Source organism: Pelodiscus sinensis, chromosome 2, assembly GCF_052426305.1.
Source record: "Pelodiscus sinensis isolate ZL-2025 chromosome 2, ASM5242630v1, whole genome shotgun sequence".
In the NCBI taxonomy this organism is placed as follows: domain Eukaryota; kingdom Metazoa; phylum Chordata; order Testudines; family Trionychidae; genus Pelodiscus; species Pelodiscus sinensis.
The window spans coordinates 207,193,779-208,347,211 of record NC_143053.1 but is presented as its reverse complement, the minus strand read 5'-3'; the positions used below and the strand labels follow the sequence as shown (position 1 = coordinate 208,347,211).

At 41.4% G+C, this 1,153,433-nt stretch overlaps 2 protein-coding genes and 3 long non-coding RNA genes across 8 annotated transcripts; 2 read left to right on the top strand and 3 right to left on the bottom strand.

Annotated features, from left to right (window-relative positions):
- The first annotated feature begins 14,497 nt into the window (after positions 1-14,497).
- On the top strand, positions 14,498-61,310 carry LOC112543694 (uncharacterized). The gene is made up of 5 exons (XR_012902025.2): positions 14,498-14,600; positions 33,834-34,022; positions 40,710-40,747; positions 47,996-55,425; positions 55,714-61,310. It is a non-coding gene; the product is annotated as an uncharacterized LOC112543694 (long non-coding RNA).
- A 323,598-nt stretch (positions 61,311-384,908) lies between these two features.
- Positions 384,909-466,116, bottom strand: ETV1 (ETS variant transcription factor 1). 4 transcript variants are annotated; one of them, XM_075922294.2, is made up of 13 exons: positions 465,959-466,116; positions 465,385-465,519; positions 464,507-464,594; positions 462,697-462,744; positions 452,547-452,600; positions 423,400-423,529; positions 421,098-421,286; positions 415,348-415,595; positions 399,903-399,969; positions 397,945-398,015; positions 393,940-394,109; positions 390,820-390,921; positions 384,909-387,662 (listed from the first exon to the last, which is right to left on the bottom strand). In XM_075922294.2, the coding sequence occupies exons 2-13, from the start codon at positions 465,427-465,429 to the stop codon at positions 387,441-387,443; spliced, it is 1,434 nt and encodes a 477-aa protein (XP_075778409.1). In that variant the 5' UTR covers positions 465,430-465,519; positions 465,959-466,116; the 3' UTR covers positions 384,909-387,440. The 4 variants fall into 4 exon arrangements, with proteins under 4 accessions (XP_075778409.1, XP_089632807.1, XP_075778410.1 ...); XM_089776681.1 differs by lacking the exon at positions 465,959-466,116 and adding an exon at positions 465,740-465,869; XM_075922295.2 differs by lacking the exon at positions 452,547-452,600.
- A 29,663-nt stretch (positions 466,117-495,779) lies between these two features.
- Positions 495,780-538,270, bottom strand: LOC102463361 (uncharacterized). Its single transcript, XR_012901097.2, has 3 exons — positions 537,809-538,270; positions 497,159-497,240; positions 495,780-496,587 (listed from the first exon to the last, which is right to left on the bottom strand). It is a non-coding gene; the product is annotated as an uncharacterized LOC102463361 (long non-coding RNA).
- A 2,290-nt stretch (positions 538,271-540,560) lies between these two features.
- On the bottom strand, positions 540,561-1,032,701 carry DGKB (diacylglycerol kinase beta). Its single transcript, XM_075922292.2, has 25 exons — positions 1,031,717-1,032,701; positions 985,598-985,863; positions 949,448-949,524; positions 937,015-937,035; positions 927,468-927,621; positions 913,718-913,858; positions 908,233-908,282; positions 907,464-907,538; positions 900,325-900,444; positions 881,506-881,623; positions 875,513-875,601; positions 875,315-875,431; positions 861,159-861,257; positions 840,751-840,867; positions 833,709-833,782; positions 829,047-829,121; positions 820,088-820,173; positions 817,228-817,317; positions 812,338-812,498; positions 725,619-725,683; positions 645,905-645,995; positions 639,503-639,698; positions 558,383-558,503; positions 554,519-554,579; positions 540,561-543,056 (listed from the first exon to the last, which is right to left on the bottom strand). The coding sequence occupies exons 2-25, from the start codon at positions 985,665-985,667 to the stop codon at positions 542,949-542,951; spliced, it is 2,376 nt and encodes a 791-aa protein (XP_075778407.1). The 5' UTR covers positions 985,668-985,863; positions 1,031,717-1,032,701; the 3' UTR covers positions 540,561-542,948.
- LOC149525425 (uncharacterized) lies at positions 813,979-817,218 on the top strand. Its single transcript, XR_016348961.1, has 3 exons — positions 813,979-814,093; positions 814,980-815,061; positions 816,573-817,218. It is a non-coding gene; the product is annotated as an uncharacterized LOC149525425 (long non-coding RNA).
- Positions 1,032,702-1,153,433: the final 120,732 nt, after the last annotated feature.

Here is a 1,153,433-nt window from a genome sequence, read left to right as displayed (position 1 = left end):
GTTTTCATGATTAGCCTTACTGCTCATTGTGCCTTACAAAACCACACTTGTTTTTGGACAAGTTCAAGAGTATATTTGTTAAACATAATGAATCACATTTCTTCCCTCTGAAAGTAGGTACATTTCCACTGAAGTCAATTGAAGTGGCACTCAGTTGTGCCAGGGTTGAATTTCACCTCTAGTGTATGAAGCGAGTCAGCTTAGTGTTTCTGAAAGGGTCTTTGGTGACAGTCCTATGCACTGAAGCCACCACGCCAACAGGAATGGCATGATTCACAGCTGTTACATACTACCTCACATTTCCCAAATAATTGTGTCTGAACCCTGATCCGTAAGACTCACATCTAAGCTTATGTCTACACTGCACTGCACTACCAGGGGTGCATAGAATGTGTCAGTACACACCACAGCATCCATGCTGGAATATGAAGCTACCCACATCAATGAAAGGCTCTGGAAGGGCTCTGGCATCTGTGTGGCAGGGAAAATCTCCAGCAGCAAACAGTTTCCAGAGTCTTTTCCCACTGTCCTTCCTGCCAAACCTTTTCCTACTGCTGGAGCGTTTCCCCTGGGTGGAAAATGATTTTTGGCAGCAGAACACTACACTGCAAGAAATAGCAATGTAGACACGGGAGACCCTGCTTGATCATGAAGGCTATTTCTACACAACAGTGTTATTTCGGAATAAACATAGTCCACCTCTACACATGACATAATATTGAAATAGTGTTGAGCTGGTGGCAGAATCAGGACCTCAGATGTGGTTTTGTGAGGTGAACACCTATGTTCAGTGAACTAGTCTGAAATTGCCTAGTCATTATACATAGGCCATCAGACACACAATAGATGGAAAATCTTTCAGTCTATACCAGGCATGTCCAAAGTCCGGCCCGCGGGCCAATTGCGGCCCGTGTTCCAGTTTAATACGGCCCCCGCTTCCTCCCCCTCTCCTGGCTCCCCTGCGCTCTTTTGAACTGGCGCGCCCAACGCGCCGCTTCCGGCCGCGCCGCCGCCGCCCATGGCCTCCGCAGTCCTAGAGCCTGCCCTGTAGGGCACGTCCGCAGCCCCGCTCCCTCGCTCGGCTGCGGGTTCGCCCTGCCCCCAGGCCGCCGTGAGACCAGCGTGCCCTGCGCTCTCCGCCCGCCTCCGACCCCGCGGGCCCTCCGCCTTGGGGCTGAGAGTGCGGGGACGGCCCTCACGCATGTTCACTTCTTCAAATCTGGCCCTCTTTGAAAAAAGTTTGGACACCCCTGGTCTATACTGACCCTAGAGTGAATTTGAAGGAATGGTTTATAAGAATCCAGTATCTTGATCCATCTGATCTCTTCATTTCTCTTCAAATTTGGTCTGTCCTTCCACTTAAGCAGAAAATCATATTATGACCCTTGTAATATATTATACAAATGATTCTAAAACCTGTACTGTGACTAATCAAACTGATATATATGTGCCTATGCTATTTAATGACATGGAAGTCAATGAGGTTTCACATAGGTAGACCAATCTACTAAGTTGTCATTTGAGCTGGTTCCATCCATAGGACAGTTCAGGGCATCCTGGGGAGATAATCAGTGGGCCCACAGCCAGCAGCAGGATTTGGGCCCACTCCTGCACTCACCAGCGGTGGTAAGAGTTGCTCCATTTAATTATGGCAGCAGGAAGTGGAGCGACCTGGCCCCAGCCCACTTTGTTCCCCTGAGCAACACAGCTGGCTGTCGTGGGGAGTGAAACTGGGCCTGACCCCTGCTGCTGGCACCAGGTCCCCCCGGTAATCCCCTGGGTCGTATGTTCAGGGCAGGGGGCTTGGGTCTGGGGTGGATTGGGAGCAGCACAGGGATGAGAAGAAGTGAGCAGAGGCAGGATGTGGGAAGTTTCCTGCACCCCTCCTAGGTACAGTCCTGTCTGTTAGTATGCTACCCCACAGCCCATTATGCTGAACAAAATGGTCTTCTTGTTTTCTTTCAGTCTCCCATCAATCTGTCATGTTTCATATTTAGATTATAAGCCATTTGAGGCAAGGCCCATCTTTTTGGTTTGTGTCTGGACAGTGCCTGGCACAATGAGCTCCTGTTCCATGACAGAGGCTCCTAGATGCTATGTTCATACAAGTACATAATAAATGATTGGGTCTAAATGTTCCCATTTTGTTTATGTGGGAGACAAAAGTACTTTACAAACTGGGAAATGTCACGGAAAAAGAATTACAATTGCCAGGGGGGCCTTCAGGGCAGGTGTTGTACCTGAAATTACTTTTCAATTCGTTGTTTGAAAGGAACTATATTTCTAGCTGATGTGGCCCCTTTAAGTTATACATAAAGGTAACCTGCTGTTGACTAAATATGGACCTATTTAAAATATCTCACATCTTGCATTGTGTAGGGAACCTGCTGACAACATTATGCTGACTACCCCCGGCTCTCAAGATTTTCTTTGATTAATATCAGAAACCAAAATTCTTAACAACAAAAATCTTATACCGCAAAATATCCTAACTTTTAAAAATAATAACTTGAGACTGTTTTGGATATTTTTCGCAGCAACTGAACTATTTTTCAGAGAGAAGAATTACATGTACGATCCCCTGAAAAAAATTGTCCAGGCTCCCCTATCTCTCTTTCACTTGTCAGACATGTTACACTTGGTTAGCAGTGGAGAAGAAAAAAAATCAATCTTTCCTGTCTGATTTCTGATGAATAGTATTTACCAGGCCCCTCAGCCCTGAAATTGCTGCTAGTGTAGAAAACAATACACTCAGGTAATGCACAGAATCACTGCATTGTATTCATATTTTTAGTGCTACCCCTTCATTCATGATTTTATGAAAGCAACCAAAGATGGAGGGAACAGTGAAAGAATATACATTTGCTACTGGGACAAAATTAAACTATATTATAGGCTGTAGTCCTGCAATGAGCTACATGCAAGCAGACAAACTGCACAGGCCCTGTGTGATTTAGTTGAAGCTCCAGATGAAGGCATAGGGTGCCATCTGTGTGAAGTTCACAGCAGGATTGGGGCCATATGTTGCTATAAAACTGTTCATTGAACACCTGTTGTCCATGTCAGATCAAGGACAACATATCACATGGCCCTTAGGCATGTTACTTTGTCACTGAATCAAAGTGTTTTCAACCTTCATTTTGAGGATTTTGTTTGAGTTCTTCAGTAAATGAAAATTAGAGGGTTATTTTTTTGTTTTTATTTTGCCTTTAACATTTGTTCAGACACCATATAGAATGAGAAAGATGTTAGAGAATTTGCATAGTTGAAATGTACATCCATGTGGATATCCTGGCATCTTTGAAGTGAAGGGATGTTTTGTCATTGACTTGAATGGAGGGATGATTTCATCTCTAGGGAATTTTGCCTTTCAGAAAGCCTTTTATTTTGATTGCTGTTGCAATTTCTGTTTTCTTTTTTTAGAAGTATCATACAATACCAAGTCCTGATCTTGCAATGGCTTAACTTTAAGCCATTGAAAAACAACAAGTAGTCTTGTGGCACCTGAGGGCACATCTACACAACATCTACACTGCCGTTATTCTGAAATAACAAAAACCGTGTCTACGCTGCAAGTCATTATTTCAAAATAATGATGAGATTCAGGACTTCTTACTCTGACTGATGGTAACCCTCATTTTACAAGGAGTAAGGGAAGTCGAAGAAAGAGTGTTCTTCCTTTTACTTCCTGCTGTGTAGACAGCGCCAAAAGCTGAATTAAACTATTTCAACTTAAGTTATGCAATTGATGTAGCTGAAGTTGCATAGCTTAATTCGACTTTAGCCCTGTTGTGTAGATTTACCCATAGCGAATAACAAATATATAGTATCGTGAGCTTTCATGGGCAAAATTCGCTTTTTCAAATCCTAATCTGTAGCTGGAATAAAGGGCTGATTCTAAAAGGGTTTGATCCAAAGCTTGATGTAATCAGTAGGTTGCATTCCAATGACATTAATAAACTTTAAACCAAGGTCCAAATGTTCAGTGTAGTGCTAATGGGAAATTTTAAGGACAAAGACTAGCACAGAAAAGGTTTAAGAATATATCTATCTTGCAGATGAATAATTGTGATGATGCAGTGGCATGGTTGCCAGATGGTGCAGCAAACTTGTGCTGAAGTTCTTGCTTCTCTGTCTTCACTACTATTTTTCCTGTGCTGGTTAGATTAAAGCTAGAGCCAAGATGCATATGTACACCACTATCACACCTTCATTTGCACTTTAGATGTACCTTAAGTCAAGATGTTACCCTAGGCCAGTGGTCTCCAAACTTTTTATGCCCAAGATCACTTTTTAAATGTCAGAACAAGCCAAGATCTACTCCATCTGTCCTTCAAGACTCCACACCTTCCTTGAAGCCCCGCCTTCTCTGTTCTCCTCCTCTTCATCACTTGCTATCCCCAGCCCTTATATGCTCTCAGGGTATGTCTACACTACCCCGCTAGTTCGAACTAGCGGGGTAATGTATGCATACCGCACTTGCTAATGAAGCCCGGGATTTGAATTTCCCGGGCTTCATTAGCATAAGCGGGGAGCCGCCATTTTTAAATCCCCGCTGCTTCGAACCCCGTGTAGCGCGGCTACACGGGGCTCGAACTAGGTAGTTCGGACTAGGGTCCTATTCCGAACTACCGGTACTCCTCGTGAAACGAGGTGTACCGGTAGTTCGGAATAGGCACCCTAGTCCGAACTACCTAGTTCGAGCCCCGTGTAGCCGCGCTACACGGGGTTCGAAGCAGCGGGGATTTAAAATGGCGGCTCCCCGCTTAAGCTAATGAAGCCCGGGAAATTCAAATCCCGGGCTTCATTAGCAAGTGCGGTATGCATACATTACCCCGCTAGTTCGAACTAGCGGGGTAGTGTAGACATACCCCCAGAGTATAGCTACACTGCTGCTTTTTTTTGATTCCTCTGTAGAAAGAGGTTTTTCCAACAGTTGGCCTGTCTAGACTGGGCCAAATGTCAGAAAAACCCCTTCTTTCAGAAGCTCCTTTATTCCTCGTGAAATGAGGAATACAGGGTTGACAAAAGAGCATGTTTGCTCTTCTGCTAAAAAAAAGCGGAAGAAGAAATGCATCCCTGGACGCGGAAGAGTTTTTCTGGGATAACTCTTGTAGTCTAGCCTTACCCTCACTAGGCTGAGACAGGATGTGTGGGCTCTGGGGTGGGAAGGAGGGATTTGGGTATGGGAAGGGGTGAGAGGAGCAAGTTCTGGGAGGGAATTTGGATGCAGGAGAAGGTGAAGTGGATGCTGGCTCAGGGAGGGGGCTCCAGGCTGGGGAGTGTTGGGGTCAGGTGGAGGGTTGGGGTGCTGAGCAAGCCACAGGCTTGTGGATGTGAGGGTGCAGGAGTTTGGGTTGGGCTGTGTGAGGGGCGCAGGACAGGGAGGTTGCGAGTCTGATGGGCTCGGACACAGTTTTGTGGTGTGTGGATGGTGCAAAAATGTTGTGGCAAAAGACTGAGGGTGTGGGGGTGCAGGAGTTTGGGGATGTGAGAGGCTCAGGACAGGGGATTCCAGTGTATGATAGGCTCAGATTTGGGGCCAGGAAGTGATACAGGAGTGTTATGATGCTGTGGCCAGATAGGGGCTTGGCCCCAATTGGGGGTTTGCTTCATTTTTAAATAAAATATTATGTCAAACACAAAAAGTTTCACCATTGGCTTTATTTATGGGAAGAGCGAGGAACCTGTTTTGACTCAGGGGCCACTGACCCACAGAAAAGTCAGTTGAAGCCACATAAGTGAGATGCAAAAAAACCAACTGTCCTCCACCCCCACACCTCACTAATGTGGCCCCAACTGAGCTGGTGGGAGCAGGGGACATGGTACTAGGGAAGGATGCTAGTGGGGGCGGGGTCAGAGTGCCAGTGGGGACAGGGTGCCAGTTGGGGCAGGCGACAGGGTGCTGTTGCAGGAAGTCCCCAGTATGCCATAGACCTGGGTTGTGGCTCCGTGCTGGCTGTTTGGGGGAGGGAAGCAGCCACCACACTTCCTGAAACCCTGGAAGTGGCGTGCAGCTGCAAGACTTCCATCCACCCAGCAGGAAGCCAGCACTACCTCCATTGTCGCTGAAAGTAGGTAGTGGGGCTTCTTGGAGGTGGGAGGAAATGGGGGGGCGCTGAACACCTCGTGATCGACTGGTTGGGCCCTCCCAATTGACCAGTCAATCGTGACTGACTGGTTGGTGACCATGGCCCTAGGCCTATTCTCAAAACTTTTCCCAGTAGAGCGTATCAACTGGAGACTGTTATTTTCTTTATGAGACGGCCATTACTGGGTCCCAAGTAATTCACACAACCAGCACTGGCTTGGGTAAAGTAATTTAAGAGTTTTCTCCCTTTGTTAAACTTTCTGGAGACCAACAGATGTGTAAGTGGGTTTGTGGCAATTTTTTTATATAAAGAAAGAAGCTCAGTTGTTTCTTAATAATAGACATATCAAAACTTGGGCAATACTATTTGATCATTAAGATGATCAGAGATCTTGGGAGATTTTGGCTGATTTGCTCCTGTTTTGAGCATTAAAAAGCAGTGTGAGACAGTAGAACTTCATATTCATCAATATTTTTTAAACATTGATACTTGCAGCATCGCTCTGATGCAAACTGCTAGTCTAGTACATTTCCCAGCTGCATGTACCAACAATTATGGATTTTATTAGCACACTTTGAGAAAATCATTACAAGCATGATAGCAAGAGCATTTTCCCCTTTGCCAGATGCACTGAATGACATGCATCCCATTTCACAGTATTTCAACAATTTTTATTACTGACTTTATTTAGTGTCTTTCATTCACCAAACCCTTTGTGCAGAAAGCAGGAAGCACAGTGTTTAAAGAGTAGCTGATGGCTCATGGATCCTATACAAAAGCGAATTCTGCTGTCAGACAGCATATTTTCTGTGTGTCACCCTGATGATTTCAGGGGCAGTTGTGTGAAAGCATACTCTTCATTGCTACAGAATTCCACTCTTCTTGCTGCTTATTTAACCCCTCACGATAAACTTTCTGTTAATGGCAATTTAATAATCTCCATTTCGAACAACCGTGATGTCTCTAAAAGTGACTTATGGGGCTTCATTCTTCAAAATTTGCATTGATTTAATTGAAAATGGCATTGAGCAGGAATGTCTAATCAAGCAGGATCTGGTTTTTCTGATAAATGCGGTTGGGGCTGGCTTTGTGAATGCTTTCCTCCCACTGGTGATCAGTAAGGCCAAGATTTTGTCATAGATATTTTTAGGAAAAGTCACAGATCACGAGCAATGAAAAAAATTCACAGACGCCTATGACCTGTCCCTTGGTTTTTACTAAAAATATCCATGACAAGATAGGGAGCCCAGCTTCGAGGTCCCCACACTGCTCACAGGTGCTAGGCCGAGGGACCCCACCTTCTCTGAGGGCTCAAAACTCCAAGATCCCCACAGTGCTCATGTTGGCCATGAGCTTTGAGGGGTCCTTGCCACCTACAGTGGGTGGGAGCTGCAGGTGATGGGAGATCCTACAGCTCCTGGCCATCATGGACTAAAGTCACAGAGGCCACTGGAAGTCATGGATTCTCTAACTTCTGCAGCTGCTGTGAAAAAAACCCCACATCATGGTTTTAGTGATCATTTGCACAAAATACCCACTGAAATCAACAGGATTACTGGTGTATGTAACCAACCACCAATGGGAGTAAGGAGTTAACAATCTAGTCCTTTGAAATTGAAAATGAAGGAGCAGGTGGAATACAGAGAGCGGTGCTATTGTAAATAACTGGGCACCTGTAGCTTCAGGTTTCCTCTTGTGCTATGACTCAAAGTTGTTGGCAGAGTACACATAGAGACTATGTTTACACAGCAACATTATTTCGAAAAAATATAGTCCACATCTGCACAGCAGGCAGTTATTTCGACATAATGTTGAAATATTGTCAAGCTGGAGGAATTTTTACTCTGACTCCTGTAACCCTCATTTTAGGAGAAGTAAGGGAAGTTGAAGGAAGAGTGCTCTGTTTCGAAATAACTGCTGTTCTAACTGGTGTTAGAAAGCACCAAAGCTCAAAATAAGCTATTTTGAAATAAGCTACGCAATTGACGTAGCTCAATTTGCATAGCTTGTTTCGAGTTAAGCCCTGCTGTGTAGACACACCCTCTAGAGTTAAAGGGGATCTCCATTATCATCAGTAAGGAGTCTATGATTAATTCTGATTTCAATCAGGAAAAGCTGTGACATAAATACTGACTAGTTCATTATAATAGTGTATACAAACAAAATCAGATATGAGGAACTGAAGCTGTTTTCAGTCCAGCCAGCACCTTTGAATGTAAAATGGACACACCTTGAATTGCAACTATTCTGAGCAGCCCAACATAAAGATTGTAGGCTCTAGGATCCAACATTTGTGACATTAGACCCTCTTTCTACCTCTACTCCCAACTAATCTTGCTTTTTCCCTGGTTTTTAAGTTTGGGCAACAGATCAAACCAGAAAACATCTTGAGATAAATGATCATCTACTGATCAAATGTTTTCCATCGCAAAGAACTTTGCAGATACACAAATAATACACATATACACCATCCAAGAAGGAAATACAACCACTTCTTCACAGCAGTGTTGCAAACCTTTCCTTATAATGGTTCTGAATGTTCACTATGTCTGAGTGTAGGGATGGGTCGGAGCCAAGGGCTTCCTACAGCTTCTGACATTTTGCCAGTAGAGGATCAGGCAACCTCCCAAGTCCCTGGAACACACCTAACGTGTCCCTTCTCTCCCTGTAAAGGGCTGGGGGCTGGCAGGGGTGAGCAGCTGACACAGCAGGAGGTAAAGCTGCTTTATACTCTCCCTCCCCTACATTGTGTTTGAACAAGAAACAAAGGGGGGAAAAAAAGAGACAGGAAACTTATTGAAGCTGTATTGTCAGGCTCTGAAATAGCTCAGCTATTTTAACACTTTAGTTTGGGTGTGCTTTCAGAGAGCACAAGAGTAGCTGTCATCATCCTACTTTAAAAGAAACAGTGGCAAATATAGAGCGAGCAGGACTGTCCTTACCCATATGCAGAAGATGCAACTGCATAAGGCCCCCAAAAATTTGGGGCACCACTGGGTCCTAATGTCCACCTATCCTCCTCTTTCTATCCTGGGTCAATGCTTTGCTTCCTCCAGAGAGGATCTAGTTAATTTAAAAGTGAAAAATCCTGCCAGACCTATTAGCAGACATTGAGCCCGTGAAAGAGCCATTCAAGTGGTAGTGAAGCCATTTAACAGGCATTTGCCAACCCCAAGTATATGCTGTCAGTTTTTGAATTCTATAGGACTTCAGTTTAAAATTTACTTCAAAACTAATTTATTCATGTGTTGCTGAAGATTATAAAAACACATCTCTAAAAAATCATTATCTGCCATCTCCCCTTCCCTCGGCTGTTGTCAGGGAGAGGTGCACCAGTTTAATAGTACTGTATAGGGCCCATAAATCCTAGGGATGTCTCTGAGAACAAGGATGAAAGTGATGCCCACGCTCCTCCCTCCCCATGCTCAACGGTCAGGGTGGCTTGGGCCGCACGCCATCCCACCTCCCTATAATGGGGGCATGGCCTAGGCAGAAGGGGCGGGCCTTGGAGCAGGGGCAGGGGCTTGCCTACCTCAGCCCTACCTTCACCCACCGCCGAGGTCAGCTACATATGTATAAAAAGCATAGCATGTGCTCTCCCATTACTGCCCTTCTGTGGTGTGTTGGGTGTGTAGTTGAGGGTGAAGCCATTGTCACAGCCCTGTGTGCTTCAGGAGGTGCTGTGATGCAACCCTGCAACCTAAGAGCACAAGCAGCTGCATGATGAATGATGCTTCCACGTGTGGATGTTCTGAGGGAATCTCCCCTGCACACTCATACAGGAGTGGGGCTACTATATAGTCTTTTGAGATGCTTTTGGTCCATCCAGTGTGCTTCTACAGCAATGACTTATGTTCTGGCTGGCCCTCAGAGAACAAAGCTTTGTTTGAGTGTCTCCTTCCTTGAGCAAGGCAAGATCCTTCTAAGTGCACACCGAGGTCAAAGAAAACTGAAGCTGCTCAGTGCTTCTCACAGGATCAGGGCCCAGCCCATCTATAGAAAAAAAAAGGATATGACCTTAATTATTTCAAACAGCAATGCTCCACACAGCTGCTCACAAGATTGGACCCAGGAGCTTTGCCCTTGAGATCAATGGGAGCAGGAGCACGGTTGGCTGATAGCCTCAAGGTTGGTCTTAATGCCCCTCCTCCCCTTGCTGATTTTCTTGACCTCATTACTCTCTATTTTGTAGAAACAACAAATGTGCAAATTGGCTCATTCAGCTATACCACATAATGGGAACTAATGATAGGGCAGTCTTTCTCCGCCCTATCTCTTTAAAAGGCAGCTGGAAAGTAGGTGAATGTTCCTCAGGGTGTGTATAATTACACAGCTGAGAAGCACTGCTAGCCCTCATGTCACTCCAACTGTCACAGCTGCATGATCCACTAATGAAAAAAAAAACCCATGCTCTTTTCCACCATTCCCCTCTGGAACTGGGAAAGGATGTGAAAAATTACGATGGTGCCTTTAAAGCTTTCATTACCATGAAATGCTGATGAGCATTTGTGATCCCAAAATAGGTGTCGAAACAGAGATTTTTAATTCCGTGCTTAGAATGCAAGGCCCGCCCATGTAATTGAGTTCCTTTAACAGCATTCCTGAAATGGTTACAATCTGCATGGCAAGAGGGGGAAGGCAGTTGCAGAAACTGTTTTTTGGTTAGGGCTCAGCCTACTTGATAGTCTGTTTGAAGTGTTCTTTACCACAGACCGACAATGCTCTGGGAGGGTATGTCTACACTACCCCGCTAGTTCGAACTAGCGGGGTAATGTATGCATACCGCACTTGCTAATGAAGCCCGGGATTTGAATTTCCCGGGCTTCATTAGCATAAGCGGGGAGCCGCCATTTTTAAATCCCCGCTGCTTCGAACCCCGTGTAGCGCGGCTACACGGGGCTCGAACTAGGTAGTTCGGACTAGGGTCCTATTCCGAACTACCGGTACTCCTCGTGAAACGAGGTGTACCGGTAGTTCGGAATAGGCACCCTAGTCCGAACTACCTAGTTCGAGCCCCGTGTAGCCGCGCTACACGGGGTTCGAAGCAGCGGGGATTTAAAAATGGCGGCTCCCCGCTTATGCTAATGAAGCCCGGGAAATTCAAATCCCGGGCTTCATTAGCAAGTGCGGTATGCATACATTACCCCGCTAGTTCGAACTAGCGGGGTAGTGTAGACATACCCGGAGTTAATACCAGGAGATTAATTTTCAAGATATTTAATTCAGCAGCAGTCTATAAAATGTCTTTTGCATGGTGATATGTCATGCAGCCCTGCAAGGTGCTGAAGATCTCTGACTCCCGCAGAAAGCAATTGTAGTAGTGGTCACATCGGAGCACTTTGCAGGACTGGCCATGTGGATTAATAAATATCATGTAATAGTTGCAGGGAGCGGAGTTCTCTCTAGCTAATTATTTTCACAAAACATGAAGTGCTGGTAAAGCCATTGTGCAGATGCACTTAGGAATTTTATCTGCTATTTCTCTGCTTTGTTTTCATTAGATCATGAAAGGCCAAATCCTATGAAATACAGTGCATAGAAAATCCAAGGTTTGCAGCAGCAGCTAGCTATCCATATCCTGGCCTCCCTGAAGACCTGCAGAGAAGCTGTTCTTTGGGCTCTCCAAAGTGGCAGCTATGCTTGGACATTCTGAGTATGGTCTATGGATCAAGAGAAAGATTGTCAAGTTTGTATGTTTGGGTCACCAGACCCAGTATCATAGCACTTTGTGATGCAGCGGTAGCAAACTTTAAGCACAGAATGCAATGGAAATCAAACCATCATCTGTATTTTTATTATAAAATTATAATATCACAGGCAAACAAACAAACAATACTTCTCTCACACCAGCTATGAAAACCCAGTATATTTGCCACTCTGACTTCTAGTTCTTGAAAATATACACTTGTAGCTTAAGAACTATATACTCTGATTGCCTGATCCTCTCTGAATTTTCCACTTTAGCATCATCCATATATATATGTATAGATACCTTTCCCAGAATGCTTTTCTGATAGACACTTTAAATTAGGGAGAGGCAAGCACTTACAGTCCTAAGATAGCCATTTTATATCTGTTTGTTGTTGACTATACCATCCTTCCAGATAGTAGGATCTTTCATACTCTCTTCTTGTGGTTTCTATGTATTTTGTGTCTGACGACATATGGTTATTCTCAGCTTGATGAAATGTCTCTAGATATGTGCTGTAGATAGTTGGAGGCATTGAATGGAGGAAATCTTGCTAGTTAATTTTCTTTTCCTAATATTCATTTACCGGTGTGGGCTGAAGTTTGGGAGCTTTTGGTTGCTGGCAAAACAGGAAACAGTCTCTGGTATGGTTCTCTTTAGCACTGAAAACAAAGAAGTATTTCGGGATCTAAAGAGTCAGATCTGAAACCAAGGAATCTGAGAGGATTTGCATTAAAGGCTTCAGCATTGGCTTCTCTCTCTTCTTCATATAGAATGCTCTGCCACTTTCCTTGCTCTGATTTGATGGGTTCATTTTTTAATGATTTTTAATGCTGATGTGTGGTCTTTATTATGTCATTATATTATTCAGTATTTCCCAAATGTCTTCTGCTGACAATCTCTATAGATGCAGAGAGAGAAAGATAATGGAACTATATATTTTTATGAAAAGCAGAAGCTGAATAAAGATTTTAAGATTTTGACTATGACAACTGGGAGGATATTGGACAGAAAGCAGAATCACCTTTAAATACTTCAAATTGTGAGATACCCTCTCATCGGTCTCAATATTCATCCTGGAAAGTGAAGTCTCAACTTTCTGAAATGCACCTTCAATGTCACATGCCCTTAGCTGTTCTTTAAATAGGAAAAAGTGAGTCAGATTCAGACAATTGTGTTATTGAACAAAAGAAGATTTTAGCACCCAAGTAGGTTGCTGGCTTTCAGCTGTATACTATAATTTTGAATCTGGGTTTCAAACACTGACTATAAATATTGCTGCACATTGTATCCTACCTTGCAATCTTAGCAGAGAATAATTACACTGTATATGAAATTGGCCCTCTATAACTACTGATGAGTAAAATCACAGTATGGATGAATTTGGCCCAGCACTTTTTAGTATAGAGAGCTGAGATGCCAATAATCATATAATGAACTGAAGGAAAATATTCAGCCATTCTGCAACTATTTCTAAATATTCTAGGCAGGCTAATCAGTTAAAAACCATACAAATAAATCTGGGATGGTAGTCTATGGAGACAAGTTGTCCTTAGACCTTTTTGGACCCAAGCATGCTGCACTATCCCATGGTGATACAAAGTGGAGGATCACAAGGAACAATCAGTCATGAAGTATCCACAGGAGCCATGGTGAATTTGCTGTTCCTCTCATTCAATTCCATCTGTTATGATAGATCCCGGGTCTATTTTGCTTGAATCTCATTTGTCCATTATCTCTGCAAAAATCACTGAAAACCCCAAAACATTGTCTTTGCTCTTTACTGCTCCTAAGTATCCTTATAAAATACATGGTTTAAAATTTCTTTCTTGGGTTTGTTTTTTGATATTATTAAATCTCAGATACTTAATCCTCCCTTCCCCTTTCTCTTGGAGCATTTCAGCAATAATTGGAGCAATGGAAGCAGCAGCCTAGAACTTGAACTGCTTTTTTCCCTGGCTTTCATTTGAGGGAGCAAAAGGGAGTGTCACTTTCAGACTCTTTTTAACTGGCATCTTTCACAGCATAAATGATTTTCTAAAATAAATTAATTGGATCCTCCCTATAGCAATGCTAAGCCTGACAGAAGCTGGAAATGAAATAAGTGCTATGGTCAGCTGATTGCTAGTTAGAACATGCCACCCTTCCCTTCCTTGAACTATCTCATGCAATTGATGGTAGAGTCCTAGGTAAACTAGAATTTAGAGTACTGCTTCCCTTTAGATTAGTACAGTACTTCTTTAATGTAGGATTAATATCATTTTGCACGCCTAACTCATGCTATCTGGACAATCCAATTGCATCAGTGCTTGTAAGCTGAGGTTGTAGTGGGGGGAGTACAAAACCATCAGCAATCTGTTGACTCTGTTATAAAAATGTGACACTACTCTCAATGCTGTGATCAAAGGAAGTTGTTATCCTAAAACATTGTTTCTAACGGAGGCTTCTGAATTTCCCTAGAAATTCTATTAAAGTAGGAAACTTAAAGTGCAGAAGATGTTTGGCTTAGTGGCTAGGGCACTAACCTAGGGCTTGAGAGAAGTGGATTTAAGTCTCTCCTCTGCTTCAGGCTTCTTGTGCAGCTTTAGGTGAGTCCCTGCACCCAATTTTTGTGTTTGTAAAATGGGAATAATAGCACGTCCCAGCCTTACAGGGAAGTTGTGAGGATAAAAATAGCGCTGGGCTTGGCTATTTTGGGAGGAAGAGGAGGAGGAAGGGTAAATATAACTGCTAAGACTGATTTCCAGTGTCATGACAGTGCTCACCAAAAAAGAGCATTGCCACAGATTGAAACCAGAGGTATAGCAGTAGAAAAGTATGTAAGTAAAGATACTCCTTGCTTTCTTGAAATACTTGGTACCTGTTGCTTAAAATGAATGAGTTGATGGAAGCCATTTAAATCATACTGAAGTTGCTCTATCTTATTACAAAGGAGTGCGCATTTATAACTGGTTGAAACATTAACTTGGTCATCTGTTATGCCACCCTGTTTAGCTAAGTGTCATAAGCTTTTTGAATTCTAACTTGATGCTATTCCTTTTGATTGAAGAAGGTTTCACTAACTTTTACTAGCCAGGAATCTTATGGAAAGAATCAATATTTCAGTTTTTTTAAAAAACCCTAATTTTTTCAAGCATAGAAATGGACAGTAAGAAAAAGTAGATAATGTACATATGAGATTTTATTGCATAGTCCAAAAAAACCAAACTCTGCCCACTGACTTTCTCTTTCATTCAGCGTATAAGCTAGAAATCTTTCATTTCAACCACTCTATGTGATGTACATTTCGAATATGATTTACAAACTCTCAGACAGATGAGCCTCCAAGCATGAATATATTCCTATGTAAAATAGCTTGGAATATGGCTTGTATGACCAAAGGAAATGTTTCGTTTCATTTTGAGATTTATTTCTACTGATAATTCAAGTCTACTGTATCTGCTACATGATAGCAAACAAAATTCCAATTCATTTTAAAACTAATCATTTCATTCATGTATGAATATAAGAATAGCTGGCAAGGGGGGATCACAACCTTTTTGACATTTCCCTGTGAGGAAGAGATACAAGTTTAGCAAATACAATATGTCTAGAAGTACAGTATGCTCTCTAATTAGACTTTTAATAGGACTGTTCTGTCCAAGTAATTCTGAACAAACTACCTTCCCACGCTTTAATTGTTTACTACAAGTAAATCTATTATGTGCATAATCTTTAGTACCAGTTTAACATCTCTAGACATAATTGCACTACTACCAGAAAAGAGGAATTAGAGTTTCCAAATGAAAAACATGCAGAGAATGCAACTGTAAACCACATCAAGTGTTCTCCAGGAGCTGTGAAACTCAAAGGAGTCTAATAAAACTCACAACCTTCTTGCTCTTGGTCACTCCTGAATATTTCCTATATCTATTGAACCAGCTGATTCCCATTTATTAGTCAGCTTTCCATACGCTGTGTGTCTCATTTCACAAATGGTGACCTTTTCAGTTCATTACTGGCATGCGTATGTGATGGGATGTTCTCCCCATATTGGCCCCAAAAATGCTGAATTAAGCCAAATAGGCTCAATCAGCAAGCTAGGCTGCAAATGGGGGAAATAGAGGCAGTTAATTTTAGAGGCAAGCTCACCTGTGAGGGACAGACAGCGTTTCTACAAACCCAGGAGTCTGGCAACAGGGTAAGAGAAGAGGCAGCAGGGAACTAGGCCGCAGTTACTTCCTGGGAGAAAGGAAACGTGGTTGGGCCTGCAGAGCCAAAGTAGCCTATGGTTGCTCTTTGGAAGGCTGACGAAGCCGCAAAGGCAGCAGTGCCTAGGAAGGAACAGATGAGGGCTGCTCTTAAAGGGTCCTTGAGCTGGAACTTGGAATAGAGGGTAGGCCTAAATTCCTCTACCAGCCACTGAGGTAGGGACACCATAAGGAAGATTGCCTGAGACTGTGGTATGGAGGGTCTTGATACCCATGCTCCAAGGAGGGAGTATCTTGAGAACTGAATCATAAAGAGGAAGCTGTTGTTTCTGGAATAAGAGAGGTAGCTGTAGGGAAAGGAAGAGAGTGATACAATGTGCAGCCATATGAAGGGGTGTCCGCTGTGAAGTGCTAGTACCCAGAGTGGGCAGGAGGAGCTACCATCATTCAGTGAGGAGAGCACTCCATCACAGACTGCAGTAAGCCTACTGACAGCCCCACATTTGCAGCTATAGATGACTGGCTTGCAGGTGTAGGAAAGTACTTGCACCATAGCAACATTATTATAAGAGAGAAATAAATAAACTGGGTCAGTTGCTTAAGCAATTGTTTGGCAAACAAAACAATTTATTTCCCAGCAGGGGTTGCTAGCAGGCTGTTAGATTAGTGGATATAATTTTTAAGACCTTACAGTGTGGTTTAGAACAGCAATCCAAAAACAACCTGTCATAGGGCAGCCTTGCTTGGGGCCTTGGAACACCCTTTTGTGGCAGGCCTTGGCAAAACAAATGCACCTTCCTCAGTTTCCCATCTCAGGCAAACCAGTGAAAGTATGTGCAAGGTTTATCCTGTAGCTCATCAGTGTGATTTATCACCAGAACATAGTTGCATGGTTCAAAAAAATCCATAAGTCTCGTATCAGTTTCTCATCCCAGTGCAAGGAGTGAAAGGAATTAAGGCATCTTGTACCTGCTGCTGCACTTACCACACAATGGTGACTTCAGTCACATCCAGGCTCTTTGTCAGTCCTCTCCTGTCCTGGTGCCAGGACAGCAACTCCAGCCCTTTCATTATACTAGGGTGCCACTGTGCTCTTTCCAGCAGGAATCCACACTCTCTCTTTGCTGGGGAACATCCATAGCCTCCACCTCTCTCCTGGCCTCTTACAATTTCCTCTGGGTCTAGCTTAGTTTTGCCCTGGAAGGTCAGCAGGTGAGCCCCTCTGCTAGGCCCTTGCCTTTAACCCTCTTTGATCCTCCACTGCTTTTGGGTTTGGAGCTAGTAAGCAACTTCCTCTGCAGCTGCTGGTTCTCCTGCTGCTGCTGCTGCTGCTGCTGCTTCACTACTTTCTAACTTGTTTGGAGACATTGATCAGCATACCCTCTTGCTGCTCCCCAGCCTGCAGCCTTGTCCAGGAAGAAAAATATTGCTTCTAGGACATTCTCCAGTTCTCGTCTGACTCTGACTGAGCTAGACAGCTCTCATCTATCTCTTTCCTTGCTACTCCAGTCTGTTCTCTGACTCCCTGGAACTCCCTCTCACCAGTCTTTCCATGACCCTTTAGAGATACTTTTCTGGCCTCTTAACTAGCCAAATGGGAGCATTGCTGTTGGCAAAGGGGAACTGGGCTTACTCTATTTATAGGGAACAGTCACTTTTTGACATAGGTGCAGCACTATGGCGTTCTGTGCTTTAAATCCTCTTGTACCCTCAAGTGTTATGCTCCAAAACTAAATGAGAGACACTTCAGCAGAGGTTTGTTTCATGAGGCTGCATCGACAACCACATAATCATGGTGTTGAAAAGATTTATCCTCTGTATTTTCTGGCCTCTCCTCTCTCAAGATAGGTGAAGTAACAGGGTCCTGGTCTACACTAGGACTTTATTTAGAAATAATCCCCCCCCCCACAAGGTTGAATTTATAAGTAGTGCGTGCATGCTATCAAGCCCATTATTTTGAAACAACGGGTGGCAAAATTCGAAATACTCTTTTCAACAGGAGTAATGCTAATTCCAATATAGTTATTTTGAAAGAATGGTAGTGTGGATGCTCTGGTGCCGCTATTTTGAAATAACTACTCCCCAGAGTAATTCGAACTAATTACTCCGCAGTGCTTCTTGGGATTCTAAGTCCGAAGTAGCAAGTCCACATTAATGGAGACTGCTTTGGGTTAATTTTGAGGTTTTCCCGTAGTGTGGACACGCTAGTTTGAATTTGTTAAACTGGGAGTTATTAAATCAAATTTAGTAATTTTGAAATATTTTCCTAGTGTAGACATAGCCTGGGTGAAATTTCATCCATCAAAGTCTCATTTTCTTGTATTTGTGTCCTCAGCTGTTATGAAGTACAAACAAAAAGGCCTAAGGCTACGATGCTGTAAGGGCATCACGTAAGGGCATCGTGTATATACACACACACACTAACTCAATGAGAGATTGTTTGAATAAACATAGTGGCAGCATGATTTAGCATGAGAGCATGATTTAGTCACACTTCATACATACCCATAGGGTTCAGGTGGATTTGTACTTGGCACAGGGCCTCTGCTACAGCCCATACTACCATGGCTACACTAGTTCTTATATTTATGCTAGATTAATGAGAGCTGGTGTGACACTGTGTCCATGAGCCAGTAATCACACTTTATCTCATGTAGATGTAGCCTAAATGCCAATGGGAAAGCAGAGAACCAGAGCCAATGGGAGCCGCGAGGCTCCATGACTATGGGCCTGTTAGGACACAAAGCAGTGTAGGCATGTTAGCGGCTTTTCCAATGCAGGTTCATGGCCCACTTTGAGAATCACTGCTTTATAACATGGGGCTGAAGTCACTTGCAGGTTTAAACTAAAGTAATTGGTGCCTTCTCTGTAACATAAGGTCATTAAAACATCATTTGAGGATATCAATAACTCAGGTAGCGGTTATATTAGGGGTGGGCTATAATTTTTGGCAGGCGGCTACTCCAGGGTCAAGGGTTGCACTTTTCTATGGTGGAGGTGCGGGGTCTAGGATGGAGGCTGGGCACAGAAGGGTGCATGAGAAGGTACAGGGGTGCAGGAGACAGTATGAGGTCCAAGAGGGAGTTTGCGTAAAGGAGGGGGTTGTGACATGGGTCAGGGAATGGAGGAGTAGGGTTAGAGAGAGAGTATGGGTGCAGGAGAGGGTTTCTGGCCTGGGGGAGGGGCACTATAAGAGGGTGCAAAGTCTAGGAGAGAGCTGTGACCTGGGAGAAGAGGAAAAGGGGATACAGACTACAGAGGATGTGGGTGGTGACTTGGTGCAGGATCTGGGAGGGTATTTGGGTCTAGGAGAGGATTTTGGCTGTGGTGGAGGGGTGCAGGAGAGTGTATAGGGTCTGGAAGGGAGTTGTGACCTGGGGCAGGGAGGTGCAGAGGATTTGGATGGTTATTTGCGGGAGGGAGTTGGGATGTGGAAGGGTCTAGGGTTCCAGAGGCAGGCTCTGGCTGGTAGGAGCTTACCTAAGCCAGCAGCCCGGCAGCACCCCAAGGCAAGCTGGGCTCTCAGCTCTGGGAGGAGAAAGAGATTTGTGCTGCTCCCATCCCCCAAGTCAATCTCTTAGCTTCTATTGGCTGGTTGTTTCCAGCCAATAGGACCTGAAAGATTGGCTGGGGTCAGTTCCTATTGGCAGGTTGTTTCTTGCCAATAGGGGTACGTCTAAACTACATGCCTCCGTCGATGGAGGCATGTAGATTAGCCAGATCGGCAGAGGGAAATGAAGCCGTGATTAAAATAATCGCGGCTTCATTTAAATTTAAATGGCTGCCCCGCTCTGCCGATCAGCTGTTTGTCGGCAGATCGGGGCAGTCTGGACGCGACGCGCCGACAAAGAAGCCTTTCTTGATCGGCACAGGTAAACCTGGTTTCACGAGGCATACCTGTGCTGATCAAGAAAGGCTTCTTTGTCGGCGCGTCGCGTCCAGACTGCCCCGATCTGCCGACAAACAGCTGATCGGCAGAGCGGGGCAGCCATTTAAATTTAAATGAAGCCGCGATTATTTTAATCGCGGCTTCATTTCCCTCTGCCGATCTGGCTAATCTACATGCCTCCGTCGACGGAGGCATGTAGTTTAGACGTACCCTAGGAGTTGAGAATTGGGCTGGGTGTGGGGAGATTGCATGAAGCTTCCCCCACCCTTCAGAACAGAGAGTCGCATGGACTGCACTTTAAACTGTGCAGCTGCATGCCTGACAAGGTGGTCCATGGGCCAGATCTGGTGGCTTGGTGGGTTAGGTCCAGCCTCCAGGCTGTATTTTGCCCTGCCCTGGACTATATGGATATATCACAAGATAAGTGGTGAGGTTCTGTGGCCTACAATCGCCTGCAAAACTGGATTTCCATAGCTGGTTGGTTAAACTCCCCAGCGAAATAAACATGCTCACAGGAGACACGTCTACACAGCAGGACTAAAGCCGAAATAAGCTATGCAACTTGAGCTACATCAATTGCGTAGCTTATGTCAAAATAGCTTATTTCAGCTTTTCGTGCTGTCTTCACAGCAGGAAGTTGGAGAGAGCACTCTTCCTCCAATTTCCCTTAATCCTCATTAATGAGGGTTAAAGGAGTCAGAGTAATAAGACTTCCAACTTGATATTATTTTGACATTATGTCGAAATAACTGCTTGTAATGTAGATATGCACTGTGTTATTTCGAAACAATGTCAGTTGTTCTACAATAACACTGCTGTGTAGATGTCCCCAGAGTGAAGAGATAGTGAGTGACTGGGATAAGAGGAAGGAAAGCCACAAGCGGCTATCTTAATCTCATGATAGCTGAGAGGTCTGAAAAGGAAGCCTGGAGGGTGGAAGAGAGGGAAACAGTTAATGTGTGTGCAGTTTTACAGTTGGGAGCTTTACAGATTAAAAAATTGATTGCAAACCCTGTGGAAAAATGTAACGTCCTTTGTTTAGGTGGTTGATGCTTTTTATTGGTGCACAAAAGAAACTCCAACCTAGCTCATCAAAGTGACTATTTCCTTGGAATATTGATGAGTGTATGCAGGCTGAATATGTTGGGTTCTGGAAGAGGGATGAGAAGTAGTTTATCCTCCATGCTCCTTATCAGATCTCAATGGTAATCAATATGCTATTAAATTTTAAAATACTTGCTATTTTTATTACAGCACACTCAGTTTCGCTACATTATCTCTCAGACTAAAGTGTCAATAGCTCTGGATTTCTACTTCACTTGTTCCGTGGTCTTGTTTTGGGTATTTAAAAATAACATTTCAATCATTTTTAACTTTGTGAGTCATGTTTGCCACCAAGCACTTACTAAACTCAAGAAGGGCTTTTGGTTTGTTTTTTTTAACCTGGTTTAGAGCACATGTATCTGTAGCTGAAGTAGGCACAGCAGCTGATCATCATATATATAGTAGCCCAATGTCTGTGAGTCTGTAACACTGAAATGATGGCTGTTCCCCCCGGGGGGATGGAAGGGGGCTGTTGCCTGAAATGCTGGCTGTTCTCTCTGGGCGGCCCATGCTGCATGGGGAGTGCGGGGCCTAAATGGCTGCTTGAGCCGCTTGCTTCCCCGCGGCGGCCCAGCTGAGCGGTGCAGAAGTCAGCCGAGTGCCACGGCAGGAGAGGAAGAGGGGCGGGGCGGTGACCTACATGGCCAAGGGGCAGGGCCTGGCCATGTATGTCACCACCCTGCCCCTCCTTGCCTCCCGCCATGGCGCTTGGCTGATTTCTGCACCGCTCAGCCAGGCCACCATGGGGGAGCCTAAATGGATGCTTGCTCCCCTGTGGCGGCCCGGATGAGCAGCGCAGAAATCAGCCGAGCGCCATGGCAGGAGGCAAAGGGGGGGCGGAGCAGTGATGTGCGGTGTGACAGTGGCTCCAGGCCCTGCCCCCTGGCCGTGAACATCACCACCCCGCCCCCCCTTCGCCTCCCGCAGTGGAGCTCGGCAGACTTCTGTGCTGCTCAGCCAGGCCGCCGTGTGGGAGCAAGTGGTGCAAGCGACCGTTTGGGCTCTGTGGTCCCCCAAGTGAGAGGCAGGAGTGGGAGGAGAAGAGAAAGAGAGAGACAGAGAGAGAGGCAGGAAGTGGAGGAGAGCTGAGAGCGAGGGGGGAGGGAGGCAGTAGTAGGAGGAGGAGAGAGAGAGAAAGAGATGGAGCAAGAGACCAAAGGCTCAGGAGAGAAGACCGATGTGGAGGAGAGACCTGAAAATCCCATCTTATGACGGGCTAATTGGCTAGTTCATAAGAGTTATTATACAAATCTAAAAAATGCCAAAATCAGAATGAGTGATTATTTTTTGTGGAAGTCCAGAATTATAAATAGCTCCAGTACTAGGTACCTAAGTTTAAGGGAACCGTGTGACAATGCAATATTATTCTCTGGGTCAGACTTCGAGAGAGGCTTCCAAGACTATATTCTAAGGTTCTTATCCAGTTCTAAGTAAGGCAAAATGTTCAATGGCTTAGAGCTGCATTAGTCCCCATTCCAAGTAATGTTGCTGCAGGCTGACCTCACTAATCAGGAGGATGGCCATAACAGTGAAGAAGGAGAGGTATGAAATTGCTGCTCAACATATGCGCGATAGGATTTCAGAGGCCCTAAATCCTAGAATTACTTTGCAATGTAATTTTAATATCTATATTCAACCATTCACTCAACATGGAAATAGAAGACCAATATGGCTGAGACCCAATAATACAATTGAAGGACAGTGTGCTGCACAAAAATAGGATCATTTTGACAAAGAGTTTGCCCTAGTGTCCTTTCTCTTACAAACAGCTCCATGTATCACCACAGAGCAGAAGACCATTTTAGTAAGGTCCCATCCAATAGAGAAGCTGTTTTCAAGAGAAATGGGTAAGGATGAAGGTGTGGAACATCTTAAGGGATTTTAAGGAGGAAAAAGGAAAAATCTTAGGGCTAGAGCAACAAAGAGATTTAGGTGTCTAAATTAAATGTTTAGGAACCATTGAAATCTTCAGAACCCCATTCAGCTGCTGCCAACTGTGGAAACATCTGAAGTCCTTAGGCACCAAGTTTGTGTTGATAAAGTAATACAAATTCCTTGCAGTACACACATGCAAAGCTATTCCGGAAGGAATTCTTCAAAATAGATTATTTTGAAATAGCTCGTCTAAACTATAGGGAAGCCTCAAAATTAGTCTGAGGCAGGCTCTCTTAATGTGGATGTGCTACCTTGATTTAGAGCCCCATGAGGCAGTGGAGAGTAATTACTATGAATGGCCCTGGGGAGGAGCTATTTTGAAATAGCAGCAGTGGAGCGTCTACAGTACTGCTATTCTGAAACAGCTATTTCGGAATAGGAGTTATTCCTCGTGGAATGAGGTTTACAGAAGTCGGAATAAGCCATTTTCTATTTCAAATTAATTTCAAAGTAACAGAATGTGTAGACGCTAGCATCATTATTTCGGAATAATGGCTGTGATTCCAAAATAACGCTGCTGTGAAGACGCACCCTAAGCTCCTTGGTGTTTAAGTTCTGGAGGGATTCTCAAACTAGGCAGTCCGCTTCCAATCTTGCCTGCTGGTCTTAGTCAGGAAAGCATTCTCTGAGCACATCAAGCTCTCACAAAAAAGTGGTTGTGGTCTACAATAGTGCAGTGGAAAATCTGGGAGAGCCCCCAGAAATGTAGATTGACTGACTTCATCCCTCATGTAGATAGTGGTAGATCAAAAGAAGAATTTTTCTATTGACCTACCTATCACCTCTTTGGGAGCTGGATCACCTATTCTGATGGAAGAACCTCTCCCCTGTGTGTTGGGCATGTCTACACTAAAGAGGAGCTGCTGAAGCAGAGCAGCTGTGCAATGTAACATATGAAGCCTAAAAATCCTTAGATCATAGAATTACAGGTTTGGAAGAGACCTCAGAGATCACTGATTCCAACCCCTTGCTAAAAGCAAGACCAATCCCAACTAAATCATCCCAGCCAGGGCTTTGTCAAGCCTGGACTTAGAAACCTCTAGGGATGGAGATTCCATCACCTCCCTAGGTAACCTATTCCAGTGCTTCACCACCCTCCTACTGAAATAGATTTTCCCATTATCGAAACTAGACCTCCCACAATACAACTTGAGACCATTGCTCCTGGTTCTGCCACCTCTCACCACTGAGAACAGTCTCTCTCCAACCTCTTTGGAACCCCCTTTCAGGTAGCTGAAAGCTGCTATCAAATCCCTCCTCATTCATCTCTTCTGTAGACTAAATAAGTCTTTCCCCTCAGTCTTTTCCCATAAGTCATGTGCTCCAGTCCCCTAATCATTTACGTTGACCTCCACTGGACTTTCTCAAAGGGATGTGGACACATTACTGTAATAGGTGGGAGGGAGCCCAGAACTGGACACAGTACTTCAGATGTGACCCCACCAGTCCCAAATAAAGGGGAATAATCACTTACCTAGATCTGCTGGCAATGCTCCTTCTAATGCACCCTAATATGCCTTTAGCCTTCTTGGTTACGAGGGCACATGGTTAACTCATGACTAACTCTTCCTATGCACTGTATAGAGAGCCTGGACATCTACAAATTAAGTAATGCAATGCAATGCCAATGAGTATTGCAATGCCAAAGTCCATTTGTGGATCTAGTCCATAGTGAACAATAAATAATAAACTGTTCAAGTGCTGGGAAGAGCATGAAGGTATTTCTAAGTGAGTGAACTCTAGAGGTGTTCAGATCCAAGGTTCTAGTTCAGTCCCATGTCCATTCAGTACCAGCACTTGTAGTTAGGACACACACAAGACAATGCATTTAAACATTTATTAGATTTGTTTGAGGAAAACCCACCTCTGCAAGATCCCGCTCTCTCTCCAGGATTGAATCTTTCTCTATTCTGTTTACTTCTGCCTGAGTCCCAGAAGTCCTGGGAGCTGTAATGCTGCTCTAATACATGAGCTGCCATGATGACAGCAGGGAGAAGAGTGGGAGCTGGGGAGTCAGAATATGACTGCCTAAGGAATGTGAAGTTCATTTGCAGGACCAGCCTTGCATGTGGGTACACCAAAGCCAGGATTTGGACCCATAAGAGCTCAGTTAAGCTTTGAGTACCAGGGTACTCAGGAGACACCTAAGCAAGGGAGTCAACTGACTTGCCAGTCCCATAGGCAAGGGGTGCGTGTGTGTATGTAGCTGACTTTGCACTCCTGGAAGGCGCAGGGCTGGAGGTAGGCAGCCCTCAACACTGCCCAGATCATGATGTGTCAGCACACATACCCCCTCATGATCTGGAGCATGCTGTGTCAGCACCCGCCTTGCAGCCCTCAGTGCCGAGCAGCGCATGCCGTGTCAGGCTCCCTTCCCTGCCCCGCAGCCCTCAGCACCACCCAGAGCATGCCGTGCCAGCCCTCCCCAAGCCCTCGGTGCCGCAAGGAGAGTGCAGTGTCAGCACAACCCCCCAGCCCTCAGCTGTGTCTGGAGGGAACCACATGATGATTTCAATGGCCCAGGGCTCTGGACACCGCTGCTGCTGCAGTAGCAGCATCAGTGTCTGGGAGCCCCAGGCCCTTTTGGATTGCCAGGCCCTGGGGCAACTGCCCTTGGTGTCCTCCCCCATCCCCTCATCAACAGGCCTAATTCAGCAAAGCCATATAATCATGTGCTTAACTTCAGGCTCCCAAATAAGCCAATCTCTATTCAGCAAAGCACTTAAGCATGTGTTTATGTCTCATTGATGTTAGTGGGACGTAAGCACATAATTAAAGCTAAACATGTGCTTAAAGAGTTTTGCTGAATTGAGGTCTTAGGAAGTTTATTTTCTCCTGTAAGACATACAGATATCATTCCATTTCATTCCATTCACACATATTCTTATATTTTGTTGTCAGGAAACATGTAGGGGTAGCTCCTTAGCTGATAAGTTCATTCCCATAGCTCCATCTAGCCCCTAATCTTTCTAGGTTTAACAAAAAGCAGAGACATTTTAGTGATGCTCAGTTAATTTGGGGTTTATGGGAGAAGAAAAACAATTGAGGGAAAAATTATTACTGGTTCACTGCACATAGAGCAATCTTTGCATTTGTAATGACATCCTTAATAGTGCTGTACATGAAAAACTACTTAATGATTTGTGTAGTTCAGTTAACCTTTTAGCACTAAAGATTGCCCCTTTCCAGTTTTCATTTAAGAATAGGATCATTATTTCTCTGTTCTCTTGATTTTTCATCTGCACTTGATTTTTCTCCTCCACCCAGCCCCAACTCCCCACTCATCTAACAAACATTGCTCTTGTATCATGAAAACCCAAAGCACCTTAATGCCTCTATGACTCATGTAATATGATATCAGATACTAGGGGTAAGTCTAAACTACAGGCTTTTGTCAACAGAGGCTTTGTCGACAGATACTGTCGATAAAGCCTCTGTCGACAAAGAATGTCTAGACTGCATTATGTGGATCGAAAAATTGATCTGCTTTGTCGACAAAGAGCGTCCAGACTGGCAGACACTTTGTCGACAAAAGAAGGCACCTGGAAGAGTTTCTGGCAGGTCACAGGGGCAGCCTTAAAGTCCAGGCACTGCTGCATGCTCTTTGCAGAGACACATGCTTAAAGGGATCCTCCTGGACAGCCGTTGCTCTGCTCCTGATTCTGGCTTGCCTACCTCCTAGAGGGAAAGCAAAGCTGTTGCAATTTTTGCTCTGGTTGCCCTGCTTCCTCGGACACCACAGCAGTTTATTTTCAGGTTTGGTTTTTTGCTTTGCACTGTGTTTTTGTCCATGGAGCCTGAGCTGCCCCTGGGCAGGCGATGGCCCCATACTGTGATGGTAGAAGTTCTGCTGCATCTTCATGAGAGCATCCTGACGTTTGCGGCAGAGCTGGATTCAGAGCCCAGCTTTGAGCCTCTCACTCAGGCTGCAGCCCTACTCCCCTTGCCTCCAAACTTATTCCTGGAGAAGCGAATTTGGAGGCTGGACACCAATTCGGACTGGTGGGACCGGCTTGTTATGAAGCAGTGGGATGTTATGAACCAGTGGCTCCAAAACTTCCGGATGCAGAAATCCACCTTCCAGGAGCTCTGTGCCTGGCTTGCCCCTGCCCTGCAATGCCAGGACACCCGCTTGCGGGCCACCATCCCCCTGGAGAAGTGCGTCGCTATTGCTCTGTGGAAAATGGCCATTCCTGACAGCTACCGCTCCATGGGACATCAGTTCGGCATGAGGCAGTCTACTATTGGGGCCGTCTTGATGGAGGTAAGTCACTGTCAGGGGACAGTCCATGGGTGTGGAGGCAGGTGGACAAGGGGAATGGTGAGGGCTGGGCACAGGTAATAGGGGATGGGATGGGAGTGGTAGAAGCCTGCCTGGCCTCACCCTGAGGTAGTCAGGCCGGGCACACGATGCTCGCATATTCTGGAACTCATACCTGTACACCAGGCTGCAGGCTGATGCATTTTTCTTGGAGAGGAACTATGCGGTCGGGGATGTGTAGATGCCTACGTGCATCATGGCTGACGCAGAGTACCCCCTTATGCCCTGGCTCATGAAGCCCTATACTGACCACCTGGATGCAAGCAGGGAACTCTTTAACTTCCACCTGAATTGGGCTCGCTTCCAGGTGGAGTGCACCTCTGGCAGTCTGAAGGGCAGATTTAAATTCCTGTTCACTCGGCTGGACATGGGGGAACACAACATCCCTGATGTGGTTGCAGCATGCTGTGTGCTGCACAACCTAGTGGAGAGGAAAGGGGAGGCCTCCCTCCCTGCATGGGGGACACGGGCTGATGTGGACAGGAGGCACTTTGAGCAGCCCCGGACAGCTGCCATCCGGCAAACCCACCAGCTGGGCTTGCACATCTGAGATGCCCTGAGGGAGCAATTCTCCCAAGGAGGCCGATGATTTTCCCCAGGGCCTTCCAAATGTGGGATTGCCCCATGCACCCGGTGCCTTCCTCCCCAGAACCTCTCCTGGCCCCACATTCACACATTGTACTCATTCATTACACACTGAGAACAGAGACAGGTGTTGGTGAAAAAATGTTTACAGTTTATTTCACTGTTGGTTTTTTGAAAACTAAAATACTCTTTTGTTCAGAAAAATAAAGTGTTTCTAAATAAAGTAAAGTGCTTCCTTCAGTGACTCTCACAGGTGGGAAGGGGGAATGTCAACCTGGTAGGGGGGGAGGGAGGCTCAGGGCTGAGGGTGCTGCCTTGATGAGGAGCCCCTAGCACTTTGGCTGCAGAAGCCTTCTCGCACATGGCCGCGCAGGCGGGCTGGATCAGTAGGGGGCTGGGCAGGAAGTGGGGCAGTACCTGGGTCTGGGATGGCAGGGGTTGCGGGAGCAGGGACTGGAGGAGGAAAGGGGCTCGGGGTGCGGGAGGCTGGCTGAGCAGGAGGAGCAGAACCAGGCACAGGACTGGGGAAGGCCATGGCCTCCCGGATAGCAGCACAAAAATCAGTGCGTTGCTGGGAAAATTCCTCCAGCAAGCGCCTGCGCCACTCTGCCTTTGCCTCCATCCTCCTGTATCCTGTAAATGTGTCCTGTATCCCTTGCGGGACCGAGATGTGCTGGTGCACCAGGTCCAAGTACGTGCACCAGTGCTGATGGGTTCCCTGCAGCCATCTGGGTGGTGGGGCAGGTGTGGCGCCCCCGTCCTGGTCAGCTGGTCCAGCTGTGGCGGACAAGAGGGAAAAGTCGTCAGTCATGCATGCTCACACTTTCCCTGAGAAGGCATGCCCTCCTTCTTCTCAGCAGTCAGTGCCAGTCCTAGGATCAGAGGATGGTCATGTGCATCTCAGTAAGTCCCTGGAGCTCAGAAGGTGTGCAGGCCACCATGCTGCCCCTCCCTCCCCCAACACACACCCCATGGCCGAGCAGCACAGACAAGTGCCAGGCCACAGTTGGGCTTACCACAGATTGCTGAGAGGCCTGAAGCTTTCTGGCAATCCCAGCGTCCCCAACCCATGGCTGCACCTGGTATCACTGCCTGCAGGAGCAGGTGGTGCCTAATAGCCATGTGGGTGCAGGGGTAGGATGGCCCTCCCTGAGGGCGGCCAGGGGTGTGCCCTTCCCCTCAGGCTGTGATCAGCATGACATGTCACAGCATGGCACCATCCACTTTGCTCCTGCCTGCCCTGCCCTGTGTGTGTTGGATCCTCACAGCACTCACCTGACGTTCCCTACCTGGGGTCTGAAGTTGTCTGGGAGGCCTCCTGAGTGTGGGCGTCTGGCTCCTAGGTACTCCTGGTGCTGTCTTCCTCCTCCTCCTCCTCCTCCTGCTCTTGGAGCTCCTGGTCATCTGCCTGGAGTTGTGGCCACTGCTGCACAGGAGTCTCTAAGCCAGACTCCACAAGCCTCTCGGGAGGCAGGGGTTCCCCTGCCCCCAGGATCCGGTCCAGGTCCTTGCAGTAAGCACAGTAGTGTGCTGTTTCCCCAGAGCAGGAGCTGCGCTCACAGGCCCTGACGTATCCCTGCCACAGCTCCTTCACCTTGGCTCTGACCTGGGGTACGGTGCGGGGGCGGTGGCCCTGCCTTGCCAGGCCATCAGCCATTCTGCTGTAAATGACCGTGTTCCTGCGCCTGGTCTGTGGGAGCTGAGGAGCCTTCTCCTCAGACCACAGCTCCAAGAGGGCTTTGATCTCAGGCCCAGACCAGGAGGGTGCCTGGTGTTTGGTGCCCCTGGCTTCCTGGGGGGATGTGTCCCTGGAAGGCCCAGGGGTATTTGGAGGGGGGGGGCTTGTCCCTGGGACATGGCTCCGAGTTTCCTGACCTGACAGAGCTACGTGGTCTCAGGGTCCTGGCTGTAGCTGGCTTGCTACCAGAATGGTAATTCTGGGTGCCTGTGCCTTTTAAAGATGGCTGCAGGCAGGAACAATAGAGTTGAAAGCTGTGGCAGGAGTGTCCACCAAGGCTTCTTCCTGGAGGCCTTTATTGTCAACATAAATTCTCCCCTGCATCCACACTTACCGTTTGTCAACATAACTCTATCCACAAAGGTGTTATTCCTCATAGAATGAGGATTACCACCGTCGACAAAACTGCCGCGTTCTGTCGACTTACTGTCAACATATCGCGGCGGCAGTGTAGACACAGGTGTAGTTTTGTCGACAAAAGGCTACTTTTGTTGACAAAACCCTGTAGTCTAGACACACCCTAGGACATCACATTATCATGAGGAACTAGAAACTGTGAAAAGTACTTGTGATTAAATGGATTCCAAAAGTGATTGTTAAATCTGCTGGTGGTTGGCAGTTTGCTGCAGTAGCTTGAACTATATAGGTACACTTGCATGTCATGTTTACTATTATTTGTTCAGTGCTGAATTAATAAGATGTTCAGAACATTTGTGCAAATATGCTAGCATCTTTGATTTACTTATGTAGTTATATGTTTCCTTAATTGCATCTAATCACCTTGCTTAGAATAGCATTTAAATTTGTTAGATTGATGGTTTTCTAATTTTAATAGATAAAAGCAAATTATTTTAGGTGGATTTCTACAAACCATTTTCTCAGAGCTATTGAAAGAAATGCAACTACAGTTTACTGAAAAGTTATTTTATCATGTCATAGGTAGCAAAATAATAGGGTATATAATAAGCACAACTTTTATATATAAAAGTAAAGCCTTTTGAAGGTCCAATCCCCTTCTAGTCAAGTCAGTGGCAAAAATCCCATTGATTTCTGTGGAAATAGCATTACACCATAAGAGAACACATAGAGTACACTGGCAGCGTCTTGTGCAAGAACAGCTGTTCTTGCGCAAAAACTTGCCTGCTGTCTACACTGCACACGTGTTCTTGCACAAGTAAATTTACAGTACAGTGTCAGAAAACAGGGCTTCTTCCGGAAGAATTATTCCTCTCCCCATGAGGAATAAGCCTTCTTGTGCAAGAGCTCTTCCACAAGAGGGCAGTGTAGACAGGCAACATGAATTTCTTGCGCAAGAAGCCCCTATGGTTAAAATGGCCATCAGAGCTTTCTTGCGCAATAGCGCGTCCACACTGAAAAAGCACATGGCAGTGTAGACGCTCTCTTGTGGAAGATTTTTTGCACAAGAACTCTTCCGCAAAAGAGTTCTTGTGCAAGAAGCTGCCAGTGTAGACGTAGCCAGATTGTGTACGCCACGGGCACATCTACACTATACAATTTAGTGGATATAACATAGACCTGCTAGACTGAACTCAAAGTGCTCCCCTGTTGGCACTGGTACTCCTACTTCTCACAAGGAGTAAGGGAACCTGATGGAAGTGTTTGCTCCCTTTGTCCTCCCCCTGTGTGGATGGCATGGAAATGCGGTGTAAGATACGTTGACATTGATTTACATAACTGGAGTTGCGTATCTAGTGTAGACCAGGGCTACGGGTTCTATCCTGCAAAATGCTGACTATCTCATGTACAGCATTCAGTGCCTTCAACCTCCATTTAAGTTAATGGGCACAGGCATTATTATTTGCTTACATAGGATGAATTCAGTGAAGCAGGATCAGATTCTTGTATAGCATTCCCATAAATAAGATGCAACAGAATTGCTCCTTACAAAAGTAAAAGTGCCCAGTTTAACAGTGTATTCTTAGAAATAATCATTTCTATGGAGACTCCTCTTTGACTATTTAATACTGCACTTTTGAAATTTCTGACCATTGCTCCCATTGGTGTCTTTCTGGTACAATTAATTAAACATGGACTTGAGTCCAAAGCTGCTAGAGTAGCTTCAAAGTGGAGACAAGCTCTATAGACAGCAGCTAGAGTATTGGATTTGGCTTGGGGTTCACAAAGACAATTATTTTCTTTGAAGAGAGGGCGCTTTTCCATTTTCATACCAGGAATTAATGAACTACAGAGAAAACAACACTTTATTTACTGATTATTAGTGATGGGAAAACAAAGTCCAACTATTAAGCATCTGGTCAGATATAGTAAATGGTAGTAGCAAGAACAAATGATAATGCCATATATTAAGACTGCTAATATTAATTTCGATTGAGTAGCGTTGTGGTATTCTAATAAATATGCATATTAAAATATATGCATAGATCTTTGTGAGCTCAAGTTTCACCTACATGTGTGTATCCTCCACTAAATCACAGATCCAGATCAGAATAGTTGCATCTCTAAGGGTACGTCTACACTAGCCCCCTAGTTCGAACTAAGGAGGCTAATGAGGGCGACCGAAATTGCAAATTAAGTGCAGGATTTAAACATCCCGCGCTTCATTAGCATGTTCCCGGGCGGTCGCCATTTTGGAAACTGACTAGCCCAGAATAACTGCCTGTGTCTACACACGGCAGTGAAACGGGAGTTCAAAGTAAACCCTTAACTCGAATTAGCTGTTTCTCCTCGTGGAATGAGGTTGCTGCAACCCCAGGCCAAAGAGGCCCTACAAAAATATCCAGACTTTTGGCAGTCCAGAGATCTTTTTTGTGGGGTGCCCCTTTGCCAGGGACCCTGTCTCCAGCCTCTAAAGCCCCCTTCTTAACCTGGTCCTGTACACATCACAACATCACCATCACAAGTTGTGTTAATTGGTATCCTTGCTAGCTGTGTCAGCTGAAAAGAGAAGAACAACATGACATTAAAGGGCATGTCTACATTAGGAAATTATTTCAAAATAAATTATTTTGAAATAGTAACTCCTGAAATAACTATTTCAAAATAGCATGTCCACACTATAGGGAAGCCTTGAAATTAGTCTGAGGTAGGCTTCCCTATAATGTGGATGTGCTACCTTGACTTAGAGCACTGGGGAGTAATTACTTTGAATAACTCTGGGGAGTAGTTATTTCGAAATAGCAGCAGTGGCAAGTCCATACTACTGCTATTTAGAAATAACTATTTTGAAATAAGCATCATTCCTTGTGGAAAGCAGGAGTTATTATTTGGAAATAATCAGCCCCTTATTACAAAATATATAGTAGCCCAATGTCTGAGAGTCTATAACGCTGAAATGCTGACTGTTCCCTCTGGGCAACGCTGTTGCCTGAAATGCTGGCTGTTCCCTCTGGGTGGCGCTGTTGCTGAAATGCTGGCTGTCCCTCTGGGCGGCGCTGTTGCTGAAATGCTGGCTGTTCCCTCTGGGTGGCACTGTTGCCTTAGTCACGTCCTTTGCCTTCCTCTGTGGCACTCGACTGACTTCTGCACTGCTCAGCCGGGCCGCTGCGGGGGAGCAAGAGGCACAAGCGGCTGTTTGGGCCCCATGCTTCCCATGCAGCACACTCCCCCGCGGCGGCCTGGCCGAGTGATGCAGAAGTCAGCTAAGCGCCACGGCAGGAGGCGAAGGGGGCAGGGCGGTGTCGTGCGGCGTGACAGTGGCTCCAGGCCGTTTGGGCTCTGCAGTCCCCCAAGTGAGAGGCAGGAGGGGAGAAGAGAAAGAAAGAGACAGAGAGAGAGACAGGAGGCAGAGGAGAGCTGAAAGGGGTGGGGAGGCAGTAGAAGGAGGAGAGAGAGAGACAGAGAGAGAAAGAGAGACAGAGCGAGAGACCGGAGGCTCAGGAGAGAAGACCGACGTGGAGGAGAGACCTGAACATCCTGTCTTATGACGGGCTAATTGGCTAGTTACAAAATAATGGGCTTGGTAGTGTGGACATTCCATTTGTTGTTTTGAAATAAGGGAGGTTATTTCAAAATAACTTCCTAGTGTTGATCAGAGTAAAGTGAGCGACAGTATCTTCTGAGCCCTAGAAGGGTCCCTTAGATCAAGATTGAAGCATAGACTGGGGAAGCTTATCCTGAGCCATCCAAACTGCACACATTTTGTAGACTGAGCAAATGCCATTCTTCAAGATGTCAGTGGAACATTGCTCATGAGAACAACATTCCTCTTTTTTTTTTAAAAAAAAAAAAAAGGGAAAGCCTCCAATAACTAATAAGGGGTAATACAGTTTGGAATTCTAACCGCGCACTACTTTTGTTTGCATATTTCAGAGTTGTCAGTAATAGCAGCTATTCACAAACAGAACAAGAATCATGTGCATGGGTAAAACAAGGCCTGCATCATAGACTGCCAATGGAAATACACACCACTCAGGCAACTACAGAAAAAATGTACAGATTTCTTGCACTATGGAAATAAGAGAATTATCAGTTGGGAGATGGAAAAAGTCCCTGCCAAAAGTACTAGTTCTGAATAATTATGTGTTTAATATAATTAATCATGTTTATTAGTGTAGTGCCTAAGCCTGAGCCTAGAATGGATTAGGGACTGTAGACACACAGGGTAGAAGGCACTTCCTCCCTGGAATTGTTTACAAGCTACTCAGGGAGGAAAGAAAGACAGAACACATAAACCGAGTGCACAATGTGATGGTGTCAAATGGTATAATAATTCCCTGGTTTTTTAAATATATTTTATTGGTGGGTTTAGTTAGGCTGGATTGGCTAAATGGAAAGAAAAGGGCTGAGAGGATAGATGTAGACCTTGATGTGAGGAGCCCTTCTCTAGGGCTGAGGGGGATAGATGTAAAGCTGACCTGAAGAGACAGGGTTGGAGCAAACAGTCAATAGCCCAGGGCAACGAGATTCCAGTCAGAACTGTAGAAGACGCGCTATACGTCTGGAGGTTCCGGTTGCTTCTGCTCCTACTGGTTGGAGTATGTGACTTCTGGCCCTTAGCTGCACTTGTCCAACAGAGCCATATAGGGACAGGGTGTGGGGAGGTGTCTCCTACACAGTTCTGGGTGATGGGGCCACAACTGGGCCCCATTTTACCTGCCCCTCGCCCAGTGCAGTAGGATATGCTTTGACTATTTATAGTGTGGTAGGATTCAGGCCCCCACCTCAGCCCCATAGCACAAAGTCCTGTACTGAACACTACCGAAGAGAGAGTTTCTGCCCCAGAGGACTCTCAAGCTGTGTGTCTGACAGGATACAACAGATGGAAGAAACAAGCTGGGTGAGAAAGGGAATTCATAAAACAGTTAGCAAAAGTCCCAGTGCTGCCACTTGCATATTCCAATGCCAGATGGGAGTGAGGCATAGCTATTGCAACAGAAGATATTCATCTTGGGATTCATGTAAGTGCTGCAGCTGGGATTTGCTCCCTTCACTTCTCCCATCTGCCCACTCCCATAAAAAAACCCAATGCAGTATGCCAGGCCCCATGAGGGTTCATTGTCCTGCACTTCCATTGTTCAAGCAAACCTGTATCACATAGTTATGCATTTTATTTCAGCTCTTATGACTCTTAAATAAATATGATGGACGGAAAGTAGGACAAGCTTTTGTTATGCTGCATTAGTAAGTAATAATAATATCAAGCATTAAGGCAGGCAGCACTACTATTCAGTTCCCCAAGGGGATTTTTTTTCCTCTACTATAATTTGAAGAGGAGAAGACTGTGATTTCTCTCAAGTGCAGGTTGCAGAGCTGCAAATGTTTTAGCAAATGTTATTTTTGGAAGTTAGTATGAGGGTGATAATATAATTAGTAACGGTGGGAAATGCCATCATTGACAGACAAAAATGAGAAGCCCTCCCATCTGGCAGGGGAAGGAGTCTGCTGGGGAAAGCCTTGTGCTATGTGATCTTGTCAATCAAGTTGTGTCACCCAAGATCTCAAATACCTCATAAGATGAAAAATGATACACATGTGTGGCAGAGTGACTGCCCTTCTAATTGTGGTCGGGACATGTCCTCATGGGGACACCCAGGAAAGCTAAACCAGATTAACTAAAGGTTTGAATTTAAGGCAGATTAAACTGGGGGAGGGGGAAGAGCACTGTTGGGAATAATTCTTGGACACACTGGGTGCAGGTGAAAACAAGCAGAGGATTTATTGAACACACAGCGCTGGTGGAGTGTGGGGTTAGCCCGGAGAGCACTAACTTAACCAAAACATACATTAGATTATATAGGTAGCAGATGGACGGAGGAGAAGTGATTTGATAGGTCTAGCAGCGGAAGTGAGATATGCACATAAGCCAATGGTCTACGACAGTTGCACAGCATCTTCGCCCATTGCCAATTAAACATGTTATCACTAATACAGGTAGTTATTCCTAACAAGCTAAATGAGCCAACATAAACAAAGGCATGTGGGTGGTCATTTTGTCGGCCGAAAATATACTGCGTCTCCTGCGGGGGTGGTATTGCCTTGGCACGATCTTTGGGATCCAAGCTTATTTTCTAGGAACAAAGCAGACAATGAAAAACAATCCTGCGTGGTTGTTTGGTTGTTTGGTACTGGTCTTATCAAAGTGAGGCCCTTTTGGAATGTGGTTGCCAGAGGAACCAGGGTCACGGTAACTGTTGAACTGTAGGCTTCTCAGGCTTGGCCTGATACTTTCAGATTTGAGTTTGTCAGTTCTCAGCAAGATACCATGGGCTGCCTCAATTTACCCTACAAGCACTCTCTTTCAGAGGTAATGCTATATCTACACAACATCCTCTGTCAGTGAATTTATGATGCTCGGGGGTGTCAATGTTCCACCCACACAAGTGAGATAAAGTAACTTTTACAGGCATAGCACTGTGTCAGCAGGACAGCTTCTCCTGCTGATGTAGCTTATGCTAGTCCTGGAAGTGGTTATTTATGCTGATGGGCCAGCATAGGGTTGTCTTCACTGGGCATGATACAGTGGTACAGCTGTATCAGTACAACGGTGCTGCTGAACAGACATGGCCTAAAGTGGCTTCAGTTTGCTTTAGTGTAATCCCCTCTGAAGGTAGCTTGACTTCTGAATGAGACCGTCCTCATGGATTTAATGCCCTTTAACTAATGTACTTTAGAGAGTCACCTTTAATTTTCCTTTTAATTTTCCCGAGTGTTCCAATGTACATATGTCACCTCAGAGAGCAGAGGAAGAAATTGCATGTAAAGAAAATAATCTCATTCCAATAGGGAACCAAAATTTTCACTGAAGAAGCAAACTGTGCCAGCTATAGTCAAAAAAGAATACCTCCATTGTGAAACAATGCGTTGCCGGACATTTCTTCCCTCTATAACTCTGGAGACTTTTTTGCCCCTCTCAAAGAAGGGTCTCTTTCCCCTCACTCCCATATATACATTGTATGTCAACATGGGGACACGCATATATTCATGCATACGCAAACACAATTATCTCTATATAGTGTATGTATAGCTCATTTTCTCACTCGCTCTTGATAGATATGATATCCTAAAAATAAGTTTTTGTTTTCTTCATTTAAATCATTGCTCTGAGATAGAGCTGGAGATGAGGGGCTAAGGATGCAGACTGCTGTGGGGAGAAAGGACAACCACAACCCTCTCTCACCCCAGCAGCTTGGATGAAAAGCTCCAGTCCATTGCTGCTGTAGCTCCAGTGGTCATAACTGGGGAAGGAGTGCATGCCTCCCCCCTCCCCCAGCTGTGGGATGGACACACAGGCAAACAAACACACAAAAAGAGATACTCTCTGAAATATATAGTAGATAGCTGCCCCTTTCTTTACTCCTGCCCCCTGCTGATCCAATGGGGTTATAGCTGTCCTGGTCCCCATCTCTACCCCCTTGCTGCCCTCTGTGGTCCTTCTGCAGTATAAGTCCCTCCTACCACACCCCTCCCTTTCCATTTTATGAGAAACAATTGAATTCTGGGCACATCCCATTCTCCTGGTGCAACCAAACACTGATCTTGCTTTCAGTTATAGTAAGAGGAAGCTGCATACCAAAATTGGTAGTCTTAGCTCTTACCATTTAGGCGTTCTTGAATAAATGGATTCACAGACAGACAGATGCACAGTTCTAAAATATATAGTAAAATATAAAGTGGGGTGTCTGTCACACACATGTTTATTGCCCTTTCCAAAAAGCCCATCACAAACATTGTGTTATCAGATTTTGTTGGCTTTTTGAAGCCTCATACGAGTTGAAGAGTAAAGCCAATAAGAAAGAACCCTGTGGAACTCACAAGAGAACTCAGAATGAAATGCTGATCATTTTCACAACAAATATCACTGAAAAATATCCTTAATATTTGGGCAGCTCTGGTTCTAACACTCCTGCTCATCTTTCACAGCCAACTGCTGATAAGTTGTAATTTATGTCATAGAGTAATCTCAAAGCTTACCATTCAAAACTGCAGTTAAGACCTGCTGGTGTCATTTATCTCAAATATGTTCCTCAGGAGGCTGATAGAGGACACACTCTATCATGTAGTGTTCAAGTGTTTGTTAGATTCTCCACATTCACATGTGGGGCCATTCCTCAGCTTCCACTTGTTTATATTCTCACCAGTCTTTCCTATCATTTCTCTCACTCATTTTAGAGCACACCAGTGTCCCTCTTTGAGGTCAGTGTATGAAGGGTGTCGTTTTGAAGGAACTGGTTCTCCAAGATCACTGGCATTTCCTGCCATTTTGTGACCTCAAAATACTACAAAGTAAGGGATTTTCAGGGGGAAAAGCTTTTTTCTCATCTTCAGCAGTACAATGTGACCCTGAAGTGGATTCTTTAGTCATGCACCTGTTTTTGTATCTCCATTTTATTGAAGGCATCCTGTCTCAGTGATGGTACAACTGAAGATATGCTTATTTCATAGTGCTGGAAGAGACCTTGAAAGGTCATCCAATCTAATTCCCTGCCCTCACAACAGGACTCAGTACCATACCTGACAGATTTGCCCCAAATGGCCCCCTCAAGGATTGAGCTCACAACCCTTGGTTTAGCTCTTGGAACTAGCCTTCTCCCTCCCCCGTCCCATATAGCTACTGTGCAGGAGTGCATTTCAAAGTCCTAGGAGTAGTTTTACAGGATTGCGTTCCACATCAATTTTTTATGCATACCTTGAGCATGGCCATACTGAGGCACAATACTTTACAAATCAGTGACATAGAGTGACACTGTTGCTTGGAGTGTTTGGGAATCAGTTCCCCATTTTGTGTTAGTGAGTTACTGGAGCACACAATTCCTAGAGTTTGCTTTTTTCTAGCTCCATGATGTACTCTTTGAATATTAGCATTTAGTATAATGTGACACCAGCCATGCACAGTTCTCAAGGATTTATCTGATGTTTTTGCTTGGCTGACAATGTTTCTAGTGGAAGGAACACACTTGAATCTTCTACTCAAGGACTGAAGAACAATTACTATTTTCCAAACATGTTCAGCTTGAATGAGCTTAATGCCCTCAAAGCTTTCCAGCTGAATAGCAATGCAAAGATCATTTGCATAAATGAATCTCCACACATCAGGGAATTCTGGTTGGTCATTGGTATACTCATTAGGCAGCAAGGGTGACAGTTCTGAATCCTGGAGCAGTCCACTACACTGAACACACCATCAACTTTTCTGGCTATTATATCAACAAAGAAACTTTGATTGTCAAACAGAGATGATGAACTCAACCATCTTGCTATTTCTCAATTCTTTTGCCAGTTTCAGTAGAATTGTATGGTGGTTCAGTGACATAAGCAGCCAGCAAATCATCAAACACAGTCCCTGTAACTTTAAAGTTTTCAAAGCCATCTTTTACGTAGCGAGTTGTCCACAGCATGAATGTCCTGGGTGAAAATGACTTGATCATCAGTCAGGGTATGTCTACACTACCCCACTAGTTCGAACTAGCGGGGTAATGTAGGCATACCGCACTTGCAAATGAAGCCCGGGATTTGAATTTCCCGGGCTTCGTTTGCATAAGCGGAGCCGCCATTTTTAAATCCCCGCTTGTTCGAACCCCGTGTAGCGCGGCTACACGGGGCTCGAACTAGGTAGTTCGGACTAGGTTCCTATTCCGAACTACCGGTACACCTCATGGAGGAATCCTAGTCCGAACTACCTAGTTCGAGCCCCGTGTAGCCGCGCTACACGGGGTTCGAACAAGCGGGGATTAAAAATGGCGGCTCCCCGCTTATGCAAATGAAACCCGGGAAATTCAAATCCCGGGCTTCATTTGCAAGTGCGGTATGCCTACATTACCCTCCTAGTTCGAACTAGGAGGGTAGTGTAGACATACCCTCAAATGCTCTTCTGCAACTTGTGCTGTATCATGCACTTATATAGTTTTCAGGTTGAGCTGAGAAAGGCTATTGGGTGATAACACTTTGCAGAATTAGAGTTTTTATATGGGTTAAATAGTGCAATCCCTTTGGCTGTCTCCATAGCATGGGTACCTGCATTGTCTCTATGTGGGAATTAAGGAAGTTAAGCAACTATCATCCTAAAGTGTGGTAATAGTTCATTAGAAGTGCAGGTTAGACCTCCCTTAGATTAGACCTTCAGGACCTGACCTTGGCGATGGAGCTCCCCAGCCACCGCGGCCCCATTTCTCCTTCACCTGACCGGGGATCCCCACCTGGGACGGGGCTTGCCTTCTGCCCCACTTTTGCCGCTCACTGGTTCCGCTGCTGCCCCACCCGTCTGGGGCTCTCCAGGGATGGGGCTCCCTAACCGCATGGCCTCACTTCTCCCCCATACAACTAGGACTCCTCAGGAACAGGGTTCTCACTCCACAAGGTTCTGGGGCTCTCTGATCTGGCAACATTCTGAAAATCTCAGATTTCAGAGGTTCAACCTGTACTATTAAGTCCAGTTATCTTTCCACTTTCACAGTTTTCATGGCTTGACATGAAAACTGCTCATACTGCTGAGCTGCTCGCTGTAGAGTTAGGGTGTCTTAAAGTGAAAGAGTCCTCATACCCCATTAGTTAACTTCTTTTGGTTCTTATGCAAATCCAACCCTTACCTTATTTTTAATTGTCATGAGACTTTCTGTAGTCTGTGTGTGCTCCTTACTCTGTCACTGTATTAATTAAATGAAATTATTTTCAAACAATCTACCACCATCATATTTCCATTGTCATTTATCTCAAGTTTTAACATCTCTCTTTTCTTGTTTCCCTTTTTAGTGACCTTCCTTTAGCCCTGTGGAATTGGTTTAGAGCATGTAAGTAATCTCAATGACTTAGTAACAAATGGAATTTAAAAAGTTAATGATTACAACTATTATGGGACTTATTGGCTTATGCTAGTCTGTGCTGGCTCTGTACCGGCTCTGTACCATCAGTAGTAGTTAAATGATAAGAACATTAAATAACAGTTACACTCCACTGCTCTGACAACATTGAATGCCAATATGAATGTAAAACAAAGAAAAGTTTCTCAGTACAGCTTATCATTATAACAAGCCCCCTTCAATGTATTCTCAAAAATAAATACCTCATTTGAGGAGAAATGTATCACTTTAACAAGAATCCATGTATATATTTATCTTGCTGTTTATAGGGCCAACCCTCAGCTCCCTGGCATTTGCTAAACTGTTTTGCCTAAGGAATGAAGTTGATATTCTGAGGTACTTCTTTAAAAAATACATATTAAACCATGCCACAAACATTTATCTGAAAAAAATCTCTCTTGTAACAAGTTTTAGTTGCTTCTTTGGAACAGAGAAATACAATTATTAGGCACAATTATAAAAGAAATTTATTGACCTGATACCCAATGAAATCAGTGAAAACAGATGCATATTTCTGCAAATATACTAAAATGTTTTCTTAATTCAGAACAAAGCAAAAGCACTTATATGGATTATAAGAGCCCTTGCATGGTGCTATCTGTGGACCTCAAGCTAGATCCAGTGACTTGGAGTTAAGTTTACTCAACATTTCTGCAGAATTTTTGCAAGTTAGCTGCAAAATACAATACCAGCATGCGTTGTACATACTCTACTTTTTTTACCACTGTGTTGCTGTTGATCTATCACTAGCAGATGCTTTGTTCTAGTATGGTGGGAGAGTGGATGCTATTAAGGATAGAGGGCCGATTCTTATTTCACATACACTATTTGTATACTCCCATGATACCACAATTTTCAGTTGTAGTTGCTCTTAATTTATAGAAATGAAAGAAGAAAAAAAGAGAAGAAAATCAGGAAGTCCATAGCCCAGTTGGAATATGACTTTTTAAAAATTATTATGATGGCTTCTCTTTTATGAGTGCTGCTTTTCATACTGCACTTCATTTTCTCCCTGAACCATTGTGCCAAATTCTGATAGCAAAAGAATGTCTATTGTTAAGAATGTTAATCCCTGGCTGTACTATATGAATAACTAATTTGGGTTTTGACCCTCTCTTCTAAATTAAATCTGGTGAATAATTAATCAGTTTCAAAAGATTCTAAAAGTACCTGTGATTCATAATCTGTTGTTCCTAATGTTTTAATTGAAATCAAAATTCTCTTTTCCATTTCTAGTTTGTTTGCTGCCCATCCTTCTCCTTCTCCTTCTCCTTCTCCTTCTCCTTCTCCTTCTCCTTCTCCTTCTAAGACCTTCTTTTACTCATTTGCTATAATGAGTTTGTTTGCACTTTAAAAAATAAACTATTCTATTCTGTTTCCTTATTCCTTTTTTTTACTCACACTCACTTTAGTATGCTCCATCAAATGCATCCATTACTGATAGTGTTCATACAAAATAATAGTTAAAAATCATGTTGAGGTCCCAAATGCTTCTACCTACTTTCTGAGTTTACTGAATAGTTTCAGTGCCCTCCTAGCAAAATGGAGGTTACATTGGGATTGTACTGCTAAGATATATCCTCCAGAGACTTCTTACTACTGGGGCCTCAGTCTGACCCTAGAAATACTGCAGAAGTGGAAACTGAGGAAAGGGAATCTACAGGGTTTTTTTTTTTTTACAAGTTCTGAAACTTTTAAAAAAAATTATTTGTATACTGTCCTTTATATCTTTTTATGTGAGTTTGATTACTAAAGAGTGATGAATTTGAACACCTGTCAAGGAAATGCATAACCATCTCATATGGGAGTTCCATCAAATATTGTGTATATTATTTGTTTTTCTGTATGATAAATCAGCTTTATTTCATTAGTTATTTTTTAGAAAGTCATCACTGAGTGAGTCCTTTAACGCATGGAAATCATTTTGCTTTCTTACCTTATAGTTCTGCATCACATGGTTTGCCTGGATAAGTAACTTGTCCCAAAACCATGTCAGCCATCAAAGGATCAATCAATTGTTCAGCCATTTTTTCTGCACAGAGTTAATATTTCTAGAGATCCCAAGAGAATTGTGCTGGTCCTTTAAATTCTACAAAAGATTGAGGCAATATATGGCCACAGAATAAAATGCATTGTATACATGGGCTGTTTACAATGCACTATGCTAGGTACAGGGCTGTGGAGTATTTTTAACAGTTACTGCACCAAGTACAAATATGTTATTATGACCCAGTGGAATTTGTACAATGTCTGGGGAGAAAAGAGAAAGAAAGAGAAGAAGAACACAAAAATGACTGCATAATGCTGTTCTACTATACAATCAACTTTACTACTTTAACACACAAAATATGCTTGGCAAAACATGTGCTGAGTAAGTAAACCGTTAGTGATCCATTTGGGATTGTACATTACTTTGAAATTAATTGTTTGTGCAGAAAATTTTCATTTTTAAATGGCTTCTGAGAGACCTGCTGTGCTGTTTGACTGAGTAAATGATTTCTGCTTCTTTATCAAACAGTGCAATGACATTTAGAGGGAAAAAAGAAGAATGAACCAGTATTGCTCTCCCACTTCCTGTAGCCTCACAAAATGTCATTTGTATCATGCTGGGAGTTAGTCATACAGCAATATAAAACACTTAAAATGTTTTGACTTCTGAAGTGCTTAGATAACTTAGTTTTAAAAAAAACCCAAAACCATGCGGCCATCACCTCAGCTGAAAGTCAGTGGAGGATAAACAATATATCAGAGGATCTGGCCCATTGTTTTGTTTCTTTCAACTATAACAAGTTTTTCAGCAAACAGTAAAATGTGTTTCCAAACTTTATTCCACAAGGACATCCCCTGTCCTGTTCTTGTTGTCCCTGCATTTTTTAAATCTTTGTTTTTTTCCTGTCCAAATCCTTATATTGCAGTGTCCAACTCACTTCATAACGAAGGCTGTATAAAGCTTCCTTTGGAGCTCATCAGCTGGTGGGAAGGCTCACTACTGAGTAACATGAGATGATCTTTCCCCTGCAAGAATTTAGAGCTTTCTCTCCACAGGTCAAAGCTCATGCTACCCTAGGGAGAAGTACTGATTTTTTTTTTAAATGTCAGCTTCCTCGTATCCCCAGGTCCAAACAGAAAACTACGGAGGTAGCCTGAAAATGTGTTTTTATGTTCCTCAGGGGTCCTTTTTGTTCCCCCTCCTGTTTTTTATGAGGAGCCTTATCTTTGGGTAATCTCTTCTGCAAACATAATTCAACTACCATCTCTATGTGATTCATTCTCAGATCCACCTCCTTACTCCAGACCTGGAGCCTTCTATCCAAACTAAAATCTCGGCCTTTCTCTCTGACATCTCTGTATGGATATCTAGCCATAAACTCAAATTCAACATGGTTAAAACAGAGCTTCTAATCTCCCACTCTAACCACACACCATCCACCTTTTCCCATACTCTGCCCACTGTGGACAACACCACTATCCTGCCTGTCACTTAGCCTGTAACCTTTATGTAGCCTACAATCAGGACCTTTCACATTCTGACTATGTTTCAGTCTTGCAAACACTTTCTGCATATTTTCTGCAAAATACAGCCTTCACTGTCCATCCACACAGCTAACTCTCTCATCCAAGCACTCATCATCTCACATCTTGACTACTGTAACATCCTGGTCTCTGCCCTTGACAAATGCCATCTTGCACCACTCACATCTGTTCAGAGTTCTGCTGTAAAAATTGTTTTCCTAACCCATCACTTTGATCATACCATCCATCTCTTTTGCATCCCTCCATTGGTTCCCCACTTCCTTATTGTATCAAACATAACCTGCTTGTTTTTACTTTTAGGGACCTTCATATCCTATCCCTCCCCATTCAGCAGGTCAACTTACACCTCTGATCAAATCCAATGTTGCCAGCCTCAACCATCCACATTTAAATTTTCAAGCAAGCTAACACAATATTCTTCTTCAAAACCCTCCTTTCAAACTGTCCATGAAACCTATAAAAATGATCTTTTTTACAACTGTTAGGTTGCTGGTATGCTGAGAGCTAACCCAGTGTTTCTCAACCAGTGGTACGAATACCCTGCGGGGTACTCAAGAGAAGTCTGAGGGGTACGTCAACACAACTGAAAATTATAGAAAACTGAATTTTTGTTTTACAGTGCTTTATTGTTTTTGTTTCTTTTACACCCCAAAATTTCATCACCCGTCCGGCTACGATTAGGTTTTTTAAACAAATATGTTGCAATGGTAGAAAAAAAAGTGTGTGTCTGAAAACTGTAGTTACTGGGGGTACTTATAATTTTTTAAAGGGGTGCTTCATAAAAAAGGTTGAGAAACACTGTGCTAACCAGGGATGTCATATTTTGCTTCCCTCTCAGCAGGTTTGTGTCCATCTATTGCTTATACTTAGGTAGTATCTTTTGTGTGCATGTGCATGCATGTACGCAGTGCCTAGAGGGTTCCTAGACATGATAGTATACAAATAATAAAATGAGCTTATATTTTTGTACCTCAGTTTTACAACCCAATCCCTGAAGTCTTGTCATGGCCATCAACCTACTGATTATTGATGGCTAGCTGATATTCTGTTTGGAGCCATTTAGCACAACTGATTAGTTTTGCTCAAGGTACATAAGAAGCTTTGTGTTGAGATGTCTCCTCTCCTGTGAGGAGTCAAGCAGTCATGCTCAAATCCCCCTCAGCCTTTTTTTGGCTCAAAGAGAGGAGAGCAGAAAAGGAAATTTAACTTATGTCTTCCATATGGCAGCAAGCTACCACCCCTCTATCATTAAGTAGAGAAAATCAACCTTAGATCCACAGTCCTCACAGACATACTTCTGAGAACTGGTTCTCTAGCATGTTAAGTCAGGAAGGGTAGAAGTCCCAGTGGGACTTAGAAGACCAAGGCTCACTTCCTTATTCTTTCACAAGCTTCGTGTGGCCTTGCCCAAATCACCTGCTCTCTCTATACTTCAATTACCCATCTGTAAAATGCAGCTAATAGAACATTCCTAACTCATGCTATGGGAAGGGGGCATGTAAGCCCCTTAGGTATGTTTGTGAGTCTCATATTTCAGAGAAACTTTTGCTTTATGCTTCTAGTACCCCATATGTTTTCATCTCGCCTTTTGCCTTTGTTCCACTTCTTTATGGTGTAAGCAAAATGTATGAGCCCCATTTACATATTTCTCCTCATTTTTTTAATATCAGACTTAGATTATTTTTGTTAAATGAAAAGTTAAGTTTAAAAATAATAATCCCCTTACCCAAAAGGAAGAAATGGCAGCTTTACTGCAAAACAATGTTAATGTAGTGTTTTTGCAACTGCAAGGCTATCCAAAAGTATCCTGCAGTGAAAGACTGTGGTTTGCCAATGAACAGACATTAGCACAGTTGTCAGACAATAAAGTAATATTACAGCAGCTTTATTCCTAGAAAACAAATTTAAATACAGTGGGCCAGATTTACTCCTAAAACTGCAGTAATAATAATAATGACTATACTTAGCTCTTTATTCACTTTCCATTGGTAGAACTTAAAGTGCTTTACAAAGAAGGATTTCTTTATTCCTGTTTTACATACGAAAAAACTGAGCAACAGAGAGATGAGGTGATATCCCCAAAGTCACCCAGCAGGTCAGTGGTAGAGCTAGGAATAACTCAGATTTCCTGAGTGCTAGTTTAGAGCTCTATGTAATAGAATACAGCACATCTCTGTAAGAGGCACAAATTTGGTTCAGGCATACCACCTTAACAAGACACAGAACATGCCTCTAAGGTTAGCCCCAAATCATGGGACTCATTAGAGTAAGAAACAAAAGACAGAACTATGTAGCACTTTAAAGATATAGGCTGTGTCTAGACTGGCAAGTTTTTCCGCAAAAATCATCTGCTTTTGCGGAAAAACTTGCCAGCTGTCTACACTGGCTGCTTGAATTTCCGCAAGAACACTGACAATCTCATGTAAGATCATCAGTGTTCTTGCGGAAATACTGTGCTACTCCCGTTCTGGCAAAAGCCCTCTTGCGCAAATAATTTGCGCAAGAGGGCCAGTGTAGACAGCACAATACTGTTTTCCACAAAAAAGCCCTGATGGCTAAAATGGCGATCGGAGCTTTTTTGTGGAAAAGCGAGTCTATATTGGCCACGGACGCTTTTCCGCAAAAAGTGCTTTTGCGGAAAAGCATCCTGCCAATCTAGACGCGCTTTTCCGAAAATGCTTTTAATGCAAAACTTTTCCGTTAAAAGCATTTCCGGAAAATCATGCCAGTGCAGACATAGCCTAAGTGCTACATAATTCTGTCTTTTGTTTCAGCTACACCAGACTAACACAGCTGCATCTCTATCACTAGAGTAAGAAAGGTGATGTTTCACACACACACAAAACTGTCTATTTTCAGTTTGGGGCAAAATCTGAAATGTAAATGACAATTTTCATAAAAATTGTGAAAGCTAGAAAAAACTGATGTTTCCCCACCTTTTTCTGATTCCCATTGAGCAGATGTAACTGTTCACAGTGGAATAATAAGAAATCTGCTGAGTTACCAAAAGTGAAAACCAGATTGATGATATTCTGTTGGTAACTACACTAGTGCCATAATAATTACAGGATTTTCCTAATAGATCAATACAAATAGCTTTGGAAAAGAAAAGAGATGCAACTGAGGTTCACTACATAAGTAACGCCATTAGTCAAAATATGGTAATATTAATCCTATGCAATGCTGCAATAAGTTTATACCTTATAATGTCAATTTGTAGTTTATTTAAATCTATGTCTAAGTGACATAGAAAACTCAATTTTATTTCCAATAGTAGCTTAGCCACTTAGGCACCGATTTTTAAAGGCAGTTAGGATTGTGGCTCTTAGTATGCAAAGCTTAATGGATTTAGGGACCAAAATCTCATTTTCAGAAAAGATTTAGGCACATAGGTGCCAGAATCCTATTATGCTACGTGCTTATCAAATGTGGACTCTTTATTGAGAATTAATTAGTATTGTTTAGTATTACAGAGCCATAGCCCATCAGTAAAAAAAACTGGTAAACAAGTTTTAAGATTGACTTTTCAGCAAGAAGAAGGAAATATTATTCAGTCAAGATGATATGATTACTTCTTTCATTCACTTCATTGTTTATACTTCAAACATTGTTACATTGACTGGTACTATTTTCTCCATTTGATAGCTTACAAGAAATTGTCATCGGAGTCCACAGATCAAATGAAGCCTATGTAATTTGCAATATTAAAACAGGTATTTTGCTACTGACATGGGCATTGTCCTTAATCTGGTAGTTTACCATTAATTTAACATAGGTTGGGGATTTTTTTGATCTGTGAAAATGTGTGCCTTTTTTTATATCTATTCTTGGAAAACATAATCTTAACCAGACAAAGACATATATCCCTCTGTACATCCCAGCTGTGCCATTATTTTCCTGACTGTTTATGGAAAACAAGATAATGTGTTTGACAGCCTTATTTTTTTTCCACTGTATTGTTCTAACCTAAGGAATGTTTCTACCACAACCATGTGTTTCCACTTAATATTCACTGTTCTCTGACAATATTATTATTCTAAGCAATGCATGGGAGAGTGATGGAATCCATTCTCCAATTTACAAACATGAGTTGTACTAACTCCTCATCTCCATGGCACCTCTTAACTGCTGTACCTGGTGATTTACTCATGAAAAATTAAAATGCATAACAGTGTCATGTTGCAATTTTTACAGAGGCTGAAAATACCTCATTGTTGATTTCTTGCAGGAGGAATACTGACATTGTCAGAGTGAAGTCACAGCAGACTTTGAGTTCCATCCTATTTGCAAAATCTGTCATAGCTGTAGCTCTTGGGGAGGGGGTTTGATCCACCCTGATCTGCTATGCCCTCTCCCCTAAATAAGATGCAGGAGATTAAACATCTGTGAATGTAAAAGGTAGAAATTCATCTAACATGCATCCCATACATACACACTTAATTTATGAAAAACGAATTGTGACAATGCACGGTTTTATAAAGGATATAATACCATGTATTGCTAGCTCTGTGGTACACTGACATGCATTTTATGTAGGTCTATGCCCTAGAAATTGTCAGCTGTAAAACAAAGCCAATATGCCAAATGCTCAGACTCATCTACTACAAGTTCTTCCCTCTTGAAAGGGAACATAAATGGTACTTACCCATATCTCTGTATTTTCTAGGAATTTATGAGTAAATACACAGGATTTAAGCATTAGCTTTTTCTAAAAGGAAGAGACAAGAGACATTCTCTTGTGCATGTATAATTCTGGTAAATGCGCACATGGAGTAAGCAGTAATTTTCATATGCATTTTTGCAAATTCTAAAAATCCGCTTCAGAGCACACTGCTGTGTGGTATACAAATATGTTCTAGCATCTTCCACTTGCCAGTGAGAAACTATACCCCAGGGTGGATTAATGAATTAATGTATACTTGAAACTCTTCTTCCTCCACGTGCCTTGGAATATGCAGCCACCACTGAATACTGATGTGGTAGCAAAATCCTCATTCTGTTAAGTCAGTTGAAGTCTCTTTGTCTTCCATGGGCTCAGTATCTGACCCATGATTAAGGCTGAGATTTAGTTATGGGTATTTTTAATAAGTCTTGGACAGGTCATGGGCAATAAACAAAAAAATCATGCCCCCATTACCTGTCCATGATTTGTATTACAAATACCCCTGACTAAATCTTTGTTGAAGATCCCTTTGGTAGAGCTGATGGGGGTGGGGATGGAAATGGGGGATAGTGAGAAGTGAGGGACAGGGCCGGCAGTACCACCTGCCAGGGACTACAGAGCAGTGGCTACTTCAGCCCCCCCCCAAGACAATCCCCCCCATCCTATCACTGCTCCTGATGCCCCTGACTGCTGCTCTAATGAACCCCAGGACAAACTGCCTAGGGCCATGCAAACAGCAGCCAGTGCAGCTAATCCCAGGAACCACCTTAGCGACAGCTGGTGCGGTTGACTGTAGAGCCGCTCCAGCAGTAGTCATTGTGACTATCCCTGGAGTCAGCCACACTGGCCACTGCAGAAGTTACAGAAACGTCTGTGACAGAGATAGCCAGGATGCATGAAAAACAGAAATTCTAGAAGTTGGGATGCCAGAATTTCATGGTTCAGGGATTTCTCCCTCATCTGAGCTGGAGAAGGAAAAGAATTTCAGACTCAGGAGCCTCAAGCCATTATTGTAGAATCATAGTACTGGAAGGGATTTTGAGAGGTCATTTAATCCAGTCCACTGTATTCATGGCAGGGTTAAATTTATAGACCATGCCTGACAGGTGTTTCTCTAACCTGCTCTTAAAAATCTCCAGTGATGGAGATTCCACAACCTCTCTCGGCAATTTGTTCTGATGCTTCCTAACCGTTAGGAAGTTTTTCCAGGTGTCCACCCTAATAGACCCTTGCTGCAATTTAAGTCATTGCTTCTTTTCTGATCATTAGAGGTGAAGGAGAATATTTTTTCTCCCCTCTCCTTGTAACAGCACTCTAGGTACAGTTTTGTCTTCTGTTCTTCAGACTAAAAAAAACCTAGTTTTTTCAATCTTCCCTCATAGATCATGTTTTCGTGACCTTTAATCATTTTTGCTGCTCTCCTCTGGACCTACTTTAGTGTGTCCCTTTCTTTCCTGAAATGTGATGTCCAGAACTGGACACAATACTCCAGATGAGGTCTAATCAACACTGAGTACAGCAGAAGAATGACTTCTCAGCTCTTGTTTACAGCACTCCTGCTACTGCATCCCAGAATGTTGTTTGTTTTCTTTTTGTAATAGTGTTACACTGTTGACTTGTATGTAGCTTGTGATCCATTATAGCCCCAAATTTCCTTCCACAGTACTCTTTCCTAAGCAGTCATTTTCCATTCTGTACTTGTGCAGCTGATCGTTCCTTCCTAAGTGGAGTACTTTGCATTTGTTCCTATTGAATTTCATCCTGTTTACTTCAGACCATTTCTCCAGTTTGTCCAGATCTTTTTCAGTTTTAATCCTATCTTCCAAAGTGCTTATCTCCTCCTAGTTTGGTATTGCCCACAAACTTTATTAGTGTACTCTCTGTGCCATAATCTAAAGCATTCCTGAAGGGAACTGGACCCAGAACTACTCCCCGCAGGATCCCACTCATTATGCCCTTCCAGCTGGACTGTGAACTACTGATAATTACTCTCTGGAAACAGTCTCTCAACCACCCACCATACAGTAGCTCCAGCTAGGTTGTATTTTCCTACTTGTTTTATGAGGTCACGAGACACAGTATCAAAAGCCTTACTAAAATCAAGATACAGGTAGTCCTCACATTTCTGATGCTTGACTTACAGTGAACATCACTTACAACATTTCTGAATTTACCCCCAGATTTGACTTACGGACATTGGTTTAAACTTTATTATACTCCATCCTGCAAGGGACTGTATTGAAGTTCTGAATTGCAATGTTTTGGCTTATGACTCAGTGTTCAGGAACTAACTGTGTCATAAGTCCGAGGTCTGCCTGTATACATGTAGGGTGCGTCTAGACTGGCAAGATTTTGCGCAAAAGTGGCTGCTTTTGCGCAAAAACTTGCCAGCTGTCTACACTGGCCACTTGAATTTGCACTTTGTAATGTACAAAATCAGTGCTTCTTGCGCAAATACTTTCATGCTCCCGCTCAGGAAAAAGCCCTCTTGCGCAAGAGGGCCAGTGTAGACAGGGAAGAACTGTTTTGAGCAAAAAAGCCCCGATGGCTAAAATGGGGATCAGGGCTTTCTTGCACAAAATCGCATCTAGACTGGCCACAGATGCTTTTGTGCAAAAGCAGTTTTTGCACAAAAGCATCCGTGCCAATCTAGACACGCTTTTGCGGAAATGCTTTTAATGGAAAAACTTTTCCATTAAAAGTATTTCCACAAAATTATGCCAGTCTAGACGCAGCCATACTGTATACTACTGCTTCCTCCCTATTCCCAAGGCTAGTTACCCTGTTACAGAAAATAATTGGGTTGGTTTGACATCATCTGTGCTTGACAAATCTTGACTCTTATTTATCACAATTATCTTCTAGGAGTTTACAAATTGCTCAATTATTTGTTCCATTATTTTTCAGGATACTGAAGTTAAACTGACTGATCTGTAATTCCCCCCTCTGTAAATATCTAGAGCCTCCTGCACTCTTCATCTAGATTAATTTATTTTCCTACTTTGTATCTCCGCTGTCCTGAAGTTTCCTTCCACTTCCCAGTCTCCCTCATACACAATCTCTAATGTCATCTTCCTTGCTCAAGCCATCTTCAATTTAGTTCTGTGCCTAATCATGTTCTTGGCCTAGTTTGAAGACTGAAAACCCTCTCCACCCATCTCTTTGCTACAATAAACGAAACTAACAAAAACCTGGGATTTAATACTACTATTTGTATAATGACACCTTCCTAACCTTCTCGGAAGCAATCTCATTAAATAACTCACCCCAATCTATCCTCCTTTGCCTCTGAGGTCTCTATCGAAGTAACTGGCCTTCTTAGGTAGGTCTTTATTAATTTCAGCTCACTGAAGCTCCTTTCATTAGCAGCCACAGTTGCTTAAAGACAGCAGAAACTACTCAGTCCATTTCTGTGTTAGGGAAACACTAATTTAAAGACCTTTTATTAATCTAGTTAAGGCAATCAGTGGGTGCCTTTGTTTCCAAATAATCCTTAAAGTTTTACTTACACAAACCAGTGAAAAACTCAACCTCCATTCACAAAACTCTGAGTTTAAGTGGTCAGATTAGTTGCTTGCTAACTTTCAAGCATTCTTTTAGGGGTTTTCACTGCTGAGTTTTTTCATTGTCTCTCCGTCAAAAAAAGGAAACCCTACTCCCATCTTCATCATACTCATCTTCTCATCTAATAGCAATAATAATGTGTGTAAAATGGAGTTGGAGTGGCATTAAAAAACTCTGAGATTTTGCATTACTTGCCTTTTATTCTTTGAAATTCCTAAAATGTTGTCTTGTACAGCAGCTCTTTCCTTACATGCAACAACAATACCACAAATCACAATTCCAATGCAGCAGTTTGAAGGCCACCAAATAAACAGTCAACCATTTGATCAAGATTTTGCAGAGTCAAAATCTGGACTCTGCAATTTTTTCTCACACTGTTATTTTTGCTAAGGTTTGTGGATTACCTCTCTGTCAAAATGAGGAACAAAAACTCTAAAATGTTTATTTGCAAGCTGTCAGCTTCTGACTTAAGATTGTGTGAAGTCTTGATCTCTTTAAAAGCCTCAAAAGCATCCTCAAACTGATTTTTGTTGTGGATGGATGATCATTTAATCATACTTTGGCATTTTCATGTATTGCTGATATGCCTTTTTAAAACAGCTCAATGACTTGTAGAAGCAGAAAACAGAGTATATGATCTCTGAACATTCATTTTGACATACTTGGAGCTAAAATGGAAAAAGTTGGTGAACCCAGTTTTACAATTCAGAAAAGGAAGATGGGGAATATGACTGCAAGAGCAAGCAAGTGAAACAGAATGAAGAGGAAAGAGGTGAACTGTACATTAACCAATACTTCTGGCATAACTCTCTCCATTAGGAATTTTGATAAAGAGGTAGACTTGCCTTTCTATGCATTCTCTAGGCAAAAAAAACCCCCAAAAACTAAAGTTCTAAATTAACAAGGCAATTTTCTATCAAAAAACAGCAAAAAGAATTAATCACATATGGCCAGTAGCTGAGCATGTTCAAAGTCAAAATTCTGCCACATGCTTTCAATTATCAAACTGCTTTCAGCATAATAACATGAGAATCTAGCAGACCTTTCTGTCCTGCAATCAGAGTGTCCTGGATACAACAATTCACCACCCAGCTTCATGCAGCAATAGGCACTCCAATACCCAATAAGCTTGACAAACCCAAATCAACAACTTCACTTGCTAAGGGGAAGGCTCAGAAGAACAAGTAACAGAGTCCTCCATGGATTTTTCAACAGGAGCATGATCAAACTTCATTCATTGAAAGAAACTTTAAAGCTCAGTCACAGTTTTCTGATCTTTTTTTTCCGTGGCCTGCTGTGGCAATCCTTTCTGTGACAGGTTAGTGCCACAGATTTAAAATAATCAAATAAACATAGATTGTGATCAAAGCTATGAGGAAATTTCACTGTACCCCAAATCCAGCCCTCACTCTCACTACATCATGAAAGAGGAAATTCTTGGGCGGTGGGGAGTGGGATGCACAAAGGTGTGCTGGGAATTACACAACCCCTTTATGAAGGTCAGCTGTGGTAGACTCCAAACATAGCTGTGCTCAGGGGAGTTAGTGTGAGTTGGAAGCAAATATTTATTTCTGCATGGGGCTTTTTCCTTTTAATAATGAACTACACAGAACATGCAATGTGGTTCAGTTAATATGACTAGGCAAATTTTTAGCTTTGTCTTGATTGATAAGCATTTACATTGGTAACCTTAATGTTTCACTTGAGTGATTTTTTTTTTATCCATACTGTACTGAAAAGGTGGATTGATTTTACCTTCCTGATAATTTGTTATGTTATGAAATAACCATTCCAATACGTAAGTAAATTTTCCTCATTTTTTTTGTTTGAATAGATGATCAATGAATAAATGACATGATGTGAATACATGTGTATATACTACCTGTGTGTGATGTCACAGCATACATTTACTACTACTGCATACTGCTGATGCTTAATTAGTGTATCATATAAAGCAGAGCTATCCTCCTGGACTACATCTAGACTGGCATGATTTTCCGCAAATGCTTTTAACAGAAAAGTTTTTCCGTTAAAAGTATTTGCGGAAAAGAGCGTCTAGACTGGCACGGAGTTATTGTTATAATGATGCGCTTTTGCGCAAAAGCACGACTACATTGGTGGCGTGCTTTTGCACAAAAGCAGAAGCCCAGAGCCATTTGAAGAGGGCAAAAGGGCACCAGCCCTTTCTGGGAGTGGGGGCTGGAGCTCCTTTCAGACATGTGTTTAAAGGGATCTCACCGGACAGCCATTTGTCTCCTGCTCCGTGCTGTAGGACCTCTTGCAGGGACTGCCAGCCCTAGCAGTTTTGGTGGTTGCCCTCTGCCTTTTGGACACCACTGCCTTTTGCCACCTAGTGCTTTTGCCTGTTTTTTTTTCTTCTTTTGCCTTGTTTTGTCTGCCATGGAGCCAGGGGTGGCAATGTGCCTGCTCTGGCCACTACCAGCCATTTTGGAGTGCCTGCAGCTGCTGCTCCAGACTGGTGCCCTCCTGTTCCAGGACCAGGAGGTGCAGACCACTTTGGACTCCCTCACCACGGAGGCCATGTGGCATCCCCACCCCACTATGGAGACTGGACACCAGCACCGACTGGTGGGATCGGCTGATCCTGGGGCAATGGGGCGACCAGCAATGGCTCCGGAACTTCCAACTGTGAAAGTAGACGTTCCTAGAGCTGTGCGCCTGGCTCGCCCCCGCGCTCCAGAGTGCCACCACCTGGCTGCGGGCACCCATCCCCGTTGACAAGAGGGTCGCCATCGCACTTTAGAAACTGGCCACCTCGGACAGTTACCGATCGGTGGCACAGAAATTCGGGGTGGGAAGATCCACTGTCGGTGTCGTCATGATGGAGGTAAGTCCTGGGGGGAGTGGGGAGTGAGGTGGGGGAAGGGTGCTGCACTCCATGCCCAGGGGCAGCCAAGACTCCAGGCTGGATCACCCAGGGGTTTGGGCCATCCCTCCCTTGCACAGGCCTGCTGGGGGGGGGCCGTGGGGTGAGGAGGCCCTGGTGTGCGTGTGCGTGCGTGTGTGTGTGTGTGCGTGAGGACAGAGGGAATCCCGGGGGGGGAACCAAGGGAGTGCATACTCACCCCTGCCTTATGTGATGTGTTCCCCTGTGTTTCTCTGCACCCTTCTGCAGGTCAACCATGTCCTGCTCCCGAGAGTGATCCTCCTGCACGACGTGGATGCTACGTTGGCTGGCTTCGCTGCCCTCGAGTTCTCCAACTGTGGGGGAGCCCTGGATGCAATCCACATCCCCGTCCGGGCCCCAGAGCATCAAGCAGCCCATTTCACAAACAGGAAGGGGTACTGCTCGATTGTTCTCCAGGCCCTCGTGGACCACCAGAGCTGCTTCCTGGACATCTATGCAGGCTGGTCCGGCAGGGCACACGACGCCCGCATCCTCCGCAACTCCAGACTGTTTTGCAGGCTGGAGGTGAGCACCTACTTCCCCTGGCAGGAGTTGACTGTCGGGGATGTGCCTGTGCCCATCTGCGTCATTGGGGATGCGGCCTATCCCGTGCTGCCCTGGCTAATGCGGCCGTACACAGGGTGGCCGGACCAGAACCAGGCCCAGTTCAACGACCACCTCCACCAGGCCCAGAATCAAGTGGAGTGCACCTTCGGCCGCTTAAAAGCCCGCTTCCATTGTTTGCTCACCTGTCTCAAAATGTGTGAGCAGAATGCAACGGAGGTAGTGGCCGTGTGCTGCGTGCTCCTCAACGTTGTTGAGCGGAGTGGGGAGGCCTTCCTCCCTGCATGGATGGCAGCCGGGGCACAGACTTATGAACAGCCTCACACAGCTGCCATCCGCCAGGCGCACCAGGATGGGGTTCACATCCGAGAGGCCCTGATTGGCATGTCCGCACAGGCCCCATAGTAGGGTCGCCTCGGATTCCCCCTACAACTTCCTCCCATCCTTTACCCTTCCCCTACTCCTCCCCTTACCTCCCAATTGTAAATTTACTGCATTCAACAAACCAACCTTGGTTATACTTGTTTGGGTACGAAGACTCCTGGTAGTCTTGTCTGTCAGGTCAGGTCAAGCGGAAGACTTGCGCCTACCAATTTAAATTGGGTCCAGAGTTAGGTTTAGTTAAATTAGCTATCGTCGTCGTGACTGTTCATCAGGCAGTGTTGGTTTGAAGCATATCGGCCGTCATCGTGCATGTTTGTCGGGTGCGTCGGATGTAGCTAGGGTTTTTCTTTTAGTTTAGGCTAGGTTTTAAGCCACCATCACCTGTTCGAGCTGTCCCGAAGAACAGGAAGAGGGTTCGTGGTTCGTGCGGAAGGCTCGAGTCAGCATACCCGATTCCAGTCGTCTTCGAGGGATCTCCTGGCAGTTCCTCATCTGAGGCCCGGAAGGACCAAAGACTTGAGGTCGCCAGCTTTGGCGTCGTCTTCCATCGAGGGACTCCTGGCTGTTCCTCTCCCGAGGCCCGGAAGGACCAAAGGGTTGAGGTCACCAGCAACACTACAATCGTCCCTGTGTCTAGACTATGTACATGTTCTTTGTGTTCATGTTTTAACCTTTCTTGCTTGTTTGTTATCTATGTTAATATAGTCTTGTGGTTTAAATTTTACTTACAGTGTCAGTATTTATTTATGTGCCACAAACCAATGACCAATTAAAGGAACGACTGGTGATAGATATGGTATTTGGTGTCCGCATTTTGTAATCTTAAATTTAGTTGGCTAATTCGCATCTCAAATCAATTATTTAAGTTACCTCGAGTAACACAATAAACAACACAGTTTTGTTTTTAACAGAAAAAAACTTGTATGTTTTTATTTACAAGGGGGAAAGGGAGAGGAGATCTTGAACTGTGAGGGGGAGGAGACCTTCAACCGGAACAGGGAGGGGGAGGAGGAGGAGACCTTCAACTGGGAGCGGGAGGAGCTACTCCTCGGAGGGGTGGCCCCTGCGACCGCTCCTGCGGGGATGGACTTGGACATAGGGGGCAGGCCGCATCGGGACAGGCTGCATGGGGAGGAGGGCAGGAGGGGCAGAGGCAGGAGGGGCCATTGCAGGAGGGGGCAGGGGCAGTGCTAGGGGATGGATGGTGGGGGCGTGGGGTAAGGCCATGCCATAATGTATGGCATGGCCAATGTGGGCAGTGAGGGTGGCGATGGAGTCGGCCATGCTTGCGCACTGGGCCTGGAAGGCGCCCCAGGCCTCCTGTCCCCACTGCAGGTCCCCCTCGATGCGTTGTGTAATGGCAGCCTTGATGCACTCGACTGCCTGCAAATGGCGCCGAAGGAGCTGGACCCAGTGGCGGAGCCTCTGCCTCGATGGTTGGGCAGCTGGAGGTGCCGCTGCTGCTGCCAGACTGGAGGGTCTCCAGCTTGTGCTTGGTCCCGCTGCAGGGAAGAGAAGAAAGGATGGGTCAGTCAGGCAGCCCGGCCACTATCCCCACACCTCATGCCCTCCACCCCTGAGTCCAGGTGACATCACAGTAGTGTGGCTTGGGCCCACTCGGCTCCCCCTCTGCTCCCTGTGTTGTATGTTTGCAAAGAGGACCACCCCTGGAGTAGGGTCCTCCTCCATGTATTGTAACCACCGGTCTGTGTCCTGGCCCTGTGGAGGGTGGGAGGGCGCTTGTGTTGTGTTAACCTGTGGAAATCCCTACCAGTGGAGGCTGTGAGGCTTTGGGCTAATCAATGGTGTTTGAGAGGAAGCGAGATGAATCCCCGCACAGTGCCTGGGAGCACATCTAGCAGACGTGGTCTGGGCTCTCAGATCCCCATCGCGTGGGATGTCTCCTGGACGGAACCAGGAGAGTGACTGGGGAGTGTCCTATCCTTGCAGCAAAACTCAGGTGGCCATAGGGGCGGCCCGAGCACTTCTCCCCCTTCTCCCTCCCACTATCCCTCACACACATAACCCAGGGACTTGTGTGGTCGTAGTGGGGACTTCCCTCGGGGAGCCAGCCAAGGCACCGGGAGCAGGCAAGGGGCTCAGTGGGGGCCACATTCACAGGGCTGTGACGCTGCGGTTTTCCCAGGAGCAGCTGGCTGTGCCTCACAGCCAGGCATGGGACAGTGTGCCGTTCTGTGTGCTGCACCCCTGTGGAGGTGCGGGCTCTGGCCTGAGCCCCTGGGGCCCTGGCTGGTTCCAGCCGGCATCCACCCTTCCCCCTGGTCCCACTGCATGTGTGTGAGCAGCACGGTCCCAGGCGTGCCCTGCAGCTGCCTGCCGCGGCCACATGCCTCTTGGTCACCAGGCTGCATGTTGTTGCACGTGCTGCTCCCTGCCTAATGCTACACAGCGTGCAGCTCACGTGGCCTGAGTGACATGCTCTCCCCCTGCACGTAGCCCAGGCGCAGCTCCTTCACTTTATCCCGGACTTGCTCGAGGGTCCAGGCTGAATGGCCCTGCTGGGAGAGCACCTGAGCCATACGGGCGAAGATGTCGGTGTTCTGGCGCTGGGAGCGGGTCTCATGGAGGGCCTCCTCCTCCTGCCAGAGGTTGAGAAGGCTGTCCAGCTCCCCCAACGACCAGGATGGGGCCCTTCGTTTGCGGCCCCTGGGGGCCTCCTGTGCTGGGGCTGCGGGTGGCTAATCCTTCCCTGGAGCTGCCATCCTGCTGCAGGGTGGCTGCTGAGGACGGCAGGGGCCACGTGGCAGAGCTCTGGCCAGAGGGCTCCTGCCTGGTGACCTCAGCAGCCTGCGTCTGCTTTAAGGAGTCTCGAGTTACCAGGAAGTCCGAGAGCTGATCCTGGCTACGGAGCCTCAGAGCGCCCATAGGGCTTTTTTCCGTTTAGCCTGCTTTTGCGCAAAACGTCTTAGCTGCCTGTCTACACTGGCCCTTTTGCGCAAAAGCATTTCCGGAAAAGGGCTTTTGCCAGAACGGGAACGTCAAAGCATTTGCGCAAGAAGCACTGATTTCGGACAGTAGATCGTCAGTGCTTTTGCACAAAATCAAGCTGCCAGTCTAGACACAGCCCTGCAGATTACTGTACCTCTTGGGAACAGAGACAAGAACAGAGAGTAAGTAGATTAGCTCTGGCCTCAGCTTTTCCTCAGTTGAATGTGTCATAGATTGAACTCACTGCCACAAGACTTCACTTTTCTCCTGAGGACTGTATAGTAGAGGCAGCTGAGGCCACATTATTAATTGCTTGTGAACTTTTCTAAGGTCAGTGTTGGGGAGACTGCTGTAGCAAATCCCATTCATTATCTCTATTGACTGGACCAGACTATAGATCCAAATGAGTCTCTGGACTGGAAAGTGTTTAAATGTGTCACTGGCTGTATCTGAAGCTCTTACGTGAAGAGAGTAATACTGTGCATGACAAATGTAATGTGTTTTCAATGGTTAGCTGTTGCCTAAGAAGATGAACATTATTTCTGTGACAGTTCCTAAGCAAACTCATTTTAGATACAAGCTCTAACAGACTGGTATTGATTTCCCCTGCATTCAGATTCAAAATCCCAGAGCATGCGTTTGACAAACAGAAAGATAGACACATGCATTTTGCTGAAGTGCTCATAAGAATTCAACAGCAACAAGAAACTATCAAACTCACAGTGTGGGAGTCACCAGCTGCCTGTGTGTCAGTGTAATTTTGCACCTGCTGCAGGTTAGGTTCAAATAATAGATTGGTGGGGTTGCACAGGTGGGTAATGACTTCAGTGATGTTATATTGCTTAAACTGAGAGCAGAATTTAGGCCAAAAGGTTTGATGCATTTATTTAGTTGTAACTATCATATTTTTGAGCTGTAAATACAAAGGGTAAATGCAAGCAATGATCAAAATATAGCAATGCAGACGTAAGCAGGGTCTGAATCCAAAGCAGCTAGCTGGAATGGGAAAGGAATCCTGGGTGTGGTTATGCTCACTCAGTTGTTTAGCCCTGTAAGATATTCAACTGTTATTATGTAAATATACTTCAAGCTGGAATGAGAGAGAAATCCTGGGTGTGGTTATGTAAATACAGTTCAGTCAGTGCTATCAGCCTGCTAGATAGTCAATTGTTAGAATGGCATTTTGCCTATTGAAACTAATTTGGCTGTTGTGGGGTCACAAACCATGTTAACCGTAAATGTAGAAATTGTAAAATATGACCACAAATGCTTGCAGGAGAGATGCTGTCATTGTAAAGAATCTTGGATGAAAAGGGCTTTCTCTTCCAGACTCAGTGAAGTCAACTGGGGAGAGGGGGAGAGCAGACTGATGAACCTGCAGGCTACATGCTCTCCAGGCATGAGCTGTAAGACTGGTTCAACCTGTTTCTCTCCATTCTAATGATAGACCTAAAACAGACTCCATAAGGAGTCTATTTTCTGCTTGCCTGTGCTGTGGGCCAAGAGCTGGAATAACAAAGAGCTGAAATCACTAGTTCTGGCCCAGATCCAAATCCACCACAAGACCAGAGGGAGCAGTGGTGACTTTGGCACCTAAGCCACTTAAGTGTTTTTGAAAATGTTACTTCTAGTGCTTAAGCACTCATTGCTAGATTGGCGAATTTACTGTCTAAAAGACAAAAGTATACTTTGTATGTAATAGAGTTGTAACCAGAGATGCAGACATACTAGAAGAAATGTTGGCCCCATTGCAGGTAACAGCAGAACTCTGATTTCGGTGGGGATGAGATTTCATTTGCGTCCCCACCCAGAATGTTCTTCAATGAAGTGGAAGCACACATTTTTGCAAAGAGACTTTAAGAAGAATTTTTTTTACAAAAGTGCTCCGTGTTAAGCCAATACTTAGGCTATGTCTACATTGTGCTTTCTTGCGCACGAATATATGCAAATGAGGCATGGTGATGAATACTTGCATACTTAATGAGCTGCCATTTTTGCACAAGGGGCTTTTGCACAAGAGCCATTCTGCTGCTTATTTTCAGGCAGAAAGGCTCTTGTGTAAGAGGGAGATTCTCTGCAAGAAGGAGCAGTGTAGACTGTTCCTTCTTGCACAAAAACCCCTTTCGCAAAAATGGTAGCTCATTAAGTATGCAAACGAGGTGCAGCAATATTCATCACCATGCCTCATTTGCATACGTTCTTGCGCAAGAAAGTTCAATGTAGATGTAGCCCTGATGTTTTGGTAAGGCTGATGAAACTTTTTTTTAAATCTGCGAAATTTCACACACTCATTTCTGCAGTTCTATTTCTGATGTTTAAGCCCTCCATTTTATTTGTTTCTTTCTTTGAGCATCTGAAATTTCCAAGAGTGTTTCATAGATTAGTTAGCTCCTTTTACTCCTGGCTTAAAATGTCTTGATTTTACAATATAGTCATTTGAAATTTTTCATGAAAGTTTCCATGGCAACAATAGCTGTTCTCTAAGTAAAATGAGGAGGAGGAGAATAATTATCTACCTTTTTAAAGCACCCTGAGATCTGAAATATATTCTGTTAAGAGCAAAGTATTCTTTCACATTAACTCTAAATTAATTTATTTGGCTCTTCACACATGTGGGATAACAAGTTTTGTTTTTAAAACCATAGGCATTCCTCTTACTTCTTGTCAATGCTATTTTAGTTAAAAGCAGTAAGAAAGGTAAATTAATATAAATAAGATAATTTCCTATGACATTCTTAAACTAAAAATTCTTTTCTTTAAAAAAAAAATCGGGAGCTTTAGATCTGTTACTTCTGTTACTAGATCTGTGAAACGTATCAAAACGGCTTGTTGCTTTTTAATGTATTTCCAGAGTTTCTCCTGTCTAAACGTATGAAGAAGAATAGTTATTTGGGTTAGCAAAATTACTGCAAATGCTTTCAAAAAGACTTGTAAACTATTTGCACCATTCCCAGAGTGACAGTAAAATGTATCTTCAATGTTGTATGGATTATGCATTTTCCCACTTACATGATAAGATACAGTTAAAAATCTTAGTAGCTATTCTCTTGGGATATTCTTAAATATTCATGTCTATTCAGAATGCATGTCTGTCACTGATTTTACAATATAATTTTAGCCCTCTTCTTTCTTTTGAACCTCTCTCTCATGCTTCTTTCTACATGTTTACTGTATCAGAGGTGTGTCATTAACACTTTTGTTTCAGTTGTTTAGGCATTCATATTTCTCTGTATATTACTGAAACTCCATGGGCCACCTAAGGACCCATTATATCAGCACCCATAACTCCTACTATATTGAGGCGCTCAGTATTTTTTCAGGTTTGACTCCAAGTTCCTGGGCCACATTCTGTCCTGCAGTCAAGCTCCAGCTGATGCTGGGAAGAAAGATATATGACAGGCAGATGATTAAAGCCCTCTGTTCTTGAATGTTGGTCTTTGCTTGCTTTGGCCTTGGGAAATTTCTGCTCTAACATACACTTCTGGTATTGTAAATCCTACCCCAGTGAAGAAATATGCCTGGTCTAGGACTTCCCAGGAAGAGACACCCCAAAGGCATCTTAAATTCAAATGCCAAATCATGTGGAAGGGTGGATTGTCTGTTTTGGAGTGGAGCTGTCAAAGTGTCCTGGTTAGTCATCAGGTTTGCACAAAGTCTTTAAATGTATCAGATTTGCAAGAGACTGCAATTGTAGTTGTCCTTCTTATGAGTACGTCTAGACTGCAGGCTTCTTTTGGAAGAAGCTTTTCTGGAAGAGATCTTCTGAAAAAACTTTTTCCTAAAGAGAGCATCCACACTGCCAAAGTGCATTGAAAAAGTGATCTGCTTTTTTAAAAGATAGCGTCCACACTGACGTTATCACTGAATGGATGTTATCTCTCATTTAAAGCTGTGATTACTATGGAAGGAGTGACCACCAGAGCACCTGTGCTTTTTCCTCTTTCCTCTTCTTTCGAAAAAAACCCTCCCTCTTCCATGTCCGCACATGTATTTTTCCGAAAGAGCTCTTTTAGTAGAATGAGGTTTACCAAAGTCAGAAAAACCCCTGTGTTCTTTCAATTTTCTTTTGAAAAATGGCCTTTTTCTGAAATAACCATGCAGTCTAGACGCATGTATGTTACGTTCCTTCCTTCATTCCCCATGCTGTTTTGTCTTATATTGTTTGAAAATGTATTATCACTAAACACTCTTAAGACTTGGGGAAAACAAAAGTAAAACAATTTCAATCAGGATTAGTGAGATTATCTATGAAACTATATGTATGTATATGTGAGAAAACAGTCCCTATGAGTGTGGACATTTGTTCAAATGTCTGTGATAAAGACTTTAATGTAGGATTAATAAAGCATTTCATCAGCACTAATGTTAAATGGTGATTCAGAATTAATGCTTGTGAAAGGGTGATTTACATTGTAGCAAATAATTCTAATTGACACATTAATCAAAATTACTCAGTAAATACATAACTACATTTTTGCTAATGTATTGCATTTAAAATGGTTAGTTTGCTAACTTTGTGTAAATTAACTAGGCCAATATAATTAGATATCAAGAAATTATGATACAATGCCTGAGACTGTTCTGTCATCCAGATTTCTGGACTAACTGAGCACTCCAATAAATCTGTTATGCTTTAGTGAGTCGGGTGTGTTTCACGCCATAGAATTAATTAATGTCTCCTATGTCTATCTTTATTACAAAATATTTTTGAGTTCTACATTGTGTAAGTAATGAAAGACATGTTTCATTTGCAGAAAGGGACAAAGACGGAGACTGATTAACAGTGTATATAGTCGAGCCACAATTTCCATTGAACCAAGACCCTGCATTGCTCCATTTTAAAACTTCTATAAAGCTATGATGAGAAAAAGTGGCACTAGTAAAATAGGGCCTGATTTAATGACCATCAAAGTTAGTGGATGTTTTTGAGCATTGCATAAAGCCAATAGACCTTTCTTTATATCAGTGCAAACTGTTACATATATAATGCAATATATATGTATGTGTTGCTCTGTAGGTCTTTCTTCCTGTATTGTGGGTGTGCCAGTCACAATTTATTCCGTATCTTCCCCCTTTTATTCCTACCCAGAGTGTTTCACAGAGAGACAAATACAACTGACTTTAGGGTATGTCTAAATACGACAATGGTGAGGATAAAGAAGAAAACTGAGTGGGATTTAGTCTGTACAGGATAAACTTAAAAAACAATGAATAGTCTGTTAGAACTTTAAAGACTAACAAAACATGTACAGTAGACTTCCGATAATCCGGAACCTACGGGATTTAGGTGGTGCCGGATTATCAGATATGCCAGGCTATCAGGAGGTACTATAAGGTGGTTATATATACAGGCAGTCCCCGGGTTACATGGATCCAACTTATATCGGATCCCTATTTACAAACGGGGTGAGGCAACCCCGCACTAGCTGCTTCCCCCCAGCAGACAAGGGAGACGCGAAACTAGCACCCCCCCCCCTCCAGCAGACCAGGGAGACGCGGAGCGGCTTTTCTCAGCAGACACCTCAGCTTGAGAATAAAGGACTGAGGGAAGTGAGGTGTGGGAGAATAAAACTGAGCTCTGGAGAAATGTTTGGCTAGAGTTTCCCCTACAATATGTACCAGTTCCGACTTACATACAAATTCAACTTAAGATCAAACCTACAGTCCCTATCTTGTACGTAACCCGGGGACTACCTGTATACTGTATACATTATATACTGTATATAAAGTGTTCTTAACCCTTTTTATTGTACATACTGTATACAGTATACTGTAATGTTTTAGTTTTTTTAAGCCTTTTTGCTCAGTTCAGCTGCTGCCGCTGTTACCTTGTGACTCATTTTTTGCCGAAGCTCACTCACTAGGCTTTTGCCATTTTGATGCCGGACTATCAGGAGTGCCGGACTATTGGATGCCGGACTATTGGAGTTTTACTGTATATGGCACAGCCCATTTCTTCAGATGACCAGAGTGTTGGATGTCCAGAATCAAAACTGTGGGGATCATGATGTATTATACAGTGAGAACCAAGAACCTTGGTCCAAAACTTGAACCTAACTCCCTTTACTAGAGTTTAAAAGTTAGGGTCCCAAATACTACAATATTTATTTAGATAAAGTCCCCATTGAAATCAATGAGGTTTTACCTGAATGAAGATCTTTAGCATCAGGGTCCAAATAACTATTTTGCAAGAACAAACATTATAACTTGTACTATAATTGACTTTTCAAATGAAAGCTACAAGCACTTTGGAGTTCACATGGCACAGAGAACTTGTCCTCTGCACGCTTGTGCTAAAGATGGTGTTGCACCTTGACAATGCAATATCCACATAAGAGTTTGCCTAGCTGATGTGCCCAGTCTCAATTCCAAAGATATGCACTGAAAGTCATTGAATAGAGCAAATGGCTAATGAGTCTGGTCACGGTACTGAAATGAGACACTGCCTGATGTCCATACTTGTCTGGGAATGGGACAAAGCCTAAGTGAGATGAAACTAATAACAGTTAGTTTATATAAGCAGTTAATTATCTATTTGTGTAAAAGGAGAAAAGTATTTTGAGGAGTCTGGCTTGGCTTCTAGGTAGATATAGAGCTTAAAATGTCAGAGAGTATTTCACAAAGTCCCAGCCTTGGGGCTTCAGCTCCTTCTAGTAGGAAGTGAAAATATTTATCAGACCTCCACTCTGGACAGTTCCAGTTGAATTTAAGCTCTGGGCAGGGGGGCTGACAGACTTGCCGAGACCCTGGGCAAGGTAGGAGGGGAAGCTCCATGCCCCCAGAAGGGGTGGTGCCTTGGGCCACAGGAGCACACCTGGGGGCAGCTAGCCTTCATTGCTACCCGGAACATGCTGCAATGGCCCTCCTCCTCAGAGCCACACTCTGGTGGTGATTTAAAATGGCAGCAGGAGCCCCAGGCCCATTTGAATCATTGGGCCATAGGGAAACTGTCCCCTGTGCCCCCATTCTACCCTTTCTGTGGACCTGGCTCTTGGTAGACCAGTCTATGGCAAACAGGGAGGGAGAAGCTGGTCTACCAGGAAAGGTTTTCAGATATGCAGACTGTTCCGTGTCCCTTGCTCTTTGGATGTACCTCTCAAGCCTTTCCAAAGAGAAGGGTCTGAAAGCCACTCACTGATTTCAGGAAAAACAGAATCTGAAGTGTGTAATGACCAGAATACAAAATTGCAAATATGCTACAAAGTTGCAAGTCACAGCCCTCAGTGTGTGAGAGCTGAATGACTAAAGATGCTAAAATATGGCTCTGTAAAGAACTTTTGCTTTCATCCAGGCTACAAGATTGAACCATATTAGAGCTGTCATTTATGATACCCTCTTGGCTTAGAATTTGTCCACTGTGCATCATTTCCACAAAAAGTACTTTCATATTTTAATGCATGAAGATGCCTTCTTCAAGAGGGATGATTGTATAATTAAGCCACTAGAATGGGATTCAAAAGAGTTCTTTTCTATATCCTCACTCTTGTACCATCCTCTTCTGTGACCTAGGCAATTTAAATCTCTTCTTGCCTCCAGTAGAGATAATACTTCTCTATCATACTACTGTTGCAAAGGTAAATTTGTTGTTTGTGAATTGCTCAGACAGACAATTTTTTAAAAAGTAACTTTAAAATTGTGATGTGTGATGTATTACTTTGTTCCACTGTAATGAATCATTTTCTTTCATCTTAGTTTATTTTAGTTATTAATTACTCGAACTTGCTAAACAATAAGGAACATTTTCTCTATTTTTACTCTAGTTAGGGCAAGAGCCTTTAGTTAATTGCCCCTGCTGATAGCATCGACAGCCACAACTAGCTTAAGAAAACACGGGGGCAGTGGGTTGAGCTCATATAATTTATTGCAGCCAACTTGAAGATTGAATCTTCTCAGCTGGTACCTCTTGGAGGAGTCCATTACTAGAAGGACAACATGGCCTGAAGGATTAGAAGTGGAGCTTGGATCTCATCTCAGCATGTGGCCTAGGAGTGTAAAATACATATACAGCAGACATACGTGCACTGTCCACTGCATACCATCTACACAGCACCTTTTTGTGCAAAAACCTCCTCTTGTGCAAGAGCCATTCTTCCTGGAAAAAATGAGGAAGAGCGGCTCTTTTGCAAGAGAGGCTTTTTGCGCAAAAACCTATTGCACAAAACTGGCTCCTAATTAATTATGCAAATGAAGCGTGGCAATATGCTAATCCATGCTTCATTTGCATAGGCTTTTGAGGAAGAGGGAAGCTGTGTAGACATAGTCCCAGTGTGGTTCACTGTCCCATTTACTGGCACTTACATCATTTAAAGCGAGAGATAAGAACAAGGGAGCTCTACAACCTAAACTGCGAACCAGCTGCCTTTATAGCTCAAGCTGTAGGGCTCCTACACTAAGCTCCAGAGTTCCCAGATTCAAATCTGCTTGGTGGTGGTTACACTGTGCTCAGTAGGTTAGAGGGAGGATTTAATCAAGCCAATCAGGGCCAGTGTGGCCTTTCTGATATAACCAAGATGATCGGGCACTATTTGGTCTCCTGAGCCTAGGATCTCCTGCAGCCTCACAAAGGGCAATAGTGAATGTAGGATTCCTACTTTGAATGGCCCTAGGCTAGTGTATGCAGGCCTGGGCTTCATTTGATTGCACAGAAAGGAGGGTGCTTTGATGTCTATGACTCTGCCTGGTCTTAAGAGCCACACCTCAGATCCAGTTTCTGCACAAATCCAGGCAGGGGCAGATGACTGTTTTGCGGGGCTCCGGGCAGCATAACTCTGCAGGGCCCCCCCTTTGCCACAGCACATGCGCGAGGTTGTTTTAAGCGCGGGGCCCAGGGCAGCCGCTCCGTTCGCCCTGCCCTATATCCGCCCCTGAATCCAGGTACTCCACTTCCCAGGCCAATGGAAATGATAGTGTGGCATGAGGTCTCTCACCTGTTCCTTCATGAGACAAAAGTGTCTGCTATTACTATGAGGCCCTCACCAGTCCACTGGATACTTTAGGGTACAGAGGATTTTTACAGCATTACCTTGCTCAGAGAATATTTGGGGCAGCAGGGTGGGGAGGGAGATGCCAGAAAGTTTCCCATAGTCACATATGCTAAGCAGCTGTAAGCTGCAGGCTTTTGAAATAATGGTATCTTTACTTGCAAATATGCAGGGTTAAAATAAGGAGGAGACTGGGTGTGCTTGATACAATGTGATTAAAGCCTGGTGCTCATCATGCTAATGAGATACTTAAAAAGACCTAAAAGGAAACACATTGCTATTAACCTTACTAAATTGGCAGCCACACAATAGAGTGCTCATTAGTGAAATTAGGGTCTTCTTTCACTCCTAGTGCAGCCCATTGCTCTTTACTATGTGCACTCTATAGCTTCAAGCCCTTGGAAGGAGTCACACATTCTGCTTCCCTTGTTGGAGGGAAGGTTGTGAAGGAAATACCACACATGAACCATAAAGTGCAAATGATTTGCTACAACTCTAGTGTCGTGCATTTTCACTGCTGCAGGTGAGACTGTGTCTGCACTTCTATTGTAAACCTCATTTTTGAGCAACTCATCAATCTGTTAAAAAAACCTGCTTGTTGTGCAAAAGGGGGGGGGGACTGGCAAGGGAGTGCACACATATAAAACAGGGTTTCCTAGTCATGTATTATTGAAAGAGCCTTCACTGAATTATCTAATTAATTGGTGAAGCACAATGGTTATTTTAATTTCTGCAAAGGAATGAATGAGCTCTCCTTTTCACTCCAGAGATAGTTTTTCCAATTCAGGTTAGCAGCACACTGGCAGGATATTGTAAAGAACTTGGACAACTGCTAGCTGTGCTTTCTCTTCAGTGGGTATTTGTATTTCTTCCTTATTTATATCAAGGTTCTCAATCCAGCCCCAGAGCAGTTCTTCTATAGAAAGTGCCTTCCCCTTTTTGTACTCTTCTGCAGGAGCCTTAGTTGCATTCTCTTTCTCTCTCTTCATTCACATTCTCTCAGGTAGAATATTAGCCCCATGCCAAGGAGAAGAGGGAAGGTGAACAGTCAATGCCCTTTCCCAGAAGAGCTTGCTGGGTACAGAGAGGGAAATGCATTGCATCATCCTGTGGGGGACTCCCTGCACACTCCAGGGAGCTCTGAGACACACTTCACCTTCCAGACAGTGGGGCAGTGTGCTTTGGTGTCTACCCCACACAGGGCCTGATCAGATACAATAGGCAAATTGCAGGCTGCCCCTGAAGGACAGCCAGGGACTGATAAGGCCTAATTGATGAAGAAATTGAACTGGGCAGATGTAGGATATATTTGTGTAACACCAAAGTAATATGAAAACAGGATGTAGTTGTAGGGACTAGATCTGTAATCCTCCTCAAGAGATCATGGTAGCTGAACAGGTGTAAGGAGGAATTCTAGGGGCAAGAGTAGTTCCCTGGGATCCTGCTTTGGTCTACAGATTCTGGAAAGAAACTGAGAAGTACGAAGTAGCCAGGGGGAAACTCTAGGGATAATTCAGAGATGGACCAGAAGAGAGGTAGGAAGGAGACCAGAGAAGAGGGAACAAGGTTAGAGCTGGAGTAGACCATGGTTGCTGGAGATAGGGAACCTGGAGCAATGGGTGGGCCCAGGTTCCCCTACTAGTCACTGGGAAAGTAGCACAGACTTGAAAGCAAAGACGACTTTGCAGAAAGCAAAGATGAGATTGCGGATAGACAGTTTGTCCAGTGGGACTTTGATGCCTACCAAAGGAGAGGACTATAGTGAGCTGGCCAGAGGGTTGAGTCATGAAGAGGGAGCACCCCACAAATGCAGACAACAAAGAGAACAGAAGGAGGCACTACAGCGGTAAGTGTACCTCACTGCAGGCAGTGAAACTCTACACCACCTTCCACTGTGAGCCAATACATAAACTGGAGTCCCATCTTGTATGAGCAATGTGGTCTTGATCTAGCAAAGCACTAAAAGACGTGCTTAACTTCAAGCAGTTTACAAGTCCAATTGACACTAATGAGCCTTTAAGCACATGCTTGAATTCTTTGCTGAAGAAGGGCCAAATCTATCTTTAAAAGCAACATATGATGTCAAGCAGTAAGTATTGGGGGCTTAATAACGGTTCAAAAGTCTTTAACATGTCAATATATAAATCCAGTTAATGTCAAATTTAAAAATATTTATGCCCTATTATCATGATCTTGTTGCTCTAAAGCAGGGGTCTCCAAACTACGGCCCGCGGGCTGGATGCGGCCCGCGAGGCCCTCTCATCCGGCCCGTGGAGACCCTTTTGTCTGGCCCCGCCTTCCGCGTGCCGGTGTGACGAGGCGACCCCCGCCTGTCCCTGGGGCGCCGCCGAACGGGCCCCTCTTGCCGTGGGAGGGGCCCTGTCAGGGGTGTGCGGCGTGTACTCACGCCACACCGGGGCAGGAGAAGCGGGCCGTTCCGCTGACAAGCGGCCGCGCGGCGGCAAACGGCGCAAGGGGCGGGGGTTAACACGGGCGGCGTTCCCCCGCCCAGACTGACAGGGCAGCCGGCTAATCAGGGGGCAGGATGGGCGGTGGTGGTAACGCCCGCCCGGCGACGTGCGGGGGAACGTGAACCCCGGCGGGAACTTTAAAAAGGTGACCCCTTCCGCCCCGGGGGGGGGATGGAGTGAGCGGTGGCAAGCAGGAGGGGAGGACAGCGTGCAGAGGAAGGGGAGAGCAGGGGGAAAAGCCCCCCCCCCTTCTCAGGAGTCCAGACGGCCACCCAGACGGCAGGACCAGCTCCGGCGGGAGGGGTGGGCGTCTGGATATACGACCGTCAGCCTGACGGACGAATCAAAGGTGACCGCCCCACGGTGGGGGGAGGTAGAGGGTCACACGAGGAGGGAAAGGAAGCAGCCCAGGGCAGAACTCGTTAGAGTTGGCGGACTGACGAGTTACGGCAGGAGCCCCGTCAGCCGGACCGGAGCCAGCTGGTTCCATGTCCTTAGGGCCCTGGGCTGGGGCCCGTGAGTGAGGGTGGGCCCGGGCCCCCCTTTCCCTCCCCTTCAGCACTGGAGGGAGTGCATGGTCAGAGTACCGGCCGCGCTGCAACAGAGGGCGCAATAGGCAACTGAAATTCCCCGTCGTGAAAGCGGCCCCCGAACTGCTGTTTGATAGTTAATGCGGCCCTCGGGCTGAAAAGTTTGGAGACCCCTGCTCTAAAGGACTAAATAGAAATGGGAAGGGAATTTTGTCCCACAGTGTGGAATTTTAATTCAAAATGAGCAGAGAATGCAAAGTACAGGTATGTGTGCAAATGTGACTTCCTTTTCCTACTTCTGAGACAACATTGTGTGTCTAGACCAGTTGTTCTCAATGTGGGCCATATGGCACCCGAGGGGGCCACGCCTTACTTCTAGGAGGCCACATGGAAAAAAAGGAACATTACGGGGCCACAGTAAGTTTCTGAGGGGGCCACCCAAACTGCCAGGCGTATGATGAATGAGGCTCAGAAGGGGGCCATGAGCAAAAAAAAGGTTGAGAAACACTGGTCTAGACTATCAGTTTAATGTATACTATATGCAGATGAACTAAACATACATACTTTAAGATGAGCCAAACTTTAAAGTACTGAAAGTAGTGGCAAATCATTGAGGAGTAGTCAGGTATAAGACAGTTCCACAGCTCTCCGGTACCAATCTCCAAAGCATGGGATGAAGGCTGCACCATACATTTCATTACCTCTGTTATGACAAGTTTAAGAGAGTGTATAGAGTAGTTCGTAGCCAAGTTAGTCCCAGGATATTAGAAAGAAGGGCATGTGAGGTAATACCTTTTATTGGATCAATATTTGTAGGTCCTGAAGAAAAGCTCTGTGTGTCTTGAAAACTTGTCTCTCTCACCAGTGGAAGTTGACCAATAAAAATTTTTCTCTCATGCGCCTTGTCCTTGTAAGTGCATGGTAGGTCTCTCAGCAGAGCATGGCCCAACAGCAGACAGGAAAAGCACAGAGAACTCTACAATACAGCTGGTTTAAGAAACACTTGAATCAGACAACAGCTGTTTTCTTGTCTGTTGCCTCAGTATTAATTTGTATAACAGATTTGAATTTTTGATGGAGTCCATACATTTCTGGCTGAGAAAAGGGCAAGGGCCTCCATAGCCTTCTGTTGGCACTATTGGTTATCTCCTGACAACTCAATATTTTAAGGTTTTCTTTTAATCTGGAACAAATGTATATCAAAATAGGGCATTGTGTGGACTACAAGCATAGTCTTCAAGAACTGAACAAAAGGGAAGCCAATAGCTATCACTCACTTTAAGTATAATTAAATATCTAGAATAGAACGGTTACAGGTCAGATTAATTTTAACCACAGGTAGAAAAGCATGACTCAACAGTATTACTCTGTTTCAGTAAGGAACCCCCCCACTTACCCTATATTACTTTAATTTAGTTAAGCACTAGTCTGTGAAGGACAATAGGTATCCATAATATGACATTAATGTACAATAAGTAGAAGACTGATGCATGTTTTCCTTGGATCATGCCTCATTAGCAATAGTCAGAATAACAAAATTTGCCTTTGAACATGTTATGCTTATTGCTAGATCTGTGGAAAGTCCATATTTGACAGTCATAGTTCAGATCTCCGTTTGGTTCTTTGAGATAAAAGGCACACAGTTCCAAATATAGTACCTCCCTTGTGGATTAATTATCATGAAATTACTTGTATGAAATTCTGCACCAGAGGTTTGGTGACAGCGGCTGAGCAGAGATAAAGGTTTCTCAAGAGTTTTCTTTGCACTTTGAGAGAAATGCTGCAATGGCAAAGGATGTTTTATTTATAGCAACCCAGTGGAGAAAGGCGAGCCACTCTTAAGCCTTTGATGACTGATAATGTCTCCGTTTTCACAATTCCATTGTATTACAGTAACAGTACTTAAGATAAACACTTGAACTTGACAGAAGGGAAACTTCATTAAAACTTCATTCAGGTCCATAACATAGACCTATATTGAACAATAGTACTTTCTGAAGTCTGGCCCAAGTGAAAGGTAGGGGGATTCTGTTTTTAAAAGTGAAAGGAAATTAAACATTTGGAGAGGGTCCTGGTCCTAATCCAGTGCTCTTTCCACTAGCCCACCTTGGTTTATAAGATTAATTGCAATTTTAGAATCTTGCATTTATTGTTTCACTGAGTGAGCTGAAGGAGGCTGAATTCTGGAGGGAAGGGTTCAGTATAGACACTCAATTTTCTTATGTTATATATGACAAGAAGAAAAGAGGCATAATTTAAAATTACAGGAAAGGTTGGAGTTGCTAGCTGTAAGGTTGCCAGGGCATTTAGACAGGATGCTGGAAAAATCAATTTCACTTTGAGTCATGGAGATAGGTCCCTGTTTAGTCTAAAGAATTGTGATGTCAAGAATAATGGTGAATTTTAGGTGACATAAATAAGTAGCTACAGAAGTGTGGCCAAGCTGCTCAAACTACAAGCAACTCAACCTAGTTGGAGCTGAATAAAAAATACAGTTTGACAGCAAAATAACTTCAGAAGTGCTGAGTACCCAACTTACAAATCCTATTTAAGGCAGTGGAAGCTGTAAGTGTTTAGTGTCTTAAAAAATCAGGCCATTTTTAGTTGGGTTCCTAGTGTGGATTTAAAGGAAGTTTAGTTGCATATATATTGGAACAGGTTGGCTAAAGAGAATCAAGAGCACTCAGATTATTACACTCTTCCTCACAGCTGATTTGATTCCTAATTGTTTTCAGCTTTGTGAAACTGGCCCTATTAAATAACAAAATATACATGCTACTGTTCTGGGTTTCAGTCTTCTATTATGTTGATCTCAAGCATGATCATTTGTAAACTACCATTCTTTTTAGCTTGGTGATCAGTTCCTCTTATTTGTTAAGGCAAAGTCAAACAAAGAATTCCCCTGTGTTGGCTGAAATGCTCTCAGAGTTAGGAAAATGTCATCTGTAATATTGAGAAATTCCAAGGGTGTTTTATATCGCTCAAATTGAAGACCCCCTCAGGACTATGTAGCTTTCTCCTTTACATGTTATAGATTGGTGTATAAGAGGCAGTCATCCTGTTCCCTAGTGTGGTTGGTAGTATAGGAGACACCAACTATACTCCATATTGGGTTTTATCTGTTAGGACACTGACTTTGTTGATTTCTATGCAATTTGCAGTCCACTATAGTCCCCAGATTCTTTGTAGAGGTTGTATTCTCTAGTCAGTGATTCCCTACTTGTAATTGTGTATTTGGTTTTTTTTTTCTTCCTAAGTGAAGTGGTTTGCACTTTTCTTTCTTTAATTTCATTTTGTTGATGTCAGACCAATTCTCCATTTTGTCAAGGTCCTTTAGCATTTTAATCCTGTCCTTCAAAGTGTTTGCAACCTCTCCCACTTTGACCATCTGCAATTTTTATAAACCTAGTGTCCGTTCCATTATCCAATCCATTAATGGAAATATTGAACAGTTTCAAAGCTAGCAGAAATCCTGCAGAACTCCATTAGAAATATTCCCACAGCCTGACTGCAAATCATTGATAACTATTCTTTGAGCATGGTCTTACAATTAGTTTTGATTCCACCTTATTGTAATTTTGTCTGTCTCACTTTTTACAGTTTGCTTATGAAAACCTTAAATGGGTCTGTGTCAGAGACCATACTGAAACCAAGAGATGTTATGTCCTAATTCACTTCCAGTAGCCCAGTAACATTGTAAAAAAAATAACATCAGGTTGTTTTGACAGGATTTGTTTTTGACAAGTCCATGCCTGCTATTACTTATAACCCCATTATCCTCTGTGTGTCTCCCTCCAGGCGGACTATTTGAAAGTGTTCCAGTATTTTTCCAGGTACCAAAGTTAGCCTGACTGGTCTATAAATCCTTGGGTCCTTTTCCTTCACCTTTTAATTGCTAAGAATGATATTTGCCCTTCTCCAGTCATCTGGAACTTCATGTATCCTCCATGAGTTCTCAAAGATAATTGCTAACGGCTCTGAAGTTGTTTCAGCTAGTTCCTTAAGACTCTAGGGTGCAATTCATCAGGCCCTACCAATTTGAATACATCTCATTTGTTTAAGTATTCTTTATCCCCTTCTTTCCCTATTTTTGTTTGTATTCCACCCCCCTTGTTGTTGATATAATGTTGACTATCTGGTCACAATTTATCTTGATGAAATCTGAAGCAAAATAGGTTTTAAACACTTCAGCCTTCATTATGTTTTCTATGACTAGCTCTCTTTCTCTGCTAAACTACAGACCTACACTTTCTTTTTTGTCTTTCTCTTGAGCCTAAGGCATGTATGGAACCTATTCTTAATGCCTTCTATGTTTCTCAATAGGTGTAACTAATTTCATCATGCCTTTGTTTTTATGAGTTTGTTCTGTACATGCTTGTGCTATTCCCTTGTACTTTTCTTAGCAATGTATTCATATGTGTACCTTTGGTAGAATTCCTTTTTGATTAATTCATAAACATTGTATGCGGTAAAGTAGATTTAATTCCTGTGGCTTTAAAAGGAAGTCCTGTCCTATTTGAGGATAAGGTACCAGATCAATTAAATGGTCCTTTCCAGCCCAGTACAGTACTATGTGATTGATGCAATCTTTATAGCTAGACAAGCAAACTTACCGTGATTTGGCAATTTTGAAGTCTTATCCCCACTCGCTGAAAGTCATTTCCAAACTGGCATTTGCCAGCCTAATTCAGGAGACCGAGGCAAGGAAAGGATCACTGGGGCGGGGAACTCTGATATTACACTGATACCCACACTCATCAACACATAATGCAGTTGTCACATTGTGGGTAAAACAGGGAGCTCTTTGAAAGCTATCAAGTTTCCTTACTGATGCTGTAGCCACTATTGCAGATGACTTTTTTGGGGGTGGGGTTCACACGTACAGGTATACAGACTCAAGAAGTACGTGAGTTAACTTTTTTTTCCTGCTCCTGTGACTCTCAGCTCAGCTGCCTGTGGCAACATTTGACTTACGATGAATCGCTTCTCTATAGGAGCACTCTACCATGATTTTGTCTAGGAATTTAGAGAACTTTTTTCCAGGGAGTGCTTAATGACAGAGAACAGCCCATGTGGAGAAGGGAATAAAGCTTGAATGTTGCATTGTTTTGGGCCTTTTTTTGTTTCAAATGCTTGAGTGATGAACAGGACTCCTCCCATCCCTCATTTGCAAGTAATCTTCTGTGAAGCAAAAGAAATATGGAGGAGGATTGGAGTCACCACAGAGGAGGCGAGTTGGAAACAAATAATTAAAAAAGCAAAATAAGAGAGACGCATGGAAAAAAATTAAAAAGATATTGAAAAGACAATAGAGATGATGGTCAGGAAGGGGGGAGAGGGAGGAGTGAAACTACAGCAACCCTGTGAGGGCACATAAGAAGGGATATCATCTAACAATACCTTTTTAAGCAACATTGAGTTTTCTTTAAACCGCATTAGTATGCTGTAAATTAGCCACAGAGCAAGAATATTTTCTATGCAGTGTTTTTAAAGTTCATTCTTCAGTTCTTCAGCCGACTGAAATTCTAATGTCTTAGGTAGGTAGGAAGGCTGCATTGTTAGCTACAATCATCATCTCAAAGAGCTGTCTATAAAATAACTGCCATGCGAATGCATTCGTCTTAGATTGGAATGTACTCCATGCTATCTTTGTGTTTAACATCGCAGAAATACTTGCTTTAAACTGCAGCCGTATCCGAGAGTCTCATGTGGTTTCTGGAGGCAACGTTGTACTACACTGATGCATTTACAATTGCCTTACTTCACAGGAGCAAATGAAATCAGCGGAGCAATTCCAGACTCTGATAGGATTCTGTGATATCAAAGGGAACCCTTTGCTGAGCAAATATTGTATAGACCTATTATAATAATCTCTGTTAAATGAGTCTTTAGGAAATACTACCTTTTAATGGAAGTGCAGCTAAGCACATCACAAGCAACATGGCAGTCCATCAGAGGGCAACCAATGGGGTATTCCTTTCCCAAGTAATTTAACTTAGCAAAGCTAAACTTAACTACTCTGGACACCTGGTGCTATAGAGTTGCAGGCATGCTGATGAGTGAAATTCTCTATAACGGGTGTAGGAACCAAAATACAAATATAATGCAGCAAATGCAAGCTGGCTTGACAATATTAAGAGACAGAAGCCCCAGTCCTCTTGAGAACTAGTTTACTTGCATACTAGGTTTTGGGGAGAGAGCATGTTTTCTACTTTTATTTATTGAATGTGGTAGTTTTGAATTCAAAGATCAGTCCATTTTTCCACCACCTTAGGCTATGTTGTGGTAAGTCAAGAGTCCTTGGCTCTGTGCTTGGCCACTGACATTCTATGTGGCTTTAGGTAAGGCCAGGTTTACAGTGCAGATTGATATTCATATAACTGACTTAAGTTGTGCTGTAGACTATGCCATGTCAGCAGGAGAACTGTTGACATAGCTACTGCCTTTCACAGAGATGGGCTAATTGTTCAAATGGAGAAGCTCTCCCACCTGTATAGGGGTGTCTTCACTTAGTGCAGATGCGCTACTGTAGCACTTAATACAGTGTTTTAAGTGTATACCTGCTCTAAGTCACTCACCTCTGATTTGTCTTCTCAGCAAGGTTAGATAGATGGTCTTAAGAAGAAAATCAGAATACTTCATCATAATGTTCACTTCTGGCTTTAAAATCTGTTGACTCATCTTTGACATCCACCTTGACTATCTAATAACTTTTTACAGTCATTTATATCAGGACAAAATAAGGTCAATGTAAATGATTCAGTACCATTTATACCAACTTTACATAGTGTAAATGACCACACCTTGTGTGGCAGTCTGTTAGAAAATAAGATTCATATTTTTATCCTTAGGTCACTGCTCAGATTAATTGTATTATGGTAGTACATTTAAGGCATAATATTGATGACCCATAGTGCCAAGTGCTGTACAAAACAGAGGAATACCCGGTGTCTGCCCTCAAAATACATTGTCGAAAGAGGAAAAATACAGGTGAAGGGAGAACAATTCAGATATAACTAACATGTACTGTTACTTTGTATCCTTTATATTTTATTAATTAAAAAACATTTGCATTCATTTCTATAGCTCTTACTGACCTGCAGCTTCTTTCGCGTGAATTCTTAAAAAAGAAAAAGAATATTTTTCTCTCTTCACAGACTTGTGAATTTCTTCTGCTTTTAATTGAACCCTAGATTTTTTGTAGGCATTTGTAATTTTTTAAAGATTTCCAAGCCTTCGGTTTTACTTTATTGTACTTAGCATCATGCTTTTCAGCTTTAAAAAATGTATATTTAACTGTTGCCTCTGGGAGGACTTTGCCCCTGCCTTCTTGACATATAATAATGGATTTTCCCTCCTGCACTAACTGGAGTTTTAGCTGAGTGTGATTTGAGAAAGGTGCTCAGGGACTGGGAATTTCAACGGTGTTCTTTGGTTTATGTTACCCATTGCAAGCTGCAGTGGAAGTTTAGTACTGCTGAATAAGTTTATTGGAATTTCTATATCATTTCTGATAACCTTGATTTTTTTTTTTTTTTGTAAATGGTTACATGCAGGTGAATAAAATGTTGTGTGAATATTAACCATTTTAGTATACTGACGATACTTCCTCCAGATTCTTTAACAAGACTTTTATGCTTCCAAAAAAGACTGCTGCCAAAACTATCCTTTCCAAGTTTCATACTTGGCAAGATACTGTGAAAATCTATACAGCATTGTGCAACTAATCATGTAGCATGAGTAGGAGCAATAAACATCATAGTCCAGTATGCTTTGATTTTAGGACATTATTCTAAGCAGTGATAAGTGGCCCTCAGAAGGAATGAGGGCAAAAAGATACCATCTAGCCTTATAAGACATTCTGTTGCTTAGGACTTATCTAAATACAAGAGTTGAACTAATTAACTATACTGGTATTGTACCATTTTAATTATCATTCTCCTGTGGGTGCAATTATATTGATCTAAAGTGTTTTACACAGTAAATCCAGCATGAGGTGAAAAATAAAATATATCATAAAAAGCTTTTTTACACTAGTATAATTCCATCTGCACAAATGTAGTCTAAGGATGGACTGCAGGGGCTCTAGCCTCCTCCAATTTTTTTAAAAGATTGCATTAATTAAAGGAAACATTGAGGTTTTGGAGCAGACAACGATTCATCTCATTTTACTTGAAGAGGACATATTTAGTCGTGATACTAATTAAAAGGCATTCATAGTTATTTTTGTATTTCATTATTTAACTCAAAGCACTCGCAATCAAAATCAGATGTTTATATCCCTGCTAGAGGATGTAATGATATAACTATATTGATAAAATACCCTACTAATAACAAAAAATAATTATACTGGCACAAAAACTGGGTGTAGATCAGGACTACTTGTAAAGATGTTAGACTAGTTTATTACAGCTGACTTCCTGCTGGAGGCTATCATTAGCATTTGGATATAGTAGAATACCAAATATACTGATTAGCAGGTCAGTTTATGGTGAATTGGTATTTGTAACAAGAATAGAATTTCAGTAGAGCTGTACTGACACCTAAAGGGAGAAAACATTACTGAACTAGGAGTTAGAAAAATATATTCTGACTGTTTAAAGTGTGTGTGTGTGTGTGTGTGTGTGTTATAGTGGGAGGACTATAGAGGAGGAGAGACAGATAAGTACTAAAAGTACTCATGCAAGTTTACCAAGAACTACACTGCTTGGTATCCCCAGTATTGGGATGCTTAGCCTGAAATGACAACAAGGAGCAGTGGACTCTAATCTCTAGAAAGTAACTCCTCTTTTAATGGTTTTAACTGAGACACAACTGCAAAAATTAGAAGCAGAAAAGGCCTGTTGATTAAAGATTGTTGTGTATATCTTATTCTCTCTCAATTGCTTAGTCCAGCCCGAGTTAGAATGACTAATGTCACAGCTTGGCTAACCATTACCACTGAAAAGCATCTCTATAGAAATAGAGTTCTATATCTTCACTCAGAGATCATTGGAAGACTCATGAAAGATAGCTATGTAGGAAACATAATTAGTAAGTGATGACTTCAGAGAGTCAGGTCTCTATCCTGTGATGGTAATCAAAGTACGTATGGAGAAATGCATAAAAACATTTTTGCAATAAGGAAACCATAGCACAGCTTCATGGATTCTATTCCGAAAGATAAAAGGATGATTGAAAATATAGTTTCTGAATAAATAATGCTGGATGAAACTTTTCAGTTGAATATATTGATGATTTGGGTCAAACAAAATAGTTTGCAATGTTTGAATTCACTGAGCTGTTTTGGTTAAAATTCATAAAAATTTTAATTTTGACAATTTTGCAATGAATTTTTTTATTTAGACATTTTTGAATTTTACTTCTATGTTATTTAAAAAAACCACACCTCATGAATTATTCAGGGAATAAAAATTTCTGTTTTTTTTTCTTGGATCAAATGAAACTTTTTTTCTTTGTCAAGAGAACCAAAAAATCAGTTATTTAAACAACTCTGTTTAATAAAATGCTAAAAAGGATAGAATCAAACGGTCTCCTCCCTCCCTCTCCCCCCCCAAATCCCAGGGCACTAACGTATCTGGTGATTCATTCTCTCCATTGCTGTATTAATTGCTGGTACTTAACTTGACTGATGTGTGCATGTATCATAAAGATATAATGTGCCTGATTTTACATTACAGAATCTCCTTTATATTTAATCAAAAGAAGATGCAAATGAATTATTATTTTTTTAGATCTGATCTATCTTCACCTAGTAGTGTAAGTACTTTAAAGAAAGTTCTAATGTGGATTTTTTGTATTGGAAAATTAAAAAGTCTGTGTTTGGCAGCCAAATACGCAAAATCTAGTTTTTCTTTTTTTCCCAAATGTTCTAATTAGCTCTTTTTATTAATATAATTTCAAGAAGTAAAAAACCAAGGCAGTAACATGGTACCTTTGGATGCAAGAATAGCATTTGTCAGAGAAATTAAGATTCCTGTGACCCAACATTAACAGCATTTATGGCTTAAATGGTGGAAATTAAAGTAGCAGTACCAGAGTCATCTGCTCAAAGATGTTTCTAATATTCATTCTAAATAACAGAGTTGGGTGCTTATAAAGATAAATGAATACACATGTGAACCACTTGAAAAATAGGGTGGTAAAAGTCTTTGTGAATTCTACCATAAAGGCTTAAAATTTCCTGCAGCAGCAATTGTAAAACAGGAAACCACATTCTGAGGGATAACCCACAGGCCTGTGGTGTATCAAGACATTATATAGAGATGGACACAAAGCTAAACCTCCAACTTGAAACACTGAATTTTGCAGACATGCAGCAACCCCCAACCTTTTTATCCAAACTGAACCCCATTCTACTTACAACCTAAACTTTAAGGGATCTTGTGATAGACTGTGTACACTACAAAGGCCCTCTCAGGCCCATATTAACCTGGGAGGACAACTATGGTTCCTGGCCACACTTGGTGGGAGAAGCAGGCTTAACTGATGAAGAGAGGCCTGTGCGGATACAAAATTGTATCTTCATCTGTATCTGCAAAGGTAAGCCATGGATAGCTTCATTGACATCCATGGATGGGGATATCCATTGATATAAAGCGGATATCTGCTGATTTTCAGTGCCCCACTGACGAGCCCACTCCTGCCCAACTGGGCTTCATGGTTAGTATAAAGCCAGGAAGTTAAGCATAGAAAAAGGACTGTAGACAGTGACCCTGCAGTTTCTTTCTGGGAACAGAGAGATCTTGAAGAGAATGCTCAGCAGGAGAAGACACCCTGGCATCCTATCTCTAAAAGGAAGGTCAACCAAAGAGGTCATGGGGAAGAAAGCCTGAAAGAGACTGTGTAGGAATTAGCAGTAAGGCATCCTGGGCTGCTGGATATATGGTTCCTAGGCTGAAACCAGTGCTTATTGTGCCAGTACTTGGTAGGGGTTAGCCTCAACACCTCTAGGTGTGGCAGTTTGAAGCCCTGCTTGGAACCGCTGCATCAGTTATGAATGTAAAAGAGAAATGATTGGAGCCCTTGCAATTCTTTCATTGTAATTAAACAGTGTCTGAAACCCTGTGCAGAGGGAAGACCTGGTTTCCTGCCAGCCACTAGGAAAGTGGCACCAGACCTGATTGAGACAGCATATGGACAATTTGTCTGGTGCAGTGAGAGTCACCACACTCGTGCGGCCTAAGATGGTCTCCCAGTTTTGCTAACTGTAATTGTATACCTAGACTTTGCAGGATGCGCAGATTGAATAATCACAGTGTTTTGATTGAATGCAGAAGGAACATGTGGGTCTTACACCCAACGTTGTATGCAGTCAGCACACGCCTCACTTCACATGCGTGTCACTTTGGTAATGCTGATGGTTGTGGGGAAACTACACAGACATAACCCAGTGGTATCTGGTGACCCTGTGCATGACCAACAGTAAATTAAATGCCTTGTGGGCCACACACATAACCCTGATGGGCTGCAGGCTGCCCACTACTGGTCTGGTGGCATTGTGTTGTCTTGAAATTGGAGGACTATCATCACCTGGCTGGAGAATCGAATCCCAGAGAGAGGGAGAAAAAGAGAGTGCACAGAGCAAGTGCCAGAAAAAGGATACTAGACCAGATGAGTTTATTCCCAGACCCAGCCATAAGAAGGCACAACAGGGTAAATGAACCTCATTTCAGGTTTGTTTGTTTGTTTGTTTTGTTTGTTTAGAGCTGAGTGCAGCCAGTTTGAGCCCATAAGTGATTGGGCAGCAAATTAAATTTAGTGTTTAGAAATGTAAAGTAATGCATATTGAAGAAAAAAAAATCCCAACTATAAATAAATATGATGGGATGAATTTGGCTACATCTACTTGAGAGAGATCTTGGAGTCATTGTGGATAGTTCTCTGAAAACGTCCATTCAGTGTGCAGCGGCAGTCAAAAAAACAGATAGAATGTTAGGAATCATTAAAAAAGGGATAAAGAATAAGACGGAAAAAAATTGTATTACCTCTATATAAAACCACAGTACACCCACATTTTGAGTACTGCGTATAGATGTGGTCACCTCATCTCAAAAAGGGTATATTGGCATTGGAAAAGATTCAGAAAAGGGCAACAGAAATGATTAAGGGTTTGATCTATCCATATGAGGATAGATCAAAAAGACTTGGACTTTTCAACTTAGAAAAGAGGAGAATAAGGGGCGATATGATAGAGGTCTATAAAATCATGACTGGTGTGGAAAAAATGAATAAGGAAAAGTTATTTACTTATTCCCACAGTAGAAGAACTAGGGGTCACCAAATGAAATTAATGGGCAGCAGATTTAAAACAAACCAAAGGAAATTTTTCTTCACTCGGCGCACAGTCAACCTCTGGAACTTCTTGCCAGAGGATGCGGTGAAGGCTAGAGCTTAACAAGGTTCAAAAAAGAGCTAGATAGATTCACGGAGGTTAGGTCCATCAGTGGCTATTAGCCAGAGCAGGTAGGAATGGTGTCCCTAGACTCTGTTTCTCTACAGATGGGTGATAGGGGAGGGATCATGTGAGGATTACCTGTTGTGTTCCCTCCCTCAGGGGCATCTGGTATTGACCACTGTCAGCAGAGAGGATACTGGGGTAGCTGGACCATTGGCCTGATCCAGTACAGCCGTTTTTATGGTCTTATGTTCATCCAGCTTCCTCCCTCTCTGCGATTTGTCTCTCATTCTTTGCATAAATGCAGTCATCCTCCCCTGGTTGCCAAATACATATAAAGGTTGAAGAATGTACATCTAATAGGGCTCTATTATTACTGAAGTCAGTGGGAGTTGCTCAGGTCTCTCAGGAACATAACAGGGCTCTAGGAGCAGATCAGGTGAAGCAGGAAAAGGATCCAGAAGTGAAATATCATTGTTCCTCACTGCAAACCTCAACTACCAAAAGTTGTATAAAAGGAGTGGCTGTGATACACTGAAAATTACTATAACTTGGCAGAGGGGTATAGATTACCTGTTTAAGGGTGCAAGATCCTAAGTAACTGAATAGTTTAAGGCCAACACCATGTCAGTTCTTTAATGATTCACATTTTTAATAACAGTAACCAGAAAATAAATAGAATGAACAGTCCTGGTAACTTCTACTGTACAACCACTAGGTGGTAAAGTTGCTTAACAAACAGTTCATATCTTATATTTGAACACAATACGTGACAGCAGCAGAACCATTACAATATTCCTGTATGTTTGGTGGGTACAATATATTCCTGTGCAAACATTTTTGCACTGTTTAAATTCAGGGATTAAAGATATGTTAAAGGGTGCATAGGTTTTATTGTGGTTCTCTACAGTACAGGGAAAGTCTGCACTTACTGGACATCAACAGGATCCCTCTGAATTACTATGCATAACTTAAAGCATTTCAGTAAGGAGTTACTTCTATTTTTCTTGCCTTTTAGCTTCTTGATTATTTTAGAGGTCCGTTCTAAGCTGTGTAAAATGGATTACAGTTGAGTGTGATGGGAAAATGAAAGCAAAAACTGCTTCTAGCTTTTTCTGAAATTTCTAACAACTTAAATCTGATGTAATTCTTCATCCATTAAGAAAATAAAAAGACAGCCGTTAGAGGAAACTTTAAACGTGATTAACCATTTCCTAAGTTTATTGTGACAATATTGTATTTTTTTAAAAGGATACCCTGGCCAAAAATCCATACGACACCCGCCCCCCCCCCCCCCCACACACAATTTCAGGGTTGTAGTTAAGCCTAAAATATGTGCTGAAAATAGAAAACTGTGGAAAAAATATTTTGCTACTTGAAAAGTGAGGTAGGGTCAGAGAGGAAACACTAACGATATCATGGTGGGGGTTAGGGTTTTCTATTTTTTCATTTAAAGCTTTCAAAGTTTTGCTGGCAAATTTTCCTCATAAATTCTTGTATTAAAATTATATCTGAAAATGTTTTTGGCAGAACAAATAGCAGGAAAATATAATGTGGCTTGCTAGTGAGAATGATGATATGTGTGGGCCTGGGAGCATTCATACAGTAGATATGTTGGCAGAATGCAGAAGCAACTGCATCTTTGAAGGAGTAAAGTGAAATGGAAAAGAGAGGTTTTTTTTTTTTTTTTTTTTTTTTTTTAAATATCAATTTATTTACCACAGTAGAATTGCAAGGGCAGGGTTGGCTTAAAAATTCTTGGGGCTGTGGACATATGTTAAGGGGATCTTCACTCAGCTAAAAGAAACAAACAAGCAAGCAATTTTCTAATATGAATAAAAATGTCCATTTAAAGAATTAACAGAATAAAGGAACAACACATTAACAACAGTAAGACAAATTTTCAAGTTTCCAAAATTAATTATAAGATAAATTTTTGGTCTGGATGTAACAGTAAACAATTTCTCTTTTGTTAAGAGAAAGCAATGTATTTTAAACACAAAATACAGTAATAATCTAAACAACAGTTACCATAATTTAGTAAATGGTGTGTCTGACACTTTTTATCTATCTTTGCTATGGGCATTATTCTGAACTTCAAAGCAATACAAAACAAGTGCTACCCTTTTATGCTTCTGTTTTCTCCCTAAATTTAAGGGAACTAAAGTCAGCAATTAGATCATCAAAGTTGATTTCTTGGATTAACTCTGCTTCTACTGCCATGAGGGACAAGGAATTAAAGCTGCTTTGCAGTATTGTCGATTTCAGATTGTATTTTAATGTAGCCTTCTTTTTCGAGGATGATGCAACTCACACCAATAGTATTAAGAAGTAGCATTGAAAATTATCTTTATACTACTGTAATTTCAAAATCCTCAAATTGGTCATTCAATATTCCACAAATGTTTCCCAAGAAGGCAGTAAGTTAACATCCATACTTAAATCAATGTCCATGGAAGTTGCTCAGGTTGAACTGCCAAAGCAGTGTTTCAAACGTGTGCTATGAAAGCTGTCTCCATATTCCATTTTCTTCTAAAGAGAAATTGCATATAAACGAACGGCAGGAGCCTGACTTGTGTCTTTTGACACATCTGCCAAGGCTTGTCAAACATTGCCATCATTTTGACACAGCATGTCATTTTGACATAGAATCAGCATGTCTATACCATTGCATTTCTGACAGATTTTTTGAGTCAACAAGCTCTGGCTAGTGTTAATGTTTGTGGAAATATTTTCTCGTCAATATGTTGAGTGCAAAAAAAAAAAAAAAAAAGTATAGCGACCAAATCTAAACAATTGTTGATATTGTAGATTCCAACTAAATTTGAGAAATAGGTTCTAAATAACAGAGGGGCTGCAGACCATTGTAATGAACAGCTATATTGCTAGTATTACCATATAATTGTCAATGACAGTCAGATGTAGTCAAACCTACCTTTATGTATCATAGCCAGTTTCACTTCAGCCAGTTTTGCATGTGTGTGATTCTTAAGTGGATAAAACCCCATTGTCCCGCTGAAGTAAGGAATCAGAAGATGAATGTGAACTGGTCTACACATGCTACATCAAGCACTGAATTAACAAATTACAGAGAAATACTTGGGTTGCTGCAGTTGTCCTGCTGGAATATTTTTAATTTTCTTTCCTATCAGTTCAGTGAATTTATATGAGTGGAAAACAAGTCAGAAGGTTTACCTTTCCTCTTCTGCACAGATTTAGCTGGGTGCTTGGCCAAACATAGATCAGATTGTTTTGGGGGCTTTTTGGAGCAAATGTCATTTTCTGTTGCTTCCAGATTCTAAAATACTTCATCCTGAATATGGAAGTCAAACTTGCAGTCACTTACAAATACTGGAGAGTGTCTTTCCAGTAGTGATCTGAATTAAATTGGTGTGTCAGGTCAAAGACAGATCTGTCAGATGATTTTGTACTTGTTTATCTAAGAAAGCATGCAGTTTGTGTTCTGTATCCCTCTCATTCTCAGAGCCACTCAGAATATTTTCAATTGCTAAATTTTTCTGTAAAAGATTTAAAAGCGGCCGCTTTTGCGCAAAATCTTGCCAGTGTAGCTGTAGCCTGGAGAAACCACTTGTTCTGTGTGGCATAGTAATGGACAGAGGAGGGTCAGCTTGGGAGCTTTCTGACTGGCAAGGGCAGTGTTATTTTGCCATTGGCTATTGCCTTGCCAGCCAGAATTTCTGACTGGTGGGTGAGACATGTTCTAGGCAGAGTAGCTGGTCCTGTGACTTTGCAGCGCCAAGGGGCGAAGCAGATGTGGGCAGTTTAGTGATTTCATTGCTGGCATTAGTGATCTTTGGCTTTCTTAATGAGGAAATCCATGTCAAAGCAACCAGCGACAATCCTAGTGACTTCCACTACTGGTTACAGTGAAAGAAGCCACTAATTTGTGTAGTGTCAAAATCATTCACATGCAGCTTAGTAGTGTTCATACTATCCATGCCACGAGCTTCTTGCTGCACCATAAATCAATGTCATTGTATCTATGCAATCTTACACATGTTGTGACTGGTTAAGTGGTACAGGACACTTGTATTTGGAGAGGCTGTGCTGTAATGCCAGAAGCTCTCTCTGGCGCCCTCCCAGTCTGCCTGCTACTCATATCTCTCCGCCCACACCTCTAAGCCTCGCCACCTTCACTCACTCCTCCGCCCCCCCTTTCAAGGACTCCTGTCACTACTCACACTTCTCCTGCCCCAAATTCCCCCACCTGCCACTCGCCTCTCCACCTCATGGAAGGGGAAGAGACTGGACAAGATGGCACAAGGGTAGGGCAGGGACAGGAAGAGATGGAAAGAGGGCAGGGCCTTGGAGGAAGATGCAGGGTGTGGCCTCAAAGCGGTGGCAGAGCCAAGGAGGCCCAAGGTCCGGACTGCTCCTTGCTTCTTGGGAGCTTCTGGTAGAGGGGCTGCAAAGGTGATAGGCTGGCCTGTCTCCAAAGGGATTATGTCCTTTTGGATGCTTGTAGGCAGCAGTGGCAGTAATGGAATGCACCATGTAAAAACTGAAGGGTAGCCAAATGCCAGATTAACATGGAGGAACCCAACCCTGCCCCATGTCACTGTTATTACTAAACAGAAGGGATAGTTATCTCCTCCCCTCTTCCTTAGATGTGGTTTTTCACTCTTACCCTGCCACCAATGAATAGCAGCTGAACCCCAGTTACTTACCAAACACTTATTCTGCCACTACGAGCTCAAGTCAAACCCATCCTCTCATTCATCGCCTCTCTGCCCAAGCCCTGGAATGCTTTCCGTTCCAAGCACATGCACAAATATGCCCTTAAAAAAATCTGACAAACACCTTACTCTCTAAAACAGGGCTACACAACTTTGGAAGCCCTGGGGCCACAATGATATCACAGCACATGCCAAGGACTGCAACTTAAGTGCAGTTGCATAGACATGCAAATATATGCAAATAGCTTATTTCACACTGACAGGCATGAGTACAAAGATTAAGGCAAGACTACACAACGTACAGGCCCCATTTAAGTCAGTTCTGCTGATACTAATAAAATGCAATATTTACCTGATTCCCACCCATATGACAGCACTTTTAATGAGCAATAACAGTCCAAGAATTTAACTACTAAAATGCATATCAATGGAAGACCATTATATTGACTACTTTTGTTGTTTTGGCTCTGTACACATGCAGACCCCAGTTAGCCCACTCATGCCTTTGTTTACCTCCCACCCCCCACCCCTCAAGCGAGTACAAGAGTCTGACCCACGCCACGTCTCCTCGTATTAGTCCTCTCTATTGCATTCTGCTCCGTGGGCCAGCCTGACTCAAATGTGCCCAGGGTTTCTCGCACTGCCTCTGATAGCAGGGAGAGGGGGATCCGGGCCCACTCTCACTCAAGGACCCGGGCCCAGGGCCCTAAGGACGCGGACCTGTTTAGGTCACTTCTGGCTGGCGGGGCTTCCTGCCATAATGCGCTAGCCCGCGGGCTATAATGCTCTGCCCTGGGCTGCTTCCTTTCCCCTTACCTGGTCCATTGACCAGTCAGTGTTGGGACATCTGTCTCCCCCCGTCCCCTCTGGGTCTTGCCTGTGGTGCCTTGGGGCTCTCCTGGGAGGTACAACCCCTCGGTGCCTCTACCCCTTCGCTGATCTGGTTTCCCCCCTTGCCGCGAACGCTGGCTCTCTTTGAATCCTGGCACCCCGGTGTTGTCACCTCGCATGTTCTGTCCGCGTTCGGCGTCCCCCCCTCACTTGGCCCAGGGGGAGGGAGGTTTGAAATGTGGCGTGGCTGCGTTCCACCTGGTGCAGCACGCAGACTTATTGCGCCTACCCTCCCTGCATCCCACTGCACGTCGTACATGGCCAGCACTGGGGGACTTGAAGTGGGGCTGCAGTGCCCCATCAGAGGCTTCCCTCACACGGGCTGCATTTTGAGCCCCACATAACCCCAAACCCCACTGTGGGCCACAAACAGACGAGCTGCGGGCCGCATGTTGAGTAGCCCTGTTCTAAAACATTTTAATTGATTAATGTCAATAGTATTCTGTAATGCAGGGCTGCTCAACACACGGTCCGTGGCCCATTTGTTTGTGGCCCATGGGTAGAAGCCAAAACAAAAAAGTAGTCCATGTAATGGTCTTCTGTTGATATGCATTTTAGTAGTTAAATTCCTGGACTGTTATTGCTCATTGAAAGTGCAGTCATATGGGTGGAAATCGGGTAAATATTGCGTTTTATTAATATCAGCAGAACTAACTTAAATGGGGCCTGTGTGTTGTGTAGTCTTGCCTTACTCTTTATATTCATGCCCATCGGCATGAAAAGCTATTTGCATATATATTTGCATGTATATGCAACCACACTTAAGTTGCGGCCCTCAGCATGTACTGAGAGTATCATTGTGGCCCCTGGGGCTTCCAAAGTTGAATAGCTCTGCTATAAAGTATTTCAGGATTATGTTAATAATGAAAATGTATCATTGTGGGTACGTCTAGACTACATGTCTCTGTCGATGGAGCTATGTAAAATAGTTTACTCAGCATAGTCAAAGAAGCTGATCAGTTGATCTGGCACAGCGCAGCAGTCTAAACGTGGCACAGTCGACCAGGGAAGCCTTTGTCGACCGCTCTGGTATGCCTCGTGAAATGCTCCAGTATGCCTCCTGAAACGAGGTTTACCAGAGCGGTCGACAAAAGCTTCCCTTGTCGACCGCACCGCGTCTAGACTGCCACGCTGTGCCAGATCAGCTGATCGTCAGCACAGTGCGGCGGCCATTTTTATTTTAATAACGCGGGAATTATTTAAATCCCCACTTCTTTGACTACGCCGAATAAACTATTTTACATGGCTCCGTCGATGGAGCCATGTAGTCTAGATGTACCCTGAGTGTGAAAAATTCCACATTGACGATATAGTGTCACTAAACAACATTTCTGCAGAATTCAATCTATCCAACTACACACTCAGCCCCGCAGAAGAGTCTGTTCTGTCATGGGGACTCTCTTTTCACCCCAGCATTCCCACTAACATGATTCAGTTCTGCGGTGATCTGGCAGCCTACTTTTGCCATCTCCGTCTCAAGGAATACTTCCAACACAACACTGGACAGTGCACTGACACATAGATACCTTCCTACCAACAGCACAAGAAGAAGAACACCACGTGGACTCCTCTTGAGGGTCAAAATGACAGTCTGGACCTCTACATAGAATGCTTCCGCCGACGCGTACAGGCAGAAATTGTGGAAAAACAGCATCACTTGCCTTGTAACCTCAGTCGTGCAGAACGCAATGCCATCCACAGCCTCCAGAACAGTTCTGACATTATAATAAAAAAGGCTGATAAAGGAGGTGCTGTTGTCGTCATGAACAGGCCTGACTACCAAAAGGAGGCTGACAGACAACTCTCCAATACCAAATTCTACAGTCCACTTTCCTCAGATCCCTCTGAGGAATACACTAAGAAACTGCACCATCTGCTCAGGACACTCCCCACACAAGCACAGGAACAAATCAACAGACCCTTAGAGACCCGACCAGGGTTGTTCTATCTATTACTCAAGACCCACAAACCTGGAAATCCCGGATGCCCCATCATCTCGGGCATTGGCACTCTCACTGAAGGATTGTCTGGATATGTGGACTCTCTACTCAGACCCTAGTCCACCAGCACTCCCAGTTACTTCCGTGACACTACTGATTTCCTGAGAAAAGGAATGCATTGGTGATCTTCCAGAAAACACCATCCTAGCCATCATGGTTGTAGAGGCTCTCTCCACATATATCCCACATGTAGATGGAATACAAGCTGTCAGGAACAGTATCCCTGATGATGCCACAGCACAACTGGTGGCTGAGCTCTGCGACTTTATCCTCACACACAGCTATTTCAGATTTGGTGACAATATATACCTCCAGACCAGTAGCACTGCTATGGTCACCCGCATGCCCCACAATACGCCAACATTTTTAAGGCTGACCTGGAACAATGCTCAGTTCTTGTCCACTTATGCCTCTTCTCTCTACCTACGCTACATCGATGACATCTTCATCATCTGGCCCCATGGGAAGGAGACTCTGGGAGAATTTCACCATGATTTCAACAGCTTCCACTCCACCATCAACCTCAGCATGGACCAGTCTACACAGGAGGTCCATTTCCTGGACACCATGGTGCAAATAATTGACGGTCATATAAACACCACCCTATACCGAAAGCCTACCAACCGCTATGCTTACCTGCATGCCTCCAGCTTCCATCCCGGACACACCACACAATCCATTGTTTACAGCCAAGCACTGAGGTACAATCGCATATGCTCCAACCCCTGAGACAGAGACCTACACATACAAGATCTTCAACAAGCATTCTGTAAACTATGATACCCACACGAGGAAGTGAGGAGACAGATTGACAGAGCCAGATGGGTACCCAGAAGCCTCCTGCTACAGGACAAGCCCAAGAAAGAAACCAACAGAACACCATTGGCCATCACCTACAGTCCTCAGCTAAAACCTCTCCAACGCATCATCAGTGATCTACAACCCATCCTGGACAATGATCCCTCACTTTCACACGGAGGCAGGCCAGTCCTCACCCACAGACAACCTGCCAACCTGAAGCATATTCTCAACAGCAACTATACACCATACCATAATAACTGTAACTCAGAAACCAATCCATGCAACAAACCTCAGTGCCAACTCTGCCCTCATTTATACACCAGCAACACCATCACAGGACCTAACCAGATCAGCCATACCATCATTGGTTTATTCTCCTGCACATCTACTAATATATGCCATCATGTGCCAACAATGCCCCTCTGCTATATACATCGGTCAAACTGGACAGTCCCTACGTAAAATAATCAATGGACACAAATCAGATATTAGGAATGGTAATATACAAAAACCTGTAGGGGAACACTTCAGTCTCCCTGGACACACAATTGCAGATCTAAAGGTAGCCATCCTGCAGCAAAAAAACTTCAAGACCAGACTTCAAAGAGAAACTGCTGAGCTACAGTTCATTTTCAAGTTTGACACAATCAACTCAGGATTAAACAAAGACTGTGAATGGCTAGCTAACTACAAAAGCAGCTTCTCCTCTCTTGGTATTCACACCCCCAGATCAGCTACTAGAAGTGGGCCTCATTCTCCCTGATTGAATCCACCTTGTCATCTCTAGCCTGATTCTGGCCTGCATATTTATACCTGTCTCTGGAAATTTCCACTACATGCATCTGACGAAGTGGGTCTCTGCCCACGAAAGCTTATGCTCTAACACTTTGGTTAGTCAATAAGGTGCCACAGGACTCCTCACCACAGTGACACTTTTGACACATTTTGAATATCTGACCAGTGAGATCTAGTGACTTTTTTTGGGTGTTTCTCTGACAACTTCCTACTGTGGGGCAGCAACACTGCGCAGCGCTGCTGTCCCTCCTGGACAATGCAGAGTGCTTGGAAGGTAATGCTAATTGCAGGGGCTTAGAAGCCTCTAGTGTTCTGTGGACTCTGTGTGAAGGAAGCAAGGAATGTATCCTATATATACAGTATTGGATTATTTCCTACGGGATAATGGGGTGTTTTTATTTGATCATTTTCTGAAGTCACACAACAGTGCTAATTGCAAACTCTGCTCTCTCATGTGTCTTACAGTACCCAGTTTGCATTGCTGCATACAGTGCTTTCCAAGTGAAACTGATTTGAGTAAACTAACTGCACAGCCTCACCCCCAACCCCATCCTATCCAAAGATGTAAGCCACCGGCACGTGTGCAGAGCCAGTGGCTCTCTGCACTGCAATGTTTGCACTGCATTGTAAATGCAGGTGTTTCCAAGCTTGCACATCAGTGTCCATGCTGTGTTATAAATCTGGGCTTTCAGTTGTTGGTCCCAGGCCTGGTGGTCTTGCTAACACATTCATTCTACACACTGCAGACCTTCTGACTCATGGGTATGGCACGAGCTTTGTCCTCACTGCAAAATGACAGGGGCTGTAGCCAAATAGCCTTTTGCTCTTATCTCTCTCCCCCACTTCCCCACCGCTGGATCCTAGGACCCAGATCCTGAGTGCTTGCTGACCCAAATCAGATAGATTTGTGTGTGGATAGAAAGTGGAGTTGGTCTCAAACTTGAGTCCCAGCCTGTGCTTAGTGTGTAAATGAAGACACACTTTCTGTGGGCATGGGGTTAGAGGGAAGAGAATGTTGCTACTATTTTTGCAGGATCAGAGATCAGCTCCTACATTTGTTTATCTTCAGAATTGAAATAGTGCCCCCCATGGGGCAGATTACTTGTAAGTATGATTCAATCCACTTTGGCAGGCTATACCATATATATTAGTAGTAGTTTATATACTATTTGTATTGCAGTAGCACTAAGACAGTGGTCCCCAACATGGTGCCCGGCCCCGGGCATGCGGCGCTTGGAGGGGGGGAGCTCTGGCCCCGGGCATGCGGCGCTTGGAGAGGGGAGCTCCGGTCCCAGGTGCACGGCGCTTGGAGAGGGGTGACACGCTGGCCCTGGGCATGTGGCGCTGGGGGGTGACCGGCCCCGGGCTCGCAGCTCTTGGAGGTGGCCCCATCCCCGGGCGCGTGGCTATGGGGGCCCCGCCCCCTGGCGGGCGAACGGCCACACCCCCTGGCGCCCGGCAACCTCCAAAGGTTGGGGACCACTGCACTAAGAGATCTCAATAAATACCAGAGTCCCAATTGTGCTGGGTATTGTCCCACTCTGTTTGAAGACACAGTCCCTTACACAGAGCCCGGATTTGCAGTTTCATTGTGATCTCCAAGATAAATTAGAGGAAGATATTTAAAAAAGCATTTCCACAGAGAAGAGACAAATAAGACCTTAAAATCCCACAAAGGCAGCAAGTCAGCATAGGCAGACTTCTCTTGCTCTTTTGCCATGTTTCTTTTTTCAGTTTAGAGTTTTGCAATCCTAGCACTGAGGTATTCAGGATACCCCCTTTAAATTGACAATTCAATCTGGACATCAACTGCTTGGAACTCACAAACACCCCTTTATATTCCTGTCTGAATTTCAACCATAGACTATTTTAAACATGTGGGATCATTTGAACTATCGGCATGTATGCAGATTTTTTTTAAAGCACAACTCAGAGGTTTCACTTAACTCTAATGGATGGACAGTGTTTTAAGAAGTCTGAGGAGTTACATGTTAGTCTGTAACTTTAAAAACGAGTAGTCTTGTGGTGCCTTACGGTATGTCCACACTACAGAGAAGATTGAAGCTGCTGAGGTCAATCTTGCAGGGTTCAAATTAGAAGCTATAGTGAAGACCCACTAATTCAAACTGAGAGGGGCACTCCATTCAATACTGGTAGTCCTGCTTCCACAAGGAGTAAGGGAAGTCAAAGGGAGAGTGTTCTGCCTTTGACTTCCTGCAGTGTGGACAGCGCCAAAAGTCAAGTTAAGGTACTTGCACTTCAGCTACACAATGTAGCTGAGGTTGCATATCTTAATTCGACCTTATCCCGTATGGTAGACATACCCTTAGAGACTAACACAAATATATAGAATCATGAGCTTTTGTGGGTAAAACCCACTGGCATGGAAATAACAGAAGCCAAGAGATATCTGGTTAGTCTCTAACATGCCACAGGATGACTTCATGTTTTAAGAGTTATTACTTAGAGCCTCATACAAGTTTCTGCAAGAAAACTCCAAATCTCTAGAACTGTGGAATTCTCACTAGACTTTCCATGCTGAAACCAAAAAGTCTCACTTCCTAATTATACACTTTTATGAATTATTGTGAAGAGCAGGAATACAGAAATAACCCACAGAATGAATATCCAGGAAGTCCCCGGGTTACGTACAAGATAGGGACTGTAGGTTTGTTCTTAAGTTGAATCTGTATGTAAGTCGGAACTGGCGTCAGCCGCTGCTGAAACTGATCAGTTTCAACCACGGCTGAATCTGGATGCCAGTTCTGACTTACATACAGATTCAACTTAAGAAACCCAGGCGTCCCCAAGTCAGCTGCTGCTGAAACTGATCAGCGGCTGATTCCAGGAAGCCTGGGGCAGGGCAACTCTGCCTGGGGCTTCCTGTAGTCAGCCGCTGGTCAGTTTCAGCAGCGGCTGACTTGGGGACGCATGGGGCAGAGCAGCTGGGGTGCTGCTGGGTTGCTCCAGTAGCGCGGCTCCTCGGCTCTACTGGAGCACCCCAGCTGCTCTGCCCCAGGCGTCCTGATTCAGCCGCTGCTGAAACTGACCAGCAGAGGCTGAATCAGGACGCCTGGGGCAGAGCAACTGGGGTGCTGCCGGGTTGGTCCGGAGCGGCGCTGCGGGACCAACCCGGCAGTCCCCAGCTGCTCTACCCCAGGGGTAGGCAAGAAAAGCCTGGTCTGCTGGGGGGGGCACTAGCTGCACCCCCCCCAGCAGACCAGGGGGACAGGCGCAAAGCCGCGGAGCACGCCCGCAGCGGGACAGCCCAAGCACGCCTGGGCTGTCCCCCTGCGGACGTGCTCAGCGGCTTTGCTCGCCGTTTCCCTGGTCTGCAGGGAGACGGGGAGCAAAGCCTTGGAGCACGCCCGCAGCGGGACAGCCCGGGCGCGCCTGGGCTGTCCTGCTGCGGGCGTGCTCCGCGGCTTTGCTCCTGTCCCCCCCTGGTCTGCTGGGGGGGTCCAGCAAAGCCGCTGGACCCCCCCCCCCCCAGCAGACCAGGGACACCAGAGCAAAGCCGCCGCCGGGGGGGCTTTGCTCGTTTGCCCGGGAGCAAAGCCGCCCAGGCGGCGGCTTTTCTTGGGTGTCCCTGGTCTGCTGGGGGGGGTCCAGTGGCTTTGCTGGACCCCCCGAGCAGACCAGGGGGACAGGAGCAAAGCCGCCCAGGTGGGGGGAGTCCCGCTGCCTGGGCGGCTTTGCTCCGGGGCAAACGAGCAAAGCCGCCCAGGCAGCGGGACTCCCGCCACCTGGGCGGCTTTGCTCGGGTGTTCCTGGTCTGCTGGGGGGGTCCAGCGGCTTTGCTGGACCTCCCCTCCCCCCCAGTAGACCAGGGAGACCGGGAGAAGCTTTTCTTGTCCTGGAGGACACGGGTGGCGATCCGCCACCCGTGAGCTCCGGGGCGAGAAAAGCCCCGTTCGTAAGTGCGGAGCCGACATAAGTCGGATCCGCGTAAGTCGGGGACTGCCTGTGTATATATATATATTTTCATTTATGTGTTTTAATGCTATGAATTTAAATTGCTTACTATTGGACAGCAAACTTTAGTTTTATCTTCTCCCAAGTCCCATGACCCAAGTACCACAGGGTTTGTTTGTTCTTTTCTGTATAGAGAACATGCTTCGCTGTGTCTTCATTGCAGCACATTAATGTCTGCAGAGTTTGTCTCCAAAGCATCAATAATACTGTAATATATTTGGTCCTAGTTTTCAATGAATGCTGTAGCCACTGGGGGGAGAACTTGTCTAACAAACTATCAGATCAAGCCAGGATGAAAATCAATCCAACTTTGCTGGCGAGGCAAAATTTGTTAATACAGGTCATATATTAGACTTTTCTTTTTCAGTGGTCACCGTGGTTCAATTTCCAGCTAGGACATAATTTGCACAATAACCTGAAGTTGAAATTAATACTAAGAAACAAGCTGTCCTGTACTTAGGAAAAATCCATTAAGCAGTCTGCATTAGAGGAAGAAGTTGTCCAACGGGGTTGAAGTGCATTTGTTACCCTGTAAGAGCTGAACTGCTGAGAAAAGTTTCAGACAAATATCACAGGAACCAGGATGATACTCTAGGGACTGTAACATTTTAGGTTTCATCTTGATGGTAAATATGAGTATTATTATTTTATTATTAACACTACTGCATTGATTAATGGTTGCTATAGATTGGGGCCATAGCAGGTATAACTAGAAGGGAGGTAGTGAGTTCCAGAGCCCAGGTCTATAGATTTAGGCTTGTGCTATGGTGATAAAACTAGCTGGGTTATACAGTGGGGTACTGCTGTGAAGTGTACCTCCCATCCTATGCTCCAGGGCTGAGTTCCAGCCTGAGCCCCAAAATCTACACTGCTATTTTTAGTGTCACAGTGTGAGCTGCCTGAGTCTGTAGAGCTGGCCTCTGAGATGGTTTCTGCTAGCCCTGTATACCCACTGAGCTAAGCACTCCCAAACATACAGCAAGGGGTCATTCCTCAGGGAAGACATACATTCCAAATAGGTAAGATAAAGAATGGGAGGGAAAAACAGAGGCACAAAAAGGTGATGTGAGCAGCCTGAGTTTACAGTGGAGGTTTGACGAAGCCAGAGTTAAAACCCAAGTCTCTTGGCTCGTCTATCCATTAGACCATGCCATTTCTCAGTATAAGAGACTTCTGCATGCCACACTGCTAGTGAGCATATGAGGTTTGGGAGCATAAACAGGGATCTTGAATCCTGACACAGTAAATCAAATAACTCAACCTAAGGTTCTCCATTATTTGACTCTGGGGTAAGAGAAGCTGATTGCACCCCTTTAGTTAACAAATAATTGTAATCAACAACAGAAGTTAGAGAACTGTCTCTACCAACGCTTGGTAGAAAACGGGCAATGCATTATTTTGGGAGCACTTTTATAACTCTTCTTAAACTATAAACAAAAAGCAGCTTTGACCAGAGAAAAAGATGTGTTTTATACTTCAAGGAATTGTATTGTACTTTCTGTGTGTTTGTCAGAGTAGAAGTGAAGAAGAAAGTAAAGTTCAGCCAACACTTGTGGCATCAAAATACTGGGCTGAATGATGCTTTCAGACACAATGCAGAAACGTTAGCTATTAGTAGTAGTATTTTCGTAACTATAGCCAATATCTGTTCTCTGGACAGACCTTTATATATCATAATTGAAACCAAGTTATTTCGATAATAAGTCTTTGGTTTTCCAAAATTGTCCTTTCAGTGAACACACTAAATTATTATTATATGGCATTTTTTGTTTGTTTATAGCATTTAAAATGTAAAGACATAAAGCACTCTGGGCTAAATTCCACTACCTTTTCTAATATGAAATAATAAATATCTCTGCAAGAGAATATGTAAAAGGGTAGCTTGTCCCATAAGGGATGGAAACGTGGGGCCAGCCAACCATGATTACTGAAGGAGCCACCTGTGGTATATTAGGCTTAATGGGGTCTGATGAAGGACAACAGATTCCCCTATAAAGGGCAGCAGGGCACTGTAGAGGAGAGAAACTCAGGAAAAGGCTGTAGAGAATGAGTAACAGCTTGTACAGGAGAGAGCCTGTGATGGGGAATTTACACTACTAGGGTGACTGGGAGTAGCCTGCTAATGCAGGAGGAGCCTGGAGCCTGAAGGCTGAGTTCTAGCCAGGAAAAGCCTGGGAGTGGTAACTGAATTTGGACACAGCTCTGGGAAAGAGGATGGGAACTCCCTATTGGGTAGGTGGGAAATGTGGCAGGAAGAGAGACAGACAAATCTTTAACTGGGGGTGAGGCCTGGAGAGAGCACTACTAAATACATTCTAAGGGCTAAATAAGTTGGACTGCAAAAGGGGAATGTTTTAAGTTACCTTTAGACTGGTGACGTGGTATTCTTAAAGAGCCTTGAAAAGTGGGAAACAGAGGCAGGGTGATGCACTGCTGCATCTGACCACAAATCCAAAAGCTCTCAGCTTTAATTAAAGGACAATACAAATAAAAACTCTTGACTCAGCTATGAGATAAGAGTTGTAGTATTCCACCGCAAAGTACACACGTTTTATGGAACTTTCCCAGTCGAATAACAGTAGATCGATTCACATGTATTGTATTTTTGACCTGCAGGCATGTGTATCTGATATGGTTCCTTTCCTATCCTGCAGTGAACACACTGTACTAGCACACATGGCACATACAGGCAGTCCCCAGGTTACGTACAAGATAGGGACTGTAGGTTTGTTCTTAAGTTGAATTTGTATGCAAGTCGGAACTGGTACATATTGTAGGGGAAACTCTAGCCAAACATTTCTCCAGAGCTCAGTTTTATTCTCCCACACCTCACTTCCCTCAGTTCTTTATTCTCAAGCTGAGGTGTCTGCTGAGAAAAGCCGCTCCGCGTCTCCCTGGTCTGCTGGAGGAGGGGGGGGGGCGCTAGCTTCACATCTCCCTGGTCTGCTGGGGGGAAGCAGCTAGTGCAGGGTTGCCCCACCCTGTTTGTAAGTAGGGATCTGATGTAAGTCGGATCCATGTAACCCAGGGACTGCCTGTATATTAATTCCAAAGGGATAGACATTTTTGTGCCTTAATGGAGTTCATCAAGCTGTAACTTGTGCTTCCTAGAAATCTCCAGCCTTAAGATTTTGTAGCTAAAGAGGAGGCAAGATGTCTTCAGGGCTTCCTCACCATCATCTTAAGCAGGGGTGGGCAATACTTTTTAAAAGGGGGCCACTTCACAAATTTCTGAAGTGGCCCCAGGCTGCTGCGGAAGGGGTGGGACCTCAGGGAGACGGGGCAGGGCCAGGAGACTTCTCTGCTCTGCTCCCCCAGTCGCACACTATGATTGGCCTGCGGGTGGAGGAGCATGTGAAGTCTCTCCACCCAAGAGAATCACCGGTTCTTTTTAAACAGCTGGCAGTTCCCTCTAGGCGCCGCAGCGGGAGGAAACCTTGCATGCTTCCCCACCCTCAGGCCAGCCAGAGGCATGCGCTGTCTAGAGAGAACTGCCGGCTGTTTTAAAACAGCCTGTGATTCTCTCTAGCCAGTGAGCATCCTTGGCAGGGGGAGGACACTTCACGCGCTCCCCCATTCCCAGGTCTTGATTGGCCTGGGGACAGGGGATTGGAAGTGTGGCCGTGGGCTGGATTCATTGGCTTGGTGGGCTGGATCTGGTCCTCAAAGGCCCCTTTGCCCACCCCAATCTTAAATGTTTTCACCCAAAATGAAACCCAAGATTTCTAGATAGGTGTGCTTGATCCTGCAATTTGTTGGATGAGAACAGACTGCCGTGCTCATGTACAATAAATTGCAGCATCAGAGCCTGTATTATTAATAGATCACATGGCTAAAAGATAGGACCCCAATTGCTGAGAGCAAAAACCAAAACACTCCAGTATGTTCACTTCTTCCTTTTCTCAACCACAGACAAGTTATGTAAAAACTAGACCTCAGTGCATGAAAAATTAACTGAAAATCACTACAGTGGGCTGAATTTGAGATGTTGTTTTAATCAATTTTTATAAAATTCTACCTTCCTTGTGTAGCTCTGTTAACCTTTCTGCATTTCCAAGTATTTCCAAATTCTGCTAATTGAAAGCAGAACGAGTGTAAAGTCCAGAGTTTAAATGTAGCTATTTAAATGTGTTCTTAGGTAACTGCATACCCATTTTATGCGCCCAGGTATCTATTTCAACCTCCATATCTGGTATAGGGGCTGTGTTCTGCTCCCATTGAAGTTAATGCCAAACTCCAGTTGAATTCAATGTTCTCAGAGTGAAATCCTGGCCCTTGGAAGTCACTGGGGCCACTGGCTTCAGTGAGGCCAAGATTTCATCTTGTCTACCCATGTTTGAAAACTGGGTTCTTTATGAGAGAGAATGTTGTCTTTTTGTGCATAAAGATTCCCTATCTTTCCACTGCAGAGTTGTCATCGTAAACATTCTGCTAAATATTTCCTCTACCTGCTTCAAAGAATTAAAAAAAATAATTTCTTAAAAGGAAAAATAAATGTACTAAATGTTACTATGCTTCAGGGGATCAAGAATGATGAAGCAAATATTATACTGTTTTATTTCTCATCTCATAATAAACAAATAGACTTTGTGTTTGTTATATACATGTGCACGCGCACACACACACAAACTATCATCTAATCAATCATTGACGCTTCAGGGTGAAGGTGAGATTACAGTTCCATCACATTTTCCAAACACTCAGAACTTTTTCAATATTTTTTTTTTGGGGGGGGGGAGGAGACTTATTTCTTCTGCTTATTCTCCAGCCAGTGTTTGGAAAGGCATTTTCTTAGAAGGTTTAATAAATGTCCACTTAGTTTTTAAAAAATTATTCAAATATGAAAAGGAAAAAAAAATCACCAGCTGACATTTTCCAAGACTGTTTTGTGCATCAACAACACACAAATTGCACAGTCTTGGGATGTGGACTAGAATGATAACCTATAGCAGTAAAAATATTTTCTTAATGGGTATGATTTTATAAAGAAATTTAGACCATTTTATTTTAGAGGCATTCTGATGATATGATGCAAAAACCTGAATGCATTGGGCCAGGACCACACCTAGTATAGGGCAGCATAGTGCCATGGAAATCAATGGAGCCAGACTTCTTAAGCTAGGTTGGGGGTCTTTTTCAAGTGGAGGGCTAGGTTCTGTGAAATGTGAAGAACCTGTAATCCTCACTGAAGTTATGAGAAGTCTTGCATGAGCACAAGGTGAAGGCCAGATCTTGCACTTCCACAATGAACCCAGTGGCAAGTGATTCAAAGAGGGAATACAAAATTTCCATTTCCTCTGAAGTCTTCCTTTAGTTTGGGCATGGAGCAGAAGACTTGCTGCTCCGGAAGAAGGGAATACAGCCACCCGACACTATGGCTTTCTGAGATCACTTAGGTCTTCTGGGAATCTCTGTGGCCAAGACTATGCACACTGGGCCATGACACTGACTGCTAGACCTTGTATGGCTATCTCTTGCTCCTTGGCTCCACAGGAGGCCCAAAAGCTGGTCTATAAAGCCACATTTGCTGTCATATTGTTGTCTTCCCTCCCCTCGATTCTTTTCACTGGATTTTGTATACAGATTTTGCTGTTTCTTGTTGCAAATAATGATTAGTGGGGATTATTTTGGTCACAGTGTTTTTTACAGAACCTCCAATATTAGGAAATGATTCCTGCTTGGGATATCTGGTACTCCTGTGATAAAATAAATGACTTTTAGTAAAGACAAACTGTATTTAAACTCGTTAGCCAGAGCAGGTAGAGGCCAGTGTTCCCTGTAAACTGTGCACTTGTGTAACAGTTCAGGAGAGATTAGAATGCCACACAGGTTATTAGCATAACACCCACCGCTAGGTTTTGTTTTTGCTGGTGGTGCACATTCATGCATGCCTTGGTGCACATAAAAACTTATTCTGCAATTAGACAGAAAAAAATCCACTTGTGGATGGAAAAGATTAGAAGGAACATAGGTAGAGGCAGGATGGCATTGTGTTGAAGGCACAAGCCTGTGTCTCAGGAGATAATTTCAATTCTTGTTTCTGCTCTGAATGTCCAGTGTGATCTAGAACATGTTCCTCGGTCTCTTTGTGCCTCAGTTCCCCACCTGTAAAATGGATATCTCACAAGGTGCTCGTGAGGATAAATATATAAATGTTTGCAAGATTCTCCCATAGCATGTTAATGAGGCAATATGTGCACTAAGACACAAAGCAAAGGGAGATGCAGTCTTATATAATGGTAATGTGCAGCAATATTAATGCAGTGGGCTTTCATTTTTATCCCATTCCTAGTGTATCGCATGTACGCTGCTGGCATTTGAATCAATAACACATTATCATTTTTCAGAAGCGGGATCATTCACTAATGGAAAGCTGAAGTGGACTTAGCTTGCAAAACTAAAGCATTCCTGTCAGTGACATTAGGGGAGCTCTGAACAGAATCCTCTTCAACAGTCTCTTTTGAGGTCCTACGTATGTTCCCAGAAGACCTCAGGCCTCTGGCTTGCGTGAAGAATGTGAATAAATTAAAAGCTCTTAATATTTAGACTTTATTATCAGGCTACAACCTCCTGTTGCCCTGAAATATGTTGTGTGTCGGTGAAGAGTGAAAATGGGGATGTCTAGCACCTTTTGTCTGGATAGAGAATAACTGGTCTATAGTATAGAGCGATTGAAGGGCTATCAGACTCAGAGGATCTTCTAATATGGATACTCTTCAGACCTGATCCAGCTTTCGTAAAAATAAATAAGACTCCCACTGGTTTTAAGGGACCTGGCTATAGCACATACTCATTCCTGTACTCCATGGCTGCGTCTAGACTGGCAAGTTTTCCCACAAAAGCAGATGCTTTTGCGGAAAAACTTGCCAGCTGTCTACACTGGCCAGTTGAATTTCCGCAAGAACACTGACGATCTCATGTAAGAGTGTCAGTGTTCTTGCGGAAATGCTATGCTGCTCCTGTTCGGGCAAAAGCCCTCTTGCACAAATGCTTTTGCGCAAGAGAGCCAGTGTAGAAAATGAGGTATTGTTTTGCGCAAAAGAGCCCCGATGGCGAAAATGGCGATTGGGGCTTTCTTGCACAAAACTGTCTAGATTGGCACGGATGCTTTTCCGCAAAAAGTGCTTTTGCGGAAAAGCGTCCGTGCCACTCTAGACACTCTTTTCTGCAAATGCTTTTAATGGAAAAACTTTTCCATTAAAAGCATTAGTGGAAAATCATGCCAGTCTAGATGTAGCCCATATGTTTTCAGCCATGCAGCTGACAGAGTGGGTCTTCCCAAAACAGCAGAAGACAAAAATGCATTTTCTTTAACCTTTTTCTGGCCTTCTGATGTTGCTAGCAATTAAGATTACAAATATTTGTTCCAACTGAAGGGTGTGATGCAAAGCTTGTTTGAAGTCCATAAGAGTTTTACCATTGAATTCAGTGAACCTTGGATTAGATTCCAGGTAAAGTCACAAAGATACTTTTTCACTGGAAAAGGAGTAGAGACATTTAAAAGAATGGTAAAAATCTGCAGCATATGATGCTTTAGGATGCATTACTAAATTCACTCCCGCTTCACCCTCACAGTTTGGCTCCATTTTCTGAAGCTTTTAAATAACAAATGGCTTTCCTATGTTGCCTAGTTTTCTGTTCTATTCTTTCTGGCATGTATGATATAGTGGAATGACATCATGTCCATTAAATCCTTCTTTATTTTAGAAACTTCTTTAAGGTTAACTGAGGCACAAGGGTTTTGTTTCACATATCTGATATGATTCAGACTGCACAGCTCTAATTCTTAAAGCCTTTAAAACAATGAAAGAATACCCAGTAAATGGGTCACTCAGTTTGATACATTCAGCACTAACAATACCCTAATTTATATATTTAATACATATATAAAAGATTGAGGGCACTTTTCATTTCCTGAACCCTTCAGAGTTCCAAGGAATCCAATCCATGCTTTGCTCTCCACAACATAAGTTCAGGGTTTTAATGAAGGCTGCCAAGTTGGCAATATGTACGTAAATTAATGTTAACACATGTGTTCACTATCTGAATGATGACAACTGCAGGACTTCTCACCATTAATCTTTCATCTTAAAACAGACTATAAACTGGGTTGGAAATAATAATAAAAAATGCCAAGAAGTGTAACAATAGGAGAAAAATGTTCAAGTGCAACCCCACCATAAAACCCACGGAGTATAACTCATTATAATTCCCATATCTCCATTTATGCACTGTAAAGTAGACTAGCCAAAACCTGGAAAATTAATGGTGTCATCCATCTGAAACCCTCCATAAAGAACAGTCCAGTTCTTAAAATATACCTTTAAAAAGATCATTATGGATCTTAAAATTAATTAGAAAATGTCAATTATGGGTCATATCATTTATGCCTCTCTGACAGGGAATTATAATAAGTCACAAGACTGAAACATTCCTTTCACTGTTGTCTGTTGTGTTACATTGCCATAAAGTGTTAAATGGCTAAGATGTTCTTCCTTCCCAGAGATGGGCACATTTCAGAGGGAATGAAGTCTGTCCTGTTTCACTAAGGCAAGGTTATGTCCTTGGATACGAACAGCAACTCCAGTTGTAGATATTTGAGGGCAAAATTCAGCTAACAAGACCCAATCCTGAAAAAAGAAGCAAAGACTGAGGGCTTCTTTAATTTATAGCAGCTGCAAAGGGCCCTAGTTGGGTTCAGGGTAGCCTCATCCCTTTTCCTCCAGTTTGGTCTCTTTTCTCCTGTAACACAGGACTGAGGGAAAGACCTGGTTCTGTCACATCATGGTATCCCCCATGAGGGTGATCCTCCAGAGGCCTGTTAAACTAGGACAGTGGCTGGTTTCCAATAGGGGGTGTAGCACAAACCAGCTACATGGCACCTGACAATCTGTCCCTTTCACTCCAGATATGCGAGCTAAACCCCGTCAGAAAATGTCCATCAAAAAATGTTTTGAACAGAAAGTCTAAAAGGTACCTCAAATTACAAGTCATTCGATTTTTAATAAGTTTCACAGCCCAGTATCACCTTATTCTTGACAAGCTCCTCAGAATTTTTCATTTATAGCTTTTTTTAGCCCTCACTGATTAAAAACAAAAAAATCTTAATTTTTCAACAAAAATAATATTTTTCCTTTTGCTTTTCCAATTCCCCTCTTCCTCTCCCCATTGCAATGGAAAATGGAAACCAATCAAGAGGAAGGGGATAAAAGAAAGGGGAATTAAAAGGTGGAGTGAAGGGGAAGAAATAATCAAATAATTCTTTTGTTTTGAAAATCCAAAAATCATTTAAAATGAAAGTTTTAAAAATCTTTTTAATGAAAAACGTGCTTACTATTTTCCAGCTGGCTCTTTTCCTTAGCAATAGGCATGAATCATGGTGGGTTTTTTAATAGTAGTAATCAGACGGCTTTGCAACTGAAGCAAGTCAAATTATGGCTTCTAAATGTAGAACTTTTTTGTTATGTGGTTGATATAGTCATTCAAATGAAACATAATGTGATTCGATGGTAGCTAGTGTAGAATGAAGGTATTTTTCAATCCCCATGTTGAGTTGTTGTCTAAAACCCTTTGTTTATTCTATCCTATTTATACACACAAATTGAACTCAATATTAAACTTGTGCTATCTCTGAAATAAAGAGTAGAGAGAAATCCTGTTATAATTTGCACTGCATGGGTTCTGTATTCAATTTTGTTTTATGTATCAGTGAGATTTGCAACGGAAGTAAGTAGCAGTAATTTAACCATATTTATGTATCTTTAAGGCACACAGAGATTTTATACTGGTATATCTATGTAGTTTAGGGGTGCAACCTTTAACTGCAGTACAGGTTGAATTTCTCTGGTTCGGCACTAGTCAGGTCCCAAGGGTGTCAGACTAGAAAATTTGCTGGACTTCAGGAGGTCAATAGTGTTTAGCAGCATTACCAACACTTCCACTGCTTACTGGGCTCTTAGAAGACATTTAGGGGTAAATTAGAGCTAAATAACAGCACAGCAGACTGAGTGCAGGGATGGTGGCGGTAAACAACAATTATGGGACTACAGGAAACTTGGCCACACCCATGAGAAGTGGACATCTGGCTAACTAAAATCATGATGGACCACGGATGTTGCCAGACCAGAGAGTACTGCATTAGAGGGGGTCAACCTTCAGTAATCCTTAGTATCAATACTGTTATGCCTATATATGGTGTCTTATGATGGTATAATTTATTTTACTTCCTGTGTGGCAAAAACTATATCTGTATCACTGAATCCAGATGCTTGTTGGGGGGATTCTGCTCTATTTGGAGCAGTGCAATTTTCTGAATATAGACAAGGCCTTAGACCCTGTTATTTCCTCTAATCCAAATTAGGGATGTAATAGTGTAGTTGATTAACCAATAAGCAAAACCAAATCAGGGATGTAACAGTGTAGCTGATTAACCAATTAACCGATAAGCAAAAACTTATCGGTTAATGCTATAGACCAGGGGTCTCCAAACTACGGCCCGGGGGCCGGATGCGGCCCGCGAGGCCCTCTCATCCGGCCCGTGGAGACCTTTTTGGATTCAAAGGCAGAAGAAGTGAGATTGTTTCAAAACCCATTTGAAGCAGATGTGGCCAGTTGCCCAGATGAACTGCAGCTGGAAGTCATTGAGTTGCAAGCAAATGACCTCCTTAGGGACAAGTTCAAAATAGGACTGGTGGGTTTTTACCAGTTTTTGCCCAAGGAAGACTTTCCTAATGTCAAAACTTTTGCATCAAGGTACCTTTCAATCTTTGGAACAACATACCTGTGTGAACAAACATTTTCAAGAATGAAATACGTGAAGAACAATTTGAGAACAAACTTGTCCGATGATAATCTCAGGTCACTGTTGATGTTAGGGACAACAAATCTAAAGCCAGAAATGTCTGCTATTTTGGCATCCAGGAAACAATTTCACCATTCACACTAATACAGGTGTTCATGTGTAGTGTATGAATGTGTTATTAAATAATAACTGAATAAAATAATATTAAATACATAATTAAAAACAACATCCATGTTTTGATTGTTTTTTATTTGGACCTCAAGTGTGTAGTCGGCCCCCGAACTGCTGTTTGATAGTTAATGCGGCCCTCGGGCTGAAAAGTTTGGAGACCCCTGCTATAGACTATACACATTTCCATCTCCCCTTTTCCCCCCACCAACCAGTAAATTTTTTAGCAGCCCATCTCAGTTCTGGCTCACCCCTGCTATGGCTCTGCATTTAAAGTGCATTAGGAGCTGTGTGGGCAGGCAGGCCATATCAGTTCCAGTTTGCGCCTGGTCCAGGAGCTCAAACTCTCCCCCATCCCAGATAGGGGCTGCTGCCACCCTGCACTGCTGCCTCTTTATCAGAAGTGGCAGCACAGGGAGACAAGCAGCTGATCCACAAGAGGAGCTGGTTTTTAAACTGGCTCCCCTTGTGGACTAGTTCCCACCTGGTACCCCATGCTGCTGCTGGCCCTGCCCCCAGAGACCATAGAATAGTTGACTAACTGATAAGAATTCCTGAGGTTACTCGACTGTTCAGTTAACTGATATTTAACATCTCTAATCTGAATGTGGATATGAAAGTACAGGGTCCAAGACTTCAATAACTGTGCACATAAAGTCTGGCTCCTACATTAAGTGAGCTGATTTTCAGAAGTGCTGAACATCCACAGCTCTGACTGGAGTCAATGGGAAATGGTAGGTGCTCAGCACTGTTGCTAAAATTCAGGCTGTAAGTCTTGAATTTCAGAGCTTGACTTCAGACATCTGTTTAGGCAAACCTTCGTCAGGACCATCTCCAGAGAGAGGTCCTGAGCACATGCAGTAATTAGCAAATGGGAGCTGCTCAGCCTTTCTGTGAATTGGCCCATAGCCTGAACAGAAGTCAGAGGAGCTCATGAAAGGAGGGATTCAGCCTGAATGTATATCATGGTTCTCACATGAAATGATGAGAATGAATATTTAAGGCCAATGGTTGCCATTACTTGCCTATAGGAAAGCAGAGTACACAAGCATGAGAATGGCATGAACTGTGGACTAAAGGCCAGGTCCTGTGTGCAGGTGTGCTAATTGGCTGCAGTATGCCTGCACTACCAGAAACTGGTAGCAATGCAAGTGTCGAGTGCTTAGTGTCTTGAAGATATTCAGGACTCTGCAGAGTAGCATCTGAAATGAGAGACATTCAAATCTATCTGCTACTTCATACAAATATGAGCTTGTAATTATTTTTCATTTACAAAAAAACATTCAACACTTCCATCATTTATTGCACAGCCTTTCACTAGCATTGGCCAGGGACTCGGGGCTTACCCCAAAGTGATTAAACACTGCAATCCTTACATCTCTCCTGAAATCTCTGTCTACTTGGCCCATGCCCCCATAATATCCAACTACCTCACAATCTTTGATTTGTTTATCTTCCTGCAAAGCAAAGAAGTACTATTCTCTCCATATTTTGTTTCAGCTACACCAGACTAACACGGCTACATTTCTATCACTATTCTCTCCATTTGTATACATGGCATAAAAAGTTAAGGCTTGCATACCTTAGGGAATTAGGCCACTGTAACTATATTGCTCAAGAGTGTGAAAAATCCACACCCCTGAGGCAATGCAGCTAAACCAGTCTAATTACCAGTGTAGACAGTCCTGGGTTAATAGAATTCTCCCATTGACCTACCTACTGCCTCTTGAAGACATTGATTACCTACGCTGACAGGAGAACATCTTCCAACAGCAGAAGCAGCTTTTTCACTGAAGTGCTACATCAGTGCCAGTTTACTGGTTTAGATGTAAGTGAACCCCAAGTGATTTGTCCAAGGTTACTCAAGTAGCTTACATTGTAGTAAGGAATTGAACCCAGATACATCAAAATCCTAAGCTAGTGTCCTATCCCCGACCATCCTGATTTCTTCTGTGGTGGCAATGAGCTCACAGTGCAGTGTTAATAAAAATAAAAGGCAAACCCTCTCTCATTAAGTCTATTCTCAGTCTGTCAGTGCAGCCTGTCTCTTCTGTGGGCCTTTTCTGATCCAGTCCTGCAAACACCTACTTCTGAAACATAGTTCTTAATACCAGGAATAGGCCCATTGAAGTCAGTGCTCACACAACACTGCACTGCTTGACAATATTCACAGACTTGGATCTGTGGATTGTTGTAAACTCTTTTGAGGCATAGGGTTTCTTTTATTTCTATGACTTGTACAGGGATAAACACATTGTCAACACTTAATCTGTGTCTATGCTAGTGTGTTCTTGTGTGAAAATGGCCGCTTTTGTGCAAAAACATGCTTCCTGCCTACACTGGCTGCGCGTTCTTGCAAAGTAAACTGACGTTGTACTGTAGAAAATCAGGGCTGCTTGCACGAGAACTCTGATACTCCCTCTCAGGAAGAAGCCCTCTTGCACAAGAGCTCTTCCAGAAGAGGCCAGTGTAGACAGGCAACATGAATTTCTTGCACAAGAAGCCCCTATGGTTAAAATGACCATCAGAGCTTCCTTGCGAAAGAGAGCGTCCACACTGCCATGGATGTTCTTGCGAAAAAGCACATCTCTTTCAGAAAAGCACATGGCAGTGTAGATGCTTTCTTGTGGAAGAGTTTTTGCACAAGAACTCTTCCACAAAAGAGTTCTTGCACAAGAAATTGCCAGTGTAGGCGTAGCCTTAGTGCTTAATTACCCACTATTTCGGTTAATGTCCATGGGAGCTGTAGGTACTCCATAGCCCTGAAATCAGGCTCTTGATAAACAATGTTCAAAAATGGCATATATGACTCCTTTTTTCCCCTCCAGACATTGAGTTTACATTAATATGAGGCTGTTAGCAAAAGAGAACGTAATGTATTAGGAGTTATCATTGTGCTTGTTCTTAGGCCAAAAATATGCTATTCTTTTGTATTAATGGGTACATTTGAAATGCATAGGTTATATTACATACAAGCACTCACAGGCAAGGATTGGAATACAATATATCCATGCACTATTTATTTCCCTCTCCACTCCAATCTTGTTGTCAAGTTTATGAGTAGGATTATATGACAGATTTGCCCGGGATAGCAGGAGACTGGACTTAGTGGACCCTGGAAATCCCTTGAAGTTCTGTGTTATCAGATAGTGACTTGTCCATAATTCTCACTTGTTTCCATATTCCTAAATCAAAGTGGGTCCCTAATGGAAACACACCAAACCTTTTATTTTGAGAGACCAGACATCTTAACTTTTAAAAAGGCTCCTAGTCATTCACCTTTTCAGTGCCAATTTTGGAGCTGAATGAAAACCCAAAACAGTTGGTTTTAAATTATCCTGTGCTAACAGGAAGCCAACATAATTATATAAAACCACATTGTTTCGCAAGATTTAAAACATGATGGAACACATAAATATGCCACAATATGATTGAATTAAGAATATGATGAAGAGCTGTCCCTAGATCAAATGCTTGACCAACATGTCACCGATGCACAATAGGTTTGGTAATCATTTGCTAGTATAATACAGGGCACATTTTCAAAAATGCTGAAGAACTGCATCTGGGATCAGAGTTTTCAGACACGGTGAGTTTCTATTTAGGAACCTAAATGAAGTGGCTAGATTTGCAAAGGTGCTAAGAAGCTCCCACTATTTACAATGAGGGGGACAGGGTGCTGAATGCATTTAAAAATTTATTCCGCAGCATTTAGGAGCCTAAATGAACTATTCTGAATATTCAGCCCTATTTTATCAAGTATTCTGGATCTGTGTCTAGCCACATACCTGTATTGTACAGGTCCCTGTCATCCCTCTGCTAGAAAAAATTGGGCGTTCAGAGAAGATAAGGTATGACTTCTGAAATTAGAGGTGAAAAATAATGATTCTGTTAGTCATCAGTGGTGATCCCATTTGCCATCAATTACTGTTTAACTTCAGCTTCATAAATCTTAGGGGATTTTACAAGTGAAGCACATGCAGCTTTGAGACTAATTTTTTTTTATCTGATTATTCACAGCTTGCTAATTTGTAATTGGACTTTTACAACTTGAAAACCTCCAGATTTCAGAAAAACTAATTTATTTTTTTCTTGGGTTAATTGCAGCATTCACACTCAAAACAGTGGAGTGAGATTACTTCTGGTGGGTTGTGTGCAATGTTCTGGAACTAATAAAAGATATTATTGATTGCCTAATGAAAAGCACCACGTTCACACAAATTTACTGTTGCAAAGCATGGATACAACACCTACTTCTCATTCTGTTTTGAGGATCACCTGCCATTTTACTTGGGCATACTACTGCATATGAAGTATGCTTTTAAATTAAGCTAGGGGTTGCCTATGGGGCACGAGGTTGGGAAGCTCTATTAAGGTGCCCTTATACTTTTTCTTCCATGCAGTGCTACTCATTGCTTTTAATTTAGCTTAAGATCATCAGAATTAATTATGATGAAGTGTATTAAAAGTTGAAACAGCAAGTCAGAATTTTATTCAGATATGCCCTTTAATTTCCTTTTCATGAGACTCTAAACTATGCCATTCTGAAAAGTATTAGTAAAGTAGAACAGAACAGTTAAATAAGACCCTTGGGTACTCTCCTTTCTGATCTTAGTCATGTATTTTTAAGACTAGAAGGAATCATTATGAATGATCATCTATCTGATCACCTGCATAACACAGACTAAAGAACGTCACCCATTAATTTCTACAACAAGGCAATAGCTTCCAGCTGAACTGAGATACATCCAAAAACACTTGTCTTAAGGTGATGGAGAATCCACCATGCCCCTAGGTAAGTTGTTCTAATGGTTAATTATCTTTGTTAAAAAATGTGATTTCTTTCTAGTCTGAATTTGTCTAGTTTCTGCTTCTAACCAGTGGATTTTATTATGCCTTCTTCTGCTGGACTAAAGAGTCACTTACCATCAAAAAAAAATTTCATCCAGATAGATACATAGTCACCTCAAAACCTTCTCTTTTATAAACCAGATAGATTGAGCTTCTGTAATCTCTCACTGCAAGGCATGTTTGCCAGATGTCAGACCATTCCTGGATCTCTCTTCAGAACCTTTTCCCAATTTTTCAATGTGCTTTTTATAGTGTAGACACTAGAAGTGAACACAGTATTTCAGTAACAGTTTCACTAATGCTATATTTAGAAGTATCCTGATATTCTCCTGCTTATAAATGTCTTAGGGATCAAATTCACCCTCTTAGCTATAGCAGCACCCTGAGAATTCATGTTCAGCAGGTTTTATATCTTCATCCCTGAGGGGGGCTGTGTCTACACTGGCACAATCTTGCGCAAAAATGGCCGCTCTTGCGCAAAAATTTGCTGCCTGTCTTGCCCAAAATTGGCCGCGTGTTCTTGTGCCAGTAAACTGACGTTCTAATGTATGAAATCAGGGCTTCTTGCAGCAGAACTCTGATGTTCCCACTCAGGAATAAGCCCTTTTGCACAGCTGTTCTTGCGCAAGAGGCCAGTGTAGACAGGCAACATGAATTTCTTGCGCAAGAAAGCCCTATGGTTAAAATGGCCATCAGGGCTTTCTTGCGCAAGAGAGCATCTACACTGGCATGGATGCTCTTGCGCAAAAGCACATCTCTTGCGCAAAAGCACATGCCAGTGTAGACACACTCTTGCGCAACTACTTTAACTCAAGAACTCTTGCGCTAAAGAGTTTTTGCGTAAGATCACATCAGTGTAGACGTAGCCGGTAAGTATACATTGTAGTTGTGTGCATGCTTCCCACATCAAGTAGATGGATGCACTAACTTTGCTGGAACCAGTGCACTAATAGTAGCAGTGTAGATGTTGAGGATCACATGGGCAGCAACTCAGGCCAGCCATGTTGTGCATACCCAGTTTGTCGTCAAGCAGGTAGCCTACGATAGCCAGAGCTATAGTATGTCTATCTGAAAAGCACAATTCCAGCTACAATGTAGGCAGTGTGACCTATGTTCTTTGTTCCTGTATGTAAGACCTCACATTTGGCTGTGTTAAAATGCTTGTTCATTTGTGAACCCACTTTTCCAAGTGATCCTGGTCAGTCTCCATAACTGACTTTTCCCCCATCATTTTTTTTACCACTGACTTCACTAATAGGTCACACCCAGCTCTGTGATCTGCTGAAAGCGTGAAAGGTGATAGATTTTTTTTTATACATGAATGTTTGAGTGCCTCATCAGAAACATATTAGGCTCAATGGGAATCTTTCTGTTGACTTTTATAGGCTTTGGACAGATCTTGAGAAATTTGCAGCTTTAAAAGTATCATGATTTTTAAAACCGAGTAAAAAGTATTGTGGGGTTTCACAAGAACCTCAAAATCCTGTCCCTCATTTTGGATTTATTCCTGTAAAAAACACAATCTAACAACTGTTGGTGGCTTTGGATCAGTTTTTCCATATGTAAAGAGGAAATAAGACTTACCCATCTTTGTAAGGCATATTAAATTCTCAAGTGAAAGGTTCTTTGCAGAGTTTGTCAAAAAACTTTCAGTGGAACAGTTGTGTTGAAATGGGAATTTTGTGGAAACCTCCTGAGTTCAACAATTTTTTGATTGGTAGGGGGAAAAATCCAAATGTTCATTTTCAATATCAACATCAATGTCAATATGATATTAAAACATTCATGTTCATATATTATCTTTTTGTAGAATATTTCTGTTTGACATTTTTATATAATAAAAAGGTCAAAATGAAATGAATCAAAATAACACTTTCAAAATCAGGTATTTCAACAATATTGAAACATTACTTTCATTGGAAATTCCTGCAGTCTGACTCAGATGAAAAGCATCAGAATGTTGGAATTTCCTGTAGAATGAAATTCTGGTTCCTGAACAGCTCTTGTTCTGTGCACAGTGCATATTGTGGTTAATAGGATAGTCTTGTGGTTATGACACTTGTATAAGACATGTCAATGCAATTTTTCTCCTGTGCCTCAGTTACCAGTCTGTGAAGTAAAGCTATGACTCTTCCTTTCTCTTCTACACCTGTCATATCTATTTATGTTATAAATTAATCTATTGTATGGTAGCTAGCACCAGGGAACCTGGAAAGATCCTACTATTAAAAAAATAGAAAACAAAACACCTAATAACTTTTCAGTAGTGACCAAACTATTCCAAAAGTAAGTAGGAAGTGTTTTAAGATTCAAATCTGCAAAAGGTGGCTACAAGCTAGTGTGGAAGGACTTCATGGTATTCGCTACTTTTGTTTCATAAGTGAGTACAGTACTTAACATTCAATCCCAAAAGGATTTATTGGAATAACTTTCCAAATGATGCTTTAATATGTTGCGCACAAGAATAAGTGTTTTTGTTTTGTTTTTTTGTTTTTTTTTACATAATACGAAATAGCTAGTTTGTAGTTATATTTAGTCCTGTGCAGGGGACAGTCAGAAATCACAGCAACACAAGGGTTCTGAGAGAAATTGTGCCTTAGGACACAGAATGACTCCAAGATTTTCCCGGCACTGCAGTTATTTGGGGAGGGGAAGAAGGCTCCCAGGACCTTTTACGTCCATGTGTTCTGCTGTTAATATTAATGGTGGCTCCTCTGTTTGATTTTTCTCCCAGTGACTGGAGACTAAAATTGTTTGTTTTTGCTTTACCTATTCTGATATCTCCAAAGCTGTGACTTTCAATAGTTTACTTTCAGCAGTAAGCTATTTAAAATGATTGTAGAAGATGTAAAGCTTCTAGTCGCTGCTGCCTGAGAAGGGTACCTCTTCTCTTGCACCAGTACAATCCTGCCCATTAGGACACATAATTTTGTTGAGAATGTTTAAGCTCAAACATTGTATCACAAATTAATGTTGTCCTGTGAGATTAGTGCACAGTGTTTAAGTTCTAAAACACTCAGTCAAGATTCTAATGAGGGAGTTCAGGTGCCTGCCTTCCTGTAGGAGGGTGCCCAGTAAGAGACACCTTAAAAGGTGCTAATTTTTAGAAAACATTGAGCACCCACTTCTGTCAATTCAAAACATTGTGTTCTATTGCAGGTTGGACGTGTAAAGTCACTTCCCACTCTTAAAAATCATGTTTGTTTGTTTTTTAAACATTTGTATCTTGAAAAATATTGTGTCATGCCTTATTGGGTGAGTAATGGATTAAAAGTTCAGAGAGTGCAATTCATAGTGGCTTCAGCAGCAACTGAAAAAGTACTCATCGTCTGGAGCTCAATGCATCTAATCGTACAGTTGGTATTTTGTTAAAACAGCACATTTTACAGCAGACAAATGAACTCATATTCTTTCCCATCAATGTGTAATTATGTTGCTTTGTCTGTGCCCTTTAGGTACACTTGATTTTTGCCATTAGCTCCATGCAGTCTGTGAAGGCTGCTATATGGGTTCCTTTTTTCCATGTTGTCTTTTTTCTTTGTAATATACAGGCAGTCCCCGGGTTACGTACAAGATAGGGACTGTAGGTTTGTTCTTAAGTTGAATCTGTATGTAAGTCGGAACTGGCGTCCAGATTCAGCCACTGCTGAAACTGACCGCCAGTTCTGACTTACATACAGATTCAACTTAAGAACCCCAAGCGTCCCCAAGTCAGCTGCTGCTGAAACTGATCAGCGGCTGATTCCAGGAAGCCTGGGGCAGAGCAACTCTGCCTTGGGCTTCCTGTAGTCAGCGCTGGTCAGTTTCAGCAGAGGCTGACTTGGGGATGCCTGGGGCAGAGCAGCCGGGGTGCTGCTGGGTTGCTCCAGTAGCACCGCTCCTCGGCGCTACTGGACCAACCCAGCAGCACCCCAGCTACTCTGCCCCAGGCGTCCTGATTCAGCCGCTGCTGAAACTGACCAGCAGCGGCTGAATCAGGACGCCTGGGGCAGAGCAGCTGGGGTGCTGCCGGGTTGGTCCAGTAGTGCCCAGAGTGGCGCTGCAGGACCAACCGGCAGCGCCCCAGCTGCTCTGCCCCAGGGTCCACAACCAAAGGCTTGTTCTGCTGGGGGGGGCACCCTACCTGCGCCCCCCCCCCAGCAGACCAGGGACACGGGGAGCAAAGCCGCAGCAGCAGCGGGGTGCTCTGGCAAAGCCTCAGAGGCGCGGGACCCCGCCGCTGCTGCGGCTTCGCTCCCGGTGCCCCTGGTCTGCTGGAGACCGTCTCCAGCAGACCGGGACACCGGGAGTGAAGCCGCAGCCGGGTCCCGCGCCTCTGAGGCTTTGCTCTGGCAAAGCCTCAGAAGCGCGGGAACCCGCCGCTGCTGTGGTTTCGCTCCTGGTGCCCCCAGTCTGCTGGAGACGGTCTCCAGCAGACCAGGGGCACCGGGAGCAGCTTTTTTCGCCCCGGAGGTCGAGGTGGCGGATCGCTGCCTGCGAGCTCTGGGGCGAGAGAGCCCCGTTTGTAAGTGCCGATCCAACATAAGTCAGATCCGCATAAGTCGGGGACTGCCTGTATACATCATATGGCAAGGCTGCGTCTAGACTAGCAAGTTTTTTGCTTTTGCGGAAAAACTTGACAGCTGTCTACACTAGCCACTTGAATTTCCGCAAGAACACTGACAATCTCATGGAAGATTGTCAGTGTTCTTGTGGAACTGCTATGCTGCTCCCGTTCGGGCAAAAGCCCTCTTGCGCAAATACTTTTGCACAAGAGGGCCAGCACAAGAGGGCCAGTGTAGACAATGCGGTATTGTTTTGCGCAAAAAAGCCCCGATGGCAAAAATGGCGATCGGGGCTTTCTTGCGCAAAACCGCATTTTTGCGGAAAAGTGTCCGTGCCAATCTAGACTCTCTTTTCTGCAAATGCTTTTAATGGAAAAACTTTTCCATTAAAAGCATTTGCGGAAAATTATGCCAGTCTAGATGTAGCCCAAGTGTTTTTATGTTGGTTTTTCTTAAGTGTTACCAAAATGTATTATTTTCTGTAAAGCTTTGAGAAGTTGGAAAAGAGAAATAATGCCACAAACCTATATGGAAACAATTGCTGTTTGATGGCTGTTCAAAATCCCCATAGGGTATTTCAGCAGGTGAAACTTCATGGGAGTAAAGCAGTGAAATCAAGAAAGGAAAAACTTGGGCAGAATGCCAGGATCCTGACTGTGAGAAACATAAAGGTCCAGTTTAGCAAACACCTTAGCATATTATTTTGGGGAAGCTCTACAGCCTGTGTTATACAGAATGTCAAAGGAGATGATCATAATAGTCTCTTCAGTCCTTGAAATCTATGAATAAGTCTACTGGTGTGAGTAGTCCCCATTGAAATCAAGGGAACTGCATAGAAAAGGAAAGTAACTGCTCTGCTAAAGCATTTGCAAATTGGGTCCTCAAGTTTTAGAATGATTTCCCTTCTGCATTTGTTGCAGAATCCTCTTTAAAACTAGACTTCTCAAAATACTCCAAATTGTATCTCAGGACTGCGGTTTTCAATATGGGGGTCCTCTCTGGGACAGGCATAAGGATCTTGTGGAAAAAGGGGGGGTTGAACAAAACGGACAAGGCCACACTGCCAGTTTTTGTGAAAAAAACCCTCACACAAAAATGGAATGAAAAAATATGCAAATGAAGCACAAGAAAATGCTAATCCGCACTTCATTTGCATTGCCTCTTGCGGAAAGCTCATAGTATAGCCGTAACCTGGGAGTCCACAGATTATATCTAAAATTCCCAATGGGATCCCAACTACATCTGAAAAGATGTATGGAGGTCTTCAAATTTTTTAAAAAAATTGAAAGTCATGGTTATAGGGATCAATCCTGCAGGGCAAGGATATGGACTGAATGATCTAATTAGTCCCTCCCATCTGTCACGATTTTGATTCTAAGAGTATGTCTACACTAGAAATGTGATAGTTGTTCAGATGCAGTGTAGACACTTACTACAATAATGGAAAGGGGGTTTCTGCCACCCCTCTAGTGTGGGGACTTGGGGGGAGAAGTTAAAGGGGGGATGGAGCAGGGGCAGAGCAGAGGCAGGAAGATGGATGCTTGGGAGAAGGAATAGTGTGGGAGAAGAGCCTGCGGTAGATGTGGAGAGGAGAAACAAGTAAACTCTGGCTAGAGAGGAATTTGGCACCTATGTCCATCTCTGCAATAAATTCACTTCTCCAAGAGCTGGTAGCTAGGTAAACAGAAGAATTCTTCCATTGACCTCGTGGCATCTGCATTAGGGCTGAAACTAACTGCATTGCACAGGACATGCACTATTTCTTAGCCCTGAGCAATATAGTTAAGCTGACCTAACTTTGTAGTGTAGACAAGCCGTAAGACTCAATCAAATTTAAAAGAGTAACTCTAGGAACAGCTTAACTTGTTTCTCACCATGAACCCTGAATGAGCAGAGAGTTTTTTCCTTCCTTTCTTTTTGGCATATTTGAAAAAAGTTATTGATTCCCTTGCATTTATTACTAATCTTCATTTTACAACATGAGTAAAATATTGGAGCACTGTTTTGATGGCAGCCTGAAAGCAGCCACTAGGAGGAGCTGACTGCTTTATTGAGAGAATCTGGGATTGATTTGCTAACAGTTCTAATAAAAAGTGTTAATAAATTGCATCCAGTACTAAAAGTAGTGCTAAGCTAAGATAAAGCTGAAGGATTTATGTATTATTTACAACTGTTACATAATAAATTGTGGGATAAATGCTCTGTTTAAGACTAATGTACTTCCAGGCAGCAAAGAAAATCAAGGGCCCGACAGAAAAAAATGGGAATACATTCCTTTTTAAATGAAAATATCTGATTCATGTGTGCACTTTTTAAAAATCCAACCTATATTTTATGCACCCATGGGGATGCAGATGAAATAGAAGATATACAAAGGAAAATGAAAGGACACACTTCTGCAAGTGGTTGAATATCACTGTGCGCTACAAGTTTAGGTGAGGGCATAGATACTGCACAGGTGAAGAGATATGACACTTGTTCATAAACATGGATCTTGGAGAAATAATAAATCTGTAATAGCTTTTTTTTCTTTAATATAATAAATTTAGATGCATTTTATAATATAAATAAAATAATGGCCAAGAGGAGAACTATAAATAAAACAGTGGTAGAGAGGTAAATGCCAAAAGTGATTTTTCATACCAATTTTTTAATGAAAAGAGAAGGTCATTCCATGCCATAATGGCATAAAACGGGGGTACATTTTATATTCCTGCTCCCAAACAGATGTGCTTATGTCCAAAGAAAGCAGTTGCCAACTGCACCACTCTTAACTATTCCTGTCAGCTAGGATATCTTTTTCCTGTTCCTTCAAAGTGAATTCAGAGCTGGTGAAAGGTGCCAGATTGATGGCACTGAAACAGTGTTAATAGGAGTTTGGGAAAGGTTGCATATTTCAACCAGAGAGTAAGTGCCATGAATGAGGTATGAGGCATTGTAAATTAGAGAAGAAGGGCAAGGCTTGGAATAAAGAGGTGGGTTTGGCCCATGGTTACAATCAATGAGCCACTGTCTGGTAAAGTATAAATCAGGGTGTGCATGGAAAATGCAAAGCAGGGAGAGAAGACAGTTAGGAAGGTAAATCTGAAGTAGCAGCATGTTTTCTAACTCTTTTATGAAAAGAGGTGTCTTAAAGAAGTCTGAACAGTTTCTATATATTATAATCCACAAAGGAGCCAATAACACACAAGGATTCAATGAATGGAGATGCACCAGAGCAAGAATTATTGTAGGGACCGGAAGGAGAATTGAAGAAAGGTAATCTCAGATCCTTTAACGCCAAATACCAATGACAACAGAAGGAATGTTGATGTTAGAGAAGAGCCAGAGAACATCCTTTGGATTTCTTGTGTGATAAGGATAAAACAAGAGGGCATAGGGCTATCATCTATGCTGAACAAAAGGTGTATTTTCCTTGATCAAACATGACATTGCTGTGCAAGGGATGCTTTTTTTCAATGCTACAACTATAAAGTGGAATTAAGGAAATTTACCCTTCACATGTTTTATAAATATCCAAAACAATATGAAATCCAGTGTAAAAAAGTAACTTCATTTTTTTCCATACTCCCAGAAGAGGTGGGGCCACAGGCAGAGAGGGCAGGGCTAGAACACCTAACTCTCAGCTCCCTCCCCCGCCCCCAAACACTTCAGTCTCTGGTGGCAATTTAAAGGGTCTAGGGCTCCAGTCACTACCACTGTTGTGGTAGCGGCAGTAGTGAGAACCCTGGACTCTTTTGAATTGGTGGGCTTGGCCAAACTGCTGCTTCCCTTGCTGGTGCAAGTGAATATCATCACAAGATGGGAAAGTAAGCTGCACCTGAAAAGGGTTGTTACATGTTCCTTCACTGAAGTCAGATTTTATAAAATCCATCCTATGTCAATTCTGCCTTGTAAATTAACAGCTTCTCCCTGATGACAGAAAACTTCACTGACATTCTCAAAGGAGACTGCAGACAAAACCAAGTATTAATAGGAACAGAACTAAGAGAGACTATTTTCCACTCCTTTCCAAATGAGGTTGCTTGAGTGAGTGGATTTTGTGTGTGTGTTTTTTTTAAACTGTTTTCATTCAGTTGTTGATCCAGTCATATGGATTTTCATATTTTGTTAAATACAGTTTTATTACTCGTGACAGATTGTGAACTCACAGCAGTCTCCAAATTATTAGATTCCAATGAAGGCTAGATACATGAAAACTTCATCTTCAATGTGCCATAACCATGGTCTGGAAGAAGTACCTTTCATGGTAAACGAGTAACTAATTCTTTATGAAGACTGCCAATGAGTGTGATTTCTTTTTCAGTCGTGGCTGTGGGGAAACTACCAGCATAGTTTGCCTGAACCAAGACCTATCCTATTGAATCTGCCCTCTTTATGGCAAACACAGTGGTGATCATTTTGATAGCCTGTAACCAGTTCCTGGAGCTATCCACCTCTTTATGGCTGAAGCCGAATAACCTCATATTAAAAAGGAAACATCCTTTTTGGCTTAACTCTGCTCCCTATTTGAGTTGAACCTCAGACTGTCAGGAAATGACAGGTATCCACTTATTAAATCATCGTACTCCCAAAATAGTGTACTTTCGTTCCATAATAATTCACCCCCTGCCTCACTTGTCCAGTGTGGCTTTTTTCCTGCAAGAAGGGGTTTTTGTTTGTTTGTTTTTGTTCTACAGATAAATACCTCATGTTACAGAATATGCATCTTTCCCTCTCTTCCTCCATTTACATTTGGGGCTCAGCTGTGTAACTTGACAAGCTCTTTTGCCTGCCCCAAAAAAGAGAGTAACAAGGCTAAAATCACAAGTTAAATCTTATTGGACTTCATTGTCAACAATCTTTATGTGCTTTCAATGGAATGTAGGATTCCTCCTATTACTGTGTCCCATTTAATAGCTGTTCATTTTTTCATGGACAAAAACATAGTTATTTGTTGATGTCTAAGATTATAGTCCCCTCATCTTGTGAACATGTACTGATGTTCAAAGAAATAAAACTGAAAGCAAATTTAACCTTTCTATGTAAGGGCTACATATTCAGACGATTGATCCAAATCCTGACTTTCTTATTTGGGCAAAATACCCATTCATCTCAAGGAGGACTGAATCAATAACCCTAAAGCCTATTATAGGAGAACAACCCAGACTCCCTGATAAATCTATCTGTGTACCTATAGCTCATGTTCTCAGAAGTGCAAACCTCTCTCACTACAGGCAGTCCCCGGGTTACATGGATCCGACTTACATAGGATCCCTACTTCCAAACGGGGTGAGGCAACCCCGCACTAGCTGCTTCCCCCCAGCAGACCAGGGAGACGCGGAGCGGCTTTTCTCAGCAGACACCTCAGCTTGAGAATAAAGGACTGAGGGAAGTGAGGTGTGGGAGAATAAAACTGAGCTCTGGAGAAATGTTTGGCTAGAGTTTCCCCTACAATATGCACCAGTTCCGACTTACATACAAATTCAACTTAAGAACAAACCTACAGGCCCTATCTTGTACGTAACCCGGGGACTGCCTGTACTGATCCTGGACACCACAGTCAACCATGAACTGTCTCATTTAAGAAAGGGCCCTTTATAAGGCATGATAGACTGCATTCAAAATCATTTAAGTCGTTCTAACGGCACAATGTTTATTTGGTGCAGAACAGCAGATATATATATATATATATAATGGATATATATCCATTATACTCTATAGCTCATCACAGTAAATATACGCCTAATATGAGGGTCAGAGATTCTCAATCAATGAGCCAGTTATGATACTAATTATTAGGTTACGTGGAAACTGTCCAGTCTTTGTGGCTAAAATCAGAACGATGAATTGATTTTTAAAATGTTTATTAATTAGCAGGAGCTCAATCCTGAAGCTGTTACTGACATGAAATAAGTGTGACTATTTACATGAGTAAGGAGCTCAACTGCACCCATTTGGCTTCACTATATCTGTTTTGGCCCCTCACATGTTATGACTAAGGAGGATTAAATTCAGTCAGCTTGCTCCACTAGTATTTAACCTCTCCTTTGAGACTTAGAAGAAGATAACTATTTGGAGAATGATTCTTTATCTTCTGGATACGTATCTGATAGCGGAACAGGATGACTTATTTTGCACAAAATATAAGTGGGTTGGGGGGTGAGTGAGCCAAATATGATTTTTCTTTAAAAAATATCTTTTTGCAAAACTTACCAACACCAATCAATTTTCTGTTTTCGAAGAGCTGCCAAAATATATTTTAATCAGATTTTAAATAGAAATGTTCATTATAATTATCAACATTCTTATTAAAAAACAAGTTTTCAGTATCTTAAACATTAAAAGCAATTTTGATAAGATTATTAAAAATAGCTTGACACTAAAAGAAAATCGGTCCATTTCAAATCCTGTATCTTCCTAATTTCAAAATTTTAAATACAATTATTTCTCCATTTTAACCAGTTCAATGCAACTGGACTAGACTTAATTTACAAGGGTTTTTTTTACTGCATCAATTGGCATACACCCTGATGGTCTACAGTGAAAGGCTCTGTGGCAATAGAGTCAATAATGGGCAGTCTTGGAAGCTTTCACTATATGCAACTCCTTGTTCCTCCTTTATGTGCATAAAATACCTCAGTTGCAACAAAACTACTGCAGTTCCATTGCTCAGTGAAGAAAGCAGAATTTCGCTAGCCTGCCAGCTCCTGGGATTTAGCAGGAATGCTATATGAGGGTGGCCGATCCATGACCAGAAGAGATGGGTGCCTATGTGCCCCAGATAATCCTAGCCAAAAACATAATTGACAGTGTGGATTTTCTCCTAGCTCTGTGCATCTCAAATGCTCACGCTTTTCCCTGATGTTCTGTCTAAGGGTATGGTCATACTGCAGAGGTTTATTTCAGAAAAACAGCCATTTCTCTGAAAAACATTCACTTACATCCACACTGCAATTGCATTCTTTTGGGAAAAAATCGAAAGAACAGAAGGGTTTTTCAGACAGTGGTAAACCTCTTTCTGCAAGGAAGAAGCTTTTTTCTGAAAGAGCTCTTTTGAAAAAAGGCATGTGTGGACAGGGAAGAGGGAGTTCTTTTGAAGGAAGAGGGAGTTCTTTTTAAAGAAGAGGAAAGAGGAAATAGCACAGGTGCCCTGGTAGCCACTCCGTCCATAGTAATTACAGCTTAAATGCGAGATATTGTCCATTCAGCATAGAGGCTATGTAGCTGGAAGTTGCAGCTAACTCTCATTCTTTTTGGATAGGGAAAACAGAGGTATATGTAACTCAGATATGATAGTGTGTTATGAAGTCATTCTTTTTCACTTTTGAATGTTTGATAAATCTCCATTGATTGTATGATCACAATCTGCACTATATTAACGATAATAAGCAAATTATATTATTCCATTATAGTCAATAATTCAGACTCATGCAGCAGAGGACAAAATGATTATTTTAAAAGCTTTGCTATGTGAAGTAAAAATAGACGTTAGACTTGTGATTCTTGATTAAAATCACAGTGCTGTGACTTAGAACTATTTTAAAAGATGACAAAATCATGACACGTCCCAGTCTAGTACATATAGTTACAATAATATTTAATCAGGACTACCAGAAAATGCATGGGACCAAATTCTCCTCTTATTTATATTACTGTAAATCCAGTGCAATTCAGTTGACAAAGATTGTGTTACTCTGAATTTACACTGGCATAATGTATTTGTCCATACATGTGAATGTATCATCCTTTCTTCATCTGAGTACAAGATTGCAAGTGAGCTTCTAGACCATACTAAATCTCCTTTCAAAGCCTGCTGACTGTAAATGTAATGGTTTGTGTTTCTCTGACATCAACTGCAGCTGTGTTAAGGCAAAGTAAATATCATAAAATGTTTTTTTTTCTTTAGCAGCCATTGGCAAATAGGTGGCATGTGTTTTCTGTTGTCTAGCTGAAACATACATTTTCATTTCTCATCCAATTCCTTGTTGATTCAGGGCTCTTGAGGGATTGAGAAACTTTTTAAAAGAAAAATATTGAGAACATTTTCTCATTGGAAGACACATTTCCTTTCACATTTCCCTTAATAAAGAAATTCAAAGCTACTTCCATCCAACTATTATCTGAACTAGTTGGGGTCCCTGAAAACAATCCAAAACCACACCTGAGAAATCCTTTCTTTTATTTCAAGGTGGTTAACATTGTCTGTTACAAAGACAGGAATCAAACAAATTCACTTGATTGATTCTATTCAACTGCTAGGTGACCCCAGCAAAATACTTATCAGAATAAAACAATTTGTTTATGGAGTGGTGGTACTTTTCTGAGGGATGTAATTAAACATTAAATTAAAGTTCATTTAATTAAGATTTGTGTATTGTTTATGAATGAAAAAACCTCCTTGTTATTAATGTTTAAAAGCAGATAAAATGCCTCTCTGACTTCAGGAATTCTTTTGGCTGAGCATGAGGCCATTAATAGTCATTAGCACGCTTTCAAATGTATTGCCAAAGTGGTAATAAAATCAACACCTTCTAATTTTTATATTGAAACTGAGCCAAAGTGCATTTGGTCTTGTCACTACACAGCAATGTTTGTGATACTTAAGATATCAACAAAAACACTGAATAAAAACATAATTTCTTTATTAAGGGAAAACACATTGTATTTTCATCATAAACCAATAGTATTCCAGTGTATCAGCAAAGGACATGATAAGGAATATGAGATGGGCAACAGGTTGGCAAAAAAAGAGGCAATCAGCTTTTATTTCCATGGAACATTTTCATGGGATGGTTAAACATTAGCTGCAAAATAATACCCAGCAGGCTCATTCTGATGCTTGCATTTTCTACTTCCCATTTAGGACATTTGATTTAGCAGGTCTAGCTAAGACTCAAATCAAATGCTGAGGGCAGCTCCATCCAGTGCCTGTACTCTTTGCAGTCACGAGGAGTAAGGGAAGCCAATCGGAGCATTTGCTCCTGTCAGCCTCCCAACATTGGGATGCCACCAACCTCGGCTAAAGGTAAGCCGACTCCAGCTATGTAGAATACTAGTGTAGGCCGGGCCTTAGACGCAAGCCTCTATTAGTCACACACCTTTCTGGACACCACCTTGCAAAATCAACACAATATGCGATGCATTTTCACTATTTTATTTCAAAGTCAACTGACATTTATAGTGGAATCTTCTCTACAGCAAATTTGATTAGAGTAAAGCTCATATGAAGGGCTGTAGTTCCAAATTCCATCACTGACTTGAAATGTGAGAAAATCAATTCTAAATGCATCAAACCTCTCTGATGCTCCGTTAATTGGGCACTAAATGGAGAAAGGATTGAAATGGGATATCAAGACTTTTGCTACTGGGGCGTAGATATTCCAAACTGCTGTGTGTTTGCTGAAGGATCTGCTCATCTGGAGTTCATGACAAGATCAGGGACTTGCTGCTTGGTTTGGATTTGGCCGACAATATCAGTGTTTGGCTGTTTAGTGACCTGTATGAAATGTGAGTTATCTCAGTCCTGTTCTTAGTAGATAGGTGTCCCTGTCATTCCATCCACTACCCCGCTTGATTATATCATTGTTGGCAATCTTAATAACGGGGCCAAGAATTGATTTGGACAATGAATAGGGATGAACAGAAACTTTCCCCTCTGGATCAAAGTTCAGAGGAATTGACCTTAGCTGGAAAAGCCTTCACTGCTGTAGCCCATGGTTGTACCTATCCTGTGGATCAATGGAAATAGCTCCAGCTGCTGTACTGTAGATTAACATGGATATTATTAATATTATTCTGGTCCCCGTTGAAGGAATTCCTCCATCCTTCCAAGCTTCATATTTTACACCGATATTTAAGGGTCAAGGAGGGTAGATGGAACTTCATTACACCTTGAAGTTCAGTTTGTCCATGCATCCAAAATGCTGAGATTTATTTTCTCTCAGCACTTTTTTGCATTCCATCCTTCATCTGAACTACTCCCAGTTTTAGCAAATTCTACTCATTTCCTTCAGCCCTTTCTCTAATTCCTTCCTTTCAAGCAACCCACTGCCTCAAGAGGTCATTCAGTTTTCTCAGACTCACAGAAATCCCTTTTAGATATACTTATAAGTTGAAAACTCTAGTCTGACACCCTCAGGACATGACCAGAGAATTTTCCAAACTATGGGAGGTCAATACTGTCTAGCAGCATTATCAACACTTCCACTGCATAATGAGCTCTTAGAGGACATTTAGGGGTAAATTAGAGCTAAATAACACCAGAGAACAATGAGAGCCATCGTGCCTGGTGGCTCTAAACAAACTTTATGGGTGAGGCAGGAAACTTGGCCACTCCCATGATAAGTGGACATCCCGCTAACTAAAATCATGTTGGGCCACAGATGTTACTGGACCAGAGAGTGCCAGAATAAAGAGGTTCAACTTGTATAATGCATTTTGTTCCTCTAAGCCAGGAACTCCAGAGAATGCAACTCTGGAGTTTGATCTGGTTCCTTATGTTAATAAAGATATATTTCTATTTGCTATTTGCTTTCCTATTTTTCTTACTCTTCAAGAAAAAATAAAAAGTCTTATGGAGGGAGATCAGGAGCTACAAATGAGAACTAAGCATTATTATTACTACGTCCACTCTTTTGTGACTTTCTCAAATTATGTAGAAAAAATATTCAAATCTCTTGTGGCTGCATCTAGACTGGCAAGTTTTTCTACAAAAGCAGCTGATAGTCTCACTGAAGCCACTTGTAAAATATGGAAGTTAAGTCAGGAATTGTCGTCTGGGAAATTTTTGATATTTTTTGTCAATGTAATTTTTTGTCTGAGAAATCAAAATGAAATATTTTATATGTTGGCTTGATCCAAATTACATTATTTCATTTTTTAACTAGCCCACAATTGTTTTTGTTTTGAATCAGTCTAACAAACATTAAACTGCATTTACCTATTTTGGTGCATTGCCTTGTGGGACTTGTAGTTCCAGTCCCCATTTTCTCCTCTGAGACAGGCTTCCTAGAGAATTACGTCTCCCAAAAAATCAGGTGCTCATTTCCCTCCATAGGGTGTATCATCATAAAAATTACACAACTCTGTGTAGATTATGGGAGATGTAGACTGGTCAGGGACTCTGTCCCAAAGGAAAGAATGGGCTCATCAGGCTCCCCAATAACTCTGTTAAAGGAAAATGCAACAAAACATTTTGAAATTTCTGAATCAAAACTTTTGGAATTTCTGTTTTATGGAAAATGTTGAAATTTTAAACAAATTTTGCAATGTCAGAATTTCCCAAGGGATAGAAATTCCAAAGTTGTCTCAGCACTAATTCAAATTAGTGGGAGTGGAGCTGGTCAAATGTTTTCAAATCACATTTCAGTGGAGGTGTGCCACCCTCTTGATAGCACTTCTGACTCCCTGTTTTGGAATTAAAATAATTTTGGAGATTCAAAATTTCCTGTGGAACAGAAACTGTGCTTTCTGGATAGCTCTAAATGGGCCTATTCACATCCTTAAAGTTAAGCATGTGCTTAATTTGTGGCTCTAATGATATTTAATATTGAAAAGGAACCAAATGGAAAGCTGTTAGAGTTCAGTTTATGCCCCCAATTGAAAACAAATTCAAATTCTGAAGCTTTCTTTTTTCTATTTCATTGTAATTTCATTCAGTGCAATCATCATAGTTGGTCTAGTTTTAACTCTGCAAGTGGAAATTTTAGGGCCATGTCTGTTCCACAAAATGAATGGTGGTTGTTGTTTTTTTCTAAACCTCAATAAATGTATTTTCATGAACAGTGTAGAAGAGTGACAGTAGTTACCTAGTCTATCATTTCCACATATTACATTTGTGAAGTAATTTAAGATAAAATTTTACTTCTTGGCAAGAGACATGAAATTCTTGTCTATTATTGCTTAATAGAAATGCCAAAATGCTCTTTGTGTGGCTATTTGTGACCTGAGTTAAGCCTGACAGTCTGTGGGAAATCTTATGAGAGGTTTCTATCTCATTCTCAGACCACAGGCATTCAGATGAACTTGGGCATGCTTCAGACAATTGTTTTGATGTTCGTCAAAATTAAAATGAGCCTTCCCACATGTGGACATTTACTGATCTGGATCAGGGTTGCTTGGTATATGCAGGAAGCTTCTCTGCGATCATATGAAATGGATGAGTGAATGTGCATCTTTAAGGGAAGAAAACATTTGCTACGTGCAGAGCTGATGTCCTTTGCTTGCAGATCACAGAGCTCCAACATGGCCATGCTGTCCAGATGAGAGCACTAAATACACAGCTCATGTATCAAGCCTACTCGGTGTTTAACCCTGACCTGAACACTTGCTGCTGCTTGTTACTTTAATTGAAGCTACACAAACACAGTAAAAGGAAACTGACCCTTATTCTGTGATGTAGGTAGGTGTCTGATAATGATCTCACTTTCTCTTAACAAGTGTTTACCTTTTAACCAACTCTCTGATTATGCAATTGTTTCTCCGTCTTCCTTTGTCCCAATTCTCTTCCTTTATTATGTGATATAGCTTCTTAAGTCCCTGACATTTCAAGTGAGGGTCACTGTATTTATGCAGTGCCAATAACTTGAGAATGTAGACTTATGTGTTGAGTGTACTCTTCTCCATTGTTTTGCAAATTAGTCAACATGAAACCAAATAGTGATAATGTGTTGTTATGATTAAGGTTAATAAGCTACTGATTATCTCTATAGAATAAAACTGCAGACACATTATTTAAATGGATTCCTTTTGTGGAACTAACTGATAAAGGATCCAAACTCCTCTGTGTTGTTAAAGCCAATGGTGGATGTGAGGAAAAATATTAAAGAATGAAACCAGTATAGGTTGTATAGCTGTAGCAGCTACAAGTCATAGCCCACTACTGTGGGCAGGAAAAGCCCTAGGTGTTTTGTCCCCCAAGGCAGAAGAAGTTTATGCCCCGCTCAAGCCTCTGAAGGGCTGAGTTTAAAAATCCCCAAACATTTTGTGCCCTGAGAAGGTCACATCTTGGGCAACCATCCTGGCCACAACAATAACCAGCCATGGGTGTGGCCAGTGTGCCATGCCATCACTCCAGAGCATTCTGTCTAGCAGCATGGGGCAGTGAGGCCTCTAGGCTACCCTTGAGAATGAAAATGTTGACTCCTCTCTGCAGAATCCAGTCCTAGAGCAAGAGACACAACAGATCCCATATCCATGGGCACAGAGTGTAATAGGGTGGACTTAACATCCCCAGGCCTGGCGCAGCCACTGCCAAATGCCTGGGAATGTTGGCCCCACCTGCACTTTGCCTCTTTCCCTTCTTGCTCTGCCCCTTCCCTGAGGCCCCACCTGCAGAATCCCTCATCTCTTCCACCCTCTTCCCTCATGAGGCCCCCTCCACCTGTTCCTCTTTGCCACTTGCCACTTCCCCTCCATGGGGGAGGGGTGGAAGGTAAAGAAGGGTTGTAGTGAGCAAGAGGTGGGGGAGGAATCTTGTGAGGGAGGGGTTGAAGAAGAGGAGGGATGAAGTGGGCCGAGGAGTCTTGCAGGGGCAGGGGTGGAAAGGAGGGATGCAGCAAGAGGGGTGAAGACTTGCAGGAGATTGGATGGAGGACATGAGGCATGTGGTGAGCAGGTAGGTCTTACAGGGGAAGGAAGAGGAAGAGAAGAGGATGCAGGAGATTGGGGTGGGACCTGGTGCAGAGCAGGGGTTGAGTATGGGCAGGTTCTTAGGTAAGTACCCTTCTATACTAATATCATAACTCCAGTTCCACAAGAGGCACAAGGATTATGTTAGTGCAGTTAGGGCAACACAGTGTCCCTACAAATACTGCTCTACTTACATTGGTAGTTGGCAAAAATTCTTGTCAATGTCATGCCTACTGCTGGAGCTGTCAGATTGGCAAGAAAGGCTGGGACCCTTGCTGCGAACCCTGTGCCTGGTTCACAGCTCCAGGTGTCATGCTGGGGTGGGTGCAGGGTTCCAGCTAGATCCTGGCTACTCACTCCCAGCAGGCTGCTGCCCTCTCCCTTCTGGGAGCCCTGCTGCTCCCTGGCTCCCAGATCTCAGTCAGGCTGCTGCCCAGGCTCCCCACGCCAGGCCTGGCTGCCAGATTCCCAGTTTGCTAGGGAGCTCCCACAGCTGGCAGAGTGTGGCTGCTCTGACTGGAGACACCAGCAGCAGGAGATTCACAAGAATGTCAGTTTCACTGCTGGTAGGCTCTGTGCCAGAAGTGGGCCACCTGTGGTCAGTAGGCCATATGCAGCCTGCTAGGGCTCCACCTGCAGCCCGCAGACCACCTGTCTGACTCTTTCCCCCATTCACCTCTCACGCACTGGAACACTGGAGCCCCGCACTGCCTGCTTCTCCGCCTCCTTCTCAGCACTTTTGGAGCATCCCAAATCTGCTGATTCACACTCCATCCCTTTCCCTCCCCTGCCCTTCCAGGGCTGGAATGCTGCGAGTTGGCCATTTACAGCTGTTCAAGCTTTGGGTGTGAGGAGGAGGAAGTGTGGGGCTCCAGAGAGGTGCATGGGTGAGAGAGTCAAACATGGGATTTGTAGCCCGCTGGTGGAACCCCAGTGGGCTGTGAGCTGCTGCAGCCCAATGAGATGAAGGAAGGACACTCATGTGACCACCTCCCTATTTTTGGTTGCCCATCGCTGCGTTGTGTTGTGTGTGAAATGGAGCTGTGGTGGGGCTGTCACCCTGGGACATTCCAACTGTGAACCTCACGTGCTTCTCAATGCCTCACAGTGCTCCACATCAGTTAGTGCCCGAGCTCCTGGTGAGGATGAGCTCCACCAGCAGGCAGGGAGTGCAGACACCAACAGCTGATTAAAATACCATGGTGGCTGTAAGGTGACCTAAATGAAGTCCATCTACATTTGTAATGTAGACAAGTCCTAACTCTATGTATCACGAAAGAACTAACTTCATTTAGGCTTTGTCTTTTCTAGGAAAGAATGTTGTGTTCTATGCTGGAAAGAGCTACTGGTGTTAACTAATTAGTAAAATCCGAGTGAAAACAAGGAAGTTTGTCCCATTTATTTCAGTTAGGCCAATGCTGCGCACTTTTAAAAATCCAGTCTTATATGTATATTTCTGCTACATCTTTTCCACCCTCTATTTTCCCATAAAGGCCATGCCCTGTACAATTTTCCACCGTCTGGGAGATTGTTGTCATAGGCACAAAGGAAACATCAATATGATATTACACTTGAAAAAGTTTATGTCTTTGTGACTTTCTAGCCTGGAGAGGTGAATATGTCAACTGGGTCACTACTGACAGTTTTGTCTCTTTACGCTTCTATGGTCCCCAAAAGGCTGTCTGAACATTGAAATAAGGAAAGGCGCTTCTGCCAAAACAAAACAAAACAGTGCACATTGTGTAAAAGTGGCTTTGAAATCTATTACAAACACACAGATGACAACTTATACACATATCTAGAAATCTATAGCCTGTGGACGTTTTATCTGCATGAATCACTGCAGACAGTAGCAAAAGGGACCAACCTCTGTGATAATAAATTTAGGGTGATTCAGAATAAGTTGTGGCCTTACTCCAAGAAGTGAAAGATTTCAAGTAGAGCTGGATGGAAAAATTTTGTCTTTTTTTTTTTTTTTTTTTTTTTTGGGTGTGAAAAATGGAGTGTCAGCAACATCATTGCAAATTTTAAGTTGCTTTGGCTAATTGGCCCCTCCAGAAAAGGAAACGTGAAAAGGAAAGGTTAAATTTTTTCAACCTTTGAGTTCACTGAACACAGAACTATTTTTTGCAGCTTTTCAAAATTACGAATTAACTGAAAAATCTGCAGTTAACCCAGTTCTAAATGCAAGTACAGCAATTACTGTAGTACTTGGGTTCTCAACCTAGGTGGTTATGTGTAGATTTCATTGAGTCATGACCACTATCCCTTTCCTCATGGCTAGCTGGGAGTGGGGGTCTGAAATTTTTGTTGCCTTGTAATGTGAGTCATTGTCTAGAAGAGGTGAATTTCACATAGTTTCTTTGCTCTTATGTCTCTTACATGTGTATTAATTTTGGTAAGTCTTGTTTACCTCTAAGCTTTATATGTGAATAAAGCTTCATTTTTAATACAGAAGGGATGTCCAAAATACCTAAGTTCTTATTTGCAGCATTGTTATAGCCATGTTGATCCCAGGATATGAGAGAAACAAGATGAGTAAAGTAACATCTTTTATTGGACCAACTTCTGTTGTGAGACAAGCTTTGCAGCTTACACAGTGACCTGAAGAAGAGCAGTGTAAACTTGAAAACTTATCTCTCTTGCCAACAGAAGATTGTCCAATAAAAGATATTACCTCATCTGCCTTGTATCTTTAAGCTCTTACGTGCAGATGACCCTTTCTCAAAGTTTACTTGCTGTTATGGTCTTGGTTTCCAATTCCAAATTGAATGTGTATGAGGTTACTCAAACAACAGCAAAACGGAGTTTGATCCTTAGCACACAAGCTGTGAGAAATATTTTGAAAACAGCTCATGTGCCAATTTCAGAAGGGTGAGAAAAATATAAAGAAAATTGCTCCTCTTCTAGTGCTTTTTTTAAATAAACATTTGTGGAAAACTGGTTCTTGCCATGTGAAATTGGAATTTGAATATTTCACTGCTGGGGGTGGAAGGTGAAAGGCAAAATTCAGCATGTATCCTTTAGGCTCACATTTTCAAATTTAGCTTCCTAAAGTTAGACCTCTAACTTCATATTTAGGAAACTAAATAAAAGTGATTTTATTTTCTAAAATCAGCAGATGCTGGAGGGTACTCAGCATCTACTTACTTCCATTTTGGTGGCTAAATATGTAATTAGGTGTCTAAAACTAGGTACCTAAGTTTGAAAATGTTGGCCTTTGTCTTGGTCTAAAACTATAGGAATAACCACACCCATGATACGCACATTTGGGCTTAACATTTTTAAACCAAAATAGAAGACTAATTTTCTAACAGTATGCCCATAAATTCAGATGCCAGCATTAGTTGTTGAAATGATGTATAGATCACTTTCATGGAAATGCTCATTATTCCATTAACTACATTAGGAGAGCTGCAGATTCCAAAACCAGAAGGGACCATTGTGATAATCAAGTCTGTATAGCACAGGCTATAGAACTCCACTCAAAATAATAATAAATAAATAAATAAATAGAGCAGATCTTTTTGAAAAAAATCCAGTCTTGATTTAAAAATTGACAGTAATAGAAAATGCACCTTGGTAAATCGTTCCAGTGGTTGGTTACTTTCACTGTTAAACTGTGCTTTTATTTTCTGTCTGAACTGGTCCAGTTTCAACTTCCATCCATAAATTAATGCACAGCAGGAAGGGGGGGGGGGGAGGGAGAGAAGAGGGAGGAGAAAAAACAGGCATATTCAGGATCCCACAAATATTTGAACTAAGATCACTAGCTCATAGTGCTTACCGATATACCATAGAACCTGCTAAAAAATGTAGAGGGCTTCTGAAGTCCAGAGTTGACTTTTTACATCTTCACGCTAATGGATTCAGAACTGAGCTTTTTTTGGTAGCTAAACTGCATCAACCCCTAAAAATAGAGACACGTACAAGCAGATCTTATATCTTTTTTCTTTTTAAAATCTGCATCTGTCCTCTAAAAGAAGAAGAGTTGTGGATTTCACTGGGCAAATGTGAAAAGCAATTAAAAATCTCATATTAGGAAGGGAAAAAAACATAGGTACATTCATGGGTTGAGACAGCTACATGCTGCTTTTTGGGGAAAATTAATAGATTTTTAAGGCCAAAAAGAAACCATTATGATGATCTAGTCTGATCTCCCAGATAATGCTGGCCATATAATTTTATCCTGTAAAGTTACAGACTAGTCATTTATGGTTACATTTATGTATCACATCAATGATTTGTCTGTAATGATTCCTCAATATAACAACAACACTATAGTATTCTACTCTAATGATCATGAACACTGCAACTCACTAAAATGTATGTAAGAACCTATAAAAATGGCTATATTGGGTCAGACCAAAATTCCATTTAGCCGAGTATCTTGTCTTCCAACAGTGGCCAATACCAGGTGTCCCAGAGGGAGTGAACTGAACAGCTAATCATCAAATGACCCCCCCCCCGTCACCTATTCCAGCTTCCGCTATAGAGAAGTTGTTTGTTGCTGTTGTTTTGTTTTTAAATAAAGATGAAAGAATAAACTGGGTAATTGGGAAGAAAAGTAGAATCTAGCAGAGCTGCAAACTTATCATGTGTAACACAAATGAACAGGGGGCCAAACAACATTTGGTAGCGTTATCCTCTCCCTCTGCCTCCTTGTTTGGGGGAGAGCTATCTCCAATTTCCCGTGGGAGCTGACAGAACCCTTTTCTGAGTTAGTGCCACACATGTACACAAAGGGGCACAAAGAAAAAGCAGAAATGGTGCTATCATTGTGGAATTTGGATATAGTGGCACTTCTAATTTATTTTGTATTCAGGATTTTGACTTTAATTAGAATTCTTTTGGCACATCATTCATCAAATGCACTTGAAAGAAATGGAAATTAACGCTAAAGTTTTGGTTGCCTGCAGCACACTTTTAATACTTTCACTCATTTTAGTTTATTGTTGTTTAGTTCAGTGCAATAGTTTGCTGGCAATGATTCACTTAGCTGTGACTGCATTAAAAATGTTAGAATGAATATACACTCTTTTAAAGTGTTGTTTTGTCAGAGGCTCATAGCCCCCAACACCCTCTTAATCAACTACCGGTTCTTTTCTAGTTGTTGCATTTCGCATATAGAAAAATGGTACGTACCAAAGCTTTTTCCATAAAAATTAATTGGAATACTAGGAAGTCGTTAATGGGTGAAATTCAGTGAAAGTGTACAGAGTACAATATTGCCAGCTTGCTGTAATCACTCCTGGTTTTGAAATGAAGCAGAATCATTTTACAAAAATATTGTCTGTGTAGGGACAAAGTCCATAAAGCTCCTTAGAGTAGGTCTAGACTACAGAGTTTTTCTGGGATACCGAGGGTATCCCGGAAAAGCTGTGCCACGTCCAAGGAACATGTATGCTTTTCCAAAAAAAATGTCGGAAAAGTGGATGCATTTTGTTGGCATCCCTGTAAACCTCATTTCATGAGGAAGAAGAGATGTTCCAAAAGAGGGGTTTTTTTCTGACATTTGGCCCCATGTAGATTTTTCTTTGTAATGTAGACATTGCTTTAGATAATGTAAGTTCATGTTTGTTGTGAACTTATACTGCCACTACTGTATTAGAATTACAATACCTTCATCAAGTTTCTAGAGTGTGTAGTGTAGTTAGCTGAATTAGCAGACCATGAACTAGATATAATACTTTGGTTGATTATTATACACTGGAATGGCAGTATTGCCAACCTCAAGTGCTCAAAATTTATTAGTCAGGCCCCAGAAAATCATGCAACTGGTTTAAAAAGTTAAGGAATTTTTTATCAAAACCACCAATAATAAATTGGGAATTCTTTTCATTTGGTTTTCAAGCCTTTGGGATACACTCAGGGCTTGTTTTTCAGCTTTTTGCTGGGTTAGCGAGGGCTAGTTTTTTTGTCTTTTTTTTTTAATGAAATTCAAGATTCTCACACAAAATCATGATTCCTAGAGCAAGAGGTTTAAGAAAAACATGAAATATCTGAAGACTCGCTATGCAATCATGATAACTGGCAACAATGAGTTGCAACATCTACAATGAATAACAGTATCCTTTCTTGTCCCATCGCTTCCCTGCTATTTTTCATCCCCCATTCAATGTGTCACTTGGCATATGCATACTGTAGAGGTTTTAGAGCAAGGATGGAGGTTACTTTGTGAATAAAGACTTAATATAACTTTGATGGCTATAAAATATTTAGTAATAATACAAGATCACATTAATCAAAGTTTATGGCCTAATCCAACTCTCGTGAAAATCAATTAATCATTTTCTTATGGTGATGTCGGTGAGATCTGGATCAGACCCTTAATATCTGTTTGAATACTTATCAAGAATGCGGATACCTTTAATTTAGGACTGCATGCTTTCCTAATGCTTACTGAATTTTGAAGTGTATGTCTACTTTATATTTTAGTATAAATAAACATTGTAATAAAGGATATATTTAAGCATGCTGCAGTCATTATCAAAGCATTCACTAATGTTTGCATCCCTTTATTTTAATATAAGAATGGTTTCAGATAACGAACACATGTGAACAATAATAGGATACTCTGGTTTAATCATTACGGAAACACAGTAACATAATGAAATATCCCTGGTTAAAGGATTCCCATTACAGTGGTATACCTACTGCACAGATTTTGTGGGTGTCGAATGCCAGCTCTGAGTGTAAATAAATTGCAGCTCCAAGAATATTCTGTGTGCCTTGTACTTCAGAGCTGTCAGTCAGTATTTTTGATCATTAGCCATCTGTGATTATTTTAATTTTTGCCAGCAGGAGAAGGAACTCTTTTCCACCAGGGAGCTCTGTTATTACAATATAATTTGTATGTAGAGAGCTCATTTCATTAGTGCAAAAAACTTTTTACACAGTTTTGGGATTTTAGTTTCTTTTTAACTCCTGGGACTTGTTTAAACATTCACCACTGAAATATTTATTACCAGCAGATTTATCCAGCATTGCCCAGGTTCATAAAACTTAAAGGAATTCCATTAAGTGTATTTTGTTTCTTCAACCCTATAAATTCATCATTTGTGATGTTTTAACAAAAAAGGGACAGGATTGCTGTCAATTTGGTTTCCAATAACAGTTTTTTCTATTTTTCAAACCTTAAGTGGTTTAGCTGTGCCAAAAAAAAAGTACTGTTTCAAATTTATCCACTTTACCGCTCTGCTGTAAAGTTTATTGAGAAGCAATCCTGTTCCAGGTTCATCCTATTGTTCTGCTCATCTTGGTTCAGTCTCTTTCAACATTCGCTCAGATATATCAGTTTTGAGGACTGTACTTGCATTGGTGATTCTGTTTGGTTTTATGAGAAGCAATCCCATTCCAGACACATCCCATTTTTCTGGCACAACCAAACTGTTACATTGCTTTAAAGTTACAATAAGAGGGAACTGCATACCAAATTTGGTGGCTCTACCTCTTACGGTTTAGGAGGAGTTCTTGATCAATTAGACAGACATACTCTCTAAAATATATGGTAGATGTTGCTTATTCTCTTCTAATTGATATCTTTTGTACATTTTCACTACAGAAAAGATAATTAGCACCTTGCTGGATTGAGTGGCAGTAACCCTGCCAGTGTGGGCAAGCAATATAGTACATTTTGTTTCTTCAGTTCCACTTAAAGCTATCACACTTCCAGGCTCTGTCTTCACTCAAAACCAGGCATTAGCCAGTATGTGGTAACAGCTAATGAAGACCAGGTAGGTGGTGTTTTAACATGCCAGCAGATTTGCATAAAGACTTTACAATTGTCTTGTCTTTACTAGGATTTTGCTGTGTTAGTTAGCATATCACATTAGATACATTATGGTAAAATAAATCTACCTCCTTGCTAGTATAGATATACCCCCTGACCTGGGCGTACTTCACTAACCTGCCATTGTGGAAATATTTCCTTATGGGTAAAATAAAAGGATTCCAATCTGCTTGGTTTATAGAGCTAAAACTACACCCAATCATACAGTAAGAAACCTGGATTTTATGAACATTATAATCTGTTGACATTATAAAATGAGCTGGTGAAATTCAAATGCCTCATGCAAAAACTTAAAGTAAAAATAACTTGTATTTAAAAATCTTTTTGCTTATCCTTATATTTTGTGAAAAAGCACAAACACCTGATTTTCAAAGGTGCTGAGCAACTGTTGTTGTCATTATCCCTGCTGGGATTTAAGGCTCTTAGTGACTGTTAAAATCCAGGTCTTCTAATGGGAATCTTAAAGTCTTCATTGAACAACTTACATGGCTGAGGGATCTGTTGTTTTCTACATATCAGGGCTGGACTGAGCTATTCCAGTGCTCCGGGCAGACAGGTTAATTGCACCCCTGGTTGGGGGAGGGCACATGCATGGCCCCGCCCCTGCACCAGCGCATGGGAGAGGGCGCATGCACGGCCCCACCTAGCGCATGGGGGAGGGCGCGCAGAGCTGGCGGAAGCAGGATGCATGTGCCCGGCCCAACCCAGCCCGGCTACCGCTGCTGGCACGCAGCCCGGGGCCACCTGGGGCGGGCTGAGCCTGGTCGTGTAAGGCCCCGCGGCCGCGGAGGGAAGGGCACTGCTGGCTGGCTCTGCGGGGGTTAACACAGCCCCCGCCCCGGACGGCCGCTTCAGGGTGGCTGCTGGGAGCTGCTGCAGCCCGCGATCCATGATCTGGGAGCAGCTGCGTGCCCCTTACAGCTGCCATCAGATGCCCCCAATAGGTTGGCGCCCCAGGCAGCTGCCTGGCTAGTCCATGCCTTTATCCAGCCCTGCTACATATTACATGTGTGTTTAATGCCCTTACCATGATTTGGAATCATGTACATACAGACAAGAATGAAGACTAGAATAGATCTTATACTTCAACTTTGTGCATATTTTGTTACATGCGCTATAATTTTAGCATAGATAATGTTAACACGTTTTAAGGGTTTCTGTGAGGTTGTAAACAATGTGCAAGATGCAGCCCTACTCACTTTGCTCCTTTCACAACTCAGTATGGTTGCATTTCTTTCCATAATCCAGTTTTATGCCACCGTACCACGTAATTGACACTAATGCCCAGTTGTAGATGTGTAATTTATCTCATCATTTTTTCCTGATTTCTGAATTTGGCCCAATGAACCATAATTTCTATTGATGCTTACATTTCAGCAGAAGTAGAGCTGGTGTGAATTGCATAGACACTTTGAAGTTAATGGACATATGCTGATTCACTCGAGTTGAAAATCTGTTCCTCTATTCTACAAACACACACTGTACTGCACTTGGTGCAGTGGTAGTTCCAATTACACTAATCAGTATGATGTGGGATTATTGATAATCAGTGTAGTAACTAATCAGATATTTATGTGACCCTATTTTGGTGAATTTTCTCCAGTTCTGAACTCAACAAAAGTCTCAACTTCTAGTTCAAAACATGAGCTTACTCTGATTGTTGAAGAATCACTTTTGAAAATAAAAATTATGATAAAAAGGAATAATGATGATCACGAGACAGAAATTGCTCCACATTCATGATACATTTTGCAAAAAAAGACATTATGGCTGGTAGAAAATTGCTACAGGTGGTGAACAATGTAAACAGAAAAAGCTTATTGTATTTAGGTCTTTAGGTCTACCACCAAACTGAATTCATGAATGGCTGTTTCAATTTTTAAAATCCTTGGGCTTCACTAAGTGCAATTTAATTTTTACTTCTCTATTGCCAAACTTTGATTTGATTGAATCTATCTTTATCCTCATGTGGCTGTTGGAGCACTCACTTTACAGCACTCACTGCCTTTCATAATTCCAGACTATCAAGACAAATCTGCAAGTAAAACACCTCACTTTTATCAGCAGGCATTCAGAGAATGGCAGGTGGCAAATAAAGCACTTACTGGATTGTTCTAATTACATTTTTCTCATGCCTCCCAGAACTTGAGAGAAAGTTTCAGGAAAAAGGAGGAGGCAATATCACATAAAAAAAGAGGATATATTCGCTGCTTTCTTTGCCTCCCAACACCACCAGATTTTTGTCAGGATTGATAAACACAGTTTATGTTATACAGTCATAGGCCACCAGATCATTTCTAGACTGACCTCCTCTATATCACAGCCCACTAACACCACTCGGTAATTCATTGTCTTTCTCAGAGTTACTCAAAGAAGGAATCTGACTAAGAACAAAAGGAGAGATGTCCAAAAGAACTAGACTCATCAGAATGTACATAATTACAGAGAGAAAGTGAATTTAATCTCAGCTATCTAAAATGAGGTTCAAATAAACCCCTTTCACTTGAAAATTGAGAGGCCATGGAAAGTGGTGCTATCAGGTTTGCTTCTAGTTATGTATTCCACCCTTGGTTCACTTCACTGGAGTTATTATAGGTACATATAAGGTGAACTTTTTTACTCCAGCCCCGTCAGGACCAGTGCTGAACTGCCCAACCAAGTGAAATCAACCACAGACTAGGGGCTCCAAAGCCAGCCCTGGGGTCCTGGCCCCCATCCCCTTAGTCAGCATCCCAACCCTCAGCCCAGGGGCTTTGCAGTCACCCCCAGCCTCGGGCAATGAGCAGAAAGGACGGGAATAAGGGAAGGGGGCCAAGAAACCTGATCTCACCCACAATAAGCAGACACCCAGCTAACTGAAATCATGCTGGACCATGGACGTTGCCAGACTGGAGAGGTTCAACCTGAATCCAATGATGTGGTATTGGAAAAAGTCATCAGTTTGAGTGCTTATGTCAACTGACTCTTCTGTTCAGTTGAGAAGATGAACTCAGTGGATGCTCAATACCTTGGAGAAAAAAAGCTATTGAAAACTTGACCATGTGAGCTAAGCATTGAATGGCTTCTGTGGGTGGACATGGCTGCTGGTGGAGCACGTTGCACCCCACTTCTGCAGATTGTGCTGACTGTTTCTGCTCTCTGCTGTGCAACTCAGCTGAGGGAAGAACAGATACTCCAAAAAATAGAGGATCATGCAAGATTAGATTGAGACGATTTAGCAAACCTTTGTGAGCAAATCTTCTGATGTATTATCCCTATCCTCAGCCAGTACTAGTCATAGGATGGGCAACGGGGGGGTTGGCACAAAAAAAGCCAATCGACAAAATCACAGGTGCTCTGGTGGCTAGTCTGTGAATAGCAATCAGAGCTTTCTTTCGAGAGTGCGTCCATGCAGTGTGGACGTGCTCTTGTGCAAGATGTTTTTGCAGAAGTTCTCGTCCGCAAACAGTTTCTTGCATGAGAAGCCTTCAATGTAGATGTAGCCTGAGATGATAACCTAGAGCAGCTGTGGAAACTCCTTCACTGGAGGTTTTCAAAAGGTGGTAGGACAACCATCTGTCTTGGTGGTTTAGACCAGGGGTTCCCAAACTTTTTGACACGGTGACCAGTAAATCCATTCATGAACTTTTGGAGGACTGGTAACATTCATTTGCATATTTCCATATTCATTAATCAAATGATGAATATTCAAACAAGTTGTTTCTGGTCCTCCCAAAGCCCCCAGTGCCAGCTTTAGCAAAGCTTTTGATATGGTCACCCACAATATTCTTGCCAGCAAGGTAAGGAATATGGATTGGATAAATGGAGTGTAAGACAGACAAAAAGCTGGTTAGACCAGGGTTTCCCAAACATTTTACTTTAGTTGGAACCCTTTTTTTCAGTACTGTTTTTTGCAGCCCCAAAATATAAACACATAAAAAACAAACTGAGAAAATACCAGACATATAACATGTCTGGTATTTTCTCATTAGGTAAGTTGTATTATTACTAGATGTATCATTTTGTAGTTTCGAATTGCCTGGCTGGTAAATGTGCTCAGGCTGCATGAGTGTGTCTACCAGCCAGACAGTTCGCAATTACTCCAGGATGTGTGTGTGGGGGGGGGGGAGGCACAATAGAATCCCCGGGCCGGACTCACTCATGCTTTGCGGGGGCTAGAAGGGGGCAGCGCCCCAAGATCTGCATATGGACGCTCCCCCCCGCTGCACCTCTGGCCAGCCCCACTTCCCCCAACCCCCTCCCAAACAGCCAGTTCTCCCCTGCTTCTCTTCCCAATCTCCCTTGGCCAGCCCCGCTGCCTGCATCCAGCCCTGCTTCCGGAGGCCGCTTCTCCCCGCCCCCCATCTTCCCCGGCCAGCTCCCTGCCCCTGACCTCATGCCCCTGTGGCAACCCTGCTTCTGCTGGCACCCCAATCTCTCCTGGCCAGCCCTGAAGCCCCAGGGAAGCCCTGCTTCTGCCGGCCGCTTCTCCCCTCCTCCTCCTCCTCCCGATCTCCCCCGGCCAGCTCTGCTTCTGCTGGCTGCCCCCTCTCCCCCAATCTCCCTGGCCTGCCCCAATTCCCCCATCCAGTGCTGCTTCCAGTGGCCAGCTCTCCCCTCCTCCTCCTCCCCGACCCCCTTCCAACCTCCCTTAGCTACGCCTCTGTCGGGAGCCGGAACCTCTGGCTGCAGACTCTGCCCCGGCCGGCCGAGGGCTTGGGGGACCTGGCACCACAGGGGCACTCCGGGAGCCCGGGACACCCTGGCAACCATGCTGAGGCCTGGTATTTTTTCCCTGCGGCACAGTACTGGGCCACGGCCCATAGTTTGGGAAACACTGGTTTAGACACAACAAATCCCACATCTCAGCACAGGTTAGACGCAGTAATCCTCGCAGTCGCTTCTGATGCTAGGATTCTACAAAATCCTCACCCAATGAAGCTCATCCTCTGGCATTGCCTGTGCTAGAACATTCTGGAGGAGTAGCAGTGCCTCATACAAATTCAGTTAAAGAATCTAGCCCCTGGGCTGAGTCCAGAATGTGGCAGACCATAGCCTCTTGGGAGGGGGGGTGTCCAAAATTGAATTTCATTGTGAAGTTTGCAGTAATTCAGAAAGCAAAATAATATTTAATTCAAAAAGGGAGGGGCTGTGCATGGAGAGCTTTTGTGCTAGCATTTTTTCTTTTTACTTCCAGATGGCAATGTAATTAAAGATGGAGATGATCTAGGATTTGGGCGCACAGCCTGGCACTCAGGTGTTTGGCATTCAGTTCTTTGCTCTGCCAAAGACTTCTAGTGTGACCTTGGACATATCCCATCATCTCTCTTTGTGCTTCAGTGCCTCAGCTGTGAAATGGGGCGAAGGACTAATACCACTTATCTACTTACTGGGGTTAGGTGGGGAACCTTTTTTGGGTTGGGGGCCGCTGACCCACAGAAAAACCATTCGGGGCAGTGAAAAGCAAAAAAAAAAAAAAAAAAAAAAAAACAAACAAACAAAAAAAACCTCACTGATGTGGCCCCCATCTGAGGAAAAAGACACTCCTGACATTCCTCTTACCCACCAGAGCTTAGAGGGGCCCAGCCTACTAGATTTTGTATGCTCCGAGGGGGTTTTGGGGAGGAGATGGCCATCTGTATGACCTCAGGGGCTGGATCCAGGCTTCTGACCCCCCAGACCTGAGGCTCTCTACCCCTATATTAAAGCTTATAAGGTGCTCAGATGGGACTCTGTCATTTAGAAGTGTAGCATTTTAAAGTCTTCTATTGATCTTACTCCGTAGCCCAAAGTTAAACTCCTATAATAGGAGTTTTGCCTGACCTAAGAATGCAAGATTTGCACTTTTTGCTGATAATTTTGAAGATCGTTTGGTTCCAGCCTTCTGACAAGTGTAGACATTTGGCTATAAAGAAGATAGATAGCAGCCAAGCATACAAATCAGAAGGAAAAAATATTTGCTGTTGGAATTTTAGTTGCTTGAAAGGTGGTCTTTTTATTTTCAGCTACAGATGAATAAAACATCTTCTTCATAAATCACTTAGGTAAATACTTACAAGTGTGCAACATTCCCTATTCCCATTGCTCACAAGAAAACTGATATAACCTACTCCGTGTATGCGGTGTGATTGCTCATAAGAGAACTGATACAACCGACAGTAAATCTCAGTGTGTATGTGCCACTAGTTCTTGATGACTTGATCTAATTTGCAATAATTCTATTAATTGGTTTGCCCTGTAGCACCATCAAATCTTCACATTCTAGAAAAAATTCCCTCCCCCTGGCTTTTTTGCTAATGAATTCACCCCTTTAGGGCACTGTGCAATCCCATTTCTCATGGATAAAAATCCTGAAATGCTTTGTGAGTCTCTAGACAGAAGAACAAGAAGTTGTATGGCATAAGGTGTGAATATGAGGGGGAGTACATGGGGTGTTAAACTTTTCAGGTTGCTCCTTTTTTATCAGTATAAGCAACAACAAAGAAAATGCTTACTTCACAATCTACTATATATGCGTTTGTGCATTTCCTTTCTTCAGTGTTTCCTCAGCAAGATTACAATTCTCCAGAGTCAGCTTTCCTAATAGAGTCCTCCTTACTACATTGGACAAATGTCATGTCCCCTGGCTCTCTCCATCCTGTAATGAAAATAGACCTATTGCCAGCTACACCTTGCTGATTGCTTCCTACCTGCTGCTAAGGATAATTTGTGCAGTGTAAATGAAGACTTCAGCAGTTGCTGAAGGGGAAAAAAAGGTACAAAAAGGGACTGCTGTGCCACATCTACATAAAACAGCCCATACAGAACAGTTCTGATTAGTCAAAAATGTGTAAAGTGTATAAAAGATCTTTAAGTTTTCACAATACTAATTACACTAGACCACACAAACAAGCGTTTCACCCTGGAAAATGAATCACATCTCTCTTACTTTTATTTTGAATTTGCTCAGATGTGAGCCCAGTATGCATATGTAATTCCCCCCCCGGTATTTTCTTGCAGTCCTGATCCTGCATATACTTCGTGCTAGTTGTAGTGCTTACCACGCTATGTAAGTCTTGATTGTTACACTTAGTCTGCACTAAAACGAGAACCATGAACTTTGAAAATTTGTCAGGTACCACAATTTAATTTGTCAACATTTCATTCATTTTTAAAAAGGGTTCTGCAGATTCTAAATTGAACAGCATAACAAAATGGTTGGGCTACACGAGAACTTTGCAGATGCTTGCTATGCTGCACACTATGGACATTCAGCATGTCACAGTATCAGTAAATGTTGTTCTGAGTAGCATTAACCCTTCCTAAATACTATCTGACAAACCTCTTCCCCCTCAGAAAAAGAAAGAGCCAATGGTGGGATGGCAAAAGAACCAGCTGGGATCTCAGAGGTGCACACAGTTAGCTAATATGTGTGTGTGGCTTGAGATTCATGCAGGTTGCCTCACATATGTCATTAAGTGGATTACATTCCTTTTGGTTATAGGCTAACAGACTGGGTGGCACATATCCAAGGAATCAGAAATTGAAGTATTGATCTTGTATGTTTCTCTGCCCTTTCTGATCATTTTGATGCAGTAGAGGCCCATAAAGGCTTTGATTGTTACAATACTGATATTGTACTTTCTCTCATTTTCTCTGCACACCTTGGATTCAGCTGGGCAATACTGGGATCAGAGGAAATAAATACCACAAGAAAAATAATTCCCATTATAATGCCAGTCCAACTAATGAGTGATTTCTAGACCAAAACAATCTAGATATGTTTAGATAATTAAGCTTTTATCTGCATACTATCTGTCTAGTATGTCCTACTAACTTTCCCCCTTTTTCTCCTCTTTTGTAAATACATCAGAAAAAAAACCTGCTTAACAAATCAGCATAGTTGTATATATCATATCTCCAGTTCTTTTCATTGTTTGCTAGGGCATCAGGGTTCTCTTAGCCTCCTCACTTTGTCTATTCCGAATACTATTTGAAGAATCTGTTATCGCTAGTTTAAAATAATCTTTGCCAGTTTGACAGATAGTATCTCTTTTTGATCCTCTCCAATTATCCTTCTAAGCGTGCTTCTCTTTCTTTTCACAGCTCACGCAGGCCTTCTCAACGAATTGTAAATCCTGCTGCTTCTCACTAATACTGCGCTTTCCGTCTCTCTGCTCACTTTCTTTCTCCCACTACTTTAGCTCGTGTTGCTCTTTTCACCTGCAAAGATCTAATAATACTCAAAATGCTGCTGTCTGTCTATTTATGCCTTTTAAATTTAGATACACTGATGCTCAAAAAGGGTTCTCCAAACAATGAGGCTAGATTATGAACCCTTTACTCACCTGAATTTGTGGGTGAGGGGTTCATGTTACCACCTTATCTGACTAAGCCTTGTAACATTCCTCTGAAGCAGTTTACAGATGGAGGGCAATGAGACAGCAAGGGGCTCATTGAAGGGTCTGATCCTATAAGGTGCTGGTGGTGCTCTCATTAAGATCAAAGAGGGTTGTTATGTTTATCCTTTTTCAGGACTGGGGCGTAGGTGGGAATGGCACACATAGCCCCTGGCTCCCAGCCCTCTGTTTCACCCACATCGCCACCCCAGTTTAATTTCTGCAATTGTAATTTGTTCTTGGATCTTTGCAGGAAATTTTCATGTGTGTGAAATTTCTTGTAAAGATTACTGAAAGCCTTGTGAATTTTCAGATTAAGCAGATCATTACTCTGTGTTTGAATCACCCATTTGATTAATTTTTTTCAAGAGGAATTTGTGTTCTCATGCTCCAGTGAGCAAGCTCTGACTGAAAGGGAACTCAACCCCAACAGAGAGTCAATACCACTGCTATTGCCACTCTCTACCAATGGGCCAACTTAAAATTCCAGCTGAGGTGCCATAGGAAGCCCACAGGGAAAGGCTGCTCAAAAGATGTCCTGAATCAGCACTATTGCCATACCTACCATAACAGCACTACCTAACCTCCAGCTGCCACCAACCATGGTCTGTTCTGACTCTGGGACACCTGGCAAACTGGTATTTGCACCCCACTATGGAAATACCATCTGTCACCAGGGTCACAGTCAGGGTTCTGCAAATTACGTGAATTTAGACCAAACACACATTTTTATTTTCCTTCTTGCCTTAAAGAAGCTTCTCTAGTTTTTATTGTTATTCTTATTGTTGTTAGTTATTATTGTTAGTTATTATTAAGATGTTTTTGTGTACTGTTAAAAAACTAATGAAACTTTGAGTTGATGAGTTTGTACCTTGCTTGAGAGACAAGGGACAGCAGTTCTCAGTGCTGCTGAGAATAATTTATGCCTTATCTGATTTGCCCTTCATGGATTATAAATGCTAACATAGGGTAAAGGTAAGTCTCTTTGCTTTGCCATGATGTACTGCTCTAATTGAGTGACTGACTGATTTTGAAGAGTTCAGCTTTGTCACAGCAACACAGTCCTCAGTATGAATCAAAAGGATAAAACTGTTCCATAGTGCCCTTTTCAGGTAGACAGGATCTTTGTGCACCACTTTTTCTACCTTTATTTTTCTGGTAATTCTTCTCCTGAGCCATTCAAATGCGGAATAACACTCAATTTTGGTATATGTTCTTGTTGGAATCATTTACAGGCAGTCCCCGAGTTACGCGGATCCGACTTACGTCGGATCTGCACTTACGAACGGGGCTTTCTCGCCCCGGAGCTTGCAGGCAGTGGGACCACCCAGAGCACAGCGGTCCCGCCATCTCGACCTCCGGGGCAAGAAAAGCTGCTCTGGGTGCCCCTGGTCTGCTGGGGACCATCTTCAGCGGACCAGGAACACTTGGAGCAAAGCCAGGGAGGTGGAGGGGTCCCGCGCCTCTGAGGCTTTGCTCTGGCAAAGCCTCAGAGGCACGGGACTCTGCCGCCGCTGCGGCTTTGCTCCCGGTGTCCCTGGTCTGCTGGAGACGGTCCCCAGCAGACCAGAGGCACCGGGAGCAAAGCCGCAGCGGCGGTGGGGTCCCATGCCTCCCCGGCTTTGCCACAGCAAAGCCTCAGAGGCGCAGGACCCCTCCGCCTCCCCGGCTTTTCTCCGGGTGTCCCTGGTCTGCAGGAGATGGTCCCCAGCAGACCAGGGGCACCCGGAGCAGCTTTTCTCGCCCCGGAGTTCGAGGTGGCGGAGGTCGAGGTGGCGGGACCGCTGCACTGAATTAAAAGATATTCTGAGGAGATTTTGGCTCATCTATGTCTATACTGTAGGTTACGTCTATACCGTAGCCTTCATGAAGAAAAGCATATGCAACTGATGCGTGGCATGGAATATCACCACGCTTCATTTGCATAAGTAATGAGCAGCTGTTTTTGCGCAAGAGGCTTTTGCGCAAGAGGCTTTTGCGCAAAAACGAGCCGTGCAGACGGCCCCTTTTTGCGTAAAAACCCCCTCTTGCGCAATAGCCGTTCTTCCTAATTTTTTCAGGAAGAATGGCTCTTGCACAAAAGGGGGTTTTTGCACAAAAAGGAGCCATCGACAAGAGCCTCTTGCGTAAAAACAGGCTTGTTACTTATGCAAATGAAGCGCAGTGATATTCCATGCCACTGTTCATTTGTATATGCTTTTCTGCAAGAAGGCTACAGTATAGACGTAGGCTTAGAGAGATCTAAAACTGGGCTGATTAGAACTGGTTTTTCAGGGACCAAACTGATTGCTAGAGGCGCTCAAAAAATTCTATTGAAACATTTTCTGTGGATAATAGCTTTTGAACAAAACTGAAGTTTTGTTGTGAAAAAATTGTTTTTTGTCTGAAAGTTTTTGGTTTTACACTAAAAACCTGAAAATGGAACATTTTCATTTTTGCATTTGTTTTTGATGATATCCCCAAGAAGTTTAAGGAAAACTTTTGACAATCATTGAAAAAGAATTACAATAAAAATGTTCATGGAGGAGACATTTTTTTCCTGAGCAGCTTTACTGATTGCCTCTAGGAGTCTGGAAGGAGTTCTTATGTTGAGTTAAAGTAATGCAGAATTGGTATGGGACATGATCTATATCAGGTATTGGTCACTGATAGTTGTAAGATTCTGGACTGATGATCCGACTAGGAAAAGTTTTCCGTTAAAAGCATTTTTGGAAAAGAGCGTCTAGATTGGCAGGATGCTTTTCCACAAAAGCACTTTTTGTGGAAAAGCGTCCGTGGCCAATCTAGACACGGTTTTCCACAAAAAAGCCCCAATCGCCATTTTCACGATTGGGGATTTTTTGCGGAAAACAGTACTGTGCTGTCTACACTGGCCCCTTTTGCGCAAAAGTCTTTCGGAAAAAGACTTTTGCCCGAACGGGAGCAGCATAGTATTTCCGGAAAAGCACTGACAATCTTACATGAGATGGTCAGTGCTTTTCCGGAAATTCAAGCGGCCAGTGTAGACAGCTGGCAAGTTTTGCGGAAAAACTTGCCAGTCTAGACACAGCCGTATTGTTTTTCTAGTGGTGATATTCGTTTAGACCATTCTACCTCTTTTTATTATTATCTTTTAACTACTTGATTAATATTGCAAATGGCGTAATAAAATTTAGCTGTAATAGTTATCTAAAACATGAAATTGTAATAAGGTGATTTGTGAAAGTATAGTAGTATTAACTGTCTGATCTGTACTTTAGTCTGATAGTTACTCCTAGGTATTTAGAAGGATGGACCTATTAAAATACCTGCAGAGTTACAACAGAATAAAATGGGTAAAATATCAAGTTACACGCTAGAGAAGAATTATAATGTTTGTTTGTACCTGTATATCAAAAGAGTGAAGTAATATTTATGTTATGCACTCATAATTCCATAGTCTTGCCCAAATTAGTTATAATTAATGTTATCCTAAACTATTGTCAAAACACTGTTTAAATATTTTCCTTATCTAATGCTACATGGTTATCTTACATCAACATACAATTAAAAACAAAACTTTATTGACATCTGAATGTTTGCATTGGATTACAGTTTGAAAACAATGTGGAGAATTTTACAAAAAATTCAATGTCACTATCAATTTTTATCACTCCTGACTAAAAATAAATCACCCAGTGACATTGATAGTTTTAAATGAAACCATCGTAATTGCTTAAAGAACCAGACATGCATATTCCCTTTGTGTAGTTCTGTTTCTAAAAAAGGTAAAGGTCCTAAATTACTAATCAGCAGCAATTTTATTTCACTGGAGAATATCAATGAGCAGGGAGAATTCTGTAATAAAAATGTACCAGTTCTGAGTTGTGTCAAAATGTGTCCTGAGTATCAGTTTCCCAATAGAAAAAAAATCAAACTCTAAAATAATGAAGTCCTGTAAACATTAGTTCCCCATTTAATATATGGTCTGTTGCAAGTTTTTCAAGTGTAGAGCTGTTATACTCTGTAAAGCCTGAACCAGCAGATCCTCAATACTCATGTGAGTAAGGGGGTTTTCTGAATCAGGCCCATATTTTGTACAAAAACATGCATATGCAGTGTCTCTGGTTTGCATTGATTTGCATCATATTTACAATTTATAATTAAGTTTGCAATCTTCCCTCCCCCCCACATTACTACTTAGTTTATGATTATTATTTAATGTAGCCCATGGAACACTGAATATTGATTAAGTGTTGTATACTTTCTTTTATCTGAAGCATAAACTATCAAGTATTGTGAATTTGGCACTGTGTAATGTAACATTTTGCTTGCTGTGCAGCACTAACAAACAACACATCAGTAGTCATGCCTGTCTCTCATTTAAATGCAACCTCACAGTCACACTGCATGTTACAAATATCTGGGAGCTGTGTGATTAGTTAACATCTTGTGCATAACCCTTAAAATTATAGCAAGTTCTCAGGAGATAATTAGCTTACTGTGTACCTCTAGTGAAATGAACTATGGCTCGGCAACCGTGAGCATTGTATGTTCTGGGACTCCAAGGAGCAGTGGCAAGGAAGTGCCTTTAAAGCAGAGATCAAGCGACTCCTATGTTAAAAAAATCAAATTGGTATGCGTGCCTTATGCCCATTATTGTCTTTGCTTGGTACGATCTCGCAAGCCTGATGCTACTTACCAGGCTGTTCTAAATCAATAGCACATTTATCTATTGCCCGTTATCCAGTTCATTGTTGCCTCACAATTTTCTTTTGCTTTTCGTCTTCTGTTCTTGTCACTTTTAGCTGTTCTGCTGCTGTGTACAATAGGTGTCCATTAAACACTGGGCTTCCCTCACCAGAGTCAACTCTTGCAGTCTCTTTAGAGTTTATGTATCATATCAATGAGATGTAAATGGGCAGACGAGAAGCAGGATAATGGAATAATCAGTCTGTAGAAAGGATAGTCAGTGGCCAAAATGAGACAAGTTTTTAAAAAAGGAAAGAAATATCTCACTGCTTGAAATCCAGACATGTTCCCTGCACTTTATATTTCTGGTTAGATTGAAATTGTTGTAATTATTGTTACTATTTATTAAATTTATATAATACTAATATTTCTTCTATACCATTCAGAATATAACTCCTGTTATAGACAGATCCTGTGCACTCTGATCTGACATGAGATCTATGGAAAGTCCTCTCTGAAGCTTTTTGAAGGCCCTTCTCTGTGACTGTAGTTTAATCTGTGTTGCTGCCTACTCACTACCATATGACTATCAATGATATTGTAATATGTTGAGATAATGAGCTATGTAATGTTTTTTATCTACTTCATGCAGGTAGGTGCACTCTCCCCCTTCCCTCAAATTAAATAAATATGCTAGGTTTTAAATGCAAAAAAACCCCTAGGACTTCAAATGCCAGAAATCCACAAATAGCAGTGAGTCAAACTAAATACATTTTTAAAAGCTAAGTGCTAAAATGAGATCAAGAAATGGACAAGAAATAGGTTTACTTTTTGTGCCCTTGCCTAGGCTAGGACACCCTTGCATGCTATATTAATTGCAAATGTCATGTACCTTTGACAGCTTCCCCTTCACTCTATTAGCTATTCAAATATCTTTATTTACCAAAGATGGAATTTTTTTTCAAAAATTTCGTTTTGTGCAAATTTTCAAAATTTTCTGTTTTCATTCCAATCTAGACTGTTGGAATTTCCTACGGAATAGAAATGCCAACTTTTGATCAGCTCTGTAAACTTCCACTGTTACAAAACCTTGAACAGTTGGATGGATGGGAGCTGACCTAGCAAAGACTAAAGAACTCATATGCAGCTTGGGCAAAGCCTGTTAATGTCAATCGAAGAAGTCCCATTGATCAGGCTGTGGCTTTGGATCAGGCCCATGAATAGTCCCATTCTCTTTCATAGGATGGCCAGGTCAATAATACGCTCATGCATATCCAATGTAAGGCATGTGGTTCAGTTAAACTCTAGCTAATTACCTTTCATATTAATTGTTTCTTGTAAATAAGGTAGCAGAAAGTTTTTAGAAATAATTTCAGTGATGAAGGAATCACCTTTATGGACAGGTATGAGCAGAACGTTGAAAGCATGAAGGAGCTCTGGAAAAAGGCAGAGAAGCATCTGTGAGCAGTGAAGGAAGGACTAGTGAACCTAGTGACATGGAAAGAGGGAGACTCATGTAATAGATATAGATACAGAGATAGATGATATAGATATAGGTATAACCTCTCCAATACACACAAAGAGATAGATATATAAAAGTACAAATATCAATGCAACATTGATTAGTGCCTCATATGAATACTGCTGGTTTATTATATTCAGTTCTGGTGTTCACAGTTCAAAAAAGGTGTTGGTAAATTGGAGAGGCTCCAGAAAAGAGCCATTAGAATAACTAAAGGATTAGAAAACATCTTATAGGGATAGACTCAAAAGCGATTGATCTATTTAGTTTAACAAGGAGAAGGTTAAAGGGTGAGTTGCTCAGAATCTGTAAGTACCTATGCAGGGAACACATATTTGAAAATGGGCTCTTTGGTCTAGCAGATAACTGTATAACAAAATCCGTTGGTGGAACCCAACTGGAAATAAGACTTTTTTTTAACAATGAGAATAATCAGTAACAGGAACAAAGTAATATGGTGGATTCTCCATCACTGGTAATATTAAAGTCAAGACTGGATTCCCCCCCCCCCCCCCCAAAAAAAGATGTGCTCTAGGTCAGACAAATGCTTTTGGGGAAGTTATGGCCTGCTGGTTATAGAGGACATCAGGCTAGATGACCACAGTGTTCCCTTCTTGCCTTGGAATCTATGAATCTATAAATACTGTTTTTTCAAAAACAAACAGCCTCCTCTCCCCCCTACCCCCTTGCTTTGAACCATATTTTAGATTCAGATTTTAAGTAGCCCTCTGATTGAAATCAGTGGAGATTTCTGTTTAATTCTCAATGGCCTGACATGGCTTGCTATTTCCCCATGGGCAGTAGTTGGGTTACCCTTTGCTTAGATTTTCATTGTATGGAAATGCTGTTTTCCTCCATAATTGTAATACTGAGGTATTGAAGATGGACAGTTGTTTCAGTCTTCTCCTTTGTGTACAAGAAAAAAACCAATACAAGCATTTAAAAAAGAGAAAGGTAGTCCAACACATGTATCATGGTTTTACAGCAGCATCAATCTGATCTTGCATGTTGTTGGTTGCTCTAGAATTCAGTCTGAATACAGCAACAGTTAGAAAAGATAGGTATAGGAGAAGGGATAGGAGAGCAGGGAAATATTTTCAGTAATAACTTTGACCTAAAGCAAACTCACTCCTCGTTAAAGGTGCTGAATTGAGGCTCCAGAGCTAGAGGTATGGAGAAAATGAATATGGAAAAGTTATTTACTTGTTCCCATAACATAAGAACTAGGGGACACCAAATGAAACTAATAGGAAGCAGGTTTTAAACAAACAAAAGGAAGTACTTTTTCATGCACACACACAGTCAATCTGTGGAACTCCTTGCCAGAGGATGTTGTGAAAGCCAGAATTTTAACAGAGTTCAAAAAAGAGATAGATAAATTCATGGAGGATAGGTCAATCAATGGCTACTAAACACAATGGGCAGGGGTGGTGTCCCTAGTCTCTGTTTGTCAGAAGCTGGGAATGGGCGACAGGGGTGGGATCACTTGATGATTACCTGTTCTGTTCATTCCCTCTACGGGCATCTAAGAAGACAAAGGCTCAGCTGGCCTCTGGGAAGGGCCATCCCTAGAACTTTTATTGTCCTTATTCAGAGCTCTACTTGGGGGGAGGGGCACTATGCAGGAGTGGTGCACTCAGGATTGCACAGGCAGGAGCTGTGGGGGTCAGATCCAGAGCTAGGAAGGATCAGGAACACAGCAGGGAGGTAGCAGGGTTTTGGCGTGTCTCCCATACTCATCAGCAGAGGTGGGAAGCAGAGCAACTGGGCTACAGCCCACTCTGCTACTCCAACTTCCAGCCATGTTGCCGGGGGATGAGGCTTGGCAGAAGATGTGAAACCATCCCCTGCACTCACTGGAAGTGCGAGTGGAGTGGGAGTGTGTCGTGGGCCTAGCACCTACCTAGGGATGGCCCTGCTTGGGGCAGCCTGCAGGGAGGAGTGCGGCCAGGGGATAGAGTTGGCTGCCAGAGCTGGCACTGCCCCATATGCAGCACACAGCCGCCTAGGGCACTACAAAATTTGAGGGAAGGTAAGACCTTTCCTCTGGGAGAATTCCTGACCAAGGAAAGGATCAGTCACCATCTTGCTGGAAGATTGGGAGTGAGAAAGGGCATCTTAAAAAAGGCATTGAACCAAAGAATGCTAGATTAAATTTTAGATGTATGTTTCGACTTTTATTTGCTGATAACCATTTCTAACTTTATCTCACGCTTGAATTTACAGAAAATCCCATCTCTTTGGATATAAATCAGACCAGTGCTGTGTTTAAGCTGAACTAGTGGGTAACTCTGGTTCAAGTATCTCACTGTTGAATATTGACTCCTTATGGGGTTAACAGGTCTTAAACTGAACTACCCGGGAAAGGGTTGAACAGTGAAGAACACTTGTTTTTAGGAAAATTCTGGGCTAGGGGTACCCCAGAAATCTCTGTGGGACTCTTAGTGGGGCCATAGCCACCTGGTATGGTTTAGCTTAGCCCCAAGCCTGCTTTTACCAGAGTAGAGGAGCTGTGTTCAGGTACCTGGCAACCTCTGTCTTTGCTGGTCCTATTATAGGCTTTACATGGCAGAGAAACTTGCCCATAATAAATATTCCACACTTTCATTTACATGAAGGCCCCTTTACACTATGCTGGCAGTATAAATGTATTTTAATTTAGTTGGCCCTTTTACATCTAATATTCAGTAAGTTATAAGGTAGGCATTAGTAAGTACCGTTTTTGCATGAGCCAGAGCTTTCAGCCGCTTAAAGACATAATGTACGACATTATTAAACCCAAAGACTTGCAATTCAATACATTACATTCCAGCTTGAGTGGGCTTTGAGGATAGTTACGACTGCTACAGGGTGCCTTGTCTCACAGCAAAAAATAGTAATGAGTCACGTATTCCAAACTGGTCACCAGCTGCTGCTCCTGAGTAACACTTGTGCTGCTGGTGACCAATTTAGAATACCTGTTTGGAGATGATGTTCAGGCCAATTATGTAGGTGATGATTCACGGCAAAGTAGCATTTGTGGCTAATGATCACCTGCAATGTTAGTGTTAAAAATAAATAAATAAGGGAAGAGAAAAAGAAGCTGCAAGCTGGAATTAAAATCTTCAATTATTTCAAATCTAAATCTGTTTTGTTGTTTGGCTTTCAGCTAAGTGTGTGTGTGTGTGTGTGTGTATGTGTGCATGCGCGCATGTGCACGTGTACATGCACACACTTCTTTCTTGGCAATTCAGAAAAGTCATATGGCTGAACTGGGAACTATAATTGACATAGTTCAACCTGCTAGAGGAGTTTATTAAGATGTTGTTGACAATGTTGTTGCATATCTCAGCTGTTTGAGAATTGGGCCCTATAAGTCTTTTACTATGATTTTGTTTTTGTAAATTAATGATCTAAGCGACTTATTATTCAGTTCTTCCACTGCTGCTTTACTTCTGTTGATCTTTGTTTTTCTGCTTAATTTCTATAAATTACTGTACAGTTTCCCATAAGGTATAATTAAGCTGAATTGCTAAAGTTTTAATTATTGTGTATTATAGATCTTGAAAGCAACATTAGCACTTAGCTTTTTAAAATGTGATAGTATATTTATAAGAGAGCATTTATAAACACATTTACATATAGTTAAGATGAAAAAGGTATTTGAATTGTAGTCATTAGCATTTCTTCAAACATATGGCATACCAGCAGAGGCCATGGGCCATGCCTTCATTAACTGAATACTGTTTCATCAGTATCTCAGCTTCCTGCTGAGCTACCCTGTGGTGTACCCTTCTGTCCCTGAGGTTTCAGTGACAAGGGACAATATGTCCCCAAGGTGAAAATCTGGAAAATTACGCAGATTAGCCCTTAGAGGAGTTATTATGATTATTTAATCATACTTAGGAAAGAAACACACAGTGCCACTAAAGGATTTTTAACATTTTTTTTTCTCTCAGACTACTTCTTTCCCTATTGCTCTGCCTGACAGTGTCTTCAGGGCACCATGAATGTAGCTACTATAGAATGTGACAGCTTTATGCTACATGTTATAAGGCTGACCTGTTTCAAATTTGCTGGTGTAATGGGCGAAGCCTATGTTGGTACTAATAGGTATCAAGGGTCAATGATCATTCATTGGTTATAATATTTTTCAGCTGATGGATCAAGATAGAACTTTTCTTAATGATGGTACATGTAGTCATTTAATTTTATTCCCAAATAAAAAATGGAAAAGGAATAAAAACAGTATCTTATAAATGTCATGGTCATATTTTATTTGTGCATTTCTTGAGTATATAAAAAGAGCATAATGTGACAGGAAAAGACATTTGTCTTAAGGCTTTAGTCTCTCTTGTACTGTGCCTGCCACATTCATTGCTGTAATCCTTCTCTACAAAACATATTTTGAACCATTTTAAACGTCATAAGATATGGATTTTAAAAACAATTATAAACTGAATTTATCAAGATGATACTCTGAAAGGTTTTTATTTTTAGACACAATAAAATAATAAATAAATAACTCCTGAAATAACTATTTTGGAATAGCGTGTCCACGCTACAGGGAAACCGTCAAAATTAGTCTGAAGCAAGCTTTCTTCTTGTGGATACACTACCTCGACTTAGAGCCCCAGGAAGTACCAGGAAGTATTTACTTGGAATGACTCTGGGGAGTAAGTATTTTGAATTAGCAGCAGTGGAGTGTCCACGCTACCACTGTTTTGAAATAAGCGTTATTCCTTGTAGAAAGCAGGAGTTGTTACTTCAAAATAAGGGGAGTTATTTCAAAATTACTCCCTAGTGTAGACCAGGGCTAAGAGTGCTGATGACCTGGAACTTGTCTGGTGTATGTCAGAGTAGGCCTTTATTTTCCATCACTCCTTTGAAAACAGCCACATGAATTTATTCTCTGCCAAGAAGCACTGCATCTGATTCCGTACTTATACCAGTTTCACCCTCGTATAATTACACTGGCTTTAGTGAAGTTACTGCCAGTTTAAACCAATGTAAGTCAGATCAGTTCCAACGAATCCTTCTCTAACTTCTAGATTTCAGAATTTTATATTTGGCTCTGCCACTGACTTGCTATGTTACCTTAGGCCAGTTACTTAAACTTCTTGTGTTCCAACCCTGTCTTTACAATGGGTATCATAATACTTACTTGGAGTGAATCATTTAAAGAAGGTATTGTATTCTCAGTGGTGAGACTCCAGCTGTTGAACTCCCTTCTGGAAGAGATAAGACAGCCCATGCTTAAAATCTTGGCTCCATTAAAGTCAATGGGAGTTGTGAATTGGTTGAATGCGTTCAGGATTTCGCCTAAATATTTATAAACCATTTTGAGAGCACTGTTCCTGAATAATAATTACTGTAAAACACACATGGTGGCACTCCCAGGGTGTGTCCACACAGCACAGGTATTTTGAAATAGCTGATATTATTTCAAAATAACAATGTGAGAGTCTACATAACTATTTCATTCTTTCAAAATAAATTTGAATTAACAGATGGCTTATTCCGACTCCTGTAAACCTCATTCCATGAGAAATAATGCCTATTCCAAAATAGCTATTTCAAAATAGCTGTAGTGTGGACGCTCCACTGCTGCTATTTCGAAATAGCTGCTCCCCAGGGTCATTCAAACTAATTACTCCCCAGTGCCTCCTAGGGCTCTAAATAGAGGTAGCTCATCCACATTAGGGAAGCCTGTTTTGGACTAATTTTGAGGCTTCCCTGTAGTGTAGATGTGCTATGTCAAAATAAGCTATTTCAGAGTATTTATTTTGGAATAGCTTATTTCGAAATAAGTGTGCAGTGCAGACGTATCCTCAGAGAGAGGGGAAAAAAGAGAAAGTATAAATATCCATTTATTAAACACTTAATTTCACAAACCACTGTACATGAAGTAAGAGAAAGAAAGAACATATGTTCTGTATACTTTATCAAAATATTGAGCCACTTTTATTTAGAGTCTAAGCTTTAGACATCCCTCAGATTGATGGAATGGATTAACAGCCAAGGGGAGAGTATTACAAACTTAATCTATTAATTTTAATGTTTAATGTCTGTTTTCCCAAGTAAGGAATGAATCTAACCCTCCTGTAATAACTAATCAGTGGCAACATGGAATACCCTTCTTAACTATACCTATAAACCCTGCTATTATTCCAGTGTTTACTGTACTCAGGAGTAAAATCTAAAACCATTAACCATCAAGGAATCTTTTAATAGTGTTAATGCTTTTGCTCTATTATACACAAATGTTAAATATGATAAAAATCACTCATCTTCAGCTATATACATAAGAGATTTTGATTTAAGCAGTTTTGTAACTTTCACTTGACAGCAAAATTAAAGTACAGAGCCAAGCAGGCCCATACCATTTGCAATCCGTAGCATTGCAATGTATTTTCAATAATACTGTAAATATTTATGGAGTTTTATATAGACTCCATGCTTGCTTCTGTTTGTGATGCATTGATAAGATATAGTAGGCTATCATAGGCAGATATTTACTCTGGGGAATTCCCTTTTGTGAGGATTTTTTTTTTTTGGGTTGAAAACTGCTTCGTGACATATAGTAATGCAAATCCCCAGAAATGTACCATGCTATTATTGCCAGCTGAGTTCTTCCAAGCAAAGATGACATCAGCCATCTGTCATGTTGTACTAATCCTGGGAAGGAAAGCCAACTGTAGAGAAAATAAATACCTTTCATATCTATTAGCCAAATATTTGTGTTAGAAATGAAATGATTAAAATCTCACTACTCAAGCTAATTATTGTAAGAGAATAGTCCTTTCCAACTAACCTTCACACCAAAAATGCATTTATCTCTTTACTTAACCTAATAGCAAAATGTATCATGAACATATGTTTAAAATGATGGGCTCCTCCTGCTACATAGGTGATGAAATGTGCCACCTAATTGAAATTTTTTTGCCTGTGGATTCTTCCCTTCTGCCCTTTGCTGGACCTATTCACTAGGATATGTCAGTTTGTATATAATGGTTATGGTTTTCTTTTATCTCTGTGATGAAGTGAATGGGTCCCACATGAGATCGAGCAGAGAAGAAGCTACTTCCAACCCTCTTCACCCCACAGAAGCATCTCTAGAGTTCACAAAAGAGAAATGGCAGATAAACAGGAGCTTCATGAGGAAATCTTAAGAAGCCATTAAAGGGCAGCAGGGACCTGATTCCCTATAGGGAAGGAAAATAAACTGGGATCAGTAAGTAAGGTCCCATGGGTGCTCCACATCAGGTAGGTGTGCTGCTGCCACACAGAGGATTTGAGTTTCAAAGCAGTGTTCCTGGGACTGTGGTCTGCACTCCCCTCTAGCTGCGTCCTACTGTGCAGTCGTCACGTATGCGCGAGCCTCATCTTGTCCCCTCAGTTCCTACTCTACTGCCTCCAGCTATGGACAGAGCTTGGCAGTGTTCTTTACTTTGCTTTCTGTCCTGTTAGATAAGTAACCCCTTTCAATCCTGTTTGATATCTCTTACTTAGTTCATCATTAGTTTAGAGTTATTCCTCTTTCCCTCCAGTTTCTCTTGGCAATGGTATGGTATTAAGCCTGTTATGGTATTAACAGCCTATCAAGATTTAAGCATTGTTCCTCCTGAAACAACCCCATCCCGGTGTCGAATGGACATGCACAATGTGTCTGCTGCCTTCCCATTTCTGGGAAGCTCATGTGTCCCAGAAAAGCCTCCACTGTGCAAAACTAAAATCCAGAGCTTGTCGAGAGAGAGACTTGCAGCTTGGCTCTTTACTTTTAGAGAAATCTCTATGCCCTGCTTTAGACACAGGGCAAGATTCTGATCAACAAGGGTGAAAGGACAGAAAGCCCACTAAAAAGCAGGCTTCATCTTTGCCTCAAGACGCCACAGCACCCAAGAGGTGCTCACCAACTCTTGTGGTGCCAAAAAACAATGGTGCCCCATCATCTCAGCACATACGATCCTCCCAGGATATCAGGCACCACTGACACCACCATGAAAGCAGGCTCTTCAAAATCCTGTGTTGAGGCCACAGGCTTTAAGTTGCTTGCCTCTCATGCTGCAGCACTGTCCGGCACTGATGACACCATATCAGCACCTCATTTAGCCTCGGTACTGGTCACTACCTCTGTGCTGTCAGCCAGTACCATAACAGCACTGACCACATTGCCGGTGCGCTCAGCACTGAGAATTCACCTGGTACCACAAATTGCTTTCATGCAGCTAACCACAGCACCTTGGTGCGTCTACTCCAGCTCAACAGTGTACACAACACAGAGATCTCATGGTGGTATACACCTTCAATTTGTTTTTTCTCAGCACCCATTACTCCCCATGCACTGTGGCACCACAACCAACTTTCTTTTCAGAAAGATTCTCTACTGATTCTGAATAGGATATGGATGTAGTGTTTTCTCCACACAACTCCTCTGTGACATACCACTCTATTCTGCCAGAACTCATCCAGCATACCCTAAGCAAAGGGACATGCCACCATGGTATGGTACCCCTTGGATGCCACCTTTGATGCCGCTGGCAATATTAGAGTCCCTGGCAACCACATCATAGATCTGATCATTCAAAGAAGTGCTACATCGTACCCCAGTACTCTCCTCCACCACAATCACCTTCCCCACAACGTCAACAAGCTGTGGAAAGTAACCACAGTGATCTGTCCCCTGACACATCACTGAACACTAATGAATCTTCATTGCCAGATGAAGCTGTCATGCCTCCCTCTCCAACTACTGCTGATGACTTCTCCAATTTTCTAGACCTATTCAAGTGCGTTTCTGCAGAACTGAGCATCCCACTCCAGGAGGTTGCTGAGAACCAACACGAGCTGATAGACATTTTACAATGTCACGTCATCCAAAACAGAGTTATCCATTAATCGCACAATTAAGGAACACGCTAAGACAATTTGGCAAACACCAGTCACTAGCACCCCCACATGCAAAAGAGCAGTCAAAAAGTACTTCATCCCACCTAAGTGTGTACTTTTCACACATCCTACACCAAATTCACTTGTGGTGGAGGCTGCTCAGCAGAAAAATAAACAGCAGAACTTTAGGACCACACCTTCAGACTGAGGATGGATTTATTCAGCCATAAGTTTTATACGTCTTCCACACTTCAATTTCATGTGGCGAACTATGCAGCACTATTGAGCAAATATGATCACAGAAATTACTCTAGATTCAATTATTTTATTTTGGACATTCCAGGAGCTAAGAAACAACCATTTAAAGCAGTGATGATAGAGGGCATACAATTTCTAGGACAGCCCTCCAAGCAGCCTTAGATGTGGCAGATACTGCTGAACATTCGACAGCAACAGCAGTGGTCATGAGGAGAGCCATTTGGTTCAATACAGCCTCTTGTCCTAGGGAAATTCAGTCCACCGTGGAAGATCTCCTCTTTAATGGTGAGAAGCTCTTTGCTGCCAATACCAATGACATGCTGCACTCAGTGAAGGAGTCTAGGGCAACCCTCAGATCACTGGGCATCCACAATCCAGCACCTAGAAGGTGACAGTTCAGGTATCATCCTTATCCCAGGCCACAATATCCTCCGTATACCCATAATTACTCCAGATAGGAACAGCAGCAGCAGCATCATAATAGAAACAGGTCTCAGTGATGACACACATCTTCTGATAACACACAACAGCTGCAGCAGTCTAGCAAACAAATTTGAACAACATGTTGAGGGTTGTGAATGACTCTCACCTATTCCAGTGTCACTATCATCTCACAAGCTCTTCCAACATCATCGTTTTCCATTCTATAAAAATTGGCAAATAATAACATTGGATAGATGGGTACTCCAGACAATCTAACATGGATATGTTATTCCCCTTTGGCTGTGTCTACACTGGCACCCTTTTCCGTAAAAGGGATGCTAATGAGACACTTCGGAATTGCAAATTCCACGGGGGATTTAAATATCCCCTGCGGCATTTGCATGAGCATGGCTGCCGCTTTTTTCCGGCTCGGGGTTTTGCCGGAGAAAAGCGCCAGTCTAGATGGGATCTTGTGGAAAATAAGCCCTTTTACGGAAAAGGGTGCCAGTGTAGACACACGCCATCCCTCTTCAGGGACTACTCTCACAAGGCTCTTCTATAGTAGGAGGTCAAATGACTCCTGCTCCTAGGTGCAATAGAGGCAGTTCTTCAACACTTTAGAGAGAGAGAGACTTTTAGTCCCATTATTTTCTGACAGAGAAGAAGTCAAGAATATGGCATCCCATTCTAGATTTAAGAGAACTGAACAAATTTGTTAGAAAACAGAAGTTTAAGATGGTAATACTTGCCACCATAATCCCAGCATTGAAACATGGTGATTGGTTTTCATCCCTCGACTTGCAGGATCCTTATTTTCATGTTTTCATCCATCTGGCTCATAGAAATTTTCTCCGATTCTTTCTAGGGTCACTACACTACCAGTACAAGGTCCTATCATTTGGCTTTTTCACTGCCCCACAAGTGTTTTCAAAAGTGTTAGCCATAGTTACGGCATACCTCAGAAAACAAGATGTTTTTATATTCCTTTACCTGGATGACTGCCTCCTCAAAGCACGCTCCAAATCTGACTTGCACCACAGTACTTCCATCACCAGACAGACCTTCCAATACCTCGGTCTATAAATAAATGAAATGAAATCAACGTTGCTCCCCACACAGGAATATCCAGTTAATAGGCACTTACCTAGATTCCATATGAGCCACAGCCTCGCTCACAATGGAGCGTTTTCAAAAGATAGTGCAACTTGTACAAAACTTGTAGTCTACCCCCAAAGTAACCACTCATGACTGCCTGCAGCTCCTCAGACATATGTGTAATTTCACTGTGAACAATGCACACCTGTACCTGACATGTCTACAAGGTTGGCTCAGACGTATATACAAGCCCAGTGTCCATCCTCTATCAAAATCCCTGTCGCTCCTTCTGGCAGTGAAACAATTTCTCCACTGGTGGACAATTCCACGGAACATATATTCCAGAGTTCCATTTTTCACACCAAAAACCGTCTGTTTCCATGATAACAGATGCTTTCCTCACAAGATGGGGAGCACATTTCCAACATCACATAGCTCAGGGTTTATGGTCCAATGCAGAAAGAAATCTTCACATAAGCATTTTGGAACTCCGAGCAGTGAGATATGCATGTGACCAATTTCCTCCCTTTTATTGTCAACAATCATGTCAGGCTATATATCAGTAATGTTGCTGCCATGTTTTATATAAACCATTGTGGGGGCGGCAGGAAGAGGAGAATTGATGCCCTATGTACGGAAGCCATGATTCTTCGGAATTGATTCCTAAGGCACAATATAAAAATTACAGCTTTCTACTTTCCTGGCATGCTCAACACTATGGCCGATGCACTCAGCAGCTCTCTGCCCACCGATCATGAGTGGCAGATCAACCCATACACTCTATCATTGATTTTTCATCAGTGGAGACACCCCACCATAGACTCTTTTGCCTATTCAACTCAACAGAAAGTGTCATCTCTTTTGTTCCAGAGCAGGCATGGGAAAAGGCTCCATGGATGATGCCTTCCTAATCAGCTAATCTTCTCTACTCATTTCCTCCCAAACCTCTATTGAACAAGGTGATACACAGGATGAGTGGACAATACACAACTGATTCTCTTAGCCTCTTCATGGCCATGCCAGCCCTGGCTCCCATTCCTGACAAGGATGTCCTGCACAACTCCAATATCATTGCCTCACTCACCGGATCTTCTTTCCTTACTGGGAACTCAGACCAGTCACCCCAATCTTCACATGCTACACCTCAAAGTGTGGCTCCTAAATGGTTCTCTGAGCAAGAACTAGAATGCTCACAAGAAGTACAATGTGTTTTTACTACACAGCAGGGCCCAGAGTACCTATAAGACATACTCTCAAAAATGGAGGAGATTTATCAAGTGGTGCTTAGACCATCAAGTCACCCCATATAGCGCCCCTCTACTCATTATCCTTGACTACTTGCTGCACCTTAAACAATCAAGACCGGCTATTAGTCCTATCAAAGTCCATCTGGCTGTTATAACAACTTTCCATCTTAAGATAGATGATTCCTCGATTTTTGCACATCCTCTCACTAAGGCCTCAAGGGTTTATAAGCACTTTATCCTGAGCTGGTTTCACCTGTGGACCCCTGGGACCTGAACCTCAACCTAAATGCACTTACACAACCTCCATTTGAACCAGTGGCTACCAGTTCATTGCCACGCTAATCTATGAAAACAGCCTTTCTTGTAGCAATCCCTTCGGCCAGATTCATAGGGGAAATTGGAGTATTCATGGCAGACCCTCTATACGCTACCTTTTTTAAGGACAAAGTGACATTACCCACACATCCCAAATTCCTTCCAAAGAAACGATCACCCTTTCATCTCAATCAAATGATCCACCTACCCATGTTTTTCCCAAACCTCATGCTATCTTTTGAATAAAAAATGCATACTCTAGATCTTTGCAGTGCTTTCTTAATTTACCTACATTATACTAAGCACTTTAGGTCTTCTCCAAGACTATTTGTTTCCACAGCACACCATAACAAAAGGCAATCTGTTTCATCTAAAAGACTTTCTCACTGGAAAATCTGACTGTATCAGACTTTGTTATACTCTATCTGCTATTGGCCCTCAAGGGATCATATGGGCACACTTTACTGGGGCCATGTCTACCTCAATAGCATTTCTTCATAAAGTTTCCATAACAGACATTTGCAGGGCTGCTACATGGACATTGGACCAGATGTTCGCAAAGAACTACACACTTACTCAGGGACCCTTATCAGAACTAAAATTCCCTAAAGAAATCCTTTCCACAGCTTTTATGCCAGATCCAAAGTCCCTGTCTCCATAAATCCATACAGCTTTGTAGTCACCTGATATAGAGCACCCACAGAGACATCTCTCAAAGAAGAGGAGGTTACTCACCTGTGCAGTAACTGACATTCTTGAAGATGAGTGTCCTCGTGAGTGCTCTACTGCCCTCCCTTCTTTCCCTTTACTTTAGAGTTCTGGCCTCACAGTGGGGTCTTTCTCTGGGGTACAGAAGGAACTGGTGGAACAGGGGTGATGCCTGCACAGTAGGAGTGCACGGCTAGAGGTGTGTTCATGTGCGGCCCCAGGAACACTGCTCTAAACACTCCGATCCTCAGCTCAGTGTTTGTGCACCAGTCTGATGTGGAGCACCCATGGGGACACTCATCTCAAAGAATGCCAGTTACTGCACAGGTGAGTAACCTCCTCATATGGCTACACTTTAAATGCTACAGTGACATAGTTGCACCACTTTAGTACACTTACTAAATCTGTGGGAAACTTCTTTCATTGGCATAAGTAATCCACCTTTTCATCAGTGTAGCACTGTTTATGCTGGTGGTTTGGTTGGAATAGTTTGTGATTTATTTTTTTTTACACCTTTGAGAGATGTAGCTGTACTTCCATAAATCCCTGGTGTAGACGAGGCCTAAAACATACTTTCATGGTAAGACTCAGGATCCAGGATATCTTTAGATGCTATGGTGGCCAACTTTGGTTGCACTGTTCTTGTATTCCTTTTGCTACCATGCCCTATTGGAAATGCATATATAAAGATCTTTAAATTTAGTTCTGATAGCTTTCCAAGGAGAGTACTCTAAGAATGGTTCTAATAGGCATCAATTAAAATATTAAACTGTGTGAATCTATAACCATTTACACAGATTACAAACATGCAATAAAATCCACAGTCAAAGCATTAAAAGCCAGTCAAAAAGAGCCAACCAAACTACTCCATGACTGCCCAATAACCTCGCTTGTGAGAGAAAACTAATCATAGTGGCCAAAAATGTTTCATATAGTAAGCAAATACTGCAATAGAAAGTTGACAAATACACATTCATATTTTTGTCCGATACTGTCACCTCTGTGTTTTCTTTTTCTGTATTCTAACAAGTTTACTATTAGATAGAGCCGGTCGATATTTTTTTATGAAAAATGGCTTTTTACCAAAATGTACATTTTTACAATAATTTTGGTTTTGACAATTTTTTTGTTTAACCAGTTTTCAAAGTGGTTGGAAAAATCCTATTTCCTTTTACTTTTCTTGCATACTTTTTTTGGTGATTTTTTTTTCATTGTGGGGAAGAAAAGAACAGAGAGAAGTAACAAAGAAAAGATTTTCTCCAGCTAACAAATTTAGAAAGACATTTCTAAATTGTTTATCAAAAATGGAAAAAGTAATCACATTGAATTTTAAATTAATTATTTTTCTGTGAAATGTACTCATTTTTACAGGCTATACTGTAAAAATAATATGAACTATTTTCCAAAATAATTTGGTGAATAATTTTGAATAGTAGATAAAAACAGACAATCTGGACACATAATATACCCACAGAAAGAGGTGAAACTTAGCAAGTAAATGATTAGTTACAAATTATTCACCCAGAGCTGTTAAGCATGTCAGATCTTCCATTGATTTCAGTGTAACTACACTGATTTACAGCAGCTGAGGATCTGGTGAAACATGTTTATTTTCCTATTGTGTTGTACTGTTTCTTTGTTTTTCAGTTTGAATGGATGCTATGGAATATGTCTTTCAAGCACAAGCTTAAATTTATTATCCTTCTATCACATTTAAAATGTATATTGGACAGTCAAGGTTTATATTTTCACTGAGGGCACGTCTGCCATGCCCTCATATGCTAATTGGTGGTAACATCTTACTAAATCTTAATTCCAAATTTCGTAACAATTATTTAAATTATACTACCAGATTTGACATGCACACTTACAGATATGAATAGCAAAATATCTGCATAAACTACATTTATTTAAATAGTAAATTGGGTGAATCTCTAACCATTTACTCAGAATACGCTTGTACTGGGATTCAATGTTTACATCTAATTTTGCTTTCCATACAGTTGACTGCAGGCAGTCGAACAACAGGCATGAGTAAAACATTTGCAGATAGGACCTTATTTTAAGATGGTAAATCACCTATCAAATCTTAGTTTCCAAATTCTATTATTATCCTGTAAATCCCTAAAAATGCTAATATTTCTACTTTCCAGTAGATTTTTCACCAAAACCAAAGTGCTTTCCCAACCTGCACTAGGAAAAAATGTATTTTATCTCTGAAATGGCAATTGATAAATCACTGCTTAATGCAATAGAAACATTTTCTTATTTTAGCAGCACTTTATCTAATAATGCCCCAAGTGATGCTGAAATCACACAGCACATTTCTAAAGCCACTTCTGCCTATAGTTGACTTCACCTTCACCTGTGGAATGTGAGATGTATTCAACCTCATACCCAGATAAGTGTCTATAATGAAATTGTGTTAAGCACTCTTCTCTTTGGTTCTGGAAAGGGGACACTATAGCAAATAGTTGAAGCAACTAGAGAATCTTTACATGCTCTGTCTACAACTCATCTGTAACATCAATTGGTTGGACAGGATACCAAACAAGGAAGACCTGGACTGGTGTTGCAATGACTATCTGAGTCCCTTAAGATGCAGATACACCTTTAGTGGGCTTCTCACTTTGTGAATATGGTGGGCATACTCCCCAAAGATGACCCTCCAAAGCCATATATGTATGGACAGTTGAAGACAAGAGCATGTGTTCTGGGACACAAATGACAACAGCATAAGGAAACTCTGACAGCGCACCTAAAAGCTGGCAAAATTGATTGGATCATGTTGAAAGCTGCTGCTCCCGGTGGTGGTGAATCACAGTGGCATCAGGCATGTTGGTCTTCAATGAAAGGCATTGAGATTAGCTGAACAGAAAAAGCTGAAAGCGAATTGTGAGTGAAGAAAGCAGACAGTGGCAAAGCACATGGCCATGTCTGTCTGATATGAGAATGCACCAGCGGATAGTCTATTGACTTACATTCATAGAGAAAGATATATTAAAAAGAAACTGTCTTTCACACATCCCCCATAATGTGGAAACTCCAACAACAACAGATTTCTCACCATCTTTAAATTCTGGCTGTACATCTGCACTTTCTTCAAAAGGGAGAATAAGCACCACAAAATTTATATTGATCGATCGATATAGATAGATATGTTATGTATCCATAGCAAGAAGTCCCTCTTCCGTTTGTTCCAAATGTGTCTTTAAGGTAAAGTATTTATTCTCTCAGCATCTAACTTAAATATCAAATTTCTGCTTTATTCTCTTTATATAGTAAGTGAGATTCTATTTATAATTCTAAAGGCATCCTTTGCCCGTAAGGAGTCCCCAGGAAATATTGCAATGAAGGGCAAGGGACATTTTTGAGATCCTGTGAGTGATTTTCATGGGAGGTTTCCTCCCTTTATAAACAGAAGTTAAACCTAAAATTAAAAAAATCTAGTGGTTTCTGCTTCTACAAGCACCATCACAAGATCCCAGCTTTTTAGAGTAATGACAATATATGTTAGAAAACTTCCATTAGGAAGCATTTATGCGTTTCCTGTTAACATGCTTTACTTTACTCATGACGGGAGTAAGGCATAGAGTTGTGTCGAGGCCCCCTGTTTCTAGAGTCATCTGCTTGTATCAGAACCTCAGTTTTTTCTTATTTAAAGGGAAGTTTTCAACCATTAAATTGCAGAGGGAGCTTTCAAAATGTAGCTCAAATTTTTTTGAGTCAGTGGCATTTCCTGAGTGTGCAGGGGGTCCTGTAAGAGGTGTTACTTACCACATGGTCTCCACCACCAAAATTAAAAGGCTGACCGTTCTTTAGGCCAAGAATGCTAGACTAATAACTGGAAAAAGACTTTACAAAAGCAAAGCTTGAAATCCCCATCCTCTTTACCATTTACTATAGCTCCTGATGATCTGCACAAGCTAAGAAAGGAAAATCTGGTGGTACAGGGAGAAAGGATAATATGCAGACAAAATCCAACACAAGTCTTACTAAAATCTTGCATTATAGCCATAGTAGAGAATTAGGCGTTGTTGTTGTTGTTGTTGTGTATTTTTTATTTTTTGCTAAGTCTCAACTTAAGTGTATATTTCAGACCACGAATCACTTTGTCAACCCAAACTGCTCCCACAGCATCCTAGAAGCTAGCTCTGCATAAAGTGTTAGCATATTTCTTTGAGAAGATCACTTTCTTTCTTTCTTTCTTTCTTTCTTTCTTTCTTTCTTTCTTTCTTTCTTTCTATAGTAACATCCATAACCTGAGCCTGAGATACACAGACAGACATTTTTCCAGTTTTGCCAAAATTTGACTCCATCACAAAGCAAGATGTTACAGTTATTCTCCAAAATAATTCCTAGAACAGAGGCCACTGAGAAACCAACTAGAGCTGGGCATAGAATGATTTTCCCATACCATGGGAATTTATGAAATTTTGAATTTTTTCCTGCTCCAAAATGAAACCAAACTGTCAAAATCTGAAAATTTTCTGAACTAGATGCTTTTGTCCTAAAGTCATGGGGGACTAGGGAATTTGGGTCAATCACCAGGTTTTATTTCAGTCTATGGAAATCATGCAATTTACTCCCAAAAGAGGTAAAAATGATTGTGGGACAAATAATTTTCATGGGGACTTATGTGACATTCATACACAGGCACAAATATAAATCAGAGAACAAACAAAAAATACCCATATATACTATTTCTTCCACAGGCCGAGAAAGAAGAACATTTTTACATTATTAATATTTTGGTGTTCATGAAAGCATTGCAGTGACATGAACCTTACCAGTGCTTAATCGAGAACAAAAAAAACCTAATAATGAAATGTTTGTACACACCAGGACACCTGCATGTATAGTGCACATTAAGGATCACTGTGCTGCAGGTATACTTTTCACTTTGCTATGCAGTGAAAAGTGTATCGAAAGTGAACCTGAGCTGGAGCAAAGGATTCACAGGAGATGAAGCCCTTCAATCTAGGCTCTGAGGAGTTCCCAGTAATATTACCTCTCTTTGTGATGTGTGCCCTTCCATGTTCTTGCAACACGAGTTGTGGGTCAAGTGGAATGGACAGGTATCCAGAGAGATCCATCATTGCTGACATATTGTCAGAGAAGTTGCCTGAGACAGAGATTGAGTTGAATATGAATTGATCTGTGCTCGCAAATTCTTTGTACTTAAATTTGGTGAAGCAGGAGTTAGCTGGCAGGGAATACTGCATGAGGGGCTGTAAAGAGGCACATATACCTATCATATATTTAATGTTGTAGGAACTTGGTGGGGGAAAAAAGCAACTAATGAGAAGAGAGAATGCCTACATTTTGGCATGTGAATCAGAAGGAAGTGATTTGAAGCTATCTTCAAGGACAAGAGGAGTGTACAGGAACTTGGTAATATCCCTACAAATAGTTTCTAAGCTCTCTGGTGGCCCTCACTCTCTTTTTTGCTTCAGAAGCTAACCAGACCCCTGTCAGAGCAGCACTTATATGCCTTGCATTGTGCCAGTAAACCCAAGCAGTTGGGCCCCACTGTGCCCTGGTGGATCCTTTGTGGTGGAAAGAGCAAATAACCACAACTAAGTGGTAATAAAATGAAGAAAAATAACAGTGTTTTTATTCCCTGATGGATAAATAGTATAAACTATTGTTGAGACCTGCTGTGAGATCAGCATATTGCTGTAGCAGTAAAACATATTTGAAATATACCATGTGAAGAGAATTTAAACAGGCTGTCAAGAAAGGTATGTCAGTCCTGAGTGACTATATTCTTGATTATTTGTACATTAAAATGTAGCTTTTGTTTAATTTTAATCAATTAAATGTGGTTTTGTAAAGCATCCATATGCCTCGGTTGAAGTATGTTGCAACTTTAAGTATGGTAATAGAGGTCTCAGGAATGTTCTCTCTTGTTTCACTATTCATTTTCTATTGCACCTGACGAAGTGTTTCAGATAATTATGTGAAGCAAAATGCAGGACAATGTAGCACTTTAAAGACTAACAAGATGGTTTATTAGATGATGAGCTTTCGAAAGCTCATCATCTAATAAACCATCTTGTTAGTCTTTAAAGTGCTACATTGTCCTGCATTTTGCTTCAACTACCCCAGACTAACACGGCTACATTTCTATCACAGATAATTATGTGTCTAACTGAAAAAGTCTTTTGCACACCATCAAGTCACAGCCCTGGTCTACACTAGGACTTCCTTTCAAAATAACCCCACCCCCCCGGTCGAATTTATAAGTGGAGCATCCACACTACCAAGCCTGTTGTTTTGAAATAACAAGCCATAGAATTAGAAATCTGTACTCCTGTATTTCATCAGGAGTAACACTAATTCCAAAATAGTTATTTTGAAATAACAGTAGCATGGATGTTCTGGTGTCGCTATCTGAAAATAATTACTCCACAGAGTAATTAGAACTAATTACTCCCCAGTGTTTTGTGGGGCTCTAAGTGTGAGGTAGCACATCCACATTAACGGCGCATGCCTCAGACTAATTTCAAGGCTTCTCTGTAATGTGGACATGCTAGTTTGAATTTGTTAAATTGAGAGTTAAGTCAAATTTACTAATTTTGAAATGGTTTCCTAGTGAAAACATAGCTACACTGGATAAATGTGTGATCGTTTCTCCTCCTGGTCTTTAAACATTGTCAAGACAGGAGTTGATATATCTAAGATGAACAAAAAATCCTCTTTTGTAATTTATATACCAGGACATTTGGTATTAATCTGCCTTCTGCAAATGGAACCAATCCTATTTTTTGGGAAGACATCCACATTAAATATAGACCTTTTCTGTGTAAGCCACAATACATGGTTATAGCCAATTTAGGTTTAAATCCAAATGCTAAAATGCTCTTCATCCAGCTGAAAAGAGAACTTTTATTAATTCTGGAACATTTTCACTGTGTAATCTTCACATAAATGTAAACATCAGCTGTTACTATGCCCTGATTTTATTTTAACCTGAACTGTATTTACTATACCTCAGGATAATTCACATGGAGCAAAGAGCCCTAATATTTGTATTTTAGAATAAATATTAAGATTATCTCTCTCGGGGAAAGAAAATGTTTAGATAACCTGCCTTTCACACACAGAAAAGCTGGCTGCTCAACCTTCAAGCCAGCAGTTCTTTCCTGTCTTTCTAATAAAGAGACAGCACTACATATAAAAATTCAGTGCCTCCTGGCCATAGTTAAGATACTCCTGTTTCTTTGCAAAGGGGAGAACGTATGGAAGCTGTAAATAAATTATGATTGCCGAAGATCAGAAGAATTTTTACACAAGACCAAAGCAACTTAAGCTCATGCTTTGATACAGCCTGTTAATAATTCAACTCAATGGTAATCTTTACATCCCTAGAATTCCTAACAATTGAAATGTCCTTCAGGGTATTAGCAGATGATTAACAGTTGTTTTAAATAATTACTAGCTGACCTCTCTAGAGGTTGTATAAGGTACATTGTGTAATTTAAGTAGTAAATCTAACAACTGTTCCTCCTTAAAAAGGTTCTGTACGTCTCCTTTGAAAACAGAGCGCCTATTGGACTAACTACATATTAGAGAGGTCCTCACTTAACTACTTCTCTTTGCAGTTGTCCTAGTCTTATGAAACTGCCATGCTGCACTCTCCTTACGCATTTGTGAAATATGCATGTTTCACAGGGAATTTTGAACCATTATTTTAAAAACTGTCTTAATTTAATTTCCTTTGCAATTTCAAGCTTGATTTCAAAGGAAAGATTCTCAGAAAAATCATTGTGGTGCCCTGTCCTTCCTGAAGCAGCCAGCCAGCTCAAGCTTTGACACACTCAGGAAACTTGCATCATATTAGTACCCCCCAGGAAAATTTCAAGTACACACAAAAATAGTACTTAGCATCAACAAGAGATTATCAAATGTTAATATAGGTTATTATTTCCAGGAGGAATGTTTTTGCATCCTATTAGTATAATTGATCATTATAATTTAAAGTCAAACAATAGAACTTTCCCACAATAACATATTATAATATCCAATATTACCAGTGGGGTCACTGAAGTTATTGAAGCCATTCCAATATAAATGGATATGGCTGATTATCACTTTAGAAGTGAAGTAATTTCCTCTGATGGACAGTTACCAGGCCAGATCCTCAGCTCATGTAAATCATTATGGCTTCATCGAAACCAATGGAGTACCTCTGAGTAGCTGAGAATTAAATTTGGCCGATTAAATTTGCAACACTTTTGCAAACTTTCACTCTTCCCCCACAACATTATATTCTCCATCATTCTACTAATTTTCTTTTAATCTGGAGTGAGCAGAGGTTAAATGAAATCTCAGTTAAGTAAAAGTTTAAAAAAGTCCTATTGAAACTGCTTGCTTCAAAAAGAAAAAAGGGAAAGGGGGAAAAGTGCAGTTCACAAACAGAGAAAGTAAAAGTGCACTTCCAGATGTGCATTGATTGGTATTTTCCTGGGGCGGGAGATGAATTAACATTTCTATTGTAGCATGTACATATATATTCTGAACTACTATGGAAAGTCAGCATAACAAACACCTGATCATCCATTACTAATAAGCCAGTAGTAATGCCAATAAGACTCTTATTTCATTTTCTCTTTCATAACTTCATAGTTTATATTACATTTAACTCCAAACCAGTAAGTTCATACCCAGTGAAGAATGAAAACATCTTCATCCATTTCATAGGCTTCAAAAAAGGAACATAGTCTATAATTCAAGGATGGTTTCCAGGTTGGTTCACAATAGGTTAATGAAAGATATCTAATATAGACCAATCATATTAATAACAGAGAAGAGCACAAGAGGGTCATAATGCTAATTGCATAGGCGGTCCAGCCAGAAGGCATCTTTATCTTAGAATTCAAGACACACCAAGTTTGACTAATCACCCACAGTGTGTTTGCAATTAAAATAACACTGTATTAACCTTGCCAATGTGAGGTATCAATATTTTATGTGTGGCTTGACAGGTTTAAGCTGAACATTTGTGGTGCTTGACATCATGTTCACTTGTAAAAAGAGAATTTCTTACTCCAGTTTAGATGTGTAAACAAGAAAGCTTTAGAGGAGAAAATTCAAAGGAGATTTTTCTGAAAGAAATCCAAATTGTTTCTATTATTTTTACAGCGGTTCATTAACTATTTGAAGGGATTTTGCAAATAAACCCCATCTCTGCCTATAAAATCAACAACTGAGATGTTTGTGGAAGGTGCTGACCCTCCTACACTGGAAGAAAGGGCCTGATCCAAAGCCTATAGTAGTCAGTGGAAAAAAACTCATTGATTTCAACGATCTTTGGCTCAATCCCTAAACAAAGGGAATTATAAGAAATATTTGGATACTTTATATGTGACAGCTAAATTTGAGGCTTCTGCATTAATTAGGCTATTCTGAATAGAGGCCTATATAATTACTTTGTGAGATTTATATAAGAGGTAATCCTCATCTGCAGTAGATCAGTGCAGTTCCCTGCAAGGTAACAGAATTACGTTCATTACTCTAGCTGAGACTCCAGCTCTATGTGCTATATCGTGCTAATCACCCTAATCTCTGAGCCCCTGTTTTGTAGGTATATTGTATTTCACAGTAAAAGCAGCTAAGGCATCACTAACTTTTTGTGAAACATAGAGCACATGTTGCTTCATTCCTACCACTGCTCTCGACCCTATATAATATACAATGGTTCTGGTTATCTGAAAACAACAATTGTTGAGCTCTCCTCCCAGCCTCTTTCTCTCCCTCCCCTGATTTCCCCTGCCCCATAGATCTGATATTCATTTGCTCCAATATTCCTAAACTTGTTAGAGTCCATCTGTAAGGATCACAGCTGTTGTCTTCTCTTTCTCTCAAAGCCCATTCAACAAAGTCAAAAACTTTTGCTGAGTATTGGGACTACTCCTGGTGTACAGACCATGTAGCTCTGACAGCCAGTGCAGTCTTTGACGGTTACAGCCATTCCCTCCCACTCCTCTTTTTTCCCTTTGGATGGTGATCACCACTTATGGTGATAATACTGTGTAGTCCCTGTGATCAGTTGAACCCCAAGTTTATGAATGGGCACGGTCCTTGAATGGGCACATAATCAGCACAGAAATGATATCTTGTCTCTGAACCATGCACTCCTATGAGTACGGAACACAATCTGACTCATATAGTGTCAGATTATACACTATATACATGATCCCTCAAAAACGGTAGACATATTTGGACTACATAAACCTTGATGCTTATATAAATCATATTTATAGTACTGTTCATATTGTGAAACAGACGCTCTTTCTTTGTATTCACTACTATTTTTGTGTTTTTTAAAAAAATAATATGGAGCAGCTAATACAATTGTTATACACTTGGGGCCATAGTCTCTATTATACAACTCTGCCAGTATAAATGGGGCCTTACTGAACATGAGGACCAGGCCCTCAATAATGAGGCAAAATTTTCAAACTTTGCTGACTAGCGGGTAAGTATGTAAGTTGGAAAATAGTGACAATGCATCCACAACTTCAGTGAGAGTTATGGGTGCACATGGATTGGTACTAGAGCTGGTGGGAACAATTCTGACACAGCATGTCTTTGTTGGGAAATGCAGGTTTCTGGAACCAGAAACACTTTAGCCGTGTCTACACTACAGAAAAGAATGATGCAGCCACAGTTGATCTTCCGGGGTGGAAATTAGCAGGTCTAGTGAAGACACGCTAATGTGAATGGAGAAGGTGCTCCTGTCAATGCCGGTAGTCCTACTTCTACAAGGAGTAAGGGAAGTTGAAGATAGAGTGTTCTCCCTTCAACTTCCCGCAGTGTGGAGGCATCAAAATGCAGGTTAAGATACTTCGACTTACGCTACACAGTTAACATAGCTGAAGTTGTGTCTCTTTATTCGAACTTATCCCCTAGGGTAGGCCAGGGGATTGTGAAGACATACAGACTGAGATGATTTTGTCAATGGAAAGATTCTTGAGATCCATGATGGACTTTTTGGTCAGTTTCAGACAGAGTGCAAGGAAGAGCGATCCCAAAATGGACATTTCACTAAAATTCCATTTCCCAAAACTTTCAAAAGGGCTGGGTTTTGTGCCATTGTAGAAAATGTACAAATTTCAGGGCCTCAAAAGTATTTGCAAAATGGAATTGCCAGTCTCTGTCCAGTACCAGTTGAGACCTAAGTTGCATGATCAAACAACCGCTGATCCATCAGGCTTTTAAACTCCAGTATGCACAGTCTTGGAACTGATGTTTTAAAAGTTGAAATCCCACTTTAATTACATTATAAGTACAATAATTTTTACTAGACATTTACAGAAAGTGAAAAGGAAAACAAAAGGAAAGTCCCACATTTATCACTTATATTACCAGATATTTAGGGTTCACAAATAGCAACAGGTTGTTTCAGTAGTATAGAGATTTTCTGTAAGTTTGTCTGTAGCAGATAAAAAATCAACCAGTAACAGAACTCTTTGCAAAAGTTCAGGGAAATATATTTGAATCTATCTGGTAGCTTTTATATTGTACATAAAAGATCTATTTCATGAAAAATTTCAAGCAACAAAGAAATAAGCTATTGTGCCTACATCTAAAGGCCTGACCTAGAAATGAATTGTTCCTGGTTTTTATAGACAATCAATTGACTAACAGTTAGGAGAGTCAAGAATTCATACCACTCACTTTTACTAAAGCAACTGAGATTTAACAAAGCAGCTGTATAGAGGTGCTATTCCATCACAAACCAGACATTTTTTTTAAAGAGTCTGGCAGTTCATATTTTGATTTTGAGTATATTTAGTGGAATAGAGATGCTCTAAGATTTAATGCTTCTTTTAAGGGGACCTACGCAATGATTTTAGCACCACATAAATAGTACATGCTGCAGCCACTTAAGATGGTGGAAGACTTGCACTGCCAGGAGCTCTGAGAGCTGTTGAGGCCTCCCGAGGAATAATGCCTCCTGGAGTTCCTACTTGGATACTGGGGCTCTGCACTGCCTTCAGCATTGGCCTTCAGTGCTTAAAAGGCACAATACCAGCCAAATACAGATGGGTCTCTCAATGTGTATTGACACATTAAGGAAAAAATTTAAACTCAAAGACATAGTCAGTGCAATAAACACATGCAGCTTCCATTGTTGCCCTGCGAAGTAATGTATTTTCTAGTGCAGTGTTTTAAAAGATTCATTTGGGGCTCTGTTCATTTTTTGTTAAAAGGGATCTTCAAAAACCTTACAAGTTATTTAATCTCTCCAGTGGAGGATCCAGGACTAGTAGACAGTACTTACTCCTTCAGCCTATGTAGCAAACTATCAGGTACAATACCAAACAAATACAGAGCTTCTTACTGTATCCTTGGCATGAAAGTGTCAATGGAGGAACTAAAAGACCCATTACCAATATGGGTGCACCCATTGCACCAATTGGAAGCTCTATTTAAGTTCACACAGGCACATTTTGAATGCAGATCAAGTTAATTTCATGGTGGTTTTGAAGTTCCATCCATTAATATGTCCTATTCATTGGCTGATACTTATTGTCTGCTCATCAGGAATGCTAACCAGAATGAGGCTGGTCCACCATTTAAAATTATAAGGGCCTCCAAAAGGTTGTTCAGCATATCTCTGTGATAGTTGCTTCTGTCACATCTAAGCCCTACGATCAGCATAATCAAGGAGAACAAAGGGGAATTTCTTTTTTTTTTTTGCTTAATCGTAACTGTTTATTGCTGGAACATATCCTTCCCCAGGAGCTGCAAGTGGGTCCCAGTAATGACAACAGCCAGCCTGCAAGTGAACCTGGAAGCTAACAGCAAACAGATACTAGCTCAGAGAAAAGGGAGCAGTGATGGTGTCCTCATGTTCTCCCAAAGGACTTGTCTAAAAATAAACAGGATCAGACAAATCCTCTAATAAAAATATATGCCAAGACAGGCTATTTATTTGAAACCTGCTGTGTCAGAAAACTGAATTAAGACTATTTGAAAAAAAGAATTAACTTCACTATGTCCCTTTCAACTACCAAAGGCAGAGTCCTCCAAACCAATAGAGGAAGAAGTGTCTAGCAGGCAGAGCGCCAGGAGTTTGAGGTGGTTTTTTTACATTTCATTTATTAATATGTACTCAAGCTTCTTTAACCACAGCCATCCAGGGGGGAGAGCATATGCCAGCCTTGAGCTAAAAAATTCAGTGTGTGGCTGTTGATGAGCTGATCACACTTTAAAGTGCCTGATGAATTAGGCATAAAGATCCGCATGATGTGGAGAGTTCATTAGCATGAGTTCTCTCATCGCTGTAGATCAATACATCTACCATACACTCAAGAGGAAAAGAAAAGATTTCCATGCACCAGACAACATCTTGCCACATAGGCTGTGCTGCTGAAGACCTGAGGTCTGCTTTGTCTGTGGCCTTTCACAGTGTAGTAGGGTGTGGATCATCACAGATGAATTCAGCTCTCGGTATTTAACCCTAATGTGATAAATCAATTGTGAAGCTGGACAGAATTGTTTATAGTTAAAAGTTTGGCTGGTTTTGGTTCAGAAATATTTAATGAAAATTAACTTACACCTCTTTGGTCTGGAAACCTCACAAATCAGGATTTCATATGTGATTTGCTGTATTTCCTATTTCTCCTAGCCAGGAGTGCAAAGGACATTTCCTGCATCAGCCCCTAAGCCCTGGGGAAAATCAGTCCAGGAAACTCCACCAGCAAATGGCAGTTTTAAATGGCTGCCTTCCCTACTATAGGTTGAACCCCTCAATTCTGGCAACATCCCTGGTCCGTCATGATGTTAGTATGCTGGATGTCCGCTTGTCAAGGGTGTGGCCGCATTTCCTGTGGTCCCATAAGGTTTATTTACAGCCACCAGTCCTGGTACTCAGTGTTCTATGCTGTTGCTTAATGTACACTTAAGTGTCTTCTAAGAGCTCAGTAAGCAGTGGGAATGTTGGAAATGCTGCTAGCCAATATTTACCTCCCATGTTTGGCAAATTCTCTGGTATGGCACCGGTCAGGTTCTGAGAGTGCTGGACTAGAGAGGTGCAACCTATAGTGGAGGCAACTGAGGAGATGTTTGGACTCAGTGCATCCCTTACAAACCCTGATCACATTGATCTCTCCTCAGGAGCCTGGAAGAGTCACATGCCTCTTCCCAAACATCATCGGGGGGCAAGGGGTTAGCAGAACAGTGAAGCCAAAGCCTGAAGTGAAGAGGTGGAGCCAGAACCTCTCCTCTTCTGACCACATTGCTCAGCTACTGCTGCCTTGTGCACTGCTTGCTGCCCGGTGCGGTGCAGTGAGAGACACTCTGCACACTCCATTTAATGTGGGATGGAGAAGGGCTGGAATAGGGAGATCATGGGGGCCCCAGGCTAGTGGTCAGACAGGGAGGAGTCACTTGGGAGAGGAATGTCATGTGGGGAGGTCACGTGGCCCCGTTTGGCTGGAGCCCCCTTTTTGTTCCTCCTCACCGGTTGCATGTGCCTCTCCTCTCAGTAATACCCACTTTTAATCTGTGCTGACTGGCTTCAATTCCTCATCTGAGCAATAACTGTGAACACCTTTCACTGCTGCAATCCCACTCCAGGACCACAGAGACACAGTGTCCTAAGAGAACTAAAACTGAATTAAGTTCTTTCTCCTTTTTCTCCCATTTCCCCTTCAGTGCTTGTCTGAAAATATTAGTTGTACCTAAACAAATTCAAAGCAAAAAGTTAACCAAATGTTTTAAAACCTCTGTTTAGACTGAAGGGCTTTGCCAGACCTGATAGCTAAGTTGTTTTGCCAATCCCATGTTAAAACATCATCAAATGTTCACAGGGCATTTACATATATAGGGTCTGCAACTGATATTATGATGGTGTAAATCAGGACTGCCACCAATGAAATCAATGGAATCATGCTGGCAGAAATCAATGTGTGAGAGGAGGATCAGTCTCAGAGTGCATTAGCTTATATTTGGAAATAAGCAGTAAACACCTAATTTTTAGGAAACTGGACAGTAAAGGTAGGAAGATTCCATATTTCAAATACTCAAAAGGACATGTAAAATAATATGAACTATCAGAGCACATCAGCAACATATGAGATAATTCTCAAAACAGTGCCATGTGCCATATCCGTGCCAAAATGATATAGGACACAAAGACATCAAGGCTGTGTCTACACTGGCCCCTTCTTCAGAATAGCCATGCTAATTTAGAACTTTGGAATAGGGAAATCCACGGGGGATTTAAATATCCCCCGCGGAATTAAATAATCATGGCCGCCGCTTTTTTTCCGGCTTGGGGAAAAGCCGGAAAAAAGCGTCCAGACTGGCGCAATCCTCCGGAATAAAGCCCTTGCAAGTAGGAATAAGAGATCCTCCGGAATAAGGCTTTATTCCGGAGGATCGCGCCAGTCTGGATGCTTTTTTCCGGCTTTTCCCCAAGCCGGAAAAAAAGCGGCAGCCATGATTATTTAAATCCCGTGGGGGATATTTAAATCCCCCGCGGATTTCCCTATTCCAAAGTTCTAAATTAGCATGGCTATTCTGAAGAAGGGGCCAGTGTAGACACAGCCCAAGGGTCTTGTACATCCCTGAGATAACTTCAGTGGCGTTATGCTAGGTTAGGTCAATTTGGGCTCCAAGTCAAATCCTCCTTAAGATGATCAATTTGGCTCATTTGTACAATTTATATTTTTATGCTACACCCTTTCTCCCCATAATATTTGTTATGCATTGAGTTGTGTAAACCAGTTTTAATCTACTTTGATTTATGTTGTTTCTATCAGGAGAAGGAACTGTTATCTAGTAGGTAGGTAAAGAGACTAAGAATCAAGACTCCTAGATTCTGTTCTCAACCCGTCTGTAATTTAGGGTGCATCTACATTGCACCATTATTTTGAGATAACTAGTGTTATTTTGAAATAACAATGCGAGTGTCTACACAGCCATTCTATTATTCTGAAATAATTTCGAAATAACGGACGGCTTATTCTGAAATCTGTAAAACTCATTCTAGCTATTTTGAAATAAGGCATGTATGGATGCTCCACTTCTGCTATTTCAAAGTAGCCCCTCACCAGGACCATTCTAAGTTATTCCTTCCCATTACCTCTTGGGGCTCTAAATCGAGATAGCACATCCTATTTTGAAATAAGTTATTTTGGAATAACTATTCTGGAATAGCTTATTTTGAAATAAGCATGCAGTGTAGATGTACCCTTAGTGCACAAGCTATCAGCAGGTAGTGACTTTTGCAAATAATGTAGATTTTTCTCTGTTTATAGTAGTGTAACAAGAAGTATTTCCACTGAAATCAATGGAGTTACACTGATGTAAAAACAACATACTTGATATTAGTCATTAAACCTCTGCTCCTAAATTCACCCATCTGTAAAATGTTTATAATTATATGGAAGTGACTCCTATATTTAGCTTGCATAACATTTTCCATTATAGAGATTCTTGCAATCTTGTTTCAGAGCTTATGTATCCAACCCTTCAGTTCAGACTATGGGTAGTAAATTATACCATTCACTTGTGTGCTGCACTGTAACTCCCTCATGTGGATGCTGCAGACCCAAACTAAAAACTACATCATGTTAACACAGCCCTCTTTAAAAAGGACTATGTTAAAGAGTATGTACTTTTAGTTCACACCTAGAGCATCCACATGACAGAGTTATAGCACAGCACACCAATGCATACCCTCACAGACCAAACCTAGGGGTTGTCCAGACATAGCCTTAGTCTCCCAAGTCACTAAGTCACTTTTAAAAATGGGACTTAAGCTATTAAGTCACTTGAGTGGCTTTGAAAATGTTGCTGTATGTATCTAATTCCCATTTTCAAGGGAGTTGGGAACATAACTTTACCCTTTTCACCACTATAAATCTTCCCCTTTGGTTTCAGTGTAAACTTAAAACGCAGATGCAGTAGATAAACTCCCCACTCTGGGTGTTTTTTGTCACCGTGACAGAGTTTATATATACTGTATTAGATTCATGTTTCCAAGAACTAAGACCAGTCATAGAATCCCAGATTATTTCATGCTGTTTACATTTGTCTAGTTTTATTCTTAGATTTATTCTAATGCTGTTCTCTGGAGTGCAGAACATGGTTGGCTTCCCCCTCCCCCCCACACACATGTAAATTCATCGTGCAAGGCCCTGGAGACTAAACCATGAATCCTGACTTTTCTTTTTGTGCAGTAAGACATCCAGTTTCTATTCATTATTAATTGGCATCCAAATGGCGAAGAAACCTTTGAAAATCTCAATCAAAAAGTAAATTCCTCTGTTTATCTTCATAGCAGGAAGAGTGAGGGACCCATGCAAGCCTGTCTACATTGCCCTGTCAGTGCACCTCCTCTCTGATCTGGTAAGATCATGTCTACCAGGAAAGGATAGGAGATTTTTCTCTGTATCCAAAAAATCCTTTGCGTGTCTGCTAAAACCTCTAGGGATGGAGACTCCACTACTTCCCTAGGTAACCCATTCCAGTGCTTCACTACCCTCCTAGTGAAATAGTTTTTCCTAATATCCAACCTGGACCTCTCCCACCACAACTTGAGACCATTGCTCCTTGTTCTGCCATCTGTCACTACTGAGGACAGCTTCATCCTCTTTGGAACCTCCCTTCAGGAAATTGAAGGCTGCTATCAAATCCCCCCTCACTCTTTGCTTCTGCAGACTAAACAGACCCAACTCCCTCAGCCTCTCCTCAAAAGTCATATGCTCCAGCCTCCTAATCATTTTGGTTGCCCTCTGCTGGACCTTCTCCAATGCGTCCACATCCTTTTTGTAATGGGGGGCCCAGAACTGGACACAATACTCCAGATGTGGCCTCACCAAAGCCGAATAAAGGGGAATAATGATATCTCCGGATCTGCTGGCAATCCTCCTCTTAATGCAACCTAAGATGCCATTAGCCTTCTTGGCTGCAAGAGCACACTGTTAACTCATATCCAGCTTCTCATCCACTGTAACCCCCAGGTCCTTTTCTGCAGAACTACTACTTAACTGGTTGGTCCCCAGCTTGTAACTATGCTTGGGATTCTTCCGTCCCAAGTGCAGGATTCTGCACTTGTCCTTGTTGAACCTCATCAGATTTCTTGTGGCCCAATCCCCCAATTTGTCTAAGTCATTCTGGACCCTATCTCTGCCCTCAAGCATATCTACCTCTCCCCCTAACTTAGTGTCATCCGCAAACTTGCTGAGGGTGCAGTCCATCCCCTCATCCAGGTCATCAACTCTCTGAGCTGCTCTTACTGCATTTGGTAGCACCTTATTGCTGCACGAAGAAGAAAGTGGGAAGATTTAACAGCGTTTAAAATGCAAGTTAAGGGTAGATAGTTTCACAGGGGAGACCCAGTAAGCTAATAAAATCAGGATGGTGATTTCCATTGGGAAGGTTTCTAAGCTTCATGACGAGGGGTGGGAGGAAGTGGGGAAGAGCAGAGACAGATCCCCTCTCAAAATAGCCCACTGATTAAAGCATTCATCTGGCAAATTCAGTTTTGAGTTACTGCTCTACCTGATTTAGAACAGGGATTTGAAGCCAGGTCTCCCATATCCCAAGTCAATGCCCTGACCATAAAAATAGAACAGCTGCAAATCTGGTAGAGAAGAGGCTATAAACTGGATTTTCCCCTTTCCCAGTTTGTGCCCTAATAGCAGCCTCTTAGCTTATCTGCTGTGTTGGATGCGTCTGTGTGCTCACTCTCATGCTTGCTCTCTCATTGATTTTTTCCAAAAAAATTGAGAGGTCCCAGTTTTGTTTTATTCCTCATTGGAAGAAAACCAAAGTCCTATTGGTGAGACAGACAGGCTTCTGATGGAAAGGAAGCTCTCTCACCACTGTATGTGTGCCTCAGTCAGAATTGGTACAACATGGAATTCTCAATGGAGAGCAAATTGTTCACAGTTGCTCATATCAATTTTCAAAATGGCAGCTACCGGTCCTTTGCTATACGGCAAACCTGCCTTTGAAAAAAAAGAAATTTCTTTAAAAAAAATGTGAAAGTCTTAATGGAAGGAGTTGTTCTACTGCAGTCTTAAAATTGCACAAGTCTGTGCTCAGATGTGAATTAGTATAAGGAATGGAGCTTTAATTGCTTTGATGAGAGAGTCTCTAGCACTCTTCTAGGCCTAAGCGATTGCAAGGTGATAGTTATGAACTTGCGTGTCAAGGAAATACATGTCTGCAGCCACACTGTAAGCCCTGGTCTACACTAGGGAGTTATTTCAAAATAACTCCCCTTATTTTGAAATAACAAGCAGATGGTCCACACTACCAAGCCCGTTATTTTGAAATAACGGGCTGGTTATTTCAAGATAAATCCTGCTCTTCACAAGTAAAAAACACTATTTTCAAATTAGTTATTTCAGTAGTGTGGATGCTCTGCTGCTGCTATTTCGAAATAACTATTCCCCAGAGTAATTCAGAGTAATTATTCCTCAGTAATTCTTAGGGCTGTAAGTTGAGGTAGCGCATCACATTAAGGGAGCCTGCCTCCGACTAAATTTCAAGGACACGCTATTTTGTTTTTCTTATTTTGGCAGTTATTTCAAATTTAGTTATTTCAAAATAATTTCCTTGTGTAGACATGCCCTTAAGGTGACACTTTGTGATGGCATGAGAGGGATCCAACAAACAGTGACTATGTTCAACCAGCCCAGTTCATTCAGTGTCTTATAATACTAGATAATATACAGGATCCCTTCCACACTTGAGGAAACAAATAGTGGTACAATCATAAATGTGTTTGGTACCTTTTTCAGTATTCTGTGTTTGCAAAATCAGAAAAGGAATAAGGAACTATGTGATTATGGACTTGTGGAAGAGAAATAAACCTGCAAATTAAATCTTGGAGAGCATGTTTCTTTTTTTATTGTGGCTAATACTAGTGAGAGAAAGAGTGTGATATTTTTATTAAACTAAAGTAAAACAGCATTCATGTATAAGTCTCAGCTTAATGCACTGATTTCAAAGAGTCACGAAGAGTATCCAAGTATTAGTTTAGTTATCTCACAAAGCACATAAAGTTAGTAGGGAGGTTTCTGTTTGAAGCTGTGGTCTTAACAAGAGTAGCAGCTTGGTATGAAACCTGATAACTTTTTGATGCTGTCAAAATATACTCAACAGGCATGCCTCTCTAGCAAAATTCACAGCACAGTATTATTTGCTGCAATTTGTCCACTGGTTTGGTTTTTCACTTATTTAGGACTAAAGGAAGTATTCAGCTGTAACGGCCCACTAGGCTACCCCTTCCAGTAGTGATGCTGCAGTGTTGTGAGGGATTACTATATTGCTGCAGTATTGGTTTTTTATAAGGGTATTTCTTACTGTTCACCTCTGTTGCCCACAGCTCTTGAGTTATGGGCCTGGACCACACATAACTAGAAACAGCCTGGAATGACAAAACCACCATATTCTGATCTCAATGGCACTGGCAACTGTGGTCATTCTTTTCACTTCAGTAGTTTTACATCGGGATCAGAGTGCAGCCCTGTATTGCTGACAGAAGTCATTAAGTGGTTTGCTGCTCTAGAATTCCCAGATTCTACACCACCACCAAATGTGCACTGAGGTCTGGGAGCGAGGACACTACAGACACTACCTCTGCTGGGGATGATAGGAGCAGTATCACAAAAGAACAGGCCAACAAAACCAAAGGCACAACTAGAATTTTGCTAATTAGGGGCTAACCCACCTAGCTACCCCAAATTTGTTACTCAGTGCCAATCTGATTTGGCCTGGCCACAGCTCTGTGATGCCAGCAGCAAAGGTGCAGAGACCCGATGAAGGGTCAAGGAGCGCAAAACACAACTCCTAAAAAGTACACAGTGTCATTGCTCAAGCACAGCCTGAGGTAAAAAAGGTGTATAGAACAATGGCTGGTCCTCCCCAATGTCTGAACTAACTGCCAAGAACAAGAGCTGCCGTAAGAAACAAATAAAGTTTCATATGAAAGAAACCTGCTAATGTCAAAGTCAGATCTTACCACTCTCTCAAGGTTTCTTTCAGGACCATGACCTCTCTTCCCCTTCCATTCATGAGGCATCTACTGGGCTAACAGTGCTCTGAGCTGAGGGTCACCATTTGAGTTGGATGTCCATAGATGTCCCTGCATTAGCCCTGCTAGGACTACCACATTAAAAATAGCAGTGCGGCTGGGGTAGCACAAGGGTGGCTCCGGCTAGCTGCCTGAGTACAAACCTGCCTGGGCAGCCAAAGTACAAACTCAGGTGGCTGGCCTAAGCTGCCATCTGAGCCCTGGCCACAATGCTATCTTGAGTGTGCTAGCATGGGGTACAGCATGAGCTGAGAATTATACCTCCCAGCTCAAAGGTAGACATAGCTGTAGCCAAAGCCTGACTGTAATGGAGGGCATATGTGCAAGTTCCTTATATTTTTAAGGCATGTTTCACAAGAGGAAAAGGGCCATTTACAGAAACTGCTAGTGTGTCTTATGGAGAAATGAGGAACATGCCAGTTCTGGCTGGGATGACATCATTGGGATTGGTCCTGCTTAAATCAGGGGGTTGGACTCCTGAGGTCTCCTCCAACCCTAATTTTCTATGATGCTGTGTATTGATTGGCATGCCTTAGGTATTGAAGTAGTTCTTGTTTTAAGTAGTAATACTGTGGTTTCTAATATTTACAGATAAATAACCAGAGAGGGAGAGAGAGGTTAAGTGACATGGCCACTCTAGTAAAGTGACCTGGTCACACAATGTGCCAGTGGCAGAGTAGAAGATGGAGCTCAGCTCACCTAACTCCCTGTTTGAGAACTAACTATTAGACAGCTGCAGGCTGCTGGTTTCTTTTTTTACTCCTGCGGTGGCCCTTTGAAGGACCATGTGCCTGCTAACATTGTAAACAGACACCAGTTTAAGTGTTCTTGACTCTGGATGCCCATAAGAATCACTTTATATTTTTCAGTCTGCCACTATTGTGCATCTCACCAAGATTCTCATATCTAGCTTAAGCAGGATTTAAAGCCCGATGCTCAGTTAGCTGGATATTTTTCAAGTTCTCACACATCCCAGTAGCATGTTATTCCACCTGCAGTATTGTTCATTTTCAATTTAATGTTATGTCATTATTAAGGCTTGTCAACTTCACTGCATGTTTCTAAGGAGGCAAGTTCCAGGAACATTCTTGGCGATTGGTTGAATGATTCTCTGGAACTGTTCTGAGGTTTTGCAAAAGCTGGTCTCGTTGTGCCAGCAGTAAAACACTCTGGAAATGTGTCTGCTGTCACAGCTTTCAGTTCTTCCCCTCCTTCTCAAAAATAAGCTTTTCTGATTCTTTACCCATATCTGACAGAGACAAGTTCTTTGAAATGAAACTGAAGAGGAATGACTTGTTTTCTCTGCCTTTTGGCTGAGAGCTTACCCCTCGCTTTGTTGTCTTGCAATCTGATGCTTTGGCATGAAGCTAAGTGTGCATCCAAGAAGTATATTGTGGGACATTTTAGTGGTATATCAAAGAGAATATCTTTCTGGGCTGTCCATTAGCAAGCAGCCAAGTAATTAATAATACCACACATGGAAGCAAATGAATGTTTTGCTTGATGAAAGAGAATGAGAAAGTCAGACAAAGGCCTGGGATCCATGTCCTTGCCCTCAGCCGCAGCAGAAATAATGTTATGAATAGCATTTAACTTGAATTTGTAGCAAACTGCTGCTTTTATCATAAACAATTGCCAGATGGTATACATTATCTTTCTTTTTTCTCCTTTCACAAAAGCAGCATTAATTGCAGAGCAGCCCAGGGCTCCACTCAGCTCATCAGTGTGATAACACTTCATGACCCTGATTAGCCGTCAGTCTACTCAATTAAAAAGATCATTTAGACATTCACCCAATCATTTGCCTATCGAGCCACCTGGGCCTCAACCAGGAGCTCCATTTTTAACATTCTCCTGCCCTCTCTCATCTCGCCTAGCTTTTTTACATATCTCCAAAAGACGTAATTGAATTAAATAAAGCGTCTCAGGGGCAGCTGCAACATCTGCTGTTTGTGGTATGTCAAGCCTTCAGCATTAAAAACAGTTACATATGCTCCAAATTAGCAGGTCGCAGAGATGAAACAGTCGATGATAGTGTTTTTGTGCCAGCGTGTGAAGCAGCTCACAGCTGTGTGCAATTTACAATTAAAGGCTTTATCAGAGCTCAATTGTACTAGTGAATCAAGTGGAGAGAGGTCAGTTAGTGAATTAGACCAATTAGAGCTTGTACAGTTAAATTATCTGTCTTATTACCTACTGATAAACAGGCTTGTCATATCTTCACTCAGATGATGAAGCTGGAAGTGTTTTATAAGTAGTATAGTATTTTTGGTGCAAGGGAACTCATCAGCTCAGCAAAGTTAAGGTCTAAGGCAACAAGCAGATAATAGATTACTTTTCTCAAGAAAAACTTGCAGTTAGAACAGTTTAAGCAAAACTGGCTGTAAGATTGCAAATGTTGGCAGAATTTCAGGAGGCATTTTTCGGCTCAATAAAGTATAAAGTCATAAAGTTAACTGAGGGAAATGTTATGCTTCTAATTCCTAAGTCTTTTTTAATTACTGTGAATTGCCCAGTGCACATCTCTCTCTCCCTCTCTCTCTCAAGAGAGAGAAGCAGCAATGGGAATAGGAGAATGGGAAAAATGTGATAAAATGAGTTCCTGGTTTCAAGCTATAAAGTAATGCAGAAACCATGCACGAGGTTAGGTCAGTTAGCAAAGCCTTTTTCAAAAGAAAGATTTATGGTGTTATGGTGGTTGACTTTAATTTTAAGTATCTTATAGCTTCATACATTTGACTGAAGGAAGTTAAACTGAACTGAGGTGAGCCGAGAAACCAGTGTCTGTAGTTTAGTCTTATGGGGCAGGTCTACACTAGGAAATTATTTCAAAATAAATTATTTTGAAATAACTCCCAAATTAACTAATTTGAAATAGAATCTCCACACTACAGGGAAGCCTCAAAATTAGTCTGAGGCAGGTTCCATCAATTTGGATGCGTTACCTTGACTTACAGTCCCAAGAAGCATGGAGGAGTAATAACTTTGAATGACTCTAGGAAGTACTTATTTCAGAACAGCAGCAGTGGAGCATCCACACTACCACTCTTTTGAAATAACTTTCAAAATGAGCATTATTCCTTGTAGAAAGCAGGAGTTATTTTGAAATAACCAACCCCTTATTTCGAAATCACAGGCTTTGTACTGTGGATGCTCCACTTGTTATTTTGAAATAAGGAGAGTTATTTCAAAATAACTCCCTAGTGTAGACCAGGGCATGGTCTGCAGACTGCTTCTGTTTCCAGGTTAGGTAATGGTAAGGATAGTTAGTTATCAAAAGACATTGTCATGTAATCATTTATTACACTGCTTACATGGCAGATGTATCTGAAGTGTGGATTCTGCAACACAAGTAGTTCAGATCTTAAGCAGTTGTGCTGAGATCTGATTAAGCCTTGTGTCTGAAAAAATGAAATGAAGGCCATGAGTCTAGTTGAGTGACTTGCATTTTCCTTTTTAAGCAGCTCTAATCAGCATGGATATGACCATCTTTAAAGAGCAGCTTTAACATTCCAGTATTTACATTAAATGCTTTGAGCCCATTGGCAGCTTCCACAAAAATGTTTTTAAACTTCAGCAAGGTGGGGAAGGTGGAGGGAACAGGGAAGCAAGATAATGTTTGCCATGTGTGAATCAACGTATTTAGTCTGCATTCTTCGTCTTTCAATAGTTCTGAATAGGTAACAATATTTTGCTTCTCTCTTTCTCTCTTCTCCCAGATTTTGAGAAGTGCTGATTTATTTAATTGTATGTTTTGGCACTAATCAATAGGCTTGTTCTTTTTCAACTTCCAAATTCCCTGCAGACTTCATTATGTTTATAGAAATGTTTCTTTTGGTGTTACAGGTAGGATTATATATAAGAGAAGAAGAATAGTTCAGTAGATGGGGCACTATTCTTGACCGTGAGCAAGTCGAAGAGTGATTCAGAAAGATATTTAGGAACCAAACTTTTATTAAAATCACTGGGATCTGAGCATTTAAATACCGTTGTGAATTTTCTAAGAACTGGTATGGAATCCAAGTCCTTTGATTTCAATTTGACTTTTCCAAGTAGGAATTAGCCTACCAGGTCACCTGGGTACTTTTGTGAGTTTTACTTCAAATCTCTCTGAACATCTGTATCAAATGGGGAAAACACTGTTAATTGCTCAGATACTATGTGGGGCCATATAACCAGGGAGACATTTTTATGAAGGCAACAATAAAAATAAGTCAAACTTTCTATGTAGCATATAAGAAGAAGGAGCCCCAATCAAGGCACTGGTGCTGGTGTATGACCAGCACTGTTTACCATCTGATTGTTGAAAGAGGAGGAGAGGGTGAAGGTATCATATCACCCATAATGCTGCTTAACCTCCACTTGGCAAACCAAGCTTTTCACAGCATAACAATGATGAAGCCGACCATGCACTTGAAAATGCAATTAGAAAGGACACTGTCAGGCTAAGAATCTTTTAACATTTGGTCCTTCCTTGTGTTATTAATAGTATCCTCAATTATTAAAACTGAAAGAATTTTGAAACTATAATTTTTTCTCTCCGTTTACTTTTTGTACTTCACTCTGTTTGGGTAATGGAAATACACAGCTCTGTTTAGTTAGTTTCATTGAGGGTTCAAAGACAAATGAGAGCAGCAGCAACCACACATAATACCTCTGTATGTAAGAATATGTAACTATAATTGGTTATTTGTACTTAACTGTTAAAATTATAGCTACAGACCCAGTGATAAAAAATTTAAAATACTGACTGTAAAATATTTCCATTAACATTAGGTTTTGTACAACTCCCCTCCCTCCCATTCTAAATATCATTGTAGTTTAAATGGTTATTTATTTCTTGATATGAGATCCTGTAGAAAACAATTTCTGCCCCATCCTTGTACACCCATGCAGGCCAGACACAATATAGCTGAAAGTGTGTGTTATAGAGAAGAGGCTGTTTAATGCCCTGATCACACTGCAAAGTTTAACATTGTGCTTTAAAGTTAAGCATCAGAGTAAATCTTTGTGGGATTTGAGCCTAATGTGCCCCGTGACATTTGTCAGAGTTAAATGAACCATCCAGGAAGTGTTGCTCTTATGCTTACAATGATATTCTCTGGTTTTTCAGATGCTTTGCTCCCATCTTAAATCTCTGATCAGTCATTACTCAGGCATAACTCCTATTGAAGTCAGATGTGTGTTATTTAATAACAATCTGTAATAAAAACAGTAAGTGACTCAAGCAATTTGGTTCTCGTGTATTTTGGCACAGTAAAGTTTAAATTTCAAATCTATTTTCTTCCACCACACAATGCCAAAGCCATATCTTCATTAACCTGAGTTCAGAACAACTATTATCTCTTGTTCTGAACTCTATAGACATTTTCACTTTCCTTCCAGTATACACCCTTTACATTTAGGCAGCAATTCTGAGCTGTCTACGGTGCTGTAAATTAGAACAAATTCTCTATCTCCTATCTAGCTCCCTGCTGCTCCTTTACTTATCCAAGCAAGTGTCCATTTCCCTTCTTTGTTTCTAGCATAGTCCTGATTTTATTTAAGGTCAATGTAAATCCAGGGAATAATAAAAAATTATAGAATACTAAAAGGAACCAGCCCACTTTAATTCAGATATAGCCAGAATATCCCCATTGGGTCAAGAAAAGAATTATTGTATAAGAGGTGGAGGTAGAAAAGACAATTTGGCCCCAGGTTCTTTTAAAATGTTGTAGCAATATTGTTTCTTCATTGTAATGCATTTGCCTACTGATTGTTTTACATTAGTGATTTTTTTATTATTATTTCTTGGCTACTATATCACATGGAATACAGTTTACTTGGAAGTGTTTTTTGGGAAAATACCATCAGGAAATATTTTATAGCTCATAGGCCGACTTGATTCCTGGTATAACTCCAGTGACTTTGGTGGAGTTAATTGAGGGATTAAATGGACCCATATGATTACAACATTCTTTAAAAATGAAAAGCAATCTAACTATTCTAAAAAGAAGTGGTGGTATTACTCCTAGTCTTGAATTTGAGCTCCAGTTAAGGTTCTTTAAGAAGTGGTACCTCACTAGCCAGTTATTAAAACAAACAAACAAATAGAAAACCTAGTGTTATAAAGTGCAAATTGAATATAAAGTGGATCTTTTGACTCCCAGCACAATTTTGAGATCCACAGACTCCTGGATTATCAGTTACTTATACTTAGAAAAGTCTTATCTGTTTGATATCATTTGAAGCATTTAATCTAATGATTACATGGTTTGGAATTACACTGTACATTTTTTCTTGATTTCATTTGCTTTAGAAAGAAATCTCGTTTTCTCCCCCTCCCTCTTCTTTACTAATGTAGATAAATTCAGTTATTTCTTTTGTAGGCACAGGACCATAGCTTCATATTGCTCATGAAAGATTAATCCCTGATCCATTATTATTTTCACTCTGTTAATAATGCATTAGATGTACTTATTGCATAGCCGGGGATATATAGAGGGGCATGCTTTGGTTAGACCAGTCAGATGAGTTTCTGAGATCACCCTTACCCCAAACACGTTCTAATGCTTATTGGTTTAATGTTTTAAGAAAAATGACTCAGTGCCTGAAGGAGTTTTATTCAAGATGTACTTACCAAATGTGTTGCCTTAGTGGAGCTTATACTTTGGATATTGATTGACTCATTCTCCCCTGGTGTACAGATGATTAATTCACTATTAACTCCTGAGATATGACTAAATCAAAGAATACATTTTAACAAGAGGCATTACTTCCTCAAAAGTGCAGACAGAAGCTCCATACTTAAGTCAATCCTCTGAAAACCTGTATGACATTTTTCTTCCCTGTGCGTACTGCCAGGAAGTTTTTCCTGATGTTTACTTCTATGCATGGTTTCTATAGCCTGGTAATATTTGCAGATGGCTGTTGTGTTCTCCAAATACTCAGCACTTTACCAAACTATACTCAACTAGAGTAATTGGTAGTGCACAGCTGTGCTTGTTTAGTGGCCAGGGCAGACTCTGATTCTGAGTCAAAGTGTGATTCCCGGTGTCCCCTCCCCACTCTTTGGCAGGGGAAAAGACAGAGAAGTAAGCTGCTCTAACCTTATGGATGGCAAAGAGTGCTCTCCCTAGGCCTAGTGGTTCAGCCATCCTAACTGGTGTGTTTGGAAGAGGGGTACTAATGCCGTCACACCTGCAAAGGAGGCTACATCTAGACTACAGGCTTCTTGCACAAGAAGCTTTTTTCGGAAGAGATCTTCCAAAAAAACTTCTTGCACAGGAGAGCATCCACACTGCAAAAGTGCATCAAAAAAGCAATGCGCTTTTTTGAAAGATAGCGTCCAGACTGCCTGGATGCTATTTCACATGTAAGCAGTTATTGATATGGACAGAATGGCCACCAGGGCACCTGTGCTTTTTCCTCTTCCCTTTTTGTCCAAAAAAACCTCTCTCTTTCCTGTCCACACATGCCTTTTTGTGAAAGAGCTCTTTCGCAAAAAGCCTTCTTCCTCGTAGAATGAGGATTACCAATTGTGCAAAAAGCCCTCTGTTCTTTCAATTTACTGTCGAAAGAATGCATTTGCAGCGTGAACGTAACTCAAGTTTTGTCAGAAAAACAGCCGTTTTTCTGACAAAACTCTGTAATCTAGACATAGCCGGAGAATAAAGTAACAATCCTGTGGAGACATCTCTCCCTTCTTCCCTTACCTTAAGCTACTACATAGAAGATGGGTTGCCAGTGCAGGGAAATAGTTACTTATGCACTCTCATTCCCTTGTGTTAACATGGCCTGGGAGTTCTCACCTGTGAATTTGTTACTGTATTTTCCGGTGCATAAGACGACTTTTTATGGTAAAAAACATCCCCCAAAAATCGGGGGTCGTCTTATACGCCGGGTATACAGGCAGTCCCCGACTTGCAGGTACGAACGGGGCTTTTCTCGCCACGGAGGACACAGACTGCGGGACCTCGCGGTCCTGCCGCCTGTGTACTCCGGGGCGAGAAAAGCTGCTCCACGTCTCCCTGGTCTGCAGACCAGGAAAACGCGGAGCAAAGCCGCGGAGGGGCTCCGACAGCGGGGCAGCCCAGGCGCGCTGCGGCTGTCCCGCTGCCGGCGTACTCAGAGGCTTTGCTCCCATTGTCCCTGGTCTGCTGGAGACGGTCCCCAGCAGACCAGAGGCACCGGGAGCAAAGCCGTAGCGGCGGCGGGGTGCCACGCTTCTGAGGCTTTGCTCTGGCAAAGCCTCAGAGGCGCGGGAGCAAAGCCGGGGAGGCGGAGGGGCACTGGGGCGCTGCCGGTTGGCCTCTTAAGGGGGGGTAGTCTTATACGGCGAGTATAAGACAAAAACCTATGTTTTAACTAGAAAATTAGGGGGTCGTCTTATACGCCCAGTCGCCTTATATGCCGGAAAATACGGTAATTGTTTCTCCTAATTCCTTCAACTCCTAAATCATTTCAGTTTCTCTCCTCTAAACTCCCTTCAGTTTCTGTTAAGAGAAGTCTAGGTTTGCCACTCTCAATGCATGCTCTCATGCAGGTGAGGTTGCTCCTTCACTGCTTCTATGATCCCTATGTGCTTAGCTCCGAAAATGCACTGGCTTTTGTTTGTGCCTGGGGCTATTGAAAATGTGGATTAAATTTGCTTTCCATTATCACCTTAGAGTTCTTGTGACCTTACTGATTTCCAGATTTCTCCTTTGTACTTATAAACTGTTGGGTAGTTTTCCTCTAGATGTATTTGTGTGGATTTTCTAAGGTCATGTCTTCACTTCATGGAAGTTCGATGCTGCCGTTGTTAATCTACCAGGGTTTGATTTAGCAGGAAGACCCACTAAATCGAACTCAGAGGGGCATCCCCATCAGCACCAGCACTCCTGCTCCTCATGAGGAGTAAGGGGAGCTGATGGGATCATTTGCTTCCATTGACCTTCCATTGTGTGGAGGGCGTTGAAATGTAATTTAAGGCACCTCAACTCCAGCTACATAATTAACGTAGCGGTAGCTGTGTATCTTAATTTGACTTTCTGTTGTAATGTAGATCAGGCCTATGAGTCACATACAGTGAGTAACTTTGTTCACGCAATTATACCCAATGCCTCTAAAATGTTAACTCCAACTTTTAATTTCTAATCTCTCTCTAAGTCCCTTGATATTATTGCTCTACCATTACTGTTCTTTGAAACTATCTCCAATGCACTGTGATGATTGAGTTTAATACATTTGACTGAAGGAAGGTAAACTGAACTGAGGTGAGCTGAGCAACCAGGGTCTGTAGTTAAGTCTTCTGGGGCAGGTCTTCACTAGGAAATTAATCAGGTACAGAACAAATGTTGTAGTATTCATCCAACTTTACCCTGAGACTGGGCTGATATACAGTATAACTTGGATAGTATTTTGTTTGACCAGAACTGATTTGTAAGTTTGAAAGATCTTAGTAAAATAAACTATGCATTAAAGTGCCAGAACATGAACATCCATATTTATTTAAAAAAACACAGTTCCTTTAGCTGCAGAGTACTTGAAGGTTGATTTATCTTTCTTCACTATTGTTGACTTTAACTGAAGACACTAGGATGGTTGGGGTTTTTTTTTAAATAGGTTTACTACAAAAAAGACAACTATGTAGTTGGGTTTTTTTAAACTGTTGCTAATTTGAGTTGTATAGCAATAGTCTTCTGATATTTTATTTGACCACAGAATCAGGTTCTACACTGTATGTGACAGGGAAAGGAATAAGATTTCTTCCTTTGCTGATTGTCTAAACATTGAAGCTAATGCAAAGCATAATAGATAGAAGAAAAACAAAAATGAAGATTTAGTTGCGTGATTCTCTGCATCAGGAAAGCTGGAGCTATAACATTTTGAGCCTAGCAATCTCAGTCATTCCTCAGGTGGGAGTTCAGGCAGTGGAATCTATCTAATCCTTTTCACACTTTCAAGAGCAGGAGGGTCAGGCAGGGTGAATACTTTGATAGCATAGCAGAACACTAGGGCAAATCAAGGTCCAGCAGGCAATTTTGTTGGTGGTTCAGTGAGCTGGAGTCTCTTCTTTGAGTCAGTATTGAAATAATGCCCCCAGCATAGTGTTCGGAATTCTGATCACAGAATATCTTACTGCCCCTGTATAAAACTATGGTACTCCCACATCTTGAATACTGTGTACAGTATTTGAGGTCTCCTCACCTCAAAAAAGATATTTTGGCCTTGGAAAGGGTTAAGAAAAGGGCAACTAAAATGATTAGGGGTTTGGAATGGGTCCCATATGAGGAGAGGTTAAAGCGACTGGGACTTTTCAGTTTAGAAAAGAGGAGGCTGAGGAGGGATATGATAGAGGTATGTAAAATCATGAGTGGTGTGGAGAGGGCAGATAAAGAAAAGTTATTTATTAGTTCCCATAATAGAAGAACTAGAGGACACCAAATGAAATTAATGGGTAGCAGGGTTAAAACTAATAAAAGAAAGTTCTTCTTCACACAGTTTGTAGTCAACCTGTGGAACTCCTTGCCAGAGGAGGCTGTGAAGGCTAGGACTATAACAGAGTTTAAAGAGAAGCTAAATAATTTCCTGGAGGTTAGGTCCATAAAAGGCTATTAGCCAGGGGATAGAATTGGTGTCCCTGGCCTTTGTTTGTCAGAGGCTGGAGAGGGATGGCAGGAAACAAATCGCTTGATCATTGTCTTCGGTCCACCCTCTCTGGGGCACCTGGTGCTGGCCACTGTTGGCAGACAGGCTACTGGGCTAGATGGACCTTTGATCTGACCCAGTACGGCCGTTCTTATGCTCATTTTTGTCTTTGGCTACTCATTTCCTATGGCAATTTCTGACTTTCATTCCCCCTGTATTTCAATGATCAGTATGAATTGTTCAGAGGGAGAGAGAAAATGTACACATATACAATTTTGAGGCTGTAGTGGGCTTTCTTCCTGATTTTAAGCCTGAACTCTCTGCACGATGGGGTACCTTGCTCCTTTAATGATAGTGGTGCCTAGTGGTCAACTCATACCACGCCCCCTATCACACAGTATAGCCCTTTAATATTTTGGTAGGCCTGATATATTCAACGACCTAGGAGATACAGGTATGTATTGGAAGCAGTCCTGGGAATAAATAGTGTTTGACATGCGATGTTGTTGTTGTGCTTTTAAGAATCCAGAACTGAGAACTTTGCAGTGTAGGTTCTCCCAGAGAGTTGGGATGACTTTTAAGAAGGGGACCAGCATATCTGCTGCTATCTTCCTTATAGCAGGAGAGACACCAACGCAAGGCTGCCTGCTGAATCCTCTGAATCTGAGGACTGACTGGGTGGGAGGAAGCAGTTGAAAGAGAAGGCCCTACAGTTGGCCTATGTTATAGCTGAGCCCCAGAGAGAAAAGCTGGGGACTTCTATCTTCAGGAGATGGACTCCCTATATTACAAAGTAGCTCCAGGTAGGATTGGTGGGAACTCCTGTCTGGAGAGAGTGGGACTGTTTAAAATACAGCTCTAGCAAATGGGTGTGAGGAGCCTTCTGACTACAAAAAAGAAAAGCCTACTAGGAGCAGAGGGGACATGAATGAAATAAGTTAATTATATGCTAAAAAAAGAGTTCCTACACACAGATTCCTACATGCCACATACACATGTGAAAGCAGTGGGGGTGATGGGGGGGCAATGTGCTTTAAACTATTCTAGTTTGATGTACCTGACTGGAAACGTCACAGAGAATACTGTGAGCAGCATGCTCACAAAACCGCAAGGCATGCTCTGAGTGTTTGCCTCATAAAACACTGGTAAGCGAGAGAGACCCCCTGCCCCACAAGCAACCCAAGAGGCTCTGTGTCTCAGGTTCGGTAAGCAGCAGAGAGAAGGAGAGAACAAGTAAAAAACATGGCCTTTATTTTCACTGATTACCCCCAGTACACTTCTACCCTACAATTCCTACAATATTGTTGCATTGCAAAACATTTTGGGGTGGATGAGCCCTGAGGCAGCCATGAAGTCAAGGTAAAGTTCATCTTCTCTCCCCATCAAAAGACCAGAAAAAAGCTTGTGCGCCATTTATATTTTGAGTGACTGATTAGGATTTGTCTTAATTGGGACTAAATTGGCGCACGAGTCTTACGCTGGCTCTCTGCATGGGGTGAATGTCACCAACGATGACCATATTATAAGTAGTACAGCCTTTTGAACACTGAGCCAGCATTTGAAGCAGCAACATCAAAGGCCATACAGTTTCCTCACAATAACTACTTATCCTGTCTATCCCTGTGCAGAGCACCTCAGTGTTAAGTAGAAAATAAACCAACATTATGACTGCTGGCAAATTAATTAAACCAAAGGATTTGTAACCTAAGCCTTAATTAGCTTAACTAGAGCATGTATTTCTTTGGAACTAATGAATCAAAGTATTATTGGCTTTGTGTTTTTGAACGCTTCTGGATACATTAATAATAGAAGAGTAAATAGTATATTTGTTAACAGACTCACAAACTAGCCTTACTTTTCTGATCACATTTTACCCTTTGGTTGGATTACAACATTCTCATTATTGGGCAAGTGCCCCATCATTTCCCTGTCGCCAAAATAAATGTGTCTAGTCAACTAATCCTTTATTACATTTTTTGGTTGGGTTAATTTATCTCTGAGTATTGGGAATGTGTACTGTAGTGACAATCAAAGTCAGCATTTGCCAAGGTCAACATTTGCCAATCACACAGTTAGCACAGATCTCCTATGCTAATTATAGTGGGGACTATTGTAATCTCAGATACCACTTTGTGGAAACTTGGGAAATGTTGACTTTAAGCCTCTGTGGGCAGCTCAGTGCTCTGGATCCCACTTTAGGGTCTCACTGTAACAATAGATATAGCTACCACCCTAGGGAAAGCAGCATCCAACCCAAAGAAGAGAAATAATAGATGGAGAAGCAAGAGCCTATGTTTGCAAGGTCAGACTGGCTACTTTCTTGTCTTAATACCACAACTCCATTTATAGCTAGGCCCTGGAGAAGCAGGAAGCAATTACCCTCTAACAAGGGGAAAAGGGACTCTTTAGAAGGGAGATGATCTTGTGAATGATGGAAGTGAAGGGCATCTCCTCCTACACTGTGTTTTTTGTTTTTTTTTTCAATCCTAGCATGCTCCTGCTGTGTTGAATTCCTTGGTTCAGTTCAGCAAATCATTCAAGCGTATTGTTAACTTTCAGCAGGTTCTCAAGTCTTGTTGAATGGGACTTCTGTAGAGCTTTGGTATGTGCCTAAACTAAAAGGATATGCTTAAGTCAGGAGGGAATCAGAGCTGTTGTGTATAGTATGTCTTTAAGGCCTCTGGCCCTCTTTCCAAGCAAGCCCTTCTTTAATCTGTTCTAAATATGTTCAACCAAACTTGGCCCCCGAGGCTTTGATTTTGGAAAGCACTTGAGTTGGTGTTTAAATCCCCATGGTGTTTCATGGGTTAAAATCAGAGATTTAAAAATCATGCCATTGAGGCCCTTAGAGCCAATACAGTAGGCCACGCATGGAGGGAATGTGATCAGATGATTTAAGCAGCCAGTCCTAGGGATATGACTGATGCTGCTGAAGAGAATGCAGAGCATTTACAGGAAAGTTGGCATAAAGAACACTGCAATAATAAAGCCTGCTTGTGATGAATGCCTGGATGAAGGTCATAGCACTGTTCTGGGTAGCAGAACACCTCCTCCGGGCAATAATTCTAAGGTGGCTTTAAGAAAAAAGATGACCTAGTGGTTGTAGAGATGTGTTGAGTCAAAAGAAATCTTGTGCTTCTGGACACCACCAAGATGCTTTATAGATTTTCCTGGCATAACATTTACTCCTATCAAAATGCAAATATGGGAAGCTCTTCTTATTTATTCACTTAGCCTCCAAGCAGCCTTTACAGCAATTAGTCACAGCCAAGTTTTATTGATGTAAGACTTTTCAAATGTTTCCTGCATCGTTGGTATAATGCTCCTGTGTATGGAACTTTGAGTCTGCTAGAAATGTAGGTGATCCTGCCACCGTTGCTGATGTGAGTAGCATCATTTCCATCAGCAAGACTTCTCATGTAAGTAAGAACTCACAAAAGTAAAGAGTACAAAATCAGTCCCAAATTAAGTATGTGTGGAGAACAACTGAAGGCAAAAAAACCCACCAACCAAGCCTCCACATCAGTTAACAGGCCTCCTTAAGGGTTCTGTGAAGTAAAATAACACATAGAAATGTTATAACATCAACTCCAATATGGATAGCTGTGGATTTTACATTGCAGAATCAGGACCCCAACTGGTAAGTTTTGGAGGGCAAAACTCCACAACAGTAGAAATGCAATGAGATGCATACAGCATCACCTCTGTGCTCATGCACAAGTGATCATCTCTATGCATACCAAGGCCGATGCTGTAGTAAATAGCATGATCTAGCAATGACAAAACTATCCAATATTCCAAAAAGTTAATTATGAACCTAATTTAGCTGCCTTTGCATAGTGACAATCCAAAATCAGATGGGAATGTATCCAGAAGTGTTTCTTAAATTAAGTCCAGACTGGTTTCCCACCACTTACTGGAAAATCTTGTGAAGAACTAGGAGACTACCAACAAAGAGGTACTCAGGCAAATAGTCTGAAATGAAAAGAGTTTCTTTAAAGATATTGTCAAAACTGTTATTCCTAGAGGAGGAGAGACATAACCTCTTAATCACAGTTGACCATGAAGGTCCTGGCCAGCACACACACATGACAGAATGTAACTGAAGGACCACTTCAGTCAACTCAGCCTCAGGCACAGGAAAAAAATTGTCCTTAAGAGTACTGATATAATATTTCTGTGGGCAATAAAGAACCAGAAATGCCATCAGCTTTGGGATGACATTAGCAGAAACCTGTACTCTGAGACCATTGATCTTGTGTATAAAGGCAGCCAAAAAATGATTGAAGTTGACAGAAGCTGTGAATTTAAAATATAAATCCTAATCCTAACCCAGAAATAATGACACTCACAGTGTCTGAAGCCAATGCATTGTACAAATATACCACATCCTCTAATAGGTGTATGGCAGCAATACAACAGCTGCTGAGTTTAAACATAACAAGAATATAATTCCTGATCATGTGCCAGGAAGTTAGCTTGTAGCATGCTCTAAAGGAAATCCTTCCAAAAGGAAAAATACCCTATGCTGCTGAATAATATCCAGGTGGTTATACATCTCGAACCTCCATTATAAATTTCACTAAAACAAATAGACATAAACTCAACCTGCCATTTTTCAAATACACTCAGATTTGGGTACAATAATCTTATGGCTGCAAATGATCCAATTTAAATATCTAACTAGCTGGCTGAGGAGAACAAACAGAAAGTTAGCTATCTAGGGATTCTCTGCTTATGTAAAACAGCGTAACTTAATTCAAGCTAATAGTGTTACACCAATGTACACTAGCTAAGGATCAAGCTCCTAAAATGTTATCACTAATGTCCTCAGATGTTCACCCTCTGTTGCTTGCAGATGCAAATCTACAGAGGCAGTTTTGAAAAATTGTCCCTAATTGTTCGAATGAGAAAAGAGAGAGAATTTAGCATAGACATGCAAAAAAACATAGATATCAGACTGCTCAGGCACAGCCTATCAATGCAATCAATACAAATCCAGAAAATCACCTATTAATAACCATACCATTATGAATTTTCATGTCTTACTACCCAGAGATGATAAAACCAAAAGCATACTCAGCTTTCACAGTCTCAGAGCAAATTCCTTTCTATTTCCTACATTCAGAAATCAAAACACACACAGCCAGTTCCTCACACACATACTCAGAGGCATCAACAATATACGGATGGCAAGGGTTCTGCGCAAGAAACAGGAAGTAGACAAGGCAGGAAGACTATTGCAGGAGGCAGACAACACTGGAAAATGGCAGTAATTAGTGAACCTGTGATATTTTATTTGTGGAGCTTTTTAAGATATGATAAAAAAGGGGACTAGTGCCTAAAAATGTCATATTTGATAAGTAGATTGGGGTCCTCCTAATTCTGCTGCCAATTGCAGCAACTGTGGTTATTTTACTAAAGGAGCCAAAAATGCAAGCCTATATAGGGTGAGCAAAGTAAAAGGAGATAATTTATTTTCCATTTGTTCTTCTGTAAAACTAGTAAATATTTTACCAAGAGAATGCTGTGGCTAAATCCATTTGTTCCATAAAGAGGCATTGGGTTAAATTTGGAGTATAAAGTCAGTCATTAACATGTGAAAGAGGGATTTTAAAACTTTTTTATGAGTAATTTGCAATGTGACCTTAACTCTGGAGATGCTACTGATTAAAATTGGGTGTTTTTTTCCCCCTATACTGTACTATTTTTGGCCAAACATGAAAATTTGGCATCACTTAAGCTTTTTGTGAATGTGTCAGTTTTTCTGGATTGTTTTGAGGAAAAGAAACTTTAAAAATATATGAAAATAGGAAAACATTTTGTTTCAACATTTTCAAACTGTCTTTTTTAAATTGTGAGCAAATTGAAAAAATCTGTTATTCAACCAGCTGTAGAACCAATACCTTCGTAATCTGTTAACAATCTTTGTTAAAAGTCGGAGATGTTTATTAGATCGTAGAACTATCAAAGCTAGAGAAAGGACCAATGTGGATTAGTAAATTCATGTCACATCAATGCAGAATTGTTATCTTCAATATTGTAGATTTTCTAAGGACTTATTTTCATGGTGAGTTAGTGTGTAACAAGCCAGTATGTGAATCTACACTGCACTAGCTTGTTTTGTAGACTCTCCTATCACTGACTACAGGCAGTCCCGGGTTACGTACAAGATAGGGACTGTAGGTTTGTTCTTAAGTTGAATCTGTATGTAAGTCGGAACTGGCGTCAGCCGCTGCTGAAACTGATCAGTTTCAACCGTGGCTGAATCTGGATGCCAGTTTTGACTTACATACAGATTCAACTTAAGAAACCCAGGCGTCCCCAAGTCAGCTGGTGCTGAAACTGATCAGCGGCTGATTCCAGGAAGCCTGGGGTAGAGCAACTCTGCCTGGGGCTTCCTGTAGTCAGCTGCTGGTCAGTTTCAGCAGTGGCTGAATCAGGACGCCTGGGGTAGGGCAGCAGGGGTGCTGCTGGGTTGCTCCAGTAGCGCTGCTCCTTGGCTCTATTGGAGCAACCCAGCGGCACCCCAGCTGCTCTGCCCCAGGCGTCCTGATTCAGCCGCTGCGGAAACTGACCAGCAGCGGCTGAATCAGGACGCCTGGGGCAGAGCAGCTGGCGTGCTGCCAGGTTGGTCCGGAGCGGCACTGCGGGACCAACCCAGCAGCCCCCAGCTGCTCTACCCCAGGGGTAGGCAAGAAAAGCCTGGTCTGCTGGGGGGGGCACTAGCTGCACACCCCCCCTCCCCCCCAGCAGACCAGGGGGACAGGTGCAAAGCCGCAGAGCACGCCCGCAGCGGGACAGCCCAAGTGCGCCTGGGCTGTCCCCCTGCGGGCGTGCTCCGCGGCTTTGCTCCTGTCCCCCTAGTCTTCTGGGGGGGGGGGGGTGCAGCTAGTGCCCCCCCCCCCCAGCAGACCAGGCTTTTCTTGCCTACCCCTGGGGTAGAGCAGCTGGGGGCTGCCGGGCTGTCCCGCTGCGGGCGTGCTCCACGGCTTTGCTCCTGTCCCCCTGGTCTGCTGGGGGGGTCCAGCGGCTTTGCTGGACCCCCCACAGCAGATCAGGGGGACAGGAGCAAAGCCACTCAGGTGGGGGGAGTCTCGCTGCCTGGGCAGCTTTGCTCCGGAGCAAATGAGCAAAGCCGCCCAGGCAGCGGGACTCCCACCGCCTGGGCGGCTTTGCTCAGGTGTTCCTGGTCTGCTGGGGGGGTCCAGCAGCTTTGCTGGACCCCCCCCCCCCCAGCAGACCAGGGAGACCGGGAGAAGCTTTTCTCGCCCCGGAGGACACGGGTGGCGATCCGTCGCCCGTGAGCTCCGGGGCGAGAAAAGCCCCGTTCGTACGTGCGGATCTGACATAAGTCGGATCCGCGTAAGTCGGGGACTGCCTGTATATGGCTCAAAAGATTTAGTGGCCACACTTTGCCTTTTAGCACTAACTTGCCCACAGTGTCTGTTTCTTTTATATTTCTTGGAAAGAGGCTTATGCAAATTTGGGTTTACAAACAATTAAAGATAAAAAGATAAAATGAGCATTCAGGAAGATTTGAAAACCACTTTGCAAATCAGTAAAATTACATTATAATTTAAAAGCACCTGGTATTTTAACATTAATATTATGTACGTAATATAAAAGGACTTAAAGACAGTACTTTTCCTAAATGGGAACCAGTTGCATTATATTTGTGCTTGTTGTCCTTGTAACCACTTTGAAACATGTTTAATAAATCATCAGTTTTATATAAAAATGTCTGAGGCTCAATAAATGTGGAAGTAATTGCAATGTTCTAAGTGCTCCATGTTTTATTGGAGATGTATGTACTCAAGAACATGGTCATTGTTTCTGTAGTTTGCATGTATAACATCTTCACAACATTCAAAAATGTATCTCAGCATAACTAGGTGAATTTAAATTTCCTAGCTATTAATTCTTTATGCAAACACAGTAGCAAAAACAGTCAGACTTGAGCCTGCCGAATAAAGAGATATGTTAATGAAAAGTGTAACACCTACCAATTTATCACATGGGAGTTCAAAAGTGCAACATTTTTAAAACCAGAGTTATAATCAAGTAACTGGCATTGTTATCCGTTTTACTGTTACAATAAATAAGGATAAAAATGCAGCTAAATAATGGAAAGTTGAATGAAAAGTAGGTATGGAAGGTAAGACACAGAAGAATTACATTAAAATTGTGTGTCATGAAAAATGCTACATTTTACTAGACTAGCACAGAGGTTTTCAAACTTTTTTTCTCATGACCCAGTTGAAGAAAATTATTGATGCCTGCAACCCAACATAATATGAGTAGAGTGTGGGTTCCAGAGTGGGTCTGAGGATGAGACCTTTGGATGGTAAGAAGAGGCTCCGGCTTTGGAGAGGAGGGGTCAGGCCTGGTGCAGCAGGAGCTTACCTTGAGTAGCTCCCGGTTAATGGTGCAGTGGAGGTGCTATGGCAGGATTCCTGCCTCTCCTGTCACTGCAGACCATGCTGTGCCCCAGAAGGAGCCAGTAACAGGTTCTCAGTCAATAGGAGTGTGGGTTTAGTGCTTATTGCAGGGGTAGTGTACAGAGCCCTGTGTGCTTTTCTCCCCCAGCTCCCACACCTTGGGGCCTGTGGCTGGCTGCTTCTGGGGTGCTGTAAAATCTGCGGTGCCAGGACAGGCATTAAGGCTACTGTAGCACCCCCCAGTGGTCACCTGATCACCCTTCTGCAATGGAACCCAGTGCCTGACATTCCAAGGCCCAGTACTGGGTTACGATCCATAGTTTGAAAACCACTGGACAGAGGGTATGTCTACACTACAAAGTTAATTCGAACTAGCGGAGCGCTTAGTTCGAACTAGGTAAACCTCATTCCACGAGGACTAAGCCTAGTTCGAACTTACTAGTTCAAATTAAGGGGTGTGTAGCCCCTTAGTTCGAACTAGTGGGAGGCTAGCCCTCCCCAGGTTTCCCTGGTGGCCACTCTGGCCAACACCAGGGAAACTCTATTGCCCCCCCTCCCGGTCCCGGACCCCTTAAAGGGGCACGGGCTGGCTACGGTGCCTGTGCCAGGTGCAAGCCTGCCAGCACCCAGCCAGCAGCCCTGCACCTGGCACAGCTCGAGCCAGCCACCCGATGCCCCCCAGCCCTCCCCCTCTTCCCGGGACCAGGCTGGCGGCTCCCGGAAGCTTGCCCGGGACCGCAAGAGGCAGGCACCCGCCTGGTCTAGTACGGACATCGTGGACCTTGTCCACAACCTCCGCACTAGGCACAGTAAAGTGGCCTTCTAGGGCAGGAGAGCTGCCAGCCTGGCCACCCAGGAGCAGGTGTGCATGAAAATCAAGGTGGTCCACTAAGACCCCCGACCCTGAGCCCTGAGCTTACAAAGGCCATACTGGGACAGACCAAAGGTCCATCCAGCCCAGTAGCCTGTCTGCCGACAGTGGCCAACCATAGGGACCCTGGAGGGGATGGACCGAAGACAGTGACCAAGCCATTTGTCTCGTGCCATCCCTCTCCAGCCTTCCACAAACTTTGGGCAGGGACACCACTCCTACCCCCTGGCTAATACCACTCCATGGACCCAACCTCCATGACTTTATCTCACTTCTCTTTAAACTCTGTTCTCGTTCTAGCCTTCACAGCCTCCTGCAGCAAGGAGTTCCACAGGTTGACTCTTTGCTTTGTGAAGAACAACTTTCTGTTACTAGTTTGAAGCCTGCTACCCATTCCTTTCCTTTGGTGTCCTCTAGTCCTTCTGTTATGGGAACTAATGAAGAACTTTTCTTGATGCACCCTCTCCACCCCACTCATGCTTTTATAGACCTCTATCCTATCCCCCCTTAGTCTCCTCTTTTCTAAACTGAAAAGTCCCAGTCTCTTTAGCCTCTCTTCATTTGGGACCTCTTCCAAACCTCTGATCATTTTAGTTGCTCTCCCCTCTCCCACCCTCTCTCTTCCCCTCTCCCACCTCCTTTTCCCAGTCTCCCCGAGTTTTGTTCAATAAAGAGAGATTCTATTTTTGACCACATGTTTTTTTTATTTTGTACATCAGGAAGGGGGGCTAGGGAAGGGTAAGTGGAAGGAAGTGAGGGAGGAATGGGGTACGAGCCCCCGATGGGGAGGACTGGGCTGGCTCTGTGGGCTTCTGGGGGTGGAAGCTCTCCTGCAGCCCTCCAATTGCCCCCTCTCCAGATGGCAGCCTGCGGCAAGTGCAGCTGGTCTGATGGCCGAGTGCTGTGATGTTCCCAGTGTGGGCACTCAGGGCACTCCAAGCCAGGACTGCTTTGCAAGCGGGGCACCCCTGAGAACTGTCTTTCCGGGGTGGGGGTCGGGTCCCTTTAAGCACAGCCCTCGGCTAGCCTGAGCCAGCAGCTCCACCCTCTAAGTCCTCATCTGATGCCCTGCCGGCACTACTTCCGGCCATCCTTAATCCCGGTTCAGGGTCCACTTAATGTGGACATGGTAGTTCAAATTAGCAAAACGCTAATTCCAAACTAGTTTTTTAGTCTGGATCCGTTAGTTCGAATTAGCTTAGTTATTAGCGCTGTAGTGTAGACATACCCTAACAGATTAAAACTGCTACTCCAACTTTAAACTTCATCTGTTGTTTATCATACCAAAGAAACATACCTGGTTTTCTGCATACAGCTTAGTATGAGCTGTGGGAAATGATTGTAGAACCATTGTCAAACTCTGTGCTAAAAGCTAATCATGCCTATAACTGCAAAAAAAAGGGAGGGGGGACAAAAGACTCAACTTTGGAAATTGTATGGTTGTACTCCTCGTTAAAGTGCTGCCGTCCATTGAAATAGAAATCTGGCAATATATTTGTAAAAGCAGAAAGAAAATAGGTGTCTCTTAAAGAAAAATCTTGCCACATGGTACATGGATAAAGTTTAATTTTCCCTAATTTGGATAATGTACTGAGAGCAACTTGCCTTAGTGTACATGTGGATTAAAACAATCTGAAAATTTATGACATTGTTACTGAAGAAGTGGAAAAAAGGCAATTTGAGTGATACCATGAGAAACTAATGTTGTTAAATATGCAGTCATTCTTACCTAGAAAGCTTCCTTCTTGATTGTCTTAGCTGTCAACATGTTTAGAAAATTAATTCCAGGGTTTGTGTTAATGAGCAACATAAAGATCATTTTTCACCTTCAACTTCAAACCCTAACATCAATCTCAAAACTTTGCAATTTGAAACTCAATGATGGGTGTAATAACAGCCACCAGTGTAACTGAAAACGATACCGGTGTAAAGGCACTGGGTCTAAAGCCTGAGTTCTATTTAATTGCATGGTTTACAAAGAGTGTTTGTTGAAAGTCAGTAGAGAGTTAATAAGAGCCTGGTATCCTTGGGTTGCCCAACTGGCTGCAAAACCCAGAATATATTTCCAGCTGTCCTTGCCAAAATAAACATTTTGAAAACCTTGTAGTTCCTAGCCCTGGCTGAAAGTGATGGTATGAGGAGTGCTGTAGTGGTAAAGAGCTGAATCGCTGACTCAAGGGAGATCTTCCAGAAGCCGTAAGACTGCTAGTGGGATAGGTGTCTTTCAATCATAATTTGAGAACTTTAGTAACCCAACCAGAGGTTAGAAGTCTATCACAGGAATGGATGGGTGAGGCTCTGTGACTAGATGATCAAGATGGTCCCCTTGGATTTGTGTCTCTTTTCCCCCACTTTATAACTTGTATTAAACTTTGCAAAGCCCTAGAGAAACCCAGCTGTTTCCTCAGGTTCTCCATAATCCAAAATCCATTGAATGGAGTGGAAGATTTTCCACTGATTTAATTTGGCATTGGATCAGGCTCTTAATGCAGGACTTTTCCCTATAAACACCAAACCACATCTTAAATAGAAAAAAAAAGCTTGAATAAGTAAACAACTCCATTTGCCAATAGTCTAAAAACCTTCCCCAGCAAATCAGTTTAAATGAATCTCTTTTTCCAGCCAAAATATTTGAGGCCTGCTTCTGATCTCACTTGCTCTCTGTTGACCTGAATAGCATTAATCCTGATTTTCAGACTTAGACCCTGAACAGGGTCTTATTTATCAACAGGATTACAAAGTTTAGAAATTCTAGGCTACTTTAAAATCAAGTTGCCAGATTCTGCTCTGTTATATCTGTGTAAATCCAGAGCAACTGATATCAAACTTTGGCCTAGACTTTAGATATACTTTAGAGATACTAAAGAATCAATTGAAGGTAGTTGTAAGTGTATAACTAGAATAAGGTTAAATTGGAAAGGAGGAATCGCATAAATGAACTAGAGATAAGGAGGGGGTGTAATAAGATGAGGGTTGAAATATAAGCCCATGTATCACAGGCAGGGTATGAGGCCTAGACAGCAATGTTCAAGACTTTGCTACTATAAAGCAGAATTAAGCTGTAAGCAAGAGGCAGGCCATGCTCACAGAAGCTGGCAAGAACAGCACTGATATTACAGAAACACTCATACCTAAGAGGTACTAGGCACATTCCAGAGGGGTCGTAACAGAACACCTCGATAAGAAATGTCTTGGTACTAGCACACACTCCACAACAGTTTAGACCCAGGTTCAGGACAGGGTCTAAACTGACAGCATGACGGATAGTAATTGAACCCCCCTTGTGTGAGTTAAGGGATTGTAACTAGGTAACAGAGGGTAGCAACCTGATACATCAGAAGTGATGTTGAACTTCTTTGTATCTGTGTATAATAGTGCACTCCAAAGGGTGGCTGTCGGCTGACCACGGGGAGCAACGCTGAATCCACAGTATTGATAGGGTGTTAGTCCATTGTCACAGTGTACATGACGTATGTATAGTAGCGCAGTGACAAGTCTGTTAGCTGACAATTATTATTGTACTTTGCTTGGCAATAAACCTAGCTGGGTGCTTTCGATCCTCATCTGATTTGCAGTCTCTGGGGGCTTTCTCCGAGTTTGTCATGTTGACTGATTGTGTATGGTTAACGGGTTAGACAGGAGAGCATGCATATGCACGCACACAGCCAAAAGTTTATCATCGTTCACAGAGCAAAAGATCTGTCAGGAACCCATGGGGATACCTGACTAAAGACAAGGTGGAGGAGACTTTTTCATAAAGCAGAGTCCCACACCTATATTAAAAACTTTTAACCATCTGATTTTTAAAAATTAAAACAAACATGACTTTAAATATTTTTGAAACTTGACAATCATTCACTCCATTCCCATGACCAGGACTGAAATTAATTCTCCTTCGAAGGTTTTACCTTCCTACACATTTGCACTTGTCTTCTGGGCTTTGACAGCACTTCACTGTGCCAACAGAGGGCAATATCCAAGCTAGGATAGACTGCATCTATCATTTTTTGTGACTTCTAATGAGTTAGAAGGACACATCGAATCCTCATCTGCCTTTATGGATATTGCTGTGTAATTGCTGTGTAATTATGGTGCACAACAGCTTCAGAAAATTATCTTGGAAGAAAACAGCTGGTTCTCTTTAACAAACAGATGAAATCTTGTCAATTTAAAAAAAATTCCAAAGGAAAAAAAATACTAAAAATATATACTGATAATAAACTGGCAGCAAAAAAAAAGAAATAACGAAAAAATTAAAATGGATAAATCAGAGCAACTGCTATGAAAATTAAGACTAAAGTACGCCATGCTAGAAAATTACAATGATGTGGAGGTGCTTTTATTATACAGCTTTATATTGCAAGGCAAACAGACTGGCTTTTCCTTTCACTCATGTCACATGTAAAGCCCCAGTCCTGAGGATGCAGATGCATATTCTGAACTTTGAGAGGAAAAGAACTGCATTTGATTGCAATGGATTCATTCATGCAGTTAAGATCATATTTCCAGCTGCTATAAATTGGCATCATTTTGCTGAAGCTAGGGAACTACACTGGCCAAGAGGTTGTCTTTTCTGTATATAATGTCTTCAAAGTGCAGGTAACAGAAAAGTAAGTTACAATGCTACAGTAGTCTTGGGGTGCAATTCACAATAAAACGTAGGCATGGATGCACTGAGAATTGCCACACCAAACTGTTAGGTGCCTGGAAAAACACTGGGATTCACAAAGTCTGTTTTAGGTGCCTAGCTAAGCATGAATGAGGAAAGAGAGATACCCCAGAATTAGATTTAAGAAAGCTAGGGAAAGAAGAGATTTAGAGTGGTAGCTACCACTTCTCAGGTGAGTGCCCTGTCCCTGAACTATGGGATATTCTCAATTGGGATTCCCTCTGTTTCTCCCATTGAAGTTGTTTCACTGTGTGTAAACAATGAAAAAAGTCACTGGGCCAGAAAGAGAGAACATGAGAGTGACTCAAGTCTGGGGGCTGGATAACTCATGTGGGAGAACCTGGATCCAGTCCCTCTGCTCTGATGACTTTTAAAATGATTTATCCATAGTGAAACAGTTTCACCAGGAAAGATTGGGGAACTCCATGTTAGAATATCCCACACTCCAACAAATAGCATATTCTGTTATCAGGTGGCAGATCCCAGTTCAAATCCTTTCTTCCCCTCAGGTGTAAGGAGGCCTTGAATCAGAAATTTCCAACAACCTAGGTGAGTGCTCTAAAACACAGGGCTAAAAGACATGAGAGAGCACCTCCTCTGGCCATTTTGTGGCTCACCTTCAGGGGCCTGAACCAGTAGACAAGCTCTGAACAGACTGAAACTGAAACATTTCATTTTGAAAATATTTAAAAGCAACTCTTTCAGCATTTCTGAATTTTTTTCTTCTTTCCCTTTGATCAAAACAATTCACCAGAATTGATATAAATTTGCAAAAAAATGTTGGTCAACCCAAATCTGCATTTTTCTGCAAAAAAAAGTTTTGGCAAATAATTTGTCCAATTTTATTATGAGGCATTACTTTGTTATTACAGGTTGAACTTCTCTAGTCTGGTACTCTCTGATCTGGCAATATCCGTGCTCTGGCATTATTTTAGTTAGCCAGATGGCCACTTATCATGAATGTGGCCAAGCTTCCCATGGTCCCATAAAGTTTCTTTACAGCCACCATTCCTGGCTCTCAGTGTTCTGTGCTGTTGTTTAGCTCTAATCTACCCCTAAATGTCTTCTAAGAACCCAATAAGCAATAGAAGTGTTGGTAATACTGCTAGACTATATTGACTTCATGTGGTTTGGCAAATTCTCTGATTCAGCACCAGTCAGGTCCTGAGAGTGCCAGACTAAAGAGGTTCAACCTGTATTTACATAGGGAAGGAAGCAAATATTTTAAAAATACATGTTAGAGAAATATGTAGATTGTATCAGTTGTATGCATCCTTTCTGGTAATAGAAAGTAAGAGAAATATTCATTCATACAGATGCATATTTAATTTTTGCCACAAGGACAAGAAAAAAAATAACCAGACTGATGGCTCTGTAAAAATGCATTTGAAATGATACACAGCTGTTGTTAATGTTACTTGAGAGACTATAGGCAAATATCAGAGGGGTAGCCATGTTAGTCTGAATCTACATAAACAATGAGAAGTCCTGTGGCACCTTATAGACTAACAGATTTATTGGAGCATAAGCTTTCATGGGCAAAGTCCCACTTCATCAGATGCATGTAGTGGAAATACAGTGGAAAAACTACATGTAGTTTTCCACTACATGCATCTGACAAAGTGGATCTTTGCCCACAAAAGCTTATGCTCTAGTAAATCTGTTAGTCTGTAGGGGCAAATAGTTTAACTGAAAAAAATGAAACTTCATAAAATGACACAGTTCTAAAATGTTCAAGTCCAAGTCAAATTTTATTGATGATAAAATTAAGCACTTTTTATTGACACACATCACAGAATAGGTTACACTTGATATTTAAATAGTGTTGTTGACATGAAAACAATGAGAAATGTTGGCAAATATGTCTAAGAAATGATAATTCATTGTTGTGAATCTAGAAGAAGTTTCATTAATGGCAGTAGAATTAAAGCAACATTTTTCTTTAAAATATGGCATGCGAAAAGTTCCATCTTAATTATCATTATTTATTTTTAATTATTATTTGTTTTGTGGCAGAACTCATGTAGAGAGTCAAGAAAGGACACTTTTTGCTCAAAGGAGTTCACAAGTCAAGGATAGACAAAGTATACGTAGGTTAGATTCGGGGAATAAAGAAAACACTGTCGTCCAAATTTATAGAAAGGATTTATTTTAATGAGAAATTAATTGATCACCATAGAGCCTATAACACCCAATAAAATTAATAGGCAGCATGCTTAAACCAAACAATTGGAAGCACTTTTTTACGCAATGCAGAGTCATCCTGTTAATTAATAACTATGACTGGCTTTTAGTTGGGCCAAATTTTGTCCATTAGCAGAACCATAGGTGCAAAGGGACTTCAAAGAGTTTTTTTCCTACTGTTGTTTCTTGTTTGATCATGGCACATCCACTAGAGTGGAAAACAAAAGAGATTTGTTTGGTCATAAGTGATATATTAGCATTTCTGTTCTCTGACTGGATGAACTTAACTCTTATAAACAGGAAACTGCTTGAAGAAGTTGCTGGATCTCTGAATATGACACAGGATTTTTGAACAACTGAAGAAGAGATTAGCTCCAATTAATCCCAAATCTTATCTAAAACCCAGTACACAGTAAGACAGGAACTTTGTAGAATCAGTTAGTTTTGTGTCAATGCCCAGCCAAACCATGTTCAGCACACTTTATAGTTTTTTAAACAATGAGTCACTGAGGTTTAGTGTCAAATTCTTCTCTCAGAGCAGCCCCAACAACAAGTATCTTATGGGGCTTACACATATGTACACCGAAGGCAAAACTTGCATTGGCCAACATGTATTATTTCCTGCCTTTAATAATCTTGTGCTGCTACAAACTGAATGAAACTTAGTTTCTGGCTACATGGGAATTGTAAAATTCTGACTTCCTTAGCCAGACTACTTTCACATTTGGTGCCACCATTATAAAACTCCTGGAGCATAAAGAGAGCTCACCTCTGGAAGCACATAGCTCTCCTGGGAAGTGTACTTTGAATCTACTTTATCTAGTCTCTGAGGGCTTTTTCCATCCTTCAGGAAGAAGGAATTGTGTAGAAGCAATTTTGTCTCGTGATGACGGGAATGTCAAGATGCTGTGGTTCGTTGTTGGCAGCTCTACTAAAATAGCTCCCAGCAGCTCTCAAATTAGTTTGAACAGTGTACATAGCAAGTATAGAGTTTTAAAAGCCTCCTCTTTTATTTCTGCATAGTTGTAGTAAGATTGCAGTTGTGTAACTATTTCTTTCATGATTGTATATTTCAAGGTCAAATAGAAGCTGGGTTTTGTGTTAAGCAACTGAGATAAAAAGCAGCAAAGAGTGCCCTTCTTTGAAGTCCAGACTGATGTAAACATTTAACATAAACTGCACAAAGGTCAAACTAGTGAGTTTGTCATGCTCATACTTAATCCATAACTTCAAATAGGAATGACTCACATAAGCAAATTTGTAATCTCAATAATTTTGCATTTTAGTAACTTTGTTTGATGCAGGGTTATTCCTTGGATCAAAGTCTTTTCATTTTACCAGTCTTAGACAGGGCATAAGTTTAATTCTTCCTTTGTTATCAAATGTTGAAAAAGTATGCAATACTTCAATCTAAAGGATAATATTCTCCAAATTTACAATAAACTCCCAGACTTGTTTGATATGGATACTGGGCAGCCTATACTGCCTGTATAGAGATTAAAAAACCAAATTTTATTGAGTGTGGCACATTTTTTTATTATTTTTCAGACACAGTTTCTCTGAGCTGCCTGATTCAATGGTAGCAAAGTAGTTTACGTCCTCCCTTCATGCCAGTTCAGGTTTGCTGACCAGTGTTTTGGTGATGGAGACTGTAGTCAAAGCTTTGGCTACCTATGCCTGCCCAAATCCTGCCAACCTGCACAAGAGAGGATGTAATGGCTCTACAGAGCCAGTCCCTTGGTACTGTGACCCATGGTGTGGGTTGTCCATACAGGAGAAGCTACAATCTTGTCCAGTGTCTTTAAAACACTTCTTGCCATTGGATTCTGAAATTATAACAGAACGATAGCACCAAACAATGATGTTTCTTTGTTCCCAGGGAACTGTATCTAATGGTAAGGATTATACTGTAAACAGTCCTATTTGCGATACAAATGTATGTTCTAGAAATCACCAGTAAACATCAAAAACGTCACTGTTTCAAGTTATATATGTGCTTGAGCTAAGCAAATCAGTTAATTTTACAAACAGAGTTGTTGTTAAGCCTGCTTATTCAGGGCAACAAAATATGTATGCCAGCATTTTCACTGTATACCTGCCACCAACCATCTCCTTCTCCAATCCAGCTAATTAGAAGAGGAATCCACAGTTAGCTGTGAACCCTGTCTCTGAGGGATTTTCTTTACCAACATATGGCTGTGCTCAGAATGATTGCTCTGGCCTTCAGTCTGCTCATTTAAGTCTAATGAGGTCCACAGAGGTGATTGTATGACTCATACAATGAAGTCATTTTCCCAATTAGCATTCTGACAAATGCTTTAAAAGTAGAGTTGCTTCAATAGGTCTTCACAGCTGGGAAAGAGATCAGGTATCACAAGATTTTTCAGTAACTTTCTTCTGATCCAGCCAAAGAAATCCTATTGATTTGGAGTACAACTCTTTGTTTAGCTAATGGATATTACGTGTCCTATGAGTGTGACCATTTCTTCAAACAAGTGTTTTCTACAAATCTAGATGACATTATTTATATGAGGCACAGAAAATAACTCAGCCCTTCCTTAGATGTGAGTGATGTCCACTACAAAAAGTCTTCCCTTTAATCTTTCTTTTAGATTTTTAACAGCTGATTTAGAAACCATTTTGCTCTGTATGCATGCCTTTTTATTTTGCCATTCACAAACACTTGCATAAATGGGTTTATATTTGCATGAATGTTGGGGGGAGAAGGAATCAGAAATAAGTGTTGTTGTTTTTTTATATTCATTATTTATTATACAGTATTTGTTATTGGCCCATCACTTTTCATTACGCTCCCATTTTTTAAATCTGATCATCTGAGGAGAAAGCAGCATCAATAGTTGGTAAGAGAGGTGAACTATCATACACGTTTAATAGTGAAAAATCAAAGTGAAGAGTTGGCATAATAGCCCAGATACTGAACTTTGGCAGTAAAGCCAGTCCTGGAACAATTACAGACAGTGAATGCATTCACAAAAATGAAAACATTTAACAAATAATTTACAAACAACAACAAAAGGAATATGTCCTCTTAGATTATATAGTCACTCAGACAACTTTACCCTCCACATATTCAATGTACAAAAAAATCATACTTGACCTTGTTTGGTAAAAGACTCAAATTTCTGTGTACAGTTTATGTGCCAAATTTAAACTTTTGTTCAGAGATATAATCTACTACACTACCAGGCATAATCTATAAAATGTGCAGTTGCTTCTTCATACAGAAAAATGGTTTCATATTTTATTCCAAAAGAGAACAAACAAATTAACCTTATGCGTGCATACCTTGAAAAATTAAGTTGAGTTTTAGCAATAATATGTTAGCATTTCTGAATGCTAAAGCAAATGTATTCTCTTTTGTTTTGTTTTTAAACTATTACATTATTTTGCCACTTCTATTTCCATGGGGAAGCCAGGATATAAAAAAGATTTTCAAATAATGAAAAGAGAAAGATAATTGAAAAGAAAAATGTAACCAAATTTTTTCAAAACTTGAATAAAGTTTAGGACAAAGGTTCATGTGTCTTCTTATTTTGTTAAAACTTTTTACCATTCACAAAACCAATAATATAATTATGGGAGGTTATTGTTATTGCTAACATGAAATAGGTCATAGAATCATAGACGATTAGGGTTGAAAGAGAGGGCATCTCTCTAGGAGGGCATCTAGTTCAAACCTCTGCTCAATACAGGACCAACCACAACTAAATCATTCTAGTCAGAGATTTGTCAAGCCTGGCCTTAAAAACTATGTAACTAAAAATATTTTCAAAATCACCCAACTGATTTAGGAACCTAAGTCTCATTGAACAAAAATATCAATATGGGATGTATTGCACTCTCAGCAAGTTCATGGATAACACTAAGCGGGGGGAGAGATGGATAGGCTGGGGAGTATGTACTTCACCAGCCTACTAATGAAATCGTTTTTCCAGATGTGCAACCTAGATCTAATCCACTTCCACTTGAGACCATTGCTTCTTGTTTTGTCATGTGCCACCACTGAGAATAGTCTAGCTCCATCCTCTTTGGAATTTCCCACCACCACCACCACCACCACCCTTACAGGTAGCTGAAGGCTGCTATCAAATCCGACCCTCTCATTCTTCTCTTCTGCACACTAAGGAAGCCAAATTCTCTCAGTCTCTCCTCATAAGTCCATTGCCCCAAACACCTAATAATTTTCATTGCCTTCTATTGGACTCTCCAATTTGTCCACATCCTTTCTGTAATGGAGAGATCAAAACTGGACACAATACTCCAGATGTGGTCTCACCAGTGCTGAATAGAGGGAAATAATCACTTCCCTCTATTTGCTAAACTTAAAAAACAACAAACAGTCTGGTAGCACTTTAAAGACTAACAAAACATGTAAATGGTATCATGAGCTTTTGTGGGCACAGCCCACTTCTTCAGATGACCAAAGTGTTGGATGTCCAGAACTAAAATTAATAGGAGAGAAGAGGGGGGGAGGAAAAAAATGGGAGGGGATTTGCTGTCTGTGCTTCTACTAATACAGTCCAATATACTGTTTACCCCCTTGGCAACAAGGGCACACTGTTGACTCGTATCCAGCTTCTCAAGTACTATAATCCCCAGTAGGTCCCCAGCCTGTAGCAGTGCATGGGATTCTTCCATCCTAAGGGCAGGATTCTGCAATTCTCCTTGTTGAACCTCATTCACATTTCTTTTGACCCAATTCTTCAGTTTGTCTCGGTCACTCTGGACACTATCCTTATCCTCCAGTTTATCCATCTCTCCCCCCGCTTAGTGTTATCCATGAACTTGCTGAGGGTGCAATACATCCCATATTAATATTTTTGTTCAATGAGACAAAGGGTATGTCTACACTGCAGCACTAATTCGAACTAACTTAGTTCGAATTAGTTAATTCGAACTAAGCTAATTCGAACTAATGCATCCAGACTAAAAAACTAGTTAGAATTCGCATTTTGCTAATTCGAACTAGCATGTCCACATTAAGTGGACCCTGAACCGGGGTTAAGGATGGCCGGAAGCAGTGCCGGCAGGGCATCAGATGAGGACTTAGACCGTGGAGCTGCTGGCTCAGGCTAGCCGAGGGCTGTGCTTAAAGGGACCCGACCCCCACCCCAGACTGACAGTTCTCAGGGGTGCCCCGCTTGCAAAGCAGTCCTGGATTGGAGTGCCCTGAGTGCCCACATTGGGCACATCACAGCACTCGGCCATCAGACCGGCTGCACTTGCCGCAGGCTGCCATCTGGGGAGAGGGGGCAATTGGAGGGCTGCAGGAGAGCTTCCACCCCCAGAAGCCCACAGAGCCAGCCCAGTCCTCCCCATCGGGGGCTCGTACCCCATTCCTCCCTCACCTCCTTCCACTTACCCTTCCCTAGCCCCCCTTCCTGATGTACAAAATAAAGAAAACGTGTGGCCAAAAATAGAAACTCTCTTTATTGAACAAAACTGGGGGAGACTGCGAAAAGGAGGTGGGAGAGGGGAAGAGAGAGGGTCGGAGAGGGGAGAGCAACTAAAATGATCAGAGGTTTGGAAGAGGTCCCACATGAAGAGAGGCTAAAGAGACTGGGACTTTTCAGTTTAGAAAAGAGGAGACTGAGGGGGGATAGGATAGAGGTCTATAAAAGCATGAGTGGCATGGAGAGGGTGCATCAAGAAAAGTTCTTCATTAGTTCCCATAATAGAAGGACTAGAGGACATCAAAGGAAAGGAATGGGTAGCAGGCTTCAAACTAGTAACAGAAAGTTGTTCTTCACAAAGCAAAGAGTCAACCTGTGGAACTCCTTGCTGCAGGAGGCTGTGAAGGCTAGAACGAGAACAGAGTTTAAAGAGAAGTGAGATAAAGTCATGGAGGTTGGGTCTATGGAGTGCTATTAGCCAGGGGGTAGGAGTGGTGTCCCTGCCCAAAGTTTGTGGAAGGCTGGAGAGGGATGGCACGAGACAAATGGCTTGGTCACTGTCTTCGGTCCATCCCCTCCAGGGTCCCTAAGGTTGGCTTCTGTCGGCGGACAGGTTACTGGGCTAGATGGACCTTTGGTCTGACCCAGTACGGCCATTGTAAGCTCAGGGCTCAGGGTCGGGTGTCTTAGTGGACAACCTTGATTTTCATGCACACCTGCTCCTGGGTGGCCAGGCTGGCAGCTCTCCTGCCCTAGACAGCCACTTTCCTGTACCTAGTGCTGAGGTCGTGGACGAGGTCCACGATGTCCGCACTAGACCAGGCGGGTGCCCGCCTCTTGCAGTCCCAGGCAAGCTTCCGGGAGCCGCCAGCCTGGTCCCGGGAAGAGGGGGAGGGCTGGGGGGCATCGGGTGGCTGGCTCGAGCCGTGCCAGGTGCAGGGCTGCTGGCTGGGTGCTGGCAGGCTTACACCTGGCACGGGCACCGTAGCCAGCCCGTGCCCCTTTAAGGGGTCCGGGACCGGGAGGGAGGGCAATAGAGTTTCCCTGGTGTTGGCCAGAGTGGCCACCAGGGAAAGCTGGGGAGGGCTAGCCTCCCACTAGTTCGAACTAAGGGGCTACACACCCCTTAATTCGAACTAGTAATTTCGAACTAGGCTTAGTCCTCGTAGAATGAGGTTTACCTAGTTCGAACTAAGCGCTCCGCTAGTTCGAATTAAGTTCGAACTAGTGGAGCGCTAGTGTAGCGCCTATCAAAGTTAATTCGAACTAACGTCCATTAGTTACCCTTAGATTCCTAAATAAGTTGAGTAATTTTGAAAATATTTCCTCCAGGAAACACGTTTGCTAGAACATTTTAATGGAAGTGTAAGTATGAATCTTTACAATAATAATCCATTTTGACCAAACAGAACATTCATGGCTATTGTCTTGTAGTATCCACCTAGCAGTGCTGTTAACCATAAATGAAGGGCAGAGGCAAACAGAACAGAATTTATAGGGAAATGCTTTTTAGAAAGTAAGATTTTCTATATAGAAATGGTAGATTGAGAGTTGGACTAGGGTGTAAAAGAGAGTAGGAACTCTACTTTTTCCCCTGCGCAGGCTGTCACAACTTTGAGTCTGATTGCACCAGAGTAAGCAGAAATGGACTTCTGCTAGCTACTGTGGAACAGGTGAGATAGGACCAATGGGTAACAAGCACAGCCTTGGTTCTACTTCCCATCACGCCAGAACCAGCAGTATATTACTACTCCCTGAAACTGGATAGGACTCCTCAGAGTATTTCTGAGGCACGTTGCCTCCTGGGGTTACTTTTGAACTTCAGATATACAGTTTACATTCTTCCCTCTGCCCGGCTCCTGCAACGCTCAATGCTCAAGACTGTGCCCAAAGGAAAGGTCTAGGCCATAATGATCACTGCAAGTAGTGATTACAAAATCCCTTGGAGATCATTTCCACTGGTCTGAGGTCAAGAGCTAAAAGAAATGTGTTTGCATGTCTATATGATAGAATCCATTTTACTTCCGTATAAAATAATAAATGTTATCTTTTTACTGTGAATTAAATTTTGTTTTCTATCCCTGTGAGGTTTTTTATGTTTGTTTGTTTGCTTTGCTTTAGCAGATGTGCTGGGGAAATGTAACCTTTGTTTCTGTGACTCAATAATACTTTCAAATAAAAATTATTTCATATCATTCCCATTTGCAGTTATCGTAATTTGTTGTTATTTTTTATTCCTGACATGTTACTGTAATTCTTAACAAGTTGGCAATCATTGGCTTTGTAGTGATTTAAGATACACCTTCAATACCATTTGTTCATTGAACAGTATGTCCCATTTTACTTTTTCTCCTTGGCCCAGATAAATTGATATATTTGAAATATACTGGAGACTGACAGAAATGTCAGGCTGGAAAGAGTGGAGGAGAAAAACATTGTGATGTAGAAACATTATATGATTCCAGTAGAGACAGTACATTTGATGATCTCATTGTGAAGATTACTAAATAAATGAAAGAAAATGCCTAGTTTAATTCAATGTGTGGTGCAGACACTTCCTTTCCATTCCCCTCTACAGTACATCGGATAACATTAGGCCTGACAATATAGGTTGACTTAGTGGTTTTCAAATCTGTGTGGCAATTTTGATACTTTCTGTAAATGATTTCCTGATCATCATACTGTACTTTGTAATGCTAGTTATTGTTACATTTTCTGGAAATTATTTTACCATAGAACTTTGCTAAAACATACTGGCTGACTACTATATTTGAATTGCATCACTGACTTTTTCCCCTTCAGCTTTGCCATGCAAGAAAAGATTGTACCTGTCAAAGGAAGTAATGGGATACCAAAGTTGCTGTTGCATTAAGGTGGGTATGAATTTTAAATTGTGCTTGACTTAAAGCAGGAATGCAATACAGATGCAAATATTCCCTTGTGTAAAATAATGGCAAGTAAAAGGAAATGAACATAAAATACTGAGTCAACCGCTCACAATCAATGCTAGTAGGGATGTTGGGATAGATGGTTTAGCATTTCTGAAGATGGTTACACAATGTTAATCCACTATCTTGAGTTATTTAATACATCCTTGATAGATACTTAGACATTGGTGAGGCTTTGCATACATCCTGGAATTAGTGTCATTTAAAGAATTATCAGTTTTTATCGCCTCTCTTGCTAGTCAGTACAAGTTAACATATTAGACTATAAGAGACAGAGAAAAATGGAGATTACAAATTCTTTTGACAAATTTCTTATAATCATCTTTTCATTTGCCTTTCATCCTTATTGTTTTATGGATATGAGCCTTTCCCCATTTATTAATGATAGAACTTTCACTTCTAAAAATTGGTTGACCCAAGTAAGTCTTACAAATTTCTTTAAATTTATTTTTTCTGTATCCGATTTAATTAATAGGTCACGATAGACTTTTAAAAAAATCATTAGATCTGGGCTTTTTTACCATTACATATCTTAACAGCAAAATGAATCAATTTCTGGTTTATATTATTAATATTGATTTACCTTCAGTTTCCAAAAATACCCATCTCATAGCACAGTGTAATAGTGCTGGTATTTCATCAGATTTAAAGTCAGCTTTGCAAAAGGATTTTGATCTTAGTCAGGATTGTTTTGACTGAAGTGGATTGAGAATCAATAAAGAGAGAAAAATGTTTGCTGTGTTTTTGGAACATAAAATTGAAATTCAATCTATATTTTTAAGTAGCTATACCAAGTAACTTCTTCCCAATTTGTTTTTGCATGTGCTGTACAAGAGGAATGTACATCACATTCCATGGAATATTTAGTTTATCACAAGCATGCTATCATCTTTTTTTTAGCTAACTTGATTTCGGGAGCATCAATCACTTTTAAGCAGCATGGAAAGTAACTTAACATTTCTTACAGGTATGTCCTATTGCTACCCAGGTCCCTGCCAATTTTTAAATAGCTGTCTGCTAGCTTTAGCTTCAGCTTTGCCAGCTCTTGCTGGCGCTGTGCACCTGGACACATCTGTTTACTTTCACCTCTGTTTTTAAGCATCGTTCTGCCATCCTGGTATATGGTAATTATTAACTCATTCCACTGGTAATTTCTGAAGCCAATGGGACTATTTGTGGAATAAGGCATGCGTAAGGATATCAGAATTTGCCTCTGGTATCTAAGCACCAAACTGGAGTTTTGCAAGTCTTCCTTCCTTAGTTGTAGTCAGTAGCCCTTGACTGCATAAGCACTCCCATTGCTCTCATCTATTTGCAGAATGACAGCCTGAGCTGTGACAAATATCCACAATGAAACCTGAACCAACTCAAACTCATATGTTTTCATGTTCTTAAAATTCAAACACAGGTGAAGTCCTGGCTCCACTGAAGTCATTGGCAGTCTTGCCATTGACGTAGGATTGCTGACCTTCCAGGATTGCCATGGAGTCTCCAGGAATTAAAGATGACTCTTTAATTAAAGATTATGTCATGTGATGAAACCTCCTGAAATATAGCCAATGAAAATTTGGAACCCATGTTGACTTCATTTGAGCCAGGATTTCACTGTGGGTTTGTGGAAAGATTTGTAAACCAAATGAGTGAACTATGGACCTATTAATGGTTTTGCAAACCTGGGTGAAATCTTGGTGTTTTTGACAGAGAGGCATGACACTATGCTGATCAAAACCAAAGCCAGCATTAATGCAAGCTTCTGCAAGTCAAACATCGCCACGTTTCTCATAATAGCAAGTATCTATGATCATTGTTTAAGGCCACAAGAAAACTCTTTTTGTTTCCTGCATGCATTTTGGATGTAAGAATATTTAGGACTAAACTGTTAAAAGATAGAAAATGTCTCCAATATGATCAAGGCGATTTTATAGCTACATAGCTGTGAGTGCAAATAAGCCACAGCTTGCAGCCATTGAGCTGACTCTGCATACACAAAGCATGGAGTTAGGCATCTAAAAGAGTGAAACTCAGGGAGCATATTAACTGCAATTGACTCTCATATGTGACTTGGGAGACCAGAGGGAATAATGGCTTCACTTTGGAAACTGTGACTATACCTTTTTGCCCAGGGCTTCAATGCACACATTCAGGTAAGTGCTGAATGTGCGGGACTGGGAGATGGGTTGGAAATGGGGGGGACTACGGCCTATAATGGCAAGGAGAAAGGAGGGTCAGGGCACAACAGGGAGGCAAGATCAAATCAGTATCTTAGATGCCTATATACAAATGCGAGAAGTATGGGTAATAAGCAGGAAGAACTGGAATTGCTAACAAATAAATACAACTATGATATCATTGGTATTACAGAAACCTGGTGGGATGGAACGCATGATTGGAATGTTGGTATGGAAGGGTACGGTTTGCTCAGGAAGGACAGATAGGGAAAAAAGGGAGGAGGGGTTGCCTTGTATATTAAAAATGTTCACACTTGGACTGAAGTGGAGATGAACGTAGGAGATAGCTGTGTAGAGAGTCTCTGGGTTAAGCTAAAAGGGGTAAAAAATGAGGGTGATGTCATGCTAGGAGTCTACTACAGGCCACCTAGCCAGGTGGAAGAGGTGGATGAGGCCTTTTTTAAACAATTAACAAAACTATCCCAAGCCCAAGATTTGGTGGTGATGGGGGACTTCAACTATCCAGACATATGTTGGGAAACTAACACAGCGGGGCACAGGCTATCCAATAAGTTTCTGGACTGCATTGGAGACAACTTTCTGTTTCAGAAGGTTGAAAAAGCTACCACAGGAGAAGCTGTTCTGGATTTGATTTTAACAAATAGGGAGGAACTAGTTGAGAACTTGAAAGTGGAAGACAGTATGGGGGACAGTGATCATGAAATAATAGAGTTCAGGATCTTAAGGAAAGGTAGAAGGGAGACCAGCACAATTGAGGTAATGGATTTCAGGAAGGCAGATTTTGATAAGCTCAGAGAACTTGTAGGTAAGGTCCCATGGGAAGCAAGACTGAAGGGAAAAACAACTGAGGAGAGTTGAAAGTATTTCAAAGGGACGTTGTTAAGGGCCCAAAAGCAAACAATTCTGCTATGTAGGAAAGATAGAAAATATGGCAAAAAACCAGCTTGGCTTAACGAGGAGATCTTGCATGATCTCAAAATAAAAAAGGAGTCCTATAAAAAATGGAAACTAGGACAAATAACAAAGGATGAATATAGGCAAGCAACACGGGAATGCAGGGGCAAGATTAGAAAGGCAAAGGCACAACATGAGATCAAACTAGCTACAGGCATAAAGGGAAACAAGAAGACCTTTTATAAATACATTACAAGCAAGAGGAAGACCAAGGACAGGGTAGGCCCACTGCTCAGTGAGGAGGGAGAAGCAGTAACAGGAAACTTGGAAATGGCGGAGGTACTCAATGACTTCTTTGTTTCGGTCTTCACCGAGAAGTCTGGAGGTGTGCCTAATGTAGTGAATACAAGCAGAGAGAGGGTAAGTTTAGAAGATAGGATACACAAAGAACAAGTTAAAAATCACTTAGGAAAGTTAGATGTCAGCAAGTCACCAGGTCCTGATGAAATGCATCCCAGGATACTCAAGGAGCTGATAGAGGAGGTATCTGAGCCTTTAGCTATGATCTTTGAAAAATCATGGCAGACAGGGGAGATTCCAGAAGACTGGAAAAGGGCAAATATTGTGCCCATCTATAAAAAGGGGAATAAGAACAACCCAGGAAACTATAGACCGGTCAGTTTAACGTCTGTCCCAGGGAAGATAATGGAGCAGGTAATTAAGGAAATCCTATGCAAACACTTGGAAGGTAATAAAGTGATAGGGAATAGCCAGCATGTGTTTGTGAAGAACAAGTCATGCCAAACTAATCTGATAGCTTTCTTTGATAAGATAACGAGCCTCGTGGATAAGGGAGAAGCGGTGGATGTCATATACCTAGACTTTAGTAAGGTCTCGCATGATATTCTTATTGATAAACTAGGCAAATATAACTTAGATAGGGCTACGATAAGGTGGGTGCATAATTGGCTGGATAACCTTAGTCAGAGAGTTGTTGTTAACGGTGCTAAATCCTGCTGGAAAGTGATAACAAATGGAGTTCCGCAAGGGTCTGTTTTGGGACCCATACTGTTCAATATTTTTATCAATGATGTAGATATTGGGATAGAAAGTACGCTTATTACGTTTGCAGATGATACCAAACTGGGTGGGGTTGCAACTTCTTTGGAGGATAGGGACATAATTCAAAATGACCTTAGCAAGTTAGAGAAATGGTCAGAGGTAAACAGGATGAAGTTTAATAGAGAGAAATGCAAAGTGCTCCACTTAGGAAGGAACAATCAGTTCCATACATACAAGATGAGAAGCGACTCTCTAGGAAGGAGCATGGCGGAAAAGGATCTAGGGGTCATAGTGGACCACAAGTTGAATATGAGTCAACAGTGTGATGCTGTTGCAAAAAAAGCAAATATGATTCTAGGTTGTATCAACAGGTGTGTTGTAAGCAAAACTCGTGAAGTCATTCTGCCGCTCTACTCTGCACTAGTTAGGCCTCAGCTGGAGTACTGTGTCCAGGTCTGGGCGCCACATTTCAAGAAAGATGTGGAGAAATTGGAAAGGGTACAGAGAAGAGCGACAAGAATGATTAAAGGTCTAGAGAACATGACCTATGAAGCCAGGCTTCATGAACTGGGCTTGTTTAGTTTGGAAAAAAGAAGATTAAGGGGGGACATGATAGCGGTTTTCAAATATCTAAAAGGGCGTCACAAGGAGGAAGGAGAAAATTTGTTCCTCTTGGTTTCTGAGGACAGGACAAGGAGTAATGGGCTTAAAGTGCAGCAAGGGAGGTTTAGATTGGACATTAGGAAAAAATTCCTAACTGTCAGGGTGGTCAAATATTGGAATAAATTGCCAAGGGAGGTGGTGGAATCTCCCTCTCTGGAGATATTTAAGAACAGGTTAGATAGACATCTGTCAGGGATGGTGTAGACGGAGCTTGGTCCTGCCTTGAGGGCGGGGGGCTGGACTCGATGACCTCTCGAGGTCCCTTCCAGTCCTATGATTCTATGATTCTGTGATTTCATACCTGAGAAATGTAAACTCCAGACAGAGTGAAGATACCATAGAATGATGGGATCCGCTCATATGGTGAGCACACTCCATTCTGCAGACTGGTGGAAAGGAGAATGGCTGTAAAGTTGGATCATACCTGTGGGGAAAAATGACTGTGATGAAGAATGTAAGCTTTCTTTCTCTGGTGCTCCCCAGGCAGGGCCCAACAACAGCTTCTATTCTGACACTATTCTGATCTCAGGGATTTTGGAGTCCCCTGTGTGGAGACCAAAAGGGAAATATTCCTTGTACACTTCATTTCTGTCACCCCTCAAACATTCACATAAGGGCCAAGCACAGTCAGGTCTTATGTAGCAACAAATTGTACTCTGCAATTCACATGGGTGATTACCATTGATATCAATGGGATTGCAGAAGGAGTAACGATTAGCTGTATTTGGTCTTACAGATCTAAATATTTTCTAAAACTGATTTTAAAGAAGTAAATAGCATTCATAGTCCTAAATAAAACCTTTGTATCCACTCCAAAGATATTGGTGCACTCACATTTGAAGAATTATATGCAATTACTGCTTACATGAATTGGATTCATTTGCAAACGGTGAATTAACGCCCCCCTCTCTTTTCTCCATTTATTGATAATTCTGTCTCTATCTTTCAGCATATCAAGAACCTTGGAAATAGAAATGTTCATAAAAATTGTATTAGTAGAATTTTACTCTACATGCTGTAAAGATATTATTTCCACAAAGCAAAACTTATCATCCACTTGGATCTGAAAGCAGTGATTTCCAGGATATGAACTGAAAAGCCTGATGTAGAAAAGCCTATGACTCAGCTGTAAGACATTTCATTACAAGAGAGCTTCCATGTGCCATTTAAAATGTATAAGTGTCATCATAAACCTCCCACTCTCCTAAGAATAGAGCTATCACTGGACCCTGTTATCTCACGACCCCAAGGTACAATATGATAATGATACCGCTTAACATCAGTGCAGAGAGAGAGAAAACAGTGGAGGTGCCGCAAGCATCTCAACTATAAAGAAAATCAAATTTAAATATTAATTTACTGATTAATATAACATTAGGTGACCCATTTCTCCAGCTTGTTAAACAACAAAGACTTGTGAAACTAAATAACTGCCTCAGAGATAAGTGTTTTAAGAATTCCCATGGAGAAGTTTAGCTCCTTTTTAAACATCATTAAAGCTATGCTTTGCATATAAGAGACAGTTTTATTTTCTGCTGCACTGACAAGTCCTGTTTGTGTTTATTAATATACACTTTTTTTAAAAGATCACAAAGAGTTTTTAGTTACAGTGTTTGAGCAAGCCATGTGAGACTTAAAATGCTAAACAAGGTGGAGTGATGGGAAGATGATGGCGTTGTGCTGAAGGTTTATCTAGTGGGACAAGAGATGTGATGAAGACTCAGGAGAGATGGGTTTGATTCCTGAATCTGACACAGACTTCCTTTTGTGACATGAGCAAGTCACTTGTGCTCTCTGTGCCTAAGTTCCTTATCTGTAAAATGGGGATGATACTTCGTTCCCCATCTGGTTTATTTGTTAGCTGTTTGGCGTGAGAGGAAAACCTAGGCCATAGCTTACATTTTAAAGGTTGTCCTTTCAACCATTACCTCTAGGACCTTCTGAAAATATGGAAGGTGAGATTCTGTAGTGATTTCTATGCCCACAGAATTTTGAAAATCACAGGGTTCTAATTATACATGACACTATGATGTGCTCTAAATATGCTGTATTTTGCAGAGAAAAAGTATTAGGAATATTGTACAGAGATTTTTAAAAACAGCATTATTGTCAGTTTACTAGTGTTAGAAGCAAGTCCTTTCCCCTTTGGAAACCTGGGAATTTCCCTTTTCCAATTATATAGAACTACCATCTCTAACCCTGATGGGCAAGGAGATATCAGCCCTTAAACATGTTATTGGTGTCAATCCTGCATCTCCAACCCTACTGGTGTTTGAGTGTGTGTGGTTGTGCATTCCAGATCTGTGGGGGAAAAGACAAACATTCAGCAGTTTTTTTTCTCATTGATTTGTTCTTTTAACCTTGGCTTTTGGGAGCTACTCGGGCATCTGTAATGTTAACTCCAGAAAGAAGTGCATTGAACAGGCTCAGAGTGTGCAAAAGGTGTATGGAGGAGTGTGTGTCATGCATGTACACAACATTCCAAGCTTTGGGTTTTTTCCCCTTGTTTTTCCTTGCAAGGTCCCAACTGCTGGTTCCAGGGTACCATTATTGCTGTCATGTTAACAGTTGTCTTCTGTCTTAGAATCCTGCAGATGAGAGAGGATACAGTGGTGTAGATGCTGCCAGACACTCCTTCACTAGGCTCTCTTTTTTATTTACCAGATCATCTGGGTTAGTGCCAAGCCCTGGGCCCATATTTTGTCTCCAAATATAGAGGCACAACTCCTGTGTAGAAATAAACATAAAAATAAACATATAACTGAGGCTCTCTTTCATTCTCTTTCCAACATTCTCTCCTCCAATCACAATTTTGCTGTCCAGAAGAGGAAAGTAGCATTTTTCTTTTTTAAACATTGCCCTGCCCCATTTCTGTGTTTGGGACAGCAGGAGCTGAATTGGAACAATAAATATTGTTCTACAAAATTATATTATGAGAGGATAGTGTTATGTCTGTTTGAAAGCACCTCAAACTTATTCTGGACTCAGATTTTATATAGTTCACATGTAGATGAAGTAAGATGTGATTTTAAAAAATCTGCTGATATCCACAAATTGGGGAAAAGATCTCAAAATTACCATTTTATTTTATTGCTCTGTGACTCCTTAGTATTCTGGAATGCCTTCTGCTACACAAAATACTTACTTGTGACGAACATTCAATTGTGCCAAAAATCCAGGAACAGCTAACAGTTCAGAAGCAATATGCAGCCACTTAGTAATACCAAAAGTGCATGATCTCCAATGATAGAAAACACTGGATATCAATTAGGTGATGGCAGGGGAGTGAGGGGGAACCAATGGGGCTATAATGCAGAGTTTGAGTGGTAATGGAACCTGAATCATACGCAGCACTAGATGTTTTACTCTGAAGTTCACTTATTGGCTTGCAATCGTGATTGTCACTGTTAATCATCCTATGTTGTAGCTCATAGCCAGAGGTTCATTTTTCTATTTCTAAATGATACTTTTAAAGCTGCAGTAATCTTTCCCCAGCATTTCTTTTTAAGATCATGGTCCAAATGCTCAATGGTGCTAAGGACTTGCAATTCCCATAGATCCCAAATGGAGATGCAGGTGCAAAGCAGTTCTCACGATGTGGCCTTTTATACAGATGGCCCTTGTCAATCTCCCAACCACCCCCTGACCCTAGAAAGCCTAAGTGATGAATGCATGTAAATAGTGTTAATCAAATGCTTTTCTTGTTCAGAGTACCTAGGTAAAGCTTTAAACTGGGGAGCGTGGTAACTAATTTAAACTTTGAAAACAGTGTCAAAGGTGACCAAACCCTTTTTCTTATCAAATAGTGTAGAAAAAAGCATGGATATCTGGTCACTAGAAAGATGCATCCTAATGACTACAAATATACTAGATTGAGGCCACTGGATAAGTCACTTAGCAACATTATTTTGGAAAAACTTAGTCCGTGTCTACATAGTAGGCAGTTATTTCAAAATAGTATTGAAATACTGTCAAGCTGGAGGACTTCTAACTCCGATTCCTGTACCCCTCAATGTACAAGGACTAAAAGAAGTCAGAGGAAGGGTGCTCTGTTTCGAAATGTGTGGTGTAGATGCTCTCAATTTTGAAATAAGCTATTTTGAAATAAGCTAAGCAACTGACATAGGTCAATTTGTGTAGCTTATTTTGAGTTAAGCCCTGCTATGTAGGCACATATGTCTACACTGCATGACTATTTTGGGATACCTCCAATATCCCAAAATAACTATTATGTGTCTTAACAAGCTGCCTGTTATTCCAAAATATTTTTCGAAATAATGGGCGCACTATTTCGGCATCCCTGTAACCCTCATACCATGAAAGTTAAGAGATATCACTAAATAGTGAGTTATTTTAAAATTTGGCACTGTATAGATGCACCAAATTTCAAAATAAGCTATTTCAAAATAGAATTGAAATAAGATAAGCAATTTGCACACTGCAAATTGAGTATCTTATTTTGCATTTAGGGGGCTGCATAGACGCACCCGTAGAAATGTCACTCTGAACCTAGGTGCTTTAGTTCCCTACTTCGCATTTGTGTTGGGTGGACAAATTCATTAGATGTTTGAAGTGCTTGGGCACAAAACCAGATCTTCAGCTGGTTTCCAAAGAAGTTGTGTTGAAAGGAACCATCTGAGCATCAAGGTTGAATATTTCTGAAGAGACCTAATCATAGGGTGGCATACTTTTTGGTAAGGCATGGAGACCTCTCACTAGCTAGCTAGAGATAATTTGTTTGTGGTCCATAGAACTGGTTATTATTGTGCCTGACAAATGCCTGGAAAGGAGGTAGAAACATGTAAGTCGTGCGAGGTGGCAAGAAGTAAGGAATCCCATTTTTTTATCTGATGGTCCATGAACTGGGGCCTGATCTGCCTCTAAAAATCAATAAAATCAACCAAAATCTTTCCTCTGAACTCCTGTTTGTGTTCCAGGTAGTTAGAGCTACGCTGTGAGTATCAGACACTGTTGGTGGTAATTCAGTGTTGTGTACCTATTCTGTGGCGTGATTTCTGTTGAGAAGTTTAAATTGCCTGCCTGACAAAATGTACATGAACTCAAAGTTCCTGCTCCTGTGATAGATAGCATTATTACAATTCTTACAACTTATTTGAGTAGCTCCTTCATTGTAAATAATACACTATTTAAATGCCATAAAGAAATGCATGTATGCAGACACAGCAGGCAAGGCTGATTCATATTGCCAAACACATGCATGTGTGCGTCTGTACAAATACACTTGCACATATGCAAGATTTTTTTTAAATTCCATTTTTAGTTGAATTTTGGGCTCTGTGGCCTGATTTTTTAACTCTTGAGGACTCAGCCCAGAGCCCGAACTGAACATCGCAAAAATACTTAAGTATGCATGTGACCTCACTGAAAATGTTTTATTTTCTTCAAGAGAGATTATGGTATTTCTTATTTAAAACGTAGGGCCTTCAATCCAGTGGGATTGAATCCAGAGAAGTTACTTTTCAAGTATGTCCGCTGTGCATGTGAGGAGGTGTCTGTGGGAGAAGAGGAGGAGATAAAGATGTATGCAGATGTTTGTCTCTTTTTTCTTCCAGATTAAGGAATTTGCAATAATAAGGATTAAATGTCAGCTATAGTTAGACAGAACTGTTGTTTAAAATCCAAAAGAAAATAGCAGGTACTTGTGAGACAGCCTGTCAGAAACTAAAAAAGTAGTAGTGCATAATTTATCAATGTTAATAGCCCTAGATGCATTTGTGAGGGAATTAACCTAAACAGTCAAACTATCACATCACAATATATAAAATATACTTTTAATTAATAAATGGACATTCTATTGCCTCTGAGACTACAGCAAATCAATCCTTTTTTACATTTTGTCTACAGTTTGGGTTCCTTTAATGGGTTTTAATGGGTTTTGCTCAACACTCCGACAGCAAAGCTTATACACTTACTTCCTGGAAGACTTTCTGTACTTTGTGGCATAATCTCACAGCCTCTTTGGTATACTTCCACCAAGATATCACTACATATGTAAATAATAATTCTTTTTGCTACTTTAAAGTATCATTCATTACTCTTTTGTTGACCTCTCTAACCCAACTTTAGCTTGCAAGTAATAAAGTTACTGTAATGTAATGCAGTTCTCGTCAATAGATTAAGTCTGTGAGGTCTTTTTGGTTAAAACCATTATGTTCAGGAAAATAAAGTATATTCAGTTGCTCTCTACTGGTAATAAAATTTAGCTTTTATATAGTGTTTCATACCCATAAATCCTAAAGTATTTAATGAAGGAGATTTTTATGCCTATCACTTGGTATGTGATGTATCATCTGCTAGAGATTATCTTTCTACAAGTACTGAACGTGTGCATATATAGAGAGAAATCTATATACTGTCATATCTCCAATATCAATGGGGGGTGGAAGAGGTTTCTTGTGATTTTGTTTTAATTGATTTCCAGAGAACTTTTAAGATAACATCAGAGTATTGTGCAGCACTTGACATTCTTCCCAAAAATGCTGATCTGCCAAATGTCTCTGAAGTTAATAGGAATTCCTAAGTCACTAACAGAAATGTGAATGCATGTGTTTTGGAGACAGAGGGCGAACTCTTAGCCCTACTGAAGTAAATGGCAAAACTCACTTCAGTAGCAACAGAATTCAGTAGCTCAAAGGCTTGATTCACCTGGCATGGTCATTTAAATGTGCTCAAAGTGGGTGTGAAACGTACCCATTCTGATTTGTACGGACGTATATGGTATCATGAAGTATAAAGCAATAGAAAATTGGCACCAGAAGCTTCACCACTCCAATCAAAATAACACTTATTATCCATGTAGTTTCTACTTGTAGCTTTTTGACAATATAGTTGTATGAAGTACAATATAAGGTTATGTCTACACTAGAGCAGTGTTAAAGTATCTTATTTCAAAATATCTTATTTCAAAAGAATGCGTCTAGAACAAAATGCATTTAGAAATAGCATTTTGTTATTTTGAAATAGCACATCCACACTGATAGGACACTGAATCACATTTAAGGCTGGCTGGAACCAGTTCTGGCAGGGCATCAGGTGAGGAGTTAGCCTCAGGCAGCAGCCACACAAGGTATCTGAGACCTGTGCTTAAAGGGACCGCCCCCCTCTTCCCTGGACAGCCAGTTCTAAGGATTCCCTGCTTGTTTGCCTACCTCGCTGAGGGGACAGCAAAGCATTTTTTTTCTCTGTATGTTCTGGTTGCCCTCACTCAGGACACCGCAGCACTCTGCAGCATGGAGCTGAGGCCGCCCCTGGGCACTCTGGTGCTTCTCATGGATGTGTTTCTGTGAGCCTGGCAGTACATTCTGCAGGCAGTAACAGTCTCTCTGGTGTGCCCCACTGGGGGCTTGTGCCTCATTCCTCCCTCACATCCTTCCACTTACCCTTCCCTAATCCTCCTTCCTGCTGTACAATAAATGACACATGTTCATTACAACAAAGCCTCTGAAATGGGGAATGAAATTGAGGTAAGACTGGGGAAAGAAGGTAGGAGAGGGGAGGAAGGAGGGTGGGAGAGGGGACGGGTGAACCTAGGAAGAGGGAGCTGGCAGGGGGAGGCAAGGGAAGGAAGGGGGAGAAGAAGCTCATGGCTCAGATTTGGGAGTCTTGCAGGCTCAACTGTCCCCAAGCACCATCGGTGCAGGGGTCTTGGTGTCCCTGGGGGTGTGGGTAGGGTGGGGAGGAGGGAACGGGAGAAGGAGTGGGAGGAGGAGCAGTAGCTGGGGAGGCAACAGGGGCTGGAGCAGCAGGAGGCAGGAAGCTCTGCCCCAGGGTCAATGAATACCTGGGGGGCATGGACTGTCCTGCCCCACAGGATGCAGTCCACGGCATCAAAATAGAGGCAGGGGTCTGGTTCTGCCCCTGGTTGAGAGCTGCCCCGTTACCCTGGCATACGCCTGCCGCAGATCCTTTATTTTCATGCAAACCTGCTCCTGGGTTCACATGTGGCCTTTGGTGGCTAGGCTGGCAACCATCAGCCTGTAGACAGTTGCATTCCTCCATTTAGTGCGGAGATCATGGACATTGGAGGCATCCCCCAAAACCTGAATTAGGTCCCTGATCTCCGCACTAGAACAGGCAGGCGCCTGCCTTTTCTGGCCCCTGGCAGGCTCCTGGAATCATAGAATCATAGAATAATAGGACTGGAAGGGACCTCAAGAGGTCATCGAGTCCAGCTCCTCGCCCTCAAGGCAGGACCAAGCTCCATCTACACCATCCCTGACAGATGTCTATCTAACCTGTTCTTAAATATCTCCAGAGAGGGAGATTCCACCACCTCCCTTGGCAATTTATTCCAATATTTGACCACCCTCACAGTTAGGAATTTTTTCCTAATGTCCAATCTAAACCTCCCCTGCTGCACTTTAAGCCCATTACTCCTTGTCCTGTCCTCAGAAACCAAGAGGAACAAATTTTCTCCTTCCTCCTTGTGACACCCTTTTAGATATTTGAAAACCGCTATCATGTCCCCCCTTAATCTTCTTTTTTCCAAACTAAACAAGCCCAGTTCATGAAGCCTGGCTTCATAGGTCATGTTCTCTAGACCTTTAATCATTCTTGTCGCTCTTCTCTGTACCCTTTCCAATTTCTCCACATCTTTCTTGAAATGTGGCGCCCAGAACTGGACACAGTACTCCAGCTGAGGCCTAACTAGTGCAGAGTAGAGCGGCAGAATGACTTCACGAGTTTTGCTTACAACACACCTTTTGATACAACCTAGAATCATATTTGCTTTTTTTGCAACAGCGTCACACTGTTGACTCATATTCAACTTGTGGTCCACTATGACCCCTAGATCCCTTTCTGCCATGCTCCTTCCTAGACAGTCGCTTCCCATCTTGTATGTATGGAACTGATTGTTCCTTCCTAAGTGGAGCACTTTGCATTTCTCTTTATTAAACCTCATCCTGTTTACCTCTGACCATTTCTCTAACTTGCTAAGGTCATTTTGAATTATGTCCCTATCCTCCAAAGAAGTTGCAACCCCACCCAGTTTGGTATCATCTGCAAACTTAATAAGCGTACTCTCTATCCCAATATCTACATCATTGATGTAGATGGAAGCTGGCATACTGGTCCTGGGGAGCAGTGGAGAGCTGGCTGGCACTGGCTTCATGGCTCATGCTGGGGCCACTGGGTCAGGTGCAGCAACTGCTGGCTCTGGGCTGACAGGCCTGGAGCTGGCACAAGCATTGTGTCCAGAGTCTACCCCTTTAAGGGCTTTGGGGAGGGGGGAAAGGAGAGGAGTTTTCTTGGTTGTGCCCAGAGTGGCCACCAGGGCTGGAGGCCCCTGATTTTGAAATAAGTGTCTACACAGCACTTATTTCGAAATACAATTTTAAAATTGGTGCTATTCCTCATGGAATGAGGTTTACCAATTTCAAAATAAGCGCTCCGCTATTTTGATTTAATTTCGAAATAGCAATTTGGCTGTGTAGATGCTGGTAAAGATATTTCAAAATAACGGCTGCTGTGTAGACATACCCTAAGAGAAGACTTAAATCTAATGCTTGTTGTCATTGGAACAGTAATCTCGTGGCATAGTACTCTTCCCTCTGCTGATCCCTAGGTCCCTGAATGGCCTTTGAAGGTCATTGGCAGGTGTCATTGTTTAGAGAAATCTCAAGGAAATGAAACTGAACATGTCTGCTTTGCACTCTGCACACTTCTAATAGTTTTTCTCAGCACTTACTAGGTCTAGCTGAGAATTTGGCCTTTATACTTTCTCCTTCACATCGTGGGAATCAATCAGTTATTCTGTGGAAGTGAATGGGAGCTTTACTTGAGTAGGGAGTTCAGAATTGAAGCCCACTTTGAAAATAACTCAACTATTTTTCTGAGAAAACAATGAGTAGTCCTGTGGCACCTTAGAGACTAACAAAAATATATAGGATCATTTTCTTTTAAATTTTTAATTCTTTTTTAAATTGTGAGTGGGAAGAAATCACTTCAGAAAGAGGAATTTTGGAGAAATTTGTCATTATTGCCTGAAAATCAGAAGGTGTTACAATGGAAGTCTTTAAGGAACCTTAACATTGGTCTTTACTATTGCAAAAGCTACAATGCAGTGCTTCAACATTCTTTTTAATTTACAGGAATAGAATAGCCGCAACTTGTGTTCTTTTAAGAAGCTGAAAACTACCACACTCACTTTAAATCCATCTCCCAGAATGCTTTCCATCACTCTCTAGGAAACTGGGATTTCTAAAATCTCCACCTCTTCTGCCCCCATTTGTATCGGATCTAATTACCGTATTGCCCAAGGGTGACAAATGATTAATGTACACAGTAGTACTGCTATTGATGGAAGAGGAACAATATATACAGAAACATATTCAAGCTGTACCAGATAAAGCAAAAATTTCAGTCTTTACCTTATTACTACTAAATAACTAATGATATAAAAAAACCCACTCTCTGTCCAGTATTTCCAAACAGATGAACTTCATAGGTAATCAGGTCCTATCAGCTGTTTCTTGCCTTTCAATATATTTTAAAGTGACGTGGTTCTGGCTCTTTACTATTTATGGTAACTCAGATCTTCACTGCTACTTCTATAGCGATCACTGTTTGAACCAAAGGCCCAAATGAAACGGACAACAAATCATGATTCACCTGTAAACATTTTTCCAAGCATTTACAAATATTATCCTAAATTTTAACTTGAAAAATCCTGTGCAACATTCATGGCAAAACATTGGTGTTATCTTAAAAATACCCAGAGCTACAGATCACATGGGGATCCTGCTATGTCATAAGTAGGATACAGGAGTAAAGACTTATTCTGAAAGTGAATTCTTATACTCTGTTCTTCTTTGTTTATCTAGCTATTTCTCTTGATTATAAAATAGTATCTTAGTATAAAATAGTATTTTAAAACCTGAGAAATTTCCCCAAAATACAATTAAGTACACTACCAACACAGCATTGACAACCATGATAAAAGTGGGTAAAAGCGGGGTTTTACAGAATATATTCACCAAGCAATTAGCAAAGGAGAAACTTTTGTCCTTTTGGGCATGTCTACACTAGGAAATTATTTCAAAATACCTTATTTTGAAATTGTAACCCCCAAAATAACTATTTTGAAATAGCATGTCTACACTATAGAAACGCCTCAAAATTATTCCGAGGCAGGTTCCCTTAAATGTGGAATAGTGATAGAGATGCAGCCGTGTTAGTCTGGTCTAGCTGAAACAAAAGATAGGACTATGCAGCACTTTAAAGACTAACAAGATGGTCTATTAGGTGATGAGCTTTCGTGGGTCAGACCCACTTCCTCAGATAACTTTGTGGAAGAAAATTGGCACGACCATATATACCAAAGTGATATAATCAAAAAAAAGTGGACACACATAAAATTAACAAATCAGATTTTAGAATGGGGGTGGGAGGGTGGGGTAAGAGGGGAAGGTTAGTGTCTGTGAGATAATGACATTAGGGATGATAATTGGGGAAGCTATCTTTGTAATGGGTGAGATCATTAGCATCTTTGTTAAGACCCATACGTAAAGTGTCAAATTTAAGCATGAATGACAGTTCTGAGGCTTCTCTTTGAAGTCTGGAGTTAAAATCTCTTTGAAGCAATATGCATGTTTTAAGGTCATTGAAAGAACGGTCAATCTGGTTAAAATGGCAAGCAACAGTTTTCTCTCTGTGAAAGAGCCTGATGTCTGTTTTATGTGCATTGATTCTTTGGCAAAGTGTCTGAGAAGTTTGTCCAATATACACAGAAGGCACATGATGGCATAAATTATATTTCTGGATGAACAGGAACATGTGTTCTTGATCTTGTAACTGGCATGGTTAGGTCCAATAATGGTGTCAACAGGGTAAATATGTGGACAAAGTTGGCACCAGGGTTTGTTGCAAGGGAAAGTTCCAAGGTTGGTATTAGTGTGGTATGTCCTGTGGTTGTTGGACACATTACTTCAACTTAGAGCCCCAGGAAGTACTAGGGAGTCATTACTTGAAATACTCTGGGGAGTAGCTATTTTGAAATAGAATCAGTGGAGCATCTGCACTACCACTGTTTTGAAATGAAATAAGCATTATTCCTCACGGAAAGCTGGAGTAGTTGTTTCAAAATAACCAGCCTCTTATTTTGAAATAACAGGCCTGGCAGTGAGGATGCTCTGCTTGTTATTTCAAAATAAGGGCCATTATTTCAAAATAACTCCCTTAGTGTAGGCCAGGGCTAAAGGACCTCAAAGTGCTAATGAGTATTAGTGTGGAGTCGATTAGTGGATAGGGCAATTGCCTGGAGATGACAGGGTTTGGGGGTTCAAACCCAGCACACCCTGGGAGCAACAGGACTGCCAACAGAGATTGCCCACGGTATGGAGCTAGCTCCCACGTTAGGAAGGCATGATAAGGGATGCCTGGGAGGTGGGGTGGGTCCTGGAGTGGACTAGGGGATACTGATGAGGCCTGTAAACATTGAAAAAGTCATCATTTTTAAAAATGATTTATAGTTATTCCTACAAATCTGGAATAACTCACAGCAGACTCCAATAGAATTTAACTTCTGCTGCCTTATTTCAGAGAAGTATATTTATCTTCATTGCATTGCTTTTCCTTTAGCCTTTCACTATTTGAAATAAGTTACCACATCAATTTCAAAGGGAGATGATTTTTAGTAAACAAGAATCCAAACATTCTTTTCATGGGGATCATGTGAGTCAGCTTCCCCCAAAGCTATTTGGCTGATGAGTATTTCAGTTTCATCCCATGTGCAAACAATCTCTAAAGTTGAAGTGAGTTATAATAATATTGAACATATTTTAGCACAATGAAGTTTTAGCTGACTTCTTCCGTAGTAGCAATTGTAACTAAAAAATTACTTTTATCAGACAAAGGAATTAGCTCTTTTCTTTTTCATTTTCTTTTTCTTTTTCTTTTTTTTTTTTTTTGTAATTTGAAAAAGGGCTTACCCGCCCCCTCCCTCCCCAGAAATTGATTCATATAAATTCACCACCACCACCACCAGTGATCCCATTCGGGTGTTGATATGGACACTGTCAAGTATGTTCATGTATTCTTCGGATCACTCTATAGTTTTCTTACTGAGCCATGTACACTTCTATGAAAGAAATTAGATTATCACTGGGCCAAAAACAGCTACATAATACAGGAAAAGAATGTCTCCTATTTCAGGTTTTTCAAAATTAATAAAGAAATTACAAAAGCTCTTGATTGTTCTCTCTAACCCTAGATTAATGCCACTAGATGAATCCTCTCTTGTAAATCAATATTAATTAAAAAATATTATGATCAGACAACTAAACAAAGGGCCCATGCTACTAAAGAAAGGGTATGCCCCAGTGACAGATAACTATTACAATCTCTCATACCATTGGGTGATATTTACCATATGTCCTATGATTGATAGTAAGATTTAATGAGTTCTTACAAGCAATTAAATAATCAAGGGTTCCTGCTGTTACATGGCATAGCTTGATAGAACAGTGACAAATGAGAGAATATCTGCAACCTAATCAAAGGGACATATTTCCTTGGGAACAAAATAATAATATCCACCAGTGCAATCAAAGGACAAAAGAACACAGAAAGGATGCAACAGAATGAGATAATTTTGTCCTCTTTTCATTATTCTGGACACACAGTTTCCATTTATTGGATTCTATTAAATCAGAAAGAAAATTAGGCTTGTTAAATATATTTCATTTGTAGTACATTGTTGGCTGGTGTGTACATATCCCTGAGTTTTAGAATGTATATACCATTCATTATCCAGTCATTAACTTTTCTTTCCCCATAAAAATAAACCTTCCTATGTTTTTTGTTCCTGTTTGGTATTTATTTTTGTAGTGGTGACTGAGGTCTTATTATAATTATGTTCTAGTTTTCACTTTAAGTTAAGGGCAATACAATTACATTTACTGCTCAGTAGTAGATTTGTCAAATGTCTTTGATTTACTAACTAACCATCCAGCCCCTATCATTAGTAACAATGTATTAATGTTCCCATAACAATATTTTATTTGAAAACAATAACCAATCCTCATGGAAGGAGAGAGAGCTTCTTTCAGAATTGTTTAGATTCAAACAACATAAAACAGGCCTGTTGAAAAAGTTGTTACATACACTGGCCAGTTTTCTTTCCATTTCAAGTGTCCAATGTTACTGTAGGACAGGTACCAAAAATAGAATAAACTACTTTGATTTTGGTTTTTGACACCTTACCTTTTATGGAAAAAAATGTTTGATAAAGTGACCCTTTATGGCCCTGATTAATCAAGTTATTCTAACATCTGACTAACTTTCAGTATATTATGGTTTGTGATTAGCTCTATTGAACTTGAATGGGTGCAATCTTGGCCCATCGAAGACAATAGCAGGGGGCCAGGATTTTACCCAGTAAGGACTATTCACACCCTTTCAATTACCATGTAGTCAGGTAGCTTGCTGAATGAGACCTTCATTTCCAAATAATTTGCATAGTAAGAATGTCTCAATTTTTGGCTTTTTCTAGTCTCAAAGGGATAGTGCGTATTATAAGCAATTACGTGACAAAAAATAAAATGATTTAACACTCTTTGCAAACTGCAGCTGCATAAATATAGCTCTCCTTATCAGAAAATGTAACTATTCTTTGTGGTTCTGCTATAGCTACTACATGCAGCCTTGTGTTCAGTGGGGTGCAATTTAAAAAAGTTTATGGGAAGACTTCAGGAAGAATTAATTAATCAAGGAGCAACCATTGATCAACAGGTGTATTCAGATACTTATTGTAAATATATGTTGTCACAAAAAGATGTATGATGTGTTTGTGTCAAATCTTGATGGTGAGGTAGGATTTTTCGGTCTTATAGTCAAGAATGTGTGGGTAGGCAGCATATATATGCTCCTATGCCATAAATCCACCTATCCTACTGCCACATGGAATCAGAGAGTGAGTTTTCAAGGACAAACAATGAGAAGTCCTGTGGCACCTTATAGACTAACAGATTTATTGGAGCATAATCTTTCGTGGTCAACGACCCACTTCGTCAGATTCATGAAACAGGTTCAAGCACAGGAAAAACACCAGTTCCCCGGTGACTTTGAAGTTTCCTCATCTCTTCCATGAGGGGTGGTGCTGGTCAGGAATTTTTTGGCAATCTAACTTTTCACTGGAAAGGGTTGATTTATCAAAACCACAACTTTCCGTGGAAATGTACTAGTTTCAATTAAACTCTTCAGAAAGCTGTCATAGTTCTAAGTTAGGCTCGTGTAGGATTCTGAGCTGTGCTGTGGGAGAATGCAAATTCAAATCCCTCCTTTGCCTGAGAACAGGGACTTTAACCTGTTTCTCCCAAACTGGTGCCCTGACCACTGGATTATTGGCAAGGCTTGGATTGGTCTCTCTCTCTCTCTCTCTCTCTCTCTCTCAACCATTCTGACGGTGAGGAACACTTCTTAAATGCACTGCATCCTGTTGCCATTAATGTATTTGTTTTATTTCTCAAAAAACCAGAGCAAAAAACCCCAGTGTATATGACTCGTAGCTCAATGCACTAATGGAAGGCATTCAGATGCCACAGTGTTGAGACTGTAAATGAGCCTATATTGAATTGAATAAAATTGAGAGACACAGAGAGAGAGACAGACACAGCGAAATCTTACTAAGTAGCAGGTGAATTGGACTTTGTTTTAAGAGTCTGTTATTCTCAAAAGCTTACAATTCACTTAATGTGAATCTACACAGCACCCTAAACTTGAAATAAGATACACAATTTGCACAACACAAATTGCATATCTTATTTTGATTGAATTTTGAAATAGGCTATTTTGAAATTTGGCATGTCTACACAATGCCAAATTTCAAAATAACATGCTATTTCGAGACATCCCTTAGCCATCATGGAACAAGAGTTACTGGGATGCTGAAATACCACGCCCATTATTTCGAAAAATATTTTTTTTATATGGGCAGCTTGTGTAGATGCGGGGTAGCTATTTTGAAGTACCAGAGGTATCCCGAAATAGCCATGCAGCATAGATGTCCCCTTAGTGAATAGCAGGCATTATCAGCAGCAAGTCCTCCATCCAGGGAAGTGGTTAAGAATTTGAATATTATCCCATTGAAGCCAATGGTGGTAATCATAAAGGTGGAGTAATAAATGCTTAAATAAAGGCATATTTTTTGGATTAGGGAAGCCCTTGTGAATTTATGTGGGCCTTAGAGGTGAAGCACTTTATAATAAAGCTCAAGCAGGGGCTTTGAAGGGTAGTTAGCTGAGTTCCTGGGGCTTGCAAGACCTGTTTTGCCATTGGCCATACATCCAGAGCATTATTTAAATGAAAGCAGTTGTAGCAGCAGACATGGTTTTACATGAATGGAAGGCAATTCACTACTGGACTGGGTCACATCAGGTCTGTACTTAAAATGGCCTATTTGAGACCATGAAGTTCATGTGTATTGGAAAAAGTCAACAGCTCATACTAAAATAATAAGTTCTGCATTAAAAAAAACTGGGAGAGAAATGCTAAAAATTTGGCAGCATTTAATTCCTAAGTCTATTCACAATAAATTCACAAAAATTACACACCTCATTAGGTTCCACATGGATTGCAAAGCTAGCTATAATGTAAAAACAGGCAGACAGTCTGTCTCAATATTATTACAGGAAGGGTTGGTTAAATTAATAGCTTCTCATTGATTAAAAAATCTTGCATTTTACATGTTCTTAGGTTGGTTCCCACCATTACCTTTCAATAACAGAATATGAGTCTTTTGAGAAATGTGGTTATATTGAACTACTCTATTGAAACATAAAGGTAGGCAAAGTAAGTTGTTTATATTAGCCTGTCATTGTTTCCTGTCATAAAGTCCTGTCTACCTGAAAGGAAAAGACAATCCCTTCAGTGTGTCCTAAGGATTTCTTTTATGACCTGCCCTACCCAGTTGAAAATGTAATTAGCTTTGAATGGTTACTAAACATAAATCCTCTGAGTCAATTCAGTAATAATTATAGGCACAAAATCATTAGGGCCAAGTAGCATCTCCTATTGCATTTGATAACATTTCTCCTCTTTTTGTCCACTCTTAACTATTTTATATAATCCCATCATACTATATATGGACTGGATTTGATATTTGGGAGTAATAACATAGATCCTGATCCTGCAATGAGCTCTGCACAGATGGTTCCTGTACAGACTACTGTGCCTGGGGTCTGTGGGAGTCAGTCTGCATAGAGTTCATTATGAGACTAAAGTCTTGATAATAGTTATGCTCCCAATGCTTCATCAAATATTGTTCTAATAGAACTTCAGAGCATGACAGAGAAAAATGCTCAAATGGAGCTTGTTGCTCTATAAGGATAGTGGTGTAAGAATTAACTATCCAGACAACATTTTTTTTTAAATGTAAAATTACTTTTAGTTATAAGGTACCAGGCCTGATTTTGCCTACTCCTTTGCATTAAACAGTTTCCCTATCCTGTGAGAATTTTTTCCCTTTTTAAAATTTTTTTCCCAAATGGGAATAGTATGTCTCAAAAAATTTACAAACTCCACTCTATCTATCTATCTATCTATCTATCTATCTATCTATCTATCTATCTATCTATCTATCTATCTATCTATCTATCTATCTATCTATCAAAATTGAAATATTTGTTTCAATCATTTCAAAATGTTTCATTGTAATTTTAACTTTTTTTTTCTTTTTTGAACCTTGTTAGTCTAAATTTACTCTAATTTCAAAACAAATCATATTTCTGACAAAAAAAAGTTTAGGGTATTTTTCCCCCATTCAAAAATGTCATGAGGGGAGGATGTTTCAACAATTTGGAACATCTTGTGAAACAAATGATAAGTCAGGAGACTCATCAGAATTGATCCTGTTTCATGAAGTTGACAATTCAGTATTTTTCACTGAAAAGAGGTTGGTTAAACCTACGCAAACTCTAAGTAAAACAACCATTCTTATAAAAGGATTTTTAAATTCTGCTAGACAAAAAACAAACAAACATAATTTCCAAACATTTTATAAATATTTTGAGACCTTTTGCTCAGAAATAATGTTGCTTCCTGTTTGAATGTATAGGTTAAAGCAACCCACCCCTCTTTCTTCTCTCATTCAGAAGATTCTCTGAAGTATGCAGGACCATTCCGCATAGGGAATGCTTGTTATTTTGCTCAAGTCAGGGATCCTTACCTCCTGGGAAGTCTGGAGGTTTTCTGTTTTGTTTTGTTTTGTTTCAATATACTTATATAGCTGTTGTAGCTGGTTAACCAGGAGATCTAATTCTATTGCTATGGCTGTAACTGAGCTTGTAGTCTGACTTTGGGCAAACCACTTAGAGCAATATCTTCAAAGGCAGTCATTGATTTCAGGTGCCTCAATTTTTGAGGACACATTGGGATTTGCTTATTAGAATAGTTGAGCTTCCACCCATTGACTCCATCTGGCATTTTGGGTGCATACCATCTCTAAAATGAGACTTCAGTGAAGGCACTCCAAATCAGAGAACATTTTTTTAAAATTGGGCTGTTTAGTCTTTTGTACTTCATTTTCTCCATCTGCAAGATAGAGATTATTAACATTTGGAAGTGTAAACTTGTCATCACCAAGAGGCAGGGTGTTAATGATATACTTGCGGAGCCATTTCTATACAGTATTCAACTTGGATTTGCAGCGTAGTCGGGGCTTGTGGGAAGGGAGAGTCCATATACAGATCAAGTGAATTTTCATATCTTGTATCTCTAGCAGCAGCCATGTAGATCTATCATGTCATTTTGCCTGACATTTCACGGATACAATTGCTCAGCATACTGAGTCACTATCCACTTCTGTCAGCTATCCACAAACATGTAGAATTTTGCACTGAAAGAGTGAATTTTCCTTCCCCTGAGACTGAGAACTCCCAGGAGCAATGATGTGTCTCTTTCCCCAAATACTCCCCTTATTGGCTCAGTCTCAGTTGATGTCTCTTTTTCTTTTCCTCCCTTTTTGTGCGTCAGAGCCCCTGCTGTGCAGTGAATTCTGCTGAAGTACCAAAGGGCAAGACTAAGCATCTGTATTTGGAATAAATCTAATCTATTATTAGCAAGGGGTGTTTGGAAGTAGTTGTAATTTATCTGCACAGATCAGGAGCAATAGAAAACCATCTGGGTGATAAACAATATAACCATGGTGAGATCTTTCCATGTCTGTTGACAAGTAATCTGCACTGGGAGGGCAGTGACATATGTTTGCATGTATATTACCCTAGGAGGACAATGCCATATGTTCACATATATGTCACCTCTCTGGCCTGCTATCATAAGGCTGCTTCCCAAGGGACAGGCTTCCTTGAAAAAGGAGGAGGGGGAAGGATGAAAACCCACAAATACGAGTCTTTATATATTTTCCTTTCCTATTGACAGATCCTGTAAGATCAGCACCATATTGGTGAACTATCAGAACACCTGTCTCACCCCAGAGCAGAGGACTATATAGTCCTACAGCTATTTGTTGGAGAGAGTGGCCAAGAATGAAGACAGTCTGCCATACTGAGGTACCAAGAGTACCAAGTACCAAGTGCTACTGAAGTACCAAGAGTAGCACCTAGGAGCCTCAGCTAAGCCCGAGGTCCCATGGTTGTAGCTGCTGTTCAGAACACAGAGCAAGAGACAGTCTAAATCAACAAAGAATGGAGGAGAGGAAGAAGGTCGCAAAGAGGTAAGGATGCAACCCATGTCCCTTGAGTTCACCGGACTGCATTGCCTTGATAAGAAATAGCACAGCTTTTTCACAGTGAATAAGCTTTCCTTTCTAAAGAACTGTGTTCCTTTTCACATAAGGCAAATGGTGAAGTCAATGAGAATTTTTGCATTTGATTTAAATGGGGCCTGGATTGTATCCAAAATATTTAAGGCTGATCTTTTATTTTTGATTCCTGATCCTGCAATTGTAAAAGTCTGCTTGAGTGACTCACCAGGGTTATAGGTCTGAGTAGTGAATATTAAATACTTGCTCAGTTCCTTTCATAATCTGTCCATAAAGTTAAACATTAGGTGCCCAATACTGAATACTTTCAAATACTGAATTCTTTCAAATAACCAATACATTAGAGGGGAATGGACATTCTGCAACAGGGGGGGGAAAAGGCTGAACTTGGCTAAATTATTAATTGTGAGGCATTTGCTTGTGGAAATAGACCATGACTAGGGATCTGAAAGAGGAAAGAGTAGGTGCCTGAAACACCTGGCTAGGGAGAAGAACCCATTCAACAAAGAAGAATACTGGAAATGACCCTAGAAGAAAGTTGTAAAAAAGTGATCAGGCAGGAGGAGTTGGGAAAGCAAAGAGGATGGGTGTGCAGTAAGAGATGAGACCAGAGATATAGTTCAGAAAAGAGCTGAGAAGAGGCCAAGGATTTTAAATTTTATAGGAGCCATCTTGTGAAAGGATTCAAAAAGGTAAGTGACAGTCCTATCAACATGCACAGGAAAAAATTGTTACAAGGAGGCTATGTCTAGACTGCAGGCTTCTTTCGGAAGAAGCTTTTCCAGAAGAGAACTTTCGAAAAAAGTTCTTCCAAAAAAGAACATCCACACAGCAAAATCACATAGAAAAAGTGGTCTGCTTTTTCAAAAGATAGAGTCCACACTGAATGAACACTATCTCACATTTAAGCTGTGATTACTATGGATGGAGTGGCCACCAATGCACCTCTTCTTTTTCCCTTTTCCTCTTCCCCGTCCACACACACTTTTTTCTGAAAGAGCTCGTTCAGAAAAAGGCTTTTTCCTTGTAGAAAGAGGTTTATCAATATTGGGAAAAAAGAATATGATTGCAGTGTGGACATAAGTGAAGTTTTTTTGGAAAAACAGATGTTTTTCTGAAAAAACTCTGCAGTGTAGACATACCCAGAGAATGAAAATTATTCTTCTTAACCTCTGAGATTAGAATGAGAAGCAATGGGCTTAAATTGCAGATTTAGGTTGGGAAGTCTCTTAAGTCATGTCCATAGCACAAGCCCTACCGTGGCTAAACAGAGTTGGTGACCACGTATGCCAGAGAGAGAGAGGACTAAATCCTGCAACATTTCCAACATGCTGATTTCAAAAACAGTAACATTCCTGAGAAAGGCAAGCTGGATTTTGTGCACAGTGCCTACCTCCGTAAAAGGACCGCACGTCAAACTATTATGTTTATAACACTATCTCTGACTTTAATTTCAGTTGTATTCAGTAGATTTACCCAGAGCTTCTCAGGTCCTTAACTCAAGTAATTTTGGTTTTTTTGGAAAATAAAATGACAATGTACATGCTTCATTTGAATCATTGCTCTGGGGCTGGGAATGGGGGGGAGGGGTTCAGTAGGCAGGCTGGACCGGGGAGAGAGGACTACCTCAGTCTTCTTTCATTACTACAGCGAGGGTATGTCTAGACTACATGGCTCCGTCGATGGAGCTATGTAGGTGAGTTTACTAGACATAGAAAAATGAAGTGGCGATTTAAATAATAATGGCCACCACGCTATGCCGATCTGCTGTTTGGCAGCACAGTGGGGATGTCTGGATGCGCTGCTATCAACAAGGGAAGCCTTTGTCGACCGCTCCGATAAATCTCATTTCACGAGGCTTCCCTTGTCAACCGCGGCGCATCCAGACTGCCCCACTGTGCTGCCAAACAGCTGATCGGCACAGCGCGGCGGCCATTTTGATGTAAATGAAGCGGCAATTATTTAAATCGCTGCTTCATTTTCCTATGTCTAGTAAACTCATCCACATGGAGCCATGTAGTCTAGACATATCCCTAGTGGCCAATGGAAAGAACCTTTCCATGGCTGCTGCACCCTCAGCAGACACAGCTGAGAGAGGGGTGAAGGTCCTCTGCCTGGTGCAGGTGCCAGTTCATCTGCCCCCTGCACTCCCTAGCAAAAGTGAGGAATGCCACAAACTGCACTTTCCCCTCGCTCCCTGACAAAAGGGAATAGCCAGCATTGTTCCTGTATGAAATGGGGGGGAGGGGGCTTTAGCCTCTCCTCCTTCCCCCCATCCTCCCTAAAGGGCACCTAATGGGTGGGAGGCTCAGAGACGTGGCAATCCTGGAGGGGAGAGTGTCTTCTCTTTTCGGTATAGTTTTCTGATAAGCAATCCCATTCCAGGCACATCCCATTTTCCCGACACAACCAAACCCTTACCTTGCTTTTAAGCGATGGTAAGAGGAAGCTGCATACCAAATTTGGTGGTCCTAGTTCTTATCTTTTAGGAAATGTTCTTGGAATAAATAGACAAATGGACACATAGACAGACAAACAGACAAACTTTCTCAAATGTATAGTAGATGTCTATCTTCTTTCAAGATATTTGGCTTAGGGTCAGAATTACAGGGAGTTCAGATTTTTCAACTATATTCTGGCACTTCCAGTTCCAGACCCAGCCACAGGCTGGTCATGCAGAGGGGAGCTTAAAACTGAAAATAACACGAAGCTTGTAAAATTAATAAACTTTTCTGGAGATTCAGAACTGTTTGGTTCTGGTTGAAGAGATGAATGAATACAGGTTGAATTAGATGGCTGGGATTTCCTCCAAATAACACTCTCTGACACATTTTCTTCTCATGCCTGCAATGAGTCCAGCATAAGTGCTCCTGATTATGTGGGTAACTTGAGATCAAGAACAAGGGGTGCTGCAATTTAATGAAGAAATTCTGCCTAATCTTGCATCAATGTGACAGCAGGCCTTTCGAAAGTGAAAGTAGTCTGGACGCATTTTTTTCAGGAAAAAAAGCCTTTTTCAAAATCCGTGTAAACCCCTTTTTTAAGGAAGAGCGATTTTTCAAAAAAGTGGGTTTTTCCCTAAAAAAACGTGTCCAGATTACTTTCACTTTAGAAAGACCTGCTTTTGAAAAAGCAATCGGAAGAAGATATGCAAATTCCATATCCTCTTTTGAAACTAAAACGTAGTCTAGACGTACCCTAAGTCTCCAGTAGGCCTTAAGCCAAGGGCCTGTCTGATACCAAAAATAGCTCCTCCTTTCCAAAGATTGGTTGAGGTGACTTGGGGTTTGGTCAGATCACATCCAGCTTGCTGGAAGCAGGTGCTGGGGCTAATCCATTGTGTTCCATTTTGGACCAGCAATATTGAGCACTGCTTACCACAGCACCTCTAAAACCATTCAGTGATGAAGTTATACTGACCTAACCCCCAGTGTAGACAGTGCTAAGTCAAGGAGAGAATTCTCATCACTGTAGCATTCTAAGTGTAGACAAATCCTGAGTTTGCCCTAAAGAGCAATTGTTCTCCCCTCCCAGCACCATTATGACAATAAACTTGTATACACATCAGTTCTAACTTTGCCCGGTGTCCTGTTATTGTGATACAAGCATAATTCTGGGGTTTTGCCCAAGACAAAAAACGAGCTTTCACTTATTCTCACAATTAGAAGAAGGGAAACAAAATAACAAAAACAAATGAACAAAAACTCAAAACCCAACTTTATTTGGTGAGCTTGGCTCCATGCTTCTATCTACAATGAGCTCCTGTATCACTTCTCAATGCAATCTGTGGCTACATCTAGACTATGCCGCATCCAAGGAACGCATTTTCTCTTCCGCTTTTTTTCATGGAAGAGCAAACGTGCCCTTTCGGGGAGCCCTGTATACCTCATTTCACAAGGCACAAGGGTTCCCAAAAGAGGAGGTTTTTCCACCATTTGGCCCCGTCTAGACCGGGCCAAATGGGGGAAAAGCCTTCTCCACAAAAGCTCTCAGAAAAAGCTATGCAAATTGTGGAGCTCAATTTGCATAGCTTTTTCCAATAAAGCCCTGTAGTCTAGACCTTGCCTGTGTGTGTAACTCCCATCACTATTATAGTGATAACATAGGTGCTCCATATTTCTACGTGTATTATTAAGCTGTCCTCAGCATAGTGGTAAGCTGAAGTTGATGCAGTCCCCTAAATTCAAACCTCTTCAACATCCGCTATACCCCACCAGTTTTAATTATTTACTCCTTCCACGGCCCTCATGTACACTCCAAGTTTGGTCGCTATTCTTTGTTTGTTTGAGATGGGTTGGTAGAAGCAGTAGCCATGCTATTACATTTGTCTGAGTGTGAGGTTCCTTTGTCTGTCAGCCTTGTCATTTCTTTGGCTAGTTTGCAGAGAGAGAGCATGGATTGCTGTTTTCAGGATGCAAGTGGCAATTAGTGTTGCTGAGCTATAGTTTTGTTTTCTGACAGAGCTGCTGCGTTTAAAGACGAGGGGCACAGGAAAAGGGTGGGAGCCATTAGAATCTTTCTAAGTAGCACATGAGCTGCTGTTGCAATGTGGAGCATCTCCATTCAATAAATGTCCATTTTAGTCAGGTTTTTGCAGTCACTTGAGAAGAAGAATCATCTGTAATTAATAACGATGAAAAACATTCATAGGAATGCTGGTCAGTCCCAGAAGTGAAATGGGGAAGAGAAGAAAAGGCAGGGGGGGAAAAAGGAGAGCAATGCTTTTATATAAGATGAGTCCGGCCTTTACATCTAAACATACAGTTGTGATCAGATTGTGGGTTTACTCAGCCCCATCTGAGGACATATGTGGACCTACAATACATGAAAGGACAGATTCTTCCTTCTTATTGTAAGATGTAGGTGTGGGGAAGGATGCAAGGAATCTTAAACAAATTGTGAATTGCAATTTGCATATCTTTTTCTGCTTTTTTTTTTGGAAGAGGCTTTTCTGAAATTTGGCATGTCTACATGGGGTCAAATTTTGGAAAAACCTCTTTTGGACCATTCCTTATTCCTCTCACTGAGAAGAATACAGGGATGCCGAAAGAATGCACCCGCTTTTTTAGAAACTGTTCCAAAAAGTGGACGCATTCCCTGGACATGGCAGAGCTTTTCTGGGATACCTGTGGTATCTCGGAAAAACTCTACAGTCTAGACATAGTCAGAGTGCGAATTATTTACTTGTATTTCAATAGCTTCTACAATGTGCTAGACACGGTGCAGATATGTAGGTAAGATGGGTTTAGATGCACCAAACTTGAAATCTAAAAAAAAAAAAGAGGAAAGATGGGGGAGGGGCACAACAGGCAACTAAAATGACCAAGGTGGTGACTGAATTTTTGCATCGATAAGCTGGGTGAACTATCTGCAATTGATTCTCATGCTCACAATTACTAGCTGGTTAATTTCTCACAGGCATTGTACTGGAGGCGGCGGCCACAGTACTGCCTTGTGGACCAACTTACAGGAATAACATAAGCAACAAGGAGTCCTGTGGCACTTTATAGACTAACAGATGTATTGGAGCATAAGCTTTCGTGGGCAAAGACCCACTTCATCAGCTGCATCTCCTATGTTATTCCTGTATCAGAGGGGTAGCCGTGTTAGTCTGGATCTGCGAAAGCGACAAGATGTTCTGTGGCACCTTATAGACTAACAGATGTATTGGAGCATAAGCATACGCTCCAATACATGTTAGTCTATAAGGTGCCACAGGATTCCTTGTTGCTTTCGCAGATCCAGACTAACACAGCTACCCCTCTGATACAGGAATAACATAGGAGATGTAGGAAAAGCAGGCAAGACCTTGACTCCACCTGGCTTTGGTATTTATATGGCCTTCATTACTCCATAAGTCTGAACACCCTGTAGTCTTCAAGGTATGTATCTACAGAAAAGACCTGTGAGGTAGGGCAATGCTATTACCCCATTTACAGAGGTATTACCCCTTTTACAGAGAGCCTAGATGATTTGCCCAAGATCATCCAGGAATGCAGACTTGAGCCCAAATCTAAGTGAGTGCTGTACCCACTGGAGCATCCTTCTTCTTTCTGGAATACATAGTGGGATGAGTTCACCAGAGTGAAAAAGCTGCACTAACATTAAAGGTTGGCCCAACATTTGCACTTCCACTATGCAGCACCTGGGATAGTGTCTCCCAGGGAATATGAGACCACTCTGCAAGGCTGCGCAAAATGGCATGTTGATGATGGGCAAAACCAGGAGTGATCTGGGATTTGTAAAATCTTGGGGATTGTGCTTCTAACTTCATCAGACGTGATGAGTTAGGTCCCATTTTATCCAAACCCCAGTGCTCCAGGTGAGGAAAAGTACTCTGACAAATGCATTGTGTACATACAACAAGTGCTGCTACTAGTGTCTCTTTCATGAGCCCCTGGCTAAAATGCATCCAATCAAGTTTCACTCTTGTTGCTATAGTCCCTCATTTAATATTTTAAGGTACATACACAAAGGACTTTCGCAGTGTGTCATGAATATTGTTCTGTTCATGAGGCTTACATGATCTCAATGAATTGACTCTAGGGACTTCTTGCCTCATTTCCTTAGTAACACCTTCCTTTAGCTTACATTACAACAGCCAGCCAAACGAGGATGTTTTCACCTTGCATATCTAATAAGTGCCATGATTGTGTATCTGTGCATTCATAAATGTCGGGATTCCCTCTGACACCTTTAACCATGCAGCTTCCCAAGGCCCCAGTTTAGTACCAGACTTTGTCATTCAGGTGTTTTTATTTGGAATACAGCAAGCCTGAGTTGAATAGACTCAAATGCACAGGGTGGATTCAGAGTACATCCCAGATCCAGAGTTAAACAGAAACCCTCCTCCTTTATATGCATTGGCACATCTCAATTCATCACACCTGCCAGGAGTGGCTAGGCTACTTTGTAGGAATCACTCCTTGTACATCATGCTCTGTCTATACACTGTCCATGTTCAACCTACTCTTTACCTCATCCTTAACTTCCTGCCATAGCTTGTTCATTACCTTGTTCTTTATAAATAGTTCCCTGGGTCTTCCCCTTTATCTTAGCTTGTGCTGAAATTCTGTCTCTTAGTTCACTGACCCATTTGCCTTAGTTAGCAGAAATGTTCTGGTTTTTAGCCTGCTAATCTATTTACCTCACATATCCTGTTTTACAAGGAATGAGGCCTCCCCCTTGTTTAGTTACTCAAGTCAAACCTGGCCTACAATAAACACAGGGATTGTATGAGTCCTGTATTAAGAAAATATGACTCATAACAAAAATAGTGGAATTGTTCTGTGGGTAGCAACAATTGGAAATGTCTTATGTACCCAGACAGGACACTGATGATGTTGCGGTTTTATTGGCCAGTGAAGGCCTATAATTAAGGCCCTACCATATTCACAGCCATAAAAATGCAGCATGTACCATGCAATCTGGTCTCCCAACATAAAATCTGGTCTTTGGTATGATTTTATCACAGACTATACAGATTTCATAGGGGAGATCAGAATTTCTCAAAAGGATAGTACTAACCCAAAAGGGAGTTGCAAGGTTATTTATGGGGGCATTATTGCCATCCTTACTTCTGCACCGCTTTCAGAGTTGGGTAGCTGGAGAGGGGTGGCTGTCAGCCAGCACTCAGCTCTGAAGGCAGCTCCTGGCCTTCAGTAGCACAGAAGTCAGAGTAGCAGTACATCAACTCCCACTACAATAACCTTGCCACACCTCCCCTCCCCCCACACCTCACACACACAACTCCTCTTTGGGTCAGGACCCCTACAATTACAATACTATGAAATTTCAGATTTAAATAGCTAAAATCATGAAATTTATAGTTTTTAAAAACCTATGACTATGCAGCTAATGAAAATGGACTGTGAATTTGGTAGGGCCATACCTCTAATTGTTCTATACTGCCTTTGCATTTCGGAATCATACCAGGACCTTCCTCTGTACCTTATATCTAGTCCCTGATTCTCCTAACGTTTAGGACGTGTCTACACAGCAGCAGTATTTTTAAATAACAAAGTGAGCATCTACACAGCAAGTCTGCTATTTTGAAATTTGCAATATCAGGCTTCTTACTCCGAGTTCTGTAACCCTCATTTCACAAGGAATAATAGTTATTTTGAAATAGGGTGTGTGCAGCTAAGGTTATTTAGAAATAAGTGGCCTCCAGGGCTTCCCTGGTGACCACTCTGTCCACTCTCATCAGAACACTATAGTCCCCCTTCCCCTGCAGCCCTGAAAGGTGCAGCCACAGGGGAAAGGGCTTGTGGCACACAGCAGGCCCTGCTAGCACCATGCCGCACAGCAGCACTTTGCTCTTCTCTGCTCTACCATGGCAGACTCCAGTGCTCCATCTGAGGCCCCCACAGCTGCCAGCACAGCTGCAACCAGCTCCCAAGCCCCTTCCCGGGGGAAAAAGAGGAGGGCACCATCCTGATCTGGTGCACAGATCCTGGATCTCATTGAGGACTGGGGAGAGGAGGCAAACCTCCAGGATCTCTGCACCAGATGCAGGAATGCAGACATTTATGGCTGGATGGGACAGAAGGGACACAGCCGCACCCAGGAGCAGGTGTGGGCAAAGGAGCTCAGGCAGGCCCATACCAAGGCTATGGAGCACAACTCTCACTCTGGGGCTACGTCTAGACTGCAAGCCTCTTTCGAAAAAGTGAGACGCTTTTTCGAAAGAGAGCACCCAGGCAGTCTGGATGCTCTGTTTCGAAAAAGCCCTGTTTGCATTCAAGAACGCCTTTCTGCGAAAGAACGCTTTTGAAAAAAGGCGTTATTCCTCGTGAAATGAGGATTACCACCATCGAAAGAAAAGCCGTGTTCTTTCAATTTAATTTCAAAAGAACGTGGCTGTAGTCTAGACACTGGTGAAGTTTTTTCAAAAAAACCCTGCAGTCTAGACACAGCCTGGAGTGGCACCCCAGTCTGCCCCTATTTTGAGCACCTCTACTGCATCCTGTATGGGTGTTAGTCCCTTCCCCACCCCCCATTGTGGAAAAGAACCCCTTCTGCATGATGTCTAGTGGCCCAAATGGGGATGTGGGTGCCATCAATTCCCCCCCCCCATAGTTGGGGAAGCCCATGGATGCAAAACTTGTGATGATGAGGTCCACATCACCCAGGATGGTGACCCTGTGCAGCAAGATGGTGTTGATGGTCCTCACCACCTTTAGAAGGAGACAAACAGAGAATCACAGGGTTTCCAGGGCCCTCAGGAGTTCACCGAGACAAGCCTTCCTTCCCACACACCAGGACCAATCCCTGCTCACCCTATTCTGCAGCAGGGCTTTGTGAAGGTGAGACTGACAATCCTTCTAGGGAGGGAGCTTCTATGCCCCTCCCCCTTACCTAGGGAGCTCCATTTCAGTGGTTCACCACCCTCATGGGAAAATAGCACGAGAGCTCCATAACTGCATGAGCACAGCCCCAACATCAGTCTCCCCATGCTGAACTGGTTCCCAATGGAGCAGTAGCAGTCTGGTGTGGTGAGCTTCTACAGTGCAATGGTAACCCGCTTCTGGAGGGGGATGGCATGTTGCATGTGGGTGTCCCATCACCTGAGAGCATGGGCAAGCCACTCACCCAGCTCTAGGAAGGTGGCCTTCCGCATGTGGAAATTTTGAAGCTACTGCTGGTCATCCCATCGCTCCATGACAATGTGGTCCTACCAATTGGAACTGGTGTCCAGTCTCCAGAAGCAGCGGTGTAAGATGTGCAGGGAAAGATGGGGAGAGGCTGTGTTGCACAAACAGCATGTGGAGAAAGGAGAGGAGGTGCCCCTCTGGGAGCAGTGGGTCCTGTTCCTGCAGAGCCATGTGGGCAGCTTTCAGTAACTGCACCAGAAGGTGCAGTATGAGGTCTAAGAGCTGGCAACTGCATTCTAGCAGGTCCAGCTCCATGGCTGACATGCTATGGTGTCCACAAAGGTAACCAGATCACACAGTGGAAAGAGTTTGCTGTCCCTCAAGGAGGTAGGAAATGGAGAAAAGCCTGAGACATGACTGTACGGAGGGTCCCTTTAAGAACGAGCCTCAGCTAGCAGCTACAGGAAGCAACTGCTGTCCTGATGTCCTGCCTGAAGTGCTTCCAGGAGGCTTTAAATGCAACTGAGCTCCAATCGGTGTAGATGCTCTATTTCAAAATAGCTCAGTGCTATTTCAATGAGCATTTGTAATGTAGACTCACTATCTCAAAATAAGCTATTTCAGAATTTTTATTCTGAAATTGTTTATTTTGAAGTAAGTGTGTAGTGAAGACATGCCCATAGACACATAGTAATTTTATGCATGTGAATAGATGCATTGAATTAATAAAGTTATTCAAATGCGTAAGTGTTCATAGGATTTAATTCTCCTCCCTTTTAAACCAAAGAAAGCTCTGCTATTGACCTAACTGAATGGGACTGGTACCTATCTGTTACGTAATATTTTCAATAAGCCTTTCTTACTGATATTTTTGTTACTGCTTTCCAGCCTGATGTGAGACAATTTGTTCTATTTAAATTTAAATGTATTTTAATACTAATTTTTATTTACTAGGCATCCCTTCTATTTGTTTTATTAAAGAATTAAATATAATACTTTTTAAAAAATGTTAGACTAGTGCAATTAATGGAATATGCAAGGTCCTCATCCATAGAGATCTAAAGCATTTTGTAGACTCAAATGCTTCAAAGTCACCAAATGTAGGGTTCCAATTTCCCTCAGTCCCATTTGACTGCAAATTAGCAATTCTTAGCATGATCTGACGAAACTATTCAGTGCTTCCATAAAGAGTTTTTAAAATAAAAATGCTACGATTTTTTAATGTCTTCACCGTTATCATATGTTCTAAATTAGCACAGCCCTGATGCTCTGATCATTTACACCACAATATGCTATTTAAAACTGGAAGCCCAGCAGGAGACTTTATTTGTATTAATTTAGTATAATTTTAAACATTACAAAAATAGCTCTCTTACAGCTTCCCTGCTGAGTCCTAGATTGTTGCCACAGCCTTCCCTAATACTTTATCAGGAGAGTAACATCACTCTGTGAACATCATATACTTGATTGTGGTATCAACCCAGAATACAAAGAGGGAAGAAAAGAGAAACATGAGATTGTCACACACTCCCCAAAATATGTTATATCCCTTCTATAATTGGAGAGGTGGCTTAATGATATAAGCCTGGTGGTTAAGGTTGTGAGTCAGTGAAGCACTTAAACACATGTAAATCATGTATGCAGTCCAATTGCTTCCATATGAGTAAAGTTCACCATATGCTTAAGTGTTCTGATCAATTGTATCTTGAAAATCTAGAACCCCTAAAATGCATTAAGCCACTTATTGTGTGTGGGTCTGTCATATACACCTTATAATCACGGGGCTAATGGGGGCGGGGGGCAAACAATGTACTTTGGTTTATAAACCTCATGTAGTTTGCTAGTTTTTGCTTGAGCAACTACCTAGTTTGCACGTGCAATCATGGCATTATGCACTCAAATATGGGTCCATACAATTATGTTGACCACCTGGTGTCATTTATTTCTGCCCACAGAGCTCAGGTCTCCTTTAGAAAGTGGTGGCTTGAAATACACAGTCAGATTTTTCAAGAATAAAAGGTTTTCCACAATGTCCACAGCCAAATCTCTTGGAGCCCTCTTAAAATGAAGAGCCTGGCATTATCTCTAGTGTAGAACTTTAACAGCGTTCAAAAAAGAGCTAGATAGATTCATGGAGGTTAGATCCATCAATGGCTATTAGCCAGGATAGGTAGGAATGGTGTCCCTAGCCTCTGTTTCTCTGAAGGTGCGTGACAGGGGAGGGATCACGTGATGTTTACCTGTTGTGTTCCCTCCCTTTGGGGCATCTGGTATTGGCCACGGTTGGCAGACAGGATACTGGGCTGGATGGACCATTGGTCTGACCCAGTATGACTGTTCTTATGTTCTAAAATGCCCAATAAATTGAATAAATTGTAAATATAATTATCTATAGGGACACTATCAGAAAGTTAGGGTTCTCTACACTGCAATGAAAATCCTGTGGCTGGCTTGTGCCAACTGACTGGGACTCGGGTTAAGGGGTTGTTTACCTGTGGGATAGACATTTGGGCTCTGACTAGAGCCCTCTCTAGGATTCTATGAAATGAGAGAATCCCAGAGCTTGTGCTACAGTCCAAACCTGAACATCTACACCACAGTTAAATAGTCCTGCAGCCTAGGTCCCCTGAGCCTGAGTCAGCTGGCACAGACCAATTGCGGGTTTTTACCTGCAGGCATGCCCTTAGTGACCCATTTCCACAAATACTCTGTGCCTTAATAAGTACACCATCACATGCCTTCTGGTGTAATGTGTGCTGAGGAACACTTTCATGTTGATATTTATTGATATTATTATTTGAAGTACAGCTCATTTACACGGTCCATTTATATTTTTACTCAGATCATCCACACCATAGACAACTGAATGAAACTTAATTCAAAACTGGTAGAGCTTATCATAAATGTGTATTTAGGAGCATTTGGGCAATTGTCATCAAATCTCTTTGAGCTTTGTTTGAGAATTATTGATCAGCTAGATGTATTGTGATTGACACACATGCACACTTTAGGCCCTTCCATTCACAGTCTGATGACCCATATGGTTAAGTCTTATATAGACTAGCCAATTAGCCCATCATAAGACAGGATTTTCAGGTCTCTCCTCCACGTCAGTCTTCTCTCCTGAGCCTCCGGTCTCTCTCTCTCTCTCTCTCTCTCCTCCTTTTACTGCCCCCCCTCCTCCCCTCAGCTCTCCTCTGCCTCCTGTCTCTCTCTCTGTCTCTCTTTTTCTCTTCTCCTCCCTCCTGCCTCTCTCCCAGGGGACCACAGAGCCCAAATGGCCTGGAGCCACTATCACGCCACACATCACCACCCCACCCCCCTTCTTCTCCTGCCGTGGTGTGCGGCTGACTTCTACGCCACTCAGCCCAGCTGCCGCAGGCGATCAAACGGAGCAAGCAAAGGTTTGGGCTCTGCCACGGCAGCCCGGCTGAGCAGCGCAAAAGTCAGCCGAGCGCCACAGCAGGCGGTGAAGGGGGGGCACAAAGGTGACATACATGGCCGAGCCCCACCCCTGGCCATGTACGTCACCGCCCCGCCCCCCTTCGCCTCCCTCCGTGGTGCTTGGCTGACTTCTGCACTGCTCAGCTGGGCCGCTGCGGGGAAGCAAGTGGCGCAAGCGGCCGTTTGGGCCCCATGCTACCCATGCAGCACCCATGCTGAATGGGGACTGCAGGGCCCAAACGTCCGCTTGCGCCGCTTGCTTCCCCGCAGTGGCCCAGCTGAGCAGTGCAGAAGTCAGCCAAGCACCACGGAGGGAGGCGAAGGATGTGACTAAGGCAACAGTGCCACCCAGAGGGAACAGTCAGGGAGGCAACAGCGCTGCCTGGAGGGAACATCCAGCATTTCAGCATTACAGACTCACAGACATTGGGCTACTATATATATGATATTGATTAAGGGTCACATTGGCAACTCAACAATCTTCCAGACACGGGGTATATCTAGACTGCATCTCTCTGTCAGCAGAGAGATGCAGATTAGGCAGGTCGACATTGCAAATGAAGCAGGGATTTAAATATCCGGTGCCTAATTTGCAAAAAAATGGCCACCGCGTTTTGCCGACTTAGCACTTTGTTGGCAAAAAGTGGCAGTTTAGAGGGGGATCTGTCGAGAAAGAAAGTCTTTTTTTGACATATCCCTTATGACTCCTGCAAGGAGGTTTACAGGCGCGGGATATTTAAATCCCTGCCTCATTTGCAGTGTCGACCTGCCTAATCTGCATCCCTCTGCCAACAGAGGGATGCAGTCCAGACATACTCTGATTGTGTTTATAGGTCTGTTTGGGACTCTAGAAGCAGGGAATGTTCCTCTTTGATGACTCATTAATTACCCTTAATTAAATCACTAGTATTTCCCTGGAAGCACATCTATGTTGCCTTAAAACTCACCTCCCTCAGAATACACTCAAGTGAGCCAGCCAAGTCCTCATTAATGAGCTAAAACATTTGAGTATATCTCAGAAAGATGCACTGTATTGTGAAGGTTGATATATCACTAACATAGCGTTGTTTGCATTTGTAGGTTCACACAGTGAAAATATGAATTCATTCCATAAACCTCTTCTTTCTCCGTAATTGTGAAGGAAACATGCCTGGGGGAAGTTAGTCCAAGGATATTATGAGAAATGAGGCATGAAATAAAAGCTTTCTTGGACTCTCCGCAGAGCCTTAGGTATGCTTGGTAACTCAGTATTGCAGAGGAGCACTCAGGCATTAAGGCACTGGGACCGTGAGGACTGAGTTCTCTGTGTGACACATTCTTCTGAACAGATATCATCAGCATACTACTGATGAGTCATCATTCTGAGCTCATGCAGTCAAGGTCTATCAGAAGTCTTACCAGCTACTCTTTTCTTGGCATGGCCAGAGCAGATCAACTATATACCTGAGAGCTACAAAGACCGGGTAAGATGTGTATTTGTGCTGGCAGGATTATAGGTGCCTGGGCTTGGTCAACTCTTTGTTCCTGTTTTATTGTTCATTGTATTAATTAACTCAGCTAAGATATTATTCCAGCTAGTCTCATGTGCTCAGTCACTTAAAATCATAGAATCAAAGAACATTACAACTGGAAGGACCTCTAGAGATTGAGTCCAGTCCCCTGCCCTCATGACAGGACCAAGCACCATCTAGAATCATCCCTGTTAGATGTCTGTCTAACCTGCTCTTTGTGAACAAAATCTGAAGGCGGCTGAGACACTCCTAAACAGCTGCCAGTGTAAAGTGGGATTTTCCCTCTCACTGCTGGGGTGTATTTTCTCATCATCTGGAGTAATCTCTCCTGCATTTTGCTATTTTTAATTGTTGTTGTGCCATTTGCTAAGGCAGGGCCACATAACATTGAAACCTAAACAGAGAAGCTTCAATACATGCCTTCCTTGAAGTACTTTTAGAAGAAAAGATCCTTAGCCAAGTTATCGGACATGATGAGATCCACCCCTAAAAGCTAAATTATCCATCCATGGGATTGTTACTGCAGCATCATGGTGATCCACCATAGGGACAAATTATGCATCTGGGAGATCAGAGCACAATACTGATGCTTGTCTGCAGTTTTTACCCTTTGTGACTATCATTGCTCCTATTTATCTTCACCTTTTAATCCTTTCACTGGCCCCATCCAAACATCTTGTTCCAAACTTCAAAGCTCATGCTTGATCTAATAAGACTTCTACTACCATTGAGCACAAAACTTCTGTGAGTTAAATTGTTCTCATGAAGGATTTGCCATCTTAGGTTGAATGTTCATTACTGCTTTTGTGAGTTTCCCTCCATATCTACACTAGAATATATATGGAGCTGATATAAGGTGGGTGCATAACTGGCTGGATAACCATTCTCAGAGAGTAGATATTAACAGTTCACAATTGTGCTGGAAGGTCATAAAAAGTGGGGTTCTGCACGGTTCTATTTTGAGAATGGTTCTGTTCAATATCTTCATCAATAATTTAGATGACAGCATAAAGAGTACACTTATTAAGTTTGTAGATGATACCAAGCTGAGAGGGATTGCAACTGCTTTGGAAGATAGGGTCAAAATTCAAAATTAGATAAATGGTCTTCAGTACATAGGATGAAGTTTAATAAGGACAAATGCAAAGTGCTCCACTTAGGAAGGAACAATCGGTTTCACTCATACAGAATGGGAAGTGACTGTCTAGGAAGGAGTACTGCTGAAAAGGATTTAGGGATCATAGGGGACCACCAGTTAAACATGAGTCAACAATGTGACACTATTGCAAAAAAAGCAAATATGATTCAGAGATGCATTAATGGGAGTGTTGTGAGCAAGACACAAGAAGTCATTCTTCTGCTCTACTCTGAGCTAGGGAGGTTGTAGAATCTCCATCACTGGAGATATTTAAGAGCAGATTGTATAAACATTTATCAGGGATGATCTAGACAGTGCTTGGTTCTGCTGTGCGGGCAGGGGACTTGACTCAATGACCTCTTGAGGTTCCTTCCAGTTCTAAGAGTTTAGGATTCTATGACTCTAGAATGCGAAAATAGGCATTTTGCAATATTGACCTGACCTGAATGAGTTTATATTGAAGTTTCTGTTGTGGTTCATCTCCACCCCATACTAACTGTTTGTGGCTGTTTCCACTGAAACAAATGCCAAAATTCCTAGTATTTCAAGAAAAAAGCTTTTGAGTATGTCCCTACACCCAGGATATTTACAGGTGGTATCAGCTTTTTAAACTGCCATCCTCTCCCTGTCTTTTATCCAGTTTAAAATACAGCAAAAGGAGCAAAAGTAAAATGAGGGGTCTGGAGCCTGCTTTAAAACCAAATTCTCAAATGCTCATAAATTCACTTTGTTAATGCCGTATCCTAATTAGTCCAATATAAAATAGACATCTCTCAGATTTTGGCAAGTAACACTGTCAGCATTTTTCCTCTGCTAATTTCTTTAAATTTCTACCTAAGCACAAATCTGAACATTATTGTATGAGTTCCATTCCATTCACTATAAAATCCTGTATGGCTTGTTTTAGTTTCACCATTTTAAAAAAACTGATTCAATATATTGTCAGCTATAAATATTAGATTAAGGTTCCCAAGAAGTAGCTATAGAGAACTAGTTATATTGTCACTTCACATGAGGTATTGATAGAATTTTTTTTCATAAACCTTTTTATTTATTAACTCTGAATCAGTTTTGCAATAATCTATAAATAGATAATAGTATAGATATAGAAGATGGAGTGACTTAAATAGAAGTTGGAGTTAAATAAATACTGTAAGAGGTAAAAAAAATCCTGAATATATTAAAAACTGCTTCAAGCCTTTCCCATTGGTACTTAGTAAGGCACATGCAGCTTTCTATTAAATTATTTTCCAAATGTTATTAAATTTCTTTACCAAATAAAATTTACTACTCTGCTATCCATTGAGCACTTCCTAATTTAATTTTCATATTCTACATTTCCTGGGATTTACAATTAAAATTGTGACGAGCCAGACGTTCACATTCTTAAATGTGAGATTTTTTTTTAGCTAAACAATGTTGAAGGAATTTTGTTTTATATATATTAAAAATTAAAATAAAAACCACAAGCAAAAGAGACCTTTCATAAAATGACTGTAAAGTTTTTATTATGTTTGGCAAGCACTTTCCTTTCTTTTCCCACCTCCTTTCTCACTCTCGCTCTTGGCGACGTTGACTGTTTATGTCAATACCAGATACAGTTAATAGAAAATAATAGTTCTGACATTTTATACTCACCAACATTGATCAAATTAAAAAAAAAAACTATTCTCCAGAACAGACATTGTCATTAAAATTCTGCAGATTTTTGTTTGTAATAAGCAGCGGTGACCTATATCATTGAGATAATTACTGCGAAATTTAGAATAAATGCAACCAAATACACAATAATGAGCCGCTGTTTCCAAGGGAGGTAGCTTACATTATTAGTGCTTTATTATCCAATGGCTTCTGGGACCACTCTGAGTAAATTCCTGCTATTTTCTGGTAAGAATGCTTGAATCGAACTTTTGGAACTTTGTGATGGGCTCAAAGGTTTGTGCTGGTTATTTTCTTTGTATTTATAAAGGGCTAGATTGTTGTTTTATGGCTTCCCGGGGGAGGGAGGGGGACAGTGCGTGGTTGGTACTGCCCCAGGAGCAGTTGAAGGCTTTGTCTACACTGGGTTTAAGGTTTAAAGCATGGCTGCAGCAGGAACGCTGGGAGAGAGCTCTCTCAGGGTATGTCTACACTACCATCCTAGTTCGAACTAGGGTGGTAATGTAGGCAACCGGAGTTGCAAATGAAGCCCGGGATTTGAATTTCCCGGGCTTCATTTGCATCTTGCCGGGCGGCGCCATTTTTAAATGTCCGCTAGTGACTATGAGCCGCCATTGTGACATGGCCGTGAAAAAGGCTAATACGATCTTGGGATGGCGAGGTATTAGGCAAGGTATTTCCAGTAGGGATAAGGAGGTGTTAGTGCCATTATACAAGGCATTGGTGAGACCCCATTTGGAATACTGTGTGCAGTTCTGGTCTCCCATGTTTAAGGAGGATGAATTCAAACTGGAACAGGGACAAAGAAGGGCCACTAGGATGATCCGAGGAATGGAAAACCTGTCTTATGAAGGGAGACTCAAGGAGCTTGGCTTGTTTACCTTTACCAAAAGAAGGTTGAGGGGGGACATGATTGCACTTTTTAAATATATTAGGGTATGTCTACACTACCCCACTAGTTCGAACTAGCGGGGTAATGTATGCATACCGCACTTGCTAATGAAGCCCGGGATTTGAATCAAGCACTTATTTCTCTGTGTTGCAATTTCAACTGTGATTATCAGGTGTAAAGGTGGTCTTATTTTTGTGAACAAACTACCAGACAAGTTCAGCCCTTATCCCTCTTCATGAATTGCCTTTGAACTGATCGTAAATTTTCTCCACAGAGCTTTAACTTACAGACTGTTCCTATGGGAGGGCTACAAGCTATGTTACCCTTCCAATATGCTTCTCGTGGCCACTGTTAAGGAGCCATGAGATCCTCAGGCATGTCCGCTGGGTGTTCTGTATGTTGCATCTCTAAGAAATTGATATTATGTGGAGGCTGGAGGAAAAATCTAACCAATAAGCTCATCCACCCCTTTCTGAACCTGGAACCACTAAACTGTGTTTAAAATAGAAGTAACATTTGCTTAACCATATCTATGTAATAGCATAAGAGGAATAGTCTAGTACCAGATTCATGCAATTAAAATGAAATACTGATTGTTACAAGAAAAGACAGTGCTTGAAAAATATTACTCAATTCTAACATGTTCCATATGTCGTCCTTTATACTAAATGAAAGTATCACTTTAGTGAACCAAAGAAACTTTCTGATCTCCAAATGAACATTTTTTTCTTTTCTAGACTGATGATACTGCAGTGGCATTGTGAATTTCATAGAAACGTTATTAATCAGCAGAGTATTTCAGAAGAGAGCTATCTTGGCAAAAAGCAAAGTCATTTTTTTAAGCAATCTTGCTCTAAGAGTCTTTTGGCTCCAGGATGCCTATACTACCCTAATTCTCACCGCGTGGAAGGAACAAGAATAGTGGAAATTGGTCCAGAAAAAATAACAGTTAATCCAAGCCAGCACCAAAGCCTTAGACCATGCCAGAAATTTTACTAGAGTATAAAAAGAAGAGAGAAGTTCTGTTCTAAATGTTCATAGGGCTCTACTTTTCTTAGTTTTGCCTAGGAGTGCATGCAGCAATATTAAAATACTATGAGATGTTTACTGTAAATGTGTGCACAACCTTTTTAAGAGACAGTCTGTAAGGGTATGTCTACACTACAAAGTTAGTTCGAACTAACAGATGTTAGTTCGAATTAACTTTGATAGGCGCTGCACATGCAAACCGCTAGTTCGAACTTAATTCGAACTAGGTAAACCTCATTCCACGAGGACTAACGCCTAGTTCAAATTAACTAGTTCAAATTAAGAGCTGTGTAGCCACTTAATTCGAACTAGTGGGAGGCTAGCCCTCCCCAGCTTTCCCTGGTGGCTACTCTGGGCACCACCAGGGAAACTCTTCTACCCCCCTCCCGGCCCCGGAGCCCTTAAAGGGGCATGGGCTGGCTACAGTGCCCATGCCAGGTGCAAGCCTGCCAGTACCCAGCCAGCAGACCCTGTACCTGGCATGGCTCAAGCCAGCCACCCGCTGCCACCCAGCCCTCCGCCTCTTCCCGGGACCAGGCTGGCGGCTCCCGGGAGCCTGCCCAGGTCCGCAAGAGGTGGGCACCCACCTGGTCTAGTGCGGACATCGTGGACCTCATCCACGACCTCTGCACTAGGCACAGGAAAGTGGCCGTCTAGGGCAGGAGAGCTGCCATCCTGGCCACCCAGGAGCAGGTGTGCATGAAAATCAGGGTGCTCCAGTGAGACCCCCCAATCCTGAGCCCTGAGCTTAGAATGGCCGTACTGGGTCAGACCAAAGGTCCATCTATCCCAGTAGCCTGTCTGCTGACAGTGGCCAACATTAGGGACCCTGGAGGGGATGGACCGAAACAATGACCAAGCCATTTGTCTCGGGCCATCCATCTCCAGCCTTCCACAAACAGAGGCCAGGGACACCATTTCTACCCCCTGGCTAATACCACTCCATGGACCCAACCTCCATGACTTTATCTCACTTCTCTTTAAACTCTGTTCTAGTTCTAGCCTTCACAGCCTCCTGCAGCAAGGAGTTCCACAGATTGACTCTTTGCTATGTGAAGAACTTTCTCTTATTAGTTTGAAGCCTGCAACCCATTCATTTCATTTGGTGTCCTCTAGTCCTTCTATTATGGGAACTAATGAACAACTTTTCTTTATGCACCCTCTCCACACCAATTGTGCTTTTATAGACCTCTATCATATACCCCCTCAGTCTCCTCTTTTCTAAGCTGAGAAGTCCCAGTCTCTTTAGCCTCTCTTCATATGGGACCTGTTCCAAACCCCTGATCATTTTAGTTGCCCTCCCCTCTCCCACCCTCTCTCTTCTCTCCCACCTCCTTTTCCCAGTCTCCCCGAGTTTTGTTCAATAAAGAGAGTTTCTACTTTTGAACACACGTGTCCTTTATTTTGTACATCAGGAAGGGAGGCTAGGGAGGAGTAAGTGGAAGGGGGTGAGGGAGGAATGGGGTACGAGCCCCCGATGGGGAGGACTGGGGTGGCTCTGCGGGCTCCTCGGGGTGAAAGCTCTCCTGCAGCCCCCTGATTGACCTCCCCCGGATGGCAGCCTGCGGCAAGTGCAGCCGGGCTGATGGCCGAGTGCTGTGATGTGCTGAGTGTGGGCACTCAGGGAACTCCAAGCCAGGACTGCTTTGCAAGCGGGGAACCCCTGAGAACTGTCTTTCTGGGGTGGGAGTCGGGTCCCTTCAAGCACAGCCCTCGGCTAGCCTGAAACAGCAGCTCCATGCTCTAAGTCCTACTCTGATGCCATGCCGGCACTGCTTCCGGCCATCCTTTACCTTGGTTCAGGGTCCACTCAGTGTGGACATGCTAGTTCAAATTAGCAAAACGCTAATTAACTAATTCAAACTAAGTTAGTTCGAATTAGCGCTGTAGTGTAGACATACCCGCACTAGCCAATGTTGGAAGCTAGGATACTGGGCTAGATGGACTTGTGGTATGAAACAGTATAGCCAATCTTATGTTCTTACTCCAGGCAAAGTCAGGTGTTGAGGTCTGCCCAAACAGTATGGCTATGTTTACTTTGCGCTTTCTTGCGCAAGAACATATGTAAATGAGGTGTGGCAATATAATTTGCATACTTAACGACTCGCCATTTTTGCTCAAGTAGCTTTTGCGCAAGAAGGAGCAGTCTACATTGCTCCTTCTTGCGCAAAACCCCCCTCTTGCACAAGAGCCGTTCTGCCTGAAAATAAGCGTCAGACTGCTTCTTCTTGCGCAAAACCCCTCTCTTGTGCAAGAGCCATTCTGCCGCTATTTTCCGGCAGAATGGCTCTTGCTCATGAGGGGGATTTTGTGCAAGGAGCAGTGTAGACTGCTCCTTCTTGTGCAAAAACCCCTTGTGCAAAAATGGTGGCTTATTAAGTATGCAAATGAGGCACTGCAATATTCATCACCACACCTCATTTGCATATATTCTTGCACAATAAAACTCAATGTAGATATAGCCTATCAGTTACAGAAAGTGCGGGGGGGGGGGGGGGAGAGATCACATTATCCTCCCCTGTCAAAGCCAGTAAAACCTAAAGTTTATACTTTTTTATGGTAGTTATAGTCTTATGAAACATCAAGGAGCTGTGTCCATAGCTTTCACTGACATTAGTGATGTATTTTAATTTACTATATTTATTCATTCAATTGCAGATAAAGTGATGCCTTTTTTAAAAAAAGGAAAATGTGATACAATGGAACTGTAAGTACATATGCAACTGTTTCTGTTTCTTTTGCATGGAATTCTAAGGATATAAAGCTAGCATCAGAAATGTATTCTTCTGTGCTGTGAGGGAAAAGCTATCTATTTTGCTTTTAAGAGGGAGATTTTCATAAGCCCAACTTACTATTTGTCACCTGACTCCTATTGAAATCAATGGGAACTATGTGCCTATCATTTGTGCCTTTGGAAATCTCCCCCTGAAAAATATATCAGTGCTGTTTATCTTCAATCTTCTCTTTGCTATCTAAAAAAATTATATCATTTTATGTTTTACTGTATATGTAATACTGTTTTCTTAAAGAAACTCACACACAGTTTATGGGTGAGATCCTGGCTCCATTGAAATCAATGAGAAAGTTGCTATTGACCTCAGTGGAGCCAGGATTTCACTCTGAATATTTCAGTCCAGGATTCTTTGAATCAGTTTGTAGTGTAGTGATTTTGTAATTCCTTTGTAAAATATATTACGAGATGTATTTTTTCCTTTACTTTGTAACATTCTTTCCTTTGGGTGTAGTTCTACAGGGTTTGTTATCAAACAAATTCCTTTCAATAAAACACTTTGCTTGAAAATAATAGAACCTTTGGTATCTTGTGATAATTGATTTTCTGATAAGATCTTCAAAGATAGTTGTATTTTTTTTACCTGTCTTGCAACCTTTACATTAGAATAAGCCTTTCTTTGCCTGTTCTTTATAAACTGGTTTCACATTGCTATTGAGTTGATGGAATTATTAAATAAAGTAGATAGAATTAAAACAAGGTATTTTTGTTTTACGACTCCTTTGCATATCACTTCATTTTGTACACTCTCCTATAGAAGAAGATGGGCATAAATTACTCAGACATTTATTGGCATAGTGCTGATCTATTTAGGTCTAGGTAGAATTTGGTTTCTTGTTATCTGTTTGGTATGGTAGTCTATATGAGTTGACAAGAAATGTACTTCTGTGTTTCAAAAGCTGAATCTATCGTACTGATCCCCTAAATCTGAAGTTTTAAGAAAAAGCTTTGCACTTCCTATCTTGTCATATAAAGGGAATTAGGGGTCTGTTTAATTTATTAAAGAAGATAGAGTTATTAGAACACTCGTGTTTGTTATAGAAGACAAGGAAGGATGTTCGTTTTTTAAAAGCAACTTTTCCCATAATTTGAAGTGGTGGTAACAAATAATGAATATTTAAAATATGGTGTTGAAGATGAGTATCTGAGTGCATTGATAGGATTCCATGTGATCAGAGTGTTGAAAAAGAAAAAGCTAGTGAGATCACAGTCTACTTAAGTTAAAATAGAGCCAAACTTTGTTTCATTTAAACTAATAAACAATCCAGAAAGTGGATGATTAACAAACAGGCAGATTAAGGTTTCCTGGGGCCTGAGACAGAGAAAGTGTCCCCACTTCCCCACTTCAGCCTGCAGCCCCACGGCTGTTTCACCCCTCTGCTTGTGGTTCCATCCACAGCCCCACCCCTTTCTGCCCCTTCCCTGGTGGAACTAGCCCTTGTCCCACCCAGGTCCTCTCCTCTCCATTCCATCCTGCCACCAAAGCCCTGCAACCCTTTTTGCTCCATTCTGCCACTCCTTCTCCCCCTCCCCCCACACACACTGTGGCCTCAGCACTAGAGAGGTTCTGTCACTCTGCCAGCCCAAGGATGCAGAAGCTACAGCTTCCCCTGCCATCCCCCGTGCTTCTGCTGGGGACAGGCATCGAGTGTGGGACTTCTCCAACCCACCCACATAATGCCTCTGCCGAAGAGCAGGGTCATGCTTGGGAGCTTCCCTTGTCACCCTGCAGCTTCTGCCAGAAGCAGGGTGGTGGTCTGGGACTTCTCCACTTTGGTGTCTACTGTCAGGAATAGGGTCAGGGACTGCTGTTGGGGGGGGGGGGGACTTCCCTAAACCTGAGGCTTCTGATGGGGAGAGGAATGGGCTGGGGCCTATTAAGGGGGCTTCCCCTGCCCACCACTGCTGCTGTGGGTCAGGGCACAGGGTCTTTTCCTGTTCATCTGGTAGCCAGGTCTCTGTGTTTCCACTGCTGAGAGCAGATTTTTACCATTACTTCTGGGCACTGGCCCGGTTGGCCATGTGGCTAATCCACCACTGTTAACAAATGCTTTTATTTGATGTGAAGAAAAGAAAAATCTTTGGCATACCACCAGGAAATGGGAAGGATCTTCAAACTTCTCTCTGATCCCCACTGATTGCTCTAGTAAGGTTTGTTGACGACCTGTGCCACTGTCAGAACAGTTTCAAACTTTTTGCTTGGAAATAAGAACACTTCTACAGCTGTCCATGGATAATCTCCACTAGATAAGCCATGTTAATAATATGTACATTTACCAGCTTGTAATTAGAGATCACTGATTAAATTTTCTCCTCTAGAAATCTGAAAAGCAGACAGACACGGAACTATATCTGTCCCACCCACAAAATAGTCCAGGAAATGCTCACTAGAAAATATAGAATTTAACTATCTAAATAGTTTACTCAACAGTTCAGTGGAATTCTCTTCAAATGTGATTAAGTGTATCAAAAACACCATGATTAACTGGGTTTCTCCTTCCTCTTTAATTAACCAACTAGAATTAAGGGTGGAGAATGAGATGTTACAAAGCAGCATATCTTGCAGTTCATTACAACTATTATTGTCCATCAACAATTTGAAAGTAATTATGCTTTTGCAGTTTTGTTACTAGTATTTCCTGTCCAACTCACTGGCAAATTGAAGTCAAAGGGAAGAGGCCTGTAAGCCATCACTTCAAACCATCCAAGTTACTTCTGAGATCTAATAAAACCTCTGCTGTTTTGTGTAAGTCCTAATGAAACAATAGCTAAAACATGTCTGAGGTGGCTTTGCTATCTTCTGGAATGGGTTTTGTGTTTAAAAGTAAATGATACGGTCTGGGCCTTTCGATGTTTTAAAATTATATATATACATATATATTACTAAATACATTCTCTGATGAAACAGACAATCTAAATATTAGTATGTGCCTGAGTTAAATATAATAAACTTTATGCAAACTTTCTTGTACTTTCCCAACATATTGGGAAATTTTTTTAGTTGTATCCTAATGAAAAATCTCTGGCTAAGTTTTTAGGAGCCCGTGGGCTGCTTATTCACGGTGCTCATATTGAGACTAAAGAGTCTGATTTTCATGGAGAAGGGTACAACTTTTTTCTGAAAATCAGGGATTTTAAAGTGACCCAAGCTAGTCATCCACAGTCAATGGTCACTTCAGAAAATTCTGGCCTCAGTAAAGAGTTACATTAATAAGAATGGGGGATTTCAGGGGAGAAGAAAAGAAAAACAGACTTTTTTAATTTCAAAAATTAATTAGTATTTTGCCTAGGAGCACTAACCATGGATTAGGATCCCATTGAACAAAATCCCTTCCATATTCAGTTCTGTGTGTTCAGTTGAACATATTCTTGGATTCTTATATCAATATTACTCCTGAGTTCTCCTTACATGGCTCAACTTTTGCAAGGCCCAAGTCCTTCTGTAATTACTTTTTCAAGACCTTTTGCTCAATTAGTGTATAATAATTTGGTGAATCCAAAACCCCAAGAGAATCTTCTGTCTAAACAGCCTGCCACTTCTTGTGTCCTTCCTTCTTGTCCCCATTTTCCTGATGTGCTCACATACACACATCCCATCTCTCCTGAAACACCTAAATTTGCTAAGCACATTCAGGCTGACAATAAGTCTTCACTTTTTAAAAAGTGCTGCCTCTTTAAAAACAACAAACCTTACCTTTGTCAACAATACAGCTTACAAGCTGCTTCTATGTGCAAATAAACTGTATTAAATTACAAATCCCACTGTTAGCACTGCCCATAAAACCTCTGCTTGTAGGTACACAAAACGTACATGCTTAAATAACACTAGGAAAGAAGAGAGGCACTGTTCTGTCTGTCTACCTATAATATTTAATGTACCAATGGAGACAAACGCTCCTTTCAAACCTTTTCATGTAGGAGAGGAACATGTCCATGTGACACACGTTGAACAAGGAAGTTCTGTTAATACATTGTAGTCGAGTGTTAAATGAAAGCTCCTGTTGGAACCCAGAGGACAGAAAAATCACAAGGGAAGGCAAAAAATGGTTATACTACTTTTTACATGTATTTGAATCTGCAGTGGAAATGTGAATGTTTCTAAATGTTTGACTATTTATTTTGTTTGTTTCGTTTTTATCTCCAGTGATATTTCTCTTCCAAACACAGCCAAAGCCAGAAATAAAAGCAAATATCAGGAGAAAGGCTAGGCTTGAGGGCGTTCAAACGCCATTTCCACATGAGAAAGGTCAAATACACTTCAGAGAAATATCCTAACTTTAAGATCCTTATCCTAATGTTATCTCTGAGCAGCCTGACCAGCAGGGCTGTCCTTAGGATTTATGGAGCCCTACACAGAACTATTAAACTGGTGCCCTTATATCCAACAGCAGCCTGGGGTGGGAGGAATGATGATTTTTTCAGAGATGTGATTTTACAATCTTCACCAACACACTAATGAAATATTTTAAGCAAATGTTAAACTAAGGACCCATCAAGTAACACACAGCATATACCTGTGGGTTGAAAATGCCTGTTAAATGGCTTCATTTCCACTTGAAAGTCTCTTTCACAGATCTGATATTCTGCTAATAGGCCTGGCAGGCTTTTTCTCTTCTAATTTAACAAGAGGAGTAAGCAGAAGCACAGAATGGGGATAGGAAGAGGCAGGTGAGTGGACATTAAGACCCAGCGGTGCCCCTAAGTTGTGGGTGCTCTACACAGCTGCATATTTTGTGTATAGGTAAGAAGAGGCTCTGGTAACTAGAAATCAGAACCCTTTTTTTGAAAAGGAGGTCCAGGGATTGTGGCCTATAATTTTTTAAATTAAAAATAGAACGTGCACACAGGCCTATCTTGTACTGCAAATTACACAGCTCCCAGTTTTCAACATCAACAATCTCCAACTTCTTGGATGAGGCTGCAGCCCAGTGTGGCAGGACTCAGCCTGGAGCCTCTTCAGCCCCAAGCAACATGGCTTGGGCTTGACCTCCTTGAAAGAGCTTCAGCAGCTGTGTGTGGGGCTGAAAGAGACAAAACTCCATTGTAGGACTCGGGCTTCTTCAGCCTGGCATAGCAGGGCTCCAGCTCCTTCAGGCCTATGAAAAATTGGGATGAATAATATCCAACACTACTTTGATCAGGACATGATCAAATGTCCCAGAATATCAAGATGATTCCAATTTTATTAGAACAGCTGATCATTCTATTTCTGAGCCTTTTAAGGTTGCTAGCCCGTGGGCTAGCCTAAGGAAACCCAGACAGAGAAAGTCCAGGGGCAAAGAGCACTGTGAAGTTTATTTTTCATTTGTTGATATTTCTTATAGTCAGACCTAGTCCACATAGTGCAGCCCATACAGATATAGAGCTGGTTTTGGTTTTGGTTTGGATCATAGTCATTGGGTTTGATCATCCAATTGACATCAATCTCTTTACTTGAATCCAGTTTTAGTGGGCGTGTCATGCCACACACAATTCATTCCCAAGACCTCCATGTCCAATCCATTCCCAGGATATTTGTGGCTAGCTGAAAAGAAACACAATCAGTAACCTTAGAAGCTAGCTTATTTGTTTTTTAAGTGTTTCTTAGAAGTAATAGTTAGACTTGGACAGTAGAATTAAAAAGTTAGGGTCAAGGAACATCTACATTGGGGCCGTTGAGACCATTGAAGTGAAGACAAATTTATTTGGAAAGTGGACCAGTCTACTGGTATGATGAGGACAAGATGAAGAATATTCACTGAGAATTGACCAAAGAAGCTGTCTTTAGAAAGAAGCAAGAACAGCGCAGGGTGTATGTGTGTGGTAATATTGAGTTTGGATTCTTTTCTTGTAAACATTCTGTACTGTGCTACTGATCTGAAATGCTAACATGCTCCCAAACACAGCACACACATACTGAACACTATTCTTAGGAGGAGGGGGAAAACAAATCAGCAACCTGATAACTCCATTGAATAGCCTGATTTTCAGGGTGGTGGGTTGATATTTTATTCCCACACCTTTGGCATAAAATGTGTGCATGGGTGACCTGGATGGGTCCACTCCTCATAATCAAAATGGTTAGTTGTTGGTTTATGTTCTGTAGCCTAAAGCTCTTCTGAAAAGATTGTTTTTAATCCTGAGAACTGCATGTGTTCTCATTATCAATATAAATGTCTAATCCTATTTTAATCCTACTAGCCTCATGAACTCAGTGACATTTGATGGCAATGAATCTAGATTAATTATGCCCTACAAATAGAAAAAAAACACCTTGTTAGTCCATTTTAAATCTGTTGCTTTGCAACTTCATTGAATATCTGCTGGCTCTGGTTTTGTGAAGGAGAGAAAGTAGGAAGGCCTGGTTGACAATCTCAATACCATGCATTATTGTATATACCTTTCTCGTTTTCTTTCTTATTCATCTCGGCTACGTCTAGACTGGCATGATTTCCTGGAAATGCTTTTAACGGAAAACTTTTCCGTTAAAAGCATTTTTGGAACAGAGCGTCTAGATTGGCCACGGACGCTTTTCCGCAAAAAAGCCCCAATTGCCATTTTCGCGATCGGGGCTTTTTTGCGCAAAACAAATCTCAGCTGTCTGAGTTTTGCGCAAAAGGGACTTTTGCCCGAACGGGAGCAGCATAGTATTTCCGCAAAAAGCACTGATTTCTTACAGTAGGAAGTCAGTGCTTTTGCGGAAATTCAAGCAGCCAGTGTAGACAGCTGGCAAGTTTTTCCGGAAAAGCGGCTGATTTTCCGGAAAAACTGTCCAGTCTAAACACAGCCCTCCTGTTTTACCTAAGCTATTTGAAAGTTAAGTTACTGCATATGAAAATTGCCTAATTCTCTACAAATAGTACATTTTGATTGTAATTTGGATTACAACAGTGATTATCTGATGATTCCAGCAGAAAGTGATATGAAAACAACTGATATATGGGGACAATATCTAGAGCCTCCATTAACCTGTTCTTCAAAACCACCAATGATAGATATTCCACAGACTCCTTAGGTAACTTATTTTTGTGCTTAATTACCCTGACAGGAAGTTTTTCCAAATCTGTAATCTAAATTTCCCTGGCTGCAATTTAAGACCATTCCTTCTTGTTCTGCCCTCTGGGGTTAAGGAGAATGATTTATCACAATCCTCTCTGTAACAACCTTTTACATACTTGAAGACTGTTATCATGTCCTCCTCTATCCCTCCAAATCTTCTCTAAACAGACTAAATAAACACAATTTTTTAAAGTTTTCCCTGGCAGGTCATATCTTCTAAACTTTTAATCATTTTTGTTGCTCTCCTCTAGATTTTCTCCAAGTTGTCCATCTCTTTCTCTTTCTACGTCTAGACAGCGTCACTATTTTGGTATCCCAAAATAGCAATTCTATGTCTTTAAATGCACCCATTATTTAGAAATAGATTTTGAAGTAATGGGCACGATTTCAGCAGCATTGTAACCCTCATTCCACCAGGGTGAAGGGACTTGTCAGAATGGAGCTTTATTTTGAAATTTGGCGCTGTGTTGACAGTGCCAGATTTCAAAATAAGCTATTTCTAAATTACCTTGAAATAAGCTACTCAATTTACATAGCTTATTTTGAGGCAGGGGTGCAGTATAGACACATCCAAACCGTGTTATCCAGATCTGGATACAGTATTCTAGTTGAAGCCTTATCAGCGCTGAATAGAGTAGAAACATTATTTCTCATGTCTCACTTACAGTACTCCTGCTAATATATTATTGAATGCTGTTCATTTTTATTGTTTGTTTTCTTTTTTGCAACAGTGTTACTAATGCATTTCTTGGAAAAAATGTACCTTGTACAGCAGATGCATATGTACTGCCCTACCTTTCTCCAACTGGTTAAAAAGGCTGACTAGTGACATTTCATTTTTCAAAAAAACAAAAAAGTTTATCATGCATGGAATTACTGAAATGTTATAAGATGACCAGAATACCTGTGAGAGAGCATATCCACATTTTTCCATCAATGGCTCAGATATCTCAAACTATTGTCATCTTGACATTTTCCTCTGATAAACATGCTATACACAGTAATGGACAATCAGTATAAAAAATTTGCCATGTGACAGGACTGACCTGTAATGAAAAAGGCAATACTCTTTTCCTTAATTTTTTTAAACTGAAAAAATATAGTAGCAATAATATGAGTAAAAGGCTCAATAAAATCTGTCAGAACTGATTTCTTGTGACACATAATGTCTGGCAATTTAAAGCTTTATTTTGCCAACTGTTTAATCTGCACTACAAGTAAAAGTGTTCCATATGCATAATTTCCTCGTTTCAGTGATGATCCTGTTTAAAGATTTATTCCAGAAGTATTTATTTAATGACCTTTACAAAGAATTATCTCATTCTTCTACTGGTTATATTTAAACTTAGCTGTAATAAAATAAAGTGCACAATGGGGGAAAATATCTTCACTCTCCATTACTTACTTTTTTAAACTGTAATTATTTTTAAAATTAAGTTAATATTAATGACAAAAGCTGGGAATCCAGAAATGCTAGTAGTAGATTCCAGTGTAACCTAATGGTAGTGATTTGCACCCTAATTTTATTAAATTGTATTCTTTTAAAATGAAAATGGGGGGTGGGGAATCTCAAACTCACTGCTGTCTTTACGATCCTGGTTCTCTTATTCTATTGATTTAAATATTATTTTGCTTCTCTCCTTCTCAACAGGAAGTATGAGGTCATTACTATAGCTCAAACACATAAGTCTTGTTAGAGCACTATTCATCCCAGATACACTCTCCACTTTATTCCATATTTTGAATTATTTATATTTCATGGGAATTAACGTGAGGGGAAGGAGTTAGCTGGGTGATTGAAGTGAAGGTGGCAAATGCCTAGCATGCAGACCCAGCTGCACAAAATGAGATCAGAATGGATACTGGTATGAAGGTTCAGACTCAGCCGTGGCAATGGACTTCTGTAATGCAACAGTAAAGAAGAAGAAAGTATCCTCTTGTGAGCATAAATAAAGCAAATGGCTGGAGGTTTCAAATTCTATAAACCAGTTATAGGTGAAATCTAGTGTTCATTTTCTATTTCCTGGAGATGAAGGTTGTGTGAGACATGTTTAAATCTGACACATGCACACAACCCTGTCTTTCAAGGACAGCCATGCATATGTAGTATGGAGGAAAAGGTGAATCCAGAGAGCAGTATGACTTAAGGAAATGCATGGGATGGCTGACTGATTCAATTCATTTATACCAGTGACAAAATTCTTTCCTGAGATCCATAATAGCTGGATTCTTAATTATCTGGTCTTTTTTGTGTGTATTAAAAAATGGCCAATAAAATGTCAGCCAAGAAACACACTGTTCATTCCTTTCAGGTTTATTTTAAACCTATTGCACTTAGGCTACAGCTAAATCAATTTTTCATGAATATCTACCCTGGTAGATTGCACCTCAAGCCAGTTCAAGTCTCCAGAGAATTTTAAAAAAGAGATTTATCAAGTAACAAGTAACACCTCAGGAAAAAGAAACAGGGTTTTTAATTGCTTTGTGCGCTCCATAATTGAAGGCAGGCACCTTCTTGAGGCACTCACTGCCAGGAGGAGTGTGACTCCACTTGGCCCTGCCTAATTAATCCTGTGATACAAACCTTCTGGCTTCAATTTTCACATTTCTGTCTCTTTTTAGAGGTGATAATAAAACTAAAAATTTATGTTGGTTACTGTATGACTATAACTGAGCCAGTGGAACACAAATAGAACCATATGGACAAAGGAGACCTTGTCTTCCCATTTCTGGCTTCTCTGTTTTGTGAGGTGCTCAGGGGGGCACTTTGTGCAAACAAGAAAAGGTAGAGATTCAGTAGCAGGAAGGAAGTGCAGGTCAACTGATCCTTGTGATAGTTTGCTCTGCTGAGATGACTCACTGAAGCATGTGTCTTATTTGTTTATTGACAAAAATCTCAAAATAGAAGTATACACTCTGGAAGCTCCACTGAGTTGGCTACAAATCACAGAACTGCACAACAGCTCTTAATGAAAAACAAATCGTGCAGCTTAGCCTTTAAAACACAGTCAGAGCTGCTTGTGCAGATGACTTCAATCTTAACAGCTTACAACTGTGATCAGTGCATAATATCTTCCAGTCCCTGCCGAATGCAATGGAAGCATCCATATTTCAGCTAGAATGTAGCTGTCCTGCTTTCCTACTTTGAATCTTTTAGATGCTATGATTCTTTATCTTAGATACTGTATGGGGCAACTATAATGCAGTAGGCCAAATTCTGCTATCTGTTAAATTGATTTGAATGCTATGCATATTTATACCAGGGCAACTGAAAGCACAATTTTGCCCATAATGGTTTAATGAGATTTTTTTTTAATTGGGCAAATCTAGGCGAAGGAACAATTTTCCAGTTTCTTCTTTAAATATCTCCTCAAAACTCACTTCTTTCCACTACTGTTGTCCAGTCAAGTATTTCCCACTTCCACGACCAAGCATCACCTATCACTTCATTGAAACACTTGGCCACAACAGTATATACAGGAGACCCCTGACTTGTGACCGCCCAAGTTCCAACCCCCCACACAACCATTTTTGTAAGTGTGGAAAGGGCCAGAAACCCCCAACTTATGTCCTTGGCTCGCATTTATGATGGCACACGGCGCCTGTTATAAATGCAGGTTTGAGTTACAACACCCCTGACTTGCGACATTTCCCCTGGAACCAATTGCATTGCAAGTTGGAGGCCTCCTGTATAAAGAAAAATATTATCAGGGCAAAATAACACATTGATAGCAACTTAATGAAAATGGAGAATAGAGGAAAATGCTCTCCCAAATGCAATTCTAATCGTCACTCGTACACTGTACACATATAGAAAAAAGAAATGGGCCCAGGAGTGCTTTTACAGAGTCTAATATGTATAGTATTAACATAAGAAAAAAGCTACCTTAAATTAATATAGTTCTGAGTGGAAAGCCAACCACTTAAAAGATTAGGAAATACCAGAATTAAGGTGGCCTATGTAGCTTTGGTCCAGCCCTCTTGTGTCACATCACTTTGTATTTCATGTTTTTTCACTTTATATTTATGCATTTTACAACATTAAAAAAAATCCTGTTGCGAGCACCCTCATAGATCATCAAATGAATGGAAACCTTTAAGTCCACATCATAGACCTCCATCACTCGTGCTAGTGGTTGTGATAGTGGGTATTTTCCAACTTTTGAGTACTTGACTTTGTAAGTGGTTGCTCTTCTAATCTAATTTTCTAAGTTTTTTTAAAAATATAATGTGGAACCATACTGACCCACCCTTATCAGGTCATCAGCTGTGTTAGAACCTTCTGAGCCACAGCACAGACCAAATGGAGTAAATGATAGCAGTAGTAGATTACCATCTTCTGTGAGGACGAACACCAGATGGGAGTGAAACACACACTTTGCCAGTGGAAGCAATGATCAGTGCTGGGGCACATTAAAGATTATCAAATTCATTTGGGCATAACCTTTTGTGAACTGGCACCCACTTCATCAGATGCATGAAATGGAAACTTCAGTTTGGCAAATATAAATACACATGTAGAAATTGATGTGTTACGTTACTATGCGGAGAACCAGAGAATCATCAGACCAGCTCCTGTCATATATCTTGCAGGAGCCTAGTACAGGAATGACTCAGCAGTGTGTTTGGCTTAATCAAGCTCTAATTCAGCATCGTACACCCTCCTTCTCCAATCCTCCTTACCTATCCAGTTCCAGCTTCCAACTGCTCCAGGCTCAGCATTCCAGTTCTAGTCTCCTTAGACAGCCAATACTAGTCACCCACTCTACGCTTGTCATCTAAATGAAAGACTGTAGAAACTCCGGGATAATGGGGTCAATTCCAGGTTCTAGACGGAACTGACCTTTGGTGGATATAGACCCTTCTGCTCTTCTCTCCCTAGCCCCTTCCTGACCCCTTCTTCTCCTGTACTTCCTCCTTAGATCCTGACTTTGTTCCCATTCCTGTTAGCTCATGTCCATGCCATGTCCCCGTCCTCTGCTGTTATCATCTCCATCTGCTACCTCTCTTTCCCCTAACTCTTCCCTATCTTCTGTCCCTTCTGGTTCTTTTTAACCCCCACCCCCGCTTCCCCATTGCTCTCAGTTCATTTGGTGACCTGTTGCTACAGGAGTCAAGATAAAACAACTGAGAGAATAACCTACAAATCTAGTGGGTGTGGTTCACTGTCCCATGTAGTGGCACTTAGACCACTTAATATGAGGTGTAAGAACAAATGAGCTTTACAGCCTAAGCTGAGCTCTAGCTAGCTTTATAGAGCGCGCTGTGGAGGCTTCTATGCCAAGATCCCACGTTCAACTCTGCCTGCTGGAGGTTACAACAGGAAAGTCCATTTCAGCCTCCCTAACTCTAAGGGTGTATCTATACTGCAACATTAGTTTGAGATAACTAACGTTATTTCGAAATAACAATGCAAGCATCTACACAGCCATTTTGTTATTTCAAAATAATTTCGAAATAACGGATGGCTTATTCTGAAATCTGTAAACCTCATTCTACAAGGAATAATGCCTATTCTAAAATAGCTATTTCAAAAATAAGGCATGTGTAGATGCTCCATTACAGCTATTTCGAAATAGCCCCTCACTAGGGCCATTCTAAGTTATTCCTCCCCAGTGCCTCCTGGGGCTCTAAATCGAGATAGCACATCTACATTAGGGAAGCCTCTCTTGAACTAATTTTGAGGCTTCCCTGAAGTGTATATGTGCTATTTCAAAATATGCTATTTTGGAATAACTATTCTGGAATAGCTTATTTTCAAATAAGCGTGCAGTGTAGACGTAACCTAAGACAGTGCATGCTGGGTTATCCTCCGGTGTGTGTCCTGTTCAGTCAACCCATAGCAGCTTGAGGGGGTGAGTGATAGAATTTAGCTACCAAACTCTAATGTCTCTACTGAGAATGTACAATATGAGATTTTTCAGGGGCTTACAATTTCAAATGGACTTTCAATTTTTGCTGAGGTGGTAAAAGGCAGAAACATCTTTCAAGTCCTTGCTCCAAAACATGGAGATGTTAGATCTTCTCATCTAAATGGTTTTAAGAATGTTTTAATAGGTTCTAAACAACATATTTGTCCCTGAACTGGTTCCTAATATTGGCTTAAATATTTCATTTGAAACTTTTCCAAAACCTCAAGCCTGAGGTAGATACCTGTTGTGGAAAATCAACCTAGAGAGTTAGGCTATGTCTATACTGCGCCTGTTTGGTGCAAGAAATATGCAAATGAGGCAAAGCGTGGAAAATCCCCGTGCCTCATAGGCATAATTAACGAGGCTCCGTTTTTGCACAAGAGGCTTTTGCGCAAAAACGAGCCATCTACACGGCTCCTTTTTGCACAAAACTCCCCTCTTGCACAAGAGCCGATCTTCCTGAAATAATGCGGAAGAACGGCTCTTGTGTAAGAGGTAGGTTTTGCACAAAAAGGAGCCGTGTAGACGTCTCCTTTTTGCGCAAAAGCCTCTTGCACAAAAACGGAGCCTCATTAATTATGCCTATGAGGCACGGGGATATTCCATGCTTTGCCTCATTTGCATATTTCTTGCACCAAACAGGTGCAATATAGACATAGCCTTATAGTTTGGCAAAGATGTAACAACTATAAACAGGATGTTATAATGGAAAAGCGTAACCTTAATTTATAGGTGGTGCTAACCCTGCTTCCTGTACTCAAATCTGGTTCACCCAGAATATATTAATAATTATGTAACTGACACCAGGATTATTTTAAGCTGGGACCTCAGTATAGGATCCACTACAGGTGGCACTTTAAAACCAGTTGGCTCTCAGTTTAGGCTGTAAAGCTTCCTTGTTCTTATCTCTCACTGTAAATGTTATAAGTGCCACTACATGGGACAGTGAAGCACACACCATAAATCGGGGTCTAGGTTTTATTTTGGGGCCATGGTCAGAGACTTTATGGTGGCTGAGGAATCAGCAGAAGGAAGAGAAGTTGAGCCAAGAGAAGAACTTTGAGTAGTAACTGTCATACATTCAGCAGTACATTCCAGTGGCACATACAAATTAAAACATTTTCTATTTTGACTTTTCTCTGAAAAGTGACATTTTCCTTGAGAGTGAGGATAGGGGTAACTTACTTTCCAACCAGCTCTACTTCCAGGTTCTCCAGCTGCTCACACAAAAAGACTATGGGGCCTATCAGTCCCTAATAAGCAAAAATGATTGCTATTGTGAGGGGATGTGCCTGTTTTTAGGCTTCCAAAGGTGTGTAATACGGACAGGCTGTCTCCTAGCTGGCTTCCTATAAACCATCCTGTGATTTAGGGTAGATGATGGTCTACCATGGCAAACTCCTAAACAGCCTGCATCAGAGTAAGTAAAAAGCTGCCCGCTGAAAAATCCAGGGGTGAGAGAATTGAGCCACATAGCCTAAGGTACAGGAAAATCAGATTCTGTCTGGTTGAAGATGGTCATGTTTTGTGCTGTTGCCAACTGACTTCTCTTCCATTGACAGCAATGTATCTGTACCAATTAATACTAGTGTTTGTGACAGGGTGTTTCAACCCTGAACTGGGGCCGAAGGGATTAACCTGGCCCAGCTGGCTGAAAAAGCCCCAGCCCCACAGCCATACTGGGCTTGCTCCAACTGGAGGCTGGTTAAAAAAAGGCCTCTGGAACCACTCAGTCAGGGCTGACTGCTACGGAGAAGGAGGTGCTGCGGGAGCTCCATGGGAGGAAGCACAGCCAGACCACACCGAGGCAGTTAGACCGAGAGAGACTACAATAGAAGCCTCTAGACAAGTTTGGAGATGGAGAGGACTTCTTACAAGATCTGGGTAGGAAGTAGCCCAGGGCGAGAGCGTGGTGGGATTCCTTGCTGAGCTAACTGTGGACCACTCCACTTCTGAGACAGCGCCGGGCTGGGACTCAGTAAAGAGGGAGGGTATGGGTCTCCTTATTGCCCCTCCTCTGATACCTGTATGTGAGGGAGCTTTGTCTATTATATATTGGCTTAGGGTCACTGGGCATATTACTCTGATTTAGTGGATTACACTAGCAAACACAGAGTCCAAACATTTTCCCTTGCATTCAGAGTAACACAGCCTAGCAACCACAGAACTGATACACCATATGGCACAATGGACACTGTCAAAATGCAATCCCCCTGTATTCAGGGTAGTACAGCCCAAGGCATCCCTTGACAGGGCATAGGATCTATGAGGGAAAGATATAAGGGCCTGCTGTGATAATGTATGCCAAGTGTAAAATCTGCATACTCTCTTTAACCAAGGTCCACCCACTGGAATTTTCAATCCCAAATTGTGACTAGGCTGAGGATCTATGTAGCACTTTTTGCATTACCCTAATTTGAAATGGCCATGGCTGAGGAAAATTCTGTGAAGCCTAATGGATAAGATAATTGCATTATATTTCAGGTGCTAGAGCTCAAATTCTTTATACTTGTACTTGTTACTCATAGACTCATAGACTTTAAGGTCAGAAGGGACCATTATGATCATCTAGTCTGACCCCCTGCACAGTGCAGGCCACAGAATCTCACCCACCCCTCCTAGAATAATCCTCTCACCTATATCTCAGATATTGAAGCCTTCAAATACTTTGAAGACCCCAAGATGCAGAGAATCCTCCAGCTGTGATCTGTACCCCATGCTACAGAGGAAGGCGAAAAACCTCCAGGGCCTCTGCCAATCTACCCTGGAGGAAAATTCCTTCCCGACCCCAAATATGGCGATCAGCTAAACCCTGAGCATGTGGGCAAGACTCATCAGCCAGACACCCAGAAAGTTCTCTATAGTAACTCCTATCATCCCTCCATTGACCTATTTCCCACTGATAATGAATGGTCAATTAGTTACCAAGATCATGTTATCTCATCAAACCATCCCCTTCATAAACCCATCTAGTTTAATCTTGAAACCAGATAAATCTTTTGCCTCCACTACTTCCCTTGGAAGGCCATTCCAGAACCTCGCTCTTCTAATGGTTAGAAACCTTCGTCTAATCTCAAGTCTAAACTTCCTACTAGCCAGTTTATATCCATTTGTTCTTGTGTCCACATTGGTATTAAGCTTAAATAATTCCTCTCCCTCCCTGGTATTTATCCCTCTAATATATTTAAAGAGTGCAATCATGTCCCCCCTCAACCTTCTTTTGGTTAAGGTAAACAAGCCAAGCTCCTTGAGTTTCCTTTCATAAGACAGGTTTTCCATTCCTCGGATCATCCTAGTGGCCCTTCTTTGTACCTGTTCCAGTTTGAATTCATCCTTCTTAAACATGGGAGACCAGAACTGCACACAGTATTCCAAATGGGGTCTCACCAATGCCTTGTATAATGGCACTAACACCTCCTTATCCCTACTGGAAATATCTCGCCTAATACATCCCAAGACCATATTAGCCTTTTTTACGGCCATGTCACAATGGTGACTCATAGTCATTCTATAATCAACCAGGACTCCGAGGTCCTTCTCCTCCTCCGTTACTTCCAACTGATGTGTCCCCATCTTATAATTAAATTCTTGTTATTAATCCCTAAATGCATAACCTTACACTTCTCACTATTAAATTTCATCCTATTGCTGTCACTCCAATTTACAAGATAATCCAGATCTTCCTGTATGATATCCCAATCCTTTTCTGAATAGGCAATAGCTCCCAACTTGGTGTCATCTGCAAATTTTATCAGGACACTTCCACTTTTGGTGCCAAGGTCAGCAATAAAAAGATTAAATAAAATTGGCCCCAAAACTGATCCCTGAGGAACTCCGCTAGTAACCTTCCTCCAACCTGACAGTTCACCTTTCAATGTGACCCGCTGTAGTCTCCCCTTTAACCAGTTGCTTATCCACTTCTCAACTTTCATATTAATCCCTATCTTTTCCAATTTAACCAATAATTCCCCATGTGGTATTGTATCAAATGCCTTACTAAAGTCAAGGTAGATTAGATCCACTGCATATCCTTTATCTAAAAAATCTGTTACTTTCTCAAAAAAGGAGATCAGGTTGGTTTGGCATGATCTACCTTTTGTAAAACCATGTTGTAATTTGTCTCAATTGCCATTAGCCTCAATGTCTCTAACTACTTTCTCCTTCAAAATTTTTTCCAGGTTCTTACATATTACAGATGTCAAACTAAGAGGCCTATAGTTACCCGGATCGCTTTTTTTCCCCTTTCTTAAAAATAGGAACTATATTAGCAATTCTCCAGTCAAATGGTACAACCCCTGAGTTTAGAGATTTATTAAAAAAATTTGCTAATGGACTTGCAAGTTCATGTGCCAGTTCCTTTAATATTCGTGGATGAAGATTATCTGGACCCCCCGATTTACTCCCATTAAGCTATTCAAGTTTGGCTTTTACCTCGGTTATGGTAATATCTACCTCCATATTTTTAGTCCCATTTGTTAACTTACCATTATCCCTAAGCTCTTCATTAGCCTCATTAAAGACTGAAGCAAAGTATTTGTTTAAATATTGGGCCATTCCTAGATTATCCTTAACCTCCACTCCCTCCTTAGTAATTAGCGGTCCTACTTCTTCTTTTTTTGTTTTTTTTCCTATTCATATGGCTATAAAACCTTTTACTATTGGTTTTAATTCTCTTTGCCAGGTCCAACTCTACTTGACTTTTAGCCTTTCTCACTTTGTCCCTACATACTCTAACCTCAATAAGGTAGCTTTCTTTACTGATCCCTCCCATTTTCCACTCCTTATATGCTTTCTGCTTTTTTACTTGTTGTTTAATATTTCCACTAATGTTTTTCATCTATGCCACTACAGATTAATGCTCAACACCTTTCTAAACTATAAACAAAAAAGTGTTTCATGTGACCATTTAAACAATTAGCTTTTTCTCACATAGTTCTTTTGTTCTGTTAGTCACAACTTTTTATGACTATTCTTTCAACTTGTTTTTATATCCATGGAAATGTTTTGGTGCATATCATGTTGACAACATACTTCAGTGACAGAACTATAACTATCTTGGTGAACATTTCCTAGCATCTGTAATTGCTCATGTTAATCCAGTAACATTTAGCTATTATTCCCAGACACAAACTACATTACAATGAAAATAAACTTGAAAGAGAAGCCAGTCACGATTTATATATATGTATATAAAACTTCTTGTCAGAAAACACTGATTCATCAAAACCAAAGCATTTAGCAGAAACAGATCAGGAAGGTTTCTAATACAGGATGGAATTTCAATGGCAAGACACATGAAGCAGAGGCATATTACAGAATAGCTAAGTGGATAGGGCATTCATTTGGGATGGGAGAGATGGAGATTCAAGATCCTGCTCTGCCTGATTCAGGCTAGAGAATCCGTCTCTCTCTGGATTGATGAATTTTTCATTTATATGAAGTGGAACTCAAACAGGTAAGATTGAGAGACTGAATCACTCTATGGCCTGGTGAAGCAGGCATGCCTCCAATTCAGGGCAATGACATGAACCCCAAGGATTGCATGCCAACTGAAGGGGTGTTTTCTCTCACCCTATCCCTTTTTTCCCCACAACATTTTTTAAAAGCTCTTTCTGATGTGGAATGAAAAGAAATTTTGAAACCTCCAAGTTTTTCACTGACCAGCATTCTTGTTTTCTAATGAGCACTGAGTTACCGATAATACATTTGAGAGTAAAATACATTCTAGGGATGTTATAATTCTCCCCAAACTAAGCATTATAAACACAGGAAAAGCAGAGTTAATCTTAACCATAAAATAAATCTATAGACATTAAAATATGGAATCACACAGGTTATCTAAACAACTTAATTCTGTCCTAGAGTGACATGATACAATAAATACATAATTACAATAAAAACATTTTAGTGTTTGTGATTGAACTGTGTTTTAAAGTTATGACATCTTTTCTCCTCATGGTTAAAATCATTTTACAAGTATGTCATTTGCCGAGTGCCTTCAGAGAAGCATAGTTCTATTTAGTACAGTTTAGTTCACAATATTATGCCTTAACATGTGTGTGGGTTAGAAAATGCTGAAGGAGCCTAAAGGTATTTTATAAATTATGGGCCCAAATTGCAGCCCCATTTGTACAACAATGTGGGGGGAGTAGGAGAGTGTACAGGACCCTTTTATTACACATAACATGGATAGCTGAGAAACGGGGGAAGTGGAAAGAGTGGCTTCCATATATCCCATCTAAATACTCCCACCTCTCATGCATACAGATGGCAAATGTCTGGAGCCTTGCACTAGAAAACCTTGCCTACCTAAGCACATACAGTCTGACAATGTTTGAAACAAATTGTTAACCAGAAGGCAGACTCAGATTTTTTTTAAAGTGTCTGTTTTCTAATGAAAATGTGAATATTTTACCAAAATATCTTTGCCTCAAAACCAAAGTATTTTAATTTCAGAAAAGCAGAGCAGTGCTTTATAGAAGTTGTAACAGAGGTGTGTCTTATACTCCCATTTTCCTGGTTGGACTACAACTTCCATGATGCACTACTTTCACCTTTCTTGGGGAAGAGAGAAGGTGCTTCACAGGAGCCCAAGGTCATGGTGCATCATAGGAGATGTGGTTTAGCCTGAGAATCAGGCCCATAATAAGAAGCATAAGGCATATGAACTACTGATTTTTGTTTGGTTGTTTTGGGTTTTTTTTTTTTTTTTTTTTTTTTTTTTTTTTGCAGAACATTTTAATGAAAATGTATTTTAAGTTGGAATTTTTCATAGAGAAAAATATTTCCAAGTTGCCAGGTGTCTGGTATTTCTCAACAAGTCTGGTCCTCTTTTTTTTTCCCCACCATATTCGGTATTTTTTTAAAAGTATCTGGCAACCCTACCAGCAAGCCCTACTCATGATGATGATTTAGCCCTGTATCTACATCACTTTTTATGTCCCACTGAAATCCAGCCACTTCTGCTGTACTTGTATGCTAAAATGCAACTTTGATTTAAATCTCTAGTATTGTTGCCCTGAATTAGAGGGACATTTGAGCTATAGTATGTACATTCAGCCACCATGATTTAATGACATAACACCTCATAGTTAAGGTTTAAGTTGGAGACAGGTTTTTAGAAGCAAGGCCATAGCTAGCTGGCAGTTTTTGCTACTCAGAATGGAAGGAGGGTACATACACAAGACTGAAAACCCTGGTGGCTGGAAAACCTTGAGAATACATGCCTCTGATATTATAAAGTTTATTGAAAGCTAGGAAAAGTGGTGATACACTAAGCGTCATTATGACCTATTTGTTTTGTAGAAGTTAGTTATAAAAGATTAGCTAATAGACTGTACTTTCAAGCAGCAGTGCGCAACCCGTGGAATGCAACCCCCTTGGGGGTCACGGTTGTCTTCCTGGAGGGTCGCAGCACTGTGATCCAGACCAGATGATATTTTCTTTTCACAGCTCGGCACCCAACGTACACGCGGCGGGCGTGGAGGGAGTGGCAGGGGAGCAGACTTGTGCTTTAAATTAAAGGGGCTGCAACAGAATGTTCCCAGCATTTGGGGGTTTTTTCCTCAACAAAAATTTTCCCAGCTTTGGAAGTCACGAATGAAAAAAGGTTGAGCGTCACTGCTTAAAGCAGTCCTCTGAAGCCATCTTGAGAGACATTTTTCCTGACTCACTTTTTCCCCCATGAGTGAGCACCTGGCCACTATGAACCTGCTGCTAATTACTCACCCCCATTCCAGATGTTAGGTAAATATCTGAGATGTTATAAACCTGCTGTAGGTCTGGGTATGCTTAAATCTAATAAACTGCCCATAATTTCAGTTAAGAGTCATGCAAGCATGCATGCTCTATCAGACATAATTGCTGTGTCCATAGTCTTTAGTTCCTGACACTGCCTGGAGTGGAAAAGTTGGAGCTATTGAAAACCCCGAGTAACAATATAGCAGGTGATATATATAGCTCTTAATCAGGCAATTTAAAAAAAAGAATTTAGCCTAACTGATCACTCACCAATACTGATCGTTGATAAGAGCAACACAAAAGCCTAATAAGATTATTAATATATGTCCCCAGATCCTTTTTGAAGACTTAGTACAGGCTGAACCTCTTTAGTCCAGCACCATTGGGACCTGACTGGTTCCGAATGAGAGAATTTTCCAAACAACAGGAGGCCAATATTATCAAGCACCATTACTGACACTTCCACTGGTTACTGGGCTCTTAGAGGACATTTAGGGGTAAATTAGAGCTAAATAAAAGCACAGAACGCTGAGAGCCAGGACTGGACGCTGTAAACAAACTTTATGGGACTGCAGGTAACTTGGCCACACCCATGAAAAGTGGGCATCCAGCTAACTAAAATAATTCTGAACAACAGATGGTTCTAGACCAGAGTTCTTGGCTGGAGAGGTTAAACCTGTACTAGCAAATTCTGTTGATTGGCCATGTAAATGCATATATTTATTGATTCTTATTAATTCAATGAGTTCTCAGCCATTCACGAGTCTGCTACTGCAGAAATGTTTGTGAAATCAGGAACTTAAACTGTAAGCTCTTGAAGACAGGAACTCTCTCTGACTACTATGTTTGTATACCACTATTATGTTTGTATACCATAGAGTACAATAGGATACTAAGATGACTGGGATTCTAAAGTTAACAGTAATACAAATACTAAGTTATAGAACAGTTTGCCTTTGTATCCATCATAAACATTTGACATTCCTTCAAACAATGCACTGAGAATATCAAAGGCATAGAATAGTTGAACTACATCCAAACTTCAGCCGTGATTGCGAGTTTCTGGTTAGAAGACATAATATATTAATGCCCTGCAACTTGCATTGGGTTCACTTTAAAATTTATATTAAGTAGATTGTTACTTTATGGTAATGTACTAAATTACCTAAAGCAAAGTAATACAATGATTAACTGACCATAAACATTACTTTATGGTCAGTTTATAAAGTATTACAAATATTAACATTATGCATTTTAATAACATAGGAAAATTGCAGGATGAAGTATCTGTGGATTGACTCATGCTATTAAGAATAATAAAATAGTGGTGTAACTCACAGTCTCAGGTTACAGCTTGCAAGTAAATTTTGGCTTAAATCATCTTTGAAAACAGCAGCGATATTCATCGTTTACAAAATGGCCAAAGCTTTCCAAGCATAGAATAATGGTTTCCAGTACATGTTTTCTAATGTATAATAGATTACAATGGTTTTTCTCTTTATTAAACACCAGGGGCCAAATTCATACCTGGTGTAAGTGCACTTCAATCAGAAGAATTGCACTGACTACATCAGGGCAAATCTGGATCTGTTTATCAAATTGTGTTTCATCCTTTAAAAGCTAGTAGACATCAGAGCATAGTATGACACTTTGAGAGTCATTTTATGTAGCTATCATGCAAAAATGGCTTTGAGTCATTTATTCAGGTTCTTGGATTGTTAATTTAATTCTCTGTTTTGCTGTGGACATATATCCATCCTGTAAAGCATTCATTTGGTTGACATCCTGCAAAAATGAGACTATTGTAAGGGACTACAAATATTCAATATTGCCAACTCCAAATATTCAAATCCTTAATCTGGCTTCTTAAATCATAAGACTGTTATAAAAATCATGACTACATTTACAATGGGTTGTTCTCTGACTTCCGGTCTGGGGACTGTTAAAATACATTGTTTTATGTTTGCTCTGCAAACCATGAAGGCTAGAAACTCATTTTTGTTTATAAACAAAAGCTCAGCTTCTCACGTAATCACTTGCCTTAAGAAATAGTGAATTTAAGAAAAGCATCAGTCACCATGTTGTCTGTAATAAAATCACAAAAATTGGCAACACTAAATATTTGTTAGTTTTTATTTTCTCTCATTTTTAAAATTTACAAACTAATTTTTTTTTCTTTACCATTCTCCATCTGAGATGTACTGATTTTAGCTACTTATGCAATATTTTACTTGGACATAGTTTTATATTGAGGTTCCTTTTATTGGTTATAAATCATTAAGAAATAGTAAGGGTATATATGAAGTCGTTGTGTTGGTCCCAGGATATTATAGAAACAAGGTGGATTATGTGATAACTTTTATGGGACCATTGTCTGTTGGTGAAAGACACAAGCTTGTAGAACTTACACACAGCTCTTCTGTATGTCTCCAGCAGAGGTTGGTCCAATAAAAATATATCGATGTCACTGACTGTACTATTGTATATTGTATCTGATTATAAATACATCAGTAGACTGTATGCGCTCATTATGAGCCATGGCTATAAGCAAATTGTTGGACTCTGTAAAAATATATAACATTTGATTAACCATTTAGGAAAACAGCTAATAACCATTTACTAATTCCTTATATGTTGTAAGTGCAGATGTAATAAAAACCCTAGCCATTTATTTTTACTTAGTTCTCTGTTGGTCTGACATTAACCCAGATTACATTTGCTCCTCTGCATATGTGTACTTGATCTTGCTCACACTGAAATCAGTTGTAAACTTCCTGTTGAAACACAGCAGACATACATATTACTTATCCATCAGAGACTCATACCATATTATTGCAGCCAGGTTATCACTTGTCCATTTCTACTGAGATTCTCTCTCCTGCCAAACATGTGAATACCTACCTACCCCAGTAATAAGGGGTTTCCCTTCCCATGTGTAGATTTTTTTCCATTTGATAATATCACCCAGTCTTCTGACACTAGTGTCTCATTTCTGACTCCCTGTTCATCTTTCTGCTGAGCAGAAACAGATATTTGGGATCTAGTAGGATGGCTTTTTAGTGGAGGAGAAATCAATGACATGGAGTCAAGGTATAATTTTTTTTTTAAATGTATAGATATAAACCAGTCTGGAATGGAGGTGCTCAAAGAGAATGCAGGAAAGTCCCTCCTTTCAGAAATCTCAGCCTAAGATCAATGCCCAGTTCAGAGTACAAAAACAGCTTCAAGAGTGGAATCTAAACCGAGACCAAAGCAGAAACTATTCTCTCATAATTTACGTAGCTGAAGTTGTCTATCTTACTTCGACCTTCTCATGTAGTGTAGACCAGGTCCAAGAGAATTTGATTACATGTTATGAGAAGTCATGTGAGAGGCAACAGAAATAGTGGGAGTTTTTCTGAATGTGCTTTTTTGGCAATCTAGCAAACAACTGGTAAAAAAAAATACTCTATTTGAAGTCCAAATGTAAGTAACTTGATCCTTTGTAAAATGCACAAAAATGTCCATAGGTCTAACTTTCTGAGTGTATTATTTTGCCCCATCTAATTTTGACTGGCCCACAGAGGGGTTAATGAGCCTGTTACCATTTTGGCCGGTAGAACTTATTTTTTAGCTCAGTCCATAGAAATTCAGAATCAGAAGTCTCAGGGACAATCTCCACTGCTGACAATGGACCCAGCATTATGACATTACCTAGGTAAGATACAGAGATATTGTTGGCTTGCTGTTGCCTGAATGAACCAGGCAGGACAGAGAAAGCTGTCAACATTATTGGTGATTGCAAGCTGAAATAGCAATGACTGCCTATGCCAAAGTTACCTCTGGGAAGGAAAGAAGAGAAGCAATATCTCAAAGCTGGTGATGGTAGGGAGGTACAACTTTACATGCACCCACGACAATGGAGAATGAAAATCTCCAAGGAGACCACTCCACTGTAAGTCCTTTTCTCCGTAATGAGAGAGAATTGTCCCCACTGAGTGTTCCAGAGGGAAGCAATTTTTTTGTTAGTTTTATCAGATAAAAGATTTAAATCTTCACATCCCTGTTGGGCTTCTCCTAACCCCTGCAGACTACAGTTCTTTGTTCAGAAATGGGAATAATTTTTAAAGCAGGCTAACATTGAATTTCTACTTTTTCTAAAACCTACACAAAGATGCCTACATTCCAAAGCTTTTAGCAGAGGAGAGTAATAGTTTCTGATCTGTAGACTTCCCCACCTCCAAATGATAACACCGTAACTGTAGACTGACTAGTCAGCTATTCAGATCAGTGGGTGTAGCAATGGTTATTTACTTAAATTACACTTTGATTGCAGCAGAGTCCAAGGAATCCTTAAGACTTGCTTGACTCAGCCACATATCATGTTGTAAAGATCTTGGAGTTCTCAATTAACATGAAAAAATTGTTCTGATCCTTTCTTCCTGTTAATCTTTGCAGAGGCCACAGCATTGTTCTTAAACATTCTCTTGTCCAGGAGGGAATCCACAACAGACATACATCAGGTGGAGCTATTTCTTGCCTCCATGAATAGGAATTTAGCAAGGCTTATTGGTTTCTTAGTGTCAGAGGCTTGTACTGTGGGAGCAGAGAGATCTTACTTCTATTTGCACAGCTATATTGAGCTTCCAAATGGGCCTGGCAAGAAGCATAGTAACGACAATGATAACATTGTAAGTAGCCCCAAGTTAGTCACAATATGCCCAGCAATAATTTACAGACTTCAAACCTATCTGAAGCAAGCACATTATATTTTTAGGATTAGAAACTCCTGGTGGTCATGTCTAAAACAGCAAACTATTTTGGAATAACTAAAATCAATTAACTCCCAAAATAACAAAATTGAAATAGCATGTACCCGCTACAAGGAAACCTCAAAATTAGTCTGAAGCAGGCTCCATCAGTGTGGACACGCTACCTTGACTGAGAGCCTCAGGAAGCACTGGGGAGCAGTTATTTAGAAATAGCAGCAGTGAAGCATCCGCACTAACATGCTAATTTCAAAATAGTTGTTTCAAAATAATTATTCCCCGTAGAAAGCAGGAGTACAGACTTTAAGCAGCCCATTATTTTGAAATAATGGGCTTGGTAGTATGGATACTCCACTTATAAATTCAACCTAAAGGGGTTTATTTTGAAATAATGCTCTAGTATAGACCAGGGCCATGATGATATTCTCCAGGAGTTATTTTAAAATACATTTGCGAAGCTGAAGCTGAAATAGCTTAATTCGGCTTTTGGCTTTGTCTCTATATCAGGAAGTAGAAGAAAGAGCACTCTTCCTTCAACTTCCCTTACTCTTCGTGAAATGAGGGATACCATGAGTCAGAGTAAGAAGTCCTCCAGCTCAACATTATTTCAAAATAAAGCCTTGTAGTGTAGATGGGCACTATATTATTTCAGAATAACATCAGTTATTCCAAAATAATGCTGCTGTGTAGACATAGCCAAAGATGCCACACGACTACTCATTGTTTCTAAAAATGCAGTTATACTTATTATCTTTCTGCCATGCTAGTGGAATTCTCTCCCTCATTCTAAATATTGAATTTATCAGGTTTCACAGTACCTTTAGCCTGTTTCATGCATGCATCTGTTCAAAGCTGTCCATGAATAGACAGTGTTCGCCTTTCTAGGGGAGAGAAACTTGAACTTTGGTGTGTATATTCCTTTGGCCCTACCATATGTCATGTAAAGGGAGAGTGTGTAACCCAAATATAGGAAAAGAATAGAGGCTCAAACTAAAGGGACACTACAAGCAAAAAACAGCAAGATGACCAAAAAATGTACATTGGCTACACAGAGTAAAAGAGACGATTTAAAGATGAAAGGAGATTCTTTAAACATTAGAAGTCAAAGCCTACCGAGGAAAATAGAAAGGAGCATAAATTCTGGCAACTCAAGTATAAAAGCGTAATTGGGATCTCCAAAGGAGCTGTATAGGGAACAGTGCTGTTCATAATATTAATAAATTATCTGGAAAAGAGCTAAACAGAAAGGTGACAAAGTTTGAATACAATACAAAATTACTCAAGATACTTGCATCCAAAGCTAACTCTGAAAAGTCACATAGAGATCTCATAAAACTGGGTGACTGAGCAACAAAATGACAGATGAAATTCATGTAGATAAATGCAAAGTGATGCACATTGGAAAACATAATCCTAAGTATGCATAAAAAAGGTGCAGTACAATATGGCTGTTACCATTCAATGACTATAGTATAATGGCCCAGGGTCACTAAAATGTTCATTGTCTGCTTTGGAACTTGGACAATGCTTTAGAATTTATGGACCCAAACCACAGCTACTGTAAACCAGTGTAGCTTCACTGACTCCTATGGAGCTAAACCAGTTGAGGATCTGGCCAGTTGTTTAGATTTTTCCCCCTTTCCTTAGTTTTACTTGCCATTTTCACTACAACTTCCTTATCACTTTCTCTTGTACAGAGAAAAATCATAATGTCAAGAGTAAGCTTCTGCTTATGAACCACCAAGCAAAAGAGAATCATTTTGGTCTGGCACAACTGACAATGATCATATTTTGTTTTTAAGAGTAGATGGAAACTGATAAAATTAAGACAACAAAAACTAATAACTGCAGCAGACATGGTACATTTTTCCTTTGGTTGTGCTCCCTCTATTAGCCACCCATCACTCACAGCATAAGGAGAAAGAAAGTTGTGTTGGTGATGGGGCAGGTGCAGGAAAAGAACGGGAGGAGCCAGCACTGAGTTGTGCTCCACTAAGCATAATGTTTCATTGCAGTTTTCTCTCTAGTCTCTAGCTTGTGCTAGAAATGAGGCCCTGGATTAGAAAGCTGAAATTTGTTCCTTCCAACCGTCCTTACCACTCAGCTCAGATGTAGTGAGAATTGGAGCCACAGTTTTAGCTCTTACTGTAAGATGGGGATGGCCCCATTTGCAGCAAAATTATTCTTTATTTTGTACTTTATATATTACCCGTATAAGAAGCAGTTTCAACAATGGGATCCATCCCTTTACAGTAGGATTTGATCTAACATTTGATCTACATTACATGTAAAACCGCCTTTATGATGCAGTCTAGTACAAACAACAAATTATCACACTTCTCCCAAACAAAAGAGCTCTATGCCCAGAAAACATTATTTCATCCATTCTTTGGGGAGAGAGATGCTTAGATAATGGAACAGCCTGGTGTGCTCTTCAGTCCCTCAACACAGCAACTGGAATGTAACAGTCTTTGTAGATAAAGTTGATGTGATATATATTTTTTTTACCCTGGAGGACACTATACAATGTAACTTTTCTGTTTTCATTAACTGTGGCACAGGTTGCCATGGGCTATGCTCCTAGCGATGAGTAAAAGTAAAGCAATGAAATCCTACAGAGAAATGTTTTGGCTAAATGCTGTCTTTGTGACTGTGCTAAATTTGGATGGGACTGGAGTAATTATGGCTTTTCCCAGCTGTGCAAACATATTCAACAGGAAGATGTCCTCTTTCCTCTGTCCCTGCTCTACAAACCCCAGCCAGAATTCTATTATTTCTTAACTGAAAATGCTAAGGAACCAGATCTGTTACACCTTTGAGTATTGGGATGATATTAAGCAAAGGAAAGCTTTTGCTGTCTGTTGGGGAGGATCTTGCCTAACAGGGATTTCTGTTAGACTGTGGAATAGTTTCCAAAGGAACTATTACATGAGGGTATGTCTATACTATAGCATTAATTTAAGTTATCTTAATTCGAATTAGTTAATCCAAATTAAGTTAATCCAACACACAAAATGCAGTTCAAATTAGCATTTTGCTAATTCAAAATACCGCATCCACACTAAGTGGACACTGATTCGGATTTAAGGCTGGCCGGAACCTGGTCAGGGGTAGGGCATCAGGTCAGGAGTGTCTTTGTGTGGCTGTTGCCTGAGGCTAGCTGAGGCTTGTACTTAAAGGGACACACACACCCCCTCCCTGGCTAGATGGTTCTCAGGTGCCCCTGCTTGCTTGCCTGCCTTGCGGCAGGAGAGCAAAGCATTTGTGTCTCGGAGTGTTTTGGTTGCCCTCACTTGAGACACTATAGCACTCTGCAACATGGAGACAGAGCTGCCCCTGGGCACTCTGGTGCATCTCGAGGATGTGTTGCTATCAGCCTGGCTGCACCTGCTGCAGGCTGCCAACTGGGACGACCATTGGAGGGCTGTCAGTATCCAGGAGGCCCTCCGGGACAGTGTCCACCCTGAGGAGCACTAAGAGCCTCTCTGGTCTGCCCCACTGGAGGTTTGTGCCTCATTCCTCCCTCACATCCTTCCACTCTAACCCTCCCTAGCCTCCCTTCCTGATGTCAAATAAAATACATGTCTTTTCATAAACACAAACGCTGTTTATTTCACAAAACTGGAGGGAGGGGGGGGGATGAAACCCTGGTGAGACTTGGGAAAGGAGGCAGGAGAGGGAAGGAGAGTAGGTGGGAGAGGGGAAGGGGACACCTGGGAGGAGGGAGATGGAAGGGAGAGGCAAGGGGAGGAAGGGGGAGGAGAAGCTCAGGATTGGGGGTCTTCCCGCCTCTTGTCTTGCAGCACTGCTCAAGCGGAGGCGTCGGCATCCCCCGGTGGGAGCAGGTGGGGCAGCTGGGGAAGGGGGGTGGGAGGAGGAAGAAGCGAGAGGGGGAGCAGGAGTGGGAGGAGGAGCGATAGCTGGGGCAGCCACAGGAACTGGAGTGGCAGCAGGCACCAATCAGTGCACCTCTGAATGGCAAGGATGGCAGATCTTTGCACCATCATGTCCTGCTATCCCCGGGAGTGTGAGCTGGCCCGGGAGTGCACCCTATGCCCCTGTGCTGTATCTAATGTAGATGTGTGTGGGGGGGAGGGGAGATGTGCCCTGCCTCTGCATAGAGGAGGCTTCTGGAGGGAGTGCAGTGTCTCTCCCCGGAGTCAGGAGCATGTCATGTGCCTTCATACGTACATGCGTGTAGGTAACAGGCCAGAGACCCTGTGTGGCAGGCAGCCGGGGGGGGGGGGAGGGGCACATGCGCTAGCTGGCATGGCACATACACAGGTTCCTGCGTGATCCATGGTTAGCAAGGACCACTCACGCAGTACCTGGACTCCCTCTCCCCTCCCACCCCTCACCCCACATAAGGGGTCAGTGATGGCACTCACGTGTTGAGGCCTCCCCAGCATCGGACAACACAGGTGACAGACTTGCTGGCACAACTTTGGGTTCTGGGGTGTGTGGCACGCTTCCTCCAGGCTCCTGGGACTCCTGGACATTGTCCTCCTCCTCCGTGCCCGGGTAAGGGCCCTCTGCTCCAGGGTCCATGACCACCTGGGGGGCATGGACCGTCTGATCCCCCAGGATGCGGTCCAGGGCCCCAAAATACAGGAAGGGGTCTGGGTCTGCCCCTGTTTGGGAGCTGCCCACTGCAGCCCTGGCATAGGCCTGCTGCAGCTCTTTAATTTTAGTGCGCACCTGCTCCTGGTTGCGCACATGGCCTTTGGTGGCCAGGCTGTCGGCCATCCATCAGTAGACAGCCGCATTCTTGCATCTAGTGTGGAGATCATGGACTTTGGAGGCCTCCCCTCAAACCTCAATCAGGTCCATGATCTCTGCACTGGACCAGGAAGGCGCCCGCCTTTTCCATCCTCTTGTCCTGGGGAGTGGTGGAGAGCTGGCTGGCACTTGGTTGCTGGCTCATGCTGGCACCTGGGTCAGGGGCAGCACCTGCAGGCTCTGGGCTGGCAGGCCTGAAGCTAGCACAGGCCCTGTGGCCAAATGGACTCTGCCCCTTTGAGGGCTCCAGGGCTGGGGGTGGGGGAAGCAGAAGAGTTGTCCCAGAGTGGCCACCAGAGGCAACTGTGAAGGTCTGGAGGCCAGATAATTTGGAATAAGCATCTACACAGTGCTCAAGTTTGACGTTACTCCTCGTAGAATGAGGTTTACCAAACTCGAATTAAATGCCCCACTACTTCACATTTAATTCAAAATAGCAGTTTGCTTGTGTAGACGCTAAGGAAGTTAATTCGGAATAACAGCTGTTATTCTGAATTAACTTTGAAGTGTAGACATACCCTGAGGCTGTGTCTACATTGGCACCCTTTTCTGGAAAAGGGATGCTAATGAGACCAGTCGGAATTGCAAATGCCGCGGGGGATTTAAATATCCCCCGCGGCATTTGCATGAACATGGCTGCTGCTTTTTTCCGGCTCGGGGTTTTGCTGGAGAAAAGCGCCAGTCTAGACGGGATCTTGTGGAAAATAAACCCTTTTCCGGAAGATCCCTTATTCCTACTTTCAAGGAAATCAAAACCCCAAGCTGGAAAAAAGCGGCAGCCATGTTCATGCAAATGCAGCGGGGGATATTTAAATCCCCCGCGGCATTTGTAATTCTGACTGGTCTCATTAGCATCCCTTTTTCCAGAAAAGGGTGCCAATGTAGACACAGCCTGAGAGATTTAAATGTGGTCTCTACAAAGCTCTTGCCAATCTGGCCCTTTTAGCACGATAAAGGGGCTGGAGCTGGGTTGATTTCACTTTTGCCACCTGAGTTGTTACTAGCAGAATGGCATTGGCACCGGATTCAGCTATGACACAGTTACTGTGCATCATAGAGACAGGTGGCTTGTTAACAGATGTCATTTATCAACTGCTTTCCATATTTGCCCTTACTATAGTATAGCCTTTGGTCAAACTGGATAATACCAAATACAGTAGACCTGTTAAAAAAGGAATTTGTAGGAAATGTATCAAAAGATATTTAAAGTAGGTTAGTTCCATGTTGCCCCACTTAGGAAGGGAATCCAGTGTTTAAAACAAAATCAGAGGTTTTCCAGACAGTTACTAATCTTTCTGAGCATCTTTGGCCTTGCAGGCTTTTCCAGTAATTATTGGGTTTTGGCATACTATAATAAATGGCTCTCCATGAAGATGGTGTCATTCTTTATGGAACCACATTAGTGTTGGGTCAGATTTATTTTACCGTGCAACATGATTTTAATAGCATTCTGCCCTGGTTTAGGCCTAATCAAGTCTTCTGAGGCAGCTCGTGCAAGGAACAATTAAACATCACTTCTTTAGATTGTATCTTGGAAGCTGAGTATCTGGGAATCCTCTTAAATCTCACTTCAATGTTGCTATTGCATTTTGGAATTATACTGAGGTATTAAATGGTCTGGACCTTAATTTATTATTGATGGCTTGTAATCTCATTTTTATTAGGTATTCTGTATTCCAGTTAGTTAGTCTACTAATAGTCAGGTGATATTATTTGACTACAGCATCTGACTTTCAATGAGAAAAGCTGAAGATTCAGCAGGTAATTTTTCATATTTTCATTGAAACTGTTACAGCAAATTAAAAGGTTTATCACATGTGTATAGATCTGTCCAGCTATTGGCTTGGTCTTCTCATTCTTACACTAAACCCAGAAGAGCCAAGTAGCTCAGGACTGGGATAACACTTGAGTTGTGTGGCCCTGGGAACAGCCTAGGTACCTGAATATGACTGAGTGTAACAATGTGGTTCCCACTTGTGCGAAGAACTGCTCTAGAGCAGCTACTGCTCATTCTGTACATACACTAAGTTCATGCAAAGGAGCAAGTTCCCCCTTATTCTTTTGCATGGGTGCATAAGATGGATTGCAGCTCAGCCTTAAATTCCAAACCCTTGAGGCCAGACAGCGGCTCTACCCTGTGCAATAACAAGTAGGTGTGGCTGGTAAATGTGCTTCAGCATGAAACCAGGTCAGTTATTTATGTTTAATGTCCTGTGTGAAAGCAAATTTAAGTATTTATACTGATGCAATCTGGATCACTGATGGACTTGTTTTCTCATCAGTGCATGGGAGACTATGCTGCTCCCAGAGCATTTGATGGGTGCATTTAAAAAAAAATCCAAATAAATAAATTAAATTAATTAAACTAAATGTCAGTCCCACTCCCTCGTAACTTTTAGCCCAGTCATTACAACACTCATACAGAATGTGGGAGACTCCCAGTTCAAGGGAGAGGGACTTGACAAGGGATCTGCTACCTCTCAGGTGAGGGCTCTAACCTCTGTACTATTCAGATATGGCAGTCCCTCAGTCACCCTTGTTGAAACTATGCCTCACATGGCACAACATAAGGTCTTTAGACCAGATAGTAAAATCTAAATAGAAGTGCTAATTTCATTGGCAAAAGTACACCTTTTTTTAACTTCCTCCTTCCCTGTCAGATACTGCAGAGGTATAGTAAAATGAAATCACCCAGGTTTTATAGCGTATGTATCAGTAATTTAAGCCATAATGACTGGTTCTGGTATATGACATTTCCTGGGAATTAATTATCTATTAGGAAGAAATGATGGAAGTTCCTGCCACTCTGAGACTAGAGCTGGTCTAAACTCTGAATTTGTGTTTTGCAGCAAACAGCAACATTTCATCAGAACAAAAATGAATGGTTTGGTATTTCCTATGAAATGGAAATTCCAAAACAGATCTTTTTAAAAATTCTATTTAGGAAAAAAATCCAAATTTTGTTTCAGAATGCAATTATCTGGATTTAAGTGTATATTGCTTTATTTGTACAGTTCTTGACATGTCAGTAATATTAGTCCATAATATAACATGCCATATGGCAAGTCTTGTCAAAATATCTTATGTCATGACATCATATATATAGTAGTCCAATGTCTGTGACTCTGTAACACTGAAATGCTGGCTGTTCCCTCTGGGCAGTGCTGTTGCCTGAGTCACGTCCTTTGCCTCACGCCGTGGCTCTCGGCTGACTTCTGCGCTGCTCAGCCGGGCTGCCGCTGGGGAGCAAGTGGCACAAGTGGCTGTTTGGGTGCCACGGTCCCCATGCAGCACTCCTGGGGCCGCTTGCTCTGATTGCTCCCCCGCGGCGGCCTGGCTGAGCGGTACAGAAGTCAGCCGAGAGCCACGGCAGGAGGCGAAGGGGGCAGGTCCTGGATGAGCATGCATCCCCGATGGAGACAGAGAAGAATGGAGAGAGAGTGAGAGGCAGGACGGGGAGAAGAGAAAGAGAGAGATGGAGAGAGAGGCAGAAGGTGGAAGAGAGCTGAGAGAGAGAAGGGGAGGCAATAGGAGGAGGAGAGAGAGAGAAAGAGACACGGAGTGAGAGACCGGAGGCTCAGGAGAGAAGACCGACGTGGAGGAGAGACCTGAAAATCCCATCTTATGACAGGCTAATTGACTAGTATAACGTAATAGTCAATTTTTTTTTTAAAAAAAATCTGTTTTATTTTTTAAATCACTATGGGCAGCTACTACTTGGTAATGACTGAGGGTATGTCTACACTACCCTCCTATTTCAAAATAGGAGGGTAATGTAGGCATACCGCACTTGCAAATGAAGCCCGGGATTTGAATTTCCCGGGCTTCATTTGCATAAACCGGGCGCCACCATTTTTAAATCCCGGCTGGTTCGAACCCCGTGCCGCGCAGCTACACGTGGCACGAACTAGGTAGTTCGAACTAGGCTTCCTAGTTCGAACTACCGTTACTCCTCATTCCGCGCGGCCAGGGGTTCGAACCAGCTGGGATTTAAAAATGGCGGCACCCGGTTTATGCAAATGAAGCCTGGGAAATTCAAATCCCGGGCTTCATTTGCAAGTGCGGTATGCCTACATTACCCTCCTACTTCGAAATAGGAGGGTAGTGTAGACATACCCTGAGAGAGTATATTCTTTTGTCTAGATCAAAGTGTCTCTTGTTTGTGTTGTAATGAAACAGTTTTGATACTTTGAACAAGAAAAGAAGATAAGCACACAATGTACTAATTAGAAAAGCAGCCATTTTCATAAGAGCTGCATGGGTGCTACTATCCTATCCTCAAGGTGAAGGAGAGATTTTGGATCCACTGAACTTCCACAGGGTTCATCTCCTACAACTTGCATACTTGACCCCAGGATGAAGAGTGGAGGTTGGGTTTGGTTCTCTTTTCATGGGCCAACGATTATGAAAGAAATTCTCTTCACTAAAATATAGAGCTAAGGTAAAAGAGGGAAGTATGATTTGGGAGCTCATGAAGGGAAATTAAGCACAGTGATTACTGTAGAGAGAAAATACTGAAACAGTGTTTTTTTGGAAAAGGTTTGAATGAAACAATATTCTCTAAGCAAGTAAATTGCAATTTGCAGAGTAATAGTGAATCAGAAATAAAGCCATTAAAATCAGTGAACATGCACTAATGTAAGTAGGACCAGAATCGGATCCTGAGAGTTTATTTTTATTTATGGTAAACTGAGGGAAACTATTGACCAAGGAAGTTCAGTTTTTATAAATGCAATTTGGCCAAGAGTTTAGCTCTTTCCTTTTTGGACTGTTAGAGAACTATTTGTTTTCTTAGTTAAGTGTGTTGGGTTAAAATCTTGCTGCTGATTGTTTATTGTTTTATGGTAGATCTGAGTGAATTATTCACGGTGTATAATTTCTATTTGGCCTTTTTTCCCCCCTTCGTGGAATATCCATCAACAGATTATGATTTCCTAAAATGTATCCTCATTTAAATAGCTTTCAACTTTTAGCCTGTAAACTGATTGCAAATATTTGAAATTCAAACTCTGTTGCTTAATTGTGCTTCATCAAATAGGTCATGTGATATTATCTATGTTCCCTAACTGGTTGAGTGTGAAAGATTAAAATTAAGCTTCCACAAATACTCATGCATGAGACTTTGCTATTCACCTTCTATGAACATTTTAGCCAGTACAATTCAAGTGCATGTGAGTTCATATTAAGTAAATCCAAATGGGTGACTATGGGCAAAGAGAATTAATAACTTAATGAATATTTGTAGTATTCATTAATCATTATTTTATACAAGGTTAGGAAAGTAATTAAATAGAAAATACCAACCTACATGAACCAAGCCACACTAAAAGTTTACAAAAAACAAGGTCAGCAATAGGAATTCTTCAAAGAATCCAGAGTTCAAATAGGGAGCTTGAAAATCTACAACATAGCAAAACAGAAAGCTGATCAAATTAAATCACTATGTTGTGAATAATTCTTCCTATCTTTCAATTAATAAACCCAGATTAAGAATCATAAGCTTTGGACTAAGGGACATTAATGCAGGTTTATCCTCTCTAGTCTAGAACTCTCTGGTCCAGAAACATCCGTCATCCAGAACGATTTTAGTTAGCCAGATGTCCACTTTTCATGGGTGTGGATAAGTTTCCACAGTCCGATAAAGTATGTTTACAGCCACCAGTCCTAGCTCTGTGCTATTATTTAGCTCTAATTTAGCCCTAAATATCTTGTAAGAGTCCAGTAAGCTGTGGAAATGTTAGTAATGCAGCCAGACAATATTGAACTCCTGAGGTCTGGAAAATTCTCTCATTTGGAACCAGTCAGGCCCTAAGGGTGCTAGACTAGAGAGTTTCAACCTGTAAGTCAGCTAAAGTAGACCCCTGCTCTCAAAGTAGGACTAAGTAATAAGTGAACTAACACTGAGAGGTGTTTGCCTGCCCTGTTCTTCAAAACATTCAATAATTTTAGTCATTATTTAATTTTATTTTTATTGAATTTCATCTTATTTACTTCAGAACATTTCTCCAGATCATTCTGAATTTGCAACCACTCCTGCCTGCTATCACCTGCAAGTTTTATGAGTATTCTCTGTACCATTACTTAAAACTATTGATGAAGCAATTGAACAGAACTAGACCTATTACTGATCCCCATGGAATCCCTCTTGATTTGCCCTTCCAACTTAACTGTAAAATACTGATATACTTTCTGGGGACGGTTTTACACTAGTTACTCACACACCCTGTAGGAGCTCCATCTAGGCTATATTTCCCTAGTTTGTTCATGACAAGATCATACAAAACACTATCAAAAGGGTCCCTGTAGGGTGTGCACTAGCAGAGCACTGACAGCTAGGTTTTGCTTTTCTACTGGTGGTACACATTCTCACATGCCTCAGTACACATCAATTATTCTACGCATTGATTTTAAAAAATCCACACATTGACGGAAGAAATTAGAGAACATTGATCAAAATCCTTACTGAAGTCAAATACCACGCCACCTGCTTCTATCAATTCACAAGGCTTGTTACCCTGTCAAAGAAATCTATTTGTAGTTTTTTATATGATTTGTTCTTGATAAATTCATACTAGTACTTATCACCTTATCTTTTAGGTGTTTGCAAATTGATTGCTGCTTTGTTTTCTCCATTATATTTCCAGGTACTTAAATTTAAATTGACTGTTCTGTAATTCCACAGGTTGGCCTTATTTTCCTTTTTTATAGATTGGCAGTATGTTTGCCCCTTTCCTGTCTGCTGGAATCTCCCGTCTTCTATGTTTCTTTAAAGATAATTGTTGGTGGCTCAGAGTTCTCCACATTCAGATCCTTGAGTATTTTAGGGTATATTTCATCAGGCCTTCATGACTTGAAGACATGTAATTTATCTAAGTAATTTTTTAAAACTGGTTCTTTCCCTATTTTAGCCTTGTATTCTGCCTAATTTTCAAGGGCATACACTATGCTTTTAACCTTTTTTATTAAAACTGAAACAAATAAGACTTCCCACTTTTGCTTTTTCTACATTTTATTGTTTTTCCTCCCTCTTTGAGTAATGGGCCTACTTTTGTTATCAGTCTTTCCTCTTGCTTCTACTGTATACTTCTTACCCTTTATCTCTGTAGCTAGTTTAACCTAGTTTTGTGATTTGAGTTTTCTAATTTTGTCCCTACATGCTCTTATTGTGTGTGTGTGTATATATTTAATATATATGCCTCCTGGTAATTTCACATAGTGTCCATTCAGTGGTGGCCCGTCAATACAGGCGACCTACGCAGTTGCCTAGGGTGCCAAGATAAATGGCCATTGAAGGCTTTGGAGGCGGGGGCGCCAATCGCATGTCGATCTCGTGTTTTGCCTGGGGCGCCAGTTGTCCATTTCATAGAACTCTTAGTGTTAGATCATTGAAGATTTACAAGTTAAATCAGGGTGTCCTCTTGCCATATTTCATGTCTTTGTTATGCAGTGGTATAATCTGCTTTTGTGCCCTTAATAAAGTCTCATTGAAAAACTGCCAATTCTTTCAAATTGTTTTTTCCTCTTACCTACCAACTCTATTATTTTACAGATGTCTGAGTTCTTGAAATCCATTATCTTCATTCTTCTGGGTTTGCATCGACCATTCCTTAAAATAATGAACTCTATCATTTCATGATCACTTTCACCCAAGCTGCCTTCCACTTTCAAATTCTCAACCATTCCCCGCCCCATGTTTGCCAAAATTAAGCCAAGAAAAGCCCTCATTACTTTCTCCACCTTCTGAAATTAAAAAAAATAGTCTCCAATGCATTCCAAGAACTTCCTTGGTAGGGGGAACCCCATCTCTTCTCAGGAGTTCTTACCAGAACAGCATCCTGTGGTCAAGGTAGTGGAAGCCCGCCTAGAAACACCATCCTCACAGACATGCATCCAATCCCAAGATATATTCCTACCCATACTCAGAAAGATTGCAGAGAACACCCCTGCATCTCAGCTCCTTCACCCTTTCTCCAAGAATCCTGTAGTAGTCCCTTCTGATTGTGGTCATACCTCACAGTATCATTAGTGATACTGACAAGGATGACTATCAGGGCAGGATGATCCTTGAAAATCCTTCCACAATGTCCTGGTTACAGGTCCCCAGCATACCTTCTGGGATGCCATAGCAGGCCAATAGAAAAGTGCCTCCATCCTCCCTGAAAGGAGCACAATGAGCCACCACTATGCTGCATATTCTTTTTGGAGTAGTGACCATGATCCTCCCAGGCTTGGGGATAAAAAGCTTCACCTTCTCTACCTTGTGGAAGAGTCCTCATCTCTCATTGCCAAGATTACATAACACTCCTTCATCACTATGTAATGAATTGGCAGCAGGGGTGGAAAACTGCATGCTACCAGAAATAACTGGCGGCTAGTATCTGACAGCCATATCCTTATCCCCTAGTGATGTGACAGCAGCCATCTCTAGGTGAATAGCTTTCTCAGAAGGGAGGTCTCCATATGAATATTTTCAATGAATTTCTCATTGCTTGAGTGCTGCTCAGCTTAGCCATCTCCTTCTGTAGCTCTCCTACTTGCTTCCTACGTTATTCTGCCAATGGACACTTTTCGATCTGGACAGTCCCCCCAGCCTAGCTTTCAGTGATAGGGAAATGCAGGACAGTCTCTCCAAATCCACACCAGGTTCAGAGTAGAGGTATCCATGCTCAGGTTCTCTGTCTGGGTACAGGTGCAGGGGAAAGAGACAGAGGCATCGCTGACACTGGCAACCCAGCCTTTCTTAAACAGGCTGACTTATATTACATCTCCCTCCTGCAAACTCCCCTGTCTGCTGTTCCCTGTCTGCTAACTCTCCTTGGTCATTTGGCCTCTGGCTTCTAAGCCCTTCTTTCTTACATCAGACCCACCCCTCAATCACATGGGGAGGGTAAGCATAAGTCCAAGCTAGGTCGATCAAAGATGATCAAGGCTCAAACAGTCTCCAAACAATCCCAGGTGACACTAATTTTAACCTGCAAGAAAAAATCAGTCAAACAAATTCACTCACCTCAAGATTAGCACTTACTGTATGCAGCAGGTTGAATCTCCTGCTCTCCCGCTCAAGATCCCCTGTTTGCCATCCCTGGATTAAGACTATGTCTACATTAGGGATGTTAAATTGCATTTAATCAACTAGTTAATGGAATTTCCATCAAATAATCGATAAGCGAGGGAAACTGCAGAGCTGTAGAGGGCTTATGCTTATTGGATGTCGACTAGTCACTTACATCCCGAGTCTACATTGGAGACCTTTCAGCAGCACAACTGTAATCCTGCAGCAGTGTCATAATATCTTTCCTGTAGCCACTCTATGCTGACAGGAGAGAACTCTCCCATTAATGTATCTAAATCACCCTCATGAGTAGCACTAGCTATGTCAGTAGGGGACGCTTTTCCACCAACATAGCACTGTGCATACTATCACTTTTCCTGGCAAAACTTATATCACTAGAGAAGAGGGGTGTTTTTCATATCCCTGAGCAATAGTCATTTTGCTAACATAAGTGACAGTGTAGACATGGCCTAAGATGCCATCTGTAGTTTTGTTTACATAAAACAGCAGGATTCTGCTTACAGAGGTTCCTTGTAGACTCCAATTGCTAATCCATGTGTCAGTGTTTGTTGTAATTTTGAAGTGTCAATTGTTCTTATGAACCCATGTATTCAGCTTCTCCAGTGTTGAATTGATAGAATGCAAACGGGATGAAGGAATATTGTCACTTATTTTGAAGGAAAGGGATTTAATTACTGTAAATGTAAACTCATGTTTTCTCACTAAAAAGTGGGGAGCTTGGATAGTCCCCAACGAACTGACATGTCATGCAGGCAGTGAGGTAGGAAGGAGTTTATATGCAAATGCTATGGCAATCTTCATAATAGACATGCTTAGATAAACACAAAGACACACTATCCTAATTCATAGCTTCTTGGAGATTGCCAAAAGATTCTTTCTGTGTTCTTACTCTTTCTGTCCCAGGACAACTCCTTCCACTACCTGTAAGACAAAGTGCCAAAGCATCCAAACAGAGCAACATGACCAAGAGTGTAGTTAAACGTGGGCTCGACTGGACTTCGTAGTTTCATGCCATGTTGTGGGAAGGGTAGAATTGCATTGTACCAGCGGGAGCTCCCGGCGGCATTGTGCCTGCTTTAGCACATAAGCATTACCCCTCCGACAGTATCCTAATGCACAGGAGGAACACAGCCACTGCTATATCCCTGAAGAGGGTATGACATGCAGACCAGTTTTGAGGTGGGGCAAAGATCTGATCCCTCTTGGGACCAGATACCTGCACGATGGCTGTAATTTTGGTGAGCCATGGATACAAGCACAAGAGGGGAAGGATTTTTGCACCCTCTTTCTACTCTTGTGGCCCCCCACCAATGCTGGATCAGGCTTCTAAAGATGTATTTTAGTATAAGTATCACTTGTTTCCTGAAAACAGTGTTCAGTCCACTCTATAGAAGCAGTGGTCGCAATTATACACTAGGGCTGTGTCTACACTGGCCACCCATTACGGAATAGGGATGCTAATGCAGAACTTTGGAAGAGGCAAATGTGCGGGGGATTTAAATATCCCCCGCGGCATTTGCATTTTCATGGCCGCTGCTTTTTTCCGGCTTGGAGATAAGCCGGAGAAAAGCGTCCAGACTGGCGCGATCCTCCGGAATAAAGCCCTATTCCGGAGGATCTCTTATTCCTACTTGTAATAGGAATGCAAATGTAGAACTTTGAAAGAGGCAAATGCGTGGGGGATTTAAATATCCCCCGTGGCATTTGCATTTTCATGGCCGCCGCTTTTTTCTGGCTTGGAGATAAGCCGGAGAAAAGCGTCCAGACTAGCGCGATCCTCCGGAATAAAGCCCTATTCCGGAGGATCTCTTATTCCTACTTGCAATAGGGATGCAAATGTAGAACTTTGGAAGAGGCAAATGCGTGGGGGATTTAAATATCCCCCGCGGCATTTTCATTTTCATGGCCGCCGCTTTTTTCCGGCTTGGAGATAAACCGGAGAAAAGCGTCCAGACTGGCGCGATCCTCCGGAATAAAGCCCTATTCCGGAGGATCTCTTATTCCTACTTGTAATAGGAATGCAAATGTAGAACTTTGAAAGAGGCAAATGCGTGGGGTATTTAAATATCCCCCGTGGCATTTGCATTTTCATGGCCGCCGCTTTTTTCTGGCTTGGAGATAAGCCGGAGAAAAGCGTCCAGACTAGCGCGATCCTCCGGAATAAAGCCCTATTCCGGAGGATCTCTTATTCCTACTTGCAATAGGGATGCAAATGTAGAACTTTGGAAGAGGCAAATGCGTGGGGGATTTAAATATCCCCCGCGGCATTTTCATTTTCATGGCCGCCGCTTTTTTCCGGCTTGGAGATAAGCCGGAGAAAAGCGTCCAGACTAGCGCGATCCTCCGGAATAAAGCCCTATTCCGGAGGATCTCTTATTCCTACTTGCAATAGGGATGCAAATGTAGAACTTTGGAAGAGGCAAATGCGTGGGGGATTTAAATATCCCCCGCGGCATTTTCATTTTCATGGCCGCCGCTTTTTTCCGGCTTGGAGATAAACCGGAGAAAAGCGTCCAGACTAGCGCGATCCTCCGGAATAAAGCCCTATTCCGGAGGATCTCTTATTCCTACTTGCAAGAGCATTTGCCTCTTCCAAAATTCTACATTTGCATCCCTAATCCGTAATAGGGGCCAATGTAGACGTAGCCTAGGGGTACATCTAGACAGCGGTGCTATTTCGGGATATATCCAGTATCCCAAAATAGCATTTTCTGCTTTATTTCAAAATGTAATTGAAATCACAGCCTTGCTATTCTGACGTCCTGATAAACCTCGTTCTATGAGGATTAAGTGACCCCCTGCACTGAGGGATGGAACTGGTAGAACCAATTTTTGACTCAGTGAATTTAGTGGGGCTCCAATTCAGGTACAAAGCAGATTGATGTGCCTTAGTATTTGTCTCCCAGTAAACACATCGTGTGTCTTAGCAAACAAAGCCTACCACAGTTTTAAAACTATCCCCTTTGATCCTGATTCAGAAAAAGCATCTAAACATGTATGTAAGGCCATCCCTATTCAGGAAAGCCCTTAAGCATGTACTTAAGTTTAAGTCCCTGAATAGGAACCTTGGAGAGCATGTAACTTCTTTTGTACACTATTTCAATAGCACAGCTCTGCTCCTGAAAAAATGTCAAAACGAAGTGTTCAGTCTGTCTCTAATGCTAAGAACTTCTGATGTTGAAAGGGAAAAAAACAGCATCACAGAAATGCAAATACAAACACTTCACAGAAAGTCACAATAGAAACAAATTTTTTTATCAGCATCTCTGGCTTTCACATGTTTTTGCATAATGAAAGGGCTAATATAACATAACAAATCCTAAACTGTTTTCACAAGGAGTTGAAAAAAGATGTGTAAAAGTATGCTCTGTCTTGCTTCCTTCTGTTCACAATGTATCTAAACACAACAAATGGTGTTCTTGCTCTTTCTGTCTGTTTCTCAATCTGTTTGGATAGTTGCCATCACTCCGCAGCCAACCATAATATTTGACACTTCCTGACATCATGAAAGCCACCATCTGTCTATCATCGAAGCCCTGTACTTTTTAAAGACTGCTTGGCCTGATCTTTAATGAAGCTTCACTGTGAATGCAAAGATCAGTTTAGCTGGAATATTGAGAACATCTGACAAAAGGAATCTGTGTAAAATCACGTTTTACTTAGATTCAGTCTCAAAACAAAAGGATATATATGGACCTTCTTGCAGGCAGAGTTGAGAGAGCTTGGTTCACTTTCAATTAGACCAAGGTTGAAATTCACCTCAGAAGGTTTGGCGGATGAAGCTGAGCTGTAGAAACTAGCCAAAAACTCTTATGAAGATGTAAACCTTCTCCATTAGCCACCTAACTACAGCCTAGCAAAATCAATTACAAAAAGTCAGTGTTTTCAAGGATATAAAATCTAAACTGGATTATCAGTTAGAAATTGGTAACAATACTACCACTGATATTCCAATTTCATGTTTAAGGCTTATATAAAAAAACAATTTAATTTGTTGTTGTTGTTGTTGAATATTTTCCAGCAAGCTGAAAAATTCAGGGGGGAAGAAATCTGATTCTAAATTTCAAATACCTTGCAGGAGTGAGAAATAATTTCTTGACCAATACACATCTTAAACTGGGCAATGGAATGTGTCTCCTTTATAATCCAAGATGTGTGGGGCTACCATGTGCTATGTCTCCTACAGGTTCAGTCCAAGTCAATTCAAGCTGTAAGGGTTCAATAAATCTTAATTTCAGGCTTTTTTAAAAACTTGATTCACTAAGTATGGATTTAGAAAGGCCTATAGTCATCTGAGTTTGAAAATCTTGGCCTTTAATCACCCAATTCTCCAATGCTGTCTTTTGTAAAATGATAATTTGTTTTGCTTGCTTACTTGTTCAGCACTAGAGTGTTGCAGAATATTTCTCTGGCCTCCATGCACATCTCCAGCATGAAGGAGCGTCTGCTGTAAGTCCTTTATGGGGTCTATCTGTCCATCCATCGTGGACTGGTCCCACACATCAGGCTGAGGCTCGTAATAGAAGGAAGATCCCGAGTGGTATCTCAGCACCTCTTTTCTCTACTCTCTTCCCATGCCTTTCTCCTACCTGTTCATCCTCACATTCTTGCAGTGCATAGAGATAGAATAGATTCTGAATTCATCACATTCACTCCCATCATCAGCCGCTGGACCCTCCACTCATCACTGGTGGGTGAACAGCCGGCAAGCAGGGATTGGATCAGCAATAGGATCCACCAGTACTAATGAGAGGGGAGAGAGAATATAGGACAATTTGTCAATTTTTTTAAAAGAAGAGACACCTGCAGGAGGGTTTAAATGTGGGACTGTCCCTTCAAAACAGGACATTTGGGCACCCAATTATGGTTGATAGCCCTTTGCTGCTACCTTAGGCACTTATATGGCTACAGTACCTGAGCTCCTCACAGTCTTTGATGTAATTAGCCTCACATCACCAGATTAACTCTTCTGGGGGCCTAGAGATAGTAAATTTTGTGGGGGTTCCCTAGGCTTTGGGGTGAAGCCAAAATGAGAGTCTCAAAATGTGAGAAGGGGCTACTGGCGAGTGGGTTGAAGGTGCAGGGTCTGGGCAGGAGGTGGTGTGCAAGAGCAGGCTAGGTGTGAGGGTGTGGGGTCTGGGTAGGCGGTAGAGTGCAAGAGAGGACTAGAGGTGTAGTGTGGGCAGGAGATAGGGTTCATGAGTGGGCTCAGGGTATGGATATGGGAGGGGGCAGAGGATTGGGGTGCTTACCTGGCACAGTTCTTGGGGAGGGAACAGGTAGCCCTATGTTGCCCTGCACTTGTAGGGGCCTCCTCTCCCCAATGCCATTAGCCGTGATTTCCAGCCAATTGGAGCAGCAGAGGTGGAGCCTGCAGGTATGTGCAGCTCTAATGGGGGGAATGGCAGCATGCAGGGACTTGAGTAGCTACAGCCCAAGGCTCTTGGTTAAGGGGGCCCCTTCTTATCCCAGGGCCCTGGGCTACAGCCCCTAAAGGTACTTTCATAATCCAGCCCTGCACATAACCCCATGAGGTAGGAGAATTCTATTCTCATTTTACTGTTGGGGAAATGAGGCCACAGAGTACTTAAGTGACTTGCTGAAAGTCACACTGGAAATCTGTAACAGAACTGGGAAATGAAGGCAGATTTCTCAAGCCCTAGGCCATTGGACCATTTCCCTCCTCTCTCCTTTCTGTTGGCTTCCCAGTAATTTAACTGCTGACCCAGGGCACTAGGAGTTGTCGGGGCTAGGACTTTGAAGATCAGCTCTTTCCAATGGCAGTTTTACTCCTTCCTTATTTTTCTTTTTATTATATGTTTAAAACATGCAGAATTGTTCACTGCTAATGAGAGATCCCATTCTGCCAGCCCTGGGCAGAGACTGTTACCATCACTCAGTTATAAACAGTTGAACTGAATTATAACCAGTGCTAGAGGATTTTGAATGACCATAAGAAACAGGTATTTGGTTTTACATCTCATCCAAAAAAAAAAAAAAAAGATTCTAAACCCCAACTAGCACATGTGTTGGTCAAGACACAGTCTATTGAATCTCCAGCACCAGTTGCTCCAGCACATGTCTTTTTTTTGTATGTCTCTGATCCAAGGAAAGGAGGAGACAGAAAATATCAAAGGTAAATTGAACTCTGTAAGAAAGCAAATGAGTCATCCAACCACATACATAATAAGTACCCTCATCCTCTATAAATGCTTCATTTCCATCACTCAGTGGACTAACATACAGTTGCCTCTAGATTTTCATTTGCAAACCAAAAGTGAGATGTGATTTTATATAGCACTTCCATTTACTATGGAATTAAGACTAATGCATTTAAACATGGGCATTACGGATTTTAGATCAGTAAGCTGCATGGGAAAAAAAGAATGTAGATTGGTTAAATAAGAAATAAATTATTCAGAACAGCTGTTCTGTTTTGGAGATTTTTTCCAATATTGATTAAAACCTCTTATTTTGTTTTGTGTGCCCAAAACTGGGGCACAGTAATCAGTATGACTCAAAGACTGTTTCATGCCAAAAACTATGTGGGCTAACAAAGTTTGTCATGGTCATGAAGGGCTACCATATCTATATGCAACTTTTGGTTAGCCATTTGACCACCAAGCTATTGACAGATTTATAGGCTCCCATGTCTGAAAAAAAATAGTTTGTTGGTGATGAAGATAGACAAGATTTGCCTTTGAGTCTGGGGGAAATTAATCAATGGTAGGTGTCATTTTATTTTGTGTTATTGTTAAGGAGGAAATTTAGATAACTGCTGTATGCAATAGGACGGAAACCCATTTTATTTTCTTTGACTTGGCTAACGTTGTTTCTTGTTTTTGAAATAACAATGCCTCCATTTGGAACAAAAGCAATAAACCATGAGAAATTAAAAGAAGCCCTTAGAATTATTCTAAATCCGCACCAGCCAATCAATAGCCAGGTTTTCCCAGTAACCTAAAGCACTCTCATTTTAATATGTGTTACCTTCTTTGTTATATATTTACCTTTTCCATGGGAAGACTGTTTCTTATGGTAGTATAAGAGAGCCCTTAATCTTGACTGATTATTTTAAATACCTATTGTAGTACTACAGTTATGGTCAAACTCTAGCTTTGTTTCACATACCTATGCCTCTCATTGGACAATGTTTTCATACAATGAGACACTCTCGATGCCCTGAATTGATTCTTAATATTGCTGCTTGAAGAACACTCTTCCCGAATAAACTGTAAATCAGGGGAAAAAGGCTACTATTGAAAGAAAGCGGTAGAAATTTTCTCCAGGGTTTGTGTCATTTTGCCTCCATCCCCTTAGTGTGTTTTGCTTTGTTATAGAAGGGTAGTTTATACTTCACTGAGGTTACGCAGTGAATCGATTCCTGTGGTCTTTATGTTCTCTGTCTGCCTTTCTTCCTTTTCCTTTGTAACTGTTCAGCTTGGAGCCTTTGCTCCCATTAAGTCGGCTAGTCCTTGTCAGACTGTTAGCAAGTGATTGACTTGATCCACATATTCTGAAAAATTTAAAGAAATGCAATGGATAAAATGTCTTCACTGTATAATAGCCAAGTTATTTTGGGGCCCTGCCTTCATTTTACACGGAAGTTCAGTATTAGTTGAAGGTGCTGACATCAAAATACCTCATAGAATCAAGCTCATACAATGTGCAAAATTCTGTAATTACAGATACAGGTCCAGATCCCATGACCAGATGGGCTAATCTATTGTATTTCTCATGGTGTCGTCCCAGTAGATATGCCTTTGCTACCTCTTTTCCTGTTTAAGGTTGTCCGCATATATTCAAGTACCTGACAGCAACCCACTGGCTTAGCTCTACTGTAATAATTCATCTGGCAGGCATCACCAGTTGGGGCTGCAGGCTACTTGCTTTGAAGACAACCAAACAAAGGAAGGGGAGGAAAGTATAAATTACATATAAGCCAGACACAACAAAAAAAATCCTCAATGCTATCTGTCAAATTAGCTAAGCATAAGTGCATGACTACCATAACACAAGTTATGTGTTAACACAAGGACCAGGATGGTTAACTACAATGAAAATGGGTTTCAAGTAGTTTGTGTTCAGGATTTGTCTCTGATTCTGGTTAGTTTAAATAATTTATAAATGAAATTCTGATTATAGAAAAATCCTGGAGGGGAATACAATCTTATTAGAAATGCTAGCATTTAAGGTCACAAAGGACAATTAGATTGTCTAGTCTGACCTGCCGGTCATTACATTTTTACACAGTTATCTCTATATTGAGCCCAACAACTTGTGCTTGTGTTTAGCTGCAGCATGTCTTCCAGAACAAAGTTTCTCAAATGGTGGTACGAGTATCCTTAGGACTACTCGAGAGAAGTCTGGGGGGTACATCATCACAACTGACATTTGGAGAAAACTGAATTTTCATTTTGAGTTTTACAGCGCTTTATTATTTTTGTTCTTTTTACACCCAAAAATTTAATCGCCCACCCAGCTACAATTAAGTTGTTTAAACAAATGTTTTGCAATGGTAGAAGAAAAATTGTGTGTCTGAAAACTGTAGGTATTGGGGGTACTTATAAATTTTTAAAAGGGTACTTTATAAAAAAAAGGTTGAGACACTGTTCCAGAACATCATGCAGGCTTGATTTGAAGACATTAGAATAAGAGATGGGCAAAGTGGCTACCTGAGGAGTGGCACAAACTCTCAAAACTCAGACTGAAACAAAATCAAAATTTTTGTTTTGAGATTTTTAAAAGTTTGACATTTTTAAAGAAATGATTTCTCAGAATCACTCAACTCTACAGTTAGGCCCTTGTTAAACTGAATGGCTGCTGTATATATACTCTCCTTTAGTAAAGACCTCTTGTATATTTTCACAGTAAAGCAAAATCTGCCCTTCTTCATAAAGATGGACAACAATTCAGGACAGCCTAGCTTTCACTATAAATCAGGGGAGAAGACAGCCAAGCTGGGACAAGGTGGGGTGGGGCCCGGCTCCATGGTCCCAGAAGCAGCGGGTCTGAGGGCAGAAGGGTAGGGGTAGAGGGAAGTCATCCCTCAGTGCTGCATGGACTATGGTGCTCCCCGAGTGCTGTTCAAAGCATGCCCCATGATGTCCCCACCTTCCCATGGAGCCCTAAGAGTGGCCAGGAGCAGTCAGCACAGTGCTCCTGTGATAATTTAAAAGGCTCAGGGTTCCAAACACATTTCAATCACCAGGCCACACGGTGCTCCCTTTGCCCCTCCCTCGCACCCTGTCGGCCGGCCTGCTACAAACACAGTATTCTAATGCAGGAATGATTTACTAGTCACCATGAGTAAAGACAAAACATTCTAACTTTTTACAGTCTCAGAGGGGCAGCTGTGTTAGTCTGTGCTACAGGACCTTTTATTTTATTTATTTTTAGTTTTTAGTTTTTATGGGTAATTTCTGTGCAACCTCAATGACGTTTCACTGCATACCGCAAATCTGCTCATGTTACAAGAATGAAGAGATTATCCTTCGAAGTGTTAGCCCTGCAAACTCAAGCTGGGTTTTTTTCTGGCTCATGCATCTTCCCACATACCCAGTCCAGTTGATATGTACACATCATTACAGCCTCACAGTTATAATTTGGCTTTCCCTCTTGTGTTCTCTTGGCAGAAGACAAAATATTTAGTTTCCATTCTCTGTAGCATAATATTTCAATGTAATGTTGAGATGTTGATACAGGGCTTTCTAATTGTTTGGGCACAGGTGAATGAGCCAATTTGCATTGTCTATCACACATGAGACACTTGTAAAGTAATGTGTTGGCATGGGCATTCTGAAAACAAAATAAAAATAATCAGAAACATTAGATACCTTGAAACAAGATGTTTAATTTTTATACTGAGATTTGTAATGGTTTTATAAATAAAATTGAAGGACATTTGTAAATGAAATGTTCTATTTTGAAAAAGTTGAAATGAAATATTTTGATTTTTGAGAAATTTTGGCTTTTTTACTGAAACAATTGGGTGAATTCTACATGAATAGGCAACATATTTTGATTGATTTGAATATACATTTTTCACCCAATGATTTTTGGTAGAAAAATTTGCTCAGATATATTATAAATAGTCCTGACAAGTCACTCTAACTTGGCAATAGGGATTCTTATTTTGTTCTATTTTCTTTTCCATTGCTTTCCCCCCAAATACCCTTATAGACTTTGACCATTTTTGTTGTGCTTTTACTGTCTGACATGAACTTGTGCAAAATCAACTGTTACATTTTAAAACATTGGTATATGATATGTTTATTCTTTCAGTTGAAGTGCAAATCAAACTTTTCAACTTTAATTTTTAACAGTTTTACCATAGCAACAACCGAGTCTCCTTTTTCTTAATTAAATCAATGTGAGTATTTGTAGTTGCCTAAACCAAGACTTGTAGCCATGGCATTAAAGGTCCATGATTTCCCTTGCTGTCAAAATGAAATTTAAAATGGAGAACTTGTCTATTTGATAGTCTGTACTAATTTCCTTAACAAATCAAACTAAATGTTGTCAACAAGGTAGTGGGGAGAGACAGAGAAACAGATATCACTGAATGTGAATGTGACTTACAATTTGCAACATAGTATAGAAGCATAATATAGATTGGATCATTAGTGTTGACTGCCACGTAGTAGAAAGACCAACATTTTTTTCCTCCTGAAAAGGGTCTAGTTTTAATATTACTGATTTTAATAAGCCCGTTTATATTAAAAATGTCTTTATGCCCCCTCGGTCTAGATTAGAAAGAAGGGTTCCTGAGCAGCATCTTATTCCATGTGACCTCCCATTGAATTCAATGCGACAACTCACAAATTAAGGTGATACTGAGTGTAAGGAAGAGTATTCCATCTGGGTTCTAGGAAACCCTGGTTTTATTAAGGTTTTGAATGGCTGTCCCTAGGATTGTGTGAGCCCCAAGGCCCCACCCCTACCCTGCCTCTTTGTCTCTGTTCCAACTCCCACCCTCCTCCCCATTCCACCCCTTCCTTGAAGCCCCATCCCTCCTCCACATCCCACCTCTTCCTGCCCCTGCTCTGTCCCCTCCTGACCACATTGCACCCCCTTTCCTGAAATCCCCTCGCCAAAGAAACCCCACCCAGGGGATTACCGAGGGCTAGGAGGTGTGGCATGGGCAGTAGCAGGGTTCAGCTACCTGCACTCACCCCAATGACAGAAAGTGGAGCAACCCAGCTCCAGCCCACTCCTCATAGCTCACACCACTCCACTTCCTGCCACTGTGGTAAAGCAGAGAAACATGGCTGGGAGATGGCTGTGCAGCAGGCTGCTATGTGACTCCACTTCCCATGGCTCCCACTTCCTCAGTGAATGTGAAGAGGCCAAACCCTGCTGCCTTCCTGTGCCCCGCAGTCTAATATCAATATGATGGACTGTCCCATCCATAGAATAGTTGAGGTAGCTTCTGCGGGGCTGCCCAAAACTGACCTAAAGCTCTGCCCCGAATTGAGATTCCCTGTCCTGGAAAGCAGAAGTATATTAAAGGAATGTGTCACAAACAAGACAGAATTTCTTGTTCTCTTCCTACCTCGCTCTTTCTTTTCAGAGAGGACTTGGGGGATTTGTTTTGGTATATACAGTGTCTTTTTGCAAATCAGACTGATTGTGTGCTGAGCTTTGTGTACAATCACTCTGATTTCAAAGAAACTGCATTTTCCAAATTAAAACATGAGGCAAGCTGAGCAAGGAGACAAGCAGCTGTGTGGAGTTCTGTGGATTGGTAGTAGCTCTCCTCCTCCCCCTGATACTATCTGATATTACCTGGCTGTTGGCCTTTTTTCCCCACTTTTTTAGAGGAGGAGCAACTTTGGAGGGTTTCCACCCTGGGGTTTTGTCTTTGTCCAATAAACATTGTAAGATTCAGTTTTCCTATTTGATATCTTTTTCTTTTGTTCTGGAGATCAGATCTTAGGAACTGTTCTAAGAACATAAGAGTGGCCATACTGAATCCAGCATCCTGTCTGCCAACAGCAGCCAGTGCCAGGGGCTTGAGAGGAAAGGAACAGAATAGGGCAATCAATGAGTGATCCATCTGCTGTTGCCCACCTTCTGGCAGCCAGAGGCTTAGGGACATGCAAAGCATGAGGTTGCACCCTTGACCCTCTTGTCTAATAGTCACTGATGGAACTATCCTTCATGAATTTGTCTAGGTCTTCTTTCATCCAGTTATACTTCTCAATGTCCTTTGGTACTGAATTCCAGAAGTTGAGTGGAAGTTATGTGAAGTACTTTCTTTTGTTTATTTTAAACCTTCTGCCTATTAATTTCATTGGGCAATTCCTAGCACTTGTGTTATGGGAAGGGGAAAATAACACTTCCTTATTGACATCCTTAGCCACATCATTCATCATATTATAGACTTCTATCTCTTCTGCCCCACCCCCTTAATTTTCTCTTTTCTAAGTGGAACAGTCCTCGTCTCTTTTGTTTTTCTTCACATGGAAGCTATTCTATACCCTTCTTTATTTTGTTATCACAGTTTATAGTTCTGTAATTTCATATTTGAATTCCCTCAGGATTCTTGGGTTAATAATAGCATCTGGTTCTAGTGATTTATTACTATGTAGTTTAAATATTTGTTTGAAAAGTTCCTACTGACATCTTAATCTGGGACAGTTGCTCTGATTTGTCATCTAAAAAGAATGGACAAGGTGTGGAAATCTTCATTTCATCTTCTGCAATGAAGACTGACACAAAGAATTCATGTAACTTCTCCGCAATAGCGTTTTCTTCCTTGAGTGCTGTTTTAACACCTAGATTGTTCAGTGACACCTCTGATTGTTTGGCTTAAAACAGTTAAAACTTAAACAATTTTGTGGTTTGTATCTTTTGCTAGTTGCTGTTCAAACTCTTCTTTGGCCTGCCTAATTATACTTTTACACTTTACATGCTAGAATGTATGCTCTTTTCTATTTTCCTCAATAGGGGTTGACTTCCAGCCTCTAAAAGATCCTTAGTGCCTCTAACTACTGCTTTTAGTCTGTTTAACTCTGGTGGCATTTATTTGTCCTCTTGTGGGTTTTTTATTGGTGTATGCTTTTAATTTCATCCTCTATTACAGAGCTTTTAAAGAGTTTGCATGCATCTTTCAGTAGTTCACTCTTGTGACTGTTCCTTTATATTCCCATTTAACTAGCTTCCATTTTTTTGGTAGTTCTGCTTTTTGAAGTTCTCCCCCACTATGGTGGGCTTCTTCAGTGTTTTTTCCCATTACATGGATGTAAAATATAATTACATTATGGTCACTATTACTGAGGAGTTAAGTTATATTCACCTCTTGGACCAGATCCTGTGTTCAACTTTAGACTAATTCAAGAATTGCCTTCAACTTGTCAGTTCCAGAACTAGCTGCTTCAAAAACAATTATTAGTGGAGTCTAGAAAGTTTATCTCTACATCCCACCCTGGGAAGACATGTTATCAGTCAATATAGGAACAGTTGAAATCCTCCATTATTATTGAGTTTTCTATTTCTGTAATGTCTCCTGGTGCTTTTCACAGTCAGCATCCCCAGGTGGTTGGTAGTATATTCTTAATACTATACTCATTATTCAAGAGTGGAATTTCTATCCATGGAGGTTTTATAATAGTTTGATTCTTTAAGACTTTATTATATTTGACTGTTTTCTTTCATATATATAGTGCCACTCTCCCACCAATACAACCTATTCTGTCATTCCTATATATTTTTACCTTAGTATTACAGTTTCTGATTATCATTGATCCACCAAGTTTCTGTGTTAATTATGTCAACAATCTCAGTGTCAGGCACTCAGGTTCATCCATCTTGGTATTTAGATTTCTAGCATTTGTATACCAACACTTATAAAAACTGTTAGTATTTAGTTGTCTGCCTTGATGTTAGGTAATTAAATCCTTTTGATTGTCTCTCTTCAGCTCCTACCTATAGTTTATCAACTTCTATCCTATCCTATTTACAAGGATATTAAGAATTCCCATCAATAAATTCTCCCCTAAGAAATGTCCAAACTGCATGCTCCTCTGTACCTTTTCCCAGACCTTAGTTTAGAAACTCCTGTACAATATTTTACAGTTTTACTGGCCAGAAATCTGGTTCTGTTTTGGTTTAGTGGCAGCCCATTCTTCCTGTATAATGTTCTTCTTTCCCAAAAGGTTCCCCATTTCCTAATGAACCTAAAACTCCTCTTCCTTATCTGTACATTGAAGCCCTGTAGTTGTGCCAGTCTTACTGGCTCCACACATTGCACTGGAAGCATTTGACAAAATGCTATCATGGGAATCTTAGACTTCAATCCCTAACCTAGCAGCCTAAATTTGATCTCCAGGACTTCTCTTCTATACCTCCTTATGTCATTGGTACCTACATGTACCATGACCTCCAGTTCCTCCCAAGCACTGCACATAAGTCTATCTAGATGTCTTCAGAGATTTGCAACCTTCACATCCGGCAGGCAATTTGCCATGTAGTTCTCCCAATCATCACAAACGCTACTATCTAAATTTCTAATGATCAAACCCTCCTTTACCTGTCTCTCCCTAATAACTGGGATCCCCTTGCCTGTAAGGGTATCCTCATTCTGAGAAGATATTGTAGGGTTAGCAAAGTTTTGTCTGGTGCATAGAGGCAACATTAAAATAGTTTGTGGCTTCAGCAAAGACGTGTCACTTTTTGTATTCTGTAAACTATCCTTTTAGAGCCATGTGCAGTTGGCACCTATGCCTCTTGAGAATGGTGTACCACCTCTGTGGTAGGCAGAATGCCATCTGAACAGATGGGCATGAGTGCTGGCATGCTGAGAATCAGTATGTGCATCACGTTTGAGTACAATAGACCAGCCTCTCCTCCATGAATGTGGAAATGAGTGTCTGTGCAGCGCTGCTGTGCCAATGGTGAAAGGAATATACCATCATTAATCAAGCTCAAAGGCAGACTCACTTTTACAAATAAACTATGTTATCCAAAGCTATCTAGGGCCAACCTTTGCTCTTGAGAACTATAATTTGTGTTTTGCTGGGAGAAGGAGGAATGGAAGAATAAAATTTATAGCACAGTTTGGGACATACCCACATGTATCAGCAAAGATATATTTTGGGCCCTTCCAATTTCTCTGCTGAACGGCTCATCTAGGTACAAAAGCCAGCTCTATGGATGCCAGCATGTAATTTCTGCTGAATAGAGCCTTACAGTATTTGGCGTGGAATTTGCTATGGAGCCTTCTCACGGGCTTCCCTATCTTGGAACCAACAGAGGCTAATTTTAATTCAATAGCAAAAAAAATTTTCCACCTCACTGAGTCCACAGAACTGAATTTTTCAAGCCCTGAATTAAGCTTTTATTAGCAATTGTGTATGGAAGATGAACCATGCTAAAAGTCATTCTATGCATTTTGCGTGCTATCTTTTACAAATGATCACACAACCCTTCACCAACATTAAGGAGATCTGGTGCATTTAGGTATTGATATTGTCTCACTACTACCTTTTCTAAAATGTGAAGATTTGAAACTAGTTGACAGTGGGTTTGATTGTCAATGCCCTCCAGTGGTTTCCTGGGCAATATGATAGTTTCCCTCAAAGAAGACAACGTCCTGAAAGATGCTGAAATAATCTACAAATAAGAGGCCCCTTAGACCAGCTGCAAAGAGCATGGAATTAAACCACAGATGTAACCAAGGAGGCTATGGGCTTGTCCACATTACAGCATTAGATCAATGTAAGGCAGCTTCTGTGGATCTAATTATGCCAGTGTTGTACATACTATAGCCTTATTCCCGCCAATATAGTGCTCTACTTCACCATCATAGTAACTTCACTTCCATGAGAGGCATAGGGCATATATGTGTATAGTTAGGGTGAGGCAGTAACCCTATAGACTTTCATCCAGAGCTGTGAAATTAACAAGAAAGTCAAGTTTCTCAGCTCCGCACTCCCCACCAGGAATGAGGCAATCTCACCTAGCTTCAGGGTCCCCAATGGGAAGAGGGCATCAGGCCAGACACCAGGCACAGAGCTCCCTCCTGGGAGCCTGGCCACTACCCCTGGCTCTCAACTCTTCTCTCCAGGAACACGGAGCTGACTGGACTCTGAACACTGATCTCCCTGCCAGGAGCCTGGCTTCCCCTCCTTCAGCTCTTGGCTCCCCACTAGGACCACAGCTGCACAATACAGGAAGCTCTGCACCAAGAATCCAGTCAGCTGATGTGCTCCCAGTGGAGAGCATGGAGCCAAGAGCCTGGAGGCGGGGGGCAGCTGGTCTCCTGTCAAGGAGGGGAGAGCAGGCAACCTACCAGCAGGGAGCTACATGCAAAGCTGAGAGCCCAGGCTTTCTGCTTCCCCCCTCAGCCACTCCCCCTCTTAAGTATTTGGGTGGGGAGGCTCCTGGAGAAAACATGTACTACTGACAGAAGAAGGGAACAAAAACCACAGTAATTATTGTGGAACAGTAAGTTCATCTAACATAGGTGAACTTATGCTTAGGATGTAGACATGCCCTGTGTGTGAGACAGAAATAGGAATACAGCCCTGGTTGGTGGCTCAAACCGTCTTTTTAATTCTTTTAAAAAACACCTTTAGTGGCTTTCATTGCCTAGCAGCAGGGCTAGAGAAGAAAGGCCATTTTTTAAATGCAAAGTACTAATGCTGGGAGTCTTGCAAAAGGTTAACCCATCTTCTCTTTCTTTTCAATGGAAGAGCCTTGGTTGTTACTGTAAGTATTAACTTTGGCTGTAAAACATCTCACCCCTGCTTATTCAGCTTGCAGATAAATAAGGCCCTTCGTTATCAATATATGCCAACCTTTCCAGAAAAAAAGGTCCCAGGTTTTTGAAAAAGCCAAAACTCAAGTTTTACTTACTTTTCACCTGAATTTTGGCTTTTTTTGCAGAATAAGTTCAAAGGGGGGGTGGAGGGACGTTGCCCAGCAGAAGAGGTTCATGGGTTTCAGCTTTCATCATGTCCCCATTTGCTTTCTTCATTCTGTGGTGGAGCCAGACCAGCAGGAGGCTAGGTCCCAGAAACTGAGATCATCTAACCTCTGCAGGGAGCAGAAGACTTCATCAACTGCCACATGGTGACTACCACTTCCTCTCCCCCACCTCTCCTGTGAGTACCAGACACACACCTTCCCCACTGTTCCCCGGATCCCTTAAGCACCAAACACACGCCTCCCACAGCACTTCATTTTCAATTCTCCCCCGTTTTCTGCCATTTTTAAAATTTTTGAATAAAATTCAAGAAATTCCCAGAAAATGTTAAAATAACTGAAAATGAAGGTAAATAAGGTCACTATGTTAAGTAGCTACTTGACCACAGCAGCTCTATCAGAGGTCACCACATAATTCTTGTTATTCTTTAGTTACTCTATATTCCATTTTTCATCAGTACTGAACATTCCTTTCAGACCAGGCAATCTTCTAAAAGGTCTATTTTTTTTTACAGTTACCAAACCAGTTGAATACTTACATATGTGAAAAATATGATTTGCTTCATATGATTAGCATCAAGCTAAATTATCCATATGTTAATTAATAGATTTGTGTTAATTGCTAATTTTCATTTCTTACCATAAAGGTGTAAATTGTGGCATCTTTTGACCTTCAGTGTGCACGTGGGCCTGGCAATGCTTTATTTCCCCCCATACTAGACTGCACAACTGCTAAAATTAATTGCCCCCCAGGGCTATCTTATTATGCATGAATAATCACCCAAATGAATGGCAGTGTTTGTTAGCGAATGAAAGAATAGGGATTTAGATGTGTTCCCATGATTGCTACCAGTAACATGATAACAGACATGGTACCCAATTAAAGGATTTCTATTTAAGACTATCAAAGAGCATACATATTGTGCCTATCAGGCCTTTTACTTCTGCTTCTAAAAGTTCCCCAAGTGGTCAGGAGGCTGTACTCTCTCCGTGGATTTTTTCTGTATTGTTGAGTTGATGTCAGAAGATAATTCCTAGCAGGGTTCCAGAAACTGATCACCAATGATTGGCCCTTTTTTGGTTTTTAGAGATGAAATTTCAAGTCTCTAGTTGAATTGGCAAAGGAAATGGCTGAAACTGCAAAATAAAATGAAGTTCTAGGCCATGGAAATGGCCTTGTGGAGTTCCCTCTTCATTATGAGTTGATAGAATAGGGAAATTATGAGCCACTTTCAGAAGTAATTTTATTTTCTGACTCCTAGCCTTGCAGAATGTGACCTGATCTCAGAGGATGCATTCAAGGCTGCTGGGCCCTAAGTTGTCTCTAGCACAGGCCAGAACAGCTATGAAGGCTGCTGCCCTAACTTGTGCCCTTATCACTCCTCCTGTGCCTGTGGCCTTTAAATGGAAGGTATTTACATATATTGGAGTCATTTCACCAACTGCAGAAATGCAGCCGTTTCTTAAGTGGAATACAGCTGTGATGTCATAAAAACAGGACAGAATACCCAACACTTTCAGAAAGGTGGGGGAGAATACTGCCTTCCATTGAAATTTGCCTGAGCTGAAATTGGATCAGTGCACTGTGGTTAAGATCCCTACTGGTGAGAAAGGACTCCGAGGTCTTTAATTGCACAAACGATCAGATCTTCAATTATACATCAGTTCTAAAAGAAGAGATCTCCATTTCAGCAGCCCAGTGTTTTAAATGTATCCTAAACCATTCTAACTTACTAACACAAGTTTGTCATGCTAAATTTATTTAATTTAAAAGGTGATGCTAATAAACTCCACTAGCATTTCCAAAACTTGTATTTTAGGTGATCCACCAACTGCATTTTTTTACTTTTTAGCAACTCACTAAGGGTGTGTCTACAATGCATCGTAACTGGAAATAAGATACGCCATTTGAGCTATGCAAATTCCTTATCTTATTGTGATGCTATTTTGCAATAAAATGCTATTCCAAAATTTCTCTTACTCCTCATGGAATGAGGTTCACAGGGACGTTAGAATAGTGAGCCCAAAATAACAGGCTTACTGTGAAGATGTGGGATAGCTATTTCAGGATACTCCGGTATCTCAAAATAGTGTTGCAGTGTAGATGAACCCTAAGGGTCCAAATTCAGGAGGAGGGGAAATCATAAGCCAGTATAATTGTTGTTCTCCTCCTCCCCTCTCCCATGCCAAAGAGGGACTGGCCCTACCTCTGACCCAACACACAAGCTTAATACAAGTCTGGTGCAGAGGGGAGGCTCCAGGCAGTGTTCCCCATAAGCTGTGCACTTAAGCAGCCACCCAGGAGAGGTTCCAGTGTTGCCCAGCTGATTAGCAAACCACTTAAAACCACCCACAGCCAGCAGATGTGTTTCGACTCGTAGTGCACATCTGCACATGCCTTCATACACAGAACACAATTCATTCCACACACAGATGGAAAAAATTAGAGGGAACATTGGCTCTGGGGGAGGGGAATTTGAGAGTACCCCACTCTAGGCATTGCAACCTGATGCACAAGGTCACAGTGTCATTCACAATGCCCTAAGAGGGAGCTTGGGCCTTGCCCAAAGGACAAGAGGTGCTGTTGCAGGACTGGTGCAGGGCAGATTTACTTTCCAACACTCCTCTACACCAGGCCCACAACCCATCTAGAACAGGGGTCAAAGACGCACAACCTGCAAGCCATCACTAGCCAGGGAAGGGCCTGTCTGTTCTTGTACCCCAAGCTCGACTTCTTCCCACCGGCCTCTGACCTCTCCCCCAAGGGACGTGGTCTCAGAGATTATCAGGGAGTCACACTAGAGGACAAGCTCCCCTGCACTCGCCATGCCAGGCCCCCACAGTGTTCCCTGACGCCACATTCCTCTGGGGAAGGGTTGCCATGGGGAGGAGAGGGTGGGACAATGGCAGGAAGGGCAGGGCTTGTAAGATGGGAATGAACAGGCTCCCCTCCTGGTCTCGCGGGCTGGATTGCCTGGCTGGAGATGGGTTTGAGACCCATGATCTAGAACCTTCAGCCTCTATGACCCACTTCTGGGACAGCCCCACTGCTATGCATTATGGATGTGATCTGGATTTCACTTTCATCAGTGGAATACCCTTACACTGAATAGCAGGTTACTCCACGGATGCAATGGGCATAGGCAATTGATGTTTGCAGGTGGGGAGGGGTGCAGGTAGGGCCACCCACAGGAGCAGAGAAGAGACACGTGGGGATATCCCATTTTGCATAGGGGACGGTGCACCTCCTGTGTGTTACCACACCCATGGCAGTGGGGCTGTCATTCAGCCTGAGTTAGAATCTGGCACTTTATATAGAAACTTCAGGATAATGAAATCCTGACAATTGAGAAGTGTAATTGGCCAGAAAACTTTATTTCTCTAAAATATACAGGGAAAAAGAGAATGATGAACAGTCAGTCACATAGCTGCCATGTTAGCAAGTCTGATGGCGTAGTGCAGGATGGAAACTTCCCATCTGAAAACGTTAGAAATTGGCTTCAGCAAGCCACATTAGACTCTCACCCTTCCATTAAGCAGTAGTCTATCATGAACATGTCCAATGTAGATGCTCTTCGATCACTCCAACTCCCTGTTGTGGGGAAAATGAAGGTTTGGCTGAAGGGAAAGGGATTTAGTTCATATGCCTCTGATTCTTGGCTCTATTTGTGGCTGCCATGAGCACTTACGTCCAGAGAAAGATAGTGCAGCCCTTAACAATGCCAACTGCAAAAATAATAGCCAGGCACAGAACAGCACCAGCTCAGAACAGTGCCAAGATGATCTTGATGGCTGCCTTTGAAGAATACCTCTGGGGCTTGGCTACAGCTGAAGATCTAATGATTGGCCCACAGTTTCTAACTGCGTTGGATTACCCTCCTGGAAACAGGAATGTTGCAGGTCTCAGGATAAGTGTTCCATTGCACCCACCCACCTTTCAGTCTAGTTGGCAGGTGCCATTTAAGGTTTTAGACTTATTAGTCATCATCTTCCTCAGGCAGAGACCTGTGTCACAATATAGAAATAGCGTGCCCCCTCTTTGGGGAAACCTCAAAATTAGTCTGAGGCAGGCTCCATTAATGTGGACCCACTGCCTCAGTCAGTTTTGCTGTCCAGATTACAAGGTCTTATCAGGTTCAGTTCAGCTCTTTTTGTCTGCAGTTTGGGGCTTTTATCTCTCACCTCCTCTAACAGAAACAAAAAACAGGACTATGTAGCACTTTAAAGACTAACAAGATGGTGTGACGGACCCGGCAGGGTCCGCACTGGCCCCAGGGGGAACTCCGTGTCCCGGTTCGATGCGTACCCGATGCCGAGGGTGGATGAGCTGCTGGAACGGCTCGGGCAGGTGATCTATATAACAACCCTAGAGCTATCGAAGGGCTACTGGCAAATACCACTCGACCCAGGAGCCTGGGAAAAGACTGCCTTCTCGACCCCCTTCGGTCTGTTCCACTTTCGGAACATGCCTTTCGGTCTTCACGGGGCGGCGGCGACCTTCCAACGGGTGATGGATCGAGTATTAACACCCCATCACGAATATGCCACTGCCTATATAGACGATATTTTCATCTACAGCCAGGCATGGGAGAACCACTTGATGCACATAGAGGTGGTACTTTCATCCCTAGGTAAGGCAGGTCTCACGGCCAACCCTAAAAAGTGTCACTTCACATGGTGGAAAGTCTCCTACCTAGAGTACATGGTGGGACGGGGAAAGTTGAAACCAATTTACAGCAAAGTGCAAGCTCTAAGTGACTACCCGACCCCGACAACCAAAAAGCAGATCGGCCAGTTCCTGGGACTGGGTGGGGTATTACCGGAGATTTGTACCACAGTTTGCCTCTCTGGCGGCCCCCCTGACCGAACTAGTGAGAAACACTGAACCTGCCAGGGTGAGATGGAACCCACAGGCCGAACTCGCCTTTCAGGTATTAAAAGAGAAACTGGCCTCAGCCCCGGTGCTAATGCAACCGAACTTCGATAAGCCTTTTATCCTCTATACAGATGCCTCGGAGGTGGGACTTGGTGCTATACTAACCCAGGAAGAACAAGGCGGAGACCACCCCGTCCTGTATCTCAGCCGGAAGCTGCTGCCCCGCGAACGAGCCTACGCCACCATCGAGAAGGAAGCACTTGCGGTGAAATGAGCGATTGACGCATTGAGATATTATTTGTGGGGGAATAAATTTAAGTTGGTGACAAACCATGCCCCTTTAGTCTGGTTAAACTCTATGAAAGACACGAACGCCCGCATAATGTGGTGGTACCTGGCCCTTCAGCCCTACTGTTTTGATGTGGTGCACCGGCCAGGGGCTACCCACCAAAACGCGGACTTTTTTTCATGGATAGGGGAACAAGCCCCACGCCGTGACCAACCTCTCCAAAGGGGGGAGGTATGTGACAGACCCGGCAGGGTCCACACTGGCCCCGAGGGGAAGGCTACCCCACCGGATTGGGGAAAAGCCGCCGTGGCCAGAAGTGGCAGAGCCACGCCGGCCTGACGGGCTCAGGAGTGCGGGGAAGCCCTCAGGGGCCCGCAACGGAGGCGGTGGGGCTTGACCCGGATCATGGGGAAGCGCCCTGGCAGAGGCGGGCGACTCGCACTAGGAGCGGGGCCCCGGGCGCACGCCGGGGAGAGCCCAGAGGAGAAGCCCGGAGGGGGGACGGGGCCAGTCCCTCTGACGTCACTCCCTGGGCACCCTGAAAAATGGCCGGAGGACGCCGGCCAAGGGGAGGCAGAGCGGCGGCCACACTGGCTTCCAGGGACACCAAGTCTCCCGCCCCCTGGGCGAAGAAGAGAGACGGCCCCAGCGGACTCCGGATCATGGTCGGATGGACCCGGCGACTCTGGCAGGGTGAGTGACGCAGCGGGCGTCCCACTGGGAAGGCCGGGATGTGGGGAGTGGAAGGAGCCTGGGGCAGGGCCCTTCTGGCGCCCGTGGGCAGGCGTGTTTAGGGCCACTGCCCCGTCTGCCGTGGAGGGTGACTAGCTGACACCGCACTACACTTAGGGCCCTGGGCTGGGACCCGGAGGAGAGGGAGGGCCCGGGTCCCCCACTCCTCACACGCCCCCCCTGCACGAAGTACCCCCAAGTGATCAGAACCCCCCCCCCCGCGACGAGGGCAGTGTGAGGACTGTGGTCACACCCCCGCCCTACAGATGCATAACAGCTCCTTGGAGGGGCGGGAAAAGGGACAGGACCCCAGCTCCGCTAGTGGTGACATGGTGGCGGGTCCGTTGAACCCCCTCTGCCGGCTAGGGCAGTGGGGCGGTCGCACCCAGCACTACCACCGTAGACAGACCCTACTCAGGGACTCACCGGACAGACCCAAAGTGGTGGGTTCGCGGAGGCCCCCTCCACTAACCCCCGTGGAGGGGGAGAAGGGCAGCGGTGCTCGCACCCGTAAACCCGCCACAGATGGTTTATTAGGTGATGAGTTTTCGTGGGCCAGACCCACCTCCTCAGATCGAATAGTGGAAGAAAATTGCCACAACCATATATACCAAAGGATACAATTAAAAAAATGAACACATATGAAAAGGACAAATCAAATTTCAGAACAGAAGGGGAATGGGGGGGAGGGGAAAGGTAAATGTCTGTGAGCTAATTATATTAGAGGTGATAATTGGGGAAGCTATCTTTGTAATGGGTAAGATAATTGATGTCTTTGTTTAAGCTTAGGTGTTTTATTTGTCCTTTTCATATGTGTTCATTTTTTAAATTGTATCCTTTGGTATATATGGTTGTGACAATTTTCTTCCACTATTTGATCTGAGGAAGTGGGTCTGGCCCAAGAAAGCTCATCACCTAATAAACCATCTTGTTAGTCTTTAAAGTGCTACATAGTCCTGTTTTTTGTTTCAGCTACACCAGACTAACACGGCTACATTTCTATCACTTCTCTAACAGGTAACTCCAGACCATGTCCATTTGCACAAGGACAAGAATTCAAAAGCTGGGTTTTTGTATAACCAGTGTTGGGGGATTTACATGAAACTCCCACCTTTCTCGCTCTAAGGATTCCCCGAGAAACTAACTCAGCAAATCAGAATGCCCAAAAACACATCATACATATTGCCACAAAAGTCCATATCAGTCTAGCACATTTCAGTATAATAGTCCTTTTAAGACCTGACACTTCCCAGGTCTCACATATGTCACAAGGAGTTTGTAATACAATAATGATATAACCTTATCTACTTTATAACAAGATGTGCCCCTAATAATAATTAGAGATGGTCAGCACATTTTCAGCTCATTAATTTTCTGTCCAAAACTATTTCCTAAGCAATGCTGGATTTCCCCAAACATCCAACTTGAAACATTTTTGGTGCTGTTGAAAAGAAAGGTTTTGAGATTTTCAGACTAGAAAGTTTCTGGGGGTTTGTGCAGAAAAAAACAGTTTCAAAATTTTAGTGAATTCACTCTAAAAAGGTTTTAAAAAACCTAAGGATAATATCAAAACAAAATATTTCATAATTATCTAAACAAAAATATTGACTGATATGAACCAATTTTTTGCCCTGTATTTTCATTTTGCCAAAATTTTCATGAAAACTTTTCATCCCAGTTTGGGAGAGGGAGAGAAGCTTTTTAAATGTCAACAAATCTCACAGGATGTTAACACTATTTTCCCCAAACCCTAATAATATTATTTCATGTAATAATTTCTAAACTCAGCTCATTCAGTAACTTCTCTGAAGGAAAATGTACAAAATAACTAAGGGAAATGGCAGTACCTAGTGGCAATTAGCTTAATCAGTATTATTGTGTTTACCTCCAAACTTGTCAATCTATTTTTTTTCAAATTCTTTTTTTTTCCCTTCAAACCCTCTCATTATTGTGACAGTTCCTTTAGATATGTTAGGATTTTGCCTGTCCTCTTAGAAAATAATTCTCTTTTTTCATATACATTGTTACCATTGACTAAACTAACTGGAAAGGCAATGAAGATGAACTCTACTATAGTGTGTGAAAACCATGTATTGCTTTGCAAATATAACCAAGGTGGGTGCCAAAAGAGGATGGAACTCACTAATAAATTTCAGATTCATCTCTTTTTTTTATTTATCATACTGCTTTGTATCTCAGTACTTCCAAAGCCAAACTAACAACACTTCTCTCACCAACTTTGATTGGTTCAATAAAAAATATTATTGTATCTCACCTACCTTGTGTCTCTAACATGTCCTACCTCACCCATTAGCTTTGTTTGATGGCACATCAAAGGTCAGAATTTAAAAAAAAAATCAACCCATAGTTTCTAATATCAAATATCTGTTCAAAGAAAAAGCACATAATTAGTGGATTGGGTAAGCAGAAGTTTTTATCCCTAGAGAATCCACTCCTTGCAGATCTCTAATTAAACTAGAAGAAATTACATGATGTGCCTGTGCTGCTAGTGGGCTGGTGCGAAGTGGTATAATGTAGCATCAAGGATTTTTTATTGTTGTTTGCTTGTTTTTCATCAATCCTTGCTGAGGCTTGTACTCCTCTTGCTAATCACCATTGCTATTTTCTGTCTACAGACTATTGATCTGGTATGGATTCTTTAGTCTAAGGCAGTATTTCTCAACCAGCAGTATGATTACCCTTAAGGGGTACTCGAGAGAAGTCTGGGGGTTATGTCAACACAACTGAAATTTGGAGAAAACTGATTTTTTTTAAGTTTTACAGCATTTTATTGTTTTTGTACTTTTTACACCCAAAAATTTCATTGCCTGCCCAGCTACGATTAAGTTGTTTAAACAAATGTGTTGCAATGGTAGAAAAAAAAAGTGTGTCTGAAAAATGTAGGTACTAGGTGTACTTATTTTTTTTAAAGGGGTACTTTATAAAAACAGGTTGAGAAATACTGTTCTAGGGTAAGTATATGTCCTGTTTTAGCTGGGACGATCCCCTTTTTAAGCCCTGTACTGGTTATTCCCCACCTTTTGCCAAAAAAGCAGGATTTGTCCCATTTGTTCTTGCAAACTTGATCTGTTGGCAAAAGCAAATGGGAAAAATACCCCTTTGTCAAAAAAAGAGGGCTGCAGAGGAACATTCAGAGGGGCAAGTGGCAATGTCAGCTCCATGCAGGTAGAGGAGGCAGGGCTTGATCAGCAGTGATGCCAGACCTGGCCTTTCTAGTTTGTGTGTTGCTGTACAGTGACCCATTCTCCCTTTGGGTATAACATCTACATAGCAACGTTATTTTGAAATAACTTAGTCTCCGTCTACATAGCAGGCAGTTATTTTGAAATAATGTTGAAATAGTGTCAAGCTAGAGAACTTCTTAGTCCAACTCCTGTAACCCTCATTGTGTGAGGAGCAAGGGAAGTGGAAGGAAGAGTGCTCTATTTCAAAATAAGTGCTGTGTAGACACTCCCAATTTTGAAATAGTCTATTTCGAAATAAGCTACGCCATTGACATAGCTCAATTTGCGTAGCTTATTTCGAGGTAAGCCCTGCTGTGTAGGTACGCTCTTTGAGAAATATGGTCACCCCAGTTTACGCAAAACATGAACCAGACTTGGACTTTGGTAACATCCTTTTTCTTCTGTCCTGTGGTTCTTTAAATCTATTTTGCAGTATGTGTCAAAATGCCTATGGCTAGATTATGCTTTGGATTGTGCGGCTATACAAAAGGGTAAGGATTCTCCTTTCATCTACGCATGGCTTACCTGAACCTTGAGGCCAGGCCTTTAGGGGCAAGCAGATATTTTATTTACAGGTTATTTTTATTATTTGACTCAATGTGATAACGCAGTGCCTGAGTTTCTTAGATAACAAAAAAACCCAGTTCCTGCCGCCAAAAGAGTTTCTGGTCTAAGTAATAGTACTTGCATATCTGCTCACTGTCCCTGCTGAAGAACATGGGTAGGGTGTGGTACTCTGTCTCCACTTGTCCTGCTTGCTGTCCAGCACAGCTGAACTGGCACAGGACTTTGATGTGTTTTGTTGTTGTTAGAGGCCAGCGGCAAATTGCGAATCTGTACCCCGTTAATAACTCTGGAGCTGGGGAGATCCTGTATCTCAGAAGGGGGATGGTGAATCAGAGAACTTACTGGAGCAACTCCTGAGGTGGTGCATCTTAACTGCCATTCTTGCTTAAGGCTGTACCAAACATCTCAATCAAACCCAGTATAACTGTGTTTTTTAAGGACTCCGCTGAGCTACATGTTCAGGATTTCATTCCATGTTTTTATGTTCTGTCTCTGATTTCCTATCTCTTCCTGTTTGCTAAAGGTTATGAAGTTAATTTATCAAAGTGGTTTTGAACCAGGCAATGGTAATGACTATTTACACGTTAGGCCTCTCTTTGATGAGACAAAATGCAAGGATTTAGTAAGCAATTTTCCACTTAAAGGGGAATGGCAAAGAAAGTGGGAGGAAGCCTTGTTGGGCAAATGGAGACATTTAGCAACTGCTTAGAGGAGCTACAGAGCTGCCTTGCCCATAAGAATATCAGAGACTATGGGCACCAAGAAGGCACATCTTTCTTGAGTTCTTTGAGTGCCCCAGCATATGAAGGGACTGCTCAGGCTGCCCAGTCAGCCTGTTCTCTTCTCTATGGGCCCAGAGGGAAGGGAAGCTATATTGTACCCTTGCTTTCACCCCATGGCAATCAATCCCTGCAATTCCTCCAAAGCTTGGACTACAATTTTACCAAACCCTAGAGAGGAGGTTCTCAGGAGGGTCTCTACAACCCCATGCACCTACGTGAAGGTTATCTGCTTGTGCTTTTTCCATATATTAGAAATTAAGACCCTGTTAACCCTATCTTTCCTAAGGGACCCTGTAGACATCTAGGCTATGTCTACACTGGCGGGTTGTTGCACCAGAGATATGCAAATGAGGCTACGTGTAGAATATCTCCGAGCCCATTTGCATACCTAATGAGCTGCCATTTTTGCAGAAGAGGCTCTTGCGCTAGAAGGAGCTGTCTACACTGCCCCTTCTTGTGCAAGAAAAACCCTCTTGTGTAATGCCATTATTCCTGAAAACAGTCAGCATAGCAGCATTGCACAAGAGGGATTTTCTTGCACAAGAAGGGGCAGTGTAGACAGCTCCTTCTAGTGCAAGAGCCTCTTCTGCAAAAATGGCGGCTCATTAGGTATGCAAATGAGGCTCGGCAGTATTCCACTCTTAGCCTCACTTGCATATCTCTGGAGCAACAACCCGCCAGTGTAGACATAGCCCTGGAGAACAAGAAGAATTGTGAAGTTACATTACCTAAAACATGAATCCTGACTGGCAGGATATGTCTGCCTACTGTAAATTCTTAGGTTTCTATTTGTTGTTATCTATTTGACTCTGCTAAGAGCTGAACAGGAGACCAGCCAGTAGAAAACAGCAAGTTTTATTGGCCCTACAAACTCAAGGAACTATGCTTCATATTCTTGAGCACCATCTACTGGCACCTTATTTATTAACTATTAACATAGACACAGAGAGAACTCTCCTACTACCACGGATTCTGAGTAATGTCAATTAGCTATGCACTTTTTCATATGAGTAGGCAGCATCTTACTTCTTCCACGTTGTTTGGTTCCACTCTGAGCCTCTTCATTCTACTCTTTATCCTCAGGAGATTTGTCCCTAGATTTTCTGGCTTAACTATTTACATGTACACCAACAAACTGTAACACTTAAAAGAAAATATACTTTCTATTAAATATCCAACACTTTCCCTGTCGAAGGACTGAAAACACTCCCATTTCAGCTTTGGAGGCTCTTAAAGAAAACCACTGCCTAAGCGAGGGAAGATAAGACTTGACATTCCTGAGGTTTTTATATGTCATAAAGAAGTAAATAATAGGGTAAAATCCTGGGGCTTTTACCTCCATTGTAGATCAAGTTTAAGAAACAACGCTTTAAATAGGAATGATTTATTTTTATTATCAAGTCTCTGACAATTGATCATATAAGAGTTAATGATTCTCTTACAAAGTCAATCACAGTGAAAAGAATCATGAAATTACAATTATTTTAAAAACAGGTTTAGTCTCCACCCAGCCCCAGTTTCAGTCAGTAAAGGCAGGATCCTGATTTCAAATCCACTCATGCTTGTCTAAAGGGATCTGAAAATAAACCAGTTATAAGCTCTGGGTAGAAGAAATACAACTAGGTCAATTGAACATTCTGTCCTTTTGTGTATGAACCCCTTAACTGATGCTATGCAAGCTCCATGTACAATCCATGTACCTCGATTCACCCATGTTCCACAGCATAGGTGATGAAGCACAAAATGAGTTAATTTTGAAAGGATCATTTTCAGAACAATGAACAATTCTTGCAACTTTTACTACTTTAAAAATGGCTTAAATGAGGTCTATACACCATTTCCAGTGCTCAATTTAACTCACTCCTAAGGAGAAGTATATAGTTCACTCTCCGCAGTCAGTGGGGAGTTAATTGTCAAACTGTATTTGTATTAATGTATTGCTAATGCAAAGATCCTAGCACAAATGTACACACTCGGAAATCTTACATGGAGTTGGGATGGGTGCTGGAGGAGTTTGAGTCTATGGAGACAAATGTTAAACTGTGACACAGGCTACCTCCTATCATGTCTCAGGTTGATCCTATTTGCCCTCAGGCCAGCACAGCATGAAATCTCACTGCAGGGTTATATTCCAATATATAATAACAAGGGTTGCTAGCACTCTGTGATGGGCAAAAATCTGAATAGACTTGGAAGAACTACACTTTTATCGGTAATGTCAGTAAATACCCTTTTTAATCATGCGCGCATACACACAAACCAACAAAAAACATTTCCATGAGTCTGGAGATTAAGAAAAATGCAGCTTGAGTATTTATTACAGTTTGATTTGACATATACTTTGTATTTTTGATATGTGAATTTGACAATTCATGTTTTAACATGTACCTTTTGAATCTTAATGTGTCTCATTACTAAATAATTATTACCAGTTTTGCCTGTTTGGTTTTCACTTAAATATTGACATACCCTCTGCTTCTTGTTTCCCGCCCCTTTCCATTTTTTTTCCTCCTTCTCCCCTATTTATTTTGGGTCTGGACATCCTAAATTCAAAATTCTGGTCATCTGAGGAAGTGGGCTGTGCCCACGAAAGCTCATGATACTATCTACACGTGTTGTTAGTCTATCAAGTGCTACCAGACTATTTGTTGTTTAAGTTTAAATAATTATTTTTTGATAAAAAATTATTCTTTTTCCAGCCCCCTCTTCATTATGTTCCACAACTTGTGAAAATGTAAATGGACCCCAAAAATGGTTAAAACCCATAAATTTGCACAACTGTGAAAATTTAAACACACAAAAATAATAAAGCTTTAAAAGGATTTAAAAAATAGACTTTTGCCAAGCCTGACTAAGAAAGAGAGAAGATGGGCACGGTAATATCTTTTATTGGATCAACTTCTATTGCTGAAAGACACGGTTTGAGTTCCACAGAGCTCTTTTACAAATTGGTTCAATTTCATGGAGCCAACATGGCTACAACAACATTTCAACATCAATAGAAAACGTGCTACATGCCTGCTTTTCAGCTAAGGAAACTCAGATGACATCTTCTCACTTCCAGTTTATAGTCCTTTTGAGAAGGAGGATGACGTTCCTTATACTGCGATGACTCTTATGTCTCAAAATGCTGCACAACTTCTTCATTTAATAAATAACGTGGTGCATAAAATGTTAATAGAAATAAACATTAATAGAAATTTTAATACATGGAAATAATGTCACTTTTTGTAACAGTCAAAGATTGGAGTATGAGTCCAGCAGAAGAGTTTTCTACTGCTTGACTTTCTTATGATATTTGGAAGCTATCATCATAATCATCCATTGAGGAAACTCTTCATTCAATAGAAATATAAATATGCATGAGAATATATTATTCCAAGTAGTGAAGATGATCATCATTATAATCCCAGGTAATGAGATATGTACATGGAACCAACTTCAGCTGCTGAAATTCACAGCCAACTCCTCCAGTTCAAGTCAATGAGGCAGCATTAAAGTGTGCTAAGGATACCCATGGTGCTGAGTGGGTTAGGAGGGATAGAAAGGATAGAATCATAGAATAATAGGACTGGAAGGGACCTCAAGAGGTCATCGAGTCCAGCCCCCCGCCCTCAAGGCAGGACCAAGCTCCACCTACACCATCCCTGACAGATGTCTATCTAACCTGTTCTTAAATATCTCCAGAGAGGGAGATTCCACCACCTCCCTTGGCAATTTATTCCAATATTTGACCACCCTGACAGTTAGGAATTTTTTCCTAATGTCCAATCTAAACCTCCCCTGCTGCACTTTAAGCCCATTACTCCTTGTCCTGTCCTCAGAAACCAAGAGGAACAAATTTTCTCCTTCCTCCTTGTGACACCCTTTTAGATATTTGAAAACCGCTATCATGTCCCCTCTTAATCTTCTTTTTTCCAAACTAAACAAGCCCAGTTCATGAAGCCTGGCTTCATAGGTCATGTTCTCTAGACCTTTAATCATTCTTGTCGCTCTTCTCTGTACCCTTTCCAATTTCTCCACTAGGATGGCCTAGTTGATGATAGATATGCAGCTCAAGAGATATAGGGTCAGTTTCTACCTCTGGCACAAACAATCTTAGTGATTTTGTGCAAATCGCCCAATCTACCCAGTGCCTCTTTTACAAAATGGGAAGAGTATTTCCTGGCTTCAGAGGGATACTGCTGAATAGATAGAATCATTAATGAGTGTAAGACATTCAGATGCCATAGTGATCAGGACCACATAAGCAGGTTTGCCGACAGGAGACAAGGGGAGTAATTCAAAGGACCCATGGTTGCTCCTATGCTAGCAGCAGTGCCTGAAGCCCCAGACCTTCTAAATCACCACCTTGAGCATCGTACATTCTGGGCAGGGCTGAGGGCTGGGGCAGGAGCAAGCTTAGGGCTGCCTGGGGATATGTGCAGCATGCTCCAGGCAGCACGGGGAAGTGGATGCCCCATGCTCTGAGCAGCACAGAGTCTAGGTGCCATGGCTTCAGCCCTTCCACCTAATCCCCTTGTGGGGGTGCAGAGCTGCCATCCCCAACCTTGCCCAGGGATCTGCAGAGGCTGCTGCACCCCTACATATAAGTATCTAGATCAAGGTGAAGAAGCATGGGCAGCTGGCCTTTCTCGCTTCCAGTCCAGAGGTTGCCTCCTCGGATCGACTCATCTCGACTAGATATGTCCACGTTGCATCTTGTCTGTTCTTGTTGGCAGAAGGAAAGATTAGGCCCAAAAATAAAAGTGCCATTGTGTATTGATTTAATTCAGTGGAAAAGTTGTCATTCACTTTGGTGGGTACAGACTCAGGCCTTAGTATGTTTAGTCATATATTTAATGAGAAAAACAGGAAGAGAAAATGCTAGACCATTGTAATGCAATAATACAGTATTTTGCATATAATTTCCTCAGGTTATTAAGAAGAAAGGAAAGAAGCATCTTTGTAGCTCAGGAATCATAGGACTGATGGTCCAGTCCCAGTAGCACTTCTAAGCTTAAGACATCTAGAACATGTCTGCAGCTCAGGGGATCAGAAGTCTTTAATTAGAGTGCTTTATGATAGATTAGCCTAACCAAATTGAGTCTGGGATTGTGCCTGAACCACTTAAAACCTGAGGACTATAGGTTAACAAGGAGAAGGCAGGCCAAGACTGATTGCCACCTTCTACTTTAATTTGCTTCTGAAGTTCAGGCCCATATAGGTGTATCTCTCTCCAGTGTCTTATTTCATTTGCCCACCTGTAGATCTAAATTATTTTTTTTTAAATTTCTGCTCATTTTGAAAGATCAAAGTCAATTTTGCTTCACACATAGCAAAGCACAACATCCATGTGTGTGTCAGCCTTTAAATGTCAGCTGCTTTCCTTCTCCACACTTCAGCCCTATTCAACATTGTGTGGTCAGTGTTCTTTTTGGCTACATCTATACTGCAATGCTATTTCAGGATACTGGAGTATCCCAAAATAGCTATCCCACAGAAAGCCCATTATCTTGAAATATAACTGGCTCCCTATTCTGACATCCCTGTAAACCTCATTCCATGAGGAGCAAGGGAATAGCAGATTATTTTGAAATTTGATGCCATGTAGACAGCGCCAAATTATGAAATAAGATCAAAATAAGATACGCAATTATTTCGACCTATGGTGCAGTGTAGACACACCCTATAAAAGGGAAAATTTTGCATTTAGTATCATTCATTCAAGACTCTTAGAGCACTTTGCATGCCTGCAAAATATACGGCTGTGTCTAGACTGGGGATAATAATACATTATTGGCTGTGTCTAGACTGCATCCCTTTTCCGTAAAAGGGATGAAAATTAGACATATCACAATTGCAAATGAAGCGGGGATTTAAATCCCCCCGCTTCATTAGCATAAAAACGGCTGCCGCTTTTTTCTGGCTCGGAGCTTTGCCCGAAAAAAGCACCAGTCTAGACCCGGATCTTTCAGAAAATAAAGCCTTTTCCGAAAGATTCGTTATCCCTCTTAAAATAAGGAATAAGGGATCTTTCGGAAAAGGTTTTATTTTCCGGAAGATCCGTATCTAGACTGGTGCTTTTTTCCAAGCAAAGCTCCGAGCCGGAAAAAAGCGGCAGCCGTTTTTATGCTAATGAAGTGGGGGGGATTTAAATCCCTGCTTCATTTGCAATTGTGATGTGTCTAATTTGCATCCTTTTTACAGGAAAGGGATGCAGTCTAGACACAGCCAATAATGTATTATTATCCCCATTTTATAGATGAGTAAAGTGAGGCACAGAGTAACTGTCTGAAGATCATTCAGCAAGTCAGTGGTAGGACTAGGACTCCCTAGTTATATGATACATCTATCAGTCCCACACAGTCTTCAATGCTATAACAATTGTATAACCACAACAAAAAGAGGACACTGGATACCTATATAAAAATCTGTCAGTGTGTTCTTTCCTGATTTCCTCATTTTCGGTAGAAGGTTTTTCTTTTTCAGCTTTTTCATTGTAGTGCTTGGGGAAAAAAGTGTGTTAGAAAGTGAAAGTGCAGAAGGATCAATGAAGCTTTTTAAATGTTTTCTAAAAATGTGATAAATCTTTCTCCTAGTTTCTTCTGCAATAGACAAATATTTAGCAAAGTAGTTATAGCATCCTCAGGCTCCTGTAAATCTGACTTAAGCTGTTCTAGCATTAAGTAGAGGTGGAACGTGAAAACATTAGAGGCATATATTTTAGAGTAGGTTTTTATAATTTGAATTATTCTTCTAACAGTTGAGCATATTCCACAGCACTCAGGATGGGGGGGGAGTGTTTGCTTTAGGGGGTTAAAAGTGTTCATTTTTTTCTGATTAAATTGTAACTGAAATAACATATAGTTAAAAGAACTGTAACCCGTAATTCATAATCACTGTTTAATCATTTAACATAGGGATTTTTATCCACAAGCCAGACACACAACGTTTTTCTTAACAGAAAGTTAGTATACATTTTTCAAAAAGAGTTATCAAAGGTCCGCAGCTAGGGATTCACTGATCTCTCAATTTGTTATATCTACTGCACTACTTGTGCTTCTCTCTGCTAGTACAGAGGTTTGCCAGCTGTTCCATCTAGCTTGGGTAGCTGCATGCACAGCTGCTATTAAATACAGTTAAATTAAAACCATTTTCCAGCCTAAATCTCACCATCTCCATAACATATCACCCAAATAATACAGAATTCATTAACATATTTCACAGTGCAGTCATGTTAATGAATGTTAAATAAGTTTTAATACAGTTTTTAAAAATAGCATGTTAGACTTAATAGGTAACTGTTGGGAAACTAAAAAAGCTTTTTCGGTGCTTGAAAACAGAGTCATCTGCCTCCTTGTCAGTGTGTGAATATGAATATTCTGATGAAACTGGTATAGCTGTTGCTTTCTGTTGATCTCTGTTACTCAGTGTTTTCCAAGCCTGGGAACAGATGGTGCACCACCTGACTCTGAACAGTCTAATGTAAGATTCATTGTGCTTCACAGGAAATCAAAGATCAAGCAACATTGCAGAAGGTGAAGCAGCACCTCAGCAACCAGCAACACAGTATGAGACAGTCAAGTGGTGGAGCGAGAAAGAGGGGGAGAGAGAGAGAGCAAGATTGAAAGGAAGAAAGAAGCCAGCGAGACTCATCTTTGCTTTTCTTTACAAGAGTACACTTTTTAGTTAAAAAAAAATATCTTTGGGTTCTGAAGGACAAACCTTAACCCTTAGAACGTGGGGAGGCACAGGAAAGAGGCACAAAGTATTGTGGTTTTGTTTCAGGTTATTAAGTGCCTATTCGGAGTTCTAGATGCTTTACAAATATTAAAAATATAAACAAAACTTCTATTGGATTAATAGCCATAAATAATTATCCATAATTAATAGACATCTCCTAACATTGACTTACTAGTCACAAAATATTGCCAAAAATTTCTCACCTACTTAATTCACTCCTACCACAACCAGCCTGCTCCTTCAAGGATAGCCTAGGAAATTAGACTGGCCTTACAAATAGGCCAATGAATCCAGACTCTGTGAAACCAAAGGGAGAAATAAACTCTATAACTGAGAGCCCTTCACTTAAAAGAGTCTACCACTAGCTCCTTCTTTTTAAAACTGAGGGCTTTTAGCTTGGTACCTCAGCTGATCTCAACTGTCAATGATGAAGACATAGGCTGTCACTGAGATATTCTACAGGGTGGAGGGGCTGGAGGCTTGCCAACCCTGATTACTAAAGGATCATAACTGGGCCTGGACCAAGTCATTCCTTTATAACAGCTATATGCAGTGAGAGATTCTCCTACCGTGGAAACCTCCTGCCATAAGGAGGATTTGCAGGCTAGAAACTAGGAGGCAGGCTGTTTTTGTGGAGAAATATGGACAGGGTTTGTCTGGAAAGTTTGGGGTCTAGAAGCCAGAGTCAGAAGGTTGAACTAAAGCTGGGATGATGGGTTGGGGGAAGACTGGGATCCTGGAATCAATATCCTGGTGATGATTGGAAGTAATCCTGGCAATTTTAATAGACTATTTTAAGAAAATGACATTATATCAGATGGGGGAAGGGGAAGGAGGTTTTCTCCTGGAATAGCTTGTCAGAGATGGCAACCCCTAAGTGGGATTAAAAAAAAGAGCTCTATCTGGGAGAGAAGACACCAGAGAGCTAAGTATAGATTTTTTTTAAATGTGGTAATGGTTTTTATTTTGGGACTCTGGGGTATGTTAAGAAATGCTCCTTTTATTAAGCTGGCCCAAGCATGGTATTATTCAGGTGAGAAAAGCCAGTGTGTCATTATGAAGGAGTTCTAGGAGGGGGGGAAACAGAAGGATGATGCTGCAGAATGACTTCTGCCCAATAGAGGGTGCTCAGTAAATGGCCACCTTGCTACAGCTGGCTAGAAGTCAGGCTATTTAAATATGGCTTTGCCAACCTTTTAATCCTATAAAACCAACTCCCCCCCCCCTTCCCCTTTCCCGAGACTCCAACCCCTGTTTGCTCCATCCCCCTCCTTCCATTGCTCACTCACTTTGACTGGGCTGGGGCAGGAGTTGGGATAAGGTCTCTGAGTGGGCTCTGGAGTGGGGCTAAGGATGAGTGAGGGCAGTAGGAAGAGGCTCTGGCCTGGGAAAGGGATCTGGATGGGGGTGAGGACTCTGGCTGGGGGTGGAGGCTCTGGGCTGGAGCAAGGGAAGAGGGGTTTGGGGTGAAGGAGGGGCTCTGGACTCGGGCAGGGGTTAGGGGTGTGGCAAGGGGTGCATGATCCCAGCAGCACTTTCTGCAGCTCCCAGGAAGCAGCCACCATGGGAGGCTCTGCATGCTGCCCTTGCACACTCAGGTGCCACCCGCACAGCTTCCATCAGAGCCAGCGCTGGGGCAAGGAGCAGTGCACAGAGCCCCCTCTTCCCCCCGCAGGCATTTCTGGGAGCTGCACAGAGCCAGGCAATGTTCCCTCTAATTTTTTTCCATCCATGTGTGGAATACATTTTGTTCTGTGCAGATGAGCACCAGCAGTAGAAAAACATGCTGACAGTTGTGGGCACTGTAGGCACTCTGTTAATCTTCTGAACAGTATTTGAATCCCTCCAGAGCGGACCCCCAAGTGCTCAGCTTAGAGGAAGCCCTGGAGCCAGGACAGTTATGCAGCCTGCCTTAGCCATGCTGTGCCAACCATACTATTAGCAGCCTAGTCAGTGATGCTGATCAGAGGTACCAGGTCCCTTTTCAATGGGGCGTTCCAGTTGAAAACCAGACAACTGGTAACCCTATCTACAGGTTTTTTGGGTCAAAACCAACATCATAAATATCACTCAGAAATTTGATGCAAGTGCTGGTGTCCTACAGGATGAAATGCCACTGAACAAGCATGCAGTTCAGCTTTACTGGAAATTTTCAAGTACTCTTTAAATGTAACCCCACAGAGAGCATATTGCACCCAGCCTGGAAGTTACAGGGCATGAATAAATGTGGCAAGGTCAGCACCTGAATGTATTACCCTTGCATCACATGAAAAAGCACATAATGGAAAGTCGCATCTAGCACATCTGAACCCAATAACCACAGTTCAGAAAGGCAGCCGGGGGCCTGGGACCACAAGGCAAGTTGGAAGGATGAGGTAGGAAGCTAGCAAAGTGACTATTCAGTCAGTGACATTATAAAAGGCCACCAAATAATATACAGAAAAAGGTATGATCGCAGAGGGATGAACCAAAGATCCATGGTGAACAGATCTGCCTGTACTTATGAAGCTGCATAGCTACAGACAGGGGAAATTGTTTAAAGGGGAGAAGACAGCTACTTCCAGTTCACATAGTCACGCATTAGGTGCAAGACTCATGCAAGTGGAAATTGCATTAGCCTCCTCCGTGGTCACATTAGCACACCACAGAAATCAAAGAGCACAAAGCAGAACATGAGAGCACCTAGGCAGAGGAAGTGGAGACAAAAGCACAGACAACAGGAGCATCAAGAAACACTCTTGACCACGGAGTCCGTTCCAAGGCACAAAAACAACTGCCCATGGGTATCAGATCACTCCAGCGCAGAGGAAGTGACCCCCCTAACCACAGCCCACACATCATAATACAGACACAGGAAATGGATAGTACAAATCTATGGTGCTTAGAAATTACAGAGATGAGGGTAGTATAGCAGAGAATGGAAGCAAGAACAAGTGGTCACAAGAAGAGAGCGAGGAAACCATATTCTAGCTGTGCCAAATCCCTATTCCAGACATGCTTTTTGTTCCTACCTGTACATCTTACAGATGTTTGTGTCTACTTTATTATATGCTGTTCTGGCATCTTTATAATAGGCACATTTGTGGGAAGAGTACATGGCCCATCATTCTCAGTATTGTGCCTGGCTTAAGTGCTGTTAATGTGTTGTGTTGTCCTCACTTCACTGCACATGGGTTGGATTTGGGATACAGCACAATGGTGTAACTAGCCATTTATTTCTGCCAAGTAATGCAACATGCGCCAAGGTGCTATGTAAATCCAACATTATTTGCAGATGAATCACTGCAGTATGTCACAAGAGCAGCAGAAACAATATTTCTGCTACAAAGAGCAGCAGACTTGAAACTCAGCCTTCGAAATCAATTTGATGTTACTAGTGCACATTACCTAATCCTCTGTATGCTTTTCATTCCATGCATATGCAATTATAGTGTAGGATTTTCAAATAGCACTTTACAAATCACAACATACATGGGCTCTCTTCTACAAAATGTTACAGGGTTGAGATAATGATATTTGTGCATTTTAATAGAAACCGAAGAATAAAAACTTGACATTTATAAGAATTTGAGATGAGAGTGGAATGAATGTACTCAGGCAAAATCCAAAACATCTGGAACTTCAGGTTTCTCAAGCACCTGATCCAAGTGTTGGATCTCCCTTGTTTTGGATCAGTTCTGATAAAATGTTTATTGCTTAGTTCTGACAACTTGTCAATGACTAACTTTGACTCTAGTAACTGTAGATGATGTCTCATGAGAGAGGTTGTTCTGGGTCCAAGGTTGAATGTTCCAGTTGTTACATCATTTAGGAAGAAAGGTGGGGGCAACACTGAGAAATATTTACAACATTTCTTAAGGTTACAAAAATAAGAAGACAAACCAATGGAGGAAGGTTGTGGGCCAGGAGCCCAAAGGGATGGAAAGAACTAATTAAGAGGTGATTGTGACCTTTACTCGCACCAATGTGGGCAAAGGGTGAAGAATCAGGTCTAGATGGTATGGGGTCCTGCCATGAGGGCAAGGGATGGGACTCGATGATCTCTCAAGAGTTCTCTCTAGTGTTCTGTGATTCTATGATTAAATGAAGAAGCATCCCTACCTCCATCCAACCCCCAAAGGAATAATTGTGGAGGAACTCTCTATAAAGACAACTTTGCAAAAATTACTTCTCTACCTCATCCCTCCTCCTCCAGATAATCAGGCCTTGCTTTACCATTATCCCATTTCTTCTATCAATTTTTATTACTCCAAAGCTGTTGGTTCCAGCAATGCTGATGGTCTGTCTGTCGATTGTTTGACATTCTATCGAGTGAGAGGGAGAAGGAATTGGGTCATTTTCACATGTCAAAATGAGAATAATATTTATTGTATCTTCCAGTTAAGTGTTACTATTCTCAACCCTCTTTCCCTATTGTATGGCACTCAGTGCTCATACTAATGTACGTATTCTCATGCTGAGGATGCCAATTCTGTGAGTTCTTGCCCAGATAAATGTGGACCTCTGGCATATTGGTATGGAAAATAGAAGCAAGTACCCTGACAAACTAATATTTCAAAATTATGTTTTTTCAGCATATATTGGTCATGGCACTTCATTCAATTCTGTTCATTTATCTCTTCAGAACTCTGGGAAGAACTTGTGAATCAGTATTCTCTCTTTTACCAATCTATATTTAAAACCTAAGGATATTAAAGGACGCTGATAATTTACAGATTGATTCACAGCTCCTGAACACTGTTCCTGGAAACAACAGGTTTTACAAAACTACCACATACGCCTGGATTGCTCAATCACTAACCTCAACTTTCAAGTGGAAATTCATTTACTTTCTCCACTTCTGACCAGGAATATATTTATTACCACTGCAAAGCAATTTGCACATATCAGCTTTAAAGTGAGTGCAGAAAGGACTGGACTTGCCAGAATGCAGATGGGCAATTGTCACAGGCAGGGATAGTTGTTCAATCCAAGGGTGCAATTTTATCCAAATTCTGGTCTATAAAGATGAAGCTTAAGTGGTAACAGGACTCTGATTTCCTTTAAACTAAGCTGTGTATGTGAAGGATAAGATGGGTTATAAAGCAATACGCTAGCATATTGCCTACTTGACAAAGGTCTATAGTAGGTGCATCCTCTCACTGTGGTACCAGGGGACTGACTTTTTGTTAATTAGCACAATTATCTCTGAAAGGACTTCTGAGTAGAGTTTCTATAGATGAAGCCTTTTTGGCTGATGCTGGATTGACAGTGAGGGTAGGACCAAAAGTTATTTGGTTCCAGCGCTTTCTCTGTTTTTTCCTCCTGAAGTGTATTACAGTATATGTGCTATGGAGTAAGATCAACAGGAAGAGTTCTTGATGCAGTCTTTGGTTTCCTGGGACACTTCCTGCTGAGGCAGATGCAAAGCATCCCATTACAGGGCACCTTAGGTTGCCTCTACACAAAGTATTAGTAAGTTTATCATCTCACTTCTGTACTTAAGTCCACTTCCTTATAAAGGTTTCAGGGGGTAGCCGAGTTAGTCTGTACAGGATAAACTTTAAAACCAACAAAAGGTCTGGTAGCACTTTACGGACTACCAAAACATGTAGATGGTATCATGAGCTTTTCCAGCTTTTCCTCTCTGCACTCACTTTAAAGCCCACTTCTTCAGATGACCTTATAAAGGGTTTAACTTGATAGCACTCTGCTTGTCAATTAAACATCAGTGTATAGAGTGTTGAACCCCCCAAAATGAAATGATACCACAGCCTAAAGAGAGCAAACATGGACACTACATATCCCAAAGAGCTGTGCAAGCAACTGTAGTCTCTTTTGGTACTGGGAGATCAGTGCAGAGATATACCCCACATTGTTCTGCACCAGGAGAAGAACATTATGGAAGAAGAGACCACCATCTCTTTTCACAGATTATTAGCAGATACTTGGTTTATCTGACCACACACCAGCCCTGATGTAGCCCTCCTACCACTACCCTACCTCACCCAGCCCCTAGGACTCCCCTGGACCCTAGTATAATTCTTCCTCTTCCTCTTCCTTTTCCCAAGATACCTTCCCCATTTCAATCTGGCTCTTCTAGGCCCTTGCATTGTCTGACTTCTCTGTGTCCTAGGACACAGTTGGCTCCAAAGATTTATCACCCACCCTTTCCCCTCTCTGCACCTCAGGTCCAGTTTACTCCTCCAACTCTTTGCCATCCTACCCATCTTGTAGCACAAAACCAGTTTCCTTCTCTGGGACCTTATTTCCTACCCTGCGGTGCTCCCTCCTCCCCTGCCCTGATTCAGACCCTCACTACATACCCACTCCCATAGCCCAGATTCAGTCACCTACTCAGGCACCCAGCACCTGCCTTAAGCTGCTATATTCCCCACCTTTGTAAAAGATATGGGCAACTCCTCCTCCATATTAGCATTTGTCCATGTCATTCCATGCCCAAGCCCATAACTCAAGCCAGGTCATATCTCAGAGTTGATCTTAGTATGTATCAGCCAGAATCAGCCCCAAAAGACAGTTACACATGTTGGGTGTTACCAGAGCAAAGAGGCACACCAGTTGCTTCTCTGATGTGTCCCATGTAAGAAGGGCTATATCACCTCTGTCAATCAAGGAATTTCTCATGTGGAAGGAATATTCAGCTACCTTGTTAGGGCAGCTTTATGGCCCTTTGCACAGTTGGAGCAGTGCAAAGGCAGGGTATGGCCCAATTTCTTGTACTCATTTGACTGTTGAAACAACAGCTATTGTTTTAAAGCCTCCTTTCCGTATATGCTAGCCTTGGAAATGGGATGCCAAATGGGGTGTAACCATAATACCAAATTCTAGGTTCACCAATACCCATAGGCTACATCTACACTGGCATGAATTTCCAAAAATGCTTTTAACGGAAAAGTTTTCCGTTAAAAGCATTTTCGGAAAAGCACATCTAGATTGGCAGGATGCTTTTCCGCTAAAGCACTTTTTGCGGAAAAGCGTCCGTGGCCAATCTAGATGCAGTTTTCTGCAAAAAAGCCCCGATCGCCTTTTTCGTGATCGGGGCTTTTTTGCAGAAAACAGTACTATGCTGTCTACACTGGCCCTTTTGCGCAAATGTCTTTCAGAAAAAGACTTTTGCCCAAACGGGAGCAGCATAGTTTTTCCAGAAAACCACTGATGATTTTACATGAGATCGTCAGTGCTTTTCCGGAAATTCAAGCGGCCAGTGTAGACAGCTGGCAAGTTTTTCCGGAAAAGCTGCTGATTTTCCAGAAAAACTTGCCAGTCTAGACACAGCCATAGAGTTCACAGCGTACAGGTTTTCTGAGAGTATTCTGAGGGGAAACATGTATCTTTGGGAGAATGGTCTGTGTATTTTGGTTTGAATTCTTATTCACCTTCCTGCCCTCTTTCTCGTGCAGATTACCCTTCCCCACACACACCCTCATCAAGAAGAAAAACTGCATTAACTGAAGATGGAGGAGGGAGGACTCATTCCAACAACAAACAGGCCAATGCAGAGGGAGCCACTGGAGGAAAGCTAATGTAGCCACATTTGTGTGGATCCAGAACTCAAGAGAGTGAGCAGTTGGGAGCGTAGCAGGTGAATTTTATCAACAGAGTATTCATTCCTGGGTATAAAATGACATCTGTCAACCACATGTCTAAGCATGGCTTCACACAATGCTCTACAAGCTAAGGGTATAAATATCCTGATTCTTTTAAGAAATACGGGCTTTTCAGAATCTTCAGCCAGAAGGTAAGATTTATGTTCCACTTTTCTCTCCTTTTGTTATATTAATGCTTTTTGCCAGGCTACGGAATTCAAGAATAAAATTGTTCAAGGAGAAACTTCTGCTTTCATGAACTCCAAGACCTGACGCTACTGAGAGCAGGCCTTGTGTTCAGACTTTAGTTTGTTTGAATTATAGAGAATAGCTACTATAACCAAAGTTTATCTGGTCTGACAGCTTTTTCTTAGGGACCCCCTCCCCCTGTAGTTGCTTTCATCCTTTCCTTCAGAAGATTTGAATGAAAATATCTACCATCTCAGATTCTGAAAGCCCCTGTCCTCTTGAGATTTCAGTTTAAATCTTGACTTTGATAGTTATGTTGTCACCGTATTCTCAGAGTTGAGTGGAGACTTGCCAATTTTGTTTCTTGGGGAATAATGAAGGAAAGCAGCTTAACATCACAGAGATCATGATGATTTGGTCATTTGAGTTTACCATCAGAGGCACTGAACTTGGTACTGTATGAGCTTCTGAAGGCTGATGGGAGTAGAGCTAAAAAGGCATTCTAAAAATTTTGTTGCTGGAGTTGTTTTTTTTAAAAAGGTCAATGTGTTTTATAAATGGCATTGGCCTACCAAAAGCGCTATGTGCAGCTATGCTGAAATCCAACCGTTGGGAGTAACCTATAAATTCTTACAAAAATGTTGCTTTATTGAGCTCACTACAATTTTAGAAACTCATTGAGAACATTTGGCTCTTTAACCACACAGGAAGAGTTCATGTTATGCACTTGGGATTTGGCTGCATGACTGCCAACAATGTTAATGAGAGCTGGTCTTGCCTCTGAAAATATAGGCCTAACTTTGTGCTGTATTAAAGTAATTTCCTCCATGCTTCATGAAAAATTCTGTGCCAGTTAAGCACATTAAAACAATGGATGTTTGGATTTGGATTGTTCTTTAATGAGCCCTGTCTACAGATAAAGTTCAAAGATAAATCAGAAGAACTGGGACTAATACCTTGGTTTTTTTCCCTCCTAATACACATGTCTTTACCACTGGAAATTTCAGTATTCTCTGAGGGAGCCTCTAGAGAAGAACATCACACACACAGAAGAGCATGTTAGGACTCTGAGAAATATTTTTCGCTGACAAAACAGAATTAACAAATATAGGGAATGCCAGATGACAGCACAGCTTCAGTCTGTAAGAGCTCTGTTTCTCAGGTGTGACTGAGCATTGCTCAGTACAAAACCCAAGAGGGCAGCAAAAGTAGAATCGTGCACTTTGCTGATCCTTTGGGCTGCTGATGGCAATTCTAGCCACAAGGGTAAAGTAAAGCAGTCTCAGGCCCAGTTTGCCCTTCAGCCAGACCCCTGCCTAGGATAAATTCAGAGTGGGATGTTAATCACTGAGGGTACATCTACTCTGCACCACTATTTTGAAATAACTAGTGCTATTCTGAAATAACTTAGTCCGTGTCTACACAGCAGGCAGTTATTTTGAACTAATGACAAAATACTGTCAAGCTGGAGAACTTCCTACTCCAACTCCTGTAACTCTCATTGTACGAGGAGTAAGGAAGAGTGCTCTGTTTTGAAATAAGTGCTGTGTAGATGCTCCCTATTTCGAAATAAGCAGTTTCGAAATAAGCTACGCAATTGACGTAGGTCAATTTGTGTAGCTTATTTCAAGTTAAACCCTGCAGTGTAGACGTACCTTAAGAGACAGTGGTCATGAGAGTTCCTTCCCACCCATTCCATCATAAAAGAAAACCCTACAGAAACATTTATTTAGTCTGGAGAAGAATAAGTTGATTTTAAAGTTGACCAAAATTCAAAATTTTCTTCCAATGGGAAAATCTGATGTTTCCACTTGTTTTAAATTCAGGATGAAAATTTGAAACAATTTTTCACAGCTTAAAATATTCCAACAAATTTAATTCATAAATGTCAAAAGGAAACATTCTGACATTTCTGAAATCAAAATATTTCACTCCAGTTTGTTGAGCTGACCCAAAATTTCAAGTCAATTCAACATTAAACTATATTTTTATATGGTGCTGAATTGCAGCATGGGAATTATAGTTCAGGAACCTTTTGCCCCATTCTCCATTATTGGCCAGAGTCCCTGGCTTAACTACATCTCCCAATATGTATCGCACAGATTAGCCAGGGAGAATCTGCATTCCATAAAAGGAGAGGCGATCTCAGCACACAGAAGAGAATGGGGAAAGGAGATGTCTGTACTACAATTTGTGTGATGCGATGCATTGTAATAAGGAAATGTAGTTTAATGTTGAATTGACTTGAAATTGAACCTATTAAATGAAATATTCTGGTATGGGATGAACTGACTGGAAATATTTTATTTCATCTTTTTCTGAGGAAAAATTTGAAACTGCATTTTATTTCAAGAAAATTATTCCAGTGGAAAATTCCCAACCAGCTCTAGTGAATGTGCAATAAGGGCTTGATATTATCTGATGCTGAGCTGGTTCCAATCCAGCAAGCACTTGAGCATGTGTTTAACTTTAAGCATACAAGTAGTCCTACTGCCTTCAAGTGAGCTAATCCATTGTGGAATTTTTTTTTTAAAGTGCTGAGGTTTGAATTTGACAAGCATCTATACAACAGCTCATATTTTGTGGGAAATGTCAGTAGGGTGTATTCAGTTTTTATAAGAGGAAGTAGTTGGGAAGATGATTTGACAAGAATGTTCTGAATGGATAAAGAGGACGGGTGGGGTTTCAAGATGGCATTTGCGAAGGCCAGAAATGAGGAGGTTGCAATAGTTAAAAGTGACCATTATGTGGGCTTGGGAAAGAATTATAGTATGTAACAGGAGAAGGTTAGATCTTAGCAATGCTGTACACTGAAGACTCAGCAAGAATTAGCTGTGGCCTGGATTGGATATGTGGATCTAGAGCAGTGGTGCAGTTTGCCAGGGTAAGCCACTGGTGGATCACCAGACAGATTGTTTAACTTGCAACTGCAATTCCCATTTGCTGTGGTTCTACATTTCTGGACAATGGGAGCTACAGAAAGTGGTGTGGGCTGCAGGAACTTGTCAGCCACTGCTTCCCCTAATTCCCATTGGCCTGGAGCAGCCAATGGGATCAGTGGGAGGCGATACCTGAGGACACAAGGTAAACAACCTACCTAGCGGCCCACCAGCAGCTTACCCTGATGAACCACATGTGCCCCACAGAGCACAGATTGCCCATCAGTGGTCTAGAGAAAGGGCATTGTTGAAGATGATGCCCAGGGCCTGAATGACACCACATTTATTTATTTGTATTTTATCATCTAGGAGTCCCAGCAAAGGACCAGAAGCCCATTGCACTACTTGTTGTACAAACATAGACCCAAAAGACTTCCTGCTCCAAAGAATTTCCCATCTAAGTATTGAGGTCCATAGTGAAAGAAGGGTGGATCCTACTATATAATGTTGCTCAGCACAATTTTTAGGTGGGAGAACAGTGACACTCAACTTGTCAAATCGGTAATCTGCATTCTGCCATGTTCTTAGCAAAACATGAAAATACAAGTTAAACAGGGTGTGAGCCTAGCAGCAGATGGACTATAATGTCCAGAGCAGGATGGTGCCTTGTACCTACTGATGAAAGATGAGATCTTTGGTCTTTGGTCTTTCTAAAGTATGTTATTTATGATTTTCTTTCATGTCCGTCCTCTTATCTCATCAGGTTTCACATGAATTATTCACAGAAGCTCTGGCTATATGGTCTGATTGCTTTTCTGGGATGTATGTTGAATATAGTTGCTCTGCACTTCTCTTAAGCCTTTATTACTGAAACTCCACAGCTACAGCCCTCTGCCCCTTTTTTAAACAATGCTATGATACCGATGCCAATGAAACCCTTTACTCTATAATGAAACTGCCCTTTTTTATTCAAACTTCTGCATCCCTGACTGATATGTCTTGAAATGTGCTTCATTAGAGGGCTTTCTTTGAAGGATGCCAGCTACTTTCCTGGCATTAGGAAGGGATGCCGAGACGAAATCAGGCTGAATGCTGTTGCTAGTGTCCTTAATGCCATTCTTATAACTCTGACCTCCAGGTTGAATTGAAAAGCAGGTTGTAGATTCTTCTTGTTCCAGCCTTTTTGAATCCAGACTCCTTTTTCACTGTTGGTTGTATTGTGTTAGATAACTGAGCTGATTGCTGTTGCCTAGACATTTCACGACTTTGCATGCACTGGTTTGCTGTCTTCCTTTCAAGGCAATAGACATGAAATGTAATTTATCTGGGAATTTAAAAATGAATATGATTTCAGGATGTTCTTTCTAAATGTGGAACAGAAAGACTATGTGGAAGGACCTAGTCTATTGACTGGCCGATGAGCATCTTCTACTGCCAATGTAATAAGTTAGGGTATGTCTACACTACCACCCTAGTTCGAACTAGGGTGGTAATGTAGTCAACCGGAGTTGCAAATGAAGCCCGGGATTTGAATTTCCCAGGCTTCATTTGCATGTTGCCGGGCGCCGCCATTTTTAAATGTCCGCTAGTGCGGACTCCGTGCCGGGAAATTCAAATCATGGGCTTCATTTGCAACTCCGGTTGCCTACATTACTACCCTCGTTCGAACTAGGGTGGTAGTGTAGACATACTCTTAGAGAGGAAAGGTGGGTGAGGTAATATCTTTTACTGGATCAACTTCCATTGGTGAGCAAGACAAGCTTTTGGGTTCTTCCTCAGGTTTGGGACATGTACTGAGAGTATCCCAGCTGAATACAAGATCAAACAGATATTTTAGCATAAGTAGTTAGCACAAGATGAATTGGCCCATTAACCCCTCTGTACCTATGGGACAAAAGGGGGGGATAGTGGATTACATCTTTCTCTATATATATAAAAAAAAATTCCTGCGGTGTGACAGAATGACATCATCACATCAGCATCAACAGGCTGGGGAGGGAGTAGGCAAGAGTGAGAGAAATTTCTCCCAGTGATGCTGTAATTAGGGATGTAAGCGACTAGTTGAGTGACTACTTGACTACTCACTTCCCCCAGCTAGCTTCCTCTGTATCAGAGGCAGCAAGAGGGGTAAACAGGAGCAGGACTCAGGGAAGCTGGCATAAAAGCGAGTTCCCACCAGCACTATCTCCATGGTGCATGGGGGGCGGGAAAGGGAGGCAAAGCTACACTGGTCCCAGAGCCAGTTTGAGCTGGGACTGCTCAGTCCTGACTTGTGCCAGCTCTGGAAGCCACCCCCACTGTGGCTCTGGGACTGCTCAGTCCCAACTCACGGGAACTACTCCTGCTTCTTACCATCCTTACCTGTGATGCCAGGGGAAGAGGTGGCCCCTGGCTCAGTTTGTGATGGAGTGCTAGCTGGAATGTGTGATGCCCTACTGCTGGGGAAGCTGAGAAAGCTTGGAGTGCTGCAGAGAGGAGTGGAAAGCCCGCCTGACCACAGCCTATGCTGTCAGTGGGCGCAGCCTGGAAAAGCTCTGGGCACAGGCCAGCGGCTGCACCACAACAGGCTCTTTGCTTCAGCTTCACCTGTGAAGGAGGCGGGTGGTGCACAAAGGGAGACCTGCGGGCAGCATTTTCTTCAGCGGCGGAACACGGTGCACTCCTCACTCACCCTGCTGGCATCTTCCTTGCTACTGCTCCTCCACCCAATCCCCTCATTCACCTGCTCAAGCTCTGCCCCCCCCCCCGTTCCCACCGCAGCAGGGAGCCCATTGACACTCCAGCCTCGCCCCCTCCAAGCCAAGACCATGCACCCTCACCCCCGTCACTCACGACCCTGCTGAGCAGTCAGAAAATCCTCCCTGAAGTGCCCCCATTCCCTCAGCTAGGGGAGGGGGAAGGGAAGTGTCAGACCTGGGAAGCTTTGGGGATTCCCCCTCTCCCCCACAGGAAGTCAGTGCTGGTGCTTCAACTTCATGGGGGTGGGGGACAAGGCTTGAGTGCCAGTCCAGGCTTCCTGTGGGTGGGGGCAGTGGAAAAAGCCTTGAGGCTCCCCATGTGCAGCTGCTGCCCTTCCCCCTCCCCTGGCTGGGGGAACAACAGTGCAGATACATGCTTCAAGGAAGCTTTCCCCGCTGTTTGGCAGGGTGGTGAATGAGGGGGTTGGGGTGTGGGATCTTGGCTTGGGGGGGCAAGACTGGAGCACCAGAGCAGGATCCCAGCATGGCCCCAGCCCCCTCACTCACCACTCTGCCAGGACCCCACACCTCGAACCAGGGCCGAACTGAGCCATTCCGGCACCCCAAGCAGACAGGTTAATTGTGCCCTGGGATGGGGGAGGGCGCATGGGTGGCCCCACCCCTGCCTGACATGTGGGAGAGGGCGCATGCACAGCCCCGCCCCTGCCTGGCACGTGGGGGAGGGCATGCAGAGCTGGTGGTGGCAGGACGAATGTGCCTGACTCTGCCCAGCCTGGCCACCGTTGCTGGCGCGCAGCCCGGAGCCACCCGGGGCGGAGCGAGCCTGGCCATGCAGGGGGGAAGGGTGCTGCTGGCTGGCGCTGTGAGGGTTAACATGGCCCCGCCCCAGGCAGCTGCCGTAGGGTGGTCGCTGGAAGCTGCTGCAGGTCGCGATCTGGGAGCGGGGCACGCAGTGCCTGATGGCAGCTATAAGGGGCATCGTGCACCCCTTACAGCTGCCATCAGGTGCCCCCTATAGGTTGGCGCCCTGGGAAGCTGCCCAGCTAGCCCATACCTTAATCCAGCTCTGCCTCCAACCACCTCAGTCACCACCCTGCTGAGACCTCATATCCTCAGCCCTCTCACACACTGCCCTGCCGAGACCCTACGGCCCCAGCCCCCTCACTCATATCCCCCAAGCCAAGACCCTGCACCCACAGCTCACTCAGGGTATGTCTACACTACAGCGCTAATTCGAACTAACTTAGTTCGAATTAGTTAATTCGAACTAAGCTAATTCGAACTAACGCGTCTAGAACTAAAAACTAGTTCGAATTAGCATTTTGCTAATTCGAACTAGCAAGTCCACATTGAGTGGACCCTGAACAGGGCTTAAGGATGGCCGGAAGCAGTGCCGGCAGGGCATCAGAGAAGGACTTAGAGCGTGGAGATGCTGTCTCAGGCTAGCCGAGGGCTGTGCTTAAAGGGACCCGAACCCCACCCCGGACAGACAGTTCTCAGGGGTGCCCCGCTTGCAAAGCAGTCCTGGCTTGGATTGCCCGGAGTACCCACACTGGGCACATCACACCACTCGGCCATCAGCCCGGCTGCACTTGCCGCAGGCTGCCATCTGGGGAGAGGGGGCAATCGGGGGGCTGCAGGAGAGCTTCCACCCCCAGAAGCCCGCAGAGCCAGCCCAGTCCTCCCCATCGGGGTCTCGTACCCCATTCCTCCCTCACCTCCTTCCACTTACCCTTCCCTAGCCCCCCTTCTTATTGATGTACAAAATAAAGATAACGTTTCTTCCAACATTGACTCTGTCTTTATTGAACAAAACTGGGGGAGACTGGGAAAAGGAGGTGGGAGAGGGGAAGAGAAAGGCTGGGAGAGGGGAGGGCAACTAACATGATCAGGGGTTGGGAACAGGTCCCAGATGAAGAGAGGTTACAGAGACTGGGACTGTTCAGCTTAGAAAAGAGGAGACGGTGGGGGGACAGGATAGAGGTCTCTAAAAGCAGGGGTTGGGTGGACAGGGTGCATTCAGAAAAGTTCTTCCTGAGTTCCCATAAAGAAGGACTAGAGGACACCAAAGGAAAGGAATGGGTAGCAGGCTTCAAACTAGTAAGAGAAAGTTGTTCTTCTTCACAAAGCAAATAGTTAACCTGTGGAACTCCTTGCTGCAGGAGGCTGTGAAGGCTACAACTAGAACAGAGTTTAAAGGGAAGTGAGATCAAGTCATGGAGGTTGGGTCCATGGAGTAGTCTTAGCCAGGGGGTAGAAGTGGTGTCCCTGCCCAAAGTTTGTGGAAGGCTGGAGAGGGATGGCACGAGACAAATGGCTTGGTCACTGTCTTCGGTCCATCCCCTCCAGGGTCCCTAGGGTTGGCCGCTGTCGGCAGACAGGCTACTGGGCTAGATGGACCTTTGGTCTGACCCAGGACGGCCATTGTAAGCTCAGGGCTCCGGGTCAGGGGTCTCAGTGGACCCCCTTGATTTTCATGCACACCTGCTCCTGGGTGGCCAGGCTGGCAGCTCTCCTGCCCTAGCCGGCCACTTTCCTGTGCCTAGTGCGGAGATCGTGGACAAGGTCCACGATGTCCGCACTAGCCCAGGAAGGTGCTCGCCTCTTGCGGTCCAGGGCAAGCTCCCGGGAGCCGCCAGCCTGGTCCCGGGAAGAGGGGGTGGGCTGGGGGACATCGGGTGGGTGGCTCTGTGCCGTGCCAGGTGCAGGGTCTGCTGGCTGGGTGCTGGCAGGCTTGCACCTGGCACGGGCACCGTAGCCAGCCCGTGCCCCTTTAAGAGGTCCGGGGCCGGGAGGGGGGCATAGAGTTTCCCTGGTGTTGGCCAGAGTGGCCACTAGGGAAACCTGGGGAGGGCTAGCCTCCCACTAGTTCGAATTAAGGGGCTACACACCCCTTAATTCGAACTAGTAAGTTCGAACTAGGCTTAATCCTCGTAAAATGAGGTTTTCCTAGTTCGAACTAAGCGCTCCGCTAGTTCGATTCAAATTCGAACTAGCGGAGCGCTAGTGTAGCGGCTATGAATGTTAGTTCGAACTAACGTCTGTTAGTTCGAACTAACATTGTAGTGTAGACATACCCTCACTCAGCACCCTGCCAAGACCTCACATCCCGAACCCCCCTCGCTCACCTCTTCCACTGAGACCCTGCACCCCCAGCCCACTCCTACGCCTTTTCCTCTGGCCAGGCACCAACCCCCAGCCTGCTCCTGCACTCTCCCTTGCTCTTGCACCCATCCCCCTTGGCCAGACACCTACCCCCAGAGAGAGGGGGGTTGGTGAGCATAACTCTCACGCTATCTGGCTGAGAAATCTGCCAGAAAAAGGGGGCTTGGTGAGCATACTGAGCAGGGTGTGCAATCCCCTAGTATTTCTGTGAAAGCCATAAATCCAGTATCTTTATTAAGACCATGATTTTTAGTGTCAATCAACATGATGAATTGAAGCTCCCAAGCTCATCTTTTGAAAATGTGAAGGTTTCTTTTGAGGATGGGAACTGTGAGGTCAGCTATAGAATGATTGCTCTGTGAAAAGTGGTCACCCACTGGGGATGCGGTGTTTTTATCTTTTATCATTTTCCCAGGTGAGTTCCTTTGAGAGCACAGTGATCAGGGAAGCTGCCAGCCACGCCAGACCCTTGTGAAAGGTGGGAGAAGGCTGGTTCCTCACTCCCAGAAGGGGTGGGGCCTCGGTTCAGCCTAGACTGTGGCATGCCTGTCCCCCTCCCAGCTCTTAGCTCCACATGGCACTCCAGTGGTGATTTAAAGGGCCGAAGACTCCAGGCGCTACTAGTATTGCCACAGTAGCAGCAACAGCAGCCAGAGCTCTGGGCCCCTTAGAAGCACCGGGCCTCAAGGCGGTTGCCGCTTTTGTCTCCCATCCCCATACGTCGGCAGGCCTGATAGTGATTGGTTTGACCCACATAGTTTTTATTGGAGCATTTCTTTCCTGAAATCCTTTTCCTAGCCCTGAAACAACACTCCCCCCCACATCTACGCATGCACACACCCCTCTCCAAACCCATCATCAGAAGCAAGCTCCCTACCAACCAACTCAATGTGGCACTAGTTCCTGACAGATGCAAAACCCGGTCAAAGTCTCAGGTGGAATCCAACATCTACGCCATACACTCTATCTTCCAAGCACTGAGCCTGTTAATAAAAAGGCAATTTATTCTCATTCTGGTGCAAAGAACAGGATTAACTGGCGTGGTGCTTGACTTCAACCAGGGCAGGGCCTTTTTCCTAGAAGGTCAGTTTCAGGCAATAGTGTCACTAATAGTGCAAGTCCTTCCCTAGTCCTTTTTTTCCCCTCAACTTTTGGCAGGATCCTCTATGGGTTAGCACAGACATTTCCTTCACAAGGCTCCAAATTTCCAAATCCCTGGTAAGGATGCTTGGCCCCAGACTGGAGTGCTCAGCTGGTCCTCTCAGAACCTAAGGCCTGTAGTTTCCAGAGGAGCTTTTGTTGCACATCAATGTCAGGGAACTCAGGGCAATTCACCTGGATGGTCAAGCATTCTTGCCTTGCATTCCAGACAAGATTGTCTTAGTTAACAGTCAGCACCATGGCCATGGTCTACCTAAACAGGCAGACAGGAGCTCATGCATCTCCCTGTGTTGTGAAGCAATTAACTTATGGGAGTTTTGTATAGCCTACTCGATCCACTAGCTGGTGACACAAAACCAACTTGTGAAATACCTTAGTGGGGTCTTCTTCGATCACTACAAATGGTACCTTCATCCAAACATCACAAAGATTGTCTTCCAGAGGTGCAGGACTTCCCAGGTAGATCTATTTGTGACCAGTCAACAAAGTGTCACCAGTTTTGTTCTCCACATGACCACAGCCTGGACTTGCTATTGGACACTTCTTGGTTCTATGGATAAAAATCCTGTTCTTCTCCTTCCCCCCATTCTGTTCATACAGCAGAATCTGATGAAAAGCAAACAGGGTAATTCTCATAGCCCCACCCTGGCCCCATTAGCACAGATTCACCACACTTCTGGACCTCTCTGGAGCAATGCCAATTCCACTTTTTTCAGACCTGAGTTCCCAGGACCATGGTCACCTGCTCCACCTGAAACTCCATGGTTGAATAGCAGAGTTGGCCTTGTTACCTAGGGTTCTTTCACCTCAAACCTCTCAATAACTTTATTCTCTGTGAGGTGGTGTCAGGAAGTAACTCAAGGGAGACACGGCCATCCGACCAAAGAGTGGTGCAAAGAGGGCAACATAAGAGTCTTTTCACTTAAAGCTAAACTTAGTCTCAAGCACTTACACACATTGCAACAGGTTAGTAAAACACCCCCACCCTCAATAATTACTGAAGTTGAGTGTGGTAGACTTCTGTGGGCCAGATCTTCCATCCTGGAAGAAACTGAAGATGTGTCCAGGTATGGAGTCCATGAAGGGTCCCTAAAGAGTCCAACTATTCCAAACTTTCCTTCCCTATTTATCCATTAGTATTACAATAACATGTCACTCAAAAAAAAAAAAACAACCTGTTATGTAAGCACTTTTTAAAGGTTAGGCAAGAGGTTTTCTTCTGATTATCAGTTTAGCCAGATGTGTTTTTTTCAGAGTCTGCATGCTTTGGGGGACCTGATAGACATATCCCTTAGGGCAGTGGTTCTCAAACTTTTTGGGCTCCGGAGCCCTTTACATGCGTAAAAATTTGTGAGGAGCCCCAGTGATCCACTGATTTTATGTGTTGTACTTATGCGGAGCCCCAGTGGTCCACCGATTGTATGTGTTGTACCTATCAATGTTTCCAGTTTGTCAACCTCGCAGAGCCCCTGGAGATGTCTTGTGGAGCCCTGGGGCTCCGTGGAGCACAGTTTGAGAAACACTGCCTTAGGGCATTTGGACAAGCTTCCTGTTTTCTAAAAGTATAGCTCAGTGATTTCAACTGAGATCTGGCCCTCAAGAAGGACATGAGGTCAGCCTGCCCTCTCTGTGGCACCCAAATCCCCTTTTCTCCCCCCTGACTTGGTCATGCTGAAACTGCTGCCTAGGCCTATTTTCGGCCTGCTAGCCTCATTGATATTAGCAGAAAGCAGTAGTGGTTCAGGCACTTTACTGGATTTTCCTAAATCTTCCCATACAGCCTGTTTGGGGCAGGTCTTCCAAGTTCTACTGGATATCATGAAGCTCTCTACCAGAGTTACTTACCTTGCTAAGCCGAAGCAATTTTTCAGTTTGGTCTTTCCAACATGGTATCTCACCCTCCCAATCATCTCTGTAGATTATCCATGAGTATTTGATATGACTGAAATTGCGAGGTTTGGAGTTATCATCAATTAAGGTACTCCTCACAGTGATTTCTACATTCCACCCTCCCAGTGGTTCTACTCATGCTCATGGGCCTCTGTTCGAACCATTGGAAATGTGTCGTGTTTTATGGAAAGTGGCTTTTCTGGTGGCCATTCATTCAGCTTGAAGAGTCTCAGAATTCTAGGCCCTTCCATAGAAGCTACCATACGTGACCTTCTTTAAGGATGAAGTACACTTGCACCCTCATCCTGCCAAAGGTGGTTTCAGAGTAATCAGGTGATTTTCCTACTATTTTTCTTACTCAAAACCACATGCAAACAGGAAGAAGCAATATCTCCATTCTCCGGATGTCAGATGCACCCTGGTGTTCTATACTGAGAGAATCAAACAATTCCATAGATCCATTCAGTTATTTATAGTAATAGCCAATAGGATAAAAGAACTACCATTGGAGATATTTAAGAGTGAGTTAGATAAACATCAAGGATGGTCTAGACGATACTTGGTCCGGCTGTGACCTCTCAACATCCCTTCTAGTTTTAGTATTCTATGATTCTATAGTCAACACAGAGGATCTCCTCCTGCAGCACACTGCATTTGCAAATGCTACAAACAGGTGGGTATTCCTCCACCAGCTATCCTGACTGCCCATTCCAGAAGGTCACAAACTTTATCAGCAGTGCTCATGGCTCAGGTCCTTATTTAGCATATCTGCAGAGCACTGACTTAACCATCATTGCAGGGTCAAGTGTTTTTGGAATCTGAGATGTCTCAGAGGAGCTGGAGAGGCAGTCAAATTTGTGTGATAAATGTTTTTATCACATAGCTCTGTGATTTACTGCACGGACATCACTTTCTTATATATACTGTATTTGTACATACATATAGACACACACACAATCTTTCTACCTGTAGTGAGGTGATGGCTATGTGATAAGTAACAGAACTGTGTGACACACACACATAAATATAATACAATTATGTAAGCATATGCATTTTATAAGATACGCATAAATGTGCTTCTATGAATGTATGTATCTAATAATTTCAGTCATGTATTTTCACAGGATGGTAAGGTACAACTTGATCTGTTCAAAATAAGACATTTATTGAGGTCAGACAAAAATAGAGAATACGACAAAATGAAGTAAATCCTGTTCATAATTCATATTTCAGGAGCAGTTAAAGGAGGCATAAAAATCTCAGTGTCAAAAGCAGCATCAGAAGCTAATCTGATGGTGACCTAGGCATGTAAGCTCTGGAACTGGATAAAGGTAAATGAAAAATAAGTTAGTAAAAAAAATCAATTTTTCAGAAACAGAATAGACCAACTATTGCAGAAATAAAATGTATAATATATTCATGCTACTACCCAAGTTTTTCCTTCATCCTTTGTGCAAAGGTAAAAAATGGTAGTGGAAATTACAAAAAGATAAACACATTTAAAGTGAAGACCATTTAAAAGTTTCCTGTTACCGCGGTGAGACAATCCCCTTCTTTGCTCCAAAATTTTGCAGAGTAATAGGATGTTTTTCAACTGTCTGTGTGTTTTTAAAAGTAAAGAAAATGATATTTTTCTATGAGTTATGTGAAAATAGGAATCAGTAAGTGTAGGCTAACTATAACAGCTCTCATCAGTAGCAAGAATATTAAGTTTGCAATAGTAAACACAAAGGTACTATGAAAGCTACTCTCATTCAAGAGACAAGAAACTCTATGAGGTTCTCTACTTATCTTAGACTATATGGACTATATAGCCCTGATCATTATAGTATCTCTGACCTCACAATTTTTTCCTCCCAACACCCATGGGGTTGGAAATAAATTTCCTCTATTTTGTAGTGAGGGAACAGAGGCACTAGGAAGATCAAATAACTTTATCATCATCATCACACAGGAAGTCTGTGGTTGAGCCAAGAATTGAATCCAGGTTTTGAGTCCCATTTGTTGCATTATTCAGGAGGCCGCTCTTCCGGTCTTCTTCTCAGAGAGTCTCTTGGGCATTCTTCGGGCAAGACCCATGCATATCTCAGAGGTCTGTTGAAGCACAGATTATCCATGCAGAGAGTGAGGGTCTCTCACTGGCCCCTAAGCCCTCTGCAGTGAGCTGCCTGCATGTTTTCTTTTAATGACTCCTGGACCAGAATCTGTGGGTTCTCTATGCTCTTCATTAATGAAGGAGGAGGAGACAATCTAGTCCTTTGATTTTAACTTATTTTAAATCACCAAGTGAATGAATTTAGTGCTCATCAAACTTAGGGGCTAAAGAACATTGCTGTGAGTCAGGCATGGCTGTCAGTGTGGTGCAAACTGCCCCACTGACCTCTGTCAATGCATTTCAGTCCTGAATTAATGCTCCAATGCATGGTTGTTCTGTTTGTATGCACAAATACAGACTTAGAGGAGACCTCAACATTTGTTTGCGTTTGTATGTAATGCCAGGAATTAAACCTCCAATCTTCAGGCTGAAAGGCCAATGCACTCACAGTGTCATGCCTATTTGGTTGGAAAGCTCATTTCCATGAAGGGGATTTTGATTTGACTGGGTTTGTTTGGATGAGAACTTGTTGGATTTTGTTTCACTCACAGTGTTTGGTGTCTGTTGCATAAAGAAAAGTAGCACAAAAATGAGAGAACACTGGTTAAATTTTCACTAAAACACCCTATTAAATGTCTTTTTGTATTAGACGTATGCACAGGTATATTATGCCAATTTGGTCTAGTGGCTCTATTTCTTATTACTAGTGAATGCCGATAGGTGCCCACTTAGGTTAATACAGTACTTTGTTTCCTTGTAGTAGGCCCACCAATGGAGGCAGAGGGTGGGAGGGGGGTTGGAAAAGGAGGCAATTGCACAGGGGCCCAGCTCCCTGCTGCTGCTGTTGCTACTCTGGGCCCCTTTGCAAGTCCATGGTAGAGTTCATACGTGTAGAAGCATAAATTCCAGTATCTCTGACAGATTCCAGCACAGGAAATTTCATTTTTCCCATCTACATTCTCACTGGGAATTTGGCTGGAGTGTTCAATATCTGTCTCGTTGTTATAGTATTGCTAACAGAATCCTTGTTTCACTGAAGATGGAGCTGAAATTTACCAGTGGCCATTGTACAGGAAACCCCCAAAATGCGACAGCCCGAGTTACTCACAACCATTTCTGTAAGTGTGGAAGGGCCGAAACCCCCCAAATTACTTTCTTGGCCCACATTTACAATGGCACACGGTGCCTATCATAGATGAAGGTTCGAGTTACGATGCCCCCAACTTGTGATGATTCCCTGGGAACCAATTACATCGCAAGTCAGGTGCCGTCTGTAATTCCAGTGTATAGTACTCAATCCAATTCCCATGCCAATCAATGGGAATTTTCCAGATTGGAACTGAACTGTCCTTTTTTGTACAAACCATAAAACTGAAGCAGGGGCTTCTTGTTATGTCATATTTAGATCACACTTAGCACAGGGGTTCCCTAATCTAGGTGGTATTATTTTAATACAATTAATACAAACACTACCCCTGCATCAATTGAAAACTGCTCATTTTAAAATTGAAATTACAATTCACAATGTGGTTTTCGTGATGACAGAATGTTCAGGCTTTGAATTTTTTTCACAAGTATTTACACTGGTAAAGCTTGATTGTTGAAATGTTTGTGAAAACTAACTAGGAAAAGACCACAAATTCATTTTCCAATAGGTATTAATATTTGTGGACAGTGTTTCCATGCTGTTCACTGAGCTTGCTTTCCACTTGGATTAAATATTTATGGACATTTTTTTTCCCTACTGTTCATAGAGCTGTACTTATTGTCGTTTCTCACACAAGTGCATAAACTCATAAAAGTTATATTGCTCTCTTTTATGCTAGTCCCGCTAAATGTTCGTGGGTCTCTTAGCCCATGACAGCAGTAGCATAAACATTTGCTCTCCATTCACAATCATCATAAATCCCTCTCATGAAAATAATGACTGAAGTAATTGAGTCGGAGATGGAAAAAGCTACATCACTTCCTGAAAATTTAAGCTACGTCCTTCCCAAAAGTGAGCCCAACTTGTATTCATTTGGTTGCATGTTGCAGAAAGGTACCTAGGAAAGAATCAGGATGGGGGAAAAGAAGTAAACTGAATACAATTATTTTAGTGGAAACAAAGATTAAATACATTTCAAGACAAATCAACCTACAGTCTACCAAAAACATCAGCAACATTTTCTTCAATCAACTGTGCAAGGATAGCAAAAGGACATTGTTTCTGGACAGAATGCTCAGGGAAATGAAAAGAACAAAAATAAAAACCAGACACAAACACCACTTTGTGAATCAGCAAGGCCTGGTCCACACTAAGGACGTTAAGGACGAGTCAACTAGTCAATTCCTTCCCTCCTCCCTTCCTTCTCTCTCCCCCTCTCCCCCCCCCCCCCCCGCCACCGCCTCTATCAGATAGAGGCAGCAAAGAGGGAGGGAAGAGGGAGTACTTCAAAGTGGCATCACCGCATGGAGCTCATACTCCGGGCTCCATGAAGTACTGCTGCTTTGAAATGCCACCTCCGTGTTTCAATGGAGCAGTGATGCACAACTGATCCCAGGCTCTGTGCGGTGCTGCCTCTTAGGGACACTGCCTCCACATTGTAAAGTGGCAGCACCACATGGAGCTGACCCTTGGGCAATCGGGCAGCGCTGTACAGAGCCCAGGATCAGCTGTGCGGCACTTACTCCGAGTTCCATACAGGCAGTTCCAATTTTGAAATGCACAAGAGTCCCTACTCTTGTACATTTCAAAGGAGGAATGCAGAAGTGTCTATTGAGTATTCAATGGAAATTCCGTCAACTACTCAACTAGTAAATTAATTGTTATTTAACATCCTTAGTCTACACTACATAGGAAGCTTGAAGTAAGATTACGTAAAGTACATGGTTGTTGACATATCTTGAATCCCTGTCCACACAGCAAGAGGTCGATGGGAGCAAGTGCTTCTGTTGGCTTCCCTTTCTCTTCACAAGGAGTAGGAATACTGGTACTGATGAGTGCTCTTTGAGTGCAATCTAGTGGGTCTATACCTCACTCATTAAATCACGCCCTGAAAGATTGACTGCACAGCATCAATCTTCTGTGAAGTGTAGATGTGCCCCAAGTGTTGCCAGTGTTTCTTAAACTTCTTATTGACCAGAAAAGTTGACTTTGAATATAAACTTGGAGCGAGAATCTGCACATTATGCTGGATGGATAAATGAGGAAGCAGCCGTATTAACTGCTTAGTTAATGAAGAAAAAATGAAATAATAAAGGCTAAAAAGTCTCCTGTACAGATGAGACAAAACCCCATTGATCCCTGCCTGGAACTCAAGAAGATGGGATTGTTGCTTCTGCAGCATAATTTCCCCATTCGGAGAAGCAGGCCTTGCTTAAGCTGCTGGGATCCATTCATAAGAAAGAAACTGGCTGAGAAGCAAAAGTCATTGGCTCATTTCCCTCCTTACAAAATCCAAAGGGGTTCTGAAGCATAGTCAATATTAAGAGAACAAGACTAACTTTTGCATGGGCCACTCATTTTCCCACAAGCCTCTACTCCTTGAGCAATGTCTCAGGGTAGCATTATTCCAAGTAGTCAGGAGTCGGACTTATGTGTACACTGCCCTGGTTTTTTTGAAGTTCTCTTGATTTTCTACAGAGATTTTGAGACCCAGATTTTGCAGGAACCATCTCCTCTATGGGACTATAGTGCAGAAAGGCTGAGAGATTAGTCTCGCTGAATTTTGTCGCTTTTTTATCTCTCTCTCAGTGCTTACTTTGAGAAAGGAGCCAAAATAGTTTACCTTATTATTATCAGTGTTAGCACTTAACAGCTAGGTTAAGATCTTTGGGAAACAAGCACATTTTTATGTAGCCAGCATGGATGGAAGCATGGTCAGAGTAACATATATAATCAGAAATTGAAAACCAGAGATGGTCACTATACCATCTCCCACTGCATGAATGTTTCTTGCAGTACAATTTCTACTGCTTTGCAAATAATTGTTCTAAGTGTCCCAAGAAAGTTGTTTCCATCATTTCTCTTATGATACTAATTCCTCCATCAGAGGATATTCAGAGGTGATTATGTTAGCCACAGTTGTTTGTGCTAGACAAGCATAAAGCATGTGCATGTAAGAAGAGAATCTGCAAAAAATACACTGAAAATTGTGGTGAGTGAAAATATTAGTATTTATAGGATGCTTAGAATTAGTACAAGTGTGTAGCAAATATTGTGGAGAAATCATTGTAGTAATACAGTTAGTGCTGCCTAGAATTCAGCTGCTATTATAAGCATATTTTGGATAAATTTTGAATCTTCTGTTATGTAGTCACCAACCATGTTGTGTGAGCTCCAGTGGAACCAAACAAATCCCCAGTGATCTCTTTCTTGTCCTGTGTAACTTAAAGATATGGCTAAAACTATGGTTATAAAACCTTGCAAGAAACATTGTGAGTGCATCAGCAGATGTTTTTCTCCTGACTAGAAGACAGAATGATGCCAATTATAGGTCAAACATCTGAGAGAGGATTAGTATGAATGAGAGTGAGAGATTATTTCTTACTGAAAAAACGTAAGAGGTTGATTTACTCTCATGGTTGCATGATGCAGTATGTTTTCATACTGGAAAAGGGAGTCGACCTCTGAAAGATATATTTTCACCTGCGTGTGTGCTGACGAGCCTGGGTAATTTTTGCTTTATATTTATAAGAGGAAAATAAATGTTAAAAGTACTATAAAATATTACCCATGGGGAATTTAAGAGATTTTTTAAAATAAATAACAGCATGGTCCAGTGAATAACCCAAATGACAGAAAGTCAGGGATCTGAATTTGATTTCCTATATTATGACTTGAGGCAGACTAGTCATTAGTTTCTCTGGGCCTCAGTTTCCCCAACCACAAAATGAAGGAATATTCCTTTGTAAAATGCTTTGAGATTCTAAACTAAATATTGTCATTAACTATACAATTAATTATTCAACTATACAAATGGTAAAATTTTCAAACATGGTTCCAAAAATCCATATCTGGGCACTTAAGCATCTTGCTTTTCAGCATTTTGTAGGATTTTTTTTTGTTGAATAATGTGCTCTGGCTAATTGGTGAATATTTAGTTTCCTTTCCCATACTTTAAAATAGAAACTACAAGGTATGTGCTATACTAATAGAAGGATTATCTGATTTTGTTGGAAATTCCTCTAAAGTTTTCTAATTTACCTTCCCAAGGAAATACTTTGTGAATAAACAGCTTACCACTGAAACAATGCACTGCTGTGATGCTTGTGTTATGAGTGATGACTCTACTCCAAGCCAAGACCAAGTATCTTTATACTAATAGATGGCTCATGAAAATAAACAAACTCCAGACTCGAAATCTAGCAGAGCCACACTCTATGAAGGACCCAAGGGGGTAGAAATGTTGTTTATATGATATGCTACCTTTATGCTCATCCTGCCTGGAATGGTGCTCTCCACACAAGTTAGTAGGATCAGGGCTCCTTTCATTTTCACCAGGGCTTATTGTCCCTTAAAGGCTATTATAATTTGATGCAACACAATGAAAACTGGCTATTCCCTTTCCTCTCCAGGACATGTCTCATATACATATACAGCAGATAATGGGGGATTCCCCTATGAAAAGGCAGTTCCTTTTGGAGGATCCAGTTTGATCAAGTTTACAATCCATTGGCACCAAAGATGTAACCCACAAGCATTACCTCTAAACAATGATAATTTCTAGGCAAAGCTGATCAATTTTTGTGCATTAGCAGCAATGCTAGCTATATTTGAAATCTTTGTGCCACTTTACACAAGCATGTACAAGATCTGGCAGCTGCTTTTATGTACAGTATGTGGACAAGTTTTAAGATGAAGCTCAGTACTTGGCATAATGGTATATTTTTTATGGGGGAGAAATCCTATATTATATCTATAGTGAAATAATGCATTTGGGCCATGCAAAATGAGATCCACTACCAGAAATATTGGTTATAGGCTCAATAGTATATCCAAGTACCAAAAATACAGGAAACACCACAGATAATGTGAAAGCAAGAGAAGGCCGTCGGCAAATGGGAATATGCATGATCCTGAAAGTTATTAAGCCATGCACCTTTATAACTGAGACTTCTTTGGTCAAAGGAGTGCAGTGTGTAGCCTTTTAAAAGTATCAAATAGTAGTATTAACCAAATAGTTTATAATATTTTATTTATGTTAGGACTTTCTGAAAAGACTGAGTTTTTACTTAAGTAGACCATAGAAACTGATTTGAAAGTGAAGCACTGATGATATGTTTATGTTTATTAGATCATATTTCAGTGGGAGATTAAATTTTCTTTTCATAAACTACAGATTTTAATGGTTGCAAAACAGGGTCATCCATCTGCTAGAGACCAACAAAACAATTACCTCATGTTACCTGTATAAGTTGGTTTCTCTGTAAATGTATTTCTAAATAGGCACAGTGAGAACTGATAATACTGCTCATTTTTTATACAGCATGTCAAATTTAGGGTAAATGATGCTAAAAATATTGTAAAATGGTCCCTAGCCCCTGTGAGTACAATAAAATGATCACAGCAGTTCTTTTTCTCATCAAAACAGATGGCTTTAATGATTTTTCAACCCATAGTTAATTCATCTGCAAACAACAGAGATCGGTTTGCAAATGGGCACTGAAAGAGAGAGACGTTACTCTCCATAAATGCTCCTTACGTTTGTTTTGCCCTATCATTAGTGGCAAATGGTGTTTACTTAAGGTAAATTATTTGTGTGAACCATCTCAGAGTCAGTGTTGCAGCTACAATAAATTACCTGTAACGTGAAATGAACATCACCTGGTTAATGTGGTTAGTGCAATTGACCTCATGGAATATGTGAAATTATCTATTTTCTCTTGAATTAAAATGACATTAAAGAAATGATTTACATTTCTGCTAAATGGCAGCTTTTCTGGTTCTTTCTTTTATGTGTGATTTATTTAGTTGTTTTAAAAAAAGAACCCCAAATTTCTCCTGTGACTTTATTATTAATATACCATTGTTGCTGTTTTTATTTAATTACATGCAGAGACCACCATATGATCGATGTACATCTGGGGGTTCATATTTAAATAATAGTATTAAATAGAATTTCTCAACTATCAGAAATAAATTGAGACCAGGTCCAACTGAGGAAATATTCTGGATATTTCACCAGGGGGCGGGATTTAACATACACTAAATAAGCCTGACCTCACAACCCTACAAAATACATTCTTGCACTTTCACACAAGAGAGGAAAATTATATTGATCCACGATAGATAATTATATTACATATCCACTATTATTACAGATTTCTGCCCAAATGCGCAAAATTGTTTCTCAGTTTCCTTAGTGACTAAAATGTAGTGGGACAAAAATTATTTGACACTGAATATACTTCTGAACTTTGAGACTCATTTCTGAAGATCCTTTCTCCTATTAGGGGCAGTAACTTTATCAATATCTTGGTAGCTCCTGGTTGCAAGGGAATTGGAGATTTTAATTCTCATCATATTATACACTAAGAAGCTGAAAAAATTATTTCCCAGAACAGGCATTTATCACTTATAGATGTGAGTAATGTATCCAATTAGACCATATAGGACTTGTTTTCTTTCTAAACGGATCTTACTTGAAGTTAAAATACGTTTCATGATTTATGATTGATGGTTTGCCAGCTAAACCATTTAAAATGTAGCAGGAATAGACAAAGGTGTTGAGATGACACTGACTATAATAAATAACGTGAGATATGTGTTAAGAAAACTGTGAAATTAGATATTGAAGAGCATTGATGCTTGGGGTTGTGGATGTTCCTGATTTCTAACTGGAATTATAAACAAAAGAAAGTTGAATTAAATCAGTTAAACTAAAGAAAGTTGCTAGTGGCATTTTTGCTGGGCATTATTATCTATTTCATCATAATGCTATACCTTGGTGAGGTGAGCATTCAAAACCCAACTGTGTCAATATGCTAAATAGTTTTGTTGTAATCAGTAATAATTCCTAGTAATTACTCTACATAAGTACTGATGTCTAGAGGTCTTGCAAACAGCCTTGCAACATGCTGTATTCTGAGCATTGCTTGTAAAGTTAAAGGCTTACATAATTAATTAATTACAAGTGCTATGCTACTTGAGGCTTTCACAATAAATTGTTACCTTTTCTCAAAGAGCAAAATGTTCTGACAGTACATAATAATTTTTCTTGTATTTCAGAAAAGAACCCAACAAACACAACTCCTCCACACCCCTGGCCAAAACATTAAGGCTACGTCTACACTGGCATAAATTTCCGAAAATGCTTTTAACGGAAAAGTTTTCCGTTAAAAGCATTTTTGGAAAAGCGTGTCTAGATTGGCAGGACGCTTTTCCAAAAAAGCACTTTTTGCAGAAAAGCGTCCGTGGCCAATCTAGACACGGTTTTCCGCAAAAAAGCCCCGATCGCCATTTTCGCGATCGGGGCTTTTTTGCGGAAAACAGTACTGTGCTGTCTACACTGGCCCTTTTGGGCAAAAGTCTTTCGGAAAAAGACTTTTGCCCGAATGGGAGACGCATAGTTTTTCCAGAAAGCACTGATGATTTTACATGAGATCGTCAGTGCTTTTCTGGAAATTCAAGTGGCCAGTGTAGACAGCTGGCAAGTTTTTCTGGAAAAGCAGATGATTTTCCGGGAAAACTTGCCAGTCTAGACACAGCCTAAGACTATGGCTACATTGGCGTAATCTTGCACAAAAACTCTTTTAACGCAAGAGTTCTTGTGTTAAAGTATTTGCGCAAGAGATGTGCTTTTGCACAAGAGCATCCATGCCAGTGTAGACGCTCTCTTGCGGAAGAAAGCTCCTATTGCCATTTTAGCCATCGGGCTTTCTTGCACAAGAAATTCATGTTGCCTGTCTTCACTGGCCTCTTGCGCAAGAACAGTTGTGCAAGAAGGCTTATTCCTGAGTGGGAGCATCATAGTTCTTGCACAAGAAGCCCTGATTTCACACATTAAAATGTCAGTGTTCTTGCGTAAGAACTCCCCGCCAGTGTAGACAGGCAGCATGTTTTTGTGCAAAAGCGGCCGTTTTGACACAAGATCGCGTCAGAGTAGACACAGCCTTAGTCTTTCACACTTTGGTTTGGAAAATCCACACCCCCTAAGCAATACAGTTATACTGACCTAATACCCCATGTAGACAGCACTATGTTGCTGGCTAATCATTTGGTCAACTGTTCAAATTCCAGCGGTGGATTACATTCTGCCTACCTGGCTTCTGTCTGCAATTTCAATTAGATATGTCATTTAACTCCACGTTCTGGCCCAAGCTTGTGTGCAGTATTGCCGCTCTCAAAGTTGTCTCCACAAACAGCATGCAACACCGGCACAGCTCTACCATTGCATCTGTGCTGTTGTAACACTTGGTGAAGATGCCACAACTAATGTCATGTTTTTGTCTTTTATCCTTTTCCCATGCACATTGTCATTGCAGAACACAGTAATTGATTTTAACCCACATAGTTTTTACTGATGCATGTAGTGCACTGGATGAGGTACACCACAGTTATGAGAAACATGTGTTAGGACCTGTGGACCCTGTAGCCATGGAGATATGGTTGCAGAGGCAGTCATCCAGAAACAGGTAAACTTGCACATCCCATCTTCTTAGAAAGGCTGCCACTACCACCATGCACTTTGTAAAGATTTGCAAGGCCACCAACAGGCCTAACAGGTAGTGGGATCTGTTCATGGCAAACATGAGAAACGTCCCGTAATCGCTGAAAACTGAGGTATGGAAATAAACATCTTTTAAGTCATGGGAGGCATACAGGTCCCCAGGACCCAGGAAGGGGATGATAGAAGCCAGGGGGACCATGATGAACTTTAATCTCCTGAAGTAGCCATTGAAACAGCAAAGAGCTAAAATAGGTTGTAGACCATGCTTGGCTTTCAAGATTAGGACATACTGGGAGTAAAACTTTTGTGGAACCTTTTTCATGGCCCATACTCACAGGGAGGCTGGCACCTCCTGGATTAGAGGTGTCCCTGAAGAGAGATGGGGCCAGGGGTAGAAATAAACTGGAGTATGTAACCCGCCTTCACCATATTCTGTGGTGGTGAGAGACCACATCAAGCTCAAAAGGGACAGGCAGTCCAAAAATTAAGGGGACACAGGAACCAGAAATGTGGGAGTGATATAAGGTTCTTGGGTGTTTCAGCAAAATGGGTTTTTCAGGCTCCCTGAGTAGCTAGAAGAGCCTGATGGTAATACTGAGGTGAGCAGGCAGGGTAGCTGCCTATGCCTAAAACCCCTGTTGCATTTCTTATGCAGGTACTTTTGGTCAACTGCTGTCTCCTCATTTGGGGAGGACACCAGCTAACGGAGAAGCATATACCCTCCCCGTGTGATTCATTCACACCCCAACCCTGCCTCCAGTCCAGGGCTCCCATGCAGTCTCTGGCCTCTCCCTGCACTGCCAGTAGCCCGGGGTCCCCATGCTCTCATAGACTCTTCCTGCTGCTGGTTATCTGGTGGAGGCTCTGTCCTCCCACTGTGCTGGCTCCCCCTAGGTTCAGCTCTCTTGGATGTTGCTCAGTGCAGCATAGGAGACTGCCTGGCTGTGGCAGCAAAGGGCTGGCTCTCACCCCTGCTGAGCGATTTGGTAGGGTGAGGGAGCTCCATCTCGCTCGGCCATTGTCCCCAGAAGCTGAGCCTGGGCATGGGGCTGCAGTCAGTCACACTCCTAGGCAGCTAAGATGCTGCACTGCACCGGGCAGCATATGCCTGAAAGAGGCGCTGACCCCCACCTCTTCCCTTCCAACTCTGGCCCTATCCCTTCTTTTCCCTGCCCAGGCCTGCAGCTAGAGGTGCACTTGAACCTGGAGGGAGACATTTCCCCACTTTTGTCCATCCTACATGGGCTAGAAAATGGCCAGGCTGTTGAGATCTGTAATGCTCCCCTCAATGTCTTCAGACTATAAGGCCCAGCCACTCAGAAGTTCCAACCGTCTAATGTCACCGCTCCCCCCCCCCCCCGGCTCTGCCCCAGTCCTTAACCCTGTGCCACCCCTCTTCCCCTAAGGCCTCATCCCTGACCTAACTCTCCCCGCCCTGTGTCAGCCCATTCCCCAAGTGCACTCTGCTATCACTCCTCCCCTCCCCGCCACACCTCCGACATACCACTGAACAGGTGATCACTAGTGCCTGGAAGGCACAGGAAGGGACACTTATTTGCATTCATCCATCCATCCGATCGTGGGAGGTTGCCAATAGGTGCTGAGCATCTACCAGTTTCCCAGGGGTGCTAGAGCAGCCAAGAAGTCAATGCCTATACAGAGCCTTGAGGATAGCTCTGGAGCTCTTCAAGCTATGGAGCTGTGTGGCCATCTGCTTCATAAAGAACCATGTCCCGTCAAAGGGAGGCCCTGACAGGATTGCGGACCCTCAGTTAGGAGACCAGCGGGCTGTTGGCATGGATACTGCTGAAACCATGGAGCCATCTGCCAAGTGTGCAGTGTCCGGGGCAGCTTATACAAAGGCCCTGGCTATCACCTTCCTCTCCTGCAACTATAAGAATGCTTGTCTGGACTTCTGAGGAAGCAAGCTTTTGAACATTGACGTATTAAAATCATGCCTACTAAGCCTACTGGTTGGCGCTACAAAGCTGCTACCCTCCCATGGAATAAAACATTCTTAGCCAAAGGTCTAGTTTCCTAGAGTGTTTTGATTTAGGCACTGCTCCCTGAAGGCCCTGCCTGTCATTGGCCACTGAGCTCACCAGGGATCTGGGGGGGGAGGAGGGGGTGCATGTTGCAGAAGTTGCACCTTTGAGTGGGCACAAAGTACTTCTTCTCAGCAGCTGGGGATGGCCACAAGGATTTTACTTGTTTCATAATGGCCGCTTTAAGATGGGCCCGCAGAGGTCAGAATGTCAACAATGCTCACTAACTTTGCCTATAAGCCTCAAGTTGAGGCCACGCTCTGTAGTGATTCCTGGTGTGTCTTGAAGGCAACCTGGGGAGGTGACATGCCCACTGCTCACATTGCCTCATCTAGGAAGGAGGCGGAGATGAAGACCAGCACTGGCAGGTAGCGCCCAGCCTCCTCGTCCACATTGACTGGACCTCTGAAGTCCAAATCTGGAAGGTTGGAGACTCCAGCTTAGATGCTGCCTGGTGGTATGGTAGCACCCTTCTAGCTGAGGACAAGAACGAGCACCTCTAATGGGTTCCTAGCTGCGTGGAAAATCCTCACAGATTCCATAAGTGCCAGTATACCAGTATCGGCCAGCAACCACTGGTCCAGGCACTCTGAGGTATCCCTGCATCTGGGGTTTATGCAGGATTCAGAGGGATCACAGGAGTGGCTTCTTGGGCATAAAGCACATAAGAGCCAGCCTCTGACTCAGATGATGATTCTCCTAGGCTATGTCTACACTGGCGAATTCTTGCACAAGACCAGCCATTCTTCCGCAGAGTGTCCACACTGCCTGCCTGCTCTTCCGCAAGAAAATTTACATTAAAGCGTGGTAGGAGAGGGCTTCTTGCGCAAGAGCGACACTCTTTTCTAACAAGTGTAAGCTCGCTTGCGCAAGAGTTCTTGCTCAAGAGGGCAGTGTGGACACTCGGCAGGGGTTTCTTGCGCAAGAAAGCCCTATGTCTAAAATGTCCATCAGCGCTTTCTTGCACACGAGAGCGTCCACACTGCCATGGCTGCTCTTGTGCAAAAGCACAGGGTGATGTGGACGAGTTCTTGCACAAGAACGCGTGCGCAAGATGTTCTTACGCAAGAACCCGCCAGTGTAGACATAGCTCTACAGTGCTTTCAGTTTCCCTTAGCTTGGAGCAGGTTACTCCCTGCTGCATGTACAGGTAGCTACTTTGACCCACACGTGCAAGTGGAGGGGGCAGGGCTCCTGTTATGGCCCCTTCCCCACTCTGGCATGATAAATGCAGAAGTGGGGGCCACCCTCTCTGTAGCTGCAGAGAACTCACCCAGGGTACGTCTAAACTACATGCCTCTGTCGGCAGAGGCATGTAGATTTGTTTGTTCAGCAAAGGCAAATGAAGCCATGATTTAAATGATCGCGGCATCATTTACATTTACATGGCTGCCGCGCTGAGCCGACAAACAGCTGATCAGCTGTTTGTCGGCTCGCTGATCAGCTGTTTGTCGGCTCGCGCGCTAGTCTGGACGTTCCCCCTGTCGACCTCAAAGCCCTTTGTCGGCAGCCCCGGTAAACCTCATTCCACGAGGAGTAACGGTAGTTCGAACTAGGAAGCCTAGTTCGAACTACCTAGTTCATGCCGCGTGTAGCCGCGCTGCACGGGGTTCGAACGAGCGGGGTTTTAAAAATGGCGGCGCCCCGCTTATGCAAATGAAGCCCGGGAAATTCAAATCCCGGGCTTCATTTGCAAGTGCGGTATGCCTACATTACCCTCCTAGTTCGAACTAGCGGGGTAGTGTAGACATACCCAGAGAGACAAAAGGGAGAAAGGAAAAAACCCAAATTCCTTTGTCCCAGTTTGAAAGTCCCACCTACATGCCTACCGGTCACTCCACCTGGCTAGGTGTAGTTAACCCCTTAATCCCCAGGCTGCTGGCTAACCCTCATAATCATGACAGCTCCTCAGCGCTATAACCCCTCCCTGCCCCTCAGCTCCCGGGGGCAGCCTGGGGTGAACAGTCCTGCACGCCTCTCCCACCCCAAAGCCGGAGTGGAGATCTGAGCAGGGTTGGGTGAGGGGGAGGCTAGCCCCTGTGCAACTAAGCTGGCTGTGCTGGCCTGTGCATGGTGGAGGGCAGGTGACACTCTAGCCCCAAGTAAACAAGTGTGTCTGAGTAAATGTTGTACAAAACCAGTGCAAACAGGACGTGGTCCGAGGCTACCCAACAGGATTCTGAACTCCATTTTTTGCTGTGGTGCAGCATCTGGTCCTCTGGCTTCACTTCAGCTCATCTAGTTGTTCTGCAGGACTTCTGGCATTTGTACCCCAACGCTGCTTGCTCTACTCAGTTAGCTGTAAAGCACCCACTGACTGCAATGAGCAGTTTGTGGAGCAAGAACTTCACCACTGAGCTCATTACATCTGTTCCTAGCAACGTATTCCGTACTCTACTCCTCCCCCCAAGCCCAAGAGAAAACAGAGAGCTTTTTGTTTTGTCATTGGCTTAAATCCTTGGGCTAGAGCCCTTATGCCTTATTCAGGGAGAGAAAGGAATGCTGGGCTGGTGGCTTGGGGGCATGCAAATGCCTGCTTTATCCCAGATTTCCTGAAGGGACTTGGGTAACCCACTTGGGTCTAAAGCTACAAAGGCAACTTTGTGCATCTCCACCTACAAAAACATAGGGTTGGGTTGCAGCTGGGGTTGCCAACCCTTCTGGTTTCACCAGGAGTCTTCCAGGATTAGCCTCAGTCTCCTGGAGGCTACTGCAGTCAATTTGGGAGATTTTAGTCTGCTAAAAATCTGGCAGTGTAGTGGGGCTAAGGCAAGCTCCCTACCTGTCCTGGCCCAATCCCAGAAGCAACGAGCATGTTCCCCTGTTGGGAGGTGGTTGTGGGAGGCATCATTTTGCACTACCCACCTGCAGCACCAACTCCGCGTCGCCCATTGGCCTGGCTCTGTGGCCAGTGGGAGCTACTTGGGCAGTGCCTGTGGATGCAGGCAGCACGCAGTCTTCCTAACCTCTCCCACTAGAGACTGCAGGGCCATGCCAACTGCTTCTGGCAGCAACACAGGGCCAGATCAGGCAGGGAGCCTGCTTTGGTGCCTCTGCACTGCCACCTGGGACCCACCCAAGTTGAGTGATGCCTGGATGGAATCCGCATCCCTCACACCCAAGTTGAGTGATGCCTGGATGGAATCCGCATCCCTCCCACATGCCTGCATTTCAACTCCTTTCCACGGCCTAGAGACCTGTTCCCTGCACACCCTGCTCCAGCCTTGAGCCGCCCACCCACAACCACACTCCAACCCCATGTCCAAGCCCCCTTCAAGAACTTGCACCCCACCCTCTCCAGCACCAGCACCCTAATTCATCGTCCTTTCCTGTTCCCAAATTCCTGCCAAGAGCCCACACCTCACACTCCTCAGTATCCCAAACCCCTCCCCCAGCTCAGTAAAAGTGAGGATGGGAAAGAGTGAGCAATGGAGGAGGAAAGAGTGGGGCAGTCTCAGAGACGGGGCGTGCCCTCAAAGAAGGGGTTAGGCAAGGGTGTTTTGGTTTGCCTGGTTAGACAGTTGGCAACTGTGGTTGAACCTGAATGGGAGTCATAAGGCTGGTAGTTATGCTCAAAGTGTCAGTTAGGCACCTTTGTCCCACACCTGAGAGCCCCCTCAAGTCACTGGGTCACTAACTGTCATGAGGGGTAGAGGGCTTTCTGCGTATGCCCACACAGCAGGAAAAGACAGACCTGCAGCTGTGAGTCTCAGAGCCCAGCTCAGCTGACCGGGGCTCTTACTACAAAGCTGAAAATAGCAATGTGGAGGTTTGGCGCAGGCTGGTGACCTTCCCCCACCCCTTGTTTCAAGTTTCAGCGCCCAGGTTGAACACACAGAGCCACTGCCTGGGGATCTGAGGTATGCAGCACTGGTCAATCAACTTCAGTAGTACTAAGCTGCTTTACAGTAGCTCACGAAAATCTTTGCCATTTTTTTATAGGCTGCATCTAGACTGGCAAGTTTTTCCACAAAAGCAGCCGCTTTTGTGGAAAAACTTGCCAGCTGTCTACACTGGCCGCTTGAATTTGCACAAGAACACTGATGATCTAATGTAAGATTGTCAGTGTTCTTGCTCAAATACTATGCTGCTCCCACTCGGGAAAAAGCCCTCTTGTGCAAATGCTTTTGCGCAAGACGGCCAGTGTAGACAGCTAAAAACTGTTTTGTGCAAAAAAGCCCCAATGGTGAAAATGGCGATCGGGGCTTTCTTGAACAAAACCGTGTCTAGATTGGCATGGATACTTTTCCGCAAAAAGTGCTTTTGCGCAAAAGCATCCATGAAAATCTAGATGCTCTTTTCCACAAATGCTTTTAACCGAAAAACTTGTCCATGAAAAGCATTTGTGGAAAATCATGCCAGTCTAGACATAGCCATAGTGTGCGACCATGTCTCTGCACTTACAGCCTATACGTCTATGCACGTTGTAAGCTCTTGTTTGCTACCAAACACTGTGCCGAGACACAGTATAGACCAGTGATTTCCAACCTTTTTAAACATGAGATCATGTTTTGAATTTAAGTGCTATCTGGGATCTACCTCAAACCCAAATACTCTTGCCCCACCTCCTTCCCACCTCTTCTCCGAAGCCCCAGCCCTGCTCACTCCATCCTCCCTCTCTCCCTCATCCTCACTCACTTTCATCAGGCTGGGGGCAGAGGTGTAAGGGAGGGGGATGCGGACTCTGATCTTGGGCTAAAGGATCTGCAGTGTGGAAAGGGTTCTGAGCTTAGGTAGTTGAACAGCAGGGGGTTCAGGGTGCAGGGGGACTCAGAGCTAGAGCAGGGGTTTGGTGCATGAGAGGTTCAAGGCCTGGGGCCAGGGTTTGGAATGCAGGCTCCAGCTGGTCACTGCTTACCACAAGTATCTTCTGGGTGGTGGTGCAGGGGACTAAGACAGGCTTACCCCTACTTCCAAAAGCAGCCAGGAAACTCTTTCCATCCCTGCCCCCCTCTATGGAGAATGGGAACAGGGTGGGGGAAGGGGCACACTGACATCAGCACATCCTCCTCTTCTTCCTGCACCCTGCTTAGCAAGCAAGAGGTTCCTGGTCATAGGGGGAAGTTCCAAGGCAGAGGGCAGGAGCAGCACAGCAGTGCTGAGCAGGGCAGATGACGTGGCAGCACTTGACAGACTCCTGACCAAAGCTGTCAGGATCACCTGTCAAAGGTTCCAAAATCTACCAGTAGATCCCAATCTACTTGTTGGTAACCACTGGTATAGACCATCAGCCAAGATCAGTTCTGATTTTCCTGTCCTGGGGGCTAAAGTTCCTAGGCCAGACTCAGCCCTAGAGTAACTCCCTTCATTGCAAGAAAAGTTTGAGCCACTGGCACTAAACACACTGCTTCCAGTTGCCTCCTCCCTCCAGCTCTTATTTTGCTTTCTTGCTTTAGCACCTGAATCCTTTACCTCTTTATCTAAAACAGGACAATCTTCCAGGCCCCCCTCTATGCGTGTCATGGTTTTACTGCTGCTGAACTCATCTACGCACTCTCACTGTTCCTTTCTGCCTTCTCTGCAGCAAATGGTGCCAGAAGTCCAGGGAAGGTCCCAATAGCCTATTGCTTGCCAGCCTTTTCACTGCTCCTGTACATGTCCCTCCCCTCTTCTCTGCCGTACCATCCTGCACTAGTCAGGAAAGCACATGTATACATCAATTCTCCCAACTACATTGTCTCCTATTTTTTTCAGCACCTGCTACTCTGGATTTCTAGCTGATAAGGGCCAGATTACAGCCGGCACCCAGCTAGATGAGGAAGGCTGGGGAAACAACATAGGCTGTGTCTAGACTGGCATGATTTTCCAGAAATACTTTTAATGGAAAAGTTTTCCATTAAAAGCATTTGCAGAAAAGAGCGTCTAGATTGGCACGGACGCTTTTCTGCAAAAGCACTTTTTCGGAAAAGCATCTGTGCCAATCTAGACGTGCTTTTGCGCAAAAAAGCCCCGATTGCCATTTTCGCCCTCGGGGCTTTTTTGCGCAAAACAAATCTAAGCTGTCTACATTGCCCCTTTTGTGCAAAAGCTTTGCGCAAAAGGGACTTTTGCCCAAACAGGAGCAGCATAGTATTTCCGCAAGAAGCACTGATTTCTTACATGGAATCGTCAGTGCTCTTGTGGAAATTCAAGCGGCCAGTGTAGACACAGTGGCTGATTTTCCGGAAAAACTGGCCAGTCTAGACACAGCCATACAGTTTCTCCTTTTGTCTTCCCATCCCAGGACAGGGCTGAGATCATACCCTCTCTTCTTCTATGTGCAAAGACTGCTCCTGGCTAGATCTCCTAGATCACAATTCACTCCACCAAGGAGCAGGTGGAAGTTATGGCCCCACCTCACCTTCCCACCAGCCTTTGGTCTTGGTTGGCCCTACGGGGGAGTGAATACTGCAATCTGTGAAGTGGGTGTACCATCCCCTACCCAGAAGGGAGGTTTGGGAGAACAGTGACGCCTGGTGGTCCCACTGTGGCCATGTGGAAATATATCCACCTGCCACTCTGAGTGCAAAGATATGGTTGAATGTCACAGCACAGCTCTTTGCAACACACTCTAGAGTGCCATAGATAGCAGGGTCCTGGCAACAGAACACACTATCAGTAAGGAGCCATGGGAGAATGAAAAACTATGAAATATATGTGGCTTGCAGGTGTCATGCTCTTCTGCTATCTTCTCAGTGTAAAGTAAATGTTACTGTTGTCTCAACTGGCAAAGAGCACAGCCTATGGAACTAGTATGGAAGGCAAAGATGCTGCAGCTGAGAATCACCACAAGCAAATGGAAACCCAGAGGCTTTCAAGAATGATCACTGTATCTATCAGGTAGCATCCTCCTAGCAATATGGACAGGCTCTGATCGCCTGTTCTCAGTTCCCCTGTTGGTTACATATTTCTGATTCCCTCCAACAGGGCTAAGTTGCAGAAGATAATACCAGCTCTAACAGCATTAGTATAAAGTAGGTTCCCAAGGTAAGATGAGGTAGTGCTTTGGATAGCTGATGTACAACACTAGTCCGAGGAGGACACGTTGCCCCTCTGTAGGCCTTCTTTTGCAAGTCTGCTGTTTTTTGCTAACTGAAGTGGGTGGAAACGTGCCTTAGAGGTTTACTGCAGGAAATTCCGATCTCTTTTTGTACCAAGTTGTTATAAAATTCTTTTTTCCACAGCAAGGAATGGAGCATCCCATTTTAGGGAAGTGAAATAGACCCAGCTCATGCAGTAAGACAGGAGAATAACAGTTCCTTTTAGCTAGCAACTCAGGCTGTGTCTAGTCTACATCCCTTGCCAGAGGGATGTAAATTAGACACTTTGAAATAGTTAAATCCCTGCTTCCTTTGCAATCCCGCGCTTCATTTGTATAATCGCATCATGGCGCTCTTTCACTTTTACTTTCGAAATGGCGCTTTTTCGAAAGAGCACCATGATGAGATTATGCAATGAAGCGCGGGATAGTTAAATCCCCACTTCATTTGCACTTTTGAAGTGCTGCATTTAATCCCTCTGCCACCAGAGAGATGTAGTCTAGACACAGCATCAGAGGCCATCACAAGGACTGAGGGGCATGTTCAGCCCTTTGAAGATAAAAATAATAAATTACATGTGGCATATCTAATGCCTGACATTTTTCAGGTGCTGCCATAATTAAATCACATTGCCTATCAAATAAGCACATTTGGAAAAGTGCACAGTACTCCCCACGTTACATAAGATGAGTGATCAATGGTTGCCCTTACATGACCTACCATCCTTCATGAGAAGAGTCCACATGTAGTGCCATTAACTAGTCAAAGACTTGTCTGTGTTATCTTCATCTTTTGCATCTGCCACTAAGGTGTTTTATACTATTAAAGAAAACCAAAACATGCCAAAAAGATGCCCTTTACTAACCGGAATTGTTCTTTAAACGTGACTCCGGTTCAGTCAGGGTTTTCCCCACCCCTCTGCCAAAGATACTTACTCTGGCTCCATAAATATTGGTTAAAATTCATAATATAATAACTTACACACCACTGCCTGATTTTTTTTTTCTTTTTTTGGTTTAGCATTTTGTGAGAAGCAATGCTAACCCCTGAAACAAACATACTACATTTCTTTTTTTCTAAAATGAGAAACTTCTGCCAAATTGCAACAAGTTCCTCTTCAGTTAAAATTAGGAATTCAATACACAAGAATCTTGCAGAAATCAGCTGCCAGATTTATTAATCTACCTGAAACCAAAACAAAACAAAAAAATGGAATAAAACCAGAACTTTAAATAAGTCTTTTAGGTACAATTTCCAAAGGGTTAATCAGTTCAGTGAAAGCTTTTTTTCTTTTGCTGGGAGATCATGTAATGTTGGGCTGATTGCTCATTTTGTTCAGTGAGTCACTACCATACACTGTATATATATACAGATATATAGATATATATATATATATATTCTCTTTAAATATTACACATTTGATGCAATGTTCTCTCTTTTTTCTGACCCACACCCTCCCACCAGTACCCTGCTCCAGACAGGAAGTGCTCCACAGTGACATTAATGGAATTAAAATGGATCAAAGGACTTTTTCCATCAACATGTGTTTCCTTCAGACCTTATTTCAATAGAAGTCACAATTTTCAAAGTTCTGACTTTAACCTTTCTTGGTGAAAATGCTGCAGCATCCATGGTCTTGCTTTGATTTTGGGTTGATCATCGAAACTGTAAGTGCCAATGAGACCTATAAATTATTGACATAAGGAGTTGGCATATAAAGGCATATATACAATCATAACATATGTTGCCCTATGGATTTAGGTGAATTAGATGCATGCCCAGAGAGTTCTTTTGCACCTTCGGTCTCGTGGTCACTGCTTTTGAATTTTGAATGAACTGCATAAGAAATCATTTATAGCTTACTGGTTTCTTGATTGACATTAAGTGGAAAATTAAGCCACCACCAATGGGTGTCTTTGAAATCACATCCATTATAATTACAATTATTGTGGTTTTATGTTTAGGAGTTCATCTGTCCTCCCTTCCCTGGACTTGGAAAGTGAGGTATTCTTCTGAAGTAATAGCTTTTTAAATTTCACCAGGCTGTTCAAACCCCATTTTTTTACCCTCTTCAAACTCAGAAACATTACATTTCAGAAAAGGTGCTGATAAATATTTAAAATCTATTTTTTTCTGATTGTTTTACATGTAGAATAATGTGTCTTGCTTTTTCAAGATTACCCTCTTCTCAAAAATAAAATGATTTAAAACAAAACAAAAAACCTCAAAACTTTAAATGGTCTTCCAAACATCTCTGATCACATTTACATTTAGTGTCCAAAACAAATTGATTGATAACATCAGTGCCAGCACTACAACGTCATACAGCGACTTCATTGTGGTCTTTGACAGTTCACGTTAGTCTCCGTTCCACCGAAAGTTACAAAAGGTTCCGCAGAGCTTCCCTTAGCAAGCTGAGGCTTACTATTCATTTGTCGATGCGCATAAAAGCTGCTTATAGCACAGCTATGGCGTAAGCTATTTTCTAAGCAATAAATGGTTCAAGTCATCTATTTTGTCCTGAAATGCTATCTGTAGTTACAGCATTGCTTATAAATGGTCATAGTAAATTCAGCATCAAAGAGAATATTACAGAAAAAGACAGCAGCAGAAGCATTAGCGTTATCTAGTATTTATATATGTTATCAACATAACACAGCAGTAAAAGGTTTAAATGCATATTAATGGGTACCGTGTCTAAAAATTACTAAAGTACCTATTTAGTGTATTGGATATTTTTCTCAAGGAGTGCTTGCTGTGTCTAAACAGCATAATTAGATATGTGACTTAGTACAGTTAATTCCTATTGATTAAATAACTTATTTATGTTGCAAAGGAAATGGAAGGAAACAAAATGTTTTTCTCCCCTGATCATGATCCTGCAGTTAACGCTGACATGACAATGAGAAAAGCCCATCCTATGTAATTACTACCCTCGACTGGACTTTGAAAGGGTGAATGTGCATAGCAAGGTAACATCAGATCAACATGCTATGCTACAAGTCTGTAACTTGCAGTTTGAAGTCAGGAATTGTGCTCCTAGGACACCAGTAATGATGGGTGTGCTCTGCCTAACATCCAAGTAAATGGGCATCTTCTGAACAGCAGGGAAAACAAAAATATAAAATGAAAACAGACGTGAACAGAATGACAAAAAGGTATTCAAATGTGTAAATGAGAGGTCTGTTATTTCTAGCTTATGTGTCAAATCCTGCAATCTATGCTTTGATCCTCTTTACAATTGCAGTAAGACAATTAGGAATGACCAGAGACAAATGCCCAAGACAGGTTACTCTGATAATAATATCCAAACAGTTAATTTACGCAATAAGAATTAACTGTACTATGGATACCCAGAGAAAATGTACAATATCTTATGCCGATATGAAACAAAACAGACAATATAGCTTCATTGTACTCAAAACCTGTGTGTTCCCTTCCCAAACGTAAGTAAAAAGTAAACCCACCCTCTTCCTCCTGTTGCACAGAATAAATGTTTAAATCCCAACCCTCTCCTTTCAAATAAAGTGCGCTGTCCATGGCAGAACATAGGAGTAATGCAACAGGAAAAGCCCCTTTTAGTGTACTATTTAAAAAACAAACTGAAGTGGATTCTGCTTTCCTCTGGATCTTGTGATAGAGGAGAAGCACAGGGGAGGGTGTCCCCTTCTCTGTCATTGCTATTAATACACATAGCCTTCATTATAAGGATGGGTGTTACAGCAGCCACCCTCCTGCATGTAGACCATGCTCTCGTCAAAGTGGGACAGAGGCACAGTATCTTCCTCGTTGATGTGTCGCTCCATGTCCGTCTTCAGCAAGGGGCGCTGGTTATCTGGAAAGGCCATGGAGAAAAGGGCTTCGGGATCACAAACAAACTTGTAGACATATCTCTCTCCAGCAACCTTAATACGAGGTTGAAAAGGAGAAGGAAAGAAAGGAAGAATGGTGTGAGCATTAGCACTCTGACGACTTGGAGTTACAGATTTCTGAGGAATCAGCTATCACTAGACAAAGAAATAATGTGCCATGGGAGTTCTCGGGCACCAAAATTAGGAGTGGAATTCTGGACCCATTGCAGCCAGTGGGAGTTGTGGAAAAGCAGACTGCATAACACTTTCAAGGTAGAGCACAACCCTGATTTCCATGGAGGGTGTGGGTAGGGATGAGTTAAAAGATTCTATTTCTAAAGCCTCTGACTGTGATCACTTTCTGTAGTTCAACAATGCTTTTCTTCCTGGAGAAAGCAAACAGCTTTTTACCTCAGTAGTACCACAAAACCATGAAGTTACGCACGGTGATGTGTCAACTAAAACATAGATAATCCACAATAGAATAGAACTGAATTTAGCGTAATACAAATCAATCTATACTCAAGTTATCTCAAATGTACATAATTTGTAATGTATTGAGTCATAGCACAGGGGCTGTGCACGCAAACAAGGATGCAGTCATGTGTTAAGCGGCAGCTCCGGCCCTGTGACTGAACAACAAACAGATATAGGCAAAAATGTGCTAGATTTAACCTCTTACTGGAAAAGTGTATTTCCCTCAATCCCTACCAAGTTTACAGTGCACGATTACAAATTTAGAATTTATGTTTATGAAAATGAAAGTGGATGGGAACATAATCCTCATTAAGAAGCACCATCTTTGCTTCATTTGAAGCTAGTGGTTTTAATTTAAGAGATTCAGGCTAGTCATGGAAAACAGAACTCTGTCTTAAGTCTGCAAGTACCCGCTACAATTTAGGGCTTATCTTCACTGGCCTTTTACCTGAAATTAGTTGATTAGCTGGGGTGACTGCTAGGGTAAATTACAAACAATTTTACACTAGAACAAATAAGCATCCAGCCTTTCCAAACAGGTAAGTACTGTCCTAAAAACCCAAATGGTGGCATACCCTTTAAAAGCACAACGTAGCTAGTTTCCAGAAGGGCTTGCAAAGCAGACAAGGAAGAAACACACACACTCCACCTGCTGAGCCCTTATGTGCAAAGTCTAAACTAGGACTATACAAGCTCTGTTTATAAATTGTTTGGGCCAACTGCCTTGTCTTCTCTCCCTATGAACAATAAAAAGGAAATGTTTAGAAAAGTGAATGCTAAAAGATTAATGGTGTAAGCTCAAAGGGTCAGAGGTCTGTAAATACCAAAAATTATGTTTGTTCAGTTCTGATATCTGCTGTGCAACGTGGCTAAGTAAAGTGTCCTATTCATCTCTACTTGTAAAATATGAAAGTTAGTCATGGCTATTAATGGATACTGGTAAACATACAGGATGTGCAGACCAGGTGAGTTAACACTGCTGCAGCAGCTTATGGGTGCTGAACTGAATTAATTGGAAACTGAAGGTTCAACACTTCACAACGGGCACTTATGTCCAATTATTTGAAGGTATTTATACACCTAAAATGTATAGAGAGGCACCTAGTGGGAATGTAAAAGATATCTATGCACAATTCTCAGTTACTTTGGCAGAAAACTGCCACTGGAATGAATGGAAGTTAGGTCCCTAATACATTTGAGGATCTAGGCCAGTGGTGGGCAAATACCAGCCACAGACTGGATCTGATTTCCCAGGGTTAGCTTCTGGCAGGTGACTGCCATGATATTTTCTTCTGCCTCCATAGATACAGGTGATGTTAGCTCCCGCTGGCCAGGAATGGTGATCTGTGGCTAACAGGAACTGCAATCACCCATAAATATTATGGCAGTGGACTGCAAGGGGCTAATCCTAGTGAACCACAGCCGTTTTATTACCCACCCTTGATATGGGCCAAAGTACCTATCTTTTATATTTAGGCACCTCAACAACTTTAAAAACCTGGACCTTAGTACTTTGCGGAGTCAGTTTCTGGCTTTGAAACTTTCCAGCTTTGGAAAGTTTGATCTCACAAGCTTAATGCTGCAATAACATAAGTTCTATACTTTACAACAGCATGCTCAGATCACTGGATTGCACAGTGTCAATGCCCGGTTTAAACTTGTTAGCTGAGTAGATTCACAAAGCTAATGTGAATAATAGATAAGGATGCAAGTAATGCAAGGAGATAATTAGGATCTCTGATAACATCAAGAAACACAAGAGCATGATTCAAAATGAGCAAGCAGGGAACTCCTATTGACTTCTGAGTTGAATGCTTGCAACAACTTCAAATAAAATCAAGTCCACAGGAATGGAACAGGGGTTGTTTGTCCACACTATAGGACCACATTATTGTACATCAGTTATTTTAAATATTAAGTGTTTGTCACTATGATACTTATATTGCATTCCAGAATCCATTAAAAATCACTATCACTGTGAAATCAAACCAATAATTCCTCTATTTTGCAGTTACCAAAGTATCTATTTGCTGGACAGGTAATTTAGCTCTGCAAATCACTGTCCCTAGTGGATTCTGTAGTTTGCCTCTCTCTGACCTACGGGCATCACTTCACCTATTTTTTGCATGCTAGTCTTTGTTCTTACATTATGACCAGATCAGAGAGTTATCATGATCATATGTATACACAACCCCGAATTAATACTATGTAATAATTATGTGTACATATGCACACTAGACCTAGACTTGTAGCATATAAAATACAAAACCTTAGCACATAGGGTTGCCAGATACTTTCACAAAAAAATCCCGAACATGGCAGGGAAAAAAAATTGGTTGAGAAAAACAACAACAAAAAAACAAAAACAGGGACCCAAAATTGTTGAGCAAAAAACAAAACAAAAACAAAACGCTGCGACTTTAAATATCCCTGCATTCCTTGCTTCCCCTGCTCTCACTAGACGCAGCATGGAAGAATGTCCCCACCAGCCTTCCATCCGCGAGAAACAGAAAATATTGGACATTTTACATTTCCATTTTTTTTAACTGAAAAGGGACCAGAAATAACAGACTGTCTGGTCGAAAACCAGATACCTGGCAACCCTATTAGCACAGGCCCAGAAGAGTGAAAAACCTGCTTGAGCAATGCAATTACCATTGTTCCTTCTTATAGCATCACTTATGGATTAACGTGCAACATTCCAGTGAAATTTAATGCTACATTAGCTGCTCACCTTTTGCATGATTCCCTTCTCATAATAATAGCGAAGTGAACGGCTAAGTTTATCATAGTTCATAGCTGGTCTATTTTTCTGAATCCCCCAGCGACGGGCCACCTGCCACAGAAATGGATTAGCAGCGATCTGTTAAATGCATTTAAGAAGCAGACCTTTGCATCAGATTTTTTTAAAATACAAAAACAACCATTGCAGGTGGAAGGCACAAATAAAGGAGAAACAGTTGCTGTGATATCTGAATTTCCCATGCCCCAGCATGATTTTTAAACCACACATACAATCTTTTACTAAAGATGTGACAACAGGCTCCTTTATTTTTAAAATTAAATAAAAACAAAAAGAAAGAAATATAAATACATTTAAAGAGTGTGCCTCCCAAAGGCAATGAGAAAATTCTTCTTTCATGCAACTTTGTAGATGAGCGTTCTGCTTTTCCTCTATCATTTTGTTACTGAACACTCTATATCACTCAAAAACTTTCCACTTCAGTTCAGAAAGGCATACAGATTGCAGTTGCAGCAGCCGCAGTAGTGAAACTATTAGAAGGTGCAAGATAAAACAAAACCACCCTTCCCTTGTATATGCTAACGTAGATGCAGAAGGCAGAAAAACTAAAAACCCCTATTCTGCTATGAGAACTGGTTGGATAACCAGCTTGGTGAAAAAGACAAGATATCAAATATAGGCAGCACAGACCACAACTTAGAAGCACCTTGATGAATTGAAACAACTCATGGAAAACTATGATAGTATTCTATGGAGAGTGATATGCCTGCTGCTATCCTTATTTTTTGTCTGCATTTCTGCATCTTGTTTTATTACAAGATGTATTTCCATGAAAACATGTTTTTTATTATTCATTCTCCACCATAAGTCATAATCCAGTTTGTGACATCACAATCACTTGCTGGAATGTTATTCCACATGAGGCATAAGGAACAAGAGCTTATGAACTCTAAAGGAAGGTTAATTCTGGTTGCAACAGCAGTGCATCAAAGGTCACTATGAACTTTTAGTTGTAGTAATAGAATCAATAGCTGGCCATTTAGTGCATGACAAGCTAGTGTGTTGTGGATTCACATGGTAGCTTGCCATTCACTAAGATGCCACATAAATCAGCAGTCCCTCCTAAGCCCTCACTATGTATGTTAAACCACCTTAAGATGTTCACTTTCCAAATGTAATTTAGATGCCAGCCCACTTACACATCACCTATAAATTTGGCACGCTGGATTAAAAGGTAAAGAAATTCACGTCTAAACTTGTTTCATTCACAAGATGAATGATCAAAGTAGAGTTATGTGGTGAGAAAAGCAACTAACAGAAATGTTTAGCACAGTCTACCCCTTTTTTAGCATACACTTTTTACAGCTTCTTGGCATACAAGTTGAAACAACCTGTACTCCTTCAGAGTAAGCAAAACCAATAAATATTGTGTTAGGCTGGCTACACTGGGAAGGTCTGGCAACAAAAGTGCTATTGACATGCAAAAGTTGCCCAAAGTGAAAATCGGTCAAGTCAGTTTTTCTGCCTCCCATTGCCGACATTTCATGAGTACATAGTGTTGTGGGAAGGTAGAGCTGATCCTGGTGCTTCTTGGGATTCCCGCATAGCTCTGTGAGCGTTCCCTGCTGAGGAATGTCAAAATGGCACAGCATCTCTCCAACCCTCCACCTCTTGCAGCAGTCTGCCAGCTCCTGTCTTTCTAGTGCAGGGCTGAACAGAAGCATTCCAATGATTTGTTCTTTGTTTCCCAAACTGAGGAGCTCACTCAGCTGTCAGTTACTTCCTGAAGTTTTAAAAGGTTAGGGGAGAATGCCTGCAGGGTAGCAGAGATCACAAAACACCGAACACAGCCATCAGGGCAGGCATTATGGGATAGTGGCGGAAGCCAGTTCTCTTGCACAAAACAAACAACAGAGTCCTCAGTGGCTCTTTGTTGACAATAAAGGGAAGGGAAAAGACAAAAGTCTCTTTCAGGGGTCGAAGTTCTTTGTCACCAAAACTGGGTGATTTTCCTGACAAAAGTTGCATTGTAGTGTAAACACTCTCACGGTTTTGTCAACAAAGGCTGTTTTTGGCAACAAAACGTGCCAGTGTAGACAAGGCCTCAGTCTCAGGTAGTGAGTGCGTGAGCACAAAGGATCTGTAACTGGGTGACAGACCTTGGTGGCTTTCAAATAGATGCAGTGCTTGAACACTGTATGAAAGTGCAATGTCATTTCTGCTCAGTCCATTTGGCAGGTAGAGCTGCTTATCGCCAAGTAGGACAAAAGAGGTGTTTAAGTAACTCTTGAGCAAATAATGGTCTGGCACACAGAGGTCTTGTGGACAAAACCCCAGGAACAACCTAGCTTGTGTAAAAAAATTGTGCGATGGTGTTGATCTGAGTTACTAGTAAAACCAAAACCATGTAATGTAATTTGTGTATGGTGAGCACTATAAAGGTATCCAGGGTCTTACAGAATTGCCCATCTCTGAACTTGGCTCTGTGTATGGCTATAGGACTGCAACATTAACATTAAAGAGCTCAAGAGAGTATATGCAAGAGATCATGGGCCTTCAGTCTGCAAGCAACAGTCAAAAAAGTCTGGGGAAAGTCCAACCGTAAGTAAATACACATGGAGTCTGCATTCCTCTATAAATCCCCTGACTGCTATAAATGGGGGAGCCATTGGAACTGCAATAGCTGATGGGTTTGTGGAAAGGTATGGGGAGGAGGTAGATGGAGCACCACAGAAATCTTAACAGCCACTTGAGACTAGTCTGTAGTCACCTCAGCAGCCTGTAACTCCCACTATTTTCCATGTAATTTGTCTGAAAATCGGGCCTCCAATTGTGAATGCTGAGTATTTTTTAAATATGGAACTTAAGCTTGCATTTATTTTAGTGACACTCTGGGTATGAATCAAGACATGTAAAGCAATGTGTAACTTTTCTAAACCTACTGGCATGTATACTACCTGTCCCCTCTATATTCCCTTAAGCATACAACCTAAATAAAGTTTCAGAAGGAGAGGAATGCATCTCTCCAGAAAAGGAATAAAGTTAATTTGGAGGGTGCATAAATCTGTTTTGAGATGTGTTGTCCTTCCAACAGTAAACATCCACACCCACCTCTTCTGGCTCGATCAGTTTGAATTCCATGCCTCGGCCAGTCCACGCAATGAAATGGGAGTTTGATGGGTCATCAAGAAGGGCTACCAAAAACTGCCAGAGCTGAAGTGAACCCCGCCGTTGATATGTGGGTCCCTCACGGTACATTCCCGGCTCCTGTTTGATGTCACCTATGCACAGACACACAAAATAATGTCAAACATTCATTAGCAATCAGTTTGTTAGATGAAATGTCAAACCAACCTATGCAGTTCGGAAAATTGTATGGAAAAAAAATCCTTATTACTTTACAAGTCTGCATATATTACTTTCCTCTTCCTCTTGCTGTTTTTATATATAATACATTCATATAGGTAATCTACTAGCAAATTAAGACAAAAATGTAGAGTACCTAAATTCAGTCATGCTTCATGTCACTCTTTGTTGTTTTTCATCTAACTCTGATATATGCAAATCTCACTTGCAAACAACATTTTGCAATACCCTCTATCTGAAAGAGCATGAATTGTTTTTGTAAACATCTCTGATGCCTGAAGAATTTCATTTGTATACAATACTTTGCACACACACCCATTTTGATAATGTAATGTATGCTTCATATAGCTGCAAAACCCTATTGACTAAAACTTCTTTTGCATGCAAATACTTCTAAGGGAAATTTGACAGAGCATTTGACTTGGATTTAAACAGCATGGGCTTTATGTATAGGCATGCAAATCCTGCAGATATGTGAGTTCCTCTGTGGCATATTGGACTTGCATACAAGATGGTTCATCGTTAGCATGCTTTATATTTAGTCATACCTACATATTAGATTAGCATTTCCCCTTGAAGAAGAGAAAGTTATTTTTGCTTAAATTTCAGACCCAGCAAAAGCTATCATGTAAACAACATTCTGCTAACTGCTCTGCGAAAATAGCTCATGAAAAACTATTCCCTCCATACTGTGTGTTTGCTTGTTTTAAAATCATATTCCTACTGAATAGCTCATGGAAACACCAATGTAAAAGGTTTAGGGCTTGAACCGTAATTTTGTTTCTGCTAATGACAACAGCAGCATGGTCTCAGTCTAGATGATGCTGGACCAGGAGTTAGAAAAACTGGGTTCTATTCCTGGCTCTGCTACCATCCTCTAGCATGACCTTGATCAAGTCACTTCCTCTGATGTCTCTCCTCTCTGTCTGCCTTGCCTGTTAGTTCTTCAGAGCAGGAGCTATCTATCACAGGGGAGGGCTATAATTCTACTGGTAAAACTCTACTCCACCACCAGAGCAGCAAGTTTTTCCAATAAGCAGCCTGCCCTGACTAGTGTGGTAATAGCTGTGTCAGTCCCAGGATATTAGAAAGACAAGATGGCTTAGGTAACTCCTTTTATTGGACCAATTTCTGTTGGTGCAAGAGACAAGCTTTCAAGTTACACAGAGCTCTTTTTTCAGCTCTGGGAAAGATACTAAAGGTGTCACAGCTAAATACAAGATAGAATAGGCATTTTAGCATAAGTAGTGAGCATATATATTCTAAGGGAACATTTAGGAAACTGAATTTATGGTTTATTACAACAATCTGTAACCCACTAATCTCCCTTTTTGTTCTTTGACTACAGGCACAATGAATGGTCCCTTAAACTGTGGGTTAACTACTAACACCAAACTATCGGTTTGATCTTATATTTAGCTGTGACACTTTTAGTACTTTTCTCAGACCTGAAAAAGAGCTCTGTTCAACTCAAAAGGGTTGTCTGTCTGACCAAAAGAGATTGATCCAATAAAAGATGTTACCTCACCCACCTAGTGATAGAAGTCAGGATATTACATTATCCAAAAGCATAAGGATAGTATTGCCATGACAGAAGGGCTCAATGTAATCAAACAAATACAAGCATTAAAAATAGAATAAACCATTTTATAATCAGACAATAGCTGATAAAAACAAATAAATCAACTCCTGGCTCTTTTATTTATGTTAAATCCTGATCCTGCAACCACTTACTTTTCAAGGACAGGCTTTTTCTTCCAAGTATAGCTGTGTAAACAGCAGTGTAGTATTATTGAAGATCCAGCTCTTAGCTAGCATAAGTACTCAGAGATTTACTGATTTCAACAGAAACAGCAAAGAATCTTTCCCCAAAACTTTATGTTCCCTGCTGGATATATCCCACTTTTACCCTATTCTGGCCACAGGCAATGCCATTTTTAGAATGATGCACCGTTTTTTCTGCATCCACTATATTAGAGGCATATACACACACACATACAGATTCATATTACATGTGAGCCTGACTTTGTGAAGAGCACTGAACTGTCCACTTACAGCAGCTTGAAGTCTGTTGTTTCCCATGAAGAGCATACTTATTTCCAAAAATTGATTTTTAGGAATAATTTGTTCCACCTTTTCATTCTTATTTTTTAAAAATAAAATGTGCTGAAACATAGGGCCTGGTCCTACTCCCAGTGATGTAAATAGGAATTTGTCACAAGTGTCCATGGAAATAGGACCAGCCGCGTAATGTTTCTTGTTTAGCAATAAATATCTGAGAGGCTGTGCTAAATAAAAGCACAGTTAGGATGTGCTCCATCACCCACAGTACAAGGGTGACTGTCAGTAAAACCATTCCCTCTGTGACAATATAGTGCTTGGTTTAGCAATCATGAAAGCTTAGGTCTAATAGCATTTACAATCTTCCATTTGCATCTTGCTCTTCTTCCACATCAACTCTGTTTCAAGAGTATGTAATTCTCCAGGTTCATTTTAATTTGAGCTCTACCATTCATAAGCAGATGCAACCTGTGTGTTAGACATGCAAAGGTTTGAAAACATGTACAAATGTCTTAGGGAAAATCTGAGCTCTACAAACTCCATTAAGCAATGTGCAGAGACCTTTTGCAGCCAACAGAAACACATCCACTCACTCCTGTTATAAACAAGCAAAGGAGGAGAGGCTAAGCCAAAACAGCAACTACAGTAGAACCTCAGAGTTACGAACTCCTTGGGAATGGGGGTAACTCTATAAAAAGTTTGAAATTCTGAATGTTATGGTTGTTCTTTCAAAAGTTTTCAGCTGGAAATTGACTTAATACAGTTTTGAAACTTTTACTATGCAGAAGAAAAATTCTGCTTTTATTTTTAACAGTTTACGTTTAACACGGCACTGTAGTGTATTTGCTCTTTTGGGAAAGGAGGTTCTCTGCTGTTGCCTGATGGCATATTTCCGTTTACAAATGAGGCATGAGCTTGACTAGTCTGTAACTCTGATGTTTGTAACTCTGAGGTTCTACTGTAAATTAGTTAGCTGGGCCTAATTATGCGTTTGGTTGCAATGCTACAGAATTGTGGCAAATCAGAGTAGCACCACGAAATCCATATACTGAGATGACTTTGGGTTATTTTATCTAAAGTGATCCCATTATACATCTTTGCAAAATATTTATTACAATGGCCAGTTCTATAAAAAGATAACGATTTAGGTATGAACCCCTTTCAGCAATTACCAAGTAGTACAAAGCACCACTTATAATAGGGACATCTCTCTAGACAAAAAACAAACGCACACAAAACATCAAATCCCAAACTGCTCTGTTGCCCTTGTGTTCAATAATTCAACTCTTCATGGGCAATGAGACACAACAGGCTGCATTAGTCATCAGTAAATCCAGAGGAGCTGCTTTCTGTTCTGCTTTGTTAATTACAGGATCAGCTTTCAATAAATCTCTAATAACAAGCTGTATGTGATCATCAGTGCAATGGAAATCCTTCTATTACTTCTCAGCACAGCCAGAACTGTGCTCCTCCAATATCTCTCTGGATACAGAATCTCTCACTAGCAAAAATAGACTGATATCCTATTGAAAAGGAGACTTTGGTTTTAAGAAGCAAAGGTCAGCTTTGGTTGGGTGCACAGCAAATGGTGTGTTAAGATATCTTAAATTGGAATGTTACTGACCTTTTTGATCAACTCCCTTTCTTACGCCCCACACGAGAAAAAAAATAGTAATATGGAATACATACCATCAAACTTCTCCGGAACAACACAAGTGTCATCATAAAACTGTCTAGGTCCCTTTTCATACATACAACCTGTACGTGAAAGAGAAGAGTTCATTTGTTAGATGTATTGATAATGAAGGGAGAAAACACTGTATAGTGACTCAAAATGTGTGTTGAAGAAGAAGACTGGGAAGTAAAATGTCTCTCTTTTACAAGTAATTTTCCTCTAGTCTCGGACCACTTTTATTAAATGTACTAGCCAATTAGCCCGTCATAAGACGGGATTTTCAGGTCTCTCCTTCACGTCGGTCTTTTCTCCTGAGCCTCCGGTCTCTCTCTCTGTTTTTCTCTCTCCTCCTCCTAATGCCTCCCCCTCTCTCTCTTTCAGCTTTCCTGTGCCTCCTGCCTTTCTCTCTGTCTCTCTCTTTCTCTTCTCCTCCCTCTCCTGCCTCTCACTCGGGGGACCACGAAGCCCAAATGGTTGTTTGGACTCCCCGCTCCCCGTGTTGCACGGGAAGCGCGGAGCCCAAACGGTCGCTTGCACCACTTGCTCCCACGCAACGGCCCGGCTGAGTGGCGCAGAAGTCAGCCAAGCGCCACAGCGCGAGGTGAAGGGGGGCGGGACGGTGACATTCATGGCTAGAGGGCGGGGCTTGGAGCCGCTGTCATGTCGCATGTCACCACCCCACCCCCCTTCGCTTCCCACTGTGGCACTCGGCTGACTTCTGCGCCACTCAGCTGGGCCGCCGCATGGGAGCAAGTGGTGCAAGCAGCTGTTTGAACCCCGCACTCACAATGTAGCATGGGCCGCCCAGAGGGAATAGCCAGCATTTCAGGCAACAGCACCACCCCTAGAGGGAACAGCCAGCATTTAAGCGTTACAGACTCTCAGACACTGGGCTACTATATTTAAATATATAAAATGACTTTACCGGGCATTAACAAACTTCATTGTGTCAAAGGTCCCAGTGCTGCACCTACTGAAGTCAGAAGTCTGCCACTTTTAAAGGGGGCAAAATCAGGCCCAAAGAGAACCCAGAGAGATTCTTAACACCGCATTTCAAACTTTAACATGTTAGCTAGATTCCTGAGCAGGTAACGGAGCTTGTCAATCCAGTAGACTGAGGAGCAGAACTTTACCACGAGGGGCTCCCAGGGTGACAATTTATGAAAAGTGCCCCTCCACTAGCTAATGTCATATAGAGCAAGTCCACATTTCAGCAGTTTGTTCCATTTTTAACTTGTGGTAATAGTAACAGGTTGCAGTGGTTTTGCACATCAAAAATATAGGAACGGAGCAGCAGGAAGCACATGATGGAGTTTTCCAAGTACAGGTTGAAACTCTCTCAGCTGGGACTCCCTGGTCTGGCAACATCCGTGGGGTCCTGCCAGAGGGACCTAGTGGAAGGCCAGAGGCAAGAGCCATCTGGGGGCTGGGAACCCAGCCAGGTTGGCTACAGGGAGGCCAGAAGCTGGGATCCCCGCCATGGGAGTCCAGCTGAGCCTGAAGCAGGGAAGCTGGAATGCCAGCAGACTCTGGTGGGTCAGCGGTCTGCTGCGGTGGGGCCAGGAGTCCTGGCGGTAGATCCACGGGGCTGCCGCAGCAGGGCTGGTGGGGTCAGAAACCCTGACAGCGAGGTCAGTGCTTTCCCAGTAGGGTTGGTTGGGTCAGGAACCCCTGCGGCTGAGCAGCAGTGTGGGGAGGGGGGAAAGGGGTTCAGGCACATGGGAAGCCCTCCAACAGGCCAGGCAAGGACCAGAGGCAGGCTATGGGGCTGGTGGGAGAGGGCAGAAATGATCTCCCCGGTCTGGCAAAATCCCTCCTTCAGGACCACTCAGGTCCCGAGGTGCGAGGCTAGAGATGTCCAACCTGTAGCATAGTCATTCATCACATTATGTTCAAAGTTCTCCACTAACCCCCCTCCCCACCTCCGGAAGTTTCTCTTGTACAAAAGTGACATGAAATAGAAAACTTAACTTCTGTTCTGTTTGGGTGAGCCAGGAAACCTTCTTGCCTCATGTAAATGGAATGGCAGCTAGGCACTTCTGAAAGAAGAAGACAACTCTAGTCAAAAGACTGTCTGGAATTGAAAGTGTGCAGGTTATCAATGAGACAGGCTGCAGATAGAAGAGTAACACAAAGGGACATAAGTCACAGCGAGGGGGAACCTGTCAACACACAGTTAGCATTTCAGAGCAGCACGCATAAAGCATGGCAAAAGAGAAAACCATAATGTGTGGAACATTGATCTTGTCTAACACAGGCACTTGAACTCAAATTTTTATCATAATTAACCTTGTTAAAGGTCACCTCCCATGACAATCACACTTCAGGGTGATTACAGACAAAAATACACAAGTCAGAATTAATTTTTAAACCCCCCACTTACAGATCTCGGTCTTTTGGTAACCAGATTCACATAATACTGATTTAAATCAATAGCTTGCCAATCGTAGAAGAGAATAATAAACCACAAAATATGGCATAATTACTTCAGGGAATGCCAAGTGAAGTCTTGACAAGGTACTACTCTTAGAACCTGAGTTCAAAGATCTGAAAGTTTAAAAACATTTCCTCTAAGGGTGTGTCTAGACTACAGGGTTTTTGGGGTTTTTTTTGAAAAAAAAGTGGCCTTTTTTCGAAAAAACTTCCCCTTCATCTATACTGCTGCTGCATTCTTCCAAAAGTAAATCGAAATAATGTGGCATTTTTTTGACTGCAGAAAACCTCATTTTACGAGGAAGAACGCCTTTTTTCGAAAGTGCTCTTTCAAAAAAAGGCGCTATGTAATGCAAACTGTGCTTTTTCGAAAGAGAACATCCAGACTGCCTGGGTGCTCTCTTTCGAAAAAGCGGCTCACTTTTTCGAAAGAAGTGGTTGCAGTCTAGACGCTCTCTTTTGAAAGAGGCTTTTAGTCTAGACGAAGCCTAACTGTTACAACTTCAGCCTTTCCAGGGACTCTCAGCCTTTCCAGACTACTACAGTGTCCTTTCAGGAGTCTGATTTGTCCTGTGTTCCCCCAAGTTTCCCCTCACTTACAAGCTACTTGCTTACAAAATCATAAATAAAACCATGAAAGTGCCACAACACCCCATTACTGAAAAACTGCTTACTTTCTAATGTTTGCCATGTTACTGTAAAATAAATCAATTGGAAAATAAATAAAACAAGTCACTGTTGTTAAGAAATTTTAATTTGTACTGACTTGGCTAGTGCTTTTTATGTCACCTGTTATAAAACTAGGCAAATATCTAGGTGAACTGATATACTCCATGAAAGATCTCTGCGTTCCCCCGAGAGTTTGAATACCCATGATTGAAAACCACTGTGTTAAGATACTTTCACTTTCAAGACATTACAAATGTATGTGGAAGTCATCATTTCTATGGTCTATGTTGCCGCAGTTTCTTTAGGCATGGAAGAAGAACAAGAAAACCAAACAATATTAATTAAAATGGCATGCTCTGCGCAGACATCTGTCTTTGTATTTTCCCCACACCTAGCTCTATCCCTAAATAGTTACACCCCATGCAAACAAAATGAAACCAAATATGGTTGTCCTGCCAGTATATTTTTTTAATCCACTCAGGCCATGTCTGCACTAGGAAACTATTTTGAAATTACTAAATTTGACTTAACTCCCAATTGGACAAATTCAAAATAGTGTGTCCACACTATGGAGAAACCTCAAAATTAGTCCAAGGCAGGCTCCGTTAATGTGGATGTGCTACCTCGGACATAGAGCCCCAAGAAGCACTGGAGAGTAATTAGTTCAAATTAGCAGCACCAGAACGTCCCTTTATTTCAAAATTACTAGTTCAGAATTAGCGTAACTCCTGGTGAAAAGTAGCAGTACAGAGTTCAAATCCTTAGGTCCATTATTTCAAAATAATGGGCTTAGAAGTGTGGATGCACTGCTTATAAGTTCGAACTAGGGGGTGGTATTTCGAAATAAGGTCCTAGTGTAGACCAGGGCTTATTGAATACCAAAAGTCTTACTAAAGAGAGTCTACTTGATCTTGTGAAAAACTCCTACCCTAAGCCATTCAATCTGTTACCAAGAACACATGACTCTGAAAGAGATGCAAAGAGAGGTCAGGAGAGACAAACATTATTCTTCCAACATTGCCTACAATCTCTTTTCAGAATGCAATTCTAAATTTCACTGTTCACTGACTGAGGATGAGTGTCAAGGACTTGGCAGGATAAGAAAATGAGGTTTTACACTGAATTCCCAAAAGCAAGCCTAGCACAGGATAGTAATAAGAGTTTCTTCTAACTGTCTGAAAGCCCCATCCCTTCTTTATTACTTGTTTTCACTATCAAGCATTCCAAATTAGTCTCATTGGGCTCTAGTATTTCAAGCATCTTTTACAACTATTCTGAGTAATAACAGGAATCAGTGATTCAATGTTCAGACAGGTCAAGTGTAATTTTGTACACCAGAAATCAAAGCGGCAAGCTATAGTTCAAAAAAATCACTTGGGTTACCAAACAAATTAGATTGTAAGTGAATGGAAAAAAAAATCTATGTAAAAAGAGGAAGCTTGAGAACTGAAACAGTTGTTAATTTGTTAACAGAGGTAAAATTTCACTAATACTGGCAGCAAAACCTACCTGCAACTCATGATGCTAGCTCTTGCAAAATGACAGCACAAGGGAGTTAGGCATGTGTCTATCGACAAAGTTGTGTTTTTAGCCAACCTTGCTTAATTAACATCTGGAGACTTTCTAAGACAAGTCTTGTTTATACCAACGTTATTTAAATGCAACTTAACCCGAAGATTAAATACTCCATAGAGGACTGAAAAATATACTATTGAAGAGTCAATTCCTCATAAAGTAACTAAAGTCTTGTTATTCTAAAGTGCTATCAGTTAATTTATGACTATCAGAGTGGGTCAGACTCTAATCAAATTGTAGAAACATTTCCAAAGTGATTATTCAATCAAATGACTAACATGGTTAATTAGGAGCCATAAACAATGCTCTGAAGTTCATCAAAGTAATGACTTGCCCAGAAAAATTACTGCTAATTAAATTGCCTGCTGCTTTCATTTCTACTTATCTAATAAAAAATCCAACCAATGAAATTTAACATTGTAGTTTTAAATTGTGCTAAATGCTTGACTAAGACTCAGAAGTATTTTAACTAGCTAAGCGGAGTTACTTCAAAAGCAAACATTTTAGAGCAGAAACGGCAGAGCAATTGTTTATTTTCTTCTTGTTAAACTATGGTCTCAGGAACATAAGCACAATAGAGCAAAGGCATGGAGCTACTTTCAGGACACAATGCAAGTAAATGAAGTGAACTTGTATCACCTATGGATCTTTTAGGAGCTTACGGTATTAACATTCACATGCCTGGGTTTTTGCTATGCAGCACATATATGTCACATTCTTAGATCATATTATACAATTATAGTGCCTTACAAAGGGCAGAGTCCAATGAAAAAGTAAGGATGCGTAAGTAGCAATGTCCCCTCTAATCTTTTCCATCTATATGTGGAATTTTTTCCATCCAGGTGCGGAATACATTTTATGTGAACCGAGGCATGTGCAAATGTGTACCACCAACAGAAACAAAACATCTAGCTGTGGATGCCCTGCTAATCAGCTGGGAAGCCTCTGGTTCTCTCCTGAGTGGCCACACAAGCACACTGCTTACATTGAACACTAGTAAGTGTGCTATTAACCTGGAATACTCTGTGGTCATGTTGGTCACCCCTTTCCCGAAGAGCAACAGAAGATTTATCTTTAAATGTATTTCATCTTGTCCTGACATCATTCCCTCTGCCTCCGCCCTCAGTGAGTGATATTTTCATACAGACTGCAGCAGTTCCTGCTCTTCAGGGAACGCAGAGGAGAAACTTGATATACACACTGTGCCTTCATCAAGAAGTACAAAGCAAGATCCCAATTCTCCTCCCACTGAAAACAGGGAAATCAACTCCTAACTCCAGTGGGGAATGAGGTCAGGTCCTAACTGAGCAGCTCATACTGGAATCCAGATTTGATATTCAAATAGGCATAAGATGACATCCTTGCTTGTTTAGCACAACTTTCATATTCATCTTTTGCAACCTCAGAGACTCTCAGACACAAGGGGAGTGACAAGTCACTCTTGATGGCCATTTCTCAGACTGTGAGATCAGGAAAGTAAGGTTTACTTGCCCACAGGGGAGCCAACAGCTTTGTCAGGGCCCTGGACAAGGTGGGAGGCTCCCAGAAGAGCTGGGGCCAGGGACAGCTCTAAGCGCTGCCTGGAGAGTGCAGCACGGTGCTCCAGTAGCAATGTAAAGGATCCAGGGCTAGCAGCAGCAGTGACCTGAGAGTCCCGGGCCCTTTTGAATCACTGAGTCCTGAAGGAGGCTGAGAAAGAACTGGCAATTCAAATCACAATTCGTTCTCTGGTCTCCTACATGCACACATGCTCCATTCTTTGGTCACCTTTATACCTTCCCTTAGGGAGGGCAGGCTAAAAAATTTCAATCTAGCCCTGAATGACTTTAGTACCCATCACAGAATAAATGGGTTTCTGGGACAAAATGATAGTTCTGTTAGAAACCTGTGGTTCTAGCTTTCCTGGAAGAAACTGGACTGGATAGGACACTAAGAATGGGAGCTAATCACTTGAACTTCCAGGGGTTTGGCTAGAGAAACAGCCAATCATTTAACTTGAGCTGATATTTCCTTTTGAACTGTCCTTTTGGTCCTTAAATATAAATCCATCAGACTCTTAAAACAAGGGCTATGATTTAGATCAAATCCCAGATTTTTATCACAGTGACTCAATATGCCAAATATGCATTTTCCCAAATACATACATACACATTTAGTCCCTCTGCTATGCCCACTGGTCTCATAAGTGGGCAAGAAATAAAGAAAAAAATCAATAGAATCTTGCTTACCTTTTTTTTCTAGGCTCAAGACCCAATGCAAGTTTTTAAAGAAAATGCAATTGGACAGGTTATATTTTAGGACTCCCAATCTAAATGGCTTCTCATTTTAATAAAACAATAATTTATGTGCACATAGCATTTATCATGTATACTGAACCAGGAGCACTTAAAATTTAAATTGATCTTTTGCCTGTGCACCGAGGTCATTAGATCCACCACTAAAATGCAGCCAGCTCCAGGATAAAACGTTACATGTGTTTTATACAGCAACTAAGCCCATCATCAGTTTAGCATGTGAGACAAGGAAGAATACAATAATCAGCTGAAACCACAAGGGGAATTTTTAGATAGATAGAATGCAACTACTCCAGCGGAAATACACCTAAATCACCCTTGCTTTTTGAGACCTTTGCACACCACAAATGTATAAGGCTTTGGTGTTCTATCTTATCAGATGTACAGCACTTCCAGAGTGCTGTTTAAGAAACAGATTCTGCAAACAAGATATATACACGTGGACCCCAGTTCTTTTAGGAAAGATCCCTGCACATGCATAACTGGGATTTGAATAGGGCCAGGATTCAACCCAAAATGTAGACATATTGCAATTCAGACAAATGACTGAAGGTTCACTCTAAAACGTTCATTTAAAGCCACGTAGACCGATTTCATCGGACAATTCTACTACAGAGCATAAACCCCACACTGTTTGACTTGGGCAAAGATACAGCACAAGAGAACAGAGTAATTTTTTTAAATGAGAACTTCTGCATTTCTAGTAGCATTATTAGATAGCAAGTAAGTAATATATTTGCTCCTTCAAAAAAATCTAATTTCACTATTTATGGTGACTTGTCGTTAAAATATTTATAATGCAATTTAGTTTTCTGGAAAATGAAAACACACCACGTGGAAAACATCATGAATATTTTTTTCCACTCCTCATTACATAGGTGGTAATGGCAGAGTGAGCTTTTTCCCCCTCTCCGGATGGCATCACACCAATCTGTACCTTGTCTGTCCAGGAATTTCACTTCTATGCTAGTCCTGAAAACGCCTCCACACAAACCCACAGCATTCAATGGAACTACTCTCATGTGTAAAGGTAAGCACAGAGACAACTATTTGCAAGGTGACCACCATGGTGCTATGAATAGGATCAGGGGGAGTAAGACTTAATTCTGCACGCAGAACTCACAGAATCCAGAACTCACAGAATCCAGAACTGTCTGAAGAAGGCTCAGAGAAAGGCTCATTTCCCCTTCTTTTTTCCATGGCTCTAAATTTGAATAATTATTTTCAACCTGCATTCCAGTATTAAAGAAACACTATTATGACACTTCAAAAAATCTTCCTCAAGGTAACCATGGTAAGGTTAATTCCTACCTATAATCCCTGACAAAAACTAGGAGCTAGAATCAGATTTAGTCCCAGCCATTTACACCTAAGCAAAAATAGGGCTTTTTTTTAAAAAAACCATATAAACAAACAGCTTCCTTTCTCCTATGAAATGCACCAACTTTGGTTTCTATAGTGAAATAGGGCTTCACTATGACAACATCATGACATCTGGTCTCTGAAAATACACGTTAAAACAACAGCCTTCCTGGGCAACTTTATACATCAGAAGTGTTTTAGAGGATATTTTAAAATCAGTTATTCATTTCCACTTCCACTAAGTTTCACTAAATTTAACATTTGTTTTGAGTTGAAGCATAACTTTCCCCTTTAAGTTCAACTGAAAAGCAAAATGGATTTCTCTCTCTCTCTAGTGAGCTCACTGCAAAAAATGTCTGTGTTTCTTTTTCTCCCCCGCCTTATCCCCTGCCTGTAAAATCTAAGTTGGACAAACACTGCATGGCTGAAGTGACATATTTGAATGGAATTCAGACCAACCAGTTCCTGTTTATGTTTCTGATTTGAGAATGTAGCCTTCTCATTCACTATACATTAGAAACACACCAAAGCCATAAATGGTGTCAAGTTACATGCAAGCAGGGCCAATGAGCATTAATCATTACTTCAAGTCAACTGGCAAAAGCAGCAGCTGATGGAACACTACACCCTTTAGTTCTATATAAATGGACATTCCAGAGTTTGTTTCCTCCTCTCTACCCCCCCAGCATCCATTTTATGAATGAAACTTCAGGCTATATAGAGTCCATTCATATAAAAGCTGTGCTCACAGGGTTCAGCCCCTAGGGATCAATCAGTCTTCGGTAAGGCTGATGTGATTGGTTTAAGACGGGCTTCAGCCTTCCATTACTGATTTAAAATGCAGCCTGTGTCCATCTGACCTGCGTTAATGCACAAAGAGTAAATCCAGACTGTGCTCTCAATTCTCAAATCAAATCATTAGCCAGTGCCACTTACTGTAACTGTAGATTTAGAAGATATTTATCCATTTCTCTGAAAAACTGCAGCCGGGGGACAACTTTTTAGATTTTTGTTGTCTGCTTTGAAATGAAAAATATACATTTGATATTTTGCTGCACACAGGAGATAAATGTGTTATTGAGGTTTTCCTTATTTTATAAAGGGAAAGTAGAAATAACTTAGATGGATTAGCTCCTAGCCTTTTTCAGACAGAAATAGCAAATATGTCGAGGAAAATTGATGCCCAGAAAGCAAATGAGACGTTAAACTTGCTGCTTTAATAATGACCTACAAACAAGTCCAAGTATTTCCTGCCCCTCACTTAGGTCATCACATTGTTTTCCATTGCTGTACACATCCGACTGAGGATATGTGCACTGGCTGATTTAGGAGCAATTTCTACACAGAGCATTTAAGCACGAGAATTAAATCCACATGCATTTACTTAAGCAATTCAACAAAGACAAGCTCCTGAAGCAAAAGTGTCAGATATTTTAACCATGTTCATCTATTCCAGGAAGATACTGGGGAAAAAAAGAAGCAATGCTGGTAAATATATAGGGTGAAATACTGGCTAGGAAAACTTCACTGGAGCCCGCCTTTCACCCATAGCTATGATATTGAACTGAAAATGATGTGTGTTGTTGCACAACAGTATGGAGACAAAAAGCACATAATTTTGAGCTACACATTCAGAAGCATACATCATACACTAAGAAAATGTTAGTTCCTCTTTATGAAACATTGATAAGATGAGGCAGAAAATATTGCAAACAGTTGTGAGCAGGGTAATAACAGAAGGAGGGAAATCACAGCAATTTGAAGAAAACCAAAATTAAGAACTAGAGGATTTCAATAAACTAGACACACAGATAAAGAGAATGCATGCAAACTTCCTACCAAGATTTAGAGATGGTATGTTAATACCATGGAATTGTTTAGAATGATTCAATGAGGTGTAACTTAGGGTACGTCTAGACTACCGCGTTTTGTAGACGGAAGTTTTGTCGACAGATACTGTCGACAAAACTTCCGTCGACAATTTGCGTCCAGACACATGGAGTTCTGTCGACAAAGCAAGCCGCTTTGTCGACAGAACTCCGTAGTCTGGACGCAGTGTTACAGGCAATAACACCTTCTGTCGACAGAGTTCTGTCGACAGAAAGTGTTATGCCTCGTAAAATGAGGTATACCAGCGTCGACAAAACCGCGGAGTTCTGTCGACGTTATGTCGACAGAACTCCGCGGTAGTGTAGACGCTGGTATTGTTTTGTCGACAAAAGTCCACTTTTTGCTGGAATTCTAAAAAGTTTTATTTTGCTTCCACTCTGACTTTAAGCACACACATATAACTAGCAACCTGCAATAAAAAACTATGCTAAAAACATTAAGGTTGTAAAGCCAAGCACTCAAGTCAGGGCATGTCAGAATTAAGACTGTCCCTGGTGCCACCTTCTAACTATTCTACTCCAATAGCTGATCGAGCTCTGGCTCTTTGTCGCCTCACTTAACCTGTCCCAGTCTCTAACCTACAAACTTCTCATGCCAGTCTCAGTCCCCTCTTTCCCCAGACCATCCTCTCCCTCCCCTACAATGTCCCTGCCCAACCTCACCTCCTGTCCCCACTGGCTCCCAGTCCCAATACTCATGAATCAGGATTAAGGATGTTAAAATTGCGGTTATCTGGCTCATCATGTAGTCGATACAAATTGTATCGACTACTAATGTTCCTGCTAAGGTGAGTGCCTGCGTGGCCACTCACAAAGAATTCTTCTCCTGCCCACCTCCTCTGGAGATCCGCGCAGCAGCACTCGTGTGGTGAGAGGCTGCTCCAGAGCATAGGGCCGGTTGAGATGGCATGCTGAGAGAACTGCTGGGGCGGAGGGGTGGAAAGGCCTGCTTCGGTGGCCAGGGCCTATTCCGGTGGCCGGGGCCTGTTCCGGTGGCCGGGGCCTGTTCCGGTGGCCGGGGCAGGGACCTGCTGCGTAGTGGAGGTGTGGAGGGATGTCTGCTCTGGCAGCTGGGAACGTGTGCATGTTAATAAATTGGGTGCCACTGTGGCTCCCATCCAAACCAGCGCACACGACCTTAATATTGGTGCACAAGCCAAAACTTTCCAACCACGAGAGGAGTGAATCTTAGAGGGAACAGTGTCAACTACACAATTAGTCGATAAGGGTCTGCTCATCAGAGCTGCAGTGGGGTAAGTTCCCAGAACTGGCTGGAGTCAGGACTGAGTAGCTCTGGGAACCACCTGCACTGCAGCTCTGCATTTTAAATATAGTGAGAGCTCCTGGACTCTTCCTATATTTAAAATTCAGAGGTGCAGAATCCTGGACCAGTGTGAGTCAGGACTGCTTGGTCCCAGTTCACGATGAATCCAGGAGCCCTGTTCATGGCAGCCAGGGCTGGACACAGGAAGAGTTTGCTCCAACAGCAGCCCCTGGCTGTGGCCAGCCCTGGCCGCCATGAACACCCTATTTCCCCCTTGCTGCCACTGATAGAAGCAGTGGGGGAGGAGGGGGGCGGGTGGCAGGGCAGCACTGTGGAGATGTTGCTGGGGGGGGAAATCGGCTTTTAAGCTGGCTCCCCCTAGCACCAGCTCCTGTTCTCCTCCCCTTCCCATTGCTGCCTCTCAGACACAGGCAGCGAGGGACGAGGGAAGTGAATTGTCAAGTACTCCACCCGACTGCCCGATAAGCTTATGAGGTGGTTATGCTTATCGGGCAGTCGAGCAGTCGACTACTCACTAACATCCCTATCCAGGATACCTATTTCAGCGTGCCCATGGCTTCTTCTCTTAATTCTTTTGCCCAGCCAGTCTGAGTCCTCTTCCCTCCCCGCAAAGCATCATGACATTTGTCTGCTCTACTCTGTGCTAACAGAATCTTTGAGGAATTTAGCTGCTAAAATCTGAGATGTCTTCATTGAGCTACAAACTGTAGCTTTTCAAAAGCATACAGCTTTGTCACCTTTGGGCATATTTTCACTGGGATGACAAAGACACATCCCTCACACAAAGATCCAATTGCAACTCCCTGCTCTACAGCAGAGATTTTTAAATAAAAGTGTGTGAGGTGTTTGTTTTTTAAATGCGACCAAAACAACATATTTTACTAGCTTTCTTCCTCTGAAATGGCAAAAGTGTTTTAGCTGAAAATTGCAGCTCATTTAGATGAAACATTCATCCTAACAAAGACACCCATTGAAAATTGCAATCTAAACAGTTAAAGTTTGGCAAAACTATGAAGAAATAAAAGCACTGTTTTAGGAGGGGAAGTGCCAGCAACCTTAATAACACGTACTTTATGGCATTAGTGTAGTAGGCAGGTTGGCAGAATGAACCGTGCTTATATATTTCCTTTGCACAATTCTCTAGCATAGTGAACAGTCATTTTAAAAGCAGATATTTAATACTGCACACTTACATATGCACAATTGTGGTCACATTCAGTATAGCTCTTGGCATAACCACTTAGGCTATGCTGTTGTCATATTTCATAAACTCAGAATAGGATCAGGCTTTGATGGAAACTACCTAGAAAAAATGAGGTAAACGCGAGCATCTGCTGTTAGATTCCTTCATCTACATTTGAGTGCTTATATATACAAGCTTGGTTTTTTTAAAAGTGACAAACACATCAGAGGCCATTGAGGTACTTTATATATATATATATATATAGAGAGAGAGAGAGAGAGCTTCTAAAGCATGTTGGGGTAGAGTCTCAGGGTATGTCTATACAAGCCCGCTAGTTTGAACTAGGGAGGCTAATGAGGGCGACTGAAATTGCAAATGAAGCGTGGGATTTAAATATCCCGCACTTCATTGGCATGTTCCCGGGCGGTCGCCATTTTTGGAAATTGACTAGACCGGAGTAACTGCCCGCGTCTACATGCGGCAGTGAAACAGGAGTTCGAAGTAACTCCTTAACTCGAATTAGCTGTTACTACCCCTGCAATGAGGTTTAACAGCTAATTCGACTTAAAGGGTTACTTCGAACTCCCATTTCACTGCCGCGTGTAGACACGGGCAGTTACTCTGGGCTAGTCAATTTCCAAAATGGCGACCACCCGGGAACATGCTGATGAAGCGCGGGATATTTAAATCCCGTGCTTCATTTGCAATTTCAGTCGCTCTCATTAGTCTCCTTAGTTCAAACTAGGGGGCTAGCGTAGACATACCCTCAGCAAATATAAACTGTCATAGCAAAATTGTCAGAGCTTCTTTGACTTCAATGGAACCGTGACGTGTATCAGCTAAGAATGTTCCCCCTTAAGTAAAAGGGTGCTGAATAAATGTTCAATATTATATACACCTGTTATGTGAAGATTTAGACTTTATTTTCTGCTGCATATATGAGAAACTGTACGGGGAAGAGCTTCTGCTCTGTTGACATTTTTCTTTTTTCCTCCTCTTTCCATTATCTCAAACATTCTGCAATAGAAATTGCATACCTGCAATTATAATTACAACTAATTGATCTGCCATTTCCCATGTCATAATTAATGTCATGTTTTAATAGAGATATAATCATTCCATAATAATGCTTTTAATTCACCAGATTTCCACAACATATAAAAGAATAGTGCACAAAAGCAATGAACTTTTATGAGGCCCCTTTAAAAACATCCCAAAAGGAACATCTTCAGTGAATTGCAATGAACTTTGTAAATACGGTTCAGTATTCTTGTTTGAGCTACAAGGAAATATCAAACAAAAAAGATTTTCCATTATGGCATTTGTCCCCCTCAACATCCATAGGTGAAAAATGAAATCAACGATTCAGTGACAATACATTATGTTTCCTAAGGGGTTATTTAATGTACTCTTAGCAAAGATGGAAAATGATGGTTTCTAGAGAACAGATGGCAGCAAGACAAAATATCAACAGACCACAGTTGTTGACTGCAATTTATGGAGTGTACAGATGTGTCAACTTAAATGCAGTGATTCTAGGGCCAATAAAAATACTTTCTGATACCAAGAGATTAATTTTTCATGACCACTGGTTACATAGCTATTACATTTTTTAAAACTATAATTATTCATCTACAAACGAAACAACAACTTTGCTTGAATGTCATTACTTTAACATGGAAGATTTCTGTCACTGGCAGGGAAAAAAAGAGGTAAAAGATTGCACATCTTTCTTTCGGGTTAAATTTAAACTTTTAGCTCTGAAGAAAAAAAAAAAGAAAATATGGAACAGAAATGAATATTGACACTGCTTCAGATTTAAAATAATGGAGAAGCTTTAAGAAAATCCTTTTCCCTTGCCAAATACGGAACATACGTACATAAAGATTTTTTTACCCTTTAATTTGGTAGGACGAAGAACAGCGCTTTTGAAGACTGTAAGGGATTTGTGAAGTTCTCTACTATCCTCGGCTATGTTAACAGTGCAGATTAAGAACAGAGGAACATCAAAACCTAAATCAGGGATCTCAGCAACCCCCTCAATTATGGAAAAGTTCATCGCTAGATGTGACCCTTTGTAGTTCAAGCCCATTTCTACATTGCACCTCAGATTCACTGTACCTCAGCACCTAAAATAAATTAAAAATAGACTACAGGACTTTCAGCTTTGTTTCCACCTGGTCTTCTACCTGTCACAAACACAAAAAGGAAAAGACGGCCCTACATTCTAAATTTTTGTGTTCTAACATCGGATAATTAAAAACAAGGACACTATAATGATTCGGCTATGAAAACACGCTCAGTCAGCTGCGTGGATCTGTGGAGAAGACATTAATAATGAGTTGTCATTTGGACTGGAAATACAAAATAATGTATTATGAGCTGAACTTGCAAAGTGCTTTCAACTCAGCCTCCATGTTGCCTTTGGGACAGAAACCACAGGGAGGAGCTGGCCAGATACTGAAGCTGGCAGGAGAAGCTGCAGAAAATGCTTAAGCAAGAATGGCTGCACTAGGGGAGGAAGGAAGTAAAATAGGTCCCAGCCAGGGCCACTCTTCACCCCACATCCCGGAGTGTTCCAACAAAGAGCTGTGTGGGAAACACTCCACCCCCATCACCCCAGGATGCACTGGTATCCACATGGTGTCTTCCCTCTCAGCTATGTGATCTTTGGGGAAAAAATGCCAGAAGGAATCAGTTACAGACCAGATCCAGCAAAAGCACCTTAAATGGGATGGAGGGACACTGACAACATTTTTTAGTTTTGAATACGGATTCTCTGCCTTGTGTTGGTTGATTGCTTGCTCTAGCCCTCAGCTACCTCATCTCATGATTTCTCCACACCTGTCCCTCAGACATTCCTCCCCTCCTCCTCTTTGTACCTGCGCTGTCCCTTTCAAAGTTTCTTCTCTTGTCTTTCAAGTTCAGCTAATCCCTTCCTAAATAAATCCCATCCCCACTCACCCCCATCAAAAAACCAAAATCCTGGCACTAACACGATGTCTGCACATTGTTCACTTTGCTTGTTTTCCACCCTTCCCCCACCCAGTGTCAATCTTGTCCATTTAGAACAGTGGTCGACAAGATGTGGGATGCAACTGGGGCATGAAAGAACATTCAGGGGGGTCACAATAGGGCCCAGGACAGCTCCCAGAGAAGGGTGGGAAAAGGATCGCCACCCGCTCTGCCCTCAGCTTTGCTCCATCCCAGCCCCAGCCCCAGCCGGGGCTCCACTCCTGACCCCAGTTTCCAACCCCGGCCCCAGCTGTGGTTCAGTTCCTGACCATGGCTCCTAGGGTGGGCACAGACAAGTTCCATTATGGGTAAGGGGGAGACATAAAAAAAAATTTGGAGACCACTGATTCCACCTGTAAGCTCTCTGGAGCAGGGACTTTCTAGGGATGTCATCATGTAGATGACTACATGATTAATGAATAAGCCTAGGCTAATCGGCTAATCTTGTTGACTACATGCATTCCCCCCACCTTGCAGCCTCTGTATCAGAGGTAGCAAGTGAGGGGGGAGCAGGAGCCAGTGTTCATGAGGAGCTAGCTTAAAAGCCAGCTTTTCACAAGCACTGGATCCACCTGACTCCCTCCTCCCCCGTGCTGCTGCCCTGATAGAGGGAGCTGGCTTTCAAGCAGGCTCTCCTCGCATGCCAATTCACAGACCTGTCTGACCCCAACTTGCTGCCTCCTACAGAGGTGTGGGGGGCAGGCAGGAGCTGGTGCTGGGAGGAGCCGGCTTAAAAGCCAGTTCCCACCAGCGTCATCTCTGCAGTGCTGCCTGTCTCCCTCCAGCTCTACCTGCCACTCCCATGCTGCTGCTTCTGATACAAAAGCAGCAGCACTGAGTAGCAGGGGGCTCACCGGCAGTGGGGTCAGGAGAGCATTTGCTGCCACCTGCCCTCAGGGATTACTGAATAGTCGTGTAACTGCTAAGATTTCCTGCAGTTACACGACTATTCAATTACATGATATCTAACATCCCTAGGACTTCCTGCTACTTTATCCAGCACCTGGCACAACAGGCCCCATTTGTGGTTGATCCCTATATACTAAACATGACTAATAATAGCATCCAGTATCTTCTGTATCAGCAAATTGCCATCTGCAGGTTATGGGCTTCCACAAAACAACAGTTACACACAAGTTGAGGAGTCAGCACTGATTTTCTTAATTCATCTCTCTTGCTTGTTTTTACTTCAGTGTAAACCCCATTAGATTTCAATGGAGTTACTCTCAATATATAGGAGCATAAGCAGCAGGAGAATCAGGCCCCTATGTTTTTAGCAGATATAAAGGAATGTGCTCATAAAATTGAGAGCACAAATTTAGAGACCATTTTTGAATGTGTGATTCCCTATAGCATATCCCACCTAAGCTTGAACACCTCAGTTTCTCTCTGTTTTTCACATTGAGCTCCATAAACTCAAGTCCTCTATAGACCAAACATGACCAACATGACCTCTACAGACCAAACATGACCAAGCAATTGCACTGCAAGGTTCTCTACAGTGCTTTACCAATGTTAATCATCCGAAGAGGCTACTTTGCCAAGCTTAAACCAACTAAAGGGGTTTAAAAGCCCTATCCAATAATTTCAAGAAGCAAGTTTGAATTCAGATGTATCTAAACATTACTGAGAATAAACACCATTTGCTCTAACCCAAATTTGGCTTTATTATTTTATCCCACAGAATTAAAGAAAAAAAAAATCTTACCTACCTGAATCATATGCAAAATCTCTAGGTTCCTGTTTAATCATCAGAGGACCGGGGAAATTTTGATTGGCTGCATTGCCAACCATGGCATTGTGTTCATAAACTGGATCATGATACTCCTGCTTAAAACCTTGAGGCGGGAAAGGGATGTTTGGCTCAGACATCTGGCGTTGGTATATTGGGCGTCCTTCCCTTGGCATTGCTGGCAAAGGCGGGAAAGAATTGCAAGGTTCGGAGAGCTGGCGGCGAAATCTATGACACAAGTGAGAAAAGTCACTCACAAGTGCAATGGCAGAGTGACTTAATTCCTCAAGAGTAATTATAGTAAAAATAAAGCCCCACAGACATAAGTTTTAAACTGTTCTCTTTTATCTTTAATCAACAAAAAAATGGATATAAGAAAAAATGAAAACAAGCTCAAATTTTCTGGGCCCAATTACCAGTAACTCTGTTCTTAAAAATGGGATAAGAATTAGGGGGGAAAATTTGGCTTTCAGTAGCCTTTACTCCAGAATCAATTAAAGATGCCTATGGGACATGGGAAGCAGAGAATAACCTTATTATTAGTAGGAAATATATGATGGCACTTCCCAAATGCCCCAATCAGGATCTGAGCTCTATTGTGCAGGGAACTGTATAAAAATACTACAAACAATCCATGTTCCAGAACATTTACAGTCTAAAAAGATACACACTTTCTCTGATATTCCAACAGGGGCCTTAAACAGCATTGTACCTCACACTACGGGGGGCTATGTCTACACTACCGGTTTTCTGGGATACATCCCGGAAAAAACTCTGCCACATCCAGGGAATGCGTCTGCTCTTCTGCTTGCCTTTTTTCCCCCCAGAAGAGCAGAGGTGCTTTTTCAGAAGCCCTGTCCTCCTCATTCTATGAGAAAGAACGGCTCTTCCAAAAGAGGAAGTTTTTCTGAAATTAGGCCCAGTGTAGATGGGCTACATTTCGAAAAAGCCTCTTTCAAAAAAACAATCGGAAAATGGTACACAAATTGCAGAGTGCAATTTGCGTACCTTTTTTCCTATAACATCTTGTAGTCTAAACACAGCCTAGTGCTCTGCCTGCTGGAGGAGGGGAAAGGCCTGCACAGATGATACTCTTGTGTGGGAGGGCCTGTATGCAGCAAGAGTGGCATAAAGGCACCTTAGCAAATCAGGACTTCTTGTTTATGAAAAAGCGACGAGGAGTCCTGTGGCACCTTATAGACTAACTGAAGAGTAGGAGCATAAGCTTTCGTGGGCAAAGACCCACTTCGTCAGATGCATGTCACATGCATCTGACAAAGTGGGTCTTTGCCCACGAAAGCTTATGCTCCTACACTTCAGTTAGTCTATAAGGTGCCACAGGACTCCTCGTCGCTTTTGCAGATTCAGACTAACACGGCTACCCCTCTGATACTTGTTTATGAAAGAAGAAAGGGCTGTATCTATTTGCTTACAGATGCCATCTCCAAACAAACACAAATGCCAGTGGTAAGATGTGGGCCTCATTCCACAAAGTGAAAAGTCCCCAATTGTCTCCTCATGGTGAAAAAACCACTGGAGCTTCACTTTGCAGAGTTTGTGTCACATTCCTGTCTCAATAGGGAGGAGTTTTCAGGTACACCTTGCAATACCCAGATCCAACAGATCTTCTGGGGAGGGGCAGAAAAAACTGCCCAATAGGATGGCCTTCCTACCCATGCTGGTGTCTCCTCATGGAAACAAGCGTCTCACAGGAGTTCAGTGCTCCCTCAATCATTTGTACATAACCTTCCTCCCATTGGAAAATGGAAGCCGTGGAGGAGAACTAGTGACCCGTGTCATGTACCAGAACAGAAATAAGCATGTTCCATGCTCCCCACCCCCGAAGCTGTCCCATTTCCTCCCATGAAATCTCAGGGACACCAATTATGTGTGCTGAATTTGAGCAGTTGGGCTTCTGAAGGTTGAGAGGCATGAGGAAAGAGAGGCTCAGTAGCATGCTTCCCTGATGAATTATACATTTTCACGTGGCTTCCCCTTCCTCCCATAAAGGGAGGAGATCAGCCAGCCCCAAGTGGCTTTTGAACAAAGATTTGCTGGTGATGGGACCTATTGCTTCTGTGCTGATATGCAGAACAGCAACTGGGATATTTTTAAAGTAAACTGTTTCTTTGTCCTGCCATCCCTCAAGCAAAGATATATCAACCCTTGGAAATGGGGGTGCGATTTGCAGCTCGAGGAGACACACCACTGCTCTGACCAAGTTAGAATGCTAAAAATAGAATGTAGCCAAGTCAGCACAAGATGGGGAGGGACTAATTGCCCCAAGTCCATGCCCATCAAGTTCCCTAGGCATGTACTTGGTGTGGCTAGCCCTACTGCTGTTCACACCGTTTTGGCCATGCTATCGTTAGCAACACAACTTGATTACAGCGAGCATATGACTGTCTTCCCAAGCTGAGAATCAGACCCCCTGCTGCAAGTGTAGACTCACCCTAAAAAAGTAAGACAAGATGTTACTTCAACACCATCTTCTTCAAGAGACAGATGGAAGTTTCTCTCTGTCAAAATACAGATGGCAGGGAACCAAGGATTTTTCAGTTTCTTGTACTTTGGGACTGAACTAACTTGGTTCATGCAAGTAAAATCAGAAGCTTGCTTTGAGAATATTGGCCAGAGAGAGAGAGAGCGAGTAGGATTTGATCGTTAAGTCAATAAATTCTTAAAATATAAATCTTCTGCAGTAGCAATTTCAAGCACAAATTTCAAATTTACAAACTTTCATCAAAATACTGCTCTGAACTGGGCTGAACTTAAATATTTACTGTCATGCATAAAAACAGCTAAAGCATAAAGGTAGCAATGGAGAATGAACATTAATTGGTTTAATAACGCTAAGAATATTCCCCTCTGCAGTTGTACATGGTAACATTACGCTTTACAATTCCACCTACACCTGCAGAAAATAAACTTAGAAACTAAAACATATTATGAAATAGTTAGGCTGACTGGCACTGCATTCATTTCCCCTCTCTTCCTTTTTTCATTAGCCAAAAAAAGAAGCAGAAATTATCATTAAGAACTGTCAAGGAGTGAATCAGAAAATTGCAACTTGACGTTAAAATAAGAAACAGGCTCACTTGCAAAGCCTCAAAGGAAGTTAATAATACTTGTTGTACTAGAAGCTTTGTATGGAATCAAGCCATTTGTTCATACAAGTGGATCTGATTCCTTTTGGTCCTTGTTAGGGCTATTTGTCCCCCATATACTCATGCCTCGTATGAAGCCACATGTTCTTGAGGCTGCTGTTTTGCTGATCCACAGAATGTATGGTCTAGAGCAATGCACACCCATTTTATATAAACATATTCAATCATATTCAGCTAAAACTGATTTGTTTAAAATGACATTATTTTCTGACTATACTAATAAAGGGAAGCCTGCTTCTCTCCCACCAGACCTGTGCAGAATGCAACAGATTATTTTTTGATCCAGATCTTTCCATATGCTTCTCACAGAAATATTGACAAGATCTGCATAAACCGCTGAGTTCAGACAGGGAAGTGAGGAATGGTGGGAGGAGAACATGAAACAAATTCAGGATTATAAACAGAAAGGGGAAAAAATACCTTTCACAGCAAAATGTACAATTCTTTGGAAATAAAGAAGGACATTTTTAGCTATACAACATAAGCCTTTCTCTTTTAGTTTATTACTTGGGGCTTTGCTAAAAGGTTGTTCAACAGTTATTCCTTCACTGAAGAAAAGCATAATGCAAAATGTCCTTAGGACAATGTGCATCAAATCACACAGTGATACAACAAAGTCATCAGGTGACAAGCCTATTCTAAAGTTCAGTGTCATGAGAAACTACACAGTGGAGTAAAGGTACATGTGAGCTTCTCCAGATTCAGTTGCTTTCAAACAAAAACCCTTTAATCTGAAATAGTCCATCTTGCTCTCTGACTAGACAGCAATTATGTTTAAAGAATTTCAGCTGAGCCTGCTCAGCCATCTGACTTTGGTTTACAGAAATACACTTGTCCGATATCCTGCAATCAAAACTGCAGCTAGGGATGTAAGATATCATGAAATTGAATAATTGTGTAAACACATGAAAATTTAGCGGTTGCACGACTAATCGATAGTCCCTGAAGGTGGGGCTGGCAGCCAGTGCGCTCCCGGCCCCACTCCCAGGGAGCTGCCTGTTACCCAATGCTGCTGTCTCTCTATCATGCGCGGGCCCACCCCCCCAGAGTGCACGGCGCATGCGCTGCCCAGCCTGACCTGGCCAGCATTGCTGGCGCACGCGCCAGGCCATGTAGGGCCCCGCAGCCCTGGGGGGGAAGGGTGCTGCTGGCCGACGCTGCGGGGCTGGTGCTGCGGGAGCCGGGCGCGCGGCTCCTGATGGAAGCTGTAAGGGACGCCGCACGCTCCTTTCAGGTGCCCCTCATCGGTTGGCACCCTGGGCAGCTGCCCGGCTTGCCCATGCCTCTGTCCGGCCCTGCTTGAATAGAGTGACCCCCCCGTATGCAGCAGCGTTTGCTGGTGCAGGAGCATACAAACTGCATCTCCTTGCATTGCAGGGCTGAGTCTGACCCCATGCTCCATGGAGTAAGATCTTAACTTTATTTGAACATCTGTTTTTTAAAATATTTTTGAAGTGCTACCGAGTCACCCTGAACATGCATGTATTTATGGGTATACACACTCTCTGACAAAATCATGTTCAAATAATAAGGTTAAGGTCATACTTATATTCACACACAAGCAGGTAAACTGTCAGTTGCCAAACTAAGAAACTCTGGCAGCACGTATGCTCAGGATAAACATAGGCACAGGGCAGTGAGCGAAGAAAAAACATGCACTGTCAAAAGATATCTAAAAGAACGAAACAGAACAGGATGACTTATGGGCACAGTTTCAGCTTTGATTCTAAATTGTTTCGCCTTCTCTGGGTTTTATTCAGACTGATATTGTTTGAACTTGGTTTATTTTGGCAGCTTACTTTTCTTTTTATAAGCTGCTGTATTTCAAAAAGCTGTCAATTACTCACCCTGTCAGGAAAACTGACACTATGCTCTGTAAGAGCACACCAGAAGACAACCATACTTCTACTCAGATATGTATTAGGCGATCTAATATGCTTATTTGTTAGCGTGGGACCAGATTCCGATAACTTGGTTCTTGATAGTACTTCAGTGGGGCTCCACACACATGCCAGGTAGAATCTCGCTCCCTACTAGCTTCAGTGGAATGTAAAATCCTGGTTAACCAGTTAAACATTAGATTGACCTAACATTTAATCGGTTATCTGACTAAGTGGGATCCCAGGCTGGGGATGGATGAGAACAGCCCCTGTCTGTGGCAGGCCCCCTGTGGGGCTGGAGAAGCCTCCTGCCCACAGCAGGTGGGGAGCTGCTCCAGTTACCAGTTAATCAGAACTGGTAAGCATTACTTATTTAGGATGATGCTTACTGCTTAACTGGGTAACCGGTTTGACTTTTCACATCCCCAGTTGTAAGTGCAACTTCCACTGAAATCCTAGGTTTTCAGTCCTGGGGGGTAGGGTTATAGAAGTGCAATTACTGAGAATGTTTCTGCAACTCTTAGCCATACCAACTTGCTAATACCTAGGTCTTATTGATTTCAGTGGGAATAGCAACAGAGTCAAGTACTACTTAACCAACCCAATGCCTTTAATTGTAGTCATGATGTTTTCATGATGTAGTCATGACGACAGGTTTTCTGGTGTTTTTTTTTTTTTTTTACCTGTGATCCATAGGGAAGCTGTTGTCTTGGATGGATTGGGATGGAGGGAGATGAGTAGGGAAAGCCCGGTCGGGCTTAGGAGTCTGCGCTGAGTTTGGGGATGCATGGTGCAGTGGTGACACTGGAGTGCTGGATGGCGTTGGTGGGTTGGAGGGCCTCATTCCAACTTGTGGCTTCTGGTCATAGGCACTAGCAGCAGAGAGGAGTGGGGGAAGGATGAGAAGTTAATTTTTCTACAAATAAAATGTAGTATCACAGAAACATGATCCTATTAATCTTCCTTTTATTTTGAGGACACTCTTGTGACCAATTTCTGAGTGAGTTCTCTTTTCTGTACATAAACAAGCACAGAGAAAACTTAGTCCGCAGTTACACACGGTGGTCACGTTCTCTGCCGTTGTGAGGGCAGAGATGTATTATTAAAAGAATTTGGTGTTACAGTGGGACACTAACAGGAGACAAGCCCAAAGAAAGTTTCAAAGCACAGGGAGCTGGACTAGAGTAGAAAGAGCCTACCCTGCTTTGCAGTGGTCTGGACAAACCTCAGAGTGCAATAATAAAGAATGCAACCCGAGAAAAGGAATCTGACCCAGAAAAACACAGCTCTGTTACTTTATCTGCCCACACGCAGATGTCAGCAGCCTCCACTTTTTCCTCTGTCGAAGCACTGATCCTGCAAACACTTATGCATGTGCTTAACATTATGCACATGTTCCCTGATTCTGGAAAACACTAAAGTGCACACACATATGTCCACTCTTATTCAAAAAAGGACTAGCATAGGTGTGCTTGAAGTTAAGCACATGCTTAAGTGTTTTCCTGAATCACATCCATGAGTAGTCCTGCTGAAGTCAGTATAATTACTTGCATGTCAAAGTTTCAGCACACAAGCATCTGTGGGGGCTAAAACAGTAAGGGGTCTGTCTAAAAGAGTACCTAATAGGTGACAAGGGTACTTTAGTAAGTAAAGCAAAAATGTCCAAGATTATTTTTCAATCGCTGAGTTTCATCATGTTTGCAAATGGGGTGCACTGTCCTTCAATGAAGAGGCAGATTTAGATGGCTTTGCAGATGCCTATAATCAGGGCTTGACAAACGGCGTCGAAAACTGCTCGCCATCCCTGTACTGCGCATGCGCAAGGGCCAATGAACAGGGTGCACAGCTGAAATCTACTCACCACAGGCGAGTAGATTGTATAGTTTGTTGAGCCCTGCCCATAATGGTAGTAGGGATGTTAAAATGCGTGTATTTATGTAAACGTGTAAGTGATGAAAATTTCAACGGTTACATATTTACACATGGTAGGGGGGTGGTGCACAGGGAGCCGACTTTAAGCCAGCACCCGCCAAAAACCTCCCACTCCATCCGCTACTGCCTCAGAGGCAGCAGTACGGGGCGGGGGGAGGGGGAGAAAGGGGAGGGAAGACAGCTATGTGGGAGACGGTACCCATGGGGAGCCAGCTTAAAAGCCAGGGGCAGGGGTGCCTGCATACAACCATGATGGTTATACAGGAACCCAGGCTCATCGGTTAACTGTGTAAGCATGTACACTATCACATCCTTAAACAGTAGTGTACTTAAATGAACAAAAATTCTGTACTGACTGGGATGAAGTTTTCCAAATAGATTAAAAGATCAATTAGAAACCCAAAAACTGCTAACATTTGAGGAGAAAAGGAAGACAGAAATGTAAACCAAAATAACATCCATAAAGAATGCAATGGCATCAAACTATATTTTAATCTCCTATAATAATTAAAACATTTACTATCTATCCTGATTATCAGAGGGAGACCACTTCCTTCTGACAAGATAAAAATATCTGCAAGGCCTAATCAAATACTATTTTTATACTGTAATTGTCCATGAATGCACATATATATCATCTGCAAAATTCGTTAAATACCTAATGTGTTGCTCAGACCTGCCAATCTCTCGCCTGTTATGAGGCGCTCTCTCTCAGCCTAATGTGCATAATGCATTTTAAAAGTACTTTCAACACAGCTTGCAGTAAATAAGATCTCCTCCCCCATTTTTAAACGATGGCCATAACCAGTGGAAGAGGAGTGCAGTCTTGAGTATTTCAATGAAAATTATTGCTTTAAAATGATTAAGTGCTTGATAGGACTATAAACAGTTCCATCAGTGTCCAGCTAAATGCATTATCTCATGAGCCTGTTATCTGCTGAAGAGGTAACTTTCATAAGAGCTCTATTTTGGTTTTATTTCTCTTTAATCGGTCCTCGTTTTAATCTGCAGTACTCACTGAATCTACTGTAAAAGTACGTCTGGCTGCTTTACCTGACATTGTACAGGCACTTTTCCCCATAACTGAACTTGAATGGCTGTTCTTGACTACAAGCAGAGCCAAGTTCCGAACATGGACTATGGGGTTCTTTCTTGATTTTCACTGGGAGACCATGAAAAGCCACTGGAAGGGAGAAACAAACAACAAAAACGTGGAGTTAGAAAGCAAGCATGGCATTAAACAGTGTGCATTATCAAACAAGTTGGCTCCTACTAATGAAACACAATTAATTAAACCACCATAATAATAAACACGGTTGAAGAAATGAACATTTCAGGCACTTCTTCGGGTGTCAAATTGAGAAATAGACATGAGATCCTTTGCATTGGCGATTAGCAGTTTTATTGTTTAATAGAATGATGGCCAGGTTCCCATCTCACTAGTAGGAAAATAACAGCCCACTTATATTTGGCTTAGTTACTGTAAATATTGTCAGAGGCAAAGTATTTCCCAGGCACAAAATGCTCTAAGCGTTATTAGCATGGTAGCTTTCCCCATCAATGTACAGTAGTTCACTTTAAAGAGTACCACACCTATTACTGCAAAATTAATTTCTCGCATAGGAGCCTGAAATACAGGACTGCTAATTTTTGGATCTCATAACATATGTGAAAACGTGTACTAGAATTTATGAAATTGGAGGATTACAGGCTTAAAAGTTGATATTATGATAAAGTAAAGTCAGAAAAGTACACAATAAAATATTTATTATATGAAATCCTGGCCTAGCTGAAGACAATGGGAATTTTGCCAGTGTATTTACAGGTAAAAAGAGGAAGGGATGGGGCAAAAATGGGATATGAATGAGAAGCACAGATTTATCTAGATTGGACAAAGAAGTCAAAATCAAGTTAGGGCTAGTTAGCTACTCTCAACCTTCTCTGTAGTTCAAGGTCTACCTCAGCCAAAAAGGAAGGTAAAAGATGCTCATCTGAATCTACATTAACAGCTCAAAATTACCTAGATCCTTTTCTGATTAGGCAAACGCACTAAAGGACAACAGAACAGGGGCACGGGAGAAGAAAAAAAAAAGCTTAGAGAAGAGCAGCCCTAAAAGTCAATTATGGTCTATCTAAAATATTTCAAAATGAAGTACAAATCACAAGAAAGATATTAATTCAACCCCCTGAACTCTGTTATCCTGCCTAAAACCTTTCATCTTAACTCTTGTAATCAATGATCTCACTAGAACATCCCATTGAAATTTCAGCTTTGGATACCCATATCCTATTGGGATCCTCCTACAATCCTGTACCACTGGGGCATTTCAGTGACAGCCGCACACATGCAAGCTCTATGCTAGAGAATCTCACTGCTGCACAGAGCATTATTGTGTGCCCTTAGGCTTTACATCATTCTTTTGTTTACACAGAATCTTAAAAGTGACAGTTTGACAACACATGCCAGCTGTTGGAGGGTATTTGAGTATGGGCACATGCATATACATTTTCCTAAAGCAATGTATATTGCAACAGATCATGCAGTGTTCTTAAAAGAGAACATGCACTAGAGGAAAATCAAGAGAAAGTCTGAATGGAGCTCTTAAATTAAAGGTGCCAACATTTCAATGGGAGGTCATGAAGTGGTCCATGGTCAGGGTCTCCTGTCATTGTTGGGTAGAATAATGTTGATATTACAGGATTAGATGGCTAGTGTACTTTAACCACAATTTCTATGATGAAAGTGCAATGATTATGTACATTAACTTTTAATGAAAGGATCTGGGGCCAAATTTTGATCTCATTAATCAGATGAGGTATGTCTACACTACCACCCTAGTTCGAACTAGGGTGGTAATGTAGTCAACCGGAGTTGCAAATGAAGCCCGGGATTTGAATTTCCCAGGCTTCATTTGCATGTTGCCGGGTGCCGCCATTTTTAAATGTCCGCTAGTTCGGACTCTGTGCCCCGCGGCTACACGCGGCACGAACTAGGTAGTTCGGACTAGGCTTCCTATTCCGAACTACCATTACTCTTCATTCCACGGAATAGGAAGCCTAGTCCGAACTACCTAGTTCGTGCCGCGTGTAGCCGCGGGGCACAGAGTCCGAACTAGCGGACATTTAAAAATGGTGGCGCCCTGCAACATGCAAATGAAGCCCGGGAAATTCAAATCCCGGGCTTCATTTGCAACTCCGGTTGACTACATTACCACCCTAGTTCGAACTAGGGTGGTAGTGTAGACATACCCATGAGAATTAATGGGAGGAAGCGGGACTCCATGCTTCATGATGATGAGCAAGATCTAGCCCTTTATATATAAATGTATATGCAAATTGGTCATGCCCTAGAGTTCCTGATTAGCTGCCAATTCTCACCACTCTCTCAAAGTTTGGGCAAATCGGTCGTAAATGGAAAACAAAAATCAGTATTTATTTAAATACATTTTTTCCCCTCTTAAGGCTTGACTATTCTCTCAAATACACGAGGAGTAACGGTAGTTCCACGAGGAGTAGAGAGCCTAATCCGAACTAATCCGAACTACCTACTCCGTGCCGCATGTAGCCGCGGGCCCAGAGTCCGAACTACCGGGGCTTTAAAAATGGCGGCGCCCGGCAAGATGCAAATGAAGCCCGGGATATTTAAATCCCGGGCTTCATTTGCAACTTCGGTTGCCTACATTAACCACCCTAGTTCGAACTAGGGTGGTAGTGCAGACATACCCAAAGAAACTGGTGTAGATCCATTAGCTGCAACAGAGCTACATCTGAATTTGCAAGAATCAGATCTTCTACTGAAAAAGGCATCTGTGTTAGGGGGGAGACCAAAGTTGTTGAGGGGGGAAAAAAAAACCAAAACTCCAAAGACTTAAGCCAAAAAAAAAATTAAATAAAACAGCATTAAAACAGGATCATGTCCCCTTTAAGACTGTGTGCAGGGATAGGAACAGGGGAGCAGTTGAGCACTAAGACCGAGGGGAGGCATTGCTTCACCTAGGTCTTTTGGCCAGGAGCCATTTTGTTCCGGCAGCCTTGGGGAACCAGGTAAGCATAGGGGCTGGGGTTGGAAGGCTGGGGGTGTTGGGGGTGGGGCATTGGGTAGGGGGGGAGGCTGGGCACTGAGTGTTTGTAGGATTGCCAGGTGCCCAGCATTTTTGCCTCCTGGCTGGGGAAAAATTCAGAGAATTCTGGACATCTCAGTATTCTGAGGAGGTGAAAATACCAGACTGTCCGGGTGAATACCGGATACCTGGCAACCCTAAGTATATTCACTGCTATTTTAATCATGGTTAACTAACTGCCCTACAAGACTTTTTGCACCCACAGGGTACAAATTACACTGCAATTAAAAACCAGGGCTGGCCCATGCCAGCTGATGCAGGCTCATGGGATTTGGGCTGTGAGGCAGTTTAACTCTGGCATAGGTGTTTGGGCTTTTGATGGAGTTCAAACTCTAAGACCCTGCAACCTGGGAGAGCTCAGGCTGCAGACCAACTTGCCTGAGTCAGCTGGCATGGACCATCCATGGGGTCAAACTGGAATGTAGATATGCCCTGTGTTTTCCTGGCCACAGAGACTGTATTCTACCTCTGACATGTCCAGCATCTCTGACTCTTACTTTACATCTGTGAATTGGTCTGATCTGAATCTACTGCAAGTTAACCTATAGACACAACAGGGTTTTTTATTTAAAAAGCCAACAATTGTATATTCGCACAAAGGCCACACACGGCTCTATTTTCTCTTTTTGACTTTACTGCTTCCTCAGAGTTAATCTGTTATGAGAAATGACTTCCCTTATTTATTTTTAAATAACGGGAGTACAGAGACTCCCACACCGTAGCCCTGCATGCAGAACTGGTTGGGTATTTCATCACAGTGCTGAGAGCCTGAACGTCTGCTAACAGGCAGTTTTCCAGCTCACTGGCACAGGCACAAGTGAAAGCAGCACATTCATTTTGTGCAATTTGCTTTACCTTCCCACATGGAGTTGGTGATGTAAAAGGCTGTTAAGTACTAAATTATTCCTTATCAAATCACCATCATCTGGAGTCATGATCAACACTAATTAAATTACTTTCACTGAACACGGCTCCAGCCTGCTGCCTCAGCTAAGAGGTACATTGTACTTTGCTTACTGTACAGTCCTTACTAGCTAGGTCCAGGGCAGAGAGCTAGAAGGCATCTGTTCTGTAGTTTTAATTAAAGTTTACCCTACCTTTTTCCAAGTTTTATGAGGAAGGGCAAAGTGTATCAAATGAAACAAGTTAACCCCTTCATTTCATTTAGGGAAAGCAATTCAGTCCATAGTGATTTTATATTAGATCCTTATCTTAACTATAGTCAGAACAAATAGCATAGCTATAAAAGTAAAGTCCTCCTCAGGCACAACCCAAATACACTTGCCCTGCAAAATCCTACACACCACTCCTTAAATGGGCACTTTTAGGGGAGGAAGAGGACAAGAGAATCTGAGAGTAATGCTTTCACATTTTTTCTTTCAGGGCTATTTGACCTTTCAAAACTACCCCTTGATGCTGGCTGATGAGGTCTGAGTTTCCCCAGTAGACAAATGTTAAGTATTTTAAATTCCAAAACCTATTTATCTCCCCTCCCCCTGCACATCCCATTTCCTCCTTATCCCCTCCCCATTACTGTTCATTGTAGGTTGCTACGTTTTCTTGTAGCTATCCACTGTATATTTCAGAGAGTCTGTCTGTTTGATCAAGAACGTCTTCTAAACGTTAAGAGCTAGTACCATCAAATTTGGTATACAGCTTCCTCTTACCATAAGTTAAAGCAAGGTAAGGGTTTGGTTGTGATAGGAAAATAGGATATGCCTGAAATGGATTTGCTTATCATAAAACCAAACAGAAAAGTGACAGTATCACCAAATCAAGTATAATCCTCAAAATTTCATCCCAAATACTTAATTATTTATATAATCCACATCCAAACCCCCCAAAATCCACCATGGCCCTTTACAAAATAAGGGCCCAATCCTACAAACTTCAGTTGGAAAATTTGCCTAAAATTTCCCTGGGATTCTCTGTGAGCCATTGGTGTACCTGTGAGGTTAGTCAGGAATAATCCTGCTTAATGCATTATTCATGTTAGTAGCCCCTCTGAAGTTACCATGACTGCTTACATCAAGACCTGGCTCATTGCATTTGGCGGTAAATGGATCACTGTGTAAGTCTGGTGTGCCATTAGGTGCTTTATAAGATACACATTTTTATATGTGATGTGCTAATTTGTGTTCTCTTTATATTTGTGTTCTATAAGGTATCATTGGGGTTTGTGTTCTATAAGGTATCATTATAAGGTTTGTGTATGCTAAAAAAAAGTGGGGTTTTTTTTGTGGGGGAAGGTAATAAAGCAAACAACCCCATTGTGCTATAAACACATAAATGGCACAAACATATAAACACACATTCACACTAAAAGCTTTTGCTACTAGGTCTGAAGTGCTGTCTTCCTTTCTATTGTTACCAATCAACATCTTGAGCCTGACTTTCTTACTCATGTAGATGCCAATTCAAGTTAATAGGGCTTGTCCTGATTGAAGTCTTCCTGTTAGGACCCAGTGGAAAGCAATTCTGTGAAGACTTCTGTAAGTGATTAGAAAGAATCACCTTGCCTTGGCTGAGATTTATATGTTGGTATTTTTTTGGCCCTGCTGTCTGACACAAAACGATAGAGCCCTGCAAAACCATCGATATCTGCAGACCATTTTTGGCAGATGCCAATTTTGTATCTCTGTAGGGCTGTATAAATAGGGCAGCTTCCCTGCACATGGCCAAAAAGTAACTCATTTGGCCCAATGTGGTACAATTTTCTTGGGAAGCCCTAGATGTCAGATAGCAAGCTCTGACAAAACAGACAGTGTGCATTAAGCCACAGTTCACTAGAGTTCTATGCACTAACTGGCCATGTGGACTCTTCTGCCATGCACAAAAGATTCTGTACTCTCCCATAGTAGGGTCCATGTGGCCACTTTGTGTGTGGCAAGCTAGTACACTGTAAATGTATACTGTTTCTCAACCTTTTTTTTTTTATAAAGTACCCCTTTTAAAAAAAAATTATAAGTATCCACAGTACCTACAGTTTTTAGAGACACATTTTTTTCTACCATTGCAACACATTTGTTTAAACAACTTAATCATACCTGGGTGGGCGATGACATTTTTGGGTGGAAAAAGTACAAACATCATAAAATGCTGTAAAACTTAAAACAAAAATTCAGTTTTCTCCAAATTTCAGTTATGTTAATGTACCCCTCAGACTTCTCTCAAGTACCCCTAAGAGTACTCGTACCACTGGTTGAGAAACACTGCCCTAGCCTACTGTCCAGTAACAGTCCATATAGACAAGCCCTTAATTACTGCTACACTCTGTGAAACCACTGATTCAAGTAGACTGTAAATTGAATGCTTGAGATGAGGAAGAACTTAGAAAATGCCTTATGAGGCTGGCTGCAAGTCTTTCACTTTTGAATGCAAGGCATATTTTTAGTTTGCAGAGCTGAGCCTCCTGCTGCGATCACACAGACAAAACTTTTCAGAAAAAAGTTGTGTATTGAAAAAAATCCACATAAAGCAGGTAGGTCTTCACTAATGGTACATGAACTCTTGATAAGTCAACAATACAAACATTTCATTTCAGCTTTGATTCCAAGTATCTACTTTCACCCCATAGACCAAATGGTATTCCTTTATTATCAGCATATGTATGGAGACATGCATGTACTAGCTGATATAAAATAATGTTCAGATCAATAATGTGCAGATCAAATCAGTGACAGCTTCAAACCTGCATGCTTTTTAGAGAATGTCTGGTCACATTCAGTAATATTAGATTTGTATTTTTGATTGGAAGGTTTTATGCACCCCCAGAAAAAGATAGTAAGGGAGAAGTCAAAATAAGCTGTGCTCTTGGCATATATGCTGAACATATTTTTGAGTTGCTTCTCACCATTCTGTCATACAATGGTCTGTACATGTATGTATACCCTCAGAGCCAGAAGGTGTAATTTCCTGCTCCAGGAAATATATCCATACTACCTTTGATCAAGTTTGTGTACTAAACATGGAAGTATAGCAGCAGCAAAGGAGAAACTATTCTTGGGGCAATCCAACTGCCCTGATGCTAGCATTACTATCTTTCCAATATTAGCTCCCTCAGGACTACACACTAACTGGCCACATGGACCCTGCTCCTGCACAGGGCTAGCATGGGCATATCTCTTTCAGCTAGAAATTATGCTTTACAACTGCAGTGTAAATACACATTCAATCAGATTTTGTCTGTGATCTCATTCACTTTTAGAATGAATGAAATATAGGTATAAATACATGGCATGTGGTTTTTCACACCAGTGAGATGATGAAAAGCCATTCACTTTAAGTTAAGGTCACTTCAATGCAAGGAGATAAACTGATTGAGATGACCTCAATTAGTAGTCAGTTACATTCCAGAAGCAAGGGGGAAGGCTTGTGTACTGATAAAGCCAACAGTGTCACAGACTCCTTAAATTCATCTTCCCATACACACACACAGAAAGGCAGCAAGCACTTCAGATACATCAGAGACTCTCAAATATTCTTTTCCAGTACATTTACCTCTGCCAAGCCCTCCTCCTCCCCCAACACACAGGAATCCATTACTAAAGGGTCTAATCTCAGCTATCAGCACAGAGTGGCTTTTATGGAGCCATTAAACCATTTCTCTTGTTTACAGTGCCTGAAGAAAGATGTGAATTATATCTGTGACAAAACGGGCGATAACATTTCTAAACTGCTATCAAAATGCAAACTGAAATACATTCAAGGGCAGAGCCCCTATTTTGTGGCGTTTTTTTGTGATTTCCCTCATCTTCAGTATTGGGACAAGCACTCACCTGATGATTTGAAGTAGGGACTTACACTGTCACACAACAGCTAGATTTTTTTTTTGAGCTAAAAAGATTTAAGTATACTAATAACAAAATGGTACACTCAAAATAAGGCAAAATGTTGGTTACTTCTCAGCTGATAAGTTCTACAATAGCTCTAACCGGCAGACTTAAAAAATGGGTTCTCATGAGGACTGTTACCCATGATGCTCCAACAGTTACTTACTGATTAAACACACAGCTGGTAAATTCAAAATTCATAGTCCCTCATCAAATACCACAGAACATAAAACTGAAAAGTTGGACAGCATTATAGGTAGGAATGTCAGTCATTATAAATGTTCCTTTAGTATCTCTGAAGATGTGAGCTTCAGCCTCAGAAGAGCAACATTCTAGATTGGTAAAAATCATATGGCAAGTCAGAGAAAGATCTTTTTGGATAATTTTAGTCTAGGCCACCTAGACCTTTTGTAGATAGTGACCCACTAGCTGACAGTGATAGAGTGCAGACAGCATGTCCTAGTTGTGGTATGTTCTTATCCTACTCTCCACCTGCTGAAAGGGTTCACATTTAGTCTAATCTAAAAGTGTAGATGACAGAGGCAAGACCTTCATTTAAGAGGACTGGTTGTAATCTCTTGGAAATACATATAAGAAAAAAGGTGGTTTAGATCACCAATACAACTGGGGAAAGCAGAGGAAGAGCCAGGTCCCAAGATGGTGGGTTGTTTTGAAAATGGTTGAGTAGGTAATCTCAATATACATTTTACCAGGTTTTAAAGTGCCTGCCCATCAGAATCATCTCTGTCTAATCTTGTCTGAACTCTCCAAGTGTATTTCATTTATGCCCCAATATCCATCAGATAACAGGGGAACATAGTCCCAGGCTGGATATCTAACATGCTGGTAAATTAGCATCAGCCTAATCTCATGAGTCATTCGAACAACTTCTTATAATAAATGAACAGAAGAGATGACAGGACAGAGCCACCTGGAAGTCCACAGCTTAGGAAATGAGTTTTCTAAAGTTACTTTGCTCATGGTTATTAAGTAAATTTGTAGAACTCCACAAAAGTAATTCTCTCCATCTTGTAACTGTATCTGCAAGGCCTCACGAAGATCAGCATCAAAACACACTGAAAAAAGTACTCTGGACATATGGTCTATGTATATTCTCTAGCGTGCTTACTGGCCACCCTGATTTAATAGAGAGAAATAGAATTACTCTGTTTCTATACAGCAACTAGGGATGTGAATGGTTAACTGGTAAACATCACCCTTAAAGGATGATGCTGAGCAGCTCCAGTTAACCAATGGGGGCTGAAGCAGTTTCCTGTCTGTTGCATGCAAGGAGCTGCTCCAGTCCCACCGGGCCAGCTGTGGACAAGGATGCTCCAGCTCAGCCAGAACAGTCCCTACCCACAGCGGGCCCACGTACGCCACAGGCAGGGGCTCTCCAGCCCGTCCCCCTACCAGTTAGACAACATGTTTAACCAGTTAACCAATTAAATGGGATTTTACATCCCTAAGGGAATTAGAGGATATCCAATGTCATTGGAGTTGACCTACCATCTCCTTCTCAATCTTTTGTCCCAGAAACAGGAGCTTCAAGACTGGGAACTACTTGGCATGCATTCTGGATATTATTCCATCTGATTCAGTTTTGTTTTGGCTTCAAATCCAGTCCCTCCAGCCCTCACCAATCCAGTGGATAGAAACATTATGGGGACCTCATTTTTAGATCATTCTGTATGACGAGCCGAAGCACCAGATTTCAGAGCTAACTGGCAGTAACGGAAAAAGTGGGCAAGATGGAGCTATAAAAGAACCTCATCAAACAAAAGGGGAAAATAACCAACTCTGAAGTGAGCTACCACCTTTACGCCAATCACAAATGCACTTTAGCAACATTTAAAAATTCAGTCTATATGACAAAGCACATGACTGTTCTCTCTTCCTGCCTATGACACATAGTGTAATGCACAATGATTCATACAGTCCAGTGGAATATGCAAAAACGTTTTTAAACAGGGCATTGCATAAATGCTACAAAACACAGCATGGAGTAGAGTAAAGCAGTCATTAAGTCCTCTTTGGACAAAAAAAAAAAATCAGAATACGTGGGCGTCTCTCCTCCATTTCTACCCTAATTGCTCTCACTATGACAAAGTATGACAGGATTAAAAATGTTGACTATAAATCTGACCTAGATTTATAATAGAGTAGCAGATCAAGATAAAAATCACATTGTGTAAGATAAAGTTTATTTCTGTTCCACTGAAAGACTTGGGATAAGAGGAAAAAAAATAGAAAGGTAATTTCCTCCAGTTCTAATACTTCTGAAAATACAGACTGCTTATGGTCCTTACTAAAATCTGTAGTGCTTGGAGGAGTTTACATTAACAAACATTGCTACATGCGAATGATTTTTTTCTAGCTGCAAGGTTGACATTTAAAAAAAAAATTGTGAAGAAACGGGAGATTAATGACTAAAAAGGGTATCAGTAAGCACTAATTTAAATTAGTTAATTAATTACATTGACCTTTTGCCTCTAGGACATTATAGTTCTAAATTTCCGCCACAGTTATTCCAAACGTTTCAGCATGAACTGTCATGAACAAACAGCCTTTGAGTAACACAGGTCCAAGACTTAAAAAGAGCTTTGACATGCAGTCAAAGAACAGAGTGAAGTTCAGTGGAACTGGGCACCACCGTTGTGCTGAATCATGTCTTCAATATTATGGCTCACCACCACCTAATGTACTGCAAAGAAATGTCATATTACTTTCCATGGCACTGATATATACTATGGCTTTTTTACATGGGGAAACTGATCCACAGCATTATAACGGCAATGTAATTAAACTGCCATAGTAATTCTGGTGTACCTTTCCATGTGAACACTGTTTTCTGCGATATAACTGTCTTATTTTAGTACAATTAAAGCAGACCAGTTATACTGGAAATAGTTAATTTTACACCAGAATAGAGTGTGTGTCTACATGGAGAATTATGTTGGAATTGATTTAATGGTATAATAATTCTGGTCCCCAGGTAGACAAGTTCTTAGTCACCAATTTCCTAGCCAATTTCCTTGACTGAAAACAGTCACCCTGTAACCTTTTAGCAAATAGGAAAGGATTCTCTGCGAGTCTCTACTCTTGGAAACATAACTGATTAAATAGTTAATGTGTTGCTTCTAAAGCATGATATGAAGGGGATACTTAGAAAATTTTGCTAACTTAACTATACTGGAATAGTTAAAGCAGCAAAAGCCTCCTTCTCCGGTGGATGCAATTATATCACTTTCTAGCATAAGTTATACTGGTATAAAGTGCAGTTATACCAAACTAATGTTGTCCACACTAAAGATTATATTTTATAGCTTAATAGATTTTTTGAAAAAAACTGCAATATTAATTGACTAGATGTCATCTTTTAAATGTAGACATGCCGTTATCTGCAGTACTATTCAGTCACTACAGTACAATGATACATTCAGAATTAGTGGTGTATATCTGTAATGTTTAGATGATTTAATGCTACTTAAGGCACAACAAAGATCAATCCAGATATTATTAGCCACATAGCTTCTTGTTAAAAAAACCCATCAGCAAACAATCAAAGTTGAAAATATTTTCTGAATTGGACAGGAAACACGGAAAGGGGAAGGTGAGGTGGGGAAGCTTTCAGTAAATGCCCATAAAATTTAACCTGCTTCTAAAACAACAAAGACAAAGCAATTACAAAGCAAACTTTACAACAGTCTGATAGTAAACACCTTGTTAGGACATTATTGTCATTTGGCCTACATTGTTTTAGCTGAAAACAATAGGCTGAAAATCCACATTATTTAAGGAAGATTCTGCCAACACTTCAAAAAAAAAAAACCTTTATTAATTTGGCATGTGGTTTCAGTTAGTTCACTCACTCCTATCATTCCACCCCCATAAGGTTTCAATATCAAGTCTAGAAATGCATTGAGATATTTTATTTGGTATGCGTTACAGCTGTTGACACAGTTTGCTAGTCTCCGAAAGCAGCAACCTTGCAGAAATGCTGTCACAGGCAGTATTTTACACTGATTTATATTCCTCTTCATGTTATACTATCATTTCATTCGAGACATTTACCTGTCTGAGTTTATGAGACTTGCAATTGCCAGCAGTGCGAGAGTGTTGGTATTAGTGCCAGATGCCCAAAATTCAGACAATAATTGCTCCAAAGCAAACATCTTTGGAGAAAGTTAACTTGCTGTTAAATGCCAGAGACACTAGATAATTGCATGGCTAATGCAGCAAATTTTTCAGACTATTGATAGGAAGGAAGGAGTAGAGTATAAAGCAATTAGGGCCAAATTCAGGCCTTTGCATAAATAGGAGTTACACTTATGGATTCCTTTATGAAAAAAAGTCATCTTCTTTGACAAAACAAGCAGCAACGGTGCCATGTTGCACCGGAGGAGGTTTAGGTCAGATATTTTTTTAAAAACTACTTCACTAGGAAGGTGTTAAAGCACTGTAATGGATTACGTAGGGAGTTGTTGGAATATCCATCCTTAAATTTTAAAGGCCAGGCTTGACAAAGCCCTGGCTAGGATGATTTAGTTGGGATTCGTCCTCCTTTGAGCAGGGGGTTGGAGTAGATGCCCTCCTGAGGTCTATTCCAATCTTATAATTAAGTCCTAACATTACTGGGGTGAAGCCAATTGGGTTCTACATAAGCTACTGTGAAGACCTATGAAATTTAACAGATTGTGGTACTATTCTTTAGAATGATTAAGCCAATGGTACAAGGATGGCACCTTCAAGACTGTATAGAAATTCAAAAGACTCTTCCTTTGCATCACACTAGACCCAGGTGCAAAAATCCTACCTTAACTACCCCGACAGTCATGCTAATATGTGGACTGAATGAGTCCAGACAAGGAATTGGAGTGCCTCTTTGGGACTTAGAAAACTGAAATAGAATGTCCAGGAGGAAAACCTTTGAAATAGCCAAGCTGGAGGAGAAAATGTAAGCTCTTGTGTTCCTGTTTGTGAGTTATCAATAAAGTCAAGCTCCAGGGAGGAGAGGATTTGGGGCCCTAAATCAGGGCACACTCAGCTGGCGACAGGACAGGTGGGAACCAACATTCCCTGGAAGCTGTGTGCTCATGTGGCCGCTTAGGAGAGCTTCAAATGCCACCCCGCTGATTAGCAGAGCACCCGCAGCTGGGTTTTATTTTTGTTTCTATTTGAGGTGCACTTTTCCATATGCCTTGGTGCACATAAAATTATTCCGCACATGGATGGAAACCTCTTCACATGGCTGGAAAAGATTAGCGGGAACATTGGTGGGAACCAGTCATTCACACCAAGCAAGGGAATGGAGTAGGCACTCAGACATTATGATGATGGGAACCATACTATACACAATAAGGAGTCCAGAATTCTCAGTCGGAAGCCTAGACTGTCTGTTAAGTCAGCATGAAGCAACGGAAACAGCTATAAGCTTGGTCTAGAGCTCTCTAGCCCCACTCCTAAAAGGTGCTCAGGGGGCTCCACTCAGATCCACAAAACTCCTGCCAAATCCTATAGTTGCAAAACTCACCTGCTGCCATACGTTTTCAGGGTAAGAGTTCCCATGGCACCTATGCTTCTGTCCATGCCAATGCTGCCTCACTGTAAGCATCTAGATGCCTATTTCCAGCCTAAGCCCATTTACCAAGCAGGAGAAAATAAACCTTTGCTCACCTGTCTCACATGAGTAGACAGATGCTATTCCTGCAGTTTTCAATCATTTTTAATGAATAAATCACTTGTATGCAAAACCTACAGAAATATTATATCAAAGAGACACTGTCCACTTAAAATTTGTCAATTTCAGAAAAAGAATAAACCAGTGTTGGCAGGACCTAGTCTTCCCAGCCAATTACAGGGAGTTTCCAAACACATTTTTTCTAGGATTGTTTTTTTAAAATGTTTTCTAACTTCTCCGTAGCTTTGAGACAGATCCATATAAAGAACAGGGCAAACTGGAGAATGAGGCTTGTTTTGTGTTTAAGGAATCTGAGTGGGAGTCAAAGAAACTAGGTACAGTTCCTGGATTTTGTATGAACCGGAGCATTTTCAAAAGGTGACCTCTGATTTTGGGTCTTTCAGTTTTGGTTGCCCAACTTCAGAAATCTCAAACATTGGCCACACCTGTAATATCAAACAACAATACTTCCATACATCACAAGTATGTTATGAGGACAGACACATTAGAGATATGAACAGGTAACCAATTAAGCAGTTACTCAGGAGCAGCCTGGTTGGGCTCTCATGCAGGGACGCAAACCGGCAACCCGCCCCACGCAGCTGGGGCTGGGAGTCAGCAGCCGGGAACACCGCAGACTGGGGGATGCTCAAGCTGGCCTGGAGCTGTCTCTCTCCCAGGATCCCACTTAATCGGTTAACCTAAAGATTAATCAGTTAAGTGAGTTATTAGGATTTTACATCCCTAAAACACATCAGTGTCTGTCAGGAGCTTGGATACCATGAAGGGAAATGCCTGCAAAAAGCAAATAAACAAGACTACTGACTACACAAAGTGATGTCCAATATGCAAAGTAAATAAAATGAAAGTCTTATTTTAGCCTCTCTCAGTTGTGGAGAAATGTTAAAAATAGCAAGAGTGAATACATTTAGAAAACACGGTTTTTAACTTGACTGTGTCTTTTTAATAATGAGGAAAAACAACACACGCTTTATCCTAGTTCTCAATTCTATAAACAGCACACATAGTGTTACCTGGTATCCATTTTTTGATGAGAAAGGATGATTGAAAGGGGATCTGTACAGTGTCCAATCACATGTACTGATCAGACACCAAAAGTCAAGTTATCACAGGTGTAGAGGTCAAGGGAGGAGGCACCAAATCATCAACCCACACCATTCCCTGATAACTCTGGGCTGCCTCCTGCCTGCATCTTGTGGACAGGCAGGCTCCTGTCCTAGCCTTGGAGCAAAGAGACAAGCTGGGCAGGGGGGGAGTTGACAGGATTGAGTGAGGAGGACAGAAGTGAGTGACAGGCGTGGGGCCTCAGGAAAGAGGTGGAGCAGGGACGTTGCCTCAGGAAAGAGTGGGGGAAGGGAGAGGTTCCAGCTTTCTTGCTCCATAGGTCAGCTTTCAGAAATTAGGAAGCTGGCAACTCTGCGCACAGAAGGCACATCAAGCTTTAGAAGCAAACATAAAAGTAATTAATCAAAATCTAGTCCCATTAACCTTGCTCAATCATATACGGTTCCAAGAAAGAGGACAAGCATCCTTGAACCTGGGATGATTTTTTCCCCCAAATTTGCCAAAATCAGCGAGGCCTGAATGCAATGCACCAATGTAAATTTTGTTTGCTGCCTGCCCATGTTTGACTATTATTCAGATACTCTCAGATAAAGTCCAAGACGAAAGTGGCTGCACTCTTTGTACTCCAGCAACATGCAGTGCCATGCAAAGCAGGGGAGGTAAGATACAGTTCACAAAAAGAGGTAATTAGCAGGTGTGGTGCCTTTGCGTGCCTAGGAACTCAGAATGTGTCTTCCCCAGCAACTAGCCCCATGGTTAGTCTAGTCAAGATGTGAGCATTTCCCCTCCAATGCTATATTCACATAACTGTGTCTCCTCTTGCCCATACGTATCTGGGGCATATCTCCTGGTTCTCTGTCATGAGTAACAGTCATTTGCATCAACTGCAGGGAAATTATGAGGCCATTGCAGGCCAAAGTAGGGATGTCAAATCCCATTTAATTAGTTAACTGGTTAAATGTTAAGTATAACCGTTTAACTGATTAAACAGATCCAGGCACTGGAGTGGCCCTGCACCATGGGCAGGGGCTGCTCCGCATTGAGCTGCCAGCTCCCAGACCACACAAGCTGAGAGTTGGCAGTCTCTCACCAAGCTGGAAGCGGCAGCAGGGTGAGGGCGGACTGCCGTTAAGGGTCCTGTTAAGGGTAATGATTACCGGGTAACCAGTTACCCATTCACATCCCTAATTTGGACGAATGATTTTTGCCCACATCTTCGCTACAGTGGTTGTCTGAGTTCTAGTCTGAGGTAAAGGCTCTAACCTCGCCCCCATCTCATCTATGTAAGCTAACCAGGGCTCAAAGCACTTCCAAACTCAGGTCAGAGATTTTTCTGTATGAATGGGAGGCAGAGTTGACATGTCTTCTGCAATGAAGACATAACTCAGAGTGATTAACTTCCTATGAGCTGTATGCGAGACCATGTTGGGCTCTTGGTGATTAGACTAGTCTACGGGAGCACCATTTTATCAACATCCTGGAGGGTTGCTGATCGCACCTACAAAAAATTGCAGACCCCAGTGGGAAATCTGTAAACATTATATAGCTGATTATAGGACAGTAAACTTCCTCCACAAAATACAGCACTATTGTTGGGGTCAGCGGCAACACTATGATACAGAAATATATGTACGGAGTCATAATTAATCCTTACACTGCTCCATAATAACATTATTGCACATCTGAAGCCTGTGCACTCTTCCAGGAGATTAGGAAGTTGTCGAGTGGATTTTCCACTGAAATCAGTTTCAGACTTAAATCAATGAGAGATCTGTGTACAGACAGTACTTGGGTAAATGTGCAAACATTGCAGATCCATTATAAATGTCACATTAACAAAAATACCCCCCATTTGGGGCAGTAACTCAGCTTAAACACCAGATAGTAAAGAAGAAAGACTGAAACTCAAATCTATGTCTGTAGTATATCCTATATTTAAGACTGTTCTGTGGGACTGTAAAAGTCTAGCCACTGCAAAAACAATCTATTCAGTCTCCAATGGACAGGTCATTGCAGTGACTCAGAAGAACTTATGGCCAGCTGATTTTTACTATAATTGCATAAGCACTTAAACCAAGAAGCCATTATGAAAATTTTCAGAGATGCCTAAAATTAGAAATTTAAATAAGTGTACTGGCATCAGATGTGCTCGGCAATGAGATCCCATTGAAGTCAATGGACATGCAGCTACCTAAAATAGAGGCCTAATTCACATTTAACTAAGATTACTAAAGACCTCTTTACATTACCAGAATAGCGTAAAACAATGATCTCAAACTTCTGGCCAACAGACCATCCCAGATTGGAGCAATTGTGCAATGTGGCCCGGGAGTGCTGGCAGGCTGGTAGGCAGAAGGGAGGTTGGCCTGTTACTGTTCCCCAAGCCCAGCCCCTTCATGTCACCACTCTGCCTATTCTCCCCATGGCACCCCATCCCTTGGAGATGTAGCTTCGGGGATTACCGTGGGGGCCTGACGCCACATAGCTGCATTGGTTGGGCCCCCCCGCAGTCTTCACACTCACTCTGCTTCCTGGTGACTCTTGCCTGAATGCAGGGGGACCCAACCCTTGCTGCTGCCCTTGCCCTTGCTGCTTGTCTTTGTTATTTTTGCTGAAACAGACTAACACAGCTATCCCTCTGAAATCTGAATGAGGTTGTTCCTCAAACTGCATGTTTAACAACTGCATGCAAACTCACAATGCACACACAAACATATCACGTCTTTGTGTGTATTTCTGTTTAGGATGCACAAACCTGCACAAAACTAAGGGCTTGTCTCCACTATGTGGGATCGATGCTGGAGTGATCTCTCCACCAGCCATCGATTTATCATGTCTGCTTAGACACACTAAATCAATCTCCAAGCACTCTCCCATCGATGCCCATACTCCACCAGGATGAGAAGAGTAGATGGCATAGACAGGAGAGCATTCCCTGCGATCTTACCACACACAAGACTCTTTCCACCATGCTGTTGGCAAAGCTGAAGTGTGGTGGATTAGATCAACTGCGGGGCGGTGGGGGCAGGTTATGTAGGGATAACATATATTAATATGTTGAAAATGATTGATAGTATTGAAAATGATGATATTAGTATTGAAAATGATTCCCCCAAATGGAAGTGACTCCCCATAATTTGTTCCCCACAACTTAAAGTGTTTATATTTATTATTAATTCTTATTCTTCTTATTATTATTATTTGTTAAGATTGTTAAATGTTTAGATTTATTATTATTATTGCCCCTTTAGAATATAATGTATTAGGTCATGTAATTTAGAACTGTTAAGAATGTAATCCTATGTAGACAGAAACAGCCTCCCCTCTGTGTCCCAGGGCATGCTCAAGCTTGTGCAAGGGGCTGCTTGAAATTGACATTGCAAAGATACATTGTAACAATTCATTGTCAAGCCACTAACTCTGCTATGGGAGCCAAGCCCTGTAATTGACTAAGGGCATTGTTACATAATTGACGCCTGTTCTCTTCAAAACAACTGTAACTAACTCAGCACTCAGACAGAGAATGTTTCAAGAAATGCCACCCAGAAACTTAACTTTTTTGTAACTACAACTCTTGAATATGTAAAGTTGTTATTATACGAAATACTGTATGGGAAACATTAATTAGGGAATGTATGTAAGAAAGAGAAAGTGCTTGAATGATAAATGAATGGTTCTGAGAGGTGCCAGCCTGAGAATACAGCAACAAAGGGCTGAAGAAGGCTGTCAGGTGCCAGTGCAACCAAAAGGTGTCAAGTGGAAAAAACCAAGTACTGGAGGTCCACCCGATGAGATCACTGACGAGCACCTGGCAGCCACCCTGAAGACATCAGCATGATGCAGCAATTTCCATAGACTGGCATAGGAAGAAATTCCTATAAGAACTGGACTAAAAAACTATGGAATCAGAGTCCAAGGTTCTGCTGCCAGCCTACCAGGAGCTTCAGATGCGCATCTGATCAGGACTTCGTTCCCCACTACCATCACTTGTGTACAGAGTACAGGCAGTCCCCGAGTTACGCGGATCCAACTTATGTACGCAGTTACGAACAGGGCTATTCTCTCCCCGGAGGACGGGAGCGGCGGGACGCCCAGATTCGCCGCGGTCCGCCGCCCCCATCCTCCGGGGCAAGAAAAGCTGCTCCCCGTCTCCCTGCTCTGCAGAGAGACGGGGAGCAAAGCCTTGGAGCACGCCCGCAGCTGGAAAGCCCGGGCGCGCTTGAGCTGTCTCCCTGCGGGCGTGCTCCGCGGCTTTGCTCCCCGTCTCGCGACCAGCAGACCAGGGAGACGGGGAGCAAAGCCGCGGAGCACGCCCGCAGTGGGACAGCCTAAGCGCGCCTGGGCTGTCCCGCTGCGGGCGTGCTCCAAGGCTTTGCTCCCCGTCTCCCTGCAGACCAGAGAGACGGGGAGCAAAGCCGCAGAGCACGCCCGCAGGGGGACAGCAGCAACCCAGTAGCACCCCAGCTGCTCTGCCCCAGGTATCCCCAAGTCAGCTGCTGCTGAAACTGACCAGCAGCTCACTACAGGAAGCCCGAGGCAGAGTTGCTCTGCCCCAGGCTTCCTGGAATCAGCCGCTGATCAGTTTCAGCAGCAGCTGACTTGGGGACGCCTGGGTTTCTTAAGTTGAATCTGTATGTAAGTCAGAAATGGCGTCCAGATTTAGCCGCGGTTGAAACTGAGCAGTTTCAGCAGCGGCTGACGCCAGTTCCGACTTACATACAAATTCAACTTAAGAATAAACCTACAATCCCTATCTTGTACGTAACCCGGGGACTGCCTGTACTTGGCCAGTATTCTGTCACAAGCAACTTCCAGGCTGGTAACTATAACAAATACACAGAACCTGAATGAATGGATGAATGAACGTTTATATGTATAAGGGTTAAGTAGTTAAACAACGTTGTTTGCTTCTATCTTTTCTTTATTTTTTTATTATTATCTTTACAATAAATGTGGCTTTTTGCCTTATCCCCCTCATAAGATCCTGCTTGCTTTTATTGGTACAACAGTTAGTGTAGACAAGGCGTAACAGTCCCAAATAGTTTCAAGTGTGAAGGATGGCACTTGCTGAGGTAGATAACACCTTAGCTTCTGTTAATGGTTTGGCTGAATGAAATGTTGTTCAAAACTGGGTTAAGAAAAAAATATCACATCAGTTTCCATTGTGAAGATTTTCCTTGCAATGAGATACAATTCAGATATATTTTCTTTTTAAGCCAAAAGTTAGTCTGTAGAAAAGAAGCAACATTTTCATAAAGACCCTAAAATCTGCAGAATTAGCCATTTTTCTTGCACATACAAATTTCCACTGTCCTTGATCATGACCCATAATGCTTAAAGTTAAAATCAAAGGCAAACACAGCCAGTAAGCAACCTGCTTGTTCAGTCACTCCATGAGTTGGCAGTAAATGCTATTAATCTCAAAATATTTCACCACATTAACTTACTGGTAACTGTATTCCCTGAATAAGTTCCAAAACAGCAAAAAGGAGGAAAATGACCAGAAATAAAGCTACTAATGATTCACTCATTTCTAACACATATACTCCCATGTAACACAGGGAACAGGTAGATAGATACACATGAATGAAGTTGTTCTACGCTGCTCTAATTTACTCCTGACTTCGCCTTCATTCAAGGCCAATATAACAGTAAATACTTTTTTAGAGGTGTTTTGGAAAAGACACAAAGCATGAGGTGGACTAGAAAAAAAATCAACCTAATTCTTTCTCAGGCAAAGCTTCCATTCACCAAATATGAACTACAAGTTTAGAGTTCATTCCTTTAAATAGACTCTGCATTCTGTCCACAAGTTAAGACAAATTTTATTTCTACAGCTTGAGACAGTTAGTAAACAAGTATTCTGGACTGATGACATTGACCACCACTTAATTAGTCTTCTATATATGCTCATTTATTATACACCAGTGCCATTTATCAGTCCAGCAAGCCTATCTCCCAATAATGTGAAGCAAACAGATCTTAAACAAAAGGACATGGAACCCTGAAATCAAGAACACTGTGTGTTTAAAGGGATTTAAGAACTATCCTCAGAATACATGCATACTTTGTGCAGCTCAGCTTCTTCAAACTGTCAATACTTCATGTATCTGGGACAGGCATTCTTTCCTTTTCCTTTCCCTCCTCCACTTCCCTTTGAAAAACTCAAGAGTAGACTACTGGGGACTGTGACATTTGTCTGCTGATGCAGCAAACAGAAGGAAGAACAAAGCTGAATACATTTTAAATATATATATGTTCTCCATTGAGACTGTATGGAAAGTAGTTAACTTTAAAGAGCATAAATGTTTGTGTCAAAATAGCTTAACAGAGTTCTTCAAATTTTTCTTTTTTGCTTTGTCTGTCACAATGGCAGGAACACAAATCAGCCACTTTTCTACTTACATTCATTAACACAAACAAGATCACTATAGTAACACCGTACATTTTATCCCATAACCAATTACTGTCCTTTTAGACATCAAAATAACTGTCTAACTGTCAGAAGGATTCTGCCATGGGGCTAGAAGTTGCACAGTGTGAACAGTTTGTGTATTTCGTGTACTGGAAGATTCATAGAATTCTAGACAGAACATCGTCAGCCAAAAAAAAGGGGGAGGGAGGGGTTGCAAAACTGAAAATTCACGTTTTGAATAAAATACTTTTTTTGTTTGTTTTTATGTAAACAGCCCTCAGGAAGTTGTTTGACAGCCTTAAGAAATCATCACTTGAGAGGGGAAAAGGTTACATGCTTCGTCTTTGGCCTAGGAGACAGCTTTATCACAGGATGGGATAAACTAAAGTTTATTCATTAGCTGATAACCTCTTCATGCAACCCAAACCATTAATCTGCACTAAAACCATGAATGAGAATGGAGCTTTGAGGAAGAAGAATTGGATTGGACTTGCCTGGAAGGGACAAGTGTTTGAAGGCTCTTAGAGGGAGCTAAGACAATACAGCAATACAGTCCATTTGCTTAGATTGTGCTACAGTCCAGTAAGCTAAAGACTATCAGGTCCCTTAACATCCTGGCCCCACTGCCAAACCATTACAGAACTGCAGTCTCTGCTGGGATGGTGAAAGGCAACATTACTTAGCATAAATGAGAAGTCCTGTGGCACCTTTAGACTAACAGATTTATTGGAGCATAAGCTTTCATGGGCAAAGACCCACTTCATCAGATGCATGTAGTGGAAATTCCAGAGGCAGTTATAAATATACAGGCACATGAAGAGAAAGGAGTACCGATTAAGAGAAAGGCCGGAAATGTTCACTTCACCTTATGAAGGCCATTTCAAAAGCACCAGCTCAAACTTAAGGGATATGACTGCAGCAAAGTCTGCACCTGGATAAGAGCTTATTTCATGGGACAATTGCCCCAATTGTATTGATGAAATTTATGATCAATATTGCTGCACAAAAACATAACAAAGCTTCATTATCCTTCAGAGCTAGAAATACAGCATAAAATACAATGAGGAATGAAAACAAAATCTGCTTGCAAATCAAAACAAATCTATAAGCTTTCAAGAGGTTATTAGGACCACAGATGAAAAGCATTATGTACTCAAAGGCCTTGCAACAAAACTTTTCCAAGAACTAAATTTAGCAAAAGCAAGAACATACTGGGCAGGGGTAGATTTGAACTGTCCCAAATATCCCCTAGAGGAAGGAGAAAACCCTGCTTAGCAGAGGCTAATGCCCAGGCTGAACCACAAATGAGTCCAGAGAGTTCTCTAAAAGGCACCAATCACAAATACATTTATTTTAAATGATAATTAAAAAACACAAACACAACAGCTAAAACGTAATGCTAGTGAGCTCTGGAAAAAAAGTCATCATGAGGGAGAAACTGAAAGAGGGGAGAACATGTGCAGAGGCAGGCAATAAGGGCCAATCAATAACTGTTAACCTGACTCTGTAATAGAAATCAAACAAATAATAATCGTAACAAATGCTTTGTACTGTGTAAATCCTTTTATTCCAGGACTTCATATCATTTTACAAGAGAGAAGTAAGGGAGATGTCCCACATCACCGTGAGGGATGCATGCATTTTTGTATGCACTTCAAACTGAGGTATAATGGCAGTTAAGCAACTTGTCTGAGGTCACAGAGAACCAGAGGCAGGAATAGAACCCAGAGACTTCTGATTGCCTGACCCTTGTTTTAATCACCTAAAATATCCCTCAGAGTTAGGCTTAAGCTAAACCAATAATATCAGTGTTTGACAAAAAAAAAAAAATCTGACCTAATGGAGGAAGCCGTTTAAAGCATAATGAAAAAAAAATTGCTATAGAAAGCACTATTAGTAAAAGTTATCTGAGAAATTTAGGCTAAGACTGAAAAACTCTTAATTCCTCACCTGCATTTGTCAAAGTGTTCCAGTACTGTGCCTGAAGAACTACTTTAAAAGAAAAGTCATTTCCAGCCGGATGGATTTATCACAGGAAAACTGTACTATAAGTTGCACCTCTGAAAACTGGTACTCTCTGGTCCGGCAACATCCATGGTCCTCCTGGACCAGAGAGCTCTGGAGCCGAATGGCAAGAGGGCCAGGGCTGGAAACAGCAGAGCCAGAGGAGTCCTACGGCAGTGCGGTGACCAGGGACCAGAGAACCCCGGTAGCCCACAGCAGCGTGGACCCTGAGGCTGAGGAGCCCTAGGCGCCCGCAGCAGCACTGGGGCAGGAGCAGTAGAAGCCCAGGATCAGGGGCCAGAGAAACCCAGCCTCCTGTGACAGCCTAAGGCAGTGCAGAGCCACAGAACCCCGACAGCCAGCAGCAGTGCAGTGTCAGGGACCGGAGAAGCCCAGCTGCCCGCAGCAGCGCAGGGCTGGGGAAATCAGGGCTGGAGAACCTCAGCCTCAAAAGGCAGACAGGTGCCAGGGGCAAGCACCGGTGGCAGCAGAGTGGGGTTGAGGGTTCCAGAAGCAGGGGGGACAGCTGTCTTGGGGCCCATAGCAGGAGACACCTATGCTGATCTGGCAAATTTTGTCATTCAGAACTGGTCAGATCCCAACCATGCTGGATCAGGGATGTCCAACCTGTAGTGTTAGCCATCTAGTCACCACCTTGAAAAACCAAAATACTAGCAACTGCACTTTACCTATCTCAGGGTATGTCTAGAGTACAGGGTTTTGTCGACAGAAGTTTTGTCGACAGATACTGTCAACAAAGCTTCTGTCGACAAAGAGCGTCTAGACTACATCCAGTTCTGTCGACAAAGCAAGCCGCTTTGTCGACATAATAGTGTGAACGCAAAGGACAGTGTAGATGCAATAATGCCTTCTATCAAGAGAACTCTGTCGATAAAAGGCGTTATACCTCATAGAATGAGGTTTACATACGTCGACAAAACTGCTGAGTTTTGTCGACGTTATGTCGACATAACTCAAAGGCAGTGTGGATTCAGGTATAGTTTTGTCGACAAAAGTTCACTTTTGTCGACAAAACCCTGTAGTCTAGGCACACCCTCACAGAACTGGAAGGGACCTTGAGAGGTCATCGACTCCAGTCCCCTGCCCTCATGGGGCAAGATTTCTAGGACATCTTGTTCTTCTAATATATGGTGCCAACTGTCTAGGCACTAAATCACCACTGAAAATCAGGGATCATAATGCTGAACTTAAAAAATTGGTGGGGGGTTTTCCGGCCACTAATGATTTTCTAGACTAGGATTCAAACTTACACGTCAATAAACTACACAACATGGTAAATACAGACAAAAATAAACACAGTGTATAGTTGCTCCTTACAAAGGTCTTACTGACTTTGATGAGAGCTGGATCAGTCCCAACATTGAAACTTACACGATAGGGATGTTTCCGAATCTGATTGTAAAATATCTTCCACATCCAGTTGCCGAGAATGAAATGAAAATTACACATCCTGGAACTACACTCACAAGATATGTGAAGGTACATAAAAGTCTTACCATTGTATAAATTGTGGTTTGTGTAATTTGCTTTTAATTCACCAGAAGAATAAATAATAGCTCTCATTTCATGGGGCAGAAAAACCCTAACCATGATTGTGTGTGTTACAAACAGGCGTGCAAATATTTTAATACTCCTCCTACTTATGCAGGAAGCAGAATACACTGAACCTTTACTTAAAATGACAGAAGAACACAGCTACCTGAACCCTATGTAAAAGATCTCTCTTTAACAGGCTTTTAAAGACTGCAAGCTAGAGAATCTAAAAAGCACAGCCCCTGAATAATTTAAGGATCCTGGCATCTGCATTGAAAGAACTTCTTTGCTAAACCTGGGGAAAAAAAAGGTCTTGAAAGATCACATTCAAAATCATTACTAAAGAGTATTTTTCTTATCTTAAAGTTTAATCGGACACTGAGTAGAGAGAATTTTATAGCCAGGCTTACCGATTTACTGTCAACAGCTGAGGTCTAATATTAACATTTACCCCATTGGCAGTATTGTAGTAAGTGAAAGCACTGAACAGTCAGAGAAAAAAAATACATAATCAAAAACAAAATAAAGAGAGAGTCTGGTCCACCTGGTAAAGCACAGCACAAAGTCGCATTAGAAGAAAATTTGATAACAGGCTAAAGTAAAAGTTCATCGTGGATCTATGTTTTAAGGGATGGAAAAAACACCAAAAAAGCAACAATGTAAATAAAAATTCTGAAACCAAACACCATACCCATGATTATGCCATTATGGGACTGGGCATACTAATTAGGTACAAGGATAATCCCTGTTTATAATCAAATGTACCAAGGTTACTTTACAAATCAGTATGTTGCTGACACTGAGTTTTCATTGCCAGCTTCATCCTTTAGCCATCTGACAATTTTATTAAAGCCTGCCTACCTCCTCTTGTGTTTTTCGTAGATACCATCAAACAATGAAGGGGGCAGGGTAAAGTTTAAAAATCTCCACCCAAACTACACAAGCTTTCAATGAAACTCATCATTAAATACAATTTTAGCTCCTACAATGGCAAGTCTGTGGCCCACTCAGTCAAGTGTCTCTGAGATCTTTACTGCTGATTAAAAGGGCAGCAAGATTTGGCTCCCGCATCATCCGTACGTGTCAATGAACTTTAAACAACAGGAAATCTTACCCCAGAGAGATAGCACAGACCACTCTTTTCCTGGCGTGTAATTTATACATTGGAGGTCGACACCAAAATAGGTTTATTGAACTTTGAGGAGAGGACAAGTCAAAATATAGACAACATTTACAGAACACTGGTTGAGGGGTTTTTCCTCATTTTTGGAGCATTTTTTATACTTTCAATATATGCTACTTCTCTTATACTTACCTTAAATTAAGCTACCATTCCTCAAATATAGAATAATTAGAAAAGTTCTGCAAAATAGCAACTAGGAATTTCTCTGCTGCTATATAAAGCAACAAAGCAGGACACTCATGCTTAACTGTAGACAGTTACAAAACAAATAATTTTCAACTAAAAATGTTTATATGACATTTGCCTATTTCACTCTGTTTTTCTGTGAACAGATAGTGACATTCCAATGTGCTTTGCCATGGCAGGTAGACATGCACTTATTCAGGTAAGGTGGGTTGTATTTCTGATAGTTTCCCACTGTCAGGTTCAGCAGCAGTAGTACTAACGAACAGGGATGCAGGCACTTGGCATATGTCATTTGCTATGTCATCTAATCGGCTCAATACGGATAAAAAAACCTGGTCCTTAGAAGCACCAGCACCAGCTAACATCTCTTCTATATTTCTGCTTCCATCATTGCCAACTTTAATGTTTTCAGCACTAGAAACATTCTGCCATCATTGCTACAATCTTGGCGTATGCTGGGAATAGCTTTACCATCTTGTTTGCTGCTGCTATTAGGTTAGCAAGACTTTCCTTCATGATGGAACTAACCCCACACATGAACATCATATTCCAGAGCTATCTTTAGGTAGAAAAGGACAGAAAGAAAATTTCACTACTTCTTCTACCTCCACTGTTCTCCTTTCTACTATTTGTAGATTATAATTCTGCAAGGCAAAACCTTTGGGGGGGGGGGGGAGAGGGTTGGGGAAGATATGTTTTATAAGCATCTTGGATGAAATTCTCTCTCACACGAATACACCCTTTAGGACAAAGCCCAAATAAAGAGGCCTCATTCAGGGAGCATCTCTGAAGTTAGGGCTACGAAATCCAGCAATGCATAGGGCAGCTGCCTCTGCAATAGCATAGTGGCCATGACCACCACTCCACTGGCCACATCGCTTGTCCTTCACCCTCATTCTTAGCTCAACTACGTACATAGAACAGAACCTACAACTGACTATCAGTCACACACAGTGAAACTTGTGTGCTCTGCAATGCTGGAGGCTTTTTACTGGAGGCTCATGACAGAGATAGAAACACATAATACATTATAATATATTGTAAAGGCAAGTTTGGAATGGAGAGGAAGCAGTCAAAATTGTGAGGAGTGACATTTGGCAATTGTATTTTCCTTCTGACTTTGTTTATGCTGTTTCCCATTTCAAGGGCCCAAGTATAACTTTGCAGGCCCATCACAAACTTGTAACTCAGGCTCCCCCCCACAAACATACCATGATTTTCAGCTTGGGCTGAGCCCCAGTAAAGTATACTCTGTCCCCACCATGGGAGGGAGTTCTGCCTATTTCTGCTGTGAGGAGCTCATAGTTATGTACATTATATCCTAGTCTATGTTTGAAACTCTGTAACCTTTACTAGAGTACTCTCCAGGAAGCTTGCCTGACCTTTACTTAAGATAAAGAAAACAACTGAAATGAAGAAATAAATGCTCCTTTGATAATACTGTGTAAGCTATGGCTAAAGAACTCTGACATACAACAAAAGTATCCACTTTCAGAGAATTTCTCTATCATGGCAAACTTTGATAGGGCTTTTCATTCACAGTTCACAAATTCTCCAGGAATCATTGACTTATTTTGGAGCAATAATTGTGGGTTAACAGAAGCCCTGGCAGAACTTTGCACTCTTCTGGAAGAGATTTGTGCATGTGCAAATTTTATTTGGAAACAACAGTGTATGTAGGATGAAATCTTAAATTTCAATTTACAGACAAGTTTAACACTGGTATTATAATAGACGAACTTGCTATACAAAGAGAGGGGGAAATTTTAATACAAAAGTAATTATCCATATTCATTTGTGTGTCTTTAGGAGTTAATGCGAGGGACCATTTGCTACAACTTATTAAAAAAAGAAAAAATATTTCAGTTTTGGAGTAAAATCAGTCTAGGAAAAAGCAGTCTTTCACAAAATATGTATATTTTATGATGCATGTTATAAGGAAATATATCTAAGTAAACTGAACAATTTCAAGAAATGCAAAGAAATTAAGTAACTTTGAAACTATGTTAGCTTTCTTGGTTTTTTTTTAATACTTCAAATATAATTTGAGAGATCTCGATTATAAAATTGTTCATGCCTCCATTTATTATTTTTACAATACATGAATGCTAATTTAAACAGGTGTTTAGTTTAGCTGATTGCAACTATTCACACTAGTAGGATCAATAACTGAAGTTATTTAGCTCAGTAGAAAAGCAGCTATGAACTCTACTGTAAGCAGACAGTGCCCAGAAGTGACCACTGATGGAGGCCAAACTTGCCATAGGGAGTAATATGTGTATGGTTGGGGTGGAGAGGGGATGCAAGACAGCATTGGCCTCACCAGACAATATTTGTCATGCCATTGCCTTGTGTATCCTCTGCCAGCCAAAGCTCTAAGTAGCACTAGTGAAAAGGACTTCAAAAAGGGAAATAGAAAAGTAGGGCACCTGGAACTGCAGCAAGGGAAGAGTGTGTGTGGTGGGGAAGGGGGGATGCAAGTGTTAAAAATAAATAAATAAGTTTCTGGCATGAATAAGATAAGTTGCAAACCAGGCAGAATATCCAGCTGATCCACACACCAAAAGACTCAGAAAAAGCAAGTGGATTAACACAAGAGAAGGCTAATTCTTGTTGTTCTAACTCAGGTAAAATGCCTACTAACGCCAACCAAAATTTCATTTGAGATTGGAATGCAACATATGGCTCATGTGCCATGCTGTATATATTAATGTAATTTAATTAATGTAGTTTTTGGTAAATACAAAATAAGAGGACCTTTTAGAAAACCCACAGAGAATCTTAAATAATTTTTATGTAAGGAACTAGTTGCTTTTGTTTTACACTACTTGGGTCCATAGAGTGTTTACCGCCTTTCTCCTGGTATTCAAGAGAAACAGAAAGGTCCGTTATCCTACTGAGCTCAATGAGAGGGAATTTCTCTGCTTCAGTGACAAAAGAAAAAATGGGACCATCCTCTAAATGGTTACACCTTCAACAAAAACAGCTTTTACTGGCTGCATTTCAGAACCCTACTTGCTTCACTTATTCTTTGTGCTGATATCACTGAAAGGCAAACACATGACCATCACATGACCATGAATACTATAAATTGAGACAATTTTTTTTTTCAGAAAGCGATGAATCATACTATACTTACAACTTTCAGCCTGATAGTCTGGCACAAACTGCTCGTCATTGTCAGGTACCTGAGCTGAAGAAAGGGGGAAAAAAATGGGGGGAAAAATTAAGAGAAGCCACTAAAGAATAGTGAAGACTATTGTGCTAACCTTGAAGCACAGCCAAGGTCAAAACTACGATTTTGTTGGCTCAACCATTATTAGGACTGAAATCAAGCATGAGAATGACTTCAACCATTATTAAAACCCCTTAGCATGACTTTTCAAAAGTTGTATTTGGACTTCTGCACAAAAATAAGTCCCAATGTTCAAACCATCTTTGTATGTTTAAACCCCTCACCTCCCTTCATCAAGAAAACTCGTCTCATTTATGGGTAACACTTGCAGACAAACATTTTTTAACTTTGGTTTTTAAATGGTCAAAGAGTCTTTGGCTGGACCACAGAATGTTCATTTCAATATTATTGTGTTTTCAGGTGGGACTGAAATATATACTTAATAGGAGAACCACAACCAGAGTCCCTCTGCCTTTTATAATATCTTTACTTTTAGAAAACATGACACATCTAATACTATAACTCCAACTGCATCTGAAATGTCATGGTTGTTTCCTGGTGATAACACAATGCCATTTTGTTACACAGTCAAAATATTAACTCTTCCCAAATTGTCATAATGCCTTGTAAACATTCCAGGCATTACCACAGTAGACATATACCTGAATCACTGTTTCATTTAATTGTGTAAGGTGGAAACTAGCAAAAATGGGACAGCCATGGTCCCATTTTCTAAATACTTCTAAAGTTAACAAAACCTCAATTTACCACGATTGAAAAAATACTGCTCTTTTATCCAACTACCTCATCTAGAACTTCCACAGCAAAGTAACATGAAAGTCATTGTTTGAAAGTATGGTAGACAATTATTGTCCAAAGAGAGCAAATCAAGAGTAAACTGTAACTGAAGTAAACCTCTTCCATGACTTGATAACCCAACATGCTTCATCAAATAGTAAACAATGGTTACATAACAATTTATTGGAACACTGAATATCAAACTATTTAAAAAACTAAAGAAAAATATGTTGTTTGATCATTGTAAAGGCTTTCCAAGTTATGAAATATTAAGGGCTTGGTTTGCTTTTATACATATGTGTAACATCTGCGAATATACTGAGAATTACGCATCCAAGTGGTGACAATATCTCTTTAGACTTACCAACTCTTAATCCTTTAGTGCTAAGGTGCACAATATTCTGTGGAACTGATCCAACATTCCTTAATTCAGGAAAAATTTCCACTGATTTCACTGAAAGTTTTTCTTGAGTAAAGTATCAGAGGGGTAGCCGTGTTAGTCTGAATCTGCAAAAGCGGCGAGGAGTCCTGTGGCACCTCAGAGACTAACTGAAGTGTAGGAGCATAAGCTTTCGTGGGCAAAGACCCACTTCGTCAGATGCATGTCATGCATCTGAGGAAGTGGGTCTTTGTCCACGAAAGCTTATGCTCCTACACTTCAGTTAGTCTCTGAGGTGCCACAGGACTCCTCGCCGCTTTTTCTTGAGTAAGTATTTCAGGATCAGTCCCACAAAGCAGTAATATGGTACTCTCATGACTCTCATGGGTTTGTTTATAATCCTACCTAACGTATTACAGAAAATATACCTTAAAAACAAAATATTTTGGATAAGCTATAAACAAGGGTGTAGTCAAGTGTTAAAACAAATATACGAAAAATAATTAACATTAATCTGAGGAAAACACAGATGCTGAAGCTTTTTCTAGCATTTAATCACACTAAAACTAGCCCTTTAAGAAGCAAACTGTATATCTCAAAATATTTAAATTAAATAATGAGAACTAAAATTCTGCAGAAAGTACATTTTACCATATCAAATACTCCTAGGAATTTTTGATGCATTAATCTTCTCTTCTCCCAAAAAGAAACCGCAGCATTCTTACTAGTAATGAACTCAAGGGCTACACAAACCCCAAGAGAGGTAAAGTCAACCAAAAATTAACACACTGTAAATTTCAGTTGGCTTATTCAGATCAGTTCATGTAAGAAATTTAAATTTTCACTTCAATATGCCAAATATTTGATTGCTACAGAAAATCCAATGTTGAAGTCAAGCGTTCCCAGTTAACAGTCATTACCTTAGGGATCTTTTGCATTCCTTTTTTTTTAATTTCAGGTACATATACATTGCTAGCATTTCTATTTATTAACTTGATTGTTTTTAAATAGGATATATCCATATGAAACACCTTGGCTTTGAAATATTAATATAAAACAAATAGATACGTTTCATGTCATTTTAACTGCAATTAGCAGGAGGCTAAATACCAGTCTAGTTACAAAAATAAATGGGCTTGATTTTGTAGTCTCCACATGAGAATATATTTAAGATTGATTTGTGTTGTTTGCAGAACAGGGTCCACCATGTTTTACATTCTTTCCAGCAAATTTCCAAGTCCAGCCTTTGGGCCTGATTCACTATTGCTTTATGCCAGTTTCATTGATTTCAGTAGTGTCACACCAGCATAAAACTGAAATAATACAGTGGTGAATCAGGCTCTTTCTTTTCCTACACAGATGATGAGAAGTGTAGGGGCAAAAATCCTCTTTTAAAGTTCCTTCTTTTCCTGCAAAGCAGCATAATTCCACTGGCTTCAATGGTTTTACCCCAATTAGCACTGGAGTGAATAAGAGAAGAATGGGGGCTCATTACAAAAAGATACTACAGAACACCCGAGAGTTAAAAGAACATAGTTAAGAAAACCAAATGCACCATTTTATAAAAGAACAGTAAAAATAGAAGGTGACTAATGTAGTCAAAACTCTAACTGGCAAATTTACTTAAAAGTACATTTGCCAGTACGCGCTTCTCTAAAAGCTACTGCGGGGTGGGGAGAGAACCTAGCAAAGCTGGCAATTGCTTTTTATATTTAAAAATGTACAAAATGTCAGACACACGGTTCCATACATTTTCTCTTGGATGCTTAAAAAATACACACAACACCCATATAAAACAAATGCTGTAGGAAGTAAATCTGAAAGCCTATCTTGAAAACTAAGAGTCACTGATCTGCTCGGCATAAGACACATGGAAATCAGAACTATCAATTTAGTCTCCCATTTCAACTCTGTTTTTTTAAACTGAACAGAATTTAAATTCACGCATGATCATTTTTCAGAATTTGAAGCAACTCTCCATCCAATACAGTACACAGATTTTTTACAACAGTAGCTAGCTGTGAGAAGGGAAATGGACTGAGCTCACCATCACATTATTCAAACAGAAGAGGGCTTTTGTACCCTGAGTTTTGATAATTAAAGGGAGTCTTTGTAACAAGTTAAACCAGCAAGTACACAGTTAACTTCAGCTTAACTTGGATCTCAGAATGGAAAATATGACTTGGAGTGTTGCAACTTCATGCACATTTATACATGGATATATCATTCGTTTCCTCTTTTCTTTTAGTCATGGACACTGCAATTCAGCAAGGTTCTCTGAACAACTACAGTGGTCTATCACCACATTCAGGACAAAACACAAGTAAAACTTTTTCCCTTTCTATTTAGCAGGCTATTAAAAACATATCGGAAATGATCACCCAGACTATTTCTCCACATAAAAATTTAAGGGGCTTAGGCCTGGGGAAAGGGGGGGGAAAACAGTAAAAGGCTTTCAGGGATATTAATCATATATTTTACTACTAATAGTAATAATAGAATATCAGTTCATTACACTTTAATAAACAACTCACCATCCAGTCTCAGACTGTCATAGTAGAAATGTTACCCCCTTCAACTATCAGCCAGTTGCCTTAGCCTAGATTATAACCAATTTTTTTTTCTTTCTGCCTATAGCAATGTGTCCTGGGGTGTGTGGGAAATACACAAAAATGTTAATTATAAGGGATGTATCAATTTAGATTTTATGATCTCATCACCTACACAATTAAAGTCAGCTTGCCAAAAGCAACTGTTCAAAGCACAGAAATACTTAATATCCCTTTTTTAATTTTCTGAGACCATATTAACACTTATACTTTTCCAAGCTAAACTTAAAATCTATCCTGCAAACGGAAAGCAACTTGGAAAAACAATTAAACTGGACACAGGCGAGCACTTTATTTTCTTTCATTGCAAACAATTTTTTTTAAAAAGTCACCATCAACAAATATCCAGTACAAAAGGAGTTAATATTTAATTAAAACCAGCTCTAGCCACTGTAACAATGACCTGAAGCCAAACAAGGAAGAAGATGTATGAGTCATTCTTTCTGCCAGTGAATGAGACAGCTGATCTCCTAAGCAATTCCTCAAGACAAGCAGTCAGAACTGGAGTTCTGCCTCCATTCACAAAAACACAGTTCAGCATGAACCATGTGGCCTCAACCACAAGCTTTTCATGTCACACCCTTCCAGAATGCAACAGCAAAGTAAACTTGAACTTTTTGCATAAACATACCGATTTCTTTGCTTTGTCTCAAAGGTAGCACAGACCCACTAAGGAACATATTTAATACACAAAAAGGCACTAAAGTTTAACCCCTCCTTTCCGAACAACAGACTTCTGCCAGAAATTCAGCACTCCATGCAAGTAAGGTTGAAGCACAAGCAGAGAGCTTGCCATTTCTTCTTGCTTCTCTTAAGAACTTTGCTTTAGAGATCTTAGCATTTCCTGTACTACTCCCTTCTCAGAACTTGAAGCTCACTTTTTAATTTAGATACAATTTGTTTTCAAAACATCAAAGATTCACACAGTGTGGCAAAAGATTCTGAAATTGAAAGGAAAAAATCTGAGTAATACTATTTCGGCTTTACCCTAAAATAAAGTAATAAGGCCCGTAAGCTTTGTTTCATTCAATATCTGTTTTGAACATTTAAAAGGTTATAGAAAGTACAGCATTAATACAAAATCATATTTTAAGAAAAAAAGATAAAAAAGAATCAGCTGCTGCTAATACAGAAGTACTCATAAGGCATGACAATGATAATTTTTTGAATATGAAAAGAAAAAATATCATTGCCAAGTGAACACCAGATGTGCTGTCAAAACAACCTAAACTTGTTTTTAAGGAACCAACTCTGACAAGTAAACGTTATGTAGCTTAAAAAATGGGGACCAAATCCTGCAAACCACTCTTGGTGTGAATAATCTATACTAAAATAAAGAAGGGTTTGATGGATCTTGCTTTTGTTATTGATTTGAACTTTTCTGCAACAAAATAAAGAAGTTGATTTAAAATGCACACTCCTCACTTTTTACATCTTCTATGTCCCTTGTAGTCAATAAATAACTATGCACTGGGACAAATTTAATAATCTGTTTTTTCATCAAGTAAGAAGCCCCCAGATTAGCACTCTGCACACTTTCAGAACCAACAATTTTATAAAAGGTTAGTACCATTTTGCCAAATGCAATTTTTCTCTATTTTTTTCTTAGGGATATTTGAAATAAGGCAATCATTTCAAATATTTAAACTTCAAATCCACTAACTGCCCAGAGCTCAAAAAAAAAAAAAAAAAAAAAAAGAGAGGGTGGAAGACGGAATGATTCACTGGGCTACAAGTTTCACCTTTAACATGTTTTTACTCCCTTTTAGAACATTCCTGAGTAGGCAAAATTCAACCAAGATGTGACATAGTCTTCATTTGGCCATGTTTCTTCACTAACCATATATATTCAGATACAGTACCTGACTTTTAGATTAGTGTTCTTACCAAAGGTGGGATTCATTACAGGACAGCAGAAAGCGGAAAAAAAAGAGAGCCGCGGCTGGTGCAAGTCAGTTCCGCTGACTTGGAGCAACTAACAATGCAATTAACAATGCAAACTAAGCGATTACTTTCATAATACGCAGTTAGGGATTTAATGCATTGGGCAACACCAAATCATGTGTGTACAAATCATGTGCATACAAACTTGATGATGGCAGTAACGATCAAAGAAACCGTTTCTTAAAAATCATCCCAAACGTAACCATTAGTAAGTAGCAAAATTATAAATATTTTACAGAAATAACAGAGGGGTAGCTGTGTTAGTCTGTAACTTTAAAAACAACGAGTAGTCCTGTGGCACCTTGGAGACTAACCAAACTATATACAGTAGAATCATGAGTTTTCGTGGGCAAAACCCACTTCTTCAGATGATTTGAAGTGGAAATAACAGAAAACAAGAGTTGTTAAACATATCTCTTGGTTTCTGTAATTTCCACTCCAGTTCACCTGAAGTGGGTTTTGCCCCCGAAAGCTCATGATTCTATATATTTTGGTTAGTCTCCAAGGTGCCACAGGACCACTCATTGCTTTTACAGAAATCATTTGGGGTGCCTGCGACAGTTTGGAAAAGTTGGGAGAACCACCCACCTCTGTCTGGCTAGCTAGGAACTGCAATGGGTGAACAAAGCCATTACCTGTGTCCTTTATTGTAAAGTAGTTACATTGCACTAGATCAGAGCAAACAATACAGCAAATATTAATGAATTTTATTTGACGAATTCTCATTCTTACAACCAAAGAAGGAATTCCGTCATGTAGAGCTCTTGTTCTAAAAAGTTAATCTACATTCATTTTGTAATCTTTTTACTCATCTTTATCAAGTTGCAGCCAGGAATTAGTGACAGAAATACTAGAAGAGACAATTTTAATAAATAATGTGTTTTACTGTTGTCTATTATTCTCTCAACCCCAAATGCTTCTACCACACATAGCGGGCTTTCAGTGGCAGAGAGGTTGTTTTCTTTCCTCTGTTTTTCCCAGAATATGTATAAGCAACCTTGCTGAGATAACATTAGATTAATATTTGAACCAATTATCTCAAGTCACTGAATAATTGCGATCTGCCAACTGCTATATAATTCCAAATATACAGAATCAATAAAGGCATTATATGATATTATCATGACAAAAGGTAGCTGCCACAATATTTAAATAAAAAACAAAGACATTATCTGAACAATATTTGTCTTGGTTAGCAATAAGCAATTTTAACTCTTTGTTTAGTAGAGACAGTTATTAAAAGCCTTCCACTTTCATATTATGGCCACAAAAATACTTCAAATTTATTTTCTGTCACCTATTTACTGATTTTGGGAAGCTACCTTCAGTTTACATTTTACATCAAAATAATGTGGCTGTTCTTCCTAATATATATAAATAGGAGATGAAGAAGATGAACTTATTTCATAGAATTCAAGTACTGCAGAAACAAAGATAACCGCTCATAACTTTCCTACAAGTGGGATTCAGTTTCTAGGGTTGGGATGGAAATATATATATTACCTAAACAAACTAATACAATAATCTATTTATATTTTGCACTTTGGATTAGTTTTGTCCTTCAACATACATGTGTAAATCCTGTTATTTACAATGAAAGTTGTGTACAAGTACTGAAAAGTGAACAGATCCCTATGTGTTTACTTGTTTATTACTAAGATTCTTTACAGTAAACAACAAATGACCCTGTTCTGTAAAAGCATGCTGGCTAAAAGTCCCAAGTATGAAGACGCCTTTGCAATTTTTTGCAAGCATTCTTCACGTGTGATACATTGTAACTCCCTTGACTCTCTTGTTTAATATGCAGATTTTCTGACCTGGTTACTCCCCAGTGGGGTTCTGAACTCATGGGAGAAACTTGGTCAGTTGCCATTGCTCCTTTTAAAAAAGGTCAAGATGCTTTAAAATTTCATGGTCACTTTCCTGGCTACAGAGCATCATGAGAAAAAATATGTAAACATTACTGATGCTGCCAAATTGGCAGGTTTCTAGTTTATGAAGGTCCAGGAGGACATAAATGGATAAATCTAACAATGAGTAAACAAGCTAATTTTGAGATCTGTTTCTTAGCTGAAGTTATCCAGCAGGCACTTCAGCAAAGCCAAAATACAGCATCCCTAACATTAGTATTTAATTGTAAATACTAGTGCAAGTTTACAATCTTTTATGAAGATTTTTTTAAATAATTAAAAACTTGTCAACACAGAATTAAAAACAAGGTAATTTTTTTCTTTAGTTCTATGATAGGTTATCTGCAAAGCCTGTAAAATCTGGGGGAAGCAGATTACTATTTTAGTTCTCATTTAAAACAGACAGTGGTCTGAAATTTATAGTTTTGCTACTCCAGAATAGCAGATATCTGTAACATTTAGGTTTAAAACTCTGCAGAAATATATTATTAAATATAAACTTAAAACTCAGTTGTTTGGGTCTCTCCAGGCAAAAAGTAACTTTTTATACTTACCATATGATATTTACAAGCTTTTCCAAGCCTACTTACAAAGGGCTAGACACCTAGCTTTAATCTATCAAAGTAATCTCTTTTAAAAACATAAGGAAAAACTTAGAGCACTGGGGAAATTAATTTACTTTTAGAAGAAAAATGCAGTTTCTTCACGACTACAATCCTTTGTATATTTATAGAAATGACATAAGTCAATTTTCATTTTCTTATTTTTTCCAATTTACTAAGCTGCTCTGCACATACATTGCCAACCTGCCAAGAATCTTTTTGATTTAGAATAATTTTTTTAATCATTTGCAGGAACAAGAGACGATTCAGACACTAAAAATAAAACTAAATGTTTATCATAAGAAAAGCATACCTTTCAATTAGTGTTTTGACAAACTTCTAGTTTGTTAAAATGAATGAGATTTGATACAACAACAGATCCTTGCTAAAATTACCATCAAAGAGACAGTCACTGTTTTATTTGATTGTTATAGTGTAAGACTATTCTGTTGGAAAACATTATATTTTCAATTATTAAAAATATATTAATACTTACATTCCAACTCCTTTCTATAACTTTATTAAAGAAATTTTGATAATATCTTGACAGACACATATTAAAGGCAAACATTCATGCTAAGAGAATAAAAACATCAGCAAAACTAACACACTTACAGGCTAACAGCTTGACCAACTACATGCAAAGTTATCAAAAAATCAGCCTAAAGCTAAGTAGCCACCAGCAACATTTCCTTCTTTCCATGGCAAGTAGTCCCATGCAATTCTCCCCTCTCCCAGGGAAACAAAACATCTATTCAGTAAACAACAATAGTGCATAATCCAATAGAATATGCTAAAAATAAAGCACATGAATACCTACAGTGACTAAATCAGTGTAAATTCACAGAAATGTTTAGTTTACATTAAAATCATGTTAAATTATGTTATAAAAGTTTTCCATGTAAAGTTCAAATAAAAAAAATCTTTGATGTATTGAAACAGACAATATATAAGAATCTTCATACTCACAATAAACAGCATTAAATAATAAACAAATTACTGAAGTGAACAAATACATCTCTAGCTGTAAAACGCTCCTCTAAATTTTGTTGAAGTTCTCTTGTAGCAATATCTCCTTCTTTTTATTACCCATATCTCTACAGCTAATCTAAATTCAGATTTCAAGATTTTGTTAAAACCATATTATGAGCCTTGAAAGGTTACCTGAAACATTAAAACCCATAAGTAATTGTAAAATGACAAATGACAGATTTACAATTAGTACCCAATCTACCGTCCTATAAAAAGTAAGAAATAAAAAAAAATTAAAAAAAACAAAAACAAAACTTATACACAATATCAAAAAGCTTATGGAAAAATAAATCTCCTTCCCTATTAAGTATTTGATACACACCTAATGTTCTGTGCTGTGAACAAGATGGAAAGAAGACACTTGCACTTAAATCTTGAAGCATCCCGTCCCGATGAACCCAGAGAAACTAATTTCTGCCATCAGAAAAGTACTCCACCAGAACACCAAATAATTATATGTGCTGCTGTAAAGGAAACAGCAAGCCCAGTTCTGGCTGCATGCAGTCTCTCGAGGTACAATAATATAAACCTGATCAATTGCAATTAAAATCTGAACAGAGGCTTAGAACTTGAAGTCTTGGTGCATTAGTTCTTGCCAAAAGCAGATGTGATTGTGAGCTGGAAGCAATTTCTCCTGGTAATTTGTGATGACACTGGGTAGAGCAGCCCCAGAGTCCCCAAAGACAAACTCATCAGAGGCTCTAATGTATGCATGACACATGAGGTGGCTCTTTTAGAGCTCAATTAATTGGGCTGAACATTAAGACAGCAAGTTCAGGACTTTTTTTTTTTTCCTCCAGAGTTGTTTTTCCTCTTTTTACAAGCAGTTTCCCCCCTTACCTTCTGCAAGCCATGTCTCTTGTAATTGGCTCAGATCTTGAAAGAGCTCTGAAAAAAGATAAAGACACAGATAAAAGACACACACCTTTAATCTTCCCATAAGATGAAACTACAGTCGGAAAAATATTTTCTTGAAGAAAAATGCATGTAAATTTTACTTTGGCAGATAGAACAGATAGACCCTGGTTGCAATTAAAGATTATTCTACTTTTTTTCCTGTAAGAGGTATTCACACTACTGTAATTGACTCCTGAAATAATCATCACAATCCGTTAAGGTTGCTTATATAGCAAAAATGCCTATTCTGTAACTCAGAGAGAAGTTGAGATGATAACCTCGTATTCAAATGATCTATTTCTGCTTACACAATACAGGCCTCTTCTGCAATCGTTACTCCAGCAAAACTGTAATTGACTTCTATGGGAATTTTGCCTAAGTAGGGATTTAATTTTTAAAAACCCTATATCTGAAGTAAATAAAGGGCAAAATGCAGCTAATAAAATGTAAAAGGAAAATCTCGGTGGCTCCATTAGACATAGAAGTTAAGTAAGGGGTTACTCTTTTACGCTATAGTTATGATTTTGCTTTGATACACATTGATTCCTCTATACTAGCATCATACATAGATTTGAAATTAAACTGGCACTGCCTCATCCCTGGATTAAAAGTTACTCTGCATTACATCCTGTCAGCTTCACTGACATGCACAGGGTCATACTGGGTGTAAATCAGGGCAGAATGTCATCCCATTTGTGGCCCCTACTTTCACAGATTTAGCAACCCAGTAAAAACTTAGTATGATGTCTAGACTGATGAACAAATGTTTTTGAAGGTTATTAACTTTTGGAAAGATACTTCCTTTTTCTGTGATATTGGCAGGCATACCTGATATGTGTTTAAATGTTACAAACTATTAGTCCATTCGAGGGGATGATGCCCTGGGTTCATTCTGGCACATCACCTGCTGTGAACAGGCATTGTTACAGGAATTTTAAGCACAGAGGTTCAGGGGTCTCCAGCTCATCTCACTGTTGGAAAGGTTACCTGGGGGTACAATGTTAGGCGAGGATGTGTAGAAGCTGAGGTTCATCCTGCTCACTTTACTCATGCAAGTACTGCCACTGATTTTAACATGGCTATTCATATGAGAACAGTCTACAAAGCTTGGATACTTCCCTGCCTGGACCAAGCTAGACGTTCTTGCTTAAAATTCAGCATCAATGGAACCACCAGCACAAGTCCACTGGTGCTCTTTACACTGCAAATGCTAGTAAAGATGATAGGCTGGAAGAAACTGATGGTATTCTAACTGTCTTGCCCTCCAGCCCTGCTTTCATTAGAACAACAGCCGCTAATCTATAACATCTCTGGCACCCTTGCTATCACTCGTGGACTTGCACCAGAGGTAGCAATAGTGGAAAATGTTACAAGAAAGAAAGAAAGAAGTCATGTAGGCAAGACCTGAAGGTGAAGACACTGGACTGTGTATTGCTGAACGTATGGCACTGTGTCAGATACCACAAAATTCTCACCTCAGTGAGTGACATTTATGAGCCATATGTGCAGCAATATCTAAAACAGAACAGGGTGAGTCAGGAAGGAATAGCAACTCTCACAGTTAATTGCCTTTACCAGGTTGTGTCACAACCTTCAATGCAATTTTCTTGTCTTATTTATACAAATCAATCTAGACAAATAGGTCTAAAAAAAGACTGGTTTGTTTTTAAAAGCTGGTATTGAACTTGTCTGCATGATTAAATAAAACACGGTGGGAGAGGGGTAGGTCAGGGGGTGGGAAGTGAGCTCTCACCTTCTGAATCATGAGCCAGGTCTCTGTTAATGAATTTTCTTTTCCTGACATTTGTTGGTCTCTCATTGCAGTTTCTCCCACACGGATTCTATAAACAGGAAAGATCAGTTACTTTAAAATACACACTCACACAACCCTCAGATTTCCACATTTAAACAAAGCCTACATGGATTCTTTACATATTCCACAGAGAAAATGACTGCCATACAGTTTCGATTCTTAATTTCTGCCTACAAATTTACAACAGAGGATTATGCTGAGTACCTAACATCCTTCATACTTATGCCTAGATGCAACACATTCTATTTATCCAAGTATGCATCTATCTGTATAGATACATGTGCAATATGCTCCAGCTGCAGCACACTATTTACATATATATTTAGCAATCTGGAGTACACAGATCTCCACAATAGCATAAAAAATCCCCTTGGCTTAAACTATTCAGGCAAATTCAAATAAGGACAATCTAGCAGGCTGCTTTGTTTCTGAATGTTATTTGTAAAAGTGCTTGCAAAAATCCTGAAAGCAAGAAGGGTTAACGTTTGCCTCAACTTCATTCTTCTCAGTGTTGCAGGCAAACACCGCCAGAAACTTTGCATGCAGCTGCTGTTGATGCCCTCCTCTTCCACTAATCATGTGCATGGTTTTACTTTTTTTTGCGGGGGGAGGGAGGGGACGACGACAAAAATTGCCTTTAGAGAAAATTATGCTTTATTCAAATAATTTGAATCTAAGCCCATCTTAAAGGCAAGATTCCGAGATGAAGAGGCGTCTCTACAGCGGTAACAAAGCAGATAATATGAACGCAAAACTCCCCCCAGAGAAATAAGTCGGAGTCAAGTTAATAAACACCAACTTTTGAACTGATCACTCACGTTGGTGACCATGTAAGGCACTTGCTGGTCATAGAATCCATCCATTCTGCAGCTCTTCCACAAGTCTTAGCTCAGTGTTTTTATTTTCTGGGCATTGGACCTGAAGATTTCCTCGGGATCTGGTCTCCAATCAGCCTAGAGGGGAATACAAGATGGCTTTTAGCTTTAAAAAAATCATGAATGAACTGCTTGAATTTGCATAGCTAATTAACCTCAAAGAGTCCCATTCATAAAAAAAATCCCTCCCTTCCCTGCTTTCACCTGGCTTCTAAGCCAGAGCCAGGTTAAAACACAGAGCAAAAGCCACTTTTTTACAGCAGCGGAAAGCAAAACAAGCGGCGCGGTATTTATTTACACTCCTGCTGTATCCCTAGAGCGATCTGTGTAACTGGCAGCTCTGATTCGCAAACGTGTGCAGAACTAGTAATGGCGAACAACATGACTCGCTTTGCACCTAACGGGAGTAGCGAGCGAGCGAGCGAGACGCAGCTAGCTTGTTTTTAAAGGATCCTTTTTGCAACCCACAACCATGCAATTCTCTGGAGCTACGTAAAAAGTTGCTGGAAAGACCCACCTGAAGGTAACGCAAGGCGATCGGCTGCAAAAAATTCCCTCCAAATTTAATAAAAACATTAATTATTTCCCAGCACTTCCCCTTTGGAAGCAGTAAGCGCCACTGACAGAGCTCAATTCAGTGGTTTTTCCTCTGGTTCTCCTCCAGGGGCCTCCAGTCCAAACTGATGGATCTCTCTCTGCCTCCCATTGGCTCTCTGTGTCTTTCACAGGATCAGATTTCTGCCTGTCAGTCAGGCTGCCTCTCTCCCTCAGGGAAAAAGGTAAAAGCTGGATCCTGCCGGATTCTGGTGGGTCGAGACATTTTTGGTCCTAGCTCCCTGAAAGCAGCTGCGAAAATAAAGAACAAGTGTAGCTGCCTGTATTTGTTCAGAAAGAATCCAGACCCCAGAAGCATCCCAGTGCAATAGTGCCACAAACACCCATATCTAACACCTGGTTCCAAATAGCAATTTGGCCCCCAACCTGCAAATGCCACTGGTTCAATAAAGAACCAATCTGGCTCTTGCCTATTCCGGCAGCAACAAAAAATGCTAGATGCAATATATCCGTGCACAGTAGTGCCACAAAAACTCATAACCAGCATCTGGATCCTTCCAAATCCTGCCAGGATTTGGCCCGAAAAATCTGAATGCTACTGCCTAAATACAGAACATTCCTCGGTCCCCCCCCCCTTTCTACAGTGCACAAAAATCCAAACACCAATGTTTTCCAGAGCAAGAGCAGCACAAAAAGAATCTGAATCCTGCCAAATCGTGGCCACAGATCTGGAAACTGTACCATTAGATTCATGCATAGGGATTTGTTTGTTTGTATTTGATGGATTAAAAGAAACTGTGTGTGCACTAAATTTAGACTATACCCCAGGTATGCTGCTAAAAATTAGCTGGTTAAAGCAAGATAGAAGTGGCAGTGCCAAATTAGAGTTTTTGTATCTTTTGTGTACCAAGGTTTATCCAGCTCCAGATTTTTCAGTCAATTAGTAAAAGCAACATTTGCTTTTTATTTTGATGACACCATTCTGGAATTTATGGCCAAAATTTAGCAAGACCCAGGTGCTGGAACTGGGTTTTTTGTGATGCTGTTGTGCTGGGATTTTTGAAGTGTTGTAACAGAAACTAAGTTCTCTTTAGTAAATGGAATTTGAAGGATTGGAGTCAAAAGCTGACTAGATCTGTGTTTTTGCAGGACTGTGATACCAAGATGCATTGGCATTCTGGGAGTATTAACATTTGTTCTTTATCTAGTCAGTTACATTTGGAAGTTTTGGTGGGGTAAGGGACATCATTTTCTGGGTATGGAAGGAACAAGGTGCTGGGTCCAGGAATCTATCAGGCATTTCTGTGGTGGGATTTACCACAGTTCGATTGTTAAGGTTCAGTAAGATGTATTCAGCTGTAAGGTTCAGCTAAATGTATTCTTTATTTAATCAATGGAGCCAAAATCTGGATAGATCCAATATTTACCCGGACTCTTTCTCACATTGTTCAAGTCAGAGATACTCTAGTCTTCCTGCAGTTGGTGTAAATGCAACAAGTGAAAATAGGTTTGCACAAATAGTCTGCAGTTGTAGCAATCTGTATGTCATAGCTTCCATATTAGTGTAGTTTGTTTTGAAAGGTACTGTAACTTTATTACACATTATCCTGGGAGCAAGAACATTTGCTTTCTCAACTTTTTCCCTCTTTCTTCTCTTTTTGCTTCTCTTTGGGATTCTCTTTGGCCCTTTCTCTCCCTCTCTGCTAACTTATCATTTCCTCTCTGTACTAGTGAGTTGGGAGGAAAGCATCATACTCTTGCTAATCTTGTCACTCTTCCACTTGCTTCTCAGAGGAAATATTCTAAGCACCAGCAGATTCTATTTCCAGACTTTTGCTGCTTTGGAGTAGCTTCATTATATATTGGAAATAATATATAATTGGTAATACAGGCAGTCCCCGAATTACGCGGATCCGACTTATATCGGATCCGCAGTTACAAACGGGGCTTTTCTCGCCCCGGAGGACACGGACTGCGGGACCTCGCGGTCCCGCCACCCATGTACTCCAGGGCGAGAAAAGCTGCTCCGCGTCTCCCTGGTCTGCAGACCAGAAGACGCGGAGCAAAGCCACAGAGGGGCTCGGGCAGCGGGGCAGCCCAGGCGCGCCTGGGCTGCCCCGCTGCCCGAGCCCCTCCGCGGCTTTGCAAAGCCTCGGGGGAAGCAGGCAGCGGGACAGCCTAGAAGCGCCTGGGCTGTCCCGCTGCCCGAGCCCCTCCACGGCTTTGCAAAGCCTCGGGGGAAGCCGGCAACGGGACAGCCTAGAAGCGCCTGGGCTGCCCCGCTGCCCGAGCCCCTCCGCGGCTTTGCTCCTCGTCTTCCTGGAGACTCCCCAGCAGACCAGGGAGACACGGAGCAAAGTTGGGGAGGATGCAGGCAGGACCGTGGCGCATCTCCGCGGTCCCGCGGTCCCGCGGTCCGGGTTTCCCTGGTCTGCTGGGGGGCGCAGCTAGTGCGCCCCCCAGCAGACCAGGCTTTTCTTGCCTGGGGTAGAGCAGCTGGGGCTGCTGGGTTGGTCCTGCAGAGCCGCTCCTCGGAGTTGCTCTGCCCCGGGCTTCCTGGAATCAGCCGCTGATCAGTTTCAGCAGCGGCTGACTTGGGGACACCTGGGGCAGAGCAGCTGGGGTGCTGCCCGGTTGGTCCCCGCAGCGCCGCCCCTGCGGGGACCTACCCGGCAGCACCCCAGCTGCTCTGTCCTAGGCGTCCAGATTCAGCTCCTGTTGAAACTGATCAGCGGCTGATTCCAGGCAGCCCAGGGCAGAGCAACTCTGCCTCGGGCTTCCTGTAGTCAGCTGCTGGTCAGTTTCAGCAGCGGCTGAATCTGGAAGTCAGTTCCGACTTACATACAAATTCAACTTAAGAACAAACCTACAGTCCCTATCTTGTACGTAACCCGGGGACTGCCTGTACTTAATTAAACTGTTTTTGAATATGAGGGATCACATTTCCAAAAGAAATTGGGTGTCTTTTTGAGTGTGGGATTTTTGTGTGTTTGTTTGTTTTAAATAGGCCTGGGTTATAGGAAACACTTGTACAGCTTGTTGCTGCCAGTTTAAATGCACCAGTGATATGGTTGTGGACCTGGTCACTGGAGAATAAATAGGATTTCCTGGTGAACATAAAACCAGGAGAATGGTTCTACCATCTTCCTCTGCATCCACCATGCAATAGCCAATGGATTAGAGAATCATGTTGGAGCAGGACTGGGGGGAAGGTGTCTAAGATGCTCCAGGTGTTTACACTTTGTCTGTAGAAAGGCCCCATGGAGGCCATTTTATCTAAGCATAAATTAGATGAGCTCTAGGCAGGACCTGGGAATGATTGAGAAGCTGAGGAAATGCAAATTTCCCCACCCCCAATAGCATAGCTCATTCCTTATCAAGTGGAGCTCTCTGCAATTCCATTAACTATTAAGAGAGACATACTTACAGGCAAGAAACCCAACTTTCTTTCAGAAATGCACAAACCAACCATCTTTGTGTGGTAATGCAACTTCATTAACAACAACCAATAATATATTATACTTAATCCTGTATTATACTTACAACTGGTGGGAAAACACTAATTATTTTATATGACTTTTTAATTCCACTTTTTAAATTTATTACTTATTTTTTAAGTGTTGTGAAAACTACATGAAGCCAAAAAGACTTTGAGTGTCAAATTCAATTTTTTTTATAAATACTTCTGGTTGATGGGGGCAGAAGGGTTGCAAACCTTTAATTTTTAATGAAAACATTTGGTTTCCAGATTTTTGTTGAAAACCCTGAAAAAAATGACCACAATGAATTTTTTTCACAAAAATGTTCAGACGGGTAGAAAAGCTATCTTTTGTTAAAGTCCCAGAAAAAAACAAATTCAATCCTGCTCTAATTACAAGTTTTATAGATAAGACACTCAATTTCTTTTGGAAATGTGATCCCTCATATTCAAAAACAGCTTCATTAAGTATTACAAATTATATATTATTTCCAATATATAATGAAGCTACTCACTTCATACGTGACTGTGTGCTACTTGTTTATTATAACACACTATGAAAGTACAAATCAGTCCTGTAACATAAAGAAGCATCAATACAGTTAGAGCATAGAGTTTGAGAAATACTAATTTCTCCTGGAAAATTTGTAAAGAATTGAAACACGTTGTTAAAAGAAAAAATAAACTCCAGCAATCCTGATTGAAATTTGTATAAAATATGGCAAAAGAATCCAAATTGCCTTCAGTACAAATCAGACAATTACATTTGAAGACACCATTAAAACAACCAGCTCTCCTGGACACCCTTATAACAATTCTGGAAATAAAGGAAATCCTTCAGAAACTAAAACAGAACATTGTGGCTTTTACATACACACACGCGCGCGGGCTGTATAAGAGATTTTGAAACAACACTGGATACAATGCCTCCAGTTGCCCGTCTGAAGTTATTTAACCCTCCAATCCAGACACCTGATATAGGGACAAAGGGAGTAATTAACCCAGTACATAAAAGCATAGATACCCAGAACCCAAACAATGATAGAACTATCTGTGTTAGCAGCAACATCAGAAAATTATTCTGTAGCAGCTCCAATAAATTAGTAATACAATGTCTGACCAACTGTGATATAATGCATGAAAACTATTTCTCCCAGAAAAATGAACTGCCTGCCACATTTTTAACTTACCAGTGCTTGTATCTTCTTGTGTGAACAGTGCTTAGCACATTGTATTCTGATAGCATCACAGCAAAATAGATAGATAGATAGATAGATAGATAGATAGATAGATAGATAGATAGATAGATAGATAGATAGATAGAAACAAAAACACGGAGAAGATATTTGTCTGATTTTGTATAAAGCTTCTGATTCAACGTAACACCCAGATTTGTGCCTTAAATTACTGCATAGTAGTATTGGTTGGAAAAATACATACAACAATTATATCCACATGTTAAATATCAAACATAGGTTTAAAAATAAACAGCATGCAAACAGGAATCTTCAAGAAAATAAGGCAAGAAAACAGGTATATAACTGGACCATCTTCAACATTGATGATCAAATATCTAGTGTGGCAGGCAGTTCATGGGACTCCCACTAAAGATTGCTATGTTCTGTTTACCTGGTTACATTAACACCCATGAAACATAGTCTTTAGGGAAACTTAGATGTGCTGGAAACCTATAGCAATATATGAACAATATAGCCTAACCAGGAAAAAAAAATCAAAGTGTTTCAGCAAGAATCCAGAAAAAGACCATTACAGCTTAAATTTGTACTTCAAAAAGGTGGGAATTGAACATACTTGAAATTTTATATATCCAGATCTCATAATAAAGATATGAGAAAACCAAGAATAAAAGCATAACAAGAAAAAAGGTGTGAAACCCTGGAATAGTGTGGTCTAGTGAAAAAAAAAATCACTAGATTTTACCTTAGGAAACATATATTTCCTAGAGGGGAAGGAGGTCCCTTCCCTTTCCATTCACAGGCCTGAGGTTCTGCCACTGGCCTGCTAGGGGACCTTGGGCAAGTCATGTCACTTTTCTTTTCTTCAGTTTCCCTCAGTGGTAAAATAATACTGACCACTAGAGCTAGGTGTGATAATTATTAGTTCTTCAGTGTGAACAGGCCTTGGACCACTGCCACTCTTCAGACAGCCCTGGGACTTCCATCAAGTCTCAGATTTCTTACTATCTATCTTTCTACCTTTCTACCTTACTATCTATCTTTCATATGACTCTCATGCTCATTATATCTGAGCTCAAGCTGGTCAGAAAATGTGGGGCGGGAGGCTGGGGAAGGGGGCGTGGATTGGTTGGTTGGTTTTCCCAACTGTAGAAAATGTAGATAACAAACAAAAATACAATTTTTGTCAAAAATTTTCACAGACAAATGGAAAGACAGAATATGAAATACATTGATTCTAAAATGAGGCTACAATACCTCATGATAATTATAGATCATATGTCTCTTTTCTCTAATTCTTGTCTATAAGATGGGCTCCCTGGTCAGACTACATTTCCCATAATGCACCAAGGCATGTTCCATTAATTCCTAATTACTTCCCAGGCTTAACAGCACTAACTTCTTAACTCAAGACCAAACAATGTAACCAAAAATGAAAAATACTGGACACTAGCTCAATACACTAGACGAACACTTAAAATAATAAGGTATGAGTCACTCTGAAGAACAAAAAAAAATGTCCACCAAGATGTACCTTGTAACAAGCCTTTACCCTAGCCAGAGAGGAAGGAGGTCCCTTGCTTTCTTCCCTTTCCATTCACAGGCCCGAGGCTGTCACTACTAAGGGTGACCAGATGTGCAATTTTGGACCAAAACATCTGGTCAAACAGGGATCCTGGAGGCTCTGGTCAGCATTGCTGACTGGGCCGTTGATTGTCCAGTTGGCAGCACTGCCACACTGTGCAGCAGGTTTGTTGCCACTGCACCATGTGGCTCCTGGGTCAGGAAGCACTTGGCATGTCCAGCACCTAGAGGCAGCCAGATGGGGTCTATGTGCTGCCTCGCCTCCTGCACACATGTATAGATCCCATTGGCTGAGTCAGGGCAGGAGAGGAACTAGTGCTGCTCAGGAGTACTAGGCAGGCAGTTGTTAAGCGGTTATGTGGTGTGTCTCTCCCACTGCTGCCCAGCCCTCTTCTCTTCATCCTCCTCATGTGTGCGGTCAGGTTTGAGCTGTGGTGAGTGCCCTGCATCAAACCGCATGGTCTGTCTGCCACCCCATTGCCAGCACACAGGAATTTGAGGATGTGTATCCCCATCTCCGAGTGCTGGGAATGGGGCTGCATCCCAACCTCTGCATCCCTGCCCATCCCAGTGCCCCCACTCCTCCATCCCCCCTCACTGCTTCACTTCCCCATCCAATCCTAATATGCTCCCACACTTACCCATGCCAACATACTGAAACACAGTGTCATTATGCTCCAGGAAAAATATAATACTGTAGCTGAGAACAGGGCACAGAAGTACAAATCATCAGAATGTAAATTATTAGTGCATGGACAACTAACTATTATGGTTTGGTTTACAAAAAAAAGTGTCACTTAATATCTTTCCAAATAGTAATTGTGCAGCCTGTTAGAACTGAAAACCAGTGTATCTATTAAATTAGTTAAATGTTTGCTGTAAATGCCACAGCAGATGAAACAAATTCTGTGGATGAATGTGTGGAGAAGTTGCTCTTATGACTGGAGCGGACATGAACTGAGAGGAAGAGGTGATTGGATATAATTAGATGGTTATGCGTCATTATATGTCTGTATATGGCAGATATGGTGATGGCTGTCTGGGTTGCTACAGTGGGAGAGGGAGTTGTCTTTACAGAGGAGGTGAGATCTTACAAATTGCATTCCCAATTCTGCCACACACTACATAGTCTTAGCGCATTGCATTTAATATTGTTATTTATTTATATTGCAGTAATGCCTAGCAACCCCAATGGTGGATCAGGGCCCCTGTGTGTGCGGCACTGTGCAGACCAAAAGCTTTGCATTGTTTGTCAGACAGGATGCAACACTTCAACAAAACAGACAGACAGTTGGGGTGGGAGAATGAAGGAACAAAACAGAAGTCTCAGCTTGCTACTTGCCTAACCAACTTCAGACAGAAAAGAATTTGTAGGCATCACAACAGAAGACAATGAGTCCACTTTCCGAATATCTACAGGGTGTTGATCCCCACACATAAGAGGCAGCATGAAAGAAAGTGCAATGGTGACTGAGTAAGCAGAATTCTAATGGGCAATTAAGACTGCAGTCATTGGCAGTATATTGGTGGGGTTTACAATCAGATAAACTAGAAGTTCTGGGAGGAACAAAATTATGAAGGAGCTTGTGCTTGGTGTGGGGGATGGGGAGAGCCAGCAGAGCAATGCAAAGAGAGAAGTGACCTGGTCAGAGTGAGGACTCAGGAAGAGGATCCTACCAGCAGTATGTGGCATTGACTTTTTTGTGGGCTGGGAATATTGTGACTGGTGTCAAACTGTCAAGTCTAGAGAAAAGGAAGAGATTTCACAAACTGAGGTGTGAGATGAGCTGAACTCGAGGCTGGACAAACAAAAAAAAGCCAAGACTTTGCAGGTAGAAGTGGAAAGACTTGGATATAAGTCCAAAAGAGGGCTACATTGAAGATGACAAAGACTGTGGGTCCAAGAGACTGTCCATAGTGACTAAAAGCTTCAGAGGGGTAGCTGAGTTAGTCTGTAACAGGAAAAACTAAAAAAACCTAAACAAATAGTCTAGTAGCACCTTAAAGACTAACTAAACATGTAGATGGTATCATGAGCTTTCATGGGAACAACCCACTCAGGTCATCTGAAGAAGTGAGTTGTGCCCACGAAAGCTCATGATACCATCTACATTTTTGTTAGTCTTTAAGGTGCTACTAGACTTTTTGTTGGGTTTTTTTAGTTTTTTCATAGTGACTAAGAAATTGCAGATAAACAAAGGCTTTGCAGAGAGGCTTGAGGGCTTGTCCTGGTCATGTTAGGTTAGATTGCTTATCGGACTTCTACAAGGAGATATGAAAGACAGGCAAAACTGGGGGGTTAGTCAGAAGGCGACATTTATTTAACGGAGATAGATTGGAAAAACTTTAAAAAGCGCACAAGGTGGTGGGGGTCAGCAAGCCAAGCTAAGGTTCTTTGGAATGCTGTGTTTCATTATGCGCCAATGTTTTCAAGAGGAGGGAAGACATGAAGGAAAGCATAGCCTTATCTTTCAATTTCAGATGTCTTTTTACTAAGATTGTTTTATTGAGGGTTTTTTCTTTATTTTTTTTTATAAACGATTATATCTTAATGAGCTCAAATTCCATCCTAATGGTATTTAGATTTTAGTCTGGGAATAATCACATTTTAATATCTCCTTCATTCAGACTATTAGTACTCTTTTCCCCACCTTGTGTAAAAAAGCTATGAGTACACCCCTGGAACTGGAGAAACTGAGGTAGGCAGGAGGGAGGAAACGAAAGGTTTTAGGTCTGCAAAGCTAACAAAATAATTAACAGGGTATTCACTTTTCCAAACTCCTTCCTTTATTTTTCTTCATTACACAAAATAAATCACAGCACATATAAAATAGTGCAAATTCTTCCAAAATACTGCTGCTTTTCACAAGCTAGTAGTGTATGCTGTACTCACAAACCCTGACGGAGATTCCTCAGCATGGTACATCGCCAGATTGCCTCCCTTCAAATCCCTGTAACAAACTTCAAGCTGGAGAGAATGCTTTCTACAATTAACATCAAAGACCTCTTTTACATAAACAATTCTGCTCCAACACTTTCCATGAGCATGTTATTCTAACTATTCATTTTAATCATAAAAAAGCGAAAATGGTGATCTCATACATTAATAAAAGCAGTGAGATGAGGCCAAAGTCTTCATAATCTCTTGTTTTTGTTTCAAAAGCAAAGGGAGTGCATGTGAAAGAGATTTTAACAAACTTGCCACTGATCTTATTGACTCTGTTGATTGTAAGTTTCTTTTTTCTCTGCTTGGTCTGGGAGTAAATTAGCTGCTATTGGCATTTTATACCTTTGGCACCATACATAACCAAGACTAGCAAGTGTTTCCAAACTTTTTTGTGGTTTTTTTCAGAGCATCCATAGGAGAAAATGGACCATTGTGAAAAAGATCCACATGGGCAGCTAGCTGCTGTTAAAATTCCATGCATAAAAACAGCAAGAGTTGCACACAGTTTCCACTATTTTTGAAAATGAGTGTTAAAGAAAAAAATCAGTTCAGCAAATACCAGTTAGTCTGAATGGAAATTTTCAGTTTGGCAGAATTTCAGACATGGAATGGCAAAACAGAGGCAGAAAGGATTTGACATGTATTTGCTTGTGTTTCGAAATCACGTCTTGGTCAGAAAAGAGGAAGCGAGAAAAGAAACAAACATCTCTAACAAAAATACAATATAAAAATGCAGTTCATATTTGGTAGCATTTTGATTTTAAACTTGCATTTTGCCATTCATGTCATGATACCTTTCATTTATTTTTTTAGAGATAGACCAGGTCAGAAAAGAATCAAATATAGGTTTTCATCACCTCAGTGTTTAAGAATGTTCACATTTTGGATTTTGGTTTGGGTTCCTCTCTAGTTATTTTGAGTTTCAAATGCTTTCTCTCAGTTTATCTTGCTGCGTTTATTTTCCTTTTTAATTTTAGAGGTTTGAGGTGTAAAATGAAAAACTTGTATTCAGCTTGAGCCAAAGAATTCTGTTTTCCAATTCTATCATGGCATGTCTGGCCCTTGTGAATGGGGCCACATTGCATTTAGAAACTATATTTTAGTTGAGTTGGATTACAGGCTTTCTGATTCACCAATAACAGATGCGCAGAAAATATGGAAATACCTGGTTTGTCATGGATTGTAGATTTGCAATGGGTAAATCATAAACATGATCAAAAGCTTCAGGGGGTAGTTTAGTTCTGGACATCCAACACTGTGGTCATCTGAAGAAGTGGGCTGTGCCCACGAAAGCTCATAATACCACCTACATGTTTTGTTAGTCTTTAAAATGCTACCAGACTATTTGTTGTTTTTTAAGTTTATTATAAACATGATGTTAGCCAACTAGGATTGTAAAGGTATAAAAATCTTTCAATGTCCCCTGTCATTTCTTGAAAGGGTGCTCTCCTTAGGAGGTGCTGGTCCAAAGCCCACTAAAGCCACCAAAAATCTTTCTGTTGTCTTCATTGAGTATTGGAGGAGGCTCTGCTAAAGAAAGCTGACTTCTCCTTTCCTGATTTGTTTCCTAGGTTGGGACACCTGAAGTTTCCAGGGGTGTACCGTGGAACCCCCACTGAGATATTCTTTCCACAAAAGAGGTACAAAAGAATTCCTACTTTAAAATATTTTCTTTTAAAAGGTGGACTTTTGAAATATTATGTTTTTCTCTGTATTTAAAAATAGCTTTTTTTGTCCTGGTGGAATCCAAGTTGTAGTACTGGAAAGGAGCTCAAGAGGTCATCTAGTCCAGTCCTCTGCACTTGTGGCAGGACTAAGTATTATCTAGGTGAGGATTTCCCACAGTGTGCTCCATGGAATCTTAGGACTCCGTGCAGTGGGCCCAGTGGCTCGGCAAGAAAATATTAATGACAATTGTATTATTATTTTGTTACTATTTTTTTTTATCATTTTCTTAGAAAAAAGAATTTATAAGAAATATACAACAAATAAATATAGATTTCCATAACTTTATCTATTTATTTGGGTACCTATGGAATTAAAAATCACAATAATTTAAGGATTCTGCTAAATGTTCAGGACTCCATAGGAGCTCTGCAGTCAAAACAATTTCGGGAAACCCTGATCTAGACCATCTGTGGTAAGTGTTTGTCTCACCTGCTCTTAAAAATTTCCAATGATGAAAATTCCATAGCCTCCCTAGGCAATTTATGCTAGTGCTCAACCACCCTGACAGGAGTTTTTCCTGTTGTCCAACCTAAACCTTATTGCAGTTACTCCAGAGACAAATATTGGATACATATTTATAGATGCAAAACCATGCAGAATACCAACAGCTTTGGCCAGCCTGTACCCTGGAACCAAAGGATGCATCTCTGGCATGGAAGTTTTTGGATCTTACAGACCTGTAGAGAAATGACTATAGAGGAAGGATAAAATGTTGTTGTTTTTTCTTGGCACTCATATCCCTCAACATTTCTTCATAGTCACCCATATCAACACATTTTTCAAACATCAAGCAGAACTGAAATTCTCCCATACAATCCACCTAGCACTAGAATAAATATGTTCACAATAAAGGTTTCCTGATCTATTCCCTATACTTTTAATAGACCAAAAGAAGGGAGAAGTATGAGGAGTCTGTGGGTACACCTACACAGCAGTGTTATTTCGGAATAACGGACTTTATTCTGAAATAACATAATTCACGACTACACTACAAGCTTTTATTTGGACATAATGTGGGACAGAAGTGGGATTTTTCAACTGTGCTTAACTGAGTTAGCTTGTAGGATATTAGAGAGGCAAGGTGGGTGAAGTTCAAAATATATTACACCAACCACCTCATCTCTTTGGGCCCTGGTCTACACTAGTACCTGAGGGTATGTCTACACTACAAAGTTAGTTCGAACTAACGGACGTTAGTTCGAACTAACTTTCATAGGCGCTGCACTAGCACTCCGTTAGTTCGAATTTAATTCGAACTAACGGAGCGCTTAGTTCGAACTAGGTAATCCTCATTCCACGAGGATTAAGCCTAGTTCGAATTTACTAGTGCAAATTAAGAGGTGTGTAGCCCCTTAATTCGAACTAGTGGGAGGCTAGCCCACTCTGGCCAACACCAGGGAAACTTGTCTGCCCCGCTCCCGGCCCCGGACCCCTTAAAGGGGCACGGGCTGGCTACGGTGCCCGTGCCAGGTGCAATCCTGCCAGCACCCAGCTAGCAGACCCTGCACCTGGCACGGCTTGAGCCACCCACCCGATGCCCCCTAGCCCTCCCACTCTTCCCGGGACCAGGCTGGCGGCTCCTGGGAGCTTGCCCGGGACTGCAAGAGGCGGGCACCAGCCTGACCTAGTGCGGACATCGTGGACCTCGTCCATGGCCTCCGCACTAGGCACAGGAAGGTGGCCAGCTAGGGCAGGAGAGCTGCCAGCCTGGCCACCCAGGAGCAAGTGTGCATGAAAATCAAGGGGGTCCAGTGAGACCCCCGACCCTGAGCCCTGAGCTTACAATGGCCGTCCTGGGTCAGACCAAAGGTCCATCTAGCCCAGTAGACTGTCTGCCGACAGCGGCCAACCCTAGGGACCCTGGAGGGGATGGACCGAAGACAGTGACCAAGCCATTTGTCTCGTGCCATCCCTCTCCAGCCTTCCACAAACCTTGGGCAGGGACACCACTCCTACCCCCTGGCTAATAGCACTCCATGGACCCAACCTCCATGACTTGATCTCACTTCTCTTTAAACTCTGTTCTAGTTCTAGCCTTCACAGCCTCCTGCAGCAACGAGTTCCACAGGTTGACTCTTTGCTTTGTGAAGAACAACTTTCTGTTATTAGTTTGAAGCCTGCAACCCATTCCTTTCCTTTGGTGTCCTCTAGTCCTTCTTTATGGGAACTAATGAAGAACTTTTCTGTATGCACCCTCTCCACCCAACTCCTGCTTTTAGAGACCTCTATCCTGTCCCCCCTCCCGTCTCCTCTTTTCTAAGCTGAGAAGTCCCAGTCTCTTTGGCCTCTCTTCATATGGGACCTGTTCACAACCCCTGATCATTGTAGTTGCCCTCCCCTCTCCCACCTTCTTTTCCCAGTCTCCCCCAGTTTTGTTCAATACAGACAGATTCTATTTTTGAACACAATTGTCCTTTATTTTGTACATCAGGAAGGGGGGCTAGGGAAGGGTAAGTGGAAGGAGGTGAGGGAGGAATGGGGTACGAGCCCCCGATGGGGAGGACTGGGCTGGCTCTGCGGGCTTCTGGGGGTGGAACCTCTCCTGCAGCCCCCCAATTGCCCGCTCTCCCCAGATGGCAGCCTGCGGCAAGTGCAGCCGGGCTGATGGCCGAGTGCTGTGATGTGCCCAATGTGGGTAGTCCGGGCACTCCAAGCCAGGACTGCTTTGCAAGCGGGGCACCCCTGAGAACTGTCTGTCCGGGGTGGGGGTCGGGACCCTTTAAGCGCAGCCCTCGGCTAGCCTGAGACAGCATCTCCACGCTCTAAGTCCTCCTCTGATGCCCTGCCGGCACTGCTTCCGGCCATCCTTAAGCCTGGTTCAGGGTCCACTCTGTGTGGACATGCTAGTTCGAATTAGCAAAACGCTAATTCGAACTAGTTTTTTAGTCTAGATCCGTTAGTTTGAATTAGCTTAGTTCGAATTAACTAATTCGAACTAAGTTAGTTCGAATTAATGTTGTAGTGTAGACATACCCTTACTCTGAAATAACTCCCCCACGTTTGATTTTATAAGTGGTGCATCCATACTACCAAGCACATTATTTTGAAATAACGGGCCGCAGAATTCAAACTCTGTACTCTTGCTTTCCACGAGGAGTAATGTTAATTCCGAAATAGTAATTTCGAAACAGCATTGGCATGGACACCCCGGTGCCACTAATTTAAACTTATTGACCTCTGGGAGGCCACCTTCCTGGGGCTCTAAGTCTGAGTCAGCACATCCACATTATCGGCACTTGACTCACACTAATTTCAAGGCTCCCCTGTAGTGTGGATGCACTAGTTCAAATTTGTTAAATCAGGAGTTCTTCATTTTAATTTAGTAATTTCAAAATAGTTTCCTAGTGTAGACATGGCCTAAGTGAGTTATAAGCACATGGATACATTTTCCAAAGGCAAAAGTGGGAGTTTGGTGCCTTTGAAGAATTCTTCCATGAGTCCTATTGATTTATGCCTCTAAATCAATTTGTTGCCATTGAACATCTCACCAGAAATCTTATTTTGGTGTATTTCCAAGATATTAACTCATATTGTTAGATGCTGCAACAGGAGCACCGTACATGTAACAATTTTCCTGTGCCACCATTACTTTCTACGTTTTTTGTATGGAAATCATCAATATAAGAACTTTCTCTTTGAATTGTCACCAGTGCCAAGAATCTTTACTCAAATATTATAGCACTCTTCATCAGGTTAAAGTAAAAGAAAATTCACATTCATCCCTTTCTCTATCATATTCTAATCTATACAGCATCTCTTCCCAATTTGTAAAAGTACTCTTTTACAAATACCCTGGATTCAGACTAAATTTCCAGAGAACCTTACGTTTGCCAAATAATAACCCTACTCAGAGTATAGATCACTATCAAGGCATCACTTGCAAAAGCAAACTCTTAAATTCATAATAGAGAAATTTGAGCTTCTGACATACATTTCACAAATACATAGAAATCAAGAATTGTTCATTCATCTTCACTCACAAATCTTAAGCACCAGAGATTGCTGCATCAGAATAACTTCTTGTGTCCATCTTCATATAATTAAGAGCTTACCTATATGATCATTTAATTCACAGGAAGCTGGGGAGTGAAGTCTTCCCTATCACAAAAACTAGGGGGTCACCAAATGAAATTAAGAGGTAGCAGATTTAGAACAAACAAAAGGAGGTTTCTTCACATAACACACAGTTAACCTGCGGAACTCCTTGCCAGAGGATGTTCTGAAGTTCAAGATTGTAACAGGGCTAAAAAAAAAAACTAGATAAAGGCACAGAGGATAGGTCATAAATGGCTATTAGCCAAGATGGGCAGAAGTGGTGTCCCTAGCCTCTCTTTATCAGAAGTTGGGAATGGATGACAGGGGATGGATCACTGATGATTACCTTTTCTGTTCATTCCTTCTGGGGCAGCTGGCATTGGCCACTGTTGGAAGACAGGATACTGGGCTGATCCAGTATGGCTGTTCTTATGCTCTTATATTCTATGTCCTTATATGAGACAAACAGAAAGATTCCTTCTCAACACTTGGGGCCATTTATATCAGTGATATACAATCTAATCAGAGATCCCCAGGCAGTCGTTGGCAGTGGAGGAGGTGAGATAATCTCTAAATACTCTGAATAACAAAGCAATGACAACAGACATCAGTCTCTTTTGCCAGGGACCTCTTTTGGAATTCCACCTGTGTGACCTCAGTGTTAATCGTGGTGTCTGCATAGTAACCTCAGATTTCCTGAATTGCAGCCTAGTACTTTTAATTGCAATCCCTTGCTTCCACACCAAAGACAATTTAGGATTAAAGGTGAAATGTAAACCTGAAAACAAACCCAGAAGTAAAATTAAGATTAAACACAGAAAGCCTCAAAAACAGAGATGCTGCGGCACAACGCGTTATTCATCCTTTTGCGTTTAGCTGTGGGACACTGAATCCACTTTCCCTCCCTCACAGTCTTCTCACAGTCACTCTGGAGCCAAACACCTACTGGTTTGTCAACTGATCATTTCTTTGGCCTTTCATTCTTTTATTAGAATTGTATGAATGCACACTGAGTATTAGAACATAATGTACCAACAAAGCAAGAGCACGGTCTACATTTCAAACACTGCTATAGTCCCAGGATAGGAATTGCACATAAAGCTCCTGCATTTGCCAATCCGCTGGTTCACATTCACGCTAAATCACCACCCCCTGCAAGCAGCACCTGTTGTCCTCCACTATGAGTGATTGATGATGATTTAGCACAGCAGGGGTCTTTTAGTCCAGTGGCAGCAAGGTAGGAAGGCTTAAAATACGTAAAAGAAAAAAGTTATAGTGCACTACAGAGAAAGAGGCAAGAGAAGAAAAAATATGGGATTAATGTGCCTTTTTTCTTGCTCCTGGCTTTTTCTGATTTATCCTCCTCATTTACTTAAAAAAAGAAGAAAATTAAGTAGTGGTGAATTAACAGTGTTGGAGAGTAAACTCAATTGTTAATCCACTTTGCAAGATTCCTCACATTATCCTCCACTGCTGGCCTGCTTTCACCTACAGCCAGGCCCAGCCAAAGAGTTTGCAGGTGGCATGTGGTGGTTGGCTACACCATGTGGCCAGGGGGCACCAAGACAGCGCAGCAAGCGAGCAGCTGAATGGGCGGGTGCCTGGCAGTGTGAGGCCCTGAAGGTGTGGGGCCCAAGGCAACCACCTTGCTCGCCTTGCCCTAAGGCCAGGCCTACCCACAGCTTGGGATCAAAGTGACTTATTCTCCTAAATTCATCCAAGCCCTGCTTCTCTGTTGAAACTGTCAAATGATGCCACCTTTGATGGTGGGTTTCTTAATCCAGAACCTGACTGCTGAGAGCTAGATTGAGTGCCTCAGCTCATTTCCTTTAGAACCTAGGCTAGCTTCAGCCATAGCCGGCCCAAGCTACGGGCTGACCGGGCTACCGCCCGGGGCGCCCCATTGTAGGGGGCACCGTGCGGGATTGCGGGCCGGGCGGGGGCAAGGCTGTGCATGCACTGGGCGCTGGGGGCGGAGCCCTGGGGGCGCCGCGTGCCCGGGGCTGGGGCTGCGCATGCGCCGCGCTCCCAGGGGCGGCGCTGCGCTCCTGGGGCCCAAGGCGCACGAATGGCTCAGCCAGGCCCTGGCTTCTGCCAAAGAATTTGTATTGATCTCACATTCTCTATCATGTGATCTAGAAAAGGAGTGCCTCCGTGTCTCAACTATTTAGGGCATGTCTTCACACACCAGGCCAGAGATCGATATTCCAGCAGTTGATTTAGAGAGTCTAGTAAGCAGAGGCAGCCCATGTGTATAGGCCAACTCGGCCGTCGCCTCGGGCACCGCATTAAACGTGGCGCCCAATGATGACGTCACGCCATTGAGGCCTTGGAGGCGGGGGCGCCGATTGTGCATTCCACCTGAGGCGTCAGCTGCTGGCAGCCCGTCTCGGGCCGCCCCTGCTAGTAAGACCCATAAATCGAATGCTGAGGGCAGCTCCAGCCAGTGCCTGTACTCCTCACAGTCGTGAACCGTAAGGGATGCTGATGAGAGTGTTTGCTACCGCTGACCTCCCACTGTATGGACATCACCAACGCTGACTTACTGTAAGCTGATTTTCCAGGTCTAGTGTGAACCTGGCCTTAGCGCATATTGTCTGAGTTTATTTTCCTTTAAACTAGTCATTGCATCACATGAGAACTCTGTTCTACCATATTCATGTAGAATGCACGGTAAAAATTATCTTAAACAGGTGAAATTGGCAGGCTGCTGCAATGCTTTGATATCTAAGGCTCGATTTAGAGCTGTTGCATGTGTTTAACTCTGAATTTCCTTGTCCCTATCCATTTGTGGTTCCTCTTAAACCAGACTTTAGAACTTAACCCATTCACAGTCAGTATTTATTCGATACTCTAAATCAATTAGAGTGAGATTTGCTACATTATCCTCCTATCCTCTTCTTTCTCTGTGTTAAGGGACCCTCACCCGTCCACAGCCACTCAACATCACAACTGTTGTATACATTCCTTTACCAGCCCTCCTGGAACAGTACTGTGACTCTGTGCTGTTGCCCAGGGTTTGTGCCTACCAGAGGATTGCTCTGGAGGAGGATTGCATGGATTGACTTGGTGCAACCCTTTTAAATGCAACAGGTTAGACCAGTGGTCCCCAATGTTTCAGGGTTGCCTGAGGCCTAGGGGTGGGGCCGCTCATGCGCCGCGCATATGGGGGCGGGGCCGCTAACGGGCCACGTATCTGGGGGCGGGGCCGCTAACGGGCCACGTACCTGGGGGCGTCGCCAAGTATGCGCTGTACGCTTGAGGCCGGCATCAGCATGTGCTGCGACACTGGGCAGGGGCCGTCCAGGCGCCGCGTGCCCGGGGCCAGCACCAGCATGCGCCGCGACCCCAGGGCAGGGGCTACCCATGCGCCCAGGGCTGGCATCTGCCGCGTGCCTGGGGGGGGGGGGCCAGCCCAGATTGCTCCACGGGCGCACATAAATGGCCCAGCGAGCGCCATGGTGCCCGCGGGCACCGCATTTGGGACCACTGGGTTAGACCATCCACACAGCAACACCGGTGTCAACAGAAACACTTTTGGTGCTTTCTGCACACAGCACATCTTATATCTGCTCTTGGACAGTGAATTCCAAGATTTATGAAGTGTCTGTTCCTAGTGAGCAGTGGCTAGAATCTGGAATTTTATGATTAATTTCCAAATACAGGTTGGACCTCCCAAAACCAGGACTCCCTCATCCAGCAACATTTGTGGTCCAGCAGGACCATGGGTGTTTCTGGACCAGGGAGTCCTGGCTGGGAGCCCTAGTGGCAAGAGGGCTGGCGGCTCAGAGCCCAGTGGAGCTGGGGCTGAGATGAGCACAAGATCCCCGGTAGCACAGCAGGGGCTGTGGCAGCCCCAGTAGCAGGGCTGCAGATGTGGCAGTCATGGCAGCAGTGGTAACTAGACCGTGGCAGCTCCAATAGTGAGGCTGGGGCCAGGGCAGTCCAGGCTGCTGGGGCTGCAGCAGCACAGCAGCCTGCGGGGGAGGGGTTGGGACCGGCAGTAGGAAGGGAAGGTGGTAGTAGGAAACATCCTCTGGTCTGGCAAATTCCCTTGTTCGGGACCAGTTAGGTCCTGAGTATGCCAGACCAGAGAGGTCCAACCTGTACAACAAACAGCAATGCAGGTTGGAATCAGCAGGATTGGTCAAACTGGTACAGCTGCAAGTGTTTTGGCTTCCTGCATACATGGGAGAGAAACCATTGTAGACCACACCATTTCATTCAGAACTGAAGAAAAGATTTATTCGCAGCTGTTGCAGTAAATCAACATAGCCAATACTTGTAAAATGACTAGGACTTATTTTGGAAAGACTAGATACTGTATGCACCATATTCCAATCAATGGTTTTTGTCTCTCGGAAAGGTTTATTATAGTACAGCAATAATATTTATATGTATCAGTTAACCCTTTATTCTGTCAATAGCCCTCTCTGCCACTTTGGCTGTAGTAATGTGGTAGGCCAAGAACTTTACAGATAATTTGTTTTAATGCCCAAATGTTTGCTCCTTTACACTGTGCTGTCATTTTGCTGCTCTGAGCATGAATGCAACACATCCATCTTCACTTCTAAAATCAATAGATAAATCTGCAGCTAAAGACTAAAAAGTTTGAATAGATGGTGTTATTGACTGAGGTCAGTGTTGCATGTAATATGATGTTTATTAATAGAGCATAGTAATTGTTGGACGAATCAAATCATTCATCTCAAGCAATTGTAAGGAAGTCAAGGAGTTTAGCAGTTCACTCCATGGACAGTGACGGGTTGGGTGTGATCAGAACTAATTTTGTCCACTCCCCTCTATTTTGGGAGGCAAGACAAGCTCAGAGCATGGCATTTATTAGTTTCACTGGCCACATCCTGTATATGAGGATATGGAAAGTTAGCAGATGGAGACCCTGCTCTTGAATTCAGGTTGTGAAACACAAGGTCAGTGGCTAATATAATCCAGTGTAATTATACATTATTTAATTAGCCATCAATAGTAATTTTTAAGTCACCAAGACTAATTGTCCTGTTGTGACTTTAATTTCCACATGGATGGCAATTTGAATCAACTCAAGCTCTCTTGGCTAGCATAACAATCATGGGACTGTTTCTGGTCTAACTCAGATTTTTGAGGCACTCTAGCTCCTGAGGTGAGATTAGAGATAAGAGGGTTGGAAAATGTACCCTTTTCATGGATAAACCATAACTAAGTTTGTATGGAAGCCAAGAATCACCTTTCCTGTGGGGGTGATAGTTGTTGGTCGGGTCTGGGCCTTTACTGTAGCCTTTTTGTACCACTGACGTATGAAAAAGGACCATAAGATGTCTTAAAAGAGAAAAAAGGAAAAATTTAATCTCCCTCTCTCCCTCACACAAGTCTTTTCTCTGAGGAGAAGAATGTAGCAAGAGCTACCTGTGGCAGATGCTAATCACAATGTCTCATATATTATCAGGAAGTGCTCAAACATGGTGCTGGATATGGCATAAGGATCTGAATTGAGCAAGAACTGTTTGAAAGATTTCAAATTTGAAAATTTCACCGAACATTTTTGCATTAGATTTGAAATTTCATCAAAAAATGAGGGAAATATTTTAATGAAAAATTATGGAGGAATATTTTAGCCAACAGTAGGAACTGTATATATTGCTATCTCGTTAAAATGCAGCACGGATAAGAGAAAAGGATAGGATGTGGCAGTATCTGGTTTGGGAGTAAAATTGTAGAGTCCTGTTTTCTTTTTACATTCTGCTTGAGCTTCTGGGATAAATGTGCACTTTAGTTGGATATTACATATATACCTCTCTTTAGGAACATTACGCAAGTTAAATAAATTCATAAAATAAATTTAAGGATTACATGTAATGCAGTTAAGGTTATTCTCCTACTATATACTCTTGCTCAAAGTGAGAACTAAGTGGGTCTAATGTAATGATATTTATTTGATTTTTGACTCACAGAATTTTTCACCATCCTTACATGTATCCTAGAAGTGTTAATCCGGGATAAGGCTTTGGTAGGACCTACCATTTATATATGGTGGTAGTGGTGGTGCTGTTATTAAGGTCCATTCAACATTCAAGCAATTTTTAGGACATTGCATACTCTAAGATAGCATCTGACAAGAAAGAACCCAGGTGCACATTCTTAGATGTTTATTAAATTTACCTGTGTCTGTGGTGTTCAGTTATACATTGGCAATCGTGACTGTGTTTGTTTGATGGGAGATTTTCAGGCCTAAGTCATATTTGGAACTTCAAAAACTGTAACCCACAAAACAGCTTCATTAGATGCTAATATGTCATACAGTGATTAGATTTTCAGTAAGCCTGCTGAGTGTTTTAGATAAAAATTGGGTGCCTACTGTTGCTGAGTTTCCAACTGATATTTTCAGATGCTCAGCATCTCTGAAAAGCCATCTTTTTTCTTAAATATGGATTTAGTTGACTAGTTATTAACATTTTCGCTTAAGCAACCATTTATTTATTCATCTGACAGAGGAGGAAGGTCTGAAGTAAAGCTGACAAAAACAGAGAAGTTGGTTCCAGGGTAGTTGTAGCTTTGTTAGTCCCAGGAAGAACAACTCTGTGCATCTCAAAAGATTGTTTCTCTCAGCAACCGAAGTTGGCCCAATAGAAGATATTACCTCATTCATCTTGTCTCTCTCATAAGACAGAGAAAGCATTTGAATGACAATCCAGAGGTATGATTTTGTTCCTATTTCTATCCCTGGACAAATTCAAAGGAACACAGTCACAGAGAGGCACAATTGCAAGGTCTGGGGGAACACAGTTCTCATTTTGGAGTGGAGAGAGAACACAAGGAGGAGTTGGAGGGGCAGGGACTCCATCACCATGGAAACTGATGAGAAGTGACCATGTTTTCTGCCAAATGTAATTCTTAAATAAGAATAAATAAGGTTACAAAGGAACAGCTCTGTAAAGGTGCTTAAAGATGCAGATGGACACATAGAACATATCTACACTGGGAAGTTATTTCAAAAATAACAAGCAGAGCATCCGTAATAACAAGCCAGTTATTTCAAAATAATAACTCCTGCTTGTGAAGAGGCATAAGCATAAGCTTATTTCAAAATAGTTATTTTGGGAGTTATTATTTCGAAATAATTTGTTTTGAAATAACCTGGTAGTGTAGACATAGCCTTAGAAGTATTTGCGAAAGTGCCTAGTTCCATTGGAAGTAAGACGCCTAGACACTTTTTAACAGTTAAGATTTTAAATGGGATTTTATATCCCTAACATGGAGCCATATTCTTTATTGCTGGTCTGTTCCCTTTGTGCCACCTGAACACCATGTACAACCCATTTTCTGCTGAAAATAATCAATGCAAAAAAAAAATCAATTGTATGCTGAGATACTCATCATATATTACCACAATAAATTATTTTGATTAAAAATTATTACAAATTTCATTATAAAGAGAAATAGTTATGGCACAGTACTTAAAAACCTTCACATTAATAAATTTTAAAATTAGCCCAAAGGGTTGGATTTTGGACTAATCTACATGTGACATAAAAAATTGTGTCAACAACCTTATCATCAAAGGTATGTAATAACAAATATCAGCTCAAATCCATTCATCATCTCAGTAATCACATTAAGAGATTTCTGCTAGAGGAAGGATTCATAAAATGATTAACAGGATTTCTGTATAAATGGTCATCTTTATGTTTCTGAACCAATTGCTACAATGAGATGAATGGGGCAATTGAGTAATCTCAAAGTTCTCTTTCACCCTAACCCAAGGCTCAGGAAACAACACTGAAATGGTTTACATGTACAGGTAGTTCACTTTAGCTAGGTCTTCTTTGCAATAATGAAATTAAATTTAAATGAAATTAATTTAAAAATTAAATCTTATACTAATAAACTTATGATTGAGAGTTAATATTTTTTATCATTGAACACTTTTCCCTATAATGACTGTGATATGGACGGAAATTGGTATGAACATTTATATTAGTAAAAAAACAACAACCATGATTGGACTTGAAGTCATGTTTGAATTTGGATTATTCCTCAACTGTGACAAAATCTGTCTTAAAAATCTGGACTTTTTAAGAAATCAAAAGTTGGAAACATGGGGAAAAGGGAAGGAGGGTCTTGATTCTTATAAACCAATTCAGATGTATTTACAAATTCTCAGAAAAATAATTCTGAACTTAGCATATGGGACAGCTTTTATTTACAAGGTATTTAGACGACTAAAGATACACATAGACATCTTCAAACATACCACAGTGAATAAATCTTACCACGCCTGTCTGTATCTTTAGCTGCCTAAAGACATTTGAAAATCTGTCTCTAAATTCTGGAGGACAGAATTTAGAGACATCTATACATGAAAAAGAAGTTTAATCATTCCTTTGGAGGCTTGGTCCAAGTCCTCTAAATAAGTAGAAAGACACACACTCCCTCCATTGACTTCAGTGGGGATGAATCAGATCCAAAGTACAAATCTGAATTCATCTTAAACTGTAGCACTTTTACAGTGGCATCCTCTTCACGTGAGTGCTTGTAAATGCCTTTAATACATCCACAGCACTGTGAGGGCATTACATTTGAGGAGGCACTTTTGACAAAAATCTTCACAACTTACCCCAAAAAATTGCCAAATGAAGCTGCCAAAGGACAGGAAATATTATTTGTGCTTCAAATTATCACAGTGGTTCAACTATAAGAACTGAAGAGCCACTTTGAAAGTTATATTTTAGTATTAATTACTTTTAGAATGTTCCTCCCATTCCTTCAAGTTGTTTTTCCAACAAAGAAATGCCTGTGAAAGGTCACTATATGTAACGTACAACTGTAACTCCTTGGCAAACATTCCAGGGAATTAGCTGTGGTAGGCCTCCTGAACTATGCAGGCACATAAACAGCATCATGAGGTTCTTAAGATCAATAACAGAGATTTTGTTTGAGCATTATCATCTCACTTGTGGTGGATCATAAGGACGTTAAGATAAGGACATTGTGTGAGACTGCAGAAGTTTAAGTCCTGTTAATAAAAGTCCATCTTTAAAAAAACAAATACAGTTATATAGTAATTCAAACACAAGGTAAGTGATTTATGTCTCAAAATAGAGAAGACTTTCAGATAACATCAGATGCGTGGAGAAGGCTTCATTATTGTTGAATTATCTAGATGGTATGTCTGGGTGAAGTATTTTTAGCAATAACATTAGTGATAATGGGGCCTCAGAGGGGTAGCCATGTTAGTCTGTAACTAAAAAAATTATAAAACAATAATGGTCCTTCAGCACCTTAGAGACTAACAAAAATGTATTAATAGTATCATGAGCTTTTGTGGGCACAACCCACTTCTTCAGATGACAAATATGGAGCCAGGGGCCCTGAGTTTTAAATATAAAGCAGAAAAAGAGGAAAGAGGGGGAGGACAAAGAAAGGTGTGTGTGAGGAGTCCCATGAATCATTAACAATCTACAGCCTATCCTGAAGAAAGATCCCTCACTCTCACAGGCATTGGGGGACAGGCCAATCCTTGCCTACAGACAACTCTCTAACCTGAAACAAATTATTTGCAGCTACCATACATCACACCTCAAACTCAGGAAAACATCCCTGCAGTAAACCCCAGTACCAATTTTGTCCACACATCTACACAATCGACATAATCACAGGACCTAACCACATAAGTCACCACATCAGAGGCTCATAAAACTGCACATTCACCAATGTGATCTATGCCATCTAGTGCCAGCAGTGCCCCTCTGCCATGTATATTAGCCAAACTGGACAGTCTCTATGGGTGTGTCTAGACTACATGCCTCCTTCGACGGAGGCATGTAGATTAGCCAGATCGGCAGAGGGAAATGAAGCCGCGATTAAAATAATCGCGGCTTCATTTACATTTAAATGGCTGCCCCGATCTGCCGATCAGCTGTTTGTCGGCAGATCGGGGCAGTCTGGACGCGACGCGCCGACAAAGAAGCCTTTCTTCATCGGCACAGGTAAGCCTCGTGAAACCAGGCTTACCTGTGCCGATGAAGAAAGGCTTCTTTGTCGGCGCATCGCGTCCAGACTGCCCCGATCTGCCGACAAACAGCTGATCGGCAGAGCAGGGCAGCCATTTAAATTTAAATGAAGCCGCGATTATTTTAATCGCGGCTTCATTTCCCTCTTCCGATCTGGCTAATCTACATGCCTCCGTCGAAGGAGGCATGTAGTCTAGACACACCCTATGACAAACGCTTAATGGGCACAAAACAGATATTCAAAATGATAACACACAGAATACTGTTGGGGAACTTTTTAACTTGCTTGGGCACTCATTAGTGGATTTTAAAGGGTGCTGTTCTCTTACAAAACAATTTCAGGAATCATCTAGAGAGAAAATCTGCAGAACTAGCCTTCATATGCAAATTTGATAATATCTCACAGGGCCTGAACAAAGAAAGACATGAACTGGACGAGCCATTATATTTAAAACCCAAATGACATTAAAAGCTAAGTTTCAGGCACTTACAGCCTACTCTATTAGCCTCATTTAACACTGACACTTTAATTGACATTTTTTCCCCCTTTCTTTCTCCTAATTCTCTCCCCACTTCTTCTGATTTATATGTCAAACTCTGGGTCTCTTGATCCATATTTGCCATCTGAAAAAGTGGGTTGTGCCCATGAAAGCTCATGATACTATTTGTATTTTTTGTTATTTTTTCTAAGTTGCTACAGGACCATTGTTGTTTTATAAGTTTTTTCAGACACAACATTATGGGAATTGCATAATCCTTTCATGTTTACCTCCTGATGCAAAGCCATAGAAAGCCTATGAGAGTTTTTCACTTGACTTCAATCAGGTTCTTAATACACTGTGACTGCAAGATATGGAGGAAAAATCCTCATTTATAAAATTATTTGCAGTCCCATTACGTTTTTCATATATAACGAAGTGCATATTTTCTTGAGAGCACATTGTCTTGTTTCTATGTAGACTCTAGGCAGGTGTTCCCAAGCTACAATTCATGTACCACTCCTGATACTTTTAAGCTTGTTGTGAAATGAATTAATAGAACTTCAGGTTTGGTTTTTGTTTGTTTGTTTGTTTGTTTTTATGAAGTGTTGGTAGACAGAGCAATAAAGGACTGCATCTTGCATTCATAGATTTTCTTTTAATCTAAAATTATCCAGCACTGGCAGTAGGTGGGCAGGGTTGCTTGTTTTAAGCTAAACTGAAATAGAAAATATATTCTTTATGAGAATGATTAAACTTTAATGGTAATTAATAATTAGGTATAGAGGATTCAACAATGTTTTTGTAAGTTTCATACTGTGTCTAATTCATGCTGCATTTTTTTATTTTCATAAAAACACGAGTTAAAGATGAGGAGATCAGCCTTAGTTTTGTTAATTCATCTGAAGTAGTGGATTTTGCCACGAAAGTTCATGATTTTATACATTTATTTTTGTTAGTCGCTATGTGCCACAAGACTACTCATTTTTAATAGTTGTTTTTAATTGTCATTAGCCATAATGATCTGAAGCAAATCCACAACTTTGCCCCCTTTGTAACAGACATTATGATGCACAGAGATGCTCACATTGAGAAAGCAGTACAAGAACAAATTGTTCTACTGAGGGTGGGGAAGCAGGGGAAAGGGCTAAAATGGGACTGATGGATACTGATTCCTCTTCTTTGTCAGACTGCTTGTCTGATCGTTGCATTTCATCAGGTCACTGTAAGTACATTTCTGTTCAAGCAGCTGGCATTTCAGGAAATTCTTCATATAGTGAGGCTTTCTGCTGTAGTCCCAAATACAATGATGTAGCCCCTCTTGATCATTCCATCTCTAGACCTGCGACCTCCAGTGCAGAAGGGAGTTAATTAAAACAATACTGTATAATGCAGGGCTGTTCTGAACCAAGCGTAGGGGCTCGATTGGTAGGAGCATGCGTGAGAGTAACTTACATTTCTTACAGGTACTATCCTATCGTAACCCTCTCACCTAGGCAAGAAGTAAAAACTGGAAACTGAAGAGGATTTGTAATGCAAAATATATGTAATTAAAGCAATAACTCTGATTTTCTGTTTTTAATGCAGTTTCATTCCTATTGGAGTGTGTGCAGGTGTGGGGAGTCTCAGGGCAGGGGGCTGAACGTGTGTAGAGGACATTGGAGTCAGGGCAGAGGGTACGTGTGAGGTACAGGGGATGGAGGCAGCTCAGGGCAGGGTATACAAGTGTGGGCACAAGGTGCAGGAACTAGCAGGGGAGTCTAGCGTACCCCAAGAAATATAAGACTCCTAAAAAGAGCACAGTAAACTGGAAGGGTTGAAAAGCTCTAAAGAGCACTCCCCTGGCCAACTCTTGCCACAGTGCAGTCAGCTCTTGCTGGAGCGATTCACTGGAGCGCACTCCCTTATTTTCACCTCTGGGTGGGAGACATGCACAGACTTCAGGGTCATTCTCTAAGCTTATTTGCCATAACTTGTCTAACAGGGTGACAATGTTAGGGATTTAACAGTGTCAGAAAAACTGTGTTGTGATGTCGGTCAGCTTAGTGTCAGCATTACATGATTTAGCAGATGTCTTGGATCTGGTCATTGCTCTGTGCTCTCAATTATACTAGCAATTTCCAGTTGTATTTCAGGAGTAGCATTGCCTAGTAGGATGTAGAAAAGCATCCTGTAATATAGTAATTAGGCAGTGATAAGAACAGGCCTCACTTCTTTGCATAAACGGATTGTGCCCACACAGGACAGTATTCAGCTGAAGTGTCGCAAAGTGCCAGGGTTTCTGATTGCAGAGTAGACAGGATGTAACCAGCGTGCATAGACGGTGAGTTTGTATGCTAACCTTGACTTTAATTTTTCTGGTGTAGACTCAAACAGAGAGCGTGGACTGAGAGTAAGACCAAGCTACACAGGACTGACGGAATAAGTGAGTTTCGTCCCAAGCCAGCGAATGCTGAGTTTATGTTTGGCCACTCTGTTTTTGAGCTGGAATGCACAGACTGGCATCTTTGCTGAGTTTGCATGCAGTTGGTTGGCTGCATAGTCTAGGATAGGGCTACTCAATACGCAGTCTGTGGACCACATATGGCCCGCGGCCTGTTTGTTTGTGGCCCGTGATGCAGTTTGGGTTTATGTGGGGCTCAACACAGGGCCCGCAGGTGGGAGCCAAAACAAAAAATTAGTCAATATAATTGTCTTCTGTTAATATGTGTTTTAGTAGTTAAATTCCTGGTCTGTCATTGCTCATTAAAAATGCTGTCATATACGTGGAAATCGGGTAAATATTACATTTTATTAAGATCAGTAGAACTGACTTAAATGGAGCCTGTGTGTTGTGTAGTCTTGCCTTAATCTTTGTATTCATGCCCATCAGTGTGAGTACGTCTGTACTACATGGCTCCGTCGACAGAGCCATGTAGATTTGTTTATTGGACAAAGGGAAATAAAGCGGCGATTTAAATAATCGCCGCTTCATTTAAATTTACATGGCTGCCGCGCTGAGCCGACAAACAGCTGATCAGCTGTTTGTCCGCTCAGCGCGCTAGTCTGGACGCTCCCCTGCTGACATCAAAGCCTTTTGTTGGCAGCCCCGTTATTCCTCGTGGGATGAGGTTTACCGGGGCTGCCGACAAAGGGCTTTGATGTCGGCAGGGGAGCGTCCAGACTAGCGCGCTGAGCGGACAAACAGCTGATCAGCTGTTTGTCGGCTCAGCGCGGCAGCCATGTAAATTTAAATGAAGCGGCGATTATTTAAATCGCCGCTTTATTTCCCTTTGCCTACAACCCTCATCTACATGGCTCTGTCGATGGAGCCATGTACTCTTGACACAGCCTGTGAAAGAAACTATTTGCATATTTTGCATATATATTTGCATATATATATATGCAACCACACTGAAGTTGAGGCCCTCTGCATGGGCTGTGAGTATCACTTTGGGCCCCCAGGGCTTCCAAAGTTGAGTAGCCCTGGTCAAGGATGTGCATTCACAAGAGTACTTTCTCATATGCCAAACATCTTGTGCTATTTGGTGATTCACAGATCATTTGCACCTTGTGCTTCCCTGGGCATTTGTGTAAATCATGATGTCATCAGATTGGAGTTTGTTTTCATGAACTCTCATGCTGATTGACTTTTTGCTCCACACCCTCCTGCTTGTCACTCATAGTCCCCCACCACCCTTCCTTTGTCTCTCTGTCTAGCTAATCTCTTCCTAATATAACTCCACTGACATTTCTATAAAAAAAAGAAAAAACAATCAAGCTGCAGAACATGACAACTACGGCCGTCACACTGTGTGCTCTGCTTGTATTTTCTGTCCTGTTCCCTTACCCTTTGTCTGTCCCACCTATGTCGATTACAAGCATTTGGGGGAGGAGATGTGCTCTTCTTCTATGTTTGCACAGTACCTAACACAGTGGGGCTCTGTTCTCAGCTGGTCCCTAAGCACTATTATAATATGCATGATTAACAATAAAAATAAATCTGTGACTCATCAGCAGCACCAAGTGCTTTTTGGTTTTTACAACAGCATCATTTATAGTCCCTTCCCCCATGAACCATTCAACCACTGGGTCACTGCCAGTATAAATTAGAGCAGCATTAACGCTGCTCTCTTAAAGCTACTCACTCATTCCATCAGTCCTGTGTAACTTGGTCTTACTCTCAATCCACAATCTCCATTAGAGTCCACATTAAACAAAAATTAAAGCCAAGGTTACCATACAAACCCACTGTCTCAGCGAGCTGGTTACATCCTGTCCACTCTGTGATCAGAAACACTGGCACTTTTTGACACCTCAGCTGAATACTGTCCAGTGTGGACACAATCCCTTTAGGCAAAGAAGCTAGGCTCTGTAATTAACACCACCTGCTTAATTCCAAGAGGCCATTCTAGCAGTTGAGCAATATGAGGCCTTGAAAATGCTGAGACTGGTTCATTACCAACAAGTAATGTAGCAAGCAAGCAGAGTTATAGACAAAGAGATCTTTCTTGAGCTTGCGTACGAGCTAGTGTTACATGCTGGGAAGGCTGTGTTTGTCTGGTAGCCACCAATTTGTACACACAAGGCCCTGATGTCACAGCAAATCAGATTCCTTCTGGAATGTGATTCTCTCTCTAGTTTTACTTTTCATAGGATGCATTAAAAAGGAACCCTAGGTTTACAATTGTGTATCTGGCTGATGATCTATTGAGAAACCTTCATCACATAGCCTGCAAGGAGACTACAATCTACCATCAGGGTTATATATACTTGTGTCAAGTGTGTAAAACCCAACCCAATGATAAAGTGTCTTTCCTGAGCTGACAGGCAGGTGAGAATCTGTCCGTAACACTGAGTTATAAGAAACATAAGAAGTTGGGAATCAGAATACAATAGGGTACATTATGTTTTAATTTGGCATCAGGGGTTTAAGAATGGGTCTTTTCCTGAAACTCAGAGACTGGCATTGTTAGAAGACTGTGTGTTTCAGCTACAGAAGGATAAGCTCTGGCATGTACTAACCAACCCAAAAGTTAGTTATAATGCAATTCTGATGTTTTTCTTTCCATTCTTGTTGAATGAATGGTCTTGTTTAATGTGTAGGACTCCTTGTGGACACTAGCTTTTGTTCACTTCTGTACACTCACCAAGTCACCTTAGGAAAGAAAAAATGGATGCAAGTTGGATCTTGTAAAAGATTCTGGTTCGCTAAGGAAGAAGCAGGTTTGAATTGAGGACATTTCTCCTTTCACGTTTGTGCTAATATTTTTGCACAGCCAGCCAAGACAAATTGTTCTTGGCATTTTCTCTCCCCCCACTCCCGTTAGCTTTGGGATGGCTGCCATCCAATGCAACACTTCCATTTCTTGGAGGACACCAAGAAAGAAACTGATCTCTACACACTGTGGCGAGCACCCATTCAATTGTAGGGCCAACTCTTACTCCCTTCTCTGCAATTGCAGAGGGCGACAGATGCAGTCAAACTAGTGCAGCTTCATGGGGGATAGAGAGAGCAGGTTATGTACAGCCTGCACAGGGCAACTGAAACCCCTTCATGCTACGGTGTGCTGCTCCATAGGGATTCCCCTGAAGTCTGCATTGTGAGGTATGGAAAGAAACAACAACAGGGCTTGTGGAATCACTACATGCATCCTAAGCAACTTCTTTCATTGGGAGCAATGAACCTGACTAGAAGAAGACGGGGTTGTAGAAGAAGCAGGGCTCACCTTCACATTGGGTGTGGAGGGAATTCCTTATTCCTCTTGCTTGGTCAAAGGTAAAATAATAAAGAGATTGATATGGAAACCCCTAGGAAAGAAATACATGGTGAGTGATCAGTGACAAGAGTTAACAATAATAAAATAAATAATAATATCATTAATAAAATGATGATAAAATAATAAAATAATAACAATAATAATTAATAAAAACAAAAGCCACAACCACAAGAAAGCCCTGTGTAAATATGTTACTCTGCGCCTGTCTAAACTGGCAGCGAATATTTGCGCAAGAACACTGACTTTGTACTGTACAAAATCAGTGGTTCTTGCGCAAATACTCCGACGCTCCCGCTCACGGATGAGCCCTCTTGCGCAAGTATTCTTGCGCAAGAGGGCCAGTGTAGACAGCCAAGTTAATTTCTTGCACAAGAAAGCCCAAAGGCTAAAATGGCCATCGGAGCTTTCTTGCGCAAGAGAGCATCTACACTGGCATGGATGCTTTTGCGCAAAAGATGTCTTTTAACAGAATATACTTTTAACAGAAAAACTCTTCCGTGAAAAGTATTTGCGCAAAATCTTGCCAGTCTAGACGCAGCCCTAGAGTTTTAACAGATGAGCAGATAAACTGGGCTTTTATTATATAGGTGGCCAAGGAGAATGTGGTGATCCCCATAGACTTTAGCAAGGGTTTCCTTTCAAACTAGTTTAGAAACTTTATAGGGAAATTGGAAAGCTGCTGTTTGATTAAAGATCGGCTGAATATAAATAGAGTAATTTTGAAGGGGGCATCAACACATTAAGGAGAAATGTGAGGTGGAGTACCACAGGGACGAATATTGAGACCAGTATTATTTCGCATTTTATTTATAAACAATGTTGGCTTTCTGCTTCAGAACAGAGTGTTCCTATTAGCACTCGAGAAGGGCCTGCAGCCCTGAACCAGAGGCATAGGCACAGGTGCACTTGGGTGAGCCATGGTGGCCCACCCAATTAGCATCCAGGAGCACCCATCCCCCAACCCTGGCTCTGCCCCACCCAATGCTTCAGCAGGGGAGTGAGGTTCTGGTGCTGAGGCTTGCCCTGCTACATCCGGTGCTCCAGCGGGGGTCAGGGCGCAGGGGCTGAAGGGCAGGTAAGCTTAGGGTTGCCAGGTGTCTGGTTTTCTACCGGACAGTCCCCCCCGCCCCAGCCAGCACCGCTCCCCTCTCGGCCGGTCCCTTCCCCCCCATTAAGCGTGTCCGGTATTTTTTTTACGACTACCTGGTAACCCTAGGTAAGCTCCCATGCCCTAACTCCACTCCCTGGATGGAGCACCAGGCAGGCAGATGCAGCAGGGCAAGACCCTGACCTCGCTCTGGGTGGAGCAGGGTAAGTCCCCAGATTTTGACCCTGCTTTCTGGCAGGAGCAGCAGGCAGAGCAGGGTGAGCCCTTGACCTTGCTTCCCAGCTGGAATATGGGGCCAGAGGGCAGGGGCTTACCCCACTCCACCCAGTGCTCTACAAGCCCCCCTACAAGCCCCCATGTCCCAACTCCTGGCCAGTGTCCATCGCTCCTCGTAAAGCTGCCTGGAGGGGATGGTAGAAGGCAGCCCTGATCGCTCCAGCCCCTTATGCTGCCCTCCTCGTTGCCCATCCACTTAAAACTCAGTGCGGGGGGGGGGGGGGGGGAGGGGGGAAGGAATGGGTGGTTAGCTTTCAGTACCAAAAAGAAGGGGAAAGATCTTTGAGAAATCAGGACCCTGAGACTGACAGTCCCCAGGAACAATGGGAAGAGGCCAGCACTCCAAGTCAGCCTGATTGCCAGGGCAGGCCAGCCAGGGAGGGAGTGAGGAGTTTGGGGAGAGCCCTATCCTCTGCATCAGCTAAATTTCCAGGGTCAGACTGAGTGGGACCAGGCTACAGAGACAACATGTGCCTGAGCTGAGCTGGGAGGAGGGCTATGCCAGCCATAAAGGGCCAGAGACATAGCCCAGCATCAGATCTATGCGAGGAGGAGAGTTGCAGCCAGAGATCCGGAGACAGAGTGCAGAGAGCAGATCCAGGCTCGGCGAGGGGCTGGAGCCCTGGAGCCAGAAGGGCCAGAGAAGCCACCTGGGAGCTGGAGGCAGCACAGCAGAGAGTGGAGCTTGTAAGGGCCTCAACAGCCTTGTTGCTTAACAAAGTAGTGTTATCTGCATTGTGCAAAAAGGGAATTGAGATATAGGAAGGACAAGACCAGCACTTTCATTATTCCATGCTGCCCAAATATAAATAAATAAAGATTTACCCGTCTCATAGAACTGGAAGGGACCTCAAGAGGTCATTGAATCCAGTCCTCTGCCCACATGATAGGACCAAGTACCATCCCTGACAGATTTGCCCCAGATCCCTAAATGGTCCCCTCAAGGATTGCGCTCACAACCCCGGGTTTAGCAAGCTAATACTCAAACCACTAAGCCGTATTTAGGAAACAGGATGAAAGCACTCTGTCTTTCAATGGTGCTGAGCACACACAATTCCCACTGATGTCACTTTATGCAACCAAGTTTAGCTTTATGTGGTCTGGGCGATGTCCTCCAACATTAGAGCGATCTGTTGCAAAACTAGGAACAAGCACAGATTCCTTGCCTTACTCACAAGTCGAGCTCACGCTTCCACTGAGGATGCTCCCCCTGCTGGATGCCACGCCACTGAAATGACAGTGGTTCAGTGTCTCCTACACTTCCCTTGATTTCCATGTCATCACATCATCAGTGGGAAAGCCTTATATCTTCTACTTAAAAAAGAAATGGCCATTACATATAAAATATCCTGTTAAAATAATACTTGTCCATTTAATGGGGGAAAAAACAGGATTTATGATCCATAAGAAGAAGTTAAAGAAGCCTGATATACAGATTAGACAAAAATTGACCTTGCAAACATTTTTTTAGCATATTTCTGATTTAATAACAAACAGCAATTGGGAACTGCAAAATGAGGCACCTAAAACAATAGGTTAGTCATTTGCAAATATTGCTGAACAACAGGGGCAATTAGAAAATGGAACAACTGCCTGGGGAGATTGTTGTGATACCATCTCTACCTCACCTGTTACGGCAGAAAGTAAAACATATAGTACACTCTTTGCCAAACTTGAAATTTACCTTTTAATATTATAGCTGATTTAAATCAGAGTGAATAGCTTTATTCATGTGACTAGTCCCATTAAGTTCAATGGGAGTACTCATGAAAGTGGTTACTCATATAAATGTTTGAAGGATCAGGCTTTGAGTAATTAACCACAAAAATGTTATTATTAAAGTCACTGATCATGCTTAAAAATAGCAATTACATGTGCACTTGAGTTTGAAAACTCTTTATGGGTTATTTTGGGGCCCTCAAAAACATACACTAACAATTAAAAATGACATTGCATTAGGTGCACCCATGGAAGTAGCCCATACATGTCAATGAACAAATCTCACAGTTGCATAAAGTGACTTCTAAACTTCCATTGAAAATGCCAATTGTAGTGTGTCATACACTTCCACTGATATGATAATGGATTTGTGTCTCCTGCACTTCCTTTGAATTCTGAGCCATTAGGCTGTCAATGTAAAAGTCTTATGCATTCTCCTGCTGGGGGGAAAAAAACCCCAAAGGACGTTATTTTTAAGATCTTATATTATATTTAAATGTTACTGGTCTGACTGAATGGCAACAAGCCATGAAATTCAGTGTGACTGCTTGTTTTATATTTTTACAACAGAATAAGTTACTTAGGCATAGACCACTGGTACCATTTATGGATTTGGGGGTGGGGAAAGTTGCACAAGGAGCACCAACATTGACTGAATTTCCATGTCCTGGAACACTAGGGCATGGATTGTGGTTTGGGCTACGTGCTCACATAGGAAAAAGTAAGCAAGATTCCTCCAGTAGACAGTATTGCCAGGCCTTGGGGCTGAATGTCTAGGAGTAAATAGGGGCTGCACACCTCCTTCCTTCTGCCCAGAGCCGATTGTCAGAACCTTTGCTTTGTTCTCTGCTCAACACAACATACCATGTCACATCCCTGAGTCAGTGTAAGCCAGCTATGAATTGCTACCTCCCTCTTGTACACCCTGGAGCAAAAGGGAAGCAGTGAGGGGAATTTTGCTTCTGCAGCAGCTCAATCTCTTCCAGGGCCTCAAGGCACAAACTAGCCATAAATGACCCTACATAAATGTAAGTGCTGTGGTACTTAGCCTTGAAAGGGTGAGCTAAGAATGTTGTGGGAAACTGAATAATGAATCTATTTGCTTTTGTTGGTTTAACTTCTGACCTTTTACTTCTTCATTTTAATTTAGGACTTTGGTAGTTAATGGCAGTATGCTAATAGAGAGCTGCATGGAGATCTTTTACCACTGCAGACCTTCATATATAGTCCTTATATTTCACATGCTAATAGTCCTGCAAGCCTCTTAATATCCAGCAGCCTTTAGTACTTCGGGGTAACGTGACAACATACATGGAGACGGAGGTAGGACTGAAATTTGAACCATGGTATAGATCTGTCTGCTTCCTACTTTATTGTTAGTTTTTCATGTCTCTGTTCTCTACTCTGCAGGCTCTCTCACTAGACTCTTATTTTCTTTAGATTGATGGAGACTATGAAAGCCAAAAACCACTATAAGGGCAGGAAATGCAAAGTGTGGTCACTTTCTGCAACCTATTATAAAACAAAATTGCTTACTATCCTTTGAGTAACATGAGGTTTCAGTTATTGATTTGGAGTTGTGCATCACCATACGAGCAAATACTTTAATATACTGCGACCTTTCAAAAAAAAAAAGACAAATATGGCCTTCTTCTCCCTTTATTTCCTATAAAGGACTATCAACCCAGCTCTGAACTTTTTTTCCCCCTCATGCAGACTTTATCTTCCTGTGGATACACTGCAAAAGAATATGTCTAGTGAGCTCGTCAGGCCATATCTGGATTATTCTATTGAAATCGAGGCATGTTATTCTACATTCACATCATATCCTTTGTGATCAAGACATCTGTGGTAATACTGTGGACAAGGGCACCATTTCAGGAGGTTGGGCTCCAGCCAGGTGAGAGAGGCATGCACAGACTGCAAGCACTGTCCCCTCACTCCCTTAACATCTGGGGAACAGGATCAGAAGCAAACTGTGTCCCAGAGCGCATGGTGGCTGCCCCCTCTACCCTCCAGAAGTCTAAAGAAAGAAAGGTCTAATGTAAGGCATCAGAGAGCTGGATACAGAGTTTTCCTTCAGCAATCGGTGCCTAGTGTGTCCTTAGTAAGCTCATATAGATCAACATCAATCTTCTTCCTGTGGAAGTTATTTACCTACCTGTAGTTCTGTTCCTCACCTGTAAAATGTGGATAGCATTTCCCGCTCTCATCAGTGAGATGTTAAAATCCATTAATGATTATCTGTCCATGGTCACCAAACGTGCTAAACGTTTTGTAATGCTTCTGATGCCTGGCAGACAAGATCCCTGCTCATTTACAAGAGCTAAATTATAATAAACAGGTGCATTGCACTGACTTCAGTTATGCCACTTAATAGAACACAGTGTTATCATGACTGCAGTGCATGAATGGGAGCCTCAGGACTTTTCCATACTCCCAGAACAGCAGTTATTCCAGTTCCACATGGTTTCCCTGTTGTAGTTGAGCGGTGGGGAAGGGCTCGGGGGGTGGGATTTTCTAAAATAAGCCAGATTTCCATGACAAGCTATTGTGGAGCAGACTTTCAGGATAGATGGTTTGATGCTGATTTTCGAGGAAAAACATAGATATGTGCTCTAGGCAATGTCACAGTTGATGCATAGATGGAGAATAAATAAGGTGTCAGTTTTGTGTTTGGCAGCCAAATCAAATTACCATGAATCCAAACAAATCCAACTCCATCCAAACAGGTATATATTGGCACACACACAACTAGTTATTGGTTGAAGACTGACTCTGTGCTACAGGAGTAGAAATCAGAGATCCCCTTTCTTCATCAAGAGCCTACTGTGGGTTTGGATTTATTTTTACTACCCTACTTTCACTCAGCTGTACAGAGATATGGAAATTCATGCATAGGATCACATTGACAGAAGAATCTGGCCTTAGTTTGCTTCGACTGCTATAAAAAAGGAAAGACGACTTTATGGCTAAGCACAGGAAGAGACTCAAGAAGTTCTGAGTGCTACATTATTACTGCGACCTTTAGCAAGTCACCTTTCCTAGGTATGTCTGAGTTTTGTTCTCTGCAGATGCAATATTTACCTAGGTGCATGTTGCAAGGTTTATTTCATTAGTGTTTGCAAAGCAGTTGGACATCCTCAGACAAAAGGTGTGCTGTCTCTCCACACACACGCACCCACTCTAAGCAGGCACTTTAGAAGCAACTAAAGATATCTATGATGCAAGTGCAAAATATGGTTAGTTTTGAGAGGAAAGTAATCAGGACACATTCATAATGTTTCAATAATTGTTCTTTAATAGTTCAAAGTGACTGTAGGATTTCATCATTAGGACTCCTAACCATGTGACTGAAAACTGCCGCATGATGCCCAATTAATTACTCCTCAGAATTCTTCCAAAAAGGTTATGTTTTAGTTTAATATATTGCTGTTGTTCCTACCACTAGCCTAAAATTTATCAAGACATGCCTGAGGTTTTATTGATCAGTCGTGTTCATTCACTGAAAAGTTTGGCAATGGAGCAGTAGATCCCTGCAAGTTCTGGTCCTGTAACTGACAATAGCCAAATGTACCCATGCCTAAATTAAGCATTATCTTTCCTCTTCCCTACCCACTGCCCTTTAGCTAATGGATAAAAGCGGCTTTGGAATAATTTGCTTTGTATTTTTCACATTGCATAGATAGACCATTAACATTCCCTTGGACTCAGAGGTAGCCACAAATGCACAACTCCTGACTTGGTTAATTTGAACTGCATGCCTACGTTCCTTCCTCCCCCCTCATTGATGGAAAACTGACCTGTACACTATGGCTGTGTCTACATTGGCACCCCTTTCCGGAAAAGGGATGCTAATGAGACACTTCAGAATTACAAATGCCACGGGGGATTTAAATACCCCCCGCGGCATTTGCATGAACATGGCTGCCGCTTTTTTCCGGCTCTGGGTTTTGCCGGAGAAAAGCGCCAGTGTAGATGGGATCTTGCGGAAAATAAGCCCTTTTCCACAAGATCCCTTATTCCTACCTGAAAGTGGATTTATATAGATTTATGTGGATTTATACCTGAAAGTAGGAATAAGGGATCTTGCGGAAAAGGGCTTATTTTCCACAAGATCCCGTCTAGACTGGCGCTTTTCTCTGGCAAAACCCCGAGCTGGAAAAAGGCGGCAGCCATGTTCATGCAAATGCCGCGGGGGGTATTTAAATCCCCCGCGGCATTTGCAATTCCGACTGGTCTCATTAGCATCCCTTTCCCGGAAAGAGGTGCCAATGTAGACACAGCCTTAGTGTTTATATGAAATAAATAGTTTAAAAGGATCCATAATGTGCCATATGTAAGGGACTAGCAGAAAATAAAACAAAATCCTTGTAATTATAACACAGATATGAAAGTTACTCAGCAGCAGTCCCAAGAAGTTGTTTCCCCTTGGAGAGCAATACATGCTGCCACTGATGTTTTCTAAGTAGAGGGCATATGACCTTTCTGGTGAGCAGAGTTCACTAAATTGCTTCCTGTTTTGGATCTGTGGAACCACAGGGCGTGCGTCCTCAATCAAGCAGTGTGGGGTGAACGTGAACAAAGTGGATGCTTCAGAAGCTGTTCGTACTAGAGGAAACATGGTTTTTAGCAGAGTAGGCTTTGAAAGATCAAAGATCATGGCACACAGACAAAATAATAGTACCAATAATAACTCTCCTGCTTCAAGAGTCACAGAACTGAGAAGAACAAAAGATATCTTGATGCATCTCCTATATTGTGCTTAGAAGTTTTATAGTAGAAAATGTTTCTCTTTAAACTAACTATACTTACACATGGGGGAGGGGAAGAAACATACTATCTATAGGATGGAAAACAAAAACTCCCTTTCATGAGCAATGGAAGAAGCTGTAAATGTAGGCACTGTAAGGTTGAAAGATACAGGAAAAGCATATTAAGTAATTACAAAACTTAAGTTTCATTGTATTAAATAAATTCTCCTGGGGGTTTGTGCTTCTCTGTTTGTTTTGACGGATATCAAGTGAACCATTAAATGATAACCATCAAAACATATTGAGAGTTCATAAAAACAGAAGGTTGAACTGTAAGTCAAAGCCTGCATGTAAGTGAACGAAACCCTCCGGCATGTCCTTTTGTTGTTAACAGATGAGCTGTGGTCAAAAAGAGCCTTTGTTTCTTCATAGGTGTCCCAATGCTGAATGGTACCCAACTCTACAAAAATATTGGCAACATCACAGTGTGTTAAAAGTGAACAGAAACACATGCATACTGTATTTAGATGAGTCAGAGTCTTATTTAAATATTCTGACACATTGTGAGGGAAGACATTTGCAATGCAAGGTAGGGATTTGTGTACTGCTAAGTGGGGATATTTAAGCAGGTATTCAGTTTCCATGTGTTAAGCAATTGCCTCTAAGAATAGGGATAGCAAGCAAAAGTATCATATTACATGAATATAAGTACTCAGTTCTTCTTGAATTGTTCTAAATCCATTTTCTCAGTTTATGTAGATAGATTAGCAAGGTTCATAAAGTTCTCAATCACTGAGAACAACTACTTAAGAGAAGAAAATTATGATTGTTAAGTTAGAAAGTATCCTTTTGCCCAATTTTCTAAAGGTTTAAATTTGCTATATTAAAACTTTCACACATCTGTTAAATTCTTGGAGCTTCTCTGTTAAGATTAACAGAGTAACTGTAGTGATTACTAACACAAGGATATGGATAGCTAAGAAACCGAACTGCTTTTGACCCCAATGCCTCTAGGATCTCCTGCTTGCAGGGTACATATTTCACTTCCCCCTTTCCCAGACTGTGGCTTAATGCAACAACTGAGCCCACAAAATTTCTTGAACACAACTCTTGGGCTGGACGGTTGTAGAATAAGAAATAATTAGTGCCTCTTCTGTGGAAGAGTAATAACATTAACTTTTAAATAGCAGATCTGTGCTGATTAATTCACTTGCTTGGATTTATACAGTAAAATGATACAATTAGTGGCCAACATCTTCAAATATTGGTGCCCATAGTTTTGCACCTAAAGAAAGGGAGATTCACCTTCAGCAATGCTGAGCCTCTAGAATTGCCTGGGAACAGGGCACCTTCCTGTTCCAGGTCCCCCCTCTTCCTGTGTCTGTTCCATTCCTTCCCTCCCCACTGCCTGAAGCCCTATCGCTGGAGTGACGTGAGCCAGGGGTTTGCCAGGAGCCTGGCACAGAGTGACAGCGGAGGTCACTCCTCCCTCCCCTGCACTCCCCGTGGCAGGCAGCAAAAAGCAGAGCAAAGCAGCAGTCTGTTCTGCCCTGCCACCATCTCTCTGTCTTCACCATGGCGGTGGGAAGCAGAGCTCCCCATCCCCAATCCACTCCCACAAGCTCTGCATTGCTTGAGGGTGAGTGGAGTGGAGTGTGCTGAGGCTGAAGCCAGAGCACTTCACTTCATGCGGTCATGGTGAATGGAATGGGTTAGGAGATGGCAGCAGGGCAGAGCAGGCTGCTGGGTCACTCCACTTCCCACCACCGGCCCAACACCTGCTGCCACCCCCCTGCCAGGCCTGTCAGTAATCCCTCAGGCCACCCTGGACCCTGTAATGGCAGCTAACATGGGGGACCATCCCGTGGTCCGTAGGATGGTTGTGTCAGCAACCACGAGGCCCGCCAAAGTGTAGAGTCTAGGGCAGCCACTGATGGACAGGACTGCTGTGCTGGGGGTGGAGGGGGGCTATCATAGGGCAGCAGCAGGGTCTGACCCACTTCCACTCACCACAGCAGTGGGGGCTGAAGCAACCCAGTAGCCTGCTCTGCTGCCATCCTCCCAGCCCATTGTGCTTTGTTTCACTGCAGCAGCAGGAAGCAGAGCACCTTGGCCCTGGCCAGCCCTGCTCCCAGATGCAGAGCAAGGTGGGGGGAGCAGAGGGGAGCAGGCTGGGGCATTCTGATTTCTGTCGCCATGGTGAAGCAGAGCACAGTGGGCTGGGAAACGGGTGGGGAACCATGCAGGCTGTTGGGTCACTCCAGCTCCCGCTGCCATGGTTAGTGCAGTGGGTCTGACTCCTGCTGCTGATACCAGACTCCTCTGCTAATCCCCTGGCTCTCTTAGTTGGGGCGGGGACACTGAGGAAGAAGGCAGGAGGAGGCAGAGTAGATGCAGGAAGAGACGGGGCAGGAGCAGAGTAAGGACTTGGGGGAAGGGATGGAATGAGGGCAGGACAGGGGTGGGGCCTGTGGGAGTGGGGATGTCTGGGCCCTGCACCTGGGGTGGGAGAGTAGAGTTGCCTTGGGCCTCACCCCCACCCCGAGGGATGACCCTGTCAATACCAACGTATTTCAGCAACACAGCAGTAGCACACAGAAGTATTACCCCAGTAACTTCCAGGTCAAGTTAATTAGACTATAAACATATGTCATGTTGTAAATTCCATAGGGAATGTGACAATCAAGCTATGTCCTCTTCAGTTCACACCTCCTAACCAGTAAAAATAAATGCGATGATCGGAACTAGTAAATACTTCTGGGCTACGTCTAGACTGGCATGATTTTCCGGAAATGCTTTTAACGGAAAAGTTTTCTGTTAAAAGCATTTTCAGAAAAGTATGTCTAGATTGGCAGGACGCTTTTCCACAAAAGCACTTTTTGCGGAAAGGCATCCGTGCCAATCTAGACGTGCTTTTCTGCAAAAAAGCCTCGATAGCCATTTTCACGATCGGAACTTTTTTGCGTAAAACAAATCTCTGCTGTCTACACTGGCCCTTTTGCGCAAAAGTTTTTCGGAATAAGACTTTTGCCCAAACGGGAGCAGCATAGTATTTCCGCAAAAGCACTGACAATCTTACATGAGATCGTCAGTGCTTTTGCGGAAATTCAAGCGGCCAGTGTAGACAGCTGGCAAGTTTTTCCGCAAAAGCAGATGATTTTGCAGAAAAACTTGCGAGTCTAGACACAGCCCTGGTGGTATGTGACCAAAAAGAACAATTCAGTTCACTCTGGCCTAACTGTGTTCACTCCAACAAGCTCAAGTTAAAAAAGTATTCTTTGGGCAAGTCTATACTACACACTTGTCTTCCAGTGAAGACACACTAAGATGGCAGGAAAGAAGTCTCACCTTAGTAACTACCATGGAAGTCTCACCTTAGTAACTTTGGGTATGTCTACACTACCCTCCTAGTTCAAACTAGGAGGGTAATGTATGTATACTGCACTTGCTAATGAAGCCCGGGATTTGAATTTCCCGGGATTCATTAGCATAAGCGGGGAGCCGCCATTTTTAAATCCCCGCTGCTTCGAACCCCGTGTAGCGCGGCTACACGGGGCTCGAACTAGGTAGTTCGGACTAGGGTGCCTATTCCGAACTACCGGTACACCTCGTTTCAAATCCTGGGCTTCATTAGCAAGAGCGGTATGCATACATTACCCTCCTAGTTCGAACTAGGAGGGTAGTGTAGACATACCCTATCTCTGTCAGAGGCGGGAGCTAATTTAGTGGGAGAAACTCTCTTACTGAAATAGTGCTGGCTTGCTGGCTACATGGACTGTTATAACTTCATTGCTACAGGGTGTGGATTTTGCACACCCCTGAGTGACAGAATTATACCAAAGTAAGTGTATAGTGTATATGTGGATATATCTATGCTCACAAGGAGCAGAGCTGTTGAGTTAGATGTTCTTTCATGTTTACGAAGTTACATTTTAGAAGCTCAAGCATGCAGTGAATATAAACAAGGTTGTAGTCTTTCACAGCAGAGGTAATATAGCAGTTTCTGGGGAGGCTCTGGAAACTTGATTCTGCAAATTTGTTTATCACCAGTGTCACTGAAGAACGTAACCTTTCATAATGGTTTGATTAAATCAGAAATACAACAATCATAACAGTTTTCTGTGCCTATTTTAACCAAAAAGTAACTTGAGTTTTAACACTTCATCTGTTTAAAAGTTACTATAAAGTAAGCAAAACTCAACTGGAGTGCCATTCCCTTTGCCATTTGAAGATGAAATGAAACCATCAGGAAGTGAGAAAAAAAAATACTTGAAGGAACACTGTTTGGGACCCAATCACAATAGGCAGTTAAATATCCCGTCATTTGCCAAAGGAGTACAAGTCATTGGGGTTGGGAGTTGTGATGGGCTCCAGGATTTAGGAATTAGTGAAGGCATAATTGCAAAAGGGAACTGAGGAAACTCTTAAGAAGATGGGAAGAAACAGCCTGAGTGGTATTATGCCCTAATTTGATTTAAGGTACTTAAAGTGTTGACCCTTCCATGAGACTGAAATTGTATGCATCACTCATGATGGTTTGTGATATATGCTAGCGAGACCTAGACCTAATGGCAAAACATCAAGGAAAAACAGCTTGATCTCGAATTTTGTAAAAAACTGTGAACATTGAAAGCTATTAAAGTTCATATTCAAGGTGCATCATTCATAGTGGGCATTACGAAAAAACATGTGTTTGCTGTCAGCAGAGTCTGGAACCTCCTAGAAATTTGAAAATTAAAGAGTATTTTATGGAATAATAGAGAGCTTCCAAAGATAGTACAGTGTGAATTACTTTGCTTTTTACAACAGGCATGTATTTAATGCAAAGAGTAAAGGTCAATTTTACATATTAATGTCAAATATTATCTATAGCTGCATATGTATTAGAACTTAGAAGAAAAGTAAAACCTGAGCTGCCAGGTACAGGACTCTTTAATTAGGGATAGAATAGATTGGAGACTAATAAAGGATCGAGCTAGAACCTGATTGTTAAGAAAAACAAATTTAACATTGCAGGCTGAAAACAGCATGGATTTTTGACAACATCAGAGATTAGTGAACTTTTGATTAAACGGCTAAATTAGCTTAGGCCAGATACCAGATTTGTTCAAGCCAGATCACATGACACAAAGAAAATACAAGCAAAGGTACTGGTGATATGCAACTCTCTTTATAAATAAAATAAGAGTAAAACATTTTAGTTCATAATCAGCTCAAAGTCACCACCATTGCAAAACCACCACCTTGTTGGCAGTCACAAAGGGCTGAACCACTCTCTTAACCTTAGAAATGGTCCAAGGATGGAGTTACAAAGAGGGTAGTGTAAAGATTGCAGTGAAACTAGAGCAAACACACCACATCTAGCACTTAAATTTGAGCTAGATCCCAAGTACAAAATATAACAAAATGTTCATTTGACTGAGTAAAGTCAATGCTCCTACTGAGATCAGAAGTACATGCTGTTCAAAATTAAGATACATTTTCTCCCCCAACATATAAAAGTGTTGAAGGAAAAGTTAGAGAAAGACTGGAGATCGGATTTGAAAACTGCAAATTCAATACCAGATGTTATATTAGATTAAGGGATGTACTGTAAGTAACAAAATGTCCAGCATTAGTACAGCAACACCTGGCACAGTCATGTAACTCTCTTCTTGAGCCCCTTCTTAACTGTGTCCCTGAACATCAAGCCAATGCTTTGTATTCCTCACAATTGCCTCCCTATCTTCAAACTCCCAACTACTACAGGTTGTACCTCATTAAACTGGGACTCTGTGGTCCGACAACATCCTGCAGGACTATGGATGTTCCTGGACCAGAGAGCCCAGGGGCAAGGAGGTCTGGCAATGTGGCTGGGAGCCTGGCAGAGGGTGCCAGTGACACGGCTGGGAGCCCTGTGAAGGGGTTTGTGGGGGGACTGGCACCATGGCCAGCAGCTCCCGTGGCACAGCTGGGAGCCAGCAGCAGCAGGGCAGTGATGGCCAAGGAGCTGGGCCCTGCCAGTGGCACAGGAGGATGGAGGAGTTCAAAGCTGGAGCCTGAATCCAGCAGCAACAGCCAGAGCTGGGCAGCGGTGGGGACAGGGCTTGAGCCAGAAGGAGCCAGCAACAGGGAGGCTGGTGACAGGGACCTCCTTTGGTCAGACAAATTCCCTCATTCAGGACTGGTCAGGTCCCGAGGGTGCTGGATCAGGGAGGTCCAACCTGTACAACCCATTGCCTGTCTGGCATAGGATTGCCCTATACACATTATCTTTCTGGTCACTGAGGTCCTCATTTGGTGCTACTCTGTGACTCCAGCTACAGGAGGAAGAGAAGTGTCTATTTGCCTGATACACATCCCTGCAAGCAAATGGGTGGGGGAAAACCCAAAGCGCAGGGAACAAAAAAGAGTTTGGGCTCTCTCCCACCTACTTCCTCACCAGAATATTTGACCAGACATACATCAAGCATAAACTTCTCCACAAAAAGGGGTGATGCTATTCCTCGCCCAGAGCATAGGAGTATACAGAGGAAATTATGATTCTGGGTCAAAGTTTGGGGTTTAGTTTGTTTTTGGGGAGGGGGCATTCCATCCAGCTAGCTATTTGGTGCCCCTTACACAGGATAGATCATAAAAGTTATAATCTAGAAGTGACAGACTGAAAAAAAAATCCACAATTGACCTGAGCAGAATCCAAACAGAATCACCAGATCTGTCACCTGTCAAGATTCCACCTAACTAGTTTTGAATAGAGTCCCTTTGTTGGGTTTAACCAGGCTGACGACAGAGCAGTTGGCATGGACTTTAGCTCTCTAAAAACGACTGAACAAAACTGTTCAAATTTAAAGCAGAAGCAAGAGTGAATCATATCATAAACAAACTCATTAACACATTTCTTAAAGGTTGGTCAGGGAAAAAAAATCTGTAGTGGATTGTAGGAATACTGAACAGAGATGAAATAAGCAGCTGATTATTGCTAAGAAGAAATGTGTTCCAGTTTCATTAGGTGCTAATGGCTGAATGAGAAAAGACAGCTTCCAAATGCGGTACCTGTAATGTAAATGTGTGAAGGGAAAAAGAAAAAGAAAAAGCACTTTGGATCAACCTCTTGGCCTAGAAAGTCCACAGCAGGAGTTTCTTTCTTTGTTGGAGAAGAGCAACTACCTGATAATTAATACTCTTTACATTTATATAGACACATAATTCAAACTTTGGAATTTTCAACCTTTAAATAATCACATTCATTCACAAAATGAAACATTTTGCATGTTGTGTATTATCTGAGAATTTATCAGGTAATGGATTTCAAAATGCCAGCAATAAACAGCATAATTTATCAGGAAGATATTACTGTAAATACAGTCCATGTTAATCCAGATGGAAAATAATGTCTGAGTGCAACACGTAAACTATAAAGACTACGCTAAAATAATTTATAAATGACAAGGGTCCATAACTGACTTTACTAGGTGTAAAAGCCATTCTACAGGACTTAGTTGTCCACTTTTCTCCATATGAAGCTGCTCATGGCATATTTCTACCACATAAAAATCATATTTGTTAATATTAGGGTTGATAGATGGTCTCCCAAAAAATACCGAACACACAGGCTAAAAATGTATTGAGGAAAAAAAAACCCACCCACACCGAACACACATCCTGTGTGGGTACTACCAAGAGCCACCAAGGTGGGAACAAAGGGCGAGGCAGCAGAGCCTGCTCTGCAAAGCAGCCGCCTGCTACCCAAAGCACAAAGCAAAGAGAGGCAGACCCCGGGGCAACACAATGGCAGGGCGGAGGGGAGGGGGTTACCCTAGGTAGGAAGGTGACCCCTCCCCCCTTCATAGCCAGGTCTTTGGGTGTCCCAGTGGAAAGAAGCAGAAATTCCACCCCAGTCAATTTTGGCTGAGAACCCATGGAAGGCGCCTAAACGCAACTACAAAGCACCTGTGGGCTTCTCTCCTGGACTACAGCACCACAACGCGCTTGAACAGTGCTCGGGAGCAGGGACAGAGCTTCTCCTCCTCCCCAAGGTGTCAATCCTCCTCAGACACAATCAGCTGAGGGCTCCCAGCGCCGATTGCTCCCCGCCCCTCAGCCACTCCCTCCGCCCCCGCCCGGCTTCTGCACGCAACCAGAGGCTCCCAGCACTGATCACAGCCCTGCCTCCCAGCATGGGACTCCCTCTGGTTGTGTGCAAAAGCCTGACAGGGGTGGGGGGAGTAGCTGGGATTCCTAGCCACTCCTCCCGCCAGGCTCCCAGCTGGGAGGTGGGGCCACAATCGGCGCTGGGAGCCTGTGGTTGTATGCAGAACCTGGGCGAGGGGAGTGGCTGGGCATCCCAGCCATTTCCCCCACCCCCACCAGGCTTTTGCACACTACCACAGGCTCCCAGAGCCAATTGCAGCCCCGCTTCCCAGCCACCCCGCCCATCCCCTCCAGGCTTCCGTCTGGCACCCAGCCGGAAAAACAGAAAATACTGGACATTACACATGTCTAGTATTTTCTAAAAAAAAATTTTAACGGACAGAGGGCGCAAAAAACAGACTGTCCTGTAGAATACTGAACACCTGACAACCCTAGTTAATATTTAGCATCAACAGGTTCACAGGTGGGAATACCTAAAAGCCTTTCCACGCCAAAATTGCTGAACTCCACTTTTTCAGGGAGAGGGTCTCAGCCTGAGGAATGGAGAAGACAGCACATGGAACTCATTTGCAGTGATTAAGTAGCAGAAAGAAACTCGTTTTACCACAGTAAAAATCAGTTCCATGAACTTCTGAAAACATTGGCGAAATACATTAAAAAAGCAACAACTTAGATTTATTTTTGGAAATATAAGGGAGTGGTGCTCAAGACTGACAGCCTGAAAGTGGTGAAAATATAAAAGTTAATCTCTAAGTTTTATTTCTAGATATTAGAGAACAGAATGCTTCCAGATAGCATGACAGAGAAGCACTTACTAAAATAAGAATTTTGACGCAATAATAGGTTCTTACCCATTCAAAGTCTAAGCCAGGGTGGGAAAAATCAGGCCCAGGGGCCGGATCTGGCCCATCAAGCATTTCTCTCTGGCCCAACCAGCTGATTAGCAGAGCATGCATATGTACAGCCTGAACTATGTGTTCAGATGCTCCTCCCCCATCTTGCTCTATCCTGCTACCAAGCTGCTCTCAGGATTCTCCTGCTAGCTGTGCAGGCAGGTGGAGGGGAGTGCTGAAGTCAGGGTGTCTCCCGCCCACGTACTCCATCTCTGTGCCTCACACAGAGTAACTGCCACACACACTTTCCCATCTCTGTGCCACACACACTCAATCTGTGTCACAAAGTCTGTTTGTCACACACACAGTATCTCTGTCACTCTCTCTCTCTCTCTCTCTCTCTCTCTGAGCCTCGAGCTCTGCCCTGCCCCTTCCTGGGCAGAGCCAGCTCATGACCACATACCAAAATTCATGAATAGCCCCCCTCTCTCCCCGCAACAATTATTGCACCTCTGGTCTAAGCAGACACATCTATGGCCAGTGGTTTGATTGCTGCAGTGTTGATCCCTGGCATAGTGAAGACAAGCCCTAAGAAAGAAGCTTGCATTGTGTAGTCCTGCTCCAGCATTTCTTGCTCTCCTAGCTCCCTTTCCCTTTCAGTCTGAGGTCAGGAATACTGAGCCAGTACATGCTATACAGAAATCAAAGTAGTATCTACATTCAGGGAGTAACATAAAACTTTCCTGAGGAAAATATATTTTTCCTAACAGCTACCTCCCATGGACCCAAATACCCTAAGACCTCCATCTCGTTTGATTAATACCAAGATCAATGTTACCCATAAGCTTTCCATCATCCATTGATTGATTTCTCACAAATCACCCAACCTGGTCTGCTATCAACTGTAAAATTTGTATTCATTCATTTCACGCCTCCTCCTGCTCCGAGATACTGTGTTCACTGGATGCCCAGATTACAGAGGCCAAAATTGGAGGCAGAGTAGCTATTCTGTTCTTGCTTGACTCATATACAGAGAAAGCTCATTCAAATAAAAGTCATCTGAATCCGAGAGTTCTTTCAATCTGGAAGCCCAGAGGAAAGAGTAATTTGGATAGTATTTTGTTAATCTCTGAATCACTAGATACCAAAGGCTTCTTAGAGGACCTAACAAGCAGGCATTGTCTGACATGATGATGAAGTTCGCTGGGCTCATTGTTGTGGTTGGCTTTAACATCCAGGTGTATCCTAACTACTCACTTCATATAAACAAGAAAGCAAATGAAAATAAAAGAGAGATAAATGAATACAGCTAGTTCTTTGTACGTACTCAGAAGGCAATCAAGCACTACAAGGATAAGAGCCATTTAATTATCTAAATACATAGAGTAGCACCCATCCAGAAAAGCAGCTAAGCACATGTTCAACTTTAAGCAAGTTAGCAGTCTCACTGTCTTCAATGGAAATATTCACACACTTACAATTCTAGCATTTGTTTAGGTTCTCTGTTGGTTAGATCAGGCCATAAATGGTATTATGTATAATTACAAATTTCACAAAACTCAGGGTGGGGGTATTTGGCATTTTGTTTTGTTTTCTCTCTAATTCTTCAGATAAAAATGTGCAGAGGAGGTTTACACTTATATTAAAATAGCCTTGAAATTAACAGGAGCACAGAGTTTACCACTCATAGTAGAAAAAAATCCCATAATAATACTGCCATATCAGGTCAATTTACAGATAAAAAATACATAAAAAAAGATCATCGATAAGGTTAGTGTATTTTATGCCTCACAAATTTACTTTTACTTTTAATGAGAGTTGCCCTCAACTTATTGCATTCTCTGCAATGTAATCGAGAAACTCTACCTTTGTACTACCCAGAGATCACACCAGTTTCTAGATACATACCAATTGTTAGGATGAAAGCTATGAGAAACTGAATAGTTAAGTGAAACAAAGAGAAAAGGGGAAATCACAGCCATCCGTTAATTTATCCAAAACTCAGTGATCTAGCTGTGAACTTATCTGTTGAAGTGTTTTTGCTCCTTCAGCACATAAAAAAACCATGGCTATCTCAGACAATTTTCTAAGATTTACTCAGGAGTATTTATCTGATTTTCAGCATGACGATGAAAAACAATTTTCAGTAGATCAACAATTTTCTTCCATAATCTATACAATACATAGTACCCTATACAATGCTACAGTATCATGTCTAGTAACACATGTTTTATTGACAGGACAAAGTTTGTAGTTAATTAGCTGTGGAATCAGTTGGAGTTCCAAGTGAAAGGAAATCAAAAAGCAAAAGATAACAGATAGTTCAGCGAAGATCAGCATGAACTGCAAATATTAATACATGAAACTGAAAATGGCTGTGGACTCTCTTAGAATGAGGACTCTTTTGAAAGATCACAGGCACTGAAAAGTGTTAAGGGAAAAAATCTCTTGAACAAAAGGAATACAAGAATAAAGACAAGAACAATCTTATTTCAGTAAAACAAGCAAAATATTAAATTAGCATTTAATATTTTCTCCTTCTGTCATAGCTTAAATACAGCATGAACAGATACTTGTGAGAATCATTTACTTTAGATCACCACTAGAATTGTGGTGTAGTCAGAGGTTGCAATGAAAATAAGGCTATTGAGCAATAAAAGTAAGTAACTTATCTCTGCAGGCACAGAGAACACCCATTAGGCTTAACTCTTCAAAAGTCTCAGAGAGGAAAACTTTAAAAAAAACCAAGAAATGGTCCTGTAGCAGCTCATGATGCTACTTAACTCTTCAGTTACTCACAGCTTTCCCCCTAACCATTGCATCTACAAAACCCTTTGGGATCTCAGGGATTAGAACAAAGGAATATTTCTCAATTACATTAAGATTGGCACTTGGGTGGTCAAATCACTTAGGCAGCTTTGAAAAAAAACAATCCTTAGCTTGATTTTATTTATTTATTTATTTATTGCCAGCCCTTTCCCAAATTCTATATCCAAACAGTAACAAACTGCTTCATCTGTCGCTTTCTTTGACTATTGGCATTGCCACAACAAAAAGAAGCCTTTCTGCCATGAGATGAGTAAGGAATTGGGTCCAACCGAGTATACTAGCAGACTGATTTTCTCTCTCTCAATACGCCTTCATATTGAGTAGGACGTAGCTGCCAAACCAAACTCACAAGAAGCCGTGGATTTGAATTTTAGAAGAGAAAAAACAAAAAACAACAAAAAACAACACACCACCACTTAAGCTGCCTGCAGTTCCAACCTCTTTTCAAATTACAAGCATTTAGCTCAGCGATTTTTTGTGATGTATTTTCTCTCTATTAAAAAAATGTACAGCTTTTCTTTCCTTCCCAGTGAAGTTAATGACAATGTTGTAAGAACGAATTGAAGGGGAGAATAATTGGACTTAAAGGTTAGTCAAGTGGTCACTTCAACAACATTACTGACTCTAAAGTTCTACTTCATTGAGCTCCTTCTCCTAATTGGATGTTTCATTTAAACTCGTAGTAATAGGTATCTATATACTACTTTATTATCACAGCCCTTTACAGATTTAATATTTCTGCCAGGTGTTGTTGCCAGCAAAAAGAGCCAGGTTCAATTACCTAGCAGTTCCTTCTGAAAAAGTAACAAATACCACCAGCTTGAGTTGCCACACAGAAACCTGGGAAAACTAAATTCCCTCCTGGGTATTCCCTTGATAGGAAACAGTTTCCCAGACTCTAGAACACAAGCAATGATTCTTTGAAAAGGAAAACTTTACTGGGGGGGGGAGGGAGGGGCAAAGACAAAACACAGAATAAATGTGGGAAAGCCATTAACAATCAATTAACAATATATGAAATCATTATAAGAAGACAGACTTTCACACATGCACCCCAGGGTGCCTTGACAATAGCTTTAAATTTAGTCCTCTACTTGCAGTGTGACTGCTCAATAAGGCAGCATGTTCCAGTAATTGTCATTTCCCTCCTCCCTATCATTCACTATGCCTCTCTACTCACTGCTTGTTGTCCAGGGTTGGCAGAGTTCAGGCAAGTCCACACCCAGTACCAAAAAGAAGTGCTGCCCGATCAACTCTGGAGTCTTTACTACCTACCCCAGTTGAAGCGATAGCAACTTTATAAATTGGTGGATAGGAAGGCCCTCAGAGTTCCTCGGTTAAGTTTCTACATGCTGCAGCTTTAGCAAAACCCATCACAGCATGGCCTCTGCCCCTTCACATCATCTATCAAAAAAGATCAATGGATGCAGGATGCTAATCAGGAAAGGGGTGCACTTTTACCTCCTTATCTTCTTATGTCCTAGCTTCGTCCATGCTCTTCTCAGTAACCATTGCAGAAAATGGTTTGGGCTATGGTGCTCTCGCCAGGCACATTTGGTGCAGTTTTTTTGCCCTTTTGTTATCAGAAAGAACTAATGATATTTTATTATCTCCAACTTGAACCTTTATCTCCAACTTGAACCTTTACTGAATTTTGATCAAAATGCCCCAAACTGTGACCTAACAGGTATGCAAATGAACTTTGGCCCATTCTTGTTCAGAACAGATAGCTCCCTAACTTATTGGGAGGATGCTCATCTAGTTTTAAACTTCTTTTGGGTGGTTTGTCTCTATCTAGTACTGAGACAAAACAAGATACGGATTTGTCTGGTATCAGACGGTGGATACCATTTTAGGAGCACACTGCTCCACCAGATACAGCATGATTTCACATGCACCACGTGAATAAGGTCACATTAGCGGGGAGGCAGGTCCTATAAGCAGGGGGAGGCCCATGCTACTCCCAGAAGTACCGGAATATCCAATATAAGTGGTACCCTACCCCCTCTATGGACCTTCTGTCCACCTGGATGGTCTGACATAATTTGTGGGTGTTTTCCTCAACAAGCATCAAGAACAAGCTCTTTATTCTCTAGCGTTTAGGCCATGGGACTCTCACAAACAAGTCAGCAATGAGATGTGGCAGAGGTAAGTACAATAGTAAAAATATAAATTACTTTGATAAGTAGTAGATCCTACTTGAATTTAGCTATTTTTCTCCAGGCCAAAAGTAGATTTATAAATAAATACTATTACCTCCCTATTATCTAGCACTTTTCGTCAATAGATCTCAAAGCACTTCACAAGAGTCATTATCCCCAATCTACAGCTGAGAACAGAGAAGTGAAGTCACCCAGGAAACAAGCTGCAAGACCAGGAATAGAACATTCCCCTTGACCCAGTGCGCTGGCCACCAGCCCACCTTGCCTATATGAAAAACTTTTAAGAGTAGCAATGATGCCTTTTGGAAAGCTGTGTACTGATCTACATGCAAATACTAGATGATACTAACTAGTCACCAGGATAATCTGTCTTTATTCCTGTCAGGATTATTACATATGTATTCACATAGTGCTCTTAACTTCATAGTTTGTGTATTTTCCCATATATTGGAGAAGGCTTATTTACTGTATTTATTGGAAATACTACAGGTGTTTTTGAATTAGTAGGAACATTATAGTTCTAGGGCCAGTCCTTCAGGGGATATAAATCAGTGTAGCTCTGCTGACTTCAATTGAGCTATGCCTCTTTACCTCACATGAGAATATGGCCCAAGCGCCTTGGCCACATGCCCATCTTAAATAATTACCATCTGCTTCCCTAAAATACCCTCTGCAGTATCTGTTGAATATACTATTCATCTCCTTTTCCCACCTTAAACTCTAGTACAATGTTGCTAACCTGTGTTGAATATTTTCCATGTTTCACTCCAGTGGAGCCCGAATTCCTTATTGTATTGTTTGTGTAATAATTTAAAGCTGTTTGAGATATTTCATAATGAAATGTGATGCATAATGATATTATAAATCAAATCAACGTGACTGTTCAAAAAATGTGATTATCTAGGTTAAGTGATCATAATGTTAAAGATGGTAGAAAAACAGTAGGATTTTCTCTGGCTTTAGAGAAACTGCTAAGCACAGCTGTCTCCCTCCAAGCTGAGCTGCGTGTGAATGTGTATGGTAGCACTCTGCAAATATTTAGCTTCTTTTTTACGCTAATGTCAAAACACCCATGCATAATTCTAGAAATTATGCATCACTTACAATGTCCAACATATATTTCACATCTTATTTCAGCTGAAGTCTAATATTCCTCCAGAGTGGCTTGTTTTGGGCTACACTCATAAGAGGGATACTTACTTTTATTTAAAAAAAAAATAAAAAAAAATAAACACCAACACTTTTTTCTTTATTCATAAACTTGCTCTTGAAAGTGATCTCAAAAGTCAGCTGAAGTTAATAGCAGTGAGATCATGTAGCTATAGAGGGGTTTGCTATCATGCTGATATTACTCTTCAGTAATATCTCTCACACATAATTTTAATATTTTTTGCTTTTGCACTAAACACAGTTTTTCCACTGAAATAAACTTTAGGTATTATGGACAAAAAGGAAAGGACTATATTATGCAATTTTTTAAATCTTTCAGCTATTAGTACAGTAGGTATGTACAGCTCCATCTTTGTCTTCTAGATCTCTACCCTTATGCTATGTTTACTTGAAAGCCTGTAGAGCAGCAGGGGTCTCAAAACCACAGCCCTTGGGCCATTAATGGGCTGGAGTATATTTGCAATCTGGCCCAGGAAACCCAGCAGCCTGGGGAAAGGGTGCTGCTGCCTCTCTCCCAAACCCTGTCTCTTCCCCCCCCCCCCCGCCGCCCGCCCGCCCGCCTGCCCTCTTGGCCCCCTGCACTCTTCTGGTGGCAGAAGCCATCCGGAAGTGAAGCTCCCCTGGTGTGTGTAGTTGCTCTGCTTCCCCACAGCTATGACTTTGAGACCCCTGATGTTGAGTACAGGCACTACAGAACACAGAGAAAGTAGGCTTTGCCCACACTCACTCTTGCAGTTTGTAGCTGTACATGTCAGTGGGAGGTTCCAGCAGTGGGGAGCCAGCTGAGAAAGATGTGAGGAATGGCTGAGGAGGCAGGAAAAAGGTCCAGCAGCTGCAAGCTGCCAACCCCTTTCCCAGCTGCCTCCTTTCTGCCAGTCTTTCTAGGCAGACTCCCCCTCCCCCCCCCATGCCAGAGCCTCCCCTAACTGCTGGTGGCTTTCACTGTGGCAAGGAAAGGCTCTGACAGTGGAGAGGCTGGGGGACACTACCGTTTTAAAAATAGCAGCATGGATGTGGGAGGCCCCTTGTGGGCATGCAGAATACTGTATAGGGCAGGGCTACTCACCTTTGGAACTTCGGGGGCCACAATGATACAGCACATGCTGAGAGCTGCAACTGGAGGCTGTGTCCAGACTCAGGGTTTTTTTCGGGAAAAGTAGCCTTTTTCCGAAAAAACTTCACCTGCGTCTAGACTGCAGCCGCGTTCTTTCGAAATTAAATCGAAAGAACGCGGCTTTTCTTTCGACGGCGGTAAACCTCATTTCACGAGGAAGAACGCCTTCTTTCGAAAGTGCTTCTTTCGAAAGAAGGCGTTCTTGAATGTAAATAGGGCTTCTTCGAAAGAGAGCATCCAGACTCACTGGGTGCTTTCTTTCGAAAAAGCGGCTTGCTCTTTCGAAAGTTCCGCGTGCAGTCTAGACGCTCTCTTTTGAAAGAGGCTTGCAGTCTAGACATAGCCTAAGTGTGGTTACATATACATGCAAAAATATATGCAAATAGCTTCTTTCACACTGAAAGGGGCATAATTACAAAGCACTTCCCACAATGCCCCAGCGTTCCTCCCTCGGGGCTAGAAACACCTACACCCTCTACCCGGTCTGTTCTAGCCAGCCCACCCTCTTGCGTCTTTCAGGGTTCACCCCACCTGGGAGACGCCTCACTGTTGTGGAGCGTGTTCCCAGTGGAGACCATGTTCAAAGGATCCCACCCGTGGTCCATGTGTGGAGTCCTGTGTAAACCCAAACTACCCTGCGGGCCGTAAACAAACGGGCCGCAGGCTGCATGTGGCCCACAGGCCGCGTGTTGAGTAGCCCTGGTATAGGGTATACAGCCCGGGGAGAATGCTGGCACATAGATCATCGAGGGCAGCAAGTTATATCTGCCCATGGACAGCAAACTTTGGAGCCATTCTGCCTGACACCCCCTGCAGTTTAAAAAGCCTGCAGGCTCCTATCACCATCATTGGCAGTGCAGCATATGTACAGCTGCCAGCGTGTCTCCATGTGCTGTCACCGGTCCCAAGTTCCCCTGCAGCCAATGACAGTTGCGGGACAGGGGGGCAGTTGCTGTGGGCAGCAGCACTTGGAGACCTTCTGCCCAGGAGCTGTTACCGGAGGGGGGGTTCCCCAGGTAAGTGCTGTAATTTCCCTTCCCTCTCCTCATACTCCTGTTTGCACCCAAACTCCCTCACAGAGCCTTCACTCTCACTTCCTCCCATACCCAAATGCCTTGTTAGAGTCTTAGGCAGGTCAGAGGGAGGGACCTGTTCTGGGCACCACCAAAAATTCTACAAACCTGCCACCCCTACTACTCACCTGAGCCATGTGTCACCGTGCTACTTATGCGGATGCCAGCTGGCATGCAGTGTCTATATTCTATCTGCTACCTAAGTGTAGCTGTAGCCTTAGTTAGACCTCCAATCTAGCAATGCACTCAGCCTTAGTTAGACCTCCAATCTAGCAATGCATTCCTAGACATAATGCCTCTATAATGTAAATAGAAATAAAATAGTTTTGGTCAGTTAAAGTAAATGGATGTAGATCTGAATACGCACTGGGAGCAGAACTTTTGATTCTGGAGGCACCATTTTTAAAAGTAATTGGTTTTCTGACCATAATTGCACTTTAATGTAGTGGGTGCTACCTGCATCTGCTATAAACAATATCTCATACACCCGCTAATACAGAGTATGATCTATTTTTAATGTTTTGGGTTTGACTTTCTCGCTTAAAGGAAGTTATACCAGAGTGTGTTACTCTCAGGCACCATAAAATGATGTACTTCATAAGTAATAGATTTTGCATATTAAAGGATCCTTAGTCCTTAGGCCGACAAAAGCCCCTGTGATTTGAATGAGAATTTTGCCTGAGTAAGGACTGAGAATCAGATTCTCATACATATTCAGGTACCTAACTCCAATTGAAAGCAGTGAGTGAAGTGCCTAAGTGACTCTGGACCTGCCACCCCGCCTCCTGCCATCCCAACTCTATTGCTCCCATTTGCCATTACAAGATACCTTTAAGCTCGTATGCTACTGTAATAGCTCTCTTGTGAAACTATAAAGCAGTGTGAGGTTTTTTATGCATTATGCCACTTTAGTAATAAAATAAATGTGAATTTGGCTTTCTGGCACTTAGAAGAAGAAGAAAAATTCACTTTGAACTCTAAATTATTTATGACACTCAAAGAGACACTTGGTAAATAACAGGAAAGCGTGAGAAATCAAATGACGATTGTGGAATTTGGTTTTGTCTTGCCATCTTTAACCATTGCATTCCCACAACAGGTCCCATGAATCAACTGTCTTTTGGCCACTTCTCCTGAAGGAATTAGAAATCAGCAGAAATAAATGAAGCTGTCTGGAAGTGACAGCTACAAAGGGAAACCCACGGGGGGGAAAAAAGTGCTCCTGTGAGCAGATGATAAAGCAGATGCTGTAAAACAACGGGGGGGTAGCGCCATTGCTTCTTCAGAATTGATGATCGTTTGATAAACAGCCAGTCATGCTCCTGGAAAATCCTGTCCATCAGTGCATATCAGTACAAATTAATGATGACATGTCCTGATTAAACTTGCTGTGCTGTGAAATCCATTGCATTATCTGCATGGCAGTAAATGAACAAATGCTCACAGAAAAAAAATCCCCCACACATCTCAGGTTAGGGCCAGAGTCCCAACTGCCTGTGGTGAAGTAGGTGTTTAACTGGCAAAATAAATTGTGCACGGAAGGTTTTATAGGCAAGAACTTTTGTTTTTAATATCAAGAACTCCTTAAACTTTGCATCACCAACAACAAATACTCTGACAGTATCATCTCTGTACTATTACAGTAGGTCAAATTCAGAGGTCTTGACTCAAGTATTTTTCTCATTCATCAACAGAGCAAAGAGTCAATAAGCCTGAATCTGGTCTCATGCAGGTGAGGCTCAAATGAAGAGTAGTTGATATAATTGGAGTACAAAACTGGTGAGAGATCACACTTTTGCCCAGTGAGAAGTTTGCATAAAAACTTTTGGTATGTCTACACAGCAGGACTAAAGTCAATTGAAACGATGAAACATCAGCTTCATCACTTGCGTCGCTTAAGTCAAAATAGCTTAATTCATCTTTTGGCGTTGTCTACACAGCAGGAAGTCAAAGGAAGAACATTCTTCCTTCAACTTCTCTTACTCCTCGTGAAATGAGGGTACCATGAGTTGGAGTAAAAAGTCCTCCAGCTCAACATTATTTCAAAATAAAGGCTTGTAGTGTAGATGAGCACTATGTTATTTCAGAATATTATCAGTTATTCCGAAATAACACTGCTGTGTAGCTGTACCCTAAGTCAATGTGGAGTTAAGATCTCAAAACTTAACTGAATAGGATTAATTTAGAGTAACCATGGAACACCAATAAACATAGGGAGGAATAGCCAAAGAGATACTCATGCCAAGCAAAGAGTTTCATATTTTTATTAAGACACAGTCCTCTCTGAAGTCTTCAGTTCAGGGGAAGAGTTAAGTTGTATTTGTTTAGGCTTTAAGATTATGTCTACACTGGCAGTTATAGCACTTCTCACAGAGCACTGCATGGAAACTGATGTGTGTTAATGCTGCTCCTTGTGATGGTTGAGCATGTCCACATTAGCAACTCTTGAAACAACACAGAGAGCAGAGCATTGTAGTAGCTCTCCCACCGTGTGACTAACTGCTTTGGGAACGGTTTGCAAAATGCTGCATGGGACAGTCAGCATCACAGGATGTGGGTTTCCCAATCCCATTGCTTTATAGTCACATACTACTACTTTTCAATAGAAGTCAGGAGATGAGGGAAGAGTGTGACAGGGAGTGTGTGTGGGTATTGGGGGTAGAGAGGAGACAGTGTGGATTGGGAGATATCAGCATGCTGTCTTATAAATTCAGATCGTTATAGGAAACAACCCCTCCTGAGGCAGGCAGAGGGGAAACCTTGACATCTCAGCCCTCTTGCCTCCCTCCCCAGCTCTTTGCACAGTAATTTTTCTCTCACACACTCAGATGCCTACCTCTGTGTTCAACAGCATGAGCTGTGTGTCCCGGAGCAAATCAGCAGAGCATGAAGGCTGTCTGAAACAGAGCTCTGAAAGGGGATATGCACAGGCCCGTAAGGCGCACAGATGAGTTCAAAACAAGGAGCAGAGGGGGCTTGAGGGATTATGGGCCATTTTTGGAGGCCAGTCAGAAAGCAGCAAACAAATCAGGTATCCACATTTGGCCTCCCCAGTAGTTGTAGCCAGAGCGTAGCAAGCTCCATGCTTCTCTCTGAAGTAATTTGCCTAGAACGTAGCAACTGCTGAGTGTGTGCACTAAGCGACTTGCCAGTGTGGACACCTTGGGAGTTGATTTACTGCGCAGTAACTTGCCGGTGTAGACTTAGCCTGATTTGATCAAGCCTTTTCTTCATCTAAACAGTGGGAACAATTATTCTGAGCTCCTTTGTAAAATGCTTTGAGCTCTATCGATGAAAAGCATTATCTGAAACTATTATTATTTTTAAATGAAATCCACAAATGTTACAGTATTTCAAGTCTCAGAAAGATATCCATCTTGATCTGTATCTGCAAAAACAATACGGAGTCCTGTGGAACCTTAAAAACAAACAGGTTTATTTAGGCATAAGCTTTCATGTGTAAAAACTATTTCATCAGATGCATTAGAGTGGAAATTACAGAGGCAGGGATATATATAGATATCGATATAGATGGAGTTATTTATCAAGTGTAGGACCAGTGTTAATGAGGCCAAGTCAGTCAGGGTGGATGTGGCTCACTCCCAGCAACAGTTGGGGAGATGTGAGTTATCAAGAGGAAAAAATTGCCTTTGTAGTGAGATAACCATTCTAAATCCTTATTTAGTCCTAATTTGATCATGTTAAATTTGCAAATGAATTGCAACTCTGTTTTTTTCTCTTTGTAATCTGGTTCTGAAGTTTTTTGTAAAGGATAGCAACTTTTAAATTCACTACTGAATATCCAGTGAGGTTAAAGTGTTCTCCTACTGGTTTTTGTATTTTAAATTTTTTAATATTACCTTTCTTGATAACATCAAGCAAGGGGGAGAGGTAGATACACTGGAGAGTAGGAATAGGGTCCAGAGTGACCTAGACAAATTGGAGGACTGGGCCAAAAGAAATCTGATGAGGTTCAACAAGGACAAGTGCAGAATCCTGCACTTGGGACAGAAGAATAAGCACTGTTTTAGGCTAGGGACCAACTGGCTAAGCACCAGTTCTGCAGAAAAGGACCTGGGGATTACAGTGGATGAGAAGCTGAATAGTGTGCCCTTGTAGCCAAGAAGGTTACTGGCACATTGGGGTACAGTAGTAGGAGCATTGCCAGCAGATTTAGTGAAGTGATTATTCCTGTTTATTCGGCACTGATAAGGCCACATCTGGAGTACTGTATCCAATTCTGGGTCCCCCCATTATAGAAAGGATGTGGACACATTGGAGTGAGACCAGCAGAGAGCAATAAAAATGATTAGAGGGCTGGAGCACATGACTTATGAGGAAAAGCTGAGGGATTTGGGCTTATTTAGTCTACAAAAGAGAAGAGTGAGGGGGGATTTGACAGCAGCCTTCAACTTCCTGAAGGGAGGTTCCAAAGAGAAAAGACAGAGGCTGTTCTCAGTAGTGATGGATGGCAAAATGAGGAGCAATGGTCTCAAGTTGCAGTGTGGGATGTCTAGGTTGGATATTAGGAAAAACTATTTCACTAGGAGGGTGGTGAAGCACTGGAATGGGTTACCTAGGGAGGTGGTAGAATATCCATCCCTAGAACTTTTAAGTCTCAGCTTGACAAAGCCCTGGCTGGGTTGATTTAATTGGGATTGGTCCTGCTTTGGGCAGGGGGATGGACTCGATGACCTCCTGAAGTCTCTTCCAGCCCTAGGATTCTATGATTCTAACGGATTGGGATTCACTGGGGGGGCAGGAGACACAGTGGTGGGACCAGGAGAGGAGCTCATTCATGGGGCTACCAGTTGGTGCTGAGCCCCCACTAATTATTTTTCATGGGTGCTTCAGCCCCAGATTACCCACGGAGTTGACGTTCATAAAAAAGCCCTAGTCCAGCTTGGGAAGGTTTCCCGGAACTCAGGCACTGTGGAGTGCAGCCATCAGGCTGCCTTCTGATGACCCCTTCACAAGCTGTGTCAGAGGGGCTTGTCAGGAGCAGCAGATAGTGGTGTGGAGGTCCCAGGTGGTACAGCTGACCATAGAGAGCCTAAGCCATGCATGGGCCACTGCTCTTAGAGCAACCCAAGATCTTGTAGGCACAGAGAAGGTTTGAAGCCACCATAGCCCTTCCTTCCGCCTGCTGCATGTACTTTGTTGTACCTCTTAGCAGCACAACACAGAATCTCACCTCTAGCCCTCAGACTCTCCTAGCTACAGAAATGCAAGGCTGTGAATAAAGCCAGCGCCAATGGTTTTTCCCCTTCCACGTGGGCTTCAACCTAATTTTTCATTATTTCTGAAATACAAGTTTTAATTAAAACCACCCTCTATTCAATGCGCAGCACTTCAGCTCTGTTGCAAATAACATATTAATTTCCCCTGACTCCAAGTAATCTTACTCTGTTTTATCCTGTTAACATCATGTCCTGGCAAAAACCAATGGGAAATAACAGGTGTTAGTGAAAGAAACAACAGAGGCAGCTTATTGGGAGTTACAACAAACTTTGCTCCTTGTTCTTTGTCCCCATTTTTAATATTTTTTTTTATTCTTGCAAACACCTTCCTTCTCCAATCCTGGCTTGTGCCTTATACATACAAATCCCTGGCGAAGAACCAGAGCCACACTGCCTCAGAATATTCCCCATATGGGAGCACAACTTTTACTATAGCTGCAAAAGGAGGCAGCCCGTGTTCCCTTCTAGAACTGCCTGCTACTGTGGAGGTCAAGCTAGAGGTGCCTCTTTGCCATACCTTCTGAGGTGCCAGGCCTCACTCAGTCATAAGCTCTCACCCTTCATGGGGGCAACACGGTGAGATGAGACTCCTTGCACCTGTCACCTATCGACACCTGTCAGCCAATAGCAGAACCATTAAAATTAATTGCTTCGCCATCCAGTTATGTTGGAGCTAAGCTTTTTTTGACGGGTTTTTTGAGCCTGTGCATTGTGCTGTGTCAGGTGTACAGTATCCTGGAGTACATCTGCTCACCCTTGGCAGGAAAGCAACTGGCATTCTCCTTGCCAGAGGTCAGATACCCCATCTGGGGCACAGAAGGCATGAGTGGAGCATGAGCTGGCTTTGCCCTACCCTTCAAATTTAGGGAAGCAATGGATGCTGCTGGCTCTGGGCTCTTGCTTGGGATTTTAAGAAGGGCATAGTGTTGGCCAAGCTCTTTTGCTTCTTGTTCCAGTGAAAGCTTATATCGAGTTTTATCACTGACTTAGTAAAAGAGCAGAATTCGAAGAACACAGACCTGCATAGCTCCTTCCGATGGCAAGGAGGATGAAAAAGGCTTGGGCAAAATTCCATCCAAAGTTCAACTGGAAAGGAAAACACTCAGAATATCTGAAAACTGCCATCTTAGCAAGGGTGCCAAGGATGTAACCAAGGGCATTCAGAGCTTAAAAGCATGATGACCTATGCATTACAACATGCATTAAGGCCGAGGCTCTGTAGCAAAACTCATAGCCACTGCTAACCGGGGTTCTGAGTGTGAGTGGGGGCGCAAGGTTGGCACAGAAGCTTGGGGTGCAGGAGTGTGAGGGCTCTGCCTGGAGGTCTGGGCGCCAGGGTGGGGCCAGAGATGAGGGGCCCAGGGCTGGGACAGAGGGTTGGAGTGCTGGAGTGTAAGAGGGGTGGCTCTGGGCCCAGGCCATGGCAGGGAAATCTGGGGCCAGGCTGCTGCAGCTGCAGGTGGGGGCTTTAGGTCATCTGAGCCATGGTAGGGGTGCTCCAGATCCCAGCCACCTGGGCTATCGCAGGGTAGGAACATCTGGGCCATGGTAGGGGAGCTCCATGGGTCAGGCTGCCCAGGCCACACTTAGAAGCTCTGTGGCCAGGCCACAGCTGAATTCAGGCAAGGGGAGAGGCACCAGGTTCAGGCCGAGGCACTCTCTCCCTCATTCATTGCAGACTGGCTGCTGGGCTAGGTTGAGGGTGTTGTGGCCCTCCTCCCTGCCTTGGATGAGCACCTTAAGTTCCTGAATGGTATTAACTAGTCAGCAGCGTGGCCAAGTAGCCACCCAGCTTACAGAGAACTTAGGACATAAGAAAGGGATCTGTGGGAAACATCAGCCATTTTTACTCTCTGAAAACTCAATCCATATTATTAAACAAGATTCTTAAGTCCTGGAACTTCATTGCAGCACTAGTAAAAGGGAAAGTTGTAAGTCCCAAGCACTTAGCCAAAGAAATGTTACAGGCAAAGTCAACTAACAAATAAGGATAGTGACTTTTCCCTCATGTGTGGGAAGGATCTGCTGTTCTTTCCTTGGAGAACGTCTGTGGAAAAAACCCAACCTCCTTAGCATAATACATATGATACATATGGTTTACAATACTGTTCTAGCCCACATTATTAATTCACAACCTAATAACCTTGAAATGAATAGTAACTACCAGGAATGTTACTTACACCTCAAGATGTCAGAAACAAAAAGAAATACACTGGTTGTTCAAGGAGGACAAAGAGCAGTCGGAGTGCACATGTAAGTGCTCCGATAAGTGAGAGGCAGTGTTTATATACATAATAATGAACATAAACACGTCTCAAGGAAATCTGCCACCTCAGGCAATGCGTTTTCTGCTGTCCTCCAATCCACTAAAGTTTGCCCCCCTCTGTCATGGCAGCAGGGGTCTATATTTGAGCAAGTGGCAGTGTGATCTAGCCTACAAGATTGTGGCACCACTTGTCATGACAGAGCGGAGGCTGGCCTAAATCTGCAGATGTAGGCAGCTGCCTTGCTTGATGGCAGTCACAGCAACCTCTTAGCCCTAGTCTACACTAGGACTTTATTTCAAAACAACCCCCTTAAGGTCAAATTTATAAGCCGAGTATCCACACTACCAGGTCCGTTATTTAAAAATAAAAGCCTGCTTAATTCAGAATTTGTACTCCTGCTTTTCATCAGGAATAATGCTAATTCCAAAATAGTTATTTCAAAATAGCGGTAGTGTGCATGCACCGGTGCCACTATTTTGAAATAATTGGTTTCTGGAGGCCTCTCTCAGCTGCAGCTATGAGCGCTCTGGCCACACCTGGCGTCTCCACTTCTCTCCTCCTCCTGTGGAGCTCTAAAAGTTCTGGGAAGGGGAGAAAGACTTCTTTCATGTGGCCAGCTTTGCAAGCCCTGTGAGAGAGACCAGGACCCGAAGCAGAGATGAGTGACCCTTGTGCTCCCTCAGATCCTCCGATGGCAGTCAGCACTTCTGCTGCTCCCATGGTTACCACTGTCCAGGGACTCAGGAGAGCTCTGGCCTGGACTGGCACCAAGATCCTGGACCTCATCGAGGTGTGTGGGGAGGAGTCCAACCTCCAGGATCTCCACACTAGGAAAAGGAATGTGGATATTTATGGCTGGATCACCGTCAGCCTGGCCAAGAAAAGGCACACCAGAACCCTTAACTAGTGCTACATGAAAATTAAAGAGGTAGGCAGGCCTACCACAAGGCCAGGAAGCAGAGAGCAATGCGGAGAAGACCAATCCCATGCATTGGAACCTTCTGGGAGGAGAATGGGAACCCATTAGCACACTCTCCTGCAAGCAGTGTCTGCTGCTCACACACACCTCCCCTAGCTCCTCCAGCGGGCAGCGATAGAAGCGCTCTCTCTGTGGGACGCCTCCAGGACCCAGTCTGTTATGGACACAGAAGGAAGCTGAGCTTCCCCAGCCTCCCCTCCCACTGTAGGGTCCTGGCCAGATTGGCACCTTCCCATGACTGCTTGTCCCCAGGCCATGGGTTTTGCGATGCTCCCCGAGATGTCTGTGTTCCTGCTAAAAAGTGCCCACTGTCTAAGGCAACAGATCATCTTGCTCGAAGCACATGGCCATCATCTGAACCAAGACCTTCGGTGTCGGCTCAGAGATTAGGTCTAGGCATCATACACAGTGTCTCCTGGGATGACTGTCCTTATAACTTTTCTTCACAGCTAGGCCAGATGCAAGCTTTGCCTCACTGAGCGGGATCTGCAGGCGGAAACATACCCGGGAGGAACTCATGTGGGAGTAGATGGCCTCCCTGCAATCCCTTGTCCAGGGACTTGAAGATGAGCACCAGGAGTGGGCTGCCGACTGGGAGGAACTCTGGGGTGACTGGGAGCAGAGAAAGGCGGCTTGAGACCAGCTAACATGCCAGCACGAGGCCATGTGCTCCTCTCTCACTTTGGTGATGGAGTGCATGGCCTTGTACATGGAGTGGGCCACCAGTCAGCTCCCTGCCCCTCCATGGCTTCCCCTCCAAAGGTCCCCAAGGGGCGACTGGGTCCCCAGAACACAGGACAATGGGACTTTTAGGGCAGCCGAAGCTTCCAGACCACCTGGAGGTAAGCGCCACTTCCAGCCCCATCCCTGAGCCTCCTTCCCCCATTCTAGGTTCTTTTCCCAGTCCCTCCCCTGTAGTGTGTCCCCCCAGTAGAATCTTGTGTTTACACAAAATATGTCTTTATTGTTTGCTCTGTATGGGGGAGGGGGAAATGGGAATGGAGGGCAAGGGAAGGGGGGGGAGGAGAGGAATGAAAGGCATACACAGGGAATACAGGAGAGCCATGCGGGAGAGTCTTAGAATTGGTTGTGACGGCGCGTTGGGGGTCCCCCGTCTCCTGCACCCCGAAATGGCACAAACAGACTGCACCAGCCGGTGGAATAGAGGAAGTTTATTGCCTCTCCAGGATACAGCACAGCACAGATGTAATCTGGTCACAGAGCTGGGCTAGGATGCCTCAGGCCCCCTTGAGATGGGGGGAGACTGGGCCCCTAAACTCCAGCCCCTCTCCCTAGGCTGTCTCCTCCATGCTCCCAGACAGCAACTAACTAACACTCTTCCAGCCCTGCCTCCCAGCCAGGGCAGCATTCCACTCCATGGGGGGTGTCTGGCCATACTGGTTTGCATAGTGACTCATCCTGTTTTGCTGGGTCGTGGTACCCACGGCAGCCAGTGGGGGTTACCCCAGAGCCAGCAGCATAGAAACCAGCCAGGTACCCCCACTACGTCACATTGGTCTTGCATGAAAGTCTCCTTCAAGGCCTCTCTGATGAGCAGGGCTTGACAAATGGTGGCGAAAGCCGCTCGCCAGCCCTGCACTGCGTATGCGCAAGAGCCACATTGCGCATGTGCGCGCCACAGGTAAACGGGGCGTGTGGCTGAAATCTACTCGCCACGGGCCAAGATGGAGGGTACATGCACCCTACTGATTAGTTGGGCAGAATTTACATCTACTGCACATTAGTACTTAGTGCAGAGGGGAATGGTGATACTTCAGCCTTCTGTGGTGTTTCTTATATTGCCACTGCCACACATATTACAGGGTTCTTGGGCCCGTATTGTACTGCACTAGTCACGTTTTAAAAAGTGCATATCTTGTAGGAGTCACTAGGGTCACTGTCCTGCCAAATGGACACAGAGTGACAGTCATTAAACAAGCATCTACCAACCAATGCCGCAATATACTTGACATAGCAAAGTATTTCTACATATGAATTAATAGTTGTATCTGGTTTTGACACTTTTAGCAATTTTTTATCCTTCTAGGTTCTTATACACTTTTGTGTGTGAATGATCAAAGTTGAACAGTCATCCAGGGTTCTAACATTTCTTTTGTTTTTTCTTGTGTTGAACTATTACTCTTCTTTGTTTGCCCCCAGACATTCTATTATGCCTTGACTTGTTAAAAGCCATGGTTATTGCTTTGATTAGTTCTATAATATTAGGTGTTTCTTTAGTCAAACCAAGAGGGAACAATTGATAAGATATATTCTTTGTCCAAAGAATATACCTTTGTCCAAATGCCGTAAGATATATTCTTTGGCCAAAATTCAGACTGCAGCCTAAGAGAAAACTATAAATTATTTCACACGGACTAGTAGCTGAACTCTGTGTCAGAAAAATCAGTTGTGTCCAATATAACAATAGGATCCCCATCAGAGGGAAAAGAGACTTGTCTTGAATTAGGTAGATGTAGCATTTACTCAGGGAGCCATTAACCTCACTCCAGCCCAGTCATCTACTGTAGCAAGATATTAAATACAGGGCTACTGAATGGCTTTGACCACTTTTCTAAAGCGATGATGATTCTAGATGGTCATTCTAACATTGCACAGTGTAATGATACAGCCATTGGAAAAGAAACGAGAAGAAAAAGTAAGCAACCATACAAATCTGTGACCACCCTTAAGCGAATGGACACACACTAGCAATCAAGAAGTAGGAACTCATTAATTCACACAACAGGCCCACAAAGCACTGGAGTTTATACAGTTCTGATGCCAGGAGAGTAGTAACTGCTCAGATTCACTTGCAACCTCAGCAGCATTCAAACATAGAGGGGAAGGGAAGCAATTTCCTTTGCCAATGATGCTCATTGCCTGCTCATTGGACTTACAATATATATGAGCAGGTTGCTACCGCTGATACTATTCACACCTTAGTTTTTCTCTTCTACTGTCTGAGTGTAAGTGGGATAGAATGACAGCCTACAGACTGAGGTCTTCTACCAAACAGGTGGAACCCGACTGGTAGCAATAGTGATGCCACTAGGGTGGGAACAGAGATGGGTGAAGCCTCCCTCTGCTTACATCGTATTTGGTAAAATGTCGTGCCCTGGCTGGTAATGCTGCTGCAGCCCAAGAGCAGCCAAGAGCCACCCCTATTGGTCTCCTCCTTCTGTCCATAGAGATTGGCAGCAGCAGAACAGGCCTGGCTGTTATTGTTGCAGGCCAGTGGAGGTGCTGCTGGCTCTGCAGGGCTACCTGCATGCTGCCAAGGGTGGGAGGGGATGCTGACTCTGGAGATGCCAGTAGCAGGAGGAGTGGTGGGTTAGATCACAGAATTCCCCTTGGGATTGCCCCCCAATTTTGCTGATTATGCCACTGATGCCTGCCTTCCTGCCCTCTGGGGCTCCCTGTCCTGCTGGGCCAGAAGCTCTGATCTTCCCCCAGGCAAGGCACAGAGTTGTGGTTACTGACTCTGCAGAGCTGTGCAGACACTGACCCAGTACTTCTCCGGGAGGGATCAGCTATAAGGGCTCAGCACCCAGAAAACCAACCCCAAAGTGAGGCCAAATTAATCCATCTTACTTAGTAAAAGTTTTACACAGAGAAAGCTCATAAGGGCTGTCCTCTTTATCAAAGAAAGAGAGACATGCAGGCTGTATCTACACTGGCATGAATTTCCAGAAATGCTTAAAACGGAATACTATTCCGTTTTCAGTTTTTCCGGAAAAGGAGCGTCTACATTGGCAGGCTACTTTTCTGGAAAAGCCCTTTTTCCGGAAAAGCGTCTGTGGCCAATGTAGACGCGCTTTTCCAGAAAAGAGCCCCGATCGCCATTTTCACGATCGGGGCTTTTTTCGGGAAAAGACTACGGGGCTGTCTACACTGGCCTTTTTCCGGAACAGTGTTCCGGAATAAGGACTTATGCCCAAGCGGGAGCAGAATAGTTTTTCCGGAATAGCGGCTGATTTTGTACAGTAGAGCATCGTTGCTTTTTCGGAAATTCAAGGGCTAGTGTGGACAGCTCGCAGCTTATTCCGGAAAAGCGGCTGATTTTCCGGAATAAGTGGCCCAGTGTAGACACAGCCTCACAGTGGTTGGTTCACCCCGGGAACAATTATTTACATTGGGCATGATAGTAAACAAAAATGTTTTTATTAAGTATAAAAAGTGGGATTTAAGCAGTTGCAAGTGAAAACTGTCAGATCAAAGTGAGTTACTAAGTTAAAATAAACACAAAATGCCAGATAGTCTAATCCACTAAAACATGATACATGCAAATTCTACCTTAAACGGTTATTCTAATAACCTCTTTCACAAGACAGATAAGCAGCTTCCAAGCTTGGGTCCAATCCTTCCCCTGTTCAGTCTTAGATGTTTCCTTCAGCTATCTTGTGTGGTAAGAGGGGAACAGTCTCTAGGTGTCTGGCAACTGTCCCTACTGTTTGTTTTCCCATCTTATATCCCTTTTGCCCAAGGCAGAAATTCTCTGTGCTCCAGTTCAAACTTTTCTCACCTCAGGTGGAAGAGTACAGGATCCAAAATGGGTTTTAGCATCAGGTGGCCTGGCCACATGACTTTTTAGAATCAACCACAGTACGGGCTTTCAGGAAGAATAAAACCTGAGCTGCTGATTTGATCACCAAGCCATGAAGTTTCAGGGGAGGATAAGTAATGGCCCTCATTAGCACATTTGGAATTATAAACGGAGCCACACTTCAGATTTCTAACTTCATAGACAAGAATGATACATGCACAAAAATAGGATATATAGATTGTAACATAAAACTGACATGTTACAGGAGGGATTTGGTCTGAAGTGTCTTCAGGTTATGATAGAAATGTAGCCGTGTTCGTCTGGGGTAGCTGAAGCAAAATGCAGGACAGTTAGTCTTTAAAGTGCTACATTGTCCTGCATTTTGCTTCAGGTTATACATATTCATAAGCCAATTTTCATAAAGGATGGGGGGCTGTGATGGGGGATACCAAGGAGCTAGCTATGGGGGGGGGGGTACTGCTTCCAGGGAGGCAACTGTGGTAGCCTGGGGGATGGGCATTGCTACATCCAGGACTTTTTCACTGCACAGCACAACCCCATCCAGGAGCCCACACTCTGCCACCATCTCCTGTGTAATGCCTGAGGCTGCATGGGGCACAGTCCAACTGGCTCAGTAGTCCTAGGCATCAAGGTTGCTAATGTGTAGTGGGGGTGATAGCACACAAAAGCACCATCCAGCAATTCAGCTGCCTGTTTAATTGAAACTGAATTGTGCTGCTCTAACAACATGAGTGGTAGGGGTTTTCTCTCTGATTTTTTGTAGAAATAGCAAAATAAATAAATACAAACATACACACATAACAACAATATTTAATCTTATCCTGAGTCATTATTGTAAAGTTCTCCATGGTGCTTCTCAGGTAATCTCTTTGAATCATGAATCAGAGAGAGAACTCAACCTCTGAAATGCCAACAAGAGATTCCAAATGCCTAAAGAGAACAGGCTATTGTCTCCTACCCAGAGCTTCAGGCTGTGGGGCAGTTTGACAAAAGGGAAATGAATGGCAATGGAGAAGTTTCTCTGCCTCAGCTGCTGTTCCTGATGAAAGGAGAAGGTTTGCACACCCGGTTTCTGGCTCTTGCTTGCAATTACTACCCCACAACACACACAATGTTTGTTTAATATTAAACTCCTGGCGCAGAGCTTTATATGTCTTTGGTGTACATGTGTATGAGCCATAACCTCGTTTTCCGTTCTTCAGAACTTTCTGAAACTGGGCTCAAATTTTCCAAGTTTGCTGCCTGAAAGGAAACTGGTTCTCAAGGTTTAAGCAAAAATCACATCCTGGGTTTGGATAGGACAATATGAGAAATACACATTCCCCTGTTATAAAATAGATGATTGGCAACTCTTTTTGAGTAGCCGTACTGTGACTATAGGTAGAAGGTGACAACTCAACAACATGGAGAAATGTCTTTGCATGTTCCAACGATTGCAGATTTTGATTTAGCTGAGAGGCACTAATAGCTCTGCCTCAACTAAGGGGGCCAGCCCATGTTTTCCCTGTAAACCCCACTTGCAGATGTTTAGCACTTGACTGTTAAAGGGCAAGCATAAGGGTTCAAATCCCAGCTCTGACCTATGTTTTACTTCCTCTTAGTTAAGGGCATTGCAGGGCTTTTACCCCATGGAGCTAACATGTGAGTGCAGGCTATAAAAAGGCCTGCTGGCAAGGAGGCATGACTACAGGAAGAGCTCCCTCTGCTTAGAAAAAAAACATCCAGGAAAGGAAAGTTTACCCAGCAAGCAATTGCCAAATGACCACAGGCTGGACAAGATCAGCATTAGTCTCCTCTAGATAAAAAGTTATGTTGCTTGCCTGTCTCCATATCCAAGGTGGTTGTGCCTTAGTTTTCCCATTCCTGCATCTTCTTTTATTTTTATTTTTTGCTCCTGTTGTTGATTCAGAGCATTTGGCTTTTTGGCTCTCCAGCCAAGGCAAGAGTCCTCATCTTTTAGGGTAACTCACAGGGCTGGATTAAGACCTTTAGAGGCCCTAAACACTGAAAAGATTATGGTCCCCCCTTCCCCCATATGTAATTCAAAATAAAAACAATACTATACCGTAAAATCTTTTTTTTTTTTTTTTTTTTTTTGTGTGTGTCCCTGCTTTGCTGGTGCCCTAAGCACGTGTTTAGTCTGCCTATTGGGTAATCCCTGGTAACACAATATCCAAAAGTAAGCAAAACTCCTTTGCTTTTAACTGCAAAGAAATTGAACATTCCCAGCTGAAAACCAACCAATGTCACCATTCCACAGTAAACTTTCTGCAATGCCCATCCTGTCTAGGGTCCTTTCCCAGCTTCTTTAACACAGTCCTTCCAGGCTCCTACCCTGATTTTATTTTATTGCCCCTTTGCACAGTCCTCTGTGCTCTTACCTTGTTCTTGCTGTGCAGGTAGTCACTGGTGTTCTTGTACAGACCAGCAAGCTCAGTTCCTCTCCTCCCCCGCAGCTGCTGTCTTTCCCTTTGCACTTTCCAAGAGAGCATGAGGAAGCTCTTTTTGTAGACCTGCTCCTTTCCCAGCCAGCCTTGTTAGCCTGCAATCAAGCACATGCTTGTGCTGGAGACTACAAGCCCCAGAATTCCCTTGGCTTGGGAGAAAGCAAGTCACAGATGAAAGCCAGCACTAAATGTGTGAAATTGACCATAAAAATGTTAACAGCCCACAAGCACTAAATTCTGGATCAGAATATTTTTCCTTGTTCAATTTGCTGTGAAGTGGCTGTATCATTTTTATGCTATCTAATCAGTATTAAATCCAGACATTTACTGATTTAAACAGTTTTTTCACACCAATATATCTGTCAACATCCTTAACTCATACTATGGGTCTACTTGTATTCTGATTTTGAAAAATAGGCAATCATTGTGGATGTATGACTCAAATCATTTCGTATGTCCTCCTCATTCAGAACCTAACTGTCAAGGAAATTTCAGTACTTTGTAGCATATCAGAACCGTAGATCATAGAATCATAGAATCATAGAACTGGAAGAGACCTCAGAAGGTCATCAAGTCCAGCCCCCTGCTCTAGGCAGGATCAATTCCAACTAAATCAACCCGGCCAGGGCTTTGTCAAGCCGAGACTGAAACACCTCTAGGGATGGAGACTCCACTACTTCCCTAGGTAACCCATTCCAGTGCTTCACCACTCTCCTAGTGAAATAGTTTTTCCTAATATCCAACCTGGACCTCTTCCACCACAACTTGAGACGATTGCTCCTTGTTCTGCCATCTGTCACTACTGAGAACAGCCTATCTCCATCCTCTTTGGAACCTCCCTTCAGGAAGTTGAAGGCTGCTATCAAATCCCTCCTCACTCTTTGCTTCTGCAGACTAAACAGACCCAAGTCCCTCAGCCTCTCCTCATAAGTCATATGCTCCAGCCCCCTAATCATTTTGGTTGCCTTCCAATGCATCCACATCCTTTTTGTAGTGGGGGGCCCAGAACTGGACACAATACTCCAGATGTGGCCTCACCAAAGCTGAATAAAGGGGAATAATGTCATCTCTGGATCTGCTGGCAATGCTCCTTTTAATGCAACCTAATATGCCATTAGCCTTCTTGGCTACAAGGGCACACTGTTGACTCATATCCAGCTTCTCATCCACTGTAATCCCCAGGTCCCTTTCTGCAGAACTACTACTTAGCTGGTTGGTCCCCAGCTTGTAACTATGCTTGGGATTCTTCCGTCCCAAGTGCAGGACTCTACACGTGTCCTTGTTGAACCTCATCAGATTTTTTGTGGCCCAATCCTCCAATTTGTCTAAGTCATTCTGGACTCTATCTCTGCCCTTAAGCGTATCTACCTCTCCCCCCAGCTTAGTGGCATCCGCAAACTTGCTGAGGGTGCAATCCATCCCCTCATCCAGGTCATTAATAAAGATATTGAACAAAACCGGTCCTAGAACCGAACCTTGGGGCACTAGAAACCGACCGCCATCCTGACATCGAGCCATTGATCACTACCCGCTGGGCCCGGCCTTCTAGCCATCTTTCTATCCATCTTACCGTCCATTTATCCAAGCCACATTCCCTTAACTTGCTCGCAAGAATATTGTGGGAGACCGTATCAAAAGCCTTGCTAAAGTCAAGGTATATAACATCCACTGACTTTCCCATGTCCACCGAGCCAGTTACCTCATCATAGAAGCTAATCAGATTGGTCAGGCACGACTTGCCCTTTGTGAATCCATGCTGACTATTCCTAATCACTTTCCTCTCATCCAAGTGCCTCAAAATGGATTCCTTAAGGATCCCTTCCATGATTTTTCCAGGAACTGAGGTAAGACTGACCGGCCTATAGTTCCCTGGATCGTCCTTCTTCCCTTTTTTGAAGATGGGCACTACATTTGCCTTTTTCCAATCATCCGGGATTTCTCCCGATCTCCACAAAGATATTTTCAAAGATAATAGCCAAAGGCTCCTCAATGACATTTGCCTCAGTACCCTCGGATGTAACACCCAAGTGCCTAACACTGGGATACAGAGTAACTATAAAATATAAGTAATAATCATGTCACTTCTAATAACTGCATTTATAAAATACAGAACAAGTTAAACACTGGATTAATTCTAGAGGCGCAACTGGTTAATTCTTAATCTCAGTGCTCAGATTGGTTACCTTCTTGCTTTTCACTTTTCACAGAATTCAAACTATATTTCTCCCTACAGACTTATGGTGAAATCCTGCAGTGATTCATCTAACCAAATCCAAGGAAGAAAAGAAGTGAGTAAAGGAAGTAGTGAGTGAATAAAAGATGTCAAGGAGAGGGAGAAGAGATGTTTTTGACTGAACATTGCTTTGAGCGGCTGCAACATTCTAGCAAGTCAATGCCAAATTTGCAAATCCAGTGAGAATATTCAGACAGTCTCACTGCATGTATTTCATATGACGTTAGTTTGCAAATATCATCATGGACTGATTCCTTCCCTGTGCCCACTGAAGTCAATGTGAGTTTTGCCATTGATTTTAATGAATGATCTGTTATATTTATTTCATCAGTGACAATGGAAGTTGTGAGTTAGCCCCTTTAGCACAAATATCATGAGAGAAATCAACTATTCTGATGGAGGAGTGTGGGTGTGAATATATGAGCCCATCTATCCTTCTATATATGAAAAACAGTATATCTGACAGTTACCTATTCACAGGCTATCCAACACTTTAAAAATGCCATACATTGTTAAAAAATAGCCTATGCACCATTTTATTTATTTTTCAGGGATACAGTATTCATGAGATTATCATAGAGGGCACATTATATAATGATATCATTAAACATGTTTTAAACACAAAAAAACTCAATAGCAACCGTAGAAAATTCTATGTCAAGTCATGTGAAAATATTTATTACCTATAACCATAATTTCAGAAAGCCAATGTGCACATTATGCTAGCAAGTATTCTTTATGCAAATATTTTTACCTTGTAATTATGGAATGATGCAGTAATTTCTGCATCAGAATCATTTGTGTGTGAGCGAGTGCAAATAATCTACAAAACAAGTGACGTTCGAATCCTATGTCACTCGACCCAGCAATAGTGAATTATGTCTTAATTTTAAGGAATAATTGTCACCTCATATTTCTAACTGATGCTGAACTTAATTTGCCTCCTAATGTTTACAGAACATTGAGAACAATATTTCATATACATAATCTTCACTAGCAGTACACTGCCTTTTGTTCAGTATCTATTATATACAAAAGAGATGTTGAATACTGATACCGAGGAACCAAATGGTAGCAGCTTTTCTTAAATCCATGCACAGTACCGTGCACAACAGAATGATTAAATGCTATTTGTTTTTTTATTGATAAAAAAAGAGATTGGATAACTCATTGGCACTTTAATGTATTGATAAAGGTGGGAGAAAACTAATGAATCATGCATTTCAAGCAGTTCTCTCCTGTCCTTCCCCCCACCCGCCTGCTGGAATGTTTGAGAACATAAAACATGCAGTGATGAGGTGTAGGTCGTTTTGAACAAAGAACAATGTCAAGGCTGCATAAAAAAAACCATTTTACTTTAGACCCATATTATAAATTTATATGCAATCCTGAAAAAGGTTGCCATTCTTGGATCTAACCATTAGACAGTCTGACAGTGCCATGTGAACCATACACAATAAGACCTCTGCTGCCATTTGGAAGCTGTTAAGAAGTCTCTCAAAGGGCTGAGAAAATGAAGACCTAAACAATTGCTTCTCAAATTATTATAAGAGGAATTGTTTTGATTTCAGTGAGCAGTCACTAAAAAGGGAACAGATAAGAACATGTCCTTTCCTTTAGGAGACTAATCAATCGCATGAGAAAATTAGGGATGTTGCAAATTATAAATAACAAAAAAAAAAATCAGAAACCGTTTTAATTGTGAAGCAGCAAGTTTAGGTGTCAGTCTGTTAATGTATAAAACAAATGAAAGGTGAGTATGTAAATTGTAATTAATAGACTGGCTTTCCTATTCCAGGATTAATTTGGACATTGCCAAGGTAATCAAAGAACTGTAAATTTTCAAAAGTATGTCTGCTCCAGTGTGCATGATTAATTATGCATTAACCCATTTCTCTGAAGCCTCCTTCACTAAATCTATGGTGGGAAATGCAGTTTATTAGGCATGCGGTTTGGTTATTTGTGTGCATACACTCTGCACTATAGACTAATAAACAAGATGATTTAAATTTTGACATATTACAAAGATTTACTGTTGAGTAAAATGTTTTAATGTTTCAACAAACAACACTGTTGGCTAGCTTCACAAGCAGTATTCCATTTATTCTCTGCCTAGCCCTAGCCTGTAGTCCTTGCTCAGACAAACCTGCATTGACTTCCCAAATTGCAAAAACTTACACATGAGTAGTTAGCTGCATGTGAGTAGTACCAGTGATCCAATGAGACTTGTATGTGTGTAAAGTTACTCACATGCATCAGTGTTTGAAAGATGAGTGGTATTAGCAAAGAAAAATATTTTAATACTATTCAGTGAGGTATTGCTGAAGAAAAATATTCACAAAAGTGGCAAGAAATGTTAAGTGTAAAAGGGCAAATTAATGGGATCAGTGAACTCCCAAGCTCTTATGTGATACAGGTCAAATCAGTTGCTGATTGGAAGATGCTTGGGTTCAAGAGGGCAACTACAGAATCTCTGGATTATGATCACTGCATTAGATTAACTACAAATAAAGTCCTACCAAATAAATCAAATTACCCTCCCAGAGCATTTCCTCCTCATGTTCCATGGCAGAATTATCCCTTAAATTAGTAAATGGTAATACATGCAACAAAAATATTCCATATCACTGTATATAAACATCTGCTTTCTTCATGCAAAATGCCTAAAAAAGTGACAATATTTTTTTCTAATAGCATAATTTTACATTAGCTCAGTCACAGAAACTATTATACCAAATTCCAGGATTCTGTGAGTATTCTAAAACTTTTGAAAGATTATCGGCATAAATATTTCAAAGCCCAGCACTGCTAATTTGTTTTCTAAGAACTAAACTCATAGGCTTATTCTTTACTGTGGTTCCTTGTTCTTTTGATGATGGAGGAGAATAGACCAGTTTTTGGAGGAGGTCCCATCAGTATTGGGGCTTGATTCTTGTGGGTAATTTTTATCTGAGGGAGGAAAAGAAAAATAAATACAGTTATCCCTTTAACTAACTCAGCTTCTTTATCATAATTTTACAAATATCCAAAGAGACAACCATTTCAAATCTTAAAATGTAGCTTCTGAACATCTGATTGACCCAGGAATGAAAGGAAGATATGGAAATCAACGAGGCCAACAGCCACTATGAGCCCCGGGTCAAGGCATGGGAGGGCCCTGACTTTATGCCTCTGAAGGGGCAGGGCCTCCAGCAGAAAGGGTGGGGTAGGGGGAAGCCATCATACATCACTGCCTGGAGTGCCCTGCATGGTGCTCTGGTGGCAATTTAAAGGACCTAGGGCTCCAGCTGCCATTGTTGCCACGGTAGCAGCAGAGACAGCTGGGAACCCCGGATCTCTTTGAGACACGGCCCCCAGTTTAATGGCCTCCTTTGCCCTCCTCACACCCACCATCAGTGGACCTGATGGAAAAACGTTTTGTTATGCCTAATATTTGCTTATATCATAATCAAATCCATTTATGGTCAGTTACGACACATACATTTTAATTATGCAGGCAAACTATGTTATTAATCATATATAATAAGAACATGGCAATAAGCTCTTTTACTTCATGAGCATGAGATTTATAACCTGCCCTTTTATCACTACTTGTCACCTGAATATTTTACATATCCACATAGTGAAAAGGAATTCAAAAGCAGGAAAGGACACACTGTATGTTAGGGACACCACAAGCTGGTTTCCCATTATTAAGATATACACTATATCATAGCATGCCTTATTTATTCCCTAATCAGATTTTTCTTCTCTTTTAACATGAGCCATGATACTTAATTTCAAAAGAACCATTAGGAATGAAAGTCAAAAGTTAACATAGAAAAAAAGGTCAAAAATGATGAACTAGCATTCTAATTTGTTAATTAATTGGTAATAGAATAGAATCAAATATTGAAAAGCCTGTTTAAAACACTTTGAAAGACTGCTCTAAAGCTACTCATTTTGATTTCTTTGATATAAAACTACGAATCACCTTAAATGAGACAACCTTAAAGTATATTATGTCTGCAATTTTCTCTAATTCAAGTCTAAATTAGAGAAGACATTTTATGAATGTATGCTATGCTCAGAGCTAATTGAAAGCAATTATCAAAGTGGCATTTTGTCTGTGACTTTAAGATACATTGTAAGATAATAAATGATTCTCATTATGTAATAAAAAGGTCACATCTTGCCTTTGGGCTAGTGACACTAAGAGTTTTTCAAAAGCAATCTGAGACATTTTCTTTAGTGAACTACAACTAATACAAGAACCATCACTTATTAAATATCAGTTGTCACTTGCATCGTATCCACATCAGAAATGGGTATTTTTTTCAAAAGAAACACTGCCTCATTAAAAATGGCAAAAAATCTCTTTCTCTCAAACTGCACACCTGACATTTTCAAGCTAAAATGAATATTCTTCATTTGTCATTCACTAATAGTAATGAAACAAAAATGTACATCACGTGGAAAGGCTAATTAAAATATAGAACAAGCATTTTCTTGGTGGTGGGGGTGGAAATTTACTTTAAAATCTAAAAAGACAGAAACATAAAAATCTCAATGGGGTGAAGGGGCTTGTTTAACTCTAGGAATTTTATCTTTCTCTTCACACCTTTGTTCCACCTCAACATAATATGTAAGTTTAGTATATTATCATTGTTTGTTAGTATGAAATTTGGTGTATGATTCTCTTTTTTTCACAATCAAACTAGACTCGGGCACCAATTCGGGGACTAGATCAACATAATTCTATTGAAGCCATCTGATGACCTGGCCTTGTGAAATTATCTCTTGGCTTGGTGTTACTCATACATCTCACAGAGACAATATGTTTGGGCTTGGAGATGGCCTCTTTTAAGAATACACAAAGCCTCTCCAATCTAGATCCTCTTTACTTTCATGGAAGATGCAAATGCTATTTTCTCATGCTTTCCTGGAGCCCATGGGTTCAGTGTGAACTGAAAGTCCTGTGTTGAGAAACCATTTAATTCTGTTGGGTTGGGAGAATTTTATATAACCACTGGGTCAATTTGAATGTGTTTGTGCTTGTTTTGTACATGTACATGGATTTTGATTATCAGAAAATCAAGAGAAATATTTCTAAATGATGCAAAGTTAAGTTGCTGCTTTAGGAAAAAGAAGAGAAAATTCTTCTGTTTAGAAAACTTTGTATTTTAAGAAAAGCCCAAAACAACAAAAGAAAACAAAGCCCCACCCAAAAGGAAACTGTAAGCAGCCATAAGAACTACTAATAATTTCTGAGACATTTGATGAAAGGGCAGTATAAAACACAATTGATAAAATTCTGGTTCCACTGATATCACTGGCAAAACTCCCACTCACCTCAATGAAACCAGGATTTCACCCAGTGCATTTTCTAGTTCTAATGCAGAACTTTTACAGGGCTTTGACATTAATAAATGGCTTCAGGGAAAACATAGCATTAGAAATATTAAAATCATTTTTGCAGCCCAATTGCATCTACTGATATACTTGCTAAAAGAAAACGATGCCCAATTTAAAGAGCATAACTCTGAAAATTAGAGATGGTAATTTCTCCCTATCTGAAGATAGTAATGTTTGCTAATAAATAAGAAGTCTGAGTCTGTGATAATAAAAATGATTGTAAATGTATAAATGGACATTTTTTTCAGGAGCAGGTCAGAGCTTCAAAATGTGCCTTGAAGCCATAGTAACACAATGCATCCAGTAAATGAGAAGCACTAGGGAGTAATAAGGTTAATGTATTAACTGTGTTTCTTAGATCAAACAGTTTTCCTTTTATGCTATTGGACTCTACAATGAGTGCTAGTTATGTATCTGTTTCTAATATGTTTAAATAAGAGCTTATCATTGCCCTTCCACTGAAGACAGAATATGTGTGTTTGTGTGTGTGAGAGAGAGAGTGTTCATTTGTTCAAGAACTCCTCCTAAATGGTAAGAGCTAGACCCATCAAATTTGGTATGCAGCTTCCTCTTCTCCTTACATAAAGCAGGGTCAGGTGGTGGTTGTGCCAGGACAATGGAAGTGCCTGGAAAGGGACTGTTATCCATAACATGAAAAGGGTGGGGCTGCTGTTCGGAGGAACGCGATACTGAGAGTGGCCACTGGGGACAGCAGGCCCACTAGGAGAACTAAACTGGCACAGAGTGGCCACTGGGGGCAATCGTACTACCAAGGGAGTGGCTAGCAAGGCTGGGACTCTGTCATTTTGCCTGCCAGCACACTGGTTAAGTAGCCCTCCTATCCCAAACCCTTTCCCCTCCCCCTCTTGCCCTTGGCTGCAGCACCGGGGGAGGGAGAGATGGCCCCTGGTGGCTGAGGAGAGGGCTGGGGGAGGAGAAAAAAACACCCCTGAGGTTGATGGGACAGAAAAGGCCCCTGCAGTTGGGAAGGCCTGGGGGAAAAGAAAAGACCCTGATGGGAGGGTTCTGGGGAGAGAGAAAAGGTCCATCTTGGATGGAACCCCACCCTGAGCCCTTCCTCACCTCCCAACCCTCACTCTCTCACCTCCCCACCTTGAGCCTCCTGCACTGGCCTCCTACATCTCCAAAGCCCTCCCCTGACTCCTATGTCCCCATACTAGCCCCTTAGTCTGCATTGCCCAGGTCCTTCAGGGTAAGTCTGCTACATGATATTTCAGTTTTTGTTAAAATATTAACAGTAAGCTCTACACTGTCTTGGCCAAAGAGTTTGTGGGGCCCAAGGCAGTATACTGTGGTTGGCTGTACCATGTGACCAGGTAGCTCCCAGCCAGGGCAGTGAGTGAGCAAGCAGCATGGGCCCTGAAGGTGCAGGGGCCAAGGGAACCACCTTGCTCGCTGTGCCCTAAAGCCAGGCCTGGTGCTACGCTTCAGAGGACACAAGATTAAATTAAAATATGAACATATTGAATAATGTGCATGGGTAGTGCTGGCCATTTGGCTCCACACTATCAGCAACTGGCTGTAGGGATGGCCAGGAGATTCACAGGATTATCCCATGGATTAGAGCAGCGGTTCTCAAACTTCTTTGGGCTCCGGAGTCCTTTACATGCGTAAAAATTTATGCGGAGCCCCAGTGGTCCACTGATTGTATGTGTTGTACCTATTGATGTTTCTAGTTTGTCAACCTCGCGGAGCCCCTGGAGATGTCTCGCAGGTGAAGCACAGTTTGAGAAGCACTGGATTAGAGCTTCATATGCTATTCCTCTCCCTGCTGCTAGAGCAAGCACGGCTGGGCAACATTGCATTGTGCCTATCCCAAAAAGTGACCGAGGCCAGATGCAAATGTGCAAAATAATAAAAAAAAAGAGCCCTTAAGGGTGTTCTAACATAGGGTAGTCTGACCTCTGCACTTCATGCAGAAGCCTTAGGATAAGAGGAGTGCAAAGGTGAGATTGAAGCCCTCTATGGCTATGTCTACTCTACCAGAGTGTTTTTAAATAACTCTCAAAATAGCTATTTCAAAAGAATTATTATTTCTCTTCACAAGCAGGAATTATTATTTTGAAATAACAAGCCCGTTATTTTGAAATAACAGGCTTGGTAGTGCCGATGCTCGCCTTTTGTGTCCTCTGTCCTGGCTTGGGTTGTGCACATTTGTGCCTCCATGATCCAGCCCAATGGTTTTAAATAGAGCTCTATGTGACAGCTCTTTTAAACAATTCCTTAACAATATTATTGTGCAAAATGCAATCACATTTAATCAGTCTGGCATTAATTAAGCTCTAATAATATACTCTAGTATCTCTCTTAAGTAGTGTGCTCTGTTTCCCCTTCACACAGGTAGATTGGAAAACATTATGGTGTCACCATAATTTTTAAACATACTGCGAAAATGACAGAGCTGCAAAATTAAAATAAATGATTAATAGCATTTTTTTCATGCTTTGTACTAATAGGTATCACTGAGCATTTAAATTAATAGAGCTGTCAAGCTCAGGGTTGTTACAGATCCAGTGCAGAACTAAAATGGAAATTATGTATTCCACAGACACCTAAAGATGACACTTTGGAATATTTTAAATTTTAATTAGTAGGTGCAATTGTTCCCCCTCCCCCAAGCTACTGCAAATTAATTGGCAATTAGTCACAACTAATTTTTTCTTAACAATTTGAACTGGAAAGATAGGTGCATTATATGTTAGCATACTTGTCTGAGGTGCAGAAAGCACACATGCAGTAAATTGCATTGTCAATTACAAAAAACTACTGTTGTGAAATTAAGAAAAATTATGCATAGGTAAACAAAACTAATTAATGTGCAGCACAGCAGTGAACACAAAAAATAATGCCCAACTGCACTGTAAGCTGTCTGAACCTCAAAAAAAAACCATCAACAAAACAAAAAACAAAACCCAGAAACATCTCACCTGTGAGCTAGGCACAGAAATTTGTGCAAACTCTCATTATAACAAGAGAAACTTTTACCGGTTGGCATCAGTTTATATGTTAACTGTTTAACTAATGCTAGATAGTTCCTTTATCATCCACCACTACTGAATCAGGACACAAATCTTCTCCCAGTGAAATCAGGAATAAAAGTCCCATTGCATTCAGTGAAAGTAAGACCCAATGACTTGAGAGATCTATGGAACAGAATAGCCACTACATCCTTCTGTGCTGTTGCATATTGCAACCAATGAATCTACAGCAGGTCTATGGCCCCTCCCTTAGCAATGCACAGACTCTTTCCAGAATGAGGCTGTCAAGGCTGATTCCCCACTCTGGCACAATGAATGCAGAAGTGGGGGCTCGCAAAAGTACCCCAAAACCGTATCTTTCCAGGCTTTGACATAAAGCTTCCCCCCCCAAATCTTAAAAACCTAGATTTTGGGGATAAAAATCCGCTGCCACCACCCAAGTAATGGTAAGAAAAACCAGGGAAGAGATCACTTGGGAAATCTCAGCCCTAAAGTAAAACCAGGACACAAAAATTAACCAATACCAGGTTAATAAAAAAGAAAGAACTTTTATTATCACCACAATACTCCTGTTACAAGCATAATGACTAGATGGAAAAGTCACCAATTAATATACTCATGGGGGACTCCCATGGGCCAAAAACGTTGTTAAAAAGGAGAGGAAAACCTATTTTTAAATGCACAGACATCAGATTCCCATCCCAAACCATAAAACAATAAAACCTAACAGATTTATCTAAACTTTACCCTACTTATAGATGATGAAGAGTCTTTTCTTGGAGAGAGACGTTGTCTGTCTCCCTGAGTATCTGGAGAGTCAACTGCTCAGGGACAAAGGAGGGAAAATCCAAAAATTCCTATGTCTCAGTTTGAAATCCCTATTTGTATTTCTACTGGCAGGTATTTCTGCTACCTGTCTAGGTACAGTTAACCCCTTAGTTCCCAGGCTGCTGGCCATCCCTCATAACCATGACAGAGGCACAAGCTGTTTTGTCCCTAGTTCTTCCTGCCCCTACATTCTGATTAAGTAATGAAGAGGACCTTGGCCTAGCCCTCTACATAGTGGTTCAGTTACATCCTTAAAGAGAAAGGCCAGAAAAAAGAAAACCTTGTCCGTTTATTCCAGCCTCTTTTCCAGGGATAATAAAAGAACTCTCATAATTTTATGGTACTACATATGAATCCTGATAATGAGAAAAAAACCATGTCTTAGTAATCAATTTTCCTTTAATAAATATTTCTTATCGACACCAATAGTCACAAATTATATAACATGCATTGGGACAATACAAATGGCGTTCTTAATTCCTGGCAATCCACTAAAATGGCCTTGCCTGTGGACCAGCATTTTCATTTCTTCATGGAGGAAATATTCTCGCAACTGTCATAACTATCTCTTTCCCTAATTTTTAATCTGGTAATGTTGGCTGCTTGAGACTTATTCAGACTTGGTATTTACCAAATCAAAAACAGGTGAAAGAAATAAAAGTGCAGTTTTTTGTTATTAAGACTGAATATTTTTAGACATTTTCAAAACAATGTTAAAGATTGTTGTAAGTACATTGAAATATTCTTTTTCAAACAAAATCCTGGTGCCTGAAGACAGAAGTTTATCAAATTAACTCGAGAGCCTTTGAAGATTCATTACTATTAATGACCAGTTTAGAGATCAAGTGAGACCATAAATATACTTCATGTCACTATATTTTATTGGGCTGAGCTGAGATAGAATTTCCTCTTCAGCTAATTACAGTAAAACTCCAGTTGTCCGGCACTCCTGATAGTCTGGCACCACCTGGAATCCGGAAGTGCTCCAGGCAGCCGGACAATTGGAGCTGCTCTACCCCGGGCTTCCCCGAGTCAGCTGCTGGTCAGTTTCAGCAGCGGCTGACTTGGGGACGCCCGGGGCAGAGCAACTAGGGTGCTTGGTTGGTTCTGTAGCACTGCCCCTCGACACTGCAGGACCAACCTGGCAGCACTCCAGATACTCTGCCCCAGACTTCCCCAAGTCAGCTGCTGCTGAAACTGACCAGCGGCTGACTCGGGGAAGCCTGGGACAGAGCAGCCTGTGTGCTGCCGGGTTGGTCTCGCAGTGCCACACTCCCCATACCCCCCCACCCCACCTGAGACCCCCATAGTCCCCCCTTCCGATAGTCCGGCATATCTGATAATCCGGCACCCCCTGGGTCCTAAAGGCGCCGGATTATCATATGTTTAATGTAATCATTACCTTTATAATTTTTCCTTCCCAAACATGTTCTATTCAAAAAGATGATGACAACAATACAATTTAGGTCCTGATCCTGCAACTTGCTTTGCTTGGGCAGCCTGCAGGAGATCTCAGGCAAGCATAGCAGACTGGCTGTTTGCAACATAATGCAGTATTGAGGCCTGAGACTGCAAGAGTTTTGGGCAGGAACTGTCTTTTTTATATATATGTACAGTGCCTAGCACATTGGGGCTCTCACATGTATTGGGAATTCTAGGAACTATCACAATACAAATAATAGCTTGTAGCACTATATAAATAAGCAGAAAAACTCTCACAGGTTTTGATAGGGTCAAATTTCACCAATAGTATCCCAAAAGCCATAGGCCCAAATTAAAAAAAAAAAGAATTAGGTGCCTAACTCCAAAGACTCCTAAATCTCTTTTAAAAATCTGGGCATAAGTGACTCAGGGTGTGAAGTCAGATTTCAAAAGTGACATTAGGACCAAAATTTAAAGGGTATTAAAGTGCCTAAAGATGCAGCCATGTACTTGATAGGATCTTCAAAAACACCTTGGTGTCTTACTCCCACTGAAACCAGAATACAGAGTCAAAGCTGTGCTGGAGGAAGAGGGAAAGATGTGAAGACAGATGAGACTCTCAGGCTATATCTAGACTACAGGGTTTTTCTGGGATACTGGAGCTACCCTGGAAAAACTCTGCTGCAACATTTTTTGTGGAAGAGCAGACGCGCTCTTTCGGAAGCCCCATCTTCCTTGTGCCACGAGGAAGAAGGGCTCCTCTGAACGAGATTTTTCTGAAATTTGGGCCAGCGTAGATGGGCCAAATTTTGGAAAAGCCTCTTTCGACAAAACTATTGGAAAAAGGTACAAAAATTGTACAATTTGCATACCTTTTTCAGATAAAAAGTGGCAGTGTAGACATAGCCTCAGATTCTGAGAGAGAGAGAGAAAGACAGAAAGAATGCATGCACATGTTTCTTTAACTTAAAATAAATTATTATTTACTTTTGGTTTAGTTAACGGTACAACCTCATGAGTACAGGCAGTCCCCGAGTTACGCGGATCCGACTTATGTCGGATCCGCACTTACGAATGGGGCTTTTCTCTCCCCGGAACTCGTGGGCGGCGGGACCACCCAGATGCGCAGTGATCCCGCCACCACGTCCTCCGGGGCGAGAAAAGCTGCTCCGGGTGTTCCTGGTCTGCTGGGGGGGGGTCCCCAACAGACCAGGGACACCCCGAGCAAAGCCTTGGAGGCGCGGGACCCCGCCACCTCTGCGGCTTTGCTCCGGGTGTCCCTGGTCTGCTCGGGGTGTTCCTGGTCTGCTGGGAGGGGTCCCCAGCAGACCAGGGACACCTCAAGCAAAGCCGCAGTGGCGGCGGGGTCCCGCGCCTCCAAGGCTTTGCTCCGGAGCAAAGCCTTGGAGGCGCGGGACCCCGCCGCCTCTGCGGCTTTGCTCAGGGTGTCCCTGGGATTTCTGGGGACCCCTCCCAGAAGACCAGGAACACCCCGAGCAGACCAGGGACACCCCGAGCAGACTACCCCGAGCCACCTCTGCGGCTTTGCTCCGGGTCTCCCTGGTCTGCTGGGGACCTCCCCCAGCGGACCAGGGACACCTGGAGAAAAGCCTTGGAGGCGCAGGACCCCGCCGCCTCTGCGGATTTGCTCTGGGTCTCCCTGGTCTGCTGGGGGCGGGGCGCAGCTAGTGGCCCCCCCCCCAGCAGACCAGGCTTTTGTTGTGGACGCCTGGGGTAGAGCAGCTGGGGTGCTGCCGGGTTGGTCCTGGGGGGACCTACCTGGCAGCGCCCCAGCTGTTCTGTCCCAGGCTCCAGATTCAGCCGCTGTTGAAACTGATCAGTGGCTGATTCCAGAAAGCTGGGGGCAGAGCAACTCTGCCTCTGGCTTCCTGTAGTCAGCCCCTGGTCAGTTTCAGCAGCAGCGGCTGAATCTGGAGCCAGTTCCGAGTTATGTACAAATTCAACTTAAGAACAAACCTATAGTCCCTATCTTGTACGTAACCCGGGGACTGCCTGTATAGATAAAAACTTACAAATTCTATACAAGTCTATATTTTATTTTCAGAAGTTTGCAATCCTGAGGTTCAAACAGTTTATTCACATAGTTACAGTTAGTAACACTTTTTTGTGTGCTTGAATAGAGAAAGGGACATAATCCATGGACATATGAACTCTTATTTAAAAAAAAAAAAGCTTTCTGGAGCAGAGGCTTTGAAATCTCATCTGAAAATCAAACAGAACTATCTAAAAATCTTTCCTCTAATGTTACTCTTGGATAAATACCTGAACACTTAGAACCAAGACAAGTGTAATAGACTATGTACATTTTGTTTTGGGTGCTACAAGTAGTTTTTATGCCTAGAGTTATAGAGAACAGGTCAGGCTAAATTTATGACAATGCATGTTGCAGGGAGCAACACCATGCAGCAGAAGAAAAGGGGAATATTTCATGATTTAAAAAAAATAAGGCAAATAAAATAAAATAATTCTTCTGTGACCAAATTCATAGGGCACGTCCACGCTGTGGCACTATTTCGGGATACTTCTGGTATCCCAAAATAGCTATTCCGTGTCTTGACAGTGCGCCCGTTATTTTAAAATATTTTGTTTTGACAGTGCCCTAGTCCGATGTCCCTGTAAACCTTGCTCCGTGATGATTAAGGAACATTTCAAAATAGAAGATTATTTCAAAATTTGGTGCTGTGGTGCCAAATTATGAAATAAGCTATTTTGAAATACACTCAAAATAAGCTACACAATTTGCGTAACTCAAATTGCATAGCTTATTTTGAGCTAAGGGTGCAGTGTAGACGCACCCTACAGAGATTCAGTGGACATGTGTCTTCATGAAACTAAAAATCTGTGGAAAGAAACAAGGCCCATAATGTATTTGTTGTAGGGGGCAGAATAGTTTATTTTAGGAATGATACAGTAACTTTGGGAGGGGTTTGCTGCACACAAGAATACATGCATTTTATGGCCACTTTTAAAGGGTCGTTTTATTAGGCAACAAAATATTAAACAAGAATTTACTGTGTTGTCACACCAGAATTAGAGTGCGGGACTTGGCAAACTGCTAACTCAGTGATAGTCTACCTATGTGGGCTATGTGGGTGTGGTATTCTTGGCTGGAGACATGGATCTAGTGCTCCATGGCTGAGACACTGGGGTGGGGGGATGGGCGGCTTGTAAAAGTAGTATGGACAACATTGCTGCATGGATTATTTAAGTCCAGCGATTTGGAAATCACAGGTTGCTCTTTAACCACCAATTTATTACTGGAAGAGGTTTTACACTACCTTGTAACTCCAGAAGATATTGTGACATATCTCATGTGATGCCCCACTGTTCTGTCTTCTTACATTCAACTGTTTATATGGTCCTCCCCCCTCACTACTGTATGTGAGAGTCCCCCAACTATTTAAAATAAGAAATGTAATAACAAGCTCTTTCTCCTTCTTCCATGTCAGCCTGAAGTAGAAATAGCATGATTAAATTACAGGTTTTGTTTCTTTATGTTCGTGTGAGAGTGGGCGTGCTGTGTATTTGTGTGGGTGTACAGAAATTATGGAGCGTAAGCTAAGTCAATGTTGATAGCTACAGTTATCTGTGGTTGAAAAGGAGCAGTTTCTAATATTTAAGGAGAGCTAAAATAAAAGTGTGATTATTAGAACTCATTCTCATTTTTTAATCACAGAAAAAATATTCCCCCCCCCCCCCCGAAATTTCTTTTCCAGTTGTATAATAAATAGGAGACAGCATACTCACTGTACAAGGGGTCTGCATCCATGGTTCTCCATCAATTTGCATAGGCAGCGACTTGCAGGTTCTAAAGTAAAATATATTTAATTATATGAAGAAGAGAGGCTGGACAAAACTTACCCAGGTGATATTTTGAACAGAGCTAGATGAGCCTAGAACAAATGTGTGCAATAAGCAGGATATTTATTGCCCTCATGTGTACATGCAATTTCCACTGCAGTTCTCCCATAGATCAGGTACATGACACACTATCCAGACAAAAAGGTAACACACTTATTTTAAGGCCTGGTATTCTTCTGTAATATTATATATACTATAGGTCAGGAGCAGCCCCAAGTGTACAGATGGTGGCATGTAACCGTTGTGTAGACATAACTTTACATACAATACTCCTCTTAATACACACCAGAGCCCTCTCTACATCCTCAGGATCCCAGAGCTCAGGCTCCAGATTGAGGCAGTTCATCTACTGTGCAATTTATAGCATGAGCCAGCTGGCCTGGGCCAGTCAGACATACCTAATACAAGAGTCTCAAACTTCATTTCACCGCAACCCACTTCTGACAACAAAAATTACTACATGACACCAGAAAGGAGAGCAGGGAATGAAGCCTGAGTCTTCAAGGATGTGAGGGAGCAAAGATAAAGCCTTTTAATCTGAGTCTTGTCACCCGGAGCCAAAGCAAAGGCCTGAGCCCTACTGTCCGGAGCTAAAACCTGAGGCCAGCCTTGGTGACCCTATTAAAAGGGTATCTCTACTCTGTCACCCTAATTCGAATGAGGATGGCTAATGTAGGCATTCGAACTTGCAAATGAAGCCCGGGATTTAAATATGCTCGACAAATTGCGGAGGTTTGTAAAGGGTTCCATGGCCAAATAAATTTGGGAAACACTGATCTAAGCTATGGGAGGTAATTATCTCACTATTTGGCACTGGTGATCCTCAGCTGCAACACTGCATCCAGTTATAGACACCACACTTTAAGAAAGACGTGGAGAAATTTGCCAGAGTACAGATAACAACAATAGAAATGACAGTTTAGAAAACCTAATCAAGGAAGAAAGGCTAACAACAAACAAAACAAACAAACTGAGCATGTTTAGTGATGAGAAAAGAAGACTGACCCAATACAAGCTGCAGATTCTTTTCTGAAGTTCTACATCATAGCCAGTTATGCCCCATTCTGTAGTTGAGTATCTGATTTTCCTAAGTGTAATACTTTATACATTAGAGAGACAAGGTGGATGAGAATATTTTTATTGGACCAATGTCTGTTGCACATCTTTATTGAATTTCATCTTGTTTATTTCAGATCAATTCTCCAATCCATCAATGTTGCTTTGAATTCCATTCCAGTCCTTCAAAGTGCTAGTGACCCTCAGCTGCAAATTTTTTAAGCAGATTCTCTACGCCATTATCCAAATCATTAATGAAAATATTGAATAGTGCCAGACCCAGGACAGAGTCTTGCAGGATCCCAGTAAATACATACATTTCCTCTCCCCCTCCTCCCTGCCTCAGTTTGACAGGGAACTATTAATAACTGCTCCTTGAGCTGGTCTTTCTACAACTTTTATATCCATCTTACAGTCATTTTGCCTAGACTGCATTTCCCTACTTTGGTACGAGAATGTCATGTGGGATTGTGTCAAATGCCTTACTGGAATCAAGGTATGTTACCTCTATAGCTTCCCCAATCCAATATGCCAGAAATGCTGTCAAAGAAGGAAATTAGATTGGTTTATGGTAGCTATTATTTATGACCTATTATCCTCTAGGTGCTTGCTAACTGATTGTTTAATAATTTGTTTAATAATTATCTTTCCAGGCATAGAAGTTAGGCTAACTGGTCTATAGTTCCTCAGGTCTTGTACCTCTTTTTAAAGATAAGTAATGTGTTTGTCTTTCTCCAATCTTTTGGGACCTCACCTGTCCTACATAATTTCTCTCAGATAATTGCTAACATTCTTAAATACCTTAGAATTAATTTCATTTTGTGTGGCTATGTTAAATGCCAACTTGAATAACCCTCATCTAAATATTCTTTAATTGTTTTTTTCCTTAGTTTGTCCTACATTTCTTGTCCATTGTTTTAATATTAATTATGTTGAATATCTGGTCACAATTTACCTTTTTTTTTGTGAAGACTGAAGCAAAAGAGTCATTAAATGCTTTAGCCTTTTTCCATTATTAGCCCACTAAATGACTATTTCCTCACTAAAGAATAGGCTCAATACTATCCTTTCTCTTGCTCTTCCTCCTAATGTATTTATAAAAATTCTTACTGTCTTTTATCTCCTTTGAGAATTGTATCTCATTTTGTGTCCTGGCCTTTCTGATTTTGTCCTTACCTGCTTGTGCTATTCTTTGTACTCATCCCTAAGAATGTGACAATGTAGTCTAAATGATAAAGCACAATCAAATTAGCCAGTTTTCCTCATTGCAGGAGGAGTAACAGTTAATCCGAACTAAGGACTTAGTTCGGATTAACTTCTGACTGCCGTGTGTAGCCGCGGGCAGTCAGTTCGAACTAAGGGGATTTAAAAATGGCGCCTGCCCGGGAACATGCAAATGAAGCCCGGGATATTTAAATCCCAGGCTTCATTTGCAAGTTCAAATGCCTACATTAGCCACCCTAGTTCAAACTAGGGGGCTAGTGTAGACATACCCCAAGATTTTTGTGCAAAACATCCATTTTTGTGCAAAAACTGGCGGATCGTCCACACCTCAAGCGTGTTTTTGCACACACACAAAAATACAATAAATCGTCAGGACAGAGGGCTTTTGCTGGTAGAGTTATTCCTCTCCCCACAGGGAATAACTCCTTTTTGCGCTACAGCTCTTGCGGAAAAAAGCATGTGTGGATGCTCTGCAGGTGTTTCTTGTGAAAAGGGATGTAGTCTAGACACAGCCTCAGAGTATGTGAATAATAAAATCCAGCAATATCAACTCCCAGTCCTCTCACCACTAGACAAAACCACTTCTCACAATAAGGCAAGAGATGTCTATAAGGTGTGAAGGCTGAAGTTAAGAATTGTCCTATTTGCTTTATCATGTATCTTAATGAAAGAAAATCATCTAAATCATGGGTTCTCAAACTTTTAGCCCATGGCTCACCCCGTCCAACAGAAATCTTCCTCCGGACCACCAACCAACCACCTATGATGACAAAATGGGTGCAGGTGGGGGCTGGAGGTGCAAAGTCTGAATGGGAAGGAGAGTGTGGGAGTGAGCTTAAGATGAGGGTCTGGATGGGAGAGGTGCAGGAGTGGGCTTAGGGTGGGGGTTCTGGTCAGAAGGGTGGATGCAGGAGCAGGGTGGGGATGCAGAGTCTAGCATGAGAGATACAGAAGGTGCTTACTTGGCTCTGCTTCCCAGCCACTGCCCCCTGCTGTTCCCATTGGCCAGGATTCTGGCCAATGGAAGCAGTTGGAAAAGCCCCCAGGTGAGCAGTTTCTTGCACTGCTGTTCCCCCAGCCAGAGGGCGAGGAAGCAGCAGCACATGGTGTCGTCCCCTCCGACCTGCAAGCTAGATCTGGCCTGCAAGGGTCAGGGCTCTATCCTCTTTCAGCGAGGAGCCTGAACTGGTGCCCTAGCCTTGCGGGAAGGGTGTGGGTACAGTTCTGGAGTTCCAGCGTGCGCTCCCCAGAGCAGGAAGGCATGGAGAGTCCCAAGCCCATGGTCCACCTGCAAGATGGTCACGGACTTCTGGTGGTCCTTGGACCACATTTTGAGAACCACTGATCTAAATACATGAATTCAGTAAGCAACTTCCTTCAGCAACTTTTCATGGGCATTTAATGTATGATTTTTATTCAACATGTAGCAATAAAATATTTGTAACTTAGAAGATTAAATAATGAGTTTACCTGATGACAACAGATGAGCACTGTGCAAGTCGCCTACCAGCACTTTTCAATCCTGTGTATATCTGACCCATTTCCATGGCTCCTTCCAGACCAACCACTTCCATCAGCTGATCACTCAGATCTGAAACATCATGACAAAATTTTCTCTGAAGTCAACAAGTATCTATTGTCCTGGAAGCAACCTCTATATTTAGACTGCTTAACATAATAAAATACACCTCCAACCTAGAAGCTCTATATCTCTCGTGTTTGTTACAGGCCTCTGAAAGTTAGCACAGGAAAGCCCTTGGCCTTGAAAAGTGACTTTTCTTTGTCCCATAATCATCCATTCGGGTGGTCAAGACAACTTTATTTTGGCCCTTGTGCTTATACATTTTGATACAGATTTTAATTACTTGATCACACAATATATTTTTCCCAGAGGACTTTTGCCTCATTCATTGCCCAGGTTGAATGCTCAATGGGATTTAATTAAAGTATCACGGACATCAATCTGGCATTTCCTAACTTTGGATCACTTGTTTATAATGTATATATTTTTCTTTTTCTGTAGGTCAGTGTCAAAATATTGTGTAACAAAAAAAACCTGTAAAGTATAATTTAAAACAGTATTATTAAAAAAAGTTAACAGTTAATCAAATACTACTTACCTTGATTTCAAGGAACAAGCATAAAATAAACTCAGAATCTTCAGTTTGGAAGACAAAAAAGAGGCTTTAAACCTTAATACACCAGGCTACTTTGAGAGGCAACCAAAATGAGTTAAATTCTATCTGAAACCTGCTAAGCTTGTTTTGTGTGAAGCATTTTACAAGTTTTAGTGAAATGTATGTTGCCAAGAACAGATGGACAAGGAACAGAAACATTTTCTTTCAGTTGTAGATTATGCTTAAATGTCCCCTGTTTTATAGGGTGGCTGCTAATATCCTTGTTTCTGAGAGACATACTAGCCAATGAAGTAAAAAGAGGACAGCTAAAACCTGAGAGGTGAGCATCATGGCATTGACAAAGGACAGAAGGAAATATTTATATTTGTAGCTCACACTTCACTGTAGTTTGAATTGCATGTTATTTTATTTAAACTGTGGGGTTTAATTAAACTTTCAAAGGGAGTTTTCTATTGACTTCATTGGGACTTTGAACCAAAGTAGTTAACTAAAATATATGTATTAAAGGAGAAATTCAGCAAAGTGCTAGAGTATAGCTGGGAGGGATCCTAACTATTTTGTTAACACCCAGGAAATTTGGTTCTGTCCACTACCCTCATTCTTATCTTTTCTTTATTTCCTTGCTATTTTATTTTTCTCAATGATAAAATAAGAGAGAAATCAGTGTCGTACAGTGGAAACTAAACAAAAATTAATACAATTCCTGATTATTATGGACAACATTAGGACAGAAAATGGAGAAGAATGTATGTTCTTTGATGGACATTTATATTTCCAGCTTTCTATCAATGGATTTGTTAAAAGGATAACATTCTTTTAAGACATTTTCACTGAAGTTAGGGATATGCATATGTATTTTCAACCTGAACTCTAAGCTTAAATAGAATTTTACTTTCTAAATTACCTTAGAGGTTTAAAAAAGGAAAGTGTTACTCATTTGCCAAACTTCTTAGATTGTAAAAGCACGCCGAATTTTATAGACTATTAAATTGTTAAAACATTTCTGGCCAAAGCAAACATCAAATTCCCATCCACTCAGGAAAAAAAATAAATGGACGAATAATTAAGAACAGATTTTTATTACTGACAGCTCATGCAACAGATGCAAAGATTCAGTATAGTGATATTTGCACTGACTTAAATTTGATGCGTCATTTTTCAGTTGCTGTAAACTTAGTGCCAGCTAACAGCGGGTAACTAAGGACCAATTACTGCCCTTTGATCCACACTGCGTATCTCCAAATATTGTGGAATGTTAAACATTTGAAGAGATGGGAACAATTCAAATGAGCATATAGTAAGTTAGAATCCCACAATATACTTTTACTCTCCAGAAAGTGAAGCCTTTCCAAAAACCTTCACGTTTTTGATGGCACATTGCCAAGTGGTGTGAGTTTAGGCCAAACAGGAATATTTTTAATAGTAAGCTTAAGTAAGTCAGAGTCTATCTTCAGAAGCAAGTGGCATTAACACCATTGTAGTGAACACAACATAACATATGACTGATTTTGGAAAGCTTAAGTTATTATCTTGTGCCTGCCTCATCTATTTGACCAGGAGCCAGCTGTATGACTAGAAGTATTTCAACACACCTTCCAGCTAAATTGACTTTGATGATAGCTTAGCATGAGAAAGAACTGAAAAGGGAGAGAAGGTTTTGGCCTCAGGTCTAAAGGCCAAATGGACTAACTGAGAAAAATGTAATTTCTTTTGGTCTGATAGATACAAATATTGACATTGTCATTAGAACACCATCCATGAGAAGAACACTTAGGGAAATTGCTTGTACCAAGTGAGGTGACTGAACATTTTATGGTATTTATGGGGCCAGAAAGAAAAATGAAAAGCATGTCACATATTGCTGACAGTACTCAAATAAATAATACTACCAATATTTTCAGGTATATTATATTACTGCTGCATTACATATATGTTGTCATTGTACAAATAAATTGCCAAACATATTAACACATTTGTTTCACTCTAGATGCATCCTTCATTCACTCTAGCAAGTTTTAACCAATGCTAAGAGGTTGAAGATCAAGTTTTCAAAAGAGCTCCGCACCCAATGAGAACTGCCAAGCACTGAGAACTTTTGAAATTCTGGCCCCTTTGTTTAGGTGCTTAAATGGGAGCTGAACTCTTACAGCAAATCTGGCTTGGAGAGTACTTCAGTATCAGTGTGTGAGAAGAGTGTTTTTTAACTGCTGCCTTTGGGTTCTTGAGTCAGTTTGTTCTACTTTAATCTTTGTGGAAGAAATGAAGGCTCCCACTTGTTTTCTGTATCAATAAGCTGCTAGTCTGTGTGGGAATGTTTTCATAGCACCATGCCTCTCCTGCCCTCTTCTATAAACCAAACTACTTCACGTGTCTCCTTGTATTAGCACCATCAGTAAACAAAGCCAGCTCTCACAAGGGAATGCTGATGTCAGCAGATTCTCAATAGTATGCTGGGAGGCTTTTGACCCCTTGCACTCATTCCTGATGGGGGAGGGGATAAAGTCCCTAAGGAGATTGCCAGTCCAGTTCTTTCAATCAGGTGAGGGAAGTGAGAGAGGGGAAAGAAGTCAGAAAGCGACTCTAGTGATGGACAAAATGACATATGTGACTATGAGCCCTTTAGGATTCCTCTCAGCCCCAGAAGATACTTTACTGGAGACCTTAACAAGAAGTTTATTTTCTCTTAATTTAACATTTCAATGTACAATAGTATAATGCATTTGGAATTATCTATGCATTTAAAGCAAGGAGAGCAAACTGGAATGGGGGTAGGGATGTACAAAGTGTGATTAGAAAAAGTGATTTACATAGAGAACTCTGTAATGGAACTGTTTTTGATATCCAATTTATCTTGATAATATATAAGTATTGCAGTCCTGGCAAGAGATTGAAAGAGTCTATTATATTTGGGGTTACTGCACTTACTCAAGCACATTTGCATAAAAACACTGTTGGTCAGTGGTAAATCTGTCTCTGGCAGCAGTTTGTCTTTGGAAAGTAGGGACTACATGGCTGACTATATTTAATTATACCCTCGCAATCATCATGCTGGATATTTTTTTGGTTACAAAGTTAAAATATAGAATAAGAAGTTGAAAACTGGTGAGTTGCCAGATATTTTTAAAAGACTGCTGAGTTCAACGCTCCCATGATATGAATGATCTAGGATCTGCTCAGAACACATGTATTAAAAACACAATTTTCCATTATGCAGGAATGTGGGGACACTTTCATACAGGAATAGGAAACATCTATAGATACATTGCATGAAGGGCTAGAGATACGTTTGATGTAACAGTGTATGTCTGATTTAAAGTGATCATTTACTGGCTTACTTATGTGGTGTTCGTTAAAACAAATTGCCAAAATAATCCAGCAGCTAGTAGACAGATATACCACAGCAATGATAATTATTTATACCTGCAGGCTTAACTGAGATGAGGGCCCAGTTATTCTAGTGCTTAGCAGATACAAATAATCAGCACATGCCTCCAGAACTTATAAACTAAACAGAAAAGATGGACAAAGATTTGGGAAAAGGAACTATTATGACTCCAACTTTACAGATGGATAAAAGACACACAAATAGATCAATGCTCTGATCCTGCAGAAGATTGATGCAGATGCTTAACTTTACACACCCTGACTTGTTCCACCACAGTCTAAAAGGTTTCTACGCTCTTCACAAAGTTAAGCACATACATAAGTCTTTGCCAGAACAGAGCCTAAATGATATGACCAAGGTCACACATGAAGTCTACTCATAACTTTAAAGTTATACAACATGCAGAATTTGACACAGTTCTGACTAGGCTGTGAATTTCTGAATAAGTATGAAAGTCTTTAATAAACACAAAGACTTAGGTACAATCTACAGTATCTAGACTCCCAGAATAGTCCTTTATATTTCATGAACATATAGGTCATAAACCCATTTATTTTGTCCAAGATTTTGTGTAATATGCATTTCCATATATTTCATCCCTTGGAGACACTCATGCTATAGACTCATACTAGTCCATAAACATTTATATACACACATGCAGCCTTTCCCCCAAGAGAAGAGCCAAGGGAAGAATTTATTTTGATTTACCCTTTATGAACTGGTGCAAGAATAGTTTTTTTGGAATAGGATTTTAAAATTAATGCAGTTTGTACATACTTAAAAAGAGAACATAATGAGTGAAATCCTGGCTCCACTGAACTTAATGGCAAAACTTCCATGAGTTTAACACAAAGATTTTCTCCTCAGATGAAATCACTTACCAGATCACCCTATTATTGTACATTGGACTTTCTGTACATAATCACTGCCTGACTCTTATCAAACAGGCAGTGTAACGAGTTTCCTAAGAACTAGTTGGTGATGGAACAAGGAAGAATATGGCCTGATATTGTGAATCATTTAAATGTGCACAAAAGATCTTTATAACATTTTTCTTATGTGAATTTTTTTTAAAAGAGAAGTTCAGGATAAAAAAAAAGGAGAATTCAAATTAAATCACTACCTTCCCCCAGTCACTGTGAATAGAACATTAAGAACAAATACCAGCATTCACATTTCTACTATTATGAAACAAGTGATACCTTCTTCTGCTTCAGGAGATCAATATGTAAAGTACTTTCATGGTAAAGCTCAGCAGACAAAGTGTATTTTTTTAGAGATTTATTCTCTAAATAGTTTGAGGTATAATAACATTGAACATACCAGTGCAGCCAAAAAAAACAAATACCACCACACCCTACTATTTTATTCTGTATACTTTTAAAAGTTGTTTGTTTAAAATAATTTCTCTGTGTTACTCTTGTATCCCCTTCATCCAACAGAACAAAAGCCATTCTATGAAAGGAGTCTAAACTTGGACAAACTGTAAAAAAAACCAAAGTTCCTCTCTGTTTTTATCAAATTTGATTGCTGCAGCTGTTCCCAGTTTCTGTATTTTAAAAATAGCCTTATTCAGTGCCTTTTTGGCTAAAGGCCAGAGCACCATTAGAACATGCTGTACAGAAAACCTCTATTCAGTTACAGATACAGAAATATATTTAAGATCAGTGGGGGTCATTTGCAGCAAACACTTGTAGGGAGAACATGGAATTTTAATGTGCCTGGACTGCTCACCACTTTTAACAGATATTTAAGAACTTCAAACCGGATATCCTTCCATTTGTATTGGGGCTATCAGCTTACTGGGCATCAGGTACAATATGAACAAATCAAGATCATTTCAAGTAACAAAAATAGATCTAATTCTCAGATTACTTTCAGTGTAATTCTGGCATTCACTTCAAATGGCTCCAAGTAGTATTGGATATTTGATTAGCCTATAAAAGTGCCACTGTCCAGAAAGGAAAGATACAGTAATACTGATGGAACAAGAGAAGTTTGATCAATGTAAACCAGCTTTGATTTGTAAATTTCTCAGAGTACTACATACTAATAAGGGGATAAATGTGTCTCTTCTAAAAATATACTAATGAAGGTACTGCTACATTTTCTTCTCAGAGGAAGGATTTTACAGTTTTGCCATGGGGTGAAGGTCTGGCCCTGCTGAAATCAATGGCAAAACTCCCATTTATTTCACTGGAACAGGATTTTAACCACGGAGTAGATACACAGCCTAGAACAGGGCTGGGCAAAATACTGCCCACTGGATGGATCAAGCCCACCAAGCTTTTGGATCCAGTGCTGTAGCCCACTGGGACACTCAGGCAGGTTTTCTGCCTGCTGCAGCCCCAGGCTGATCAAAGCAGCCAGCAGGTGGAGCCATGTGCCTTTAGGCCCCATATGCCCGTTGATAAAACTGAACAATGCTATGACTATGCTGCGGGTGGGGACATCACACAAAGTCTTCCCCACCCCGAGGGCATGTGGCACAGAGAGGCAAATGGTCCCGCAGCCAGCTGTTTTGAGCAGCCTTGAGCTGCAGCAGGCAGGGAGTCTGCCTGAGGGTCCCACTGGGATGCTGGCTGGGAGCCACCCATGTTAGTGCCTCCTGGCCAAAGTTTGGCATGTTTCCCCCTCCAAAACTCTAATACCCTATCAGGTCACCGCCCCCTCCATCCAGGTACAATCCAAACCCTCTGCAACTCCCATACCCACCCTCCACCCCATGTCACAACTCCATCCCAGATATGTACCCACGCCTACACCCCTCCCCCAGGACAGAATCCTCTCCTGCACCCATATACCCTCTCAGACCTTCCACCCCCAATCCCCTGTCCCAGGTCACAACCCCCTCCTCCATCCGAAATCCCTCTTAGGCCCCATACCTTCTCCTGCATGGCAATCCCCTCCCCTAAGGGCTATTCTGCACCCAACCTCCATCTCAGACCCTGCTCCCCCTCCATAGAAAAGTGCAACCCTTGACCTCTTAACAAAATCTCAGAGTGACCCCCCCATCAAAAAGTATTGCCCACCCCGGCCCAGAACCCCAGAGAATCCAATGATCCACATGTCTCCGATGCACAGCCATTTGATGAGAAACATTCCTATTTGTTTTCCATGCTGCACTAGCACTCTGCAATGTTTGGCACTCTGAACTGCAACAATTTCTGAAGCACTTCGTGGTAGAAATTCACTTGCATGGCAGGTGAGAAGGTCACATTTCAAAACATTTTGGAAACTGCTAATGACATATTTCTGAATCCAGAACTTGTAGCCATTCCCAGCAGTATGAAACATCCATGTTAAGATATTTAAGGGCGGGGGCGGGAGAGGGTGGCGGGGGGAGAGGGGGAGGTGGAATGGTCCATGCCCTCTTGTGGCCAAAACCAGCCACCAGACAAGTTTAGTCTGATTTATTACCTAGAACTCAAACGAGCGCACTGGTCACCATTCTGCTTAGTGCCTGAACAGTGATCTTGCAAGGTAATCAAAACCTTCACTTCCCACGGCTACAATGATAGTTGAGGATGAGGGTGAGGGTGCCTCATACCTTTCAGCAGCAAATCCCATTTAGCACAGCCAGGAAACGATAGCAGATCTGATTATTTGCTGTTGTGCTTTTGGTTTCTTTTGTTGTCTAGGCCTGTTACAACATAGCTGCCAGTAAAAATATAATTTGCACCAATAAAAAGGCCCCTTTAAACTGTCAGATCAAGCATCGTATATCTCAGCTGAAACTAATAACGTAGGAGCTCGCCATGATAGTTACTTGTAGGCATCGTGATATGGGAGGGACTTCAGAAGGGATTCATGTTTTACAAGACAACAGTCAGTTCTTTTTTAGTAATTTGCTTTTGTTTTCATTCATTTTCTATTTTTTCTGGGTTTCAAGGCCTACATTGTAGATCTAAGTCTCTATATGGAATATGTATTGTCTTTTATTGCAAAGGTACTTGTTAGGGCTTTTGGGGATATGTGACGACTTGGGGCTTTGGGTAGAGCATTCTGCTGTGCACACCAGCTGCTAAGGTAGTGTATAACATGATAATTTGTAAAATATACCATTTCTTTTGCTATAGTAACCATGCACAGTCAAGTTAGATGAATATTTTTACTTTTTGTTCCTATATACTAGTGCTCTGCCATGTAAAAGGGTTGCAATATGATTAAAAGAATGAAAGAAAGTGGAAGATGCAGGTGCACTAATAAATGGGTGGTCTTTGGATTACAGTATTTATGTATACTATGCCAAGCTAAACAGAAACCTAAATGCTATACATACCAAGTGGTACAACAAGAACATCTGTGTTGGGGGACTGAACTGGCATGGCTAACACCTCCAGTGCCAGGTGCAAAGGAAATTTCAGTATAGCTTGAGTAATCTTGACTGCCAACATCTGCATGCATCAGATTACCTCCTGTGTTCCTAGTTCACCACTACCCACTGGAGTATTTATATTCTACATCCGTCTCTGTAATGGCTATAGGCAGGCTGCAGTACTTCCATTACTGATTCTTAGCATAACGATGAGAGGAATATTAGCATTATTTGCATTTTTATAATGTGTACTGCACAGTTGGGAAGATTATTTATGTTCTATGCAAAAATTGCCATCAAATACTTTTTTTTCATTGGAATTGACTTTTTTGTGAAACCATATTTTAATTTTTTCACAGAAAAACTGTGATGAAATTATGATGGAAAATCTTGCTTTTACCACATTTCAAAATGAGCAAAATTTTTCATTTAATTTTTACCTAAGATATATCTAATTGATTTAAAACTTCCTACTGGAAAAACAACATTTTTCATCAGAAAACTTTCAATTATTTTTATGTGAAATTTCTCACAGGATAAATGTTGGTTTTCTGAACAAGTTTGATTTTTATAAATAGAAAGCAGCTACAAATCTACATTCAGATTTTATAATACCTGATCTTATAAAAATTCTTCAGATTTTTTAAAAAGAGCTTTCATGCCAGTTTGCAGCAGGACTTTGAAATTTATCAGGATAATACTCCTGAGATCACAGAATCCCACGGTTCCTATGCCAGACACAAATATGGTATGCCGTGAGGTTGCAACCATGTTGGTCTCAGGATATTGCAGGGACTAAACTGGTGAGGTCACATCTTTTAGTGGAGCAAATTTTGTTGGCGAGAGAGCCAAGCTTTGATCTTACACAGACCCAAAGAAGTGTAAGCTCTTAAGCAGGGGTGGGGAACCTAAGACTCTGAGGCCAGATGTTTGCCTGGATCCTGCCCCGAAGCTCAGGGCTCCCCCCCACAGCACTGGGGAGCCCATTTTGGAGCTCCAGCCCTCCCTGCTTCTCACTTGTGTGCAGCCTTTGATTAATTTTTCTGAGGGTCAGTGGCCCCTGACCCAAAAAAGGTTCCCTTCCTCTGCTCTAAAGCTTGTTTCTCTTACCAGCAGAAGTTGCTCCAATAAAAAATATTATTTCACCCATCTTGTCTTACAAACATGGTATACTGACAAGCGGAATCTTCCTCCCTTTCTTACTGCTACTTGGATTTAAGAGAGCATAAGTTCAAGTCCCATTTCTACTTACTATTGCTGTTGTAAAAGATATAACCTCAGTCTCCTTGTCTCTTTATTAGTGAATTAGAAGATTTACCTGGCATTGCTCAAGTCCTTAACTCAATTTTTGTTTTTTTGGGAAATAAAATGAAAATGTACATGCTTCAATAAAATTCCTCTGGCGTGGGGCTGGGAACGAAGGGTTCAGTATGCAGGTTGCCCTGGGGAGAGAGGACAACCCCAGCCTTTTCTCACTGCGGCAGCTTGGGGGCAAGGGCATCATTTATAGGGGACTAAAGGTGGTCAATAGCCTGCCATAAAGTTTTAACCCCTGGATTTCATACTTGAGGTCTGCTTAAAGCTGCATGCCCTGGCTTCAGAGGGAGTTCTTAAATGCAACAGAGTTTGAGCTGCTTGCAGCTTCGCCTTTGGAACAGGGAGTTAGTCGCCCTGCCTCCTGTTTATAAATCAAGATAAGAAAAGGCTTGCCATTCAAGTAATTGAAGAATCATTAGAACATCGTGAAAACATAGCCCAATACTCTCCTTAAAAGACAGGGGAAAAAAAAGATCTGTATTTGGACCACTGCTGTTAAACGTCTCCTAAATGTTCTTGAAAAAGGGATACACAGTGAAGTGGCAAAATTTGAAGATACAAAATTACTCAAAATAGTTAAGTCCAAAGCTAATTGCAAAGAATTACAAAAGGATCACACAAAAATTGGGGATTGGCAACACAAGAGCAGATGAAATTCAAGGTAGATAAATGCAAAGTAATGCACATGGAAAAATATAATCGCAGATATACATACAAAAATGACGGGGACTAAAATAGTTGTTACCACTCAAGAAAGAGATCTTGGAATGTTTGTGGATAGTGCTCTGAAAACATTCACTCAATGTGCAGTGGCAGTTAAAAAAGCTAATAGAATATTGAGAATCATTAGCAAAGTAGAAGACAATAAGACAGAAAATATCATATTGCCTCTATATAAAGTCATGATATGTCCACATCTTGAATACTGCATGCGGAGATGGTCACTCCATCTAAAAAAGGATTAAAAAATAAGATACAGAAAGGGCAATAAAAATGATTAGGGGTAAAGAATATCTTCCATGTGAGGAGAGATAAATAAGACTGGGACTTTACAACTTGGGAAAGAACTGACTGAAGAGTGGGGGGAGGGGGATATGTGAGAGGTCTAGAAAACCATGAGTGGTGTATTCCTTCACTAACATAACACAGGAAATTCAGCCAATGAAACAAACGAACAAAAATATTTCTATGTAACCCTTTTCCAGGAGATGGTGAAAAGGCTCAAACTACAACAGGGATTCCAATAAGAACAAAATAAATTCAAGGATAGGTCCATCAATGGCTACTAGACAGATGTTTTTCCTCATTTCTGTCTGCCAGAAGCTGAGAATAGGTAACAAGGAATGGATCATTTGATGATTGCCTCTTCTGTGCCTGCCTTCTGAAGCACCTGTCATTGACCACGGTTAGAAGGCAGGATAATGGGCGAGATGGACCATTTTCTGATCATGCATGTCCAGTCTGATGTTCTTATATAGAACTCAGATGTAGCTGCCCTCTGATGTAACCCATTAGACCTCAATCCCCTTCTAGATCTGAGATAAAGCTCAGGAGTCTAATAAGTGGTGTATTCCTTCACTAACATAACGCAGGAAATTCAGCCAATGAAACAAACAAACAAAAAAATTTCTACGTAACCCTTTTCTTTCTCTCTCTCTTTCCACAGAGTTATTAACAAAATAAGAATATATATTAACATTTTAAGCCTAACCCAATATCCCGTAAGTGACTTGCCATAAGATGTAATATTAGAGCTGAGTGGATTTAATCTTTGTTTATTTTTCTTTCTTTTATATAGGAATTTGATACAGTGCTCTTGTCAGCAAATTACTAAAGTTATCTGCCAAAACCAACCAACCAAACCAATCCCAACAACCCTAGAGTTTTCCAGTACCTTAGTACCCCCTATGGAAAGAGGTAATGTGTGTGTGGCGGGGCGGGCGGGGGGGGAGGGATCCTTGCAATTTGCTGTTTGGCTTGTACTGAGCATGCTCAATAACATTGGTGAATTCATTGTCTTCACTTTGCCCCCGCCCATGATTTCACTCTCCCCTCCATCACATCATACATAGGTTCCCCCTGCATCTGAATTGGTGCCCTTGGCTTGGGGCCAGGTGAGAAGCACCTTGCCATGCAGATGCAGAAGGCACAGCTGGGGAAGAGCGTATGTCCACCAGCTGAAACAGGTTCAGGTGTGTCTGCTCCCTGCACTCCCCAGCCAGAGTGAGGAATGCAGCAAATTGTACACTTTCCCCTCATTCCCTGATGAAGGGGAACAGTCAGCAATGTTCCCATATGAATCAGGAGAGGGGGAGCTTCAGCCCCCCCCCCCCCGCCCTCACTAAAGGGTGCCTGAGGGATGGGAGGCTCAGGGTTGGGGTTGTCCTGGATAGTGGGGGGGAAGGGTCAGCCATCCTCTTTAACCTATTTGAGGATTGTAACTTTTCTGGATGGTTTTATGCGAAGCAATCCTATTCCAGGCACATCCCATTCCCCTGGTATAATCAAATCCTTATATTACTTTAAGTTATGGTAAAGAGGAACCTGGGTGCCAAATTGGGTGGCCCTAGTTCTAACCATTTAGGAGGAGTTCTTGAACAAACAGGCAGGCAGACAGACAAACTCCCTCAAACAGATAGCAGCTAAGGCATTTTACTCAGTAGGAATTTTTTCAACAAACATCTCTAATTTAACCTTGCTCTTTTATATGGCTCCCCCATTTATCCATACTGCCTCTGAGAAATCTGCTTATCTAAGTATTCAGCTATGCTATCTGTAAAATGGGTCTTCTTAAGTACATATAACCTGTTTTTTCAGTACATTATGCATCAACGTCAAGTGGCTGATCCATAGGAAAAAACAGACTATACTTGCTGCCTTGCTAGTTGACCCTTTAGCTCCAGAGGTAGAGGTCTGTGCTGCAGTGCTAAAGGTCCAGGAATCATACACTGCTGTTGATAATAAAGAGCAAAGCATTTAGGAAATAAGTGGATGGACTGGAGAGATTTGAGAGGAAAGCAACAAAAAATGATAAAAGGAAAACCTGAGGTATAAAGAAACATTAAAAAACCTGGGCATGTTTAGCCATGAGAAAAAAATGAGTGTGTGTGGGGGGGAGAGGAGTAACCTGATAAGTTTTCAAATATGTTAATGGCTGTTACAAAGGATACGTCTACACTGCAACGCTATTCTGGGATACCGGAGAATCCTGACACAGCTATCCCATGTCTTCACAGCAAGCCCATTATTTCGGGCTCACTATTCCAACGTTCCTGTAAACCTCATTCCATGAGGAGTAAGGGATGTTCCAGAATAGTGCTTTATTTCAAAATTTGGCACTGTATATACAGTGCCAAATGACAAACAAAGTTATTTAAAAATAGGTCAAATTTGCGTAGCTCAAATTGCATATCTTATTTCGAGTTATGGTGCAGTGTAGATGCACCCGAAGAGAATAGTGATCAATTGTTCTTCATGTCCACTGAAGATAACACAAGAAGAATTTGTCTTAATCTGTAGTAAGGAAGATTTAGTTTATATACTACCAAATCCCATCTCAATATAAATGTAGTTAAGCTGGACTAGGCTTCCAAGGGAGGTTGTGGACCTCCACCCCAACTCCCCCATATTGGAGGTTTGAAAGAACAAGTTTAACAAACACCTGTCATGAATGGTGTACATTTTTTTGGTCAGCACAGGGAACTGGATGTGACTATTTTATGAGGCCTATAATTCTACAATTACAATTGCACGTAAAATAATTAGTTTTCTCTTTTCATACAAAAAAAGTCAGCAATGACTTCACACTCTAAAGCACAAGCGCTCAGAATGGGAAACGCCAGAATTAAAGCAGCATCACATCAGAAGACAAAATCATCAAGGAAGCAGAACAGATTAGCTACTTGAGCCACATCATTACTAGCCATAACCTCATGAATGACATGACATCAAGGACAAACTCAACAAGGTAGGTAAATCAAAGATATCAACACTGAAATAAAAATGAGAATGGTCAATTGTAACAGGATCTCAGGGTATGTCTACACTACCCCACTAGTTCGAACTAGCGGGGTAATGTATGCATACCGAACTTGCTAATGAAGCTCGGGATTTGAATTTCCCGGGCTTCATTAGCATAAAGCCGCGCCGCCATTTTTAAAAGCCGGCTAGTGCGAACCCCGTGCCGCGTGTAGCCGCGCGGCACGGGGTTCGCACTACCCGGCTTTTAAAAATGGCGGCGCCGGCTTTATGCTAATGAAGCCTGGGAAATTCAAATCCCGGGCTTCATTAGCAAGTTCGGTATGCATACATTACCCCGCTAGTTCGAACTAGCGGGGTAGTGTAGACATACCCTCAGTGTTAACATGTCACGGCAAAAGCTGGAGAGCTACCAAAATGTTAGAAAGAAATCTAGACACCTTCAAATATAAATGCCTATGAAAGATTTTTGGCATCTCCAGTGAAAGAATCCAAGCAATCACCACCAAGCACCTTATCTCACCAGATGTGAACATATTTGGTATATATACTGCAGACTCCCATACGAAGTCATCACGTGGAAATCACGTAGTATGAAGAAATGGGGGTCCTCAAAATAAACCTCAAATAGAACCTTGAAAGGACAAAACAATTGATCCTTTTAGAAAGGGCAGGAAATAACAGGGAGAAATGGAATAGACCTGTTTCTCCACCTTGTGTATCAATATAGGTGAGGGAGGCTCTGTGCAAACTTAATGCAGCTACCTCATTGAGATACTGTATTTAATTACTTGATCACACTCCATCCAAAATCATAAAACCATTTTAAGATTATGCTATTTTTGAAAAATAATACCTGTGGGGTATGTCTTCTTGTTTCTTATTTTATCAGCTCATTTCATGTTTTTAAGCTTTTCTTCCCAATTAGAAGGGCTAAAAACTTATTTAAAAAAAATTGAGATTCTCATGCAATTCCAGCAGATGGGACTAAGAAAAACATGAACTATACAAAGCCTTAAAAATCACTGGATTTGGCAGAACTGTAGATGGATAAAATGACTGAAAAAGGGAGGACTGGATGGCTCTAAGGTTTTCCACAAGATGCAGAGGCTTTCTCTTCTAAATTGTTCATCTCAATCCAGTCATAGGGCCTTTTTTTCCTACTCCTGCTGAAATCAATGAGAAATTTTCATTGAGTTAATTGGGAACATGGTATGTTCCTCCATCACGAGTGACTAGGATACCACTTCTGCACTCCTTGCTTGGACAAAACCCCCAATGGTTATCTCATGGAAGATGTTTTGTCTTATGCCCTGTCTATGCTTATGTTGTCATATTAAACTACAGGCACTACACATGTTGTATCCACACCTGTCACTGAAAGGCTCCAGCAGGGGGCAGGCAGTAGGGAAAGGCTTCCACATGCAGGAGGTGCCAGTATCTTCCTCTGGGGATGGACCCTTTCTCCACTGCTGGAGCTGTTCACAGAGGGTATGTCTATATTACAGAGGTTTTTTTTTCAGAAAAACGTCCATTTTTCTGAAAAAACTTCAATTATGTCTACACCGCGTTATTTCCAAAGAAAATCGGAAGAACAGAGGGGTTTTTCCAGCATTGGTAATCCTCTTTCTATGAGGAAGAAGCCTTTTTCAAAAAGAGATCTTTCGGAAAAAGGTGTGTGTGGACGGTAAAGAGGGAGATCTTTTGGAAGAAGAGGAAAGAGGAAACAGCACAGGTGCCCTGATGGCTACTCAGTGCATAGTAATCACAGTTTAAATGCAAGATAGCATCCATTTAGTGGAGACACTTTCGTTTGAAAAAGCAGATCACTTTTTTTAATGTGCTTTTTCAGTGTGGGCGCTCTCTTTTGGAAGAAGTTTTTTCGGAAGATCTCTTCTGGAAAAGCTTCTTCCGAAAGAAGCCTGCAGTCTAGATATAGCCTGAGATGAGGAATGGTTCTTGCAGCGGGCAGGAAGCAGGATACTGCACTGCTAAAAACAGCAGGAAGACATGGAAGGAGGTCCTGCTTGGGCCTGCAGAGAACTGTGTAGGGTATATACTGTATTCTGCAGGCACATAGAGTGCACCACTCACCTAAACACTGCACCACTGTCTATGCTGTTATTTATACTCATGCTAGGAGGGTATGCAGTGTCTATACTCTATATGCCACCAGAAGTGCAGCTGTACCTTTAGGACAGTCTACGTTACAAAAAACTACTACTGCGACCTGCTTCATACTTGTGACTTCAGTAGAGGGCTGCATCAAGTCCCAAAAGAGGCCAAAAAATGACTAAGCATAGGAAATAAGCTATGCTTATATTTTTGGTGGGGCAGGGTTGGAATGCTTGAACTGTTGTTGTCCACACTGTAGTTGTCTGATGGCTAAATCAAATTTTGTCAGTTCAGTGCCTTTAATAATGATAAATTACAATTAAAGACAAGGAAAATATAATCAATACAGTTGCACAGTTTGAGCTTTTAGTGGATTTATTCAGAAACATTTAAAAATATTTCTTTTGGTTGGCAATTAAAACTCTGTAGGTTCTTCCATCCTGATCCTGGATTAACCTTCTTACATATTTCTAATAGATAAACTAGAAAGTGAAGGTCAAATTATTGTAAATTATTTTTGGTGGTATTAGTAGCATATTTCATTGCATCATAATCTATCTTTTATGATTATCTTTTAAGGTGTGGTAGAAATACAATTAAAAACAAAATTAAAAATAATTTCACAAAAAGAACACACTGAACAATATGAAAAATGAAACAAAGAGTTGTTTTATAAAAAATTGCTATTGCAAATGTATAATCCCTCGTTACTCATCTTTTCTTGTTACTTCAATTTTAAAGCCAGATTCCTTCATTATTTTCTGACCTGATACGAAACACCATCTGGAGTGAGCATGTTGAGATTCTACATGAGTGAAAAAGAATTATTTTTCTTGAGATGGCTTTATGATATATTTAAAAAAATGATTTGAGCCTATTAAAATTAGTGTTGAAATTAATTAAAAAACAGGCTGCAACAAAACTTGTGTGAAGGTAAGTGTAATCTTTTCCAATTATTAGTAATAACTAAAATATTGTATAATATTAATGTCTATGCTAGAGATCTCATTAATATCTAATAAGATTTCAAGATCTATTTGTTTATATTTATAGTATATTAATTATTAATTGTTATTATTCAAATTGGTAATAATAGTGCCTCAGAATCAAGGCCTCATTCTGGTTGGCATGTAGTGATACATAACATATGGAAAGTTTACAGTCGAAGGCCCTGACCATGTAAATAAATCCATACAGGGGGACCTTTGCATGTGCCCAGAGTCCCATAGAAGTCAATGAAACTCCACATGGATATAAGTGTTGCCCTGCACATACTTTATTGCAAAACGGGAGAGTGCAAAGATGAAGCCATAGACTAATTGTTGGATACATGTTGCTTGACAAATTATGAAAAGTGAGGCCTTAAACAAATGCTTATTATGTGACAAAAAGAGATATACATAATATATTCTTTATCAGTGCATAAATGCATCTTGGGCAAGCATTATACAACGATTAAAAATTGCAAATATTTTGACTGATAAAAATGAAAAGCTGGGACATTTCAGGAGTCCAGAAAAATTATTTCCCCACACATTGTGAGGTAGTATGAAAAGCCAAGATTCCCCTATTAAACCTGGGATACATGTCCTTTATCTATAGGTCTTTTCCATCTCTAATTTCTGCCACTCTACAATTCTATGAAAATTATTTTACTAAAATAAATGAAAACCTACTCATGGTACTTTGAACCAGTTTATAGTCCTCTGGTGAAAGAAGTCACTTAACAAATATTTGATTTGTGCAATGAATGATCAAATGATACTTGTAATGGATAGTAGAGTTATTAAAAACATCTAGCAAAGTTTTAATCCTCCTTGCCATGAATAGAATACATTCAGGGGAAAGGTAATTCATGCTGGTTGATGAATATGGGCAGTGCACCCTGCAGTACTGAAAGAAAAGGAAAACAATTCCAAGAAACAATGAGTGAATATGCCCAGTGAATATTAAACGATGCCATCAGTTTGTTAATCACATTTTAGAAGTTGGGTTGAACATGCTTTAAATTGTGTCATCAACCTACTTGACTAAAAGCTTAATTTAATAATTGTAAAAGCTGCCATTGGCTATGTTTTATAATATCTCATTTTTCACAGCCTTTTATCCTATAATGGTCACTAGAGTTACATATAGCTAAAAATATCAATGGTCTTGCAAACCTTATATGAGTACTTCTGGCTGAACGTGAAATATCTAGAAAATGCATAGCAGACTTTTATTAGCTTGCTGTAATTTCTGGGAACACTCCGTTTACAAAGCTTTTGAAAAATACAAGTAAAAACTACTTTGTATACAAATCAATTCTGGTTTTATTTTAAAACTATTCCCCAAGTTCTTACAAAAACCTAGATATATTTCAAATATTTTAATTTGAAGAGGGAAAAAAATTAAAAGCCAAACAACTTACCTTCCCCTACTTTGTAGTCCTGAATTTATAACATTTTGCCTGAGAAAATTGACTTGAGTATCAATGTATAGTTAGGATAAGCAAAAAACAAAAACAAAACAAAACAAAAACCCCCACAACCCTTCCTGAAGTTCACAGGAAAACAAACAATTTGATACATCTGGTATTCTCCTACCCAGCTCAGGCTGGGTCAAGGCTAGCTGGACAAGTTGACTGGAACTGGAAGTTCATGAGCGGCAGGAGGAACTACTGCCTAGCTGGACAAAGAGACTATGAGGCAGCAGATGAGCAGGCAGATTGGAGGAGGAGCCAGGGGATACTGGGCAAGGAGGCAGTGTCAGGTAGGTCAATGGGGAGGGAAGATAAGTTCCATAAGGAGCCAAAGCGAAGAGAAGGAAGTGGCAGTGGCTGAGACAAGCAACATGGACGAGTCCATGGAGGAGGGGATCTGAGGAGGGAGATTGGGACTGGGAGCTAGGAGGATGGAGGAGCAACTAGAAGCAAAGGTTGGGCGAGAGCAAGATCAGATGGGCATTCAGGCAGGGCAGACCTAGTCCTGGGAATCTGAAGGGTGAATTTGCTGTCAAGGAGGCTGATTGCTAGATTCCAAGTCTAGAAGTGATGACTGTGAACATTGCCTGACCTACTGCATAACACAGACCACAGAACTTCTCCATAATAATTCCTAGCCTATATCCACTAGGAAAATAGCCAGTCTTGAATCGAAAATTGCCAGTGAGGAAGAAACCATGATGACCATTGCTAACAGGAAAGATTGGTTAACCTCCCTATGAACATACTTCAGGAGCCAGTAGTGAAGAAAATTTCCGGTGGGGTTCCCTCATCCTTAACATCTGTCCTTTTGCCTTCTGGTTGGCACTGAAGTTGAGCTTCCTTGGTCACCAGCAGGAAGTACTTTGTGACTGGGGGGCCTCCCAAACAGCTTGGGGGAAACTGGGGCCCTGTGTCTGACACACACTGACCCAGGAAGGATCAACCATCTCCCCATGGTCCCCAGTGTGAGTGCATAGCTTATTTTATTGCTCTCCCCCCCATTCTTCTTCTGCCCTTAACTCTGCCCCCAGCCCAGTCAATGACAGCTCTGCCATCTTAGACATCAAGCCCAACGTGACAATGGCAATGTCTGGCACTGAGCAGCTAAGTGTTGAGCCTTTTGGAGTTATAACCCTCTTTGGTCAGGGAGTACATTACAGCTGCCCCCTGTCTGGCCAGTAAAATGCAATCATTGCTGAGCTTGTCCTTTGTCTCTTACACATGCGATTGACAAGATTGGTGTTTGGAACATCCTAGCCTTCAGTGTGGTCCTGTCAGCATATGCCGAATTACATGCTCCTCATGATCCAGAAGCCTGAAGATCTGATGATGGTTTGGCAGGCATGTACATGTGAGATGGCCTCCTCTGCTTGGGTCAGTTGGGTCAAGAAAGGTAGCCTGACTGTTGGGGATGAGTGGTAAATGATCTACCTCCCACTCATGCTCCATCTGCTACTCTATCTGGATATTTCTCTTTTTGTCACTAATCCTTATCTACTGGAAAACTAGACTGCTTTGCAGGCCAGGGTGCCTGACATGGATGGACCTTCCTAGAACTTGTTTCTTTGGAGCAGGGTATTGTTGTTAACCATCTGATCCTGTCCATGGTTTGGAACTGGTTCTACATCCTGAGCCCAGCCCACAGTAGCCGGAACAACAGCCAGACCAAGGTTTTGGAGTTGTTTTAGCTGGGGAAGTACTGAAGGAGGACAGAGTCTGATATGCATTCTCAGCCAGATCCATACATTATATCTTCAGGTCCTGCAGTGGCTCCTTTATAGTAGCCATATGCCAATATGGTGCCAATTAAGGCATACCTCCCTACACCATCTCGGAGAGGTCTGATATGTCCACCAGCTCTTTTATCTCCATCCAAGATGTGTCTCCCTTGAGACGTCTCTGAGCAACCTGATTTTTGATGGGACTTCTGCAACAGCTGGACATTGACCAATGTTCCCGCTAATCTTTTCCATCCATGTGCAGTTTTATTTCCATCCGTGTATGGAACAATTTTTATATGCATCAAGACTTGTGTGCATGTGCACCCCCAGCAGAAACAAAACCTAGCTGTGGACTCTGTGCTAATCAGCTGAGCGGCATTTGAATCACTTCAGAGCGGCTGCACAAGTGCACAGCTTACAGGGAACACTGATGTTGATAGCCATAATTAGGTCTGTTATTGCTGCTGAGGGACCAGACTGTTTTGCTGAGCCCCGGTTCCATAATCTCCATTTTGTGGCACAGAAGGTTGAGGTGCCCTCAGTGAGCTGGAGATTGGTCCTACATGGTGTCACCAAGTTGGAGTCCTCTTGGACTACAGTTGGCAGATTTTTCAGAGTATGGGCCTGCTTACCCCACTTGTCCCCCACTGCATGCTCTAGGTCTAGGAGGTAGAACCTCCTTCCTCCATAGCTTTCCTCAAGTGCTTTCTACAGCAGGTATTTTCCATCTGTTCTTTTCCCTGGCCCTCTAGACCTTGATGCTGAATCTCTGCCCCATCAACTCCTCTGGCCTCTTCAGACTTTCCATCTGAACTGACTTAGTAAGATCCTGCTGTCCATTTCCGGGTAGCATCACAGGAATAGCTATACATGGTTGGGCTCCATATTTATTTCCTTGATCTCATGTGCTGCCGCGATATGAAATGGTGACACCTGTTGCCACCTATGGAAGGTGAGGAGCCCACATTTGTGAGCCTGTATTCTAACCCTGGCTCCATAGCCCACTGGGGATAAAAGTTAGTGGCTCCTTCACATATCCATGAGCTTAGACATGCTGTTAACCTGGTTTTTTGGACTCTTTTGATATTTGTTTTTCTTGTGGTGCATGCATATTTATAGTGCACCAGGTTGCAGCTCCTTTTCTGCCTCCTGCAGAACCACTCATTGAGGTTCTGATTGCACTGTTCCCCCACATTATTTTATGTATGCATACCTATCTGTGACTTCACTAAGTCATGGGGCCTCCTGATAGACCTTCGCCTGGCACTGGCTATGTTGGACATCTAGTACCCAAGGGGTTTGATGGTGGGGTTTCCTCTAACGACGATTGTGGGGCTCAATTTTATACACTTGTCTATTCATGTCTCTGGGCAGAGTTCTTCTGGATAGCATCCATTAGCTCCCTAGACTCTTTAAAGGAAGAGTGGACACTTTTCAGGGTTCTCTGCTCAATGTCCCTATCTGGAAAATAGAATGTAAAACTATGATCCTCACCCAGTTTCTGTTTTTAATTTTCCCTAAATCAGTTGATCTCTGTGTTTTTTCTGTCTTTCCCTTTTGAAGAGGGGAGTCCTTTCAGTATACTGGATGGATACCTTCTGGGATCCCTCATGTTCCATGGGGACAAAATAGGCTTGTGCACTAAATGAGGCGGGCATCCTGTGAAAAAATATGATGTGACCATGTAATTAAAGCTGCTTATGCACAAACAACCTATATCCTGGCATTTCTTAATTTGGAATTCTTGACTTGGCTACTTTAATAATTTTCTTTTAACAGTTTGTGCATAATATATAAATATTATTTGTCAGTAAAATAATATCTCTGGACATATTTACATTAATCATATTCACTATCACTTCTTGCTTTCTTTTAATCATTTTTCCCATCTTTTAAATGGTCAGTTTTAGTTTTGTTTTAAATTAGATTACCCTGTTATAAAAATGACATGTCTATTGCTTTTGCTTCTGTTACACAGTCTTGGTGCTATAAGTGCCGGTCTTCATTTGGGAACTGGTTTAAGTCCAAATGGTTCGTTAGCAATGGCCCACCTACCAGTTGTTTGGCATCTTCACTTCCTGAATGGAGGAATAACTAGTCCCTGAAAGGAATGGACATTTAAACACATTTTAGTTTTATTTTGATTTAAAAACAAATTGCTTCATGGAATGTACCACTCTTGGAAACAAGTGAAAATAAGGCAGCCTCTAAAACTTTGTTTATGAGAACTGTCTTTGTTCCAGCAATCTGTGTGTGAATGATGTGGAAATATGTTTCCCATTATGTCCTAGGAATGTGTTTCCAAGAGTATAATTCTCTTTCAAATATTCTACTGATTTTAGAGTATTTTTAGAATTTCTGCTTTCTACTAACATGGCTCTAACAGAGTTTCTTTAGCCTTAAAATTCACTTGAACTGCTATCCACAAGATGTACAAATGTTATATAAATGGACGCAAAGCTCATATTCACATTGGGGACGAATATCTAGTACAGGCAGTCCCCGGGTTACGTACAAGATAGGGACTGTAGGTTTGTTCTTAAGTTGAATCTGTATGTAAGTCGGAACTGGCGTCCAGATTCAGCTGCTGCTGAAACTGACCGCCAGTTCTGACTTACATACAGAATCAACTTAAGAAACCCAAGCATCCCCAAGTCAGCTGCTGCTGAAACTGATCAGCAGCTGATTCCAGGAAGCCCGGGGCAGAGCAACTCTGCCTCAGGCTTCCTGTAGTCAGCGCTGGTCAGTTTCAGCAGCGGCTAAATCAGGACGCCTGGGGCAGAGCAGCTGGGGTGCTGCTGGGTTGCTCCAGTAGCGCCGCTCCTCGGCACTACTGGACCAACCCAGCAGCACCCCATCTGCTCTGTGTAGCCAGACAGACTAACCCCATATCATCCATCTTATTTGCCTCTCTGAAGCACAGGGCAGAGAAGGAGCAATAATATCAGCATAGTCTATGCTGGCTCATCTGATCCTGAGAAGCTGAAAAAAACCCCAGATATGTGGATAGAGAGCAGTTAAGTCAATAAGCTGGCCTCGAGGCTGCGGCTGGCACCTATGTTGATTCGAACACACACACAGTCCCTGGGAGAGGAATTTCCCACTGAGAAAACAATGTCCCGTACTTCCAATTTAATCATCTCAATTCTCTCTTACAAGTGTAAATTAAGTTCACAACTCCCTTGTAAGAACTGGTCTCACAAAAGACAGACCAGCCCCATTTGGCATGACAGATAAGAAAGAGAAATACGTGACCCCATGAGTATAAAAGATGGGCCAAGCACACACTCACTTTGAGTGTCATTCTACCCTCTACCTTCTGGTCAGGTTAGGTGTTTGACCTCCCGAGGTTCTATGGGGACGCCCACCTCGTATTTTTGTCTTTCCTAGGAATTGAGGGACCAGCCCTGGCCTGACATGCTGGAGTCGAGAGGCACAGAAGGGGGTAAAAATTGTACCTGGATGTGGTCCTCTGTCTTAAGTGTACACATAGAAAGAGGAAGCTGTTACTTGGTACCATTATTTCTATTTTTCTATCTTTATCTTCTTTGTAACCATTTTTAAGATCTATATTTTGCTAGCAGTATCTATATTTTGCTAGTAGTTAAGAAATAGAGCAATAGCCATTGTAACCATATGATTTATAAGCTACTTTAATAAACCTGTAACTGTTTAAGCTTTAACCTGACTCCTTCAGTTGCTGTAATAGAACCAAGCACAATTTAAAAGAACTTCAGCCGGTCATAAAGGGACAGATATAGGGAGAGCTTGGGCGTTTGGATTTGTGTCACACCCAGGTGGCAAATTCCATTGGGGTGCTTCTCAGTCTCCCCGAGGCTGCCCGCTGCGAAGGAATTATGAAATTCTAGCAGCTGAAATCTGAAGCGTAATAAGCTCTTCCTATACACTTATTGGGGCACCCTCCAACCTCTTCCAGGTTGCCCACTGCAAGGGACCCCGGTCTCAGCAGTTGAAGTCTTGGGTGCATAGTACACACACACACACCACTCACTGCCCTGACCGTCGTCTGATACTCTTCCCCAGGCGTCCTGATTCAGCCGCTGCCGAAACTGACCAGCAGCGGCTGAATCAGGACCAGAACAGCTGGGGTGCTGCTGGGTTGGACCAGTAGTGCCCAGAGTGGCGCTGCGGGACCAACCGGCAGCACCCAAGCTGCTCTGCCACAGGCGTCCGGAGAAAAGCCTAGTCTGCTGGGGGGGGCGGGCGTACTAGCTGCGCCCCCCCCCCCCACCCCAGCAGACCAGGAAGACACGGGCGGCGGACCGAGACGCACCGCGGTCCCGCCGCCTGGGTCCTCCGCGGCTTTGCTCCCCGTCTCCCTGGTCTGCTGGAGACCAGCAGACCAGGGAGACGGGGAGCAAAGCCTCTGAGGACGCCGGCAGCAGGACAGCCGCGGGGTGTCTGGGCTGTCCCGCTGCCCGAGCCCCCCCCTCGTCTTTGCAAAGCCTCAGGGAAGCCGGCAGCGGAGCAGCCCAGGCGCGCCTGGGCTGCCTTGCTGCCCAAGCCCCTCCGCGGCTTTGCTCTGCATCTTCCTGGTCTGCAGACCAGGGAGACGCAGAGAAAGCCCCAGAGTACACGGGCGGCAGGACCGCGAGGTCCCGCAGTCCGTGTACTCTGGGGCAGCCCCGTTCGTAACTGCGGATCCGACATAAGTCGGATCCGCGTAAGTCGGGGACTGCCTGTAGTTAAAATGCAAGGATGGAAGTCAGAAGATCTGCATTGTGTTCAGCTGTGCCATGTAATGGTTGTGTAAGCACTGTGTAATCTTGGTCAAAATATTTTTACAGAGGTGAACTGTGACAGGACTCTTAGATTAGCTGTGGTTCTGAATTTTTCTTGATTCATGAGACTCAATAAGTGTCAGCTCATATATTTTCCATTCCTGTATTTTTTACATAGGAAGTAACTGATCAGCAAATATCAAGTACCCTGTGACCTCTCTAAGGCAGTACTATTCTCTTTGGGTATGTCTAGACTACAAGCCTTTTTCGAAAGAGATCGTCTAGACAGCCACAAGAGTTTCAAAAAAGCAATCTGCTTTTTCAATAGAGAGCACCCAGGCAATCTGGATGCTCTTTTTCGAAAAAGCCCTGTTTGCGTTCAAGAATGCCTTTTTTTTAAAAAAAAAGCTCTTTTGAAAAAAGGCATTCTTCTGGGTAAAAGTAGGTTTAACGATTTAAATAAAAAACACCACATTCTTTCGATTTAATTTTGAAAGAACAAGACAGCAGTCTAGATGCAGCTGAAGTTTTTTTTTAAAAAAGGCCACTTTAAAAAAAAAGAAACTCTGTAGATTATACACGTCCTTTGTGTTATTTGCCAGAACAGTATCCTGATACCCAATTGAGAAACATAGGTGATATTTAAATATTAAGAAATAACAACCACAATGACAACAAAAGAACATAGCCTATTTATAATAAAAGATCACTGTGAATCCATTTCAAAGAGACTTCAAAATAAGGCAAAACTCCGTATTTGTGAACACTTTTCAGAACATTGCTGTCGGTTTGTCTTTCTCACACAAATATGTAGTCCTGTGGCACCTTAAGGCATGTCTATACCGTGGGCTAAAGTTGAGTTAAGATACTCACCTTCAGCTACATTAATTGCGTGGCTGAAGTCAAAGTACCTTAACTTGGCTTTTGGCACTGTCTACACAGCAGGAAGTCGAAGGAAGAACACTCTTTCTTTGACTTCCCTTAAACCTCATGAAATGAGGGTTACAGAAGTTGGAGTGAGAAGCCTGTTATTTCGAAATTATTTCAAAATAATGGGCTTGTGGAGTAGCCGCGCATGCTGTTATTTTGAAATAAGCATGTAGTGTAGACATAGCCTTAGAGACTAACAAATATATATATATAGAATTATTAGCTTTCATGGGTAAAACTTCTGATGAAGTGTGTTTTACCCACAAAAGTTCATATTCTATATATTTTTGCTAGTTTCTAAGGTGCCACAGAAATACTTGTTTTTAAAGTTACAAACTAACACAAGGACCCCTCAGACTTTTTCACACAGACATGTATGTTTGAGCAATGTTGACCCATTAACTCAGCAGTATTCTTATTCCACACTGATAAATATGGACAATTTACTCTGGACTTTATTTTTATGGCCACCTTTTCATGAAGTGTTGCTTGCTTTGGCTCAGTCATTCAGTCTTGCTGCAGGAAAGAATTTATGAATGTTTGCTTATTTTTCACAAACATTTTTCCATTCACAAGGGTTTCAAATAAACATAAGGACAATTGTGAGGGATATTCATTACATACAGGAAATCTCTGAAATAGTCTTATTAACTAAGCACTTGATTCTTTCAACCTCTTTCGTACTGGGCAGGTCTTACTCCCTTAGATAATTCATAGAACAACTCCTATATATATTTATACAGTATCATAGCTTTTCTGATCTCCTGAGTGATTCTTCAGCTCAGTAGGCCTTTTTACATGCACAGATGTTACCCAGTGCGAGAATTAGAAGGCAGAGCAAGCACAGGGCCTATCTATAAATATCAGCTATTCAGCTATCCAGGATCTTTGCTTTATGGCACCATTAACCACCCATCTAAAAGATATGTAGACCATAATCTTCCTTGTTTTTTACCTTCCTATCTTCAACTGGAACTTTTACAGAAGACAGCTCTCTCCATAAATTTTCTGCATCAGAGTGACTATCAAATAAAATAGAGTTAGTTTTTTGGCACTGAACTTCGTGGCAGTCACGGATAATGAGAGAGAGATTTGTCAGGGTGTTTTTGGACTATACATTTGGCCAAGTGTGGGACCTACACTCAACACAGTGCTTTTAAGATAAGACTAGAAATGTGTCATCAATACATGACAGTCTTCTATAACGAATTCATAAATGTATCTTAAACTTATCTAGAATGGACACAGTGTACGCCTTTCATTCTTTACTACCTACTTCCTTACATTGATTTGTCCCATTCTCTCTCAGGTTAGTCGCTGATCTTGTCTTTACAACTCACATTGCCCCGCACATGTCTCTAGTAATTTTAATGGGCTCTTGCATGGTGTGGGCACAGTTTTCAGTGCAGCTCTGGAACTTTATTCTGCTCTTTCAAGCAGGGATTTTCTCTTAATGTGAGTTTGTACAATGCCAACACAAAGGGACCCAGACCTGACTGGAGCCTCTAGATGCTACTGGGCTCAAAACACAATCAGAAATGTAGGACAAGACTACACTACAAAGATAAGTTGATCTAAGATGCACAATATGAATTATATTAGTATTGCAACTTAAATCAACGTAGCTTAGATTTACTTACTGCAAAGTCCACATTGCAGGTGGAAGGATTACAGAAAAAAATCTGTCCCATCTACTCCCCTTACTCATCTCATTCTGCTGGAATATTGGAGTTGACAGGAGAGTGATCAGTGTTCGATTTAGTGGGTCTTTACTAGACTTGCTAAATTGACAGCCAGTGTATTGATTTTTGCAGCATCAATCTACCCCAAGTCTGTAGAGGGGAAAAAAAGGGGGAATTGTTCAAAAGAGGTTCAATGATAATCAGCCTGAAAACATAGAGCTCCATGCCTTGCAGCTAGAAGCCTGCATTTAAATCCCCAACTGGTGTGCTTTTGCTTTTCTGTTTATGTAAAATCCTTTGTTTCTCTTTGTTGCAACCAAAAACTTGAGAATAAAGTTCTGGAAGAAAAACTCATAGTGAAAGACATTTATTTGCTACTGGACCAGGTGGTCCAATCAGCCAGTTTATACCTAATTGGTAATATATTTGCTCTTCTTCAGTCCTCCGGTACATCACCCGTTCTTAATGAGTTGTCAAAATTATGGCTAGTGGCTCCACAATTTATTCTGACAGTTTTTTAAGAACCCTTGACTGAGCATCATCTGGCCCTGCTGATTTATGTATATATTTAGTTTGTCTAGGTGTTCTGTTACCTCCCTCTCATCAATCCTCAGCCTTGGCTTACCCAGATCCTTATTAACTATTAACTTGCTGTGCTTTCCAGTCTTTGCATTTGTAAAGATAGAAAGCAGAGGGAAAGATACTTGAAATGCTCAACCTGTCTCTGAACACTCTGCTTCCCTTCCTTGTTTAGGGCTAGCCTGTTCTGTTTAGGCAAAACCCTGAGTCAAGGGAGATACAGAGGCATACTGTCCGACAGGGATCACTAGGAGTTTTCACTTGCTGGGTGTGTACTATCATTTAGAAGGTGTGGCATATTTACCAGCATATGGGGACAGTGCCATGTTCTCAGAGGGAGGTAACCCAGGAATAACACCTACACTCTTCCCTCAAGCACCAGGTCTGCAACTGTGGTCATCTCTTACTTTGCCATATAAGCAGGAGGGAGAGTTTCACTCCAACCTGCTCCTCTGCATGGCCACCTGTAGGCTATTCACAACTCAGTCCTTATCAACTGCCATGACCCTTCTGTAATCTTCTCCTTAACCTTTGATTTATACAGCTTCTTTTCTTGCTGTCCTTTATCTGCATGCAGCCAAGCTAATTACATACCCTCCCCCTATTATTCGTCTCCTTTTCACTATTTTGTATATAGTTCCCTCTTACCCTTTAGCTTACTGAGAGCCATATTGGTATTTGTGGTAGCAGAACTGCCATCTGCTGTGACTTTATTATTGTATCCTTTACACCATCCCAACTTCATCATGTACTACTGCTTCTTAAGAACACTACATCTGTTCCTGCCACACTGATTCTGTTAATGCCACAAGATTTTCCTTTTTGAAGTGAAGAACATTTACCCTAATCTTGCTTTACAACTAATTGGTTGATTTCAATAGATACTAAAACTGATATTCTGCTATCACTAGTTTAACAATTTGGGCTCTGATCTTGCAATGTGGACTGTATTGACAGATCCCTTGGCTCCCACAAAGCCCCACTGACTTCAGGGTCTGCTTACATGACTCTGAGGCTGTGTCCAGACTCAGGGTTTTTTTTGAAAAAAGTAGCCTATTTTTCGAAAAAACTTCACCAGTGTCTAGACTGCAACCGCGTTCTTTTGAAATTAAATCGAAAGAACGCGGCTTTTCTTTCGACGGCGGTAAACCTCATTTCACGAGGAAGAACGCCTTTTTTCAAAAGTGCTCTTTTGAAAAAAGGCGTTCTTGAATGCCAACAGGGCTTTTTAGAAAGAAAGCATCCAGACTCACTCGCTGCTTTCTTTCGAAAAAGCGTCTTGCTTTTTCGAAAGTTCCGCTTGCAGTCTAGACATTCTTTCGAAAGAGGCTTGCAGTCTAGACATAGCTCCAGTGTAGACTTGGGTTGTAGATTGATGAATTTAAAAAAATGAAGCTAACATCGTTAATTAAAAAATCATGAGCTCATCATGAATTATCCCAATGCAAAAATAAATCAAAATAGAAACCTACAGTGATATTTGTTATATATATAAAATAAATATTAAACAAAACACAATGTTTTTGTTGTTATGTTTTGTCCTTACAGAACCTTCAATTTCAAATTCTGGTCTGAAGGAATTTTTGCAGCTAGATTATAACCTGATGGCCGGGTGATGAAAATGTTGAATTACTATGTTTGTTCATAGTGATATTATAACACTCCAGTGATCCCAAAGGGTATGTCTACACAGTGGCGCTATTTCAGGATAACAATGTAGCTCAAAATGCTACCGTATAGATCTAACCAAAGAGCCCTACCTTATAAACAAAACCTCTCCTTCATCAAACACTGAATAAAAAAAAAATTATATGAATCTCAAAGATGCTAAAATAATCTTGCTTGAAGTCAGTTTCCCATGGTAATGGGCAAGTGCATGAGGTTTTATCTTATTGCAAAGAAGTAACTCACAAATATTATCTTTTCAGGTTGCCTGCACTGTTTGATGCTGTTTTTCTATCACTTTTTCTTGGGCCCATTAAGGACCCCAAAAATTCTACACTATATAACTACTATATTGCATATATAATTTTTCTTGTTTGAAATAGATCAGAATGAACCATGTGCCTAGAAGACATAGGGCCATATTCTATCTTTGATTTCATGCACACAACTCCCACTGAAATAAATGGAAGAGGCACTGGTGTGTCCAAAACTAAAATATGACAGCAAAGCTTTATTTTATAAGATGCAACCTCCAGAGATGGAAAATTAGTCTAAAAAACCCACTTACATAGGAGGAGTGTATTCATTTCAGATGGAAAATTATTCTCACACTTCTTGTATTGGAAAAGTAGCGGGGGGAGGGGCAAGGCTAGCGAGAAAAAGAAAAAGGGGTAGATGGCTCTATTTGACTTTCACAAAAGAAATATTTGAGTAAAGAAAAGAGGTCAGAACTCCTGGATGACCTGGGAAACAATTCAGTTAAAATAGTTGGGTGTGCCAGATTTCCCTTCCTAATTTGCTTAAATATTCTTGTATTTATAATGGTAGAACGAGTCTGTGTATGTATATATGCAAGCTATTCAGCATCTCCCTTTCCTCTGAAAGAAATCATATGGCTGACAAATCATTTAGGAAATGACACAGGGATATTTAAAAAACCCTGAATCTATGACTACATGATGTATGAGCATTAAGGGCCAAACTTGGCCCAGAGTTAATTAAGCCAGCTTAATTGATCCAGAGTTCAGTGGAGTCAAGTGCAGAGCTGGGCAGGAGCTCTTGAGTTTACTTCACAGTTACTATTATATTATTTATTGTTTTATTATTAAAATTTGCTTGCAAGAATCCAAAAGTGTGTGTGTGTAGTGGGGTAACCTCTATTCTCAGTAGTCTGAGCTGCAGATTTCCATATTTTCTCTGCTTTTAAGACAGCTATCTTAAACAAAAGGATGATAAATCCATTCTAATGCATCTGCACATTTCCAAATGATGAAATTACTCACATCGACACACAAATACAAAAAGTAAAAGACCTACCCATGTCTGGAGAAGGAAATACGATGCCTGAGCATTTTCTCTAGTTTATACCTTAAAAAATATTTCTGCAAACTTATCAAAGATCAAGAGCACCATGGAGGAGCATGCTCACAGAAATTAAAATGAACCAGGCCTCGTGCATGCTCGGTAATGGAAGAAGAGAAAGGTATAGATGTACCAGCTCCGATTTCTGAGGATAATGTTTTTCATTCAGAGCACTGCAGTGTGCTGTGAAAATCTGGGAGCTTTTTTGTGCTGGAGCAGAAGACTCAGCAGTAATAAAATTAGGAGTTTTATATGCATTGCACAGAGTTGCGTTTTATTTGATTTATACTAGAGTTAGGAAAGATTATAATAAGGGACCACACTAGAAGAATGACATGAGAAGGCCTTTGACAGTACAAGAGGCATTTAGGTATGGCTATAAATAGAGCATGGGGAAGAATTGAAACCAAAAATTAATTTTTAAAATTTCTAAGATGTTCCATTTCACAATGATCAACATGGATTGATTTTTCTGAACTTAATTTGTGTTTATTGAAAATATTACCAAACCTATTATCAACCATTTCTATTTATTGAAACCAAAGTTATGGTTCACCACCAAACCTGGTTTTCATCAAACAAAAAAGTATTATCGGTTCCATTATATTTTAAGCATGCTTTGATAAAATTGTATTTAGAATGCCTCAAACATCATGAAAAATGTTGACAATTTTTTTAGTTGCTGGTAAATGACCATGTTTCAAGGGGAAAAAAAAGAAGCCTTTTGATTGATAAAATTGTGACCAGTTCTTCTTATAAACTATTTACCTTTATTTTGTTAGACCATGCTGATAACTTTCAGAAAAAAACTCACCTATGGACTGAAAATTTCCAAACTTGGTCTCTGGATCAAAGTGACTCTTATAGGAAGTTTGGAGACTATTCTATTTGCCATTTTACCCTTTAAAACCATTAATAGCCCCACAGGTTATTTTTACATAGCTATAAGAAAAGCAGCTTGAAGATATAAACTTGAAACTTGTCATGGACCTTGCCCTTCCCTTTGCTTGTTTTCAAACAAAGACAGAATTGAAAATTGAATCGCAGTGTAAAATATATTAATTCAGTCTACAGATGCAAACAGGATACTTGATTTCCTGCATGGTATTAAGCTTAGTTCTGCTATGCTCCCTTCTACAAGAGGGCACAGAAAAAAGGGGAGGTGGTTTTAGAAGAGCTGTCACAGCCCAGACTTCCCTGTCTCCTCTGCCAGTGAGGTAATGCACCAGGGACTGTCAAAGTTCTGACCTACTACTTCTGTCAGAGGAACAAGGAAGTTTGTCTCTGTAAACTCAGGGCTTTACATGACAAACTTTTGCCACCAGACATTATATTGGCATAAAACCACCTCAATTAACCTAGCGCTTCTTCACATACATACTTTGTGTCTTTCATCGGCACTGCACATACTCACCATGGCTGCTTATATTGAGGCACAATGCAGTTCACTATGGGTAGGCACCCCAGTGTGCAACTCACCATCTAGCCATCTGGGGAGTTTTGGCAATGCATGGTGGGACAGGAATGAGTCATGCAGGGCTGACTAGAAAGGCAGGGTCAAGTTGCCATCATGCAACTTTCTCCATCCCATACTGTCATTTTAAACCCATCATTTTTGTGCCTATTTTAAAAATCCCAATAAACTGTTTGGGACTTGTCACTATCTGACAGAAACATAGAGCCAGCACAGCTCTGCACTATTGTAATGAGCATTGCAAGCACAGGACACACAATATTCCAGTATTTGTGAAGCCACATGAATCACCAAAGGAAGCATGATTATTTCCTGGAGGACAGAAATGCTGTGAGATATGGCAAGAACCAATTCAAGGTTGTTGTTGGGATTCACGGAGCAGCAGCCGATGGTGAGCCCCAGAAATGTGCAGTGGCTGGTGGGATCATATTGTGATGCAGTCTTGGGATGATGTCAGTGGCTGCAGAACTTTCGAATGTGCAAGGCCAAATTCATGGATGTGCGTGTGTTGAGTGCACCTGTGCTAAACCCAGGGTTGTGAGTTCAATCCTTGCGGAGGCCATTTAGGCATTTGGGGCAAAAATTTGTCAGGGATGGTACTTGTGAAGGCAGGGGACTGGACTCGATGACCTTTCAAGGTCCCTTCCAGTTCTAGGAGATAGGCAATCTCCATTAATAAAACTCCTAAAACTATGTACAGGGACTCCAATCAATGCTACAAGATTTAGCTCCAGAAAACGTACAACCTCAGAAACAAGCTGTCACAAAGTTACCCTTTCAAAGACATACATGCATTACACTTAAAAAAAAAAAGTGAAAAATATTTGAATCTGCAAATATACAGGGCTCGTCTACATTGGCCCCTTTTCCGGAAAGGGCATGGTAATTTTTGAGATCGTAATAGGGAAATCCGCAGGGGATTTAAATATCCCCCGCAGCATTTAAATAAAAATGTCCGCCGCTTTTTTCCGGCTTTTAGAAAAGCCGGAAAAGAGCGTCTACACTGGCCCCTACTTTGAAGTAGGAATAAGATCCTCCGGAAAAGGGCGCTTTTTCCGGAGGATCGGGGCCAGTGTAGACGCTCTTTTCCGGCTTTTCTAAAAGCCGGAAAAAAGCAGCGGACATTTTTATTTAAATGCCGCGGGGGATATTTAAATCCCCCGCAGATTTCCCTATTACAATCTCAAAAATTACCATGCCCCTTCCGGAAAAGGGGCCAGTGTAGACGTAGCCACAGTGTAGTTTTCAATGGTTCAGATCTACAGCTAGAAGGCATACAGCTCTCTGGGTGCTACTTCACTAGGGAGTTCCACATGCAGAAAAACTCACAGTTGGCCTTTACAAAATATTTACCACCAAAAAATATCACATACTGGTCATGGAACACGAGAAGGAAATGTCTACCATTTTCTGTGTACTTTATTTTTTTAAGTTGTAAAATAGAACCCAAGCCTCCACTCATAGTATCTTATTGCAGTGTGTAGACCCTTTTTATGTGAGTTGGAACAAAAGAGAGAGTCAGTAAAAGGTACCAGATTTTCCCCATCAGGCAGAATTTCTCTTTTTAAAGACATACAGTATTATGTCATAAGCTTCTGTGCTTCACTAATTCCAATGAGAGCAGGCCTATTTGTGATTTTGATTTTGCAATTGAAACTGATTGGCTGGAAGACAAAGGGACAGAAACAGCTGCAGCTGGTATTATTGATTATTTCCTCAATTTGAAGGAAGTAAACTGGGAGGCTAACAACATTGGAGGACAAAGGCTAAGTTGTTGCTCTACATCTCTGGCTAAGCTTGCTACTGCCCATTGCAGCTTGCACTGAATTAATTCAGAAAATGTAGCCCTTATTATTTAATGTGTAGACTTCCATGGAAGCCATAGGGAATTGTCTGTTGCGATGGGAAATTTTTAATCTTATTATTGTTTTAGTAAAAACTGAAGTCTCTAATATGAAAAAGACACTAAATCCAATAAAAACATTCTGGAAACACATTTTGATTTATCAGTTACATGAAAACTTTATAGCATTATACTGAGCTCATAATAATTAATGCCTCCCTGAGAGTCTGCCATCCAAAACAGAATTGTGTTTTTCCACAGAAAATGGATAAAGATGAGCAGACTGTGGTGATCCCAAGCCCTCAACATTTATCACATCAGGAGAGGAGATGTGAACAAATTTGCAAAACAAATTATACCAAATTTTATTTCTTGTGATCCTCTTCTTACCCTCAACCACTCTTTTAGTGTAGATAGACTCTAAATAAACCATGAAGGAAATGTGCACCAGTGTAGTTATAGTGGTGTAAACCCCTAAAAGTAGACAAGCTGCACTGGTGTAAAATAGGGCAAGCACTTCTTCAGACTTCCATGAGCTACTGAAATAAGGCCTGGACTACACACAAAGTTGCACCTCTTTAAGAGCTTGCTAACTCTAGAAACACTATGTCAGCACAGCACTTCAGTGTAGACACTTACTGGGTTGTGCCCACGAAAGCTCATGATACCATCCACATGTTTTATTAGTCTTTAAGGTGCTGCTAGACCATTCATTGTTTAAGGTTTTCAAGTTACAGAATAACTCGGCTACCCTTCTGAAGTTTTTTTTTTTACAGCAACAGTAGTTCTTTTATCGCTATAGTTCCTCCCCCTTCCTTAGAGGCAGTAACTAGCTTGTCAGAAACATTCTTCCATCAACCTAATGTTGTCTACACCAGGGATTGCTTGGGAGTGTAGACTTGTCACATCCCTGAACAATATAGTTGGGTCAACTTAACTTTTGAGTGTAGACTAACTAAAAGGATGAAGCTGCACTAATATTAGACTTGCTCTAAATTTAAAAGTTATACTAGCAAAATTATATGGGTCAGAGATGGGAACTGGCCAAGGATGTCTTTTGTGTGTCTTTCTTCAGCCAAACTCAACTTTTTAATCAAAAGGCTCCATCTAAACACACAATGAGCTAGGGTTGAGATTCCTAGCTCATGTAGACATACGCATGCGTGTGTCATAGAGTTAGCACACTACAGATAACTGCAGCAGCATAGGCAGTAGCCACCAAGTGGCGGCACGGACTAGCAGCCATGTGGATATAAGTGGGTTCAGGCAGATTTGGTTTTGTGGCAAGTAACAGTGTTCTGCTACTATCTGTGTGAAAGCTAGCATAAGTGTATCTGTGCAAGATGGGAGTCTCAGCCCTAGCTTATAGTACAGATGTGGCCCAAATGATCATGTGATCCTGCAAGCATTCTTAAGACAACTTTGTTGGCTTTTGGGGTGAGTTGGGAAAGGAATAGCTATTTCTATATGGAAACGTTGAAAAGGAACTAACTACAAAGTGCTGTAAAATGTACAAACAAGGGAAGCTGGAAAACTAGGACTATTGAGATGATTAAAGTGAAGCATGTAGACCTAGGCTTTGCAGGACCTAGGTCTAAATTTTTACTTAGAAATGGGCAAAAAATCTTTCAGACTGAAAATATGATTTTCAAGTTGATACGTTCATTTTAAGTACCTCATTTTTCTCTCTCACTCCTTTAAGTATTGTTTCCTACTTGCTATATATCATATAACATAAAAGTCACATTTCCTTCCCAATGGCACTTCATACGAGAAAAGTTTTAAGTTATAATTACTCTAACTAGATAGTCTCCTTCACAACTGTAAAATGACAATTGTAAAGGTGGACAAACAAGCTAAGAAAAATATCCCATCTTTTCTGAAGAAGGGCAATACGGAGACTCATTAAGACCAGAAAGCATTTGATGCGATGCTACTAGAGAATCTGCCAAAACAAACAACAGTATAGTGTGGTAATAAAGAGAGAGAGCCAGGCACAACCACCACAGTTTGCCACAACTGGCCACTGTCTCAGCTTGGAAAAGTCGAAGAGCTGGAGCACCTGGGGTGTTCCGTGTTGGGATTCAGGTATATCGGCAAGGCTAAGTAGAAAAGCTTGTGTGTCGGGAGCAAGTGTATACTGCATGTGGGAGCGAGCTTTCCAGACCAGGTTCTCAGACTTCTGGTAGCACTCTGAAAACAGCTGCATAGATACTGCAACTCAGGCTGGAGCTGGGGCTCTGAAAGCTGGTGCAGACTCTGGCGCTCAAACTGCTATGTCAAATCAGCCTACACAATGATTTTTAAAGCAGTAGCATACTTGAGAGTCTGGACCCAGGCTGGGAGGCTCACTCTAAAATCCAGTATAGATATAGCTTAGGCTTTTCTCACTGTGAATCCTTGCATATAGTGAGCATCACTTAGGCCAGGTCTATACTGGCAGGGAAAATCAATGCAAGATATGCAACTCCACATATGTGAATGGCATAGCTGGAGCCAATGTATCTTGGATTGATTTTTTGGGGGCTGGCTCCACAGCAGGAGGTCAGTGGGAGAAACACTCTCATTGACTTCCCTTACTGACAGCGAGGAGTACCACAGTCAACAGGCGTGCCCTCAGTGTTCGATTTAGAGGGTCTTTACTAGACCCACTAAATTGAATCCCAGAAAATTGATCACCAGAGAGTCGATCCTCCCGTAAGTAAAGATAAGGCCTTACTGTTGTTGGCGCCAGAATTCCCTCCTCTTAAAAAACAGCATGCCCAGCCAATGGCTATACTATTTTAACACTTATGTGTGAAACTGAACTAGACCCCTCCCCCAATACTGCAGTGATTCCTTTCAGTGGAACTGTGGCAGATATAATGAGGCTACAGTTTCCCTTACAAATTGCAGCAAAAGATCTCATAACATAGACAGGCTGCTTAAGCAAAGTGGAATATTAAAATAATTTTAAAAACATTCCTAACTTCCTTCTGCAGTTAAAAAAATTCTAAATTTTTTCAAACCAACCATAGTGGCTCTTTTGGAACAAAATTGGTAGCTGTTGCATCTCTCACTTAGTCTATTAGCTAATTTGAAGCTATTGAGGCAGGTTTTGTAATTCTTGATTTCCACAGTGGAAATAAAGAAAAGGATGGGTGAGTAACTCTGGGGGGACAATAAGGGCTGCCTGGGAGAGGTGTGGCCTGCTCCAGACAGTGCTGAGGGCTGCCTGGGAGAGGCTAACCTCAGCCCTGCCCCTTCTTCCCAAGGCTTCCCCCTTTCTAAGGGCACAGAGCTATCCCCCATCCAGGGACCTGGCAAGTCTTTTGGCCCCACGGACTATACCCAAATGTGTGTGTGTGTGTGTGTGTGTGTGTGTATTCAACACAGAAAACAAACTCAATATCCCAGTCCAGAAAATACTGATTGTTTAAACACTGAACTAACCTAGTTTCCATGCTTCTGTCTCACTCAGTGTCTCACTCAGATGAGACAACTTCCAGAATACACACATTTTTCTGTCTTTGTCCTTTAAATGCTGGCACTCAAATCAAGAGTTTTGAATGAAGTGTGCCTTCTCTGTCTCACTATATTTTCTACATGTTCACAGCATTTAGTTGCAGGGTTTCAGACAACATTTCATAATTATTTATGCCATTTTACAAGAATTGGGTGATTTACATAATAACTGAAATTGTTATAATTAGTAGAAAAGGCCAAAAAAGCAAACAGCATTGTGAGAATTTCAGTTTCAGTCTTTGCAATCTGTTGCTATACCTAAGTGAAATGCCTTTCTTTTTTTTTTGGGGGGGGGGGGCAGGCAGGAAAGGGCGGGAATTGGTTTTTTTTTACAACTAAAAAGTCAGTATGTTAAGCAGAATTAGATACAGTCTGATCATTGCCCAGGAGCTGGAATCTGGATCTAACTAAATATTTCACTGGTTCAGGAGGGCATTCTCAGCTGGTGGTAAGCACCTACACAAACTACCAACTTCACCTTTCAGCAGGGTGTGTGTGGTAGGAGGGTGTTGAAGGAAGAAAGGAATGTTTTGGGGCTGGGAATGGAAAGTGTAGAGCACAGCGTACTCCACCCATTTTCAGGGTACCAAGACTCTGGGCTAACCTCCTGCCTCTAAAGGAGAGGGAGACTTTTTTATGATTAGCTCTGGACATTAGCCACCAATGTGGCATCCCTCTCTGGGCAATGTTCACTCTTACTTTGCCTTGAACATGAACAGCAGGTGCATGTCTATCACTAAGCCCCTTCGCAGCATTCCCATACCATGCGTAGCCTCTCCTCCACTGAACACACTCAGAAATACCAGGCCTGCTCTCCCCAAGGGAACACTGAATACACCAACTCCCAGGATGCAACTCAAGATCAGCACCTTCTATAACACCATAGCACAGAGATATAATTATAGTGAAAACAAAGAAACCAAATATTCAAAATTTATGATATAGTGAGTATGGATAATGGAAAAGAAAAGCTATGTATAACACAAAATCATAGCACACTTTCTAGAGACTACACCAAATAAGATAATTTCCCATGTAAAGTTTACCTCACCCCCCCAATCCCGTGCAGCATTTCAACCAAGTCTGTCTATGACTCTGTTTTCATGAAGGTAAATGCACTACCCTGTTTATTTCCTAGATGCAGTATGATAATTTTTTTTCTTTCATCCTCAAATATAGTCCAGAAAACCTTTGAGGTGTATCTCAAGATAAAGTTGTCTTCCCTTGCTGTGTTTAAATACCAGTAAGTTCCTCTCTGAAATTCTTACAATTCTTAATCCTCATTCAGTTAGGATGGTTTATATGAGATCCATTGGGAATGAGAAAATATTTAATTTATATTTCAACAGATACATAATAAACATCCCTTCAAAACATATTTTTGGTTGATATACATAACCCCTTACCTTGTATCTGTAGATACTTTTCATGCCAATATTAATGACCCAAGAGTCATTTAGGACCTCATATGACATTTTCTGAAGAACTAGAACATATATAACAGAATCAGGACATTCTTGAAACCCTCTTTGGCACAATATGCAACTGGTATGAGTTGGAAATAACAGAAAAGACTCTTCTAATTTTCAACTAGAGGAAAGGCCAGAACAGTTGTGGTTTTAGACAGTGAGCCAAGTGGACCTTAACACAGGAAAGAATCTAGCCTAATATATTTACACATCCAATCTTCGTACATCCAATCTTCGCCAACAACTCAGGAAGATGAGGCTCAATCCTGTGACATATTAAGTGCTTTTAACTCTCAATTCACCAAACAGAGTCCATACTGAAATAAAATCAATGACTGAATAAGTTCACTGGATCATAGGTATGATTCAGTGCTCACTGAATTAAATGCCAAAACTCTCCTTTAGTCAAAAGGGACAGGATTGGTCCTATGTACATATGCATGAGTGGCTATAGCTTTCTTTAACTATGCTTTCACCTCTCCTGGAAAGTACTACTCTATTCTTGCATACTTAAAGAGGAATTTATTAATGTTTAGCTTCCTGTAGCTAATTTGGCTGCTCTATGCAGCTATAAAATTTTATGACAGTAAACATGAGATATGCGCCTTAAATTGCACAGCAATGTTTCTGGAATGCTTGGCTGTTTTATTTTTCTTTCATAGTGTCAGTGCTATTACATTTCAGAATGATGCTAATTTTACACCAAACTTTGTGTCAAAATTATTAGGGTGACAAATGTGCTGAGTCAATTATTTTAACCATATCTGTTAAAATGACTGCACGACTATAGCCCTGCTCTGGGAACTGTACAGTATATGTGCTGAAACTCTACAGCAAAGGGCTGCCAGGGTTCTCAAATTACCACAATCATTTGGGAGACCAATAATGACAGCAAGAGATCATTAAAATAGTATTTTAATTGTTCGCATTTCAACGTGACCCCTCCCCCCTGAGCACGATGCCTTTCAGAACAGAAAAGCTGCTTACTTCTGAAAATGTACAATAAGGGGAGAAGAGAAATGGCTATTGTAATGTACAAATGAGCTGAATACTATACTACAGAGGTCAGGAGAAATCTCAGCTACTGGACCTTCCCAGGTATGAAAGTGAAATAAAAAGCAGTGCAACTACAAGACTTACAAGAATTACAAAAACCCCTATAAACCTTGTTTAAATTAACTTCTCCCAGCACAGATAATTTTCCATACTGTCATTGGAAAGGGATTAAAATTCGGAAGAACAGAAACAGAACAAAACATCTTCAGATGAAGGAAAATTTCCATGTGTTGAATCAAGGCTAAAACCTGAATCAAATTGGGGATTAAATTTTACACAGCCGGTTACAGCAACCATAGAACAGTGCTTTCAGTGCACCTTTAGACTAGAATTTCTAACCTGAAACTCCTCATTGGAAAGAAATAGTTTAAAGTTCAACAAAGTTTGGTGTAAATCAAAGCACTTTCTTGACTGTAAAACAGCTTCAACCATGATATTTTTCTTGTCCCGACTTATCCTTGAGACAGGGGTAGTACAAGTCCAAATTCTTCGTTCCTAAAATAGTAACAAAATTACATTCCAATCAATACCTTGACCTGTTCTAGCACTTCCTATTGCTACACAAAGCAATACAAGGCAGTGCAATTGGCTTGCCTATAGTGCAAATGAACTGAATGCAACAGTATGATTGAAATATACAACTCAGTACATCGGGATTTGAATTTAGATTTAGTTTATCAAGAATTCCCCTCCTCCACACATATATTATTTGTGACCTCCTTACCTTATGTTTCTGTATAACTATGCTTTATTCTTCATGCTATTGCAGTGGGACTCATGCAAAGGAAACAGTACTTGCTGCAAACCCATGCCAAAATTTGAGCAGTAATTTTTATTATCAAACATCGTGACTCTTGCTTTTTAAATACCAGTTATTCAATTAGCAGATATGGCCTTCCAATTACCCACAAGCATTATTCTTCAAATCCTGGTAACAAGGTTTGGATCTGCTTCAGTTTTGCAAAGCAAGCCTCAGTTTAGGGTACATGTAACACTGCAGTTGAAGACATGATTGCAAATTGGGCAGGTTTACCTGCGCTAGTGTTAAAAATTGCATTCATGATGCATCAGCACTGGCTTCAGAGTAGGTGTAGCCAGACAGGAATCCCCTTGTAACATCCATTTTTGCTTGCCTGGAGCATACAGGGCACACAGAGCAGAAGGCCCAGGCTGTGTGACCGTGAATGGCTATAAACAGAGATATGCCAATTGCTGACCAAGAGGCTGCCAAGGAGTGCCCTTGACTGAAACCCATATTGATACGAACACACATCCATCTGCGGGGGGAGGAATCTCTCGCCCAGTAAAAAAATGTCTAGTGCTCACAATTTAGTTATCTCTCTTGCAAGTGTAAATTAACTTGAAACTTGCTTGTAAGAACTGGCGCCACAAAACGGACCAGTACAATTCGGCATCTTAGATAAGAAAGAGAATACGGGCCCCTAGGGGTATAAAGATAGGTCCAGCAGCGCATTCTCTTTGAGTGTCAATCTACCATCTATCTGCTGGTCGGGTTAGGTGTTTGATCTCCCGAGGTTCCAAAGGGACGCCCACCTCGTATTCGTCTTTCCTAGGAATTGAGAGACCGGCCCTGGCCTGACACGCTGGAGTCGAGAGGCACAGAAAGGGGTAAAAATTGTACCTGGATGTGGTCCTTTGTTTAAGTATATATATACATAGACTTAGAGCTCTTTAAAGATTAAGCTGTCACTTGGTACCATTATTTCTATTTTCTACCATTATTTCTATTTTCTATCTTTATTTTCTTTGTAACCATTTTTAAAATCTGTATTTGTTAGCATTTAAGAAATAGAGCAATAGCCATTGTAACCATATGCTTTTATAAGTCTTTTAATAAACCTGTAACTGTTTAAGCTTTAACCTGACTCCTTCAGTTGCTGTAACAGAACCAAGCACAATTTAAAAGAACTTCAGCCGGTCATAAAAGGGACAGACATAAGGAGAGCTTGGGCGTTTGGATCTGTGTCACTCCCAGGTGACAAGATCCGTTGGGGCACCTTTCCAGCCTTTCCCAGGCTGCCCGCTGCGAAGGAACCCCTGTGTTCTAGCAGTTAAAATCTAAGGTGTAATAAGCTCTTTCTATATAACGGGGCGTCTGTTGGCCTGCTGGCCACCCTCTGCGAAGGGACCCCGGTCCTAGCAGTAAAGACACAGACGTTAAACCTTTTCTCGGAAGCATACACACACACACTGCCCTGACCGTCGGCTGACAGTAGGTCACATAAGCTCTCCCAGTCTCTCTGGGTATGTACTGGCATTGCTAGCCCATGCTGACCTCCTCACTCTCTGAGTCTTCACTGCTGCTTTTAAGCAATGTCTAAGGCAAGGTCTACACTAGTCCCAGCAGCTCGGCTTAAGGTACACAACTCCAGCTACATAGAATACGAAGCTGGAGTCAGTTTACCTTAAGCCAAGCGTGGGTAAGACCTCTCAGTGGGAGGCTGATGGGAGGAAATGCTCTTGTTGGCTTCCCTTACTCCTGGCAAGAGCAGGAGTTCTGGGTGCTGGTGGGGGCATCCTCTGACTACAGTTTAGCGAGTTTTAACTAGACTTGCTAAATCAAACTCCAGAAGATCACTTGTGTCAGTGTCGATCTTTTGAGGAGTGAAGATGGGGCCTTAGTTAGACGAAAGCTATCATGGGTATGCCTGCCCAAGCCACAAATTATACCTTCAGCTGAAGAGCAGACACACTCTTAATCCAATAACAACTCCAGCTAGACTTCTGTTTCAGTTACTCAATTCAAACTGCACACTGAGTTCTAGGTTGAATACTCGCAAAAGGAGGACGAAGTGGATTGATACCTCAAAAGGAATGATTACATGAGAATGAGGAGAGAGGTTTGTTCTGTCAGTAATCGAGCATCTTTCCAGAGAAAGGAGAACATTCCGTACTCACAATGCCTGACTTTCCAACTCCTCTTGCTGTTTGCTTCCCCTTGTTCATTTCATATTCGTGTTTGGCTTGTATCTGTTTATGCACTGTTCTATTATTCATTTAAACCATAGCTGTCTAGCAATCATTGTATCTTTTTCATATCTTCTCCCCAGCTTTTGTTTCCAACTTGTGGTGAGGGAAGGGGGGATTTAAGCTCAGTCAAATTAAACAAATACACAAACCCATAAAAAAGGGGTAGAACATCAGGCTTTTATCTTTCACGTAGGGTGACCACTGATTCCAAAGACAGAAATGTTAAGTGTCCACAGGAAAGTTAAAAGCTCAAAGCTATGATAAATGAGGACAGCTAGGAATATAAGGCACAACAAAAATAAAAATAAAGTAAAAATCCAAAGAGCTCTCCACTGCACAAAGCAAGGAATTTTAATCGTGCTCATGCTTGGCTTTCTTATAATTTGAGATGAAAATACAGACATGACGACATGAACCCAGATCTCTCCACTGTGCCATTTTGCCTTGTGCTGTCAGAGGATTTCTGGGAGGGCAGAGGGTCTCTCTGTGGATAGCCCTGGTCTCCTGCCAGTCCATGTGGGAACCCTCTGAGAACCCTGTTTTGTATGGCAGGTCCAGCAGCCTATGTTCAGTGAGGGCAGGAAACTAAGCACTTTACCAGAACAACTGAAACTTTCTGAGGGTTGCAGAGATTGTCACCTCCTCACCTGAGTCTTTCCACAGGCAATGATTTGGAATTCATAGTAACAACAGTGATCTTAGTACAGTGCTTTCAGTCTCTCCATTAATAACCTTATCTCATCACGAAAATGAATCATTTGTCTATATTCTATTCTGTCTCTCTTGAGAAGTTATTGTGAACTTTTCCTCTAACCACACAGGATATCTTAGCTTCTTTACTGACTCTGTATGTTTGCTTTCTCATAGTTCAAAAACAAAGAAGCACCCAATTTTTAAAAAGTGAAAGCAAAACAACTTACATATAGAATTAATCTATGGAACTCTCAGCCACAAGACATGAAGGATTTTAAAAAGTACACATATCCTTCATGAATCTAGCTAGGATAGAACCATCATTCTTCTGAACAAAGTGAATGACTGACTACCTCAAGTACGGAAGACCTCCTGCTTAGATGTGTTTGTGCATAAATTATCCATTATGGGAGGTTTATACCTTTGCACACCCTGTCTCTGGACACTCAGAGCATGTCTACACTAGGAAATTATTTCAAAATAACTTATTATAATAACTCCCAAAATAATTATTTTGAAAAGGCCAAGAGTGAGGTAAATCTACCTTATTCAGTTCATATGCATCAGACAGTGAGTATGCAGGGAACTAAACAGATTTCATTTAATTCAGTCTACCAATAATTTTCCTGTAGCCTGACATAATTTTCCACTGTTCTTAGTCTCTGGTGTATACCAGTCTTGATCTCATCTACAATTACCAATTGTTATTTCCAGACACTTAATTTACCAACCCTCAATTCCACTGTTACTACTATTTTCTTCTGGGAGAAAAAGTCATGTTTCAAAAGTAGACTAGAAAGTGTTCTGTTTTGGAGATTTAAATTGTTATTTTTTTAATAATGAAATATACTTTTGCATAATCTGGTTTCTTTATCCCAGAAAGTGCTAAAAATGTGACACTGGTTAGTCATTGCTTTAAAAATGTTTAGAGATACCCTACCACAATAGCATTGTGATCACACACATAACATCTACAAAGGAGGAGAGGAATAAACCATATATTTGGACAGGAAGAATGCCACATATCATCTTCTAAGCACACCAGGAAAAAATATATATAAGAAATAATGAAAATGAAAATATTGTACACGGAAGTATTTTACAATCAGCAGATGTAACAGACAAAAAAAATATCCAATTGCAATGGGCTACTGTACTGTTGTAATTTGCATATTTCAACACACATCTTCATAAAAGGCCAAGTGTGGGGCAAATCTACATTCCTCAGTTCATATTTATCAGACAGTGAGTATGCAGGAAACTAAACAGATTTCATTTAATTTAGTCTACTTGCCTGTAGGCTGACATAATTTTTCACTGTTCTCAGTCTCTGGTGTATACCAGTCTTGATCTCATCTACTCTAGGATGAGGTTTCTTTGAATTACTGATCAGTGCAAATGTATGTGTTAGGCTGGATAAATCAGCAAAAGCAAAAAGCGAAACAGTGCAAAGAAACAGAATGATGGCACCTGTTTGACTAGCGCCCTGGTGGTGACCTTCAGTTTGACTCTTCTACACGTGCGAGGTAATCCAGTTTGCATGTTCCTAATATTCGCAATGCCCACAGGAAAGATTAGCTGCTATGACAATAGACTATACTTGTGGGCTACGTCTACACTGGCACCCTTTTCCGAAAATGCTTAAAACGGAACAGTTTTCCGTTATAAGTATTTCCGGAAAAAGCGCATCTACATTGGCAGGATGCTTTTCCGGAAAAGCACTTTTTCCGGAAAAGTGTCCGTGCCAATGTAGATGCGCTTTTCCGCAAAAAAGCCCCGATCGTCATTTTCGCGATCGGGGCTTTTTTGCGGAAAACACTACTGTGCTGTCTACACTGGCCCTTTTCCGGAACAGTTTTCCGGAAAAGGACTTTTGCCCAAATGGGAGCAGCATAGTTTTTCCGGAAAAACACTGACAATTTTACATTAGATCGTCAGTGCTTTTCCGGAAATTCAAGGGGCCAGTGTAGACAGCTGGCAAGTTATTCTGGAAAAGCGGCTGATTTTCCAGAATAAGTGGCCAGTGTAGACACAGCCGTGGGGTAAAAATCAGTGGGAAAACTTCCTCTGACTTCATGGTAGCCATGATTTTACTGAAGATACAGATTACTTCCCAACACAGGGCTGAGAGCCATGAGCTTGTTTCCCTGATGAATCTAGGTCAGGCTATAACCAATAAGTTACCCAGCCTCTTCAAAACAATATCTTATAATATACACCCATCAATATTCATTAGTGATATAAGTTACATCACAAATGGTATGGGGGGAAAAGATTATACATAACGTTTAATTGGTGATTACAGGACAGTTTAATATCTGAAACACAAAAACTCCTCACAAGGTTTCCCAAACCAATAATCATATTTGAATATTAACTTTGACCTTCTAACCTCAGTAGAAGTGTCAGCAGCAGTCAATTAAAGAGAGCCTTCCTACCCAAGATATGCAAGTTCTTCCATAAACAAAACAAAAAAACCCAAAAAAAACCCCTGTTGATTTGTCCCAGTATTGCCATCCTCAATTGTTCAGAAATCATAATGCGGGCCTCAAAAATTTGTGAGATTAGTTTAAAAATCATAAATTGAAAAAATAAAGAAATAGAGATTCTTTTAATTGGGTATGTGAGCCTTTGAAGGTAACGTTTCTAAGGTTTCCTCCCCACAATTCAGACTAGAAATGTACTTTAAAAAACATAAGCGGAAAGATTCTCAAGGAATCATGTGACTAGAATCTGGGGATTAAGACAAACACCAAATGGCTTGAGGGTTGGCAACACTCAAAGTGTTACAAAACAAGTCCCTGAGCCAGCTAGACAGAGAGATGCTGGACTCACACAGTTGCTACAACATAAAGACAAATGTTTAAGTTAAATGTCTATAGTACAAGAAAGCCTCCTCTGACTTCAGATGTTTATATAAAAAACATTAGGATAAGAGCAGGTGCTATGCTATATTATGTTTAGAAATACAGCTCTCATTGAAAAAATTCCCTGAAAGGGAGCAGTGAGTAGGCATAGCAATGGCTCTGTCTGCATTATTCAATAGCCCTCAGATCTGGCTCACAGCGTGATGGGCACTGGTGGAAAGTTGGAGGAATGAAGCATGATGCACCCCTGAATGGCATGTAGCAGTTTATGCCATGCCCCTGTGCACGGAGGATCTCTGAGAAGCATTCTGCTTCTCTCAGACAGAATGCTTCTGCTCCCTCTGGGAAACTGTGCTCCATGCTGCTCCCAATGCAAGACTATGCTGAAATGGCACAGTCTATGCTAGTTCTATGCTTCTATGTTGCCCAGAATTTTGTTTGAGTATATGTGGAATAGGAGCACCAGCTGTTGTCTTTCAATAAATTCTATATTAACTCTTGAGCATTTCCTAAAACACATGTTACAAAATTAGAGCTGGTTGGATAACAGATTTTCCAAATAACACAAGATGATTTTTTTCATGGAATGGAAATTTTGAAAGTTTTGATTCAAATTTCAAAATATTTTGTTGAGATAATGTCAAAGCATCTCATTTCAACAGAGTTTAAAACAAAATTGAAATGTTACAAGGAATTTGAAATAATTCATTTTGATAATTTTTCATAAAAAATTGTCAAAATTGGTGTGTTCAGTTTGACAAAACTGCATTTTCTGATGGACAACAGTTATGTTAAAAATCTACAACTCATTTCACATCTCTATGCCTCTGAGAGTGACCTCCTCTGGAAAGCATTTTGAGGTCTACTAATGGAAAGTGCCATGTAAGAGCTAGGCATTACTGCAGCTGTTATTTTCAAATTACATTAACAGGTTTTAATCTCAGATTTTCTGAGGAAGTTGGAATTCAGCCACATTTTCACACACATGTTAAAGATAATGTATTTTAAGTCAGGTTTTAGATCAATCATGAGTAATCTGAACAATGTATGTACAACTAGATATCACTAATGATTTCACGAGGTCTCCCAGACTAAGGCTTCAATTCAGGAAAGCATTTGCAGTCAGTCCTTCAATGCACTCATTATATAGCTGGCATCTAGCTCAGTCTAGAATTTTTAACAGGCCCTTTGCAGTCTGTGGGTTGCCCAACTGGTGTACTGCCAATGCAAGTCTTGGGTAGCTTTTGTGATAGTAAGGCCCAGTCACAGTGACTAGAGTGTGTGACATCCAGACACCTACAACACCAATGTTATCATGGACTTCTTGACTTCTTTACTGATACTACCAAGAAGAGTATCTTCCCAGGGGCTTCTGGGAAGAATACACTCCCAGTTTTAAATGCAGAATTGAACCCAGGAACAAAGATGTCATTGAGAAACGTTCCAATGAACAAAGTGCAACAAGATGAGTCATCCCTTTCCACTATTTTTCCCCGTCATCCAAGTACATCTCATTAAAGTTTGTACAAGTGCAAAAGAACTAAAATGTTAGTTGGGAATTAAAGGGCCATGAAAAACAGCAAGACTCACAGCAGCAACAGTGGCGATCTTTCCATTAGCAACTTCTCCTGAAGAAATATTCATGGGTACAGGGGATTTTTGCCATCAATGCACAGCAGACAGCATTTCTGAAGATTTAGTCTGCCCACGTTTACATTAGTTGAAGAATGTATTATGAACCTTGACTGGTTTACAATTACAAAAACACCCTAGAAATAATTTGCCTGTTCACACCAAAAATCATACCAGGGCAGACCTAACAGCAGTAGCTCATCATCATCTCTCATAATGGAATTTTAGATTATATTGAAACCAGAGTGTCCACGAAAGGTACCTTAGACTATCATGTTACAAACTGTGTTTTCTAAAAATTTCTACAACCAGCTGTGTGATGTAATGGTATTTCAAAGCAGCTCAGATACTTTTTGTTTGGAAGTTAATGTCTTGACTTTCAAACTTCATGGTAGATAAAACATGGTTTTTAAAAATCCCCATTTGAGTTTACTTAGAAAAAAATCTAAAATAAATAATTCATGTTTGGATGGACTCAATTCTAGTCTTCTAGAAGGTGCCAACAGATGGTTTACATTTATAGAAAGCACACTTGCTGACTTCCAAACAGAAATTAAAATTCATAAAGTATATCATTAGTGCTTCTTTTAAGCACCATTATGCTTATAATGTGAATTTGGATTTTCCCAGGTGAACAGTTTTCAATCATAATTTTACTAAGGAAAAAGTGCAACAAATTACTCTCTAGCTACTATCTCGTGCTTGCAACTGTAATTTCAACCACCTTTGGTGATGAAGCCATAAGCAATGGAAACTAGAGGAGTTTGGTGTTGTCAGCTATTCCCAATTTGAAAGTAATTTAAATTTTCCTCTCATTGCTTAAATGAAGGACTCTGTACTGTCAGTCTTAATACATTAGAGAATCTATGCCCTCAGTTTATAATACTTGAAAACTTTAACTCACAATAGTTAAACCTTAACTCCCATGAAAAGGCAGATAAATAACTATTCCCAGTTAGTTTTAGTGGCCCCTGAGTATAGAACAGCTAATCTAATAATCTGATATTATATCAAGATTTCATTTTTTAGCCAGACTTGCTGCTAACCAAATGTTAACACTTAACGTTTGTAGGGTTATGATTAAGCTTTACTTTAAGCCTCTAAAACATACAGCTACTAGCTTTCATTAAGTGCTGCCATAAATCTCTCTACTCTAACCTTACCAGATTTAATGTTTAATCTTTTCCTCTGATACAGCAGCACAACCCAAGATTGTAGCTAACCCTCCTGTAAAAAGATGAGGGAAGATTCTGTAGTCACAGTGCCAGATGTGGGAGAGAAGTGCCCTCTTTCCCAACAAAAGGTTGATGAATATATAAAGATCCAACACTTTTGATTTTACTAAGCAGAATCCCATTTTTATCTAAATTGAACCCACTTCAAATTTAAATTGAACATCATCTATTAGAAACGATAGTTTTCAGAGATGCATATCCACCTTACAACTGAGAGTGGTTGCAACCCATTCCCTTTCCCATAGAAATCAGGTCATCTCCTAGGCCTCTGTAAATAATCACTGCATAGTGGGCACAGAAAGTGCCAACAGATATGTCCTGTATATACATCAGAATTCAGTTACACTAATTCTTAGCTGTACTGCCCTAGCGCCTATAAGCCCTAATCATGACCTGGGGTCTCATTGTGCTTGGCATTGTACAAACACAGAACAAAACAACAGTCCTTGCCCCAGGGAGCCTTCAATCTAAGTATAAGAGACACCAGATGGATACAGACTGATACTGAACACAAAGAAATAAGGAGCCAATATTGGCAGACCCACCCACAGGGCAAAGGGGGCAAAGGGGGCAGTTGCCCTGGGCCTCGGTGATTCAAAAGATCTAGGGCTCCTGGCTACTGCCACTGCTACTCCTGGAGTGACGGTGGCTGAATCCCCGGGTCCTTTATATCGCTGTAGGAGTGCTGCACAGCTCGTAGGGCTGGCTGGGAGGTCAGGGAGGCCAGCACAGTACACACTGGGTGGCACCGAAGGCTGGCTATCCTCAGGCTCTCCCCTTCTGTCCAACGCTCTTTCCTTTACAGAGTGCAGAGCCATCCCCACACATTACCCAGGGGCCTGGCAAGACAGGCCCTGGTCCTCAGTTCACCAGAAACCTAACTGATGTTCTTTTCAGCAATCCCTGCAAAGGAGGTTGAGAAGGAATTTGAAGGAGGAAAATGAATAGTTTTGTGGCTATTACCAGGATCAATTCTCAAGTGAGAGGGGCTGCAAGAGAACAAGCATGAACATGCTTTTTTGAAAATATACAACTACACGATGGAGGCTGGCAAATGGCTATTGTACTATTACTGTTCTCGTGCTGTTGTTATTAGTGATATGTTCCATGTTAATGAAGTAGCTGGCTAAAGAGGAAAGGGGCTTGATATGTTGATTTACACTGGTGTGAAAGGAGATTCCACATTGACCCCTTCTTATAACCAAGACACTTCATGGCATATGAGATACTAAGATGAGCACATACAGGTTTCCACACTTAGTTTAGAAACACGCTACATACAGTTTTAGAACAATCTTCCTGATGCTTTCATTTGACTACATTTACCTAGCAATAATGAAAGTCGCTAGTATGCATTCCCATTTAAAGTTATACATATAAAATTATACTATATTAGTAGTTCTAACTGTCCCACCCAATTTTAGACAGAGAAGAAGTGCTCTAAACATGCATATCCTATATGCACCTTTCAAGTAGATCATATAATCTACTTCTCTGCATGTTTGTCTGTGCTTCAGATTTATGTATCTAGCATGGGTATGGAAAGGCAGGTGAGATGCGCACTTCCTATGCATGTTGTGCATGATGTTCCTGTTACTAGGACCAATTCTGCCAGGTAGTATCTCATCACTGAATTTTTCTCTGAATTTTAACTTTTTTTTGGCAAGGTTTGGTATTTTTTCCTCAAGTTTACTAATTCACGCCGCTCTAAAACACATATACAATAATTCAAACACACACAAATAGTGCCTCTAAAGCAGGGGTAGGGAACCTGTTTTGGGTTGGGGGCTACTGACCCACAGAAAAATCAGTTGGGAGCCACACACAAATGAGAAGAAAAAAAATCCCCCTCTCTGACGTGGCCCCCAACGAGAAGGAGAACAACACTCCCCACATACAAAAGCCTAAGGGGACCCAGGCTAGTAGATTTTGTGTTCTCCAGCCCAGTTGTGGGGCAGTGGCATGGATGTAGTGCCAGCACAGGCTCCCCAGTGCTGGCGGGGGGGAGGGGAATCCTGAGCCTCAGGGGCCGGATCCAGGCAAGCTGAGCCTGAGTTTCCTCACCCCTGCTCTAAAGTATTGCTGTCTCAGGAGCTCCATGGTCCTTGAGAATGGAATAAATACAGTAAATTTCCCTATCCAGAAGAAACTGATGTAGAGAACATTATGGGCCTCAATAATTTGCATTGGATTTCCCAGCCTTTACTGTGAATTAGTGAGGTTCTACTGCACACTGGCACAGTTTATTGATCCTACTGAACACTGATCTATTGTACACGGATCAAACCTGATCTCTCACCTGAGTTGCATCATTTCACCTCCCATAACAGGAATGCCCAAAATAACAGTTTTGCACACGATTTATTGGCATTACATGGGAAGTCAAACAAATGGAAAGGAAATAGTGACACACATTAGAGATACATACCTGGGGAAGAGGGGTTGCTACAAGAAAGTCTTTGAAGCTTATTAAGAGAGTACATTTTATCAAACTGCCTAGTCAAAACTGCTTTGGGAAGTGTGATTGTTAGAGCACTATTTGGTGTTATCTTTTGAATCTCAGTAAATATTTCAAGAGCTAATCTCAATTTTTTCAGCTATTCTAACTCCACCTCTCTTTCAACATAAGTTTTCCTATAGTTTGTCCAAATGCAGCCTCTCATGTTCTGGGAGCATTAAAGGTCTACTGGTTGCAGAAGGGGATAGAGTGGTCCTTAAAACAGCTCTGCATAGTCCTTTCATATAAAGAATATAAGTAAAATGGTGTGTGTGTGGGGGGGGGGGGGGAGCAGGGGATCTATTATTCTAGATTTTAACTGTCACTGAAGTCTATTAGATTCAGAAGGCAAGATTAGTATTGGTTGAATGTGGAATTTAAGTAGCTTTGTACTAGATATTAAATTAGGATCTGGATGGCACATAGAGGACTATTAATTAGCCTGAACTAAAAGTTATGTGAAATGGTTGTGATGGTTTCATGTCCACACATTTTGCCAAAAGTCCTGTTAAACTGATCCAATGGCTCATTGATAAAATACAAATTGAAAACAAAACTTTTGGTACATTACTCCTAATAGCTGGTAGATATTGCCTCCACTTAGGCTACATCTACACTGTAGCCTTTTTCCTCAACAGCTTATTCAAATGAAGTGTGGAGTGGAATATTGCTGCGCTTCATTTGCATAATTAATAAGCAGTTGCTTTTGCGCAAGAGGCTTTTGTGCAAAAAGGAGCTATGTAGACAGGCTCCTTTTTGCGCGAAACCCCCCTCTTGCACAGGAGCTGTTCTTCCTGAAAAAGTGAGCCTCTTGCACAAAAGTGGATGCTAATTAATTCTGCAAATGAAGTGTGGCAATATTCCACTCCGTGCTTCATTTGCATAAGCTTTTGCAGTAGAAGGCTACAGTGTAAATGTAGCCAGGGCCGGGCCACAACATTTTGGCACCTGAGGCGGGGAGCTCAAATGATGCTACAACACCCCCTCGCTTGGGCCAAAACTTAGAAAGGTCTCAATTTTGCCTTCTTCCTGTTCTACTTCTCTCATGGTACTGCAGAGATTACATATGTATAAGCAGCAGACACAATTTTCTGCACTTTGGGTCCTAGTGGTGCCCCCCACACACACAATCTGGCACCTGAGGCAGCCGCCTCAGTTCGCCACATGGTAAGGCCAGCTCTGGATGTAGCCTTAGAGAGGCAGTGTGTTCTAGAGGATATGGCACTGGTCTGGGTTTCATGAACCTTTGATCTCTTCCAGACTGTCGCTGAGCTACTGTATAAACTTGGGTAGATTTGTTCACCTCTCTGTTCTCTGTTTCTCTTCTCACTCTTTGACTGTCATGCTTAGTTAAGGTTTGTCTTAAAAAAAAAAGACAAAAGAAAAAGTGGTTGAATTTAAATTGGTGTTATCCCACTTTCCTCTGGAACTCTTTTGTACTGCTGCAGGTGACATTTTACCTCAGTGCACTTATTTAAATTAATTTTAGGGAGGACACAAAAACAGGATAGCTAATCTTGACCTAACTCTTTGTAGTGTATGTAGATAACTACACCGATTGTAAGTTCTTTGGAGCAAAGCTGTTACGGTGCGATCCATTTAAAAATAAGAATGGTTGATCAAATACAAGTTGAACCTCTCTAGTCCTGCACTCTCTGGTCTGACAATATCCATGGTCTGGCATGATTTTAGTTAGCTAGATGCCCACTTATGGGTGTGGCCAAGCTTCAAGTTTGTTTATAGTCACCAGTCCTGGCTCTCAGCTTTCTGTGCTGTTATTTAGCTCTAATTTATCACTGAATGTCTTCTAAGAGCCCAGTAAGCAGTGGAAGTGTTGGTAATGCTTCTAGACAATATTGACGTCTCCTGGTCTGGCAAATTCTCTGGTTTGCACCAGTCAGGGCCCGAGGGTACTATGCTAGAGAGGTTCACTCTGTACAACCAAATTGTGTAAATGTTTATTGTTTGCTTACTTCTGTTTGTACATATGTCTACTGTGAAAGAAATAGCAACCTCTGCTTTTGGGGCCTCTTCACAATTCTTTAAATTCACAGCTATAGAAGAGACTACTCTGGTAAAGGCACCCTCCTGTTAAGTTGAAATATTTGTGTTTGCCTTTGTTTTCTATAATTTTTTTACATTCTCTTTTGATTCCTATGGTTCTTTAATACATACAGACCCACCCATTATACAAACACATCCACACACACAAGATGCTAATAGAACATCCATCAGATGCAGAAATCACGCCAATATAAAGAGAAAGTGACTCCAGAGCAATTCGTCATTTTCATACCAATTTTAATGCATATTATCTTAATTTTGACTCAAAGGGTTAATTAATATATAGGCCAAATCTTTTAGTCCTCACTAAGGCTTATAATCCTGCATATACTTCACGCCTGTGCTCAAATTTACACATTGTGGTCAGTCCTGTTGAATTCAGTGGGACTACATAAAGATAAGCAGGGGGGTAAATCCCTGCAGAAGCTGTTTTTACTTCTTAACTGGGCTAAACTCCCATAAAAACAAATTGTTTAAACCTATTAGAAAAGATTAAAGCAAGTTTAGTTTGAGCGTTGTCTGAGTATGGAATAAAGGGAGCAGGAGTTTGTCTTGTGTGAATACATGTAATGTTATCCCATGTGTATGTGCAAAATTTAAAGTTACAATAAAAATCATACATAAAACCTAATAATTTCAATTTTTTTGGATAAATCTACATTGGGCTGATCTAACAAAAAAATCTGCAAAATAAGGTAGTACTGTTTGTAAGGAGTTTGCAGATACAGGAAGTTTTCTGAAGAAGCTGTGCATTTCCAAACAGTTTTTCAGAGACCTCACAGCAGTCGCCAGCGAGATTGGCTCTAACCACTGTCATACCCTTAACTGTATCTACTGACATCCCACTTTTGTCTTCAAACCAGATGTCATCCATTACTGAGAACATTCTCTCCACAGGTGCATTAGGGACTCTGGATGCCAAAACAAATTCAGTAGAGAGCAGGAGATTTGAGAACACATGTCATTTTTTTTAATTATTTAAGATTTTTCACCCATGTTTCAGCCAGCTTTCCTCACCCAAAGCCCCATGCCTGAGCAACAGAGAAAAGACTCCAGTTAAAAGGGGGCTTTCATTTCAGGAAATACAATAGTCCCATTATTTAAAAAAAATAACAAGAAAGATGTCATCCTGGTAGTTTTGGGGCAGTGCTTTGCATTTGATCAATAAGAGCATCGTGCTCGGCTCAAGATTGACCTGACGTCTCCTTACTGGGGCCAGGAGCACTTAAATGATGCTAAACTGATGCATTTGGGGCTGAGAAGAAAGTGTCTGATGGACAGGCTAGTGTATATCTATGTAACAAAGGCTGTGCTTCAATGAGTGTGGCAGCTGAGGGCTGAAATTACCATTGCAATGCAGAGGCTCTGAAACTCACTGATAGTTAATGAGGCTGTTGCTCAGGCAGCTGAATCAAGTAGTTTAATTGAGCAGTCTAAGTGACATCAGTATCTGTAATGCCAGGGGGGAAATCCTGCGCTGGCATAAGTGATTATAAACCTATTGAAGTCAATGGTGCTATGACCATTATATCAGCTGGGGATCTGTCCAATTGTAATGTAAGAGGCTTGCTCATATGTATCTAGTTTCCTGTTCCCTCCATTGCCTGAGCTACTAGAAGGGTTCCTTTCTGGGTAGAGGCCTGTGATTTTGCAACTAACTCTTGCTGATACTTGTGATATCTGCATGAATGTGAGCACGAACTGTAATTAGAAGATGGCTATTTTGGTACAAGTGTTTTCTTTTTTTCCTGTATGACTCCATCAGAAGCAGGACTTCCAAAATCTCAGCACAGCAGTAGAAATTTCTCAGGTGAAAGTGGCAATTTTTAGAGACTCTCACCTTTCATTAAAATAAGCTGCAGATCTTATTGTTGTAAAGAATAAAATTGTCAAACACATGAATGAATATAATTTGTTGGGGGAAAGTCAAAGGTTTCTGTAAAGGGAAATCATACCTTACTAATTTGCTAGAGTTCTCTGAGGGGGTCAACAAACATGTGGACAAGGGGGATCCAGTGGATATAGTATACTTAGATTTTCAGAAAGCTTTTGACAAGGTCCCTCACCAAAGGCTCTTAAGTAAAGTAAATTGTCATGGGATAAGAGGGAAGGTCCTTTCATGGATGTTTCTTGTCTTTTAACTTGTTATCAAAGGGTAGGAATAAATGTAGAATAGTAATAGAGATGTAGCCATGTCACCTAATAAACCATCTTGTTAGTCTTTAAAGTGCTACATAGTCCTGTTTTTTGTTTTAGGAATAAATTGTAAATTTTGGAGTGGAGAGAGGTAACTAGTGGGGTCCCCATAGGGTCTGTCCTGGGACCCATCCTATTCAAGTTATTTATAATGATCTAGAGAAAGAGTAAACAGTGACATGGCAAAATGTGCAGATGATACCAAACTGTTCAAAATAGTTAAGAACAAAGTAGACTGTAAAGTAATGCACATAGGAAAAATAATCCTAACTATATATACAATATAATGGGAACTGATTTGGCTACAACTACTCAAGAGAAAGATCTTGGAGTTATTGTGGATAGTTCTCTGAAAACATCCACTCAGTGTGCAATGACACTGAAAAAAAATCAAATAGAATGTTAGGAGTCATTAAAAAAGGGATAAAGAAAAAGACAGAAAATATCTAATTGCCTCTATATAAAACCGTGGTATGCCCACATCTTGAATACTGCTTGTAGATGTGATTGCCTCATCTCAAAAAAAAAAAATATTGGTATTGGAAAAGGTTCAGAAAAGGGGAACAAAAATGATTAGGGGTTTGCAACGGGTCCCTTATAAAGAGAGATTAAAACGACTTGTACTTTTCAGCTTAAAAAAGAGGGGACTAAGGGAGGATATGATAGAGGTCTATAAAGTCATGACTGGTATGGAAAAATTAATAAGGAAAAGTTATTTACTTATTCCCACAATAAAAGAACCAGGGGTTACCAAATGAAATTAATAGGCAGTAGGTTTAAAACAAACAAAAGGAAGTTTTTCTTCACTCAGCGCACAGTCAATCTGTGGAACTCCTTGCCAGAGGATGTGGTGAAGGCTAGAACTTTAACAGGGTTCAAAAAAGAGCTAAATAGATTCATGGCGGTTAGGCCCATCAATGGCTATTAGTCAGGATGGATAGGAATGGTATCCTTAGCCTCTGTTTCTCTGGAGGTAGGTGACGGGGGAGGGATCATCTGAGTATTACCTTTGTGATCCCTCCCTCTGGGGCATCTGGTATTGGCCACTGTTGGCAGACAGGATACTGGGCTAGATGGACCTTTGGTCTGACCCATATGGCGGTTTTTATGTTCAGAATATAAATGGAGCAATGCACTGCTCTCTTCTAAAATCTGCAGAAACATGCTCACTTCTCTTTTTGGTGCTGAGATGTTTATTGAGCAGCAACACTGACCATATTACTGACCCCAAGCTTTCAAAAATCATAAGGTAGCACCTCGGTCAAAAATTAGTGTTGGGATTTTTATTTGCCTTCTAGTTCTAGCCTTTAGGATTCACCTTTTCCAAGTTTTGCACAGCCACCATGCTGTGGGGCTAGAAACTTATTTTGTAAATGAAAGATGAAATTCTCATATATTCAAGTGACTCCAGGAACTGGGACTTTAACGAAAAACAACAACTATTGTGAAAGTTGGCAACACTGCATTGGTTACTTACTAGAGTCTTGTCAGTTTAAATGATAGAGCAGTCTTTGGAAACTGGGCAGACAAGACATGGCATCAAACTACTTATTACTCTTAGTAGCCAGGCTACTAGATATTTTTTAGTTCTGGGTATCTTTTAGGTCCTTTTCTCAGTGTACAGTTTATTATTTAAATGAAACAAAACAAAACAAAACAAAACAAAAATCAATTCTCCTCAACAAAACAGACTGTGGAAGTCCAAACACTTTTCCTGTTGAATCATTCTCCACTCCAAGAAAAGGACACACCATTTTTTTAACACCTGCTGAAACTTGTTATAGGCAGTCAGACCTTAATCATTTGCTGCCTGTTCTACCCTATCATGTGGTGCCTGAGAACGGTCATTACATTTGTTCCTAAAGGTATAAAGTTTGTTTATAATTAATTAAGTTTTAGAACAAAATGACAACATAGTACTAAATGGATTTCATTAATAACTCCTCTTGAAGAAATGTTATTAAAAATCCCCCACAACTCCAATTCATCAGAAACTTAATTCCCATGCCTTGAGTTCTAGAAGATATTCCCATTATTATAGGGATGCACTTGGTTCTTTGAGGGGAAAGATACTAGTGATCAGATTATTTCTTGCTTGCCAGCCTATGGCGTCTGTTATGTTGGAGAATTATTATTAGAGCCAGTGGATGTGGACATGTTTCATCTTGGTTCTCTCACACGTGAAGCAAATCCATGTAGGACTTATAAAAATATGTCCAGTAAAGGATCTCCTGAATGAAACCACTGACAAGATGGCTGTTCTCAGATGCAGTGCATGCATAGTTGTGTATAATGCACTACTAGATGACAACTGTGTACTTATATTAATACACAAGTTATCTCATAGTTAAGGATTGTCCTGTAAGTCTATTACTCACTATTTTTGGAGTCTCAAGTATGTAAGAAATATTTCTTGGGAGGTTTTTTGAGGATGCTCTACAAAAGCATTACTGTACTACATTTCATAACATTACAGAAAGAAATATAGTCTATAGATTTCTTTAACATTTCAGATTCAGAAAAATCTCTGTAAAATTCAAGGCCATGTTCCAAAGAGAGCAATTGGAAGCACACACAATACCGCTTAACTTCTTGCATCATCACAATCATGCAAATCTATCATAATGACAAAACCTAGACTGTATTTAAATGCCTTCCTGGGGTCTTAACACGCTGTATGAGGCATTTTCTAATGAGAGGAAGAAAGCATTTCCTCTGCTGACTTCCTATTCCTCCAACATAACCCAGCTCTGATGCTTTACATACTTTCTATCTTTTTTGTGGCTAGATATTTAACAATGCTATTCAGCATGCTGTATGAGTAGTGCATTTTAGTTAAATATTTTTTTTCTTTTTCAATTACCTACCAACACTTTTGTCAATTATCTAGAAACTCACATTGTCAAAACTTGTCATAATCTTCATAGATCTGTCAAATTCCTATAATGATGGAACATATGTTAAGAAGATCCCTCAATCCCTACAAGAATCAAACATGTGGCCCAGATAAAAAGATATTTAATGCATTTGCCATGAAAGAAATTGAGTGATTTTTTGAATTCAGTGGTCACAATGTCACCCTTCGTTTCAAGCTGTAGCAAATAGCTCCTTCACTTTTACAGCTAAAAGACCATCTTCTCTCCTATTAGCTTTTGTTTTAGCACAATCCTTTTACTTCTACGGATGAGCTCTGCTTTTTCAATGTGCTGGATGGCTAAGTGAAAGTGTTTTAACTGCCTGTCTATGAATCCAAGGTAGATCCGAGAACTTTACTAAAGAAATGTCCGAGAATTATGGGATTGTCAGATCTTGACAAGACATGCTACACTAAAACAGGTCAGAGGAATTCAAAACAGATTATACACAATCCCCTTCTTAGGCATTATATGGGGCAGATATAAGCTTCAAAGACTAACAAGCAAACATAAAAATCAAAGCAATGTAGCCAGTCCAGGGAAATACCATTTAAATGAAAATATGCTGTTAAACAAGTTTTTTTTTCACCCTTTAAATTAACTAATATTTCAATTTAGTTTTGGTGTTCCATTTGAGCAAAACTTAACACACAATTAGAAAGGGCTTTTTCTTGGAATCTAGTGCTCATGAAGACAAGCTACACTGAAAGCTGAGGACACAACAATCTGATTTACCATTGTGTTACACCAGTTTTACACTGGTAACACTACTGATTTCAGTTGAGTCACACTGGTTTAAAGGGGTGTTGAATCAAGGTCTGAAATATCTCTTTATCAAAATAATTAGTTCTACATAGACAATAGTACTGCAAGCTTACTAATGCTTCTCAACTAAGACACTTAAACTTTGACTTGGAGGGGCTTGTTTCAGGGTTTTACGTCTTCACACTCATCCAATACCTATCTTCCCTGATAAAACTACCAACACGTGAATAGTTACTAATAAACTAATTAAATAAACCTGGAGCAATGCACAGAAATATCTTAAGACATGTCTATACTTTCCCACGGATTGACACACAGGATATCAAGCTTCTGGCATTCGGTTTAGCACGTCTAGTAAGGACCCACTGAATCAAATGTTGAAAGTGCCCTCGTCAATGCCAATACTCCTACTCCTTGCGAGAAGTAAGGAAAGTCGATGGGTCATTATCTAACATAAAAATCATTAGGTTGTCTTTCACTTTAAGTATTGTAAATGTTTTATTTCTTACACTGCTCATCACAGAAGGAACTGTTGGTTTTGTAGGACTCCATCTTTTATGAAGAAAGACTTTGAGGGTGTTCTGACCAAAGAGCCTTTTCTCAGCTGTGTTTAGATACTTTTTTTAGACATAATGAAAATTACTTTTTAGCAAATAATACATCCAGCAAAAACACCAGACCACATTAAATATCTTTTACCTTTCTTGTTATACTTGCTTATCATATCTTATTTTTCCAGTGGGTTTTGTGAAATCTAGAATCTTTTTCTTTTTCAAGCCACAGCGAATCAGCTCCTGAGTTCTAAACATGGGGCATAAAATGTGTGGCACAAGTGCATTATACATACCCCTGTGCAGAGAGTCCACCCAAAGCCTAAACTCCACTGAGTGCCACTTAACTCTTATTTTGTGAATTGTACATGACGCTTAATATATGGGCCTTCAGCATAGATGTGTATTCTACTCAATGTGGCAGCTTTTGAGGCTTTTTCCTCAGCATGGATTGTGGTAAAATGTTTTTCTGAAGGATAAATCAGTGTTATGTAATGCCTTGGTGCAATTTGTGTCCATGTGCACCCAAATGCTTTTTTGGTGTACAATATACACAATTTTAAAAATACAGACACCCATAGTTTAATGTATGTTTAAACAGTATCACAGTGATACTTATTACTGAACCCATGTCCTTTATTGCCATAAGACTCTTCATGTTCAAAGGACTTCCCTTAATCATCCATTTTACCTATTCTTCTCTGGGGCTATGTCTACACTACAGAGTTTTTGTGGAAAAACAGTCATTTTTCTGCAAAAACTCGCAGAGCGTCCACACCTCAAGCATGTTTTTGCACAAGAAAATTGAAAGAATAGTGGGGGTTTTGCACAATTGGTATTCCTCTTTCTACGAGGAAGAAGCTTTTTTGCAAGAGTCTTTTGCAAAAAGATGTGTGTGGACGGGGAAGAGGGGGTTTTTGTGCAAAAAGAGGAAAGAGGAAAAAGCACAGGTGCCCTGGTGGCCATTCTGTGCATACCAATCAGTGCTTACATGCAGCCTGGATGCTCTCTTTCGCAAAGGTGCATCACTTTTTCGATGCACTTTTGCAGTGCAGACGCACTCTTGCACAAGAAGTTTTTGCGGAAGATCTCTTCTGACAAAAGCTTCTTGCGCAAGAAACCTGAAGTTTAGACATAGTCTCAGAGTTTCAAGCATCTTCAAATTAAATAAAAGACTCATTGAGATTTTAAAACTTAAAACATTCACAGTTTTTAAAGGAATTTTTCACACGACTTGTAAGAAAGGCTTCCCACAAAAACCTTCTTCTCTGCCATTAGTTGGCCTTACAATTTCTAAACACCTTTAAGGCATAAAAGCTTTTTACTGTTACTTTTTACTGATCTGTGTACTGCTTCTTGGAATTAAAAAGCAATGAATGGAATGAGGATGTGGGAAGTCAAGGAAAGAGGAAAAAACACGAATGAAACAGTAGAAGTGTGGTAGAATGTAGCTAGCTGAACAGGACATATGCTACATAAAGGTCCCGACTTAGGAAAGCACTTCAGCATGTGTTTAAAGATTTAGATTAAAGCATGCAATTAAGTTCTATTGATGCCAATCAGATTTAATCACATGTTTAAGTACTTTCCTGAACAGGGGCCAAAAGAGAGAAGGGGAAGTATAGAGAAGAGCGCAATGAAATAAGGCAAAGAACATACAGAGAAGAAAGAATGCTGTTGAAACTAGCACCAAACCTAGGATTTAGGCATTTAACCTTAAATTTTAGTCTTTTCAGCCAGGAACTATATTTGTTATGTACAGGTCTTGAGCCATGATTTGGACTCCAGTGCTACCACAATATAGATAAATAATAATCACTGGATGCTGTTTAGTCAAACATTATCACACTTTATGCTGCTTACAGGTCTTACAAAATCAACCTCAGTCAAGCGCCACTTGGGCTTTGAAAGACTTGTTTTATTTTCTAAGCTTGCTGACCTCCACCCCATCCCCACACACTTTTTTTAACATACTGAGACATCTAGTGCCACACAAAATGAAATGACCAGTAGACTGATAAATGATTTAAACAGACATCTGTTCTGATTTATTCCAAGTCTGGCCTCACTTCCACTTTTTAGAAAAGTTTTCTTATTGGTTATCAGCAGCTGAAAGTACTAAAAGTCAGCCAGCAAGCAAGAGCTTTTCTGAGAAGTTGGAGTTACATCAGACTGGGAGTAAGCAGAGCCATATATGAAGCCGGACGCTCAGTCTATCATTCAGCTTTATAGGACAAGGAATCTCACTTAGAGGAGAGAAAATCCCACCAGCCACATTACAAAACGTGGATTTCAATGTAAACGCCAGTAGGATCTTTAAAGAGAAAGTAAAAGATTGATGTTTTCATGGCTTTAACACTTAGCAAAGCAAGCACTTCTAGATTTGATTGCTTCTCTAGTGAGCAAAGATAGGGACTTTCCTAATACTACAGTTAGAGAACAGTTATTGACTGAAAAATGCTATAGTGTTTTTCAGATGTATCGTCTTTCGGTGATGTCCATTCCAAATGTGCTCAGTTTACAAGTAAAAAAAAAAAAACCCTACTGAGCCAAAGTGAATACATAATCTGAGAACTGAAAGTCAAAATATTCTCCCACTCCCTTTCTGGGTCATGCACCCAAAACACGGATTCTGCACTCAGAAGATTATCCACAATTCTACTGATGGTGTGTGGGTCAGAAGAGAATCCTGCCTACTTTCTGATAGGGCTGCCAGCTCTGCTTCTAACGCTAACAACTACTAAAAAGTAGTCGACATTTATTGTCAGTAAAATAAGCAGATGTGACTGAATACATGAAGAGAGCAGATTTCTTGTGAGAGGATGCTGAGCCAGTTACTTGGCCCTGCTACAGCCAATTTGAACTGCTCCAGAGCCACGATGTGGCTGTAAAGTAGCTTAAACAGCCTCCTGAAGGTTCCTCTAATGTGTTGAAAGCAAATTTCAAGGACAGGGACATGGCTGGAGGACCTCCTCACTGCAACAATCCCTGGCTAATGAAAGCACTTTTTAGAGACACTGATAGTCTGGCACAGTTTAGCACAGTTACAAAACCTGGAGTACACAATAGATGGGAAACACTGTACCAACCTGGATTTTATAAGCAAACACACATCTCTGCATCACTGCATTTTTTAAAGCCCCAATTTGAAGGACTTCTAGTGATAAAAATTGTCTCCCATTGACATAACTGAACAACACCCAATGTGTTAGTGTCCTTACTGCCTGGAAATAGGTGGTGCAGAAATAGCTGGCATGAAACTAAGTAAAACGATAGAACTCGTTCAACCTTTCCACTCTCACTAAGTAAATGTGAAAATATTGTAAATCTTGTTGACAGTTATTGCCATATCTATTGGCACACAGTCAGTAGCAGTTTGAAAAGTGTTGTGCAGCACTGCTAGTGCCCATTACCTGTCTGCCTTTACTTTCTCACAATTTACATTCACCCCAGCAGGCAGCTCCTCACAGTGCCATTAATTTGTTAGGCAGCTTGTACTTTCCAATACTACCTACTTTATGATGTGCTCTTACAAACAGCCTGGTGGTTTACTGGCAACACTTTACAGTGTCACGAGGAAGACCACAATTTAAAGGCAGCAGCAGGTAAAAACGGAGCAGGTCACCGAGTTGACGTGACTGGACTCATTCTAGTCTCATGGATGCTGGCTTATCCCCAAAGCTAAGATTTTGTCATGATTATTTTTAGAAAAGGTCATGGGCAATAAACAAAAGTTCATGGACCCCAGGACCTTCCCGTGACATTACTAAAAATAATGGGGGGCAGGCCTAAGCAGGGGAGGAAAAATGGAATCCGTTGGGGGAAGGACTGACAGATTGTGCTCCTATCATAGCCGGGGATCACAGCATCCATTCCAGCAGCCCCAGTGAGGGATGTATTGCTCCTGCTTTGGAGCTGACTGCAACTGCTGGGCAGGGGAGCACAGCTACAGTTACAGTCCCTGCCAAGCTGGGAGGAGCACATGACCCTGGGATACTGCAAAACAGACACATGGTCCCTGTTGCAGCCTACCATGGATCTGGGGTGCAACAAGGGCCTACCCATGGGAGGTGCACAGTCCCCACTCTGGAGCTGGCTACAGCTGAGGAAAAGTGGCAAACAGCTCAGCTGCAGCCCCCTCCCCCTGAAGCTGCAGAGCACAGGCTGCAGGATCCTGGTTCTAGCCACCCAGTTGCAGTTCAGGAATGCATAGTCCTGCTTCAGCCCCAGCTTCAGCTGCTGACAGCTGAAATGGAAGAAGTCACGGAGATCCAGTAAAGCCACAGAATCTGAGACTGACATGACTTCCGGGTCTTAATTGTAACCTTTCTTATCTCTGGTGTAACTGTAGAGACTTCAGCAAAGTTATTCCTGATCTACTCCTGATCTCTGCAAAGGGAGAATGGAGACAACAATATCTAGATGCTCCCTTTTTTGGTGACTGAAGTGTGACATTTGCTTTTCCTCTTCCCAATAGATATAGGACAAGTGTCGCAGTGGTCACTATCAGAGCAGGAGCACAAAAGAAGGTGGAAAAATACAAAAAATTAGCAAATTCTTCATCACTGATTCTACTTGAAAGGGAATAAAAGAACTAGATAAGGGTAAAAGATTTGTGTGATTAAATACGCCTGCATTTGGTGAGCCTGATTCTTTCATAACAAATGGAAATCAGAAAGAACTACTCAATAAAAGAGAGACCTAACATATGTATGTGCTTGCTCTCATTTTCTCCCTCCCCTTCTCCCCCCCTCCCTGACATTCTCTTCAGTGTTGTGGCAAATGAGCAATGCACTAGCGAGAAAATAGCACCTAACTTGCAATCTTACAAGACTGTAATAAAATTTGTTCCATCATCAGTATTTTCAGATAATTGTATCTATTTTTTAATGATTGGCATCCTCATGTATAACATCTAAAATTGTACTCTCTTTTGTTACTCAGAATTAAACTGCTGTCAATATCACACCTTTCACAAACACTCAAAGAATTTGACATTTTCTATTAACAAGTAATGAAAAACAGTATGTTTGTACTAGAATGGATTGGAGGCTATGATTATGTGAAATAAGAGCCAACCATGATCTTCTGGGCTGCCCTATTTGTATTTCTGAACCTTTAGTCCTATGCTTTAGGCATCTAGGGAACTGTTAAATGGGCAAATTGTTTGGGTAATATATCATTGGATGTTCTAAGGAATACTTGGTTGCTGTTAAACAAGTTGAACAGAAAAGATGGATGTTTCTGGCTTTTCATATAAAGATCACCATAAAAAAGCATATATTTATCAATAAAAAATATCGGTCAATTTTAACCACATATATTTCATTGCATTTATATCATCCCTTTTAAATGCATTTTCATTAGTAACAATTATCCACAATGTTCATAGATCTCACAGCCAAAAAGACTTAGAAAGGGTTAACAAAGTCTCAATCTCAAATTAATCCAACCTTTCTGCTGAAAAGTTGCATATTTATTATTTTTTGTGCTCTTGCAGTATTTTCGAATAACAGAACAATTCCTTAATTCACAAAGGAATCTAAATTACAATAATCATATGCATGCCTTTCCCCAAGAAAGGAAACACCTGTTATAGTTAGTTAATTGCTGATTTTTTTGGTAAGCATTTGGAAGAAAAGTAACTTTTACGAGTAATTTATATCTGAAAAAACTTCTTAATCAAAGAGATAAGTATACTATAAAAATGGTATGAAACCAAAAGAGCTAAACAGAGAAAGCAACAGATGTTTTCATTTTGTTAATTAAGAGGAAAGTCCTTATCAAAACATTTGATAGAATATTGTTATTTTACGTCTAAGACACAGATTTGGGGCCTTTTACTATTCTCATATTGGTTTAATATTACAGTGGCAGTGGAGTTACTCCAGATCTACATGAGTTGAGTTCAGAATTAAACCCTAGAAAAACGGTGAAATGGAGCAATTAAAAAAAACATTTTATTGTTACTTAACATAAAGGAACCCTCATCAGGGATTTGTTTGATTCATCTTAGAGTTCTCTATTCCAGCAGTACTGTATTCTCATTTCAAAAACAGGATTTTAATGGAACTGCAGCCAGTGTAGGAGGGAAAGTTGCATATTTATTGGTTTAACATTAAAAAAAACTCTATTAAAGAGACTTATTATTTATTAGCATTTCCTCATCTGGAACTTACAAAGTTTCTCAGATCCACATTTAGGAGTGCAATATGTGCAAAATTCTGCTCTCAATGCACTGATTTATTCTTCTTTGGTATAAGTCTGGTAATTCCAATGGAATTACACCAAGGGGAGTGACATCCTAGGCTGTTTACATCACAAATTCCTGTACAAATATCTACATTTGGGGCACTGCACAGTAAATTTTAAAGTAACAATTATTTGTCTCTTATTTTAGCACACTTAATTCTAGATTGTCACTATGCTCTTCTGTATTTCCCAGGCTGCCAACATACACCAATGAAATGCTGTCAGAAAAAAAGGCTGTGGCATGGAAGAAACAGCAAAAGCAGCTCCTCTGAGCTCAAATTTAGCTTTCCCTCGGCAAGAGCTAAATATTTAGAGAGCTTCACATTCTGCAAAGTATGTTCTCAACTCAAAGCTCAGGTTTTTACATGGATAAATACTGGCAATGCTAGTGCCTTAGAAATTAAAATGGGTGAAAAAAAGCAGTTAGGCAATTTAATCCATCACCTGCCAATGTAGTATTTATTGTGGAAATTGTAGGCATCAGTGATTGTGTATCACAAATACAATATATCAAAACCCGTTGGAGATCACGAGCATATATTGTATATCCTCTCAAGTAATCATTTGGCTGTCAGACTAAAAATACTGTTTACTTAGAGTGATCAGGCATAAGAGTCATGGAAGGCCTCTTTGGCATATAGCCCTGTGCAGGGGGAGGAAATGACTTGGACCATAATTACAGAAAGCAAGTGGCCACATGCCCTTGCATAGGACGTATCTAGCGCTTGTATCCCCTATTGCAGGCTGGGGTCTGGAGTAGCTAATTTAGGACACTTTTGGGTTGATGGGGCACATGGCCCTCCAGTTCCTGCCAAGTTCTCTTCATAAAATCCATTTATGTCAACTTTCATACAGAATAACTGGAATGAGTTTCTGTTTGAAACCTTGGGAGCTATGCATGCAAATCCCTGTACTTAGAGCAAAGATAGTCCTTTATGCCATTTTAATCAATCTCTGTCATGTGTGTTACTTAATAGCTCTTTCTTCCTATAGAAAATGAGCAACTTAAGGGAAATGAAATTTTTCAATGATACATTTTCCTTCTGGCAGACTGTGAAATATACCATAATTATCCTCTTTCGATGAATAACTCTTGAAATAAAATGAACATTATGTGGTATAATACAAAGGAATAATACAATGGTAATCTCAATTGCCTTGTAAATAAAAGGATTTCTTTATTATAATATATACCACACAGAAACACATATACAGACTTGATAAATATAAATCCAAATCAGATTTTCAGTCTAATACTTTCCAATAATAAGAATAATCATCACCCTTTGGCAATTATCACAGATACTATTTTTCATTCTAAAGGATTCCAAAATGTGTTCCTCTGGGCTCACTTCCTGAGGTCTGGGGGGGCTACACAAGTAAAAATAAAACAGGCTATTTCTACACTATAGAGTTCTTGCAGAAAAACAGCCGTTTTTCCGCAAAAACTCGTGGAGCGTCCACACTTCAAGCGCGTTTTTGCACAAGTAAATCAAAAGATCAGAGGGGTTTTTACACAATTGGTAATCCTCATTCAGTGAGGAAGAATGCCTTTTTGCGCAAGAGCTCTTGTGCAAAAAGGCGTGTGTAGACAGGGAAGAAGGTATTTTGTGCAAGAAGAGGGAAGAGGAAAAAGCACAGGTGCCCTGGTGGCCATTCTGTCCATAGCAATCACTGTTACTTGTGAGAGAGCTTCCAAGCAGTCTGGACACTCTTTCGCAAAAGCGCATCACTTTTTCAATGCACTTTTGCACTGTGGATGTTCTTTTGTGCAAGAAGTTTTTGTGGAAGATTTCTTCAAACAAAAAGCTTCTTGAGCAAAAAGCCTGCAGTCTAGACATAGCTACGATGTGTGTAAGGGTAGAGAGTTAGATTCTGCATAAATGCCATGCCACTTCCAGGAAAAACTGATGTCTAGGAAGACTAGTGACACATAACCCGTTGCACAAAGGGCAGAAAAAGATATTTTCCTCAAGGACCTTATGAAAACACAAAGAGGGTCATCCTATTTTTAATATCCATGTAAAGCAGAGAGGATTTTGGTTTTAAGAACTCCCTGGATTAAGCACAAGGTATATAGCTTAGGTGTCTTAGCAAGATAAAGGACTGGGTCCACCCTGTTGGTATGTGAAGCAATCATTCTGGTATGTGTAGGCATTTAAAAAAAAGATGCTTACAACACCAGGCTATCAACTCCAACTCTTGTGAAACTGCTGAAAAAAGATCAGCCTGCAAAGGTTTACACATTACAATAATGATTTCATTTAAATACTAAGATCTTTTTTGACTTGTCACCTATAAGTATGTCCTTGATTAAGGTCTCTAATGAAGCATGAAAATCTTTCTCAACAGTGATAAAGTGGGAAGGGACAGCTCTTAAAGGGAAAGTTCTAATTTCTAAATAAAATCTCGACATTCTAAAGAAAATTGTTATTTTGAAGACTATATTAAACACTGTCAAAGAAAAAACCAGGAGAATCTCAACTGGAATCCAGGACTTACCTTAATGCAATATTGGACAAGGAATTAACAAACTTTCAAATTACACCATCAGATGATGGTAATGTGGATGTTTTCATTACTATGTTTTTTTTCTCATGCTCTTCTGACCAGCCTTCCCTTCTGCATTCTTCTTTACACATTTTCAACACTATACATTTATTAACTCTGTGCTAATCCTCTTATTATTTACTCTGGGTCCAGTTTGGATCAGGACTCTCCCACGTTGAAAGTCTGTGGAGTTTCATCAGTTCACTGGTTCTTATTGTAAATCTTAAGTCACAAATGTAGTTTGCACATGGTATGTTTGTTGAATTCTTTCAATTCCTATTTGAGAATGTTGAAATTAGAAACATACAGGAACTCCTCACTTAGGTTATGTTCCTGAAAAATGCTACTTCAATTGAAATGATGTTAAGTGAATTTCCCCATAAGAATTAAGAAGCTCCAAGGCAGAGGGCAGGAGCAGCAGGGCAGTGCAGGGGAGGGACAGTTGAACTGTAGCTGCCAAGCTGCATACCTTATAAGGAACTCAGGGGAGCAGGGGGCTGCTAGCCCAACCTGGTTCCAAACCAGCTCAAGGACAGGCTTCTTTTTCAGAAAACTCTGTGAGTACAGGCCCATAAGTGTGTGTGTGAGTGAGTGTGTGCACAAAGGTTGCAAAAGCACCCCTCACGGTCCCCCAAGTAAGCATGCTCCAGCCAGCCAAGGGAAGGCAAGAGCAGTGTTCTGCCTGAGTCGACCTCCCACATGCTCTGGACATCCAGGGGGAGGGCTGGAGCTGATTTTTCTACTTACTTGGGGGGGAGGGGGGACCATGGTGAGTGCATTCACACCCTTGTAGTCCACATTTACCAGCTCCCTCCCCCCCCCCCCCAAACCATAGAAATTCCTGTGCACTGGCCTGAAGTAGTATACAAAGCAGCAGGCTAAATGATGTTACAAGGGAGCATCATGCAACTTTAAACAAGCATGTGCTCAAATAGATAAGCAGTGTAACAACAAAACATTAACCAAAACAAAGTGAAGTGAGGAGATACCGTACACATCTTTGGACATGGGAAAACTGGTTCCTATAAAATTATAACAGATTCAAATTAATTCAAATTAATTCAAATTAATTGTGATATATGAAAAAACTCACCTATCTATTTATAGTCACAGAGAGGTAGTCATGTTTGTCTGATCTTGGTAAAACAAAAAAAGCAGTCATGTAGCACTTTAAAAACTAACAAGATAGTTTATTAGGTAATAAGCTTTCGTGGGGCAGACCCACTTCTTCAGTGTCTGCCCGACGAAAGCTCATCACCTAATAAACTATCTTGTTAGTTTTTAAAGTGCTACATGACTGTTTTTTTTGTTCTATCTATTTATGGCAGTATTTGCGGGGGGGGGGGGGGGGGGAGGAGGCTATTAACATATATTCATTTTTGTTTAGTTTGTGTTTTTTTGCATTCCTGGTTTCACTCAGGGCCAAAAGCAGAAGTAAAAAACAAAACAACCAAAAAAACCCCATGAGAAATGCATACACAATTTTGTAAAATTATCAAACTAAAGAGGTTCAGAAAAACATCTAAATCAAATGGTTGTTTTAGGCACACCTTTCAGACTTTTGAGGTTCATGCAATATCATATTATTTGTATCAATATGTGTGTGTGAGAGAGAGACTTAAATGCACAGAAAAAAGTTCCATAGGAAGTTGACAACACCATGAATACAATATACTTTACATGCTAAACTTTGCCTTGAAATACTGAGGGTCCCCAACAAAGAATTTCCAAACTAGTGATTTGACCACTCTACATTCAGTCAATGAAGCTAATCCAACATCAGTATGCATAGCTCTTCTATGAATTGAGACACTCTATCTACCATAATCTTTTTTCAATATTTTTTACATTAAGGAATAATATGTAATTCTTTTCTTGCCTCAACCTTTAATTGATTTAGTCACTGAATTTAAATGATTGGAAATTTTTCTGCTTACTGGAAATTGGATGCCAAGTGTATCATCTACATTTCTGAAACAGACATTGGAATCATATTTAGTCAATTTCAAACAAGTTCCTCTAAAGTAATCCAACTAACCCAGAAAACTGACTAATAATATGGGTGAAATAGACAACAGCAGGTGTGTCCACTTCCATCAATCCATACAATAAGTGTATATTCTAAAATAAGTAGGCAGGAGTGTCAAGTCATATATTAAATTACTTTATGAAGATGCTTGTTGCATTCTAAATCTATTTTCATGTCAGTTTGTAGCAGAAATTACAATATTAAAAGTGATTTTGAAAAAATAAAAACATGTAACACATGGAAGAAAGCAAAAATTGATGGTAATGAATATTACCTGAAACTAGGAATTGTAGGAAATTGATAAGGGAAGCAAGGGATACAAAGTGTAATTTATGGTCTGCAGAATTAAGAACAATAAGAAGTATGTTTTTAAAGTATATTAGGAGGAAAAAGAGTCCTAACAAAGGTACTGGTTTATTAATAGATGGAAATGGTAGAATTATCAATTATAATGCAGAAAAGGCTGATGTGTTTAATAAATAAATATATTTGGGGAAAAACAGATAATGTCATCAGATTATATTATAACACTCTTCTATTCTATTAGAATCTCAGGAGGATGTTAAACAGTGTAAACAGTGGTATTATATATACACATATTTGAATAAGTAGCTGTCAATAACTTACATTCAAGAGTTTTAAGAGAGCTGGCTGAGGCGCTCACCAGAACATGAATGCTGACTTTCAGTAGTCATGGAACACTGAGAAAGTTCCAGAAGACTAGAAAAAAGCTAATATGGCAACATTTAAAAGGATAAACAGGACCATCTCAGCAATTATCAGACTGTCAGTCTGACTTCAATTCCCATCTCAATAATACAGAACTTGATTAATAAAGAATTAAGGGAGGATAATATAATTAATGTCAATCAACACAGATTTATGAAAAGCAGATCCTGTCACACTAACTTGATATCTGTTTTTGGGATGAGATTACAAGTTTGAGTGACAGAGGTAATAGCATTGATGTTATATAATTAGACTTCTGTAAGGCTTTTTACCTGGAGCTGTATGATGTTTTGATTAAACTAAAAATATATAAAATTAACACAGTACATTTTACATGGATGAAAAGTGGACTAACAGTCAGGTCTCAACATATAATAATAAATGGAGACTGGTCACTGGACATGTTTCTAGTGAGGTTCTGCAGGGATTGGTTCTTGACTCTGCCATTTCAGATTTTTATTTAAAAGTTGAAGGAAAAAAATAACAATCAATGGTGAATAGGATTTTGCCAAATTCATAATAGTGAAAAAAACTGTGAAATCTGGTCTCTCTCATAAAAACTGGCTATTATAGTGGGGGCATGGTATTGCCACCCTTACTTCTGCACTGCCTTCAGAGCCGAGGGTATGTCTACACTACCACCCTAGTTCGAACTAGGGTGGTTAATGTAGGCAACCAGAGTTGCAAATGAAGCCCAGGATTTGAATTCCACGAGGAGTAACGGTAGTTCGGAATAGGAAGCCTAATCCGAACTACCTAGTTCGTGCCACGTGTAGCCGCGGGCACGGAGTCCGAACTAGCGGACATTTAAAAATGGCGGGGCCCGGCAACATGCAAATGAAGCCCGGGAAATTCAAATCCCAGGCTTCATTTGCAACTGCGGTTGCCTACATTAACCACCCTAGTTCGAACTAGGGTGGTAGTGTAGACATACCCTGAGTGGCAAGAGAGCAGTGGCTATTCCCAGGTATATTGGGATACAACTCTAAAGGCAGCACTGCCACCCATACCAGTGCAGCAGTGAGGGTGGCATGGTATGGGGACGTTATTACTTTTTTTTGTAATGGGACAGGGATGGTCTTATGAGTGGGTGATATTGTTGATGGCCCAGGCATTGTGGTCATCCCCCCATGCCAGCAGCTCAACCCCCTATAACCTCTGAATGCTGAGGAGGGGCAGGGTTGGGGGGGACCTCATCTGAAGGGCTCCTACCATGTCCTAGGAACTCAATCTATTTAATTAAACAAAGAGATGGTAAAGGGGTGACTTGGATCAGAATCTATAAGTACCTACTTGGGGAACGAATATGTAATAATGAGATCTTTCCTCTAGCAGATAAAGGTATACCATGAGCCAATGGTTAGAAGTTAAAGACTGGAAATAAAGCACACCTTTTTAAAAGCAATCAGAGTAAGTAACAATTGGAGCAGCTTAGCAAGGATCATAGTGGATTCTTCATCACTCATAATTTTAAACTCATTGGATGTTTTTCTAAAATTGATCTGCTCTAGGAATGGTTTTGGGGAAGTTTTACGATCTGTGCTACCAAAGAGATCTAACTAGATAATCACAATGGTCCCTTCTGACTTCAGAATTGATACAATAGCTATATTCATCTTCCTATGTGATGTCAAATGATATAATAATTGGTTATGTTTATTGCCTAAAACAACACAAAATGGAGGGAAACTGAGAAATGTATGCAAGATTTAATTTAATTTAATTTAAATTGAAAGGTTTAAAAGTTAAATTACCTCTTTCAAAGCCATTGCCATTATATTGTTTGCAGATTTCAATCAACAGTGAGTAACCTGAACTTTCATAGATACTCTACTGGCTTTTCTCAACAAGAGATTTTTATCCTGAAACTCGTCCTACAATGTACTTTCTCTCACTCTACAAGGCTTGCAGATCCTTGGAGTCAACATTCTGATCCAAAGGTTTACATTCAGAAAGCTCAGGCAGCACTGAAAATAGTCACACAATACCTTAAAATCCCCTCCCCACTACAAAGCTTGTTGATTAACTCAAGGATTTTGTAGGACCATTAAGAATTCCAACTTACCTTAGAGAATTCCTGCCATTTATCCCCTAGCTCTGTTGTATGCTTAGATTTGTTCCCTTGTTGGTATGTTAGCCTTACTTAGTGTGCTTTCTTTCTCTTTCTATGACATCAGACTAGCTGTTGCTTCATCTTTCCCTAAGTTCAAAGAACCGATCTCCGTCCTATGTTATTCACCAAATATAGGCTACTGGCCCATCTCTGGCTGTGTCTAGACTACACCTCTCCTGTCGACAGAGAGATGTAGATTAAGCACCTTGAAATTGCTAATGAAGCAGGGATTTAAATATCCTGTGCTTCATTAGCATAAACATGGCTGCCACTTTTTTCCAAAATGGAGCTTTTTGGGGAAAAAAAAAGGCTGTCTAGATGCAGATCTGTCAAAAATAAACCCTTTTTTGACAGATCCTATATTCCTCAAAAAATTAGGTTTACAGGATCTGTCGAAAAAGGGTTTATTTTCAACAGATCCATGTCTAGACTCTTTTTTTCTTTTCGAAAAAGCTCCATTTCAAAAAAAGGAGGCAACCATGTTTATGCTAATGAAGTGTGGGATATTTAAATCCCTGCTTCATTAGAAATTTCAAGGTGCCTAATCTACATTTCTCTGTCGACAGAGATATGTAGTCTAGACGTACCTTCTCTGTCCCATTAAAGTCTCTCTGCCACACAAAGTCTTTGAGGCTTATGCTCCAAGACACTATTTTATGAATTCAAACACAAAACAAAGTAAGTTACCATGACTCAAGAGACCTTTTGCCCTGCTACCCACTCCCTCTGCTCCAGAGCTACTCACAGAAGCCAACCGTCTTCCTGCAACCTCTGTGCACTGACCCCTATTTAAGCACTTTATAAAGGACATATAACCTTTTCCCGTTTGCGTCTGATAATTAAACAAGTTGGCTGTCCTCAGGCCCCTGAAGACCGCCCTGTTACAGAGCTGCTCTTAAGATCCCCTGTGACTTTAGCATCTTCTCATTTTTGTGACCGAGAGGATGTTGTTTTGGCACATGTTCCATTTCTATGGTTTCTGCTTTTCAAATCAGAAACTTGTAATGGAGCAAGCATATTGTAATGGACTAGAGGCGTGCTAACCAGCACCCAGTGTCTCTGGGGTTAAGCTCAGGTAGCTAGCAAAGGCGATGGCCAACAGGCCCGGGAGAACCAATCGAGATAGAGAGTTGAAATTTGAATTGGACATAGGTTCTCTGCTTTCTTTGTGTGGGAGAGATAAACCAGGAGTTGAGAGACACTGAATGATTTAAACCTAGGCCTACCATGCCCCCACAGAATTCAGAGCATGGGAGTGGACTGAACAAAGAGAAAAATAGAAATAAGTAAATGTCCTTAGTTGCTCTGTAACATCTAGCAACCAAGAATGCTTTATCAAGTTTATCTTTTGTTTTCTAATAAAATCAGTTTTTAAGGTGAAGATTTAATTTGCGTGTCCTGGAAGGGTCTGTCTGTGTGTATCTGCATGCCTCCGACTGAGGGATCAGCTACCAGAGAATACAGCTTGTTTTTCTCTTTTCTTTTTTCAAGCCGTTTTGTGACAAATGAGCTTGGGGTACCCTTGGGATTGATTTCAAATATTTGCCCCTGCTTTTTAGGGATCAAAAAGCACTTAATGGTGGCAGTGGTTCTCCAAAATCCATGTATTATGATTCTGGGGGGAAGTTTTTTGTAACCAGTGCCTGTAGAGGCAAGGTTTTGAAGCTCTCTTGCAGGCCTTTACCTTCTGCACTCGGATTGCCAGAGTGGGGAACAGCCCTGACACATATCAACAGAAATTTTTACTCCAAGTTATTGAATCATAGGCCAGGAGCTTGGTTTACATCTAAATGCTGAATTAAACCATTAATATGCACTGTCTAATGTCTAAGGAGCCTTTGGCTAATATCTCACTACAGGTTTGTGGTTAAGCTGCTCAGTTTGATTGCCTTTTTTTAACATTTTGTTAAGCATCAGTATACCTATTGCTCTATAAGGTGCATAGGAAGAAATGCTTCATTCCTGAAGATCTTATAATTTAACATCTTGATCCTGTAAATACTTATACTTGTAAATTTGCTTATGCCAGTATTCCGTTTGAAGTCAATGGGACTCCTTATGTGAGTCAAGTTATATGTACGTATGAACACAGTGTATGTGTATGCACGCACATGGGGTTCGGCCTTAAAGCGTGATTCACTGAGGTACTTAATATAATCCAGAACCAAATTATTCTCTAAATAAATTTCAGCAATTAGGACTGGGTTCCAAATAAGATTAATCAAACAGAACACCAATATTTTTCACTACCTAAACAAAGTTTTGGCCGTGTAATTCCCTTAATAATATATTTCCTTCTGTCACAAATAAAGAAAAAAGGGAAAGGTTTGAGAACTTGTTTTAACATTTCTGACAGGAAGGGAATTTAATATGTAATCATTGTTGTTATATTGATTAACAGAATAGATATTTCTTTTATGGACAGTCCAGTGTCATAATATAAACTATGTTTTGAGTGAGTTTCGATTACTAAAAACTAGGAAGCTTAGTTGTTTCCAGTTACATGTCCAAGTTCATATTTATGTCTTCATGCCATAGCTGCACTGTTTCTAAAATACTCATTATTCGTATTTTTATATTAATAAAGAAAAATTATGGTCAAATAATGTTAAATGATTTCTTTTAAGGTTCAGAAAGAAAGACGGTTCACAGTTACAGTTAAAATGCTGTCCTTGGAATATTCAATTATGGGTAGACATTTCATATATCTTAATATCAGGGGATTCAATATAGTAAAATATTGCATGTGATAATTTTGCATAATTTAACACATCTGCTAGCTAATGTAGACTGCCAACTAAATCTGTATTTAGGTCATTTACAATAATTATTATAAACTATAATAATTCTTTATTAACTCAATCAGGTAATGATAAGTACATGCATTTCTGCTCTAGAAATTTTTCTTAAAATATGCCATGTTTTTATGTACATTTTAATAATCTATATCTATATATATCAAAGACACTTTTAAGAAGAAAATATTAGTGCCAAATGTCACTCTAATATCCATGCAAAACTCCCATAGAAATCAGTGGAAGTTGCATTCATACACCTAAGTAAAGATCTTGGCTTTTTAAATTGCTAAATTTTAATTTATGTTTCACAGACTTTAATAAAATTGTTTTGCAAATAAATTGGAGAAAGTCCAGGGGAGGTCTACAAAGATGAAGAAAAGATTTAGAAAATTTGACTTTTTAGGAAAGGTTATAAAATGGGGCATGTTTAGTCTTGAGGCATGAAGACTCAGGGGGACCGATAAATAAGCTTCCAAGAGAGGTTGTGGAATCCCCAACACAGGAGGTCTTTAAGAACAGGATAGCCAAGCATTGGTTGGGGATGGTCAAAGTATACCTGTTCCTGCCTCAGCACAAGGCTCTGGACAACATGATCTCCAGGTGTTTTTTTTGTTTTTTAAGTTAAGGAGCAAGTTGTGGCCTGGCTAGTATGGCAGCATGCAAATGCGAGGCAACCTCCTACTCCCTTATCCTTCACAAGTAGAAATGCAGAAGAGGAAGCAGGCTCCATAGAACAAATACATCCTGCCACCCAGTGGGCAGCAGGGGCCAGCAGTAGGTAGAACTTTGGATCTTTCTCCTTCAGTACAAAAAGTAAGGAAAGCTGCATGCATCAGGCCATATATTCTGGACCAGGAATAAACCTAGTGCATTTAATCCTACAGTCTTCCTCCTGGGCTGCTCCAGGGTTAGAAAAGCAACATGACGCCTCTAATTCAGGGCAGGTTGCACAGTCACCACCCAGTCTTCAATGCTGACAGTGATAATTATTCCAAAATTCAGATTTTGTGTGCCAAGCTTCAGCCCAATGCACATTTTTATGGTCAGGTTATAAAATCACAAAAGCAGGATTTATAATGAAACACAGTTTGGTCCACAGTTTTAGTAACACAGTTGCATTGCTATTATTTGATTATACCAAAAATGAGCTTCAATACTGCTCAACAGTTCTAATTAAGAGAATTAGATTTTCAGGAAAATCAGATACGTAGCGTTATAAAAGTCTTATGTAAGCTAAGCGTCTCCTATAAAGTGTGGCTGTTTAGTTAGGTCTTGTGATTAGATGCTGTGTTTGGATATAAAACCAGCTGAAAGGATATTTATTCAGACTAAGTAAATAAATGAACAGAGACTAATATGCAGGTGTGTATTTATCTTGGTTCTCAAAACATCAGTGCAAACTTCAGAAGTCTAACATTTTGTGAAATGTTTGCTCTAAATTAAAAATACAAAAGCCTTTAAGTAGTTCAGTAACTAAAATCTATTTAAAGGATAAAAAAGACACTAAACTAAGAGAAGTTGTGACTCAAGGACACACTATTCTGGAGCTAGCAAAGGAATCGTTCAGTCTGAAAACAGACAGGAAGTCAGTTGTTTTGATAGCTGATAGATTTAAACTTTTCACCTTACCTAACCAAAGCTCTTTTTTAAATTCCAAAAGAACTATATTTAAATTACTTCTTCATACATTTAAAAAATCTGTTGTTTGAAAGAAGCTCTTTGAAACATAAAAATACATTTCTTCACCTAACAAATTTGTTTTTTCCTATCTGATAACAACGAGGGCTTATCAACTAACTCTTTACTTTAGATTTAAATGTTTATGTTAATATCCGGCTTGGAAAAGGTACTTGGTTGATACTGAAAGAAGAGTCATATTGTTTACCAACAAAAAGGTACAATAACAGAGCCAGAAGCTTTCCAAACTACTTTGCACTACCTGACAACATTCCTGAGCACTAAAATGGAGGGACTACCCTTAAAGTTAAATAATACCCTTTATTCAGTCCTTGAGATCTCTGCTGGCACTGCCAACAAGGATGTAAACAAAGTTTAATAAATTACTTTTGTAATGTACAGACCAATCCACCATTCACTGGATAAACTCTTATCCCATTTAATTAAGAACTTCAAACAGCTGAGAGATTACAATGATTCTCATCCATGCCAGTTCGAAAGACATTTGAACCTTTGCTCTAGATGTGAAAGGCATTGCAACCCTTTCTTTGTTAAGCTACAGACCTTACAGTGGCACAGCTGTTCTGCTACAGTCTCTCATGTAGCCCTCTTATGCAGGCAAGAGAGAGCTCTGCTGACAGCATAATTGAATCACCCCCAATGTGCAGTGTTAGCTATGTGGGGAGGAGAGCTTCTCCTGCTGACATAATGCTGTCCACACTCCTGCTTTTGTCTATGAAACTTACATGAAAAATACACCCCCAGCCCTACTGACAAAAGTTTTACCAACAAAAGTGCTAATGCTAACAAGTTGTTAGACTGCCTCAGAAGTACAAGGGAGAAGAGAGAAGATTCAAAGTGCCTTTGCAAACCATGGACCAAGTACTGTTTTGTAAGGTATTCCAGCAAGGTATTCCAGCATTGACAGTAGCAGTAGAAACTCTGTAGTTGGTAGAAAGGTGTGGTAGAACCATAAACGTGTCCCACCTCCACATGGAGTATCAAAGCTGGGCTAACATAAGGATCGGGGTGAAGGGAACATGCTGCACTCTGTTAATGGCTATAGCAGATGGCATTGTTGTGACCAGTCCTCAACCAATCTCAGAGTTCTTGCACGTTTCTCAAAGACAATGCCTCAGTAAACTGCTGACAATGTACATTGCCTTCTCATCTCATTCCGGCAGTGGCTTAAGACCATAATATATCCTATCCTAGTAGCAAGAACAAATAATGATTTTTAAAAAGTTTAATTGCAGAGTACCAGATCTGGGGGAAAGCAAATATTTGGAATTTTTTAAAGGGAAGCAGCAAAAGTAAAAGGATTCAGATAAAATCAGAATGTAAAAGTCCTGAGTTTTATCAGGCTTATTGAGATATACAATTTTTTAATATTGTAACCCACTGGAGTAAGCAAACTTTTTCTTTTGAAGTGAAAAGAGAGCTAAAGAAGGTATAGGTAGATGATAACTTTAGGCCAACGGTCTCATAGTCTTATCGGTAGAACCCTTTCATGTGGTCCATAGCAAATAAGATTTTGAGACCAAGATATTGGGGTGCTGGGTGGACAGATGGATTTACGAGAAATTTTCTTTTATAAATTTTGTGGTCCACAAAATGCAAAAATTGGAGAAAAATTGATTTAGACTTCTTAACTTGTGATATTTAATGGTGTGTTACAATGAATGCTGTCCAGCTCCCACTGAGTAAAATGGACACTTACTCACTATAATGATTGTCAGAAATAACTGTTAGTAATAAAATCTTAGGATTGAATCCTGATCTTTTCTATAAAAATGAATAATGACAAAATGGAAGGGAAAGCTGGCAGACAAACTGTAGTCTATATAGTCAGGGAGCACACATGGGATTCAGGCATGGTATGCTATAGCATGTTAACAGATCCTCACACTTACCACGATGTGAAGCTCTATCGCCATGGAGGACAAATTCTGTCAGAAGAGGACTGTGACTGTCCCTGAAACCAAACTGTATGTATAGTGCTATTCATGACTACCCTTTATCTGGACTCTATAGCATTAAGCATTTTCTCTACAGAATAGAACAGCAGTGTTCCATGTTGTGTGATGTCCTATATGACGTCCTATCTATGGAAGGTAGGTTTGCACACATACTGCATTTATGAGTGTGTGTGTGTGTTTATGCCTGTACACTGCTGTACCGTTGTGTGTATGTGTTTCTAAGCCACTCTCAGCTTCAACAAAGAGGCATGTAACAGTGTAGCTTAATAATTTGAGTGTCTAGAATCAGCTGCTCATTTTAATCTGCAGGCTTACCTTGACATGCAACCTTCAATTCCTTGGCATCTGTGACAGTAGTTCTTTTATCCAACCTCTTCTTTTCAGTTCGACGATGGCTACGTCTTTTCTTGGTCTCTCCCCAAAGATTTGATCCACCGTGCATGCTTGGAATGTTCAGAATGGCAATTCCTTCCAGAGAAATATTGATTAAGTCTATCTGAATTCCATCACACTGATTAGCAAAGGGGGAAAAAAGACATAAAGAGAGAAAGCAGTAAGACAGAAAGAGAAAATCAGAATGTTCTAACTTCCAGATGGTATTTTTCCTTCATCATTCCTCTTACCATCAAATGCATACTCCTGTTTAAAGCTGTATATATTATTTCTGGAAAGGAACTATGAACTGGGAAGAAAGATATTGGTTGATGAAGCAGAATGTGAATATGATTACTATTCATTCCCAGGATGCTTGTTTAAATATGGAACCATTTGGTAGTGAAAGGTTATCACTTGATGGTTATGCATTGACTCATGTGAAATACGTTTATGATCTCACTATAACTCTTGGTGGACAAATATCCATACAGCAAAAGCTACCTTCACAATACAGTAAAACCTGCGCTATCCGGCACTTAATTATCTGGAAAACTTTAGAAACCGGCAAATTTCCTACGGACTTGGCGTGACTGTGCGGCCCGGCACTTTGATCCACTCGGCCATGTGGCTGGTCACGGCTACGTGGTGGTTTGATCCAGTTGGCACAAGGCGGGGTGCAGCCTCCCGTCACACCGCTATAATCCAGCCAACCGGGATCTGGGCTGGGCAGCTGGCGGCCCCTGTGGCATGGGTGTCGCAGCTCCAAAAAGGGACTCTCAGATAATTGGAATTTTTAGACAACTGGAACGGCCTCATCCCCGAGCATGCTAGATAACACAGGTTTTACTGTACTTGGGTCTCCTGTCTGTGACAAAGAAATACTTTTTCTATTTTACAGTTTTATACTGCTGCCCAGCACTATTCTTTCTGAGCACTTTCCTGTAAAATCAGTAGCAATAGTAGAAGTCCCTAAATAGACTTCATGGAATTTTTGATGCTTCTCCCTTTTTAGGGTAAAACTTTGCTTGGGTGGAATTTTTGATTATCATTTTTTAAAATTTGTTGCTCACTTTTATTTTAGGCTGATTTGTTTAGTGTTTAGGATGAGGGATTGGTGGGGGTTGTTTGGACAAGAAGTGGGGGGTGCCCATGTTTATGTGCAAAGCCTTTCTGAAACTACAGACTCAGTGGGTGTAGAGAATGGACCATTGAATTGGCACTACCTTCCCACAACTGCAGATGGTCCCCTCCAGGCATGAGGCGCATAATTGGAGGGAAACTATTGTTGCCCATGCTTCTACTTTGGTGAAATGCTGGACCATCAGTCTCCACTGCGGTTCACCAAGAGGACTTTTAGAGGACTTTAATCTATCACCACATCTGACAGACTAATAGCACATGCCCTCCTAGTACTATACAGCAATCACCTCATTGGGAATGAGCCCATGTAAACCAATGACTTTTTTGGTCAGAATCAAAGCGCTACCAGTAGAGTCACAAGGAAATTTCTATTCTGCTTTAAAAAAATCAGTTTCTTCAATAATATAATAACTTTTCTTGAAAATGATGTAAGGGTCGCACTTTGGTTTCTTTGCTATTTCTTTAGGAAAGTTAATGCTCATGACACATGAAAGATGGAAAGTCTTAGACAGCAAACTCATTTGTTAATCCAGAGAAGAGGAGTCACCATACACTGTCATGTTTACATCTCCTAAAATGTAGGTAGATTGATGGGTGTGAGGATAATTTAATTTCTGTGCTCATTCAGTCCTTGGCCTGTCAGACGATACTTCCAGTACACGTACAACATAGTTGTGGTTTTTCAGTACAGACACCTATTCCCTTAGAAAGAAGACTAGAGCATTCCACCCATTCCACCTAGAACAAGGAACTGACAAACAATGGGATAGCAAACAAATGATTTTTGGTCAATACAACCTGCATTATATTTGCACCTATTACAGCGGCAAAGGCTTTATATCTATTTATTAATTCATGTAGCCATCCAAAGTCCTCAGGATCCACATTCCCATACTGACTGAAAGTATTTGCATACTAGCATTGTGTCTGACAATAAAGCTCAGATGTGTAGACATTCTGGCATAACCACATACATGTGGACATATTAGATCCTGCTCCTATAATTTACAATATGCTGGTGGATGCCTGGACTTTCACTGAGCCCTTTCAGTGGGGTTCTGCATAGCTACAGGGATCCACTTGTACATTTGAACATGTAGGATTATGGCTTGATGGTGGAATGCCAATATATGATCACCAAGAATAAAATTATGAAAAAAAAATGCTTCAGTGAGAGTTTAAACTTATGCATAATATTCAGAAAGGGAAGCTGGTAAAGTGCAATGACATCTTGAAATGATTTGGCAGTTGAGGCAAAAATTATAACAGAAAGGGCACCTTTTTATTGATTTTCAAAAAAAGTGATGATAGTCTTCAATGCCATTTTGGAAGAAAACTCAGAGTTTTTCTATATTTTATATGTATTAAAGAAAGATTTATTTTACTAAAAAATTCCACTCATGTGTATACTTACTTACTGCTATACATTCTAGATAAACAGATATTAATTTCATAATTAAAAGTAATCTTGTGTAAATACCCTGCAGGCCTCAATGAATCAAACACATACTGTGTGTCAGGCCTCCCACTGTCTTCAAGTGGAATGTACTGGCTGGATAATTAGATAGTACATATTTTTTAACCTTATTTGCATGCATATTATATCTTTTGCACACTGACAAGCAGCAGTAACAACAAAAGTCAGATTACCACAGGGAATTCCCACAAAGAAGTCTTCATTCCTTATAATTTGCAGCCTAAATTAAAATAATTTGATCTTTGACAAGGATGAAATGTCAAGCAGAAGGGGGTCCTCTACAAGCCACGGCCTGTGGCTTCTGAAATCTGCCTAATTTATGTCAGTCACTTCTTAATACATATTTAAGTATTACACGAAAAAGATGATAAATATGCAATCTGACACCTTTGGTATTTCCCTGCTGTTAATTTATAAAGGTCTGGCATCCCCCAAACCGACTGGAATTATTTAAATAAAAGAAGAATTGTAAAATAAGATGGTTCAGAGGCCTCACTTCCATTTTCACTCAATATTGAGCACAGCGGGTAGTACACTAAGACAATTATTTGACTAGGCCTCAGAATCCCACTGTGATGAGTTACTTTCGGAATTACTTTCGGAATTAGTAAAGGAGGGTTTCTTTTGTTCATACACAGAGGAGTTTGGTCTATAGGTAGTTTTTTGTTGCCCTAATGCATTCATAGGCTAAAATAACAAACCACATACCTATTGTGTTCCTATATTTTTCTGTTTCATGTAATGTAAAGGCATTGTTAATGTACCAGCATGCTTTTTAGATGTATATCATGTCTATATCAACTAGAAAAGAGTGGTTTTGTTTTGATTCCTTTTGGGTTCATTCTTGGAAGCAGACCACTTTTCTGTGTTAGCTTTTCTATTACATTTATTAGCCTGGAACATTTTAGATCTGTCTTAGAGTGAAGCTATCAAGTCTGATTTAGTTTCCTGAAAAGAACAGAGATAAAGCCTATACAATCTGAATAAGTGCAATACTGTGCCACACCATATTGTCACTTAACCATGCTCATTTATATAAAAAAGTATTTATGGAGGAGAAGCTGATAGCCCAGGTCACTCTGTAAAGCTTTAAGTAATTTTGTAATAACTCAAATGACAAAGAAAAGAAACCTAATGTTACAGATTGCCATTTTCCTCCATAAAATTGCTTTCCTTCTCATTGAAATGCCTTGTGTTTTTGGGCCCCAATTCAGAAAAGCATTCCTAGTCAGTACATGCATTGCTTTCATGAACTAACCTTCACATGGACTTTCATGTATGAATTTGCAATTTAAAATGTACTGCTCATCTTGTACAGAAAAGAAAGAACAGGGCTTAAGAAATCTGAGTGCATATTAGGAAGGCCAGGCTTAATTAACTTAGAAACCAAATATAAGGATGAACAAATATTTGCCCATAGAGTGCCTGATTATATTCTCCCAGCTCAGAGATACAGATCCTTAATCTTCTTGGGCTTTGTTCATGCAAAATTTGGCTCTGTAGCAAATTCACTCTTTGTGTGTTTTATTCACAAAATGAAATGTGCTATTATTCACCAAGGTCTCATTTGCAATGATGTCCTCGAGGAAAGGGCAGAAGATAACAAACCAGATGAAAACACATTGTAACAAATGCTTACAAGTTAAAAACAAAAGAGAATAAAATACAAATATGCTGTTAGGGATTATTGGTGTAAGAGTAACCTATTTGTCAAAGTAATAGCTTTGCATAATTTATTCCCACCACCCATCACATAAATATTTCCCTTTGATTTGCTCAGGTACCTCTCTTTAGCATTAATGATATTAATCATCATGCATTAAGTGACTAAAAACAAGCATATATAATATAATGAAATTCTAATGTCTTGAATTTAATAACAATAATTTACAGTCTCCGAATTACCACTTTTCTGAGACTGGCTGGAAATTCATTTAACTTTGACTGTGCAGAATGTAAAAATATATGGCCATCTATACAGCTGCTGAGTTTAAGGAGATCAACTCTTATGAGGCAGACAGCTCATGTACTGGCTGGGTGGAAAGTTGTCCACTGGTGCAAAATCTGCCCCTGTGCTTTATATTCTGTTAATTTATATCTGAGTCTTACATTCCAAAAACAAATTCAAAACTCAAACCTGCTAGTCAGCTCCCCAAATATTTAGGAAAATGTTTTTCAAGTTAATTGTATTTAGAACCAAATATGAGGCACTTTCTTAAAAATCAAAATTAGGTATAAAAGTCTGCTTCAAGAACAAGATATAAATATCCATAATTTCAGGAGAAATTACAGTTTGGCAGGGTCATCAAATAAAACATACAACAACAAAAAAACCCTTCACAAGCAAAACTCTGTATTTCAACCTAACAACAAACTAAGCAAGTCCCAGGCCTCATAAGCCTCAGAACTTCTGTCTCAGTAATCTTTGGTGGTGTCTTGTAGACAGGGCCACTCACAGGGGAAAGCAAAGGGAAATCTGTCCCACAGTCCAGCTTTTTAAAAGGTGCTATGGCTTCTGGTCGCCACTGCTGTTACTGAAGCAGCGGCTGGAGCCCAGGCCCTTTAACTCACTGCCGGAGATGTCCCCCACCTTATCCAGGAGCTTGGCAATTCTGTCAGTAGCTCTACCTGTAGGCACTTGCTACTGTGATGAAGGGGGCTTTTTAATCACTGAAGGTAAATAGGTCAACAGAAGTATTATTCTGTCAACCTAGTGATGTTTATATCAAGGCTTACATCTGCTTAATTATGTGTCTATGCAGTGTGAACTTTTCACACCCATGAGCACCACGGCCAAGTTGAGCTAAGTTTTAGGTGTAGAACTAGTGCTCAGTTTAAATCCAATCCAAATCAATGGGAGTCTTTCGATTTCAGCAGGCTTTGGATCAGGCCCAATTAACTTTTCTTTTAAACACCACATTTTGGGCCCACTTATGCTATCATCAGTTATAAAATATCTCATTGACTACACAGAAAGTGAGTTTGGGTCATTTGCCATTATCATGAGAAAAGAAAAAGGGCTCATTTAACTTGAACAATGCTTGCTTTATTATAACGTACATCCTTAGGTTTATATTTCTAATTATATTATATTTTGTCACCTTACTTTTGTAACATGACTACTAGCCCACATGAGTGACTGACCAAGGCCTTCGAAGCTCCCTCATCTAAGAATTTTGAATGCCTATTCTGTCCACATCTATTAAGAGGGCCCTTTCAGCTAACCTTAGATGTGTAAAGGTAAGATGGCCCCTTGTGCAAAGAGAAAAGTTGTTAATGAAGGGGAATGATTTAAAAAAATGTATTCGTTAACCTTTATTCAGGAAAGCAAGTGCAATTTTAGTGAATTGAGATTTAAAGGTTATAGAAACTTGGGACCTAGAAATAATAAGATTTTTTATATTAATCCTGCGGCAATTGTCCCTCCTCCGAACAGTCTGTCATTTTTCTATCTGACCTAGTGAACTAACTTCCCTATTGATTTCTAATGTTTTTGTTCACCTCTTGCCCTGTTCTACTGTATTAAGACTACACTAATCATCAGACTGAACTTTGTTCCACTCCACAGATAGACATGACAAAATAATATTTTGGGATCTGAGGTCAAAAGCTTGTGCATTCCTTTGTCTTTTTAGGTCTGAGCACTTTGCCCTACCCCCTCCCACTTGTATTTCAGTCAAACCAGACACATTGTATAATGTAACATACACTAATTAATTCCTTACTTCTATTTCTACAGATTCATGCAGCTTCTTGCAGGTGGCTGAGAAAGTTTCAGAAGTGCCAAACTCAAAATACCAAAATTTGTTCTTCATTCTGAAACAGGAAAAAAGAAGAAGAAAAAGCTTATGCAATATCAATATCTGAACAAAAAAGTGATCACCATCTCCCATCATAAGTAATGGCAAAGGCTTGGGAACGTGTGCCATCCCATTTGAAATAGATGAGCTCATAATTTTCAAAGCTTAAATGTTGGTGTCAAGCTGTATGATATCCCCTAAAGGGATAACAGGAATGAGTGCAACTGACAGGTTCAAATGTACCCTTGACTTTTCTTTTTCAGTGACAATTAGAATATTTTTGTCACTTAACCAGTGACATGCCTCAGAAAAGTTATACTTACATACTGGTGGTTCAGAGTTCCAATCCCTATTGCACACAGATCTAGCTTATTGAAGCAGATAAAACAAGCTTTACGTCTGCCCCAAGCTTGTTACATGGTTCTAGTTAATTATCACAAATAAGATATTCAAAGAAAATCAAAATTCCCACCTAGTATATCCTTAGATATTTTGCTGCAGGATAGCTGACAAGTAAAAAGGGGCATGGAATTTGCATTTTGAAGTTAATTATTGAATTCCAGTGTAAAATTAAAGCAGACAAAAATCTATATTGAAAATATGCAAGATAGCATGAAACTGCGTAGCTTCCTAAATGTAAAATGAACTGCATAATTCTAATTGAATCTATTTATACTTAACTTTTATTATTATTCTGTGACAAAAAGAAACTATCCTTATAAAAATATACCAAGTTAGACTTTGTTATTTACATTTATGAATCAGACATTAGTATAATGCATTCAATTGTGGCAGTCATTCTTTGCATAAACAGAGTACACTGTACTGGAATGAGGCTAATTCTGCATCTGTGCACAAGAGGGAAAGCACACAGAGATAGATCAAGCTATAAAATCTACCAACTAGAAGGTAGCTCTTAATTAACAGCTCTGCATCCTCAGTTAGGGCATGTCTACAGTAGGAAATTATTTCAAAATAAGTAACATTGAAATAATAACTCCCAAAATAACAAAATTGAAATAGTGTTGCCACTATGGGGGAGCATCGAAATTATTCAGAATTATTTCAAAATACCGTGTCCATACCGATTGGAGTGTGCTTTGGATTTAGAGCCCCATGAAGCACTTTAGAGAGGGCATCAGGAGGACAAAGACTTCCTATGGCTTCTTGGTCAGGCAAGTTGAGATATGTGCTTTTAAGGGTTCTTCTCTACGGCTGCATCTCACATGACAGTCCTCCACTGCCTTCCCCATTGTGGGACACAAATGGATGCTGTGTGCTCTGGTTGCCCTTATGGATGCCACAGCACTCACAACATGGAGTTGGAGCTGCTGGAAAGCAGTGCCATGCTCACGGGCCTCGTGCTGCGCTTCATGGCGCAGTACTTCCAAACTGCCTGAATGCTGCTCCAGCAGGACGAGGACCAGCCAGGACTGCAGGCCCTCATCACCCACATCTTGGTACTCTTGGATCTGCGCATGCCCCTCAGTGCCCTAGACACCACAGAATGCCGCTTCTGAGGGAGAGAGACAAGCTTGACCTGGTGGAACCGCATTGTCCTGCAGTAATGGGATGATGAGTCGTGGCTGCAGAACTTCTTCACGTGGAAGGCCACCTTCTTGGAGCTCAGTGAGTGTCTTGCCTCTGCCCTCAGGTGACAGGACACCTGACTGAGACCCACCATCCCCTTGCAGAAGTGCGTTGCCATCACACTGTGAAAGCTCGCCATGCCAGACAACTATTGCTCCATCTGGAAACAGTTTGGTGAGAGGAAATCTACATTTGGGGCCATACTCTGGCAGATAGCGAAGCCCATCAACCACTCTGGGCAATGTGGACACTTTGATGCCATGAGTTTCCCCAGCTCTGGAGTGAGGAAGGGCATAGATGGCATGCACATCCAGCTGTGAGACTCTCCCCAGTGCCTCTCCAGAAGGGCCCCTGCATTCCCTCTGTGTGCCTTTCATTCTCTACCCCTCCCTTCCCCTGCCCTCCCATCTCACCTTCACCCTCTCCCCTGCAGAGCAAATAAAAAAGCCTTCTTTTCTGAAAAAAAAAAGGACTGTTTATTGGGAGGATATACAACAGGGGAGGGACTAGAGAAAGAACTTGAAATGGGGGATGGGGGAATAGGGGTCAAGAGAGCTCAGGGACAGGGCTGAGACTGTCACCTGCCTCTGATTGTTTGTGAGGTGTCAGTTGCCCAAGAGATCCCACCATCACATATTCTGGGGCCCCAGTGACCCCTACAAGGGGGTGTAGGAATGGAAGCCATGGACAGGCAGGGAGGTGGCTGGTGGCCTGCTTCATGCACAAGGCCATGCGTTTCATCACCAAGATGAGGGAGGAGCACACGGCCTCATGCTGGCATGCCAGCTGGTCCCAGGCAGCCTTCTGCTACTCCCAGTCAGCAGCCCACTCCTGGTGCTCCTCCTCAGGACCCTGGATGAGGGACTGCAGGAAGGCCATCTGTTCCTGCATGAGGTCCTCTCAGGTTCTCTTCTGACTGTGGATCCCATGGAGTCATGCAGATGGTGTGGGAGTTGGGAGACATGCCAAGCTTGCAGCTGTCCCTGATGTGAAGAAGTTACAAGGGAAGACATCCCAGGAGACACTGTGTATGAAGCCTAGCCCTAATCTCTGAGCCAACATAAAAGGTCTCAGTTCAGATGATGGTGATGGGCCATATGTTGCCTAGAAAGGGAACACTTTCCAGCAGGGGCAAAGACATCCCAGGGGAGCATCACAATGCCCACAGCCCGGGGACAAGTAGGCAAGGGAAGGTGCTGGCCAGGCCAGTAGCCTGTGGGCAGGAGGGGGAGATGGAGTAGCTTGGCTTCCTACTGTGTCCCATGCATGCCAGGCACTGGCGGCATCCCACAGAGAGGGAACTTCTATCCCTTCCTGGTAGAGATAGGGGAGGGGGATTGGAGGAAGTGTGTGGGAGCAGCAGAGGCCACTTGCCGGAGAGAAGGCTACTAGGTTCCCCTCCTCTTCCTCTCCCCAAGCAGTTTCCCATGCAAGGGATCAGCCTCCTCTGCATCTCCACACTTGACCGGGAGAGAATGCTCCGAGTGCGGCCACGACCCTGTACCTTGTGCGGCACTGATGTGTGATTCTGTGATCCCAGACTCCTTAATGGTGGCTTGTCATGGGAAGGTGTCCCACCATGGAGGCTGAAGTAAGGTAGGCCTCTCCAAGAACCTTGGGAGAAGAACCAAGGGGTTCCTGTGTGACAGCGTCATGGGGCTGAGTTCTCTGGACTGGTGATACATGTGCACCCACATGAACAGGCTGTTGTCAGGTCCATGAGGCTGAGTAAGCCCCTCGCAGCCTGGTGCCTGCCCCTGCGTGTATTTACGAATGTTATAGAACTCACCTGAAGTGCTTTGCCCGGATCGTCAGAAGTCTGGGTGACATCCTGGGAGGGGGGAACTGTCTCGAGAGTGAGGAGGAGCTCCTGGCTGGTGAGCATGATTGCTTGTCTGGCCTCCTCCTCTTCCTTACTCCTCCTCCTCAATGGGTCTCATAGAAGCTGATGCCAGGCATATCCTGGCCAAATTCCATTACAGGGGTGTGGGAGGTGACTAGCCTGCCTCTCAGGACGGCATCCAGGTGCGCAAAGTAGCAGCACGTATGTGATGCTACCCTGGAGTGTCTACTCTGCTCCCCAGACTTGTGGTAGGCCTATTGGAGTTCCTTGATCTTCACGCAGACCTGGTCAAGAGTTCACTTGTGACCTTTGTCAGACGCATTCCTTTTTCTGATGTGGAGATCCTGGAGGTTAGTCTCCACCCCCCAGACCTCAATGAGGTCCAGGATCTTCATACCAGTCAAAGCTGGAGCCACTAGCAGCCAAGGGAACAGCAGGAATGCTGGCAGCCATGGGAGACTGAGGCAGCATTGGGGTAACTCATGGCTCCGTCCGATCCTCCTATGTGGCACGGGGCTGCTCCTACATCCTGAAGTTTTAAGCTCTGAAGGAAAAGGAAAGCAGTGGAGCAGGCAGGTGTGGCCAGAGCAGTGAGAAGTGCAGCTGTGAGGGGCCTTTGGAAGCCAATTATTTCAAATTAGCAGCAGAGGATGGTCCACACTAGTGCTTTTTTGAAATAACAATTTCTAAATAAGTGTTATTCCCTGAGGGGAACAGGAGTACAGATTTCAAAATAGCCAGCCATTATTTTGAAATAACAGGATTGGTAGTATGGATGCTCCGCTTATTATTTCAAAATAAGGTGGAGAGGTTATTTCAAAATAACTCTGTAGTGTAGACCAGAGCTTAGAAACCTACAGCTATTTTAGGGCTTTTAAAGCCACAGCCAGTTAGAGCCAATGTAGCAGGGTGCTGCATCAACTGCAGTGCCCAGAAACTGATAAGAGAGACAGAATCCTGCCTGGTGCACCAGGAGAGTGACACAAGAGTAATCACTACTAGCATGTGGAATGGGATATAGAGAGCTACTCCCAAATGCCAAGCTATCAAGGTAGTGAGCTGACATAGTGCTGTAAAACTGTGTAACCTCCCTCAAAAATGGCTTTTACACGGATGATTTGAAAGTCTTGGAAAACAATTTTCTACACTTGAACTCTACATTAAGTATCAATCTGCTCTGTGAGAACAGAGACATGCTTCACAAAGCAACTCTAACAAGCAGTATGTAACTATTTCAGGTGACTGTGTTTTCAAGCATAGCTGATGTGACTAGATTTTCAAAACAGGACCCTATTTTTGCACCCTTGTTTGTAAGTACAAATGAGAAATGAGAATATCATCTTCAAAATAATACCTGTCTCTTATTCATCATTTGCTTTCAAAGCACTTCACAGTCTTTAATGTATTTATAGCCTCAAAACACCACTGTGATGTAAGGATACCTAATTACCAGATGATGCCTGCAAATCAGACATCTACATTCATGTCCTTAACTGGTCTTGGTTGTCCTACCTCCACCAACAGAGTTACAATAAAATTGACATCAGCTGGGAATATGGTGCCTACATTTTATTATTGAGTGCTTTGATATCATAATGATAGAAGCCTTGTCTCATACAAATATGAGCAAAAATTAGTTGAAGCTCTTTGTAAATTTGGCTGGTGGTATTTTTCTACTGCTCTGTAATCTGGGATGATACTTACATGAAGAGCAAGGAAAATTTAATCAATACGCTGATTCAAAGAAGAAGAAAAATATTGTCTTGTTTCTCTTCCTTCACATAATAAACCTCCTATTAAATAAAGGTTAATAAACCTATATAACCTTTTTCTTTTAAAGACTTTTCATTTTAACACTTACTCTTATTCTTTCTGAAATAACGTTACTTTTCTTTCTCTTTCTTTGCTAATTCGCCTCCAGTTCTGCAAAGGTTGCTCTAAACTGGCTCCTTTTTAATCCTGCATAAACCGAATCTCTCGCTCAAAAGGGGAGAAGAAACACAAAGCAATTCCATAGCTCTGTTAATGATATCAAAAATATAGTGGTGTTAAAATCACCTTAATCAGCATGAATAAAAATAACAAAACATAGCTTTTGATAGTGCACTTGATATTTACTAGAAAATATAGTCTATATACCAGAATATTGTGGAATTGTATTCTAGTGGATTAATTTCTTTACCTATTTGAATAGTTTATCTATTTCATATCACTGAGTTATGCCCAGTGGAATCATATTATTCCTTAAAATATAGTGTGCTGTGTTTATTCTCCTTTTTTCTATTTGGAAGAATGGGCAATAGATGATATAGTAATTATCAAGAAGGCCCAAAAGACAATCATTAGAAAGACAGACACAGGTATTACTTATATGCTTGGCTTCATTTTCAAACAGCTGTATCAAAAGATGTTTTCCTTTAAATACACAAATTCCCTTTTAAAGCAAAATAGACTTTTTAAAGCTGTGCCCTTCATATAGTCTCTTTTTACACATACAAAAACAAAGTTAAAAGTAAAGAAACTATTAAACTAGAGGTATGCTTTTCTCAGTTTTGCATATATTAAGCTTTTCCATATGTAGAACTTGTCTATATTGCTAATATTTTGCTCTAACAGATAACATCTTTATTTCCATCTCTAGCATTTGCACTGTACTTTTTAAAAGGTAGTGCTTGTCTACTTTATCAATGGCAGCAACATACATAAAAAGAGTCAAATAAACATTTCCCATTGACAGCATATTACAGAAACAATTTATTTCATACTGAGTGAGTCATCATCTCATGAATATGGTAAAAAAACGGGTGAAAATATATATTTGATAATGATTTTGCTTAACTAAATATACTGGTAACAGAAACATAGGCCATTTGCATGCTTCTAATTTTTCTTGATAGATGAAATGATGATTGAGAATCGCCGCTCTCCTATAACATCATTTTTTAAAACAAAACACAAAAATTCAACACATTTTAAAAATGTTTAGAATAGAATTAATTAGCCATTCAAGGGCATTTTTCTTTTACTTCACTGCCTTTGGCTTCATCTAAACTACAAAGAAAAGTTGGAAAAAGATATACAAATTGCATATCTTTTTCCGCTTTTCTTTTGAAAGAGGTTTTTCCAAAATTTGGCGTAGCTACAAAGCGCCAAACTTTGGAAAAACCTGCTCTTTTGAGCCATTCCTTCTTCCTCGAAAAACAAGATTTACAGGGATGGTGAAAGAATGCATCTGTTTTCCAAAAAATGTTCAGAAAAGTGGACGCATTCCATGTAGTATCCCAGAAAAGTTCTGCAGTTGTGACATAGCCTGTGTTAGAATAGTAAAGGAAGTCGTGTATTTGACAAGAAAAGTATTTATGTGTGCATTTTGAAGCCTGTGCCGTGTCTCTCTTTTTAAAAAAGCAAAAATTAACATGCCAGGCAATTGAATCCAATCTCACTGCTGCCCAGTGCAGACAGTTGATAATGCCACAACACATACATAGTCTGTGGATCTAGGGATGGAAGTGAAGACCAAACAAGATCCAGCTTCATCACCCAATCACTTTGGCTCATATATGTGGGGATGCTCAGGAAAATTAATCTGAATTAACTAAAGGTGTGAATTAGTTAAACCACATTAAACTTTTGTGTGGACACTCCAATTGAGGATTAGGACTAGTCTGCATTAGAAATGCTACATCAGCACAGCTACACCAATATAGCTGCTCTGCTGTAGTGCATCTGGTGAAGACACTATGCCCATGGGACAGAGCTCTTCTGTCAGCCAAATAAATTAACCTCTGCTAGTGGCTTCTCCTGCCAATACAGGCAGTCCCCGGGTTACATGGATCCGACTTACATCGGATCCCTACTTACAAACTGGGTGAGGCAACCCTGCACTAGCTGCTTCTGCCCAGCAGACCAGGAAGATGCAAAGCTAGCGCCCCCTCCTCCTCCCAGCAGACAAGGGAGACGCGGAGCGGCTTTTCTCAGCAGACCCCTCAGCTCAAGAATAAAGGACTGAGGGAAGTGAGGTGTGGGAGAATAAAACTGAGCTCTGGAGAAATGTTTGGATAGAGTTTCCCCTACAATATGTACCGGTTCCGACTTACATACAAATTCAACTTAAGAACAAACCTACAGTCCCTATCTTGTACGTAACCCGGGGACTGCCTGTATAGGGCTATCCACAAAGTTGGTAGCTTATGTCACTCAGGATGGTGGCTTATTCACACCACTGAGTGATATAAAAGTAGTAGTAGGATAGGCCAGGCATTAAAGTGCCCTTAATTCATTTTATTGTGATTCACTTTGAAGGTGGAGTGCTTCAGTGCAGACATTTCATAGCATCATAGGGTTGGAAGAGACCTCAGGAGGTCATCAAGTCCAATCCCCTGCCCAAAGCAGGACCAACCCCAGCTATATCATCCCAGCCAGGATTTTGTCAAGCCAGGACTTAAAAACCTCAAGGGATGGAGATTCTACCACCTGCCTACATTAACCATTCTAGTGCTTCACCACCCTTCTAGTAAAACAGTTTTGTCCTAATATTCAACTTAGACCCACCCCCCTCCCCCACTGCAACTTGAGACCATTGCTTCTCATTCTACCATCTGTCACCACTGAGAACAGTCTCTCTCTATCCTCTTTGGAACCTTCCTTCAGGTACTTAAAGGCTCATATCAAATCCCCCCTCACTCTTCTCTTCTGTAGACTTAACAAGCCCAAATCCCTCAGTCTCTCCTCACAAGTCAAGTGTTCCATCCCCCAATCATTTGCATTGCCCTCCAAATGCATCCACATCCTTTCTGTAATGGGGAGAGGGGACCCAGAACTGGAAGCAATACTCCAGATGTGGCCTCACCAGTGCCAAATAAAGAGTAATAATCACTTCTCTAGGTCTGCTGGCAATACTCTTCCTAATGCATCCTAATATGCTGTTAGCCTTTTTGGCTACAAGGGCACACTGTTGACTCATATTCAGCTTCTCATCCGCTGTTATCCCCAGGTTATTTTCTGCTAAACTGCTGCTTAGCCAATTGGTCCCCAACCTGTAACATTGCTTGGGATTCTTCTGCTCCCAAGTTCAGGACTCTGTACTTGTCCTTCTTGAACCTCATCAGGTTTCTTTCAGCCCAAACTTCCAATTTGTCTAAGTCACTCTGGATCCTCTCCCCCTGGCTTAGTGTCATTTGTGAACTTGCTGAGGGTGCAACCCATCCCTTCATGCAGGTCAGTAATAAAGATGTTGAACAAAATCAGCCCTAGAACTGACCTCTGGGACACTCCGTTTGACAATGACCACCAACCAGACATCAAGCCATTGATCACTTCCTATTGACCTAACAATCTAGCCAGCTTTCTGTCCTCCTTACAGTCTATTTAACCAATCCATATATTTTTAACTTGCCTCAAGAGGGATTCTCTCTTGCATCACTGTGACTCTAGCCCCACAAGAAGCATTAGGTAAATTGAGATCATTCTTCCACCACTATGTATATAGGAACTTAGGTTGGTTTAACTATATTACTTGGGTGTGAGCAACTGGGTTGATTTAATTTTCTAACGTAGACTATCCCTGAGCTTCCCTAGGTAGTTATACTCTTTTTTTTTTATTCCATGTAACCTAGTAGCTGGTGTATGCATCAAAGAGACATAACAATGCCAATCTCAACTCTGGGGTAGACAACAAGTCAATGGATGAATTCTTTTGTCAATCTTATTATCACCTCTCAGAGAGATGGATTAACTATAGTAGTGAGAGAACTCCTCTGACACTGTTGGAGTGTTCACAGTTAAAGTGCTACAGTGGTGCAGTTGAACTACTGGAACATTTTAAGTGTAGACATATAACAGAATGCTCCAGCACTAGGGCTGTGTCCAGACTCAGGGGTTTTTTCGGGAAAAGTAGCCTTTTCCCGAAAAAACTTCCCCTGCGTCCAGACTCAAGCCGCGTTCTTTCGAAATTATTTCGAAAGAACGCGGCTTTTCTTTCGATGGCGGTAAACCTCGTTTCACGAGGAAGAACGCCTTCTTTCGAAAGTTCCTCTTTCGAAAGAAGGCGTTCTTCAATGTAAATAGGGCTTCCTCGAAAGAGAGCATCCAGACTCACTGGGTGCTCTCTTTCGAAAAAGCGGATCGCTCTTTCGAAAGATCCGCCTGCAGTCTAGACGCGATCTTTTGAAAGAGGCTCTTTCGAAAGATGCTTTCAAAAGAGCCTCTTTTGAAAGAAGCCTGCAGTCTAGACATAGCCTAGGGTAAGTGAGAGAATCTTCTAAAACAGGTAAGATGGTGGTAAAGTATGGGAAAGCTTGCGTTTCCATAAGTTACATTATTCTTGTACTGGAGAGGGTAGACTTTTGTCTCTAGTTCTGTCAATCCACCTTGTACAGGAGCTACATTCCCTTAATTAACGCCCCCCCCCCCCCCAGCATAGAGCACTATTTTCATCCAACAATCAAGCAAGTTTGCTTAAGCTGACTATGCTGCAGTTTTGCATTATTATCAGTTAATTAGAAACCCCCAACTGCTAAAATTATTTTATGTAACCTTTCTGATTAGGAAATTACATGGCATATTATTGGGAAAATAGCCCTACATCTAAATATGGAAATAATAAATGTTTTATTATATGCCAGAAGAGCACATGCACTGCATCTCATTATGCAATCAGCCAAGCAAAATATGCACTACAAAGTATTATTATATTAATTGTATTGATAAAAATGGGTCAGCCAATGGCAAAGTATATCTTCAAATGTAAATACCCCTCTCCCAGTTCTCTGACCTAAAAGCCATTATACAAAAGGCTGTTAGCCTTGCTTCTCATTAAGGTTGCCCAAGAGTTCCCATGAAAAGACCTGTCTTCAGGTGCTTATAACTGTTCAACCTTTACCTTTGGTTGAAATTTTCCACTCTGAGTGTCTGTCTCAGTCAGGCTGGCATTGTTTTGTCTTGTTTTCTATTTCAGATAAAATGATTTGGCTGTTCCCCATGAAGCTAGGGCCAAGGCACATTTTACTCATGTTAAAAAATTCTGGAGACCTTCTTCTTGAAAAGCTGTAGTAACTCTTGTTACTGAGCAGGGATTTGAAATTTGGCACACAAGTTGTTTTTGTGGCAGGGATGTGTCTTTTGCCACCTCCATAAAAATCCACTCAAATTTGGTCAAGATATAAGTCTTTGAAAAACTCAGGTTTGCACATACTCAGTAGAAACTGCTTATATTTTAGCAGTTATACTTCCTGAAGATTGGGCCTAAGGCTGCACAGCACTTTCCCTGAAACTGAAGCTGTTGGATACTGCAGCCGATACCAATAAAAAAACCTGAAACAAAAGGAAGGAGCCTCTGTTATGTACTGTCAGTGGTTCCTCTGCTGGGCCCATGCAGTGTGAAGGAGGGGACGTGAGCTATATCTACTGTGGTAGGCGGTGGGGTGGCAGAGGTAATTGGAACAAAGAGGAGGAGGAGGGTCAGAAATGTGTACTGGAAGCTAGCGGAGGAAAAAGAAAACTGGGACTGGAAGTTGCCACAGGGAGAGTGGGAGATTGGGAACTTTAGATAGCAGGCAGAAGAGGTGGGGGTTTCAGACAGATATAATTGTATATGGGGAGAAATAGTACTGGTTGGGCAACAGGACAGAACAAAGAGCCAAAGATGTGAGGCAGACACTGAAAATCAAACACAGAGCTGGGCAAGGAGCCAGGGGACAAGGAGGAGCACATTTCCACAATTGAGAGACCTACTTGGGAGCTATGACCAAGAAATATGATGGAAGAATGGAGGCCAGAGGGAGGCAAAGAGGCAAATAAAGGTAAGAGACAGGAATCCCAAAATAAATGTACATAATTTATATTATGTTACAGAACGAAAAAGAATATAAAATAGGAAGAGAAAAAACTGAACAAGAGAAGTTAAAGAGGAGAGGAAAATAAACTAAAAAGACTGAAGTATGAAGAATGGTTTGTTTGTTTTGGTTTTTTGTTTTTAAGGTCTGAAAGAAACTAAAAAAAAAATTTACAGTGGACTATTAGAATTGCAATACTGCAGCAAACCAGTGATAATGTGGCTCAATATTCTATACTTGATAGTGTCTAGTGCCAGAGGCTTCAGAGGAAAGTCCAAGAATCTGTCTAATGGATAGTTATGTAATAATTTGACTAAAAGTGAACCTTTCCTAACTTCAGGCAGCTAGACTTCTACCATAAAAGATGAAGTAATATAAAAACAAATTATAAAAAACTGGGGCAATCTCTCTTTTTTTTTTTTTTGAAAATTTTCAATCAATTGGTAATTTATGCACATGTGTACCTTATGCAATTCTACTGACTTAATAGAGTTTGCTGTCTTATATCTCAACATATTTTTATTTTATGGTATATATTATGGACATCAACACTATGCATCCAAAAGGTGGCCCTTATCCCAAAGAAAGAGAAAATTCTGAAACCTAAGCAGCTGCTAACCCTTCCATCCATTGTGGAAAATATTGAGGGCTTCAAACCTCTAAATGTACTCAAAATTGTGCAAACTCTTTCCAGGTGCAGTTTAAGGTGTTCCTGAGTTTGATAAGTTAAAATACATAAATGTATAAATATAAACCTGCAGCTAACACTGCATAATATCATTACTATGTTGTATATTTCTGGTATAATAGTTACTTAAGTAATCATTGTTATATTAGTAAAACAATCTTTGGCTGCTAAACATTAATCAATATTTTGTTAATTTTGTACATATAAAAGTTAAGGATTTTCTTCTAGCAGTGTTCAATAGACAACATATTTTCCATCTTTTCTCACTGTTCATAGATCTATTATCTAGGTAATTTTATACTTAGGTGAAATGATTTCATTGTAGCACATAATATATATTAATAAGATTGTATGACTTTTTCTAATGTTCTTCTTTCCATTTCTGTATTAACAATCATATAATTCCTGTTCTACTTTATAATGAATCATATGCAAAGGTAAGGAAATAGCCAGTGGAGATGCACATCTATAAGAGATTTGTGTGTGTCTGGCAAGATTTTAATAGATACCTCTTTGCCAACTTTTTCTTTCCCATTACCAACTAGACTTATGGCAAATCAGTGTTAATCTCCTACAGTGCATAGTATAAGCATAGACTATGTATAGAAATATGGCTAAAAACCTAAGGACGATACTGAAAGGCTAGGTTTGTCCAGCAAACAAATCTAAGGCATCCATATGATCATGTCATTACATTATAAATAATCATCAGATGTAATTTTACCATATATAAATGGCTGTGCTATTGAAAAAGATTGTCATTGTACGATCATATCACAAAGTAGTCCCACAGCTGCTTTTGTAGCAATTTATCAGTAGGTTACCCCCGCGCCCCCAGCTATCTTACATTGCAAATAATTTTGTTCTGTAACCTGCATTTGAATATTCCACTCTTCCTCAATCTCGGTCATACTATGCACAACCCACTTTCTCCAGCTCCGTCCTCCTCCCTTCTGTTCCTGTGTTCCACATCTCCAATTAGTATTTATTTTCCATGTCCTCGCTGATAATGAAGGTCTTGCCTCCATCCACGTTCTCACAGTCAACCATGATCTTTCCCTCCTTCACTTTGCTAGCCCCAATACCTTCTTGGTCCCATACATATTTCTTTTTCTTTGTAATGTTACTCTCTGCATTACCTATACCTTCTCAAGACACACCCCGTGACCTTGTTGCAACCCATTTCAGCCACATCTGAAAACCAACTTTTACCCTTTGTCTTATCTATAAGGCTGCTTTTCCCACAGGGACAGGACTAATGCTTGAATCTATATAGGAATATATTTTATCTTAAAATACTATTCTGAAATTAGGTAGTTTAATAGTTAAGTAACATGGTTCAGTCATTATGTGATTCACTGTGCAGGATAATGGAACTTTTCTAGTCACTGGATGGCTAGATTATTTCTTAGTCATACCCCTGAATACACCTGTGCCGTGTTGATATGCAACATGACACAGTATGTTTATCGGGGGGAAGGGGAAAGGGGGAAGATGACATCTTTCTCCCAGGATTAGAGAGAAGTGTTTCTCTCAACTGGCACAAGTTAACAGGAGGCTAACCTAGAGCAGGGGGTATAAAACCTATAATTACAAAGCAGTATGATATCTAAATGATAGGATTTTAAAAGAGACTCCCCACATAACCAAACAGGCTTTCTGATCTGTGATATGTTATCTTCAGAAGCAAATGCTAGGATTCCTCATTTCAGGCAGATACTTATTTCAGACTCAAAAGCAATTATCAATATGGTTGAAAATGTATTTAGTTTTTTATTTTTTTTACCAATAATCAGAATGTTTACAGTGTCTATTACTGTAAACCATACCACATGTTTTTACCACACTATATACCATGCTGTAACTATCTGTCTCTTACTCACCATGAAGATTCCTACACTTAACATTTTATTTATATTTATCCTAATATTTCCTGTCACTTTCTCTCCCAGTTCCCTAGTCTTGGGAGCAGATGCTGATGTACCAATGACTCATTAATCTGAAGAGGTTTTTAATAGGAGATAAAATGAACTCTGTAAACCAATTCACTTTTTACAAGACTGACTATACCAGGGAATCAATAAAGCACTGTTTGAAAACCTTTATATGTATGTTATATTAGACCAAATAGTTTAGAGCAAGGTCACAGAACTTCACATTTCATCTTTAAATTATGTCAGAGGAATAAAACATTTTTCCTTTTTTTCATCCTAATATCCTGGTATGTAAAAGCAGATGTGACACTGAGTACTACTTAAATTAATGAAACCATTGTTATAGTTCTTCAAAGGTTTAGGGACAGGTTTATAGGAAGAATCTTGTGGCTGGCTGCTGCAGCTGCATGAAACTCACCATATTCTAGAATTAAAAATGCATAAAGCAGTTTTATGAACTGCTTCACTGTAAAGTAGGTCCATATGGAATTCATTACTCCGTTCCTCCACTGAGCAGTATTTAACTCTCTCTGATGAAGTAGCCCAGTGATGTTCAACTGGGAACCCAGGTTAAAAAGACCTGAAATATCTTTAAAAAGAGTGTTAGCTTTTCCAAGTAGAAAACAATAAACAAGTAATAAAAAATGGTGAAAAGACATAAAGCAATTACAACAAATTCCAGAAAAGTAGGCATGTTAGTCTGTATCTGCAAAAACATAGAAGAATATTATGGCACCTTATTTGGCCATAAACTTTTGAGAGTAAAAACCATTACATCAAATGCATTTGATGAAGTGCTTTTCACACAATAATTTATGCCCAATTAATCTATTACTCTTTAAGGTGCCATGGGAATCCTTATTGTTTTAGCAAATTCCAGGGAGCTATAGAGAACCCCCTCCTTATACACAGGGGAATATCCTTCTCACTTGTACCTTCCCCATCCGGAAAAGAAGGGCTGCTCTGTGGCACAATCTCTCTGCTTTATGTTCCCTGCAGAAGCTGTTCTACTTAGCTTTGTCTATACTACAAAGTTTTTGCAGCAGAGAGTATGCTAATGATGGACTCACTAGCATGAGTCATGATGTCATTAGCATATTTTCTGCCCATACCTTTTGCACAAGGAGTTTTTGCACAAAAAGAAGCAGTGTAGCCAGAGAGGCATAAAATATAAGTGGCCACACTGCTTCTTTTTGTGCAAAAAACTCTTGCAAAAAAATCATCAGCAGAAAATATGCTAATGACATCGTGACTCATACTAATGAGTCCGTCATTAGCATACTCTCTGCTGCAAAAATTTGCAGTGTAGACATAGCTTTGGAGCTTGAGAGAGCTGCAGTTCTGCTGGGCTTTTGAGTAGGCCTAGGGACATAGCAGGACAGCCATCGTCATTCTGCACATTAATAGACCCTTAGAACTCCATTAACTCCTTTTTGTCCCCTTTTGCTCAACTGCAGGGGAACGCAGAGTATGTCTACACCAGTGTTTCTCAACCAGTGGTATGAGTACACTTAGGGGTATTGAGAGAAGTCTGGATGGGGTACATCAACACAACCGAAATTCCGAAAAAAACCTACATTTACATCCACATTGCAATTGCATTCTTTCAAAAAAAAAAAAATCAAACGAACAGAGGGGTTTTTCCGACATTGGTAAACCTCTTTGTACGAGAAAGAATGCCTTTTCCAAAAGAGCTCTTTCAGAAAAAGGTGTGCGTGGATGGGGAAGAGGGAGTTCTTTCAATAGAAGAGGAAAGAGGAAAAAGCGCAGGTGCCCTGATGGCCACTCCATCCATAGTAATCACAGGTTACATGCAAGATAGCATCCACACTGAATGGATGCTATCTGTTGAAAAAGCAGATCGCTTTTTCGATGCACTTTGGCAGTGTGGATGCTCTCTTTCGGAAGAAGTTTTTTAGGAAGATCTCTTCCAGAACAGCTTCTTCCAAAAGAAGCCTTCAGTCTAGACATAGCTTCAGAGGAGTAACATGACTTGGGCAAGACCTATACAGCCAGCTATGCAGGAAGAGGGGAAATGTTGCTGGAGTGTGAGGCAGCTCTCCTTATAGATGGCTTCTGCATCCTTGGACTTAGTAAATGTACCCTTCCCTGCAGGTTGTGTGAGTATCTGGATTTGAGAGGGCCCATCCCCTACAAGTTCCATTGCAAACAGGTCCTATCCCCTTGAACAGATTATATAAGGAAGTCGTTCTCAATCTGTTTACCTTTGTGGGCCACATATGCAGCCCACAGGCTGCAGAACCACTAACTTCCTTCCCCACTAACTCCCCCCAAAACCTTCATGCCCAGCACTCCCATCCGGAGACCTTTTCTCATAGAATCATAGAACCATAGATCTGGAAGAGAGTTCAGAAGGTCATCAAGTCCAGCACCCTACTCTAGGCAGGACCAGTCCCAACTAAAACAACCCAGCCAGGGCTTTGTCAGAACGGGGTCAGGAGCAAAGCTGGGGCCTGGACTGCAGATCCTGCCACATGAGGCCAATAGTCTGGACCTGGACCCCAGACCCTGCAGTGTGGAGATGGACTGCTACACAGACTCTAATGCACACAAAGGGCAGGAGCTAGGACACAGATGGAGTCATGCACAGAACCAGGTAGCCAGGATGTGGACCCCACTGGAGGCATACCTGGGTGGCCAGGAGCCAAATTTATTAGCACACATATCGGCTACAACAGTATGCTAATTGCAGCCCAGAGGCCACAGGTTGACAACCGCTGATTTAAGGAAATTTCAGAAAATCAACATTGCCCTATTATTCACTATATGTAGTTTGGAAACACACAGAGGCTCCAGCTTAAATCAGGATCTCCTTGACTTAGGAACTGTACAGACACATAGGAAACAACAGTTCTTGCTCTGAAGGTCTTGCAGACTAAATAAACAAGACAGACAAAGGGTAGAAAAGATGAATTACTAGCTCAACCTATTTTACAGATTGAAAACTGAGTCACAGAAAGATTAAGTGGTTTATAACAGGAGTATGAGGCAGGACTGGGAATTGAACCAGAATCCTGACTCAATGCTCTTCGTCTCTAGCTTTTCTTCCTATCTAGCTGCCCCCTGTAGGTTTTTCCAAAAGGGGATGGGCGCTGACCCTTATATTCTTGGAATGTATAGGTTGTTTTGCTTTACTATTTCCTAGAAAACAGCTTTGGCATAAGTGCTTTTCTTGAGATGCAGAACAGGAATGACAAATGAACCATGCTAGAAAGACATGGCTCTAACAGCACTGCACACAAATGAACCAAGTGTTATTGAAATCTGTGTCATACTATTCATATGAATTCCTTTTAGGACTGTTTAGAAAAAAGCAAACATCAATAGATGCACATTCAAGTAGGTGGTCTCAATAATTTTAAGTAATAGTTTATTCTTCAGTAATTTAAATACTCACTATGTTCAATTGCAGTCCAAAATACTGTTCTATAAATGTTCCCCACATGAAGGGCATCTTCAGTATGACAGAAAGTCTTTACTTAGCGAAATGAGAACTTAGTACCATATGTGTCCATGATGGCTATATAAATAATAAATTCAACTACTACAGCTCTTTACCACATCACTGTTTGAAATAAAAATCTGGAAGACATCCCATACTTAAATGGTACCTTAAAGGATGAGGTAAGCTGACAGGGTAAAGAACAGAATATCATCATTTTCTCTTCCTCTCTGTATGAAGCTAAATGATTATTAGTGATTCTCACTCTTGAAAATCTAATTGTTGGCTGGCTGGCAAATGTACACTCAAACATCCACTAGATGTGAACAGCTGTACATGCAACATTATTAATTCCTGCCCAGTGTACACCATTTTGCTATTGGTTTATTGTTACATCGAGCGAGTGAGTTTGGAGGATAAAACAGATATGTAACCACCTACTACTTCACAGTTGTCACTGTAGTGCACCCTATTGAAATCACACCCAGATGCCTATTCTCCCCTTATGTTCAAAGAGAGAGGAAAAGCCAGCAGAAATTTCTTCATCAGGATCTACCCATTCCTCTGCCCACCTATGCAACTGGTGGGGAATGAGGAAGGGGAAAAGTCACAAAATCCCAGAGGTAGACTGCTCTCCCCTTTGCACTGCTACTTGGGGCATAGTCAGAAGGAGCACCTTATCCTCTTTATTGTGGATGCATAGGACAGGCCGCACCCAAGAGATAAATTGAGCTCTCATGTTTATCCATTATCATCAATCTATAAAGTGGGAAACTTTATTAACCCTTTTGGCTAAGAAAGTATTAAAGAAACAATGTTATTTTTACCCTTATGAAAAAAACCTATCGAATGTAAGAGAGATGAAAGCAACATGGTTCAAGTAAGATGGTGGTCAGAGCTACCTTTCACTAGGGAAACTGAAGTCACACGTTGGACACCTGCCTGGCTCCAGTTCCTTTGAACTGGGGATTACTTTATTTAATAAAACTGTTTAAAGCAAACACTCCTCATTTCCCCCACAGGGTCTTCTCTTAGGGTATGTCTACACATCAAAGTTAATTCAAAATAACAGTCATTATTTCGAATTAACTTTCCTAGCATCTACACAGCCAAACCTCTATTTCGAAATTAATTCAGAATAGAAGAGCACTTATTTCAAATTTGGTAAACCTCATTCTACGAGGAATAATGCTAAATTTGAAATAGCTAATTCGAAATAAGCGCTGTGTAGATGCTTATTTCGAAATAGGGGGCCTCCAGCCCTTCTCAGTTTCCCTGGGTGGCCATTCTGGGCCAAACCAGGAAAACTCCTCTCCTCTCCTCCAGCCCCGGAGCTCTTAAAGGGGTAGACTCTGGCCACACTGCACGGGCTAGATGCAGGCCTGCCAGGAGTTGCTGGCCCTGACCCAGTGGCCTCACAATGAGCTGGGCAGCCAGTGCCAGCCAGCTCTCCACCATCCAGTCCCCCAGCTCCCAGGAGCCAGCCGGCACCTTCCTGGACTAGTGTGGACATCATGGACCTCTTTGAGGTTTGGGAGGAGGCCTCCAATGTCCATGATCTCACACTAGACAGAGGAACACAGCCATCTATGGCCGGATAGCTGCCACCATGGCCACAAAAGGGCACATGCGCACCCAGGAGCAGGTACGCATGAAAATTAAGGATTTATGGCAGGCATATGCCAGGGCCACACGGGGCAGCTCCCCAACAGGAGCAGACACCTGCCTCTGTTTTGGTGACCTGGACTGCATCCTGGGGGGCGGGACGGTCCATGGCACCCCGGGGGGGCACAGATCCGGGAGCAGAGAGCCCTGACCAGGGCATGGAGGAGGAGCCACAGGAGCCGAGATGAAGGGTGCCACGCCGCCAGGACCCCCGAACTGTCCCAGCAGCAGAGTCACCAGTGTCATCCGGGGAGGCCACAACATGTGAGTGCCATCACTGTCCCCTTACTGGGGGTGAGGAGGGAGATTAGGGACTGCGCATGCGGGCCTTGCTTACCATGGATCACGCAGCAACCTGTGCACGTGCGAGCACATGCCATGCCACCCCTGGACAGGTGGCTTGGCCTGATAGCCACACGCATGCATGAAGAGACATGACATGCTCCTGACCTCGGGGTGGGACACATCAGGATGCCCTCCCTTCAGAAGCCCCCTCTACACAGAGGCAGGGGACATCTCTCCCCCACCTCAGCCACACTATAGACAGCACAGGGGCGTGGGTGCAGTCTCAGGGCAGCTCCCACTCTTAGGGATAGCTGGACATAGCTCATCGCCCCTGTGTGTAGCATGGTCATCCTCACCTCGCAGAGGGGAGCTGGGCTTCACCCACTATGTCCCCAGGAAGAACTGACCACTTCTCTTGTTTCTCCACAGCTTCACCAGCTGTGCGTGCTGGGTGCAATACCCCACCCAGGACATGCTCCCGCACCGGAGGGCTCCGCAGGACCACCCAAACACTGCAGGGGTACCGACAGCAGCTCCTGGGGGCCTTGTGAGCCCTGCACCGCACTGTGGAGCACTGGGTGCAAGAAGATCAGGAGTTCCGGTGGGAGCTGCTTGTCCAGAGTCGTGCCATCTGCCAACACCTGCAGACCCTGGTGCAGAGTGTGCTGCCTTCTGCCGCTCCAGTGCCTTCTCCCTCCCCAGCTACTGCTCCTCCTCCCACTCCTTCTCCCCCTCCCACTTCTCCCTCCACCCCCTCCTCCCCACTCCTGAGCCCTGAGCTTCCCCTCCCCTTGCTTCCCCTTGCTTCTCCCTTCCAGCTCCCTCCTCCCATGTTTCCCCCTCCTCTCTCCCACCCTTTTTCCTCCCCTCTCCTGCCTCCTTTCCCCAGTCTCCCCAGAGTTTCATCCCCACCCAGTTTTGTTAAATAAAGAGAGTTTAAATTTATGAAAAAATGTGCTTTTTATTTGACATCAGGAAGCAGGGTTGGGGAGAGGGTGGGTAAGTGGAAGGACGTGAGGGAGGCATGAGGCACAAACCCCCAGTGGGGCAGACCAGGGAGGCTCTTAGTGCTCCTCAGGGTGGAAGCTCTCCCGCAGGGCCTCCTGGATACTGACAGCCCCCCGATGGACCTCCCGGATGGCAGCCTGCAGGAAGTGCAGCCAGGCTGGTAGCAACACATCCACGAGAAGCACCAGAGTGCGCAGGGGCAGTTCTGGCTCCATGTTGCAGAGTGCTATGGTGTCCCAAGTGAGGGCAACCAGAGCACTCAGACACAAACGCTTTGCTGTCCCTCATCGAGGTAGGCAAGCAAGCAGGGACACCTGAGAACTGGCTGCCCCAGGGCGGAGGGGAGGGGGTAGGGGTATCCCTTTAAGCACAGGCCTCAGATAGCATACAGTAAGTCCTGACCTGATGCCCTGCCTGACCTGGTTCTGGGCGGCCTTATGTGAATCAGTGTCCACTCAGTGTGGACGTAGTATTTCAAAATAGCAAAATGCTATTTCGAACTGCATTTTATATGTAGACACGTTATTTTGAAATATCTTCTTTCAACTTAACTTTTTTAAATTAAGATATTTTGAAATAATGCTGTAGTGTAGACGTACCCTTAGTTCTTGTCCCTGGAACTTCTCAGCCTCCCACCCCCAGCTAGCTTCTTTTCCCTCCAAGCATCTTCCTCTGAAGCTTCCTGCCTATCTGGTGCAAGAGCTCTCTGTTAGGTCATCCCCAAGCTTGGGTCTCGTGTATCTGACCTTTTGCCTAAAAGCCAGGCAGGCTTGTGAATGATTTCCTGTGGGGCATAGTACTAAGAGTAAACATATGATGTGAAACTAGGGCCTCCAGTTTTAAAAGGCCATAACAGGATCATTGGGGCATACGCTCCCCGAAGACCAGGACTCTGTTACAGTTCAATAGAAATTACTAAAAATAACCCTCTATAAATTGCACAGCTATCTTTTTGTCATAGAAGTCTTATACCACCTTACACAATGTAATTGGGAACTACATCCCTGCTACAGAATTCTATTGGCTGGTAAACAATTCTATATTCTACTGAATTTTTCAGTACTTTCCCACAAGCATACAAACAAATATCAGTTTTTAGAAGGCATCTATATTTCTAACTTTTAGGTAATCATACACTAAAGTAGTGGTAAATGTAGTTTCAGTGCCTAATGGGACTCTTTTTGCAGCCAGAGTACTAGTGAAGAACCATCCTTTGTGAAAGATAATTCTAAGTTATCAAGTAAGCCTAGTAATTAGACCTGTGCTTCTACCTAAATTATATTTGTCTTCTTCAGTGCCTCTGTGGTTTTACTTCTTTTACTATAACTCCATATCACATTTCTAATCATTACTTCACCCCTGCTTTTTAAAATGTATCACAGCTCTGTGATACCAGCTGTTGTTTTCTTTCGTAATGAACTTCACTTGCAGAAAAGGATTTAAATGTCTTTGAACCTCATATTTACTTGCTGTGAGTCTCTCTTTTTAAGCTCCCAAGACAAAAGGAAAATGGGCTGCCTCACACTCAGCCCTGAATCCAGTTTTAATTTGGGAGTTAAACTTGATAAAAAAAAAAACCTCATGCATTTGGCAATGGGGCCATAATTGCCTTTTAATTCTTACCATTTGATGAGCGTTAGGGCTCCTTTATATGAAATGTATGTCTACTGGTTTAACTTGAACTGGCTTTCAAACCAAAATAATTAAAGCAATGCAAAAGATACACTTAAGCACCGATCCTGAAATCAATGGAACTATGGTACTACACAAGAGTAAGCACATGCTTAAGTGTGCAGGATCAGGGCCTGATTTCAGTATAAGAATGACTTGTTTGGTTCAGTTAATCATTTTCCCAATTAACTTAACCTAAACCAACATAAACTATTCAAACCAAAATTAGAGCAAATCCACACAGTCTTTTGCACCAGTTTATCTATATTTTAAATAAATATATTAAGTAGAATTGGCACAACCTTCCTGTGTAGACAAACCCTACTCACCACAGGAAAGCATCAGAACTGCTGCAGTTGCTAACATACATGCATGGTTCTTAGTACACAGTAGCAGATAAGAAAGAAAGTATAAATGATCAGTACATAAATTACCTCAGCAAACTGTCCCACTGGAAAGAATAGCAGTACAAAGCTCCTAGAATTTAATTGCAAGCTTAAAGATTTGGCTTTCTTTCAAAAAGTCAAAGCTCAAAAGGAAATAAGGATATATTATCTGAGCCTCTAAAATAGCTCTCTAGGATGTTTCTTTCCCCATAAACTTTTGAAATAATTGTAGGAAGTTTATACCTCTGCTTTAAGGTGTTCAAGTGTGTGCATTATTGTAATTGTTTTGTGAGAAGGGAACCGGTGGTTTTTTTTTAAACTTTTAAAAGCAGAGAAAGCAACAACAAAACTAAAGCAACAACAAAACTAAAGCAGCACTAAAGAATCATAGGGGGTTTTAGAATTTTCACAACAATATGTAGAGAATAAAATGAATCCCAAAGTAAGTATTTCTCAGTATGGTGCTTAGAAAAGACATCAAGTGCTTCCCAACAGATCCTATAAAAGGAAGTGTGGACATTTTGGTCTTCCACCATTAGGTTTTAATGCTGAATTGGTTGATGAACAGGTTAAAATGCACACCCAGGTTCTTAGCTTCTTTGTGGGTGGTTTACACCAGTCCATGGCTTCAAAGTTATTGTAAGCTAAGTAGAGCTGACCATTGGAGGATTCTCCTTAAATAAAACTACTCCAATGACTTCTAGACCACACACAGGCAGTTCCTTGATGTTTGGGGGCATGGTCATGGAAAAGGAATATTGGTGGAGCACCTTTATGCTCCAGCTATCTCCAGTTGGCAAATACAGCTCTAAAGGTTATGTTAAGCATTGGCCCATCAAACGAACAGGCCCAGGATCAGCAAGTGAAGTGTATGAGAGTGTGTGAGTGTAGTAGGGAAAATGTAACTAAAAACAGATCAGATGCATATCAGGATTTCAGCTGTAATTCTTAGCTTAAAAGAGTAATAATTTACATGTTCTTACGTTTATGTCTCAGAAATGGCTAATGACAATTATAGACATCAGGTAAGTGAAACTCTTGTGATATAGCATTCATGCAAATAAGAGACAGCAATCACATTAGCAAAGGTGATTTAAGGAAGTTAAAGTAAAAACTGAGTGAGAAAAGTACCAACCAAAGGCACTTCCAGTAAAACAGAAATATTACATGCTTCTTGGGAAAAGAGAAAGTATTTAATGGACTGCAGGTGTAATTGCTTCCTATAAACTCTCCTAAGTAGAAATTGCAGGGTGTATGTGTGTGTGTGTGTGTGTGTATGTGTGTGTGTGATTAACATATAAATAGTTTTGTGTTTGTGTGTATTGACATTCATTGCAAGTTCCATAACAACACTTTGAAGAACTTTTTTTCTTACACTGACTTAAGTTACATACCCTTTATAGTCACAAGCTCAATAAACTTGGCAGTTTTTAAATAAAGCTGATTCTCTTGCCAGCCAGGTTCTCTTGAGCTTATCCAGCACTTGCAGCAATGACCTCTCTTTTTTTCTTTTTAAGAGTGCCCAGTGCTTTCACAAACTTTGTACTCACAGATTTCTGCTCAGAGGGAATTTTTAAAAGTTTGTCTATGTAAATGTTTGGGTCCTCATCCCATCCCATTTTTGTCTTAATTGTTCCTTTCTTAGAGATATATATTTTCTGAATGTGAGTCTGAATGATCATGGACAATTGTCACTTTTCTGATAAATTACTCTTTTCATCCATCAGACATTACAGTTCCTCAATGCTAGCATTGAACACATTTTCTGCTATCCTATCCAAGGCCTTTTCTCAGTCAGCAGGGTGCAGTTGGTTCAAAGTCAGCTAGACAATCAGGTTTATACTAGTCTTCAAAACTTAGAGACTTTTGAAAAACATGTCTCTCAAGTAAAGCAATTAGCGTCTTGATCATTCTTTGGAAAGGGGTCTGACACCTGACTGTTCCTAGTGAGGTGTTTCACCTGCTCATATTGATTTGCAACAAAGTATTTCTCAATAAGTATTTCCACTTAACATTTACTCTCAGGGAACCTGTGTACTTGGCAATATTTACGAGTTGCTTTCATCTTAAAAATAAATCACCTCTAATTCCTCTAAGCGAAATCAATCAAAGTCTGTAAAAAATGGACTGGTTGTTTGGTCGATTCTGGCAGAAAAGTAAACAGCACTTCAGCTTTTCTCCACCATTAAGGTCTAAATGGCCTAGAAAGTAAATCAATATCTCCAGTCAGCCTTCTGGCTATTGTTTAGCCAGTAGATATGGATTTTCTCTGGCTTACTGCACTCCTTTGGGACTAAACTATAATCCTTAGAGAGTAATAATAAGTTCGTTATCTAGTTCAGCTCTCTGTTGTACATTTAAATGGACCACATCCATCAGCAGTACTTGTTAAAGTTAAAGGATAATGACATCCCATTCAACCTATTTCACAGTGAACAGTTACAATACATTGCAGGAGAAATTATCATAAAAATCCTACTAGTTATCAGATGGTTAAAAAACAAAATATACAAAGTAGAGTAAACATAGTAAGTAAGGGAGTTAACTCCCAATTTCTAGATAGAAAACAATATTTTTGTTAATGAGTTAAATTGTGGTACAGTTTATTTCAGGCTTACACCACACAATCTTTTATTATTCATACAAATCCATTTCAAATATTTCTGGTTAAATACTGCTGTGAAGCAGACAGCTGTCAGAACCAATCAGTACTTTTTCCCCCCATTCCTGAGCTACCAGATGTTTGCTGGACCAAATGATTTCCCCTCCTCCCGACAAGTAGTGAGCAAAAAGCTTGCATATGGCAAGACGTTCTGAAGTATTACAGGTTTTGCTCTGAGTTAGCATATTCTTTGCTATGTTGTTGGGTTTTTTAGTTTTTTTAAAATCAGAGATAGTTATAGTCCATGACGCTGAGTACTCTGAGTACTCCCTTTTGTTGGGCACATACATTTTCTTTGATTAAAAAATAGTCCATCACAATATGACAAAACCACACAGCATTTTTACTGTTAATAGTTTTCCTTTTCTCTGAATATTAAAAAGGATCCAGTACCCAGTAACTAAGCTGCACTACTTTCAGAAGTGACCATTAAGAAAAGAATAGCTACTTACCATGGCTACTGTGGGTTCTGTGGGAGGATTGCCTGCATGGATGCATGCTGTAAGAGTCAACACTCCTGGGGTAGATGAATTTGGAGTATTTGAATAACAATATTTGCTAGGGATGTGAATGCACTTTGTTTTCTCACACCCAGCCCCAACCACCACCCCAGTACTTCCTCTAAATCAAGAATAAATAGTAAGATTCTGAATGAGTTGGGAAGAGAGGCAAGAGAGCGGCTCCAACCAGGCAATCCTTTTGAAAAACAAAAGTTATGATGGTAAATAACCATTGTGTCTTCTTTGAAAACTGCCTGAATGGATCCCCACTGTATGTAGACAATAAACAACTTAGCTCTCAGATACAAAGGGAGGGTCAACAGCAATAAAGATTGGAGAATTATTCTCCCAAACTGAGCATCCACCAAGCTATATGGTATAAAGGGTGTACCCCACCACTGTTTCTTCATATTTTGTGAAGCTGATAGGCATGCTCTAAGGTGGCCTTTGAGAACATGTACGGACTGAGCTCTGTAGGCAAGATAGGGAGGGGAATGTCTAATTGGAGGATCCAACCAGGGCTTAGGAATGAGTTAGGCACTTAGCAGCTTGGAGGTGACAGATTAGGTCAGCTTTGTGCATGCTAACTGGCAGACATTACTGGTGGAAACCTAGGCACCTATGACTTTAGAGGCCTACAAGATTACGCATCAATAGAGCTGAGATCTTGAGGACCTAAATTTAAATTCAGGCATCTAAATGTCTTTGTGAATCTAGTCTTTAGGAACCTACATCACACTGATCGCCAATAAGGCTTAGGTTCCTAAGCGCATGGGACATAGCTGTCTAAGTCGCTTAGATCTTCCTGTGCTGAGCAAAGCACCATATATATAACTTCTAGGTCTAGAGTCAGTAGTCTTAATTTGTAATGTAACATAGCCTCTCCCTGCAGTGAATGGGGCTTTGTGAAATGCATAGGTAGGTTAAATATTTTAGGTGAAAATCAGAACCACTTTAGGGTATGGACAAGAGACTACACTAACTTTATGTAACACTGTACAGTAGTATTTCAACTTCCTGAACCAATTTTTTGCCAGAAAAACATAAAATAGTTACAATTTCACCCCACTATATCCAGAGGTGTGTGGGATTTATGGTACAGTACTGGTTTTGGTTTGCATGGTGGGTGTGCTGATGAAGGTCATGCTAGTGGGACTGTGGCTAGGGAACACTGTGTGCTGGATTGTGGTGCTGAATGTTTGTAGGGGGACAGTCCTGAGAAGGGCAATGGGAAAAAAGTTGTTCCAATGGTTAATTATGCTCACAGTTCAAAAGTTGCTTCTTATTTCTAAACAGAATTTCTCTAGCTTCTGCTTGCAGCCCAAAGATTTGAGTCTGCCCTTGTCTGCCAAATTAAAAAGCCCTTTGCTATCAGAAATGTTCTTCCCCTATAGATACTTACAGAATGTGATCAAGTCACATCTACACCTTCTCTTTGGTCAGGTAAATAGACTGAGCTTCTTTAGCCTCTTGCCCAACAGCTGTTTTTCGAGACTTCAAATCAGTCTTGTAGCTATTTTCTGAACCCTTTCCAGTTTGCCAGCATCCTTTTTTCTCATTTGTTGGTGTCATTAATAACAATATCTTCTTATTTCTATTCATTATTCCCATGCATACATATCCAAAGATCACATTTGCTCTCTTCAGACAAACTCATATGGGGAGCTCATGTTCAGGTGGTTATCTACCTTGATCTCTAAGTCCTTTTCTGAGTCAATGCATTCCAAAATATGGTCCCCTACTCCATAAGTGTGAACTTTCTTGGAGTTTAGCTGTATGGCCTTGTATTCCACCGCATTAAAGTACATGCAGTACAAGCGAGCTCACTTGCCATGTGATCCATATTGCTCTGTAGAACAGACCTGGCATTACTGTTACTTACCGCTCAGCTAATTTGAATGTAATACGATCATTATACCAGCAGTAATTTTATATCCTTTTCCAGATCACTGATAGAAATGTTGAATAGCATTGTGAAGATTAGATATTTAATATCTGTACAGTGATATGCACACATAAGGCACTATATTAATTATTATTGTGAATACATAAATTTCAGTTGCTGCATGCCACTGATTTCCTTAGCAGGTGTTTTTGCAAGTTCATAAGAACTTGGATGCAGAAAACATATCACAAAACAAAGTTCAGAGCTTTGGTATGGTATTCTATAACACTTCAAATCAATATATTTTTAATTTCCTGTTACATCAAAACATTAACATGTGAAAACGAAACTAAGATCTATAGAAAAGTGTTTGTAATCAATTATGTCCTTAGTGTACTTCATTTTTTTTTAATTTTTATGTTACATTGGTGGATTACACTCATGTACAGGGAATAAAAAAGCACACAACAAGACATGGTTTATTTTTAGTTTGATAACTAGAAATAAGATTTGTAAAATGTTTTTCATCTGGGCTTTTAGGATGAAATCCGACACCACTGAAGTCAATGTCAAAACTCTCCTTGATTTCAATGGCTCCAGGATTTCACCCCTAATAAAATAACTGTAGCTCTTCTGAATGTCTGATTTTAGAAGTACTCTTTTTATAATGCATATGTTTGTGATTGCATTTTGGTCTTAGCCTGAGAGCACAAGTTTTAAAAAAATCAATTGGTTATTTTAAGAAGCAGTTATGGCAAGACAAAGAACTCTCTAAAAATAGTTTGTTGTAATTTAACTTATCTGCTCCTTGTATACCTTGGCCCATGGCAAAGTGCTCCATCTAGACCCCAGTACTTTCCCACCTGTCTGATACTATGACCTTGGCAAACAACACAGGTGAAGTTTGTTTAAGATGGATACCTAAAGTTAACTACCTAAATAAGTGGTCTGACTTATTAAGTCATAAACAGATGAATAATGTAGTAAAATGAAAAGCTTCAGATGGGTAGCTGAGTTAGTCTGTAACAGGAAAAACCTAAAAAATAACAAAAAATCTAGTAGCATCTTAAAGACTAACAAAACATGTTGATGGGATCATGAGCTTTCGTGGGCACAGCCCATTTCTTCATCTGACTAGACTAGACTATTTGTTAGTCTTTAAGATGCTACTAGATTATTTGTAGAGCACTGGGAGCCTCAGAATCTCTGAAAAGCAAATCTTAAGGCACCTACATTAGAAAAAAAAAGACCCCTAATTGCTCTGTATGGGTATGTCTACGCTACCACCCTAGTTCGAACTAGGGTGGTTAATGTAGTCATACGAACTTGCAAATGAAGCCCGGGATTTGAATTTCCCGGGCTTCATTTGCATGTTGCCGGGCGCCGCCATTTTTAAATGTCCGCAAGTGCGGACTCCGTGCCCGCGGCTACACGCGGCACGAACTAGATAGTTCGGACTAGGCTTCCTATTCCGAACTATCTGTATGCCTCGTTCAGAAGCCTAGTATCTGAAGCCTAGACCGCGGGCACGGAGTCCGCACTAGCGGACATTTAAAAATGGCGGCGCCCAGCAACATGCAAATGAAGCCCAGGAAATTCAAATCCCGGGCTTCATTTGCAAGTTCATATGACTACATTAACCACCCTCGTTCGAACTAGGGTGGTAGTGTAGACATACGCTATCTTATTTCACAATCCATCAAATGAGGACAAATACTCAGTTCTATAAAGTGTTTTGAGATCTACAATTGAACAGCATTATGTGGTATAAGGCCCAACTATTATCAAAACCAATGACAACACTCATTAAACAGGAGCAATATAATATGATGCATAAGGGACAAGTCTTAAGAGCAAATGTAACCAGATTTCTCCTAGTGTGAGGGACTCCCAGAGAGGTATAGTCAATTCCAGTCAGAGATATCTCTCTTCCCCTTTGTATTGCTTACTGGATTGGGCATGACTGGTGCTTAGCTTATGGGAAAGACAGTATGTTCCCAAACTCTGCAACCTTTTGTTGATGCTGCTAGAATGGTCTCACTTCTGGCTGAGCCTATGCAATGAATCATAAGAGTTCCATGACCATAGTGCAGTATGGGAGATGTAATCTGGGTAGGTAGCCTGTCCCATGAGAAAGATACTCAAACTATAACTTCCAGCATGCAGCTCAAACAGATGCAGTTTAATATTGAACTAAACCAAAATGAAAATTCAGGAAAGTTCAAACATTTAGTTTGGAATAAAAAGTCAAACTGTTCCAAATTGAAATATATTTTGTTTAATGCAAAGTTTCGATATTTTCATTCCAATTTGGGATAGAAACAAGCTTGTGCCCTAACGGCTGGATCACCTTTCTATTTTGGCCACTTTTAAAACTAGCAAATAGGGGAAAAACTGAGATAGATTCTGATCTCAGTTTCACATGCTGTCTTTCTAAGGAAAATAATAAATTATTTCTGAAAACAAAGTTGATGAACGCTCTCACAAGATAACTGTTAACCCAAAAACATGTAGATTAAAAGACACATTAGGAAAATCTATACAAATGGCTAAGTGCATCCATCAGTGTTAGAGAGAGAGTAGGATCAACTGTTTATAGAAAACAATATCACCAGGATATAGCCATGACCTTCAACCTCTACTAGAATTGCAACAGGAAAAGCTAACGACAAGGGAAACATCCAATATTACAGCAAATAGACTGCTAATAAAAACATTATTGATCCCTCATTTTTGTCAAGGTCATTTAGTGTTTTTAAAAATGATCTCACGCTAAACCTTTATAGAAAAACTGGGCTAATTTGATTTACAGAGTAAAATGCTATTAATTATGGACGACAGTCAATAAAAAAGCTGATTCCTTTAAACACAAAGGCAAATCTTATGGTGTATTTGATTTATGATGATGATAATGATAAATATTTGCAATTCTTGACATATTCTCCCTTTTGTTAACTGGACAACACAACGCAGGTAGGAAGGCATAACCAGAGCATAAGTAGAATTGAGCACTAGAAAAACCAATGTCTTCAGACCAGTAACTGATAAACATTTGGTTTTAGGAGAGCCGACAGAGAAACACAATTGGTCTGTTGTTTCTCTTCCACTGCGTAGTACATGAACTGCTACTGTTAAAGAAACATAGTCAGGGTTCTGTCTTGTTTCTGCATACTTCTTTCCTGTATCAGCATCACTGAACACCTACGTTACTTAAACTGACAATTTTAAGCCCATAATATATATTTGAAAGGTTGTATTAATTACAAAATTTCCCATTCTGAACTTTCAATAGATCAATATAAAATGGCTAGTTTGTACTGTAATTAAGGCAACCCAGAATTATATTGCAGAACATAATTAAAGATATCAAAAGACTTAACTCATATACCTTTCATGTTTTATTGGTTGAGTCAGGGACACTGTAGTACCCTTAACATTAAAGGTTATGAATTCCATATTACATATTTTTAATAAAAAATCAAAATAATAACTTACACAATAGTATTCTTTCATGTGTGTATGAGTTTCTCCATCAAAAATGGCTCCAGAATGCCAGAGTCTGGGGACCAAGATGAGGTATAAGGAGGCCTGACTACCCTTGTATTTCTCATCTTGTATCATTTCACTCCATGATTCAAATTTGTGGTACATGGGGAGCAGGACAGGTGTGTATGTATCACAAGGTGTTTGTGCATGACCCTGTCAAATAATGCATGCTCTAGTGATATCTGTTTTGCAACTTCAGTGGGACAAAAATCTCTCCTACTCCTTTTCATTGTTGCATAAAGTGATGCAAGATCAGCCTCTTAAAGAGACAGTATAAGGCTATAATTCACATACTACTTAAATCATGTATTTATCTATTATGATAAAACAAACATTATAAAGAAAAATGAGAGAATCAGAAAAGTCAAATACATTTATCACTCTCCTTCTTTCTGCCTTATTCCTAGTTTATTTAATTAATCTATTTATGTTCATATATAAGTTTGGAAGATGGAAAGCAGGCAGTTCACATTTTTTCAGAGATATTATCTCAGACTGTCTGTAGACAAAAGGCAGATACTCTACACTCATTACACTCAGGTCATATTTTCAAGGCTTTCCCTTGCAACCACAGCAATTAGAAACTTGCTTTAAAAGAAAAGAAGCAAGTTTAGATACTCATGCAATAAAATGACTCCTGAAATCAGGGCTTCCAGTCCTGGGCCTATATTGTTTATTCCCTCATCTGGTCCTGCCTACAGCTATCTTCTGTGACAATGGATAAGATTTTATATTTTGTGTATGCTGGGTGGCAGGCTGACCCAGTCCTCCATGCTGTGCAAATGAGGCATATTTGAAAGATCTGAGCAAATTCTCTCTCACCACAACCAATTTTTCTACAGATAATTGTTTCAATGAAGTAACATTAATAAACAGCTGCAAGGTGCAAGCAGAAGCTCCTAAACTAAAAACACTATCACTAAAAGCTTTCATATTTTTGCTTTGTTCTCACGTGAACAACATGACACTTAATTCTGACATTCTGTCATTATTCTAGCATATTTAGATGGCAGTCAGAAAGGGCAGTACCTTTATGCTTTCCCTCAAAATCCTTATGATGCAGAACCACTAGTATTCTGTTAAAGTCCTTGTCAATCCAGTGAGCAGCTAGGCTGGGAAAGGACTGTGTCATATTACTCTGAATCCATACATTAGCAAAGAATGATATAGATCTAGTGGTTTCTATCAGCATTAGTGCTTGTGAGTGTACTCACATACACCATCATTGTTTACAAGAAAAGATTTGATCATGGGGCTAGGTTAATATGAATAATTTGACAAAGCTTCCATCTTCTAACCCATCAAATGGCTGCATGCCTGAATCTCAGCCACCTTGCACCCTGAGTAGCTATTTACCCTTGTAGAAGCTAAGTACATGGTTGTACAATGCTGCCAAATCACATATGTAACATTTTACTTAAGTTTGTTTCCTTTCCAGACTATTACTCATTAAGTCATTTTTATTAAGTATAGGTCACAAGGTAATCAGTAAATTAAAAAATGGTGATTTTTTTCATTCTTGAATCATACTAGCATAGAATGTAAGACTAGAAAGAACTGTGTTAGGCCATCTAGTTCAGTTCCATGCTCTGAAGCAGGACTAGTTAAAAACTAGACCATCCTTGACAGGTGTTTGTCTAACGTGTTCTTGGAAACTCCAGTGAGGGAGATTTCACATCCTCCATTGATAATTTATTCCAGTGTTTTGCCATCTTCACAATTAAACAAGTCACACTATTTCTACTGTGACTCTCCACAAAAATTCAGTGGTTGGCAGTTTCCAACTGTGTGGTGTTTCAGCCCAAAGAGAAATCTGATGAGAATATTACCAGCAACCAGATACGCAATGGATATCAATTTGCTATTTTCAGTCTTATCAGCTAACTGCAACACGGAGTAGTAGAGGACCGTATTTTGATGCCAGTTCAAACTGCCACAAGTAACTACAAAATCACAACCTAAAATAAAATTTGTACTGAGCATGCACCACAGCTAGTTTTTAACTACATATAACTTTTTTCAATTAAAGTTTATTAGACAACTGTTCCTGACTATAATCTTGGCATGTGCAAAGTTGTGAATCCTCTGCTACAATCATTTTTAGCTATATATTATTCTCCTGATCACCTAATTGAAGAGTTAAATGGACTTTCCTCAGACTTGATCTACAGTTATATTGTAATGATATGTTTTTGTCTTTTCCTGGAAAGCTGATTTTTTACAGCACTGTTAAGGTCTTGGCATTGTAAAAGACATTCAGTTTTGTTTCAGGTAAAAGAGAAACCAACTGAGCTTGCTATTCTAAGGCACATGGGGGTCCAAGGACACCTTTGAAAATTATTCCATCATTAGTAAGAAGCCTAAAACTACATAATGATTTAGCATTATTTATCTAAATAATTAAAAATGTTATTTTCTGGCAAATATATAGCCTCTTTTGGCTTACCACCAGAAATAACATTAAATTGAAATTCATAAATCATTCTTTCTGGTGTTAAACCTATGTTAATAGTCTTTAATGCACAGATGATACTATAAGCTAACTTAAAACCTGAAAGACCCATCTGGCTTTAAATCTTTGTGAACCAGATGCCTGATGTTAGCTATCATTTGCTGATGGGTTTTCTTTAAAGTGCATAATAATCAATTTAAATTAATTGTGTAAAGATTAAAGCATGTAGCACATTTTAAATGAATTGATGTTACCGCTAAAGCATGCTATATGTCCCCAAGTTCTAAGTATCTGCTAGCCATAAATTACTCTAGGTTGACACTATGTTTCTACTAGTGCACAGCAGCTTCTCACTATAATGAGGAGTTAATTTACCCTTGGATACATGCCAACCTATATTTATTTGCCTTTAAAGAAAAGTCTACATCTATGCTTCAAATGTATGTACAACAGAATTCTGCAGGGAATAGGGAAATGGTCGGGATTCTCTCCACAGGGATGCATTCATTCAATAGCCTCTGAGGTAGCTATATCTAGCCAGAAGAGTAGAAAGAGGAATTTTGGCTGATGCAATCAAGTAATCATAGATCCATCAGCCATGCCTCAAACTCACCTTTAAAACACCCTCTGTTTTCTGTTCAAACAGAGTCTAGTGGTTGCATAGTGAAACCACACTAGATTCATTGTATCAGGCCATATATAAGTGGGGAGTGAGTGTAACCTACCTTATTAAATGGCCTGATTTTCAAAGTAGCCTGACATTCAACGGGAAATGCTGAATAACAGCACTTTTGAAACTTAAGCCACTTATTTAATAACTTATATTTAGTTGTAGAAATCTAATTCAGGAACTTTTTTTTTAAATCATGGACCTAGGTTTTTAAGTCATGACAGTAACTGAAGCCTGGATTGACAAGAATTTTTATCGGTGCATTATCTAGTATTAATGATTAATGATTGTTATTAGGTAGCACATAGGAGCCCCAGTTGTGGATCAGGATTCCTTGCACTAGGAATCATGCAAACATTGAACAAAAAGATGCTTCTCTCCAAAAAAGTATAATTGAATAATCTGTTGTCTCACCTCATTGGTCAAATAAGAGGGTGCTGTTATTTAGAAGGACAGAAGATTTCTGAGAGATGGTATAGTTTTTTATACAATGATGCTTTCCAATTCAGAGCAACAGTACTGCCAATTATAGTTTTCAATGAGATCTTGTCCTTTGGGCCATGTCTACACTAGGAGATTATTTCAAATTTACTAAATTCAACTTCTGGGCACTCGATTTTACAAATTTGAAGTTCTGTGTCCTCATTACAGGGAAGAATCAAATGTAGTCCGAGGCAGGCTCCATTAGGCTATATCTAGATTACATCCCTCTGTCAGCAGAGGGATGTAAATGAAGCACTTCGAAAGTGCAAATGAAGCTGGAATTTAAACATCCCACGCTTCATTTGCATAATCACGTAATGGCACTCTGGGGTGGGATCAATATTGGCAGTGTAAATGCTAGATATATATGTTCCACTTATTGTTGTGCACTTTGTTAATGCTATTCATTGTTAATCTGTTAAACCCTGTTTAGTTAAGATTGTTTATTTTAATGTAATATATTAGATGTATATGATTTGTGGTTGTTGTTCTGGAATTAGATCCAGATTATAGCTGGAATGAGTATATTCCTGGAGGCTCTCAAGGCACACCAGTAAGTGTGTACAAGGCTAGGCAGGTAGAGGCACCACCATTGTACATTCATTACGAGCAAGGGACTACAGCAAGGAGGTGGATAGGGCTTTCCCCAACTAAACACCATTACCACTGGGATGCTCAGGATCTCTTTTTGGGTTAAAACCATCAGGCGCACAGGCACACCTGTGAGTGTGACCTACTCCCAAATAACCCGGGGAGGAAAAAGGGGGTTACACTTGCTAGTTGCCTGAAAGAAACTGTGTGCTGAGCTTGTGTTTGTTTGTTGGGGGATTCAAGTGCTGAGCTGTTTGTTTGAAGGGCCATGTGCTGTGGCTGGCAGTTGGAAGCTGTGAGCTTCTTAATGAGGATTTGAAATCTAGAACTCTCTGTTCATTGGTTGAGCCTTAGCCAGGGGGCAGGACTATTCAGGAAGGCCAGGGCTTTAAAAGGCCATGAGTAAGTGACCAGGGAGCTTTGTGAACAGGAGTAGCTAACAGGGAGTTTAGAGAGGTTGTGAAGAAGGGTTGGAAGGGGGTAAGGAACACTTGCCATTATTTAAAACTTTTGAACTAAACTAAAAACAAAACATCATGATTTAAATAAAAGCCCCTATCAATAACCTAAGTAGCTGTAGGAGAGACTGCAGTTAGAAGCTCAGCAGCAGAGTGGGCTATCCTGTTTATTACACTCAATGTAGCATGTATGGTACATGGACAGGTGGCGTATGTGTGCATTCAGTGCCAGGAGCTCCTGGCCCTCAGAGACTGCATACAAGCTTTGGAGGCCAGGGTGGCTGAATATGGAGGAGCTAAGGGAGGCTGAGAGGTACATAGATGAGGCTTTCCGAGACATTGTAGAACTGTCTCACCTCCAGTCAGACAACCTATGTGCTGTTAAGGAGAATGAAAGGCTCAGGGAAGGAGAACATTCAACTGGAGCAGAGAGAAATGATCCCATAGTTGGGACCCTCCTTCCAGAGGATGTTATGATATCCTCTCGCACTGAGGATACATCTCTGGGGGTATGTCTACACTACCCTCCTAGTTCGAACTAGGAGGGTAATGTAGGCATACCGCACTTGCAAATGAAGCCTGGGATTTGAATTTCCCGGGCTTCATTTGCATAAGCGGGGAGCCGCCATTTTTAAAACCCCACTGTTTCGAACCCCGTGTAGCCGCGCTGGCTTCCTAGTTCGAACTACTGTTACTCCTCGTGAAATGAGGTGCTGCCGGGTTGAAATGGGGTGCTGCCGGGTTGGTCCCACAGCCCCGAGGGGCAGCGCTACGGGACCTACCCGGCAGCACTCCAGCTGCTCTGGTCCCGGCTTCCCGGATTCAGCCGCTGGTCAGTTTTAGCAGTAGCTGAATCGGGGAAGCTGGGGGCAGAGCAGCTCCAATGGTCCGGCTGCCTGGAGCACTTCCGGGTTCCTGATGGTGCCGGACCATCAGGAGTGCTGGACCATCAGATGCTGGACCATCGGAGTTTTACTGTAATGGGGGATTCGATCATTAGAAACATAAATAGCTGGGTTTGTGACGACTGGGAGAACCGTATGGTGACTTGCCTGCCTGGTGCGAAGGTTGCGGATCTCTCAAGACATCTAGATAGTCTTAAGTGTAGTGCTGGGGAGGAACCGGTGGTCATGGTACATGTAGGTACTAATGATGTAGGAAGGGTAGGAGAAAGGTTCTAGAAGCCAAATTTAGGCTACTAGGAAAGAGATTGAAATCCAGGACCTCTACGGTAGCATCCTCTGAAATGTTTTCAATTCCACGTGCAGGGCCAGGTAGGCAGGCAAAGCTTCAGAGTTTCAATTCATGGATTAGATGATGGTGTAGAGAGGAGAGATTTAGATTTAGTAGGAACTGGGGAAACTTTTTGGATAGTGGGAGCCTATACAGAAAGGATGGGCTCCACCTAAACCAAAATGGAACCAGACTGCTGTCACTTAACATTAAAAAGGTTGTAGAGCAGATTTTAAATTAAGGACTGGGGGAAAGCTAACAAGTGAGGAAGAGCATATGCATTGGACAGCAACATCTATTAGGGGAGGTTCTATTAAAATAGATGCTCTGTGTTCTAGTCAGGAGGAGAGGATGGAAGTATGGGTCAGATCAAATGAGACACAATCAAGTGAAAAAGACATCAGGAAAAGTCACATCAGGAAAAGTCAGATAGATAAATATTGATAAATTATTCAAGGACGTATACACAAATGTTAGAAGTCTAAATAGTAAAATGGATGAACTGGAGTGCCTAGTTTTAAAGGAGGATATTGATACAGTAGGCATCACTGAAACTTGGTGTAATGAGAACAATAAATGGGACACAGTCATGCCAAGATACAAAATATATCGGAAGGACTGATCAGATCATGCTGGTGCAGAGTGGCACTATACGTGAAAGAAAATGTAGCATCAAATGAAGTAAAAATTTTGAATGAGACAAAATGTTCCATAGAATCACTATGGATAGTAATTCTGTGCTCCAATAATAAGAATATAGCTGTAGGGATATATTATCGACCACCTGATCAAGACAGTGATAGTGACTATGAAATGCTAAGGGAGATTAGAGAGGCTATCAAATTAAAAAAACTCGATAGTAGTGGGGGATTTCAACTATGCCCGCATTGATTGGATTCATGTCACCTCAGGATGGGATGCAGAGATAAAATTTCTTGTTATGTTAAATGACTGCTTCTTGGAGCAGCTGGTTCTGGAAGTGGATTCCAGGATCTGGTTCAAGGGGTAAACATAATGGGACAGTTTGGAAATAGTGACCATAATGTAATAAAATTTAACATCTCTGTGGTGGGAAAACACCTCAGCAGCACAACACTGTGGCATTTAATTTCAGAAAGGGGAACTACACAAAAATGAGGAAGTTAGTTAAACAGAAATTAAAAGGTATAGTGACAAAAGTAAAATCTCTGCAAGATGCATGGAAACTTTTCAAAGACACCATAAAATAGGCCCAACTTAAATGTATACCCCAAATTAAAAAACACAGTAAGAGAACCAAAAAGTGCCACGGTGGCTTACCAACCAGGTAAAAGAAGCAGTGACAGATAAAAAGATATCTTTAAAAAGTGGAAGTCAAATCCTAGTAAGGAAAATAGAAAGGACCATAAACTTTGTCAAATTAAGTGTAAAAATATAATAAGAAAAGCCAAAAAGGAATTTGAAGAATAGCTAGCCAAAAACTAAAAAAGGATTAGTAAAATGTTTTTTAAGAACATCAGAAGCAGGAAGCCTGCTAAACAACAGTGGGGCCCTTGGATGATCAAGATGCTAAAGGAACCCTCAAAGATGATAAAGTCATAGCAGAGAAGCTAAATGAATTATTTGCTTCAATCTTCATGGCTGAAGACATTGGGGAGATTCCCAAACCTGAGCCATTCTTTTAAAGTGACAAATCTGAGGAATTGTCCCTGATTGAGGTGTCATTAGAAGTTTTGGAACAAATTGATAAATTTAACAGTAACATTGGCATTCACCCAAGAATTCTGAAAGAATTTAAATGGGAAATTGCAGAACTATTAACTATGGTTTGTAATCTATCCTGTAAATCAGCTTCTGTACCTAATGATTGGAAGATAGCTAATGTGACACAAATATTTTAAAAGGGCTCTAGAAGTGATCCTGGCAATTACAGACGGATAAATCTAACATCAGTACTAGGAAAATTAGTGAAACTATAGTAAAGAATAAAATTGTCAGAACAATAGATGAATATAATTTGTTGGGGGAAAAAATCAACATGGTTTGTGTAAAGGGAAATCATGCCTTACTAATCTGCTAGAAGCTTCAGGGATAGCTGAGTTAATCTGTACATGATAAACTAAAAAAACTACAAATTATCTGGTAGCACTTTAAAGACTAACAAAACATGTAGATGGTATCAGCCCACAAAAGCTCATGATACCATCTACATGTTTTGTTAGTCTTTAAAGTGCTACCAGACTATTTGTTGTTTTTTAAATTTAATCTGATAGAGTTCTTTGAGGGGGTCAACAAATATGTGGACAAGGAGGATTCAGTGGATATAGTATACTTAGATTTCCAGAAAGCCTTTGACTAGGTCTCTCACCAAAGGCTCTTAAGTAAGCTCTCATGGGATAAGAGGGAAGGTCCTTTCATGGATTGATAACTGGTTAAAAGACAGGAAATGAAAGGTAGGAATAAATGGTAAGATTTCCAAGTGGAGAGAGGTAACTAGTGGGGTCCGCCAAGAGTCTGTCCTGGGAGCGATCCTATTCAACTTATTTATAAGTGATCTAGAGAAAAGCGTAAACAGTGAGGTGGCAAAATTTGTAGATGATACTAAATTGCTCAAGATAGTTAAGACCAAAGCAGACTGTGAAGAACTTCAAAAAGATCTCAACAAACTAAGTGATTGGGCAACAAAATGGCAAATGAACTTTAATGCTGATAAATGTAAAGTAATGCACTTTGGAAAACATAATCCCAACTATATATACACAATATGATAGGGACTAATTTCGCTACAACTACTCAAGAGAGAGATCTCATAGTTCTCTGAAAACATCCACTCAGTGTGCAGTGGCAGTAAAAAAAAGCAAATAGAATGTTAGGAGTCATTTAAAAAGGGGTAGAGAATAAGACAGAAAATATCGACTTGCCTCTATATAAAACCATGGTACGCCCACATCTTGAATACTGCTCATAGATGTGCTCACCTCATCTCAAAAAAGATATATTGGCTTTCGGAAAAAGGTTCAGAAAAGGGCAACAAAGATGATTAGGGATTTGGAATGGGTCCCATATGAAGAGAGATTAAAAAGACTTGGACTTTTCAGCTTAGAAAGAGGAGACTAAGGGGGGTGAGATAGATGTCTATAAAATCATTACTGGTATGGAAAGAGTGAACAAGGAAAAGTTATTTACTTATTCCCACAATATAAGAACTAGGGGTCAACAAATGAAATTAATAGGCAGCAGGTTTTTAAACAAACAAAAGGAAGTTTTCTTCATTCAGTGTACAGTCAACCTGTGGAACTCCTTGCCAGAGGATGCAGTGAAGGCTAGAACTTTAACAGGGTTCAAAAAGATCTAGATAGATTTATGGAGGGTAGGTCCATTAATGGCTATTAGTCAGGATGGGTAGGAATAGTATCCCTAGTCTCTGCTTCTCTGAAGTCGGTGACAGGGGAGTGATCACATGAGGATTACCTGTTGTGATCCCTCCCTCTGGGGCATCTGGTATTGGCCACTGTCAGCAGATAGGATACTGGGCTAGATGGACCTTTGATCTGACCTAGGATGGCCATTCTTATGTTCTCATGATGCTCTTCTTCACTAATATGAGGGGTAGTAAATTAGGTTATTTTTAAATGAAAACTGAGATTTATTTTAATTTATTTTATATATAGATCATATCCTAAACTATAAAGAGTTCTCATCACGTCATAGCCTCAGAGCAAAGGGCACTCAGACCACTTAAAAAAAAAAAGCCTTTTTAAAGCACGTGAGATTTTCCCTTATGAAATATTACTAAATATTGATATTTGGTGTCCAGTTTATTCATGATCAAAGCAAGCATCTGCAATGTAGAACATGCAGACACCCTACAATAATCACAGTAAATAAAAGAGAAGCATGTTATGATGTTATGCCACATGCACTGTTTGGCATTCATTCAGCTCACTGTAGCTGAAAAATAACTGTGAGCATCTCCTCCCTATTAACACTGTGTTAATTATTGTCATTGTCTCCTCAATAGTTTGTTTATGACAGTGCTGGGTGACAGGGATATTGGGATGTTCTGTCAAAGCCATCACCTAATGCGATTTTTATTGGCATAAGATCTTTCTTTCCTACATTGCAGAAAACAGTGTTTCATTAATGCTAAATGCTATTGGTCACATCAGACTACTTTGTATACATTTCAGATGACTGGTATAATAGTCCTCATCTGGCACTTGTGTTAACCATTTTCCCCTCAAAGAGCAGATGAAATCTCTCTCCTTCTTCTGGAGAAATTCACACTGCGATAGCAAAATATTGAGATGGACGTATTGATGCTTGTGGCGGGGCGGCCCCGCCACTCTCGGAGCCGACCGCGGCACGGGCTCATCCCGACCGCCGTGAGACGCGGTTCGGGACGGCCGGCAGATGCCGGCCAGGGGAGCGGCGTCTGTTCAGCCCTGCGCGGGGCATGACGCCATCCCCGCGACGGGACCAGGCGGCGCGCACGAAGGACGTCGGGGGAGACGTCATCCCCCGGCGTCAGGCGGGAGATTTAAACGCCGGGCCGCCCGTCCAAAAGGGCGGACCGGGAGACTGGGAGACCCCCGGAGGACCGGGGGGAAGCAGATACTGGCGCCCCTGGGTGAGGTAGAACCCCGGGGGCCAGTGAGGGGGGAGGAGGGACTTGAGTGAAGAGGGAGAAGTGACCCAGGGCTGGGCCGTGGAACCCGAGTGCGGGGGAGTTTAGGGTTCGCAACCCCCCCCCCCCCGTCATTGGCTAGGACGAGCGTCCTGGCTTTAGGGCCCTGGGTCGGGGTCCGGAGTGAGGGCGGGCCCGGACCCCCTCCCTCTCACCCTTCCCCAAGGGGGTGGTCATTGGCACCACGGTCGCGTTGTGCGGGATCGGCTCGACGCGGCGAGTATATTGTAATTAAAGGCCCTTAATTTAGGAAACAGATCGTGTCCGGCGTCAAGCTAGTTAGAAAGGGGGGGACCCCCCCCCTCTTTTTTCCCCTTCCTCAGGGATAGAGGCGTAACAATGCTCCTTTTGGTAAACATTTTAGGGTGTGTCTAGACTACATGCCTCCGTCGACGGAGGCATGTAGATTAGACAGATCGGCAGAAGGAAATGAAGCCGCGATTAAAATAATCGCAGCTTCATTTAAATTTAAATGGCTGCCCCGCTCTGCCGATCAGCTGTTTGTCGGCAGATCGGGGCAGTCTGGACGCGCCGCGTCGACAAAGAAGCCTTTCTTGATCGGCACAGGTATGCCTCGTGAAACCAGGTTTCATGTGAGTGCTCATGTGAGTGCGGAGGTCCGCAACTTATGGCTGGAACCAAATATTAAATAAAGTCTGTGAGGATATGTCTACACTACAGAGTTAGTTCGAACTAACTTAGTTCGAATTAGTTAATTCGAACTAACGCGTCTAGAACTAAAAACTAGTTCGAATTAGCATTTTGCTAATTCGAACTAGCATGTCCACATTAAGTGGACCCTGAACAGGGCTTAAGGATGGCCAGAAGCAGTGCCGGCAGGGCATCAGAGGAGGACTTAGAGCGTGGAGATGCTGTCTCAGGCTAGCCGAGGGCTGCGCTTAAAGGGACCCGACCCCCACCCCGGACAAACAGTTCTCAGGGGTGCCCCGCTTGAAAACCAGTCCTGACTTGGAGTGCCCGGAGTGCCCACACTGGGCACATCACACCACTCGGCCATCAGCCCGGCTGCACTTGCCGCAGGCTGCCATCTGGGGAGAGGGGGCAATTGGGGGGCTGCAGGAGAGCTTCCACCCCCAGAAGCCCACAGAGCCAGCCCAGTCCTCCCCATCGGGGGCTCGTACCCCATTCCTCCCTCACCTCCTTCCACTTACCCTTCCCTAGCCCCTTTTCTTGATGTACAAAATAAAGGACAATTGTGTTCAAAAATGGAATCTGTCTTTATTGAACAAAACTGGGGGAGACTGGGAAAAGGAGGTGGGAGGGGGAAGAGAGAGGCTGGGAGAGGGGAGGGCAACTACAATGATCAGGGGTTGGGAACAGGTCCCATATGAAAAGAGGCTAAAGAGACTGGGACTTCTCAGCTTAGAAAAGAGGAGATGGAGGGGGGACAGGATAGAGGTCTCTAAAAGCAGGAGTTGGGTGGAGAGGGTGCATACAGAAAAGTTCTTCATTAGTTCCCATAAAGAAGGACTAGAGGACACCAAAGGAAACGAATGGGTAGCAGGCTTCAAACTAGTAAGAGACAGTTCTTCTTCACAAAGCAAAGAGTCAACCTGTGGAACTCCTTGCTGCAGGAGGCTGTGAAGGCTAGAACTAGAACAGAGTTTAAAGGGAAGTGAGATCAAGTCATGGAGGTTGGGTCCATGGAGTGGTATTAGCCAGGGGGTAGGAGTGGTGTCCCTGCCCAAGGTTTGTGGAAGGCTGGAGAGGGATGGCATGAGACAAATGGCTTGGTCACTGTCTTCGGTCCATCCCCTCCAGGGTCCCTAGGGTTGGCCGCTGTCGGCAGACAGGCTTCTGGGCTAGATGGACCTTTGGTCTGACCCAGTACGGCCATTGTAAGCTCAGGGCTCAGGGTCGGGGGTCTCAGTGGACCCCCTTGATTTTCATGCACACCTGCTCCTGGGTGGCCAGGCTGGCAGCTCTCCTGCCCAAGCCGGCCACTTTCCTGTGCCTAGTGCAGAGATCGTGGACGAGGTCCACGATGTCCGCACTAGCCCAGGCGGGTGCCCGCCTCTTGCGGTCCCAGGGAAGCTCCCGGGAGCCGCCAGCCTGGTCCCGGGAAGAGGGGGAGGGCTGGGGGGCATCGGGTGGCTGGCTCGATCCGTGCCAGGTGCAGGGTCTGCTGGCTGGGTGCTGGCAGGCTTGCACCTGGCATGGGCACCGTAGCCAGCCCTTGCCCCTTTAAGGAGTCCGGGGCCGGGAGGGGGGCATAGAGTTTCCCTGGTGTTGGCCAGAGTGGCCACCAGGGAAACCTGGGGAGGGCTAGACTCCCACTAGTTCGAATTAAGGGTCTACACAGCCCTTAATTCGAACTAGCTAGTTCGAACTAGGCTTAATCCTCGTAAAATGAGGTTTTACTAGTTCGAACTAAGCGCTCTGCTAGTTCGAATTAAATTCGAACTAGCGGAGCGCTAGTGTAGCGCCTATTAAAGTTCGAACTAACTTTGTAGTGTAGACATACCCTGAGATATTAAGTTGTATATTTTCAGTCATACAAATGGACATTCTTATACTGGCTCTTTACTGACCACTTGGTCTGAATTTTGACCTAGTTTGGTCCGTTGGTTTGAAAAGGTTGCTAGCACCTGTGTGAGTGCATGTTTTTCTCAGCTATGTAACTTTAACTTGAACTTAATTCATCTGCACCAAAGTCATGTTTCTGAGTTCATAAGACTGGCTGCTGAAAGCCTTAATCTTCCTTTAGTTTTGTTGCTATACCATAATTTAAATTGCCCATGAGAAATCTTTGCTTTGGCTAGAGAAAGATCTCACTTTATTTGGCAGCTGATCTGAGTGTAGGCCAGTCACCTCCTATTGCAGATTTTGAGGACCATTAACATGTCCTTACAAATACAGCACCCAGAAACATGACTTATAGTAACTCTTTTACTTTTGTCCCTACTGCACAAGTTTTCTAGTTGCAGCAGAGAACTTCTTTCATAGGAAATAGATATTTACAGTTCTACCCAATGCAGTACGTATGTTAATAAAAGTTTGCACTGAATTTTTTCAGTTTATATTTCTTAATTTTTATGAATAGCTGCATGAAACCTATTTATGGGTCATGCGAGAGATTTAGAATTTCAACAGGGATCTTTTGGAATAGCATGCTTACGAAGGAAAACAAAAATAGATCCTGGCTTCTACCCTAAAAGTGGGGTTCAAGAATTACAAGATGTTGCCAAATTAATGGTTAACGTATACTGGATGCCAGTATGAGTTCACAGCATCGGCAAGATTGTAAGACCTTATATGACTATAAAACATCTTCTAAATTCAAGATAAATAACTTACCTAACTCAAGGAACAATTCCAGTGAAGAAAAGGCATTTTGTAGTTTGCCTACAAACTCATGAGAAAACTCATGAGTTCAAGTTAAGAACACACTTTTTTGGTACTGGAGACTGAAAAATTACTTATTGCTAATTTCCTTACTGCTAGCAGGATCACCCTTTGGAAGGTAGAATTGTGGGAGATACTAATAGTTTGCCTTCTTCTGGCAGTAAGAATTTTTCCGTTCTACTGCCCAATGTCTCTCACATTTCTGGACATCTCAGAAGTAGTAATCAGTGAATAAGGTAAGTAATAAAACAAAAGTTTAGTAGGAAAGATGTACCCCTCCCCATTTTGTGAGCTTGTTCAAAAGTCTATGCTGTTGCAGCATCTTCATGACAAAGGAGGACCTGCAGAATGCAGAAGATCTTCCTTGTAGTCCTTTATGAAGATTTGTTGTAGATCAAGTGGCTGCTTTGGAAATCACCAAAGTGGGCATGCTTGTTTCACCCATGAGGTTTCTAAGAATTTTGTAGAGTTCAGCTTGTTTCTTTTAGGAGAGGAGAGGCATCTGCATGCATAATCTAATCCACTTAGTGATGGAGACATTAGAAGCTCTGAGTCCCTGGCTTTTTGGGTGGGATGACACAAATAAGGAGCCTAATCTTCTCAAGGAATCTGTTTGTGCGAGGAAAATTTGCAATACTAAAGGATGATGTGCCTTTTCAGTGGGCGAGTGTTGTATTGAACTGAAAGAACAGAACACAACTTCTTACAAAGTGTAGAAGGAGGAATTTACCATAAGAAGGAAAGGAATCTGGTATCCTCAGCACCAGGCTGTCCTTATGGAACTTGGAGTAAAGCTCACAACAGGGCAAAACTCAAATTAAGGTACATAACTTGAACTACGTCAATTGCATAGCTAAAGTCAAAATTGCTTAATTTGGCTTTTGGTGCTGTCTACACAGCAGGAAGTCAAAGGGAAAACACTCTTCCTTCGACTTCCCTTACTCCTCATGAAATGAGGGTTACCATGAGTTGGAGTAAGAAGTTCTCCAGCTCGACATTATTTTGAAATAACAGCTTGCAATGTGACATGTTTTTTGTTATTTCAGAATAAAGTAAGTTATTTCGAAATAACGCTGCTGTATAGACATAACAATAGAGATAAATATGCTGCCAGCTTCAACATTCACTGGGCAGATATGACAATACTAAGAAACAAGTCTAAATGAACAGATAAAAGACTGAAACTGATGTCATGAGCTTGAAGGGATGGCTTCTTATGGTAGAACATCCATTTTGGGAATTTTCATTCCCCTGCATTGATGTTCCTGGTCCATTTTCCTCTCTTTGAACTAGCCACTGCCTCAGTGGGTAGGGTACCCTCTCTGCCTGCCTGACTCAGAGTGTGGGATCTAATGGAATTAGACAAAGATAGAAGCTTGAGTAACAACCCACTGTCTGCGGAACCTGAGAAGGCTGCTTCACATCCAGCGAACCACTTGGGTTTGACCTGGTTCTTTTTTGGCTGCTCTGGAGCAAAGGAGCAGGTATGGAGATGCTGTGGTGACTCTGTTAGGGTTACACTCTCAAAGAATTAACCAGCCTAGGGAGGAGCAGGAATGTCAAGGAAGAAGAATGTTTCTTCTCACTGCCCAAACAACTGGGCAGAAAAGTTAAAACAGAAGGAGTAAGGATGGGAGCAAAAGACAGTGTCACTATCTGCTGATGTAGAGATAGAGAATCTGGCAGCAGACTGAAGTAGAGAGGATGTGGCCAGACCATGCAAGTGCCATTATAAAGCAAAGTTAACATAGCACACAGATTTCAAACAAATATAAATTGATCAGGGATCACAGGCTAACAAAACACAGACACAAGAATAGATTTCAAAGTGGCAGGCTGCAACTTGAATAATTTTAACCAAAACTGTAGTGGTAAGCAGGGGAAGAGTGCCATCAGGCAACCACTCCTCTGTGCCCCTGTCGAGGACTGGGTCTAGTCTGTGGTTAAATGGCCTCATATCATATAACCAATACATGAGTGTTGGGTTCCATCTCCTCTTGGAGTCAACCACCTCTGAATGATGTCCCTCCTTGGATACTTCAGTCTGTGAAGCCCTAATTCCTACAAGCTAACAGGTCCACCCGCCACTTCCCAGTTCTCTTACTCTTAGACAATGTCTACGCTACAGTACTATTTCTAAAGTATCCAAGATAGCGATCCTGCATCTTAGCAGCAAGTCCATTATTTTGAAATATAACAGGCTCACTATTCTGATGTCCTTCATTCCACAAGTAGTAAGGAACGTTTCAGAATAGTGGGTTGTTGTGAAATTTTGTGTTAAGTAGATAGCACCAAATTATGAAATAAGCTATTTCAAAATTGACTCAAAATAAGCTACAAAATTGCTTAGCTTATTTTTAGCTATGGGTGCAGTGTAGATACACCCATGTTCCCCTCTGGCCATTTCAGTCTTTTATCTGCACTGGCCACAAAATGTGAGGAACCACACACGCCTATATTACGCCTAACATTAAATTCCTATTCTTAGAAATATAAGGATGATGCAAAGTGAATTTCCCCAGACATCTTACCTATTTTGCAAAGAGGGAAGAAAAAATATCCTGATCCTCATATATGTCCAGATCTAACCTAAGGCATCCTCATAGTCCAATAAGGGATGAATGCCATACCTCAAATATAGGAAGGGAAGATGGACAGCAACAGTGCAACGATGGGCATTGAACACCCAGGAGGGGTATAAGGGGTGTGTGGAGTTGAGAGAGCCTGCCCAAAATTCATTGGCCACGGGGGGTAGAGGATGCTGTAGAAAGAAAGCAGTTTTCCTATCCAAAGTACATTCTCCTTGAGCATTCTGAGAGAAAAGATTCTTGGGTGTCCTTCTCAACTACTCTCAGTACCCAAAGGCTTAACCAATTTTCCCCTGACTGAGATGGATGTACACCTATATTTTCTATAGAACACTCAATTGCATAAGGTCTCTTTCCAATACTATAAAAAAAAACCAGAGAGTCACCTTATGACAATTACTCTCAAGAGTCAATTATTTCCAGGCCTTACAGTTATATAACACATCTTATCCATACATGCCACAGTGTCCTCCATCAAACAAATTGCCTGCACACAAACAGTGAAATAAGAACAGTTTAAAGGAAGTTGTTCCACTTGTTGCTTAATTGTAACAAGGCCCAGAAATCTGCCACTAATGCAGTATAGAATTTTGTATTTTAATTGATCATTTAACTCATTGTAAACATATTTTCCACCATCTGCATGCCATCTTTAATGATTCTGAACAGCATGCATGCATCTAAATTTACTATGTAGCGTGAATGTAATATGCCACTAGAGGGGTGTGTTTTCTGCCCTAAAAGGCTGCAGGAACGAATGTTATGCTAGGTACTTATATTTTTTTGTGCTGAATTTCTTGATGGGCATGCAGTGGCCCACACATTTTATCTAATATAGTGACACAATAAATAATTTTAATAGAAATTTAGTACAAATGTCTGAGTACTTAGAGTCCAGTAAGGGATGAATGAGTCTCTGTAAATGCTCACCAGATGTATTATTTACAAATGTTATATCTTGCAGCATCTTGACATTTGCCAGTTTCTAAAGGCTATGACAGTTATATCTCAACAGATAATAAAAGCATTTACTCCTGTGCTACTAAAAGAAAGAAGATAAGATAGTAACAGGAAAGAATGTAAAAGGGGCATTTTCCATCTAATTTCTACTGATGTTCAATGTATTTAAATGGATATATTACATTTGCATTAGTGCAAAATAAAATGTAAAGTACCAAATCCTCAGCTATTGTAAATTGGCATTGCTCCAGAAGTCAACAGAACAATGCTGATTTGCAGCAGCTGAAAAGATGGCCCAAATAATAAATCAAAACTGATGATGTGAGCATCTTTCAGAGGGCAAAAATGAAGCATTTTTGATTTATGAAAAAGATTGTTCAATATTTTGTAGTAACCCCAGGCCTGCCAGGGCCTGGTGATTCAAAAGGGCCTGGAGCTCCCGAGCACTGCCGCCAGTACTATGGCAGTAGCCAGAGCCTTGGGCCCTTTAAATTGCTGCTGCCCTTCTGAGTAACCCCAACATAAAAAATGATGTGTCATTAGCTCTAGGTGCCCTGACTAAGATACAATTTGAAACCTCATTCACTCATCTACATTTTATCCGATTTAGTCTCTGTATTGGATAGGATCAATGCAGCTAAGGTAAGAAAGTACAACTTTTCATTTGCAAATATATTGCATGCTGGTGATGAGAGACAGGAAAAAAATATTCAGATAGTTAAATGAGATTAGAGAAGACAATGATGACCATCAACTGAGTTGATGAAAGAGTGATTAGACGTGAACAGGCTTTTGTTGTGAGGAACATAACACTATGGCATTGTGCTGTAAAAGAATGGCATTGTTAGCTTAAGTTCCTTCTTTTACATGGATTCAGAAAGCACATGCAGTATTCATGAGCACTAGCAGCAGGCTAGTTTCCATTTTGGAGGGCTGTCCCCCCCAAATTATTTTAAGGGACATCTACGTACATTAAAACTAGATGATAATTATATTTCATAGCATTACAATAAGCATACGTTAACCTACAGTTCTATTGCTAAAAGTAGTGTTTTATTGCCTTGTGCAGGGGGCGCACCATCATTTTCATTTAGCACACAATTTCATATATTCAAAGAAAAGGAAAACTATTTAGTATTCATGGTGAAGATGAGGCTGGAGACCAAAAAAAGATGTGAATATGACCAGTATAAAGCAAAACAAATAAAATATCTTTAACCATGACCTGTCTTGCTATAGAACACATAATATTGTCTATATGTAATGCAAAACTTTCTCTCTAAATATACACAGCATCTCCCACTTATTGATATAAAATTTGCATTGAAGTAGTTTTATTGAGAATCTTCTCTAGTGTTTACTAGAAACTAGTTTTCCACATCCAAATCAACAAACTCAACTGATAATGTAGGACAACCAAGATTACAGTCTGCCTTTCACACCAAAATAGTTCATATTCTAAACCGCTGTTTAAACAATATAGAAGAGGAGCAGAAAGCACAGAATTGACATGAGCCCCTAAAACTCAATCATGATGCTTGCTTGCAGAATCTTCTACAGACCCGAGTACAGGGAAAGGTGTGAGCATATTATGTGTGTATGGGAGGGGAGCAGGAAAAGGTGGAGAGGCTTCCCTCTTCACATACTATTTGGACCATTTCCAGAGAAATTCCTGCTTCTCTTCCTCCCTTTGAGTTATGAAGAGTAAAGGAGCCTTGGTTATTAGGTGGCATGTTCTGTTTTATCTATATTAGAACTAACTACAATCTGAATTGAAAACTACACTCAGCAAACCTTGTAAAGTTCCTCATTAAGAAATATTTATTATTTACTAAATGTGATTTCACATGCAAGCTTTAACTAGTTTATTATTTTGATTACATACCTCTGAAATATGTTTTCAACTATGGTAATTGTGTTAATTTGCATCTTGAAAGGGCATCTTTGCAAAATTGAGAATTTTATCAGGGTTATTTCTGCTGAATCAAAATAAAACCACATACACAGAGCAGTAATTATTACATTCAGTATTTAACAGTTACTTGAAAAAGAAAAAGAAACAACAATCTTAATACTGGTGCATATAAATGTTAAAAGGCTAACAGATTCTCAGAACAATATTAAAATAAAACACCTCTGGATTTCAATAAATTGGAAAAAAAAAAGGATGGCTGAAATTGTATTTTATGTCTATGTACAGTAGTCTGTGTCTAGACTGTATCCCTTTTCCATAAAAGGGATGCAAATTAGACACATCACAATTGCAAATGAAGCGGGGATTTAAATCCCCCCCACTTCATTTGCATAAACATGGCTGCCGCTTTTTTCCGGCTCGGAGCTTTGCCGGAAAAAAGCGCCAGTCTAGACGCGGATCTTTCGGAAAATAAAGCCTTTTCTGAAAGATCCCTTATTCCTCTTAAAATAAGAAATAAGGGATCTTTCGGAAAAGGCTTTATTTTCCGAAAGATCCGCGTCTAGACTGGCGCTTTCTTCCGTCAAAGCTCCGAGCCAGAAAAAAGCGGCAGCCATGTTTATGCAAATGAAGCGGGGGTGATTTAAATCCCCGTTTCATTTGCAATTGCGATGTGTCTAATTTGCATCCCTTTTACGGAAAAGGGATGCAGTCTAGACACAGCCCATAAGTATATATTTTCATAGAAGGACAAAGATGGAATGCTTTCACCCAGTTAGGATCAGAGCATTTACATCTAGTCTAAAATTTACTACTTTCTTACTCTATGTATCTGCAGCTTGTTAACCATTGTGTGTGAACACTCTTGTATTGGTTTAACTTATCTTAGCAGGTATCTATATCTAGTATTCTTTTGACTCAGCAGAAATAACCTCACGGCAATACCCAGTTTTCAACTAGCACCAGCTAACGGATGTACGACACCTTTCAGCTGATGTAAGCATGTCCACATACAAGGTAGTACTGGTTTAACTAAGATCTTTTGGTAAAAGATCTCCCACCTTTACCTTAACCACTGTGACTTCTGTGTACAGACAAGCCTGAGAGAAAGTTTTGATGAGTAGACTGCTGCCAAAGATGGTTCTATTCCACTGGCAGTACTAAACAGGAATATTTTGTCCCCTCTAATACATACTAAAAGAGGGAGTGGGAACTTCCCTGAACTGCTCAGGGCCTCAGGCAAATGTATAGTCTGCTTATGCCTAGTGCAGGCTCTGAATGCTGTACATGTGCTCACTGGGCACATGATTGTTCCCTCTTCCACCTGTGTGCTTCCAAGGAGAAAGTAGAGAATCTTCTAGCCCCTGCACACATGGCCTTGTCTGTATTTTGTACACTCATGCATCTCTGTGTAATAGAGCCACAGCAATTACACTTATTTTTGGATTTTTTGTGCCCATACAAGATTAATTTTGGTGGGGAAAGGGATGGAAAAGGAGTCTCTTCTTACAGAGTAGACATTTTCCTTTCTATAAAATAAATAAAAGAAGGGTATTTTAACCCAAGAAAAACATACCTACGGAAGTACACAATTAAATAACAAAAACTATAGCTTCTCATTGACAAACTCAAGAATAATCTTCTGGATAATATTACAGGCGACCTTTTAAATTAAATAAATAGAAAAGAGCACCAGTACAAATTAATTAACATTATGCCCAATTGCTGATCAGACTTATCAGTCATGCCAGTCCAGCCAGGATTAAAAAAATGGGGATGTAACTGTCTGCTTTGTTATCAGCGTGTATGTTGCCACAGCTCCTCAGTGAACCGAGACTGAGATGTATTAATAGGTCAAAAGGGCAAAGCTCTTCAATTTTTTACAGTCCTAGAAAACAGATGACATTCAAAGAAGAGCTTAGTCTTAGCAGGAGACCAGCCAAATTGTTTTTCCCCCACCTTATATTCTAAAACAGGGGGAAAGAAAACAAATACAAGCTCTGTTATTAAAAGGCTCAACTTCATGCCAGGCATCTGCTATATGTTTATTGTGTATGATTTACTGCCTAAACCCCCTATAAGGTTCACATAATGATTTGGATAAAACCAGAAAGACAAGTGCTATGAATCTTGCTTCCTGGAGTGGCAGAGATTGGGCCAGAGGTGAGGTTTCAATGAATTACACTCACAAGTACCCATGAATTATAGATGACAGCATAGTTAGATGCATTATTTTATCTCAAATTAGGGCCATGGAATTGGGTATTCAGAAGAGCTCTCTCCAGCAGCCTTACACAGGTGTCGGCAGCTGAATGAGGTTGGACCTGACCATATCTTCCTTGAGGAAAAAGATAATTAAGTATCTCCTAATCATCTTGCTTCTCTTTCTGTCTTTTCAAAAGGTTAACACTTGACATCTTTAAAATCCAGATAATAAGAAAAAGATGTAGTGACCTGATAAACTTTCTAACCTTTACCATCCTTTAAGCTATTTTTAAACATTTAAAACACCATAATAATTGTACTAACCCTTAGAACTGTTTTTCCTCTTAAGAAACATATTCCTCCTGTGCTCTGTGACAATATGGAGAGTCAGGACAACAAAACACAATGCATGAACTGCTCTAGTAAATGGAAAGTTTCTTGCAACAGAGAACGGGAAAGGATGGTTAGTATTTCTATTTAAGCAAGCACAACACCTATTGTTCTATATAGCATTCATGAAAAGCATAAAAAAACACTCTGGTGAATAAACCAGTGGCTTGGGATTCAGGAAATACAGTCTTAGTTCTGCAATCTGTTACAGAGTTGGATGATGTTGGTTAAGTCAGGGGTTCTCAAACTTTGTGATACCATGACCCCCTTCTAAGTTGCTCGTACCCCCCCCCTCTAAGTTGCTGCAACCCCCCTCTAAGTTGCCCATGACCCCTCGAGACCCACAGTTTGAGAAATGCAGGTTTGAGTCATTTAAGCCTGGATGCCCAAAAGTAGTAAGCCATTGCGGCACTGAACATCACAAAAATCACTGAAATTCGCAAAGGCTAAGTTAGGCAACTTGGCTCCCTAGCCAATGACTGAGGAGAGACAGTCACCACAGAATGCAATTCACAAAACCCAGCCAGGTAGGCAGGGTGTAGCCAATGAATATTCTGATCAGAGTGGAATGGGCTAAGTCAGTGTTTCTTAAACTTTTTAAGACAAGGAACACCAAACAATATTTTTTTTAAATGGGGAACACCAAAGATCTTTTTGTTGAGAGAAAAAAAAATCCCCCAGGGAAAAGCTGTTGAGCCAAAGGGAAAAAAAAGGAGGCTTGTCCCTTTAAAGGCAGCCATTTTGAACTCTGTTCTCTTCGTGGCACACTTCCAACTGCCTCCGCTGCAGAAGACACTTTAAGAAATGCTAAGCTAAGTCCTGCTCCACTCATAGAATTAGACACCTAAGGTCATGTCTCCACTTATTGCACTGGAGTTCTGTCTCCTGGTGTTCTATTTAGCAGGTCTAGTTAAGAACCTCTAAATCGAACACTGAGGGTGGCTCCAGTCAGCACCAATTCTCCTCACAGTCGTGAAGAGTAAGAGAAGCCTCCCTCTGTGAAATGGCACCAAGCTCGGCTTAAGGTAAAATGACTCCAGCTACTTATTTTACTTTTAATACCTTAATCTGACTTTGCAGGTCTACCATTGACCTAGCCTATGTCTGGGCTGCAGGAAGATGTCAGCTTCAAGTTAAGTGCCTTTGCCATTTTGAGAAGAAACAGGGAGCGGAGGGAGCTCCCTCATGAAAGAATAAGGGAAGCTCCTCGACATCCAGTATCATAAGAACAGAGCAGGGAAAGGGATTCCTATATCTCCCATATCTTGGGTGAATGCCCTAATCACAAGGCTATAGCATCATTCTCATGTTTGCACTCTCTTGTGCTCTCTCTGGCCTGAATAACTCTAATTATTTATCCACAAAGCAGAAACTGAGCAAGCTCTGTGGATCCCCACATCAGGATTTCTCAGTGGTTAGAGCACGCATCTGAGAGGTTGCAGATCTCTGTTTTTAATCCCTTCTCCCCCTCAAGGTATCCTCTGTTTTGCAAGCTGCTCTGGGATTTTGGCAGGAGATAGGAGTCTGCATGCCTTGAATGAGACAGCATATGCCCAGAGGAAGGAACACAGGCACCTAGGGAACGTTTACTCCAAAAACATAAGTTACATTAGGCATTTACAGGGTTCAGAGGGAAATTTTGTGAATCACAATGGAGCCTGAAATAGGTGGTTGGCACTTAAACCCAGACCTAAGTACTTTTGAGAATCTAGGCTTTATATACCTCAGTTTAGCTATCTGTGCAATGGGGATACTACTACTTCTCCAATTAAATATACTAGCATTTACAAGGTGAAAGGGTGAAGGGGACCATATACAAAAAAAAATATATGCAGGATTAACTGTAGGATTTACAGGGCCCTTTCCATCTTACAGCTACACATCTATAGCACGGGTCAGAAGGTGAAGGATTCTTCATAATCTGCATGCTGTAGAAATCAACGGCATTTAATTTCTGCCCACTTATGTTATGCATGGTTTTTACCCTGAAATTTACACCCAACTAAATCCGTTAGTCTTTAAGGTGCCCACAGGGCTCCTCGTTTTTACAGATAAGGTACATCTAGACTGCAGTGCTATTTCAGGATAGTGGCGGTATCCCAAAATAGCGATTCCACATCTTTGAAAGAGATTTCAAAATAATGGGTTGGATATTCCAACGTTCCTGTAATGTTGGATTTTTTGGAATAGTGATTTATTTTGAAATTAAATTGAAATAAGATACGCAATTTGCATAGCTCACATTAAATATTTTATTTCAGCCTATGGGTGCAGTGTAGATGCAACCATACAGATTAACATGGCTATCTCTCTGAGATTTTTATATGGTAGCTAAGTACAAATATGTGTAAGTGCACAAGCTGGTCAGCATTAAAATTATAAAACCAACTGTGGGTGGAGGGAGGCAGAAAGATCATCTTTTTTCCCCATCAATACCTCATTAGGCATCGTCTCTTTCTGCCCACTTCCACCTCCCCTAGCTCATGAGCTCATATATATATGCATGGTGTAAAATTTTACAACCTGGTGAACTATTATCTTCTGTTAACATACTGCAGTTTATTCTGCAACTGCAGGTAGTTACTTTGGGCCAGATTGAGTTCTAGGGTTAAAAGATGCAACTCCATTGATGGTAATGCAGATGAATCCTCTCTTAGACCTGAAATGGGCCTCACCCTTTGTATATATGCCACTCATAACTGTAACAAAACAACTGAGATGGTATAAGTTTATGGAGAAATGGAGGAATGACAAAAAGATTTACTTGTGAGAAACTTTTCCCTCTCTTGGAAGTTAATATTTGGCATCAAACTAATTTTACATTTATTCCTAATTCTATTTGCCACAAGTACAAAAAACAGTTCTCAATCCTATTATAAATAATGGAACAACAACATTTGAAACTATTTGAAATGATCTTAGCCTGCACTGTTCCCACCTTGATTCAAATCAGGAAGTTAGTTTTAAGAAGTATTAATACCAAATAAAGAAAATTTAGTGACTTAAACTGAAGACCAGCAGATACAACTTTGATTCAGTGCAATACAGATAAACCTTGAAGACTTTAGCTGTGAACTCACACGCTCATTGTTATTTTTCTGCTCTCTGTTTCTAGAATTTTCATGCAACTCTATACAGACTCAATGTGCAATGTTTCAGCTATAATATCTATTTAAAATAAAAAGAGCAATCAGTAATACCTTTTATGACAATATTTCAAGTTTTCATTGGTATTAGAAAATGATTGTTAATTTATACATACAAGATAATTTCATGTAACTTAAGAAAGATTAAATGGAACAATCAGCAGTGACAGTGAAAGAAATTAAATCAGGATATGAATGAATGCTGTAGGTGTTCCAGCTAAACCTAATGCTAATGCTTAACCACATCAGCTAATCACTTCCCATATTCTTTTTCAAATATTAACCTTTTTTTAAAAAGGGTTGAATTATTTTACAAATAATTTGATATATTAGGATGAATTTAAAAATCTATGCTGAAAAAATAATGTGGTTTTTTTTAAACAAGTTTTAATTATTATAAGGCTTATATGAAGAGGAAAATATATTTTAACAAGCATCAACACAAGTGGTCTGATTATGTTATTCTAATCTGCAAACTAATTATCACCTTCTTACAGAGTTCAAGGAACAGCTTTAGAAGCAAATTAATGTATCCGATCAGTGGGACAGTTTGTCACTTTATTAAATAATCATCTTCTTTGCAAATAAAATTGTTAGAAGCTTCATTGTATTAAAGAAAAAAACCTAAAACCCCTCACACCATTTCATATTAAAATTAACTTCCCACCGTTTCTTGAATGGTCTATTAAGCTTTCAGTGTGGTGGATCATGAAGTACAAATGAGGATATCAACTACTTCTAAAACTGTAAGAAACAAATATGTTTCATGTGCATTCTATATGACTCTGCATTATAATTTAGCAAACACTGACATTATTTCCACTACCTATTTCTTTATCTAGTCAGTGTGTATTCAACAAATACAGTGTGGATTTTTTTGCACAACAAACAACCAGTAAATAAAACTTTGGGAACAAAAACTGTCTTCTCAATAACAATTCTTTCTGTATAATTGCCAGTTCCTATTCTATACCTATGCTAAGAGATGGAGAAAAATGCTATCAGATGAGTTCCCATAGCCACTCAAAGAGATCATCCTTGGATTGTCCTCTGGGATTGTAACATAGGGACCTGAAATATACATAACTGGTAATGCAAATTTCTATAGAAGAAACCCCACATCTCTGAATCTCCAGAGATTTCTGCCTGTGGCAACCACTGCTATCTGCTGCTCAAAGAGATAGGGCAGGATTCCAGTTATGGGCACACCTCTCCTGTGAGGTATAATGTAACACTGTGACTTCTACATAGTCTACATATTATTTAAGATTTTTCTTCTATTGAAATGAACTCTTTGCATTCCAGGACTGCAATTCATTTTGAAGCCTATTAATTTTTTTTTGCAATAAGTCTCCTGAGTGAATGAACCCCACTTGGTAGTGTTTTCCCATCCTAGAGAATTTACTTATAGGCTACATCTACACTACGAGATTTTTCAGCAGAGAATATGCTAATAAGGGACTCATTAGCGTGAGTCGTGACATCATTAGCATATTTTCTGCCATTTCTTTTTGCACAAGAGGTTTTTGCACAAAAAGAAGCAGTATGGATCTTTCCTTTTTGATCAAAAACCCCATTTTGTGAAAGATCCTTATGCCTCTCTGGGACAGGCATAAGGATCTTGCACAAAATGGGGGTTTTGCACAAAAAGGAAATGTCCACACTTCTTCTTTTTGCACCAAAACTCCTTGAGCAAAGAAGAAATGGCATAAAATATGCTAATGATGTCGCAACTCATGCTAATGAGTCCCTCATTAGCATATTTTCTGCCAAAAAAACTCGTAGTGTAGATGTAGCTTTAGGGTTCTATAGTCTTTCGATGTGTTCACTGAATGGAGTTCCTTTATCCTGCTCTATCTGTAGAAAGTCCTGAAAAAGTAAAGATTTGAGCCTTCGTGGACAATTTATTTGGTCAGTTTCTAAACTATCTGACATCCTTTTGTTGTTGTTTTTGTTAAAGGCAATAAGACCACATCTGTGATGAAATGCAATTTTATGCAGATATTTACGACATAAAAGTGATTCTTCACTACTTCTGAATTTCTTTCAAATGAAAAGCAGTTTTCAGCCACAACACAAACATGTCACCTTTAAGTGCTTTCTGGCACTTCTGAATGTTGGCTTCTATAACTCCTGCATGCCCCTATCAAGAATGTCCACATAATGAGGCAATGTAGTGTGCATAAAATCCCATTTATAAGGAATATTATCAGCAATCTGTAAAGCTAGACATTTTCTCTGACTAAAATATTAGGTTACTTAATTTTGGTAGTACAAGATTGTACTTGAGCCAATGAAACATCTCAAAGTCTATTTTAAAATTAATTCTACCTTTTTGCATTTTTTGTGGTTATATATATGAAGACTAAAATCATGCCTTTAATGTATAATATAATCTATTATATATCTGAGAGAGATTTTCTGTGTTTGTTCAAGAACTGCTCCTAAACCAAAAGAACTGGGTCCACCAAATTCAGTATACAGCTTCCTCTCAGCCTACCTTAAAAGCTACATAAGGGTTGGGTTGTGCCTGGAAAATGGGATGTGCCTGGAATGGGATTGCTTCTCATTAAAACACACAGAAAGGAGACAAAATCACCAGGCAGGTGAAAGGGGCTGACTGTTCCAGCCTTGAACTTCCCCCTCCTAGTCCCCCTTTAGGGAGGGTGGGGGCAAAGCTGAAACTCTTCCCCACCAGATCCATACAGGGACATTGCCTTCATCAAGGAGAGGGGGGAAAGTACACAGTTTGCTGCATTCCTAATTTCTGTCTGGGGAGTGCAGGGGGCAGACAAGCTGTGCACTTTGTTCTCACTCCCTGACAGGAACAGGAAGGGGAAGATCAAGCAGCTCTAATATGATTCTCAAGAGGCAGGAAGGGTTTGCTTCCTCACATTTCTGCCCACTCCTTACAAACTCGCAGTCCCGTGCCCAGAAACCCTCTTTCCCTCCCAACCCTGACTCATGCATACACACTCCCCCATATACCTCTAGCCTCCCCCCCAAACCCTTCCTTAAGGACCCAAGAAATACCAGGTAAATGTGCCAATATATGTTATGTTATATTACATACGTTATGTTATATGATGTTATGTATCAGGATTTCCATGACAGTACAGACGAACTTAATTGAGCTAATTTTTAAACTAACAGATTCAGACTTATTGCCAAATCTAGACTCTTATAAAACAGAATAAAACACATTTCATACTTCAGTATCTCAAGTGCTTTAAAAAAAGTAGTGATTTTCTAAACAAATTGGACTGCAATTACGTAGTGAACAATAGCTAAGACAAAACCTTGTACTTAAGGACTGGTTTTACTAAGAGAATGAAGGCTTCTCAGGAAAGTGGGATTATTTTTCCTTACTCTTTTTAAAAATATGTTGATTTCTCAATTTTTACCTCCTCACCGCCAGGGATGGGTCAAAAGTACCTTATTTTGACATCAAATCTGAAGAATGCCACCTCCAAAAGTTCAGTCAACTGCTCTGGGCATGGGTCTTTAATGTCAGAATTGGGCATTTTCTCAAGTCCTGGTATGGAGCTTGAACATGTGACCTTTCTGTCTAGAGGCTATCCACTCAGTGAAATAAACTTCAAATTGACACAAGACATCTATACTAAGAATGTAAAATTCACTTAACATTTAATAGTGAATAAGAACTTAACGACAAAAAAGTATAAACCTAAAGATAAAGACATGAGAAAAATAATAAAGGAGGAGTCCAAACACAGTGACACTTAAAACTTCAAATAGCAGACATGTTCATTGCAGCACTTCTCTCTGGCTCTGTCAGCTTGTCAGTTTCCTTTTTTATTAAAACACTAAACCAGAAGCATTAAGTAACTCTTGATTTTGTTTTATAATAAAAAGTGAAATCCTGCTTAACCAACAGTGTTGTTCTGTTGAACCTTGCAACCTTGATTATACTGTGGGGTCAAGGAACAAAATAAAGTCTAGAAAGATAACAGAAAGAGGGAGGAGTCAAAAGGAGTGGGCAAAGAGAAAAAAGGCAAGACATAACAAAAAGATAAATGGTGAACTACAACTCTAGCATATATTATGTTCAGGAACTTATTGTTATATTTAATAAGTTTATATTTCCTAGAATCATAGAACTTGAGAGATCATCAAGTTCAGTCCCCTGCCTTCACGGCAGGACCAAACAGTGTCTATTATATTTAAGAAGAAGATTATAGTTCCACCTCTAAAACGTCTCTCTTTGAAAAGATGTTGGTGGTATGAGAAAAACAGAACACTTGACAATGGTCAGGAAGTGGTGTTCAATGACTGCTGCTGGCTATTAGCTTGTGCTTCGGTGTCTGCGTTCTAACCACACTTGTGTCTTCCCCCTTATACATTTGCTCCTATCCCGCGTTGAGTTGTTGATGGGCACAATGACACACCCTCAGAGAATTGTTGAATTCCATGGGGCTCTATTGTGCATATGTAAACTGCTGTGCTCACACAAGCTGCAGGGTCAGGGTCTTGTAAGTTCTTTAGAGCCAGGTCTATGTTTTCATTACGTATCTGTATCAGGGTTAGCACAAATGGGTCCTGAGCCCTGAGTTAGGCGTATTGGTACTATTGCAGTAAACATATATAACACCAAATCTGACTTTCTGAATGGATATGTTAATTTTTATGCTATAATTTGCACTCATGAAAATTCACAGTCAAGGATAATTTATTTATTAAAATCTTCTGATCTTTCATTAAACTACAAACTGATGTATACTCTCATTGGATGTACAAAAATGTGGTGACATCACAGCAGATTTTTTAGCTTGCATTCTGCTGGTAGACTCATTATTTAACTTCAGTCATTTGTCCTCCAAAATATAGATTTTTTTTTTAACTTTAGAGAAGGTATGTTTCTTCATTAAAAAAAGAATGATCGGGATAGCAACGCATGCCACCATACAAGCTAACAAGCACATATAGTAAGATGGCTCTATGCTGTATGTTAACAAACAAGTAGCATATAAAGTTAGGAGACAGAATGCACTGCCTGCTAAGGAAGTAAAATGATTTCTTAGTAGACTGTGTCACCTAACCATTTAATATAAATTAAATTGAAATACATTTAAATTGGGGAGGCATCAAGGATAAAACACCACGGCTACGTCTACACTGGCCCCTTTTCCGGAAGGGGCATGTAAATTTCAGCAGTAGGCTTTGAAGTAGGCTTTGAAGTAGGAATAAGAGCCTCCGGAAAAGGGCACTTTTTCCGGAGGATCGGGGCCAGTCTAGACGCTCTTTTCCGGCTTTTTTAAAAGCCGGAAAAAAGCGGCGGACATTTTTATTTAAATGCCGCGGGGGATATTTAAATCCCCCGCGGATTTCCCTACGACGACTGCTGAAATTTACATGCCCCTTCCGGAAAAGGGGCCAGTGTAGACGTAGCCCACAGGTTCTGGCAGGGCTGAAGTGACTTCCCAACACAGGCAGCAGCTGTTCTGACTGGGCTGAGGGCCTCCCCACCCGTGATGTGCTGCTCCAGACAGGCCAGGTCCACTGTATATGGAGACTGCTCCAGCCGGGCTGGAATGCAACCTGTCCACAGTGCAGAGTAACAGGCCCAGCTGGGCTGCAGCAGCCCCCCTACCCAAATCAGGCAAGGGGTTGCTCCAGCCCAGCCAAGCCACCAGTTAACCATTAACATCCCTAGTTGGTATCAGCATCACTGCAAAGCGGAGGAGCTCTAAAGCAGGTAGGTATGGGAGCATCCTTCATTTCTCTATCAGGATTGCACAGGATACTTCCCCAGGCTTCAAAAATGAAGTGAAAGAATTAAGAGTAAATTATATACATATGAAAATGACTATGAGAGAAACCTGCTATCTCCATTAGATATTTTATAAAAAGCATTTGCACTACATTCCTTGGATCAGAGCATTTACCCTACGTCCATGCTTGGAGGGATCTTCATGATGTTAGGTCCATTCCGAGAGCTAGGACTGGGTGAGCTGTGTTAAATGCCAAGAACAGCTATACTGTTGCCTCAGCAGATCCATGCTGCCATAGAGGAACAGCTCCAATTTAGCTTTCCCACAAATTCAAGCTAAGCTGGAAAACAATGGAGATTTTAACCAGACAGGAATTCCCCCCCCCTCCTCGTAACATCCATCTTTGCTTGCCTGGAGCACACAGGGCATAGACAGAGCAGTAAAATCAGCATGGTCTTTGATGCCTTGACAAAAGGCCCGGATATGCTGGCTGCTGTGACCCTGGATGGCGGTAAACAGAGATACGCCAATTGCTGACCAAGAGGCTGCCGAGAAGTGCCCTTGACTGAAACCTATATTGATACGAACTCAGAGCCGTCCACGGGAGGAGGAATCTCCCGCCCAGTAAAGAATGTCCAGTACTTACAATTTAGTTATCTGTCTTGCAAGTGTAAATTAAGTTGTAACTCCCTTGTAAGACCTGGCATCACAAAGACGGACCAGTACAATTTGGCATCTTAGATAAGATGGCCCCTATGGGTATAAAGATGGGTCCAGCAGAACTCTTACTCTGAGCATCAATCTACCATCTATCTGCTGGTTGCGTTAGGTGATTGGCCTCCCGAGGTTCCACGGGGACTCTCACCTCGTATTCGTCTTTCCTAGGAATTGAGGGACCGGCCCTGGCCTGATACGCTGGAGTCGAGAGGCACAGAAGGGGGTAAAAATTGTACCTGGATGTGGTCTTTTGTCTTAAGTGTACACATAAATTTAAAGCTCTTTAAAGATTAAGCTGTCACTTGGTACCATTATTTCTATTTTCAATCTTTATTTTCTTTGTAACCATTTTTTAAGATCTATATTTGCTAGCAGTTAAGAAATAAAGCAATAGCCACTATAACCATATGATTTATAAACTTCTTTAATAAACCTATAACTGTTTAAGCTTTAACCTGACTCCTTCAGTTGCTGTAACAGAACCAAGCACAATTTAAAAGAACTCCAGCCGGTCATAAGGGACAGATACAGGCAGAGCTGGGCATTTGGATCGTGTCGCTTCAAGAGGACAAATCTGTAGGGGCATCTCTCAGCCTTCCCTAGGCTGCCCGCTGCGAAGGGATCATGTATCCTAGCAGTCAAAATCTGAGATGTAATAAGCTCTTCCTGTAAACTCGGGGGCATCTGTCAGCCTGTTGGCTGCCCACCACGAAGGGACCTGGTCCTAGCAGTGAAAGACACGAACGTTAAACTTCTCGGGGCATCTGTCAGCCTTCCCTAGGCTGCCCGCTGCGACGGGACCTTGAGTCCCATTAGTTGAAGACTTGGGTGTAACACACACACACACACACACACACACACACACACACACACACACACACACACACACACACACACACTGCCCTGATCATCGGCTGACAAGATTTCAAATGAATCTAAAGCCAGTGATGATGATGATGGGTGATCACTTGCTGCCAAATATGATGCTTTAGATGCTTTAATAATAAATAGATGCTTTAATAATAAATATTTCAAATGTCCTATGCTTCCTGCAGATCTCCCAGACTCCACCTAGTCCAAAAGCAGTCACACTTCATCACTTCATTCCATCGGAGGCCAGCCCTGACCATCCATAAATGATTTGGAGAAAACAACATGAAGGCATCTTCTTATGGTCCCTACCTCCCCTTCTTACCCAAAGGTCTTCTCACATCAGCATTTTTGCATAGATCTGTCCCCTTATATTCTGAAGAACAGAGCCTCTTTATGCAAAAAAGGTATTACTATACACAAAGATCTCTGTGATAATGAATTTGGTCAGGTTTACAATGGGATCTGTTTCATGAAGGTCCCTTAAAAGTCATAACTTTTGTTTTGGTTAAGGATATTTTTCCTATCAAAGGTTTATTGTTAAGCATTTAGATTATATAACCTAATAGTTCTCTATATTTGTATGACTAATTCAGAATAATGTTGTCTATCTTAGAGTCAGTATATTGTATGTTGTTGTGGTTTGTTAACTATAAATAGTTCTTAGTGACAAGACAAAAGCAAAGAAACAAAAATAACCCTTACAAATGGAACCTGAAAATAGACACAATTTATGTTCAACAAGTGGACTTAATTAAATCAATGTCAGCAAACTATTACGATGTTTATAGATCTTGAATAAATGAATGATGTTGAGACACTTTCATGGTAGTTGCTCGGCACCCACTGATTTTTTCTTTTTCTCACGGTCACTGAGAACAGTTTGAGGGCCTTTGAGAATTATTAAAGCCAGGATATGTCCAGACTGCAGGCTTCTTTTGGAAGAACCTTTTTTCAGAAGAGATCTTCTGAAAAAACTTCTTCTGAAAGAAGCAAAATGCAGGACTATGTAGCACTTTAAAGACTAACAAGATGGTTTATTAGATAATGTGCTTTTGTGGGCCAGACCCACTTCCTCAAATCAAATAGTAGAAGAAAATACACAACCATATATAGCAAAGGATACAATTTAAAAAAATGAACACATATGAAAAGGACAAATCACATTTCAGAACAGAAATAATTGTGGGTGAGAACAAAGTTACATAGGTCCACTATCAGGTTGGCAGTGGTGTCCTCTGGGATAGTGTTTCTAATTGCCAAGAAACATGCTTCCAGCTCCCATCCAGAACACACCATACAATCCATCGTCTATAGCCAAGCCCTTCGATACAACCGCATCTGCTCTAATCCCACTGACAGAGACCAGAAGCTTCAGGATCTCTACCAAGCATTTATAAATCTCAACTACCCACCCGGAGAAATAAAAAAGCAAATTGAAAGAGCCAGACAAATACCTAGAAACCATCTACTTCAAGACAGACCCAAAAAAACCAACACTAGAACACTACTTGTCATCACCTACAACCCCCAACTTAAACCTGTCCAACACATTATCAATAAACTAAAGCCTATACTGGAACAGGATACCATACTACAAGACGCTCTGGGAGACAGACCCATAGTCTCCTATAGACAACCACCTAACCTCAAGATGATTCTTACCAACAACCACAGGACATACCACACTAATAGCAACCCTGGTACCTTCCCTTGCAACAAACCCCGTTGCCAGCTTTGTCCACACATTCATTCTGCTGATACCATTATTGGACCTAACCAAGTGAGTTATAAGATCAAGAACACATATTCCTGCGCATCCAGAAATATAATTTATGCTATCATGTGCCGAAAGTGTCCGTCTGCTATGTACATTGGACAAACATCTCAGACACTTTGCCAAAGGATTAATGCCCACAAAACAGATATCAGACAGGATCACAAAGAAAAAACAATTTCTTGCCATTTCAACCAGAAAGGACACTGTCTCAACGACTTAACTACCTGCATTCTGCTACAAAGACCTTTTACATCTGCACTTGAAAGGGAATCCTCTGAACTGTCATTCATGCTAAAATTCGACACTCTCTGGGGGGGATTGAACAAAGACCCCAACTACCTTACCCATCAAGGGTACAGAGAAGAGCGACAAGAATGATTAAAGGTCTAGAGAACATGACCTATGAAGCCAGGCTTCATGAACTGGGCTTGTTTAGTTTGGAAAAAAGAAGATTAAGGGGGGACATGATAGCGGTTTTCAAATATCTAAAAGGGTGTCACAAGGAGGAAGGAGAAAATTTGTTCCTCTTGGTTTCTGAGGACAGGACAAGGAGTAATGGGCTTAAAGTGCAGCAGGGGAGGTTTAGATTGGACATTAGGAAAAAATTCCTAACTGTCAGGGTGGTCAAATATTGGAATAAATTACCAAGGGAGCTGGTGGAATCTCCCTCTCTGGAGATATTTAAGAACAGGTTAGATAGACATCTGTCAGGGATGGTGTAGGTGGAGCTTGGTCCTGCCTTGAGGGCGGGGGGCTGGACTCGATGACCTCTTGAGGTCCCTTCCAGTCCTATTATTCTATGATTCTATGATTACAAAGATAGCTTCCCCAATTATCACCTCTAATACCATTAGCTCACAGACACTTAGGGTACGTCTAGACTACCGCGTTTTGTCGACGGAAGTTTTGTCGACAGATACTGTCGACAAAACTTCCGTCGACAAAGAGCGTCCAGACACATTGAGTTCTGTCGACAAACCAAGCTGCTTTGTCGACAGAACTCCGTAGTCTGGACGCAATGTTACAGGCAATAACACTTTCTGTCAACAGAGTTCTGTCGACAGAAGGTGTTATGCCTCGTAAAATGAGGTATACCAGCGTCGACAAAACTGCTGAGTTCTGTCGACGTTATGTCGACAGAACTCAGCGGTAGTGTAGACGCTGGTATAGTTTTGTCGACAAAAGTCCACTTTTGTCGACAAAACTAGGTAGTCTAGACACACCCATACCTTCCTTCCCCCCCCCCGCATCCCCCTTCTGTTCTGAAATGTGATTTGTCCTTTTCATATGTGTTCATTTTTTTTAATTGTATCCTTTGGTATATATGGTTGTGACTATTTTCTTCCACTATTTGATCTGAGGAAGTGAGTCTGGCCCATGAAAGCTCATCATCTAATAAACCATCTTTTTAGTCTTTAAAGTGCTACATAGTCCTGCATTTTGCTTCAGCTACACCAGACTAACACGGCTACATTTCTATTACTATTCTTCTGAAAGAGAACATCTACACACAAAAGCGCATTGAAAAAGCAATCTGCTTTTTCAAAATCTAGTGTCCATTCAGTGTGGACTCTATCTTGCATTTAAACTGTGATTACTATGGACGGAGTGTCCACCAGGGCACCTGTGCTTTTTCCTCTTCCCTCGTCTTTCAAAAGAACTCCCTCTTCCCTGTCCACACACACCTTTTTCCAAAAGAGCTATTTTGAAAAAAGGCTTCTTCATTGTAGAGAGAGGAATGCCTGAAAAATCTCTGTTCTTTCAATTTACTTTCAGAAGAACGCAATTGCAGTGTGGATGTATCTTAAGTTTTATTGGAAAAACGGCCATTTTTCCAACAAAATTCTGTAGTGTAGACATACCCCTCCCCCAGAAATACATGGCTCTATCATCCTGTACAAAAAAAAAAATACCATACAACTCTGGAAGTTATATGCCTTGTGAGTAAAGACAAAATATTCTTGATGTGTTGTGTAAAACTAGATATATTGATTAGTGATAATTTTTCAAAAGGTTCTAAATCCTATTTTCAAAAGTGGCAAGCACTTGGAAGAAAGGTTGTAAAACATACTTAGGCACCTAAAGGTTAAGATTGCTGAAGTTGGATTTACAAAAAATCTACATGCCTAACCTATACATATGCTGCTAAATGCCTAAGTCCCTTTTGTAAATGGAACTTAGGCTCCTATGTCAATTAGGTATTTTTCATAATTTTACCCTAGATTTCTTTATATAATCCTAGAATCTAGATATATTGAATATGTCATTCAAAATGACTTAAATGACATTTCAACACCAGCAAAAGTCCATGTTTCTATGATTAACACTTTCCCCCTCCTTAAACAAAACCATTATCAAGAAGTACGGATTGCTAGTTTAATAAAGTGCTAGAAGTTTTATCATCAACATTTAAATTATTCATGAATTTAAACTTCTTCTACAGTACACTACTACTGTACAAATTAATATGTCTCCATAATTAGAAGAGGCAGTAGTCTTGGAAATCTGTTTAAACTATGAAAAAAATCCTCAGGGCTGCCCTTGCTTATAATATATTGTCAGTACAAAATATTCCAATTCTTCAAAAACTTCTTTAGATATCCATTATGCTCGCAAATCCCAAATTACTGTTCCCGAAGGGCATTCAAAGCCTTAGACATCTCTGTAACTGGCTCATGTTACCAGAAAGGTTGCCAGATTTTTCGCCTCATATGGATTTCTTTAATAGTTCCCATGAACACGGGCTCTGTCTACACTTAAAAGTTTAAAGTGCAGCCTTAGCAGTGTTTTAAACTGAAATTGTTGCTATGGCACGAGCACTGAGAGAAAGCTCTCCCGGCACTCTATATAAACCACCTCCACGAGGGGAGCCGGACCTGGTTTACACTGGTGGCGCTTTACAGTACCATAGCTTGCTGCACTCAGGACAGTGTTTGTGTTTTTATTCACATCTCTGAGCCAGAAATTTACAGAGCTATAAAGTGCCAGTGTAGACTTGGTCAAATACTGAAAGGCTCTCAAGAAAGAGGAAAACACGTTAAGAGCTGCTGTTCCCAAATCTCATTTGAACAAATGACAAAATTAACAAACAGCCACTTCATCTGAATATGCAGCTGTAAATAGTTCGTGACATGTCCATATTTGTTACAGAAAGTTGAATAATAAATTCAAGGTTTCATCAGAAAAAACTGTAACCAGTTCATTATTTTTTTAAAATAGGTAGGTTTGGCAGAATTAGATTTTTATCACTAAACATCAATATGCATGTATTCTGCTATAAATGAGCAAATTGGCAAAAGTGTACTTCTGTCAGTAATAAATGAAATGTAGAGATATGCCAAATCCAGAGGTGAAAGTAAGGTGGTGAGTTCCAGTACACTGCTCTAGTAAGAGATGGTAGGAGCACTCGGCTGCAGGCTGCCATGCTAAGCAACAGGCAGGTAAAGGGCTGGTTGGGGGCATGCCCCACACTGGTCTGGGACTGATGTAGCCCCAAGCTTCCCCTAGGCACCTTGACCACTGGTAGGATACCATATCGAAATCCTTTTCAGTATTGATTTAGAACCAGATGCAGCTCACTGTCTCTCAGGAGCTGTCATTCATAAAAAAACGGCATCAATTTCCATATACATGAAGTATTGGACCTAAGACTGGGGTTCCTTCACCAGCAGGTAGCAATGATAAAACTATAATATCAATGTGTCAGTATAGTATTGCATATAGATGTTCTCTGGAACAGCGAATGTTTCTTTATGTATTGCCTAGGCAATTTTTGAGATCATGAAAGAAAAATTTTCTTCTGGAGTGAACTGTGTTCCTTAAAAATGACAGCTGACAAAGGAACATGGTTATAAGAGAAAAATAAAGAATACCATTTGTTCAGTGACATGTTAGGATATTGAAATAAATCAGAGCTGCATAAGACTCTTGTGAATCAGATGCTACAGCAGCTAGCAATTCGGAAGGAACTGAGCAGTTTGCAAAAGCCAATTCGATAATGTTTGGCTGAGATGGGCATTAGTTACAAACTGTTCTAATAAAGTTACAAATGAAAACTAAAGTATCACTAACCAACTAAAACATGAGATTATACCATGCCCAGAGACCATATGTTGTTAGAATTAATGCTTGAAGCCTACAGCTAGACCAAATGTAAGGGAACCACAGGAAAGAGTATGATACCATGTTAATATATTATGATCTATCTTCTCAGTGAAAGTGTAAGAAATTAGTTTCACTCTGTATTACACATTCTATTTAAAAGCCATGAGAATAACAATATATTGATTTTAAAGAGCTAATATGGAGGAGCTAATTTGTTTCAGTGTTAGCTATATAACTATGCATTTTTATGAATGCAATAAAATAATGAATACTGATACAAATTCTTCTGAAGAAGACATGAGCACCTGTATGATTGTAACAATAAATATAAAACACACACATATGAAATCACTGATGGTGTCTTCATTATCTGCATCTTCTGGTATACTGAACAGAAATGCTTTCCTAAATTAGGGCCTTAAACGCTGGAATCAAGGAAACAAAAATAATCTGTAAAACATCTATGGATCAGATTTAAGGTTCAGTGTTGTGATTAATACGTACAAAAAATGAAAAAAATAATGTGTTTATCTGTATAATGAGACTCTAGGATTGTTACCAGTCTGTATGTAACTCTGAAGCCTAGAATGTCTGGTGAGTCAGTAAAAAGCCATCAAACCATGGACAAACGTGGTTGAGAGCATTTTTTGTTCAGAATATCACCGTGTTCAATCATCACTGGAATCCATGGTCTAATAAAATCCAATTTTTAAGTTCTCAGTTTTTTACCTTATAAATTATATTTCTGAGACACCCAGGCATGTATGTAGGATGTGCCAAAAGAACTAGATTATTGTGATATTAGTGATAACACAATCAAACACCACCTTTACTCTTACAGCTAATTTGCATGCTGCTAAATTTTTATGAGGTAAAATACACAGACCGTGGATTATTTGGCCCGACTGCCACAACCATGTAACAGCACAGGATTTCACTTATTAATACTCATTACATAGGAAGTGTACAATTATTACAACTGTAATATTCATTTTATTGCTTTTAATAGCATAGCCTTCATGACAGGTCAGAGATTGTGTTCACCTAGAAATCTTAGCTGGTTTTTTAAATAAAAGTTGGCTTTTGTATTTCATTTGGGAGATATATCTCAGAAATGGCTGCTATTCACCTCTTTAGGCAATTCAGGATCTGATATAAAAGTTTCTTCCCAGGTGTACCCACCTTCTCATAGGGTTGTAGACTTTATTTTGCATCTCTCCCAAGATAGTTTCAGAACCAGTTCTGTACCTCAGTTGCACTGTTCATCAACTCACATGTTTCATTTCTCTCCCTGTACAAAATCAAGCCCATTGTCCCAACTAAAAAGATATGTTACCAAGAATTGTTAGCACAATGTTGGTATATGTGATTCAAAGTAGACACTTGAAAGCTGGGTGAAATCATTTTATTAATTCAAACAAAAAGCTACAAATATGTTTTATCAGCAGGCAGCAAATGTCAAATTAAAGCCTTCTGGTTGTGGTACAATCTTTCTCATATGTTAAATTGACTATGAAGGACAGCAGTGTGAGAGCTTTGGATATCATTTTCTGTTTTATTACTTCTCATTCCAAATGATCAGATTATAAATGAAAAATTCGTAGACATAGTTCTCATAAACTGAACTTCATTTAATAACTGAGTTTTGCCCTAAAACTACTATGTAATATGAGGCAGTAGGTTTAATTAATTAAAGAATGTACCAAACATCCAATTGGTATTTCAAAATCCATAAAAAATAGGTTCATGACCTACTCTGAATAATGAAATATCTTCTTCAATAAAATAAGTTGCCAGCTTGACATCATTTGCAGTAAATTATATTTTATTGACCTTGGCCCATAGCATATGGATAGATCTGTTATGAATCAACAGTTTCTTACTTGTAGAATGTGTCTGGGGGCCATTTTCTTCTATTCTGTATCACAGCTTGCTAAATAATACTGGGATGTTAGATGGGGCATACAGTCTGAGACTTTATCTTTGTTAATTTCACAGTTATTATTTTATTCATGATTCTAAGACAACCATACTTTTAATAAACTGGGTGCCATTATGTAATTTTCTAAAAAAGTAACAAATTACCCCAAGAAAAAAACCTCCTATCCCCTCTCACAGAGATTAACAGCACACAATTTTCTGGAGCACACAGCTGGAGAGGCTTCAGAAGTAACTTCTTAGGTGAAAGAGATAAGTCTTGCATTACATTATAAAAGCGGAAAAGCCTAGCTAACCCTGATTTCCAGCAGCAGTGAATTCAAAACTGAGAACCATGCAATGAGAGTATAAAATCCACTTCTGTGCTGAGAGCCAGCACACCAAGTATGTATTGCTTAAATCCCATCCATCTAAGCCATACAGAGATGATGTGAGTGTGTTGTGAGGGAGGGACTTCATGTAGTAATGGCCCCCAGATTTTTTCCAGGGATTGCAGACTTCACTTGGTCACATAGTGTGACTGTGCCATATCCCTGAATGGAGCTGACAAAGTGAGCCCCATGGAGAGAGGCAAAAGCTGGGAGCTGAAGGGAAGGGTTGCTGATTTCTAGGTGGAGGAAAAGGGGGGAAATTTGCGTTCGCGGGGAGGGGTGTCTGATTCCAGCTGTTCTAGAGGCTGCCGAACCTACATTGTGATTGCCAATATCAGCAGGTACAGGTAATCTCTGAAGCCATATTGTGAAGTCTTGGGTATTACAAAAGACTTGTGTTGTGTCTTAGTGTGGATGAATGTCTCCCAAAACATGCTGCCAGCTAGCCCCACAAGCCTGAACATAAGTTCCATCAGTTTCAGACTCACAGATAACCTCTACAACACCTGTGTTGAACAGTGAGAGGTTGTCTTTCAAATAGCTAGCCACCAATCCATTAGAACTTTCAAGGTAAAGCATAACATTTTGAGATGAACCTATTATGTGGTGTATGTACCCCCCACACTGGGCCAGCAGCCAAAGTGTTAATATTAAGGATGCTAAGGGGCAGGTAATTCACTAATCATGTAGTCGATAAAATCTCGGAGCTACCCCCTTGTGGCTCTGCATTTTAAATGTATTAAGAGCCAGTCACTGGGACCCCCATGGACAGGGGCTGCTGGACCCCAGTGCCCAGCTCTTACTACATTTAAACTGCAGAGCCACAAGGGGGTAACTCCTGCACCCGGTGTGAGCCAGGACTGAGCCAGGCTTGCTTAGAATCATAGAATCATAGAATAATAGGACTGGAAGGGACCTCAAGAGGTCATCGAGTCCAGCCCCCCGCCCTCAAGGCAGGACCAAGCTCCATCTACACCATCCCTGACAGATGTCTATCTAACCTGTTCTTAAATATCTCCAGAGAGGGAGATTCCACCACCTCCCTTGGCAATTTATTCCAATATTTGACCACCCTGACAGTTAGGAATTTTTGTGCTAGGCCCAGGACTTACTCCCATTGCAGCTCTGAAGTTTAATTGTGGTAGGAGCTGGGCTACTGTGCACCTGGCTCTCAAACATTTCAACTACAGAGTCAGAGTGGGGGTAGCTCCTGGACCTGGCACAAGCCAGGACTGAGCACCTTCCCTTATCTCTTTATTGGAAGGACAGAACAGGTTGTGCTAGTGGGGAGTGGCACTATTTGAGAAAGAAAATGGGCAGCAGGAATAGACTGATAGGGCTAAATGAACCCAGGAGATGTGTCACGCTTAGCTAGAGAGTAGCTCTGCTGCACCATCCCACAGATCCCAAAGTTCATAGACGGCCACTAAAAGGTGCAAGACGTTGGTATTATGTGCTTAGATTATGCTCTTTAAAAGGTTGGCAGTTGCACAAATGAACCAGATATAGTTTGCAGATGGCTGGTCAGAGAACTTGATGGTTGAAAAACGGCAAGTACATTTGCTATACTCTTGATATTCTGCCCAAGCAGCATAAACTATATCCAATGTTGTGACTGAATCTGGAAACTATCTGAGAAAACCTCATCTTAGTCACAGTGACCATGTCTAATGGTTTAGGGCATGTCTTCACTCGCCACAACTGAAATCAGCTTTCGACATTTAATTTAGTGAGTCTAGTATAGACCTGTGAATCGAACACTGAAAGGAGATCCAGCCACTGTCTGTACTCTTCACAGTCACAAGGAGTAAGGGAAGCTGATGGAAGCATTTGCTCCCCTCGGGATTCTGCAGTGGGGAAAACACCAACCTTAGCTTAAGGTAAGCTAACTCCAGCTACGTATTCTATGGAGTTAGCTTACCTTAGCTGCATACCTTAAGCTGACTTTCTAGGTCTAGTGTAGATCTGGCCTTAGAAATGTTATCTGTGCTAATACTGATGTCCTTTAAGGTGATAAACATGAATAATTCAGATACTAACCACTACTCAGTAAGGTCTCAGTGGAAGTAGGTAGTCCTGCAATAAGGTCTGGATGGCACCAGAATACCCACATTGACTTTGACCTAGGCCATTACTTTCATAGCATGCGAGTGCAACAAAAGTGTTTGCTGGGGGCCAGGGTGCTATTCCTGCATTTGAGGTCAGAGGAAAGGGAGCTTTTCCTCCTCCATGGCCCAAATTCATGTTATAGCCAGGAGCCTACTAGGCCAAGGTGGGGCAGTATAGGTCAGCTTTTGATTGTATATAAACATTTCAGGTTCTGCATCAGAAGATGGATTATCTTGTTTTGCTTTTACTGATGATTGCTATTACCTGAGCCTGAGTTCAGAGGTGCATTTCAATGGAGTATTATCCTTTTGTGGAAAAAAAGCAATCAGGCGGGATCAACGAGACAGGTAGTAGATGTTTGCAACCAGTTTTCTGCATTGGGCTGGTGTCTTCTGATAAAGTTTTCTCATCCAGTCACGCCAAGACAGGGAGAGGAAGGGAGTTCCTAAAGTATTTGTAGAACTTGTTCACAGGAGCAATTGTTTCTGCTCTCCTTCCAAATCCTCAAGAACAGCAACTGTGTTCCATTATCTTTGTTAATAGGCTAGGGCTAGAGCAGAGAGAGACATACAGCAGGGTGCTGGTTTAATATAACATTCTTTATTGGTGAGAGACTTTTTTTTTTTTTGCAAGGGATAGCTAAGGTGCGATAAGGTGATGTGCTATGCTGACTTTGGTACACTGCGATGTGAGACCGAGTGGAAAAGAGAGAACTGGCTAAAAATTCAGTTACTTTCAATATTCTCTCCTGCCTGTTCCTCTTTCTTTCCAGTGTAAATCCATGTCAAATATTTTATAGATTATAATCTAAACCAGAATTATGTGCATATTAATCAGCGGAGAGCTTATTTTCTTAGCGGTCACTTGCACAAAGTAAATTGGTATTAAGTGGGTTTTTTTTAATACCAGTGTCTTTAGAGGTTAAGTGCATAGATACTGACAAAAAATAGAAGCATAATTAAACATGATTAAAGTTAACTGCTAAAATACAAAGTCAAGAATTCTACACTAATCAAGTTACTAGGAGCATGAGGTTGTTTCTCTTTTAGGAAGTCTTCATCATAAAACAGTTATAAATTAAGAAGAGCAACTAATGTTTGAAAACTTCTAAAATGATGTATCTAGAACTGTAAATGCAAGATATAAATTCTACTTTAGTTTGCTGAACCTAAAAAACACCTTATATACTATTTGGTGTCCAAGGGTATGTCTACACTTCAAAGAAAGCCTCAGGCATTCAGGTCAATTGATTTGGGCTTGGCCTGTTGGGATGAAAATTGCAGTATGAACCTTCCCACTCAGCTTGGAGCTTGGGCTTCACCACTGTCCACCCACAATGAGTTTCAGATCCTTGGTTCCAGCCCAGGTTGGAACATCTACACTGGTATTTTTAGCACTGCAGCCCAAATCCATGTCAACTGATCCAGACTCTGAGTCTCAATGCTGTAGTTTTTTCTTAGCAAACATCACCAAATATTATTTTAGACTATTTAATATGGACCTGAATGATTTTTGTTAAATGTTCACATTCTCTCTGCATGTATATTTTATTCACATAGACCATATATCTATTTTTCTCAGAAGCAGTCCATGGTGTGTACACAGATCTCCCTGCAGGGAGTTCTGGCCAAATGAGGTTATTTCAACAGCATGTCCACATTTAGTGAATGATATTACTTCAAATGCTCTCCTCAGGGTTAACTACTAGACCCTAGCTCTCTGAAATCAAGAAATCCAATCCTTTTCTTACCAGCAAACATTAGGAATTGAGCCATGCTTTTTTAAGAGAAGTCATCTCAGCACTTCATTCCACCAATGTCAGATTCCAGTAGTTGTGAATGCATTTAAACACTTGCCTCTCTTTAAGTGTCCATTGAATGGATACAGTCTGTATCTTATCAGTAAGACCAGGGAACATACTTGATCAGAGAAAAGAAAAGAATCACAGAAAAGGATGCAACTATCTATTGCATGCATTCTTTATTCATGTGCATTTCTTTCTTTATATATTATGAATTTAAGTTGATTTTTGGGGGGGAATTGGGTGTCCAAATCCCTTACATGGCTTTGAAAATTTTGGTCCTACTTTATTTTTTTATACTTTTGAGACATTAATAATGTAAAGGTTTGTTAGAAAAAGAAAATTGTAACTCCTGTCACATGTTGAATAGAAAAAGGAGTGCTTAATACTTCGATTCTATTCTGTGAAAGCAGTTTATGAACACTAAACTAAATAATCTGTCCAAATCCAGTAAGATAGAAACATTTTCAATATCAATTTTAAACATGATGAAACTGAGGCAGCAAAGTTTCCTCTGACCATAACGCTGACATGGGAGGTAGTGGTGGTGGTGGGCGGGGGGGGGAGGGAGGGGGGCCATAGTGGTCACATGATTTCATTGTCCTAGCACATGTGCTCAGTTTACAAGTAAAAACAAAAATCTCTCCACTCATGGTCAGAACTTGCAACATAGCCTAATTTACACTGATGCAACTATATCCTGTTTTGGTTTCAATGGACTTGAATAAATGTATTAAAATTAGTGGAGAATTATCTTTCCTTGTGAATCTTAGTTAATTATTGATGGTGCATGAACAAGGGGAGAATCCATCTCACACTCCTTCTGACTGTTTAAAACAACAAAAACTTACTTTTATCCCTAAAGTAATACTCTCGTCTTATTCCAGCTATTCTGAAATTTGTTTCCAAAGGAGGTAGTGGAATTCTCATCATTAGAGGTTTTTAGAGGAGGTTGCAAAAACAAACAAAACCCCCCACACTTGTCAGATATGTACTAGAATTACTTCGTTCTGTTTCAGGGCAGGGAAACTGGATCCCAACAACTCTAAATTCTATTTAGCAAAGAATACCATATTGGTTGTGTATCAGGTTAATACAGTCTGAAAGAAGAACTGCAGTGCAAACGTCCAATTTACAGAAACGTTTAATCTCTCAATTAGTTTAATGGGAGTTCTGGGTGCTCATCTTCTCTGAAAAATCAGAACGTAAGAAGTTAACTCCAAGCCTTAGAGGGATTCTTTTTCAGAGACAGAATACGAGTTTAGAAATTCAGGGTGAGATTTTCAAGAGCCTACATGGCTTAGGAGTACATGCCCCTTTGACCTTATTGGGATTTGTGCTCCCACATTACTTAGATGCTTTTGGAAAATTCAACCATCTAGTAAATTACAAAGTTTATAGCCACTGGCTCACTGGAGTTCTATAATGGGATTTGTTTTCACATACATAATACCTTACATCAGGTTTATCATCATGGAATGTCACCATATACAAACTGCATCTGAGATACATTTATGAAAAATTACATTAGCTGAGTTTGTTATTTTCCCTCTTATGCAAACTAAAAGAAATATTTTAAAAATGATAAGCCTATAGCAAAATTCTTCAGGAAACTCTCTTACATTTAAAATATGATAATTAGAGCTCAGGCTATCTAAAAATGACCAGATTGTCATTAGAACTTCTGTTATTATAAACATGCTAGCAAATTATAACTTTAACAGTTATATCTTAGATTATATAATATTTGTCAAAAACAAATCTATCTGAATAAGGGCTCTTTTAAACCTTGGAAATATAAGTTCTTTCAGTATCTCAGCAACAAGAGGTATAGAGATTGGAACTATATATTTTTGTAATTAATTTCCTTAAGATAATGTTAGAAACATCAGAATCTTTTAAATATAGATGAATTTCAAGGTGAGCCTGCTAAGAGATATTATTAATGGCATATGATTTATTGTGACATGAAATCTGATCTGAAACTCATATTATTAGATGGACTTTTTATAAATTAAAATTTCCAACTGCTGAAAATATTCAGAATGGACACTAATAAACCAGCTTCACCTGCAGAAACTAGAATATTGGCATTAGATAAGTGTCCAATAACTCCAGCAATAAGTCTTTATGAACCACTGTGTGTCCTTTTCATAATATAATTCTTGGGAATTAAAAAATATCTGTGTTTTCTGAAGAGGAGCAGTTTTAACCTGGGTGTCTATAGCAGAATTTATTATAATAAATCAAACACTAGATCATGAGATCTCCTCGCAGATGTTGAGGGGCACAGTGTGTAAAAAGCCTCCCATTGTATGGCTTGTGACTGACAACTGCTGTTCCTGTGGTTGAGCAAGAACACTGCAGTGGTTAATGGCCCCACTCATACCATTCTGTTCTGATCTACACAGTACAACAGCAACACTAGGGAGAACAGATCTATTATGCTGCTATACAAATAGCAGTCTCTGTACCTATTATCCATTACTTGCTTACTTAAGATATAATTGCTTCAGGGTCTCCCAGGGAAGTATAGCAGCTCCACATAGCTCGCTATACAGGTAAGTGGGTAAATGCCACTATTTTGCCCAGAGAGATAATATATTCATCCACTGCGAGTGAAGAAGTCTATTTGTCCATTCACCCATTTGTCCAAGAACTCCTCTTAAAATGGTAAGAACTAGGACCACCACATTTGGTATGCAGCTTCCTCTTATCAAGGACTTCATTGTGAGGGGCTGGGGGGACTTAAGCTCCCCCAGACAGGGATGCATAAAACCATACAGAAAGCAAACTGCATCACCAGGCAGGTGAAAGGGGCTGGCTGTAGATGTCCCATCTGGGACAGCCCCAGCCCCAATCTTCCCACCTCCAGGTGTCCTTTAGGGAGCGTGTATGTTGGGGGTGCTGCAACTCCATCCCTCTTCCCTCATTCACATGGGAAAATTGCTGGCTGTTCCCCTTAGTCAGGGAGCAAGGAGAAAGTGCAGTTTGCTTCATTCTTCAATTTGGCTAGGGAGTGTGCATGGGGCAGACGAACTTGGACCTGCCCCAGCCACTGGACATGCACCCCTCTCTCAGCTATGCCTGCTGCAGTGGCCATGAAGAGGTGCTTCTCACCTGGCCCCAAGCTGCTGTGGTGAGAGGGGGCTGGAGTAGTCCTCTCGCTCCCTAAGGCATCCTGCATACTGAACCTCTCATCCCCAGTCTAGCCCCAGAGCAAAAGATTCAGATAAAGTACATACATTTTCTTTTCTTTTCCAAGAAACAAAACTTAATTGAGTTAAGGACCCAACTGAGGCTAGGTAAATCTTCTCGTACATATATAAACTAATATGTGCAGTATGTATTCCTATACATTCTACTGATTTCTTTTCCTCTTTTGTGCCTTTATATGTTACTTAAGACTTCTGAAATGCTGCAGTTCCCCATCATTGTTGATCTGTTAAATAACTCAAATATGAGACGCAAACAAGCATTGTGTTATGGGTTTTATCAACTCGGTAAGCCATCTATTGAGTAAAGACGTATTTACAATATATAACAACGCATTGTACATTTCCAGGAAAGTTTTGGAACAACAGTCCATATCAAACTAAAAGAGGAACACATGGATGTGGGCAAAGTTTCAGTTTGCACATTTTAGACATTTCCCAAGCTTCTTAATGATAAGTAGTATATATTTATAAACCAACATTCAGTTGCCCTTCCTCACAGAGTATATATGGAAGGGCCCCCTGTCAACATAGCAGTGTGTATGCAGGAATGAAAGATAAGGATCCCCAGCTGCAGCTGTCTAATAAGTGCTCTGCAGTTCCTAATGGCAAAGTGTCAACTCAGGGATCCTCAGATACCACAGTGCATCATCTCTATCATGCTAATCTTAAGAGTCAATCATTTTGCACATGAGAACAGTTTATTTATAATGCTGCTCACTTCAGCTGAGATGCCACCAGATAAAACTGATTTTAATCAGAATAATCTGAAACCAGATATTTAAAATAAGATTCAGTGACATTCTGTCTTGTAGTAATGTTCAATATTTTAAAGGAAAATGTAGAATTTATCTCCTCATGGAACATGCATCTTAACCATTTGAAAACAACTGATTTATATGCAAATGTTATTTGTGCTCTTACCTACTGTTGAACTTCTCTGGATGCTTTTCTCGCATGATGTGGAATCTGTGGGCAATTGAAGCATCCTAACAGGAAAAAAAAGAAAAGTGTAAATCTACCATCATGGGTAAAAATACAAAATATAAAACTGAAATTATAACCAAGGCACATAAACTGCAAGATATTCTATATAAGAACAGTACCCTGATAATGTTGAAAGCTCAGATATATGGTATTCCACCAAGTAGCTGTTGTCTTCAGATCATTCACCTTTTACAGTATGTTACATCTTTTTATACGAATGGAATGTGATGATTATTTTTGTTGAAAGTATCTTTTAATGCTTGTGCAGCAGACAAGCATTTGTCTTCAGTGAAGGTTTACTATCAACAACATTATATTTGCTAGACGACAGAATACATCTATGACATTTCTTTCTCTGGTGTAGTAGAGTAGAAGACCCAGTAGGTTAACACCTATACACAGCCTGGACATTTGTACAGGCTTCTGTGTGTTTGATTATGATGGGTTATTTACTAGCCAGGTAGCTCAAAAGGGGTTGTTCAAGGAACCAAGCAGGAAAGGTCAAATAACACACATAATAACCCATGAGAAGACAATGGCTGAGTTATCACTGGGGAATACAATACCTGTCTGGCTCCATCCAACCTAGAATGAGTTACTCTTTCCCAATGTACACCATCAATAACCATCTAAATCCTCAAAGATTCTAGAAAAGGAATGCAGAGATAGGTCATCTTGAAGAAGCTGCCCAATGAAAACCTGACATATGATTGACAGAGGTAGAAACTATCGAGTGGGCAATCTGTTTTCTCCCTTCCAGATCTGGAATTGGCTAAATATTGGTGAACATACAAAGGTGTAAATAAAAAAACTGGTTAGGCTTTTCTGATTTTTCCCATTTGCTCTATGTAGTCTGTACCTTGGAGGAATGAATTAACAATGCTTCATCTTGAAGAAACTGCTTTCTTTGTTTTTGAAAATATATGCCACAGGTTGGATCTCCTTGATCCACCACCATTGGGACCTGATTGGTCCTGAACAGGAGAATTTATCAGACCATGGGGGTCTCCTGCCACTGGCTCCCAAGGCTTCCCCAGCGGGTGCCCTACTTTGCCTCTCCGCAGCCCCCAAACTGACTGGGCTTCTTGCCCAGCTTCTGCCAGCTCCTTGGGAAGTGGAAGCTCCAACCCCGGCCCTGTGATCCAACAGGCTGCTCTGAGGATCCAGCCTCATGCTCCCAGGGGCTGCTACGGTGACCCAGCCCTGCACTCAAGGAACTACTGCAGGGCTCCAGCTCCAGCCTTGTGCTCCAGAAAGTTGCTGGAGGACTCTGGTCCTATGCTGCTGTAACCCCAAGCTCCTGCGGGCTGCCTTGGGACTCCAGGGCTGTAGCAAGGCTCCAGCCCAGCACAATCTGTGCTGCCGGAGGACTCCTGCATGGCCCTGCACTGCCACAGGCTGCTGGAGGCTGCTGCAGGGCTTTGACCCCAGTCTTGGGCTGCCACCAGCCAGTCTGCCAACCCTGTTGCCCCGGCTGGCTCACCCTTCTGTCCTTAGGCTCCCAGCTCTGTGGTCCAGAGCATCTGTGGTCCTGCCAGATGATGGATGTTGCCGGAGCAGAGAGAACCAGTTTCTGGAGGTATAACCTGTATCACAGACTCTCAAAGGCAAACTATTACAGGTGTGACAACCAAGTTGGACCTGAGTCATTAACATTGTTGGGAACAGGGAACTACAGCCCAGAGTCCAATCTAAGAATGGTTAAGCCATGTGGTTCCACCCAGAATGAGGTACAGGAAGCCAGGCCTGTCCCCTGTGAGATGCATTCAAGAGGCACTAAAATGATTTCAATCACAATTTGCCCAGTGCACACATACACAGTGCACACACCGCACATGAAGACAACGTGTGGAACAAAGATATTAAGTAGTATGAGCTTGTGATGACTAATCAAATTATTCCCATGTAGCACCAATATTTACAAGTTATATACATCATCCCAAATGTGTGTCAGTAAAACCACCAGACCATGCCACATTCACATCATGTATTTAAGTGCCATGTATTTAATAGAAAAACAGAAAATTATTAATGCTGTTTTTCCTATCCATCAATCTGTGCTCTTAGTACCATTACAGTTCAACTGCAGTGGCTTTTGAGCAAGGTAAAAATGCAGACCTATATAGAGAGACTGTACTAATCTTAAGTGTACTTATCTCCTTCACCTTCTCTGTAAACTCTCATGTAGGATTTCCTTGCCTCAATCCATGTTCCTCCTAAGATTTTCCATCCATGAGCAAAGTGAGTTTTGTCTTGTGCGCCAATATTGAGGTCATGTGCTCTTGTTTGGATGTGTGCCACCATTGCACCCACAAGTTACTGACAAATATCATATTCATATATTAAAAGTTATGGAAGAAACAATACAGCCCTTTCCCACTCACAAAGAATAAAAAAAGCTATTAAATCAGAACTTTCACCCAAACATCCTTATTATTATGGTTGACCCTAAGTTCCAATGTACTGTGTCACGCCATCAGTTACAGATAAGATAAAAAACATCACCCTGACACACACACACACACACACACACACACCCCTGCAAAGTTTGAACAATGAACTGTTTTTTTTAACAACCTGTGCTGTGCTGCTACACAACACCACTAATCAATAGTGGCAGGCAATGTTCCCTCTAACTTTTTCCATCCATTTATTTATTCAGAATAAATTTTTTTATGTGCACTGAGGTGTGTGCAGATGTGCACCATCAGTAGAAACACATGCTGCTGGCTTTGGGAGCTGTGCTAATTAGCTGGGTGGCATTTGACTCTCTCCTGGGTGGTCATCCAAATTCTCAGCTCACTGAGGGCACACTGAAACAGCAGGGCAAAAGTTGAATTAAGATATGTAACTTCAGCTACGTCAATTGTGTAGCATTGCTTAATTCGGCTTTTGGAGCTGTCTACACAGCAAGAAGTCAAAGGTAGAACACTCTTCCTTTGACTTCCCTTACTCTTTGTGAAATGAGGGTTACAGGAATTGGAGTAAGAAGTCCCCCACCTTGACATTATTTTGAAATAATGGCTTGCTGTGTAGACATGCATTTTGTTATTCTGAAATAACACTACTGTATCGACATACCCTGAGGTAACACTGAGGAAAAGTGAACTTATACATTACCTGCATCTGTGCTTTCTCCCAAGTGTAGACTATTGGAAATTGAGACTTTCACTGGGGGAGCTAATCTGGAATTATCCCAATGGAAAAAAGGCCAAGTGTCATCTTAATTAGAATAAATTCCTGTATGATGCATCAACTGACATCCAACAACTGCTGAACTGTGGCTATTTCAAAACGGAGCTAAGCCCTAATTCATGCAATCCATACTGATGAATGAATGTATTTATTAACTAGAAGATTTACCTAGCATTGCTCTGGTCCAGGGCCAGCTCAGAGCAGGTGGGGCCACGCAGGCTGTCCATCACCTGCTCCCCGTGGCCAACCTGAAGCAACAGGGGCCATGTGGCATGGCGGGCAGTTGCTTCCTGGGAGCAGCCTGGGGCAGTGGGGGCTTTCCTGCTGGCCAACGGCTGCTCACCAGGGCTGGAGTACTTGCTGTTGACAAGTGGCTCCAGCTCTCGCCCCAGCCGGGGCAGTCGGAGGAGCAGTTGCCCATGACACAGCTCCAACTCTGGCCCTGGCTGGGGCTGCCAGAGCAGCTGCCGCCCACCATGTGGCTGCACATGTGGCTCCAGCTCTAGGGCGCCCGGAGGAGCAGTTGCACATGATCCAACCCTCAGATCCAGCCTGGGAAAGGGCTGAAACTAAGGCCCAGGCAATATGGTGGCTGCCCTGTTAGTTCTTTGATGGGGTGGCAGTCCACAATGCAGCCCGGTCAAAGCAGCTGAGCAGCCACTATGTGGCACTGCTTAGGAGGTGGGTGGGCCTCAAATTCTTGGTGGAGACCTGCGCAGGCACGCATGTAAGAAGGAACAGAGTATTCCCAAACTCATTGTCCTGTCAGTCTCCTCTGCTTACATACAATATATGGGGACTAATTTAGCAACAACTGCTCAAGAGAGAGCTCTTGGAGTCATTGTGGGAGGGATGGATCATGTGAGGATTACCTGTTGTGTTCTCTCTCTCTGGGATATCTGGTATTGGCCACTGTCAGCAGACAGGATACTGGGCTGGACGGACCGTTGGTCTGACCCAGTATGGCTGTTCTTATGTTCTTATGCATATTAGTCACATATTACCATATTTATAAGAAAGATTAAAAGTAATTTTACATGGAAAATATTCACTATCATAGGTAATCCTGGTAACAAAATACTTTGAGTATAAAGTGATGCTGGTAGTTAAAGTTGAGTTGCCAATCTCCCAAGTAAAGATAGCCAGTAGATCAATAATAACTCTATGAGCTTTAGAAAGCATAGTCTTTGTTACTTTAGCTGAATGTTAGACACTCCAATAAGTGAAAATATAATTTAGAAAAAGAATAAACCAAGGTAAACAAAGGACCACTGTTGTGCTTAAATTGTTAACTTTCATCTTTGTTAAGGCAAAAGTAAAAGAAAGACCCAAGACAAAAGGAATAAGGAAGTAGTAGCTTATTCCACAGAAACAAGAAAACACTAATCAAGGACTGTCAAATGAATGAAATGAAAAGGCTAATGTGCTTACTAATGCATAACCATACAAGGCATAAACAAATTAGGGATCAATGCCCATTTCAGATGACAGACAGTTATTTTTCCATGGAAGGTTAATTTGATTGAAATTTTCCCCTGCCTGAACATTTTCTGACACCAAAATAAATCAAGCACCTTAGGCTACATCTAGACTGCAGATTATTATCGGAAAAAGATATGCAAATTGCGAAGCGCAATTTGCGTATTTTTTCCAAATTTTTTTTTCGGAAGAGGCTTCTCTGAAATTTGGCCCATCTATACAGGGCCAAATTTCATGAAAACCTCCTCTTCCAGAACATCCCTTATTCCTCTCAGTGAGAGGATTACAGGGATGCTGAAAGAACGCAGCTGTTTTTTTGGAAACTGTTCAGAAAAAGCAGACGTGTTCCCTGGACGTGGCAGAGCTTCTCTGGATTCCCAGAAAAGTTCTGCAGTCTAGACATAGCCTTAGTGAGCTAAGACAAGAGGTTAAAAAGGACAATGCATAAAAATCAATTTTTATGAACATAGCACAAGGTGGATGCATGCCACACAAATTTAATAAAAAAATTGTTGAAAGCGTACAATTTCATTTATAAAGAACATAAACCAAACTGATCACTAGTACCCCACACATATGGGCTTTGGAGCAGGGGAACTGTTCTTCAATTGATTGAGTGGTCATTATGTCCAGTCTACAACTTAAGAGGGAAGACTGAAAGAATTGGGCTTGCTTTGTTTAGAAAAGAGAAAACTGAGAGGGGACATGAAAGCAATTTTCAAGTACCTAAAAGAGTGTTAGAAAGAGAAGGGAGAAAAACTGTTCTCCTTAGTTTCTGATGATAGGACAAGACGCAGTTGGCTTAAATTGCAGCAAGGGAATTTTAGGTTGGGAATTAGGAAAAATCTCTTAACTGTCAGGGTGGTTAAACAATGGAATAAATTGCCTGGGGAGACTGTGGATTCTTCATTACCGGAGATATTTAAGACCAGGTTAAATAGACATCTATCAGGGATGATCTAGATGGTGCTTGTTCATGCAGTGAGGGCAGAGGACTGGGCCTCTCAAGGTCCTTTCCAGATCTGTGTTCTATAATTCTGTGATAATCGGGTGACTCCAAAAGCCACTGATTGGCACCTTATTCTGTAATACTCTAAACCCCACCTAGGCCTGACTATTTACATAGGATTCTATGTCACTAAGGCATTGGAAGAGGCACACGAGCCCCTTGTTAACAAGCAGTCCTTTGCTCCCATGCAGAAGAAATTCAGCTTTCATTCAAAAATATGTTGAGCCCATTTGTTTGTGGAAGTGAGCTTTGCATAAACTGGTCTAAACAAATGGAAAATAATTACAAAGCCCATGATGAACCAGAAGCAGGAATCTGGAGGTAGGAGTGAATTTTAGATCCATGCTCTAATAAAACTAGCAGTTAAGAATGACCAGATAACATCCTCTTTATCCTGAATAATCTGAGTTTCACCCTACCAGAGAAGTTTCTGGCCCATAGATCTTTTAAAGTAAATGGAGTCGAATACTTTCAGGGGTGTGTTTCAAATCTTCCTAAATTCCTGAGGCTGTTTCCACATGATCATTGTGGACAGTAAAGGATTAAATTTGGGTTAGGGGGTCATTATTTCAAAATCCCTCCCACAGTTCTGTAGCAGGCTGTACTTGTTAATGTTTCCAGCCTCCTCGAAGGTTGGGAAAGAACAAACTGCTGTTCATTCATCCAGTTGCTGAGCTGCAAGTGGAGTTCGCTAGCAAACACAGGCTTGTTAGCTATTTCAAGAAAAATGCAGCTGGAACACATGACAAGTGCACCAACAAATAACAAAATAGCAATTTCTGTAACCCAAGCACTCTCTCCTCTGCCCCACCAGTCACTCTGATGTATCAAAAGGAGGACAAGCAAGGCCCAGCTACTGTTGTCTGTATAAGAAGTTCTGTTTCACCTACAACTGCCTGCCCAATCTAAGTACAGAATTTGAACAGGATTGGGAGGAAGCCTGCAGACCCATTCCCCACACAATCCAGGGAGAAACCAACTTGGAGAGGAGCACCAGCAGGCAGAGGAGACTCAACAAATTGCAGAACCACAGGAGACTCATTTGACCATTAATTATCCATCTACCACAAAGTAGGAGCATCCCTCCATCCCATCCAATTATTCTGGAGCCAGGGACCACAGGCCAATTTGCCTGTCTCCAACAGCTTCTGCTGCTGAGGAAGGCTATCAGGTAGGCAAGCCATCAAGAGTAGCTTCCGTGAACAAACTGGGCAAGTTTGGTACATTGCGGATACTGAGAGAGGTGGAGATGGACGGATTAATGGATTGAGGTGCTCTAACCCCAACCTTCCACTATAACAACTGGCAAGGGAGTTACTAGAATATTCTGATTCTGAAATGTACATTCTGGATCACCAAAAGACTATGTGAGGTCTTTAATGAAATCTAGGGTCATGTTGCTCATTAATATCATTATGAAATGGTTGGATGGACAGTATCTAAAGAGTTACATAAGTATATGGAACATATTTTAAAATCTGTATCAAGGCAGAGATTACAAACTGATTTTCTGTCACAAAAGATGTTTATTCATCAATCTCTATGTTGCATGCAAATTAAGTACTATAAGCTAACACAGTGGCTAAGCATCTATGGACTAAGTCAGCGGGGGCTGATATCAACACAATAGCAGCGCACAAGTAAATGAAGCCACAGGGGTTATCACCCAGAGTATAAACAATAAACTTTCGGGATATAAGTAGAAGTCAAAAAGACACTCCTTTATTCTAGGAAGTAAACAGAAAGTACATTTATATTCACAAAAACAGGCTTTGACTGAGATAAGACTTCTTTAGACAAGTAGTTAGTCTGTTTAGTCTTAAAAGTATGTTATGTTTTTGTTTCAGATGGAACCCTTTTGTTTCCATTATCCTTACTCACTAGCTCTTGCATTTTTTATAATTTTTTTTTGTTTCACTATTGCTATCTCTCTCTGTGTGTTAAGGTATTAAGCAAACTGCTGATCCTCAGTTGAATCCTACAAATGGGTGTATACACCATGGCCTTGGTGATATCAACCCTGTTATTTCGGTGAGTGTATGTCTACACTGCAGAGTTTTTCCAGAAAAACAACTGTTTTTCTGGAAAAACTACACTTAAATCCACACTGCTATTGCACTCTTTCAAAGTTGAAAGAATGGAGGGGTTTTTCCGACAGTGGTAAACCTCTTTCTACGAGAAAGAAGCCTTTTCCAAAAGAGCTTTTTTCAGAAAAAGGTATGTGTGGACGTGGAAGAGAGTGATTTTTCGAAAGAAGAGGCCTCCAGGAAAAAGCACAGGTGCCTGGTGGCCACTCCATCCACAGTACTCACAACTGAAATGCGAGACAGCGTCCAATGAATGCGGATGTTATCTTTCAAACAAGCACATTGCAAGGGTGGTACTTTGTTAGCTAACAGGCTGCTGGTTTCAGGGAGGCTTCCTTTCACTGAAGGCAGGGGATAACAAGGAGACTCTTAGCACTGAGTCCCCCCAAAATCATCAGCGGTAAAAGGGTATACAATTAGTGAGTTATGAGACTCAGAGAATGGAATCATTAGGTTTTCTGAAGATCAGAAAAGTGTGTGAATTGGTATTGTACGGAGTAGGAAAAAATCATGGCATTGTGTGGGGAGGGAGTTGAAGGGGAGACAAAAGGGAATACCACATCACTAACTGTGATTAAAAATGCTTTGGGAAAACCCTTACTATAATTCGGAAATACATCACCGTTTCAGCTTGGTGTCACCTATTAGAGAGTTAATTTCTTTCTATGTGGTGGAAGTTCTATCCAGGATTCCAAATGAATGAGACTAAGAGAGATCAAGATGTCCCTCCCATTAAATTCACATTTGTAAGAACCCAAATAATACTTTTATTTGACTTCATCAGTTCATCCCTTTTGATAGCCTGCCCTTGTAGTCTGATAGTGGGTAATGGCAAATAATGTCTGAGAAATGCCTGATCGACTTGATACAGAAATCACTGAGAGAAAATTGATACAGAGAAGAAAATGCATTGATTAGGAAAGGAAACTAATACGTATCACTATATTACCTAACAGTTAAACAGGCTGAACAGTACATTTGGAAAGGTTACCTAGGAGCCACGTGCTAGTCTGTAATGGATATTTCATATTAGCATTGGTGTAATTTAAACGACTGGCATTCATACTTGCGTGGAATGTGAAGAAATTTTTTAGGGTGAAGTATTGTTCTACCCCGATTTAACATTTAGCTTTTCTATATCTATCTTTTAAACATAAGACTTCACAAATGAACTGTATTAACTGTCTACATCAATTAATCCTCAAAAACTTAAAATAATAACAAAAAAGGCTTATGATCCCCTTTCTATTTCAGGCCTATAACAACCCTACTACAGATAATGCTGAATATAAAACTTTTATTACCAGAGTTATTGTAACTATTTAGGAGATTTATTATATGGTGCTTTTAGGATATCATTTTAAAAGGCTTTAGAAATATGATTCCAAAAATCCAATGCCCACTACTTCTTGTTTAACACACGTGGCTTGTTTAATAGTTACCCACAATGAAGTCTTTTCTCAGTGTCTGTCTTTTCATGGACAATATCATCCATCTAACTTGAAAATTTCAAAGTTTTCCCTTTTTATTTCTCTTGTGCCTTAAGATTTTTGCCCTTATTTTTTGCTCAATCACTACCTATGCTCACGGGCAGTAGGTAATGTAGGAAAGGGAAAGCATTGCCTTCCCAAAACTACCCACACTCCCGCTACCCAGCTCTCCATCTGCTCTCTGGCCACTGGGGAAGACTGGGGCCATGGCACGGCTACTTAGCCCTCCAACTGGCCATGAAGGATCAGACTGTGGTGCGGCTGTTCAGGTCTCCAGCCGTTAGGAAGTCAGGAAGGTCGAGGCTGTGCCACTTCAACAGATGAGACTAAGGTTATTGGAGATGTTCAAGGGCTGCGAGAAGTAACTTGGGATAAGGACCAGGCCTCTGCCATAGAGGCTTTGGCAGGGTGGTCGCGAAAGAGGTGGTGCTGGGTCTTTTCTTCCCAGCTAGGTATTCACCCACTGTGTATGCCTATGCTACCTTGGTATTTTGTAAGTAAAGATGAAGTAACTGATAAATATTTGATGAATGTAACTCCTAGTTAATCCTGGCTTTAACAAAGAACATGACTTGTTCTTCTGCATCCGAGGTAATAATTTCAAAGTACACATCTAACAGAATGGAAGCTCCCTGTTCTCTTCAAGAGACACTTCCTCCTCCCAACCTATACTAAAATTTTAAATGGCTGAACAATCCTCAGTCACTTCTTGCTCAGGTTTGTTTTAAATCCTGACAGTGGAGATGAGATAGAGATAGGACAGAACACATTTGTATCTGCTCCTAGGAAATGGAAAAAAATATTTTAATTGAACGGGGACATTTCTCAAAGTGACCTGCCATGAAGAAAAGAAGCTTAAGTTGCTATACCTCTTTTATACCTTATGATTGACTTACACACATATATATTCATCTTTTTAATGGGTATTAGCATTACCGGAAAGCAATCTGAAGCAGTCTTTTCAGAGGAATAACCTTATACACTGAAAATAACCTTATAGAAAGATTAATGCATTTAATATATGTCTGTCTATAAACTTGCTGTGATTAAAATCACCATTAAATAATATTTTATGCTAATAAACAACCACATGACTGATATGCACCTTGTTTGGTTGCAAACAGGCTGATTATTTTTCTGGGATGCTTCTTTAATTAAGGCTAAATGGATCTACAAGGCTAGGAAGTTTAAATGGTAATTCAGTAACCTGTAATCTTTGGATCAAAATGAAAGTCTAACCTGAGCAATGAGTTTGTTCATATCAACAGAGCTAGTAACAGAGTAGTCTAGATGCACAAAAATCACAGAAAGCATAATTAAGAGAGATTTGCTTTGGGGAATTCAGAACTATCACTTACTATGACTTTGTACAACACCTATCACAATGAGTTAAACCTAGTTGTGGCCTTCACGTACTACTGTAATATAAATGTTCAAAAACAGTAACAAAATTGATACATGTATAAACAGCATATTTTGAGTGTTTAGAAATAAAAATGTAAGTGTATACAAGCCTTTTCTGAAAAAGGAAAGACTGACTTTTTCATTACATTGGATAAAATTGACACTGAAATGTCCTTCATGAATTATACGCTATCTCCTCCGATTTGTGTAAAAAACCCTCCTTTACAAACGGTGTAAACTATGTCAGCAGAAGAAGCTCTCCCATGAAAGTGATCATGAAATCAGAGTCTATGATTCTAAGAAATGGAAGGAGACAGAACAGCAAAATCAAAACAATAGATTTCAAGAAGGCTGTAGCAAACTCAGGGAGGTAAGAAGTAAGGTCACATGGGAAGCTAGGCCTAGGCACAAAAATAGCTCAAATTAGCTAGAGACATAAAGGCTATGTCTACACTGGCGGGTTCTTGTGTAAGAACAGCCGTTCTTCTGCAGAGCGTCCACACTGCCCGCCCGCTCTTGCGCAAGAAGATTTACAGTATGGCGTCAAAAGACAGGGCTTCTTGTGCAAGAGCTACGCTCTTTTCTAACAGGCGTAAGCCCTCTTGCGCTGGAGCTCTTGCGCAGGAGTAGTGCGGACACGCGGCATACATTTCTTGCGCAAGAAAGCCCTATGTCTAAAATGGCCATCAGAGCTTTCTTGTGCAAGAGAGCGTCCACACTGCCATGGATGCTCTTGCACAAAAGCACAGGGCAGTGTGGTTGTGTTCTTGTGCAAGTACTCTTGCACAAGATGTTCTTGCGCAAGAACCCGCCAGTGTAGACATAGCCCAAAAGTAACAGGAAAACATTCTACAAATAAATTAGAAGCAAGAGGAAGACTAAGAACAGTATAGACCTGTTACTCAACAAAGAAGGAAAAACAGTGACAGAAAATGGGAAAATGGCAGACTTCTTTGTTTCAGTTTTCAATAAGAAGTTTGGTGATGATTGGACACCTAATGTAGTAAATGCCCTTGAAAATGGGGAAGGCTCTGAAGCTAAAATAGGAAAAGAACAAGTCAGATATTTAGGTCACCAAGGCCTGACTAAATGCATCCTAGAATATTCAAGCAGCTGACTGAGGAGATATCTGAGCGTTTGGCTTTTATCTTTGAAAAGAACGGGAAAATGGGAAAAATTCCTGAAGACTGGAAAAAGGCAAATATAGTACCCATCTATAAAAAGAGAAATAGGACAACCCAGGGAACTACCAGTCAGCTTAATTTTTGTACCAGGAAAGACATTGGAGCATATAATTAAGGAATCTATTTGTAAGTAACAAAAAAAAACAACAAAAAAAAAGATAATAAAGTGCTAAGTAATAGTCAGCATGGAATTGTAAAGAACAAATCATGCCAAACCAACCTGATAGTTTTCTTTGACAGCATAACAAGCTATGAGATGAGGATAAAGGGGAAATGGTAAATGTGGTATATCTACGCTTTAGTAAGGCATTTGAGACAGCCTTCCATGACTTTCTGTGACAGGGTGTCCCATCCCCACACTGAACAAGCAGGGTTTAGCCAGGTTGAAGGAGACCTGCCCCCACAGTCCTGCTGGGCATGCTCAGACTGTAGCCCAGGTATAAAAGCCCGGAGAGAGGCTCAGTCTGTACTGGCTGGCTGATAGAGAAGGCTAGAATGCAACCCCCGCAGATTCCCAGGGATTCCTAATCACGAGGAGCAAGAGGATCCAGATGCTTTGTGGGATGCCGACTTGTCAGATCTAGTAGAAAGCAGCCGAGGGAGGGCACAGGAGCAGCCTCTACCACCCAGAGATACTTAGCACATTTCAGTTGGATTCCCCTCTGAGGGAGTGGTAGACTGTTCTGCCACTCGCAGAGCCCTCGGCTGGGACCTGGTGGAGTAGGGTGGGCCCTAGGTTTCTCTACTGGGGCACAGCCCCATCCCCCTCGTGACTTTGCTCAGTCGGCTATCCTGATCTGCCTTAAAGAGCCAGCCATTAACTTTAATTTACTGACTCTAGCCAGTGGACCATCTACCGCTGCCTTAAAGGGCCAGCCTTGACTTTAGTTTACTGACTCAGGCTTAGTTGGCCTACCCGCCCTGCTTTAAACTGGCCCTGCATTGATTCTGGCCATTAGGCTATCCAGCCTCGAGGTGAGTGGCTTTACTACAAGTGTTTTACAGGTAGTGCAGGGCGGGTTGCGGACTCAGCCCAGGGATACGGGACCCTACCCCCTGGGAGAGAGAACTGAGGACTGCACTGCAACACTTTCTTATTAACAAATTAGGGAAATACAACCTATATGGGGCTACTATCAGGCATGTGCATAACTGGTTGGCTATCCATTCCCAGAGAGTAGTTATCAATGGTTCACAGTCAGGCTGGAAGGACAGAATGGGTGGGGTTCCTCCAGGATCAGTTTTGTTCTATAACTTCTTCAATGATTTAGATAATGGTAAGTGCACTTATCAAGTCTGGAGGTGATGCTAAGTGCTTTTGGAGGATAGGATTATAATTCAAAATGATACAGACAAGCTGGAGAAATTGTCTGAGGTAAACAGGATGAAATTCAATAAAGACAAGTACAAAGTACTTCACTTTAAAAGGAACAATCATTTGAACACATACAAATGGGAAATGACTATTTAGGAAGGAGTGCTGCAGAAAGGTATCTGGTGGACCACGAGCTAAACAAAAGACAACAGTGTAGTGCTGTTGCAAAAAAAGGCAAACATTCTAGGATGTATTAGCACAAGTGCTGTAAGCAATACATGAGAATTCTTTCACTATACTTTGTGCTGATTAGGCCTCAACTTAGAGTATTATATCCAGTTCTGGGTGCCACATTTCAAAAAAGATTTGGAGAAGGTCTAGAGAAGAGCAACAAAAATGATTAAAAGCCTAGAAAACATTACCCATGAGGGAAGACTGAAAGAACTGGGTGTGTTTAGTTTGGAGAAGAGAAGAGGACATGATAAAAGCTTTCAAGGATCTAAAAGGGAGGTGAGAAAAAAATTCTCCTTAACCTCTGATGAAAGAACAAAAAGCGATGGGCTTAAAATGCAGCAAGGAATATTTAGGTTGAACATTAGGAAAAACTGCTTAATTGCCAAGGTGGTTAAGTTCTCAAATAAACTGCTTAGAAAGGTTCTGGTCTCTCCATCATTGGAGATTTTTAAGAGCAGGTTATACAAACACCTGTCAGGGGTAGAATATATGGTGCTTGGTCCTGCCATGATTGCAGGGGACTGGATTTGGGGGACTCGAGGTTCCTTCCGGTTCTATTATTCTATGATTTCTATGTCATATATAACCTACATTGCTCAGGGAGGTGGAATATTCACACCCCTGAGTGACACAAGTTTTGCTGACATAGGCTAAGTGTAGACATAGGTTTAGATATAGGCCCTCTTCCTGTCCTCCTATATTACCCACTCACATTTGTAGGCCTTCCCCTTGTGTTTCAGTCCCCTTTCTTTAAGAAAGTTACTAATCTGATCATTGTTTAATGGTGCTGCTGTAATTAACAATCTTGATACTTCCCTTCAGTTTTCCCACCATCTGTTCTAATGGACTGGTGGGCAAACATCATTTTATCTTAAAAGATAGGCTCCGTATATATCCTATTTCTAGTATAATTCGCTGATACAAACTATATTACATTGGAATTATGGCTGAATATATAAGTAATTTAAGGGTAAAAATATTACAGGATGTTTTAAATATTCCCCCAAAATATTACAAAGCCAGGGAATCCAGATGGAAATTGAAAAGGAAACCCTAAACTGTAATGACCCTATAACCATGCAGTTATTATATTAGTATATAGTCCTAGTTTAAATTAAAAACATTTTGAAGACACATTTGATTTTTTCCTGATTTCATCATGTCACTATAGGATGCAATTAAAATTGATTGAGTAACTCAAAGTCTGTGCAAACTATCCTTTGAGCGTTCAGAAAGTCTGATACAACAAGTAGATTTCTAAAGACCATATGGAGGATTAACGGTAATTTTTATCATTATTCTTCATAGCTGAAAGCTTTTATTTTAGCAGAAGCCAATGAAAAATTAATGTCTACCCAAAATCTTATGAAGACCTACTTTCTTTCAGAATGTATGTCATCTCCTGATGTGTTCAATGGAGACCGAATCCACAAACGTCCTCATTTTAGAATAGTGACAGAAATGTAGCCGTGTTAGTCTGGTATAGCTGAAACAACAAATAGGACTATGTAGCACTTTAAAGACTAACAAGTTAGTTTATTAGGTGATGAGCTTTTATGGGCCAGACCCACTTCCTCAGACCAAATAGTGGAAGAAAATTGTCACAACCATATATACCAAAGGATACAATTAAAAAAATGAACACATATGAAAAGGACAAATCAAATTTCAGAACAGAAGGGGAGTGGGGGGTGGAAGGTAAATGTCTGTGAGCTAATGATATTAGAGGTGATAATTGGGGAAGTTATCTTTGTAATGGGTAAGATAATTGATGTCTTTGTTTAAGCTTAGGTGTAAAGTGTCGAATTTAAGCATGAATGACAGTTCAGAGGATTCTCTTTCAAGTGTAGTCTTAAAAGGTCTTTGAAGCAGGATGCAGGTAATCAAGTCGTTGAGACAATGTCCTTTCTGGTTGAAATGGCAAGAAACTGTTTTTTCTTTGTGATCCTGTCTAATATCTGTTTTGTGGGCATTGATTCTTTGATGAAGTGTCTGAGAATCAACCTTCTGTTCTGAAATTTGATTTGTCCTTTTCATGTGTTCATTTCTTTAATTGTATCCTTTGGTATATATGGTTGTGACAATTTTCTTCCACTATTTGGTCTGAGGAAGTGGGTCTGGCCCATGAAAGCTCATCACCTAATAAACCATCTTGTTAGTCTTTAAAGTGCTACATAGTCCTGTTTTCTGTCCTCATCTTAATCCTCTTTCAAAATGGCCAGTGGGTCTCACTGGGAACAAGTGAAACCAAATGACCCTCAGAGAAGATGGTCACCCCTAATAGCTTACAGGGTCCCCGTCATCCTGAGGATACCTTGGCTTTGTTCCCAAAGCTAGTTTTTAGGAGTATATATTGTCTTTTTCATGTGTAACAAAGTGGTTGAATCCTTGTTATGAGTGCAAAACTGAGTTGAACCAAACATCATAGATCCATGATTGGTACATCCATAAAAGTAGGAGTTGAAAATTCTATGAAATATTTCTCACATCCCTAAGGTTAAATATTTAACATATTGTACACATGGAAGATACTTCATGTAATTTCCTCTTCAGTAGAGATAGCTACTAAATAAATGACTGTTGAAAAATGGGATTGAATGTAATTAGATTTCATTATACTGATCATTCATTGGCAGGGAAAGACCTTCTGTGAAGTCCAAGTCCCCAAATTCCAAATATGTAAAGCATATTAAGAATTACTGAAAGAGGCTGGTATTGGATAAGTGACAACAGGTTTCAGCTAGTGATATTGCTACCAAGTCAATAACACCAATAATAATATATACTTGACTTGCCCTTTGTGATGTGTATAGTCAAATTTTGTACCATTGAGTCACACACATTTCCCTGCAGAAACATAACAATCTCTCTTTATATCTGGTTTGAATAAATAATTTAGTTATTCAAATTTTTTACAGGCAGTATCTACATAGTGTATAGAATACAGAGTAATGCAGTACATATTTTTGTCATCTTTTGACATTAAAAGGTTTTGAGGTTAAATATTTCTATTTATTCTGCAGACAAATTCTATTATGTGGCAGAAAAGCAATAAGTTACAAGTTATTATCTGAATGTTTCTTAAAAGGATATCAATTTACCTTCACAGTCTCCAAATGGCTAATAACTAAGTATTGTGAAGGGACACCACTTTAATCTAAATTGCTCTCTGTGGCAACAGTTGCTAAAGAAAAAAAACATACAGTGACTTAAGTAAAGCAAATCCATATTTTACATCCAAACCTCGCAAGGCAACTTCACTTCCAGAGGGTGTTACAGCAAAGGGACTAAGTAAGTCTGAAATACTTGTGTGTGTGTGAATTTGCAAGCAGAATTTGGCCCCAATGAGGCAATCTTCTGACTGGAAAATGCCCAGATCATAGCAGAACATTGTGAAGAGTGTTATGTATAGCGCAGCAATGGGCAACCTAGACTAGTGAGTGGGCTTCTTGGGTGGCCTTTCTCTTGTGGGCCACAAGATTGTTATAACCAACATGGTCTCCCAGGATAAGTTAGTCTTGCTAATTGCACTTGTGTATGTAGAATTTGTGGGGTGTATCAAATGAACCATAGCAGCACTTTGATGGGATGCAAGGGAGTGTGTGGCTCTCACAATCAATGTTGTGTGCAATCAGCATGCACCTCACTTCATGTGGCCATCTTTAAATCACTTTAACAATACAGGTAGGGAAAAAAAAAAACTAAATGGATGGAAACCAGAATAATCTGGCAACCCTGAATGTGAACAATGGTAAACAAGATGTCTTGTGGGCCACACACAGAATCCTGATGGGCCACATGTGACCCTCGGGTGACAGGTCGCTCACCACTGGTATAGAGACAGTGGTTCTGCTGCCTCCTGTGTCATTGACATAAGTTATGTGGAAGAGCTATGCACAGGCCTAACAAGAAATGAGAGCATAACCAGTGGGTCTCTGTATTTGAGTAAATCAACTAATTAAAAACCCATCTCTCTTTGCTGTCTAATGCATTTACACCATGCTCTACAGTGGGCCAAGGCTGCTCCAGCAATTTGTGGCTTTTGTAGTCACTTAAGGCACTGATACAGCAGATTCAATCTTCTGGCTCCACTTTTTTTGTGGGGGAAGTTTCTATTAATGAAACCACAAACTAATTCCCTGTGCAAGGATGATATAGTTGAGACTAATGTTTTTGGATGAAAATTCTCCTAGAACTGAATAAGATAATCAAGTTATCATATCCAAATTAGTTTGGTGTTTGGTACAAGTTAATATTACTGCCAAAGAATTACCAAGAGTTTATTACAACTGCCAGTAAAGTGACTGGGCTTGAGTTCCTTAAATACACTTATAAAGAAAAGAAAAACACCATCTAATGTTTTTCCAAGCCTGCCTTTCATTCTCATCCACCCCATTCCATACACACTCTTTTTATATCCATTCCAGCCCCAAAACCTAAGGCTATGTCTAGACTGCAAGCCTCTTTCGAAAGAGAGCGTCTAGACTGCATGCGGAACTTTCGAAAGAGCAAGCCGCTTTTTCGAAAGAAAGCACCCAGTGAGTCTGGATGCTCTCTTTCGAAGAAGCCCTATTTACATTCAAGAACGCCTTCTTTTGAAAGAAGCACTTTTGAAAGAAGGCGTTCTTCCTCGTGAAATGAGGTTTACCGCCGTCGAAAGAAAAGCCGCATTCTTTCGATTTAATTTCTAAAGAACGCGGCTGCAGTCTAGACGCAGGTGAAGTTTTTTCGGAAAAAGGCTACTTTTCCCGAAAAAACCCCTGAGTCTGGACACAGCCTAAGAGTATCAATACAGATACATTTTCAAAGACTGCATTTTCAAACTGGTGCCTGAAGATAAATATGAATTTATTTACATATGTGCCTACACATCTGTTAGTAATTGATAAATACAGCTGATTTTTAACAGACTAGAAGGCTGGAGCCAGGGCCAGCCCACAACATTTTGGCACCTGAGGCAGGGAGCTCAAATGATGCCCCTATTTCCCCTTGTTATAACCAACAGAATCCTGATGGGCCACATGTGGCCCTCAGGTGACAGGTCGCTCACCACTGGTATAGAGACAGTGGCTCTGCTGCCTCCTGTGCCATAGACATAAGTTATGTGGAAGAGCTATGCACAGGCCTAACAAGAAATGAGAGCATAACCAGTAGATCTCTGTATTTGAGTAAATCAACTAATTAACACCCCTATTCCTCCTTACTTGGGCCAAAACTTTGAAAGGTCTCAATTCTGCCTTCTTCCTGTTCTACTTCTCTTACGGCACTCCACCATCTCTGTGCATCTAGAGCCGATAGAATACATATGCACCAGCAGCAGACACAATTTTCTACACTCTGGGTCCTAGTGACACCCCCCGCATAGTCTGGCACCTGAGGCAACCGCCTCAGTTCACCTCATGATAAGGCCAGCCCTGGCTGGAGTTATATGAATGAATGTGCAAATGGCTGACTAGATGCCAAAATAGTCATTTATCTCTGTGTATGTATATATATATATATATATATATCACAATTTCTATGTTGTGCTACAGACATCTGTCATTGTGAAAAACTGAAATGAAAGGCTGATTCCAACAATTCAGCCATCCACCTGTACCCAGCAAAACATTTCAGTCTATGCTTAAATTGAGTCACATGCCTAAATTGCATTTATTTCAATGAGATTATCATGAATAGGGTGAGAAGTCTTAAAGGGGTAACCATGTTAGTCTGTATCTGCAAAAACAATGAGGAGTCCTGTGGCACTTCCCAGACAAACAGATTTATTTGGACATAAGCTTTCATGGGTGAAAACCACTTCACCAGCTGCCTAAATAAATCTGTTGGGGGTACGTCTACACGGCACGGTTATTTCGGGATACCAGAGGTATTTTTTGAAATACCAGATGAACTATTTTGACCAGTAAACCTTGCTGCATGAGGGATATAGGATGGTTCAAAATAGTGCATTATTTTGAAATTTGGCACTGCGTAGATACGGCAATTTTCAAAATAAGCTATTTTGAAATAGTTTTGAAATAAGATATGTAACTTCTTTGGAGGATAGGGACATAATTCAAAATGACCTTAGCAAGTTAGGCTATGTCTAGACTGCAGGCTTCTTTCAAAAGAGGCTCTTTTGAAAGCATCTTTCGAAAGAGCCTCTTTCGAAAGATCGCGTCTAGACTGCAGGTGGATCTTTCGAAAGAGAAATCCGCTTTTTCGAAAGAGAGCACCCAGCGAGTCTGGATGCTCTCTTTCGAAGACGGCCTCTTTACATTGAAGAATGCCTTCTTTCGAAAGAGGAACTTTCGAAAGAAGGCGTTCTTCCTCGTGAAATGAGGTTTACCGCCATCGAAAGAAAAGCCGCGTTCTTTCGAAATAATTTCGAAAGAACGCGGCTTGAGTCTGGACGCAGGGGAAGTTTTTTCGGGAAAAGGCTACTTTTCCCGAAAAAACCCATGAGTCTGGACACGGCCTTAGAGAAATGGTCAGAGGTAAACAGGATGAGGTTTAATAAAGAGAAATGCAAAGTGCTCCACTTAGGAAGGAACAATCAGTTCCATACATACAAGATGGGAAGCGACTGTCTAGGAAGGAGCATGGTGGAAAGGGATCTAGGGGTCATAGTGGGCCACAAGTTGAATATGAGTCAACAGTGTGATGCTGTTGCAAAAAAAGCAAATATGATTCTAGGCTGTATCAACAGGTGTGTTGTAAGCAAAACTCGTGAAGTCATTCTGCCGCTCTACTCTGCACTAGTTAGGCCTCAGCTGGAATACTGTGTCCAGTTCTGGGCGCCACATTTCAAGAAAGATGTGGAGAAATTGGAAAGGGTACAGAGAAGAACGACAAGAATGATTAAAGGCCCAGAGAACATGACCTATGAAGCCAGGCTTCATGAACTGGGCTTGTTTAGTTTGGAAAAAAGAAGATTAAGGGGGGACATGATAGCGGTTTTCAAATATCTAAAAGGGTGTCACAAGGAGGAAGGAGAAAATTTGTTCCTCTTGGTTTCTGAGGACAGGACAAGGAGTAATGGGCTTAAAGTGCAGCAGGGGAGGTTTAGATTGGACATTAGGAAAAAATTCCTAACTGTCAGGGTGGTCAAATATTGGAATAAATTGCCAAGGGAGGTGGTGGAATCTCCCTCTCTGGAGATATTTAAGAACAGGTTAGATAGACATCTGTCAGGGATGGTGTAGACGGAGCTTGGTCCTGCCTTGAGGGCGGGGGGCTGGACTCGATGACCTCTTGAGGTCCCTTCCAGTCCTATGATTCTATGATTCTATGATTAAATTGAATAGCCCAAGTTGTGCATCTTATTTTGAGTTTAGGGTACTGTGTAGATGCATCCTGAGTTTTGAAGATGCCACAGAACCCCTCATTGTTTAGAGTGGTTTTCCTGACTTTGGGATAATATGTATCTTATACATATATAATATAGAGTCATCTGCAGAAACATGTGTTACCTGTAAACTGTGATAATTTAATTTGATTCATCGAATCGAAACTTCCAAGTGAACTTTGGTTTAAACATAAGCTTAGTCAAAATACCCTTGAACTTTTGACCTTAAAAACATACAAGGTTGAAAGCTGGTACTAGATTTTATGAATTTGCAAATCAAAATGCACCTGTTTATAAAGCACTGTTTTGCCTCAGCGACTCATATAGTTAAATAATGTAATGAATGTTAAATGACAAGCTAGTAGTCTCAAATTTGCAGCACAATAAGCAGACACTTGTCTTGACAATGCTTATAATAAAATTATCTCTGCAATCACAGTGCAGATCATTTTTGTTAATGCTAATTTTTATTCAGACATAAGTATCACAGTTATAGGAGGACCACTATACCATTAGGTCACCACATATGAACAATTAAATTGTTGCAATTATTTGGTATACTGTCAGAATTAATAACAATCCAGAGGAATCATATGTTATGTTTCTTGTAGTGTGAGATACACCAATTAACTTCTAAAACAAAATTTAGTATAATTTAGAAATCAGCCCAATCCAAACACTTATACCATCTGGAGGAGTCTGCAACTGAACCTGGGGTTCAAGTTCCTCTATAGTTTGATGATGAACATACTCTACTCCCCAGTGTTTCCTATCCCTCGAATTGAAATGCACACTTCTGAGGCACTCATCCTAGAAATATCCATGTATATTCCAACTAGCACTTTCTGACAAGCACAATGAAAATGTTCAAGTTACAATAACTTTAACTGAAAAGAAGACTTCATGTCAACATTCCCCAAATGGAAATCTCATAATGGGCGATGGCTGCCTTTCATTCATGCATTATTTGTCACTAAACACTGTCACTGGACTAAGACAAAAAAAGACAAACTTTTTTATTCTTATGTGGCATTCAGTAAAAATACTTACACTGTTAGAAATTACTAAAGTATTATCTACAGCAATTTCACTGTTATTGCATAAATTGTAAATTATTCCATGTGAATTATGGATGGAATTTTTAAAAGGCTTTCATTTTATAGTCTTTAGAAAGGACAATGAAATCTATAAGAAAACCAAGATTACAATTTCCATATTTAAAATGTACACCAAGTAATTCAAACAAATGTTATGACATTTAAGATAATGAAACCCTTCATTTATGCCAGTGTGTCCTACTTCACATATAAGGAGTCAGAACAGATGTCCAAATACTGTAATGCCAAAAGAAAGCTAGGGCATATCTTGATTAATACCCTCAGAGCAGTCCATGGTGTCTCTTTAAAACTGGCATGCATTACTTCAAAACATCTATTCAAAATCCATTCTAGGAAACACAGCTAGACAAAGTGTTCCCAAGACAAAAGGAAAACAATAAAGCTCTGTATAACCCTTTTAGCAATGTAAGCTGCATATTATTGACAGACCATTCATTGCAATCAGCAAATGATTAATTGCAAATTTGTTGCTAAATTGACCACAGAAAGAGACCAGCTTCAGGGTACTGTTAAAGAGGAAAAACTTATGTTAAAAATGATTGGAGACTTTTTGTAGTGAATTAATTCTAATCAATACTCTGGTTGACTACACAGAGGAATAATGACTTCCTTAAATAGCATAGGTACCCATTATTGTAGACATTCAAATTAATATTTAACCTCATGCCTTTTGTTTTTTTGTTTTTTACTTCTGAACCATCTTTATTCTAATCTCACTTTTAACAATTAAATGATCCACCTATTATCAAATGTAGCACACAACAGATTATTCTAGTTTTTTAATATACATCACTTTGGGAGGAATAATAAACACAACAACATTTAAAATCTAACCAAGGAAGCAACAGTAGTTTTTAGACAATTTTGAAAGTAGTGCTCCCTTTCTTGTGCCATAGCCAATTCTCCCCTCAACGAGGAGAATGAGCAGCGTCAAGTGAACCAAACAGATCAGTGGCAGATCTGGCTTGGAGAAAGAAGAGACTGCAGATGGGGTGTTGGGAGGTGCCTCTAGACCAGTGTCCTAGCAGCTCAAACGATTTAAACTGTGGGCCACATATGCAGCTCTCTCTGTGTTAGGTGAGCTATATATATATATATATATATATATATATATATATATATATATATATATATATATATATACATACATACATACATACATACATACATACATACACACACACACACACACACACACACACACACTACCTGAAGAAGCCCGAGGCTATCTCATGGCCTCAGGTTAGGAATGTAATATCCTGTTTAACTGGTTAAACATGAAGTTTAATCAATTAACCAATTAAGAGGAGGGGAGCTCTCCAGATGCCCAGAGCTGTCCCTGTCCACGATGGGCCCCATGGGGCTACAGAAGCCCCTTACCCATGATGGACAGAGCGCTGTTCCAGCCCCCACTGGTTAACCAGAACCGGTAATCATCATTCATTAAGGGTGATTACTTACCAGTTAACCAGTTAACATTTCACATCCCTGCCTCAGGTTGAGAACTACTGCTCCAGACACTGCACAGATTAAGAAGATTTGTGCAGGATCATAGTAGTGAAAAAGCCATCGTCAGGGAAGGAGGTCTGAGTGGAAGACCAAACTCCAGGCCAGAAATGGTGGCAGAGGAGATTCCCTCAGGGAGGAAGGGCTATGCCCTGCTTGGAACTTAAGGGGAAAACTAGAAGGAAGACAGAGAGGAGGGGTTTATTCAGTGTGAGACTGGGATAGAGAAAAATTTGTTTTGAGTATTTTAAGCCAGACACCTTATAAGCCAGACACCAAGAAAAAGTATTATTACTGAACACAAGCCTTTGTATAGTTATCAAGCAGCCAGAGAGAAGTGGAAATAGAGGCACTGTGATATGCAACCACCCTAGGTTATGAGAATGAGTGGTGGTAGAAGGAAGTCTGTTGATAGACTGAAGGGGGTCTGCTGAAAGACCATTTTTAAAAAACAGACTTAACATGGAAAAATCAATTTAAAAACACATACACCCTCCAGTGGATCCAAAACATATAAAATAAATCTCAAACCTGCAAACAGATGAGCCAGGGAGGAATCTAGAATCTGAAAGCTAAGTTTTATTTTTTCATTTCAAGATAATGCATCACCAGTAGTAAAACAATTTGCAGGCCAAAGTTTGCTCTCAGTTAAGCCTTAGTTCCATTGATTTAAAATTCTCACAAGCATATTACATCTGAGGGCAGAATCTGGCCTTTCAACTGGAATTTAGTTAACAATTTTCTTAACAACACATGATCTATAAGAGATTCCAGCTTACTTCTCCTGGTGTGTGCTAGATAAACTGATATGGCAGGAGAAAAAAGAAAATAAATAAGCATGTTATCACCAAAGTAAACAGATTCCATATACTCAACACATCCACTCCCTGTGTGTAACAAGGTGCCTTTTTTATTCAATGGTGTTTTAAAATTATTTGTAAATGCGCAAGCCAACTAGAAATAAAGGTGTGTGCGTGTTGATAGAATAATTAACAAATCTGACAAAATTATAAGAGAATTAAAATTTATTTTCAGAGATTATTATAAACTTACCGTATTCAAAATTATATAAAAGGTATCCTTTAAACTTTCACCTCACTGAAACCTGTGCCTTGAGAAAAATCTGAGCCATCCTTAGTCCCTAAATTAACTTTTAAACATATTTTCTATGTTTCTTTGACTGACATGGAATCAGTAAGACGGATTTGTATTGTTTTATGGGTGCTATTATCTGAAGACAATTTCTGAGGGTGTTTGATTTCTTTATCAGAAGATCATCATGTTTCATTACTGCTATTCTCTTTCTAACAATCCACTTTAAAAATACACACTGCCCATAGGTAGAAGTAGTTTTTGGTGATGCTATCTCTAGATGTTAAACACGATCCATTATGATAGTTGCAGATTGTATTTTTTTTTCGTTTTTTTGGTAAGAAACTGGTATCGAACTTCAGCAGCTTTCTTTTCCAGTAAATAAGAGAAAGTGGCAATGGATTCTCAGAAGTACCAATACAAAACCCAATGAAAAGATGTTTTCTTAACTGAGAAATTATGCTGTTCCGTTATGTTTGGAACCAAAATGTGAATTTTACACATAAGCTCCATTAAACAAAGAGTTGTAAACAGCAGCAATATAGTACATCATAGAAGAAACAAAACATTCATATGATAAAATAGCCTTCATCTGGCACAATAATTTTAAACTTGGCTTTTAAACTAACTCTTTATGTAGATTCTATTTTACACTAAACATTTTCCTGGGAGCATCTTGCAATCCTGATATGTAAACCAACAAACTGACATGCTATGTGTACTGAGTAGCCTCTTCGGATACCAGCTGGCTTGGCTGTATGCCTTTCTAATGGTAATGAAGTCACACAGCTGCTAGGACAATCAGCTGGAGTTCAGATCATCACTAGCAAATGGATACCCACTGACTGGCTTCTTATCAGAACTCATTAAAGTTCAGTGTTGGCAAACTGTATGGTTACATAGGTTTTCATGGTTACAGAAATGTGTCTTTTAAAAATGAACTAGTTGGAACTGGGATTGGGGGGACCTCTCCTTTTTTATTTGTAGCTATTACTTTGTGCTGGTCAGTTCAAAAGGGTCCAATTCTGATTCTAATTAACTGAAAGAAAAACTCTCATTCATTTGAATGGGAACAACACTGATCAGCCCTCTCCCCACCAATTCATCCCCCAGGTTTAAGTAACCTTTGAAAAATGCAACTGCTGAGATTTTTCAGAATGATTGGGCTACATGGTCACCAAGTATTCAATGACACCCTTTTTTTCAACTTTGAATGAATCTACAGAATAGAACTGTGTGAATATATCAATTTGTGTTTTGCTCAGATTCGCATGGGGAACTGCAGGTGTGTTCATGAAACATTGCACAATTGTACAATGGAGAAATGTCCGTCTTTCCACAAAGGGGCAATTTTCCATGAAAAAAATGGATCCTGGAATAAAATGTAATTCTTTATGCATCAACATTAAAGGAGTTTCACAACTTCATAAGGCAAAACACTTCATATCTTTGGAAACTGCTTTCCCTGTGAAACATTTTTAGGAAACCCAGGCAAAGTTTTGATTTACAAAACCAGCAGAAGTGATGTTTTTATCTAATTTCATCATCAATGCAATTTTTGTTTCTGCACATTTCTATTGCATACATGTATTATAACATTTGGTCAGAGACATAGGATTTGTTTTCCATGATGGAATACACAGTGTGATTTGTGACATATACTAGAAGGGAAAAAAGGCTCTGGCACCTATGAATTAATATGCAGTGACACTTCACATATTTAAAAAAAAGATAGAGCCCTTAAACTTTCAATCAGTATAAATTATGAACTAGATTATATAGCTCTTACTTAGGTGAAATGTATATGAAAAGTGTAAAGGTTGAAATCCTTATCCTGTGGAAGTCAATGGGAGCTTTGCCATTGATAACAGGAGCAGGATTTCAACCACTGACTTCATACTCATGAGGCATTCACCAATGTGAAAAGCTTGCACAATATCAGAAAAAAATATTTGCCTTAAAGAACAATCCCCTGAACTCTGGATTTATAAAAAGGTATAAAAGATTTTTTTTCAGTACAAAAAAAAAAAAAACCTAGTTCTGATCTGTTATCTTGCATTTTTAAGGCCTAGCCAGCTTTTTCCTATTGGGTTCCTGGTAGGAAGCAAAAGATAATCAGTATTACTTCTGTGAAATTCAGACTAAGGTTTTGGCAATATCTTCAGATTAACAATCAGCAAAATATCATGCCTCCTACAAACCAATATATGGAAACTCACCCACGTAAATGATATCATACTGACTCAACTAAGCATGCTCAGAATGAACACTGACATTCATACACAGGGAAAAGATCACACAGGAAAAATGACAACACTCCTACGGTTAATTACACTTTAAAGGGAAACATGCAACTAATTCTTTTAGTTTTGCACAGACTCTGGAATTTCTGTTTTATACTGTGGAACTTATTTGGTGCAACTCATGTTACTGTTTTCTTTTTCATTTTAAAGTGATTTTAATGACTTTGAAAGATGCCAAGTTGACAGTGTTGGTAGGTAAATCCTATCTTTATCTACAGAACAGGTGCAGAACTGACAGTAACAGCACACATTTCTTCACACTCCACTGCAAATATCCTTCATCTTTTGACCTAGGACCACTTACACTGCTGAAAATTTAGATCACTCTCAATACCAATTTAGTTCTTGGCCTCTCTGCTGAGTTTGCAAACTAAAGCACCAACTGGGTGATGAGGAAATCTGACCACTCAGCAAAGGACCCTCAGCGCTAGCACAGATACTCAGTAGTCTTTAAGAATATAATTTGGTAATATCTTTGGTCAATATAGTCCTTAGCTGAATTTAAACCAGTGACCCAGAAAGAACAGTCTCTGAATCCCATTACTATACCATCCAAATTCCTTGATGCAACTTGTTACTAAGCTATTCTATCCATGAAAAATGTGAGGCCAACACAAGATTTAGTGCTCTTTAGTACTCAATCCAGTGTTCACTGACATCAGTGAAAATACTCCTATTGGCTTTAGTGAGATTTGGTTCAGGCCTTATGCCACTGACTCTGTGAGCCCCCTCCCCCCCCCCCAAAAAAAAGAAAAAGGAACCAACAAAAACCCACAACAACAAAAAGTTTCTTAGATAAAAAATACGAGGAAAAAGCATGTGGGTTTGGTTGATCTGGAAAAGGTTCTCTTATTCTCTGTTAGTGAGAGCTAACTGTAAATACCATTCTTCCTTTTTTCCCCCTTTTTCCTTGATGACAGGGCATTGGATAGGTAACCGAAAAAGACTTTTACATCTCTAGTTTCAGGTATGCTTGTGAGACCCCCCCCCCCCCATCTTGTGTTAACACTGTGTTGAAAAATGAGGAACTTCCTTCAGACGAGATGCCACTTGCAGTGTTTTGCAGTGGAACTATCTACATCAATTGCTGTTGGCTCAGGTCTCACCAATTTGTGAGTGGGCACCATGCCATCTGAACAGATGGCATAGGATAGAAATCCAAATAGCCATGTATGTGCATCAACTGTGGGTAGTGATGGCATGATTCCCAGCCATGAAGGTCTAAACAGTTGTCCACCATGATCTTACATGCTTATGTTTATAGAGAATTGTTACCAATAATCCAGCATTGAGCTGGATTAACTTTCAAATTAAAGAAAAATGTTCCTGCAGCTGAATATGTCAGATAACTGGCTTTTTAAATTCAAGTGATAATTACTCCATCTTCACTTTCCTGTTATTTCTTGTTGCAAAAGGAGGACCAAACAACAAGCCATAGCCTAAGCCCCATTCTGCCTGCTTTAGGCTGCTCTAGCAGTGCACAGTAGCTAATAAATTGGGTGAATCTGGGCAACTGAAAATTTTGCCCAATAAAGGAATTTCTGTATGGTACAGTGCCTCTGTAACTGGTTCTCCATACTCACTACCTTCTCATTCCCAGAATAAACAATATTTCCAGGAATAAGGACTGCAATCAGGCTACTCTTGTAACTCCCGGAAATGGTCCAAATGACAGATGAGCATCCAGGCATAACTTAAATTGTCCTAGGGTACATCTAGACTTCATTGCTCTTTTGGGATACCAGAAGTATCCCGAAATAACAATGTCACGTGCTATTCTGGTGCCCCTGTAACCCTCGTTCCACAAAGGTTAAGGGATTTGTCAGAATAGTGCCTTATTTTGAAATTTGGTGCTGTGTAGACTCGGAATAAGCTATGAAATTTGCATAGGGCAAATTGCGTACCTTATTCCAACAGAAGATGCACCCGTAGAGAGCTAAGACAACTCCTGCATAATTCCACATCATGAAGCTACTACAAAGGTGGCTTAAATGTACCTAAGTGCCACATCCCTACAGCCAAAGATGAGGATCTAGTCCAATGACTCTGCTCAGGTGATTTTCATGTAAGTGGATCAGTCATTTTTCTGACAAAACTTGAGCAATGTCCACACTGCAATTGCATTCTTCTGTAAGAAAATTGAAAGAACAGAGCAGTTTTTCCGGCATTGGTAATCCTCATTCTGTGAGGAAGAAGCCTTTTTGTGAAAGAGCTCTTTTGCAAAAAAGGCGTGTGTGGACAGGGAAGAGGGAGTTCTTTCGGAAGAAGAGGAAAAAGCACAGATGCCCCGGTGGCCATTCCATCCATAGCAGTCACAGCTTACATGCAGGAGAGCGTCCATTCAGTCAGGGTGCTCTCTTTTGAAAAAGCAGATTGCTTTTTCGATGCACTTTTGCAGTGCAGAGGCTCTCTTTTGGAAGAAATTTCTTTGGAAGATCTCTTCCAGAAAAGTGTCTTCCAAAAGAAGCCTGTAGTCTAGACATAGCCTCAGTGACATAGCTCTCCATTTGATTACACAAGTTATATGGTATTGTTTCTGATCCACTCTTGAATAAGCTTAATTCTTATCATCAAGATTCTAATGCAAATGGTTAGCTTTAAATTCAAAATTTTCTTTCTTCAAATATTTTCTAATTGTCTCTTTAAAATGTTTATTTCTGCAAACCTTCTTGTAAGTAAACTTAATTTTCTGAAATTACTAGAAATCCAACACCTATAGGACCTAAATATGTCACTATGACATTTCTTCATAAGAATACAGCAAAGCAGCAAAAAACAACAATTCCAAATACGAATAAACATTTTTTGTTCTTCTGTTAGGGTACTAAATAATTTTTGAGATTCATTTTCATGTCTGCATGGGTGGGAAATAAGCAGCCCATGGACCAGATGCAGTTTGCCAGCGTTAGCCCACGGCAGGCTGCTGACACTTTATTTACTTGTATGGCCACCGGTAAGGCCACTTGTAGCTCCTGTTGGCCATGGATCGCTATTCCTGAACAATGGGAGCTGAGGGAAGCATTATCCCAATGCATGCTGCTTCCCACAGTTCCCTCTGGCTGGGAACAGCAGTCCACAGCCAACAGGAGCTACAAGAGGCCACATACCTGCCGATATGCAGGTAAATACAGGCAGTCCCCGGGTTACGTACAAGATAGGGACTGTAGGTTTGTTCTTAAGTTGAATCTGTATGTAAGTCGGAACTGGTGTCAGCCGCTGCTGAAACTGATCAGTTTCAACCGCGGCTGAATCTGGACGCCAGTTCTGACTTACATACAGATTCAACTTAAGAAACCCAGGCGTCCCCAAGTCAGCTGCTGCTGAAACTGATCAGCGGCTGATTGCAGGAAGCCTGGGGCAGAGCAACTCTGCCTCGGGCTTCCTGTAGTCATCCGCTGGTCAGTTTCAGCAGCGGCTGACTTGGGGATGCCTGGGGCAGAGCAGCTGCGGTGCTGCCGGGTTGGTCTGGAGCGGCGCTGCGGAACCAACCCGGCAGCCCCCAGCTGCTCTACCCCAGGGGTAGGCAAGAAAAGCCCGGTCTGCTGGGGGGGGGGCACTAGCTGCACCCCCCCCCAGCAGACCAGGGAGACGGGGTTGGCGGGACCGCCCAAGTCCTCCACGGCTTTGCTCCGTCTCCCTGGTCTGCTGACCTGGGAGACGCGGAACAAAGCCGCAGAGCACGCGGGCAGTGGGACAGTCCAGGCGCGCCGCGGCTGTCCCACTGCTGGCATGCTCCGAGGCTTTGCTCCCCATCTCCGTGGTCTGCTGCTCAGACCAGGGAGAGGGGGAGCAAAGCAGCGGAGCACGCTCACAGCGGGACAGCCCGGGCGCGCTTGAGCTGTCCTGCTGCGGGCGTGCTCCGCGGCTGTCCCGCTGCGGGCGTGCTCCGCGGCTTTGCTCCCCATCTCCCTGGTCTGCTGGTCCCATCTGGGCGTCCCGCCGCTCCCGTCCTCCGGGGCGAGAAAAGCCCCGTTCGTAACTGCGGATCCGACATATGTCGGATCCCCGTAACTCGGGGACTGCCTGTATAATGCTGGCATCCCACCTGGGGTTAACCTTAGCAAACCATCTCCATGTTATTTCCCAACTCTGCTGTAGAGGGTTGTCATGCCATGCACATGGTGAATTCTGGAACATCATCAGCACAAAGGTGGTGACAGATTTTTTTTTATTAGGAACACTATAATATTATCTTTATCAGAAACTGCTGCTGTTCAAAAGGTTAAAAGCTTTTTCAAATGATAGTATTGGTTGGATTTAAAATTGTACTCCTGCAAACTGACCAAATTAGTTGAATCTGTGAGATCATAGGGTCAAATTCCAGTATCTATGTTCAGTGAGATGTGCAAGAGAGCGTCAACTAAGCAAACATCACCTAAGTCAACTTTGCTGACAGATGCTTATTAAGACTACATCTACACTGCAGAGTTATTTTAGGGATGTTTCAGAATAGTGCTTTATTTCAAAATTTGGCATTGTGTACACAGCACCAAATTTTGAAATAAGCTATTTTGAAATTATCTTGAAATAAGCTATGCAATTTTCACTATGCAAATTGCGTAGCTTATTTCGAGGTAAGGGTTCAGTGTCGATGCACCCGAACTGTGCCAAGTAAAACTGCAAATAAGGAAGGCCAAATTTGTTTCCACTGAAGATATTGACAATGATTTCAGTAATACCTGGGATTGGCCCACAATGTATTATGAATTCCATTTTAGAAAACGAACATCAAGAATTTAGGGAAATAATTGTAGAGACAAACCAGAGTGATTCTATCCCAAACAAATCAAGCAGTCTGCTGCTTACTTGGAGGACAGAATAAGCACAGTGCAACTGATGCTCTCAGTTGGAACAGAGGTAGATTTACTGGAGTAGATGCATGAGATCCAGTAAACAGCTAACTGTGGTATGGTTCTAAATAGAGCTGTGGTTGTTCACAGCCAATTGATAAGTGGGAAGTCTCTGGCTTCCAATGAAACAATCAATGCAAAGGTCTTTTTCTGTTCTAAGCACCTGAAACTCACCTCACTTTCCTATGTATTCCTGTGAAAAGCTAACTACACAATTAGCCATATATTCTTTTCAATAGTTTTCAGAGGAGTAGCAGTTAGTCTGTAACTTGAAAAACTTAAAAAACAAGGAATAGTCTAGCACAGTGGTCTCCAACCTTTTTAACCACAAGATCACTTTTTCAATGTAAGTGCAATGTACAATCTACCTAAAACCCAAATACCATTACCCCACTTCCTTCCCACCCCTTCTTTGAGGCCCCACCCCTGCTCCACCCCTTCTCCCAGGCCTCACTCTACACACTCCATCTCCCTTCCTCCCCCAGCCTCACTTATGGTACTGCTGAAATACAGTTTTTCCAGGATACTAGAGGTATCCTGGAAGAACTGTTCCATATCCAGGGAATGCATTTGCTCTTCCACTTTTTTTTTGCAGAAGAGCAAATGCACTCTTTCAGAAGCCCCTGTATTCCTCGTTTCACGAGGAATAAGGGGGCTTTTGAAAGGGTTTTTTTCCTCAATATTTGGCCCAGTCTAGATGGGCCAAATGTCAGAAAAGCCTCTTCTGACAAAAGAATCAGAAAAAGCTACACAAAATGTGGGGCTAATTTTGCATAGCTTTTTCCGAAAAACCGGTGTACTAGCTGTACCCTCACTTTCACCAGGCTAGGGTAGGGGTTGGGGTCCAGGCTCTGGTCTTGGGCCAAAGAGTTCAGGGTGTGGGAGGGACTCAGGGCTTAGCCCAGGGTGGAGAATTGGGGTCAAGGTGGAGTTTCAGAGTGTGAGCTCTGGGAAGAAGTTTGGGTTCAGGAGGACTCACGTCTGGGGCAGGAGGTTGGGTGGAGGAAGAGGTTCAGGGCTCGGACAGGGGTTCAGGAAGCAGGCTCTGGCTGGGCACCACTTAACTGAGATGGCTTCCGGGTGTTGGAGTAGTGGGGTTAAGGCAGGCTTACTCCTGCCCTGGCCCTGCACCACTCCTGAAAGCAGCTGGCATGTACAGCAATGGCTCCAGATGCCACATAATGCCCCTCATCTATAGGTAGTGAGCCCATAGCTTCTACTGGCCACAGTTCCCCATTACTGATCAATGAACGCTGCAGGAGTGGTGTCTGCAGGCAAGGGCAGCATGTGGAGTCCCCCTGCTCTGCCTCTCTCAGGGGCTGCAGGAACACGTCATCCATGTCCAGGAGTAGCAATTACCATAGGGATAATTACTCCAGGCACGGCATGTTAGGCATTTTAGAACTCACTACCCAAAGAATTAAATTTAAGCATAAGAAAGAAATGAAAATTACAAAATGCACAGACCAGTCAAAAACCAAAAATACCACACTTTGCAAGCAGTAAAAGAAGTAATAACAATTCCTCACATATATGTTAGGTCAGGAGATGAGTGAAGGACAATGTGTTTGTGAGAATGACACATACACAGTGTGTGAGAATGACAGAGATTTGCATTGCCAATCTCCCTCCATTCCCTTCTCTCTGTGTGGAGAAATGGGGGGAGAAGGGAGACCCTGACATCAGCACCTCCCCTTCTTCTCCTTCCCACATAATGCATAGCAAGCAGAAAGCTTCTGGAGGGGGGGGGGCAGTTCAAAGGCAGAGGGCAAGAGCAGTATGACATTGGGTGGAGGGGCAACTGAAGTGCCAGCACTTGATAGCTTCCTGGCCAAACAACTCAGGATCACCAGTCAGAGGCTCCAAAATCTACCAGTAGATCCCGATCTACTGGTTGGTGACTACTGGTCTAGCAGCACCTTAAGACTAAGAAAACATGGAGGTGGTATCATGAGCTTTTGTGGGCACAACCCCCTTTGTTATATGACTGGAGTATTAAAAGTTCAGATACAAGAATAAATAAAAGAAGGGAGAATGGGGGGGAGGGGGGAGGGAGGGGAGAGATAAAAAAATAGTGATTGAGATTGTTCAAGTTATAAGAAGCTGATAAGAACAATTTTCACTTCTTTAAGTATCCACTGTTTGGTTGGTTAAGTCATTAGGATGTGGAAGGTAATGTGCTAACTAGCCAATTTCACAAGTCAAATACACAGGGAAGGTTTGGAACTTAACTTCATTTACAAGTTTGATTCCCTTATTTATTCTTGGATCTGGACTCAGAAAGCTCATGACACCATCTACATGTTTTGTTAGTCTTTAAGGTGCTGCTAAACTATTTGTTGTTTATTCTTTTCATTGTAATTCCAAAATACTGTAAACTGGCTTTATTTGCAATTTTGTATTAGAACTAGTCAAACATTTCTCCAGTCTGCTTTCTGTCTCTGAATGCTGGATCTTATTTTGCTTTTCCATTATGCTTTGATCATAGATGGCTTCTTAACCCTACACATACAGGCACTATCCATATAACTTGCTTATTTTTGTATTTGCTGTTGCATTTTTTCTACCTCTGAAAGTAACTGCCACTGATTAAAGGGCATAAGAGAACCTGGTTACTAGGATTCAGGCTTTGTCTACACTATACAGCTTTTAGTGACATGGCCTTGTCAACACAACTGTGTTGCTAAAAGTTGGGCAGTATAGTCACTGTTTGTCAGTTCGTTTGCTGACAAAATACTTCTACCACATTGGCACTTGGCACAGCGGTCTTTTGGGATGGAGGAGAGTTAGCATGTCAGAATAAAAAAGTTTTATTGTTCAATTGCCAATGTAGACATAGCCTAAGAGACTGATAAGGGACATAAAGAGGACTCAGAATGCTCTTTGTGGACCCTTGTGAAGATTAAAAAGACCTGGGGTCCAGGTGTGCTGAAATAAGCAGGCTCTGAGCACTTGCTATTCACCACTTGAGAAAGTCAATAGGGAATGGAAGAAGAGTGTCCATAGGGCTGTGCCTTGCCACTATCAAAAAATCAAGATGGAGATGGTTACACAAAGTCCTGGTACCTCCGATTAGGGTTAACCAGTGCAACAGCAGGACTGTACGTATCTGCTGGCTCCTGGTGTATGATTTTTGAAAACTCTGAACTTGGGGATGGGGTGGGAGGGAATGGTGTGAAGGATGAATAGTGCCGCAAGACTGCTTTGTAGGATCTGTGTTCCTATAGGCAGCTTGTTGGATCCTCATGACAAAAAACAGCTGTGACACGTGGATTATTAGTGGAATTAGTTCACCCTCATTAAGGACCACCTGCCTAGTATCATGTCTACATGACAGTTCAGTGTTACTAAAACTGGACGTTTTACTTGTCTCTATTTCAGCATCATAACTGGCAATGCTGTCACCTGGCTAGCCTATGTTATTCCTATAAAAACCTTAAAACTAAAGCAGCAGCATTCCCTTCAATTAGACAATAAATGACTATGCCCAATTTCAATATCATCTCACAGCAAAAGCCAGTAGCTTGCAGTTATATCAGGTTATTGGAAGTCAACATTCTTTTTTTTGTTATGGTCTTGCTCTGTAACAATAGTCAAGTGAATTAAAGGGACACTGCCAATTTAACCCACTCTCCCACATACACACTTCTATCTCAGAATGATTTAACTTCTGTAATTACCAAGTAACATACAGATTTACTACAGCTAAGACAGGTGAGGGAAAGAAAATAAGTTTTTCCAGTTTTTCAAATTTGTTTACTTTGTTATTTTAAAAGTATTTTGTTTATAGCATATTTTAATGTACATCTGCGGAATTAATGTTTCCCCTTAACATAATGGGTATGTCCCACAGCACTAGTGGCTGCACAATAAATACATTATAAACAGCACTTCCCTTGTACTCCACCATCCCAAATGTATCTTAGTACCTTAAATTATTTTAAAGTCAATGTTTTAAATTTACCAGATTTCACGTTGACAGCACCTCTTCAACCCCATTGTGTCTAAGTCTGTCCAGATTGAAAAGGGGAATAAATAATGTGTGTATCTCTTGAGTGTGTGGTGAGGCTTGACTGTAAAATACTTTGATATCATTGGACAAAAGGTACTAAATAAGTACTTTTATACTACAGTAAAACTCCAATAGTCCGGCATCCAATAGTCCGGCACTCCTGATAGTCGGGCATCAAAATGGCAAGAGCCTAGTGAGTGAGTTTCGGCAAAAAATGAGTCACAAGGTAACAGTGGCAGCCTCTGAACTGAGCAAAAAGGGTAAAAAAGGCTTAAAAAACCTAAAACATTACAGCATATTGTATACAATATGTACAATAAAAAGGGTTAAGAATACTTTATATACAGTATATAATGTATATAGTATATATATATATAACCATCTTATAGTACCTCTTGATAGTCCGGCATATCTGATAATCCGGCACCACCTAGGTCCCATAGGTTCCAGATTATCGGAAGTCTACTGTATAATGTGCTACACACACCATAGCTATATAAACTCTAGGATTGTTAGAGAGAGTAGAGTACATTATGCACATAAGAGTTCTATATATTTCTGTAGTTTGGGGAATTCTACATAATACAGCCAAAGAAATGTCACTAATATCCAACTTGTCCATATGCACCTCTGTGACACCCTGTCAAAGACCCAGAACTGCTCTATGTATTAAACCTGGCAATAAAAGGGTTATTACAGTACCTTACACACCTGCTTTTGTGATTAGTATTTGAAAGGAGATGAGTGCTTCTCTGGGAAGACACAAAATGACAGGATTATAACAGTTACTGTTAATGACAGTGTATTAATGTTTAATAATGAAGAGTGATTAAGACTGTGTCCGTACTTTATTATTCTATCTTCCACATATGTCAGAATGGGTTGAACACCTTTTTGGCATTATATTTAATTAGAAGTAAAAGTTAATTTTTCTCATTCATATCAGTTATAAGAGCCATTACTTAAGATTACACTAAATTTCGTATAATTACTTTTTTGTTCAATTGATTATTCACAGTCAGCATTAATATAATTTTATTTTGCACACTCATTTTTAGCTATACAAAAATATTCAAGCAAAACCAAACTAACTGTGAATGAACATGACTGTTTCAATACCGTTGCATCATTGTTCCTAAAGAATAGTAGAAACAGAAAATATGGAAAATCCCTCCCATTATAAGTGTGTTTAGAGCACAAATCCCACTGATTTTCTATTGGAACTGTGGTGCTCAAAGGGGAATCATAGACTCATACTCATAGACTTTAAGGTCAGAAGGGACCATTATAATCATCTAGTCTGACCCCCTGCACAGTGCAGGCCACAGAATCTCAACCACCCCTCTTAGAATAATCCTCTCACCTATATCAAAGATATTGAAGCATTCAAATACTTTGAAGGACCCAACATGCAGAGAGTCCTTCAGCTGTGATCTGTGCCCAATGCTACAGAGGAAGGCGAAAAACCTCCAGGGCCTCTGCCAATCTACCCTGGAGGAAAATTCCTTCCCGACCCCAAATATGGAGATCAGCTAAACCCTGAGCATGTGGGCAAGACTCACCAGCCAGACACCCAGAAAGTTCCCTATAGCAACTCCTATCATCCCTCCATTGACCTATTTCCAACTGATAATGAATGGTCAATTAGTTACCAAGATCCTGTTATTTCATCCAACCATCCCCTTATCATAGAATCATAGAACTGGAAGAGACCCCAGAAGGTCGTCAAGTCCAGCCCCCCGCTCTAGGCAGGACCAATCCCATCTAAATCAACCCGGCCAGGGCTTTGTCAAGCCGAGACTTAAATACCTCTAGGGATGGAGACTCCACTACTTCCCTAGGTAACCCATTCCAATGCTTCACTACCCTTCTAGTAAAATAGTTTTTCCTAATATCCAATCTGGACCTCTCCCACCACAACTTGAGACCATTGCTCCTTGTTCTGCCATCTGTCACTACTGAGAACAGCCTCTCTCCATCCTCTTTGGAACCTCCCTTCAGGAAGTTGAAGGCTGCTATCAAATCCCCCCTCACTCTTCGCTTCTGCAGACTAAACAGACCCAAGTCCCTCAGCCTCTCCTCGTAGGTCATATGCTCCAGCCCCCTAATCATTTTGGTTGCCCTCCACTGGACCCTCTCCAATGCTTCCGCATCCTTTTTGTAGTGGGGGGCCCAGAACTGGACACAATACTCCAGATGTGGCCTCACCAAAGCCGAATAAAGGGGAATAATGACATCTCTGGATCCGCTGGCAATGCTCCTCTTAATGCATCCTAATATGCCATTAGCCTTCTTGGCTACAAGAGCACACTGTTGACTCATATCTAGCTTCTCATCCACTGTAACCCCCAGGTCATTTTCTGCAGAACTACTACTTAACTGGTTGGTCCCCAGCCTGTAACTATGCTTGGGATTCTTCCGTCCCAAGTGCAGGACTCTACACTTGTCTTTGTTGAATCTCATAAGATTTCTAGTGGCCCAATCCTCCAATTTGTCTAAGTCACTCTGGATCCTATCTCTGCCCTTAAGCGTATCTACCTCTCCCCCCCGCTTAGTGTCATCTGCAAACTTGTTGAGGGTGCAATCTATCCTCTCATCCAGGTCATTAATAAAGATATTGAACAAAACCGGTCCTAGAACCGAACCTTGGGGCACTCCACTAGAAACCGACCGCCATCCTGACATCGAACCGTTGATCACTACCCGCTGGGCCCGGCCTTCTAGCCATCTTTCTATCCATCTTACTGTCCATTTATCCAATCCACATTCCCTTAACTTGCTGGCAAGAATATTGTGGGAGACCGTATCAAAAGCCTTGCTAAAGTCAAGGTATATAACATCCACTGACTTTCCCATGTCCACTGAGCCAGTTACCTCATCATAGAAGCTAATCAGATTGGTCAGGCACGACTTGCCCTTTGTGAATCCATGCTGACTATTCCTGATCACTTTCCTCTCATCCAAGTGTCTCAAAATGGATTCCCTTAGGATCCCTTCCATGATTTTTCCGGGAACCGAGGTAAGACTGATCGGCCTATAGTTCCCTGGATCGTCCTTCTTCCCTTTTTTGAAGATGGGCACTACATTTGCCTTTTTCCAGTCATCCGGGATTTCTCCCGATCTCCACGACTTTTCAAAGATAATAGCCAAAGGGTCCTCAATGACATTTGCCAACTCCCTCAGTTCCCTCGGGTGCATTAAGTCCGGACCTATGGATTTGTGTATGTTTAGCTTTTCTAAATAGTTCCTAACCTGTTCTTTACCCACCAAGGGCTGTCCATCTTCTTCCCATCTTGCGTCACTTAGCACAGAAGTCCAGGAGCCGACCTTGTCCGTGAATACAGAGGCAAAGAAAGCATTGAGTACTTCAGCTTTCCCCACATCATCTGTCACTAGGTTACCTTCTTCATCCATTAGGGACTGCACACCCTCTCTGATCACCTTCTTCTTGTTGACATGTCTGTAGAAACCTTTCTTGTTATCCTTCACATCCTTAGCCAGTCGCAACTCCATTCGCGCTTTCGCCTTCCTGATAACCCCCCGGCATTCTCGAACTATACATTTAAACTCCTCCCTAGTCATTTGTCCAAGTTTCCACTTTCTGTAAGCTTCCTTTTTGTGCTTAAGTTCACCAAGGATTTCCCCTGTAAGCCAGTCCGGTCTCCTACCAGGTTTGCCTCTCTTGCTACGCGTTGGGATGGTTTCTTTCTGTGCCGTCAATAAGGCTTCTTTAAAATACTGCCAGCTGTCCTGGACTCCTTTCCCCTTCATGTTAACATCCCAGGGGATTCTTTCCATCAGATCTCTGAGGGAGTCAAAATCTGCTTTTTTGAAGTCCAAGGTGTGTATTTTACTACTCTCTTTCCTTCCTTTGGTCAGGATCCTGAAATCTACCATCTCATGATCACTGCTTCCCAGGTTGTCACCCACCTCTACGTCCCCTATTAGTTCCTCCCTGTTTGTGAGGAGAAGGTCAAGCTGTGCACAGCCCCTGGTCGGATCCTTCAACACTTGTACCAAGAAGTTATCCCCAACATTCTCCAAAAACTTCCTGGATTGCCTGTGTACTGCCGTATTGGTTTCCCAACAGATGTCAGGGTGATTAAAGTCCCCCATGAGAACCAGGGCCTGCGATCTGGAAGCTTCGCTCAGTTGTCTGAAAAAAGCCTCATCTACCTCATCCACCTGGTTCGGTGGCCTGTAGCAGATACCAACCACAACATCACTGCTGTTTGCTCCTTTAAACCTGACCCATAGACTTTCAACAAGTTTTTCTCCCTCTTTATACTGGAGTTCAGAGCAATCATAGTGCTCTCTTACATATAGTACAACTCCTCCTCCTTTTCTCCCCTGCCTGTTCTTCCTGAACAATCTATACCCTTCCATGACAGTGCTCCAGTCATGCGAGTCATCCCACCAAGTCTCTGTTATCCCAATTAAATCATATTTCTTGGTCTGGGCCAGGGCCTCCAGTTCTTCCTGTTTGTTGCCCAGGCTTCTCGCATTAGTGTACAAACACTTCAGGTAACCAGTTGATTGCACTATCTTCTCCATTCGAAACTGGGGTCCTCCTTTCTCGCTCCTTGCTCTATGCATTTCTTCCCGGTATCCGACTTTCCCACTCCCCTCAGGGTTTTGGTCACCGTCCCCCGACGAACCTAGTTTAAAGCCCTCCTCACTAGGTTTGCAAGCCTGCCCGCGAAGATGCTCCTTCCTCTCTTCGTTACGTGGATCCCATCTCTTCCTAACAATCCTTGCGCCCGGAACAGAGTCCCATGGTCGAAGAAACCAAAGCCCTCTCTGCGACACCACCTGCACAACCACGCATTTACGTCCTCAATTCGACGATCTCTGCCCAGTACTTTCCCTTCAACAGGGAGGATGGACGAGAACACCACTTGCGCTCCGAATTCTTGGATGCTTCTTCCCAGCGCTACATAATCCGCAGCAACCCACTCAAGGTCATTCTTGGCCGTATCATTAGTTCCTACATGGAGAAGCAGGAAGGGGTAGTGATCTGAAGGTTTGATCAGCTTGCTAAGCCTCTCAGTGACATCCCGAATGCGAGCTCCCGGTAAGCAGCACACCTCTCGAGATTCCAGGTCCGGACGGCAGAGGGATGGCTCAGTCCCTCTTAGGAGGGAGTCCCTGACCACCACCACCCATCGTTTCCTTTTGGGGGTGGTGGCCATGGAACCCCCATCCCTAGGACTACGCATCCCATGCCTTTCAGTAGATGGTGCTCCCTTCTGGTTTCTACCTTGTGAGGTCCCTTCCAGAGCTTTCAGCACTGCAGAGCCTGTGGAGAGAGCTTGAAAGAGATTGCTTACCTATATAGCATCGGGGGAATCCCATGCTGGCCTTTTCCCCCTTCTAGAAGTTACATGCTGCCAGTTTTCTTCTTGGTCACGTACTGCCCTCATTGGCTCCTCTGCCTGCTGTGCTTGGAGGATCAATTGCTGCCTTCTATCGAGGAAGTCTTCATCCTCTCTGATCAAGCGTAAGGTCGACACTTGGGCCTCTAGTCCTCTAATTTTTTCTTCCAAAATCTCGACCAGCTTGCACTTCGTGCAGATGAAATCCGTTCTTTCTTCCGGGAGGAAGACAAACATGGCACACGCCGTGCAGGTAACAACAGCAGACCCATCATCAACCATCACTGCTGTCCTGCTTCTCCTTCACCTGGAGAACTCCCTCTCAAAACTCCCTGTTAGCAATCACCTGTTCACAAGCCCAGGTTTAAAGTGTTAGACACCCAACTTTCATTAAATTAAATGTTAAGTTGAGTACATCCTTTGAAACTTCCAGTTTGTGACCTTAGCTTAATTATTTTTTTTTTAAATCCACTTAATTTCTTTAAACAAGTATTTTTTTGCATGGATTTAGTACTCAACATAGTGCTATTGGTTCGGCACTAGTTTCAGATTTGCAAAGAGGGGTTTCCTAAATATACTTTCATCTTGATCCACATTATCTCATAAATACATTCCTACCTAGAATCTTTCTTGAGCAGACACTGCCAACCATGCCAAATACATGCAATGTGAAGAAAACATAGCTCCAGTAGATTGCAAAACCCAACTGGGTTTCTATGATGCTTTAGGATTCTACCCAGATCAATACACAGCCTGCCCTTCAATTTTCAGTGTCTTAAATGCTGTACTACTATGGCTGACAATCTGATACCAACAGCCAGCCTACATGCCTGGCTTCCCCCCACCCAGTTACTTTTTCCCCAGAGTGACCCCAATATTCTTCCAGTCCTAAATTTACCCAAAACCTTCTGCCAGTGTGACAATCGGCTGACACCATTATAGTCTTCAGCCATGATGACTACTACACGAATGAGGCCAACTGACAATTCTCCTAAACCATCTACTATAGACTCAGAGAAGACACCACACTACAGTTTACAGAGGAATTTAAAAATAGTCTAATCTTTTCCCACACAATTCCAAGAAAGCTTTACAAACTCATTCCTCACAAATCCACTGCATGGACCTTCCACATGCTTCCCATGTTACAAACAAGGAAACCCAGGTAGACCCATTATATTCAGCCATGACACTCTTACTGAAGGAACAGCAAGACTCACAGAAACCATCCACAAATCATTCACCACACAAAGGGGCAGTGTCCTTCAAGTCACAAATAACTTCATGCAAAAATTCTACAACATTAACATACTGTTTTCGAACATCATCCATACCACCATGAATGCCCAGTATATCAACATCCCTCACAATAATGGCATTGCTGTCTGCCTCAGAAAACTACGAGGCAATGGACAACACCCAGATATACATCCTAAATATATAGCCAAACTAATCCTCCATTTCATCCTCACCTATAGTAATTTTACATTCAACAACAAACACTTTGTCCAAATCATTAGAATAACCAGGGGTACTAGGACAGCTCTCCAATATACCAATCTCTTCATGGGCCATTTTAAAGAAGATTTCTAGAGAAATACACCATGAAACCAATGATATGCCTGAGATACATGGATGATATTTTCATCCTTTGGACAGACTGCACAAACTCCTGTCTAGATTTTCACCACAACTTCAACAACCAGCATCCCACTATTAAAAAGTCTCTGGAATGCTCTCACACCACAATCAGCTTCAACAATGGAACCCTATACAAGAAACCCACATATCACAGCAATGACCTATGCTTGATGGAGACCTGATTTTGAAAGAAATATTTCTGGAACCCATTTTCTGGCCTTCAAGCAACCCCCAACCTCTTTAAGCTTGTCATCAGAAGCAAGCTTCCAACTGACCAGACATGCCAATGTGAAGTGGCACCAGAATCTGTCAAAACAACAGATGCAAACCCTGCAAATCTGCAAAATCTACTGCTACAATTATCAACATCCCCCAGAGCCACACCTTTAAAGAGCTATGGATCCCACAGGTTCCTATCCTAACATGTGGTGTACCTCATCCAGTGCACTAAATGCCCCAGTAGTAATTATGTGGGTGAAACCAGACAATCACTATGCTCTTAAATGAACTCAAATGGGAAAATGATAACAGACATAACACTTTCAAAAGATGAACCAATGAGCTTGAATTCATAAATGAATTAGACAATAGGAATTATGGTCTTAATAAGCACACTGTAATTATGACTTATGACAGCCATCTGTAATCTACTAACCCTAAATTTTATCCCATAACTACTAGATTATTAACAGGCCACATCACCTTGAATGGCCCCTTAGATGTCTTATTTATGCTAAACTAACTATTTGAACGTGTGCCTTTCCCAGACCTGAGAAAAGAGATCTGTATAGCTCAAAAGTTTGTCTCTCTCCAATAGAAGTTGGTCCAATAGAAAATCTTTCACATACCTTGTCTCAGTACTAACACAATTTGGGGAACCTCAGCAGATTGTCACATTGACAGGAAATTATGGGGAAATTCATGATAGGCAGGCTGTTGGGGTCACTTTGCAAAAAGCAACTGGGTGCTGGAAACCAGGGCGAGACCTGCATACCTGTAAGCTTGCTATTGGTTTCAGGGCTGTGAGCCACACCAGCCTAATATAGAAGGTTTCAAGAGCTAGTAGCTGGGCAATGACACAGTCCCTGTCTAATATGAATTGAATTCCAGAATATCACATTTCCCAAGTATCATAGAACCATAGAGCTGGAAGAGACCTCAAGAAGTCATCAAGTCCAAACCCCTGCCCAAGGCAGGACCAATCCCAACTAAATCAACCCAGCCAGGGCTTTGTCAAGCCAAGACTGCTTGGCTTGACAAAGGTGCTCCAGCCCCCTAATCATTTTGATCACCCTCCGCTGGACCCTCTCCAATGCGTCCACATCCTTTCTATAGTGGGGGGCCCAGAACTGGATACAATTCTCCAGATGTGGCCTCACCAGAGCTGAATAAAGGAGAATAATCACTTCTCTGGATCGCTGGCAATGCTCCTCCTAATGCACCCTAATATGCCATTAGCCTTCTTGACTACAAGGGCACACTGTTGACTGATATCCAGCTTCTCATCCACTGTAATCCCCAGGTCCTTTTCTGCAGAATTGCTGGTTAGCCATTCGGTCCCCAGCCTGTAACAATGCTTGGGATTCTTCCGTCCTAAGTGCAGAACTCTACACTTGTCCTTGTTGAACCTCATCAGATTTCTTTTGGCATAATCCTCTAATCTGTCCAGGTCACTCTGGACTCTATCCCTGACCTACAGCGTATCTACCTCTCCCCCTAACTTAGTGTCATCTGCGAACTTGCCAAGGCTGCAATCCAACCCCTCATCCAGGTTATTAATAAAGATGTTGAATAAAACTGGTCCTAGAACTGATCTTTGGGGCACCCCGCTAGAAACCGACCACCAACCTGAAACTGAGCCATTGAACACTACCCATTGGGCCCAACAATCTAGCCAGCTTTCTATCCATCTTACAGTCCATTTATCCAATCCATATTCCCTTAACTTGCTGGCAAGAATATTGTTGGAGACCATATCAAAAGCTTTGCTAAAGTCAAAGTATATCACATCCACCGACTTTCCTATATCCACAGAGCCAGTTACCTCATCATAGAAGCTAATCAGATTGGTCAGGCACGACTTGCCCTTTATGAATCCAAGTTGACTATTTCTGATCACTTTCCCCTCTTCCAAGTGCTTCAGAATGGATTCCTTGAGGATTCCCTCCATGATTTTTCTGGGGACTGAGGTAAGGCTGACTGGTCTGTAGTTCCCTGGATTGTCCTTCTTCCCTTTTTTAAAGATGTGCACTACATTTGCCTTTTTTCAGTCATCTGGGATCTCTCCCGATCTCCGTGAGTTTTCAAAGACAATGGCCAAAGGCTCCGCAATGATATTTGCCAACTCCCTCAGTATCCTCAGATGCATTAAATCTGGATCCATGGATTTGCGTATGTTTAGCTTTTCTAAATAGTTCCTAACTTGTTCTTTCCCCACCAAGGGCTGTCCACCTCCTTCCCATGCTGTGTTGCCTAGTGCATTTATCTGGGAGCTGACTTTCTTTGTGAAGACAGAGGCAAAGAAAGCATTGAGTACTTCAGCTTTTCCCACATCATCTGTCACTAGGTTACCTCCCTCATCCAGTAATGGCCCCACACTCTGTCTGATGACCCTCTTATTGCTAACATGCCTGTACAAACCTTTCTTGTTATCCTTCACATCCCTTGCTAGCTGCAATTCCAATTGTACTTTTGCCTTCCTGATAACTCCCCTGCATTCTTGAGTAATATATTTATACTCCTCCCTAGTCATCTGTCCAAGTTTCCACTTTGTGTAAGCTTCCTTTTTGTGTTTAATCTCACCAAGGATGTCCCCGGTAAGCCAATCTGGTCGCCTATCATATTTGCTTTTCTTGCTGTGCATCAGGATGGTTTCTTCCTGTGCCTGCAATAAGGCTTCTTTAAAATACTGCTTTAAATACTTCTTTAAAATTACTGTATACATATTAACTGAAGACTCCATAAAAATTAAACGACTGGTAGACTAGCTTCTTTCATCATCAGACCCCAGTAATGGTCAGCAATTTCTAAAGATAGTATAGCCAGATACACAATTTCAAATTGCTCACATTTCTGTAATACAGGAAAGAAAATCTGAACAGGCAGTCAGAAATCCAAGAATGACCCAGATTGCAACAATGTTAGTAGGTCAATATATTGATGTGTCTAACCGGATTAAATGCAGTTCATAAAATTTCATCTTTATCCTCAAAATATACTTTTCTTCATAACATACTAAATTTCTATAATTAGAGTCTTTAAACTTCAATATAACAACTGAATATAAAAGGTTTTTCTATAGAACACTGGTCCATAGTCTAATCCCATATGAATAAAATTACATTCCTGCCTATCTAAGCAAATCCACTTTTGAGCATGCATAAACAACTTCCTCGTGGGTGTTTCAGTTGGCAGAGAAATTGGTAATAAGTATTTCTTAGATGCAGCTTTGTTCATTTACAAAAATGTACAAAGTCCTGTGCCTCTGAATGCAGAAAATAACCAAGAACAAAAGAACCATTTCTTAGCTTACAGTCCCTTCAAGCCTCTTCAGCCAACACCAATCCCCAAAACTCTCTCTTTGGTGATTTCAAGTCTCACACACTGTGGGTGTCCATATTTTCTTGTCAATGGAGGTTTCTAGATTTTCAGTACACAGTGGTATATCCATTCTTATTAATATACGCTCTTTCGTAAAACAGTATGCTTGTAACAGAGACAGGTGCATCCTGAAAGTGAATGCCTGGCTGTGAAGATGGTGTTGCCAGGAGGGCTTTGGCTTTTTCCACCACGGGATGCTATTCCAGGAATGACTGGTAGGCAGAGATGGTGTTCACCTTTTGAGGAGGGGGAAGACCCTATTTGGACACAGATGGGCTAACTAAGTGAGGAGGGCTTTAAACTAGGTTCAATGGGGACAAGTGAGCAAAGCCCATGGGTAAGTAGAGAATATGGAGACCTGGGAGATGGGTCGGAAATGAGAGGCAGCATGAGCTATAATGGCAGAGAGAAAGGAGGGTCAGGGCAAAACTGGGAGGCAAGGTCAAATCAGTATCTTAGATGCCTATATACAAATGTGAGAAGGATGGGTAATAAGCAGGAAGAACTGGAAGTGCTAAAAAATAAGTACAATTATGACATTGTTGGCATCACAGAAATGTGGTGGGATAATACACACAATTGGATGTTTGTATGGAAGGGTACAGCTTGCTCAGGAAGGACAGACAGGGAAAAAAGGGAGGAAATGTTGCCTTATATATTAAAAATGAACATACTTGGAGTGAGGTGGAGATGGACATAGGAGACGGAAGTGTTAAGAGTCACTGGGTTAAGCTAAAAGGGGTTAAAAATGAGGGTGATGTCATGCTAGGAGTCTACTACAGGCCACCTACCCAGGTGGAAGAAGTGGATGAGGCTTTTTTTAAACAAATAACAATATCCTCCAAAGCCCAAGATTTGGTGGTGATGGGGGACTTCAGCTATCCAGATATATGTTGGGAAAATAACACAGCAGGGCACAGACTATCCAATAAGTTCTTGGACTGCATTGGAGACAACTTTTTATTTCAGAAGGTTGAAAAAGCTACTGGGGGGAAGCTGTTCTAGATTTGATCCTAACAAATAGGGAGGAACTGGTTGAGAATTTGAAAGTGGAAGGCAGCTTGGATTAAAGTGATCATGAAATCATAGAGTTCACAATGATAAGGAAGGGTAGAAAGGAGAACAGTAAAATAAAGACAATGGATTTCAGGAAGGCAGATTTTGGTAAGCTCAGAGAGCTAATAGGTAAGGTCCAATGGGAATCAAGACTGAGGGGAAAAACAACAGAGGAGAGTTGGCAATTTTTCAAAGGGACATTGTTAAGGGCCCAAAAGCAAGCTATTCCGCTGTGTCGGAAAGATAGAAAATATGGCAAAAGACTGCCTTGGCTTAAGCGCGAGACCTTGCATGATCTAAAAATAAAAAAGGAGTCATATGAAAAATGAAAAGTAGGACAAATTACAAAGGATGAATATAGGCAAACAACACAGGAATGCAGGAGCAAGATTAGAAAGGCAAAGGCACAAAATGAGCTCAAACTAGCTACCGGAATAAAGGGAAACAAGGAGACTTTTTATAAATACATTAGAAGCAAGAGGAAGATCAAGGACAGGGTAGGCCCACTGGTCAGTGAGGAGGGAGAAACAGTAACAGGAAACTTGGAAATGGCAGAGATGCTTAATGACTTCTTTGCTTCGGTCTTCACCGAGAAGTCTGAAGGAACGCCTAACATAGTGAATACTAGTGGGAAGGGGGTAGGGTTTAGAAGATAAAATAAAAAAAGAACAAGTTAAAAATCACCTAGAAAAGTTAAATGCCTGCAAGTCACCAGGGCCTGATGAAATGCATCCTAGAATACTCAAGGAGCTGATAGCGGAGATATCTGAGCCTCTAGCTATCATCTTTGGAAAATCATGGGAGACGGGAGAGATTCCAGAAGACTGCAAAAGGGCAAATATAGTGGCCATTTATAAAAAGGGAAATAAGAACAACCCAGGAAACTACAGATCAGTTAGTTTAACTTCTGTGCCAGGGAAGATAATGGAGCAAATAATTAAGGAAATCATCTGTAAACACTTGGAACGTGGCAAAGTGATAGGGAACAACCAGCATGGATTTGTAAAGAACAAATCATGTCAAACCAATCTGATAGCTTTCTTTGATAGGAGAACATGTCTTGCAGATAAGGGAGAAGCAGTGGATGTGGAATACCTAGACTTTAGTAAAGCGTTTGATACGGTCTCAAATGATATTCTTATCAATAAACTACGCAAATACAACTTAGATGGGGCTACTATAAGGTGGGTGCATAACTGGCTGGATAGCCGTACTCAGAGAATCATAGAATCATAGAATCATAGGACTGGAAGGGACCTCGAGAGGTCATCGAGTCCAGCCCCCCGCCCTCAAGGCAGGATCAAGCTCCATCTACACCATCCCTGACAGATGTCTATCTAACCTGTTCTTAAATATCTCCAGAGAGGGAGATTCCACCACCTCCCTTGGCAATTTATTCCAATATTTGACCACCCTGACAGTTAGGAATTTTTCCTAATGTCCAATCTAAACCTCCCCTGCTGCACTTTAAGCCCATTACTCCTTGTCCTGTCCTCAGAAACCAAGAGGAACAAATTTTCTCCTTCCTCCTTGTGACACCCTTTTAGATATTTGAAAGCCGCTATCATGTCCCCCCTTAATCTTCTTTTTTCCAAACTAAACAAGCCCAGTTCATGAAGCCTGGCTTCATAGGTCATGTTCTCTAAACCTTTAATCATTCTTGTCGCTCTTCTCTGTACCCTTTCCAATTTCTCCACATCTTTCTTGAAATGTGGCGCCCAGAACTGGACACAGTACTCCAGCTGAGGCCTAACTAGTGCAGAGTAGAGCGGCAGAATGACTTCACGAGTTTTGCTTACAACACACCTGTTAATACAACCTAGAATCATATTTGCTTTTTTTGCAACAGCATCACACTGTTGACTCATATTCAACTTGTGGTCCACTATGACCCCTAGATCCCTTTCTGCCACGCTCCTTCCTAGACAGTCGCTTCCCATCTTGTATGTATGGAACTGATTGTTCCTTCCTAAGTGGAGCACTTTGCATTTCTCTTTATTAAACCTCATCCTGTTTACCTCCGACCATTTCTCTAACTTGCTAAGGTCATTCTGAATTATGTCCCTATCCTCCAAAGAAGTCGCAACCCCACCCAGTTTGGTATCATCTGCAAACTTAATAAGCGTACTCTCTATCCCAATATCTACATCATTGATGAAGATATTGAACAGTATGGGTCCCAAAACAGACCCTTGAGGAACTTCACTTGTTATCCCTTTCCAGCAGGATTTAGAACCGTTAACAACCACTCTCTGACTACGGTTATCCAGCCAATTGTGCACCCACCTTATCGTGGCCCTATCTAAGTTATATTTGTCTAGTTTATCAATAAGAATATCATGCGAGACCGTATCAAATGCCTTACTAAAGTCTAGGTATATGACATCCACCGCTTCTCCCTTATCCACAAGGCTCGTTATCTTATCAAAGAAAGCTATCAGATTAGTTTGGCATGACTTGTTCTTCACAAACCCATGCTGGCTATTTCCTATCACTTTATTACCTTCCAAGTGTTTGCATATGATTTCCTTAATTACCTGCTCCATTATCTTCCCTGGGACAGACGTTAAACTGACCGGTCTATAGTTTCCTGGGTTGTTCTTATTCCCCTTTTTATAGATGGGCACAATATTTGCCCTTTTCCAGTCTTCTGGAATCTCCCGTCTGCCATGATTTTTCAAAGATCATAGCTAAAGGCTCAGATACCTCCTCTATCAGCTCCTTGAGTATCCTGGGATGCATTTCATCAGGACCTGGTGACTTGCTGACATCTAACTTTCCTAAGTGATTTTTAACTTGTTCTTTGTGTATCCTATCTTCTAAACTTACCCTCTCTCTGCTTGTATTCACTACGTTAGGCACACCTCCAGACTTCTCAGTGAAGACCGAAACAAAGAAGTCATTGAGCATCTCCGCCATTTCCAAGTTTCCTGTTACTGCTTCTCCCTCCTCACTAAGCAGTGGGCCTACCCTGTCCTTGGTCTTCCGCTTGCTTTTAATGTATTTATAAAAGGTCTTCTTGTTTCCCTTTATGCCTGTAGCTAATTTGATCTCATTTTGTGCCTTTGCCTTTCTAATCTTGCTCCTGCATTCCTGTGTTGCTTGCCTATATTCATCCTTTGTTATTTGTCCTAGTTTCCATTTTTTATGAGACTCCTTTTTTATTTTGAGATTGTGCAAGATCTCCTTGTTAAGCCAAGCTGGTCTTTTGCCATATTTTCTATCTTTCCTACACAGCGGAATTGTTTGCTTTTGGGCCCTTAACAACGTCCCTTTGAAATACTTCCAACTCTCCTCAGTTGTTTTTCCCTTCAGTCTTGCTTCCCATGGGACCTTACCTACAAGTTCTCTGAGCTTATCAAAATCTGCCTTCCTGAAATCCATTACCTCAATTGTGCTGGTCTCCCTTCTACCTTTCCTTAAGATCATGAACTCTATTATTTCGTGATCACTGTCCCCTATACTGTCTTCCACTTTCAAGTTCTCAACTAGTTCCTCCCTATTTGTTAAAACCAAATCCTGTCTTAATTTGTGTTTGTCAGTTCATTTGGGGCTTATGCGTAGATGCTACCATAAATGGGCTGGTACAACCGCACAACACACCCCAAGTGTCAAGTAAGGCCATTTTTTAATATAACCACTCCAGAATTCTGCTGTCCAGAAATGAAAAACATGTTTCTGCCCCCACACACAGGCAATATCTATATGCAATCAAGTTGTCCTAATCTTCATATTTTTGTTATAATTTAATTAAATTTCATCTTCTGCCCATGACAGACCCAAAGCATCTTCAGCCCTGGAAGAGAGTTAGGAGTGCGGGAAAAATTGCTGCTTTTCATGAGCAATATATTTGTCGAAGAATACATATTTTAAAATTGCGTAGTTTTGCAAACATTACTAATCAATTTTAATTTCATCAGGTTCAAGTATTGCAATGACTTGAAATACAGCTGCTAAAAAATAACCCAGGGTATGTCTACACTACAGCACTAATTCAAACTAACTTAATTCGAATTAGTTAATTCGAACTAAGCTAATTCGAACTAGTGCATCTAGACCTTAAAACTAGTTCAAATTAGCATTTTGCTAATTCAAACTAGCATGTCCACATTGAGTGGACCCTGAACCAGTGTTAAGGATGCTGGAAGCAGTGCCGGCAGGGCATCAGGTTAGGACTCAGGAATGTCTCAGGCTAGCCGAGGGCTGTGCTTAAAGGGACCCAACCCCCACCCCGGACAGACAGTTCTCAGGGGTTCCCCGCTTGCTTGTCTAACTCGATGAGGGACAGCAAAGCAGTCCTGGCTTGGAGTGCCCTGTGTGCCCACGCTCGGCACATCACAGCACTCGGCCATCAGCCCAGCTGCACTTGCCGCAGGCTGCCATCCAGGGAGGGGAGCCAATCGGGGGGCTGCAGGAGAGCTTCCACCCCGAGGAGCCCGCAGAGCCACCCCAGTCCTCCCCATCGGGGGCTCGTACCCCATTCCTCCCTCACCTCCTTCCACTTACCTCTCCCTAGCCCCCCTTCCCGATGTACAAAATAAAGGACACGTGTTCAAAAATAGAAACTCTCTTTATTGAACAAAACTCAGGGAGATTGGGAAAAGGAGGTGGGAGAGGGGAAGAGAGAGGGTGGGAGAGGGGAGGGCAACTAAAATGATCAGAGGTTTGGAACAGGTCCCATATGAAGAGAGGCTAAAGAGACTGGGACTTCTCAGCTTAGAAAAGAGGAAACTGAGGGGGGATATGATAGAGGTCTATAAAAGCATGAGTGGTGTGGAAAGGGTGCATAAAGAAAAGTTCTTCATTAGTTCCCATAATAGGAGGACTAGAGGACACCAGATGAAATGAATGGGTAGCAGGCTTCAAACTAATAAGAGAAAGTTCTTCTTCACAAAGCAAATAGTCAACCTGTGGAACTCCTTGCTGCAGGAGCCTGTGAAAGCTAGAACTATAACAGAATTTAAAGAGAAGTGAGATAAAGTCATGGAGGTTGGGTCCAAGGAGTGCTATTAGCCAGGGGGTAGAAATGGTGTCCCTACCCTCTGCTTGTGGAAGGCTGGAGATGGATGGCATGAGACAAGTGGCTTGGTCAGTGTTTCGGTCCATCCCCTCCAGAGTACCTAGTGTTGGCCGCTGTCGGCAGACAGGCTATTGGGCTAGATGGACCTTTGGTCTGACCCAATACGGCCATTCTAAGCTCAGGGCTCAGGGTTGGGGGGTCTCACTGGACCACCTTGATTTTCATGCAAACCTGATCCTGGATGGCCAGGCTGGCAGCTATCCTGCCCTAAACGGCCACTTTCCTGTGCCTATGCGGACGTCGTGTATGAGGTCCACAATCTCCGCACTAGACCAGGTGGGCGCCTGCCTCTTGCGGACCCGGGCAGGCTCCCGGGAGCTGTCAGCCTGGTCCCGGGAAGAGGCGGAGGGCTGGGTGGCAGCGGGTAGCTGGTTCGTGCCATGCCAGATGCAGGGTCTGCTGGCTGGGTGCTGGCAGGCTTGCACCTAGCACGAGCACCGTAGCCAGACCGTGCCCCTTTAAGGGCTCCGGGGCCGGGAGGGGGGCAGACGAGTTTCCCTGGTGGTGCCCAGAGTGGCCACCAGGGAATGCTGGGGAGGGCTAGTCTCCCACTAGTTCAAATTAAGTGGCTACACAGCCCTTAATTCGAACTGCTCAATTCGAACTAGGCATTAGTCCTCGTAGAATGTGGTTTACCTAGTTCAAATTAAGCGCTCTGCTAGTTCGAATTAAGTTCGAACTAGCGGTTTGTATGTGTAGCGCCTATCAAAGTTAATTCGAACTAACGTCTGTTAGTTCGAATTAACTTTGTAGTGTAGACATACCCCCAGTGGCTTCTTCATAGGGTTGGAATACCAAAAAGTGAAGGGTTCAGTTCTCTGCTGCTGGCTGCTGCAGAGCCTTAAAATGGGCAGTTCTTCAATTATTTCAATCAAAATAAAAAGAGTAAAATTGCCAAGAATACAAAGGGTTTTTTTTCTTTGATTTCTCCCTTGTTCCCCTATCCCTGAGCACCTCTTCCTGCAACTTCTCAAAGATATGTTAATCTCATGGAGACTGATAGGGTTAAAGAGCTCTAAGTGGTTAGTAATGCTTTCATTTCTTCTTAACCAATCAGAATAGTCTATTTTCCAAAAGCATTTTAAAAGATTATATATTTCTGACATTTATATACAAATTATAGTGTTTCCATGTATCATAACCCTTACAATAGCAAACAGCTTTAGTAGAATTCTCAGTGGTAGACAGCTTTGATAGAAAATGATTTCTGTCCTCCCAGTTAATTACTGATTTTTTCCACCAATTAAAAATTTGAACACAATCCCATAAATTTATAATTTACAATCAGTAACAAATGCCTATAAATTACTCTTGCTGCAGCTTAAATATGACTATAAGATCAATTTATTGAACTTTAAATCCTTTGAATGCTATAAGGAAATTCTGAATAGAAAAGCTGCCATCACCACTTAAAACACAGAAATATTTATTAATTTTAAATCATTAGTCTTAAAACCTATTAAATGTGTTTTCCAATCTGGATAAAAATATGATTTGTTTGCCTTCTATCATACTGGATTTATATTACACTTTTTCAGTCCTTACAAACACTAAAAAATTGTGTCCAGTTCTGAGCCTCCACCCTATTACAGAAAGGACATGAAGAGAGACATATTGGAGAGAATCCAGCAGGGGGGAACAAAAATGATTAGGAGACTGGACCACATGACTTACAAGGAGCGGCTGAGGGATTTGTTCTTATTTAGTCTACAAAAGAGAAGCATGGGGGCGGGGGGGGATTTGACAGAAGCCTTTAACTACCTGAAGGGTGTTTCCATAGAGGATGAAGAGAGGGTGTTTTCAGTGGTGACGGATGACAGAATGAGGAGCAATAGTCTCAACTTGCAGTGGGGGAAGTCTAGCTTGGATATTAGGAAAAACTATTTTACTAGGAGGGTGGTGAAGCACTTGAATGGGATCTCTATCCCTAGAGGACCATGGCCACCCACTTTAAGTGCCAGTTTGTTGGGATGAATTAGTTGGGAGATGTCCTGATTTTAGCAGGGGGTTGGACTTGACCTCCTGAGGTTTCTTTCAACCCTAGGATTACACTTTTATCTGCTGAAATACAACTAACTAATGAGTAATTCAAAGAGCTAGTAAAAATGTTGATAAACTAATACAACCAGAAACCAACAACTTGATAAGAAATAAATCAGTGCCTTATGGTTCCTATCTTCAAAATTCCACTACAAAAAAAATCATCACTTTGTATAAATATGGTCAAACAACAGAGAAGACATCTAGGAAAATCCCCAGAGTTCAATACTGGTAAAGGATAATGCAATCTCCATGAAACCTTTCTGAAAAATTTCTTAATCCCACATTAGCAGTCCTGATTAATGTGCTTGTGAGTCCCTTTTCCAACTATTAATAGATTAGGGATGCTAAGTATGATGACATTAATTGAACAGGACTGACAACTGTATTAAATTTAGGATGACAACCCATACTGGATTTTAAAAATATCAATTATGTTATGACTAATGTACCACCAATCATGCCCATTGAAGAACGACTAACAAGCACATGCTTATACTGTACAAAGAGTTTTCAAGGAAATATGATTCAAAAATCAAGTAATGGAATGTACACAGAAATGGTTTTATACAGTGAATAAATGACTGAGGTGGAATGCCTGAAAATAACGTTTGGTCTGTACTTTACATAAAGTTGTCCTTTACTTCCTTGAACATAGTCATCCTACTTAAATGAGTCACTACAATATGTTATAAATCTGTGAGGAACCAGTTCTTAGACTAGAAACACTAATCTGTAATTCTAACAGTAGAAGAACCTTTAATAATTTAATTAAAGGAGAATTTCAAGTAATGCCGCTTATAGATTACTTAACTCTTTGAGGGATTCTCCAGGGAATAAAGACCATTTCAATGCTAAGCATAGCTGAGAAAAACTAATAAACTAACTGTTCTCTTTTCAGAACTGCTGAATTATACTATTGTATTGCATTCTTCCAGCCATCTTGGAGCAGTACTTTTCACTTTTATAATCTAGGCATTCACCCGTAATGTGTTGGAAAATACTCTTGTGAACTAATAGAAGTGCCTTGGTAAATATTCTGTTATCCAGTTGAAGAGAAGTCTGGATACTGCTTTAAATTGCACAATTTGAATTCTATGCTAGTCTTTCAAAATATTCAATATCATTTTCCAGAACAAAGTCTAAGATTTTATTTCAGCAAAGATTATCTTAATATCTTAACTTATAAAAAATTTCCAACCAGTTTAAGATAGAAATTTTCTTTATTTATAAAAGGAAAAAGACTGGCAGAACTAGTAAAAGCATTCACAATATTTTAAGTGCCCATTGTAACATAAGATTTAATCTCACCTTAAGGGGAAAATTTTTTGCTATAGCTTCTTTTTAAAATTTTGCAAGTTTGATTGCTTTTGTAATCATTTTGAAGAAGCCAGGAAGGTACTATAATAAGAACAGAGTCAGTACAACTTATACTTATAAGAGGTGCATGTATATTACAAGTAAAAATATGACTTCTCCAAAGGTGTATGCAATCCTGGCCTTTATCGCTGACAACAAAAAAAGTTAAAGAAATCTTTACTCAAAGATGCTTTCCATCAATGGCTTAATTTTTTGTCTAAGCAAGTGTTCAAAGCACAAAGAAGTCAGCACAAAGTATATTCTCTCTTAATATTTGGATTTTTGAATACATATCTTTCAGTGCTGGTGGAATTAATATACAAAAATCCTTATGCATTAAGTTGAAAGTATTGTATATACCTATATTTTCTAGTGAACACATTTTTCAGGTGTAATGGAAATAATTCTCCCATTTAGTTACTGTTTTTATCACAAATTAGATGAGTATGGTAATTCTTAATATTTTATTTATAACGATTTCGTATAAGAATTGACTTAATTATCTCTCTCTCCTACCCTTGTGAAATGGAGCTCAAAATGAATAGAATGAACAAAGTGAATACAACAAGAAATGGGCTGCATAAATTAACATGATGGGTGAATCAAAGGCAGAGACATTCAAAGAGTGGTTATTTTCACACAATCATAGAATACTAGAACTGGAAGGGACCTCGAGAGATCATCAAGTCAAGTCCCCTGCCCTTACGGCAGGACCAAGCACTGTCTATATTATCCCTGATAGATGTCTGTCTAACCTGCTCTTAAATATCTCCAGTGATGGAGATTCCACAACCTCCCTAGGTAATTTATTCCAGTGTTTAACCACCCTGATAGTTGGGAAGTTTTTCCAAATGTCCAACCTAAACCTCCCTTGCTGCAGTTTACACCCATTGCTATTTGTCCTATCATCAGAGGCCAAGGAGAACAATTTCCCCTCCTTCTCTCTGTAACACCCTTTTTGATACTTGAAAACAGCTATCGTGTCCCCTCTGAGTCTTCTCTTTTCCAAACTAAACAAACTCAATTCCTTCAGCCTTGCCTAATAGCTCATGTTTAAATTCTCATATTTTAAATTTGTGTATATATTTGGTTTTTTTTGTTTGTTTGTTCTTGTAAGCCATCTTGAATATTTTAAATAGAAAGGTGGGGTAAAAATATCTAAATAAATACAAAATAAATACATGTTTTCTACATCTTTAATCTCTTTTTTTTTTTTTTTTTTTTTTTTTGCTCTTTTCTGGACCTTCTCCAATTTCTCCACATCTTTCTAGAAATGTGGTGCCCAGAAGTGGACACAATACTCCAACTGAGATCTAATTAGCGCAGAGTAGAGCGGAAGAATGACTTCTCATGTCTTGCTCACAACACTTTATTAATGCATCCCAGAATCATGTTCGCTTTTTTTTTTTTTTTTTGCAACAATGTACATTTTTGTAAATGTGCATAAAAGTGAAAAAAATGCATGTAGGAATTTAAATCCTTTTTTAGTGATATGGCTAAACAGAGAAGCTGAATCTACTAAGTAATTTTCTGGGAACATGACATTCTAAATTATTGCAATTGCTGTATATTTTTAACTGATTGCTTTCTGAGACATCACATTGTTTAATTTTCTCAACATGGTCAGTTCACAAGCCCCAAGAAACTGAGGATTAACATGGATGTATTTTTTTTAATAAAACAGAAAATAGCATCTATATTAATAATTTCTGACACTTTAATCTATCACTTTTTAATTTATAGCACAAATGATTATTTTGTAGCCTCAATGAAATCAATGGCAAGACTGCCATTGATTTCCATATGGCAAGATTTTCACTTGAAGTACTTTGCATTGATCAGTAGGCATTACTACCCTACTTTTAGGGATGGCAAAAATGAGGCATTGAGTGGTTTCCTTAGGTCACACTGGGTATGTCTACACAGCAAAGTTTTTTTAACTTTGAACATGCCCACTATTTCAAAATATAGCGGATGCACTACTTCACCATCCCTCATTCTACGAGGAGTAAGGAATGGCTCAAAATAGTGCTTTATTTCAAAATAGACTCGAAATAAGCTACACAATTTGCATAGCACAAATTGTGTATCCTATTTCGAGTTTTGGGTGCTGTGTAGATGCACCCACAGTGACTCCAAGGAAGAGTGTAAAAAAATCCAGACCTCCTAACTCCCAGGCCAGTGATCAATCAGAGGATAATACTCTCATTAAAGAAAGGTCAAAGTCACACTGAATAGGAAATAAATAATTAAAATCACTTACCTAAACTGTTGGAGGATAGTTCCATGCTACCACCCAGCATTCAGTACTGAAACTAAACTATTGATTTTAACTGCAGTTACTGTACTGGAATTTTGTTGAGGTAAAGAGTGCCAAATTGGACTGTCCATTGTGATGGTGATGTTTCCAGTATAATGAAATAATGGGATGTCTCCTAATGTGTTAGTCAGCAAACCATAGTTTATTAGAGGCACTTCAAAAAAGGGAAGTATAAAATCACTTATGAGCTGTTACATGGATCTTACATTTCCCAAGTGGGGAATTCACCTCTGTAAATCCATTACCTGAGGGTCACTTTTGAATTAAAACTAACAGTTCATAAAGAAATGTTTCTTGTTTGATCAAAATGATATTTTAACCTGATCTTTTAGTACTCTGGTATGAAGTTACTACTGTACATTCACTCTTGAAACTATCAGAACTCAATTGTGAGCACATAAATGCGAAAGTAAAACACCTATTTAGAGGCACTGTTTATGGTTAAAATGTACTTTTAATATAGAGTTTAAAAATCCCCTAAAATTATCGGTCTTAGCTTTATTTACCATTATTTGCTTCACCTTGACACACATTTATTTTCTCATAGACTCATAGACTTTATGGTCAGAAGGGACCACTATGATCATCTAGTCTGACCCCCTGCACAGTGCAGGCCACAAAATCTCACCCACCCCTCCTAGAATAATCCTCTCACCTATATCTCAGATATTGAAGCCTTCAAATACTTTGAAGACCCCAAGATGCAGAGAATCCTCTAGCTGTGATCTGTACCCCATGCTACAGAGGAAGGTGAAAAACCTCCAGGGCCTCTGCCAATCTACCCTGATGGAAAATTCCTTCCCGACCCCAAATATGGCGATCAGCTAAACCCTGAGCATGTGGGCAAGACTCATCAGCCAGACACCCAGAAAGTTCTCTATAGTAACTCCTATCATCCCTCCATTGACCTATTTCCCACTGATAATGAATGGTCAATTAGTTACCAAGATCATGTTATCTCATCAAACCATCCCCTTCATAAACCCATCTAGTTTAATCTTCTCACTGACATAGCCATTGATACCCATCACCATGTTTCCAAAGAGCAAGAATTACTAGTTTTGAATGTTAGAACCAGAGGTTTATTGATAAAAATGAATTCAAAATGATCCATAAAAAGGCTGGGAAAATTCTGATGCACTTTCCTTCAGTCACTGCATCATCAAATTGCAGGGTAAAATAGAATATAAATTAATTCTAACATCCAAATGATATTCTGGATAAATTCCATCTGGTGAGAAATCTAGATCTGGTCACACAGAGTAGCACTAATAGTCCTCTATGACTACCTTCTGTTGCTGATTACATCATGTCCACAAATATATTTAGTTCCTGGTCCTATATCAGGACATTTGAAAATAGCAGGCAAAAACATTTACATTTTACCTCATACCTGCATACGTTCTGAGTGTGCTTTTGATATATGTGTGTGTGTATGCGTGTGTGTTTAAAATTCATTAGTAATTCCATGTTCTACCACTGCACTGGTATATAGCACAACATTATTTCCACAAACAGCATTTAATCATGAAAGACAGGTAGTTTGGTAGGTACACATTCATATGCATTATTACTTATTGTGGATTTGAAGGCGCTAAATATAATTTTAAAGGCAATCATTTACCCAAGTCAAAGATTCTCACCCCCTTCTAACCTCTTTATTCCAGGTAAAAGAACTAATGCAGGCTCCAAAAGCTATGGATCTGCAGAGAGCAGCAGGCCTTTGATGCTGGGATGTTCAGAGCCTTGTCACAATCCCTAGCACATGGGGCATTCTGGGAATAGTTCATGAAAGGAGGCTGTATCACAGATTCTGGACATTGTGAGTGCCCAGAGGTAGCTGACACCAAGCTGTCATTATTTGGACAACTTCTAGGGCTGCCTCCTTATCATCCAGGGTCTTTTGGGAAATTGAAAAGGCACAAAAGTGGTTTAAATCCATCTTAATCCCTCCTTCTCTTTGATGGGAGTTCTATGCTGTGTCCCTCGGAGGTACACCGCAGAAAGTTACTCTGAATCTCCACACCTTGTAGAGTTCAGCTGTCAATTATAAAACCTTTTAAAAATGGAGCTTGCAGCAGTAATTGCCTTGATTATATATGTAATGCTTTTGGGAAACAAAACATTGTTATTTGTCTCCCTCAGTAATGCAGTGATCAGCTGTAGTTATTTCAATACATCTATAATTAAATGAGTTTAGTCTGACAAAGAATTATATAGCTAAATAATTTTCTTCCGTTTTCAGTCAAAAAGGTTAACAATTGTAAAGTTAGAAGATTCATAAAAGTCAAGGGCAAAGTTGCCCTGTCCAGTCTGTGTGGCAAAACTTATGTCCAATCGTCTGTTTTCCATATGTACAAGGGTCTCCCACTAACATCAGCAGTTTGACACATTCAAGTAGAGCTGAATGTTGGAGAATTTTTGCCTTGAATTCCACATGCACATTTTTAGCTTTATTGGGAGAAGGAAAGAATTGGAAAGAAAGCTTTCTCCACACCCCTCCAATCCATATCAGGGTGCGTCATCACCCTTACCAGTTATTGTAAGGGAATGTCTATATTGACATCACAGGTATGATTACAGCTAGAGTAGGCACACCCAGCATAGCTTTAATCTAGCTACCTCAAGAACCAGAAGAGTAAAGCTGTAGCAATGCACATGTCGGAATAGGCTATACAAGCCCAACCAGAACTGTGGTATTTAATCACAGGGGTAGCCAATGCCAAATCATGTGCTACTGCAGCTTCACTGTTCTGCTGAGTTAGCTAGATTAGCTCAGGTATGTCTACACGAGCTGGAATCATAGTCTATGACTGAACTATAGATATATCCTAAGAATGGGCTTTGACCATGACCATACCATGCATTGACTTACCTGCAATCCCTGTCCCAGTTCTCACACAGCGTTCCAGGGACTGTATAGGCACTGTGCCCCCTTGCCTTTGAGAAAGGAACCATGCATTTCCACTGCAGGGAACCCTTTCATAGTGATCAAGGAGCCCAGTGCATTTCCCTTTGAAAATATAATTGTATCCACCAATAAAAAAGGTGAAAAGATTGAAAGTGTCACAGAAGTGAATGATTTTTGACCAATAAGGTAACCATTTTCAAGAACCAGAGTAATGAATGCCACTATTTTATTCTGACAATTATTTTTATTAGCTTCTCTTTGGAGACAGGTGACTTTGAATATATGTTTGCAAAGCTTTAGATTTCACTTTGCTGTAGAAAAATCAGGAAATCAGGATTCACGAGATGCAATCAATGTTCCAAATATTTAATTTATCCAGTATCAAATTTCATGGTCCCCTGAATTATTTTAATAAACCTTTACTACCTATGGTTCACTCTCTCCATACTGTTAAAGAAAATACAACTTTTTAAAACAAAGTTAGACACTTCAGTCAGATATGGCATGTCTATACAAGGATATGATTTTGAAATAATAATTCCTGAAATAATCATTTCAAAATTGCATGTTCACACTACGGGGAAGCCTTGGAATTAGTCCGAGGCAGGCTCCATCAATGTGGATGCATTACCTCAATTTAGAACCCCAGAAAGCATGGGGAGCTAATTAGTTTGAATTACTCTGGGGAGTAGTTATTTTGAAATAGCAGCAGCAAAGCATCCACACTACTGCTATTTTGAAATAACTATTTCAAAATTCAGAGGGGTAGCCATGTTAATCTAAATCTGCATAAACAACGAGAAGTCCTATGGCACCTTCTAGACTAATACATTTATTGGAGAATAAGCTTTCATGGGCAAAGACCCACTTCATCAGATGCATGTATAAGGTGCCACAGGACTTCTAGTTGTTAATTTCAAAATAAGCATTATTCCTTGTGGAAAGCAGGAGTTATTATTTCAAAATAACCAGCCCATTATTTTGAAATAATGGGCTTAGTAGTGTTGATGCTGCTCTTGGTATTTCGAATCTAGGGGAATTATTTCAAAATAACTCCCTATTGTAGACAAGGGCATATATATTAGTTATAACATGTCTATCACCTGGCAATAAGATGGAGAACTTCTAATCTGAACACTTTAATAAAGTGTGAAGGTCATCATATTATTTGGAGTCCATTATGATTATCTGTCTCCTCTTGCAGAATAGAATAAGAACAAAAATATCTTGAAGATACATTTACACTTTTATAATGTATGTGAATATTTCTTTACATTCCATAACTGTGGTTTTAATACTTTGCTCTACCACAGCAAGTATAGCCCATGATCAGAATCCATCACATATTAATTCTTACAGCTGCAGCTCAATACACTTGTTCACTAAAGTGAACAACTATATTGGGGTGGGGGGAGTAACTCTATCAAAGCAGAGTCTCTACAACCATCATGAGCTAAGTCCATATTGAAATGAAATTTCTAGGTATATGCCCAGTTCTTCAATAGCATCTCTTTCCACCATTAGCTAAGCAAATGTCTTTAACGGTAAAAACAAAGTTTGGATTGAGGTGTACTCAGTATGGTGAACTATTATTAATAATAAATTATGATACTTGACACCAAAAAAGGTAGACATTACTTTACTATTTTCAGCTTTATGACGTTGCCTAGCAGCACTAGCATTTACATAACAATTTCCTCCAGCCTAACTATGTGGAAGGTTAGCCTGAAATGTTAAAAAAAAAAAAAAAAGTGTCTAAGACATATAAGCTTTACTGCATGTGGCTTGAGCCATTCTTTCTGATTGCTTGAATCTCCTGAGGTTATGGGAACTAACCTGACAGAGTATTTAAAAGCAGCTCATGTCAGTCAATCAGTTTATCTCAAGAGACAGCTGTGAAACTTGATTTGGATTCAACAAATACTGTATGCCATGTGGAAAGATGCCTAAAAAGAAGCTAGAATAGGCTACTTAATTAAAGCCATATGTTCCCATCAGTTACACGCCACGCACAGGAGCAGCTGGTCGCAAGTTATACAACTTACATGTAAAAGTGCTAGTAAACCTTTTACGTGGGAAATTACTGCTTAGGTGGCATGCTACTAGCGCTGTTTGGTACCCATAAGAGGTATATAAATACATAGCAATAATATCATACAGGGAGTAGTCAGATGCAAAGTGGGAGGACTTAGTGTCACAGACTAAATTTGCTACCTCATATATTCAACAAGTTAACACAAAACAGAATTAAAAGTTAGCTCTACATGAAGTTGCAATGTACTGCCTAATGAACACAGGGGCTAAGGCTAACTACATTTTAAGATTTCAAGCACTTAGTCTAACCATGAAACTATATGGTATGTGAAGATAACTACTAAGGCCCTGGCCCTTTACTGAAATTTGCATGGGCAGAAGCCTTCACAGAGCCCTATAGGAATAAGGTCTAAACTACTTTAAAACATAGCAGTGAATTTGCCAATTAGATTATATAAAGCAGTAAGTGTAAGCAAGATCTGGGATGGGAAGTTTTCTGAGTGAATGGGTAGTTTGTGTGGGGAGAGGTGAAGGGGAAAGAGGTTAAAGTAAAAATAAAAAAAATATATCAGTACTTGTTTTCATACTATGTAATCACAAGATGTGCATATAACAACTTAGATAACTTGGTGCATTCTTCTGCCTTCCCATCACATTCCCTCCTCCTTTTTGTCTAATGTTATCACCTAGTGCACAATGTAGATTCTTCATATCAAGGGCTTTATTAGTACATCTGGAGTACTCCAGATTTAGAAGTTCAAAACCTCTGAACACCCATATGTATAGAATGAGAATAGCCAACCCAGGAGAGTTCTGCAAAAGAGCCCACTATGTTTTTATATTCTGATGTGCAAGCTGCAGGGACTATGGAGTGCTCTCTTGCCTTTTGCCCACATAGTCATCTTTCATACTTTGGAAAGTGTCTGTAAAAGATTACCAAGTGAGATTTACACCCACTTTGCATAGGTGTGAATGACTACACAAGGTAGAAAGCAATGAAGAATCAGGACCTATAAGTCCCAATATGCAATGCCCCAACTGAATTTGAAGAGAAGTTGCATTGCACAGGTTGGGACATAGAATCTCTGCAGCAGCAATTTCATATTAAACACAAGAGCGGCTTCATACTAATTAATACTGTATATATTAAGTGCATCCTAGGTCTTCCCGCAAGTTGCCAGTGTGGTCTTTAGGCAGACAAATTTGGAAGTATGTCATGTTTAGACCACTTTTAGTTACACAAATACCAAATCTGTGATAATCTTGTATTTTTATGTCTGAAATCCAACAAAAACCCCACACTATTTCAGAGAATCAGTACTTCATACTGATGAGTATGACATACTTTAACAGAAAAGGGTATTAATGCACAGATATGTTAGAACTCAATGAGCATAACCACCTGAACAGTCACTGGAATAGACATATTCTGTGAAACAGGGGGATTGTAGAGGCTGTCATTCTGCTTGACAGAAAAAAGGAAATATGAAGAGAAAAAAAAAGGGGGGGAAAAACCCACATGCTATTTAATTTGAAATATAGTTAAAGAGATATGATCCACAAATAAAAGGATCCATAGTGGCTACTTCCAGACTGCATCCTTCTGTCGGCAGAGGGATGCAAATAAAGCACTTCGAAAGTGCAAATGAGCCCGGGATTTAAATATCCCAGGCTTCATTTCCATACTCACGTTCTGGCACTGTGCTGATCACACGCCATTTCAAAAATGAAAATACTGTGTAGCCATGGTTCTGCCTACAGTGGGGAGATTTTTCCTCCTCGTTTTTTGAGGAGTACAGGATCTGTCGAAAAAGCTCCCTGCTGTTGGCAAAACCGCGGCTACACAGCACTTTCACTTTCGAAATGGCACGTGATTGGCACAGCACCAGAACGTGAGTATGCAAATGAAGCCCGAGATATTTAAATCCCAGGCTCATTTGCATTTTTAAGTGCTTTATTTGCATCCCTCTGCCAACAGAGGGATGCAGTCTGGAGGTAGCCACAGTGTAAGCTGTGAGAAGAATTATGAGCAGGTCTGGCTATCTTGTATTAATTGAATGTCACAGATGTACATGCTCTTTTTTCTGCAACATTTTCCATTTATTCATTTTTCACTGAACTTAAAAGTGATTCTTGCTTTCAGCTCCTCCTTCTAAAATGTCATTTGATTCATGATATTTTAAAAGCCAGAATTCTTGCTATATCTTAAATGAAAGTTTGCATAACACATGCCTAAATTCCCAATTATTTCAAGAGAGAGCACAAATAGAATGAAGGAAAAGGACTAAAGAGAGAAGAAAGAAATCAAAAGAGATAATGTGACAGAGTAGATATTGAAGAGGAATATGTTGTTTTAGTTAAAGGGTTTTTAGTTTAAAGTGTTCCTGCATTAATCATTCATTGCAAACGTAAGACCCATGCAATACAGAAGCCCATAATGGGGCTCAAATCAAACTGGTCTGCCGTTTTAAATATCAAACTGCTACATGTGTTAGCCTTGCAAGAAATGGAAAAATTGTATAATGTGCTTTTCCCACAATTTAATTTTCATAAAATCTTCTCCTTCAAGGGCAAATTGTTGTGGATAAAATGGATCTCATCATTTTATGTATGTAAATAAAGTGTTACTTAACAAGTAACTGATAGTCTTTAGCTGTACTGCTTTTAAAGGACCATGCCCCATGTTAGGATGTACATGTCTGTGAGGGTCATAAGTCTGAATATTTTGCTAGCACTAACATGAAGCATTGAGCCAAACAACCATGGGAGGCTATAAAGGTGCATGTCTCCCAATCCACCTTATCCCTTTCCCCCCCCCTCTCATAGCTTCAGAGGGGAAAAACTTGGCTCAATGAAAAACTCCCAATGATTTTTTTGAAACAAAGACTGCACCACTTGATTTTAAGGCCTGGGTAATCCTAAACCTTTTCAATACATTTTCTTTAAATTTCTTATAACATGATAGCATTACTGTCCACTATACCATTAAAAACTTGTCTTGCCTTCCCACGTAATCTCTCAAGAGGATAGGCATCCTGTTATTCTTTAGGATCTTGTGAATCCCACAAACACTGTCAAAGGTAGATAAGAATATCAAGCTGTCCAAAGTAACTCATGAGACTGTTGAGGAATAGGACACAAATCCCAAACTGTATGTTGAATAACTCAACTCCTTAACATGGAGTTACAGACAGTCTCCATGGTATGTCTTGCCACCCAAAGCCAAGCCTGCCTTTGGAATAGATGGTCCTATAGATCACAATATCTAGGTTACATCCAGTCCCAAATGATGTCACTTACTCTGAGTTAATTGTACCTCAGTCCAAAGATAGTGCTTATACCCAATTCTATAATGCTAACTAAATATGTATTAATTAAGAAAAAGACAGGAGTCATTGAGAAGGTTAAAGCAGGTAAACATAAAACATACAAATGAGGTATTGTCTTAGTTTGTAAAAGGTAATAGTAGCTGCTATAATATGCAAGTCCTATAGGTCCTTTAGGGCTAATCCAAGTCAAGCAACTTGAATATCCCTTGTTTATGCTTAGAAATATTGTCTTCTCTGAATTTCAAGCAGCACAGTGATAATAATTCCTGTAGGGATAAACTGAGGCAGTCCATGGTATCTTGCTGAGAACTGAGAACTCAAATCGTAAATCATTAGGCCAGGCCTGGGAAGCACACTTGACTCTGGTCGTCCTGGCAACCACATTTCAAAAGGGCCTCACTTTGATAAGGCTGGTACCAAACAACCGTGCGGGATTGTTTTTCACTGTCTGCTTCATTCCTAGAAAATAAGCTTAAATCCCAAAGACCGCGCCATCCCCACAGTAGACATATTATATTTCCGTCCGACAAAATGACCATCAACATGCCTTTGTTTATGTTGGTTTATTTAGTTTGTTAGGAATAATTATTTGTATTAGTGATAACATGTTTAATTGGCGATGGGGGCACGAACTAGGTAGTTCGAACTAGGCTTCCTAGTTCGAACTACCGTTACTCCTCGTGAAATGAGGAGTAGCCGCGCTGCACGGGGTTTGAACCAGCGGGGTTTTAAAAATGGCGGCTCCCCGCTTATGCAAATGAAGCCCGGGAAATTCAAATCCCGGGCTTCATTTGCAAGTGCGGTATGCCTACATTACCCTCCTAATTTGAACTAGGAGGGTAGTGTAGATATACCCTAAGTGGTTTAAGTGCCACTACATGGCACAGTACACCATACCTGGTACAAAAAACCTGTAGCAAAAACCTACAATCACTCCATGAAGTCTAAACACATTCTTATACCTCAATATCTACTTTAATAATGTTAACATGCAGGTGAGCCAGACTGATTTTCAGCTATTCATTAGTCAGTGTTCAGTGTGGCTTAGTGGCCTTGGCATGAGCTGGAACCTGGTTGGCCAGCATCATATCAGCTATCAGAATTCTTCTCCCCAAACAAGTACTAAAATAGACTAATTAGGTCACCTCTTTACCTTTTCAATAAACTAAACAAACTGAGCTTCTGAAGTCTCACACTGTAAAATAGGTTTGCCAGACCTTGAAGCATTCCTGCAGCTCTTTTGTGGCCTGTATCTGATTTTTCAATTTCCTTTTTGAAATGGGGAGACAAGGGCTGGACAAGAGTATTCCAACAAGGATCTCCCCTGTGTTGTAAAGAAAGGTTATTTGTTCCCTACTCCTACTCAGTATTCCACTGTTTGTAAATCCTCAGACCACCTTTGTTTTCTTAAAGGAAACAGTTCACAGAGAGTTCAGATGCAGATGGTCATGCACCAACTCTTTCTCAGAATCACCGCTTTGGGGGATAAAGGCTTCTGTTCTGTAAGTAGGATTTACATTCTTTGTACCTAGATATACGAAAATGCATTTGGCAACATTAAAACAGAAGATTCTGTTCCTTAGAATGACAAATGTTCTTCTTGTTGTGAAGAAGAGGCCCAGGTAGTGTGGATGTGTGAAGGGAAGCCCCTGGAAGAGTTCACTGATCTGGTAAGCAGTTTGTATTGTTCTCTGAGAACTGACTCACACAGATTTCCACTGTGGGGTGATAAGCAAACACTGACAGCTTTGGGAAAGGCTGGGGTGTAAACTAACTAAATAATAATGATGCCATCCTCCAAAAATGCACTTTGTGCCTCAACTCTGGGACAAAAGAATAATGCTGTATAAAGATATGAACAGAGGTCATGGCTTTACATAGTCCAGCTAGTGGGACACTTATTGAGCAAGTGACAGAAGCGGCTTAATCTTCAGTTGAATGTTTCTGTAATCTAACCTCTCGTCCATCCTGGCTAACTCATAGCAAAGGTAAATATAGCTCTATCTGTTTGGAATAAACAGCCACAACAAACAGATAAGAATTCATCCATATGGACTAGAGAAGGAGGTTAAAGAATATAATCCAGAACCAAAGGACAGGGCACTGGATTAATGTGAAAATGAGAGAGATACTACATAGGATGTGGAGAGGGATAATACAATAGTTAAAAGGAGGAGTTAAAATGTGGTTTATATATACAAATTATACTGATTTAACTAAATTGGGTTAATTAAAAGTGGGAACTTTTAAAAAGCTTTAAGAGTGGCTAGCATTGATTTACCTTTATTTGTTTATGTTAAAAACTATTTCAGCCACTTTTAAGCTGAACAGAGTGTCCACATGAAGCAGTTGACCTGATTTAGTAAGTCAATTTAGAAGCTGATTTAGTTACATAGGTATAATTTCTGTGTGTAGATCAACCCAATGTGAAATACTAAGGAAAGGAGAGCACAAAGGGAAAGAAAGAGAGTAGTGAAGATAAGATCAAAATGAATGTAAAATGAAGATGAAGAATATAGAGGGAATGAGGGAACAAAGAAGTAGACAGAATGGGGAAACAGAGAGAATAACATAGGGAGAGGCTACACTCATGATTTTAAAATGTGCATTCAGGCAGCCATTGATTTTCCAAACAAACAAAAATAACAAACACTGCCAGAGAACAGTAAGAAGGGTTGTAAATTGTACTTTAAAAAGCAACCCTCAAAGCCTTGCTTTGGCAAATCTCCCACTGACTTTTGCCTACGTAAGGACTGAGCATCAAATTTGGCTCTAAGAGTGGATATTTACCAATTCTTCCCATGTACCATCTCATTGAAATATTGCAAGAAAAGAAGCTTATTATGATCTTTCAGTAAGATGCCAGGTGGTAGCACTTATAGCCTCTTGCTGTGGGGAGTGGAAAAGAGATTTATTTTTTATTATTCATGATTGTAGGTTTTTATTTTTCTTTCTTTTAAAGGGATAACTAGTAGTATGAATATAACTCTGAATCAAGCAACTTGAGGTGCATACATTTAGTCAATTACAAAATGAATCAAGATAAGGTAGCTGTTATGTAACCATGTTCACCAGGACTTCAAATCATTCGCCAAATTATTCTCCTTGTTACCAATATGTCACTGAAAATTGGCCCCCCACAGTTAAAATCATCAGGAATAAAACCGCTGTTCTGTGGTTAAGAATAAATCTCACTTCTCACTGTAAGCCTAGTTTTAAAACCTCACCCACAAAAAGAAAATGATCTCCCTGAAATATTCCATGTCATTGATAATTTTACTTAGAAATTTAATAAAAGTAAGAAAAGTGGATTGTAAAGTTAAGGGAAAAAATCTTTAACTTGGGTGCCTAAAATTAGCACAAAAATCTAAATTGCCTGAAGTCACTGGGAACTACAGGCATTTGTCATCACCATAAAAAAGCAATGCAGTTAGGAAAATTAGACATGGTGTTTTGAAATTTAATCTATAGTTCATTTACATTATTTGCTCATTGTCATCTCCCCAAAATGGCTTGGACTACAAACCCCAAATATCTTTTAAGGCAGTTGGTGAGAAGTGTCCTGAGATTAATTTTTCTTTTTCTTTGGAAGGGGCATGTGGCTGGGGGAGGGGGGGGAGAAGAAGAATTACAAACATGTATACAGGCAGTCCCTGGGTTACGTACAAGAAAGGGACTGTAGGTTTGTTCTTAAGTTGAATTTGTGTATAAGTTGGAACTGGTACATATTGTAGGGGAAACTCTAGCCAAACACTTCTCCAGAGCTCAGTTTTATTCTCCCACACCTCACTTCCCTCAGTCCTTTATTCTCAAGCTGAGGTGTCTGCTGAGAAAAGCCGCTCCGCATCTCCCTGGTCTGCTGGGGGGAGCGCTAGCTTCGCGTCTCCCTGGTCTGCTGGGAGGAAGCAGCTAGTGCGGGGTTGCCTCACCCCGTTTGTAAGTAGGGATCCAATGTAAGTTAGATCCATGTAACCCAGGGACTGCCTGTACTACAGAGCTGTATAAAAGATAAATTCCACTCCAGCATAGGAAGGGCAGGGTGAGGGGGAAGGAAGAGAGGGATGCGGGACTGCCCTACACAGAAAAACAAATCAGGTAACTCCAAATGTGTGCTTTAAATGCCTACCATCCTCCACTGCCTTGTGCTTTGTGCATTTGAGTCATAAAGGAGGATTTGATAGAGAGCTTCTGCATTTGTTTCCCAACACTCTTGTGCAAGGGAGAGGAATGTAGGACTATTGTCATAGAATGGAACATCAGAAAGTCAGTACATTCAACATGAATAAAAAATTTTAATATCTGAAGTGCTATGGATGCCTTCCATGGGATTTGTCTGGGTGAAAGATTAAGTTATATTGTAAGACTCCACTTCAAACATTATCTCATACAATTAAACAGGCATAATTAAAAGTAAAGTGAGAAGTTATTAGTAGACACTCACTGATCTTGTTCATCAGGTGACCTGTGCAGATTCCCATAAAGCAGAGGCTAAAATGGACTACGGCATTTTATTTGACTAGCATTTGTGAATTCATGTATCATTATCTAAATATTACCTTTGATTGAGATCTCGTTAAAGGTCTCTCTGTCTCATATCAAAATGTCAATAACCCTCCTAAGATGGGAAATGTCATTTGACTAAGTCTGTACTTATTAATCTAATAACTTCAAAAATGATCACAGATGCTTTTCAGAAAATTATTTTTTCATTAGACCCCCATTGTTAAGTTTATTTTTCCCTTCAAAAATTAGTGCACATTCTTCAAAGATACATAACTGGAGTTCTTGAATATATGATCACCCTGATCTAGGAAACTTGTCTTGGAAATACTCCATCTCTTTCCCCCCCACTTAGAGGTTTAAAATAGCTTACTTTCAAACATTTAAAACACTTGTATTTCTGTGTCTCATTACATTTTTATTTAAAACTGCAAAGGTAATTATTCTGTTACCTGTAAAATCAATAGTGAAACTCTCACTTATACAGTTGGAGCAAGAGAAAATTCTAAGTCTAAAGAGAAATTTTATAATGGTATCCAGCCAACAGATAGGAATCATGGGCTATTGCAGGGTCCGATACTGCTAATGTCATCATCATCTCAATTGAACACGAACATGTATATACCTGGAATCTGTCCAGCACAGGTGTGGGTGAATAGTGATAAAATAGGTACTAGAATGATCAGAAGGAGAGGTACTGGTATTCTATCAGTGTTTGAGAGTTACTGCCTGCATTACTCTTACTTGTAATATCTGTGTTCCATGCTGTAATGAAATCACTGAGTGGTTGTATTGTGAACCTCTGTACATATCACCACACAAAAGAGGGACATGCCAAGCTGCTTTTCCAAAGAAATAGCTGTACCACTCCTAAAAGTGGAGGCTGATCAATATGAGATGGGTGCTGGGTGAATCTCATAATTGGAAAGTCCCTGCAACTGGATTGAGAAATCATCAATGAAAGGAATAAAGACTTCCAACTGCTGGTCTGCTCTCCTCCCCATTGAGGCAAGTGAGTTCCTCCCATCACCTGAGTTTGGAGCTCAGAGCACATGGAAGGCAAGAGATAGAAACCCCAAAGCAAAGGAACTCAGGATCACTGTGTTATTTGGATTCTGGGGGATAAGGTATTTCTAGGCTTTCGCAAGAGATCCCAAACTGCTTACCATGATTTAGCCTTAAAGGTCGTATGTGCCTTGCTGATTACAGAAGTGTTTATTACTTTTTTAAACCTAAGACAGATTTGCTTGTCTTAATTCTGTAAGAGTATATTAATTTGCCTGAAGATTCCCTCAGCATTATTAGGTGGGGGTACCCCCTACTTCACCTCTCTATCATATTAGTAGGGGTAGAGGAGAGTATATGTGACCTGCAAGGAGATGGGCTTTGTTAGATGGAAGGGTATGTCTTTGGTGTTCTGGGAGCCTGTGCCACTTCCATTTTCCGCCTAAAACTCAAAAAGAGGTTGCCTGTGGGTAGAGGAAGGGCTAAAAGGGAGTGTCTCCATCTATTTCAGCCATATATTAATCTGATTCACGGAAGAACTCCTCTCTATCAGTTAAAACTCTCCTGGGCCTGCATTAGGTGCCTAAATGCAGCCGTGGATATCTGAGCTGGGCTTCAAGGCTTGCTTTGGGTCTCACCAGGAATGAAGTTTTTCCTCTACCCAGGATTGGCAAGATTTCTGGTGTGTTCTTTTTCTTTTCTCTCAGGCTATGTCTAGACTGCAGGCTTTTTGCGCAAGAAGCTTTTGTTGGAAGAGATCTTACACAAAAGCTTCTTGTGCAAGAGCACATCCGTACTGCAAAAGCACATCGGAAAAGCTATGTGTTTTTGTGAAAGAGAGCGTCCAGACTGCGTGGACACTCTCTCGAAAGTAAGCACTAATTGCTACCAGAATGGTCACCAGGGCACCTGTGCTTTTTCCTCTTTCCTCACAAAACTCCCTTCTTCCCTGTCCACACACTTTTTTTTGTGTGAAAGAACTCTTTTGCAAAAAGGCTTCTTCCTCGTAGAAAGAGAAATACCAATTGTGCAAAAACTCCTCTGTACTTTTGATTCTCTTGCACAAAAATGCACTTGAGGTGTGGCCGCTCCGCAAGTTTTTGCAGAAAAACAGCCATTTCCCCCCCCCCCCAAACTCTGTAGTGTAGACATAGCCTCAGAGTCCTGGTTGGTTAGGATGACAGGGATAAGGAACAGTAATAATAAGCAAATAAATTAAGACATAATGTAAACTGAATAATTATTATTACAACTTGTAGCAGTGATGGAAAGAAATTTTAGATTGTCAGTTTCTGGGGTAAAATCTGAGCACAAGTCCCAGGTATTGGCTGGAACGGACCCCATTAGTTTGTGTATCACAGGGAGCTCTTACATCGTTCACTGATTGACGTACCATTAAACTACATCCTCAACCCTTCTTGTGGGGGAAATTAGGAGGAGTCAACATTTGGGCTGAACCTGTCTTCAGTTTGATAGGGAGATATAATTAAGGATGTGCCAGCTTTCATTTGTTTTGGTTGTATGGCTTAAGGACAGTTAAACGTATACTGCAGCCAATTAATATTTAAATTACAGGGGAGGATATCCCACTTTTAGTGTGTTTAAAGTTATTAAAGTTTGAGCCTACTGCCTTGATTCCACCATTATGTCTGTGTCTTCATTCTTCTGCATGTCTTAGTCAATGATTTTTTGCAGTATCCCATCCTCTCCACATGCATAGCAATGGTGGGAGCTACTCAGATGCCTAAGCTGTGTATGACTTTTCCTTTACTTATTAAAATTCATTCTGCACCCAAGAAGTGTAATTTTGGGGAAGATATGCTGTATTTTTCAGACATTTTAGAGGGGTTCAACCCCAAAACTCAACCCAAACATACCTATGGAGCTTTCATAAAGCATAGTTCATGATATCATACTCTTATGGTGCCTTGCTAATACACACTCTAACTTATTTATATATTATAATAGTCACATAGATTGTTCTATGTTTACGTTCTTTTGACTATTATGCAACTCATTCCTGCTAGCCTTTTTTAAATTGTCTCTGGATTGGTTTTAACTGCATGTAATATTGTTTAGCATAACATGAGTGAAAGTAATCTTTGACTGACACTTTAAGAACCCAAGAGATATAGAATTAAAATATATCTGACCACTATAAACCACAACATTTTGCATTAGAAGTGGTCGCACTTTTGTGCAAGTGGCACAGTGCAGAGTGAAGTGAAAGATACGTCACTTAAGGTGCGTCCACACTGCACTGTAGGTCTAAATAAGATATGCAATATTCAAATTACATATCTTATTTCAATGTTATTTTGAAATTTGAAATTTGGCACTGTCCACACAGCACTTATTTCAAAATAAATTGCTATTCCAAAATGTCCCTTACTCCTCGTAGAATGAGGTTTACAGGAACGTCAAAACAGTGAACTCATTATATTTTGAAATAATGGGCATACTCAAAAGATGTGGAATAGCTATTTTGGGATATTTTCAGTATCCCAAAATAGCGCCACGGTGTAGATGTAGCTATAGTGATTATTAATATGTGAGTGCGTGTCATGGTTTTATCATAATAAAAAGTATAAATTTTGAACATATAGACAGTTAGGAGGCAAATGGGAGTAGTTTTATTTAACATTAATAATAATGGCTCTGTCACATATTAGAATCATATCTCTACAATCTATCTATATATAATTGTAACCTATTATTGGTTTTATGGACCTTAAGGCCTTCAGGAATTGTCACAAATACAAAGGATGAGCTAAATTTTGCAAGTGGATCTCTAGTTTAACTAATGGAGCTGTAAAATCCCATACAGCAAGGCAGCTCCCTAATGACTATGAGTCTGCAGAGTCTCCTGAGCACAAATTGTTCCAACAAGGGGCCTGGAATAAATTATGTTCAGTAATTTGTCTCTAGATCCACCTGGTTCAGATGGTAGCATACGACTAACTATTTCTTGGCTAAATATGCCCACTTTTAGTTAAAAATCATGTTCCTTTTGGGATTTTGCCATAAAAAAATGTAGAAAAACATGCAGAACTGGAGATACAAAGAATATTTTTGTACCACTGGAACTTCAGTTACAATATGAACTCCTTAACCATGTAAATAATGCAAAATCTGAAGGAATTCTAGGCCCTTGGAGATTTTAAGACAGTAGGGTGTTGTTTATCCCTATTCCTCCCAAATAGCAGCAGTTAAATACACACGGATTTTTTTAAAAGTATGTATATTTTGTGACATGAAGAAAACAACATGTAAAACATCACATATAAAATAATCTCGTAGGGCTAAATCTTTCTTCCTTTACTTTTGTTACTTTCTTTTGTTACTTTTCTCTGTTTCTAGTCCCCATCTCTCTCTCTCTCTCTCTCTATCTCTCTTTCTCTCTTGTTGCAAACCCTTCCACCATTACCAAAGTTCTTTTTTAACAAATGTTCCTTCCTATGCTGCTCTTTTTTGAAGTCCCAGTCATGCTTTCAGATATCAAAACTATATGACTGTTTTTTTCACTCCTTTCTCTATCAAAATCTCAAGTCTTTTTCTTTCCACACTCTTTCAGTTTGGTTTCTCATCTAATTCACTAGCTCTCCCTCTAAACATCATGCTCCTTTCTATAAACATGTTTCTTTGGACTTAATTTCTCTAGTTCACCTCCATTTCCACTGATATTTTCTCCTTCAATCTCTGCCTCCTTCTTCTTCTCCTTCTTGGTTCTCTGACGCCTCTTCTTACCTACAGCTCGATGAGACTCATGACAAATCCCACTGGTTAACCACATTATTCTGTTATATGTTATCGTTGGTCCTTCACTTTATCTTTTGTTTGGACTCACAAAATTCATGCCATTTCTAACAAGAGGAATTATGAAATCAACCCAATGACTAAAGGAAAGTACAATATCCTTTGATTTGATACAATTTCACACACTTTTCTTTGTATATAAATTTTAAAAAATACCATACCATGCCATTTATGGAAGGATTCACTTTGCATTTCCTTCAAGAATTACTAAGAATAACAATAATCATAATTATAATATGAAAGTATTATGATGAACTATTGATATTTGTGTACTACATTATAAAGTTCATATGGAGATAACAATACCTTACATAGGTATTAGTCTAAGTACAATAGTATTTATATATGTACCTTAATTATGTGCTGCATTGCAAATTTAGTTGCCTTTACCTAAGGATGTGTTCTAATTTTGTTAAAGATGAATTATGTCTTTTGCCTGCATTCTCATTTGTCATTGTCACTTTTGACATTGTTGATGGCTAACTAGTTTTGTAACTAGTTAAAAAACACTTAAACGCATAAAAAACAAACAAACAAAAAACAAATTCTAAAAATACCAACCGAATGCATCCTAGCTCTACACAATACAGGAGAACTTTGCACGTTTCAAACTTTTTACCAGGTAAATTAAGGTCAGTATAAAACATAACACGAAAGCTTATGATTAATTTTGTACACTTTTATCCACAAATCTCTTATGGCACCTGCTTAATAAATATCATTACATTTAATTTAATGAAATTAATTGTTTCAAGTTATTAAATGTAATACAAACCACTTCAGAACAATTCCACAAACTGTATTTTCAAGTAAGACAAGGATTTAGGAGTATGATGCATGTTTTTTCAAAAGTTCTACTTTTGAGTTTAACTTTGATTATACGAAACAACACGTCTTCTTGTCATTGTCTCTGGAATGTGAGAGATTTTATATGGCAGGAATGAGCAATGAATGATAAAAACTGCATAAATTACTCAAATCTGAAAAGAAGAGCAACTTTCTTTTTCTCAAACTTCTCACCAGTGCACTAAAGGGCTGCCAACTCTGACAGAAGCTATTCCGAGAGATTTCCCATCCCCCTCCTTCTCCAAATATGACCTATTGTCATTTTCTTAAAATATTCTATTTAAATCTCCAGATTTGCTTTCGAAGGCCACTATGAGATTGATGATAATTCTGGGAGACTCCAGGCCAATCCCGGAGGGTTGGCAACCCTGATATTCATCTATTTTTTGGAAAGTAAAAAAAAAACAATAATAAGCAAATATGGATCATTTATTTAGAATACCAATGAAAACTTGGGGCCAGGGAGAGATTTTAAACTAAATGTGGTGGCTGTGGGTGCACTGCTAATCAACTGGGCAGCATTTGAACCTCTCCTGAGTGGCTGCCCAAAAGCACAGCACACAGGGAACACTGCTGCATGAGATTCTCCTATTATTGCATTCACAGATTGAATTAGCCCATTAGAAGACAGAATTGGACAGAGAGATCATGTTCAGCTGATTATCCTCTCCCTTACCTTCCTCTCCCAAAATATTTTTCAGAGTCAGTGCTTCCCAGGACAGAGTCCTCAATTGCCTAATAAGTATTGCCAAGTATTTATTTCTTACTACATGAATACATCCACATTTAGCAATGGTGCATTGTTTGTTTGTGCCTATCTTACCAAGTGATCTACATCACTCTCAGTTAGTGACCTATCCTTTTCATTACTCTCCATTTCCCCAAGCTTTTTGTGAAATCTGCAAATTTTTGGTGATTGACCAAAATATTAAATAGTATTGATCCAGGAATTGACACATGATGGATGACACTAGAAACATATCCATTTCAGTTACTCAGTTTTTAATCCGTTTAATGTGTGCTATGTTAATTTTATATTCTTCTACTTTCGTCAAAATACTATTAGGTACCAAAATAAAAAACCTTATAGATGGCTAAATATCACAGAATCATAGAATACTAGAACTGGAAGGGACCTCAAGAGATCATCAAATCCAGTCCTCTGCCCTTACGGCAGGACCAAGCATTGTCTATATTATCCCTGATAGATGTCTGTCTAACCTGCTCTTAAATATCTCCAGTGATGGAGATTCCACAACCTCCCTAGCTAATTTATTCCAGTGTTTAACCACCCTGACAGTTGGGAAGTTTTTCCAAATGTCCAACCTAAACCTCCCTTGCTGCAGTTTACACCCATTGCTCTTTGTCCTATCATCAGAGGCAAAGGAAAACAATTTTCCCTCCTTCTCTCTGTAACCCCCTTTTTGATACTTGAAAACAGCTATCGTGTCCCCTCTGAGTCTTCTCTTTTCCAAACTAAACAACCCAATTCCTTCAGCCTTGCCTAATGGCTCATGTTTTCTAGACATTTACCCATTATTGTTGCTCTTCTCTGGACCTTCTCCAATTTTTCCACATCTTTCTTGTAATATGGTGCCCAAAACTGGACACAATACTCCAATTGAGGCCTAATCAGTGCAGAATAGAGCAGAAGAATTACATCTTGTGTCTTGCTCACAATACTCCGGTTAATGCAACCCAGAATCATGTTTGCTTTTTTTGCACCAGTGTCACACTGTTGACTCATATTTAGCTTGTGGTCCACTACGATCCCTTTCTGCAGTACTCTTTCCTAAACAGCCACTTCCCAGTCTGTATGTGTGAAATGGATTCCTAAGTGGAGTACTTTGCATTTGTCTTATTAAAACTTCATCCTATTTACCTCAGACCATTTCACCACTTTGTCCAGATCATTTTGAATTATGAACCTATCTTCCAAAACAGTTGCAACCCCTCCCAGCTTGGTATCATCTGCAAACTTAATAAGTGTACTCTCCATGCCATCATCTAAATCGTTGATGAAGATATTGAACAAAACCAGTCCCAAAATAGACTCCTGCAGAACCCCAATTGTTATGCCCTTGCAGCATGACTGTGAACTGTTAATAATTACTCTCTGAGAATGGTTATCCAGCTAATTATGCACCCACCTTATGGTAGCCTCATCTAAATTGTATTTGCCTAGTTCATTGATGAGGTCATGTGGGACCATAACAAATGCCTTACTAAAGTCTAGGTATAGTACATCCATCCCTCCTTTATCCACAAGACTTGTTATCCGATCAAAGAAAGCTATCAGGATTGGTTTGACATGATTTTTTCTTTACAAATCCATCCTGGCTATTACTTATCACCTTATTTTCTTTCAAATGTTTGCAGATGAATTCCTTACCTGCTCCATTATCTTTCCAGGCACAGAAGTTAAACTGACTGATCTGTAGTTTCCTGGGTTATTCTTATTTCCCTTTTTATAGATGGGCACTGTATTTGCCCTTTTCCAGTCTTCTGGAATCTCTCCAATTTCCATGATTTTTCAATGATAGCTAAAGGCTCAGATACCTCGTTTATCATCTCCTTGAGTATTTTAGGATGCATTCATCAGGCACTGGTGACTTGAGGACATCTAACTTTTCTAAGTAATTTTTAACTTCTTAAATTTATTTTAACTTCTAAACTTACACCATCCCCACTAGCATTCACTATGTGAGGCATCCCATCATCACCAAACTTCTTGGAGAAGACCGAAACAAAGAAGTTATTAAGCACCTCTGCCATTTCCAAGTTTCCTGTTATTGTTTCTCCCTCTTCACTGAGCAATGGACCTATGCTGTTGGTCTTCCTCTTGTTTCGAATACATTTATAGACTATATTACATCAACACTATCATCTTTATCCACCAAATTTGTAATATGTAACAAATGTGTTTGACAGGATCTATTTTCCACAAACCCATATGAAGACAAACCTAAAAATAATACTGTACCTGAGTATTATAAATGATAATATGTTAGTTTGTAGAAATCAGTGCAGTCTGAAAGAGGTAGTTACAATACAAGATTGAACCGTGAGATGATTACTGTTAGCTAAATTATTATTATATTTAGACACTGTCATTATTGACACAAATCCATACTGGTAGTGCATTTGGTTGGTAATATATAGTGTATCATAAAAGTACACTCGTCTTTGTTGTAAACCTTTGCTATCTTCTGACTATTTTGCAGAGAACACATAGTGATTTCAGTTCAACAGTACTAATATGAATGAGGTTTCCAATCCTGATGACTGTTTTATTTTAAACAGCATTTAATACTATGCTGTTTCTCATGGACCATGGAGAATATTTCCAGACATGTTTGAATCTTCTCACTGTCTTACTCATATATACTTGTAATGCAGATTTTTTGGTTGAAAACTATCCAAATTAGAATTTACTAGGATGATTAATAGTTGTTAAGAAATCAGTATTGCATGTTGTGACAACAGAACACAGCTAAGGAGGTCTACTAGCACAAGCATGATTTTGGCATTAGGGCTAAGTATCTATTGGTATTTAGAAAAGAAATCTTATTCACACTGGTTGCAGTACTTGCTTTGCCATTTTCTCATGGATTATTAGTTCCACATGTGGAGATAAAAATCACAAATCCCAAGCTTCTCCACCTGCATTTACATTAATGCAAAAAGAGGTTACTCACCATTAGCAGTAACTGATGTTCTTTGAGATGAGCATCCCTGGGGGTGCTCCAAATGCGGTGTCGGTGCGTCCCAGCATTGCAGACCAGATTCTTCATAGCAGTGCATGGGGGCTGCACACGCACCTGGAAACCCAATGTGATAAAAAGGTATCTGGAGAAGAGGGGAAGAAGGGAGGGTAGTGGAGCACCCCTGGCAATACTCATCTCAAAGAACATCAGTTACTGCTAAAGATGAGTTACCTCCTCTTTTTCAAGAGAGACATTCCTGGGGGTGCTCCACAGGAGGTGACTACAAAACCAATGTGTCCTATGGAGGTAGGGACTCAAACAGTAAATCCTTCACCACTGATTGAATTTTATGAGGGAACGCGGAGGAACTGAACCAGGAGGCCCATCTTATAATGACTGCAGTTGCTGTTGATCTGGTGGCTGTGTCTGCAGTGTTGAGCGCAGCTTGCAATGCTGTTCATGATACTGCATGACCATTTGCAATAACCACTCTGAACTGTTGCTTTTTAGCTTCGAGTATCTTGTCAATAAAGTGGTAAACTTTGTTTAGTTGTTAAAATCGTATTTACTAAGGAGTGCGGCATAATTGGCAACTCTGAGCTGCAATGTGGATTGGATGAGGTGTAAACTTTCCTGCCAAACAAATCCAGCCTTTTGTTCTCTCTGTCCACCGGGTGAATTGAGATCGATGTTCCATATTCCTCTGGTGAGCAGCATCTACCTCCAAAGAGTTTGAGGGTGGGGGTGTGAAGAAGAATTCCGAGCCTTTTGGGGGAATGTAGTATTTTGTATCTGCCCTCTTGCTGGTCAGGGGGATAGTGGCAGGGGTCTGCCACACAGTTTTGGCAGGCTCCATGATAGCTGGATTACTAGGCAAAGCAATCTTGGTCAATGGCGTGGCTTGGAGAATATCGGTAAGTTCTTGTTGTGTGTCCTGCTCCTCCTCCATGCCGATGTTGAGGTCAGCTACAACCCTTTTATAGAGATCTTGAAAGAGGGTGATGTCATCAGCCATTGTTCGATGTGGTGGCATGACTGCCTCATCAAGTGAGGAGGATGCATTTATATCTGGGGATATATCTGGGCCTGACTCACGAAATTATGGATCATCAGTTTCTTGAAGCTTCCTCTGTGGTGAGGGAGATTGTAGTAGAGGAGAAGGTGGGGGCTGGATAAATTTCTTTTTTGAATGTCTCTTTATGTAATCATAAGCCCATGGGCTCCAATATTGCCAATGTGCAGCATAAGGCATGGGCGGTGGCATCCATCAGTCTGAAGGCCAGGGGGGGCATGCCCAAGGCAATGGGGTGCTGGAAGCTGGGATGAGTCGAAGGCACCGATATTTTGGTACCAGGTGACAAATGAGGTGAGAACGGCAGCCTTTCTTCATTGTCGTCAGCACTGGATAAAAGTGTAGGTGATGAGATGTGTTTTGGTACCGCTGAATAAGGTGACATGTCTGTACTGAGGTATGGAGAGTTAAAGGTAGATGATACCACGAGATCCTTCTGGTGTAAGAAGGTGGGTGCTGGAGGTTGTCAGTTCTGTGATTGGTACCGGAGCTGGTGCAGTTGCTGTTGGTGCTAATGTGGGTTGCAGTGCCAAGTCAGATGCAGCACCATTAGGTGGTGGAGTGATGCTGAAGGGCTGCACAGGCAGCTGCTGTGTCAATAGGTCTTGGTGCCAGGACTGCAGGCATGGAAAGGCCTGTAGCCTCAGTACACGTTTTGTGGGTGCTGTGCTTGGAAAGGACCTGGTCAATGCCAGAAGTACACGGGGTATCTGAGCCATCAGTACCAACTTTTGGTTTTAGGCGAGTGCCCTCTCTAAGGTAACAAAGAGGCATGTTTCTTTGGGGATTTTTTCAGGTTTTGTCTGGTCAGGAGCTTGTGTGCTGGGATCGGAAGAGGGGTGTTGTGCCTTTTCTAGCATAATTATTTTCAGGTAAAGGTCCTTGTTTCTCTACGTTTGCGCCTTGAGTTTGGTGCAGTGCTGGCAGTCCTGTTGAACATGGGATTCACCTAGGCATTTTACTCACTTAGCATGTCCATCTGAGAAGGGCATGGTGTCATTACATGCTGAACAGCGTTTGAAGCGTGGTGACCCTGGCATTATGCAATAAATGGCAACTGGCAGGAAGTTAAATTGGAGAATAAAAATGGAAAGTTTTTAAGGAAACAAAACTTGGATAAGAAATAAGGTAACTAGAGAAGAATTTAAATGAGAATTCAACTACTTATCTACGGGTATGTCTACACTTGCACCCTAGTTTGAACTAGGGATGCAAATATAGGCGACCAAAATTGCTAATGAAGCAGGGATTTAAATATCCCGTGCTTCATTAGCATGATCTTGCCGGCGTGTTTCGAAACAGCTGTTCAGCAGAGTAACGTGCCGGTGAGATCATGTTAATGAAGCATGGGATATTTAAATCCCCGCTTCATTAGCAATTTTGGTCGCCTACATTTTCATTCCTAGTTCGAACTAGGGTGCAAGTGTAGACGTACCCTACAGGATTAACAAAGAGTGAAGAGCACTGTCTGAGCTCCAGCTTAGGCTTGGGATGGTAAGAAGGAATTGAGGGGAGGGTGGCCACGCATGCATGGTCATGCTGAGCAGCACCTGTGTGCCTTGCACGTCGTGCATGCACAGCCCCTATGCACTGCTATGAAGAATCTGGTTTGCGGTGCTGGGATGCACTGACACCTCCTGTGGAGCACCCCCAAGGATGGCTCTCTAAGAAGAAAGTATGTTACAATGCCAACAAATCAGAACGATAGCACTTACTAAACTTTTTTGCACTGGTGCAAGGTCCCATTTGGACCTCCATCTATTCTGTGGGAAAAGTGTTGGGATATTTCAGAGTTAATAGGGGTTTGGGAAAGCCTGCAACATTGGCGAGGGTTTGATTTTTCTTACTAAATTATAGGTCTGTTTTCCTCTTACATGAGGTCTACTTTCTCTCTCCTTGCTATCTGTAGGAAAGATAAGTGAGGATTGTTTTCTCTTCCCTGGCTGCTGACAAGATAGATAGGGGCACTGTTAGACTAAACTGCAACTTGATAAACACACCCATTGTTAATGGTGCCTTATTGCATCACTTGCCAGTTCTCACTCACTGTAAAACTTATTATTAGGGTCAGAGCTTCTTTCCCTCTCCCTGTAAGCTGTTGATTAAGACAGTATGTAATGCTGATTCAGCTAAAAACCAGTAAACAACAAACAGGGGTGGGTACAATTGTATTAATCACCTGCTTATTAATATTCATTGTATGGGAGTTAACCTTACTAAATAAAGGTTTATGGAAAGTAGAGATAAATGTGTGACTTTACATACCGTATTTTCCGGCGTATAAGGCTACTGGGCATATAAGACGACCCCCTAATTTTTTAGTTAAAAGATAGGGTTTTGTCTTATACCCCAGCACCCCTCCGCCTCCCCGGCTTTGCTCCCGGTGTCCCTGGTCTGCTGGAGACGGTCCCCAGCAGACCAGAGGCACCGGGAGCAAAGCTGCAGCAGCGGCGGGGTCCCGCGCCTCTGAGGCTTTGCTAGAGCAAAGCCTCAGAAGCGCGGCACCCTGCCGCCGCTTCGGCTTTGCTCCCGGTGCCTCTGGTCTGCTGGGGACCGTCTCCAGCAGACCAGGGACACCGGGAGCAAAGCCTCTGAGGACGCCCCGGCAGCGGGACAGCCCCAGCGCGCCAGGGCTGCCCCGCCGCCGGCTTCCCCCAAGGCTTTGCAAAGCCGCAAAGCTGTATACCCGGCGTATAAGACGACCCCCGATTTCTGGGGGGATGTTTTTTAACATCAAAAGTCGTCTTATACGCTGGAAAATATGGTACTAAAATGAATGAAGGAGTGTAACTGCTGCTAAATCTTTGCACTCTGAACAGTTTGTTGGATGTCTAAGGTAAATATGCATTGGCAATAAAGTGGTCCATTTCCTCCGTCCACTCCTGAGTCTCCTGTTCCTTCTTTTTCCAACAAAAGAAAAGTAGCTGGCACTGAATGCAATGATTCGTGATGGCTGCTGCAGTGCTTTTGGGAATTCCACTGTAAGAGTCTAATCTTAATAGTAGCACAAATCTTAGCAAAATTTCCTTCAGTAGCATAATATACATAAATGCAAAATAAAATAAAGCAATATGAATAGGTGCAACTGAAGTCAATTGGAGATACCCAAATGCATTCTGGAACATACACTATATTTATTCTTGTTTGGGCTCCAGTCATTTCTGTTGCTCTAAGAAAACCCTGTTTGTTTACTTGCACACTTCTACAATTTCAAAATGTTTCCAGAATAAATGAGATATCATTGAATATAAAATTATTTTTGATGGTTCCACAAAACTGGATACTGGCTGGGGGATTCTCATTCAGGACTCTATTCCAAACACTACTGTCACCAGGAGTTTTAGTGTTTCAACTGCTATACACCTTGAGGAAGCAGAAGTGTCTACTCCAAAAGTTCAAAAATCTTGACTCAGACCCTGCAAATCATAAGATTTTTTTTAAAAAAGATGATACTGTGTTTTTAATCTGTCTTCTGATTTCTGAACTCCCCTTGCTCATCCCCAGCAAATGTGGTATATCTACAGTGCTACAAACGCTCCCAAATTTACAGAATAGGGTAATATTGGCCCTTGCAAAAGAGCTCTTACTAAAAGAGTCAAGTGAGATCAAATTACAAAAGTCTGTATGAAGTGCTGCTTAATGGTATAGAGATTTCAGCTTCTGCAAGATCCCAAAATGAGAACTAATTAATTCCATGACACCCCACCAGTCTCACATCTGTCCATCCTCCAACTCTATATAAATTAATTATACTCCCCGGCCCAAATCAATGCTGTGTCCCTTCAGATCCCTAGCCGAATATCAACATTGCCCATCTATACTTGTACCAATTCTGCAACCCTTTCTCCTTCCCCACCCATCAGTTCCTTGCCACCTTCACATACCTTTGCTTCTCTAGTGCTCCAGAAGCTCTTTAGGCCAAGTCTATACTACATCTTACATTGGTATAATTATGTTGCTCAGGGTGTAAAAAAATCCAGACCTCTGAACAACACCATTATACCAATTAGTGCACACAGCATATGTCAATAAGAGAGGCCCTCCCATCATCATAGCTACTGCCACTTATGGAGATGGATTAACTATGCCAACAGGAGAAACTCTCTTATTACCCTAGCAGTGTCTTCCTTCAGTCCTAGAAGAGCCCATTTCCAGGGGTTCTTCAATCCTCAGCTCCAAAAATCTATCTTTGTGATGGGGGGATATAAACACCACACCAGAATGGAAGGGATTAAGGAGTTGCTTTGTGCTGAAGTATCCCTGCTCTGCAGTAGTGGGCAACCCCAGGAAAGGAGCAGATTGTGGAGCTTCTGAGCTCACTGGAAGGGGTCTGGTAGCTAGCAGAGCCTCCATCCTCACAGAAATGGAAGACCAACAACCCCCTATGCTAAAAGGGGAACAGACTGTATCCTATAACTTGTGCTGGAGACCCAGCAAACTTTGGAACAGGACCATCCAGGGTTCCTCTGAAGCAAGAATGGCCAAATATTCTGGGTCACTTCTCAGGGAAGCTGCTGCATGTCAGTTGTTCCAAATAATAGGTAACTTTCCCACCTGAACTGATGTTCATTTAAACCACTGTGAAGATGTAAGAAAAATCAAACTTATCAGTGCCATGTACTAAGAATAAACATTTTAGAACAATACACCTACTAGAGATTCAAGAAAACTAGGGACTAAATCCTACTTTCAATTAAGTCAATGGCAAAGTATCCCCTCCTTCCCTTTGATTCCCATGGAGCAGAAATAGACCATAATAGTGGGGAAAAAAGGAAGAGATGGGATAAAATACTTCCCAGAATGGAAGATTGTCAATTCACGTCTGGGATTGAATCCAAAAGATATCATAGTTATTCTGTTTATCTAAAAAATACCCTGATAATCTGATGTCAGAATTGGAGGGTAAAGGAGAGAGGGAGGGGAAGAAACCACATACTTTTTAAAAAAGTACTAATGAACCCCTTCCCCACACACACTGTTCTTTAACATGATTTTGAATGTGAGAATATTTACAGATAAGGTGACTAAGAGGTGTTAATAATGCTTAGTCTTCTTTTATATTTACAGGGTCTTTATAGTGACACTCCTAATTTAGTACGGCAGCTGATCATAAAACAGTAAGAACAACATGATTATCTTCTCTATATGTACGTGGGTGGAAGATTCTGAAAAATAATTCCAGTTTGAATATGCAAGTAAATTTATGTAAATTGTTGTCATTCACCTGTGTAATCATTTCACTAACAAAATGACATCATAAATTATCCCTATCCAGTCATTCTTCACTATGAGACATGCATGCATATATTTATTCAGAACAAAAAAAATGTCACTTAAGGCTAAGCAAAACTCCTTACCACTCCAATAGAAAAGTAATTATTGATGATGCTATAAGGCACTGGATCTCCTTTCTCATCTTTATCATTGGGTATGACTTCAAATTTCCATCTGTCCAGGAGGATCTCTGTGCTGTTCTCAATGTCTTTCAAGATCTTCATCAGATTCTCACCTTCATATCCTATCAAAAGGTGAACACGATTTTTAATAACTGTAACAAACTCATCTTATCTTCCTCCAACCCTCTCAAACTCCAGTTGTTGGGATATTTTATCTGCATGTATAAAATCTGAGCACAGAATTATATTTTGCTCCATTAGCAATCTTCCAGTAACTATAATTAAGGAAAATGCATATACAGAGCTAACTTTCTATATTCAGCCCATATAACGTTAAAATAACTCCACTGATTTCAGTAGACTTCAGATTTATACTCAGTATTGCTGAGTGCAGTTTAGATCTACTAGTCTGTATTTTCCAGCAGTTACATTATTATATACAGACAACCTCAAGCTAAACTTCGTAACATGTTTATGCTATACTGTCTCAAGATCATCTCATCTGAAGAGGTGGGTTTTGCTCACAAAAGCTCATAATGCTATGTATACATACACACACGCACGCACGTTAGTTTCTAAGGTGCCACAGGACTACTCATACAGACTAAAAAGGCTATCCCTCTGAGACAATTAACCTGTAAATTACGTTCATTTCCAAAAGCGACGAGGAGTCCTGTGGCACCTTATAGACAAACTGAAGTGTAGGAGCATAAGCTTTCGTGGGCAAAGACCCACTTCGTCAGATGCATGTAGTGGAAATTTCCAGAGGCAGGAATAAATATGCAGGCCAGGATCAGGCTGGAGATGACCAGGTGGATCCAATCAAGGAGGATGAGGCCCACTTCTAGCAGCTGATCTGGAGGTGTGAATTCCAAGAGAGCAGAAGCTGCTTTTGTAGTTAGCAAGCCATTCACAGTCTTTGTTTAATCCAGAGTTGATTGTGTCAAACTTAAAGATGAACTGTAGCTCTGCAGTTTCTCTTTGAAGTCTGGTCCTGAAGTTTTTTTGCTGCAGGATGGCTACTTTTAGATCTGCAATTGTGTGTCCAGGAAGATTGAAGTGTTCCCCTACAGGTTTTTGTATGTTGCCATTCCTAATATCAGATTTGTGTCCATTGATTCTTTTACGTAGGGACTGTCCTGTTTGGCCGATGTATATAGCAGTGGGGCATAAGTATACATACAGAGGTTGATGGAGCATAGGCAGTGCCCAAAGAAATTATGGCAGTATGTTGAGGAGTTAAAAGCTGTCACTAAAAGGTCTGTTCATATGTATATGTCATTTGTCAATATTTCCAAAGAGATTCATGGTAACACCACCAAATGCCTGGAAGCCATCCCTAATGGAGAAGGACCGTGATCAGCAGAGTAACTGGACTTCCATATTTTGATAACTTTTGGATGAACTTTTCAGACTGAAGAATTACTTTGCTGTTGGTATGCTCAGCTTCTGACAGCAACAATACAAGTCCCTTCCTTAACAATGGAAATATGTGTTTCTAAACAGAAAGTATCACAGTGATTTTTCTTGAAAATAGAGTTACTTACCATAACCTTAATAAATTGTGGTGTTAGTATAATAAATGAAGTATGGTGTATTCACCTTTGTTTTATGCATCCTCCTTTCACCTTACCAATGTTCACACAGCCTACAACTGATCCTGTGGTAGTATATAGATATCTACTCCTATGAGCAGACTACTCACCTGGTACTTCCGGTAAGTAATTAGGCCCTCGATTAGAGTATGGACTACACAATACATTGTATTGGTTAAAAATGGATTTGATTACCACCTGCTGAGTCTCATCAAGTGACATCCCAGGAAAAGGCGATTGCACTGAACAACTTCACATGCTATTTAGACAAAATAGTTGTTCAGCAGCAACCCTGCATCTATGGCTTTATTCCTTCTCCAAAGGAAGGTTAAGTGCACATACAAAAGCAAATGTGTATTCTAGGTCACCACTAGTGACAATACATATCCACTCTCATAAAATGAGTCAACTTCCTGTTAAAAGTTATAGAAGAAGGTGACCATTATCAACTGTTCTTTTTAGTTCTGCAAATACATCAGCTCTGGGACTCCTTTAAATCTGTAGATAATAGTTGACATGATCAGAGGTAACCACACTACTGATTGGTGCAATCTATTGATTGCTATTGAATATAGCAATCTATGGATTGTTGCATTTGGAATGTGTGTGTCAAAAGCCATTCAAATCCGTACAGTTACATTAGTGATCTATACTTCTATGTAGTGGCATGAAATATTTTTACTATTAATATGGAATGAATAAAGCTAGATATTGCCAGTCTCCACAACCCTATCTTTAGTCCATATGATTCTCCAAGTTCCATAGTCACTTGTTTCACTATTTATACTTCATGCCAGAAGTCTGCATTTTTGAAAAGGCAAAATCACTCACCAGCAATTCAGTTTGCAGAAGTCTCATTTTTTCTCCCATCCTATGGATGGTTCCAGAAAATCAGTGTTATGATGCTGTTTACCAAGGAGGCAAATAATAGTGAAAGAAAAAAAATGTGAGCACTGATTCTTCCTACTATTTGATTAGTAAATTTCAAACTGTTATCTCTCATTCCAGGTGGCATAACTCAAAACAAAGGGGAAAGAGAGAAGGTTGCTGGATGGGAGAAGAGGAGGGACCCTGACAAATTGAATTACAGGTGAGTAATTTTCCATTGTTATTTGTCCCCATCTTCTTCCATCTTGCAGAAGATTCCAGACAATCACCCTATATAGCAGCAGTTCCCAAACTTTTCCAGATGGGGACCCATTTTGACAATTCAGGAAGACTTGGTGACCCAGGGCAATTCAAAAAATGTGTGAATGGCTCCTTAAGAGCCACCTGGGGAGACTCCTGGTGACATTCTTGAAATGTAATGGTGACCCATATTTGGGTCCCGACCCATAGGTTGGGAAACCCTGCTATATAGCAAACTGATGCGTTAGAGGAGGCTGGTTTAGGGAGCTTTACAAGTTATATTTGCCTCTGCTGTTAATGTCCTCCTAGTAGAAGGCACTCACCCTATGTGATAAGTATCTGAGTTGAAAGTGGAAGGCAAGAACCATGTAATGGCTTTGCAGATTTCCACTGAACTTAAGTTAGCCTTTTTGACAAAGGAGAAAGAAATATATCCTAAGCAAAGTGGGCTTTTGCTGACACAAGTAAGTCTTCCTCATCTTTATAAATAAGATCAATAACTGATGTTAGTAAAAAACTGGATGGATGTCAAAGACCTATCCCTTGGTTCATGGGACTAGATGAACCCTGCAAATTTGCAGATATCCACTTAATATCTCCAGGTATTTAGCAGATTTCTACAGATCTTTTTTGAATATGTGGATACCAATTTTGTATTTGTGCAGAGCTCTAATTGTCATGCATTGAAAAGGTATCAGAGAGGAAATTAAAAAGGTGTCAGCCAAGCAGGAGTTGTGTGGATCTCAGCTGTGTGTAAAAACTGGGCGTAGGCACCTACTACTTAGGTGTCTAATTTTTCTGTGGATCTGGGATATAGAGTTTTAAACTCCTCCTCATACTGGTGAGAAAGCAAGAATGCAGAGAGAACACGTGCAATTAGTAAGATGGAAGGAAAATTGAATCTGAGCTGCAGCCCCTGAGGAGATGAAGGCAACTAACCTTGCCAAATCTAAATTATTTTGCTCTATAAGACAAGAGCTGAGATGCATCAGACTCACTGGAAGCTGTAGGAACTCAGCATATCTGAAAATCAAGCTACTTATTTATTACCCACCCTGGAATGGGGATACAAAGATCTGTAAACAGGAACCAATGAAGGATAGAGAAGAGGGGGAAGATAAAATAGTCCCAGTAAATTACTTACATTTTAAGCATAAGGAGAGAAGAAACAGAAAGAAAGGGTAGCAGAAACTAAAGGAGCACCAGAAAGAAGGGCAGCGTTCAGGCTAAAATGATTCAGGGCTGAAGTGGACATCAGCAGATTGGAATCAAATCTCTGGGTCTAGAGACAACAAGGAATCTTAAGAGGTAGAGTGATTAATTCCCTAGTGAGAGAAAGCTTACACAGCTGGATTCCATGAAGGGAGTCTTTCTGATATTCTTTTTGATGTGAGCATGTGCAACTGGTATACAGCCATCATATGGGTGCTTAGTCTTGGCTGACCCCTTCCCATTCTTTTCCTTCTTTTTCAGGTTGTGCTTTCTCTTCTCTTTTCATTCTGCCATGGATGGAAGGCAGTTATCAAAAATGCTGAGAGGAGGATCCCATGCTTCCAGGAGAAAGAGGCAAAGGACATTAAAGGTCTGACTTTACATGTGCTCTAGCTTTCACTATTCTTTGCCTCCTTGCTTCCTGGTACCAACATTGATTGTCTGGAAACTTCTGCGGGATGAGAGAAGAGGCAATAAACAACAAACAACAGTCATATAAAAACAATGAACTACTGAAATTTTGAAAAACAATGAACTATTAGGCATTTGCAGTAACCCCTCTCCCCAAATTTAAGCTTACTACTATACAATGTACTCATCATGTGAATAATTGCAATAAAGACAATAAAAAAGTCAGACAATTTTAAACATTCATGATCATATTGTACTCCCCTCCATTGATATCAATGGAAGTTAATCACAAAATAATAGACCATGGACCTTACTATCTATAAGGAATTTTTATGTGCCATTTAGAGACCAAAATCTAGTTTTACTCCATAGTTTACTTTCCTAATTCATTCTAAGAGTCAAAAGAAATAAAATTGATTTCTCGTTGTCAATGTCACAAGTACATTTTGTCAGCAAAGTCTGTTTCTTTTGTAACATAATGCAACATATTTTAACTTGTGTTTACCTCCTCCCCATCTCAGACACCTTGCTAAATCATTGCCAGTCCCAAGAGGCAAAATAGCAACTGGAGGATGTTTAAGCAAATTTGCTTTCTCTGTGAAGAAAGAAAAACACATAATTAAAGACACAAAAAACTGATAAGCAAAACTTATGTTGTACATGTAATACTTAAAGTTATGGATAAGGTAACTGACTTAGATTTTGATTTAAAGTTCAGTGAAACATGCTTTGTAAAGGAAGCTGTACCCTACCATCCCAAACAGACATTTTATTGGCTTATGTGCAGCCCCTCCATAAAGTCCACTATTCCAGTCTATTAATACATTATTATTTTTACTACTCATACTACTACTATTCCAGGGATTTTTAGCACCCATGAGCATGGTATCTGGTTTAAAACAGAGGTATTCAAATGCTCAGTAAGACTGAACACCATGTTTCCTTTTGCTTTCAGCTTTAACACTTGGCCAAGAAGCAGAATTTAATCAGTTGAGAAGACCTGGGCAAATAATTGAGTCTTATAGATTTTTCTTACAGTGGCCACGTTTATGTTTAATTGTATTTCCACACATAGTAATATCCATTTGAGGATATACCACCCAAAGCATCCTGAAGCCAGCACCCAATAGCTTGGAAAATCAGATTCCAAAATTTAGGATGAGCCCTAATTATCTGAAAAAACAACGAATAGTCTGGTAGCACTTTATAGACTAACAAAACATGTAGCTGGTATCAAGAGCTTTCGTGGGCACAGCTACATGTTTTGTTAGTCTATAAAGTGCTACCAGACTATTCGTTGTTTTTTTTCAATTTACCTGTACAGACTAACTTGGCTACCCCCTAAAGCTCCTAATTATCTGATAAGTCAGAGGTGGGTGATCAGGTCTCTAAGGCTACATATACACTGCACAGTTATTTCGGAATAAGCTATTCCGGAATAGTTATTCCAAAATAGCTTATTTCAAAATTTCACATCTACACTGCAAGGAAGCCTCAAAATTAGTCCAAGGCAGGCTTCCTTAATGTAAATCTGCTTTCTTGATTTAGAGCCCCAGGAGGAATAACTTAGAATGGCCCTGGTGAGGAGCTATTTCAAAATAGCAGAAGTGGAGCATCTACACATGCCTTATTTTGAAATAGCTATTTCAGAATAGGCATTATTCTTCGTGGAATGAGGTTTACCAAAGTCAGAATAAGCCATCCGTTATTTTGAAATTATTTCAAAATAATAGAATTGCTGTGTAGACACTCACATAGTTATTTCGGAATAAGGGCCATTATTCTGAAATAACTTTGTGGTGTAGACACAAGTCAGCCTGGAACTAAAATGTTGAGACCTTTACATATGAAAACCAGTATCTCTAGGCTGGAACATAAGCAGCTTTTGAATCCATATATACCCCTCTTATTGGGTCCGTAAGGAATAAGCATAGGTCCGATAGCCCTGCCTAATCCAAACAAAGTTTCATGATCCAGTCACACCCTTCTCCCTTATGCCAACCAACTGAGGTTAATCACAGGGCGAACAGCCTTTTGTGGCCCTGGGAAATGGAGTAAATTTCACCCAGAAAGAATATTTGAGATATACATATTTCAAGTGCGTAATTACTACAATGACACATCATTTCAAATGAAAGTGCACAAAACGTATTTAGTAGTAATGAACAACACTATTAATCCTAAATTGATATTTGAATAGAATAAACTATCAGCTATTTTATTACACCAGTTGAAGTGCACACTATCAATAATTTTCACCAGAAGTTCACACATCCAGTAGATCTGAGGGGACCACAGTATTATTTTACCAATTTATCATCTGTCATCTTTGCAGAAAGCTTGTGGAGGTTTTGGTATTTACAAGTAGATTTTAAGATTTCAAGATTTTTAGAAAAAAATAAAAGTACAGTACAGAAGTCTCAAATAGCACAGATAAAGATTTGGGATTTTCTCTTGCTTTGATCCAAATTATGGTTCTACTTTTTTATACTGGGGACAGTAGAGATGGGGGGAGAGGCTGAGAGAGGAAAAAGTTTGAACTGAAGAGCATGTATATATCCCAGATCAGATAGTTTCCTAAACTTCATATACATAGCTTGTGGCTTCATAATCTTTTCCTGGTACCAGTGAGCTTGACTGAACGAATGGCTGGTGGATGGGGAGGGGAAGAGAGCTGGGGCTGGCCTAGCCTTGGCCCTGTTCAACGGCGGGGCTGGCCCGAACCTGGCCCAGTGGCTGGGGGGGGGGGAGGGGAGAAAGGGTGGGTGGGCAGGCCAGGGCTGTCATGCCTCAGCCTGGCCCTCCCTGGTGGCTGCGCGGAGAGTTGGGGCTGCTAAGTGTAGCAAGCAACAGGTGCAGCCCCCTCGTATCAATCCAAAGTTTTAAATAAAGCACCTAGCCAACCTGAGGCACTACACAGAGACTTCTGCCATGAACCAACTCCCATCAAAAGTACTTGGTAGGTCACAGAGAGAATACAAGAAAATAGAGAAAGTGAAGATAAGGAGAGGGAACTTGCAAGAACTGGTCTAAACTTTGGAAACGGCTCATGTTAGATTCAGTTTGAAGAAAGGAGATGGAAGTAAAAAAATAAACAAATGCTAACATCCTTAGTCTGAAGATAGCCCAAGTAATATCAGATGGAACACAGGTATTTTAGATGTCCTTAATTATTTTCAATTACAATAACTTTTAAATAGTAATGAATTTCTTGCTTTGAAGAGTCTCATCATCACCATTTTAAGTGACAAAAGTTTTTTGAAATTGCTGGTTCCATAAGATGATAAATGAGATAGACTAGTCTTCTAAAGGGACTTCCAAAATCTAACAGCTCAAGAGTATGTAGAAATAATACTTCTCATTACCTATACAATCCAAAATCCAACCCACTGTTCCATCTCCACCACATGCCAGCACCCGGAAATCAGGAACATCTCGGAAAAAATTTAATCTGCAAAATAATAAATATAATTGTTTAATTTAAATAAACTACACAATGTATAATTGTGTTTCAGTTTTATGATACTTAATCTTTGTGACTTGTGATATAAAAAAGACATACTTCATTTAATAAAAACTGGAAAGTAAAAATCACCTGTATCCAAAATGTTGTTGATTTTTTCTTTTTATTCACTAAATCTAATTGGATTAAAAAAACATTTATTCTTTATTTTTAAATGCTGTAATATTTTCTAAAAAAGAATGGGGAACATTTGAATCAGTTCAAGGAAAGAATGGGGGATTTATGGCTCTAAAATTCTGCATTTGTCCAATTTAAAAAGGGATTTTTACCAGAGGTATGTGATTTAAAAAAGCTTTTTCTTAATCTACTTTGGGACACCTAAACAGTAGCTATACACACTCCTGGACCCAAACCAAAATAAACTAAACCAAAACTTAAAAATAGCTGTAGCTTAATGATCTAAGAATGCCTATGTTCAATGATTCATACTTGCAGCAGCTCTTTTTTTTTAATCACATCATTTATGCTGGTGGTAAAGCTTATTCTTTTTCAAAGCATGAAATCCAAACAATGTTTTGTTCACTCATTAAAAAAATATCCTACCCATACTCAACAAGTCATCAAGTATGTAATTTAGAACTCTTACACATGAAAACACAGGCAGGAAGACACAAATATCATACACTTGTTTATTGTTAAGGGCCCAATTCTGCAATCATCCATTAGTTCTGCAAATAAATGATGGCAGAACAATGCTAAGAAGAAATTGTACATGTCCTAAGTGTTAATGCCCAGATTTAATCTTCAGTTTTGCTTTATAACTGCCCTACAAATACACAAATATAAATAAATATATAATTTACTGATGTATTTTAACATCTCGAAACAGTGAACCTTAATAGTTATACCATGAACTTCACATAATGTTTCTTCTGGCTTTGGATAAATGAAGTATACATATAACCCATTAACTACAAATACAATTTTCAATCCTTCACTAATGGATAATAATAGTTCCCATATGGTTCCCATATGGTTTCACTCAAACACAGTAACAGTCATCATTGTAAATAAAGAATTGGATGGATTTGCTAACATAGCTTGAAGGAAGGTATAAATATAGTCTATCAAAATTTCTTTAGTCAGTTAGCGTGTTACTTGCACCTATAGCCTCCAATTCACAGAATAGATTTTTAAATTTTTTGACAGAAAATATTAGACCTGATTCTTTTTTATACAATGTCCCCTTAACACCATTGTGACAGTATAAAATGGTCTTAAAGTGGAATTAAATTTACACTTATTTAAAAGCCTCTGTAAACTGTCAGAACAGTAAAATGAGCCTTACTGTATACAAGAATCACACCTATTATTCTTATCTTGATCATAAAATTGTCCAATTGCCATTGCTTTACATATAATAGCCACTTATACATAAAATAGAAAATGTTTAATTTATAGTAGATCTACATTTTAAAAAAATGTACATTTGTATTTTTCAGCCCTTTTTATTCTCTATGCTCACTTATGCCACCATTGTATAAAAATACAACCAAGGAAAATTCATTATGTTGATTATATAATGGAATTTTAAAAACTGCATAAAAGATAGTTGATAAAGACTAAACATATACAAACAGGACTGTTTATATGCCAATAATATGCTTTTTACCACAGTACAACATACATGCAAATCATATTGCAAGCATATTGTTAACTACTCTGGGCAAATATCCATTACATGACTTAACCCCAGAGAAATCAGATCTCTAAAACCTGTACACTCAAGGTATTCTGAGATCCGTACATTCATGGTAAATAAACAGGATGGTTTTACAGGTGGAGGGATAATAAAAGAATACTGAACCAACAAACATGTTAAAACTCAAAAATACTCTCTAAAACTACTTTTCTTTACAATTTAGTATAAGGCACACGCAGTAGAACCTCGAAGTTACAGGAACAGAAATTGTCCATAACTTTGCATAGAACATTATCGTTGTTCTTTAGTTTACAACTGAATATTGACTTAATACAGCTTTGAAACTGTGCTATACAGAAGAAAAATGCTGATTTTAGCTATCTTAATTTAAATGAAAGAAGCACAGAAACAGTTTCCTTACCTTGCCTTTTTTTAAAATTCCCTTTATTTTTTAGTAGTTTAACATAGTACCATACTGTATTTGCTTTTGTTTGTTTATTTCTGCTGCTGCCTGATTGCCTATTTCTGGTTCCAAATGAGGTGTGTACAAGACTGATCAGTGCATAACTTGGAGGTTCTACAGCATAGATTTTATCTACACTTATTTCAGATGACCTGTATAGCTCTCATGTCTTTGTAACTTTTAAGTAACGTAACCCACTATCTTAGTGACGCACAGAAATGCAGTTGGCATTTTTATATTGCTGCAGTATATAGATGGGGACAGAGGGAAAGATGAAGAAAACTCACCCTTGGCATTACATTAATTTTTTAGAGTAAATTAGAGATTTTAGCAGGTTTCCACTGAAGCAAGTATAACCCCATGGCTCGCTCCCCTTTCCAGGTGATCTCTGCCACTTACTCACTTCTCCAGGCACAGAATCCTGGAATTAACTGACTAACCCAACTGATGTATCTTTTCTGTCCAATTCATCATTAAACTCTCAAACCAATCATCCATAGAGAAGAACAGAAAGACATAGCAATTAGGTTGTTGAAATATTGACTTCTTAATTATATTTACCATGCCATACAAAAACTGGATGCCAACATGGAAATCAGTGCCTGAAATTGCTTATTTTCTGGACACTGTTCTATGAATGGGAAACGAAACACAGATTTTTCTCCCCGTCCAGACTGCCAAAGCTGGCTCTAGTTGGCCATGTAACTGGACAGCTCACACTCTATCCTCATTATAGCACTCAGTTCACTTATGCTGAAAAGACACTATTCATGAGATGATAATTACAGGAAATCACTCTAATGAAATCATTTTAATTAAACATGCAGTTTATTACAGTGAGGGGCAAAATATTCCTCTCCTGAGGACTATATTTTAATGTGAGAAGATTAACTGGTATGTGGGTGCCAAGCAGCTGAACAGTTGAAAAATACTGATTTTCAGACTACACTGTCTTGCAACTCAAGTGTACAACAGTTTTCAACACAACAGTTTAGAGAACTAACTTAACAATGTATTTGCAAATATAAGACCTCAAATCTGTCAGTGCATTGTGAATGAGGTGATCTTTGCACTTGTATGTAACCCCACTTAAAGTCAAGAGATTCCATAGAAGTGAAGGCTTCCGCTCATGTAGAATGCATTTTAAAGTCAGGGCCTAAATTCATATTTTGGTGGCCAACATAAGGCATCCAAGTTGCACATGTTGGCCAGTGACTAAAGTGGATATTATACCATGAATGTACTATAGGTTTTCCTTAAATCAGGTTTGTGGACCTATTTAGAAGTCATCACATAAAATAAAATAGTACGGGGTAATATCTGCTAATTAGTGATACACCATCAGTCAAACATGGACATAAAAGGATAACTGTGATATAGAATTGGTGAGCTACATTTGAGTGTAATTCATTTAATTTCTGAGTCCAAACTCACAGTAAAGACACACTGTACAAATATGTATTTAAAAAGAAACCACATATTATAATTAGCTCACAATCTAAGTTAATGACATGACAGAAGAGGTGGATGAAACAAGAATGAGTGGGAAGAGGAAAACTGAGTTAACAATTGTATGAACACATTGCATATAGATTAGGTGTGTAAACAATGTAACTCACAACCTGCCTAGCAATTAACACAGTGATCTATACATATCACAGCAGGAGTCAGGATAAAAAAAGGATTTATTAAAATCAAAATATCACTTTTGGATAGATGTTTATAACTCATTGAAGAAAGCACAGGGTTGCTTGTGAGAGGATATGAATGCCTTAAGGCTGGAATGAAGATAGTGGTTAATGATGCATTAATTGATGAGTCTGACTGGTAGAGTGCAACTCAGTTGTAAAATGCTTAAAGGTGAAGATGCTCAGTTTTTACTTATATTTGATACAATGGAGAAAAGGAACAAGTGGAGGGTCTCAAAGAGGACGGTAACAGATTTGAAGCAACAAGTCAGATGATTTTGTCAGTAACTTTTTGAATGGACTCAAGAGTAAAAAAGTACAGTAGTGAGGCCAAAGACAAGGAGATTTCAGACTGAGTTCCAAAAAATACCAAAAACCCTAGATGGAAGGTTTAGCACTCTGGACAGAAAGCGTGGCTCATGATTCTGTTAAAAATAATATAAACAATACAGTTGTCAGGTAACACAGGATTATGCACTGCATATATGTGCACTTAATTTTACATATACTCCTTTCTTTTATTGAACGGGATAAACAAGTTGTTGAAAATATACACATATAGACAAGGTTTAAGTTACACCCATTACCATTTATTCTGAGTCTTTATCCACTTGTATTATATTTTTATGGTTTTCATTATGAAAGCACCAGGGGCCTCAGGACGTTACTGATTTTCTTTGAGTAAAACATAACACTTTTTGAAAGTAGGAGTGCTTAAGAAAAATCATGGACTCACAATTTTGTTAAGAAAGCTGTGCACCACCACCTGTACTTGGCAACTTTTGCCTTCTGAGAAACTGTTCTGGAACACACATCTACTTGTCTGAAAGCCTCCATAGAACCCTGGATGTGTAACAGCACAATAAGTATGAACACACTGGGATAATGGATTTCAATAATCAAGGAAAAACTGTCAGTCTCAAAATAGCTCTGTCATTTGTGAAGTAACAAAGGTCAAATTGCTATAGATTTCCCACTTCACTATAGAGAAAGTTGTGGAGATTCATGCTGCAGTCTTATGCTGTCTTTAAGTGGATGGAAGGGAAAGTTTTTGTGGAACAAATGTGTATGAATTCCTAAAAATGACACTGTATCAAATTAAGTGCTTAAGTCAGTTAACACAAGTACAGTTTTTGTGGACATAATTCCCATTTTCAGGTATAAAATTATATAAATTAGACATTTCAGATAAAGCACTTAAAGTAATGTGGAGTCTTTTCAGATGGAGAAAGTCTTTGAGAAATGGTGACCTCTCTACAGTGTTATGTGGGTCTACAGTCCAACTCCCATTCAGCCAACTATTATTTACGTCTCTGTAAGGTGAATGATGACTGAATTTCAGATTCTTCGAGATCATTAAATCCACAATAACAGTTGTTGACAGAAGAAGAAGGCTCCTATAGAGATATAACAACCAAACACGGGAACTCTTTTCAAGGCTAAAAACACAGGTGCTAGTCACAAATTACACAATGTATCAGCCTGGCAATTTTCATGTCACTTTGTTAACTGTGGCAGTCTATAACTGTGCAGTACCTTTTTTACTTGTATTCTGCTGCAGCTTTTACAAGGTTTCTCTAGTGCACCCTTATCTTTCCGCTCCCAAATGAAGAATTTCTACACCATTAATCAATGCCAATGCTTAGAACACAGTGCTACTCCTAAGCTGAGCGGCAGTTGATTTTGGAACCCTGCAGTTGGTCTTTGATGAGAAACTAATGTCTCCGAATCAAATGTGGTATGATTTGTTTATTGACATCATGCACATATTTTTATCTACACTATGTACATGAGCCCTCTCAATCAAACTGAGACTGACCCAACAGCACACAACCTGGGAAATTATATCTTATCCAGTCAGAGAAGCCAGAAGGATGTCATAGACTGGGACGTAGACAGCTATACCTAGTAGTCAGAACAGTGGTGGTCAGGAGCCAGGAGCCAGATGTCAGAAAAAGAGAAAATCAGGAGTCAAGTCTAGGTCAGAGCCAGAGCCAGTAGTCAGGGGAGGAGTGAAGAAGCGAGGATCTGAATGAAACAAGGCTAGAGGACATGAACTGGGAACAGGACAGGAAGGCAAGAATCAGGAACAAGGCAGGGCTCAAGAGTCAGGCAAGAAGACATTATTCAGTGTAGCAGCCAGCCAGAGATTCACCTAAAACAACTTCCTGTGCTTCTTTCTGGCTTAAATAACAAATCTGAGCCACCAGAAGTTTCCTACAATAGATAACTTGGTGCATGGTATCTCTAGTGAGCTCTGGTGCACTAGCACACACTCTCTGCTGGTATAAGCAATTGGTGGGGTAGTAGCTTAAGTCTGGCAACTACCAGGTTACCTGTGTTTGAGACTCCTGATCCTTCCCATGGGACCATCTGCCTGTGTCCTGATCCTTTCACATCTCCATCCAACCTGTACACTGCAATATCCCAGTCAGGATACAGAGATTCAACCCACTGATCTCTACAAACCTGTTACTATTCAGCAGAATCATTATCATATGTACAGTATCAGTTCTAAAAGTTTCAATCTTCTTCTGAAATGCTCTGCTGAAAAGGAGAGAATTGGTGGAGAAAGCTGAATCTGCTATTTCCAGAAGTTATTTAAACTTTTCAAAAATTATAGCTACAGGATTCCACTAATGGGCTTACCCTGTCTCTATCTCTATCAGGGCTGAGGATACATTGGTACTGCAGCAACTCAGTTCTGTGGGTGGACCTTCTATCACAATATGTGTTGGGGAAAGGCTTTGGGCATTCCATCATAGAGATAGAGGTGTGGCTGAGGGATCCAGCCAGTGGGTTCTAGTTGCTTTCACAGGATGCTACAGCATCAGACCCACTCTGCAATCTGGGTTTTTCCTACTCTCTGGTTCCCCTGCATATTTGTTCAGTGCTCTTAACACCACAAAGATTCACAGGGCAAATAAATTCAAAATTTTCAACTAATATTAACTGAACAGAAAACAACTAAAGTGCACAGTAATAATAGAAACATTACAGATTTACAGTAAATGTATCTGAAGTGAAATGCAATGCTCAGTAAAATAGTCCCAAGAGATAAAAAAAAATGGTGATCATGAAAAGTGTGAATAAATAATTTTAAATTAATATTTATATTGTATTTATATAGAGCTTTCATATTTAGTAATAGTGGTGGGAAGTGTATTCTTCATTGTGTATACTTCTGTCCATATTTCCCATTACTTGAAATGAAATATGTGGTTGAAATTTAATAAGTGTAAAGCTTTGACTGACAATTTAATATAATTTGTTTATGTTTAATAAAATGCCTACAAACAAAAAATGGGGAAATGAGTCTGAAAATGGGTTTATTCAACTGTCTGGAGTTTCATACAACCTGTAAAAGGGACAGATTATACATATAGTCTACACACTATTGCCTGATGCAAAAAAGTTGGTAAAAGATACCTGGAAACATATGATTATTCATTTCTATAGAATAAATATTTTAAAAAATATTAATTAATAAAATGCAATGTCTATTTGAAAATGGATTAGAAATTCCTTCAAAGAAACACTGAGTAAAACAGTTAGTTTCTAATTAGAAGAGAAAGTTTGTAAAAAAAACCCTAAAAATCCACTGTTATTTTTCAAAGAGAGATGGTGTTTAAATTTGAAACTCTCAGTTTAGAGCTGTGAGTCTGCATTTAATACTGCCCTCTTGTGCTGATATCACAAATTATCTGACAATGTTACAAAGTAAAATATAAACTACAATTACTCTACAGTACACAGGGGCTCTAGATTCAGTTTGATTTAAGTCTCAATTATATTAACAAAATAAATTAAGTTTGAAGATAGCTATTTCAGTAGCTTTAAAAATTGTTAAGTTGGAACTCAATCTGAAGCATATGGTCTGCATGATCATGCAGTTCAGAGAATGGTACAGGGTGCTCCTTATGCCCTTGTAAGATTTAGGAATAACCTCTGATACAACATGCTATAATTTCCCAATCTATTAATTCATTATTTGGTCAACGCTCCAAGGTAGGTTAATGAAACACGCGCACGCACGCACGCACGCACACATGCTCACACGCAGCCCTCAAAGCATTAAAAGCAAAAATGCAAAACCTGCCATCACATGAGATGCAGGAGAATATCATAGGCAAGAAAAAATATATCATAGGTCCCATTGTTTCAAGATCCTTCACTATATTTTCTTCATTTCACATATTTTAAATTTCTGTTTTCCTTGAAGACATAGAGAAAACACAATGTAATACATCTTGAAAATCCAAATTTTTAAAATAGCAAATTTGACATGTCCTCACTTGCACCAATTATACAGCAATATAAAACTGCAATGATATTAATGGATTTACACCGTATTTAAACTGGTATAAAAAGAGATTCAAGCTCTGTGTAGTTAGCCTTCATAACGTTAGCAGCAATGTCAGAAACTCTTAACGATACCATTCTTCTAAATGTAGTTGGTCGTTTGCTACCCATTTTTCTCCTTCCTTTGGGAGCCTGTTATAAATGGAAGAAGCAAGGAAGGGACATGCTGGGGGTGGAGTGGCGTATCAGTGGGAATGCTGTACCCAGCATAACCTAAACCCTAAGGATGTTTAATTTAATCACCATGTTTGACCCCTGGTGGTCCCAGGAACTACGAAATGAGTAGCTGCCTTAGGGTCAGTGTCACTTTTGGGGGGAAAATATGCCATAGTTAGGAGCCAGAAGGAAACATTTCTATGACAAGTGACTCTTTGAAGTTTCTCAGATATATTAAACATGGAAGGTAGTCCTGGGGAGGATGCAGAGTGTAGATTCAACACTGTTCAGTGGGCTATCAATACCACTTATATGATGTGTAGTTTTATATAAATACATACTCATATAAGGTGTCATTTCTGCTGTTAATATACAAATATATGCTGTTGACACATTCAAAATATACCATATAAGTATATCAGACTGCTTATTTAATTATGCAGTATTTTATTAAATGAGTTCCTGGTAATGCTATTAGCCTTTGACTTACCCTGGCATCGGTCCATTTCCAGCAAGACTGTAAACTTGACGAGGATTTAAAAGGTACTGAAATTTTCTGTAAATTCTGCAGAAGCAAAAAAGTTAGAAGAAAAGTGTTTACTAATTTTTAAAACAAGTAAATTATGCTTTCATATTTTAAAAAACAAAACAAAACAAATGGAAAATTTGGATAGAAGAATTTTAGGAGTTAGTATATGTTGTACCTTAATACATTTAACAATTTAAGATAAAATCTCACATTCTGGCAATAACTCAAATCAAATATATGATTGTTTCTGTTACAATGTAGATAGCTCTGTAGATGTGCACAGAGATTTGCAGATATAGCAGAAAGATAAGGTTCTTGCCGTATAGTCAAATACAGACTATAAAAACAACAGGTGAGCAAAGTTGTCAGGAGAGGTATGGTGACAAAACAAGGGATGAGCAAAAAAAAAAAAAAAAAAAAAAAGCATCAAATTTTAGAATAATTATTTATACCTGCAATTATTGGCACAAAATTACAGGAATAATTGATTGTGGATGCAAATACTAGCATTTAGACACCTGACTATTTGATTTGATGGTGCAATCGAATGGCAAAGTAGCTGTGTTTTTACCCATAAAAAATTACAAAATTATTTTTATTTTACCCAGTGTTTTATATATGGTGATTTTGGATTGTAAGCACTTGAACTGCTATGTTCAGATAGTTAATTTAAAATATGGGGAGCACCTGATAGGGCAGGCTGATCCAGAAATAGGAATGAGCATTTAAAAAGGGTATGGAGTCATTATTAAGAGACAACATTAAAATAACATTGCTGAGAAGAGGGTACACAGAGAGCAACAGGGTAGGAGGAAAGCAGACCAGAGATTTATTAGGCAGTCATGAAGAGACTTAAAAATATGGACTTAGTTAAAACTAAGCATATTTTCTACTAATGTTAATGTCAGAATAGGACTTTCTGATATATTTACACAAAATTTTTTCATATCCCATAACAAAAATAGCCATAAGAATATTTATTCAGATAAAACAAATTTCAAAAAGTTAGCAACACATTTTTTTATTGTAAGCTCTTTAGGACTGGCACCATCTTTTTGTTGTGTGTCTGTTCATGATTAGGGGTTTTAAGAATGATGATAATAAATAAATCCATAACAAATAACAATCATTGTTTGTTAAAAATTAAGATTGTCGGTCTCCTAAAAATAGGATACATGTTTTGTTTCACAATATTGATTGTTTATATAATTCCTAGTAATGACAACAACAGATAAAATTGTTTCCTTGTCATTCTTTTCCACTTCTCACTCAGGAATGAGCAAAGACCTTATGGAGTCACCCTCTGCCACAGTGACTAGAATCTATCATACTAATCTGAGTTCATAAAGCCTTTCCTACTTGTAATTTAAACATATATTTCCACAGAATAATTTACAGTTTTGAATAACACATTTTTAATACTGTATTAATTTGTTCACTGTAGTCTCGCTTCTTTATCTACTTCTTTTTAAAGGTCTCTGTTTAGTATTTTTTTCCACTCTGTACCATTTTCATCTTGTTTTTCCATTAGATTTTTCCTCTCTGCTCCTTTATCCACAGATGTTCCCCTAAGCAAAATGGGAATCTAATAACATCTGAACTGAACTTTTGAACTTACGATGTTTGAATGATTTCAAATTAGAAAAAAGCAAAATTGCCTGTACATAATCTTGATGTACTTTTTTGTAATAAATGTATAATTTACTGGGTAGGAGAGGGAAAAGCTATATATAAATAAACCTCTTCAATATAGTCATGTAAAGATGACCATATTTTAAGAATTTCTTCAAATTACTGATATGTTATCAATGCTTGTCAGTCCCTTGAAAAAAATCACCTCACCCACTCTCATTCACTCACATTACTACTGCCTTGGTGCCAGTCACGAGAGAAAGGCCAATGTGTGTTACTGGCTTCATTTTGCAGATGCGTAGACTACTCTGAATTATCATTATGTTTACTAACCTAGACATGTGACAGGTGGATTTTAAAATGCTGTCTATCATTTCACAAACATTATCTATAAAGGAGTACAGTCTCTTATTCATGAGAAGGCAAAATATTGCACTTTTAATTTGATGGCTGATGTACATATGTGGCACTACTCTCTGACGGACAGAATTGCTCCTAAGAGAGCACCGACCTAGCATAGGCAGTAGTCCAGTTAGAACCCAGCAGTCAATCACTCTTTCAATGTTTGCTGTTAGACCTGTACTACTTAATTAACTAATTAAATATTAATTAGACCATGGACTAGGAGACACTGACCCTTCAGCCTGCTGGTTAGGGCATATCACCGGTGCTCTCTAAATGTTCATACATTAGCTATTTGGGGTCAAGACTCATTACTGAATGATTTTGGTAATGCTGATTTTAACTACTATCTGTACAGTTCATAGTGTGTCAAGTGATATTCGTACTCAATATTTCCACCACACTAATAATCTTCACCCTATCACATTGTAACATGGAGAGTGCAAACTAGAGAATATTCTTATCACTGCCCTCTTACTTGAACATATCTACTGGCTGGGAAAGTATATGCTCAAGTCAGCATCAGCCCACACATGCTGCTTTCTATTAGAATACTCAGATTTTAATAAATTACATATTTATATATGTTACTCTTTGTGCAAAAGCCAGAACTCATGAATTATTAATTTCAGTTCATATGTCCACCAAGGAGAAGGAAGAAATTGCCTGTAAATATTTCCCTTCATGCTAAACTGTAACTGGCTGAAACAATGTGAGTGGTATGCTCATGACTGGGAAATGGAATTTAAAAATTTCTCTGCCCGTCTGATATGCACAAAAGTAAACAACATAATTATGCCGACAGTTCTGTTCAAAGAATTTGCTTTTATATGTACAGGAGGAGAATAAGGGCACCCAGCCTTGTGAATGGGGTTGAGGGAAAGGTTTTGCAGGCAGAATCAGGAGGCAGAGTGGTAGGTAGCACCACTACACATAGCCTGTTGAAGCAGACTACTAGGTTGGGTTGGGTTGACTTTCTTGGGACTGAAATCAAGCCTTTATGATGATTGACTGGGAAGATTTCATGCTGGTTATTTGCAATCAATTACCCTCCTTTGACACAAGAAGCCATAAATTATTGTTGATAACATTTGTATGGGTTATGCCTGTGACTAGCTATTTCACTAAAGTTGCCTAATTTTTCTTTTCCCTGGAGCACACTTAGATGGTAGTTGTAGACAATTACATTTTTACTCTAATAATCTCTCCAGTGGTTCTGTTCTGTCCCCCTTCCCCAATAGGAATTAGGAGAGACCATTGGGGACATGATGAATTAAATGGGCTGTCGTGTCTTAGAATACAGATACCATTCTGCATCACCATTTGATTAGATCCAGAAAGAACAACTGATCAGCCTTCTCAGTGTCTAGCCCTCACTGGGGAATGACTGAAATAGGCCAAATTAAGGTAATGTTAATGTTCTGGGAGCAAGGGAGAGTGGAGAGAAATGACAGATCATATTTACTTCTTCCCTTGACTAACAACTTGGGGGTGCTATTGTTCCTTTGATGCTTTTGGACATAAAAATGGCAGCAGTGCCCAAGAATGCTTTATTTAGCATCTGACTAGAAGACTGTAACCTAGCCTTCTGAGGGTGTCAAGGCCAGATTTAGACATTGACTCTACAAGCACCATACTGACTCCTGAAGTTGAACAATGACACTATAATCTCAGCTTTAGTTGAAAGTAAAATGATATTTCTAGCACTTGTGACTGAAATAAATCTTGAAAATATAACTTCAGAGTAACAGAGACAGTGATTTCTATGAGAGTTTGCAAGCATCTTGACATTAATAATTTCATGAGGACTCAGCTGCTCCATCCATTGTCCTGTGAGTTAACTGTCAAACTTGCTGCTTTGCAGGACCCAGCAGACACAGCTTTGGAAAATAAGTTGGAGATTGGAAGGGACACCCTTGCCATCATTCCATCATGGCTTTGTTGGGGTAGTGACATGACTAAGTTATGCTTACACACATGCTTAACTTAACACACATGAATCATCCCATTAAAACCAATGTGACTATTGACATATATAAAGTTAAGCGCATACATAACCATTTGCAGGATCAGGACTCAATATTTTTAACCCATTCATTCTAATCCATCAATTTTGTAGTCCTTATAATACTGGACCATTGTTTCTTATTGTTCATTATACAGGTAGAGTACAAGGGTACATTTACATCAGAACAAAAAGCTTGTCTATTGCTTTGAATATAACAATAGCATAACTGGTTAACTATTATGGGAATTATAAAGAAAATTATTAAAATAATTAGTAGAAGAGATGAAAGCTCAAATTAAATCCTATACGTAAATCACTGGTTTTGATTAATATTTGGAGTTTTGAAGTGAAAATGTTGCAGAGAACTCACTCTTATCACTAACTACAGTACTAACAATCTGCTAAAAAGGATAGTAATGATGTCCAAATCTAATGCATCACATTGTTAACCGGTACTCCAAATGTCACTCAAACTAGTTTCTTTAGATCTCTTATTCAGGTTTTCAATTGCATTTTGATAAAAAGATCAACATATCAGAAAGATCAATACACCTTCAAAATAACAAAAGAAAAAAACATACCTTTCTCCTTGTTTCCCACCACTTTTTGGGTTGACAAAAACTAAAAGCGGATGAGTTCCTGGAACCGGAGTAATCTAAAAATAGAAAATAACACATGTATTAATTAATGTTCTGTGTTGCCTTCAATTTATACTACAGTAGACAGAAAGCAACAAGCTTAATGCAAACTCAGGCTGTGTTCCTGTAATTGTAATCCAGGTGAAATAATTCCACTATTTGCAATAATGCCCTTTTGACTTTAACAAATTGTGTAATTTATTATTCTCTCTCTGTACTGCTGTGCTGCCATTTTAAATATAAGTTCGACTGAAATCAATTCAGCATTGGCACATATAAAGTGTATACCTAGACAAAGAATGTGCACATCTGCTGATACAACAAATGAATGATTTAGATCTGAAAGAGAAGTTATATCCCACAGCACAAAAGCAATAAACACGCCGTCTCAAAGAAAAAGAGGGTTTTAAAAAAATAAAACTAATTTTCCCAATTCTTTAGGGTATATATTTTCAGCCAAGTCTCCAGGTGTGTAAGAACCAAAACTGTGTGAAATGTTGAATCTAAAGATGATCTCACAAAATGATCAATATTTTTGTCACTAACCTTAACTAATTAAAATGACCTAAAACCATGCTTTTTTTAAAAAAAAAATGTAGCAATCAGTACCAGTCAATAGTGATAGAAATGTAGCCGTGTTAGTCTGGGGTAGTTGAAGCAAAATGCAGGACAATGTAGCACTTTAAAGACTAACAAGATGGTTTATTAGATGATGAGCTTTCGTGGGCCAGACCCACTTCCTCAGATCAAATAGTGGAAGAAAGTAGTCACAACCATATATACCAAAGGATACAATTAAAAAAAATGAACCAATATGAAAAGGACAAATCACATTGCAGAACAGAAGGGGGATGCGGGGGGGTGGGAAGGGGGAGGAAGGAAGGTAAGTGTCTGTGAATTGCTGATATTAAAGGTAGGGAGAGTGGGATGTTTGTGAGTTAATGGTATTACAGGTGATAATTGGGGAAACTGTCTTGGTAATGGGTGAGAAAGTTCAAAGACTTGTTAAGTCCTTGTTGGCAAGTGTCGAATTTTAACATGAATGACAGTTCAGAGGATTCCCTTTCAAGTGCAGATGTAAAAGGTCTTTGTAGCAGAATGCAGGTGGCTAAGTCACCTAGCCACCTGCATTCTGCTACAAAGACCTTTTACATCTGCACTTGAAAGGGAATCCTCTGAACTGTCATTCATGTTAAAATTCGACACTTGCCAACAAGGACTTAACAAGTCTTTGAACTTTCTCACCCATTACCAAGACAGTTTCCCCAATTATCACCTGTAATACCATTAACTCACAAACATCCCACTCTCCCTACCTTTAATATCAGCAATTCACAGACACTTACCTTCCTTCCTCCCCCTTCCCACCCCCCCGCATCCGCCTTCTGTTCTGCAATGTGATTTGTCCTTTTCATATTTGTTCATTTTTTTTAATTGTATCCTTTGGTATATATGGTTGTGACTACTTTCTTCCACTATTTGATGTGAGGAAGTGGGTCTGGCCCACGAAAGCTCATCATCTAATAAACCATCTTGTTAGTCTTTAAAGTGCTACATAGTACCAGTCAATGACAGAAATACTGATATTGAAGAAGTTGATGTTTTTCATCTGCTTGCCCTCCCCTCAATTGGGGACGTAATATAATTAAGGCTGAAAGTTTCTCATGGAAATCACAGATTCCATGATTTTCTAGGAGCACCGTGACTTTTGCAGTGGCTGATGTAGTTGGCGAGCTGCACCAGCTGCACATGGGACAGTGTCTGGCCCAGGGTTGGGCAAGACAGCATCCACGGGCTGAATCTGGCCCTCCAAACCAGTTGATCTAGTCTGCGGCTGCCCTGCTGCTCTCCTGCCCACTGGCCAAAGATGGGGATGGGGGAACACACAAAATCTCCTCCTCCCTGCCAGGGGTGCGTGACGCCAGGGGTGCGTGACACCAGAGGGAACTGCCAGATGCTCAAAACAGCTGTCAGTTCTCACTAGGCACTGCGTGCCCTTGGCAGGTGGAGGTAGCAGGGCAAACACTTCACGCACTCCACCACCGCCAGGCCAATCAGGGCATGTGGGAGGGACAGCACGAGAAGTCTCCTGGCCCCACTCCTTCCACCCAAAATTTGAAAAGTGCCTCCCCTTCAAAAATGATTGTCCACCTCTTCTATGGCCACTGGGCACTGCACCCCTCTCCCCCAGCTGCAGCAGAAGTTTGGCTGTCGGAGGGCACTCAAGGCTGGTGAGGGAGGGGGTGAGGAGCTCTGGGTGGTGCTTACCTTAGGGGACTCCCCAGAAGTGGTGACATTTCCCTCCTTCAGCTCTTTGCTCTCTACACTGCCTCCATTTGCAGGCATCACCCCTGCAGTTCCCATTGGCTATAGTTCCCCATCAATAGGACCTGCGGAGTTGGCACATGGAGAAGAGAGGCAATATGGGGAGCTAGGAGCTAATGGAGGGACATGTCACCACTTCCTAGGGGTTATGAGAAGCTGGGTAAGGAGCTTCCCAGTCCTGCCAATCCCACTCCTGAGCACCAGCTGGAACCCCTGGCCACCTCCCTTCCCTACAAGCACTCGTGACACTTTCAGGCTACCCCCCCCTCCACCCCAGAAGCTGTAGTGTCCCTGCCCCCACAAGAAGCTATGGAATCCCTGGGTCTTGCACCCAAGATTTAGTCAGTGGTATATAGTAAAAGTCATGGACAAGTCCTGGGTCTGTGAAAGTTTGTTTACAGTCTGTGACCTGTCCATGACTTTTACTAAAAATATCCATGGCTTAAACAGAGCCTTAAACATGAGATATTGATGTCAGTTTTTAGCTTAAAAGCAAAATTATCACCACCTTAGTAGAAAATATACTGCCTCTGCACTTTCAGATATGATCTTTCATGTCCTCAACTGATGTAAATTATCATGGCTTGATGGACATAAATTTATGAAAATATTCAGCTGAGGATCTTATCTTGTATCCCTTTTCATTAGTTAAGCAACAGTTTTACATTACAGTTCTCAATACCATCTTATTCAAACATTACATTCAAAAACATCTTAAAAGCACACTAATGTTGTAATGTTGTATGCGCAAAAGTTAAAAAAAAGGCAGAATTAAGATTGTCCCTGCTCTCAACTGTTGTGCCTCATCCCAGCAGCAAAGTCCTGTTCAGCTCTTCTAGCTCTGGGCTGAGGCATATTCAGCAAAGATGGAATCTTCAGGAAGTTTATCTGCTAAACTTCAGCAAATCTCCACTGAGTTTGATTTATAAAATAGCCAAATTATCTTGATTGTTTGATGGAGATAGCAAAAAGCAAATACTAACAAAAGCTCAAGTTCTCTACCAAAATCCAAATCCTGCCACCAAAGCATGGAGGTACTAGTTTCTCTCAATGAAATGACTATACCTTTTATTTTAACATTGGCAAAATAAAGTATTTCTCCTTAATCTTTCTCTGAAATGGCAAAGCCTCTTCAGTGAAAATATTTCTAGGACAGATATACACCATAGAAAATTTCAGTTAAAGTTTAGTAATGCAACGAGTAACTGAAAAAAAGATCTTAAAATGTAATATTAGGCAACCTTTGCTATAGAAGGCATTACCAGTGCCACTTATAATTGTAGACAGAGTGGGTCTGATTCTGATCTAATTCACACCAGGATAAATTTAGAGTAATTCCACTGAAGTCAATGGAGTTATCCAAATGTAAAAGCAATACATCAGAATCAGGCCCAATATATCTACACAGAATATGATTTGGGTGTTTGTGTAGCAGTATACATTAGTTATAAAATTGCAGGATATATTGAAGATTGTCATATATTTAATTCTTATCTATAATTTTAATCAATTTTGGCTGATTAGTACAATTCCGATGATGTTTGTTCCTGTGAACTAAGTGTAAACCAATGATACTCACTGTGACAAAGATGGACTACCTATCTTAAATCCTTTAGGACTCAGGTTAATTAATGAGACTCATCCTAAGGTTACACATGATCTATTACTTCCTCTAATTAGAAATAATAATCCTGATCATTATGCTGGTTAGCTAGAAAGAAGTAAGATTAATGTGCTTAACTATGATTAATAGTCTTCTCTAAGTAGTACAGATCTCCAATGCCAGTGAGTTACCTTCACATTCTTCTGTGACTGTATTATTTCTTGATACTTTTCTAAACAAACAAAATAACTCAGATGCAATTATTTCCCTTTCCTAGCTTTTATAATTCGAAGTCCAACTATATCACAAGTAAAAGTTCTTGAACTATACAAATAGCCTAATAATCAATTTCTATTCTGTTCCATCTGCAAAAATAAGGTCTCTTTCAATTAATTTCTTACAGCTTTTCTAAATGACTTTTCTAAATAATGTAGACATTTCCAGATAATTCAAAATGCAACCTGAGATGTAGACTAAATTAGTGAACGTTTTCATGCCTTAATTTAATTTAAAGAAGGCATTCTTGAAGTTACATTTAAATTATCTGAGCCCGATCCTGTAATAAAAATCTTGCCACTATTTTCAATAGGAGAAGACCAGATATATCTTTAAAATGAGGACCATACTAATAATCTCGCAGAAATTTTGTGAGGATCTGTTAATGTTTACATAGTGTTTTGAGACTATAAAACACTAAATAAGTGCCAAATATTAAGTTTTCTGATCCAAATATTTGCATTCCAAATTAAACTGCTTGAACACCTGTTTTGAATTAAATTACCCATGGCAGTTTCCATAGTTGAAAGGGAGATGGCAACATTAAATAAAATAAAAAAATTGTCTTGGATTAATATTGATCCAACTAAGTATAAGCATTTGTTATCTTATTATATAATGAAGTAGTTAAAAATACACATTAACCTTAATTTCCCAGCCACACAAAATTAGCATCAGGGTGTCTTTATGTAGAAAATTAGGATACCGACATGAATGGATAATGTACTATATTTATTCAATTTGTTAACTGAATCAGAGTCCTTATAAAAACTTTGTTAGGAAGAACTATAAAATAAAATAAAAAAACCCTAAAACCCTCACAGATGTGGAGGATCTCATAGACCCATAGGCTACGTCTAGACTGGCATGATTTTCCGCAAGTGCTTTTAACGGAAAAGTTTTCAGTTAAAAGCATTTGCGGAAAAGAGCGTCTAGATTGGCACGGATGCTTTTCCACAAAAACCACTTTTTGCGGAAAAGCGTCCGTGCCAATCTAGACGTGATTTTGCGCAAAAAAGCCCCAATCACCATGTTCACGATCGGGGCTTTTTTGTGCAAAACAAATCTGAGCTGTCTACACTGGCCCTTTTGAGCAAAAGCTTTTGCGCAAAAGGACTTTTGCCCGAACGGGAGCAGCATAGGATTTCCTCAAGAAGCACTGATTTCTTACATGAGATCGTCAGTGTTCTTGCAGAAATTCAAGCAGCCAGTGTAGACAGCTGGCAAGTTTTTCCGCAAAAGCAATTGCTTTTGCGGAAAAACTTGCCAGTCTAGACACAGCCATAGAGTTTACAACCAAAAAGACTATCATGATCATCTAGTCCTATCTTCTGCACATCACAGACCACAGAACCTCACCAATCCATTCTGTAGGAGCCAGAACCTATGGCTCAGTTACTGAAGTCATCAAATCTTGATTTATTAATTTCAAGTTATAGAGAGTGCATCATTTACTCTAGTTCAAGACAGCATGCTGCAGAGCAAGGTGAAAGACTGACTCCTAGGGTCTCTGCTAATCTGATCTGGGGAAAAATTCCTTCCCAACTCCAAATATGTTGATCAGTTAGATTCTTAGGAGGAGGGTGGGACCCAGTCAGAAACTCGGGAAAGAATTCTATGTATTAACTCAGAGCCCTGTCCTGCTAGTTCCTTAACATATTAATGGCTAGTTTATATCCGTTTGCTTTTGAGTCAATGTTGGCCTTTAACTTACATGACTCCTCTCCCTTCCTGGTGTAGTTCTAGAAAGCATGTATATTTCCCCCATATCCTTTGTTTTCTTAGACTAAACAAAACAAACTCCTTAATTTCCCCCACAAGGTGGGGACCAGAACTGCACATACTATTCCAGATGAGGCTACACCAGGGACTTGCCCAATGGTAATAATCTCTCTCTTTCACTACTGGACATACTTCCCCAGACACATTCTAGGACTGCATTAGTCCTTTTTCATGGCCACAACATATTGGCAGTTCATAGTCATCCTGTGATTAACCAGGTCTTTCTCCTCTCTAACACTTCTGCAGCTTGTAGAAAATATTCTTTTTGTTAGTCTTTAAATATGAGCTTGCATTTTGCACTATTAAATTCTCATCCCACTTCTATTACTTCAGTTTTGGATGACATTTAAATCAACATGTGTAATGTTCTCATTCTTCTCTATATTGGCAATACCTCTCAGGTTTGTGACATCTGAAAATTTTACTAGCAAACTCAACTTTTTGTGTTAATGAAAGTGTTAAATAAGCCTGTTTCCAAAAATGTTGTCCACAGTCTGACAGTTCTCCTTTCACAATGATCCATTATTGTGTCCCCTTCAACCAGTTCTTTATTTATCTTTCCAGTGTGTTTCTCTCTACTTTTTTCAATTTAACTAATAATTTTCCATATGTAACCGTATCAAACGCCTTACTAGAAAACCAAGTAGATTAGATCTAATGCATTTCCTTTCTCTAAAAAATAAGGTATCATCTCAAAAACAGAGATTAGGTTGATCTGATATGACCTACCGTTTGTAAAACCATATTATATTTTATCCCAATTACCCTTTATTTCTACGTCCTTAAATACTTTCTCTTTCAAAATTTGTTCTAATACTTTGCATACAATTGAAGTGAAACGAATGTGACTGTAGTTTTTTCCAATACTTAGAAGTACTAGAAATATTCATACTGTATTGTGGGAAATGGTTCCTTTTTTAAGGTTGCTCAATGTGTGGTCTTCTCTTAATCTATAAATATCAGTATAAAAATAAAACCCCACAACAACAAGAATCACACCTGAAGACCTTGTCCATCTACAGTAACAGAATTTGCTCTTTGCATCTTGGTCCTTTCTCCCAATTTGTTGATTTGTTGGGAGCAGCTTTTCTCCTTTTTCACAGTTGCTTGTCTTTCCTAGAAGAAAAGTACAAAAAGTCACTTTATCACGATATACATTATTACTCTACCTGGCATAATGGATCCACTTTCTGAATTTTCCACAACAGGTGAATATTCAGACCATGCTGTAGTGGAAATGAGATCTCAGGAAAGTCACTGAGGGTACATCTACACACCAACATTATTTCCAAATTATTAGCGTTATTTCTAAATAACTTAGTCTGCATCTACACAAAAGGAAGTTATTTCAAAATAATGTTGAAATACTAGCAATCTGAAGGACTTCTTACTCTGACTCTTGTAACCCTCATTGTACGAGGAGTAAGAGATGTTAGAGGAAGAGTGCTCTATTTTGAAATAAGTGCTGTGTAGATGCTCCCAATTTCAAAATAAGCTACTCAATTGATGTAGCTAAATTTGCGTAGCTTATTTTGAGTTAAGACCTGCTGTGTAGACGTACCTTAAGTAACATTTGTCTATTTCACACATCTATTTATGTACCTAGATGTACCACAGAGGCTAGGCAATAGATAGATGACAACTGTCCACTCTCAGTACAGATGCAATGGTGTGAAAGTTAATGCCATTGTATTATCCCCATTTTCAAGGTTTGGGCACTCTAATGTAGAAACTAATCACATAAAATACTAATAATTTAAAATGAAATTATTTAACAGATCACTATTCTCCATGTATACACCTGACTGTCATTTCCACTCTAATTCCTCCAATGAAGTGGGTTTTACCCATAAACACTATGCCCTAATAAATCTGTTAGCCTGTAAGGTTGCCATGATACTTTTTTCCCCACTCAGAAACTGATTAAATAGATTTAAAAATAATGGTTTCAAATTGTTAAGAGATACATTTTGTGGACGGGAGAAACTAGACAGAGCACAGCAGGCTGCTAATCTACATCAGGCTTCAACTTCTGATAATATTGATGCATGAGCATGTGGGCTAGTGCGCACCCCAGCAGACCAGGCTTTTCTACTGGACCAACTAGGCAGCACCCCAGCTGCTCTTCCCCAGGTGTCCCCAAGTCAGCCGCTGCTTAAACTGATCAGCGGCTGATTACAGGAAGCCCGAAGCAGAGTTGCTCTGCCCCGGGCTTCCTGGAAACAGCCGCTGATCAGTTTCAGCAGCGGCTGACTTGGGGACACCTGGGGCAGAGCAGCTGGGGTGCTGCCCGGTTGGTCCCTGCAGCGCCGCCTCTGCGGGGACCTACCTGGCAGCGCCCCAGCTGCTCTGTCCTAGGCGTCCAGATTCAGCTGCTGTTGAAACTGATCAGCGGCTCATTCCAGGCAGCCCAGGGCAGAGCAACTCTGCCTCGGGCTTCCTGTAGTCAGCCGCTGGTCAGTTTCAGCAGCGGCTGAATCTGGAAGCCAGTTCCGACTTACATACAAATTCAACTTAAGAACAAACCTACAGTCCCTATCTTGTACGTAACCCGGGGACTGCCTGTACTGGGCTGTGCTCTATTAAATTTCACGTCACTCGAGACATGCAAAGGGACTTTAAACTAGCCAGGGGATGAGACTGGCACAAAACTACCTCAGCAGGAAACCACATGAAGGACACTTTTGTGCCACTGCTCACACTTGCCTCAAACTGTGCTCAATAAGCAATATATTAAATGCAATAATTTATGTTATGTACTGGGGCAAATCAATCCCTGGTGTACTTTCAACAAAGCCAATGGGATTTCACTGCAATTATTTTGTCCCACTCTTTCTCAAGCAGCTTAAAATAATTAGTAAGAAATTTTGACACAGATTCTTTGACATAGTTGACAGGTTTTCAGCTTAATACAATGCCTGCACAGCACTTGTTATATGTCTTGGTACCATCTTTGTACTCCTCAAATCAGGGGGGTGCCAGGGAGCATACTTGCTGTGGCAAAAATTAGTGCTCCAAGTTGCCTCAGGGTGCTCTAAGTTGTACCTGACTGCTTATGGCCATAAAGAGACCTTTCCAGCACCCATGGATAGCTAGAGTACAATAGCACTTTGACCTTCAATAGGAGGATACAGCAATGTAGCACTGGACAAATATGGCACTTTGTACTTGCTGGATATTTTCTCTATACAGGGAGAATCTTCAAAAGGCCAATTAAGTTGACCTTTTCGATACTTTATGTGACTGTGCCAGTACAATAGAATTATAGTGTGCTGGGGAAGGGCTCCCTGGAGCTCCTCAGCTTCCATTGTTCACTGTTTACCCTCTTTTCTCCCCCAACTGTTAGCACTTGGTGCACTTTGTGAGGCAGCCACACAGGGACAAAGGATTGGTTTCTCCTTTTCCCTTCCCCTTGTGAGAGAGAAGGACAGCGTGTCAGGCAGCCTGGAATATTCAGCTTTAAGGGCTTCGTCTCCCAGGGTATGTCTACACTGCATGCTTATTTTGAAATAAGCTATTCTGGAAGAAATGCTCCAAAATAGCCTATTTTGAAATAGCACATTTACACTACAGGGAAGCCTCAAAAATAATCCAAGGTGGACTTCCCTAACGTGGATTAAAAGCCTCAGGAGGCAGTGGGGAGTAATTACTTTGAATGGCCTGGAGAGGAGCTATTTCAAAATAGCAGCAGTGGAGTGTCCACACTACAGCTATTCTAAAATCGCTATTTCATTATAGGCATTATTCCTCATGGAATGAGGTTTACAGAAATTGGAATAAGCTGCCCATTATTTCAAATGTATTTCAAATGGCCATTATTCCAAAATAATGCTGCTGTGCAGATGCACCCCCAGAGTCTATTACCCTTTCACAGGATTTACCATCTATCACTCTTCCTAGGGCATATTGCTTTAGGAGTGGTGCATCTCATTGCTTTCTCCTCCTCTGCAGGACTATCTGTATCACTCTCTGCGCTTCACACTAACAGCCCTGCTTCCTGTTCACTACCCCTTTCTGTGCTAAGTTCCCCCCTCTTAAATCTCCTCCTCCAGCCTGAACAAGCCTTGCAGGTGCATCTCAGTGAGTTTGGAACATGCTCAGAAGAGCTTGCAAGTCTCCTCCATACTTGTGTGAGCACATGCTTCTTCACTGGGCCAAGAAACTGGCCCATAACTTAGTTGTTATGAATATCAAAGCACATTTAATGCTTAGTCAAGGAACAAGCTAAAAGTGTTAGTCAGGCATTGTACATGCTTAGCTGAATAGCCCCTGAAATACATCTCAACACTTGCCTGCAAAATACATACTCTTTGTTTTGTCCCAAGCATAATAACCACATATAGTTTTTATGATTTTACAAATTGGGACCAGGATGAGAGAACCAGTCTTATTTTCATTTTTTATCTAACACAAGAGTAAAACTCAGGTGCACATTGCACTAATCTACTGAGCCCACTCTAGAATTTTTAAATGGGTAACCCGTTAATCATATGAGTAACGAGAGAAAATTTCAAATATTAAAACGAATTCTACACAGCAAGAAATATTCTACATGCTAAACAACTTTGGAAATAATTATCAAGAGAAAACACCTGAGTTAAGTAGGATTTTGTTTTGTAACACACAGGTGCAAAATATCAAATATGGCTCTTGAGGTTGCAATATTTTCAAATCTCAAACCATTTATGGCTGATATACAAAAATGGCTTAAGGACAGAAGTATGTGGACAGAGAAGAATTCAAACCTTAACCAGTGATAAAATGAGCAACATATTGTATAGTTACTCCAGGAGACTTAATAAAAGGGGAAGTGGTAAAATCCAACATATAAAGGGGGAAATAATTTTTAAAAGAAAAAATACATTATTTTAAAAATAGGTCTATTCCTAATGTGTTGTTAAAAGTCACATTTTATACTGTGCTGTTTCTCAGCGAAGAAGTATTTTTACATTGCACAGAATGGTCTTAACAAAAGGGATGTTTACCACAATGCCCAAACCTGCTGCTATTGATTATTCACAAACTAGAAGCAGCAAGTGATGATTACCTCAAGCACGGTTGTTTTTTTTTAATCCCAGCGTGAAACACAGATAACAGCAAAGCCCCTCAGTCCACACTACAGCTGATATTTTCCTTTCCAGCACATCCTTTATCCAGATTTTATTACTTGTGCTTTAAACTAGACTACAATTTGCCTAACTGTACAAGAAAGTGTCTCCTGCAGTCATATTATAAAATTTCTCTATACGCTGGAAACAGAAAGATCCTATAGTCTTTAACAGAAACATGTGAGTTTTCTCTTATATAGCTATGCCATATAAAAAATGGAAAATGTATATTACTGCTATAGAATTCTAGTATGTGTTATGCAAATTTACAGAACAGACATATCTATTATAGTTATTGTTTTATTGTGATTTATAAAAATATATTTATTGAATATAACCTGTATAGGGCTTTCCCACAAGGCACTGCCTCAGTGCATCTAATATCTGCTTCAGAAACGGTGTTGCAATACACCAAATTGCAATTCTAAACATCATAAATGTACAGAACTAAAATAATGTTTCCTAACATTTCCTAATGTTATAAGGCACCTGCTGTCATTTTTAAAGTGACTGTGGGTGTGATGCTGCTGGAAAAGGGATGTACCGGTAGAAAGAGAGTGAGTGGCACGCTGCAGTGTGCTTCCGATCATGAACTGCCTAATCTTGGTCCATCATGTACACAGGCTAGCCAAACAATCTCTGTACTTCCTGCCATCTATCTTAGGTACATATAGGACACCAGAATGTAAGTCATTAAGAACCAGAAGAGTGTCCTCTCTACCTTCTATTCCACAACCCAGGTGCTTGGCATACGTTTTAATGTCCACTTCACCAAAAAGGATTTGGCCCATAGTGTATATACATTTATATTATTACCTACATCTTAATCATTTACTGTATGTTTGCATTAATACAAATAGAAAACAATTACATTTCATGGACAAATGTCTTTTCTTAAATCCCCAGCACTGGTGTTTTGTATACTTTTATCAAACAACATCTAAATGAAGGTTCCTTTCTAATTTCAATTTAATTTGAAATATTTGAATATTACTATGAATATTACTATGATATCCAAAGTTTTATCAGAAACTTTAAAAATGTCATTTTTAAAGAGATAATAACAATTTGGTAAAATCATTTCCAAATAGTGGTGCGCAACTTCTAAATTAATGCTGACAAAGCTGAGACTTAAAATAAATGAAATTGCAAAATGCACACATTTATTTCCAAGGCAGGAGGCATTTATATTACAGCTATGTTCTAGTCAATGATTTTTTTATTAGGACATATAAAATGAACGATGTAGCTGTTAATTATTTTGTCTGATGGACATGGGTGAACTTGAGCGAATTGCACAATGTACATTTTGATGGCTTAAAAAAAATCAGATTGTTTGTTTTTTCTGTCCATTTTTCTGGTTGATAACATTCAAAATAAACCTTGTTAACACCAAGAGAGTATTCTAATTCTATCCATTTTCCCACTCTTTATCCCCATTTTTCTCTGCCTTTTAATCCCTGTTTTGTCACACTATCCGGAACTTTGATCAATATCACTCTAGGGAATCACTGTTGAGTACCTTGGAGCAATGCCTCCAGAATGCTTCTATCCCCTGCGGATCCAGGGGATGAGAGAGAAAGAACCTGAAAACTGAAATAGTTATTGTTTTATACAAACTGAAATAGTTATTGTTTATGACAAACTGGTCATCCACTACTAAACCACTAGGCTAGCCCCAAAATGCACTTTATTGCAAGAAGAATGTTGCAATATCATGATCCTTTTACAGTTTATATATATATATATATATATATATATACACACACACACACACACACGGACACGGACACGGACACGGACACGGACACCTCTATTTACGCACCTCAGGGAGTGAAATTCCTAAAGTGGGTAGAGTCTGTTGGAAAAAAGAAGCTTCAGCCAAAACATTAGAATAATTGTTTTGGGGGGGAGGGTAGTCCATTAAAAGGACTGCTAAATTACAATAGTCATGCTGAATAAACAATGAACAAGTGAGCTGATTTATTCCTATCTTTAACAATCTTCCACAAAAATATATTTTTGCAGGTTTATGATGACCCTCACCTCACGATTCATATTTCTGCAAATGAGGCTGAGACACTTGATTACAGATTAAGAGAAAGAATGTGGAAAGAATCTCTGTATAGCCTGAAATAATTTAGACACACCTTTTGTCTCAAGTATTTTATTTCTTTGTCCGTTTACTTTTTGGAATCTTAGTCCAAAGCTAGGAGATTCTGATGAAAAGCATTTTTGTACCAACTGGTTAACAGTGCACATGTGCAGAAGAAATTCTCAGTTGATATACAAAGGTATACACTACTAGACTTTAAAAAAATTAAATTCTGACATCACAAATATCCTATGCTGCCACATAGTGTTGTTCACAGATACACTGGCCATGGAACACAGTGCCACTCCACATTAGTGGCCCGTGGAGCTGAAATGCAATTGCCCAACCCCTCTGGTGCTGAATGTAAAGGCTTAATGGGACCTCAGGAGTGCATACAGCTTGTTCAGTCCATTGAAATAGGGGTGAATTTACCCTACTAGAAAAGAACAAAGGGCAGCTCTCTCTACTCCCACTAGGGTATGCATTCAGCTGCACTGAAGGTACCTGATAGAGCTAACAGATGCATAGACATCTGATTTTCATGAAACTCCAGGAGTAGGTATAATGAACTAATTCAGCAAAAGCTCTCTCTGGGCTTTAAGCATCTTAGAACCCAGAAAAAAAACCTGAGTTTCCCTTTTATTGTAACAGTTGTTTTATTACACGCTTGTCAATAGTATTACACAAACATGAATGAGAGTAAGAGCCAGGCCAGCAACTTGGGATCAACCAGGTACATAGACATCTTGGCCCAATCTCTCTCTCTTAGTTATATGCCTGCTCTGAATGTCAGAAAAGGGACAGCATCAGAGCTTCTATGAAGAATCCATATCTGCCAAGATTTCCCTTAGCTGTCTGGTTATGTTATAATCATAGACTCCCAGGACTGGAAGAGATGTCAAGAGGTCATCAATTCCAGTCCCCTGAATTCATAGCTGGACCAAACACCACCTAAACGAGGGGTGGCCAAACAGTTAGAGATGAAGAGCCGAAATAGCTATGGATAGAGTGCAAAGAGCCATGTATTATATATTTATTTTGAGAGAGAGAGAGAGAGAGAGAGAGAGAGAGAGAGACACAACACACAAAATGTAATGATAAATATAACATTACAGGACATTTAGGACAAAAAACAATAAAAAAGTCTCTAGTCACTTAAAAAGTTCACGGACAGTCCATAAATCTTCCGAGAACATGACAAGGAACAAACTTCAAATTAAAAAAAAAAAAAACCTTTAAAAATACAGTAATATTCTCACACTTAAAAAAAAAGCATCCTCACCATGTCTTTTAAATTTAAGACTACTGCCCTATTATGTCCTGGGAGTATTTTTTAAATTAAACTGAACTGAGAAGTAAATTAGCACAATTTGAAGTGCCTGTTTCACTCCAGCTTGTTGATCTCTGGAGTGGTTTTCGCATTTTTTTTTACTTATGAAAATTATGGCGTTTTTATAGTTCTAAAAATTCAGGTCTGTCCCAGACTGCAAATATGAGAGGTTCAAAAACAATAAGGGAGTGACCCATATCTCAGAATAGTTGCTTCAGCCTGTCAAACAATAGCCTTTAAATTTTCTTTTAAGAAATGCAGTGTAAACCAGGTACATGCTGATTCTTTTTTTGCCCTGGAATTTAAATATATCTGTGTTGGCTGCCTCATTCTGCATCCATGAAGACTTTGAGTTTAAGGAACTTCAGCTCCCCTGCTCTAACCCAATGCCCCTCCTCTCCTCCAGAGCCAGGCACCCCCAGTCCCTCTGCTCTAACCCAATGTGCCCACTCCTTCCCCCAAAGCCAATCACTCCCAGCTTCCCCCCGCTCTAACCCAATGCCTAGGTCTCACAGGAGCCACTACCACAGCCACACACATCTCCAGGCACTGGAGCATATGCGCAGAGCAGCCAGTAATGAGCGGTCTGCGCTCATGGCTCCGAACTAGCAAGAGTCGCATTCCTTGGCACAAAGAGCCACATGCGACTTGGGAGCCACGGGTTGGCCATCCCTGACCTAGACCATCCCTGACAGGTGTTTGTCTTAGATAATGAGACTGCTTTGAAACAGGAGATTAGCACAACCAGCTGGGCTGTATTGGTGAATTTGACCCAAATATAGCACAGCCTAGCGTGTTCTAAACAACTTACCTATTACTTTTTCCCTTGTTCTCTGTTGTGTGAGCCATTTTGATAACAAGACTATCTTTGTGCAAAGTGTAGAGTTTGATATTTTTGTTAAGCACTTAGGGTATGTCTACACTACCCTCCTAGTTCGAACTAGGAGGGTAATGTATGCATACCGCACTTGCTAATGAAGCCCGGGATTTGAATTTCCCGGGCTTCATTAGCATAAGCGGGGAGCCGCCATTTTTAAATCCCCGCTGCTTCGAACCCCGTGTAGCGCGGCTACACGGGGCTCGAACTAGGTAGTTCGGACTAGGGTGCCTATTCCGAACTACCGGTACTCCTCGTTTCACGAGGAGTAACGGTAGTTCGGAATAGGACCCTAGTCCGAACTACCTAGTTCGAGCCCCGTGTAGCCGCGCTACACGGGGTTCGAAGCAGCGGGGATTTAAAAATGGCGGCTCCCCGCTTATGCTAATGAAGCCCGGGAAATTCAAATCCCGGGCTTCATTAGCAAGTGCGGTATGCATACATTACCCCGCTAGTTCGAACTAGCGGGGTAGTGTAGACATACCCATAGATATCAAATTAAAAACAAAAGAGTTTTATGAAGATCACAGGTTTTGGGGCTTTTTTCATCTTTGTAAACCTTTCTGGACCATTGATGCACTGATAGAGCCTTTGATCTGACATCTTACAGTCACTTGAAGAATGCATCCACAATAAAGTCTAAGACAGCACAGCTTATTAGTTACATTCAAAACCTAAAATAAACCTATGCAATAATAGCTAATAATCCGTGAACCCCTAAGAAAGAAGGCACAAATAGAAAAAGTAGATTTAAGATAATAATGTATCTAAGTCTAATGGAAGATGATCTGAGAAACAAACTTAGGAATGGATAACAGTGATGGCAGAGGCAGGCAGCAAGGTATAATTCAAAATGATTGAATGTCTGCCATTTCAGTTTATCAGGATCTTATTCATTTTAACATTGAACTGTGTTTGCAGTACAGATAATTAGTTGGAAAGATACATTCTTTCCTCCAAGGCAATTATTAATTTCAATCTGACTTAAAAGAAATGGAAAAGCTCCTACTGTAGATAAGAACACCATTGTATTTCGACTGTTTTAGATTTGCAGAGAACTGAATCTGAAATTTGATACAATGTGTTTGAGAAGAAAAAAAATCCTTGCTATATTTTAATCTCAGTTTCATTATACGGCATGCAACACTATCATGTAAAGCTTTCAATGCAAGGACACACATACAAAGTTCCTTAAATAGGGTGAAATTTACCCCTTTGTAAAAGCCTTGAATAAGTCCCATGATTCACGAAACATCTTTTTTGAGGATTTAATTTTACTTAAAAGGTGTACACGTGCTGAGCTGTCTCTGCACAAGAATGAATTTCACCCATACACTGTATATGAGAAGAACAGATAAACAGTCTTAATGTTAAAACATGAGAATAGAATCCAGAAGAACTAATTCCCAATTCAGTCAGGTATTTCCTGACATGCCATTGCCAAGTCATTTAGGCCTATGGAGGTCAGCTTAAGGTATGCCATCCAGCTATGCAAAATGAGTAGCTGGATTCGGCTTACCTTAAGCCGAGCCACAGCAGCATCCACATTGTGGGAGGCCGATGGAAGCACATGCTCCCAACAACTTCCCTGACTCCTTGCAGAATGAGGAGTACCGGGTGCTGGTGGGAGCTGCTATAAATGTAGATTTATGGATCTACATTAGATCCACTAAATTGAATGCTAGAAGATTGACCTCTGGAGGATCGATCTTCTCTGTAATGTAGACATGCCCTTACTTTCCTATGGATCAGTTTCTCCATCTGTAAAATGGAGATAATATTTATCTCTCTCACAGGAGGGCAGTGTGAAACAAAGTATTGTTATCACATAAGTAATCATAATAAAAATAACAACAGCTTGCACAAGTTCAATCTACTTTCTCTAAATACTCAAAAGGAAACATGCTCTTGTACAGCATCAGCATTTTGAGGAGCATTCTCCTGCCATCGCAATACAAAATACATTTCGTATAGAGTACATAATAAATGCATGTCTCTGTTCCTGTATCTTTATTCAAAACACAGAAGAGACTGTCCAAACAATTCATCCAAGCAAAAACAGATTTGTAGTTGAAAACTACTTGCTCTCTCCCTCCTCCCCACAGTGTTTCTATATACTAAACCTTCACTATTTGAAATATACAGTCCTGGCCACTTGTCATTTATGACTCTGCTCAATGGCAATGGAACACAGTATCTGCTTTGGTTTTTCATCAATTGAAAATACACATTTTGGTACTTCAAAAAATAACAGAAAGGCATCTGAATTACATATATGATGTAAGTTATGGTTTTATATTGTATGTACTCGATGAAAGAAAACCTGAATTGATTTATGCAAGAGAATGTAAGATAACACGAGGTTCTAAAGTTTCTAGAGCAATAATTTTTAGGAGTAACCAGATCATTCAGAAACAGTCCAACAATGAATTAGGTAGATATTCCTAACTACAAGCAATAACATCTCCACACCACCACTTTATGCTCCTTATCATCAATTTTATAAAAAGTTATTTCTTTCCTTTCTGATACATCTTCATGTCACTCTACTTTCCCTTTTTTAAATTGATTAGTTACTATGGAAGCAATGATGTGTGGAGTTTCGTAAAGTTAATGTGCCTAATGGTTTACAATGTGTATTATGATTCATAAATACAAAGTTTGGATTATGATTTTTTAGATCACTTATGTGCATGAAGTAATTCTATACAGTAACTCCAGTAAGGTAAATGAAGTTTCACCATAATCATATTGTGTGATTTGGTTGTTACAAAAGGGTCACATATGATTTAGAGTGCATAAAGAGAAAATTTAATTATTATATTACTTTTTTACACTGATAGAAAAATGGTGTGGTGGCACATTGGTAAAATGAAACAGAGAGAGACGGCACCAAAATGGAGAAGCCAAGATGTCAGACAGCCTTATTCTTTTTCTGTTTCACATAAAAAGCCATATTGTAAAGGGAGGAAAGCTTTTCTTCTTGTAGACTCACTCATCCCACTCCAATACTCCATTTCTAACCTAGTTATCATCCAGTTTTATACTCATGTTAGGCTTGGATTCAATTGAGTTAAAGATTTTTTAACTCGCTGCCAGTCAACTTTATCATGAACTTTCATTATGTGCATGTAATTAATTGAGTCCAATGAACAATATCAGCATTGAGTTATAGACTTTTCCCCCCACCATATAATTAGAATATAATTACCCACAGGATATCAGAATGATGCAAAACCTTTCCTCTAAATGTGCCCTCATTAGGAAACAAGTCTCAATGTACATTTATTCAATCAGTGTGAATTAATTAAAACGTTACTGAAATAAAAGAAGGTAGCAATAAAGTGTATCTGACATCTATTAAAAGACTATCACTTGAGATCTGCATGCACAGTTTAACACTAAACTCATTTAAGTCAAACAAGAAACTTCACCAAACAATATACAATATGTATAGTAAACTAGAACTATGAATACTTTAAAGTACACAAAATATGGCTTATTAAAACATTACAGATGAACAATGCATAAGGTGCTGGATCTTTGCATGATATGAATTATGAAAAGTCTTCTGTGTATCTATATGGCTGTTTTAAAGAATATACAGTGCCAAGTCTCAAAATGTGTGTATTTCCCATATTTTCCCATACAGGCAGTCCCCGAGTTACGTGGATCCGACTTATGTCGGATCCGCAGTTACGAACGGGGCCCTCCCTCTCCCTGGTCTCCAGCAGACCAGGGAGAGGAAGCAAAGCGGCGGAACACGCGGGCAGCAGACATCCCAGACGCGTCTGGGCTGTCAGCTGCCCGCATGTTCCGCCGCTTTGCTCTGCTCTGCTCCCCGTCCCCCTGGTCTGCAGACCAGGGGGACGGGGAGCAAAGCAGAGAAAAGCCACGGAGCCCGAGGGCAGCAGGATAGCCACGGCGCGTCTGGGCTGTCCCGCTGCCCCCGTGCTCCGCAGCTTTGCTCCGGACGCCTGTGGTACAGCAGTTGGGGCACTGCCGGTTGGTACCATAGTGCCTCTCTGGGCGCCACTGGACCAACCCAGCAGCACCCCAGCTGCTCTGCCCCAGGTGTCCCCAAGTCAACCGCTGCTGAAACTGACCAGTGGCTGACTACAGGAAGCCCCTGCCCCGGGCTTCCTGGAATCAGCTGCTGATCAGTTTCAGCAGCAGCTGACTTGGGGATGCCTGGGGTTCTTAAGTTGAATCTGTATGTAAGTCAGAACTAGCCTCCAGATTCAGCCGCTGTTGAAACTGATCAGTTTCAGCAGTGGCTGAATCTGGACGCCAGTTCCGACTTACATACAGATTCAACTTAAGAACAAACCTACAGTCCCTATCTTGTACGTAACCTGGGGACTGCCTGTATTCTGAATATTTAGGCAGAATCAGGTAGGCTTTGTTTTTAATGTTTTGAAAGACACTGTGTGTCTGCAGGTGCTCCCAAACCCAGCTTCTTTAACAGGCTGTTAGAGTCACATGTTCGAGGTGACCTCCTTGCATCCTCTTTGGGAGTAAGTGGGGGGGGGCTTTTTTTGGTTACATATATAACAATATATAGTTACTCAAAACTGAAGGATTCATGAGAACCTATAAAGTAAATGTTGAATCAGAACTTACCGTTACAAAAAATAATTTGGATATGTGTCATAGAATGTGTCACTGAAAGCCTGTTCATTAGAAAGACAGGTCATGATCCTGAATGACACACTCAATGAATGACCCTATCAGCTTGAGTTTCTTCATATGGTTGATGGATTTGATGATAGTACCACTGAAATCACTGGGGGAAAGATGAATACAGAGATCTGCCCATACATTGCAACTTCTAGGATTGAAGTCACAGATTGTAAATTCCTATTACAAATAATACATAGGATTGAAGTATTACAAAGGACATAATTCATATTAAGGAACATGCAGACATTCTGTGGAAAATTTGTAAAATGGTCAAGTGAATTCTGTGATCTGATTTCTGGAATTAATACATAAAAAAGTATCTTGTGTTATTTTGACTGCAAAAGAGGGCATTTAAAACAGCATAAATCAGTTATTCTATCATAATGCAATTCACAAATAGCAAATGGATTTATATCAAAACTTTCTATCATAATTTCTGTGCTGAGAAAAATCATACAAAATTTAAGATCAAAAGATGGTAGATGAAAAAAGTCACAAGTTACCTAAAATAGGGAGTTAATAAATGTAATGTCATTCTTGTATACATTGTTGGTCACAGAGCACAAGGATTCCATCTCTTCCAGAAAGCTGGTGATGTTTAATCCATATAACACGTTTGGATAGTTTGCCCCCTTTTAGTTCTATCATCTCTCTCCGCTCTGCTTCCCTGAGCATATATCCAAACTTCATTGCTCATTGCATTGGTCCTTTTTGTCTACCAAAGAGCATCAATTGCCTCAGTGAAATTCTATGATATTTAATGTTACATAAATAATTATCACAGAATCATCATAGAGATGTGGGACTGGAAGGTACCTTGAGAAGTCCTATGCTATGGAAGGACCAAGTAAACCTTGACTATCCCTGACAGGTGATGGGGAGTCCACAGGCTCTCTAAGAAGTTTATTTCTGACCTTAAAAGACACTTACTTGCATTGTTACTGGTGTTCTTCGAGATGTGCTGCTCATGTCCAATGCACTTGAGATGTATGTGCTTGTCACATACACTTGTGCCAGAAGTTTTTTTCTGTAGTATCCATAGGGGAGGAGCTCTGGAGACTCCTGGAGTGGTGCCCTTATGGAGAAGTAGAAGGGATGCCACATGCTCCCCCCACACTCCACTCCTTTTTGTCAACAATGCCAACAATGGGGAAGGGCAGTGGGTAATGCATCTTTTAATGATACGGAATCAAGAAAAGTCCCCTGTGAATCAATATGGTTGTTTTAAAGAATATACAATGCTAATTCCCAAAATGTGTGTGTTTGGACATGAGCAACACACCTCTAAGAACACCAGTTACAGTAGAGACAATTGTCTTTTCTTCTTCAAGTGCTTGCTCACATCCATTCCACAGTAGATGACTCCAAGCAGTATCCAAGGAGGCAGGTAGGCATTCATGGCCTTATCAACTGCAACATAGCTCTGCTGAACTGAGTCTCTGGCCTGGTGGGTGATGGCATAGTGAGACGTGAACATGAACTGAGGACCACATCACAGCTCTACAGATGTCGTGGATTGGTGCGTGTGCCAGGAAGGCCCCTGATGATGCCTATGATCTGGTCTGGTCTGGAAGGGGCCTGGACAATCTGTGGTGGCAGGACCTTTGTCAGCATGTAACAGGCCCATATGCAAGATGTGATCCAGTTGGAAATCCTCTGTGATGAGACCAGAAGGCCCTTTGTTCTTTCAGCTGTAGCATCGAAGAGCTGCATCAACATGTGCAAGGGCTTAGTGCTTTCCAGGTAAAAGTCCAAAGCCCTCTGGATATCTAGAGTGGGTAGACATCTTTCCTCTGCCTTGTGAGGCTTGGAGCAGAACACAGGCAGCAATATGCCTTGGTTCACATGAAAGAAAGAAATCACCTTGGCCAGGAAGGCCAACTGTAACTGTAGCTGGACCTTGTTTATGGAAAGCCGTGTAAGATGGTTCTGAGGTAAAACCTTTGATCTCTGAGACTCGTCTCACCAAATATCATAACCACCAGGAATGCAACCTTCCAAGTATCAGGAACCCAGCAGCATGAAGGGGTGGGCCAGTGAGCCTGGTGAGGACCAGTTGGACCTGGGACAGGGTCTCATACCTGTTGGCAGAGCTGCTTGAGACTCTTCAGGTTTCTGACAGTCATGTCATGAGAGAACACTATCTGAGTCTCAATCAGCTAATAGAATGTGGAGGTGGCCTCAAGGTGCATTCTGATGGAAGAATGTCCTGGACCCTGGTTTCTAAGCGGCAACAGTTTGTCTAGGACAGACTACTCTGGAGTTCAAGGGGGACATACTAGGCTCTGAGGCTCAGCAGAAAAACCTTGTCCACTTGACCAGGAAAGACAGTCTTGTAGGTATCTTCCTGTTTCCCAGGAACACTGCTTCATCCATGCCAACAGGATGATGCAGAGACTTGCGGTTGGGGTGTAGGACTCACACCATTTTGCCCGACAGGTACAGCAGGAAGATCCCACAAGCCAGCCAAATGGCGCCTTGATGTTTAAATGCAAAATCACCTCCTCGGTCATCTACAGTTCCTAGATCTGGAGGTCTCTGAGGTGTGCACCCTTGTTGAGATCTGAGGCATCTGACACCAGATTGAGGGAGGGAGCACAATTGTCAAACAGAACCCCTTCTAGGGCATTCTCTGGATCAATCCATCACTGCAGAGTGGTGAACACCATGAGGGGATGGTTATGATCTGTTCCAGGTGATCCCTGGACTGGGAATACATCAATACCAGCTGGAAAGGTCACATATGCACCTGTCGGACACTGTGCCTCCGAGGGTCTCTGGTCCCTTGCCACAGAAGTCTGTCTCAAGTCTCTCTGTTGGTACCCAGAGTCTGGTGACCAGAGAAGGGTCCTCTGCATCTGCCTCCTGAAGTCCAAGGTATGTCAGCTTCCAGCAAGTGACCAATGTTAGGAATTGCCCCATGACAGGAAATGGTGCCACTGAGGTGAGGGAGGATGGAAGGATCCCACGGCAGGCTTACTCTGAATTAAAGACACTGCCAGAAATGGTGTGGGTGGCACTGGGAGTGACAGGATCTCCTGCACAGCCTGAAGAGCTCCAGGTACCACTGGCACCCGAAGCTGATGAAAGCTCTCCTCTGTGTCCAGGCTTCCAGGCAAGGAACAGGATGGGCTCATTGACAGAACTGGCAGAGCATTGCACACCAATGTCATGGTGCTGCTCCAGTGCCAGAGTGAGCACCAACTCCACCAGGAGTGCACTCAGTCTAATTTCTCACTAGTTCTTAGTCCTCGATATAAACTATTTACAAATGTGACATTTGTCACTTATATGTCCTTCACCCAAGAACCTAAAACAGCTACCATGTGAGTCACTGGACATAGGATATTTACAGTGATCACAGAGTTTAAAGGTATACCCCCCCATCCCCCAACTATGTTGCAGGTGGGACTAACACACAAACTACTGCTAAGGTAACTAATACTAAAACTATGGCAATTTTACAAAGTTTCTCTGAATGAAGCCTACATAACGGGAGAGCAGCGAACATTCTATGCACTGACATTGGTGGCAAGAAGAAACTGAGGGTGAGTGGAGTACACAGCACCTCTTATACTGTACCATAAGGGCACCATTCCAATGGTCACCGTTGGATACTGCAGAAGGAAAATCTGGCACAGGTTCTTGTGGTGAGCACACACATCTAATGTGGAATGGATATGAGCAAATACTGAGGAACTATCTTTATAATTAGAATTTTTTTCCTAATATTTAACTTAAATCTCCCTTGCTGCAGATTAAGGCTATTATCTTTTGTTCTACGTTCCATGGACACGGAGAACAGATCACAGTCCTCTTCAAAACAGCCCTTAATATATTTGAAGATTGTTGTCCAGTCTCTTCTCGGTCTTCTTTTCTCAACAGTAAATGTGCCTCTTTATTTAACTCTTCTTCATAGTTCAAGTTCTCTAAACTTTTTTTTTTCATTTTTATGGCTGTCCTCTGGACTCTCTCTCTCATTTGTCCCCATGTTTCCTAAAGTGTACAGCCTAGAATTGGACTTAGTACTCCAGCTGAGGCCTCACAAGCTGATAATTAGAATGCGACAATTACTTCTTGTGTCTTACATACAACACTCCTATCAATGCAACCCAGAGTATTAATCTTTTTCACAGCTGAATCACATTGTGATTTGTATTCAATTTGTATAATCCACTATAACCTTTTGATTCTTTCCAGCAGTTCTACTACCTACCCAATTATACTCCATTTTATAGTAGTTCATTTGATTTTTATTTCCTAAGTGAAGTACTTTGCACTTACCTTTACGGAATTTCATCTTGTTGATTTCAGACCAATTCTTCAATTTGCCAAGGACTTTTTTACTTCTAATCTTGTTCTCCGAAGTGATTTCATCCCCCTCCTAGATGCTATCATCTATCAATTTTATAGACTCTCCATTCCATTATCCAATTCATTAATGAAAATGTTGAATAGTACTATATACCCAGGACTGACCTTTTGTGGAAACCCTCTAGATGCAGTCTCCCAGTCTGATAGCAAACCACTGATAAGTACCCTTTGAATAGGACCTTGCAACCAGGTGTGCACCTACCACATAGTAATTTTATCAAGATTATATTTCCCCAGTTTGCTTATGAGAATGTCACATGGGACAGTGTCAATGGCACAACAAAACTGTAAGATTGCTAAAAAAGCACATGATCTTATACAATTCGGGTGATGGGAATGAAAGTGTATAGAGCTGAGGTCAGAGACAGATGAGCCCATGTAATGAAATGTTAACACATCTTTACTGACTTCTGTGAGCTCCATGAAGCACATAACATTTGATCTCAAGCCTTCCTTTATCAGTATATTTTAGTCTTCACAATGAGCAGGAGGCATCTCCACTGCCATGTTACAATTTCAGGATTTGTTTGTTTTTTACTGTGTTTCTTTGTTTTGATACACATAACGACAAATCGGGGGCGGGGAGAGGGTAGGGGAAGGTGAAGGGAATGACCTCTAAGAGAGAAGTAGAATTTCAGGGATGGCAGTTTGAGAAGCCAGGCTTCTAACTTTGTCTAAAGACCAGATCACTACTACTTTCAAATGTGGGTAATGCAAAGCTTCTTTCTTTGTCTGCCAGTAGGGACCTCTGGCCACTAGGACTTCTGGAAGCTGTAGGCCTTTCTGGGCAGACATGGTGGGAAAGGGGACCAAATATAAACTGCTTCATTCTCTCAAAACAGGACAGACTGTGGAGGAGTCTGGCCTGCTTGCAGTCTTTCCAGGAGATAAAGAAACTTTGTTTATTTGCTTTGAACTTTGCCAGATACCAATACCCAGGAGGAGAGGCTAATTTTTGCATATGAACATGATGCAAGAGTTTTCACTTTGCTGTTTACCTTTGCCACTAGACCTCTGGAGAGAATCTGGGTTCACTAGATGAAGGCCTAGATTAATGAACTCTCCAAGTGAAGTATGATATTGGATGATCTCCATACACAACACCTGCTGTGATGGGGTTCTTTTTATTCTGTTTTATGGCTCACCAAATTTCTACTCACAAGCAATAATACCAAAAGCCCCACATGAGTTTCTCTTGTGATCAATGATACCAAAGTAGTGTACAGGATAAGAGATGTTCCCTTTTCCTAGTACATAATGCACTGTCTCTGAAATGCAAATCTTCTACTGATGAACAAATGAATGCTTTACTATTGCACACTTAAATGATTACATCCCTATGATTCTTCCTCCAGGTGGGTATTCATTGCTTTGCTGCAGTTATTGATAGAGCTGGTCTCTTGTTCACTGAAATATTACATTCATCAAGTACAATCTTCACAACAAAAAGGAAGTGGGAGAAACCAATTTTAAAAATTGTGAAGACAAATAACATATGCATTGTAATCAATCATATTCAGGAAGAATTCCTGTAATCCAGGACAGCGACGTGCAATCAGTAATGTGAGTGTATATAGTGCTGTATTATTACACATTTTTGGAAGGATCAACTAGATAACCAGTCATACTGTATTATTAAACAGTAAAATTTCCAATGAAATACAAAGCACCAAAGGCAACCATCTCCATCCCTTGACAATGTACATGTACAGTACAGAAATGCACAGTCCAAATTAATTTACCTGTATATAGTTTGAGTCAGATCTGTTTATTTTAAATCAAACATACATCTCTATGCAAGGATGAACCAGATTAACAGTTCTGCTGATGAAATATAAACTAAATTCCAACTACCTCCTTTGCACTTGGAAAACACCATGGAAAAAATGGAGTTGCACAAATGTAACCAAGGACAAAGTTTCACATACAAAAGCTTTATTATCGGTGACGATGCATAAGTATTACTAATAAATAATAATAATTCATAATAATATCAGAAATCCAAGTTAGTTTTCAGCTCTTAGGCAGAGTTTGCAATAGTGGTATTTAACAAACAAAAATCAAAATCTCTTGCATGATCTGCAATTAGTGAAACACAATAATAATAGAAATCAACACATCGTTACAGATAATATACCATTCATAATTTTTCTGACTGCTGTATATTTTCTCAAATTAAACAATTTTTCTTATGAAGTATATTTAAAATTAAAAGTCCATGTGTCTGTGTATAGAATATCTGTCATTACCATTAACACAATGATGCTGTGAGTTTCATAAGCATAAAAACTCAGTTTAATGTATTAATATAGCGGTTAACTTTGAAGATCTCTTTCTCATGAGAAACTGCTCAGCTTTTTTTTCCAGTGGCACCTATGTACAGTATGCATTTTTATTTCTATTTTCATTGAATTGAGTAACTGTTTTGTGGACAATGAAATTTACCGTCCACTTCTGCAGAATAAAATACACCATAATGTTGACGCATAGCTTGCTGCAAGGCCAATGTCATCATTCTAGGTAACCTCCGGCTGAGATGAGAGACCTCAGCACTGTAAATATACAATATGCATTCCAAGCAAAAACTGCCTAGAAGAATAACTTCATTATTCTGGGAAGTTGGATCTATAAAAGATGTAAAATGTAGGAGTGTTCTGTCTATACAATTTCTGGTAAGTACAGAATGACTCAGTGATAAAACCTGAATCAGCTTCAGTTATAGCATATCCTACAAAAAGTTCATTGTCATATGAAAGAAAATGCAATATATTGGGGGAAAAACATTTTTGTGATGAACTAAAATTATCTGTTCTATTTTGGGTTTATATTGTGCTCTCACATTAACAAAAAGCAAAAGTTGTCAAAGTCAAGCATTCATTCATGTTGTTCTAGCTTCTATGACACAACGCTATATGAAAATAGAACATATGAAGAACTCACCAATACTATTGGGCAGATTGCTGTGGGTGGTAAAATATGGTCCTTTAAAGGGCCACAGTCACATTCAGGCTTTAGATGTGAAGCACATTTATTATGGAGCTGCAGGGAAGAGAAAGAAAATTAATAATAATCACCACAGTACCTCTGTAAAGAACCTCTGCCCTATCTAAAATAGTGGAGATATGAATACACTAGATCAGTCCAATAATTAATACATGAAAATATTTAAGAATTGTTGTCAAGTGGCAGAAGTATTCCACTCATCTACAGAATTCTAGGAACTCATTTTGCTTCAGTTTAATTAGAATTCTGAAAACTAGAAAAAAGCAATAGTTAATACTCACTGCAGATCAATCAGTCCTGAACAAATGAACTGCCCTCTTTTTTTTTAAGCACATACAACAGTGAAAACACTGTACCTTAAATGGAACTAAGTGAAAGTTTTGACCTGTTGAGTTCTAAAGTGTAGTGTGGAATCAGAGGGAAGGAAGATGAGATTGGGTCTGTGTTTAGATTAATAACAACTTTGAATTGTTTCCATTGTGTGGGTAAGTATACTGAGTGTGGAACCAGCCATCGAGGAACAGATGGACTATAGCCATCTGTCTTGGTGAAAAGGGGACATCAGAATAACTCACTTTATTTTGTTGAATTTCCAGCTAGGCCTTCGATAAAAGAGGAAACTGGGAAAAGGCAGACAAGAGGTCATTGTCCATGGGAGTACGAGGGCAACTCCTCATGAATGTTTCCCTAGGCCAGGCCTGGGGAAGTAACGAGGACATTACTTGTTCCATTAAGTAGAGAAGCAATCTGTAGATAAGGTTACTCAGAGGGCAAATAGATGTCAAAGCATCTCTGTGTTCAGTTCCCATTTGGGGTCATGACAAATTCTGACAGACTTGAGTTGTCATGCCCTGTATCTCTGGTAGATAGATAGATAGATGGGATAAATATGTTGTGAGGGATGCACCATTTCCACACTCTGAGTGCTTCCTTGAAGAGCAAGGGTGATCTGGACCCTCTTGGTGATTTATGTAAAAGATAGAGGTCATTTTGAGTCATCATGAACTTCACATGGGCATTCTTGATAAAAGGCAAAAAGTGCATACAAGCATTCCTGCCAACACTTAGTTCCAAAAGAGTGACATGTAGGATCATTTCTGCAGAAGGCTATTTCTCCTCGACATGGTGGTTGTGTAGGTGAATTCCCCAGCCTCCTAGGAAGGCATCTGTCCCAAGATGGTAAGTCTGTGTACTGCATCGAGGGTGGAGCTGAGAACTTCAGTTGCAATACTGGGGTTAGTGCTCTAGTTCAGTCAGGAGAACTGTGGTGAATAACCTTGATGGAACAATCTTTACGGATAATGGTCCTGCCCAAAGGTAGTGTTGGAAATCTTTGGCTGCTAGTGTGACCATCTGCAACTTTCCATATTTGCTTAATACCCTTAGATCTAGAAGGGGAATTAAACCTCCCTTCATTTTGAGGATCAGGAAAAAATATGAGTAAACCCTCTTGCTCCTGACTTGCAGCAGGGCTGGTTCAATGGCATTTAATCCCAAGAGGTTTAAAAAAAGGAACACAATTAGGAAGAACAAAAAACCCCAAAGCTACTAATTATGCTAATGATATATAAGGAAGGGACAACTGTTCTCTCCATAACAGAGAGGTAGCCCAGTTAGTCTGAACTTGGTAAAACAAAAAAAAGCAGTCATGTAGCACTTTAAAGACTAACAAGATGGTTTATTAGGTGATGAGCTTTCATGGGGCAGACCTGAAGAAGTGGGTCTGCCCCACTAAAGCTCATCTCCTAATAAACCAGCTGTTCCCAAACTTTTCCAGATGGGGATCCATTTTGACAATTCAGGAAGACGTGGTGACCCAAGGCAATTCAAAAACAGGGGAATGAGGGGGGGCAGAGCCATCTGGGGAGATATTTGGAGACCCTTTTGAAATTTAATGGCGACCCATATTTGGGTCACGACCCATAGGTTGGGAAACCCTGTAATAAACCATCTTGTTAGTCTTTAAAGTGCTACATGGTTGCTTTTTTTGTTCTCTCCGTGTGAGGCTAAAGGTGGTTGAGAAGCAAGTGAGAGGCTTTTGCCCACCCAGTGCTAGATAGCCTCAACGTACATCACTGGGAGGGAGAGCACATGCATGGGCTCAACGGGCACTACTACTAAAAATCTTCTATTAGAGGCACAGGGACACACAAACTACAGTGGAGCACTCAAAGGTACACTACTCGAAGAAGAAACAATTTTTCAAATGTTTAGAGAGGTTAAAAGTGTTATTGGGAAGGGGACTATTCTTCAACCTATAAAGCCATTTATATCTCACTTTGTTCTCTTTATCCAATTATTTAATTTCTTGGCATTTCTCATTCAGCCATTTGGGCTTTATTAATCTGCATTTATGCTTTATCATTTTATTGTGTCTTCAGTGTTTCTGTTCCAGTTCTGGATCTTTGTGCTTTTTCCTTTGTTTTGTCATCCATCAAAGCAATGATTTTTCTGTCAGTCATCCATGGGTTTTTCATAGTTTTTAACATTTTCCCTAGACGTTTATCTGGAGATTCTTTGGTAACTTCTTTCAGACATTCCCAAATCACTCAGCTTTTTTTTTAAAACCAATGCTTCATATTGGTAGTAGATTTTTAGCTCAGAGCTTGAAGGTTCCATGATACATAGCATTTGGCTTTCTGCAGCTGTCTCAGTTTGATGTTCACATACACTGTCTCAGCACTACCAATCTATGAACTGATCTACAATCTATACTAGGCGTGATCTTAACTTTTCTAACACTATTTCTATACCTATAGTTGATTGTGATAAAATAAGTTTGTTTTTTATACATCCCTCCTGGTGATTCCCAAATGTGCCTTGCACTTTCTTTTAATTCAAAATAAGTATTTCAGATAATGAGATCACGTTTCTCCCAAGAGTTTACAACTCTTTCTTCTCCGTTGTTTCTTTCATGAAGGACAAATAAACCAACTGTGATAAATAGTCTTTCCCCTCCTAATTTTACATGCCAGTCTCAGATAAGAATTAGTCTATTTTTTTCCACCACAGATGTCCATTACCTCAATGTTTACACAGAATGTTTCAACATCCTCCTCAAAACATGCAGTCGTAGAGGCATATACTTGAGTAATCATATTTTTGGACTTTTTTTTAAATCGGTATTACCATTGCACATCCAGATAATATTCTCACTTAATTTACCCAGTTACAATCCTAGCTATTATAATTGTGACTAATTACGTTGGCATCCTCCTTCACTGATAAGTCTGAATTCTTTGCTCCACTGAAGACTTGCAACAAAATCTAGACCTCTTTAGAATGCTTCATGTTTTCCCATTATTGTAACATTTATTTGCATATATTGACTAGGTTCCTGGGTTGATTCAGTTCCCTTACAATCCATGCAGCAAGCCCAACAGTTGCTAATTTCAAACATCTGGCCAGGCAGGGCACTGGTTCAACACTAAGAGCAAACCAGTTTGCATGACAGTTGAAGAATAGTAAGTCATGTTGTCCTGATATAACATGGGCTAATATTGCACAAGTGCCCCAACAATTAAGTGCAATCAGTTTTGGGAGGCTTGGAATTGTAGTTTTTAGCCAAAAGACTCAACCCACAAGGCAGCTGCAAAGAAAAACTTCCTTTTGTTTGTTTTAAGATTGCTATCTGTTAATCTCATTTGGCGACCTCTAGTTCTTATGTTATGAGAACAAGTAAATAACTTTTCCTTATTCACTTTCTCCATACCTGTCATGATTTTATAGACCTCAATCATATTCCTCCGTAGTCTCCTCTTTTCTAAATTGAAAAGTCCCAGTCTTTTTAATCTATCTTCATATGTTACCCATTCCAAACCTCTAATCATTTTTGTTGCCCTTCTCTGAGCCTTTTCCAATGCCAATATATCTTTGAGACCACATCTGTACGCAGTATTCAAGACGTGAGCATACCATGGATTTATATAGAGGCAATATGATATTTCCTGTCTAATTATCTATCCCTTTTTTAATGATTCATAACATTTGGTTTGCTTTTTTTGACTACTGACAAAAAAAATCCATATTGAATGCATGTTTTCAGAGAACTACCCACATTGACTCCAAGATCTTTTTCTTGAGTGGTTATATCTACATTATTTTGAATGTGTAGTTGGGATTATTTTTTCCACGTGTATTACTTTGCATTTATCAACATTACAATTTATTTCCCATTTTGTTGCCCAATCACCTAGTTTTGTGAGATCCTTTTGAAGCTCTCTACTGTCTACTTTGTTCTTAACTATCTTGACCAGTTTACTATTATATGAAAATTCTGCAACCTCACTGTTTACCCTTTCTCCAGATTATTTATAAATAGGTTAAATAGGATTGGGTCCAGAACAGACCCTTGGGGGACACCACTAGATACTTCTCTCCATTCTGAAAACTTACCATTTATTCCTTTACTTTGTTTTCTGTCTTTTAACCTGTTATCAATCCATGAAAGGACCTTCCCTCTTGTCCCATGGCAACTTACTTTACTTAAGAGCCTTTGGTGAGGGACCTTGTCAAAGGCTTTCTGGAAATCTAAGTATACTATATCCACTGGCTCTACCTTGTCCACATGTTTGTTGACCCCTCGAAGAACTCTAGAAGATTAGTAAGGCATGATTTCCCTTTACAGAAACCATGTTGACTTTCCCCCATAGTTTCAGCTAATTTTCCTGGTACTGACATTAGACTTGCTGGTCTATAATTGCCAGGATTACCTCTAGGACAGTTCTTCAGATTTGCCACCTGAAAGGAATGGCTTAGGTTTGGGACTCTCCCTAACATCCTCAGCCCTGAAGACTGAAGCAAAAAATTAATTTAGTTTCTCTACAACGACCTTATCATCTTTGAGTGCTCTTTTAGCATCTCAATCGTACAGTGCCCCCACTAGTTGTTTAGCAGACTTCCTGCTTCCGATGTACTTAAAACCATTTTGCTATTACTTTTTGAGTCTTTGGCTATCTATTCTTCAAACTCCTTCTTGGCTTAAATTACAAAATGTGGCCGATATGAAGGTTCAGGCAAAAATAGACAATAAATGTTTGACACACTCTAAAGATTGAAAACAAGAAATTGAGAGAATATATCAAGGACCTACACGATAAAAAGTCTGAAAAACCTCAGCTAGAGATTACTCAAGTAGGACCACCAATAATGAATGAAGAAACCACAGCAGCAACTTGTGACTGAATACTGACTGAATTTGTACAAAGCAAGGGGAATGAAGGCTTCAAAATACTGTCCAAGGTAACAAAGAATAGTCTGAGACAGAAGAACTGTCAGAAAACTTTACAACCTCCTTGGCTATGTCTAGACTGCAAGCTCTTTCAAAAGGGGCTTTTTTGAAAGATATTTTAGGAAAACCCTCTTTCGAAAAGAGCATCTAGACTACAACCAGTACCTTGCTTTTTCGAAAGAGAGCACCCAGGAAGTCTGGATGCTCTCTTTTGAAAAAGCACAGTTTGCATTATATAGCATCTTTTTTCAAAAGAGCACTTTAAAAAAAGGCATTATTCCTCATAAAACAAAGTTTTCTGCGGTCAAAATAAGTGCCATGTTTTTTCAATTCACTTTTGAAAAAATGCGGCAGCAGTCTAGACGCAGGGGAAGTTTTTTTTAAAAAAGGCCACTTTTTTCGAAAAAACCCTGTAGTCTAGACACACCCATTGTGTATCCAAATCTAAAAAAGATTAGGGATTGTAAAGGCAACAGAACAATCATTCTAGTATCACCGATCTTTAAGATTACATCTAAATCAGGATGATTTCATGGTTCCAAGTGCCATACAATAGTTAGCTAATGGTACAAACATTTGGAAAGATCATTAAATTGTCCACTGAGACCCTCAAATTTTCAAATGGTCCACAATTTTTTTTTTATTTTATTTTATTTTTTTTTAAAAGAACCACTGGCTTCGTTCATTGTCATGAGCACCCGCCTTTAAAAAAAATCATGGTTGGGGAGGAGAGGATGTGTGGGGGTCTTTGGCACCATGAATCTACAGAAATCAGTTATGTGCTATGAATCGCACTGAACCATTTCAAATACATAGTAAATATCATGTTCATCATACCAGTGAAGTGAACATCATTTATTTACATACATTGAACATAGAACTAACATGCTTTGTAACGGGAATATATAAACAAAACACAAAGTTAAAATCCCTGAGAAGTGGACAAACATTACTGTCTGTAGACATATTCCCTAGCTTTTCTCCTCCCTCTACCTTGACAAGGGTGGGAACAGCTGTGGAATATTGTGCAAAGATGAAACAGGGATGTCACTTGCAGGGGGTTTGGGAGGATTCAGGTGCTAGCATGCTCCTCCTTGGCAAGGAGGAGTATGGGATTCACTGCCTCAACAGCAACCTGAGTGGCAGCTGGACAAAGAAGAGTATTGGTTTGGCTCTCTACAGGGATTGTTAATTCTTTAGAGGCTGGCTATCATTCAGAGAACGTAGCAGTGTTCAAGGTGCCAACATGGAAAGCAGAAATGGTTTTCCAGTCCTGTGGAAGAACCCAGCTACCTTTATCAGAGAGATGTTTCTACATATTACTTTTATGAGCTATGAAGCTGTACCAAGCACATGTTCTCTGCTGGTAAGCCTGAAGAATCAGTTTGAATCTCTACTACACCAAACATTTGCTGAAATATGCTTACAAGATGGGGAGACAATTTGAGAGGAAACTGGCTGTACTCAAAGCTAGCAGATGGAGTTCCCATAGACAAGGAACAGAGAACCACAGAAAATGTTTACTCACTTGACAGGCCCCTCCCTACCCTCTCCTCACCAGAAATGTGGCTCTTGCATGCAGCGAGCAGCACAGAAAGGGGCAGGTAAACAAAGAGTCATGTTATAAGCATATTTTCTCCCCTGAACTTTTGAATTATTATGACAAGCCAGTCGTCTCTCCACTGCTAAGGGACATGGCATTATTTTTGTGCATGTGCTGGAGTGGATGCTTTACCAAGTCCTGCTTCTCTCAGCTTCTGCCAAGTGGCTCAGTGAGGGGAGAGAATAAACACTAGGCATAGTAACAATGATTTGAAATGGTTACAGGGAGAATGGACCACTATAACATTCCTCGGACAACCAACAGTTCCTTTTCCTTTCCTAGCTCTAGGCCAGTCTGCACACAAGTAACCAAGCACACTCAACTCCTTTTGCCTAGATCCCACTGATACGGGGAAGAATAAAGAAGTGTATGTGGGAGAAGGGGTGGTGGTGGGCCTTTGCGCAACCATCACTGTCACAAAATTGTTCTTTCCCCACCAAGACCTTTCAGAACCCACTGACTCTCCTCTTCCTCCTCCCCCAAGTTCTCTCCTAGGGACTATGGCAACAAGAGTGCTGGCTGAGAAACACACAGATACTGAGGCACAATAACTGCTCATTAGTCATCTGTTATAGCAGTAGTCCCCAAATTGTTGGGCATGCAACCTTGGGAGACATGGAAGACCATTTGGAGAGGGTGGAATGTGGCAGGGCCCAGTCCCCACAGGGGGCAGAAGGATAGCCAAACTTCCAGTCTCTTTCTGCCCCCAGACCAGATCTGACCAAAGTTATTCTCCTCCCCACACCCTATTCAGATCCAAGTCTTGATCAGCCCCCAAACCCAGCTCCACTCTATCCCATGCTCCACCCTTAGCCCCACCCTGCTCTCATTCTCTCTCTACCCTCAGACTGGCTCCACCTCTAGCTTCAGCTCCATCTTTAGCCCAAGCTCCACTGCTTAATAATGTGTGAACATGAAGTAATGGAGTGGGGTAGAGGGGAACAGAGATAGATTCCAATAATGATAAGGAAGTGCAACTAGAAAAGTTTGCGCACCACTGTTATAACTTCTGCTAACTGCTTAACAGTAGGGATGTTAAGTACCAGTTAATTAGCTAATCGAGTAGTTGATGGAATTTCCATCGACTACTTGATTAGTCGATAAGGGGGAGTGCTTGCTACCCCTGCTGCGGCTCTGAAGTTTAAATGTAGTAGGAGCTGGGTGCGCAGCCTGGCTCCTAATACATTTAAACTGCTTAGCCATAGCAGCGTTAACTCCCAGGGGATGGCACGAGCCAGGACTGAGCAGTCATGGCTCATGCTGGCTCTGTGACTTACTACATTTAAAATGCAGCAAGAGCCCAGAGGGATCCCAGTGGATCATGGAATTTCATTTAAAACACAGAGCCACAGCAGAGTTAGCTACTGGGGCAGCATGAGCCAGTACTGAGCAGTCCCTACTTGTACCGGTTTTGGAACCACTGCAGCTCTGCCTCCTCTGTCCTCCCCCTGCACCATGGAGACGGTGCTGGGGGGAACCGGCTTTTAAGCTTTCCCCCTTGCTGCTTCTGATACAGTGGATCGTGGAATTTCAATAAAACCATTGACTTATAGCCAAATCTTGGTTGGGGATCACGTTGGAGTGGATCAAGGATCTGGTACCTTCAAGTATGTATTGCCCAAGCAAATGGGGATATTTGGGAGGCATGTGCAAATGTACTATAACTTACCAGCCCCAGGTTCTTCTGGTTCTTTTAGTGGCTAAAATCCTCCTGAGTAGAGATTCAGATGGGTCTATTGGGTAGAAGTGCAGAAATCACAAGATCCACTTCCTCGGGGTCTGCCAGGATTTCCTCTTGGAATTCCTCTGAGGTCCTTGCTGCCTCCTCAACCTGCCCCTCATTGGCATCCTGTTGTACAATGAGGCCAGCTGGGTTGAGAAAGGGATCATGAGTCAATTCAGGCACCAGAGCCCTGGAAAGCACCAATCCAGCTAATCATAGCATGGACATGTAGTAGGTCCTTTCCCAGATTGTTGGATTCCTTCACCCTCTGGTATAGGAGCCTCAGGTGCTACAAATGCTCCTGTCACTGGGATGGAATCTGATGAAAGCACAAAGTTGTGGAGGAAGGTGTACTTTGACCACACATTGATCAGCACCCAGATGTGCTTAAGAGACCAGGTGGCAGCTTTTGGAACATGAGTTGTAATCAGCTGTGGCAATCAACAGAGTTCAAGAGAGAACTGATCTGAAATGTTCAGTGTAGATCACTCAAAGGATGAGGCTCTTAGTACCTTTGGATAAGAATCATACAGCAAAGGCATCAGTGCACTGTGGTAGTGGCCCTGGAGGACTACTGAATCTCAGGACCTAGTACACCTTTCCTGCCCCCCCAACTCCGTCCATACTGCATAGCAAAAGCCACATGGGGCCAGGTCATAGCAGAGGTATATACATATCACCTCACCATGCTTGCTAGCTTTCATGCTGAATGTTCTCTTTCTGGGCTTCAGACTGAATAATGGGGGTGGAGAATGGCAAAACAAGGCACGTGTGACTGTGTACAGTTACAAGATAGCCTAAAATACTTTTGCAATTGTTCAAGACCAAATGTGAGGACAGATGAATAAGATAAGAGAACAATTGCTTCAAATGTGGAAAGGGTGCGATAAAGACTATCATGAACTGAATCTCATATTAGAAAGATCAACTGAAATGGGGAAAACAGTATGCTAGTGTTGTATTGACTTCCAAAAAGCAGTTGATGGAATCTATCATCTATGACTATGTTCAGCATACTAAGACGTGTGAGTATGAACTTTAAGTAATAAAAAACAATTATGTTGGACTCAAGGCAATTTAATATGCAATGATAATAAAAATGAAAATATAGTAGATATCAAGAGAGGAGTGAGACATGGCTGTACAATATCACCATCTTTTTACTACAATATTACCATCATTGATTTACTACTTTATTCAAAAGAAGAAAGGGAGGGATTTTAAAAGTTCAAGCCAACATAAAATATGAAGAAATACAATTAGTGATACAAATTGTTGAAGAAAAGTAGTCTGAAGCTCTGTCTACACTAAAAAGAAAAGTTTACAGTATAATTTACAGGGATGCTGAAAAACGCATCTGCTTTTCCAAAAATTTTTTCAGAAAAGCATACGCGTTCCTTGGTATCCAGGAAAAGCTCCCTAGTCTAGATGTACCCTGAATTAGATACAAGTCTGGGTTTTCTTCTTGTTGTCCAAAAATTTAATTAAATTTTCCCTTAACAGCATGTTTTTATTTTATACACCCAAACAAGCAACACAAAGCTATAATGTTATCTCTTGTTTATAGAGACAGATGCAATCTACTCAAGTTTCATTTTTATGGTTTAAAATATTACCAGACAATCACAATAAAAATGCCACTTAAAGCACGGAATTTGGTGTCATTTATTATCTCTACATTGATTTAATATACTGCAGATTAAGTCTGTCAGACAGCATATGTATGCCATAATAAGAGCATGATTCCAAATGGATTTGTTTTATTAGCAGCTATGTATATTTTAATTGATAGGGGGTACGCTGGTGTAATAAACATTTATAACCCTAGAAAATGTGTGTATGTGTTTATTAAATAGCTAAATAGGTAACATACAGCATCTAGCTGATTAGGTAATATTTCATTTAGCAGGTTATGTAAAATATGTAGTTCCACAGCTCCTATAAATCACATTTTTCCAGTTATTGAGTTATTCATTTCTCTTCAGATAATTTACCATCTTGATATTATCTGTATCAAACTTACCATATGATCAATTCAGTCGATGATATATACACTTTTCCAGTAACACACTGTTAAAAGTTGTCTAGCACAATAAAAAGTAGACATTTTATTTCTGAATTTTGAAGCAAATGACACCCAGTATTAGTCTTGTCTATACTCCTTTATATGGCAAAGTTATCTTTTCAGGCTGTTACTTAGCAACAGAAAATAAAAGTTAACGGGTTTGGATTTACTCTGAGTATTAAAACCTTATTGTGAGGATATTTTGGTAGCCCTGTAATCTAAAGCATTTGTTATGCTAATTCCTGCCTCAGTGGTAAGGCTACTTGTACCATAATTAATCCACACTAGACCATGTAACATCAAATAAAAAGTATCTTCACACACTCAGTGATAATTAGCAGCTCTACTTCTCAATGGCACACAAACTTATCTCTGAAAAAATAGTTTAATCTTCTTATTAGTCTCTGCTGATCTTTGACAAATGAAGTAAAGTGTAGAAAACACAAGGAATAGCCAAAGATGTGTATGCTATAGCTAATGAAAATAACAGTCACAGAGTAAAGCAAAATACTAAGCAACTCATAAGAAAGAAAATGCTTCATAAACAATAAAATAGTCCCCTCCATGATTTTTCCGGGGACATAAACAATAAAATAGCAATTTTACATTATTACTTACCAGACAATTTACCCACCATTGCTTGGGTCCTTTACTCAATTTTTGTTTTTTTGGAAAATAAAATGAAAATGTACATGCTTCACTTAAATCATTGCTCTAGGGCAGGACTGGGGATAAGGAGTTCAGTATGCAGGCTGTCCCAGGGAAAGAGAACTATCCTTCCCCATAGCAGGTAGGGGCCAGGTGAGAAGCACTTCTCCATGGTTGCAGAAGCTGCAGCAGCCACAGCTTGGAGAGGGGTGTATGTCTCCCGGCTAAGGTAGGTCCAGGTACATCTGCCCTCTATGCTACCATGTCAGAGTGAGAAATGCAGCAAACAGTGCACTTTTCCCTCACTCCCTGATGAAGGAGAACAGCCAGCAATATTCCCATATGAATCAGGGAGATTCAGCCCCCTCATCCCCTCCTTGAAGGGGGCCTAGAGGGTAGGAAGCTTGGGGCTAGAACTGTTCCAGAAGGGGTGGGGGAATGTACCCTCATCCAGCCCATTTCATCTGTCTGGTAATAATGTCTCTTTTCTGTATGGTTTTATGAGAAGCAGTCCCATTCCAGGCACATCCAATTTTCCTGGCACAGCTGAACCCTTACCTCGCTTTAAGTTATAATAAGAGGAAGATGTATACCAGATTTGATGGTCCTGGCTTTTACTGTTTAGAAGGACTTCTTGAAGAGACAGACAGAATAAACCTCAATCAATATACAGTACATCTCACAACCAAATGCCCAAGAGATGCAGAAATGAGGGACCATAGTGAAAGCAAAGAATTTGTGGAGTAGACTAAAGCAAGATGACTTCCCTTAGGGACGAGGCAGGAAAGTCTGGAGACCTCTGAAGATTCCTTGAGAAAAAAAAAACCCAGCTCTGAGGCAGGACACAACTGGGTAGGGAAGGAGGTCTTCTTATCCAAACTCATTGAAACTGAATATTTGATATCTGGCTCCAGACACAGCACACGGGGCAGCCTACAGTGTTCCTCACTGTAGGAGGAGCATTTTTAGTGCACACGCAAGTATGCACCTTATAGGGAACGGAGCTTCCCAGTGGGAAGGACTCACTAGAAACTGGGGACATGTCCCGGCAGGGTACTGCGGCCTGGCAGGCAGGCAGGGGTTCATGGCCCGCCACTGATCTTCAGACCGATGGTTGAGAACTGCTGGTGTACATAAGCAGGTGGAAAATGATGACCACAAAGAGTGATGACCATTTTAATAACTTCAGTACAGTGCTATAAATATATGGGCTTTGCTTTGGTTTTAAATTGGTAGTTTTAAGGCATTTAAGCAGCTCTGTTGTATCTGCCGTGATAGTGACAGAAGGAGAAAAGGTTAAAAAAGGGTGTTGAACTGGAATTACACGGGAAATTAATATTATATGAGAAGTGGTACAAAAAATGAAGCACATATTTTGAAGGTGGGAAAAGCTTGTAGGCTTTTTACTAGTGGACCATTTCTAATTTACACTAGAATTCCAAAAAGCAAATGGAAAAGATGAATGTACTGAGTTTGAAAGCAAAGCACCTTAATTTTCAGGGAAAAAAAACCCACATATTAAAATATTAGCAGATATAAAAAAAATATGGTTGACAGATGTGGAAACTCCAGGGCTAATATTTACAATTTTGCAATCTAAATTTAAGGATCCCAAGGCTCAGATTTTAAAAAAGCATGTATGTACCTTGAGATGCATCTAGGCACCTGAGGAATATTCAAAAGCATCTCTGCTTCTAAATGCAATAGGGCCTAGGCATCTAAGTGTTTGAAAATCCTCTTAAGTAACTAAATAAATTTTAAAATCTGGCAACAATTTAATATTTAACATCTTAATTAAAATGCACTTGATTTTCAGAGATGCATGGTATTTGTAGCTTATTTTCACTTTGCTGGCAGTTTTAGCTATTCATTTCTGAAAACATCAGATTACAATTGCCTGATTTTACTTATTTACCCACATTGCCATCAACGTTTAGGTAGTTTGTTCTGAGAGTAAAACACCTAAGCCAAATTTTTCATTCTAAAATATTGATAGATATGTAGTCTTAACTGTTTGTAACTGAAAATAATCTGAACCTATTTTCTTTTTATGATGTTTCAAAGTTTTTACTTGTCCTGTAGTTAAGTACATCCTAAATTACCCAAACATTCACAAATGTATTATCCCATGATATTTTTTAGAAAATTGAACAAATGTCTAATCTTTCAGAATTTAAAAAAAACAAAGGAGTATTGACTTTTTCCACATTTAGATTCAAATCATGGAAACTCAATGACGAGGAGTAAGGATCCTCGATGTTATATCTTCTACCACAAAGATCCCACCCACAACATCAGTGTTCGTTGAATCACATTGGTTCCATTAGACAGCTGCTAGTGAATACACATTAACTAGAGAAAAATTGGATCTGGTGCCTGGATTTCCTAGCCCTCTATTTTTACTAGTCTCATGTGGTATGAAAACATTCTACTTTTCTGTTTTTAGGGACAAACATGCAGTCCATTAACTCTATTCTTCTTATGCATCAGTTCAACAATAGGTGTGATTTTGCCCTAACTTCACAGAAACCTTGCCCTTTACGTTTATCCACAATGAAAACCATTTCTCACCTTTCTCTAAAATACAGCAGAAGCACTCTAATGAATTACATTTAACAGAGACATATATTGTCATAGAGAAAAGAATATGTTTCAGTGCATTTAGGCTATGCCACCTAGATGCTCATTGGCATATTCAAAATACCTCTCTCATGTGCATGCTGACCATAGCTGATGGTAAAATTGAAACAGACTTTTTGCAACAGGTGACTGTAAAAGGAAGCTGCAGTGTTTTCAGCCTAATGTTTTCACTATAGGTACTTACTGTGATCTGACACCACACACAATGAAGTCCAGTCAGGCCTTGGTAACATTTTATATTTTTGTGACACTTGTCACATTTTGTTGGACAGTTTCCTTCTACCCAGTAGTGGTGCATTACCTATGAAAGTAAAATGCAGGTGTAGGTACAAATACCAACTTTAATAGCTACATGTCAAAGTAAATGCTACCACAGGCTTACATCGGTGTTCTTTTTGGACTTCACATATGTTTTGATACAAGAAGCAGGTGCTCTTGAGACGCAGCGTTCATGGACTGTGTACTTGCAAACTGAAAAGAGAAGCATGTTAAGACTGAGTTAATGCTGTTTCTGACTATATTTCTATGAAAAAATGACATTAGTAGAACTCGGTTTCATATCTACTACTATTTAATCAATCCAATCAGTCAATAAAAGACTCAAAGTAGGCTGTTTTTTCCATGCAATACAAAAGGCCAATTAGTACAGGAAATATTATGCAAGTGAAAAATCCAAGAATCCTCTATCATGGCACAGCAGGAAATGCTTAATTAAATCAGTCCTCACTAAAATTTTTCACAATAATTCCCGAACGACAATAATATTAAAGACAAACTGATGACTGCCAAATGGTTTGGTGTCATTTGCTAGTAGGAAGAAATCTATATTTTACAAACTATAGGCATAAGAGCAGCTGGTAAGCATGAAAATAAAAGCCAATGAGTTTATGTTATTCTCTCTATTGATTTATAAATCTTAAATGGTTGATTAGTTCATTTCCAGATAGCTATTCTTGTCACACATTTCACGTAATCATCCAAAGTTCAACTCTTTCTTGCCATCATGTTACTTCTATACAGAAACGCAAATTCACTACCATCAGTTTTACATACTTGTCTTTTATTGACAAACCTTGTCTATAAAGATCACACTAACTATAATGGGAGAATATAAAAGTGTCAGTTAATGATACAAAGCTCCCCTGACTTCAATTATAAAACCCTACTCTCATATTTCTGTGATGATTGAATAGTTAACATTAGTGCATTACCGTGTGTTGATGAGGAAATAATGCTAGTGCTTATAATGACAGCATTGAATAGATTCAACTATTTAAAGCTAAGGATAAATGTTTGCCTGCATCAGATAAGTCTCATGCTTTTGGCCTTGGCAGCAATTAAACACAAAGCACTTCTAAACACCTTGCTTGCACCTATTACATAGACCCAGTGGGAGGTGCAGCCATTAATCAGACAAACTGCAGGGAGTAACATTGTTGATTGTGCCATAGAGGGATGGTGGGGCCTCCTGCAGGTCTCTAGCTGTTGTTTTTTCCTCCCTACACAATTTTAAACAAAAAAATTTGCAATCTATAGCAATGCTTTAAAATATGTGAGAGGGGAATCATTTATTAGGTGGAAAGAATGGAGGTGGGCTTCCGAAAGATATGGAAGCATCAGAGTGGTTTGTGAGTAAACTCAGGTTCCTTCTGACTTGCATACTTGGAGAAACTGAAAGGAACACCTTAAGATCCCTACATTTTTCAATAGTAATCACCACTCTGATCAACTGAATGTCAAGCTACATAGCAAGTAAAGAAAAGAGAAGGATATTGTAGCAAAGAGAAGGTCATGGTAAATGTGACGCAAATGAGAAAGTTTACAAATAGAAGCACTCTTCTCTCCCAAAGAAGTTATATTTTCTAGATAGGAAACATCCTATTTTCATATTATTGTTATTGACACAGGCACAGAATATTCTTGTCATATGCCAGGATGTAGGTGGTGTGACCTGGAGATCAGAACAAGAGCCAGGCCTAGTGGTTAGGAGACAAGCCAATGATTAGAGCAAGAGGGATCAGAGGAAGGTAGAGGATAGGGTTGAGGCACAAACAAGTATGGGTTGGTGCAAAGACAAGTATAGGAAACAGAAGTGATACTGCTATAGCTGTAGAAGACATTGAGCAGCTGATGTACTACAATTATTAGAAGGCTTAAATGATGCGCTGGCTTTTCTGTCCAATCAGGGTACACAGTCACTTAGCGATAGCTCATTGAGCCTAGTCTTGATCATAGTGTTGCCAGAGGTTGTGTCTAGAGCATGCCTCCATGGTTCCTCTTAACAGCCGCTGACCCTGGCTTTTCAGAATATCTTTAGTGAAATTCCCAGAAGAGACAGTGTGAGCATTTTCTTTTGGCCATGAGGATCATTCCTCTGCCTGGTACCACTTCTAGTCTGTCAGCTATGAGAGCTTCCTTCTGACTTATTGGGAATCAAAGACCTGATAGATTTTGCATTCCTTCTGCCCCTGAACTGTTTTTTTGGGGTGAAAAGAATCTACCCAGTCACAGAAGGGATTGTTAAATAGTTTGAGTAGGGAAACATGAAAGAGAGAATGTATCTTGACAGATCCTGGGATATTAAGCTTAAAGGGCACTGAGTTTATTTGTTTGATGATTTAAAAAGGATCCAAGTATTGGTGGTCAAGCTTGGCAAAATAGTTGTCTGTTCTCAAGTTTGGGGCAATAGTCCAACCTTTAACCCCTATGACAAGTTTAAAGGCACATTATTGCTTTTGGCTAGCATAATGCCTATGAGGGACTCTTTAGAGCCAAGTAAGTATTCTTTGAATATTCTCTGAAGGTGGAGGACCAGATCAGCTTTACCTCAGTCCCCGGAAAAATCATGGAGGGGATCCTCAAGGAATCCATTTTGAAGCACTTGGAAGAAGGGAAAATGATCAGGAATAGTCAACATGGATTCACAAAGGGCAAGTCATGCCTAACCAATCTGGTTAGCTACTATGATGAGGTAACTGGCTCTGTGGATATGGGAAAGTTGGTGGATGTGATATACCTTGACTTTAGCAAAACTTTTGATACGGTCTCCCACAGTATTCTTGCTAGCCAGTTAAGGAAGTATGGATTGGATAAATGGACTGTAAGATGGACAGAAAACTGGCTAGACTGTTGGGCCCAATGGGTAGTGATCAACAACTCAATGTCAGGTTGGTGGTTGGTTTCTAGCAGAGTGCCCCAAGGATCGGTTCTAGGACTGGTTTTGTTCAACATCTTTATTAATGACTTGGATGAGGTGATGGATTGCACTCTCAGCAAGTTTGCAGATGACACTAATCTAGGGGAAAAGCTAGATATGTTGGAGGGCAGGGAAAGGGTCCAGAGTGTCCTAGACAGATTAGAGGATTGGTCCAAAAGAAATCTGATAAGGTTCAACAAATACAAGTGTAGAGTCCTGCACTTGGGATGGAAGAATCCTAAGCATTGTTACAGGCTGGGGACCGAATGGCTAAGTAGTAGTTTGGTAGAAAAGGACCTGGGGGTTACAGTGGATGAGAAGCTGCATATGAGTCAACAGTGTGCCCTTGTAGTCAAGAAGGCAAATAGAACATTAAGTTGCATTAGGACGAGACATTGCTAGCAGATCTAGAGAAATGATTATTCCCCTTTATTCGGCTCTGGTGAGGCCACATCTGGAGTAGTGTGTCCAGTTCTGGGCCCCCCACTGTAGAAAGGATGTGCATGCACTGGAGAGGGTCCAGTGGAGGGCAACAAAATGATTAGGGGGCTAGAGCACATAACCTACAAAGAGAGACTGAGGGATTTGGGTTTATTTAGTCTGCAGAAGAGAAGAGTGAAGGGGGATTTGATAGCAGCCTTTACTTCCTGAAGGGAGGTTCCAAAGAGAATGGAAAGAGGCTGTTCTCAGTAGTGACGGATGGCAGAACAAGGAGCAATGGTTTCAAGTTACAGTGGGGGAGGTCTAGGTTGGATATTAGGAAAAACTCTCTCACTAGGAGGGTGGTGAAGTACTGGAGTGGGTTACCTAGGGAGGGGTGGAATCTCCATCCCTAGTTGTTTTTAAGTCTTGGTTTGACAAAGCCCTGGCTGGGTTGATTTAGTTGGGATTGGAACTACTTTGAGTAGGGGGCTAGACTCAATGACCTCCTGAGGTCTCTTCCAACCCAATGATTCTAGCTCAATGACATTGGTTGAATCTTCAGGTTATGTGTAGAACTTCCAGATTCTTGTGATCTGTCCAGACCTGGACAGGATCATACCCTTTCATGCCCAAGGAGATGATACAGTTCCGCAAAGGCAGCTCCATTGGCTAAAAGCTCCTTCTGCATGTAATGGGTTGTCTACCACACACAAGGCCTGAAGGGTTAAGGTGGCTAATAGAACCAATTAATCAATTAACTGCCCAGGCTGCAGCTGGACAAGAAGTCAGGAAGCAGGGATTAATTAGATGAGAACAGAAGGAGCCTTTATAAAGCCCAGGAGCTGAGAGCAGAAAAGGGGACTACAGAGAATGTACTCCTGGACAAAAGGAATTGCTAGACAGGTATTTAAATTGTTTGCAGTAAAGAGGGCTATTTTACTTCAGTTCATTGTATCTATCTGATGTGGAAACCAATATATGCAGGATTCAGTTCCTAAATGGTATAGCATCCACTATTTAAAAAGATAAATGTCTGATTCTGCCAGCTCTATTCACAATTGGTAGTCTGAAGTTCATCAGTAGGATTATATGCTCAGAAAGATATAGATCTTTGACGGGCTAATTTTGACACAAGAGAAGGAGAAAATATTTTACAGTGACAGACTTTAAGAACTCAATCTGTTTCGTTCATCAAAAAAATATGAAGAGGTGACTTGATTACAGTATATAAGTACCTTCATTGGGAGGAAATACTGGCTACTGAAGGACTCTTTAATCTAGTAAAGAATGTTATAACCAAAACCAATGCCTGGAAGCTAAAAATACAAATAGGAAATCAGACCCTGGATTTTGTTTTGTTTTACACAGTGATTAACCATTGGATCTAATTATCAAGGGAAGTGATAGAGTCTTCATCTCTTGATGTCTCTGAATCAAGACAGGGAGCCTTTTTGGAAGTTGTGCTTTAGAGAAACACAGATTACTGGACCCAATATGGGAAAATAGTGAAATTTAATAACATCTGAAATAAGGAAGCCAGAGTAGATGTGTAAATATCAGGACAAGTGACAAAAAATACTTTTTGATTAAAGTTGCTAGGGGTCTAATATTCAGCTGAAATACTTGTTTGAAAAGAGACTCTGGGGGCCCTGGTCAAAAGTCTGATTGGCATCCCCCACTAAGCCACTGACCAGGAGCTGCCTGAGGTAAATGCCATCCAGCCAAAGTCTGCACTCCAAACCACCTCCAACACTGCAACCATCTCCACCAGGCTGCTATCCCTCCTGTACCCTAACCCTTTCCCAGAACCCATACCCTGTACCTCAACCCTCTGCCCCTCCCACATGCAAACTCTCTCCTAGAGTCCACACCCAGCAACCCTTCCTGCACTCCAAAACCCTCAGCCCTGGCCCTACCCCGGAACCTACACCCATAGCCAGAGCCCTCACCCTGTCCCATGTTCCAACCCCTTGCCCCTAGCCTGGAGCCCTCTCCCACATCCTGAACCCCTTCCTTCTGGCCCCTCTCTAAAGCTTGAACCCCCATCTGGAGCCCTCACACCCAGACCCCCCACACTCCACTCTTATGAAAGAGAGAGAGGGTGTGGGAGAACAAGTGACAGAGTAGGGGATGGACCGAGCGGTGGAGGGCAGGCCAGAGGTGGGACAAAGGTGTTCTGTTTTTGTGCAGTTAGAAAATTGGAAGCCCTACTTTTGATTGTACAGAAAGTGATAGCATTTATGCAAATTGATTGCCAATCCTAGGATCCTGGGACTTTGACAATCAGGCCCCAGTATGCTAGACAGAATGAGTTATGAGGAAGATTAGTATAACTAAATATGGCTATGCAGTACTTGAGCTCATTGATGACTAAAGAAGAATATAAATAACATACCTATTTGCAATTATTTTTAAAAGGGAAATACCAGAGAGAGGGAGAAGAAATATTTAAGATCACATGACAACAAAGATGTACAGGAAGAAATTACTCAAGGTGAAACATATGCAGGATATAAGAAGATATGCCCTAATATAGAGGTCACAATAATACAGGATACTCTCTCAAAGGGAGTTTTAGAAAGTCTCGCTGTTTGAATAATTTACAACTGGATCAAACACTCAAGTGTAAAAAACAGGAAAAAAATAACCAATATGGCATCAGAAGCATGGACACAGAGGATCTAGTAGCTCTACTATGAATGTAACACTTAGCAAGCAGCATACTAGAGAATGCTCATTGTAGTACATATACTCACAGGAACAGCAGAGACCCTGCTTGCCTACTCCTATTAACATGTTCAAGCAAAGATTACAGTAGGCAGGCTTGTTAAAGTGTTTCAGTCTCCATACATGCTGCCCGTCATCCTTCACATTCTGCACAGGACATAAAAGAAACATATTTTATTTAATGAAATAAACATTAAAATATATAAGTGCCAATAAAAATTAGAGATGGACTCTAGAACATAAAAGTCATGCTCTTACTTCATTTACTACACTTCACACCAGATCATAATATAATCCTGGCTAATTACTCACTGATGTGATAAGATTCCTCAGAAGCTCATGGATACCTATACATTTCCAAAACCATGAAGAAAGATAGATACCTGTTGTTAATAAGACTGCAACAGATAGCTATCCATAAATGTAATAGGGCAGCTATTTAACTAGATGGGAATTAGTTCTAAAGTATATATTGCTGCAGAATTAACAGATATAAAATTGCTCTAATTTCAACACTTATTTTGGGGCCTTCTGGTTGTAGAACATACTTGCCGTGGAAACCAGATATGGTCTGCATTAAACAAGATGACAGACAATGATAAAAATGATCCGTTCTGGGCCTACATTCTAGGAATCCACATCTATCTATCCTAATTGGGCTGACAGTGGGATTTATATCCTAGACCTTCAGTACTAAAACGTGAGCCCCTAGTACTTGATCCAAAGGATTAAATCCTCCAGCTGGAAGCAGTAGCAGAATCTTGAGGGTGGGCCAGTCACTAGAGGGATATTGCCTTATAGTCTCCTAGGGTAGATTGCACTTGCTTTTAAAAAAAGTGAATGAAAACATGAATGTTTGAAAGATTTCTTCTCCATTTCAATCAGTATTAGTTCCCATTAACAAAATACTCTTAAAGGCTGTCATTGAGGATTTTTTTATATAAATACAACGTGGTTGATTTTTTAAAATGTTTGTTTTGTGCTACTTTCATTTATTATCATTTGTAACTATTTGTATAGATCCCAGGTTCTGTAGTTGGTGTCTTGGCAGGCTTCTTTATTTTTGCAAAATTAGTAACTATTAAACTTGTTTTAATAAGCAACTGAGATGCACGTACCATATATCAACAGCCTTATTACAACTACCTTAAGGTTTTTTTTGAGACATTAGATAATCTGTATTATAAGTAAAATAGCAGATAAGGTAATAAAAAGTGAATCTCTGTCAACTAAAAGTGATCAGAGGTAATTTTTCAAGTTTTTGGTCTTTGATTTTTTGTGTTGTATGTGTTTCTATATTGTGGTGAGTATATTCTATATTCTATTTTCTATCTATATTGTGGTGAGTGTCCTGGACCATTTCTTTATTAAAAGAAAAGACAGGACTATGGAACACTTTAAAGACCATAGTCCTGTCTTATGTTTCAACAAGACCAGACTAACACAACTACATCGATATTACATTTCTTTATTAGACATTCAGTTCCCGCATTCTAACTCAGATTACATTATATAAGAAATACATTATTTCTGGCAAAAAATGCAAGGTATGAACAAATTAATATGCAAGTGACCCAGAAATTCTACGTGTGCATGCAACAAAAAGAAAAACTTGTGCCCAATCTATATAAATTGCTCTAATTCTCATTCTGGCTTTACACCCTAATCCAAAGGAGGCATAACCCAACAATACCATGTTCCTGACTAAAATATATCACAACATACTGGACCAAATTCTGAACTGATGTATCAGGATACAACTGGACTTTACCTGAGCTGAACTCTGCTAATACTTTTTAAGCACTTTCTACTCTGTTGTGTTTTGACACATGTGTGTGTTCTTAAAAAGTAAAGTAAATGTTTTTAACATGAAAAAATAGCTATGTACATAGCTGTTTCTCATTTATGATACCAAAGACCATAAGAGCGGTTCTCACACTACTATATATTCACCCTGGTTTTGAGTGGGCTGTCTGAGGCATTAGTCTTAGTATCGTTAGAGGAAGTCAATGGACATAATACAACTCAAATGTCATGTAGCTCTATTAGAATCCCTGAGGATGTATTTGACATCATGAAGATAACTATGTGTAAAAAAGTGAAATGAGAAATTCTGTGTCTGATCCAAAACCAAACCCTACTTAAAACACATTTTTGAAAGATTTCTACAAAACACCTACATTAACTGAAGTCAGCAGAAATTGAAATCAGTGGAAATATTTTTGCCTATCTGGACACTTCAGGATCAGCCCCCACATGGTGTTCCCCTGATATTATCAAGAGGAACTTACATGCCATCTCTGACAGATGGTCACTGCCGGGGCCTTCTTTCTGTAAAGAGAGCAAGGGAGATGCCTAATGTGGGACTTTAAGGCTGACAAAGAGTGTGGAAGTTTTCCAATATTCCCTGAAGAATCAGAAATAGTTTTTGTAGCAGTGGAGCCCCAGATTCCTGTTGAGCTTCTACAAGAATGGCAGATGTACACAGCCTGTTTTATTAGATAGAGGTCCATGATTTTTAAATGTTAACCCTTATCTTAATACCCCAATCAACACATTTTTAATATTGTTAAATTTTACTGTACTAAATGCATTTTAAGTCTTCTAACAGAATGACTAGGCACTGCAAAATACAAATTATGTAAATGTGTTTGAGAGATAAATAATTACAAACTTTACATACTTTCATTCCAAGACATACTAATGTGGTCAATGTGTGCTGGATTAAGCTAAATAGCACCTACAATCCAAACTGACCCTCTTCTCAAAAAGAAAACAATTGATTTTGTATTAAAGTTAACATAAAATGAACGATAACACATGGATACACATTTTGTTTCACATTAGTTTCATTTTACTTTTTTTCTAATTTTAAGAGACTCGCCATTCCATGTGAATATGCCTCTTCTTATTTGAACAGAACATATGGACTAACTTAGCTGGCATTTTCCTTATAAAAAAAACAAACAAGTCTTGATGTGGGTGTTCTGCCAATTAAAACACTTAACTGTGTTACAGGCTGCAACTGATGCAGAAATCCATTACATAAACACAATGCACTTTTAGAAAATAGCAAATTAAATTTTTGCTCTTGTGCACTGCCAAAAATCAGCAATAAAGTGCTGCAGATGATTATGCAAGTACATTACTTTTTAAAAACACTGCTGAGAGGTGGGGGGAGCACCCACATAATGTGAAACAAACCCCTTCAGTATAAGAATTTATATATAAATAAAATCCACATTACTGACACATAGTGTATTGAGCGACATTCAGTCATCTTACTTCCATATTCTGAAACAGAATTTAACAACAAATAGTCATTTAGAAGATCTCAAACCAGGACATCTTCAGTACAAATCTCTTCCTCAGTTCATTATATTGCACTTAAAATGAATCCTCCATATGGCATACACAGACGTTAGCACACAATGGTAACAGTAACATTTTTTCACTCACACTAAGTCTTATCATTGACTGCGGTCCTGATCCTACTTTCATTGAAGTTAATAGGAGCATTGTCAATTATTTTAAGGCAGAAGAATTGGACCATAAATAAGCAAAACACCCAGGAACAGCCAACCCTAAAAACGAAAAAGTTGCACAATATCATGAACTTTACCTCCCCAGATTGGTATAAAGTTAATGCTCACTTATTTTAGTTTTTTAGATATTTATTAATAAATATAATTGTGGTTTTGGTTAGGACCAGAGGCACAATGATACCATTTATAAACTGAATTTATATGTTCTAGGGGAAGAGCTGTCTTTTTGTCTGCTGGCCCATAAATGCCCCAGAATTGTCAGGCACACAGATGAATATGATTTGTTGGGGAAGAGAGAACATGATTTTTGTAAAGGGAAATCATGCCTCACCAATCTACTAGAATTCTTTGAAGGGGTCAACAAACATGCAGACAAAGGGAACCTAGTGGCTATAATGTACCTACATTTTCAGAAAGCCTTTGACAAGGTCTCTCACCAAAGGCTCTTTAGTAAAGTAAGCTGTCATGGGTTAAGAGAATAACAGAATGTTGGGAATTTTTAGGAAAGGGATAGATAATAAGACAGAAAATATCACATAGCTGCTATATAAATCCATGCTATGTCCACATCTTGAATGTAGATGTGGTTGCCCTATTTCAGAGAAGATATATTGGAATTGGAAAGGTACAGAAAAGGTGACCACGAATGGTTAGAAATATGTGACCACTTCCATATGAGGAAAGAATAATAAGGGTGGGACTTTTCAGCTGGAAAAGAGATGACTAAAGAGTGATATGATATAGGTCTATAAAATCATGCCTGATGTGGAGAAAAAGAATAAGGAAGTGTTATTTACTCTCTCTTATAACACAAGAACTAGGAGTCACCAAATGAAATTAACATGCAGCAGGTTTAAAAAAAGCTATATGGACTATTTCTTCACACAATCCTTTGAACTCATCACTAGAGGATCTTGGGAAGGCCAAGACCATACCAAGATTCAAAGAAGAAATATATACATTCATGGAGAGTAGGCTAATTAATGGCATCCTTATCCTCTTTTTGCTAAAAGCTAGGAATGGGCGACAGGGAATGGATCACTTATTGATTACCTTTTTTGTTCACTCCCTCTGGAACACCTAGCATTGGCCCGTATTGAAAGACGGGATACTTGGACAGATGGACCTCTGGTTTGATCCAATAGATGGGCCTTATGTAGGATCTCTATCACTATGCAGCAGTAAAATCAGAGTGGTCTGGGGTGACATACATTACCCAAATCCTTAGTGGGAAAAATAGGTATTAGGGCATTGTGGGTAATAATTTTTGGTGCGGGGCCACACAAAGATTTTGGAAAGTGGTCAAAGGGCCACACTTTTCTGTGGAGGGGGTGAAGGGACTAGGATGGTGGTTGGGTGCAGAAGGGTGCACGGGGTAAGGGACTGGGGTGCAGGAGATGATATGTGATCTGAGAGGAAGTTTAGGCAAAGAAGGGGTTTATGACCTGGATGAGGGGACAGGAACATAGGGTCAGGGAGAGGGCATGGGTGCAGGAGAGGATTCTGGCCTGGGAGAGTGGCACTAGAAGGGGGTGCAAAGTCTGGAAGGGATCTGTGACCTGGGAGAAGGGGAAAAGGGGCTGCAGACTACAGAGGGTTTGGGTGGTGACTTGGGGCAAGGGAATGGGGTGCAGGGTATGGGAGGGGGTTTGCGTGCAGGAGAGAATTCTGTCCTGGGGGAGGGGTGAAGGAGGAAGTACAGAGTCTGGGAGGAAATTGTGACCGGGGAAGGAGGGGTGTTGGAGTAAAGTTTTATATCTTTTTATATTTACATTTTAGGTTTAATAATGTAGTAATGTAAGGTAACACATTTAACATTTTATTAATTAAGCTCTTTAGTTAAATATACATTTCTTTGTTTTAAAGTTTAGTGAGTTTAAGTAAAGAGACAGGGTTTTTGGTACTGTGTCTATGATAATGAAATTAGAGGAATGCTGAAGGCTGGAGTCTTAATGGTTTGATTTATAAAGTCTTTTGCTTTGCCCAATATGAGATACTCTTTATGCTTTTCTTTGAAGGACCTTGTAAAGATTGTTTGTGTGTGAAAGTGTTATGTATGTGTCGAGAAAGAGGTGCGAAAGTTATCCTCAGAGCCAGATGGCCAACAAAGGAGTGGCAGGCATGAGTGAAGACAGATTTGTCAGCGTCAGAGGAACCATCAGTGCATACCCATGATCAAGGATTGATCAGACTGGCAGATCGACAACTCTAAAGTGGAGTAAGCACCCCCAAAAGACAATTGATTATAGGAGGAGCTTTTCGAAGATGTTTTGAAAATGATTAACATAAAAAAGATAACCCACCAGACACAGACTGGCACAGTGAAATCCATAAACTTCAACAGAGAAAAGGATTATAAAAGCAGGGTGCTTTGCCATGGAACTATGGATTCGTTTTGCCACCAAATCCAGGAGAGCATTGGATTACGACTGACAAAGCTCGGCTCCCCCTCTGTGATTGATCTGGCTGGCCACTAGATTGATCCAGACTCTGGACTGGTAACTATAACATCGTCTGGCAGGACTGCGTGTATGGTGTTTGTGTGTGAGTGACTGAAAAGCATATGCTACTGTTGTGTTCTCAATAAATGCGGCATAATGCCTTTTCCCCTATAAAAGATCTTGTGTGCTTTGTTTAAGCATAACAGGGGTGCACAGGTTTTTATGGTAACCTGGGGGTAAGAGTTGGGGTGCAGGAGGGGCTGGAGTGCCAGAGGCAGGCTCTGGCTGGGAGGCACTTACCTAAGTCTGGACCACCCCCAAGGCAGGCTGGGCTCTCTGCTTGTTGCAGCCCCATATCACTTAGAGCTGCAGGCTGTTCCCTCCATGTGGCTCTGAGTTCCTGGACAGGGAAGAGGCTTGCGCTAGCCTCATCCCCCAGGCCAATCTCTCAGCTCCTATTGGTTGGTTGTTTCCAGCCAATAGGAGCTGAGAGATTGGCTGGGGTCAGTTCCTACTGGCCAGTTGTTTCTTCACACCAGGAGCTGAGGATTGAGCTGGGGGGGTGGAGAGATCGCACAAACCTTCCTCCTTCCTGCAGAGCAGACACACACGGACTGAACTTTAAACCCGCAGCAGCAGTGTGCCAGAGGGTTCCAACAGGGTGGTCCACTGGTCAGATCCGGTGACTTGGCAGACTGAATTCAGCCCCCGGGCTGTATTTTGCACAGCTGGGAAAAGATGGCTTGCCAGGAGAAGAGAAAAAAGAAATGGAAAACCCACATCTGTCTCAATCACGTTTGTGAGATCAAGATTACAATGGCTTTGTCCTGTCTGATTTTTTTTAACTCTGAGGATTAGAAGCATTGTAGAAAAGTTATATAGGAGACTTCTTGACAAGAGAAATGTGTCCCACACGGGACAGTGATCAAGCTCTCTATGCAGGTAAAATTTCACACATTTCTAGTTGATAGCAACAGTGAAAAGGTCTCTGTTCAGAAAACCCCAGGTAAGGAGTATCTGCCCGAAATAGAATTATCAAGTTCCCACTCATGATCTTGTGTGAAGGATTTTTGGTTAGAGTGTTTTAGAGGCCAAGCAAACCAACTTCCAAGACAAGGATTCATTGGTCTCTGCATTAATTCGATCACCTGACTGCCTCTAAACAGGGGAAAGATCTTTTCAATTTATGTAATACATACTGGGCCATTATGCTGCCTCACTACATGGATAGCTAGGCCTTCTATGATGAGAAGGAAATTACTTCAATCCACAGTTGTGAGCTCTAGAACATCGATATGTAGTGCAAATTTCTGGATGGACCACCTGGCTTGGATAGTATCATCTTGTATGTGAACTTCCTATCCTAGGAGGGATGCAACCAAATCCAGAGATGGACTAGCAGCTGTGAGTATTACCACCATGAATTTCTTTCTCTCGATAAAGGTATTCAGCACCTAAGACCTTGAATTGGCTCTTGTTTTTTTGCAACCAGAAAGCATTGAAGTACAATGGTCTTACCCGGCACCAAGTGGGAAGTAGTTCTAAGGCTTCCAAGCAGAGGAGAGACAGAACTTCTTGCCTCATAAGAGGCTTTTAAGATGATCCCTGAAAAATAATGGACTAAAAATTGATGGAGTAGCCAGACGTTATAATCTTCAAAATATGACCTCCACCACTATATATTTGAAGTCAAATGCCCCCATGAGCTGCAGAAATGGGAAACACAATACCTAAAAGATAGGAAGAAGGGAAAAGTGTTATAGCACCAGATCTGGATCACAGTGGTGTTTGTGCTCATCAACTGAGATATCAAAATTAACTCTTTGCAGATGTCTGTTGCATCAATCCAGATGCCATGGTGGAGAACTTCCATTTATAATTTTGGATTTCTGGCACTGTATTGTAGGTGGAAAACTGGGCTAAGTGAGTTCTCTGAGCTGAGACCAATTAAATCTCCTCTTATTTGTAGATGTATATATGGCCAGTGATCAAAGAGCTGTCCTAGAGTCCTTCAGAGAATGTAGGGAGTCATCAGTGCATTTTCTGAATAATGTAAGACCATCAAGGGGGACACCCTTTAAAGTGTTCTGACCTTTATGTGGAAATCCTGAAGACTGCAGCCATGAGGCTTAGTGCAAGACTATAAGTCTAGAGATGGAGCAGGATGCAGGGGCAAGATAAGAAAGGCAAAGGCATACAACGAGCTCAAACTAGCTACAGGCATAAAGGGAAACAAGAAGATATTCTATAAATATATTATAAACAAGAGGAAGACCAAGGACAGAGTAGGCCCATTGCTCAGTGAGAAGGGAGAAACAGTAACAGGAAACTTGGAAATAGCAGAGGTGCTTAATGACTTCTTTGTTTTGGTCTTCACTGAGAAGTCTGATGAAGGAATGCCTAACATAGTGAATGCTAGTGGGAAAGGGGTAGGTTTAGATGTTAAAAATACAAAAAGAACAAGTTAAAAATCACTATGAAAAGTTAGATGTCTGCAAGTCAGCAGGACCTGATGAAACGCATCCTAGAATACTCAAGGAGCGGATAGAGGAGGTATCTGAGCCTTTAGCTATCATCTTTGGAAAATCATGAAAGACAGGAGAGATTCCAGAAGACTGGAAAAGGGCAAATATAGTGCTCATCTATAAAAAAGGAAATAACAACCCAGGAAACTACAGACCAGTCAGTTTAACTTCTGTGCCAGGAAAGATAATGGAGCAAGTAATTAAGGAAATCATCTGCAAACATTTGGAATACAATAAGGTGATAGGGAACAGCCAGCATGGATTTGTAAACAATGTAAGAACAAATCATGTCAAACCAATCTGATAGCTTTCTTTGATAGGATAATGAGTCTTGTGGATAAGTGAGAAGCAGTGGACGTGGTATACCTAGACTTTAGTAAGGCATTTGATATGGTCTTGCATGATATTCTTATCAATAAAGTAGGCATATACAACTTAGATGGGGCTACTATAAGATGGGAGCATAACTGACTAGATAACCATTCAGAGAGTAGTCATTAAAAGTTCACAATCCTGCTGGAAAGATATAACAAGTGGGGTTCCCCAGGGGTCTGTTTTGGGACGAGTTCTGTTCAATATCATCATCAAGATTTAGATATCAGCATAGAGAGTATGCTTCTTAAGTTTGCAGAGGATACCAAGCTGGGAGGGGTTGCAACTGCTTTGAAGAATAGGGTCATAATTCAAAATGATCTGGACAAATTGGAGAAATGGTCTGACGTAAACAGGATGAAGTTTAATAAAGACAAATGCAAAGTGCTCTACTTAGGAAGGAACAATAAGTTTCACACATACAGAATGGAAAGTGACTGTCTAGGAAGGAGTACAACAGGGAGGAATCTAGGGGTTATAGTGGACCACAAATATGAGTCAACAGTGTGACACTGTTGCAAAAAACCCAAACACCATTCTAGGATGCATTAACAGATATGTTGTGAGCAAGACATGAGAAGTCATTCTTTCGCTCTACTCTGCGCTGATTAGGCCTCAGTTGGAGTATTGTGTCCAGTACTGGGCACCACATTTCAAGAAAGATATGGAAAAATTGGAGAAGGTCCAGAGAAGAGCAACAAGAATGATTAAAGGTCTAAAGAACATGACCTATGAAGAAAGACTGAAGGAGTTTGGAAAAGAGAAGACAGAGAGGACATGATAGCGGTCTTCAGGTATCTAAAAGGGTGTGACAAGGAGGAGGGAGAAAAATTGTTCTTTCTGGCCTCTGAGGATAGAACAAGAAGCAATGGGCTTAAACTGCAGCAAGAGAGGTTTAGGTTGGACATTAGGAAAAAGTTCCTAACAGTCAGGATGGTTAAACACTGGAATAAATTGCCTAGGAAGGTTGTGGAATCTCTATCTCTGGAGATATTTAAGAGTAGGTTAGATAAATGTCTATCAGGCATGATTTAGACAGTACTGGGTCCTGCTATGAGGGCAGGGGACTAGACTCGACCTCTTGAGGTCCCTTCCAGTCCTAGTATTCGATGACAGCATTGAGAAAGCTTGAAAAGTTGTTCTTCTGTGATGAAGGCCTCAAATCTATTCCTTGTGCTCTTTTGTGAAGGAATAAAATTTTGAATAGTTAATTTGGTTATACTTCATTAGAAATTAGAGGTAGGCTGGGAAAATAAAAACTCTGAACCCCTTTTGCTGGAACATGGTACTTTGTTTGCTCTCAACTTTTGGGAAGGCAGTGCCAGGGATCTTCTAAATTGTCTTAGCAGGTTCTAGCCATACTTCATTTACAGAAGGGCTTCTTTGAAGATGGTGTGTAAAAAATGTCCATCAATTTCTGTTAACCCTCTCGGGACTTTTATCTGAAGAATGTCTATCCACTCAATTAAATCCTGAAATTGTTTAAATCATCTATTGCATATAGAAGTGGCATAACAGCTTCATTTGGGGATGATGAAATATTCATCTGTGGTATAGCTTCTTCATCAGCTCTCTATTCTTGATTCTCACTCATCTTCTGCAGCAGGGACTACTGAAGGCAAATGGAAGGACTAACACTGACTCTTACAATCTCTAAAAGCACTGAGAACCTGGGAGAATTGTTGGCAGTAAACAGCCCAAGTGTTTCAATGTGGCAACTGGGGAAGTCCATAAAAGTGGTGGTGGTAGCGGTGTTACAGGACTGATTTTAACAACCTGCAAAACAGGTTGAAATTGCCCTAGCTCTAAAGTTTTCCTCGAAGGAGCATATTCAGATTAAAATGGTCTACATAGATAATAAGACCAATGAACAAAAATCAGAGTCTGAAGAACAGTATAATGGAGTCACAGGCAGAGAAGTGTTGGTTTTCTTCTAAATCCATATATTTGGATCTAGAGCAGTGTTTCTCAAAGTGGTCTGTGGATCCACTTCGATAACCTGCTAACTGGCCACTCTACTTTGTTTATGGCCTTGCAGCTCCCATTGACTCTGATTCACCACTCGCAGTCAAGGGGAGCTGTGGGAAACCACACGTGCCGGGCTGTCACTAACTGGGAAGGACTCCTGGAACTGAGGTAATGTTTGAAGCCTGGGAATTTAAGCATGCTACCAAAACAAAAGTCTTCTTCTAACAGTAGAGAAGAATTATATGAAAAAATAACCCTACAAGAAAGAAAATAAGAACTAAATAAAATATTAAAGACAATTAAAAAAGAAAACTATAAGAGTAAAAATAACAGGTAACTGTGAGCACTATGAATGATCCACCTCTAGCCAGGGCACGCAAGAAGGAATCAAGGGCAGTTCATCTGTCATATGAGGCATGAGCATTGCTAGGAAGCATGAAGAGATTGAATGAGCACTGCTGTTGAAAATCTCTGATAGAAGACAGGAGCACCTGAAATGCATCACCTACAAGGACACTATTCAAAGAAGAAGAAAGACTTATAGGCTGGACCCAGGACCATCCACCATCTTCAAGGTATGCAAGGAAACTACAGGTTTTAGCAACTACGAGTTCAAGTGGAACATAACAGGTATAAAATAGACTGGGGTGCCCAGAGAGGAGGAAGAGAATCTTGTTTCTCTGAGCTTTAATATGTGAATCTCTTTTAGAAATTCAACTATCAATTGATAAATCAACACTACCCCACCCTGTTGTCATCTAAATAGACGGGCTTGCTGAAAACCCAATATTTGCTAGCCCAATAGGCTTAAACTGCAGCAAGGGAGGTTTAGGTAGGATATTAGTAAAAACTTACTGTCAAAGTGGTTAAACACTGGAATAAGTTGCCTAGGGAGGTTGTGGAATCTCCATCTATGGAGATATTTAAGAGCAGGTTAGATAGAAATCTATCAGGTATGGTTCTAGATGGCACTGGATCCTGCCATGAGGGCAGGGGACTGGACTCAATAAAACTTCTTGAGGTCCCTTCCAGTTCTAGTGTTCTATGATTCTCTAATGTTTGCATAGCATGGTAAGCTACAGATACTTTTTATCAAGGCTGGGCTAATCTGTAACATCATAATTCAAGGCTAAGCAAAATACAGCCCAGGGGCCAGATCCGGCCTGTTAAACCACCAGATCCAACCCACGGACCACCCTTCTGGGACCCTCAGACACACAGCTCCCATGGTTGAGACCACTCTGGAGGGAGGGGGAAGCTGTGTGTGATCTCCCCACCCCCAACCCAATCCTCAGTTCCTATTGGCCGAAGATAACTGGCCAATAGGAACTGACCCCAGCCAATCTCTCAGCTCCTATTGGCTCTCTCTCACTGAAAACCCTCTCAGACCCTGCACCCCATTCCCCTGCCCCAGGTCATGACCCAAACCCTCTGTAGTCTGCACCCCCTTTTCCTAGGTTACAATTCCATCACAAACTTTGCACACACACCCCAATGACCCTCTGCCAGGCCAGAATCCTCTCCTTTGCCCAAACTCCCTCTCAGACTCACGTCGTCTCCTGCACCCCAGTCCCTTACCCCATGTGCCCTTCTGCACCCAGCCTCCATCCTAGACCCCATACCCTCTCTACAGAAAAGTGCAGCGCTTGACACTTTTCAAAATTTTGGAGTTGCCCCCCCACCAAAAATTATTGCTCACCCCTGCCATAACCCTTGGCAGAGGAAGTCTTCCAGATACAAGGCTGTAATATCAGAATGTGTCTGCAAACTCTTTCACAAAAGGCTCTGTTTAATGTAGGAAAAAGTGGGCAGCACCGAGAAGAAGCAGTGCATACATTTTTCCTATAGTCCCTGGTAAAATTTCCAGGAAAGAATTGAAGGAATTGAAGTTTCTCCCTCTGGTGGTCAATCTAAGAGATAGCAGTGGTAGAAATAGAACCTATTGTCTCCCAGGGTGAACCCAGCCCTCTGTCTGATAAGATGACTCATGGGCACCGCATGTGTGCAAGTCAATGAATTTAGCCCTGTATATGGAAATGATACACAATCAATGTCTGCTTCAGAAACTCAGTTGATAGTTGTGTAAATTATGATTGTGTCAGGTCACAAATTATACACTCGATGTTGAAATAAAAAGCACAGTTTATCTTAATTCTAGGAAAGGGCAGAATCTAGTTGGATATCATCCACAAGCATTTTGTCTAAGAAGGTCCTCTCTCAATATCATGGACCCCAAACAATTCACAGCAAATTCTGCAAGATGTATTGTAATGAATTGTGCAAGTTCCAAATCCAGTTCTATGTATGTAGGGCTCAAACAATAGATAACAACACAATAGAGATCACAAGAGCAGACATTTCACACACAGATGTTGAACTCAGACTAAAGCACTTGATTTCACATTTAATCAGAAAAAGTAAAATACTTATTTTTTAAATTCTCTGTAGTAATAGCATAATACATTAGATGGTAGGGGATACGAGTGAATCTCATTCACAAGGAAATGTCCTCATAATTCAATTGTAGGTTTGTCATGCTTGGTTTGTAGAGTACTTACCTCACAGAGGAATCACTTCTATATTTTATAGATGCAAAGTATCTGTGTTTCATGCGTGTAGGTGTAATGGGGTAAGACTAAAAGGAGTAATTTTAAAAAGAAATATGATTTGCTTTCAGATTACTTGTGATACAAGTAAATATAGATTAAAAGACATTTGTTCCTATTGAATTTCTCTCTTTTAAAAAAGTGAAGCAGATCCTTTCTGAGAAGCAACAAAACAGCAGCTGTAGTGCAATTATGACATCTAGTGGCAACCAAGAGGAGAGCAAATGTAAAATAGCTTTAAAATGCCTTGGCTTTGTATGCAATGGTGATGTACACATGTCAGTCCCAGGGAATTAAAGAAGATGCATGAAGTAATATTTTATTGAGCAAAATTCTGTTGGTCAGAGAGACAAGCTCTTGATCTTACTCAAAACTCCACTTCAGGTTTGGGAAACTTAATCAGAGTGCTGCTGCTAAAAAGAAAAAGGAACAGATTGTTTAGCATATGTATTTAACACTTATTTCAAGGGACCACTCAAGATGAAGTGCCCCATCACATAGGAGGAAAGGATGGCTGGGTGGAGAAACATCTGGAATGTGTGTGGGGAAGAATAAGGGAAGTTGCAAATTGTTGTAATACGCCATAAAACAATGTCTCTATTCAGTCCATGATTTTTAGGGTCGAGCAGAGCTATGAATGTATGTTCTCAGGCCTGTCTTTAGAAAAAGTGTTATGCAGGGTTCCTTTTGAGGATGAGGATTGATAGGTCATTTATAAAGTGATTGTGGTATTTAGTGCACTAGATGAAGTACACCACATGTTACAGACATGTGTAGGACCACTGGATCTTAAAAAGCATATTGAGGGGGATGCTGATCAATGTAGCTGCAGCTTTTGTATCTGTTGCTTTGCCAGGGTGTGGAGCCAAAGACAAATAGGTGAAAACTGACTCTGGGTGACAAATCCAAAGTGCAGTCAAGGGGAGATGAATAAAGATATAATGAAAACTAGTTAGTGTGGGACAGTGATCAGAGTATCCCAGACAATGCCTGTGGCTCCAGGTAGAGTTCCTCGGACTAACTGGACACCAACCACTGCAACTCTGCTCAGATATCTGAATAAGGGCAAGAATAATAGTCTCAAAATTACATGGAATCTCCCTGTGGCTGAACTTCCTTCTCCTGGACTTATATACAGCACACGGGAACAAAAGAAGGTGATTAATGAGGAGGTATCTGAACTTGGTGGGATCTTGGATGGGTCAGATGCATAGGTGCCAACTCCATGGGTGCTCTGGTGCTGGAGCACTCACATGAAAAAGTTAACCCCAACTGAGAAATTATCAAGCCCTAGTTAGAGGGCTTACCCTGGGCACAGCAATGGCTCTCCTCTCAGTCACAAGCAAGAAGCCACAAAGAAACCAGAATCAACTGATCAGCATGAATGTAACACAAAAGTGTGGAGCTGGCCTGGGATTAAATGATTAATAACATTGTGCAAGTGGTGATTACTAAGCAAAGAATCTCAGATGATACCCACTGATCAAAGAAAGATTACAGGTATCAATACACATTGCACAGTAGAATGCTGGTCAAACAGAAATGGAGGAAGGGAAAACAGCTCTACAGACTCAGTAAGTCTCCCAGTGCTTGAGCTTCTAGATCGGGGTGGGGAACCTCGGGCCCAGGGCCCAGATGTGGCCCCCCGGCTTGCCTAGATCCGCCCCCTGAGGCTCAGGGCTGTCCCCCCAGTATTGGGGAGCCTGCACTCACTCTCCAGCTTTTCCCTCCCACCCTGCCACAGGATTGTAGCATACAAAATCTACTAGCCTGGGCCCCACAGACTCAGGTGTGAAAAGGGAATGTGGGGAGTGCCCTTCTCTTTCTCAGTTGGGGGCAACAGCTATGAGGGTTGGCATTTGGTTTTTTTGTTTCTCACTTGTGTGTGGCCTCCAACTGATTTTTCTGTGAGTCAATGGCTCCTGACCCCCCAAATTTTCCCCCATCCTTGTTCTAGATGGCCAAATTAGCCAAAGACAGGACAAAGTTTTAGAGACACAATCCAATTTTTGCTCTCCTACACTGTCTGGACCTGTGAATTTAGCAATGTCACATCTAAAAAACCTATCGTGTAAAGTACTTCCACCACTCCACTTCAGAGATTACTCCAAATCCTAATTGGTCTTAGTAGTCAGGAAGATGAAAATGACTTTACAAATCACTGGCCGAGATCAGAACAGCACACATGGCCAATAACTACATTCTGCACCTTTGATTTCTTAAAACTTTTCATATACTATCAAATAAATGGAAAAAGAGTTTTGCAGCTAGATACTCAATGCAGATTAGGGACAGGTCTACCATGTAAACATCCATTGGTATAACTACATCACTCAGTGGTATGAAAAATGCACACCTAAGCAAGGCCATTATCCTGACATAAGCCACGGCATAGACTATGGATGGACAATAAAATGGAGGCGATTCACCATGGTTAGCCCCTAGTGGGCTGCTGCCACTATCTATACCTGTGCCTCCTCAGGCATGAGTGGCTAACCATGGTGATTTGCATCAGGCTCACAAGCACAGACATTGCTACATCAACAGCAAGGTTTCTCCCATCAACATGGTCACTGCCCCTTGAAGAGGAGGATTAACTATGGTAAAGGGAGAAGTTCTCACATCAGAATGGTAACATCTTCAGTGAAGTGATACAGTTGCACTACTGCAGCATTTTAAGTGTAGACTCATTTGAGGTGCCAGAAGATGTGGATTCTTGATGAAGCCCTACAATAAACTTCCTTGTGATCTTCAATAAATCACTTACATTGTCTGTTCTTCACATTCCTATTTGTAAGAGATTGATAAATTTGTAAGAGATTGATAAACATGCTTTGCTACCTCATGGTGCTGGTGTGAATCTTAATATATTAATATTGTTAAAGCACTCTGAAATCTGCGTATGGATAGCTCTATATAAAGTAGATGCAAATTATCATAGTGGTGGAAGTAGCATCAACAATTAAGGCTGCATGGTGGTTTCCACTTTAACTCTCTCTTTTTTAATCATTCAAAACCTCCTGAATTTTCATTTAGTCAGAACCAAAACTACTCTATAGTCATATCTCCAAAGGAAGCAAATTAAGTAGTAATTATTGGTGTTTAACAGGAATAATTTTAGTAGATATGATGCTTGAGGGGAAAGCATTCAGCCAGTGCTAAAGGGTTAACTGGTGGTTAACCAGACACAATATTCTAAAAGATCTGGTCTTTTAATATATAAATTACAAAACAATATTTGTAATACACAACATTCACATCTTGCTTTAGATTTTCAAAGCATTGTATAAAACAAGAGATAATGAATTAGCAATTAAAATGTAATTGCATTGTGTTATAATTGTTTGTTCAGCATGCTGATTGTCATGGCAAGGGGCGTCAGACAAATAGAATTACTGGTCTTCCTTTTGCAGCTGCTCCACAGGCAAAAAACTCTCTTTTATTTCAGTGAAGGTTTTGCCTGCCATGCAGCTGCAGAATCAGGCACTAAGAAAGAAGTGAAGGGCTAAATCACAAAGAAAGAAAAAAAAAGAGAAGAGATCTTTTTTAAAATTCTTACAATTTATGTAACATAGTTCCTTATTGCATTTAAACTATTTTCAGATGGCTATTCCTTCAAGTGGGACAGCCATTTAGTCAGTAAAATAGACTAATTACAGAATTGTTAGTGATTTAATATCTTAAGTTGTTTTTAAATTAGCAATTTAGTTTTCATGTTAGCATTTTAGTTTTCTTTAAAGGGAATTAACACATTATAGATATAATGAAAAGGTGATAAAGGTATCTGGGTAGATTTGGTATAAATTGACAGAAGAGAACTTTTTAACATACCAGGAAAAGGCATAGCAAGAGCCAATGTTTGGAAGTTTAAGGTACACACATTCATAGTGAGAATAAAGTGAGGGTAATTAGGTAGTTAACCATTCAAACAACTTAATCTTTAAATCAAAACGGGATGTCTCTCAAAAACATGGACTAGTTTAACCATACATTATTGCCTTAGTAGAAAAGTTACAAGGTGAAACTGTGTCTTTGTTATGATTCGCAATGGTACTTTCTGGCCTTAAAATCAATGAATTAAGACACCATTTTCTTTCAGAGGATACCAGAGCTAGTAATAGTAGAAAGACACATACAGTATATGTCTATACTCTGGAATAAGATCGAATTAAGACACACAACTTCAACTTCAGCTAAGCACTTAAGGTACTTCAGCTACCTTAACTTGACTTTTGGTGCTCTCCACACTGCAGGAAGTTGAAGGGAGAACACTGTCCCTTCAACTTTCCTTACTCCTCGTGGAAGCAGGACTACTAGCATTGACCGGAGTGCTGTCTCAGTTCAAATTAGCATGTCTTCACTAGACCCACTAATTCAAACCCTGGAAGACTGACAACGGTAGCTTTGATCTTCTCTGTAGTGTAGACATACCCTGAGAAGCCTCCATCAATTTGTGTTAAGCTCTTGGCTTTTGGACTAGCCTATGTAATACCGACAGACAGAACTAAACCTGGGAGCCCTAGAGCTTTGTGCATGGGCCTATATAGCTTGAGCTATAAAGCCAGCTGGCTCCAGGGAACCCTACGGCTTTTGCTATACAGCAAGCCAGACTAGACAGTTACAATGGTGCCTTCTGTATTTGAAATCTATGCATCTATCCATGACTCTAGAAATATGAGCCAGGAGAAAGGGCAGCCCATTTCTGATATTGGACAAGTAACTTTATGTGCCATAGTTCCACATATATAAAAAGAAGAAATGAGATTTACCATGGAATACCTTCTTCCCAGGCTTAATCAATTAATATTTGTGAAGAATTTTGAAATCTTGTGATAAAAGCTCTTATATAAATATGATATGTAGCAACAGAAAGTGCTCAGCTTAACTGACCTCCATAATATCATCATATAACTGATTGCAAAACTATAATAGTCTAGATTTAACTTGGGTTGGAGGGACTTCTTTAATATCTGCATTTAAGTGTCTGTAAAATACTACAGAACATTTTCAAAACAATTATTTTTATATCAAAATCACACAACTGAAACATGCGCTAAGACTGAGGTGCCCAATGTTTGCTCAAGCGCAAGAAGGCAAATGACGTTGACAATTTGCCAACAAAACAACAGCTGCATCTAACTGATATAAAATTAATACTATTACAGCTGTTCATGTCCTTAATATGAAACAGTGGCCTTCAGAGACAATAGATCTCATTAAATAATTCTCCATCCTTGGATCAACTGCTCCCCCTGAAGTAGCTACTTATTGGAAAGTCTCTGAATGTCATAATTCCATAGCCAAGATGAAGGAGGCAGCAGGTTGCAAATGAGTTCTGGGGCCACGTCTGACCCACAAGTGACCTTTGGACATTGCTAGGTTAATGCTCACATTCTCTAATCCAAGGAGCACCAGGAGAGGGATTGTCGTCATTCCACCCTGGATCCATTCCTCCAGAGATACTGTGCCATCATGGTCATAGTCAATTTCTTCCATCATTTCATGAAGGATCTGTAGATTTAAAAAAAAAAAAAAAAAACACGCTATAAATAGCATATTCTAAAACCGCAAGAATAGACATTAACCCTGAACCATCCAGTTAAAAGAAAAAAGCAAAGTAAAATGTATCCTATGTGGTAACATTGGAAGAGAGATATTAGAAGTCTTTTTACCTTTCACCACACCGCCAAATCATACTTACACCCTTATTAGAATTGGTAAAACTATTTTCCTTATTTTATATTAAAGAAACCTTTTCTGTCATGCATCACTCTTCACCCTGCAGACCCTTCCACCACCCTCTGCCCTCCCTTGTGCAAGCCATGGGGCCTACTCCCCTTTCCTTCCCCCATGCTTGGAGTCCGGGATGCATGTGGCTTTGGTCTGGCCCAACTGCCTGGCGGCGGGGGGGAAGGAAGAGGAAACTGGGCTGGCATGGCAGAGGGTGGGAAGGAGGGAGAAAGGGGGCTCGGACTGGGGTGGGGGGTGGGCCAGGGGGAAGGAAGGATAAGAGGGGGCCTGGGCTGGCACAGCGGGGAAGAAAAAAGGGGGGCCCAGGCTGGCGTGGCTGCAGTTCAGCTCTCCCTGGTGGTGATGGTGGAAGCTAAGGTTGCCTACCCCCCCCATGAGAAGGGGGGTTGGTGAGTGCAGCAAGCAGGGGACATAGCCCCCTAGTTTCATCAGAGTGAGGAGCAGTTAGCCAATCAAGGCAAGGATGGGGCCTATAAAAGGCTGAAGAGCTGAGGGAAGGGTCACTCTCATCCTGACCAGCAAGGGAGAAGGAGCTGGTCCCAGTAAGGGAGGGAACCAGCAGCACCTGGAGACAGCAGTGCTGGGCAGGCTCAGGGGACTTGGAGAGAAGTCCCAGCATGATGCCTCCCAGGCTGTAGGCTGTAAGGAAGAAATGTATATTTAAAATGAGAAGTGTAAAATTATAAATGCAAATGTAAGATCTTCATGTAGATTCGCCCTGTAAACATTTACATAAGAACGGCCGTACTGGGTCAGACCAAAGGTCCATCTAGCCCAGTATCCTGTCTACCGACAGTGGCCAGCACCAGGTGCCCCAGAGAGGGTGGACCGAAGACAATGATCAAGTGATTTGTCTCCTGCCATTCCTCTCCAGCCTCTGACAAACAGAGGCCAAGGACACCATTTTATCCCCTGGCTAATAGCCTTTTATGGACCTAACCTCCATGAATTTATCCAGCTTCTCTTTAAACTCTATTATAGTCCTAGCCTTCACAGCCTCCTCCGGCAAGGAGTTCCACAGGTTGACAACACGCTGTGTGAAGAAGAACTTCCTTTTATTAGTTTTAAACCTGCTACCCATTAATTTCATTTGGTGTCCTCTAGTTCTTCTATTATGGGAACTAATAAATAACTTTTCTTTATCAGCCCTCTCCACACCACTCATGATTTTATAGACCTCTATCATATCCCCCCTCAGTCTCCTCTTTTCTAAACTGAAAAGTCCCAGTCTCTTTAGCCTCTCCTCATATGGGACCCGTTCCAAACCCCTAATCATTTTAGTTGCCCTTTTCTGAACCCTTTCCAAGGCCAAAATATCTTTTTCGAGGTGAGGAGACTACATCTGTACACAGTATTCAAGATGTGGGCGTACCATAGTTTTATACAGGGGCAGTAAGATATTCTGGGTCTTATTTTCTATCCCTTTCCTAATAATTCCTAGCATCCTATTTGCCTTTTTGACCGCCGCTGCACTCTGTGTGGAAGTTTTCAGAGAACTGTCCACGATAACCCCAAGATCTCTTTCCTGATTGTTGTAGCCAAATTAGCCCCCATCATACTGTACGTATAGTTGGGGTTATTTTTCCCAATGTGCATTACTTTACACTTATCCACATTAAATTTCATTTGCCATTTTGTTGCCCAATCACTCAGATTGGTGAGATCTTCTTGGAGTCCCTCACAGTCTGCTTCTGTCTTGACTATCCTAAACAGTTTGGTATCATCTGCAAACTACTCCCTCACTGCTTACCCCTTTCTCCAGATCATTTATGAATAAGTTGAAAAGGATTGGTCCCAGGACTGACCCTTGGGGTACACCACTAGTTACCCCTCTCCAATCTGAAAATTTACCATTTATTCCTACCCTTTGTTTCCTGTCTTTTAACCAGTTCTCAATCCAAGAAAGGACCTTCCCTCTTATCCCATGGCCATGTAATTTACACAAGAGCCTTTGGTGAGGGACCTTGTCAAAGGCTTTCTGAAAATCTAAGTATACTATATCTACTGGATCCCCCTTGTCCGCATGTTTGTTAACCCCTTCAAAGAACTCTAATAGATTAGTAAGACAGGATTTCCCTTTACAGAAACCATGTTGACTTTTGTCCAACAAATTATGTTCTTCTATATGCTTCACAATTTTATTCTTTATTATTGTTTCGACTAATTTGCCTGGTACTGAAGTTAGACTTACCGGTCTGTAATTGCCAGGATCGCCTCTAGAGCCCTTTTTAAATATTGGTGTCACGTTTGCTACCTTCCAGTCATTAGGTACGGAAGCCGATTTAAAGGATAGGTTACAAACCACAGATAACAGCTCAGCAATTTCCCATTTGAGTTCTTTTAGAACCCTTGGATGAATGCCATCCGGTCCCGGAGATTTGTTAACATTAAGTTTTTCTATTTGTTCCAAAACCTCCTCTAATGACACTTCAATCCGGGACAGTTCCTCAGATTCATCACCCACAAAGGATGGTGCAGATTCAGGAATCTCCCAAACGTCCTCAGCCGTGAAGACTGAAGCAAAGAAATCATTTAGTTTCTCCGCAATAGCTTTCTCATCCTTGATTGCTCCTTTTATAGCTCGATCATCTAGGGGACCCACAGGCTTTTTAGCAGGCTTCCTGCTTCTAATGTACTTAAACATTTTGTTATTTCTTTTTGAGTTTTTGGCTAGCTGTTCCTCAAAATCTTTTTTGGCTTTTCTTATTACATTTTTACACTTGATTTGACAGTGTTTATGTTCCTTTCTATTTATCTCACTAGGATTGGACTTCCACTTCTTAAAAGATACCTTTTTGTCCCTCACTGCTTCTTTTACATGGTGGTTAAGCCACGGTGACTCTTTTTTAGGTCTCTTGCTATGTTTTTTAATTTGGGGCATACATTTAAGTTGGGCCTCTATTATGGTGTCTTTAAAAAGTTTCCATGCAGCTTTCAGGGATTTGGTTCTACTCACTGTGCCTTTTAATTTCTGTTTAACTAACCTCCTCATTTTTGCGTAATTCCCCTTTTTGAAATTAAATGCCAGGGTACTGGACTGCTGAGGTGTTCTTCCCACCACAGAAATGTTGAATGTTGTTATATTATGGTCACTATTCCCAAGCGGTCCTGTAACGGTTATATCCTGGACCTGATCCTGCCCTCCACTCAGGACTAAATCGAGAATTGCCTCTCCCCTTGTGGGTTCCTGCACTAGCTGCTCCAAGAAGCAGTCATTTAAGCCATTGAGAAATTTTATCTCCACTTCTCCTCCTGAGGTGACATGTATCCAGTCAATATGGGGGTAATTAAAATCCCCCATTATTATAGAGTTCTCTATTTTGGTAGCCTCTCTAATCTCCCTCAGCATTTCTATGTCAGTATCGCTGTCCTGGTCAGGTGGTCGGTAATATATCCCTACTGCTAATTTCTTATTATTGGAGCATGGAATTTCTATCCATAGCGATTCTATGGAACATGTTGATTCACTTAATATTTTTATTTCATTTGATTCTACATTATCATTCACATACAGTGCCACTCCGCCACCCACTCGGCCTGCTCTATCCTTTCTATATATTTTATATCCCGGTATGATTGTGTCCCACAGATTTTCCTCATTCCACCAGGTTTCAGTGATGCCTATTATGTCTATCTCCTCATTTAATACGAGGTACTCTAGTTCACCCATCTTATTAGTCAGACTCCTAGCATTTGTGTACAAGCACTTTCAAAATTTGCCACTGGTTATTTGTCTGCCCTTCCCTGATGCATTGGATTCCTTTGTATGCGGTTGTTTGTCAGCTCTGGCCCATGGTTTGCCCTCTCCCCTCCTCTCTTTCCGACTACAGCTTAGAGAATCTCTATCAATGGATTCTCCTCTAAGAGAAGTCTCTCTCCGATTTACGTGCATCTGCGCACCAATCGGCTTTCCCCCATCTCTTAGTTTAAAAACTGCTCTACGGCCTTATTAATGTTTAGTGCCAGCAGTCTGGTTCCACCCTGGTTTAGGTGGAGCCCATCCTTCCTGTATAGGCTCCCCCTCTCCCAAAAGTGTCCCCAGTTCCTAATAAATTGAAACCCCTCTTCCCTACTCCATCGTCTCATCCACGCATTGAGACTCTGAAGCTCTGCCTGCCTACCTGGCCCTGCACATGGAACTGGAAGCATTTCCGAGAATGCCACCATAGAGGTCCTGGATTTCAGTGTCTTTCCTAGCAGCCTAAATTTGGCCTCCAGGACATCTCTCTTACCCTTCCCTACGTTATTGGTACCTACATGTACCACGACCACCAGCTCCTCCCCAGCACTACACATGTCTATCTAGATGCCTCGAGAGATCCGCAACCTTCGCACCAGGCAGGCAAGTGACCATACGGTTCTCCCGGTCATCACAAACCCAACTATCTATGTTTCTAATGATCGAATCACCCACTACTAACACCTGCCTCTTCCTAGCTGGCATTCCCTCCCCATCAGAGGTATCCTCAGTGCAAGAGGATACCACAACATCCTCTGGGAGGAGGGTCCCAACTACGGGATGGTTTCCCTCTGCTCCCGTTAAATGCTCTGTTCCCTTGAGACTTTCATCCTCCTTAAGAACACTGGGGCTCTCAGACTGGAGGTGGGACAGTACTACAGTGTCCCGGAAAGTCTCATCAACAGAGCTCTCTAACTCCCTTAGCTCCTCCAGTTCAGCCACCCTGTCCTCCAAAGCCCGAACTCGGTCTCTGAGGGTCAGGAGCTCCTTGCAACGGGTGCACACATACGCCACCCGCCCACAGGGCAGGTAATCATACATGTTACACTCGACGCAATAAACAGGATAGCCCCCACTTTGTATAAGTGCTAAAGGACGGAGGTTATCCTTGTATACATATGTCAATGTCAATTCAATTCTTGAAATGTTTGTAAACTTAAAAATATGCAAAGTTTGGCAATGTCTCAAAATGGAGTCTGAAACTCCATTTTGAATTTAGAACTCTTTCTGGTAGCATCCATTTGAGTTATGCATTCTATCACATTCACAGGTAGCTGTTAGGGTTTGAAAATAGCAACTCACCTACCTGTTGGAATTTGCATAATCTATGAATATTCACAAGCATCCTGTTCTACCAATCAGTTTAAAACACACCGTAAGAGCATCCTTTAGTGTCCAATCATTTTAAACCTTAGGGTTCATGAATATGTATGAACCAAAACTATAAAAGCTTCTGCCACGCAGCAGTTACTGGTTGCGTCTGGGCGTCGAGCTTAGGGATAGGTTAAGAGAGAGAGAGAGAGAGAGAGAGAGAGATCCTTCAAGTCTTGTCCTAGGTCTGGTAGAATGAGAGAGGTTTTGTAAAGAGATTCTTTTAAGGGAAGCTGGCGCAAGGCCATGCTTCACTCTTTTAAATGTTAATTTAGCTATTTCTAGGGTTAGATCTGACGGAAGGTCAGATCTACTCACTTAGGTTAGGTAATTAGGCTAGTTAGCTTAGTATTTTAGTTAGATTAGTTCCCGTCATCGAGTCTGTACGTCAGGCTGCATCGGTCCACGCATGTCGGCCGTCGTCGTGTCTGTACGTCGGGCGCATCGGGATTAGTTTAAGGTTTTATTTTTAGGTTAGGTTTAGGATAAATAGGATCCAGAGTCGTCCATCGCCTGATCCAGTCACACCGAAGCACGAGAAGAGGCGTCGAGGACCAGAAATTCTGCGGAAGGCGAATCGACCGTCTTCGATCTCAACTCCTGCTTCGAGGGATCACTTTGGCTGTTCCTTTCCTGTGGCAAGCACTGGATCAGCTGATGAGGGACCCCTGGCAGGTCCTCCCCAAAGGCTTCCAATTAGCCCTAAGGTCGTAGGTCGCCAGCGTCCATTAATCACCCTGCGTCGTAGACTCTGTAGTAGGTATAGGGACCTTGAGGGACTTCCCCTCCTGGTCCATTTAGTGTAAGAGAGGACAGCCCCCTTGAGTTATTTTGAGGTATTGTTTTGTTAAGTTTATTTTTGTAACAATATAGTCTGGTGGTTTTCAGTTTAAAACCAAGTCTTAAGTTTTCATTTAATGCGCCACCTTAATCTAATATCTCACACTCTCCGGTGATCAGATACGGCGAGAGGGTCACTACCTTAAATACATCTGCTCGTAGTTTTATATTGTCATCCTTGTGTCATTACAGATTCCTGGAATTCTATGGAAGAATAATATTTAGGGAAATTCATCCTGAGTCAAGGGAAGCACAAGGCCTTACTTGACTTAACTTCTGTTGTTGTGACATCTGGCTTTAACTTTTGACCAATAGGCACCAATAAGACTTTGCCAATAAAAGAAATAAATCAATGCTTATCTAATAAACACCAGAAATGGTTTGCATGTGAGGGCTTACCTACAAGGAGCAGACTACTGAGTAAGTCATGGGGATGTCTAAAGGGCATTAAAAAGCTGCACATCAATTGGTCTGGGTAGAGTCTGCAGCTTGGGACCCATAGTACTAGGTATGTTGTACATAGATGATAGGTTCTGTCTCTCATGGGATTTGGGCTAGGTATATGCAAAGCCCATTAAAAAATGAATTACATGCTACAGGGAGAAAGCCTTAAACTTTAGTGGTGGACATATATTTCATGCTTATGACCATTAGTGCTATGCTGTCCTCACTGTAACAAGGACTGAATAGCAAAGGACTGAATGGCAACCTCAAAGAAATAGGAACTATTTTTACTACTCAATACATGTATTAGTATCACTGGTATTCATGGGACATTACACAACGATTTCCAGAATTAATTGCATCAATGACCTGTCTAGATGCTTACTGGACTGAGTTCAGTGACATCCCATTCAAGATATTCTGCAACATGCATCATTTGAGTGATGATATTTTCTAATTCCTAGGCAGGAAAAAAAAGAGAAAGAACAAAAACATTTTAATGACAAATGACACGGGCAATAAAAAATAAACTGTGGGTCCCTTAAGCTGCTCAAGGCTCTAAGCAATTGATTAATCTATTTATGCCTAGTGCTTCTTTGCCCACAAGCTACATACTTCTTGAACCCTTCTATAATTACTTTCTTTGATTTTCTCTTAATTGTATAATCAGGTGCTACTTCTAAACTTCTACCTAAACAATGTAGTCTTTATTCCTGACCTCTCTGAACATGCTGAATTTCCCCCCTTCATCTCCTACTGTTACCTTCTCCCAGAAACTTGAGCTGCATCTTTCTTCCTTCTCAGTGCAACCATACAAATAACTCTTCCATGTACAGCTCCCAGGGAAGTAAAAAAGAGTTTTGGGAGTGAGTTAAATTGCTTCCTGAAGTAAAACGTTACAACTAAAAAAATAGAGAAATGATTTTACAGTGGGAGATTCAATGCCTGACCATCTCTAAAAGTGAGGAGGAAGTGGATATGCTCAGTGGAAGGACGAATTGTTAGGAATAGTCTCAAAAATATTTGTCATCCAGGATGTTTTATTGTTTACAGTTATTACTTCTGTTTATCCAAAGTGTGTGTTCCGCATGAATTCATACAAATACACTGATGCACTTCATGCTATTACAATATGTCAATATAAATAAAATTACCGAACTGTCCAAGAACCCATTGCCATCTGTGTCATACAAACGAAACATAACTAAAAAAAAAAAAAAAAAAGAGGACAATTAAATTAGGGGGAAAATATAAAGACGTACATCATTTTCCTTTAATTCCAGAGCAAGACAGACAATTAACATCTGACTGGAAACTGGAATTCTATATAAAATAGGATCCTATGTAGAGAATTTTACTGGCTTGCTCTTGCATTTTCACTGTGTTTTTTAATCCACAACAGTGGTAACTGCTCTACAAATTCTTACTGATTAGCTAATTGTACTAGTGGAAAATGTATGTATTAGATTTCAGCTCAGTTGAATGCAACAGTAAATATCATTTCCATATCTGCAAATTTTCCAAATTTTCCAAATTTTTCCTGGTTTCATTAAGTTCACAATACTAATATATAATTTGGGCCCTACCAAATTCATGTGAAAAATGTATCACAGAATGTGAAATCTGGTCTTGTGTACTTTACCCTATCCTTCAGAGCCGGGTGTCTGCTGAGTAGCGGTAGCTGGCCATACACCCAGCTCTGAAGGCAGCAGCACCACCACTATACCATCCCTCCCTTATCTCTTTATTGCATCTATTGGGAGTGCAGCCTTCAGAGCTAGGTACCTGGCCAGCCGCTGCATCTCTGCAGCCATCCAGCTCTAAAGACAGCTAATCAGTAAGGGAGGCAATAATGCAGCCTCACACCTCACAATAGTTTTGTAGCTCCCCTTTTTGGTTGGGACACTCAATTTGAGAAATGCTGAGTTTTAAGGACTTTACATGTTTATATTTTGCTGTTTTAAAAATATATATTCATGATTCTTAAAGTACCATTACATTTAAGATTTAAATATCTGAAACCATGAAATTCAAGATTTTTACAATGCTATGACAGTGAAATTTACAAAGATGGACCCTGAATTCTGTAGGGCCCTTTATATAATAAAGCTATTGTGTGCAACCCTGCTTCTTTTGAAATAAATTGCAATGCTTTCTTAGGCTATGTTTACACTATACAACTTACAGCAACACAGTGCCACTACAGCAGTGCTGCTGTAAGGTATGCAATGTAGCCACTCTGTTGCCAGTTAAGAGCTCTCCCGCTAACAAAATAAAAGAATCCCTAATGAGCAGTGGTAGCTATGGCAGCAGGAAAGTGTCTCCCACTGACAAAGTGCTGATCACACTAATACTTTTTGCCTATAAAACTTGTCAGCCACAAGGGTGTTTTCTTCATATTCCTAACCAGCAAAAATGTATCCAACAAAAGTGCACTGTAGACATAGCCTTAGAGAATTCCACCCGTTTTACTGTATAAAATGTTGTATGCATAGCTGGGCCCAATACAAGAGCTCATTCCTGTTCAACATGCTTAATTTTAAGCATGCAAGTAGCTAGTTCTACTACAGAAAACAGAATTAATTTATACATGCACTAAATTGATATCCTGAATTGGTCCTCAAGGGCAATTCCATTCTTCCCCAAAGGTAGTGCTCAATGTACAGTGTTTGGCCCATTGTAAATATAAGTATCATAAGGACATCATCTCACATATTCTTTCCTGTAACTAATGGAATATTTATTAGCAGGAGTGTAAAGACACTGCATATGATATACCTCTTAAAAGGTACAGTGCCTATGCACAAAGGTGTCTGTCTTTAGTGTGTTACCCCTTGAACAGCCTCTTGAACTATTTTTGAGGAAACTGATTTACTTTTCATAATAATATCCCAAATGGAAAGAGGCTCATCTAATGTTTAAATTAAAGAAAAATCTCTCTCCTTAAAAGTTCTCAGGTCAAGAAAAGAAAACTGTCTCATCATCTTTCCCCCTTCCTCCCCCCCCCCCCCCCCCAAGTGAATTTCATATCAAGTCCTGTCAACTTTAGCGGTGCCATCAGCTAGGGGAGTTTTACACAGCAATGCTGAACACATGATACTAGAATAAAATGCACTACTAAGTCATGAATATATGCACTTCTGTACAAGACAAAGATAGCTAGTGATAGACAAGCATCAACAAATGGCTATAATACATAGCAAACTACCAACAATGTCGGAAATTTTTAAATCAAGCCCTGCATAACTTAAATCCTCCTTAGGTCCTGAGATTAGTATTTAAGTATCCACTGAACAGAATTAAACTGATTAATACTATCATATTCTATATGAATCTGCAGAGCTTCAATTCTTCAGTCAATATTATATTCCTCTCTGATCAATCACACAATTTTGGATTGACATATTGGACTTTATAACAAATTATTTGCTATTTAGTAAAATATTTATTAGTCTATATATCATTCATTTATCTCTCTGCCTAGTGGGTCTCTATTTTATTTCAAATTTTGTCTGAAAGCATAATGGGCTTTGCATATACCCCTCCTTTGTGTGTCTGGGGCCTGATTTCAACAGCATGCAGTTTTGATACAACTCTCCTGACACTGAAGAGGATAGGAGAATCAAGGTGGGTTTTTTTCCACTTTAATAAGAACAGCACGTGGTTCCTGATTCTGCAAACACTTATTCTTGCTACAAATCCTGTTAAACACAAACAAGGACTATTTACATGCAAAGTTACTCAGGTACTTAAATGTTTTTAAGATCAGGGCCCCATTTACTAAGTATCATTAACTTACATGTTGAAATATACTGTAACTGAACAATTTTTTCCTTCATTGAAGGTGATAATCAAAAATACATAATCTCAGTGTTAGCTTTATATGCTTATCTCATGCAACTTGTTTTAATTTCCAAAGGCCATGCAAAGCATATGTAAACTACTTATTTACAGGGTTTGGGTTTTTTGTACATTTAAAAAAAAATTGAATTCTGTACACGGTCCTTTCCAAATGCTATTAATTACCACAAATTTCTTAACTGAGGTATCTTACGCACTAGTATTCGTAGTAAAATAAAATAGCAAAGAAAATATTGATAACCAAAAAACATCATTTCAAAGAAGCAAAAACAGTTGTCAACATTAGAATAGTTTTTTTAGATGTTTTATATAATCTGTGATGTGTATGAGGATAAAACTCCAAATAATTTTTAATATACAATGCATATGGATCTGTTTTTAAAACTCTTTGTGCTCTTGCACTCGGAGATAATGCTTTATCAAAGCACTTCTTAGAGCATTATAGCACGTGATTATATTTTGCAGGACACGTCAATTGATGTTCATTATGATTATACACTTCTCTCCACCCAAAATTAAGTTATTTCAATCAAACCCCTTCAAAATTGAATTGATAGTGGAAGCATGTGATTGAAATTATTGGTGTACATTCTGTGGTAGAGTGTGTCCCAGGGCATGACATTTCCACAGAAATCCTCTCACAAACTGTCCTTGACATTGTTCAGTTAGGTTGAGATTTATCTCAAAAATAGGCCAAGGGGACCATTCTGAAAAGTTGCAGATAATGGGACTAATGAGAGACCAGCACCATCAGGACAGGGGTCTTGTGCCTCTGCCACTACTCTGGACCCTGACAAACCCCCACTTCTCTGGCAGCTGGGCTCCATTGACCTCTTCCACCAGGGAATTGCCTGGCAATGCAACTTCTGGGAAGGAGACTGCATAGAAAAGATAAATACAGTCCCAGATGTGACATCTTTCCTGAAGAACCTCTGCAAGACCATGGGCAGGGGAGTGGGGGGGGAAGGGTGCAGGGAGGAAATGTGCATTCTTGCCTGGGGTCTTGTCTGGTATCCCAGTCACTACCTTCTCCCATAATGCAGATCCATGAGATTAGGATGTTCCCCCCTTCTGTATGTGGCTCTGAAGGTGATGATCTGAGCATTAGGATTCTGGAATGGCCTACACAGTCTGCCACTTAGTTAAGCTCAATATATTTTTGCTGCATTAAGACCTAGAAACTTAGATTTTCCTATTCATGGGGTCAACATATAATCTTCAGATTTTGTTTTGAATTTCAGAGGAGCATCCAATACATCATTAATCTTGGAATTTAGTAGCATTTATACAATACCATTGCTATGATATAGGCAAATTTTGGGCAGTCATTACACAGGCAAAACTCCCACTAACTCTAAGACCTTTGTTTCTGTAGTTATAAGCTACATATAGGCCAGAACAAACATGGTCATTAAAACTTGCAAAGAATATAAACTTCCAGCAGGTAGTTTATATTTACCTTTAGAACAATATCAGGGTCTATATTTACCTTTAGAACAATATCAGGGTCTGATCCTGCCTTTCTTAGAGACAAAGCTCCCTTCAAAATCAATATGATTTTTGCCTCAGTAAGGACAACAAGAACATTAGTCTATGCTTGGGGAGTGATTCCCAGCTTGAGTAGACATACTTTCATTGCTCTCAAACTATGGTCAGTTAAATGATGCCCAGCCTATCACATCTACCTTAATATTTTTAGCATGTTAGTTCAATGAGAGCTAATGTGAGTATCTCCATATGAACTGGAAATCTCAGCTCCAGCTCCAAGTGCAGATACAGTCTATGTGCTAGTCTAATCCAAACACTGGCAGTAGAAACGATAATGTGGGGTTCAATATTCTTTGTGTTTCATTGATTTCCATAATAAACTTCTCAGGTCCTAATTGAGCAAAGTATTTCTGCCCAGGAAATGTGCTTAAGCACATGTCTTAAAACACATATATTACTGCTTTTCTGAACTGGATTCTTTATTTGTAAGCAAAGACATTTTCTAACTGCTAGCTCTACAGACTCACTTAGACACACAACTGGGATCTTTCCATCTTGCTGATAACAGCTAGCAACATAGGATCTATGAATGATATTAACATCTCAACTATATCTGCAAGCCTTTTTGTCTACAGATTGTGTTATCACTCAAACTTAAGCCTCCTCTAGGCATCATTACCCTTACATGGATTTTCCAAGAGGTCTGTGAGTAGATAATTTGGACTGCAGAGCCTATGCTACTAGCAAAGATGTGCAAGATGGAAAGAATCCAGCTTGTCTGAAACTCCCTAGGGTCAATTATTGAGGCTGAAAGTTGGAAAACTTTTAATTAACTGAGCCAACTTGGTATGGAAATCATCTAGACATGCAGGCCAAGCCAAAAAGTGTGCGGGGCCCAAAGCAGAACGCTGAGCCGCACAGCTGTGCAACTCTCGGCTGGGAGGTAGGCAGCGCGGGGCCCTGAATGCATGGGGCACAAGACGACCGCCTCACTCACCTTGCCCAAAGGCCAGGCCTGTAGACATGAGAATGCAGAACTCTACTGTGACACTTCTAGAGTGTCACATTGTAAGATGAAACTACACCTCATTCAATCTTAAATTTAGAGTCAGAAACTTCCATTTCAGAATTTCCTCAAGATTGCAAACCTGAGCTGTATGCAATGTGAAAATAAACTAATGGCTGTTACTAACATTAGAAACAGATGGATGTATTAGCAAATTAGGGGCTTCTGTTACTTTAATTCCCCATTTTATCAGCTTTTTCCTCAGATTAAAAAAAAATACATACATTCTAGTTTGTCTTCTGGTCTTCCTCTTTCAAGCAGAGACAAATAGCAAACAATGTCTTTCAACTGGATTACATCTGGTACATGTAAATTGGCAGGAGCACCAGTCCGTGATGTGGTGGTACTTTTATTAATTCTCAAACCTGAAAATAATATGTATGGTTTGTTATCTTTATTAACAACATAAATAAAGAATCAAAATCAGGAGTTTTGCATATAATTATAGTTATAGTCCTAGAAAACATAATGATGTTTAATTAATATTTAGATTCACAGCTGAAACATCTACAGTTCTGTTTCACATTTCCCTAAAAAAAACCAGAATTAAGATAGTGTTACACATCTCTAAAAGAGGACTACAAGAGTAAAATACATAGACAAAGCAAAACACTTCCCCTCGATAGGAAGCAAAAAAGGATTTCTAGGACTCACTGAGATTTTTTCCATTTAGAGTTATCTGTTGTCATTTGATTGTACAGTAGTTTGCATTGACTACTTTATTTTCACTTAATGGATATGTTGTTTATTTCCCCCCATTGTGCTGTCACAATTCAGCCCAATGTTTCCTCCATTGCAGAAGTCCTTTAGAAGTCCTAGGAGCCTTCTAAAGTATGCAGCTTCACAAGCTGCTCCCTATTCAAAGATGGTTATTGTCATATAATGTTCTTTCATGCACCTAAATGTATACCCTTTCCAGTGACAGAGCCAGATGTGTCAGAGCAGTAAATAATCAGATACCCTTCTATCAGATATTATGGAAATAAATATCCTAGATTTAAGAAGAAGAAGAAGATTTATGAATCAGACTAGTGCTGACTTTTAATCCTCGTGCTTCAATTCAAAAGACAGTCAGACTATTCTTAGGGGACACGTCTACACTACATGGAAGATTGATGGTGCCACAGTCAATCTTGTGGGGTTCAAATTAGTGGGTCTAGTGAAGACCTATTAATTCAAACTGAGAGGGGTCCCAGTGACACCAGTAGTGCTGCTCCTCATGATTAGTAAGGGATGTTGATGGGAGTGTTTGCTCCCGTCGACCTCCCGCTGTGTGGACAGCGTAAAAACACAATTTAAGATACTTCAACTCCAGGTACGTACTTAACATAGCTGGAGTTGCTTATTTTAAGTTGACTTTCCCCTTCAGTGTAGACCAGGCCAGGGGTATGTGAGTATTTGCAGGATCAAGCCCAAAATTAAGATGCAGTCAAGAGGGAGACATGAAAACACAGAATGGAATCATAAAAGTTACTGATTAAAGAGGTTTGTTATCTTTCTCATTGACCTTGGGAACATTAAAAAATAATCTGAACAAAAGGATTAACTTCTTAAACACTTTGTGTAATTCATTCAGAACAAGTTCTTCACTGATAACCTGCATATGTAATTTCCTTCTCACGCACATTTTTCTTGACTAAAATAATTAGTGTATCTAATGGAAATAGAATCCCATTTTCTTCTATGTTCATCTCATAAATTGTATTTCATACTTATTTCGATGGGATTATTGGAGTGAGTAAACAGAGAAAGATTTGCCTTTCAGGAAATAGAACTTGGGCATGCAGAAGCAATTAATTTAAATCCAGTTTACATTCAGCATATTTTAATGAAGATATTAAGGAAGATTAAGAAAACTAAAATAAATAAAAGGGTGTTTAAAAAGCAGTGTGTACCCAAGTATAATTGCCAGGAGCTCCTCAGCACTAAATATGGAGTCACCTCTGAATTACTTTAAGATACTCTACATGGAAAAACTAGTCCCTCCCAATAATTCAAGGGTCTTTCTTTCTGAGAAGTCTGCAAATGCAACAAATGAAAATAATTAGACTACAAAAAATTGTTTTAAAATTAACTCTAAAGGAAGTCCCTCCTCTGAATCTCCCAATATTTCTAGCTATGTCTTCACTACGGGGCTTTATCAGGAAAAGGTATGCAAATTGCACTCCGCAATTTTTATACCTTTTTCTGATAGTTTTTTTTGAAAGACTTTTTTCCAAAATTTGGCCCATTTACACTGGACCAAATTTCGGAAAAACCCTCTTTCGGAAGAACCCTTCTTCGTCATGGGAGGAGAAAGACAGGGCTTCCGAAAGAGCGCGTCTGCTCCTCAGCAAAAAAAAGCAGAGGAGTAGATGCGTTCCCTGGACGCAGAGGAGTTTTTCTGGGATACCTCTGGTTTTCATTTTCATTTGTTGCATTTTTCTGGTATCCCAGAAAAACCCTAAAGTCTTGACATAACCTGTTTTCCTGAAGAAAACTTCATCTGAAATGTAAAATCTACAAGACAAGGAAATTCTTCCTAGTTGTGTTTCATACCAAAATCTGAAAATTTTGGCATTTAATGAAAAACAAAATAATTTCACAAAGCAGACGGCCAAGTACAAAAGAAAAAAAGAGAGAAACCAAAGGGCAAAGATCAGAAAACTATAATATATAGAATGCAATTAAGGCCCTCATCCTAAAATTGGATTTGTACTTGAAACTCTTATTTATGGATGCATAAAGCTCACTGAAGTGAGTCTGAGACCTGCAGAGATTCAAGAGTTTCTCCCAGATTCAACTTCAGGATTGGTAAAATGATAAGACCACAAGGTTTAAGTGCCAATAAACACCTAGAAAATGTAATTGCCATAAAATAGTCACAAAAAAGATGTTAAATCTTCTGGCTAAGAACAAGAAAATGTTTTTCAGCAAGTAAAGTCCACCTTTTTCTTGGCTGAAAGTGCTCTGCCATCCTTTTGGGAATCAACAAAACAGATTACTTAGTTATATTTAAAAGAAACTACCAAAATGACATGTCAAACTTAATATGTTGTGGAAACAGCTATTTAACACTATCCTATGCTATATGGGAATGAAAGGTAAAATATGACCTTATATTCTGTCCAGAAATATAAAAGAAACTGAAATGCTGGGTCCCATCTTACACATATACATGTCTCCTTGACTCCCACTGGAATTGGAGGAAACATGACACCTGTATCACAAAATAGAATTTGGCCCATCATCAAGTAAAAGGTGTAAGAAAGCAAAGGCATTTCCCAGTAAGTCCAGAAGAGCTAATGCTCATTTTTAGTGCAGCAGCTTGCCTGACAGAAGGGCCAGTTCTTTTCAGGCCATAAAGGGAGAATACAATTTATAAACAGATGTGATGGGGACACTGACACAAAGCAACCACCCACCATCAAATGGGCTAATCATACAACTGTCTCTAGCAACACTTGTCCATTATCCTTTTATGAGCGCCCCTCTAACTCCTACATGTTTGTCCAGTTTCCAGAAGAGTTTCAAATACATTTGAAATATTTTCTCTCACTTTTGCAAATCCCTGTCTTACACTAGTTACAAAAAGTTTTGAAAGCATAACAAAATTATTCAGACCCTTTTTGTGGACTTGTGTCTTTTGCAGCTTTTTACATTAAAATTTACAACTATCAAATTATTTCACTTATCATGTTATCTATTATAAGCACTGTTGCTATTTGCAGTCTCAACTTACCCATAAATGAAATATGAGGTCAATGGAATTATCTAACAATTTTTTTTTTCAATGCAGCGTTTGTATTTGGCATAACACCACTGACTTCACTGTGAATTTATACATTATTATAACTATCCCCTTGGCAACATATTGAATCCAAATGACTTAATTTGAGAGAGAGAGAGAAAGAGAGAGAGAGAGAGAGAATGAATTGTCTGATAATGAGTGAATCATAACAATTTTATTGAGAAAAAATGGCCTCGTGGTGCTAAAGACCTGAATTGTACAGTGAAGGGAAAGACATTTTGTATAGTACTGTTATAAATAAAAACCAAACACACACAATAAAAGCAAGCTAAGAAATACTAAGAAAACACTGTCAGAAATAATATTGAAATTCATAACTCCTTAAATCAGGTAACATTATTTTAAAAAATGAGTTTGTGTTGCAAAGTAAAGGAAATTCCATATGCACATTCCAGGGCAGAATTTAGTAGTAAATCTAAAATTGACCTAAAAAGATCTGTATACTTTCCATTTAATCATACATGCAGTACTTAAACTAGAGAGGTTCATGTTGCACAAGATCAGAGACTCAAGAAAAAAGAAATACATTCATAAATAGCTGGTTTGCTGAGGGGCTCATCTTAAACACTGTCTTAACAAACCTGCAAATTTTAAATTAGGATAAATACCCACAATCACCACCTTTCACAGACCACTTTAAGCACTGTTTGTAGCGGTTAGATCTACATAACCATAGACAACACCAAAGATTATTAAAATATTTTTATAAATTATTGTAAAGTGAAAGAACACCACTATCTAAAGCTTCCACCCTACCAAAACAAAAACAAGCAAATGAATACATAGATGTTACTATTAAAAAGTCAACCCCTACCTAGATGCTGAGACTGAAAAGGACAAAGGTAGGAGAGGTGATACATGTGAAGCTGGACAGCATTAGGGATTATGTGTCCCCTCCTCTGATTTGCTGGTTGGGTTGGACAAGGCATGCTCAGTAACACTGCTGAAACTGGATGCTCTAATTCTGCCCTTCCACCATCAGCAGGCACAGGGCATCTCTGAAGGAATGTGACACCTGTGACACCTCTTTGTGATAACTACAGTAAAACTCCAGTTGTCTGACATCCAGTGGTCCAGCACACCTGCTAGTCCAGCACCACCTGGAACCCGGAAGTGCTCCAGGCAGCCAGACAATTGGAGCTGCTCTGCCCCCGGGCTTTCCGGAGTCAGCCGCTGGTCAGTTTCAGCAGCAGCTGACTTAGGGATGCCCGGGGCAGAGCAGCTTGGGTGCTGCCGGGTTGGTCCAGGAGTGCTGAGGGGTGGCACTGTGGGACCAACCTAGCACTCCCAGCTGCTCTGCCCCGGGCGTCCCCAAGTCAGCTGCTGCTGAAACTGACCAGCGGCTGACTCCAGGAAGCCCGGGGCAGAGCAGTTGGGGTGCTGCTGGGTTGGTCCCGCTCCATCCCCCCCACCCCACTCCAGACTCCTCATAGCCCCCCCTTCTGATAGTCCGGCATATCTGATAATCCGGCACACCCTGGGTCCTAAAGGTGCCGGATTATCGGAAGTTTACTGTATTTGGCGACTGTTAATTTTTTAGGGACTACTAACTAAGGCATATTTGCAATCAGTGTTAGCTGCTGTGAAAAACATGAAAAAAATAAGCTTAATAGAAGAAGCACTGGAACAGCGTTTTAGATACATTATTAGCAAGGAAAACAAACACTTCAGCCAAAGAAATCCCTCTCAGCCACACATGTATGGCATCCAAAGTGGCTACAGAAGAAAATCATTTATAGAGTGAGATCAGCACAGTAGTAAAACAGTGAGCACTGTCATAGTACACATAGTCATCATAGAGAAGTGCAAGACGAGAACCATCATGTAAAGAATTGTCTCAAAATCTCTAGAAAACGTAGTAAATAAACACAAAATAAATGTATTAAAATAATAGACTATCATCTGAAATTTATAAAAAGTAATTTAAAATTGTTTAATAATTATTCTTATTTATTAGACTGCATCAACTAAAGATCCCAGTCAAGATTAGTGCCCTGTTGCCATCTTACTGTTTTTTCTACATTTTCTTTCATGTGCAGTGCCAATCCCCCACTATCACCACTTGTTCTGTCGTTCCAATATATTTTTGCACCCCACTATGACTGCCCACTGATTGTCCTCATTTCACCAAGTTTCTCTGAGGCCTATTATATTGATATCCTCCTTTAATATGAGGCATTCTAGATCACCCATCTTATTTAGACTTCTAGCATTTGTGTATAAGCACTTTTAAAATCTGTCACTATTTATCTGTCTGCCATTTCCTGATGTGTTCGACTCTTTTTCATTTGATTGCATCTCATGTGATCAGACCCATACTTTATCATCTTCCATTCTCTCCTCCTGACTAGAACATAGAGAATCTCTATTAATAGAATCTCCCCTAGCAGCTTTCTCTGTCTGATCCACGTGCTCCTCCGCACCCTTCGGCTTTTCCCCAGCCCTTAGTTTAAAATCTACACTACAACCTTTTTAATGTAAAAGTGCCAGAAGAACAGGCAAAACACATCACTGGAGATTAAAACAAAAGTGACAAATATTTTATTCAGCCTACGTACAGTAGTGAAAAGGAATATATTACCCACCCAGGAACTGCCAAATAGGCAGTAGACAAGATGTTAGAATTCCTTTCAAAACTCAATAATTGCTGCTGCTTACCAAGGTACCAATGGGTAAGAAGAGGTTGTTGCCTTGGTAATCAGCATGTTTGTTGTCTGATTTATTCCTTTGTGCTAGAAACTAGCATTGTTCCAACCACGCAGGGAGAAAGACATGGGGCAATGGATGTGGTATAATTAGTTTACAACTGTATTCATTTAATATATTTGGGAACATGTGCCAATAAACTGTACAACGCAGATACAATTGTACAATTTCCTAAATTGTTTCCATCTGTTTGGGAGGATTGCTGTCAGACCCTTCTGCTTTGTGACCTGCACCCAGCAAGGACAGTCTGGTACCCTATAACCTTGCCCTTGTCTGTGAGATTATTATCTCCATCTTCTTTATGCTCTCCTAGGAGATGCCTCCCTCCAAAAACCACTGCAAACCTCTGTTTATCAGGAAACTGTATGCCTCTTTAATAAGTACCTGCACTGGATACCAACCACACCTGTTACCTATAAAGTCACAAAATCTTGACCTCACCTTATCTAACTCACCAGGTCACTGATTTCTTGTTGGGAAGACCAAAAAAAAAAAAAACCGCAACAAAAACAAACAAACACCACATCACTCTGCCTCAATTCATCTGGTGGTCTGGTAAAAATCCCTTCTCAAGCCTCAAAAAGGCTACTAGCACAAGTGAAACCCACACACATAAAAGTGTGGTTCACTGTCCCATGTAGTGGTGTAACCCACACACCTAGACTATGTCTACACTGCCTTCTCTTGTGCACGAAAATATGCAAATGAGGCAACGTGGTGAATGTCGCCATGTCTCATTCCCAGGGCTCGACAAATAATGCAATCTACTCACCCATGGTGAGTAGATTGCAACCCAGCAAGAGCTGGGTTTGGGTGATCTGCACATGAGCAGAAAGATCTGTGCATGCACAGATCGCCGGACAGCGCGGCTGGCTAGTGGGGCTCGCCGCAGTTGGGCAAGCCTTGCTCATTTGCATACGTATTGAACTGCCATTTTTGCACAAGGGGCTTTTGTGCAAAAAGGAGCTGTCTACACAGCTCATTTTTGTGCAACCTCCCCTCCCCCTCTTGCGCTAGAGCCATTCTTCCTGGAAAAAAAGCAGCAGAATGGCTCTTGCGCAAGGGTGGGGGGTTGCGCAAAAGCCCTTTACATAAGAACACAGGAACATAAGAATGACCGTACTGGATCAGAACAAAGGTCCATCTAGCCCAGTAGCCTGTCTGCTGACAGTGGCCAGCACCAGGTGTCCCAGAGGGTGTGGACCAAAGACAATGATCAAGCAATTTGTCTCCTGCCATCCATCTCCAGCCTCTGACAAACAGAGGCTAGGGACACCATTTCTATCCCCTGGCTAATAGCTTTTTATGGACCTAACCTCCATGAATTCATTTAGCTTCTCTTTAAACTCTGTTATAGTCCTAGCCTTCACAGCCTCCTGTGGCAAGGAGTTCCACGGGTTGACTACGTGCTGTGTGAAGAAAAACTTTCTTTTATTAGTTTTAAACCTGCTACCCATTAATTTCATTTGGTGTCCTCTAGTTTTTCTATTATGGGCACTAATAAATAACTTTTCTTTATCCACCCTCTCCACACCACTCATCATTTTACAGGCAGTCCCCGACTTACGTCGGATCCCTAGATACGAACGGGGTAAGGCAACTCCCGCACATGCGCAGCAGCATTCCCGGGGCTCGCTCACCTGGGTCCTAGGATCCTCCTCCTCCTCGGGCCGGCTCCGACTGGGGTCCCGCAGAGCTGCCGGGCAGAGGAAAAGTGCCTCCCCTCGCCCGCTGCCCCCTCACCCCCCTGCCAGCAACAGGCTGCCCCCTCCCCTGAGCAACAGGCTGCCGAACAGACAAAAGCAGCCTCTCTGCCCCTCCTCCCCTCTATACATGCCGGGCTCCTGGAGCGCAGCAGTGTCCCTGGGGCTCGCTCACCTGGGTCCTAGAATCCACCTCCTCCTCCTCTTCGGCCGGCTCCAACTGGCCTCTGCCTGCAGCAGCTGGCCACAGGGACAGGGATCCCGCAGAGCTGCCGGGCAGAGGAAAAGTGCCTCCCCATGCCTGCTGCCCCCCCCCCCCGCCCCGTGGCCTCGCATCCTGCACGCCTCCCCCCTCCCCCCCTGCCAGCAACAGGCTGCCCCCTCCCCTGAGCAACAGGCTGCCGAACAGCAGACAAAAGCAGCCTCTCCGCCCCTCCTCCCCCTATACATGCTGGGCTCCCTGGGCAAACAAAGTGCTGGCCTCATTGTGTTAGCAAAAAAAGGACCCTCCTCCTAGAACCCTGGGTGGTGTGTGGAAATAAAGCTATTAGCTCAAAGCATGGTGCAGAGCTGTTTGGTATTTGATGAGTTACTCCTTTAGTCCTGAGTTTGTCACAGGGACAGAAATAGATGTGAAATCTTCTGAACAGGGGAACAGACAGCAAAACAAACATTAGAGGGGAGTTAACCTTTCCCTATGCTATCCAAAACTAAAAAAAAATGTTTGGCTAGAGTTTCCCCTACAATATGTACCAGTTCCGACTTACATACAAATTCAACTTAAGAACAAACCTACAGTCCCTATCTTGTACGTAACCCAGGGACTGCCTGTATATACCTCTATCATATCTCCTCCCAGTCTCTTTAGCCTCTCTTCATATGGGACCCGTTCCAAACCCCTAATCATTTTAGTTGCCCTTTTCTGAACCCTTTCCAAGGCCAAAATATCTTTTTTGAGGTGAGGAGACCACATCTGTACACAGTATTCAAGATGTGGGCATACCATTGTTTTATACAGGGGCAGTAAGATATTCTGTGTCTTATTTTCTATCCCTTTCTTAAAAATTCCTAACATTCTATTTGCCTTTTTGACTGCAGCTGCACACTGCGTGGAAGTTTTCAGAAAACTATCCACGATAACGCCAAGTTCTCTTTCCTGATTTGTCATAGCCGAATTAGCCCCCATCATACTGTACGTATAGTCGGGGTTATTTTTTCCAATGTGCATTACTTTACACTTTGCGCAAAAATGGCAGCTTATTAAGTATGCAAATGAGGCGCAGCGATAATCACCACTTCACCTCATTTGCATATGTTCTTGCACAAGAGAGGGCAGTGTAGATGTAGCTCTAGTGTGGTTTACTATCCCATGTAGTTGCACTTAGACCACTTACAATGAGAGAGAAGAACAAGGGAGCTCTAAAGCATAAACTGAGAGGCAGCTGGCTTTATAGCTCAAGCTGTTGAGGCTCATGTACGAAGTTCCAGGTTTGGTTCTGCCTGTTGGTGGTTATACATGCATAGGGCAGATCATAAAATCCAGTTCTCCTCGGATCCCATAGCTAGTGAGAGGGTGATTCTGGTCAGTGATTGAGAGAGTTCCAGAAAGCAGTGGTATAAATACCTTCTCAGTGCCCCTCCCTCATCCAGCTATTTCCTCTCCCCCCGAAAGGGAAATCTCTCTCTCTCACCCACTCTCCAGAGCAGGAGGGGCATTACGGCTGTCCTGTCAGCTCTTCCTGACACTCGGACTAAGAATTGCAACATTTCATAGATTTCCATGCCAAGAGAGACCATTATGATTATCTAATCTAACCGCCTTCATAGCACTCCACCTAACATGTCACCAACCAGCTCATGAATGAAGTTCATAACAACTGTATGAACTAGAGCATGTCCTTGATAATGGTATCCAATCTCAGATGAATGATTCCAAGTGATGAAGATTCCACCACATCCCTAGGTAAGTAGTTCCAATGGTCATAGACCCTCACATTACTTCTGTTCTGATTTTATCTAGCTTCAACTTCCAGCCTTTGGATATATTATGTCTTTGGGAGATTGCAAAGCCCTCCATCAAAATCAAAAAATCTTCTCCCTTAGGGTATGTCTACACTACCCCGCTAGTTCGAACCAGCAGGGTAATGTAGGCATACCGCACTTGCAAATGAAGCCCGGGATTTGAATTTCACGGGCTTCATTTGCATAAGCAGGAGCCGCCATTTTTAAAACCCCGCTAGTTCGAACCCCGTGCAGCGCGGCTACACGGGGCACGAACTAGGTAGTTCGAACTAGGCTTCCTAGTTCGAACTACCGTTACTCCTCCTGAAATGAGGAGTAACGGTAGTTCGAACTAGGAAGCCTAGTCCGAACTACCTAGTTCGTGCCCCGTGTAGCCGCGCTGCACGTGGTTCGAACTAGCGGGGTTTTAAAAATGGCGGCTCCCCGCTTATGCAAATGAAGCCTGGGAAATTCAAATCCCGGGCTTCATTTGCAAGTGTGGTATGCCTACATTACCCTCCTAGTTCGAACTAGGAGGGTAGTGTACACATACCCTTAGAGATATTTATAGACCACGATCAGGTCACCTCTTTACTTTCCATTGGATAAACAAAAGAATTTGAGTTTCTTTAATCTTTCATTATAAGGCAGATTGTAAAGATCTCATATTTTTGTAAAAGGTTTAGGAAAAAGCTACAATTTGTCACTGTCCATTTTTAAATATGTACACCAGAACTGGACACAGAATTCAACCAATCATCTCCCTAATACCATATAGTCCTTCCCGCCAAAGAATCTCAATTGCTTCCATACTGGGGAATCTATGGTGTTAGAAATCAGGCAGAAGCAAAAGGCTTGTTATGTACTAGAAAACTGATTACCCAAGCATTCTGGTAAGTATCAATGATGAGACTAAGATATTTAACATAGCATTAAGCTAACGGTTAAAATTATATTAAACAGGCCCCAATCCCACATATGCATACACGTGTGTAATTTTACTACTATGCATAAACATATGAATAAGTAATTTCAGGATTAAGGCACTTATTTCTTTTCTCCAAGCAGTTATAAGTTCTTAAAATAATTACCATGTGTGCTGAAATATCTCAGGCTTTTTTTTTATGCTATGCCGAGTTTTTCGTGAAAAGTTTAGTAGTAAATTCCTTTTTTTATAGGGAGTGGATGTTTGGTATTTTGTTTTGTTTATTACACTAATATATTTTTGAGATGCACTACCTTTTCTGAGAACTCAATCATTTCCATATTTGAGAGAGTTAATTTGTCTGTGAGTCTGTCTGTTCAAGAACTCCCTGTAAACAGTAAGAGCTAGGACAACCAAATTCGGTATACAACTTCCTCTTATCCTAATTTAAAGCAAGGTAAAGGTTTTGTTGTGCCATGAAAATGGGAGTTCCTGAAATAGGTTTGCTCACAAAAAAGAAAGGGATTTCTCTGCTAATATAATGACCACATGGGGGCAGCAGGTGATACAGGATAGAAAGCAGGGACAGTTATACTGTATAATGACCACAGGTGGGCAGCAAGAGCCAGAGATGAGAACTGGGAAGCAGGAGACAAGGCTGGAGAAAGGGATCGCTATCTATTACACATTTGAGAGAGTTTGTTTGTGTATCTGTCTGTAAGAACTCCTAAACGATAAAAGCTATGACCCCAAATTCGATGTACCGCTTCTTCTTATAACGTAGAGCAAGATAAGGGTTTGGTTGTGCCAGGAAAATGGGATGTGCCTATAATAGGATTGCTTCTCATAAAATCATGCAGAAGACAGAATCACCAGGCAGATGAAAGAGTCTGTCTGGGGTCATGCCCCCTTTCCTGGACTGCCCCAGCTCCAAGCCTTGCAACCCCAAGCATTCATTAGTGAGGGATAGGGAAGGCTGAAGCTTCCGTGCCCCTCCCCCCTGCACCATTTCATACAGGAATATTGCTGGCTGTTTCAGTTCATCAGAAAGCAAGGGGAAAATGTAGTTCACTGCATTCCTCACTCTGGCTACGGAGCACAGACAGCAGATGAACTTTGATGTGTCCCAGCTGAGGGACAAGCACATGTCCGTGGGTTGAGCCCTCTGGAGCTGCAGTAGCCATAAAAAGAATTTTCTCATCTGGCCTTGAGGCTACGTCTACACGGCAGACTACTTGCACAAGAATCTTTTTGCAGAAGAGATCTTCCGCAAAAAAGTTCTTGCGCAAGAGAGTATCTACACTGCATAGATGCTCTTGCACAAGAAAGCTCTGATTGCCATTAACAGAATGGCCAGAGCAACTGTGCTTTTTCCGATAGGCTGGTTTTGCACAAGAAAACTCTGTTTGCCATCCATACACACCTTTTTGCACAAGAGCTCTTGTGCAAAAAGGCTTATTCCTCATAGAAAGAGGAATAACTCTTGCACAAAAAGCTCTCTCTTCTTACAATGTACTGAAAATTTTCTTGTGCAAAAATGTGCTTGTAGTGTGGACGCTCTGTGAATTTTTGGGCAAAAATGGCTGTTTTGAGCAAAAACTCTGGGCTACGTCTAGACTGGCCACATAAGACGGAATAGGCATGCAAAGCAGGCAAGTCAGAATAGGGAAATCCGTGGGGGATTTAAATATCCCCCGCGGGATTTAAATAAACATGGACGCCGCTTTTTTTCCGGCTTGGGGAAAAGCCGGAAAAGAGCTTCTAGACTGGCGCGATCCTCCTGAATAAAGCCCTTTTCCGGAGGATCTCTTATTCCTACTTGCAAGAGATCCTCCGGAAAAGGGCTTTATTCCGGATGATCGCGCCAGTCTAGACGCTCTTTTCCGGCTTTTCCCCAAGCCGGGAAAAAAGCGGCGGCCATGTTTATTTAAATCCCGCGGGGGATATTTAAATCCCCCACAGATTTCCCTATTCTGACTTGCCTGCTTTGCATGCCTATTCCGGCTTATGTGGCCAGTCTAGACGTAGCCCTGCAGTGTAGATGTAGCCTAAGTCGCTGCAGTGAGAGAGGGCTAGTGTAGTCCCCTCTCATTGATGCAGCCTGTATACTTAACCCTTCATCCCCAACTTCACCCCAAAGCAATGATTTAAATGAAGAAAAACAAAAATCAATTGTGTTAAGGATCCCAGTAACACCAGGTAAATCTTATAGTATATAACAAAAATCTGAAAATTGTCAGGAAAATTTCAAATTACTCAATGAGGACAAGAGCCTTATGGCTCTTGAGGAAATGTGCCTGAGAAACAGTAATTATAGATCTCTTAAATATCCAATGCAAAGGACAGGTAGGAGCAGCAGCACAAACAATCAATTATGGGAGGAGGAGAGAAGTAATTGGGCAAGGGAAGTGTCAAAGCATCAAACAATAGTTGTGGGAGCCTGTTACAGGAACAATGATTCCTAAATTGTGTTTAAGTAACGTGGAAAATAGGCAGCAGTGCCATGTAAGATTAGAAATTGAATAGGTTTTAATTTGACAAAGTTAATCCACTTGGTGACTTGAGAGAATGGTGAGTGTGGATCAATAAACTTTTTAATTTCACTCTCCTTCACAGCACAACACAGGCTTGAAAAGAGGTTTATTGAAATATTTTTCCTAGTTCGAAAAAAAAATCTGATCATAACATGAGTCAAGGATATAAGCACAAGTTCCATACATTGCCGAGAACTCGATACTTCTATGGCTCTTAGAAACAAATGTTACTGCTGTACTTTCAGTTTCCCATGTAGATATTTTTCCTTAAAACAGATCAGTCTTCATTGCATCAGTAGTGCTTTGATTACTTACCTCCTGGAAGGAGCTGGGGTTTGTTTTTTACTAATGGGCTATAATGGGAGATTTTGTTGCTGAATGATGTAAAGAGATGTTCACTGAAATCATCAGGCAGCTCTGCCTCCAGAAAAGTCTTCATGAACAGCTTGAAACCTTCTATATCAATCATCTGAAGTTTTAAAACAAAGGAAAGAAATTTTTAAGTTCTGGCATTTCACAATAAATCTCATATTAAATAGAGATGTTAAAATTAGATTAATCAACTAATCATTTAGTCGATGGAATTTCCATTAACTATTCGATTAGTTGATAAGGGAGCTTTCAGTTTGAAATGTAGCAAGTTCCCTCTGGGCTCTTGCTACATTTCAAAGGTGGAAGTACAACAGATTAAAACGCAGCACGGAGCCTAGGGCCAGCGGGTGACTCTCAGATTCCCCTGCTGTACCCAGGCTCCATGCAGCGCTTCCACTTTGAAATGTACAAGAGCCCCAGTGGGAACTCTTGTACATCTCAAAAAGTTAGAACACCACTGCTGCACCCCTACCTACTCCCACGGAGCTGGAGTTGCGGGGAGCCAATTTATAAGCCGGCTCCTCCTCTTCTCCTCCTCCACTGCCTCTTTCTTAAAGGGGCAGTAAGAGGGGGGGAAGCAACTAGTCGACTTCTGTCCAAGAAGCTTTTGCTTACAAGATGGTTGACTAGTTGTTTAGTTGCTTACATCCTTAATATTAAATAATATTTTGGTTATTAGCTGAAACATTAGAAAAGCTTTAATGTCATATTTTATAAAGGTAAAATCACAATTTTAACTCACAAAACTACAACATTTTATTAATATTTCAAAAATTCACAGCCTTCAAAACTTCATCTACAGCATTTGGCCTTAATTCTTATTTTTTTAAGGCTCATCTATGGCCCCTTTACACCACTAGAATGCTGTAAACTAAGGGTCTTCAGCATAAATAAGAACAAGCCCATTTGTCTTGAGGACTTCCAATAGCAAAACATTTCACATGTTAACTACACACCTATATGTAAAGAAAAGTTTCCTTATAGTTTTTAATCATTTAATTTGTTCTTGTATCCTACAGCATAGTAAATTGGAGAGAGTAGTAAGTCTATAGTGCTGCTTTCATTTTGATGATACAATAATATCACTTATTAAATTAACAGTAAAAGCTCACAATTACATTTTATCCTACTGAGTAACATGGAGTGATTCAGAGACAAAAGATGTCATTGAACAGATCAAAAGGTTTTGTGATATTACAGTTAGTGTCATAATTGTATACTCATCACTGGAGTTACATGGTTATGTCAGGGATTATGTAAAAAAGCAGTTTTATAATTATTTTTTTATATTAATATAAAGGATAGATTACGTTGCCTGCCTTTGTTTATACATTATAAACCATGATGGTAACTTTTTTTTCCTGTGTAACTATATGGTAAGACCTTGATCACACACCATTCCTGGAAGCTGCCACAGAGGCATTGTGAGATTTTCACTCACACCACCCTGTCCCAGCATCTCCCATTGGCCAAAGTTCCCAGCCAATGGAAGTTGTAGGGGCAGGATTATGCATAACTCATTGGTGCTTCTCTTCTCCTCCCTGATTATCTTTCCACATCCCAATGCCAAGGGCAGCAGGAAGACAACCTAGCTGCTGCCTACGGTGGGGTGAGCGAACACACAGTTTCAGCCTTGTGGGGCAGAGGTGGAAGAAGGAGGGGTCTACTGATTCTAGACTTTGTCTTTGATAAGTCTCTATGCTGTGGGCATAGGCATGTGCATGGGGTGTACTCAAGCATACCCTAATGTCTCGGGCCAGCTAGCGGCTGCTGGAGGAGGAGGGGGATTTGAGACAGGGAGCTGCAGCCCCTCACTTTCCCCCCAGCCATCTACGGGGCCCTTTGGGGCAGAGAGACCGTGTGTATGGTGGAAGCAGCTGGGGCCTGACCACAGACGTCGGACCGAGCCATTTTTTTTGCCTGGACCTCGCACGGCCCGGCACCACCGCACGGCACCCCTTCTGCAGCCAGGCCCCAGCCCTGTCCTCGGCCCCTCCCATCCCAGCAGCACTGCCCAGCGCCCCTTCTGCGCCCAGTTCCAGCCCGGCAGCACCACATGGTGCCCCTTCTGTGCCCGGGGCCCCGGCCCCATCCTCGTCCTCGTCCCTGCCCGGCCCAGCAGCACCACATGGTGCCCCTTTAGTGCATGGGGTCCCGGCCTCATCCTCATCCCCACCTTGCCCGGCAGCCTGTAAAGTGGGGCACCCCAGGCTAGGGCCTGGCTGGCCTGTAGCTTGGGTCAGCTATGACTCCAGCCCCACAAACTGGAAGGCAGAAGCCAGCTTAGCCAAAGGTAAGGGAATGGAAGGGAGGGGAAGGGGGAAAAATAGGGGGCGGGGTGGAAGAGGAAGGGGCTTGTGCTAAGGGGATGGGAGCAGGTCAGGAGAAGAAAGGGGAAGGAACCAAGGGACAGCGTAGAGGAGAGACAAATGCCAGGGGGCCAAGTGCAGACAATGAGGAAAAGGGCAGGAGGGGTGGTTTCAGTAGGAGGGGAGAGAGGGTGATGCTGGGAGAGGAGCATGTAAGGGCATTGGGAGTTAGAGGGGGAGAGGGAGGTGCTGGGAGAAGGCTTGAAAGAAGGGGTGGGCATGAGGAAGGCAAGGATGGAGCAAGGCGTGTGTGAGCACACAGAGGCACGAGGGGAATGGGGGCAGAGGGTGGTGAGGGGATGGGCATCAAGGAAAAAGAGGACAAAGGGGGCAGGAGGGTGCAGGGGAGGCACCAGGAGGGTGCAGGGGTAAGGGAAAGTGCAGGTGCCAGGGGATTCTGAGGGTAAAGCAGAAGGGCAGACACCTGCAGGGGAGGGACCAGCACCAGAGGAGAGAGACAGTGCAGGTGTGTAGAGGGAGGTGTTAGAAGAAGGGCTGAGGAGGGGTAGCTCACATGATCAGAGAGGGGCTACTGGAGGAGCGGGCATGGGGGAGAAAGAAGTGTTAGTGGAGGGGGGCAGGTATCAGGAAGGCTGAGGGCAGTGAGAAGGGCAAGAGTCAGGACAGCAGAGGAGGGTGAAGGGTTGGGGGGCAGCAGGCACCAGGGGAGCTGATGGAGCAAGGGGAAATATGGCAGCAGAGGGAAAAGGTAAAGGTTTATAAGATATTTATTAATAACTTGGGTGCCACAGTGGCACATCCAAACAAGCCACATGAACTCAGTACTGATGCACAACACAAAATTAATTCTGCTCACGGGAGGAAACTCTTAGAGGGAACACTTCCCCCAGCCTCTCCGCCCCTGAGGTAATGTGTCACACATTGGGTTAATGCAATTTCAGGATAGTTGCATGAGGGGGGTTTGGGGGGGCCAAACTAATCCCTATTGGTAGGAGGATGGTGGGAAAAGTCCTTACAGCGGGGGGGAGGGGTTGTCACATGAATCCTTTTACTTCTGGTCATGTGTCCATCTTTCCCTGAGAGTGTTACCTTCAGAGGTGTGGCCAATGGGAGTCTGGGTGTGGCCGATGGGGGGGCGTGGTTATCGGGGTCAGGGGTGTGGCTAATGGGGGTCAAAGTACATTTAAAAAAATTATTTGGGTGTACACCCTAATGAAATGTACTGTGCACTCCTATGGCTGTGGGCTGCATCAAATTAAGCAGGGGGTTGGATCCAGCCTTCAGGCCAGAGGTTCCCCACTCTTGTCACATGATATCAGATACAATTTTTTGCTACGACTATTTTAATGCGATGACTAGTGACAAGTTTCACCTACATTTTTTTTCTCTCACCAAACTCCAGGATAAAGGATCCTTTTCCACTGCATGCCACTCCAAGAGTCAAGTGAATCAATAAAGCAGGAGTGTAGGACATACATGGGGACAATTTTGAATTTATTATTTTCTTCTAATTATATTCCTATTTCTCTTTTCTTAGTTCATCAAATGACCAACTGGCACATAGAAAAACCTGATAAAAATATTCCCACACTGAAATAGTATGGGACATTTTCAAAAGGGAAAGAAAACAGTGTACCCAAGTGTCAGAACACAGCTGCTGTGCTTGCAAAACTAATATTTGCAGACAAAATTTGTATCTGTTAAGTCTGTGAAACATTGGCCGAAGATTTTCCACAAAACTTTCCACTAATTTCTATCATTATTCCTTCCCCCTGTGATTTAAAGCACTGAACATTTCAAGGACTCAATTCATTTTTCATACATTGACTTCTCAGATCCATTTTTGGGAGAGAACTAAGGGTTAGTCTGAGTTCAGTAAGAAGGCTGAGGTAAAACCCTGACAGAAGTCCCTCCACAGGGAGCCTGACAGAAAGCTTAATATGTGCAAAAAAGACTACCCATGAGAACAGGATGAGAACACAAGCTACCAAATTGCTTGAAGCTGGAAAAGCCCCTGGTAGCTGTAACCAAATATTGTGAGTTGTTTGCTCATTTTGAATCTATATTTGTTGAAAAGGCCAACTTTATATCAGACAGAACTGTAAAATTAAGAGGGATGTTAGATTTTATAGGTATTAAAAATCTGAAACCATTTTCAATTATATTCTCAAGTTACTGACATGGTAAGTAATTCCATTTTCCAGTTCTCACTGAAAACTATATAAATTATTGGTAAAATACAATTTTCCCTCCCTCTTTTTAAATCTGAGGGTGTGTCTAGACTATAGGATTTAGTCGACAAAAGTGGACTTTTGTCGACAAAACTATACCTGCATCTATGCTACCGCCGAGTTCTGTCGACAGTAAGTCGACAGAACGTGGCAGTTTTGTTGACGGCAGTAAAGCTCATTCTACGAGGAATAACGCCTTTTTCCGACAGAGTTATGTTGAAAAGAAGAGCTATTGCTTCCACACTGTACTTTTTCAAAAGAGAGCGTCTAGACTCTGTCGAAAAAGCAGCTTGCTTTGTTGACAGAACTGGCTGTAGTCTAGATGCTCTTTTTCGACAGAGGCTTTGTCAACAGTATCTGTCGACAAAGCCTCTGTCGACAAAAGCCTGTAGTCTAGACATACCCTGAGATGCTTCATTTTATGTTTATTTTATAAAGTAACCTGAGAAGTTATATAAATTCATGTGGAGAGTTAGCATAGGTATACACGAGTATGTTTATTCATTATAAAAATTACAGTTCAAGAAAAACACTCTTCTTAAAAACCACAAATTTATATGGAGCATCTCCTCCAACATTTCTCCAGTAGCTCTTTTTGGATAGCGAAGATAAAGAAATTAAGATCTCTTCATCCATTAACTTAACTGATACCTGCCTGAATATATATAGGATTTTAAGGGCACATCTACACAACAGGGCTAAAGCTGAAATAAGCTACGCAACTTGAGCTACATCAATTGTGTAGCTTAAGTTGAAATAGCTTATTTTGGTTTTTTGTGCGGTCTATACAGCAGGAAGTCTGAGAAAGAGCACTCTTCCTCCAACTTCCCCTACTCCTCATAGAATGAGGGTTACAGGAGCTGGAGTAAGAAGTCCTCCAGTTCGACATTATGTCAAAATAAATTGCATGTAGTTTTGACACAGACTGTTATTTCAGAATAACATCAGTTATTCTGAAATAACACTGCTGTGTAGACATACCATAAAAGTGCAGCACACAACATTCAGTGGCTGGGCCCTTGTCCCTTCCTAGCATCTGTCACCCATTGAGCAGAACTGATATGGGGCACTTCTACAGGCTCATTAGAAGGAGAAAACATGATGCTTTGGCTCTACCCCTTCTCCTGCTGTGTTGTGGCTAGTCTCTTCCATTTGACTTTTGCTCCTCTCTGTAGCTCACAGCACAAGGTAGTATAGAGAAATTTGTCATTCCATTAACTGACGATTTATGCAAGTGACTCCAACTCACATTAACAAGAGTTACCCTGACAGAGACTCCAGCACTGAACAGATGCTACCAGGCTCTCTCATTCATACAGCTTTAGCTATATCTTGATATTAAGAGCACAACTTCTGCTAACTTAAATGGTATTTCTACATTCAGATAAAGATATGCCCATGTGACAAATTTAGCTCTCCTGTGGAATTTTTTCTTTAATAACAAATAAGAGATATTGATCGTGGCATAGAACACTGAATATCCGTCAATTACACCTTTGTACACAATAGATAATTTTATTGGGGCTAAATGGGCTTGCAATGGATCCAAACTGCCCCAGAGGGAGGTTAAAACTCCTGGAGTTCCCCGGTTTGATTGTTGCAGCATATGGTGTATGGATATTTAATAGTATGTCTACACTGAAAGAAAAAGGTGTGTGTCAGATTGTCTGGAATGGTTGATGACTGAATGTCAGGCTCAGGGCAAACTTACAAATCAGGGCATAAGTCCCAAACTGTCTGAGGTATACATACGTAGATTTCACCAATCAGATATCATGTGTGAACTCCTCAGCCACAAGAAAAGACTTAACACGGGGTCTCTTTTGCCACCCAGGCAACCCTGCCTTTGTGATAAATGATCCCTTACACCAAAAATCACAATAATATTCAGGTTACTTCCATTCCTAAAGTTTAGTCACTTACCCTTGGTCACGTGCACCCTAAGAATTCTTACCAAAGGCAACACTTGTAGCCAATCCTATGCAAAAAAACCCTCATCCGCAGCCATATATATATAAAAAAAGCTATCTTGAATTAATCTTGCTTCCAAAGTGTTCCTCTCAATTTTATTTAAAGTGAATCACTAACCAGTACTTTGAAATACTGTCAGATAAAAAGGAATAATGTTTATCCTGTTTCTTCCCATCACTATCCACAATTGCTGCTCTATTCATTTGTTATTTCCATTATGATCCTCATTTCTGGTGAGGTTTAGCATTTCAGTCATTTCAGCTTCACACAAATAAGAGCTGAATCTTGTGGGCACATGAAAGTCATATGTCAGTCATAAGTCAGTTTGTAACTGAGGCTAGTGGAAGCCAGTGTGACTGGTGTGTTCTAACAGACTCCAGGGGCCATAGCTGCCAGATCAGGGTTTTAACTACACACAGACACTTGGCGTGATCTGAATGCTGGTAAGCTGTGAATGGTCCAGGCTGGGAGCTAAAATAGAAAAGCATTGTAAGGCATCCTGAGTCTGAAGGGCAGACAGGGACAATCACTCATTGGTCTGGATTGAACCCCTGCATGTGACACATACTAAACCATTAGTATGTAATATTTGTTGGCTAATCTGTTCTCTACTACAGGAGACCCCCGTACTTACAACCTAATTGGTTCCTGGAGAACTGTCGTAAGTTGAGCCGTCGCAAGTCAAACCCTTTATTCCCCCCATAGGCACAATGATAAAAATGGGGGTTCCATTCCTGGCCCACTTTGCCTCCTGGGAGTTTTAGTCCATGGCACAAGCTGCTCCCAGAGCCAGCTGGGGGCTGTGCCAGGGGAAGGCAGAGTGGTGTGAGCTACTCTCAGAGCTGCCTGGGGGCTGTGGCAGGGGAAGGCAGCAAGGTGCACTGCTCCCAGAGCCGGCTAGGGGCTGTGCTGGGGGAAGGCGGTGGCCGAAGCAAGGTGGTCGTAAATTCAGAGGTCGTATGTTGGGCGGTGGTAAGTCAGGAGTCGCCTGGAAAGCTGAGCAACATAGTTTTCTGAAATCCCTTGCTGACATTGTTGGCATAGCTCTTCATACATATTGTGGCTTGAGCTGTTATTATATAAACCAATCACATGAAGCATTCACCCCCTCTTCTCATGATATCATATCCCAGACAAATCTTTCATTCACTGTTTTGGGAGTCTGGGAAATGGATGAACTTGGTATAAATGAAAGCTAAGAAAAAGCTGCACTGGATTTTAAAGGTTAGGAACGGTGTTTGAACTGCACTGTTCAATCTTCTTCACAGAAACTTTGTTTCTGAATATAAATCCTGATTATCAACATTCCTATGCTAAGCACTGAGCCTCTCTAGAGCAGAGGCTACCAACTGGGGGCAGGTAGCCAAATTTCTCTGGAGTCCCCACAGTAGGAGGTCAATGGAAGAAACTCTCCCATCAACTTCTGTTATTTTTTGTGACTGCTAAATCAAATACCGGAAGATTGACCTTTGCGGCACTGATGCTCCACTTAGTATAGACGTGGCCTGGACTTCACTGGTAATGGTTTTGTTATGTGGAAAATAAATGCTCTTTGGACATGTCATGGCTCCTTCCCCACTCTGGCACAATAAATGCAGAATTGAGGGCCAGCAAAATCACTCCAAAACCTTATCTTTCCAGGCATTGGTGAAAACTTACCCCCAAATCTTAACCACCTAGTTTTGGGGATAAAAACTCTGCTGCCACCACCTATGTAGTAATGAAGAAACCAGGGAGAGATTATGTGGGAAATCTCACTCCCGAAAGTAAAACTAGGACACAAAAATTTACCAATTTTTAATAAAAGAAAAGAGAAAGAACTTTTATCACCACTACAATATTCCTGTTGCAAGCATCACAGCTAGATGGAAAAGTCACAAAGTAATACCCATGGTAGGAGAACCCCACCATGGGCCTAGAACTTAGTTACAAAAGAGAGCAAAAAGACATTTTTAAAAAGTGCACAGACATCAGATCCCATTTTCAAAACCATAAAATAATAAAACCTAATGGGTTTATCTAAACTTTACCCTACTTACAGAAGAGTGAAGAGTCTATTCCTGGAGGGAGACATTCTGTCTGCCTCCCTCAGTAGCAGGAGAGAAACTGCTCAGGACAAAGGAGGGAGAAACCAAAACAATCCTTTGTCCCAGTTAGAAATTCCTACTTACATTCCTATTGACCAACTCTACCTGGGTTAGGTATGTTAACCCCTTAGTCCCTAGGCTGCTGGCTAACCCTCATGATCATGACAGGATAATATAGGAGATTACCAAATCTATTGTCATTTATAAACTAAGCAGGATTACAAACCTGAGAGTCACATTGTGCCTGATCCTGGCACAGATGTGCCAAAGTAAAGATACATGCAGGCTTCAACCTCTAGATCAATCGAGTTATCTATCTGCTGCAGTGTGAATACATTTTATTGTAGACTCGGAGCACAATAGGATAATGTTACTGTATAGCTAATTGCACTAAAGTTTAAATCCTACTCAGATTCTGAAACCTGAATAATTTATGGGACTAACTGGCTTTGTATCACACCAATGCACATGTAAATGACACAGTATGATCATTAAAAGATAGCGTGATCGTATTTTTTGAGAATCATTAATAATAGCCCACACAAACAGAAATCATTTAAAAGAGTGCATTAGACACTACATATTATCTCGTGGCAGATTACCCTACCTCAATTTTCCATGTTGTTCCTAATTACGCTATTAGCAAAATTTTGGACAGTTACAATGACACTAGTTAAATTTGCCTAATGAAAAACAGCATGTTGTCTTAGCAAAAATACACCTTGCTCTCAGCTTCAAATTGCAATGCATTACCAGAAAGAGTGGCCACATGACATATTTATCAATATATGAATGTTTCAGTGGAACTCTGCAAATAAACAATCACTGTTCATATTAGTAATAACAAAAACATCTAATAAGGATTACTTACTTGATTAAGAATGTCTTGTTTCTGTAGTGCATGCAAAGAGAGAAAGAGAATACACATTAATTCAGCATAGTAACACAGACTCTGTTTTTCTAAGGAGACTATTTTAGCTGGAAGTTTAGTTTTGTAGATAACAGGTTTGAAAGGAAAAAAAAACATTCCTTTATTTTATGTTAGCATAGTTGTTAAAAATTAGTCTAGTCTTGATTAGTTAAATAGTGTAAGCATTTGATTTTTAACCATGCAATGACATTCAAGGAAAAACAATGAAAACGTTTTCAAACTTTCATCATCAGTTCTATGTACTCTATGTAAGTTACCTGTTGTCAGCAATGAACGTCAACAACAGGTGTTACAGAAACAGTTCTAAGGTCAGGCCTGGAAGGTTGGCTTAAGTTATGTAATACCCGCTACATAAATGAAAATGTAGCTGAGTCAACATATCTTATGCAAAGCTTGGTGCTGTCTTCACAGTGACAGGTAAATGGGAGCATATGCTCCTGTAATCTTTCCTTACTCCTTGTGACTGGGAGGAGTATTGGTGTTGACCGGGGGCATCCTCAGCATTTGATTTAGTGGGTCTTTACTGAAGATCAATGTCGGGGTTAGCAAATTAACTGCAAGCACGGAGAAGGATAGAAGCCAGTCAGCACCACTTAAAAAATTATTAAATTCCTAAATTCCCAGCATTTGTACAGTAAGTAAATCAAAACAGTTTTGGATGAAGGGATTGTATACATTTTCCCCCATGTATTCACAAATGCTCAAAACTACTTCAGAGCAAAAATTGCCACTCTAGATGTATCTATAAGAGATATATCTTGGGTATGAATTATATCAACTGACCCAAAATCTAGTTAACAGAATTAAGAAGGTAGAGCCTCATGCACTTACAGAATTTTGAGTTCAGCTAATCTCAAATCTTTGAAAACCAGAAAATATAGAAAATATACATGCCAATAAAACCTTAACTCTACCCGATGGAGCCAGTAATTTCCACTGAAAAATATCTGCATGCACTCCAGCAATGTGTTAAGTGTAGCTGTATGAATAGCGGAAGGATGATCTAGAGAAATTCAGAAAAGCTGGGATTGCAATATGAGAAGATCTGAGGTACCTCTTCCTCTTAGTTTATGATAAAGAGGTGCATTTATACCACAAGATATCAATATGCTTTACTGAAGCACAGAGTTCTATTGGTTGTGTCAGTAGCAGCGTGTAAGGGGTTTCTTGCCATGAGGATTCTCAGCAGTGAGGCAGAAGAGTAGAATAGTCTGTTGGTTAAAGGACACCTAACTGAAGATAGTGTTAGACAGAATACTGTGGATAAGGGAAAAAAGTTTGTACCAAGGGATATTTCCACGATTGGTGTTCCTCTGAAATAGACTCAGTGTTTGAGTGTATGGCAGGTGTAGGTAGCTACTGTTCATTATACTTCACAAACATCAGTTTGCCTCAAAGTTGTTAGATCCATCATTGTAACAGTGATAGTATGTCTTATTCCCTTAGCATGCTGCAATATCTACAGGCCAGAAGTTTTGTGTGTGTTTTTGAATAATGACCCAACATGCCCATAGAGATGTAAGAACACATTTATATGGACCTTAACAACATAAGAATGGTCACACTGGGTCAGACCAAAGGTCCATCTAGCCCAGTATCCTGTCTTCCAACAATGGCCAATGCCTGATGCCCCAGAGAGAGAGAACAGAACAGGTAATCATCACGTGATCCCTCCCCTGTCACCTATTTCCAGCCTCTGACATTATGGACAATATTCCTACCCATCCTAGGCATTGATGATGGGCCTAACCTCCATAAATTGACCCTATTAAAGTCCTGGTCTTCACAGCATTCTCTGGCAAGGAGTTCTACAGGCCGACCATGCACTATGTGAAGAAAAGCTTCCTTTTGTTTGTTTTAAACCTGCTACCTTCTCGTTTCATTTGGTGACCCCTAGTTCTTATGTTATGGAAACAAGTAAATAAGTTTTCCTTATTCACTTTTTCCACATAAGTCATCATTTTAGACCTCTATCATATTCCCCATTAGCATAGAGAAGTTACTAACTTTGTGCAGTTAATGATTATTCTTCGAGATGTGTATCCCCATGGGTGCTCCACTGTTGCTATTGGGCTTATCATGGCACTATGGATCAGAGACTTTCAAACAGTTATCCGGCGGGTTGCACATGTGTGAGCGGAGAGTGGCATTCCTGCTTTTGAATTAGCATGTGCAGCCCGCTTTTCCATCTTTCTTCTTTAATGCCCTCATAGGCTGCTATTATTGCCCAAAGAAGTGGGGAGCAGGGTGAGTCGTGGAGCACCCACATGGACACACATCTCAAAGAACAATCACTACTACAGTAAGTGAGTAACTTCTCTTTCTTCTTCGAGTGATGTCCCTGTGGGTGTTCTACTGTTGGTGACTGCGTAGCAGTGCCCATTGAGATGGATGGTGGGCTTTGATTAATTGCTACAATTTGTGGAGAGGACCGCATTGGCTACTGCGGTATCTGTTGTGGAGCACAGTAGAATAGAATAGTGCTTCATGAATGTGTAATTTGTTGACCATATCATTGCACTGTGCATTTCCTAGAGTGAGACCCCATTTAAGGAAGCAGCTGATGTCACCATCACCCTGGTAGAATGAGCCCTTGGAGTCATCAGTAATGACCTGTTCTGGAGTGAGTAACAGGTAGCAATGCATGATGTTGTCAGCCTTGAAATGTGCTGAGAAGACAGAGGTTGTATCTTGGACCTCTCAGCTAGGGATACCAGCAATCTCTGGGATAACCGAAAGGATTGAGACCTATCAAAATAGAACACAATTGCCTTTCTAACATCCAGAGTGTGTAAAGTGGCCTCCTCTTTGGAGCAGTGTGGCTTTGGATAGAAGGTAGGAAGGACGATTGATTCATTGACATGGAATTTCAACCCAACTTTGGGTAAAAAGGACGGATGAGGCCACAGAATAATATTGTGCTCGTGAAAGGTTGTATATGCAAGCAAAGTCGTGAGCCCTGCAAGTTTGCTAACCTGCCCGGTGGATATGATTGAGAGGAGGAACAGCATTTTCATGGTGAGGAAGGTAAGTGATGAAGTTGCCATTGGTTCGAAAGGTGCTTTTGCGAGTGAGTGGAGGACCAATCCTAAGTCCCATGTGGGAGGTATGGGTGTACGCTGTGGGCGAAGGTTTGTAGACCTTTCCAGAATCTCTTAGGGTATGTCTACACTTGTACCCTAGTTCGAACTAGGGATGCAAATGCAGGCATTCGAAATTGCTAATGGAGCGGGGATTTAAATATCCCACGCTTCATTAGCATGATCTCGCCGGCACATTACTCTGAATGCCAGCTGTTCCGAAAATGAAAGTGCGCACCGGGATGTGTTAGTTCAAACCAAACCCCTTGGTTCGAACTAACGTTACTCTTTTTGTGTGTTCACTTTCAGAACAGCCGTCCTCTCGTGGCATGTTGTGAGGAGCCCCTTGATAAGACAGTCATCCAGATAGGGGAATATTGTAATGCCGTAGCATCTGAGATGTGCTTCTGCCACTGTGAGGGTCTTGGAAAAGACCCTGGATGCAGAAGAGAGTCCGAATGGAAGGACTCAGTACTGGAAGTGATGTGAAGCTCCCACAAATCATAGGAAACACCTGTGTGCGGGAGGTATTGTGATGTGAAAATATACATCTTGAGGGTCGAGGGCTACAAATCAGTCCCCTCTGTCCAGTGCCGGAATTATAGTGGTGAGAGTGAACATTTTGAATCGCTGCTTGTGGAGGTCCTTTCTTAATTGCTGCATGTCCAAGATGGGCCTCCTACCCCCTGACCTCTTCTCAGGGAGAAAGTACTTTGAATAAAATCTCTCTCTTCTAATCTTCTTGGGACTCGTCCTATGGCTCCTCTGTTAAGGAGACGTTACGACACACTGCTTTGCCAAGAGGGAGGGAGAGGGTTGGGAGCTTGGGGAGGATTGCTATGAAGGGGATAGAATCATCCACTGATGATTTTTAGTACCCACCGATATATGGTGATTGCTGCCCATTAATTGTGATAAGGACACAAGCAGTGGTGAAATATGTTGGGCTCACCAGATACTTGAGTGGAAGGGAGGTCGGGCAGACCCGTGACCAAATTCTCAAACTTGCTGCCTACATATGTAAGTCATGGAAGAGCAGTTATTAGGGGCTCTACTACAGTGGTTTTGAGGTCAGAAGCAATTCTGTTCAAAAGGCAAGTACTACTGTTGTCTAATAAAGGCTGCAACCCTGTGTCTCTGGTAAGGTGTGCAGCGCTTCCTCTGGTAGGGTGGAGTGTACATCCGCAATGTACGCAAAGTATTGTGCGAATTTTTGCTAGAGTGCAAGGCCTCATCAGTACCTGTAGCAAATAATTTGGTCTTATAAAATGGCAGGTCCTCTACTTTGCCCTGGAGGTCCTTAGGGACTCCTGCTGCTTGAAGCCAAGATGCACATCTCATGACCATAGACATCGCAGTAGATCTAGCCGCAGTATCTGCGGCATACAGGGCCATTGGCAGTGCTGTCCAGGCAGTGCTGTCCAGGATATAGTATATCCCTCTTAGTGATTGCCTTAAAGTTAGGTCTTTTGTCCTTGCAGGAAAAATAACAGGTAGTTCGATTTAGGACGTTAATCCGAAATACCATGTCCCTGCCGTGTGTAGACGCGGGCAGTTAGTTCGGACTTGTACATTTCAAAAAATGGCGACCGGCCGGGAAGATGCAAATCAAGCACGGGATATTTAAATCCCGGGCTTGATTTGCAGCTTCGAATGCCATCATTAGCCTCCCTAGTTCGAATTAGGGGGCTAGAGTAGACATACCCATAGACATTACAGACCTCTGTGTAGATGTAGAAAGGGCAATGGAGGTATGACGAGGTGCCCCATAGCGATACGGGGAACATTGGTCAGTCATAATAAAGCCATTCTGGATGCCAGGGAGGATATTGATAATGAGGTAAGCTGTATGCCCCATAAGGTGCATATGCTTTCTCTGGGGAGGAGTATTGAGAAGAGAACCTATTCCTTGAATTCCCTTGGTAGGCACTGATTTGAGACAAGGTGGGAACACGGCAAATCCCTCATCAGTAATGGGGAGCAAGAGCGGTTCCATGTTGAAGGCTGAGTGAGGGAGCCAGTTCTGGCCTTCCTGTCCTGTCTTGTTGGTACCTGTCTTTTGTGCATTAGGGAACCGCTGTGGGATGATGCCCTGTGAGCCATTGCTGAGTCTCCCGGTACATGAGGTGGTGGCATGGGTGCAGTTGTGAACCCAGGGGATGTGAGATTAGTGTGAAGTACTGGAGGGCAGCTGGGACTAGCCCAGTCACTTCCCAGAACCTGTGGTGGAGATTGCAGAGGGGGTTCACATTGCGCCAAGGATACTGAGTGTGCTCGAGGTACCCCAGGTGTCCTTGATGCCATTGGTGCTTCTATTATATTAGGGCCCTTAGGAGGTACCCTTTTTGATGCCTAGGCAGGTGGTTTGACCACCTGTTTAGAGCATGCTCTTGAGCCTGTCATAGAAGAGGCATGAGATTTCCCCATGCCCGAGGTGCCCAGTTCATCCTCCCCTTTACTGATGCTTGGGGGGGCAGGAGGGATGGAGAGCAGGCTGGTGAGGGTCTGGTTTCTGACCCTGCCTTCTGAGGTAAAGGGCTGGAGAGATTGCCCTGAGGGGATTTTGTACTCTAGCTCTTATTGCCCCCTTTATAGCTATGGGGCTCAAGAGCTGTGTCAATAGACAGTGTGCAGGCTGTGAGCTCTTTCCTTGAGACCCCTCGCTGTCAGGCTGTGGAAATTAACACATTTTTGTTGTACATATCTGTCCCCCAAACAGCGTATGCATTCTCTGTGGGAAGCAGCGGCTGGCATAGGCTCCTGGCTTCTTCCACATTTCTTGTCCTTAGGTAGGATTGGCATGTCGCCCCAAGGCTGAGTATGCCACCCAACTTGTGTAACCCAAGCTGCCTGCTTGGGTTATTAGTTGGTTTATTTGTTAGGGTGGGTTTTGTTTTGTATTTTTGGTTTCAGTTTGATTGGGCTGCAGCCACTTGTCCTTGTGTAGCAGTGAGAGCTCCTAGCAGCTTTTTTTGTTTGTTTTTGTTTGAATAAAGAGAGGAGTCTATCTAAAGTACTCAATTGATTGTCAATTGGTTCTCTTTGATATGCAGAGCAATTCTGAGGAGGAGAGGGTTGATCTCTGTCCCAGGGTGGTGAAGAAGGAACTGAGGGAAAAGCGAGCTGCGCTTGATACTTCAAAGGTGAGAATGCCGCTCTCCGCTTGCACACGCGCAGCTTGCTTGATGACTGCTTGAAAGTCCCTGATCCGTGACGGGAAGATGAGCCTGACACCAATAGTGAAGCACCCACGGGAACATCACTCGAAGAACCACCTCTTTTCTAAGATGAAAAGTCCCAGTCTTTTTAATCTCTCTTCATCTGGGACCTGTTTCAAACCCCTAATCATTTTTGTTGCCCTTTTCTGAAACTTTTCCAATGCCAATATATCTTTTTTGAGATGAGGCAACCACATCTGTATGCAGTATTCAAGATGTGGGTTTTATAGAGAGGCAATAAGATACTCTCCGTCTTATTCTTTTTTAATGATTCCTAACATTGTCAGCTTCACCATTCTGGATTCTAGCCCCCTCCCATCAGCATCACTGTACATGAGCCTTTGATCCCACTCACCAGTCTCTTCGGCCCAGAGTCCCTTCCCCTGCCCCAGACACTCTCCTTAACTTACTCTCCCTGATGACCAGTATGGAGAGCTCAGAGGATCAGTCCTTCCTCTTTCTTAAACCCAGTGGGCACTCAGCACAAGAGACTCTTTTTGCTGTTTTGGTAGACAGATGAGAGCCCAACTGCCATCATGTGGCCTAATGCAGATCAGGACTAAAGATGCCAACTTTCTAATTGCACAAAGCCAAACACCCTTGTATGAGTTTTAGGGTTCATTCCCTAAAAGGCTGTTTCAAACTAAGTCAGCTCACAACTACCATAGGAAACTAAAATGACATCTGAGAGTTAATGGTCTTTATAGAAGCTTCTATCACATTCCCTACACCAAAAGTAGGAAGGAGTGGAATAAAAGCTGCTATAATCAGGTCTATGACACCGGACCCACCCCTTACATTGGATGATCCTCTGGTGGCCATTGACCTAGTTCATCATCTCCATTTACTGCAATAACCTCCCAATCTGATCATTCTGCACATGTTTATGCAATTGTACAAGGTTAAAAGCAAAGAAAAAACAAGGATTTCACAACTTAGTTTTCAATATCAACGAGACAATAATTGTACTGGAGCAATTTAATAATTGTGGCATACAGTGGAGAACTGTGCTACAACAGCACGAATGTGAATACAAGGTTGAACCCACAGGACAAGGAAAAATCTGGAATAAGATTATTTAGGCTCTTTTATCTCCATAAATATAGCCTAAAAAGTTTCATAGAATAACTCCATGCATAAAAGTAATGAAGATTCTCTCGTTATATATATTATCTGTGGATCTGTGTATTTGCATCTTTTATTTATGTGTGTGTGTGTGTGTGTGTGTGTGTGTTTGTAAAAAATTACTTATTGTATTTTACCACCACAATTTAAAGTGCCATAAAAAAAATCTCCAAGTTCAAGGGGCTTTAGCTAGTGTACTTGCCAATTTCTTGTCTAACATAAAATACAAAGTAATAAATGGGAATAGATTCTCAAAGTAAAGTTTACTTAGCAAAAGTGCTCCCATATTATGGAGGCTATATAAAGTCACAGAAAAATGTCAGAAAAGCAAATAAATATTGAGATAATAAGCTATTTAATGCTCTTTAGCACTGCATGGAGGTGCTAAAGAGCATTATCTGGCTTTATTCCAAAGACTGAAATAGACAAATATGCACAGGCAAATTAAGAATCAAATTGAGGACAGTACCAAAAGCAGCATAAATTTCACAGCTCCCTGTTCAGCTAAGGATGCCCTAAATATCCTTAAAAAAATTAATTTTTTAAAAAGTTTATAAACAACTGCACTCACTGAAAATGGGAGGGAGGTGGCCCCTATTGGTGCCTGTACCAAGGTGGTGGTTAGTTGCAATAGGTAAGTTGGCTGTTTTTCAAGTCTTTGGGCTCGAGGGAGGCGAGTGGTAAAGAGAAAGCCTGCCCCCTCATCACCGGACAAGGGTGAAGACTTCCATGAGTAGCCACGGCATGGAGCCTATGAAGTAGGTGAGAGGGGTGCCGCAAGCAGGGAGGATACTGGTAATGGGGAGACTCGCGAGTTTCAGTGGTGAGTATAAACCTATGGTCCAGCCAACTGTGGTACTGCTGCCTGCGCTGACAGATGCATGGTTCTTTGCTGGCAAGGAGTGACAGAGAGCTGCTGTAGTGGGAGCAACACAGTGCTGATTCTGCCTGAGGTGCTGCCAGTGCCCAGAGAGTGTCAGGGAGGGTGGCTGCATTAGTGTCGGCATCAGTGCTATGTGTGGGAGTGATACGGGCTGTGTCTGCAGTGCTTGGAGTGCTGACAGTGCTCAATCTAGGAGCAGTCTGTGGTGGCGGCAGAGATCTCATTAAAATCACTTTTTTTCCTCTTTTGAGGTCTCTGCAATGAAGCTGTCTGCCACTTTTTTGCTGCTTTCAACAGCTATGGGTACCTTGTGATCAGCTTTGTTGGGGAAGCCCATTGCTGAGTGTACCCCTTTTCCCGGGTTGCAGGCTGGTCAAAGTGACTTCTCCATTAGGAGGAGTTTCAGCTTCAGATCCTTATCTCTTCATGCCCTGGGCTTCAGTTCTGCACAGTGGATACACTATTGGCATGGAGGGAGGTGGAAAGGGAGGGAAACAAGCCTCTCACACATACAGCAGATACACTGGCTGTGCTCATCAGAGGCACATCTCCTGGAGCCTGGGGAGCTGGGTATCTCACTGACCAGGAACTTTTAAAGGTCTGGTGGAGTGAAGGTTTTTTATTAGTTTGTTTTTCTTTTTCCAAAACTACTACTTAACTAAGAGTATATCTACACTACAGCATTATTTCAAAATATCTTATTTCGAAATAGTTATTTTGAAATAACTTATTTTGAAATAATGCATCTAGACACAAAATGCATTTCAAAATAGCATTTTGCTATTTCGAAATAGTGCGTCCACACTGATAGGATGCTGAATCGCATTTAAGGCCGGCCGGAACCCGTTATAGCAGGGCATCAGGTCAGGAGTTAACCTCAGGCAGCAGACACACAAGGCATCTGAGACCTGTGTGTAAAGGGACACCCCGGACAGCCGGTTCTACGGTTTCCCTGCTTGCTTGCCTACCTCACTGAGGGACAGCAAAGCATTTTTTTCTCTGCATGCTCTGATTGCCCTCACTCAGGATACCACAGCACTCTGCAACATGGAGCTGGAGCTGCCCCTGGGCACTCTGGCACTTTTCCTAGACACGTTGCTGGGAGCCTGACAGCATGTTCTGCAGGCAGTAATTCAGTAATTCTCCCTGGTGTGCCCCACTGGGGGCTTGTGCCTCATTCCTCCCTCGTATCCTTCCACTTACCCCTCCTAGCCCCGCTTCCTGCTGTACAATAAAAGACATGTGTTCTTTACAACAAAGCTTCTTTATTGAGCAAAACTGGGGTGGCAGGGGGAATGAAACTGAGGTCAGACTGGAGAAAGAAGGTAGGAGAGGGGGGGAGCTGGCAGCGGGAGGCAAGGGGAGGAAGGGGGAGGAGAAGCTCAGGGCTCAGGGGGTCTCGCCGGCCCAAATGTCTCCCAGCCGCATGGATGCGGGGGCCTCGGCATTTCCCAGCAGCATGGATGCCGGGGTCTCGGGAGTGTGGGGCGGAAGAAGCAAGAGGGGGAGAAGGAGTAGGAGGAGGAGCAGTAGCTGGGGAGGCAGCAGGGGCTGGAGCAACAGGAGGCAGCAAGCTCTGCCCCAGGGTTGATGACCACGTGGGGGACACAGACTGTCCTGCCCCCCAGGATGCGGTCCACAGCATCAAAATAGGGACAGAGGTCTGGGTCTGCCCCTGGTAGGGAGCTGCCCCTGTGGCCCTGGCATATGCCTGCCTCAGCTCCTTTATTTTCATGCAAACCTGCTCCTAGGTTCGCATATGGCCTTAGGTGTCCAAGCTGGCAGCCATTCGCCTATATACAGTTGTGATCCTCTGTTTAGTGTGGAGATCATGGATGTTGGAGGCATCCCCCCAAACCTGAATTAGGTCTCTGATCTCCGCACCGGACCAGGCAGGCGCCCACCATTTCTAGCCCCTGGCAGGCTCCTGGGAGCTGGGAGACTGGTCCTGGGGAGCGGTGGAGGGCTGGCTGTCCCTGGCTCATAGTGGGGCTACTGGATCAGGCACAGCGACTGCTGGCTCTGGGCTGGCACAGGCACTGTGGCCAGAGTCTACCCCTTTAAGGGCTCCGGGGACAGGGGGAGGAAGAGGAGTTTTCTTGGTTGTGGCTAGAGTGGCCACCAGGGCACCCTGGGAGGGGCTGGAGGCCCCCTATTTTGAAAAAAGCATCTACACAACGCTTATTTCGAAATAGCAATTTCGAAATTGGTGCTATTCCTCATGGAATGAGGTTTACCAATTTCAAAATAAGCCCTCCACTATTTTGATTTAATTTTGAAATAGCGGTTTGGCTGTGTAGATGCTGGTAAAGTTATTTCAAAATAACTTTGCTGCGTAGACATACCCTAAGAGGGAGAAAAGATGAAAAACTATTCTAACTAAAGGTGGTCTGAGGAGAATGCTTTCACAGCATGACTGCTGAACTCTGTGTCTGCCCGGGACAGTAGAAAGGGAACTGAGGTCCTATGCACAGCAATTTAAATGAAAGGGGTCGTGAGACTCAGTTCATTTAAATGAACTGAGGTCCCCATGCACATGCGACTCGGAGGGACAATGATGCAAAAAAATCTCCATATGAAGGAACAGAAACACCCCAACACACGAGTGAAGCATCCATGCAGACATCTCGCTCGAAGAATTTGCAATTCAGGCCAATATTCCTTATTCACAAAGGGTACGTCTAGACTACAGGCTTTTGTCGACAGAAGTTTTGTAGACAGATACTGTCGACAAAGAGGCTGTGTCTAGACTACATGCCTCTGTCAGAGGAATGTACATTAGACACATAGGCAAAGGCAAATGAAGCCACGATTTAAATGATCGCGGCTTCATTTAAATTTACATGGATGCCTCGCTGAGCCGACAAACAGCTGATCAGCTGTTTGTCCGCTCACCGCGCTAGTCTGGACGCTCCCCTACCGACATCAAAGCCCTTTGTCGGCAGCCCCGTTATTCCTCGTGGGATGAGGTTTACCGGGGCTGCCAACAAAGGGCTTTGATGTCGGCAGGGGAGCGTCCAGACTAGCTCGCTGAGCGGACAAACAGCTGATCAGCTGTTTGTCGGCTCAGCACGGCAGCCGTGTAAATTTAAATGAAGCCGCGATCATTTAAATCGCGGCTTCATTTGCCTTTGCCAAAACAACAAATCTACATGGCTCCTTCGACGGAGCCATGTAGTTTAGACGTACCCAGAGCGTCTAGAATACATCCAGTTCTGTCGACAAAGCAAGCTGCTTTGTCTACATGACAGTGTAGATGCAAAGGACAGTGTAGATGCAATAACGCTTTCTGTCGACAGAACTCTGTCGACAAAAGGCATTATTCCTCATAGAATCAGGTTTACAGCCATTGACAAAACTGCTGAGTTCTGTCGATGTTATGTCGACAGAACTCAGCGGCAGTGTAGACGCAGGTATAGTTTTGTCGACAAAAGTGGACTTTTGTCGACAAAACCCTGTAGTCTAGACACACTCAAAATGATGCAATAAGGAGTAGGATTAAGGTTGCATGTGAATTAGCAAACAAATAAGCCTAATTTTCTTAATGTTTTCTTTTAACCTACACATTGTTTATCAGATACATGAGGAGATCTTAAGTATGCATTTCTTGTTTTTTTTTTTTAACATTTGAATTTCGTGTTATAAAGTTCCACACACAAGAAGGATATGCAGAAGAGAAGGCACTATTGTGTGGCAGCATATTAACTTCAGCTCAAAGGTTTTTGTAAGTTATTCTTTAAATAAAAAGCAACTATACATTTGTTTACACAAAGATATTACTCATCAGTATAAACATGAGTGTTCTCTGCCTTTTGAATGATGGCAGAGTTTTCTCTGCTTTTTGCATTTCTTGAAGTCCCTTTCTGACAAATAATATTAACAGATTCATTAAATAGATCCTTTTTTAGTTCTTAAGTATGTTTTATTTTCGAAGAATACAGCAACAACTTCAAGCAGAAAATTTATATATAAATATCTATTTATAAATGTATATTTTATCATGCCATTTAAAACATTTTTACATTAATTACAGTTTTAAATAACCGAATTAAAAAAAAAAGAATTACCCCTTCAGGATTGTATTTTGCTAGCACACCATTACCATGGAATTCTTCCAGAACATCCTTAATTTTCTTGGTGGAATCTAAAACAAAACAGAAAACAATACAGGAAATTGATTTTGACAGTATGAACGGTACTCGGGAAAAACACTATTTGTTTCAGACTGTTTTTCAACTGTGCTGTTGAGATTAAAGTCAATTTTTAAAGTACATGGAATATCACTTCTAGGAGTCTGGGATTTATAAGCACAGTAAGAGAACATATTGAAATAAACAAAGAAACAAAAACATTTGAAAAAATTGTACTCTGTGGTCTAATTTTTTATTGTGGTCAAATAGTAGATTTTAGAAAATGCTATTTGCATTAGTGACTTTAAGTCACTTTTGCACTTCACTGACCCTGTGTCAACTGTGGATCAAGCTAGTCCTCCCCAGTGTAAAACAGATGCTTTCAGGCATAGCTCCCAATAGACACAATGAAAGCAGTCAGGACACACCAGAATGGAGATAAGTCCAGTGCAAAGTCCCTTTCTCAGCAACCATATCCCCTATGCAACAGAAAAGAGCATAAAAGCCATTGTACCAATTCTATGCCACTCCAGTATTTCACTTATCAACTATGCGACTGTTAGGGTTACTTTACCACAGCAAAATGGTGCAAAGCAACACTACTGCAGCAGAGGTGACATTGTTTAACTTTTCTATTCCCCCCTCCAATTATAAATATTAACCTGAAATATAATGATTTTAAGCACTCCGAGCACAGGAATGCTCTGCTGGTATTGACTCAAGTGGTAAATCATTTTCAGCTGACATTCTGATTGCTCACTATTAATACAAAAATTTTAATAATATCCACTCTGCTAATCCCTGGACTCACATTATCTCAAAACACATCATTCACTTAAACACGACCACCTCACATAATTTCAACCAGCTAACAAAAACTAGCAACTCAGTTATGTCTTAAAATAGCTTTCAGGCACTTTAAATTAAAAAGAGAAGTTTTAGCTCTGTTTAAGTTAGATCATCAAAATACAACAATGTGGTAGCTTTTGAGAGTTAAAAGAAATTTACCATCTACAAACTGACTTTTAAAAAAAAAGAAAATGCATCTTTAAATCAATAATGGGTCTAAAAAGGGAAATATGAGACCCAGGAAGAATTTATGCAATGATTAAAAAAAGTCTTGGTTGTAATATCTTACAGACTGAGGGGAAACAATTTCAAACTAGCTCAAGCACTGTAAGAATGAACGCTTTCACAGGTATGTTATACGAAAGCTCCAAACAATATAGTTTTTAGGCTCTTTAGTCCACGCAAGCTTCTTCACCGCAAAAAGCTTGCAGTCCATCAGAGAGGACTCTTCATCTCCCTAAAAGCGCTCCAATGAACCCCTTTGGCAGACAATCTTCATATTGGGAAGTACTGGATGAAGACATCATAATGAGAGAGGCTATGACTAACTGCTATCTTGTTCCATGATCTATGGTGTGTGGCATTGAATGCTCTAAAATCTGAAATGTACAAAGAAATTCACTTCATTTTCTAGACCAAAAAAAAAAATCTTTGTAATTAGGAAAACTGAACTGTGTAGTGTGAATTATACAGTATATTAACATGGATACAGGGTAAAACTAGCCCTATTTTTATTATTAAACATTAATATGATTGTGGTGCCAGAAGCAGTATGTGGGCCCCATTTTGCTAAATTCATCTTACATGCACAAGCACATTTCAGGCTCCAAACATTTAGCCAGCTAAGGAATTGCATGGAGAAAGCACACAGTTGGATGTGATTCTTCCATTTGGGCTGCATTCAGAGCTTCCTAATGGACAACTTCTTCTCTTTTACTGGAACTCTCACACTGAATCCCTCAGAGATATATTCTATTGACCCACTGAACAACCATATGAATATACCACTATATCCTAATCACTTCCCATGCTGATAGCAACATCTCCCAATAATCTAAGCACCTAATATCAGCAAATGTATAAAAGTCAGAGAGCTGAAACGAAATCTGAGGAATACAGAGCTTAAGCTGGTGGGAAGACAAGTAGGTGTACTAGATGGGAAAAATTATTTTCCCTTTCCTAAAGCAGATGCTTTCCCCAAATAAAAGCTTCCCCTTTCTGAAGTGCTATAAGGTTCAGTCAAGGCTTCACCAGGAATGATCACACTTCTTCCTTCCTCCTCCCTCCCAGCTGTATTTTTATTAATCTTTAAACAAGCATTATATACATGCAACTGTAATTAATACAAACAAGTTGGATAGGTTTTAGGCTCCAATTCCAACTGCAGGAATTTTTTAATTCTGCTCCCAGAAGTGATGTACTTTTTTTTTTTTTTTTTTTAACTCAAGTAGAACTAAGATGGGGAAAGTTTCAGCAAAAGTATCTCTGTTCTCCCCCTTTATGTATGCCAGCTGGATGCTGTAATCTAACAATACACTTGTCCCATATTCTGCATACCTATCATTGAAAAGGCGGGATGAGAGTCTAAGCCAGAGTTAGCAACAAGTGGCCCATATGCTGGACTTGGTTCACCAGGGTTAGCCACCAGAGACTTTATTTACCTGAGCATCTGCAGGTATGGCCACTCAACATTCACATTGGCCACAGTTTGTCGTTCCTGGCCCATGGGAGCTGCAGGAAGCAGTGTGGGCCAGGCCACCATTTTCTGCAGCTCCCATTGGCTGGGAACAGCAACTAACAGGAGCTGTTAGTAGCCATACCTGCAGGCACTCAGGTAAATGAAGTGTCTGGTGGCCTGCCAGAGGCTAACTCTGGTGAACCATGTCTGATCCACTATCCTGGTCTCAGTTCTGCCTGGGTTGCCCCACCTGTTTCCCATGTTTGTCTAAGTTCTGGACTAACAATGTATTCATCGCAGGCACAACATGATGTACCTTCCAACAATACCTCCCAACAACTGAGGCATGGCTAGTTATCTTTTCCCTGGTTAGGTAACCTTTGAAGAAGTTTTCAATTCATAGGACAGTATTAATATCCAAGCCAAATGTATGATTTATTTTCAAAGGTCATGAGACAATATTAGCTTTTATTTTAAAATCCAAATACATTTTACCCATTGTTTCCTATTCATTCACTAGGACTATGTCTAGACTGCATTCCTCTCTCAAAAGAGGAATGCAAATGAAGGACATAAAAATGCAAATGAAGCACACACCATTTACAAATCTTGCACTTCATTTGCATAATCACATCCAAACGATTTCAAAAAAGTTTAAAAAAAAACCACCACAGTCTAGACGGGGTTCTTTTGAGAAAAAAAAAAACTTTTTTCGGAAGAATCCTTACTCCTGGAAAAAAAATGAGGTTTAGAGGTTTTAGGTCTATCAATAATAAAAAAAAAAGTCAAGTTCTTTCACAGTTTGTGACAAACCAATACTAGGAACACGTACAGCCCAGGTCACTTTAACAGGTTTCCCTTGAATTGCTAGGCCATTTCCAAGCCTCATTACTACATGAAGATCACATCAAATAAAACAACAAATATTGGTTTGGAAAGTAATAAGCCAGTGAACATCCAATTGAATACCTTCTCAACTATATTGATAACTAAAATAGCTACTGAGTAAATGCTTCCTGGGAAAACTAAACAAAGTGCAAAGCATGATGTGGATTAAGCATAACACAAAAAGGAAACAAAGTGATTAATCATCCAACAATAGTTATTATCCCTATTTGTGAGGAAAGCATTCTAAGAAGCAGTTGCCCTGGAAACTCTGTTTCCACAAGCAGGACTATATAGAGATCTAACGTAAACAATTTCAATTTGTGTTTCTTTGGAGATAGGTAATTAGGGAGTGGGATCGATTTAAGCAGAGTCCTGGGGGTTATATGGGGGCTATCAGACAGGTTCATTTAAGAGTTATGGAAAGGGGAAAAGGATGACCAGGGAAGGGTTTATGTGGGTATCTGTGGCAGGAGGGGACTGGGAATGCAAGGAAAGGTGTGGCAATTCCACAGTTGGTTGTAGTTGAGTTTGGCTTACTCCTGTGTGCCTCTCCATTCTTCCCTCTGACTCCCTCTCTCTCTGACATTAACCCCAGTTCCCATTGCAGGAACCAGGGGGTGCAGGGGAGCGGGTGGACTTGCCACCACCACACCATGGATGGGACAGGCTCACTGGTCACACCGGAAATGAATTCTGCTGCAGCACTATGCTGGGGTTCCACAGACTTGCCTCATTCATTGCCATCAGTCTCTGCTGGTCCTGCTGACTGGCACCAAGGTGGCTCAGTGCCATCTGGTTCTGGTGCCAAAAAAAAAGGCAGAGATTGGACTGCTGAGCTGGGCTTTGTGCATGGGCAGTGGGGTGGCTCTGATTAGAGTGGACTAAGTTCCCTGGGCACCTGCTTATTGAGAGACAGTCCCTACCTCAAAGACCTTACAGTCTAACTAGACAGACAAATAAATTACCTTAGTCTTAATTTGCAGGTGTGGAACTGACATTCAGTGAGATTAAGGATCTTATTCTGCACGCTTAACTGTACAAACTAGGGGCCTGAGTGACTTTATGAATAGGGACAATTCATAGTATACAATGTTAAGAACGTGAATAAGTCTTTGGGAATGAAGCCTAAATAGCTTGCCCAAGGCCACACTGTCAGTCTGTAGCAGAGTTGCAAAAAGAATGTAGGTCTCCTAATTAGTTTTAATACAGGATCTTAAACACAGTACCACCATTTTTCTTAAATACATACATTTAAATACATACATACCTGAAAATTCTAGTGTGTAGAGGCAAAGAGACTATAATAGCATTACTCAGAATTGGGCAGGAAGGGGGAACAATAATAATCCAAAATGAATGCCATTCAAACTACTTTGTGATTCCAGCACATGCTACTACAATGATGGGAAGCCCCTTTGGAGTTCAAACATTTGCAAACTATACTTTATCTGTTGAAATGAAATAAAACAAATATATATAGGTTTTTAAGTAGCCTGTTGCTTTTTAAAAAGCACTATGGGCAGTTTTGTTTTTCTGTCTTTATCTTTACCATTAGTATGCCATGGGCCCTTTATTATTTATTTTCCTATGTGTTCTGAGACCTTGGATGCATGCTGTTCTACATCCATAAAATTAAGCTTTCTTGTGCTTCCACATATTCAGTTTTTTCTCTTATCTTTATGGAAATAAAGCTTCCTTATTCAGCTTGGAAAAAGAAATAATGAAAATACTGAAACAATTTATCCAAGCTTTTACATTACCTTTCTCTGACAGACACACAAGGACTACACCTTGCTATAAGCAAAATCCTGATCATTTTACTCACATGAGAAGCCTTACTTATATGGGAATTGCACAGCACCTAATACAACAAGATCCTGGTCTATGACTAAAATTCCCAACTACGACAATAGTACAATAAATAATAATAATAATATCCAAATCAGCAGGGCAAGCAGGATTTGGCCTTGTACTTTTGTGGGGTGGAAAGAGGTTGGATGCCAGGTAATGTTAAAAGTACAGTGACAAAAAGAAAACAATTATTAAAAGTGATAATTAGGAGAAAACAAATAATTAGAATTAATTGCTTCTCCTACAACTAGTTCACAAAAACAAATCAAGAGATTAAATTAATTATTATGGTTATTATTGAAACTGCATCCAAAGATATAGCAGGGCTAAAATTTATCAAGGATTTTTTTTACTATTTGTTAAGGGATGCAACAAAACAAATCATCATGACATTGAAATCAAATGCATATTCAAGTAATCAGAAATGATAGAAGAAACCAAACAATTAAATACAAAATTATGCAAATGAGCGACTTCAGCTAAAAAGAAAAATACTGATACAATGTAGCAATTCTTAAAGCATCCTCTTAACATGAAATTATAAAATAAAAAGTAAATTAAAACAAAGTTGGTTAACTATATTGAGCAGACTAATAGTTTAAGCTATATAAAAATTAAAAAATAAAAATCTATGAGTATTAACCACCATGATATTCACTCAGTTAACAGGACATTAACAGCAGCAACAATTTGTTTAGCCTGAGGTTAACTAGTAGCTGAAAATGTTTAACATAATACAATTTTAAATGTAAATAAATGGTATCAGATAAAGTTTGATTCAAATGAAGTAACTAAGTTACAACAACTATAATTCGGCTTGATAACAAGACAATTAAAGAACAGTTTATGACAAAATTGGAGCAAATAATATAATTGAAAGTAGTCAATTTAAAACAAAACGTAAGAAAACCTTTACTATTTTAGTTTACTTCTGTCTTAAGAAAAAAAGTACTCGATAGCTAAGGTTGAGTGCTAAGGTAAATTCACTCATATGAGCATTATTGCTCAAAATGAATCAGTTTTTACATACACATACCCTAATTGAAATGGCTACAACAACACATAACAGAACCTGCGATACAAGAACCATCCAATTTGATTATTGTGCAATAGTGCAACCCAGATAGTATAAGTTCTGATTTGAGGGAATTCACAGGCTGGGAAATGACAAAAATATCTTAATGCAACTATGCAACTAGCATAAGAGAATGCAATGTGAATTGTAAGTGAAGTGGACAGCTTAGAAAAGTTGAGTTAAATGTGAGGGAGCTAGTTTTGTCTTTCATAATATTGCATCTCAACTACTACAACACTATTATCTCATCTTGACAAATGCCCTCTTGCTCAGATCCATTCAGATGCTGCTATAAATAGGACCTCTCTGGTCTGGCACCCTCAGGGGAAGTCAATACTGGACCCTCTTCTGTTGGGCTCTGCTCCTGACCCATGCTACCAGCTCCCAACCCCAGACTCCAGGCCACAGCCCCAGCTGCTGATATCCTACCCTAACCATTGGCCCCCATTTCCAGTGCTCTGCTCCCAGCCACCAGCCCAGCTCACTCGTCCAGCAACACCTGTGGCCCGACTGCACCATTTTTTTGCTGAGTGTGCTCCAACACCAGAACACCTATGTAGTCCCCGGCCACGCCACACTATGGATGTTGCTGGACCAGAGAGTCCTAGACTAGAGAGGTTCAATCTGTACAATGATAATTTTCCTAGCTCTCATTTTCACCTTCACACCACTTTCTCCATCACATCAAACAAATTTAATTGTCTTCTTTTTCACAGCCTATCCCCACCCTAGACATCATCCATTACTTGCAAACAATTTTGGCCTCCCACCTCTGATTGGCCCATGATGCCTGCCTCCATCATCCACTTATTAAATTATCAAACAAGCACCTTTGTGCTTTCTCCCAAGCTGCCCCTCATACTTGGGATATGCTCCCAGTAACCTCTGCAGGGCACTTTCACTATCCCCCTTAGATCCTTCTTTCCCATGATGTCAACAAAAAGCTTGACAACAGTCAAGATAGTGGTGTACCAATAACACACATCATATCGACCAAATTGTGCCATTGTTTCCTTGCACTCTCAACCATCTCTATCCATTTATTGTTGCTCACTTTATACTTACAATGTAAGTTCTTTGGGGTCAGTGGACAATCTTTTTCTGTGTTTATGCAATGCCTAGCACACTGATACAGGTTGAGAGGTTCCAGGCATTAGGACAGCACAAATAATTAATAGATTGTAATTTCATATATAGCATGAATGGCTACATTATTTGTGCACTTTGATACAGTGCATCTATAAGTTGTTAAACCCTAGAGATGTACCTACACATCTGAATTCAGTATCTGTCACCCATATGATACTTTTGCAAGCATAGATATTCAGTTCAATTTAATAATTTATTCAGAAGTTTCCTGAGTAAGCATGGGTATATTTTCAAAACAGTACAAGACAGGTACCCAAATAATCTCCATTTTCCTTGTTTGTTAGCTTCTGACAATTCATGTTTCTACAGAATACTCAACATAAACAATTGGTAAGATCTAAATAATAAATGGTACATTTTTTCAACCCTAAGCCCAAAAGATAAATCAGAAACAGCAGAAGAGTTCAATAAATATTTATATTCTGTATTTGAGAAAAGTCTATATATTCATATCACTTGATAATGAAATAATTTACATTCCAACATTAACATAGGATGATGTTAAAACATCATTTACTAAAACTAAGATTTTTTAAATCAGCGATCCAAGTAACTTACACTGAAAAATGTTTGGTGCTCAAGAAGCTCCCTGGGCTGTTAATGCTAGTATTCAGTAAGTCTTGCAACACTAGGGAAGTTACATAAGACTAGAAGAAAATTAATATCAATATTTTAACATAGCAAATATGTTGGACCAGATACTTATAGGCCTAGCAATCCAATGTTGATCTTGGACAAGGTAACAGAACAGTTGATGTGGGACTCAGTTTGACAGAGTCTAATTTTGGTATTATCTTCCTTTTAATTCGTTATTAACTATCTCTTGGGGGTGGGGGTAGGGGAAGAAGGATATCACAAATTTGGATGATAAAAATATTTTTAGATTTTGGTAAGGCATTTGACCTGGTACCACAGGACATCTTGAAATGAGGATGATACAAAAATCAATATGGAATGCATCAATTTTAAAGTAGTTAATATATAGGTCTCAAAAACCATTAACCAGGAGACACCATCACCTGAGAGGTCCTGCATGGATTTGTTCTTGGTCCTATGCCTTTTAATATTTTTATCTGATGAAGTTTGCAGATTACCCAAAGATTTGGGAGAATAGCAAATAATGAGGGGGACACGTCACTTTTAATCAAGTGATCTAACAGAAATGTAGGAGACTGATCAGTCCTCATCTATAAAGGAGATTCCTCAATAATACAGGCACTGTTTTGAGAGGAACATGCCATGATGGCAAGGGATTCTCATTAATAATATTGATATTTGAATATTTGATCTCAATTAGAACTGGTTCTGGAAGATAAGATTAAGCTATTAGGGGAGGAAAGAAAAAGAAGCTTATTCTCAGGACCTCCCTGGTAACTTTTCTGGAAATGCTGCTAATTCCATACACTGGGCCAGTTACAGAGTAGAAACTATGGGACCAAAGTGTGAAAGAAGATACCATAGAAAACATGGTTTAAATTTATTAAACATTGGGAGAACCTTTTTGAGGGCAGGTGACTATGCAAAAGAGGTGGGCTTCATGAAAACAAAGCAAATCATATTGCTGTCAAAAGGGTACATCTACACTACAGAGTTGCTGCTGTCAATCTTCCAGGGTTCAAATTAACAGTTTAGTTAAGACAGCTAATTAGAAGTGAGAGGGGCACTCGAATGATGCCGGTAACCCTGCTTTCACGAGGAGTAAGGGAAGTTGAAGGAAGAGTGTTCTTCCTTCATCTTCCTGCAGTGCCAAAAGCTGGGTTAAGGTACTTTGGCTTCAGCTATGCAATTAACATAGCTGAAGTTGCGTATCTTAATTCAACTTTATCCCATAGTGTAGGTTGAATGATTTGATCTAGGATTCAGGGGAAAGCCAACAAGTGCCGAGGATACTCAGTTATGACAAAAGATATTTGTTAATGATGATAACAATATGAACAAAATTATGAACCTAGAAGTTATAGAATTACAGTTCAATAAGGAAATATTTCAGGGACAGAATTTACATAGAAATAGGTTAACTCTGCAAAAAAACTAAAAGTGTCTATGTTCCAGTTTGAAAAATTCTCCACTGGGGGAGGGGAAGGACAAAGAAGTGTAACAGGCCAGTTCCCTCTCCCCACATCTTGATTTTGGACAGGGAAGGGAGCTGTTTGGGCAATCGGTCCCTGCTGAACTTCCCACTAGCATGCCATGTGTCTGAAGCCTCAGCCTTCAAACTCCTGGATCACTCCAGGAGCAACAGATTCCCCAGTATGTGCAGCAACAGGCCTTCATAGATACATTTGCCTTTCCAAATCCCTCTGAACAATGTGTATAAGCTGCTTAACTGCATAGGGAACAAGTTTTGGGCGAAGAAAAGGGAATAGTTGCCATGGGTTAATGTGGGAAGAATACTGCATAGGATACTATAGTGTCACTGCTAGAGATGTGAGAAGTTAGTCTGAATGGGTCATGCTTACCAATTCTGGTTAACCAGTGGAGGCAAAGGAGCTCCCTATCTACCCTGGATAGGGGTCTGCTTCCGTCCTACAGGAGTACCACGGCAGGAGTACCCTGCCTGCTATTGGGGGACTGCCCCATCCTAGCAGTGGCAGACTGGAGGGGTGACACTCCTGCCTGGCAGGGCCAGAATGCCCACCCCCACCTCTTTAATTGGTTAATCGGTCAAACATCATGTTTAACCAGTTAACCAAATTAAACTGGATTTCCCATCACTAGTCACAGCCCGAAAGGATGATATAGATAGACTGATGGTTGGAAATGTTAATTTAGAACAAAAATTAAGGGTTCAAAGAACAAGATATACTGTTAGGGCTGGGGGGTGGGGAAAAGAGAGAGAGAGAGAGAGAGAGAGAGAGAATAAATAAACAAACAATAGAAATAATACTGAATATGCTACAGTGCAATTTTCAGTGTTTGAACCTGTGTTGAAATCAATCAATCAATCAATCAATCATTTTCAGACCTAACGAAGATGCGACTCTTCATTGGAATGACCATGCAATATATGTCTTCAAACAATTTTTGCTATAATCTAACAATAAAAATACAGTTCCTGTTTTGTTTTTTATTCTCTCTTCAGTGAAGCATAGTTTTCATACTAAGAGAAAATATGTACCAAAGAATTTGATTCAAAGTATTGTTTTCCATTTCCATACAACTCAAAAATAATGGAAATTTTGGTCAAGTTTTCCTTGCCACCACCCAAAATAATAATAATAAAATCCTTTGGAAAAAGAACAAGCAAGAAATATTTAAGCCCTAGAAGAAAAAAGTTTGGAAAGCAATGTGGAAAAGGGCTATAACACAAATTGTTTTGCAACTTGAACTGTAATAGGTGCTACCAAACAACAGCTAGACTATGAGTAATGTCAAATAAAAATCCAGATGTGTACTTCAATATTTATGAGAACTGTTCATAATCAAAAATTGCTTATTGGACTATAACTGAGTTTAACACCTACAATAAACAGGAAATGAAAAGTCATTTTCTACCCCTACACCTCCCTTCTGTAAGCCTAATACCAACAGGGACATGGAAAATGTCAGCAACTTTCCAAAATCCTGAATGTGTGGAGGTGAGAAAGCCTCCAAAGAATTTTCAGAAAGGTTTTCCTAACATGGTACTAGACACCATATTTTAAGTACAGATTGTACCTCCGTAAACTGGAACTCTCTGGTCCAGCAACATCGGTGGTCCAGCAGAACCATGGATGTTCCTGAAACAGAGAGCCAAGGGGCAGGGAGATCTGGTGATGTGTCCGGAAGCCCAGTGGCAGTGGGGTCCAGTGGTTCAGCTGGGAGGCCCTGTGGCACAGCTGAGAACTTTGCAACAGCATAGCCAACTGGGTTGAGGGGCTGGAAGTAAAACTGGTGGCGGTCTGGGGGGATGAGGGTAGGGGAACTCCCAGTGTCCAGAAAGTTCCCTCCTTCAGGACAAGTGAGGTCCAAATGATGCCAGACCAGGGAGGTCCAACGTGTATATGAAAAGGCTGCCAAATCTTACAACATCAGTTCGAACAATCTATATTTTCATTATATATACACTCAAAACAATTAGAAGGTTTTTTTAAATACTGGATGAACAGTAAAAAGGAAAATTGTAAACAAAATTATTTTGGAGAAACAAGCATTCCAGAGTTCTGGGAAATGTCAGTCTCTCTTTTTGCATGTTAAAAAGGGAGTTTTAAAATATATGAATATGTTCTAACAATCTCTATTAAGATTCTCTATTAAGATTGCTTTGGCAGTTTAAGGTGGCCTTTCCCAGATTTTGTAGATTCTCTGGCATGGAGAAAATTTCCAGGTAGGTTAGGGTGAGAGAAAGCACACATTTTCAGAAGCAATGGTCACTTGGAGACCATAAGTAGCAAACTCCATCATCCAAAAAACATTCATAACCAGAAATTGTAATGTGAAAAGCAGCAGTTGAGGTACTTGATTTATTACTTGGAGGGGTGAGGGGGTTATGCATGTGCATGCACCTACAACTAAAATTTACTATGAAAGGTCAGTGACCTTGTAGCATGCTCTGTAAGACTTTCTTCTCTCATTCTCTGTTCATTTGTATCTATGTTTCATAGTACCTGTATTTGGAATGTAAAGCTTTATAAAAGGCAGAATAGGACAATCATTCCACTGTTACTTTACAGAATCATGCTATTGACTGCCAAGCTATTGACTGCCTATAAGCCAGTTTCCATTACAAAAGTTCAAATACATACTTTTACACACATCCTACTTATTTTTCCAGGGCAAAAGCTCAATTTTCTTGAAATTTGTCATTTTTTATTTTTGTTCAGAAAATAAGAGTTGTTTTTCTTTTATTTTTGCAGAGCATGTGACTAATTTCAGATTTTCTTTGTGTTGTATCATGCAAGCAAGGTACTAACAAACTTCAACAGGCCTTTATTTACCAAAGGTGAAACCTCTTTACAAAGCTGCTGCTACCCCCTCTGTAGCTTTCACTTAGCCTTAGTTCCTCTCCTTCCCCCACCTTCCTGTTTCCTCTGCTTCCAGACTCCCAACAGCCAGTGCTCCCAGTTCTAATCATTACAAGCAGTATCTAAAACATTACACTTTGAGATATGGGAGTTAGCAAAGAAAAATTCTGAAAAAAAAAATCAGACACAAACAAAACTTTTTTTCTATTTCAGTGCCATCTCCCACTATGCCCCCTAATTTTAGAACTCCAAAAATGGTCTAATATTTAAATATGATTTACTAGATTAACCCAGCATTGGTTAATCTTTAACTCAAATAAGTTTTCTTTTTCTTCATTTAAATCTTGTTCTGTGGTGGAATTGGGGATGAGGGGTTCAGTATGCAGACTGCCCTGGGGAGGCTGCTCAGTCCCCTCTCACCACAGCAGTTTGGGAACAGGTAAGAAGCACCTGTCCATGACCGCTACAGCGAGCACAGCCAGGGGAAGGGTGCATGGCCTGTGGCTGGGAGACAGAGACAAATTCTCTGAATTATATAGTAGATAGCTGTGCCTTTCTCCACCCCTAACCCCTGATGACGCAATGGGGTTATAACTGTCTCTGTATTCCTCTCTGCCCCTTGTGGTCTTTCTGCTATATAACTCTCTCCCCTATCAGACCCCTCCTCTTCCATTTTTTAAGAAACAGTCACATTTCAAGCACATCCCATTGTCCTGGTACAATCAAACCCTGACCTGGCTTTAAGTTAAGATAAGAAGATGCTGCATACCAAATTTGGCTATCCTAGCTCTTACTGCTTAGAAGGATTTCTTGAACAAATGGACTCACAGGCACATTTCTAAAACATACAATAAGAGAAAAATTAGTGAAGGATATATGAATATATTAGAAAGACAGATAGACACACACAATGAGGAGGAGTAAAAAACCTGCAGTACTTAAATTCAGACTCTTGACCCTTGGGAGCAAAATGAAGGATTCTAGGAAACCATTTTCTTCTTTCAGTTAAGTATGTATGCAGAACAAGCTTTGTGCTGGCATACCATACCAGGGTGCATTTCATGGCATATTTAAGTTCCATCAAAATAACTATGGAAATTAATCATGTGTGTAAAAGTGTGGATATGAAATCCTAATCTCAGTGAAGCCAGTCATTCAGCTATTGTCATCTGTAGGGGTAGAATTTTACCCTGTATTTATCAGTAAATGTTATTTTTGTTTATAACAGTAAAAACTGGTAATTGTGTTTATAATAAAAACTGCATATTAAAATACTCATTTGAGATAACTGTAATGGAAATACAAGAACTTATTTTGAGTCTTTTCAGCTGCTAATCAGAAATCACATGAATTGTTCCAAACTCTTCATTTGTTTCCCCCCAAGACAATTCTGGGTTTTCACAAACAGACCCATTTTATCCCTTTTTTGAGATTTATATTTATTAATTCAACCACCAGAAATACATTTCTCCCATAAAATGTTATGTTTTACTTGACCATGTTATCTTGATTTTAATGATTTATGGTTGTTTATCTTTAAATAAAGTATATTTTGGAATCGTAAAAAATATCTTATTTTTCTCTCAAAAATTCTCTGTAATATAAAGAATAAAAAGTCTTTACAAAATTAGATAGTAATATGTCTTAACCATAAGATATTAATAGTTTATAAAACTTATCAAAACCCCCTGAGATAAAAATAATCTTGATGAGCTTAAATTAAGGATGCCAATAAATATTATTTTTTAAAAGGAAGCCTATTAGAAAATTGTTATAACAACAGACATTTGAAAGTTAAAATATTTACAATTAAAGTTTCAAATATAAAAATAACTGCCATGCCTCCACCTATGGGTCATAATTCTTTATACTTCTACCAACTGTATCCCTTCTACCTCATCTACATTTCCAATGTGAGTTACAGACCACAGTGTTCCCCTCCATACTACATATTGATCTATGAACACATAATGGCTTACATTCCAACAATTTTCCATTTGGCAATATGACCAGATTTCAAGATCTTGGGGAATTCTCAGACTGTATAAATTGTCACCGTTTCATTGAAGTCACTAGCTTCAACAGAACTATGAAAATTTACATCAGCTAAGGATCTACAGATGTGTGTTTTTACAGGCCAAATATCCAACCCTCATTTGCCACCCCTCCTGTTATGTAAAGTGCAGCTGGTTGGAAACTGTTCCTTCCGAGGATGCTTATGTGCCAAATCAAAATATTTCATGGAGATGGTTCTATTTTGATGAAGTTATGCCAGAATCAAGACTCACATCTCCCCTTCAACTCACCAGATGGTCTAACGGGGAGCTCAGTAGGTTATTGCAGATTTCCAGCCCCCATCAGACCTCCCCGAGCTGAAGCAGTAATTAAAACACTTAATATCACAAGATGATAAAAATCACAAGAATTGGCTATGTGGTACAGGTTATAGTTCCCTTCTTTTCTGGTACCACACTACTCAAAGAAAGTGAGTCTCTGACAAAGGCTAGCTTGACAAATGCAGTGAAATTCTCAAATATACCAAACTGTATATTCCGAGCCTGATCAACCACTGACTTTTTCTAGTTGAATGGAATTGGTAAAATTGAAGTAATGCAGTAGTATCATGGATCCGTTGTGTTTATTATTATACTACTAAAATACTCCAGAAGTATATAGCAGTTGGATTAGCATTAAACTGACACCCAGATCATTCTTGTTCCTTATGATATCACCAAAACCTTTAAGACATATATATACACACTATATATTGTCCTTAAAACAGCTGAAGGCTTGTCTTATGAAAAGAAGCAATTGATAAATCGTGAAATTTGCACATAAAGTTATAATCCAACATTTCAGGCTGTTACTAAGTATTTATGATCAGAGAATAACAGCAGGGAAATTTCTTTCCACCTATCTAGCAAAAGAAGGGAATAAGAAAAAACAAACAATTCTATCTACTTGCTAAAATCCACTTGCTTACCATATATAACTCAGTTTAGACAATTATCACTGGAGGAAAATGAGCAAATGAATTGCTTTGCAGGTAAAAAACTTGCATGACCAATTAGTCACAAACTGATTAATTTGGGAAAAAACTACACTTCTGACATCTTGATCACATTTGAACTGTGTAAGCAGAATAAAGTTCAGACCAATAATATATATATACACACACACACACACACACACACACACACACAAAATAGGTGCTTTAATAGAGCCAATTTCACAAAACTGAAAACAATTATGAAATCTTGGAATTGTTTATTACTACCTTACTACTTACTAGATAACCAAAAAGCCACAACCAAGGAAGAAAGTTGTGCTGATTAAAAAATTGACCTGGTTGAGAGTGGGACTGAAAGCACTTATGCTATAGATACACAGTATAACATCAGAGTTATAAGCACCAGAATTACAAAACTGAGTGATCAACTATACATCTTGTTTGGAACCTGAACCCTATGGGGTGCAAGAGAAATCACAGAAGGGATCAGACACAACTTGCCCTATAACCATGGTAGCATGTGTTATGATATAGTCCTTATTTATGTGATTATATGCTATCGCTCAATTTCAATAATGATCTCATATATCTTTACGAAGATCTGTATTTTAATAGTTTAGCCAGTGGTAATATATTGTACATGTTTAACCAAAAATAAACAGCATTCCTTAGGTGCTATTTATCAGATGAGGTTTTAGCAGCTAATGTAGATGTTCTACATCATCTTGATCATGCAATGTATTCATCACTGCTGCAAGATGCTTTCAACTTTCTACAGAGACATTTCAACTCAATTTCTTTTAATAGGGAAAGTGTATTTTCCAACACACAACTTATACACCAAAACAGTTGAACCATTTTTTAAAAATCTTCCTCAAATACATTGACTTCTGAACAGATACCAAACCTGATAAATATTAGGCAAAAAAGGTGAACGTTTTTGAATATGAATAATAGAGGAGGATAGAATTAACACCCTTATATGACTTTATGGTGGTCACTAATATGCCTCTGGCAATTCTTCATGTTCTATGTCATCATTACAACCCATTGCCACATCTATATCTCACTTTTACATTTAGTAGTACATTTTTCTAAATGTTGATCGCACTCAGACACAAGGTTCATTTGGGAATATAGGCATTAGAACTGACAGTAAATTGTTTCCTTCCTCACAATGTTCATACTGTCAAGGCTTTGGCACATGTATGTCATGCAGAGCCACTCTGTTGCAAGTAATGTCAGCACCAACCAGTGTTCCCTCCAATTTTTTCCCATCCATGTGTGGAATAATTTTGTGTGCACTGAAGTCTGTATCAATGTGCACCACAAGCAAAAACATATGCTTCCAGCTATGGGCAGTGTCAGTGCTCTGTTAATCAGCTGAGCTACATTTGAATCTCTCCTGGGTAGCTGTTCTGATAAGAAATATTCCATATCCTTGTCAAAGTATCTCAAGTCTGTGGTCATTTGCAAATGGAAAAACAGGTGAAAAACCCACAAGCCTATTTCTTCTGATAATTCTAATTTTGAAAGAAATAAAATGATCATCTAAAAGGTCAAAATAAATACATAAATAGCATAGTTAGGAAGATCACTTCCAATTTAGATACAGATTTAATATAGATTTAAAGGCTGAAAAATTCAAACTTGCCTATTGAATTTTATTGAAATCTCATTCAGATTCCCTTGGGCACTCAAATCTCTGCCTAAATGTTACATCTGATACTATGCAAACCATTAAGATATCAAAATAGAAGATAATATAAAAATAAATTTATTTTACAATGTGTAGCTATTATCTCTTTAAACGAAAAATCAATCCTAGATCCTGCAATAAGATGTGAACACCAAGCAGCATTCTACTGGAAATAATGGGGCTGCATGCTGATGAAGGGGTTCACCTATGTCCCAGCAAAATCGATCTCACAACTAAGATTTTTAACATATGGTGTGTAACGTTCCCATTTAAGTCATCAAGAACTCCCTGAGTGTTCCACATTTCTTACAATTAGGTCATTTTTTGGAGGGGTGCCTAAAGAGAAACACTTAAGTCAGGCATTAGCATTTCAGTAGGTATCTATAACTAAAGTTTGTATGGCAGTACTAAAGTTTTTAAATTTTTATCTGTTATTGCAACATACTACATAACCTATGATGATTCTTTTAATGGTAGTTTTCTGGCCCCTTTTCCTTAGATAAGACTCACTCACCTGGTTAGGCACAATACAAATGCTGTCATGTGTATGCCTTTTTAGTCATGTAAAAGCTGGAAAAATAGGGAAGAATTCTGATTCTGCCAGTTATGTCTTGTGTGGTAGAGATCCTTCATCAGAATTAAGAACTGGATTACAACTAATCTCTTTAGAATTCAATGTAAATTGAATCTTTTAGAGGATTGTGTGGCTAATTTGCATGCAGCCAAACAAATGCATTCATTAGACAACATTCTCAGCAAGGTAAAACACAGTTAGATGCTTTTCTCAAGTTGTTTGTCTTTTTCTGCCCTATTATTAATCTGACTTCCTCCCTGGATCTGTTGTCTTCTTCCTTGGGTTTCTTCCTTCTCCTTTCAACTCACTCACAAATCCAGGACTTAGACATATTACCCTCTTTTCCTTCCCTCTCTACCTCTTCTTCCTCTTGCAATTTATCAACTGCTCAATCCCAACTACACACCCCAACTGCCACTACTTTTCTAAACTATCCTTCCTAGGGTTGCCAGGTGTCCGGTATTCACCCAGACAGTCCGGTATTTTCGCCTCCTGTCCGGTAAAAAAATTCAGAGAATACCAGATATCTGAGATGTCTGGTATTTTCTGAATTCTTCCCCAGCCAGGAGGCAAAAATGCCAGGCACCTGACAACTCTACAAACATTCAGTGCTCCCAAAATCCCCAGCCCCCTGACCCCAACCCCCATGCATACCTGATTCTTCATGGCTGCCGGCCAAAAGACCTAGGGGAAGAAATGCTTCCCCTGGGTCTTAGTGCTCAACATCTCCCCTGTTCCTATCTCTGCACTCACTCTTAAAGGAGACATGCTGTTTTAATGCCGCTTTATTTTTTATTTATTTATTTTTTGCTTAATAAGTCCTTGGAATCCCCCCCCCCCTTTTTTTTTTGGCTGAACAACCTTGGTCTCCCCACACACCCCTTTTTCCCCCCCCCCCCTTCAAAAGATTTTTTTCCTGGTGTGTTTTTTTTTTTGAGGGGGTGGGGGATGTTGGTATTTTTGTTTCAACCATCTGGCAACCCTAATCCTTCCTACCTGCACATCTCCAACTTGCCATGGAACCCTCCAGAACCTATTAAACTCCACTCTATCTCACTTTCCAAAACATTCTGCTTTGAGTCTAAATAGCTATCCAGAGAGAAAGAGGGAGAGAGAAGCACACTCTAGTGCAGGGGTCTCCAAACTACGGCCCGGGGGCCGGATGCGGCCCGCGAGGCCCTCTCATCCGGCCCGTGGAGACCTTTTTGGATTCAAAGGCAGAAGAAGTGAGATTGTTTCAAAACCCATTTGAAGCAGATGTGGCCAGTTGCCCAGATGAACTGCAGCTGGAAGTCATTGAGTTGCAAGCAAATGACCTCCTTAGGGACAAGTTCAAAATAGGACTGGTGGGTTTTTACCAGTTTTTGCCCAAGGAAGACTTTCCTAATGTCAAAACTTTTGCATCAAGGTACCTTTCAATCTTTGGAACAACATACCTGTGTGAACAAACATTTTCAAGAATGAAATACGTGAAGAACAATTTGAGAACAAACTTGTCCGATGATAATCTCAGGTCACTGTTGATGTTAGGGACAACAAATCTAAAGCCAGAAATGTCTGCTATTTTGGCATCCAGGAAACAATTTCACCATTCACACTAATACAGGTGTTCATGTGTAGTGTATGAATGTGTTATTAAATAACTGAATAAAATAATATTAAATAAATAATTAAAAACAACATCCATGTTTTGATTGTTTTTTATTTGGACCTCAAGTGTGTAGTCGGCCCCCAAACTGCTGTTTGATAGTTAATGCGGCCCTCGGGCTGAAAAGTTTGGAGACCCCTGCTCTAGTGTATACAGATTGATTAGTACATAAACCCAAAGGCTAAAAATGAAAATTAGACACTCATCTTAGCTGCCTGGTGAAATCAGCAAGCTACTGGAAAAATAAATAGATTAATTTGCTTTTCTAGACCACCACTTTGCTAAGTGCTCTCCATGCCTCACTTAACTAGTGGCTCCCCTTACTGGAATTCATACCCAAAGGAAAGCTGAAAGTAAATAAGAGCCTCCCGCTTTAGTTTCTTTGTTAATACCTTCAAATGGCAATTATGCTCACTCTTAAGAACACATATTATTACTGCTCTCCCCAATGTACAGTGTGGGCCATAACTGCCACTAGGGACATTAACCAGTACATAAGGTATTCACTTCAGCTTCCATGGGCAAGCTAGTGAGATAATGCAAATAAGATCTAATCATATCTTATTTTTCCAGGAAAGGGGTACCACATAATTTCAGTTAAAAAAATTTGTCATTCGGATGACAAATTATATCAATAAAATTAAAACTGAAGATCTAAGGTGTCAACAGGTAGCAAAATTCACAACTAGTCTGATTTTATAGAAAACAGTTAGGTACATTCAGGTTAATAGCAAGACTTCGGCACAAAATGTTGCTCTCCTTTCATGCTGGAAAACTGAAATGCATACAGTATGTAATCTACTGAAAACACATAGATGTCCAATTTCCTTATTGATTATGCTCATTAATTCAATACAGTCATTTTGAGTAATTTATCCAGCTTTAATCTATCAGAGGTGGTGTACAATTCAAAGAGGTCTGACTCAGCCCCAAAGTAAAGACTTTCTGTAATACAAAAAGCATATTACCAGTTTCCAGGGAAAAATTGAGGCATGTGATTAGTGGAACATGCCTAATTTTTTATGCAGAATTATGAGTAGCTTTGATGGTAAGGCAGATCCTGAGCAACAGTTTACACTTTCATTTCTGGAATATTTGAAAGGCAGTTCAGATATGTGTCTTGAAGTAAAAGGGAAAAGGGGAAAAAGAAGGCTGTGTTTGCTAAGTGGTTTTGAAAGTTGGAGTGTTGTTTTTTTTTCATGAGTTACACATAGTTGATGTAGGTATCAAAGGTTTTGTGGGTAGATAAGACTGATTTCATGTGGAGGGAGGAGAAGGAAAATTAAAGCAGCCTAGAATCTATTTGTGTACCTAAGCAGAAGGATAGCTGGAGAACTGAACTAGATGAAAGGTAGGTTGAGTTGGGTTATTTGTGGCAAAGGTGACTGGAGCTGCTTATTAATTATACCCTTTTCATGATTAGTATCCGCTATATGTTCATCACTGCAAAGTATACAATAAAAAGACAGCATCCCTCCTATAAATTACCCATTGTACCTAATACAGGTACTGGGGAAATACCATAAAAATCAACTAATACTCTAAATGTCTGATAGAAACTTTGATATCACTGCAGCAAAGAATGTAAGTGCATATTTAGCTATAAGCAAAGCACTGAAAATGTGCCTTATTTTAACTATATGCTTAACTGTTTTGTTTAAACAGGTACGGTATGAATTGGTTGGAAAATATTAGAGTGGACTAAGGAAGAAGAAGTGACAATTTATTGTAAATGCCATTCTTTTAAGCATCTATATCAAAACCACAGTATTATCTTAAAGCATGTATTATTGAAAAGTGCACCACTGTGTGATTATAATCCTGTTTGGTAAGGTCATGTGTTAGAAAGAACATGTGCTTGACCATTTCTGCAGAGATTAGAAGATGAAGTACAAATCTTCAATTTAAGCAACAACATGACAAAATTCAGAACGTCTAGCTTCATGCAAAATCAGAGGATCAAGGAACACATGGCTCTATATTTATGACAAAGCCATGAAGTTAGAAGCGAATCATTCTTTAACTGCAACTATTAACTAATTGCTCGTAAAAATAAGGTCAGTTGCCTTACTTAGTTAACAGCTTTTCAGTTAAGATTGCCAGGCATCCCGTTTTTTGTTTTGTTTTGTTTGTTTGTTTTAATTAGAATGCCCTGTTGAAAAGGAACATTGGCAGCAGAGGTTCATACTGCCAACTGGGCCATCCAAAGTCCAGTTTGCAGTACTGAGGGGTTAAGGCAGGCTAGACTCTACCTCTCCTGGTTCTACGCTGGCTGCTGGAAGTGACCCAACATGTCTGACTCCTAGGTGGGGTGGGGCAGGAAGCTATAGATTCTGCCCCCAACCTGAGCACTGGCTCCATGCTCCTATTGGCTGGGGACTGAAGTCAATGGGAGCTGCAGATGCAGTGTCTACAAGCATGAGAAGGGCATAGAGCCTCCTGGCCCTGTGCTTAGGAACTGGACTGGCTGGCCATTTTCTAGGCACAGCATGGAGCTAGCCTTAGCCCCACACTGTGCTGCTGAGCAGTAGTTGCCCAAGGTAAGCGTGCATGCCAATTCCCTGCTCCAGCCCTGATTCCCCTCTAAACCTGTACCCCACTCTGACACCTAAACCCACCATCTCAACCCACAGCCTGCTCCTTCACTCCATAACCATTGTCTCCATCCCCTAGAAAGAAGACCCTCCAGCACTGCAAACCCTTCATCCCCAACCTCACACCATAGCCTACTCCCCCAGATAAAGCCCTCACCCCATTCCACACTCCAATACTCTGCCCAGCCCAGTGCAATGGAGTAAGTGAGGGAGCAAGCCATTGAGGGAGGGGAACTGTAGTGAATGGGGGACAGGGCCTTAGGGAAGGAAAGGGGCTAGGGTATTCAGTTTTGTGCAATTAGAAAGTTAGTAATCCTATTTTCAATATAGAAATTTTTTTTAATACACTTGCAGAATCTTTACAGGGGACTGCAGCAGAAAATGCAGTAGCTCTTGTAGAGCCATTTCTTCATCGGTGGAAAAGAAAGATTGCCCTGTCTGTTCAGTTTTCTTCTGTTCAGCAGATGTTATTTGGATTTCTCTCACAGCCTCTCCATTTCAAACAAAATGTTTCCTATTCATTGTATACACATTTTCATTAAAAGCAAAAAGTTTTGAATTAAAGTGTTATGAGCTTTATCTAAGTTACCTCTCTGGATTATTTCTACTGCTCTTTTCTCTACAAACCTATTCCAGTACTGTTCTGACTTTCTTCTAAACTTATTCTATTCTGAGATCTGATCTCTCTCTCAGATTCCTGACCTCTCCAGTAATTAATTTAATATCAGAGTTGTAAATTTACCAGGCACCCATGGGCCTTGTTCTGCAAACCCTTTTAAAAGCATGTTCTGAAATTCAATATGACGACATTTTCCTACTTTCTGAAGAGTGTTTTTTTCTTATTTAATATGTACTTTTTATGTTTTTTCTTATCACTCAGTTCATCTCAGGAACCATGGCTCATACTTCTATCCAATTCCTTGGCCTCTGTTCCCTCACTGTTAAAAATCTTTGGAGAAACTCCAAGGAGCATAGTGACTTCTTCATTACAGGGAAGTCCAACTTATGGGACTTATTTCATAAAGTCCTCAGCCTGCTTCCGTATACTAATAGTCAATTAAGTACGTTTTTTCCCCCGTCTTCCATAAACCCAACAAACATTTTATGCACTAATTTATTTGTTTTTAAACAGAAAATACTGTACATAGGTTGTTTCTATCTAAATACATACAAAACAAGCTGAACTAAAATTATAAGTCAGTAGAGATGACTTTAAATTTTACTACAATATCTAAAACTTGTTTGGTCCATACAAGGTTTTGCTCAGGTTTCTGTGGCCCCAGAGCTATCTCTAGTGAGTTGTGAAAGCCTCCCCTACCACCGCAGACCCTGCCCTCACCACACCTCTTCCCCCAAATCCTCACCCCTGCTCCACTCTCATTCCGCTCCTTCCTCCAAGCCCTTGCCACCTTCTCTCCCGAGCAATGCCATTGCTCTACTGAATCAAGCCGCAACAAGGGAAAGCAATACCTTTCTGTCATTTAGGATTCTGAGGATATGTCTATGCTGTCATGCATACCTGTGGCTAGTGTGGCTCAGCTAGCTCATGCTTGCAGGGTTTGGGATGTGGGAATATAAAATTACAGTGTAGGCATTCAGGCTTGGTTTTATAGCTTGTACTAAGGAAGGAGGGTCCCAGCACATAAGCTCCAGGCTGAGCTCCAACATCTAGACTGCAAATTTTATAGCCTGAACTCTACAAGCCCAAATCAGGTAACAGAGACCAGCTGTGATGTTCTGTTGCAGTGTAAACAGTCCCTGAGAGACAGTGAGAAACAATGTCTGCATTGAAGGCCTGTGAATCCCACAACCAGAGAACCACTGATCCATAAGGATGTTTCTTTCATCATTCTCTCTCTGTTCTTAAAGAGGCTTCTAAAAAGTGTTCCTTGCAAAGGTATCCTTGAAAATATAAACTGATAAAAACCAAGCTCTAGTAGTAAAAGTTTGTCACTGTGATTCTCCCCACTCTCTCCCCCCCCTCCCCCCCGCCTCCTCAGCTATGCAGGGCTTTGATTTCAGGACTGGTGGCTTGGCTATTTTTAGTACTGCTAGATCAATGTATGGCAATGACTCAGCTGCCACCGATGACATGAGAGTGTTCACAAGCTCCCTCTGAGCTGGATGCCTGAGCAGGCACGATACCCTTTGATCAAAGAGATGGCACCTCAGTAGCATGACATGCTGTATGATTCAGGAGACCACAAGCAGCCTAAGAGCAAGGCACTGTTTTCTCATCATGCTGCTGAAATTAAAAAGCATATCATGGGATGGTGACATCGATGACAAGATCTCCCATTGACATAAGTGGGACCCCTGGTTTTCCCACCCGAAAGTGAGGATTATACTCATTTGTGTGTGAAAGATATGTCCTATTGACCATCCCCAAACTAATCCTGTACATAGCCATGTGATCACAGTCGAGAGAGTTACATCACTCCAGCTTCACTGACATGTCTCATTACCCTAACTATGCATACTGCTATTGTTATTAATTATAACATTACACATGCACCTGGCACTTTTCAAACTCTCAAGGAGGTGGGATTTCTTATTTTGGAGATGGGGCTCGATGCTGAAGTCAGTGAGTATTCTGTGTGCAGCAACAGCTTTTCATATGCGCCCCTTACAGTTTCACAAATACAGGCCTGGTCCGAACTGCTCTTTTAGGCAATAGAAATACTGCCTTTGATTTGAACGGAAGTTGAATCAGTCACTCAGAGGGACTTAGAAATAAAGAGTAAAAGGTTCAGGAACAGAAAGGGCCAAAGAGGTAGTCACTGGTGAAGGTCTTAATAGGTTATGAGTTAAAATTTGTACCCATTTTTCTATGCTTTGCTCTTCCATTTTCATAATCATAATGTGCTCAAATGGCAATTTATTGTCTTTATTTTTCTTTCAGTATTTTCAGTGTTCTAAATCCATTAAAGGGCAAGCCTCACAAATTGCCATACCCCTTCTTTATAAGAGTAATAGTTATCAAGACTCTAACTTGATCAGACTGTAGGGGTACGTCTAGACTACATGTCTCTGTCGCCAGAGGCATGTAGATTAGGTTACCCGACATAGTAAAATGAAGCGGCGATTTAAATAATTGCTGCTTCATTTAAATTTACGTGGCTGCCGCGCTGAGCCGACAAACAGCTGATCAGCTGTTTGTCGGCTCAGCGCGATAGTCTGGACGCGCGGGTGTCGATATCAAAGGTATTTGTCGACCACCCAGGTAAACCTCATCCGAGGAGGTTTACCTGGGTGGTCGACAAATACCTTTGAGGTCGACACCCGCGCGTCCAGACTATCGCGCTGAGCCGACAAACAGCTGATCAGCTGTTTGTCGGCTCAGCGCGGCAGCCATGTAAATTTAAATGAAGCGGCGATTATTTAAATCGCCGCTTCATTTTAGTATGTTGGGTAGCCTAATCTACATGCCTCTGGCGACAAAGGCATGTAGTCTAGACGTACCCTATGAGACAAAAGAATAACTATAATCTGAATTAAAATGTACTTTCACTTCCTCAGATTCACCATTCTTCTCTTAAGTGAACATTTTCACTGTACCACAAATAGACTTTTAAAACAGAAAACTAATTAAGAACGGAGAGTAATGATCTTGAGTTAATTAACAAACCACTGAATGGAAAAGAATAAAAAACTAATAAAACAAAGTGAAGAGCATGTTTGATAAATTACTACAAAGCCATATGGTAGTCCCGGCACCTGCCTTCACTGCACACCTCCAAATTTCTATGTTCATAATATCGATCCTTATGAGGAAGCATCTCTAAATATAGTCGTTTACTTTCTGTTAAGGAAAAATAAATTGTGTGTGTGTGTGTGTGTGTGTGTGCGCGCGCATGCGCGTGCATGCACAGTGTAAGTGACAGCTAACATTAGTAACACATATATTGCATTCTCAAGCCATGCATTATATTTTCCACAAATCAAATACGTCAGCTACCTAGGGGTATGTCTACACAGCATCATTATTCCAAAATAATGAACATTAATCTGAAATAACTACATGAACGACTACACAGCAAGCCCGCTACTTTGAAATAATATTGAAATAATGGGCGACTTACTCCGGATTCTGTAACCTTCATTCCATGAGGAATAACTCCTATTCTAAAATAGCTATTTTGGAATAGGGTATATTTAGACAGGGAAGCTGGAGTTATTTTGAAATAAGTAGCCTGCAGGAAATCCCACAGGTGCCCTGCTGGCTGCTGTGTCCACACTCATAGCTCTATAGTTCCCCTTCCCCTGCAGCCCTGAAAGCTGCAGGCAGAAAGGAAAGGGCTTGTGGCATAAGGAGGCTCTGCTCACACCATGCTACACAGCAGGACCCTGCACAGCCTTCCCTACTGCTCTGAGGATCTTGCATGAGGCTGAAAGAGGAGGACAATATCTTGGTCTGGTGTAGAGATCCTGGATCTCATTGAAATTTGGGGAGAGGAAATAAACCTCTAAGATCTTCAACCAAACATAGGAATGCCAAGGCCCATGGCCTGATGGATGACAGCTTGGGCCAGAGGGGCCACAAGCACATGAAAACCCAAGAGCAGGTGCCCCTGGAGACCAAGGAGCTCAGGCAGGCCTACACAAAGGCCAGGCAGCTCAGCTCTGCCACCCCAGACCTACCCCTACTTTAACCAGCTCCACAACATCCTGGGAGGAAGTTTGTCCCTCCCCACCCTTTGTTATGCACTCTGGGCTGGAGATGCAGGTCATTGCCCTCCTGGTGGACAAAGCCAGTGCGCAGGAGGAGGAGGAAGAGGAGGAGGAGCTGGACGAAGCTAGCACCAACTCCATGCCTGCCAGCCAGGACTTCATGTTCACCCTGCAACCAGTACCTGCCTCTCAGGACATCTTCCGGGCATCATATGAAGCCAGGGAAGGCCTTTCAGGTGAGTGCCATTACTTTCCCCAGGCACACAGGTGGAGGCAGTGGATGGCGAGGGACAACAGTGTGCTCCTCACTTGGTCTTCTAGGCCTGGGGATCATGAACAGCCTGTGCACGTGGGAGCATGTGGAGCACCAGTCCAGGGCACACAGCCCCCGGAGACTGCAGTAAAGGATCCTTATGCTATGGCTCACAGGGTGTCTGGAGAAGCCTGCCTTACTCCCGACACTGGGGCCACCACAAGTCAAAGGAAGGAGGCTGGGCACACACACACACACACACACACACACACACACTTACTTTGGAGTGCCACACGGCACACAGGCATGCCTGCACTCTTGGGGCAGCATCTGTTCCCGGGGACAGCATGACGAAGTGGAGGAGCATCTTCTGCTCTCACACACCTCTCCCTCAGGATCAGCCTCTCATTAGCATCTCAGCGGTTCTTTCCTTCCTTGACAGTTTCCCCTTTTTGCTTCAGTAATAAAGGATCAGATGACTAATGCCGAAGATTTGGAATTTTCTGAGATTAAATCCCTTTGCTTGCATTGAAATATTTCTTCCTGATCCATCCAAAACTATATAAGACCTTAGATGCAGCCTGTTGTTTAGCGCTACATCTACACTGGCAGCTTCTTGTGCCAGAAGAGAGCGTCTACTCTGCCATGTGCTTTTGCACAAGAGATGTGCTTTTGCACAAGAGCATCCATGCCTGTGTAGATGCTTTCTTGTGCAAGAAAGCTCTGATAGCCATTTTAACCATAGGGCTTTCTTGCGCAAGAAATTCATGTTGCCTGTCTACACTGGCCTCTTGCGCAAGAACAGTTGCGCAAGAGGGTTTATTCCTGAGCAGGAGCATCATAGTTCTTGCGCGAGAAGCCCTGATTTTACATAGTAGAACATCAGTTTACTTGTGCAAGAACACACAGCCAGTGTAGACAGGGAGCAAGTTTTTGTGCAAGAGCGGCTGCTTTGGTGCAAGATCGTGCCAGTGTAGACACAGCCTATTGGTACCCCTTTGAACACAAGAACATATTGGGTCAAAATCACAAGTCCGTCCAGTCACTATCCTGTCTTCCAACAGTGGCCAGTGTCATGTGCCCCAGAGGAAATGACCATGTAAGATCAAGTGATCCATCCCATGTCGCCCATTCCCACCTTCTAGCAAACAGAGGTTAGGGACGCCATTCCTGCCTATCCTGAATTATGGGCATTGGTGGATCTATTGTCTGTGAATTTATCCAGTTTTTTTGAACCGTGTTATAGTCTTGGCAAATCACAAAATCTCCTGATTAAGAATTCCACAGGCTGACGGGGGGGAATGCTTCCTTTTGTTTGTTTCAAACCAGCTGCCTATTAATTTCATTTGGTGTCTCTAAGTTCTTGAGTTATGAAGTGGAGAAGTAAATAACGAGCGATGGGTGGGAGGCAAGCAATGGGGGCAAAGCTGGAGAGATCTGGTGGTAGGAGGGCCAGAAATGACCTCCTCTGGTCCACCAAAATCTGGAATTCCATGTTTGGAGAAGACTGCCTTCATGTTGGCTATCACGGACTTCTTAATATTGTGAAGTGTACAAATTTCTGGATACAAAGAGTAACAACCTGGGACTACTAAACAATCCTTAAGTATCAGTGTCTTACCTTAGATTGCCACTGGGACTCTTTGGTCCTGGAACATCTGTGGTGCTGCCAGACCGCTGATGTTGCTGGACCAGAGAATCCTGGTTAAGAAAGTTTCAACCTGCATTTTTTTTTCAAAGGCTCAATGGAATTAAACTATACTGGCCTTGAAAAAAAATCACCCAATCTATCACAATTAGTTCATGTTTGCAGTTTAAACAATTTCTTACCCTTGGACAGCAATTACTATTCCAACACTCTGGTCATCTGAAGAAGAAGTGGGCTGTGCCCACAAAAACGCATGATACCATCTATGTTTTGTTAGTCTTTAAAATGCTACCAGATTATTTGTTATTTCTTCAGGTCATCCTTTAACTATCACTTCTTTAAGGATTCCCAATTATTCAACCTTCTCTGTTTCATCTCTTATTTGTTACAGGAAGCTAAGAAAATTAATTTTACAATCACGTCTGCATAGAGGCTTGTGTATCTGTCTCTAAAGTTCTCTTTGGTTTCATGAGAGAGTCACTGCTATGGAAAGTACATCTGCCATGAATATGAATTTAGCTGGCATGAAGGTCACAATAAAACAATACGTTTCGCAGCTTTATAGAATGGTAAGTTTAGCCTTTACAAGTTTGCTAAATAAAGCTATTAAGGTCTTGTGGTTTGCTTGAACTTCCCCCATCTCTCCATGAATATACTGAGTGAATTTCTCACAGGCAAACAATATTCCCAAGAGCTCATTTATCTATGGGTATCTAGTTTCTGCCTCAATAAGTGATTTGGATGCTTATGTCACTGGTTACAAACAAACCTCACGCAATCAGTACACATAACCCAGATTATGAAGTAGCTGCTAAGATTTTAATAGGACTTCCAGTTGCACAGAACTTGGACTTATATCAGTCATTTTAAATCTTCCTGTGTTTCTTCCTGTTCAGCATTGTGATTCATTTTTATTCTCTAGGAATTCTCAAAGCTTCTCCTTTGGTAGATAGATTAGGTACGAGTTTTCTAAGATGAGTAACCATTTCCAGGAATTGTTGGACATCTTTCTTTGACTGGGAACATGGCATCCTTTCAATTGCTGAAATGTTCCTAATATTATTTCTTTAAAAGGTATAAAACCTGGCATCCCCAACAAAAGTCAGTTCTGCAACCCTTAAAACACATTTCTCCAAATTTAGTTTGAGGTTTGCAGCTCTAGTTACATTCTGGACTTCTTGAAGTATACAATCATGCTTTTCTTTCAGTAAGCCCCAAATGAGAATGCCATCCATTGAGGTGTCAATACCTTTAATATGTTCATAAAGCAAGTGTAAAGTTTTGTAATATCTTTTCTCGCACCTTCTTCACCAGAAGTGTAAGTGTAAGAATATGTATCTTCCAAATGGGATATTAAATATGCCTGGTAATTAAATTTAAACTGCCAAAATAACTGAGCACGCATTCAATTGACTGAAATACGTTTACCTTTTGTTGGTTCTATTTTTGGGGTTATTTTCAGACATTCATAATCCTGTTAATAAAGATTAACTTGAACTCCTGTGATCAGTTTCAGCAGAATAATTATTCCATGTGCTATCATAGGCAGCGTGCATTCCCTCTCATCGGTCTTGCTTGATCCCAGCATGTTTGTGAAAATCTCCTCAAATCAGATTGCCTTTAAATGACTACACTTAACTTTTCTGCATTTAGGATCTGCAATATTTTGAAAAATTATTATTTTCCTCACATTTATTACAATGTTTCTAAAAGACCCCACAATATTTGGGGCCAGACTATGATCCATACCTTCCACATGACCATCTCTACCTAGTCTTCTCCCTACCAATGGTTTCCATAGTAGAGAAGTGAACAGGTAACCAGTTAATTGGTTACTGTAATGGACCCCTCAGCCACACCCCCACCCATGCTTTATGAAATGGACTCATGGATATGAATATACCTAACTCAAAGGTGGTTTGAGCAAATCATTTCATGTAACCCATGGATCTTCATGTCATGATCTGCTAGTTCTGTTTATCTTACACTGTTATATGTATCATTTGTGTGTTTAAAATTAGATACATGGAGTGGGGAATACTTTGAATGGGAGACACGGAGGGTGTTACCTGCAACTTCTAGTTGAGTCACTGTTAAACAATCTTTTGTCCTTCAGTCTGAGCAGTGGTTAGTAGTGAGTGGCCTCAATCCTTAACAAAAGGAATAGGAAAGCAGAGGCCTGAGTCTTTTGGTTCGGTTGCACCTGAAGGAAGGAGCCTGAGACCCCAAGGTGGGGTAGACAGCCCCAGTTTTGAGTGGCAGCCCCAAAAGAGGTTTTAGGGTGAGTTTAAGTTTGCACTGAGGTTTCAGTGGAGAATTAGCCAAGCGGTTTTGTTTCTTTTGATTTGTAACCTATTTTCCTCTGCCTGTTTTCACTTATTACTACTTAAATCCTACTGCTTCAACTTAATAAAACCATTTTTATTTTCTATCAAACCCAGTGTAAGTGATTGTTACCCGGGGGGCGGGGGGGGGAAACCAGTGTGCACATTCCCCCTTTCATTGTTAAATGGGGCTTACCTAATTCCTTGGGGTTTGATCCCATCTGGGGAGTGCTCCCTCAGGAGGCTGGGCCCTAAACTGCACTCTCCTTGGACCTGAAGTGGTTCAGTGTCTGTACTGGTTCTTGGTGGGGGCAGGGACCTCAGCTCAGGGCATTGACTGGGGGAGACCAGGGAGCTGGCCCAGCAGGACTGGGTGGTGAGGAGCCCCAGAGAGTGGGAAGGTGAGTGGCAGTGGCTGTGTCAGCACCCCAGGAGGTACCTCCGAGGGGTTGTCTGTAACCACATCCCGTCACAGTTACCATCACCCTTACCAGGTGAGGCTTTCCAGATAATGGTTAACCAGTTCCTTAGGGAGCAGCCCTCATGTCCCAATGTGGGGGCTGGGAGCCAGCAGAGCCGGTGCCTGTGAGCCCCAGCATGAGTGCTGGGAGCCAGCAGCCAGCCTCAGTATGGGGGCTGGGAGCAGGAGCCCTGCAGGCTCCTCTAGTCAGTTAACTGATTAAATGTTAGGTCAACCCAACATTTAGCAGGTTAAGTGATTAGCCAGGATTTTACATCCCTATTTCATAATGAGTGGTTCTACTCTGATCTGGTCAAGCTATATTCTTTGTACTCAGTCCACTTAGCCATTTTTCAATTCAGATCTCGGTCTGAAAGTTCTCCCAGTTTTCTGCAGTATTACCTGATAATTGCAGACCGGATGGAGGTTGCACCACATTTATTTGTAGGTTTTTTCTCCACCTTTTTAGGCTAATCAAGCTATTACTGCACTTGACAAATACATGCAGAAGCCTCTGTGCCTGGTGTTTCTCTGGTGCCTCTCTTTGTCTCTGCTTTCAGTTGCAAACATGTGTTAACTTCAAAATGACTGAAGTTTCCTTCTCCTTGAGCACCAACCCCATACAATGATCTTGGGGTTCATTAAATAACAAACCAGTGAAAGAGAAAGGACTATAACTTTAATAAAACAAATTGGATAGCATCTTTGGTGAACTGTTGCACACAGCCACGTGGTGTGCTCTGAAGGCATGGCCAGATTTCCAATTAGGCACAGTAAGCATGTGCCTCTGGGCAATGAACATTCTAGGGGAGCGCTGGGCAAAACACAGCCTGGGACCACCATGTTGCCAGATCCAGCCTGTGGATGCAGTGAGGAGCCTCAGACAAGCTCCCTGACTGCCCCACATGCTGCAGCTACCAGGCGCTAATTGTCTTTGAACAGCTTTGAGCCCAGGAGGAGGGCAGAAAAGCTTTGCATGCTATCCCCGCCCCAGCATAATCCCATTGGCCAGTTTCTAGCCAATTATAGCTGCCTGCTTGAAGAACAGGCACCATGCAAAGTACCCTTCTCCCTTCCCAAAGGCTATTCACAGACATGCATGGCCCCTGCAGATGTGCAGGGGCAGGAAGCCTGCCTGAGAAACATGCTAGGTGGGAGTCACCCACGGAAGTCTCCCAGCCACATCCTGCCTCTGGCACCCCACCCCCTCCATCCCGCAACTCCTCCCTACCCAACATAGCCCAAACTCTGTCCCCCTCCTGCACCTATACCCCCTCCCACACCTGCTCTCCAGTCCCCTGCCCCAGGTCACAACTCCCCCCTTGATCCAGCTCCCTCCCAGACCCCACATCCACTCTTGCACCTGTATTCCTTACCTCAAGCTCCCTTCTTCCCCCAGCCTCCATCCCAGACCCTGCATCACAATTACTATGGAAAAGTGCAGCTCTTGACCACTTTCCAGATTCTTGGAGTAGCCCCTTATGAAAAATAAATTGTCCACTCCTGTTCTAGGGGCACCTAAAAGTTAAAAGTTACATTTTTAAGCAAAATATGAATATCAATTGTAGGCAGAGGGGGCATTAAAGGTATTGAACGTCAGGACACCTAAAGCATAAATCCAGCCCTGCTTGAAGATGGGAACATATCCCAACTCCTAGGTTCACAATACTATCCCTTATAGGGATGTAAAATCCTGTTTAATCAGTTAACTGGTTAAATGTTATGTTTAGCCAGTTAACAGCTTAAATGGGAGCAGGCAGAGGGTGAGGGTTAACCATTGACATCCCTAGTGCCTTATGGAGGATGCCTCTTTAAATTATAATCCTTCAAAACATCTCTATATAGACCAGGAAGAGGAAGTGGAGGAGGAGAGAACCAAGAAATAAAGTGTTGTCTCCACATTGGGAATGTCTGTAGCTACTCTTAGCCGATTTGTTTTTGTAGTTAGGAAAGGATGAGTTCAAAATTGTGAAAAAATCACTTGGCCTTTGTAATGGACATTGACATTATCCAATACAAAATTTTTCATAGTAGACAAAAGCATTTTTCTAACTTGCTACTACATTCCTTCCACTAAAATGCAACAACAGCAAGCCTCAATTTGTGACTTATGGAGGTCCTATGCACAGCTGGATTCCAAAAGACATAACAGCTATGATCATATTTAAAGACCGTTATTGTTTAATCCTCACAGCAATATGTGTACATCTCACAATTACTATCTTCTGGGTAACACTTTTAAGTGACATTTCTTGTTACTACAAGAATGAGAAGTCCTGTGGCACCTTATAGACTAACACATATATTGGAGCATAGCTTAGCCCTTTTTCAGTTCCTATGGAGATATTACAGTATACGGGTGTTCATTTCATATTACAAATATTATTGTATATCTAAAAGCATGTAGCTCTGGCATTATTAGTTTGACTCTTGTGCTGACCAATTACCTGAGAGTCTCATTGTGGCAGTCAGCAGAGTTTTAACTATGTATCATGAAAATAAAAGCCTTTAATATACATGATATAGTAATATTGTGTCCATAATGAAGAATGATACATCTGCCAGCTCATGTAGACTGTCAAAATATTTGTGTGTTCCTATTCTTATTCCTTCAGGAAGCGTCAGGGGGTAGCGAAGTTAGTCTATAAAGTGCTACTGGATCATTTGTTGTTTTTTAAATTTAGACCGGTCATCTGAAGAAGTGGGCTGTGCCTACAAAAGCTCATGATACCATCTACATGTTTTGTTAGTCTATAAAGTGCTACCAGACCATTTGTTGGTTTTTAAGTTTATCTTATTCCTTCAGTAACTGCTAAATCCATAAGCTCAAACATGCACCTGGTTAAAGCTCAGTTTTTATAATTTTTAACTTTGAGGCTTGTATTTGGCATTAGACTCAGATTTAAGGTCCACTGGAAGCATAATGTGCTATCTCAATCTGCCATAAATACAGATTGAACCTCTCTAGACCAGACTCCTCAGGACTCTGGGGGGGGGGGGGTAAATTTACTTTAGGGGTAAATTAGAGCTAAACAACAGCACAGGACTCTGAGAGCTAAGACTGGTGGCTGTAAACAAACTTTATGGGACCGCAGGAAACTTGTCTGCATCCATGAAAAGTGGACTTCCGGCTAACTAAAATCATTCTGGATGACACATGTTTCTGGACGAGAGAGTTCTTGATTAGAGAAGTTCAACCTGTATTTATATTTCCATATCTTTCCTGAATCTCAGTTTTACTATTCAGTAGTTAGATTCTGAGTGAAATTGCTTAAACCCAGCCAAAATTGTGAGATATTGCAGAAAAAGTTACATCTTAGTGAGATAGGTGTCTATAATTATTTCTCATGTCTAAGAAGTGTTTCTTATAAAGCTGTGTATTTTAAATTAAAAAAAACTTGAGCACACTTTCAAAAATGTTCTTACTAGGGTTTTCATTCAGTGAGAAAAACTTTTTATCTGGTTAGAGTTTCAAATGTAGGTGTGCATATGGCAGACCCAATAATCTATTACAGGGGTGGGAAACCTAAAGCCCAGGGGCAGAATCCGGCCTCCAGCTTGCCGGGATTCAGCCCGAGGCTCAGCGCTTTGCCCACCCCCAGCATTGGGGAGCCCTTACTGGTGCTCCAGCCCCATGACCACCCACCATGGGGACAGGAGCCCCAAACCTCAAGGGGCCAGAGCCAGTTCTGATCTATGGACTCTGCCTGGTGGCAGGAGGAAGTTTGCTTGTGTTTGCCACGCCCTGTCCCCTTGGCCAGCACAGTGAAGTGTTGCCTGGAGGCTTCCCCGCCCCCCACAAAATGTATTAGCCCAGGCCCAGCTAGGCTCTGCTGTGTGAGGGGAATGTGGGAAGTGTCTTCTTCTCAGTCAGGGAACATGTCAGTGAGATGGATTTTTCTTTTTGGCACTTCTCACTTCTGTGCAGCTTCCAGTTGATTATTCTGTGGGTCAGTGGCCCTCAATCCATAAAAGGCTTCTCACCTCTGCTCTATTGAATAAATTATCTTCACCGTCTGAACTTTTATTACTGATAGAAAGTAGTTTGAAAGACATAACATCCTTTGTTCCACATCCTCAGATTGGATAAAATAATTTACTTCAGTTCTCCTATGAATTCATGCAAACAGAATAAAGCAACAGGTGTCATGCACATTCCTATTTTCAACACTTTCAAATTCTAGAGTATCTTTATGTATCCCAACACTAGAAACCATCCTCTTAATAAAGAGCTGGATATTCTCCTCTTGAAATCAACCAATATTTCTCCACATCCACCAGAGGCGCATACTTACGGTACAAGCCAAGGTGTTTGTTTCTCTGATAGCTGAGCATGCTCTCTTAACAATACTCCCAAATCCCTACATGGCTGAAGTGAAACAGTAAGCTTAAGATGACTTGGCAGGCAAATAGGCTGCCAGATTGCCAAAAGGATTGTGGGCTGAGGTGTTTCATATTCTGTCTGAATAATCAGTATAGGTAGATCTTCCCATACTAAAACCCCATAATGTTCATTGAAATAATATTAAGCTATCCATATTAAAACCAGAGTCTATGTGGAAATCCAATCTTTGATGACAAAGGTTGAATTCAGGCTCTTACATGGCAATGAATAAAAATAAATAAATAAAATTAAATCACCACGGAATACCAATTTAACTGCCAACATACAACCTCAAGACAATCTTGGGTATTACATTTTAGTTTGAAGTAGACAATGTTGCATTAACATAGTGAAACTACATAAACTAATTTAAACAAAAAAGTACTTACATTCTGCATACTTCTGAAGTTGAGAAAATTCTGTAGGACTGAGGTTAACCCACTTCTCCCGGTTCATCATAATGGTGATAATGCTTCTTATTAAATATCAGGAAAATAGACCATTTGACCCATGCGTTAGCCACTTGTAAACTCCATGTAGTTTGGTAGTTTCAATTCACAGTGCTTAGAGTTTATGAGACACAGAATCAGTCTACATGAAATGTTTGATGGTGTAAACTGTTATGAATGTATGGCTTCAACGACGAATTACAGCACTGTTAAAAGAAGAGGTGAAAATAATTAAAATGTGCATACCACATACAAAATAGGTACAAGTTTTACTAATAATGATGAGATTACTAGTTAAAATATATTAATATATTCTAAAATTACTAATAGTTCTATTTGTATTTCCAAATATTTTTCATTTGCTATGTAAAGCATAGAATCATAGAATACTAGGACTAGAAGAGACCTCAAGAGGTCATCAAGTCCAGTCCCCTGCCTTCATGGCAGGACCCAGTACTGTCTAAACCATCCCTGATAGACATTTATCTAACCTACTCTTACATATCTCCACAGATGAAGATTCCACAACCTCCTTAGGCAATTTATTGATGTTAATTGATTTTAAAAATTACTATAATAATTAGAGCTTCATTAGATGCCACCCCTAAAAACAATACTTAGCATAAACAGTTATAGTACCATGCTTCAATTCAGGCAACAGGATTAAACTAGTGCCCTGACTCAATCCAAATGTATGCAATTTTTAGCCACAGACAGGATAACATCCTTACTAATGGGGAGGAGAACAACTTACAGTATTACGCTTTATACCAGTTGGGTAACAGTAGTACTACTTGGGAGTGTCAGTCTAAGGGTATGTCTACACTACCCCGCTAGTTCGAACTAGCAGGGGTAATGTAGTCATCCACAATTGCAAATGAAGCCCCATTCCACGAGGAGTACAGCTAGTTCGGATTAGAAGCCTAATCCGAACTAGCTACTCCGTGCCGCGTGTAGCCGCGCGGCACGGGGTTCGAACTAGCTGGCATTTAAAAATGGCGCCGGCCGGCTTTATGCAAATGAAGCCTGGGAAATTCAAATTCCGGGCTTCATTTGCAATTGCGGATGACTACATTACCCCCGCTAGTTCAAACTAGCGGGGTAGTATAGACATACCCTAAGATAATACTGAACATAGAATTCAGACAAGAAATTACCAGTCCTTCCCTTCAATCATGGGAAAAAAAGAAGAGGTCAGTGGCTAGAGAGGAAGAAGAGGAAACTGAAAGGGATTACATGAATATCTGATCACACTTACTGCTTATCTATCTTGCAAAGTTAAGATGATATAAAACAGCTTACGTCGACCTAACTACAAAAGCGTACACTCTACACTGTTCCTCCCACCACTTTAACTTGCCTGCTAAACTGGCTTATCCGCTCAAGGAGAGGGCTAGAGTTTAGGGTGACACTGTGTCAATAGAGACACTACGTTGCTTATGTCTTCCTAAGTGACCTACAGGAGATATTCCATAATGCCAATAGAGCCTGCTCTCATCACCTATTTCCTGGCACCCAGGTATACAGGTAGGTGCCCCTGTCTTTTAAATTCCTGGAAAATTTTGAAATTGCTCAGTCTTGTTTTCTTGGTGTGGAGAACTCACAGGGCAAGCTCAGGTGAGCAGTATCTGGCAGTATGCAACAATCACATTCTTGACTAGAGTAAACGGGGTGGGGGTGGTGGTGGATCTCCCAAGTTTGTGGACACAGCTCCACTCCAGCTGCAGGAATGTGCTCGAGGCATGGAACAGAGGGACCATGATAAGGAAAAACAGCAGTTTTCCAGAGGATGTTGTGAAGACCAGGACTTTAACAGGGTTCAAAAAAGAACTAAATAAATTCACAGAGGATAGGTCCATCAATGGCTATTACCCAGGATGGGCAGTGTGACAAAGCTCCTACAGAAACTCAGTGGGTCCTGTGCTTCCTGGTGGACTTGCTCACCTCAGAGCTCACAGCAGCCCATAATTTTAGGCACCACACCTAGGGCTTTAGTTTGTTGTTTGTTGAGCTCTTTTCATCATCAGCCAGCGTACTGTAAAATGGAAAATAAACTCCACAGTCCTTTTCCCTGCATGGAAATGGGGAGGTGGGTGTTGGGGGTAACCCGGGCCCATCCTCTACTCTGGGTTCCAGCCTAGGACCCTGTAATAGTAGTTGCCAGTGTGAATCCTCAACACCTGCTATATAAGACAGCTCCAAGACTGCTGCGCTACTTTCCCGCACCTTCCTTCTCTCTGGTTCATCCTCCTAGTGTTCAGTTGTTGTTTCTTTTGCTCCTACTCCTAGAGGTGCTTTCCTCCATCCTCTCAGCTAATGCATGTTCTAACTGCAGGCAAAGCTTCTTTTAGAGCCAGTCTGAACTGGTTTTCTTAATTACCCCAGGTGCCCTAATTAGCCTCTGCTGGCCTGACTCTGCAGGCCTAGTCAATTAGTCCCAGGTGTTTCACTGTCCCTGATTGCCTCTGCTGGTTTTAAGCCAGCCCCTCCCTTTTATTCTGGGAGCAAGGATTTCCCTAGTCTGAGGCTTATATACCTCCCCTCCACTACTTTTTTAATAGCCTTCTGCTCTAACTCTATCATAGTAGGAATGGTTCCCATAGCCCCTGGTTTGTCAGAGGCTGAGAATGGGTGATGGGGAGGGATCACTTGATGATCACCTGTTCTGTTCATTCCCTCTGGGGTACCTTGCATTGCCTTTGGTCTGACCCTACAATGGTCATTCTTATATTCAATACCATGTAAAAAATATCAGAGAGCTACAGCAGGCATAGCAGAAAGCAAGGGTGGCAAAGAGTCATGCCAATGAGGAGCTGCAGATAAGCTGCTTCTACAAGAAGGGGGCAGGGTTGGGAGATGGTATATGGAACAAGAGCTTTGGGGAATGGAGGAGGCTGGTGTCCGGGTGGTGGAATACAGGTGGGAGATGAGAAGCAGTCAGAGTGCTGAGCCTCAGGCTGTAGGGAAAAGAGGTCATGGTGTTTAATTTTTCTTTTCATTCTTAAAACTGAAAACTTTCCCTGGGATGAGTAAAAACCTATACCACTAGCATTCACTTTTTCCAGGGATAGAAAGTGGGAAATTGGTACATGGTACAGTTACTATATACCTCCTATAAGTTTGTCATTAAAGAAGAAGATTTACTTATCCTAAAGAAGGCTTTTATGTTAAAACCAAGTTTCCAAGATATGTTTAGTAAAGTAAAAGTAATACACTAAAATAAATTGCAGCATTACATGGCTTTGTACAGTGTTATTAAAACTGAGTCAATGTCATGTGGATAGAGCCTGTTATTCCACTGCAATTCACATATTCAGAATTTGAATGAACTTTTACTATCTGAACACCACGACTTAGGTCTTTACCAACACAAAGATTACAGATGCATAATAGTACCCTGTGGTCTCTCACGTCTTTCAGGAGAAGAAAGGTTGTGTCTCAAAATTAACCCACTGTCAAAAAAAGCTAGACCAGTACCTTTGTATTTCCACTGCACCTGTGCTTACTTTTGCTTGGATATGCTCTTTTGAATCAATTGCCTCAACTCTGTATTGGAGTGGGAATACTGAAGTGTATTTACAGCAGAATTCATTAGAGCTTGTAGATGCAGAGAACCTGAAAGGATTTACTCTCCTTTTCTATCTCTTTGCATAGATGCACAAGTCATGATATGAAGGGGGGAAAAAATCACTGTTTGGAGGCAGAGGAGAGAACTGTTCTGCATGAGAGTTACACCACTCTACAACAAATCATTAGACAAAAATGTAAATAATTTCTATTTGAAACCAATTCATGTGTTTGAGGTTTGTTTTAATTTTGACAAATATTCTCCAATCATACAAAGCTTAATTAGAAAATAAAAAAGCATTCCAGAATCCAGGAACTTCCTGTACTCTTCCTTTCCCCCATTCTATGTATCTTTCAAGGCTGCAGCAGTACCTAACACACTCCGTCCCATGGGAGACTACACAATGGACAGCTGCACATGCTGCTAGCTGTGAGTGCCTCATGGATGTATGTGCTTGTGACTTCTCTGTTCCCTCTCCTTTAAAGATATGTTCCCTTGCATATACGAAGTTTTTCTTTGAACAACATAGGTATGGATGCAGAATTGAAAAAAAATATCGATTTATGAAAACTAAATTTAACTTTATTATTCTCTATCACATGGTGGCTGCTGCTAACATTTACTGACAACAGCAATATGTGCAGATGTACTGTTATGGTTGGGCACACTTCACAATCATTACAATGTTCATAGCATGGTACAAACAAACAATTCCAGGCTCAGTACACTATAGCAATACACATTGCTGTGGCTCATTATTAAAATGTTCTTCCAGGCCCCCTCGACCAGACAGCCCTCCTCACTGATCTCATCTTATAGTCTTTGAGTTCATAATGCACAGCAAAATATTGAAGAATCCATGCTTTCTGACACAGATAGAGATGGTTAGCTTGCAGGTAACCAGGCAGTTGAAATGCACGTGGATGGTCATGGAATAATGGGATTCAGAAACCTACATCAGATGATGTTGAACCTTCCCCCTCCACGAAGCATTGCAAACCCTTCCAAAAGCAATCTGTAGTCAGTATGCACTGTTTCCTGCATCTATGCAAGAGTTGCTACTGTGGATGTGCTCCACCAACACAAGGTGCACAGTACAGACATGCAACCATGAATCAATTACACAAATTAATTACAACATTGGCATAATTGCAGTTGACTTAACTTTGTAGTGTAGTCAAGCCTTCAGCATCATGCAGAAGGAAACTAGCAGAACCTGGCAATCCTGCAATGGTAAACAAAGTGTCTCGCAGGCCACACATAAAACCTCACTGGACCACCAGCTGCCCACCACTGCTCTAAAAACTGAACAAGTTGGTCTTTTTTGTCTCTCAAGGTAGGAAGCAGCCATAGGTAGAGAGTACAGTAAAGCTCCATTGGTCCGGCATCTGATGGTCCGGCACTCCTGATGGTCCGGCACCATCAGGAACCCGGAAGTGCTCCGAGCAGCCGGACCATTGAAGCTTCTCTGCCCCCGGCTTCCCCGATTCAGCCGCTGCTGAAACTGACCAGTGGCTGAATCGGGGAAGCCGGGGGCAGAACAGCTGGGGTGCTGCTGGGTTGGTCCGGTAGCGCCGCCCCTTGGCGCTGCGGGACCAACCCGGCAGCACCCCAGCTGCTCTGCCCCAGGCGTCTCCAAGAGCAACTCGCAGCGCCAAGGGGTGGCACTACTGGACCAACCCAGCAGCACCCCAGCTGTTCTGCCCCCGGCTTCCCCGATTCAGCCACTGGTCAGTTTCAGCAGCGGCTGAATTGGGGACTCCTGGGGCAGAGCCGGACTATCGGAGGGGGGGGGCTATGAGGAGTTTGGGGTGGCATCCCACACACACACCATCCTAGACCCCTCATAGCCCCCCCCTTCCGATAGTCCAGCGTATTTGATAATCCAGCACCCGCTGAGTCCTAAAGGTGCCGGATTATCAGAAGTTTACTGTAATTGTGACGATTCCGGAGAGAGCTGGGAAATCTTCCCTGACTCCAGATCTTTTCTTCAAAAGCACCATGGTTCTCTTCATAGCCATGCTGCCACTGACTCCTTAGCCACTTCCACCAATTCACCACACAAAGGAGTTAATGCTCCAACAACAACTTACTCACACTGGGTATGTCTACCCTACAGCACTAATTCGAACTAACTTAATTCGAATTAGTTAATTCGAACTAAGTTAATTTGAATTAGCGCATCTAGACCCAAAAACTAATTCAAATTAGCGTTTTGCTAATTCGAACTAGTGCGTCCACATTCACTGGACGCTGGGTCGCATTTAAGTGCAGCTGAAACCGGTTCTGGCAGGGCATCAGGTCAGTAGTTGCTTTGTGTGGTTGCTGTCTGAGGCTCGTGCTTAAAGGGACTCCCCTGGATAGCCGGTTCTCAGCTTTTCTGCTTGCTTGCCTCCTTGCCAAAGGACAGCAAAATGTTTTTCTCTCCGCCTGCCTGTGTCAGTGGTTCCCATTGGGGACGCCGCCGCAGTTGGCACCATGGAGCCAGAGCTCACCCTGGACATGCTGCTTCAGTTTTTAGACTTGCTGCTGCAAGCCTGCCAGCAATGGGTGGAGGCTGCCTTGCACCATCTGGTACATGTCAGTCCCTTACCTCTTGCCCTGGCCTCCCCGGGGGTCATGGAGGTGCGGCAGCAGCACCCGGACGCCAGTGTGCCCCGCCGCATCTGGCGTCTGGACACCAGCAGCGACTGCTGGGACCGCCTTGTCCTGGAGCGCTGGGGAGACCAACAGTGGACCCAGAACTTCAGAATGAAGAAGGACACCTTCCTGGAGTTCTGCGAGTGGCTCGCCCCTGCTCTGCAGCGATGGGACACTCACATGAGGCTTGCCACCCCCCTCCAGAAACATGTGGCCATCACCCTGTGGAAGCTCTCCACACCGGACAGCTACTGATCCATCGGGAACCAGTTCAGTGTGGGGAGATCCACCATCGGAGCAGTGCTCATGCAGGTACGGCACCCACCGGCCACTGGGCCGGAGAAGAGGGGGGCTACAAGGAGGGGATGGGCTGCCCCAGGGAAAATGGAAGGGGGGGGCGAAAGTGCCCCGCACAGGAGGGTTCCGTCTGTCCCAGCCATACTACACGCTGCCCACGGGGGTTACTTCCAGGAGTGGAGCACGGGGCAGTGCCAGGGAATGAACACTCCCAGCCACCCAGGCACTCCAGTGATTCATGGTTTGCTGTGTCTCTCTGCAGGTGGTCAAGGCCATCAACCGGGTGCTGCTCCACAGAGTGGTCCGCCTCACCGACCCGGACGCAGTCATCTGGGGGTTCGACGCCCTCGGCTTCCCCAACTGCGGGGGGGCCATCGATGAGACGGACATCCCCATCCATGCCACGGAACACCAGGCCTCCCAGTACATCAACCGCAAAGGTTACTTCTCCGTCCTCCTGCAGGTCATGTGTGACCACTGGGGCCAGTTCTTGGACATTAATGTGGGCTGGTCCGTCAAGGCACACGACACCAGGGTGTTCCGGAACTCCTCCATGAGCCAGAGGCTGCAGGCCGGGACCTTCTTCCCTGACCACCACATCAGAGTCAGGGACGTGGACATGCCCGTCTGCCTGGTGGGGGAATGCGGCCTACTCCCTATAGCCCTGGCTGATGAATCCATACATGGGGCACCTCAACCCCTCCCGGCAGGCCTTCAATACCAGGCTCACCAGGGGCCGCATCATGGTTGAGGGGACCTTCGGACACCTGAAAGCCTGATTTCGATGCTTCCTCACACGCCTCGACCTCACTGAGCACAATATCCCTCCCGTGGTGGCAGCATGTTGCGTGCTGCACAATTTATGTGAGTGGAAGGGGGAGGCTTTCCTGCCAGCCTGGATGGCTGAAGCTGAGTGCATGGCTTGCCAGTACATGCAGCCCCACACCGCCACCATCCAGTAGGCCCAGCAGGGGGCCGTCTGGATCCGGGAAGCCCTGTGGGAGAGCTTTCAGGGGGAAGAGGAGGACTGAACTTTCCCTGCATGCCCCACTGGGGCCTTCTTCCACCCTCCCCACCTTCCCCTTTCCCCTCCATAACCACCCTTCCTAATGTAAAATAAACACACCTGTTTTGCCAACAAAAATCTCTCTTTATTGTACATAATTGGGGTGGGAGAAGAAGGAGTGAGGGTGGGAGAGAGGAGGGGGAAACCTGGGAGGAGGGAGCTGGAAGGGGGTTGAAGGGGAGGAAGGGAAGGGAAAACTCAGGGTTGGGGGTCCTGCTGGCTCTCCCATGTCACAGCACTGCAGGTGCAGGGGCGTCGGGGGAAGTGGGTGTGGAGGGTGGGGCAGGAGGAACAGGGGTGCGGAGGAAGCGGGATGGGGAGCAGGGGTGGGAGGAGGAGCGAGATTTGGGCGGCCGCAGAGGCTGGAGCAGGAGGAGGCAGGAACCTGTCCACCAGAGTCTGGAGGTGACCTCTGAAGGCACGGCTCTGCTCCTCCAGCACCTCCAAGCTCCGCTGCCGCAGCCGCAGGTCCTCCCGGACCCAGTGCTCCTGGATGTGGAGCTGGTGTTCCAGTAGCCGCAGGTGCTGCCGCTGGTAGTCCTCCAGGTTCCTGGTGCACCTGCTTGCCCAGGGGTTGGTGGCTGTTGCAAGCGGGGTGATGCCCCCTGCAGTCCCAGGTGCTGCGGCTGTGGTGAAACAAGAGCTGTGGTCAGTTATTCCTGGGGATACGGTGGGTGAAACCCAGACCTCCTCTGCAAGGCGAGGTCTGCGTGTGGGGAACAGGCCAGGGCCCCTGCATGACTCCCAGCTGCCGCTCCATGGTGGGCAAGGCCCAGGCGCAGTGTCTCTGGGCTCCCTCTCCCCCCACACCTCCCATGCACATAAGGGGGAGCATGATGGCACTCACATGTGGAACCCTCTCCAGCCTTGGACGACACAGCCGATGTGCTCTGTGGGGTGCCTCGGAGGTCCTGGGTCCAGGGCAGGCTCCCTGCAGTCTCCTGGCTATCGGCGTCCTCCTCCTCCGTGTCCAGGACAGGTCCCTCTGCCCTGGGGTCAATCACCACCCGGGGGGGCATGGATGGTGTGAACCCCCAGGATGCAGTCCAGGGCCTCAAAGTGAGGGCATGCCTCCAGGTCGGCCCCTGGCTGGGATGCCCTGGAGTAGGCCTGCCGCAGGTCCTTAATTTTGCAGTGGACCTGCTCCCGGGTCCGTATGTGGCCTCTGGTGGCCAGGCTGTCAGCCATGCAGCTGTAGATGGCCGCATTCCTGTGGCTAGTGCGGAGGTCGTGGACATTGGAGGCCTCCCCCCAAACCTCGGTGAGGTCCACGATCTCCGCACTAGACCACGCGGGCGCCCACCTCTTGCAGCCCCGGGCAGGCTTCGGCCCCGGGCAGGCTTCTGTGAGCCGCCAGCCTGGTCCTGGGAAGAGGTGGAGGGCTGGGTGGCAGCGGGTGGCTGGCTCATGACGTACCAAGTGCAGGGTCTGCTGGCTGGGTGCTGGCAGGCTTGCAACTGGCACAAGCACCGTAGCCATACCGTGGCCCTTTAAGGGCTCCGGGGCCGGGAGGGGGGCAGAAGAGTTTCCCATGTTGTGCCCAGAGTGGCCACCAGGGCAAGCTGCGAAGGGCTAGCCTCCAGCTAGTTTGAATTAAGTGGCTACACCGCCCTTAATTCAAACTACTTATCACCTCTAACATCATTAGCTCACAGACATTTACCTCCCTCCCATTCCATCCCCCTTCTGTTCTGAAATTTGATTTGTCCTTTTCATATGTGTTCATTTTTTTTTTTAATTGTATCCTTTGGTATATATGGTTGTGACAATTTTCTTCCACTATTTGATCTGAGGAAGTGGGTCTGGCCCACGAAAGCTCATCACCTATTAAACCATCTTGTTAGTCTTTAAAGTGCTACACAGTCCTGTTTTTTGTTTTAATTCGAACTAGGCATTAGTCCTCGTAGAATGAGGTTTACCTAGTTCGAATTAAGCGCTCCACTAGTTCAAATTAAATTTGAACTAGCGGTTTGCATGTATAGACGTTATGAAAGTTAATTCGAACCAATGGCTGTTAGTTCGAATTAACTTTGTAGTGTAGACATACCCACATGGTTTTCCCTGCAGAAACAATCACGTCCGAAAGGCACTTTACTACTGAGCACAGGTACTAGTTGGTCACTATCCCTGCCCATCAAAAAAAGGGAGACAGCAAGAGCAGGGGGCAGGCTGGTTCTATGGAACCAGGTCCTCACAGAGGTAGCTGTGCGGGGTAAGAGAGGAGTGCAGATGACTTTGTGGGATCTGGCTTCATGGGAGCCTGAGCACTGGCTACTGCCTGCCCCTCCCACCCCTGTTCTGCTGCCTCTGTGGTTGGCAGCGGGGGGGGGGAGGGGCGGGGAAAAGAGCAGGAAGCTCTGCTGGAGCTGGTATGTGCAGGGAGCCCATTTAAAAGCCAGCTCTCCACAGGAACTGGCTCCTGCCTCCCCTCTTCTCTGCTCCCTCTGATACAGAGGTAGCAAAGGAGGGGGTGCGCGTAGTCGTTGGGATTAACCAGTTAATCATTTAAATGATTACACGCCAATATGCCTAGGTCATAACCATAACTAAGCAATGGAAGATCAAGACAAGTACAAAACCAACAGAATCCAGAATTGAAGCAGATTGGAGTAGGATATGCCTACAGCATGCAGCTACCGATGCAAAATTCTGAAAATCCTACTCCTGAGTTCCACAGTAGTTTATTTTCAGACAAAGTATTTGCAATATTGATTATATTGACACACCCGCTTTTTGAAAATGTAATCCTTCTAGATCCTGTGCAATACGTAGAATAGCCTGAGCAGTCAAAGAAGACTAATTACAGGAAACAAAGATTAGCCACGCCAAGAAAAAATGAATTAGCAGTTAATAAAGTGAAACGAGACCTTCTTGTTAGTCAAGTTGAAGGGATTGTTCATTCAAGTAAAGAGTATGAAATTCAACATGGTCAAACAAAGTTATACAGAAGAACAACAAAGGTAGGCCACTCTTACAGAATCAAGATTATATCCTGCGATGTAGTGACTGAAAAAAACATGGGGGATCACTGTAGGTAATAGCTGAATATGAGCAACATTGTGGCAAAAAGATAATGTGAGCCTGAGATGTATAAACAGAGCAATCTTGGCCAAGAATGTAGAGAAAAAATTTAGGATTGGCCAGATACATTTTAAGTCAACAGCTGTCAGTAAATGTCAATTTCAGCTAACACACTGAAAACAACAAAAATATCCATTAGTAGTAGCCAGTATGACTAAAGCTTGCTCCTACATCTGGCTTCTCCAGGGACTGCAGTCCCCAACCTTGTGGCAGAGCAAGTAGCTCTCTGCAGCCTTGCAGGACCATGACAGCAGATGACACTTAGGGTTGCCAGGTGTCCGGTATTGTACCGGATAGTCCGGTATTTGCGCGCTCTGTCCGGTAAAAAAATTAGAAAATACCAGACATGTGCAATGTCTGGTATTTTCTGATTTTTCCAGCTGCGCACCAGATGGAAGCCTGGCGTGAGCAGGGGGAGCAGCTGGGAGTCTCAGCTGGGAGGCGAGGCTGCGATTGCTGCTGAGAGCCCTCAGTTGGTAGAGTGTGAGGAGGAGGGAAGCCTCCTCCTCGCTCATGTGCTGCCAGGAGCCTGCGTGGGACAGGCAGCAAGTGCCCAGGTCAGTCCCGCTCCCTGCCGGCCAATTTGCTCACCCCCCACCCTTCCTGGCCAGCTGGTTCTCCACCACTTCTCCTCCTGATCTTCCCCGGCCAGCTCCCCTGCAACCCCACCAGCTCTGCTTCCCGCCAGCTCCTTCCTGATCTCCCCCGGCCAGCACCGCTGCATCTCCCCCACACACCAGCTCTGCTTCCCACCCCCCCTTTTTCCCGGCCACCCTCGCGGCCCCCGATCTTTCCCAGCTGTGCTTCCCACCCCAACTTACTCCCGGCCAGCCCCGCCCCCTCCTAGCTGGTCCCTCCTCCCCCGATATCCCGTGGCCAGCCCCATTCCGCCTGACTTCCCCGCCCTCCCCCACGACCAGCCCTGCTTCCCGTTTGCCCCCCATATTCCCCGGCCAGCCCTGTTTCCAGGGCTCCCCCTTCCCAGCCAGCACCGCTCCATTCCTGGCTGGTCCTCCTGCCCCCCCCCCTCGCCCCCCGTATCCGGGTTTTTGTTTTCTTTTAAATGACTACCTGGTAACCCCTAGCAGCGATCCAGGTTCGTGGAGTCTTTTTTTTTTTTTTTAACTCAACAACTTTGGTCCCCGCCTCCTTTCTCCCCCCCCTTCAACAAAATTTTTTCCCAGTGGGGTTTTTTTTTTTTTTTTTTTTTTTTTTTTTGAGGGGGGAGGATCGGTATTTTCGTTTCAGCCATCTGGCAACCCTAATGACACTGGATCCATGTAGATGCAAAAGGAAGGCTGTGATCCTGACAGGGCAGAGCAATGACTCCTGGACAGGATGGGGGGAGGATGAACCCCCAGCCACAGGGCACTGAATGACTAGAATCACAGCCTTCCCCACATCTTGGAATGCAGAGATCAGGTGTCACTAGCCTTGCAGTCACATGGGGAGCCTTCTGCAGCTCCATTGTCACAGCCCTGCTCACTCAGGGTATGTCTACACTACCCTCCTAGTTCGAACTAGGAGGGTAATGTATGCATACCGCACTTGCTAATGAAGCCCGGGATTTGAATTTCCCGGGCTTCATTAGCATAAGCGGGGAGCCGCCATTTTTAAATCCCCGCTGCTTCGAACCCCGTGTAGCGCGGCTACACGGGGCTCGAACTAGGTAGTTCGGACTAGGGTGCCTATTCCGAACTACCGGTACACCTCATTTCACGAGGAGTACCGGTAGTTCGGAATAGGACCCTAGTCCGAACTACCTAGTTCGAGCCCCGTGTAGCCGCGCTACACGGGGTTCGAAGCAGCGGGGATTTAAAAATGGCGGCTCCCCGCTTATGCTAATGAAGCCCGGGAAATTCAAATCCCGGGCTTCATTAGCAAGTGCGGTATGCATACATTACCCCGCTAGTTCGAACTAGCGGGGTAGTGTAGACATACCCTCCCTCACTCAACCAGGACTCGGATGGTGGGACAACCATGGGCAGGAGCTGTTGAGCAGCAGGATGACCTTCATCTTCTTCATAGAATGATAGAATACTAGGACTGGAAGGGACATCGAGAGGTCATCGAGTCCAGTCCCCTGCCCTCATGGCAGGACCAAATAGTGTCTAGACCATCCCTGATAGACATTTATCAACCTACTCTTAAATATCTTCACGGATGGAGATTCTACAACTTCCCTGGGCAATTTATTCCAGTGTTTGACCACCCTGACAGTTAGGAACTTTTTCCTAATGTCCAACCTAAACCTCCCTTGCTGCAGTTTAAGCCCATTGCTTCTTGTTCTATCCTCAGAGGCCAACATGAACAAGTTTTCTCCCTCATCCTTATGACACCCTTTTAGATACCTGAAAACTGCTATCGTGTCCCCCCTCAATCTTCTCTTTTCTAAACTAAACAAACCCAATTCTTTCAGCCTTCCTTCATAGGTCATGTACTCTAGGGTATGTCTACACTACAAAGTTAATTCGAACTAACGGACGTTAGTTCGAATTAACTTTAATAGGCGCTACACTAGCACTCTGCTAGTTCGAATTTAAAACAAACTAGCGGAGTGCTTAGTTCGAACTAGGAAAACCTCATTTTACGAGTATTAAGCCTAGTTCGAACAAGCTAGTTCAAATTAAGGGGTGTGTAGCCCCTTAATTCAAACTAGTGGGAGGCTAGCCCTCCCCAGGTTTCCCTGGTGGCCACTCTGACCAACACCAGGGAAACTCGTCTGCCCCCCTCCCGGTCCCGAACCCCTTAAAGGGGCACGGGCTGGCTACGGTGCCCGTGCCAGGTGCAAGCCTGCCAGCACCCAGCCAGCAGACCCTGCACCTGGCACGGATCGAGCCACCCACCTGATGCCCCCCAGCCCTCCCCCTCTTCCTGGGACCAGGCTGGCGGCTCCCAGGAGCTTTCCTGGGACTGCAAGAGACGGGCACCTGCCTGGGCTAGTGCAGACATCGTGGACCTCGTCCACGATCTCCGCACTATGCACAGGAAAGTGGCCAGCTAGGGCAGGAGAGCTGCCAGCCTGGCCACCCAGGAGCAGGTGTGCAAGAGAATCAAGGGGGTCCGCTGAGACCCCCGACCCTGAGCTCTGAGCTTACAATGGCCGTCCTGGGTCAGACCAAAGGTCCATCTAGCCCAGTAGCCTGTCTGCCGACAGCGGCCAACCCTAGGGACCCTGGAGGGGATGGACCGAAAACAGTGACCAAGCCATTTGTCTCATGCCATCCCTCTCCAGCCTTCCACAAACCTTGGGCAGGGACACCACTCCTACCCCCTGGCTAATACCACTCCATGGACCCAACCTCCATGACTTGATCTCACTTCCCTTTAAACTCTGTTCTAGTTCTAGCCTTCACAGCCTCCTGCAGCAAGGAGTTCCACAGGTTGACTATGCATTGTGTGAAGAAGAACTTTTGCTTATTAGTTTTAAACCTGCTGGCCATTAATTTCATTTGGTGTCCTCTAGTCCTTCTATTATGGGAACTAATGAAGAACTATTCTTTATTCACCCTCTCCACACCACTCATGATTTTATAGACCTCTATCATATCCCCCCCCCAGTCTCCTCTTTTCTAAGCTGAAAAGTCCCAGTCTCTTTAGCCTCTCTTCATATGGGACCTGTTCCCAACCCCTGATCATTTTAGTTGCTCTCCCCTCTCCCAGCCTCTCTCTTCCCCTCTCCCACCTCCTTTTCCCAGTCTCCCCCAGTTTTGTTCAATAAAGACAGATTCCATTTTGGAAGACACATTATCTTTATTTTGTACATAAATAAGAGGTGCTAGGGAAGGGTAAGTGGAAGGAGGTGAGGGGGGAATGGGGCACGAGCCCCCGATGGGGAGGACTGGGCTGGCTCTGCGGGCTTCTGGGGGTGGAAGCTCTCCTGCAGCCCCCCAATTGTCCCCTCTCCCCAGATGGCAGCCTGCGGCAAGTGCAGCCGGGCTGATGGCCGAGTGGTGTGATGTGCCCAGTGTGGATAGTCCGGGCAATCCAAGCCAGGACTGCTTTGCAAGCGGGGCACCCCTGAGAACTGTCTGTCTGGGGTGGGGGTCGGGTCCCTTTAAGCACAGCCCTCGGCTAGCCTGAGACAGCATCTCCACGCCCTAAGTCCTCCTCTGATGCCCTGCCGGCACTGCTTCCGGCCATCCTTAAGCCCGGTTCAGGGTCTACTTAATGTGGACATGCTTGTTCGAATTAGCAAAACGCTAATTCGAACTAGTTTTTTAGTCTGGATCTGTTAGTTCGAATTAGCTTAGTTCAAATTAACTAATTCGAACTAAGTTAGTTCGAATTAACGTTGTAGTGTAGACATATCCCATGACCTTTAATCATTCTTGTTGCTCTTCTCTAGACCCTCTCCAAATTCTCCACATCTGTCTTGAAATGTGGTGCCCAGAACTGGACACAATACTCCAACTGAAGCCTAACCAGCGCAGAGTAGAGCGGAAGAGTGACTTCTCGTGTCTTGCTCACAACACACCTTTGCAGCCCTGCCCAGAAGTCTCTCCTCATCAACAAGACCAGGACCAGAGCTTCCCACTTAGCTTATTCCCAGATGGCTTGGGCTCCTCAGTACTGCCCTAACTATTTCCAGCCCCTTCTTAATTTCCTGCAATTGTAAAAATAAAAACAAAAACAAAAACAATAAAATCATCAATTTGTTCTCACGATATCTCTGCATTTTGCACTGCTGCAACCACTATGGGAATACATTGTACAGTTCTGGTGCCCACAATTCAAGAATGATATGGAAAAAATGAAAATTCAGTAAAGAGCTACAAGAATCATTCAAAAGACAGGAAAACATGAAAAGCTAAATAGATTGAGTTCCTGGAGTCTAACGAAGAGAAGGTGAGGAGATGGCTTCATCAATCTAACTACTTACATGGAAAATATACAATAGGAAAAAAACTCTTCAATCTTGCAGACAAAGTCCAATTGCTAAAAGTGGAAGCTATACAAAACTCAGGGTATAAATAAGGCATGGATTGCTGAGTAAGGAACAATTTACAAAGGACTGTGGTGAATTCTCTATTCCTGATTTTTTTAAAAAAAAATTGAGATTGAACTAGAGCAACCCTCAGAAAAACAGACAAAAAGGGTTTAATTTAGGAAAGCCTTATGGCCTGTGTTATGGTCACAGTGGTCCCTTTTGGCTTTATAAATCGATGAACCTGAAAAATATAGACTATGCATGTGGACATGGAAATAATATGGTTAACTGAGGAGGCTGAAACTGTATTTATATTACCTAACTGGTTTAGCCACCAGAAACTACATGGCACAATTGTTCCAACATGATTCTCAGCAACGTTTCCTCTAATTTTTTCCATCCATGTGCGGAATAAATTTTGTTATATGCACTGAGGCATGTGTTAATATGCATGAGCAATAGAAACAAACAAATTCTAGCTGTGGGCATTCAGCTGGGCAGCATTGGATCTCTCCTGAGTGGCTGTACAAGTACATAACTTACTGAAAACACTGGTTCCCAGTGGATACCAATGTTTGTAGTACTGCCAACGTGAGGGCACGTACAAAGACCATATCCCCACAAAGACCATTTCCCCATGGCACCCTCAAATCTACTAAGGGATCCTGACTAGATCCCCTCCTTCACACTGGAGGCAAGAGACATGTGGTAAGTGAAGTCACTAGCTGCAAGAGACGTAGAAGCAATGCCATTCTTGGGACCACTGCCCAAGCAAACCATTGATTACAGGACCTCAGATTAGATCCTTTCTAATCCAACAACTGCACTGAAACCCTTTAAAAGTTGGAACTGTAGCTTGAATGCCCCTCAAAAAACCCAACTCTCCTGGATTCCAGATAGAAGGTGGAAAAACCCCACAGCAGTTCAGCAATTTTGCCTTATGGGAAAATCTTTTCCATATCCCAAAACTGACAATCAGCCTTGCTCTCAACATCACAAGAGATCAGATCCAGCAACTAGATTAATGTGGGAAAGGTGTGGCTGAAACAAGGAACTCCTCTTCATCTAAGCAACAGTCTACTCTCTTTCCAGCCACTCTAGCCCAAACATTTCCACCAATTCACGGTAGCAGCAGTAGGTGAGAGATTCCAAGGTCTCGGCTCAGATGTAGCATGTGACACGCCTGCACATGTCCCACATCATGCAGGATGAGTAAGGTGGAAAGGGAGAAGAGAAAAACAATGTTCTCCCACGCCCTATGCACAGTAAGATCAAGCAGAAGATGGAAGGGTGAGCAGAGGAAGCACATGGAGCTGATCTGGATTGAGATCTTCCTTCTCTCTCCTCTGCTCATGGCTCCACCAAAGCTAAGCTCTAGTTAGTGAGTGAGCATTTGAACATGCATCTAGAAAGAGTTGGGGCCATCTGATATAAATAGTTATCTTAGTTCATGTAAATCTCTGAACTGCTTCCTCGTCCTGTTCAATTAAAAACAGAATCAATACAGACCTTACATTAAAATAGATTATTGTGGCATTCATATTCTCAAGTTAGAATAAAACATGGGATAGAGGTAAAAGAAATGGCACTGAAATGATTACTGGGCAGTAGGGTTGCCAGATGGTTCCCCCAAAAATACCGGACATGTGGTATTTTTGTCAAACAAAAAGAAAAAGGAGCACAGAATAATAAGTACTGCCTCTCCCAGCCACTTCCCCCACCCCTTCTAATGGGCCCAGAGCAGCAATTGCAACCCCGCCTCTCAGCTGGGACTCCCAGGCTCCCAGTGCTAGGCTTCTGACGCACCCAGAGCCTGGTGGGGCAGGGGAGTCCCAGCCACTCCCCGCGCTAGGCTTCTGCGCAATCAGAGGCTCCTAGCTCCGACTGTGATCCTGCCTTCCAGCCGCTTCCCCTGCCCACGCCAGGCTTCTGTCCGGTGCGCAGCCAGAAAAAAAAAAATCAGAGAATAAGGGATATTGCACATGTCCGGTATTCTCTGGTTTTTTTACCGGACAAAGAGCACTGTCCAGTAGAATACCAGACTGTCCGGTAGAATATCAGACACCTGGCAACCCTAGGGCAGTAGTACAGCAAAATTAATTACCACTAGTTGCCATCGTCCACAACTATGTCAGCTATCTCAAAGACACTGCTAGACACGAGTCAAATTCAACAGCAAAGAAAAGGGGAAGAACTACATTAGATGGAGCTGACATTTTTATCAGGTAAATACAATTCTGACCTAGGAACTTCAGTCACTGTTAAATTTGTCAAAAAAAAATAACAAAGGTCATCAGGTAATTAGCATTAGCTTTAAAATACAGGATGGTTTTTCAATGTTCTGATTACTCAGTTTTTGCTGAAAACAGTTTTATTTTTAAATGGTTGATTCGTGTAATTTACTACGTTGCTATCACAAACTTTTACAACATTACTGCTGGTATTCTGAATGCTGTTAAATTCTTCAGTTGTACAACAAATTAGTGTACTCTGCATTGTTGTAGCTTAGTTCAATTATGTAACCTAGTACCTAATTTGAAGAATCTGATATTAGCATTAGTGCCCATGACAAGATGGTGAGTAGGCAGTGATCTTAACTAATTGTTCAGTCTCTGTACAACTGGAATGACGTTGTAATTGAACATTCTATGACAGGGGATGATAGTGTGCACTGTCGATGTCTGGGGCACTCTTCACATACATCTCCCAACTCACATGTGCAAGGAGTTCTACCATTTCTGACGCAACATGCCATTCGCCCAAAACTCGTTGAAAGGCTCTTTCACTAATCTGACGACCAACAAGAGAGAAAGGGGCAAGTACAGAACAAGCAGGGGGAGCAGTAGGTAGATCAGATGTTAGCTCTGGAGGGGAAATGCACTCTGTGCATCTCCTGGGGCAAGCAGAGTTTTCAAAGATAAGCTAGGCTGTATCTTTTCTTCGAAGCCCTCTGATTTGTTTTAAGGAGAGGGCCTTTTGGGTAGGTAGGACCAATGTATTTAATTTATATGTGTTGGGTGTTGTGTATTGGGTTGTAGATATAGATCTTGTTGTTATAGTAACTGAGTTAGGTCACTGGGGTCAGCCCAGCTGGTTTGGGCTTGTTCTAGTTAGTTCTGTGCTATGCAATAAAATGGACACCTACAACTACTCAAGCTCTCTGTATTTCCACTGATTTCTTTCTATACTGTGAAACTCCCCACAACACAACATTGGGGATGCTGAGGAGGCAATGAAAAGGGGCAAAGGCCCCTATAAGGTTGTCCCCAGAGTCAAGTCTTGTAGACTCTCACACTGTGCAGCTAAACAGGGTAGAGGAATGTCCACAAGGGGAACTTCATGGAGATTTCCTCTCTGTCCTCTCACATGGGTTTATTGCAGAAGGGGAAGTCCAGCTCTATATAAGGAAAGAAAGCATTCCTGCAGCTCTGTTACTGTTTTCATTGTTAAGTTTTTTTTTACTGATGTAGCTATAAAAATCCTGTGCACAATAGATTATGCAAAGATAGTGGAAACATGCCAAATATTCATGCATGCATACTTATCCTCAATTGTATAAGTCAGATCAGATATTATAAACATATCCTTTCTACAAGAAACATACTTCATACAAATGGCTTGGGGATTAGTAATGTAAATTAAATGTTAATTTATGTTAGCTTTGTTGATGAAATTTCAACCAAAATACATTCTTTGCACCTTGTTTTAATGTTGTTCTCCTAGGTACCGTCTAAAAATCATTCAATGAGAGAAATCTATCCTAGTTTATGAAGTAGAAAGCCATCACAGTGACAGCACAACAACAAATGGGAAAATAAAACAACCAAAGCATTAATCAAACATGTTCCTGCTTGTTGGCAAGCAAAATACTGATTGCCTGCATTATACAGATATAAACAGTGCATTTACTTCTCCTTGCAAAGGCCAATTACTTCAAAGAAAGCAATATGGTATACTCTTAAAATATACAGGATGTCAAATACGAAACTCTACTGATCCTCAAAGAGTTTGACCTATTCCAGAATATGTGGATCTCTGCCATAGTTTTGTTCATGTAAAATCTCTGTTTAGGTAATTTCCCAGTCCTACTTGACTAAGAACTTAGAGACAAAGCAGACCCCACAAATAAGACAAATTGAAGACAGAATATTACTAAGGCATCCATTTTATTTAATAAAAACACAAAAACTTCCTCTGGTATCTCCTGGCTACAATGTACCTTAATTTAAGAGCCTCTAAGTAATACTGTACCAGAAATTGGCCCTTGCATTTTCTCTGCTATGTCTATGACTTTCCACTATTTGGAAAGTCCCTCCACAGTCCTATGGTGCAAACTGTCACACAAGTTCATTCACTAATTTTCTAGTCACTTGCTCTCCAGAAGGGAGTGTGAATTTGGTGGTTCCAGAAGCAAAACCTGCATTGCAAATAAGCATATTCCAAATTATAGGAAAAGGAAAGGAGTGGGATAATCTAAGCTCTCTGTAAACACATCCCTCCCCATTCCTGCCAACCAGAAAGCTAGAAAAATGACTCCCATTCATTTAGCCAATCTCAGAAACTGATTGCCACTTTATGCATTTGAAAGGAGGGAGGGGAAAGAGAACACTACAGAAGGACAATAAATTCTTTTCTATGGAAGACACAGTTACTCAAGGAAAGCCACTAATCAGTCACAGGAACAAATAATTCATTGGCAAAATGTCCCATGCCTTAATTGCTATAGAGTCTAAAGCAGTTATGAATTTCAAGTATTGGTCTTCTCTAAACAAGGCGGACTCAAAGCTATTTGAGGCCCTCTGTACTACCACTATACCCTAATTTCATGGTCCACAATTTTGTGATAAATATTTTCATCTACATTCTTCACATGTTTTCTCATAGAGGCTGACCTGCAGAGGATGGTCCCAAACTGGTGTGTGTGTTTGTGAAAAAGAGACATAACAGTCATATGTTTTTTGCTGCACAAAAAAGAGCTGAGGGAGGGAGAGAGAGAGGAATGACAAATTTGTGATACATCTTAAATAAGACAGTATTAAAGGGAAAGAAATACAAATTCCCTCAGTCACTCACACTTTCACAACAGAACACTTGGTTAGCAAACTGTTCTGTGTTAAACGGCAGTAGAACACAAGCAACAAATATCACAATGGTGGTTTAACATTCTTGTAGGGGAGTGCACCCAAGACCTGGGAGCCCCTTTGCCTACAGGTTTGCCAACACTGTCTGAACTAACCAGCCCTCTAAAGAGCAAAGCTCTGACAACACAAGAGTATTGAAAAATGTAACAGTTTACAAGAACTTGTATTTGGGATGAAAGGAGCTGAAGTGCTTAAATAGACTCTTCAAAAAATAGTTTTCCATACCTTTTCTTTAAGAATATCTGTGGGCCAGCATTGGGTGGGGAGGAGGGCACGAAGAAGAGATGGAGGGAAGCAGTGATCTGGGGGGGGGGGGGGGGAGGGATGTCATAACATTAGCAGGCTTGTCTCACACAATGACAAATTGCATATATTAATGCACAGAGGAGCAATTCAGTCCTGAATTACCATAACCTCCAACTTTGTACCATATTAAATGTACAAGGTTACCAATTACCTCATTTCTGCTCTATTAATTAAGCAGTATTGATCACAGTAGGTGATATTTCCCGGGAATTAATGACCAGCTCAGAGGAGTTGATGCCTCACTATTAATCACCTGTGCCCTGCACTGAGGTTAAGACCATGCAAGCTATACTGGAGATGTAAAAGTTAATAATCCTTGAAAAGTCCTAAGAAATTCTTCTGGATTTGTGTATTTTAAATCACTGATGAAAACAACACTTTTTACAATTCATTTAGCAATTTCTAGCAATTACAAAGCTGACTAGAATTCATTTGCCATTTAGCTTGCAGTTTACATTATGTGCTTTGAATGCACACAAAGCTGTTTACCCACTCCTCTTTCTGGGTATGTCTACACTAGCTCATTAGTTCGAGCTAGGTAGGGTAATTAGGGCAACCAGAATTTCAAATGAAGCCCAGGATTTAAATATCCCGGGCTTCATTTGCATGTTCCCGGGCGCCGCCATTTTTAAATCCCCCTTAGTCCAAACTCCGTGCCCGCGGCTACATGCGGCATGGAGTAGATACTTCAAATTAGAGATCCTAATTCGAACTACCATTGCTCCTTGTGGGCTAACGAGCTAGTGTAGACATACCATCTGATACCTGATTTCGGGGTTTTTTTGTGTGTGTAATCACACTTTTCATAACCCCTAACTGAACACACAACTGTTAGAAGCCACTACATTCTCTCTTGCTATTTATATAAACACAGTAGAGAGCATTCACTTGTTTTAGTAATGCATATCCAATATACTAAGTTATGAGTGAGATATATTTTATGGCTCAGATTCTCAGAGGGTAAAAATCAGCAAAGCTTCATTGACTTCAGTGGAGGAATGCCAATTTTACACCAGCTGTGTATCTGAATGCCTTTGATACAACTAAGAAATGTGCATACTGCCTGACAAATGGACACCATAGAGTGCGTTACTGAGCTTGTAAAAATGTCCATTTAAATTTTTGATTTAAAATCCCACTCAGTGTACTCCTTAGAGAGGCAATTACTCAAAATGTTCTTTTTTAAATTATTTATTTGCAACATAACCAATAACACACAGGACATGAGAGAGAAAACATGTATGACAAGTTAAGTATTTGAACTGGGGAGAAAAAGTTGCACTGTTGTAGTTCCCATAGTTAAGAGGAATACTAGCCAAAGTGATTCTAATCCTCCACTCCAATATATCACGTTTTTGCCAGTGAGGAAACTCAGAGCTAGTGTGAGGAATAAAATTATTTAATTCATTTTTAAAATTTAGAGGTGCATATTTAAACTATATCTTTCCCACTATTGTGGTCCTGGGGAGCGGTGGAGGGCTGAATGGCTGGCTTATCCTGTGCCAGGTGCACGGTCCGCTGGCTGTGTGCTGGCAGGCTGGCAACAGGCACAGGCACTGTGGCCACAGTCTGCCCCTTTAAGGGCTCCGGAGCTGGAGGGAGCAGATGAGTTCTCCTGGTTGTGCCCAGAGTGGCCACCAGGGCTCCCTGGGAAGGGCTGGAGGCCAGCTAATTCGAAATAAGTGTCTACACAGCACTTATTTCGAATTAGCTATTTCGAATGAGGTGTTATTCCTCATAGAATGAGGTTTACCTAATTCGAAATAAGGGCTCCACTATTTCGAATTAATTTCAAAATAGCGGTTTGTATGTGAAGACAGATATTACAGTTAATTCAAAATAACGTGTTATTTCAAATTAACTCTGTAGCGTAGACATACCCTCTGAGAGCTAGAGATGGTTGAATGTGTTACCCAGGGACGGTGCTATGAGAGAATCTTGTGACAGTTTGGACTGGATTATGGGTGTGAATCTTCAACACAAGGAGATGGCACTGACAGTTATACTTCAAAGTTCTGTCCCTACCCATCAGCATAACTCAGTCTTCCTTGGGTTCAACATTAACCAGTTATTCTTCATTTATGAGCTGCTCTCATGCAGCAGGATCTCATCTGTATGTTGATGGCACTTGAATCCATGTTCACCTCTCTCTAGTTAGGAGCTTTTAAAATTCTCTCCCCCCCCCGGCCATGTTTTTCCAGTTGTACGTGTTTATCTAGATTTGTCTTCTACTTTTGTTAATTTCTAATGTTCCCAGACAGACACGATGGAACTGCATTTTAAGGATGTTGCAGAGCTGCCTTATCCAGTCTGGCTTCAGACTTTGTAAAAATATTGCATATATAAGAAGCCATCCAGAGCATAATTCTCCAAGAGCTGCTGCCTCAATTTCTCTTTAGGTGCAGGGGCTTATCACTTGTTCAGGTCTCTACTACATAGAATTAATGGCAGGACTAAGCGCCATCTAGACCATCCCTTATAGGTGTTTGTCTGAACTGCTCTTAATCTCCAATCATGAAGATTCCACAGCCTTCTTAGACAATTTATTCCAGTGTTTAACCACCCTGACTGTTTCCTGATGTCCAACCTAAACCTTCCTTGCTGCCATTTAAGCCCCTTGTCCCTTTGTCCTATCATCACAGATAAGGAGAATAATTTGTCCACCTCCTCTTGTAACCACCGTTTAGGTACTTGAAAGCTGTGATCATGGTCCCTCATAGGTCATGTTTTCTAGACCTTTAATCATTCTTGTTGCTTTTCTCTGGACCGTCTCCAATTTCCCTCCATGTTTCTTGAAATGTGGTGCCCAGAACTGGACCCAACACTGCACTAGAGGCGTAATCAGTGCAGATTAGAATGGAAGAATTACTTCTTGTGTCCTGCTTATAACACTCCTGCTAACACATCCCAGAATGATGGTTGGGTTTTTTGGAGGGTGGATTGGGTTTTTTTGTTTTTTGGGCAACAGTGTTACACTGTTTACTCCTATTTAGCTTGTGGTCCATATAGCCCCAGGTCCATTTTTTCAGTACTATTACATAGACAGCCATTTCCCATTTTGTATATCTGCAACTGATTGTTCCTTCTTCAGTGGAGTATTTCTCCTCATTGAATTTCATCCTATATACTTCAGACCATTTCTTCATTTTGTCCAGATTATTTTGAACTATAATCCTACCCTCCAAAGGACTTGCAACCCCTCTCAGTTTGGTGTCATCTGCAAACTTTATAGGTGCACTCTCAATGCCACCGTCTAAATTGTTGAAGATATTGAACAGAACCAGACCCTGAATGGATCCTTGAGGAACCCCACTCATTATGCTGAACATGTAGGCCTTTTCTCCCCCCCCCCCCCTCCCAGCCCAGCCCAGGTAGGACTCACAGGTATGTTCTCAGTCTTGTGTCAGGTACAGTTTTGTTCTCCAAGAATAAAAAAAAGCAAAGTTCAAACAGCAAAACAGTTCCTCACCTCTGCCCTGGGCTACATCTCCCAAAGACTTTTCTGCTTTATCTGTCAGTCCCTCCTATTGCTGCAGCCCATCTTCTTTCTACATATCCTCTTGCCACCGCCCAGCAACTAAGGACTCGCAACTCATTAGAGGGACCACTTGTCCCTTTCCCAGCTGAGTCTGGCCCCTGATCCTCTGAGCCTTAAAAAGGGAGACGCACATAAAATACACCTCTCAAGGGGCGTATCTAGACTACACCGAACGGTCGAAAGAGAATATTCAAATTCCTGTGGAATTTGCATATTTTCTTCCGATAGAGCTTTCGAAAGTGAAAGTAATTAAGACATGGCTTTTTCGGCAAACCATCCCTTTTGTTGAAAAGCCACATAAGGCTCCTTTTTTAAGGAAGAGCGGCTTTTCAATGAAGGGGGCGGTTCACCAAAAAAGCCACGTCTTAATTACTTTCACTTTTGAAAGCTCCACTTCTGAAAGTGTGATCGGAAGAAGATATGCAAATTCCCATAGAATTTGCTTTTCCTTTTTCGACCATTCGGTGTAGTCTAGATACGCCCAAGCTGTTTCATGACCCTTCAATTGTGCTAGACCACTTCAGTATTTCTGCCTCTATGCAGAACCCCTGTGGAGCAGTGGAGAGAGCTCTAATAAGAATACGTTCTTTCAAAATGCAATGCACTTGGGATCCCTCATTTCACAACAGAAGAGGTTCAGTCCAAAATTATTATAATTTCATCATCATAACTGCAAATCAAAGGATTAAACAAATAACTGATGCCAAAATGGCCAAACCAATTCAATCCTAATTGTTAAGATGCTGTGCAAGTTAGAGCATCCCTATCCCATCTTAAATCATTTTCCTGGCTTCTTGTCTTGTCAACTAATCATGAATTGACACTCACTCTCACACATATCACCTTCCACAATATTTTTACAAGGGTCAAATTCAATCAAATTGAGATTAAAATATGGAAATGAAGATAAAAAGTCTCTCAAGATTTGGGTTTATCATTCTCAGAAACTCAAACACAAAGCAAAATCCATCTTTGAATCCAAACCAGAACTGTGTGCCTCTCCAGGTGACACAAAGATTGAGCAACCAAGTGTTGGGATTGCTCTGGTTTCACTGTGACAATTTGTGCAGGAGATTATATGGTACAAGACACATGATAGTTCATCCTGATTCTCAACTGGCTGACTCTACCACACATTACCAGGACAGGAACAACAATTGAGTTGAGGCTAACAGTGGGACGCAGTGTTTAAAACACTTCTGTAATTCCACACTTGCCACAGGCATGAAAAGAGCCTTAATTTTAAAATATTTGCAGAGACACATTGTCTTTGTACAGAAATGATCACAGCCATAGACTGGAAGTACAGAAAAAGAGGTTCTCACTAGAATTTGCCTCTGACAAAAATTGCAACACATGACTTAATGAAGAAAATTTTAGGATCCTTGGAGGAATGATGCCAACAGTACATGGTATTTACTCATATCCTTACTAGGCAGGCTTGAACATAGGCAATTGACATTTTGGGCCTGTGCTTTGTAATCTGGAAAATACTTTTTTCTAATCTTTTCATAACTCAGGTAAAAGTAAAGTGCTTAGCAAAAAGTTCATCATAGCAGCAGCTGCTTGGGAAACCCCTCACTCAAGAGACATAAAACTTTCTTTAAAAAATGAATTTTGTGACTCAGTGAGATAAAAAAAGGCAAAAGCTATATTGTATATGTGTACTTTCAAAGTAGTTGTGCAGCACATTGCACCTAGAGACCACGAGCAGCACTTTTTGTAAAGCTTTCAAGGAGATCAAAACCAGACTTTGGGACAGATGTAATGTACCATCATAGAAATGTAAGGCCGGATGTGACCTTGACAGGCCATCTGGTTGATCCCTTGAATGAAGGCGGGAGTAAGTATTATCAAGACCATCTCCAACAGATGTTTGTCTAACATCCAATAACAGAGATTTCATAAGCTCCCTAGGTAATTTTTTCCAGTGCTTGTTTCGAACATCCATCCCTCTAACAAGCAATGCTGGTATCACCCCATAAAACATACTGGAGAGGCAGAAAAGAAGCTCAATTTGAAATTGAAATCCTTGCCAGAAATGGACAGAAAGCAAGATCAGACTTAGCTAATGAACTGCTCAAGATCAAGAGAGAAGTCAATGCAGACTCTGGTGACATTAACTTCACTTGTCAAGTGACACACAATGAGTAGACACAGAGAGAAGATAGTAACGGTCAAAGTGGTAATAATGTATAGCTAAAAATATGATTGCTATCAGCAGCAATAAGTAATTACTCTGTATTCTAATATAAACATTTATAATCTCAATCTAATCTGAAAAGACAACAAGGGCAAGAGGAGGATGAAACTAGGACAGTGGACAACCTATAGCTTGGAGGCCATATGTGATCCATTGGGGTTCTAAATACGGCCAGCAGGACATTTTCTTTACTATTGCTCACCGACAAGATTGCCAGATCTGGTTTCCATCCATGTAGTTTTTCCTACTGGTATTACTAGAGACACACACACACACACACACACACACACACACACACACACACACACACACACAAATCAAGGCCATGTGAAGTGTGGTTCATGCTGATTGCACAGAACATTGATTGTGAGAGCTGTGCACTCCCTCTGAATTCAAACAAAGCTCTGCTATAGTTCAATCAGCACACCTCACATATTCTAACTATGTAAGTGAAGAAGAACGATCCAGGGAACTACAGACCAGTCAGCCTTATCTCAGGCCCTGGAAAAATCATGGAGGGGATCCTCAAGGAATCCATTTTGAAGCACTTGGAAGAGGGGAAAGTGATCAGGAATAGTCAACATGAATTCACAAAGGGCAAGTCATGCCTGACCAATCTGATTAGCTTCTATGATGAGGTAACTGACTCTGTGGATATGGGAAGGTCATGGGATGTGATATACCTTGACTTTAGCAAAGCTTTTGATATGGTCTCCCACAATATTCTTTCCAGCAAGTTAAGGTAATATGGATTGGCTAAATGTACTGTAAGATGAATAGAAAATTGGCTAGACTGTTGGGTCAAACGGGTAGTGATCAATGGCTCGATGTCAGGATGGTGGTCAGTTTCTAGCAGAGTGCCCCAAGGATCTGTTCCAAGGCCAGTTTTGTTCAACATCTTAACTAATAACCTGGATGAGGGGATGGATTGCACCTTCAGCAAGTTTTCAGATGACACTAAGCTAGGGGGAGAGGTAGATACGCTGGAGGACAGGGATAGGGTCCAGAGTGACCTAGACACATGGCATATTAGGGTGCCTTAGGAGGAACATTGCTAGCAGATCCAAAGAAGTGATTATTCCCCTTTATTCGGCTCTGGTGAGGCCACATCTGGAGTATTATGTCCAGTTCTGGGCCCTCCACTATAGAAAGGATGTGGACGCATTGGAGAAGGTCCAGCAGAGGGTGACCAAAATAATTAGAGGGCTGGAGCACATGACCTATGAGGGATTTGGGTTTGTTTAATCTGCAGAAGAGAAGAGTGAGGGGGGATTTGATAGCAGCCTTCAACTTCCTTAAGGGAGGTTCCAAAGAGGATGAAGAGTAGTGGCGGATGGCAGAACAAGGAGCAATGGTCTCAAGTTACAGTGGGAGAGGTCTCGTTGGATATTAGGAAAAACTATTTCACTAGAAGTGTGGTGAAGCACTGGAACGGGTTACCTAGGGAGGTGATGGAATCTCCATCCCTAGAGGTTCTTAAGTCTTGGCTTGACAAAGCCCTGGCTGGGATGATTTAGTTGTGATTGGTCCTACCTTGGGCATGGGGTTGGACTTGATGACCTCCTGAGCTCTCTTCTAGCTCTATGATCTTATAAGTGCTGTTAGCAAAATTTCCCTATCCCAGCAGACCTGTTGGTTACAACAATGTTATGGCTCACTGAGATGAAGGAGGTCCACTCACATGGCCCACTTGCTAGCCTAGGCTGCTGCTCATTGAACTAGGGACAAGGAAGATGCAAAGAGAGAAAAGAAGAAAATGCTCCACTCTAACAAGAATTAATATCAGTATTGATAGCTGATTTGGTGTACCTCAAATACCAAAGTTAAAGTTTATAATTGACATAGTCTTTCCTTATGCCCAGATTCTGCCATCCTTACTCCTGCTCTGTTGTATCTTGCTCCACAAATATTTCCATTGATTTTTGCCAGTAAGTTACTACTGTGAGTGATTAAACACAACAGAATCTGGTCCTTAATGATGATCTCAAGTATCAAATCCAAGTCATTGGTTGGTGTCTGCACAGTCTAATATGTAGATTAAGACTGTGCGAGGGCCTCATGTTTTAGTCATGAGCACATATGCTGCTGCATGTTGGAGCCCAGCAGAGAAATGAGGACCTTGGAGAGAAGAACCTTGCAAATAGATACAAGGGCTGGGACCAGCTGTGGAGGAGTTTTGGGGGGGGAGGGGGAAGAGGGACTGATGCCAGCTGTAAACTATTAAGGAAGGAACCAGGACCTGCACTCTATGAGTTATTACTGGTAGTTCCCAGATGAGCTAAGTGAACAGAGTTGAAGCCTAATTAAATCACCTATCTTGCATCTTGTCTTTATTCCTGAACGTCTTGGACAATAGCATAAATAATACTGAATGGTTGACAGTGGCATACTAATACATTGTTTCTATTGTTAAGTGAAGAATTATATAAATTCACTCTTCTAAACCCTACTCCCACTCAGAGTATCAGGGATAAAAGCAACACTCAACCATTACTATGTATACACTACATACACATATTTATAGGTGTATTTCTATAGCAACAGCACTAAGTACTACAACCACAAACTCATTTCTACTTCACAAAAAACATCTTTCTGCTTCCATTCTGGGCTCCATTTTCCTCCATTTGCTTTTGAAGATGAAATGCTGGCATGTGTCCACTGTACTCGTGCAACACATTCAACCACAAGTCATCATGAGAGAAACAGAACCTAGACCAACAATGGATTCAGAGTCCCTGATGACTCAGGAATAGTGTGTCAGTTTTCATACTTTAACTCACAACACGCTAAAAAGAACCTAAAAATACAGAATTTGATTTTAAAGTGTGGTTTTGGGGGTGAGGTTGCTTGTTTTGTTTGCAGGGAGGTGGTTATTTTATTAATTAAAAGGTCCTATTATAGGAGATCATTTCTGAAGTGGTATTAAATAATGTTTTTTTAAAAAGTCTAGCATCACTTTCTTATTACTGAACATTAAGTTCAATAATTGCATTCTTCTAAAATTCTACAATAAGGCGACATTACTAGTTTTAGGAGCTGGAACTTGAGCCCACTCCACATAAGCACATCCTATCATTTCATACTCATAAGAGTGCTTCACAACATTTTCCACAGACACATAGACTGTTTTTTTGCCTCACATTTCATTTTCACTATAGGAGTTTGTTATTTTATACTTAACTATTTACAAATAGGGCTGTTTATACATTCTGTTTTGGTCTTTGTATCTAAAGAGAGAAGCTAAGAATGATAATCTTGTTCCTTCAAGGCTAGCCATTTTACAAATATTTTGTCTTCGTTTTTTGCCTGTTAAAATGTTCCGTGTAGTTCAGACTATACTGAGTTACACAGTTACCATTGCTGTGCTTCCTTCTCCATCCACCCCCTTCAAAGAAATTACTAAAGGCTGAGGGGCATAAGAAGGTGACTGTAAGTGAATTGTACCTTACAAATATTGTATACAATTGAAATCCTGTAGGAGAAATATAAATGACATTGTCTAGTTTTAATATTTATCATATAAGAAGATGAGTGGTTTATAAAAGAATTATTCTCTATACAGTAAAACTCCATTAGTCCGGCATCCAATGCTCCAGGACTCCTGATGGTCCGGCACCATCAGGAACCCGGAAGTGCTGGGGCAGCCGGACAGGCTTCCCCCATTCAGCTGCTGCTGAAATTGACCAGCAGCTGAATCGGGGAAGCCGGGAGCAGAGCAACTTGGGTGCTGCCGGGTTGGTCTCGTAGCGCTGCCCCTCGGGGCTGTGGGACCAACCCGGCAGGACCCCACCTGCTCTGCCCCAGGGGTCCCCGAATCAGCCGCTGCTGAAACAGATCAGCGACCGATTCCAGGAAGCCCGGGGCAGAGCCCGGGGCAGAGTTGGGATTCAGCCGCTGCTGAAACTGACCAGCAGTGTCAGTTTCACCAGCAGGCTGAATCCAGACGCCTGGGGCAGAGCAGCTGGGGTGCTGCAGGGCTGGTCCCGTAGCGCCACCCCTCGGCGCTGCAGGACCAACCCGGCAGGACGCCAGCTGCTCTGCCCCAGGGGTCCCCAAGTCAGCCGCTGCTGAAACAGATCAGCGGCTGATTCCAGGAAGCCCGGGGCAGAGCAGCTCTGCCCCGGGCTTCCTGGAATCAGCCGCTGATCTGTTTCAGCAGCGGCTGAATCGGGGACCCCTGGGGCAGAGCAGCTGGGGTCCTGCCGGGTTGGTCCTGCAGCGCCGAGGGGCAGCGCTATGGGACAAACCGGGCAGTACCCCAGCTGCTCTGTCCCAGGTGTCCCCAAGAGCAGCTGGAGTGCTGCTGGGTTGGTGCCGTAGCGCCACCCCTCAGCGCTGCGGGACCAACCCGGCAGCACCCTAGCTGCTCTATTGCAGGCATCCCCGATTCAGCTGCTGCTGAAAGTGACCAGCAGCAGCTGAATCAGGGACGCCTGGGGCAGAGCCGGACTATCGTAAGGGGGGGCTATGAGGGGTCTGGGGTGGCATCGCCTCCCACCCCACTCCAGACTCCTCATAGCCCCCCCTTCTGATAGTCCGGCATATCTGATAATCTGGCACCCCCTGGGTCCTAAAGGTGCCGGATTATCGGAAGTTTACTGTAGTTTTTTCCTGACCATATCCATAGTTTTCTAACACTATAGAAGTTTTCAAATGAAATGATTTTTGGAAAGCCATGTGGGTGGTTTATTTGCTCATCAATGTTCATAGAATTGGAATGCATAGCTCCCTTACAAAATTATTTAGCCATGTAAACCCCTTTTCCACCAATGGGAGAATAAACTCTCTTCTGTGCATTTATCATAATTAAAAGAGGGGTTTGGTCTGCTTCATAAAATGATTTGTTATGACTCAAGATTCCAGTTTCTTTCATGGCATAGGGGAATATACAGAATCGATTTCTACTCTAATAAAAAAATAAACACAGCACAATAGAGCTCTCTCTTTCATTCTTTGTAGTTTAGCAAAAAGGAGATCTCGGCAAAGAAACAGCAAGTTATTTATTTTATTAATATTACCACCTGTCCTCAAGTTGTGCACAAACATTATAGCTCTCCGATATTTACTTGTTATTTGAAACAATTGCCAAATAACTGATGCATAAGTCTTGGCTATGCACGAACTGGATAGTACACAAAATATAGGCTGCATTGAACACATAGGTCAAACACTATGTTTCTTCTGCCTGGCTGGGTGAGAGTACTTTTGTATTTTTGTGAATATTCTCCAAAATTCACTTAAAGTGTGCTGTTTCTGTAAATATTGCTAAAAGTAAATTTGTCGGCTGTAATGTTTCTGGAAGGCAAACACAAAAGGAACAAAAACACACAATGTGAATTTGCTTACAAAGTACAAATGAATATTCATGGGACATTTTTTGGTGAACCTGACTAACTATAAAAATCAGTGATGTAAAGGTTTAACTGGATAACTGGGGGGGGGGGAGCTAGAACAGCTCCCTGCCTGCCACAGGCAGGGGGGGCTGGCTATGGACAGGGGGCTGCTCCGGCACAGCTCTTGCCTGTAGCAGGCCCAGGTGCCAAATTCAAAATAAGCTATTCTGACTTAAGCTACGCAATTAACTATCTTGACTTAAGAAACTATGCAATTTCAAGTTTAGCCCTGCTGTGTAGACATATCCAAATAGACTGGAATGCAGCCCAGGGGCATGAGCATGGTACGCAGGATAAGATGCTATAGATTATGAATGAACAGACACATTGAGGTGTCTGGTTGCATTTCATGAAAAACTGTTAGGGGCAAGACTCTCTGTGACCTCTGAAGAGCAGCCTAGAAACATCACTGCATTTCCCTTCCCTCAAATATTCCAGGAGCTGGATTGAATAGCCCTTCCACACAAGACCAAGGGAGGGTACAAATTACTGCCTTCTGTTTTTTGAAGACCTTGGATGGGGAAGACTGATGTGCTTTTGTAAACAATCTGACTTTCTCTCCTCCCGATGTTATCATGCCACCTGTTCAAGATTAAAGGAACTGAAAGCTCAGGAAAATAATTTATTTGTGAAGTAGCAGTCAATGTGTCAAGAATGATATAGTCTGTTTATTCTAGGCATGGGAGTTATGGGGAGAGGACAAAGGAAGATACAGGAAAGTGATTCAAAGGAGGGGACAGTACAGGTTTTTACTACCCTCAGCTAGCACTCAACCTATCCACCTCCATGCTCTACTCCTGCAGAAAAGTCTCTTCTTTTACTTAACAGATACTATGGAGCACACTATAGGCAGTATGATGGATAGGAGGAGTGCTACCCTTTTCTGAACATCCCAGCATTCAGTAACCAAAGGGTTAAACCCAAGTAGCTAGAAAATGTTGGCAGAGAGCCCAGAGAACCAATGAGAAGAAAGTATTGAAATTTGAACTGAAAGGGGTACCTGCCTGCAGTTTCTTTGTGTGAGTTTAAGCCAGGAGCTGGAGGAACCAGATGAATTGATCCAGGTAGGACTATCATACCTACAAAGCATACTAGGCATGAAAATGGACTGGAGCTTGAGGCACAGATATGTTAGTATATAGGGAATGTCTATTTAGGCACAATCAGGTTATTTTCTTTGTTTTGCTGTTTGGTTAAACTTCTCGTACTAAATACATGTGCACCTCCCGTCCCCCCCACCTCCATGCTGTAACTTTAAACTGTTTTCTGGGGATGGAATTCTCTGTGTTTAATTTGTTCTTTTCTCAGTTGCTTTAAAACACCTAGCAACCAAATATGCTTTAGCAAGTGTATCTTTTTGTTTTGTTAATAAAATGACCTTTAAAGCTATGATTTGATTCTTGAGTACTGGAGGATAATAGGAAGTCTGTGTATGCATGCCTAAGACTGAGAGGTCAGCTATCAGATTATAGTTTGTTTCCTTACCCCTCCCCTCCAAGATCTCTTGTAGTCAAAGAGCTTGGGGTAACCCTCTGGAAAGAGTTCCAAGTGCTTTCTTCCTGGATTCAAGAAGGGGGTTTTCAATTAATGGTGGCAGCTTCTCCCCCAAAGTCAGAAATCTATGACCATGAGGAGCTTTTAAGCAGAAGCCTATAGTGGCAAGGTATTTTTAAAACCTCTTTCGGACCCCATCTTCTGCTCTCAGAGTTGTCAGAGTGGAGCAACAGCCTTGACAGGCACTGATAATAATGGGGGAGATTACTTTCACTGCAGTAAGCAAAGTGTGCCACCAACACCTGAAATGTCCTAATGCACATCCATCACTATTCTGTGTTTTCTCCATTACATCCTGCACGTTGCCCCAAGTCACTACTCTTCTTAGCAGAAGCCAATTACAGATGGATCACAGCTCCTATCCTGGTAGATTTACCAACTCCAAATTGATTTCGCACTGACCATTAGCGGTCTGGTGTTACTGCTTCCACACAATAACCACCCACTTCACAAACTGTCAGAGCAGTTTTAGAGTTGCTGTGCTTCACTAAAGTGGTGGAAAGCTCTGTCTAAGTTCCTGGAAAGTGGCCTTCCACATTTAAAAGTCCACTGCCACAACCTATAACTGCATAATGATGCAATGCCACCAGCCAACGCTGGTTTCCCAGAACCAGAAATGGCACTCCATCCTGTTCAGCTGCTGTGACACTACCAACAGCAACCAGGAATTGTTTCTTGCAGCAGGGTTGCTTGAAGGATATTGCAATGCTCTGTGCTGAAGCTCCTGTCTCAGCTCTGAAAATACTGTAGTATAAGACAATAGGTATTTGTAATACCCACAATAAGAGTGCACAGCTAAGCAGGATCCATTCATCTCAGGCTATAGCGTATAAAAGGCTAAGCCAGGTGTTTGAGAAGAGGCACAAAAAAGTATGGGTTGTTTTCCCTTGATATTAGGGTAGCGAGGAAGGAAATTAACTGAATCATGGGGGGTTGAAATCTTCTTTCCCCAAGCCAGAAAAAAACGGCAGCCATGTTAATGCAAATGCCGCAGGGGATATTTAAATCCCCCGCGGATTTGCCTATTCCAACGTGCTACATTAGCATCCCTTTTCCGGAAAGGGGTGCCAATGTAGACACAGCCTGAGTGTTTTATAACTTATAACTTTTTCCATACCATCATTTTATAGATCTCTAGCATATCCCCCTCAAGTCTCCTCTTTTCTAAGATGAAAAGTCCAAGTCTTTTTTATCTCTCTGCCTATGGGACCTGTTCCAAACCCCTAATCATTTTTGTTGCCCTTTTCTGAACCTTTTGCAATGCCAGTATTTTTTTTATTTTTATTTTTTTTGAGATGAGGTGACCACATTTTGAGATGTGGGCATACCATGGTTTTATATAGAGACAATAATATTTTCTGTATTATTCTCTATCCCCTTTTTAATGACTCTTAATGTTCTATTTGCTTTTTTCAGTGCCGCTGCATACTGAGTGGATGTTTTCAGAGAACTATATACAAGGACTTCAAGATCTCTCTCGAGTAGTTGTAGCCAAGTAAGTCCCCATCATATTGTACGTATAGTTGGGATTATTTCTTCCAGTGTGCATTACTTTCCATTTATCAACATTAAATTTCATTTGGCATTTTTGTTGCCCAGTCACTTAGTTTGGCGAGATCTTTGTGAAGCTATTTACATTCTGCTTTGGTCTTAACTATCTTGAGCAGTTTGGAATCACCATCAAATTTTGCCACCTCATTCTTTACCCCTTTATCTAGATCATTTATAAACAAGTTGAAGAAGATGGGTTGCAGGACAGACCCTTGGGGGACCCCAAAAGTTCTCTCTCTCTCCACTCGGAAAACTTTCTATTTATTCCTACCCTTTATTTCCTGTCTTTTAACCAGTTAAAACGTTTCTATAGAACAATCCTGCCAGTAACTCTTATTTGATCAAATATCTGCGGAAAGTGAACACAAGAAGGATACACATACAGTCAAAGTGATTTTTTAGGTGGTTTGTGCAGCATTCATCTATTTAAAAATATCCTAATATCAGATATTAAAAACAATTATGGGTCTCTGCAATTTTGTACTAGTTAACTTAAAAAAAAAAAACTTATATCACATTTACTACTTTATCTTCCTTTACATTTTTTTCAAATTCCTTAACCCCTGTAATTAATTATAAAACAGCTTCAAAAAAGATTAGTTTAAGTTATAAATGTTAATAATTACAGTATATGATGATGGTTTGATGATATGCAGCCTCTAATCAACAATAAAAATTAAACTCATCAGAAAAATGTTTAATGGCCATTTAAATTACTTTAAACTTGATTTTGGGAGTTAGCGCATTGAAATCTGTTCTGAGGATATCAAGAAAAAACATCTGTGCATAAGGAATGATACCTTGTGATTCCTTGCCAATATATGTAACAAATGCCATGTTGTCCATCATGACCTTTGTGTGGTTGTCCTTGATCAATTAAAGGAAAAATCAGCACACACCTTTTGGACCTGCTGAGAGCTCCAGCAACTTGATATAGAGACATGCCTCTGGCAGGGACCATTTTCCCCAAATAGGCTGGGAAGTACATTTTAGTGGCTGAACTCTGAGGAGTGCATTGATGGTCAGAAGAGGGATGGGTAAGACAGAGAGCAGGATCTCCATGTTCATTGGGTCATTTCACCAGTTCAAGGATTACTAGAATACAGTGGGCACCACCAACAGGATCTTGTTTACATTGCCTTTATTTAGTCTGAATAAACAGCCAAACTATACTTGGAGGCAACTCATGCACAGTCTGCCATGAGCAATGAGCTTATTATTGGCTTAATTCTTCTCTAGACATCTATCAGCAATGAATGACTGGTGCCAGCAGCTAAAACTCTTACAGGGATTGTGCTTCTCCCTGAGGCTGCAAATACATTGCAAGTGTCAAAAATTCTCATAAGGGTAGCCGTGTTAGTCTGTAACTTTAAAAACATTGAGCAGTCCTGTGACACCTAAGAGGCCAATAAAAATAAGCTCATGATACTATATATAAATTGTTAGTCTCTAAGGTGCCACAGGACTACTAGTTTTTATTGCAAATGTCAGTCCATTAACGAGATGGAATCCATCTCTAGCCTACCGCATCTGAGAAGGAACTGAGGGTACGTCTACACTACAACGTTAATTCAAACTAACTTAGTTCGAATTAGCTTAGTTCGAATTAACTAACGGATCCAGACTACAAAACTAGTTCGAATTAGCATTTTGTTAATTCGAACTAGCATGTCCACATTGAGTGGACCCTGAACCGGGCTTAAGGATGGCCGGAAGCAGTGCCGGCAGGGCATCAGAGGAGGACTTAGAGCGTGGAGATGCTGTCTCAGGCTAGCCGAGGGCTGTGCTTAAAGGGACCCGACCCCCACCCTGGATAGACAGTTCTCAGGGGTGCCCCGCTTGCAAAGCAGCCCTGGTTTGGAGTGCCCGGAGTGCCCACACTCGGCACATCACAGCACTCGGACATCAGCCCGGCTGCACTTGCTGCAGGCTGCCATCTGGAGAGAGGGGGCAATCGGGGGGCTGCAGGAGAGCTTCCACCCTGAGGAGCCTGCAGAGCCAGCCCAGTCCTCCCCATCGGGGGCTCGTACCCCATTCCACCCTCACCTCCTTTCACTTACCCTTCCCTAGCCCCCCTTCCTGATGTACAAAATAAAGGACACGTGTGTTCAAAAATAGAAACTCTCTTTACTGAACAAAACTGGGGGAAACTGGGAAAAGGAGGTGGGAGAGGGGAAGAGAGAGGCTGGGAGAGGGGAGGGGGAAAACTGGGAGGAGGGAGCTGAAAGGGGGAAGCAAGGGAAAGGAGGGGGTGGGGAAACTCAAGGATCAGGGGTGAGGGTCTCGCCGGGCCAACCGCCTCCCAGCACGGTGAGGGAAGGGGCCCTCGGCGTCCCCGGGGGATGGGGTGGAGGGTGCAGAGGTTGAGGTGGGGGGTGTGGACATTGAGGAAGAAGGTGAGCAAGCAGGTAAGCACATGCAAAAACCTTACTTATTTGAGTAGTCCCTTAGTGTTCAATGTGGTTACTCACATGCGTATATGACCACAGGATTGAGGCCTTTGCAAGTTATGTGATACCCCAAACCACTGGTATAATGCAAACGCAAGCAGCAGCAAGTGTTCAACTAGAGGTAGACACTAACCAATCTGAATCCCCACATTCTATGCCTCTTGACTCTGTTTTCCAGGGATGCCTCCTCATAACGGATCTAAAGATATAAATTATTTTGAATCGTAGACCCCTTCCAATCAGGATTCTGATCTACAATGAGAACCTTAATCTACTACCACTTGACTGGAACTGGGAAGAAGAAATTTTTCAAAGCCAGTTCTGAGCAAGAAGAAAAGTTGTGGAGACTCTTGCCATTTCACAAGGCAACTCCTGAACACCTAAAAGCGCATGCATCTGTGGTAGAGGGAAATTGACCTGCATTAGTCAATTTCTTTTGGTATTAAATGATTTAAGTATTACAGGTTATGATCTGATCAGGATTGCACAGTCCTAAATTTCCTTCACATCTAGTACTCTGTATAAATGACCATTGCAATGGAATGGTCCATCAACTTCACATAGGACAAATAATGGAAATGAAGCAGTTTTTCATGGTAGGCAGCCCACAACGTGTGATGCAGACAGCATGATGTGTACTTTGGGGAAACTGCTGTGGACACATGCACCTGTTTTCCCCTTTCCTCCTTATGTTGCGGTAGTCCCTCTTTAACAGATAGACTGCAAACTCCTTTCTCATATTCGTTAACAGTTCATCACATATGCAGTCCCATTGAAGAGAGTAGTCAAACTCAGTGTTTTCAAGCAAAATGCAGGACAATGTAGCACTTTAAAGACTAACAAGATGGTTTATTAGATGATGAGCTTTCGTGGGCCAGACCCACTTCCTCAGATCAAATAGTGGAAGAAAGTAGTCACAACCATATATACCAAAGGATACAATTAAAAAAATGAATATGAAAAGGACAAATCACATTGCAGAACAGAAGGGGGATGCGGGGGGGGAGGGGGGGAAGGGGGAGGAAGGAAGGTAAGTGTCTGTGAATTGATGATATTAAAGGTAGGGAGAGTGGGATGTTTGTGAGTTAATGGTATTACAGGTGATAATTGGGGAAACTGTCTTGGTAATGGGTGAGATGGACTTAGTTCAAATTCTTGTTAAGTCCATCTCACCCATTACCAAGACAGTTTCCCCAATTATCACCTGTAATACCATTAACTCACAAACATCCCACTCTCCCTACCTTTAATATCATCAATTCACAGACACTTACCTTCCTTCCTCCCCCTCCCCCCCCATCCCCCTTCTGTTCTGCAATGTGATTTGTCCTTTTCATATTTGTTCATTTTTTTTAATTGTATCCTTTGGTATATATGGTTGTAACTACTTTCTTCCACTATTTGATCTGAGGAAGTGGGTCTGGCCCACGAAAGCTCATCATCTAATAAACCATCTTGTTAGTCTTTAAAGTGCTACATTGTCCTGCATTTTGCTTCAACTACCCCAGACTAACACAGCTACATTTCTATCAGTGTTTTCAGTGAGACCAGCATTATAGCCAGTGGGTCTACTCATATCCACCAGTCACTCATGAATCATATATCATAAAACTAATCCACTAATCTCAAGAACATTTCCCTTTCTATTTCATGAAGATTGCATAACTGTGCAATCCAATGTTTTAGTACATATACAGCACTTTCAGTCTCAGTCTGACTATAATAGCCGACAAGACAAGCTTACAGTAGAACTTCAGAGTTACGAATTGATCAATCTCAACCAAACACCTCATTTGGAACCAAAAGTAAACAATCAAGCAGTAACATAGATAGGGTGACCATATGTCCCTGCTTGGCCAGTACAATCTCTCTCTCTCTCTTTTTTTTTTTTTTTTTTTTTTTAAAGTCCTATCCCAGCTACCCTGAATTTGGTTTTTTTTTTTGTTGTTTTTGAGGGCGGGGGTTTGCAAAACTAGGCATTTGTCCCAGTAGCTCTTGCCAACTGATCATCAGCTGGCAAGAGCAAATGGAACAAATTGGGCATTTTGCCAAAAGAGTGGCAAGTGATCCTTAATAGGGTATGGAAGAATGTGTAGGGGCAGTAGAAGCTGAGCATCAGTGCTAACGCTGGGTGGGAGGGAGTGCTTAGGGAGAGGAGCTTGAGTCAGGCGAGTGAGTAACTGTGGGGCTCAAGAAAAGGGGGATTCAAGCCAGCCCCATGAAGGCCACAGTGAGACTAGGGCCAGCTCCATATGGTGACCTCTTTTCCCTCTGGGAAAATATGGTCACCCTACAAATAGATAAAAAAGAGCAAATATAGTACAGTGCTTTGTGAAAAATAAACTAGTAAAGAAATAAAGGGAAACCAGTATTTTATTTCTGCATAGTAAAGTTTCAAAGCTTTATTAAGTCAATTTTCAGTTGCAATATTTTGAAAGAACAATCAATCTTTTGTTAAGAGTTAGGAACAGCCTCTATTTCTGGGATGTTCATAACAGGTTCTCCTGTTATTTTAGAGAGTATATACAAAGTCATTACTTTTTGGTACAGCAGTAGGAGAAAGTGATTAAGATTGGAGTTTCCAGAAACTCAAATTCCTATCAAGAGAAGGCTTAAACTCTTTTGTGCCAAAGTACATCAGGTTTTTTTTTCTCCTTTCATATCTAATTTATAGTCTTATTTTGCCAAAAATAGTCAGGTGCAATAAAACATAGGTCACCAAAATCTCCTAACAAATTTTCATGACAACTTACCTATGTTCATACAGCCTCTACAGAACTTTCGATAAAAAAAGAAAAATTTTACTAGAGGCAGTCCCCGACTTATGTCGGATCCGCAGTTACGAACGGGGCTGCCCCAGAGTACACGGACTGCGGGACCTCGCGGTCCTGCCGCCCGTGTACTCTGGGGCTTTCTCTGCGTCTCCCTGGTCTGCAGACCAGGAAGACGCAGAGCAAAGCGCGGGGGGGCTCGGGCAGCGAGGCAGCCCAGGCGCGCCTGGACTGCTCCGCTACCGGCTTTCCCGCAGCTTTGCAAAGCCACAGGGGGGCTCGGGCAGCGAGGCAGCCCAGGCGCGCCTGGACTGCTCCGCTACCGGCTTCCCCGCAGCTTTGCAAAGCCACAGGGGGGCTCGGGCAGCGAGGCAGCCCAGGCGCCCTGGACTGCTCCGCTGCCGGCTTCCCCGCAGCTTTGCAAAGCCACAGGGTGGCTCGGGCAGCGAGGCAGCCCAGGCGCCCTGGACTGCTCCGCTGCCGGCTTCCCCGCGGCTTTGCAAAGCCGCGGGGGAAGCCGGCAGCAGGACAGCCCAGATGCCCCGCGGCTGGCGTCCTCAGAGGCTTTGCTCCCCGTCTCCCTGGTCTGCTGGACTCCAGCAGACCAGGGAGACTGGGAGCAAAGCCATGGAGGACCCAGGCGGCGGGACCGCGGTGCGTCTCGGTCCGCCGCCCGTGTCTTCCTGGTCTGCTGGGGTGGGAGGGGCGCAGCTAGTACGCCCCCCGCCCCCTCCAGCAGACTAGGCTTTTCTCCAGACACCTGTGGCAGAGCAGCTGGGGTGCTGCCGGTTGGTCCCGCAGCGCCGCTCTGGGCACTACTGGTCCAACCCAGCAGCACCCCAGCTGCTCTGGTCCTGATTCAGCTGCTGCTGGTCAGTTTCAGCAGCGGCTGAATGAGGATGCCTGGGGCAGAGCAGATGGGGTGCTGCTGGGTTGGTCCAGTAGTGCCGAGGAGCGGCGCAACTGGAGCAACCCAGCAGCACCCCAACTGCTCTGCCCCAGGTGTGCTGATTTAGCCGCTGCTGAAACTGACCAGCGCTGACTACAGGAAGCCCGAGGCAGAGTTGCTCTGCCCCGGGCTTCCTGGAATCAGCTGCTGATCAGTTTCAGCAGCAGCTGACTTGGGGACGCTTGGGGTTCTTAAGTTGATTCTGTATGCAAGTCAGAACTGGCAGTCAGTTTCAGCAGCGGCTGAATCTGGACGCCAGTTCCGACTTACATACAGATTCAACTTAAGAACAAACCTACAGTCCCTATCTTGTACGTAACCCGGGGACTGCCTGTACTAAAAAAAAACCAATAATATTGTCAACTGAAAATCCAAAATCCTCAACGGAAGTTGAAAGAGAAAAAATAGTTTAGGATAGCACAATGGTGTCACAAGTCGTTTGCTTTCATCCCAAACTGCTACAAATGTGTCAGTCATAGCAGTAATTAAAAAACCACAAAGTGCTTGCATTTATTAAAATTTCAAATGTATGTCAAAGTAAAGAAAACACTATCCCTCAGGCCCAGTATTACAAGCGTTACTCAAACAAAGCTTCCATTATCTGAAGGGCAAAGGCAAAAAATAATTCAAAGAAAAAAAAAAAGTTTAGATGGAAAAATCGGTATATTATAAAACAGTAAAGCACGCACACTATATGTATTTCTTTAAAGGAGCAGCAAACCCATCTGGTGGCATTATATTAACATATTCATCTTCAACAAATTATTTATTTTCATCATTGCTTAATTAAAGCATCAGCAATAATGAGAAAAATAGGTAAATTAGACAAACTGGCAATATCAGTTTCAATGCTCATTATATTAATTTTCTGAGTGTTTTTTCTCCTTGAGAGAGAGTACATGAAAAATAACTTTAAAAAGTCACCTTTTAAACTTTTTCACAGCATTACTAATTGGTTTTCCTACTAGAAATCTGTCATCGTATGCTAACCACTGTATAGAAAAATTACTGTGCTGATGTGTATATCAATACAAAAGAATTTTTTGACTGTATGTAGTTAGTTATAACAACCGCACTCCAGGTTATTATATTTATGTATACGCCCACCACCACTGGTGTTCTGGAGCATTGTCACAAATAAATGAAAGTATCCAACCATAAAGAGCTTAGAATTGAAAAGCCAAGTCATCCTATGATTGCGATTTTCCTGCTTAAGTGACTACAATTTTTCTCCTCTGCCTCTCATCTTATATAGTCATTTACTGTTATCTAAAGTAAATATAAAATTCTGACAGGGTAGTGCTTTAGACTACTTTGCACAGGTACAGGACCCTCTGCCTCCCACCCGCTATAAGGCTGAAGAGAATCAGTTTCTCTGCTGCATTTCTTTGTGAAGGGAGGAGATAGTGATTATCCCCACTGAGAATGGGAGAAGAGTTCATCCTTTAGTCGGACAAAGATGGAGTTTGACTCTAAAAGCAAACTGATCTCAAAAGGCCACCAAAAATCTGTGCCTCTGGACTGCCTCACGCACCATGGAGCCATATTTCTATGCTATCCCCAAAATGTTGTCATCCTCCACATTGCTCTTCAGGAGGATGTCTCCTCACAGTGAGGGAACAGGTCTGAATTCCATACTTCCCAGGAACCCTCCCCTTCCCATGAGACTGAAAAGCATACCTCTGAGCAAGACCTGCCCATACAACATCCCTCTCCCTATAGGGCTATGTCTACACTGGCAGCTTCTTGCACAATAACTGTTTTGCAGAAGAGTTCTTGCGCAAAAAGTCTTCCACAAGAGCGTATCTACACTGGCATGTGCTTTTGCGCAAGAGCATCCATGGCATTGTGGACACTTTCTTGCGCAAGAAAGCTCTGCTGGCTATTTTAACCATAGGGGCTTCTTGCGCAAGCAGTTCATGTTGCTTGTCTACACTGCCCTCTTGTGGAAGAGCTCTTGCGCAAGAGGCCTTATTTCTCGTGGGGAGAGGAATAACTCTTCTGGAAGAAGCCCTGTTTTACAACGCTGTACTGTAAATTTACTTGTGCAAGAACGCACGTGCAGTGTATACAGCAGGCAAGTTTTTGCGCAAGAACAGCTGTTCTTGTGCAAGAAGCTGCCAGTGTAGACATAGAATAGATATAGCAGATCAAGGAATGACAATGGGTAGGAAGAATACGTGCATAGATTTCATTATATGTTCTGTGTGATAATTTAATTCTAAAACAGAGAAAATGCCAGAAATAATGCCTACTGAAATCATGTGTGGGGAGAATGTATATTTAACACACCAATGAACTATAAAGATCATGCCAATTCAAAGGAGAAATAAATGTTATGCTAACATTCAAATAAGCTTCCTCTAGTTATTTAAAAATCAAAGAATGTTTATAAGAGGTTTGCACCGGTCTGTGTTTCAAAAGGCAAACTTAAAGACATTTACAGATTCTATAAAGTAGATATACACCAAAAGCTGAAGTCCAATTTGGTCAGCTAACTGATCATATTTAAAGTCTTCAACAGCGTTTGCTTAATGCCACAGGCTTAGCCAGCCTATCTACTTCCTGCTTTGTCCACATCCAAGAGCTGTTTCATAATTCTATTAATTCCTCTGTTAGTAGCCCCAGCAATTGTCAAGAACCATCTCCCTGCATCCCAAAAAAGGCACCACATGGATGATATTTTCCCTCATGTGAGTAGTGGTACAAAAATCCTTGTACATAGTAAAACAGCACAATACACTTTAATCTGCAATAACTTTGCTACTCTCAGATTAAGAGTTTGAACAAAGACAGTTTATCTGTCCATCTAGATATTAAGACGGACCCAACATTATTACACTTCTCTTAACACCTTGGGACCAAGACAGTTCAATAACACTTTATTCTAGGAGCTTATGAAACAGCCTTGGCAAGTAGCATTCCACACATTTCCTTCTCCTAGAAGACAGATGGTTGTTTGCCTGTTAGATGTGAGCAGAATTACTAATTTCAAAAGGGTTAATAAATCCCGGCCCAAAATATTTAGAGGGGCAGAGGACATTTGCCCCACTCTCGACTTTAATTCGCTAATAAAGGATTAGCAATTTTATTATGACATAAGCTTCTCTGAGTTGCAACTCGCATCATCAAATTCATGATGAAGTGAGTTGCAACTCAGAGAAGCTTATGCCATAATAAAATTGTTAGTTTTTAAGGTCCCACTGGACTCCTTGCTGTTTTTGCTAAAACCTGTAATAAAGTGTTGTTTGAAGGCTTTCATTTCTTGAAAGACAGCTGTTATTTTGCTTCTCCCTGTTGTTCTACCTCTACAAATGAACATGGGGCATCCTGTCAAACCTGTGAGAGTTGACATTCAAAAGCAGAATCTATTCCTTAAAAGCTACTGGCATTCTGTACCTCCTATGCTTTTCACATATAATGCAGTATTTCTGAATTGTCATTTCTCCCTCACACACACATGCAAAATTGTCATTTCATCTGCAAAGCATGGGAAGGGAAAGGTTGAGGCATATATTTCATGTAGGTCTAAGACACTCCATGAACCCACAGCACTTCCTAAAATTTTCAGAGACAATAGTGGTTGAGTGGTTTCAGCATTTGAAAAAAAAAAAAAAAAAAAAAAAACACACCAACCCCCTTCAATTATTAAAAAAAAAGACAGGGAGGACAAAAACAGATTATGAAACCTCCACATGATTGAGGCATTCCTTTTAAAAATAAATAAGAGGGAATTTAAATTGTGGTTTCTCATAGCCTAGCTTCTCTGCCTCCCTCTTCATTTGTGGAAATAGTGCTACCTCTTTTCATTCTACTGGCACACCTTTTCTTTTTGCTGACATTTTTACAATGTTGGCTTTTGCAAGCTATACTAACCTGTTAAAATTGTTTTCTGAAAATGACTAAAACTCCTTTCTACCAACACTGAAAAAGGTCATTGGTTTTCCTCTATAAAACAGTCTCCATGTGAATTCAGAATATTCATGAAGTTATAATGTTCCGAGGAAATCCCTAATCCGCTTCAAAAACAGCACACTTATAAGAAACATAATGTGAACATTGCTGACTTAAAAAAAAAAAGCGCCACACTTCTTTAATATAACAAAATGAATCAAATCACAACTGCACTATGCAAAACATGTGAATGAACTGTAAAATAAGTTGTCCTCAGACATCGGAAAGTTAGGCAAATACAATATTGCAATATGTGTTAATTCGTTCTTGGAAAGCCATTTAGACAAATAAACAGCCACCTAACAAAGTTTCAGGAAATGGGCCCTTGCCTTTCAAGTTTCCAATTGCATGTTTTGTTTCTTCCACTAACTACACTGTCACTCACCCAGAATGCTTAAGAGACCTAATATAGTGAATCGAACAATTGATGAAAACATGGCATTTACTGTTGCATGAACAGAACGATATAGGTCAGCGAGACAAATGGACCTGACATTAAGTAGGAACTGACTGAAGATTAATGAATCATGAAACATCCACCCAATGCACTCATGGCTGCTATAACTTTTTCCCTAACCCCTCCCCCGTACATACGCACATATTCCCCCTCAGCTTTCAAGACTGCAATCAATCAATCGAAGCACCCGGCGCTTTGCTAACTTACTGCAGTGCGATGCAGACCGAGCAAACGTGCATCTCTGGAGCGAGACAGGGATTAGCACACCCGAGAGTAGCGGCAGCATCTGGTCCTCTCTCCGGCTCGTTGCAAATGCTCAGCCTCTGCCACCCCTGTCGCAAGCTGCTGCTGCAGCAGAGCCCCTACCCTTGCCCCCCACCGTGGCAGCACAACCCCGGCCTCCGGAACAACTGCTCACAGCAGCTGCTCTCCCAGCCCCGACAGACGACGGCCAGGGCTCTCTAGTTACACGCGCACCTTCCCTGCGCTGCTCTGGTCCCAGGCGCTTACAAACGCTGCCGCGTGCTGTATGCGGGCTTTGTACCAGCCCAGCCCCCACCCCCTTTGGGTGGGGGGAGGGTCTCACACAGCCGCTCCCAATAAAGCGCGGGGAAGGCTCAGCGCCCGCCAGACACCCGCGGAGCGGCGGTACCTGTTGGCCCGCGGCTTTTCCCCTCCCGCGCCGCCTCGGTCCCGGGGTCGTGGCTGCGGCAGGCGCCCGGGTGCGCGAGCCCTGCTGGCTCTGCTCACGAGGAGCTGCGGGAAGGACTCGGCGCAACGCTGCTGCTGTTGCTATTGAGGAGGCGGCAGCGGCTCGGCTCAGTTCCCTCCCCACCCCCACCCCCAGGTGAGACGCCGCGGCTGCAGAGGCAGCACTTCCCTAAAGTTCAGCTGCGGGCTCTCTCTTGGCTCCCAGCAGCGGTAAGCAGCCCAATGCCGGCCGCTCCCCGCAGCCTGCCCCTTAGGCGGAGCTCGCGGTGCCCGCCGAGCGGCGGTGCGTGTGTCAGTGCCTCCCGCCGGGCTCTCCCTGCGAACTCATTGGCCAGGGTGTCCGGTCAGCGTGGCGGGGGCCGGCTGGTTGCCTCTTCCAGCGTGTGGCCAGGTGTCGCCCCCTTCCTCTCACGTGGGGGCTGCTCTGGCCACCTGCGGGCAGCCCCCCTGAGCATTTCACCTGGGTCCAGTGCAGAAGGAACAGCCCAAACAGCTCAGCCCCCCTCGCTCTTCCACGGTAGGATCCAGATACCATCACGAGGCTTCCTTACTCCGCCTAATCCACCACTTCCTTGGCCAGGCATCGGTCTTAACGCTTTTTGGGGGTATTTATGGACTCCTAAGGGGCAGCAGCAGGGTTCAGAATTTAGAAGCATGGGCATGCATTCTTGAAAAGCACAGTGGAGCACCTTGCAGAGTGAAAACAAGATAGATCTTCAAGGCCAGACCTCCCCATCATCAGGAGCCGTCCTTCCTTTCTACCCACTTCATCATCTGACAACCTCGGTTTCCCCCTCTGTGAAATAGAAGCTGTATATCAAGTGTCTCGGTGGCTTGTTTATTATTAACACAACTGCCCCCTACCCTTGAAACTAATGCCTGAAATAACAGGAAATAGATAAGGGTGAGATCCCACTCACACTAAAGTTAATAGGAGTCTTTCCACAACGGGAGCTACTCCTGGGTTAAAGGATTTGATCTGAGAAGGTGTTGAGAGACCTTTGAGCAGTGCTAATACCCTGTGTTCCCATTTTAAGCAACTCCCACAACTTATTCAGAACATGAAAGATCAGGCTGCTGTTAAGCAAAGATTTCCAACATATCTGAGACCTCCTACCACTACACACACCCAAAACAGTGTGGGGAAGGAGGGGAATCTCCATGAATTTGGAGACACGTTTTCAGAGGAGTCTCAGGGTACATCCATACTGCAACACTATTTTGAAATAACTAGAGCTATTCCACAATAACTTGGTTCGCAATCTAAACGGGTGTCAAAATACTGTCAAACTAGAAAACTTCTTATTCTGACATTTCATGAGGAATAAGGGAAGTCTGAGGAAGAGTGCTCTGTTTCAAAATAAGTACTGTGTAGACACTCCCTATTTCAAAATAAGCTATTTTGAAAGAAGATACACAATTGATGTAGCTCAATTTGCAAAGCTTACTTTCAGTTCAGCCCTGCAGTGTAGGCGCACCTCTATAGGTCACTAACTTTTGAACTGTAGCAGGTTTTTTTTATACAGATAAAGAGGGGGCAATGAAGCTATATAAACTGACAGCAGGCATTTCCTCTGTCCATGCAACAATTTACCTTAAGTACACTGCTAATCCCTATCATCTCTTCTAGATTTAACACCATTATTCCCCTTTTTAATGCACTATTTCAAGGAGTTTTTTCTCAGCCCACTATGGAATTTGTTCCTGACCAAAAACAAAGGCAAAACATCTAGTTTTGGTAAGCTATATAATGAGTTGAACAGCTTCTCTCAAACATCCCAAAAAGAAAATGCATGAAATCATGCAGACAAGAAACAAAATGAAGCAAGACGGTGAACACATCATTTGTAAAAGATGCAGAGGCAGACTGCTTGAGACAGAAGATGGTATGCAATGAATGGCACAAATACTGTGTGGGACTATTTAATGAGAAGCCTTAATATGATCTGAATTGGTCATTAATAGATGTCGATGAACTGGGGAACTGTCAAGGCTGCACTGCTGAAGATGGCACTTGTAAATTCAGGGGCAGCAGGTCCAGTCAAAATCATGGTGGAAGTGATCAAAGCCTTGACAGAGTGGCACACACAGGTTCATGCAAGTCCTGCATTCAGTTGGTAAACAGAAGAAAATCACAAGAGAATGAACTGGCCAACAAAAAGGTAACTGTAGCGAGGCAGATTAGCCTTTCTCTAAGCCTGACTCTGTGAGATCACTACACTCCCCTGCACATGGCAGGAAGTATAAAAGGCAGGCCCTGCCACTCAGGCTATGTCTAGACTGCAAGCCTCTTTCAAAAGAGGCTCTTTCAAAAGATACTTTCGAAAGAGCCTCTTTCGAAAGAGCGTCTAGACTGCACGTTGAACTTTCGAAAAAGTGGCTTGCTTTTTCGAAAGAAAGCATCCAGTGAGTCTGGATGCTCTCTTTCGAAGAAGCCCTATTTATATTGAAGAACGCCTTCTTTCGAAAGAGGAACTTTCGAAAGAAGGCGTTCTTCCTCGTGAAATGAGGTTTACCTCCATCGAAAGAAAAGCTGCGTTCTTTCAATTTAATTTCGAAAGGACGCAGCTGCAGTCTAGACGCAGGTGAAGTTTTTTCGAAAAAAGGCTACTTTTTTCGAAAAAACCCCTGAGTCTGGACACAGCCTCAGTTTGGCTGGAGACAGATGTCTCTACCCTGCTGCACAACTCAAAAGCACATAGTCCATCTTCTATGTGCCAAGACTGCCTTCAGCCATGTAACATAAAGAAATGGAGGACCCTTTGTCTATGCACCCTGTATCTACACTGTGGCAGGAAATAGTCCAGAGAAACCAGACTTTAGTTCAGTTTGCTGCCAGAGTGATTCAATGTGCTTTGTCAGATCCTCACTGACCCAGTGGCTATTGTTACAACTCTGGGCTTGGCCTGCCAGTCCCATGTGAGGTTGCAGGTGACTCCCCATGGCTAGAAAGCCTTTACTGTGTGTTTAGCTTGCCCCCAGTCAAAAGACTGTGGAGCCCCAGACTGTTTGCCAGCTGCCTTAGTCAGAAGGCTTAGGCTCCATCCCCCTGCTCTGTCCTGCACTGCCCAGAGAGCCAGAGCCCAGACTGTAATTGCTACCTACCCTGGCCCAGAGGCTTGGGGCTAGAGACCACTTATTGCTTTGCCCTGCTCAGAAGGCCAGAGTCATAGACTATTAATTGACTGTTGTCTCAGAGAACAAGACAGTGTGGCCTCCCTCTGAACCTGAGACTGGGGGATCAGTATAGTAATATACATGACTGTTCAAAGTACTGGGAAATTAAGTGATTGAGTATTAGTCATTCACTGAATGAATAACAGAGCCCATTTTAGGAAAGGAACAGTTTGGTTTTTGAACGGGGGAAAAATAGCAGATTCTGGTCAATGCTAGATAGTTGGTAGAAAAGAAGCTAGAAACAAACATTGAGCACAGCTGGTCTTTTCTCAATTTGGAGAAAGCATTTGGCAAAGTACTGTACCTGGGTGACTTCTGATGTCTTGACTACAATTCTATAGGGCACCAGAGGATCTTGTCCAAATCTGTGATGATTTCACAACAAAGAAAGTGTGGATGATCTTTGGTGTCAGAGGGGTTTGATATAAATGTTGGACTCCTGGTACCAACAATCATAATTATGATAGGCTTGATAAATAAGCAAATTCAAACAAAAGGCAGTATTAAGTTGATCAATACACATCGTATTACACAGATGACCAATGGTGAGGAAAATTTGATCCAGATGATTGATGCCTGGAACAAGGAATTAATAAATGTAGTCCTCACAATGAGTAAAGAAATAACTGAACTGTTTTGTACGCAACCAAGACAGATGAATACCAATATGAGGCCAATATCTTAACCAGATTTATGTGTTAGTACCTTGTAGCCTGGTTAGCAGCAAATAGAGGAAATGGCCAGAGAACTACAAGCAAGACAGCTGAGCACCAGGTGATTTATGATAGATACTTAGACTACTTAAGGGACAACTATACAAAATTGTGGTAAAACAAGCTTTTCCCTAACAATCAGAAACATGGGTGACTAAAGAGGTATTTAAGAAAACATGAGGCCATAGAAATAAGAAGTTTATGGGAAATGAGGGCAGTGACATAATGAACCATGAGCAGAATGATGTCCTGATGTAACAACATGGCACCTACCTCTCACAAGTGCCCCTTCTGGTCAAATGTGTCTGCAGTCTTTAAATAGCCCCAGGCCTGGTATCAGGCCATCCTCCCAGGACTTCCTCCCTGGAGGCAATGGTTTCAACTTCTCTGGACCCTTCTGGCCCAAGCTCTCCAAATGGACCACTAAGTAGTTCAGATGCCCTTCTGGGGTGTACAGAAAACCCTCACAATTCTGTGTATTTGTGGGTGTCTCCAATCCCACCCTCTTGGGGTGCATTGCAGGGTCTGGGAGCTGCAGGAAATTCACCCCAGCACCCACAGTTAGTGCCCCATGGCTGCTGAATGCACCACTGCTCCTGGCCTCCCAGTTCTGTAGCGGTCGAGTGCAAACCATGGTGGCCAAGAGCCATGACCCCCAGTATTCACAAGTGTCACCAAACATAGTGGTGTCAGGAATGCATCCACTGCGAATGATGAGAGTTTCCTGTGTCACTGTGCAGTTGTTGGCCACTTCTCCAGTAGACTATGGGGGTGACCTGGGTCTGCCCACAACCCTGGGTTCTAGCACAGGGACCCTAAGAATAGCTGCTACATGCCACTATGCCCCTTTTACTGAAACTGCTTTCAGCTCCCTTACTTGTAACCCCAGCCTTCACTAAAGCTTCACCCTTGAGTTCTTCTATATGCAGGCTCAGCAGCCATCTAGGAGCGCTCTTTCACTACTCCAGTACCTGCCAACGCTGAGCTGTCCGTGGTGCTACAGTCCTTCAGATAGCTAGGAGCACCAGTTCTACTCCTCAGGCTTCAAGCAGCAACTGACTCCGGGCTGCACTGCAGTTCCTTTTATACTAGCCTGCAATCCTCTGATTGGCTAGTTCCTTGCAGTCTCCTCCTGATTGGCTGCTTCCTGTACACTCTTTGTAAGCTGCTTGTAGGACTTCGTTCCACTGCTCCTTTCCTGAGATGGATGTAGCAGGACTTACGTCTCTACCAGGGGACCTCTGGGCCTAGTTCACCTTATTACCCCAGATCTGTGGTATCATAAGTTTCATGAGCTAAATCTCATATTGTATGGGCATGGATGAAATAAATCCAATTTTTAAAAACAATCTTAGCTTAGAACCAAATGATCAAGACTTGATAACATTTATAAATGTGCAAAGTCCAGACCAATAATATATATGCTGCTTTAAAACAGTAAGTTTCATGAAACTGAAAACAATTCTGAGCTATATTGGCTGGGAGAATTTAATCAGAAAAATTTGCATGATCATTGGGAACACTTTATTAGATGCTCATTTTCACAATCCTGCAACCAAAGAAAAAGACTGAATTGGTAAAATAATTGGCATTGTTTAGAGGGAAAGTAAAGGCAGCTATAAAAATAATATATATAACATGTAACAGAGGGGAAGTTGGTAGTAATGAACATAAATAAGGGACTAGGAATGATAGAAAACTGATAAAGGAAGTAGGACATAAGGAGAAATCCATGGCCAGCAGAATTAGCAAGAAGGACGAGCTTTGTAAGTGTATTAGGAACAAAAAGAATCCTAGTAATGGTATGTGTTTATTACCAGATGGAAAATGTAGAATATCAATAATGATTCAAATAAGGCAGAAGTGTTCAATATTTCTGTATTGTATTTTGGAGAAAAACAGAAGAGATTGATATCACCATAGGATAAGACTGTCTTTTCATTCCACTAGTATTTCTGGAGGATGTTAAACAGAAGATACTAAAGTCAGATATTTTTTTAATCACCAAGTTCTGATAACTTGTATTCAAGTCTTTTAAAAGAACTGGCTGAGGCACTCATTAATGCTGATCTTCTATAAAGCTTGGATTACCATGGAGGGTCCAGTAGGAAGTGATCATGTGTCATTTTTATAGAGGATAAACAGGATGGCCCAAGTAATTACAGGCAGTCCCCGGGTTACGTACAAGATAGGGACTGTAGGTTTGTTCTTAAGTTGAATCTATATGTAAGTCAGAACTGACGTCCAGATTCAGCCGCTGCTGAAACTGACCGCCAGTTCTGACTTACATACAGAATCAACTTAAGAACCCCAGGCGTCCCCAAGTCAGCTGCTGCTGAAACTGATCAGCGGCTGATTCCAGGAAGCCTGGGGCAGAGCAACTCTGCCTCGGGCTTCCTGTAGTCAGCGCTGGTCAGTTTCAGCAGCGGCTGACTTGGGGACGCCTGGGGCAGAGCAGCTGAGGTGCTGCTGGGTTGCTCCAGTAGCGCTGCTGGACCAACCCAGCAGCACCCTAGCTGCTCTGCCAGGCGTCCTGATTCAGCCACTGCTGAAACTTACCAGCAGCGGCTGAATCAGGACGCCTGGGGCAGAGCAGCTGGGGTGCTGCCGGGTTGGTCCAGTAGTGCCCAGAGCGGCGCTGCGGGACCAACCGGCAGCGCCCCAGCTGCTCTGCCACAGGCGTCTGGAGAAAAGCGTAGTCTGCTGGGGAGGGGCGTACTAGCTGCGCCCCCCCCCCACCCCAGCAGACCAGGAAGACGCGGGCAGCGGACTGAGACACACCGCGGTCCCGCCACCTGGGTCCTCCGCGGCTTTGCTCCCCGTCTCCCTGGTCTGCCAGGGAGATGGGGAGCAAAGCCTCTGACGACGCTAGCAGCGGGACAGCCGCGGGGCGCCTGGGCTGCTCCGCTGCCAGCTTCCCCGAGGCTTTGCAAAGCCGCCGGGGGGCTCGGGCAGCGAGGCACACCTGGGCTGCCTCACTGCCCAAGCCCCCCCGCGGCTTTGCAAAGCCTCGGGGAAGCCGGCAGCGGAGCAGCCCAGGCGCACCTGGGCTGCCTCGCTGCCCGATCCCCCCCGCGGCTTTGCTCCGTGTCTTCCTGGTCTGCAGACCAGGGAGACGTGGAGAAAGCCCCGGAGTACACGGGTGGCAGGACCGCGAGGTCCCGCAGTCCGTGTCCTCCGGGGGAGCCCCATTTGTAACTGCGGATCCGACATATGTCGGATCCGCGTAAGTCGGGGACTGCCTGTATAGGCTTTTCAACCTACTATTGATCCCAGGCAAGATAAAGGAGCAGTTGATAGACAACTAAAGGAGGGTAATATAATTAAGGCAAATCAGCACTGGTTTCTGAACAATAGATCCTGTCAAACAAATTTCATATTTTGTTTGTGTTTACAAAACCGACAGGTTTGGTTGATAAAGGTAATGGTCTTTTATGTAATTCACTGACTTCTGTGAGGCATTTGACTTATTACCTTATGACATTTTGATTTAAAAAAACTAGAAAGATATACAATTAACATGGCATACAAGTAAATGGATTTAAAATATGGCAAAGTGATGGGTTTCAGAATGTGATTGTAAACAGGAAGTCAAAGTGGGTTTGTTTCTAATAAAGCCCCACTGGAGATATTTAAGAGCAGGTTAGACAGACATCTATCAGGGATGGTCTAGATGGTACCGGGTCCTGCTGTGAGGGCAGGGGATTGGATTCAATGACCTCTCAAGGTCCCTTCCAGTTCTAGTGTTCTATAATTCTATGATTCTATGGATTGGTTCTTGGACTTACATTATTGAATGTTTTTATTAATGATGTGGAACAAAACAAAATCATTGATAAAGTTTGAGATGTCACAAATATCTGGATCACTTGGTAAGCTGTGTGCAAACAAATTATGCTTTTTAATGTGATTAAATATAAATGTATACATCTAGGAACAAAGAATTTAGGCCATACTTATATGATGGGAAACTCTATCCTGGAAAACAGTGACTCTGAAAAAGATTTAAGGGCCATTTTTGATAATCACCTGAACATCAGCTTCCAGTGTGATGCTTTGTCCAAAAAGGCAAATCTAATCACTCTGGCTACGTCTACACTGGCATGATTTTCCGGAAATGCTTTTAATGGAAAAGTTTTCCGTTAAAAGCATTTTCGGAAAAGAGCATCTATATTGGCACGGACGCTTTTCCGCAAAAGCACTTTTTGCGGAAAAGCGTCCGTGCAAATCTAGACGCACTTTTGCACAAAAAAGCCACGATCGCCGTTTTAGCCATCCGGGCTTTTTTGCGCAAAACAGGCCTATGCTGTCTACACTGGCCCTCTTGCCCAAATGATTTGCGCAAGAGGGCTTTTGCCCGAATGGGAGCAGCTCAGTATTTCCGCAAGAACACTGACGATCTTACATGAGATTGTCAGTGTTCTTGCGGAAATTCAAGCGGCCAGTGTAGACAGCTGGCAAGTTTTTCTGCAAAAGCAGATGATTTTGCGGAAAAACTTGCCAGTCTAGACACAGCCTCTGTGTTTCAATGAAGAATCTGAAGTAGGAATAGACAGGTTATTTTACCTCTTTATTTGGCATTGGTGTCAGTGCTGCCGGAATACCATTTCCAGTTTTGGTGCCCACAATTTAGGAAGCATAGGGTATGTCTGACTTGCACCCTCTTTTGAGAGAGGGATGCAAATGAAGATATTTGAAATTGCAAATGAAGCTGAGATTTACATATCCCATGCTTCATTTGCATAATCATATTATGGCACTATTTCAAAATAGCGCTATTTCGAAATAATGAACGCTGTGTAGATGTGGCTCTTTCAGGAGAAGACCTTTCCCTCAAAATAACCCTTATTGCTCATGAAATGAGGTTTAACAGTTATTTCGAGGGAAGGGTGTTCTCCCAAAATAGCCGCATCGACACTGCATTTGTTATTTCAAAATAGCGCTATTTCGAAATATGCAAATGAAGCACAGGATATGAAAATCCTGTCTTCATTTGCATCCCTCTCTCGAAAGAGGGTGCAAGTGTAGACATACCCTATGATATTGACAAACTGAAGAGGGCTGAGAGAAGACCCACAAGAATGATTAAAGGATTAGAAAACCTGCCTTATATTGATAGAGCCAAGGAGCTCAATCTGTTTAACAAAGAGAAGATTAAGGGGTGACTTGGTCACAACAAAAGTTATGAATTTAAGCTTCAAGGGTCATCTTTTGCAAGTGCTAAGCTAGTTTCCTTTGACAAGGAAGACTGAAAAGGCAGATAGAGTAATAATTTGTGAAGTTTTTTTCACCCACAGGTAATATGGTGTTTTTGTCATATCATATTCCTATGTTAGTTCATTTGATAGTGTCATGATTGTCTGGTTTCACCTGCATAGTTGCTATTTAGTGGGACTTTTAGTGCACTGGATGGATGTACTGTCCTGTAAGTGAGTAGTAATGCTAGATATAGATTGGTTATGGTTTTCAATGAAAAACTGTATTGTAGAAGTAGTGTGCTGCATACATCACACACATGTCTGCAGTCTAATCACTTCCTATGTTTACAACCTTGTGACAGTTCACTGCTGGGATGATGCCTAGACTTGGCCGCTCTGTAGAATAGCTCACAAGGCTGACACTCCTTCACACGGTTGCATACCATCTTTCTGCCCCTCTTTCTCTGCAGCCCTTTTCTCTTTCTTCCTAATTCAGCCTTCCAGCAACATCACTAAGTGGGTTTCCCTCCTGGGGTAATCTTTTAAATTGTCTTCTGTCCACATATCATCAGGCAGTCCTCATGGTCACTGTCCTGACCCTATCACTCCAACAGTGACTCAGAAAGTCTTCCTCTACATTGCCCCCAAACAACACCATTCTGCAGTGGTTAGAAGGGGAACCCATCTCAGGACCCTGTAGTGAACAATTAAGCTGTGCATCTCTTACCAGTCTCACCTCTAGCCTCCTTCCTGCTATTCTTCTTCTCCCTTTCCTCATGGAAGGAGACTACTGCCTTCCTCCCTGTTACCTACCATGCTGTTGTTGGCTTCCTGGCTTTGTGGAAGCCCACCTTTTCCCTCACAGTTGGGCTTTCATCCAGTTTGCTTTCTCCAGCTTAAGTATCCCTCATTTGCAGCCCTCTTAGGCTAATGTATACCTTGCAGGCCCAGTGAGGGGAGTACACACCCATCACACACCTGTATGTAAATTAGGCAAAATACAAAAACCTGCATCTGTAATAGTCCCTTCCCCCTTTTTTGTTGGCAAAGACAATAACACATGCCAGGAATCCATGGCCAAAAGTTACAAACATGGATGCCTAATGTTACACTAGTCTATTTTTACCCATCTAAGGAAACAGTATTAAAGGCAGGTGCATATTGCTCAATACTTTTGAGATTATCCATATATAAATACCTAAATAAGCATATACCTCTTTTTTAAAACTTTTCCCCAACCTTTTTTTACTACTAAGAAGTTGTGACTATATAACTCACCTGTAATTATTGGATACTCTTTGAACCTTTGGGACAAATAGGCCCAATCCTGCTTGTCACAACTTCCATGACAGCATGATCAGGCTGATGCAAAGTATCAGATCTCCATTGACTCAGTGTAGGTATGACAAATGACAGCTAACACAAACTATTGATGTACCACATAGTGTTTGTTTATTAGAGCTTTTCGTATCTTTCATAAGTATGCGATTACACTTTAAAGTTATTTAATTTTGGCCATTCTTGCACACATTTTGTATTCTTTTTCTGCAAACTTTCAAGGAACCAAGGCACAATCACAGAATAGTTTGCAGAAAGTGTTAGGCTTATATGTTCAAAACGATAATTGTTCAAAAATTCTCACCAAAAGTAGTGTATGGTATAGACTGAGTAAGGAAAGGAAACAGAGAGAGAGAAGCAGAATAAGAACAATGGATTTAAAAACAGACTTTAACAGACATGAAGAACTGGTAGGTAAGGTCTCATGGGAGGCAAATATAAGAGAGAAAGGAATTCAGGGGAGCTGGCAGTTTCTCAAGGAGACAATAATATACGCACAAATGCAAACAATGTGAAAACAAAGGAAAGATAGAAGGAATAGTAAGATGACAGTATGGCTCCATCACAAGCTATTTAATGACCTAAAAACCAAAAGAATCCTACAAAATGTGGAAAGATGACAAATTACTAAAGAGGAATAGGTAAGAACAGTACATGTACGTAGGCAGGAAATCAGAAAAGGCTCAGGCACAAGGTGAGTAACACCTAACAAGGGACATTAAAGGCAATGAGAAGAATTTATTTACATTCATAAGAGCGAAAGAAAGACGAAAGAAAAGAAAGACAAAGGTTATCTGCTTATCAGGATAAAAAAAGCAAATAACTGATGACATTGACATCAAGAAGTACTCAATGCCTGTTTTGCTTTAGTCTTCACTAAAAAGGTTAATGTAATCACATACTGAACACAATTTATGTCAGCAACAAGGGGGGGGATGAAGCAAGTCAGAATAGTGAAAGAACAAGTTAAGGAACATTTGGATAAATTAGAAGTATTCATGTTGGCAGGGCCGGATGAAATTCATCCAAGGGTACTTAAAAATCTATCTGAAGCAATCTCAGAACAATTAGCAATTATTGCTGAGAATTCCTGGATGGATTAGACCCCTGAGGACTGGAGAGGTACTTATCTTTGAATTAGGGAATAAAGAAGACCTGGGGAATTATAGACCAGTTGACCTAACTTTATTACCTGGAAAGATAATGGAACAAATTATTGAACAATCAGTTTGTAAGCATGTAGAAGATAATAGCATTAAAAGAAATTCCCAGCATAGATTTTTTTCAGGAACAAATCATGCAAAATCAACTTCATTTCCTTCATTGGCAGGGTTATTGACCTAGTGAGTAGGGGAAAAGCAGCAGCCATGATATAGGTTGATTTTTGTAAGGCTTAAATATAGTTCCACATGACATTCTCATAAGCAAAACAGGGAAGTATGGTTTCAATTAAAGTAAGGGGGGGCACAACGTATACTCAAAGAATAGTTATCAATCGTTTGCTGGAAAACTCTGAAGGTGTATACAATGGGATCCTGCAGAGATCTGTCCTAGGTCTGGTATTATTCTATATTTTCACTAATGTTTTAAACAATGGAATGGAAAGCTTATGAAATCTGAAGATAACATGAAACTAAGAGGAATTGCAAACATTTAGAAGGACAGGATTAAAATTCAACATGACCTTGCCAAACTGGAAATGTACTTTAAAATCAACAAGATGAAAATCAATAAAGAGAAGTACAAACTATTTCACTTACAAAAGAAAAATCAAATGCACAATTACAAAAGAGAGAACTGCTCAGTTGGTAGTACTGCTGAAAAGGGTCTGGAAGTTATAGTGGATCACAAACTCAGCATGAACTAATAATGTGATACAGTTACAAAAAAGTTAATCCCATTCTGGAAGGTGATTGCCTTGTTCTACTGAGCCACAATGAGGCCAAATCTGGGGTACTGTAACCAATTCTGGGCATCACACTATAGGAAACACATGGACAATTTGGATGGAGTCCAGAGGAAAGCAACAAAAATAAAGGGGAAAAGCTGACCTATGATGAAAGGTTAAAAAATTAAATATACTTTGTCTTAAGAAAAGATGACTGACGGGGAACCTGATAGCAGTCTACAGATAGATTAAGGGCTGTTATGAAGAAGACACTGATCAATTTTTCTCCATATCCACTAAAGGTAGGAAAAGAAATAATGGGCTTAATCTGCAGAGAGGGAGATTTAGGTTGGATATAGGTAAAACCTTCTAATGATAAGAGAATCTCTTGAGTAGGCTTCCAAGAGAAGTGTGGAATCCCCAGCATTGGATGTTTTTATGAACAGGTTGGGCAAACACTTGTCAGGAATAGTCTACTTGACTTGACTGATCAAAGTCCCTTCCCAGCCCTACATTTCTGAGTCTGTACTATAGAGGTACACTCGGGTGGCCCGTGAGCCTAGGCAAAATAGGCAGTTGCCTAGGGTGCCACTGGCCCTGGCGCCCTGTGATTACGTCACGGACACTGATGGCCGTGCAGGTGGGGGCGCCAGCTGCCGCAGCCAACCTCGGCCCACTCCTGCACTACCACATGAAAAATGCCTGATCCATTACATAAGCCAGAAAAAAATCAGACCATTTCCTTTAGAACCAACATGATACACACAGATGCAATCATTTCATGCTAATAGCTGTGGTAGACCAATACATTCAATGCTTTTAGTATATTTATATGGGATAAACTACAGTGCTTAACACAGCAGGAGTATAGAAAAGTCCCCCAAAATCTTGCCAGAATAATGTACTTGTTTAATTAAACAAGCTAATTGAGACCTCATTATTCTATTTGCAACTGGAGAAAACAAGCAATTACTTTGTGTGACTATGATGAGAAAAAAAAAATCAAAGCTTACCCAGACAATTCATTTATCATAATTTAAGTATTCAAAGAGTTTGGTAAGATCTAAGGGTACGTCTAGACTACATGCCTCTGGGGAAGCCTGAGATGTTGTGGCCTGCCCCTAAAATGGGAGGGAACTTGGCTTCCAAGAGATCTTGTGTGACTAGGGTGGGGCCTCAGACAACCAAGCCCTAGGTTCACCCACCAACCATGCTGTGCCTGGATCATTAAAAATAAAATAATGCCTGACCTTCCAGCTTATTGTTAAACCAATCAGTGAACAAAATCAGTAGGATGTGACTTGTGAGCAATCACAGTTAAAATTGTATTTTGAATGCTGATCATGGAATATTTTTGTAGGGAATTGTTCATAGATAAAGCTGCAGAGGTGAGGGGGGAGTTACAAACAGTTATGACTGAAGTTGAGGACGTAATGACCTGCTAAAGAACATTCTGTAACCCAGAAAATCATCGTCTAAATTATCCAATTAATATTTTGTATTTTTATCTTCATATGAAATAACTTAAATACTCGCCTGGTACTGAATGGGTCCTTCATGGCAGGAGTCAGGGTAGGGGATTGAGGAGGGGCTCAGGGCAGGAGGCTGAGGATGTGGTGGGAGCAGAACTGGGGATTGGGAATAAAAAGGGGTTCAAAGCAGGAGGTTCCATCCAGAAGGGCTTCTTCCCTCTTCCCTTCCCTCCCTGATGGGGGCCTTTTCTCCCACAACTCCTCTGGCCAACAGGGGCCTTTTCTTCCCTTCCAGACCCCTTCCACGAGGGGCCGTTCCCCATCCAGCAGGGCTTTTCATCTCCCTCGTCTGGTGCTGCAGCCAAGAGCCAGGAGGAAAAGGTTTGAGACAGGGAGGTTACCTGGTCTAGTGGTAGGCAAGATGGTGAGCTCCAGCTCCAGCTGGCTACTCTCTTGGTGGTGCAGCTTCCTACAGTGGCCATACTGCAGTCTAGATGGGATCTAGCGGAAAATAAGCCCTTTTCCGCAAGATCCCTTATTCCTACTTTCAAGCTTATTTTCCGCAAGATCCCATCTAGACTGGCGCTTTTCTCCGGCAAAACCCTGAGCCGGACAAAAGTGGCAGCCATGTTCATGCAAATGCCGCGGGGGATATTTAAATCCCCCGCGGAATTTACAATTCCAAAGTGTCTCATTAGCATCCCTTTTCCGGAAAAGGGTGCCAGTGTAGACACAGCCATGATGTATTTGTCAATATTAAATGTAATTAGTCTTTTTTTTTTTTTTGCCTATTCACTGAGTTTTATGAGTTCCCTCTAACTCTTTGCAGTTTGCTTTGGCCTAACCTATCCTGTCTCATTTGGAAACTTGGCCACTGTACTATTCACCTGCTTTTCCAGATAATTAATTAATTAATATGTTGAATGCAGGTTTCACTATCAATTTTTAGGGGACTTCACTAGTCACCTGTCTCCATTGTAGAAAATGACTTTTTATTTCTATCTTTTGTTGCTTATCTTTCAACCAGTTACCAGTCCATAAGAGGATTTTCCTTCATCCTATAATAATTTAGTTTCCTTAAGAGCCTTTGGTGAGGGATCTCGTCAAAGACTTTCTGAACATTCAAGTACTAGATTACCTTTATTCACATGTTTGTTGACTCCCTCAAAGTATTCTAATTGATTGATGAGGCACAATTTTCCTTTATAAAGTCTTGTTGACTTTTCCCCCTGCAAAAAAAATTATGCTTTCCTAAATGCCTGATAATTCTGTTGGTTACTATCATTTCTGCCAGTTTGCCCAGTACTGAGGATAGGGTCCTCAGCTGGTAATTTCCAGGATTTCGTCTGGATACTTTTATAGGCTAATTTTAATGATAGATTATATAAAATAGTTAATAGTTCTTCAATTTCATATCTCAGTTCCTTCAGCAGTCTAGGGTAAATTTCATCTGGTCATACTGACTTCTTACTGTTTAGTTTATCAGTTTGTGCTAAAACCAACTCAACTAACAATGCTTTGGATACGGAATCCCACAATTCTTGCCAGCAAGTTAAGGAAGTATGGATTGGAGAAATGGACTGTAAGGTGGATAGAAAGCTGGCTAGATTGTCAGGCTCAACATGAAGCTCAATGTCTGGTTGGCGGTCATTTTCAAGCGGGGTGTCCCAAAGATCGGTTCTAGGGTCTTTTTTTTCAACTTTAATAATGACCTGGATGAGGGGACGGGTTGCACCCTCAGAAAGTTTGCGGATGACACTAAGCTAGGGGGAGAGGTAGATATGTTGGAGGGTATGGATAGGGTCCAGAGTGACCTAGACAAATTGGAAGATTGGGCCAAAAGAAGTCTGATGAGGTTCAACAAGGATAAGTGCAGAGTCCTGCACTTGGGACGGAAGAGTCCCAAACATTGTTACAGGCTGGGGATCGACTGGCTAAGTAGCAATTCAACAGAAAAGGACCTGGGGATTACAGCGGATGAGAAGCTGGATATGAGTCAACAGTGTGCCTTTGTAGCCAAGAAGGCCAATGGTATATTAGAGTTCATTAGGAGGAGCATTTCTAGCACATCTAGAGAAATTATTCTTCCCCTTTATTCAGCACTGGTGATGCCACATCTGGAGTATTGTGTCCAGTTCTGCCCCCCCCCCCCTTCCCTCGCCCCCCATGAAACTATGTGAATGCATTGGAGAGGTTCCAGTGGAGGGCAATGAAAATAATTAGGGGACTGGAGCAGCTTTCAATTTCCTGAATGGAGGTTCCAAAGAGGATGGAGAAAGGCTGTTCTCAGTGATGACAGATGGCAGAACAAGGAGCAATGGTCTCAAGTTGCAGTGGAGGAGGTCGAAGTTGGATATTAGGAAACATTATTTCACTAGGAAGGTGGTAAAGCACCGTAATGGGTCATCTAGGGAGGTGATAAAAACCTTTAGGGATGGAAATTCTAAGTCTCAGCTTGACAAAGTCCTGGCTGGAGTTATTAAGTTGGGATTGGTCCTGATTTGGGAAGGGACTGGCCTCAATGACCTCCTGAAGTCTCTTCCACCCTATGATTCTATGATACCCATATCAGTTTGGTACAGTACTTTAGAGTTTCAGAGGGGTAGCCGTGTTAGTCTATAATAGAAAAAAAAACTTAAAAAACAACACAGGACTATTTGTTGTTTATGTTTTTTTTCTACTTTAGATATGTCACCCCAAAAGAATAACTCTGATGTAGGTATTCCCACATACCCTTTGCTGTGAAGACTGATGTAAAGAGTACATTTAACTTCTCTGCAATGTCCTTACTTTTCCTGAGTGCACCTTTGTCATAAAGTGGACTCACCACTGTTTGGCAGGCTTCCTGATGCTGCTGTATTATGTCTTTGGTTAGTTTTTGCATCTTTTGTAAGTTCTATTTGCTTCTTGAATTCTTTCTTGGCTTTCCCTATTGTTCATTTACATGTTATGCCCCAGAGTTGATATTCCTTCCTATTTTCCACATTAGGACTTGACTTCCAACTTTTAAAGGATACTTTTTAGCTCTAATGTCTCCCATTACTCTGATGTTTAGCTATGCTGGAATACTTTTGGTTCTCCTACTGTCTTTTTTTATTTAGTCTGAGTCTCTATTGTGGCAATTGTACGTAGTCTCCATGCTTTCAGTTGATTTCAATGGGAGCACGATAGAGCCCATAGTGGACTCAAATTCAGAAGTGAGCAAATAGTGGGTACACATTTTAAATGCTGTGCCAAAGTACCAGACATTCTATGTGGCTTAAATTTACTTCAGAAGCAGATGGCCATTAGCTCACCCATGTGAATGCTGTGGGATAAAGATAGCAGAGTAATACCTCTGTATGTTTCGGCTTCCTTGATCACGGAGTGCTCTTCCAGGAAGGACTGTTTGGCGGAGATGGAGTTCACCTTTCCAGGAGCGGGAAGACCTTGTTTGGACACAGACTGGCTAACCTTGTGAGGAGGGCTTTAAACTAGGTTCGACGGGGGCAGGTGAGCAAAGCCCACAGGTAAGTGCTGAATGTGCGGGACTGGGAGATGGGTTGGAAATGGGGGGGACTACGGCCTATAATGGCAAGGAGAAAGGAGGGTCAGGGCACAACAGGGAGGCAAGATCAAATCAGTATCTTAGATGCCTATATACAAATGCGAGAAGTATGGGTAATAAGCAGGAAGAACTGGAATTGCTAACCAATAAATATAACTATGATATCATTGGTATTACAGAAACCCGGTGGGATGGGACGCATGATTGGAATGTTGGTATGGAAGGGTACGGCTTGCTCAGGAAAGACAGACAGGGAAAAAAGGGAGGAGGGGTTGCCTTGTATATTAAAAATGTACACACTTGGACTGAAGTGGAGATGAACGTAGGAGATAGCTGTGCAGAGAGTCTCTGGGTTAAGCTAAAAGGGGTAAAAAACGAGGGTGATATCATGCTAGGAGTCTACTACAGGCCACCTAGCCAGGTGGAAGAGGTGGATGAGGCCTTTTTTAAACAATTAACAAAACTATCCAAAGCCCAAGATTTGGTGGTGATGGGGGACTTCAACTATCCAGACATATGTTGGGAAACTAACACAGCGAGGCACAGGCTATCCAATAAGTTTCTGGACTGCATTGGAGACAACTTTCTGTTTCAGAAGGTTGAAAAAGCTACCAGAGGAGAAGCTGTTCTGGATTTGGTTTTAACAAATAGGGAGGAACTAGTTGAGAACTTGAAAGTGGAAGACAGTATAGGGGACAGTGATCACGAAATAATAGAGTTCATGATCTTAAGGAAAGGTAGAAGGGAGACCAGCACAATTGAGGTAATGGATTTCAGGAAGGCAGATTTTGATACGCTCAGAGAACTTGTAGGTAAGGTCCCATGGGAAGCAAGACTGAAGGGAAAAACAACTGAGGAGAGTTGGAAGTATTTCAAAGGGACGTTGTTAAGGGCCCAAAAGCAAACAATTCCGCTGTGTAGGAAAGATAGAAAATATGGCAAAAGACCAGCTTGGCTTAACAAGGAGATCTTGCATGATCTCAAAATAAAAAAGGAGTCATATAAAAATGGAAACTAGGACAACTAACAAAGGATGAATATAGGCAAGCAACACGGGAATGCAGGGGCAAGATTAGAAAGGCAAAGGCACAAAATGAGATCAAACTAGCTACAGGCATAAAGGGAAACAAGAAGACCTTTTATAAATACATTAAAAGCAAGAGGAAGACCAAGGACAGGGTAGGCCCACTGCTTAGTGAGGAGGGAGAAGCAGTAACAGGGAACTTGGAAATGGCGGAGATGCTCAATGACTTCTTTGTTTCGGTCTTCACCGAGAAGTCTGGAGGTGTGCCTAACGTAGTGAATACAAGCAGAGAGAGGGTAAGTTTAGAAGATAGGATACACAAAGAACAAGTTAAAAATCACTTAGGAAAGTTAGATGTCAGCAAGTCACCAGGTCCTGATGAAATGCATCCCAGGATACTCAAGGAGCTGATAGAGGAGGTATCTGAGCCTTTAGCTATGATCTTTGAAAAATCATGGCAGACAGGGGAGATTCCAGAAGACTGGAAAAGGGCAAATATTGTGCCCATCTATAAAAAGGGGAATAAGAACAACCCAGGAAACTACAGACCGGTCAGTTTAACGTCTGTCCCAGGGAAGATAATGGAGCAGGTAATTAAGGAAATCATATGCAAACACTTGGAAGGTAATAAAGTGATAGGGAATAGCCAGCATGGGTTTGTGAAGAACAAGTCATGCCAAACTAATCTGATAGCTTTCTTTGATAAGATAACGAGCCTTGTGGATAAGGGAGAAGCGGTGGATATCATATACCTAGACTTTAGTAAGGCATTTGATACGGTCTCGCATGATATTCTTATTGATTAACTAGGCAAATATTACTTAGATAGGGCCACGATAAGGTGGGTGCATAATTGGCTGGATAACCGTAGTCAGAGAGTTGTTGTTAACGGTGCTAAATCCTGCTGGAAAGGGATAACAAGTGGAGTTCCTCAAGGGTCTGTTTTGGGACCCGTACTGTTTAATATCTTCATCAATGGTGTAGATATTGAGATAGAGAGTACGCTTATTAAGTTTGCAGATGATACCAAACTGGGTGGGGTTGCGACTTCTTTGGAGGATAGGGACATAATTCAAAATGACCTTAGCAAGTTAGAGAAATGGTCAGAGGTAAACAGGATGAAGTTTAATAAAGAGAAATGCAAAGTGCTCCACTTAGGAAGGAACAATCAGTTCCATACATACAAGATGGGAAGCGATTGTCTAGGAAGGAGCATGGCGGAAAGGGATCTTGGGGTCATAGTGGACCACAAGTTGAATATGAGTCAACAGTGTGATGCTGTTGCAAAAAAAGCAAATATGATTCTAGGTTGTATCAACAGGTGTGTTGTAAGCAAAACTCGTGAAGTCATTCTGCCGCTCTACTCTGCACTAGTTAGGCCTCAGCTGGAGTACTGTGTCCAGTTCTGGGCGCCACATTTCAAGAAAGATGTGGAGAAATTGGAAAGGGTACAGAGAAGAGTGACAAGAATGATTAAAGGTTTAGAGAACATGACCTATGAAGCCAGGCTTCATGAACTGGGCTTGTTTAGTTTGGAAAAAAGAAGATTAAGGGGGGACATGATAGAGGTTTTCAAATATCTAAAAGGGTGTCACAAGGAGGAAGGAGAAAATTTGTTCCTCTTGGTTTCTGAGGACAGGACAAGGAGTAATGGGCTTAAAGTGCAGCAGGGGAGGTTTAGATTGGACATTAGGAAAAAATTCCTAACTGTCAGGGTGGTCAAATATTGGAATAAATTGCCAAGGGAGGTGGTGGAATCTCCCTCTCTGGAGATATTTAAGAACAGGTTAGATAGACATCTGTCAGGGATGGTGTAGATGGAGCTTGATCCTGCCTTGAGGGTGGGGGGCTGGACTCGATGACCTCTCGAGGTCCCTTCCAGTCCTATTATTCTATGATTCTATGAATTCCTTTCTGGCTATGCAGTAGAGAAAAGTACAAATCATATTCCCTATATTTTACTTGGTGTAGCATTGTAACGTGGACATTGTTCCCCACAGTGACACGCAAGAGATTATTTTTATTGCATGCTATGTTTTCCTTCAGTATGTGCTACATGAATGGAGCATATGGCCCAGAGATTTTCCAAAAAAGGATTAAATTTATGTGAAGTATCACACATATGGTTCTATTGTATAATTTAAAAACTTTTTTTCAACTATAATTACCATCTGCATGTTTACTGAGGTGTGACAATTATGTGAAAATATATGACATTTATATAAATCTTCGTTGAACCTTAAGAAATATGCTTTTGGTAATCACTATTTTATTAAGATTGAATAGCAAATTTATTTTTGCAGTATTCAGTAACAACTTAAGCACAATATGTTTTGTGATGGCCAATGATCACTTCAGAATAACTGACAGCCTGAGGTATAGTCAAGGTTCATTAACACCCAATCAGCTATTAATTCCCAGAAAGTGTCCGGTACAGAGCTCATTGTGCTATTATAAAAAGAACACACACAAATCTTTGAAAGGTCAATTTTTGTTGATTGTTTTCTCCTCTCCCACCTCCCACCCACTCAGTTTTCTTTTGAATTTTGGGATATTTTGTGTGGGATGTCACACCCATGATAACTGCATGCTATATCCCCCAGAGTCCATTTTAATGAGTCAAAGGAAAATGTATGCCTGCTGGAAGCAGATTATGGGCTATCCAGCAAAAGTCTAATCCCATCTCTAAATCCAAATATGCATAGCAAAAACTGGTAACAGCCTGCCTTTTACCCTCTACTACTGAGTCCTTCACAAGGAGAGAGGGGCATGGTAAAATTGTGAGTATAGATTTTTTGTTCAGTGATGAATTTTCATTTGACTAACTTGCAGTTTTTTTAAAAGATAATTATTAAGGAACTATACAGTGCTGTGTATGTGCACAACATTTTACAAGACACAGAATAAAGATTCAGTGCTTATATTCTAACAGATGAGGCAAAACAGGACAACAATTCAGAGATAACCGAGTATGCCAAGGTATAAATACCAAGAAGCTAAACATAGGAAGTAGGATTTACTTTGTGAATTTCAAGAATTAGAGCAGAGATTTGAAGATATTTTGAAGAAAACGACTAGGAGAATGCATTACAAACTTTGAAGTTGTCATGACAGAAGGCATAGAGCTGAGTATAATCAGATGAAATGAAGGGACCAGACTGCGATTTTCCTGGGTGGAACACCTAAACAATTATATGTTTGGGAGGAAAAAGAGCCATGAAGTGCTGATGAAATTAAATTAACCCTCCCCTACACATATACCTATGTGATTCACTCCTTAAGATTCTCTCTGCCTCAAATATAAAATGACCATAAACAGAGTTCAGAATAAGAACTTTGCAATTCTGTAAGTAAAACACAGGAGGAGAAAAATTGGAGTCCCTAATCTAATAACTAATCAGATTACTTAAATTAGGCTTTTTTACAATCCTTGTCAGGAAATAATATTTTGAGGAGGAGGAAAAGGATAGACAGAGGTGAAGTAGTAGGAAAAGAGGGCAGAGATAAACACCTTGCCATGTCAGCTTCAGTGATCTGGCTAAGGGAGAATAGCAGAACTATCAATAGCAATGGGGCCTCAATCAAGATCAGGGCCTTTAGGTGTGTGATGGTGTGGTCTAGGCCCAGATATCCCTCCTGGAGACCTTTCTGTAGCAGAAGAGAGGTCCTCCAAGCAGAATAGAGTGGCAGCTGTGTTACAGCCAATCGGGGTGCAACAGGCCAATATAAAAGAAACTGCTTGGCCAGGGCTTGTCAGTTCCTTGCTGGAACTCGACCCAGGCAGACCTAAGGGCTGATTGGGGAAATGGCAGTACTCTGGACAGCTCTAAGTGGGAGCTGGATTTCAGAATTTGTCAAAACTAGGTCCAGCATCTGAAGACTAGCCAGTAAGACAAGGGCAACACTTTGCAGAACCCTGGACAAGAGAACCCTAGACAGGGAGGACTTGACTACAAGGCCCAAGAGAAAGGGCTGGACAAAGAAACTTCCCAGGGAATGTGACAGCAACCAACCTCTTTGAGACTCAGCAGGTAACTGCTACTTACAGGGTCCCTGGTCCAGGACCCAGAGGAGTGGGCAGGCCTCGTTTCTCTCCTCCCCCAACCCTCAGCAGCCACAACAGAGGATAAGAAGAAGCTTGGTTCCAGGCCACATACCAGACACTTCCTCTCCTTCAGACAGCCGAGCAGAGAGACTACAAGACTCCCCTGGGCCATCAAGGGGCACTCTCAAGAAGGGTGGAGCCCTTTACAAGGTGCTATCATAATATTATTGTTTATTATTGCTATTATACTAAGAGTAGAATACATTAAGAGTGTTTAAAGATAAGCAGCTCAGATTTGAAAAGAATTGTGGCATGACATTCAAGAGTTGTTGCCTGGAGCACATCTGGAGAGAAAGGAGGAAGTCAGGAGTCAAAAGGCAGATGTCAGAATCATCCACATAGAAGAGCCGAATAAAAGCAAAATGTGTAAGGTTGCCTCAAGAAGAATTCAGACAGTGAAGAATGAAAACAAAGGACAGAACTCTGGTGATCATCAGTACCCATGAGAAGATAAAGGCCCTGTCGTGCTGTCTGTAGTAGCTCTCAGCTGTGAGTGCCAATTTCAGACCACCAGACAACAGAGTAGACCCCCCCCCCAAAACTGGTAGTATGTTCTATAATTAGATTTTACCAAGCCAGTAACAAATGTGAACTCCTGGATCACTATATCATTCTTTCCATGGAGTCACAGAGAGGGTATGTCTATATGGCACAGTTTTTCGGAAAAATGGTAGTTTTTCTCTAAAAACTTCACTTATGTCCATACTGCAATCGCATTCTTTCAACAAAAAGTCAAAAGAACAGAGGTTTTTTTCTGACAGTGGTAAAGCTCTTTATGAGGAAGAGCGCCTTTTCTGAAAGAGCTCTTTTGGGAAAAGATGTGTGTGGACGGGGAAGAGGGTTTTCTTTTGAAAGAAGAGGCCTCCAGGAAATAACACAGGTGCTCTGGTAAAGTAATCACAACTTTATAGTTCCTGTCTCCTGGCACCTCTTAAAGCTGCAGGCCCCCTGGACAAGCCTTGTGGCAGGAAGCTGGCCCTGGAGCAGCACCCTGACTGTGCAGCTCTCCCTGCAACACATTTTGGAGCTATGGCCAAGCAACAAGCCCTCCGAGACCTCCCTGGCCCTCACAGGTAGCAGCTCCAGGGCTCCCAGGACCCATGCAAGGGCACCAAACTCCATGCATCCTCCTGGTCTGAAGCAGAGAGCCTGTCTCTCCTCAAGCTGTGGGGCAAGGAGACGACCCTACAGGATCTCTGCTCCAAACACTGGAATGCCGATATTTATGGGCGCATGGCCAAGACTCTGGTGGAGTGGGGACACCCACTCCGGACCTTAGAACAGGTCTGGAGTAAGGTGAAGGAGCTCCACCAGGGCTATGCGAGGGCCAGAGAGCGCAGCTTGCGCTCTGGGGCAGGACCCCACTCCTGCCCCTACTTCAATGAGCTGCACCAAATCCTGCGGGGTGGGGAAGCCCTTTCCCCACCCGGGGTCGTCAACTCTGGACTGAAGACACCAGTCATCGTTCAGCTGGAGGTCACTGAGCAGAAGGAGGAGGGACAGCAGGGGCAGAAGGAGGAGGATGACACAGCTACCACAGTCACGCTGTCCCTGTAAGCCTGGACATGTTTCAGGCATCATCTGATGCTGGGGAGGGATCTTCAGGTGAGTGCTCTCAGTTTTCCACACACACAGGGTAGAGGAGGCGGGTGCAGAGGGGATGGGGCGCAATCGTTGCTCGGCCTGGACGTGATGCTGCAGTCCATGCACGTGGAACCATGTGCAGCATTATTGTGTGCCACACGAACTCAGCAGGCAGCCCCTGAGCATGCCTGGGATCCTGCTCCCAGGCTCAGGGGAGGCTACACAAACATCTGGCCCTGACGGGGGTACACCCTCCCACCACCTGCCATGGCTAGAAGCAGGCTAGCCACAAGGGCACAGGTATGACCCCATACACACTGAGGAGTGCTGCATACTGCACATGGGTCTGTCTGCATGTGTGAGGCACCACTCACTCCAGTGGACAGCATTGTGAGGCACAGGTGTGTGGGGGGGCCCCGGGGAGGGCTAGGCTGCTCCAGGCTCCTCTGACGCCCATGGGATCACACTGTGGCCAGACACGTCCCTTGCCTGTTTGTTCATGGGGGAGGAGGAGAATGGGCAACATGGTTCCCTGGGCATCTCGGGGCCTCTGAGAGGCAGGGCCTGCTGTGCAGCCCACGCATGGCCTTGCTCCCAGGACATCCCCATCCTCTGGCCCAAGGACTGTTGCTCACTGCTCACAGAGGAGGGCACGGCCTCAGGGACAGTGTATGCATGGATGACCTACCGCCTCTCCCTCTTTTTATTCTCCACAGCCAGACCAGCCATAACTGAGGGACAAGACATGCCACCCGAGCCAGCTGCCTAATCTTGGGAGGCCCAAAAGGAAAACCTGATGAGGCAGCATGTAAGTGTCCTGCATGACATGCAGCAGATCATGGCCCAGAAGGTCTGAGAGGACACAGAATGGCAAATCCGCATGTGGGACCAGCTCCTGCAGCAGGGCAATAAGATGTGTGCCATCATGCGCGAAAAGATAGCACACCTGGCTGCTGTTGCTGCTCCTGCCTACCACCCTCCTATGCCCATTCCTCCTTCCACTACCCCATTCCCCTGCCATCCCTTCCCCTGCTCCAAATCCCCCTCCTGCTCATCCCCCTGGGGTCCCAGGACCCACCCAACCCCAGTTCACTGAGGTCCTTGCACCCAAGGTGGCACTTCTAGCTGCCCCACACACCACTCCGCTCCCCCTTCCCAGCTTTTTTAAAATGAAAGATAAATACAAAGTTCATTTTGTTAAAATCTGAACAGGTTTCTTTATTCACAGTTCAGGGAAGGGAGGGATTGTGGTGGAAAAGGGATATTGGATTTGTTGGGATTGGCCCTGCCTAGAGCAGGGGGCTGGACTTGACCTTCTGAGGTCTCTTCCAGCTCTATGGTTCTGTGATTCTATGGATCAAGCCCCTGGAGGGAGGCTCTGGGGAGAGTTACTGGAGTCCTTGAGAGAAACTCTCCCTCAGGGCTTCCTGGATGCGCATCCCTGACTGATGGGCCTGGCAGATGGTAGCTGTATGCATCTGCTCAGAGGGTCTCCATTCACAGCTAGCATCTGGCCCCCACCCAGGTAGGAAGGATTCCCCCTTCCTTTCCACAATGTTGTGGAGGACACAACACACTGAGACAACCTCGGGGATGTTGTGCTCCCTCACGTCTAGAAGGATGGGGAGGCACCTGAACCATGCCTTGAGGAGGCCGAAGGTGCACTCCACCTGCATCCTCACCCAGCTGAGGTGGGAGTTAAATTGGTCCCTGCTGGGATCCAGGGGACGGGTGTACTGCTTCATAAGCCACAGCATCAGAGGGTAGGCCAGATCCCCCACAATGCATAGTTGCATCTGCACCCCAACCATAAAGTCACAGCGGGGGAAAACAGGCCAGCCTCCAGCTTCCTGGGGAGGCTGGAGTTTTCAAATACACGGCTGTTGTGCGCCCTACCCGACAAAAGTGTCAGTGAATTGTCCATGGTTGTCAACTAGGGCCGGCAGCACCATTGAGAAGTAGCATTTGCAGTTGATGTACTGGGCTGCTTGATGTTGTGGTGTGCGGATTGGAATATGGGTTCCATCAATCGCTCCCCCGTAGTTTGGGAACCCCCGGTGACAAATCTGGCCAAGATAGAGTCCAGGTCTCCCAGGCAGATGACCATGCACATCAGCATGGAGTTGATGGCCCTCACAATCTGCAGAAGGAGACAAACAAACACAAAACAGAGAATGAGAAGAAGGGTGAGAACGAGAGCCTTTGGGAGGTACCTGTCCCCCTCATTGCTTCCCCCCCAGCACCCCAGGAGCCACCCTCATGAGGCTGCCCCTGCCCCCAGCAGCAGGGCTGTGAGGGTGGGATGGCACAACCCCCCGGGGATGGTGCTTCTTCCCCACCCGCAGCCCCCTGCCTTCCCCAGCACCCCTTTCCATAGGGTCCCACTTTTCCAGGACTCCTCGCCCCCCTCCCCAGCAGGGACTGCAGCCCAAGAGTGCCTTACCTCCACAAGGAGGGCCCTGACTTCCCCATGCCGAACTGGTTGCCCACTGATAGCTGTCTGGGGTGGTGAGCTTCCAGACAGCGATAGCGACCCACTTTTCCAGGGGGATGGCGGGCCGTAGGTGGGTGTCATGTCAGAGGGCAGGGGCGAGCTAGGCACACAACTCCAAAAAGGTGGTCTCCCACATGCGGAAGTTTTGGAGTCACTGCTGGTCATCCCATTGGTCCATAGCCAGCGAGTCCCACCAGCTGGAACTGGTGTCCAGCCTCCAGAAGCGTCTCTACACTGTGGGATGCAGTTGCACAGGTCTTGCTCCCGCACCCAGGGAGAGGGTCTCAATGATGAGCTTGGTGTCGAGCTCAGGGAGGGCCTTTCAGGAAACCTGCACAAACAGCTGCAGAAACTGCAGCAGGGCCAGGGGCAGCTCCAGCTCCATGGCAAAAAGAAAAATGCTGTGGTGTCCAAAATAGCTGGGCAACCAGAGCAGGCAGTGCTAAAGCTTTGCTGTCCCTCAAAGAGGTAGCAAGCACACAGCAGAAGCAGAGAAATGGCTGTTCAGGGGGGTCCCTTAAGTGTGCCTCTCAGCTAGGCTTAAGCAACAGCACTCGAAAGCAACTGGTGACCTAATGCCCTGCCTGAAGTGGTTCCGGGTGGCCTTGTATGCGAGAGAGATCAATGTGGACGTTATCTTTCGAAAAAACAGATTGCTTTTTCAATGCACTTTTACCGTGTGGATGCTCTCTTTCGGAAGAAGTTTTTCCAGAATATTTCTTCCAGAAAAGCTTCTTTCAAAAGAAGCCTGCAGTCTAGATGTAGCCACAGTGCCCTTAGGTTGGAGAGAGTATCTTGCCAGTCATACAAACTGGATTTAGAGATTATGGTCACAAACAAAAAATCACAAGGCACCGGGTTTCTCCCATCCAGTTACTCACCCTAAATCAACTGATACCCCAGATCTTATACCAAAGGCAATTCTGGCAGCCAATTGTTTAGTAAACTAGCTACAGGTTTATTAGCTAAGAAAAAAGAATGGAGTTATCAAAAGATTAAAACAGATAAAATATATACAGTAACTCCAAATGGAGGCAACCATGCAACGAAGTGTCAGTTTTCCAAAAGTCTTTCAGGGCAACCCAGAATAATGCTGAGGAGCTCCATTTTTTCCTTTCATTATTCTACCTTGTTAGAACCTAAATAATCCAGAGAGAAGGGATCTCTCTTTAAATCACTACTCATGGGCTCCCATCTGCCCACGGCCTTCCATCAGGCCAGAGGCCCAAGTTCCCCCTGCCATTGGAGCCCTGAACCTCCTTACCCCTCCCCCTGTCACACCCTCATGGCCAGAATAATGAGCCCCTCCACCTGCCCAGAGGAATCTCAAAGCCCCATAACCACTTGCCTAGAGGTGCCCTTTGCTAGCCACAGGCATGCCTACTCTCCCCTCCCCAGACCCCAATCCATGCAGGAAAAGATGCAGCACATCTTCCTGAAGAAGCAGCATTCATTATTCCCCATGCAGGTTCCAGGGTGGTTGAGAAGGCAGTACCTGGTAGTCAGCTTCCTGGGCTCATCAATAATCTCTCTGGAGTACAGAGAGATTATTAATGGACCCAAGAAGCTGAATAGCACCTGCTACTGCCTAGATGTCCCAGAATCAGCATGTGATATAATAAAGAAAAAACTTCCCTTGCCAGACTCTGCAACTGGGCAGCCAATGACCACAGCAACAACAGGGGAGGCAGAGCTCTAGTCCACTTTACTCACAGGCTAGAAAGCCTCCCCACCTGGGCTTTGGCCTTCTCCTAATCAATCTTAGATGTTTCCAGCTGTCATCTTGGGTGGTAACTTAAGTAACTATGTCTCTTGACATCTAGCAGCTGCCCCTATTGTTTGATTTCCCACCTTTTATTTATAGATAGATAGATAGATAGATAGATAGATAGATAGATAGATAGATAGATAGATAGATAGATAGATAGATTTGCCCAAAGCAGGAATCCTTTAAACTTTAAACTTAGTTTAAACTTTTCTTACCTTTAGTGTAAAAGTACAAGGACCAAGATTTGTCCCAGCATCAGGTGCCATGGTCACATGCCTGCGTAGCACCTCAGTAGCAGTGTAGCAGGGCTGCAGGAAGGCAGTTCTTCCCCACTCAGTTGTCTCTTGCTAATGGGCCACTAGATTTTATGTCCCATTTCTTCATTGTTGTTCATGATGGGCTGGTAATAGGCTTTTCCCAACATTAACAGATTGATAATAAATCTTCAATCAATATTCCTAATTTCAGATACAGAAATGGTACATGCATAGAAATAGAATATACACATTCTGCAGGTTAAAACTTTTGAAATGACACCTCACTGGAATATTTTCTATGAAGCATTTTCCAGGTATGCATATTCGTATTCATAAGCACGTTTCCATAAATAATATGAAATATACCATCATGGTTATAATCCTATTTAGTTTTGAAAAAAACAGAACATTGAAATGGGGAGGAAATGGGACACACAGGGCCTGCACCATTTGTTTAGCAGGTTGATGATACCCATTAATGCCTTCCAGCATAGTACAACTTCTGTGTCATCTAGGCTTATCTTCCCCATGACATTTAACATGTTGACAGCCTAAACAAGTTACCTTCCAGACTGAAAGAAGAATAATGTTGGGAAGGAGGGCATGCATATGATCCCTACATGGGAAGAAATGGAGAACTCTGATATGGGAGAGAGGCATTAAGGCACACAGAAACCCTACTGGGGAAAGGAGAAAGGGACCCTGCTCTGGGGAAGTTGTGAAATGTGACACAGCCTCGAGCACTGGGGGGTGGAGGGGAGACTGAAACGAGAGACAAACAGAACTTCTTGCACAATGGGAGTTTGGGCGACCATGCCATATAGAAATAGGAGAAATGAGGAGCAGACAGAGCCCCTGCAATGGGGGAGGGAAGGAAAGAGATGAACATGGAGCTGCAGGCATGAGATACCTGATGGTGGGAACTGAAGGGAGTACCTGAAATCAGAAGATGGTGCACAGGGAGAACATAAGAAAGCCATACTGGGTCAGACCAAGGGTCCCTCTAGCTCAGTGATGCCCCACAGAGAATAAACAGAACAGATAATTATCAAGTGATTCATCCACTGTTACCCATTTTCAGCTTCTAGCAAACAGAAGATAAGACTATCCATTATAGTCATTGATAGACCTATTTTCAATGAACTTATCTAGTTCTTCCTTAACCCTTTTAGGGTATGTCTACACTGTAGTGCTATTTTGGGATACTCCCAGAATCCTGAAATAGCTATTCAATGTCTTGATAATGCACACGTTATTTTTAAATATCTTTTGAAATAATGGGCATGCTATTTCGACATCCCTATAAACCTCGTTCCACAAGGATTAAGAGACATTTTGGAATAGAGGTTTATTTTGAAATTTGGCACTGTATAGACAGCACCAAATTATGAAATGAGCTATTTTGAAATACTTGAAATAAGTTACACAAATTGCATAGCTTATTTCAAGCTAAGGGTGCTGTATAAACACCCTCTTCATGTCTTGGCCTTCACAACACCCTCTGGCAAAGAGTTCCACAAGCTGACTGTTTTGTGTGCATTCTGAAGAAATATTTTGTGTGTATTCTGAAGAAATACTTGCTTTTTTTGTTTTAAACCCATTACCTATTAATTTCATTTGGAGACATCAATTTCTTGTGCTTTGAGAAGAAACAAACACAACTTTTGTATTTACTTTTTCCACATTAGGCATGATTTTATAGATTTTATAGACTTCTATCTTATCCTCCCTTTGCTTTACCAAGCAAAAAATTCTCATCTTATTAATCTCTGCTCATACAGAAGCTGTTCCATACTCCTAATCATTTTTGTTGTCCTATTCTGAACCAAATTCCAATACATCTTTTTTAGATGGAGCTTGTGAGTGTGGAGTGGAAGAATGTAAGGAGTCTTTGGAGTGTGCAATAAGTATACAAATATGCAGCTCCTTAACCTATACTATTTAAATCTCAAGTGTTATTAGTTCTGTTGGTGAAGTTATGGGCAATTTTTCATTAAAATAAATGGGAACACTGACACAAATATTTAAGAGAATTGTATGCCTACAGTAAGTTACCATACAAAGCAATAAAATGGCTATATCTCATTTAATAAAGCAAATAGGTGGAAGTAGCTTCATGGGGTTCTCTGTTAAAATGTTTAGTGGTATGGTGGAGAATAATCCAGATTCATCTAATTTTTACTAAAAATCCTTCCCACCATATTAGTAAGAGAAAAATGGGGAGGATATCAGTGAAACCTCCCCTTGCAATATTTCCTTTCCTGAAAAAACATGATTTTCCTAAATAATTTTTTTAAAAGTACAAGGCTTTACACAATGTTAAGGATTCAGTGAAATTACTCAAAAGTTCTGAAAACAGGAATAAGTTATCTGGTTGTTTAAATCAGTGGAACAATATTTTTGTAATATCCTCATTTTTGCATCTCTCAAAAGACCAATTTATTGATATTAATAAGCATTTGTTTTTCTCTCACACACCTCTGCTAGCTGTTTCTTGGCCCTCTGTTGCCTTATTTAGAATAGTGCACGTGTGTTAATGCTGCTTTTCTAAAATGTTCTTTTACGTAGCTCTTGCAGGTATCTAACTTTTATTATAAATATTTTTGTACAAGTGTTTTATGATCTCCAAGTGCCTGTTCCAACTGGAATAGAGGTTTTATGTCACTTTGGCCCATTTACTCAGTGTAAAGAAGTCAGAGCCAGTCTGAGGATCTTGCCTGTAATGTTTAAACTTTAAAGTCTTGAACCTGAAGTAGACTGCATTCAGGTGCCTGACTGCAGGCAATTACAGATCAAAACCTAAGTTTACACATATCATCGGACTGAAATTTTTAAATCCTATGTCAGTGGGTAATCCCACATGTTAGTTACTATGCAGTCCATGAACTCACTGTACATTTTATAGGATAAACTGTGTAATTTTATTCACAGTGACAAAGAACTTTCTAGCTTGAATAATTTGATTTAAGACAGTGGGACTAATCATGCAAGTAAATGCTTACCAGTGTTAATAAGGGTTGCGTAATGGAGCCCTACATAATTTTAATAGTTCATTTTAAAATGTGTGTTCAGTTTCATGGAAACATATATGACTTATAACAACTAAAAATAATAAAAAAAGGAAACTGGAGCACTTTCAAGTTTCAAACTAAAATTTCTTAACTGCTTAATTCCTGGCTTATTGTGTTTTTTAAAAACTCAGTTAGAAACATTTATATTATTTCAAAAATATTTTCCGATTATATTTTATGTTCCAAAAAGTCATATTGCCATCCACATGCCATCACAACTGTTTCTGTCCTCTCAAGGAGTAAATATGAAGTCACTATAGCAACCATGTATTTATTTTTTACAAAAGCTTTCAGTTTACCTTGAAAAGATGACCAGATATTTTATGCAAAATTCAATAATTACAAGGTTGATTTTAATATCAGAGGAACTAAAACTTAACAGATTCTTGATTAACTAATATACATCTAATTTAGTGTGATACATTATACTTATAATTGTCTACAGCATTGTTATAAATGCACTTTTATCTGTATTCCTTTCTATGTTCTTTCTCCTAATGATATTGCAATAAGTGTAGATGTGCATTTGTATGTTCCTTACCATTTCATTTTTTTAGTGCTCGTCTATTTCAAACTTAATAATGTGTCAAGTATTGTTCTGTAGTAGCCCTCTTGACTTTAGCACTGTTGAACACAATTGGCTTGTCTATCTTCTTTTATATAAAAGTATCACAAAATGGTAATAAACTGTGAAAGAATCTGGACATGCAAATACAAGCATAGAATTTAGATTGAAATTCATAATGTGCCATGAGTATCATCTATAGAGCTAATAGAACAGGAATGAAGAAAGATACAAATGCTAAATACTAGGCAGATGACTGAATACGGAGAAATCAGGAAGCAGAATTTGATTGTTTTAATTATATATGTATGGGAATACCGTAGAACAGTGTCTAAGAAATAAAATAATTTAATACATTTAAGAGACATATGCTGCCTTTGATTCACAGTGAACACCTATACCTGTTGTTTTCAGAAGAAGTTGCTTGTATGGTTCAAGAGCAGTATTATGGTACTCTGTTCTAAAAGAACAATATTTGTAAATAGCTTAAGTAGAACAGTGAAGTGTACATATTGTAAAGAGAGAATGCATGGACTTCATTGAAGAGATGCAGATTGTGTTTTTAAATCAAGGGTAGCCTTATAAACAAAATAGTATTTGAATGGGATGTTCTGTGAATAAAATATCTATTTCACCTTTTGCTCTGAACTAACAGTAACAATATGCAAGATAGGATATTTTCTTTATTTAATATATACTTACATTCAGGAATGGTTTTGTTATAGGTTTTTTTATTTTAATTTAATTTTTTTTGGCAAAAAGAAGTCCCATCACAACCCTCCTGTGCCTATGTTTTAAAAATGTTATGTTTTCAGAATGAACTAAATTAAGCTCTTTACTACTTTTCATAGCCTTTCTTTATAAACCATCTAGGTAACAAAACAAGCAAGATATCTATTTCCACCATTGTTTAAATAAAATATCAAAGGAATACAAATTATATAAGAAACAAAGAAAACATTAACAGGATAGCAAGGATGCAAACTTTACCCTATTTCCAATTAAATACAGATGAGGCAAACTCCCTCTTTTCCATACTCCATTATAAGTTTTCAGATGTTTGTACCTCCCCGTACATAGAAGCTTTCCAACAATTATTTAATCAGTAGACTAAGACTTCTCCATAGGGATTTTGCTTCTCTGTGGCTCTACAGAAAATATATCATACTAGCCAATAACTCGTCATACAACGGGATTTTTTGAGACTCTCCTCCATGTCCGTCTCTCTCTCTTCTCCTCCTGCCTCCCCCCTCTCTCTCAGCTCTCTTCCACCTCCTGCCTCCCTCTCTGTCTCTCTTTCTCTTCTCCCCCTCCTGCCTCTCACTCTCCCTTTCTCTTCTCCTCCTCCTCCTGCCTCTCACTCTCCCTTTCTCTTCTCCTCCTTCTGCCTCTCATTTGGGGGACTGCGGAGCCCAAACGGCTGTTTGGGTTCCACGCTCCCTGTGCAGGGGTAAGCAGCACAAGTGGCTGTTTGGGCTCCACGATCTTCATGCAGCATGGGGAGTGTGGAGCCTAAACATCTGCTTGCGCCTCTTGCTCCCCCACGGCGGCCTGGCAGAGCAGCGCAGAACTCAGTCAAGCGCCACGGTGGGAGGTGAAGAGGGGTGGGGTGGTGACATACACGACCGGGCCCCACCCCTTGCCATGTATGTCACCGTCCCGCCCCTTTCCCCTCCCTCTGTGGTGCTCGTCTGAGTTCTGCGCCACTCCGCCAGGCTGCCATGGGGGAGCAAGTGGCGCAAGCGGGGGTGCTGCATGAGGACCACGGGGCAGAAATGTCCGTTTGCACCGCTTGCTCCCCCACGGCAGCCCAGCTGAGAGGTGCAGAACTCAGCCGAGTGCCACGGCACAAGGCAACAGCGCCCCCCAGAGGTGATTCTAATGCTACAGTGTTACAGAGTCACAGACATTGGGCTACTATATATATGATACCGATTACCAACTGTCATTACAGCTCAGTCTCCAAAATGTGAACAAAAATAAGATATCTGGAGTACTGTCAATATCTGATGGAACATGAAAAGTTTAACTAATGCATTGGGCTCATTTTCCCATTTTAGAACTTGCTCCCCCATGAAACCATCACCTGAAACTGGCAGCACTATAGAAATAACACAGTTAATATTCTAGTGTTGATGGGCAAGAGTTTCATGCAGCCTCAATCACATCTTATAAATAAATATGGGAAAAACCCTAATTTTCAGAGTATACACAAGAATGCATGAATCTGACAAATACAGTTTTAAGGCTCAGTATGAATTTTGCCCTTGAATGAGTGCTCAAGTGTGTCAAGAGCATGCAAAAAAAACCCCTAACCTGGGAAAAATACCTAAAAGAATACCTGGAATAGGCAGTGTGGCTTGGGAGTACAAGTCCTGCTCACCCTTAGCATCTGCCCCATCACTATATGTATCTGAAACGAAGGTTGAGTTAGGGGCTTTTCCCAACTCCCTGGGGCTTGCCATGAGATGTGTGGGAGGCTCGGGAGGATGCATCTGGACTGAAGAATTTGCAAGATGATAACACTATTATCATTCAAGTTCTTGATGTCTGGGAACTCTAAGAAATTCTGATATTAAGAGTATGGCCCTTCCACATACCTTTCGATCCCCAAGGGTATCAAAGACATATCCTTGCTATAAATGTTGACATTTAGCTTTAGACAACATTGGAGAGTTTGACCATAAAAGAACACTTTCCATTTTAAATGTCATAAGCCAGCATTTTAGCATGCAAAAGGGCAGCTGATGGTCACTGGTAAAAAGTGTTTCTCCTTTATCTGGAAGTAAGAAAAATATTTTAAATGAACCGGCTTTTCACAAAAAGCAGAACGCAATTTTTGTTCATGAGCTTTATTAGCAGTTACAATATTTAAAAGTTCATTCACAGGTATAATCAATACTCTACCTCTCCTGGAGTACTGAAGTGCCCCTCATCTATGAGAAAGACAAGAATAGAAATTTGGTCCTAATCTCACCACTGTATTTCTCCTGATCTTGCCAAACAAACCACATAAGGACATTAAGTCAATATAGTCCCTTCAGCATACTTCCCAAGATGTTATTGTTCTGCTTTGCTGTGAAAGTATCCTTATTAGCCTTCTTCCTTCCCTCTCAAAGTTTAAAGAGGAAAGAAAGAGAAATGGGAGACGCAAAGAAAGCACTCTACTTCTTGAGTTGTGGTTTTACTCCGTAAAAATTGATTGGAAGCAAAATTAGGTATGACCCTACTGTCTTCATTATGTCCTCAGTAACACCTGCATCACTCCAGTGGCTACAATAACTTTACACAAATGTAACCAATTGGAGAAACAAAGATACAAAGGAAAGAGGAGAATCCAAGCTGATTCACTTTTAAGGAATAGGAGTTTTAAAAAAACTGTCACTAAAGGCAGTAGATGTGAATCTGAGCACAGAGGAAGCATGATTGCAGATTTAAGCCACGAAGGGACCATTTTTATAGTTACTTTTCAGAGCAGAAACACACTTAAATTACATTTTTCTGTTCTGAAGAAGCAAGAGAAAAGGAGGGAAACAAGACATGAGGAAAATAGAATACTAAATAAATCAAAGGTGATGAAAGCCAGAGAGAAGTTTGGGAAAAGGCAACCAGGGAAGGAGGATGAAGAAACTTACTTGTAATAAACAATACACAATAGTCTTTATAGACAAAAAGATTTTAAAATGGTAAATAAAGAGGGAAAAAATCAGATTTAACGAAAATATCAAGACACAAAAAATTAATTTTTAAGAAAAGAGCTGAAGAGAAAATGAGATTGTGTGTGATTAAAAAGATACTATTAGATACATAAAAGAAGGGAAAAGAGAGACTTCAAAGAGTTTTTAATGACAAAATAGGGGAGAAATACTAAAGGAAATGGCAGATGCCTTCACAGTCATGTCAGACTTCAGAGGTGTTTTTCTACCTAATACTGCCATCCAACTATTGTTAGCAAAAATTCTAAAGATGACTTTTTCACCTGTATTGAAACGCTTGTTCTGTACAATACATAGCATAGGACAGGGACCTCTACATAGGCACGTGTAGGGAATATATATGCAGTAAATATGCCTTATGAGGTCAGTTAATAATGCTGGGGCAAAATTCTGCCCTTTCCTTCAATGGAGTTATATAAATCAAAACAGAAATTAGCTTATAGGGAATTTAGATAATTCTAGCAGTATTTTATATTAGATATATTGAAGATATATGTCTAGAGGTTCAGTTATGCTCTCCTTAGTACAAATACTTTTCCTCTAACATACTATGATGGAAAACTACATGTCAAAACTACTTTCTACATGGCTATGTAAGCAGGGTGGTCACCCAGCTCCAGGCATAAAAAATGGTTAAAAGAGCCCTGGGAAAGGACTGTAGCTAGGAAGCCAATCATGAGAGGCCTTGTGGCAGCCAATCAGAGCCCAGGAGGGCTGTATAAAATAGGGATGTAATAGAGTAGTCAATTAATGATATCGACTACTTGCAATTAAATGCAGAGCCACATCAGGGGATCTACTTGCACTGCAGCTCTGCATTTAAAATGTAGTGGGAACCAGTGGGCAGGCAGCCCAGCTCAGTCCTGGCTCGCACCAGGTCCAGGACCTACCTCCGCTGTGCCTTTGCATTTTAAATGTAGTAAGGGCTGGATGGGCAGGCATCCCGGTTCAGTCCCTGCTCGTGCGGGGCCCACGCCCTACCTCTCCTGTGACTCTGAAGTTTAAATGTATTAGGAACCAGGCTACAGCGGGGCCAGAAACAGAGCCCTAAGGGGCAGTAGGGCTGCAGGGAGGCAGCTAGAGCAGGCAAAAGGCAGCAGGTCCACACCTCTTGCCTATGATGAGTGGCCATGTCAGACTGCAGTTTGCCCGAGGTAAAGGGCTAAGTGACGACTGACAATAGGGTCACTAAAAGCAAGGTGGGTTTTGGGGTTCCCTGAGGAGGATCCCAGAATGTGGGGACACTTCTGTGGGGTAGTACCTGGAAGGAAGGGTGCTGTGGTCTGGGAGGGACATGGATCTTAACAGAAGGTGATGGAGCAATTAACAGAAAACAGGTAACAGCAGGTGAGACAACAACCGGAAGAGGAAGCTTCAGTGTTGAGCAGAGCTAATTCCCAGAATGACCAGCAGGAGTGCCACCGTAATGAGTTATACCATGTTACAGGCCGAGAAATACAAGTGGCATTTTCATTCAATTGTATGTTTAAAGGTGATACTTTTTGAAGCATTAAGATTTAACCTGAAAATGGATTTCGGGAACCTAAGAAACAGTAGTATGGTAAAATCTTTTCTAGTATTATAGGATATCCACTAAAATTGTGAAATATTTAGTCAGCACTATTTTAAAAGAAACTAAATGTTCAAGGTTTCCTGATTAAACCATGAGATTATAGATTACATCAAACATAAAGAGGTTGAACAACTCCCAGTAGTAGCGATATAACATTCTCTTGCTCACAGGATCACTTATTAGCCAATAAAATTGTTTTGGTGAGCTCATGTTCCCACATTAAAAGATAATGGCACAGTATATTGTCAATTGATACTCAGAGAAGTTCTTTGGAAACTTTAAGAAGGCTCTTCTTGTGTTTTTAAGATGTGTAATTGTGTAACTACTTTTCTAATTTCCTATTGGACTCCTGCAGTTTAATCCAGCAAAACCTGAAGTCAGTAAAAAGTCTCATTGACTTCAGTGGGCATTTGATCATGCCCCTAATTACTACACCAAGCATAACATGAAAATAAGGATCTGACTGATGCTGTTAAAGAGAAAGTAGATCAAAAAATTAAAGAAAACTAGGGCTGTCCTTTGGATTTATGGGGCCCCATATAGTACTATTTAGTACTATTACCTGGTGTCCCTATGCCAGATGGAAGCTGGAGGATGGGGGAAGGGGATGATTTTTTTATGATGCAATGTTTACAATTTTCAGTAACACATTTTTAAAGCAAATTTTAAACTACATGGCCATGGGATAAGAGGGAAGGTCCTTTCTTAGGTTGAGAACTGGTTAAAAGACAGGAAACAAAGAGTAGGAATAAATGGTAAATTTTCAGATTGGAGAGGGGTAACTAGTGGTGTACCCCAAGGGTCAGTCCTGGGACCAATCCTTTTCAACTTATTCATAAATGATCTGGAGAAAGGGGTAAGCAGTGAGGTAGTAAAGTTTGCAGATGATACCAAACTGTTTAGGATAGTCAAGACAGAAGCAGACTGTGAGGGACTCCAAGAAGATCTCACCAAACTGAGTGATTGGGCAACAAAATGGCAAATGAAATTTAATGTGGATAAGTGTAAAGTAATGTACATCGGGAAAAATAACCCCAACTATATGTACAGTATGATGGGGGCTAATTAGGCTACGACAAATCAGGAAAGAGATCTTGGAGTTATCGTGGACAGTTCTCTGAAAACTTCCACAGAGTGCAGCGGCGGTCAAAAAGGCAAATAGGATGCTAGGAATTATTAGGAAAGGGATAGAAAATAAGACCCAGAATATCTTACTGCCCCTGTATAAAACTATGGTATGCCCACATCTTGAATACTGTGTACAGATGTGGTCTCCTCACCTCAAAAAAGATATTTTGGCCTTGGAAAGGGTTCAGAAAAGGGCAACTAAAATGATTAGGGGTTTGGAACGGGTCCCATATGAGGAGAGGCTAAAGAGACTGGGACTTTTCAGTTTAGAAAAGAGGAGACTGAGGGGGGATATGATAGAGGTCTATAAAATCATGAGTGGTGTGGAGAGGGCTGATAAAGAAAAGTTATTTATTAGTTCCCATAATAGAAGAACTAGAGGACACCAAATGAAATTAATGGGTAGCAGGTTTAAAACTAATAAAAGGAAGTTCTTCTTCACACAGCGTGTTGTCAACCTGTGGAACTCCTTGCCAGAGGAGGCTGTGAAGGCTAGGACTATGATAGAGTTTAAAGAGAAGCTGGATAAATTCATGGAGGTTAGGTCCATAAAAGGCTATTAGCCAGGGGATAAAATGGTGTACTTGGCCTCTGTTTTAGAGGCTGGAGAGGGATGGCAGGAGACAAATCGCTTCATCATTGTCTTCGGTCCACCCTCTCTGGGGCACCTGGTGCTGGCCACTGTCAGTAGACAGGATACTGGGCTAGATGGACCTTTGGTCTGACCCAGTACAGCCGTTCTTATGTTCTTATGTCCTGCAGACTAACACAGCAAATTCAGAAACTGCCATTTGCCAACACCAGCTCTTCATTGCCATCACAGGTTCAGCCTTCTGCTAATAATATTGTCTGCCAGGTTTTTCACTTTTAAATGAACTAGATCCTTGCAGGAGGAACTGAAGTCACAGAACAGGAATAGGAAGAGGCAGAGGTTTGTGGACATTAAGACTCAGTGGTGCCTCAAATTTTTGAGTGCCCTATGCAGCTGCATATGGTAAGGACAGCCCTAAAGAAAGCAGTGGCATGTTTCAGCAATCCATCTGGACTGTGCTTTGATTAAATATGATGAGTGTAGCAATTATGAGGAACATCTAAAAGAGTTCTTCTAAAGCAGATTGCATTGAGGAAGCATACACAGAATTACCATAATTAGACCAAATAGGTGAAAAAGTTTCTTGGCCAACAGAACTCGTGGCACTGAAGGGTGGGAAAAGGTGAAATTAAGTTTAATGTTCGCAGTGAAGTGTCGAGAGTTTTATTCACTTATGACAAATGTCTTAGCTGAAATTCATAGCTTTTGAAATAGCAGACAGAATCCACATGAAAATTTGCCTGTACTTATAGTGAATTCTAAAGGTCTAGTTTCCCTGTGGAGATTTAGCACTGTTTTACAGCAGCTGAGAGATCAATTTGTGTATGAAAATAGCAGCAGGAAGAAGCACAGCAAGTAATTAAGAGGTGCCTATTGAGACAATGTGTTTTGGGAAAGAGACCAGGACACTGAATAATTGAGTTAACTGCATCTTGCATGAAATATTTCAACTGTTTTCAGACACTCCAGATTGGCCACATGGCCTAAAGATTCAATTCAGGAGGGACACAGGTAGCAGCAGTAAAAGTTAAAAATAGCCAGGCTATAAAGCAAATACAAATTTTCTTGGCGTTTCTTCTATTGTTTCAAGAGCATCAAGGGGAAGTTCATAGGATATTACTCTAGGAGTCAGAATACTTGGGTCCTATTTCTGACTCTGACACTGCTATACAGGCAGTCCCCGACTTACGCGGATCCGACTTAAGTCCGATCCGCACTTACGAACGGGGCTTTCTCGCCCCAGAGCTCACGGGTGGCGGGTCGCCACCCGTGTCCTCCGGGGCGAGAAAAGCTTCTCCTGGTCTCCGTGGTCTGCTGGGGGGGTCCAGCAAAGCCACTGGACCCCCCCCAGCAGACCAGGGACACCCGAGCAAAGCCGCCGCCTGGGCGGCTTTGCTTGTTTGCCCGGGAGCAAAGCCGCCCAAGCAGCGGGACCCCCACCACCTAGGCGGCTTTGCTCCAGTCCTCCTGGTCTGCTGGGGGGGGGGTCCAGCAAAGCCGCTGAACCCCCCCAGCAGACCAGGGACACCAGGCGGCGGCTTTGCTCGGGTGTTCCTGGTCTGCTGGGGGGGTCCAGCAGCTTTGCTGGCCCCCCCAGCCCAGGGAGACAGGAGCAAAGCCGCACGGGCAGCGGGGTCCCTCCGCCTGTGCGGCTTTGCTCGGGTCTCCCTGGTCTGCTGGGGGGGGGGGAGGGGGCGCAGCTAGTGCACACCCCCCCCCCCCCCAGCAGACCAGGCTTTTGTTGCGGGACGTCTCGGGTAGAGCAACTGGGGTGCTGCCGGGTTGGTCCTGTGGGAACCTACCGGGCAGCGCCCCAGCTGTTCTGTCCCAGGCTCCAGATTCAGCAGCTGTTGAAACTGATCAGGCTGATTCCAGGAAGCTGGGGGCAGAGCAACTCTGCCTCCAGCTTCCTGTAGTCAGCCCCTGGTCAGTTTCAGTGGCAGCAGCTGAATCTGGAGCCAGTTCCGACTTACATACAAATTCAACTTAAGAACAAACCTATAGTCCCTATCTTGTACATAAACCGGGGGACTGCCTATACAAGTCTCTTCACAGTTGTCTCCCTGCCTGTGTGCCTTTTCTACTTAGTTCTGTGGGCAGGGACTGTCATTTACTATTTTTATATGTACAGCATCTAGTACAATGAAGTCCCAATATCGGTACGAAATATACATAATAAATATAAACCTCCATTTCTGCGATGAACATTAAGGAATGCCAGATTGACACATGTTCACTCAGGAGTCACACCAGAAAAATCAATGGAGTTTAGCTTCAGGCTTAAGCAATAAGCTACAAGGCGACATATAACAATGAAACCACCTCTCAATTTTCATTACAAAGGGAGTAAGAATTTTATTCTCGGAAAAGACAAGGCAAAACAAAGCACAGGAAAGTGAAGTGACTTTCCCATGGTCATCTAGCGGGCTAGTATTGAGTCAAGAATAGAACCTTAGTGCCCTGTCCTACCTCTATCCACTATGCTACACTGTCTCCATATGAGCTAATCAGACTGACCTCCCTGACTTCCCTCCAACTCTATGCTGGGCGCAAGTCATCTTATATTAGCAACCTCTAGTCTCTCAGCAGACATACTCAGTAGGGGTAGGTGATTACTTTTTCCTTCCAGGTAGGTTCCCAGACCAAATTTCCATGAGATTTTATGATTTCCATATAACTGAAATTCTTTTCTGCATTTAGGAATGTGAAATTAAAAACAGAAGAGAAGCAGAGAAGACCTTTTGCCACCCTTTTCAGTAAATAATGAAAAGATTTTACAATGTACAGTAATAGGATAAAAACATTTTTAAATGGATTCATGAGGATACTTATTAGGCCTATAGGTTTCCTTCAATGTCCTTGTGTTCTTGTACTTCAATACCCTTACAAGGGCACTGAAGAAATCTAATTTCTGGGGGCCAGATAAGGGAATGCATTCAAGAATTATAAAATACATTTGCTAGTGCTATTTATTCTGGTTTTCCATTTTACTGATACAACCAGGAAGTAAAGAAACACGCCAACTAAACAGCTCAGAAAAGACTTTCTAAACTTTTGCAAAACTCTGCAAATGTTTGATTTCATATTTAATTTTGCACAAAAGTTTGGGTTAGATCTTACTTTTTCTATCAAGTCATATACTCCTAGCTCCTAGAACCAGGACTGGCCCTAGATAAGCTGCCGGCAACTGGTGCCCTAGGCAAAACGTGCCATCAGCGCGCAATCGGCGGCCCCGCCTCTAAAGCCCTCAATGGCCCTTTTTCTTGGTGCCCTAGGCGGCCACCTAGGTCACCTGTATTGACGGGCCGCCACTGCTTAAAACTACACAAAACACAAACTGAAGATTTGCAAATTAGATATCCCAGAAAAGCTAACCAAACCAATACCTATCAGAAAACCTCTTACCCATCCAATCAATCTCATTTATCTCAGTTAGGGGTCCCCCGCTTGTGCATTACCAAAATGGTTAACAGGCTATTGATTAAGAGCTTCGTACAACTTCCTTTGTACTTAGGATTCAGTACATATACTAAAAACAAAATAATATACATTTCCCATAATTCACTCTGGGTATGTCTACACTACCCCGCTAGTTCGAACTAGCGGGGTAATGTATGCATACCGCACTTGCTAATGAAGCCCGGGATTTGAATTTCCCGGGCTTCATTAGCATAAGCGGGGAGCCGCCATTTTTAAATCCCCGCTGCTTCGAACCCCGTGTAGCGCGGCTACACGGGGCTCGAACTAGGTAGTTCGGACTAGGGTCCTATTCCGAACTACCGGTACTCCTCGTGAAACGAGGTGTACCGGTAGTTCGGAATAGGCACCCTAGTCCGAACTACCTAGTTCGAGCCCCGTGTAGCCGCGCTACACGGGGTTCGAAGCAGCGGGGATTTAAAAATGGCGGCTCCCCGCTTATGCTAATGAAGCCCGGGAAATTCAAATCCCGGGCTTCATTAGCAAGTGCGGTATGCATACATTACCCTCCTAGTTCGAACTAGGAGGGTAGTGTAGACATACCCTCTGTTCTGGCATTTGCCTCCTCCTTATGCAGAAGTAGAAAACCCACACTGTCATGAGTTTCCTACCTAACTGCTGAGTAGATAATGTGCATCCTTTCCATCCCAGTCTCTGCTTCCCTTGTGGACTGCAAAACAGTCTCCCCATGCAAAGGCAACATGGAATGCAAAGGCAATAGGGAACCCTTGCTCAGAGTCAGGGGAACATCTATGAGTGGCTCACCAAGGCAAGATTTCATTCTTTCTTTGGTTTCTCAGGGAGCATTAATTACATATGTTTTGTCCTTATTTCTCCCATGTATCTTCAAACTATACGTACTTTAGAAGGGTGTATAAATTATTGACAAATCTTCTGTATAGATTTGCTATAAGTTGCTAGATGTTCAGTATGCAAATCATGAGAGTCTGTAGCCCATAAGATGTTGTCACCGACACCTAATACAAAATACACCAAAGACACTTGGTAATCTATATTACTTCAATCTCACTAGCCTTCCCCTGTGTGACTCAGAAGGGAGCAGGCCTGACCTAGGCAAGCAGGCTTTAAAAAGCCAGAGCAGTGCGACCAGGGGAGCGAAGCGGACAGGGGACTGCAGACAGGGGAGTTGAAGAGGGAACTGAGCAGAGGGAGTGACTGATGGTGATGAAGACCCGAAGCGCTTGTGCCAGTACTTCTCCTGTCTCCTCCACCTGTGCCTGTATCCAGACAGAGAACCTGAGCATGGATGCCTCTACCCAGGTCCTGGTGTGGTCTTGCTGTATTTGTGGCTTGCAATTCCCACTGAGTGATCTCCAGGCTGGGGGAGACAACCATTGTGAAAGGTGCCTGTTGGTGGAATCTCTCAGGCAGCAGGTGGGAGAGCTACAGGAGGAGGTGGCCAGGCTGAGGAGCATTCGAAGCCATGAGGAATTCCTGGACAGTATTCCTGTGGAGTCCACGGAGGTCACTGTCCTAGGATGTGGGACTGTTGACCAGCCACTTATGGAGGAGGCAGTGGTGCAGGGTGAGCACTGGCAGCTGGTTACTTCCGGCAGCGGGCAGTGTTCCACCCCTGCTCCTAACCCTCCCACTGTGTTGTTACATAACCGTTACACTTTACTTTCAGCAGGAGACAAGGAGTCACCCCCCACAGTGGAGGAGACCAGGCCTTGCACCACCAAGGTTGAGCAGTCTCCTGCCACCACTGCGAGGAGGAAACGTAGAGTAGTGGTGGTTGGAGACTCTCTTCTGAGGGGAACGGAGGCACCCATCTGTCACCCTGACAGCTCATCTCGAGAGGTATGCTGTCTGCCAGGGGCCCGTATCCGAGATGTTACGGAGTCATTGTTGAGGATTATCCGGCCCTCTGACTACTACCCCATGCTACTCATCCACGTGGGCACAAATGATACTGCCAGGTGTGACACTGAGTGGATCAAGTGTGACTACAGGGCTTTGGGAGTACTGGTGAAGGAGTTTGGAGCGCAGGTGGTATTCTCTTCTATCCTTCCTGTCAAAGGTAGGGGCCCGGGCAGAGAGAGGTGCATCCTGGAGGTGAATGCCTGGCTGCAACGATGGTGTCACCAGGAGGGATTCGGCTTCCTTGATCACGGGGTGCTCTTCCAGGAAGGACTGCTTGGCGGAGATGGAGTTCACCTTTCCAGGAGCGGGAAGGCCTTGTTTGGACACAGACTGGCTAACCTTGTGAGGAGGGCTTTAAACTAGGTTCGACGGGGGCAGGTGAGCAAAGCCCACAGGTAAGTGCTGAATGTGCGGGACTGGGAGATGGGTTGGAAATGGGGGGGGCTACGGCCTATAATGGAAAGGAGAAAGGAGGGTCAGGGCACAACAGGGAGGCAAGATCAAATCAGTATCTTAGATGCCTATATACAAATGCGAGAAGTATGGGTAATAAGCAGGAAGAACTGGAATTGCTAACCAATAAATACAACTATGATATCATTGGTATTACAGAAACCTGGTGGGATGGGACGCATGATTGGAATATTGGTATGGAAGGGTACGGCTTACTCAGGAAGGACAGACAGGGAAAAAAGGGAGGAGGGGTTGCCTTGTATATTAAAAATGTACACACTTGGACTGAAGTGGAGATGAACGTAGGAGATAGCTGTGTAGAGAGTCTCTGGGTTAAGCTAAAAGGGGTAAAAAACGAGGGTGATATCATGCTAGGAGTCTACTACAGGCCACCTAGCCAGGTGGAAGAGGTGGATGAGGCCTTTTTTAAACAATTAACAAAACTATCCAAAGCCCAAGATTTGGTGGTGATGGGGGACTTCAACTATCCAGACATATGTTGGGAAACTAACACAGCGAGGCACAGGCTATCCAATAAGTTTCTGGACTGCATTGGAGACAACTTTCTGTTTCAGAAGGTTGAAAAAGCTACCAGAGGAGAAGCTGTTCTGGATTTGGTTTTAACAAATAGGGAGGAACTAGTTGAGAACTTGAAAGTGGAAGACAGTATAGGGGACAGTGATCACGAAATAATAGAGTTCATGATCTTAAGGAAAGGTAGAAGGGAGACCAGCACAATTGAGGTAATGGATTTCAGGAAGGCAGATTTTGATAAGCTCAGAGAACTTGTAGGTAAGGTCCCATGGGAAGCAAGACTGAAGGGAAAAACAACTGAGGAGAGTTGGAAGTATTTCAAAGGGACGTTGTTAAGGGCCCAAAAGCAAACAATTCCGCTGTGTAGGAAAGATAGAAAATATGGCAAAAGACCAGCTTGGCTTAACAAGGAGATCTTGCATGATCTCAAAATAAAAAAGGAGTCATATAAAAAATGGAAACTAGGACAACTAACAAAGGATGAATATAGGCAAGCAACACGGGAATGCAGGGGCAAGATTAGAAAGACAAAGGCACAAAATGAGATCAAACTAGCTACAGGCATAAAGGGAAACAAGAAGACCTTTTATAAATACATTAAAAGCAAGAGGAAGACCAAGGACAGGGTAGGCCCACTGCTTAGTGAGGAGGGAGAAGCAGTAACAGGAAACTTGGAAATGGCGGAGACGCTCAATGACTTCTTTGTTTCGGTCTTCACCGAGAAGTCTGGAGGTGTGCCTAACGTAGTGAATACAAGCAGAGAGAGGGTAAGTTTAGAAGATAGGATACACAAGGAACAAGTTAAAAATCACTTAGGAAAGTTAGATGTCAGCAAGTCACCAGGTCCTGATGAAATGCATCCCAGGATACTCAAGGAGCTGATAGAGGAGGTATCTGAGCCTTTAGCTATGATCTTTGAAAAATCATGGCAGACAGGGGAGATTCCAGAAGACTGGAAAAGGGCAAATATTGTGCCCATCTATAAAAAGGGGAATAAGAACAACCCAGGAAACTACAGACCGGTCAGTTTAACGTCTGTCCCAGGGAAGATAATGGAGCAGGTAATTAAGGAAATCATATGCAAACACTTGGACGGTAATAAAGTGATAGGGAATAGCCAGCATGGGTTTGTGAAGAACAAGTCATGCCAAACTAATCTGATAGCTTTCTTTGATAAGATAACGAGCCTTGTGGATAAGGGAGAAGCGGTGGATGTCATATACCTAGACTTTAGTAAGGCATTTGATACGGTCTCGCATGATATTCTTATTGATAAACTAGGCAAATATAACTTAGATAGGGCCACGATAAGGTGGGTGCATAATTGGCTGGATAACCGTAGTCAGAGAGTTGTTGTTAACGGTTCTAAATCCTGCTGGAAAGGGATAACAAGTGGAGTTCCTCAAGGGTCTGTTTTGGGACCCGTACTGTTCAATATCTTCATCAATGATGTAGATATTGGGATGGAGAGTACGCTTATTAAGTTTGCAGATGATACCAAACTGGGTGGGGTTGCGACTTCTTTGGAGGATAGGGACATAATTCAAAATGACCTTTGCAAGTTAGAGAAATGGTCAGAGGTAAACAGAATGAGGTTTAATAAAGAGAAATGCAAAGTGCTCCACTTAGGAAGGAGCAATCAGTTCCATACATACAAGATGGGAAGCGACTGTCTAGGAAGGAGCATGGCGGAAAGGGATATAGGGGTCATAGTGGACCACAAGTTGAATATGAGTCAACAGTGTGATGCTGCTGCAAAAAAAGCAAACATGATTCTAGGTTGTATCAACAGGTGTGTTGTAAGCAAAACTCGTGAAGTCATTCTGCCGCTCTACTCTGCACTAGTTAGGCCTCAGCTGGATTACTGTGTCCAGTTCTGGGCACCACATTTCAAGAAAGATGTGGAGAAATTGGAAAGGGTACAGAGAAGAGCGACAAGAATGATTAAAGGTTTAGAGAACATGACCTATGAAGCCAGGCTTCATGAACTGGGCTTGTTTAGTTTGGAAAAAAGAAGATTAAGGGGGGACATGATAGCGGTTTTCAAATATCTAAAAGGGTGTCACAAGGAGGAAGGAGAAAATTTGTTCTTCTTGGTTTCTGAGGACAGGATAAGGAGTAATGGGCTTAAAGTGCAGCAGGGGAGGTTTAGATTGGACATTAGGAAAAAATTCCTAACTGTCAGGGTGGTCAAATATTGGAATAAATTGCCAAGGGAGGTGGTGGAATCTCCCTCTCTGGAGATATTTAAGAACAGGTTAGATAGACATCTGTCAGGGATGGTGTAGATGGAGCTTGATCCTGCCTTGAGGGTGGGGGGCTGGACTCGATGCCCTCTCGAGGTCCCTTCCAGTCCTATTATTCTATGATTCTATCACCAGATACCTGTTTTAAAATAAAATGTTATGGAAAACAAATCCTCAGCCTAATAGAATAAAGTCACTAGATGATCACAATGTCCTACTGGCTTTTGAATCTAATTGTGGTGTATGGACAGGATAAATTCTGATTGTAGTGACACCTGTTTAAGTCAGGTATAAACAGAATAATGTGAGCTGGATCTGTGTCAGAATTCATGAGAACAGAATTTAGTCCCATAAACCTAACTTCAAGTCCACTGAGGCTTTTACGGTAGAAACCTTTATAAAATGAGTGGTCTGGCAAAAGCTAGTTGACTAGTTAATTATGAATGATATTTGGTAATTTCTTTTTGATTTCTTTGAATATTCTCTATTTTCTTTGAAGATAGTATGTATAACTATGCTAAGAATAATGTCAGTACAATGAGGTATTCATGAACTTTTCTGTTAAACATATTGTTATTTGTGGTATGTGATTGGCTACCAAAGTTGCATAGATTTTGCTTCCCAATTAGATAATGGAGGTGGAAAATAATGTACCATGCATTTCTGGTAAGATTTTCTAGGATGAATAATCATTTGTGATTCATGAAACTTTTCCACACAGGATAATTTTCATTCACACTCAGCTATTCTACTAATACATGTAAATACTATTACTCTACAAGTCACAGAAACCAAACTGTATATTTGCAAAGTAATAAGATAAGATTGTGATTAGTAATATAAATTCTATGGGATTTCCATAAACTCAAGATGCATTGTTATTCAGGGATTAAATCAGATACTTTAAAAATGAACAAAAAGGTAAATTAAAACAGATTGCATGGTTTCCCTAGGAAGATGAATATTAGAGAAGGGAATAGTCATTTAATAATGGATTGTAGAAGTAGAAAGAAAGGAATATTAGATTTGCTGTTTCTGTTGCATAGCAGCTTGCACATTATTGTGCATGCAACTGTCGATATAGTATTTTTAGTATATGGCATAATGAAACAAATTCTGAAATAAGTACATGAATTTAATTTGAGTTTGAAATTACTTATTTACCTCAGAGTTATCCTTGAAGTTCAAAATGACAGATTACTCTTAATTGATAAATGAAAAATTCATCTTAGACTGCACATAAATCTTCCTGTACAAACAGAGTTTAGTGCTTTCCAAAATAATTCCTAGATCACATCTATTACAACATCCAATTTTTATTTAAAAACTGACACCACAGTCCTTGGTAAATTCCTCCAACAGTTCATTACCCTTACTGTTAAAAGCTATGCTTTATTTCCAGTCTGAGTTCATCTAGCTTTAACTTCTAGCTATTGGACCATATTATACCTTTCTCTGGAAAAGCCCATTATCCAAACCAACAACAAGCGTAGTAGGATCTTGAACTCTCCACACCTTTTAGTCATCTGTGCAACCACAAAAAGTTCTTCTACATGTACTTGCCATTCTTCCCAATTTCATCTTCTGAAATATTGCTGCCACATCTTCATGGAGCAAATCAGGTTCAGGGGTGGTGGAGCCCAGGTACAATAGCTCCACTGCTGTTGCTGATTAAAATAGTTTGCTATAAAAGTGCCCACAAATGTGTTTCATTTCACGGCTATTTGTCATTCTTCTACAGTTTTTGTCAACAAATGCACTTGGAAAAGTTTAGCTTTGCTAGATTTCACACCAAGCTCTTCGCAAACTCGTTTTCTCTTCAACTGCCTTTTGCTAGACAATACTGCTCATAATTGTCTATCATCTTTCTCCTCAACATTTTACAGATGAGCTTATATTCCAGGCTGGTATCATCCTTGGCTGCCATGTCTTTCTGCTTGGCAAGATCAAGAGTTTGCTGGGTAAAATGGCTTCTGGACTCCTTTGGCTTTTTCACAGTGGCAACAGTTTTACATTTGTCCAACTTTGCTAAAAAAACCTGTTGTAATCGGAATCAGTCTCTCTGATTTTGTCCATTTCCCGTGTCTCAGAGATGAGAGCATACTTAAACAAATTTTAGCAGAACAGTTGTACTAGCACACAGTGCCTAACTCTCACTTTTATCCTTTCTTCCCATTTGATGTTTATTTTGACTCTTGCTCTGACCAGTTGATGATCTGACTGTATACAGATGGCTGATTCTGAAATGACTGTTACATCTGTAACCAGTCACCCCGTCTACCAGAATGTAAATTGATTTCATTTCTTATTATGTCATTTGGTGCTCACCAAGTCCATAGCTTTCCAACCCTTTTCTTGAAGAAGGTGTTCATGATATATACATGTGAGGCTTCTGCATAGTTGACCAGCCTTTGGCCTCTTTCATTTCTCATACTTGAGCCATATTGTCCATTGTAGTTTTCTCGATCTTCTCCCATATCCACCTTGGCATTGAAGTCACTAAGCACCATCATATATGTTCTTTTAGTGTGAAGAAATCTATCAAGTTCTTCATAGAACTTTTCCACTTCTTTGACTTCCTCAGTGGACATTGGTGCGTACGCTACTATTTTTCTAATGGTGGTCCATTTGCCTATCCTCATCGTGAGCACTCCAAAATGAGATGATAAAATTATCTATGAAATGATGTTTCCTACCACCTTCGGGTACACAAATCCAACTCCCCTGACTTTTCCTTTGACTGGTCCCAGAAGAATTTGTGATCCATCCTTCCATTTTGCCAGGACTTATAAATATAGGTACTTATAAACTATACTCAGGTCATCCCTAAATCTTCTCTTTGCTAAGTAAAATAGATTGAGCTCTTTCAGTTTGTCACCATAGACCATATTTTCTAATATTTTAATCATTCTCATAGTTCTTTTCAGAACACTCTCCACTATATTAATGTCCTTCAACTGCAAACACCAGAGCTGGAAACAGTATTCTAGCATCAGATGTAGCAGTACCCTTCCTAAGGTAAAATAACCTCCCTGCTCCTACACAAGATTCCCCTATTTATACATCCAAAGATTGCATCGGTTCTTTTGACCACAGCAATGGGTGCTCATGTTCAAATGGCTATTCAGCATGAACCCCATATCTTTTTCAGAGCCCCTACATCTGAAGATAGAATATCCCATTGTATAAGTAAGCCCTACATTGTTAATAGTTGCATACATTTAGCTTAATAAACATATTTGCTTGTGCCCAGCTCACCAATTTATATGATTGCTCTCAATCACTGACCTGTCTTCTTAACTCCCCAGAATTTATCACTGATTATTTTACATTTTCTTCCAGGTCATTGATAAAATGGCTAAAAAGCAAGGACCTCCTGGAAACACACCCCATAGATGATGAATCCCTATTTACATTTTCATACTGATCAAATAGTCAGTTTTTAATACCATTAGTGTCTGTTAATTTTTAACACTTATTAACCAAAGTTAATCTCAAAAAAAAGTTTTGAGATGAGTTTGACAAGTATTATTTCCATAAATCTATGTTGACTGGCATTCATTATCCTCCTCTAATTCTGTATTAATCAAGTCCTATATTAGCAGCTCCATTGTCTAGCCCAAGATCAATGTCAGACTGACAGGTTTATAATTACTTAGTTCATTTTATTTATCTATTTAAAATATTGGCACAACATTTCCTCTCTTCCGGTGTTCTGGAACTTCCCCAGAAGTTATTTTAATGACTTATTGAAAATGAAAATTAAATGTCCAGTGAACTCCTCACCAAGCTTTTTAAAATTCTTGGATGAAAGTTAGGTGGACCTGCTGATTTAGAAATGTCTGACTTCAATATCTGCTGTTTAACAGTCTCTGAATATATTAATAGAATGAAAAGAATTATCACCATCATAAAATAAGACTATGCCATCTGTTTTTTCTCCAATAGATAATACAAATTTTAATTGAACATTTCTGCCTTTTCTGTATTATTAATGATAATTCTATTATTTCAGTCTAGGGATGGACCAAAATCACTGTCATTATTTCTGTTCCTAATATATTAAAATTAATTTATTGGCTTTAATCTGCTTGCATAGAATTGTGATTGTGTTCCTTGGCTTTCCTTATCAGTTTCCTTTTCTTCAATACGTTATATAGGAGACCGCACCCATATATAATTTGTTTTATAGCTGCATTCACATAAAATGCCCTCTACATCAGATTAATTTTTAAGCCTTCTTCCTTGAGTGTAGTATTGTGGGATTTTGGACATTTAGTAACATGTTCTTGATTGATTCCTAACCATTATTCACATATTTTTTCTGATTAAATTCTCCCTCTTAGGTGATTTGGTTCACAATTGTTTTCAGCTTTGTGAAACTGATTCTAAAAGTATAAGTGTGTATATATATATATATATATATATATATATATATATATATATATATATATATATATATATAATTAGAGTTCTGTATTTTATTCTGCTTGTACATTATAATTGTGCTCAGGTCAATCACTTGTACCTCAGGTATCATTAATTTTTACCTCTGTGATCAGTTCCTCTAACAATTTAGACAGAGTCCAATAAAGAATTCCCCCTTATTGACTGTAACACTTTGTTTTGTAGTATAGAGGACATATTTAATTAAAAGTGAGATTATAGGCCTGATTCGTCTGTCACTTACATTCATATAAAGCAGTAGTAAAGTCAATGGAGTCACACTCTCTATGATAGAGACAACTGAGTAGTTATAATGGCAAACCTTACTAGGTTGGACATATTTCATAGAAACAAAAGAATACTTTTGCCAGTGAAGGTTGTACCATTTACCCCAAATGACAGAAAATTACATCAGGGCTTTAGTCAGTATATCTGCTGGTTAGGAGTGACTTTCTCTACACATCTAACCACCATAAATTTGCCAATATAACTTAGCATAGGTCAGGCTGCTAGGGTGAGATTGGTATCAGAAGAATCAAACCCAAGACATCTCCAGTGCTTTGAGATACATTGACTTACCAAGTGCTTCATTTACCAATGAATGTTGCGCTGCATGGCCATCTGAACAATGGCACTCAGGAGGAAGAGAAAACCCTTCCAGTGGTTGATTATTCATACAGTGCTTAAGATTAGTGTATATCTAATTGTAAGAGTTCTCGCTCAGTCCTGGGCCCATGACTGGTGCTTAGGCCTATATTTATTAGTCCGGCAACCCCTTTAAGACAGTGGGGCTTAAAGGTGGGGGAGGGTGCAATGTCCATACTAGCCTAAATGACAACACAGCCCCGACCTTGGTTCAGGGCGGGGTAGGCAAACACATAGTTCTCCGAGTCAAATGCTATACTCAGGCTCTGGTTCAGAGCATGGCAGGCAAACAGTTCTCAAGGAAGGGGAAACTGCCACCCAATATGGGGAGACGTGGGCCAGCCCAGGATCCTAGCAGTGACAGTCTTGGCAGCCACTGGGGTTAGCAGGGAATCGGCTCTGAAACATGCTGACACACATCACAGGGCTATCAGGTCCACCTGACCATCTTCCACTTCCCCTGGGCCACTTCTGGTCTCCCCCTCAGTCTGCACCTGGCTCCCAGCCAGTGGCAGGTTCACAGGGTCTGCATAGTCCACATTTGGGGTTAGGACAAAAAGGGTCTCTTCCTCAATGACTGGGCCTGGTGGCCCGAGCCAGTCATCAGCCTCAGCCACATCCTCAGAGTCCTCCCAGAGTGAGAGTTAAGGGTAGGCCTCTGCTGGGGCCCTACTACTGAGTTTCTGGGCTCAGCTTTTATACTTCTGGCCCCTCCCATAGGCCTCTGTGGACTTAAAGGGGCAGGCTCCATCTCAGCCCATCCAGTCTCAGAGAGGGGTTCTTCCTCCTTGGGGTCAGTGAGTGACCAACCCTGCTCACTACACTGATCTATATTTGAATATCATCTATTCTTTTATAACTACACAGAGGAAAAGTGGTTTTCAAACTCTTTCTCATGAACCAATTGAAGAAAATTGTTGATGCCTGTGATCCAATATAGTTTGACAAGCATATGGGACTGAGGATGAGAGCTTTAGGCTGTGAGAGGGGGCTCCAGCTTGGAGGGGTCAGGGCTGGCCCGGGGGGGAGGGGCTTACCTTGAGCGGCTCCTAGTCTGCGGTGCTGCCGGGGTGCTAAGGCAGGCTTCCTACCTCTCTTGGCACTGCAGACCATGCTGCACCCCAGAAGCAGCCAGCTGCAGGTTCCTAGCCAAGGGGACTGCAGCGCTAGTACTCAGAGTAGGGGCAGTGTGTGGAGCCCTATGCGCTCGTTCCTCCTCCACACCCCCTCGAGCTGGGCCTGCTGCTGGCTGCTTTTGGGGTGCAGCACAGTCTGTGGTACCAGGCTGGGCAGGAAGCTTGCTTTAGCACCCTCACTGATCAGTCTGCAGCAGTGAGACCCTGTGCCTGACATTCTGCGACTCAGTATTGGGTCGTGATCCCTAGCCTGAAAACCACTGCTATAGACAGTCCAGTTGTACCATGAAGCCTTAGCCATAGGAATGCTAGAATTACCTGTCAGATATGTGTTGGGCAGAGCAAGATTTCAGTTTGTCCCTGTAACTCACTTTAACCTCCATTTCATCTGCAAGTGATTAAATTTAGTTTAGAATGTCTGTAGCTGCAATGCATTTACATATACAATAGTTTTGAAAACAGTTCAAAGCAAATACTGTTGTTTAAGTTTAAAAATGTTACCATTTCCTTAAACAAAAACAAGGATAGCTAAATTTATCTCTGGTGTAATCCCATTGTAATGAGCATTGTTTCATCAGATATTAATTAATTACTGCCATTGATTAATAGCATGCATTGTTTGGGCTGCATTTAGCCAAAGCAACGTGGACCAAATTCAGTGGTATCTTAATTAGGTCATAGAACAGGCATAAATGACAAATTAGAATAGATTACACCAATTTGTTACTCAGTAGGTACACAAAATGAGTGTCCCAAGATAGATGAGAGACAGCAAAAAAAAAACCCCAAACCACCAATTCTCCGGAAGGTATGAGTTCCTCCTCCCCTAATTTAACTCATGCTCATGCTATCCCCAACATTCCTGGGGTCATATTTAGCACTGCCATAAAAAGGCACAACTCCTATTAGATTTAAAGAGAATTGTACCTAACTATGCTTTTTGCTAAATTTGATTCCATAGAATACCAAAAGGAGTCTCATTTTGTACAGCCACTAACTTGCAAATCATGACACATATGCTGCTTAACCACCATACTCTGGCTAATTTACACCAGATGTGTAATTTATTATTCCGTTTATGTCACAATTAATATGATTCTTTGTCTTGCATCTGAAAAGAAATGCTGTACCTCAGATTCACATTTGCCCATGCAGACTGTACCTCAGATAAACCATTTGTAATGAATTCAGAAAGCTTTCATCCACTCCCACATTTCTGGATAATATATTTTAATTAAATACCCACTTTTTCTCTTCAGTATGAAAAAGTTTACTCTGTGAAGATGATTTCACTGTGGCTGTGTCCAGACTCAGGGGTTTTTTCGGGAAAAGTAGCCTTTTTCCGAAAAAAACTTCCCCTGCGTCCAGACTCAAGCCGCGTTCTTTCGAAATTAAATCGAAAGAACGCGGCTTTTCTTTCGATGGCGGTAAACCTCATTTCACGAGGAAGAACGCCTTCTTTCGAAAGTTCCTCTTTCGAAAGAAGGCGTTCTTCAATGTAAATAGGGCTTCTTCGAAAGAGAGCATCCAGACTCACTGGATGCTTTCTTTCGAAAAAGCAAGCCGCTTTTTCGAAAGTTCAACGTGCAGTCTAGACGCTCTCTTTCGAAAGAGGCTCTTTCGAAAGTATCTTTCGAAAGAGCCTCTTTCGAAAGAGGCTTGCAGTCTAGACATAGCCTGAGAGAATTCTCCTCAGCCATTGTTTGGAATGAATATTAGTTTAACCACAAGAATCAAGAAGCAAAGCACAATAATGAGGCTATATGTACTATATATACAAATCTGTTTTAATGATGTTATCATACCAATTAACTAATTATTCTTGTGGCAGTTACTGATTGCCTTTTTAAGTGGTCATCTTCAATTTTTCAAACTGTATCCAGTGAATTGAACTTTAAGAGTGCATCAGGATCTCAATATCAACAGAATGGTAAAATTATGATTTATTTTAATAATACACAGTGATATTATGATTCCATTTGTGTTGTCATTATAATAGAGTGTGAAACAATTGTCCACTCTGAGTGGATTCTGAAACTATTGAAGCTTTTACATTACTTTGAAGACATCAGCTAATAAATCGTTGGTGAACAATCTGCTTCAGCTGCACTAATGAGGCTGCCAATAGCTTTCCAATTTAGAGTGCCTTCAGAAGCACTATTGATCTGTATATAAAAGACATATCTTGAAGTTAAATAAAAGGGAAAGACTAGTAGCCAAAATATTTAAGAGTTTTTTGAAACAAAAATCCACGTACATGAGCCTGATATTCCTATTAATAGAATAGCCATTTTTATAGCAATAAAAATGGATCATTTACAAGTATGAGGTTATGCTAAGAATGTACGCCCTATACATGAACAATATACTTATTACTTCCAAAGAATATCTGTGATGAATTATTTCAAGAGTAATGAATAAATGATCACTCTGTAGTTAATGACAGGAGTGAAAGAATGTAAAGATTAAGTACATTTTACTGTTGATACAGTACATTTTACTGTTATTTGTTTCCATAGATATTTCTGGAAAATGAAAACAAATAAAAACAAATCACACAGCAGCAGCATGAAAAGTTTAAAATACTGTAACCATGGATTCAAAATCCATTTCTGATATGTGTTTTGAGGCCAAACAGCATCATTTGCCTACTGGGCTGTCAGTGGGCTCCAGATATGAATCATTTTAATTATTTTTAATGGAGCGTTTATGTTTTTCCTTTTCATTGAGTATTCAGGTCACTTTCTGGTTGAATGGACAAGAATGTGATACGATTAAGGTTTCACTCTTATGCTGTTACAGCCTCATTCAACCTCTCCAATTTAATATCACTCCCTAATGAATTTGGTTTAAGCAATAGCATCAGTGCCAATGGGGAACTGAATGAGGGAATCCTAAATTGCTTCATGAAGTAAGCTCTTCAGTAGAAAAGAAGTTTGTAAAGCTTCATTTAAAACCTTTGAAGCAAGCAGAGAAATTGTAATCCTTAGATCACAAAAAAGGAGGGTCCTGAAGCGAAACAAGAAAATTTTTCCAGTGGTGATGTCTGAACATAACCTAACACTGTGGAGCCCTGTCTTGGAAGAGTCCTCTAAAATATACTGTAATACAAATAATCCCAATAAAGAGCTAATATTTCTATATTAACAATGTGATGGCTGCATGACTCCAAGGACAGACATTGATTGTACTGTAAGAGTAACAGTAGTGACAGAGACCTAGGAAGATCCCTTTAAAACTTAGCATGCAACTGAGATTTCATGTAATGAAGTAGCAGGTGCTAAGAAAACCTCCTAATTCTTAGGGTACATCTACATTGCACCCATAGCTTGAAATACGCTACGCAATATGAGTTACACAAATTGCGTAGCTTATTTCAAGTGTATTTTGAAATAGAGTGCTATTCTAAAATGAGTCTTAATCCTCATGGAACAAGATTTACAGATACATCGGAATAGTGAGCCCGTTATTTTGAAAGCTATTTTGAAATAATGGGCTTATTTAAAAGATGTGGAATAGCTATTTGAGGATACCAGAAGTATCCCGAAATAGCACCACTCTCCAGAGGCATCCTAAGTGTGCATCAAATGCTAAAGAGAACATATTAACTACCATTGCAAAAAACTTACATACCTCTGCTATGTTATTTTTTCATAATACATTTTGGCAGATCAGTTGTTGCACAGGCCTATAGCAAAAGATATTCTATTATTATTATGGATAAAAATAAATTTATTTAAACTGTGCCAAACTTGAAATGAAACAATTCATTAATATTATCTGACTAAATGGACTCTGACAAGTAGCTTCCTGTATACACACAGGCTAAAAATTGAGGATCACAACCCCCATCCATCAATCAGAATGAACTGTTATAGAATTCAATTGTAATTTGGTCAGAGTAAGGATTATAGGGTTTGACCATGAGTGAATAGAGAACCTTACAACATATAGCTGACTGGTATAACACACACAGTACTAAGAAGAACTTTGAAAACCTTTGGCATATAAACCGCCCAAGAGCTCTTCAAAGAATTAATTTTTAGTGATACTAATGTCATAACTTCAAAATAACTGTGCTCCATTGTCCTCAATTTTCTAAGCCGTTTTTGAATGTCATACTATTTGATCCACACCTAATAAGAAAACAGTGAGTTGGGAATCCAGTTTAATGTATCACTGAGGCTTGGTTTACACTACAGAGTTATGTTGACATAAGGAAGCTTATGTCTATCAATGGCACTGTACACACTGCAGACATGTTCCCACCATTGTGAGGGCATGTCTACACAGAAGGGCTAAAGCTGAAATAACCTATACAACTTGAGCTACTTCAATTGTGTAGCGCTTCAGTCAAAATAATTTATTTCAGCTTTGGGTACTGTCTACACAGCAGGAAGTCCGAGAAAGAACCTTCCTCCTCCGACTTCTCTTACTCCTCATATAATGAGGGTTAGAGGAGTCGGAGTACGAAGTGTTCCAGCTCAACATTATTTTGACATTATGTCGAAATAACTGCTTGTAGTGTCGACACAGACTATGTTATTTCAGAATAATGTCAATCATTCCAACATAACACTGCTGTGTAGATGTAAGCTACATGTCCTATTACACTGACATAACTCCAGCTCTACAAGAGGCATAGGGCTTACGGTGGAGTAGACATGGTATAGTTAGAGTGAAGCAATTGTCTATGGTCACAGTGAGGGTTACTTACTTCAGGTGTTGCCTGTTATTTTTGTCCAGGCTGAAGCTGTGAAATTTACAAGAAAGCCAGGCTGTAACCCTGGGATGTGTGGGGAACTCCAGCTCCAGTTCCAGCGGGCTTTGCTCACCTGGCTCCCTGGAGAGTCGACAGAGGTGAGGTTTTGGTTCCCTATGGTGAGTGGGAAGCAGAGATCCCAGGGGTGAAGCCAAGCTCCCTATAGGGAGCTGAGAGTCTGAGGAAGCAGAGAGCTGAAAGTGGCAGGAAGTGGTGACAGCCATGCTCCCAGCAGAGAATGGAGAGCCAAGAGCCTGGATTGTAGGGAGTCATGCTTCCAGTGGGGAGCTGTATGTGAAGCTGAGAACCCTGGCTCTAACCTCCATGCCCCTCTTACATCAGTGGAAGCACTTCTGGTGAGGACACATCCACCACAAAACACAAGAAGGGCAGTGTTGCCATGAGCCACCACAATAATTACTGCCGCGGATGTACATCAACTTAACATAGCTTAACCTAACCTTGTAGTGTAGACATAGCATATGTCTCTTGTGCTAGGCTGTATCAGACAATAATGGTTCAATGTGAGCTAACAAAAACAATCACACTTTAAGGCTCCAAATTAGTACCTGTCTTATCTCCAGAAATCCTCAGGAGGAGAAAGGTATTTATTTATAAGCAGCAGAAACATCACCTATGTGAAATACTGCCTTCCCAAAGTCTAAGAACTATAACCTCACATCTACACAGCTTCCAAGGCCATTGCTAGTGTTGTGGTGGCAAGGATGACTGCTCAGTCTAGCTGCCAAAGTACATGGTCAGTGGGCAGGCAGAAATGTACTCAGGTGGCTAGCCCAAGCCAGTGTGGCCACATTAATATACAGTAAAACTCCGATGGTCCGGCATCTGACGGTCTGGCACTCCTGATGGTCCGGACCATTGGAGCTGCTCTGCCCCCAGCTTCCCTGATTCAGCCGCTGCTAAAACTGACCAGCGCTGAATCCGGGAAGCAGGGGGCAGAACAGCTGGAGTGCTGCCAGGTAGGTCCAGTAGCGCTGCCCCTCGGGGCTGCGGGACCAACCCAGCAGCACCCCAGCTGTCCCGGATTCAGCCGCTGCTGAAATTGACCAGTGGCTGACTCCAGGAAGCCTGAGACAGAGCTGCTCTGCCCCAGCTTCCTGGAGTCAGCCCTGGTCAGTTTCAGCAGCAGCTGACTTGGGGACACCTGGGGCAGAGCAGCTGGGGTGCTGCTGGTTGGTCCAGTAGCGCCGCTCCTCGGTGCTGTGGGACCAACCCAGCAGCCTTCCAGCTGCTCCGCCCCAGGCGTCCTGATTCAGCCGCTGCTGAAACTGACCAGGGCTGACTCCAGAAAGCCCAGGGCAGAGCAGCTCTGCCTCTGGCTTTCTGGAGTCAGCCGCTGATCAGTATCAGCAGCGGCTGACTTGGGGACACCTGGGGCAGAGCAGCTGGGGTGCTGACGGGTTGGTCTCGCGGCGCCAAGGGTCAGCTCTACCGGACCAACCCAGCAGCACCCCAGCTGCTCTGCTTCAGGCGTCCCAGATTCAGCCGCTGCTGAAACTGACCAGCAGCGGCTGAATTGGGGACTCCTGGGGAAGAGCCGGACTATCAGAAGGGAGGGCTATGAGGGGATCTGGGGTAGCATCCCCCCACCCCACCCCAGACCCCTCATAGCCCCCACTTCTGTTAGTCCGGCATATCTGATAATCCGGCACCCCCTGGGTCCTAAAGGTGCCGGATTATCGGAAGTTTGCTGTATTTAGTCCACTAGCTCACACAAAGCTACCACATCTGCCTGCCCAGGCTGAGAAGAATCTCCTCAGCTGTTGTGTAGCTATGTCTTAAGAACACCTCTTCTTCTGCATAAACAGTTCTTACTTACAAACCAGCAGGATCCTGAAGTTGAAATCTATTCAGAGCATCCAATACTGATATTTCAAAGAGAGATGGAATTTTAGGTTATGCTCGGTTCTTTGGTCGGTGTCAGTCTTGATTTTATTTTCACAGTAGAAAAATCTCTCCTTTGCTATAGTTCATTTGAGATCTAGTCCTGGAATGTATTGAATATCTCTTGAGACTAGCTTGCAGGTTGAAAGCTGTACTCATTAGAGACCACTGCTGAGTCATCTCTAGCTTTCATCTCAGTGGAGGATTTTATAAGTAGTTTCTCTAATTTTTTTCTGCCGTGTGGGTGATTGTATGGAGTGTCTTTCCATTGCTGCCATGTGCAAAGGTTTTGATTGGAACTGACTAACCACTTTTCAAAACTAATGCATTTCTTTTGAGAGAGACAAGGTGGGTGAAGTACCGGTAATATGTCTTATTCTCTCGCCCACCTTGTCTCTCTAATATCTTGGGACTGACGTGGCTTCAACTACACTGCATAGATTTCTTTTAAGAGATGGTTACCTATTTAATTACTATGTGTGTGTGTAAAGAAAGTGATAGAACATGAGCTTACCTTTATCTGCAGAATAGCAGCAACAAAAACTTCTTTCTAACCCTCACTTATTAGAGACTAGCAAAAAGAAAACAGAGAATAGGCAATGCAAAACAAGAAACTAAAGTTTAGATTAATGTAGTCTCTAAATGTATTCTTTGATATACAACGTTTTAAAATCCAGTGCCAGTGAAAATAATACATACATTTATGTGAGTTCTCTTTGCTTAAATATTGGCTTCAGTAGTTTTACTTCATTCTTTGTGGCTCATAATGATTCTGGCACCTGTTATTTAAAATCGGGTAGCTCAGTGTGTTTGATAAAGAGATATTAATATTGCAAAACTCTACAGTATTAGATTCAGAATGATTAATCTCTTTTGGTGTCATTTTACTTGGTTGTGCTATGCTGTGTGGGAAGCCTGGTTCAGAAATCACCCCAGAGGAAAATCCCTGGTGTTTCAGCTTCTCATTGTAAGCAGGAGTGACCGCATACTTACAGGGTTACATGTGTAATATGCCCTGCAGCTGATGAAATTTGAGCTTATAGCAATCAGGGCCCAGCAGAAGTGATCCCAGAGATGATAGTCTCTTCAATTAGGTCCAGAAACAGGAAGTAAAAGAGATAATGGAACAGATTAGTTTCCATGGGCTAGATTAATTAGAAAACTTTGGTGCTTAACACCAACCTTTGGGCTCCCCAGCATTGACAAAACCACCACTCAGTTTCACCAGAAGTCCCTAAGTATCTAACTTCCCATTGGAAAATCTCTTAAATTTTTTGCCAGTGGGCACATGCATATCTACTTAAATTATAACACAGCCTAGGCACTCAGTGCCTCGCTTATGCCTAATACCCTCCCGGATTCCTGAACTGGACATTTCCCTTCCTCTTCTACTTGATTTGATAAATGTGCTCTGAGCATGCCTGACACACATGTTGTCATGACATGGCTTACAACCAATAGTCCAGTAATTAGGGCATTCATCTAGCAGGTGGGAAACCCAGTTTTGAATTCCTGCTCTCCCTGAATTGGTGCAGGGACTACAGCTTGGCTCTCCTACTTTCCAGGTCAGTGTCGTTACTACCAGGTGGCGGATGGGGGGAAGCTTACTCTCAGTGTCTCATGCTAAAGCTGTTCCACTTTGTATAGATAATTGAATTAGAGACAGAAAAACTTGAATATTTTTCTGCCTATGGACCTTGAGCCTCCATCAATTGTACCTACCTTATCTTGATAGTCTACATGGAGAACAAAATTCACTATGTACACTAAGGCTGTGTCTAGACTGGCCAGTTTTTCCGGAAAATCAGCCGCTTTTCCGGAAAAACTTGCCAGCTGTCTACACTGGCCGCTTGAATTTCTGCAAAATCACTGACTTCCTGCTGTAAGAAATCAGTGCTTTTTGCAGAAATACTATGCTGCTCCCGTTCGGGAAAAAGTCCCTTTTGCACAAAACTTTTGCGCAAAAGGGCCAGTGTAGACAGCTAAGATTTGTTTTCCACAAAAAATCCCCAACTGCAAAAATGGCGATCGGGGCTTTTTTGCAGAAAAAACGTGTCTAGATTGGCCACGGACGCTTTTCCTCAAAAAGTGTTTTTGCGGAAAAGTGTCCGTGCCAATCTAGACGCTCTGTTCCAAAAATGCTTTTAACGGAAAACTTTTCCATTAAAGCATTTCTGGAAAATCATGCCAGTCTAGACGTAGCCTATCTGTAATACAAAAACAGCTGCTCTTATGTTAACAATATATTATGAAAGCCTGATGTCACTGAAGTCAATATCAGAACTCCCATTGGCTTGAATCCTGTATGTACACTAGTTATGCAACCTTTAAGTTTGTCTTTAAAATTAGATAGGTTTCATGTGCATAACCTCATTGAGACTCTCTGTAGTACTTAAAATCAATCACATTTTGAAAGCTATCATTTTACAACACTTACATACAAAACCCTCAAGTGTAGAGAAGTGGAATACTTTTTGGCATCAATATATATGAAAATGGGGAATCTGCCAAAGGAGCTGGCAGTGTATGTTCACAGCTAACTTCTTATTTAGCTAAAAACAGCTTGGATAGAAAACATGTTTTCTAAACTTTTTCCAAGAATATCAAAGCTTATTTTTGTTAATTACATCTTTTAAATTATCCATTTTGTCAATCATTTGTGACTGACTACATCTCATTGGAGTCGCTCTATCTGCATTCCCATGAGTGTTCACTTTGGGAAGAGGGAGGAAATGGTATTGAGTTATGTTTTTCCAAAGAGCAGCAGGGAGACATAGTGGTTTGGCACATACCCCAAGATTGGGTACTGATTCAATTGCTGTGTTGGTTTTTTAAATGTGTTTTGTTTTTGAGGATGTTTCTGATTGCTGTTAGCATGATGTTAGCCTAAAACATGGAAACAAATGTTGCATAAGTGGACAGAATGCTAGCTAAATTTGAGACTAGCAATGTACTCATGATTTTCTTTACTTTTTCATGGTCAGTCTAACAGAAAGTGTACAAAATTGGTACAGAACTATTAAGTAACTAAGATAATAGGAAGTATGGTTTCAGTTTCACACACACACACACACACACACACACACACAGATGTTACTTACATGAAATCAAACACTACCAAGACTGTGTGTGTCAGAGATGGCTAATTCAAGTGAAGTATTAAAGTTCCTGAAAGCCAAAACACACAGCAACTCAGTACATCATTGAATGAGTCAAATCCACAGCTGATATAAATCAATGTAGCACCATTTATTTCAATAGAGCTAGGCCTTGTACATCAGCTGAGGATGTAGCATGTGGACTAAGGGGACAGATTTTTAAAGCTGCTGAAAAATGCAGATAGCTGCTGAAAAATGCAAAAAAATGTCAACCTCCCACTTTAAACAAATCTGACACGGTCTCTCTTTTTCTTAAGAAGTTTTAGGACATGATCCAAAGCTTGTTGAAGTCAACCGAATGAACCTCATATTCTTGTGTGGTCTTTAGATCAGGCCCTTAAACCATTCAGAGAAACATTCCCATTTTGAAAGCTGTGTGGAATCTGCTAAAACAATAGTCTCCAACCCTTTTTAAGCATTAAAAAAAATCACTTTTTGAATGGAAGTGCAATCCAGAATCTCTCTCAAACCCAAATACTCTTGTCCCGCCTCCTTCTCTACCCCTTCTCTGAGACACCACCCTTTGCTAATTCCATCCTCTCACACTTTCACGAGGCTAGGGCAGGGGATTGGGGCTCAGGAGGGGAAGCAGGCGCAAGGATAGTGCTGAGGGGTTCAGAATATGGGAGGCAGGCTCAGGGCTGAGACTGGGGAAATTGGTGTGTAGAAGGGAGTGTTCAGGATTGGGACAGGAGTTTAGGCTCTAACTGGGCACTGTTACCTCAGGTGTTTCCAGGTGGTGGCATAGTGGAGCTATGATTGTTCTTTCCTAAGTGGAGCACTTTGCATTTGTCCTTATTAAACTTCATCCTATTTACCTCAGACCATTTCTCCACTTTGTCCAGATCATTTTGGATTAGGACATTATCCTCAAAAGCGTTTTCAACCCCACCCAGCTTGGTATCACCTACAAACTTAATAAGAGTACTCTCTAAGCCAGTATCTAAATCATCGATAAAGTTTTTTAACAGAACCAGTCCCAAAACTGACCCCTGCGAAACTCCATTTGTTATGCCCTTCCAGCACAACTGTGAACCATTAATAATTACTCTCTGAGAATGGTTATTCAGCCAGTTATGCACCCACCTTATAGTAGCCCTATCTAAGTTGTATTTTCCTAATTTATTGATGAGAAGGTCATGCAAGACTATCAAATGCTGTACTGATGTCTAGGTATACCACATTCACCACTTCCCCCTTATCTACAAAACTTGTTATCTTAGGGTATGTCTGCACTAGCTCATTAATTCAAGCTAGGTAGGCAAATCAGGCAACTGGAGTTGCAAATTAAGCCTGGGATTTAAATGTCCTGGGCTTTATTTGCATGTTCCCGTCCGGCCGCCATTTTTAAATCCCCCTTAGTTCAAACGAACTGCCTGCGGCTACACGCCGCAGTTTAAGGTTAATCCGAACTAAGTCCTTAGTTTGGAGTAACTGTTACACCTCATTCCATGGGAGTTTACCATTAACTTCACTGTGACCGAAGAGACCAGCATGGAGCACATTTGAAAATGCCAGACAGCATGTTTATATTTATTTAAACATATAATGTTGGGTTGCAGTTTTAGAGAATGCTGCCAGAATGTAGATCTGGACACTTTTAAATCAAAGGTTTCACTTTCTCTTCCATGAAAATAAATGAAACTATTACAATAGATACATGCAACAGTATATTAAAGGTCTGGATACAATATATTGAAGAGTTTGGTATAATACACTGCTTTCTCTCCCCACCCCACTCCCAGCTTTCTTCACACATACCTGCATAGGAATCAGATAGTCACCTATTTCATGCATAAAGTTGCACAAGGAAACAGTTGTGCCCCAAAATATACTTAACATCTTAGATTCCCCTAAAGCAATACTCAACAGCCTTCTCTGAGGATGTAGTAGGCATGTCTAATAAAAATGCTTCATGGTTAGATGAGATTAAAGGTGAGAGACCGATGTCCTCAGACTTGCAGTCCTTTTATACAACCCACCCAGGCGCAGATTGTCTGCCTTAATCTTTCTGCTGATTTGCTCCTGCCACATCCCTCTCCAAGAGCTTTTTTTGTCCCTTTTTAGTCTGTGTGAGACAACAGACTGAATTCAGAAGTAACACCCATGAACCTCTGCTGATTAGAATACCTGTTATTATTGGCTTACACCATGCCCATTAGCTATGAGACAAGAGATCAATACAGATGCAGCACAAAGAGTGTGGTAATGCAGCACATCAGTGTGAAGGCAGTTTTGATTTAGGAATCAGCATCCCTGCATACAGCAAGAGGAATGTTAGTTACCCCACTACAGGTTCACTTTCTAACATGCTGGCATATGGTACACTGTCCACCCTATCCCAGTCAGGCTACGCTATATGTAGCTGTGTTGACCTGGGGATTTTGTTACAAAGGTGGATCCATAAATCTATTGCACAGCCTGAACAACATGCAAAAGTATGGACTGATATCAGCAACTACTCCTTAGAATCGGGTAGATACTTCCATGACTCAGACATACAAGTCATCAACTGCTGAGCACAGCCTTGTAGCCTATTTGTCACATTCCAAGCAGACTGTTTCAGATGGGATTCCATATGCATTTTAGGCACATCAGAGAGTCCACTTCAGTGTTTGAAGGAAGAGTGACACTTTTGATTTAATATCTTTTGTACTGCTTGGAAATTTAATACCTGTTTACCCTCAAGATTTGAACCAAGGACCTTCAGTATCAGAACACCTCCATCTACCATTTGTGTAAAAGGGAATAATTCCTTTAACTGATGGAAAAGTAGTAGAAAGTTAACCTCATATGGACCAGTTCCTGGAGAGCAATGGGTTATACATGATGAAGGTTTCATAAGCTACACAACAGAAGGGACAATCAAGCACAAAAGAGCAGAAAGTCTAGGGGAGAGTATACATAGTGAGAAAGGATCAAAGTAAAGACTTATGTTTATGAAAGATAAAACAGTTCCTTTGAAGGGAAGGCAAAATAAAAAAATTATTTCATATAATTTGTGAAGACTCACCTATTATAAATATTTCTTCTAGAATTGTGTATATATGTTGATGAATTTTTTCTAGATGTGTATTAGCTGGGACTCCATCTGATTCTGACTATCATTGCCTGAAGATTACTCCCTTTCATTTTATCCCAACTTATGTTGTTCACGCTTGTGGATGCCCTTCCTCTGGCTCTGAAAAAATGGACAGTCCCTTGCCTTAGCCAGCTAGTGTTAACCTGAAGGCCATCCAGGGTGGTTTCTTGACAATGATGCACTCTCTTTAAGAATGATTTATCTTGTAATGTACTGTCTAGTGAGCATATACACTGTTATATGTGCACTACCATTAGGACAGTATGTTGAGGTACATACCATCAGTGATAATTCATGAAGATTCTTATTCAGTGCCAGTGGTTTTGGAGGAGAAAGTTCCTATGCCCTGTGTGCAGATGACAGACATCTGTGGTGTGCGTGAGTATACATTCTTACACTCCACAGTGCTCCTAATTCTTACTGGCCTGGGAAGGTTTGCTGTAGACAAAATTTAGATCCTATGCATTCTGTTACACCACGAACACTATTGGAATGAGTCTCAATTTGTACTTAAAAAAACAGTAGAACTGATTAAAGAATAAATTGTAATACACTTACATTGAATAGTAATTTACTTTTCAAACAATCCTACTGATTTTAACAGGTTTAATCAAGGATTAAGGTACTACTGAATGTGAGGAAGATCATCAGCATCTGAAATCAATGTGAATATGCTCATGATTTTTCAGTGTTCAGCACTAGTTAAATACACTGCATGACCCGCACAATCCTCACACTATTCAGAAAATATAGAAAGACTGAGGGGAAAAAAAGGTTGTTGTTTAAAAAGAAAACTAGATTAGAAATTAAAGGTTTTAAAAATATAATGTTAATTAATCAAATAGTAATGATCTAAGATTCTGTGATTTTATTAATCTGGGTTTTTTTATTTAAACAATCATGAAAACAGAGGTGCACCAAATAAAAAGCATGCTATTTAATTAACAAAAGCAGAGGGAATTAAAAAATCTAAATAAAATAATTAAAGATCAGAGATAGTGTTTAATCCTGTTGCTGAATTTTAATTAGTGGCTACATACAGTTTAATTGTAACATCGGTCTGCAATATTTATAGTCTAATAAAATGATCCACAATTTTATTCTAATATGTTTTTGAACCTTTTATAGATTGACTAAAATAAAAATACTTCCAAAATAAATACATGTAATTAAATAGTTACTGTTGTTATTTTCATATTTGGCTCAACAGAAGCTTGTTTTTCTGCTGCAATACCAACATTGTTTCTTTCTATTCCATTTTAGAGCACTGAGAGGCAGCGTGTTTACTGTTACATACAGCACTATGGATATGGATTCATGGTATCTCTGTCCTTGAAGCAGGCACATCTTTTATTTTTGTTTTGTTGCTGTGTCAATAGCTTTAGGGATTGTTATAGTAGCATGTGCTATAGAAATGTACTCATGTAACATTCTACAGTATATTCCTAGATGATCAAACTAAAGAAAAATAACCAAATGTACCATTAGAACAAAGTACTGTTCTAACTCTTGAAACTCACAGTAAAATCCATTTCATATATAAAGAGATGTACTAGTTTAAAGGATAATTTTCAATTGCAGAACTGACAGGAAAAAAAAAAAAACCTGTCCAGATCATCTTATCAGGTTTAAGCTTTATCACTGGATTGGGCACATTTGGCAGAGTTGATCTTTTGTCCCATGGACCTCACAGCTGCAAGTACCACTTGTTTGGGAGGATCGGGTAATTAAATTTGTTATAATTAAACAGCGTCTCTCCCCTGCATAACCAATGTATGACTCTATCCCACTTTGTCATCTCTGAGCCTTACAATGAACAAGCCCCAGATTTACCGGTGACTGAATTATAATTAGAACTCATTTTTAGTCTCCATGCAATTCTCTTACCCAAACTCTGGCACATGGTAAGTTTATAGAAAATGACATTGTGACCACTGGCAAATTGCCTTACCTAGATCTTATATGCCAGTCTTCAAAGGCCTGCTTTCAAGAGATCCAACTGAACAAAAAACAAACACACACTGAACACCACTATATGGTGATGCTGCATGGAGATTTTGTGTGTGTAAATAAGAGGCTGTCCAGTCTCTTTCTTCTGAATACCCTTTTCTGACTTCATAAATATTTCACATGTGAACAAGGATTACAAATCATTCATCCAAGACCTTGGAGCATGCACAGTAAGGAGGTTGTGGCTGAATGTATAACTTTATAAATTCCCGAAAACCTGACAATCCTACTACAGTGGATTCTTATGACTGCCAGGCTTCTCTGGTGTATGTTTGCAGAGTGATCCTGCAATATTAGAAACACAAGTTAGGTGAGGTAATATCTTTTTTTGAACCACCTTCTGCTGGTGAGACAGACCATCTTTTGAGCTTCAACACAGCTCTATTTCAGGTATGGTGATACAGAATGGCTTGCCAAATGCACAGTACTTCATCTTGCTTACTAGTGTTAATGATATTGCAGATATCTCTAGCTATTTTGAATAAGTATGAAAAGATACTTAAAAGCTACATTTGACCCTGAAAAACATACAGTATTATCAATATGTATGTACTGAAGTGTTGTTACTGACCACTCACAAAATTCCAACTACTGTCACTTCATTCCCCACCCCAAATATTTGAATCTTGAGCACCCATCCCCTAGAATTTACATTGTATGGGATTACTCCTTAACACTAGTTGGATCATAATCGGATGTTCCTACACAAGTGGGCTAAGCTATGCCAGATAGTAGGTGGATAGCAGTGCACATATGTGGTACTTCCACCTTCCCAGGCAGGTGGGCAGGGAATGGACAGAGCTTTGTCATCCCGCCACACAAGCCACCAAGTGATCTAATCTTCATCAGCTGTAGGTCTCAGATGATTTTACCTTCCTTCTCCTGTAAGTGTGGGGGAGGGGGGAGAGTGGGAAGCCAATTGTAACTCTGAATTACAATCTAGTTCTCAAGTCGCCTCTTGGAGCAGTGCAATGATATGCTGCTCCTCGGTGCTTCTTCTGGTCAGTCCACAAATTTACCCTAAGTAATAATGCATGACAAAACATGCAATACAAACAAATTATTTAAAAGAAATAAAATGCGATCTAAAATGGGTTCTAGGTGAATAGTATTACAGATAAGTTGTGAAGAATATTAGCAGAAAACATATGCAGATGGTATTGAAGTTTAAATCTTTTTTTAAGATCCATTTTCTTCTAATACAATTGTACTCCTCTAACACTACAGAACCTGGTATCATCCAAAGAAAATGTCAGGCCTCTAAAAAGCAAAGGATGGGCAATTCTACAGATTATTGGATCATATCCTATTTAGAGATCTAACCTTTTTAGCCCAAAAGAAAAGCAGAGAGAAAGGCAGTGCAGTGTCACTGTTAAAATGGCCAAATTACAGTAATTTGGTGCTGTTATTGTATTTTGCTAAATGCAGCACTCAGCAAATCCCTGTCTGAGTCACCAGCAATATGAACAACATTTTTAATCAGGTTAAATTAACAAGCTATGGTTGAACACTAGTAAAAACAAAAGTTTGAAAAAGCTTGTTTGTTTGGGTTGTATTTTATCTCCAGTGTGTGGACATCATTTGTTTCAATAACTGTTGAAACAACAAGCTAGACTACTATAAACACTAAACAGTGTTTAAACCACAGTTATTTAACATGTAATATATTGAAAACATAAAAGTTAGTCAATTATAAGTGAAAAAGTTCTCACAAATTTCTTCTCTTATGTGATCTAGCTACAAAGGGCATCAGCATCCCTTTAACTGTCAGGATAGTTAAACACTGGAATAAATTGCCCAGGGAGGGTGTGGAATCTCAGTCTCTGGAGATATTTAAGAGAAGGTTAGATAAATGTCTATCAGGGATGATCTAGACAGTATTTGGTCCTGCCATGGGGACAGGGGACTGGACTCGATGACCTCTCGAGGTCCCTTCGATTCCTAGTATTCTATGATAATCATGCCTATAGGCCACCTGTACCAAAGTTTGTAGTGTATGGCAGGAGAATGAGTTTTGCACAGCTTCTGTGCACCTACTCTCAACATGGATGGGTAACAATGAGCTGGCCCTTGCTCCAGATTCATGGCAAAACCACAACTGAACCCCCAAAAAGTAACATTTATTTCAGTTCCCTCTGCCAGAAAGTTCAAGCTTTACCCACCACCCATGTGCTGTAAATTTGGTCAAGCTTTCCATGTCTGAAACAGAGCTTGAATCTCCACTTTAAGTGGAAAGCTGAAGCCAGCCTTAACAACTGAAATGCCAGCTTACTTATTTCATGTCCTTAATTCAACACATATATGCCTACAATTATTTTAAATGACAGTGTAGGAGTCCTGACTGAAAATCAGGACACTTGAATAATTCCAGATATTTAAATTATCATCACCTCTATACTGATTGTAAGTCACAAAATGTGTTCATACTTTCCAAGCAGAAAAATGGTTTTATAGATAGCAACTTTTTTACAAAATTGCTTTATCAGCCTACAACTGGGATGCAGAAATTCTGCTCAGTCCATCCCATGGCATCTATTCCAGTTTAGCATCCTCATCCACTCTACACTGGTGTCACAAAGTGGGCCTCCCCCATGTAACCATGGTTATTCAGACCCTCCTATGAGCCACAATAATATTTTAACTTTCATCATTGACTTAGGGAACAAGCACACAAATCCGTTCCTTGGCAGACTGGATGTGCGAATGCCTAAATACCCATTTGACAAACTGGTATCTGAACAGCCCTTATATTGAGGCAAAGTGGAGCAGAAAGCTTTGTGCTGGCCCTCCCCGCACTGAGACATTTCCCCCTTAGATAGACTGAGTGGACCTCAGTTGTGTGCACAGATACACATTTTTGGTAGACTAGTAAAGTAGAATACAATGGATATCAGGAGTTTTCACCCATATTTCTCCATAACACAGAAGCAGCAGCAGACATGAATGAAGAGGACTGTTGGGGGAAAAAGTAGTTCTGCCATAATATATTCTTTGAAAAATGTATGACAGTGAAATATAATCCCAAACTTCATGTAGGAGTATGGCCTCTAAGCTAAATGCAATGCTCAAGAGCTGTACCTGCAACACTACCATTGGATAGCTTACGGCCTCCAACTCTCAGGGTAAGGATAAACTAGATAATATTTTGATTCACAGATAATATAATACAAAGAGAACATTTATTCTCTCATGCCAGGTGAGCACAAGAAACTAATTATTGAACATGTAGAGGAATAAATCACTGTACATTGGTATACAGAAAGTGTCAAGGAATTATGCAAGGAAGGGTTTGTTTTATGTCAATGAATTAATCAATGTTCAAATACACTAAGGGTCAATTGTGCAGACCATTATTCATGCTGGTGAGCACTTATTCACATTACTAGTTCCACTGACTTCAACAGATTTACGTAACTTCTCAATTTGTTATTACAACAGGCTCAAAAGGCTTTGTTTTTGGCAACTGAGAACCTAGCAACAACTGGGTTGTTCCATGCATGCTGCTTGCTATTTAAACAAACCTGTTTATATGAAGATGTACTATAGCTATCTGACTGTTATGAATCTTTCTGACCACTTGTCTGCTTGACCTGAAGTCCATTTATTTCACTGCAACTTTCAGCAAAGTGAGGAGTGTTTATTGGCTTTTCTGTACACAAGTCCCTGATATATTCATACGAACATAATGCTTGATCTGAAGTACTCTACACAAATCCCATTTGGTTTCACAGGGAGGATGATTGGAGTCCTTTGAAGACCGTGTCCATGTTTAGACTGAGTTAAAATCATGAAAAAAAATCCTATTAACTTCTATAACTAAATCTGTGTGATCTCATGACTAACTTTTAACTAGCTATGTGCACAGCTAATTATGCTTTGCTTTCTCTCCCCCCCCCCCCCCCCCATTTCAGAAATGAATTGTGAATGTTGTGGAGGTTTGAAAAAATTAAACTGAAAGCAAAGCATGGAAAATCTATGGCTGCAGTGCAATGGAATGCACACCCAATACACTATTGTTATAATCTCTGTACAAATATGCCTTATAAGGAATGAGTTGAGGTCTAACTTGCTGGTCAATAATATCATGATAAAATGTATGTAGCATAAGAACATAAGACTGGCCATACTGGGTCAGACCAAAGTTCCATCCAGCCCAGTACCCTGTCTGCCAACAGTGGCCAATGCCAGGTGTCCCAGAGGGAGTGAATCGAATAGGTAATGATCAAATGATCTCTCTCCTGCCATCCATCTCTACCCTCTGACAAACAGAGGCTAGAGACACCATTCCTTACCCATATTGGCTAATAGCCATTTATGGACTTAACCTCCATGAATTTATCTAGTTCTCTTTTAAACCCTGTTATAGTCCCATCCTTCACAGCCTCCTCAGGCAAGGAGTTCCACAGATTGACTATGCGCTGTGTGAAGAACTTTCTTTTATTTGTTTTAAACCTGTTGCCCATTAGTTTCATTTAGTGTCCCCTAGTTCTTATATAATGGGAACAAGTAAATAACTTTTCCTTATTCACTTTCTCCATACCACTCATGATTTTACATACCTCTATCATATCTCCTCTTAGTCTCCTCTTCTCCAAGTTGAAAAGTCCCAGTCTCTTTAATCTCTCCTCATACGGAACCCATTCCAAACCCCTAATCATTTTAGTTGCCCTTCTCTGAACCTTTTCTAATGCCAGTATATCTTTTTTGAGATGAAGAGACCACACCTGTACGCAGTATTGAAGATGTGGGCATACCATGGATTTATATAAGGGCGATAAGATATTCTCCATCCCTTTTTTAATGATTCCTAACATCCTGTTTGCTTTTTTGACTGCCACTGCATACTGCATGGACGTCTTCAGAGAACTATCCACAATGACTCCAAGATCTCTTTCCTGATTAGTTGTAGCTAAATTAGCCCCCATTATATTATATGTATAGTTGGGATTATTTTTTCCAATGTGCATTACTTTACATTTATCCACATTAAATTTAATTTGCCATTTTGTTGCCTAGTCACTTAGTTTGGTGAGATCTTTTTGAAGTTCTTCACAGTTTGCTTTGGTCTTAACTACCTTGAGCAGTTTAGTATCATCTGCAAACTTTGCCACCTTACTGTTTACCCCTTTCGCCAGATCATTTATGAATAAGTTGTATAGCAAAATCATATGTAAACATTTATGGACATAAGCTAAGATAGTGATTGAAGTGTGTTTACCAGGCAAGTCTTGGGAAGGAATAAACCTGTTTCTCTAAGACAAGAGACAAGTAGGTATCAAAGCTGATGGACCATCACCTATCCAGTGGCCATTCTTTGGCAAGGAAAGGGGGCAGAAATAAATAGATCTGATTTTAGCAGATAACAGCATGAAATCTCTTCACTACCAGGCTTCCTATCTCTCTGTTCTTAGCTGGCAAGAACTTCGGGGTTACTCTTAGGAAAATGCATTTAAAAGAATATCTGACCTGTAACAGTGAGGGGGCAAAAACACCCAAGTTCTCTCACTAGCCATCTTTCTCTTCTCACCTAAGACAACTAAGGAAACAAACTGTTGCACTTTGGGAGCAGTTTCTGACCAGACAGATTAGTCCACAATGTACTGAAAACATGTTGTAAGGGGCTTCAACTTAAACCAAGTTCAGTTTGTTAAGTTTAGACAGTATTTTCTCCTTCTTGTCACCATTTCTGACTAACGCATTCTAACTTGAACTCACTTAAAACCTCTGTCTTTGTAATTGAATAAACTTGTTTTATTCTTTAGTCAGAATTAATCTAGTGTAGTGAACTATCCTCTGGTCTATATTAGGGGATAAATTCCAATTAAGACACGCAACGCCAGCTATGTTAATTACGTAGCTTGAGTCAAAGTATCTTAACTCAAATTTTGGTGCTGTCCACACTGCGGGAAGTTGAAGGGAGCACACTCTCTTCTTCGATTTCCCTTACTCCTCATGGAAGCAGTATTACCGGAATCCACAGAATTGCCCCTCTCAGTTTGAATTGGCATGTCTTCACTAGACTCGCTAATTTGAACCCTGGAAGATTGAGTGCGGCTCTTCAATTTTATTTGCAATGTAGACATGACCTATGTTAATAACTTCATTTCATGTGCAAACTGCCCTCCCTTGATCCCCTCAGAAGAGCAATGAATCTATTGTGTCTGTATTTTCCAAGAGAGAATGTGCAGAGTACATGTGTTTGGGGGAAATCCAGGACTGGGAATGTGTTGGGGTAACCTTGCCAGTAATAAGCAAGCCTGCTGGAAGCCAGAGTGTGGCTGGTGTTTGCAGTCAGGCTGCTGAGGTCAATGCATCTGGATCAGGCCAACAGCCTATACACAGACATTCAGGATATGACCTGCATGCTGTTTGTGCCATGCCCTAGCAGCAAAGCATTGCACGGCACTCCAGATTGCAAGCAAATAGTGACACTTTGCCTTATTGGTCTGCATTGCAAAATGCAATATTGCAATGTAAAGATCACTCCTGGGGTTTTTGTTTTTTTACATTCAGAAGGGTACTTATGTGAAACCTGTATTTCACACATGTATAACAGATAGAGAAGCAATGAAAAATACACACATCTTTTGTTTCCCTACCACAACTGCTCTTGTGCATTGGTACCAACTTTTCATCTGATCCCAGGCAAATGTGGACAGAGTGAGTCTCCAGTGGCTCAGCTCCAATGGAGCCACACTGCCAAGGAGCTAGGGGCCTAACTGGGGTTGTAAACTGGTATGGAGGTATAGGGCCTCAGCTGCCTCAAAGATATGAAGATCAAGGTTGATCTTGAAGATCACCCAGGTTTGGCACTAGGTTCCTTTGTTGCCATCAGATTAATGGTGCTGAGAAGGGAAGGAAACAAAAGAACAATGTGCACGGTGTCATTGCAAGTGGATATTCATAGTACTTTTCTCCTAGGACATGCCTCACAGGTGTTTTTCCACTGGCGGGTAGAGGATGACCCATCCTGTATTAGCACCAGATCCTGCAAAGGCTTACTCACATGGATAATTCAATTAAACTGTAAGCTCAATTCCCTTATATTCAAACTTTTCATCGAGTTACTTGTTTTAATACACATTAAAAAAAACTTTAGGGAGAATAAAAATCTCTATAAATATGTAGCAAAATGACTTACTAGTAAATTAAATTGTTCTAAAGCAGCTAAGCTCTCAACATGCTGAAAACAGACACATCAAGGACAATAAAATGGGCTCCTCTGAACTTAAAAAAACCCAACTATTTGGGCTTGGAGAGTGGACATATTCTAACAATGAGCGGTCCTGTGGTACCTTAGAGGCTAACAAAAAATATATAGTACCATGAGCTTTCATGGGCAAAACCCACTTCCTCAGATGAGACTCCTCATCTGAGGAAGTGGGTTTTGCCCACAACAGCTCATGATACTATATATTTTTGTTAGTCTCCAAGGTGCCACAGGACCGCTCATTTTTAAAGTTAGAGACTAACATGTCTACTACCCCTCTGAGACTGAAAATATTTTAGTTCATCATAGATCTCTGAGAACTCTTTAAGTCCATCAGTGCTTTTAAATTTTAAATAATTATTTATATAGTAGCATAAGTCAGAAAGATATCAATTTACTTTTTCTCAATTCCAGCTGATCATCTACAGCCCAGTAATCTCTTTTTCCTTAACAGGTAGAGAACTTGGGGTACTGAATGTAGGACAAGGAATAAATTAGAACATGTCCCTCCAGCCGTATACACCAAGAGCTCATTTTAGGACTCAGACACTATGCAATTATTTTAGATACGATGATGTCTATTCCTATAGTGCTAAGGGATGTCACTATAGGAAAGAAATACAAAAAGGCCTTTCTATAACAACAGAAAAAAAATCCATCATCATTAATAAAAATTAACACATGTTGAAGGTGTATTATATGTGTGGTTCTGTTTGAAGAAGGGAACATTTTTACATACATTTCAATCGGTATAAAACCTCTAATAAGAGTTGTTTGCAAGCACTGCTATGATAGAGGCTGAAGCTGGATAATAAATAAAGATGAGGCAATTAATTAACTCAGATACTTCTATACTGCAGACCATTAATTACAGAGTCTCCACTGCCAGCCCTCTCAGGACAGTTTTCACAGATTAACTATACACTATACACCACCTAGTGAGCTATGAAAGAATTTCAAGTTTTCATCATGGGCACTCAAGTGAAAATGGAGCAGGGTTCCTGTTTCTTCCTACTTAGCCAAAAAGGTTTCACACCAAAACCCTTTCCAGGATTTTTCTTTGAAAATTTTGGTCAAACTGTAGGGGAGAGGAGGAAGTGAGGAGGGGTTGCAGGACCTGGAGCTCTATCTCCTACTTTGGGAGCAGCCCCTTCTAACATACTGGGTATCTGTCAAATTCTCTGGAGGAAAGGACAGTATTCTATGTCTTGTGAGGTATCTACTGCACAGTCAGGGCACGTCTACACAGCAGGGCGAAAGTCGAATTAAGCATCACAACTTCAGCTATGTCAACTGCGTAACTGAAGTTGAAATAGCTTAATTCACCTTTTGGAGCTGTCTACACGGCAGGAAGTCAAAGGAAGAACACTCTTCCCTTACTCCTCGTGAAATGAGGGTTACAGGAGTCAGTATGAAGTTCTCCAGATCAACATTATTTCAAAACAATGGCTTGCTATGCAGATGTGCATTTTGTTATTTCAAAATAATGTCAGTTATTCCAAAATAACACTGCTGTGTAGACATGCCCTCAATGGTTAACAGATATAAATTAGACCAGAGATTTATGTCAAGACATGAAAAGTACAGGAGGCTTGCAATGTACTGCTAATCTGGTTTCAGCATTAAATTATTTTCTTCTCTGTTTCTCTAACACAGTGAAAAAATCACACACACAGAACTAAAATCTGCCAATACACTGATTGCCAGAGAACAGTTTGCCTGAGGCTCAATATTTCATGACTATGGGAAAAATCAAATAAGTGAACAACTATCACAGATCCCAATACATTCTCTCTTCAAAAGCAAAGAAATGTATATTCTAGTAAGTTCCACAAATCTAGATGGATCAGGACTACTGGAATTTTCAGCACTACCCGTTCTTCTTTCAAGGTGTCCTCTTCAAATTAACGTTGGGGCGCACAGGCAAGGGAAGCCACACAATAGGGAAGCTTGCACAGAGAGTGCTCAATTATACAGCCAATGAAGCTGACATCACTCATGCAAAAGATACTTGAGAAAAACAATTATTTAATTGGCATTTAAGGAAATGAGAACTTAAAATGAAAGAAGAAATGGACAGATATTTAATCAAGAATGTCAAAATAGTTGGATATTGTGTCAAATATGGTACAAATGTTCATTTAGCATAAGTCTTATGATTATTAAGAAAATAATTGGAGCTTTTTTAGCCAAGAAGACTTAAAAACATTGAAAGATTTAATATTTAAATAGCATTGCCTCAGTAAGTACCAGACAATGTAATATCAGAGGTCAATTACATCTTTCAATCTTCATAAGGCAATTCTCATTGCAAAAGAATCAAAACTTTAGTGGTGGCCTTATACTCCTAATTTGACTGAAATATTATTCAGCACAATATGTATCAAGCATTAAATTAAGAACGGCCATACCGAGTCAGACCACAGGTCTATGTAACCCAGTATCCTGTCTTCAACAGTGGCCAATGCCAGGAGCCCCAGAGAATAAATTGAGCAGATAATCATCAAGGGTATGTCTATACAGCAGTTATTTTGGAATAGCGGCCACTTTTCCAAAATAACTTTGCAAGCGTCTACACAGCAAAACCGCTATTTTGAAATAATTTTGAAACAACAGCCGCCCTATTTCGAGTTCTATAAACCTCATTCTACGAGGAATAGATATTTCAAAATAGGAGCTGTGTACACAGGAAATAGGGGCTATTTTGAAATAGGGGGTCTCCAGCCCTTTCCAGGGTGCCCTGCTGGCCGTTCTGTCCATACACAGGAAAACTCTCTCCCCCACCCTTCCCCTGGAGCCCTTAAAAGCTGCACACTCTGCAGACAGGGTTTGTGGCTCACAGTAGGCTTGACAGTCCTGAGCCAACCTGCAGCTGCCCCGACTGCATTTAGGCCCAAAATGAACCAGTCTGATGGTGCCACCCATCCCTCCACTGCTCCCCAGGAGCATTCAGCCTGCCAGGGGCTGCAAGCGACATGCACATTCCTGATCTGGTGTAGAGGTCCTGGACCTTACTGCAGTTTCAGGGGATGAGAGAAACCTCCAGGATTTCCGCAACAGATGCAGGAACACGGATACGTATGGCCTGATGGCAGATTACCTGGCATCCAAAGGCCACATGCACACTCAAGAACAGGTGCAGATGAAAGTCAAAGAGCTCCACCAGTCTTATGCCAGCGCTAGGGAGGACAGCTCCTGATCCAGTGCAGAGCCCCACACCTGCCCTTATTTTAAGGAGCCCAACCGCATCCTTGTGGGCGAGGCAGTCCCTTCCTCACCCTAGTTATAGACTCTGGGATGGAGACGCCCGTCAGCCTCACTGCGGGGTGGAACAGCAAATTCAACCCCCTCATGACAGCTTAAAGAATTCTAGTACAGGTTGAACCTCTCTAGTCTGGTGCCCTCGGGACCTGACTGGTGCTTCACCAGAGAATTTGCCAACCCATGGGAGGTCAATATGGTCTAACTGCATTACCAACACTTCTACTGCTTACTAGGCTCTTAGAAGACATTCAGGGTTAAATTAGGGCTAAACAACAGCACAGACTACTGAGATCCCCAACTGGTGGCTGTAAATAAACTTTATGGGACCACAAGAAACTTGGCCACACACATAAGTGGACATCTGACTAACCAAAGTTATGCAGGACCACACATGTTGAGCCAGAGAATGCTGGATTAGAGAGGATCAGCCTGTAGATTGTATGGTCTTGTTCTATTTAAAATAAGGCATTCCTTCATCTTCACTTGATACACACCCATAACTGCCATTAAATAATACATATTACTTGATGGGAGACCATCACCCTGGAGGTAAAGTGTCTGCAAAAAGATAAACCAATTACTACATTCAGAATGATATATTATTCTGTTTGTGGCCTTTACACACTCTACTCTTTGTTCCCCGTTAGTTCTCTGGGGTTCAACACTCATATTTCTCCCTTTTTCTTTCTTGCTTGCCATTTCCTGAAGTTTACTTTGATATAAAATACTATGCTTCAACAGTATAACATTTTACACAGAATGCAGCATTAAGGGAGTGCCATGTTTTCTGAAGAATATCCAACAGACACGAGAACCAGCTGGAGAGACAGAGATAGGGAATTCAGGCTCTATTACAGTAGCATCAGTGCTATGTTTACTTTATAGGTTACCAGATTTACCTAGCATTGATCAGGTTCTTAACTCAATTTATATTTTGAGGAAAATAAAATGAAAATGTATATGCTTCATGTAAACCATTGCTCTGGGGTGGGGCAGGTGATGAGGGGTTCAGTATGCAGGCTGCCCTGGGAAAGAGGACAACCCCAGTTCTCTCTGGGTATGTCTACACTACAGCATTATTTCAAAATATCTTATTGTGAAATAGTTAATTCAAATTAAGGTATTTTGAAATAACGCACCTACACACAAAATGCATTTTGAAATACCGTTTTGCTATTTCAAAATAATGCATCCACACTGATTGGACGCTAAATTGCATTTAAGGCCAGCTGAAACCGGTTCCAGCAGGGCATCAGGTGAGTAGTTGCTTTGTGTGGCTGCTGCCTGAGGCTATCTGAGGCTTGTGCTTAAAGGGATCCCCCTGGACAGCCAGTTCTCAGCTTTCCCTGCTTGCTTGCTTACCTCGCTGAGGGACAGCAAAGCATTTTTGTCTCTGTCTGTTTTGTTTGCCCTGACTTGGGATACCACAGCACTTGGCACCATGGAGCTGGAGCTGCCCCTGAGTACTCTGGTGCTCATTTTGGATGGTGGAACCACATCATCCTGGAGCACTAGAGAGACCAACAATGAACCTAGACTTTCAGGATGAAGGACACCTTCCTCGATGTCTGTGAGTGGCTCGCCCCTGCTCTGCAGTGATGGGACATGCACATAAGGCCCACCATTCCCCTCCACAAGCGTGTGGCCATCGCCCTCTGGAAGCTCTCCATGCCAGATAGCTACCAATTCATGGCAAACCAGTTTGGCGTGGGGAAAGCCACTGTTGGAACAATGCTCATGCAGTTATGGCAATCTCTGGCTGCTGTGCCAGGAAGAGGATGGTGGGGGGGGGGGTGCAAGGAGGAGATGGGCTGCCCTAGAAAAAGGGGGGGAGGAGGTAAAAGTCCCCTCACCAGGAGGGTTTGTTCTGTCCCAGCCACAGTACGGACTGCCTGCGGTGGCCAGAATTGCAGGGAGGGTTGCTCCTGGGAAGTGGGGGCACAGGGCAGTGGTGGAGAAGGAGCACTGTCAGCCACCCTGGTATCCCAGTGACTCAGTTTTGTGTGTCCCTCCGCAGGTGGTCAAGGCCATCAATAGAGTGCTGCTCCGCAGAGTCATCCACCTCACTGATATGGATGTAGTCATCAAGGGCTTTGGTGCCCTGGGCTTGCCCAACTGCGGGGGGGGGGGGGGGGAGGTCAATTGATGGGACACACATCCTCATCCATGCCCCAGACCACCAGGCCTCCCTGTACATAAACCAGAAGGGATACTTCTTGGTCATCCTGCAGGCTGTGTCTGACCACCGGGGCGGCTTTCTGGATATTAACACAACACGTGGGTGTACCGCAACTCCTCCATGTGCCAGAGGCTGCACGCTGGGACTTTTTTCCCCGACTGCCACATCAGCATCAGGGACATGGACATGCCTGTGTGCCTGATGGGGGATGCAGCCTACCACCTTGGCTCGTGAAGCCCTACACGGGACAACTCAACCCCTCCTGGCAGGCCTTTAATGCCAGGCTCAGCAGGGCTCACATCATGGTGGATGGTGCCTTCGGCCAGCTGAAGGCCCAATTTAGATGCCTCCTTACCCGCCTGGACCTCTTCAAGAGGAATATTCCACACGTGGTGGCAGCGTGCTGTGTGCTGCACGATTCGTGTGAAAGGAAGGGGGTTGGCTCTCCTGCCAGGCTGGATGGCAGAGGCCGATCACTTGGCTGGCCTGTACATGCTGTCCCGCATGGCTGCCAGCCGGGAGGCCCATTGGGGGGCTACCGGTATCCGGGAGGCCCTGCAGGAGAGCTTCCAGATGAAGGAGGAGTGAAGTCTCCCTGGCATGCCCCACTGGGGTCTTGTGCCTTATTCCATCCTAATGTCCATCCACTTTCCCATCCCTAACCCCCCTTCCTGATGTAAAATAAAAACACGTGTGTTGCCAAAAACAAACTCTGTTTATTGAACATAACTGGGGTGGGGGGAAATGAGGATGGGAGGGGGAGGGGTAAACCTGAGAGGAGGGAGCTGAAAAGGGGGTGGCAAGGGGAGGAACAGGGAGGAGAAGCTCAGGGTTGGAGGTCTTGCTAGTCCACCTGTCTTCCAGCACTGCGGGTGCGGGGGTCTCGGCATCCCCGGGGAGGAGCGGGTATGGAGGGTGGTGGAGGTGGGGGGGGAGGAAGAGATGGGAGGAGGAGCAGGAGTAGGAGGAGGAGCAATAGCTGGGGTGGCAGCAGGGGCTGGAGTGGCAGGAGGCACCAATCTCTGCACCAGGGTCTGCAGGTGATCGCAGATGGCACAGCCCTGGGCAAGCAGCTCCCGCCTGCTCTCCTGCCACAGCTGAAGGTCTTCATGAACCCAGTGCTCCAAGATGTGGACCTGCCTTCACAGGATCCCCAGGTGCTGCCGCTGGTGCTCTTCATGGTTCCGGGTCACCCTGCTGGCCCAGGTGCAGGACGATGTCCTGGGCGGTGTGGTGTGCCGTGCACTCTCAGCTGCTGTGGAGAAACAAGAGAAGTGGTCAGTTATCTCTGGCGACACAGTGGGTGAAGTCCAGCCCTACTCTGCAAGGCGAGGACAGCAGGTCTCCGCACCGTCAGAGCTGATGTACTTGCACACAGGCCATGTTTGGCATGTCCTGCTATCCCCAGGAATAAGAGTTGGCCCGGGACTGCACCCATGCCCCTGTGCTGTATATAATGTGGGGGGGGGGGGGATGTGCCCTGCCTCTGTGTAGAGGGGGCCTGTGGAGGGAGGGCATCATGCAGTGTCCCTCCCTTGGGTCAGGAGCATGTCATGTGCCTTCCTACATACACGCGTGTGGGTAACAGGTCAGGGCCCCTCTGTGGCAACCAGCTGGGGCCACATGCCCACGGTGGCACGGCACATGCACAGGTTGCTGCATGCTCAGCAAGGCCCACATTCGCAGTCCCTGGTCTCCCTCGTCCCACACCGCCCATCCCGCATAAGGGAACAATGATGGCACTCACATGTCAAGACCTTCCAGTCTTGGATGACACCGGTGACATGGCTGCTGTAACACTTCAGGGGTCCTGGGTGAGTTCCACTCCCCCTCTAGGCTCCTGCAACTCCTGGCTGTTGTTGTCATCCTCCTCCTCCTCCTCGCCCTGGTCAGGGGCCTCTGCCCCAGGGTTGATGACCACCTGGGGGGCACAGATCATCTGCCCCCCAGGATGTGGGCCAGGGTATCATAATAGGGGTAGGGATCTGGTTCAGACCGTTTGGAAGCTGCCCCCTGTGACTGTGGCATAGGCCTGTCACAGCTCCTTTATCTTCATGCATACCTGCTCCTGGGTGCACATGTAGCCTCTGGTGGCCAGGATGTCAGCCATCCATCTGTAGATGGCCGTGTTCCTGCATCTAGATCATGGACATTTGAAGCCTCCCTCCAATCAGATCCATGATCTCCACACTGGACCAGAAAGGCACCCATCTTTTGCGGCCGTTGGCAGGCTCCTGGGAGCTTCCAGCCTGTCTCTGGGGAGCGGTGGAGGTTTGGGTGCTAGTGCGTTGCTGGCTCACGCTGGGCCAGGGGCAGCAACTGCTGGCTCTGTGCTGGCAGGTTTTCTGCTGGCACAGGCACTGTGGCCAGAGTCTACCCTTTTAAGGGCTCCAGGGCTGAGGGGGAGCAGAAGAGTTTTCCTGGTTTGGCCCAGAGTGGCCACCAGGGTACCCTGCTCCAAGGTGAAAATCTTACCTCCTGAATATAATTTACAAATGTGGGTCTGTCTGATCATCTGTCTGCAAGTCTGTTTGTTCATGAACTCCTAAGGACCACCAAATCTGGTATGGAGCTTCCTTTTATCATAACTTAGAGCAAGGACAGAATTTGGTTGTGCCAAGAATGGGATGTTCTTGGAATTCCATTGTTTCTCATAAAATGGAAAGGGAGAGGTTTGGTAGGAGGGACAGGTATACTGTAGAATGACTGCAAGGGGGGCAACAAGGGGCCAGAGGTGGGGAAGGGGATAGCTAAAACCCCATTGGGCCTGCAGGTGGCAGGAGAGGAGAAAGGGATGCCTATCTACTATATACTGTAATTTTGCAAATATAACCCGCACCCAAATATACTCCACGGTTTTTTCTATTTGAGTAAAAAAAATCTTATATACCCCATGCACGAATATAACCTGCGGGGTATACAAGAATTTTCTGTGCCAGGGGTATATTTGCTGGGGGTATATTTACAGTGGGGGGGGGTTAGCCACTCACCGCCCCAGGTTCCAGCACAGCCACCAGCCTCCAGGCGGGCAAGCACTCATCCCACAGGTTCCTCCGCAGCCACAGGAAGGGGCCGGGGAGCAGGACCCACCAGCCTCTGGGAGGGGGAGCGCTCACTGCTTGATTCCTGCAGCCACAGGAAGGGGCAGGAGGATGAGCGCTCTCCCGCCCCTTCCTGCGGCTGCGCAGGAACCGGGGAGTGAGTGCTCCCCTGCCCGGAGTCTGACAGCTGTGCAGCCAGAGGAAAAGGTGATGGAGAGCTCACCACCTGGTGAGTAAAAAAAATTCTGTATACCTCACACCCGAGTATACCCCGCAGGGGGGTGTCGGGTTTGTAAAAACGAATATAACCCATGGGTTATATTTGGTAAAACACGGTAATTCAGAGAGTTTGTCTGTTTATGTGTCTGTACTTCAGCCGGGGGACATGCACCCCTCCTCTGGCTGTGCCCACTTCTTCTCACCTGGCCCCAAGCTGCTGCAGTGACAGAAGTTTGAGGTTGTCCTCTCCCCAGGGTATCCTACATACTGAATGCCTTGTCCCCAGACTCACCCCGGAAAAATTATTTAAATGAAGACAAATAAAACTTATTTGAGTTAAGGATCCAAGCAATGCAGCTTCTAGTACTTTTAATTTTCTTTTTATACAGTATTTACTTACACAATCAGCTGTTTAACTGTTTTTTATAGAGAGGCTCCCATACAGTTGGATTAAACTGTTGGATGTATTTATCTTTAATATGCTAGCATAACAATTACTATGTTTATTTTACGGTTTTAATACTCAAATTAATACATAGCCACTAAAGTACCAAGGTCTTTCTTGTAGACAGCACCTGAACAATCACTATTGTACTTCATGGCACAATTAGATTTGGAAATGTGAATATTGTCATTTAATCAGATGTGCTTTAAAGCCTGTTAACTCTGGGCTCCTCTGTACACCAGTGAAGTCTGTTTAAACATACTTATAGTATTACATAAAGAGTAACAATCAACTACGGACAGGTAGCAGTTTGAAAGCAAACTGAGAACTGAGAGCATGTCTACACTAGGAAATTATTTTGAAATAACTAAACTCAAAATAACTCCCAAAATAACTATTTTGAAATAAGCTTATTTCCCAAGGAAAGCAGGGGTACAGATTTTGAAATAACCAACCCATTATTTTGAAATAACAGGCTTGGTAATGTGGATGCTCCACTTGTTATATTGAAATATGGGGGAGAGGATTTCAAAATAACTCCCTAGTGTAGACCAGGGTTAAGACAGAAACCCTAGTTAAGTATGCCAGAGAAGTAGCTGTGTTAGTCTGAGTTTTGCCCATCAGACCTCATGATTTTATATATTTTGAAAAAACTTAAACAATAAATAGTCTTTAAGGTGCTAGTAGACTAACAAAACATGCAGATGGTATCATGAGCTTTCGTGGGCACAAGCCACTTCTTCAGATGGCCGGCTCATCTGAAGAAGTAGGTTGCGTCCACGAATGCTCATGATACCATCGACATGTTTTGTTAGTCTTTAAGGTGCTACTAGACTATTTGTTGTTTAAATTTTTCCTGTTACAGTCTAACTAGGCTTCCTTTCAAGTTTTTATAGATTTTGGTTAGTGTGTCAGGTGTCAGAGGACCACTCATTCTAGTTAAGTATACAACACTTCACTCTAGCTTTGCCCTCAGCAGGTAAAGTAAAAAGACTATATATTAATTAGGTTCGTGCACATTATTTGGATTTAGTGCCCTGTAGCATTGTCTTTTGTGTTCTTTCAATATTTGAGTCAGATTGGAAAGCACGGTGCAATAGTCTGTAGTTAACTTTAAGTTTTGCCCTATTGCTGTCTGTGACATTTACTGCTAGCTCACATGGCCTTACCACAGTATATTTAATCAAATTGTTAGAAAAATCATTGCCACCAAGTCATTTATTAATATCACGATCATGCACCCGTCCATCACTCAACACCACCACCTCTTAAGGCTGGCACACAGATTTCAGTGTCAGCATCCTGGATCGTCACTGAAATGGGCGGCAAGTAATGTAGGCAAGGGAAGGCATTGCCTTTCCAGAACTGTTTACACTGGCTGGCCATTGGGAAGGGCCGGGGCTGCGGTGCAGCAGCTGGGCTCCCCAGCCACAGCACAGCAGCCCCAGCACTCCGGATGGCCAGGAAGGATCAGGCTTGAGGTCTGGGTTTGGGCGGGGCATGGCTGGGGGCATGTTGAAAAGGCATGGTCTAGAGGAGAAAGGGGCGTGGCTTTGGGCGGAAAGGGTAGGGCTTGGGTTTGCCTTCCCCAGATGGGCCTTCACCCGTCATTCTTGATCACTTTCTAGTTTAATTTGTTTCTTTTTTTCAAAAAAAATCATATCGTTGTAAGGCCCAGGCTAGAAGTTCTTCCTCTGCCAACACTCTCAAAGACTTCAGGATTGGGCCTTTACAGCTCTCATTCATTGCTACTCAAGTCCTTTCACTTTTAAAATACATGTTTTTCTTAGGCACATTGCATTATACAAGGAACCAGGTGACGCACCAGTAGTGAGGCAAGGTTGGGGTGGGAAGGAAATGACATCTTTCCTAATGTTTCTTTTGAGGGAAAAAGATTTTCTATTTTATTGCCTTTGTGGCAATGTACTTTGCATCTCCATGCCCTTTGTGGTTAATGAAACAATTCTTGAGGTACAGCTGGACAAATAAATAACCTGTAACTAATTTAGCCATTTTTCCTGTCTGTGAGCCATCCATAACAAAGAAATATTCATGACTTGTTTCTCAATTATTCCCCTGCTCTAATTACAACCATTGCTTGGTACTCTAATCAACTCTGTTATTAGTCCAGTTCCATCTTCTAAAATAGCAATTACATCCATTCGCAGCCTAGTTGCCTTCCTGACCTTTTTATGGTCTCTGTGAGACAACTCACCTTTCCAAAACCAGCAATGCTCTTTTGCTGCTATTTCATGATGCCCTTCAAGATGCAGCTCTCTCTGTTTATGGGTTTTTTTGTCTAATTTTTCTAAAGTCTGAGGTTGAAACCCTTTCTGAAAATGCCAGTCAGCTTATAATTGTATTGCATAAAATTGTATTGTCTATAATAAGATCATGCCACCGGTAAATCAGTGATGGGGTAAAACCATTTAAAATCAGCTTTGGTTTCTTGGAGTCTGAATTCTTTCCATGTCATTAGACATCACTTAAATGCACAAATGCACTCTGGGGTGCTCTTTGCATGGCCTGTGGGCTAAGTCCCCTTTGAGAATGTTTAATGGAGGGGTTCTTTCAGTCAGCACCTTTTTTGTGCTTTTCTAGCTACACAACTACAAATCTGTCATGGCAAACTGTGGCAGGGTCCCATCCCAAGCACACTCCTTATGCGTGGCCATACAGGCAAGACACTCTCAGTCACTTGTGTCTCCCTGATAGCTTGTTCACAGCCCAGATCATCCCCTTTCTGGGGTTCAAATTGTTTAAATGTTTAAATTAGGATACTATCTCCTTTGGCCTCAGGTACAAGCACCTTCTTCTTGTTCGAGGATGTACAGCCTGGCTCTTTAGGGTTGTACAGTGTTTCCCTCAGGGTAAGGAGTTCCACAGCCTGTCTTCCTGATGCTATTCACTGTTCCTCCCTAGTTAAGAGAATCCAGAGCCTTCCCTCATTGACATGAAATGGTTCAAGCTAGTTCCCCAGCTGAAAAGTATCTGGATTCCAGCACTGCTTTATGGAGCCTCCCATCTTTCTTCACCGGACTCTGCATTGAGGCCATGCAATTCTCACTGCACCAGAAGGCATGATTTTAGCCACATGACTTGCCTATCATATGATTTTATTTTCTCCACATAGGCAGGCAAGCCAAGTGTATCAGAAGTGGACCTTGAGCCCCCTACAAGAGCCAATCTCTCTGGGTGGGTTCCAAAAAGGGACTTAGACGTTGCATCACAGCACCTAACTTTTAGGCACCTAGAAAGTCACAGCAACAACTCTGCAATTCACAAAGCCTGAGTTGAGTGCTCTCTACTTGCAAAATAATAGTTAAGTTGGAATACTTATTAGCTTTTTCTTCCCCCACCACAACTGGTTATAAATAAAAAAAATCTAGACAAATAAAAATATGTCTTTCTTTACTGGCATGTTGCTTAAGATGTCACTTAGAAAAGCTAATTCATCAGAAAAATCTAGATCTTTTAGTGTTCTGCTACTGACCTATCTGATGGCTGTATTGTAATTTAACACTCTTTGATAATGAAGTTAATGGCAATGCCAGAAAGCAAAGGTAACACTGATGCTTGTTTGACCACCTCTATACTAGACTGCTTACTCAAGTCTATCTTTATTTTAAGTCTGGTAGCGCTTTAAAGGTTAAAAAACATGTCGATGGTATCATGAGCTTTCGTGGGCATAGCCCACTTCTTCAGCTCATGATACCATCTGCATGTTTTGTTAGTCTTTGAAGTGCTACCAGACTATTGTTTTTTAAGTTTATCCTGTACAGACTAATTCAGGAAACACATTGATTGTGTAATATAGCATGGAAAGAAGGGAAGATCTGTGCTAGTGACAATACACAAGAAAGGAAGTGTGTTTGAGTGCAAGAATTACAGAACAATTGCCTTAACGAGTCATCTAGGCAAGGTGCTGCTGATGATACTGATGGAGAGATTGAGATCGAAGATAGAAGAACATCTAGTGGATTAGCAAGCAGGATTCAGGAAAGATAGAAGTACCATACAGCAGATATTGGCACTAAGATTGATAGTGGAGAAAGCTCAGCAAAAGAACAAGAATACCTACAATCGCATCATCAATTTTCAGAATGCATTTGACAGTATAGATCACAAAGTGACTTGGGTGGTGTTGGAGTTGTATAGAGTGGATAGTGGACTGATACAATTGTTGAAGGATATCAACAATAATGTGGAGGCAGTGGTGGGAACGTGCGGAGAGTTGGGAGGTTGATTTAGAATGAGTAGAGGTACGAGACAAGGAGGTCTGATATCAACGAGTACCTTCATCACACACAGAGAGAGCGATGGACAAGATCAAGAAAGAGGTAGAAGGGATATCAGTGCACAGGATGAGAATTAACTTGAGATTCATGGATAATATACTTATCATCGAGGAAGATGAAGAGAAGTTAGCGAGAATGGTGTAGGTGCTAAATGAGCAAGGGAAGTGGTATGGACTGATTATGAATATCGATAAAATGAAGACAATGGTTTTTGGTGATAAGGAAATAGGAAGGAAGATCAGTGTAGATGGGATTGAATTAGAGAACATAGAGAAGTTCACATATTTGGGGAGCAATATGATGTATGAACTAGACTGTAAGAAGGAAATAGCAACTAGAATAGCGAAAGCAAGATCAAGTTTGAAGGCAAAGGATAAGATCTGGAAAAATAAAGAGATTAGTTTAGGAATGAAGCTGAGCATCTTGAAAACGTGTGTTTTTAGCAGCATGTTGTACAGATGTGAGATATGGGTGATAACAAAAAATTCGAAGAAAAGGATATTGACGTTTGAGAGGAGTTGTTATAGAAAGATCCTGAGAATAGGATGGATGCAGAAGGTTACCAATGAGGAATTATATAGGAATATACAGCTGAAAGAACTTACTGCAGAAGGTTATACAGCAAAAATTACAGCTATTTGGGCATATCTGCAGAATGAATGATGAGCGAAAAGTTAAGACCCTGGTATTTGGCATAATGGATGGTCTGAATAGAAGAGGCAGACCCCACAGAGAATGGGTAGATGATATAGTAGATTGGTGCAGAGCTAGTCTACAGAAATTAAGCCACTGGACAGGGAAAAATGGAAGGAAATAGTGAGGGAGGCATCAGACACCAACGGGCGCTGAGCCCATGGTGGTTGATGATGATGATGATGTACAGACTAACTTGGCTATCCCCTGAAGCTTTTATTTTAAGTGTGCATTAGGGTGAAAATCTGGCCAATATATGATCTTTGGAACTAAATAGCTTTACCTCAATTACTTATTTTGTTCTACCTAAGAAAACTACGGAGTTATCACTCAACATATAATTCATGCCAATTTTTGCAATTGCTTAGATCACCTGTTTGTATTTCGACTATAATGCCATTTTCCCATTACTCTGGAGACTTCTACTGGTCCTATCATTTGTTGAAGTCAGCAATTTTAATCAGTGGTCTCAATTCATTTTGGAATCTATTAAAAAGAACAAAAGCATTGTTTCCATTTTGTGTAAATTTTACATTTGGTATTTAATTTTCATCTCTTTATATCCTTTGGCTTATTACAGAATGTTACTTTAAAATACAGAGGGATCCCTATCAATTTCTATTGCTTAGTTTTGTGGTCAGTAAATATTCAGTGAGAAAATTATTATACATTTGGCTGACCTTTATAGAAAGAATAGATTATGTGCATAAAATTTGCCTTTCTTGTTGATTGTGTGAATTATTTGCATCAATATCTTTGGAAAGAAATGTGTTGATACAGGTGTATTCCCTAAATTTGCTTTATCAGTCCTCTTCTGCAAAAAAGTAAATCATACTGCCATACAGCTGGGGACAGTCCTCTAATTTGTATAAATTTATATCTGCTGAAGATTTGCTCCCAGGCATTCCTTTCCTCTAATGTGAAATGTTTTATAAAGCTTTCTTCCTCTCATACTAATAACAAAGTGAAAAAAATGTTTTAAAATTAATGTGAAGTTTATTTCATGCTCTCCAATTCCTCGTTCTTCTATCTTCCTCGGTTTATGATTTTTCTTTCCTCAAAATAAATTTTAAAGTGATTTATCTGGCAGTAATCTAAGTCCTTTTCTTTTATTTCTTCTTCAGTCTCTTGCTTTTACACTTGAGCATTTCGAAAGAGCTGTTTCCAAGCTTTGGTTGGGGGGGGGGGCGCTCAGTGAGCATATCTCCTTTGTTTCTCTTGGAGCACAAGTTCATAATTGGCTTTTTTCCTTCTGTGGCGGTGAAGTCATCTTCAGAAGGAAACTATGGACTTTTGTTATGCTCCTGATCATTAATGGTAGTGATTTCTTCGTAATCTATGCTCACAGAACTTTTTATCTCTGGGTAATCCGGGACTCAAATAGTATTTTCCTCAAGTCTTCTGTTTTGTGGAAAGACTAAATGATGTTTTCATGTTAGGCATGAAGAGTTTACCTTGAAGACAGGAAGTTTAGTATCATAAGCTTTGACTGGTGCATTGGTCTAACCTTAGCACTGAGACAGCCAAACTACTGCCAATAAAAAAAACCAAACATTTTTTCATTTGAATAGATCAATTCTTTTTCAAATGACCGTCCTCTGTCACCTTTTGTATTTTGCTGAATCTGATACCTACCTCATGTTTGGTCACCTCCTCCAATGATGAGCATATTCAAACCTACAGTCTCTTGGATGCTATCTATCTGGGAAGTCTGATTTTCAAGATAAATCATCTTTCTTTCATTGTATTGCTTTCAGGATTCTCTCTTTTGTAGAGCTATTCATGATCTCCTGTTTCTAACTAACAGCAATTTTTACAATCCTCTGTATGGATTTGCTTGAGCCTCTGTTTCAACTTGATTTGTTACTTCTTTTTGGCCATTATAGCACGGAACTCTTCTGTAAAGGTTTTAGAGAAGATTTATTGATTATGTCATTGTTTGTGCAGGTCATCAAATTTTTCTCTCCTTCACTTTCTGTCTGAACGGCTATTCACTGGTGCATAAAACCAGAATGACTCTTACTTTGAAACTCACATGGAGTTCTCAATGACTGGTTATATTTTGTCTGAGATACTTTTAAACTCTTCCATTTGAAGTGAAGATTATTTATGCATGCTGTTAGTTCTGCATTTCTTTTCCTGAAGTAACAAAACATTTTTAGAAAGGCCCTTTTCCTCCTCATTCACTTAAGCTGCATTTCCTTCTTTTCCCCATTTTGGATTATTTATTTTCATCTCTCCTTGATTACAGACTGCTGTCTTATAATATAGCATGTAATATAGTAGCTGTTGGTCAGGGGTTCACATCTGAAGGCAGCCTCTCACCAGCAGCAGTGCAGAAGCAAGAGCTGAATACTATATCATGGCAATTGTTAACAGCAGCACAGAAGTAAGGGTTGCAGTACCATGTCCCCTCCCCCTCCAGCCCTGATGCTACCACAGCTACAATATTTTTCACATGCTAACCCAAAATGACAGATAATGGGTAGTGCTACTCAAGCAGAGAACCACCACTCCAGCTCTAAGTTATTGGAGAGTAGGGCTATGTCTAGACTACAGCGTTTTTTCAAAAAAATGACCTTTTTTCGAAAAAACTTCACCTGCATCTAGACTGCCACCGCATTCTTTCGAAATTAAATCAAAGAATGCGTCAGTTTTGTCAACAGCAGTAAACCTCATTTTACAAGGAAGAATGCCTCTTTTCAAAAGAGCTCTTTCAAAAAAAGGCGTTCTTGACCGCAAACAGGGCTTTTTTGAAAGAGAGCATAGTAAAAAAATGTGGCTGTCTGGACAATCTCTTTTGAAAGAAGCTTTTTGGAAAGATTTTTGAAAAAGCTTCTTTCAAAAGAATTGTGTAGTCTAGATGTACCCCAAGTTTCATTTCTCTCACCGAGAATGAAAAACAGAAAAGGTGTTTCAGTCAGTGAATCTCTTAAAAAAACACTTAAAACCAAATTGAGCTCTCCTGTAGTAGTCACTGTCCTTTCTCAAACCCATTCCTGAAATAAACTCTCAAACCACACACACGACCAACCACCAACCAACCAGAAAAAAAAAAAAGATATTTTTTATTTAAGTTGGAAATGTTTAGTTCAGTCAATACTTTACAATTGCAGTTGGATGGGAGCTCCATGTGGGAGACAACTTCCCTATTTGCTCTACAAGACACAAGCCATTCTTTCTACGCCCCCTCAAAAAAAAAATGAGGAGGAGAATCTTCAGTTCAATCATCTTTGTGGGTTATCCTCCTATATGGATTGATCCAAGACTATATAAATACCAGCATTCAAGTTACTACAGTAAATCTTAATCTTTTTAGAAAATCTAAACATATAAAAATCCATGGGTCTGGATTTAATACATCTGAGGGTACTGAGGGAGTTGGCAAATGTCATTGTGGAGCATTTGGCCATTATCTTTGGAAACTCGAGGAGATCAGGAAAGATCCCAGATGACTGGAGAAAGGCAAATATAGTGCCCATCTTTAAAAAAGGGAAAGAGGACTATCCAGGAAACTACAGACCAGTCAGCCTTATCTCGGTCCCTGGAAAAATCATGGAGGGGATCCTCAAGGAATCCATTTTGAAGCACTTGGAAGAGGGGAAGTGATCAGGAATAGTCAACATGGATTCAGGAAGGGCAAGTTGTGCCTGACCACTCTGTTGAGCTTCTAGGATGAGGTAACTGACTGTCGATATGGGCAAGTAAGTGGATATGATATACCCTGATTTTGGCAAAGCTTTTCATACGTTCTCCCACAATATTCTTGTCAGCAAGTTAAGGGAGTATGGATTAGATAAATGGACTGTAAGATGGATAGAAAGCTTGCTAGACTGTTGGTCCCAATGGGTAGCGATCAACGGCTCGATGTCAGATTGGCAGTCGGTTTCTAGCGTAGTGCCCCAAAGATCTGTTCTAAGACGGGCTTCGTTCAACATCATTATTAATGACCTGGATGAGAGGATGGATTGCACCCTCAGCAAGTTTGCAGATGACACTAAGCTAGGGGGAGAGGTAGATACACTAGAGGGCAGTGATAGGATCCAGAGTTAGATGCTAATTACCTTACCCATTACAAAGATAGCTTCCCCAATTATCACCTCTAATATCATTAGCTCACAGACATTTACCTCCCCCCCCCCATCCCGCCTGTGTTCTGACATTTGATTTGTCCTTTTTAATATGTGTTCACTTTTTTAATTGTATCCTTTTGGTATATATGATCATACCTATTTTCTTCCACAATTTGATCTGAAGAGTGACAATGGCATTGAGCCAGGTACGTGCACACCTGGTAAACAACTGCAATATAATTAGAAAGTCCCATCCCTAGCTGAGTCTCAACCAGGGTCCCAGCCTTGAGGGCTGACCAGGATTTCCTCATGCTGAAGCCATGTCCACTGCGGCTGGGTGCAAGGTAACCAGAACAGGACTCCCACAGACCTGAAGGGACATAGGCATTTCAAAGAGCCTTTTACTCCTTTAAGCATTGTCCTGTAGTGCTTTCGCTTGCTACCCTGTGAACTGTAGTAGCAGTGGAGTAGTAAGCTTAATAATGTACATTATCCCTAATTGGCTCTGTGTTGAAGAAAATCTACAACCCTGTTGGGCCCTGGCCCTGTGAATTAACCAAGATTAACAGATTGATTTGGGCATAAGCTTTTCTGGGCAAAGACACATTTTGTCTGATCCATGAAAGCTTAGACTTTAAGGTGCCACAGGGCTCCTCTTTGGCGTTAACCCTGTTATGTTTACTATTGTGAATTTATGGATTCCCAGGCCACAATTTTCTAGTCCAATCTATATTCATAGTTGAACTAGTATCTATATTTTTCTAAAAAGATCAATTCTTGAGCTAAATTGCATGCACATGATAGAGAATTAACCAAAACCCTACAGAAAGAGTTAACCTTACCACAAAAAGATATTCAATTTTTTATTTCAAGACTACATGTAGTAAACAACCCAGTATATGCCTAGTTCCTTTGTTAATTATCTTCACAGTTACAATTTGTGCCTTATTTCTAATCCAGATTTGTCTGGCGTCATCTTCCAACCATTCCAATTTACGTAATTTTCTGCTAGATTAATGAGCTGTGAACTATCAGAAATCTCTTGCCCATGTAGTTCATGGTTTAAAAGTACCAAGTCATCTCAATCTTCCTTGAGGATAAACTAACTAGACTGAGGTTCAGACGCTCCTGAAATAATTTCTGCAACTCTTTTCTCAACCCTTTAGATTTTCCAACATTCTTTTCGGAATGTAGGCATCACTTTAATCTATAAAGGTATCATTAAAGACACCTTCCTACTCCAGTGTTTGCATGTCCAGGGACCACAATTGCCTTCAGCTACAGCACCACAGTGGAAGCTCATGTTGAATTGGTTATATACCCCAAACTCTGAGCCCCTTTCAGTCTCTACTTCCTAGGATATGGTCTCCTTATGTAACTGTGACCTATGCTCTTTATTTATAGATGTATGCCCTGCATTGTCTGTAATAAACCACTACATACACTGAATCTCTGAGCAGTTATTGACAGCTTTGAATTGTCTCCTCACAGGGATGCCTAATGAAAGTGAAAGCTCTTTGCATATCACATCATGTGTTAGAAAATGGAAGACCTGCTTTACCCCAATAATAGTGCAAAAATATATTTTTCTGGTGAATTTAGTGTTCATGAATGTAAAGGATAGAAGTACTCTTGTAAAATCTCCCTGTGAAATTCAGTCCTGGCCTGCAACAGCTCTTTTGTCATATTGGTTTTCTCTTGAGAAAAATTCCAGAAGCCAGAGCCCTGCATAGATACAAAATGGGAATCTGCATCTGATCTATGATCAGCAAACACAGTCCATGGATATCCATATCTGCAAATATAAAGTGGAAATCCACAGAGTTGCAGAGCTCAAGCAGGAATTTTTTGGTTGCTTTGTGGATGGCAGCCTTACTTTTGCGCACACACACACACACACACACACACACACACACACACACACACACACAAAAAATCAAACCAGGAATTGGACTCAAATTAAGGAGTATTTTGATTTTCATCAAGTGCAAAACTCACCTCAACCTTTGGCGCCTCACAGCCAAGGCTAGATCTATCACTGATGTAAACCAACATAACTTCAGTCAAGTCCATGTTTATTCACAGTATCTCGGGTTTTACCTCAAACTATTAAAATCTGGGTGCCTGACTTCATCCTGTGTGTAGAAAGTGGAATCCATCTCCCATCCTATTAACAAGTAACAGGGCTGTAAGCACAGCTCCTGCAAAGCTGCTAATAGAGTTTCCTCCTCCACTTCCACTGTGTGGGTTGATTTCTGGACACTATATGCAAATATGTACTTCCCCTGATTCAGGAGAACACTGTCCACTACCCACCTGTTCAAAATAGACATAAAAGCTACTACTTGTGTGGGTGGGGTAGATAGCACCTTTCCCTACATGGCTACTCTGCCTGCAACCTTCTTTCCACTGTTAGCATGGGTGTACAAGCCATCCAAGAAGGGAATAATTTTACACTACATTAATATGATAGGCACCACTCCTAATATGACAGGGTGGGGGGGGGGGGAGTGGTTCTTGTGGCTTCACAGAGTGTTCTAGGTCATGCAGCTATGGAAACTGCTCCCAAGTCAAAGACAGCAATACACTCTGGGCTTCTATGGCAAATATGAAAGGAGTCCAAACCCACAGGAGCAGGGTCTATGACTCTAACCAGCCATACCCTCACAAATGGCACTCAATCAGGGAGATACAGAGGTGGGCTCCTAGGCAAAGTGTCCACATCCCAAAATCATTAGATTTTTCAACAGCTCCATTTTCTCTACTAGGAAGAAGCCTATACCATCAAAGCCAATTATGGGGAAAAGACCTGCCTAGTAGACTGAGAATCAAGTCTGGGACTCTAAGCAGACTGACAATTAAGGAACAGGCAGAAATTTCTCTCACAAACACTGCCAGAACACATTGTCGTCTTGGTGTAAAAAAAGCCCTAGAGCAAGTAGAAGCAAAAGTGGTCAGTTCCCCTTTAAAGAGGCAAATTACTCAAATTACTCTCAGGTTCCCCTTTAAAGAGGCAAATTACTCAAATAGTTTATTCAGCTGTATGGCTGGAGTAATTTCCCTGTGATTGCAATCTCCTGAATAGGGGAACCAAAGCTAAAGTAGAAGATGAATCAGTTTTCTGGCACATTGCTGCAAAGGCAGGTCCCTCTCCTCAGCAACATGCTGATCTACCCTCTGGATAGGACAAGGTTCACACACTAACTTGTAGGCTTGGAAGTCAACTGTATTCTGGTGCAAAGGGCAATATATATATATTAATATAGTGAATGATTTAGATAATTTTGCCTCAACGAGGAATGAAACATTGCTTACCTCAGATACCACTAAGAGCGCAGTCGAGTGTTAACCTCTTTCATCAGAAGATAAAAATCACTCATTAAGACTTGTAAATTTATGAAGAACTCACACATCTATCTAGAGCGATAAAAACCTGACTCAATTGCCAATTTCATAAAACACACAGGAATACCAGTATTTCTAGCCACTATTTTGCTAAATCAGCATAATACTGAAACACCTCAGCACAATGTATTAAAAAAAAAGAAACAAAGTCAGACCTAACTAAGCAGTACAGAATATTTTATGCGGACGTGAATAATTTAACTTAGGATACTTGTGCTAGAGAATAAAAGTGCATTATGTCATAAACCCTTTGTTATTTGGCAAATGTTTTAAAAATCAAATGGCAGAGCCAAAATTCAAAGCCATTAAATGTGTCACTGGTAAGGTTTTTTTTTTTTTTTTTTTTTTTTTTTTTTGCAGCTTACTTTAAATGTTCCTAGTTTGCTTTCCTGGTTGTGCTAAATAAGCTCTTTGAAGTAGTTTAAACTGACAAATTTAATTAAGTCTTGGTCTTCGGCCATGCAAGCTTTTCACTTGCCTTATCCACTTTCATTTATAATTAAATATTTTGTTCAGTTTTCCAAGAAGTCAGAAATGACTATCAAAAGCAAAAAAAACCCAAACGAACAAAAACAAAAAAAAACACCTCGTTACCACCTGACTTGCCTTTACATAACTTAGACAGCAATGATAATAGAAAACACAAGACTGGTCACTAACAAACACATTTTTTATCTCTAGGACATTATTCAGTTTCACAATTCAATATTTTAATTTGCAAATGATTACACTATTTACTTTTTATGTCTATCAACCATTATAAAAATGTTTGGCTATCACATATATAAACACTTTCAAAGCACTGGGAAAACATTAAATCAATCAATCAATCAATCATCTCACCTCTTGCAAATGAATAATCAGCTAGGATACAGAAAAGAGTGTTTTACCAAAAGCTGTATAGTGAACAAGCCTCAGAGGCAGGATAAAACTGCAGAATGACTAATGCATTCCTTAGCCCCATCAATTTTCAGCCTAGGTGGTCACAATTATTAGAGATTTCCTGGGAGTAGTAAGGGGTGACGACTACTAGCCTACTTTTCTATATCACAACTTAGGAAACAACATATTAGATCAGATCTATAGTCCATCTTCTCAAGTATCCTTTTTCTGATAGTAGCCACACTAAGTGCTTCAGAGTAGGGCGCAAGAACTCAACTGTAAACATCCTAATCCCTAACAGTTAGAGATTAGTTTAAACCTGAAGCATAAATGACACTTAATGCCTTCTAGATAAAGGATTGTCCAGAAAGGTTACTGTATGGAAAAGGTTGAGAACCACTTCACTAGATCATAATGCCTTTGTCCTAAACAAATGAGAAGAAAAACAAGATACATTACAATACAGTTTAATTAGCCTGCAATTTTAATAATTTAAGTCTTCTGGGATTATCCAGCAATAACTCACCAGTACAGCTGATCCTACCATCAGCTCCCTGCCCCTCTTCTCAGTTGGCCCCAAGCTACAACTGGTGTCCCACCTCTCCCACTCATATAATGGTTAAACTGCTGGGGCTAGGGGCTGTTTCCTTGCCGACCCCAACATTAGGAACGCCAACCTGACCCCCCCAGCTTCTTTCGGTGACTCCTTCCTCTATGTTTATTTCTAATTCTGGTTTATTAGGGCATAGGAGTTCTGGTTCCACAGCTACCTGTATTAGACGCCTGCCACTTGCTATATAGAGACAACTTAAATATCTCTTTACCTAGCTCCACCAGGCCGCTGAGATATAAGGAAGATGGTCTCTGTCACACGCACACACACACCATTCTTGCAAAAAGGGAAAAATTCCTTCCCAGTCTCAAAAAAGGCAACTAACACGATACCCACAGTGGACCAAAAAAAAACCCCAGTCTTTACTAATCCGGAGGCACAGAGGTGTGTGTGTGTGTGTGTGTGTGTGTGTGTGTGTGTGTGTGTGTGTGTGTGTGTGTGTGTGTGTTCAAAAGTTTCAGAGCGGTAGCTGTGTTAGTTGGTAACTGGAAAAACTTCAGGAATAGTCTAGCAGCACCTTAGACACTAACAAAACATGCAGATGATGATCTTTTGTGGGCATAACTTACTTCTTCAGATGAATGGACTTTAAGGGGTCCAGTTTTCAAATAAATAGTACAGAGGGGGTAGGGAGGGAAGAGAAGGAAAAAGAAGAAAAAAGGGAAAAGAAATTGTCAATTAGAGTGTCCATGCTAAATGAAGCTGATAAGAATACTCAGTACCCTCTTTAAGTACCCTTTGTTTGGTTTTTTTATGTCATTATGATGTGGAATGTAGCCAGCCATCCAGCCAATATCTTTGTTTAGACTTCTGTTGTAGGAATCAAACTGTAAATGAAAGTAAGTTCTGTAGGTTCCCTATTCTGCTGGCTTTTGACATTTGGTTTGCAATAATATGGTGACTGAGATCCATTAATGGGTGCCCAGACAAGTTAAAATGTTCCCCAACAGATTTCTGTGTGCTGCCTTTTTGGATATCTGATTTGTGTCCATTAATTCTTTCTTGTAGAGACTGTCCAGTTTGGCCAATATACATGACAGAGGGGCATTGCTGGCACTTGATGGCATAGATCACATTAGAGGATGTGCAGTTGTATGAGCATCTGATGTGGTGGTTTACATGGCTCAGTCCTGTGATGATATCGCCTTTATAGAAGTGTAGACACAGACCTGGCATCAGGGTTGACTGCAAGGATGGATTCCTGGATGAGTGTCTCTGTCTGTGTGTGTATGTGAGTGTGTAATTCAGGTGTGAGTGTGTGTGTGTGTAATTCAGGTGTGAGAAGGATGCAGGAGCAGGGTTTATATGCTCTCCTCCAGAGCACAGAGACCAATGATTTTTCCAAATCCCATCCCATCCCACCCACCCAGGTATTACCTTCTCTCCCCCACCAAACTCCAAGTGGGGAGGAGGCCCTTAAAGCAACCTCCCTTCTTTCCCCACCTGTTCAAACAAAGACCTGCCTCCCTGCCTTTGAGGTTATGTGGAGTATATTCTTCTCTCTTCTTAACTTTGCTCCATCTATTCAGAAGCCTAAAAATTCTTTGTTAAGTTATGATGGTTCAAATTTTTCTAGATAAACTACTTAGATCATATGATAAATTCCTCTGTAACTGTGTGTGCAATGGGAACTAATGGGAACTTAAATCATGTGATATAAAAAAAATTGATGTTCTAATCTACCACACTGGTACTTTAACTTAAGGATAGAGAATGCATAACTGCGGTTGGTTTCATGGAGAGTGTCTTAGCTCCTTGAGTAATTCATTTTAGAAACAAACATTCTGCATTTTTGATAGTGCTCTTTGGGGAAACAAGTATTCTGCACTTTCATCAGTGCTCCCCCAATCTCCTCAGATACCACTCTTTTGCTTATGCTTTTTAAAAAAGATCAGTGCAGCAATTCACCTCTCAATTTGCTCCAGAGATATAATTTATTAAGATGTTTCTTTCAATTGCTTAAGATGTACTGTAGAACAGTTTGGCCAGTGTGCATGCATTGCTAGACCTCTAAGTAATAATCTTTGGCAACATTAACATTAATCTTACTGCCAAGGCTTTGATCTCCTCCCCCCCCCCCTTTATCTGTGTGGATTTGGCGGCTTTTTTACACTGACCATTCATGCACATCCCCAAAGTCTAATTACATAGATATTGCTTAAATCATGTAAATTTTCTGAAGTTTCATTTCAATCTGATTATGAGGTGAATGACAACTTTTTTTATTTGTATTCCTTTCCAATAACCTATCCCCCAAGGTAAAATAAAATAAAAACGATGGGTTAATGTAAAAAGCAATCCTATTAAATCTTAATCACAAATGTAATGGCTTTTGTTCCTGCAGCTATACTTGAATAATGAGTATCATATCTTTTCACTACCGATGCTGGTTTTGTATTAAAACTAAAGAAGGTCACTGTGATCTCTCCCATTTACCTTATTGTAATAAATAAGTAAAATCAAGATGGAGTAAGCCAATGCTATTGAATTAGGCTTGTTTTTTAAAAGACAAACGACATACAAAGGATCCCCCTGAAGAGTTTTGGATTTGGATCAGATTTAATCAGAACATAAACCCTGAATGCTAGGGAAAATGTGATACTTCGGATATATCTCCATGCTATTACTATGTTGTATTATATATTCCTACAACTAATGTCATGATTTTGGCTTTGTGCTGTAGAAAATTGGAACAGCTGCAAAAATGCAACTATGACAGATTTTACTTAACTTGTGATATTTCTAATGACTAAGATCTTCTCGAGAAGCTTTTGCCAGCAGCAATGTAATATTTCTGATGTGGGGTGGGGAAAATGAGCATTTAAAATATGAGTTAGTAGAAGCCAAGTGATTTGAGGGAAAAAAAACTAGGAGTATGGATTTTACAATATCACTGAAGTCCAGTACATCAAAGGCCCAGTGACTAAAACTAACATGGGGAGAAAAAAAAAGCTGAAAGTCTTACAGAAATAGAAAAAGGAAGAGATTGAAAGATTGTTGTAAATGACAAAGGTGAAAACTACACAGAAAAGCACAAACTATAATTATTTCACTGAAAAAATGCTACATAATTCCTCAAATGCACACCCTTACTGAATTTGTAACAAATTTAAACATGAAATGAAGTTTCTAAATTAAAATTAAGTAATTTATACAACTAATACAAAAATAATCCCTTTCTCTTTATTCTAATTGGCTAAAAAAGTAAAATAATACACTGTTTGGATAATAAATTGTTCTTACCTTTCATGACAAGTTATTCAAGCCAGAGACACACTAAACCTTGATCCAATATCTACATCAAATCATCTGACCTCACCATGACTAAAGGCTTGTACTAAACAAGATGTTCTCACTTCTATTACTTTTTATACAAAAATATAGACGACAGATCTTTTTACAAGGTAGCCTAGAGTGACTAGTTCTTGTCATAATGTTGTCATAGTGACAGTGACATCAATATACTTCATGACAATCAGTGCTGCAATTTATCTAAAGAAAACATCAGCATTGATTTCTCAGTGTATTTTATATTGATCTCCTTTTCAAGTCTCATTAGATTTTTAATACATTGTTCCTTGTTTCTTAACTCAGACTATACCACACTATTTCTATCAGTTGTAAACAAGCTCTCATGTTTTATGTAGAAAAATATTTAAAACCAAAGTTGGTGCCTACATTTCAAACATATCTAAAACTGAAACAGTTAGGTACTAGTATAACAAAAGCCAGCTGGAGCATAACTACCTCCCTGCCTCACAATACCTTACCTTTGCATAGAATCCCATTGAAATCAGCAGAGGCTTTGTACCAAGGAATACACTTCTGTACTCAATCTAAGTTACGTCAGCTTCAGTTATATAAATGAACTAATGTAACTTAGACCAACATACAGCATTAGAATAGACCAGCTATTAAACACTTCTGTGCCATCCCATTATTGTAGTTTGAGCAGCTTGCAATATTTAATGTATTTAGTCTGTCAGCAGCCCTGTGACACAAGGAAAGGCTTTTCTCCATTTTACAAACTGGGAAGTGAAACAGAGATGTCCATGACTCAAAAAGTCAATGGCAAAGCAGAGAATTTAACCTAGGTCTCTTAAGTGCCAAAGCAGTGCCCTAACCACTAGACTTGCCTTTCTCTGATGCAGCCGCATCTCCATTAGTAACTGAACTGATACTGCAAACTCAATTCTCAGCCACAGAATAGCAGCAATAGTGGGTAGCTATAGAATTAGAAAAGGCCTGGGACACTTCTGTGCTCCCTTATGGTTGGACTACATGGTGTGCAAATAGCAGTGCACACTGTAGCACTACACTATTACTCCTTCACGTTGATGATGCAGACACAAACTTAAAAGGCAGGTGTGCTGGAACAATGTGTATATGTAAGAAGAGTTTGAACAAGCTCTCCATTGACATCTAGTGCTGAGTTGCAGAAAAGGAACTGATCTAATTTGCATAAGCACACCCACCCTGGCAAGGTGCTCAGCATGATGGTATTGCTTGCCTTGGATGATCATTTTTGGTTGATGCTGGAGCCCAGTCTCCTTTTTATTGGGAGCAGACATAATAAAGGGTTGTTATCCATGTCTCACCAATTGAGGGCAGCCGAACTACCTGGCATATCCCATTGGAGGGACTCACCCTCAATTAAACAGCTCTTGCTAGACAGAGGACACAGCTTTCAACAGCCAGTGAATTAAAAGAAGGTTGAGGACAGGTATTTGTATCTGGTGATGTGGAATGAGAATGACCTAGACTAGGGATGTTAACTAGCAATTAAGTTACTAGTTGAGTAGTCGCCATCGACTACTCAACTAGTCAATAGGCACTTCCACGTTCTGCCTTTGACATGTACAAGAGCCCAAGTGGGGGCTCTGGTGCATTTCAAAGCGGAAGCGCCTGCATGGAGCCTGGGGTAAAGTGGGGGGGGGGGGTGACTCAAAGTCCCACACTGGCCCCAAGATCCATTCTGTGCTTTCTCTTTGAAATTCACAAGAGCCCCCACTGGGGACTCTTGTACATTTCAAAGCTGGCATGCTACATGGAGTTCGGGCTCAGTGTGGCACTGCCACTTTGAAATGCTGGGGGGAGCCCAGGATCAGCTGGGGATTCCCCAGTTAACTGCGGCACTGCCACTTTGAAACGCTGGAGCAGCATTTCAAAGGGGGCAGTGTTGCATGGTGCCTGGGATCAGCTGTGCGGCGCTGCCCCTTTGAAATTCCATGGCAGCATTTCATAGGGGCAGCGGCAGCACCCCATGGAGCCCAGGACTCCAACTAGGTGGAAGCAACTAGTCGACTATCCGATAAGCATTCGCTTATTGGATAGTCAATTAGTCAACTAAACTTTCACATCCTTTCCTTAGATACCACTTCACCTTTCTTTTCTCCATGCTATAATAGGTTAAATTAGGCTCAATCGAAGGTCGTGTTAGATGCTGCAAAACTGAAATCACTGATGCCTTGGGATGCATCTAGACTGGCAAGATTTTGCGCAAAAGTAGCTACTTTTGTGCAAAATCTTTCCACCTATCTAGCCTGGCCATGAGTATTTGCGCAAGAACACGAATGTTGTAATGTACAAAATCAGTGGTTCTTGCACAAATACTCTGATGTTCCCACTCAGGGATAAGCCCGCAAGAGGGCCAGTGTAGACAGACAAGTTAATTTCTTGTGCAAGAAAGCCCGATGGCTAAAATGGCCATCAGAGCTTTCTTGCACAAGAGAGCGTCTACACTGGGCATGGATGCTTTTGTGCAAAGGCACATGCCAATATAGATGCTCTCTTGTACAAATATTTTTAACGGAAAAACTTTTCCGTTAAAAGTATTTGTGCAAAATCATGCCAGTCTAGATGTAGTGTATTAGATGTACTTTGAGACAGTGTCTTTGTTGCAAAAAGACTGCCAGTATGTGCAAGCAGCGAGGCTCCCCTACTAACAGCTGAAATCATTGGGAGGTGTGTTAAGAGGGGGCCCTGAAGTTCTCTCAGGGTACGTCTAAATTACATGGCTCCATCGACAGAGCCATGTAGATTTGTTGTTTTGGCAAAGGCAAATGAAGCGGCGATTTAAATAATCGCGGCTTCATTTAAATTTACATGGGTGCTGCACTGAGCTGACAAACAGCTGATCAGCTGTTTGTCCGCTCAGCATGCTAGTCTGGACGCTTCCCTGCCGACATCAAAGCCCTTTGTCGGCAGCCCCGGTAAACCTCATCCCACAAGGAATAACGGGGCTGCCGACAAAGGGCTTTGATGTCGGCAGGGGAGCGTCCAGACTAGCGCGCTGAGTGGACAAACCAGCTGATCAGCTGTTTGTCGGCTCAGCGCAGCAGCCATGTAAATTTAAATGAAGCAGTGATTATTTAAATCGCCGCTTCATTTCCCTTTGCCTATAACCCTAATCTACATGGCTCCGTCGATGGAGCCATGTAGTTTAGACACAGCCTCAGTGAATGGATAGCAGGGAGGAGGTGGCTGGTGGTGAGGAGTGGTCAGCAGAGCAGCTAAGGAGTGCCCAAACCACACGGCTGGGAGGCGAACTCTTCAGATGAACTTCTGAACTCTGGGGCTGCACTGACCAAAGACAGCAACTGTGACTGGAGTGCAGAGAAGGGATGGGCATAGTAAAGGGACTTTTTGGCTGCTCAACTTAAGAACCTGAAGTAAAAGACACTGCCCAATATGCTTGGGGTAAGTCTTGTGGTTTGTGGTTATGAACCCTAGTTGTGATGATTTCCCAAACTAATGCTGAATTACTTCCCATCTTCTGTTAAAGGTTTGTGCTACACTCTGACTCTGTCTTTGTGAGAAGGGATGTATTGACTCTTGGAGGTGCCCAAAGGTATAAATGTTCCAGGTCACTGGGTGAGGGCTTAAGCCAGTGTTGTGTTGTATTCTTGAAAATACTACAAAACCTATCCTTTGTTGCTATCAACTTTGGCAGACAGGTTACATACAACTGGAGAGCTGAGAGCCATTGAACCAAACTGTAAAATCTGTATACCGCAGAAATGACCTTAAGGCAGGGGGTGTGGCAATACCCCCACTTCCAGTTCTATTATTACAGCTCCCTTTTTGGAAAATACTACATTAGTGCAGACTGGGGGACCTTTTAGTTCACACCCACAGAATCCGCACCAGGGAGTGAAAGCTAAGCACTTTGGCATTCACTGTTATGTGCACAGCATAGAATCAGACTAGGATTGGAAGAGCCCTCAAGAGGTCATCTCATCCAATCCTGCTCAAAGAGGGACCACCCCCAACTAAATGGACACAGGGAACGAACAACTGAATCATTCCAGTTAAGGCTATCAAACCTGGCCTTAAAAGCCTCAGAAATGGAGATTCCACAACTTCCTTAGGTAACTCATTCTAGGCTGCGTCTACACTGGCATTATTTTGCACAAATACTTTTAACGGAAGAGTTTTTCTGTTAAACGTATTTGCTCAAGAGAGTGTCTATACTGGCATGTGCCTTTACGCAAAAGATTTGCTTTTGCGCAAAAGCATCTTTGCCAGTATAGACGCTCTCTTGCGCAAGAAAGCTCCAATGGCCATTTTAGCCATCGGGCTTTCTAGTGCAAGAAATTGATGTTACCAGTCTACACGGGCCTCTTGCGCAAAAGGACTTATCCCTGAACGGGAGCGTCAGAATATTTACGCAAGAAGCACTGATTTTGTACATTACAACATTCGTGTTCTTGTGCAAATACTCGTGGCCAGTGTAGACAGGCGTCAAGATTTTGCACAAAAGTGGCTGCTTTTGCACAAAATCTTGCCAATGTAGACACAGCCCTACTCTTTTACCACTCTCCTACTGAAATAATACTTCCTAACTTCAAGTTTCACTGACGGAGGTCTAGGCAAGATGCCATTGCTTCTTTTTCTGTCATCTGCCACCACTGAGAATTGTCTAGCTTCATCCTCCTTAGATTTTTCCCTTCAAGTAGTTGAAGGCTATTAAATCCCCCCTTATTCTTCTTTCCTGTACAGCAAGTGAGCCCAGTTCCCTCAGCCTTTCCTGATAAAGGCATGTGCTCCATATGCATATTCATTCTGGACCCTATCCCTGCTCTCCAAGCATATCTGTCTATTCCCCCAGCATTAGTGTCATTCTTGAATTTTCTGAGGGTGCAATCTATCCTATCAACCAGATCATTAATGAAGATGTTGAAGAAAACCAGCTCCAAGATCAACCGCTAGGGCACTCTGCTTGATACCAGATGCCAACTAGACATCGAACCATTGATCACTAACCGTTGAGCCCAATGATGTAGCTAGCTTTCTATCTACCTTATAGTCTATTTAGCCAAACCACACAACTTTAACTTGCTGGCAAGAATACTGTGGGAAACCATATCAAAAGCTTTGCTAAAGTGAAGGTAGGGATGTTAAGGACTAGTCGACTATCCGATAAACATTTGCTTATCGGATAGTCTGTTGATTAGTCAACTAGTCGATTCCCCCCCCACATTTCCTCTATGAAATAGAGACAGCAAAGGTAGGCAAAGGGGTACTTCAAAGTGGCAGCACTGCACAGCTGAACTGGGGATCGGCAGTGCGGTGCTGCCGCTTTGAAACCCCAAGGCAGTGCTGACCCTTTAAAACGCTGAAGCGCCGTGGAGCCCAGGGTAGGCTGGGGATTCCCCAGCTAGCCACGGGTTCCGAGACGCATTTCTTTAGGGTCAGTATTTCTCTAGAACCCTGGATTCCCCAGCTGACTCCAGGTTCTGGGAGTCCCCAGCTGACCTTAGCCTCCATGTCTGCCCCTTTGAAATGTACAGAGGCAGCATTTCAAAGGGGCAGCTGCCCCCCACATTCCCCTCGCGGGCCAGCAGGTCAACCTGTGGGGATCCCATCCCTTGCTAGCTGCAACTTCAAATGTGCTTTGGTCTTCCTCATTACATGCCTGCATTCTCCAGCAATATTTTTATGCTCCCCAGTCATCTATCTAAGTTTCCACTTCTTGTCATCTTCCTTTTTGTGTTTAAGCTCAAACATTTATCTGTTAAGCCAAACTGGTTGCCTGCCATATTTGCTAGCCTTTCTTCACAGTTGGATGGTTTGTTCCTGTGCCTTCAGTAAGGTTTCTTTAAAATACAGCCAACTTTCCTGGACTCCTTTCTCCCTCATAGTAGTCTCCCAGGGGACCCTGCCCATCTGTTCCCTCGGGGAGTCAAAGTCTGCTTTTCTGAAGTACACAGTCGATATTCTGTTGCTCTCCTTTCTTTTTTCTGGATCCTGAGCACAACCATCTCATGGTCACTGATGCACATATTGCAACCTACTTGTTTTCCCCTACCAATTCTTTCCTGGTTGTGAGCAGCAGGACAGGAGAAGCACAGCCCCTAGATAGTTCCTCTAGCACTTGCATCAGGAAGTTGTCCCCAACTCTCTAAAAAAAACTTCCTAGATTGTCCAAAATGTGGGGCGTATGGGCATGCCCTGATTTAAATAAGTGATATAGCAGTTGAAAAAATATATCCATGATTCTTCTTACACATTGCATGCATTCACCTTTTGAATGTATTTCTCTCTCTTCTCCTCCCTCACACAAAGTCTATGTTTCTCTTAAAAATTGTTTCCCTTATAAAAAATAGTATAGGGAGTTGAATGGCATTGTCATAAGTATACAAGTATTGGAGTGGAAGATTTGTAGCCTATTAATAATTAGATGTGATAATTATAAACAGTAGAGCTGTATTTTCTCCTCCTGACATTTACTGTACCTCCATTAATGATAAACAGTGAGTCACTCAGTTCCCATTGAAAATTGATGGGAGTTGATTGCTTAACTGCCCCTTATGCCTTTGGAAAAAAGTTTTAAATATTGGCCATAGACTTTTTGACCAAAGCAATATTACAATGATGATTAATAAATAATGGAAATCTTTTATGTTTTCATTAGATGCATATGTAGAGTTAGGTGATTTATACTGTATTTTATGTACTTGCTGTTAACACAAACACAAGTTCACTTCTTCAGCTGTACAGAATGGTAATAAAACATGTCTTTTCCATAATATAATTGAATGAAATGCAAAGGTAATAAGATTTTTACAATGGAGTATGACTTGAAAAACGTATAAGGTGACCTCTAAGTGAAAAATGTTTGTCAGTTATAACTAATAGAATATCTAACAATCAATTTTAAAATAATCAGATTATAATTGGTACAACTTGGTGGCATATTTACAAATACGACAGTTTCTGGGTTCTCAATAAAGACGACAGCTCTTATCAGTATCCTTGAAAATGTAGACTAATGGATTGCTAAAAAAATACTTCACAGATATAGCAGCTATTTCAATTAGTCATGTTCAGTTATGTACTTTATTTAAATGTGTACACTGATCTGCCTTTGAAAAAATCCTTGGAACAGTGAACTCTACCAATGATTCAGCAGTGATTTGAACATGACGGAATTTGTTTCAGGATCCATAGCAGTTTACCAAACATTTTGTCTGAAATATGAGCAAAACATGTATATTTCTGCTACTACTCAGTGAAAAATTACACCATGACTTTAAAGAAAAGCACTGATCTCTAACTCAGTTACCTCTTTGCTTAGAGATTTTGATCAACTAGATCCTATTCATGTATGCCAAGTAAATGTGATTTCATGTGTCATTGGGTCAGTGCAAGAGTAAGTACCATGGGTGCTGGGCTCATATTATGCTAACAGGTAAAAGAACCAAGTTAAGGACTAATGCTGACCTATCCAAGATATTTAAGAAGTGGCAAACAATCTCTTGGAGTGGAAGAGCATGTGTGAGACTGCATCTTGCAACAAAACTCTAGAGTAGAAGTGGGCAATAAAATTTCAGCAGCTCACCAGGTTTGGCTCCTAGCAGGTTGGCACCACTATAGTTACTGGTGCCTCCATGATAAGGTGATTGTAGCTCCCATTGGCTGTGGATCACTGTTCTCAGCTCTTGGGAATTGCCAGAAGCAGCTCAGCCTGGGACACTGCTTCCCACAGCTCTCATCAGTTTGGAACAGCAATTCATGGCCAATGGGAGATATAAGCACCCATATCTGCAGAGGCATAGGTAAATATGGTGGTGGCAGCCTGCCAGGGGTTAACCCTGGCAAACCAGATTTGGCCTGTAGGCCAGTATTTACCTGCCACTGCTTTAGAGACTTTAGAAGATGTTAAGCATGAAGCTATGGTCAAATGGGATGCAATTCATCATCTCCTAAAAGTACAGGGCAGCCCCCCTGCTTCCTTACTCTTTGGCTTGGCAGGCATTAATCCTTTCTCAGCTTCCACCCTGCATTGACTAAGGCTATGAGACCTCCCCCTCTTGTTTGAATCTACTTTAGCCACTGAAGGATCTCAGATAGGAGTCACTACAAAGGGATGAGTAACTGCCTTGTAGTGGAAGGAAGGAGAGGATACTCACCCTGTGCAGTAACTGAAGTTCTGTGAGATGTGTCCCCCTTTTTTTGGAACCAGGAAGTACCTGGAACAAGGTCCGATACCTCTATGTTTTACTGGAACTAGTTCTATAGCACCTAAATTCAGGAGGAAGTCTCCTTCCTTCTTTGGATAGAGTAGCCTGCTAATATCATCTTCAAAACCCAATTGTCCATAATGATGTGATCTCAAAGTTGTTGGAAGTGAAAAGGCAAGTCCCCAGTGCAAGAAAGGCATGTGACTCATTGCAGCTGGTAAGTAAAAGGAGGAAAGTAACTCAAAACCTTAACCACCTTCAAAATTGGTGTTTTGATGATGCAAGTTAAGAGTTTTAGGCCAGTCTAGGAAGTGGTTTTTCAGGAGCCTCTGTCTCTTTCACTGCCATTCATAAGCTCTCTGAGAGCTGGAGAATGGGACAGGATGAAATCTCTGCCCTATCAGGGACTTACTAAATTTCCTTTTATGTGCAAATATGCAATTTCCCTTAGAATGTGAAGTGTTTTTAAGGTATGGAAAGACTCATTTGTTTCTCCAGAAACAATTTAAAGGCTTTCAAGGAAAGGATCTCTACTGTAGTCTGGACCTTCCTTGGAAATCCAGGGAGTGGAAACCCTCCATGTGACCACTGCCATAGAAACAGAGCTAGCAGCTATCTTAGGCAGCATGCAGAAATGCCTGCAGAAATGTTCCAGCAAGGAGCTGACTCTCTGTAATGATTGCCTGGAATTGGTCCCTCTGCTCCGCAGATAGATACTTAAAGTTCAATTTGTTCGAGCAATTGGTGTGGTTATATTTCACCATCATTGCCTGGTAGTTGGTGATTCTAACTGCAGAACTGTTGATTAAAAGGATTTGTAAACAAATTGAGATACTTCTGAAAAAGCAATAATAATAATAATAATAAACCTGTGTGTCCCATAGCAAGGAGACATAACTAAAGCCAAGAGTTTAGCAAGAATGAAGAATTGGATATTTATATGGATAGTAAAAAATAAATAAATAAATAAATCAGTGTTTTCACTAGATAGGATAAAATGTATAAGGACATTACATCCCCTTGCTTTAGATCCTAAACCAACCACTAACTACTAGATAACATGCCATTATAGATTAGCACTTTCTCCTGAAACTTCGGCTACGGGACAATGCTGGAGATGCAATATTGCAGTGAATGGATCATTAGTCTGACCTAGCTTGGCAACACTTCTGCTTCTATATTTTATAACTTACATTAATAAGCTTCCAGTCCATGAAATACTGGCATTGTGCTATTTACTTCAAAGGGGAGGTGGAGCAGGCTCTAACAGCTCAAGCCAATGAAGTATTACATAACCTCAATTCACACTGAGTTCAGTGGATGTTAGTAGCCTGCATCACTTCTTAGGATCAGGCTCGTAAGCACAGAAAAAACCCTCAGATGCAGACATTTGATTTGTAGTGAAAGAGAATAATGAGTAGTAGTTTAGTGCTGTCAATCTTTCTGCCCTGAAGAATTTTTCTAGGTATCAACAGTGAGTTTCTGAAGAGTTTGGATGTTTTAATCCAGATGATTATTGCTTAGCGCCTTTTACATGGATCACCCCCACCCCACTGATGCTGCTTCATGTTTACATCTCCATGTATCTTAATACCTCATAAACCACCAATAGTATTACCAGCTCAGTAATGGTATTGTAGCCATGTAAGAGTATGATAGAATTGATACTAGTTATTCTAAGCTTTTTCTAGATTAGAAGTGGTTCCACGTAAGATAAGTTTCTATTTCAGGGTCAACCTAGGCTCCAACCTTCCTTCTGTCACTCCCCGCCCCCAAAACCCTCTTACTTGAACTTGGTGGTGCTTTCTACCCAAGCTACCTGTCCTAGGTTTGAGCCTGTTGCCCAGGCTCTCTCAGGCTGATAATAGGCACACTTTGCAGAAAGGGCAGAGGCAAAACCACATGAGTGCTGCTTGTCTTTCTGGGAATACAGGGGGAATTATGGGATGGCACTGGAGGACAGGCATGTACCCTCATTTCACTGGGAATGCAGCAGCTCAGCATAGTGCAGCTCAAAGAGCCATGAATCTTCCCACAGAAGCACTTGGACATGCATGGGTTAGCATAGCAGCAATGAGGACAGAAGTGACTTAGCAATATGGCTGCTTACACTGGGCCTGAGAGAACCCGCCTACAATTAGCAGAGTTTATTCTGAAAATTTTAGCCATGTTTTCATTTCAAAGGACCATCAGGAGTTAAGTAACCAAATCCTACCAAACGTGACTAGAATTTAAGCGCATAGGGGCTTGTCTACATTTCAAATGCTACTGTGGCACAAGGGTATCATTATAGCTTTGACACCTACGCTGATGCCAGGGGTTCTTCCATTAGCATACATAATCCACCCTCCTGAGTGGCGGTAGCTAGGCTGAAAGAAGAATTCTCCCATTGACTCAGCACTGTCTACACTGCAATTTAATTTGGTTTAAGCAGATCACTCAGCATTATGGAATTTTACACCCCAATGGAAGTAATTAAACCCATTTAATTTTCTCACTCAGATGAGGCCTAACTCTTTGGCCCCTTTGAAAAGCCACCATTTAATTGGGATATTTTTGTGAAGGCTCATCCATTCCAATTAAGCAGACATCCCATTAAAATAAAGTTTTTCTAGGCCACAACTCATTTCATTCAGCTAACACTTGTGATCTTTAATTGCATATTAGCACCTCTGATTTGAACTGATGTCTATTTCCTGAATGCCCTCAAGTGTAACAAAGAAAAGCAACAGTCATGAGTAATTTCACATTTTAACCACCTTAATAATACCCCTAACTGTAACTGATAGAACAGTTAAGAAAAAAACTCTTCCTATGAAAGTGGCTTGAGAGAGCGATTGTCCCAGTACTACTACAGGATACTTATTCTCTTTGATGGGAGCAATGAAATGATTTCCTGAGGCTTTCATGTGATGTACAGTGAGTGCCCTTGGAAGTGGCACAGTCTGTACATATTTCATTGTATGTTTTGAAAATGTTATATATATGGCATTTTGCCAGCTGAGCTAAAAGTAGTACCCTGCTTCACTACACAGGACCTGAGTTTGATACCTCATCCCATCATCTTGCTCCCTTGTGTTTTAGTGGACATCAACAAAATGTTTCATTGTGGACGTACTCCTGGGGACTGTGAGCTTATCAGATCTCACAGACTGAGGAAATCTGGGTTGCTGAATACTTGGATAGGAGAGAAAAATATTAATAAGCAAGAGTTCTGTACTTAGTGCTTAATCATCCTTTCATATAGAACAATAAACTTTAACTAGAAGCCGCTCCAGGAATACAGAGCTATATTCTTAGTGATGTGCAGAGATAAGTCAGTTGTTTTATTGCATAATTTCACAGGATTGTTATAACTACCTTAAGGAATATTCCTGGTATCTAGATAAATGCCTTTTGACAACATAGGTACTTATCGACCTGGAACCAGCAAACCCTCAAACATCAAATCTAGAGTCTACCCAGTACGACAGTTTAAAGATGCATCCCATAGGTAAGTATATTTTAGCTTCCCCAGAAATTCAAACCTACCTCCTACTCCAGCTCCTTTTCTCTCCTGCAGAAAGGACTTGTCCAGCTCTGTCTCCAGGCAAAATCTGGATCTTCTGGACCTCTGTTTTCCAGTGATTTTCCCCACTCTTTTGGACCCTGTGGTATAGAAGCCTGTGTCGAGGGGCACGCCATTCTTACCTTCTTGCATTACAGAACCCTACTGGTTGAATATCCTTACTGTGCTATATATATATATATATGTTCCTTTCACCAACATCTTTAGAGCACCATGCAACCATGCTATTTACAATATTTCTTATACCCTCTACCCTTCTCCCAGGACAGAGGAGGAGAAGAGCCCCCCTTTTCCTGGAGTTCTCTGACTCTAAGCTCAGCTAAATCTGCATCTTTTCCTTGCACTTCTTACTCCTGTGCTTTTCTTAGCAGTTTGATAAGCTCATTAGCTCACCCAGCTGCATCTCCTCCATTAGATAATTAACTCCAGTTACTCCAAAAAGCCTTCTGTAGGGGAACTAGTTGATGAGAAAGACCAGAATGCAGGTTCCTAGTTAACTCCTGGGTATTCTGTCCCAAAGACCCAGGCCTGGCAGGTATGTCTGCTCCTGAAGCTATTATAAATCCACATGAGTTGCAATCCACATATAGGAGCTACAGTCAAATACTCACAATTAAAAAAACTATAGGAAATAACTCAAAATTATAATTCCAAAACTTGTATTTATTTCAAATACTCAAAGGCACTCTGTTTTATTAGGGACTTTCTGCAAACCAGAGGTATCCTGCCTATGGCCCTCAAAGCAACTGCTATCATACCTTGATTATGAACTGAAAATGTCTTTTGAGACATACCTTGTAATATTTACACTGAAGTGTCTGAATCAGGCACAAACCTTGGGGAATGAGTGGTGTTATTTTCCCAGTCCCCAGAAGCACCATCTTGTACTAGTCCCCTCAGCAGCTTGTCAACTCATTGCATGCTCACTGCAGCCAATGGAAAAAATCAGTTCTTGCTACTTCATTGTAGCAACTTCATTGGAGAACCTGTGGGAAGGGGTATCTGAATAGGCACTCCACTTTTTTGGCCTGAACCAAGGGAAGGGTCTATCAAAAGATGGAGCAGATCATTTACACTATTACACATAACATTACATGAGAGGGAAAAACTGAGAAAAAATGCAAATTATGACTCCCTTTTCCTCAGTCCCCAGCCTGGCAGTCCTAAGGGACCATGTACTAGCTAAGGACAGCTGCAGTATAGTATGATACAGAAATACTCCTCCTCCTAAGCACCACCTTTGCCAGAAGTTGAAATGATGGAGGCATAGGAACTGGTTCTGCACCAACTGATGACTCCCCCACACTAGGGAAATGCCTAGTAGGGGACTTCTAGGTGCCTCTGCCCCTTTTGCACCATCTGAGTAGCTGAATAGCAGAGACTTTACCCCAAAGTATTGATGGTGACCCCTTGACCTTACCGTAATAATATTTTAGTTCCTTGGGATGAAAAAGTTGATCATTACTGCTACAAACCAAGATATTTTGTCATGTCCTTCAAAACAAAAAAAAAAAAGTCCAATTATTTGAACTATCAGAAAACAACCCTGAGGTTTTTGAAGCAAATATTATTATTTCCTATAATAGGTATTAAATTGTGTTAGCAATGGGATAGAAAATCATCTCAGACACACACACACACAGCATGGAAAGACATGAGGCAGATGCTAGACATAACACTTTCTGCATTGCTCAGATACTACAGTGCAGGGCTCGTATAAGCACATTGAAGCACAAAAGTACAATGGAATCCAGCTAGGAAATCTACAGCACACAGACAACTAGATCTCAATCCTACAAATTTTAATTCATTAAACACACAAGCTGCCTCACTGAAGACCATTTGTGATCAATGAGACTACTAAGAGGAGTGAGGTTCAAGTGCATTTACATATAAAACATTGTACACAGTGTTTTGTACACAGAGATCTCCAACTCTAAGAGTAGCCACTAACCTGGTTACTGACGTTAATCAAGTCGCTTTAAAAACATTAATTGTACTTTCTTCCTCATTGTACTTAATTAGATGTGTCTGTCTTAATGTACCTGCCCAGCTTTAATGTATGTGTATATCCAGCTACAAAACAGAATTTCCCCAGATTGCAATAGCTACACAAACTTGAGTTGTGGGTTGGGAAGGTCACTTAAGAGAGATCAAGTGAGGTCTAGTTAGAGTAAAAATCTGAAATTGTCATTCTTGGGGAAGGACTTTTGTCAGTTTATTACATGTACAATTAATGCTACTATATATAAAAAGAGACTGGAATAGGCACGCCAAGAAAAAGAAACATTATTTGGGGTCCTAATCTGAAAAGTATTTTGCTACTTTGTACCAAGTAGCATCAGGTTAATAATGGCCCCCAAAATTTGTTTCTGGACAAAGAATGATCCAATCCTATGATTCAAAGGGATCCCTGCACTAAATATTGTGATGAGTCATAATAAATTATCTTGTGAGAAAAGGGAAAAATTTTCTAGTTGAAGTAAGTTTTCCTTCAGAGATTTACTGGGAAGTTCTAAGTTGGATCTCCACCCACCCTCTGCCATTGATCTGCCTTTATTCTATCCAATATGAAGCATCTTAGATGTTCTAACTTCAATACAGCATGAAGGTGACACAGACTGTTGTGGTCTTTGTATAAAGATTTTCTGTGATAAAAGTTTGTTCCTTATTACTTTCATAATAGTAGTTTACTATTTATTTTGATGTTAATGGAATATTGATTACATTCAGGATTAATTATTGGTTTCCACTTTATGTTTACTTAGATTTTTATAAATTTTCCTAGTTCTTTGGCTTACTCTGAAGATGAAGCTGAGTCCTCCTGTAATTCTCAGCTGCTGGGTTTCCTAGCAGGATGCCAAGAATAGCCACTGCCCAAAGTTCTTTCATATTAGCCTATAGCTTGTAGGCATCACATCTGAAGTATTAGTCCCTCTCTTCTCCTGGAAAAAGAAAAACTTCTGTGTCTTTTCACAGTCCCCCACCAGAGTCTCCTGGCTGCTGTTTTAGAGGAAAGGTATCCAGTATGCTACCTATCTCCTAGACCCTGCTTCTGCAAGGGAGTAGGCAAGATTCAAGCTTCCCTATACTCCCTCAGCCTTCATTTTAAGGTCTTCTCCCCATAAAAATGCATTTTAAGGCTAAGAGCAACCATTATGAAGCAAAATGCAGGACAATGTAGCACTTTAAAGACTAACAAGATGGTTTATTCGATGATGAGCTTTCGTGGGCCAGACCCACTTCCTCAGATCAAATAATGGAAGAAAACAGTCACAACCATATATACCAAAGGATACAATTTAAAAAAAATGAACACACATGAAAAGGACAAATCACATTACAGAACAGAAGGGGGATTGGGGGGGGGGGGGGAAGGAAGGTGAATGCCAGTGAGTTAATGATATTAGAGGTGGGGAAGGGGAAATGTCTGTGAGTTAATAGTATTAGAGGTGATAATTGGGGAAGCTATCTTTGTAATGTGTAAGATAGTTGGGGTCTTTGTTAAGTCCGGTGCGGAGGGTGTCGAATTTTAGCATGAATGCCAGTTCAGAGGATTCCCTTTCAAGTGCAGATTTGAATGTCTCATCTACTCTGACTTTCTGCAAGGAATGGCCATAGTATTTCATTCGGCAATTTCTGCAGTCAGTTCAATAATTATGCCGGAGTTTGAAAATATCTTGTAACAACAAATCCAGTCTTGATTTAAAAAGACGTCAAGTAAAGGAGAATCCACCACATTCAAAATTGATAACTCCCCCCGTTAAAAATGTGCAAACTATTTCCAGATAGATTTTTTTTAAGCTTCAGCTTCTAGCCATTGGTCTTGCCATACCTTTCTTTGTAGTTGTTTTCTGTTTTTCATCATTGTTCTCAGTATCTTCAATGCAGGTCTCTGCTGCTCTTCAAGTCTTTCTAGAGTAGCTGCAGTATGAAATGGATGATTTTTAACAGCTGCCTTCCTACATGGTTTTCATAAGCCAACTAGATATTTCCTAGTTCACTCTGCTGTTGTTTGGCAATGAGTCTGCCTTGACACTCAGCAAGATGACATTGCATTGGTTTACTCTTTTGTTTACACGGGGCAACTATCAGGATTGGTAACTATTTCCTAGTAAAAAATTAATTCTACAGAAAATTATTTAAATCCTGCCATATCCCCCACACTCAACAGTTGTAGACTTTGAAGGACCAGGTGAAAGCAGCATAGTTATTTCTTTTTAAATGATGCTGAATAATAAATTGATGGGAAGATTGACCCTCACCACAGAGCCCTATGATAAAACTTGGCACCAGAGCTTTGAGACACATCAACTGCAGCGGAAGCAAAGACTGAAACGAATTTCTGAAGGATTCATTCAAGCCTCTTCCTCCTCCACCAACAAACATATCTCTTTTTCGTACAATTGAGAAAGGGCATCTGTTTAGTCAGACTGGGATCGGATTCACTGTGCCATCAAGTAGGATTTGGCTTTCCTTGCAGGCCACATATGGATTATCATTTAGGTCCCTGTTCCTGAGCTGTGCTTTCTTTTAATAGTCCAAATGCAGAGTCACATACTGGAACAAGTAATATGAAAAATAACAGTTCACATCAGCAATGTATGAGGATTTCCTCATTTAATTATATATAATGGGAAATAAAAGCAAGACCTTCATCATGTGACACAGAAACCTAACAATTCTCAGACCCAGTTCTCATCCATCTTTTTGTATTGAAAATTTTTATGATCTGTAATAGCTCATTGTAATTAAACAGGAGTTACTAAAAGTGTGCTGGACTGGTTATACTCGTGTTCTAATATCCTTTCCTCATCAGTAACACAGCTTACAGAATACAGGACTATGTAGCACTTTAAAGACTAACAAGATGGTTTATTAGATGATGGGCTTTCATGGGCCGGACCCACTTCCTCAGATCAAATAGTGGAAGAAAATAGTCACAACCATATATACCAAAGGATACAATTAAAAAAAATGAACACATATGAAAAGGACAAATCACATTTCAGAACAGAAGGGGGATGCGGGGGGGGAGGTGAGGGAAAGAAGGTAAATGTCTGTGAGCTAATAATACCATTAGCTCACAGACATTTACCTTCTTTCCCTCCCCCCCCCCCCCCCCCCCGCAACCCCCTTCTGTTCTATAATGTGATTTGTCCTTTTCATATGTGTTCATTTTTTTTAATTGTATCCTTTGGTATATATGGTTGTGACTATTTTCTTCCACTATTTGATCTGAGGAAGTGGGTCTGATCCACGAAAGCCCATCATCTAATAAACCATCTTGTTAGTCTTTAAAGTGCTACATAGTCCTGTATTTTGTTTCAGCTACACCAGACTAACACGGCTACATTTCTATCACTATTCTACAGCTTACAGATGTTTTCTCTCAGCGTTTCCCCTCAGATGCAGTTTCTTTTCATGCTTTTTCCCCCACATGGCTTTTTATCCATTGTTTTCCTCAGAGTCTCTTTTCCTTTCCTGACTAACTAGATATCTCAGTTCCCATATTCTCTGAAAGACGTGACCCAAATACTAATTTACTATCCATGTCTGCATTTCTAAACCACTAACAAAGTGCTGGTTTGGAGCCCAGACTGTCTGTAAAAGATTTGTCAATCTATTTTTCTGCTTCCTAGTTTGCATCTCTTCTATCGTGCTTCAGGTCAAGAAAGTTATTTTCTTTATAAAAAGAAATTGTGTGACCATTTCTTAACAGATAGTCACTTTGACTCCTGAATGTTAAGTTGTGAATGGACAGAGTCCCTGCCTTCTTGTATGTAAACTCAGTAAATGGTTATTTGGATCAAGCTTTGCTTTGTACTCTGTTCTTCAGGCTGGTCTAACCACACTCGCATGCCAATTACTTGCCTTTTTTTAACTTGGTCTAGAGTAGCAGAGCACATTTTTCACATTGAAAGTACTCCTGGTTCAAAAAAGCCTTGGGGAGGGAGGAGAGAAGGAGGAGGCGGCACCTGTTACAAACTCAACATAGCATTTACACTCATTTCCTCTATTCTTTGCAAAGGTGGGGAACAACAAGAGTATATAAACATAGTGTTTTGCTGAACACCAAGGAGCACAAGCTGAATTAGGAAACAGATCCTCTTTACATTCCACAAACCTTAAGAGCACCTAACTCTGCCTAAAAGCATAAGAATTGCTATACCAGCTTAGCCCTGTGGTTATCTCACAGCACCACTGCCAGATTATTCAGAGAAGGTACAATAAACACTGCCCACAATAGAACTTGCTTCCTAATTCCCATCAGTAAGTGGTTGGCTTATGCCCTTGTGTTACTCCCCGGAGGCATTTAGATCTGGGAGACATCACACCCCCATCAGCCAGATAGGAGTTGCTGTTACAGAATAGTGAATCTTTTGCCAGCTAGTATCAAGGGGCTGTTGGGGTCACAGTCCTGAGGAAGGCTATATCCTCTATAAGGTTTTCTCTCATCTAATATAACTGCAGAAATTCTCATTGCACGAGAACTGAGAGATATCAGGCCACTTGCACTTAGGAACAGGAGGTGGGAATGCAAGCAACAGGTGAGAGTTCATGTCAGAGCTGGGGCACATAGCTTTTTTAATTTTACTAAAAAATAAACTTTATAATATATTCACTCACCAAAACAAGATTTAATCGATCTTTAATTGTAACTTTACTAAAACTTGTAAGTTATGATTACATATAGAAATCCTATACAGACATCACAGAGACAACCCAACCACACAGGCAAACTAGGCAGTTGCCTAGGGCACAAAGTTTTAAAGGGGAACCAAATTAGATGAAAGTGAATTTTTTCCTTGGTCAAGGCTGATCCCCATTCTGGGACTCCAAGTGCAGAAGATGGGGGCCCGGAAAGACCTTAAATACCTTGGCCTCTAGGCTCTGCTTATAAAAAAAA

Bases quoted from the DNA above. Each gene is read 5' to 3' on its own strand.
- ETV1 (XM_075922294.2), bottom strand. From the start codon at position 465,429: ATGGATGGATTCTATGACCAGCAAGTGCCTTACATGGTCACCAAC. The intron at 462,745-464,506 runs GTGAGAGCTCAC...ATCTTTTTTCAG, and splicing joins CCTGGCTCATGATTCAGAAG to AGCTCTTTCAAGATCTGAGC. The intron at 399,970-415,347 runs GTAGGTAAGATT...TTCTTCTTTCAG, and splicing joins AGATTTTGCATATGATTCAG to AAGTGCCTAGCTGCCATTCC.
- DGKB (XM_075922292.2), bottom strand. From the start codon at position 985,667: ATGATGAACCGGGAGAAGTGGGTTAACCTCAGTCCTACAGAATTTTCT. The intron at 881,624-900,324 runs GTGAGCATTAAC...TGTCCTGTGCAG, and splicing joins TGCTCCTTGGATTAGAGAAT to AATGTGAAGGATGACGGGCA. The intron at 645,996-725,618 runs GTAAGAGCACAA...TTCCTGTTTCAG, and splicing joins CCAGAGAAGTTCAACAGTAG to AATGAAGAACAAATTTTGGT.